The sequence below is a fragment of the Balaenoptera musculus genome, chromosome 18 (assembly GCF_009873245.2).
Source record: "Balaenoptera musculus isolate JJ_BM4_2016_0621 chromosome 18, mBalMus1.pri.v3, whole genome shotgun sequence".
Classification (NCBI taxonomy): domain Eukaryota; kingdom Metazoa; phylum Chordata; class Mammalia; order Artiodactyla; family Balaenopteridae; genus Balaenoptera; species Balaenoptera musculus.
The window spans coordinates 11,001,958-12,001,805 of record NC_045802.1 but is presented as its reverse complement, the minus strand read 5'-3'; the positions used below and the strand labels follow the sequence as shown (position 1 = coordinate 12,001,805).

At 36.6% G+C, this 999,848-nt stretch overlaps 2 protein-coding genes, 1 long non-coding RNA gene, 1 other non-coding gene and 2 pseudogenes across 12 annotated transcripts; 3 read left to right on the top strand and 3 right to left on the bottom strand.

The window, feature by feature from the left end:
• Positions 1 to 17,130: 17,130 nt before the first annotated feature.
• On the bottom strand, positions 17,131 to 17,886 carry LOC118884397 (annotated as a pseudogene).
• A 23,283-nt stretch (positions 17,887 to 41,169) lies between these two features.
• LOC118884396 lies at positions 41,170 to 45,639 on the top strand (annotated as a pseudogene).
• Positions 45,640 to 61,568: 15,929 nt separating this feature from the next.
• Positions 61,569 to 664,368, bottom strand: NBEA (neurobeachin). 8 transcript variants are annotated; one of them, XM_036831611.1, is made up of 60 exons: positions 663,602 to 664,368; positions 611,360 to 611,591; positions 607,751 to 607,851; positions 607,414 to 607,509; positions 599,753 to 599,874; positions 597,623 to 597,749; positions 590,214 to 590,333; positions 588,179 to 588,325; positions 556,978 to 557,175; positions 555,911 to 556,044; positions 538,477 to 538,585; positions 529,815 to 529,967; positions 527,731 to 527,899; positions 522,362 to 522,441; positions 521,599 to 521,661; positions 521,405 to 521,502; positions 517,648 to 517,740; positions 497,776 to 497,884; positions 490,808 to 490,889; positions 490,431 to 490,554; positions 489,384 to 489,576; positions 486,567 to 487,583; positions 484,645 to 484,862; positions 482,111 to 482,264; positions 476,618 to 476,626; positions 474,103 to 474,283; positions 471,515 to 471,645; positions 468,180 to 468,287; positions 464,952 to 465,120; positions 463,303 to 463,398; positions 451,170 to 451,608; positions 440,623 to 440,777; positions 438,183 to 438,309; positions 424,502 to 424,629; positions 394,536 to 394,597; positions 375,542 to 375,606; positions 362,136 to 362,244; positions 358,536 to 358,702; positions 300,440 to 300,564; positions 283,798 to 283,941; positions 280,875 to 280,907; positions 263,329 to 263,465; positions 183,022 to 183,139; positions 182,594 to 182,696; positions 176,405 to 176,520; positions 164,146 to 164,258; positions 140,042 to 140,182; positions 131,334 to 131,453; positions 116,633 to 116,785; positions 100,507 to 100,674; positions 83,336 to 83,398; positions 82,922 to 83,011; positions 80,298 to 80,490; positions 78,647 to 78,718; positions 76,596 to 76,751; positions 75,896 to 76,066; positions 67,392 to 67,493; positions 64,935 to 65,131; positions 64,000 to 64,151; positions 61,569 to 62,129 (listed from the first exon to the last, which is right to left on the bottom strand). In XM_036831611.1, the coding sequence occupies exons 1-60, from the start codon at positions 663,890 to 663,892 to the stop codon at positions 62,039 to 62,041; spliced, it is 8,934 nt and encodes a 2,977-aa protein (XP_036687506.1). In that variant the 5' UTR covers positions 663,893 to 664,368; the 3' UTR covers positions 61,569 to 62,038. The 8 variants fall into 8 exon arrangements, with proteins under 8 accessions (XP_036687506.1, XP_036687509.1, XP_036687507.1 ...); XM_036831614.1 differs by lacking the exon at positions 83,336 to 83,398; XM_036831612.1 differs by lacking the exon at positions 280,875 to 280,907.
• On the top strand, positions 259,145 to 261,661 carry MAB21L1 (mab-21 like 1). The gene has a single exon (XM_036831619.1). It carries the CDS (start codon positions 259,633 to 259,635, stop codon positions 260,710 to 260,712), a length of 1,080 nt encoding a protein of 359 aa, XP_036687514.1. The 5' UTR covers positions 259,145 to 259,632; the 3' UTR covers positions 260,713 to 261,661.
• LOC118884465 lies at positions 400,254 to 400,360 on the bottom strand. Its single transcript, XR_005017298.1, has one exon. It is a non-coding gene; the product is annotated as a U6 spliceosomal RNA (small nuclear RNA).
• A 92-nt stretch (positions 664,369 to 664,460) lies between the features above and the next one.
• On the top strand, positions 664,461 to 990,603 carry LOC118883943. 2 transcript variants are annotated; one of them, XR_005017142.1, is made up of 6 exons: positions 664,461 to 664,558; positions 664,737 to 664,803; positions 773,412 to 773,469; positions 881,558 to 881,683; positions 910,860 to 910,953; positions 990,484 to 990,603. It is a non-coding gene; the product is annotated as an uncharacterized LOC118883943 (long non-coding RNA). The 2 variants fall into 2 exon arrangements; XR_005017143.1 differs by having other exon boundaries at positions 773,409 to 773,469.
• Positions 990,604 to 999,848: the final 9,245 nt, after the last annotated feature.

The following is a 999,848-nucleotide window of genomic DNA, read 5'->3' as shown; positions in this document are numbered from 1 at the left end:
CAACTGGTGGTTCTTCTGGTCTAGCTGCCTATCACTAGACAGCTCTGCTTCTTGGAGTTTCCTGCTGTCAGTTGGGGCAGGGGAGGCAACCGGGCCAATTGTTTCTCGTCATCCAGCAGGCCAGCTTGGGGTTTTTTGTACGGCCAGAGCCAGATTTCCAAAGGAGAGATTGGATAGACACAGACCTCTTGAGGACGAGGCTCAGAACTGGCCTCTCATTCCTGCCACAATGTATTGATCAAAGCAATCCACAGTACTGGGCAACTTTTAGGGGATAGGAAAATAGAGGAGCTACAAAATCACACTGAAAAGAAGCATGGGTACAAGGAAGGGACTAATCGCAATCATTTTTGCAAACAATCCATCACACCATCGATGTAAGATGCACCATCATTCCATGCACTGCTATGAAAGAAAACAGCTGCCAAGTCATTGGAAGACATACGTGATCGTCAGTCGCATCTCAGTATCAGAGATGTTTAACTGTAGAAAAAATACGCATCACAAATCAATGAAAGATGCTAGTTAGAAAGTCATAAGACTATGGGAAGAATATAAAACTAGGGAAGGTGATCAAGAGTGCTGGCAGTAGGGAGTCATGATGGACTCTTAAATAAGGCAGTTAAGGGAGACTTTGCTCAGAAGGTTTGAGCAAAAACTGGAAGCAGGTGGGGAAGGAGGTATGCAGGTATCTGTGAACAGCCAGTAGGAAAGCCCTGAAGTAAGAGTTTGCCTGGTGTGATCAAGGAATGGGAAGTATGGTCGGGGTGGGGAGAGTAAGGGGGAAAGGAGTACAAGATGCAATCTGAGAGCTAATGGGGAGGGTGTGGAGGAGTTTGTAGGCCATTTCCCGTGTCTTTGACTCTGAGTGAGACGGGAAGCTGTGAGCAGAGACTCTCTGTGATGAGTTTTAATGCCTTAACTGGGTCCCTCTGCTGCTGTGTTGAAATAACCTGTGAGGCGTAACAGCAAGAAGATGAGCAGGAAGATGTTGCACTAATTCATCTGAGAGACGAGAGTGGCTTGCACTAGGATGGTAGCAATGACTCCAGTGAGGCTGAGATTCTGGGTAGACCTTGAAGGTAAGGGGTCAAAGGATTTCATGATAAGCTGGATGTGGCTGTGATGATAAAAAATGACTCCAAAGTTTTGTCCTGAGCAATTGGAAGGATGGAGTTGCTATTCACTGTAGTAGTGGCTATGGGTAGAGCATACTTGACAAGTGGGGAGATCGGGACTTCATATTTTTAAAATCGATAAGATTGATTTTTATCTATTACATATCCAAGCGTGTTTTAACCTTTTTTTTAACAGATTATTATTATTTTTAATTGGAGTGTAGTTGCTTTATCTCAATTAAAATGTCATGCATATCATGCTCGTTATTCAGTATTCTTCTACAACACCTTTTAAAAACAGCTGTATACTACTCCTTTTATGGATGTACCATGATCTTTTTAATCATCCCCTACTGATGAACATTTAGATATTTTCAATACTTTATGACTACAAACATGGCTTCAGTGAATACCCTCATAGTAAAATCTTTGTATAGATCAACTATTTCCTTAGTATAAATTCCTCAAATTGGAATTGCTGGGACAGAGAGTTTATCTATTTTTAATATGTTTGACACATGTGGTCAAATCACTCTCCAGAAAAGTTGTATCAATTTATGTTCCCACCATGATGAATATTTTCTTGCACTCTTGTTTAAGTGCATCTTTATAGTCAGAGATGCAGATTATAGAAAATATGTCATGAGATGAAAATAATTTTACTCTAAATCCAACAGACCTTTATGGAACACCTACTATCCCCCAGATGTATGTTCTGTATGCCTTGCCCCAGGCATAACTTTATTGAATTTTTGAAACTGTGCTAAATAATTACTAAGAAATGAGCCCAGAATCCAAAGGCCAGCAAGTGACAATGTCAGGATATGATCCCTAGGTCCAATGGCTTGTGTCCTGAAGGGTAGCCACAACCTCAATGCATTTGGACCCGCTGAGTGTCACGGGGCACCCTTGGGGGGCAGGGGCCGACAAGAACAAAGATTAAAGAAACAAACATGAAAAAAATCCAACAACAGCCCCATTACTCCTGAAGGTGGAGACAAACCGACATGCAAAACATCAGAGTATGAATAATAAGGTGAGAATGAAGACAGAGGAGAAGGGCTCATTCTGTGAGCACTGACAAGTAAGTGTTGTTGAACCAGAAAGAAATTAGCAGTTCGGGGAGCTGAGAAGAGAGCCTGAACATTCCCTCAATGAAAAGAAACAAGAGCTTAAATGCACATCGGTTCCATTGTCGACCCACAATTGTACAGAAGGGGAGAAACAAGACAGTTGGCCAGAAAATACATACTATGTGGTGAAAGGAAATTATGATGTAACCAAGGCCATGGAAACCAGGCCAAGAAAGCTGGGTGATTAAATTACTAGGGTTGAATCCCGCAACTGGGAGGAATCCAAGAGGAGGAAGGAGGTGTGTCCCTATGTGTGAAAATAAAGCATTGCACTTACAGACATTTTCAGGAGGCCTTCAAAGGGCCAATGGCAACCACAACGTGATAGGAGCAGTGTTATGCTGCATATTGCCAGGCATTTCAGACGTAGAAAACATTAGAAGTTAATTGGAGGGGTGATGAAGCAAGAGTGAAATACGCTATTATATGGTAAAAGTTAAAAAAAGAGTAACTCTGAGAGAGGCAGCCATAGAAAAGAAAGCTATGGAATCCGCTTCACTGCGTCAGGCCCGTTGGGGAGCCGCACGGGTCAGGGTCTGACTGGGTAAGAATAGGGGCTCTCAGCCTAACCGTCTGCTCAGGCCTGTGACTTTCATGTCTACTGTGTGTTCTCACTGGACATGAGGCCCTACTGCACTGATTCACGGTTATCCTCGGGCCTTGAATCTCGGGTATTGAAGTGCATCTTAGCCCAGCATCTGGCCCAAGTGGCAATCAGCTGTTTTTGTTTTTGTTTAACTGAAGTGGCATTCACATAATACAAAATTAACCACTTTCAAGCGTACAGTTTGGTGGCATTTAGTACATTCACGATGTTCTGCAACCACCACTCCTGTCCAGTTCCAAAGGGCAATTAGCTTTTGCTGAGTTTAGTAGCTGTTTAAGAGCTGTTTGCTATCTTGAACCCTCACCACATGCATCAGATGAATTTACATATTAACGCATGTTAACTTAATACAAGTGCCCCATACCTATGCTTAGAATGTAAGCCCAGCTCAGCCCTGTTAAAACACCCCTGGCATTTGTTGCTATTATTTCTCAGAGGTTTAAAACATGAACCATGCTCTATAAATGACGTAGGGAACAGTAGGAGAACAAGCCATCGCTATATTTCGTTCTTTTTGCTTTTTAAGCTTAAAATAAAAAGGAAGACCACCCTTGAAAGTAGGGACCCTCTCACTGTCTTTGTACCCCCATATCCAGCATACCGTGTTCATCCTGTTAGGTAAAGTCACACCTACACACCAGTATGCACTGTATTTCCTCCATATTTCAGGAAAGCTCTATTCTCCTATGGTTGGTTTTGGGTTTGGTTTTGGGTTTTTTCACCTTAAAAAATGATGTCTCTCATAAAGATGAGAAATAAGAAGAAACGCTGTCAGGGAAAAACTGGTTTTAGATCTGGAAACGACCTGAGAGAACAGCTTATACCCTTAACTTACACGTGAGTCTACAGAGAAGTAAAATAATGCCACCTGGAGAAGAGAGGCCATCTGCTCAGGTTCGCAGAACTCGCCTGGAAAATCAAAATCCACGTCTCACTCCCCACTGAGCAGAGAATTAGAGCCATCAGGTTGCCAAGGGCAACCCCTCAGGAGGAAAGCTTCATACAAAAGGTCCCCACCTGCAAGACTCTCACTTGTTTGGGGGGGTTATATCAGCAACCTTGCAAACGCTGTTTCACTCATGAGGAAACTGAGGCTGAGGCAGGTCAGGGATGGAGGACCAAGCGAGAGCCTGAGGCTGCTTGTGCCCCACCCTCCTGCCTGCCATGTTTCTCAGAGGGGATTCCTCTGCTTGGGCTGTTATAACAATTCCATGGACTGAGTAGCTTAACAACAGAAATTTATCTTCTTAAGATAAAAATATATAAATATATTTATTTTTCAGAAATTTATTTTCTTGGACTTTCTGGAAAGTCCAAGATTAAGTTGCCAGCAGGATCTACGTCTGGTGAGGGCTTTCCCCTTGGATTGCAAATGGCCACCTCCTCACTGTGTGCTCACGTGACCATGACCTTTCCTCATTTTATGTGCATGGAGAAGAGAGAATGAGAGAAAGAGAGAGTGAGAGAGTGCACAAGCTGTCTGGTGTCTCTTGTTATAAGGACACTAATCCTATTAGATCAGGGCCCCACCCTATGACCTCATTCCATCCACTTACTTCCTTAGAAGCTATCCCATCTCCAAATTCAGCCACACTGGGGTTAAGCTTTCAACATAGAAATTTTGGAGGAAATACACATGCAGTCTATGACACAAGCATGCAGAGCTTCTGTGGCTCAGAGCACATGTTCTTTTAGAAAGCAAATAAAAATCCACATTTTAGACCGTAAAATGAACAGTTTCCCGTGTAGCCACAGTCCTGTAGTTTTGGTTTATCCAGGCAGTAGCTCAAGAAACTGGGTTTTGTTTGGATTTGGGTTTGGGTTTTTTTTTTTTTTTTGGCTTTTGCTTTTGTTTCTTTACCACAGCACACACACGATAGGTGAGCCCAATGCCTTCTGTACTGATGTGGCAGAGGCCACATCAACATCTTCCTAAGGCTCCTTCCACCAAATTTGAAGCCAAATGCCAAGCCTTTAGACGCCAAGCCCAGACCTGGAAATGTCTCAGTGAGACAGATCTCCCTAGTCTGCTAAGGGCAGCTGCTGATTTGAGCAAAGTGACTTCTGCACAGCTGTAACTGTTCTTCCAGGTCAATGACACCTGGGCCCCACTGGTCAGGCCCATGAGGGGCCAGAGACAATGGACACTGAGATGCCACTGCACTCAGCTAAAGCCACTTGGCAGAGGGCTGGCGGTGGGCTTCCAGTTCACCAAGAGACAACCCTGACCTGACCTTGGCCCTGTCCTTCTAATCCTTCCCACTGTGGTGGGGAATCCTGGTGCCATTACAGGAAGCTTGGATGGTTCCACTTATTTTGGTAAATAGAAACCTGGAAGAAATACCAGGAAAAGATGAAGAGAGCTGTGTTTACTCTCACATATATGTGAAACAGGAAACAGAGTATTCCCATCTCCCCACTGATTGCTTTTTGCCAGGTCACCCTCCCACAACCAGAAGTATCTGGATCACTTTCCTAGTTGTCCTCTGAGTCTCTGCTGTTAAACAGTGAACACACACTTTGGAGGGAAGGATCACTCCCTTGTATTAACAAATGTTTCCTTGGATGGAGTAATCCTGAGTTCCTTCCTCAGAGTGCTAGATGCGTTTACCAAACATTTTTTCATAAGCTCCTTCTCAGGAGCTGTTTCCACCTCTGGACACACACTCTGGATTTTGTTCCCAGATCTGATGATGGTTTTCAAACAGTGGGATGCCACATGCATTACTGAATTTAGTTAGTCTCTCCTTCCTTCATAGTCTCCTCAGCTTTAAAATGAAAACTAATCCTTTTCTTAGCCTTTTCCAACAATGGTGACATCTTTGCACAATCGTAAAGATGGTTCTTATACAGAATACATTATTCTGACCAAATGTGAAAAATGCACAATGACGTCAAGCCACTGACTCAAAGACTAGAAATACGAAACAGGAAATATTTTCACAAGGGACTTTCATGTAGGGCAGCTAATAAGAATCCACAGACGTTGAACACATGAGATTGGATTGAATACAGGTTATAAGACTATGGACTTTGGAGTCATATAGACCTGGGATTGAGTCTGAGCTCTATTTACCAGCTTTGAGAACTTGGGCAAATTACTTAAATTCCCAACTTTAGATTTCTCTTCAGTAAAAGTGAAATAATAATTCCACCCTGCAAGGCTGTTGAGAATTTAATGAAGTGACGTGTGTGGGTTTCCTTAGCTCACACTGCATAGAGCAATCAGCTGGGAGCTGTTAAAAATATAAATGCCTAGGTTCCTATAGTGGATTGAATAATGTCCCTCTAAAACTTATGTCCACTTGGAAACTCTGAATGTGAACTTATTTGGAGAAGGGTCTCTGCAGATATAAATATGGTAAGGATCAAAATGAGATCATCCCAGAGCAGAGTAGACCCCAAATCCAACGAGAGTGTCCTTATAAGAAACAGAAAAAGACCCAGAGAGACACAGGAAGACAGAAGCAGAGACTGGAGGGATGTGTCTACAAGCCAAGAAATCCCAAGGAGCCGGGGGAAAAGCTGGGAGAAAGGCATGGGAGGAATTATCCCTGTGAGCCTCCAAAAGGGACCAATCCTGTGGACACCTTGATCTTGAACTTCCAGCCTCCAGAACTGGGAGAGGATATATTTCTATTGTTTTAAGCCATCAAATTTCTGGTGATTTGTTACCACAGCCCTAGGAAACCCAGAGACTCTGATTTAACTGTATTCATTAACTCTGTGAGGGTGCTTGCCACGTGCCAGCAATTGTTCTAGGTCTGTGAGGGCTACAATGCAGCCACATTAGGCCACTGAGTACTTGACATGTGGCTGGTGTGAACTGAGATAAGCTATGAGTACAAAATGTCATGGATTTCAAAGACTGAGTACAAAAAGTAAAATATTAATAATTTTCATATTGATCACATGTTGAAATAATATTTTGGATATATTGGTTAATGACAATAGTTTGGATATATTTGCTCATATAAATTAAAGTTAATTCCACTTGTTTCTCTTCACTTTTTAAATGTAGCTACTAGAATATTTTAAATTACATGTGTGACTCAAATTATATTTCTCTTGGACAGTGCCGTTCCAGGCACTGGTAATACAGTGATGAACAAACTAAGTCCTTGCTCTCAGAGGCCTCACATCCTAGCACTTTCCCCTGGGGCAGGGCAATGGGGAGTGGTGGGGAAGACTTCCCCATGGGGTACATGATGCACCTGACAGGGCATCGACTGTGGGACAGTTTCTCAGTACCTGATGCCTTGAGGTCCCAAATCCTCAACCACAGGAAGCCCAGGGGACACCCCTCAGTAGGAACCCTCACCTCATTAAACGTCCATTCCCTATTAACAGCCCTAGGACCAATCCTAGGCAAGGTATCAGTAACTGGTCCAGACTTCCTTCCTGTTTCCTGCTGACTGGCTGGGTGCCGGGGAGCAGAGCAGACTCACTTGGTGTCACCTCGTAAACTCTGCGGGGCCCACATCCATCTCAGTCAGTAAAAACTGAGGACAAAATGGTTTGCCCATTTGATTTGCTTACTAGTTACATGAAAAAGAAAAGAAAAAAAAAAAAGGAAGGATAGAGAGTCCTTACGGTTTAAGCATTGTGCCAATTCCACTCTAGAATTTATCTGAAAGAATTATTAATTCAAAGGTAAAGTTAACCAATATAAATCAGGGGAATGTTCTAAGGTGATCATGACATCTGCAAATATAGTTTTACTTATTCCTTTCCATTTTGGGTGCCTTTTAGTTCATTTTCCTGTCTAATTTTCCCAGCTAGAACCTCTAGTACCTACTGAACACTTACTTATGCAGGCACTGTGCTTGTGTTTTATGTGCATCATCTCATTAAATTCTCCAAACAACCCTATTAGTAAGTGTCACTATCAACCACAGTTTATGGACAAGTTAACTTGGCCTGAGAAGGGTTAAATGGTCTACTGAGGTTACCCAGGTAGTAAGTGAGGGAACTGGGATTTGAACCTGTATCTGTCTGATTCCACAGACATGGTCTTAAGTTATACTCACCAGACTGCCAAACCTAAGCTTCCTCTCAGCCAGCAAGGAGCTCCTCCAACCCTTCAAATGGAGACAGGGCTGCAGGGCTCCAAGCACCTTTCCAGCTGAACCTGAGATCCACATATTTGGGTTACCATGAAGACGGTACTGCAAGTTTGACAATACTGTGCTGTATATACCCAACATGGGCACTCTGCGGCCCAGAGTAGGTTCTCCCCAAGAAAAAAGAAGGAACAGGGAGGAGAGGAAGGCAAACCCCAGAGAGAAGGGGCTGAGGTCTGGGCTGGCTCCCCGACACGTCCAAGATAGTAAGACAGAGGGATGAAGACACACAAAGTGAAGCTTCTCTTTCTTGGTAGTACTGACTCTGAGTCCATTATGGCCGAGGACTGTTTGGAAGTGCTTTGTCCCTAAGAATTATAGAGAATATAATACATGTCCACACAGCTAAATCCAAAGAATCACTATTTCTCTCATAGGAAAGGAAACCGATAAGCCCTGAGCAGCCACTTTCAACATCTACTCATTCCTGTATTAGCCACGTGATCCTTTCAGTAGCCCTGTGGGAGACGCAGCTTCCGTTGCACCAATTGTAAAGAAGAGGGAGCTGAGGGTCAGAGAGGTTTCTTCCTTACCAGAGTCACACAGCTAACAAGCGGCAAAGCTGGAGCTTGCCCAACATCTCCACTCCACCTGGGATCCCAAGCTTTGGGACGGCGTCCCTGACTCTCCCCAGAAAGAGGAAATGACAGTCCACACAGCGCCGTTTAAGACAGTCGTCTTCAAACTGCAGTATAGGTCCCAATCTGACCCTCTACACCCAGTCTTTCCTTCTGGTACCTGCATGTGGATCATTCCAAGGAAATCAATTTCTAACTCCTCAACTTCCATGAGTTCTCTCCTAAAAATTGATTGGCCTGAGAACAAGTCTTTGCTTTTGCCCTTTGCCATCTCCACTGCCACAACATTCCTTCTTTTATTTTATAAAAAATAAATAAAATAAAAAACAAACAACCACCACCAAAACTTACTATGCTGTATTTCCCCAGGTGTAAAAACCTCCAGGGCACCAAACAGAGAAACAATTCAAGACATATAAATCCCCTTCCATCCCATTAATACATATGTCCAGTAAAATTTTTAAATTGTATGCTTATAATTATTTTTCAAAATTTGTAAAATCTTTATCTTGTGGTCAATTGTTTATTAATAATTATAATAATACCTCAATTCAGAAGAAAAAGTTTAAACTTATAAAATTTAAAATATACATACACACACATATATATTTATCACAGAAATATGTGAAAGAGTTATCATAAAATACAAACGCAAAAATATAATTAAATTGGATGGTTCTTAATGAGAAGTAGAATGGAAATACAATGTTAAAGAGAAGCGTTTGTACTTGTATTTAATAATGGATGTTGGTGGGTATTAAATCATTCAACTGGACACATTTAAGAGAGTTAATAAGAGTTATATTTTGAATTGTCAAATTGTACAATATGCCAGAAGTTACATTCTTTGCAATTACCTAGCAATTACTTATGATGAAAAACTTATGATGAAAAACTCAGAGGTCAACTGCACAATATGGGTGGGGTTACAAAGTTTTTCAAAATTATTTTAGAAGGTATGTAAGCCAAAAAGTTCATGGATCACTGCTTTAGTATATTCTCATTCTCTGAAAACCAATCCTCTGTAAAAAAAATATCTGACTGTCTGTTATAACCATACCCACCTTACCCGTAGCTACTCTGCAACCAGTGAGTGTAGAGACAGGGAAGCTGGGAGACCACACGGAAAATCCCCACCTACTGGCAAAAAAAAGCATGCAGGCTGTGGGACCTCCATCACAGTGCGTTGTTCTCTTCCCAGGTGGCTTTGGAGCCTAATCCCTTTGAGGCCGGGGATGCAATCATCGTGTTGGTGCTTTCTTACCATTGTCAGGACTAGGTCCACTCCAGAGAGCACCGGCACAAACAATGCCTCACAGGTGTACAGCCATGGATTCCCAGTACTATTTGCAAAGACCTTTGAAGGACCCAATACCCTCTGAATGCAGAGCGCTGTCTTTGTTATTCTACTCCATTAGGCGTGTTTTCTTTTGTTTTTGACAAGCACCGGGCTTTAACTTCTGGGATATTGAATTTCACTCGCTTCTGTCTCCTCCTTCCCCAGGCTACTGAAAATGCGTTGCTATCCTCAACTTCCCCCCCACCCCACCTCCATTCTTCTCCCGGTCACGGTGAATTTGGATCTGCAAAAGCCTTGCATCAGCTTCAATTATTTTTTAATACAAGATAATATTGGTCTTGGCACCCGGGCTTGTCAGAAACGCTCCCCTCTGCTTTCCCTGAATGAACTAGTTGCTCCTAATTATAGACCTCTCTTCTGTTGCTTTTTCAGCCTGAGTTCAATCTGGTGTGAACATCTTTTCCTTGGCCTTTTGGGTTCACGTTCTGGGCGATATTCATAATGATCGCATGCTCTGTCATTTCTTCTTATCAAATTCTGACAATACCCTGGAAATACTTGTTTTGGTAAACTTATTGAGGCCAGGTCTTCATTACTCTAGATTAGAACAGAGCTCCCAGGTGGCTGGTCACCTGAGGTTTCCCCAGAGAACTTGAGCTTTCCCCTGGACCTGGGTTAGGCGCTGATTCTGTTTTTGGTGCGGGAGGTGACTTGAATTATTAAATTGGCGCATTTTGATAAGATCACAAGCCTGGGTTTGGATCTTGGCTACTCCACACATCAACTGTATGATTTGGGGCCTCTCTGTACCTCAACTTTCCTATTCGGAAAATGGGAATAATAATTCTTACTTCATGTGGATTAACCAAGATAATGCTTGTAAGTACTTACTTTGGTGCCTGCTATCTAGTAAGTACCCAATAGATGGTGGCTGTCACTAAAAGAGTGTGTCCAACAGAACAGTCAAGACTTAAAAGGGTTCCTATTCCATTTAGTGAAAAATATTAATGTAACTCTTTCCTCAACCAGATGCTGTGTGCTAATATTTTACTAATATTTTTTGTTATATTGAAAATTCTTGGCTGAAGTCTTTAATATCCTTTTTTCTCTGTTGCATAATGAATTTTGTGGAACCCCAAAATTAAAGTAGCATTTGCTTTCTTCTAACTGTTCTAAGCAAAATCGTTTGTCTTATCTCTGAAACTTGAGTCTCCGTTTCAAAGGTTAGATTTTGTGGGTTCCCCCTGGGTTCCGGAGTCCCCAGACTTTAGAAATCACAGGATGCACTGGTCAGCATGTGCATATTCAGTTTTCAGAAAGCATCTGAAAAAGTTCAGCGTCAGAGATTGATGGTTCTCAGCTTTCAGCTTTGGTTTCTCTCAGCCCGAGGAGGACCATTTGGATGCGGGCCTAAGAACATAGTCACACAATGTCAGAGTGTTAGTATTAAGTAGGCGATGCCCCTCTTCCTGCCTCTCGGCCTCATTTAGAAAAACACGAGAAAATAAATCTAATCTCCTCACGGTTCCCTTGCGCTGCACCACAGCAGGAATATTATATGATTTCAAGTTACTTATTAGGAATATTCCTATGGGTATCATGTTGAGGATTACTTTTCCAAGGTTATTATAGTACCTGTATCATTAGGAAAATGAGGTGTAATTCTACCTGCTATCTCGTGCCGAAGGCGTCTTCTACCTTTGGACAAAAACCAACTTCTAAGTCAAGGAGTGGGACATTTATCTTCTGTTTCACTCTCACTTTCCATCACATTTTGGATGACAAGCTGAAGGTGGGAAACAAATCACTTGCTCAAACCATTTGCTTCTAATAATAGAGTAGAGGCTTATCTCTTCTTTCAAAGGAGATGATGTGACACCCAGAGGGAGTTGAACATTAGAAAAGGCCAGCACCCAGAATTGAATTGTTAAAGTTTTGCACTTGTACTCGTATCTGAGCAGAAAACAAGAAAAAATGCCTGTGGAACTAATTCAAGGCAACACAGTGTCTGTACTGATGATCAGAGGACCGTAGTCACAGAGACGCTTTATGGAACACAATCTGGAGAATGGAATTCCTTAGTGACCTTGAGCAAGTCACTTCACTTCTCTATCAAAATATCCTTCCTTGCGTACCTGCTGTATGTGTGTATGTATCAATTATCTGCACTTTGGTTTACCTGAGGCAAATCTTTTGAATTCATTGACAGCACTTAGCATTTAATTATTTTCCAAGTTGACAGCTCCCCTGTTCTGCAAGAAACACTAACATTTTAATTCCTTATTTTACTGACATGTTGATCCTTTCTAGTTTTCACTTGTTTTTTTCCTGCAGCATCCATCCCTGCTGGGGAGCCCCTTGCAACATAAATCACACTGCCATTTTTGCTCCAGGGACGTTTGAAAGGGCAGTATGGTTTCTCCTAAAACACTTCAGGGCCGGCAAGAAAGCCCTGCCCTCGTCTCCCCACCCCCCAACCAGGTTTTACTGAGGTATAAACAAGAGAAGAGATAGGAAAGGAAATCTCTTTCTAGCTCCTTCTAAGTCAGTCTTCAAAGCAAGATTCCTTGCTTTGCTGGAAGTGAATGTCCACAAAATTTTCAAGCATTGGATTTGATGAAAAGCACAAACCCATTTCCAATCCAAATACCAGTGAGTTTTGAATCGCCTTCTCTAGGTACAAAAAATTGAGGGTGGACTTCATTTGCATCCACACATTTTTGTCCTTTGAATTCGAAAGCTCTACTTGCTCTATGCAAACGTGGCTTATGCTGACCTGTCCAAAAATGATAAATCACTTCTTGAAAAGCTTTTGGAGAACCTGAAGAGATCAACAAAATTTTTCGACTCCCATGACTAAGCCTCCTCAGCTAAAACGAAGTAAGAATATTGTGCAATTATTTAGAGGATATTCCAGACCTTTGGGACCGTCAGTCATATAATTTGGGCAAAAGTGGATGTAGGGCCCTGACATTTGCAGATAATTGTGCAACCCTCAGCTGTGTGAGCCAGCCCTAAGAGAGCGCCCACCTTCCATTCGCCCCTTTTCTCCCACCCGGCTTCACTTTCTGCCTCTTGATTAGTAATAAAGTGAATAAATCAAACAGACCCTAGCTTGGCTCTTGTGAGCTATGCTAAGAGAAACAAATATGAAAACTGTAAAATACCAAAGTAAAGGTGTCCTCCCGAACCTCATTTCTCATTAAAAACAACAACAACAAAAATAAGAGACTCGTTCAGCAAACGTGAGCTTCCAAACTAAGGCTCAGTCCAGATGTTATTAAATATAAATATTTATAAGACCCATAAAGATCCTGGCTAAGCTCAATTGTGCCTTAATGCGGCAAATGTTTCAGATTCGGCTCTTTCGCCGTTTGAAGCCTTTAGAAGGCAGGATACAGTAGAAGACGCATTACTGTTGGTGAGAGGAGGGGAAGTTCTCTTTTATGTTTTATGACCAGTTTTTCATTGAGGGGTATTGCTTTTCTCAGAAATCACTTCTCGAGGCCTGTCTTTGCCAAGAAGCCAGAAGAAAGTACGTTTGCTGCAGCCCTGACTTCAAGGGCACTGGGTAAGGCACACACATGGTGAAACGTGCACCCTCCATGTGAACGGATGGAGGAAAGCCAGGTTCCCTGTGTTCTTTCCCCATTTCATGAACCATCTAGCAAGAGCCTAAAAGCTTCATTGTAATCATCCATTAAATGGGTGTGTGACTATTATAATACATAGAGCACATTTAGCTCATGTTTTAAAAATTTTGATTTGGTTAACAAGGGTGTGCTTTTCCACCCTTGTGTAGCAAACTCTTAGCTACACTATGTAAACAACTCCTTTGGTAACTTTTAGAGCCATAAGCAAAAAAACTGTGGACATACAAGCTGTAATTTTGTGATGAAACAGTTCAAACTACATGATCATTTGGACTGTAGGTTAAGAGTTTGGTCCTCCAGATTCTTGAACAGGGCTCGAGGTATGAAATCATTATTATTTTCAATCCATTTGTTTCATGGTAAGAAAAGTCTGCCCACATGTCTTGTCTACCTATGAACTATGCAATGCCTTGCTTTCTAAAATCCCTTTGGTTAAATGCATCACATTAACACTTAACTTCCTGGTGCATGAACTGTAAAAAGATTTATTACTTAACAGGATGATTCATCTGTGTATGCGAATGAAAAGAGCCTTGGGTTTCCCCATTAGGATAGGTCCTAATCTGTGAAATAATTCCTGCTTCTTTGGGAAAGTCCTGATGCTCTTTTAGAGCCAACTGGCAGTGGCCTGGTCTGGACCCCATCTCTGCACTCCTGCATTTGGGGGTTCTTCCTGTTGCTGAGAGCTCAGGAATGGAGGTCGTGGCTCTTCCCCAGCCCCTGGCTTTGATGGTTTCTCTGCAAGTTCTCTAGGCATGTCCACGCTAGCCCCATCTGACTCCCCACCCCTAATCTCACTGTTCAGCCCATTTTGGCTACTGAACCTGACAATTAATGTTGACCCTGGGAACACTGAGCTCCTCAGTGGAGGCCTTCATCTGCTGGACGCATCTGGCAAGCGTTCCGTGGTGCTTACCTGGATTCCCTGATTAATGTAGATGTAAAGATTTTATCAAGGCTCCTGGCGGCCGGACTTCAAGATGTAATCACAAAATCAATCCACATAGGCTAACTGGGCATAGACTTACTGAGAAGACATCCCACTATGTCAGGCACTTAATTAAGGCACTCTGGCTCCCCTGTCCCGATTGATTCTTTTCTTTCTCTAACAGGTGATGCCGCTCCTCTGGGTAGACACTCCATTCTCTGCTGGAGACCATCCTGCTTTTGGAGCCTTGCAGTTTGTAGGACGACCACCAGGGGGCACCTGCGCATCATCTCATTCCCCAGGGACTGGCCCAGGGACCAGAAAGATCCCTGTCACAGGCCCCCAGCGAGTTGAAGAGGCAGCTAACTAGGCCTGTAGCATCTGCTCTGCTGAAGTTTGTTTGCTGAGCCCCATGGTTTTTCGCTTAGCTTCAGGCATCCCTTGAAGAGAATCAGAAACTCCTCCCCTCCCCTCTCTTTTCCTTTCCACGTAGGGCACCACAGTGCATGGTAGAGCCTGCTGCTCTGGCCTGAGCATATGGGAACACCAGCCTGGTTGGCTCACTTGACATAGATGTTTCCTACTAGAAATTCAAAGACTTCAGAAATGGAGGTTATTAGCAGTGTAAAGCTCCTTGTGAAAAGTAGCACAATCAGAGATGATCAATTTACTGCCACTTGATGATGCTGAGCTAGGTCTGGGAAGCGTCGCCTGGCCTTCATTGGCTGGGCTCATCTGGCGTGATCTTAGCACATTATCATTTAATTCTGCAAACATTTGCCAGGCATTGGGCTGGGGATATATTTGTCATGGTTTAGTGATTACAGACTAGTAAGGGAAGAAAGTCATTGGGCCTATAAAACAGGGTGCTTGGGCAAGAGCTGGGGGTGAAAGGCTTTCAAAATAAGGCACTGTCTGACTCAGTCCTGGAGGGTGAGTCACCTGGACAGTCCCTAGATATCTGGGTAGCTCTGGGCCAGACACATCACTAGCAGCTCTGGTGCCTGAGGGCCTGGCTGCAGAGGGGCAGTTCTATTCCCCTGGAGCGACCAGGAGCAGGCAGGCTCCAGAGAAGGTGGGACATTCATTCAGTCACTCAGCATTGACCGAGCGCCTACGACATGCCAGGACATTCATTCAGTCACTCAGCATTGACCGAGCGCCTACTACGTGCCAGGACATTCATTCAGTCACTCAGCATTGACCGAGCGCCTACTACATGCCAGGACATTCATTCAGTCACTCAGCATTGACCCAGCGCCTACTACATGCCAGGACATTCATTCAGTCACTCAGCATTGACCGAGCGCCTACTACATGCCAGGACATTCATTCAGTCACTCAGCATTGACCGAGCGCCTACTACATGCCAGGACATTCATTCAGTCACTCAGCATTGACCGAGCGCCTACTACGTGCCAGGACATTCATTCAGTCACTCAGCATTGACCGAGCGCCTACTACGTGCCAGGACATTCATTCAGTCACTCAGCATTGACCGAGCGCCTACTACGTGCCAGGACATTCATTCAGTCACTCAGCATTGACCGAGCGCCTACTACATGCCAGGCAACAAAACGAGTCACAGTAAACCAGGCTGGGGAGCCATTCCTGACCACACACGGAGGCTTCTCCCCTGGTGGTACCCATGTTGGACACCAAGATCTTGACACCGACGGTCAAGCAGAATCCACCTGGTCCTCGCTGTGAGAGACAAGCATCCTTGGAAGACTTCTTTGTTTAACTCAGATCTTTATTAAGCTGCCAAGAAGATTTGCTTGAAACAACTGACCCACACTTTGGAAAGGGAAGCAAAGACAGTACACCATTTACTATCGTTTTTCCATGTCCTCATCCCTCCTCACAAAGGAGCCTCAGCCAGTGTGATCAAAATGACTCTGTCTCCAGCAGAGATTTTTTTCCTCCTGCCCTTGCTCGACTTTCCTATTCGTCCTCTCTGGGTCCAGGCCATTCGCCGTCCTGGGGGACTGTCTCTGTTGGGCTGGCATCTTTGACATGGGTCCCAGCTACTGTCACCAGACTGAATCTCATCTGTGAACATGGTGGTCTAAGAAATATAAATTTTAAAATTTTTTCTATAACTTTATTTCTATTTTAATTTCGACCTGATGGTCAGAAACATATTTTCCATTTATTCTGGGTTTCCTCTCCCCGTTTTCCCCAGGGTGGTATTGAAGCTCCATGAATTTGACTAGTGTTGAGGGAGGTTGGAGGGGATTCAGTCCTTGAGTCATCTGTCAATGAAGGTCCCATCTGTGGTGTCTACTGAGCCTGTCCACGTAGCATCTCAGGTTCAAGGCTGCCTTTGCCAAGCAGAGACATAGCAGTGAGTTCCCTTTGCTGCTCCCATGGGCCCCAGCCCGGCCTGCAAACCCTCTCCAGGGTCTCAGCTTCTAGGACTGACTCTGTCCAGGAAAACGGTCAGGGCAGCCACCCTGGGACTCCACTCCAAGTCCTGTGGAGCATTTTTTAAAGACACTAGTGGGGGAATACATTTTCCACCCTTGAGGTTTTTTCCTTAAAGGAATTCCTTGTACCTTGAGGTTAGCTTTGGAGGCACAAAAGATATCCTTAATGGGTTTAGGCTTTGGGAAACCGTGAAGGAGGTAGCTGTTCCTTCTGCCTTCTACAATTTTTTTTTTAAAAGAAAGTGTTTATTTTCATCAACCTTATTTCCATTTTTTGTTTAAGAGTCTGGGGAAGAACAGAGGAACCATGGTGGTTCCTCCCCATTCAGTGGCCTGAGCAGCGGGAGCTGTAGACCCATCTTCAGCGGCCGGCTGAGCACTCCAGGCCTCGCTAGGGAACCACTGAGCAGGCACAGAGGGCACCTCGCCTGCGGATCCATCTGCGACCTCGGATCGAGTAGCAGTAAGGTGGGGAGCTGGAGTAGTCCACTCACCCTGACATTCCTCCTCGGTCACAGCCCTTCTAGCAGTGACCTGCCCCGCCTTCTTGGTCTCTTTAGGAGCTCTGCAGAAGTAGAGATCAGGCATCACCTCCATGGGTGTTGACATGGGATGGTGCCACACATGTGCTTAACTTCCCCAGCCAGTATCCACCACATCAGACGTGCCGAGGTGCTCCCTTGTTGTTGCACGGATGGCAATGTCCACATGGCACAAAGGTGAGGTTGTGTTATGTGGGGCGATGGGGTTGGTTAATGTAAGAGCCTCTGGGAGAGGCTGGTGGGCAGCCTGGGATCAGGAACCAGCAGAAGTCTTGGCTCCCGGAAAGCTGCCCAGATCAGATCAGATACCAGCACAGCTCACTCGCTAGTCGGTCTTCCTGGAAGATGTGACACTGACATCAGCAAGGTTTGCAATGGCAACAATGGCACAAGCTGCCAGCAGAAGCTACTCCCAGGTTCTCTTCAGATTTATGATGTAGAAGCCATCACTTCTTTTGTAGATGTACCATTCCATTTAGAAGTCAAGGTGGGGGACTTCCCTGGTGGCACAGTGGTTAAGGATCCGCCTGCCAATGCAGGGGACACGGGTTCAATCCCTGGTGTCCCGGGAAGATCCCACATGCCTCGGAGCAGCTAAGCCCATGCACCACAACTACTGAGCCTGCGTGCCACAACTACTGAAGCCCGTGCGCCTAGAGCCTGTGCTCCGCAACAAAAGAAGCCACCGCAATGGGAAGCCCGCACACCGCAACGAAGAGTAGCCCTCGCTCGCCACAACTAGAGAAAGCCCGTGCGCAGCAACAAAGACCCAACGCAGCCAAAAATGAATAAATAAATACATACATACTAAGAAGTCAAGGTGGGTGCCACTTTAGTGCATTCCTGCTGAGAGAAATTTGAGGACATCTTTCTCCTTCACTTGCAGGACATCAAGGGCTCCTGACATGGTGAAAGTTTCCCTTAAGTTATCATGGGAACCCAGAACAATGCTGTATGGCTTCCTCTCTGGGTAGCAAGGCGAGGTCCCGTCTACATTTTTGCAGTTGTGTCATACACCCACCCCCCACCCCAGGCCATGCAGAATGTGGGGAGACAAGGGAAGGAGTAGGATTACCAGGAGAGAGATTTTTAAAATCAGCTAATATCTCAAAAATGTTATTCAACCACATTGAAGTTTTTATCCCTAAACGAAGTTCCAAGTTCACTTTAAGAACAGTCTTTCATCTTCTGTTTTCATCTGCTGCCTCAGTGTGGCTCCATTATATGCTCTGCAAAAAGTTTGCTCCCAGATTTACTTCTGCTCCCCCAACCCCATGCCCCTCTCTCTAATGGGAAATCTCAGCCCTTCTCTGAGGCAGCAAAGAGGTGGATATGATGTAGCTTGCTGGAAAAACCATAGAAATCTGTGCTCAGCTGATCCCCCATGAGCCCCAACTCTGCCACACATCTCTGGGTCAATCTCCACATACCTCCTAGGCTGCCGCCACTTGGGAACATCACTGGGTAACCATTTCACACCTCCCGTGAAGGGGATTTACTAGGCTCCGGGACACCAAAGATGAAAGGCATAGACGGGCCTGCTCTCAAGGAGCTTCCAGTACAGGAGTAAAGGACACAGAACATGAGTTTCAATGTAAGAAAAGGAGCTCAGTTTTGAACATGCACTGTTTGAGTTGATTGGCAGAAATTTCTGGAGCTGTGGATGCAGCCAGTAAGAGATAGGTGATAATTCAACACTAATATGGGTCAAGACCACCACTAGTAAGAAGAACTAACGTATCTAATGCTCTTTATGTCCCAGGCCATGTGATGCCCTAATATCTTCACATGCATTATCTCTTTGAAACAGGTTGCAGTTATTACTACTACTCCTAATCAAAAGTGAGAAAACCTTACAAAGTTTCAAGAACTTCTCCAGGGCCTCAGAGCTGATAGGCAGGAAGGCTAGGGGTCAAGGTCAGGCCGAAGGGCTCTGAGTCCGTGCTCCTAACCAGGGTGCCACACGGCTTGACCAGGTGACCGTTTTGTTCCTTGTGTGTCCCCTCTATTCTGTTGTGAACAGTTGGGGGGACGGGCGCCATCCCTTGTCTCTTGGAACATCTCAGAGCACGGTGCACACGTGGCCTCTTGTCAGTGTCATTAACTAGCTGACTGCCTAACCCCCCATCTTCACCATGCAGCCGTGAAATTTTACCTTAGAACTTCAATTTAATTCCACAAAATGTTGCTGAATATCTAAAGAAGGTAGGCGTGAGAGCGGGATTCAAAGATAAATAAGACGTGATCCCTTGCCTGGGATAGTTCTGATCCGTCTGTGGGGAGGAGGGAGAGAGGAATAGAGAAACAAGCAAACCCAGCTCCGTGCTACAGTGCAGGGAGTGAGAATCTTCTGGGCTCCAGGCAAGGTTGCAAAGCCACCAAGACCCATGGGGAGGCTCTGTTAGGCTTGGTACAGGGCTGACTTCTGCACTGAGCACAGCAGGAAGAGTGCCTGGGACCCATGATACATTCCAGGGCCCTGAAACTATTCTTACTTTTCTTTTAAAATCAGGAAAAGAAAAAAAAAGGTAATAATAATGAACCCAGCTTGGATTATATTTGTCTTATACCAACAAAGGCATAAATAATATTATGTATTTACTTATTTTTATAGAGGTAGGAGCCCAGGAAAGCAAAAGTGCCTGGGGCCCATGGAAGTCTTAACATGGTTCTGCCACAATGGCCAAATCCTAGCCATTCTATGCACACTGGATTTTATAAGCTACAGAGAACTATGCTCGGCTTTTAAGTGAATACTCTGAAACTTGTGATAATGTTTTATCAAAGATCTCAAACAGGGATCCAACATCTCAAGGTCCAAATGTGAGAGGAAAATGATTTTAGAACTGTGAAACTTGGCCTTTATAAGACCAGGGAAAGAAGATCTAAATACAAGCATCCCTTTCATGGACCCCAAATAGCATCACTTTGGGTCCCGATTCCTGGAATTAGTAAGAATCAGTTGCTAAGAAAGGGGCCTGATCTCTCTTCCTGTCTAATGAGTATGCAAAACATCAAGAGCAAAAGCCACACTCTGAAAATAAGTAAGTAATCGTGCACGCTGCTGGAGACTCAGGAAGGGACCACGCCACCTCACCTGCTGAAATCTCACTGTGTGTCGGTGGGGGCAGTAGGCACGCCCCCAGCCCATCAGAGCTGCCAGCTGGGGAGACAGACTCTTGTTACCAGCCAGGGCCTCCCTGAGAAGGCTTGGGGGTCTCAGAGGAGGTGCAAAAGCTGGAGCCCAGAGCGCTCCAGAGGGATGGAGAGTGGGATGCAAGCCTCACCAGGCCGCTGGTCCCAGAGGTGGTAGGAGGACAGTGCAGTCAGTGGAACCCAGAGACCTAGGGCCCAGCCCGGAGAGCTGCCTGCTCCCCCAACCCTCAAGGGACGGTCCTGGGTTTTTGTGTTTTTTTGATAAATTTATTTTATTTATTTATTTTTGGCTGTGCTGCATCTTCATTGCTGCGTGCGGGCTTTCTCTAGTTGTGGTGAGAGGGGGCTACTCTACATTGCAGTGCGTGGGCTTCTCATTGCGGTGGCTTCTCTTGTTGCAGAGTATGGGCTCTAGGCGCACAGGCTTCAGTAGTTGTGGTTTGCGGGCTCTAGAGCGCAGGCTCAGTAGCTGTGGCACACGGGCTTAGTTGCTCCGCAGCATGTGGGATCTTCCCGGACCAGAGCTTGAACCCGTGTCCCCTGTATTGGCAGGCGTATGCTTAACCACTGCGCCACCAGGGAAGCCACTGGCCCTGGGTTTTAAGCTTCTTTCAAAGCCACAGCAAGGACTTGGAATGAGGGTGAGGGCAGTTTAGACAATACCATGAGGTTTAAGATCAGACAATGACTCATGCTTGCAAATGCTGACCGAGTCTACCTCCTACCTGAAGGGCAAAGTGACATTTCTCGCCCTTTCCCCAAATAAATCTTCCCCAGGCAGCATTCTCTGAGGACCTCAAGGCCTGTCAAGAACTTGGCCCTGAGCTCATTGAAACCAACAGTAATTGCCAAATTTTGCAGATGTTTGCACTGACTGCTTTATATTTTGCAATATTCCAGAGCTGTTCCCAAGTGACGCTCATCCATTCACCAAGTTAATGCTTAATAAGAATGGTCTACAAAGAGTGACAGCTCCAAAAGATAGGGAGAGGGAAGACCGCCTCCAATGAGCATGGACGAGCAAAATAAATAAATAAATATGCGCAGTTCCCAATAGATTGAGGTGCAGAAGAGGGAACTTGTGCAGCAATTCCTACGGAAAGAAAAAAAAAAAGAAAAGAAAAAAAAAAGGACAACAATGTTTATTTATGGACACGGGCGGGCATGTTTCTTTTTCTCAGAAGTGACATGAGACCCCCAGCTGGGCTTGGGAATGCTCCCACTGAACTCAGGCTGAGTTGAGATGAGTGTACATATGAGCTATACTTGAAATGTATGTAGATGGGCTATACTCATCTATGGACTGTACAGGTGAGCTCTTATAGAAATACGCATTGATTCTATAGCCAAGGAGGGGTTAGTTCTCAGGGCAAGGAAAGTTTGCTTAACTCTGAAGGAAGCACAATGATTCCAAAGCTACAGAAATGGAATAACCATTCCTACTTTTTAACATGCCTTTGTCTATATCATCTCATTTAATGTTTGCAAAAATCCTGTGGGCACCAGATTTAGTATCTCTACAAAAAGAGAGAGAGGTTAAAGGATTTTCTTGACAGTCAACAATTTAGTGGCATATCTGGGATTAAAAGACAGGTCTTTATTCCTTCCCAGCATTTGTGTGATGTATAAAATGCTAAATCTCCTTTATAGCTATAATATATTGCATGTTTTACATGGAGAATATCTAATCCTCACCTCGATCCTGCAGAAGTGGTATTATTATCTTCATTTAAAGATGGCAAAATTAAGGCTCAGGGAGAGAGATCACACAACAGACCTGAGGTCACAATTATTTCAAGAAATATTAGGTCTTCTTTTATGCCAAGCCAGGGACTTCTCAGCTACCAACCAGAGCAAGCACAATTCAGAACAGCAACAACAACAAAAATGACCAAAAGGTCTCAGACAAAACAAGCTGAATTTTTAAAAATGTTTTTAAGGACAAAATAATCATCTGATGCACCGTGGTTTTTTCATGCTAACAGGCTGAATTCCATGTAGGAATGGGAGCAATGCCATAATTGCGTGGAAGGATTGCAGATGTACACAGGCTCGTTTTATTAATTAAGCAGGCCTGGATGCTAATTCAGTTGCTATGCACCAGAGCTCCTGGGAAATGCACGCAGAGGCAGAACCTTTAAGATTTATAGATAATGCAGGTGGGAATTTTTGAAGAGAAGGAATGTGATTGCACAACCATGTTAGCACAGAATCCAGCTACTTAAAAGTGGTGTCCATGGGCTGTGCTATCCCCAGCCACCTGCCAGCTGGAGGACTCGGGGAGGGATACAGGGAGTAATTATAATAGGGAGAGAGCAACTTTTCTTTAACTCAGGACCTACCTTCTTTGCAGGAACCCCAGCCTGCCTGTCCTCCCCCCGCCACCTCACTAATCATCAGGCCCCCGGGGCTCCAGCAGACTTCCTACCTCAGTTCGCACCAGCTTCCTGCTGCCCCAGTTCTCCCACCCCAAATCGAGTCTCCGAACCTGCAAAGCTGCTGATGCTGCTGAGGCCTGACATCACCCTGCAGCTGGTGGCTGCCCTGGTTGACCCTCAGCTGCCCTGTCCCTGTCCTGCTCCAGAGACTGGCCTCAGGGGCAATCTTGTCTTTAACACGTGGCCTCGTCTGTTCCAGGGGTCACAGAAGACTGCGCCCAGAGCTCACCACGTCTTACAGAGATTTTAATGAAACAGCTCTTCTATTTATTTGTGTTGCTGCCTCTAAGGCCTGGGGCCATGACACCAGTCCCTGAGAGGGGAGGCTGGGGCTCAGCGGGGACATCACGCTTTCTGTCCAGTTGCTCAGCTCCTAACACTGACCCGCCGTTCTTGCGTCAATCCTATATCCTTCCCTCTGGTTTTCTCAGGCGCATCTGAATCCTGGGGTGAGTACCGTCTACCGTGCACCCTGCGGCACTGGCTAAACGTAAACACGTTTTCCCTGAGCGTTGGCAGCTCCACCAGAAGGAGAACAAAGGTCAGTGCAGTCATACAGAATCTGATTAACATCAAGCCGCAGAAACACACCCCTGGATTAGATGCTTTCCCAAGCCACCCCTGCCCCTTGGACAGAGGAGCTATTCTAGCTGGTGTAGAAGAAGCAGCTTTGCTTAGCTCGCCCAGTGGGATGTGTTTAGTACCCACATTTCAAGTTGGGTTTTCCTATTGTTATTTTATAATTATGTGTATTTTAAGAATGATGCTTTCGGAGCTTCCCTGGTGGCACAGTGGTTGAGAGTCTGCCTGCCAATGCAGGGGACACGGGTTCGAGCCCTGGTCTGGGAAGATCCCACATGCCGCGGAGCAACTAGGCCCGTGAGCCACAATTACTGAGCCTGCGCATCTGGAGCCTGTGCTCCGCAACAAGAGAGGCCGCGATAATGAGAGGCCCGCGCACCGCGATGAAGAGTGGCCCCCACTTGCCGCAACTAGAGAAAGCCCTTGCACAGAAACGAAGACCCAACACAGCCAAAAATAAATAAACAAACAAACAAACAAACAAACAAACAAACAAACAAACCCAAAGGGGGGAAAAAAAAACCCGAATGAACTTTAAAAAAAAAAAAGAATGATGCTATCGTTTGAATTTTTAAAAAATAGGAAAAAACAGTTTTATTACACTGGAATAAAAGGAAAATGTTGTTTTTAAAAAAAATCAGGTTTATGGAGGTATAATTTACATACAATAAAATTCATCCTCTTTAGTGTACAGTTGGATGACAAATATATACAGTTGTGTAATCACCACAATCAAGTTTCCACTCCTTCTCCCCCAAAAAGTTTCCTGTGTCCCCTTGCAGTGAACTCTTCCCCCTCTACACCTCCAGCACCACCCCCCCAATCACTGATGTTTTTTGTCCTTATAGTTTTACCTTTTCTAGAATGTCGTATAAATGGACTCATATACTGTATATAGTCTTTTGTGCCTGTTTTATTCCATCTAGCACAATGCCTTTCAGATTCATCCATGTTCCTGCAGGTACCACCTGTTCATTCCTTTTTACTGCTGAGTAGTATTCCCTTATGTGGATGCACTGCAGTTTGTATATCCATTCCCCAGTAGATGAATATTTAGGCTGTTTCCAGTTCTTAGCTATTGAGAATCAAGCTGCTATGAATATTTGTTTACAGGTCTTTGTGAAATCATATGTTTTCACTTATTTAGGGTAAATACCTAAGAGTGGGATTGCCAGGTCTTTGTGAAATCATGTTTTCACTCACTTAGGGTAAATACCTAAGAGTGGGATTTCCAGGCATTGTCAAGTACATGTAGAAACATTTTTGAATAAGAGGGGAGTTGAAGAATGTTGTTGGGCATTTCATACACGGAGTGAAATATCAAGGTGATGAATTTTAAGGCGAGTCAGTTCAGCTCTGGGCTCCATCCCACCTTCCAAAGTCTTGAGATCAGTTGATTTACTGCCTTATCGGTCTAGACACAAAGGATGGGATGGATAACTTCCATTATCTGGTGGTTCCACCACTTATCAATGGGCAAGTACTTAAACTCACTACGCTTTTCTTTCCTCTGCTATAAAATGAGCATCAGCCTACATAGAGAAGCTGGGAGCATTTTAAAAAGTATACATGTAAGAGTGTAGGAAAATACCTGGTGCATACCAGGTACTCAATAAACACTGACTATTTAAAGTCTGGGGGAAATCAGAACTAGAATTTAAACTGAAAGAGATTATAGCAGAGATCATTTGTCTTCCTAGAAAGCTCTGATATTTTGAATCAAATATGCTCACCAGACGACACGACAAATACATTTATTCATTTAACTCATATTCATGGAGTACCTGTTGAGTGCCAGGTGAGGGAAACAGGCCCAGTCCCTGTTCTTATGGAGCTTACAGTCTAGAAGGAGAGGCAGGCAGAACGAAAGGTGTGTGTTACATGTGAGTACAAACTCTAATGAGCTCAACGAAAGAAAAGGACAGGGGCTGAGTATGCAACTACCAGCCCTGCCTTGCAGTGGGACCCTGTACAGCTTCTAATTCCGCTCAGTTATTGACCTTGCATAAGGGGAAACGGAAACCAGCCCCTCCTGATCTCCTTCATTCCTCCCCTCCTTCATTCATTAATCATCAGCAAACATTTGCCTAATGCCCTTTAGAATCAGGTACCCAGGACACATACAGACAGGAATCAGACATTCCTTCTCCTGCCAGGGAGTTTACAGTCTCGTAGGGGATGAGACCGGGATGGATATACAGCGACAGCTCTACTTCCTGCTGGAACTGCTCTGATGAAAAGGATCATGAAACTTTGATGAATCCACGAGACAGGCAGCTAAGCACCATTTCTGCTGGCCTAGATTTATCAATGGGATGATGCCACACACAGACTAACAGCACCAACATGCTGTTTTGGCTGAATGGGACCCACATACATGGAGGGCATTCTCCTTGGGGTCCCTATGGAGAGGTTAAAGCCCTGGAGGAGGAGGCCGTGAAGCAACACAAGACCCACGATCAGTCCCCTCCCTGAAGCCAGATGGTGTTTGCCAGAGACTTTCAGAGGAAACTGTGTGAAAAGCAGCAGTGCTGCTGTGCAGATACGTAATATGTCTTGGAAAATAACAACTGTTTCAGAAAATTGGAAAGGTACTAACATGCTGAGAAGCCAATCCCAATGTGCAGGAGCCAGGATCTCTGTGGGAGTCACAGGGCCTGACAGACCTGCCCTTCTCTTGGGTCTCAGCCAGGTCCAGCCAAAGGCAGTGATTGGACAAACAGTAGAGTTCATATCCCCTGTGTGTCCAACTCTGGTCCTTAGGATTTCAGCTGTGCCTATGAGTGCCTTCTAAGCGGTAGGCACGATGCTCAGTCCTATGGGATATCCAAGATGTAGATATGAATCCTGTGGTTTTCAGGATTGTCCTGGGTTAGCCTAACTAACCTAATCAGTTGGAAGGCCCTAAAAGAAGACTCAAAACTCCCCTGGACGACAGCTTCCACCTGTGCCTGTAGGTCTAGCCTGCTTCTGATTTCCCTTCCTAAAGGCCTCTGTATGAGCTTAGCCAGCCAATTCCTCATGATAAATCTCTAAAGGTGTGTGTGTGTGTGTGTGTGTGTCCTATTGTTTCTGCTTGCCTGGTTGAACCCTGACTGGTACAACAAAAGACAGGGTTTTGTGTTTGGGTTATTATTGCAGAGTCTGCTAGTTGTCCCATGCATCTATTCTTTTCTCTCTTTATACTAGAACTCCTGATTTTTAGCTAGGCTCATAGCCAGCCAGAGGTTCAAAATTCAAAAGGTAAGTATTGACCCAAGAGAAATAAGAACATATAGCCATAGAAGGATTTCTATGCTAATATTTGTAGCAGCTTTTTTCACAGTAGCTAAGAACTAGAAACAACCCAATTGTCCATCAGGTAGAGAACAGATATATGGACCAGGTACCTTTGTATATGGAGTATTACTCAGCAATAAAAAGGAACAACTACTATTCACAAAACAACATGGATGAATCTCAAAATCATTCAAAAGATAAGTGAAAGAAGCCAGTCACAAAAGGCCACATACTTACAAATCATATATCTGATAAGAAATTTGTATCCAGAATATTTATATAATTCTTACAACTCAAAAATAAAGACATGCAACCTAGTGACATTTCTCTAAAGAAGATATGCAAATACCAATAAAACACATAAAAAGATGACCAATATCATTAGTCATTAGGAAATGCAAATCAAAACCACGAGATACTATTTCATATACACTAGGGTGGCTAAAAGAAAAAAGACAGACAATAACAAGTGTTGACAAGGATTTTGAGACACTGAGAATGGAACTTCTGGGAACTGAGTACCTTCCCCAAGGCAGAAAGAAGTGGGGTTACCAACAGAGATAGGGAATATTCAGAGGTAGGAGATCCTTTATACTTGAGAAGAGAGGGACTCTGAAGGAAAAGTCCTCAGACAGCTGCTTCAGGTGCTGTCAAGAGGTCAATGAGGATCCAGACCAGTAAACAAGGGCATGAACCAACCAAGTCATCAATGTCCCCCAAGAGAGCCCCACTGGCTGCACCACACCACCATGACTTGCAGAATTGTGGGGTCACAGGAGAAGGAAGAAGAGCTCGAAGAAGTAGTGGGATTGAGTGCAGCTCTTTAGGAAGACCTGAATGTATTTCTGGGAACAAACAGCCTCCCCAGAGTGAGTGCAATGGGAAGAGGCCAAGAGCCAGGAGAATGGGGTAGGCTGGATAAGGAGTAGGGCTGGGGGTCTCTTCCCAACTACAACCCTTCCTCCTCTTTCTCTGGTAAGAGTTAATAACAGACATCTTTGCTCAGAATATTAGGAGGCTTTGTTTCTCAGGCTTAAGCCCTTTGATGTGATAATAATAATTATCTGATTTATTAGAGGTATAACTCATTGGATATAAGCATGAAATGGTTTTATGCTTCCTAGTAACTTCCCCTTGATAAGGTCCATGCTGCATCCTCCTTTCTCACAAAGGGCCAGGTCCCTTCCTCACACCATTTTGACCAGATTGCATAAGTTTCCAGCATTCTCGGTTGCTAAAATAGTTTAACATTGGCATTTAAGATTCAGTCTTTATCATTTAAAATGTCTTCATTTTTGAACTGGGGCTATCACTGCTTCAAGTGGAGGAGGGGATATGATCTGGCTCTGAAACTCCTCTTTTCCAGTAAGAGCTGGCTCCCCTCCCCCACCAGAGCAGGAGGGAGGCAGAGTCTCTCCTGGTGATTGTCATGGGGATGCGCCCCTGGCCTCAAGAAGCTCAGTCTGGTCCTGTTTGCTCTGCGGGCGGCCTCACCTAAGGTGGTTACCTCCAGGTAGGCAGTGCAGGGGTTCTTCCTGGAGAACTGTTCAGTTTCACCTCCATCTCTGAGAATCATTCAGCCTCATCAGCAATACCTGTTCCCCACCCATTCTCCAGATGGGGCATCCCATTGACCTTGAAATGCCCCTGGCTCTTGTGCCTCCAATAACCTCTGTGCTCCTTCATAGCATGGAAACCACTGGGCTCCTCCTCCACAACCTATGACGGCCATGAACTTCATTTTGTAATCCAGGTTGGGCTTCCAAAGAAGCAGTGTTGCCAGATAAAATATAGGATGCCTGGGTAAATTTGAAAATTTCATAAAAACAATGAATCATTTTTTAGCATAAGTATGCCCCATGCAATATTGGAGACATACTAAAAAATTATGCATTGTTTACCTGAAATTCAAATTTACCTGGGCATCCTACAGTTTTATTTGCTAAATCTGGCTATTGTACTAAGAAGCAAACTGAGATGGAGAAGGAAGTTTGCGGGGGTGGGTGGGGTTGTTCTCAGTATCGACATTGCGGGGGAGCGAAGCCAGCAGAACTGGGCGGAGAACAGAGAACAGAGTTCAGCTGCGAGGCAGTCACAACAAAGACTTCAGCCAGCCCTCCAGGGAGCTCTGGAGCTGGGATGATCCTTCAGAATTGCCCCACCGTAGGAGAGGTGGCTGGGGCTTTATTCTCCCAAACTGACCAGTCACTGGCTGTGGGCTGACCTTGGAAGGAGGCATGACTTTGGGCAAGGCTGGGCTCTCCTGCAGGAGAAAATCCATGCCTGGGAGGCTCAGCTGGGAGCTGGGATATGTAAATTTCACCTCCATCAAGTGGAGATCAGGTGCCTTTGGAACTGCACAAAGGGTTCCCCTAGATCAAACAGCAACTAGTGGCAGAATTCGAATCCTCATGAGGACAAAGGGCAAGAGCCAGAGTGAAAAGAAACGGCACTGCAGCAGACTGGACTATATTTGTGACAGAAACAATGATTTTGTTTCAGCACAACACCCTTACCAGTCGTATCATGGGAATAAACTGTGCACGAGGACCTTGCTTTACGCTAGTTAAAAACTGTAAGGCTAAAGCTTTGTACGGAGTTTGGGCTCCAGCAGAGTCCTCTCCCTCTAACAGAGGTGTGTGCCGAGCTCACGGTCCAATCTGGAAGCAAGGCTGGAAACCACAGTGGGCTGTGCCGGGTACTGCTTCCCTCTGGAAGTGTGGCCCCCACCCCTCTGCCAGCACCAGTCTGTCCCCATCCCCGCGCCTTCACCCTGTCCCCTTCTGCTCCTTTCTCTTCCCTCCTCCTGTGTCAGCCCCATCGCCCACTCACTTCCTTGCTGCTCACTGGCTCCCACGCCCTGGGCAGGACCTGTCCTCTGACACACTGGACATGATTTTGGCTTGGCTTTGGCTGAGGTCTCCGAGGGGGCGCCTCCTCCTCTGGCGTCCTGGAATGCCCTGCTTCGTTTCCTACACCCCTGCTGGGTCCGCCACTCACGCCCTCAGCCACACCCAGGTCTTGTCATCACTGAGCTGCTCCTCAAAGACACCCCACACTCCCTCCTCCCACTTGCTGGCCGCAAGCCCTGATTTTCCATTCTCTCCCTCCCTTCCTCCCCCCAGGCCTGTTCCCTCAGCCTGCGGCCCGGGTCCCTCCCTAGACCAGAGCTCATCACTTCAGCCACGGTCTCACCTCAGCCTCCACACCCCTCTTCCTTCCACCCACCCACCTGCCTCCTCCCCTCTCCCGGGCCTGCTGGGGGCTGCGGGAGGAAAGCCCGCCAGATCTCACGGCAGAGTCAGAGCCCCCACGGTTGGCTGCTCTCTCAAAGCCCCTGAGCAGACCTCTTCCTCCTGAGACCCTCCCCCTCACTCCTGCAAGAACCTATCAAATCCCTGCCGCTCGCCACACCTCCACCTCCCAGGCGACCTTGCCTGCTGCTTCAGAGAAAATGTGGAGGCCCTCAAAGGAGACACCTCAGCCTCCTGCCAGGCTCCCTCAAGCTCACCCACACCTCGGCCATCCTCGCCTCTTCCCTCTGGTCTTGGAGGAAGATAGGGCCCTCCCTGTGTGAGATTCCACCTTCCATCTGGACTCCAATCCTCTCTCCTCCACGCCTTTAGTCTCCTGCTAATGATTTCCTGTCTCACCAAATCACTTCCTTTCTGCTGGCCCTGTCTCTTCTGATGTACAAGCATATTCAAAACCCTCTATGGCTTTAAAAGAAATGATCAGTGGACCCTAAACTTCCAAGAAGTGCCACCAGGTCTCTGTCTTGTTGGCACTCACATTCCTGAAGAGAATAAGTGACACTTCGAGTGTCCACTTTCACGTCCTCCAACTACAATTCAAGTCTCAGAAACACACCTCCTGCTGCCACCACTTCCCAGCGATGTCTAAATCCTGGCCCATTGTCATCTCCATCTTACTGGTCTCGCTCCAGTTCTTGGTTCTGTGGACTGTTCTCCCTTGAGACTCTTTCTCAGGCTGCTCTTTCTCAGGTTCCTCCACGAGTGACTGACCCTCAGCGTTGTCAAGGGTCAGCTCCATCTCCTTCCCTCCTCTTCCTGCTCGTGCTCATTCTCCCAGGGCTTAATCCTTTCCAAGCAGGCCCATGAGTCCCAACGTGTCATCCAGCCAGCCGTCTCCTGGGAGCTCCAGCCCAGACACCCAGCTGCTTCCTAGACTCGCTGCCTGAGCATCTCAGGTGGAGGGCGGTTCCTCAAACCAGCACAGCTTTAACCCACAGATCTTCTCCAGGCAGGTCCCCTGGCTCAGTATGTGCAACACCTTCTACCAATGACTCATAACCAGAAACCTCAGGAGTATATTTGATTCCTCCCTCTTTCTCCTTCTGTATCCCATCTGGACAGAAAACTAATACACCAGATAGCTGGCCACCACGTGAGGGCAAACAAGATGACACTTTGAGCTTCTTAAGCAATATTTTTGTCCTATGACTTGCATCTGAACATTCATTGTAGTGTTCGCTCATTCCTTCATTCTTTCCCTCACTTGTTCATCCAGCCACAAACCAGAGCTGAATGTCTTCCACGGCTGGTACTGTGCTCAGCACGGGCTGGTGCTTTCACGGTCCTCCCTGCCAGGGGCAGAGAGACCTGGAAACAAGATAACTGCCTGTGTGGACAAGCTCAAGGGTGCTCAACGGATGCAGACAAGGGAGACACACCACGGATAATGCCCTTACAGACTCGGGGAGTAAGGGTGCTTCTCAAAGCAGAGTGGAAACTCTCCCGGCCAAGATGTCTTGTTCAACACTGAGGTCCAAGAGTCTACAAGAGTGTCTGGCATGTATGTGGTAGGTGCTCCTTAAATATCTGATGAGCCAGTGAGTAAAAAAAAAGTGTGTGTGTGTATGCGCATTATAATCCATAGAATTAAGTAAGAATCCAGGAGTTCATACTGACATAAAGAAATAATTGGATAAAAAAAAAAAATAGGGGGAAAGGACAGCTCTTCCTCATGGTAGAATTCCAACTACTAAAGGTAGATGGAATGATGGAAATAGGAAATCATCATTCAGCGGAACCCCAAAGTAACAATTGTTTCAGGCAGGAATCAGCAATGAATGCTAAAATTTATGGATGAAATTTGATGAGATACAGGATATTTACGTATTCTCCATGTATCGCCCACAAGGCACTTTAATTACAAATGACAAAATAATAACTTTACAGTTAAGAAACCCAGCAGACATCATTTTATCCAAGTGATCTAAGTTAGTACTACCAATAATGGGACATATTACCACTATGTACCTCCTGAGGATATGATGCCCTCAAAAGGTACATCTCTTCTGTGGCATTACTTTTAATTTTTAAATTTTTAACAGCTTTATTGAGGAATAATTCACACATGCAAGTGAATTATTGGCTATTACGAATAACGCATCTATGCATATTCACATATTTTTATGTAGACATATGTTCTAATTAATCTTGAAGAGATTACAGATATAGATATAGATAACACACACATACACACACACCCCTAGGAGTGGAATCGCTGGATCATATGGTATTTATAACTTTATGTTTAATATTTTTCTAAAGCAGCTGCACCATTTCACATTCCATCAGCAATGAATGAGGGTTGTGATTTCTCCATACCCTTGACAACACTTGTTACTGTCTTTTATATTTTATTTTAGCCATCCTAATGGGTGTGAAGTGACATTGACTAATGATGTTAAACACCTTTTTATGAGTTTATTAGCCATTTGTATATTTTCTTTAGAGAAAGGTCTATTAAAATCCTCTCTCGGGACTTCTCTGGTGGCGTGGTGGTTAAGAATCCACTTGCCAATGCAGGGGACACGGGTTCGAGCCCTGTTCTGGGAAGATCCAACATGCCATGGAGCAACTAAGTCCTCAAGCCACAACTACTGAGACCACATGCCACAACTACTGAAACACACGTGCCTCGAGCCCGTGCTACACAACAAGGGAAGCCACTGCAATGAGAAGCCTGCACACCGCAACAAAGAGTAGCCCCCGCTCGCCACAACTAGAGAAAGCCCACACACAGCAAAGAAGCCCCAAAATAAATAAATAAATTTATTTTTAAAAATCCTCTGTCAATTATTTAATTGGCTTACTTGTCTTTTTATTTTTGAGTTGTAAGGGTTATTTTTATTTTCTGAATACAAGTTCCTTGTCAGGTATACAATTTATAAATACTGTCTCCCATTCTGTGGGCTGTCTTTTTATTCTCTTGATTGTATCATTTGCAGCACAAAAATATTGAGTATTGCTAAGTAAGTTATTTATTTATTATTGTCACTTGTGCTTCTGATGTCCTATCTAAGAAACCACTGCCTAATTCAAGGTCATGAAGATTTACTTCTGTATTTTCTTTTAAATGTTTTATAGTTTCAGTTGCTTTTACATTTAGGTCCATGATTTTCTTTACTGTACAATGTAGGGGTCCAACTTCATTCTTTTCCCCATTTGAACTGTCTCTGCACCTTTGTTGAAAATTAATTGACTGTAAGTGTATGAGTTTATTATCTGGACTAACTATTATATTCCATTGATCTTGATCACTCAGTCTTGATTACTTTATCTTTGTAGTGAGTTTTAAAGTTGGGAAGCATGAGTCCTAAAATGTTTTTCTTATTTTTCAAGGTTGTTTTGACTGTTCTGGGTAGCTTGAATTTTCATATGAATTTTAGGATTAGCTTGTCACTTTCAGCAAAGTAGCTAGCAAGTCCTAGAAGATAATATTGGAAAAAACCTACATAACCTTGAATATTTTAATGACTTTCTGGATACAACACCAAAGGCATGATCCATGAAATAAATAACTGACAAGCTAGACTTCATTAAAATTAAACACTTCTGATTTGCTAAAAACAAATGTCAAGAGAATGAGAAGACAAGCACAGACTGGGAGAAAATATTTGCAAAAGACACATCTAATAAAGGACTTTTATCCAAAATATCTGAAGAACTCTTAAAACTCAACAATAAAAGAGCAAATAACCCGATTGAAAAATGAGCCACAGACCTAAACAGACACCTCACCAAAGAAGATATACAGATGGCAAAAAAGCATAGGAAAAGATGCTTCACTTCCTATGTCATCAGGAAAATGCAAATTAAAACAATGAGATACTACTATGCATCTGTTAGAATGACCATAATCCAGAACACTGACAATATCAAATGCTGGCAAGGAGGTGGAGCAACAGGAACTCTCATTCATTGCCGCTGTGAATGCAAAATGGTACAGCCACTTTGGAGGACAGTCGGTTTCTTACAAAACTATACATACTCCTACCATATGATCCAGCAATTGTACTCCTTGATATGTACCCACAGGAGTTGAAAACCTGTATCTACACAAAAACCTGCATAAGGATGTTTATAGCAACGTTATTAAGAATGGCCAAAACCTGGATGAACCAAAGTATCCTTCAGCAGATGAATGAATAAATAAGCTGTCATATATTCAGACAATGCAATATTATTCAGTGTTAAAAAGAAATGAGCTGTCAAGCCATAAAAAGACTCGGAGGGACCTTAAATGTGTATTACTAAGTGAAAGAAGCCAATCTGAAAAGGCTTCATACTATATGACATTATGGAAAAGGCAAAACTACGCAGACAGTAAAAAGATCAGTGATTGCCAGGGGTTGGAGGAGCAGGGGTGGGAAGGCATGAATAGGTAGAGCACAGAGGATTTTTAGGGCAGTGGAAATACTCTGTATGATATTATAATGGTGGATACATGTCATTATACATTTGTCTGAACCCACAGAATGTACAACACCAAGGCTGCACTATAATGTAAACTGCAGACTGAGTGATTATGATGCGTCAATGTAGGGTCATCAGTTATAACAAAGGTACTGCTCTGGTGAGGAATGTTGACAATGTCAGAGGCTATATATGGGGGGTGGGAAGGGCAGAGAATATATAGAAAATTTCTGTACCTTCACCTCGATTTTGCTGTGAATCTAAAACTTCTCTAAAAAATAAAGTCTTAAAAAGAAAAAAAAAAAACCATGAGGGATTCAGTAGATATTGCATTGAAACTGTACATCAATTTAGAGAATATTACCATCTTAATAATGCCAAGCCTTCTAATCCATAAACATGTCCTTCCATTTATTTAAATATTCTTTAATTTTTTTCAACAATGTTTTGCAGTTTTCAGTGTATATGTATTGTACCATCTCATTAAATGTATACCTAAGTATGCTATGGTAAGTGAAATTGTTTTCTTAACTTCATTTTCAGATTGTCCACTGCTGGTGTATAGAAATGCAGCTGGTTTTTGTATATTGAGTATTTTTATGATGAAAGAGTGTTGGATTTTGTCAAATGTTTTGTCTGTGTCTGTCGAAATGATTACGCGTTTTCTGTTCTTTATTCTATGGTTTATTACATAAATTGATTTTTATATGTTAAGCCAACCTTGCATTCTTAGAATAAATCCCACTTAGTCACGGTGTATAATTATATATGTTTCTGGATTTGGTTTACTAATACTTTGTTAGGATTTTTGCATCTTTATTCATAAGTAATATTAGTCTGTGTTGGTTTTTTTTTTTTTTTCCAACTTGTGATATCTTTGGCTGGTTTTGGTACTGGAGTAATTCTGTGGCAGTCTTGCCAAAAATGCATAACTAACTTAATGATGAAGTAACATCAGACATACCTAAATTGAGAATGACTACATAAAACAACTTGCCAGTGCTCTTCAAAAGTGCAAAGGCCATGAAAGATAAAGGAAGCCAGAAAAAACTGGTCCACAGTAGAGTAAACTGACATAACAACTAAATGCAACGTATAATAGTAGATTGGAAACTGTAACCCAAAAATGACATCAGTGGGACAATTATTGAAATTTGAAGTAGGTCTGTAGATTAGATAATAACATGGAATTGACAGTAAATTGACATAACAACTAAATGCAACGTATAATAGTAGATTGGAAACTAACCCAAAAATGACATCAGTGGGATAATCACTGAAATCTGAAGTAGGTATGTAGATTAGATAATAACATGGAATCAGAGTTATTTTTCTGATTTTGATAATTGCAGAGTTTATGGAAGATGTTAACATTTGGGGACTTCTTAGTACCATTTTCCCAACTTTTTTATGTGTAAAATTATTACAAAATGAAGAGTTAAAAATTATCAAAAAAAAATTTTAAGCATATGTGTCTGTGGTGTCCTTGGTTCAATGAGAGAAAGAATGTGTTTGAGAACCAGGGAAGCATGAAAATCAAGGTCTGGAGTTTACTATTTCTGGCAACTACATGTGGCTGAGTGTTTCTGGAACACAACGTGTGGGGAAGGGGATGGGACCAATAGCAGTGAGGACATCCTGAAGGCTGTGGGGAGTTGTGGGAGGACTGGGCACTGGGAGACGCGGGGGGGGGAGACTAGGGAGAGAAAGTGATACAAATGGAAAGAGTTACAAAGATTTGCTGTGAACTTGCAAAGAGAAATTTTGCCCAGGGATGTTATAGTCTCCTTAGTTTTTTTGTAGATTTTTAAAAAATCTAATATTGGAAAGGAAAATTAAAAGGCCATGTTTTGTATCTAGAACAATAGCAATGCTCAGTCCCCAATTCAACCTCAGAGAATTGAGGGGTTTGCTCTAGGGGAAAGAGTTAAAATGAAATGTGCATATATGTCAATAAACAGATAACTAATGAGAACCTACTGTTTAGCACAGGGAACTCTACTCAATGACCTGTGGTGACCTAAATGGGAAGGAGATCTAAAAAGAGTGGATATATGTATACGTATAACTGATTCACTTCACTGTACAGCAGAAACTAGCACAACATTGTAAAGAAGCTATACTCCAATAAAAATTCATATAAAATTTAAAAGTGAAAAAATAAAATCAGACAAAAAGACCAAATAAAATGAAATGTGGGCTTTAAATGCATTACCACAGGGAGGGCTAAGGTGGGGAGTTTCTTCACCATGCTAATGAGATCGAACTAAAGGGTCTGAAGATCCAGTTTTTAGGAGCTGAAAGTCCTTTTATTGAGGATGGAGGAGTCTCACGCTGGCCTCCAGGAGAGACTTGAGAAAATTTCTGTCAAAGAAGAACTGAAGTAAACTGAGTCTGGGCTGTGGCAACTTCGAGGAAAACAATTTGACTAGAGAACTAAGGAGCCAAAGGGAATCAGAGCCTGTAATGGGAAGGACTGGGCAGGGAGAAAGAGAAGGAGCAAGGCGGTGTCTCCCACACAGCCAGGTCCCTGGAGTTTCAGAGACCCTGGAGAAAAGGTTGAAACAAGTGTACATGCATTTTGCTGTATTTTAAAATATTTACATCCAATAATTTTTTTTCCCCCCACCGGTATCGTTTCAACCATATCTACTGGGTTGAACCATATGAAATTGACAAGTCAGCTGCAGCAAGTTGTTGGGGCAATTGGATGTTAATATAAGACTAGAAATGGTCCAGGTAGGACACAGAAGGATGCAGGCAAGAGACGGTGAGAGCCTGAACTGAGGCTGAATCTGCTTGGTGGGTGGAATCCCCAGAACCTGGCTCTTGATTGGCTGTTGAAAGCTGGGTAAATGGGAGTCAAAGGAAGAGGAGGTTCCAGAGCGAAAGACCAGTGTTACCAAATACTTCTGCCAGGAGACATGGAGACTGAAAGATGTCCAACAGATCTGTCAGTGAGGAGCTCTTGGAGATTGTTTTAGTTTCCTGTAGCTGCTGTAACAAATTGCCACGAACTTGGTGCCTTAAAACAATACACATTTATTTTCTTAAAGTTCTGGAGGCCAGAGGTCTGAAATGAGTCTCACTGGGGTCAAGTCAGGGTATCAGTGGGCTGCGTCCTCTGGAGGCTCTAAGGGGAAAATCTCTGGGGCTGGGGGTGGGGAACTGCTTCCTCCAGTTTCTAGAGGCTGCTGATGTTCCTTGGCTCGTGGTGAAATTGATCACTCCCATCTCGGCTTCCACCTTCACACTGCTTTTTCTTCTTCTGTATCAAATTTTCCTCTGCCTTGCTCTTACGAGGATACATGCGATGACATCTAGGGTCCACCTAGGTAATCCAGGATAAGCTCCCCATCCCAAGATCCTTAACTTAATCACATCTGCAAAGTCCCTTTTGCCATGTGAGGTGACATCCACGGGTTCCAGGGATTAGGATGTGGATATCTTTGGGGGCTAACACTCAGCCTACTGCAGAGACCTTGGCAAGAGTATTTCCCCCGCAGGAGCTGGGGGTGTGGCAGCAGAATGCAAAGGGCTAACATGTGGCTGGGACTCAGTCTGGATGGCTCATCTGAGACCTTGAGGGAGATACCACACCCTGAGGATCGATTGAGGATCAGGAGTCTGCATGGGAGGGGGAGAATTAGCAGTCACAAAAGGCAGAAGGGAGCAGGAAAGAGTGTGTGGTGAAGCTCAGAGTTCAAGGAGATTCTAGAAGGAAGAGTCAACATCATCAGGCACCACAGAGAGGACAAGAGATGGACTGAAAAGAACCCACTGCCCTTGGTGGTCAGTGGTCATGGATAAACTGCCAGGGCAGGGGGTATAGCAGGGTGCAGGGCAGGGAAGTTCATTTACAGAGGTCCGTGTGGGAACATGGGGTGAGGATGTGGACACAGGGACAGAGATTATTTTTGAGGAACTTGGCTAACATGAACATAGGAGCAAAAACCACAGTCAGGATAAGGATGAAGGGCCCTAGGCTGTTAGGGATGGAGACAACCCCAAAGCCTGTGAGAAGGCAGCCCAGCCTTCAGCCTTCCAAGCTGCCAAAGACACTGATGGACAAGAAGTTATGGTCCTGAAAACTTCTACCCTTACTGCTAAGACATTCTACTATCTTCCATGTTTAGATTCAAAAGGTCTGTAACCAGAGCATAAAATGACCATGAAAATTCTGAGGATTTTCAGGTCTTTGTGTGGTACCCTCTGCGCAGCCCCGGATAATTAGGAAATGGAGCATTTGCAAGCATGGCCCCCAAAGACGGGATGAGGTTTCACCTCAAAAGGATGAAAACTCCCTTTCCTCTGGGCAAAGAAGTTACTAAGTCAGGGAAGAGCTCTTTCGAGAATAAAAGCTCTCAGGGTGCCCCTATATGGGCAAAACACCTTTCTTTCTCCTTCCAAACGCCCTTCCCTTCTTTGAATTGGGGAGGGCAGGGCAGACGTTTGAAAGATAATAGGATATTCAACTTCTCTCATTAATCAGGAGAAATCACAATAATCTGATCTTGCCTTTCTGGGCTTAGTTTTCATTGTGCCTTTTAAAAACTGAAACAATTCTCATTTTTTAGTTTTACATTCCTCTCTCTTTCTTCTTCCCTGGGTTTGTTTATCTCTCCTGTCCTGGGAGAGCTTTTTCTCGGGTTGTGATGGTTTGCGTTGTACTTTCACCTCCTTCTGCTCCTTTGTTCTCCGCTCTCTTTATTCCAGCCCCTCCCACCCCACCCCCACTCACTTTCCTCTGTTACCCCTTTGATAGCGAGGAGTTGCTCCCTAAATATCTGAGACAGTCTTCTGAGCAAGAGTCCAAGACACTTCTGGGGAGACCCCTGGAGTCCCTGCCTTCATTGGGAAGGAAGCCCCAGGCCAGGCTTGCCCCTAGCACGGACAGGGCGACAAACTCATCAGCCAGAGGCAGCAGGATGCCAGAAACACATTTGGCTCTGTCTTTGTGAAAGAAAATGATACTTCTGCAGGCAGGTGGTACTATTTTGGGGAACATTTTTATGTGCAATTTAGAGTGCACATTCTACGCACAGCTCAGACAGAAATAATCAGTTTAATGTGTGTCTGCACCATCATATGGTCAAGCTTTAGGTGAGAGCAGATTTACACACCAAAATCAAAAGGAAATAGCGGGAGCCGTCTTCTGCTACATTCTTTGACGATAAATGGTCACGCGATGGAGGGCTGCCAACCCAACTCTCCGCTCCTTTTATTCCTTCCCAGAAAGTGCTTGAGTTTGAAAGAAAATTAGTTTCCAAGGTGCTTGAGTGCATCTGTTAAATACAGATTTTTATTAACAGGGGGCACATGTAAACAAAGTCTACATAAACAGAAAGACGCCTGGCAGCAAAGGAGAAGTATGCTCAGTGTCAGGGGGTTTTTCTTAAAATGAAGTGTAAGGAAGTTTACAGGAATTCTTGAGCCAACGTTTCAGTTCAAGAAGACATCCTGCTTCTCTGATGTGTGCTACAGAAGATGGTCAAACCAAAGAGCTTAATGTCCACGGCATTGGGCATTTGTCATTGTGTGTTTTCATTAAAGAAAAAGGAGTTTTTCTCTGATGGGCTAGGATGTCAGAGGAGCCACGGTAAAAAAACAAACAAAAGGACAAACAAACAAAAAAACATACTAAGGTTCACAGCCTATTTTTCAGGAAGTTCAACTTTCAAATGGAAGAACTGTCTTGAGGATTATTTTTTTAAGTAAAAACTCCACTGAAAGCGTCCACGTGTGAACACCTCAAGAAGCAGAAGCGTTTTAAGTCAAGCCACGATGCAGATCTACACCCAGGGTAATATTCAAAATATGTATGTGTCACCCTTTGGATCCCCGAAGCAATGAATCAGTGCGGACTCTGCAAAAAAAACAGCTGTATTGAGTCTGCGAGTCACCTCGGCCACAGCCTTCAGGAGAGAAGAAACTTTGAGATTAAAGGGCAACATTTTCCCTCTGAAATGGAATAATTGTGATATGGGATTTGCTTTTTTTTTTTTCCCTTCAAGTTTTGAAGAAAAACAATGTTCTTCCTGCTGTGATGAATTTATTCTGAGGTTTGAAAGGAAACCCGTGTCCCAAGAGAAGGAGGGCCCTGAGTCAGGAGGGTGAAGGCTGGCCTTTCAGCACATGTGTTCCCGTTTATCCAGGGGCGGCGCTCGGGTGTGAAGGGGGAAATACCCAGGGTGAAAAGATTCAAGGGGATCAAATTATTTTTCCATTTGTCTCAGAAAGAAAGAAAGAGAGGAAATAAAAGGGGGAAGGAAAATCATTTCATTATGTGGTGATCCAGTGTAACCTGGGGTAGCAGGCAAGTGGCAACTTTATTTTTCAGAGAAGCTCCCTCTCGGGTGTCCTGAGCCTCCCAGGGTGTGGGCTGGGACTGTGGAATTCGAACGCAGCAGGAGCACGAGAACAGGAGTTTCACGGGTATCTGTCTACACTTGTCATCTCTCATGTGATCTCTGGGCTACGAGCCTTCCTCGCCCCACCTGGGTGGATGGGTTCGAGGGGAAGCAAGAAAGAGAAAACTGTTCAATTGAACATTTACTACATGCTAGGCATTTTACGCGCATGGTCTCCCTCACCATAAGTCTGCAAAACAGAGGTTACTGTCCCAATTTCAGAGGTAAGCAAAAAGTTTCAAATATTTTTGTGGGCCTTGCTCAAAGTGCCACAGCTGGTGGTGGAGCGGGCCTGTCTGCTACCAGACTCAAGCTCTTTTTGGTTTTGCTGCACTGCCTTCCCGCCAGGTGGCCTTCATACGTGAGGTGGAGGCTGGAAGGACCATTTAGCATCACAGGATAAAGGCCACAACGATTTCCCTCCACAGCTCACACTCTATTAAACAAGGGAAAGCAATAGACTGAGTGAATGTACTCAAAGGGCAGGAGTAAAAACAATACATTAGGACTCATTTGGGGAATAGGAAGTTGGCCTTCCAGTTACTGTGGGGTAAGGCAGACCAGGACCAGTCCTAGGGGCTCCCTAATTCACTGGATAAAAGACAGGAGGACAGCGATTCAGCGCCTGCGGGTGATTAGCTCGGGGAGGCCCCACTGGTTGGCTTGGCTGCACTATAACACTTAACGCTGGCTGATGATCAGTTGCTTTGCCAACATTTGAACACACCTGTGGAGCGGAAAGCCCCAGGCCCTGAAGCTTTTCAACCTGCCTGTCTGGCCCCGTCCCCTTATCATGGGTGCAGTACCCTCATACAAGGAACTCAGCCCCATGCCCTCCAAAACCTCTTCCTCAGGCCTCCTGCCGAGCCAGGGGCACTCATGAGAGTCCTGTCGGCCCCATGACATTCCAGAATTCCTCAGGTGGCTCACAGACTGGGCTTCACCTTGACCTTGAGCAAGGGCTCCCCATGGCTGTGGGAAGAGGGGGTGACAGAGCTCTCTTGAAGCCTAGGCCTCGGCAGTGTCTCGAAACATGGGTTTCCCACTTGCCTCTGAAGTTTCAACGTGGACCTGTTTTCTCCTGATAATAACAAGCAGGGCCCGGAGGGGGAAAGACAAAAGAGGGAGGGGCGCGAGGGCAGGCAGCAGTCACGCCAAAACGGAAAACCACCCAAACGCTGCTCGGAAGGGACGCGGACGGGGCTCCGTGGTTGCCGGTGGCAGTAAGGGGAGCCTGGAGGCCTGGTCATGGGAGCAGACGTGCCCTGCAGGCCAGCTCCAGCCCCTGCCCGCTCTGGTCACCAAGGAGTGGACGGGGTGGATTTTGAAAAGAAATCAAGGGAGTCCCAAAATGTAATCACCGAGGGACAGAGGAAATGAGACCCTCGGTGCGGGCACTCAGGGCCTCTGGAGGAAGGAGACCTCTACCGACCGGCCCGCTGTGGCCAGGAGGTGTCCCAGACCTGCAACAAATGGCCACAAGCTATGGCCTTGTTTGGTCTAGAACCTTCTCCTCAAAATAGCAGAAATAAATGTTTGGAAAGAAAGGTGAAATGAGTGACAGCTCGTGACCTGGCTTCGCATGTGTCACAGCCAGCTGGCCCAGCAGCACCAGGGGCCCCCGCGGTCGGGTCAGGGGTGACCCCTGCAGTCTTAGCCAGAGAAACAGACACAACAGCCCACCTCTGTTCAGAAACAGAATCTCCCCAAAGGATAACGGTGTGTGCCTGAGGACACCCGGGCCCAGGGAGGTGGAGCTGCTCCCAGCTGCAGGAAGAGCAGGGGCTCCAGAATCCAGGCCCCCCAGCATCAGGGTGAAAGCCTTTCCTCAGAGCCCAAGGCTTCCTGGAGACTAGAGCTGGAAGGGGCTCTGGAGTCCAACTCTCTCTGTTCATTCATTAAAAACATGGCAGCTCAGAGGAAGAGGCCGCCCTGAGTTCAAGACCTCCTGAATATTAGCCAGCGGTTCCCCATTCATTAAGATGGAAACAGAATCCCTGCCTTGGGAAACTGATGTACCAATTAAATGGGACAACATATGTAACCACTTGAATAGTCCATCACCTTGCAATCATTATTTGTCATTATGCAAATAAAAGCCAACTAGGGAGACCCATAAAGGTCACAGCCTTGCCCAGAGTCAGTCAGTGGAAGCCCTGCAAAGGTCAGAGGTAGGCAGCTCCCAAGACGGCCCCTACGATCCCCCTGCCTGGGATTCACACCCTGAGTAATCCCCTCACACACTGTTATCCATAGATACAAAGAAGTGACTTTATATCACTTCCAAGATGAGGTTATAAGCCTCTGTGGCTCAGAATAGAATGAAGGTTGCCAGGGGCTGGGGGTGGAGGAAAGGGGAGGTGTTTATCAAAGGGTACAAAGTTCCAGTCTGGCGAGATGAACGAATTCTGGAGAGCTACGTACAGCACAGCGACTACAGTTGACAATACTATATTGTACACTTGAAATTTGCTACGAGGGTAGATCTTAAGTGTTCTCGCCACACACATACAAAAGATGACTATGTGAGGTGGTGTCCATTAACTTGATTGTGGTGATCATTTCACAGTGTATACATGTATCAAAACATCAGGTTGTATACCTGAGATATGTACAATTTTAATTCGTCAATTATACCACCCAAAAGCTAAAAACCCAAAACACTGTGGCTGCCATCTTAGGCTCTGTCTTGGGCAGCCAGACCCTTGTAGACCAAATATGCCAAATTTTCAATCCCCACACACGTTTCCAGAAGCTGAGAAGAGAAACACTTTGAACTGGGACTGTATTTGTTTCCTGGGGCTGCCATAACAAAGTACCCTGCACTGCATGGCGTAAACAATGAAAATGTATTGTCTCACAGTTCTGGAGGCCAGGAGTCTGAGATCAAAGCAACAACAGCAGGGCTGGTTCCTTCTGAGAGCTGTGAGGGAGAATCTGTGCATGCCTCTCTCCCAGCTTCTGGTGGTCGGCCTGCAATCGTTGCCATTCCTTGGCTTATAGAAACATCACCCAGATCTCTGCCTGCATCTTCACATAGCGTTCTACCTGTGTGTGTCTATGTCCGAACTTCCCCTTTTTATAAGAACACCAGTCATGTTGGACTAGGATCCACCCCAATGACCTCATCTTAACTTGATTACCTCTGTAAAGACACTATTTCCGGTTGGCAGCAGTGGCGGAGGCCCAGGCTGGCTCCCTGCGCTACCACGGCGCTTGGGAAGAGTCACCGGGACCCGTTCGCAACCTCCATGGGCCAGCACATAGAAAAGGCTACATTTGCTGGAGTTCAGACTGAACACTGGGGCCAGTTTATGCACATCTGTGACATAATTAACACTGCCCACGATGGGCCAAAAGATGCAGTAAAAGCTTTGAAGAAAAGGATTTCCAAAAACTACAATCATAAAGAAATCCAACTTACCTTGTCACTTATTGACATATGCATACAGAACTGTGGTCCAAGTTTCCAGTCTCTGATTGCGAAGAAGGAATTTGTTAAAGATAGTCTAGTTAAGCTGCTGAATCCCAGATATACCTTGCCAACAGACATTCAGAATAGAATTTTGAATTCCATTAAGATGTGGTGGCAGGGGTTCCCAGGAGGTATGGATGTAAGTGAAGTGAAAGAAGTATAAGAAAGATGGATCTCCTTAAGAAAGATGTTCAGTTTCCTCCATCAGATGCTGAAACAGCCAGACAAGAGACTGCTCAGATCTCACCGAATCCACCACCATCTGTTCCTACTGCACCAGCTCTTTCTTCTGTAGTTCCCAAGAACTCCAGTATTACACTGGTTCCAGAACAGACTGGAAAACTGCACAGTGAATTGGATATGGTGTAAATGAATGTGAGAGTGATGTCTGCCATACTGACGGAGAATATTGCTGGGTCTGAAAACCGTGAAGACAAAGAGCTTCTGCAGAAACTTTATCAGACGGGTCGGGAGATGCAAGAGAGGAGCACGGCCCTGCTCGTGGTGGTGGAGAAGGAAGATGTCACTGTTGAGCTAGTTCAAGTGAATGAGAATTTTAGTAACACCACCCTTGGATATGAGAGGTTTACTCGAAAGCAACAAAGGATTTTGGAGCAAAATAAGAACCAGGGGGAAGATGCCAATACTAGCAGTGAACCTTCTGCCCCATCCTCTGATCTCCTTGACCTGAGTCCCAGCCCTCCAACACACAGGGCCACTCTGGGAGAATACAACACCCTGAATGCTCAGCTTTCAGACTTAAATTTCAGCTCTCCAAGTCCTGTTGTAACAAACAACTTGAAACCCAGTCTTCATCCACAGGTGGATTTGCTACCCTCGGAAAATACAGAAACACCCCTGTTTGCCCAAAGGACCAGCCAAAACCTTGCCTCAAGTCATACATATGAGAGTTTTCTGGAATATTCAAATTCAGTATTACTACAGCCGGTTAGTCTACAGACCATTCCAGCGACACCATCAAAGCAGAGACTACCATCCTTGCCCAGCAATCAACCAGCGATGACAAAGAATGATTTCCAGCCACCCAATTACTACAAGGTAATGGAGTTTGATCCATTAGCTCCTGCTGTCACCACAGAAGCTATTTATGAAGACACTGATGTATATCACTACAAAGGAGCTCAAAGTCACAATGACTGTTGAGGTGGAAGCAGATGACCAGCTCACTAGTGGCATTATGGGTGCCAATTCTCTAAAAGGTAGACCCTGTCCAGCTTTGAGACTCAGAAGTTAAGACATTCCAAAACATCAAAACCATGGTGGAATATTTTTCCTCTGCAGTAATGAAGTTTAAACGGAAGAGTAACTGTTCCAGAGTAACGTTTATGGTTCCTGACAGCAGCTCAAGCTTTATCTCAAAAGAACTTGGTTGTAACATATATTCACTTAAAACTTCAGCAGAAGAAAAATTCATGGTACTGAGGCCAACCAGGTTAAGTGTAGCACCTTATGTTTCACAGACCTTCCTACATTTAGAAATCATCACAAGAGCTGGGATAAGAGTAGATGAAGACTGTTTCATTACAAAATGATTGTTAATAGATGAAAGCATGAAATGTGAAAAACTATTATTCAGGAAGAATACTGAGTGTCTTCATTTAATTAAAGTTGAAAGTAGAAGTCAATTTGCACTTCTTTATAAATAATACTCTTGTTTAGAATTATGAATTGTAAAAGCCTTGATGATTGTAGTTTAATTATATTTCAGGTACCCTCAAGAGGTCAATGGATTCTACATTGGTTGCCTTTAAATATAATTCTTTATAATACTAAATGCTTTTTCTTTTTTCTTTTTGGAAGAAAGACTTCTAGAAAACATTCAGAATAAATTGTACTTTGGTTTGTCATAAATTACAATGACAAATAAATTACCATTAAAACAAAAACAAAAAAAGACCCTATTTCCAAATAAAGTCACTTGCTGAGGTATGGGGGTTAGGACTCCAACATATTTGGGGGGGGGGGCATAATTTAATCCTTAACAGGGATGTTGCAGATTACTGGGATAAGTTGAAGGAAGTCTTTTAGAATCTCCCAGAAGTGATTACAGTGTCCAGATGGCTTTTACAACGTGCCCTGGGCAGTTAAGGAGGCAGAAACTAAGCAATTCCCCTGGTGTTAAAGTGAGAAGCCACATGATTCTTTCCATGTTGGTACTGGCAAGAAAACAACCCCCCTTTAATGGGTGCTGTGGGTGTGGTTTTCTTCAGCACCCAGTTAGTTTGCTGGGGATGTCCTAACAAAGTATCACAGACTGCGGGACTTAAACAACAGAAACTTATTTCTCACAGTTCTGGAGGCTGGAAGTCCAAGACCAAGGTGCCAGCAGGGCTGGTTTCTCCTCCTCTCTCAGCTTGCAGATGGCTCTCCTCCCTCACGTGGTCTTTCGGCTGTGAGCACACACCCCTGGCTCTATTCTTATTAAGGACGCCGTCCGATCAGGTTAGGACCCACCCTAACAGCCTCGTTTTAACTCAATCACTTTTAAAGACCTTATCTCCAAATACGGTTACATCCTCAGATACTGGGGGTTGGTTCTGCCCCGGGGACACTAGGGGGAGACTCCCTCCTGGATGGACGTGTCTTTAATCCAGACCATCCCAGAATGTCTCCTGACCTTTTATAGTCCCGTGCCAGCACCCCGCCTTTCGGTGCGTGGGGTTCCCTGCCTGGCAGGTTCCTGCATCCGTTGCCAGGTCTGGAGGGACGGCTCTGAGAAGGCTGTTCTTTCTCTGCTATCAGGGTGGAGCAGCCTCGGGCCCCTCGGGCCAAGCAAAGAGTACTTCTGTTTTGACTCTTCGTTTTCTCACATTTTCCCTTTAAACACAGCCTGTCTTATATCTCCCTTTCTTATTTTTGTTTCTAACCCCCTCTGTTCCTCTTCAATGTAATTTTAAAGTGAAAACACATGGTCGCAAACCGGCGTCTCCCCATTTACTCAGCTGCACCTACTTATTCAATTTAAACTGGAAGGCTAGTTTACAAACTTTCAAAAATAAGTCCTGGGCCAACGTGGAGAACTGTATAAACACAGGTCTAATTTCATTTCTACTTGTTTCTTCTTCTTTTTTTTGTCTCTCTCTTGCAAATGACCTTCCTAGTATAAAAGCCAAAACACATGCATGCACACACACATACACACTTTTTCTTTCTGGAAGTTTCTCCTTGATTTCTAATTCTGTAACAAAATAAACAGGTCTTGAACAGAAATTGAGAGTTTTTAAGAGACAGTTTCCAGCAAACTGTCAATTAACATTAGTGACATCATTCAACACAATATCCAGTTTAAAGGGCTTCAAGACAGAGTGTTTGATTGTTAGAAAAATGACTAACTGAGTAAGTGAATTCTGCTTTTTCTCCATGAAAGACACATACATACTAGTTTATCTAACTGTTAATCCTAATCCTTTTTCACTTTTGGAAGGAGAAGGAGGACAGCTTTGGAAAATAGGGCAAAGGACATAACTTTTGGCAGTAGAGCTGTTCATATTTTGGTACAAGGGAACCAAAATGAGAAAATTAACCCTGAAAAACTCTGGAAATCGACTCAAGTTGCTTTTTCCTAAAATGACCCATACTGTAGCCATATAAGTTCCTTATTTGACCCTACCCAGTCACATTATTTTGATGGTGAGCATACAGAATGATCAAAAAGTCTTACTGAACTATAATGCATTAGTTTTCTTCCATTTGTAGAGCTTAGGACTATACATTTTCACATAGTATCTTATGTGACCCTCACAAAAACCCTGTTAAGGAACTTGCCCAAGATCACTACAGCAGATAAGTTGTAGACGATTCAAAGCCATGTCTTGTGAAGGTGAAGGCAATGCTTTTTCCTCTCAGCTGGGAGGTATATACAAGTCTGGGGTTTTGTCATATGCTCGAATGTCACAAATGACCTTCCATACAGCAATAGTCTTGTTTTGGACTGAATTGTATCTTCCCCAAATTCATATATTGAAGCCCTAACCCCAATGTGACTGTATGTGGAGATGGGGACTTTAAGGAGGCATTTAAGGATAAATGAGGTCATAAGGGTGGGCCCTAATCCAGTAGGACTGGTGTCCTTATAGGAATAAGAAGAGATGCCAGAAATCCATCCCCCACCCCCTCCCCCCAGCATGCAGAGAGAAAAGGCCATGTGAGGACACAGCAAGAGGGCGGTTGTCTACAAGCCAGGAAGAAAGAAAACAACCCTAACCCTGATGTTAGACTTCTAGCTTCCAGAACTGTGAAAAGACTAACTTCTGTTGTCTAAGCCCCTCAGTCTGGGGTATTCTGTTACGGCAGCCCGAGCTGATTAATACAGTTCTGTTGGAGACTCCTGGCTGGGGGATACTTCCCTAGTTTTACCCCATCTAGGGAACCGGATGCTTGTCTTTAATGGTGCCATAAATTTCTCTCTGTACAGAGGCCTCTATGACAAAACGTGGAGAATTTCTTGAACTTAAGACTTTAGGTAAGAAATGAAAGATTAGATGGCTGGACCCAAACTTGGAAATGAAAACCATAATCACATAACGCAAAAAATACTACTAATAAAGCAGTGGAATTATAAAATGAGCCTCTATTTCTTGCTTGATTTAAAAAACGGGTGGAAACCCTTCACCAGGTGTGACTTGGGGTGTTACTCTGATGAGGCGTAAGCTCTGCCACCTTCACCCTCGTGGGAGTCCCCCTGCTTTTGTCCCAGTCCAGCCCGTATCGCAATGGCAGGTTTGTACGTCAGGATGTTTTTTCATACAGAAGAATTCAGCCCATAGTTGTGTAATTGTTAGGGTTCATTTTCAGAATGCCATCTTATAAACATTATTTCTAAGGAGACTTCCTCCTTGCTGTATTTTCTGCTGAACATTTAAAATTGGCTAGTCATTGTCTCCTTCTTAGTCAGCCGGACGATTCTCTGTTCTGGCCTGTTGAGAGTCTGCTCTACCTCACTAGCTCTTGAGCCTGAGAGCAGTTCCTGATTGGGGTCCATCAGAAAACAGATCCCCTATTTGAGACAAAACCCTCCCTGTGTGATGTCATTTCACATCCCTCCAACTGCAGGCATTCAGTGGTGCTTTTATAAGCCATCATGTGTCCATTCTTATATGGGCTGCCCCCGACGAAGTCCCGAATGATCGCTGCTCGTTCTTAAGCCTGCTTTCCAAACAGCTGTGGAAAATAGATGTCAAGGCTACTGATACTTAGTCTTTGAGCACTTTCCTTTCCCTGGTCCTACAAGGACTTCCCTCTGTGTGCATGAGTCTCAGTCCTCCAGTTCTTGGTTTGGTAACAACCAGAAACAAAAACAAGTCTGAGCAGGTTGGAGGTAACATCAAATACAACACCCAAGAAGCTTCTCCTGAGTTTACTACATCTAATTTTTTTGTTGTTTTTGCCTAAGCATAACTTAACAATGTACAACAGATGGCAAAGGGAAACCTAGAGTTTGAGTTTCTTCAGCTAATAAACAAGATGGCATTAGGGGTATGGTGGGCTGTGGTACAGTTTTAGTAATGCATGTTGTGGAAGGAGAGATTCCCTGCTGACAATCCTGAAGGCTGACTGATCCAGGACAACTGTCCAGTCTGGGACCTGGTCACTTTCCCCATCTGATCAACCGCCTAAAACTGAACAAAGTCCCAAGAAAAGAAATTTTGTATTTAAACTGTTTACTGGCTCGCTTTCTTTTTATTTTTATTTTTTTGGAAACTGGGGATTGGCAAATGACCTTAGAGTAGTAGTATTTTTCATAAAATATAGCTCTCTGGATTCATGACTCAGCTTTGTTTTTGGCCTGTAGTGACCTCCCTTAGGTTTTTGTCGACTCCAACATTTTTAGATGTTTTGTAGCGGGATGGTTTTTGAATAGTTAAACCTCCATATTGCCAAAAAAGAGTCGAAATGGTTTGCTCTGATTTTTGCCCAAAGTTTTACTTCTGTTTACTCCTTCAATTATGTGCCTTTCCTTATAAGCTCAAAGTATAATCTTTTACTCAATTTTCTCAAAGGGTTACCCCAATATCCATACCAATATCTCACATGCCTTTTCATTTACTTCAATAGCTCCCACTCTAAACCTGTGCCAGTTTTCTCCTTAGAACTTCAGGTCTGGATTTCTCATCATAGTATATAAGGAACAACTGGATCTCATTCCCAGACATGGAGAAGTTCCACACTGCCTTTTACCTGATGTAGAAAATCTGAGGAGGATAATGCAACAACTTTGCATTTCTCCTTGGCCTGTCTATGGATCAAACATTAATGCTCTTATAAAATCTGCATTCTACTTACAAAAATCAATGTAAACACTCATGACCCTCTGACTTTGTAGATAGATATTTGAGGTTCTATGAAATAGGGATTTTTTTTTCTTTCTATGTCCCTCATTTTCAGTTCATAAATAAATAATCTGGTCTCACATTTAGATGAACTGGTTGGAGGCCCCTTTGTCAAATTAAGTAGGAAGATGGTATTCTCCTATTAATTAATGAATTGTGACGGTTTTGATGTTGAGGTCCCTCCCATAAGAAACAGATACTCTCTAAGGAAAACTGGGGCTCCTGGTACCAGTGGAATTGTTCATTTTATCCAGTACTAGTTTGTTCTGCTTCCAGGGTCAGAGCCAGGGGTATGATTGTAGGTTTCAATGAAGTATATATTTTTTTTGTAAGAAGAAGAGCGAAACATTTCAGATCTGTCCAACCACGGGGCAAGCTCCCTCGGGAAGCTGTGCTTGCCATCCCCCCACAGGACCAGGTAGGAGGCTCCTGTCGGGAGGCCCATGAAGTCCATGCTAGTGACGAGGAGGAAAATGCACTTTCATAACCAGAAAGACAAGGCTTGTTTCCACCTTCATTACAACCTATTAGTGAAACTTAAGAGGAAACCAACAACTCACCACCCAATACAGGCACCTGCAGGCTCCAATATTCATTTCTGAGTCCCTAAAGGAAACCCATATGTTCAGATTTGGGGGACACAGCAGAGACTCAGCTGCCTGAATCCAATGTGCCCTGGGATGCTCCTGAAGTTATGAGGGCCGAGTTGGGCACTATGTAATACCCGCTTTCAGAACTGTCCAACTGAGCCACCTCTTCTGACTGTCCGTGCACCTGCTAAGAGCCACGTGCTTCCTGAGGAGCCCCTGGCTTTGCCTGCACACTCCCTGTGTGAAACCATGACACCCAAGGAGTAGGAATTCCCCAACAGTGGGAGGTCACTGCCTCCCCTTCCTCACATCCTCTTCTCAGCTAAAACCCCCATCTTTCAGGTCTCGGCTTCCTGTCACCACCTCTTGCAGGCAGCCTACCCCAGTGCCAGCCCTGGACAGGGGTCCCCCTCTGCTCCTTGCACTCTGCCCACAACTGTACTGAAGTGGTGATCACAAGACCGGCTGGCTTCGGGATTCTGGCTTCCCGCGTGCTATTTAAGAACAGGGTTGCGGTATTTCTGTTGGTATAATACTGACTTTTCAGAGTTCAATCTGAAGTCGTATTCATTTATACCTTGATATGCACTTACGTAAAATAGAGACATACCGTCTTTATGTCTCAAGTTGAACAAAAGTGCAGGTGTTTATGTTTAGAAAGTGCTCTGATCACCTCCCTTCTCGGTTTCAAACCCTTCCTAGATCTCCCTTTAATTCCCATCATTTTAGTTTTTTCATGTCTCCTCAAAGCAGTTTTGGGCTCCAATCTACTTCAATAGGCTAGAGAATCATCTAGAATCAGAGTGGGGTGGAAAGACACAGTTAAGCAAACAGGAGAAGGATGTGGTGAGGGGATCAGGAGAGAGAGGATGGTGGGGGGAAGGGAAAGAGAAGGGGGAAAGGGGGAGGGGGAGGAGAGGAAGAGGAGCAAAGAGGGGGAAGTTCCCGGACCCAGTTCCCAGCCCTTCAGCTGGAACCAGACACCGCCCTTCTCCCAGAGGGGGTCCCTTCTCTCCCCTCCCCTCTCTACTCCACCCCTGTCTGTTTTCCTTCTGAACTGAAACCAGTTCCTTCGGGCCTGACCTCTCCTGCCCGGGACAATTTATTTCAGCCTGGACCTTCTTTCCTGATCCTCCTACATGAAGAAAGCAGCTGAAAGGACTGAGGAGCCTCAGCTGGGCCTTACACCTCTCTTGGCAAGAACAGAGACTGGGGACTGGTTTGGAATATAGTTATTTAACTATAGGTGCAATCGTGTGGATATAGCTTATTTAAAAATAAAATATGAGCATCAACGCAGCTCTTTCAGGATCCCATGCTACAGCACCACGGAATTAGAGACCTGGATGGCCATCTTCCTGCATTCCTCACAACTGTCATATTTGGGACTGCAGTGGTGAGTGGCCCCTGAGTCTCCCCACCACACTGTCACCCCTGCTCTGAACCCAGGGCCTTGCACAGAATTTGTCTACTATAGAAAAAGTCAAATAAAAACTGCATTTGCGTGTGCTATAAAACCATTGCTCCTTTGATTTCTCGGTGTCCCACATATAAAGAGGAATTAATTCCAAGTTTATTGTGAGGAAAGCTTTGTGTGTGGCCTTCGACAAGATCGCTAGCCTCTCAGGCCCCTTCTGTGAACAACAGGAATGATGATGTCCACCTTATGTGGCTGTTCTGAGGATAAGAAACAGTGTGTTTCAGTCACAAAACAACACGGGCACCCAGTGGGCACTCAGCGGGCCTGGCAGCCATCAGTCACTGTAAGTGCTCCGCTTCCCTCTTTTGTTTTTGGCTGGCGCTGCCTGAAACGCCAGAGGAATCTGAAGTTCAATCACAGCAGCTGGGCTCATCATTTTGGTTAGCATAGTTGCTTTTCTTCCTACTTCCTACTGTTCTCTATTTTTAAATCCCTGCGTATGGACATGTGTTTTGTGAATGTTATCATTCTCACCCTCGGCCAGTCATTTCAACTACTCCATCTCCATGAGGATGTCAAAGGTCTCCCATTTTCTCACATAAAACAAAAAGCAAGAACGACAAACCAGCACACAAACAAAACCCTGCAACCCCCACGATGCTCTCGGTGAGAACCTGCACCTGCTGAGTGCTCGGGGGTCTCTGGGCCACCCCTGGGCCAGGGGCAGTGCTGCCCCATCTCCTTTCTTCCCGAAACAGCCCTTTGCAGGTGGCCTGGGCTTCCACTTTCCCTTGGTGCTTAGCCTCTTGGAGGCGGGGGGGGGGGTGGGGGTGGGGGGTGGTGGTCTTTCCTTTTGTGCCAGCTCAGCAATGCATTTAAAGCAGGGTTTTAGTATTTGATCCAAAATCGTAGTTGCTCTATTTGGGAAGGGCCTTCAGGGAGCCTGGTCTACCATCCAGCCTGAAATGGAGAAGGCTTTCCGGTACCTCTCCCACCAATCGCTCTTCTGTTTCAATTGCCCAGAACTGGTTTTCTCTGCTTCTAAGTAAGAAACCTGGCTGATGGAGGGGAGACCCTGGCAGAGGTCATGACCTCTCTGGCCACCAGCAACCTAGTAGGACAGAGGAGTTGAGAGGACCAGATGACCCCTGCAGCCCCTCAACAACACCCTTAAGGGATCCTCCCCTTGGGCCCGTGGCCTGGCACCCCCAGCCCTACCCCCTGCTCTGGGCACGGAGAGCTTGACTCTTCCTGAAGTCACCTTCAGCCTGAGGGGCGCTGGCTCAGACCGTGAAGCCCAGGGCCATGCTGCCTTCAGAATAATCCCCGTGGGAACCTCTTGCCACACAGAGGGGAGGAAAGTCTGTACAGAGGCCTCCGAGCTTCTCACCACAGGCTTCCCTACCAGGGTTTTGGCTCTAATCACCGACAGGGAAAACACATCATCATTCAAAAGAACAAACACTCAGAGAAGGCCCTGCTGGGAAGCAGGCTCTCCCAGCGGTGTTGAGTGGCCTCCCGTTTTGTTTCTGTGTGATCGGGAAGGGGCACCACAGAAGAACAGAACGCAAACAAACAAAATCTTTCTGTCTTACTAGGTGCTAACCAGAACTGAAATCCAGATTTATGTCTGCAGGTGGTGGCGGGAAGCTGCTGGCGCTGCCTCTCCCACACACAGCACAGATTCCGTTCAAAAGCACGCGCAGCCGTTCCTGTGAGTTTTGGCCACGTCATCAAAATACTCAACCTGGCGCCCGAGGGCTTCTCTGTTCAGGGGGAATACCTCACAGAGAGGCAGTGCTTTGTGATTTGGAAAAAATACAGCCCGCGCAGGGCTTTCTCTATTGCACACCTGAAGAGCCGAACCTTACAAAGTGTCCATAACCTGCCCAAGGTCACCGGACAGGGGAGCTAGGGCTCAGACCCAAGTCTTCAAGTCTCAAGCTTACTGGTTTTTTCCCCACATGACCCATGCATTTACTTACTCATTGGTTTATTCATTCATTCAATCAACATTTTCAAGGGCTTAGCATGTTGGTTCACAGTCCAGTGGAACAGACAGACCCATAAATGACAGTGACAATGCGGTTTTGTGCTAAATGCGTGTGACACCAAAAGGAAAAATCCTGGCAGTTGAGTTGTCGTGTAGTGGAAGGGAGATGTGTGTCAGTGAGCCGTGAGAATACAGGGAGATGGTGCAAAAGGAGAGGTGCGTGAAAGCAACAATGTGCATTGAGAGATGGGCACCAACCACACAGGGAGGGGGGCTTCGTGGAGGAGGTGGCATGGAGCCAAGAAAAAAGAGTGCTTATCAAGACAGGGCAGCCAAGATGGCAGACCTAAAAACCACAGGGGAAAGGGGCAGGTGGAGACGGCGGTCACCGGCTCTGAGGACAGGACTGGCTCAGGGCTGACAAATTCAGAGTGGTTGCAGGAGCCAGTGTGAGGCCGGGCATATTTTTAAGTTTTAAAAGAACATTTTTTTAACTGAAGTATAACATACACACAGAAAAGGACACAAATCTTCACTGGACCGCTCAGTGAATGTTCACAAGGTTAACGGACCTGCATAACAAACGCAGCTCCTGAGAAGGAGCCCAACGTGGCAGAACAGACCTCCAGCGCCCAGGAGCCCCGGCGTGGCCCTCACCACTCATGACCTCCCATCGAGTAACCACAATTCTGATTTCTGACAGCACATATCAGTTTCAGCAGTCTTTGTACTTTATATAACATGGAACACGTACTCTCTTGCGCTGGTATTTTTAAATCAACATCTATGTTTGATTACCGGGCACAAAGCTGCCAAGAGCATTCTTTTCCATGTCTTGCTGATGGATGGAAGCAGGGGTTTCCCTTGGATCTTTATCTAAACATGAGACTGTGGGATCATACATAGGCAAGGAATATTCTTAGCTTTACTACCAAATTTGAATTTGTCACATTTTTCTAAGCAGAGATAGGGAGCTAGAGGCAGGGAACTGTATTCATTAAGGATGCTTTGATTTGATCTCAAGCACCAAAAAATACAGCTTTGATCAACTTGGGGTGGGGGGAGTATTCACTGGCCATTGACTAAAGCAGGGGTCCCGAACTGGGAACCCTCTAAGAATGAGGGCGATTTGGGTGCCCAGGGACTCGTGGGTGGCAGACAAGTGCTCCTGTTCTGGCATCTCTCAAGGGTTTATTCTCTACTATTGCAAATGGGCTTTCTCTACACAACGGGGAACTGGTTGCTGGCAGTCCCCGGTTTCTCAGTGACAGATTAGTGGCACCAGAAGAACGAGAAGACTTCTCTCTCCCTAGGAGACTTCTCTCTCCTTCCCTTCATAATATAAAAATTCCACGGGAGGTCACTGGTAGATCTACCCTTGACCAATCACTGGGGTCATCAGAAAGGAGGTGACATGGCGGGACCGGGATGGGTCCAGGAGGTCCCCAGGGTCGAGTCCCAGTAAAAAAAAAAGTCACATGACAGGTAGAGGAGGAAAAGTTACCCCCAAAAGATCCACAGCAGATAAACAGGGAAAGGGACGCCAAACAGACGGAAACGAAACACGCCCTAGATGGTGGAAGGTGACGGCCACCTGCCGAGCGAGCTCTACTGAAGCTTGACTTACGCTATAAACAACACAATGCAGATACTATTATCCCCATTTTAACTGACGAGAGAACTAAAAAGTCACTTCCAGAGTGAGGAGCCCAGTAACGGGACCCTGCCCTTCAGCAGCCTCAAAGGCCCAGAAAATGAGGAGAAGCTCTTACCTCAAATCATCTGTCAGCGCCGCTTCTCCCGACGGGATGAAGGTGGGTAGGGAGCAGAAATTTAAACATTTAAATATTCCTTCTTTTGTAGCCTTGGGCGTTGCTATCATCGGTGAGTCCCTGAACCTTGACGGGAAAAGCCCACGGCTGTGACTGCGTCCCGTATTCTGGCCGTAAACCTCTTTGCCGCAAATATTTTCGCTGCACTATTAATTGGCCGTAAGGCAGTTTTGTCGTAAAAGATAAACTAACTGACCCTTTGGTTTGACATACATAATACAAAAGTCATGACAGATGATGATGATTTGCTCCAATAGTTACATTTCTTATTTTGAAACACATTACATTGGAGGAGAAAGAGGCCTGGAAGGTGCAGAGTTGGACCCACATCTCCCATAGAACTCTGGAACTTCTATCAGCGGACATGCGACACGTGACAATACGGCAGCGCACACAGCAGTGTAGAAGGCTTTCACTACCCAGTACAAAGCTCAGTGACAAATAGCATCCTAGTATTTAGAAACTGATGGCTGATACATCTTTTAATGAAGGAAGACACTTTATGGGGACTTCCCTGGAGGCACAGAGGTTAAGAATCCGCCTGCCAATGTAGGGGACACGGGTTCGATCCCTGGTCCGGGAAGATCCCACATGCCGCGGAGCAACTAAGCCCGTGCGCCACAGCTACTGAGCCTGCGCTCTAGAGCCCGCGAGCCACAGCTGCTGAGCCCACTCACCACAACTACTGAAGCCTGTGCGCCTAGAGTCCGTGTTCCACAGCTGAGCGGCGGGGGGCCCACTGCAGTGAGAGGCCCGCACACCGTGGCTAAGAGTGCCCCCAACTCGTGGCAACTAGAGAAAGCCCGCATGCAGCAACGAAGACCCAACGCAGCCAAAAATAAATAAATAAATTTATATATAAAAAAAGACACTTTATGGAAAAAGTGCAATGCTGAAGGAGGAGATAAATCAAAAAGCAAAAAAAAAAGTGTAAAATACTATGAATTTAAGACTTGGGAGACAAGTGTCTAGGTAAAACCTCCAAAGTAAAATCAGTTATTTGAGCAGTATTGCCATGAATCTATGCACATTTTAAATGTATTCAAATATTTGTATTTTGCAATAAAGTCCTCTTAATTTTGTTACTCATTGTTCATGTTTCGTGATGTCCTTTTTAATGTCCCTCTTTTATTTTTAGTTATTTTATCTTTTACAGCAAAATTGCCTTATGGCCAATTAGTTATGTGGCAAAAATGTTTGGGGAAAAGATGCTTACAGCAAAGAAACTTATGGCAAAAATACCTAGAACTGGCTGTGACAGTAAGAGAATGGAGAATGGAGCTCTCTGGAAGGACCACAGTGCAGGGCGGGAGAGGCAACCTGCGGCTTTCGGTGTCAGGGCAGTGGGAAGAGGGAGGGCCCCTGAATATTCCTGCCAAATTTGCCCAGGGGTCTGGGCTTCATCTATTTATCTATACATTTGACAAAGCTACATTTACTGACAATCTACTCTGAATCCAACACTGCCCTAAGGATCCAAGATAAAGAGTTCCATTGCCAAGAAGTTCACAGTCACAATGGAGGAGAGGCTAGTAAGCTATGACAATACACTGCTCTTCAGTGACAGGGACATGCCAGGTGTAGGAAGCTAACCCAGGGGTCAGGGAAGACCTCATAGAGGAGGGGACACTTGAGCTGCAACTATGACAATAAGTAGAAGTGTGATGATGTTGTAATTTACTTTAAAATACCCAGTATAGGCAATGTGATAGTATGTATTAATGTTCTCTGCACGCTAGGGGCCAGTTTCCCTGATCAGAAATTTACGCTCCAGATCATTTAAATAGTAGAGTCTCAACGTGAAGTCAAGGACCAGAGCTCCAGCCTCCTTATCCCAAAGGAGACCAGAAGCTTTATTAGTTAGGATAGTGAACGTTAAGACTGACTTTTCAGTGGGGAAATTACTGACTTCTTAATTAGCATCGCTGATGAAATTAATGGTATTTCATGGATGTGAATTCAATCTACACTGGCTACAGTATTTTAGAGACCTCTCCTACTGCTCCATAGCCAGGGTATAAGAATCGACCGAGGTCTTTAGCCTGTACTCTCGGGGTGGTACCCAAGGCTTGATTCCTAAATGATTGGGTTGGAGGAGTCTGGCTGCTAATGGCATTACAAGACTAATGGGATCCCGCTTCCAGATGACCAGTGCATCTGCTTCCAGTGTATCTTCCACGTACAATGAGTGTCAGATCACCGAAAAAGGCGCTGGACTTCCCAAGCTCACAGAAGACTTCTGTGAATGGTCTCATGCTTGCTTGCTTGCTAAAACGTGTTTGCTGAAGATGTGTTTCTACAATGTGGCAGAAATTGATCCTGAACATTGTTTTCATTATAACATAGTGAAGATGTGGGGCTTGGGGACTACCTTTACCTGCCAAAAAGCCTGTCAATGAGCAAATTGGGTTAGGCCAATTTGCAGCAAGGAGTGCCACCAGGTGGTGCAGATAAAGAGGAGCTCTCTGGGCAGGGAACACACTAAGAACCAAGGCACAGGGTAGATCTCAGCCACTGGTAGTAGGTGGGTTTGCCTGAGGTGCAGGGTGTCAAAGGGAGGGGTAGATGAGACTGCTTCCCTCCTGAAGGACTTCTGTGCTCTCCTGAGTCTGGGCTTCATCCCTTACATTAATGTTGTCAACAATGTGCCCAGGGGTGACCCACATCAGAATCACCTGGGTGGATGGGGCCCTAGATTCTGCTCATCGAAATAAGCTCCCCAGGTGATTTTTCACCCACCAGAGTTTAGGAACACAAGGAAGCCATGGCAGGGTGCTGGGCAGTGGGATGACTGGGCTGGTGGTGTAGCCAGACCCTCAGGCAGCAGTCTCGTGGAGTACAGTGGGAGGGTTCTGATGTGAGGCCCAGATTCTGGTCAAGAGGTCTTGGTGACAGTCCAGGCAATGGTTCTGGAAGTGGGGCAGTCGGTTTAAAGAGGCCTTGAGGTAATGACCAGCCTGAGGAGTGATGGATGGGCTGTGAGAAGGGCTGGGCTGAGGGAGCCAGCCGGGCTGAGGATGACTGACAGTCGTCTGGTCTGGGGCCAGGATGGAGAGTACCAGCAGCAAGGCTTTCTCAGGCTACTACATGGTTGTGTCCCTTCTGTCCCGAGAATGCAGATGGAAGCTCACCTGTGGTTCTGTGGCTCCCTGGGCCTGTCCGGAGCCCCCTCAGCCCGGCTCCTGCTACCTGCCTGCTCTGGTCAGCAGCTCCTCCACTGCCGCCTGCGTCGTGCCTGGTCAACGATAAATTCTAGAAAGCGTGGTTCAAATGAAAATAGCACGATTTGCTGACTTTCATGTAATGGGCTGTTACACCCTTCACCTGCATTTAGTTTCTTTCAAATGAAACAAAAATAACCCCAAAAGTGGACTATGCAGAAGAAATAACAAGAGCTGTTTCCCTCTGGTCACTGGTGCCCCAAATCCCTGCCAGATGGTCAAGCAGAGAAGCTCGTGTTTCAGCAAATTACAGAACCTCATTAGGACTCTATTTCATGTTCTTAGATGCTCTAGGCCTTTATATGAGGTGATGTTGATTTCTTAAACTTGTAATGACAACATAATGAATGCACATAAGTGAAGTGTCCAATGAAATGTGAAAAAATCGGTGAATTCTTTGCATATTTTATTTTTCTTTTTTTGATTTCCAACTCACACACATCTGGCATATTTTACATCTTTGCAATAAAACATGGTTACAATAGCTTAAGGAATTTATATATCCAAAATATTTCACCATGATCTCAAGATGAAATGAACTTGTCTTCCAGATGTTCATTATCCTCCCAATTCTAAGCTACAAACTCAAGATATTGCTTACAGCCTGGTGATGAATAAATTAATCATTACACCGATTCCCCAGAATTTCAGAATCTCATAAATACAAACAACAATGAAGAAGGAATTCAGTGCTAAAACTTACTAGTACAAGGTGGATAACAAATAAGTAATCACATCAATAAATAATGATATGTTTCTGGTGCAAAGTGCCAATACAAAGAACCCATTATCTTGTTTTATCTTTTTAAATAAATGACTGCAAGTGAGTGTAAATTCTGAGAAAATTACATTCCTGTAACATGCCTCATAGCCCTACCGACACAATATGTACATATCTATGACGATACAGTCACCAAATATACAAAGAAGAAACATGAATAAAGTGTATATACCCCTGGGTGTATAACTTGATCAGTACAATGTATGGAAAATCATTTGATAGCCATCATTTTATATCATAAAAGATGAAGTGCCTTAGGCTAAGAATGTGGCTTTAGGTGAAAATTTCACAAGAACCTAAAAGAATAACGTCAGTTATTGTTATAATAAAGTCTGACTTATTATTAAAGAAACTAAGCTATTCAAGAACCAAAGGGGGGGGGGCGGGAAACAGCAAAAAAGTTAGCATCAGATTCTCCTCCCCTAATGTACACACGCTAAGCCAGCAGGATGATTCTGGAAGAGTTGTCCAGGAGTTGGGAAGTCATTACTATGGAACTAATGATCGGGACTCCTATTTATACAATAAAACCAGGACCTCATCCCTAAGCCCCCTTTCTGCTGTGTCTTCAAATTATGAAGGTTAGGGCTGAATTTTCTTTGTATCAAGTACCAAAATGGCAAATAATGGCTTAGTATTCAAATGCTTTATGAGCAAATTTCACTTAGAAGGGATGAATTTAGATTTAAAAGTGCAAAACTATGTATTTTGGTGAAAATGTCAAAAATTACTGATTGAGCCCAAATTCAATCCTTTCATACAAGCTGTGTCCTTGGACAGATCTTACTATTTCCTAGTGTCAATGCACCTGTTCCATCAAGACTTCAGGATTAAAGAACATGCACGTTGTAACTCCACAATAAAATTAAGAAATGTTTTGTTCTTTATACAAGGTTTTACTTTTACAAAAGTATCCCTTTAAATAAGATGCATCTGATGTACAAAGTATCAAACGTGTTTTTTTTGTTTTTTTTTTTTCTCAGCTTGAAAAGAGGCTGGAAATGGGATGCAGGTTAGGTTCGAAGCTTAAACTTTGTAACAACTGGACACAAGGTTCCTCAGAATTGTCAAAAGTCTCTTGTGACACATTCTACTACCTTTTCTCAATAAACAACAAGATATGAAATAATTACCAAAACATCTCCTAATTCATATAATTTACATGATATAAGCTTGCTTGGTAGCAGCTGGTGTTCAGTAGTGAAAAAACACACAAAGTAAAATGACTGCTGACTGCAATGTACAGCTATTGCTGGGTGTGATGGAATGTACAAACGGAGGTCGATGTAGACGGGTTTTTTCCACCAGAGATATTGCCTTTCCATGCAGCACTTGTGCTCTCAGCTTTAACTTGGCTTTTGGTTCTCCATTTGTCTTCAGTATCTGTTCTGATGCTCATAATGCCACCGATTAAAATCTATATTAAAAGCTACAATGCTACCAGAAGCCATGCCAGTGATCAGAGTCCTGGAAAAGCAGAGGCGGTAGTTAAGAGAGACACAAAATCACTGATGTGGTTCTACTTTACACTAAACAATAGCACGATCTCAAAGTTCACCAGGTTTTAGTTTTGCGTGCCCTCAGATAGGATTAAAATGTATTCTTGGTTCTCCTAGGAGAAGCTGAATCAATTCCGAAAACACCTGGGCTGCCAGACCAAGTGTTGATTAACTTTTGACCAGACAACTCATCAGATAAACACTTTCTGAGTAGGCATCCTCACTGTATGTTTATCTGTCAAGCTGTAACTTATGTGCATATGCTACTGTTCCAACATATCAAGGACATCATAAAACAACAATAATCATTGAAATTAAGGATGAGATTGAAAAAGAAATAGAAATTTGGTTAGTATCTTTCCTTCTCCTCCTGGGAGACCACTAAGACGACTACAGCCTTGCCTATGCTCTCTCATCTACTCTCTCCCCCATACCGAGTGAAGGATAAAGATCTTACAAAAGCTTTCCTGCCCTCTGCACCCCTTGAGAAGAGCTAATCACTTCTTTCTTCTGTTCCTCTGCTCCTGCTTCCCTCATATACATTTATTATGATTATTTGAGCTCTTTGGGGTCAGTGATCTTGTTTTGTATCCTCAGGACTGTGCACAGTGCTTAATCTATGATGGTGGCAGCAAATGTTTGCAACATGAATACATGAATGAATAAGACTATCCGGGAGAATATTTAAACTACTTAAGAACACAAATCATTTCAAATACTTTAGAAACACCCATGTATATAAAATAATTACATGGTAAACCATTCCCATTTATGAATACGGACTACAGCATTTTGGAACACTCTAATAATAATCTGCTTAAATTTTCTTTAAAACAGGTTGGGCTGCAGATCAAATACCCCCTCCCCAAACTAACTTAAATTCCATTGCTTTTCTTGATGACTTCAGTACTGTTTTACTACAGTGTGAAGATGCTTTGTTAAATTGATCATATAAGCCTTAACATTCATACTGTTTTAGAACCAATACTCTTATAAAGAATATACACATAGTTGAAATAAGTCGGTTAATAAGCTTTTCTTATTTCTGTTAAATATATAGCAAAAAATGAGAAATTACCATATTAAGATTATAGAGTTTTAATTTATTTTTTAAATTTAGAAATTTAGACTTTATATTCCAATTATTCTTTTCACTTTATAATAAACCCAAAGGCAAACTTTAGGAAATAACAAAATCTTGTTGCAAATTGAGGAACAATAGAAAATCATATTACTTTGTTAACATTCCTGTCAATTCTTTCCAAGAAAAGATTATAGTGTCTTAGGGAAATACATAAAATACCGCAAAATAACATAAATGGCAGATATGTGAATAAGAAAATCGGGGAGGGGTGTGTTGGAGATTGTTTCAAGTAATAAGTGCCTCGTATTTTTAAAACAGAGGCCAGCTGTAGTCTGTACTTTGCATTTGGCTGCATTTAGCTAGATGTATGCCTCAAGCCAAGACTCTGCTAAAAAATATGTGTTTCTTTCACATAATGTAAGCCAGGCAGGCCTGTCTGAGACCAGGTAAGGATGTGAGAACAGAGAAGTTGGTGGGGATAATTCTACATTTTGGGCAGCGTCTAGATGCGCCTGTTTTTCTTCAGACCCATTTCTTTCTTTTTTTCCCCCTTATTCTCTTCCTCTGTTTCCTTCTTACCAGAATCCTTTCTTAACAGTACTTACTCCTCTCCTCAATTTACCCTTTTCTGCACTAGTCTTTCTTCCATCTGGATGCTGGAATCTTCTTCACGGCAGGTTTCACCCTTGGTAAAATGTTAAGAACTTTCAATGACAGTTCTTGAGTGATCACATTTCTCCCCAGCATGGCTCACCTCTGGTCATGGGATAAGTCCATTGCTCTAATGCCAGCATCACATCCGGGGTAAATGTACAGCTGCTTGAAGTCACAGGCCTGCCAAACCTCCACCACACCATTGTCCCCTCCGGTCACCAGGTTCTGGCCATCGCTACTCAGGAGAATGGCCTTTGGACAAGGCAGAAAAGCAACCATTTCTCTCGGTGTTTCCCAAAAGATCAGTGGGCACTACTGAAAGGCACTTAATACAAGTCCCTTGTCATTATTTTCTACGTTTAGCCACTTGTCCAAGTTTTCTCAAGTCCAATCCATAGGCTTTCCAATGTGGAATTCATCAAAGTTCTTACATAAACAAAGGATCTTATTAAAACCAATTTAGGTTACAAAATAACAGAAGTCCCAAAGAGAATATTATCAGTCTAATCCAGAAAGAACTTGAGAATTAAGTAACATGATGTTTTGTTAAGTTCTGAATACTAGCTATGTCAAGACTTTTAGAACAAATGGCAGAAGCATATTTAAAAGCTGTTTTTAATAATGATAAACCAGCAATTCTAATTCATTTGCGAGTGATGGGCAATTTGGTATGTAATTTTGGTCTAGGGTTCAGAAGATAAGATTCTTTGACAATAAACTCACTTTTAATGTCAGGGGAGTGCAACGCGGGAACAATTGTTTGTAAGAGATTAGGAAAAATCTCCTTAAGGGTCTAACCTCTAATCAAACTACAGCCATCACCTCCAAAGTCTAATTCACTGAGTTAACTACTTGGGATTAAATGAATTTTGGGTTTGTTCAAAGCATCAATCAACATGAATTTATGTGCTTTTACAAACCAACACACATTTACCTGGATACCAGAGAAATTCTATTATGAGTCATTTAATGTAAAATAGTCAATCTTTAACCTCTTGGCTAGGTCCCCAGTTAGCATGGAACATGCAGATTTACCCTTGTCGAATCGTTGATCTCCATTTGAGCCAAAAGTTTCCCATTGATGCTGAAATTGCTGAATCGCCCTCGTTCATAGTAGATGATACAGTGGCCTTCACTGGAGACAGAAATCAAGCGTGGGAACAAGCAGTTTTCTGGTCCTTCGAGGGCTCTTAGCAAATCTCCGGTGATTGTGTGGACGAGGCAAGGGCCCTCTGCAGAGCAGGGAACAGCAAGGCCAGAGTCATTGGTGACGACCAGTCACGTTATTAGCTCCCACACACCTGCCAACTGTACCTGAATAATACACTCAGAGTTGTTGAAAGAAGGTAGAAAAGAAAAGAACTATGGTGGCAAGAGCCAAGCACTGATGTTAGATTTCAACAGAACAAGTACAGAGAACTGTTACATAACACACATGTGTCTTCCAAACTTTTTATCTAGGTCAGTAGTTGTTCTTTTCCTTCATGAGATAATATTCATTAAAAAAGGATACAGTTCATACATTACATGAGAATAAAAGACTGTATGTCGAAGTCTTCTCTTAATATGTGTTTAGAAATTTTTCTTTAGAAAGTTCAGGAGAATTATCAAAACAATCACTAATTTTCTTTAGTATCATCAAAATTTTAATTGTACCACATAAATACAATACTATCAAATAATAAGTTTTACCTTTCTATAGTCTATATATAAAATGAAAAAGGCAAAATTAAGAAAAGGAATCAAGTAATTCAGACTGTAGGAACACTTTTTCTTTTTTAAATAAATGAAGAGTGAGGCGAGAATGTAAAAGTAGTATGGGGAGTGACTTATTTTTTCTCAGGTAGAAATTTTAAGATAAAACATTCAGTAGTCAAGTTCATACAAATAATTGGTTAATGTAGTTTGGTATTACCTGTCCCCCACGATGCCCAGAAAAACTCCATAAAACCATGCATGAATTACATTCTTATTTTTCAAACAATTGATTTCAGTAGATACACATTTTACAAAACAAGTGACATTATAAGGCTATACCTAAATGTTTTCCTGATTACTAAAGTAATAGATGTGCATTCCAGAAAATACGAAGAGTTAGAGAAAAAAAAATAGCAATCACTTCTAGTATCAACCATCATCTATAGAAAATTACTGTTTTTCCCTATGCATACTGCGTCTCTTGTTTTCCTTCCCTTTCCTTTTTTTCTTTTTTTTTCTTTACAGAATAGAATGATATTACATGTTATTTCTAAAACAGACATTAAAAGACATTTATTGAAAATATCCTATCTGTCCCTCCCTGGGTTATTTATTCTTAAATACAAAAACACAGTGTCCCTACCTTTAGGCATGATACCCATTATCTATAAAGCAGCCAGAATAAGCTCCTAAAAACCAAATCTGATCATCTCATCACCTTGCTAAAAGACTTCAATGGTTTCCCATTATACTCAAAATAAAATACAAATTGCAAATACTTGTGCCGTGGGGGCCCCTCACCTCTTCAGCCTTTGTCTCCTTACGTCCATGGTGTCCTCACCACACTCGGCCCCTTTGGTTTTCTTTCAGTTTCTCCTAAGCATTAGGCTCCTTACTGCCCCGGAGCCTCCCATGGAGAATTGGTATCTCAGCCAGAATTAGAATTCAAGTTTCCTGACTTTTCCCGAAACAGTACTTTTTCCACAAAAAGTCAGAAGAACTAAGTCATCATATTTCCTTTCCCATCTACCACTACACAGTCCCCAGCCTTGAGAAGAAAATGACTTGTGGAGGGGGTTGGATCCAAGGCTGTGTCTGATGAGCAGCCTGGGCCCCCCATGGGCCCCACCATCACGGATATCTTCCCCTTGTCTTTCATTTTTTTTATTTTTTATTTTTTTTACTATATTTTTATGTTTGGCTGCGTTGGGTCTTCATAGCTGCACACAGGCTTTCTCTAGTTGCGGCAAGCAGGGGCTACTCTTCGTTGCCATGTGTGGGCTTCTCATTGCGGTGGCTTCTCTTGTAGCGGAGCTCGGGCTTTAGGCACGCGGGCTTCAGTAGTTGTGGTTTGCGGGCTCTAGAGTGCAGGCTCAGTAGTTGTGACACACGGTCTTAGTTGCTCCGCGGCACGTGGAATCTTCCTGGACCAAGGATCGAACCTGTGTCCCCTGCATTGGCAGGCGGATTCTTAACCACTGAGCCACCAGGGAAGTCCCCTCCCCTTGTCTTTTAAATGTTATCTGTAATGACTGCATCATATGGGTGTGCTGCAGTTTAATTTACCAGTGTTCTGGCTAGAATGCTGGTGAACACAAAATACTACATAATATTTTATATCTATTTTATATTAGTACTAGCAAATATTAATAATAAAACTAAACAGCTACAAAAAACCTAGGGATTACATTTGTCTATGGAGAACCTCCTAAAGGAAATAAATCATAAATCATGGTTAATTTGTGAAAATCATATAGTGTTTAAAGACCTAAAATGAAAGAAATGTCTTCTGACCTTTAGCACCACTGATAACAAGTCCAAGTTCTGCACAGACAGAAACACAGACAACTTCATGGTCGTGGCCCGTGAGGACAGCTCTTGGTGCAGGATAGTCACCTGCAAAGGAACAGCAGCGGTGAGTCACTACAGACCAATGGCGGGAATGAAGAGCTATGCCATTAAATTGACCGTTTAAAATAGCAATCATTGTTTAGTAAGGGCATTTATTAGCTGTGTGACCATGAGCCAGTTACTTAACCTCTCTGACCCCCTTTCTTATATCTTAGAGAATATTATGCCTTTTTAAAGAATTCCGTATTTTTCTCTTCCGTTCATTCTGCTTCACCTGGTTGTTGAGTCTGTGATCTTTCCTTTATGGTGCTTGAGATCCTGCATGCTGGCCTGTTTTCCTCTGTGCACTCATATTCTGGATGGGGTTGAACCACCCCTCCCTCATCTTGTCTCTCAGAAAAACATCCTATGCTTTGGTCTCAGCGACGCTGCTCTTTCTGAGAGCTGCCTCCCGGGTTGCAATCCCCTGGCCCCCACTGTAGAGGGGGCAGTGGGGGAAGTGAATGTCAAAGGGATGGCACTTGTGCCCACCTCCTGGGCAGCCCCTCCCTTGACACTGATGTGATGCCGCAGCCCTGAGCAGCTGGACTGGTGCTCCCATTCCCTGCCCCACCGTGGCAGGAGGGAAGGCATCAATAGATCGTGGGAAATTCTGGGAAGAAAGCGCACAACTAAAACGCCCTACCCAGCAAGGCACCCAACACTCTTCCCCTCTGCCAATATCTCCTCCTTCAGACCCAGCGGTCTTCTGTCTCTCCAGGGACTGCTCACAGTTTTCCGTGAGTTTCCTCAGATCCACCATGTGAGCCTCCATTCTGCTTTTGAGGCATTTCTTACTTAGATGGAGTATGGGAGGGAGAGCTGAAAGCCCACCTTAGTTTGCCATTTTATTCTAAATTTACGTATCTTGCTATAATGTGTTTGAGTATTGGCAGAGTATCCTTTTAGATTTGTCAGCAGTCCTAGATTTGTCCGAAACATATTTATATAATTTATAAACTTATGCTTCACAGATGCCCTGAGTTCCCTGACAAAATGAAGATTAATTATTGATAAGATTTTATGTGTAATATCATCCTTAATTTTTCTAAGTGATTATTTTTTCTTGGAGAGACGGAAGAATTAAAAATCCTGCAATTATATGTTTAATACAATTTATATAGAGTTTTCTAAACCTTTCCCTTATATGCTACAGAAAAAGTAGAAAGCAATCTAGTTCTACTGCAGGGAATTTATAAAATGTATAAAAATATTAAAAAATCTTCCTTATGTATGTGATATATTTTATATTAGAAAATAAAGTTTTTCAAAGGCTTACCTCTGATTTAGAAAGCTTAAAATGTTTTATTTTTCATTACAATTCCCCCAGATCATTTGAATAAACTGTGAAACTTAATTATTAGGGGATTTTGTAGGGCCCCTGAAAGCACTGTTTCCCTCTTTCAACTATAGAAAAGTAAATAAAATGTTATTCAGGGGTTTTGAGTTGGAGAACCTGCAGCAGGGGGAAAGCATATTCCCTACATTTCATTTCATTGTCAGGGACAGATGTCACACACCCCAACAATCATTCAAAATCCTAGGGATATTCTGTCACTGTCACATCACAATTGATGGATGTAGCTACGGGTTAAAGGGCCCTGCGCAGAGGGAGGTGCAGGTGAGACCTCTCCTCTAAGGACCATAGCACCACTGCCCTCCTTCCCTAGTCATTTCCTCAGGAGAAGAGCTTTCTGGGTGATGGAATTACTATGCATGATGAACAAACACGTCCAATTTTGAGACTCCTTACAGGCAAGCATTTGGAAACTCCAAATATAAAAGTCTTATAGTAAACAGATTCCACCTCATTTTTATCACAAGATATTTCAATATTCTCAAAATGGATGATGAAAAAGAGTACAAAGGCGTTAGATGCTGCTATCCACAGAGAACTGACAAGGAGAGCATTGTCAATGTGATAGTCTGTGGCTTCCAGAGAAAGGATCAAAGTAAAGATTGCTCATGGTTCTTATTATTTTCAACCTCATTTATGGGACTACTAATATGCAGGGGAAGCTTTGGTTCTTCTGAATTGGAGCTAAACAAAAACAGCAGAGTTTTTCTGCGATCCTCAGTGCAGTTCTGGGGGAGTCGGAAAATGAACCTCTTGATGATGTATGACATTCAGGTTTTATCTGCGACCTTTGCTGAGTCACTGAAGAATCACTGCAGAAGGTATTTTCATTCACGTTTATACTATATAAAAATCATGGATTTTTGACTTGAAATCCCAGAACAAAAGATTTCAAAGGGTGCAGCAGTTTCATCACTACTCTGATTTCAAGCTTTATTTTGAAAAAATTATGTTAGACGTTTGCTGGGGTAGCTCAGAAAAACTTAGTTTGTGAGGAGTTCCTATTGAGGTACTGTGTCTTCAGCCGCCTGAAGGCTGCTGCAGAGGTTTCTGGCCCGAGCACCAGAAACACCCGGGCCTGCATTTTCCACAGGTCACAAGGTAATCCACATCAAAACATTCCATGGGTTGGAAAACGTCCCATGATGTGGTTTCATTTTATCACACAATCACAGAGTACTTGATGAAAAATAGAAGATAGGTACGAACCTATTTATTCACTGACTCTAAGTTGTTCTTTTTCTTCTTCAGAGAGGACACTGACCACATTTTCCTCTGAGCCCTGCTGTTTCAGGGCAGATCTCTTCCCTTGAGGTCCTGAACCTGGATCTAGGCCACAGTACCTTACTGTCCTACCATCTCCTTCCCCAATCAATTGTATAATCCACCTGCCTTTCCCAAGGAGGTAGAGGTTTCTGCATGATGCCCAGAGAGCCCGCTGGTATAGATCCGAGGCTCCCTGATCACGAGAACATATTAGTCACTCTTGTTTTTTATATTGCTTCTGACCCAGGACAAAGACCCTTGCAGCCTCAGTTCCATAAAGGGGAAGGAAAAGCAGAAACTGAGTGGCAAGCAGCCCCCTTCTTAGTCAGGAACCCTATAATGTCTCCTAACGTTGGGCTGAGGGAATGGGAGGGCTGAGAGGTCTCCTGAAGAATGGGCCCCGTGTTAGGGATGCTACATTATAGACATTATCTTTTGGCCCTCAGAAAGCTCTACGAGGTAAGAATTATTACACATGTAACTATGCTTCCTCTCAAAGTTAATGAGAAGAGGTTTAACATTTACTAAACCCTAGTTAAGATTCCTTGCTCTGAGAAGTGAGACAAACTCATCATATATATATATATATATATATATATATATATATATATATATATATATATCATATTATATATATATAAAATATCTTCAGGCTATTCTTTGTCCACGCTTTCTTCATCCCCTGTAACACCACTGGTTAGTGGTGGCTGTGGAGCTGGGCACCAGGATGGTTGTTTTAAAAGAAGGCTGGATGCAGACAAAGCGAGGGATGTGATTTGGCAGATGTTTAGTGACAGGTTGGGGCTGGCGGGAGGGTCAGTGTCCAGAGTTGAAGCTAACACAATGGGAGCCCAGGGAAGGGATGTGTGCACAGCTGGAGTCTCCTTTTCAATGGGCTTCTTGTTTCATAGTTTGTATAATGCTCAAACGTGAGCTGAAGACTTGTTTTTCAAAAGTGAAATAGAAAAAGCATGATAACAATGTCATACATATTACTCAACGCATATTTGTAGATTTGATTTGAAAAGATGAACAGTAAATTCTCTTTCAAAGTTTCCTGTGGCTATGATTTTTAAAATGTCAACAAACTCTCTATCAGGCACGTTATATCTGGTATAAACATTAAAACCACACACTTTACAAGCCGATTGGATTTGGAGCCGAGGTCCCAATGTATTATAAGTGTCTGCTGAAGAGACAATGTTGACTTGCCCCTCTTGTGACTATCTCGTTGGAAGCTACAGCACGTAATGAGAAATGTCAAGTCCCAAGATCAATGAAATTTGGGGCTCTAGGGATTCAACAGGAATAGCATTGATCCTTTTAAAGAACACCAGTCAGAGACGGGCTGTAATATATTGCAAAGAAGGGCTCAGGAGGATAAGCAGCCAAGTCCAAGATACCTACCTGACAAAAAATTCAATCAGCTTTTAGCACAAATTGCCTGCTCTGCTCTCCTTCCTTTCATGCGATAGCCTGCTTCCAATTAAAGTGCGCAAATTAATTTTTATCACTTCCAAATTAGTTTCAGAATTTGTGTAAAAGTCTGTTTCAGATGAAAGCATCTGTCCCTCACATCTCTGCAATTCTGTTATCTAGTCAGGGGCCTATTTTACATCTACAAGAAAACTGTCTATGTTCAAAGTCACAAGTTTGAAAGAGCAACAATGAATATTAGCATTAAATATATTAATAAAACAACTATAATTCAACTGGAACCTCTGCCAGCTAGCCTCTGCTTGTTTCTTTTATGGTCTAAAACTCTATAATAATCTGCTTACACATTTTCATTGTCTTTGCGGCAAATTCATTAAAACTATAAAAATAATTAGAAAAAGATTTATTTATGAGATGTCCAAGTTAGTCACAACAATATATTTGACACAATGAAACCATTAACTCTTTCAAACCTACCTAAAAAAATTCACAAACATTACTTATTTTTTCTCTGTGGCACTAACAGAGCTAGCCATTAAAAAATAAGGATGACAATGCAAAAGAAACATACATATATTAAAGCACCTGAGTTTATCTTGAGGAAGTTTTAGTGATGTGCACATAGGGTGAGTAAATGAATCCTATTATGAATCCGTTATGGTGTTGTGCTGGATAAATATGATTCAGCCTCTGACACACAAAGCGAATTCAATGTCCACACCAAGACCAAGTCCTGAATTCTAACAGCTACTGGGATATTACGTTTCATGCTAGGACGTCCCCCTTCAAGTCGAGGTTAATATATACAGCCCTTGAAACCTAAGGGCATTGTGTCACACACTTTAATATGAATTTAGATATAACTAGCTTTTTGGTCTTGTGTAGCAATGCATTATGAGACAGAAAGAACATATAGCCTGATTCTCTGACCTGTGAATTGGTAGCTAGAATAAAATAAAACAGGAAAAAAAAAACACCAAAAAAAACCCCTTTCCTTTCATTTTGTGAGTTTTCTGATGGCAAGGACTACATCTGTGTCAACACCCACGGCTGATCCTTGATGTGACAGTCAATTCAGTGTGTGCTCTGACTGCCTTCGCAAAAAAGTGAACTGACCAAAATATACGGTCTCTCTAGGCATGCCTACATGAGCTGCTAGGTTGGCTGTTTTCACAGACTGAGTCACAAATCAATCGAGTCAATCAAATACTAAATATGACTAATTATTATTTTTTACTGTGTTTTACTATTATGATTTTTACTATCCGCATGGCAAAAAGCTGAAACCAGTTTTTACATAATCAACAATTTGTGCCCAAGATGTAATGTTAAGCATTTTGTAGATACAAGTAGTTATGATACTAAATATTATCTGATAGCAATTCAAGACTCATGTAATACTCAGTATATTCAGTACTTCCAAGCAGGACAGGCAATTTCGTGGTCATAATATAGGCTTTTGTAAACCCCATAAAGTCAGAATTTGACTACCCAGCACTCCCAGATGCTAAGGTAGTACCAGCACACAGCAGACATTTAATACATGCTTGCTGCTTGACTAATACTTGAGCTACTCATCCTGTTTAATCTAGAAGAGCATATTTCTCCCTTTATGTTAAGGTAGTACCAGCACACAGCAGACATTTAATACATGCTTGCTGCTTGACTAATACTTGAGCTACTCATCCTGTTTAATCTAGAAGAGCATATTTCTCCCTTTATGTTAAGGATAATGGATAAAATGGAACCACATTACATATGCCCACATTAAATGCCTAGGAAAGTCTTGGCAGGGTGGGTTTTATGGAAGTCCTTAAGGTTCATAATGATGACAACAGTTTTTAATCAAAAAATAAATCCCCCTAAATGGAGGCAATACTGTAGGGATAATATTATGCAATAATGTCTTAAGGATAATCTTGTCTTTATTTAAAACTTAAATAAAATTCTACATTTTAACAAATCCAGTATTCACAGTTTTGTTCTTAAGGATTAACATAAACATTTCTATTTACATAGCTCCTGTTGAAAGGAACTTTAAACACTCTAAATATTACTACATTTAACTTTTCTTGCTAAGTGATGGAACAAAAGATACAATCAACTGTTAACCATCATTTGGTTTAAAAGATCATTAGAAAATAAAGTAGTTAACAGATAATTACTATAATTTAACATTTTTCTTTAAAATTCCTTTTTTTTTTAAACATCTTTATTGGAGCATAATTGCTTTATAGTGGTGTGTTAGTTTCTGCTGTATAACAAAGTGAGTCAGCTATATGTATACCTCATAGCAGGACATTATATTATCTTCTCTGCTGCCAAATGGTAGTTTTTAAGAAATGAATTCTCTTTTTGGAATATCATTTTCATCATTTTTGAGCTTCACTTTGAAGATGTTAATTAATTGGATTTAAAACCCTATTCTGCTTCTTCAAAATTTTTTTCTGTCTAATAACTTCTAATTTGTGTTAATAATGGACGGAAGATACCACACAGCCCTGCTGCTTAACTCAACTTTTCTTCTTATGGACACTACACGCATCTAAAAGGAAAAAAGGAAACTGGGAAATACGTAAAAATACAATTAGATAAAATACATGTGATAATGTACCATGTTTAAAAATAATAAAGTAGACCAAACATTTTTTACACACGCACGCACACACACACACACACACACACACAAATCCTGCTAAAAATGAAGTTTCCTTTTTTAAGGATATGGTTTTAAAAAAGAGAGTAAATAAGGAGGTTAACTTACTAGTATTTAGAGTATGATATTCAGTATAATGTAGAATTGGTAGCTAATTAGTTGAGCTGGTTTGAAATCAAGCAACACTGAATATGTGTTTTCCTCAAACCAATATCACATCTTAGTTCACAACTTAGAGCAGAGGCACTTTCTCTTATTCAGTATCTACACTAAGAGACACTACTTCATAATACACTTTTAGTTTCTTCATTTACTGTTCTTCACCTCTAGCTATAGGCAACAAGAATAAGTCACCCGGTCCTCCTGTTCATTCTCCTACCACCTTTATATATATATGTATATGTATATACATATACATATATATATGTGTGTGTGTGTATGTATGCATATACACACATATATATATGAAGCTTTCCATGCCCAGCTCTCTCACAGGCTGGAAGGGACCAGCCATGTAGTTACAACACAGCGTCCTGTACACGTCTTTTCTTCTCTACTTTTATAGTATTTCAGTGGCAGGTGCACAGCATTCCTGGAAAATTCCTACCTCTGTTTCATCACAAATATTCCCAAACTCATGTTTCAGTTTATTTTAGAGTACTGTTAAAGCTGTGCCCAATGTACGAATCATAATTAGAATAATCCTGGTTTAGGTACTTGCCATTATCAACACTTTACAGAAACCATTCTCTATTTTACAGGAAACATGTGTATGTGAACTATTGAAAGCTTGGTAATTAAAGACAGTAATTATTTCTAGGAAATGTCTTAGCCAGTTCTTCAGTCATTCAACAATATTTATTGAAAACCTATTTGTGCAACTATGCCAGGAACCAGAGACTTAAGATGCAGAGAGAGGGTCTCATGGTCCACTTCAGTGTTTCCTCAGAAGAGCAGCTCCAAGGAATAATAACTGCTCTTCCATGAACAAAAGGTTCCACGGAAAACATGTTTGAGAAACTGTGGGTTATCAACAGCTTTATTTGTGTAAGGCTTTCAGAGCTCACATAGAAAGTAAGAGTATATGCGGTGTTTTCTAACATTGTTTTACTCTGCAGTCCCCCCATTTTTTTCCTACAGGATATTTTCGGGAGCACTTTTGAATAAAAAACACTCAGGAATCATACCAAGCAAAGAAATCATCTTATTCAGCTTTGCCTCACCAGGGCCTAATCTGAAGGGGGTATTCAGTCATTGTCAAATAAATAAACAAATATTTACTACACCCCATGGTAGACAGCAGTAAGTGTCCTCTTGAGGCACAAATAAAACATATGGAAATTCAGAGAGGGGAGACACTACACCTGGCTGAGAGAAATCATACGAAGTTGAATGGACCAGATGACGCTGAAGGAAATTTCGGAAGGATGGGGACATTTGGAGACTGGGGAAGGACTGCTGAGCACAGGGTCAATGTGAGGGGATCTGGGAGTTTCCTCAGGCTGCAGGTTATAGTGGTCGCTCTTTTGTACACTTTGAATATAGCCACATTCCAACACAGATGTTTGCTGCTTAAGCTTTCGTATTTTAAAACCCTTACAACACCAGCAAAAACTATTAGGAAAATTAAAAGAGCAAAACATGTTTAAATGAGTTCTTAGTCTGGTAGGACAATTCTAGACAAATACTTACTGCTGTTCGGGTTGTCTCCTATGATATGGTGTCGCCCACTCCAGTACCAGAGAAGCAGGGTAGCATCTCGAGACCCAGACACGATGTAGCAGTCCCCACCTATGTATGACTCAGACCTGGCCAAGCACGTCACCACATCCCAATGGCCAAATACAATCTGAGTTAGTTTCCCTGAAACACAGAAATGGTAGATCAAATTCATTTGCTATTTTTCTTTAAATGGTAATAAGCTTAACTTTACTTTATTAGATTTGTGAAAAGTGAATCTATAGACCGGCAAACTTACAAGGTAATTTTGTAACAAAATCTAGCTACAGATTTGGTTTCTTGAGTTGCTTCTGAAAAAGTGATACAAGAATGTCACTTGGGACTTCTTAAGAAAAGAACATAAAATAACACAATCATGATTTTTTTTTTCAGGGTTGGGCCAGACTAAGGGGAGGTTTAAGGTCTTTTATTGGACCTGATTTGTGGGAAGGGGACCGTAGTCCCAGTTGTCCTATGAACTCAGGGCTCAGCTCACACTGAAGTTCAGAGTGGATAAAATTATAAGTAGTCATTTACTTACAATGTGAGCATTTAATTTGAATCTCGGCACTCAAGATGAAAATGCCTACATTATTAAGTATGATTTCATATGAAGCTTTAGGTGTAACAATTGGCATTTTGAAGAGGATAGGCATTTCATAGCTCAGTTTACCTGTTTCTGTAGAATAAACTCTGAAGCTCTTATCCCAGAATCCACAGATAAGAATATAGCGATTGTCTGCTGTGACCACAAAACAATGGGCGTTGATTTGTATGCTCTGGTCAACAAGGTCTGTGATCTGCCGTTTGTTCACACCAGAGTTATTGGCTAAACATAAATAGAAAAAGAACTTTAAAGAAAGATTCCACAAGAGTTTCACCAACCACTTATAGAAGGAATACTTTTATGCTTCATTTACCTAGAAATGGGTTCTTAAGGCTATAAGATTATTAAGATTTTAACATTTCCCCATGAGAAATATAAACTCTTTAGTAGCAGTGATTATTTATGAACCATATTATATATTAAAAACTTGTTGGAAATTTAAGTTCTCCACCGATATGAGGAATTCAAGATGTGAATTTACAACATAATAAAAATATTTAAATGCACTAACTTCAATAGATGTTCACCCTGCACAAGTTCATTAGTGTCCAACAAGTTCAATAATAAGGAGGAATAAATATTGTATGAAGTATGTTACAGAAGGAGATAAATGTCTTAATATTTGCCTCCATCTGTCATTTTCTGATGGCATTTACAATTCGTATGAAAAGAAGAAAGTAGGGATTTGTGGGAGGGGTGTTGTTATGTAGGCAGCCCCTCAGGGAACTTTAGGTCAGCAGCTTTAAAGACCTGGATTGTCAACAAACAGAAGCCTTTCCAGAACGGTCTGGCAGGGGAGGAGAGGAATGAGAAAGATGGGAGAGGGACTGGGGAGGAAAGAGACAGGCAGAGAGTCAGTGGGTAGCACTGGGACCGAATCTGAATGAAGTCAGGAACTCAGACACGCCATCTGATTTCCCTGGTGCCTGTCTGTATGCCAGCCTGTGCCTTACCCCACGCCGTCCTTTCAGGCTAAATCCCTGGGCTGAATTCTTAAACAGAAAATGCAGATGTAGAAGATCAACATCACTTTCTAACACCGATTAAATCTAAGTGCTACTATTTGTGGATATCTGCGAACACTATAATAGTAATTACTAGAGAAGGTAAAACGTAAAAAATAATTTTAAAAACAGCAAAGGAAAAGGAAAGCAAACGTCCCGAGTCTCTTGAACACTATGTAATTGGTCCTTGATTAATTAGAATACAGCTATTAATTTTTCCACAGTTACACTCCAGCTGTACGTGACACTGTCGATGTCTTTTCAGCAGAGAAACAGCTAGACCTCAACTCTAAAAATATTCCTTGTCCTAAGTGTATATTCTCCCAAAGAAATGTAAGTGCTATTTTGTGTTGGAGTATAAGGAACTAACCCAAATGGCTGTCTCTCATCCTATTTCTGGGTTCAAAGATGTAGGGTGGATTAATCTAAGAAAAAAATACCGTAACTTGTGTATGGCTTTATAATTTTTCATACCATGTTCAATTTTTTTCTAATTTAGTTCTCATAAGATCCCATGAGGACAGGCACAACGAACATGATTAGGAACCATCTTGCAGACATGAAACTGAGGCCCAGAGAGATTAAGGCACTTGCTCTGGATCACACAGCTAATAAATGTGTATGTGATTATTTTAAAGTACTTGGAATATCTGCTGCAAATAGTTATAGCTCCCGAGTTTGCAATTCATATGAAATCTTTAATTAAAAAAATGTTTAGCTCTAGTGAATGGAGATTTCCAGAAAAGAAATTCTTTAGTATTAGTTTTCTTTACTAATAGCTTTGAGTCCTTATATATTTCAAATAATATAAAGTTGTTAAGGAAGAGTTGAGGCTGAAAGAAAGAACAGTTTGGAATCATTTGCGTTGTTTAGAAGCAACCTAAATGACCTCCTAAAATACCAAGAAAATGCCACAAATAATTAGGTTAATACCAACAAATTCTTAGATGGCATGTTATGATTTGCACAGCTCCTTGATGGTAATTTGATGTTATCCGCACATTAATTTGTGGCAGAAAAAAATATTATTCAACTATCATTTGTGATAAATAACCACGTAGGTATCTGTGGAGAGGCAGCCTCCATGAAGATGTATTTTTGTTGCTAACATACCAATGAGTGGATCCATTTCAATGGGAAGATGATGGGCTTGATCCAAGGAGTAACCTGGAGCTCCCCTGAGGCCTAAAGATTAATTAAAAGAGAAAATGACCATAAAATTCTCAGAAAGGAGGAATTTCCTAATAAGCAGTGTTTTATAATGATTATACAATATATATATTTGCTTAAAAATTATTTGGTAAATTACCGCAAGAATGATTCAGTCACACTACATGTTTTTGTAGACACTCTTAAAAAAATCATCACAGCGGGGACTGCTCGTCTCCACTTAAGATGGAGAAAGCTGGGAAGAGTGTTATCCTAACAAGAAGAAAAAGCTGGATAAAGTAGAAGATTACAAAATTTCTTGAACCCATCAGAGAGCTGAAATCTAAGAAAAGGTCATGCCTACAAGTAGGGATGGGTATGGGCACAGGTCCACCTGGGTCAAGGCAGAGAGGAAGATGGGGATCCCATCTAAGTGGGCCTTCTTTCAACAGATGACAAGTCAACTGAAGGTACAAAATTGAGCCACACCTAAAATCTTAACTTAAAAGCTACTTTCAGAGGATTAATATTTGGAGCTTGACTGAATTCATTAGTCATAATTTTTTACGTGTGGTTATACAACATATAAAACTTTTAAACAATTCTAAAGAAAAGATCAATTCTTCATAGCTTTCTTTCAATGCAAAACATTTCGAGAGGCTAAGACTCCTGTGAATAAAGTCCTATTTTTAAAAGATGTCTGCTGCATATTTCTGATTGAATGGAAGTCGTTCTACCTCATGTTGAAAATATCGCCAATAACCATAAAGTAGTGGCATTTAGAAACTCTTAGGAGATTAAGCTAAAAGTCGTTTGGTTTTTCAGAATGATGCAGAAGTCAGTAGAATAGAAAGAGTCAGGTGAATTTGGCGTGGCTCATCATTCAGTCTTAGAGACATGGGAATCCTTGGGCTTCCAGGGAGATCTTAAGTGATGAACTGGGTCAGCTAAATCAATTAGTCACATCCATTCCTGTCCTGGCTAGATAAGTATCAATATGTCTAATTTTTATATTATTATATCACTTCAAGATATACTGGCTGGAAACTTCAGGAATGAGTTTGGAGAAAACACACGTGAAAGCACTGAACAATTTAGATTTTGTCTTTTCTCAAAGACTCTTAAGCTCCACAGAGAGAGCCATGCTGTTCATCTTGTTCACTGTTGTACTCCCAGTGCCCAGGACCATTGACACAAAGTGGTCATTCAGGTATTTCCTAAACGAATTAATGAAGTGGAAGAAAGAGGATTTGAAACCATCATCTAGAAAATCTAGATTCAAAATCACTTTTGTTTAATATGGGATAAAAGTGTTTGTTTTTTTTTCCCCTGGGGGGGCAGGGTGGGAGGACCTGAATTATCTGTAGGACTGCTTCAATTTGTCACATACTTATTGGATCCTTAACCATTAGCCAAGCATTCTGTGCAGCACTAAAAGACAGCAGCAGTGAATAAGACAGACAAGAGTTAATCAGTTAGGTTCGGCAGTTATGTACTCTGCCCCTTTCTGCAGCTCATCTGGCGCCCTTGCTAGCCCGCAGCACGCCTACCCTACCTTACCTGGAGCGTGGCTTCTAAGAACCCGTTAGTAAGGGGCTCCCTCAGGTACACATACCCACTGTGTTGTGCCATCGGTTCACTGCAAACAGTCTGCTGCAGGTCACGGTCACCACCGCAGGGATGGTCAGGTGGGGGAGCGTGTTGGCTGCCACATGCGTTACTGGAGAATTTGATGGAAACTTCAGCACCATGATCACATCCTGCTGCATCTGATCTTTAAACATGAGTGGACTCTGTGGAAGGAAACACTGTTGAATAGAAAGGGAAGAGAGCAAAGAAAACAAAAGGAATGACACAGTTAGTGAAAGCTCGGGGGAGGATGAAATTAAAACAGGCTAGCAAGAGCACAAACCAAGAGCCGAGCAGTCGGCACTCTGGTCTGAGAGGGTGGCACAGAGAAGCGAGCAGGGACTCTGCGAAGTCGCTGAGAGGACACCCGATTAGTAAAGACCAGCCGCAATTTAGGTACCGCCAGACGATATGAGGAGTTGGAGATACGTCCACATGACGGAGCGTAATTATTCAGTGCAGTTACAACATCAGTTTGGTGGAAAAATCAGTCAAGTCAGTTACTGACACTGTTTACATGAAATATGCAGTGAACTGATTCTTTCATTTTTTACCTGGTTGATCTGGGGTCATGGCTACAGTCTAAATAATTAAAATATCACAGCCTCCCTTGTCAGCGCTGTGTGTGCATTTCTGCTGCGGCTCTGATGACTACGGTCTCCTTCCCCTGCTGGATGGTGAGCTTCCTGAGGGATAACACTCTCTTCTCTTTTTTAATCTTTGTTTCTCAATCATCTAGCATCTGACTTGATAGAAAGTAGACACTATAAGAACTACTATTTAGTACTATAAATTACTATAAACATTATTACATAAAAGACACAAAATAGGGATGCTGGAAATAACCATTATTTAGCTTTCATGCATGTCTTGTAATTGTTCACTATTATATATACACATATATATGAATCCTCTGCTACACAAACTTAAAAAGCTTATTTTCTTTATAAACAGTTCTATGCCAATTTAGTCTCTAACAATTTCCCCTAGGAAAGTAATGAGTTCTGACTGGGCATTTCTCCAGGATAAATATTTTTATTATCATTATTAAACAGAGAAAACTAACAGGGGAATACAACTCTTCTGCCAAAGCATTTCATAAAATAAAGTGTGAGAGATATTCTCTTGGACAGTTTATTAAAAACGCTTCATCTCAGGTCTGGAGGCTCCGCGTCTACACTGTGTCTGGGTGTTTGGATGGGAGCAGCGCACGTGGTGAAAGCCTCTTTGCTTGGCTGCACGCGAGGACCCACTTCAAGCAGCAGAGTTCATTAGTGACTAATCAAGGGGGCTGAAACGAGTTATTGTAGAGGAAAAGAAACGTTTTCAAACACACACATTCATTTATGTGTTTCAGTAGGTGTTCAACTATCAATTCCTTGAAGTTGAAGAGGATGTATTATCTCTGTGTCGCCAGTGCTTAAGGTCGTGCCTGGCACACAGAAGGGGCTCAATACTAACTTGTTAAGTAACTGATAGAATAAATGAAAGGTGAGAACAATACTTCCGTCATGAAATAACAACTGATACGTTTGTTTACACATATATTACGGACAATGTTCAGGAGCATTTTATTCCAATACTAGGGTGTCTGGTGCCTTGATAACTGTCTAGAAACACTGATGAACTGTAATTCATGTTGCAAACACATTTTTACCTTCAAACATTTTTCTTTTTTTTTCAGTAAAAACTTAGTGGAAAATCACAGTTAAAAAGTAAATTCTAAAGTAGCTTCTTGGAAAAATTTTTACCTTCTTCAAATTAGATAAAGAGGGAAATGTTCACCATTTGCTAAAAACTGAAAAAAAGGACTGTTTTGTTATGAAAACTGATTTTTGAAATTCAGATTAAAATGAAAAGAATATTACCTTTTCCTTTGACAAATGAGAATACACCTTTTAACGTAAGTAGCTGCTGTGGTTGCTGACACATTTTAGCTACCATTCACCGAGCACTTGTATGCCAGGGGCTGGTCTAAGTGCAATATTCAGTATTGAGTCATTACGTTTTCAGGGTTGGTACTATTTTTACCCCCAGTTACAGATGCTGAAATGTAAACAGAGAGCTTAAATACCTTGCCCAATTCATTCATTAGTTCGTGGCAAGAGACGGTGTTTGACACAAGTCTGGCTCTGAGGCCCTTATTCTTAACCCCTCTTCTCTACAGCCTCCCTGAAGTGGCTGTAAATTATATTTCTTTCCTTTTCTTAAGATGAACTACTTCCCCTACCCTACCTTGCCCAAAAAGATTAAATTGGGCAGCATCATATTGTGTTTATATTATATTTCCATTCTAATTTGTAAATGTAATCTAATTTTGGTGCTGGTGCGTGTCTGTAAGGCTGCATGTGTACAAAGGAGTTTTTACGTAGATGCATATATAGTCAGAGAGGATGGCTATTTTTGTGAATCCAAAATTGGGCTAGTTGAAGCCCAACTTAAAGGTAAGAACTCTACTCCTTTCTCTGTTTCTCCCTCGGGTAATCAGTATATACTGAGGCTGAAGAGTTAGCCAATAAAGTGAGGAGCCTTTTAAAATGCTGCTAAAAATCACTATTTTATTTGATCTATACTCAGGTCCAAAATGTTCCACAAGCTGCTATGTCTTACCAGGTGCATGGCAGAGCTCCGAGGCGGATGTGGCTCAATAAGCAACTGAGATGGCGTTTGTCCAAAGTTCTGTATCTGTGCCTCCATGGCCTGCAGGGGAAGGAGAGTAATTGTCATAATCAATATGCATCAACGAGAGAGGTCAACACACTCTTTGACAATGCAAGTGTATCCCAAGTCAGCCATGAAAAGAGTCCAGAAAATTCACCGGGTGCTCTTCTCCCAGGGTGCAAAATCATCCAAGTGTTAGTATTTTGTAGACAAGCTTTGCTTCTCCTTCCAAACATGCTTCCATTAACCAAGTCACTATTCTTATTTAGAAGCAGGGGTTAAATGTGGAAATGTTATCCTGTGAGTGCATGCATGCAGCTAGAGACCAAAGAACACGCTGAACACTAAATACAACACATATACCTTAATAAAGTCCTTTGTAAGAAGGAACGTATGGGGATCTCTAATGAAATAAGCTTCTGGAATCTTAATGGGAAAAAAAAGAATGAGACATACAGTCCACTAAGGATATAAAATAAAATCAAATAATCATGTGTTCTAACCAATTCAGAGGGAGATCAGTAGAAAGAACATTAAGACTTTTGTATAATAATCAAATACGGCAAGACTTTCACTACAAAAAATATATTTTAGTGTGCTATGCTATTCTAAGATGAATCCTGGAATATTATTTATAAGGTATGAATTCATTTCTCTCAAAAATTTCCTGAAAATTTAGAAAGAACTAACCCAAAGAAGAAATAATTCTTGGGGCATCCTGACCTATGCAATATGTCATTAAAACCTATGCAGATGGAAATATTAATGAGATTTTGTGACTTCCAATAGATAAAAATAACTCTAGATCTCAGACTGTCTGGAGTGTAAAATATGCCTTTTTTGTGTGTATGTTAAAGAGATACTCTTATAAGAGATTTAAGTATTTCTTCTATACATAAATTCTACAGGGAAAAATTTCAATATATTAAGCTAGATTAACAGAAATATTTTTCTGAAATATTGTAAGTATGTAATTTAAGTCAACAAGGAGAAGCACAATATTTACTATGATTATTACTCTGTTACCATGCTAATTTTTCCCCTAAAATTGTGTGCACTGTGGTTGCACATAAAAGTGAAATTCGAAAGTCATTGCTGAGTGCTTGGGAGTCAGGTAAGGTGGTAGGTGGCTCTCGACACAGCACTGCTACTAATCCCGTCACTATCTACAATTCTCATTTATAAAGTCTTTAAATTTAATAATCTGTCCTCCTAGACTGCATTTCAAGAAAATGTTTATCAATAAAAATGTGAATTTTGAAATTTATTAGCAATATTAAACATGAATGCATCATTATCTGCCATATTTTAGCAATTGCATAAATGGAGTTTTGGTTCTTTTACTTGCAGAGGCAACAGGACGAGTTATTAAATCTCTTTACGTGCTGTCCAGTTTTTTTTTTTTTTTTAAATTTTTATTTTTATTATTTATCTATTATGTTTATTTTTGGCTGTGTTGGGTCTTCGTCTCTGTGTGAGGGCTTTCTCCAGTTGCGGCGAGTGGGGGCCACTCCTCATCGCGGTGCGCGGGCCTCTCACCATCGCGGCCTCGCTTGTTGCGGAGCAGAGGTTCCAGACGCTCAGGCTCAGTAGTTGTGGCTCACGGGCCCAGTTGCTCCGCGGCATGTGGGATCCTCCCAGACCAGGGCTCGAACCCGTGTCCCCCGCATTGGCAGGCAGATTCCCAACCACTGCGCCACCAGGGAAGCCCGCTGTCCAGTTTTAATGTATACATTTATTTGCATGTGTCCACTCATATGTGAAGTGTGACTATTTCACTAAATTGTACTCACATAGATACCATCATACTTTATCTCCCCAATGCAAGATTTATGATTAGAAAGGGGGGAGAGACCATTTCTGGTTAGGTTCACATTCTGAACAATAAACTCTTGAGAATTATTTGAAAATCAAAAAAAGTTACTCATTGTATTGTTAAAGCTGCCCTAGATAGAAAAGGTCCAATACCTAGCTTAATGTATCATGAACTAAATCTCTCTAGCAATAGATACCATTGCTTGTGTTTTTCCTCCTCCAGATAGAGGACCAGGTTGCGGGTAGGGAGAAAGAAGTAAAATCAAACACATTTAAATCTCTAGATCAGTGCCTTGCATTTAGTAGGTAGCCTTTAAATGCTCACAGAAAGAATGAATCAACAAACATGTTTTGCTTGACTTTTTTTTCTGGAAGGGAAATATCAAAATTACATTAGAAAATGTTCTGAAACAGATTTAATTTCCAGAAATCTTCTGTACGGTTCTCTTCAGTAGGTCCTGCCTCTGATCCTTTTGGACTGAGGCACAATACACACACACATACATATCTTAAATGGCTCTCAAATGGCATCAGGGTAAATTTCAAGTTGTGCTCAATCTCACCCTTGCATTAAGACAATCGATTCCCAACATTCAACATTTATTTATTTTAAGACTAAACTGAATCCCTCTTCCTGTGATCTACCTAAAGGTTCTTATTCCAGTATTTATCTTTCAGCTATTGTGTAGTCCTGCTTTCTAATAATTCCTTGCCCTCTGATTTTAAATTGCACAGGTCTTTCCGATCTTGAAAAAGCATGCTGTCTCCCCTAAGTCTATTAAAATATTTGAATGGGAAGTGAGCACCTACTGACTTTCCTGACTGGCTCCCCCTGTCATATGCTTTCTGTGCTCCCCCACTTTTAGGAAGTCATCAGTGTCTTCTTTTTCATCAAGAAGGGAGGTACTACTGTTGACTATTGTTATTGGGCAAATGGATATTTGTTATATTATTATTTGTTATATTATTCTCTCTACTTTTGTATATGTTTGAAGAGTTTGATTTTTTAAAAAAGTGATGCTGACAAGGAGAAAAATATTGTTTTCCATGGTGAGGTTGGGCTTTGAACAGAGACACGAATAAAACTACTGTAGAGCAGAAAAGGAAAAAAAAACTGATAAATTTTTATGGCTTCATCTCTCTGTCACCAGCTCATATTTTTGATTGTCTATTTCATTTCTTTAAACATATTAAATCCTTTTAGAAATTAAAAAAAAAGGGAGGTACTTTGTATGGGCGCGTGCCCGGAGATATACACAGCCCATGCTGCAACCTATGATGCACAGCAACTGCGTAGTTGTTACGATGGAGGAGAAAATGCCTCCTTTCATGCTAACCTTGGGCAGCATTCTAAATCCTTCCCAGAAATCCTTCCTAAATCATAATCAATGGCCTCCATATTCTCACAGCATATTTTCCCCTTTATCATGGACTTCAACACATAATTCCTTACGTGTGTCTGTTTGCTCAGACTGTGAATCTCTGCAGGTCAGGGCTGTGATTTCGTCCTACAGAGTCAAAAAATGTTTGAATACGGAAGTGGGGAAATGGTAGGGCATTTGGGCAAAACTGAAATGTAGCCTGAAAAGAGAAAAGCACAGTAGCAGAGAAAACTTCAGAGTTCTTTACTCTTGCAATTCAATACCACAAGAACAATTCAGTTAACGGACATTTGTTGAATATTTACTTCACACCAAGGGATATAAAATCAGACAGCAGACTGCCCTCCGGAAGTTTTCAGCCCATAAGGACATGAGATGAGGACATCAGGGCACATGGTAGGTAGGACCATGGGGGAGGCCAGCCCAGAGGGCCAGGGAGCCTGGAGGAGTAATGGACTGAAACTCAGGTGGAGAATGCGGGGGGAAGAGCAGGGCTGTTAGGAAAGGGACTTCCAGAAAAAGAACATGAGCTAAGGTTTGAAGGTTAAGTAGAAATTAGCTGGATAACACCATAAAACGAGTTTTTGCTATATGGAATTTTTTGTCATATAATGGAATTTTTCCATTAATACAATTTTTCCAAATATATCAAGTAAAAAATCCTAAACAACTACTTACAGTTAATTATAAGGTGGATTCTTTCTATATTATCCATTTAATAATTTAAATATTAAATTTAATAATTTCTATATTAAGAAATGGTATCTTAGAAAATTCTACATATTTCTATTTCTCTATATATTGTTCTGCATGAGTCAGAGAGACTTAATGTTATTCATAAAACATATATTTATTGAGTACCTACTAGTACCCGGTACCCTTCTACAGATCTCTGATACTCATCAAACAAAACAGATAGAGATTCCTGCTCTTGTAGAGGTTACATTCTAGCCAGGATGCCATAGGGGCTTACATTCAGCCAGATGTCACACAATGGCATCCCATGGGCTAGATTCAGCTCACAGACATGGTTTCTATTTGAGCCAACATTTATAGGTTGGGGAATTTCATACAGTAATTTGGATTTTCTGGCTTCTCTCAGAAAAAATCAGAAGATCTGACATTACCTCATTAGCATTCCTTCATGGCAACACTCATCAGAAGCACAGACTCTTTTTTAACACCCACCACTCATGTGACCCATGCATGCACTGCCATCTGGCCAGCTTCACTAGTTTATTCCCTGTCTGACCTCTATAGACATCAGCATTTGTGAATCCTTTTAAAATCTAACACCAAAACTTTAGTTTGAGTTACAAGAAATCTATTGCTTTATGTATCTATTGCACTTTCCAGTGAAGAAAGGATGAACTAACATTGTATGTGGGAGCTCATGAGTTGTAAACCTTGGGAAATAAGTCTGTAAACCTAACTCGCTTCATTGAGTCTAAGATGTTATCCATTATTGAAGCATCATTATTTTATATATGATGAGGAAGTACAAAATGATGCCAATTAAACGATGATGCACCGTTCAAGGTAAGACACGCTGCGATTTGGATTTTGAGATACAACAATGATGTACATCTTAGAATCAACAAGTTACAGTAACTTTTTACATATATTATGTCTTACATATTTCATACAAATCTAACATAAGTAATAGGCTTTAAACACTAGATTTTAAAACATGTGACTGACAAAACCTTTGCTGATTTATAAAAGGAAAGACTATGTATCCATTGGTGGACAACTCTTTGGTGGGATAACATGAAAATATGGATCTGCTTATACTTAAATAATAACATTAGGCCTTTGCGATTGTTGAACTTGCTATCTATTTATATTTTTTTGAGGTTCAAGGAAGACAAATTCATAAAGTACACTAATCTTAGGTGTATAGGTTGATGAGTGTGTGTGTGTGTGTGTGTGTGTGTGTGTATTTTCTCCCCCTTATAACCACCACCCAGATCAAGACAGAGGGCTTTGGAATGAAATGGGAAGGTTCCATATCTTGATCTGGGTGGCGGCTACATGGGAGTATATAGATTCCCTCTTTCCCCTCCCAGCCAATTACCCCCACGCCTCACCATCTGCCAAGCTGATCACTATTTTGATGTTTATCATCACTATTTTTTCTGTTCTTGAACTTCTGATGAATGGAATCGTAAAATATATATTTTTGTGTCTACCCTTTTTTTTTTGGATTAACATAAAGTCTGTGACATACTTCCTTGTTGTTGTGTGTCAATAGTTTTTTTTTTTTTTTTGCTATTTAGTATTCCATTGTATTAATCTGCCACAATATATCAATTCTCCTGTTGATGGACATTTGGGTTGTTAACAGTTCCAGGTTATTATGAATAAAATTGCTTAGAAAATACTTGCACGTGTCTTTCGAGGGAAGTGAGTAGTTATTTCTGCCGGGTGTATACCTAGGTATGGGGTTGCTGAGTCATAGGGTAGGAATGTTTAGTTTTACTGCTAAATTGTTCTCCAAAGTGGTTGTGCTGATTTTGAGTATTTGTAAGCATTTGTGAGTGCAGAATGCAAAGGTCAAGCTGTAAACAGAGCAATGATTTAGACTATGTGGACTTTCAGGGCACTGATATGCTGAAACTCTTACATGTCAAACTCACTTGTGTCTGATAATTATATAAAGAATACCACTTTACTTCTTCACCAGGAATTTTTCAGAGAGAAAGTTAGTCAAGAGATTTAAATTTTAATTGTTGTATCGATTCTTGCTTATTCTTATAAAAATTATTCTGTGAATATTTAATTAAAGCAGTCATCATGTATTTAGCATTTATTTTTCCTCCCAGCTAAAATCTGTCAAGAAATAGGTAGGTGAAGGGAGGGAGGGATAAATTTGGAGTTTGGGATTAACAGGTACACACTACTACATATAAAATAGATAAACAACAGGCCCTACTGTATAGCACAGGGAACTATATTCAGTATCTTATAATAACCTATAATGGAAAAGAATCTGAAAAAAAATATACATGTATGTATAACTGGATCACTTTGCTATATACCTGAAACTAATACAACATTATAAATCAACTCTACTTCAATTTAAAAAAAAGGAAAAGAAATAGGTAGGTTATAAAATTAGAGGGAAAAAAAAGACTTTTTTTTAACACCTTGGAGGAAGTTCCAAAACACAGAATTCTGCAGGGGAAGGCAGAGAAGTGAAGAAAATGTGAACTGAATTATGCTTAGGAGAACAATATAAGCACATGTGAACAGTACATGTGATTTTCAGATTTCATACACATATATGACACACAACTCAGTTTCACCTGCTTATATGTAATATAAAGCTCCTACTAGGGAAAGTCCCCATTAGGGACAGTTTCCCTCTTGTCCCTTCCCTACCTTCTGATTGTCCCCTTCCTTAGCCTTGTTAGGCTCGCTTTGAAAAATCCTCCAGGACCCACCTGCCAAGTTACAGAATTACCCACGCCTTCATTCAGCTCTCCTTTTTCTCACTTATTCTCAAGGAGCTCTCTCTAGTTTTTCATCCTCCCCACAGGTCAGGGGCACTGTGTATGGCTGTGTCATTGATGCCACGTACAAAGGTGCCCACTTGGGGGACAAATAGTGATAGAATTAACCCTAATTGCCAGAGGAAGGAGCACCTTTTGTAATTATCCTTCTACAGAGGGTGGCTTTTTAAATTTGCACAAACGGGCCATAGGTGTTCGCAATGGCTGTGACATACGCTTTATTCCTTTGACCTGCTGCACCTCTTGCTTAATTGCTTTTTTTTTTCCCCCTTCTTACCTTCCCTCCCAAGAAAGTTCTACCTCCTCTATGAACAAAGATACAAGTTTGGGATTAAATTCTCAGAAAAGGAAGTGAACATGCTGTGGTGTATGTGTGTTATATGTATGCCTATTAATACAAAAGACTTCACAGCCAAGGTAAAAGTAAATGTGGTGACAGCTAAGTCATAGTTTAGAACGATGTTCAAATTAATGATAAATTCAAAATATTCTAAATGACAGAAATTAGGTGAACAAATGTGCTTTCTCCTTCCCTTTGTGTAGACTAGTTGTCTATTTACACCTTCCCTGGTATGCACTAGCTAAAAACTTGATTAATGTCCTCTTTTCCTCAATGCAGGTGAATTTAGCCCAGATACATTTTTCTCCCATAGAATCTTTACAACTTCTGGTCTTTTTTTGCAAATGTAATTAAGTATTGCTTTTCAGATGAAATGCCATCAGGTCTAAGTGCCATGAGAGAGACAGTGTGAGGAAGCTAATAAGGTAGGCTGTCAAATGACCTATTTCATCCATTTCTCTTGGTCTGTACAATCTTTTAAACAGTTTTCAAAAAAATCGGCATTTTATAAAGTACTATATGCTATGCTATCCACAATGCAAAATATCAGACTATGTCCAAATTACCAGTCAATTATCGACAAGTTTCAGAAAATTCAAGAAAAAAATAATAAAAGCTTGGGAACACACAGAAAGATTTTCAAAAAACTTCCTTAGTACTGTGTGTATCTCAGTGTACAGCTCTTACTTAGAATGATTTTACTTTAATGCTTGAGAGTGGATATTCTTTTTTTTTGTTTGACCAGAAAATACAACTTTGACGTACAGTTAAAAATATATGTGATTTTTATCACTTCTGTTCTACCTCCAATTCTACCAATTCTATATCAAATAGGAAAAAATATGGAATCTTGAGAAGTCTGAAATAATAAAAAGAAGGACTGCTTAATGGCAGAATGTATTTTAAGTGATAAGCTTTTGCTTCTGGTTTATTGTTGTAATAAAACGAGATCATATAAAGCATTACTTTTTAATGCTGGAAAAACAGGAGCAAAATAAATCAAGCAAATGCTACCTGAACTTTATTATTTCTTGCCTTATAAACATTTAACTATATAAAAAATTAAAATGATATTTTATATTCAACTGCTTCTAGTTTTTCATAGAAACTACAAAATGAAAGAACCAAGATGTTTCCTTTAACAATTGACTGCATTAAGGCTAAGCCTATACTAGCAAAATTATGAGAATATTTAAACAAATATTTAGTAACCCAAGTAAAAAAGAACCGCATTTGCTTTAACTATCAGACTATGTTAGATGATATTTGAGGAAGGGGGTTTCTAATTTGCTCATTTATCTGCCTCAGTGCTTGGTTTTATTCTTTTGGTATAAAACTAAAAAAAAAAAAAAAAAAAAAAAAAAAAGAGAGGAGACATCCTCCTGCTGACTCCCATTTCCTCCTTGGAATGATGAATTATGAGGATATTACATAATTGACTTAACAAATGAATGTGAAAAAACAAGCACCATATCCTCTAGATAGAAAAAGCTCTGTCCAGAACATTTAAAAAAAATATTAGGTCAGTGCCAGTGGTGGCAAGCTCACTCAATTTTTCTACTTAAAAATAAGTCAAGTCAGGTAGAAAAAGTACATGTATTTTAATGTAGCAGGTAGTGGTTTTCCTCCCCTGGATGCCTTAAATAAGTCTGCTCCCCCTAGAGTGGTGACTAACTCAGGGGAACATCTTGCCCCTGGGCAGATGGTCTCCAGGGACTGCATCACTGGTACTCCCTTGCTCTCTGGCTTCCCATTGGGTTTAGCCACTGAGAAGTCAGGACAAAAGATAGGAAGGTGAAGTATTTATTGTATGTTCCCTCATTGCGAAGTCATAGTTTGGCAGTGGCTGGGTTGCATTTCTCTACCTAACGCCACAGATCCTGATGGGCGACCACCCACCTAGGGCTGGCTACTTCTCCTGCCAGGCTCTGGCAATAGCCCCCTGCCCTTATACCCTCAGGCCTAGGTGCGGTACCCAGATGTTAACCCCTGGAGGCTTCGCCTTCCCTTGGTCATCCACTTTATCCTGCCCCATATTTTTGTAAATAGGACTATTATTAAACTCTTCATTATCCCTTTAAAATTTGTTAAAATTTGGTAATATTTATCACATAAAATTTTACAACGTAAAATTTACCATCTTAACCATTTTTAAGTGTACAGTTCAGTAGTGTTAAATACATTCATATTATTGTGCAACCAATCTCTAGAACTCTCTTTATCTTGAAAAACTGAAACTCTGTACCCATTAGACAACTGCTCATTTCACCTTCCCCCAGCCCCCAGAAACCACCCTTCTACTTTCTGTCTCTATGATTTTGACTATTCTAGGTACCTGGAATCATATACTAATTTGTCTTGTTGTGACAGGCTTATTTCACTTAGCATAACATCCTCAAGGTTCATCCCTGTTACAGCATGTGTCAGAATTTCCTTCCTTTTTAAGGTGAAATAATATTCCACTATCTGTTTATGCCATATTTTTTTATCCATTCATCTGCTGATGGACCCTTGGGTTGCTTCTACCCTTTGGCTATTGTGAATAATGCTGCTGTGAACATGAGTGTATAAATATTTCTTTGAAATCTTGCTTTCAATTCTTCTGCATATATAACCAGGAGTGAAATTGCTAGATCGTATGGTAGGTCTCTTTTTAATTTTTTGGAGGAACCTCCATACTGTTTTCCAGAGAGGCTGCACCATTTTACATTCTTACAGTAGTGTACAAGGGTTCCAATTTCTCCACATCCTTGCCAACACTTGCTATTGTCTGTTTGTTTGTTTGACAGTGTCCAACCTAATGGGTGTGAGGTGGTACCTCACTGGGGTTTTGATTTGCATTTCCCTAATGATTGGTGATGTTAAGAATCTTTCCCTGTTCTTCTTGATCATTTGGATATCTTTTTTGGGGTCTTCATTATCCCTTTGAAAGGGTAATGTGCTGAGATCCTGACTGATACAACTAGGATTGGTATTAGGTATAATATATAAGAAAAATGCTGGTTAGCTTTTCCTTCATTTCCAGGTAGGACTGACCAGAAGGTGATTACATCCAAGCAAGAGACATTTTCGTTGAGGATTTAGAATATCTGGGGGATAAACACTGTCATAAGCTTCTTGGGGGAGGCCATGGAGTCTTTTTACAGTCTATACTTGTTAATCCTCAAAAACAGAAAAAAGAAACTAAAACACTCTGTTCCGGATGATTTAGAGACTGACCTACCTGGAAGCAAGGGTTTTAGCAGATGATATCTTAAGGATGTTTCCAGGTTTTTGGTTCTTTGCCCACTTCTGGGTTGATCATTCAATAGTACATAGTAGAAGACTCAGCCCAGAAATGCTTAATGATATGTGAGAGGAAACAGTACAATATCCCTGCCAAATTCTCCCTCGATGAATAAATTTATATAAAGCAAACTCTATGCTGGCTGATTCAGGAAATGGGGGAGGGAAGGAGGTTGAGGAGATGGTGGTGGGGGGGTGGGTAGGGAGAGAAGCAGTAGTACAGGTGGTGACCTTTCTACACTATATGAAATAAGTTCACTTGGAGTGTCTGATTATGGAAAGAAAATAATAAAGCTGAAATAGATTTATTTGGTATGTGGGAAGATATCAAGACAAAGGTTCACCAGGTGCTGGTATAAACATTACAAAATGAAATCATACACTTTTATTAAACTAAATTCAAATTAAAAATAGTATTGCATGTATCTGGCAGAACAAAATGCTCTTCTTTGATTTTGACATAAATGGGAAACAGTAATTTAGATATACTATATTGAGATCAAATGGCTTTAAATAGGCTCATTATCAATATGTTTAAAACACTTAAAAATGAGTCCTAAACATCTAACTGAAATGTTTATGTACTTAGCTTGAGTAATATCCACTTCAACAAACTGAAGCATGCAATATGTTTTGAATAATTGTTAATTTATGCTAAGGTAGAGAACTGTGTAATATAACTGAAATCTATGTTAATAGAAGATAAGGAAAGCCCTTCCAGCTATTTCTATTACAAACAGCAGGCTGCAATTTTCACCCTTCTTCCTTGTGTAAAATATGACTTTAGATGCTTGTAAAAGCATTTGCTCTTAATTTCTGAAAATCAATAATTAGCATTCTCAGCACCACACAATAAAAATAACACAACGAGGGGAAAAAGCATATCTCACATAAATGACACACATCCCTCTTTGACTAACTGCATTATTTATGCTTCTCTATGGATGACTGATGACCATGGACTAGCTAAGGATTGCAGTAATTAGGAGAAAAGATAAACCTAAATTAAAGATTCATTCACTTATCAAAATTAAATGTGTCATTAATTTCCTTGATACTAATTTCTATATAGAAACTTTATTCATTGAATCATCTCAATGCATGCCTTATTGCTGTGGATGAGAAGCACATTAACAGATATATTTGAACTTACACTCTTACTAGTTTTAGGGATCATAATATTCTTGTTGTTTCCAAAATGATTCTTTAAATGTAAATAATACCTAATGTGTATTTTCACTCTGATAATTTAAAATGTAGGGTTTTTCTTTCTATTTTAATTTGGCTTTTGAATTTGCTAACACTTTTAGCTCAGCAAAATTTCTGGTAATTATAGGGGGGAAAATTAAGATGGTTTAAGAAATCTTTATCAGCCCTTTTGTTGATCATTTGTTGCCATGACGTCTCAGAATAATTGCCTAGGAGAAGAACCCTGAACCTCTCTCATCTGAAGACAATTAGGCATCATGGCACCGGTAAATAGACAACATTGTGCTGCAACCCACTCAAGCGATGCAGGAGGGGGTGTTGTTATCCCTTGTCAGATCAAAGAAAGAAGTCAGAAATGGGGGAAGGAAAAGAGTAGGGATAACAAATTCACAGAAAGAATAAGCAGTGATTGTAGAGGTCATCAGTGTTGTCACTATAAATTCCTTCATTTACATCATCAAGACGAAAAGTGGGTTAATTTTTTTCCTTATGAATTTTATGAGTTCATCTTCTAGGAAAGCCAGCATTGCAGATGTTTTGGTTAAAGACACATCTGTCTTGTTGGTTCTTGACAGCCCTATCATGTCAGTTCTCTGTAGTAGCAAGGAATGTTTCATCAAGAAAATAAAGTGAAAACTGAAGTGATCTATTCTACTTCCTATGGGCATATTTTCACCATAGCAGATCCAAAGGACTACTTTGTTATCCCTGTCAGATCAAAGAAAGAGATAAACGAAGAAAATGTAGCCTGAGACTAAGAAGTATTAGTAACAGAAAATCAGACTAAAAATACCACATTTTTATGACTACTGGTAACATTAAAATATATTTAATGTTTTGATATTCCCAGCATAAATAGATAAATGAGTATATATGTATAAATAAATAAATGTTGCATGGCCCATATGTTCTAATAATTTGCCAGCAAAACAGCCTTTTATGGTAGGCTTATGTGTATACCTTTCACTGTCAAAGAGAAGTCAGTTAAATCATTTTTCAGCTTGGCAGTGTCGACTATAGATATGACGATATAGAGAAATAAATTATTAAAACAGAAGTTCTTCCAAGATACTTCATTTAATTATGTTTTGGGGTAGTAATAATCAATGTCCATGGTAGTGCTTTATAGTTTACAAAGTATTTATACATATCTTTTCTCATATGATCCTCAAATACAGTCCTATGAGTTAGATATCATTTCTGTTATCATATTTTAGGTGGTTAAACAAAGGTACATTAAAGTGACTTATTTATGTCACTCAAATAATAATGTTGGGGCTGTGATATAACCTATTATCTGATTTCCATCTTTCCACCATCTTTCATTGACTGCTAGTTACCACAGAATCATACTCTGAGGCAGACAGGCTGAGTAATTATATCCATGACGGTAAGAGTGATAATTTTTAAAAACAATTTTAGAATAAAATATTTTTCACTCATCATAAGAGTACAGTTAATAATTGTTGTGGCATTTAATCTGTAATCTCTACTAACCAACTATTAACTATGGCATAATCTCCTAGTGCCTTTGGAACTCTCAGAAATTGATAAAATTTATGTTTTCTGGAAAGTAATTAGAACAAATGATTCAAAAAAATGACTGATAAAGATTTCTTAAAGCTACCTTAAAATTTTCCCTATAATTACTGGAAGTTTTACTGAGTTGAAAGTTTTAACAAATTCAAAAGCATAAACGAAATAGAAAGAAAACCTTACAGTTTAAATTAGTAAAATGGAAATGCACATTAAAGTCCCCTACAGTTAAAAAAATTATTTTAGAAGTAAGAAGAATATCATCTTTAAAGCTAAGTAAGTATTCTGTTGTTTTAAAATTCCTAGAGAATTTTTTTCAAAATAAACCTGCTTGAACTCTCTCCCTGGATATTCTGAGATACACTCTAGATGGAGGAGGGGGGGATGGAGAGTGGATGGGGCTAGATGGATATGGCATGTGTACTTGAAAATAGTAAAGGGGGGTGGTGATGAGGATATAGGTGAAATAAGAGTTAAAATTTTTGAAACTGGGTGATAAGAACACCCAGAGGATTCATTGTATCATTCTCTCTACTTTTGTAGGAAAAAAAAAAAAAAGAGAAAAGCTTTCCAGATCATTCTAACACACCTTTAGTAGAGCAGTGCTTCTTACACTGTAATGTCTCAAACAAGTCACCCAAGGATTTCCTTAAATGCATGTGCTCATTTACTAGGTCAGGGAGGCCTGAGAGTAGAGTCTGAAGTTCTAACAAGTTCCCAGGTGATGCTGATACTGTTGGTCTATGGACCATATTTGAGTAGCAAGGAGTTAGAAAACCATGGGACCAGACACTTACAAACCAGAACAGCTTATTCCCCAAGCAGGTCATAGGATGAAGTTCTTGGCCATCATTTGGTAAGTAGAAATATAAAGCAAATCACGTAATTTTTATTAATTTGTAAAAATGGATAAGAAAGATATTCAGTATCATGTTTAAAAAATACTGCTCAAATAGTCAGATGAGCTTATCTATGAAAAAAAGTGTCTAGAAGATTATGATAAAAGCTAAGACTTAAGACAATTTAAATAATATCTAATATCCAACAGATCTAGTGTTTACATATTACGAAGAGCTTTGTACCAGAACGGTTCTGTCATGTTTCTGCCCAGAGGCTGTCATGATAAAGTTTATTATCAATTACTGCTGTACAAGTATAAAATAAGTTAAGCTGTCATATTTTTCTCAGCCAGGGATCCTAAGCTGTCAAAGAATGTCAATTTTAAATCTGACATAGAGAAGAAAATTATCTGTTATTCTGACCTCTAATTTCTTGACATTTTAATGCCATAATTGCTGTGGTTAGTGCTGCTTCATGATTTCACCTGTCAAGGAAGAATGAATCAATAACCTCAAGCCATTTCTCAAATTTTAGCACTAACTTCAAAGCTCAAAGTTCTAGGCAGATTATGGGATATATATATATATATATACACTTTTTTTTTAAAAGGGACATATGTAGATTTTTGTATATTAAATGTTTCTCCTTTAAATCAGTGTTGATTAAGGCATTAAAAAATCATCTTCCTTAGGTTAGTTGGAGTTTAGTATAACTGTAGCCTTCCTTTTTATCTTTGTGAAATATAGTGATCTTCACATTTAAAAAATACTAAGATAAACATTATCAAATAAAAGGAATGCACTGAGCTCAATAAAAGGCTTAACATTTTGAACACTATTTTTTCCAAGAGCCCCTGTCCGACCCTGCAGAGCAGACCTCTGGGAGCTCAACGCTGATGTTCTGATGGAAGGCGGTGTGCCTTGCACAGGGGGAGTGTAAATGCAAAGGGGCATAAATGACTAGCAAATAATGACTACGCTATACTTCATTCCACTTATCCACAGGGCTCTTTCTTGTGACAACAGATGCTAGATGCTTCTATGCTGGCAAACGTATGTTCTGTACTATTCCTCCTTTACAGAGAAAACAATGGAGGAAGAGGGACATTAAATGACTTGGCCACATTAGAAAGCTCACAGGATTTAGTGGGTTCTCATCCTTTGCAGGTTCTTACATGTTAATGCAGAACTTTTTTGTGTGGAAATATGTTAGTTGTGGGGTAGAGGAGGTAAGGGTGGGGAGTGGGGAGAGGGACAGTTAACTCATATTCCTTGCAAGGTCATTTAATCTGTTATGTCTACAATGTACTAAGTGGTTACCTAGTGGTCTTAAGGACCACTTAAGTATCTTCCTAAGCAATCTTGAGTTGACATAGGGCCACTGGGTCAGTGTGAATGCCTCTGCTGGTATGTGCTTGAGCCCACGCTGCCTGGCGGAAGGAAGGTAACAGCGTTCCAGGTATGCGCTCCCTCACCTAGTATTCTGAGAACTGACAGAAGAGTTTTTGGGTGAGAGAGATGGGTGAGGGGCTTGGGGAGGGAGGACATACATGCCACAGAATGACTCTGGGAGTTTCTCTAATGGAACCTCAGTATTCAGCAATTATGCCCTCAGACTGGGGATGCTGGAAGGAGAGTCCTGGAGTAAGGCACTCCCAGTCTGCATCACTGTGAGGTAATCAGGAGCAGTAATGTATTATTGTTCAGATTGCCTATATAATGACAAACATTGTGGTTGAACCTCTCCTCCCCAACAGAATTTTTTTTAATGATGCATTTTCATGTAATGTTTCATTAGGAATTTCTAGAGTTTGACAATTATACATAGTTTTTATTACTGTCCAAAGCAATGGTGTGCTATTTTGTAGAAGCAGGTATTTTTATAAGATTTGAGTAATAAACACTATATCCGTGTAAAGAAAGTCTCAATCCTAATTCCATTTTGTTTCTATTCTCTCATTTATCTCCTTATTTACTGTCATTTAAATATGAAAGATCTGCTATTTTCAGTCAACTTTAATGCTGCCTTGCACTTTCATTATGTACAATATGCTTAAAATATTTTTATTTTGCCCAAGAGGATTAACTTGTAACTTTCTTTATAAGGACAGCATGTTATAATGGATGAAAATGTATGCTGAAATCTTCAGGAGCAAAAATGTCTATGATATTTAAAAGTCAAAAAACCATTTGGAGTTGGTCTTGGAATAAAAGGATAAGCTATTCCAATTATTTTCTTTTTTATCTGATTCTAAAGGTGTTGGTTCTGAAAGGAGAATATAGTTGGTAAGATGTTTATAAAACTGGGCCATGTGTTAAACAAAGGTGTATTGTTAAGAGAATAATTAAGCTCAGAATTAGAATCCCCAGTTGTGTACAAACTAATCACATTATTTTGTAGAGAAAAATCCTTTATTTCACCAACTAATTTTATAATATTTGGCTCCTCTCTCATTCATTCATTCTCTGTCCCTATCTCTTTCTTCCAGCTTCAGGCAAAAATCCCATTTCCTTGTGCACACAACATGGTACAACACTGCACCTAATAATATGCTTGCAACGTGTTCTCCAAATATTTAGCCCTAAGGGTCCAATGATCAATGATCATGAGGCTCTTCTCTTCCCTTTCCTCTTCTCTGCTTGAAGCCATACAAATGGAGTCATTTTGTTTTTACAGAAGTCTATAGGAAATAACTTTATGGATGCAAATTTTTCTTTTAGAGCTTGATTTCCCAAATCTACGCGTTTTCCACCTCTAAAATTAAAAATAAAAAATAAAAAAGCATTCCACTGACTGGAAATGGAGAAATGATTACTTGTTTTGCATAAAGCAGATGGCAGATATCTGGTAGAATGGAAGACTGGGATACAGCTTCCTTGAAGCAAGACTCATCTAGCAGCTGTTGCATCCTCACTCTTTTCACCTATCTGAAATAATTTTGTGCAACGTGGAAATGATTTAAATAATATATTTCATAAAAAATAATTATATACATACTATAGTACATAATTCCCAAATGTTAGCTATAAAATTTCAGGGTGAGAACACACAGGAATAAGATACTATAACCTCATCTATTTTATTGATGCGTTTTTGAGAACATACAGGGATAAAATACTATAACCTCATCTATTTTACTAATGCATTTTTGAGGACATATAGGAATAAAATACTGTAATCTTATCTATTTTTTATTGATGCATTTTTAAAGTATTCTGCCTAGAAGGCTGTAATTCTGCTTTTATTAAAAAATAGATACTGGCAGATTATTTTAATGTGAACTATTCATGTTTAAATACTCAACTAGGTTTCATTAATTAATAACACACATAAGGCATTAAGCATTTTAATGAAAATGCTGAAGTAAACCAAATAAAATAGGAATATTGAAGTGCATTGTACATATCTGCATTTCAAAAAGGAACTACATGGTGGTCTCATTACTTGTTTTTGACATATAACACTCACTTTTCCACATTTGTCAAGAACCTGAAATCTATGTTTTATAAAAATTTACATTGAAAGGAAATTTATACAGAAAGAGATGGAAAGCCACATTTGTGCTGAAGGGATGACAGAAATTTTCATAATAATATTCAACTTATTACCTACCTCCCTCAGCACAGGGTCAGTGATACTGTCCAGGTTCACAGAGCCTTCATAGGTTAAGTAGTGGAAAACATTTAGAGCCCGGACTGCTTCTGGTCCTCGCTGCTTGTAGCCAAATATAAGGTCAATCCACTGATGGAGTTGGCAAGAAACAAATTCACTCTCCAGGGCCTGAAATCAGTCAAGACAGAAATAAGACACCATGCAAATTTCCCTTTCTCTTACTTTGAAATATTCTATATAAATAAGTAGAACACATTCTTTGCATTCCTGTATTTTATCTGTACATATTAAGACCTATTCTTAGGAGTGACAAAATACAACCTCTAATAAAACATAGACCTAAAAGAAAATTTTCTTTCTAAAATACTTAATGTTCTCTTGGCTTAACTGTATATGTGATGCGAATTTTAATATTAAATAGATTTCTTAAAAAGACACATTCATGTTTAAAAGTAATTTGAAATGCCTGTTTTAATGCCATTTACAACAATTTCATTTCTAATGTTTAAATATTAGTTTGAAGCTAAACAATTTTATTAGAAACTTTGATACGTACTTATTTTCCTGCCTGAAGTCTTCAAAGTTACCTCTAACACTACTAAGAGGGAATGCCTTCCTTCTGCTATGAATGAACTCCACTATTACACTGTTTAGGAACCAGTGGGTAATTTTAGATGTTTGCTAGCCAGTGGGAAATGAATGGAAATTACTGAGAGTCAGCGATCATACGAAACCTCCATAAAGAGTCAGAAAAAAAGAGACCTTTTCCGTTCCTAAGAAGCCATCATAAACTTCCTAGAGGGGCCCTGGCAGGTAGGCAAGGAGTTCTGGTCACACCTGTGGTCTGAGCAGTGACAGTCACAGTGTAGCTCACTGTGCCTCTCACCTCCTGCACTCATTCATCATCAATTTCTTATTGATTTTAAGGACACACTGATTTCAGCAGCATGAGGAAAAAGCTGTAGAGCTAGCTTCTTAAATTTCAACTATGCAAGGCTGTAGAAAACAATTTTTGAAATTACAGCTGTAACTAAATATGTGAATGAAGTCATTCTTTGGCTGCATGACCCTGATTTCTAAGGTGCTGAAACCAGCTTGGATTCACTTAATCAATAAATGGTTTCTTAAATTAACCCTCTGATAATTATATCAATATTTCATTTTTTTAATTTACAAAATATCTGAATGATAATTTTCAACTTTTCCTGTGATGACATTTAACTAGTAACTTATTCCCCTCAAACTCCCTTTTTATCTATTCCTTTCAAAATTTTTGGTATTTTATTTACACCAGTTATTGTGGATGTTTCTCATTCAGAAATATAAACAATTAGATTTTATAAAAGGATAGTTTTCATACTAAAACTAAACAGAATTTCTATACTCTGTATCTCATTGGTCTTGACATAATAGTTTGGACTAGAACACAGGAAAAGGGACTAAAATACAAAAGAGGTGTTGGTTAAAATTCTATACTGATTAAATCTATCATATTGGTTTGGTCAATCTGTATAAATGAGAAGTTGGTAATGATTCAGTAATGTTTTCAGTGCATGGTACAATAAATGAAAGGATGAAAAAAATGAATAAATGGCAGTTCATTACAGAGTCGCTATTGCCCAAGTCTGTTCACTGGAATTCAAAATAGTAGTGAAATCAGAAATATTATTTAAAGGAAGATCTTACCAACATAATCACATAATCAGCTCAGCAGCAACCACTTCAAATCAATCTTATAGATACCACTCGACATATTTGGAAAGAAAGGGTCAATGAAATTTATTCCATTTGAATAAAACAGTTATTGAACTAAATGCCTAATGCAATGATGAGGGTTGGAAGGAATGATCATCTTTCACTAATTTGAGTTTTAAAACATTTATTTATTATCTCCAACCACTAACTTTCATTTTCCTCTGCCATGGGCAATGCGTATAAGTTGTTTAATGCTTCTCCTTTTGTTTACATGTGTTTTTATAAAACACTACTCATTTAATGTATTTCTGTGTGTATGTATTTTTGATTTATAAAAATGGAATAGGGTTACAGATTGCATTTTGTTTCTTTCTTCACTGAGCCTTGCTTTTTGGGATCTACCTGTGTATAGGTAGTCTACTGCTTCCAGTGGCTGCTCAGAACTCCCGCAGTAATGAGCACTAGACGGCCTCTAACTCGCCACGACACCACACTGAGATGAATGTCCACTTTTGCATTCCTGTTTGGCTCTTTGTGAGAATTTCTTTGGGGCATATAATCTGGAGTAGGACTGATATGTCCCTGCACTAGATGTGCATAAACTGAGTCTGAGTCATCAGTGCAGATTGGCTTCCCCTGTCTCCCCTCCCTCCAGCAGTGCCTGAAAGTTTCTACATGGCCACAGCTTCATTGACAACTGGTATTATCCAGGCATTTAATATTAGCCTGTGTAACAGATACAAAACAATATCCCATTGTTGTTCTAATATGTTTTCCTCTGATTACTGAGGAATTTGACAGCTTTTTAATATGCTTGTTGGCCATGGGGGTTTCCTCTCCGGTATATTTCCTGTTCATGCTCTTTGTCCATTCTTTTCTGGAGGTTCCTGTCTTTTACGCTGTTACTTTGCAGAAGTTCTTTACATATTTTAGATAGTTGTTTGTTGGTTTTAAACATTGCAAATGCATTCTCCCAAATGTCACATGTCTGTTAACTTTACCCATGTCACTCTTGGTTGAAGAGAAATTCTTAATTTTGAGATAATCAAAAATTTTTTTGTTATGATTATGATTTTGGGATTTTGGTTTAAAATAACAAAGATAACTTTCTGTATTTTGATGTGTCAGCTTTATAGTTATGGTTTTACTTTTCATATACTGGTCTTCATCTAGAATCCACTTTCACTCATATGTGGTATTAGATAGAGATCCAGTATAATTTTTGTTAATATAGTAAGTCAGTTTTTCTAATACCATCTATTAAACAAACACACCTTTCCTGAGTGATGTGTGCTGTCATCTTTAGTGTGTGAATATATGTTTGAAACAAAGATATAAAACTGCTATTGTTTACGGATAATATAATAATCTACCTAGAAAAAGCAATACAATCCTTCCTCCCTTCTTTCATTCATTCATTCGTTCCTTCCTTCCCTCCTCCCCTCTTTCCCTTCCTCCCTTTTTTCTGCTTTCTTTCTCTGCTATCTATCTACCTACCTACCTACCTCCTTATCTGTCATCTGTCTATCTAGATATGTGTGTGTGTCTCCAGCTCTTTGCACCTTTTATTTCTATTGTTATCTTTATTTCTTATATATCTTAATATCTGGTAGATTTATTCTTTTGAGAGTCAACTCAGCTATTTGTGGACCTTTATTCTTCCCTATAACTTTTACAATAAGTGTATAGATACATCAAAATAATTTTGATTGGGATTCCAATAAATTTATAGAGTAATTTGGGAAAATTGATATTAGGTTTTCCCATCTAAGGTCTCAGAATGTCTCTTTATTTATACAGATCATTTTCTATGTACCATATTAGATTTAAAAATTAATATTTTCACCATAAAGGACATGGGTATTCTTGGTTAAGTTAATTCCCAGGCAGTTCATAAGTTTTGATGCAACTATAATATTTTAAAAATTATATTTTAAACTCCATTATTAATGATGTAGAAAAATGCTATTGATTTTTATAAGGTGATTGTGTTCCTGGCAACTCTTACTAGTTAAGTTCTTTATTTTTCTTATATAATTGTTCTCAACCTTGAGAACTGTATTAAACAACAGTGGTGACATGGAACATCACTGTCTTTTTCCTGATCTTAAAAGGGTCAAAACACACACACAAACGCACACACACACACACACACACACACCATGTATTTAACAAACGGGTTGTTAGATAGCATTTTATTTACAGTTTTTGTATTTATATCCATACTTGAAATGGCTTTATTTCTTTTTTCCTTTACTTCCCTCTACTCTGGAATCAAGATCACAGTAGCCTCATAAAATGAGCTGGATGGCTTATTATGTCTTCTGGAATAATTTGCATAAGAAATGAATTCCTTATCTCTTGAAAATTTGGTAGAATTCACCTGTAAAATAATATGGCCTTGGATATTTTGGGGGCTGGGAAGATTTACTACTTAAATTTCTTTAAGGCTTATAAGTCTTCTGGTGTCAATTTTGATGTTTTATATTTTTCTAGATATTTATCCACTTCATCTTAGTTTTAAAATTTATTAGTTCATGGCTATCTATAATAGTCTTTAATTAAATTTAAAAATTTCTATGTCTACAGTTACCCTATTCTATTCTATATGTTAGGTAGCAGAGTGAATCAACAAACAAACAATCAAAAAATAATTTTGCCTCAGGTTTTTTTTTGGGGGGGTTATAATATTAAATGACAAAGGAACAATAAGGTAGTAGATTAAACAGATAGTCTTACAGAGACTGTCTGTCTTGCTAGTCACTGCAGAAAACAAAGAAAATCCAGTTATAACATTTAAAAGCTAAATCTGGTTCTAAATCAAATGCATATCCAAGAATTGAATTTTAGATTTCACATAATTAAAGCATAAAGACCTATCTAAAGCTGAAACCTGACACTGAGACTTAACTGTATTCTAAACAGTATTAATCTGTTAGTAAATGCATGCTATCTGCTTATTTGTTCTTTTTAGAACTATGTTTTCATGCACAAACCTGTTTTGGACTTTGAAACAAGATTTTATTGCAAACACTCACAATTGAAAAATAGAAAGAAATACTTGATTACTAAGCTATTAGGGTTATAATGGTCTTAATAGCTTGCTTTACCCTCTCCTTGCATACCTAAAAGCAGAAGCAATTGCTTTAAGCCTAGATAAACCAATTCCCAATCCATAATTCTACCCTGGGGATCTGGGAGGAAGGAAATAAAGAGTGAGATTTAAACCAGAAAGGATATCTCTTAGATGAATAATAGTTACCTAATATCTAATTTCAATATTGTCCCATGGGTATTAGAACGTGGAGAATTCTTTCTCTAACGGGTTTAGGACAAAGCAGCTCAGAAACTTATGAGAAAGGAAACTAGGCTAGTGGAATTAACTGTGAGGAGAGAATTTTGTCTTCTCCAGAATTCTTTTATTTAAGAATACTGAATTTCTCTCTCTCCTTCTAGACCAGACCAAGAACATTTCCAAGCCCTTTCTCTTGTTGCCTCAAAAATCTGCTTCTGATATTGAAAAAATTCTCCAAATAGAGTTGCATATATTCCAGTGGACAATTAGAAAATCACATTGCTACTTCTTCTGTAGTGTCTATACTGGCTTCTCTTCATGATTAAATTGAAATTATAGCTATTACCCAGTGAAAGATTTAATTATTTTACATAAAGGTAACATAGTTGTTTTAAATGTTTATTTTGGGGGGCTTAAATTATTCTCTTACTTGATTGCTTCCTGGGTGAATAATATAGTGGATTATTTTCCATTCCCACTAGCACCATCCTAGTCTTAGCCCTCATTGCTCTCCACGTGGGCTACTGTAATAGACTTTGACCTCTTCCTCTACTCCGGGGCTTGCACCCTGCTGGTGGAACAGACTTTTGAAACCATCATGCTCTTACTGTCATCCTCGATTTCAAATCTTCCAAGGTTCCTCCTAGCATAACACATTCAGTGTAAACTTTACCTGACCCCTAAGGACTTTCAAACCTTGATCCGACCCTCCCCCATGACTTCTTTGGGCTTCTAGATACAAACTCTTGGCTCCAGCAGCACAGTTTACAGCCCCGGCACACAGCAGCTGGTATGACCTCTGAACCTTTGTTGCTCCTTTCACCTTAACATGAAAGCATTTCACCCTCCTGCTCCTTCTTCATGTCCCAGCCATCCTCACTCAAGTCCAATGTCTGCTTCCTGAGTTCCCCAGCTCACAGTCTATGAAGTCTTCTATGAATTTCTATGACACTTACCATCAGTATCTTCCTGTTTAATGTAGTAAATAATGTATACAAATTTACTTGTGAAAATCAATTTGCATATACATTGTAAAGTGCTAGACAAAGGGAATGGGGTTATTACCAATTAACACTTAATTGTTTCAAACATGCCATACTATATTCTCAGTTAGAATCCAAGCATTTGGAACTTAGAGACTATACTTAATGCTGCTTTTACATTTCCTATAGCTCCTAACTCAGCATTAAATGATAACTATTTAATAAATATTTATTGGCTGATTATTTAAGCAATGGGAAAGAGGTGTTGGTCACAAGAAGGAAGAAAAGAAATGTCAGGAAGTGAGGGTGGAGGGTGGGAAATTCATTCATTCATTCATTCAACAAATATTGACTGACCATCTGCTATGGGCCAAACACTATTCTAGATCCTAGGATCACGGCAGTGAATACATGAAGCCAAAATCCCTGTCAGAAAGTTTACATTGTAGTGGGGAGAGACTAGTAATTAGTAATTAGTAAGAGAGTATGTCTGAAGGTGATAAATGCTAAGGAAAGGAGAAAGACGGGAAAGAAAGTTAAGAGGTATGTATGGATGGGGAGGGGATTGCTAATTTAGAGGAGGAAGTCAGAGAAGGCTTCCTTGAGTTTGTGACAACTAAGGACTACAGTGAGGAAGTGAACTGTAAGGACATCTGAGGGAAGGTGATCTCAAACAGAGGGATCAGTCATTCGTTTATTCATTCGTTCATCATTCATTCATTCAATATGGAGCACCTCTCATGTGCCAGGAATTATTCTAGGCCCCAGGGATACTGTGAGAAACAAGACAAAATCTCTGATCTCCAGGAACACATCCCACTGAAATGCAAATAATCAAGGTGAATACAGCCTAAACTCTCTCCAGCCCCAAATTACTGACCACCTACCGCATGTCAGATGCTAGCCTTGGAGGATATACAGGTGAATAAGTATGCCACATCCTCAAAAAGATCACAGTTTGGTGGAAGATAAACATGTTGGCTTGGGCTTTTCCTGCTGCTCGAATTTCTGCTAAAACTCTAATACGATGATATTAGAGTTATTCCCCACCCCATTCTTTTTCCAGAAGCATTACTTCTTCTAGAAAGTAATCCATCTCTGCTGCTCTAGCCATCACCACTCAGCACACTTGGCCCCCACCCTTCCTTTACCTGGCTCTACAGGACTAGAGAAATCTAAGGGAAAAAGGTCACTACTAGGAAGTTGCAGAGGGAAACTGTTGTCTCTAACTTTAAAATACATCCAGAATTGATTAATTTCTTACTACCTTCACTGCTACCACGCTGGTCCAAGCCACCATCATCTCTCACAATACCTCCTAACAGACGTGACTGATGCTACCCTGTGCCTCAACAGTTCATTCCCATCACTGCAGCCCGAGTGATCCTTTCACAGCACAGCAAAATCGCAGAACTCGTCTGCTTAAAGCACTGCAACAACTCTTGATTTCACTCAGAGTAAAAATGCAAAGTGTTTCAATGGCCTTCAAGGCCGTATGTGATTTGCATCTGTTACCACTCAGTCCTCTCCTCCTACTGTGCGCTCCGTGTTTATCCTACCCCAGCCCTCTGGCTTCCTTGCCAAGCACACCCCTGCCACAGGGCCTTGGCTCGGATGTTCCCTCTGCCTTCACTGCTCTTTCCTCAGGAGAGGAAGAGTCTCTGGGTCACCCTCTCGCATCCTTCAGGGCTTAGTTCAAGTCTCACCATCACAGTGAGGGGATCCTGACCATCCACCCCTGTATTTCTGATCCCCTTGCTTTGCACTTCTTTTTTCCACAGTATTGATCACCTGCTAACATTCTAGATATTTTACTTATTAATTTCTGTTTAATGTCTGTCTGTCTTTGATCAAAAGTAAGCTCCATGAGGGCCGAGATCTTTGTTGGTTCACCGGTATACTCCAAACACATAAAACAGCGCCTGCAACGCTCAATAATGATCTGTTGACTGAGCGTTGACTGAGGCTGTATGTTTATTCATGCGGGTTCCTAACTAAAGCGTGAGCTCCTGAAGGCCGCTGGCTGCGTGGCCCACGAGCCTAGAGCGGTATGAAGACATATGTCTTCAGAGCCTAGAGCGGTATGAAGACAGTAACAGGCCCTCAATGACAGGGGTAAATGAAGGGATTTCTCTGCTTTACTCTAGCCTAATTTAGAGTTGGATTCATGGCCAACTCTTCTTTGTGTTTTCCATAATACCTTACTCAGAACTGGCTCTCAATAAAGGTTTATGTAATGAGCAAATCCCCAGTCTCAGAGATAAGGAAGACTGTGAAGTTCCAAGAGATAAGGATGTCTTACCCGCCCAGAGTGCCCCGGCTAACAGGTGGCAGGGCAGGCACTCACAGACGAGATACCTATTGCAATATATATACTTTTTCCATCTCAATATTTTAAGATGCTGCCAAAGACTTCCAACAATTCCTATGTTATGCTATTTGCTTAAACTTCGTATTTGAGCAAGGTATTTTTTTCAGTATAATATATCCTAAATGCACATTTTTACCTATCACAAAAGAGACTTTTTCCTTAAAAAGTGAGAATCTAATAAAGGATGTAATACAGTCAAAGCAAAACCACACCCCACAGTGCTCTCTGCCTCAGCGCGCTGCGCCCCGCCCTGCAGACAGAACGGTCTGCGCCTGGTCCCACGGCACCAGGAACATGCCGGGTGGAGGACTGCAGAGATTAGTAGTGCACATCCGAGACTGGCCTTTTTCTAAAACAAATTTTTAAAAAGGGCAGATTATGATTGATGAACCCAGCATTAAGGTAATGCTATCAGACATACTTTCTATTTCTGCCCTTCGTGAGGAGGTCAGATTATAATCATGTTAGAACTGAACACAGTGCTTTATTAATGTTTCATGACTGAGTCGGTCGCAATCAGCCTAGCTTCGTGTGGATAAATTAAACCAGTTCTTGATGTATGAACTCAGTGCACTGAGAATTTATTGAAATGTCTAGTAAAAGTGTCTCTATCACTTTTCCAGGTTTGCTAATGAAACCAAATTTTGAATTTCACAGTTCTTCAGTGAAACACAAACCTTGTCACCATATTTACAAAATACAAACAACTCTAACCAATTATATATATTGTTGTCTATAAATAAAAAAACAATGGACTAAAACAAGTACATCATTAAAAATTCAAAGTATTGTTTCATTTTAAAAAAATAAGAAAAGTTAATGAGGTTGTCAGCACGTAAAGGCGTCTACAAATGCATCAAATGCCTTTTTAATTGCTGGCATGGGATAATGAAGCTGATCATTTATAATCAATGATATCATCCCTTTTTATAACATTATTTTTGTCTTCTTTGCCTTGAATTTCTTAATGACAGCTTGAGAGAAGAAGGAGGGAAGGCTCCTTTGTACGGATACAGAATACTAATCCACCCAAGAACCGAAGGCTTTTTTACCACTGTGAATGTCATTTCTTTGGGCTATATGACATTTTCATTTTATACTTTAGGCTCATTACAAAGAACTCCATCAAATAACTGAAGATAATCTCAGTCCAAATTATAAATATACTAGAGCGCATTTTCTCTAAACCCATTCCATTTCATAAGCACTAAATCCTGTATGAGCTACCCAGCCAGTATAAAGTTAGAAACTTTCAATGTTACAAAATAATAATAAAAGGTGGATGTTGTATTCATGGAATTTATGGAAAACTTATGAAAATTTAAAGACTTCTATATTTTATATTATCACCCAGGTAATTATAGAAATTCAACAAGTAAATATTTCTTCAGCAAAAAAAGAAGAGAGGTAGATAATTGATTACATTTTCCAGTTTTAACACAGATGGCTGACCTTATTTTTTCATAATATCAGTATGATCATTTCCCATCAGTATGATGGGAAAATGGACCAGAGGTTGGAGCAAAGGAAACCATACATAGGGTGCTGTGAAGGAAAACTTCAAGTTAAAGAAAAGCAGTACAGGAGACACTGAGACAGGACAGCAGCTGTAGACACACACGGCTACATTTTGTAGCGTGTCTTTTGATAGCTCGGATGCTTTAACACTCTTCCCAGAGGCAGCAGTTTGGGTCTGCCCTTTAGCTCAATTCTGATGCACCAAGAATGGCAGCTATAGACATAGAATCTTTTGATACACATGGTAGCTTTCCCTTTCTATTCTGTAGAGTCCCCTCAACGAAAACCCAGGGAAAGAAGACAAAGAATAACCACTTCTCAAGCCACCTATTACGTGTTGGCTAGGCACTTGCAACATAGGATCAATTTAACCTGTCATTGCCTCCTGGTGTCCCAGGGAACCAAGACTGGGGCAGTTTGGTTTTCCCAAATAAGCAGAATTTTGTGTAAAACCTTTCATTCCATGGAGTAAAGGTTTAGTTCACAAGTCTTACCAAATTCATAATGCCTATAAGATACCAAGAATTTGGTTTTGAATAGAGAAAAAAAGTGCTTTGCTTCTTTCATTTCTTCATGAAGCCAAGCTGGAACTAACTTATTACTTACAATAAAAATGTACCATTCATTTCTGAAAATGTTTTATGACATTTTCAGAAACGCACAAGTATTTATCTCTCATACTTTAGTTATAAAAACTTATTCTTTTGAACAGATGAAAGCAAATCTTTGAGGAACAGTTACTTCACCATATCATATGCAATCCTTGTAGTTCCTAGTACACTGAACACAAAGGTCGATGAATGTGTGTTTACAGTGATACTAAATAGTGAGATTTATTCTGAAGAAGCACTGTATTCTGACTTAAAGTTTGCTCAGCAGTGCTTCAGCTCTTAGAAAGACAAAATATGAGAGATAAGAGGTGCGTAAACAGAAGTCAGCTCTTGAACTGGTAATGTTAGGACCAGGAGTAAATTATTTATTATAGTATATTTATGTGCAATAGAAGTACTCTGAGCAACTATAAATATATAAAAAATAATTTATTACTAAAAATTTGCCTTTGTGTATTTTATTCTCTCTTATAATAAGAGGGAAAAATCTATTTTAGAGTTTAAATTGTTTTTACAGTGTTATTATCCTTTCTCAGGCTGTATCTTTCAATGAATAATCTGCTAATTTTCTTAAAACCCAAATGATATGAGACCATTTTGTGAGAATCAGGTATTTCTAAGGAAAAGGGATTTCTAAGAACTCTTATGTGGTGATCGCATGAATAATAAGATAAGCCAGAGTGTCACTGATTACATCTGAATCATAAGTCTGAGTCAAATTAGGTGTTTGGAGGTCATCCATGCTTAGATACAGATAGTTTGCAAACAACACACAGGTTGTATTTCAAAGTGCTTTATAATTTGGTGTTTGGAACATATATTGCAGTAGAAACAGTATTAGTCTAATCTGGATTGGTTCTCAAGTCGATCTATAAAGCCATATTTTGTTTAAAATATAGGTGAACTTTTAAAGTCTGTAAATGGGCATAGGGGACATGACATTCAGAGTGCTAACGTGTGATGCCAGGCACGTTAAGTAAGAAAAGGCACTTGGGTCCAAACCTGGGGTCAGTCACTTTGCCTTTCTGCGTCTCAGTCTGCTTACTCAAATAAAGGTCTGTTCCGGGTCTCAAATCCTGTGTGTGACTATAAAGTTTAACATGTAAACTAATGTAAATTAATGCCATTTCCTCCATTTTGTAGAGTTGGAAGATAGCCTTCTTCCAACACCTGCTGGGTGGTGGGACTTGGGACTTCCTCAGCTCTAAACCGAGCTTTTACTGGCTGGGAAAGGAAGTCTTATGGGGTGAGGACTTTGGGGATAAAGAGTTAGAAACAGGGTCACAGAAAGTCAGGTCTGCTTAGCTGTTGAGGCTGGAACACGCTGCTGGTTTGGGGTCAATTCCCTCTTATCTCTGTCTTTTCTTCTGCTGGCCCCAAGGTACTGGCTTCTAGTTAGAAGACATGTTTCCTTCCCTCCTTCTTTCCCTCTCCCTCTCCACAGCTCCTCAAGTCACTACTCACTCGAGCCTGGAGACCGTGGGTAGGAACACTGCCACTCTGATAAGCAGGTGATCTTTGACAAAGTAATTTACCTCACTGAGTTTCAGTATAATTCTCATTTCAGAAGACTTTTTGAGGATTAAAAGAATATTGCACCTGAAGCTCTAGCACAGTATTTGACAAATAATAAACAATCAATAGATGGCACAGGTTATAAGCACTACTGCCATTATTTTATCTTGGTCAGCCGTCATATTGGGATGACTCAGGACCACCACTGGGATACGGGGTATGGTGACTAAGATTAGGGTATCCAACCTCCTGTGCAGCAGTTGTCAGCTGTAAATGTTGGAATGAGGAAAGCAGAGAAAAAAATTGTAAGCAACTACACCCTGGAAGAAAGGAGAATGTCCTAGCCCCATCATGTAGCTCTTTATACGTAAAAAGAGGTATAAACGGGGTGCTGTCTAGAGTAACATTCCACTTACTAAGGGAGGGTTTTGTCACTTCACGTTTGAGTACCGACTCCCACATCTGGAATTGATCAAACAATGGCCAGTGAAACCTGAGGTAGAAGACAGTCACTCTCCTCCAAAGCTATAAAGTTTACACTTCCCCTAGGGCCTCTGTTAGCACTCGACTGACTCTTGTTTATCATAAGGCCTTGATAAGTTTGATTGTCTGATTTTGTAGACTAGAGATTATAAGAAAAATTCGAATCACTACGGCCATTAAAGGAAAGTGTGATGATAGCTAACAATCTAAAGAAGGAAATAGAAAAAGAATAGATATGGAATTATATCACTTCACAGAATAATGGGTACTTATGATAATAAAGAGCAGTTTCATCCTTTGTATAAGAGGGTAGAAAACCAAATAGTAATACATTTTAGAACAACAACCACAACAGGGTTCAAAAAAGTTCTCACTTAGCTATAAACATCTAGAAACTTCATTTATTTGGTAAGTTTATTTAGCTGACTGCATTAGTACCCAACATACTACATGAATGAAGCACTGTGATTTTTCTGCAGGTTTAGTCAAGACTGTACAGTCCTGCTTGTTCAGTTTATATCAGTAATAACTATCTGATAATTTCTCATCCATAATAATCATCTTTCCCTACATTAAAAAAATTCTGTGCATGATGCTGCCCTGGGGATTTGTGTTTAGAAACACAACTGCTTTTTCTTTTTCAATCAGGCATATCATTAATAAAATTACTAATTCTGGGGGTGTTTAAACTTTTTCATTAATGAGGAACACAGAAGTTGTATCTATAATGAATCATTACCTGATGTTTATTAAAATATATCTAAAAATGTTTTAGCATCCAATAAACACATGAAGAGATTCTCAACATCATCAGTCACCAGGGAAATGCAAATTAAAATTGTAATGAGATATTACTTCACATCCACAATAATGGCTATACTAAAAAAAAAAAAAACAGACAGTAACAAGTGTTGGTGAAGATGTGGAGGAACTGGAACAGTCATACATTGCTATTGGGAATGTAAGATACACAGTCACTTTGCAAAAGAGTTAATTTCTTAAAAAGCTAAATATAAATTTACTACATGACTCAGAAATTCTACCACTAGGTATATACCCCAAAGCAAGGAAAACACATGTCCATATAGAGACTTCTATGTGAACATTCATAGTAGAATTATTCATAACAGCCAAAAAGTGGAAACAACTCAAAAGTTCATCAACTGATGAATGGATAAACAAAATGTGGTATATCCATACAGTGGACTATCATTATGCAAAAAGAGGAACACACACAAACTGATATATGCTACAACATGGATAAATCTCAAAAACTATGCTAAGTGAAAGACGTCAAACACAAAAGAACACATATTGTATGGGTCTATTTAAGAAAAACGTCCTGAAGAGGCAAACCTATGGAGAGAGAAGGTAGACTAATGATTGTCTGGGGCTGGAGGTGGGCACAGGATAATTCTGGGGCAAAAGAAATCTTCTAAAATTAGATTTTGGTGATGGTCACACAACTCCGTAAATTTGCTAAAGATCATTAAATTGTACAAGTGAATTTTATCACAAATAATGATTTTTTTAAAACACTCATAAGGTAGTCTCACTTTACAGATGAGAAATATGAGAACCAGAGATGCTCCATAATTTACTCAGGGCAATGAACTCAGATTCAAGAGCCAGGAAACTTTTAAACCCCAAGTATTCTTTCCAATATAACCACCTGGCATTTATTAATTGTTAGCAGCCGCATAAAAACCTGTGTTTAATCAGAGCAAGAGAAAATTTGGTCCAACAATTTTTGCTACTTTGCCTGCCTGAGTGAAGGATTCATTTCGTTTCACTAGTTTGGACCTAACTAGACAACATGCTAAAATCATTAAGATTATTACCCCATGTGATTCATTCAATCATTCATAACAGCAAATATCTGGTGACTAACTACTCTTACAGGCACAGTTCTTGGCTCTAGAAATATACAGTGAAATGATGTGACTGAGAGACACATCTCAGACACAACTCAGTATGTAGTGGGTTCCAGGGTTGAGTTTGTGGATCTGGTATCCTTACACTGATATCATAGCCAGTATTCAAGTATGTAAGGGTATTGTGATAATAATAAACAACCAGTTCTAAAAATAAGTATAGACTGTAGAAGTATGCATCATTAAAGTATAAATCCTTCACATTAAAAAGATAAATTGAAGAGATAATCTATTGTTCAAGAAGATGGTGTGAGATTATGCCATATACCTGAAAGTGCCAATTTCCAGATTGAGAAGTGAGAGAAATCCTATATAAAATTTATGTACTACATGATATTACCTCAGAGGGAGACTAGATTATAGATTATCTATACAGTAACTTTAAACATAGGTCTACTGTCTCAGTACCTAGCTTTCTAAAATAAAGTGTATTAAAAGTAAAATATTTCTTGGAGACAGAAATATAGCTCTAAAATTGAAGGGAGCATGTGACTGACAGTGACAAAAAGAGACATAAAATGAGGGGTAGAAGAAGGAACCACATATTGTATGATCCTGTTTATGCGAAATAAACAGGATAGGCAAATCTTTAGAGACAGAAAGTAGATTAGTGGTTGCCTAGGGCTGGTTGGGGGAATGGGGAAAATGGGCGGGGGGAGATGCTAAAGGGTATTGGGTTTCTTAATGGGGTAATGAAACTGTTCATAATTGACTGTGGTGATGGTTGCACAACTCTGTGAATAGACTAAAACCCACTGATTTTTTTTTCTTTACTTTAAATGGTTGACTTGTATGGTATGTGAATTGTATCTGTGTGATATATGTGAATTATACAGCTCTTACTAAAGAAGAGACTGAGGGATATGTGAGGTCCACTGCAATATGTGGACCTTATTTGGATTCTAATTCAAATAAATAAGCTGTCAAAATGAAATAAAACATATTTATGGGACAGCTGGAAAAACTGGGAGTGAAACAGGGTTAAAAACATATTTGGGGTCATAGGCTTTATTGATATAATTCCTCAATTGGCCAAGAACAATAGTACACTAGAGACGTTGTTTGGTAAAGTGGTTCATTTCCATATACCATAACCCCATTGAGATTAAAATCTCCTTAAATATGGATAAAATATATTAAGATCTATAAAATAACCACATGCAAACATTCTATTTACACATTTTCTATTTGAACACCCAGACATCTGTCATACAGATTTAAGAAGTAATGACATTTTCTATCTAAGAATGTTTACAAGATGGGTGTTCTCTTAGTCAAGTATATTACATTTTAAGGTATGTTTCACAGCTTATAATTTCCTACATACAAATATGTTCTAGATGTATATTATTTTGTTTTGAGTATTTTATGAGTGAAAAAAGAGTGCAGATTTAGCCAATAGACAAAAATAAGGAATGGGCATTAATTTCGACCATTTTAGAATACATTAGTCAACAGATGCTCATCTGATTGTCTTCTCCTAAGGGAGCAAATATAACTGAATTACCATTCCTTTATTAGTCCTCATGAAAGGAAAATCCACTCTACAATAAAGAACTGCTGTCAAAAGACAACAGTAAAATGCTTTCTTTTTTTTTTCTCAAAAATTGAGCCTTGTATTTATAGATGTTAAAAGACAATCTGTTAGTAGCTGAAAACTAAACTACAGAATATTTTTTACTTCCTTGTGACTGCTCAAGCAAAAACAAAATCGCTCTTACCATCCTGTTGATCCGTACAAAGTCTTCAGGTTTTTTTGCCCAAGGGGGAAGATCAACATCATTTACCACCACTTCATCTTCTCTGACTCCAAGATTATAACCATTACTGTTGACAAACATCTCCGGTAGGTAATAGAACTCTGGAATTAGTTCCTGCCAGGAATAAAAATGTAGCATATTAAACCATTTTAAAAATCAGTTGAACGAAAGTATTAATTTATAACAACTATAAACAGAATTAATTTCTTTACTTAAATTCAATATTTTATTACTTAGTTCCATTCTTTAATTTTCTTTAGATAGGAGTCTAGGAAAAGAGGGCAAACATTTTTCTTGAACAATATGCTTGATAATTTATGTTTATAAGATTTTCAATCTTATCTTGCCACAAATTAGTCAAGAGAAATGGGTTACAGAATCAACAATATTCCCAATAATATCAGTGAACAAATATATAAAGCTATAGCTACAAGTCTATGCTGTTCAACAAACTTTTCCAAATGCTATTAATAAAATATCCAAATTCAAAAAAAGTTGTTGGTTAAAAATCATGTAATGTCTTCTACTTTTCTTTTCTTTTTGACTCCACTGGCAATTACAATACATGATTTTTATGAAGAGACTCATTGTTTTATTTTATAATTTGGCAAGATAAATTGTTTTTATACCTACCACTAAATACAATAAGAGATGATATGAAATATAATAAGTTTAAATATTTAATGCATGCCACTTGAATACTAAGTTCTTAACTTCAATGCAAAGATAACTTGTGTTACTTGTATGTAAGTATGGCATTAACAACTGGGTTCAAGGCAAACTTGTGTTTGATGCATGTCTAATATTGGTTTATGTAACTTTAGAATAAATATGATACAGGAATGAACTGACCTTAAAAATTTTAATGTGTTGTCCTTTTTTTAAAAAAAACAAAACAAAACAACTTGAGGAAATGAAAACAAAAAACACGGTAGTTTTATGTTTACCATCAATACTATGAAAAAATACTGATCTTTTCAAATATCAAGATGAGGGTTAAATTAACTTTATTTGTGAAAAGCGTAAGAACATTTACTTGTGTAACATGTCTGACATGGATGGCATAGTACCCGAAATTTGAATCTCACTTTGGGATACATAGTGATAAATAGAAAAGCTAAAAAATAAACAACCACCCCCACCAAAAAAAAAAAAAAAAAACACCAGACACTGAGGTCTTCAAATAAACTGGATTCTTCAGCCCAAGAAAAGCATACACAAAAGTGTTCCCTTTATCAAATTACCAATGGCATTTTTCACAGAACTAGAACAAAAAATTTTACAATTTGTATGGAAACACAAAAGACCATGAATAGCCAAAGCAATCTGGAGAAAGAAAAACAGAGCTGGAGGAATCAGGCTCCCTGACTTCAGAATATACTACAAAGCTACAGTAATCAAGACATTATGGTACTGGCACAAAAACAGAAATATAGATCAATGGACAGGTGAGAAAGCCCAGAGATAAACCCACGCACCTATGGTCAACTAATCTATGAAAAGGAGGCAAGAATATATAATGGAGAAAAGACAGCCTCTTCAATAAGTGGTGCTAGGAAAACTGGACAGCTACATGTAAAAGAATGAAATTAGAACACTCCCTAACACCATATACAAAAATAAACTCAAAATGGATTAAAGACCTAAATGTAAGGCCAGACACTATAAAACTCTTAGAGGAAAGCATAGGTAGAACACTCTTTGACATAAATTGCAGCAAGATCTTTTTTGACCCACCTCCTAGAGTAATGAAAAAAACCCAAAACACAAATGGGACCTAATTAAACTTAAAAGCTTTTGCACAGCAAAGGGAACCATAAACAAGATGAAAAGACAACCCTTAGAATGGGAGAAAATATTTGCATATGAAGCAACTAACAAAGGATTAATCTCCAAAATATACAAACAGCTCATGCAGCTCAATATCAAAAAAACAAACAACCCAATCCAAAAATGGGCAGAAGACCTAAACAGACATTTTTCCAAAGAAGACATACAGATGGCCAACAAACACATGAAAAGATGCTCAACATCACTAATCATTAGAGAAATGCAAATCAAAACTACAATGAGGTATCACCTCACACAGGTCAGAATGGCTATCATCAAAAAATCTACAAACAATAAATGCTGGACAGGGTGGAGAAAAGGGAACCCTCTTGAACTGTTGGTGGGAATGTAAATTGATACAGCCACTATGGAGAACAGTATGGAGGGTCCTTAAAAAACTAAAAATAGAACTACCATATGACCCAGCAATCCCACTACTGGAAAACTGTAATTCAACAAGACACATGCACCCCAATGTTCACTGCAGCACTATTTACAATAGCCAGGACATGGAAGCAACCTAAATGTCCACCAACAGATGAATGGATAAAGAAGATGTGGCACATATGTACAATGGAATATTACTCAGCCATAAAAAGGAGTGAAACTGGGTAATTGGTAGAGACGTGGATGGACCTAGAGAGTGTCATACAGAATGAAGTAAGTCAGAAAGAGAAAAACAAATATCGTATATTAACACATATATGTGGAATCTAGAAAAATGGTATAGATGATCTTATTTGCAAAGCAGAAATAGAGACAAAGATGTAGAGAACCAACATATGGATACCCAGGGGGAAAGGGCGGGGGGTGGGAGGAATTGGGAGATTGGGATTGACATATATACACTATTGATATTATGTATAAAATAGAAAACAAATGGGGAACTCTACTTAATGCACTGTGGTGACCTAAATGGGAAGGAAATCCAAAAAAGAGGGGATGTATGTATATGTATAGCTGATTCATTTTGCTGTACAGTAGAAACTAACAGAACATTGTAAAGCAACTATACTCCAATAAAAATTAATTTTTAAAAAAGTGTTCTCTTTATGGGTTCTCCTGCTAAAACCAACATTTATCTGCTATAGCATAAGTGTTTATCTTAGCAATCCTCTGTGAGAATTTGATCATTATCCATTCTTATGATAACAAATGTGAACCATAGAAAAATATAATCATGTTTATTTTCTCCAGCATTATGGGAGTTTGAACAGGTTTGTGTAAATGAATTTTCTGGATAAGCAGAGCTTAGCTTTTTAAGAATCATAATTTTTCTTCTATTTAAACCATTTAAATAAAAATCTTTATTTTTTTTTTTTAAGGAATCTTACTTTGTGTGGTCAAAGCTGGCTAAGATTGGACAGATTTATTTATAAGGTTTATTTATTTATTTATTTATTTATTTATTTTGGCTGTGTTGGGTCTTCGTTTCTGTGCGAGGGCTTTCTCTAGTTGTGGCAAGCGGGGGCCACTCCCCATCGCGGTGCGCGGGCCTCTCACTATCGCGGCCTCTCCTGTTGCGGAGCACAGGCTCCAGACGCGCAGGCTCAGTAGTTGTGGCTCACGGGCCCAGCTGCTCCGCAGCATGTGGGATCCTCCCAGACCAGGGCTCGAACCCGTGTCCCCTGCATTAGCAGGCAGATTCTGAACCACTGCGCCACCAGGGAAGCCCTAAATAGAAATCTCTCTAAAACCCATTATATAATTCCCTGATATTTATTTATTCATGTAGTAAAGTTTGAGTACCAGGCATTGTGATGGGTACTAAGAAAACAAATAATGAACAAACATGGCCTTACCTTTGAGTAATTCATAGTCTGATCGATGGGGCAAATGTATAAACAGATGGTTATAATGCATAACAATAATAGCTGTGAAAGTATAAACAAAGCACAAGGGAGCAGAGAGGACAGAGCAGGGAACTCTGGGCAAGTCAGAAAAGATTTCACTGGAGATCAGACATTGAGTTCAACCATGGCTAAGATAAAGGTGGGGAAAGGGGCAGGGGGACTGGCAGAGAGTATTATCAAGGAGTGGTACAAACCGAGTATGGGTGGAGTGTAGGATATATTGGGGGATAGATCAAGATGGGGCGGAATGAGATGGTGGGAGGTATATGGAGTCAGATGACGAAGGAAGTTTTATGCCAAGTTTTAAGCTCTTTGGATTTTGTCTTATTGGCAATAATTTTAAAAAAATAGAGCTATTGACATGATTACATTTATTTTAAAGCAAGACACTGGCTGTCAAAGTAAAGAATGAACTGGAGAGGGGAGAGACTAGGTATATGTGTGGGTGGGGAGGGGGAGAAGGGGAACCAGCAGCAGCAAGGAGAATGGGAGGGAAGAGAGAAGGGAAACTGCGGCCGTGTTGAGTAAGGGGACATATTGTGGGACTGTACCAGGGAGGGCCATCTGCAACACACGTGAGGATGAGTAAACAAAGATGTGGACTCGGGGATGCAAAAAGGAGAGGGAATTAGATGGCTCATACGGAGAGGCAAATATATATTAATAATAAACTACGTACAAGACATCAAGGGCACAAGGAACTGTGGGAAAGGAGAACTACAGTGAAATTAATATGTTAATGTAAATTTTCAGTGACTTGAATGTGAGGGGGCAATTAAGATGGGGCTAAAAGAAAAACTAATAGGTAAACAAACATTCTTATTTGCAGATAATGATACTGCTTAGGTGGTGGATAAACCAGGGGCTGAAGGGTGCTTCAGCAACATCTATCAGCAATGACTATCATGAGTTTGACTTCTGGGCTGGGTAAGCATGACAGTGTATATACCATGTTGCACTGAGGGGCCAATTTGGTAAAGGTGTGTGGTCACTGATTAGAAGGTAGAAGTAAAGTATGATTGCTATACTCATTTATTTGTACTCAATCAGAAATGTGTAACTGTTACAGACTGAATATTCTATTCCTCCAAAATTCAAATGTTGAAACCCTATCCTCTAATGTGATGATATTAGGAGGTAGGGTGTTTGGAAGGTAATTAGGATTAGATGAGGTCATGAGGATGGAGCCCTAGTGAATGGGATTAGTGTCCTGGTGAGAGTCCTGAGAGAGCTTGCTTCCTCTCTTTGCCATGTGAGGACACACAAGAACCTGTCCTTCTGTGAGCCGGGAGGCAGAGGCTCTCACAAGACACAGAACCTATGTGGGCACCTTGATCTCGGACTTCCAGCCTCCAGAACTGTGAGGAACCCATTTCTGTTGTGTATAAGCTACCTAGTTTATGGTAACACACAGTAGCCTGAGCTGACCGAGACAATAACCACAAAATTTTCTTTTGATCTTGCTCTCATTGCTTGGAAAAACGTGGGAAATTAGTATAAGATGTAGAGAAGATAAAGAACATTGCTATTTGCACATTACCCATTTTATATATGACACTGAGTATCAACAGCATCCCAAATGGTCCAAAATGGGGAGAGGAATGTAAGCTCATGCAGTTGCTCCATGGAGAGGGGGATTTATGTGTAATAAGCTCACATAAGTCAGGGATTTCCCATCTGTCTTTCGTCAGTTATTTGTGTCCATGTTCTATCTCTAGAACTAGCCTATGTAAGCTTCCTTGAGGACTGAGAGGGATATACATCCACAGGGATATAGCAACATGGATTTATTTTTTATTTAGACAGCCCAAAGAGTTTCAGTTTATCTTCAAGTGTCTTGGTGCTCTAATGTTTTTCATATATATCGTTTCCCATTCTTTCCCGTGGTATAGGGGCATATAAAATACGTGGTTATTATTAACCTACTTGCCACTGTAATACTATTTCACCGAATGTCATTAAATTAGACTCGCAAAGGCATAAGAAGCCTAGGATTTTATATTAATAACAGTTTGGGCAAAGCAGACTTTGAGCCTAATTTTGTAGGTTTATATTTTGCTAAATCCCCCACAGCTCTTGGTGCTATACTTTGTATGCAGCAGGTACTCATTAAATATTAAACTATTGAAGATATGAGATAAAATCATTTTAATATCACTAGAAGTCTTCTGGGGACTATGGAGATGGTTGCAAGAATGCTTCAAGATAGGAAAAGAGCCAATAAAGTACTTTATTAAATAAAAGAAAAAGGATGCACCCAGAACTAAAATTTGTACCTTTCGAGAGGAAACTTTTGCAGCTTAAAAAATGTTATCTTGCTTATTCTAGTTTTGTTAGAAGGTTCAAAGGTGTAAAAGAGTTCAATTTAAATTTAGAAAAAGTTGGTTTTAACATTGCCAGCAAAATTGTACCCAAACTGAAGAAGTGAAGGAAGCAAGTCCTTTTCATTTTAACTTAAGCTCTCCAGAAAGAAGGGGCTGAAAGCCTGCTACCACCAAGGAGAACAAAGCGAGGCTGAGGAACCTCTCCTCTGAGGGTTATTTAGAACAGCGGGAGGGGGGTGGGTACTTTGAAGGCTTGAATCGCAGCCAATCATGAAAAAGTAGGATTACCAGGGCCTTCGGGATGATCCTAAGTGAGACATTTTCTCCACTCCGGTCCTCATCTGGCCGACCAGAATGTGGTCATAAATTAGGGTGTTAGCTAAGATGTTGGTGTAAGCCGCTGGAGGCCTGACGTTTGACGGGAAGAAAAAACTCTCCCAGATTCACTCTAACAATATTTTTTGTTTTTTTAGGATGCAGATTAAAAAAAGACACATTTTAAAGCAATATGAAGAAATTCCTGAAGTACAGCATATTTGCAAAGCCCCTCGAAGCTTCAAAAGACCAGAGCTGTAAGTGACTAAAGCAGTCTGAACGCTGAAGTCTTGAGCTGGGGAAGTTTAAGTTTTGTGTTTTTCTTGTTTTTTTTTTTTTTCCCTGAAGGGGAAGGAAAAGAGAGTAAAATCACAGAAAGTCTAGGGAGAAGTTGCTGAAACAGCAGAGTGGGTGCAAGTTTTTATGCCTCAATTTTATTGCTTTAAAATCTTGTTTCAAATGGCATTTTAAATTTAAAGTTAGTATGTAAATACAGGGCATTCATATATAATTAATATTCACATTTATATTATTTAAAAGATTTGCTTATTCTAAAAAATTTAATGAGTTAAGAGAGTATCACCTCTGAGATTCAAATGTTATGTACAAGAAGATGACAATTACTGTATCTCGGCTCCAAGACAAGGAAACAGCTGAAACGTCACGGCTGGCCATTCAATCTTAAAACAGCAGGAATTACTTATTTGTATCTTACTGTGTCATGACACTGTTCTAAGTACTTTACATCTTTTTCTTAATCTTCACAAAAGCTTCCTAAGGTATGTATCCTCATTCTTCCCACTTTATGGACATGAACACTAAGGGTAAGTAATTTTCTAACAACCACACTGCAAATAGGTGGTAAAGTCAGAAATCAAACCCAAACACTTTAGATTCAGGGTCCCTGCTCTTACATTCTCTATTTTTCCTTTTAAAACAGCAACCCACTCTGTATGACTTCATTCTGTTTTAATTTTCTGCACAGGAATTCTTCTTTTCTTTTTTAATTTATTTATGCTCCCATGTCCCACTGTAACAGAAATCCCATCAACAAGGGATCTCACTTTCTCACCACTCAGTGGTAAGAATGGTGCCTGACATATAAAAAAGGTACTCAATACATATTTGTGGAATGAAAAATGAACAGATCATTACTGTATATTTATCATATCCTGAACTTCAGGCATGAAATAGTGGTAAAAGGTTTTCAAACAGTATTAGTTAAAGCAGAGTTACCGCAGGGCTACCAGTTAGTCGTAGTGAAGGGGGAGGCTGTCAGGCTGGCAGTTTTGGGACTGTCCCTTCTACCTCTACCGGGGAAGTGCAGCTTTCTGTGCATTAAAATCAAATGGTTCTGAGTTGAAATACAGACTTCTCACCAGCTTGGGCAAGTTTCTTAAACTTTAAGAAAAAACCAGTTTCTTGATATGCAAAATTGTGATGATGACAGCAACTAAATCACAGTGTGGATGAGAGGATTAAATGGGGGTAATGTGTGTGAAACAATGCATTTCATAGCTTTATGCAAAATACTTTTTGAAGCTATTATTTACTCTAGCAACAGAGTTTACCCAGTATCAAAGTATATCCCATAATCAGTTAAAAAAAAAAAAAAAAAAAAAAGCTCTGTCACTTTGGATATTTGTGTTTGAATGAACACCTATGCAGACATTTCAGACAATTTAAGTGTTTTTATCAAATATATGGACTAGCTTACATGTTACCTAGGCTAATCAGATATATTTTTATAAGTTTTTTGCACTTCAGATTTTGGTTTTTCCAAATGCACAGTCAGACTGAACTGGATGTATAAACCAAACTGAAACTTACAATTTTTTAACATTAGTAACTTACAGAGTTTTTTCAACGATCCCCATAATAATCCCTCTCATCCTGCATGCTGTCTGGCATTTCCACTTTACTGTTCCTCCCATAAAGAGGTGGAGTCTATTTCCCTTCTCTCTGAATATGGGCTGGCTTATTTCAACACACAGAATGTGACAAAATGACGTTTCAGGGCTTGCAGAGATGCCTAAGTCTTAAAAGAGGCTTGGTAGCCTCCATGGTTGTTCCCTTAGAAGTCACCATCACATAAAACTGTGTGGCTGCCTTGCTGGAAAGATTGTGTGGACAGACAGACAGGCCTGGACAGTCCCCCACCGCTCCATCAGCTCCATCAGACGAGGCGCAAAACATGGGAGTGAAGCCATCTTGCTTCTCTGACCCAGCCAAGCCTCTCCAGCTGTCACTGTAGCACAGAGGTGAGTGGTCCCCTCTGAGCCTTAACTCCCACTGCATGATTGTCAACAAATAATAATTGATGCTGTTTTAAGATGAGGTTTGGGTGATTTGTTACACAGTGATGGATAACTGAAACAGAAATGAATGCCTGGGAGTGGAGTCCTGAAGTAATAAAAACTTAAAACACGTGGCATTGGCTTTGGGACAGGGCAGCAGGAAGAGGCTGGAAGGACGGTGAGGAGACTGTTGGTGGGAGATCAGTACGGAAGTTGCTACTGGAAGCAGGAGGAAATCAATGCATGATAACGTAGTGTGGGATAAACTAACAAGACTAGTTCCTGCAATCATTTCAAAGACAGAAAAAGTACTGAATGAACTTGTGCTTCTGGTTAAAGGTATTTCCAGGCAGAATGCTGAAAGGGACCACTGGTTTCTTTCAATGGTATATGAATAAGTTATTATGAGCTAGGGAAGAAACTGCTCAGATTTAAAGCAGTATTTAGAGAGACATAGGGGCCTAGGACAATCTTGTCAGATTCTCAAAATTAAAAAAGGTTCAGACAAAGATCAGTTCTAAGGTGCTGTAAGTAAAATATGGTCATAGGGAAAAGGGTGTCTGTAAAACCTTTTATAAGTGCTCAGAAAAACTTAAGATAGAGGTTTGCAGACTCACTCGGCCACACAAAGGGATTGCAAGAATCTTATGAGCATTACAAAGGGCATCCTAATCACAGCCTGAAGTAGGGAGGATCCTGTCTTGAAAGAACTTGTGAGAAAAGAGTTTTTTCTGACAGTGAACTATACTTTGATACATAGAAAATCCACACATTTTTTAAGTTGCTGCACCAACTTGGGCAAAGGAGGCCTTGGCCCCAACTTTCTATGATCAGGAACATGTGGAGAAAGCTACTCAATGACTGCTATGTACCTTCCACTCTCCCCCATTTTTGAACAGAATGTCTGCTGATGTTTACCTGTTCCTGTCTTACCACTGGGAGCTGAATATACGTGGGACAGATAACTTACCTTTTTAGCTTCCAGGTCTCCAAATTAGGAATTTCTGTACCTAATCTGTATGTGGACTTGATATAGATCATGAGCTACTAGATTTTGAGCCTGATACAATAGTGGGATGAGACTGTGGGGAACAAGCTGAATATATTTTGCTTGTAGGAGGAATGTGAATTGTGACTGGGGAGAGGACTTCAGTAGATTGTTTTCAAAGATGGCCAGAACAATCCCTCTGACCTCCACGTCCATTTGAAATGTGATTTTGCTGCTCATCTCATGGGGAAGTGGAGTCCATTTCTCCTCCCCCTTAACTTGGGCTGGCCCTGTGACTTGCCTTGACCAAAAGAATGCTGTGGAGGTAGGTAACCCTATGTGACTTCCAAGCTTAGGCACTAAGTAGCTTTGCAGTTCCCATTTTTTTATCCTCTTGGTAGGCAGACACCATGAAAAAAATTGTGATGATCTTCCCAGACAGACTATACAGAGAGAGAGGAGACCAGCCAGTCCCCAGATGTTCCAGCCATCCTTGCTAAGGGACCAGACATGTGAATGAAGTCATCTTGAATCTTTCAGACCCAGAGAGGCCACCCGCTTGGACCTGACATGGATCAGAGACAAGTACCTGATGAACCCCATTCTGATTGCAGAACTCTGAGGAAATAAATGGCTGTGTTTTTTTAAGCCACTAATTTTGGAGGGTGGTTTGTACATAGCAATAAATTATTAGAGTATGACTTGATCTGTCAGTTACTCCAAACTAGTCAACGTGGCTGGATATAATTGTGAGATCATGCAGACGAATTAAAGCAGCAAACCATCCAATGAATAAAGCACTGGAAATAACTGAAGAGCCCTCAGTGCTAGTTCTGGCTCCCTCTTGACCTGCTGTGTGAATTTAGGCAAGTCACTTAATATCTGTGAACTTCCTTTATGGAACAGGGATAATGATCTCTATCTCATGGGACTGTTTTGAGGACTGCATCAAATGACCAAGAAAAAAGCATGCTTGAAAACTACTGAGAATTATTCAAGAAGAATGAACTCTTCTATTATAACTTGTAAGTGTGCTGCTACAGAGGTAGCTCAGGCACTAGCTTGCCTACTTAAAGTAACAGCTCTTCTGTTTACTCTCTTCCCATTGATAGATTTCTGTTAACCAGCTTCTCTTTAAGGAAAGAGTCCAAGTAGTTTAAAGTTTCCTAAATGAAAAATAGTGCAGAAAGACACCAAATATTATTAAAGAAATGGCAAGATGAATATTAAAACAGGCATTTTGTGTCTGTAAATGTGATTTCTAGTTTATTTTAACAGCTATACTAAAACCCCATGGTACAGTTAATAGTATTATATGCGTCCCGTCAATAATAAGAAAATATCCTCTAACACAATTTCTAATTTACAAGCTTATGACAAGTTCAAGCTGCTGAGAAATTGGACTTGAAAGTATGTCTTAGAATGATAGAAGACCACTATTAACACTATCATAATTGTATACCAACTGCATCAAATTTGACATTTCAGTTTAATATAGTTTGCTGAGAGAGCATACCATTTTATGGCTGCCTAGTGAAATCAAATCCAACCCAGACGTTTTCACTTTTCTAATATAATTCACTGCAAGGTTTTAAAGCTGCCATCTCTTTTCTTCCTTTTTTTCAAAAGATTGATGCCCTGGCATTCGTTGATTCCACAAGAGCTCATAATGGGTCAATGAGTCAGTGGTGAGCACCTCCATTAACTGTATTAATTTACACTATGTCACCTTAATGACATTTTGTCACAGCTCCCTTTTCTGACATCTACATAGCTCTTCAAAAGTAATATAACAACTTTTGAAGGCATTAAAGAAAATTAGTATAAGAACTTCAGTAAGTTGAATGTCATTGTTACCAAGACTACGCTGGAGGAGAGAAATTAAAAAAATAAAATAAAAACGAACTGGTCTGACTTAACTCGGGAGACCTCTCTCCTGAGAGATCACCAAGTCTTCTCTGCCCAGCTTGTACTCATTACCACAGGAAGAGACCGACGGTAACAAAGAAAGACAGAATAAAACCATCTACTCTGTCCTAGTTCTCTCTTACATGAGACCTTACCTAAGTTTGGAGATATTGCAGATGTACTTTTCTTCAGAAATATAAAAACATTTCTTTAAAATTATATATAAAATGTTTTAACAGCTTAGTGATAAGAAGTCAAGAGTTTAGGCTTTAAAACTGTATTACTCTTGGTAACACATTCTTCTCTGCTAAATCAGGTATTATTGTAGAGGGAAAAATACCGTACATGTTAATCAATACATTTAAACATGAATTTAGAAAATCTCAAGCATACAACCATCATTATTACCAAAAAACTTCTCTCTAGCATTCCCTCAGTGAGGACCCCCAAATTCTGATGTTATAAAGGGAAAGAGTGATACATTTGGACACACACACACACACACACACAAAACCACAAAAATGTAATTGAGACATAGCAAAGCTGAAAGACTGAGAAACCATACTTGCAATGCAACTTTCTGCAGTCGATTTCAGATCTTTTTCAAATCAATAGGAAAAAGACACATGACCCAACTGAAAAGTGGGCAAAAGATATGAGCAAGTTTACAGGTCAATAATTATATGAAAAATGCTCAACTTCACTCATAATTAATGAAGTGCAAGCCAAAACAAAGCCGACTCCATTTTTCACTCACCAGATTAGCACAAGTTACACTGTTTATTATAAGAGTGATGGTCGGGGCAGGGGGCATGGGGAAGGTGGCATCCTCACATGATGCTGTGAAGGGAGTGAATGATCATCTTTGGGAATGAAGGTTTGGCAGTATCTTTCAAAATTAAAGATGTATATAGCCTTTGAGCCACCAGTCCCATTAACAGGAATTATCTTCACATATACACACAAAGTTCATCAAGATATCTGTGCAAGGATTTATGGCAGCCTGTGTCTAACAGTAATGATCAGAGAGAAAGACAAACTATCCATCAACAGAAGATTGAGTGTATAAATTATTGTATATGTAGGCAATGTGCAGGCTTCAAAAAGAAGGGGTCTACATGGAAAGGTACTCAAAGTATATTATCATAGACTATAAAAGGTTCAGGGTGGTGGTGGGAGAGAACTGAAAATGAAAGCAATCCACGCAATGTCAGGCTGAGGAAGTGAGCGTCTTATGAACTAATTAAGTTGCGGGGTTGGAGGACGGTATCTGTTTGTATTAAGTACAGCTACCTGGGATAAAAAACTTAAAATGTCCTGAATTAGTGATAGCCACATTGGTCCTTGTCCTTGATGATGTGCCCCCAGGAGCCAAAGGAACACAAAGGGTTACAAAATATAAATGTTTCTGAAAAGTTTCAGAACAGGAAAACTGCTGGGAGAATTCTGGGAGAAACCTGAATTCGGCTTTACGGGCACTGGTCCTCAGAGACTGACATGTAACTAGGGGAGATATCTGGTGATCGGAAGCATCAATAAAGCTCTCAGGATAAAAGGTAAAGCCTAAAACGCTACAAAAATTAGGATGACTGGCTCATGTGGGTGGACTTGTGAGGGTGAACCTTTGAATTAGGTTGAAAAACTGAGTTTCTGTTTTGTGATGATGTTAAGAGTGAACAGGCATTTTCGCTTGAAAGAGTTTGATATAATATGTATACTGAATTGAGATATAGATAACCTTACATATGATAGGAAATCTTAAAATATAGATAAGAATATTTAATTCACATACAAAATATTTACTGAATGGCTTTTAAAGACACTGTGCTGATTCTAGAAGCCTATGGACTCCCCATTTTATGTTCAAAGTGTTATTAAATAAGAAAGGGACTCCCTTCTTGATTTCATTGGTTGTAAATCAGTTTAAATGGTGGTTTATGGATCTTTTAGAGTGGAATTTCTCAGTGAAATTATAAGTCTGTTCAGAGAAATAAATGGGACTTAAGAGTTTAATATAGCAAGAATGCATGTTACATTATCTTACTTCCGAATGTGAATACGTTGTATGTATAAATTATATGCAAACTTTGATGGCAACGAATAAGACACACAGATATGCTAGACATTACTTGGATTCATTCCCTTTGTTTTCTGCTTTGAAAAAAACTAAATAAAAGTTGTATTCATCCAATTTCTTACAGTTCAGTAACACTGTAATTGTCTTTTAAAAATATTTGCAATAGATAAGCATAAATATGTAAATGACTATTTTGACTTTAATTCACTGTCTTTTGTTGGATTAAGACACTAAATGGTATGATACTATAATATTTGTATATTCAACAGCATGAGTGGCAGTGATGGGAAAAGTTTGAAGAAAAGAGGATTAAAATAAGAAACACATATACCTATGTAATAACCTGATCATATAATCTTATTATCAGGAAAAAGTGAGAAAAATGAGAGAGCAAATATATTTTAATGTTTTGAATACAACCATTTTTTTAAAAAACAAAAGCCCATATAAATGAAAAACAAATCTTTATATTTAACAATAGTTGAGTAGTACCAACTGTAAAATGACTCCGCTCTCTGGCTGTTCCTGGATATTGTGTGTGTGCTGGTTTAATCTAATGTGTATTGTTGCATAGTATCCCCAGGCACAGCCAAGTAAAAGCTAAGGGTGTACAGAAAAGCCTACATTTTAAATGGGTCTTGTCATTAATGCTTTATTAATTGCCCCAGGCTATGTAAACCCAAAGCTGGGCAAGCTATAACAATATGACACATTAAGGTCAAATCCAATTCCTGCTGTGTTTTATGGAATGGTCCAAATATTGAGTTAACAGCAGGAAAGGCAATTTCTTTCCAGCTCCTGATTGTTCGATCTAAATTAGATAGAAATTTTTTGAAATAACAAAAACACTGAATAATATAACTGAATAATATAAAAGAATCCTGAATCATTTTCTGTGGTGCTCGAAATTATTTCCTTTAGTTTCCTCTTAGGTTAGATATGCCACATAATTTTAAAATATGATGGAACAAAGCTGTGGAATAAAATATCTTATACACCCACTTAAAAATATAAACAAATCAAAACTTCAACATATTTTGAAATTAATATCAACAAATAAAAGGGCCTACCTTTACATCAGAAGTATCTCTCTGACTTGTTCTCCAAGACCTTGCAACGGACGAGAAGGTTCGATTAGGATGGTCAAATTTTCCGTCATTTGCATTGAGGAAGAAGGTTGTGAAAGGTTCCTAAAGGAAAAAAAAGTCAAGAATTTGACCCTTCTGAACACGACCGTCCTCTTCCTTTGTAAAATATTTTATTTTTGGAAACCCTTCTGAGGTGGAAATGGTGCAGGATCCTGGAAGGACGCCCACACCCAGGAGTCAGGAGGTGCCGGTCTGAGCCAGTCTGGACCACTGAGTCACCTGTCACTCTTCAACCTCGGCAGGTCATTTTGCTTCTTGGCCTTCAGTCTTCTGATTTATAAAAGGATAGAGTTCTAGTGCTCTGTGATTTTATGATGATTGATTTTGCATTATTGTCAATATATAACTCAGATCTTCTTTCTCATAACTAAGGCCACACATAGTAACACTCAAAAGAAAATCTCTCTGACACTGTTCACCGTAGTGTGAAATTAGGTAGGGAATATCCATCTTAGGCTACCTGTGAAAGTCTCCTAAAGTTACCATATTATGGTCTGATGATCTTTTAAAAATGCAAATCCTTGATTAAAATCCTTCCATAGCTCTTCAGAGCTCTCTGGGAAAAGTCTAAACTACTTGATTTGTCTTAAGAGAGCCTGAGTGATCTGGAACCTGCTTAACTCTTATCTCTCGCCATCCCCATCTTCACATCCTAAGGTCTTGCCACACTGGTCTCACTTCTCGTCCCTTGTATGTGCTGTTTCCTCTGCCTGGTATAAACTTATCCATCTACCTCACCATTCTGACTTGGCTAAGTTCTTCTTATCTTTTAAGTCTCAGCCAAGACATCATTTTCTCCTGAAAGGCTTTCCTTGATTTGCCAAGTTCTCCAGTGTGTTCAAATAGCAACAGATATTTTCTCAAAACACATCCCTGAAGCATTTGTCACATTGTTTTGTAACTGTTTTTTAACTTGTCTATCTTCCCCACCACATGAATAGGTTACATATCTATCATATTCACTGTTTTATCTCCAACACTTAGAAGAACTCCTGGTACACCCAAGTTGCTCAATGTATAATCTGTTGAAGGAAGGAATGAAATGAAGTTAATACGAATCAGACTAGATAAACTCTAGTCCTTCTATTCAATAGTATTCTGTGACTATTACCTTATCAAAACTTGGTATCTGTCATCAAGAACATGTTCCCATAGCAGGAAACCTAGGAATAACTTTATCACAAGGTCCTAATGTAATTAATTGTAATGCTTTTTCTATAGTTTTTATGATAGGAGAGAGGCATTATTTCTGATGTCATTAAACTTGCTTCCAAATTTAAAAGGATTAAATAACATGCATTCTTACTATAAGGATTTCTTAGGAAATGTCAAATATAACAAAGATGAGTATATATTTACTTTCCTATGGTTCAATCCTTTTCTCTTAAGTCTAGGATAAATGACAAGTCACTCCTAGGTTCAATAATGCTAAGAAATATTTCCTAAATATTTAGTTTTTTTTCTTTAATATATAATTTCTGTTCATTCTTTTATATCCATAAAACATTACTTTGTTTCTTTAAACTCCTCTTTTTGCCACTAGTCATAAGGTCCAGTTGTCAGGCAACAGCTATAAATATTCATATTCCTCAGTATCTTCCTGAAATTTAGTGTGGCTAGATGACATCAATTTTATAAGTTTATAATGTATCACCAAGTCTCATGTTTAGTATTGAATGACAGAAAACTATGGTGAAAGAGATAAGATGAAGAATGATATAACACTATACAGGTAAGTAGGGTATTACTGATTTACCTGAAAATCAAATATGCATCCAGTAAGTCCATCTTGCTGTTTAAGATTTTAAGTGACTTGAGAGACAAATAGATGTCACCAAAATTAAGTTAGGAAAAAAAAATTTAACTCCCTATTAAACTGAAGGTAGTCAATGCCGTATATTTATCACTAAATTAAAGTAGGGATATAAAAATTCTAGAAGTAGCAACAGTAAATCGAATGAAATATGACAGATCTAAGTTTGAGTCTTGGTGGAACCATTTACTTCTCTTAGGCACCTTACTTAACCCCACCCAAGTAAGTAGCGGTGTGAAGTAACTGTATCTCAGTTCTTTCATCTATGTTAGTTGGGAATGACAGTACCTTGTGGGTAATTAAGATTAAATAATATTGAGAAAGCTTGAAGTATCTCAGCTGACACAGAGTGATGAAGATGACTACCAGCTTCATGCACTGTGTCAAGTACTCACTGCTGGGTTCCACCCTGACTGCCAGTTCCCTAGACATTGACCAGACTCTCAGTTCCTTAGGCCTAATTCATCCCTCTATCCTTAGAACCAAGCAAGTGCTTGGTTCATAGTTAGTGTTTAATTAATGTTTTTCAAACTCATCTAAACATACAAGGTACTGTTGGGAGAAGGGGCGGGGTATGGCTGGATAAGAGTAAGATGTAGTTTTTCTTGTCAGTTCTTAACCACTAGTTTGACCATAAAGTTGCATCTTCAGAATCCACTTCTTCATTATTCTAGGATGCTGATGTTAGGCATTTATTTTTTCTTTGTAGGTAGTAGGCAGAGAATAATTTAGAGGGATCAGACTTGTCTTCATGATTTTTAACCTACTAAATACATGTGAGTGAAGACCCGTTTATATATGCAAAGTCTTACTTCTTATCATCAACCACTAAAAGCTGATCTCTACCCCAGCCTAAATTATAAAATCCTTCCTCAGTTTTCAACCCTTAACGAAGGCATGCCAAGAATAGCACAGATGGGCACAGTGAAAATAAATCTGAAATTGAAGAATTATTATCTCTGGTTGTGAAGTTTATGAGTCTGGTGGCACCTAAAAGCGGAGGATATTGAAGAATTCCACATTTCACTGTCCTACGTAGCCTTTATAAAGATCTGATTAACAACTGCTTGAGGGTCACATACTACTCTACTGACATTTATTCTCATTATTCCTGAAGGCCTCCAGTTGCTACAGTGGTAGAGTACTAACAGAAATGGATAACCTATTTGTTTATAAGTGGGTATTGATCTTCAAGCTCTGATTACTGTGGAGATTACCTTTTACCATGTGTTTCTCTATTACCTTCAAGGCACAGTACAAGGACTCAAGGACTTTCTTTTTCATTTGACTCATGCCTGACTAAAACAGAGGATCAAGAGCTGTATTAAGTTTAAGAAACTTCTGTATTTATTCACCTGACACATGTTGATCAAACCATGTTCTATATGTACATCACCATATTAGATATTTTATCATTCTACTAGAAAAGCTTTTGGCTTGGGAGATAAGATGGACAAATAAATAAATGTTAAATAGAATTTTCAGAAATTAAAATACTTGGGCTTTAAAAACTTCAGGTTTAAAAAAAAAAAAACAAAAAACTTCAGATTTGGTCTGGTAATACAATATAAATGGCTGATGGCAGACTTCCTTCTCCTGATGACATCTACCCCAACCTTCCAACCCTTTCTCAGGGCTAGAACATCAAACTAACCTGTCCTGCATGGGAAGTACCTGTCCTACTGAATTCTGTCATAACCTTTAGTCCCTGCAAGGACACTAACAACCTGTCCTGCCTTCCAATGATCGCAGACGATTCATCCTTCCTGGGCAATCGAACCCTGTGCCTCTGCCCCTCTTCTCTTTAGACAACTCCTTTATTATTCTGTCTTATATGACTTTTGCTCAGTCATCTCATAAGGATCTTTTCTTACATCCCTCTCCCCTTTTAGTTTTCTTCTTTTCCTTCTCTTCATTTCATTTGAAACAAACCCCATCCCTGGGTAATAGTCAGTGCTTGTGACATAACTCTATCAAAGAAAAGATGTATACTTTGAAGTTACATAAAGCATAATAAAGATCAAAGGGAAGGGAACTGAAGTTACTGAGCACCTTTCTGTGCTTGGAACTGTATTATCTCAGTTAACTAACGCAATTCTCACTACGGTCCTTCAAGTAGATGTAATCACATTCTAGGAAATGGAGGAACCATTATTTCTACTGTACTTTGGCTAACTTCACAAGTTTATTTTCTCCCATTGCTTTCAAAAGAAACCAGAAATATCTTTTAGAATCTTCAGAAACCTATGTGCCTACCATACACCAGTCCCTTGGTTAAGAATCCCTCATCTTCCTCTAAGTATATATGCACTGTCTGTAAGTATCAAGAGAAACACGATGACAATATTTTATTCAGTAGCATTATCTTTTGGTACTTGCATAAGTGTTTCTACTATTTTTTCACTACAAATATATACTGTTAAAGATATATTATGGTTTAAACAGTCTCTTGGGTAGGCTTTCAAAGCAACCCATAATTTATAAAGTAAATCCCAAATTCTAAACAACTGATTTATAAATTAACTTTTGTTGTACAACCTATTTAACTTCCTAAGAATTATAATTAAATGTTTGACAAGTGAGTTTTGAATAGGTAGGTTGAATATACTGAATTTGGAAGGTGAATTCCGAAGTAATTCAGAATTACTTCTGTGTATATGCTATATATTCAGGGTAAGATTTAAAGTAAAAACATTCCAAGTAAAATGTGTCCTATTATACTAGTTAATATCTGAACAAACTCCAAACTTCTATGATAGTTTATTCATCATTTGTCCAACAGCAGCTAGCAAAGAAACAGCTTTTTCAGAATCTTGTAGTTTAGACAAGTGACTTCACTGGTAGTGTGTCTAAAATAATATTTTTAATTTAAAGTAATGAGGTAGGGACTTCCCTGGTGGTGCAGTGGTTAAGAATCTGCCTTCCAATGCAGGGGACATGGGTTCGAGCCCTGGGAAGGGAAGATCCCACATGCTGCAGAGCAACTAAGCCTGTGCGCCACAACTACTGAGCCTGAGCTCTAGAGCCCGCGAGCCACAACTACTGAGCCCACGCACCGCAACTACTGAAGCCTGTGTGCCTAGAGCCCGTGCTCCGCAACAAGAGAAGCCACCGCAATGAGAAGCCCGCGCACCGCAACAAAGAGTAGCCCCCGCTCGCCACAACTAGACAAAGCCCATGTGCAGCAACGAAGACCCAACGCAGCCAAAAATAAATAAATAAATAAATAAAATATAAATAAATATATATATAAAAAATAAAAAATAAAGTAATGAGGTATGTAGTTAATTAGCATTTTAAAGCAATTATTATCATTGTCATACTAAACATATTGACTGAAACTAATAATGAGTTTAATGACTGGGTCTAAAAGGCTTGAAAGGTAAAGGGTAGATACTTATTTTAATCCGTATTTTGTTTTTATGAGCAAATTCTTAGTGACACAAATTTTAATGCATTTTCTACTTCATAAACTCCTTGGGATGGGAGTGAGGAAATCACAATTCCCTGGGCCATTAGGTTAAACACTTAGTAAACTATTAGACCATGATACTTCTATTTATAGCAGCACAACTTAAGATGTGTTGGCTAAATGAGTCCCCATAAAAGCAATCTTATAGATCTCTCCTGCCAATGCAGTAGCCACAGGCCACACGTGACTACTGAGTACTTAAAATATGGCTAGTTCCAGCTGAATGTGCTATAAATATAAAATACATTCTGGATTTCAAAGAATACCAAAACAATGCAAAATATCTCATTAATAATTTTTATATTGGTTACATGTTGAAATTATAAAATTTTGGATATACTGGGCTAACAAATGTATTTATTAAATTAATCTCACCTGTTTCTTTTTACTCTTAAATAAGGCTACTAGAAAATTTAAATTACATACATAAGTGGCTTGCATTACGTTTCTACCATGCAGCACAGCTATAGACAATACTAAAAAGGCATGTGTAGCATAAATAGGGATAGCATGTCTGCCGTACCCTTGCAGAGATTCAAATTTGTATTCCATTTCACTGGAATAAGAAATCAATTTAGGGATGAATTATGATTTATTATTTGATAAAATGTTTAGTTTATCAGGGATAGAAGAGTGTTAAATCAGGCTGGTGATAATAAATATTTTTATGAACTCACAGTTAAATTCTTATAAATCTGAATTCAGACTAATTTGATTATACAAAAGCCACTGAATACCATTTTACATATTTCAAAATACTATTTTATATATATATATATATAATATACTCATATAATTCTCAAAACAACCCACTTGATAATGCTTTTTTTAATCCCAAAAATGCCCAAGAAAAGTGTCTTACTCCTCCCATGGTGGAGGTTCACTATAGTAATGATTGTTTCTTGCTTTTTGTTTTCTTGTTTGCTTATTTGTGAGCCCATATAGAATATGAACATATTTTACGTCCATCATAAAGAATATCAACTGTTTGAGATCTTGACTGGTAAATTTTTGTGTTTCTGTATTTAGTTTTGACTTGTGGCTGAAACTGCAGGATAGAAGCTACAAAGTTCTCTCTATATACATGTGTCTGTAATTCAGAAAAGCCTTTACTTCTTGCATGAGTGTGAAGTATTTTCTTACACCTGAAGAGTATTAATAAATTATTACAACCCATAAACTAAAGGTGTTCTGATTGGTATATAGTGGTAAACAGGCACTTGTATAAATCTAATATCTCCTCCAAATTAACAGAAAATAAAGAAATAGAACTTCTTATACTCAAAAAGTGTTGAGTTAAAAAATATTTAAGAAACTGCTAGCTCAGAAACATTTTTATAAAAGGATTCAAGTTCACATAGTTAAGGTGAATTTTTCAACAAATTAGACTAACAATTTTGGTCTAAAGAAAGTTTTATGTCTTTTCCTTTAGCTTATAATTACAGAGTGTATTTTTAAAATAAGATTTGAGTTTGTTTTCTTACAGAATAGTTAATCTAAACTTCTTTATTTCTTATGCTGGTTTAGGATTATGAAAAATATAAAATATGTGTTCAGTTAAACTGAATCCTAATTCTGACAAACTTTTTTTTTGATAACAGTAATTATTTGTAGTATATCATCTATCAGTGATTTACAAGTTACTTAAAACATATGCATACTATATATTTATAATAAGTTCAATTTCTCCCCATCATGGAGAGAATGCTTGAGGAAGACCTCCAAACCAAACTGTCATTCAGGCAGTGGGAAAAAATACCTTTGAAAATAGGAGATGCATTCCTGTGTATGCACATTTTCATGTGCTGCTTTATCAATGTGTTTCTGAGGCAAATCAGCCTCATGCAACAAAATGGTCTGAAGTATGTTTTGGTAAGAGGAGAAAACTTTATTGATTGCATTGACTTAGAGATTTGACTTAGCATTCTGTAATACTCCCCAGTCGCTTATAGTTTTAAAAAAAAGTCAGACCATCTGACTCCAGTAATTGGTCTTAACTAGACTAGATTGGAGAAGGCAAGACTAAAGGCAGAGAGATTTGCTAAGAGCTTTTGCAGTCATCTAGATGAGAAATAACGGGAACCTGAACTAAGAAGTGCCAGACTTAATAGAGAAAAGGAGACAGACTGTAGTTGGTGGAACTTATCAGATGTGATGTCAGACTGGATGTAAGGGCTAATAAAATAGAGAAAATATCTAGATTGGGTAACTGGGTGCAAGATCATGCTGATTGTTTAGATAAGAAATCAGTAGGCACCCCTGCAGCTTTATGAGGGAGATGAGGAGTTCATTTTTGGAAATGGTGTTTATGGTATTGTGAGGTGTTCAGGTAGAAAAATCCAGTAGTATATAGAAATAAGTAAATATATTTATATATTAGAAATATAGGTCAGGAGCCCAAGAGAAATGTCTGCAATGAAGACAGAAGCTAGAAGTCATTAGCTTATAACTGAATGATGTAGTCCAGATAAAGTACGTAGAAATATCCTGGGGAATAGAAATATGGAGAAAAAGAGATCTGAGCGTGAGACTGGGCAGGACAGTTAGGATGACAGGAGGGAAACCAGGAGAGCATATTGTCAGAGGAGCCATGAGAGGAAGGAATTTCAGGTAGGAGGAAGTGAGCAATGGTGCCAAATGCTTCAGCTATATCATGAAGCTCTGCCACATAACCCGTGACCTCCACAGGGATAATTCAGTAAAGTGATGGGTGTGGAACCTAAATCAAGCAGGCTAAAGATTGAATGGCAGGTGATAAAGTGGAGAAAGCACAGTGCAGGACAAGACAGTGGAGGCTGTGCTTCTAGTACATTTGACTACACAGGGGTAGACGTGGAAAGTCACTGCAGAGTGGGTAGGGGCTGGAAGGAAGTATGTACGTATATATGTAGGTATGTATGAATGTATGTATTTTAAAAATTGCAGAGACTTGAATATATTTATGTCTTAGGAGAAAGAGAAAGTAGTCTTCAAAACATTTAGAAAACTGTTTTTAAAATATGTTACCCGAGAAGCAAGATTGGGAAGGCTGGGGAGAGTGCCAGCCTGTAACAATCAGTGAGAAAGGAAACAGTGGGTGTTAAGGATGCACTCAGGAGTTTGGTACCTTTTATAAATGGTTTACATTTAAGAAACTCACAATAACCTATCTTTCTAACCCAATTTTGCAAATAAGGCCATTCATTAACAAAAAGGATTCAGGTTTTGCTAGAGTTTGGAATCTCTACTTCACTGGTCTCTAATCTTTGTTTAAAACAAATAAATATATTTGAGTTTTATTTAATTTCCTTATGTTAAGTACTTCGAGATATTAAAGGCAAACTGTAACTTAATGAAGGCACTCACAATTCGAACAAGCCAGGATAAGGTGGATGTTGCCGTTGAATAATGTGTGTTATAATGGTAGGGAGGACTTTGATCATCTTCCCATGTCTCGTAACGCTCTGCGTAAAACACAGCTCTCTTTGGGTTCAAAGCACCAATCGGCTATAAAAAGAGAAAAAGAAGCATTGTGTTTAATACAGTCATAGTAGATATTCAATACTATAACTCTTTACCTGAAAGTATTTACTGTGAATTCATTTTAACCATAGAATATAAATAAATTATTTCGTATCTATTTCTACCAAATTTGATTTTGATATTGATATTTGATTTTGATAATCACCACACTTGCTAAAATTCACTCAAGAAGATGATTTACGTATGCAAGGTTTCTAGGTTTTATTAAAAGTTTCCATAAACTAGATTACCAGAGATGATCCAGTTTAAACTGTTAAGGCAAAGCCAGTATTTTGATGTTATTTTGCCTACTTAACCACAACCATAGTGAACATTTAGCTTGATCATAGGAAATCCAGTGAGGAGAAAGTGAAGCAGTTGACCATGTGACAACCATATTAGAGAAACCTTGTCTTAATAGGCTGTCACCCAGAGTGTGAAGGACAATAGTCACTTATATGGAAACGCTGTTGGAATGTTAGTCCCATTCTATTATTATACAGATGGGGCAAGTATCCTTTCTATTAAGTTCAACTGCAAATCTAAGGCTGATGGAAATAATCCAGACAATTCAGATTCCCTGGAAAGCATTTTGTTAAGGCCACTAACACTTGTCCTATCTGTACCACCACACTATCAATTATGATGTTAATCCCTACAGTGGAGCACATGGTAAAATGCTCAAGATACTATACATATTTTTTTCAACAAAGCATGTGTTAGTTTGATCATTGTCTCAAACTTCCTAGCACAGCTAATCATTAAGATTTTCCAGCATATAGTCCTCACAATTTCAAATAGCAAACTGGCTTAGCTTAAGTTTTTGCCTGATTTTGGTTTAATGGAATATGGAATCCATTATTATAATACCTAATGGCTACATTATTTTGTTTTAGATTGCATACTATAAAAAATAAATGTTTCTTAGAAAACAAAAGATGAATACTAAGTAAAATATATAATTCCTCTATTTCAAAATTTAATATTACTAGTTAACTATGAAGTTCCCCCCAAGGCTTAATTTTAACAAGGAAGTAGTAGAAAATTAGGGTTTCGATGGTGGTGTGGGAAGACACCGAGTTAGTGTCTCCCCAGAGCTAGGGTGCCCGCTGGCCACTGGTGGGGGACCCTGACGCCCAAGGAGACAGGAGGAACCCCCAAGTGAACCAGTAGGACATGGGGGGACTGAAAGGGGAGGGGAAGCGGAGGCCAGACAGGATTGGTGCCCCTGAGGCTGGGGAGATCAGGAGAGGCAGGCGGGAGGGACCTTCCGGGAGGAGTGGCAGAGGAGCAGAGGGTGATTGCCTGGCCCACTTGGGCCGGGGAGCCTGCTGAGTTCCCAGGCTGGTACCCCCCCCCCAAAGCCCCCTTGAGGCTGCGTGGGTCCTGGGGGCATAGGACGGAGGTGAGAGAGATCAGGAGAGGCAGGCGGAAGGGGCCCTCCGGGAGGAGCAGGAGAGGAGAGGAGGGCGTTAGCCCCACCCACTTGAGAGCAGGAAGCCTGCTGGGCTCCCAGGTGAGGTGTCCCTGCCCTCTGAGACCAGGGGTAGGGGACACGACTGGGCCCCTTCTGTTCCTTGAGCCTAAGCCCCACCTCCCACAGCCCCCAGGGCCTTTTCCAGCCCTGTGGGTCATAAGCATAGGCCCTGCCCACCACCCAAACATCACCCTTGCTTAGGCCCTGCCCTCCACAGCCAAGGCCTTTCCCCCCTTTTTTTTTTCTTTTCCCCCCTCCTCTTTTTTACCATTCTGGTACTGATGTACCTTCCAGTTGTTGATTCATCTATATTTTTATTTTTATATTCTTTCTAACATATCTGTTAGTTTCCTATTCTACTTTTATTTTTTACTTTGTTATTGTTCTCTTTTTGTTTTTTTTTTGTCACCCCATGCAGCTTGCGGGATCTTGGTTCATGAGCCGAGGGTTGAGCTGAAGCTCCTGTGGTGGGAGCTCTGAGTCCGAACCACTGGACTAACAGAGAACCTCAGACCCTAGGGAATATTCATCGGAGTGAGGTCTCAGGAGATCCTCAGCACCAAGACCCAGCTCTACCCAACAGCCTACAAACTCCAGTTTTGGAAGCCTCAGGCCAAACAACCAGTAAGACAGGAACACAATCCAACTCATAAAAAAAAAAGTAAAAAATAAAAAAATAAAAAATAAAAGGGAGAGAGAGACAGCAAAAAAATATGTCACAGATGAAGGAGCAAGGTAAAAACCTACAAGATGAAATAAATGAAGAGGAAATAGGCAATCTTCCTGAAAAAGAATTCAGAGTAATGATAGTAAAGATGATCCAGAATCTCAGAAACAGAATGGAGGCACAGATTGAGAAAATACAAGAAATGTTTAACAAAGATCTAGAAGAACTAAAGAACAGACAGAGATGAACAACACAGTAACTGAAAAGAAAAATATGCTAAAAGGAATCAATAACAGAATAACTGAGGCAGAAGAACAAATAAGCGAGCTGGAAGACAAAATGGTGGAAATAACTGCTGAGGAGCCGAATAAAGAAAAAAGAATGAAAAGAATTGAAGGCAATCTCAGAGACCTCTGGGACAATGCTAAAAGCACCAACATTCGAATTACAGGGGTCCCAGAAGAAGAAGAAGAAAGGGTCTGAGAAAACAGATGAAGAGATTATAGTTGAAAACTTCCCTAACATGGGAAAGGAAACAGTCACCCAAGTCCAGGAAGCAGAGAAAGTCCCATACAGGATAAACCCTAGGAAAAACACACCAAGACACATATTAATCAAACTAATCAAACTAACAAAAATTGAATTCAGAGAAAAAATATTAAAAGCAGCAAGGAAAAACCAAAAAATAATATACAAAGGAATCCCCATAAGGTTATCAGCTGATTTTTCAGCAGAAATTCTACAGGCCAGGAGGTAGTGGCAGGATATACTTGAGGTGATGAAACAGAAAAACCTACAACCAAGATTACTCTACCCAGCAAGGATCTCATTCAGATTCGACAGAGAAATCAAAAGCTTTTCAGACAAGCAAAAGCTAAGAGAATTCACCACCACCAAACCAGCTTTACAACAAATGCTAAAGAAACTTCTCTAGGCGGGAAACACAAGAAAAAACCCACAAAAACAAACAAGAAAATGGTAATAGGAACATACATATCAATAATAACCTTTAATGTAAATGGATTAAATGCCCCAACCAAAAGACACAGACTGGCTGAATGGATGCAAAAACAAGACCTATATATATGTTGCCTACAAGAGACCCACTTCAGTCCTATGGACACATAAGGACTGAAAGTGAAGGGATGGAAAAAGATATTCCATGCAAATGGAAATCAAAAGAAAGCTGGAGTAGTAATACTCATATCAGAAAAAATAGACTTTAAAATAAAGATTGTTACAAGAGATAAGGAGGGACACTACATAATGATCAAAGGATCAATCTAAGAAGAAGATATAACAATTATAAATGTTTATGCACCCAACAGAGGAGCACCTCAATACATAAGGCAAATGCTAACAACTATGAAAGGAGAAATCAACACAGTAACACAATAATAGTAGGGGACTTTCACACCCCACTTACACCAATGGACAGATCATCCAAAAAGAAAATAAGTAAGGCAACAAACACAAGCTTTAAATGACACAATAGACCAGATAGATTTAATTGATATTTATAGAACACTGCACCCAAAAGTGGCAGAAGACACCTTCTTCTCAAGTGCGCACGGAACATTCTTCAGGATAGATCACATCTTGGGTCACAAATCAAGCCTCAGAAAATTTAAGAAAACTGAAATCGTATCAAGCATCTCTCCTGGCCACAATGCTATAAGACTGGAAATCAATTACAGGAAAAAAACTGTAAAAACCACAAATACATGGAGGCTAAAAGTGCACTATTAATAACCAAGAGATCACTGAAGAAATCAAAGAAGAAATTAAAAAATATATAGAAAATGACATTGAAAACATGACGACCCAAAACCTATGGGATGCAGCAAAAGCAGTTCTAAGAGGGAAGTTTATAGCAATTCAATCTCACCTCAAGAAACAAGAAAAATCTCAAATAAACAATCTAACCCTACACTTAACCAGAGAAAGAAGAACAAAGAAAACCCCAAGTCTGTAGAAGGAAAGAAATCATAAAGATCAGAGCAGAAATAAATGAAATAGAAACAAAGAAAACAATAGCAAAGATCAATAAAACTAAAATCTGGTTCTTTGAGAAGATAAACAAAATTGATAAATCCTTAGCCAGACTCATCAAGAAAAAAGGGGGAGGATGCAAATCAATAAAATTAGAAATGAAAAAGGAGAAATCACAACTGACACTGCAGAAATACAAAGGATTATAGGAGACTACTACAGACAACTATATGCCAATAAAATGGACAACCATGAAGAAATGGACAAATTCTTCGAAAGGTACAATTTTCCAAGACTGAACCAGGAAGAATTAGAAAATATAAACAGACCTATCACAAGTAATGAAATTGAAACAGTAATAAAAAATCTTCCAAGAAACAAAAGCCCAGGACCAGATGGCTTCACAGGCGAATTATATCAAACATTTAGAGAAGAGTTAACACCGATCCTTCTCAAACTCTTCCAAAAAATTGCAGAGGGAGAAGCACTCCCAAATTCATTCTACGAAGCCACCATCACCCTGATACCAAAACCACAAAAAGATTATCACAAAAAAAGAAAATTATAGACCAATATCACTGATGAACAGAGATGCAAATATCCTGAACAAAATACTAGCAAACAGAATCCAACAACACACTAAAAGGATCATACACCATGATCAAGTGGGATTTATCCCAGGGATGCAAGGATTCTTCAATATATGCAAATCAATCAATGTGATACACCACATTAACAAATTAAGGAGTAAAAACCATATGATCATCTCAATAGATGCAGAAAAAGCTTCTGACAAAATTCAACACCCATTTATGATAAAAGCTCTCCAGAAAATGGGCATGGAGGGAACCTACCTCAACATAATAAAGGCCATATATGACAAACCCACAGCAAGCATCATATTCAATGGTGAAAAACTGAAAGCATTTTCACTAAGATCAGGAACAAGATAAGCATGTCCACTCTCGCCACTCTTATTCAACATAGTTTTGGAAGTCCTAGCCATGGCAATCAGAGAAGAAGAAGAAATAAAAGGAATACAAATTGGAAAAGAAGAAGTAAAACTGCCACTGTTTGCAGATGACATGATACTATACATAGAAAATCCTAAAGATGCCACAAGAAAACTAGTAGAACTAATCAATGAATTTGGTAAGGCTGCAGGATACAAGATTAATGCACAGAAATATCTGGCATTCCTATACAGCAACAATGAGAAATCAGAAAGAGAAATTAAGGAAACACTCCCATTTACCACTGCAACAAAAAGAATGAAACACCTAGGAATAAACCTGCCTAAGGAGGCAAAAGACCTGTACTCAGAAAACTATAAAACACTGATGAAAGAAATCAAAGATGACATAAACAGATAGAGAAGTATACCATGTTCTTGGATTGGAAGAATCAATATTGTGAAAATGACTATACTACCCAAAGCAATCTACAGATTCAATGCAATCCCTATCAAATCACCAATGGCATTCTTCACAGAACCAGAACAAAAATTTTTACAATTCGTATGCAAACACAAAAGACCCTGAAGAGCCGAAGCAATCTTGAGAAAGAAAAACGGAGTTGGAGGAATCAGGCTCCCCGACTTCAAACTATACCACAGAGCAACAGTAATCAAGAAAGTATGATACTGGCACAAAAACAGAACTATAGATCAATGGTACAGGATAGAAAGTCCAGAGATAAACCCATGCACATATGGGCACCTAATTTACGACAAAGGAGGCAAAAACATACAATACAACCTCTTCAAAAAGTGGTGCTGGGAAAACTGGACAGCTACATGTAAAAGAATAAAATTAGAACACTCCCTAACACCATACACAAAAATAAACTCAAAATGGATTAAAGACTTAAATATAAGACCAGACACTATAAACTCTTAGAGGAAAACATAGGAAAAACACTCCTTGACATAAACCACAGCAAGATCTTTTTTGACCCACCTCCTAGAGTAACAGAAATAAAAACAAAAGTAAACAAATGGGACTTAATTAAACTCAAAAGCTTTTGCACAGCAAAGGAAACCATAAACAAGACAAAAAGACAACCCTCAGAATGGGAGAAAATATTTGCAAGTGAAACAACAGACAAAGGATTAATCTCCAAAATATACAAGAAGCTCATGCAGCTCAATATCAAAAAAACAAACCATCCAGTTAAAAAATGGGCAGAAGACCTAAACAGACATTTCACCAAGGAAGACATACAGATGGCCAAGAGGCACATGAAAAGATGCTCAACATCACTAATTACCAGAGAAATACAAATCAAAACTTCAATGAGGTATCACCTCACAGTGGTAAGAATGGCCATTATCAAAAAATCTAGAAACAATAAATGCTGGAAAGGGTGTAGTGAAAAGGGAGCCCTCCTGCACTGTTGGTGGGAATGTAAATTGATACAGTCACTATGGAGAACAGTATGGAGGTTCCTTAAAAAACTAAAAATAGAACTAACATGTGACCCAGCAATCCCACTACTGGGCATATACCCTGAGAAAACCATAATTCAAAAAGAGACATGTACCACAATGTTCACTGCAGCACTATTTACAACAGCCAGGACATGGAACCAACCTAAATGTCCATCGACAGATGAACGGATAAAGAAGATGTGGCTCATATATACAATAGAATATTATTCGGCCATAAAAAGAAACGAAATTGAGTTATTTGTAGTGAGGTGGACGGACCTAGAGTCCGTCATACAGAGTGAAGTAAGTCAGGAAGAGAAAAACAAATACCGTACGCTAATGCATATGTATGGAATCTAAAAAAAAAAAAAAATGGTACTGATGAACCTAGTGGCAGGCCAGGAAAAAAGATGTAGACACAGAGAATGGACTTGAGGACACGGGGTGGGAGGGGGAAGCTGGGGCGAAGTGAGAGTAGCATCGACTTATATACACTACTGAATGTAAAATAGGTAACTAGTGGGAAGCAGCAGCATAGCACAGGGAGATCAGCTCGGTGCTTTGCAATGACGTAGAGGGGTGGGATAGGGATGATTGGAGGGAGGCTCAAGAGGGAGGGGATATGGGGACATATGTATGCATGTGGCTGATTCACTTTGTTGTACAACAGAAACTAACACAGTATTTTGAAGCAATTATATTCCAATAAAGATCTATTAATTTAAAAAAAAAAGAAAATTAGTGTTTCAATGGGAGACAAATAATGTTACACAAGAGAGAAAAATTCATCTATAAATTGCTTGTAAGCTTTTTCTTTTGGTCCCAGGGGACTAATTCAAACAATACAATGATGTCAGCTATTAAAAGTCTCTTAGAATTTCCATAATAAACTCTTATTTGCAAGATTCTTATCCTGAATATTAAAATTATTTATAAATTATGTTCTTTTTCCTTAAACTTAATTATAACTTAAAGACTAAATAATTTAATTATTTAATTTTTTAAAACTCTGGTTTAAACATAATTTTAAATATTTCAAGGCTTAAACTTTATTCTGTGCTATATATCACTGGCTATCTCTCAAATGTGTTTTACTTGGATATAAAAAGGCAATGTAATTTCATTAAATGTCACATAAAATATCAATAATATTTCAAACAAATATAATTACTTTTTTGATAAAAGGATAATTACTACAATGAAATATGTGAGTTCTGTTACTGAATTGATACAGTAAGTTTTTCATTTAAAATGGCCTATATATTTTATAGTTTTCTAGATGTGAAGATACGTGTTTTTCTAATTCAGTATTATAAGTATATATTTTTCAAAGCATTTAAAAATGCTGAGTACTTTATTCTGTCTTGAATATGCTCATAGATCTTTCACATGCATAAAATGTCTGCACAATCCCTCAGGACTGACCTTACCTGATATTGTTTGTTCTGCAACACCCCACAAAAACAAAACCCCACAAAGGGCCTCATGGCCCTTCCTCTAATCTTTTCCAGGCTTCTCCTCAACTACTGGAAAAGGGATAACATAAATATTTACACTTTTTATTTTACTCAAGTTTCATCAAAGTCATTTTATTGGAGTGTTTTACAGAATAATACTTTGTAGGAAACAGCTGTCCTGTGTTAAAGCCTATAGAAGCCTCCATGAGTAACTTCCTAAAATACATGTCTTAATTTTGAATTTTCATCTGACACATTTAGACATAAATTTTATAAAACAAATGTAAATAGTTTGGTTTGTACTTATTATTTTTCTATTATTTTGCTTCAATCAAGAGGCAATAAATCATTCAAAGGAAAAATACTTCAAAATATCTTTTTGGGAAAAGAGAGTTTCATCACAGATGACATATTTTCTTATGGGATCCAAATAGATATAATTTATCTATCTATCTATCTATCTATCTATCTATCTATCTATCTATCTATCTATCTATCTATCTATCCATCCATCCTACCTACCAAACTATCTATCTACCTACCCATCAATCAATTATTCACCTATCTATACCTACCTACTTAACCTATGTATAAATTGATAAGGTTGTAAGTTTGTTATCCTTTTAAAAATTGAGCAAATAATGCAAGGTCAATACCACTTGGATTTAGTAAATAAGTAAGGTAGAATTCTGGTAAAAAACTAAAATTACACAATGAAATTTATACATTTATTTTGCAATCTTTTTCAATTTTTATTATAACCACCATAGCAGTAATTGGTTTCATTTTCTCTTAAACAGTAGGCATTTAGACATAGCCACCTCTATGCTTTTTAGGGATTCCCATATGAAATTTATAACTGAAAGTTTAGAGTTTGCTATTAGATTTGTTGTTCTTTTGTCCTTGTGAGTTTGTGTGTTACAAGCTGACAATCTAACAGATAAGCAGAAAATGATGCAGAGAACAATGCAAAATTAAAAAATAATTCTACCTCTATAACACATTATTATAATTCAATTTCTAAAACCGCTATAAAGCCTATATAGCTTGCAAAAAGTACTATTTTCAATATAAAATTGGTGGAAAATTACATGTGTAACATTACCATGTCTATATGAAATACTACTGAATTTACTGAAGAAACAATGTTGAGGGTTTTCTCTACTCTGTCTTTCAATTTACCTGTTTTGAATACCAACGAGAGACATTTGTCTCAGCTTTAAGTACCACAAAAAGCTTTGTTTTCCTGATAAACTGTGATTTTATTATATGCAACAAAAATCCTGACAGATGCTTATGGAGATTTACATTATTAAAGGCTCTGAGAAATATTATTGTAAACAGCGTTGCTTAATTTTGTTCACTCCAGTGTTTGTCTGTCTATCTATCTATTTTTATTAGAACCTCATTCTTCCTTTTGCTTTCTTGGTAACATGCTATAGAACTAGTGTCCATTAAAAGGTACTTTGAAAACTTCTGGTTGGAATCATTATAGTATATATTTTTGAGTGCCAACTTTTTCTTTGGTTTCATTTTCCTATTTTCTTTCCCTTTCTGTTCTCTTAGCCTTTATCTATCAATGTTTTTCTATTCCATGAAACCTTACAAGTTTTATCAGTTCTTTCATATGGAACAGATATATATATTAAATAAAATAGGTAAAAATGAGCAACAAAAATTATTTAAATAAAAAATACTTATTGGGTAAATGGTACTATATGAGACACTGAAAGGACTCTAGAGAATATAAAATCTGAGCATAGAGTTGGTTTCAGTAAATAAATAAAACATAAATGTGGATTCACCTGAGGTATGGTCAATGCCATTAAAATAGATTAGAAATTATAAGAATAAAAAGGGTTTTCAAGGGAAAATCAGAGGTCCAAATAAATCAATATTAATAAAACTGAATTCTAGTATATCAAAATAACTTGAAAATGCTTATGATATTCATGGCATTAGGACTCTATTTACACATTAAAAAATGTTCAAGAGGTCACTATTGTTGCTACAACTGCTAATAATACTATGTATTTGTATAAGATAATGTCTTCACATCCATTTTCTGGATTGATTTTCAAAAGTCTCTGAGGTGGACACAGCATTCATTATGAACCTGATTTCATGACAAGGAAACGGGTGCCTGGGTCTCTACTCTTTCCACAACACTGCATGGCTTTTTCATTGCTAAATATGAAATTCTGATCCTGATGTCATTTTTATTTTCTTCTATAGCTGTCTATGAGATTCCTCATCCATCACGGATCCTCAGAAATGGAACGAACCTTACAGGCCTAGTAATCCAACTCCCTTACGTTACAGATGAAGACAACGAAGAAAAGTCAAATCAAGATCACATTGGTGGCTGATTGCTGTACATTTTACAGAACCAGCTGAAGCTTTGTGCTAGACAGCTTGAAGCTGGGTAAAGCTGACGGATTTGTTTGGCTTCTGAGTATTGCTTTAATTATTAGGTCAACACTCAACACATCTGAGCTTCTAACATATCTAGGTCATCTTGTTATCTTTCATTATGATAACCGAGGGCTTGGAAATCCTTAGAAGAAGCTTCAAGAATTCTTGCCTTTCTTGTTTTGTCAGTCATGAGCTACATAATATCATTCTTAAAATTCTCCGTTATGACAAAATAGAAATCATACCTATAGACCCTTCTGTGCTCAAGTGAATTCCCAGCCTCTCTCTTATCTGACCGGGGAGTTCCAAATCATTCTTCCGGAAGCAGCTCAAATTTCATCTGTGAAGCCCTACATGTTACCATTTGGTAACAGTTAGGCAAGTTTATAACTTCTTTTACCCAGCAGATAAGCCCTTCAAGGGAATGCCCTATGTTTTATTCATCCCTGTATCCTCAGTACCTAATACAGTACCCTGGCTCTTTTTAGATGCCTCATATATCCTGAATGAATGAAGGTGAATTGATCTGACTGTACAATACTTTATATTTCCATATAGAAATTTTAGACAAACTTTTTAGGCATAATCAAAAGACAGCATGTAGTGAAAATATTTATAGCACATATGATAAAAAGCTAGTTTCCTTTAAAAAAAAGAACTCTTACAAATCAGTAAAAACCAAGGAATGATCCAATTAAATGAGCAAATGAGATGAACAGGCAATTCACAGAAAAATGAATGAAATGTATGTAGGAAAAATATCACCGGCTCATACAATGTAATGGTATCTCTTCTTTTTCTGCTCAGCATCCATTATTCCTTCTTCCTCTGTGAACCACTCCTTCCTTATCCTTGGTCTACCTGGTTCAGATGGGCTGACTCTATTATCAGACCTTTTGGGTAGTCATGTGATCCAGACCTGTCAATCGGCATATCCTATCTATATGACCAGTAAGATTGGTACAGAAATGAGCACATGATTCAAGTTATTCCAATGAAACTTTGCTGAAACTACCTGGGAAAGAAGGATTTTCTGTTTCTGGTGGGGTTACAAAGGCATCACTGCTATAACATAGAGAAGCCGGACTGAGAATTGATGCCAATGCAGAAAAGTAACAGATATGTTGCATCCTACAACACTGGGGAGCCCTTGGATCCAGTTTACCTGAACTGACCCATCTCTGTATTTCTCAGTGATATAAGCCAAAACAACTTTATATTTTAAAGTCAGTTTAAGTTGATTTTCTATTACTTGGAACCAAAGATCAGAAGTACACTGGCAATTCTTAAAATGTCAAACAAAAATTATTTTTATTCATTAGGTTGTCAAAAGTTATTGTTTCATAATACTCATTGTTGGCCAGGGTGTAACAAACATGATACCTAATAATACAGTTGGTAGGAATATAATTGGTATAAATTTCTTGTGGGGAAAACTGGTAATATTTTAAAAAATAGGCACATGCTTTGTTTGGATCTAGTAATTCCACTCTGAGGAATTTATAATATGGAAAGAATAAGATGCAGGATATTTTTCACAGAATTGCTTGAAATGGCAAAAAACCAAGCAAACTAAAACTGGAAGTAGTCTAAATTTCCAATAAAGGATTAGTTACATGATGACACAACCACACTGCTGTATATTATGCAGCTAATCAAAAAGGCTGATTAGAAAAAATTCCAAGATACATTAATTCAATAAATATTGAGTGCCTACTATGTGTCAGAAATTATGCCTATAATTATACCCTAAAATAAGATAAACAAGGTCGCTGTTCTCATGAAGTGTGCGTTTAAATGTAGGTGTGTATCTGTGCACTTAAGAGAATGTGTGTGTATGGGTGTGTGTATGTTTCTGTCTGTCTGTAGAGACAGAGACAGACAAAATATAAATAAGCAATTTGGTAAATGAGAAACTATCAGCGATAAGTGCTCTGTTGACAATTAAAACAGAGTAATAGGATAGCATCGACTGCGTGGAGAAGGAAGGCATCTCTCAAGAACCTCTGAGCAGGGACATGAATGACCAGAAGAAGTCAGTCATAAGAAATTCTGGGGTGAGAGAATTCAAGACAGAGGAAGAGCTAGTGCAAAGGGTCAAAGAGGGGCGTGATGGTATGTTCAAGGAACAGAAAGAAAAGCAGTGTGACTAAAGCATAATAGACGAGAGGAAGAGTTTATGAGATGAGGCGAGAAAGTGGGTAGAGAGGCCTTGTAGACCAGAGTGATGAAACGTATTTTATGGTAAGTGCAGTGGAAAGTCACTGAATGGTTTTAAGCAGGAGAGAAACAAGATTTGAGTTAGGCTTTACAAAGGTACCTCCAACGGTTCTGTGGAGAATGGATTAGAGATAATATTAAATTATCATGACTAGTACTAGGATTGAAAAAAGCTAGTTGCAAACCCAGCATCATTGAGCATTATCAATGCTTCTCTAAAAATCCTATAGAGTATATATGTAATATATTTTTGCTTAAATATTCAGAGAAAAATTTTTGCAGAATATACATGAAACTATAATAACAGTTGCCTCTGGGGAGTGAGAATAGTGGAAATCTTTAGTTTTCCATCACCTTTTTTTACTATTTGGTTTATCCCGTGTATAGAATTTTAGATGGCTTTTTAAATTATATGACCCAGGAATATCTTTCAAATGTGAACATTTTAACTTTCATAAATTTTAATAAGTTATGGTAACTTTATATCTTAGCTAGCAAACAATAAATATCATATATTTCCAAATATAAATTCCTGTTATCAATCTTCACTGATATTTGAATTGCCATATATCAAACATTTAAAATAAGTTAAATGACAACATGAGGTAAAAAAGACAAATGCAGAAGATGAGATATTCTACAGGAGAGCTGGCATGGTTTCTTTAATAAGTCACTATCATGAAAAAAAAAGGGTAGTGGGTAGGAATTATTCTAACCTAAAAGACATTTAAGAGACATAAGAATCAAACATACTATGTGGTCATGGGACCTATACAGCAAAGGAAACCACTGACAAAATGAAAAGATAACCTACGGAATGGGAGAAAATATTTGCAAATGATATGACCGAGGGGTTAATACCCAATGTATACAAAAAGCTCATACAATTCAATATTAAAACAAATAACCCAATTAAAAAACAGGCAAAAGACCTGAATAGAGATTTTTTCCAAAAAACACAGATGGCCAACAGGCACATGAAAAGACGCTCAACGTCGTTAATCATCAGAGAAATATGAATCAAAACCAAAATGAGGGACTTCCCCGGTGGTGCAGTGGTTAAGAATCCACCTGCCAATGTAGGGGACATGGGTTCGAGCCCTGGTCTGGGAAGATCCCACATACCGCGGAGCACATAAGCCCGTGGACCACAACTACTGAGCCTGCGAGCTGCAACTACTGGAGCCCGTGTGCCACAACTACTGAAGCCCACGTGCCACAACTACTGAAGCCCGCGCACCTAGAGCCCATGCTCCGCAACAAGAGAAGCCACCGCAATGAGAAGCCCGCACACTGCAACTAAGCCCCCGCCTACCGCAGCTAGAGAAAGCCTGCGGGCAGCAACAAAGACCCAAAGTAGCCAAAAATATATAAATAAATAATTAATTAATTTAAAAAAAGAAAAAAACCACAGTGAGATACTACCCACAGCTATCAGAATGGCTATCATCAAAAAGACCACACACATAGTAATTGTTGGTGAGGATGTGGAGAAAAGGGAACCCTTGTGCACTGTTGGTGGGAATGTAAATTGGTGCAGCCACTATGGAGAACAGTATGGAGGTTCCTCAAAAAACTAAAAATAGAACTAACATATGATCTAGCAATTCTACTTCTGGGTAGAATTTGAAGAAAACAAAAACACTAATTCAAAAAGATACATGTACCCCAATGTTCATAGGAGCACTATTTATAATAGCCAAGATATGAAAGCAACATAAGTGGTCCATCAAGAGATGAATGGATAAACAGGATGTGAGATATATATATATACATATATATATATGTATATATATATACTCACATATATACATACACATATATACATATATATCGCATATATATATACACACATATACATACACATATATATCACATATATATACACACACATATATATATATATCACATATATATGTATATATACACACATATATACATACACATATATACACATATATCACACATATATATATATATACACACACACACACACACACGCAATAAAATACTACTCAGCCATAAAAAGAATGAAAATTTCATCATTTGCAACAACATGGATGAACCTGGAGGGTATTATGCTTAGTGAAATAAGTCAGACAGAAAAAGGCAAATACTGTATAATATCACTTATACGTGGAATCTAAAAAATAAAACAAATGAATATAACACAACAGAAGCAGACTTATAGATATAAAGACCAAATTAGTGGTTACCAGTAAGGAGAGGGAAGGGGGGAGGAACAAAATAGGAGTAGGGGATCAAGAGGTATAAAATAAATAAACTACAAGGATATATTGTACAGCACAGAGAATATAGCAGTATTTTATAATAACTTTAAATGGAATTAATCTATAAAAATTTTGAATCACGATTTGTACATCTGCAACTAATATAATATTGTATATCAACTATACTTCAATTTAAAAAAGGACAAGAAAAAATAAATTGCTTATTTCAAAAAAAATGTACTGTGTGGTCCTTGACTGAATCCTGGCTTGAACAAACCAATTTTTTAAAGACATATGGTAGGCAACTGGGAAAACCTGATTATGGGCACAGTGTTACATAATATTAGGGAATTACCATAAGTTTTGTGAGCTGTGATGATGGTATTCTGGTAATGTAGGAAAACGTATTTTTCATACTAAAGGATTTAGGGATAAAGTATGATATCTTTAATTCACCTTAAAGCACTTCAGTAAAACAACAAAAAAAAGCTAAAATGTTAATAATTGTTATATCTAGGCACTGGGTAAGTGGGTATTAATTATTGTTGGTACTTTTCTTTTGAAAAATTTTATAATAAAAAGTCAAAATAAGATAAAAATTGAATGTAAAAACAAAGAAAAATCTTTCAAATTCAAATTTTAAAACATATGGTACTTATGTTTTAGGTTGTTCTTATTGATAAGAATCCTTTTAATTTGGAAATTTATGTTTGTAAAATGTGTGAAAATTTTGTTCTCTTAAATAGATTAAATCTCCCCTTTGCAATTTTATGCACACTATTAATTTGCTTAACATGGCCTTTCATCATCAGGTGAACTTCAGCTAATCACAACACAGTTTCCACATACATTCTTAAGAAATGGAGCCTGAAGTAATGAAGTATTAATAAAAGGAAGTGTAGGAATTATATTTTGTTGGCTATAATTGAGTGTATTTCTTTTAATACTTTTTCATAGGATGAATAAACACAATTAATTATACTATGAAGAAAGATAAACTTTCAGCCAAAGTTGCATTTTGATTAGCAAAATTTATGGGCACGTTAGTAGGTATGTCAGTTCCACATAGAACCAAAACCTCTGGAGAGGTAGAGTGGCTCACTCCATGCATTTCTGTTGCCTCTGCTCATATCTGACATGACTGTCCTTAGTGTAGGGTGTTTAGGAAAGGTGGAGGGCATCTAGGAGATAACTTAATCACTAGGTTTTTTTAAAAAAGAAGTATATTCTACCTAACGATTGTAGAGAAATAATAGGTAAGAAATGAAAGGAAATAGAACTGTCAAATAGAATGTAACTAGTGCAATTCATCATAGGGTTGTGGGGATAAAATGAGAAAATCTATGTACAATGTTTAACACGATGCCTCGCATGTAATAATACATGTCAAATGTTGGCTATTATTGTTATCATTATCCCAGAAAAATTCCTAAGAAAATCAGTTTTAAATATCTTAGTGAAAAGTAACCATTTTTACATAAAAGCAATGGAGGTATAAATAAAATAAAGTATATTTACAAAAAAACAATGGAGGTATAAATAAAATAAAGTATCTTAAATCTTCATTTGTCAGTTCTAAAAGCTTTCTAAGTGTTAAGTAGTAGGATAATGATAAGCCTATAAATTAGTTTCAGGATCATCACTGCTGAATATTCTGCTTCATCTGGGAAGCAAGGTTAAAGGAAACTGACTTTGGTCTAATTTTGCCGCAATGATGCTATATTTTAGATGTGACACGTGGCAGGTAAAACAAAAGCGTACAGGGCAGGCTCCCTTTTCCTTTCTATAGTAAACTAAAAATGACTGTAAACTCTTCAGGGTATGGGCCAGTTCTTACTGTCTTTTTGTCTCCAGTGACTGGCACAGAGTAGCTGTGCAATAAATGCTTGTGTAATGAAAGAATAAGTGAATGAATAAAATTATTAATTTAAATAAATCCAATTTTGAAATTGGTGCCCTTTTGCATATCCCCCCTTGTAAATTATGCCCTCAGCTTGGATTATTCCATGAGTTTAAAACAGTATCCAGATTTTGCCAATTCATACCTTGTCTTAAAATAGCACTTATCCTTCAGCATTGCAATAGAAGCCAGCCTAACAAAAACGATTTTCAAGTTGGGTTCTATGTTAAGGTGACCTTCAACATATAGTTAGAAAAAATTTCATATTTGGAAGTAGGTTTTTTGGCAGATGGTATATAATTAAATTTACACATTCACATTTTTGTCTTCTAATAAGTTTTATATCATCAGAGTCAGCTACCAATACACTTAGTAGTTTTGCCCGTTCTTCACGTTTTGTTGTTAAAACTAAAGCGTTAGGTAAATTATATACTAAAGCAAATAAAACTAATTTCATTTTAGATATTGTTAATTTATGATGAGAAAGAAAGGTAAAATGACTGTAGAAACTTGCATCACATTGCCGAGTTGAGGTAAACCCTTTTCTACGTGGTATGTAGGCGTTTGGCAGTATCAAGGGTGGACAGTTGAGAGTATTCACACTTCAGTGCATCCATTTGCATTATCACATTTCCAAGCCTCAAGGCATTATCACTTCCTTTTTTAAAGTGGCATAATAATTTGGGAAAATGGTTATGCTTATCATCATCTGTCAGTCAAACAACTCCTGTGTTAACAAAACATATTTTTTCCACTCAGTGAATGGGTGTGTGTGTGTGATGTCCTACGCTCATGTCAATATTAGTAAGACTTGGCTTTGTGATGAAACTATTTCACTTATCAGAGGGCATGACTGGGAAATAGGAAAATTCCATTTACACTTTAATGAGCAAGGGGCTGTGCTTCATGTCAAAGTCACGTAACCACTGTAATTTCAGAGTAAAGTTCATATGAGCGTATGTAAATAACTGAAGCAGTAGCATATATCATGTTTTAAGATAGATTTCACCACAAAATCACATCTCCATGAGGAAAACCTGCATAAATTGGGGGAAAAATCTCTACACCCACTGGTGGTTGAGTACTGAAAAGATAAGTCAATGACAGATTGTTTCATTAGCTGTCCAGCATGTCAAACAATACATATGACCTCTAACCTGTACATGTAATGAATAAAACTTGAACTTGTGATGTCTAATCAAATGAGGGGTCTAATAAATTTTACTGATAAGGAAATTTCATTTCTCCTGTGCTCTTCAACTGTTCAGTTAAATGGGCGAAGGAAGGAGTAAGAATGTTATAAATATAATAAAATATTTCATCTAAATAAATATTTCATCTAAATAAATTTCATCTAAATAAATATTCATCTAAATAAATATTTCATCTCCAGTTTCAATAAATGTTTAATTTAACTTCAGTAATTTGATGTTTAAGATTTTGGTAACTTGGTAATTTAAAGAGATGAAAAAGCAATTATTTATTGCATGAAAAATATTTTATATTTTATTAAAAGTTGTTGCTTTTAATTTTATTAAAACAAAATTAAATTGATCTTTTTCACTAGATTTTTTTCAATCACACCAAAGATGGTGAACTGTCAACTGACAATTACGGAACTTTGTTTCGTAGCCCCCAGTCACTGAATGCCACTGTGTGTTGGACATTACACTAGATGCCTTACCTACATTAGGCACAACCACTCTATTTTGTAAATACTATTGTGTTCAATTTAAAGAAGAGGAAACAGAAGTTCAGAAAGCTTAGGAAACATGCCTAAGTCTGTACAGCAGGTGAGAGAGCTACATTTGAACAGAGCTGACATTCTTTTCATGTTCTGTTTACTACCTCTCCTTTTTTTCCCTCTCAATTTTAATACTGATACACATAAAGGAAAACTGAAAAGGTCTGATAATTCTAGGATTAACCTTTCCCAGCATCCAATACAGAGAACAGAAACCTCCAGGATTCACCTTCCTCTGTAACTGAGAGCAGAGTGCTTGCTGTAGCCCTGACTGTAGCAGGGACTTTGTGAAGAGCAAGAAAGCCATCTCCAGCTCATATCGCCATCCTGGCCATGGCATCAAAGTCCTGGGGAAAGTAGGTCTGGGGCAGAGACATTATCTTTATTTACTTTGTTTCTCATTTTTGGTTCTTATCTGCATAATACTATAAAAATATTGCTACTAATTTATCCAACATGCTTTTGTTAAGTATTAGATGTTGCTTAAAATGAAATAGAAAGCCATTGCTTTGTCAGTATTGTCAGAACGTTTTGGGGAAGTACGTAAGAAATGCATGTAACAGTTGAATTACGGACCTAGATCAGACATGGGAAGAAATAGATCCAGGAGTAGCTAGATGTTTAAAACCCTTATGTACCCCTCTCATTTGCTTCAGTGAAGCATCCAGGGTTCCTCAAGAGACAGCTCCTTCCTTTGCACTGAGGGTGGACCTGGGTTTTATGAGACAAGCAATTCGTAGGAGAGGGGTTCTTTAAGAAAATGAGCATAAAACTATGAACAAAATTAGGGGCAAGGGATAAAAAGAAGCCCCTGAAACTTGAGGGGCTTTGAAGTTTAAGCCTGATTAGCTTAATTTATTATGGTAAATTTATCTCTGACTCCATTGAATGTCATATATTATAATTATATATATGTAATAAGCAACCTACTGCCTATTGGTTTTTTTCCGATTATAACCAATGAACATTCCTTGAGGGTCAGGACTCTACTTTAAAGTCCTCTTAGCACCTTGCAAAGTTCCTTTTACATAGTAGCTATGTGTACACAAACCTGTAATTTATTTGCTATTGTCTAGATTATAGAAACTATAAAGAAGAAACTTTCAGATACAGTATATTTGACACTTTATAATAGTGAGTTGTTTGTTGCTCACCAACTAAGCCCCCTTTCTTTCGGAAACAGGAATCCAAATTTCCTCCGGTCAACTCTTAGCCTAGTGCATGAGGAGACATTTTCCGGGATTTCTGGCAAAGGAAAGTTTCTTTTGTCTTCCATGTGAGCTACTTGGTTAAGATGCTCTCTCTTTCTTTGGATAGTATGATGTGAGGTCTGGAACTGTTGCGGCCATTTTGCTCCTAAAAGGGGATTGCTTGGAGCTACTGGAGGCCATCCAGAAGAGGCTGAGTATGAAGTCCACAGATGGGAAGGCAGAGAAGAACAATGGAAAGAACTCTGCTTGGTGGCATTATCTGCATCACCGGAAATAAATCTGACTGAAAACTAAACCTTTCTCTGAATTTTTTAGCTGTGAGAACCAATGATATTGATTTATTGTTCAAGCCAATTGCTCAAGCTGGGTTGTCTGAAATATTCATTCAAAAGTCCTGATATAACTAGAATTCATAAAGCCAATTTAATGCAGAGGTATAAAGAAAGAGAAGCAATTTTCAATTTGTTTAGGATTGTACATTTCTTAACTTTTATGCAGTAAAGAATATAAAAATTATTTGGGGCTCCAAATGTTGTTTACTAAGACAAATTCTAGAATTACTCACTGATAGGAATTATTACTTGGGTCCTAATCTCTGTTTGGGAAAAACTTCTTTTGTTATTGGAGATCTTTTAGAATGTTTCTGGTTAATAATATCATTAAAATATTCCAAATCTTCCTTGAGTTTCTGAAGATTACCAAACTCTCCATTAAAAATTTCATTTGTAGTGCTGGTTATAACTACAAGAATTTCATGTGCTTCTCAATGGTCATCTCTTCTCTATAATAATATTGCATTATTAGCAGTTTTTCTTTCCAGTTATTATATTTCAAATGTCATTATTCCCATTAGGCATATAATATGATATATTTTCATACATTAAAAACTTGTTTATTAATGATTTTTATCAGGACAGTCTCGGGTTTCTAGCCCATTTGTAAGAAGTTCCTATTAAGAAATTCAATGAAGCATGGGAACAATGCAAGAGTAATTTATTAACACATCAAGAGGCTTTAATTTGCTACCATTTTCTTATCATGTTATTCTGACAGAAAATAAAGAACAAATTGCTAAAGCATGGAACATAGCAGAATTGGAAGAAAAGCTATCTATCTTTAGAGAACCATGGGTTCAAATGTTCACAACATGAAGGACTCTATGTTTGCAAAAGCACAGTTAGTATTCACATTGCCTAATTTATTTAGGCTGTCTGTTTACCTCTTTTATTTATCTAACACTAAATAAAATTAGGAGAGCACATGTGGGTCAGAAAGGGAAAAGTTCTGCCAAAAGGCATACAGATTAAATAGATCAGCTTTAAAAACCTGAAGAATGTTTACATATTCCAGTTACTTTAGAAACAGTGACTTCCTCATTTAATTTACCTCATTTTTCTACATGAATAAACTAAAAATCTATAATTACTAGCAAATATTTTACCATATGCCTTATATAATCTATATTAATCATAATGAAGGCCATATTTTCTTTGGTTGGGTTAGTGTTTCAAGAATATTTGAGTCCAAATGTCTTAGTGTACTTGAGCTTGCATTTTCCAATCTGCTACAGTCCCCACTATATCTGCTGTCATAATGTAGGCCTCCCAGATTTCTGGTAACTATCTGAGTTTTCATCTCAGCTCTGGACTGGACTTTTTCCAAGACGGCTCAAATATGTTTGTTTTATTAACTCCTGTACACTCTTCCACCTAGTACAGTGCTTGACATACAACAGCAAGTGTGTGATAAATATTTGTTGACTGAATGAATGACTGAAAGAATGAACACATAAATGGAAGAAAGAAGGGAACTTTGGTCTGTAAGCTTCCTTTCACCACGATATCCCAGTTGATTTCAAAGAAAAAGGACCTTCTTCCCTGTTCTACAAATAATCTAAGATAGCTACAGTGGTAGTTAGCTTATGAGGTTTTAAGACTACGTATCATGCTACCTGAGAATCTACACTATACATGTTATTGTGTGTGTATATATATATATATATAATAGTGTCTGATACATAGTGCCTATTGAATTAATGTTAAATAAAACACATGTAGATAAGATTTTGTTAAAGAACTAGTTTAACAGTTTTCACCTTCATATTGATAAGTTAGTTTGTTTTTTTTTACACTCAAAGATTACACCTCAACCTTAGCAATTCATGTAAAAAATGCATACCATTCTAATTCCATTACAGATATAGCAGCATATATTTATCATCATTATTTAAAATTCGAAATGCAATTCAAAGTATATGGCATATATTGATGATTTACTGCATTATATTTATATTCATAGCTAATGTTGATATGCTAGGTACTCTTCTAAGTTTTTTATACTTATTAACTCATCAAATCCTCACAACAACCCTACTATTATTGTCCCCATTATACAGGTGAGGAAACTAAGGCAAAGAGAAATGAAATAGTTGTCTAAGGTCCCAAACCAAGTAAGTGGCAGAATTAGGATCTAAACCCAGGCAGTCTAGCTCCAGAGTTCTTATTCCTAACCGCTATTTATTGCCTTTCATGTAGTTCTCTATAAATATAGTACATTCTTATTTAATTTTTGCAGAAAATGATTTTATCTTATTTAATTTTTAATGTTATAATTTTAATAATTATATTCTTATATAAAATAAGAATAATTTTAGTCTTATTTAATTTTTCTTCCAGAGGGCAAGCCTTATGAATTACAGTGCTTATATCTACCTAAGCCTGAATACTTATTTGCACCTAGTAAATGGTTAGAGATTTTTGTTCAGTTCAAATAATTGTTCACTGGAACAATTACTATATTTGCAACCATATTGAAATTCAATTGCTATCATTTTTTTTTTTTTTAACCAGCTGTGTGACTCTCAGTAAGATGTTGGCTAATTGATTCCTTAGGTCCCTTGAGTAATTATAATAGCATAGCTAAAATTAGCAATGAGCTAGCAAGTTTGATAAGGCAGTCACATAAAATATAAGAAATAGAGAGTGAATGACAGAGAAGAATATGCAAAAATTAGTATACAGGCTTCAAAAACAGGCTAAGAAATATTCCACGTGTAATAATAGCTCATATTCATGAAGTGCTTCTGTGTTCCAAGTACTATGTTACATTCTTTAAATGCACATGTCATTTGATCTTCACAACTGTATGAGGTAGGACAGTATTATTCTTGTATTACAAATGGGGACATTGAGGCTAAAAGAGAGTGGCTTCTGGTCACACAGCTAGTAAGCAGTGGCATAGAGAACTTCAACTTAGGTGGGTCTAGTTTTCAAAGGCAAGAAAAAAGGCAAGAGAAGGTGTGCTGAGTTAAAAACCATTTGTGGGATTAATTTTAAATTGCTTGCATTTCATGCTTCCCTGCCTTGCAGGACTTACGCTACCCTTGTTCACGAGCTCCTCAACTCTCCCCCAACCAAAACCAAATGTATACGCATATGCCTGTATGCCTTTCATGCTGCTGTGGTATGCTAAACCAGACAACTAAGTAGAATAGAAAAGGGAATGAAATTCAGAGTGAATGGCCTGAGGCTTAATATGGCTAAAGTATTGATATAAACTTTAGGGCTTGGCTCTGATATTAGCTGAGGCTAGAGAAAAGCTTTTGGGCCTTAGTATCTAGTTCTTCACTGAATTTCAAAGAGTTTAGTATCCCACTTAAGTTTCTTCTCAATAAATGAGGCGAACTAACCAAAAATTTGCTTCTTATCCTTATCACCCATTGTGTATTTTTTTCTTGCCATTTTTGGGCCAAATCTTCACTCTTTTATCTTAACAGACCCTTGATAAATTATTGTGCCCTACTTTCTTTTCAGTATCAAGCTCCCCTACAGTATGTGTGTATGTATTATTGTCAAGATAACAGTGTCTTATCACCTAAGAAATATACCACAGAAATTACTGGCCAAATTTTGTACTAATTTCAAGTTTCTCGCCTTGACCTTTAAAACCTAGGATATCAGAACAACCTCTCCTTACATATGTTCCTTCTCAAATATCCATTTCATTTTGCCATACTAGTACTGGTTTATCTTCTTGTAGCTTAATTCCTATGCTAAGCATTGATGAAATTTAGATGCTGACTACAAAAAGAGAAGACATCCAGGTTTACTTTCTTACAAACATTAATTGAACATATATACTCTGGTAGAAATGCTTTTAGAATATAGCCTGACGAAGAAAATTGACTTCTATATATTTAAAAGTTACCTTTGATAGATCCCTGAAGTTTCCTGGAAGAGTCAAATCCAATTCTTCTGAGTCATAGTTTGTTAATACCCACGGAAACACGGGGTATTGGTTCAGATCATTATATGTCCGTCCTAGTAAAGAAAAAGATAAATGAAAATCTGTATACACTAATTGCTTATGAAAGTGTTCCTGTGCTTCTAATAGATGAGGCAACTATTGCATTGCAGAAGAAAAGTAACTCTTTTGTTTATTGAACTATGTCTTCATTCAATCAAAAGCACTTACAACAATGCGTTTCAAGTGAACTCACTCAATAATAATTAGGAAGTGAGTAACTAGAATTACTTTTTTATAATGTAACTTGTGGTAGTGATTGCTAGCTGTTCGTCATAATCAATTTCTCTTCTTCCTGGGCTAGACCACATTTCTCAGGCTCCCTTATTAGTAGCCATGGCTGTGAGACTTGGTTCTAATCTACAGAATGTGAGCAGAGATGGTATCTGCTACTTTCAGGCTTGGTCCTCTGCAACTTGTTGCATGGGTGCTCCATGCTCCATCTCTCTTCTACTGACTATGATGAAGATGCTATTGCCACCCTGGAAGCAGAGCCTCATAAGCTGGGGTCCCTGAAAGTGATCATGGAGGAGGTCACCTGCTGGTCTGCACACTTGCAGATTATGTGACGGTGTTCTACTATAACGAGTATATATCCAGAATTCTATTGCCAGTATACAGCATACTACATTGTGCTTCTATTAAGAATGAATGTAGAGAATTTGCAAGTTAACAGAAGTACTCTGAAGCCAGTACGAAAAAGCACCGAGGCAGATGTTATGCACACTTTTTTCACTCCCTTAAGTTCATGAATTTTCTTTTCGTATTATGTTGTTTCACTTTAGTGGAGAGCTGCTGAAGGTCAGGCTGAATTTTGTTTGTTGGTTTTCGTTAGTTTTTGACAGAATGACTTAAGCATTTTAGGTAGGACACTGAAGCCCATGGGACCGTGGCAAAGCTTAGGGAGAGCACAGGGCTGGCTTACCCTGATAAACTGACACTGAATAACATATGATCAGGTGAAATTAAGAGGAGCAGTATTAAAGAAACAGGGTCCAAAGAAAACTTCCGTTGGACAAGACTGTTTTTTGTAAAAATGCATTATGAACTGATCACAGGACTTTCTAAATTTCCATTCAAATCCATACAAAATAGCAATTTCCCTGATATTAGTGATATGATTTCATCTTGTGCTCCTTGTTGCACACCACGTTAGCGTAACAGTAGCACAGATATGCATACATTATCTTATTCGTCATCAAGAACTGAAATTAAATGATACCTACCTCTTGTAGCAACTGGTAACTGTGACTGTGAAATAAAAAAAAAAAACAAACAAAAAACCCCCCATAATCTGAGGAAGAACTAAATCTGCTAACTATTATAAGCATGAAATCAAATTAATTAATTCACTCAGTAAACATTTTATTCGGTGACTATTTTATCTGTTTCTTATATGAATCTCTGCATTTTACAACACAATTACTTATTGTTTTAAATATGTAAACTAATGTGGGTGTATATTATAAATGTAGGCAATTGATAGAAAGCAGAATGTTGCTTCCACTCTGCATTTCCTGGAGCAAGGTGAGAGTAAGGTTAGGGCTTCCTCTTTGTTCTCTGCCACAGCACTGTTGCAGATGTGTTATAGCTAATACTTGTCTGCCTCTCCACTAGTCCATAAACTCCAGAATGTAGGGTCTGAGTTTAAAAAAAAAAAAAAAAAGCCTCTGTATATTGGCATATTTTGTTTGTCCGATAGATATTTGTTGAAAGAACGAATACATATGTGATAAAAATGCGATAAAATGAGCCAAATTTTAAAAGATGAACAAATCATAAGCTAAATAAAAAAGGAAAATTGCAGGATAGTCTTGTTGGAGGAAGAGGCCTATGCAAAGGCACAGAAGTACACATGAGAGAGCGGCCTGTGAATGTGCACGTTAAACCACCAGAAGGAAATATCTGTGGCCGATGAATGCACCTGCTTTATAAGTCTACTGTGATGAAAAATAGTGATGAGAATAAACAAGAATTTGGAACCTTTTAACTACAGTCTTTCGTATATGAAAATAGACTGCTAAAGCAGTATCACTGTAAAATGCACAGTGTAAAATTCTAAAATTTTAAATTTATTGCTGAGAGCTCATGTTTATGTTAACCTAGGACACTTGATTACTCTCAGTGTTTTTTCTATGCATGTATATATACAGAGAGTCTAGACTGGCTGGGCAGAGCTATTTCAGGGATTGTAAGTAGGCCCGTGGCATATTTAGTGCTCTGCCATTTTCTGGGTTACCATTCTACTTAAAAATCTATAGATTTTAATGAAAAAGAGGTCTTCCAATATATGTGTATTTTAAGAGAATAATTTGATGTTATTTATGTAACATATTTTCTATTACTTATGTAAATCAATAGCTGAAAATTAGACATAATAACTGTTTTTAAATTTTCTGATGACGTTTCATAACTTAAGGAAAAACTGTCAAACTAAAATAAATAAAAAGCCAATTTACATTAACTCAGTACTTAAATGTATCATATAAGTACAAACAGCATAAAAATAGAGACTATACTTGAAGACACTAGCCTTTCACTAGGAAAGATTTTCTAATTAAAGAAAAGATATAATGCTATTTTTGGAAAAAATACAAAGAAAAGAAGGTATCTTTAACATACACACACACACACACACACACACAAACACACACAAATTGATTGCTGTCTACAGTCACAGCTCATGGTAATTAATCTATCCTGCATTTTTTGTTAATTCACTTTTAATAATCTTTGGAAGATTCTTTAAAAATAAATGCTTAGAAAAATTTAGTAAGTTTTAAATTACTAAAGCTTTATAGCACGTTTTAAATCTAACAAATACAATAAACTATATAAACAGATGTTCTGACAGTTACATTAAAACCTTTTTATATAAAACTTTCCACATAAAAGCTTTGCAACATGGACAGTTAATGTATTATTTTTGATTTGAATTAAAAATTCACAATGTATTTAAAACTCACATGGATGAAGTTGGTACCCTGGGATTTTGCATTTATAAGTTTTAGCCATGAATTAGCATTATTACTTTAATTATTTTACCGAACACCTTTGTGAAATGAAAAAAAAAAAAAACCCTGCTGTGTACTGAATTAACCAAAAACGTGAAATATTTCCAAAATAATATCTGTTAAGTTCTGGCACATCTAGGTATTTATTTATTAATTTTTTTAGGATAATTGAAATTTAGTAAATAACCTTGTGCTGTTATTTCCTTTTCTAGCAGTAATAAGTGCAGAATTTTTTTTACTAACTATGCTTCTAAGGACTTACCTTGGAAGATTAATATTAACTATCACAAGCCTATGACACTAATCTACTCAAACAATAAAAGTGAAGCACAGTAAATGAGATTTCAGAAACACTAGATATGTTTCTTCATTTAAAAAAAAAAAACTTTTAATTAAACCATCCAATTTAATGTTTTTATATGGCACTTTAGTTTTGAAGGTAAAGTGATCTAGAGACAGCTGACAAAGAAATTATAACTGCAATTCCTTGGTGAAAATGTTAATGACAGCAAAATATTGTTTAATTAGATGATTGCAGCATCTGGATTAGCACTCTTTAAGAGCGATGTTCCTGTGCTTGTCTGCTTCTTCACACTTTACAGACATTTTGTCATCTCTAGGTCATTAGGAAAGAATTTTTAATGATTTTTCTAGAAGCAAGCAGTTCAAGTTACATTTAATTAGATGACAATAATAAGCCCAACACATGCAGTAGCTAAATATATACATAATTAACCAGGGAGGGCTTGTACATCACAGAGTAAAAAAGTAGAAAATGCTAAACAGGAGAAAAAGGTTGGGGTTGAGGAAGCTGTGCTGAATTCATTAGCCGATCATATGAAAAACAACTCAAAAACCTTTTAAAAAACCTCCCAAATCTAACGGGATCATTTACACGAAGCTATGTTAGCAGTCAATGTGCTATTTTTTTTTTTTTAATGTAAGAATGCCAGATTTTAACATCATGTTCATAGTATTATCTAATAAGGCATAAAATAAGGCATAGGCTGTATCTTTTGGAACACAATAAACGGAAATTAGGTCAACTCTGGGAATTAGAAGTTGAACCCACATTTTTAGTTAAACTCTATGCATCACTAAAAATCTTCCAAAACTTAATGTTCTTCAAAAATTAAGAAAACAAAACAATTGCTTCAAAATAGTTAAATAAGTTATACCACAGTACTAAGCTAGACTTTCATGCAGTTTTTTTTTTTTTTCCATGCAGTTTTTAAGATCATAATTTCAAATACTATTTAATGAGATGGAAAAAGAAGAATGTGAACCTGTATGTGTAGCAGATTCCCAAAGATTACCACACAGAGAAAAAGAAAAAAACAGAAAAATCACCAAAATGTTAATTATGATATTTATGGCTAGTCTTCAAGTAATTAAATTTTTTTTTAATAGAAGGTAATAATATTTATTATTGAAGGTAAAGTGGTTCCCTACTCTTCATTCTTCTACATCTTTCTCATATGTATTAAAAATGACAAATATTTCACCCATATGCTTTCTTATCTTCTTAACTGAATCCAAGCCATACTCGTATTTAGTTTGAAATTTTTTATATTTTACTGTAGGTTCAGGGTAATTTCAAGTGAACCAACTATGAGAATATTCAACAGAATATTCCACGGGACTTCCCAGGTGGCGCAGCGGTTAAGAATCCGCCTGCCAATGCAGGGGACAGGCCTTCAAGCCCTGGTCTGGGAAGATCCCACACGCCGCGGAGCAGCCAAGCCTGTGTGCCACAACTACTGAAGCCCACGCGCCCAGAGCCCCCGCTCCACAACAAGAGAAGCCACCACAATGAAACGCCCGCGCACCGCAACGAAGAGCAGCCCCCGCCCGCCACAACCAGAGAAAGCCCGCGCACAGCAGCCAAGACCCAACGCAGCCAAAAATAAACAAACAAATTTTAAAAATATTCCCATTATCTATTGAGATTATTTTTGTAGGGATTCTAAGCATTACACTCTGAAATAGAATTTCACATTTCTACATAACAACACTCCACTCACCCAGAACCCAAATAAATACAAATCACGTTTTTAGTAAACAAAATTAAATAAATTTTTAAATTACACTTTTCTATATTTCCAATTTTCTATAATGAGTATTTATTAAATATATAAATATAACAAAAGAAAGGCCATGAAAACATTTATGGGCCTTTAGGTGTCATTTCAAAACAGTATGTTTTCTGAATATTTGACAAGCTTCTTTTACTATGTGAAGTATCTTTACAAAACTTACACACATACAGGAAAATGTGTTTATTTATATGCATTTATGTATGTCACAGGAGGGTCTAAAAATCTACATACTGTATTGTATTAATACTAGGACACTGCTGCTGTATGCTTTATAGAGAGTCTTATTTTTAAAAGCATTTAAAAAGGAGAAAAGACAAATTGGCCAAGTATGAGAGACCTCAAGAAATGGAGAACAAGAAATGGGTCATAAAATGTATTTCACATTTCATGTTAAAAGAATATTTTGGAGAAAAAAGGTAAATCTGAGAGGGTAAGAGAGTTACTAGAATATTTTTATTGAAAATGTGAATTTATTAAGTCACATTGACCTATATTTTTAAAAACCAGAAGCCAGAAGCCAGAAAGGATTGCTTCATCTTCTCAATCAGATTCTATTCTATAACTCTTCTCTTTAATCCAGGAAATTTAAAGAATCCCTCATCCAGCAATTCTAGTGAATTCACATAATAGATCATAAAATCATGCAAACACAGAGCATAAATATTAAGTCAGTTCAATTTGGTGAGCATTTATAGAGCAAAACTTTGACCTCATAATCTTACTGGAAAGAAGAGATACAGACATAAAATCCAAGGATGCCTTATCCTAAGTGCCAACATGGGTGGCATAGACAGCGCTATAGAAGATGTGAATGCTACAGGAGATTAAGACAATTATCGTTAAGGTAAATCTTTTAAGAATATACGTGTGAGGAGGTGGTTCTCAAAGTGCAAACCTTGGACCAGTGGCATCAGCATCACCTAGGTACTTGTTAGAAATGCAAATTCTTGAGGCCCACCCTAAACCTACTAAATCAGAACCTGTTGGTTTCAGCAAGCCCTCCAGGTGATTCTGAGAACCACTCTATCCTGGATGGGGGGATGGTGGTTGTGTCACCCATGTCGTGGCTGGTGGCCTTCTCCAGGATTCTCCAGGAGTTGCCATGATCAGAAGAAAGCTCTTTCACGCAAGGTCGTGTCTCCTTTCCAGGAATCTGCATCCAATGACTGCAAAGTGGAGGTAATGAAGGCCTGGCCGCCTTGCCTCAGGGCAAGACACCTCTGAAGGGTTAGCCTAGCTCCTGGTTCCCTGTGGGATCTGCTGAGGCCTTTGCTGCAATTACTCTGGGGTTCAACTTCTCCTTCTGCTCGCTTCTACTTTCTTCACTCCCCTCACAGATGTTGATCCCAAGGACACTCTCCAATAAACTTCCTGCAAGCAAATCTCTGTCTCAGACTCTTTCTCTGGATCTGAGACCTAGCTGAACACAGTACTAGGGTCTACATTAGAGATGATAATTCCAGGCCCAGATCTAGTACTAGAATATGCCTGTGGACAAAAGTCAGGATGGTAAATAAACTTCAAAAGTTCTTTTGATGAAATATAAATTAAAATAATTGTCTAAAAATCATTAATTGTTTCAGTCTTAAAAGTAGTTACAGATTAAGGCCAATGATTGGAGGTGAAATTGAATGGTGCCATGATATCCTGAGGCAGTATGGTATAGTAAGTGAGTGAAGCTCTACAACCAAACTACCTACATTAGAATCCTGACTTCTTCACTTATTAGCTCTGTGACTTGGGCGAGTTATTTACTTCTCTGCACCTCATTTCCTCATTGGTGAAATGGGGATAAGAACTCTGGGGTTATTGTTAGGATTAAATGAGTAAATACACATAAAACCCTTAGAACCATATTTGCAACACTGTAAACTGCTCAGTAAACATTAACCATTATTTGCCATTTTTTCCTGAATGTTGATATTAATATTAAAGAACTGTATCAAAAAGAAATGATAAAACTAAACAAATAATAAAAATTTTTTTCCTGAATCTTGATATTAAGAATAATTAAAGAAATGTTTAAAGAAGACTATGATAAGATATAAGCCAACCATTTATTGCCTTTGGATTACCCAGGAAATTAAATATAATTTGTCAATAAGAACACTAACATTCTCTCAAGAAATGATAAATCTAAAATTTCAATCAATTGACTTATAAGTATTTATTGAACAATAACTGTATCCCTAAAACTGTGCTATGAAACAACATGATCATTTAGTGGTACCCATGTTAGTAAAAGTGGTATTGGTACAATTTAACATCTTTATAGTTCCCTTTATTCTAGGAACCTTCAGAGTCCTTTCTTTAGAGAACTCTGAAAAGTGTTCCATTAAGAGGAGATAAATGGATATATAATATTCTCCACAAATCAGGAAAATAGACAATTCTAACTGCTTCCTAAATAAGTACTCAATTGTGGCTTTGGTGAAGCTTCTCTATAATACCATCACCCATATCTTTAATGCTGGTGCTCAGTATAAACTGGCACCCCTACTTAGAACTTCAGGATGATGGCAAAGGAAGAATTAGCAGGGATATATATATTCAGGGAGAGTACCTCAGGGTATTTATATTCATAACTTTTTCCAATTTGTCATTCTACTTCTGTATGAAGGTTCATTTTGTCTGGATAATCATCTACGTATGACAAAATTCTTAGAGTTCATTTAAAGCCCATCTTTTCTATGAGGCCTCCCTTGATTAGACTATCTCATACTAACCTTTCACTTCTCTAAACTTTCACTACAGTTAATGACACTTAATCACATGCTTTCTTATATGTTCTAGATGTTTTCTTATGCAAATCTTGTTCTGATAATTAGATCTTAAATGGCTAGAGCAATGATACTCAAACTGTGCATGAGAACCACATAGAAGGCTCACTAAAACGCAGAGAGCTGGGCCCCACTCAGAGATTCTGATTCAGCAGGTTTGAGGGGTCTGAGAATTTGCACCTTCAAGTCCACAGGCAATACTAATACTGCCAGTCAGGGGACCACACTTTGTCAACCACTAAACTAGAGCATATTACAGTGATTTCTACTTTTTATATAATGACATCGTGCATTCGATCATTTACTTACTTTTTTTCTTTGCCATACCTGTTGTCACTACTCTAATCCAATTTTTGACTCCACATTTTTTTTTTTCCCTTGGAGTGGCTTCTGCTTACTTTCTAGTGAATTTTTACTCACATTTCAATTTTCAACTTAAATGTTGCCTGTGAGAAGCCTATGAAAAGACTATAAGAAGCTTTTCCTGTAAATGTAATGCCTTCTGGACCTAAGACTTCAAATAGCTTTGTATATTTTCTCATTATAATAATGACGGCTTTTTGCTGGAATTGCTGGTGTACATGTCTGTTTTCCTGACTATACTATGACCCCTTCAAAGGCAAAAACCATACTTTGCTTTCCTCTTAAGTGTCAGTGTGAAATAGAGTGTGTGGCACATAGTAAAGTGTTCAGTAACTATTTATTAAAATGATGAACAAGTTGATTTCATATCTAGAATCCTGTAAGGCTCTCCTAACAGCTCTCCCTAACTTTAAGGTATTTTATTTCTGATTCATGCCATATATAACTAGCAGTTTAATTGTCCTGAAATTCCATACTGCAGTGCCTTCTACTACAGAACTATACTGACTCCTGGATTCAGGCTCCTTACAGTCTGGCTCTTACCTATAGCTCCAGTAGAATCTCCTATTATTCTCTGCTGCAGCCAAGATATGATACTCCCGTCCACTGAACACATAACACATATTCAACTGGGAGAAGTTTGTAAAGCTCTGCTCTTTTTCTTCTCCCCAAACACATTCATAAAATTTCTGTACTCTGCTTAGCTCTTGCAGCATTCACTATTTATAGCACTTATTCAGCACTTACCATCAGCTGCCTTAAAATGCTCTCATGTATATTTCATTCACCCATCTAGTTATACGCGCTCTGAGTTCCTAGTTCCTACCTTATACTTCTTTTTATCGCATTGTCTACAACAGACAGACTTTAATGTTTAGTTATAATCATTGTAAAGAAAATGCCCAATAAATTCTTAAAAGAAAAAACCCAGTGGTCTATACATTTTTTATGTCACCAAATAAAACAGACCCCAAGTACTCAAAAGAAGATAGGAAGACAGTCAAATTCCCCTTACAATCTGCATGTTCTGGCTCAGAAATCCAAAAACTGTCTCAAACAGAAAAAAAGCCATGTCTATACTGCTGAGGGGCAGCTTTTAGAAGGGATCATGATGTTATCTCTATCAGACTGCAATCTTTCTAGAGATAGAGAAACAAACTCCCAGAAAGCAGCAGGCATGAAGTGGGTGGTGGTTATAGGGGGAAGTATACCACATTGTGGGAAATGTGGCTGACATGAGTAAAAGGCAGCGAGAAGAGATGGAGACTAGAAGAATCCTTTAACACAGTGAACTAGATAACACTCCATCCAGAGGATAGACAGAGAGAATCCCATCTTAGAGTAGCAGAACCTTTTAGTAAGAATACCAGCTCCACTGGAAACTGAACTACAAATGAGGTACATCACCCTGTCTTCCAGTGTTAACTCCGAAAGCTCCAAAGGGGTAGCACAGTCAAGGAAAAAAAAATCATGTGCTTATCTATGACATATGGTAGACAATGAGTCTTGATAGATCCTTCAAGATAGATAATAGAGAAACCTAACAGAGGGAATATGGAAGAATACTGCAGAAGAATGAAAAGAGAATATTATCCTGAAAAATCAGGTAAAGATCCATGTAGCTGAAAACAATATACTGTATTAAAGAGAAGAAAATTTTAATAGAGTTGAAATCCTTCCTAATATGCAAAAGAATATGGACTCCAAAAAATAAGTGTTTCATAATAATATGGATTCTGGTAGTAAATTGTATTGACAAAGATAAGCAATGAATGAGAAGTAAATTGAGTTAAAGTTCTTATTTTGCATAGGAGTGGTTTAAAATGTTGATTCATTTTTGAGTTCAAAAGGAAGAGAAATATATTTTAGAGGATTTTTTAAAAAATTAAACATATCAATATTAATTCTCTAGGAGAATGAATAGCAAAAAGCCTATGTTCTAAATCACTAAAAAAGTAGGCAAAATTTATTTATATGGCCAAAGAAAAACAAAATAATGTGAAAGGGAAGAAAATATTGAAAGCAATAGTATAATACAAGATGATATAAGACCAAACATATCAGTTGTTAAAACAGATGGAGAGACTTCCCTGGTGGCGCAGTGGTTAAGAATCCGCCTGCCAATGCAAGGGACATGGGTTTGAGCCCTGGTCCAGGAAGATCCCACATGCTGCAGAGCAACTAAGCCTGTGTACCACAACTACTGAGCCTGTGCTCTAGAGCCTGTGAGCCACAACTACTGAGCCCGTGTGCCACAATTACTGAAGCCCGCGTGTGTAGAGCCCGTGTTCCACAACAAAGAGAAGGCACCGCAATGAGAAGCCTGCACACCGCAATGAAGAGTAGCCCCTGCTCGCCGCAACTAGAGAAAGCCCGCGCAGCAACAAAGACCCAACACAGCCAAAATAAAATAAATAAATAAATAAATTAATTAATTAAAAAAAAAAGGCAGATGGAAACAGATATCAAACATGGCTACTGAAAGATTTAAAGTCCAAGATAGAGTTAAAACTTGAAATTCCACCTATGCTCTAGGACACAGAGTTGGCAGATCTGAGATTCTATCCCCTTCACTTTGGTAATGAAGCTTATGCTACATCGTGCTGTTCACCTAAATATGCTAATGAAAAGGTTCTTTATATTTCAGATGTTTAAGTTCATTCTATCTCTATATGTAAATGTGTTAATTAAATAGTATAACACATTTCCTTTATCTTTGAGGAAGTAAATAGGTTTCTTTAAGATATATACATTGTATACACTGATATGTGAATATATATGAAGTATGTCATGAAGATATATGTATATAATGGAGATGTGTGTATAAAATATATAATAAAATTAATATATGTAATAAAACAGTTCTTTGGTTGTAGCTCTAGCGTCCTATTAGCAAAGGAATTAACATTACAATATGTATTAAATGATTAAAATGCAAAACCACTTCAAACAACTTTTGTATCCCTTTTTGTTGACACATCAAGTTCTCTTGTCTATGTAATACACATCTATATCATCCATATTTAATATATGCCATAGCATCCATGTTCACACATATATGATAGATTAAAAAGAGGAATATTACAGTTATCCTTTTAAGCAATGATTCAGAGAATAGGGCTCTCAATTCATAGTTCTGAGCATTCATTCATAAAAGAACAATGATCATAGGTAAGCATATGCATTTATGTAGTTTTAAATTCATCCGATTGTAAAAAGTTTTTGTAGAGCCTGATTTACAGAAGTAAACTCTTTGTAATTCAACATGAATAAGGGCTTTGGAGATTAATTTAGTAAAAAAGAAAGAGGTACTTAAATCTCATAGACAGGTTCAGCCACTGACAACCACTGATTTAGCAGAAAAACAAAGCCACTACCTTCTCTTAATTTACAAGCATGGTACCGCCGAGGTTGATGGCAGTTACTCATCATTTAGAAATGTAATCTGATTTTATATTTTCATTTGAAGATTTTAAGAAAAAAAAAAATGCTGTAACCCAATCATGCCATAATCCAGGTGACATCTGTACTAGGCGGAATCCTGTTGTTATTCTCCTGTCTAGCTGCTACTGCTGAGAATGACAAAGTAGTGAAATTACATTTTCCCATTATTATTTCCAGACACTCTCTGGCAATGGTTTGTTGACTCTAATAAACCGTCAGACAAAGCTGTCAGCAAAGGAAATGGCAGAAGGAGAGCAAGAAAAAGCCTCTTCAACAATAAATGCATCTAAACCTTGGTACTAGCTTGTATAGTTTCTGATAGCAATTTAATGTGAGTGCTTCAATATTTATTCTAATGCTGTATTTGAATTCTAAGGCGAACAATGCATTCCATCAAGTCACATTACCAAAGATTTCTGATGAACATAAACATATTATGAGATTAAAGAATAAGATGTCTTACCTGCTATAGTGTTAAGAAACATCAAATATTCGAAGTTTGAAATTTCCCTTCTTTGCCAACGCTGAGTCATGTTGGAAGATTTATAAAGCTGTCGAGGAGTGGCTAGTGATATCCTCCTAGCAGTTAAGCAAATCATAACAGTCTCTTTTAACTCATGACTTTTAAAAGTCCAATAATAACTAATGTATTGATTTGATATTATTCAATTTATGGTTTATCTTTCTGAGATACATTACAAAATATATTTTAGCTGTAGATATTAGCAATATTTGAAAAATCTGTTATAGAGAAGATATATTTATTTACTAAGGATAACCCAATATGAAAGCACCTATTTGTATAATATGGCTCCAAGTGGGTATTTTATAAGTCAATAACAAAAAAAGGTGAAACTATGCTCAAAATAAGTCAAAGTAGCTTTTGAACACTACAGCAAACCTACTCCGTACTATAAAGCTAGGTAGACAGTCAGCAGCTTAAACGCATTTGACTTAACCCTTATATACTAATGCTGCCACTGAACTTTCCACGCCTGCCTCTGCGCAGTGTGTGCACACGTGCACAGCCGCTAACCACACAACACCCATCCCCCTATGAGGTCAGAAACAAACAACTGGGAACTTTGAAAATGTACAAATTCATAAGGGACATAGGAATATCGGAAGGGAGTAAATCAGGATAATTTGTGTAAATTATGAACCTTTGAAGGTACAATGTGTTCCTATAAAAAATAATGAAAGCTGGCTGCATTTGTAGAAGTATGATAAGGCTAACTGATTTTCTAAAACGTTCACCACTTAAAATAGAAGTTCCCAAACTTTTTGTATTTATGCCACCTTTAGGGTCTCAGGAATTTTTTCATGGTGCCCCTAGCCCAAGAGAGACACCTAACAGTTCTGTTTATTACGTAGTTAGGTCTAAATAACTGAATACTTGAGCCTTAACAACTCAGTAGCTGTTTGAGAATATAATACTCAAAAATTGAAAGAAAAATAATATTTTATTTCATTCTTAACTAACCACAATTACTTAACTAAAGGAATGTACTGCACACCTGTTGGTCACTGCACAACTTAAACCTTGGAATCATATCTGACACCACCACCTACAATGCCTGTTCCACATGAATTTTCATGCAGCACTTTTTTTTTTTTATTACCAGAGCAACCCCTATAAACTAGTTTCACAAAGCTAAGATGGCATCAAAAAGAATGCAAGAATGCAGTCCTATCAAATGTTGAAACTTAGAACTAACTCACGCTAAGAGTTTCTGCAGTGTCTGATAGATGTTGTGTTTCCCTAAAAAATATAAAATGCCCTGCAGTAGCCCTGAGAGTGCACTGCGACATCTCAGGGCTCCGTGGTGCTTATTTTGGGAACTGTGGACCTAAGACTATTTTTGTCACCCGTGTATTATTATCATATGTTTCTATTCACATGGGATCTTAATAGCCATGGCAGGAGCTAAGATATATGTTAGCTGAGGTAAAGGAGGGAGGAAGGAAGACTGGGAAGAAACTTGTTATCTCAAATTCAAATCTGAATTAAGAATTTAAAAAATAATTATGTGTAACTCAATGTTTAAAATATTAACGTAATATGTTGTAGCAGCCTGGTCACATATTAACATTTTTGAAGAACTTTCCTAGTTACATATATTTGAGATAATAGATCCTACTCACTCCAAAAGATCTATGTCTAAGTCTAATGATTCACTTCATTGCAATAGTAAAGGGTATATATATATTCCATACTTCAATTCTATAATTCAGCGTACTTTTCAATTAATTGGTAATATGATTTTCACAGGGCTACTTAAAGGGCTTCCAGATTTTGATCCATACTGGCACCACTTCTCAACATTTTCCAGATACACTCTCATTCATACAACTATTTATGTTATAAACTTTTGCCTTGATTCTGACTTTGTCATGGCAACATGCTAAAATATTTTCTGAATTATCAAAGAATAAACTATGTTTACCCAATTTTTATTTGCTACTATTATAATTATGTGCTCAGTCCAACTTTTGTTGGATTACTATCATAATCATATTCTTGCTAATCTGACTAAAATCCTTACCCGCAGCATGCTTAGTCTCCTAAAAGCAATGTATATAATAAAGTTGTAAATTTATTTGTTGACATTTTAAACCTAGACAATTTAAGAAGAAAATTGCTGATGTGGAAATAATTCTGCGCACCAAAAACACTCAAAAACCAAGACCAAATAAATCCCGATAAGGGGAAATAGGAAGAATCATGGGAGAAAGTTATCATGTCATTCTTAGAGTATGCAGTGGTGAAGAAAAATATGGGCAAACGAAATGAATTTAGAAAATCAGATTACTATTAGCAAGTTCAGGGAAAGGATCAGCTTTTCCTGTTCACTGCTCTCTCTTTTCTACTATAAACTCACTGAGAGCAGGCACTGTTTTACATACTGTTATGTCCTTAGCATTTAGCAATGCTTGACCTATATAGTAGGGTCTCAATAAGTGTATACCAAATGACTTGAATTATTGGACATCTATCCTAAAATTAAAAAATGGCTAAAGAGAGATGAAATTCAAAAAAAATTTAAATAATTCAATCATAAGGAGAAGCAAAATGGGAAACAGTAAATCAATAGGGCTATTCAAAATATCCTATAAAAATTTAGATATTAGAATGAGGATAGTTGGTACATATTTGGGCTACAGTAAAATGCTTTTAGAACTGGGGGATAAGAAGAAGATAAAATTGCCCTGGGGAAAAAAATATTAAGTACCATAACAAATGGTGACCATTTAAAATCATTAATCCTATGTATGAAACCAGGTATATTCTTAGTAAGTAAGAATCTAACTAAATCCAAAATTTATTGATTGTAATGACTGTCTGAATAGAAAATACATGAACCAAATAATGGCAATCAGTATGGAGTCTAGAAAATGGGCAAGTTTTTTGTCAGTATTTTTCTTTTGTTATGCAGGGGTAAAGGTATTGTTCTTTTGACCAATGTGGATCACTTTGATAGAAGACACAAAATAGAAATTAAGAGAGTGGGCTATGATCTTGGGCAAGATAAGTTAACTTATCTAAACCAAAAATTTCCTATCTGTAAAATGGGATATGAATACCATTAAGAATCCACATTAAGAACATGATTGTTTTAAGAATTAAGGGCTGAGAGCCCCTCTGCGATGTGAGGACACATCGAGAAGATGACCGTCTATGAATCTGGAGTTGGGATCTCACCAGACACCAAATCTACTGGTGCCTTGATCTTGGACTTTCTAGCCTCCAGAATTGCCAGAAATAAATATCTGTTGTTTATAAGCCCAAAACAAACAAACAAAAAAGAATTAAAGGAAATAATGCTTATAAACTAAAACACAAAGTATAGTCCCTGGCACATGGGGAGTGCTCAGCAAATGAGACCCATGGATATAAATTAAAGGGGCATTCATTAGGCTATGCTAGCTTAGTGGAACTATTCCTTCTGTTCTAAATTTTTGGAATGTGATCTCTTTGGTGGGCTTGCCCAAAAAGCGGCCTAAATGATATGTGAAGTCAATTTTCTGGCAGTATACCTGCTTTTGAGTTTGATCATTTTTGTTTGTTCCTAAAGCAGTCTCCTATGGGCTTAGCTTAGAGGAAGTTCCCTAGAGTTTGATAAATTCTGCTTTAAACTGACAAAACCCAATGTCAAAAAAAACACAGCAAAGAATGGATCCCTTGGTGATTTTACCAAGATACTCTCAGCTGGAAGGCTTCTACTTGTAGGAGCCAGACATCATCCCTTCCCTTTGACAATTCTCTAAGTGTAACAGGATCTTACATATCACACACACATATATTTATACAAGTATGTGTCTATGTCTATTCACCTACCCACCTACCTACCTACTTCCTCACCTACCTACCTATCTATATCTGTGTATGCATGCATGTATGTGTATAGTGTATAGGTGTGTTCACTGTTCACAAAGTGCCTTCATTCTATGATCTCAAGACATTCGTAAAACATCTCTTTGCAAAGATACTGTTCCCATTTTATAGCAGATGAAAGTGTCACTCCCCTTGCCTAATGTTATTCATTCTTTCAACATATATGTATTGAGCTCCTACTAAGTATCAGGCTCTGTCACTGCCAGTAGTATCAGGTCTAAGCCTAGATTCAGTGTTCCTCTTACCCCCATCTGCTACTTCTAAGTCTATATATCACAGCAAGTATACAAAACTGAATTTACAAGTATTTTATTAGGAAACTAATAATGAGTTGAGCCTTTGGGGGGAAAGCCAAGGGGACAACAAAAGAGTGTTTTAAGAAAGAATTTCCAAACTTACTAAACATCTATTTTGTTTCCAGTTTTTCTATCAAGAAGAATGATCTTCCAAAAATCAAAGAGAGCCAAATGTGGTTAAAGGGAAAATAATGCTCATAAAAGGTAAGGAATATAGTACAAGAGCTTCTGGTTGTTTTTAATGAATTCAGGTCTGGACAAGTCTAACAGTACTAAAGGAAATTAGAAAACTCTATTGGTAATCTTTGAAGAATCATGATCATTGAGAAATACGCCAGGAGGCAGATGATTATTTTTTAAAAGGAAAAAGTTAGGCCTATTTGTGAGTTCTTAATGTCAATTCTTGGAAAAATTCTTGAATTGATGATTAAACAATTTGTAAGTACTTGGGAAAGGAAGTAGTGATTACTATGAGTCAGCTTAGATTCAATAACAAGTCTTGCAAAACTAACTTCATTTTCTTTTTTTGATAGATTAAATGCATTTTTCCTTTGACCTGTATTTTATATAAGTACTTCATTATCTACTAATGTCTTAATTTAATACTGTCATTCAACTAGCAAATATCCTGGGCATGTGCATACATGTCAGTGAATTGGTCTTACACTGTAAACTTAATACGAGAATAGATAACTTTGTAATGCAGGGTAACTCCAGTTGAGTAGCACTTAAAAAGCACCTTTGCAATAAGGCAGTGTGCTAAGTATTGTAGATTAAAAGATAAATAAGACACAGTCCCTGTCTTTTACATGTCTGTAGCCTGTTTAAGAGAAGATAGACAAAGATTAGTTTTCCTTTCCATGCATGCAGTGCTCTGCAACAATTCCCAGGGACTTAATGATCTATGTGGGAGACACTGTTGCTTGTCTGTCCAAAGCCGACATAGAAAATGTATTTTTTTCAGGTAGGAAGTGGCAGGGAGTTGAGATATATTTTTCCTTGAATTCTAGGGGATGGTTTGGCTTCGTGTTCAGCATTCAGTGATTGTTTTAGGGGCAGGAAGGTGACCCCATTCTGGCCAAAAGGACCTGAGATAAAAATTGCTACAGGCTTCTAAATATACTCCGTCCTAAAACACAGAACTTCAAGGAGAAATCCTTTGTGTCTTTTTCCTACTTGAATGCAGTTGTGTGAAGATGTGGTGTCTGGAGCAGTGGTGGTTATTTTGTGAATATGAGGCTAACTGACAGTCCTGACATCACTGAACCTCTGAGCCAATACTAGCAACTCCTTCTTAACTCCACATCTTTCATAAAACAAACCCCCCGAAGCAAAACCCTTATTGCTTAAGCCACTTTTAGTTAGGTATTCAGTTACTTGGAGCCAAAAACCAACTAACTGATATTAGTGATAAACATAATTACTGACTATGTTTTCTACTTAGAATAGTATTTTTCAATAAAATAAGATTTCAAAATAATGCTTTTAAAATACCAAGATGAAAGATTTAAGAAATGATTAAAATCACATCATAATTAATGACTATTAATCTCAATAAGCTCTGAGAGTTTTACTACTTTAATGAAGAAGCATTTATACATAGCATTTATAAAAACAATTTGTATGCTATTACACAACAATTAATCACAAACATTATGAGGCTTTTGGTGTGTCTTTTGTGAGATCTTCAGCAAAAATGTCTTAATTATGTGCCAGCTATAATATGCAATCAACTTTTTTACTTCCTCATTTATATATGTGTTAAATAAAATTATGCCCTATTCTGTCATTCTTAAAATAGCTGTTTTCATAACCTCTTTCCCTACAAATGACCTGCAGAGGAAGACAATTCCTTGATTTTCAAAATAATTATAATGGTATAAACTTATTTAGATTTCCATCGTATTGAGATTGAAATATGTTAACAAACCGTAGATAATGTGTAATATGATACAATTACCTGGCTTGCGGCAAACCATAGCTGGTCCCTACTCCAACCCGAGGCAAGCTATAGACGACTTTTTTTACTGTTGCTTGATCAGGGAAATTAAACATAACTGACGCTGTGGTAAGAAGAAAAAACATGATTTAGAAAACCACAGGAGAGCTAACCATCAATTTCAGAAATCACTTTCAAGTGCCCTTCATGATTTATTGGTAAAGGTAATGAATCTTCATGGGAAATCAGATTTCTGTGTAACTTTATCCAAGAGAAATCTAGGATTAATGTTTTCAAGCAAATTAATTCTTTTTGTATTTTTATTTTAGCGAGGGCATATCAAAGAAAGAAATAAAACAGAAAAAAAAATCAAGTCAGTATCACACCATGTAAATGAATAACATCCAAATACGAGCACATTTTCTTTCAAAATATTTAAGGGGACTTACTTCGGTTTGCCATAAATACTTCCAAAGCAGTGTTTTGTAGAAGATAACGTCTTGAAAATACAGCTCGTATCTCGCTGAACATCCATTTTCCATGAAGTCCCTCAGTGTATGCAAGAACCTAAAATAAACAGTTTAAAGGGAAGCGTCAGTTAAATACGTGTCTAAGACTCAGTGTGACAATATCTTAGACAGTGCTGTATAAAACTCAGTAAATTAGGGATTATCTTCCTGAATTCATGATATATCACAATATTTTCAAACATTTGATTCTGTATATTTGCGAAATTTCTACCTTTCTAAATTTTTAGTTGGCTCATGAAGAAATGAAGGAACAGAAAAGTTATACGTTCAAGGTGACCCTGTGACTTAAAACAGAAAACGTGTTATGCTTTTGTGGTCTTGTATATGATTGGTTGGACCACGTGGCCTGACATACACTTTTGGTTCTTTTCTAATGTCACTTTTCCTCCCTCTTCCTTGCTTAACGAAAGCCCACTTAGCCCCAAAGTGTCCATGTGGTCAACCCCAGACAAGGGGCCATGACTGATCTAAGCCAGGGGTCAATGAACATTTTTGGTAAAAGGCCAAATAGTAAAAAATTTTAGGCCTTGCAGGCCATCTGTCCTTCTCACAACTATTCAGCTTTGCCACTGTGGTGTGAAAGCAGTCACAGCCAATGTGCAAATAAATGGGCATGACTTTATTTATAACAATGGCCTGAATTTGTTCCTGAGGTCAGAGTTTGTCTGATCCATGGTCTAAGCCAATCATGATAAAGTTATTCTTTGCTTTTTCCAAATTCCCTTGCATCTAAGGGCAAGGACATTTGACCCAGAACTGGCTAATGAGAACAAAACCAGTCATTTGGGGATGTTTCAGAAAAGCTGATAAAATGAGTCATATGTAGCTGGCACACTCCTTTCTCTTCCTTGCTTGAATGGAGATATAATGGCAGAAACTATAGCAGCAATTGTGTAGCCATTAGAGGAAGACCAAGGGAATCCCAGCAAGGTTGGCGCTAATATTAAGTTACTGAAACAGTCTCAGCAACTATCCATATCTGGACTTCTCCTTCCATGATACAGATAAATCCACATTTGATTAACCCACTGCAATGAAATCTGCAACACTTTCCTTCCTGATACACCAATGTATTTTAACAATACATAAACACATTCTCTACTTGCACTGGTGTACCCTGTGTAATCTACTACACTTATATTTGCTTTGGTGAAAGCAGAAACTAGTTACTGAGTTTTACGTACATGATATACCTTAAGGTTTGAGAATAAGTTATGAAGTCCTTTTTCACATTTCCTTTCTCTAGGAATTATATATCTCTATGTGTATATTATATATTATATAATTATATTATAATTATATTATGTTATCTATTCATCTTTTTATTTTTTGAAAATTCCATTTTCTAGCACCTTAATTCAATTTTTGTCTTTCTCTACACACTGGAAGGTTTTTGGAGGCAGTGAGACATCTATTTAAATCATGAAACATTTTGGAGCCAGTCACAGTCTTATTTAAAACTTGGCTCTGCTATTTACTAGCTATAGGAACTTGGAAAAATTATTTAACTCTACCTGATTTTTGTCACCTGAAAAACAGTGATAATAATACTCATTACTGGTTAATTTAAGTGGAGACAATGAATGTAAAGTGCATGGCCTAGCTATTGTTGAAGTTCTGTTTATATGTCCTTTCTGTTGAGCATAAAGTGACAACTGTTTTTCAGTTTCTACATGTAAAACTTCTTTTTATACATTTCACAAAAGGATTACAGTGACTTGCCACAATTTATATTAATACATGCTTACCTGGGTGCAACAGTTTCCAGATTTGAATTTCATAGACTAGCATAATTTTTTTTAATGGAAAGAGTACTAATACAGGGTTGATAACTCTTATTTTGTGAGGTAGGAATAATTTTAAGACACAACAGCCACAACAACAAAAACTATCTTTCACTATGACCATTATTTCACATATATATATATATATATTTTTTATATATATATAAAGGCCATTTGAAAACCCAAAGAGTAAAATGAGTATAATCTCAGAAAAAAGGAGAGATCTTCCCATGAAAGCTGTGTTGGCACCCTTATACTAAATCTGGTATGCCAGGAGGATGGATGGAGATTTTATATATATATATATATATAATGTATATTATATATAATATTTTATATATTATATTATATATAAAATATGTATAATATTTATATATAATATGCATATTAGGCTGTATATAATATATATATAGAGAGAGATATTAGTGTGTGGGTATATATATAAACGCATATATACACACACTAATATTGTTATCTTTCTCTTTGGGAACCATGATGTAGTGAACATTTGACCAAGTATTCCTTTCCATTAAGCATGTTATCAGTTAATTTTACTTCTAGCAGGCAGGTGGCTCTCAAACACATAGAAGTTGGTTTGACTCCTTAAGTGCCCCATGCTAAAGTGTCTTACCAACTGTGCCAGTTATCAAAGTATTGCTTCCCAGCTCCAAATTCACCCTTCATTGTTTATCTTGTGAAAGTGAATCTGTACCCTTTATTTTTCCTTTGCTAGCCGACACCATGTCGAGGTCTATCAGGAAAGGACTGTGAAGAGATGATGCAGAAGAAAGGGGTTTTCCTTCCTGGTTCTGCGTGCTCACCTCGCAGGTCCCTGCAGAGCGTGGGCTCCTCCAGTGCCCGGCTCCTGCAGTGTGTGATGGCTGACAGCAGACAGTGACTAGCAGCTCTCTCCAGGACCCACTGCCCCAGACAGTTTTGTAACAGAGGGCTCTGGTGAGAACCCTCCCATACACAGATTCACCAACTCCCTAGAGGGTGGTTTTCGGGAAAGTTCCAAAAGGCAGAGCTCCAGCGAGCTCCCTCAGCAGGGCACCAGAGTGACTTCTGTACCATGAAGGGAACTATAGCCATGTCCTCTCTCACAAGGCCAGGAGGCCTCTTCTTGGGTTCAATGTCAGCTCAAAAGACAGTGGCTGCTCCTCATATATGCTGTTTGCTATATTTTTTAAGAGTTCTTTTTATTTCTTACTAACCGTTCCCTGTTTCTCCAATATCCTGTTATAATTTATAATTATTTCTGTTTTTATAAATTATAACACTTTCCCTGTTTAAATTGCTATGTGGCTTCCTTCTCTTGACTGGATCCAAACTGATAGAGGAACTCAATCAGTTCTCCTACCACCGCTTTCACAGCTCCAGGTTGGGACCACAACAGTCCTCAGGGACCCTCAGGAGCAAGAAAAAAGGAAACTGAGATAATCAGAGGAACTCAGTAAAGCCTGGAGGCAAAGAGTAAAAGGAGACAGAACAAAATTAAAAGAAAATTATTTTGCTAGCAGCTAATAAACAGCTCAGGAGGCAAATTCCGAAAGATAGACCCAAAGGTCCCAGCTATTTTGAACAAGGCAGCATCATCTGAACGAGCGGTACAGTCCTTACCAGAGGGGCCGAGGGAAAGAAAATTTTACTTTACAGGCACCCATGTTATAGTTAAGCTTTTGAAATCCTTTAAAGAGGCTGATAAAAGACAATGCTCTGAGATGTTCATAATTCCCTGCCAGGAAACCCAACAGAGCCTAGAGTCCTTTTGTTTTTTTTTTTACAGCAAGCCACCTCCTACTTTCTCTTCTTGTTTCCTTCAAGATTGATTATGGAATGAAACTCTCTAAAATTTTTTTATTAAAAAATCTTTGGCTGGCATCCAACTTAGAGTTATCATGTACTAACCTCCAATATCTCTTCTCTGACATCACTTTGTTTGAATTCTGCGCCTGGCACTTATTTATTTTTTTGTTTGTCAGTCCCCTCCCTGTGACGTGAAAGTTCCATGAGAACAAGGCCCTCATCTATCTTATTTACTGCTCAATACACAGAGCTTAAAGCAGTGCCTGGCACAGATGTGCTCCATATACATTTGTTTGTTGAATAGATCAGCAAGAGAAACGGACAGAGATAATACATATGGGGAAGGTTACAAAGAGATCTTACAAAGTACGTGCATCTCTGACTCCTTTGCTGAACTGGAAAAAGCTTTCCAGTTTCGCCTCAGACTTCTCGTGTTTATTATCCTAATGGTGGAGCCCATCAGAGTTCTCTTCTGTTTTTAGATTTAATCAAGATCTAAACAAAGTGATCTAAATAGAATAACTGGTTTCTCTTTTCTGGTAGTTTAATCTGCACCCACAAGGAACTCTAGACTGGGTTATACCCCATCTTGGAAGACCCTGTCCCCATAAAAAGGATTCCTTCACTCTACAGGGTTGGGCTAAGGTGTTTTAGTTCATAGACTTATGCCTCGCACTTAAGAAAAATGTATACTGAGGTGTGTCACAGAATATCATCTGACACCCCTCTTGAGCAACAATTTTATTTCTGATAAGTAATTAGACTTTTTTTGTAGTGAAATTAATATAGATAGGATGGAAAATAAAATGTAAAAAAATGATGAATGGTTAAGATGAACCACTAGCATTCAAATCAATTTTGTGATTGCCATGACCGCCTGGGACTATACCCCAAGTCCCCTTTCCTCTCCTCTGATCGTATGCAACGAGAGGGTAACCAAGAGAGAGCTCACCTACATACACTTGGCGGCTCGTGGAGGCTAAAGTAGAAAGCTGTTAGACTGGAGGCAGAGTGATCGGTTAGGACGCTGCTTCAGGCAAGTGATGAGGAGTTTAATCAGTTTGTATATGCTTCAAAAGTGCAAAGGAATATCATTTATAGTTGATTAAATACTGAGTTTATGGCATGTTTATATAAAAATCTGGGCATCAAGCCTAGATCTGAAATATGACCTGATACCATAAAATTGCCTGTATTTTATTTATACCTCTACTAGTTACATAGTGTTCTGTAAGTTTCAGGACCTTCTATAATAACTCTTTAAGTTACTTTTTCATTATAGCCCAAGATATTTTTCTAAACCATATAAGTACTTTCATTTATACTTGAGGTTTGTGGTTTTGTTTTCTTTCTTAAGTCGACCTTCCCATATCATCTGGTTTGTGCTTGCTGGCCTCTCCGAATTATTTAATATACTATGAAATCAATCAACAAATGCTAACTAGCCTATTCAGTTTCATTTTATGAAAATTGAATAAAGATAACTTTTATTACATCATATAGGTCATAAATAAGAAAATTAAAGCATCTTGATCACAAATTTTATGCAACTTTTGTGATTTTCTTAAGCGACCACTGAACTGTTTTGAGCTAAGGGCTTAATATCCAAAAGAAGTGAAGGGAGAGAGAGATCATGCTGGCTTTATACCCTGAGGTCTGTCCCACTCAGTTATGAACTGAAGCACACAGGACATAATATAAAACAAATGTAATAGAGACCCCTTGTAAACCACTTCGCCCGAATGTGTGCTTAACACATATTATTTGATGATTGTGTTGAAGAAAAATAGGGTTGCTGTGCACTCATGTGTATCAGACATGCATATTTGTCAGAAACATGGGTATGGCTGTCAAATCAGTTTCATCTTTTTTTTCTTTTAAAGGCAGCTAATATTGTGTGACCTAAAAAGTACTTGTTTAGTGAGAGCTTTGCTGATCTCAAATCATCTGATGCATATATTAGAACAAGTATTTGGATATGAAAAAACTAAATTTTGCTTCAAGTTATATTTTCTGTTAAGAATTGATAAAAATGATGTGAAGGGGTGGAGAGACATGCCCTGTTCAGTGTTCATGAGGCCATGATATCCAACAGACACTTGCAGCTTGAACAGTTTAATTAAAGGGCTGTTAGTGCAATGAAAAGCTGTAACCCCCATCACTTTTATAATTCTGTACAAATTATCAATGATTCTGGATGGGACAAACATATTCAGGATGGAATAGTTCAAGAGTAATTTGAGGTTTGCATCCATAAATGATCATCTCTGCTCTTTTCCCTTTTGCCAGATGAATGAAGAGGAGTCTGATGCCCAGAAGGAAAGCAGAACCACAAAATGGAAGAAGTTTGGGTACTAAAATGACCATGTGGAAGATCATCTCTGACTGGCAGTTGCTGTCACGGTACACGGGGTGAGGAAGTGGGAAGCAGCAAAAACAGCAAGACGTTTGGAACTCCCTGTTCCCAGTTCTCACCACCTGTCCTGGTGATACTATTTCCTCACCAAAGGCATGGAGAGCATAACACATAAGAAATAATTATTTAGAAGTGTATGGAAAAAAGGAAACAGCAACACAACGGACTAGCCTCTTCTAACTGGGCAATGAATAACTTTCCAAGAAGTAAGTTAGGTATGCATAACTTAAGAGTAAGTTTCCAGATCCTTAACTTCTTAAAATCTATCTGCCTGAGAATGAACATGTGAGGGAAATACAGGTTCTCTTTCCCATCTCTCTTTTCCCACTGCCCTTCTCCAATTAAAAAAAAAGGGTGGGGGGCTCTCTGTGGTGTATTATCTGGGGTATAAAATCTGTTGAGGGGCTAGGAGCCTCAAATAACGGACAATTCAAAATTCTGATGGAAGTGCTGTAAACTGTATGCCCTTAATGACTGGATTAAAAAAAATCTTTTTGCAAGTTAAATGGTTTCCTAATTCTTTACTTTCAAAGAGTTGAAGTTGGATCTAATCGGGCTGTCAGTTGGGAGATAATTAAAAATAATTTTTCACGATAGATCACTAGGTGATTTCTAGCATACAACTTAGAAGTGGTACAAAAAGCTATATGAATATGCTGTAATAAAACTTCAACATCCTTCTATTTATTTACAATTTAAAACTGTGAACAAGATTTTTCAACATATCTACAAAAAATAAAGTTGGAAACTACGTATCACCACACACTGGTCATAATGGCCATCATCAAAAAGCCTACAAATAATAAATGCTGGAGAGGGTGTGGAGAAAAATGAACCCTCCTACACTGTTGGTGGGAATATAAATTGGTGCAGCCACTATGGAAAGCAGTATGGTGGTTCCTTAAAAAACTGAAAATAGAGTTACCATGTGATCCAGCAATCCCACTCCTGGGCATATATCTGGAGAAAACTGTAACTTGAAAAGATACATGCATCCCAATGTTCACTGCAGCACTATTTATAATAGCCAAGACATGAAAGCAACCTAAATGTCCATCAACAGATGAATGGAGAAAGAGGATGTGGTATATATACACAATGGAATATTACTCAGCCATAAAAAAGAATGAAATAATGCCATTTACAGCAACACAGATGGACCTAGAGATTATCATACTAAGTGAAGTAAGCCAGACAGAGAAAAACAAGTATCAGATGATATGGCTTATGTGTGGAATCTAAAAAAAATATACAAATGAACGTATTTTCAAAACAGAAATAGACTCAGACATGGAAAACAAATTTATGGTTACCAAAGGGGAAAGGGATAAATCAGGAGTTTGGGATTAACGTTTACACACTACTATATATAAAATAGATAACCAACAAGGACCTACTGTATAGCATAGGGAACGATACTCAGTATCTTGTAATAACCTATAAGGGAAAAGAATCTGCAAAAGAATATATATATATATATAAAAAACTGAATCACTTTGTTGTATACCTGAAACTACCGTAACATTGTAAATCAACTATACTTCAATTTAAAAAAAGAAAATTAGGAGTAGCTTTAATATTGATTCCTGTATTGTTCTAGCAATAAATAATATTCATATGTGGATATACTAACCATTCATCTCATTAAGAGATGAATTTCCAGTAGCATTTTACTTTTCATGTTTAATAATTATTTTTCAAATCTCACAATATATTTATGTTGTATGATTGTAAGCTGATAATATTTGTAATAATAATTTGTTCCAGAATAAAAATGTTAAGCACGTCGAATTTTATGGCTTTAGGAATTAAAAATATTAAAATTTTAATTCATTAGTATATGCTTTCTGCATATTAGTAGAATATAATGATCAATATAAGACTTTCAAGCATAAAATATTTTTAGAATAGATACATTTTGGGGAGGGAATCAAATGGAAATATTTGTTGAGTGAGAAAGAGGAATTATATAAAATGTCCATTTGAAAAAAGAGATTATTTGTACATTTTAAAACGCATGATGATGGTAACCAAATCATTATTCTTTTGGATATATTTGATTCTACTGGGCATATCTGAAAAGTGAGTAAGAATTTTATTTTAAAATATCAATGTGTAGGAACATGCTGGATACCACATCTTTTAAAAAGTTTTAAACTTATGAAAAAATTTACATGTTAACTTAAACATGTGTAATATGGTATAAAATACTTTACAGGGTGGATGAAAAAAAGAGGACAATTACAATGGACCCACCCTGCACAATAAAGAAAACCTCAAATATCTGATGGAAGAGTCTTACTTTAGCCTCTTATCCAATTAATAATGAATACAGTCATCAAAATAAAACTGTCAGGGGTAGGCACTATAATCAGTAAAATCTAAAATGGACCAAAAAATGATCATTGAATCAAAGCTTTTCATTAAAACTTAGATGGAAAATAATCAATCCTGATGAAAATAAATAATTCATGTAATATAAAATTGAAATGGAAAAAACTGAAAATGGCTTAACTGTGAAGTAAATGAAAACGATCAAGAAATTAAGCTAGGGACTTCCTTCGTGGTGCAGTGGTTAAGAATCCGCCTGCCAATGCAGGGGACACGGGTTCGAGCCCTGGTCCGGGAAGATCCCACATGCCGCGGAGCAACTAAGCCCGTGCGCCACAAGTAGGGAGCCGGCGAGCCACAACTACTGAGCCTGCGAGCCACAACTACTGAAGCCCGCGTGCCTAGAGCCCGTGGTCTGCAACAAGAGAAGCCACTGTAATGAGGAGCCCGCGCACAGCAACGAAGACCCGACACAGTCAAAAATAAATAAATAAATCTAAAAAAAAAAAAGAAAAGAAATTAAGCTGGCAAAATGATGGTTTTCAGGAAATGCATTTTCAATGAAAACTGAACAATATATACTATATTGCTATACTTCTGAGGTTAAATATTCATAAACACAGCCACTATCACTATGTGGGTTAAAATTGCAGGGTCAAAATATCGTATAATTGGGAAAAATTTAGGCAGCCCACCTACAGAGAGCTTTTTATTTAACAACCTTGCATTTTGCTCTAATTCATGAATTTATGTACCTGCCTCTCCTAGATTTAAAGCCTGCCTAGGGTCTGCCTCTCTTACTAGCTGTGAGACCTCAGGCAAGTTAGTTCATTTTTAATTCTTAAGTTTCCATATCATAAGATGGGAGAAATCATAGTACCTAACCTCACAGGGTAGTTGTGAGAATTGAATGAAATAATTCTTTTAAAAGATGCTTAGTACAGTGCCTGGCACACAGGAAGTGCTTAACAAACGTTAGCCTCCTACTCTAATTAATGTCTACTTTCTTGGGTGTATTTGTACAGACATACACATGAACACACACTCAGCGCGTCTCCGGTTTTAACTTTCATTAATGACACTGCCAGCAAGGGAGTAGAAAACCTGGACCACAGCATATGACCTTTAAAACCAACAGCCACAGCTCTTGCTTCCTTGGTGGCAGTTTGCAGTCTAGAAGTTTTCTGAAATCACAGTACTAACCTCCAACTAGAAAGCCCAACTATCTGGGACGTCAGCTACCACTCCCATCGTTAGTAGTGATAACTCTAGGAAGGTTTCTTCCTATCTAAGAAACAGCCTATAATCAGGCCAGCTCTTGCTACCAAGCTTGTCCTCATGATTTATCAATTAATTTTTTAGTGACGCTCATTTAACAAGTATTTATTGAATTACCACCATGAGCCGATGGCGAATGAGAGGCAGAGTCCCTGACTTCAAAGAGTTCAGTCTCTTGGAGACTCACCAACAGTGGGGAAGATGCGGGGGAGCAGGGAAGGAAGAGGGTCTCAAGCAGAAGGAACATGTATGTAAATATGGTGCTTTGGGGAATGGGTCCAGGAAGTCTGGAACATAGATTATAAAGAGGAGAGAGGTGAAAAATAACATTAAAATAATAAAAAGTGGATAGGGAGCCAGGATGTGGGGCTAGATCATGTAATTCAAGTTAAAGAGTTTGGATTTTTGGTCTGAGAGCAATGATGAGCCCCTATGTTAAACAAAGACGTGAGATGATTAAATTCACACTTTAGAAATCACTGCTGTGACTACAGTGTAGAGGCTGTTTTGACTGGAGAAGGGCAATACTGTTTCAATAATCTATGCAAATGCTGTTTTATAGTCCTTCGTAGAAAACCATGAACTCTTTCAAAAAAGAAGTATTATTTGTACCACTCCAATAGTATCTCTCACACTGTGGGAAGTACTTTAAAAATGATCTATTTTATTACATACTTCCTCCCAACTGTAGAGTTCATGAGGGTAGAGACTAGGTTGATTCCATTTTGTATTCCTTATAGAATCAGCACATGAAAGGAACTCAATCAATTTTGTGGAATAAAATATTTTAAAATTTAACTTACAAACTTTGATTTGCAGCTGGAGTCCTCTGTGCCTACTTCATCTTCAAAGGCATGTAACTCTCAAAATTACAGTGTAACTCTCAAAATTAAAAAATGATATTGGCAAGGTTGCTTCATTTTTGTCCTGCTCGTGAATGTTCCCATGTGTAAATATTATGTATTTGGCTGTGTTTCCTCATTTTGTCAAATTTGGCAAACTCTGAAATCTTGTATTTGTCCCTCTGCTGTAATTTTACAAAGGGAAGGGATGGGGGAGGCAGAACTCTACACTATTGGAAGGAAACTATTTTCTAGTTTCTAACACTCACTTTCACTTCCACACTTTCCCTTGTATTATTCTGTATAGTGACAAATTTTAATATATATTTAAAACAAATATGACATATATATTTAATATGACAAATATTTAAAACAAATATGACATATATATTTAATATGACAAATATATTTAAAACAAAAAATGACAAATTGTTATATATCTCCAAATAATCCTATCAGGTTATTTGGGTTTCGAGGTTAGAGGTTTTTCTTTGAATCAATTTGGTAATAGGGTCTGATTGTGTAGATACTATAAATTGTCAGCACAAATTGTTTTCTGTTTTGGGAAATATTTCTTACTAAAGTTTTAGATATAGTAAGAAATGATACAAGATTAGATGGGGGAGTTGCAGTGATTATTGTTGCAATAGTGAAATCAGTCTTAACAGAGCAGACATAATGGAGAATTGCTTTTCACTAGAGATCTAGTTATCGTATGGAGAGAAATCTTTTAGAATATTAAATTTTTTTTTTACTTCCCAATTTTTATTTTAGAAAATGTAAAACAAAAAATTTAAAAGTAGTGAGAAATGCATAATGAAGAGAGAATTTTTTTTAATTTAAGGGTGAAACTTTTTTCTCTAGTTAACATTTATTTATATCATCCCGAAAAAAAATGGCATGCAATACAAATACTAGTGCACTTTTTAACTCATACCCATTACAGCTTCAAACACTTAAAAAAATTTTGGATCCCAGCACATCAATGAAAATCCTAATACAGTTTAAAAAGCATATATATGTATGGTATATAAGTATTTAAGAAGTGGCAACTACTAGTGGTACAAAACCCCATATTAAACCACAAGGTGCATTACACCCAGCTCTTACGTTCTAACCACCCTGATCACTTTCAGCTCCCAAATGTGCCATGTTCTACTCTGTCACGCTTCTGTGCCCTTGCACATGGTGTTTCTTCTGCCTGGCAGATCCCTCCCTATTCTGTTCTTCTGATTAACTCCTATTAATGACTAAGCAAGAAGAGCCTGCTTCTCCCTCTGAGAACCCTCTACCCAACTCTGACACTCACCAAACCATTATTACCATGGTTGGTTTACTTGCAAACCTGTGAACCCACTGATAGCCAGAATTTTCAATGCATCTCTGCGGTTTTCATACGTAGCACAAAGCCCAGCACAGAGCAGTCATTTAATAGTAGTGATTAATTATGAATGCTTTTATTGATCTATATTTAGTAATACTCATGTACAGAAAAAGTTATCAATTTACAAGGTCTATATTAATTAAAAGCCATCCTATTAAGATAGTCCAGAATTGATTCCCAATTTATTATGTACTGGACAGGACATGGAAAGTGTCCCCTCCTGGTAAATTCTTTTTTACCATGTTGATTACCTGACCCCATCACTCTGGCCTTGCTGGACAGAACCGGGATGGACAGCTCATATAAAGTAGTTATCTAAGTATCAATAGAGTAGCCACAACTAGTGGCGGTGAGAATCCTGTCCATCACAGCCATGCTATTATGAATGCTGGCAGGCTGACCCCATCAGATAATCTTTCTTAATGATTTCAATGTGAGATATTCAGGGAAAATTTTAAGCAGGAGGGTGGGAAGAAGCCAAAAGATGGAGAAGGCAGTCACCAGAAATCATAAGGCAGCAGGAATTCTGAGGAAGCAGAAGCCAAGACATAAAGAGATGAGTCTAATGGTAGATGCAACCATCTCCTGCTCCAAACACATCTGGGACCACTTTGCTCTCTTGGATCCAGTCCCACTGGTCTTCCTCGAGTCTTCTGTCCATACCATGTTGTTTTCTGTCACAGGGCCAATGCACATATTCTTCCCTCTCTGGAAATACTTCCCCTCCCCTATCTGCCTACTTCACTTCTACTCATCCTTGAGCTCTCCTGACTTCCTATTTTCGCAACCGACCTCTCCCGCTGGGTAAAATTGCCCTAACACACACTCTCATAGCGCCACATGAGAGAAGGTCTCTTCACAGCACTTACCACAAACGCAATTTTGCACATTTACTATGTAACTTATTAATGTAATCTCCCTCACTCTGTGGCCATTTGTTTCTGCTCACTACTGTATTGCTTGGCACAGTGCCTGGCACATTGCAGAAACTCAATAAACATTCTGTTGAATGAATAAATTTAAGGTATATTTAAAGTCAGTTGGTCTGTAGTAGCAAAAATATAAACAAAGACAGACAGTAACCAGCACTATAATGTTAATGGGTGGCTGAGGTTGAAGGGACATTTAAAAGACTCAATCATTGGAACTCAGATGGAATTCCAGTTTTGAAGAAGGCCTGATGAGACTTTCCCATTCGCACTTTACTATGCTTTCCTACCATAAACTCTGTAGTAGACACTACTGCTCACCCACTCAGGATCTACTGCGGCTTCCCCTCCCCTCCACCTTCCTGACTAACAGAACCCTGATGGTGTTTAGTTAGTGACCTCTTCCATGCACTTCTGAGCCAGGGCACAGCGACCTCATGGACAGTCCAAGAGGTGATCAGGTTTGAAAAGTGTCCCCATTCTTAAGAGGGCAGCAATGAAAGAGATGCTCCCTCTTTCCTCTAGACATTCCTGTGCTTAGGTTGATTTGGAGGAGTGTTGAAGCCACATTGCTATTGGTGTGAGAATGAGGACAAACCAAGGACGACAGAGTGGAGATGGGGAATGAACCTGGGTTCCTGAAAACATCCAGAAGCAGCTGAATCAATCAACCCAAGAGACTAATATAATTCAGGACTATTTTATGATAAATACACATACACACACATACATACATATATACGTATAAAGTCATTAGAGTTAGGGTATCTATTACTTGCCGCTGAAAGTTTTCTGATGCAAACTCTTATTACCTGATGTAACTTTCATGCTTCTGTTATTTGAAGAAGGAAAAAGCCTGACTAATACACAAACACCCACACATCCCACAAAATAGGAGCTTTCTGTGCTATCTGCTCATGTTCCTGTGAACCTAAACTAAAACTAAACTAAAAAATAAAGTCTATTAAAATTTTTAAAAATATGCAGACATTGGGGCTTCCCTGGTGGCGGAGTGGCTGAGAATCCGCCTGCCAATGCAGGGGACACAGGTTCGAGCCCTGGTCCGGGAAGATCTCACATGCCGTGGATCAACTAAGCCCATGAGCCACAACTACTGAGCCTGCGCTCTAGAACCCACGAGCCACAACTACTGAAGCCTATGCACCTAGAGCCCGTGCTCTGCAACAAGAGAAGCCACCGCAATGAGAAGCCCACGCACCGCAACAAAGACCCAACATAGCCAAAAATAAAATAAATAAATAAATTTTAAAAATATATGCATGCATTAAACATTTCCATACTTTGTAAATATTCTTGAATAGCTTCCCCTCCTTGTCTGCCTAATAAAGCCCTACCATGTAATAAAAGCTTACTGTTCAAAAAACATTTCCTCAAAAAATATTTACCATTTATCAAGTATCTGCCAGGTGGGTGCCAGGCTCATCAGGAACCAGGAAGAGAGTATGAATGTGAATAGTTTTTCAAGTTTTAAAGACTTTTCTTTTTCAGTGATAATTGAAGACTATTTTCCTACAATACCAGTTCAAAGTTTTCAAAGTGTGTTTTTACTTGAAAACCTGAGTATTCCTGGGCACTCACAGGTGCATCCTTGGGGTTCATAAGAATCTGTTCTTCTTTCTCTCAAAGCGAGAGCTCTTCTCGAATTACTATCTCCCAAAGAGCAGCCCTAGAATGAAACCCAATCTTCATGCAGGGAATTCGCATTTGGAAAGTCCTTTAGATTGGGTCTTATTTTAATGTGCATCTGCTCACCACAGGATGAGGGTTACCCTTGACACATTTCTTCATACTACCAGTATGTACCAATAAGCATGCACTTTATTAGCACTTAGTTTGGTGGACTAGGACCATTTTTTACGTACTGGACATTAGAGGATGATATACGGACTGAAGTCTGACTCAACCACTTCCGAGCTGTGTAACTTGGGAACGTTCCCTAACATAACTGGGACACAGTTTCCACTTACATGAAATGAGAATGATCACATCCACTGTGGTATTAAATGAAGTAACATATAAAGTGTCGAGTGGAGAGGTTGGCACAAAGGTAGTGCTACATAAGTGTGTTGAACAAATGAACTCACAACCTCCCCACCAGGACCTTAAGTGAAACCCGCAGTCAGGAGTGACAAGAGCAGAGCCTGCTGTGGCCTCAGCCCAGATCCTTTTTCAGTGTGCATTGTTCTCTGATCTACACTCTGCTTCTGCAGTTCACATTGGTTCAACTGTCTGGTTATTTGCAAGAATTTGTTCTTATATTCTACTTCCTAGATGACTTTCAGTGTTCTGTCTGCTGTGTTTGAAGTTTAATCTTTTAAAAAAAAATCTTACTGCTTCAGCTAGAGAAAATTCAGCTACTGAATTCCCTGTGTTATTTTTATTTCTACTCTCAAATTTCTATATTAGAGGATAATTAACAGCTCTTCAAAAAATGCAACTCAGTTTAAATGTAAACAGCTTGGTAAACACCCCTTGCTTTTACATGAACGTCTTCCACAAATATCTGTAATTGGAGGCAAAAGGAGGTTTAGAGATCTCCCAACTTTTGTTGGCAATGAAAATAGTATTTCCAGGGTTAGGCATCCCCAAAGGACTCTTCTACACCACTGTAATGTCCTAAGACTACTTTTCTTTCTTCTGTTTACTTTATATTCCATGGTCGTAAACCTGTCGATCTGCAGCAAAATACTGCTTTGCTGAGAATTTGCCATTTATCTGTTTTACCTGAGTATCACGGTCAAATACCTCTCCCCAGGCAAAGGCTGTTAGCAGCGCATATCATTTGTTCACCAAACAAAAATTTAGCACCTACTAGGTTCCAGATATTGTGCTAGGTGATGGGAAAACGTTGGTGAATAAGACAAGGATGGTCCCTCCTTTTACGAAGCTTGTACTGTCTATTAATGTCTTTATAATTGATTGATATAATAATTCTATTTTACTGGGATGTTGACAAAAATTAAATCGGTTACTGTATTTAACAAGTATCTCCACTATAAGTACCAGAGGTCCCCTTTCTATAGGCAAGAGGCTGTCCAGAGCGTTCCCTGAAGAAAGGATTAACTGAAACATTGATTTCAAACTTAGCTCTCAATGAATGGTAGCTCTGCTGATTACTGTGATGCCACTGGGACCATTGAAAGGAGCGTAGTTATAAGATTAAACCTGCATTTTAGAAAGGCCACTTTGGAAGTAGTGAGGGGGAGGACTTGGAAGGATGCTAAACTGGAAATCTGCATTGTGCCAGTAGGAAATGAAGGAAGTCTAAACTAAGACAGCTGCCGTAGGTAGGAAGAGAAAGGGGAAGAGTATAAAGATATTTATGAGACAGAATGAATAGGACTTGAATGTTTTTGTTTTGTTTTATGTCGAGGTAAAGAAATGAAAGGAATTAAAACTGTTGTAAGAGCTTCTGGTTCCAGTGACTACGTGAGTGGTACTCTCCGCCACATTCTGGGATTAGGGTTACTGGCAGATGATGAGTGTTGTGAAAAAGATAAGAGGTTCAGTCCAGACGTCAGATATGACCATCACTCCACTTGTGAGTGATGGTCATGCTTTGCACAAGCATGAACTTGTGCAAAGAAAGTGTGTTATCCACAAAAACAGTTAACCTATCGACACTTGGCTACTTTAAAGAGACGATAACAAGTAAATAAAATATTAATAAATTAAGTATCTAATTTGTTATTAAAGTTTTGCCCTCCACTAATAACATAAATAAACCTAATGCGACTTCCCTGGTGGGGCAGTGGTTAAGAATCCGCCTGCCAATGCAGGGGACACGGGTTCGAGCCCTGGTCCGGGAAGATCCCACGTGCTGCGGAGCAACTAAGCCCAAGTGCCACAACTACTAAGCCTGCGCTCTAGAGCCCGTGAGCCACAACTACTGAGCCCACGCACCACAACCACTGAAGCCCGCGTGCCTAGAGTCCATGCTCCGCAACAAGAGAAGCCACTGCAATGAGAAGCCCGTGCACCACAACGAAGAGTAGCCCCCGTTCGCCGCAGCTAGAGAAAGCCCACGTGCAGCAACGAAGACCCAACGCAGCCAAAAATAAATAAATAAATTTATTTTAAAAAACCCTAATAATATCATTTTCTCCAGATATGGAGGTTATTTATAGGTCTCAGTCTTAACCCCGTCTTAATGCTGAGTGTTTTTCCCCTGGCGCTCGCCATAGTGTCTGGCACACAGCAGTGAGGGCAGCTCCATGGAGCTCCACTGCATGTTTCTCCAATATTCATGTTTTAGTAAATAAATAAAAATGTATACTAGAGACATCCACATAAGCTAATTTATAAAGAAGGTAGCTCTTGTGTTATAGAATTCTACATGGGAGATGTACTATGAAGTGTAACTATATTTAGCTAATTATGAGTTATGTCATACAGTTAACATTTTTTTTTTATGCCAGAGCAGAAAGATTCTTGTTGGGTAGGTAGGTAAATTAAAGTGATTCATATCCTTATAACTAATGTCCCTATGACTTGGGCAGGGGGCATTCCATAGAGGAATAATCTAGATGGGAAGTAGGGAGAAAAGGAGATATACCTATATGTATATAATTTCCATAATATATATCTATATGATGTCTAACACACAAAAATAGATACCTGAGATTAACTGTACTATTTATCAATAATCTCCTCCTATAGACATTAAAAGTTTGCTTAAAAAAAAGTCAAACTGGACTTCCCTGGTGGCGCAGTGGTTAAGAATCCGCCTGCCAATGCAGGGGACATGGGTTTGAGCCCTGGTCTGGGAAGATCCCACATGCCGCGGAGCAACTAAGCCCGTGCGCCACAGCTGCTGGGCCTGCGCTCTAGAGCCTGCGAGCCATAACTACTGAGCCCGTGAGCCTAGAGCCCGTGCTCCGCAACAAGAGAAGCCACCAGAATGAGAAGCCCGCGCACCGCAACGAAGAGTAGCCCCCGCTCGCCGCAACTAGAGAAAGCCCACGCACAGCAACAAAGACCCAATGCAGCCAAAAATAAACAAATAAATAAGTAAATTTATTTTTTAAAAAAAAGTAAAACAGATAAGTCACAAACTGTACAAATGGCTCTTTCTTGATTAAAAACGTGATTAACCTCACCCAGAGTAGAACTGAAACTATATGGGGATACTATTTTTAGCCACAAGATTGGCAAAAATCTAAAAGTTTAATAATACTGAGCTTGTAAGGAAAACAGGCAATCACTATACTGCTGGTGGAAGTGCAGGTTAATATAACATATATCGAGAAAATTTTGTCATTACCTATCAAAACCTTCAAATACATATTCCCCTTGACACAGCAATTTCATTTCTAGGAATTTATCCTGTGGATATACGCCCAAGAAAGCAAGACGAAGTATGTACCAGATTCTTCACTGCAAAATTGTTTATATTAAAAAAAAAAAAGAATGGAGGGAAATGACCATCAATGGGAGGGAGGGGGAAGGCGCTAAATCAAAAAATTATTAAATAAAAATTTAAAAAAATAATTTAAGTATGGACTAAGCTTACGTTATTCGAGGTGGCTTTAAAAAGAGAATACAAAGTTACAAATAAAAATTAGCTATGTAAGTGAATATTTAGAATGAGAAAGGAAATAATTACAACAAATACTGGAGGCTTAGAAATGTAGGTTGTTTTTTTCCTGAGGTCTCTTAAGGCAATTGCGTAAAGTGAGGTCACAATACAATTCTTGGCAACTCTTATCTCTCACAAGGCCCTGTGGAGTAAGGGGCCCTGGTGCTGAAGCTTCATTAGCTTGTAGATTACAGTAAAACTACAAGTAAATCTAGGTGCATCAATGATGATGCATATGCTCGAACTAATTTCTAATTATTGCCATTTTTAAATTTCTCAATATACATTTTAAATTTCTTTATTTAAATGTGCCAATATAGATCAGAAATGTCAGGTATGTCTTAAGGAGGTAATAACTTCCTTACGTTTACCATACCTATAACAAAGCTCTTTGACATCACAAGCATTATATTTAGTATTAATATTAAGCATATATTTAATATTAAGCATAATATTAATTTTAATTCATTTTAATTAACATTAAAATAAAATAATATTAATTATGTCATTTTTATTAGTAGTAAAATACCTAATGTATGTTCAACGTTATATTTCAAAGTATTTAAAAGATCTTTGGATATACGTGGAAAAATACCTATTTTCCTCCCCATTAAAAAAAAAAAAAAAAAAAAAGGATTAATGCTTTCTTGTTTAAGGACTGATGTGCCTGTGTTCAGCTGCTTTAAACTAGCTTTGCCTGAAAGGTATTTTTCATGTGATGAGGAAAAAGATATTTTAATGCACTTTGAAATAAAAGTTCTAACCTCTAATAAATATCTAAGCATCTAAGCATTAAAATGAAATTCAATGGTAAATCAAAGCTAAATAAAAATTACATTTCCTTCAACTTTTTAGCTCCAAGATAGGGTTTTACAAAGTAAGATTAAAAAGAAAGTTTAATATACGATGGCTGACAATTTCAAACTAATCCCTACTCTACTTTCTTTTTCTTTTCTGAACCACCGAAGCAAAGTCCAATAGACAGCAGAAGATGAATCTCAGGTCCAGTACAAGCTTTTCAAGCCTAATCAAATGGGTGTAAAAACATACATAAAAAGATGAAAGTGCTTTGCTTTTACATATGGCAAAATAAATCAGTGAAAAGCTGAAAAAAGAAGTGAGATGTTCCATAGGGGCAGGTTAAGTCTGATGCTAATGCTTACTTAAAATGGTGACAGTCTGGAGTGGTGAAGCCTTGCTGGGCTGCTTTAATTTCTCCCTGGAATAGCTCTCTCCCAACCTTCTGCAGCACATCAAAGTCTCAGGAGCTCAATTAAAATTGGATTATATTGAAATGCTCTATCTATGGGAACTGTGTGCTCACTAACACTTTTCTCTCAGTAATATTCCAGATGACAGTTGCCCATCCCGATTTAAACAGTTGTCATAGAGACGGGGAACTAAAGAAGCAGAAACTAACAATACAAAGGAAAGGTAAGGGCTAAGATTTCTGTGAATGAGGAGCCTGCTTTTTTTCAGCAACACGGTTTATTACACCAATGACAAAGTACAAGAGACACAAACAGTATTACATTTTGTGTCTTGCATGTGAATGCAACGATAGCTAACGGTAGCATTACGATTATGTCAAGATATACAGCCAAGTGTTTCCTATTTGGGTGTGTTCTGCTTACCAAAAATTAAAATCAATTGTTTCTCCCAATGGAAAGCAGCTATCAGACACTATGGGAGTAAAGAGACTGCCTGTGGCCAGCAAGTCTATAAAGTAAAGATGTCAATATCTACTTTTTAATTGCAGGTGAACCCAGAAAGAATAATTTCTTGGCTAAAGATTTTTTTTTTTCCTTTCCAACAACACAGTTTTAGAAGTTTAAATCTGGGGTTGAAATGATAAATTATGACCTGTATGCATGTATGTTTCCAATGCACACCAATTTTTGGTAAATCCGGTTAACTTTAAAAGGGGCCCTATCACTGACATTAAAAAAAAAAAAAAGTATTTCTAAATTTGATTTTGGAATTTATTTCTGGTTTTAATTAGCAGGTATTCTATAATCTTCTATGATTTCTTTTCCTGACATCAGAGCCTAACAACATGGGTGGAAAACTCTGTCAGCTCCCTAAAAGCCCAAGAATGAAGACAGCTTAAATTTCTGGCAGTTCTAAAGAGCAATGTATTTGAGAGTGTGAGCTGCTACTAATGATACTATGTTCTCATGTAGATGGCATGTCTCTGGCACTGGGAAAACTCTTAACCTTTCTTGTAATTGGCTTATCGCAAGTCCTAAGGTTGTTTTTCCAACCATTGTGCAGATCACTGTGGAAATAAACGAACTATTGCTCTTTTATAGAGTACTGTGCTGTTTTTGCTTTTAAGATCTCAATACCTGGGGTTCTTTTTCTCTTGGGAAGACTCTGTTAGGATTTTGAAGTGGCAACAAGGCAGAGTGCACAAAGTGCAGGCCAAGAGGGAAGGAAACAAAAATGTGTCAGAAAATCTAAAAACCGCACAGATCAAAATTTGTCAAAACAAGGCCCTGGTTTAAACCAACAAGAAAAGGCCCCTAAAGCTTGGGACTTGACAAAGCACAGACTATTTATTTATTTATTTATTTATTTATTTATTTATTTATTTTTAGCCCAGCTGTAGAAAACACCATCTAATGAACCTGTCTGGGGCGGCTGTCCCCATCCTGTCAGGCATGTCAGGAAATGACAAGCACTGGGGACAGGCCGCCGCCAGTCATAGACAGGCCTGCCAGCTGGAGAGTTCAGCCCCAATCTAATCACACCACCAGAAAATAACTTTCACGCTTTCAGCTTGACAGGATGGACTCGAGGAAAAAAAATTAGGGTTGGAAACAATGCTTTTTGTTTCAATTACATATCATTTTTACACAGTAATTAAAAGGAATCTACTGACACACACAATCCATGTTACTTCCTATTAATGCAACAAAACGTAAATGTCATTATTAGAAACAGATATAAAGGTTACTTGGATAATATGGACACAGAAAAGGGAAGTAAGACCACCTCTGTCTCTTTCCATACATATGCTGTATCATATTGGAAATTTAACATTGTTATCAGTTCAGTTTATTGCTATGATAATTGGTTATCTTCAAAGAATTTTCTTATAAAGATCACCAGGTAACAGTGGTACTGATTTTATTTCTTGTGTTTTGAAAACCAGTATGTATGAAGAGAGTAATAGGATAAAACTAGTATTTTCACATGGCATATTTACTGCATTTGTGATGTCGGGAAAAAGTGTCATTATGAACAAGCACAATCCAGTGAAGACATTACGACTTGGATTATATTATACAACTTGACACAAGGGACTAAAAAGTGAAGCATTGTGATAAAAATCACAATCTGATTAATTTCTGTGAATCAGATTGTTGTTTCAGCATCAGGTAGATCATCATAGAAGTAAGCTCAGTTTACACGTAACTAAAGTTACATGTAATATGTGTAGGTCAACACTTTGTTCATGACATGACCACATATAAATAAATGATCATATACAAAATATACCTACACTCAGTAGTGGTTTTCAGTCACATTTTCCATAGGGTAACTGCAAGCATTGGCACCAAAACAAAAAAGTCAAATACAAGGCCCTGTGTGTGTTTGTGCGTATATAAATGCACAGAACAGGTTGAAAGTGTTATTCATTCTGATTGCTAAAAGTAGACTCCCACTGCCACTTATTTTTAAAGTCATGAGTCACAAGATTCAATTTAATGGTAGTAAAATTACACTAAATATTAATATATTTGAAATATATTACTGAAAATGTCACTACTGAAAATATGGAGTTGGCATCCATTAACGGCCATTCACTAGTCTGGCCAACTCGGCTAACTTAAGCAACCTCTCTGAGCCAGTTTCCTCATCCATAAAATGGTGAAAATGATGTCTGCTTCACAGGATTGTTGTGGATTAGATAGTGGGCATAGGGTATCTAGCACAATGCCTCCAACACATGATTAACAAAGTTACTACCATATTTCACTTAAGAGAATCCAAAGCACAAACCATTCAAAATTGGGTTTTACCCCCTAAAAATAATACTCCCTCTGGAGAGCATATGGGGCTGGATATTGCTTCTACTGTATAAAGGACAAGTTTTTCATAATAACCCAATCACACTGAAACCACAGTAAGTAAACAGAATGTAGTACCCAACATGGGAATATATCCAAACTATGGTTATCACCCTTACTCTCCCAAAAAGGACCATAATAACCTCAATGAATACAGGAGAATAGGACTTACTGATAGCTTCTCTGTCCTGATAATTGAGGTGAAGTGGACATGCATTTAAAATTTCATATTTTCTTACACAAAATACAAGTTTCTAACATATAATGATTTTACTCAAGCTTTCATGTATAATTTTGTCATTAGTTTGCTCAGTACTGCTTTCCTGCTGCATTATTTAATTCCTTTCAGTCATGTAGGAGAGTAAGGAGAGCTATGGCCTACTGACCTCAATTTTCACTTAAAGAAACAAATTTCTTTTTTGCAAACTAAGACAATTTTTCTCCTGTCAACCTTGTTTTAAAATATTAACCTTATTCCCATTACAGTAAATATTCATATTTATCATCCAGATTTGCTTACAATTGCAACTTTAATCAAGTTATGAAATTGCTTCTGTCCTTAGTTTACCTATCTCAAAGAAAAGATGAAAAATAAATATTTTCAATGAATTATCTTTGTTACTGTGTAAATGCACTTAAATACATCTTCTTTATTTCTGTTTGGCATCAACTAACATCTGGAAAGAGAACAAAACAAGGCAAATAAGAGTCTGATTATAGGTTTTCTTGATGATAACTAGATACACTGTTTCTGGAAATCTATGGCCTGACCTTCTGTTAAAAGCCATCATAATGGATGTACTTATTCTTGGAGTAAAATTGTTGGATATATGAAAGACTAAAAATTCGGTAGGAAGTCTAATTGAACATGATCGAATTACTATAATGCATCCATAAAAATAACGTGGAATTCCTAGGGAAAGAGAGAAGAAAACAGAACCATGGTAGAGTACAATTTGTACCTGTAATGTTTTCTTTCATAAAAATGATCAGAAGCAAGTATGGCAGAATTTTACAGTATGTTAACGTTAGGCATTAGATACATGGCATTGGTTATATTACTCTGATTTTTTCTGTTGATGCATTTCATAATAAGATAATTTAAAATATTAACAAAACAACATTAAAAGTACTGAATGCATGCTTTCATATCTATCTCTCTATAGGTTTACCAAACATTTTCACATGTTCAACTTTATTTGATCATCACAAAATCGCTGTGTCATGGGTAGGGGCAGAATTTTTATTCCCATTTTACCTGTGAGATGGAAAAGACATTAATGATGTTAGCTTATTTCCATCAAGGTAAAAAAAACCTGAAGGCTGGTGGACCTGACCTAGAGCCTCAGAGTTTCCATATAGTGTACACTTTCCCATAAATATGGGCCAGTTTTCTCAAATTTATTTCATTAATACAGTAATACTTGCAATGATTTCTATAATCATTTAATGCATATCTTGGTAAACATTCAATGATTTGATATATAAGGCACTAAAGCAAAGCAACTATATTAAGCAATAACATTTAATAGGCTTGGATAGTAACTCATTTCTGATAAGCATTAATTTGCCTTAAATATTTTCTGAAACACAGTAGGACACCAAAAAGTAAAGAGTAATTAATAAATTTTTTGATTCAGGGACTTTCCTGGTGGCACAGTGGTTAAGAATCCGCCTGCCAATGCAGCGGACATGGGTTCGAGCCCTGGTCCGGGAAGATCCCACATGCCGTGGAGCAACTGGGCCCGTGCGCCACAACTACTGAGCCTGTGCTCTACAGCCCGAGAGCCACAACTACTGAGCCCGCGTGCTGCAACTACTGAAGCCCTCACGCCTAGAGCCCGTGCTCTGCAACAAGAGAAGCCACCGCAATGAGAAGCCTGTGTACCGCAACGAAGAGTAGCCCCCACTTGCTACAGCTAGAGAAAGCCCGCGCGCAGTACCGAAGACCCAACACAGCCAATAAATAACTAAATACATAAATACATAAATAAATAAATAAATTTGGTGGTTCAGCATAATTCTAAATAAATGACATCAATTTTAGTTCTCTATGCAAAAAAAAAAAAAAAGGGTCCACATCAAGGATCAGAATACACTGTGCCCTACCTCTATAATGCCGTCTAGATAAAAGCCTCCTAATCATTCATCCAGGCAGTCTGTTCTCAAAATAGTACCTTGCCTGCTGATTAGGAACATCCAGATAAGTGCCTACAGTTTCAACTCTTCAACATTGTGTAAACAAACCTTTATTGGGAAGAGAGTTGCTTTATACTTTTCCATGATATAGAAATCAATAAGTTTAATTATAAAATTCACATTTACATGCACTAATTAATGTTATTTTTTAATAATATAAAAATAAAATCCAAGTGATGTATTATGGCATTTGTGTTTCCCTTGGAAAACAGTTAGCTTTATTGGGTTTGCTGGCTGAGAATGACAAACTCAATGTTGAAATAAAGGAATTTAGGGACTTCCCTGGTGGTCCAGGGGCTAAGACTCCACACTCCCAATGCAGGGGGCCCGGGTTCAATCCCTGGTCGGGGAACTGGATCCCACCTGCTGCAACTAAGAGCCCACATGCCACAACTAAAAGATCCCGCACACCTCAATGAAGATTCCACGTACAGCAACTAAGACCCGGCACAGCCAAATATATAAATAAATAAACAAAATATTTTTTAAAAAAAGAAAGGAATTTTAAAATGACAATATTGTTCAATGACATAGACGTTGATACAGAATTTACTCTAACTGGAATAAATAATCTATGAATTTAATATGTTGAGGATGGTCCCATAAATGGAGTTTATAGGAAACACTGCTAGGCACTTGGGGGAGTGGAAGAAAGAGAGTCATAGGAGATGGGATAAGGGAAGGGCTTTGGGGGCACTCCCTGTACCCTTTTCCTCACTCACATTACATTGCTCATTGCTGACTAGTTATTTGGACCAGAGCCAAAGGATTTGACTTGTTCCTTTGGAGCATAGTCAAAAAGAGAAGGCTCTTTCTTTCTTTTTTAACCTCTAGCACAGTTCTTCCTTATGGATTCCGAGTTGGCTGCAACTGTGGTGTAGACTTGGAGGGAGCAAGTGAGGCTCTGCAGTCTCCTCTCTGCAATGCCCCAAGGAAAGAGTGTTTCACCAGAGACATCCTACCAAGGTTCATTTGGGTTATTACCACTCTTTTAGGAATGAGCACATCAACAGAGCATTCAGGAAAAAATGAAACAATGAATATTAAAACATTACCATGGAATGTGATGAAAACAGACTGGCAATTTAAGTTCTTAGTTTTTTGTTTTTGTTTTTGTTTTTAATTGGTGTATAGTTGCTTTATTAAGTTCTTAGTTTTAAATGTTTTCATCTATCAAAAAAGAAAAAGAAAATGCATGAATCAAGCATTCATTTTAATCTTAAAAAAGAACATATCAAAGGAAACAAGCAGAAAGAAGGAAACATAGTTAAAATAAAAATAAAATCTTTGGAAAGTTAAAAAGTAAAAATTTTGAAAGTCTAAAAAATGGTTCTTTGCAAAGACAAGTAAAAAAAAAGAATAAATCACTTGGTAAGTATCTTTAAAATAGAGGAAAAAAAGAGTATACAAATCTAAAGAGTAGGGCTGTAACAATGGATATAGAAAGACGCTTAAAATTAGAAATGAATACTCTGAAAAACTGTATTTTAAAATAATTTCTATTTTACAATGTTAAGCAGCTCCCAGGAGAGACAAGTATTGCTTAGATAGTAACTAATTGGGTGTCCTGGAGAGATCTCTTCCACCACAGAGTTCCCACTTCAAGCTACTGTCTCTCAAACCTGAGGGTCCAGCCCAGACCTCCCACAAGTCACAGACCCATTGCCCACTATCCCCTAGACCTCTTCAGCTGAATGTCTCACAGGAAACTCAATGTAATATGTCCAAAATGAAACTTATGTTTTCCTTAAAACTTGCTCTTCTTTCTTAAGGAAAGTAAACTTAAGTGCTCAGTCATTCTGAGGTCAGACAGAAATGAGTGTGAAAATTAACTTTGCACTTTATGAGTTATGTGATTACATGCAAAGTACCTACATTCTTGAAGGCACGTGCTTCTCGTCTATAAAATAGTAGAGACATTATGATGATTAAATAAACAATGACTAGGAAGGCCTCTAGCACAGTGCGTTTGTGTAACATAATTATTCAGAAAATGTGGTAACTATTATAGTGGTAAAGTTCCTATTATTATCTTAATGAATGGCACCATTATTCATGAAATAAAGCTGAAAATCTGGGACTTATCTATAAACATTTTTGTTACTTCAGTTCCTATCTCCAACTGATGACTAAATCTTGTTGATTCTAGCTCCAAAATATTTCTCAAATCTGCCCTTTCCCCTCCATTGCCAGCGCGAAAGTCCTCACTTGGCCTACCGCAAGTCTCTTAACTGGGTCTCTAATGGGTTCTTATCCAGCCTTAGCAATGCCCTGGCCTCTAGATTCTCCTGGCCCCCAGCCCCCAGCACCTGAGAGCTCCACTGCTGCTGGATGTCAGCTTCCATCTCCAGGTTCCCCCCAGGCCACTGTCCCCCACACTCCGCCGAAGCTCTGTGTTCTCAGAACCCCCGTGCATTTTGCGCCCCACTCCCCGTGCTTCTGCACTCCGCTCCTTCGATCTGTATGGAATGTCCTGCTCCCTCTGTCTGACCTCCTGCCCACTGGCTCCCATCTGAGAATCCTCCTGTTATCCTCAGAATTTAGTTGGGTGTTCCTTCTTTCCCCCTGTATAGGATTACTGAGGGAAGGAAGCAACAAAATGGTTAAAAAGGGGAGACTTTTTGGAGTGTTATGTCCCAAACATTCCCCTTTTCTCTGAGAAACTTTTCCATATTCTCAGGGGTGTACCCTGTACATTATGTGTATGTTTGCACCCACTTTTCCCCAATCACAGCTGAGTAAGACCAGGGTGAACGCCTGTTGCAGGTGCTAGCCAATCAGATTCCCTCTCCTTGAAATTTGAAACTGGAATTTTAGTTGGTATTGGAGCAGCGATAAATTGTAGGGAGCCAGAATGGCTACTCCTGGGTTTTGAGCAGGGAGATTCAGGGAAATCCAATCTGTGGAGAGAAACAACAGTGAAGCAGAAGCAGAGTCAAGAGAACATACGGCCAAGAAAGGGAGAATTCTAGATGCTCCAATTCTAGAAATTTAGGTTTTCCAATTCTCAGTTCCAGCTGTACTTGCCATTGGATTGTATGAACTACCCCAACTACCTAAAATAAATGATCTTTTAGATTAAGCTAGTTTGAGTTCTATTTCTTGCAGCCAAGTGATTCCTGAAACTTCATACTTGTGATAATAGTGGAATCAAGATTAGAACTTGCGGGTGGCACTTGGCTGCTTAAATCCTATCATATTCTATAGGATTCTTGACTAAAAAATACACAACAAATAATAATAATCAGATGCAAAATTAAGAACTTTAAAATAATTAATGGCGGATACTATCCTCTCTTACTGCAAGGCTATTCTGGCAAGAGTTGGACTGAAGAATTTAAGTGGATCTGAAGCCAAAGCAAGGCTTCCACCACCCAGCTGGGGTATAAATACCTGGATAACTCCCGGGGCGGGGGGGAAATGGCTGGGCTTCACAAGGGACCTAACTCAACTCGATGATTCTACCGAACAAGACAGAAGAAAACAGGCTGCCTAGTCTACCTTGAGGGATCAGTTCTGTCCAGATGTGTTTACCTCATGGGAACAGTGACAATTTAACAGTATGCTGACCCTACCAATAGTGAATTTTTATGGGCCAACAAATACACTGCAGATTCTGGAAAATCAGAGTAGAAATTCCTTTCCCATGAGAAGAGCAAGCAGCAGTAGTTTCTTCTCTATGGACAAAGCAGAGTTGTGAGGAAATAAACAAAAGGATCTCTCCTCAACAGAAGTCTCATCAGTAAAAATTATCCAGAAAGAAAAAGTTGGGTTTATGGTATAGTCATAAATAAAGCATGAGTTTCAAGAGCAATCTCTCCAACTGAAGCAATAAAAACACTTAGAAACCTCCAATGGGCTTTACTCTGGTTTAAAGGAAAGTCGTAAGAAGAGAGAAGACCGTGTTCTTCTCCCCTGTGGGGTCAGGAAGGAAAGAAAATCTGGGCAAAAGCAACGTATAATAGTACTGGAAAAGGAGGAGCCAATTCCTGGATAACCTGGAGCTGTCAGGAAAAAAGAGGCAGCTGGTCATTTGGCTGGTGTCCCTGAGAGTCTTGTTGTCAGGATGCCCCAGGTTTATTGGCATCTGTGCTCTTATAAGCCCGGATACTCTTACCTACTCCTCATTACTGTCACCACTGGCACATCTTCCCTCCCGAACTCTCTCAGGCCCTTATTCTATTACATGTCCCTGTCCTCAGTGCCACCAGAGCCAGAAGGAAGAACCATTCCAATCTGTCTGGCACAGGATAGACATGGTGCCTGATGCATTTTCACCACTGGAGTGTTGTCCACAGTGATTTTATCACTGAAGCACTGTTCTGCATGGCAACTGTATCACTACGAGGCACCTGAGGCTTGCCTTCCATCTAAACAAATCATCAGATTATGTTAGGCCCCCTAAAGCACACTGACTCTTGTCTACGTTATACTGAATGCTATTTTCAGCCTTTTGCTGAAGTTATTTTTTAAAAATTAATGAACCTGGTCTCCCCTGGTGGAGCAGTGGCTGGGAGTGCGCCTGCCAATGTGGGGGACACGGGTTCCATCGCTGGTCCGGGGGGATCCCACGTGCCGCGGGGCGGCTGAGCCCGTGCGCCACAGCTACTGGGCCTGCGCTCTGGAGCCCGCGAGCCGCAACTGCTGGGGCCCGCGTGTCTAGAGCCAGTACTCCGCAGCGGGAGAGGCCGTGGCGGTCAGAGGCCCGGGCACCGCAATGAAGACTAGGCCCCCACCCAACCCCACGCACCGCGGCTGGAGGGGGCCCGCGCGCAGCCACGAGGACCCAACGCAGCCAAAAATAAATAAATTAAATAAATAAATTTAAAAAAAATGAATAAACCTAATATTTCATTCACGAATGCCTAGGAAATAAAAAGTTAAATGAGATAATATCCTTATCAAAAGCATTACTATATACATATTTGGGGATGTCAATGTGATAAGCACTATATAAAGCCGATTAAAGACACTTGAATGATCCTACCTTTAAAAAACTATAAATTGAAATATGAAATTAGAATAAACTCACAGGTGCACACAGTTGACTAAAACTAAAATCCTAGCTTATCTGATACTAAGGAGTGTCATTTTGTGCGCTAGGAAGTAGGCTAAAATTTTGAAATTTGTGTAATGTGAAACTGTGAGAAAATGTCTCCATTTCCCCCCAGAAAAGACTGGATTCAAAAACAGTTTATAAGAAGAGAAGACAAAAAGAAGCCTTAATAGATTAAGGGAAGTTTGAATTTTAAAAGAAAGAAAGAAAAAGAAATCTAGGTATAACACGTTAAAAGGCAGATTGAAAGGCTAAGTTGTCCTGGTCAATCTGTTGATGTTTACTTCTCATCTCCACAATCGAGTATCAAAACCTGCTAAATGTAAAGGTGAGAGAGGAGCTAATTCTGCTTCTTCTGTCATCTTCTATGCTTGATTTGGGCCAATGGTTGCTGAAGAATTGCTCTCTTACAGTCATGCGAGGGGCAACATGTGCAGTGGAAAGGGTCAGGCTCTATGAGCTAGGCCACAACATTCCTCCCCAAAATGTAGGATACAGCAGGCATTCTCCCTGACCCAAATTATATTAATAATTGCAATCATGTGACTAGTGCTAATGAGCAGGGAAACCATGTGTACTCACCCTGACTGGGCATTTGTGTGCGAAAATAGTATGTTGTTTTCATTCCTCTCATAAAACTGCAGGGGTGTGCTTTCTGTAAGTTTAATAAGTAATACCATTCTACCCATCACCTGGCATAATTATGACTAATGTCTCCTGCCTTCCCTAAATTGAGGCAACTGGATAAACACAGGAATCAGAGTTAAGAATGCCTGTCGTGTAACATCTCTCTCACTAAGACAAGGGCATGTACAGCCTCGTGGCACAGTGGAAAAGCACAGGCTTGGGCATTAAATAAACTTCAGTTCCTCTTCCAGCTCTGTCATTTCACTGCTTTTGTGCTTTGGAGAAAGTAATTTTGACTCTCAGCGTCTGTTTCCACGTTTGTAAAATGGGGATAAAAAATACCGATATTTTAGGGTTGTTATGAGGAATACATAAATATAATAAAGTGCTCTATGTTTCTCTCTTTCCTTATCTCCCTATTACCATAAATATAACTGTAAGGGAATGTTGGTGTATTTAATAAATTTGATTCAAACGTCATATGAAAAGAGCACTATCTTCCCAACCACGCAGGCAACTTCATAAAGGCAGGTTCTTTATCCCCAGGACTGAACAAAGGGCCTGGTCCATGAAACGCACACAGTAAGTGCATGTCCACAAATGGTAACTCTTTGATAATAAATTGGGATGTACAAATCAGCAAGAAAAAAAAATACACTGAAATGTTAAATAAATAATCAAAAGGTTAATATTAAATTTTGACATGGGAAAGTCAAAGCTCAGCCATGTATAAGGAAGAATGGTATAAATTAAAAGTACTTGGGGAATTCCCTGGCAGTCCAGTGGTTAGGATTCTGCGCTTTCACTGCTGTGGGCTGGATTCAATCCCTGGTTGGGGAACTAAGATCCTGCAAGCCATGCAGCATGGCCAAAAATAACTAACTAACTAACTAACTAACTAACTAAATAAATAAATAAATGTACTTGATTGAGACTGCTAGAGAATTTGACTTAATTCAATTCAACAAATATTAATTTAGCTTCTCGTTAGGTTTCATCAGTTTTGGAGCCAGGAAAACTTGGCGTACAAATTAAATGTCTGGAGATTCAATGAAGACAGAAACAGATACATTTGACGGGTTTGAGGAAAACTTCCTATTAAAGATGATATCTGATATGGGCTTTGAAGGATGTCTGGTCTTTAAAAGGTGGAAAAGGGATGGGGGATGGAATTCAGCAGCCTAAAAAGGCAGGAGAGGCTTTTAATGTCAGGTCAAAAAAAAAGTCAAACTCATTCAAATTGGCAACAAGGCCTTGGTGATTAGAAGAAGAATGGTTTCTTTTAAGATCAGGAAGTTAAGAAGAAATTTAGGAAGAAAAGGAAAATGATGAGTTTGGTTTGGGGTAAGCAAAGCATCCTGAGCGGGCTCTTGAGCAGAGCAGACAGCTAAGAATATGTAGCAACAGAGAGAAAAGACTAGGAGATATTTGCCGTTTTTTTATACAAAGAGTGTTTAAAGCATGGAAAGGGATTAGATCTCTATGCTAAAGAATCAAGGAGGGCTGGAAGGACACACCTTTGGGGATGGGAGAACCTATATTGAGGGCATGGCACAAAGAATAGGGGCCAGTGAAAAAGACTTCAGGGCCAGTGAGTAAAGAAGTCCTTTGTGGATTCTGGAAGCTCAGTGTAAAATGCTATGTAGAAATTGGAGAATACTAAGACGGAAAAGCCATTGAATTTAGACCTTCAGAGATCTAAAATATGGAATAGATGTAAAAAGACAGTAGAATTTTGACTGAATATATAAGGTACAGTATAGACAAAAGGAACAGGTTATACCGTGTTTGAACGAACATGAGCTTTGGAGCCAGGAAAACTTGGATTTGAATCCCTGACATTCCTCAGTGTGAGCTCGGGCAAGTGACTTGACATCTTTGAATTTTACTTTCCTCTTTTGCAAATTGGTGATAACGATGTCTAACTCACTTAGCTGTTGTGAATATTAAATTAGATAATGTATGCAAAGTGCCTAGTACAGTGTCTGGTATATATTACATGCTTGACGAATGTTAGCTTCTTTTCCCTTACTCCATGGAAAACATAAGGCAGCAGATGCTCCTTCAGTGAACAAACATTTAAGCTAATCAGAAAGACACACTTGAAAAGTAGTCAAATATCAAAAATCAGAGTGTGGCATGAATAATACATTTAAAATTCAAACAGCGAATAGAAAGAACCTTGGACCATGTGTCTGAAGATGTTGGTTTTATTCCTAGAAATATCATTCACTATGGAATTACTTGGATAAGCTCATTTAATTTTCTGCTTCTCAGTTTTCCCATTTATAGAAGTGAAATAGGAACTCTAGTTCTGCTCATCAAAAAATGACTATTTTAAGGATCAAATATGATAAGATGTATAAGAAGACAGTTTACAAGCCATTACACAGTAAAAAGATAGCATTACTGGATGGTATATACATCTAGCATTTGATAATATTACTGTTATCCTTGTCTGCATACTTATGTACACATTAAACTGTTGGTTGTTAGCTGGATATTAACCTTGAATGATTCTCAGTTCTCACTGACACCTGAATCCTAACCATTTGTTACCTTTCCTGAATATATGAACCCCCTATGCAGACAAGGATGAAGCTTAGGTTTTAGGTTCAGGTTCCCAAATTAACCTTCAACTGTGAGTATCTCCATTGAGTATATATTTAAGCTTGTAATTTGATCATCTGACTCTACTTTCTATGTAGCTTTACCTACATAGAAATATATTTCTAATGTTCCTGCAACATTTAAGATTAACTCCATAGCAGGAGTAAATTACAATCAGAAGGAAATTTCATGTCCCTAAAGGTTTCTTAGATTCTAGCAAAACACCTCTGTTACTATTTTGCAAACAGGATGGTGGTTGCTATATTATAATTGCTTCTTACTGTGTGTGATGTAATGTGTACTTTGGAATAACTGGCCAAATGAGAAGTTATAAGAAATAAGTAATAGAGGAAAACATAAACAAAGACTTTAGTATTTTAAAGTTTCAATTACTCACACCTTCATTTGATAGAAGGAAATATATTTACTAATATTTAAGAAAGACAGGTATTACATGAATGGGAAATGTGCTTAGAAAATGGAAGTTAACAGTTAAAACTGATTATAAAATGTATTGTTTCCTCAACCTAATGATCTCAGGATGATTAAAATAATAATCAATGGATTTTGAAATGTTTCATCACCGAATGTGAATCTCTAAATTTAAAAGAGCAATTTTGGGGGCAATGCATGGAAAAAAGCATTTTGAAATTTAAAAATTTTTGCTTTTTAAAGGTGTAACAAATAATGAAAGCTGCTACAAAATACAAGAATAAATATTCTGTTGGATTTTGTTGTGGCTTCAGAACATTCAAAAGGTAATAGTGATTATGTGGTTTTTGATAAGAAGGGAGGTGACTAAAAAGTGCCTTGTCAGTTTTCCACTCCTTGCCAGCTGCATTAAAATGCAGCTCCGAGCACCTTTTTTTCCCTCAGTCTGGAATTTCAGGAGCAAAGAGTACAAAAGAGCTGATGAGCAATGAATGCTTCACCCTTCCTCAATTAATCTTGTCTCTCTACCTTTGCTTTTGCTTTCCCTCTACATGAAGGTAATAATGACACCCTCATCCATTATCCTTTTATCCCTGTTATTCTCGTGAAATTGCTTAATAATATGTTACAGATTCGTCTTCACTCACATAATTCTTCCTGTCATTTGCAGTGTATCATCCTACAAACATACAGCCCACTTTCACTGGCCGTTCTTTGAAGATTATTGTCAGTGACATCTTCAGGATGCGTTTGGAATCTGGAGCATCATTTCCGTTGCAATGGGGAATTACATTGACTTATCTGTCATTGCCAAAAGCACAACAAGCAATTCAGTGTTAATGCAAAGGTAACACAGGTTTTTATCCTGCAGCCAGAACAAGGGCTCTTGTAAATTTATGCTAATATGGCCCTTTTAGAGTTTAATAACCACTTGCCCTACTAGAAAAAGACCCACACGTACACAAACACATATGAACTCACACTCCCATATACCAGAAAGATAGCTGATCAATGGGTAATTATTTATTTTCAATCTTTTTTTCATACTCATGTTAATTTCACTTGGAATATTATATAGACATGCTATGGAAAACAGCAGAAATGAAGATTCCATTTCAATCTCTAGTACTAAGTTATTTTTGATGAAAAATATATTTTAACCTAAAGAATTAGTAAAAGTTCCTCCACGACTGCTGTTTTAGTGAGCTTTCCTATCAAGAGTTCAAGACCACTACAAATGAGCAGTTTTCCCTGATTGAGGGTGGCATTCCAGAGGGACCCAGGCAATCCAGTGTGCGTGCCAAGTCTGACAACACATGACAAGCTGGTCGGCGTGCAGTAATTTGACTAATTATACCGGATTAGAGCATATTAATGCAAGCTGTTTTCTCCAGAGTTAATGACCTGCTGACTGGGTTCTGTTAGGCCCCACTAGGTCTACAGGCAGCTAAAAAACAAAACCCTGTTTTGTAAGCCCTCGTCATTTCACATCAGCAAATGAGTATATCAAACGACGGAGCAGCAAAATGTAAGCGACATTTGTCTGCTCTAAACTCCGGCAGCCTTCCCTAACCTTCCACCTCAAGGGCTTCTTTTATATAAATTTGATGTCAGTTTTCTTTTTTTGAAAAAGGAGTAGCCGAGAAGTAAAATCTGGGAGAAAAAAGAAATAATATTAAGAGTATGTTATTGTTGGAGGCGTAGAGGCTGCTGTTTTGAAACAGGGTTTATGTGAAAGAAAACAGTTTAAAATGCATATTAATTTTATTACACATCTACCTTCTCCATAACAAGAATATGTTACAAATAATGATGAATGCCAAAAAAAAAAGATGAATGTGTAATAAAATCTTTTCTATCCCTAACTTTATTTGAAAGATATTTCCATTCCAAAGGGATTTTTATGTTTTAAAAAAGTGGCTGGATGATTTTAAAATTACATAAATATAGAAAAATATAAGATATTGATATTTTCAAATTATTTGTCCATTTCTTTAAAATTAGGTCACACTTAACTCAAAACTACCTAGAAATTTTAACATGTCCCTGAGCGTGTTAAAATTTATATAATTTATGTATATAAATTTTGGTTCTGAAAAGATATAAAGTGACTTACAGGAATATATAAAGTATTATTTGAACTGGAAATATATGAAAGACAAGGTCAAGAATAGAACATGAATCTAGATATAAGATTAATAATAAAAGTGAAAAAGCACACCAGAGTAATTTAAACTTCCATTGTTCAGGCCACAAATTCGTGAACTCCCAACAATCAATGTAAAACAAGAGAAGTAGTAAATTCACCATAAAGTTAATAACACAAAATCATACCAATTTAGGAATAACTGCACAATTATTTCTAATCCTAAAGCTAGAAATAAATTTACACCAAGGGTTTTCACAAAAAGGGCACTGTATAGTGTAATAAATAATGTTTCAACAATATCCTCACACTGAATTTCAAGGCTTCTAGTATCTCCCAAAGCACAACTTAGAAAAATGAATCCTACAAGAGAGCTAGTACGAGAGATCCTACTCTTGTCTTCTGAGAGAAATGGGCTCATCCAGAGTTTCCGTGCAAGGGGCCGACTTATGAGGACCAGGAGGTGCCTCCCCCAGGTAGAATCAATGGCAGCTAATCCACAGGTTTGCCAGTACTCTGTGGTTTGGCCTGGCTCATAAACATGAGCTCAGCGAATCAGATTCCTGTAGAGAACTGGAAATAGGAAACGCAGAATGAACTGTATAACTGGTAGCAGGAACTGAAGCTGAAATGTCTCATGGTGTAGTGAGAGGCCAGGGGAAACAAGACGGGACACGGGCAAGCCTAAAATTCAAGTGGACCAAAGCTATGACCAAGTACAGGAAGCTTATGTGTTGAGGGAGAAGAAAAGAATGTCCAGAGATTAGCAGACCAAGTGGTTTATGAAAGAAGGATAGACAGACCAGTCCCTAGAGCTGACTTACTTCCTGACTTTTAATATTCCAGACCATAAATACATATATCTTTACAATAAAGTCCCTATTTCTTGAGGTAACTTGAATAAAGTCTATTCCATGCAACTCAAGAATCTGACCAGGTCAACATGACAGGCCAGGTTCACAGTTTCTGCTAATCAGGTTTCAACAAGGAGAACAGAATATTTAGGAATGAATAGACTCCTTAACATTCAGGCAATCTTCTATAAATACTGTTTCACTCAGCCAAAATTTTAATTGATATTGGGCAGTGTGTGAAGATTTTGCTTCCTGTCACGTACCTATAGTTGTGTTAGAAACTGAAAGCAAGACCATATGCTTTCAACTGACAGTTCAAGACAGGGGTGAGTGTGGCAAGCTCTTTTGGAAATCTAGGGTGTTTAATGCCTGCCTGAATGGAAGACCACCTATTTCTGCTATGGGGAACCAGGAGAGGGCTGAGATAGATTTGGGAAAATAACTCTGAGTTGCCTCTAATGCACAGACCGACAAAAATCCCACCTTCAGATTTTTACTCCATAGTTAATAGTCATAAAATTCTGTGTTTAAAACAAACCAATAACAAACTAGAGGCAGATAAAAAATATCAAAATGTCTATGTTGGGCATTAAGATCACTTGCAGCAAAGGTCTCCACAGTTGGTGCAATTTCAAACATGATCGCTTTTTAGTCACCCTACTAGAGTAGTTATTTGCAAACACTACCCTTTAGGTAACTCCTTTTCACTGCCACTATTCCAGGTTAGGCCAACGAAAACTCTTTCGGCACTGTTGTCTTTAATTCATTCTCATAAGATATAAGTCAGAGTAATTATTATTGAGAAAAGTAAATCTGGTTAAAGTATTTTAACAGCTTCCTCCTCCTAACACTTGACAGTAAAGTGTAAATTTCTCAATATGGTCTATAATCTCCCTCAAAATTTGGCACTATCCTTTCTAGTCTGATTCTTGCCAGCATCTTATCCCTCATACTCTCCCAATGTACTTTCAAATCCCTGAATGTATCATGTTCTCTCTCATCTCCAGGCCTTCATATGTAGCAGTCCAAGGATGAGCACTGAAGTCACACAGATTTCAATACTATTGCCTGTTCTAGTTCTACTAATTTTTAGGTCTGTGATTTTGAGCAAATTGCTTAACTTTTCTGAACCTCTGTTTCCTCATCTACCAATCTGGATCATAATATCTATCTTTAAGAGGTTGTGGTGATAAAGTTGTGTAAGTAGGTGCTCAACAAATGATAGTCACTATAATTAGTTTAGATGGGGCACCAATCTATCAGCGATTAATATTAACAAACATCAGGGTGTTTTGGTCAAACATCAGGGAGTTTTGGTTATATTACAGTCAACACTTTAACATAACTACTAAAATGGTCCTTGCAAACCTGGGAAAAATTATTATGATGAAAAGGGACATAACTGTAACATGTTCAATCAGGCCATTTCTGAGCATTATACTATAAGAAGTACACTTAAAATTTTAAAAATGCCCAGAAGAGGCTGGCCCATGTGGTAGCTGTGCAGGCGGTGAGAAGTGGTAAAATATTTTGAGGTAGAGACAACGATTTGCTAAGAGACTATATATATGAGATATGAGGGCGAGAGAAGAGTCAAGGATAACTCCAAGGCTTTGGCTTGAACAGTTGGATTGCTGAGGTTACAAGAAAGTTAGATAAGAAAGACTGTGGGTAGAACAATTTTTTATGGATCAGGGGCAGAAAGGAAAGGAAAACAGGAGCTCAAAATGGGATAAGGTAAGTTTGATTTATCTGCCAGACACTCAGGTAGAAATGCTTACTAGGCAGTTGAATGTAAGAGCCTGGAGTTCCACACAGAGATCCAGGACACAAATATACCTTGTGGATTTTTCAGCATATTGATGATGTTTAAGGCCATATGAATGAATGAGATTACCAAGGAGGTAACTGCAAAAAAAAGAGACATCCAAGAACTAAGCAGCGGGGCTTTCCAAGGGCAGGTGGTTGAGGAGAAAAGAAGATTCAACAAAGGAGACTGAAAAGGAGAAATGGGTGAGGAAGGAGGAGAACCAGAGTAGGGTGTTCTGGAAGTCAAAGTAAGAAAGTGAGTCCAGGATGAGGATGTGATAAATTATGTTGAATAGCACTGAGGTTGGTCTCCAGATTTGGTAAAATGGAGGCCATTGGTGACCATGACAAAAGCATTTTCAGTAAAGTGGAGAAAGCAAAAGCCTACTTTGAGTGGATTTAAGAGAGAAAGGAAGAAATCACAGGAGACAGCTTTAAGGGGGGAAAAGTGTACAGCAGCTAGAAGAAGAAAAATTAACAGGAGATCCTTATTGCTACACACACCCAAAATGGCTGGGTGGTTAGTAAGAAGGTGTCCTGCGATGTGAAATTAGACCAGATGACTTACAAAGTTCTTTCTAACTCTATGGCAATAGTTTTATAATTTACGAAATGGTTTGGAGTTAAGAACTTTGAGCTAGGAATCAGAAGAGTGGCCTGTTCTAGTTCTTTTAACTAGGTGTATGATCATCAACAAGTTACTTGGGGGCTTTATTTGTACTGAAAAATTGGAAAGAAATAATTTATTGCAAATTCTAACTCTGAACACTTCAGAGGTGATTTACTAAGGATTTATCTTTTGACTGTGCTGCAGGGAATGAGTGATGGAGTAACAGAACACTAATAATTTTTGGGTGCTAAGCATTTGCTAGTCCTTACTATTTAAATCTTCCAGAGATCCTATGAGGTAGGTCTCAATGGTTCTAATTTCTGGATGAGGAAACTAGAGATCTGAAAAGTTAAGTGGCTTTATATCCAAGTTAGGTTAACTGTACAGCCTGAGCTGTGTAACCATATCATCCTGATGTCACAATTCTGTGTAAGAATTTCAAATTACTATAGCTAAATTAATGTATAGGATTTCTCAAACACTTGCAAAACCTAATAAGGCAGACTTATACACCTTTCTAATCATTTAGTAACTGCCATAAATAATAATAAATCAGACATAAGTTTAATAAAACTGGAAATATCTAAAATAATCTGAAGAATTAATACGAGTCTGGTGTTAAATGATTATAGGAATTTGATTTTTCAACTTACTAGTTATTTAAATTTGAATTAAAGATCAACTGAAAGTAAACGTTATTTTAAAACATTTATAAATAAAATAAAATCTGTAAGGTGAACTTAAAGACTAAAGTAGAAAGTTTTCTACCTTTAAAGCTAATTAATTTTAAATCAATTAATTAATTGAATATTAATTAAAACACAAATAATTTTTAAAATGTCTCCCATCATAAAATATTTCCCAGATATTAAAACTCACCAGTATCTCTGAAATTATTTATTTTATTACATTAACCTTTTGGATGAAGAAAATATATTTATTAAGGAAATTTTTCCAAGAGACAAAGGAAGTTGACAGCCATATATTTTTAACCTGTTTCTTTAACATTGTACTTGGGTATTCCTTCTAAGACGCAATCACAAATTCAGAATATAGCTTCAACTCCAGTTTAGGCTTAGATGTATTCCTGACATAAGAAAACAAGAAGTTTGTTTTTATGCACACTATATGAAAAAGATGAGGAGATGAAGAGTTAACAGGTAAAAATGGAGTATTTAAGCAATGAAAATTAAGTGATTATACTTCCGGTTCAGAATTCTTGCTTCCATTTTTTTCACTCCCAATCCTCAAATTCCAGAAGAAATTGCTTTGGTGTAACTAAAATTTCAGAGTAACCACAGAGCACAGTGAGTTAGTCTTAAAGCAACAAAGCTCAAAGGCCAAAGGCCAAATATCTACTCATGAAATAACAGTTTGCTATTTCTAAGTCTAAACTCAAATCCTATTTATCTTTTATAAACTAAATCTTATAAAAATTCAGTTTTCACCTAAATGTTTGGATTCAATATGAATTTATCATGGTTCCAAATGAGACTATGTATATTTTATTTAGATGTATATTTTGGTATGTATGGTAGCAGAATACAGTCTCATTACAAAAGTAACTTAGAAATGTTATTTTGAATTCTGATTTTTGCCCATTTACTTTCTTTACAATATGTATATACTTATATACATTTACTTTAAAAAGTCAATTAATATAAGCCAGTAATTTATTGAGATAAAAATGATGTTCTGAACAGTAATACTTGTACTTACCACTGAAAAATAAGCAAGATTCCATTTAGAAATAAAAAACATATATCAAAAAAATAATTTTTATATTTTATTTTTACATACTTAAAAATAGAAATCGCAAGTCAACGAGTGAGGTGCGATGGGTGTGACACCCTAGGGAGGGGTCTGAACTGCGGCAGCCTCCACGTCGGGCAAGCTCAGTATACAGGAGGTAGGTGCTATTCAGCTCCAGCATCATGAAAGAGTAATGGTTGTATTTTGGGAGAAAATTGTGTATGTGTATGTGTGCGTGTGTGCGTGTGTATCTGAAACTTTATAACATATCTGGTAAAGGAACGAGAAAACAGTTTCCGTTAAGAATTGGCATGTATACCATTTTACAGGGAAGACGGCCACAAAACCTTTGGCAGAGTTTATAAATTGGCAGCCTTTTGGCCATATTTTGCTACAGATATGTTTTTCTTGGCTTGCACAGTACTTTTGGTTGTCTTGTTGTTTTTAACTTCAATTAGCTGGTAACATTCTATAGCTGAGATGTTCCACATTCTGATTTTGTCATCCAAAATATTTCCTCTAAAATGAATACTCACTCAGGATTGTATTACATATAAAGAATGTGACATATCCCAATATCCAACTGAATATTCATATTCGTTGCCTTCTTCCTACATAGTGTAGTTACAATATACATCTTTCCTGCTCTTTAACTGAAAGCAGTCTCATTTTTTTAATTTCATATTTGCACGTTCCAAATTGGTTCTTGTTCCTTTCTCTGAGGGAGTAACTATAATTGGGCAATGCATTAATATCTTACTGGACAATTTCAAGGTTAAATCTATAAATTAAGGAGAAATTTTAAAGATTTTAAAGTATATTATTAAAACCATTTTGACAATCAATCAGGTTAACAAAAATTAGTAAGAATGATAATATCTGATGTTGACAGGGGAGCAATGACATGTATAGTTGTATATGCTACTTTATATGTTTGTATAAACTTTCTGGAGCCAAGTTTTGAAAGCAATACATACGAAAGCTTCAAAAGCAAAGACAAGACAAATTTTCAATACCAGCACGTCTACTTCTAGGAACTTATCCTAAAGAAATAAGTGGAAAAATGTACAAAGGGGTATTTGCAAAGTTATTCATGGCTTAAAATACAGAAACATTAAAAGTTTTATTTATAAAGGATTGGTTATTCTACTGCATTTATACAATGAATATTAATTATGTAGCTGCTAAAAAGAATGATGAAGATTTATACTTACTGAAATGTGCCCATATTACATGCATGAACATTGCATGAACAAGTCACAAAATTATTTGTATACTATCACCTGTAAAAATACATCTTCCTCTGTTTGGATACACACACTGAAAACATAAGGGATTATAAATGCCAATTTTTATCTCAGGGCTGTTAGATTATAGGTAATCTTAATTTTATTTTTTATACTATTCTAAATTACCTACATTTTAACATTCAGCAAGTATTAACATTGTATGCATTAAAAGCAATAAATGCATTAGTTTTGAAAGCAAAACAAAAATTTGATTTATAATAGGTTAAAGATAAAGACTGATAAAGGTCATTAGTCTGTAGGCTAACAATATACCTTTAAATTTATATTGTCTGCGATTACACTGGAAGCTAGTAAATATTTACACGTAAAAGAGAATTATTTTAAAAAGGGAATCATCATTGAATCCATGGGGAAAAGCTGTTATTGACTGTTACCTCAAAAGTTAAATGATATCATTAGCTAAATTTTTATACACTAAGAAACTGAATTTTGTTAACTAAGTTTTATATGCTCATAAAACTTAAAGTAACTAGAAAACAAACCACAACTTGACTTTATGTTTTCTAATTTACGTTTCCAGCTCCTATAGAGGAAGGGAGGGAAGCTGTGAGAATTTATGGACTCTTCCCAAGTCTATCTGTAGGCCGAGACCCCACGTAGGGTATCAGATATAACCAAGAGTGTGCTGATAAGTCAGCGGGGTGGCCAGGCTCATCTGCAGGGCTTGCCGTTCCTGTTGTATAAATACCCGTGCCACTGTGGGTTTCAAGCCCCCGAGGTGCGGTCACCAGCTATGCAACTGGGAATAAATGAGCACGTGCGACTCTCAGAACCCTCTAGGAGCCAGCTCCAGCGCACCACTGCTTCCACGCTGGAGATTTCCACTCTGTTTCTACATGGTTAGCAGATAAACCCGTGTAATAAACCTCGTGGAAAGAAGAGACAAACAAACAAAATACCAGAGAAAACGTAACCAAGAAAGACACACTTCTAGAGAAGTCCCTTCACTTGCTTTTTCCTGTCTGTGAACATAGCCTAAAACTAGCCTAACACTTCCTTTTGATATTATAATTATTTATAACTCTTTTCAGATGCTTTTTTCTACATGTTCTCTCACTTAATGTATTATCAGTAGAAAGTTTCATTATGGTTGTAAATGTTGAATCAGAAGTGTATGTGCAAATGTTTTCAGGTCTTTGGAATGAAAATGAATAAATACAAATTTTTTTTATAGCAAGGTGTCTTCAACAAGTCAACTCAAAGTCACTTTCTCAGGAAAACCTTCCCTGAACTTGCTGACCGGATCAAATTCCCCAACAAGAGTTCATTCAATGGTCATAAATTTACATATATTTGGGTGCTTATCTGATTTCTTCCTGTCTCCCCACTACACTAAAGCTCCAAAGGGCAGGGTGGTATTGTTTTAGCTCTCTCCACTGTTCGCCAGCACAGTCTCTGCACTAGCAGGGGATTCAAAACATTTTTAATTAAATACATAAATAACTTTTTTACTGTGGGAAGATGATTACAGGTATACATTCATATGCGTGAGCATACACACATGAATACACTCAGCCCTTTGGAAAATGTCAACATTAAAACTCAGTGAAGGAATTTGGAATTTAAAGGAATTAATAGGTTTTCTTTCTCATATTGGAGGCTCTGGAGTTAAGGAAATGGAACTTGACGTGGAGTACATGGGTCCAGTATTAAATGATTTGTGGACAGCAAGAATTGCATTCACCATCTACTACTTTTTAAGAAAGAGAGATGTGTATTCAAAAGCCACAAAACACACACAAAGGGTAAAGTGGGTTATTAGTGCTGGAAGCTCTGTGTTTGAGGCCACTGTGGTCCAAACATAAACAAAGATGTAACCGACTGCATATAATCTAGCCTGATTGCTAGTTACCAGGCTGGCTTTTAATTCTTAGCAAGTCAGAGACAAAAATACAGCTTTGAAAACTATCAACATTAAGAAGACATTTACAAGTAAAAAATTAATGGAGAACCCAAAATAAAATTCTTGAGGATTAAGAATTACATCATCCTAACAAAAATTTTTTAAGTCGGAAAACTATATTATTAGAAAGCAGCAAAACGGTTCACATTAGACCTTCCACTAAACATTTAGCTGGTATTTTCCACACATTGCTCCAATGAAAAAGGGTGAGCAGTAAAAATGTGCTTCTGAGAGTTTTAAACCATATTGTACAGAAGTCACATCAAATTAATACTGAGGACCATTTAGAGCTTTTATTCTGAAAAGCTTTTGAAAGGGGATTAAACTATGAAAACTCTCATGATACTGAAGTACCTATTAGTGGGTTGAGGAGGTAAGAAAGGAACAATGAAAGTGTTATTTTTAGATAAATCTTTACTTTTTGTGCAGCAGCACAAAGCTTTGCTGAAGGGCACAGCAATAGTTCTCTAGCAATATCCCACGCATGGAGGCGCTGATTAGCAGAATTCTGTTGTCTTTTCTTTTTAGAAATATGTCGTTTTCTTTACAGTGACATACTATAGGTAGAGCACTTTAACTAATATAAATGTAACTCGATGGTATAGACAAACCAAAACAAAACGTTATTCTAAGTATTGCCATTCTGAGAAGACTATCATAGGCTCTTTGTTTTCTTGAATAGGAGGGAACTGATCTTTACAAGGCCTCTAACAAGCTACTCCCCTAAAAAATGAGTTTCCACTCTCTCTGATAATATTTTACAGAATGAACAACTATGTTTTCAAAAAAAAGAAGAAGAAGCAGGAAACAGCTTCGAGGAGTGAGAACACAAACCTAGATAGTTGTCATCTCATCAAAAATAATGAATGCTCAAGAGGCTTCAACTTCCTGTCTCCCAGCCATTGGTCCAATCACAACAGGCTACTGAAGAGAAAAGAGGAGGCGAGGAGACACTCTTCTCCATCAGCCTCAGCTAGCACCTGTAACCTCCAAACAACGATATACCAGCAGATCTGACAAGGCAACAACCCCAAAAGACTACTGGAAATGTCGCTGCTCGCCTGCTGGGCCTCCATCGGTGAAGGGGCACAGCCCAGGGTGGGTGACGGCTCTGCGTCTGTCCCATCCGCAGCCTCTCCCCCTCCACCCTGACACACAGTCATGCCCTCACATAACAGTCTCATGGCTAATGACGCAAACATGAAGTGTAAAGTCTCCTTAATTTGACCCTTGTTAAACTCCTAATTGGATTGAAGCAGGCTCTGAGTGGAAAGCAACCCTGGATTATTCGGGAAAGCTCTTACAAAATGAAGCCCAAATTACAAAAGGCTGCTCTGGCTGCAGGACATCACAAAGAATAGGCAATGAATTGCAGCTGTCACTTAAGTTAAAAATCTAATCAATTGCCTTTTTTAAACAGGTAACTTTTAGAACAGTTTCTTCATTGTGATACTCTTCAGAGGACGCTTGACCCAAATTTAATAAGCTGCTATTAAAGCAGAAGAGCAGCTGTAGCGCAAACACTGTCGAATGATACTGTGCATTCAGTCTTAATGATTTTAAAATGACTACAACCATTGCTTCATTCACGAGGAACAAAGCTCGGGCTCTCTGCTCACAATGTCTTAACACAAACTGTCTGAGCAGACAGCGTTCATTTGTCCTCCATGAACCCCCGAGGTCAGCCGCATTGCCGAGGACATCTCAACAGTTTAATTGTGTTTCTTCTGTAAGAAGTCTGAGTGGAGAAACTTAGGAGTCCTTGTATGTGAAAACTCGCTTTTCTGCGAGGAAATATACAGCTTAAGCACAGAGACAAGGGGGCGCAGGATATGCAGACAGGTGTAAAACATGAAGTAATTATAGAAGCTCAAATTAGTTCTTAGGCCGGAGGCAAAAAAGAGAACAGTGCCTTGACAAAAGGGAATAGCAAATAAGGGTAGCAAACAAAAAATGACTTGAATGTGTAAATTAGCAAGAAAAATGAGACAGAAAAGCAGCTTTACTCTACTATTATTCCCCACATGAGAACAGAGCAGCTGAACATGATCAAGAGAGCTTTGGAGGAGAGAGGCAGGCATCACCACGGACCTCAAGCCAAAGAGTGGCAGCTCCGCGCTTTCTAGTCAGTCACTCATTATGTGCTGAAGTGCTCTTGAGAAGTGCCTCTTAGACTTGACCTATCATATTACTTCTTCTGTAAACACATAATCCCTGCTTGTTAGGTGGTGTCAACACTAGCATTCATTCACTACGGTAGTCTTTTTGTGAATAGACACTTTAGAAGTGCTGCCAAAACCCAAGTATTGACACCATAATAAAATAATTTGAATTTCAACCAGGTAAACAGATGTTATGCTTTTCGGTAAAGAGCATTACATCAATTTTCTCTTATTTGGGAAAAACAAAACCAAAATAAAACTGCTTGCTTATGGCAAGACTATTTTTTTTTTTTTTTTCTACAAGTGATTATGATTAACTTGGGCTACAGATCCAAACAAGGAACAATACCTACTCCTAAACTGCCTGGTGTGGTCACATAAACTCCACCAAGCATATCTGTTTAAACAACAGAACAACACACAAATCTCAACCAAAAAGTCACAAACAACTCATTAATAACATCAGAAAAGTATATGTCTGTATGTCTCTTGCACCAGGCATGGCTGACCATAAGATATTAGAGGAAACAAATTAATGGAGCATTTGGCATCCTGTGTTTCTATTAGTGAAGACAGATATCATTTAATTAAAGTATAATAGGAATTAAACATTTAGTATAGCTAGTTGACAAATATATTTTTAGTATTTTTAAATATAAATATTCTTATGAAGATTCAGATTTGAAGCAAAAATATTTTCAGGGTGCATTTGGATAAGTTAAATAGTCAAGGAGAAAGTATTATTTATTAAAGAGATGGGAGCACTTTGTTTTTCAACTTCTTTTCTTCAAATTATCTGGAAGGACATTTTAAAAAACTGCTAAGTGTAATCCCTGCTCTCCTAGTGCTTTAAGAAAAGTATTTCATCATCTAACATTGTTACAGCCATCTCTAAAATAAATGAACCACGTTGTCTTCACGTGGTAGAGTGGTGATGTGTGACTGTGGCTTATTTCACCAGGCATCAGCACCAGAGGCTCCTGCTTTGGGCCCATTGCTCTGGGTACCAGATAGGAACCAACTTGCCTGAGGGAAGAAAAAACTGAATAGTAATTAGCAATTACTTGCCACACCTCATGGAAGATATTTTGGTAACTCTTCCTGGACACATAAAAGATAAGATTAGCAATGAAAAGTTTTCAACCCAGGGAGGGCTGCGTGTTACACATATCTAACTCATACATAATAGTAAATATTCACATAAGCAAGTAATTCTTAACACCCAGGGAAAAGTCTGCTTAGCATCTCCAATGCATTTCCTTCATGAAATTTTATTTATATGACCCTTAAAGAATAGAGCTTTTGTACAAATCAAAATATGCTGAGATCTACAACGTTACAAATCTATCGTTAAATAATTTTGCTCCTAAAATAACAGTTGTGTGCAGGAAAAAGAGTACGAATAAATAAAACAACATATTCAAGGTAAAAATAAGAGCCAATCTTACAAAGAAGGTTTAGTAAGCCATAAACATAAATATTCATTTCAAGTGGATTTTATTTTAAAGAGACTTCTCTTTAAATATCTGGTAGAAAATTAATGGAGCACAGGGAGATCGGCTCGGTGCTTTGCGATGACCTAGAGGGGTGGGAAAGGGAGGGTGGGAGGGAGGCTCACGAGGGAGGGGATATGGGGATATATGTATACATATAGCTGATTCACTTTGTTGTGCAACAGAAACTAACACGGTATTGTGAAGCAATTATACTGCAATAAAGATGTATTAAAAAAAAAGTATCAATAGAAACCAAAAAAAAGAAAATTAATGGAAAAGCATAAATATATTTAATTATATAATACTAGAGAAGATTATAAATAATCTGAAGTCTCCTAGATATACCTAAGACTTTAGATTTCTCTATAGAGAAATCTCATTACCCCTCATTAAAAGAAACAATAAACCACTATATTCTTCATTTATGAGGTTCAGGGTGCTATCTAAATTGATGGGTCTATATTTAGAAAAGAGAAATAACTGAAAGATGCTGTACCCAGATTTACATTGATCTTCCTGAAATGTAAATTAACCTCACAGGTACACCAGACAATTGGGAAGCTAACTTCTTTAGCACTCAAAGGACATCAATTAGTTCACTGGAAGAATATGAGGCTAAAGGAAACCCAGGGTATAAGAGAACATGCCTAACTTACTCCAGCAGTGCACCTTATGCTCCAGGAGAATATAGCAAATGAAAAATTTTTCTTATTGAAATCGTTTTGAAAATTCTACTGTCAGTAATGAAAACATTGTCTTAATGAAGAGAAATACAGAAGTTAAGAATGGCAAAATAGATCTACGTTTTTCAGTCCATTCGTGTGTATGTGTACACATAATCATGCACAATAGGAGCACTTCCTCAATTCCCCCACAGAATTCTGACTGAATAACTTTGAGAAACAACGTTCACTACTTACGAGAAAATCTACTGGAAGTGATCGTGATCTTTCATACTGTTAATTTTTGTACAATCTGCATTTTTGAAGATTTTACATGGACATACCTAAACAGGTTGACTGTTATTTAAATAAATACACAGTTTGAATGATTAGAATCTAGATTCTCTAGAAATTCAGGCATTAAGGATAAAGCTTGATAAAGCTAAGGAAAAGATCCCAAACATAAGGAAATTATACAAGAATTTATTTTTAAATTTGTTAAACTTGTTTCGGGGCGCATGTCATTTTGAGAAGGAAGTGAAAAGGGCTGCTTCAGGGTTTAAGCTCTAGATCCGACCCTGGGAGGGACAGAGGCTGCCTGCACACCAAGCTGGTGCTGCTACTAAGGATCTTCCTTGACTGTTTTGGGAAAGGACGCTTCACAAGAATCATATAATTCTTTAGCCCTTCTGGGAATGGAACCCTTTTTGAACCATTGTTACAGATTATTGCTGAATTTTCTGATGTAGGATTCTAAAAACACATTTGAAGGGACACAATACATGAAAGTACAAGACTGCCTATATATGACTGGAAAGTACTGTCAGAATATTCTTCCTTACTCTGTGCTGTAAATTCCATCCATTGGTTTTGCTTGTGTCCTCTGAAATATCAAATATAGGTATACTCCTTATTATAAATGACAGACTTTTGAGAGAAAACTACTTGTCCTACATCATTCCCATCTTTACCATACAAATTAGTTTCTTACATAGGCTAAACTAGTCTCAGTTCCTTCAAGTCACATGACATGGTTTCCCAATCATTTATGAATGTTGATGTCATTCAAAGTATTCACTAACTCAGGTTTGTGTCACCTGCAGATTGATTTTTAATTTGATTCCATTGTGTCAGAGAAAATTATTTGTATTATTTAAATCCTTTTACATTAAGTGAGTTTTTTCTTATGGCCTAACATACGGCTTAGCCTGGAGAATGTTACACGTGCACTAGAGAAGAATTCTGTTGTTGGGCGGCGTGTTCTACAGATGTCCATTAGGTCTGGTCAGTTTATAGTGTTGCTCAAGTCGTTACATGCTTGTTAATCTACTGTCTAGTTGGTTGATTCATTATTGAAAGTGGAATATTGAAGTCTCCAACTATTACTGGAGAACTGTCTGTTTCTCCCCTCAATGCTGTCAGGTTTTGCTTCATGTATTTAGGGCTTTGTGTTAGGCATATATACATTTATAATTGTTATACCTTCTTGAGGCATCGGCTCTTTTATCATTATAAAATGTCTCTCTTTATCCCTAGTAATATTTTTTAGTTTAAAAGTCTATTTCTTCTGATATTAGCATAGCCACTCCAACTCTTTTATGATTGCTGTTTGCATGGTATATCATTTTTTCATCTTTTTATTTTCAACCTATCTGTATCTTTGAGTCTAAACTGGGACAAAGCATATAGCTGACAGCATAGAGTTGTATGTAGACAGCACATAGTTGGATCTTGTTGCTTTAGAAAAAAGAAAAACTCAGTCTGACGGTTTACTTTCTGATTGGATGGTTTAACCCATTCACATTTAATGCTATGATTGATAAAACTGGATTTACATCTGCCTCCTGTATGTCTCGTGTCTTTTTTTTCTTCATCTGTTTCTCCTTTACTGCCTTCACTTGTATTAAGTAAATAGTTTTTAGTACAACACGGTAATTCCTTTAATGATTTTTAAAACTATATATATTTTAGAGGTTGCTTCAGGCCTTACAATATACATTTTAACTTATCAGAATACAGATTTATTTTTTTTAGAATTTAGATCCTACTTGCTTACCAAAAAGATTTGAGGCACTTTTAAGTTTTCTCCCTAAGTCTTCAACACATCTTTGTTAACAATGTTGAATAACAAGGTGCCAAGTTCAAAATTTCCTAATATTTTGCTCTTATCTGCTCTTCTGACACATGTCACATTCTCTGTAATTTCTCAACAATGATTGGTTCTTCAATCAAACTTACAAGCTTCTTCAGTACCCTGAAGTCATGAATTCATTTCAAGTGATTAATTACTTTCTTATCATTTTCTTACTTAGCATCAATTTTGTTTTTACTCTTAATTGTATTCATTATAGTCTTCCTAAAGATATAAAGAAAAATACAGAGTTGTGTTTTAAAAATACTTCATAACTAAAGGTTTAATTTTAAAATGGTATGTCATAAAGAAATCATTAAAAGTATAAAACAATTTGTTTATAAAAGAATTGTTATAAGGGTCCTTGGAAGAATAAACTCAAATAGATTTGACTAAAATTAAATCATAAAACTATGATTTACTGCTAACTCTTCAGGAATATATATATATGTTGCATGTGATAAAGTATACCTTCAAAGATAAATCTGCTGATGTTTTGTGCTGACCTCAAAATTAAACAAAATATAGAGAACTGAATGATTTTAGAAGTGGATGGGTATAAGAAGCTTTAGAGATCATCTATTCCAATGCTCTCACCATATAGGGCAAGAAAATGGGCAGAGAGATTAACTAAACCCATTAATAAAGGTCAGATAGTTCATTTGAAAAAGATCAACCCCTAGAACCCAAGTGTTCTTATTCCTAGTCAAGGGCTTTACTCACTCTACTGTGAAACTATGTGAAACTAAGGAAGCTACGTGACAAACAAAGACCTAAAGGAAAAGTATTTGGGGCAGTTTTACAAACCTAAAATGAACCAGGTATGAGTGACTCCTATAAAAATATCCTGAGACACACTTTGGTAGTATTGGAAACAGATATGCTTGCGGACTAAGACTTGGGTTGACCCCTAAATAGACTTTCATATATATCAAGGTCTTTTAAAAGCTTATGATTGCCCTGGCTACAGGAATACATTTAAATACCATCAGCTGTTGATGACAATTTTTTTTAAAATTAAGTATCTTAAAAATATTCAAAGCATCAAACTAGAAATGATTTTGTGAGGTGGTCTTTGGCTTCCAATATTCCAGCAACCCCTGGAATTTGTTTCCATCTGTGCAGGTTATGGTGGCTCAGCCTGTTTTCCTCTCCATTCACTCAAATTTTATTCCTCGTGGGCTTTCTTTCCCAAAGGTTCTTCTTTCCCTCTCCATCCAAAATCTTGTCATCACTTTTAGAGAATTGAAGATTCATTATATTCAATATTCAATCTATTCCAAGTTTAATCTTAAAATTATTTGATTTCTTTGAATTCCAACAGTCTATTCCTGTCTATGGCCATATTCTGTTTGATCTACTCTGCCTCCTACTTTAAACTGTCTTATTAACTCATCTACTTAGGAATCTTACTTCATCTACTCCTCACTCAGATCTAGGGTTGCCAGAAAAAGTACAGGATGTTTGTTCAGACAAACAATGAAATGTTTATCTGAAATATACATTTAGCTGGAAATGTTGTATTTTCTCTTTTTTTTGAATTTTATTTTTTTTTATACAGCAGGGTCTTATTAGTTATTTATTTTATACATATTAGTGTATACATGTCAATCCCAATCTCCCAATTCATCCTCCCCCTCACCACCCCCCCCCACCCAGCTTTCCCCCATTGGTGTCCACACGTTTGTTCTCTACATCTGTGTCTCTATTTCTGCCTTGCAAACCGGTTCATCTGTACCATTTTTCTAGATTCCACATATATGCGTTAATATATGATATCTGTTTTTCTCTTTCTGACTTACTTCACTCTGTATGACAGTCTCTAGGTCTATCCACATCTCTACAAATGACCCAATTTCGTTCCGTTTTACAGCTGAGTAATATTCCATTGTGTATATGTACCACATCTTCTTTATCCATTCGTCTGTCGATGGGCCTTTAGGTTGTTTCCATGACCTGGCTATTGTAAATAGTGCTGCAATGAACACTGGGGTGCATGTGTCTTTTTGAACTATGGTTTTCCTCTGGGTATATGCCCAGTAGTGGGATTGCTGGGTCATATGGTAATTTTATTTTTAGACTTTTAAGGAACCTCCATACTGTTCTCCATAGTGGCTGTATCAATTTACATTCCCACCAACACTGCAAGAGGGTCCCTTTTCTCCACACCCTTTCCAGCATTTGTTGTTTGTAGAATTTCTGATGATGCCCTTTCTAACTGGTATGAGGTGATACCTCATTGTAGTTTTGATGTGCATTTCTCTAATAATTAGTGATGTTGAGCAGCTTTTCATGTGCTTCTTGGCCATCTGTATGCCTTCTTTGGAGAAATGTCTATTTAGGTTTTCTGCCCATTTTTTGATTAGGTTGTTTGTTTTTTTGATATTGAGCTGCATGGGCTGTTTATATATTTTGGAGATTAATCCTTTGTCTGCTGATTCGTTTGCAAATATTTCCTCCCATTCTGAGGGTTGTCTTCTTGTCTTGTTTATGGTTTCCTTTGCTGTGCAAAAGCTTTTAAATTTCATTAGGTCCCATTTGTTTATTTTTATTTTTATTTCCATTACTCTAGGAGGTGGGTCAAAAAAGATCTTGCTGTGATTTAGGTCAAAGAGTGTTCTTCCTACGTTTTCCCCTGAGAGTTTTATAGTGTCTGATCTTACTTACCTTTAGGTCTTTAATCCGTTTTGAGTTTATTTTTGTGTATGGTGTTAGGGAGTGTTCTAATTTCATTCTTTTACACGTAGCTGTCCAGTTTTCCCAGCACCACTTTTTGAAGAGACTGTCTTTTCTCCATTGTATACCCTTGCCTCCTTTGTCATAGATTAGTTGACTATAGGTGTGTGGGTTGATCTCTGGGCTTTCTATCCTGTTCTTTGATCTATACTTCTGTTTTTGTGCCAGTACCATATTGTCTTGATTACTGTAGCTTTGTAGCATAGTCTGAAGTCAGGGAGTCTGATTCCTCCAGCTCCGTTTTTTCCCCTCAAGGTTGCTTTGGCTATTCAGGGTCTTTCGTGTCTCCATACAAATTTTAAGATTTTTTGTTCTAGTTCTGTAAAAAATGCCACTGGTAATTTGATAGGGATTGCACTGAAACTGCAGATTGCTTTGGTAATAGAGTCATTTTCACAATATTGATTCTTCCAATCCAAGAACACGATATATCTCTCCATCTGTTTGTGTCATCTTTGATTTCTTTCATCAGTGTCTTATAGTTTTCTGAGTGCAGGTCTTTTACCTCCTTAGGTAGGTTTATTCCTTGGTATTTTATTCTTTTTGTTGCAATGGTGAATGGGACTGTTTCCTTAATTACTCTTTCTGATCTTTCGTTGTTAGTGTATAGGAATGCAAGAGATTTCTGTGCATTAATTTTGTATCCTGCAACTTTACCAAATTCATTGATTAGCTCTAGGAGTTTTCTGGTGGCATCTTTAGGATTCTCTATGTATAGTACCATGTCATCTGCAAACAGTGACAGTTTTCCTTCTTCTTTTCCAATTTGTATTCCTGTTATTTCTTTTTCTTCTCTGATTGCCGTGGCTGGCTAGGACTTCCAAAACTATGCTGAATAATAGTGGTGACAGTGGACATCCTTGTCTTGTTGCTGATCTTAGAGGAAATGCTTTCAGTTTTTCACCATTGAGAATGATGGTTGCTGTGGGTTTGTCATATATGGCCTTTATTATGTTGAGGTAGGTTCCCTCTATGCCCACTTTCTGGAGAGTTTTTATCATAAATGCGTGTTGAATTTTGTCAAAGGCTTTTTCTGCATCTATTGAGATAATCATATGGTTTTTATTCCTTAATTTGTTAATGTGGTGTATCACATTGATTGATTTGTGTATATTGAAGAATCCTTGCATCCCTGGGATAAATCCCACTTGATCATGGTGTATGATCCTTTTAATGTGTTGTTGGATTCTGTTCGCTGGTATTTTGTTGAGGGATTTTTGCATCTATAGTCATCAGTGCTATTGGTCTGTAATTTTCTTTTTTTTGTAGTATCTTTGCCTGCTTTTGGTATCAGGGTGATGGTGGCCTCGTAGAATGAGTTTGGGAGCGTTCCTTCGTCTGCAATTTTTTGGAAGAGTTTGAGAAGGATGGGTGTTAGCTCTTCTCTAAATGTTTGATAGAATTCACCTGTGAAGCCATCGGGTCCTGGACTTTTGTTTGTTGGAAGATTTTTAATCACAGTTTCAATTTCATTACTTGTGATTGGTCTGTTCAAACTTTCTATTTCTTCCTGGTTCAGTCTTGCAAGATTCTACCTTTCTAAGCATTTGTCCATTTCTTCCAGGTTGTCCATTTTATTGGCACAGAGTTGCTTGAAGTAGTCTCTTATGATGCTTTGTATTTCTGTGGTGTCCATTGTAACTTCTCCTTTTTCATTTCTAATTTTATTGATTTGAGTCCTCTCCCTCTTTTTCTTGATGAGTCTGGCTAAAGCTTTATCAATTTTGTTTATCTTCTCAAAGAACCAGCTTTTAGTTTTATTGATCTTTTCTATTGTTTCCTTCATTTCTTTTTCATTTATTTCTGCTCAGATTTTTATGATTTCTTTCCTTCTACTAACTTTGGGTTTTGTTTTTTCTTCTTTCTCTAGTGGAAATGCTGTATTTTCATATGCTAAGATTTTGGGTGGAGATGGAAAGAAGAACCTTTTCCTAAGCTAACTGGGAATCCTGTATTTCCGTATGTTAAACCCCACAAGACTTCCAGTTTCTTCATCATCCCATGTTCTTCCAATTTATCAATCTAACTACATTTTTTTCCCTCCAGTCTAGAATGAGTAGTCTATCAGTCTAATCACATAAGTATCTTAAATTCTTTCACATCCATATCCTTCAGCCATAAGCTCTCCCCAAATCCTTATCCCAGATATATTCTGCAATTTAGTTTCTCCCCTCTTCCACATCTAGATGGCTGAGTGATAGCGATCATTTTGACTTTATGTAAATTGACACCATTACAAATTTATGGTGTCTATCATGGTGGGTCTTTACTGTTCCTCCTCAGTCTTACTTGTTCTTGATCAGTGTATTAGCTCCATTCCTTTTAGTGATGATTTAAACTTCCAAGTTCCTCCTTAACCCTTACCTAAGGCCCAGTGCTTTCTACTGCCAAGAGAAAATTGAGGCTTCGTTTATATACTCCACCTACTGTTTAAACCACCATCTATAAACTTATCTCTACCCACAGCTACCTTCCACAATGCAGCAGCCTCCTCCTCATGTATTCTAGGCCTTACCAGTCTGTCTCAAACCAATATCCTCATTCTCTATTGTTACTATTACATACAGAATACGGGAAATGAAATGCAATGCTAACAACTGTGCAGAGTTTACCTTCAAGGCAAACTGAGCCATCTCTCAACTGTGACCTCAGGAGAAGGATACCATTTCCTTCTGTTAGTCTTGGAGATAGGCCTCCATGGATTAGTTCTCTGTTTTTCAGTTTTAACCTCTCTTCTATTGCTCCTCTCTCAAAGCCCTAAATATGTGCAAATCTCTCTTAAAATTTATCCTGCATCACTCCATAATTGCCACCGTATCTCTTACATTTCATTTATCAATATACCCACTTTTCTTGAAAGCGTATTTTACACTCCACTTACTCCTGCTTACTCTTCAACCCCACTGTAATCTGCCTTCTGTCTCTGTGATTCTGCTGAAACTGATGTGGAAAGAAAAGAAACTTTTCATTTTACTTGACCTCTTTGTGGTAGCTGAACTGTTGTCCACGATCTTTTTATTAAAACTCTCTTGTTTTGGGCTTTTAGGACAGTCCTATGTCTTTGTTTTCCTCCTTACTTCTCTGAACATCACTTCTCATTTATCTCTCCTGGGTCACCTTCCTCTGTTGCTGATCCCTAGGATAATGTCCTTGTGCCTGTACTCACTCTACACTGTCTCCTGGCCACTTTCAAGCACTCATGCTTCTAACTACAAAAATATTATGCTCTAACTACAGAAAATATTATGGTGAATCCCAGATCTTTCTCTTAAGCTTTAGAGAAAGCTTATATATGTGTGTGTGTGTGTGTGTGTGTGTGCATGTGTACATAAATCTGCCGTCTTGATTTTTCCATCTGGATAATCTGCAGTTCCATGGTTAAAAATGAACTCATAAGCTCCCCCAAAAACCTGTTCTTGCTCCAATATTTCTGTATCTCAGTTGGTAGGGCTTCTGTACTCCAGTCACTCAAGGCAGAAACTTGAGTGTACCCAAATACTCTTATGATTTTTCTACCCTTCTCATGCAAATGGTTTTCACAGTGGAGGTATGAGCTAGATATCCATTGTATTAGTTAGCACAATGCTTGAGAACAGGATAGAAAGAGAAAAAAATTATGCTCAATAAATGTCTGCCAATAGGACCAATTTCATCCTTCACTTTTCTCATTCAGAAAGCTTTCTTGGACTGTGTTTGCATGCCCCTTCTTTATGATCTCTAATAATTTCCTCTTTTCTGATCACTTAGTACTTCGCCATCTGAATTGTAATTGTGTGCTCAGTTGTTTATAATTTCCTACTACCTTGAAAGCTAGCCTTCACAGAGCTAGCTTTGGTATCACCAGGGCATAGTAGAGAGCTCATAAGATACTCAATAAATACCTGATAGCTGAATGACTTAAGTTCTTTGCTTGAGCCCTCTGCAAGAAATTTTAAAGGAATGTTTTCCACATTCCTGACCTAATGTTTAGAAAGCATTACAACTGCATTTTTCGCCCTTGCATTCAGCAGCCTGATGATCATAATTTTATAATTTTCAAAAATTGCTTACATATATATTTAATACTAGAGATATCATAATTCGTGAGTATTGAAGATATTCATTTCAAGTCTTTCTAAATTCTCCTGAAAGAAGACACTTAGTTGAATTGTGTTGCGTAATGAGTGTCTTCAGGAAAGACTATTTGATGATAAAAGGAGGTTCAGAACTGCCACTTGTGGCAATATAAGGCAGGAAAGAAACCCAGGAATTATTTCTTTGTATAGTCTTTTGACGCAAAGATAACAGTGGCAGCTTGAGATGGCTGTGCACAATATCAACCTACTTACCAAATGTTGGTTTTTAATAATTATCAGGAAAGAAAATAGAAGTCAGCCTGTATGTCCAATTCACCAAATATGTTATATTATTATATACATATAATAATCATGGGTGAAATATAATGTATGAAAGTTTGTCCAGTTTATTTGTAATCAGTCTATAGATGAAACGGCTACTATGATCAGTCCTTCTGTCATCAGTTTTTCTTGTAATCACTAAACCTGCCCTAATCTTCTTCCTTCTATACTTTTTATGCCTTAAGATTAAGTTTTATCACTCGACAATATGTATTGATCATCTATGCATATAGTCCTATGCTAGGCATTTTGGGGTAAGGGTAAAAAGAAGGGTAAATTTTTGCTGGTCATAAAGGAATTCTGAATCCCTTTTGGGGCCAAAAGACATTTACAAATTCAAATTACTTTTTTTTTTTTTTTTTTACAGCACTCATCTACACTACACCAACGGTAGAAAAGTCAATTGATATAAGATTACTGAGAAGGAAAAGACCATTTTTAATTAGGATAATCATAGAAAGGATACATTTGATTTTAAAGAAGGAATGAAAGTCTGATAGGTGAAGAGTAAGAGGTAAAAGGCAGAGAAAGAAATGGAAGAACTGTGTTTAGAAAATAATAAATCTATAGTAGAGAATGCAAGGATGCTTGTCAAGAAATTAATATCAGAATGCTGTTGTGGCCAGATAGTGAAGTACTTTGAATACCAGAGAGGCTTTTTTCCTTCCCTCCCTCACTTCCTCCCTCTCTTCCTCTCATGAGAACTGGGAGTCAATCTAAGGTTTTTAAAAAGGGGTGTAACATGACAGAAATTGGTCTGTGAGAAAGTCAACCCAGCAGCATTCTTCATGATGGACTAGAGAAGGGAAAGACAGAAGCAGGGATCCACAGTCCAATAACAAAGTGATAAAGGCCCTGAACTAGGATGATGGTGGTGGGCATGACAAGAATACATGTGAAAGATACTAGGTAAGAAGTAGAATCCATAAGACTTGGTGATTGATAGAGCACAGAGGTGGCGGAGAAGGAGCAAAGGGCAAGAGAGGAGTCAATAATGACTAGGATGTCAAGTCTTTGAAATTATAACAATGACTCAAGTCAATGACAGAAACAAAGGAAGAAATGAGAGCTAGTAATCCTCAAGAAAAGCTTTTGACTTCAACTTGAGAGGAAGAAGGTACAATAAGATGGGGAGGACAGGGCATCAATTTGGAAAATGTCCACCAGGACACAGAAAATGATGATGATGAATTAATAGAGAGGTCAGGATTGGAGGTATAGATTTGTGACACATGTACACAGATGTGTCAAGCTGTATAACCATCAGGCGAGATGAAGTTAAACAGTATACAGCTGATCCTTGAACAACGTGGAGGTTAGGGGCGCCGACACCTGGCACAGTCAAAAATCCATGTATAACTTTGGACTCCCCCAAAACTTAACAACTAATAGTCTACTGTTGTCCAGAAGCCTTACCAATAATGTAAACAGCCAAGTAACACATATTTTGTATGTTATATGTATTATATATTGTATTCTCACAATAAAGTAAGAAAGAGAGAAGAAACTGTTATTAAGAAAATCACAAGGAAGAGAAAATACATTTACCGTACATAAATGTATTTTCTAAAAAAATACACGTATAATTGGACCCACACACTTCAAACCTGTCCTGTCCAAGGGTCAACTGTACTCATATTTGGCAGTATAACCTTGAGAGGAGAAGAGGCCAAACAGTATATTCATATTTAGGAAGTTAGAGAAGAAGGAGAGAAGGGAGTCAAGTTAATGGTGAAAAAGTCAGTTAGTGGGATAAGAGCCAAAACAGGATAATGAATGGAAGTAGCGAGCAGAACATAATAGTCACGTGCATGGATGCTGAAGTCACAAGGAATGGTTTCATATTCATGTTATCTAAGGCCCAGCCAGAGGACCTTAAATAACTTTTCTAAGCTTCACTTTTCTTGTCTCCAAAAATAAGATGGTAATACCTACCTCTCAGACCACTTGTCACCACCTGACATGTTACAGATTTGTTTCCTTGCTTATATGTTTGTTAACTTGGTGTCTCCTCACTAGAATGCAAGCTCCATTGTCTAGTCTCAATTGTTTTCAGCTCTTTAGAAGATGAGACACTGGATGCTTCTTTGCTCTCCACTCTGGGCCCCTGATGCCAATTCTGGGGCCACAGGAGAAATCCTACTCAACCACATGCTGCACACATCCAGTTTTTAGCATAGGGACTAGCACAGAATAAGCGTTCAATAGCTGATATTATTTCTTTTGTCAAGAGAAGAAAATTTCCAGAAAGATGTCAAGAGGCCAATGAGATTTGTGAATTAAGAGGTTGTGATAACTTTTTTCCCCATAGAATTATTATAAACATAATATTCAGCAGAATTAAATGATTATCTCTGATGATTCCTTCCCTCTTTCCTGTTATTTTTCCCCCCTCGATCCATCCCTTCTTTCCTTCCTCCCTTCCTTCATTTAAACAGATATTTACTGAGCACTTATTATAAGCCAGGCACTGTTTTAGATTATGGGTATGGTAGCAATGAAGAGACAAAACCCTTGCCCTCATTAGAGTTTAGATTTAAATTGGGGGAGAGTGACATTAATCATGATAAATAGGTGAAAACGTATGTTAGATAGTGGTAAGTGGTAGGAAAAAAGAAGGCAGAGAAGAGGAACAGAGAGTCCGGGTGGGGGTGTGTTGCCATTTTAGGTTAAATACCTGAAGGGCCTGAGGGAGAAAGTCATGCCAGTCCTGGGAGCCGAGCTCCACAGACGGGCCAGCACATGCCGTGGCCCCAATGTGAGTGGCTGCCAGTGTGCTCGGTGAAGACACTGTAATGGTGACATTAGTCGGCAATGACGTCAGAAAGGTAAGTGGGAGAAACAGGATGGAAAGGTGCTGACTGGAGGGCTAGCAGGTCATTTTAAGGACTTTGCCTTTTACTCTGATATGGGAAGCCATTAGGGAATTCTGAACTTAAGGATGTCATGACCTGACTTCCTTTTATTTTTCATGGATCTTTCGAGAGAAGAATGTAAGGGGACCGCAGGAATGGGAGAAGGAAGAAAGCCAGGACACCTTTCGGATAACTAATAGCACACCTAAGAGATGATGGTGACTTGAGCAGGACTGAAGGTAGAAAACTGGGGAGAGGTAGTCTGATTCTGAAGGATTTGCTGATCCTGCTGGGTGTGGAGACAAAAGCAAAGGGAGGAGTCAAAGATGGCAGTTAAGTTGTTGGCCTAAGCAACTGGGTAAAAGGAGTTGCCATTTACTGGGGCACAGATGACAGCAGGAAGGGCGGATGGGGTTGATGAACAGGGGCTCAGTTTGGCTATGTTATGTTTGACATGCAGCCTGCATGTGTGAGAAGATGCGGGGAGGCAGCTGGATGCATGGCTTTGGAGTTGAGGGGAGAGGTCTTGGCTGAAGCTGTACATTTGGGAGTGATCAGTGTATTTTGCAGGGGAATACAGAATGAGTAATCACCCACTCATTCAGCCACCATTGAGTATCTGCTGTATGCTATCAAAAGAACCAGCTAACTTAACAAATTCTTCCACTGGGAAGTACAGGACAGATGATACTCATTTAATTATTCATTCAACAAATATTCACCTAAGCATTGTGCTAGATAAGCTCAGGGATCTAGAGACAAAAAGAGCTGGGTTTGAACCCTAGCTCTGCAGTTACTATTTGGACTTGGGTAATAAGGTTAAAAATATTCTAAGCTTGTTATGTGTATTAATTTATTTAATCTGTACACCAAATCTATGATGTAGATACTATTATCCCTATTTTACCGATTAGAGAACAAACTTAGGATAAGTTTAAAAGGACGACTAAGAAAGTGGGGTCTAGGGTCTGAATTCAGGAGGGCTGGCTGAAAAATCTCAACTCTGAAAAATCCTAGTGCTGTAAACCTGGAGGAGTTACTTGACTTCTCTGTGGCTCAGTTTCTGAGCAATGAAATGATAGTAGCAATAGCCACTTCATAGTGCTGTAGAGAGGATGAAGGTGCAGTAACACAGATCGAGAACCTAGCACAGTCTTAATATCTAATAAAAACTCAATATTAACTAATTTTATCAACTCATTGTCTTTTTTTTTTTTTTTGGCTGCACCGCATGGCTTGTGGGATCTTAGTTCCCCGACCAGGGATCGAACCCAGGCCCACAGAAGTGAAAGCCCTGAGTCCTAACCACTGGACCGCCTGGGAATTCCCTCTCTTTTAAATACTTGAAAAATTAAAAATAAAAAAGATATTCTTGAATCCCAAGCAATAACAATGACCTGCAACTTTTCCCTTCAAGGTTCTAAAACATGTTGTTTGCATGTTTAACTGGCTTTCAGGCAGAGGGTTAGAGATGAGGAACAGTAATGCCCAAGGTCAAGGCATACAGTTAAGACTAGTATTTATAAGAGGCAGCACTAAATATCTTGTAATGAGATTCAGGGAATCTGCAACTGGTTCCTAGGTCAATACTAAGGCAATAGAGTTGGTATTTTAGGTGTCTCGGTGCATCTAATCAAGTGGTACTTGCCCTTAAGGTATTTATTACCTGGGCTCTAGAGTATGGTGAATATTAAATCATGAGATCAATAGATAAAAGTAATAATTCTTAACAACAAATTCTTCTATCGTTTCTAGAAAACAGAAGAATGAATAGGACATAGGCTACAAAAACTACCTACTTGAAGAGACTTCAGTATTGTATATACTGAGTATAATGCTTTGATAAAGTTGTAGCCTTCTTGTGTTGGCAACTGTGTCTGTCCTCATTCTAGTATGCCCTCAGTAAGCTACCAGATCTTAACCTGCACAAGAAAAGTGCCACTCATTGAAACAGTTATAACAGGAAAGGAAAGCAAGTTGATGGGATTTAAAGTGTTGCAGGCCACTGAATCACTAACTACCTGGTGAGGGCATGTAGAGAAATGTCATTCTCAACAATGCTGGTACAGTGAAGCCATATTAATGAAACAGTTTTGAAACATGAAGGCTATTCATAAGGATTTTTTAAAATCTTCTGATTTCCTTGGGAAATCTAATTCAAACACAGGAATCTTCCATGAATGCTTTTCCATTATTTTACTTGTGGGTTTTATTTCCCAGTGGTGCATTTTTTTAAGAGGCTGTTATCACTTGATGTTTTCAATCCTATTATCTACTCACAGGCACCATAAGTATACTGAGATATAAAGAAAACAAAAGACGGCCAAGAAATGGCATTCCACTCAATGCTGGGGACTAACAAATAATATAAACTTCTACTCTGAAACATGTTTCTTAGCATTTCAAATACCCGATTTATTTTTAATGTCCATCAAATAAACAAAAATAGAGTAGCTGTATCAACACAATGCTAGGAAAAAATAAGTGGCATAGATTATGATTTGGAGAACTTTTTGGAATCAGACAAGAGCATGAGAATAAGTCATTTAGAGAATTAGCTGTGTTCTGGGCTTCATTAGTACTAATTATCCCCCAAATAATGCTCAGCAGAATGCACTTGGGTCAGCTGGGACCGACACACAATAGAGCAGGCAACTTATAAACTCCTCAAAGCACAGAAAGAGTTCATAAAACAACGGCTTGTGCATTTAGATTCATGTGATAACACCTCTTATTGCATAAGCCACCAGATGAAACAGATGGGGCAGCTCTGCACTTGAGAACGTTTCTTTTGTAAAAGCACCGGACTTCCTTATTCTCCATTCAAGACACAAACTGCAAGAAAGCTAAATCTGAGGCAGGCTGTCTTTGTGTTTTATTGCCTAGATGTCACAGCAATAGTAAGTAAAGTATTAATAAAATATCCTCATTTGGGAAAAAAAAAGTTGGCAAACAAAAACCTGTGCCTATACTTAGAGAAATTTAAGGATTTAAAATAACACACTCACCAAAAAAGTTAACAGATATATATTTTTTACAGCTCATAGGAAAATACATTTAGGAAACTTATAGATTCCATCTGTAGACAAAAATTTTGTTGACAAAGCAAAATTGATAAATATGTCAAAATATGTAAAGTACGAACTTAATATAAAATGGGGGTTATCAGATATATATTTTGATAAGGCATGAAAAACTAGTATTAGAATTTCAAGTGTTGGGCAAAAAAACAACACAAAAAAACAACAACTATCCAAAGGCTGTGGACTATGTAATCTATTGATTTAATCTATCCACAGATCTTATTAAGTAGATCAACCTCTTAGTATACCTAGGCTGAGCAAAAACAGTGAGTTCATTGTAACTAAATTCTGTTTGGTTATGGATGGTCTACGTGTGGCCTAGGACAAATTTTAAGAAAGAATTGTTATGCTTGTTAATTCATATCCAAAACAATAACACATAACTTATTGTAAGTCAAACCATGGAAAAAATAGCTAAAAATAGTAAGATAAAATGAGCTGGATAAATTAAAAGAAGTCATGTACTTAGGACCCCAGTAACATATGTTTAAACAGATGAGATATTTGTTGACACGCAGCTTAGCAACTGTCAACAGGGTTACGGAGGTTCCCCCAAAAAGGGAATAACGGCCTTGTTTCACTTAACAGAGGCCTTCTCTACTCTGTATTCTCCAGTCCACTTTGGGAGTTATGAATTCTAGGCACCACACTTGAAGGAAATGATGTACAAGAATGGATCCTGAACGATGAGATGCTGTAGGTGTGATGTCTGAAAGGCCAGAGCGTATTCAATTTGGTATCATTTTTTTTAAAGACTGGCAAGATCACTTTAAGGTCTTTTATCTATTTTTTAATAGAAAGATTTATTTATTCAATTATTTATTTATTTTGGACACGCCGCTCAGCATGCGGGATCTTAGTTCCCCGACCAGGGATCGAACCCATGCCCCCTGCACTGGAAGCGTGGAGTGCTAACCACTGGACCGCCAGGGAATTCCCTCAATTTGGTATCTTAAATTCTGAATTTAATGGACTTATTTCTGTTAAAGGGGCAAGTCTATACAGACGGCACCAAAAGGTGAAAGTGTCAAAAAGAGACTTTTGTTTCAATATTAGGAAGAGCTTTTCTAACAATTAGAACTGTCTGTAAGTGCAAGTATCCATCTGAGTAGATAATGAATTTCTCATCAAGGGGGATAAAAACAGAGGCTGGATGAGCATTCCTTAGTGATGTCAAAGAGAAGATCCAGACAGTTAACGAGGAGGCTTGCATTACGTTCTGCTCTAAAGTTTTCTCCTGCTCTGACATAAAATGTCTTCTTATGAGGTAGAATTAGTTTGTAATTCCTAGCACTAACTAACTGCTTGGTACATTTTAATAAAATGTTCACTATAACTTCTTTACAGTTTTTATATACAGTGGAATACTTGCAACGTATTAAGCATTAGTACTGACTAGTAATTATAAATAATTCTATAACTAAAATACATAAAGGTAAAGCATTTATAACATAATCAGATGTATCACTGATGATAAAAATCCTTACACTGTAGTATCTGTATCAAAGAAAAGTTTAGCGAGGCATAAAAACAGTTGGTGTTCAGATAGCTTTCTTGGAAATGACTGTATTTAAATTCATGATAAAAGGGAGTTTTCGATGTGTCTTGAGCTAAGATGTATAGCATTGTGGCTTATATAACTCATTAATGTCACAGAGTAAAACTGTATGTATAAAAAAAGTATACAGATACTTTAAGTAATTGTGGAAGAATTATTTCTCATCATTTTTACAGAGGTATATCCCATTAAACTTAGGTTTTGCAATGAAGTGGTTCTTTAGGTGAATTAGTCCAATTTGATATTTATTAAATAGTATATGTATATTTCCTAAGTAGTTTCTCCCTATGAGATAGATCGATATATTATTATAAAATAAAAATTGATAACATAAAAAGTGTCTCAATATTTACTTAATTAAAAACCTCCTATAAAGAACGCAATCTTTAGAACTCATCAATCATACTCGTAATGTAAATGTAAGCCCATAGTTTCTTTTCAGAATAACACTTACATCCTAGTAGCAGTTGCTAAAATTATTTCTGGCTGTAGACAGGACATGCATGTGTGCACTCATGCATACATACTTACACATATACATACAGCTCTGCAATATACAGTCTAGATACCGTAGTGCCAATAGGAGTCACAGTCAGACAGACCTAGTTTTGCAATTCCTTTTGTGACCCTTGGTAAGACATTTAACCTTTCTAAACGTCAGTCTCTTTATTTGTAAATGGGAACTAATACTTCTTGTGAAGATTGAAGGAAATTAAATGCTCATTAAGTATTGGTCCCCATTCCTTATCACCCATCTCTCTACTCACAGAATTTTAAGTATCAAATGAATAAATGCATATAAAAGTCTTTTGTAAATCAAAAAGAATGTTGCAATTGTAAAGTATTACCTCATTTAATAATTAAGGCAACTTATCTCCCTGTATTACATTATGGCTAACGGCGTTCATTAATGTTTTGAATAATCTGTGTAGTATATGGATCATAATATAATAACAAATTTCTACAGCACAAATTAACAGCTTAAAACAAAAGCTCAAGTTTGAAAACAGAGAAAACTATCATCAGTAAACAACTACCCCCTAAATCATTTTGGAATAATCCATAGAATTTTAAAGAAATAATTTACCATTTATTTGGAACAGGCTGGGCCTATACACATAGCAGGAGAACAGAGGCTTTACCACGCAGCTGAAGAGAAGGGAAAAAAAAATTTTTCCCTCAAAATTTCACCAGCCTATTTTCTCGCCCAAACAATCTGGATAATTTTCTCAATAATTCACACTACTTGAGTTATATTCAGCGTTCAAATACACACTCTAGTGCGGTTGTGAAGTATATCTTTCCTAGACTTTCTGATTTAAGAAGATTATAGCATTCAATGGTAAAGCAATATAAATTATACAAAAATTGGAAACATTTTTTTTAAAAGTCAGTGTAATTTGATATTGTTCTGATTTTTTGTTTTTAAAGATACAGATATTGAAACTATCACAGCTGATAATTTTATTCTGACATGAGTTTAAAAGGTTAAGTTACTATCTGAAGAAAGGTAATCTGGTTGCCTTTCACGGCAGCCTGCAAGCTCCGCAATCTGCATAGAGAGGGGCATTTGTCATCATTAGCTGAGCTGTGACAGCTGGCACCCAGGGTGTCCCAGAATCAAGGAGCAGCAGAGACACTCTTGGTTTAGGTTGCCATTAAGTGTAGTAGGTTTCTTGAGGATCAAGTACATTTTATGAAAAGCTTTGTGATCTAACTAACAACAGTGAACATATTTGGATTTTCCATAACATGGATAATACAATGATAGCACATAATTAGCAGGTTGCCTCTAGACAACAAGATGCCAGTTTACAGTATGAATAAATATCTACTGCCTGCCACTTAGAGAAGGAGAATTGTTTTCAGCACCCAAATAGCTCCAGCAGAGTGTTTTTTTTTTTCAAGGCTGCATTAGGGTGATCAATTGATTAAGTACATTTAAGGAAACAGATTGAAGATAGAAAGGATAGTTCTCAGATATATTTTAAATTTGGTTGTAAACAATGCATAATGTCTCAGGAGTGAACTCAAGTACACACGCTCAATATAGTACACATCCTTTTGATAACATGAATATGAAAATTAAAATCATTTGCACAGATGCAATCCGCCAACTGTTGGAGGTGTATGTAGTTGATAATATGTACTTAAAAATATTCCTCGGCAAAAGTTTAAAATCAGAATCTTTTTACCAAATGAGTGCTACCCACCATGGATCTGAAACAGCGGTGGTTAATATATCTAGAAAATAATTTTTCAAATTTTAACATTTTTACGTATAGTGCAAAACTATATAAAGCAAAAGAAACTTTAAATTAAGAAATAGGTTGATCAGATCTTTGAAAAATAAGAAGACTACAATCCCTTTAAAAAATCATCAATGCTTGGAAACATAATCAATAACAATAGGTTTTATATTATTATGTAAACTAGTTTTCCACAAATAAAACTAATTTTTGTGTTAATGTAAAATCTATGCAAATACATGCAGTCATTTATCAGGAAAGCTGACAAGCATTCCATATTGGAGGGGGAAATGAAACTGCCTCAAGAATAGAGGCAATTAATTATTTCTGTATTTTTTCTTCTTCTGTCTTGAGGCACAAAAGTTATCCATCCAGTTAAAACAGCAAATGAAATAAAGAGATTTTTTTTTTATTTAAACACATATGGCTTTTGCCTGCAATACTGATCACCACAAGGTCTACAGATGCCCGTGGCTAAATTGTACACTGGCAGATGCACACAGGGGAAAACTGTGCTAATGCAGCGTGGAGAGCAAAACAAATGAAGAACTGAATTTGCTAGTAAAAGGGGAAAAAACAACAACAAAAAACAAAAAAAAACCCCAAACCAAAAAACCCCACACTTTTCCCCCCGGTGAGTTATGCAATTTGCTTATCAGATACAGGTTTACATTGCAAAAAATTTAACCTTGGCCTGTTGCAAAAAAAGTGAAAACAGTTTTAAGTAAGTGAAGGCGTTTTTATGTATACGCATGCATATGATGTATGTGAGTGACTGAGCAATATATTTTTACTTCTACGGACAGAATGACAAGTAATGTTTAAACTTCTCAATTTTGCAATTAAAAGCTCATGACATTCAAAACTGCCATAGTATATATGACTGGATAAATACTGTTGGAACTTCCAGTTATTACTACCTTAAAAATCCATTTAGCTGCAATCTCTTAAGGTATTATTGAAAACTGTAAGGGTTATTACAGAACAATCTGGCAGATGTGATATTAAATCCTGGTGGCGACAAGAATCCTATATTTAGTGGCTGCTTCCTTTTAACAGGTTAACATAAAAAATGTATAGAGGCCAATTCAATCTTTTACTATCTGAAACACTGTGTGTGTGTGTGTGTGTGTGTGTGTGTGTGTGTGTGTGTGTGTATACATACAGCCTGCATGCACAGGCTATTTTGCAAACCATAAAAAGAGTGTACTTCCTAAAAATGGTTTAAGATTATTAAGAAAACAATAACTTCCTTCTTAATAGGTCTGTAAGCATGCATAACATTAAAATTCCTATTATAATTGCCAAATAAAAATATAAAACAGAAAGCATTTAAATAATTTTGTATTTTTATATCTTGGAGGAAGAAAAGAGAAGACTAGTTGTACTATGCCAAGTTGTAAAAAGGCAAAATACTTGAAAGGGCTTCATTATCAATGAGTATGTTTGCACTACTACAATTTAAGAATTCTTCGTTTGGAGTATTTATAACCATCTAAATTTAAATGACAATGTATATTTATACAAAATTAGGATTCGAAGCATATGTTCCCAGAATGTGTATATATTAATTAATATTAGCTCTAATAAACTCCTTGGCCTTGTCCCCCACCATTCAAAGGGAGGATTAATTTACTGAAAATGTAAAGTAAAATGTAACTTAAATACTGAGAGGAGATTTATTTCTCTAATGACATAAAGCTAGTAACATTACAAATATTGCTAACTTACATGAGGAACACCTGTTTCTTAATACGCATTTTGATGTGCAAACTGTAAACTATATTCCTAAATCTAATACATATATTCATGCGAGCACAACAAATATTACCAGTTCCTTTGAAAATGAATCCTTTACCAAGCATTTAATGTCACATATTGAAATGAAACAACTTTCATGTAAAATAAAAACTGTGAACCTATTGCTTCTACATCTGAAGTAGCATTTTACATTTTGCCTCTACTTTGGTGCTCTCTGATTAAAACTGGTCTTAAGTTAGAAGCATGATGAAATAATAAGTTCTAGGGGAATAACTAAAGGTGCTTATAGTCTAAAGTTTTTTGGATATAAAACTAAAACACCCACTTATAAATGAATCATAACATTTACAAATTAAAAAATAAAATAGGGGCATGAGGAAACTTTTCTTGTGTCCATGGAAATGTTCTATGTCCCAGATGTTACATGACTGTACACATTTGTCAGAATTCATAGACTGGAACATTCACATTGAAAAATCATAGACTAGATCAGTACTGTATGCAAAACATACATAATAAACCTGACTTTAATAATAAATAGATTTCACATAAAAATAAAATAATAAAGCTATACCTTTTTTTCCACTGAGTTCACAAGTTTTTTTCAGAGACACTATGTCTTACAAACTCTTTATGCTCTTCATGCTTTTAATTTGATCTAGATGCTTAGATAAAATAAACAAACACCTAGATTAAAAAGTTGTAACTTATTAGTACTTTTGACTTGACATTTTTGACAAATCATATGGGAAAATTGTGCTTTCAAGAAATAGTACACATAGGTACACTGAAATGTATATTATTAGAATCGTGAAAATAATCATACATAAGTAGAAATTAAATATTATTTAGGTGACCTATTCTCAGAAAATGTTTATAATCTGTATCTATATGTAAAGTTATAAAGGAAATTCCTATTCATAAATAGATTTCCATCTTTTTCTACAAAGTATTTATTTTATCGCATATAATACATGTGATAAAGGTAATAGGTTTTTATTAGTATAATTATCCTTTTAAATTATTACTTACTCCAGTTACTGATCATTAAAAAAATAAATCCTAGCTTAGAGGAATTGCTTTGCTCATTAAAAAATAAGCTCTGAAACTGTAAATTAGGAATAGGAAATGTTATTTTAGACATGTAGTCACTGGAAGCTGATTATCTACATTCTGTACTCTAGTCTCAAGGTTATGTCGAATATTTTCAGTGGCTTAATCACATACAGTCTGGGATAGTAATGAGAGCTATGCAGTCCTGGATGACCCACTACAGACGTACAGATTAACAGACACTAATCACATCTGATTCCATTGTTTTCTCTAAGTGCAATAAAACTGTACCGTACTAAGAGTACTAAAGATGTAGTCATATACGCAGAAGTCTATAAATCCATGTTAGTAATGGGTTAAGGAATACCTAGTTTTCATATATTCATATAGAAAAGAATCACATGAGCCCATTTATCCTGTCACAATATGTCTATAATATCCAAATTAAAAACATAAGCTGAAATCTAGTAAAATGAATTTAAATTTTACAGATTATAAAGATAACAGTGACTTTCTAAAGGGTCAGTGGGGAATTGGAATACTGGAATCAATACTTCCTCCAGGATACTCAACAAATGATTGATTGACCTCAATATCCTTAAATGTTTGGAAAGGGTTAGAGATCACGAATGATAGTGAACAATAAAAAAATCTTTTGGTTGACAACCTTGCCCCTCAGATTTGTTAGTTTACAGATGCAACTTAAGATATCCTGCACCGCTGTGTATACAAATGAAGTGAGGAAAGAGAGACAATTATCTAAATAACCCAGGCTTTAAATTTCTTTTTTCTACCAAGAGAAAGGTTTTGGCCAGAGTTATCCAGAATCACCTCAAATCTGAAAATCTAGCAGTGGTGATAATTCTTGTAAAGTACCCTTCCAACTTCCATTTTTAATCTCAAAGTTACTTTCTTTTCAACATTTATTAATACCAATAACAAATTTACTAAGCAACACTGTAGGGAAAAAAAAGTACTCCTTACTACCAACGTGACTATATTATCATATACTAGGGGGATGAGGAAAACTGAGGCAACAGTCTTGAACATTCCAGTGAAGAATTAAGAAAATAATTTTTAAAACTTAACCACAATTATCAGGATGCTCTGATAAAAGAAATAAAATAGGGTTTAAATTGTGCAAACAGTGACCTCAATTCTCTGCTCTACTTTGTCATAAACCTGATATTAAAATATGAAATAATTATTTTAAGAACTCATTGAAACTTTTGAAGCTTTCAAGCTGTTTTGTTTTAAGTGTTCTTATACAAGGAGTCACAACAGGAAGAAAGGTATAGATGCCATCAAGTTAGATTACCAGAAAAACTCCCTCTATTTTACTTTATTTAATGTGACACGTAAAGAAAACCCTGCACAAATATCTGTCTTTAATTTCTCTAGTGTAAAAAAAGAAATATATTGTGTCTGGCAGAATGAAACAGATGAAATAGCCCGGGTGCATTTAAAAAAAAGAAGACGGGGGCAGAAATCAGATGCGTACAATGAGCCTTCAAAGCCACTCCAGCAGTAGGGATAAATAATTTAATAAACTCAACTTCATATTCTTTTTATCTCCCCAGTGTAATAAGCACATATTAAAAAAATAAAACTTTAAATTCATGAATACCTGTGACTAGAATAGCAGCCAGCAGATAATGAAAAAACACAAAACAATATTTATGTGAGCATTTAACATGTGTGTGCATACATATCCTCTAACTAACAGATACATTTTTCCAGATGAAAGGTCACAATTGCTTAAATTTATGAACAGGCAATTCACATTTAAATTAGTTTTTTTAAAACACAGAAACCTTGCATTCCTACATTTCTCAACATAATAGAGTTTTTCTTTAACCTAATGAGGTGCCTATTTGCACATTACTTCCTGTGTCCCATATAAGTTATGTAGGTTTACAGAAGGGAGGGATAAGTTACCTAGGAATTAGAACCTCAGGAAAAATTATTTTGCCATTGTTATTTTGAATGCTTGAAAGTGTTAAGGATCACAATATTTAATTATTTTATATGCATTATTAGTCCTAAAATTTATGATAATGGTGTGCTTGTGACTTTCTCCAATTTTTTTCATAATTGCACATTTTAAATCAAGGCTGCCCAATCCCACTAATGGGCATATACTCTGAGGAAACCATAATTCAAAAAGAGACATGTACCACAATTTTCATTGCAGCACTATTCACAATAGCCAGGACATGGAAGCAACCTAAATGTCCATTGACAGATGAATGGATAAAGAAGATGTGGCACATATATACAATGGAATATTACTCAGCCATAAAAGGAAACAAAATTGAGTTATTTGTAGTGATGTGGATGGACCTAGAGTCTGCCATACAGAGTGAAGTCAGAAAGAGAAAAACAAATACCGTACGCTAATGCATATATATGGAATCTAAAAAAAAAAAAAATGGTACTGATGAACCTAGTGGCAGGGCAGGAATAAAGACGCAGACATAGAGAATGGACCTGAGGACGAGGGTTGGGGGGAAGGGGAAGCTGGGGTGAAGTGAGAGTGGCACTGACATGTATACACTACCAAATGTAAAATAGATAGTTAGTGGGAAGCAGCCGCATAGCACAGGGAGATCAGCTCGGTGCTTTGTGACCACCTAGAGGGGTGGGATAGGGACGGTGGGAGGGAGCCTCAAGAGGGAGGGGATGTGGGGATGTATGATATGGGGATGTATGTATGCATATGACTGATTCACTTTGTTGTGTGATAGAGGCTAGGGCAGTATTGTGAAGCAGTTATACTCCAGGAAAGATATATTAAAAAAAATAAATCAAGGCTGCCTAATAAACTAAGTGAATGAAATGGAAAAGTCAAGTCGGTTAGACCTTAAAATCCCAAATACCATTCGAATGTAAGCATCTCAAACTGTCATTAAATCCTGAGATTCTTGGGGTTTTTTTCTTCAATTAGGTCAGTTTTCTTCAATTATCATTCTATTATTAGCTCATGTCAAAGATGTCTGAACAGCATACCAATGAAAACAATTAAGCATTTATATCCTAAAGCATGGGACACATGCAAGCTTTCATTCCAGTACTAACCACTATGATTATATTTATAGTAAAAAAAATAATATAAGACTGGTGTCATTAGAGTTGTTTTATGAACTCTTCACAAAAGTAAATAAATCGATTTTAAGCTATCTCCATGTATTACACAATCATATAAAATAACTAGTTCAATAGGTCAAATGATTTTTTTAAAAAATTACTATAAAATAGTTAAATAAGTTGCTCCCACAAAACAAGTTTATCTCCAAAGCCTAGATGAAAATCAGCAGAACTACACAAAAATGTACTGTATATTCTCCATAGGTCATTTCAAAAAAAAAAAAAATTAAGGGATAGAAAGCACACTCAGAATAGTTTAATTTTCCCTTCAACAATGAGAAGCGCCTGACATCGCTGAAAGGATCAGCTACAGAAGGCAATTCGTTTCACGTGTTCAGTGTAATAGAAAATCACTGTGTTGCAGCAGCAAGCACTACTTGCGCGGAAGTATTATTCTAGGGCGGCCAGTTCACCCACAGTGATAAGAACGGGTGCCTGAATCCTATGTTATGTAAATCACTGTCAGCTCCCTGCGTAAAGGGTGCTGAAGGAAGCAGCTCAGAAAACACAGTCCCAGCGTCCTTGAAACCGAATGACTTCACTTCCCGGGAACACTCTGGGACTAACGAGTTTCTTAGTCCTTTTCTCACCATCCATTTTCTTCTTCAAAGTGCAAATCGTTAGTGAAAAGGCCCTGGTTACACCAATTAGTTTGCACGAAGTGCTCTGGCGTTTAGCTTTGCTTTAACCCAATTAAGCCGCACAGTGAGCCTCGAAGATGCGCCACCTGCGCGCCTGGCTCCAGCGCGGCTGCCCGGCGCCCCTCGCGCCCTTCCAGTTAGACCCACCCGGACGGCCGCGCCACGGTCCCCCGAACGGCCCTGGGGCCTCTGCGTCCCAGGCTGCCTCCCCTCCTCGACAATCGGGGGGCACCTGAAGGTGGCCCAAGAAATCGAGGGGCCAGGTCTCTACCAAGCCACTCTGACCTGAACCCAAGGAAGAGCGCGCGGGGCGCAGGGGCCCGCGGCCGGCCACCAGAAAGCGCGGGCTCGGCCGCGACCACACGTGGGCCCGGGCGGCGGCCGGGCAGGGGGCCGCGAGGGCAGAGAACCTGGCCTGGAGCGGACGTGGAGAAACCTGGGGCACTAAGTAAGGTTTTAAAACAACCCATACGCACGCACACACACCAAAGCCTGCCTATGGGACATGGAGCAGAGAGAGGAAAGAAGGATGGGCCGGGAGTGTAGAGCAGCGGGAGAGAGGGGACCAGTGGGAAGCACGCAGGACCTGCACTGGGTGGGGACAGAGGTGGCTTTTCCCCGGAGACCACGGCACATCTTCGCCTTCTTGGCCGCAGGTTCTCCGGCTCTGATCTGCCTCCTTTTCCAACTGCCAAAAGGTAGCAATGCGTTCACCCGCATCGCCGGCAAAGTGGGGAGGGGCTGGCGGGTGCGCCCAATCCCTGCTCCTAAGGAAATGGAAGGCTCTTGGGGAACAGAGTAGGTGGATGCCGTGAGCCCCGAATCTAATGTACTATTTTAAGCTAAATCGAAATCTCCCACTCTTGGATAACAAGAAAGTATGATGCTGTACCTGTGCAAAGAAGAAGAAAAAAAAAAAAAATCAAAAGCTTGAGTAAAAAGAGGGAGCCCTGAACAAAATCTTGTTACAAGTGGCTCTGAAAGAAAGTGCCTACAAACCTGTTCCAGGAATTATAGGATTTTGCTGGAAATATTCTTAATTTGAAAGAGATGGCCTCTAAATTAAAGGTAGGGAATTAAAAATCTGCCTAGGTTTAAAAACAACTACAGAACCCCTAAGTAGTATTTCTTCCATTTCCTGTACATTAAGGACACAGTTGGTACCACCAGGAAAAAAAAAAAAATGTTCTATATAAATCCATTTCTCCCCTCCTTTTTCAAGGTTCCCAAATTTAGAAATATTGATTTCTTTCAAAGTTTTCAAAAATGATATTTAAATTTAAAACCCCGATGACTGCAAAATTAATTTTCTTTAAAAATCTTAACCATTTCCCTTAATCAAGTCACATGAAATAGTATAAAATTAGAAGTCTACTGTCAGGTGACCACTAAGGACCCTTAGGAGAGGAGATATATCCTTAATTATGCATCTGTAAACAAGACAGAAACCCCAAACCTACAAAATTTCAGGATAGGTATCTGCCAGTAGGTTAGATGATCTCTCCTGAATTTTCACGTATTAAAATACAGCTCATTAGGAACTCACATTAAAATAACCTCTGAATCACAGAGATAGTTTATTTCACAAATATTTCTGCCAATGCGTACAAAACTTAGTGTCCTGGTTATAATGTTGGGCAAAGTACAAAGAGGACTGCGGATGGGGGGAGGGGTGTACTAAACGTTTTTGAAACATCCTAACTTAAACTGAGGTAGACAATATCTAACAGCAATAATTTTCAGATTCCTTTCAACAACTGCAAATGAGAAAAAACATAGGTAAAACACCGTATAACATTAAAAAAAAATCATTCTAACACAGAACATCCAGAAAATTATACAGGTACTGGTCCATCTAAAGCCAACTTGCATATACATGAAAGAGCAAACTCCCACCCTGCATTCAAAAAGACCTCGAGGATTAACAGGCGTTAATTATCTTACTCTAAATGCAAGTTAGTGACTTTTGTTTCAGAAAACCCCATCTAGTTCACCAATTGATGGATGACCCTTAGTACACCTGTATTTGCATTTCCTCAGTAAAAAGACAAGCAGGGTTTTCAAGCACAGAAGAGGACCACTTTGCCAAGTCTTTTCAAAACGTCAATATGCTTCAATTAATACCAAAGCTGAGAGATTCCTCTTGATTTCCAAAACTGTCTAGGTGGCCTGGGTGGTTTTCTGCCCGGCAGCAGCCTCCTACCTTTAGTTTGTGCGCCTATATCCATGAGGGGGGATTAATTAGCCGGGTTGGAGCTGACGGAGGCTGTGGTGACGAGCCCAGTGGCGATTGGCCGCCAGCCTGCCTGGCCCTGCCTTTATAATTTCCACACGAGTGCATCTGGGCTCTTAGACAAACCAACCGCAGCTTCTTCTGACATATACACACGCACACGCACCCCCGACACACACTCAGCACACTTTTCCTCCATCTGACTAACAGTCCTGCACACACCATGATTACAGGAAAGCGTAAATAAATACGGAAAGGGTTGATTATTTTGACTACTGGAAGAGCTTTGCTGGGTCTCAGCGCAACTTTTGTTTTTATTACTGAGAAGGTGATCTCTCCATGCGTTTCTCTCACACAAGGATTCTTTAAAAGAGGAAGAGAGAGAGGGGGGAGACCAACCTTTCACTTTAAGACCGGCTGGCCTCAAAGATAAAAGGAAGGGGAAAGCAGCGCTAGGAATCCACCACTGCAGCACTTCGGAAAGACGTTTCTGATACATTTCTGAGCGCGGCGGCCCGTTTCTCCACCGAAGTTGGCTCCAGCTCTAGCAGCCGCATTGGATCCCACAGCTTATTGCGAGACTCCGGTGTACAATCCGGATCTCTGCCCCAACATGATCGCGGCCCAGGCCAAGCTGGTCTACCACCTGAATAAATACTACAACGAAAAATGCCAAGCCAGGAAAGCTGCCATTGCCAAAACTATCCGGGAAGTCTGCAAAGTAGTTTCCGACGTCCTGAAGGAGGTGGAAGTGCAGGAGCCCCGGTTCATCAGCTCTCTCAACGAGATGGACAATCGCTACGAGGGCCTCGAGGTCATCTCCCCCACCGAATTTGAAGTGGTGCTTTACCTTAACCAAATGGGGGTGTTCAACTTTGTGGACGACGGCTCGCTGCCCGGCTGCGCGGTGTTGAAGTTGAGCGACGGGCGCAAGAGGAGCATGTCCCTCTGGGTGGAATTCATTACCGCCTCCGGCTACCTCTCGGCGCGCAAAATCCGGTCCCGGTTTCAGACGCTGGTGGCTCAAGCGGTAGACAAATGTAGCTACAGGGATGTGGTAAAGATGGTGGCAGACACCAGCGAAGTGAAACTGAGAATCCGAGATAGGTACGTGGTGCAGATCACCCCGGCTTTTAAATGCACTGGGATCTGGCCCAGGAGTGCTGCCCACTGGCCACTTCCCCACATCCCCTGGCCGGGACCCAACCGGGTGGCGGAGGTCAAGGCGGAAGGGTTCAATCTCCTGTCCAAGGAGTGCCACTCCCTGGCCGGCAAGCAGAGCTCGGCCGAGAGCGACGCCTGGGTGCTGCAGTTCGCGGAGGCAGAGAACAGACTGCAGATGGGGGGCTGCAGGAAGAAATGCCTCTCCATCCTCAAAACCTTACGGGACCGTCACCTTGAACTGCCAGGCCAGCCCCTGAACAATTACCACATGAAGACTCTGGTTTCCTATGAGTGTGAAAAGCATCCCCGGGAGTCGGACTGGGACGAGTCTTGCCTGGGTGACCGGCTTAACGGGATTTTGCTGCAACTTATCTCCTGCCTGCAGTGCCGGCGGTGTCCTCACTACTTCCTACCGAACTTAGATCTGTTTCAAGGCAAACCTCACTCGGCTCTCGAGAACGCTGCCAAACAAACGTGGCGACTGGCAAGAGAGATCCTGACCAACCCGAAAAGTTTGGAAAAACTTTAGAGGACAATTTAATCGAGAGCCGAAATGTGATTATACTATTCTTAAAGTTCTCATTAAGTGTAAACTTCCTGTTCGATTCCTATCTAATATTCCACTGGACAGTGCAAACAATCTCTTCCTTAAAAAGGAGTACTAACACAACGTTTAGGCATCATCTCACCCACCCCTCCAAGGGGAGGAAAAGAAGTAGGGAAAGCAGATGGAGAACACCTCAAACTCACAAGTATTAGAAGACTTCTTTACAAAGGATTTCATATCTCCCTTGAAAAGTACACAGTAACACCCGGAAAACAGCCTGGCTGTAATGCAAGACCACAGTGAACACTGCTTAACCATCAAAGGATTATAGCAATCCTGGCGATTTAGGTGCATCTGGCTGTGAGTAAACACGATTTGGATATGCCATCTGAAGGAAAGTGTAATGTATATTTTAATTTGTAACAAATATTGTGATCTCACATTGTCTTTGAAAGTGTGGATGTTGGTGTTTTGTGATTTGGTGAACAGAAGTTAAATTGCCATTTTGGATACTTCCAGACATTTTCCACTAACAAAGATATAATTTAAAGGTAGATTTCCTCCTGGTACTTTTATCTGTCTTTGAAAGTGTCTGAACTTTAAAAAGTTTACATTTTGTTTCAAATATATTGCTTGTTCTATTTCTAACATTCCATAAATATACTTGAAATGTTATTTAAATATATTCAAAGAAATTTGAATTCAGCTTATATAATAACGCTTGAATATCTGAATTATATATTTGAAAAATGCACTTGAAATACACTGGATAATTACTTTTGTGATTTAGATTTTAATTTCTGTTGCTGTTTTTTATTTAATTAGAAGCTAATAAATGAAGTAAAATAAAAGTTGTTGTGTCTCACTTTAAATTGTTTTCCTGTCAAAAGATGTAATGCTTCACTTTGAAAATTGAACCCACTTGAATATTTTAAACCTTTTGAGAAACATGCTAATGAAATAATTAAAAATAAAACCTTAAAATATTGGAGAAAAGCTCTTTTTGTATAGCTACAGAATACAGTGATCTACTGTCAGTTTCTGACTTACTTATAAGACTAGTCCATTCTACAACAGACGCAATTCAAATCTACCTTTGAAAGCTTGCTCTTCTGGGTTAATATTTTTGTAGAATTTTTGATAATATAAGGATGAAATATGTCATGACAGTCAAGGTTGCTGAGTTAAAAATCAGACTAACTCAGAGGAAATGAACTTAACAAAATCCTAATAAAACTTTTAAAATTTGTATATGAAAACTACGCTAATGAAATGAAGATAATTTCTGACCTATTTTATGCCAAGCCTTGTTTTATGCAGTAAGGGTTCCACGGCAGAATGAATGAATCAGAAATCCAAAATTACTTTTTACTTCATAGGGCAAGCCAATGATAAAAGCATAAAGACAAATTTAAAATTATTTAAAATCACATGCACTACATTCAAACTCATTTTCAAAATGCCATTCTTTTGGAGCTAGAAGTTAAAGAAGTCCTGTGATTATCCCTCAGAGTATTTTAAGAGTCAACAAGTGCGGGAGGGGCTAATCACCTGTGGGCCTTAGGGTAGTTAGTTAACTCAGGTGGGGGTACATTTTAGACTTTCAATTGTTATTCTACAAATAGTGTTTTAGAATGCTTTACTTCTGTATATAAATTAAATATAAATAATAAGGTTCTGGATCTACGGGAGCATTTGTCTTTCGCTATTTTAGAACAATTGCCTCTGAAAACTACTTCAAAGGAAGATCTCTGTAAAATGATGCTTGATTATCTAGCATGACACTTATGTTCTTGAATTCTTAGCCTCAGGAAAAAAGTTTACAAATTGCACAATAACATAAAAGTTAAAACAACAACAAAATTGATTTCAGAAGAAATTGTAGAGGTATAGAGCTGTTGAATACTCAGGTTTTAAAATTTACAAAATAAGATATAATAAACAAATATTTATGCATTTCAAATCATCTGAATATATATTGTCTGGCACTACACCCACAGAAGAATACACACTTTAAACATCTGAGCGCCAGTATGTACTATGTATACACATTTTAAATGAAAGCTTCTCAGATAATTGATTTCTCTTCCTCTTAAAATCACATATAAAACCCATTCTTATTTCAGGAGATGAAAACTGGATGTAATAACGGAGATGAATTTATAGCTAAATGTGCTCCGTAGTTTTCTTACAACCTTTTAATGAATTATTGTTCGTATTGCAATATACACTTTTGGAAATTAAAAGTGATCTTAGTAAGAAATGTCATGAGACCTTTCCCAGTCTTCCCAGAGAGCCTGAGATGCTGTACCCCAGGGGCCTGGGAGCAATTGGCTTCACTACCAAATCTGCCCAAGTGCACACAAAGGCACTCATAGAGAGACCGTTAAAATGTGCATGCTCTGGTATACAGGATTTAGAGTTGTTAATACATTCTTCAATCCCATAAAATAGAGCATGTGTTATTTCATTCATTTTATTTTCTATAAGGATGAGAATGTGCTCCCTTCCCCCAATGTCATTCAAAACCAAGCAAAATTGAAAACCACTTCCTGCCACAAAGCCACCAGTGCTGTACACGGAATCACTCGAACTCACTTTCGTGTCGATCTTCTTGAAGGCAGGATCATCCTCATCCACCTCGAAGTAGATTTCTGTCGTGGTGATGGAAAGAGTCCCCTTGGCCACCACCACAGGAGCAATGAGCTGGGCAGGAGTGCTGAGAACCACTGGGCCTGAAAGAGAGGGTACGGGAGTCAGGCCGCGCCTCTGCGCCCCTCTCCCGCTCCCTCGCTCCCGCTCCCTCCCGGAAGGGTACCACAGGTTTTTAGTTTTAGAGATGCACTGAAAGAGCAGTGTCTAGATTATGCAGCAAGCTCCTTTCATGTGAGGTAAGTCTGCTTAGCTTTTACACATTACCTTATAACGAGACTAGAGACAAATAATTCTATAAAAACTCAAAGAGATCAGAATATCGAATAAGTGACTTTCAGTAAGCGAGTCTGCAACCTCTGCTTAGAAATCCTACATGGTTAGTGAGGCGCTGACCTTAACCAGCTTAAAAGTGCAGAACGGACTCTCTTAAGGCCCTGATTCTCCACTGAGCATCAACGGCGTTCCGAGAAACGCGCTGGGCAGCCAGCGCCGTCCCCAAAGACCAGCCCCGTCCCCTGGGCAGTAGCGTGCCCCCAGGATGGGCGGGAGGACGTGAAGGGGTATAGGGTCTAATATATAAATTCCACTGCGCTGACGGGTTTGCATCTTGCAGGCAGATTAATATCGACATCCTAAGGCGCACCGCACACCGATATACGCGCAAACACGGACATTAAATACATTTTTATGCAGAAAAGAAAGAAAACTGTAGCAGTGATTTTTCTCACCGAGCACAGGTCAAAACTAATGAAATTGTAAGACGCTTGAACAAAACGATTCTCAGAAAAGCATTTGAAAAGTGTTGTTTCTCAACTTGTGGGACGAGAGAGACTAAGCTTCAGTAAAAGAAATGTTTTAGAAAGTGTGCCTACTAAGGCGCTGACTTCGAATTCCCTCCGAGTCAAAGTCGAAAATTACAAATTTCACGTATCAGAATATTAATTCAAAGTGGGATTACCTAACTGCTCCTTTAAGGTTCCCCGAAGGGGGGGCATTCTTCTCTACCCTCGACTTAAAGACTTAGAAATCAGAAAAAATGCATTTGTTTTTCTGTAGTAAGGGTGCATCATATTCCCTTCCACCACCACCCCCCCCAAATGCAGACAAATGAGTCACAGTAACAGCAGGAGGAAAGCAATGAAAAGGCAGGCCCCCTGCGGTTGCCCAGGCCCAGCCCCCGCCCCCCCACCCCCACCCCCCCGGCGGTGGCTCCTCGCGGGGAGACCGGCTCGCACCGCCACCGCCCCGGCCGCAGCGAGCAGGCCCGGCCCGGCCGCGCGGGGACGGCAGCGGAGTTCGCGCTTCCAGGGAGCAGCACACACCGAATCCACGACCGTCCTGCACAAAGCCGGGCGTTTCTGCCGCGGGAGGACCAGAGAGGAATCGGTCGGCTGCTGTCGCGCTTAAAGGGGTGGCTATGGAGCAAACTGTGTCAGTGTCAGCCCGCACCGCCGACCGTGACCGCCCGCCCGGGTCAGGCTACCGCCAAGCCCCTGCTTTGACTTCACGGCTTTCTATCTCCGACGAGCCCGCACCAGGGGGCCCGGCCCCCGGGCGCGCGGACTCCCGGCCTGGGTCTCGGGCGGGTAGCTTCCGCCTGAGCCGAGCGGAGTCGGGGTCCACCTCGGCTCCATAAGGTTTTTCTTTCCAAAGGGCGAGGCGGTCGATCTAAAGCGCCACTTTAAAGGCTCATCAATCTTAATCTAGGTTGCTCAAGTAATTATGCCCGAATCTCTTGTACGATTACAAGTGGATTTGGGTTTCTATTCCCCAGGCCCTCCTTTGTGTTTATTGGAGGGTCTGTGCGCGCGCTCGGCGGCGCCTCCTGCCTCCGCGCCCCCTCCGAAGCCCCCAACGCTCGGGCCGGTTCGAACCGCTCCCTTAACCCTTAAGCCACCGGGACGCTCCTCTGGATGCCACTTTTCATATTTCCCTTCAGGAGAAATCCAGGAGGTGTACTCTTGATTGGAGTGAGGTGAGAAAGAAGGTGACCTGATTCACATCGGAAACAAAGTGTCTTCTTACACATCGTTGGGCCTTGATAAAACCTCAGAAAAGTCGTCATTCTAAACACAGAAAGCTAGTGATTTCTGGTTTAACAGAGATTTCTGGCATTTGGAGACGATGAGTGGTCAAAAACATTAAAAATGGCGAACTGCTGCGTTCTCTTAAAATATAATTTAACATATCCAATTAAATTGGAAAAAAATTAAAAAATCATGATGCACATTATCAAAACCATACCAACTAGTTTATCGAGATATACAGTATTACGAATTTTAAGTCCACAATTCCATGAACTTTTAACGGGGAGTACATTTTCGCTACCTGTTTGCGTTTCTGAAAGGCGACCGCGTTTTCCTTTTGATTTTACTCCAATCTCATTCTATTGAATTGAGATTTTCTGGGGGTTTATAAAAGGGCTTCGAACCGGTCCTTCTTTAAGAAAGACACTCATGAAATATTCAGCCTTAATAGTGTGTCATTTTTACCCTTGTCCTTTGGAAATCTCCAATTACAACTTCCAATTCCATAGCATGTTTAAGGAGCGCTGGGTCTTTTTGTTGTAGCCTTCAGGGAGCAAACCAGCCGCAGAGAGAATAGAGTTAATCCACTACAGCAATACAGAGAGGGATTATGTTTTAATCTCCTTTGGGGGAGCCTCTGGATCCGATATTAAAATGTTTACATAAGGCACAATCACAAACCAGCAGATCTTCCATATGGAAGATCTCATTATTTGAAAACCTTGGATCCCTTTCCAAATAAAAATAGTTTAGAAAGGGCAGCATGTCTAGATGTCAGAGAGATGGTGATCTGGGAGATTCTGTTCCAGACGATAACTAGGTACAAATTTAATCTCATAACTGTTTGGTGTAGTGAGTCGGGGACTGAGTATAGATATAGTCATTCTAATCAATACTATGGCAATTAAAGGGTAAATTACATCAATGTCCTCAAGCACACACAGAAGTAAGGTGACAGATATTAAAAGATAGTGAAATAAATGGAACCTCCTCCCCTTGTATTGCTGCATACAATAGTTTAAAATTCTACCATCTGAAGTGGTAACTAAAGGAAAAATAATTTTATTTACCTTTTAGAACTGGCACTATAATGTTTAAGAAATATTGATCCATTACTATTTTTGAAAGGATAGGGATATTACTTGCCATTAAGTTAAATGCTAATTTAAAATCTGAACTAGAACAAAGATCACCCAAGCATAATGGAAAGATTCTTTAGAAGAATAAACTTCTCTTTAGAGCCATGGGATCTTTAATCAGTTGAGAGGGTAAACCTAGGGTAGAAAATACATATGTTTTATATTTAGGAAGGGAACTATTCATCAAATATAATTTAAAGTTAGAATGTTAAAAACCACTTGTGGGTTTGGAGGATTCTACTGAAAACATAATTCTAAGCCTATAAGTCTTAATACATCAACTTTTAAACAGAACTTTACAGTTTACACAGTTCTTTTACATTTTTATTTAACTACTAGTTCAGTGTTCACAATTTTGGGGCTATGGATGTGTCAATACCTTCCTGCCAAAGACCACCAGCAACATAACTGTAGTGTAGACAGTTGGGTTGATTGCTCACTTGCAGTGAGGGAGACATGGGAAGGAACCATGAGATGACTAAGTAAGAGGGTGTCAGAAAGGACTTATTGTATTGTAGGATCAGGGCCTTTGTTAAGTGATTTGGGGAAGGGTTCAAGGAAGCAGGGCTTTGCTCTGGGTTGGGCTCTGTCAGGGAGTGGCAATAATTCTGTGATTGGAGATCTTAATAAATCTTATCTAGGACTAGACCTAGGCTAAAAACTGTAATTGACAAAGAAGTAGCAGTCACTCCTATAATGACGGAAGGGGGATGTTGATGTGTAGGCATTGTGCAGAGTGACCCTGTTTTTGTCTGTGCTTAGACAAAATTACAAAGTTGTTTTTTGCCTCACATCATCACGTGGCCTTGTCTGATGCTGGTATTCTGTGAGGTTGTTTATGTCCAACAGGAGAGCACCATGGCGGAGCTGTGAGCCCCAGGCCAGCTCCCAATGATACCGAGGCCTCCTTGTAAGGGTCAGGTCCATTTGTTTCCTGAGGTCAGGGGCTGCTTTTCTCTTCCTCAGATCCAGGAATTAATCATTTTTTAAGGGGGGTCAACAGCATTCTGGCTATTAAAAGTCAATTATGGCGATTAAATTCTCAAACGATGCTAAAATTCTTTACAAGTTTCAATATAAAGCACAACAAAGAATATATACATAGGGACAAGGAGCTGAAGTTTAATTAAAACTGGCATCGTTACAATTATTTGATGACTTTCAGTTGGCAAAAACTATACTTAGTGTACATGAAATTATGATGTATTTTAGAGTCACTTGAATATTTTCTAACCTTAGTTTAATATTAATACAATTTTATCAGCTGTATGGATTTACTCCAAACTCACTTACTTTGAAACCACATGTTCAATTTGCTTTTGGAACATGTAAAAGACCATTATTTTGGGATAATAAGCATTGACTAATCTTTGTAAAATTACTAAACTTAAAATCCTGCATTATATAGAAGAAATAAAACTAATCTGAGATCCTTTATGTTTACTGAAAAAGGATATCATTCCAAAAAATATTTAAGATGAAAATATGGTAAGTAAAAATTTACAACTCTATAATGTGATAAAATTTGTAGGAAAATAACTAACAGCATGAGTGACTGAACATATCTAAAATATTTGTCACTGCTTTGGACTTATTTTTAAGTAGGGCACTATCAATTTAAAGAAAATGTTTCCCCCACAGAATTAAAAGAATAAAATGTTTGAATCTCAAAGCAATTGAAGAATATGAGAATATGAGAAAGTTGGAACTTTGTTTTGGAATCCTAGGAAAACTTTAGGCATTAAGAAAATGGAGATGTCTGTGTATGTGCCTGAGGGAGAGGGAAGTTAGGGGGAAAATGCTGCAGAGGATCTGAGATTCCTTTTACCCAGAGTACTGACTTCCCTGGGTTTCAAGCATTTGAAATGCCTCAGAAAAAAAGAAAGCATAGTAACAAAATCTCTACCAGTGACGCATTCCTTTATGTACAGAGAATATTGTTAGTGGTCCAAATATATTATCAGAATAATGATGCTCTGAAATTTTCAAAAACTTTTCTTGTGATGAAGAGTTACAGAATATTTTTGCTTAAATCAGGAAAATATAACTTGAACAACTGATAAAATACATAACCCAAGAGTTATAAATTTAACTTCCAACATCATTATCTCCTTCTCTAGCATACACACACCACACTACTGAGTATAAACACTCTATAAATCCAAATTTTATACCAAGCTCACTGTGCCCAAGAAGTGGCCTCTTTGTGCTCTCTGGTGACTTTCTGAACACAACCTATCCTTAGGCTGAGATGAACAATAATCAATCATCCCCACAGTGCAGTGGTTTCCTTAGATTATTACTGTGCAAAATGAGACAGGTGCTTGAGAAGGCACATGAATCTTTTCAGATTTGAGCAAACCTACCTCTGGTAAAACTCAGCTTACCAGAGTCTGAAACAGAAACAGAAAGAATGGAGCCCTCTATATAAGAGCAATTGAAGGCTGCACTTTAACAAAATATCTGTTCACCATGGTAGAACATCTATCTAAAATCTCATTTAATGTGTTTACAATACACAATTTTTAAAAGTCCTGAGAGAGAATCTGATAGGCTCTAACTTTAACATACCATTTATGTTTTTTGATTCCCTTGTAGGACAGATAATACTTTATGTTAAAAAGAAACCCACAGAAACTAGTGCATTTTCTACAAAAACAACTTTATAGAAGAAAAAGCTTACAAAGCATATATACTCTAAGTAAAATATTACTGACTTATTTTCCAGCACAAAAATATACTAAAAACGGTGATAGTTTTTATGTTCATTGTGATAATTTGCTCTGCCTTTTGATGCACTAGGTGAGCCAGCTGAGATTTGTGTTTCTAGTTGTATCACATTCAGTTCAACATATGGAATCCATTTTTCACTCTCTGGACGAGTATTGACTCTTTTATAGCACTAGGATATCATTTAATGATCAAGAAGAGTAAGTTCCTACTAGACTGGATGAGTGAATAAAGCAGGGGAGATGACTTAAATCTACTGGACCAGGAGGACTAGGTCTTTCCACCTCTTGGTTGGACTAGTGCCTTGTCTTTACGTTCCCATGGTTTCCCGGGCACATCTTTATTGCAGCACTTATATCGAATATTGTGTGTTTAGAAGGCTGTTTCTCCCATTTGGCATAAGCTACTTGAAGACTGGGGCTTTATCTTCTGCATCTAACACAGGCTCTGTCACACAGTAAGCATCTGTGTTTATGGAATTGAATATAGAATATAGAAAACGATATACACCATTGTTGCATTTATATGTCATAGTAAAAAGGTCAATTAAAATAATAGATTACATCTTTTATATTTTTCTGGAATTGATTTCAAATCGTTCTTTAAAAATATGAAAAACATTGCATTTTATAGAAGAGATCAATTTAAAATATGCTGAAAACCAGTAAGAGTTATAATGTAATTGGTCAGTCCAGCTATATCACACGCATACTATTATTTTTTTAAATGACATAATTTTATAACTGCCATATTTTTCCCAGTGTGTAAGTTGTTTCCTCTTTGTAAATTAAATGCTTAGAGAAACATTTAACTCAGCATTCATTCATTCATGTAGTCAACAAAAATTATACACTGTTTTGTGCACTGAGAGAGAATGCAATAATGTATAAGACATGGATTTTACCCACAAAGAGCTTAAAATACATAGTAAAGATAAGAAATGTACAGGAATAAGCATAGCATAAGGGAGAAAGGGTTTAGCTAGGCATTGTTAAAGCACTTGACGTGTACGACTCTCATTTGTTCCTCATAATGTACCTAGGAGATAGGTACTGCTATGATCTCCATTTTACAGAGAGAAAATGAGACTGGGAGCTGAAGTAACTTAGGGAAGGTCACACAACTAGGAAATGGTAGAGACAGGATTCAAACCTGGTGATCTGACTCCAGGGTATTTACTGTTATGTATACTGCCTCCCACTGAGAGAAGAACAGAAAAAAAAATTCTACAGGCATTCACATAACTGTGATGATTTCCAGCCTTTGTGGGGGGTCAGGGTGAGGCAGTGAACTGAAGTGAGCTGTGATGGATGGGCAGGATTCAGACTGGTGCACATGCGGGGAAGAGTGTTGTGAAGCAGGAGAAGAGTTTGAACAAACAGATGCAGGATACAGACAGTAGGAAATAAGATGGACCAGCGATTAGGAGGTGTAAAGGGGAGCAGTGTGAGATGGGACTGAAAAAACACATGTAGCCTCAAATGTCAGATTTTTTTAGGTCAAGGAACCAAAGATTAAAGCTCAGGTATTACAGTTTGGAGCAGTGGTGTCTGTCCTTTTTCGGGCTCACACATCTCTTAGAGAAGATGACTAAATATATGGCCCCTTCCTAGAAAAATTCACATATGAACATTCATCCATCCTGACCGCATAATAAATGAACTATTCATATTTTGGAGAAAATGAAATTTGGTTATTTATCTTAATGTCTTCCTCTATCTAAAGATTTTTCTGCCTCTGCATTTATTATCTCTTTTTCTCCAGAAAATGTAACTTTCCTCCTGTTCAAGTCAGTTACTCTCTCCATCTGGCATTCAGTCCTACCCTCCTCCACTTTAGCTACTCTTTTATCTTGGTCTCCTCTCCTTTGTTAAGCTTCTGGACTTCAGTTTTCACCTCTTAGTTCCTCATTCCTATTCACTCCTTTTGGCTTCACCCTCATCCTCTACTTAGGCCAAGGTGTTAGGGACATACATATTAATTAATATGCTAAAAGTTTGGAAAAGTCCTTCCATCAATTAAAAAAACAAAACAAAAACACAATCTGTGTAACATTTTATTTTTAAGCCCAGAATTTTCCAAATACCTTTAACTATACTTTTTCTCATTAGCATATTTCAAAATAACTGTGTTCCAAGAAATACCAGTTTGAAAATGACTGAGCCAGAGTTCCTTGACTTCTAAAGCATACTATAGACATAACTCATTTTATTGCACTTGGCAGAGACTGTGTTTTTTACAAATTGAAGGTTTGTGGCAACCCTGCATCCAGAAGCTCTATCAGCACCATTTTTCCAATAGCACTTGCACACTCCAAGTCTCTGTGTCACATTCTGGTAATTCTCATAATATTTCAAACTTTTTCATTATTATTATATTTTCTATGGTGATGTGTGATCAGTGATCATTGACATTAATACTGTACTTGTTTTGGGGCACCCTGAACCCTACCCACATAAGGCTAAACTTAATTGGTAAATGTTGTGTTTGTTCTGACTGCTCCACTGACCATTCCATTCTCTTGTCTCTCTCTCTCCCTATTCCCTGAGACACAACAATATTGAAATTAGGCCAATTAATAACCCTACATTGGCCTGTAAGTATTCAAGTGAAAGGAAGAGTCACAGGTCTCTCACTTAAAATCAAAAGCTAGAAAGGAGTAAGCTTAGTGAGGAAGGCAGGTCGAAAGCAGAGATAGGCCAAAAGCTAGGCCTCTTGTGCCAAAGAGTTAGCCAAGTTGTGAATGCAAAGGAAAAGTTCTTGAAGGAAATTAGAAGTGCTATTCCAATGAACGTATGAATGATAAGAAAGGGAAACAGCCTTATTGCTGACTGGAGAAAGTTTTAGTGGTCTGGATAGAAGATCAAACCAGCCACAGCATTCCCTTAATCCAAAACCTAATCCAGAGCAAGGCTCTGACTCTCTTCAATTCTATGAAGACTGAGAGAGGTGAGGAACCTGCAGAAGATAAGTCTGAAGCTAGCAGAGGTTGGTCCATGAGATTTAAGGAAAGAAGCCATCTCTATAATATAAAGGTGAAAGGTGAAGCAGCAAGTGCTGATGTAGAAGCTGCAGCAACTTATCCAGAAGATCTAGCCAAGATAATTCATGAAGGAGGCTACACTAAACAACAGATTTTCAACGTAGATGAAATGGTCTTCTATTGGAAGAAGATGCCATCCAGGACTTTCATAGCCAGAGAGAAGAAGTCAAGGCCTGGCTTCAAAGCTTTAAAGGACAGGCTGACTCTTTTGTTAGAGGCTAATGCAGTTGGTGACTTTAGGTTGAAGCCAAAGCTCATTTACCATTCTGAAAATCCTAGGGCCCTTAAGACTTATGCTGAATCTACTCAGCCTGTGCTCTACAAAATGCACTAACAAAGCCCGGATGACAGCACATCTGTTGACAACATGGTTTACTGAATATTTTAAGCCCACTGTTAAGACCTACTGCTCAGAAAAAAAGGTTCCTTTCAAATTATTACTGCTCATTGACAATGCACCTGGTCACCCAAGAGCTCTGATGGAGATGTACAAGGAGATTAATGTTGTTTTCATGCCTGCTAACATAATTTCCATTCTGCAGCCCATGGATCAAGGAGTCATTTTGACTTTCAAGTCTCATTATTTAAGAAATACATTTCAAAAGGCTATAGCTGCCATAAATAGTGATTCCTTTCATGAACTTGGGCAAAGTAAATGGAAAACCTTCTGGAAAGGATTCACCATTCTAGATGCCATTAAGAAGATTCGTGATTCATGGGAAGAGGTAAAAATGTCAACATTAACAGGTGTTTGGAAGAAGTTGATTTCAACCCTTATGGATGACTTTGAGGGGTTCAAGACTTCACTGGAGGAAGTAACTGCAGATGTGGTAGAAATAGCAAGAGAACTAGAATTAGAAGTGGAGCCGGAAGAGGTGACTGAATTGCTGCAATCTCATGATAAAACTTGAAGAGTTGAGGAGTTGCTTGACATAGATGAGCAAAGAAACTGGTTTCTTGAGATGGAATCTACTTCTGGTGAAGACGCTGTGAAGACTGCTGAAATGACAACAAAGGATTAAGAATAGTACATAAACTTAGTTGATAAAGCAGTGGTGGGGTTTGAGAGGACCTAGCCTAATTTTGAAAGCTGCTCTATTGTGGGCAAACGTCATCAAACAGCACTGCACGCTACAGAGAAATCATTCGTGAAAGGAAGCATCAATCCCTGTGGCAAACTTCACTGTGGTCTTATTTCAAGAAACTGCCACGGCCGCCCCACCTTCAGCACCCACCACTCTGGTCGGTCAGCAGCCATCAACATCCGGGCAAGACCCTCCACCAGCAAGAAGATTCTGACCTGCTGGAGGCTCAGATGACGGTTAGCATTTTTTTTAACAATAAAGTATTTTTACATTAAGGTATGTACATTGTTTTAGACACAATGCTATTGCACGCTTAAGAGACTACAATATGATATAAACATTAAACATAACTTTTCTATGCACTGGGAAAACAAAAAATTCATGTGCCTCGATTCATTGCAATGCTTGCTTTGTGGTGGTCTGGAACCGAACCTGCAATATCTCCAAGGTAAGCCTGTCTTCTCTCCTGTTCTCTTTCTGCCTGACTTCCTTCTTGGTATCCCTGAGGAGCTAGCTGTCCTTTGTTGGCCAATTAAACCTTGTTGTTCCACAGGGGATCTGACTTTGGGCTACTACTCTTCTGTTTTTATATTCTCACTTTCCTTGGGTGATCTCAGAGGTTTAAATTATGAGCTCCATGCCGAACTTGGTTCTCAAATTTCAAACCATTCTATACATTTGAAAAATTTGGATACCCAACAGACCAATCTGACCAGTCATCTTCATTCTTCTCTCCCCTAAAACCCTGCATCTTTACATTCCCAAACACATTTAACAGCTTCCACATCATTTCTTCTCCCGGGACAGATTCCCCTCGTTCTTACTCCTCACAGCTGGTCAATTATCATGGTCCTTCACATCTTACCTCCTAAGTGTTGTTAGAAGTTGCCCTCCTCTCCTCTTTCTTCCACCCCAATTTAGTTTAGGCTCTCATCACCTCTGATCTGGACAACAGCCTCCTGCCTCAAGTCTGGACATCCTAAAACCATAATCTGTACAGTGGCCTGAGTAATTTTTTAAAAAACATAAATTAGATCTTTTCATGCTTAAAAGTCGTTCATTGTCTCACTGTAGCCTTTAGGATAAAATACAGGTACCTCATGGTACAAAATGCCCCCCACCCCAGTAACCTTCAGAGATTTCTGCCTCATACTTCTACCCGAAAAATTTAGACCTACTATAGTTTCACAGAGAAGGTGGTAGTTTAGCATACTATGTTTACATGTCGTCTGTAACAACTCCAAATCTTTCTAAATCTTTTACTTATGATTAACTAAAAGGAACACCCATCCAGAATCCACATGGCGGTCAAGGGCCCTGTTTTGTGTTATCATGGCTTCCTTTGTAGATGTAGGATTTTTTTTTTTTTTTTCTTTTCATTATCTTTCCTTCCTCTACACTGTAAACTCTTTGAAAGCAGGAACTTTAATCATATGTGTCTTTTTGCTTCAAGCATCCAGCATAATGTCTGGCACACAGTAGATATTCAATATTTTATATTTGTTTTGTTTGGATAACCACATCCAACCTGAGTCAAGTTGGGATCTGGCAACAGAGAATAAGGACCCAACAGGTCCTTCCAGCTCTTTTCTTTATTGTGTGTGATGAATTTTGACATTTTCTATTTGAATCTTTTCTTTTCATTTTATTTCATTTACAAATAATGCTGGTAATGGTCCAAGTAATTGATTTGCTAACAAACACACCAATGGGTTATAATTCAGGATTTAAAAAAAAAACCAAAACAAAACACTGATGTAGTAGAATGAACAAGGGCTTTTGGAGAAAGAAAAGTGGGCTCACTTCTTGGCTCATGTATTGATATTTGTTATGTGATCATAAATAAATACCCCAACGTTTGACCCTAAGTCTCCACATCCTAGAATGAAGTATAATACCTAATTCATAGAGTTGTAAAGCTATCTGCCAGCATCATTTGCCCATCCACACTTACTCTTTACTACTTTAACTAGCTCATTCCACCCCCCCACCCCGAAAACTTGCTGGTAAATGAAGACTTATCCACACAACCCAATCTTAGATGCAAGATTTATTTTTAAAGAAAGTTTTCTGTGATATTTGGTTCTTAACATTCCTGTTTTAGATACAAATTGAACTGAAATAGCACTACAACTGTATTTAGCTGTTTCATCTGTTAGTGACTTAAAATGAAGGAAAAATTAAACAGAACTTTGAGGAAAAAACACATAAAACATTACTATCTGTCATCTTCTGATCAATAAAACTGCCTAAACATTTTATCTGGAAAGAAGATATTTAACAATATTTAGCCAGCAAACTGAGGCTGACTTTCTCTTCTTATTTGCTGATAAAAAGTTCTAGATTTATATTTATCGGACTGATGATTGATTTGATGGAGCAGATTCTACTGGAATAACTACTTATAAATGGATTTCCATGTAAAACTTGTCCTTAGTGCTGACTGTTTATGTTGAGGTACCTTTGCAGGCTGTTGCTCTGGCTCCATAGCGCTAAGTCATCAAAACAAAATAATGAAATAAATAAAATATTTTCAGTATGCAGACTAATTTGTCGTTTTGTATGGCACTGCTCTAAATGTAGTGGCAAAATCAGTCTTTTACCTATTTGTGAATTAGTGCCAAAGTCTTTCAGAGGGAGGGTAGAGCACTCAGAAGTGAGGCAGTGATGAAACCTCACCTCTTCCTCGTCTCCAAGTTGCTAACGCCCACAGTTCGGCATTAGGAAAACAGTTTTGTTACCTCACACTTTTTTTCCTCCAAGTGTGACAAACATGGTGACCCATATGTTTTCAACAGGTGAATAATATCCTCATCATATCCTCTTTAAAAAACACGACATTTGAAATATTAGCTGCCTACATATAGAAGAGAGATGGTCTATTGATAAGTGAGTTGAATTGTTCATTGCCACTACTTTCCAGGTTGGTAGTAAGTATAACTATAAATCTGTAGAGGGATTACTTTGTGGGAAACTCTCCATACAGAGAAAACAGTAAAAAATAAAAACCGGTTTCAACTAGAACACTGTATTAGAAAGAATAGACCTCATCACTGTGGTTTGTGAAAGATTTGCAGCATAACAAAGAATGGCTTATTCTTAAAATAAAAAAAAGATGTAAGAACTTACATGTGAGCTGAATCATGGTTGATGTCTAACAAACATAGTTGAATTATGTCCTTTTATTATATTTTAAATTTACAAAGTGTGGTTAGTGGGATGTTGTTACAGTTAAAAGTACCTTAAAAGTGTTTTTATAGACTACAGAATCCATGGTTGGAGAGGACATACATTTTCGGAGATACAGAAAGATGGATACAGTAAAATATTTGCAGACTCTAAAATGGCCTTGTAGACATTGTAAAAATAATGAAGAAAGGCTAAGAAGGCTAGATATTCAAGGTGAAGCTTTTATTCATTTTCACAACTTTTCAGCTGAATTAAAAAATTAACTTAGAAGTTTAAGTATTTTAAGTAGCTTTTGTTAAGAAATGGGCATGTGTTAATGTTGTCTCTAAGAGCTTTGCGAATTCTCTGTTTGAAGCTGAACATGAGCCCTTTGGGTATACTATTTATGACTGCAAAGCAACTTCCTAATTCAAAGAGAGAGAAAAAAGACTTATAAAGACTCATAAGGCTTTTTCAACATCAAATAGCTTTTACTAAACAACATTTTGATGAGTTAAGTGTGAGTGAGTCAGGGACATATGGATTAAATTTCCCTTAAAACACATTTGGGTTTAAAAATTAAGGGGAAAATCCTGAGCAAAATGCATTTCAGAGAATCCAGAATGTTTAAAAGATATTTTCCCCTAAATACAAATATCAGGTTGATTCCAGTCTAGTTAGACTTTGTAATGAAAACATCTTAAGTATAAATGTTAAGGAATTTTTTAAAAATTCTAGTTTTGTCAGGAAAAGAATCTTCATTAATCATATTAGAATTGGACTGTGGGGAACAGTTAGGCCTGACTCAAGCAGACATGATCTGAGTCAGAGTTTATCTGCATCTATGAAACAACTGACCTTGTTCTCATCTATAGTATTTACATTCTTATTCCATTAAACAATTATAGTAAATTCTTTCTGTGCTTTTGGCTTATATTCCTTTTTCTTCTTTAAATAACACATTTCCCTGAAAAACTCTCAGTTTTTAGAATTCTGTTGTTCCTTTCATTTTATTATTATAATTTTCTAGACTCTTGAGTTCTTCCTTCTTGTATGCCCTAATATTTTGCTTTTATCTTCCTTTCTTATTAGCTCAGTTTTTAGGTAACATTCACTCCTTAAATAAACAACTTTGCCTCTGGTAGATGAACATTTCAAGTTAGAACATTTCAAGGCCTAAATTATCTATCTGATCATCTTAATTGTCTATTTTCACTTATTAGGGTAGGCATATTCTATACCATAATTCCTGGTTATTTGAGTTGCTGAGTAGGGGTAGCAGAGCTGATTCTCCTGCTGACTTTTTTTTTCCTATCAGCCTCCGAACCCCAGAGTTCTACATAGTCACTAAGTATTCAAAAACTGTTACTGAGTAAGTAAATGAGTACGTGAAATGCAGTCAAATAGAGATTTAGGGAGGTAGGAATGGTCAACCTTAAAAAAATTCTAAGTAAATAAGCACAGGGGGCCAAATGTACAGTGATAGATGGTAATTAGAATTGTGAAGGTGATCACTTTGTATTTATACAGATGTTGAACTATAATGTTGTATGCCTGAAACTTTCATAATTTAAAAAAATTCTAAGCAAGTTTCCTCCTCCGTCCCTATCATTTGATACCTGCTTTTAGTTTGAATTGGTAGAACAGAGATTGTACGAAATGCAAAGAATTTGACTGGTTAACAATAAGAAAAACAGTCTGAACAGGTACTGCCCTCTAAACATCAGTGAAAGCATGGGAACTGTGATGAGCTTCAAAGGTGAGTCACGTGGGGAAAGTGATTGTCATTTAGGAGAACCTCCCATTGACTACATTCTATTTCTCTTAGTAGACCTCCCTTATTTCTATATTTTTCTCATTCTTAAATTCACATAATGCATTTCTTCTAAGTTTCAGATTCTTGACTTTGGTTAGAGTATGTATGCGCGTGTGTGTGTGTGTGCGTGTGTGTGTGTGTGTAAAGGATTGTAAATCTACCATTTTGAAAACACCCCCCACAAAAATTCCAACCGTTACACTCTAACACTTCTTCCCCATGTTGCTAGTTCCCTATACTAATTATTCTTTTAAAAATATTCAAAATAACATTATAGTCCATTGGTTATAGGACATTTTTTCCATGTGATAGAGAGAGTTATTATTTTTTTGATTAAGAGTCACAGTGGTATCTTGATGTTAAAAATGGGGACCTTAAGAGACATTTAGTTAAAATGACATAATTAGTAGAAATTGGGATAGAACCAAGATTAGCTTAACTTTAGATGTTCATACCCTGGAAAAGACAAGTAATGAGCTGAGTCATTATTTGAATGATTTAATTAGTATGAACATATGATCTGATAATTCAAGCTCCCAAGTACTTAATTTCAAGAGCTCAAAAGTTTTATTTTGTCTCTTGGTTTTGGTATAAATTAACTAGATAATTATCTCAGCTCTCCAGTTTACCTATAATGAACTTTTTTCAAGGGGAACATTTTTTTTTTTTTTTTTTTCAAGGGGAACATTTTAAGGGCAAGTAATGTTGTTAGATTTCTTCATGGTTCAAAGGTACATGGGATATGGTTGATAGCCTTAAGGAATTTACACTCTAAAAGGAGGGAGAAAACATATAGAACAGCATCTACAAAACAAGACTTTATGTAATAAGTGTCTTAAGATTAATATAATCAAAATTTGGGGGGCAGTTATAATAAAAAAGATAGATAATAACCATCATTGGGAAGAATGTGGAGAAACTGGACCCTCCCACACTGCTGATGGGAATTAAAATAATGAAGCCACTTTGGAAAACAGCCTAGCAGTTCCCCAAAAAGTTAAAAATAGAGTAATTATTTGACCCAGCAATTCCATGCCTAGGCATATACTCAAGAGAAATAAAAACTTAATGTTCACATAAAATGTTGTAAATAAAAGTTCATAGCAGCATTGTTAGTTACAACAGCCAAAAAGTGGAAACGAACCAAATGTCCATCAACATTTGAATGGATAAATGACAAAGAATGGATAAACAAAATGTGGTACATTCACACAATGGAATATTATTCGCCATAAAAAAGATATACATGTTACAACATGGATGAACCTTGAAAACATCATGCTAACTAAAAGAAGCCAGTCACAAAAGACTGCATATTATATGATTCCACTGATATGAAATGTCCAGAATAGGCAAATCTATGGAGACAGAAAGTAGATTAGTGGTCCTCTAGGGCTGTGGAGGAAGGATGGGAAAGTTGGGGGGAATAGCCAAAGAATATGAGATTTCTTTTTGAGGTGATGAAATGTGCTAAAATTGTGGCAATGGTTGCATAACTGTGAATATACAAAAATCATTAAAATCATTGTGCACTTTAAATGGGTCAATTGTATGGTATGTGAATTGTATCTCAATAAAGTTGTTGCCAAAAAATGTTATGGGGTGATAAGATTGGCTAGTGAATATTTCACAAAGTATTTTATTTAAATAGGTATAAAAAAGGGTAGAGATTTTGATAGGAGGAGATAAGGGAGGGTGTAGATTAGAGATGTGTGAAGGATATTTCAGGTAAAAAGAGAAGTTTGGACATTGGTGGTGTGGGCTTGTAGAAAATCGTTTAAGTTATTTGACATTAAATACATGGGTGGATTGTTGGTAATAACAGCTTACATATACATAAACAAAACATTTTTAACAACTTACAGAACTGATAAAGCATGAAGGACCATCATCATTAACATTAACTCAGAATTCTCTAAATTAGCAAAATTACTAACATTTGGAAGTAACAATAAAGGAATCCGTATGAATTCTAATTCTATTATGTAAAATATTTCTATTGTTACCCGCATATATGACAGAACTACTACTCTAAAAGAAATGAAATACATTCTATTAGTGGGAGACAAGCCTTTCTATCAATTAAATTAAATCATTCACTTGTCAATTCACACAAATTTGAGTTAATTTTAAATTTTAGTTACTCAATAATTACTTGAAGAAATAACCTGCCAAGCTAAATTTCAAATTAAAATAAATAATTGAGATTTTAGATTAAAATCAGTTGAATTACACAAATTAATTTCAATGTTTTAAGTAAACAATATAATTAGTAAGTTGAAATTTTTAATTACATATGAAATCTTAGGTGCTAATTCACTTTGGTCAATCACTACAAACTAAAAAAGCAATTAAAATAAATTAAGTTAGGTGTTATTAATGTAATAATTGATTGGCATAGTTCTATATTATAATCATATTAGTCATTTGCAACAATACATAATAAATTGAGTAATTAATAGTCACACATAGTTAACTTGCCTCTTGAGATGAACAGCTTGGGAAGAAAGGGAACTAAAAGTGAAACAGAAAATTGTATGACATTTAAAACTGTAGAACTTTGTGGACATTGTATCTTTATTAAAACTAGAAAATTCCAAAGAAAATGGAGAAAACCTGAGAAAGGGTCAATGTTTAAATACAATTGTGCTGAAAATACCCTGTCAGATTTTTTTAACTTACTAGATGATTTTGGGGAACACATATATAAAACTAAAATGAATTATTATGCTTATTCATAAACTTCTAAGTATACTGGAGCCAGTGTAAAAATTGAGTTATCAACTGAGGATCTTGTTTTTACATCATTTTAAGAGTCTTTAAGTATATACACATATTTATGTAAAGACACTATTTGGTGTATTTTAGTTTGTGCCATATACTACATATTTTTAAGGAAATACATTATTTTATATACTTGTTAACCTTATGCAAGTTACTTAAATTTGCCTTGGCCTCTATATCCTCATTTGTAAAATTAAGGTAATAATAATAGTATCTACCTCTCAGGATTGTTGTGACTATTAAATAGGTTATTGCACATGAAACCCTTCAAACACTGCCTGGTTCCTAGCAAGACATGCTGCCTATACTTCTTCCTCTTTTTTTTTTCTTTTTATAAACAGAAACTGATCCTAAAAAGACATTATTATTTAGCAAATGTTGACTTCTGAGACAGAGATAACAATTATTTGGATAAGCATTTGTTAGAGCAACAAAAAAAGTCATGTATTTATGTGGTTTAAAACTTACAGCTGATTTTTTTAAAACCTAAGAACACTGGTTTATAATTAACTTCCAAAATTATTTTTATGTGACATTGTCACTATCATGGCAGTCCAGATTAGTAAGTAGGCTTCAGCATTTACAGAATGAATCTGTTAGACACCTATATATTATGCAGGCTATTTCTGTGACTGTTACTTCTCCCTTCACAAAATATCCATCCCCTACTTCTTTTCTACTGCATTCAAAGTTCAGGGTCACATTTGTGCACTGCTGATTTAAACATGAACACTATAGACTAAGTAGAAGATCAATATTTTAGGACAGTTTATAAGATTTTTCAGACACGAGGATTCCACAGAAAGAGTATGAGTTAGGACTTGGTGGATAGGGAAAAGAGCAAATTGCTCAAAGAAAAATCTGTTTAGAAGACAGAAGTTGTAGGAGTATTGATAGAGACAGTTGGTTAAGATACGATTTTTAAACAATTTATTTCAAGCCTACTTTCATTGCTCTTTACATATTTTAACTTAATGTTATTTTGAAAATTTTGTTTATAAGCATAAATTAATATTAATAATTACTCAAGCTACCATTAAAAGAGAGAAATATAAAGGAGTCATTAATCATTACCAGATTTTGCTTCTGGTATTAGTGGGCAGATCTTATCATAATAAACTTCAAGGTACTAGCCAAATTTGTATCAACTAATTACCTATAGCGGGAACTAAAGACCAGAGATGCTAAACTAAACTGTATAATTATTGAACATATCTGTGAGGATATGTGAATGAGGAAAGGCAACACATTATCTCAAAAGGTCAGAAATCGTGTTTGTGAATTTTCTCTAGTTCGTTAGGATCAAGAATAAGACCAGAAAACGAGAAAACAATCTGTGGCAAAAAGAAATAATGGACTTCATTTGCTCAAATTGCCAAATGGCCTCAGATAAAAATCTCTGAACTACTAAAAAACCCCACAAAAACAACAATACTAAAACTTGAACATTTCCTCAGGAATTCAAGGCAAACGTTTGTACATAGACTTAAGATTCGTTTTAAATAGGAAAAATCGTTTTCATGATACAGAATTGCTAATAACATAGGCATATCCAGGAGCTGGTGTTAGAATAACCTTATTAAACATTTTCTAGAAGAGGAAGAATAACGTTCCTCTCCAGTTTACAGTTAACAATAACGTCTTCTCTTTGGTAAAATGAGAGATTTCTAACTGGCAGAAATATTGTTGGAGACTTTCCTAAAGCATGCCAGGTAATTTTCAGCTCAGTTCTGGAAACAGGAGTGCTATTTTGTAAACATAATGATGAATGTAAGTTCACTTCTCTATTGTCATCTGCCACTCCAATGTTGTATGGGGTGAAAATATAGAATAGAGGTAAGATTCAACCACTTTTGAGACTCTAAAACAGGAGTTTTTAGCCTGAGATCTAGGATATGATTCCACAGACTGGTTTCCAGGGGTCAGTGAACCCTCTGATACTGTGTACAAGATTGTCTGTGTACCTTTATGAAACAATCTGCTTTCATCAGATTCTCAAAAGTGGTTTAAAAACCAAAAATGGTTATATGCCAACACTAAGGTATATATAGCCCATTGGGCCATTGTAGATGCTGCTCTGAATTGACCGTAGACGAGCACCAGGACAAAGTGAAAACTGAGGCTGGGCAGGTGAAAGTATGTCTCCTGGTAGTGGGGATTCGCAGTGTGGGGAGAGAGAAAAAAAACAGGGATGGGGAGGGACATGCCCAAGAGTGACAGCAGGAAGGAAATGGCTATTTCAATGGTCACCTGCCCGAAGTGGCTATTTTTCACAGCTGTTAACATGTTAGTCATATGTGAAGTCTACCATCCCGTTCCCCCCGCCAGCCCCCCAATGATTCAGGCAGTTAGATGGGAACAGTTTATGCTATCCATTACTTCTCCTATATTAAAAGTTGCTCTTCACTACACAGAAAGTAGATGCTATTCATTTATCGTTAGTTTGATATGTATTTTCCTCTTTTCAATACCAGAAATGAGATAAATTATTAACGTTCACATGACTGAGCATTGCTCCAACCACTGGCACTAGCTTATTCATCAGGAGATAGATTTTAAATTCAATAACTTTGTGTGCATTTATTACTTACAACAAATAAAAAAATATTTAAAAATTTACCTGCAAGATTGTCGATTTCCTTCTCTTGGAGCAGACTGACTGCATCATCATCTCCTTCCAGCATAAGCTCTGTCTCTGCATTCTGATTCACTATTGCTTGACTTCGGAATGTTTTCTTAGACTTTACTACATCTTCTTCAGTGCCTAATCACAACCAAAACATAATAATTTAGGTCATTGTGATTTACTTTCTTATAAATCCATTACTTTCTTATAAATATATGCTGCATTTACATACTACTTTCAATTATAGAAGATTTTTACCTTCTTTATCTTGTTTGGTCTAAATAACTCCACGAGAAAGGCAAGGGGTGTAATCACCTACTCTTATGTTGCAGATGAGGAAACAGGCTGAGAAAGCTACATGCCTTGTTGGGGAACCTAGGACTTGGGACTCTAAGATCACTGCACTTTCTACCAAAAATCTGACTTCACCACAAACTTGGTTTTATCCATAAAATTAAACACTTTTACACAATTATACTTTGGTGTGAATTAGATAATCAACTGATCAGGTCATTTTTTAAAGTAGATAAGTATGAAGAAAACAAGAAAGCATTCACATCTGAAGGGAGAAATGGTTGTTACTGGGAAACTACAGAAAGGCAGAGTAAGGAATGATGTAGACATATAATGTACTTCAAAACAGCTATTTCCTTAGCAATGGAGGAAATAAATAATGGCTTTCTAAAGTGATATCCTTATTTTGATATAAAAAATAGTACAAAAGGCCAAAATTCAAACGCACAAAAAATAACTCAGAAAAATTGAAATATAGCAAGAGTTGACCTAGTATTAACTTGTTAATCAATGCGCAGGTTAGAAATTACAACACGTTTAAATCTCTCATGGATTTGACTGCTTAACAAATATTTCAATATTTGCATTCAAACATCTGCTTTGGCAGGTGCCATTGAATCTAAAATTATCTGAGCTACAAGTAAATTATATGTATACAGCTAAGAAATACCTTTATTTCATGTCACTTGAAGTTGGAATTCAACCTGGAAGAAAATGGTGTAATTTACTGTGTTCTAGCTTTAGTATTCGGATATAGGCTTCAAGGAGCAGCATTAACTAGAAAAACACCTTCACATTTCATTTGGTATAGTGGATATATCCCTGAATATGGGAGCTTAATAAATCACTGCTACACAGTATTTTTGTATCATAGTTTTAGGGGATGTTATGGTATTGTGTACACATGCAATTACTCTGCAAATCTTGTCATGCCTTTGGCCAAAATCCTCTCCAGTGAACAATGAATACTTCCGGTCAATTCTCCTAGGCCCAGTACAGGACTTCCCACAGTCCCTTACTGCCTGTGGATATTTGCTCAACCATTTTCTTGGACGTGCATCTAGCTGTGGTAAAACTTGCATTGTAAACCAGACTGTTCGCTTCTTTCTTTGCAGCTTTCACATTTCTTTTTGTTAGTGACTCAGAGCCAATTCTGTTTGCTAAAACATTAACAAATTGACGCAAAGGTAGCCCAGAGAGGAGTAAAAAACACATGTTGAGGAACACAGCATGTCATGACAGCACTGTACAGTGTCACTGGCTGAGAGGTACCGTCTGTCATCCTAGCTCTTACTGGACAATAGCATCTAGAGAGCACGGTTTAAATATAGCTTAACAATATAAAGTAATACATTGTTAAATATATCTTTCAATAAATACTTCAGAGACATACAGATCAATGCTACATGGAAGGTGAGGGGAATTAAATGGCTTATATGTGTAGTCTTCTTTCACTGGCCCACAGATGATTCTTATTTCTGGAATAAATGCTTGAGGATTGATTACTGAATGCTCCAGAACCTTATCTTAATTTCATTTGGATTCTTGGTGATATAAAGCCAGCACAACAGTAATCTTCTGGGGACAGCTATCTTTATACGTTGTTTGCTTCTTGGGTAGTAACTTAATTTGAGAAACTCGGAGCTTGCATCATCTGAGAACAAAGAGGCAAATCCAGTGATTAATAACCAAGAAATCTCTCCTGAGGTCTTTATAGCCATATTTCTACTAGACATCTTCAGCTGGATATTCCTAGTTCCACGTTTCCCTAACTGAACGGATTATCTTTTGCTTCTTCACCTCCTCCTATTTTGATCTACCCACTTAATTAAGCCACAGACACAGGATTCATCCTGTAAGGTGATGGACTCGACCCATCTCAAGCCATCATCATTCTAGTTTAGAAGGCCTTAACAGCTCCCTTATTCACACCACCCTCCATACTTTTGTCAGAGTATTATTATTAAACACTAATAAGTTGAGAATATTTTCCTGCTTAATACTGTGTGTTAACTCCTCCCAATCAACAACACTCAGTGCAAGGCTTCTACTCTAGGATACAAATCTAAACCCCTTAGCATGACTGATTAAGGCCTTTTACCCTCTCATTACCAGTTTTGTCTTAGTTTTTCTTACTCCCCCATGAGCAATACTGGACCATTTACAGCTTCCAAAATATGTCATGTTTCTCAGACCTCTTTACCTGTGCTAAAAGTATTCCCTCAATATGGTATGTCCCTTCCTTCCTCCTTTGTTCGGCTAATTCTTACTTAACCTTCAAAACTCACCTCCTTCAGGTGCCTTTCCTAACCAATCCATACTTTCACAGTCTACACAGAACTCAACCACACTGAGTGGGTGCTATCTGTTATGTGTATGTCTTCTCCACTGGGCTATAGCCTCATTCTGCAGCCTCAGTGCCTGGTACCCAGCAGGTGTGCCATGAACACTTGCTGAACTGAAGTTCAAGTCTACCCACCCAGAGTTCCCCACTCTGATTTCTTAAGGCAGGTTTGTGTGCACTCTCCCACGTGCTGTTTTTTCTGGCCGTGCAGCGCGGCATGTGGGATCTTAGTCCCCAACCAGGGATCGAACCTGTGCCCCCTGCATTGGAAGTGCGGAGTCTTAACCACTGGACCGCCAGGGAAGTCCCATCCCTTATGCTTCGTAAATCCTGCTACTAGAGTAGTTATATGTATTATAATCGTTTGTGTGCTTGTTATCTCCACACAGCCTGGAAGCTCCTTCCTTGATGGCTAGAAACATCCTTCTGTCTTTGTAATCCCAGTTATTAGCACGCTGCCTGGGACACAGCAAGTCCTCATAAATACTGAATAAATGAATAACCTGAGACATAAAAGTTACCTCTGGATATCTCTTAACCTGAAGATTCCAGGATATCTCAGAGATTCTTGGTGAATTGCCTTCAGTTTGAGCGCTTATTGAAGAATCTATGAATTCACATGAAAGGGAACTTGGTTCTTTACATGAAATAGTCAATAAAGCCCTTTATGCATGAGTCAGCTTAATAAAGCAAGTTTTTCCTTGTATCACAACTGTGTGCATTCTGCTTTGTCTTTTTAAAAAAAGGCTTTACATTACTCTTGTGTTATTAAAAATATAAAATAAAATTAAAATCTTCCAATAAAGAAAATTTAGTCAAAGGAATGTGAGCTCTCAAATGTATATTATATTTGAGAAATGTATATTCAATTTTACCCCCTCTAGTTTTAAAGCAGTAAAACAATTATGTCTTCAAAAGATATGTAGTAAACTAATCCCTACCAACACACCAAACTTATCGTCCCTGTTGAAGTGTTATCAGTTTGCAGCTCAGTAAACTTCCTGATTTTTATGATACTGCACCAAACATTTATCTAAATGAAAGTGTATGAGATCCAAAGGTGCTTTTCAATCACAATATCCTTTATGAATTAGACTTTCATTTATCAAAATTACAGGCAAAAAGAGGTAAGGTCTCAAAGGGCTGTCTCATTACAAGGCTTATAAACACTGTCCTTAGAAAGAATTGGTTTAACACCCAGCAAATCAAAATCTGATTGGGAAGAGAATTTATCTGAGATCATCTATCTTCAGAAGACATGTTGGACTGAGTGCACTTCTTGGCCTCTTTAGCCATTCATCAGGAAATTAACAAGCGAGTACCACAAACCACCAGAATGCCTTAGCTTTGAAAATGTGAATTATGTGTTAAACTGGATAGGCTAGACATATGCTTTTATTTTCTAAGAAAACATTAAAATGCCATAAAATTTGAAAGGTTTCAGAATAAAGAATTCCACCAAATTATAGATTAATGAAGCCAAATCCAAAAATTACACTTAAGTTATTTTCCACATCATGTTACAAATAACAAATACAGTAAAACATCCTATACACATTAGATTTCTTAGTAAGTAAATATGCTTAAAGCTCTGTATGTGAAAATGTCATCTAATATAGAATACTGCATTACATGAACCTAAATGAAGCTCCTCTTTTGTAATATTTCTCTTAATAATAAGGATCCACGTGAAACAAAGTATATTTTAAAAGTGAAGTAACAAGAAAACTATGTTTCTGTTTTTAGTACTGTTATTATACTCTAGCATTATTACTACTATAAGAATAATTATTATTATTAATTATCATTTAAAAATTATATTGTTATTTTAAACAAGGATAAGTTAAAATATAGAAGTGATAAATTGGAGACATTAACTTATCTTGATAATATTCAGAGAATATGTCTAACTGGAAAGTCTGGGCAATTAAGGCAAAGAAATTTCATTTGCCCATCATGTATTTTTCTATTGATACACATAAACAGTTAATGTAAAGAAAAATACTATAAAGTAGTTTATTTCTGTTTAAGGAATTATTCTATAGTCAACGCTAAAACATCTATACCAATAAGGAAAAAAGTAATTTATAATAATAGGGAAACAATAAATCATGTCTGTGTGGTTAATGCACAAAGAGAAAAGATATAAACCCATAACAAGCCAATTTTAGTGTAGCATTGGCTTCTTACCAGTTTTATATTATAGTTATCATTTATTTTCCATTGAGTATGGAAATATGGCTTTAATTTTCATTTATTAAAATGATACATGAACATACATGTGTATCTACCTACCTATCTACTTATCTACCTATATTATGTATATCTACTCTGTAAGAACACATTTTCCATATTATTTGATCCGTACAATTTAAGTACATGGTGTATGACTCATGAGCTGGCCCCTGCTTATTTAATCTCACGAATTTACCGATTTGACCTCTTCACACTTTATATTCCCCAAGAGCTGAATGCTTTTGTTCCCAAACATGCCACACTGTTTCAAACCTTTAAGTCTGATGTGTAATTTCTTTTACATGGAATTCTATTACCTGCTCTGTCGTTCAGAATTCAGTTTAGTTGATTATTCTCTTCACTGTATAAATTTTGTATCTTATAAGTCAAAATATATTATTTTTTGATACTTTTCTGAAGTCTTTTATTTAGGTATTCTCGTATTAGATTTTAATTTTCAGTGTATCGAGTGTCAAAAAAAGTGGCAATCAATAAATATTTGTTGAGTGAGCACATGAAAACACAAACATAATTTGCATATTAATCATTTTATATGTACAGTACTTAAGAAAAGTTACTTCTCTCTTTATGTCCTTTACAGTTGCCTCATAAATGAGTAAGGTGGACTGTGTGATTTGCAATTCTTACTTTATTTTTCCTGCAAACATCCATTAAAAACATATTTTAAAAATATATCCAGACCAATCTCCTAACCTCAGTTTCCTAGCCCATTGAAAGAGAACCAAGTATTTTTTAACTGAACTCTCACAGGATTATTGCAATGTTGCAATGAGACAATGGATACTGAAACACTGTGAAATGTGTGAATATTATTTATATAATAAGCTCTCAAAATGTTTGTTAAAATGTTGATAAAATAGACTAACAAGAGTATTAAAAGTTTACTAAGTACATAATTTAAAAATGAACAAGAATACAACCAATACGTTATTGCTTACAATAATGTTGCCTAAGATTTATATAAAGGGGGAAAAAAGCAGGCTGATGTGAGGATTTAAAAACTCAAATAAGATAATGGATGCGTCTAAGGTCTTATTAGCACAATACCTAGTCAATAATGAGTATTCAACAAATAATGGTTTCCTTTCCTTCAATTGGGATTAATCTTCTTCCCTCCACCATGCTGTTGTAACACTGTTTATATTCATTACAAGGCAATATGAGCCTTCAACACCTCCCCTAGATCGGATAATTTCTGAAGACAACAAGGATAGCGTGTAGGCAGGTACCATGAAGTGTTTGTAAAGCTGAATGGAGTGTAAATAGCTTACATTAAAAACTGATTTTCCCTCAATAACCATATTATTCATTTAAAGATATTATTAAATAAAATTACATAAGCATCAATATATTTGACATGCATTTTTGACTTTGTATGTAGGCATCTTAAGAATATAAGTGTTCTTAATATCTTGGATAAGGAAAAAAACTGCTTTCTCAACAAAGTTGATATCGTAATTTGTTTTAGAGAATTATATAGATGAGCCATTTAATACATACTTTTCTTCCATCATTGGAAGGAAATGGGAAGAATGGAAATTTAGTCTCATTTTAATTTTATCTAAATATAATATCAGGAAATTCTAATGTTTCTAAACATCTTGAAATCAGTTTAAGATGGCAGTCTTTTTTGGAGGAGAAATTCTTTTCAATATACACCATTTCACAACATTTTTAGCTTGGGAAATGTGTTTTGACAAAAATCTCCCCTTACGTAAGTAAGAGAAAATGCTGCAATTCATTTTCAAACCTAAATACTTCTTTTAGGAGTATTAATGACACATAAATACTTCGGGAAATTTTAAGTAGACATTACTTTTTCTCATTAAAGCTGAAATCAGAGCAACAAATATCTTTACAGAACAGCGCTTTTAGTAACTCCAATGATACTATTTAATTTCCACTAAAAGGAAAAGATTTTAAGATAAATACTCCCAACTAATTACATTAGATATGGTGATATGATCTTATGCAATAATATGTATGAATCAATCTATTACTGAGAATTTTACAATTTTGAACATTTTAAACAAGATGAAAGAATGGTTTTTGTTGTATTGAGAAACCTAACACTCAAAAATGTTTTATGCCAATCTTAATGTGAGATAAAAGCAGTAGTACATACATAGAACAAACTTCACTGTAACAATCATTTACTGAAAAGTATTTTTCTTTGTAAATAATTTAAATTCAAAATTAAATTTTGCCTTTGACTCTTTTACACAGACATAGTATTTCCTTTCTTAAGAAACGTAAATGATGATGACATAAAAGGAAAGACCTGCTGAAGGTCAGGACTGAAAAAAAAAATCATCTTCTGTATAGAACAGGATTAAAGAAAAAACAGTCTTTGCAATAGAAAAATCCTAATGGTAAAGACTGTTAGTGATAGTGAATAAAAACACTATCGGAAAGAATGACTGGAAAACTCAGGTATCTTTTTTTCTCTTTTATATTTGATGTTGAGTCAGGAGCCTCACTTTATCAATACAAAATCTTTTTATGAAAGCAAGTATTTCTATAAAAGAAATAGACTGTTTCTATTCAAATAAACAATTTCTATTTGTTGTTTCAAACACACTTTAAGTAAAAATCTGAATCGTTATTGACTAAATTTAATTAATACAGATAAAAAATCTGGACAGTTTACACATCAAATTCTTCCTTTCTTAGTTGTGGGTATTTTAGTCTGAATGCATTGGATTTAACCATGGTTCTCACTTCAATTCATTTCTGTTGACAGAGAATATATTTTGTAATTCAAAATAGATATTATCTATATCATCATAAAACTACCAAGATACAAGCTTCAAATTTATAATGAATTTGATTCAGAAATGGTAATGCTTACCTGAATCAATAATTGATATTACTATTTATGGTCCATTTTAATACATCGTTATATCACATAAAATTAGAGCACAGCATAAGTAACTTGTACAGACTTTTGATTGTTTTAAACTAGACATAAACATTACATCTGCAGGTAGGCTGTTTTCTGAAAAGCTTGAAGAACTTATTTCAATGGCAGAGTAAATATCCAGAATTAGCAATATGGACATTAATTAAGATGGAATGTTCACAGATTATTATTCTAAGTGGTAAGTTCTTATTCACATTAGTTATGCTTGTAAACGACTTACTGGACTATAAGAAATAAAAGAAAATGGCTACCTAACATCAACAGTTATTGCTCTGTGGAAAAGGACATCAAGGACACTTGCAAGTAAAAGAATTGGATCAATATTAACGTGATTTTCATTTCATGCTTCCCCAACTCCAGTAAGCTGACAATATACTCTGATTATGTGAACTGCCTCAGAGTAACACAGAAAAGGTTATTAGAACAAGAGGTGGAAAGGGAATGCACTTTTTATATTGACAGGCCTGCTAATAGAGTATACTGATTTTCAAAGACATGCAATGCATTTTTACAATTTGGTTCTGACAGCAAAAATGGAATTTCATTTATTCCTAATTCAAAATATTCATATATAAGCAATATTTCTTAGAGCAGACCAACAAAGGGGATATTCATAAATAGCATTTTTAAACAGTAAAAATGCAATTAAAAAAGGTACAAGAAAATATTATTGAATTTAAGTACAGCATTATATAAGTATGAAATGCTAACTTAATAATCTTCTTAATGGAGTGAATGTAGAAAACTGCATTCTATGCTTTTTAAAGGAAATTTGATAAGCCATATTTTAAAAATATACATGATGATAAATGTAGAATCTCTGTGGTAGGAGAATATTATGTGGTAGGATTTTGATTAGCCATTAAGTTAGGGTGATTTTAAAATATTTTAAATAGGATTTCATTACATTGAAAATCACATGGCACACTTTACTTGTGGAAAAAGTGCTAAAACATATAGAAAACTTGGGCTAGTTTGGAACCCTCTAAATATCATAAAGAGCAGAGATAATGCATTATTCATCTTCGTGACTGTTTGAGTACATAGCATAGTGTTTGGTCCCTATGTTAAAGTATGCTTAGAAAAAGACCAGCAGGAATAAATACATCAAAATGGTAAAGGCAGCTATCTTGATGGCTGTCTATGAGTGACTTTTCCCCCTTCTTTAAATTTTTTTTGTGTTTTCTAGATTTTCCACAATGACTATGTTTCTTTTCAGGAAGGAAGGATGGGAGGGAAGGTGAAAGGAAGGAAGGAAGGATGGAAGGAAGGAAGGAGGGAAGGAAGGAAGGGAGGGAGGGAGGGGAAAACGAACAAAGGAAAGAAACCTTTCATTGTGAGTCAAGAGGGGTAGATGGCCGATGAGTAGCAGAATGGAAGGAAGGAAGTCTTGGCACTCTTGGAATGAAAGAAAAGATGAACTGGACAGCTTGAATGAGGGCTGAAAGGGTGGGGAGACGTCCCCTGGCAGTGGATGGCATTAACCTGGGGAATGATGCTTGGTGTTTCTTTTCTAAGCCTGCCACAAAATGCAGTGTGGAAAATTTACTTTAAAACTCTGAGAAATGGGGGGTAGGAGATGTTTTGGATAGATAAGCAACTGGTTCAGAGACATGGAAGGAAGATGTAATTAACAGGAATTTCTCTTTAATTATTAAAAAATGGGATAGCTAAGAGATAGTGCTGGTATAGGTTATCAAAAGCACTTTTAAAAACAATAAAGACATTTTAAATTATGTTTTTATAAATGACATTGAATGCACAGTCTGTGAACGACTCTAAGTTCACCTGTACTGATAAATCTCTGTGGATGACAGGCTGTATGAGTGGGCCAAAATTTAGCAGGTAAACTTTTAGAGAGGGGAGGTTCAATAATGCTCACGCACTTGGGAAAATTCCAAATTTATCTACAGCAACACACTGTATAGGAAAATCACGGTATTTAGATTGAGATTTTGCTCTATCTACCATTTATTAGTTAGCATGCCACTTAATTTCTATAGTCTGTCATTTTCCCAAATAAAAATCCTTTAATAGCTTTGTCTATTGACAGATCCCTTCACAGTATAGTTCCAAGCAGCCTTTTCAGCTCATCTTTGTACACTATCTTGTGTTCCATCAAGCAGCACCATTTTCATTCCCTGGACACATCATGTTGTGTGGTCCCTTCCTCCATGTTACCACCACCTCACTTACTGTCTTGGGTAGATCTCCATTTATCCTTTCAAGTTTAGCTAAAATTTATTTCTTCAGTTAGCCAGCCCTCTTCACTGAGTTTGCATAGCATTTTTAATACACCTTGATGAAAATATCCATCATACTGTACTTTAATTATTTATAAATGTAATTCTATGTACACTTTATAAAAATTAGTCTAAAAATATAAGCAAGATTATGAGCAGTTCCATGCCACTGAGCAATAGATCTATTAATATAATTTTGTCAGCTCCTTATCTTTAGTGGTTTTTGATGCTCTAACTGGAAATAAAGTACAGACATAAAAAACATATTTCAGAACTTGAAAATACTGTCCTTATAGACCTATTCCATAGACTATCATACTTCAATGCTGTTATTGAAAAGGATGAATGAATGTGGTTAAAATACTGTGTATGTACCTTGAAATGAATGAATTATCAATTAAATAAAAGACAGCAACTAAGTACATAAAATTGTATTAATGTGGATGCTTTAAATGGAATAGGTGAAAGATATGATTCCTGTCCTCAAGTGGTTTTTCTTTTATCTCCGAATATAAAATACTTAAAATCAAAATACTTTCTGATAACTTTACAAGGTGACCTATTACCAAGTGCAAAATATTGAGGCCATTCAAAGAAGTAAGTTAGGGTCTTTTATGCCTCCATGTCTTGGAAATTTCTGTTATTAACTCTGCTCTTCCCTGCTCACCTGGTAAATTCCTAATCTTCTCTCAAGTCAGTTCATAAGTAATTATTTCTGTGAAGCGGACTCCAACCCGATAGGTCCAGCGTTAAGTCACCTTCCCTGTGTTCCTCTATGAAGTAACACCTCCCTCTACGAGAACTGCTTATTTCTTTCCACTAGACCAGGATTTTTCAGCCTTGGTACTACTGATGTTTTGGGCTAGATTTTGGTCGTCATTCTGGGGAGCTGCCCAGTGAATGGTCAGGTATTTTAGCAGAATTCTTGGTCTCTACCCTTTAGGTGCCAGTAGCACACACTGACTTCCACACCTGTTGAGACGCACTGCACTAAACTATGTGCTGTGAGAAGGCAGAAACTGTTGCCTCAGCCTCTGCATTCAACATTTAGTGCATGCATGGCATGTAGAAGATATTCAATAAATGCTTTTAAATTAATGAAGCCACTTGATTCCTCTGAATCAGTTTAAAGCCTTCCATCTGAAGCTTCACATAAAAACAGGGGAGTTGTTAAAACCTTTGCTGATATGAAAATGCTGTTACACAAAAACTTTAAAATGTGTTTTATAAGCATATTTTATAAGTCAGCATTTATATAATCCATTTAAATTATTTTAAGAGACTATAAAACCATAGGGTGAAGATAAGACTGTATTAAAATATGACACTGGCATCAAAAAGAGCTGAAAGATGACTCCATGTATGTCTTTCTCTCACTTGTAAAAAATTTACATCATTAACTTTTCAATAAATTATTTTAACAATAATCAGATCATCTATTTCATTCCAGATATGAAGATTTAATTAATAATACACCAACTAAAATGGACATATCAATGAACAATAAGAAGATGATTGCTAGAGACTACATGGTACAAACAACAGACCACTAGGTAAAAAAATCAAATCACCTTTACCAACTATTATAAATGTAAACTCTTCAAAAAACTGAAGTCAGAAAAAATGAAGTCAGATAATTTGAAGCTCCTGTCTCAACAACTGTATATAGCTGCACTAGTATTTTTTATTCTCGGTGTTTTCTTATTTCTTGATGACTGCAAGTAGCACCTTACAGTAGCCATGCATACACCATCAAAACTAATTTAATTCCAGATTAATTACAGAGCTGCTTTTTATTCATCAAGGTCATATCTTGATGGTTTCACAAGCTTAGATAAATCGGGTGTTAAGCAGATACATCTCCGAGGAACCTAAGGATGTTCTCATTTGCAGTTCTCAGCATATCTTATTATTTATTGCCAAAGAAATGAATGATTAATTTTGTCATCTTTGCTCCATGTTTTTTTTCCTCTGGCTAAAGCAGCCTGCCCTCCTCTGCGACGCCTGATCAGACCTATTTAGGATGATGGCTTTGATCGCAGACATGGAGCTTGAGATCTTAGGCTTTGATGAAACATTGCTCCACTATAATTTCATGGAAAGGAAACAGAGTCCTACATGGTAATTGACAATCAACAAAGACAACCAAACTTATTAAGATTTTAACTGTTCTTTGACGGCATAATCTTTCAGCACCAGAAATGGACCAAAATTTGTCTAGTTTAGGTTTTATTTAAACATACAAACAATATACAAAACCCTCCTTTTTCAATCATTTCCTTATGAGCTAATTTGCCCTGAAGAAGAAAGCCCTGCAGATCAGAAGATGAATTTATAGTTTAAAATATTTTCCTTATATTCTTCCATTGCTATGGTCTGTAAAATTCCTGGTAATCAATTAAATTTGTACTTGTATGAGATTTTACTATCAGAAAACACCCAATAAACACATTCAATACATATGAAATTAGAGCATTAAACACCAGCAAAAAAAATTACATGCCTCTAGGTTTTTATTAATCACATTCCAACACCAGAGGCTGAAAGTATATCAAATCACACCAAATCTTTTGCACATGACAACCTCATAAATTATTCAACTCATTAGTATTACTAAGAAGCATGAAAAACTCCATCAGTGTTAAGGATGTTTTCCAACTGAAAAAGGTCAACCAAAAGTTTTAATAATGAAATGGAAGTGAAAGCTTTTCAAAGTAAATATGAAATACAATAATTGTCCTTTTTGTCTCCTTGGAAATATATCCAATTCTGATTATTTGCTCATTTAAAAGAAAGTATTGTTAATATATTTGTTTTGTGGCTCCAAATAAATTGCCTAAATAGAATGTCATGAAATTTAAATTACAGCTAAATGTTTCTGCCCATCACATGAAAGTTTAACTATAATTTAAGCTAAACTGTTTGAATTAAAGGAGAAGTCAAGTGATTCAAAACATTTTTGTTAAAACATTAAGTTTGCAAATTCAGTTTCACTTCTATTACAATATATTAATATAGGCTCACATTCTTGAAACATAGTGTACTACAGGAACAGAGAGACATGACCAGTGATCAAATCTCAGGGATTGCTTTGATGGCCATGTAAATATTCCCTATTTAAGTAATTTTAGGTTATTCCCTCAGCTTGTACAACTTGGTTAAAATTCTGAAAACTTTGATCACTGATTCAAATACTTCTAGCCATACTGAAAGTTCCATTCATAAAATATTCCTCTGTTCCTAAAACAATTTTGTTGCCACAATGTAGATGAATAGAAAAAAAATTTTGACCATAGATTACTGCAGAGTTTCGGTGCATTTAATGTTTAACTTTCAAGATAGAATTTGAAATACTTTAATTATTTAATAAAGAGGAAGGAATAAATTGAATTTCAATTTGTCCTAGAAATTCTCTCAAAATTAGTAGGTTTGTGCTATAAATATACCCTTTATCTATGCCTACACAAACCAAAACATTAAATCTTTCGGATGTTAGTCTATACACTGCCAGACTTTAAGGTACTTAAAACACATTTAAATGTTTAATGGCAGGCAGAGTGACCAGATGATGGGCTGAGTTCTGTTAGTTTTACATGAATGTTCTGGCAATATGTGCATATAAAAGCCTTTCTCTAAAATATACAAAATATGTTTTCAATTAAGTCTTTCAACATCTATTTTCATTGGATAAAGTGCTTTGTAATAATTACTGACATTTACTTCCTATTCTTCGGAAGAAATACTTTAAACATAGGTTAGAAGGCACATTAAGAGTTTGGAAGAAGATACAATATTATGTTTTTCTCTTGGCAGTTTGTAATTCCTCCTTCTACTTCTATGTACAGATCACTCCAGGGAGTACTTTCCACTCACCTCTTCACACCCTCCATATTTTACTCCGTACTCTCTACCCACTTCTAGAAGTTCACAAATGTGAAGTCAAAGAGGTGTGCTCTAGAATTGTTTTTGGAGGTAGAATTGTTTCTGTTCTCTTTTGTCTTCCACTACCCGACCTTAACCCCGAGAATGACCACGAAGTAAATCTGGCACGGGTACCATGTAGATGTCCTGAATATTTTATGGCATACGTGTGGTCTTTGTTCTAGATATGTATAAAATAAAAACATACCCTACTTTCCTTTTATCAAAGAACCCAACTCAGGAGGGATAACAGGTTCAGAATACTGCTGATGATCCACTATTTCAAATTCATAAACCACTACATATTTTAAAATACGTTCATACTACACACAGAGGATGTTTACTATCACCTACATCTTTCATCTGTTTCAAACTCAGAATATTATTTTTTAATTTAGGTTCATTAACAGTGGTTACTATGTTACTAAAACATGACATGACAGTCAGTCTTAAAAAAAGTCAATGTAAAAAATTTTTAAGTTTGTTTCTTATAAGCTTTGACACTGGTTTAATAATAAAGACATTTTACAAATTGAACATACAAAATAAGGCATCCATTTTTATAGAGAACCAAAAGAAATATTTTTCTAACAGACCCTTTCTAAAAGCAACCTGTAGAACACTGAATGCAGTATAAAATGAATCCTATATAATTAAGGTATTGGCAACACAGTGTCACTAATAATACCACTCTAGCCCAACCCCTGTTACAAGTTGTCTTTAGATGTTTCTAATTTCAAATGAGATGAATTCAAGATGAATTGATGAAAAAGCCTAAATGGTTGGGAACATGAAATGAAGTTTAAAAATTTTAAGTTCATAATATAAAGCATGCCACTTTAAGTAGATATTTCTAAGAATCTCTTCTGTAGAACATAAAGATAATAACTCATTTTAAGTCGGTGCTAAATCCTTAGGTGCTAGAATCCTTAGGTGATTTTTTTTGAGTTGATTAAAGAAATCCCCTACAGTACAAGTCAACTATAATTTTTTTAAAGCATATCCTATCCTCTCCTGTAGTTACTTTTACTGTATAAAGTTACTTTTTAACTTTATCTTAGGTATGTTTCATATGAAATCCTCACATATTTATTTGTGTTTCCAGTCTTAGTAATACCAATTCACAGACTAGTTACATAATAAATTTTAAAAGTTGTGCACATTTTCTTTCTATTGGGATTAAATATTTTCCCTGTTCAATCCATCAAGAACATGAATGGCAATCTGTGTTACATATTATGGTAAATTTTAAAACATATGGCTCACTTATTACTCTCAAATAAATAAAAATTAAAATAATAAAAACCCAAGTGATTGTGAGAACAAAAGTAGTCAATAACAAAAATATATGGACAGTGTTCAATAACGTTATTTTCTGAGTGTATATGGTTTATAAAATTATATGATCAATCAAACTTAAACTTTTTAGAGCATTTAAAAATAGGTGAACTGGGCTTCCCTGGTGGTGCAGTAGTTAAGAATCTGCCTGCCAATGCAGGGCACACAGGTTCGAGCCCTGGTCCGGGAATATCCCACATGCTGCAGAGCAACTAAGCCCGTGAGCCACAACTACTGAGCCTGTGCTCTAGAGCCTGCAAGCCACAACTCCTGAAGCCCGGACGCCTAGAGCCCGTGCTCTGCAGCAAGAGAAGCCACCGCAATGAGAAGCCCACCGCAATGAGAAGAGTAGCCCCCGCTCACCGCAACTAGAGGAAGCCTGCACGCAGCAACAAAGACCCAACACAGCCAAAAATAAATAAATTAAATAAATTAATTAAAAAAAAAATAGGTGAACAGAGAGAATAGCCCTATACATACTTCTTGGTGGACAGCAATCTAAAGTAGCAGCATTTTCATTTAATTACAAAAAATATTTAGATATTTACTATTCATTGTACATTTTATAAAGGACAACTTAGGGTGCAGTTCTACTGTAGTGTGATAGTGGATATCTTTAATGTTGGATGGTCTTTTTCAAACTTTATTTGCAATCCATTGGAGGGCTGGGAAACTAATGGGCATACTGAGGCATGATTTATTTATTAAACTGAAAATAACAGAATAGAATAGGGTTAAAATAGAGAATGCCATATAATGAGATTATCAATAAGACATTTGTTTCAGTTAAATACACAAGTATGTGCATGTGTATATGTATATACATAACAGTACACATATTTGTCTATATATTTCATGTATATATTTATATTCACACAGTATACATATGTATATATACACACATACACATACAAATTATACATAAAAATATATAAATCTGAATACACACTTACAGTAGTACATTTTTTTTCCCACTTTGGGTGAAAAAGTTTGAAAGATCAAAGTTTGAAAGACGCTGAAAAGGACAATGATTTTACTCTTGTTTTAGGCTCTATGAGAAGGATGCTGGGTAATAACCAACTATGTAGAGTCTTCTAATCTATTACAAAGAAGCTGAAGAGTCTAACATACATCAAGTGGGAGAAATATTGGGTTGATTAAGTATAACTTAAACGATGCTGAAGGATAAAGTAGAACATAACATTTTTGGCTTATAACATGGAGAATTTTAAATGTTAGCGAAAAAAAAGAATTATCAACCACAAAGAGTCACCTCACATCCAGGAGTATTTTTGTGTAAGAGGCGCTGGTACTCACCATACTCAATTGCAGCTTTGAGCAATGCTTCAGCATGAGTGGAGCCAAATGCGTTACGGACAAACCGTCTCCTTCGACGAAGATCATCTTCCCAGTAATCCAAACGCCAGAAATCGTGCAATTGGCTAAGAATGGGAAGATAAAAAACAATAATAACTATTAATAATGATGTATAACTGGAAATACATTTTTTCAAGTTATATAAATTCACAGACTGCTTACACAATAAATTTTAAAAGCTTTGCACATTTTCTTTTTATAAGGATGAAATATTTTCTCTATTCATCAAGAACATGAATGGCATTACATATTATAAACTATGGTAAATTTAACTCTTTTAAATTAATAACTAATACAATGAAATCTTTATTTCTTTGGTCTCATTGGAAAATTAAGATAACTTTTGAGATATTTATGTTTTACAACTGTGTTTATATACATATGTTTCCTCTACAAATGAACAAAACTTAAAATAGTAACATTCTCATATTTTAGACATTATAACATTCAGCTCTGCTTTCTTTACAATGTTCTTCCTTCTACTGAAAACATTAATCACTGGGAGTTTAGTAACAAATGCAGCATCAAATTACAAGTATTAATGGCACAGTTTGCATTCTTTTACACTGTTTTTAACAAGGCTTGTAAATCACAGGATAGACCTCACTACAAATAGTTCGCAATTTAATGACCATGGTTTCTTAGTACACTGAATTAAGAACTATAAAATATTGCCCACTTGGATTTGGTGGAAGAATGATTAAAATAATGTGCTGAAATATTCATTGAAATAATTCCCTACTGCCCACAGCAACATGAGAAAAGTGCAATTTTATCCATTATTAATAATACTGAATTAGAGCTGTAAAAAAATGCCAGTATGTGGTAATTGTCTTGGTAAATTATTATTCTAATGCTAACAGAGTCCTTGGATGATTTTACAGCTTTCAGTTAATATAAACCATTAACAGCCATGGCCATCATTGGTAACACTGTCTAAACTATGTTACACTTTAAACAATATTAAAAATCTACGAGATATTTCAGAAACTACTGAAATATGTTCGTTGTATACCAATGGAACATTTCATGGTATCATTTTTGTTTTCAATTTAATTTTAATAAACATTAGTGATAAATGCTACTGCTTGAGAAGTCTGTTTTTCTCTGTATGGTATCTGGAATAATCTGCAATAATATACTCAAAAGATAATATTCTAATTTTCTTGAGCAGCACTATTCATAAAAACATATAAAATGCATTCATAGAAGATTTGATTTCAGTTTTTATTTTGATATTTTACTGTAGAAGAACACTGTGTTTGATTAAGATGGAAACTATATATTTTGCTCATCATTATCTCTCTAGCACAACGTCTGGCACATACTATGATTCTAATAAATATTCAATGAATTAATTAAAACAATTTTTTTTACTTTGAAAATCTACAGAGAAGTATAGTCATTGAGAATAATTTACTTTTGAAAAAATTTTAGATTTTATGGCTATTTAATTTTGTTTTCTATAACTTAATTGTAAAAGAACATATCAATATAAGGGATATACAAAAAGAACATTAAAATTATAATCATTTAAAGTATAATTTAAGATACTTGTTTTTCTAAACATTATAATTATAATTTTATTTTTCTGTCAAAATAATGATTACCTGGTGATTAATTATTATGAGTAGAGCACCTGTCATTAATTTAAAATAGGATAATTTCTATCCCTACAAATACAGATTACTCCTAGTAGTTTAAAGAAGAAAATGCTAAAATCTTGCTATAATGATTTTCCTTAAAAGTATGTTAAAATTAAGTAACTGAATTCACTAGGAGAGACCTGAGATCTAATGTTTTCTCAAATTTCTGACCACAGACATACTTTCTTCTATTCCTCCCATCAAGAACAACTAAAAAAAAAACTTATATGCTACATATAAAACAAACATAACAAAACTCTGAAATGTGGGGGGCAGAAGGCAGACGGGCTAAGGGCCACAGGGCCCAAGGAACAACAAAGTGGTGAGTCCCTGGGTTATCTTTTTGTCTCATATACCCTAGATTTGGAGGCAAAGAGGCTAGCAACCCAGATAGGCCAACGGGTACAGACAAAAAAAAAAAAAGCCCCAAGAAAAGCATGTTTCTCTAGCCAAAAGACCAGGAAAAGGGCATCCTAGGAAGACAGGAAACTTTTAGACAATTATTTGCTCCAGCCAAACACCACAGAAAAACTATGCCTCTCATTCCCCCCACACACACGAGCAAAGGATGAGTGGGGAGCCTAGACCTGAAGCCTCATGATGCTGTAATGAGGCGCCCTAACATCCAAACTGGGGTGGTATCAGAGAAGGTCATATAGGGAGCCAGGACTTTCATCTCTGCTGGCTGATGACAAGGTATCCCACCCTCAAGGAGTCACTGGAGACCATATGGAGAGCCTGGATTCCCACACCCTGTGGTCAGTAATGAGGCATCCTTCTCTCTTCCCACTGGGGTGGGTCGGGAGGAGACACAGTAGAGAGTCAGGACTTTTACTACTAACCAACAGCAATAAGGCCACCCCCATCAGTGGATACCACGTGCGGAGCTGGAACTCCCACCCCTGCCAAGCCATCATGAGGAGACACCCACTCCCTGGATGTCAGCGGAAGGGAAGTGGGGAACCTAGATTTCTATCTCCACCAGGCAGTGAAGAGGCAGTGCGCCCCACTTGTCCTGGTGGAGTAATGTCAGAGAAAAGTCAACTAAAATAGAAGATTTAAATGAGATAAAAATATCTCAGAAAATTAAAAAAAAAAAATCCAGGTTTCAATCTCAAAATTACTTGTCATACCAGGAACCATGACAGCATATTTCACATTCAAAGCTATGGTGGCCAGAGGAAGTGTAAAAGTTTTGTTATGTGCTAAAAGAACTGTCAACCCAGAATCCTATAACGAGTGAAAATATCCTTTAGGAATAAAGGAGAAATGAAAATATTTTCAGATGATGAAAAAGCTTTGTCAGCCTCAGAGCTAGTCTAAAAAAATGGCTAATAGCAATCATGTAAACATAAGGGAAGCAATAAAAGAGGGAACATTGGAACATCAGGAAGGAAGAAAGGACATAAGCAAAGTATAAGTAAATATAATAGGATTTCCTTTTCCTCTTGAGTTCTGTTAATTATGTTTTGCTGTTGAAGCAAAAATTATAACACTGTCTGATGTGGTTCTAATTGTGGGTAAAGGTAATAGTCAAGACAAATATAGATGAGGGAGGGTAAAGGAATGTAAAGGAGGTAAAGTTTCTATACTTCACTTGGGCTGGTAAAATGACACCACCAGTAGACTGTGATGAGCTACGTAGATATGATGTAATAATTAGAGCAACCACTGAAAAAGCTATACAAAGACATGTGCAAAAAATCACTATAGCTAATTAACTAACAGAGAAATTTGATACATTTACAACTGTATCAAAAAGAATACCTAGGAGTAAAGAGGCGAAAGCCCTGTACAATGAAAACTAAGACACTGAAGAAAGAAATTGAAGAAGACATAAAAAAGTGGAAATATAGTCCTTGCTCATGGATCGAAAGAATTGATATTGTTAAAATGCACATGCTACCCAAAGCAATCTACAGATTCAATACAATCTCCATCAAAATTCCAATGGCATTTTTCACAGATATAGAACGAAGAATCCTAAACTTTGTATGGAACCACAAAAGGCCCAAAGAGACAAAGCAATTTTGGGAGAGAAGAGCAAAGCTGTGGCATCACGCTCCCTGATTTCAAACTATATTACACGGCTATAGTCGAAGAATCCTAAACTTTGTATGGAACCACAAAAGGCCCAAAGAGACAAAGCAATTTTGGGAGAGAAGAGCAAAGCTGTGGCATCACGCTCCCTGATTTCAAACTATATTACACGGCTATAGTTATCAAGACAGTATGATATTGACATAAAAACAGACACACAACTTAATGAAACAGAATAGAGAGCCCAGAAATAAACCCACATATTTATGATATTTACGGCAAAGGAGCCAAGAATATACAATGGGGAAAGGAGAGTCTCTTCAAAAAATGGTGTTGGGGAAACTGAACAGTCACATGCAAAAGAATAAAACTAGATCAGTCTTACACCATACATGAAACTCAACTAAAAATGGGTCAAAGACTTTAAAACATAAGACCTGAAACCACAAAACTCTTAGAAGGAAACACAGGCAGTAAGCTCCTTGACATTTGTCTTGGCAATGATTTTTTTGGATTTGACACCGAAAGCAAAGGCAACAAAAATAAAATAAACAAGTGGGATTATATAAAACTAAAAAGCTTCTGCAGAGAAAAAAATCAGTAAAATGAAAAGACAACCTACCAAATGAGAAAAAAATATTAGCAAACAATATATCTGATAAACAATATAATATCCAAAATGTATAAAGAACTCATAAAACTCAAAAACAACAACAAAAACACCAAACAACCTGATGAAAAAGTGGGCAGAGGATCTGAATAGACCACAACAATGAAAAATTTTCATCTGTAGTTTTCTAAAATCTAAAATCCATTATCCTCTCTCTCTTTTTTTTTGTTTTGAGGGAAGCAAGGATTGGGAAAATTTAGATATTTGTTCTCTGATTTGTTCTTCTAGTATTTCCCCCATTTTCTTTGCGGAAATTAACCTAATATTACTGAGAGTTCAGTCTTTGATAATATTTGGGGTTTTCAATATTTGAACAGACATAAACTCTTAAAAAAAAAAAACTTTGTTTCTTTCAAACCATGCTTGTTTTTCTATTTACAGTTTAAAGATAGTGGAACTGAGTATAGATAAAATAATGATAGGTACTGAGAGTTGTGCTTTCAACTCTCAATAACATTAAACAGTATCATTCATTAAAATGGATACTCACTTATTTCCTTCTCTCCTGCCTTCAATGTTTCCATTCAAAAAGATATTTACTGAGTACTTATCCTGTGTTAGGCAATGCTCTTGGGGCTGAAGATATAACAGCACAATATGTATAATAAGATATATTCCTTTCCTTTTATTCTCACTCACACGTTCTTCACTCTGCTTTCCCACTGAAATTTAATATATATTATTGACCCTTTAACTAAATCGCTCCTCTACCACTCCACCTATTTAATATTTCAACATAATAAGATACACTTTGCCATATTCTTTTGTAATATGTGAGGCATTCCAGGAGAAAAGATAACAATAGAGACTACTCTAATAAGTTTTAACTCTAGATGTGATTGTTATTAATAATTTGTAAGCACAATCAAAAATTTTTACTCTGCGATATGCCTATTTCGGTCAGTATATTTTGAGTACTCTAAGAGGTTCTTTTAATACCTTAAGTTAGGTTGACAAGCACTTCTCTTCTTGACGGAGGGCTAACTTAGATTTCCTGCACTTGGAGAGCATCCAGGTGGACACATACAGAAGCCACTGTGCCATCATCCCCATGGTGGTGCAGGTAGTCGTGCTGCACTGAAATTCTGCTTGGATTTGCAAGTTTTTAGCAGTGATAATCTCATATGTGATACCTCTAATGATGTCACCTGGGAGGATGAATGTGATATCATATGTATTATTTCCCACTATTTATTTATTTTGGTCCTTACAGCTATGTTTTTGCCTTTCATGACTGAATTACAGAAACACTGAGCATCATATATATGTTTTGTTCAGGAGTGTGATTTTACAAGTATAGTACATAATTGCTAGAAAAGAGGAGGTAAAGAGCCAGTAACTAATGAAGGGAAGATTCCCAGTTAGGTTGTATTATGATAATTAATGTTACTATTGATGTAATGGTGTTCATTAATTAGAATTTGGTGTTATTTTAGCATAAATAGGGTTCAGGAAATCATAATTTTCCTCCATGAAATTTTTGATAGTTATATTTTAGACTTACGAGAATGCACTTAATTTTCTTAAAAGGGATCCCTCCTCCCCTCCCAGGAATCAATCACCTTCATAAGCTGGAGGGAAAACTGAATTTACCTGGTAAAGCATAATTGAACTGTTAATTGGTTACTTGATATTTGATAACAAAAACTATCCAGTGGAATAGAGAAAAGAGTGAAAGGAACAAAGGAATATCTTGCTAAACATACACACAAAATTCAGTAAGAACTCGAATCCCTGCTTGGCTAAAGAACTGGTGGTGATCACTGAGGTCAAGACTTCTGTGCATGACTTCTAATCCTACCAAGAACGACCAAAAACACAAATGCTAAATGAGAGACTAATAGTTAAAAATTGTTATCCTCTCCTCCTCTGGACACTGTAGATTACACTCCTCAATCTGTTTTGAAATAAGGCATGCTCATGTGACTTTCCTCAGCTAATAAAATGTGAAAGGTGAGTCACTTCCAGACAAAAGTTTTAAGAGCCAATGAAAATTTGCCATGTTCCCTTCCCTCCACTGTAGGAATGAAGAAAATAAGCACTGATGTGGAGTCTCCATCATTTTGCATCTCTGAGTGACTTCGAGGAGCAGAGCTTCCCTGTGGTTCCACGCGGAACATGTAGTATGAGTGAGAAATAAACTTTTCTTGTGTTGAACTTCTGAGATTTGAAGTTCCCATGTCACTGTAGTAAATCTAACCCCAGAATTGAGTAAGTTCCTAGAATAATAATACTTACAGAAGGACCAATATTTACTGAGAGATTATTGTATTCCAGGTACTTTTCTAAGCATTGCACATGTATTAAGTCGTTTACTCTTCATAAATTCCCTTTAAGGTAAGTGAACTCATTTTACAAATTAAGAAATGGAGACACAGGAAGGCTAAGTGATGTGCCCAAGATTAAGCAACCAGTAGGTGGCAGAAGAAGTATCTGTCCTCAGGCTGGCTGACTTTCTAGCTCACGCCACACTGCATCTAACTGTAAAGAGAGCAACCAAGGAAACAAAATATCTTGAGGATATTACACTTAAAGCACCAGCACAGCTGTTTCCCACTTCTTTATAACCAGAACTAATTATTCTGAATGAAAAATGATACTTGTGAAGTAGGTAGAATGCTCTGTGTATATTGCATATGTTCATTCCTTTAGTCAACAAATATTTATTGAACACCTAAGAGCCAGGGATAGGCTAAGTACTAGACATCCATAGATGAATAAACTGACTTGATTCGTGCTTTTGTGCAGCTTTCAGTCTATTTCATAATTTAAATAAATAAACTTATAGTTAATTTTTTGTAAGTGTTAAGAAGGAAACAGATGAGATACTCTCTTTAATAAAAATGGGGAACCAACTTACTGCATAAGTGAATGTACAAGTAAACAAGTGTGAGTATGCTAATGAAACATGATTACAAAGTATGTTGGCAAAACAAACTGTATTTATTGGCACTCTTAGTTCTTCATAAGAAAAATCATCAGCCTTTTATTAACATGTCTTGTGGGCTATTTAGTCAATTCCTAGTAACATATATTACCTCAATGCTGTAAGTGTGTGTGTGTGTGTGTGTGTGTGTACATGCACTCTCATCTAAAGGATATATCTACACATATACATTTGACATATGTCTTAAGCCATTAATACTGTTCTGACTCTCTTATGTATTACTAAGCACTTCTTTCAGTCTCCTTTCTCTGACACACTTACATCCTCTCTGACCTAAGGTCGTGTATTATATCTGATAATTTAATTACAAATTGATTGTGAAGCTCCTGAGAAATGCATTCTTCCTGTCTTTGAAAAGTGTACTCTCACATCCTGACACTGTAAAGTCATAGTTCACAAAGCCAAATCCTAGTCTTCAGTCCAGTCTTTCCAAGTCAGGCTAGTTTGTTCTCTCTCCCTGTATTACTGAACCTGGAAGGAAAGATAGGATTCCAAACACACCACTGGGGACGCGTTACAGCTGTCTGTCTATATCCTTTATTCCCATGCATATCAGTGGGGAGTAGTTACTGTGAATGATGATTCTTGAGAAACTTTATGAAACATTTTGGATTCACAGAGAGGGAGATAGTGATTGATGAACGTATGTGAATTAAACTAGGTTTCCAATGAACTATAATGACGCTTTAGATGAAAAAATAGTGAATATTATTAAAGTGTGTGTTAGATTGCACAAGCCATACTTAATAGTGAGAAAAGTTTTGTTAGCAGCCAAATCAAACATCTTAAAGGCATGAAAAAGAAAGTGGGTAGGAAAGTAAACTTTTTGTCTAAAATTTTGTTTCCATTACAGGTTTCTTATTTTGACCCAAGTTGTGATCTAACTTTCTGCTAATGTTTCTGTTCTCTCTGGATGGTCCCATGTGTAGCTTATGCTACCTTCTCCCTTCCTTTCCCCTTGTACTGTTTACTGCAGCAGCAATCCATTGCACTTCTTTGCATCACATTTGCTCCTAATTTCCTTTTTTTATCAAAAAAAGGAAAAGGTAATATCATTTGGTTAAAGTATAATAGTATAACCTTAGTCACAGTGCATGAAGAGTAAAGCCTTGCAGAATAAAATATACTACACAGGAAGATTCTTAGTTTACTTAAGGTGACCTTTGAAAAGCCATGTTGATGTTGTCCAGTAATTTTAAAGAGAGATATATTTATACTGTAAGTTTGAAGGCAGACAAATGCCTATTTGATAAAGGGCAGAGCAAATCATTCAAGAAAAAAATCATTGCGTCCTTAAAATAATCATATCTGAGGGCTTATATTTCTTTTTTATTTATTGTTGCAGAATGAAAACTCTCCTAATAGAGTACTGGATGTTTTGTTTGATTCTTTAATTTTCTTTTTCTTTTCTTCTCTTTTCTTACAGAAAGCAGTTTTCTGGGGACCAAAAATATTTAGGTGACTCCTTTTGCTTTTTGGGTGCACCACCACTCCCTATGAGCCTGGTTTTCTGGTATTGTAAGGAATACAGTGGTTTTATAGTATTTAAGGGATAGTTTTCCATGTGAAAATGATAGATGAGAAAAATAATCCCCTAAGCATCTGGTCAGGTTCTATACGCTACTGCAAGACACCAGAGCAGCTATTGTGTGTTGTGCAGGAAACTGGGCTCAATTCTTACAAAATACTTATTTACCATGTTTGTAAATTCTGAATCTCCGCTAAAGGAGGAGGAACAAATTTAGGAGCTGAGTATCCAGACAGAGCAGTAGAGTTGGTTCTTGAACTTTCCTTAATCTAGAGCTGAAGAGGAAGAGCCTCCCAACAAGAATTCCACTAACTCCTTTCTTGTAACAGTTACATTTACTAATGAGGTTGCCTGGTGGGATAAGAAAAGGTTTGGTTCCAAAAAATGGAAAGATTTTAATGATAAAACAGTTTACCAGACATCTTCATTTTTATAACTTTCACTTCTTAAACTCTTTTACTTTATTAACATTTGAAAAAAAGTAGTGGCTCCAACATCATGAACAATTAAATAAGGAGGCAGGGCTGGAAAGTAGAGAAGAGAAATAGTTTCCAAGAAGAAAAAAAAAAAAAGAACTTTATTCAATGAGCTCTCTATGACCCACCAGATTAGCAAATGTTGAATTGCATTTTCACTCTTTGTCTTTGCATCTTTAACCAACTACTCTTCTGGCTCAGGCTTTATTTATTTATTTACTTTTGGGCAGCAACATACAAAGCTTTTTAGTGAATAGCTACACTCTTTTTTAAACTTTTTCCTTTCCAGTAGAGCTAGTCTCAATTTAAGCAGTCTTAGGGCAGCAATAATTACTTTTATCTTAATTAGGAAAATTGTAAAATTCCTTGTGAAACACTTAATTCTATACAGCAATTCTATCCCACTTGACGAAAGTAGATATTCTTTCATCCTAATAATTACTGCTGTGGTGAATAGGCTTAATTATTTTTAGAAATTATAATTAAAAATTCTTCCCCATAAGACTTCAGAAATTGATCACTATAAGAAATCACAGGAAAGGATTTGCTTAACTTTGAGGAATATCCTTATGCTACAGAGTACAATTTTCAATTATCTTTAAAATTATATCTATTACTGCAAAGTAAATGTTTTTTAAATAGCATAAAATATTTCATATAAAATGTATCTTATTAGTTATATAACCTTTATTGATACATGCCTGCCTGGTATTATTTAAAATTAAGTTTATGATTTTCACTGTTGCCTTCTCTAAACCTCAGTTACTTCATTTACAAAATGGGGATAAATAAAACCTACTTTATAGAATTGTTGTAAGGAATGTATTTAGAGTGTTCAGCCCAATGCATGGTACACAGAAGTCAGCAGCAGCAGCAGGAGGCAGCATAGTTAGAAAAAGGTTCAAATCCCAGCCCTGACACTCACTATGTAAATGACAACCTGTCTGAGTATTAGTTTTTTTATCCACACAGGAGTAGTAGTTCTCATTAATGCTCTTCGTTCAGTGCTTGCTACAAGTCCACCAATAAATGGTAGTTATATCAGCTGTTATACAAATTTAAGTGTATACAGTTTTGTATTTCTATCAAACTAAAACAAGAAGTTTTCCAGAAATTCAGATATATTTTTGAAAGGTCTAACATTTTTTAATGCAACATTTAACTGCAGTGACAGATACGCAGAAGTAAATCTTTTAGCCTGCTCTGCAGGGTCCGTGGAGTGCCCCTCTTTCCAGTATCATCACCCTTATTGCATTATTTAGAACCTCTAATCCTCTCAGATTGTCCCCCAAACTTGTGCTGTTCATTCCTAGTTATGTGCTGTTCCTCTCATTAAAATGTTTATGCTTATCCAATTAGCAATTAATTGTGTATTACTCTGCGATGTTTCTATGTTTGTTCTGTATCACATGCCAGTCTTCCCTCTAAAACATCCTTGCTTATAAATTTGGCAATTAAACATTTGTTTATATTCTGGTAGATCTCAACTGTTCATTTAATCATGCATTTACACTTTGACTCTCTTACTAGATTATAAACTAGTGATCAGGGTATTTGTCTTACGCAGCTTTGCAACTCCACAGTACTTAGAACAGTTTGCAAACAGGTATGCAATAATATTTGTTAATTTAATTGCTCTCTCATGGTGTTTTCATGTAATAAAATTAGATTTAACTTTTAAAACAAAACTATGACAGAGACAAGTCTTGAAAGGCAGAGCAAGGCTACTAATTACTAAACATGCTAATGAATTTTAACAAAACCATATATGGCCTTTTCAGCTTTTACACTAATACACACTAAGTGGGGTGGAAGTAGTTATCAAACTACTGACAATGGAACTAAAAGTATCACTTTCTTAGTAGCTTATCATGCCTTTGTAGAAGGAATGATTTGCCAGTATCATATTTAACCCAAATAGGAAAATACAACAGCAAATTAGGAACATGGAGACAATTTCATGAGCCTTTGTGAAGTTTGCTTTAGGCTACACGATCATTTCAGTGATCAAATGCAAGCTGGTCCATTTGTATTTGATTCTTTCTGTTATTTGTGAGGCATGCCAAAGAAAAATGTTTCTGTCCAAAACAAGTTATCTAACACATTTATTTTAAATTAATTGAAAAAGTATGCTTACTTGTTTCACAATTAACTTTCTATTTACAAAAGCTCTTAACTCTGTTGACACTCAATTTTGTCCATTCAGAAAACAACCAAATCCTACACCCCCTCTACTTTTTTTTCCCAATAAATATCAGTCAAAAATATAAAACCGTTTTTCAAAGTAAATTTCCTTCCCTGATTTATATTTGTTACACTAACAGACAAGAAAGGAAAACACCCACTACTTGAGCATGAATACAGAAAACCTTTCATGATATATTTACCCCTAATTCTCATTAATGTACATAAATATTTTAAAAACCTGTACTCACAATAGAGGAATAATTCTGTCATTATTTTAAAACAACATTTAATTTTGAATTCATTTTTAGTGTTCAGGTATAAAGTGTTTTTCCAAAGGGTAGCATAACACATGTGCTTATATAATTTAAGTATATTTAAGTATTCACCTCAATATTCATGCCTCATTTATTAGAATTACATTTAAATTAAGTTTTCTATTAAAATGTAATATTTAAAATTTTTTCTTATTCACTTTTTGAGAGGCTTTAAACTATTTTCCCAATTTAGATAAGTTTCTTGCATAAACTTTTACTTTTATTTTGACTCAACTTTCAAAATTTAAATAGTTCATGTAAATTTGATACTAATTAGGACATACCAATAAAAGATTTGTTCTGCAGGTATACACATCCTTTTATTACAGATGGACAGTTGTTACTCAGTATTTAATCAATTTCATATTTCCTCTTTTACATAAAGACAGCTTATATGCTTAAAACAATGACATAAAGACATGACTAGAAAACTCAGCACACAGCTCAAAATTCACCAATCCATATATATTGATTTGACCTTCAACGGAAGTTTTTTTGAATCTAAATATAAATAATGAGGATAAAGTGATATACAGTTTAGCTGATAATAAATGACCTCTGTCTTCCCAAAAACCATATTCTTTCTAAAGCAATAGATAGATATGATTGATTAATGAACTATTTAAAGATGGCAATAACCCTTTGCAAAATACCAAAAAACTTTTCTCTTACAATTGCCTCAAGACAGAGGTAAAGACTATTAAAAAATGTTTTAGAATACTGTCCCATATAGAAAAACTCAATTAACAAAGCCCCTAAACAGGGCTCTAGTGAAGAGTTTCCTATGCAAGTGGAAATCTGCATTAAACAAAACTGTTTAATTTTCTTTAATTCAACATCCCAACTCAACATCCCAAACTCATTTGACCATGTAATACTTTACTCAAGTAACACTTATTGACAGCCCTTGGATCATACTTCGGAATATGTTGTCAGGGATGTGGTGATTTTTTCATTTAAAACTATTAGGTAGGACTTCCCTGGTGGCACAGTGGTTAAGAATCTGCCTGCCAACACAGGGGACATGGGTTCAATCCCTGGTCCGGGAAGATCCCACATGCTGCGGAGCAACTAAGCCCGTGTGCCACAACTACTGAGCCTGCACTCTAGAGCCCACAAGCCACAACTACTGAGCCCACGTGCCACAACTACTGAAGCCTGCGTGCCTAGAGCCTGTGCTCTGCAACAAGAGAAGCCACCACAATGAGAAGCCCGTGCACCGCAATGAAGAGAAGCCCCCACTCGCCGCAACTAGAGAAAGCCTGCGTGCAGCAATGAAGAGCCAACGCAGCCAAAAAAAAAAAAAAAAAAAAAGGATAAAGAAGTTAAAAAAAACCTAAAACCATTAGGTACTATAAGCCAGGGGCTGATCAGTATGTTAGCTCACTCATGCAACCTCCCACTTGCTCATGAGGGCAGAGACCTCTTCTGTCTTGATCACTGCTGTACCCCAGTCCTTAGAAATAACCTCTATTATAGGACCTGTTTTCAGTGACTACTATCCTCTAGTACCTGTGTTAGGAGTTAGGCCAATAAAGATTAGTAAGGAGTATTTTCTACTTGAGAAGATGAGGACAAGATACAAACAATTACAATATAATGTGGTGAGTGATGTTTGAATAAAGTGCTTTGAGGGCAAACAAGAAAGACTTATGAATTCGCCTGGAGAGGTCAGGGAGACATGATGCTAGAAATAAGCCTTTAAAGAATAAAGAAGGATGTACCAGGTGAAGGAGGAAAGAAGAGGTATGGACCCTGTGCTACAGCCACACTGAAAAACTATAACCCTAAAGTTTCTAACTCTAATAACATTGATTTTATAGTGATTTTCTCCTTTTATTCTAACATTGGAGTGCTCCATAAATAAATGAATGGATAAATGAATTTTGTTTCAGTGAGATTTGTGATTATATCAAGCATTCCATAGTTTGAATCCCATCCAAACATTCCCAGGGAACTTTCCAGTCTACAAATTCCAGACTAGAAATGGTAAAATACAGAAGAAGAAAGGTTATTGTGCACTGAGGCAGTAGGAGGAGGAAGGGTTGAGCCAGACTACAGACAGCACCCAGGCCTGTGTGAAGTTTTTTGATCATCTTTGATATTCTGAACTCTAAAGTTATTTTCCCTCTTTGTCTTTCTCAAGGTTTTGTTACGATGTTTTAAAAATTTTATCATTTCTCGTGCTCTGAAAAAATCAGGGCATGCTAGATGTCTCTGTTTTCTTTTTTGTGACTCTCTTTGAGCTAATGTTTTCTGAGGAACAAATATGAATTAGGCACCATATTATATTCTGTAAACATATCATTTAATCCTTATAACAGTTGTATGAGATGTATATTAACCCCAAATTTCACAGATAAGGAGAGGAGGGTCAAGAACTCATACACCAAGCCCAACCAGCAGGTTCAATATTCAATAAACACATACTTATTTAATGGCTATACTAGAACAGGCACTATTTCTAGGCGCTAGGGATACAGTAATGATCAAGACCGAAAAGATCTCCGCCCTCATGGAATTTACATTTTCATGGAGGAAACAGACAATAAGTATGTAAAAAAAAGTTTCAAAAAGGATAATAAGAAGAGTTATGATGAAAATAAAGCTTAGTTATGGGATATAGAGTGACTGTATTACATACACTGTATTTAGGGAAAGCCTCTATGAGACGGTAACATATGAGCAGATATCTCAGTGATGAGAAGAATCCTGTCACCCAAAGACAAAAGGTAAAGGCATTCTAGACAGTAGAGAGAGCTAGCTGAGAAGGCATTACACTGGATATGAGCTTGGTATGTTTGAGTACAGAAAGGATGTTAGTGTGGCTTAAGCTTAGAAAATAAGAGGATCAAATGTGTTCTGAAATTAGAAAGGTGCAGGATCATTTAGGATTTTGAAGGAGTCTTTGGAAGAGTTTAAGAAAGGAGTAGTAATAAGATCTGATTTATCCTTTATCTCACTTTGGCTGCTGTGTGAGGAAAAAATCAGTACAGGGTTAGTGTGGAAGCTGAAAGGTAGGTTAGGTAGGAGGGTGCTGGAGAAGTTGAGATGGAAACAGTTGTGGTAGATAGCACTGGAGCTGGAGAGAAGACATCAGATTTTGGATATATTTTATAGACAGAGCCAATAGGAACAGCTGACATAATACAGAGGCAGAGGAAAGGGGTATTGGAAGAGTGGTAAGGAAAAGAGAGGAATGAAAAATCACTCCTAGTTGGAGGCATAAGCTCCTAATAAACTGAATCTTCCACAGATAACAACCATAAAATCTGAGCAAACTAGAAACAACAACAACCTGAGAGCTGCGCAGAGTAAACAAAATCAGTGTGATTCTGCAGGGGTGTTAAAATTGAAGGAAGTGATCAATACAGGGTGAGTTCTTCATTTTTGAGGGTTTGTCTCCAAGGCAGCTACAATCATGGCAATGATGCAGGTGACTGAAACTGATAGAAAGCCTGCTTCTGGACATAGGAACAAAGGGAAGGAGCTTGAGGTAGATAGGAATGCTGGAGAGTGAGGTGGGAACCATGAAAAAGAGAGTGCCTGAGAAGGGGAATGCCAAATTCTATGTTTAAATCCTTTTCAAGTCTCTTGCTGGATTGTGAACTATGCATGAGTAAGACAGACAAAAGTAGTCTGAACTAAGATCTGAGCCACAACCCACTGTAGGTATGACAGACTTTACACAGTTTGAGTCTAACCTAGTTAACTGCCTGCTAAAAGAATAACATCAATACCCCTTAGAGGAATATAACAGAATCCAGTTTCTACCACATAACATTTACAATTTCTGGGATACAACAGAAAGCTACAAAAAGCTGGAAAACTATGACCCATTTTCAAGAAAACAGATAATCAATGGATGTCAACCAAAAAATGATTCAAGTGTTGAAATTATTAGACACGGACTTCAAAGTAACTATTATAATGAAGTACAGGAAAACACAATCATAATGAATGAAAAATAGGAAATCTCAGCAAATGGAAAATTTTGAAAGAGAAGCAAATCAAAATTTTAAAATGCAAAAGTAAAATGTCGGAAATAATAATTCATTGGATAGGTTTAATAGCTGAAGGGAAATACAGAGAAAGTCAGTTAAACTCAAGATTTATCAGTAGAAATTATCCAGCCTGAAGGAGAAAGAGAAAAATGATTGAAAACACTAACAGAGACTTAGGTATTTGTAGTAAAATATCAGAAGGTCTATTGTACATGCAACTGGAGTCCCCAAAACAGAAGAGAGTGCAGCAGAAAACTATTTAAATAAAAAATGGCACCGAATTTCCCACATTTGGATGGATATATATTGACAGATTTAAGAATTTGAGTGATTCCCTAGAGGATAAAGGTAAAGAAAACCACACCTAGGGAACATCATAGTCATGCCGTTGAAAACCAAAGATAAAGACAAAATTTTGAAAGCAGCCAGAGAAAAATACACATTACATATAGGAAGGAAAAAAACGGAGCACAGAAAACAGTAAAAAAAAGTCTTTAAAGTTCTGAAAGAAAAATAATATACTATCAACCCAGAATTCCACATCTAGTGAAAATATCCTTCTAGAAGACAAAATAATCACCTTTGCCGCAAAAGAAAAAGTATGAGAGTTCACTGACAATAGATCTGCACTATCAGATATGATAAAGGAAATTCTCAGCCTGAAGGAAAATGCCAGATGGAAACCTGAATCTTCTGAAATGACCAAAGAGCACTAGAAATGGTAAATGTATGGGTAATATAAATATTTTCCCTCCTAATTTTGTAAACATATATATGATGCCAAAGCAAAAATTATGATATGCTCTTGTGGTATTCCTAAGGTAGGCAGGTGTAATAATATATTATACAAGAAATAGAGCACAAAGGATTCTCGGCAGGGTATGTGGCAGGTAAATGGATTCATAGGGTTACAGGGTTTTTAAATTTTACATGAAGTGGTACACTATTAAATCTATGTAGGTTGAAAACTAAGGTGTATAAAATAATCCCTAGATAAACCACTTGAAAAATAGAGCTAAAAAGCCAATACATAAATTAAAATGCAATTCTAAAATATAGTCAAATAATCCAAAAGAAAGGCAAAAGGAGGGGAACAAAGAAACAAAGAAACAAACAAAAAAAAACAGAGGAGACATACAGAAAACAAATATTAAAATTATAGAGCTAAATCTAACCATATCAACAATTACTAATTATTAAATGCTAATAGACTAAATATTCCAATTGGAAAAGAGATATCAAAATTGATTAAAAAGCAATACCCAACTAGATGCTGTGTACAAGAGATGCACTGAAAATACAAAGACACAGATGGGTTGAAAGCAAATGGATGGAAAAGGATATATAAACAATAAGCATAGGAAGCTAGAGTGGCTCATCAAAAAATCTACAAACAATATATGCTGGAGAAGGTGTGGAGAAAAGGGAACCCTCCTGCACTGTTGGTGGGGATGTAAATTGATACAGCACTATGGAGAACAGTATGGAAGTTCCTTAAAAAACTAAAAATAGGGCTTCCCTGGTGGCGCAGTGGTTGAGAATCTGCCTGCCAATGCAGGGGACACGGGTTCGAGCCCTGGTCTGGGAAGATCCCACATGCCACGGAGCAACTAGGCCCGTGAGCCACAGTTACTGAGCCTGCGTGTCTGGAGCCTGGGCTCCGCAACAAGAGAGGCCGCGATAGTGAGAGGCCCACGCACCGCGATGAAGAGTGGCCCCCACTTGCCGCAACTAGAGAAAGCCCTTGCACAGAAACGAAGACCCAACACAGCCATAAATAAATAAATAAATAAATAAATAAATAAATAAAATTAAAAAAAAAAAAAAAACTAAAAATAGAACTACCATATGACTCAGCAATCCCACTACTGGGCATATACACTGAGAAAACCATAATTCAAAAAGAGACATGTACCACAATGTTCATTGCAGCACTGCTCACAATAGCCAGGACATGGAAGCAACCTAAGTGTCCATCAACAAATGACTGGATAAAGAAGATGTGGCACATATATACAATGCAATATTACTCAGCCATAAAAAGAAACAAAATTGAGTTATTTGTAGTGAGGTGGATGGACCTAGAGTCTGTCATACAGAGGGAGGTAAGTCAGAAAGAGAAAAACAAATACCGTTATGCTAAAGCATATGTATATATATGGAATCTAAAAAAGAAAAATGGTTCTCATGAACCTAGGGGCTGGACAGGAATAAAGATGCAGACGTAGAGAATGGACTTGAGGACATGGGGAGGGGGAAGGGTAAACTGGGACCAAGTGAGAGAGTGACATGGACATATATATATACTATCAAATGTAAAATAGATAGCTAGTGGGAAGCTGCTGCATAGCACAGGGAGATCAGCTCAGTGCTTTGTGACCACCTAGAGGGGTGGGATAGGGAGGGTGGGAGGGAGGCTCAAGAGGGAGGGGATGTGGGGATATATTTATACATATAGCTGACTCACTTTGTTATACAGTAGAAACTAATGCACCATTATAAAGCAATTATACTCCAAAAAAGATGTTAAAAAAAAAAAGAAGAAGAAGCTAGAGTGGCTATGTCATTAACAGGCAAAGTATATTTTAAAACAGGGAGTATTACCTGAAATAAAGAGGGATATTTAATCTTGATAAAGGGGTCAATTCTTCAAGAAGATATAATATTCCTGGTATTTAGCTAATATCAGAGCCTCAAAGTACGTGAAACAAAACTGACAGAACTAAAGGAAGAAATAGATAATCTCACAATGATACCAGGGGATTCTAATACCCCTCTTCAATAGATAAAACGAGTAAACAAGAAATCAGTAAAGACACAGACCATATGAGCCATATTATCAACCACTTTGACCTAATTTAAATTTATAGATGGGTATGCTCAATGACTAAAGGATGCACACCATTTTCAAGTGCACATAATATGTTCCCCAAGATATGCCATATATACTAGGTCATAAAGCAACCTTTACGTTTAAAGTAATTGAAATTATAAGGAGTATATTCTTTGACTACAATGGAATAAATAACAACAAGATATCTATAAACACCCCAAATATGTGCAAATTAAACAACACACATAAATAATACATAGGTTATTAAAGAAATAAAAAGTAGGAAATGTTTCAAACTTGATGATAACGAAAATATAACAAATGTGAGATGCAGCTAATGCAGTGAATAGGAAAAAATTTATAGCTTTAAATACTTATATTAGAAAAGAAGAAAGTCTAAAAACAATAACCTAAGCTTGCATCTCAAAAAACTAGTAAATGAAGAGGAAAGTAAACCTAATATAAGTAGAAAAAAAATAATAAAGGTCAGAGCAGAAATCAGAATTATTATCTGGCAGAGAATTTGTTAATCTAGCTAGCATAGGTTTGGAAATCTCCCAAGACTGAGTCTGTGTTCTGTGTTTATGTGTATGCATATGTTATGCAGAGGAGACAGCAGGATCTAGAGCCACTAATGCCCATTTTTACAACGAGTTTGGTTAATACGAGCTCTTGCTCGTATAGCAAGAAGAATAAATTTGTATCAATTCTTTGAATTTACTGGTAAATTAGAATCAGACCATTTTCATTTAATTTGGAAAATCTTTACAATAACAACTTGAAAAAACTAAAGTTTTAAAATATTACAGCTTTACTGTGACGCATAAATTTTCATCAATTATTATATACATAATTTAAGCTCTACTGTAAGACCATAAATAGGGAAAGAAAGAGGAAGGAAGGAGGGGAAGGAAGAAAGGAGACAACAGAATTACATCCTCCCTTGTGTCCCGAGGTGACAATTCTTTTCTTCATTGATAAAGAAATACGTAAGTTTCTGGGGACTTCCCTGGTGGTGCAGTGGATAAGAATTTGCCTGCCAATGCAGGGGACACGGGTTCGAGCCCTGGTCCGGGAAGATCTCACATGCCGCAGAGCAACTAAGCCCGTGCGCCACAACTACTGAGCCTGCTCTCTACAGGCCGTGAGCCACAACTACTGAAGCCCGCGCGCCTAGAGTCTGTGCTCTGCAAAAAGAGAAGCCACCGCAATGAGAAGCTTGCACGCCACAACGAAGAGTAGCCCCTGCTCGCCGCAACTAGAGAAAGCCTGCACACAGCGATGAAGACCCAATGCAGCCAAAAAAAAAAAAGAAATACGTAAGTTTCTGTTCCTAGAGGCAGTGTTTTCTGATCTGTATAGAGTCCCGCTTAAGTGTTCCCTTGTATGGTGGAGACAGATCAGTCCATCATTGATGAGGAGCAAGATAGAAAATAATCAGGTAAGACATTTTCTGGAATTAACTCTCTGGTCCTTGGCTATGCAAAGACATATAAATAAGTTAACTAAACAATCTCTTCCTTTTCAGAAGGACAAGATATGTTATTTCCCTACAGTTAGTACATCTGTCTAGGTATGATGATACAAAATAGTTCAAATAGAAAGGTAAGCCTTAGTTACTGTGATAGGCTGTATCTTACAATAGAATATCTACAATGGGCTCCTGGTGTTGAAGATAAAACCCCTGGTAAGTGTACTGTTCAACAAATATCCACAGGGACCATGAGCCAATTAGAGAGACTTCTCCTAAAGGTGCATAACTTGAGTCTAGGTTTGCTCTGTGTAATCAAAAACAAATCTAAATGGAAGGGAAGCTGAATTCGAGGATAGACAAGGTATTTTCATACCTGTTTCCTTCAACTTGGAAAAAGTGAAATTAAGATTGTATTTCCAGTTGTCTCAGTGTTTTAGGTACTTCAAAGCTGCAAATCAGTATACGCTGGTAGAATTTATTTATTTATTTATTTATTTTTGGCTGTGTTGGGTCTTCGTTTCTGTGCGAGGGCTTTCTCCAGTTGCGATGAGCGGGGGCCACTCTTCATCATGGTGCACGGGCCTCTCACTATCGCGGCCTCTCTTGTTGCGGAGCGTAGGCTCAGTAGTTGTGGCTCACAGGCCTAGTTGCTCTGCGGCATGTGGGATCTTCCCAGACCAGGGCTCGAACCCATGTCCCCTGCATTGGCAGGCAGATTCTCAACCACTGCGCCACCAGGGAAGCCCTGGTAGAATTTATATACAAAAATTTCCAATAAGGAAAAAGATTTTTAGAATTTTCCATAAAAGTTTGAATCTGAGTAAACAAAAGGGCCTCTACATTTCAATTATCTAACTATGATAATCAGAAAATTTTCTGAAATAAATGATTTTTTGATGATGCCTTGGATTCCAACTTCTTACCAAACAAAAATGTCAAAGAAAAAAGCATATCAAAGGATGTAAGTTTGGTAATGAAGCCTGTTATCGTTTATTACTTAAACTCTGACATAATTATCCTAATTTTTGTAGCATTGCATTTACAGTTCGCTTCAGTTAGGATGAAAGTAAAATCTAGTGGGAACTCTTCAATTAAAAAAAAAATTTTTTTTAAATTTATTTATTTTACTTATTTATTTTTGGCTGTGTTGGGTCTTCATTGCTGCATGCGGGCTTTCTCTAGTTGCGGTGAGCGGGGGCTACTCTTTGTTGCAGTGCGTGGGCTTCTCTTGTTGTGGAGCATGGGCTCTAGGCGCACGGGCTTCAGTAGTTGTGGTGTGCGGGCTCAGCAGTTGTGGCTCACAGGCTCTAGAGGGCAGGCTCAGTAGCTGTGGCACATGGGCTTAGTTGCTCCGCGGCATGTGGGGTCTTCCCAGACCAGGGCTCGAACCCCTGCCCCATGCATTGGCAGGCGGATTCTTAACCACTGCATCTGCAGGGAAGCCCCGAACTCTTCAATTTTAAGTTTAGTAGGCTACCCGGGGAATGTTGAAAATCTTTCTTATGTGCTAAACATGTGTTTTGAGAGGAAGTATCCACCACTGCTCCAGGTTAATGCTCTAAGGTGCTGTGCGGGGTTCAGTTACTGACTGCAACTGCTAGCCTTCAACTTTAGGTTACCTGGACAAACTGTTCCGATTAAACACAATTTGAATCCAATTAGTCGTAGTGGTAGGGCTAGTCCAGTGAGGCTGTAAAGAAGTAGCTTCTCAGAAAGAATGTGTATTATAGTTATGAACTGGATTCAGCTAGAAGTCCCGGCTCTGGAGGATCAACCAATACAACGGTAACAGGAAATAATTCCCAATGGAACGTTCAACAGTGACCTGGAAGGTCATTAACAGTCACACTGCACCCTATTTGGACCTTCCTTTTGAATACTGCTGACTCTACCGAGTCTTTAACTTCTGTGTCTCAACACCTTTGGTTCTGGGCCAGGTTACCATTCTTAATTTGAAATTATCTAGGGAAAAGAAAGTTCCATTTATCCAAACACCTCACTTTATTATTTCCCTTCTCATCTCTCCAGGTCTCATGGCAACTTTAATTTACTATTTTTATTGTTTGTATGGTTCTTATCCACCCCCTTGGGATTGAATGAATATGTTTTGCAAACCATAATTTTCTGGATGTCAGAGAAGTGGTATGGCGCAGCTACTTTGTATAATGTATCACTCCTGGTAGCATTTGGGTTAGTACTCCATAATCAAATAAATTAGTATTTCTGCAAAGAAATGTATAAATATTTATACTAAATTGGATAAAGACAACAAATAGCCACATATTAGTTTAAATTAAGTTTTGTCAGCCAATATGTTTTCCACAAGCATATGAAAAAAATTATGGTTTTCAATGGCTTTTAAAAGGATTAGACCTATAATAAATCCTAGAAGTGAAACTCCAATTCCCATTTGTTCCAAATACTAAGCAAATGCAGAGTATCTTTAACTTATTTTACTTTTCAGTAGTATTACTCAGTTGCCATGTCATAGTCCTAGCAAGTAAATGCAAACCTTATTTTTTGTGTGCTTTATTTCATAAACGATGAAATCATAATCTTATTAGCCCACTATAGTTCCTCAAAATAAAATTAATAAAAATATTGGATATAAAATATGAATAATGGCATTTGCAGATAAGTTTATTTTTACTGATCGGTATATAACATCCAAGAGCAACATGTGCTTGTGATGCCTCCTACCAAACCGACTGCTATTGTTCTACTGTCTTTCCTACATATAGATTCTAGCACCAGCAATGATTAGAGTCAGATTAATGAAAGTCACATCAAAAGTCACATTTAGTACCTTAGCTCCTTTTCTCTGTAGGCATGGATTCCCTAATTGTTTGTTTACTGTAGTATTTTAGCAAACATTGCAGTTCTACTAGTTGCTAGCCTGGAAAAGGACAGGAAAATCCACTTTACTGAATTTTAGCATTTTTCAAAATATTGTATCTTGGATTTTCTTGTATCTGGCTTCAAATGGACAAAAGTCTCAAAAGAAAGAGTGTTTGCCTCTGAGGAATTAGGAAAAATCCAAAAATACATCTACCCTGAGCGCTAACTGTATTGATTTTTATAGAAAAGATATTAGCACTAAATAGGTCTTAAATCTGACAACCCCTCAGGTACTTATTTCATTGGGACTGTTTTTACTGCAACTGGAAGAATAAGCACACATGAACTAGAAGTGATAAGTTAATAGGCTCATCTTATACACCAATAATTTAAAAAATAAAATATAAATTAATAATAAAAAGCCATCTAAGGAAAGATATTGTACAAATATAAGTTCTAAAACAAAGACTACATATCAACAGTATTGAATGGTACTTATTTCTGAAACTTCCCTCTTTCACAACACACTCACACACATACACACATACATACAGAAACCCTACAAAAGGCATAAACCATAGAAAAGACTAGAGGACAGGTTATTTATTAGAAAAAATTGTGCCCTGAGTCACAAAAAGTACTAAGGCAAATGAACTGAGATAGAATAATAAAATTAGTATACTTAGCTAGCAGTTGAACCATTTATCAAAAAGGACCACTTTATCTGTGCTCTTTTCTTTTGCAGAATCCAATAAACTGCCATTATATTCCTTCTAAATGGTTCCATTACAAGGATTCTATAACAACAGACTAATCTCTTGATAATTATAATAAATGCTTGTAATCAAAGAAGGAACCATTTAAAATAGGAAGGAGAAAGGCTGTTTTCCATCACACTCGTTGTAGTTCTGTGACCTTTGAAGCATTCAGCTACAATACAGCTTTCTATCCAATCCTGTTCAAATAAATATTCAAGAAAATACTAGGTTAATGATAATTTGGATTGAGGTATTTCAGCATTTTTTGTTTCCAAATTTTAAATTGTGTTAACATTAAGAATAAAGCGGCATCTTCGCTTAGAGTATAAATTTCTAGCATTTAAATGATAAATGATAAATGATTTGATTAGATTTGTTTCCTTCGGGGGAACAAAAGCAATAGTTACTTTAGAAAACTAGAATGATGAGCTATTCACAACGCTTATGGCTTTAAGGAAGTATCATTTTCCTAGAAGACAGCACATCTCAACACAGAAGTTGGGGCTGTATTTACTTGAATAAACAATGATTTCCAGAGAGCACAGAAGTAACTGATGGCTGATAAAGTTACGGGAAATGACTATATATGATCAGAATGGCTTTCATCTGCATTTTGTTAGACCAAGCATTGATTTCACTTTTCAGCTGTGAACAGCAAGAGGCCAGCTGTGCCCAGAGTGGGAGCAAACTGTGAACCAGGGTTACACTAGAGGGGAGACTGTTTAAAAAAATAAAAAGTAATACTTTTTAATAAGTCTTAGGCAAAAAAATCTCGTTTTAAACATTTGGAGAAATATATATAGGGGTTTCCACAAACTGTCAAAAGTGGTAAATCTAATTTATGACAAAAATGAAACCTTTGTGCTCAGTTGTGGGAATAAACAGAATTATGAGGAGAAAATAAACAAAGAGAAGGAAAATATAAAATAGACTGCCTTCAAGGCAGAAACAACTACATTTTACTTGGTATTCCCAGATGTGCTAGGAGGAAATTTATGACAGCACACTGAAAAGCAAGATTCCCTTTGTGAAACCTTTCACATTTATTTAACTAAGCACAATCATTGAAAATGACCTTTATCCAAACCCTTCACAGCGGTCTTAAAATGATCTAAAATGACTGCCAGATATTCTTTAAATAACATTACTTAACTAAAAGTCATTACCCAGGGGCAATATTAAAGTACTGGCAAGTAAATACAGATCTATTTTCAGCAAAATATAACATAGGCTTAATGAAAAATTGATAACACATTAAACATCTTTGTCAAAAAGCTAACAAAATAATACAAATTATCTCAGTTTTTCAGAATTGGTAGGAAATATACGTTTTTCACATTCAAACCATCTTATTTGCGTCTTAATGAAGATAACAATCATAGAAAAAGAATCTAAAAAATAGATTAATAATACTTAAAATTGTAAAAAAATAAGCGATATACCCAGAGAAGGCTTTCCAAAACATGTTTTAACTAAATAAACTAAATTTTTATACTTGCCAAATGTAGTAAATTTCAGAAAACTAACAGATTTATTTATTTAATGATTCCTCCTATTGTCAAAATAAGTGTATAAGATTTGACCATCTCTATCTTTTCTTTTTTAATTTACATTCAGAGGAAGATCAAAGGCTACCTAGTAGACTAGGAATGGAGGGATGAGTAAAAGAATAAGACAGGAATAATTGACAGTTGGTTAGAAACGTGTATATTTTGGGATCCTAAAATGTGAAAAAATTCCATTGTTTCATAATGCATTTCTGTTTCAGTTAGCAAAAACTGGACATACTCGGGGGCGGGGGGAGAATTTCCTCTATTAAGAGGATGATTAGTTCAGTAAATCATGGCTTTGAGATAAAGATGATTACTATATCTCCTTGATGGGAAAAAGAGAAGGGTATAGGAGGTTCATTTCACCACAAAGCAATTATGCGGAGCTGGAACGTTACCATTTATCACTGCTGAAAGATGACACTCACTGTTAGCCAAGGGAAACTGTTACTCAAAAGCTCCCATCAAGATCAATATGCCATGCTTTTTTTTTTTTTTCCTAGCAAAAAGTAATTATACAACAGAAACTTCACAATCAATACCTTCTCATGCTAACTTAAAAGTCGGCTATATAGGCATGAAGGTATGGCAGTGTCAGCTGTCACTGAAGTCTACCCCATTAAATCCAAATTAAGCCTGTTTTTCTGTGCTGTTAATCAAATCTTTCCTAGTGTTATTTCAAGTTCTCAATACTGGTTTCTTAGAAATAAAGTATTGTCAGGTTTTGTTTTTGTTTTTTGTTACTAAAGCATACCAAGTTACTACTGACCACATAACAACATAGGAGAGTTGCCATTAATTAACCCATTAGTATTTTTCAAGGAAATTTAAAAAAAAAAAAGAAAGAAAAAAATCAATTCATGAGGAAAAAACAATCAATGTCCCTGCTCAGTGAAAACTAAAGTACCTCCCTGGAAGCATGTTTCCTAATCTTGCAGTTGAGGTTGACCTTCTTTGAACTTCTGAGAGCCATAAGGAGAACAATCTATAATTTCATAATGTGTGACTGAATTTTTCTCAAGATAAACAATCCTTACAATTAGGCAGGCAAATCACAGATGATTATACATATGCTTATTTTATATACATGGATAAAAATAGGAGTTACAATCATGTGAAAATCTATCCGAATGTCAATTTGACAACTGCTTTCTGTAATATAGAGCTTAGTCTTATAAACCAACCTAATGTATCAGAAAAGGTTAAAGGGCATGGAAAAATCACTCCTTCAGTGAAAAAAATTTTGACATCCAATTTTCAAGCTGATTTATCAGTGGAAAGCTAAAATTGATAGGTTGCCATTACTGGGGAGTAGCCTGTCTAAGAAAGCTGTTACAAAACCTCTCATTTTGATTTAGCCACATTAATCAATACAAACCTATACTGTTTCAATTTTTAAAACATTGATCTTCTGCTATAAGCTTAGGGCAGCCACATTTATGAACAATCATAAAAAAACTCAATATAGCTTTAAACAAAGGTTCAGAAAATAAAATGATCAAATGAAATTCAGGTTTACTTGCCTTGTTGGTTAATCATTGTTACCAAAAATTGTTTAATCAAGATATTGAGTTAATTTTTTTTTATATTTTAGGAAATAACTGTTACTTTCACTTTGTTCTCAATTTTAACTAGTGCAGCATTATCTCCCAGGTTTCTGAGTTATTTACTCCTAGTTCAATTTATCCCAGAGTTATTCTATCCTAAGTTATTCTAAATATTTACAATTAAACAGAGATAAAAATTATCTCTGTGAATTATTATTTAATGTAAAAAATACTTTTACTTGTTAATCAATAACTGAAAGTGACAGCAGAGTGACAAAAACATTTTGAAAGAATTTCAGACTGTGTAGTAGAAATATTATGGGGGCACAGAAGACTTAAATATTTAATTCACAACTGTATGAATGAAAATTCTGCTAGTAAAATGGAAATTTTGCTCAAAGTCATCCATTGTGTTCTAGAAGACTCAAAGTAGATAAAGTAAAAATCAATATGTTTTGCAAACAAAGGGTCAGTATTTGTTGTCACATTATTAGTATTTTATTATAAATGCTATTAAGTATCTAGAGGAAATGAGCAGAAGGATATATTATTATGGAATAAACCTGCCTTTAAAATGTTTTCCAAAATAAGAACATTCAAGTTCAAGTTACATCATATATTTTATAAACATATTTACATTTTATACTCAGAAATATATACGCTCTAGTTTATATTTAGAAAATATATTAAAAACTTATCACATTTATATAATCATTTATGCGTACATGAAATACCACTGCATTTACTGTGGATCTCTATAGAAAACTACATAAAACATAATAAGAAAATGGAAAGGAGCGGGAAATGATGTAAATCATACATGTTAACTGTTATTTATTAAGATTCCCTTTCCACATGTGCATATCATTGTGGTGAGTCTTATACAAAGTCAGATAAATGAATTCAGTCCCTGCCTATTCGGTATGAAACTGATAACATCAAAAGAGATTTTACTGTATTAGACACATAACGTAGATAAAACATTTCCAACTAACATAAGTCAAAGAAAATATTAATTTCTTAAAGTTGTAAACACAGAAACATATGATTCGTATTTTTTAACCAGGTAGAGGTAAAATGGTTAAACAAAGGAAAAAAAGACAAAAAATCAGTTACTATAAAAGAATTGTAAAGTTAAAACAAAAATATTTAAAATTTATACCACAGATAATCAAAAAGTACTCTGTAAATCATACATAAATACACTCATGCCAACCTTAATTTACCGAAGTTTAAATTAATAAAACTGAGCTCCCATAGACCTTACTAAAAATTTTAATACAGCAGAGACTCAAAAAGGTTTACCTGAAGAACAAAAATAATGCTTGAAGACGAAAAAAATGTAATTCAATCAATGCAGGGTTTCAAACCTAGGGTATCTGAGCCAACAGTGTCAGGAATATACTTTTGAAAGGGAAAGGTAAAAAAAGTGGATAAAATCTTCAAAATGAATTCTGTTTGGTGATCCTTAAGTGAGCCTCATAATTAACTTTGGGAATGGTACAATATTATATTCTTATCTCTCTAGGAAAGGTAGTCCATTTGCAAAATGGACATGGTTGAAAATGAATAAATAATTTTAAAATATTTTACAATTCTAGATTGTAGGTGCTAAAATACTCTGATTTGATTAAAAAAAAAGCATAAATAAGAGAGCATTGACAAAAATAGGCTGTAACATGCTGAGTGATTAAATTATTACTCCTTTGATTATATATCAGGCACTTCTGGAGACATATTACTCATACATATCTCAAGGGTACTACTTAATGCCTTAGGGATGTAATGTATCACTTAGTAATTTTTACTAAAGTTAGAAAGAATCTATTTAGGTATGGAAGTTTGGGATATATAAATACTCTTTAGAACATGACAAATGACTCAATAATAAGGTGCCAATATAACATTAACATTTAAAATCGATACGCATCACGTTCATGGTTTTTCTGTTTTCTGGCCTTTGCTTGCAGCGTTAGTCAGTAAGCCAGTGCATGCTCTCCCAATCAGTATGTTTGTGACTGGGCCTGGGTATTAGAATTTCCTTTCTTTTCAGTGTTTATCTTAGTTACCCCTAGAAACCACTTGGGCTCTGTGCTAGATTTACCCTTCCAGATGGGACTCTCATATGGCCAGCCCATCATATCACAGCCCAGTACCTATCTGCCTCGCTGTTTCACCACTGTCCCAAACACAGAAGAAAATATCCATTTATCTCCAACATAAAAGATTATGTTTAAACATGCACATGCACAAATTTGTACCTTTTCCTGAAATTATTTTCCCTATTTATCTTTTGAAACACTAATAGAAATTTTATCAACATTATTTTTGTCATTAAGGTCAAATTTTATGAATAATTTTAGTAATTTTCCATGTCCCCAACTTTTATATATTTACTATTTCTTTCCATGTCTTTCCCAGCAACAGAGCCATGTAAAATATGTCCTGCTTTCTGCCAATTGTCCATGAGCTAGGAGAATGACTGCACTAGGACAAGTCACATATCCTGGCCATCCCTGACCTGCTCACTGGCGATGGTCTCTCAGTGCTCTTCTTCTCTGTCTTTTCCAGTCAGCCCAGAAGTTCACTTAAAGGCGTTCTTTCGTACTACACACTTTGATGGTTCCCTTGAACATGTGGAGCCCTGTAATTCTCTGAAATAGATTCACCTTCTTACTTCCGCTTTAAGGAGTGACCTCTGTTTTATTTCCTCATCCTCCCTAAGTAATGCTATTTATAGCTTATACTCTGATTAGACATAACTTGTTTCTGACTGACATTATTTTAATTTCTGACTTTAGACAATATAGTTTCTTTGATTCCCAACTGTGACTGCTCTTAAAAATTCTACCAGTCATCTAACCTCCCTCATTTTAACATCACCTGATTCACCTAATTCAGGGAGTCTTCCTAGGTGGGCACTTTTGATGAATGCTTTACTTATCGCTTCTATAGGCTATGTCTAAATTTCTCTTCGACTCAATTCTCTTAGAATTCAAATCTTCCCAAACTTGCAAGGTACTGGTATGTACGGTCACTTATAATGAGGTGTACATCCTGCTGGTATTAATGTGTTTAAGGACAGAGGGCAAAGCAGCTACATTACGCATCAGTAACTGCTGGTCCCCAGATTACATAAAGGCAGATGGCACGAGAGAATCATGTGCTAAAGCGGCATTGTTCATACCAAACTGATTACTCATTTGTTTCTAGTACAAGTTCAAACTTGAAATAAAGTCTAAACTAGGGGCTAAACTGAACTAAAGTTTCCTTTGTTGCCAAAGTTAAGCATTTTCATTTTCAGTTTAATTTAACTTATGAATTTTTGGTTCATGTTACAAAATTAACATTTATTATTAAAGTGGATAATATTATAAATAACTACAACACTTTTTGAAAATGTAAGCCTATTACAAAGTTGAGATTAAAAGAGAGTGAATGAGAAAGGAATAATGCCTTACTTCCAGGATTATGAAGGAATGATAATAACAATTCAGTTATTTTCTTCATTAATTCATTCATTTACAGCTATCTATTGACCATTTTTATATGTATTAATGTTTTCTGAAATATATATTTTACTACCCAAAAGACATTATGCTATATAAAAATAACAACAAAATTATTAACTCCAAAATCCACTTAGTACTTTCTCCTTTTATGTTTCCTGTACTTCTGACTATAAATAAGGGCTAACCCTTGTGGTGCTTAAATATGTGTTAAAGAAAATAGAATTACATGATTTGCTTTGAATACTAAAATAAAAAGGACAGTACAAAAAAGGGAATAGGTAACGGCATTTTCATCATTCCCAGTGAAACTTGTGGCCCTTTGCCTCTTGTTTAAGAAAGCATTGAGCTAATGGGATAAAGAAGCCATCATGAAGAGATTCTATGGGTTTCTGGTACCATGACTACTATAGAAAAACCTAGTTACCATGTCACCAGAGTTCCAGCACTAAATGACAAATATCCTGGCTAGTACCCTATATAAGATGTTTCCCCTCACATTCATCACCCAGAGGTACTATATTGCTTGTTTCCTTTTTCTCTAGTGCCCTGTGACCTCTTTTTAACATTCAGTATCATATGACATGAATGCCTATTATATCTGTCATGGCTAAAGAATAATTGTTTTTTTTCCCCCACTTCTCATCAATTTGGTTTTACAATGGAATATTAAATATAATTAGACATAGAAGAATACAATTGAAAAAGACAAGAAACAAACTATTTTTATGAATACAAAGTAATACCATTGTAATAATTAGTCAGATAAACTAGTTTGGAAGGGGTGGAAAATTTCATTAAGGATCAAGAAGATTACATTTTTTTCCTTAAGAACTCCAGTTCTGATGTGGTATCACCACAGGCAGGTCATGACCTTGCAAGACTTATTTTCTTATCTGTAAAATTGAGTTGCCTACACAACCAGGTCTAATCTTTACTGGGCATTTGAGATCTTCCTTGATTGAATTTGAACTCTCTTTTGTAGTCTTATCTTTAACTACTAACATTCTCATACTTTATTCTGGTTCATTTAATGTAATGAAAGAAGCCTGACTGTTTCAATCCTGTGCTATTCCTTGGGGCTGGAAAGTCTGAACATTCATCTATTTCTTTATAAAGTATACAATCTAGTTAATGTTTCACTTAACTTATTAAATATTGCTTTACGTTAATATTATAATTACCTAAGAATCGGTATGATCTCACAAACTAGACTGTAGCTCCTTGGAGCTGAGACTGATTCTTATATATCTTTGTATTCTACACAGTGCATAGCACAGTGGCCTGCTGTGTTTCATATCATAGAATAGTTGTTTAACATTGTATTAATTTGGATGGAAGAAGGTGTATCTTCTCCCAAATGACATACTAATTGAACTACTAGTTAGCTAACAAAAACAACAATTTATGTACTAACACATTGCTAGAGGTCAGGCACTTAAACTCGAGAAATTTTTAGTTTGAAAAGACATTATCCAGTTTAATAATCACCCTTTGATATAACAGCTTCATATTATGACACTAATCAACTGAATCACTACATTAGTAGAAAAAAGGAGAAAAATCACATGGCCACTATGATAAATGAAGAAGAAGCATGGACAAAATTATACACCTATTGAGGATAAAAACTTTTTAGCAAACTAGTATGGGAAGGGAAGGGAAGGGAATTGAACTTCCTTCTACTTGATAAAGAATATCTATCAAAAAACAAACAACCCTATGGCAAATATCACAATTATGGCAAAATATTTAAAGCTTTCTCCTTGCCATTAGGAACACGGCAAGTATGTCCGCTATCACAGTTCAATTCAACATTGTACTAGAACTCCTATTCATTACAGTAAAATAAAACAAACAAAAAGGTATGCATTCAGGAAAATGCAGATTAAGACTATAATGCAGTATATTTTACTTCCACCTGAATGGCCAAAATGAAAAAGACAGAAAATGTCAAGTGTCGGAGAGAATGCAGAACAAACGAAAAGTTTGTCAAACTGTTAAGCAGTATAGCTAAACATAAGCCTATACCATGACGTAGCAATTGCAATACCAGGTATATGCCTAACAGAAATATACTTATTTGTTTACCAAAAAATAACAGAATCAGAAACAAACATACTAAAATGTTCATAGCAACACTATTCATAATAGTCAAATTCTGTGTAATTCATAAATAAGTTCGGGTATATTCACAAATGGACTACTCTATAGCTATGAGAATAAACAATCTAAAATTATATGCAACAATATGGATGAATCTCACTAATGTTATATTGAGTAAAAGAAATCAGACAAGAGAGTTCATATTATATGCTTTTAGTTATGTAAATAAAAAGTAGTCAAAAGTAATATATGCTCTTAAATTTAGGACAGTGGTTACCTTGGAGGGGATGGGGAGAGTACAAGTGGGGCTTCTAAGGTGTTGGTAATGTTCTGTTTCTTTATCAAGAATGGTAACTGTTTACCATTGCAACAAAAAGAATAAAATATCTAGGAATAAACCTACCTAAGGAGACAAAAGACCTGTATGCAGAAAATTATAGGACACTGATGAAAGAAATTAAAGATGATACAAATAGATGGAGAGATATACCATGTTCTTGGATTGGAAGAATCAACATTGTGAAAATGACTCTACTACCCAAAGCAATCTACAGATTCAATGCAATCCCTATCAAACTACCACAGGCATTTTTCACAGAACTAGAACAAAAAATTTCACAATTTGTATGGAGACACAAAAGACCCCGAATAGCCAAAGCGATCTTGAGAACGAAAAATGGAGCTGGAGGAATCAGGCTCCCTGACTTCAGACTATATTACAAAGCTACAGTAATCAAGACAGTTTGGTACTGGCACAAAAACAGAAATATAGATCAATGGAACAGGATAGAAACCCCAGAGATAAACCCACGCACATATGGTCACCTTATCTTTGATAAAGGAGGCAAGCATATACAGTGGAGAAAAGACAGCCTCTTCAATAAGTGGTGCTGGGAAAATTGGACAGGTACATGTAAAAGTATGAAATTAGAACACTCCCTGACACCATGCACAAAAATAAACTCAAAATGGATTAAAGACCTAAGTGTAAGGCCAGACACTATCAAACTCTTAGAGGAAAACATAGGCAGAACACTCTATGACATACATCACAGCAAGATTCTTTTTGACCCAGCTCCCAGAGAAATGGAAATAAGAACACAAATAAACAAATGGGACCTAATGAAACTTAAAAGCTTTTGCACAGCAAAGGAAACCATAAACAAGACCAAAAGACAACCATCAGAATGGGAGAAAATATTTGCAAATGAAGCAACTGACAAAGGATTAATCTCCAAGATTTACAAGCAGCTCATGCAGCTCAATAACAAAAAAACGAACAACCCAATCCAAAAATGGGCAGAAGACCTACACAGACATTTCTCCAAAGAAGATATACAGATTGCCAACAGACACATGAAAGAATGCTCAACATCATTAATCATTAGAGAAATGCAAATCAAAACTACAATGAGATATCATCTCACACCGGTCAGAATGGCCATCATCAAAAAATCTAGAAACAATAAATGCTGGAGAGGGTGTGGAGGAAAGGGAACACTCTTGCACTGTTGGTGGGAATGTAAATTGATACAGCCACTATGGAGAACAGTATGGAGGTTCCTTAAAAAACTACAAATAGAACTACCATACAACCCAGCAATCCCACTACTGGGCATATACCCTGAGAAAACCATAGGTCAAAAAGAGTCATGTACCAAAATGTTCATTGCAGCTCTATTTACAATAGCCAGGACATGGAAGCAACCTAAATGTCCATCGACAGATGAATGGATAAAGAAGATGTGGCACATATATACAATGGAATATTACTCAGCCATAAAAAGAAATGAAATGGAGGTATTTGTAATGAGGTGGATGGAGTTAGAGTCTGTCATACAGAGTGAAGTAAGTCAGAAAGAGAAAAACAAATACAGTATGCTAACACATATATACGGAATCTAAGGGAAAAAAAAAAAAAAAAGGCCATGAAGAACCTAGTGGCAAGACGGGAATAAAGACACAGACCTACTAGAGAATGGACTTGAGGATATGGGGAGGGGGTGGGGTGAGATGTGACAGGGTGAGAGAGTGTCATGGACATATATACACTACCAAATGTAAAATAGATAGCTAGTGGGAAGCAGCCGCATAGCACAGGGAGATCAGCTCGGTGCTTTGTGACCGCCTGGGGGGGTGGGATGGGGAGGGTGGGAGGGAGGGAGATGCGGGAGGGAGGAGATATGGGAACGTGTGTATATGTGTAGCTGATTCACTTTGTTATAAAGCAGAAACTAACACACCATTGTGAAGCAATTATACTTCAATAAAGATGTTTAAAAAAAAAAAAAAGAATGGTAACTGCATAGACCTTTTTATTAAAAAGATTATTTTTTTTTTGAATGTCAATTCTGTATTTATTCCACCAAGCTTCTAGTTTTCAAAAAACCAAATGACCGGTTTGTAGTAAGAAACTTCTTATATCTAACTGACCTGGCTATCAGACAACTGCTTTTTTTTTTTAACTTTTTATTTTATATTGGAGTATAGTTGATTATAGTAAACTATCTCAATGTTGAGATAGTTTCAGGTGTACAGCAAAGTGAAAGTGTATCTATCCTTTTTTCAAATTCTTTTCCTATTTAGGTTGTTACATAATATTGAACAGAGTTTCCTACGTTATACAGTAGGTCCTTGTTGGTTATCCATTTTAAATGTACAGACGTTTTTAGTTTTTGAAAATTCATTGATCTTTTTCATCATGATATATGCACTTTTCATATGTGTCATACTTTAAAGTGCTAATTCCTCTAATGCCTTTTGTTTGCCTTCTTCTTTCACACTGTAGTAATCTGTGGTCCATTTCACTGTTTATTGAAATTCAAATCTAACAATTTGATTTACCTATAAAATAAAATCTACCCTTGACCCAAAACCCTGACCTTACTTGCATTCTTTACCAATACACAAGGGAAAATTACAAAGCTAAATACAAAGCAGAGGATGTTAAATGGCCAGCCAATGTCATGATATAGTTTAAACATAGCAGGAAATGTCCAAAATATATATTTAGAATGACCAATTGTATTTCCTGGAATTTGACCACAGACATTCATTCTTATTAGTTATGAACCTCTTTTAGTTTCCACTAGCAAAACAGACTTATGCCCATGAAGGAAAGAGGTTTTATTAAGGTTTGTTTTTCAGAGGCCATGCCAGTCACCTGGGCCAGAGAGACTTCTGGAAGCAGGGACCTCTGAAATACAAGGTGGGATGCAATAAAAATAGATTTACTTTAGTTTGCATAGGCCTAGTCCTAGATACACACACATACATATACACAGGCACATTCCTCATTCTGTACATCTAAATTCCTTTTTTCCCAAGACAGTAAGATTCAATGATATATCAATTCAATTGTGATATAACATTATCAAAATTATCATTATTATTGACATGATATCAATATATCATATCAATTCAATTTTGTTCTTCTAATCCTAAAGCTACACTGTAATCAGAATAAATATGACGGTTCTTTGGAAAGATACTATGATAGGGCACTATCTCCTCTAAGCTGCTATCTTAAAGTGATTAGTAAAGAGCTTGAAACAATCAGAGTAAGAATAAAAGATTTCAATGAAAAGATCCAAATCAGTGTTTTTGTTTTTGGCAGGGAGTGAAATTGTGTACTTGTGTGTATGTTCGTGGGTTTTTTGTTTTTTTTTCTTGTTGTTGTTTTAACTGGGTAAATGAAAGACAGGTATAACAGAGGTCATAAAGGCAGAACTGTACTGGTGGAAAGTATAAGAGTTTAAGTGAAGTTACTGTGAAGACAGAAGTCAAATGGCTTCCAAGCACTGGGCCAAAAAAGCAATTTAAAATCAGTTCACGACAACTGGAAGACTAAATATCTGGGAGGGATAAGTAACAATCACTGGGATCCGAGCTAGAGGCTTATTCATTGGAAGAGGTAAATTTTAACGAAGTTATGGAATGAGAAACGACACTTTGCTGCTTCATGACAGTTACACGCTTCAGATGTAAAAGCTTGGAAGTATCTGTATTGGGGGAAATTAACCATCACAATTATAAAGAATAGAGATTACTACTGTACAAGAAAGGGATATCCTGTCAAACCCTAATCCCTACAGGATAGTTCCTTCTCACTGCCAGCCTCCTCAGTTCAACCTAAATGGACCTTTTAGTCCTTCATTGGCAGGGGATTGGGTTTTGCCCTACGTCTTCCTCCGTAATCACAGATCAGTATTTAAATTAGCTTCTTCCTCTACCTAGCGTTTCACCATCTCTGCTGCTGGTCCTTGCGGCTCCTTAGCCTAATACTCCTTTTGATCAACATCAACAATCCTGCCACCACTGTAGCTCACTCCCACAGTTGGTAGGGAAGTCCATCTCTTCTCTTAATCTCTGTTTAGTTAAAATTCAACCCTTCCCCACCCCCCACCCCCAAAAAAACCCAAAAAACCCAAAACCAAAATAAAACAACTCGACCCCAACCTGTCAACAAACAAAACATCACACAGCATAAACCTGTTTCTTATCAGCTCTTTCCCTATTGCTTAACTCTTTCACTAAATATGAAACAAAGGGTAACTGACTGTCATAACCTTTTCATTACCATAGAATTTATCCTCTCACCAGGAAGCAAGGAGGCCTAAACATTTGCTAGGAAGAAATGCTGGACAGGGTCCCTCAATACAGGAGACACGCTGCTCAGTGGGGAACCACACCGTTAACCCTAAGAAGGCCTATCACAACTTCTCTCCCTTTATTGGAGCATGTGCCCACAACTTCACAACCCTTTTTCCTAACCTCTCCACTACTCTAATCTCCCTCTCCTTCAGCAGTCTAACCATCCAGAAGAGAGGACATCCTATTCCTTCTGTCATCAGTCTCCCCCCTAAGACTTCAGCCTCCTGGAGACCATTCCTCAGGTCCTGTGTAATGTTAGACAAGTGGGATAATTTATAGAATGAATGAAAAGAAGGAAAGAAAAAGAAAAATGAACTAAAGGACATGCGTGACAGCAAAGTATTTGCCTTTCTTCTAAAATAACATTTGTCTCTTGCAAATCTGAATTTTATGAATAATAGTAACACTATAATTATACTGTCATTAAAGTGACAGAAGTTCTAAACAAGGAAAAAATTCAGGCTTATAAGAATGTTTACAGACTCTTAAACCACAGCAGTGAAATGAAATTTAACTAAATTTAAAATGAGAGAAGCAACATTCTTAAAAAGTGATAAAGGCTTTCACTCTGGAAGGATTGCAACATTCAAATATAGCAGCCATATCAACGAACAAATGCCAGACAGCAACTTCATAATGCTGAAGGGCTCTGTGCTTTACAGCAGTACCCTTAATGGAAAAGTTAATGTAGCAGTGAATAAAAGTGAGCTGCTCAGCTGCTGCAGTAAAACCTTTAGATCATGAAAATAATGGGTCATTTTTCTTTCCCTATTCTTGACCAAAAACAAAAGGAATTTTTAAAAAAGTAACAACAACAACAACAAAAGTTTATGGTTTATACTATCCAATAAGTCCCTGACAAATCATATCCCAGTTAGACAGTTTCCCCTAAAAAGACTTCTAAGGTAAAAATATTTAACAAAGAAGCACTACCTTTCAAATATTCAAGAATCAATAATTTATTAAGTAATATAACTGGAAACAACAAACATATCACTCATATTAAACTGTAAATTAAAAAAATTTAGGAAACATGCCTAACGTTTCTCCTAAAATTCCTTAAATTTTATGAATTCATATATTCTAGATAATTTATTATTACAAAGCTGAAGTTCTCTCATTTATTATAAATTTCAACCTCCTAAATGCTATAATTTCATGTAGTTTCTGGGAACATAAGTTAACTTGCCACCTTTCTAGGTATCTGCAAAACAGAGACATAGTAAGGTGTATCCCTTGTTTATATTATATAAAAACTTTGTTGCTCATGTCTTTTATGTAGTGGAAGTAAAGAATGAAACATGAAAATGTGTATGTTTAACTATGATTCATTTAAGGTGGAGGGAGGAAAAACAAAAAGTCAAAGTCAAGAGGATGAAGCTTGATATAATCTTATTCTTTGAATAGGAGAGGATTTCCTAAGATTTCCTTTTTTTAAACAATTACACAAAAATAGCATAACCATCTTAAATTTCATTGAATAAAAACCTGCTGAAAAGTAAAAGAGCACATGAATATGAGATATGAAATGACCTAAAGTTGAAAATGGCATGACTGAAAACTTTTGAATCAAAAGAGATGTTTTAGATGCTAATTAAAAAAATCAAAAGAAATGAATGTACACCATGAGTTTTAAATCAGATTTAAACTAGGTAAACAAACACAATCTAGTAGAAGTACCCAAAAGTTGTGTATGTACTTTTTTGAAAGGCCAGGAAAGTAATGCCAAGGTGATTTATAATAGCTAATTACCCAGGAAAAAAAAAAAACAAAAAACCTAAACACATTTTAACTTTAGTAATTTTTAAAATGCTGCCTTTAAGTTTTAAAACCAAAGGCTGAATTTCTGACTTTACAGTGTTGTAGTTGATGTTGTTTCTCTTGGAAGAATTTTACTAGTGAACAGTACTCTGCCACAGTTTTATTTAGGGAGGTTATTTCTACTAAATATTCTAGCCATGTATTTCTATATATTTGTAAAAATGCAACACCAATTAATGAATGCTTTAGCCTAGATGACAGTGAGATGTATAAAAGAAAGCCATAAGGTAAATTATTAGAAATCAGAACAGTAAAGATACTTTTAAGCTTCTGTAAATGTTGTGGGCTTAAAATATGCTGATGAATATTCCAATAATCAATTATAATACTGTACATATATAAATTAGAAAAATAAAACAGTAGAAGTTTCTTTTTGGGTACATTTGGTAATATTTCAGAATTCTTTGGGACCAGTTATAGGTACTTTGAACTCCTGCATTCATTCATTCTTTCATTCATTCACTTCCTTACTTACTCAGCAATATTTATTTACAGACCACCTCTTACATGTCAGGCACTCCGATACACACCAAGAACTTCAACTCCTGAGGAACACAGGGTTTTGGCAATAAAGTAAAAAGGAAAAAAAAATATATACACACACACACACACACACACACACACACACACACACACACACACACATACAATGTGGCAGGGATATAAAGCAAGTAAGAATGTGTTAAAGAAGCAGAGAGAGGGAAGGAACTAAACCGAAAGTGTTAACAGCTAAGTTCCGTTTTCTTCACTTTAAGATGTCATAGGATACCTAGTTAAAGACGTCAAGTGAACAGTTGGAAATTCTGATCTGACCACGTGAGATTTCAACAAAGGTCATTCAGTGGACAACAAATACGTGCCTCGGATGGTGTAAGTATTTGTTTCTTGGCAAAGGCTGGAATGGTAGGCTCTTCTTAACAATACTTTCTAGAGCCAGCAACTGAAACCCAAAGCACACTGAAATGAGTTGATATACTATGTTTTAGGTGTAATTTAAATATTTTTGGATTTTTATATAGTTAAGAAGTTACCTCTTTTGAGAACTATGGAGCAAGGAGTGAAATAATCATAAGAATTATAATAAGTAACATTTGCACCTACTATGTTTTTAATCTTCACAACCTACTTAAGAGGAATGTACTGTGTATTAATAATAATGTAAATTTTAAATGTTAAACATAGATCAGAGAGGTACTTTAAAATATCTGGAGTGCAGACTGTTTCAAAAAATGAAACAAAGAATACTGGTGTAAAGGGATTTATATTGGGTTGGCCAAGAAGTTCCTTCAGTTTTTAAGTAAAAATAAAACACATATTTTTCATTTTCACCAAGAACTTTATTGAACAACATATTCACCCTTTTGTTCCACTACCTTCTGCTATTTTTCAGGCAACTTCATAATTCCATCTTCCCAAAACGTTTTATCTTTTTGAGCAAAGAACTGTTCCAGGTGCCTTTTACAGTCTTCCAGGGAAATGAAATGAAATTTTTCCCATTAAGAGAATTTTGTAAAGACCAAAATAAATGTAAATCTGAAGGTGCAATGTCTGGTGAATACGGCAGATGAATCAGAACTTCCCAGCCAAGCTGTAACAGTTTTTGCCTGGTTATCACAGAAACATGTGGTCTTGCGTTATCTTCATGGAAGATTAAGTGTTTTCTGTTGACTGCTTCTGGACGCTCTTCGTCGACTGCTGCTTTCAGTTGGTCTAATTAGGAGCAGTACTTGTTGGAATAAATCATTTGGTTTTCCAGAAGGAGCTCATAATAGAGGACTCCCTTCCAATCCACCCATACACACAACATCACCTTCTTTGGATGAAGACCAGCCTTTGGTGTGGTTGGTGGTGGTTCATTTCGCTTGCCCCACGATCTCTTCTGTTCCACATTATTGTACAGTATTCACTTTTCATTGTCCTTCACAATTTGTTTTAAAAACGGAACATTTTCATTACATTTAAGTAGAGAATCGTATGTGGTAATACGGTCAAGGAATTTTTTTTCGCTTAACTTATGTGGAACCCAAACATCAAAGCAATTCACATAACCAAGATGGTGCAAATGATTTTCAACGTTTGATTTGGGTATTTTGAGTATGTCGGCTATCTCCCGCGTGGTATAACATTGATTATTCTCAGTTAATGTCTCAATCTGATCACTGTCAACTTCAACTGGTCCACCCGACCGTTGAGCATCGTCCAGCGAGAAATCTCCAGTACGAAACTTTGCAAACCACTTTTGACATGTTCGATCAGTCACAACATCTTCTCTGTACACTGCACAAATCAATTTTTTTGTGTTTCAGTTGCATTTTTACCTTTCTTGAAATAATAAAGCATAATATGCTGAAAATGTCGCTTTTTCCATCCATCTTCAATATTAAAATGACTATCTAAAAATTCACCAATGTTGATAAGTTTTCTTTTTAAAATGTACATTGATATGACAGCTGTCACAATACAATCTAAGAATATTGTTTTCAATGAAGTTAAAGACAACTAAGCACTACTAGAGCCATCTTACAGAAAACACTGAATGAATGTTTTGGCCAACCCAATGATACATATCCAGAATAAAAACAAGTAATCTTGGGTTGCAGGAAGATGGATGAAACTGTAATTCCAAAGTGAAAACCATTTTAATGGCATGGTTTCAAGTTGGACAGAATAGATATTGAAGAAATTAAAGAAATACATGGTGACAAATCTGAGGTAATTTATTTCTCTAGGTTCTGGATTATATACCAAAATTAGAAGAGCAGAGAGTAGTCACAAAGTTTGGGTCAGGAGAGTGTGTAAGGTTGTGAGATGACTACTATTTTACAGATCAAATCCGAGTTGACCAAAGTTGAAGTTTCATGAAAGTGATCTGGGAGATGGTAAATAAGAAGTTACTAGGTTAAACCAGAGAAGAAAAATCTCACTTCTGATATGGATTAAAAAGACCTATATGTGACACAGATTTACATAAAAACCAACTGATTTATCAATTTTATTTTAAACTAAGTATCATCTCTTCCTCAAGGGAACAATTACAAGGTCCGCATCAGTTAAGTGCCCTTAAACTAGTAATACTTGAAACTAATGCTCACATAACTCTGACCATGACACCATCAAATCTACTGAAAGGTGAAAATTGTAATTATCTATTTAATTATCATACTCGTAATGACTGCTCCTAAAGAAGTTAACAAGGTATTTTGCTGCTTGTCTTTTTCATATGTTTGTTAACTTACTGCTTAATAATGTATCTTAAAGTGCACTAAAACACGCTCAGCTTTTCAGTTGGATAAATCTAGTTTATAAGCTTTAAAAATGCCTATTTGATGGTTTATATTTGGCATATTTTATTGCCTAGCCCTCAAATGTCTTTCTTCATACAAAAGCCAGCCATACGCAATTTTAAGATTTATGTTAAGACTCAAAAGGCATAAAAATCCTCTTTATGGAACACCCCATTCCCTGGCTCTGAACAGCATCTTCATATATAGAGTGTTTGACTGCAATTTGGTAACTATTTACTGAATAATGATAACAGAAAAGAACCTCACCTGAAAGAAAACAGTTTCTGTCTTAAGACTGTCTACAAAGAGACATTACCATTTGTAGCTTCTAGAAAAATCATACGAACTGGGGACTTCCTTGGTGGCGCAGTGGTTAAGAATCCGCCTGCCAATGAAGGGGCCATGGGTTCGATCCCAAGACCAGGAAGATCCCACATGCCATGGAGCAACTAAGCCCGTGCACCACAACTACTGACGCTGCGCTCTAGAGCCCGCGAGCCACAACTACAGAAGCCCACGTGCCTAGAGCCCATGCTCCGCAACGAGAGAAGCCACCGCAATGAGAAGCCCGCACACTGCAACGAGAAGTAGCCCCCGCTCACCGTGGCTAGAGAAAGCCCGCGCACAGCAACGAAGACCCAACACAGCCAAATTAAAAAAAAAAAAAAAATCATATGAACCAAGTTTTTAGGGCTTATATTAGCTTGAAAGGCTCTTAAAACAGAAGAAAGTCTTCTTAGGGCTCAGTTGTCTACACCTAAAGTAAAGGAGCTGACCATTTCTTTAATGATACACATCCACCTTCTCTTCATGGAAGATTGTTTTCAACCTGATGCTAGTGGTCTAAGAGTCAATTAGTAAAGATATATGATTCATCTTATTTTTCTGGTGACTTGTATCGTATTAGTAATTGGTCTTTTCTGACAGGGTTCAGAGTTTCATTTTCTTTGTTTCCTTCTTGGATTGCTACTAAAATGCTTATGAGGGTTTGTTTCAGAGATTTGTTATATTTCTAAAATAATCTTTGTATAAAAACATAAATATTATTATTTTTTCCCATAGATTTTACATTATATAGCACACTTTTGGTGTTTAGAATTTATCATTACCATGCAAATTGGATTAATAGTAGCCAAAGTATAAAATCCTATTTGAAAAGAGGATTAAAGGTTTTACCACACCAACCAAAACTGACAAAAAGTTTTTTTTATATGGAAGTTGTTGGGAGACAAATGTAACTTCTTTAAGATCATTTTATTCTATAGATCTGTTATCTAAGCAATGAGAGCATTAATAGCATTTACTTTTTCAAAATGTTGAAGAAAAGGTGGATTTTCTTCTGGTTTGTGGAGATGGTCTCTGACATATAGTACAGTGAGAAGTGTTAGGTTCTTTTAGTTTCTTCCATTAATTTATTCTAGTGTGGCATGTTAATTTTTTTCTTGAATGCCTCAATGTCCTCAATTTTCTTTTTCCTGGAATGCGACACTAGTTGCTTATAAAAAGGGTGGGATAAAAAAACTACTGACGTTGAGACTTTATGTTTGAGGAGTTATATAATCTCAAATATTAAAAAAGTGCATACAGAAAAAAATTAACACAGGGATGTAATGCAATGAAAACACAATATAAAATCAAGCTATATCAAAACATCATTGTAAAAACCAATTTTATTATATTAATAATCTTAAATATGCTAAAAAAATTTAACTGCTTTTAAAAAAGTCACAATATACATATAATTTGTATCTATTTTCTTTTTCTCTCAATGACTATTAGATACTGCAAATACTATCCGAAAATAGAATATAAATTATATTAAATAATTATTTTCTAGCATTACTTGTCAGAGAAAGGGAGTGGTAAAATGCTTCTGTAGTATCACTATCTGGGCCATATTTATTCCATCACACAGTTAATTCCTAAAGCTGAGACAATCATTACATTTTGATGTTCATCTGTTTTATTGAGCTACCCACAGGGAGATTTATGGGAATGCTATCATGTCAGGGTCACAAGATTAAGTGAACAGTGATGACAGTAAATAAGCCATTTCTCTATATTCCAAAGGGTTTAGCTCAGTTACTTAAAATGCCATAAACATAAATAGTCTTCTCTCTCTACATTGTATCCATGACAGATGACTTCAAAATACAGCACTCTAGGGCAATGGCACTTTCCAACTAAACAGGCAACCCTTATAACTGACAAAGGACACTAAATTACTTATAAACACAGATATAAAAAATACTTCACATTCTAATTCATAAAATTTTAGCATACAATATGGAACAATATCACTGTAAACTATTCATTTCATTTGTAACAACAAAAAAAGATGCAGTTATAAAAAGGGGATATTTGTTGAGAAAAATACTATTGGAATTCAAATTCCTAATGTTTGTAAAAATGTTTTTATGCCTTTTTATGCATCTTAAAAAGTCAATGAGTTGAACATATTATTTTAGGGAATGTAATGATATTTAAGTAAAAATGTCTAACTCAAAAAGCAAGCTTATAAAAACAATCACAACAAAGGAGTCCAGAAAATTTTCTCAATGGCCTAATAATGTACTATCTCCAATGATTCCAACAAAATTGCCATCTGCCAAGATACCAGACGTTACTGCTTGAAAAATATTTTCTACTGTTTGGTATATGGATATTTTAATTAGCAGCCAAATAAAAGACTGAGAGACTGTGATAATCTCACTTTAACTCTAGGCACTTGCTGCAAATGGTCAAAAATTTTAAACTTTATGCCATTTATTAGCCAAGGAGAAGTTTCGTTACCATGGAGATCCAAAACACTAATTTTTATTTTAAAAATAATGACTTCCATGCCTGAGAAAGTAGTCTAATTTTTGTGAAATTTTTTACTTTATATTTGCTTATTGATTTTCTTCATTATTATCATTTGTGTATTTTATGTCATTCTACTGCTATATTAAGCATTTTACAAAGTGTCTTACTTTGAAGAGACTTACTAAAATAATCATACTAATTTTTTAAAAAATCTATATATTTTAGGAAAAAAAGCAGCAGAATGATATTGGTAACCAATTGGGTCATATAGGTTTCAGCTTGATCACCTTCGCATCCAAATAACAGGCATTTCTGGTCCTGACCCATACAATCCCTACTGATCTAAAATCATCTAGTCTTTTCAATTCATTGTACTTACCTTTATGATCTGCATTAGAATTCTATCAGGGAAAATGATCTGACAGGCTGTTAAAGTTTTGCCATCATATCTCTCTCTCTCTCTGTCTCTCTCTCTCTGTCTCTCTCTGTCTCTCTCTCTCTCTCTCTCTCTCTCTATATATATATATATATATTTATTTAAGGGAAGATGAACTTTGAGACTCCTTTAAGACCTTTGTGGAATCTGGTAATACCACCTTGGTCCTTTCCCCATTTGGAGTACTCTATCAGCCTCCCAGGCTTTTCCTTTTATTTGCTGAAGACTTAGAAGATGCTCACAATCTTCCTTTCCATCCCAAATACTGGAATTATCTTGGGTAATTCAACATAAGTGTCACATGCAAGATTCCATCCTTTCAGTTTACTGACCTCCTCATTACTATGATTTTCAACTCGACTCCACTTGACTATTTTCATGACCACATTCTAGATTTGTTAACCTTGTACTGATGTATTTCAGAAATCTTAAATTCAAACATCCTAGAGCTTCCCATCCTTTCAGTTCATCAACTCCTGTTTTCTTGACTCCATTATTTTCTGTGTTTCAATCCCCTTCTTTCTTTACTTCTCTTCCTTAACTATCCTAGATTGTCTATCACTTACCACTCTATCACTTCAACCATTTTCTTACTTGTACCTTAATATTCTTGCTCCTTTGCCTTGATGAAACTACCCAGCAATATACAACCCTGGAAGAATCCATATTCTAACCATTTTCAGTGCTTGGAAGAAGAAAGCATATAGATGTACTGCTGACATGACCTACTGAGGGACAATTTGCATATGTGTGTTGTATGGGGAGAGGGAGGGATGAAAGAAGTAAATCAAGGAATAGGAGAGATGAAATTTGTTGGGGATTAGAAATATATATTTTGGCCATGTCTAAGATCTCACAGTGTTAACGAGCTCACAATTAGTAGATTGTTTAGTCTAACCCAGTACCTACTAATATCTTGGCAACACAACTTGTAACAACAACTTTCATTGACTATAGAGCACATTCCTAATTTAAATCTTGACACTTTAAACTACTTGAAAATTGTTGGAAAAATTTTCTTTTTTTCCCTTCTGAGTACTTCATAATCTTTATTAGAGAACAGCACATTTAGTACATATACATAAGGATTTAAAAAACTGTATAATTAAAAAAAATACATCTAGTAAAAATTAATTCATTTATATGTATTAGTTGCAGGGAAATCCAATTTTGTTCCAATATACCTGTGTTGGCATGTATATAACTAAGATAATCTGACTTCTTATTTAACTTTTAAACAATAAAGAAATAATATCTGACTGCAATTCTCTATATTAAAAATATAATATAGTTTGTTAAATATTAGTATTCACAGCTCAAGAATCATCTATAAATATGGGGCCTTTAAGTTTTTAAAAATTTATTAACTTAGGTACAGTAAAATTCAGTCTTTTGGGTGTACAGTTCTATAAATTTTGACGAAAGCATAGAATCGTGAAACCACTACCACAATCAAGATACAGAACAGTTTAATCATCCCCTGCAAAGCTCCCTCACGTTAGCCCTTTCTAGTCAAATCCTCCCCCTACTGTTAACCCCTGGAAACCACCAATGTGTTTTATTTGCCTAAGGTTTTGCTTTCTCCAGAATGTATCAGTGGAATTATACAATGTGTTCTGGCTTCTTTTATTCAGCAGAAAGCATTTGAGATGCATTCAGACTGCTGCATTATCAACAGACCATTCCTTACCAATGCTGAGTAGCATTCCAGCATATGGATGTGCCACAGGTTCTTATCCATTCATCAGCTGAAGAACACCTAGGGTGTTTTCAATTGTTGGCAGTTATTAATAGAGCTGCTATAACCATTCATGTACATGTTTCTGTGTGAATGTAAGTCTTCATTTCTCTTGGGGTAAATACTTAGGAGTAGGAGGATTGCTGTGTCATATGGTAAGTGTACGTTAAACTGTATAAGAAACCGCCAAACCACTTTCCAAAGAGTCTGGACCTTTTGTATCTCCACCAGCAGTGTATGAGAGCTCCAGTTGCTTCACATCTTTGCCAGCTCTTGCATTACCAGGTTTTTGTTTTGTTTTAATTTTATTCATTCTAATGGTAGTGGTATATGATTGTTGTTTTAATTTTAATTTCCTTAAGAGCTAGGGATATTGAGTATCTTTCCATATGCTTATGCCATCTGTATACTGTCTGTGGTGAAGTGTCTGTTCAAATGTTTGCTCGCTTTTTTATTGCAACGTTAGTTTTCTTATTAAATTTTGAGAGTCCTTTATACATACACATAAACATATACACCTATAAATGTGTGTGTGTATATATATATGTATATATATATTTTTAAGTCCTTTGTATAATTTTATACTTGTATAAATATATATACTTATACCTGTATACTTTTGTAAGTCCTTTGTAAGATATGTGACTTGCAAATACTTTTTACAGTCTGTGTATCTTTTAAATTTCAGAGATTACATTAAAATTTTTTAATTTTTATTTACTTATTTTTTATTCAGATATTATATTTTTCATTTTCATTTGGTTCTTTTTTATACTTTCTATTACTCTGCTGAGATCTTCTATCATTCCATTCATTTAAAGAATATTTACTTTACTTCATGAAAGATGGTCGTAACAGCTGTTTTTAAATCTTTATCTGATAGTTCCAACCTCTGGGAATTGGAATTGGTATCTGTTAATTGTCTTTCCTTAAGAAACGTCAAGATTTTCCTGGTTCTTTGTATATCAAATAACTTTGAATTGCATCCTGCTAATCTCCTATGGAGAACGTCTGTTTGTCTGTTTTTGTTTTACCGGCCAATCAACCCTCTTAGGTTCAGACTGCAGGTTATATCTTGACCTCTGTGGGTAGGAGTTCCAGTGTTAATTCAGTTCGGGTCTTGAACTTGTAAAACATTAAAAATATTTTCTAAAACCTCAGAGGTTTGAGTCTTATTCCTGCTTAAGTTCTCTTTATTTCATTATTCCAACTGATAATATTTATAACTAATACAATAACTAGTAATTAATTTCATCACTGGAATGACCATGGGCTTTAGGGTTAGACAGATCTAGATTCAAATCCTGTCCCTACTATTTACCTATGTAACACTGGGAAAGCTATTCAACTTCTCTTTGAGACTCACATTTCTTAGCTGCAAAATGGGAAAAATAATATCTACCTTACAGTGTTGTTAGAATGAAAATAACGCATTAGATGCGAAGCATCAGCAAAGTTACTGCCGATACATAGCTGCACTAAATAAATGTGAGTTCCTACCAACATCCTATCGAAAACAAAATCTCAATAGTAATGCTTATATGAAAACGCACACTAAAAATTGGGACCATGTGTGTGTGCGCGTGTGTTGTGTGGGTATTTTTTTACTCAAGGGCCTAGTACATCTTTTTTTTTTTTTTAATCTTTTTGGCCGAGTCGTGCGGCGTGTGGGATCTTAGTTCCCGACCAGGGATCGAACCCATGCCCCCTGCGATGGAAGCACAGAGTCTTAACCACTGGACCAACAGGGAAGTCCTGACAATCTCCTGATTTTAATTTAAGTTGTTATGGCTTATGAAGGTTTTTTTCCCCCAGTTTTGTTGAGATATACCAATAACTGACAAACAGCACTGTATAAGTTCAAGGTGTATGGCATAATTATTTGACTTACATATATTATGAAATGGTACCACAATGAGTTAACATCCATCATCTTAGATACAAAAACAAAAAAAAAAGAAAATGGAAAAAAAAGTTTTTCTTTTCCTTGTGACAAGAGCTCCTCGGATCTACTCTCTTAACTGTCCCATATACCATACAGCAGTCTTAACATAGTCATCATGTTGTACATTACATTCCTAGTACTTATTTATCTTATAACTGGAAGTTTGTACTTTTTGACTGCCTTCATCCAATTCCCTCTGCCCTCAAACCCTGTTTCTGGTAACCACAAGTCTGATCTCTTTCTCTATGAATTTGTTTTTTTCTTTTTTTTCTGGGTCCACATACAAATGAGATTAAACAGTATTTGTGTTTCTCTGTCTGACTTATTTCACTCAGCATAATATTGGGTCCATCCACATTATTGCAAATGGCAGGATTTCCTTGTTTTTTAATGTCTGAATAATAGTCCATTGTATATGTGCATACCACAACTTCTTTGTCCATTCATCCACTGATAGACACTTAGGTTGTTTCCACGTCTTGACAATCGTAAATAGTACTGCTGTGAACATGGTGGTGCAAATATCTCTTCAACATAGTATTTTTGTTTCCTCCAGATATACTCCCAGAAGTGGAATTGTTGGATCATATGATAGTTCTATTGTTAATATTTTTAGCAACCTCCATAGCATTTTCCATAGTGACTGCACCAATTTACATTGCCACCAGCATTGCACAAGGTTTCTCTTTTCTACCTGTCCTCTCCAGCATTTATCTCTTATCATTTTGATGGTAGCCATTCAGACAGATGTGAGGTGATACATCATTGTGGCTTTGATTTGCATTTCCCTAATGATTAGTGATGCTGAGCACATTTTCATGTACCTGTTAACCATTTGTATATCTTCTTTGGAAAAATGTCTATTCAGGTCCTTTGCCCATTTTAAAATTTGCATTATGTAGTTTAAGACATAGGAAGTATGATCCAAAAACATAAAATAATAAGGGAAAACTGTTTGTAAATCCTAAGTATTATGTGACAGAATTAATTCTTGAATATGCATTTTTAAAAAGCTATCAAACTCTAGTTTTTCCTCAGAGAAGAAATATAGATCAATAACATTATATTAATTCAAAAGCTAAAACATGTTACAGCCAGCAGCATCACTGAGTCAAAAGATAAAATTAAAAAGAATTATATGTTAAAATTAAGCATATTTTTGTAAAACAGGAAGTAGAACATGATAGAGATGAAATTCCTTCAGATTTAACATATATTTAAGAACAAGGATGTAAATATAAGTACTATTCAATCCCTCCACTTAGGAAGCTACAAGTCTATTGGAAGAGACAGGCACATTCACATTGCTATAAAATATTAAGTAATATATTATAGATAATTGCAATACAGATAATAACAACAAAATATGAGGAGGCAGGCTTAGGAAAGATAGAGAACCCAGGAAACGCTATAGCAAGGGTGACATGTGAACTCAGCTATAAAGTGGGTGACCGTACTTTCCTATTTCTTCCAGCATATGTCTTCATAAAGCAGCCAGACTAATCTTTTTAAACATAAATCAGATCATCTTACTCTTCCACTCAAAACCCTTCACTGTGTTCCATGCCACTTAGGATAAAGTCACAAATCCTTAACATGATCTACAAGGCTTTAAATCATCTGGCTCATATGTTCCTCTCCAGCCTCATCTCAAGCCACTATCCCCATTGCTCACTAAGCTCTAGGCATACTAGCCCCCTTTCTGTTCATTTTATTATTTCTACACTCTGAATCTTTGTAATATTTCTCTCCTTAATGTTCTACACCCTACCCTTTGCTGACGATCCCCTTCTCATCCCTTCAGCACTTAGCTTAAACCGACCTTCTTTGAAAGTCTTCCCTGAATCCCTAACCTAAAATAAAGATTCGGGCTTCCCTGGTGGCGCAGTGGTTGAGAATCTGCCTGCCAATGCAGGGGACATGGGTTCGAGCCCTGGTCTGGGAGGATCCCACATGCCATGGAGCAACTAGGCCCGTGAGCCACAACTACTGCGCGTCTGGAGCCTGTGCTCCGCAACAAGAGAGGCCGCGACAGTGAGAGGCCCGCGCGCCGCGATGAAGAGTGGCCCCCGCTCACCGCAACTAGAGAAAGCCCTCGCACAGAAACGAAGACCCAACACAGCCCAAAAAAATAATAAATAAATTAATTAATTAATTATAAAAAAAATTATAAAATAAAGATCCTCTGCTATACTCTCTCTTTCACAGTACCCTATATTTTCTTTCCTAGCATTTGCCAAAGTTTGTTATTAACATCTTTTATTGCTTTAATTATTTGTTTAGCATCAGCCCCTTCTACTAGACTATAATTTAATTATGTTAGGGCAGGGAACAAGTCAGTTTTGCTCACCACTATGCTAGCACAAATAGGAGCTGAAGAGTTATCTGCTCATTAAATGAATAAAATAAATTATAACTGTATATTTCAAGTTAGAGGGTGACTAAGTGGCATGGGAAACTACTTTAAAAGACTCTATAAGGAGAAGAACAAAGCTGGAGGACTAATGCTACTTGACTTCAAGAACTACTATAAAGCTACAGTAACCAGGACAATGTGGTATGGGTGAAAGAACAGACAAATAGGTCAATGGAACAGAATAGAGAGCCCAGAAATAGATTCCTATAAATATAGTTAACTGATCATTGACAAAGGAGCAAAGGCAATACAACGGAGCAAAGACAGTCTTTTTAACAAATGGTTTTGGAACGACTGGACATCCACATGCAAAAAAATAAATCGAGACACAGATGTTACACCCTTCACAAAACTTGACTCAAAATGAATCACCGAGCTAAATGTAAAATGCAACTCCTAGAGATAACATAGAAGAAAATCTAGAACACTGAAGATATAATCCATGAAAGAAATAATAGATAAGCTGGACTGCATTAAAATTAAAAGCATCTGCTCTACAAAAGACACTGTAAGGAGAATGAAGAGACAAGTCACAGTTTGGGAGAAAATATGTGCAAAAGACGCATGACATAAAGCAGGGGTCCCCAACCCCCAGGCTGTGGACAAGTATTGGTCTGCAGCCTGTTAGGAACGGGGCCACACAGCAGGAGGTGAGCGGTGGGCAAGCGAGAAAGCTTCATCTGCAGCTCCCCACTGCTCCCCATTACTCGCATTACCGCCTGAACCATCCCCCCCCCGCCCCCCGCCCCGGTTCCATGGAAAGATTGTCTTCCACGACACTGGTCCCTGGTGCCACAAAGGTTGGGGACTGTTGACATAAAGGACTATTAAAGAAAACTTAAAACTCAACAATAAGAAAACAACCAACCTGGTTAAAAAATGGACCAAAGACCTTAACAGACACCTTACCAAAGAAGATATACAGATGATATAAGCATAGGAAATATATTCCACATTATGGGAAATGTAAATTAAAACAACTAGATACCACAACACACCTACGAGACTGCCCAAAATCTGGAACCCCAACAACAGCAAATGCTGGTGAGGAGGTGGAACAACAGGAACCCTCATTCATTGCTGGTGGGAATGCAAAACCTTGCAGCCACCTTGAAGACAGTTTGGTGGTTTCTCATAAAATAAACATACTCTTATCATATAAGCCAGCATTTGCGCTCCTTGGTATCTACCCAAAGGAGTTGAAAACTTATGTCCACACAGAAACCTGCATATGGATGTTTACAGCAGCTTTGTTCATTACTGCCAAAATGTGGAAGCAACCAAGAAGCCCCTCAGTAGGTGAATGGATAAATAAACTGTGATACATCCAGACACTAGCATATTATGCAGCACTAAAAGAAATGAGCTATCAAGCCACGAAGAAACTTGCACATGACTACATTGAAGAAACTAATCTGAAGAGGATACATACTATATGATTCCAACTATATGACATTCTGACAAAGGCAAAACTATGGAGACAATAAAAAGATCAGTGATTGCCAGGGATGGGGTGAGAGGAAAGATGAATACGCAGAGAAAAGAGGATTTTTAGGGCAGTGAAACTACCCTGTATGACATTATAATGATGGATATATGTCATCACACATTTGTCTAAATCCATAGAATACACAAAACCAAGAGTGAACCTTAAGATAGACTATGAACTTTGGGTGATTACGCTTTTGGGTGATTATGATTCATCCCTAACGAACCATTCCGGTGGGAGACATTGATGGGGGGAAACTCCGCATGTGTGGGGGAGGGAGTATATGGGAAATCTCTGTACCTTTCACTCAGTTTTGTTTTAATCCTAAAACTACTCTAAAAAAATTAAGTCTTTTAAGAAAAGGCTCTTTGTAAAGAGCTGCCGAACATAAAACGTGACTTGACAAATACGAGACATCTACTATGTGCCATACGCTGTGCTAAGCATTTTGCACATAACATTTCATTTTACCATTAAAATAACCCAATGAAGTAGAAACTGTTCATCCTGTTTTCTAGACGAGCTTGAGCTGTCATTTCATGCAGGGGTAAGTACTTTTTGTCATTTAATAAGATTATTTCATTTAAAATATAAAAGCGTCGCAGACAATAGACTAAGTTGTTTTTCCATTCCATTACCAGTAGCATCACTGTATCAAAGGATATATACCAAGCATTCATTTATTAATTTATTCAACAAACATTTACTTAGCACCTGCTGTGCATCAGGCATTATTCTAGGTGCTAGGGATAACACTGTGGACAGAAGAGATAAAAATCCCTTCCATTACAGAGCTTGCATTCTAGTGGTAAACAAAACAATACAACTGATAAATAAGTGAAATATACGGTATGTTAGTAATAAAATTTTGAAAAAGGAAAAAAATAAAGCAGAGGAATGTAGTACAAAATATTTGGAGGAAGAAGTAGAATTTTAGACAGGGTGGCTACAGAAGACTTTTTTGAGAATGTACATTTGAATTAAAGCTGGAACAAAGCGGGAGAGCTAGCCACATGGGTTTTTTGTAAGAAAGCATTCCAAACAGAGCAAGCATATCGTGCAAACTTGAAGAACAGCAGGAAGCTACAGTGACTGGAACAAAAAGTACAAGGGGAGAGTAGTAGGAGAAGCAGGTCAAAGAGCTAACGAAGGCCAGATGACAGTACCTTCCCTCCCCATGGCTCACTCCATTGCAGCCTTACTGTCCTCTGACTACTTTATGAACAGGCCAAGCACTTCCTTCTTTTGTATGCTGTTCTCTCTGCTTGAAATGCTCAGACAGCTCTTTGTTCAAATGGTTCCTCATCAGAATGGACTTCTCTGACTATTCTACATTTCTTTGTCCTTGTAGGTTTTTTCTTTCAGCGACATGGGAAGTCTCTGGAGCAGCACTGTCCAATAGAATTTTGTGCAATGATAGAAATGTTCTGTGCTGTCTAATATGGGAACCACAAGACACATGCAGCTATTGTGTACTTGGATGTGGTTAGTGCAGCTATGGCACTAAATTTTTAATTAAATTAAATTTTTTATTAATTAAATTTGTATAGCCACATCTGACTAGTGGTTACCTTCTTGCACAGTATAATTCTGGAGGTTCCTGAGCAGAGGAGCAAAGGGTTCTACATTTTAGTAAGAATCACCCACACTGCTATGCTGAGAATGGACTTTAGGAGGACAAGGGCAGAAGCAGGAAGACTGTTGAAAGTAATGCTGCAATAAGTCAAGTGAGAAATGATGGTGTCGTGGATCAAGGCGATATCAAAGATAATGGTGAAAAGCAGTCAAATGCTGGATTTTTTTAATGGCAGAATCAATAAAATTTGCTGAAGGGCTCAATATGGGATGTGTGAAGAGTAGTTGAGGATAAGAGCAACAATTATGTCCTGGGCAACTGTAAGACTGGGGTTCCCCATGTCTAAGAAGGAGATGACTGCAAGAGGAACTGGTTTGGGAGAAAATCTCAGGAGCTCAGTTTTATCATCGTTAGTGTGAGATGACAACTAGATATCCGAGTGGAAGATACCAAGTAGGAAGATATACATGTCTGGAGATAAGGGAGAGGATCTGGAGAATTTGGGAGTTACTGATATATTGGTATTTTTTTAAGCCATGAGACTAGATAAAATTGCCTAGAGAGTGAATAAGACAAAAAGGAGAAGCAGTCCAACAACTGAGCCTTATTAATTAATCAAATACTAAGAAAGATTAGAGTTCAGTGTCCCAGTTAGTAAAGGATGATAATAGAAAGGCTGTGTGTTTTTCAGTTAATCAGCCCTGGGAGTTAATGTGCAGAAAAGGACAAAGGATACCTGTTCTTCTGAGGGGTTCTATTGCCAGTCTTCCCGTCTATCTAATGAGCTATCACAAAGGGAAAGCTGAGCAGAGGATGCATTCGACACGTTACCACATGACTGTCACTATTGAAGTCTCTGTCCTTTAGCTGTATTTTAATTACCTGGTGAAATATTAAAACCAAACCATGTACAGTTTTATACATTTAAGGCAATATCCTGCATTATACCAGTTGAATTATTAGCAATATAATGTTATAGTCCTCACTATATATAACTGAGCAGATAAATCCAATTCGGATGACACAAAGAGAGAGATAAGGTCTATAGCTAGGGCAAAATGCTCGTACTATTGTACTGTCTTAAGGTTAAATTCTGCGCCAACTTGGCTAGGCTATGTGCTCAGTTGTTTCATCAAATACTAGTCTAGATGTTGCTGTGAAGGTATTTTGGAGATGTGGTTAACATCTATAATCAGTTGACTTTAAGTAAAGGATATTATTCTCAATAATGTGGGTGGGGCTCATCTAATCAGTTGAAGGTCTTCAGTGAAAAGACTGAGGCTTCTTGGAGAAGAAGGATTTCTGCCCCAAGACAGAAATCCTGCCTATGCTTCCAGCCTGCCAGCCCACCCTACAGATTTCAGACTTGCCAGGTTCCATAAGCATGTGAGCCAATTCTTTAAAATAAATCTATATATATCTATACCCATATCCATATTCATATCCATAGCTATATCTTATCTATATCTATGTCTTACATATATCCTTTTGGTTCTTTTCTGTTTCTCTGGAGAGCCCTGATTGACACACTCTGCTTCTATTTGTACAAGTTGTGTGATACTATCTAAGTTTCACTTAACCTCTGAAATCTTCAATTTCTTCATTGTAATATGAAAAAAAAATTTCAGTATCAGCCTTAATAGAGATGTTCTGAATGTTAAACAAAATAACCCATGTGATGTTCTTAGTATGGTGCCTAGCACACAATAAATATTTAATAAATGTTTGATGTGGTGGTATTGCTATTATTATAAGGAACAAATATTGAGTGTTCACTATTTTTTTTTAACATCTTTATTGGAGTATAATTGCTTTACAATGGTGTGTTAGTTTCTTTTGTATCACAAAGTGAATCAGCTACACATATACATATATCCCCATATCCCCTCCCTCTTGCATCTCCCTCCAACTCTCCCTATCCCACCCCTCTAGGTGGTCACAAAGCACTGAGCTGATCTCCCTGTGCTATGCAGCAGCTTCCCACTAGCTATCTATTTTACATTTGGTAGTGTATATATGTCCATGTCACTCTCTCACTTGGTCCCAGCTTACCCTTCCCCCTCTCCATGTCCTGAAGTCCATTCTCTACGTCTGCATCTTTATTCCTGTCTTGCCCCTAGGTTCTTCAGAACCTTTTTTTTTTTTTTAACATTCCATATATATATATGTTAGCATACGGTATTTGTTTTCCTCTTTCTGACTTACTTCACTCTGTATGACAGACTCTAGGTCCATCCACCTCACTACAAATAACTCAATTTCGTTTCTTTTTGTGGCTGAGTACTATTCCATTGTACATATGTGCCACATCTTCTTTATCCATTCATCTGTTGATGGACACTTAGGTTGCTTCCATGTCCTGGCTATTGTAAATAGAGCTGCAATGAACATTGTGGTACATGACTCTTTTTGAATTATGCTTTTCTCCGGGTATATGCCCAGTAGTGGGATTGCTGAGTCATATGGTAGTTCTATTTTTAGTTTTTTAAGGAGAGTGTTAACTATTTTTAAAGACATTATGTTATAATTTTACTTTAAATTCAAATAATAAAGTTTTCTTAAATCTGTCTTATACTTGAGACCCCAGGACAGTCTGTCAAATAATATCCTGGCCATATTCTAGATGTTCTTCTCTAACTAACAGAATCACTTCTACCACAATTTTTCTTAGTGTCTTGTCCACATTTACCCAATCCCTAAACTCCTCCAGACAGAGATTTAATAAAAACAGTCAATGAGATAAGATAAAATGAAGATATATAAATGAAGAACATTAGCAATCAAAATATAGTGACCTGCTTCACTACTATTTTTCTAGAAGGCAGTGTGCAGAGGACAACAAAACATAACAAAACAATTTTATGCTCACAAAACTTTAGGAAGAAAAACACTTGTAATGCAAAAACAACCAATTTTGGTTTTGTTTGTATTATAATATCATAAATACCCTAATTTGAGATGAAAACTTTCCTAAGAAAGACTGCATAGAGAAATATAGAAGAAAAAAATTTAAAAGAATGTATTACTTCTTCATAGTGAATACTTATATTATTATTACTTGTGCATAAAAAAATTAAGAATGATATAAATTTAATAATTTGAAGAGTTGACTTTGAAAGATTAAAAACAAGTCACTTCTTATAACTAACACCCATGTTATATATGAGAGATGGTAGTCTAAAATACTTGCCTAAACAAATTTTGTATTATGTTATATATTATTATGAATTAGAAAAAATTTCCATTAGATTACTTTTAAAAGTTTAGATTTTCTTTTAAACCATTCTCAAAAGTCATTACTAAAGATTTCAGGAGAAAAATTAAGCCATTTTTTACAATTTAAAATCATATTTTGTAAGGAATTTTTAAGTTTATAGTTTTTTTTACTTATAACTATTATAATTAACCTATGAGTTACTATTTACTTCTAGTTTTTTATAACTCACCTATGAGAAACTGCTCCCCAAGCACCATGCTTATTTGTGAGAATGTTAAGGATCTTCTGTTTCAGCTGATTTGCAGTCACGTGGTCCCTATGTTTCGCAGCACTAATGAGATGGTCACACATCTTTTCTTCCTCTCTTCTATCAGCAGCGTATTGGGCACACTGCGACTACAAAGAAATACAAACAGTGCATGATAATAAACCTCTACTGTGTGTAAGAAAGAAATGATATTTAACTTTGAGTTAAAGGGTAATAATTATCGATTCAATTTTAAAAACTCAAATAATGTAATCTTTTGAAAGTTTATTCTAAAATACACACACACACACACACACACACACACACACACACGCACACACATATATAAAATCACCTTTCAAACTGGTAAAAATATGCTCTTTCTTTGTGTTTATACATAAAGTATATGTAATTTGAATATTATTAAGTAATATAATCAAGTAATTAATGACTTTTAAGGTTCCTTCCAATTCTGAAATTCTGATTTTAACATATTCCAAAAATAAGCATTTTAGAAACAAAATGATTAAAAATGTAAACCTACTTATTATTTTAACCTATATAGTTTATATCTCACTTAAAATAAGAGTTATATTCCTGATAATTATAAATAGATCAAAAACTTGCCACTTAATATATAGTGTTCCATTTTGTAAGTGGCAATGTGGTGTAGAAGAGAAAGCAGTAGTTTAGGAATTTAGACCTGGATTTAATTTCACACTTTATGCAAATTCTGTTTTTTTCACTGTATTCAGTTTTACATATGTAAAATGAAGGGCTAAAACAAGGTTTACTCTACAGTGTCTCCTAGCTCTAGAATCTAATGTATTCAAAGTTTCTCATGATAACTACTACCTTAATCTTATCTTCCCTAATAATCAGTTGTCCTGTCAGCTATCTGTATTCAAGTTCATTGGTATTAGCAACACAGGTAATCAATCTCATTGTGTATCAAAAAGGCTCAATACAAACATGAACATGAAGATGAACATCTCTTTAACCATAAGTTTGATTTGTTTTGTATAATAATTTTTGTATAGGGTAGAGTGACTGCAGATTTTAATGTTATCGTGTATGTAATACAAGTCATATAACTACAAAAAAAAGTTTTGTACGTCTAAAAAAATACATATAATGAGTTCACATTCATCATTACAAAGTAAAAACCTTTCATGTAAGGTATCTGAACATATTCCTTTCAACTATCTATTGATATAGACTACTACCACAAGTCATCTCTTCCAGAGAAATAACCCTACAGTAACCTAAGAAGGATTAATTCATTTTCCAATTTATCTTTTTGTACAGGGAATCACCAATTAGTACAATGATCTGCCTCCATAATGAGGTTAATATTTCATTAGCTCCTTGGAGACTAAAATTAAATTTTCATTTTTCTTCCTTAACAATTACAGTGGTTAACCAAAAAAAAATTAACTGTGAAGTACCCATCTCAAATTAAATACATTTTTTCTCTTAATTACAGGCCTATATGAGAGATACAGAAATTCCTCAAAAAGTCCTAGTATAAAATGTTATGACTTTTACAAAATCTTTTACAATTTAAAAGTGATATAAGTTTGGTAAACCACACACGCACAAACATACACACAATCAATGCATTTACTAATACAGCTTTAACCTAAAAAGGACAAATAGAAACATCTGGGTTAAAAAACAATGCACATTCGTTAAGTAACAATGACAATACTCTCAAAATTAGGTTTACATTAGCAGTTTATTTTATGTGTACACAATCTGAAAACCCTGAGTCTTCATATCCTCTTCATAGCCTCTACACCTCCCTTAGCCATGCATCATCAACAGGAGTGATCTCATTCATCCCCGAGGGGGTAAAAACTGGTACTAGGGTTGTGTGAAAAAAACCTTACTCTTTTAATGTATAAAGCACAGATGCATATACGGTACACAAATAGATATGCAGCATATTGATGATAATACAATAAATCAAGGTGGGGGCTGATTAGGATGACAACTATTTAAAAATTTTCCTTGTGGGGAGCAACAAAGAAAAATGGTTGAGAAACTCCACCCTTAGCTTAATATCATCTTGGTTAAATATATGTTAGAGCTTGTAACTAATATCTAGCTGCTTGAAAATCTATTTTAAATGCTTTCACATGACAAATATTGATCTGCTTATATTCCCACAAAATATCTTGATTTTCTTAGTAGATATATGATCAACTCAAAACTGATTCTGCAGGGAATTCAGTTAATAATCTAAACCTTATTTACTAACAGAAGTCAAAAGTTAATTGAATATTCTTATTTTGTCTAGAGTTCTGACATATCTTATACCTAAACATATTATATTCAAAGAACTCAATCTTTTCTTGTCATCCAAATTACAGAACGATACCCAGTGTTATAAATATCCGATGCTATTTACGGTTGAAGCGATACAAAACTTCATTTTGACAAACACTTAATTGTCAATGGACTTTTACCAGAGTTTAAAATGTTTGTTCGTTTTTTGCAAAATAAGGTTGTGTAATCCCATATGACAAGTGTGCGCTGTCTCATCTGACAAATGAAGCAGAGGTTATGGGTTTTAAAGCGACAACAGCTATTTTTCTGCCTCGTGCTTTTTAGCTAGGTAGGTCAGAGATCACTAGACCTAGGACATCAACTTGCATGGCTAAGAGAGCTGCTTTACTGAGATAAAAACCTCATCAAAACTGAAACCGTGGGCTCTGGCTTCCAGCCACACCACACTTGTTCGCATGTCGTATCAGGAGAATAAATTGGTGGAGTTATATATTATTTTCAAGGCCACTGAAGTCCAACCTAAGCCAAACACCAGGTCACCTCAATATTTCTGAAACCAATTTTATTGAATTAGGACAATACAAATAATGTCAAATAATTATTGACATGCTAGAAATATAAGAATAATGTTCTTAAAAAACTATTAGTATGTAATATATAGTGCTTGAACATCCTTTAGTTTTTGCATATAAAATAGAAATGACAGCTATTTGTTCTTTACTCAAATGATAGTTAATTGTACTTACGAGGATTTTTCAGCTATTACATTTCCATATATAGATCGATACATGCAGGTCTACATTTATATCATATATAATAGCATTGCTTCATTTGTCATTAAAATATCAATTATAAATATAAAATATGAACTAAAATAATCTTTGGCCACTCTAAATAAAGATAGATACATTATTAAATAATAAATTACTGAATGGTAAAACTGTTTCTCCATATAACCACTGTTACACCCATATCTAATGGTGTGTAAACTATGCTTAAAAATTACTAAAGGAATTGCATTATAAAACTGTATTTGCCTTTAAGAATAAGTCAGAACAACTTCAGTCCACCAACTGGTTAGAAACAGGGCAGGACGGGTCTCTTCATGTTGCAAATGAGGTAAAAAGAAATAAGTGCCCTGTATTTGACATTTACTAAAGCTTTTAAAAACTACTGAAATGACTTCAGTGAAATTTTTCTCTTAAAAAAAAAAACCTTATGTAAGGTTACCATTGGTGACAACCGACTTACAACAGAAAAGCAGAATTTAATTCAATCCCAAAACCTTACCTCGAACTCTGCATGTTTATGTACATCCTCAGCTCTCTGTCTATTCAAAATAAACTCAGCTTCATTTGCAACACGAACTATATGGTCCTTCATAGCATGGCATAGCAATCTGAAAAGAAAAATATCTTTGGAATTATTATTCTTAATAGCTTTGTTTAATCCAATTTTTTTCAATAATCAAATTTCAGTATTGCAAGTATTAACTATGCATAAATTTTAGATAAAGCTAAATCATATAATTAAGAAATATGCCATTATATTGTTACAGCAATGCCTCTTAAATATAGTGTGCCTTGTGAACAAATGATCCAGTTAATTCAATAAAGTTATTTAATGCACTAAAAACCAAGGATTTTTGACACTGTTTTTAAAATGGCTAAAACAACAAAATTCACTGCCATGGAAGTAAATTTTCACACAAAACTGGATGACCATATGTTATGAAATCTATAGACTGGATTCTTTCTTTAATTAATACAGACAATAGGACTAATTGACACCTAAAATTCACTTAAATGCTCAGATTCTTAATTCTAAGATGGAACTACCTTGAAATGAGTTCCAAGCAGCACTCAATTCAAGATAGTTCTCAGTAGAAATCTTTCCAAAATCCATGTCTGTTCTGACACAGATTTTGTTACTCCATGATGAGATTTTGGTTAAATTATGACTGTCACTCTAGGACCAGCGGGAACTTCCTGGCAGTATGACGGAAGCACCACTAAAATCTTGCATAGCAGCAGGACAGGTAGAGAGATCACTTGGAAACACGTAGCAGTATTCTCTCCAATCACGTAAGAGGGACACAGGCACATTCCAATGGGAATATGGTCTAGTCTTCAGCATGAAAGTTAACGACAACATAAATTATTCGAAGACACAACGGTTAGGGGAATCTGCTAGAAACCACAATACTTGGGGAAAAAAGGCTCAAACTCCTATGTAAATAACGTTGGAGGGCAAAATATCATATGGATAGTCTTAAATTTAATCACTGAGGCAGTTGGAAAAATAAAAGAAGTTAAAGAAAGACTAAACTCCAAATATTAACTTTTGATGACATCATTGGTCTATATTTTATAGATAGTCTTCAAAAGAGAAAAGAGATGTGAGAGATTAGAGTATTTCGTTCAATGGCTTTGTCTAGTGCATGAAGGCTGAAGAAAGCCAGGAAAAAATCTAATATGTGCAAATTAGTGCAGATTACATTTAAATAGATTAACAGAAGACAGCTGGAAAGGAGAGAGCGTCTGGCTGGTTAATAGGTACTATTCTCAGGAATAGTAGAACAAGTGGATGGGCAAAGCCAAGAGGCATGGTGGCAGAGGAGGGGGTGGGGTGGGGGAGACTCATGCCTCAGACACACCAGAGAAATTGCATCAATTGTCTGAAAGTCTGTCCTCCTACCTCTGACCCTTATGAGTTATATAGCAACTAATATATGATGTTTTATTTCCATGCATCTTCTTATCTGACTCACTGTCATTCTGGGTGACCTCATTAGCCACGTGGGAAACCATTCACCACAGTACCTCACAATTCTCTGACCTTTTAAAGGGGAACCAAAAATCCCTAAATCTAAGATTCCTTTAGAATCTTCAATTCTACCTCACTTCAGGAAATCACCTCACTGGCCATAATCAGCTTCACATCGTAAATCTTTATGCCAACAATCTACTCTCTGGTCACAATCTCCTATCCTAAGTGCTTTCTCTCCCCTTCACTCGTCTCTCCCTGGCCCCAGGCAAAAATAAGCTCACTTCCAACTTCCACTTCTTTGATCCCTCTCTTCTCTTAGTCCTTCAACCACTGCTCAGATTTATCTCCTTTCCCCCCAAGCATGGATCCCCCCCAGTCCACACTTTAACCATTCTCTTTCCAGCACCTTCACTCAATTCCTGATCTGCCTGCTGTAATTGCTCAGGAAATACGTAATCCTAGGTGAAGACGTGGTCTCCCTCCTCAGTCCTACATCTGGACCTTTGAGGAAACTTGAGTTGACTTTTCTAAAATAATTTTGTTAAGTGTGTATTCCTTGTCATGTGTGGTCACTGAAGTCTCTGTTTCATTATGTTAGTGTCAGCTAATGATGAGACAGAGATTTCTTTAAATGCCTGAATCCAAAAAAATCTCCCAGAATTTCTCAAGCAGCTGTGTGTGTGTTTGGACAGCCCTTGAACACTCAGCCAGGCAGGTTTCAACTCTACCTTTGCATTTACTTCCTGCTTCCATAGAGTCCCAGCGTCAGCAAAAGATGAGAGTTTGGGGCCTTCTCAGGTCTTTCCAGAGCATGAACACAACGTTAAGCGTGTGCAGGGCCCTTTACATTTCCAGAAATATGTCAGAGCCTTTCAAAGCCCTTGTGTACATTTCACTCCCCAGCTGCTCCTCCCAAGCTTTTTGGTGTGTCTATCATCTGCCTCAACTGTTATCTATCACCTCAGGCAGCTGAGGTGTCTATCACCTCAGGCAGTGAGGTCTAAGATATTAGCCTATAAATGTCTTCAACAAATGCCCTCAGGAAATCAGCTTTTTTTTTTTTTTCCACTCCAGGCCACTCCCAGGTTAGGCAAAATAAAACAAATCTTTTAAGCCATTCTTCCAGGGAGTCACCAGACAGATCAGAACAAGTAAGTGATTTAAAATTCTTTGCTAATGAGGTCTATTATGCTCCCTCTGGTACAGTGCTTATAATGTGTGCTGTATTTTTATGGCTTCCTTTGAACTGGGGAACAAAGGTTGGGACCAGAGTAAGTTAAAATGTCACAAAATTACTCTATCGTCACACCCACCAATAATTTTTGAAAATACTTTTGTTGCATATACAATTATTGAGAATTATTTTTTTTCAAACGTTGAAAGTGTTATGTCACTTTCTTCTAGCTTTCTTTGTTGCTGTTATTCTTTTTTTTTTTAAATTTATTTATTTGTTTTTGGCTGCGTTGCGTCTTTGTTGCTGTGCGCAGGCTTTCTCTAGTTGTGGCACGCAGGGGCTACACTTCACTGTGGTGGGCAGGCTTCTCATTGCTGTGGCTTCTCTTGCTGCAGAGCACAGGCTCAAGGCGTGCAAGCTTCAGTAGTTGCAGCACACAGGCTCAGTAGTTGTGGCTCACGGGATCTAGAGCACAGGTTCAGTAGTTGTGGCACACGGGCTTAGTTGCTCCGCGGTATATGGGACCCTCCTGGACCAGGGCTCGAACCCAGGTCCCCTGCATTGGCAGGCGGATTCTTAACCACTGTGCCACCAGGGAAGTCCTTGTTGCTGTTATTCTAATTTTCCCTTTTGGTAGATGATCATTTCTTTCTTTCTGGGTGCTTTTGCCTCTTTATTTTAGGCATTGTCCAGTTTCAGTACCATGTATCTAGTATGGGTTTCTTTTTATTTAGCCTACTTGAGGTACATTGTGACTTCTGTGTCACTGTATTCTTATTTTCAATCAGTTCTTAAAAATTCACAACAATCATCTTTTAAAATATTTCATCTCCCCTACTCTGTATTTTTTTCCTTTTTCAATTCTGATGATTTGTAAACTAAACTTTCTTAGTTTACCTCCATATCTCTTAACATCACTTCATTTTTCATTTCTTTCTCTTTCTGCATTCTGGGAAAAATTTCAAAATGTATGTTCCAAGTCACTGGTTCCCTTCATCCTTGTCTAATCTGATGAATCATTAATACATGGAGTTTTTTCCAAATTGTATTAAATTCTATAATTTTTGATTTTTCAAATCTTCCTCTTCATTTTGAAGGTCTCTTCTTATTCATTCAATTTTGTGCTATTTTATTTCCTGTATTTCACAATTCTAATCTTGGTAGTCCCTGGGGATCTAAATTTTTTTGTTTTTTTCCTTGTTGATTCTCATACATAGTGGCTTTCATTCTCATATATTTAGTACTCTTTGACTGTTACCTCATTTCTGGTCTTAATCAGGAGTCCAACAGACCTAACTTGGATAAGTATTTGCTTTTATCTCTTTTGATACCAAGGAGAGCCCACTAGAACCATGTCAGCCTCTCTTAAGGATCTTGGCTTAGCATGAAGGTTTCAGGCGAGGTTCTATACTTAATTCCTGGCTAAAGATTCAAAATCCTAACAGCATTGCTGTTTTAGGCATATGTCCCCAGGGCATTCCTACTCCTTGAGACACCAATTTATAGGGGGGAGATGTGGCCCTGGAGAAGCCTAAACCATGCCTAAACCATTTATAAGATGCGTGTTGCCTGAAAGAGTATATCCTAGGTAGGATGTGAATGCTCTGTAGCACAAGATAACCTCAGATCACCGAGTTACCCACACAGCTTTATTCACTTTTCAATCTGCTGAAATGTGACTTTAAGATCATCCTACATTAAATTAATCACCAGTCTTGTCAATTTTAATCTGTTTGTTCATTACTTAACATTGTTTTAATTCAAGCCTTAATCATCTCTCATCCAATTACAATAGCCTCCTAATTTCTCTGCCTCCCTCAAATCTTCCATCCTTCTGATACATTTTTCGCTTTGCCATTACTGTTATTTACACTTAAATTTCTTCAACGGCTACTTTTAATAGACAGGATAATAGCCAAACATTATATATAGATATCAGTCTACTTCTGTAACCTTATCTACTGCCTTTTTAGCATACTTTTTCTATGTTCTAGAAAAACCTTCCTAGTTCTTTTAATGACTCATGCTATTTCAGGATTTCTATATGTGCCATTTCTTCTTCCTGTAATCCTTGCCATTCCCTCCTCTCAATACAACTAAGAGATCTTCTCCCAATTTCTCAAATGTTCTGGGCATTATAATATTTATCACACTGTCTTATGGATTTTTTTCCCTCTCTTTTCCTTTTAATAAGTCTCTCTCTCTTAGAATGTGAAGTTCGTTAAATGAGGTACAATCACTATTCATCTCTGTATCCAACATGATCTGCATGTACATGTCATGAAATATGGACTCACCAATGATATATGACTAAATGGAAAGATGACTGAATGAATACATGAGCAGGTTATGTGGGAAGGAGGGGCAAAGAAGAAACAGAACTTTAACGATTAAGGCAGTTTAACACTATAAAATTCTATGATACATTTAGCACATAAAAAAAGAGGTAAATAAAAATATCAGATAACTTGGGAATTACGGAACATTTTCTTCCTCAGAGTATCTGTACAAGATAGGAAGTAAATGAAGTGGTCTTCATCTTCTACAGTAAGTTTATTTTTCAAAGGAAATAGAAAAAGGAAACAATTTGCTCAATTCTATTCATTCCTGTCCTAAAACAGAGTTGTCATGGATACAGGAAAGAAGTCAGGAGACAAAGTATTCTCTTCCAAATGGAACAAATATCATTGCAGCAAGTTCTGATTTTCTAGGAAGTTTCTAATTTTATGCAGTTTGTTATAATTTAAATTGCTTGTCATTGACCTGAAACCCTGAGATCCTGAATCTTAAATATAAATAATTCCTGTAATTTGACTGAAAGGAAAAAAAATGTCAATAGGAAAGGCAATATGAGAGGTCAGACAAATTAGTCTTTCATCATCTCTAGATGAGTGAGGGGACAGAAGGCAGAACTAGTTTATATTTAAGTTCTGTCTTTTATTAGTGTTATAAACCTGGACAAATAAATTTTCCTTGTGTCTGAGTTTTAGTTTTCTGATTAGAAAATGGGTGTGCACTGTCTCAGATATCCCATAAACTGGAAGAAACAGTGCATGTCCAAGCTGTAAGATTACAGCTTAAATTTTAGATCCTGATTTATTTAGTCAAGAAAACAGATGCTGACTGGAAGTAAAGTGGCCACACAGTGTAGGAGCAGATGTAATACCTCAGTGTCACTTCCTCTGGTCCCAAAACCTTAAAAGAATTAGGCATAGAGTTTCTAGTGACACTGCAAGGAAGAGGCTGGCTGGATCAGAAAATTTCAATTTCTTCCTGTGCTAGAGTTGTTTAATAGACTATTAAAAAATCTGGAAACATTTATAACTTTTTAAATTTAAAATATAGAGCTCAAAAAAAGAATAATATATAGAGCTCAAAGACAGATTATAACTTTTAACATAGAATTATGTCCATATTTGCTTTATTAGATAATAAAGAACATAAAGGTATTTTCTGTTGTTTTAAATCTTAATTTTCACAAAAAAAGCTAGGGTTGATTTTTTTTTTTCTTCTTTTGATCCCACGCAGTATGCCTATACTTGTTTCGGTTCCGTCTCCTAAAAGAAGCCTTCCCCAATCATTACTGTCCACTGAAATAGGTCCTTCTTCTTAAGTCAATGCAAATTTTTTTTTTTAATTAATTAATTAATTTATTTATTTTTGTTTGTGCTGGGTCTTCGTTTCTGTGCGAGGGCTTTCTCTAGTTGCGGCGAGCGGGGGCCACTCTTCATCGCGGTGCGCGGGCCTCTCACTGTCGCGGCCTCTCTTGTTGCGGAGCACAGGCTCCAGACGCGCAGGCTCAGTAGTTGTGGCTCACGGGCCCAGTTGCTCCGCGGCATGTGGGATCTTCCCAGACCAGGGCTCGAACCCGTGTCCCCTGCATTGGCAGGCAGATTCTCAACCACTGCGCCACCAGGGAAGCCCTAATGCAATTTTTATATCAATTTTTTGCACTTAGTTATATACTGTCTATGACACTTTGAACTGTTTAATTTTTTGTGCGTGTAGAACCTAACTTCTCAATTACAAATTACTTTGAGTTGAAGACCAGATGTAAAATGTATTTGTATCACTGCTAAAACTATTTAGTGAGTATTTTATAAGTATTCAGTTTTGTTTTGTTTTGTTTTTCTGGGTGTATTATAATTATTTACATAGGTGTTAAGAACTTCAGAAATACCTGTACAGGTATTACACTGCTTCTGGTCGTTAGAAAATAACAACTTTTTCTTAATCCTGGTCCAGCTAGGACTGTGACTCAGTCACGTTATAAAATAAGTATTCTGTTTTTTCACATGTTGGTCTGTACACAGCAACTGAGAGAGATAAATTGTCTGTGTGTTCTCATTTTACGAACGTGGAAACTAATCCGCCTATAATCAATGCTTCAATTCCCTGGGCACCTCGGGAAGAGTTCCTAGACTAAAACTAATGGCTCAGGCCATGACCGTACTCTGGCTTGCTCATTCTATTCCTTTACCTCTCACCTTTAGTTTATCCTTGGACTGACCACACACACTGTATCTTCATGGCAGCAATGACTCTCCTGTAACCAGGTAGTTCACTTCTCCCTGTGTCTGTTCTTTAAACAACATACCAGCCACAAATGCAAAGGCCAACTCTAGTCTCCTCTGTTACCAGCTGATCCTGGTTGTGTCAGAATGGGTACAGAAACTAAATCAATGTTTTCTAATAAAGACGTATCATTTGAATCTAGGCTGGCATTTGCTTGCAATATGTACGCTAAGGACAACAACAAAAACGAAACTTTATGTCTCCAAGAAATAAGAAACAGGAAGAAATATGGCACAGACATGACTATGCCAAAAACAGGGCACCTTTCCCTTTTTTTTTTTTTTAATACAAAGAACTATTAGTGTTTTATGAAATATTATTTAACTCTCACCAAAGCTAAAATAATAGTGCCTGGAAGGAAAGTATATTTAAAGTTGTTCTCAGAGGGGAAAAAAAATCTCAATACATATACATATGCAGATATATCTTAAACACGGTTAAAAATGCAATTCAAATAAAATATATCATTACTAATTTTGAAATATATTTCCTTTTTACTTGAAATCTAGCCATTATTAAATGGGATTTGTTTATCTTAGTTTCAGGTAAATATATTATTCATCACCAATGTCTAAAGTTAAGTCTATAAACTAGCAATACTGTTTAAGATCTATACAATTAATTTTGTAAAAGCACAGATTTTTTTTTTACCTCATTTGTTTGCAAACCTCAATATGTTTAATAACTTACTACATGCGTAAAATGAATAACATAGTAGTACGAAAAAAGAATAAATTAGGTACTACATGAAAAAATATAGAGGGAACTTCTGTTTTCCAGGAGCTTCCAGGGTTTCTTCGTTCAAAATTAAATCAGATTCTCAACTCTAAGAAAAAAGTTTCTTATAGTGTTAGAAGGTGCTGTTTTTGTTTTTGTTTTTAAAATACAGTTTTTGCCAAATCAAGGACATGAAACAAACTCAAGCAAACCAAAGCTTATTGGTTTAATTATTGAATAGCATTTGTTAAATTAACGAGGATATTCAAATTTGGGCCATATAATCACTAAATAATTAAACTTGAATACGATACGCTTCTCTTCTTCAAAACGTAAGAAATGCAAGGTTATACATTTTTCCTTATTTTAAAGAACAAAACAAAAAATTGGAATCTTGTGAATCATAGGTCAAATTCAGTGCTAAACAAGAATACATTCCAGCTTGTTATGAATATTCATTAATTACATCCTATAGGCTTCCAAAAGAGTGATAGAGGTTTATTTTAGGCAAATGATTAATTTATTTCAAAAGATCACTCAAGTTCTATAATTTAAAAGTCTTTCTTATTTGCTTTATAGTTCAATTCATATTTTAATAATTTAAAATCCAATTATTATTGCCAAGATATTATAGGCAATTTTACATCCCATTAACCTTGCTTTGTTTTAATTATAAAGATCCTTTGTTAGATTCCTTTAAATGATCCAGTTTATAATTTCAGCCTGTCCTAGGGAGTACTTTAATTCAGCTGCACATTCATCAGCTGTTTTTGTCCTGTTAGTTGTAGACAACTGCACAATTGCTTTCTCCAGCTATGATTGATGAATTATATTCACGAATGTAGCTGTTAAGTAGGATAAACATTTATAACAATTTCCACTTAAAGATTTTTATCTTCATTCCCACAAGGAAAATTAAAGACATAGTCTAACAACCAAGAGAAAATATTTTGTATGTTTCATTTTACACTATTAGAAAAAGTTAAGAAAAATGTTGTATGTCCATGCAAATGGGATAAAAGTATATGTAAAGAATCTAATTTGTGCCTAGTATAGAGTCGGCATCAACAAACAGAAGCCAGATAAACTGAGTAATGTGTCTTTACTGTAACTACATCTGAACTATCTAAATATGATTTTTTTAAAAAATCTGGAACTCCCAGTTCAAATTTATGAAAGAGGAAGGTCTAAATTGAAAGGAAATGGACCAAACTAAAGATAGGAGTCGGCAAAATTCTGAATATATATACTGTATGTAGTAACAAAAAATAACAAAATAACCTTCCATTTTTAAAGTGTCTATATTACTGTAGTTGTAATAAATGTCATATATTACATCCAACCTTCAGAGAAACTAGGCAGGATGTGAAACAGTGTCAGAGGGAGATTATGTTACATGCCTAGAATCTAATAGTTTATCATTAGGAGAACTGGTATTTGAACTTGTTACAAATAATACACATATGCTCCATATTATAATAGGCACTGCGGAAATAGCCATAAAAAATACACCACAAATAAACAGGCACTAACACTATGGTACGGTAAGTATAAAACAGGGGAAAATGGAAGGTGGTTTGAGAACATGGGAAGGCACCTGATCCGGAATAGGGATGTGGAGGGGTTGGTGCTCAGAGAAGAGATTATTTTCACTAAAGTTAGAGAAGTGAATGTCTTAAAGCAATGCCCATCGTCTTTGTCCTGTGGACTACTGGGGAAAACACTACAATAGCAAAGACAGCATCCTCAATCAGGACCCCCAAACACTGGCAAGTCTCCTGTGTTTCCTTAGTCATTTCTCTCCCCAGTTTCTCTACACTGGCTATTTTCAATATTTTCTACTCTTCTCAAGTATAACACCTACCTCCCCAAATTTCCTTCATTCTCAGAAAATGGCCTTACCTGCCACTTTATAGAGAAAACAGAAGGCATCATTACAAAAACTCTCTGAATCCTGCCACCAATTTAATTGCCTGCATCCCTTCTCAATACTCATCCACAAAAGGCTAACCCCTGTCCCTCTGCCTCACCCCTCTCAGAGACTGTACTCTTTTTAACTGAGTAGAAACTTTTCTTCTTTCTTTCCCACCATATTGGCTTCTTTCCATCAGCATTTTAAAATACTCAAATCCTTCCTTCTACTCCTCTCCTCCGCCTTAAATTAAAACCCTATCCACCACCAGCAACCACCCTTTCCCCTTCTTGGCCAACCTTCTTATAGTTGTTAAGTACTTACTGTCTATACTCACCTCCCGCTCACTTCTCACCTGAAAACATCCGAGCTACTCCCCCTACTTCCCTCAGTTATCTGCTCCCATCCTCTACCTGCCTTTTGGCACATTTATTACATCAGTAATTACTTAACCTAACACTGTTGTTCCCACTGGACTGAAAGCTCTATTAGCACAGTGCCTGGCTCTATATCCAGCATCTTTAGCACGTAGGTATTCATTCACCAGTATAAATTTGAATGAAATCAACATGTCCCTCTTGTCACTGACTCCAGTGGTGCCTTTAATCCTGACTTAAAAATCCTCTTGTTGACTATTCATTCCTTCTCAAACATTCTACTCAACATTCTTTTCTTCATTCCTTCAACAAATATTTGTGATGCCAAAATAGGTACTAGGCATTATTATTCCAGAAACCAGGGATATATCAGCAAATACGAGAATAAGACACGAGTTCTGAAGGGAAGTACATTTCAGCAGGAAGACATGTAAACCAAGAAAAGATTTTGAGACGATGTTATTGAATGTTAAAATAGAGTCATGTAATGGAAGTCTCATAACACAATAAGATGGTCAGGGGAGCCTCTCTGAGAGTGTGACATTTAAGCTGATTCCTCAGTGAGGGGAAGAGCCGATCACGTGAAGATGTGGGGAAAGAGGATTCCCAGCAGAGACAGCAGCGAGAGCCTGGCCGCGTGTTTCCACTCACTCCACACACTCCCCCTGAGCATCACACCTGTATCCTTATCCCCCATTTACCTCATGCAAACTGAGAACTCCTGAATTTAAATCTCCATATTAGCTGTCTCTTTGGAGCTGGACACCCAAATTCTAAGATGCCAATTTAACATTTCCACTTGGAACTTTCATAGGCGCTACAAATTCAGTGTAACCGAAAGTAAAAATATCTCTCACCAAATTCATGCCCTTCCTTCTGTATTGTTCTAAGTAAACGATGCTTGCACTATAAATCATCCAGCTATTAAAGCCAGAAATCAAAGTACCTTCTTTCTCCTCTTACCATCCAATCTATCAGCAATTCTATAGATTTAATTTCCAAAAGATACTTCAAATTTGTCCACTTCTTCCATCCTCATAGCCACTATTGGTTGCTCAACGACACCATTCTCTTCAAAAGGATTCTGAAACTTCAGATCGGTATCTCGCTTCCAGTCTGCAGCCCCAGATATCCATTTGTCACTCTGCAGATTATGCCAAACCTCTTCAACTACAGCCCTGTACCCTTAGCACAGCTTACAAACCTCTCCATGGCATGACCCTTGCCATGAAGGGATGGCCCTTGCCTGTCTCTATGTGGCTGGTACACAACATGCACTGAGTGCAGACTCCAGACTAGGTTAAGTGCTCTGCCTTATGCTTGCATTAGTATCTGTAACACCCCTATCACAGCACCCTTGTGTTACTGTATGTGCTAGTCTAATGCTTGTCTTTCCTCCAAAATTTAGAACCATGTTTGTCTCATTCACTTCTCTATTCCCAGCGCCTATAATAGTGTTTGGTATATAGTAGGTGCTGAATAGACATGTGCTGTATTAATGTATACATGAGATGTTCTTGTATATTTAGAGCTAGTCATATTTCAATATTTGTTCCAAAATCATCTTTATTGGAGGAACTATTAGTATAAAAAATGGAAACACAAATCTAGAATGGCACAAAGAACATTATGAGTATTTTGAGGTTTTCATGGATTAAATTTTTTAAATATTATAATTACTTTCTATAATTCCAACTCCTTTCCTAAAACCAAACAAAATAAACTCCAAACACTACCAATGAACAACAAAACAGTTTCAAAAGCTAAAAACCTCTATTAGCAAAATTTTCACTCTCCTCCTTTTCTAAGACAATAACTATAATCTTAATCTTAAATGCTGGAGCTTCAATTTGTTAACTCTTCAGAGTTACTGATAATAGCATAATTTTTGTTTTTACTTCACAGTTGAAACAAATTAGCAAAACTAGGGTGTATGTGAAGTGAGAGATTTCTACAACTGATATGACAATGAGCCACCTGGGCAAAAGTTTTTATTTTCTATTTTTTCATTGCCTGAAGATGGATAATAATTATTATCAATTCTTTTCACCATAAAGTTTTATAAGAAGTAGAGTGTATTACTATGTTTAAAATTATTATTTATGCTATAAAAGAAAACTAATATTTTCCTGCATCTTTTGCTTGGCAGTGAATGAAAAATTTATTTTAATATTTAGAGTTATAGTATTATGACTAAAAATAATTCAATCATAAAATATCTAAGTGAGAAATACACAATAAGATGAATTGTTATAAAAACAAAGGCTATTTCTCAGAATATACTACACTGATGAACAAAAATACTAAATTGCATTTAAGTTAATTTTTTTCAAAATGGGTTTTTATAGCATATACAAACTAAGTTTCAAAGAATAGCTCATAAAATATTCTTTCATGACACCTCTCTTGATAAAGATAAAGTTTACATACAGTAACATTATTACTTTATCAATTTAATTAAATCTGGTTTCAAATAAGAAATAGATTACCCCAAATCTTCAGTCATTATTTTCCAAAGAACACACTATATCATAGAAGAAACTCAAGTTGTAAAGGACGCAGGTCTTCGGCTGATAGAAGCTGAACATGTCAAAATGGTGACAGTTACATCTGTCTTAGTGTATCCATTGCCAATAAAGTATTGGAAAAATCGTAGTGAAAAATCTTACCACAGCATCATTTTAACAATGGTATAAATAGATTCCTAACCAGACCTTTATAGTTCCTATATTAAACTCCTCTCACATTTTTAGTTGGATACTAGATAGCATGACATGGTCAAATAAAACTATTTCACATGAACTGAGATGGGCTGAGTGAGGAAGTAAACACTGAACACGGCTCTGGAAACAGATGGAGTGGCAGATGGGACTGCAGATTGGGTTCACTTGATCTATGTAAAACAACTTTACTACTTGGTAAGACGTGGCTCAGATCTCACAAAAATCTTATAAAGTTTGTCCCTTTATTTCATACCTGCTTCCCCTCCGCCAAATAAAAATGCTTAACATTTTAAACTTTGCTCCTTTAAAGTATAAGTACCTGTGTGATGAATCATTTAACTAAAATATATTTTCTTACACATTTTTGGAACAGATGGTAGGCAAGAGCAGTCACCCGGTGGAATAAAATGTACACTGACTAGTTGTCTAAAAATTGTAAAATTAATTACCTTCCTTCATTGATGAGTTCAATAAATGCAAGTCCTGCATTCTTCTGAATAGAATTTTGCCATTCCTAAAAGGAGAAAGCAAACCAACTGTAAGAAAAATGAGCATGTAAACAAAAGTAACATCTGGTTTAAGGATCATGTTGATCCTAATAACTTCCATGTGATATTACTTCTAAATCTTTCTAAAAGATTTTTAACAAATGTTATTTTGCAAGAAATCAAAACTTTAAAAGCAGTCCTGTATTACTTAGTTAAAAAGGTGCTTTTGAATTCCCAGTGGTACCGACTAAGATAGAAAGTGAGATCACAGGGATAGAGCTCACTGTGACTGTAAAATATTGCTTATTTTACACTCTTCCTACGGCATATTTAGAATATGCTTTAAATAATTTTTTGGTTATTAATTTATTCTAGTGATTTCAATTTTTTTGGTCTTTTTAATATAGCTGGCAAATTGAATTTTTTGGATTAAAAATTATATCCCTTTCAATGGTACTATAAATAAATACTTGCCTAACATATTTTTATTAAAAATCCTTATTGATCAGTCATGCCACTCATCTATAGACTTTTCCTCCATGATTTTCCACTAATTAAGTGCTGGCCACAAATTCAGCTTCAGGAAACACAGTCTCCATGTCAACCCTTCACTCTGTTCCTGCTCACTTTCCCTTTTAAAGCTGTGCACACATGCTGGGAATAAATGTGGTCCCCAAAAGTAGGTACTTAGTATGTAAACATTCTCTGTTCTAAGTAAATTTGTGAAGAATTAGAAGAACAAATCATGAATCTATATTTCCCCAGGAGAGAGAATCAACAACTTGGAAAAAGGGACATGATAGTCTGGGGACAGTAATGATCTAATAAAAGCCTAAACGACTCTGTTTTTAGCAAAGCCATTGTGTTTTAGCTGCCATAACTTTTATCCAAATGACAAGATCTTTGTTGCATTTTACTGAACTTACTAAAACTTTCAAATCATTTTTGTCAAAAACAATTGTTGACAACGCTTTTTCCCACATTTTAACAAAATGACTTACTATTCTCCTCATATATTTTGCATTAATTGAGGCACAGCATTAGGCGAAAGTCTCCAAAGAAGAAGAAACAAAAAGAGGATAGAAAGAACTAGGCTGATTCTTGGGAACCATTCACAATTTTAAGATTAGAAAATGCAGCAGTTGAAAGGGACAAGAAAAGATCTAGAAAAATTTAAGAACAGATGCAAAATATTACAGCATTATTCAAAAGAAAATAATCCATGTATAATACATTGGCTCAAGAAAATAAAAAAATACAAGACCCTTTAATCACTAATATCATTTTTTTAATGATTAGGAAGTTAAAATTCTATTGTATGTGAACTGCAAAATTAAAATATAGTAAACCACAAAATATATGAAACACAAAAACAAAAGTACAAAAATCAAAAAAGATATCATTCCAGAGGAGGGTAAGGAAAGCTCTGGTGGTAGAGTCGGCACCAGAACCAGGGGCTGGCACTAGAGCTGGTGCTGGCTCAAGCTGCAGAACTGGCCCAGGAGCTGATGCCTGAGCTGGCTCTAGCTGTGGAGAGACTCTATCTCTGGTGCTACTGCTGGATATGTTGCTGAAGTTGGCACTAGGTGTATTGCTGGCCCTAGCTCTCTCCCTGGATTTGGTGCCAAAGCTGGCTCTAGCTCAGACAGTAGTGCTAGAACTGGTTGTGAATTGGCTCCAGTTCTGGGACTGACTTTAATTCTGGCACTGGTGCCAGGCCTGGTGTGAGAATTGGAGATAAGGATGGCTCTAGATCTGGAGCTGATACCAGCTCTAGAGCTGAAGCCAGAGCTGGCACTAAGAAGCAGCTGGTACAAGAGCTAGTGCTGGAGTTGGCTCTAGCTCTACAGCTGGATCTACCTTTATCCAAGAGTTAGTGCAGGCGCTGGCTCTAGCTCAGAGGTGCTGCTAGGACTCGTTCTGGAATTTGCTCTAACTCTGAAGCTGCTGCTAGAGCTGGTGCTACAGTTTATAATGGAACTACCTCTATCTCTGGAGCTGGCTCTAGTTATATAGCTGGTTCTAAAGCTGATTCTAGTTCTAGTATTGCTACTGGCTTCAGCTCTGGAGCTGGATCAGGTCCCAGAGCTGTATGTAGCTCTAGAACTTATGCTAGAACTGGCTCTAGCTCTACAGGTGCTGGAGCAGGTGCTAGAGCTGACATATGAGCTGGTGCCTGAGCTACTAATATACTTCTGAAATCATTACATAGAGTTGACATCCTGACATGAAAGACAAATACCAAGACAATAGTACAGAAGGGATACTAGGGACAACAACAACAAAATATAACAGCAACAACAAAAAAGGAAACCTGAAAATGAGAGACAGTGAAGCAACAGAAAAAAAATTTGTAATTACACAGCTGAGATATGCAAAGGGATTGCAGACATAAAAAGAGACAGCTTAAAAAACAAAGTTGAAAACATCTCCCAGAAAATAGAACGAAAAGATAAAGAGTTGCAACAATAAGAAGAGAGATAAAGAAATAAGGAAAGTGGAGAATCTTCTGATGAAAACCAATATCCACTGAGTAGGAATTGTAGAAAGAGTGAATAGGGAACATGGAAGAGAGGAAGTTATCAAAGTAATTTAAATTATTTCCTAGGAATTAAGTACATGACATAACATCCCCAGCAAAGCACATCATCATAAAATTTTAGAACAGGGTTAAGGAAAAGGCTTACAGGAAAAAAATATCTTTATACAAGGAATCAAGAATCAGACTGACACTAGACTTCTCTAGAGCAAAACTGGAAGATAGGAGAAAAGAAAACGACACCTTCAACAGCACAAGGAACATAATACTCAGAACATTATACCCAGCCAAACTATCCATAAAATATGAGGACAGAAGAGTTACATTTTCAGACATGCATAAACATTTATTTTTCATCCACTCTTTTTCAAGAAGAGAGAAAAAGAACCTACTGATGGTGTGCTCTGCCAAAATGAGGAGTATATCAAACAGGAGAAACAAGATAATGTGACAGCCCCAAAATCTCAGGGGCTCAAAAGACAAAGGTTGATTTCTTGTTCAATTTCCAAGTCCACTGCCTGTGTTCTGCTCTGCTTCATCACCACCCTCACTTTGGGAGCAAGACTGACAATGTAACCATTGTCTGGAACACTATAGGCAACCAAAGTGGAGGGAAAAGAAAAGAAGTTTAAGTATCACTGGCTCTTATAGTTTCTGCCCAGAAGTAACACATGTCACTTCTTCTCACATTTCTGGTCAAAGTCACATGACCAAGCTTCAGTTCAACGGAGCAAAGGAGTGCAAACCCACCAAGTGCTCAAAATGCGGGAAAGAACCAAATGTGAACAACCCAAAACATGACTCTAAGGGAAGAAATCAGATAAAAGGTGGATACAGATCTAAGAAACAGTTTACAGAACTATTGTAAAGCTAACACAGTTTCTGCGAAGAATTAGGAGAGACTTGTATGCAGACTAACAGACTGTCAAGAAGGAAATAATTAATTTCATCAGATTATAGAGAGGTTTTGAATACGGAAGACATATTTTGAATGAAAATCTAGCATTGCAATGTATATATTTTTTCTTCCAGAATTGCTTTTGTGAAGAAGCAGGCAATATAATTCCTAAATTTCTTTAATGACAATATAATGCAATTGAAAGGCTTTGTATTTGAGTTCAACTCTTTCTTCAGAACTCTTTCTTCAGAAAAATCTCTTTTTTCAGAGAAAAATCGGTTCATAGTTTTTAGGGCGAAGAGACTTAAATACAGTTGTAGACCATAGAGAATGAAAGAGTCAGAGAAACATTGATTACAAGAGAGAAATGGTGACAGGGAAATCTTGAAGAAGGCATTAAAGAATGGGGTGTCCTGGAAAGGAATAAGGATACTTCTTTCTTCAGAAAAAGAGTAAAACTAGGGGTAGATGATGTTTTTCTTTTCTTGTTCACCTATAAAATAGTCCACGGTATTCAGGAAGGGACCCTGACTTAAGTAACACAATTGTAAACTGTAGTGTAATTCTTTTCCAGAAGAGTGTAAACTCCCTGGTCTTATTTGCCTTAGTCCTGTGAAATAAAATGTGGTTTTAAATCTTAATATTTAATTTTTAGCACCAGCTACAGCATGAGACACATAAGTAATACTCAATAAATACTATTATTGGTCATTTATTGGGTAAGCTGCAATTCACATGCAATTCACCTCTTGGTATTATCAGAGATGTGAGGCCATATGACAGGTATTAAAACCTCTTAAACTTTTCTTATTAAGAATGCTCATAATTAATTGAACATAAGTGTTTCTCTACTCCCACAGAAGCATAATCTAACTGGGTTCTTTATCTGTGGAGACATGAAAGAGCATTATTAATCACAAAAAGAAGAAAGGATCTCTCTCTCTCTTTTTTTCCATCCTCCATCCATAGGGAGGGAAGATATTTTCTATCCTCCTCTGAGCCCAAGCAAAAAATTTTACAGACTCTGTCTATCTTGCTCTTCTGTCACCACTAACTGTCCTGTTATTTCCTCAGACGTAAGTAGATATGAAACACTTATGTGATACAGGATTTTAAGACAACAAAAGCCGAAATGCCAATTTTCTAATATAAGAGTTTAAAACTTGATAACTTAATAGTATTTTCCATGTCTCTGCAACTTCACTTTTGTATGTTTTATATGCACATTATATGATTAGATTTTAGATATTGTATCTTTGAAGGAAGAGCCATATTTTATTTGTCTGTGGTAACCACAGAACCAGAAGAAATAGATGATGTAAATTGCACAGTGACTATACTACAGCATTAAGGCAAAAAGAGTTCAATTCTAGAAGTTTAGCGACATCAGATGGAAAACACAGAAAAAATCCTTATGCATAAAATTTATATTATTATGTATAAAATATTATATTTCCTGGTATTTTTTTTCTAGGTTCTACTAGTTATTTGCTTGCCAAACATGAATATTTTCTTCTCTACCACAGAAGCCTACTGGTTATGCTTTAAGATGATATGGCTGGGAGTACAAGCGTAATTTTGCAGGCCTTGACCTAAGTAAGGACCAAAGTAGATTTCACCTAATGTTAAAAGAGTATAATTGAGTTTTTGAAGATTTTCAAAATTCTTCATCAACTACAATAATCAATTTGGACAATTTCAATTTATCAAGTCAATTTCTGTTAACTACATTAACTAATACTAACAATTTGTAAGGTCAAAAAAATGTTACCGGTTGTCTTTCCTTAAGAAAGCAAGTTTAAAATTTTTATTTTTCAAACTGTGGTATGAGATCAAAGTCCCAGGCAGGAGACATACTAAGTGCTAGGACATACATATTCATCTCCCTGGAGTCTGGGAGGAAAAAAAAAAAAAAAAGCCATATAATTTAATTTAAAATTATAAGTAATATAAGAATAATATAGTAAAATACGAATTTTAAAACATAAGAGCATAGAATGTTCCTGTTGTGGTGCATGGGTTACAGCTTGTATCACCTTTTCATCCACTGAATCCCAGGGGGCTGCTTCAATAGAAGAGTTAGAGAAGGAATGACTTAAGACGTAAAAGTAGCAGTAAAGCTGGAAATTTTAAACATGCATTTTCATCAGCTGTTTTCTGGAATTTTGCATGAGACTTATTTATTTTAATCTCTCATTGTTATGGCGAATTTTAAATATATCTCATAAGGCAATGAGGAAAACAGTGTATTTCTTTCAGCTACTTTAAAAAATGCTAAATGAGAAAGAGAAAAAGGGAAAACAAAACGTTCCTCACAAGATAAAGTACATTTTCCCTCTCAGAAAATGTTAGGATTGAATGAGGGTTTTAAAGCGTGTTTACTGATTTCTGAATGACAGTTGTACAAGTAGCACAAATAATCAATTTTGAGGGCATCTTTAGTTGAAAAGTCTAATCTCTTTACATTCTTGGCAAAATATGGCATACAGGATTGGGTAGTAAACAAGAATGCATAAGTGTAAAGAAAAAAATGAAATGTGAAGGAAAAAGTAACCAAAGTATAACAAACGGCATATTCTCTTTCAGCTATGCTATTCTGTAGATGAATTTTTTGATCTTACTCCTATGAAAAAGGGCAATACTATAACAAGAATTTATGCTGGCAAAGCAATAAATCGTAAAGTGTGTAAAGAAAAAATAATTTTAAAACTTTGCAAATGGAAAATGGGATCAAGCATACATCATTATTTTCTCAGCACTTAATGTAACTTTTATTACTCACGGAACATTCCCTCTGAAATATAATTATTTATAATTTGTAGTGATTTCTCCCCACTAGATCATAAACTTGTTAATAAAAGAAAGGATCTTGTTTTATCTAACTATGCACATCTAGTAAGTAGCAAGTATCTGGCATACTGTACGTACTCAATGCATTTTTGTTGTTGAATTGAATTTATTTCTCCAAAATCTATGGTATCACTTAAATCTGTGAGTTCTCAATTCTGACTGAACAAAAAAATCAGCAGGAATGTTGTTAGAAAGCACCAGTCATATTGGAGCAGTCTCTAAGGATAGGTGGGGCCCAGGCATCAGTATTATTATAAAGCTTCCCAAGTGACTGTGATGTGGAGTCAGTGCTGAGAACCACTGACTGTGGTTATTTCTCCCTCTCAATAAGACTGCTCACACACACAAACCTCAACGTGCCTAACTTGCCAGCATGGAGCAATTTAGTTATTATGAAGTGATGTGTACTTTTCCCTTCAAATTGTTCAATTATTTAAATTCCTTCTACTCATTTGTAAAATAGTATACTACTGCATCATAATTACATCATAATTATTGAAGTGTCTACATCTCTAAACTAAGGCCATTACTATAGTCCTTTCCAGCTCTGACATGGTATTTTATTTCCATAAATGATATTTTTTTTTTAAATTTATTTATTTATTTATTTATTTATGGCTGTGTTGGGTCTTCGTTTCTGTGCGAGGGCTTTCTCTAGTTGTGGCAAGCGGGGGCCACTCTTCATCGCGGTGCGCGGGCCTCTCACTATCGCGGACTCTCTTGTTGCGGAGCACAGGCTCCAGACGCGCAGGCTCAGTAATTGTGGCTCACGGGCCCAGCTGCTCTGCGGCATGTGGGATCTTCCCAGACCAGGGCTCGAACCCATGTCCCCTGCATTAGCAGGCAGATTCTCAACCACTGCGCCACCGGGGAAGCCCAATAAATGATATTTTTGTAAGACTGAAAGTGTTACCTTATAATGACCATGTAAAAAAATATGAGCAATGAATTAGGTTATGCAGTTATTATATTCCTTTACACTGATGCGCGTTTCAAAAAGTATTTCTTAAATGCATATTACTATGTAACTGATTCTGGAAGTTTCAAAAGAATAATTAGGTATAATATTGAAAGGGGAGATACGCAAAACTTTGTGACAAGAAAAGTACACAGCACACAGGAGGAACTGAGTGTCTGCTGTGGTTGCTGAGGCATAAACTACATTGAGAGCTAAGAAATGGGATATAGGGCTTCCCTGGTGGCGCAGTGGTTGAGAATCTGCCTGCCAATGCAGGGGACACGGGTTCGAGCCCTGGTCTGGGAAGATCCCACATGCCGCGGAGCAACTAGGCCCGTGAGCCACAACTACTGAGCCTGCGCGTCTGGAGCCTGTGCCCCCAACAAGAGAGGCCGTGACAGTGAAAGGCCCGCGCACCGTGATGAAGAGTGGCCCCTGCTTGCTGCAACTAGAGAAAGCCCTCGCACAGAAACGAAGACCCAACACAGCCAAAAATAAAATAAATAAATAAATAAATAAAAATTAAAAGAAAAAAGAAATGGGATATAGATGGACAGGGAAAGGAAACTTTAATCACGGTCCTAGCTCCCTAACAATTCTGACATGTAGAATTAAAGAAATTACTTAAAACAAGGCAAATGGATACATGAGAATGTATACAAAAGGATAATAATAATAACTTATCGTCAGTTCAACAAAGTCAATTTCTTGGCAATGACAGGAAAAAAAGTATCTTTAAAAGTCTTATCTACAAATCATTCCAAAGTCTTCTGCCATTTGAGAAAACACACAGACACACACACACACACACACACACTCACTGGCTCCACTACTGAAGAAAATGAACAGCCATAAGAAAAGGTGTAAATTAAACGTGGGCATCAAATTTTTATCTTCATGGGGAAACATACTAAACTGGGTTTGAATGCCTGCAGACAGCTGCCAAGTCTTTAGACAGTTTTGTCACAATTTTTTAACTTTTCTACATGGATGTATAACATTGCCTCAAGATGAAGGACTTTTTCAAAGAATTGGGTATCAAGTTAAGGATCCTTTGAAACTAAACACTTTGAAGAAAAATAGGTTCCAGAAGGATGACAATGAAATCCCTATGTTCTCTTCACAATCACTTTATGGCAGTTAGATAACCCAGTAGAAATATCAGACCCAGCACATAATTTTTTTCCCCCACTGGTTTTTCCTCCTCTCTGTCAGTGCAGTGCACACTTCTCATTCCCTTTTGTTTTGGGTATAATTAAGTAAACTAACTTAATGTCCTCAGAGACTTAATCCATCTCAGATTCTTTGAAAATATGGAAAATATTTCAAGGTAAAAATGGGAGGTTAAATTGAGATATTAAGTCTTCTGGAACTCCAGAATTATTTTTTACTTTCTATATCCTTCATGTCTACTTATCATTAATTGCCACTAAAAGAAGCAGGTATATTCCTCAAAAAATTTTATAACAAATGCTAATTATAACTGGCATGCTTATAAATTCTGTGCAATGTTAGAGAAATTAATAAGTACAAGGACTGAAGTAAAAAAATACTGTGCAGAGAGAAAAACAGAGATGAGTGTTTTCAATGTATGCAAAAAATAAAACTAATGAAAAAAATATGCAAGTATTCAAAGTATGATTTTTTTTCATTTCCATTGCTTATTTTTATGAACATCTTACTAAAAGCATTGTAGGAAAAACTGAATGTAAGAAATGAATAATCAATGATCAGTACAAAGAGATTATCGATATGAAGGTCAGCCATAGAAAAATCATTACACAACATGAAAATATACCAAGTTGATTACTAAAAGAAGAGTTGGTGTATCATATAAAGATAGATACAATGAGGCTTCCCAGGATCTCAGTATGTGGCTAAATTGTATAAATAAATTTAACACAGCTTTTTATTACAAATATTCTTATGAACATATATACACATACACATATATTTATGTTTGTACTTATGATTAAAATAATTTAGATTGTTTCACAATATATTTTTTAAACAGAGCATTTTCTATAACTATGAATATATACAACATACAAACACATTTATATTGAGTTCTAGAGGATACTCCTTCCTTATTACCTGCTACTAGAAATGATCAGAAGAAATCAAGGAAATGATAACTTTATTAAATAAGAAAATAGAGGAAATGTTTCATATTTTAAGATCTACGTAGCTAGAAAAACAGTAAAAGCTAAAACAGGGTTTTTAGAATGTAGTTTTGAAGAAAAAGAACTTTTAAAACTTAAAACCGGGAATTCCTAGGCAGTCCAGTGGTTAGGACTCCACGCTTTCACTTCCGGGGCCCTGGTTCAATCCCTGGTTGGGGAACTAAGGTCCCGCAAGCCTCGCAGTGCAGCCAGAAAAAAACAAAACAACAACAACAAAAATAAAACCAATAAAACAAAATCCTGTACTTGTCTATAATCAATGAAATAACAATGGTTGTCTTTCTCTAATTTATATGATTTATCATGAAAAATATAATTTACATTTATATAACAGAATACATTTCTTAAGAGCTTACTACGTCTTTGAGTCATGACTGATGTACAACTATTTTATCTTAAGTTTATAGTACTGTTGGTATCACTCTTGATGATGGTCTTTGAATGTCATTTTTCTAGAGCTAAGAATAGGTGTATCAGAGAGTGATCCTCAAAACTTTGTAACTTAAGAATAAGATACAGTAAAATATGAATATAAGGGAAATTATACCATTAGCATCGAGAGCTCTAAACTGTATACAACTATCATAAAAGTGCCGGGTATTACTAAACTACTGTGCAAGTTTAGCTTGTCAAAAACCGTTCGTAGATAACCTAAAGATAAAAGAGACATTTAATATTTCTCAAGATGTACTTTGTGAGGCCTATTAAGTACCAATATTTTGTGGCTACCACCCATGCTTACACAGAAGCAAGAAATCATTATGAAAACTGCCTTATTTTCAAGAATAAATAGGGAGCAACCATGTTGCACTGAGCTGGTGAGGCTTTGTTGTCTGCTTGGCTTATACACTCTCATATACCAAGCTCGTAGCACACAGGATCTCAATTCACACCTTGGCAAAATAATAAATTACTCTATGCCACTTATCTATGCTACCATTTAAGAACAGCAGGAACTTCCAGTTTAAATCTTGAATGTTAAGACCCTGTGTGCAACATTATCATGAAGCAGAGCTATGTGCAGTTATATCAAAATACTTTACATTTATTCATGAATAATCATGCAGCTATAGGCGTATAAGCCAGCATGAGAATTTTAGTGTTGTAGAGAAACTTAGGAATTGTTCTTTTTAACCCAGTGCAAGAATCTTTGACACGCAATTAGCTGATCTTTGCTTGAAGACCTACAATATTCAGGGCTTCTGGAATACCCTGTTCTACTTTTAGACCATATTAACATTAAAAAAAGAAAAGCACAGATGTTCATATATGGAAGAAAGAGCTGCGCTGACCAATGCAGCATCTACTAGTCATGTGCAGCTATTACAAGCTCTTGAAATGTGGCTAGTGTGACCTGATACGTGTTCTAAGTATAAAATATATGCCTGATTTGAAAGGCTTAGAACCAAAAAAGGAATGTAAAATATTCCATTAAATATTTTTATATTGATTACATACATGTTGAAATTATATTTAGGTTAAATAAAATACATTATTAAAATTAATCTTACCTATTTCTTTACCTTTTTAAATGTGGTTATTAGAAAATTTAAAGTTGTATGTGGCTCACATTATATTTTGATTGGACAGCACTGCTCTACACTATCAACTGGAAAACATAATGTACAAACTATTTCTGTTATAACAGCAATTTTTGCTTATACTAATAACAAGAAAAATAATTTTGCACTTACGTGTAGAAATATAATTCAAAAGGGTACACATTAAATGACTAATTGTTATTACTCCTGGGTAGTGAAATTACGAGGTAACAGGAAATTTTATTTAAACTTGTAATACTTATTCTAAAATTGCTTTTCTTTTAATTTGCGAGGACTACTTTTACATTAAAAATCATCGTAGGCATCTGTGCTCAACTGATTTTCAACAAGAGTGCCAAGACCATTTGATGGGAAAAGAATAGTCTCTTCAACAAATGGTGCTGGGAAAACCGCATAACCATTTGTAAAAGGATGAAGTTGGATCCCTATCTCATACCATATATAAAAATCAACTCAAAATGGATCAAAGGCCTAAATTTAGGGCCTAAAATCATAAAACTATTCGAAGAAAACATAGGGGAAATCTCCATGAGCTTGGATTTGGCCACGGGTTCAAAAACATGATACCAAAAGCATAGGTAACAATAACAAAAATAGATAAACTGGACATTGTTAAAAGTAAAAACTTTTGTGCATCAAAAGACACTATCAACAAATGAAAATAACCCACAGAATCAAAGAAAATCTTTGCAAATCATATTTTTGATAAGGGTTTAATATCCAGAATAAATAGAAAACACCTTCAACTCAAGCACAACAACAAAAAACCAATTAAAAATGAGAAAGGACTTGAACAGGTATATGAAAAGATGCTCAACGTCATTAGTCATTAAGAAAATGCAAATCAAAACCACAAGGCATGCTCACTAGGAATGGCTATAATTTTAAAACCAACAACAACAACAACAACAAAAATAGAGGGAGAGAGAAAATAACAAATGTTGGAAAGGATATGGAGAAATTGGAACCCTTGTTCATTCCTCATAGAAATGTAAAATGATACAGACATTATGGAAAACTGGCAGTTCCTCAAAAAATTAAACACAGAATTACCAAATGACTCAGCAATTCTACTCAATTATATACATTATATCTGATGGTATAAGCCTAAAAGAATTGAAAATAGAGACTCAAGTAGATACTTGTTGTCGAATGTTAATAGCAGCATTATTCGCAATTATTCAGAAGGTGGAAACAACCCAGGGTCCATCAAAAGATTAATGAATAAACCAAATGTGCTACTGTACAAAAAATGAAATACTGGTGAACCATAAAAAAGAATTCCGTTCCAATACATGTTACAACATGGAAGAGCCTTGAAAACATTATGTTAGGTGAAACAAACCAGACAGAAAAGGACAAATATTGTTTGACTCCCTTTATATGCTATACAGAGAATAGGCAAAACATAGAGACAAAAAAGTGGATTAGAGGTACCAGAGTCTGGGAATGGAGATCGGGGGAATTACTGCCTAGGGGGTGCAGAGTTTTGGTTTGGAATGTTGAAAATTCTGGGAAAGAAATAATGGTGATAGTTATACAACATTGTGAGTGTAATTAATGCCACTGAATTGTACACTTAAAAGTGGCTAAAATGGCACATTTTATGTTATATATGGTTTGCCACAACAAAAATAAATAAATCAAATAATCTTGGGGACTGTGTTTTTCTTTTACTCATGAATTAACTCAGTAAGTAATTAATAAATATCTATACTAAGTGCTGGACACTGCAAGATGTGGATGACACAGTGAGGCAAAACGGAAGACATCACTGGGAACAGAAAAATAAAATGAATTTTGTTATGGTGTAAATCTGTAGCATAATTGAAATGAATAACATTCATAATGTGACCTTGAATGACTCTAAAGCTTTGTCATCCTTAAGTAGTCTTTCTTTTTGGATAGTTTTAAAAAATTCTACAATTCAAAAATATCTCAATTAATGTTAAATAAATATACTGATGAGACTATACAATACTTATTTTCTCCATTGGCTGAATGAAATGCTCCAGATAAGGAGGAAATACTTGGCATGATGCTTACTCTGAAAGAAATTCCAATGTAATGGATAAAGAAAATCATACTTTATCACCTATGAGAGCATCCAATTAAAACATGTAAACAGGTACCTATATTTACTATCTAGATACATGCACTTCAAATGCTGAAGGGAAGGATGGAGTGATTAAAATCATATAATAATAAACCAGAAAAGCTTCATGAAAGAAAAGAGTTTGAAATAATTGGGAAGATATGAAGTAATAGTAATAATTCTGTATTTTGTATTTTGATCGTGGTAATGGTTACATCAATATAAGGATTGAAATAGCATTGATCTATATACACACAAATGAATGCACACAAAGAATAGGGAAAGCTGAATAATGTCTGTACTCTAGTTAAAAGTATTGTACCAATATCAATTTCTTACTCTTGATACTGTATTACATTTATATAAGATGGTGCTATTGGAGAAGGCTGGGGAAAGGGTACATGGGACTCTGTGTACTATTTCTGCAACTTCCTGTGAGTCTATAATTATTTAAACAACAACAACAAAACCACAGAAAAAAATGATCATGAGGAAATGTGCAAGGGAAGAAAAAGAGGACAAAGAAAATTACCTATTATAAGATATTATATATAACTTACTATAAAATAAAGTATGTTGAAATATGTAGGATTAAAGAGAAAAAATCCACCAAAAAGCTAGGGAATATACAAGTGGTAGGACAACGAAATATATACCATTGTTTTCACTATTTTTTGAAGTTGTTGTAATGTGCCTGAAGAATTTATATAATGTGAATACAGAAAAATAAAAATGGGGGAAAACATAAAATCAAAATAACTGGGAAGACAGGAAAGGGCTGGACACTGCAGCCAAGTGTGGAGAGGGCTTTTAGTCCAGGGAGGTGGTCTGTCAGTATCCAGGGAAATCTGTTTACATCAGCATATACTACATTCCTTCTCCTGTGCCACAGAAACTATAACACTCTTAAAGATTATCCTGCAGAAATTGGTAATTATCTTACCAATTTCTTTTTGTCCCAATTTTGGTAGAATCATGAGAATTCAAACATGAGAAAAGGACTGTCATTTCTCTTATATTTTCACACAGATGAACTCAGAACTTTTGTTCATCCATCATTTTCCTTCTCTGTTTATAATTCAGGTTGGATATGAACTAATCATTATACAAGGATGAAAGTGTTGTATCTTGTATGGGTATCATGAACTACTGAACACTATTTGCAAGTTAGAAATTTCTTATCAATCTCAATTCTAGGCTATCAACATACTATATAATATTTTATATGAGAAAATACTCTTGAGGTATATACTGCCTGGAAATGGTTAATTCCCTATATCACAAATAAACCCGGATACATATACTGTCTAGCTACTTAATTTCTGATGCACTCCAAATGAGGCTGGTCACTGGTCTGAGCACGTTAACAGGTTCATTTCTCGCCAGATCTTTGCTTAGACTGAATCTCCTTCTCTGCTTAGGCCGTGTAGAAGGTCTATTAACTTCAAGGGGTCCATCTTTAGTCCATCTTATTAAAGCCTTCCATGAAAATCTTATTTTTAGTTCACAGGATCAATTTTCTGAACCACATATAGTTAGCACTTGATTATATTCAATTTAAAATATCATGCCACAACTTTTTATTCTTCCTTGATTTCAAATTCAGCTACATAAACAGGCAAGTTTCATGGATAACACTAGACTCTAAGAAATAGAAGAATGTATCAATAAATTTTTAGTAAAGATTACAATGCTAAAATAAAAAGGTAGTCACTAAATAATTAAATGTGACATAATTTCACCATGATAATTAGGATTTCATATTTCCAAAGATGCTTGAAAAAATGTAGTTCGTCTATAGCTTTCTTAAATTTATAATCTTCCTATTTTAAGCACCAAAAGTTCCTTAAATATTGAGTACTTATGAATAAATATTCTTTAGTAGGCCTCTATATTCATCTTATCTATGTCTTTGTACCTCAATCTTAGGATTAATATAATTAAAAGAAAAGTATGTCTTTATCTTTGCACCATCTGACTAAACTGTATCAAATTGGAGAAAAAATGAAAAATTTAGAAGTTCAAAGGCTAAATCATTTTAAAAAAGGAAGATTGTTCTTCAGTTGTGGTACTTTTGTAAGTGCTGTGTTTAGAGGTCCTGGGTTATATGGCCTTGATCACATCAGTGAAGTCACCAGAACCCTTTTTATTTAAGTATATGAAGTATTTAAAAAAGAATAAAGGCAAACAAAACCACAAAATAATTCATGTTAGTAACTTCATACACAGATCCTAAAGAGACTTGCAAGGCTGACTTCTACTTTATGTTACTTATACATTTTTGGGTTTTTATTGAAAATAAAAATGATACATTAAGCATACATTTGCTTAATCAGTGCTTCAAGTCAGAAAGTACTTAAATACTGAGGGACATTATTTTTTTTACATGAAAGTTTCTCAATTTATAAAACATTTTTTATTGACAGATAAGGCACAGAAAAATGCAAGTGACATCTGCTAAGCTTTACTTATGAAAACGTAAAGAAATCCTACGGGATAACATCACTCAATTTTTCCTGGAGTACCTCTGATGGAGACTTCCTAAAAAAAAATCTGGAAATAATTAGAATCTATTATAGTACCTTAAAAAGTTTACTTGAAAACTAAATCTGCTCTTCATCAAAGAACACAATACACTCAGAATAATGTAATGGAAAAATTAGGTGCACATATAGACTAATGAAAAGCACCTCAACCACATCTGATTGTAAAACTTAAAAAAAAAAAAAAAGTTGACAGAGGACAATAGCAGACCTGTGAGATACTGAAGAACTCCAGAGGAGACTATTCACTGATTAAGCACTGATTTTTCAAAGCACTACATATTAACTATTTTACTCCAGTTCATTTTACTCCCAATTTTTTTTTAAAAGATACTACTAAGTGCACTTTAAATACAAATTGAAAGGAAAGAAGAATAGTTAATTCTTTATGTCATAAGATCTACAGGAAAAAGAAAAATATCCATATATGGTAAAAAATGTTTCGTGTATCTGTGGAACAATTAATGCAATATAATGATAATGCTAATAGCATCTTAAAACTTAAAATGTGTTTTCCACGGAGACCTAAAATTCCACTGGGGGGTAGACTGGATGGCATGTCCCTTAGAGTTTAAAAGACTGCCCATATGAACTGAATTATCCTTGACAAGTACCTTCAGACACTTGTAATATGATCTCATGTAAATTTAGACCATATTTTGCACACAAACCACTGGCAATAGTAAGTTTATTCAGGAGCTCAGATAAAAAGGAAAGAGAAGCTGATATCCTTAATAATATGTAGTAGTTAACACGAAATTTCCGAAATCAAAAGCATAAAAATAAAAGCATCTAATGAAACAAAAACAAATGCTGCGAGAAATGTTGCATTTTTCTTTCATTTTCAGCCCTTAGCTACCTGCTTTATCCAAATAAAATGTTATCCTTTCATGTTCTATCCAAATTTAGGGGGAAAAAAGCATATTCTAAGCAAATAAATAAACCAGAAAATTTCATTTGCATTGAAAACTTATTTTAACCAATAATTAAATCACAGTGTGGATAATATCTTAGCTGTATTTCCCACTGTGGGAAAAACATATACATGCAGTTCATCAAGACAGTAACTCATTCAGATTTTCAGCTCTTTTATGAGTCCTAATAACTGCTCATCGTAATAACATTGAGCTATCAATACCTGCAAAGGGCTGACTGTAAAACAGAAGAAAACTCAAAACTCTGCTGCTTTAAAGATTCCTCAGGATTGCCTGTGCCTTGGCACAAAGACAGCTGACAGAACTATGCTAATTCTACAGGGACCCAGCTCCACCGTCAAAAGGATGTGTTAGGCCTGTAGAAGAGAACTCGGCACTGGCAGTGCTGCAGCACCAAGCAACCTCCGCGGCGTCAGCAACTGTATTATTACTCTTTGTCAGAAGCCTGCTGCTGCTGTGTGGCCTGGCTAATGGGTTACAGTATAAAGCATCATGAAGTTGAGTAGTAGAGAAAACAGCAGATTATTTTAAGAAACTTTGACAACATGTCCATTTTGTGTGTGTCCTCAGAAACCAAGGTCTTATACATCTGTTGAACAATCATCTTCAAAAGATGCTTTTATAAGCTAACTGTAAACCTAGAATAGTAAACTCCTCCCACCTGAATTGCATCGAAGGAAGATTACCCATTTGTTTCTTTATTCTTTAAAAACATTTTTGTGGAAAGCAAAGTTTCAGTTTAACAGAAAATAAAACAACTGGAGCTTTTCTCAGTAAACAAATACATTTTTAAGTCACTTAAATGAGGTATATTTAATCAATTAACCACTTAAATATTTAAAGCACGCTGAATTATTCTAAACATTCAACTTAAAGATCAAATTGAGAGACATGTTTATAATATTGCTTTGCTGAAACACTGAAAGTGCACTGCATAGAGAGCTTAAATTTCTCACTCTTCCTTTCAATCAATATCTGAGGCAAAGTTTCATCTCTAGGGCCCTTAATGGCAGGAATTCCTGGAGCCAGCAAATGAGTAATGTTAAACCTATGATTAGATGATGAGGCCATCAAAGACACCAGACCCTAATGCTACATTCTTCTTTATTTCTCTGAACTGCAGTGAAACCAAGAGCTAAGGAAGAAGAAATTTTACACTTTATTTTTCCCATAAAACCATGTTTTTTTAAATGTACATCATCAAGAACCTACAAGGTCCAGACAGATCTCACAGAATGTCTCTCGAACTCAGGACTCTGGCATTAGGTAACAATTTTCAAATGCCCTGCAGATGAACTCTTGCCAGGGGTGCTGTTTTCTTTAACTTCTTCCTTATTAATATTCTTTCCGGATGAAAAGGGGAAAATGGACCTAATGATGTCCCCATGAATATATTCTTGAAGAAAGTAAACCTGGAGACTGAAAATTACTAGGTAAGTTTTTGGTTGTTTTATTTTTGCTGATGTTTTAAAGGATCAATTGAAGCCATATTGTTGTTTATTTGGAAGTTAGTTGTGGTTTTAGCCAGACCTCAGGTCATTAACTAGAAACAGTATAGATGTATTTTCCCTGCTACTGAGGAAATTAGAGATAATGTAATAACTACTTATTACAAACACACATAAGGTCTTTTTATTCTCATATTACAAAATATTTAATACTTATGTGAAAATCGGGATCACTAGGAGACTTGGGAGAGCTGGCAAGAAGAAAGACCATTAGGTCCCTATTTTAGTTATCAGAAAAATGTTACGTATAATTTTCTCATAATTGCTTAAAAAAAAATACCCAACAATTATAATTCTATTTTAAATTCTGATTATTAAAGATAAAGAGTATAAGTAGATTTTTAGAATTTACATTTAAATATACAAATTACATTAAAAAAGGGAAAGCAGCAAGGTATCGTATCAAAAACCCCTCATTAATAAGCTATATTTTATACTTCGGCTATTGCAACAAAAAAAACTCTAGTTTTCATTATCTACACTAGTGAAAAAGAAACCATGTAATTAACAATGAACATCAAAATTATAAATAATACTGTATCATTTTTAAAGAATGGGGTGTAAAGATGGATATCAAAAAATCTATAACAAATTATATATACATATATTTGCAGAGATTAAAAAATAGGGAACAATAGAAAGCTAGGTAGGTGGGAAATAATAAGACAGCTAAAGGGAGGGAAGGGAGAGGGAGACTAAATCAATATTTGCATGGTAAGATCATCTACATAAATATACATCTCAATGTAATTTATTTCTTTCATCTATGAAATAATAGAAATTTTAAAAATATATAAACATATATATTCACATACATTCTTTTGTTAGTGACATAAAACAATCCTCATGTAGTTTAATGTAATCAAGTGATTGAGATTTCGTACCTGAGAACAAAGCAGCATAACAAGCTCAACCACAGATGTGCTGGACTTCATACAAACAAGGCCTACAAGAAAGAAAGGTTAAAACAAAATGAAATTACAATGGTAGAAATCATCATTCTAAGTTAATTCATTATATAGGTTTAACTTATAAAATCTTTCTTTAAAATAAAATTCCTAAAATGAAATGAGTGGAAACATTCACTAACATATTTTTATAGCATTAATTTCAAAATATTCAGATATTCAAGAAGATGTGAAAAATACTAAAGAAATTGACCTCAGGCTTGGGTTATTTATTTGGTCAAGGCATTTCTTATATTTAAACAAGGTGGGGTAGCTATCAAAACTGATAAGCTAGTTAGAACTCTCTTTATTCCAATGACATTTGCTATGTGATTGTGTCCTGGAGCGCAGAACAGTAATCACTGAAGACCTGCCTAAATTTTCTTCCAAAAGACAAAATTAAAATAATTTACAAACAGGTAATTACCCACAGGTTGTCAATTGTTAAATGAATTTTTAAATATTGAAAATGAATTTCACATACAATTAACATATTATGCAATACTTGTAAAATATTCCATTGTTCTGCTTCCAAAGTCTCTGAATAGACATCAGAAGAAAAAAGAATTAAATGTATTAACACATATGTAATAATGGCTACTACTCACTGATCACTTATTATGTGCTGGGTATTGTGTTAATGTACAAGAACTCATTTAATTCTCATTTATATTCTGTGACATACTATTATTATTACAATTCTACAGGTAAGAAAATATCCTTCTTAAAAACAGTTTAAATGTTGATTATTCATCAAGACTTTTTTCAATTAAAAAGATGACTGCTGTATAACATAATAAGAAGGCATATCATGACTGTTAGTATTTTTAAAGTGCCAACATATAGAGAAAGATGTAACCAAGGATTAATAACAATCTCTGGTAGGAGGAGAGTATATTCATCATGATGTCTGCTAATTTAAAATATATTTTTTAAAGTTTTTAACTAACTGTTTTTTTAATTAAATTAATAGACTATTTTTTTTTCTTTTTATATGAAGACAAATATAATGAGTAAAAGCACTGTACAGTAAGAAATGCCATGATCTTACATTAGTTGTATGCTAAATGGCAAACTAAAGCGAAACCAGTTATTTTTTTCTTCTTAAGGTGATTTCAATAAAGAGTCTCAAATGTCTTCCAGACACTAGCATGTATATTTATTGTAGGTAGTGGATAAATACCCTTTTGTGCCCATTCTGCTAACAACTCTATCCTTAAGGTACAGACCTACAGAACAAGTTGTAAAAAGGCACTAGGATTCCATTTTATCAGATCTTTGGGCAGACAGTTAACTAATGAAATAAGAGGCAGATGTGAAAAGCTCATTTAAGAGACAATTGTTGTAATTGATCAGCAATTCTCATGCTCAGGAGCTAGAGAGTCAGAAAGATTAATGGGACATTTATCACCTGTTGGCTACTCAACTACTTGAAATTCTGACAAAGAAAAACTAAGTAAAAGGCCAAAGGACTATGTATAGCAAAAGGATCATAAATAAAATTTGTACTCCATATCAATTTAGATTTTAGACTGTAAGGCTGTATAAAGAATGATTAGACTACAAGGCTATATGATGAATGATTATATAAAGAATTTTTCACCACATATTCTGTGCGCTAGAGTTTTGAAATACATAACAACTTGTACAAATTAGGAAAAACATGCAATTACATTCATTTCTCTCAGACTAATTTTAAATGAACTTCTAAAAAACTACTGTGTAACAATAATATTCATACTTTTTCCAAACACATACTATCATTCCATCATAAGAAAAACATAAATGCTCCATCAATGCTTTGTTCAAAGGAAATGAGAACAAAATGATAGGATAGCAAAACTGCAATTTGCAAACAGCACTCTAAGTACTTTGAAAAAGGCCATTGTGATTTCAACTCAATAGACTCAATAGACCCTTGCACCTTTACTAATGTGATGTAATTACAATGATAATGGATCCTACTCAAAATAACAAAACAAAACAAAACAAAAAAGCAAAACCTAAATTTGACAATGAGAACACAAGCAGAGGCAATTTTGGAAGACTTATCACCCTTCAAATATTATATAATCATTTTGGTTGGCACTATTTCTAAGTGTTAACAAAAGTATTACTAAAACAAATAGATTTTTATGAGAGATATGAGATATTGAAGATATCTAGAGATATTGAGACATTTAATAGAGCTATTGAAAATACAAGCATTGTCTGATGACACCATCCTTGCACATTCTCTAAATAAAAAAGCACCTATATTCGAAAATTTAAGGTGCAAGTAATAAACGTCGTTTGGTATAACTTTAACCATAAGCTCAAGAAAGCCGAATTTATCTAGCGATGCTATAAATACTCAGGCTATATATGCATAAGGCAAATATTTAAAAGTGTATGTCTCAGGTTGAGTTTTTTTCCTTTTTGCATCTGGCAAGAAATTCATAATCAAACCAACTCATTTGATATCTCCTCATATGAGTAAAGGATAGTGTTAGCACTCAGGAGATTAATAAGACATTATGTACACTTTCCCAAGGGCTCCATCTTTTAATTCCAATCTAAGATTATCTAACATTTACATAGAGCTTTGGCTGCGCTGGGTCTTCGTTGTTGTGCGCGGGCTTTCTCTAGTTGCGGTGAGCAGGGGTTACTCTTCATTGCAGTGCGTGGGCTTCTCATTGCGGTGGCTTCTCTTGTTGCTGAGCATGGGCTCTAGGCACGTGGGCTTTAGTAGTTGCGGCTCGCGGGCTTCAGTAGTTGTGGCATGAGGGCTCGGTAGTTGTGGCTCATGGGCTCTAGAGCGCAGGCTCAGTAGTTGTGGCACACGGGCTTTGTTGCTCCGCAGCATGTGGGATCTTCCCAGACCAGGGCTCGGACCTGTGTCCCCTGCATTGGCAGGCAGATTCTCAACCACTGCGCCACCAGGGAAGACCTACATAGAGCTTTATCATTTACAAATCACTATTATATATGCTGTCACATTGGATTCTCTTAACAACTCTTTGAACTAGTTATTATCACCTCAAGTGATAGATAAAAAATGAAGGGATTCAGTGACTAGCCCAAGATGTTTCATACAGTAAGTGGTGGAACTGGGACCTGAATTCAAGTCATTTAACTTGAAAGTCCATTTCATGTTTGCTGCAGCACTACTTAAATAATTTGACACTAACAGGATGGCAACATGTGACGATGAGAAAGGTCATAATGGTTAATTCCAACTTGGGTGATTTTGACAGTTTTCTTGGAGAAGGTAGCATATGTTGGTCAGACATGGGGACCAAAAGCTTAAACAGAAAGTACAGAGGGAGCAGGGGACGAAAAAACCCTGAAAAGACCTTTGTAGCTTGGGCAACTGGCTGACTAGAATACAGGGGGTGTGTGAAAGTGGGACTGGAGTGCTACGGTAAAATTCAAAGATAGATAAAGATGGAAAGAAATAAAATTACACATGTTTTTGAAAGTTAAGAGGAAGAATATAGAGTAAGTTATACAATGGGAGAAATGACACTAAGGATCAGTTATGGCATCCCTATTCCATGATGACTTTTCTTACCTTGTCAATTAAGAAGTATCCCCTACGGAAGCTATACAAATGTGCCCCTCCAGCAAAAATCTAGTTAGAAGTGTTGGCCAATTAACAGAACACTTTCACCAGGAAATATATATTCACCAGAATAAATATTCTGACTAGAAATACTAATCCAATACTGTGGACCATACTAGCTTACCGGTACAAAGTGAACCTATGGAGTGAAGACAGTCAACACGTGAGAGAAAGAAGCTTGAATATATAGGAGGTGCTCCAGTGGTGAGGAAACTGTCTAGTACAAGCTTTTGAATATACTACGAACTACGCTGAAACGTTGTTCAACGTTGTCTGACTGGCCAAGATACAAGTATATGAGAAGTTGAATTAGGTAGACAAATTTGAGGTGGTCCGGATCCAGGCAGCAAACACATACTGGGTACAGATGAGTAAACCGCCATCCAAATAAATCACTGGCAGTTTTTTTGGGTTTACACTTACTAGGGGTAAAAAGTCAGTTTCTACTTTCAGAACTACACTCCTTTGCCAATAAAACAAACAAACAACCACCACCAACAACAAAACCTCACCAAATCCCACTAAACTGTAAAATGAACGTTAAGTTAAAAGTTTGACCTTTGGGATAAAACTATCTTTCTTTAATAAAAGAAATACTGAAAGGTATTGTGATGCTGTTTTAATACACAGCCATCAGAAACATTTGATTCAATGTGTGGGTCTGACTTCATGCATCTGTAGAATTAGAAGATCAAATTAAGACACTTAAAAATAGTGTAGAAAAATTCCATCTCTAGCAGGATGCCCCTTATGGTGGGAGGTGAAGGGTATGAAGAGTTACAGTTACAAGCGAGGAATCATACGTACAGGTGGGATGCATCTTCTAAGGAACATCAAGTTTTCTCTCAGCAAGGGCCCTCTTCCAAAAGAGGAGAGCATACACATCTATGACTAGGGCAGTGCTGAGTATATTCTCAATAAACTTGAATTAAATGAATTAAAAACCATCACTAACTGAGTACATATATAGTTGATATATATTTACACAAATAAATATAAGTTGATGAAGAAAAATAGATTTTAAGGAAAAATAAGAGTATTTTTTTAAGAACAAGAGCGCAATTCATTCAAAAAGCATTCACTGAACTTGTGTCTTATGTGGCAGATACCACGCCAGGTGCTAAGTTTAAAAAGAAGTGAGGAAAGTGGGAGTTTATATAAACAAATAATCATGACACAGAATCCTAGGAAGGACACAGAGAGTACAGAGTGTGAGACACACAGAAAGGGTAGTGAGCAGCTCTGCTGAGGAGAAATTATAGGGAGTGTGACATCTGAGTTGGACGATGCTAACCGTATCTAGGCAAAAAAAGGAAAAAAGGAAAGTCATCCGAGGTGACAGCGAAACATCAGAGGTATAAAGCAGCATGACATTGCTAGTAAAATGGAATTGTGGAGTGCAGAGGATGGAAGGAGGTGATATGAAGATGGAGGAAGAGAGGAAGGAGAGCCGTCTATGGCATCCTATTCCTACTGGCAACAGGAAGCCACTGAAGGATTTTAAGCAGGGGCAGACAGAATTCGACCTATTTTGGGAAGATCGCTTTCTGTCAGTGGAATAGGAACTGTCTAGTCAAGATGATGAAAACCTGAGCTGAAGGCGGCGGCAATGCAAGCAGAGACAGTTTGAAAGACATTTTGGAGAAGACAATAAAATACTCTGGATAACTGAATACGAGATTAAAGGACAGGGTAAAGGAGCAAAGCGTGAATGATAAAACCTTTAAGTGAGAAAGGAAAATAAACGAAGGAGCAGGTTTGCAGAAAGAAAGTGAGTTTCATCCCAGACAAAATTAAGAATATAGGCAAAAAAATTAATTTTGATATTTAAGATTATTTGTTTTTTAGGTATGGATGCTATAACCCTGACAAACATGATTATATAAATCGCACAGATAACATGGCGTTGGACAAAATTGTGGAGTTATTATGAGTCCCACTAGCAAACTACCAGTAGTAATCTTACCAGTACAGTTTTTTTTTTTTTTTTACATCTTTACTGGAGTATAATTGCTTTACAATGGTGTGTTAGTTTCTGCTTTATAACAAAAAAAAATATGGAACGCTTCACGAATTTGCATATTATCCTTGCGCAGGGGCCATGCTAATCTTCTCTGTATGGTTCCAATTTTAGTATATATGCTGCCGAAGTAAGCACCAGTGCAGTTTTAAGATCTAGATTTTCTATTTCTCCTCACAATAAAATATGCTAATTTAATTTCCATCAACTAGACATGACTATTCTGATAATTTGAATTTTAAATATCAAGTCTGCCCAGGACAATTTAGTTTTTAAATAACTTTCTAATGATTTTAACTTTTTTAAATTCCGAAGTTAGTACACATTAATGGCACTGAAATAGTTGAAATAGCTTCATTTTAAAAATAAATGTTGAATAAGAACTACAGACCTTGCAAGAAAGTTTGCATGCTCACTACCCTTCAGTTGCTTTAGTTTCAGTGGTGTGCAGCTGGCAGTTTTTTTGAAATTCTCTGCTCTGTATAGCTTTCACATTGTGTTATGCGGCAGTCTGAGATACAGTGTATAACTATAAAGTGTATATCTCTTGTGACTTCTGCAATGCTTACACATCTTTATCCACATAATAGCAATTTCCTATGTTTTTTACCTTTCTTTTACTTTTTTATCTGAAACATAAAATTTATTTTTCTATTTCATCACTGTGATATTCTCTTGACTGTAAAAAATTACTTTCAGTGTGACCATTTAAGTCATCTAAACTTATTAAGGTCAAAAACATAACAATTAGCAAACTGTGGCTTTCTAACTTAAAACTGAAAAACCAAAACCAAACAAAAAAAAAAACAATATTAAATAAACATCCTTTGAAATAACAATAATGGTTTGAATTTTTACTGTTACTGCTACAACTAATATTAATATGTGTCTAGGTAGTATTACTATTTAAAAAAATTTTTTTTTTATTTTTAACATCTTTATTGGAGTATAATTGCTTTACAATGGTGTGTTAGTTTCTGCTTTATAACAAAGTGAATCAGTTATACATATACATATGTCCCCATATCTCTTCCCTCTTGCATCTCCCTCCCTCCCACCCTCCCTATCCCACCCCTCTAGGTGGTCACAAAGCACCGAGCTGATCTCCCTGTGCTATGTGGCTGCTTCCCACTAGCTATCTATTTTACGTTTGGTAGTGTATATATGTCCATGCCACTCTCTCACTTTGTCCCAGCTTACCCTTCCCCTCCCCGTATCCTCAAGTCCATTCTCTAGTAGGTTTGCATCTTTATTCCCGTCTTGCCCCTAGGTTCTTTTGACCATTTTTTTTTTTTTTTTAGATTCCATATATATGTGTTAGCATACGGTATTTGTTTTTCTCTTTCTGACTTACTTCACTCTGTATGACAGTAGTATTACATACTATTTTGATTGGACATTTTAAGATTTGCCTATATGTTTCAGAGCGTTTAATTTAAAACTGCACTAAAATGAAAACAACTGTAATGTTATCTTCAAGAAACTAAAATAACATTAAGCTCATTTACTAACAAAAAGCTTTTTTAAATGTAATTAAACCATTACAGCTTATTTTTATATTTAGATTACAAATTTTAATTGAAAATTTTAAAAAAACACCTTCAAAATACTGCAGAAACAGTGAGAGTTCATTCATTCATTGGTTTACTTCAGTTCACTTAAAAACTAGGTTATCACAAATTTATGGCAGTCTTACTGTCTTCAGAATAGGAATAAAACTGAAGTCTCTGGATGTATCATATACATTAGGGGTCAGCATACATTTTTGTAAAGGCTCAGATACAATACGTAGGCTTTGGGGATGGGGGCCAGGGGACAATAATAAATTTGTCACAACTACTCAACTCTTGCCATTGTAGGGCAAAAGCAGCCAGAGACAACACATAATCAAATGAGCTTGGCCGTCTTCCAATAAAACTATTTCCTCATCCATAGGGGTGTGTGTGTGTGTGTGTGTGTGTGTGTGTGTGTGAGAATGTGAGAGAGGGAGAGAACACATACATGGGCCACATACTCGTACATACATCCTACAGATTTTTAAAACTTCAGGGGAAATTATTTTAGATGTATGCCTATGATACTTTAAAATTCCAAAATCCAAAAAGCTCTGAAAAAAGCTTTCTCACAAGATTGTCATAACGTCAATCATCAGCAAATTTCACCTAAATAATATGATGCTATTTACATACTTTATTCTACTTAGCATGACTATCCCTATGTATTGCTGTAGATATATTAATGTATTTAAGTAACGAGCTACCCCAGACTCCCATGAAGATGCTATGAAATACACATATAAGCACCTATTACTTTTCTTAAATCCCCAAATATCTGAATTACGAAACACATCGAGATCTACGGTTTTTTTGTTTTTGTTTTTTTAAATATGGGCTGGTTATTATTTTTTTATATAAATTTATTTATTGGCTGCATTGGGTTTTCATTGCTGCGCGTGGGCTTTTCTCTAGTTGCGGCAAGCGGGCTCTTCGTTGCAGTGCACGGGCTTCTCTTTTTGTGGAGCAAGGGCTCTAGGTGCGCGGGCTTCAGTAGTTGCGGCACATGGGCTCAGGAGTTGTGGCTCACGGGCTTTAGAGAACAGGCTTAATAGTTGTGGCGCACAGGCTTAGTTGCTCCGCGGCATGTGGGATCTTTCCGGACCAGGGCTCGAACCCGTGTCCCCTGCATTGGCAGGCGGATTCTTAACCACTGCGCCACCAGGGAAGTCCCAAGCTCTAAGGTTTTGAATATGGATTTTAGGCATTTATTAAAATAAAAGAAATGTGACTTTGCTTTTTAAAAGTCAGAAATTAGTGGTACTCTCTTACATGAAATATTTTGAAAGAGTCACAAAGATATTAATACTAATATATTAATTGCAACCTCAAAGTAATTTGATATTGTACCTTTTCCCATGGAAATTCCATACGTTCAAACTAAAAATCTATTTCCATATGAGAATGGTTGGCTAAGTGCTTTTAAATTGTAAATCTACAATGTTCAGATTGCTCAGAAACAAGATTAACTGTAACTGTAGTTACATAATACCGTCATTTTGACTCATTTATTGAAATAAACTCTAAATTTTTGTTTGCTTGTTTGTTTTTGGTCATTGTGTTGATATAGCCTAGGAATCTTATTGGCTGTGGAGATTTTTTCTTTTTTATAGTTTTGCTTCTGCTAAGAATTTTTGCATAGTGGTAGAACTTAAGTTCCTAACACTCTTTTATAGATAATTCCTCCACAGAATGATAGATTACAATAAAAAACTGAACTTACAGTGATAGTTCCTGCATAGATATTTGCTCATGCTCTGACTGTGAATGAGCTGAGCTGAAGAGAATATTCTCCTGACATTATTATCAACACCTATAAAATGTGAAACACTGTTGTAAATTTACTCTTTTTTAAATTATGCTTTAGAAACCATGTTTGCGCTAGCCCATCAAAAATGTCATATCAAGGAAAATGTTCCAGCAAATTCTTGGTATTCAATGTCACTTTTTTTTTTTGTCTCCATGTGACTTTCACTTCTCTTTGCACATTCCATGGAAATACCATTTTACATTTACACATACTAAACAACAGATTATAATTTCACAATCACTTGGGACTGATTAAGTTTGGGGTTGGCTGTCTCTTGAGATATTTTCATTTAAATAATTTCTTTTAGGAACTATAAGTAAGCCACCGCTGTGTCACAGAGATGACACTGTCTTTGATCTCAAGGAGTGAAAGCTCGGTCATAAAAATAAGGCACATAAACAAACATATGAAGGTGTCCAGGGAGAGTATTATACTGAAGAAATTATAATAAGGCACTATGCCTCCAAATAACTTAAAAACAACTATTGTTGAGGTTTTTATTAAAAACTTTCATCCATAGTATTAAGACTCAAGTTTCCACTACAGAAGTGATTAACCTGAGTGTCTTGCCCTTTCCTTAACTTCCTGATTTAATCACAACAGCAATGAATAAGGATGAAATAAGGGAAATAAGAAATATTTTCACTATCATAAATCATCTGGATCCCTCAATTCTCTTTGGGTTAAATTTAATTATAGAAGGAATTGCTATTCCTATATCACTCCTCTGCAACAACTTTCTTCTATTCTCCCTGTGCTGCTTCAAATTCTAAAAGTCTCTATTAAATTCTAAAACTACTAAACTATGTCTGGTTCAAATTTTGACATTACCCAAGAAAGACTCTGATCCTGAATTATTATTAAGAATACTATATATGTCTTAAACATGTATTCCATTTCAAGAAATATTAATAATCAAAAAAAGATAAACAGTTATACAATTAAATCACATAGAGTTGAATAAAATGGCTATACTAATGCCTACTTATTAAAAATAAAACAATAATTTATATTCTATAAGATATGGGATCCTCCTTTTAGACACAGTATGTATAAATGAATAATTTGTATAATTATAGTTCCAAACTACCGAAATTCTGACTTTCATTTATTTACGTTCTCAAATAAATACATTTAATAATTTTAGGTTCTCAAATGTAACTAAATTTAAATTTAAAATTGCTTTTTAGTAATACACACCTTTAAGTTCTTTATTTTTGTATTCAGAAAAACACTGGCTCTTTTTCTTTTAAATACTTATATAACGCACAATGGAAATACTATGCATCACTTTTCTTAATACATTCATAAAGTCAAAGATAAAAACTAAGAAAATAATTAGTAAAAGGAAATTATTTGATAAATATTGTGATTAAGGGAAAAAAAGTTACAGGTTAAGGTAAGCTCAAGTAGAGGTCAGTCAGCTGAACCTCACTTATTTTCAAGAGTACATTAACTTTATCCAGAAAAGCTGCTAACAGCTTATTGTTATTTAAACCTATAAACTTAAATAAACTTTAAGCTTTATTAAGGCTTAAATTGTTGAAGCACTCAGAGTAAAAAAAGCTGGACTTTCAGAGAACTCCTTATCTGTGCTCAAAGCAATAAATTCTCCAATTTGACCCAAGCTGAATTTTCTTTACTGAATCCTCCATTTAAAACAAAATATTAAATAGGGATGAATAAGCATTCCAGTTTTATTCATTCTTAAGAATGAAATAAAAAGTTTTTGGAACTTGAAAGAACTCAGAAATTCCTTCATTTTAACAACATTTAAGATACGGCCAAAAGTCACAGAAATTATTGTAAGTATGTACTCCATCTAAGCAGTAGTTTATTGCGATTATTTGCCAAGGATTATATAAGCAAAAAAGTATAGATCACTAAATTAACAAGATTATTTTGCCTATACCAGAAAACTCTATATCCAACTCATACCTATCCACAATTCAGAGTCAAATTATATGGTTATATACGTACCAGAACACAATCTGATAAGGATACCGTAGAGAAGTCAGTATGTGAATTGCTTTGCAATTAAAAAAAAACACTTCAGCATAAAATATTAGACCCACTTATTAAAGTAAATGGTGCTTATTTCTTCTAATTCTTCTTGCAATCATAGATCTACTACAAATAACACTTATTTTTTGTTTTAACATCTTTATTGGAGTATAATTGCTTTACAATGGTGTGTTAGTTTCTGCTTTATAACAAAGTGAATCAGCTATAGGTATACATATATCCCCATATCTCCTCCCTCTTGCGTCTTCCTCCCACCCTCCCTATCCCACCCCTCTAGGTGGTCACAGAGCACCGAGCTGATCTCCCTGTGCTATGCAGCAGCTTCCCACTAGCTATCTATTTTACATTTGGTAGTGTATATATGTCCATGTCACTCTCTCACTTCGTCCCAGCTTACCCTTTCCACTCCCTGTGTCCTCAAGTCCATTCTCTACATCTGCATCTTTATTCCTGTCCTGCCCCTAGGTTCTTCAGAAACATTTTTTTTTTTTAGATTCCATATATATGTGTTAGCATACATTATTTGTTTTTCTCTTTCTGACTTACTTCACTCTGTATGACAGACTCTAGGTCCATCCACCTCACTACAAATAACTCAATTTCGTTTCTTTTTTATGGCTGAGTAGTATTCCACTGTATCTATGTGCCACAGCTTCTTTATCCATTCATCTGTCGATGGACACTTAGGTTGCTTCCATGTCCTGGCTATTGTAAATAGAGCTGCAATGGACATCGTGGTACATGACTCTTTTTGAATTATGGTTTTCTCAGGGTATATGCCCAGCAGTGGAATTGCTAGGTCATATGGTAGTTGTATTTTTAGTTTTTTAAGGAACCTCCATACTGTTCTCCATAGTGGCTGTATCAATTTACATTCCCACCAACAGTGCAAGAGTGTTCCCTTTTCTCCACACCCTCTCCAGCACTAATTGTTTGTAGATTTTTTGATGATGGCCATTCTGACTGGTGTGAGGTGATACCTCATTGTAGTTTTGATTTGCATTTCTCTAATGATTAGTGATGTTGAGCAGCCTTTCGTGTGTTTGTTGGCAATCTGTATATCTTCTTTGGAGAAATGTCTGTGTAGGTCTTCTGCCCATTTTTGGATTGGGTTGTTTGCTTTTTTGATATTGAGCTGCATGAGCTGCTTGTAAATTTTGGAGATTAATCCTTTGTCAGTTGCTTCATTGGCAAATATTTTCTCCCATTCTGAGGGTTGTCTTTTGGTCTTGTTTATGGTTTCCTTTGCTGTGCAAAAGCTTTGAAGTTTCATTACGTCCCATTTGTTTATTTTTGTTTTTATTTCCATTTCTCTAGGAGGTGGGTCAAAAAGGATCTTGCTGTGATTTATGTCATAGAGTGTTCTACCTATGTTTTCCTCTAAGAGTTTTAGAGTGTCTGGCCTTACATTTAGGTCTTTAATCCATTTTGAGTTTATTTTTGTGTATGGTGTTAGGGAGTGTTCTAATTTCATTCTTTTACATGTAGCTGTCAAGTTTTTCCAGCAAACAGTTATTTTTTGAAACAGTATGAACTGGGACATCTACAAAGTGGAATCAAATAAATGGTAATAAAAAATGTCTGACAAAAAGTAAGGAGCTAGCCATTCCCAAGAATTAAAGACATTTAATGATTCAGTTCTAAAAACAGCACTGCATACTTACTGTACGCAGGGCACAGATATGAAACAGATATGTTCCATGTGCTAGAGAATCCTGCATTCTAAGGGAGGACACAACAGATAAACTGATCATTTTAATGTGAAGAAAAGAAGTGTTATCTCAGAACCATTACAGGATATTGACTTGGTAAACAAGATAAATGATGTAATTAAAGTAATTCTTATTGTGATTATAGGAAAATGGTGAAATTAATAACAAAAGGAAACATGTAACCTAAAATAATGAACAGTTATTAATTTCTTGGGAAAAATTGACTTAGAGATCACTCCAAGATCAGCATTCACAAATGATATTTCAACTTGTAAAACAGAATCTGTTAAATTTGATATAAAAAAATACCTCTATTGACAGAATATAAAACTGCAAGATTTCTCCATATATCAAAACAAATACATTAATAGAAAGCAAAACTAACGTGAGAATATTTTCAAGTTTAAATGTTGCAAGGTACAGCTATTGAAATAATCTGTATAATCTTTTTAAGTAACTAGTTTCAAAGTTAAAATAATATCCTTAATAAGAAAGATTATCTTTGGTTGGGTTTAGTATAACTAGAACAACCCTACTGAGTAGAGAGAACAACATTTTTGAGATAGTAACATGTATATCATGAGTCACAGGTCATATTTCCAGAGGGAGAAGGAGGAGAAAATAATCCTTTAGCAGTTAAAACTGGTATCACAAGTCCAAATTGTATCTTTCATGGATTGTATTATGTACAGTAGAGTTTATATTTATTTTATATGCAATCCAGTAAATTCTGTTACTGGATATGAAGCAAAAATAGATTGAAAGCACTGATTCTACATGGAGGCGCGATGTATATAGAAAAGAAAGTAGTGGAAGCAAAGAAGTTACCCAGGAAAATAAACGTTAAAGGAGACATAGGGGGAAAAGCTTAGACCTCTGGTGAAAGTCCACAAAGGTAACCATTTTATGAATGGGCTTAAGAATAGCTAAAATAGAAAAATATTATTACTTGATCAGAATCTCACCATGTATAAAAAATTACACAATCTTGGTTTGCATTATTATACAGTAGAAAAATTAAAGATGGAATCATTATCCCACTGTCCTTTGCAATAATGGGACAAGAAATAATAAGTTTATATTAGTACTACAATTTCTGAGGGACATAATGAAATAGAGTCTATTTGTAGGAAAAATATCAGGATAGTACAAGGTGGGTTCTAGGAAATAGTTACATGAAACCAAAGATGCCCACTTGGCAACTGAGAAGATTTCTGGGGAAAGAGTTACTGCAGAAAGGGCTTATTTCTCTTGTGATCTGGGGTCCACCTAAATTGTAGCAACTCTACCTAATTAAAGGTCATCTGTAATGTGGAAAACTGTGTTTTGATACCTGAGAAGGACAGACTGGAGACTGATGGTCAAGGGTGACATGCCCTGGGCCTGACCTCAATCCTTGAAACTAGAGACAAGGAACAACATATCTGGACAGCAGAGATCATGGACCAGGAAAAAGTCTGCCTGTGTATATTCTCTTTAGTTGTGGTGGTGTTTAAAATACAATGCAGGTATTTTTAAATATCTGAATTTTAGTAACAAATCAGTTGGTTCTCACACTTCGTTCTAAAATATTAGGGCTTATCCTGAGCTCTCAGAACTAGGCAATTTTATTAGCATTACAGAATTCTTTAATCTCCATCAAGTTTTTAATTAACTCAAAGAAGATCTAAACTGAAAATCTGAAGACATGGTTTTAGAATACAAACTAAATAGCTGTGTAAACTTAAGCTAAGACATTTGCCTTTCTTGACACTAAAAATCTTCGCTGGTAAACAACAGATTAATGATTTTGAAACTTTTTTTTTTAAAACTACAATCTAAAGCGATACATTTTACATCCAGATCTACTATATATAATTGAAACAAATGTTTCACGGAATAGCACTTCCTCTCACTGTGTGCAGATACTCTGATCTCTGCTATGCTATGTCATGTCATGCCATTAAAAATATTGTCAGGGCATGCTTTATTGATTATGCCATATCATCAGTGGATCACAAGCTGCAGTCTGAATATATCTAAAGCTGGCCTGCCTCCTGCATTTACATGGCCCGCAAGCTAAGGAGAGTTTTGACATTTTGAAATGGTTGGGAAAAAAAAAGAAAGAAGAATATTTCATGACACTTGAAACATAAAATATTCAAATGTTGAATATTCAATATTCAAATTTCATAGCCAAGCTCATTCCTTTACATATTGTCTGCAGCTACTTCCTCACTAAAATGGCAAAGTTGAGAAGTTATGACAGAAACTGTATGACTGCAAAGCCTAAAGTATTTGCTTTTGGGCTCCATGTGGAAAAAGTTTGCTGATTCCTACACTAAAGGACACCTACATTTCTTTCTGGCCTGAATATCCATGATTCTAAGTCCTTCCTTTATGTCTTACTGGGCTAAACTGGGACGAGCGGAGTAGTTGCATGATGGTGAGAAAAATGATATGGAAAAGCATGGGTTCTTGGTAAGTTATATAGGCATCATATTTCTATTTCATTCTGTACTTGAAAACAAGAATGAGAAGTAGTAATCCAACAGGCAGTACTTGGTGGTAGTATACAGATTAAAATCATTTACAGCATCTGTCCTGTGAGTTCATAGGGCTTTCACTTGTAGCCTTTAAGTATTTCCTTTTTATAGTGGTCCCAATAAAGGATGGCAGTTGTTTCGCAGGGATTAGTTTTGAACATAAAATGGACGATTATGTTGCACCGCTTTGCTATGTACACGTCAAATTCGCAATGATAAAACAGGCGCTAAGGGGAGAAAAAAAAAGCCAGTGGCTTCTCCTCACTTTTATATACTTTATCTGAGTTGAAACTGTCTTCCAACTGTCTTTTTAAAATCTCTTTTTTTGTTTGCATTAGACCTTTACTGAAACACTAGATTTATTCAATAAAATCTTATTTGCTCTTTCTGCCTCCAGACTCTCCTATTTAAACCTTGCTGTATACAACTGACAGACAGTATCTTAATCATATTTTGATTTTCTCTCTCCCTTTTCAAAATTCTTCCATAGATGACTAGGAGCTAGTTTCTTTTTCTCTAGAATATATGTATTTGGCAAAGTCAGTGTTTCTGCCTTTCCACAATCTTCAACAGTGGTCATGAACAGATATGCATTCTTCTGGCCCTGGTATCTTCACTTCCCTTACATACCTGGTTTCCCTGCCAGGTTTAAACCTGACTAACATGTACCCAAATTGTGTTTCTGTGTATGCTGTACTGTTATTTTACAAAATCTTGTTTTAGGAATATAGTTGGGAACAAAGCAATATCAGGATAAATATCAGCTTTCTGGGATATAAACAAAACTTGGGAGTATTGTACTGAAATATATTATTTCATGGTCAATATTAAAAATTAGTTACTATAACCATCACTCGTGAAGTCCTCAGACAACGTTGGAATAAGGTAACCAAGGGATTTTTGCTTTTTGCTTGTTTCAAATTAAATAAATTAAGCCCCTCTCTTTTATCATTCAGACCAATTACTGGAATCTACTTGACTATAGAAAACAATTTCATTTGTTCTACCATCCACTTATCCATCCACAAGTGTGTTTTGGGTACATAGTTAATGCTAGGTACTCTGGCAGGTCCTAGAGCCCTTGTGGAGTGCATGCTTTCCATGACTCTATTAAAACAGAAGGAAAAATAAATAAATAATATTCTCAAGTTTTTAAAGTATGTAATTTAATATTATAAAATTAAAAGAATATTTATAACATATTTCATAATCTAAAACAATCAGAATTCAGTTTAAAAAAAAGGTGGATTTGCCTTAGAGCAACTTTAGGACACAGAGGGCCCTCAGCTACTAAATGAACTCAGTATAAACACTGTAAACTAATTATATATTATAACTATATAATGTCCATAAGAATATAAAATGGCTGGAAAATATAACCACTGTAAGTACTCAGCAGTGTATTTTCTCTTTAAAATTTTCCAATTTAGTTTTTCTTTCCCAATTGTTTATTTCTTGAATGTGCATAAACATCTGAGAGGGTGAAATAATAAACGCCTATAGTGATTTCAAGCTTAGTTTCTGGAAGGTCCCATATAGTTTAGCATACGTATAGACATTATATCTAAATCAGTATGCAGGCAATTTTCACAATATAAAAATAAGTTATTTTCTGCCTCAATATAAACTACATGTGTAGCCTCCAAAAACAGACTTGTTATTCAATATTATATATTTCATAGAATATATAGACCTTTTCTTCATGTTATTAATTGATCTAGAGCATCCATATGTACTGATTTGCCCAGATAATCCAAGCTGATACCAACCTGAGTGTAATTCTAAATATGGGCATTTTCTCTTCTGAAAATGTTCTGGTTTGCATGAAAATTTATATGAATACTTTAACTTTATTAGAACAAAAGAGAAAACTATTCCCTTCTAAAATTATGTTATGAAATATATGATACAGGTAACTACAATCTATTATTTCGTGAAACAAAAATATTTCCCAAACACCATATCAAGGTAGATAATCCATTTCTTTGGGATAAGTTTATCTGCTACTGATGACAAATTCTTCATATTCAGTTATTCCTGTAGTAAGTAGTTCAGATATACCACTTTTAGATGGCCACACATGGTCTACTTTTTTTAAAGCTTCCTTTTTAATCCAAGATACAAAGATCATGCACTACATTTAGTTGTCATAGCTTATTAGTATCCTTTCATCTACAACAGTTCACAGCTTTCTTGTACTTCAAAAACTTCCTAATTTTGATATCCAGATTGCTTTTCTCCCCCAAAATTTAAAAAAGTTTCCCCATGTTTAAATTCAGGCTACATATTTTGGCCAATAATATTCCATTTCATGGTCTATTCTTGATTTACATGCTGTTATTCATATCTCCTATCTTTGTGAAGAAGATTCATTCCCGTATGCTTTACTTCTAATTTCTCTGCTGGGAGCCTAGGAGATGATGTGTTACCTCTGACTATATTTCTATAGTATACTACAGAACACTTAATATAGTATATTATATATACCAATATACTTGATATACTATATTCAGTAAATTCTTCTGGTAAATAAGGTTTCTCTGACTTTTCATCATTCCTTGATTTTATATTAGGTTGTTGGAATATAGTTCCAGCTCAGCTAGTCAAGAGTATATGATAAGAGTCATAATAATTTTAGTGAATGAAAAACTAATATTGGCTTGAGGACTTTAGTAAAACCATTCTCTTTCATGAATCATGTCTTCTTTGCTTTAATCATCTTTATTGGCTAAAAGGAGATTTCCATATTGAAATACTAAACTGGGCAGTTTGAAATGTTTTATTTATGATGAAAGAGTATGATTTCTCTTTTTAGAGGGTATTGTTTTCGTGTTAGAAGTTACCTATGATGGAAAAATCTTTGTTAACATCTACATTTAGTAAACATTTGTGCTATTTTTTGGACAACTTAAATTCTACTCATTTGTAAGCAAAAAGTAATCTGGAAAAGATGCTCAGCAATTAGGGCAATACAAAAAGAGCTATGCTTTTGAACACAGAATCAACTAAAACTGAATGAGAACACCCTTGAAGATAAATTGTAAATTTAACAGATGCAGAAAATTCCATTTACATTTCCCTCAACTCACATCTATTCCTATTTTATAAATTATTCTTCTAAGTTCAGAAGCGTCCCTGTTCCCTTCCAAAGTGAATTTCTATACTCGGTCTGAGCCCTTCTTGATTCATGATGTCCTTTCTGCACTATTTCTCTTATTCCTATCAAGCATCTTTATTTTTACATCTCCAATGTTTTTTTTTTCCCCCTCTGTCTCCTAACAGGCATAGATTTCTCCTCCATGAATAAAATTGTCAATACTCACTTGAACGTCTATCAATTTTACTCTCTTGTTTCACTGTCAAATTTTTCCAACAAGTGGTCTATGTCTAGTCATTTTTTCCCCAAAATTTTCGCCTTTGGCAATCCAGTATCTGTTTCCACTATTCTTCTGAAATGTCTCCAAGGTAACCAAAGGATACTTTTCATGAAATCAAGTGGTCTGGTTTTAGTCTTCCTCCTCTTGACTTCTGCATAATATTTTCCACTTTCATGTAGTTAGAATAAATTTTCAGCCCTCATTTTTAACACCTAAGTTATTTTTCTATTTTAATTCAACTTTATAGAAAGACAGTTTACATAAAATGCAATTTGACAATTTTGAATGTAACACTTCTTTGAGTAAAGACAAATTTATATATCTATTTAGCCACCAGTACAATGTGCTCCCCGCAAAAGTTCCTTTGTGCCTATTCCTACTCAGTCTCCTCTGCATCCCTAACCCCAGACAACCACTGCATTCTACGTGAAAGATTTCTTCTGCGCCAGTGTTGTGTAAAAATGAAATCATACGATACGAACTAGTTTAAGCCAGGCTTCTCTTCCACGATGTTTCTGAAATTCATGCATTTTGCTCTGAGTATCAGTAGTTTTACTTTTTTAAAAAAATTTCTGAGCAGTAATCTATCATATGGACATAGAAGCATTTGTTTATCCATTTTTTAATGAATACAGTTTTTCTATTTCTATTTATTATGAATTTTTGTATGAAAATTTATATCTTTATGTGGACCTATGTGTGTTTTACTTGAATAATAACTGTAGTGGAATTCCTGGGTCAAATTTTACGTGACTGTTGATAAAACATTGCCAAACTGTTTTTCAAAGTTGTACCCTTTTATATTCTGAACCAGCAATGCATGAGATCCTTAGGATTTTCTACATATGTGATAATTTCAACTGCAATTAAAAATAGTTTTACTTCCACCTCTCCAATCTGTATGTCTATTATTTTTACTCCTTGCCTTACTGTACTACTTAGATCATACAGTAAAATGTTGAGTTAAAGTGGTGAGAGGCAAAACCTTCCCTTATTCCCAATTTCATTTGTTTTTTCACTAAGTATAACATTAGTTTCAGTTTTTCATAGATACCAATTTTAGGTTAGGTTTGTTCCCTTTGGGACCTATTTTTCTCAGAGATTTTATCATGAATGGGTATTGAATTTTAATAAATGCTTTTCCTGCATCAATTAAAAATGAAAAAAATATTTCATATATACCCCTATATTAACTATTTCTTACATTCCTTTGTGTGTATCTAAGTTTCCAACTGGTATCATTAACCTTCTGCTTGAAAAATTTACTCATTGCTGTGTTGGCAATGAATTTTACCATCTTTTGTTGTGTGAAAAAGTCTTTATTTCTCCTTCATTTTTGAGGAATATTTTCACTGGACAAAGAATTTCAGGTTGCAAGTCTTTTCTATCAACACTTGAAAGATGTTCCATTATTTTCTGGTTTGCAATAATTTCTGAGTAAATGTTGATGATAATTTTATTTTTGTAACTCATGTTTTTTTCCTGACAGTGATTTCAAAATTTTAATTTTAAATTATTATAGGTTAAAATTGACTTTTTTACTTTGTGTGTAAATTTCTATGAGATTTAATACATGTATTGATCCATGTATCACCATCATCCCAAGAAATCCTTTGAAATATTCCTTTACAGTGATACCCTTTCCCACACATAAACCCTGACTACCACTGATCTGTTTTGAGAATGTTCAAAACATAAAAATAAAAAGGAAGCATAACGTACACAACCCTTGGGATGAGTTTTTCTTCCACACAATAATTTTGATGAGATTCATCCAAGCAGTAAGGTTTATCAGTAGTTTGTTCCTTTTTTCTTCTGTTTGAATGCACCATAGTCCCTTTATTCTTTTACTCACTGAAAAACATTTGAATTTCTCCAGCTTCTGGCTATCACAAATAAAGCTGCTATGAACATTCATGTATAGGTTTCTATGTGAAGGTAAGTTTTCATTTTCTCTAGGGAAAATTTCAAGGAATGGAATTACTGGGTCATATGATAAGTGACTGTTTAACTTAATAAGAAACTTCCAAACCATTTTCCTCAGTGACTGTCATTTTGCATTCTCAAAGCCATGGATGAGAGTGCCAGTTGCTCCAAATTCTCCCCAGCACTTGGTATTGGGTGGGCCAAAAACTGCCTTCAGTTTTTTTAAGTAAAAAGACATATTTTTCATTTTCACCAAGAACTTTATTGAATAACATATTCACCCTTTTGTTCCACTACCTTCTGCCATTTTTCAGGCAACTTCATAATTCCATCTTCCCAAAACTTTTTATCTTTTTAAGCAAAGAACTGTTCCATGTGCTTTTTACAGTCTTCCAGGGAACTGAAATTTTTTCCATTAAGAGAATTTTGTGAAGACTGAGATAAATAGAAATCTGAAGGTGCAATGTCTGGTGAATGCGGTGGATGAATCAGAACTTCCCAGCCAAGCTATAACAGTTTTTGCCTGGTCATCAGAGAAACACATGGTCTTGCATTATCCTGACGGAAGATTATACGTTTTCTTTTGACTATTTCTGGACGCTTTTCGTTGAGTGCCGCTTTCAGTTAGTCGAATTGGGAGCAGGACTTGGAATTAATCGTTTGGTTTTTCGGAAGGAGCTCGTAATAGAGGACTCCCTTCCAATCCCACCATATACACATCACCTTCTTTGGATGAGGACCAGCATTTGGTGTGGTTGGTGGTGGTTCATTTCGCTTGCCCCACGATCTCTTCCATTCCACATTGTTGTACAGTATCCACTTTTCATCGCCCTTCACAATTTGTTTTAAAAACGGAATGTTTTCATTACGTTTCAGTAGAGAATCGCATGCGAAAATGTGGTCAAGCAGGTTTTTTTCGCTTAACTTACGTGGAACCCAAACATCAAAGCAATTCACATAACCAAGCTGGTGCAAATGATTTTCAACGCTTGATTTGGATATTTTGAGTATGTCGGCTATCTCCCGCGTGGTATAACGTTGATTGTTCTCAATTACTGTTTCGATTTGATAGCTATCAACTTCAACTGGTCTACCCGACCGTGGAGCATCGTCCAGCGAGAAATCTCTAGCAGGGAACTTCGCAAACCACTTCTGACATCTTCGAACAGTCACAGCACCTTCTCTATACACTGCACAAATCTTTCTGTGCATTTCAGTTGTGTTTTTACCTTTCTTGAAATAATAAAGCATAATATGCCAAATATACTGCTTTTTTTCTGCCATCTTCAATATTAAAATGGCTACCCCAAAATTCACCAATTTTGATAGGTCTCTTTTTAAATGCACGCTGATATGACAGCTGCCACATACAATCTAACAAAATTGTTTCGAATTAAGTTAAAGACAACTAAGTGTTACTAGAGCCATCTTACGGAAGAAAACGAATGAACCTTTTGGCCCACGCAATATTATCAGTATTTTTTACTTTAGTCATTCTCATATGTTTGTAGTGTTGTGTCATCCTGGTTTTAATTTGCATTTTACCTTCTGATAATGTCGACTATCTTTTTATGAACTTATTTGGCATCCTAATGTGATCTTTTGTGAAGTATCTGTTCAAGACATTTTTAAATGAGTTGTTGGTTTGCTTAATGTTGATGACTACTTTTTGAAATTTTCTCTTGAAACCTGGTTTTGAACAGTTTAATTATGATGTTCCATGGAATTATTTTCTTTGTGTCCATCCCACTTGAGGTTAGTTGAATTTCTTGGATCTTAGGATTAATAGTTTTCAAATTATTTGGCTATCATTTCTTCAAAAATATATACACATACACACATATCGTCTCAACCTCCTTCATCTTGAACTCCAATTCCATGTATGTTAAACTGCTTGATTTATCGCATAGTCTCCTGTGGCTTTGTTCCCTTTTTATTTATTCAGTCTTTTGTTTTCCTACTTCAGTTTGTAAAGCTACCATTCTATATACTTCTAGTTCACTTTTATTGCCTTAATCGGTGTATAATAAGCCGTAAATCCATCAAATGAATTTTCCAGTTTAGTTACACTTGGAGGGCAAGTCCACTCCCTATATTCAACCTAGATTACTAAAGAAACGTTAATCTTATAATATAACCCAAAGACTCTTTGTTATTGCATGGGTTTTAATTTGATCTTCCCATTTTTGAAAGCATAGAGAAGCAAAACAGGAACATATGCATTTAAAGTAAAATCCTTAAACATGTACAGTATATACTGTGTAAAAGATACTCAAAGATATTCTGATCTTCATGTTAGATTATAATTTTTATATGAAGGTAATCTGGCTGTCACAGTTTGTAAAGCACAGACTGTCAATGTTGAGTCAAGTGATACAGCTAATCAATCAGACATCCCTTTTCCCCTTTGTTGATTTGTATGAAAAACTCCATTTTGAAGATGTCATAATCTAAGTATGATAATCTGATTGTCTTTCACTTATAAGTTAATTTGTATTTTTATCTAGATGCCTAAAATGTTTTTTCTTTTTCTCTGAGGTCCATTAATTTTACTAGAATGTGTCTCAATGTTGGTCAGCTTGGTAATTTTTCGGATATTCAGTGTGCCTTTTAAATAATATATTTTTTAAAATTCTAGCTATTTAATTCTAAGAGTTTCTTTGAACTACTGATCCTATTATTTTTCTGTTCTTTGCTTTGGTTTTCTATTTTGGAAACTCATATGAATGTTGAATATTCTAAACTTGCCCCTTTCACTCTCATCCTTTCTCGTCTCTTTAAGTCATTATTTTTCTGATAATTTTAATTCTCCTTTTTTTACCTTATATTACTCTTATAGCCTTATCTGTTGAGTTTATTTACTTCTTTATTTCTTCTTCTAGTCTTCATTTCTAAAATTATTTTACCCTTTATTTCCAATTCTTTTGTAAGTCCTGTCGATACATTTGTGAGGTTCTCTACATTCTGATATAAATTATTTCATATCCTGTATTATTTCCTAATGTCCTTTAGCTCATTTAAAAATTTTTCATCTTTTTTTCTGGCATGCTTTCACAGTTTGAGGGGATGTTTTTCTACTTACTCTCATTTTTCTTATTGTAAAATATGGGATTTTGATCCTTTTTGTTGGTTATTATTTTATGTGAAATTAGTTTACCTGATCATTTTTAGATAGGTTTTTTTCCTCTTCAGGTTCTAGAGATCCCTCTTCTGTTTGTTTTTATGTAGTTTTAAAAATATGACAGCTTATTTTCTGAGATCTATTAGCTCTGTTTGTCTATCCCAGTTTTATGTGGACTCTCTCTTTGTCTCTCTTGCTCTCTGCTGCTCAATTTGGATTCTATTCATAGTAGTTTCTCCTCAGTGTGGGACTTTGTCCTCAAAGAGAACTCTAGTTGATTAATTTCTCATGGAGCTTAGATGCTCTAGACCCTTCTAGCCATACCAGGGAACCCTTGCACTCATCTGCTGTAGTGTGTAAAAGCCCTCCCTGTTTTAGCTGATGTTTTCAAATTGACCCTCTGGGTTTTCCAGTCTGTAGTTGTAGACCATGTTCCTCAGATGTTCTCCTGCTTCCCACAACCTTGTACCATGCATCTGCTGATACCATGTATATCTCATAGCTATAGCTGGGTTGTCCTCACCCAGTCATATTTTGGGGTTCAATGGAATACACCGTCATCTAGTTTTGTTGTAAATGTATATTTGTTGTTGTAGTTATTGTTTCACCATCTGCTGTTCTGTTTTTCATGGAGGAATTCAGGGATAATTAAAAACTATGTCCCCATTGCCATCTACCCTGAATTTGTCATGTACTCTTTTTGTATTATTGCAATTTTAAAATGATAACTTCTGAAACTACATTTTAATCCATAAGTTTTGAATTAAAATAAACATACTTAAGTTTTTCTAATTATGTGGCCATATTGTTACTATGAATAATCCAAGGGTGATATAAGCTCTTTTTTTATTTTAATATAAATTTATTTATTTATTTATTTATTTATTTATTTATTTATTTATTTATTTTTGGCTGCATTGGGTCTTCGTTGCTGCGCACGGGCATTCTCTAGTTGCGGCGAGCGGGGGCTACTCTTCGTCGCGGTGTGCAGGCTTCTCATTGCGGTGGCTTGGCTTCTCACGGAGCACGGGCTCCAGGTGCACAGGCTTCAGCAGTTGTGGCACATGGACTCAGTAGTTGTGGCACATGGGCTTAGCTGCTCTGCAGCATGTGGGATCTTCTTGGAGCAGGGCTCGAACCCATGTCCCCTGCATTGGCAGGCAGATTCTTAACCACTGTGCCACCAGTGAAGCCCAATATAAGCTCTTGACTAGGCTCATTCCTTTTATAATAACATTTCAGTCATGTTCTCTTTTGGTGGAAGTGGAAATTTTATGCTATATTTACATACTTAAAAATGCTAGTCTTGGAAACTATAAATACTCTTGACTATTATATGATTTTAATAAAAATATTTATTAATGTCACTAAAAGTATAGTAGATACTTTAGTGACATTTCCCGCACTTATAACAGGGATAGACACTTAACCCAAGGTTGAGCCATTCAGATTCTCTTGTGATTGATAGGTAGTGACTACAGTCATATGATAAAAGAAGTTTACATCCAAGCAGATTTGGAATCAAGTATGGGGTGCCATGCTGGCCCATGTTCTGATGACTAAGAAAGTGAAGCTAGTCTGGGACAGAAGTGAAAAATTTGAGCTGATACACAGAGAGAAGCAAAGATAGGAGGATGTGAAGTTGCCTTGAGAGGTAAAAGGAGTAGCCCTTGTTACTGACTCTCCTTTCCCATTTCCAGGCTGCCTCAAGTCTATCTGTATTTCATTTCCTGACTTTGAGACTATCTGCTGTATCCCCATGATAATTAAGTTATCTCTAATGTTCTTGTGAGTTCTCAACCAAACATAAGTAATGCTCATGGAATATAGCAGTGATATTCAGGGCCACTCTGTGCAGTGGTGGAACAAGGTAAAGGGCACTAAGGCTAAGACACACACACAAGGCCCTCACCCCCAACACACACACACAAACATCTTCTCTTCTAATTAACTTGGGTCTGCTTCTTTATTACTATGGCAACTCTAGGCCCGTGGTATTTCCAAGACCTCCTGAATAACAATTATCAAGATCTAACGTCAGCACTCGATCTACAACGGGACCTTCTTCCTCAAATCTGAACTCTAAAATAGGCTCCTCTCAACTCTTTAAGAGAAGCCCAATGGTTCCTCTGAAGTGCATCCTCCATTGCTGCTTAAGCCAAATAAATAAAGCAATTTTGTTTTGTTTTGTTTTAAATTAATGATAATGATCACTTATTCAAAAAGATGAGAGGGACTGGTGGGTGATGATTACATACAACCTCTATAAGTTGACAAGGATTAAAACAATGGCGTACTCATGCAATAATAGAGCAGTGAAACAGATTTAAAAGTTCGGTAACCAACCCATTAGTATAACTATAACAATTTTGGACCAAAGGTTGTTTTGCCATCTTAAGCTGGTAGATTTTGATACTTGCATTATATACTCTAATTTGTACACATTAGTTTGCACATTGAAAAGCTAGAATTTTCTTAGAGAAAGTTCACTAAGCTCCCCAAAACTATCATCTTAAAAAATACTAATTATTGCCAAGGGGAAGACAAACACACACACACACACAACACCCCAAAAGCTATGCAAAAATAGCTACTGTTAATGAGTGAACTTAAAAGGTATGAACAACACTGATTACTATAGAATCATACAATAATAAATTTAATACAGGTTGACTAATAAAAGTGATAGACAAATTAAGAAAAGGAAAGGACATTATTTTAGCATGTGTTTTAAAGGACACAGACAGTATAAACTACCAATAATTAATTATTCTATAAGAAAAGAGTTAAATGGATACACATGTGAATTAAGAAAAACTGAATATAAAACAACAAATAAAGATTCAATTCAAACATATTTTATGATTACTTGAAATTAGGAGTAATTGTCTTCTCTTTTCAAAGGACATTAAAATATCTTCAGTTACCTAAATCCAGTTTTGTTCCTACCATACCTAAACATATGATGAAATCAAAAGCATTGAGATTTATTCATCAGAAGCACTATCTTTGAACAGAAATATTCAATAACTAAAGATATTTTTATCATGTTACTCTCCTGAGTTCTTCACAATAGTTTGACAGTTTTTCTTCTCAGAGGAGAGGAATAGTGTATCAAATTATGGAAAGAAGGGAAATGGAGGAGAGGGAAAAAGAAAGAATGATCAAGAGTACATGTTCAAGAATGAGAACATGACAGGATATATATTTCCATAGTCTGGGGCAGAGAGCAAGAATGGACCTTGGGTGAGTATAGGATCCAAGGCATCTTGGATCCTTGGGTGTGGATGATTGATCAATATTAGGAATTCTCACCACAGAACACAAAAGTTTTATCTACCTTCCCTTATTTTCAAAACTTACCTCTACCAAACATTATCAGTAACACAAATAATGTTGTATTCAAGTACAAGGAAAAAAATACTCAGTATTATATACCAGAATCTAAGTTAGGCAATGTTAATAAAACCAATAAAATACTTCCTATTTACAAGTGAAAAATAATTTTATTAATACTGTATAAATAAAATGACACAGGAGCACAGAAGAGAAGGCATTAATTTGGCATAAGGAACCTGAAGCAGAACTCAAAGGATGAGAATAATTTGGGGAAAGAAAAAAGGAAAAAGATCCAACACAGAAGGAAGGGTTGTACAAAAACAAAGCAATGTGACAATGTGTTAACTTATTGAATGTTAAAGGAATGTCTTCTATAGCAAGAGGACAGAGACTAGTTGAGTCTGAAAAGGAAGGTTATGACTAAATGGTGAGGATACCTAATGTTCTGGAATACAGCAGAGGATTCTAGATTTTTTGATTGTATGGCCTAGCAGAAATTTGGAGGACCATATCTTAAGGTTGTCAACTTGCTATTTTGCCAAGTAATGGCATTTAAAAAACAAAACTCAAAACTTAAAAATCTACCATTTGCTATCATCATTTTATTAAGAAAAATCATTTTAACACAAAAGAAGAGTATGAACATTACACCAACATAGTTTTAAAAATAGGATATTTAATTGAATTCTTTGGATTCAGAAAAGTGAAAAAATAAAATTATATTCTACCAAGGGTACACAAAGTGAATTCTTAATATATAACTTGGTCTAATGTTTCCTTTTTAGCACAGTCACCTTTATAAAAATCCAAGAGGATTATTCTTAATGCTGCTTCAACTCAATTCAGAGTATTTGAGGTAAACTTAGGGAAGCCCAAGAAAAATAGCTCTCAATTACAGGCTATTTCTCCTACCTTCTCTCTGCAGTGCTGGGAAGAAATAAGAAACAGTCCAGATGTCTGGCCATGGAAAATTCTGGAAAGGGGGCTACATATATGGGGTTCTGACTGACCAACATAGAGCAGTTAAAAAGTCATCTGACAGTAATTCCTTAGACCTCAAAATTGTCACAAACTGTCATTTAGGAACCAATAATGTAAGTTTTATAACTTCAAATAATTCCTTCTTTGCTTTGGCTGCTGGAAAACAGTGCTGAATTTGCATCCCAATTCTAATAACAGTACAGGATCCATTACTAACACTACTATGTTACTAATTTTATTCCATGTTTAGTTTTGCATGTATTTGTTCACTATGAATTTCTTTGGTAAATCTGTCAATTAATTTCTGGAAAAGATATACATAAATACTGAAAAAATTAAAAGACTTTTAGGGAATGAGGAAACATTTGAGATTTAATTTTTTAATGATGTTTATTGAATTTTTTTCTTATTATAAAGGTAACACATGTTATAGGGTCATTACACTATTCTCTTGACCTAGGACACTCTTCTAGTAAGCTGTATGGCTCACCTCCTTTAAGTCTTTGCTGAGATGTAACTTTACTACTGGCTTATTTAAAATTAATCACCTCTTTAAAACTGCAACCTAACCCTGACACTTCTATAATCCCAATCCCCTGTGCTGTACTTAACCTTTTACATAACACTTACCACCTCATATGCTATGTAATTTAATTACTTATTTTGCTCAGTATTTATTTATGTTCTCTCTTTGATAGAATATAAGGTGCCCAAGACAGGGATCTTCGTTATTTACTAATATATTCCAAGTATCTAATAGCACTTGGCCTAGAGCAAGAACACTGTATTAAGCAAAAAATGAATAGCTCACCATGTGTCACTATTCTAAGAGCTTTATATGCATTATATAATTTAATCCTTACAAGAACCCTGGGAGGGAGGTGTTATCATTGACTACATCTTATAGAAAGCAACTAAGCTACAAAATGGCTACGTAACTCACAAAGGTCATACAGCTAAGAAAGCAGTGAAACAAGGGTTTAAATTCAGGTTATTAACTATTATTGTTTCCCCTAATAGAAACAGATTGTGTAAAAGCAGTTGAGACAATGACAGAACAGGTAAGGAAAACTTCCACAGTAAATAGGAAGTAAAAAGCAAATATATGTGTGTGTGTGTGTGTGTGTGTGTGTGTGTGTGTGTGTGTGTGTGTGTGTGTGTGTGTGTGAGTGTGTGTATGTTTGCAAATATATAAACATATATATAAATATATATACCTGCTAAATTCAAGGAATAGTACCTAAAGCCATTATTCACATACAGGATCATCTAGATATTGATTACCTCTTTCTGAAGCTCATGAATATTTATAAAACAAAACTTCTGTTTAAAGAAGTAAGGCTTCAGACAACCATATTTGTCAAAGCTCCTAATACAGATGCATATATTAAATCTTCCCAACAGTTTATTTACCTTCTTTGCCTTCTCACTCCATTTAAGCTGCTGATGAGTAGATAACAGCTTCATCAATTCCCAGTTAAGTATTTCTTTACATTTTCTCAGTTAAGGATTCTCAAATTACACATGGTATGTGTGAATAAGAAAAGTCACTTGAAGCACCACTTTAAGAGTTAGAAGGGGATTTTAGAGATCATTGCTTAGTAAACATGCCATGCTAATGAAGGATATACAGCAGCCCTAATAGATTGGGATTATAAGGGCCAGAGCCTCCCATTCCAACATTTTTTCAAAGTTCTTCATTCTGTTATTAGCACTGACTGTGCAAACATGCTACTTTGTTTTTTAATGAATAAGGAGAAAGCATACATGAATATCTTACTAGAATTTATGGAAGCAATGTCTTTATATTCTTCTGTCAATAAATATTCCTCTAGTAGCACAAGTTATGCCATGATTAATAGATACATTACAGGAAACTAAAATAATTAGAATAGAGAGAGAAATCATACCTTCTATCAATAGCTCTTGTCCATGACTGCCAAGAAGTGTACGAGATAGGAATGGGGCAAAGTCTACAAAAATTTCACGAAGAAGAGGAGCAACTTTTTCTAAAGCTCTTTCAAGTTTTGCAGTGATGCTGTTGAAATTAAGACATAAAGACTAGTAAATATGGTTCAATATAAAAAGTCAAATAAACTTTACTTCTAAATTAAAACCTTTAAAATTATAAAAGTCCAATTCTAACCCACTGAATAATAACAGCTTCATGTAGAAGGGACACTGTAGAGTTTCACATCAGTCATAAGGCTACTCAAGACTGTTGCTAAATCAGAATGATTATACTGTGAAAAGGAATCAGGATCCTGTCACCCACAAGGGCCACAGATTCTGTCCATAACTCTAGGAGCTTCAAGAAAAGAAGCTCCTGTATGGCTTCTTTGTCTATCCTTCTTTCCACCAAAGAAAACTGTTTCGAATACCTACTACACGGGTCACTGTGAAAGTTACAAAGAATGAGCTCTTGTTCTCAAGAGTTCCCTGAAAATTTCCTGAAAAGCAGGACAAATAAGAGGATAACTGAATTCAGTATGATACAGTTGAATTGCTTTGCCAAAGTAGGCATTTTCTTTTTCATAAGCCCACTTACTTTTTATTTACCATTGTATCATTCATTATTTATATTGCTATTAAATTTCAAGTTATATGACTTTATATAAGCACTATCTGACATTCTTGAAAGTACCTTGAGCAAGATGTGTAAAAGTAAAAACATAGATAAAGAAAATAATTCTGCTCAAATAAATAATTTGGTAATATCCAACTGTCTCTCTTACAAGTAAGTGCTTTAGAGTAAGACTGCTTGAACTGGAATGCTGGCTCCATCGTATGCTACCTAGGTGACCTTGGGACATTAGACTTCCTATGTCTGCAAAATGAAGATGGTAACAGTACCTACCAGGTGAAGATTAATGAGCTAAAGCATGTAAAGTGCATAGAAAAGTGCCTGGCACACAGTGGGAGGTCAACAACGATAGCTCTTGTAACTGCTACTTTGAATAGAACACACCTATATTTGATCTTACAAAATGTGACTCTGATATATTTAAACCAAAACAAAATCACTATAATAATCTTAGATGAGCACACATTCTTCTACACAGAAGACATGTACAGTAAGGAATTCAACAATACTTCACAGTAATAAAATTCTGCCACAATGCTAAGCAACATTTTTGTTATGTAGGAGGAAAACATAAATGACAAAAAGGTAATTAATCACAGAATAATTTGCAATATATTATTAATATTTAAAACTGAACTCTTCCATCTTTTTTTAAGTGAATAGCGAGGGATTAGGGAATCTAGGATGCTTTCTTTCCTAACTTGGAAAGAGCATGATCTGAATCCTTTGTGTACACAAAGCCTCATCATTAACACTTCAATTTAAGTTTGCTTCCTCTTATTTGGGTCAACAGCTTTATAGAAAGAAGAACTCAAAGAGGAAACTCAGGTTTAGTAACTTCCACAAACACTTAAAGAGAATATTCTGGAGGAACAGCTTTAAGCAAGAAAAAAGGACCTGGGTGGGGCTTTGCAGACTTGCTGAAGACAAAGAGTTTTCAATATTCTCCCCTACTCTGTTACTCCTGGAGCAAACACCTACATTAAGGCAGTGGTTCTCAATCTTTGGTGTAGATTGGAATCACCTGCAAGGCCTGTTTAAACCCAAACTGCTAGGGCCCCAGCCTGAGATGTTCAGCAGCTTTGGGTGTACCGACACAGTTTGCACTTCTAAAAGATTCTCAGGTGGCCTGATACTGCTTATCCAGGAAACACGTTTTGAGAAAAACTGTTTTAATGAAAGTACTTACTATTATTAAGTTGTAATAAAACAGCTAGGAAAGGAAGGACTACCTGAAGTCACAGAATAATCATCATAATAATGAGTTAGCTCTGAAGTTCAGAGAATATAGACAGAACTTCTTTTTTAGATCCATTATTTCATTCATTCTTTCTAATCTCCAGGATCATGTTTGATGAAGCTTCTCAGCTAAAGTAATCCTCTCTACCAAGGAAAGGTAAATAAGAATGGTAAAAGAGAACCTATGAAGAGGAGAAAAATCTAGATATAATTACTACTATTTTTGCACCTGAATTCTGAGTGAAGCATGAATATTTATTTTTACTTAAGATTAACTGAGTAAAATTATTTTAGAAAAATTCTAGATTTATAGAGGTTCACATCATAGTTATACTATTGGATCATAATATACTATTAGCTAATTGAAGTCAGAAACATTTTCCCTAGTTTAAGATTTTTTTTGCATATTTTACAGGTTTCTGTATAATAATTTAGAGGCTTCAGAATTGCAAAAGTACTGTTCTTGGTGATTAAATTAAACATCAAATAGAAACTGATTAATCTACACAACTAATTACATGTGTGTAGGTAAATGTGTATTAATTACCTTTACTTAAGGGTAATGGACAAAAACAGATATTTCTCAGTAAGTGAACCCCTATAATAAGACTTTTTGCAGCTATTTTCTTACAAAATGTTAACAGAACATTAAATGATGCTCTTATAAATCATTCTGCCATCATAATTTAAATATTCTAATAAAGGGCAAAAAATGTAACATTTTACCCAGCAAGAGATCAAAGGTTTTAAATACAGGAAATTATTATCAAATAATACTGCCAGACTTCTCTATCAAGCAACAACAAAATATTCTAAGTGGAAAAGTTTCATCATCACTTTTTCATAGTGAAGAAAATGGACATATAGATTCCTCATAATGTGTTTTAAAGTAAACATTGTGTAAAGTATGTTATCTTCATTCTTACACAATTTAAATTCTCAAAGGAAATGATATAAACATAAATTTTAGCTTTATACCCTCCCTCCTCTATCACCTGGCAGATAACCACCAATTACTAAAAAAATTTTTATACAGATATATTGTGCCTATACTGTTATTTCAATTCTCATCTCAGATAAATACACAGTGTAAAACTATTTCTTCCCAATCCCAAGGCACATGAAAAATGTATGTTAACATGTTAAAAATTTTTAAAAATCTTAATAAGGGAGAACTCTTTGACCTTATAGCTTATAAAAATAAATAAATTATTCTTTCTTTTGAATGTAATTTTCATTCTAAAAGTGGAAAGAACCTATAGCTACCAGAAATAAAACAAAGTCCTTTGGCAAATTATTTTCTAAAACAACTAGCGTATTTCACTCAATTTAGGGAAAACACCAAGTACTAATTTTTCCTTTAGAAGTTTTCATTTATTCAAAAAACATTCACTTAGTCTAAGACATTTTGTGCAGAGAAATAATACAAAGGTAGACTTGATGGGGAATTTGCCCTACATAGTCTAGTGTGAGGGTTATAATTTTAATAATCTGTTTATAACTTCTTAATATTTTAGAACATTCTTGGGACCTCAATATAGAGTTTGTCAACTCTAGGCTGAAATGCATTCTCTTAAGCTACTCATTCCTCTCTCCCCACTTTATTCTTTTTCATTCTCTTCAGTCACACTAACTATGCTTATGATGCTATTTTGACTTTGGCTGTTTTTCTTGATAGTAAGTGCAAATTCTTTTAAGAAAGAGAATTACTGATTTCCATGAACAAAATTATGGTTGTGACTTGGGAAATTTATCAACCACTCTAACAAAATGACCAATGATAGGAAAACTAAACATTCAAAGGACATAATAATGCTTTAGATGAATTTCTATAGCTCCAGTGCCTGGATTAAAACAATATGACTTAAAACACAGGAGTTTAGTTTAAAAAACACAATCATATTTTGGTTTTTACCTGTATTAAGGAAATCTCATGTAGAGGGATTTACAGATTCTAAGTAATTTGTATGAATAAAACTATAAATAACCCATTAGAGAAAAAATACATAAAAATCCATGGCTGCAACTACTATCATATATATACACATACATGAAAATTAAAGACACTATAGGAAACTGGAAGAGAATATTAACCTATAAAAAAATCAAATGGAAATTCTAGTACTTACACAAAGATTGAAATTAAGAATGCAGAAGATTAAAAACAGTTAAAAAGAGAATTAGTAAAGTGGACTAAGGTTAAAAAGAAATACTAGAATAATGGAGAGAGAGAAATAGATAGATAGATGAGAAATACAGAAAATATCTAATATATGTGTAATTCAAATCCCAGGGAAAGACTAGAACGACTCTGAAGCAATATTAGAAGAGGTAATGGCTAAGAATTTCCCAGCCACTGATGAAAGTCATCAAATTTCAGATTTGAGAAGCTCTATAAATCCCAAGCTGGATAAATATAAAGAAAAATCAAAGAGCCTGAGTATATCATAGTAAAACTGCTAAACACCAACGATAAAGAAAAATCTTAAAAACAGGTAGCAGTAATGGAAAAGGCTGGGGAAGAGCAGAGAGATAGCAATAAGACAGGAAATTACATTTCTAAAAAAAAAAAACAAGGCAAAAAGGGAAAGAAAGCACAGAAAGAAATGAAAGATACAGAATAATATCTTTAAAGCATTAAAAGGAAATAGCTCCCAACCTAGACTCTACTTTGGTTCAAAATATCCCTCAAAAATAGAGGTGAATTTCAAAGATTTTTAGTTAAATAAGAACTGAGGGAATTCATGAGTGTCAGGCCTGCACTAAATGAAATACTAAAGGGGGTGTTTTTAAGAAGAAAGAAAATGATAGCACATGGAAGTCAGACATTCAAAAAGGAATGATGAGCAAAAATAAATGATAAACATTTGGATAAATCTAAATATGTTGACCAATAAAATAGTAATTATATTCTCTTGTTGCATTTACAATTTTATATGCACACACACACATGCGTACACATATGTATAAGTGTGTTTGCAAAATTTGGAGTAAATGAAGCTATACTGAGATCCATACATTGTCTGGGAAGAGGACTTATATAAATCAGGAATTAATGTTGCAATCTAGAAGATGATCACTTAAAACACTGTTTCTCAGAGTGTATTCTTAGAGCCAGCACACCAAGATCACTTCATGTAATGGTTAATTTTATGTGTCAACTTGACTGGACCACAGGGTGCCCTGACGTTTGATTAAATATTATTCTGGGTGTGTCTGTTAGGATGTTTCTGGATGAGATTACAATTTGAATGGGTAGACTGAATAAAGCAGACTGTCCTCCCTAATGTGTGTGTGTGTTCATCCATTCAATTGAAGACGTGAATAGAACAAAAGGCTAGATAAGAGAAAACCCCTTCTACCTGATAGTTGGTCTTTGCTGGCCTTCAGACTCAACTGAAACATCAGCTCTTCTGGGGTCTTGAGCCTGCTAGCTTCCACACTGGAACTTATACCATCAACTTTCCTGATTCTCAGGCCTTTAGTCTTGAACTAGAACTACATATTGGCTCAGCAATGTGTTTTAACAGGCCTCCCATGTAACTCTGTTGCATACTAATGTTTAAGATCCACTGCACTAAGGAAAAGATAATAAGGTATAAACTTCAACCTAACAGTTTCTTGTTACTTCTCTCTAGTGAATGTTTCTTAATGGCAATATGAATAAAATTGATTAATCACTGCCAAGACTTGGAAGCAAGGAAGGAAAGCAGAAACAAGCTCATAATAAGCATCAAGAATAAAAAGGAGGGGGCTTCCCTGGTGGCACAGTGGTTAAGAATCTGCCTGCCAATGCAGGGGACACGGGTTTGAACCCTGGTCCGGGAAGATCCCACATGCTGCGGAGCAACTAAGCCCGTGCGCCACAACTACTGAGCCTGTGCTCTGGAGCCCGCGAGCCACAACTACTGAAGCCCGTGTGCCTAGAGCCCATGCTCCTCAACGAGAGAAGTCACCGCAATAAGAAGCACGTGCACCGCAACGGAGAGTAGCCCCCGCTCGCTGCAAATAGAGAAAGCCCACATGTAGCAATGAAGACCCAATGCAGCCAAAAATAAGTAAATAAAATAAATAAATTTATTAAAAAAAAAAAAGAATAAAAAGGAGGGACTTTCTTACAGATTATATGAATGTTAAAATAATAATAAGAGAATATTATGAACTATATTATGCCAACAGAATCTACCAAAACTTACACAGGACAAAAATTGAAAATCTGGGGAGACCTGTAACATTTTAACTTAAAAACTTTCCCCAAAAAGGAAATCCAGGATCGGATGTCTTTGCTTGTGAGCTCTACCAAATATTTTAGAAAACAAAGAAAAACAAATAAAAAATACCAATCTTACATTAGCTCTTCAAAAGGTAAAACAGATTTTACATCACAAAGAAATTGGATTTCTTTCAGGAATTAAAGGTTTGTTTAGCATTTTTAAAATTAAAAGTCAATATCATAGACCATGTTAGCAGAAAAAGGAGGAAAACCACATGGTCATCTCCATGACTTCCCCTCTCTTTAGAGATAAAATTCTATACCCATAATGATGGTAACTTGGTTAATTATAAACACAAGAGAATTCTTATATTTGATAAAAATTATCTTTATTAAATAGACAGGAGACATCATAATTAATGATGAAATGTTCAAAGCTTTTCATTTGAGATGAAGAAAAGAATGCCTTTTCTAACCACTTCTATAGAAAACTGTATTGGAGGTACTAGGTGATACTATAAGTCAGGAAAAAGAAATAAAAAGGTGTAAGTATTTGTGTAATGGGGGATAAAACTGCCAACATTCACAGATCAAATGACTGTCCATACATGCTTAGTTAGAAAGAATTATAGATAAATTAGGAAACATAAGTACTTAAAGGTTTCATGATATTAGCCTAATATATTGCAATGAATTATATATACCAGCAAACAATAAAAAAGGAAATTTATAAAATAAAAAAAATTTACAACATTAAAAAGTATCAAATTCCACTTTTCACCTTGAAGGGGTTAAGATGGTCTACAATTACCTCCCATGCTAACAACTAGAAAATTTTACAAAATGCAGAGAACAACTATTTTCATACAAAATGTGGGGTACAAAATCCCGAGGAAAGAGAAACAAATGAGGTGAGTCCCAACATCACCCAGATTTCCTACATGGAGGTTATTTTCCATATTAGGGCAGATACAGAATCCAGCAACCTTTCTCAGTTGACAAGATTAAGACTGTAGTTCAAGGAGGCAAAGGTGAATAGAATTTGGAGGGCATAGTACGCAAGAGGAAGGTGTATGGAGAGCACAGTAATCTTTGGCTGAGTAACAATCTAGGTAATGTGATGCCTGAAAGCTCCCAAGGTTAGAGTAGAACAACTTCTGAGGAAAGAACAATTATGGAGGAGTCATAACAGGCATCTTCTACATCTCACACAGGTCTAGAATTGTCTGCGTTCCATCTGGCCAAAAAGGAGGGACCTCCTTAGATACACTGAGCGTTCAGGAGAAATCCAGCATACTTTCTAAGTGGCAAAATTAGCCCAAGAATAAAGGCCACCCTAGATCTGCCTTAAAAGATCTTAAAAATGCTTCATGAGGAAGAATGGTCTTTCGAACAAATGGTGCTGCAACAAATGGACATTCACAGGAAAAAATATAAACCTGGACATAAACCTCACACCTTACATAAAAATTAGCTCAAAATGGGACCCCGACTTAAAACTAAAACTACTACTTAAAACCACAGAACTTTATAGAAGACACAGGAGAAAATCTTCAGTACTTAAGGTGAGGTGAAGAGTTCTTAGACATGACATCATGATAAGCTAGACTACAATAAAAATGTAAAGTTTCCTCTGCCAAAGACTTTATTAAGAGGACGAAACACACGAGCTACAGTCTGGGAGCAAATACTTGGAAACAACATTTTTGAAAAAGGACTTCTACTTAGAATACTGAATTCTTACGGCTCAAAAGTGAAAAAGCAATCTAATTATAAAATGAGCAGAAGATATAAACAGACGTTTCGCTGAAGAGAACACACTAATGGAAAATAAGCACACAAAAAGATGTTCAGAATCATCCATTAGGAAAATACAAATTAAGACCACAATGAGATATCACTACATACCTACCAGAATGGCCTTAAAAAAAAAAAAAAAAAAAAAAAAAAGACAACGCTGAATGCTGGTAAAAATGAAGAGAAACTGGACTATTCATACATTGCTGGTGGGAGTTTTTTATAACACTAAATAGGTACTTACCATATTAGCCAAGTAATCTCACTCTGGGCACTTATCCCAGAGAAATGAAAATGTATGTTCACATAAAAACAAATGTTTATTGTAGCTTTTTTAGTACTAGCCAAAAATGGAAAAAACCCGAATGTCTTTTAGTGGGTGAATGGTTAAACAAACTGTTGTACATCCATACCATGAAATAATACTCAGAAATACAAAAGGACCCATTAATACACATAACACTTGGATGGATCTCATGGCATTATACTGAGAAAGGTCAATATCCAAAGTCCCTCTGAAACACTTAGAAGTCAAAGAAGAAATCATAGAGAAACTTAGAAAAAATATTGTATGAAAATTAAAACAACATTAAATTTCTGAAATACAGCTAAAACAGTGCTTAGTGGAAAAGTTATGGCTTTAAATGCTTGTAACAGAAACGGAGAAATCTAAAATCAAAGATCTAAGCAAGGGATTGGCAAATGTTTTCTGTAAAGGGTAAGATACTAAATATTTTAAGATTTTAGGGCATACTATCTCTGTTGCAACTACTTAACTGCCATTGTAATGTGAAAGCAGTCACAGGCAATATATAAACAAACGATGTGACTGTATTGCAATAAAAGTTTATTTACACAAAGTTTATACATAAAGTTTATGATGGCAGGCAGATTTGGTCCCTGGGCTGTAGTTTATAGACTCCTGATCTAAGTTTCCACCCTAAAAATCTAGAAAGAGAAAAGTAAGTAAACCTGAAATAACTAAAAGGAAATAAAAAGAGGGGAATTTGATGTAATAGAGACAGAAAAAAAATTAATGAATTTAATGCCTAACTTCTGGGGGGAAAATTATAATATTGAAACGTCAATAGGTACTCTAATAATGCTAAAATGAGAAAAGGCATAAGTTACAAAATCAGGAATGAAAGAGGAAACATCATTAGAGATCCTACAAGTGTTTTAAAATAATAATATAATAATAAAATTATGAAAAACTTTATGGCAATAAATCCAATAACTTAGATAAAAGGACTAAATTCCTAGAAGTCACAAATGACCAAAACTGATGCAAAAAGAAAACAGAAAATCTGAATAGTCACTTATCCAATGAAAGAATTTAATTTGTAAAACCTCCCCAGTAAAAAAAAATTCCAGGCAGAGATGGCTCCACTGGTGAAATCTCAAAGCTACAAGAATAAATAACACTAAAGCTACAAGTGACATTTTCTTTCACATAGAAAATAATAAAGAAATTACAGATAATATTGAGTTGAGAAAAGTCTAAACAATCTAACAAAGACTACTAAATTTAAGTGGATTAAGCAAAATTGCAAGATGTAAAATCAGTGTACAAATGTCAATTGTCTTTCTATATACTACACCAACACATAAAATCTTCTTTCTTTTTTGTTTTCAGTCTTATTGAGATATAATTAACAAGGCAATCATCAATTTGCTCGCTGTTAAGAAAGTTTACTTGCATTTTCTATCATTTTATATAAGTGGAAACATAGTATTTATCCTTTTTTGTTTGGCTTCTAACTCAAAATTGGAAATTTAAAGTAAAAATTTTAATTTAGAATATCATCAAAGACATGAAAAACCAATAAAAAAAAAAGACAAAACTAACTACAAGACCTTTACAATGAAAGCTATAACAAGTTGCTCAGAGAAATTATAAAAACCTCAATGAATGGAGTTACAGACAATGTTTGTATATTAGAAGACAATATTATTAAGATATCAATTCTCCCTAAATTTAAATAAATATTCAACACAATCCTAATTAACATTTCAACAGGATTTTTTTTTTTAGAAATTGGCAAGCCAATTCTAAAACATATAAGAAAATGCAAACAATCTAGAAAAGTCAAAGCAACGGTAAAAAGAACAGAGTTAGAGGACTTATACTACCTGATTTCAGGATATTCTATAAGCTATAGTAATAAAGTGGGGTACTGGCATAAGGACGGCCATATAGATCATGAAGTAGTATGGAGTCCTGCAATAGGTTCACACAGAGACAGCCAACTGATTTTATACCAATGTGCCAAGGTAATTCAGTGGTGCTGAAACATTGATATACATATGGATAAAAGCAAAACTGAATCTTTACCTCACCACACACACACAAAAATTAAGTGAAAACGGATCATAGACCTAATCATAAAAGCTAAAACTACAAAACTTTTAGAAGAAAATATACGAGAATATCTTCATGACTTTTGGCTAGGTAAAGATTTCTTAAGATACAAAGGCACAAACCATAAAAGAAAAGATTTTTTGAAACGATGGACTTGGTCAAAATTAGAAACTTCCTGTTCTAAATAATTTTAACAAAATGAAAATATCAGCCACAGAATGGAATATCTGACACAGGACATATAATCAGAATACATAAAGAATGGTGACATTTCACAAGAAAACAAGCCTACTTTTTAAAAAAAATAGCAAAAGATTTCAACGGCCCATTAACGTATCAGAAAAAAAAAATAAACCTCATCACCTTTAATCATTAGGAAAGTGGAAAATAAATCCAAATGAGATATGATTACCCAGCAAAGTCTTAAATTATAAAGTCTTAAAAAGACTGAGAATGCCAAGTGTTGACAAGAATATGGAACAAATGGAACTTTTATACACTGTTGAAAGGAATATAAAATGATACAACTGCTTTGCAAAACAGCTCAGTAGTTTCTTATAAATATAAGCCTATACTTCCTATTCAACCAGTTATTTTACTCCTATTTACCCAAGATCATATGTCTACAATACACTTGTATTCAAATGTCCATAGAATCTTTATTTATAATAGCCCCAATCTGGAAAAAACCCAGATGTCTATCAATAAGTGAAGAGATAAATAAATAGTGGGATAGCCATATAACAGAATAATACTCAAGAATAAAAAGGAATGGACTACTCATAAACAAAAAGACATGAATGAATCTCAAAATCTGAGTGAAAGAAGGTAGGCACCAGCAAGTGTATTCTATATGATTCCATCTATGTGAAATCCTAGAAAAGACAAATTTAAATTATGATATCAAAAAGCATATAAATGTTTGCCTGGGGAAGGATGGGGTAAATTATAAATGGGGCACAGGGAACTATATGGAGTGATAAATATATTCTACATCTTCATCGTGGTAGTGGTTGTATGGGCATATAAACTGTTCAAAACTCGTTAAAATGTACACTCAAATTGAGTATTTTTAAATTGAGTTTAAACAACATAAACAAATGATCTCAATAAATTTATTTTGGAAACTAGAGAAACTAAGATACAAACACAAAATATTTAAATTATAAGAATATATCATATAAGAAACATATAAGACTTCTACATAAAAATCTAAAAATCATTACTGGAAAAAATTTTTTAAAAACTAAAGAAATGGAAGGAATAGAAGCTGTTCATAGTTTGGAAGTCACAATATTGAAAGACATCTATAGATGAAATATAACTTCCGTTGCAATAGATCTATAAATTCCATTCCTTGCTAAAATCCCAGCAAGTTGTTTTCAATATGGATACTGATAAATTGATTCTAAAATTTAAATGGAAATGCAAAGCATCAAGAATAGCTTAGGCTTCCTTGGAAAAAAAAAAAAAAGGACAGGATGGGAAGACATTACTTATCCAGATACTGATCCTTATTAAACCTAAAGCTAATTATGACAGTATGTCACAAGGATAGACAAACAGACAAATTGGGTAGAATCGAGTGCCAAAGCAGAATCTAGTATACAGGAACACTTGATGTGTGACAAAAGGGGCAGAGCATGGGAGATAGGAGAGTTTCTCAAATAAATGATACTGGGTCATCTTGACATCCATAGTACTCCTACCTCATAAAATTCACAAAACTCAATTCCAGATGAACTATGTATCAAAATGTAAAAAGCACAAATAAAGCAGCCAGAGGATGAGATGGGGAAAATGTAGGCAAAGATTTCATCTATAACACAAAAAGCACTAAAAAACAAAAACTCGATAAATTGAGTTTCATTAAAATTTACAACTTCTGTTGATCAAAACATATCACATAGATAATAAGAAAAGCCACAGAATGGGAGAAGATATATATACAACATATAATCATCAAAGGGCTCATTTTCAAAATGCATAAAGAGAAGAGCCTTTACAAATTAAGAAGACAAACAACTCAACGTTTTAAAATGAGTAAGAGATTTCAACAGGGGAATCACAAAAGAGGAAAACCAAAAGACCAATAAATATATAAGAAGGTGCTCGACCTTGTTAACTATCAGGAAAATACAAACTAAAAATACAATGAAATACCACTATACTTCTACTAAAATGGCTAAAATGTAAAAGTGACAATACTAAGTACTGTTAAAGATATAAAAAATTAGGCACTCTCATACGCTGCTAATGAGTTAGTAAACTTGCATTAACCACTTTGGAAAACATGTGGCATTATCTAGTAAAATTGAACATACACAAACACTATGAATCAGCAATTCCATTCAGTTATTTATCCAACAGATATGCATACAAATGTGTAGTATACCCAAGAGTAATGTACAAGCAGCACTGTTATGTAAAAAAGGAGCATTATTTGCAATAGTCCCAAACTGGAAAATTCCAAATGCCCACCATCAGTAAAATAGATTAATAAATTGTAGTGTACAACCACTAAGGAATGAACATGAACAAAACTATTGCTACAGGCAATACAGATAAATCTCATAAACATAATGTTGAAAAAAAGTAGCCAGAGACAAAAAGAATACATACTGTGCAACTCCACTCATATAAAATTCAAAAAAGACAAAACTAATCTAGTATTAAGTCAGAGTGATGAATTTGAAGAGGAGCAAGAATAGTGGCAAAAAAAGGAGCAAAAGGTGGGGGCTTTGTGGTACCTGTAACATTCTATTTCTTGCCTTGAGTGATAGTAACATAACATCGTTCTTTCATTGAGTTTTTACACTTCAATTAAAAATGGGAATACACACACATACTGTGTGTATGTATATGTGCAATTTAACTCCAAGCATTTTGGTCAAACTCTTCTAGGAATTCTCTCTGATATGCTACTACAAATCATTTTTATCTATTAATCACGATAGAAAACATAATGTTTGGTGATTCAACTTCCAATTATATATGCTACATATAACACTGCAGATTTATTTTGAAAGTCTATATTTTAAACTCACCACCCCAAAGATGTCCAATTTTATCATGGTGCCATGTGTGCATGTTTCTACTTTACAGGAAACAGTAATGTGCTATACGACAATGGATTATAAATTCAGGAAAGTCAGATCATGAAAACCATTCAAGATCTCTCAGTTTAGACTGAAATATAATAAATGATTTTTATATAATGAATAACTATCTAAAAATATCAAAACACTGCAATTCTGAGATATAATCACAAAATACATAATTAAACATTCTTAAGCATTCTTAACTATATCTTTATATTTAATGTATACTGTTTCACTATTTTTGAGGTGGGAGGAAGGGAGTAAAAGGAGTAAAAAAACAAATAGTTATGTATACCTCATATTTTCAGCCGAATCTTCTGGCATTGGAGCAACAGTTTGTACAGCTGGAAGGTTTTTGCTGGTAGCACCATTCACAAAACTAGAAGAGGAGGAAGAAGAAGAGGACCCCGAATCCACGGCACCTGTTCCCAAAATAATAATTTTTAGCCTTAAGTATAAATTTATTTAACAAAATAATTTTCATTACATCATTACTATCTGAGTTTGAAAACAATATTCATGTAAATTTCAAAATAGAATTTGGCCATTAAAAAATCATTTGGCCATCGGTACACTAATAACTATAATTATTAAAAATAGCTATTGCATTAAAATCCAGTTTATTTACTTATATTACTCTAACAAAACTACAAATTACAAATGGGATATAAATAAAAGACATCAACAAATGAAAATAATTTTAGGTAAAATGAGGCTGATAAAACAATGCAAATTTAGATGTGAAAAATTTATCTGTTTTTATTGCTATGTTGTTATATTTTTAGTTTTCATCATATAAGATATAATTTGCAATAAACTGTCTCAACATAAATTTGTGGCACTGCAGCATCAGTGCTTATTTTGATAAAATGATTGCTTAAGAAGGGCTATAATGAGTATAAGATTTGTACCCGATTTTAAAATAATGAGTTCTCCTCAACGATATGAAGACGCCATTTTAGAACAGATTTTCCTATGTTAACACCATGTAAATATATTTAATAGCAGTGGAGTTGAGGGACATCTAGTGTTCCTAAATATTATCTTATCTTTATCTTATCTAACACTAATTCCCATAAAACTGGGATTTTCACAACACTTACACAGCATGTGTATATCGAAATCTAAACTAGTCTTGGGTCCAGTTTAGATGTTGGCCCTCAATTTCTTTGTGTGTGTGTCGGTGTGTGTGTATCTGTACATATGTATTTCTAAGGAGGATGTTCATTACTTACTTTCTTTATTGTAATATATGCTTTATACTATCACTGGACTTCTGGCTACCATCATTTCCCATATCTATTATTAATTCATAGAATAGGAATTAAAGGAAAATATCATACCTTGTTTCAAATAAAGATAAAAAAGAGATGACTTGCTTTTTCATTTACTTATCTCTTAAAGAGTAAGGATTTAGTCAATAAACACCAAAAGTAGATTTTTTCTTTCTACTACATTGGTATATTTTAAAAATCTTAACACTTTTCTGAGTATACATTTTGGTAAAAGGAAAACATTTTTATACCTTTTTCTAGAAAGCAGAATGAGTAAAGGAGTAAGACTGTAAACTGGAGAGAAAAAACTTTATATAAAGTCTTCAGACAAGTCAGATATAAATATTTATATATATATATATATATATATATATATATATATATATATATATATATATACATAAATCAAAGATGTTTTGTTCTTTAACACAATTCCATTAATGATGTTTATTTGCTAACATAAATATGCTTGATAGAGTACATTCTACTTACTACAATCCCATAAATGTGCTGTTCATGATATGTCAGACTCAGGTGGTATGATAAACAAGATAAATACAGAAAGCACAAAGAAGAGCTATGAAATTAATAAAAATGGGAATAATCTAAGTAATGATAATAGATGTAAAAGTTCAAGGCTATACAGTTTGGAGAAGAGAAGGCTACTATAGTCAGGGAAGAAAAGTCAGGGATCATCTTGCGTTGTATAAATACCTAAAATGGAATCACAAAGATTTGGGTAAGGATTTATTTAGCTAATAATCAACAGGAACATTTCTGGAAATTTACCAAAAAAAAAAAAAAAAAGGTTATTTTAGGCAGGCTTTTAAAATTTGTAGTGATTTGGAATTTTCTGCTTCTAGAATTATTAGGAAAATGTTGGACAATGAATTGGATATAATTGTAATCTAAGTATATAAATTAATTCAATGTCAAACAATGGTTCTTATTCACATGCACTTTTTGTCAAGTTGAGGCTCTTGCATATCGTCAAGGTTCTCAGGGGAGCTTGGTAAAAAATACATATTAGGTTTCAACCAGTAAATGTCACTAAATCTATTTTCTGTCACTAATATATTTAATATACCTTGATATTCTTGGTATAATTTACTAATTTTTATATATCAAATGTCAGTGTTCAAATTATCTTTTGGTTTTGCTCCCCAAATATCTTTCAGCAATCTGAGTTCACTCTGAAATAGCATCATGTTTTGAGAATACTCAAAACAAAACCCACAGTGTTCTCAAACTAAAAAGTACACCCTAGAACCATAAATTCTGAAAGATAACATGAAGAATAAACTTCTTAAAGGTTAAGGTAATCTTAAATGATATTTTAAGGTATTTTAATTTTTAATATCAGGGTATTTTAATTTTTAATATCAAATAAGCAGAAGAAATGAAGATACAGAAAACAGAAAGAAAAAGATGAGGTATCACAAAAATAGATAAAGACAATACCTGTTGTATTAATCATACTTTTTGGTGTAGCTCCAGTAGCAGCAAATATATTAGAGGTACTGCCTGTTGGCAGCCCACCTCCAGCAGCAGCGGCTCCTACAGTGGTTACAGCTAAACTACCTGGAGGGGGCTTCTTAACAGGGACCACGACACTCCTGCAAAGAAATGATGAAAAATAACACAAGGTCTAAGATGGATTCTAATCCTGCTATGGCAGATACATGTAATCAACATCAAATTTTCTTTTCTTTCTTTTTCCTTTTTTTAAATTCCTGATCGAAACTTAATTGGTGAAAAGGATATAGACATTAAGGATATATTGTAAAGTGTGTTAACTATTATAATTCATTTGGCAAACATTTATGTAGAATCTAGAATTTGCAAATCTTTTTTAAGATGACATGTGGTCTATAATCCTGAATCTGGGAAAACTGGAAAAATGTGTGCTCAAGTTAGATATTTTTCATATGCATATAGGGATTTTTTTTGGACTTCCCTGGTGGCGCAGTGGTTAAGAATCCGCCTACCAATGCATATAGGGATTTTTTTGTGTGAAAATATACATACATATAATGTTCATCCTATCTCCATCATATTCTAAATGTGGAAAATAGTCATAAAAACGTTTGAAAGCCAAATTCTGAAGTTTACTCATAGTAAAGCTAAATATTAAGCCAAGAAATATGGAATAACAACTAATGGCATAATAAAATTAAACTTTACTTTCCTGAACAAAATTGAGTTGTTTTTCATAGTAGGAATGCTATTATAATGAAAGAGAACTGAGAGGATACAATAGACATTTGGTAAAAGATCTATTTAGCTTCTAAACCTTGACTTTGTGAACTTAGAAGCTGAAAATTTCCTCATGTTTCGTTAGCATATTTAAATGAATTTCATAAAAAAAATTTCTGAACTTAACATCTGTATTAACCTTAAATAATAAATGGATGCGAATAGTGGTCAATTTAAAAGATAAAGAAACTATTTCTTTAACATAATAAATATCTTTACTTCCTTTCAGTGAAGCTTCATTTTTCTCAACGTTTACAGCACTCCAACTCCATTTAATAAATACTTTCAAGCATTACTCATTGAACTTATTTATCTAGAAAGTAGATGTATGAGATATTTTAAGTTCAAATATAATGCTTGAAAACTAATGACTGACAGTAAAAAATATCCAATCTAAACTAGGTCTTTTAAATGTATTTATATTTCATAATTTTCTCATTAAAAAGCTCTACTTAAAGGAAACTATATCAATGGCTCATTGTCAAATAAGTCTATGGCTTAAACTTCCTTAATACCAATGATTTTCAAAGAAAAATGACTTTGTCAATGTAAAAAGATCTAAATTTATAAGAATTATTATTTTCAATTTTAGGGGTATTTAAAACTTTTTTGTGACCAAAGTAATTATAATCTTAAATAATTTTACTCGTGCCAAAAAAATTCTTCATTAACTCTTTCTGGATACTTTTTTTTTTCCTTAATGGATAGTGTCAAATTCATCAGACTCAACCTCGAACTTTCAACTATCTTATTAAAGTTCCAAAAGCACACACTATGCTTTCAATCCCTTCATTGATCATTCCTCATTGAATACCTTCATTTATTTCACTGAGAGGTGGTGTGACATTATGGAGAATACAGGATGTGGAGTTAGAAGATTAAGGCTTGAGGACTAAATCACTCTCAAGCTATGTGATATTAAATTTCAGTTTTTCAGTAAAAATGGCAAGACAAATGCCACTTCACATATGACTGGAGAAATTAAATGAGACTGTATTTAAAAGGACTTTGTCAATTATGAGATGCCTTATAAATGTTAATAACTGTTACCATTTTCTAAAGTGAAATAATTCTCTGATTCCAAGATAAGGTATTTAGTTACAATGATCTACATAAAGATCAACAGAAAAGAAACCAAACTAATATTTTGGATTTATCATCAAAACTCTTCCCTAAATTTCTAAACTATTTCATTGCCTATCTAGAAAGAAAAGAAAATGATCAATTCTTGATTTGAAAAGAAGTCATTAGTAAAACTACAATATTGTTTCCTAAATCTCTCAGTAAAATCCTTATGGATAAAATACAGAGACACAGGCTGATTGACAGTGCTGTGAGACAAATCTGTAGACGGTAGAAAAAACTATTACCAAAGATTCCTGATTAACCTATCATTACCAACTTTGTACAAAAGCTCTCTGTAACAGGCTACTACAGGCATCTTGTCAAGTACTGAGGGTATGAGATATGTATTATGAAAAATTAGTTATATGAATGAGGGAAAAAAATGTTCATCTCAATAACCTGTAATGATAGCTTGTAAATAAATGCAAACAACATTAAATGCCTTTCTACTAAAAAACTTCTGAAAACATCTGATTTAATAGCAATTGACATGAAAGCCTCCAGACACTTCACTGACAGCAAACTCAGTAGTCTGGTAGTTAGTACAACATGGGATATAAATAGAGTAACAGTAGCTAGCAGCTCAGTTTTTAATGTCAAACAGACCTGAGTTAGAATTCTACCTCTAAGGTAGTAAGCAAATAAATCTCTCTAAGCTCCATTCTCCTTACCTTTAAAATGAGACTCATAATAGTTTGTACCTCATAAGACTGTTACAAAGATAAAAGGATATACTGCATATAAAATGCTTAGCACTTTACCTGGAATATTATAAGTGGTCCAAACATTTTAGCTATCATTAGTATTGCTATGGCTCCCAAAAGTGCTGATGCGATCTGGGTCTACCTCAGCAACAGTATCCAGAGTCAAAGAAGCAATAATCCTGATATACTTTGTGACTGTCAGACCTCATGAAGTCCTATGTATAGTTTTAGGCACCATATTTCAAGAATAATGACAAAAGCATCATGTCCATAAAAGAACAGTTAGGATGACAGTAGATCTAGAACACAAGTCATGTCAGGAAAGACTGAGAGTCTAGAAAATTGTAGTAAAGACATGAGAAAAAATTACACCAATTTTTAAAAATCTGAAGGTATTTGACAAGGAAACAAGATGAAATTTCCACGTATCTCCAAATACCAGATTAGGACCAACAGGGGAAAGAACTCCCTAGTAATTTATATGAGCACCAGTTTCCAAACACTGATGTGTTCAAAGGGCTAGGACGACCATGTCACAGAGTGGTGGTGAGAGAGGTGGGAAGCTGGATTTGACTGATTTCTCTGATTCTTTCTCAATCCATAATTTTATGCATTTGTTAGAACTACTATTTCCCCTTTGATTATTATGCTGAAATTGTTTATCTAGAATCAGAGGACTGTCCATTTTGGTCCTTAATATCATTTCTTCACCAACACTACCCATTCCCTAACACCTCAGACCATTCTCTCTCCTAAGCAATACATTTTACAAATTATTTGAATGTTTATACTTGCCAGTATGTGTTGATAACATATTAGTTATTTTCTGGAATGTTATTATGTATTTGCAACTACTTATATATGAAAGTAAAAATTTTCAGCTCTTACAAAATCTTAGTCAACATTTTCCACTTGGTTACTTATCCCCCCCTACATCAAAAGGCTTACCTAGGAGTTTATGTACCCCTTGTGGGTACCCCATTAGGGTGCATAAAAACACACAAATTTTTAGAGTATATACATTTTTCTAGGGTGAGCATATAATTTTTATCTGGATTTCAAAAATATAGCCGCAAAAGTTGAGCCACCAATCTAGACTATTAACATATTCCGTTCTTCTACTAGATCTGCCAGTCATACTGATGGATATCTAGAATACTCTACACTATACACATTTTAAAAAATGCATTATTCTATCTTATGAATATTCTTTCCATATTTTCCCAGACAAGTTCACACTTCTGTCTCACAACTTTAAGACTGAAAACTATAACGAAGTGGAAAATTCCTTTATACTACATATAATCTATACATGTGCCAAGGCTGTAAAGGTTATCATCTAAGTAGCACAAGCCAGAAAATTATTCTATCTAATTCACTTCAACAAAATGTTTCACTGAGTGATTAATTATATGTTTTGTAATACACTGAGTGATACAAAATACATGTAAGTGTGAAATTTTCCATCATTGAATTCATCCTATCTCAAAGCCATAGATTTGGGGTGTGATCTAAGATTTGCTCATTCATTTAACTCTGACGTGTGAGGGACTGTTCTGAGTTCTGAGATATAGCAATGTATAAAACAGACAAAATCTCTGCCCTCATGGAACTTAATTTCCATAGGGAGAGACAGAAAATACAATAACATAAATGATTAAATATAGTATACCAAGTGGTAAGTGTTGTGAGAAAAATAAGCATGGACAGGAATAAGGAGTATTATTGGAAGGGTGGCTAAGAGAAGACTTATTCAAAAGGTGGTATCTGAGGAAACACTGACAGGGTGAGTGAACAAGCCAGGAGGGTATCTAGGGAAGAGTGTCATGGGACAGCGAACAGGAAGAAGGCTAGTGTGACCTGAGAAGATTGAGTGATGTGCAGAGATATAAGAGATGAGATGAAAGAGGTAACAGGGCCTCAGATCATAGGTCCTATAGTCCACTGTCAAGATGTTGTCTTTTCCTCAGAGTGGGACCAGCAGCCATTAAAGGCTTAGGAATAGGGGAGCAATATAACGTTAGGTTATAACAGGATCACGCTGGCTGCTATGTTAAGGATAGACAAGGGGGAAAAGGCAAATGGCGGGGAGACTGGTTAGGAGAATACTACAGTAATCTAAGTAAGAAATGAGAGTAATTTGGATCAGAATTGCAAAGTGAAACTGGTGAACAATGGGTCAAATTTTGACTATATTAAGAAGGCAGAACAAACACGACTTGCAGAAGACTGGATGTGGGTATGAGAGAAAAGTCAAAGATGATGTAAAGATTTTTGCCTTAAGCAACTGGAAGGGCAGAACTGCCATTAACTAAGATAGGGACTGCTATGGTTGGAACAGTTTTTTTGTTTTTTTTTTAATAACTGTTAAGTTATTAATCATCCAAGTAGTAATGTTGAATAAGCAATCAGATAGATGAGTCTTCAGTTTAGGAGACAGGTTTGGGCTGAGACATAACATTGGTAGTAATCAGACTATATGTTATTTAATGCCAGGAACATGGGTGAAATCACCAAAGAAGTCAATGCAAATAGATGGAAGAAGTGGTCCAAAGACAGAGTCTTGGGGATCTCCATTAACTAGTTATGTGAGTTTTGTAAAAAGGATACTGCTTGATATGTACACCTCAAGAACTGTCCTAAGTGTAAAGCGAGATACTGAAGATAAGAAATGGCTTTTAAATAGTGACTTATTAAGACAAGTGAGTTTTATATCTCACTCATGGATCCTATAATAATTCCTTTCTTCTTTCCACTTGCTCCCTCTTTTCTGTAACACTTACTGAGCACTGACAGGTTAAGGGAATACAGCTACACTGACAAGTTAGGGGATACCAAGACAAGTAAGCCATAACCCGTGTCAGAGATACTTGAAGGAAATACAAGAGACAAATAAATCAACTGCAATGTATTTTGATAACAGCTCTGAATAGAGTTATGCACAAGAACTTTCAGAAACATAAAGGATGAGCTTTATCAGGGAAGAGTAAGCTGAATTGAAAAGGACCAATGGGAATCAGCCAAGAAGAGGAAAGTTCAATAGTAGAAACTTCATGAGGCAAAGAGATATGAAAAATCATAAAAGATTGAAGGGGTGCAAATAGATCCTTATGGCTGGTGAAAGATGAGGACTTTCTATTCCAAACTAAGAAGTTCATCCTTTACTGTGTAATAACAAGAAATTGTTTCAAAATCTTCATCAGTATTGCATTTAAGAAAAACATCTCTGACATAAATGTGGAAGATGCATTTGGTGGGGGAACACCTGGAAATAGGTGACAGCTTTGAAACTGGGCATGTCAAATCTTTTCTGGATTTCAGGTCTTTTAACCAAGTTCATAACCATCTGCTACTTTTTGAGACAAATTGTAAGGCCATCTCATTTATTCTAGGAATTTGGAGCTTTATGGGACTTTTTGGAAATAATGCATTATTCTATGCATTATTGGGAAACTGAGTCCCAGAGAACCAAAGAGAATAGATAAGGGTCACACACCTAATTACAGAGACCCATTACTGATAGCCATTTCTTCTAATTTCTAGATTATTACTCTTTATCTAACAAGGCTAACTGTTGTTAAACATTTATCTTGAAAGAAAAAATTGAAACTATGAAGAAAAAAATTTTACTTCTGCTTTTAAGTTGGCATTACAATTTACTGCAGCTCATTAGAAATCACAAGTTTATTTATGATGTTTTCATGATTTATTTGTTGCTATTTTGTAAAGTGTTTAGAATACCAGTAGAGAAATAGGATGTATGAAAAATAACTGAGTATTTCATTAGTCCACCCTTTCAAGAGAGATGCTTTTTTCAGCTCACTGAACTGTCTGTGGAAATGCCAGGAGAGAAAAAGGCAACAACATTGGGGAAATTAGGATACAACCATGCTGGGTCAAAACTGCATCTTCTGGCAACTGGCCTTAAAATACTATGCCCGGGGTACTTGGAGCATAATAAAAGCTGGGATTTCAGTGGCTAGGTATCATAGAAACTTTCAATTGTAAAGGCTGGCACAGGTTTAATCAATGTAGCTTACATTTACTTGCTCATCCTTTAAGTGATATAATCAAAACACTTTTTTAAAAAAATTAGAAAACTATAAGAACAGAAATTGAAGTACTCAGCAGTAATTTTAAGTTTTCATATTCTGACTTAATTCTAAGCTTAAAGAAATCAATGTAGGAGGATTCCATCATCTCTACTAAACATTTCTTTTTTATTTATCCTAAATTGTCATCCTTAGCACTAATATTTAAAACATTAATGTTAAAAAACTAGAGAGAGAATACCTAGACTAAGCTTATACTTTAGGTTCAGTAATATGAAGGCTATATATATTGCTTTTTAGTCCCATAATATTTACAAAATATTTTTTATTTCAGAGATTTTCTTTTTCAGAGAATGAAACACTTGGAAGCAAGGATATTAAAAGTTTGAGGGAAAAAATACAAACCAATTTGCCCGAACATATCAAACCCAGTAACTGAAACACAAGCAGGTTTGTAAAATCAAAAGGGATGAAGTATAAATCATAAGATCATTGTATGCTAGCCAGAGAAGCAACACAATTACTAGCTTTTTGTGATATCCCAGACTTAAGATAATTTTCTGAAATATAACAACAGTTAAAATGTATGGAGAAGCATATTGTCCTCTGCCTTTTTTTATTGTCTTTTGTCCAAACTAAGGGGGCGTCTCAGGAATCCCTGGAGAATTAAGACTGAGCTAAATCACAGATATATACAAAATTCTCAAAAGATTAAAAGCATTTGGATATACAGGGTTAAATTTTAGTTTAAAGGATATGGCAAAGCTTAATTGGTGGTTTTAGAGAAAAGCATTCCCTCAATCTAAAAGTTACAGTTACTGATGCCTGAAAAAAATACAGCTCAGCTAGACTATTTTATAAACCATAGATCTACACAGAAATCTATCACAAGAGACAGTACTGTTGGGGAACTTTGCAACTAGATTTATAAGTTCTATTATGAGATTATTAAACTCTTCTCTTAGAAATAAAACCATGATAAATATTCCTCTTCGCTTCATAGTAACAAAACAGTAGAAAAACTCTTGTAGTTTCGTAATCATATTTCCTCTATACATACAGTGTGTTCCATCTATAGAATGATAGTAGCGGATGTCTAGGATTTTCAGTGCTTTACAATTCATAAATATACATCTGTTGGGGCCACTCATTGTAATCAAAGACATATACTTAAATCTGCATAGATGATGAATGGAGGAAATGAAAGAAAAAGAATCAGCATTTCCCATATATGTAGATAAGAAAATTTATATAATATTTCATAATACAACCTGACGAAAGATTTAATACTAAAAGGTTTATTTTAGTTAAGTCTAAATGTTTCTAAAATTTGATGTTGCAATTTACCAAATGAAAACGATATTACAAACTTAAAAACACTGAAATTCATCAATGCGCCATCCTAAGTGAGGAGAAACTCCACATGTAAAGCATAAGTTAACATAACTCAATTGACATCAGTTGTTTTAGGAAGTTATTCCCAAACTTACAATCTAGAATAAGTATAAAGAATACACTGTTAGCATGTTTTCAATAGAATAAATAAACTATTGTCTAACAAAAGGAATATCCTAGGTGATTTCCACTACGATTGTACAATATTATTATGTATGATTTAGTTACAAAGAAATGAGCAACTGAGTTTACAGCTATTTTTCAACTAAAGATATAAATGAAAAATACATTATTGGTAGAGTAAGACCCATGTTAATTCTGTGTTTGAAACTGTAAGTATTAAAGATTTGCTTCTAAAGCCTGTCTTCTTGGGTTCTATTTTCAAGGAATTCAATCTGATGTTAAAAGACATGTCATAACTTGAATTTCAGACTTTAGTACTTCAGAAATATGTTTATATACTTCATAATGTAATTATAGCTACCTTAAGACAGATAAGGCAAATGGTAGCAATATATTGGAAATATAATTGAAAAATGCAGTTGTCCAGAAGCACTTGTGGGGATGATGTCTCAGAAAAGCTGCTCAAAGCTCCAGACTTTGAAGTTAAATTTTTGATGTTGTCACCCTCAATCTATTGAATGGCTGACAGACAATCAAACCCGTCTGGCTGGCTGGCAGCTCATTTTGCTGGCAGGTGGCAAACAATTAGACACACCAATTTGTGCCTCCTGATGACATTAAAGCATGAAACTAAGTTGTATGCAGGGCCTAGTGATTTGTGTGAAAGCATTTCAAAAATAATACTCTTTGCCGTGGCAACTCATTTCAGACTGCCACCTCCCATTATGGCTTTGAGCACTGAAGACGACAGACTTGAGTTACGTGCAGTGCAAGGCCGCTTCTGTTCAATCCGTCATCAGCGCCCCCTGAGACCTCAATCCCTTCCTTTCATCAATATCATCTCATCATTTACATTTGATAGTACTTGAGCTACTGCATATATTAACCACACTGGAGACCCTTCTCCTAAAAAGAATTGAAATATGCTTTGTGCTCCTCGATTTCATTTCTACTTATGCAATTTAGAAGAATGATTCCACTCTCATTGCATTTTGCACAAATGCTACCAGGAACAAGTGGAAAGTTCTATTTTTTGTAAAGCAATATCCTCAAAAGTGTAATAAATTTTGAGTAGCTACGAATATTGGCACTCAGATGACTGCTTCGTTAAGTTTTAATGAAAAAAACTGTTCTAACGATAATCCAAATTAGAACAGAAATATTTTACTTAATGTTTATTTCACTGGATTTTCTTATGCAAATTACAATGATTCTCTGTATTTACTGTTTTATATTTTAACAAAATTTAGGTATAGAACTTAAAAATTAAATGGAACATAAAACTTATGACCCCAAGTTAAATTATTATAACATTTATTTATAGATAAAGATTTATAGATATACACAATTACAAATACTTACATGCTTATGCTTATATAAATTCATAAACACAAATACACATATATCCTGGGAACACAAACCAAATATGAATTGGCATAAGGAACATCCAAGGAACTATATGAATGAACCTCCAAACTATTAAAAAAAAAAAACAATTTCCTACCTTTTATACCCCTCCTTTTTTAGTTTTTAAAAAACTTCTGACACTTAACACATTTTATCTTAGAGACAACTATCTGCAAACATTTTATCTCCTTTTACTACTTTAAGTTCATAGAAAACAAACCTGATTCTATCTCTTTATATTTGACATGATGACTAATGCCATTCATATTTTCACAATAAATTTTCAAGAAATATCTGTAGGATGCTGGTTAAAATGCTTACAGGCAAAATTTAAATCATATTTGTGTATGAAAAAGATAATTCATCCTAACTGAAAATGGCTTTACGGCCACACCTCAACCTCTAAACTCTAAAAAATTACTGTGTCTAACTGGGACAAAGCAGTTTGGCTATTTTAGAGAAAACATTATGGAATATATATTACATTTTGACTATATATTTATTTTGACATTTAAGAAACATTTGATTTCCTAACTTGATCTTTTCTCCCTAAAACAAAAAACAATTACTTTCCAGTTTCCTCACATATATGTATATATAAATGTATATAATATATAAAACATATATATATATATATATATATATATAATGACTTCTCCAATCTACTCTAGTCACTTGATGATAGATTATAATCAGAATCTGTGTTTCCCTATTTCCAATTCAATGTGCTATCCGCCATTTCATATTGAACCCCCTTTTTTGAAACATATTATTAAAATGCCTGACTATGAGATCAATCCGGTCGGCCTGTCACTTTGATAGTCTTTGTAGTAAGAATCTACAGTAAAAAATATAATGTTTTCAAGACCCTCCTAATATTTTTAAATTAACAGACTGATTTTCCTTCTATGCATAGAGCACTGTAAATAATAAGTTCAGTACCTACCTGTCAAAGGAATGAAACTGCATAGGAAGAATAGCTTGTGCTTCTCTCTTCAGTGCTGGATCTGGGTATGGGATAGGTTCAGGGCCACATTCTGCAATTTCAACTGGGGCGGCCACAAGACTTTTCAATATTTCCTTGACATTGATGCCTTTGGTTTGACTAATGCTAGATATAGATGGCGCAGGCTTCAACATTTCACTGGGGTTCTCAGTTAGGCTTTCCTGTGACTTTTTCACTTCGGATGACAAAGTGGATAACAGTTCACTCATGGCATCAGGGCCTGTGCTAGGCTCTAATTCTGCCCCATTCAGGATGCTAGCCACTTGCTCCTCTCCGATTCCTGAATCAGTATGAGGAATGGAACTTTCTAGATGAATATCTTCACCAGGGGTTGGCGTTTCTTTTTCCTTTACCGTGTCTGGAAATGCAGCAGGTGTTTCTGTAATGAAAGAAAATGATTTAAACAAAAAGCTTCACGAGTAAAAACCCAGTATTATCAATAAAATATACTCACATATTAGAATAAATAAAAGAAAACCTGCAAGGAACCAAAAATCTGCTAAATGGATGTGCATAACAACACAACTTGATTAAAACATATCAACCACATACACATGTCATTTTGTTTGGCAAGCATCAACAGAACCCTGTTTCTTTTATAAATCATCTGGCATTTCAAAATTGATATATAAGCATGGAGAAATAGTTCCTACCACAGTTGCTTATAGCAGCTTGTAAATAATTATTATATAAAGCTCCCCTTTTATACTTTTGTTAGCTACCAATCATGCAAGATAAATTATTATACTTCTCCAATATCTCCTTAAAAATATTAAGTTACTTTTATATCTTTTTTGGTATTTCAGTAACCAATAATGAAATGCCTGATTGAAATATTTAAACTAAAGATATATTTTAAGTTACACATAATACATAAAATTCTAAAGAGTTAATTGCAAAAAGCATGTCAAATGATTAGTTCAAAAGGATAAATGCTTTGATAATAGAATAGTGAGCCTCACGAATCTAACCTATATGTGCCTTTAAGAACAATTATTTTGGAATACTCATGATGATTCTTTGTGAATAAATATAAATTTCAATTTGTGAAAATTGAATCACAAATATGTATGAAAACGTATATAATATTACTAATTAAAATAGATAAAAAGAAAACCATCTTTAAAATGTTAAATTCCTATTAAATCTCATTATACAAAGGTCACTATAATAAAGTTTTTCATATAATAAAATGTTACCAAATTCTAAATGATGACCCTGAAAAATTTATCTAATCTAAGTATAATGGGAATAATAATAGCTTTTAACTTAATAAAGTCATGTTGAAAAAGAAAATAAGATACACACTTATTTACTTGCAGTTCCTGCATGAAGTACTTAGTAAATGGCAGCTATTTGTATTACTTTAATAACTAATAGTTATTCTTTGTAATACAAGAAGGGCAAGCTAAATTATGTCTATGATCTCTTCGAAATTAACATCTGTAAGTTCTTTAAAACTGCCCTTAGGTTTGTTTGTTTATTTATTCATTCATTCATTCTTGGCTTGTTGGGTCTTCATCGTGGTGCGTGGGCTTCTCATTGTGGTGGCTTCTCTTGTTGTGGAGCGTGGACTCTAGGCACGTGGGCTTCAGTAGTTGTGCCATGTGGGCTCAGTAGTTGTGGCTCGCAGGCTTAGTTGCTCCACGGCATGTGGGATCCTCCCGGACCAGGGATCGAACCCACCTCCCCTGCACTGGCAGATGGATTCTTAACCACTGCGCCACCAGGGAAGTACCGAAACTGCCCTTAGGTGTTTTTGTTGTTGTTGTTGTTGTTGATTTCTTTGTTTCTTTGATTTGAAAGGTTATTAGAACAGGAAACTAAGGATATACCTCTCTCAGAAGTCCAAGTCATGTGGCAGTTTTCCTCATATTTATTAAATAGGTTTTAGTTTTGCTTGTTTGTTTGGGCAAGGATGTTAGAATTGAAAGAACAAAAGATTACTCTGTAGAACATGATAATAATATTCAAACACTAGATGAACAACATGAAAAACAGGTTTTTCTTAGTTGCTCTCAAGGCTAAAACTTAAAATAACTGCATAAAGTTTTTTTGAGAAGACAGAAAATTTCAGTAATATTACTGGCAAAACACTAGAGAAGGAAAAAGGTAAGAGGTAAAGATAACAATTTGGCGTTTTTTAAATAAAACCTTGTGAGAGCAGATTAAGACAAATTAGAATAATAGCATTAGGAATAAGATGAAGAGAAAGAATCAAGATGCTTCTGAAATATCTAGCTTGAAGAAAAAAAATAAAAAGAATGGTGATATGTCACTAACTGAAGAAGAAAGCAAAAAAGAAGCAAGTTTATTCAGGAAAATAATGAATTAATTGAGTATGCAGAATCTCTGGAACATTTATATCTGTAAGTCAAGGAAACTATGGCCATATATTTAGGGAACATTCAAACACAGGTGACAATCAAATTTTGGAAACTGATGAAATTACCTAGGAATATAGGATGGGAAGATGGCTAAGCCAGTTATTTCCACTCTTAGAGATACTACTGAGTTTACTTAATGCATGTTTAATCTACAGATTACATATTCTTGGAGAGAAAACAATTACAGCAGAAAAATCAGGAGAGAATTAAATAGCGATAGTGACATTTCTATAGCAACAGGACAGAGAATGTAAACACAGAAACAAAATGAGAACTCTAACATCAACAAAATATCACAGTGGAATAGTTACTAGCATGGGCTAACTTTTCTTACAGAGTTTAATTGTCAAAAGGCATATAGTCAAGTCTAGCACTTAGTCTAAATTTAGCTAATTTATAGATCTTGTCTACAGGTTTGGCTTTACCCTAACATGATGTCTCAGAATCTTTATTTATGATGTGTTTTACATTAAGAGCTACATAAAAATGTAAACTTTTCAAGTTGTATTTGTCTGAAATATAAGCATTTTGCTAGCAAACAAAATATCTAAGAAAATAAAATCTTTGGTTTGTGTCCACAAAGTGTCATATAAAAAGATTTTTTCTACCAACTATACAATTTTTTGCTTTTCTATTCAACTGACTCTCTCAGTAGACAACTAAAATCTATAGCTCAGTAGCTAGATACATGGAACTTCAATATAAATGTTGACCTCTTGATTATAAAACACAATTAAAAGTTTATTAAATTTGAATATTAAAATATTTTCAAATGACTCATCAAAATATTTATACAGTAATAAAAATCTTAATTTTTTTACTGTGAGTGATAAAAGAATTATTTCAAGAGAGCAGTAATTTTGATATTTCAATAAGAATTCTATTCAAATACATAAGTTTTGTAAAGTCTATGATCTTATTCACCTAGAAATAAAAATAAACACCAATGAAAAATTTTATAACAGTAATTGCAAATAGAAAACAGGTCAATACTCAAAAAACCTACCTTAATTTCCCATTATGCATTTACAGAACACACTCTGAGATGATAGCATAAGCTTCAGCTTAGACGAATTACATGTTTCCAGAATGCTTCTTTGTAACACTAAAGTACTTTGAGGATTTAACCCAAGTGACTTCAATAGAAGCTAAGCATGAGCAGCACAGAAAGTATAAATGATTGCACCTGTGCAGGTTATATTACTGACAGGAGACTTGCAACTTTTCAGTAGTTCTCGACAGTTTCTGTAGCAATAGGCCATGTCAGTACACAAAGGAGAAATATTACTAGCCTGAGTGATCTTAACCTTGTCAGAACAGGCAGTTGGGTGCCAGATGCCTCTTTTTCTTACTGTTTTTCATTGAACCTAATGAGTTCATCTAATGCATGTTCGGAAAAATATGGGGTTAAGTTCAGCAAATGACATGATTTCTACACTGTGACCTCATTTAACACATTCCTTCCACCAAAAATCTTGTTTTATGATAATTTATGAAGTGTTTCAATATTTCTTACCTATTAAATTACTCAAATTGCTATTTTCCCAACTACTTTAATAAGGAATAACATGAAAGGAACATATAGCTTCTTGTTAGTATAGCACTAAAAATTACATCAAGATTACTTATTTGCTCTTCAAATAGTAATATTAAGCAAACTATTCACATTAGAGTAATTTAAAGTAAACAAAAAGATCTGTATATAACTTGTATATCTTGTTTATATTAAATGCAAATTAGTTAAATTGCATAAAAATTAACCAAAACTCCAAGGAGAAAAGAAAATACAGAGCCCAACCACTCTATCAGCTATTCTCTCTACTTATCTTCAATTTCTACCTCTCATCCCTAGCTCTGGTCCCTTTATCTGCAGATCAGTATCTCCCACCCTAAAAGAACAACCTCTTACTCCCGCCTCCCTTCAGCTACTTTGGGCATTTCTCCTTTCTTTCTGAAAAGAATATGTCATAAGAAAGATCATGGGAATGTAGTCAAGTTGATAAAGGTTTCAATTCTGGCTCCACAGCTTACTAGTTTTCCATGTTATCTTGAACAAGTTAGTTACGCTTTAAAAGCTGCAAGGACCACACTTGAAAAATGTAGATCTTATGTGTGCTATGAGGATTAAGAAATGTATCAGGCTATCACCTGTAATGTGCTTGCTTGATTTAGCTTCCCAAAGGCTTAGAAGATTTCCACAGACATCTCAAAATTAACACATCTAAAAATGGAAGTCTTGGTCATTCTCTTCAAATAATCTACCTCCGTTCTTGCTTGCTTTGACAAATGATTACTTATCATCTCGGTACTTCAGACCAGACAGCTAGGTATTATCTTTGAAAACTTCTCATACCCTCATGCCCCACATCCAATCTATTACCATATCCTGTCAATTTTACTTCCAAAGTATGTCTAATTTATCTTCCTGTTTAATCTCTACTGCCGCCACACCTTAGTCCTAAGCAATAGCAGTTCTTACCTAGAAAGCAACAGCCTCGGATGGTTTATTCAGTTTCCCTCAATGCCCCTCTAATCTATTCCCTCACTGTTCTCAGAATACTCTTGTAAAATTGTAAACCAGAATACTCTTGTAAAATTGTATGATACTTGTAGCAGGCAGAATTATGCCCCCTCCCTCCCAACGACGTCCACGTCCTAATCTCCATAACCTGTGAATATTACCTTACGTGGCAAAAAGGACATTAAATGGAAGGGCTTTGAGAAGAGACTAGCCTGAATTATCCAGGTGGGCTCAATCAAACCTCAAAGCAGAAAATCTTTCCTAGCTGTGCTCAGAGGAAGATGTGACTACAGAAGAATAGTCCGAAAGATGCACAGTTCTTGGTTTTAAAAATGGAGGAATAAGAAACAAAGCCATAAGCCAAGAATATGAGTGGCCTCTGGAAGCTGGAAAAGGCAAGGAAAACAGATTCTCCTCAAGAGCCTCCAAAAAGGCATGCAGCCTGGAGGATGTCTTGATTTTAGCGTGGTGAAATCCATGTTAGACTTCTGACCTAAAGAACTATAAAATAATAAATTTGTCTTGTTTTAGGCCAGTAAGTCTGTGGTAATTTGTTATGGCAGCAATGGAACACTAATATAACTCTCCTCTGCTTAGTTTAAAAACCAGATCCTTAGTATAGTTTACAAGCCCTACATGATTTGGTTCCTGCTTACTTGTCTAAATTCATGGAATGCTTCTCTTTCACTTGATTCTTATGTTCCACCCCACATACGTTCCCAAAATATGCCCAGGAATTTCTCTGAATATGTGGCTACATTTTCAGAAATGTGCTTCCACTATCCCCATTCTTTTTCCCAAACTAACCGAATTCATTGTTTGGTTCAAAGCTTAAATATCACTTCTATAAGGCCTTTCCCAACCTCCAAATTAAATTAGGTTTCTTCTTTTGTACTTTCTCATAATAATCTGTAATTTTATTTCTTCGAATACAACATAGCTTGCAATTATATATTTAAGTGTGTGGTTTCTAAATGTCTATCTTCCTCACTAGAATGTTAGCTTCATAAAGATAGGGACTTTGTGATCACTATTATGTATCTCCAGTACCTAGTATGTAATAGGAAACCATTCATTTATTCAGCAAATACATAATGAATGAATCATAAGGTAAGTTGGAAAAAAGATCAAATTAGAAGATGAAAGAAAAAAGAGAGGAGGGAGGCTTTTGTTGGTACCCTTACTAATACTGAAAACAGACATTTATTTTAAAGAGTTGAAGTTTTAAAAACATATTTGTTAGGGATAACTGAGCATGATTTTCACCTGTAAATAAGATAAAATATATAGGATATTTGACATCAGTATCCAATAAGAATTCTATAAATATTATACTAATGACAGTGTAGAGTACACGTAAAATAAATAATGCACCCGTATAATGAATTACGAGTCCATTAAAAATGACTCCAAAAGCAAGATAAAATAACAAATGTGCAAGCTGAAAATCACAGTGTTTGATTATATGAATGTAGCAATTTATTTAATAAATGTTAGCTTTACTTCTAAGTATGCAATAAATAAAAACTGAGTGGTAAAAAAATTATTGGCATATCTTTCACTGCTCCCTTAATATATATTTCTAAGAGTAAAATTAGTAGAACAAGGATCACGGATATTTTTATTCTATGTAAAATGCACATATTTATATTCTCTCCCTTCAAAATTTTGCCCAATTTGAAAATTATGGTACAGTTTTGTTTCAATATAAATGTATTTGATTATGAGTAGATTTAAATAAATCTCCCTTATTTGTACTTACATTGCCTTTCTCTTACTAACTGTTCAGCTATTTTTTACATTTTTCCATTGCTGTGATATATTCTTTTAATTGATCTGTAAGAGTTCTTTATTTATTAAGGATTAACTTTTATCACATAAATGTAAATTTTTTCCTGTTTGCATTTTTTCTTTTAATTTTGTTAACATTTTCAGACATGCAGATAAATAAAACTTATTTAGTCATATCTTTACAACTTCAGTCTTTGATGTTATGATTTAAAACATCTTTTCTTATATTATATAAATATTAATTTTAATTTTCTTGAGTTATGTTCAGTTTCCTTTTTCACTTTAAATTTTAATACATGTGGAATTTATTTAGCATGTTATATGAAATAAGGACATAAATTTATTTTTTTCAATTGGCTACCCCATTTGGTAATACCAATACCACTTGCCAAATAATACTTCCTCTTCCATTTGATTAGAAAAGTTATATTTATTATATATGAAATACTCATACAAATTCCTACCTATTTGTAGACTGTTTATGCTATATGTCTATTCTCGTGTAAGTGGCACAATATCTTAATTATTTTATTTCCTGTGAACATAATTCTTTTCCCTGACAATAAATTGCTAGAGGAAAACTAATACAACATATTTATTTGTAAGATCACCTAAATATTAACATTCTTCTTTTGAAACCTAATGTGAAATAATTAACATAAAGCTTCTACAGCTTCTAGGACAAGCTATGAATAAAAATTTCCTTTCTCTGTTTTAAGTATGTTTATTAATGAAATACATTTTATGGCTACCATCAATATTCAACTTTTTAAAAATTGTTTAGCTTTCTCAATAACTTACCCATTTACTTAACAAATATTTACTGTATGTACTTCCAAGTGCCATGCTAGATATTAGGAATTACCTTCTTCAAGCACACATTCTAATAGACAAACAAATAAATAAATTGTATAAGTGCAAGAAGGGAAATAAAGAGGATGCCATGATAAGAAAATAAGGTGGTTGTGGGGTGGAAGCTCCTTAGCTATAGTAGTCGGGGAAAGCCTCTGTGAGGAGGTGACCTTTAACCAGACACCTGAAGGATAAGTACTCTACAGTCATACAAAAAATAGGGAAAAGAGAGAGCCAAAAACTAGGAACAAAATACAAAGATCACGAGGCAGGAAAGTGCTTGGCATGATTTAAGAACTAAAAGGTAGTTTCATTGTAGTGAGCAAATGCAAGAACCACATGAAATGAAGTTAGGAAGGTAGTGATATTTTACTCTAAATGTTATGAGAAATTTTTATGTCAAAAAGAGACATAATCTCATTTATATTTTAAAATAAACTGCAGCAAAACTATAAAAAATCAAATAAAGATCAGCAGGACAAGGGGCGAGGAAACCACTTTGGAGACGACTGTAGTAATCCAGATAAGTTAGAACTAGAGTAGTCTTGCCACTATAAGTTAAGACATTTTAACTGTTTTGAAAACTATAGGAATCCCTTAGGAATTTTTTGAAAGAAAAATTATTATATTTGTTATATTATAAAATATTTATTATATGAATGTATTATATTAAATATAAATTACATTTCGTTACATTACTTTATTATTTTACATAATAATGTTAATTTAAAACTTGTCATCAGTAACAGACTAAATCAGCGGTCCCCAACTTTTTTTGGCACCAGGGACTGGTTTCGTGGAAGACAATTTTTCCACAGATGGTTGGTGGGGGGCGGTTCAGGTGGTAATGTGAGCGATGGGGAGCGGAGCTGCAGATGAAGCTTCCCTCGCTAGCCTGCCGCTCACCTCACCTCCTGCTGTGTGGCCCAGTTCCTAACAGGCCGCGGACCAGTACCGGTCTGTGGCCCGGGAGTTGGGGGCCCCTGGACTAAATGACTAGAGACAAGAAGTCCAAGGAAGAAACTACGCAATACTCCAAGGGCTGAAGGACTATCAAAGATTAAGAAGAAGAGAGAGGCCAAAGAGCTAGTTCAGAATTTTTTAAAAGGCTCAATAACGAGGTGAAAAAAGGCAGTAAAGTGTGAAGGAGTTGAAGAGTAGTCCAGATCAGTCTTCTCAAAACAGAAAATAAAAGCACAAAAGCTTGTAATATTTGACTCCATAGACATAAAATTAAATTTCAATAAATATAATCAGAACAAAGGTAAATTGGGAAAAAAAATACAAAAACTATCCATGTTGTTGACTGAAAGTGTGGCTATAGGTGATCAATCTAGACAAATGTTACTGTACTTGTAACTTTTTTCAGTATACATCATAAATAAAAAGTTTTAAGCAAAGAGCGATTCCCCAGAAGAAATGCCTATATAAACATTTTGAACAAATACTAGGAATATAAATATTTAAAGTTTATAATGTGATGAACTTTTGCTTGTTAACTTATCTAATCCAAGTAGAACTGGCAATACTACTACTCATGGGAATAACATATAGCTAGCCTATTTTTGTTTTATTTTAATTACACGCAGAGTGGAGAAAGCCATGTCACAGAGTTATGTTGATAGAATGAGAACTCAGAGAGCTCAGAATATGTATTCATTTTATACTTTTACCCAAAATGAAACTAGAAATGCTGTATCTTCAAAATACACCCTCAATGTTCATCAATACTCATTTCCAATAATTTATCCCATATAGTTATAATCAAACATAAATTATATTTCAATGAAAGAAATAGATTCCAGATCCATAAATTTTGTATATACGAATCTTCTTCTAATGTAAAATAAAATACAAGACATTCTATCAAATATATAAAATGATAGGAGATAACTTTTCAAGATGAGCAAAATCAAGATCATTCTTAAGATAGAGATACTTCATTGATAATAATTATTATATAATAAATATTAAAATAATTTTTATTAAATTATGCAAGATGTCATAGAAACTGTGTACTTCCAACATTCTTTTATTTTTGTTCTTTCATCTTTTCTGACACTAAAAATACATGTTGCAATCCTTTCCTGCTTGGAAGTATACTAAGTTCATTTAACACAGTTTATATGTCTGACAAAGAGGCCAGTTCTACTAATTTTTAAAGAACGGAATGAAACTGGATTCTTATCCTGTAAAAACACTAAGAATTGACTTTGTATTTCCAACATCATCAACAGAACTTTTCCTCTCAATAACCACTGCATGACAGCACACAGTAACAGTTACTTACTATCACCTTCCATATTATCATATAATTAAAAGAATAGAAAATTTACCACATCGGCCTTAAAGTAATTCAAAATTTTATTATACCACTAAGACCATTATGCAGTTCAGCTAAAATTGTTTCATAGTAAACGTTTCTTGATAAAGAAAGCAGTGCATAGATATTCTGATGCAGGCTCCTTCATCAGGTTAACTACTCCAGAGTATATTCTAGTCACTGCAGTTAACCTTTTGGAACACACTTCTACACAAAACAAATTCCAGACAGCACTCCAATCTAATCTAATCTAATTTAGTCTAATCCTTCTTAGTTTATACAACTCAGAGTTAGATGCCTTTGTAAGCAATAAAGCTGAAAAGAATTTTTCCTTTATTTCATCATTATGTCCAAAGTTTGAACGTTTATGAAAAATATCTGTGCATTCATCAAGTTGTAATAAGAAATACTTTGCTGCTTTATTTGTTCTATAAGTTGTTCTTCCATATCATTAGCCAATGTATGAAGTACATTGAATGGTGGTATCATCTGGAGCTCAAGGCCCTCTCTAAAATTACTCCGGTTATTGGAAGAATTCAGTCCCTTGCCGGGAAGTGCTCTCAGCTCCTACAAGGTGATCTCAGGTCTTTGTTGCATGGTCACCTCCATCTCAGCAATGAAGAACTTCCTTTATTTCAGATCCCTCTCACACTTTGAGGCTCTCTCATTTCCTCTTCCAAACCAGCCAGAGAAAACTCTCTGCCTTTACAGGGTTCATGTGATTAGGTCAGAGCTACCTGTATAATCACCTTTTCTTAAAAGCAACTGTGCTAAAAAGATGTGAATCAAGTATCAAAGGAGAAGAAGAAAAAAGACAAGACTAAAAGACCCACAAAGCAATGAACCAACCCTTGACTGGTTACAATGGATTGAATAATGTTCCCCCCAAATTCATGTCCCCCCAAAACCTGTGAATATATCCTTATTTGAAAAAAAAGGGTCTTTGCAGATATAATCAAGTGAAAATGAGGTCAAACTGGATTAGAGTGGGGCCCATGTCCAATATGACTGGTATTCTTACAAAAAGAAGGAAATCTGGACACAGGCACAGAGAGAAGATGGTCATGTGAAGATGGAGACATAGATTGGAGTTGATGCTCACACAAGCCAAGGAAAGCCGAGGATTGCCAGCACCCACCATAAGCTAGGAAGAAACAAGGAAAGATCCTCCCCTAGAGCCCTCAAGGAGAGCACGGCCCTGCTGACACTTTGATTTTGGACTTCTAGCCTCCAAAACTACGAGAGAATACATTTCTGTTTTAAGCCAAAAAAAAAAAAAAAAAAGCAACTGTGCTAACATATATAACATAACCCTGTCACAATAGTAAAATCTATCATATTCACTGTCCCAGGAATTATGCAGGGTGCGTACACGGGAAAATCCTGGCGGGGGGGGCATAGTCTGGCTCACCTTTGTTCTGCAGAGACTAAGCTCATGTTAATCTTACCCAGAGACATCATTTTGGCTATTTTATTTTTCATCTCTAAGACTGCAAATTGGTTCTTTTACAAAAATCTTCCATTTTTCTTCACATTATGTTCACTTTTTCTTTTAAATTGAAAAACATCTTGAACATATTTATAATAGATGTTGGAATGCCCTTATCTGACGATTCTGCTATATCTATCCTTTCTGAATCTGTTTCTATTGACTGATTTTTTTCTTCTGCTTATGCATCACATTTTCTTGCTTCTTTGCACATTTAATGATTTTTTATTAGATGCTTAACGTTGAATTTTACATTGTTTGGTGACGAATTTTTTAGTATTCCTTTAAAAAGAGTTGGAATTTTGTTCTGACAGAAATTAAATAACTTATCAGTTTGATGCTTTCGAGGCTTGTTTTTTTCAACTTTTTTGTTGTCATTCCACAGTAGCCTTCATTTTAGGGCTAATTTAGTCCCACTAATAAGACGTGACTCTTCGGCAACCTCCAGTGAATGCCACCACTGTGCATATTATTATACATATAATTAGGCAGCCTTAATTTGCAGATGATACTTAAAGAAATATAATGGAATATAAATATAAAAACTATATTTTGCTCTCAATATCCAGGTATAAATACAACGTATTATATCTTCTTGAAACCTGAGGTGTATAATTGTTTATAAACAATTAGATTAAGGATGGTTATTGTATAACGATTGATGAAATTTAAGAATATCCAAACAGGTCAGGAGATGAGGTTAATATTACCTTTGTAAAATGAGTGGGCAAAGCTCTGCTCAGGAATTAACTTGGCAAGGAATCCATGGTTCAAACTTGGATGAGGGATAGATGGTATGACCACAACTGTGGAGAAAATTATGCAATCAAATTTGAGCCAGCATGTAACAACCTGCAACATGGTCCACTGAAGATCCAAGACAATTCTATATCACTACAACATGCAAACAGTACTAGCAATAAAGACCACGTTTCTGGAGGAAGGAAAGAAATTATGTATTAAGAGAAAGGAAACAATATACTTGTTAAGTAGAGTAATTTTAGCAACAGACACAGAGACATACAAACAGAAGAAAATCAGAACTGGAAGGTTCACTAAAATATTGTTTGCTTTATACATATATGACTGTTGTGCATGTATTAAAAATGAAGAAAGAGTTGATTAACATATAGAGTCTCAGGGTTTTAAATGGTCAAAAGACATAAACTGAAATGGTAGGATAACATTTAATTTGAAGAATAAAGTTAAAAGTAAAAGTATACTACAAAGAAATACCATGTTTACGAACTAAAAATAAATACAGCATGCAACAGCAAAGAATTATAGTTAAATATAATCTGTATTTCCACAACAGTGATAAAAAGTAAATGAGATATGACATGAATATGGAAAACAAAATGCAGAGATTTGACCACTAATTTCTACTCACTTTTAAAAATATTCATTTAATTTGTATATCATATGCATTTATTTAGGAAAGATAATTTCTATTACAAATTAATCCAGTGGTACATGAAATAACCACTGGGTTACTAAGGTCACACTGCAAACAACAGAGAAACAACCTTGATGTAAACACCCAGCAAGAAATGCAATTGATAAAAGGCTCCCCATGATATTAAAATATTAGTTGCCAGAAGATGTGTTTATCACTTCCAAGCAGAGTAGATAAAGCTGATAATGCATGAACTCCTAAAACATGAGCATCTTCTATAGATGAGAAAGACAACATGATCCAAAATGGTTCATTGATGTCTAGAAGTCTTTGATTTTAGTTGAAGCAACTTTGGTATAAAGTTTAGAATGTATGTTTGTTTATTATAAATCTCTGACAGAATATTTAGATACTGAAATAACTACACACAATGAAAGAAAGAAAGAAAGAAAGAAAGAAAGAAAGAAAGAAAGAAAGAAAGAAAGAAAGAAAGAAAGAAAGAAAGAAAGAAAGAGAGAAAGAAAGAAAGAAAGAGAGAAAGAAAGAAAGAAAGAAGGAAAGAAAGAGGGATGCTATCTTTGAACTTGGCTATAAAGATTTATATTTTGGTTTATTGTTGATATTGAACTACTCTATAAGGACCTCCTACTTTCCTATGTTTATAAAGTTTAAAATTATACATTTAAAATATATGAGTTATTTGCATATTAAACAGTAGTATAAATGATCTGTATTAATAAATCGAAAAATTAAAACCAAAACTCTCTGATAAAATGAGAATATAGGAAATATCATTCTACGTTTTTGTGTAATTCAAGAATATTAAATTGGCATTTATATACCACCTACTTATAAATACTTGAGGTGATTATGAATAGAACCAGTTTAAATCTAGATGTAAAATGAAATAAAAAGGAGATAAATGATGATGAAAATTCAAATAATTAGACAAGTATTGAGTACCTGTACTTGTTGGTGAATTTATTTCTTGTCTGATGTTTCTACCTGGTTGGCTTCCAGTTCTTGCAGTCTCTCGCTGGGGTTCTAAAATGTCGCGATACTTGGAAACCATCAGAACCGAAATGAAGTAAACAACAGCTAGAGCTAAGAACTGTGCCTGCTTGCTATCATCCTGCATACAATGAAAAGGCAGTGTTGACACTCAAAACTTTTAAAGTATAAGTTCTTAGAGTACAAGAAACTATTGTTGTTTCATCTTCCTTAAGGAGGCAAAATATGACATTTAACTTTTACTAAAACTTGCTAAGTATACACTGCTGTTTAATAAGTATCATCTAAGTAGAGATAAAAATCTCCATAAATATATCATCTGATTTACAGGTTGGAATGTAATTTCAAAAAATGAGAATGTTAAGATTTTGCTGAATATGGCACAAGATTTTATTCTTTGTCCTCTCCACTACTAGTATCTATTACTTCCATAACAACAGAGAATGCATATTTATAAGATATGCAGATAGCACAAGCTTGAAAAGAATAATTTAACGTCTGAATAAAAAAAGACAAGAGTTTCAAATAGACCAAAACAGATTAAATTTGTTCTGAAATATTATGAATTTACTATTTCATACTCTGTGGGTAACAGACAGCTTTTATATATATAATTTTTCCTTAAAGACCTAATTTTTTATCTCATGTGGTTTTGAAATTAAGACAACTAAAAATGACTATTGATTCGTAAAAATTTCAAAAGTTAAGTAGAAATCTTACTATAATTTCTACAATTGACTGTAAAATATAGCAACTGTAAAATACTTCCAAATTTTGGATATTATTTAAAATGGAAAAAAAAGTGTACCTTAGAATTTACGAAATACGGTGGTAAAAAAGAGAGTGCTTTGCAAAGATCTGCCTTGGGATTCTGACTCTACCTCACACTAGCTGTGTGATCTTAATGTTTCTGAGTCTTAGCTTTCTCTTAACCTTTTACTGAAAGCTGAGGTAATATATATTAAGTGTCTGATACACAGTATAAACTCAGTGAACACAAATTATGTTACCTCCATGATGTTTGGAAGGTACACCTGGGAACACTAATTCCCTTCTTTCAGGAATAAAGCTAATAAGCACCACTGTTGGGTTATCCAGTATAGTTACAAAACATCTATCGATACTAGAAAAATTATGATAATCCACCACAATAACCTGATGCAGAATTTACTAACAATTTAAATGCAATGTCACACTTAACATAAACCCCTTCTATGTCAGGTTCGAATGGGTCTCTTGGAGATGAAGACATACTCCATGTTTAAATCATCTATCATTTAAAAAAAAATTCTTTCCACAACATGTTTTTTTTCAGGATGAATAATTCCCATTTCTAAATGGTTAAACTATTAGTAATTTTTTTCCCAAGTCCAAATTCAAGTCCAGATTATAGAGTTTCTCACAGCATGATTTTTATACTATTATATGTTTTATCTCCTATTTTTAAAAATTCCTTTATTTTTTATTAACTACAAAAGCAATACAGGTTTACTATAGAAAATACAAAAAAAATACAAAATAAAAACTGTTTACCTAGAGATAATCACTGGTAGCACTTGGGTACTTTTTTCCAGACTTTTTAAAAAAAGAATAAAGGTGAACATGTGCATGTATGTACACTTGGCATACAAATGTAATATTTGCGTAGTATAAGTATTTTTGCATACTGCTGCTTTCCCTTAAAATATATCATGAGCATTTTACATGTCACTAAGTTTCCCTCAAAAATAAGATGTTAATAGCTGCACAGTTTCTTGTTAAATGAATATACTATGATCTATTAAGCTCTATATTGGATATTTATAATGTTGTCAATTTTCCTGAAGGCAACTCTGATGAGCACATGAGCTTAAATAGCTTGAGTAGAACCACTGGGTAATAAGCATCAATATTTATAAGAGTTTTAACACATGTTGGTACAGAGCTTTCCAAAAAGTTTATTCAACTTCTATTCCTACCAGTGATAAGTCACAGCGCATGTTTCAATGCATCCTTGTAATGACAGGTAATATTATTTAAATTTTTTAGTTTATTTAATGGTAAAATATTTATCTCACTCTTGTTTTAAATTTGCATTTCTTTGACTACTGGTTATACTGACTTTTAAATCATATGTTTGTTACCTTATTTTCATATTTTATATCCACTGCCTATTTTTCTGTTGGTATGGTTGTAATTTTCTTAGTGATTTATAAGCACTGATATATATTAAAGAGTGAGAATTTTTCTATCATATATTCCTACCATGCAGTATTATGCTGTATGACTTAAATATATTTTAACCACTTTCTCAAGTACAAAGTACTCTATCCAATTTATTATTAAATGTAAATTTAAAACATAAACTTCCTTCTATGTTTCATAAATCATCAATTAAAATAAGAAAAATAGAATCAAAAATGGCTGATAAATAGCAACTATACTAAGGGGTACTGCCAATATTGCGTCTGCCGTGAAATGCTGTGTATGTTTCTACACAATTTGTGGAAAGGCCAATCTTATCTATACTTACTTTGAATAAGTGATCATATAATTGGAGGGTTCCATGAAACCGCTTCCTTAAGCTATCTTTTCAATAAGCTTTATTAAGCAACCTTTCTAACTCAAATTCCCATTGATATCTATATTTTAAAATGCAGATTCTTATCTCAAAAGTAACTGCCCCCCAAACGTAACTGCCAATAACACCTTACTGAATTAATCCCTTTTATCCATAATACAAGGAACATTGATATTAGCAAAATATTCAGTACCTAGAGATGGAGCAAGGAATACTAAAAGACAGGAGTAGGTGATTCAAGATAAAGTCAACTATAATTTTCAAAGTTATCCCTATTCTTAGTATCCATACAAATTAAATAAAAATTTAACATCATTAAAAAAAATAACAGGAGTAGGTGATTCAAGATAAAGTCAACTATAATTTTCAAAGTTATCCCTATTCTTAGTATCCATACAAATTAAATAAAAATTTAACATCATTAAAAAAAATAACATATCAATAAGCTTTCAGATAAAGCTAAGCTCTACCATTTTACAAACAGAAGCATGTTATATACCTACAATCCCTGACACTAGGACATTTAGTTTTAATATGCAGCTTTCTTATAGAATTTAAATTATTTTACACAAATGACAGTGGAAAGTTTTTTCCTGGGAAATCAAGCAGGCATAACTTACCACATCCCGAAAGACAACTGCACGAAGGCGATTGATATCAACATCCTGAAGTAGTCTATCGGGATCCTTAATCGGAGAAAGGTTACCTGGAACATTCTCTAGTGGAGTCTTAAAAAAAAAAGAGAGAGAATTGTGAAAAAATAGTATAATACAGAAACTTATATAGTAGTATAATTTCTAATACCTTTAATTTAGTCATTAAACTGGCCACATTCTTTACCTCCTCTCTTCATTGAACAACATTTATTGACAACAATATGCTATTACAAGGCACTTTTTCTGTTCTCTTCTACTCCTGTCATGGTTTCGCTTACTAGTGTTCTTATTCTTTATCAGCATAGCTACCGCTATAGACAAAGAAAGGCTAGAAAATTATGGCATAAAAAATATTAATCTTATACTCTGGGCTCAAATCTCTGCTGTGTGACCTCAAGTTTGTTAGTAAATTTTTCTGAGCCTCACATTGCCTACCTCTAGTTAATAAGTCTCTTTAAGTCATCGCGTTCACTTATCCATCATGCTTTTATAATGTATGAAATTATTATGTTACATTATTACATGAGATTTCATATGTGAAAGCATTTCATGATCTACAAAATGTTAGAAAGGTGAGCAAAAAGAAAACTTTAGTCGTGGCCTTAATATTAAAGCTGAAAGACATTAAAGATCATTACCACCAAAATCCTTTTTATAGCTGAAGACACAAAAATCCACACATTCTAGGTAACATGTCACATAGCAAACTTGCAAGACAGCAAAGATCCCTGAAACTCAATCTAGTACTTTTTCACTTACAAAGTATGTTAAGAATTGTGTGGATTAAATTAGATAATGTATGTAAAGTACCAAATACAATTCCTGCATATAAAGTAACCTGTTACTCTAATTAATAATAAATAAGTCTCCTTCTGTTTCTCTGTAAACCTCAATTATTCTATTTCACTCTTAAGATGTTTGACTCCTTTGCAGCACAGAATAGTGAAAAGAATATGGTATTTGAAGGTTGATAATTATTTGGCTTCCATTACAATTCCAAAACTAACCAGCTATATAACCTTAGGTGAGATACTTAACCTCTCTGAACCTCAGCTTTAATATGTAAAAATAGGCTAATAATGTTTAACAGAGAATGATTAAAGAAATAATATACTGTTCATAGCATACATGAAAACTTAGTATATATTTTAATTTATATACTATTCTACAGTTTACAAAGTACTTCTATGTCCATAATTTAATTTGAGACATTTTTATAGGAAAAGCTTGTATTACTGCTCCTTTTTAGAAAGTATAAAAAATGAGGTGCAAAGAAACCATGTGGCTAATACAAGTTCACTCAGGTTAGTAACACACCAAAATTAACTAAGGTTTACTTACTCAAGTGCCACATTAAAAATGAATAAAAATAGGGAAGAAAAAAAAAAAAAACTCTCTCCATTGATTCTCTATTCTGAAACGTGTTTTCTCACCAAGTCAACTTTTCCCCTAATATTTCTATATCCATCACTTATAATCCATCTTTCATTGTCAAGGTTCTTGCTAGAGAGACACTGACTAGCTCAACTAAATTACTATGGATTTCCCTCTCACTGAGCTTTTTTGTCCATGTTCTACAATCAGTGTACTACTTGGCTTGACAGGCTTGAAATGTTCCCTATCATCTTCTGAACTAAGTACAGACACCTTTAAGATCTAAGCTCTCAAAAATACTAACTTATTTATTCATTTCATGATATATATATTGAATGGCTAACTCCTAGAAAGAGGAAGGGAATCAGTATTAATTGAATGTTCACTGCATTTCTGGAATTACGAAGTACTTTAACGCATTACTGCTTTTTATTTAATTCATACAAACACCTTATACATTAAGAGATATATATATATATATATATATATATATATATATATATATATATATATTCATTTTAAAGACTGGAAAACTGTCTTCCAGTCTTTAAAATGAAAAAACGGAGGCACAAGAGACTAAGGAATGTGTCTTGGTTTATACAAGAGACTAAGGAATGTGTCTTGGTTCATAAAACCAGTAAGTGGTAGAGCCAGGATACAAACTCAGAACTGTTTGATTCTAGAGTTTGTGCTGTGCGATATACGCTCTGTAATTATAAAGATGTATAAGATACGAACATGCCCTCAAGTAACATACAGTCTCCTGTGCCTACACAAATAACATGAAGCATGACTGCTGATGTGTTTCTATTTAATTTTCTAAGCAATGAAGAGCTTTGTGGAGACTTGTCAGCAAAAAAATAATATGTGGTCTAATTATTTTAGGAATGTGTCTCTAACAGTAGTGAAAAAGAAAGACGCTACCTACAGATAGACTAAATGTGTGGCTGTTCTGCCTGAAAACTGCAAAAGTTTGAAGCCATAGAACTTTTTAAATGAATTAAACTTTTAGTTCATGCCTTCATTTATTGAACCTTCATTGTTTCAGTATCAAACATCTAATTACAAGTACCGTGAGTGACAAGAGACATACCAGGTTTTATGAAAGTATCAAACAGAGGAACTTCCCCTAGACTGGGTTGGCGGTGACGGTATTAGAAAACATTTTCCTCAGAGGGTTGAACTTAAGCTAAAGCCAAGAGTGGAATAGAGTCACTGGGGTGAAAAATAAGGATGGACATTTCAAGAAAGGGGAAGCTATGTGTAAGTCTAAAGGTTAAAACAAATTCTGATGAACTACATGAAGTCTACAGTGTGACTTAAATAAACAAGATAAAATAGTAAAAGCAAGGGTAAGGGATTCCAAGTTGTAGCTGAAGTAAGCAACAGTCAAGCATGCAGGACCTAAAAGTCACGTTACTGAAACTCTGAAGTGATGCAAATGGTCAGTTGAACATACAATAAATAGAGCTAATTTAGAATGATAATCACTGCTGCATTCCGAAATACTGTACACCATTCATCCATTTCATGGGCATTCAATATCTTTTTGTTGACTATCATGGGAATTCTATCCCCAAAAGCATATCCATTTAAAAAGCGCATTATTCATATACTGAACTCTGTGAAAATATATGTAACTATTAAAAATAGTAATAATTCAGAACTTTTCAGTGCTATGAACTGCTATAATCCTTATAAGAACCCTACGAGGTAGAAATTATTAGTATCTTCATTAAGTAACCAAAAATTACCAGTCTCAGAGAGGTTAAGTAATCTTGATAATACAATTCTGAAGAAGAGAAGCCAGGACCAGAGCCTCCATCTGCCTGATTATCAAGCGATACCATGTCACTTTGTTCTCATGAACTTAAAAAAAATTTTTTTAAGGTACATTATATTTAACATAGAAAATGTTTAATTACCTTGGAAGCTGCTGTGGCAGTCACACCTTGGGGAGCTTCTTGAGGTTTACTGCTTGTATGGGAAGGTTTGTTCCCCCTGTCTCTCTGTCTCTGCCGACATTCTAAACAGTTTCTCACGGCAACACAGCAAACTATTTTAAAAAATGAAAGCATATTATTGATGTAAATTGCTGACTTTGACGCGTTTTAAAAAATCGCTTGGTTCTATTTTTTCTTTCTTTCCACTTTCTCCATCCCATTATTATTCTTAAAATCAACCAGATCAATAAATATTGTTTTAAATTAGGAAACACAGTAATGAGAAGTATACATAAAACATTCATGTAGTTAAAAAATAAAAACAAATTACCCATAAACTACCAACCAGCTGAAGAAACAGAATACTACAGGGTCTTTGAAGCTCCCAATATATCCTTCCTTATTCTCTCCCCTTCCAACCTTCAAAATTCTGAAATTTATGGACCAATTAAAATTTTTTTTAAACTTATTCATATTTGATGATTTTTTAAATAATAAGTCTTCTGCCCTTAAGTTGACTATCTTGGTGACTATATAGAGCACAGCTCCCCATTTCAGGCAATAACAGTGTACATCCATATAGTCAGGCCTCACAAGTCCCAATATCGACCTGTTTTCATGGTGGGAACGTCACCTTTGTCAACAAGCATTCAATAAGTACATGCTTTCTATTCACTTACTTATTTTAAGAAGCAGTAAAGCATAGTAATAAACAGTACAGATTTTGGAATCAGGCCAAAGTTTGAATCCTGGCTCTGCCACTTACGGGCTGTGTGATCTTGGGCCAGCTGCTTAAACTATCTGTGCCTCAGTCTCCTCATGGTAAAATGAGTATAAACACAGTAACTTCCTTAGAGGACTGTTATGAGGATTAACTGAATCAATATATGAAAAGTGCTTAGAACAGTAAACAGCACATACATATAATTGTTTGCTTCATTATTATTCACTTATAAAACTTTCCTGTGGATGATAAAAAAACAAATCTGCTAAGAATTATCAGGATAAAAATGAAATCAGCAGTAAAGCTTTGGAATATATTCAGAAATAAAAGTTCAGAATAACCAAATAAATGCAGTTTTCAAGATATCTGGGCATTTAAAAAAATATTTCTCTTTCTAACAAAGTTCAATCTGTAAGCTATTGTTAAATATCAATGGAAATGTCCATGATGGCCCACAGTAATTATTCCACACCTCTTGGCTGACAGAGAGATCTCCATGTGGTCAATCTTTCCCTTATAATGGAGATGAAATGACTCCTCTCAGGAAAATACAAAAATACAAAACATTAAAAAGTACATTTATTCCACCATTCTTTTTTTTTTTTTTTTAATTTATTTTTATTTTTGGCTGTGTTGGGTCTTCGTTTCTGTGCGAGAGCTTTCTCTAGTTGCGGCAAGCGGGGGCCACTCTTCATCGCGGTGCGCAGGCCTCTCACTATCGCGGCCTCTCTTGTTGCGGAGCACAGGCTCCAGACGCGCAGGCTCAGTGATTGTGGCTCACGGGCCCAGCTGCTCCGCGGCACGTGGGATTCTCCCAGACCAGGGCTCGAACCCGTGGTCCCTGCATTAGCAGGCAGATTCTCAACCACTGCGACACCAGGGAAGCCCTATTCCACCATTCTTAAATCAAGTTCTTATTCCATCCTTGGATTAGAAACAACTTCTCCCCTGCAACTATATATATATATATATATAGATAGATAGATAGATAGATAGATATAGATATATATATATATATATGTAGATTTTTACATAATTTTTAAAATTATGGATAAAAAGAATACATATCAAGAATGTCCTCCCTATCAAACGCCTTAATTTCTCATGTCCTCCCTGTTCACACTTTAAGGCAAGTATGAAAATAGTAGCCATTTTGGTCTGAAAACAGTAGTTGTCTGGTCCCCTGTAAAGCCTAAATAGTATAAATAATTTTTCCCTTTAAAAAAGGTACGAGATGTAAGAATGATTCCTGCCTAAGGAGCTGGTCTAAATTTACTAAGAGTTTTCAGGACTAAATTTTATTTGCAACACAAGATAGAGGCAAAAAAAAATCATAGGTATAGTAATGTTTATTAGTGTTAATGTTTATTAGTGTTATTAGGTACACTAATGTTTATTAATGTTAACTGTGCATTCTGAGAAACAGTGAGATTGGCATGGTCAATTTTATCCTTTAGCATTATGTGTATAAAACTAGTCGTTGGTTTTCTGATACATTTGTGGGCCCAGGACAACTATCCTCTATATTAGTTTACCAAAAATAAGGATTCATAAATAGATTTACATTAAAATCACTTCAGTGAAAAAAGGTTATTGTCCAACTGATTCTGAAACAACTCAAAATATATTTGACTTTATTTCAAATTAGAATCCATTAAAGATCAATTCCATGAAATCTCCAATGTGAAGATACTATAATTTTTTAATTTAGTAATTCTGAAGAATTACAAAATAATCTCTACATTACATAATCATCAAATTGTATCATTAATACTTTATGTATCACAGAGTATCAAAAAGTAATCTGTAGTTATTTAACATGCACCGTTATTCTTAACAGACTTACCTAGCCTTAGGCACTGTCGCATTAAACCACCAGAAGACATGTTTTTTTCAGCTTCAATCTCACTAAAATTTAGAGAGCTGGCAAATACAAGTACATCAACCATAGCCATCAATCGACTGAGGAAAGTTACTGCTGTCTCAGCTGACATGCCTTGTGTCACTTCAATATTTTCCAATTCCGTCTTTAAAAAAGTAGAAGATTTAAATCTTGCTTAAAATTTGGAAATATAATACATGTACATACATACTGCAGGTTAACAGTAGTTTAGTTATTTTGTAAACAAAATAAGTTATAAATCATAAACTAATTCCATATATCACAAGAGCTAGTTATCAAATTTAATTAGCTTACCTATGAATTATCTTTAAATAAAGGAAAAATCTATTTTTAAAATCAATGTTAGATTTCAATATCATTACTTGTAAAAACTACATTCCAAACTTAAGATCATTTCATAAAGATATTTAGAAGTAATCACATGTATATATTTATACTAGTTTTGTTCTATTTTATTAGTTAACAAAGACATAAAACTCATATTTCTTTCCTAAAATCCTCATTCTCATTTATAAAAATATATGTGCTAATTTTTCTTTCCTATAAATGTATGATGAGCAATAGGAAAGATATGTGGTGCTTTCATTTGACATCAAAGGGAGACAACTGTCAAATTATGACACTTTCTTATCCATTTCAGAATAAAGTGAAACCACTAGGTATCTTGTATGAACAATAAAAATCTAGGGTAAAAATACTCAAGATCATTAATTCCTCTACCGATATTAATTTGTGACACTAGCAATGAGAAGAATCAGTAGCGTTCTAGACTGGTGAAGCTGTACTTTCACTACACTATTGTCTATGGTAAAATATAATTTCCTGCTTTGAAAGGGAATGGTACAAAGCATTGTGTTTCGTTAAGATGTATAACTCTGTATTTTGTAAGCAATAGCAACATCTCTTATTTTATTTTTCATTGTGCATTACATAACATTTTAATTATTTTGGTTCATTATGACTAGACCTCATTTTCTCAGTGCCTCAAAATCAGAGAAAAGTAAGGAATGCTTTATAAATAAAAAGTACTACTGTTTAAATTTTCGGAAAATGGGCACACTAGCCATATGGATTAACCTTACTTCTGCACCAAATGATAAATTCAACTACAAGGTAAGCATATATCATAGGTATCTGCTTCTATTTAATGCTCCACTTGACGTTATTTATACCCATCATTCTACCTAGACATATCCCTACTCACATGAACACGGAAATGTCAGCAGGAAACACTGATTAAAAAACGACCTTTTAAACACTTCTGTGTACAACACGGGTAAGAACAGAGACAGCTGGCTACCGCAAGCGCTTATATAACTAAACGATTATAAACGGAGTATGAAATGTAACAACCTTTCTCCCTTCTACTTAACATCAAAATAGTGTTAAAATCATTCTCTCTAAGAGGAGCTTGGAAATAGACAAAAAATTTTTTTTTCAATTGTTGATTTACAACATTATGCCAATTCGGTATCCATGACCTAAAGAAATGATTAATTCATTACTTGGATTTTTTAAATAAAGATTCCTCATTTGCTAGCACTTCACTGATATACAGCATCATTTCATAGCGTGAATTAAAAATCGGTGACCACAACACAATTGTTTATAATAAAAGTTTAAAAATTAATTTTATATAAAACCTCCTTTTAAAATATCAGTTATCAACATAAGTGTTTTATAATGGAATGGGAGATCTGGCCATTGCTTAAGTCCATTAAGTATTCTGAAAACTTTTCAAAATATTAGAATTTTAGGATATCTATAGATGTACTCTCAAAGAAATTCATCATTTTGAATTACTAAAATTACGGGAACTCTAACTCATTTTATTAGCTAATGATCTTATTTTGAAGTATTTTGGGGTGTACAAGGCTTAAGCTTCAAAATGTTTTCATTTTTAAAGAGTAAATTATAAACAGAAATTATAAACAGAATTATTAATCATCCATGAAATTTGCCAAACTGTTATTTTTGACTAAAGAAAATAATAAAATTTTAAACTAAAAAGCATTCTTAACCAATAACCTAAAAGGGAGTTCTTATTAATTCTATGTAATAGTAATTTATAAATATGATGAAATGTTATATAAACATCATAACATAGGTTTAAAAATAAAGATCACCCAGATATGATTATTATTAAATCTTAACATATATTCCAACCAATTTCCTTTCTTTGGAACCAGTTAAAATCTGATTGTACATATGACTGAAATATTATTGTTTTCATTATATTCTGATAGCTTAGTCTAAAGATTAGTGTGAATAATAAAACAGTAATTCATCAGTGCACTGAGAAAATAATCCTTCTAATGAATCTTTTAAATATACCAAAGATATGCCTAATGTTAAAGATGGTATGGAAACTCAAAATATAACCAAGTCAAAAATTTCATAAATAAGCAAAAATAAAATTTAAAACTGAAAACCTGAAAATTACTGAAGTAATACTAACCTTAGAACCCTGGACATGCATTAGACAAAACAGACAACAGACCAAAAAAGTACAAGAAAAGCAAATTATTAAAATTAAATGAAAATACAATGTAAAATTGAAACACAAAATAATATATTAAAAATTATATTTGATTATTTTATTAAAAGCAACAATTCTCAGAAGAGATATTCATTTTATAAATTACATATGATTAAGATTAAATATCAAATAGACTTCTATTTATTTTTTTCATTAGAGTAATTGCCCAAATAATATATGTGTAAATATAGTTCATATATTAGAAATGATGCATACTCTATTTTACAAAATAAGTTATCTTTTCCTAGAAGATGACCAAGGAAACATTTTAATAACTAAACTAACAATGTCTCTGTAAAAGCCCGAGCTCACTACCAGTTTAAGCAGAAATGACTTAGGAAAATAAACTGTACCAACCTTCTAGAATTTTTATTAAGGAATCATGCTATTTTGTTTCCTAAAATATTTGGAGCCCTTCTTATAGAACAAAATCCCCAGTAATTAATAAGATAATAAAATATTTGAGTGATTCTAACTTAAAAACCACTTTCCCTTGCTAGAAAAGAACTTACTGATATACTAAATGAGGTCACATGTGAACTAAGATAATTTCATAGATTTTGTACTAAGTTTCAGAGTATTATTAAGAATTATATTCAGTACATTAAAAATTTTTGGATAGAATTAAGTTTCATAATAAAAGTCAACAACTATTCTTATTCTTTGATTTCTGACATTATATGTGAGCATAAATTTCAAAATAAACTATTTTCAAATAGTATAGGAGAACATATAAAAGCACCCTGAGAATACTAAAATATAATCAGTGTTATGAGATAAACAAAACACAAAGAAAATTAGTAGTTTTTCCAAATCTATTAGCTATATTTTCTAATAATGGTAAGAAAATATAAATTAAAATTAAGTCCTTGTCATCATTTTTTGACATAAAAAGTTCCTCTTCTTTCTCAGGATTATGAAACTATTAGGAAAGCCAGAAATACCAGTTTCTATTATTTTTCTATCAAAAGAGAAAATGAAACCATACGTGACACTGAATGAAATTCTAAACGTTCAGTGTTCTGGATGGTTGACCAAAATGGTCAACTTAAAATCATTAAGTGATTATGCAATTTGTAGTTGATCCATGTTCTTTGTTTATCTTCATTTTTTTCTCCAATTCCTTGCTTTCATTCATGACCAACTTGAGCAATGTATAGAAAATAAATGAGAGGATGCAACTGACTAGTCACAGAAACATTAACTTCAAAACCTCAACAACAAAAATAATGCTCCTGCCCCAAATCAAAGACTGGTCAACCTACATACGAAGAGTTCTATTTTTTTCCCCTGACTACGTAAGTTAAAACTATTGTTCTCCTTTAGAGACTTGAAACTATGTAATTTATTTTCTATGCTACAAAAGATTTTAAATAATCTAGGTAAAACTGAAACTCCAATAAAGTCCTGCTTTTTCAATGAATATTAAGTTTGAGGTGGCATTATAACACAAATATTTGTATATCTATATTCTTTTTCCTTAAAGGTTCCACTGAAATATTTCCGTACAAGTAAGATAAAACAGCTCAAATTTTCTCACGTGAAGGTACTGCAACAGCAATACACAAATGTCATCCTTAGTGTGGATTACTGTATTCACATAAGGTCCCAGGGCAGAAAATAAATCACCACTATGCCAATGCCACGGAGAGAACAGACAAGATTATACCATTTTAGTTTTTTGCCATCAAAATGGATCACCCATAGTAACTAACTTGGTTCAAATATCCTATTTTAAACTTCAGAATTATGAATGTGACAGGCTTACTCTATAAATGGGAAGATCATTCCATCATGTTACAATTCTGAATAAAAAGTTCCAAAAGGAAGTAAAGGAGGGAAACATTCAGTAAGAGTCATCTCCATCTAGTGACATTACCTAACTTAATTTTCACAAACTCCCTGTGGGATAAGTAAAATTAACACCATTAAAATGAAGAAATTAAGGTTGACATCATTTCTAGTAAGTGGTAGAACCCAGGTTAAAATACACATTTATCCTATGCTAAAACCCATATGCCTTCAATTAAATCATAACTTCAAGAAAAATTGTGTTTGAGTCTCACTGATTATTGGGAAACAAAAGTTTGTTTTTGATGAAAAGGAGTAAATTATCTGAGATCTACACTTACACTGAGAAATGGAAAAGACATTTTCCTGGGTTGAGCTTTTAATAGAAATTATAAAAAATACTTAGCATTCTACTTACCTACTCAAAATTAAATACAATTTCAACATTAGACGTGTCAAATGCTAAAAATATTTAGTATGGCTGCGTGGGAAAAGTTACATATCTTCTAATAAAACATAATGATCACAACCACCAGTGAAACTGTGTTAAAAATTAAACTTTAATAAATGTTCATTAAGTCAAATGCAAGCTCTTATTTAATAGGAAAAATGAATTTATCTTAAGCTCTAACTATTGAATATTTAATGATCAGGAGTAAGTAATGAAGTTTTACACTATGACATTTGTATTTTATGTGAAAATGGTGCTGTAAGTCAGTGGTCAGCAAACTAGGACCTACAAGTCAAATATAAATAAAGGTTTATTGAAACACACCCACACCTACTCCTCTGTGTTATGATATATGGCTGCTTTTGCAAACAACAGCAAATTTCAGTAGTTAGATACCATAGAGCCCACAAAACCGAGAATATTTACTATATGATCCATACACAGAATAAATTTGTCAACCACTGCACACCATCATTACTCATATTTATTCCTTAAATACATATCTGTATATAATGTATGAATATTCTAAAGAACTCCACAAACCTAAACAAAATTACAGATCACTCAAACATTAGTTTCAAATGTTTCTATCTCTCTTCATATAGGATTGAAATTCTAAAGGCATCTATATGACAATGTTTCCCTTTGGTTATCTATATATTGCCAGTGTTTCCTTTTTCACTTATTCCATCCAAAATTCTCTTTTGGCTTTTTATATTTTAAATCTAAGTTAAAGAAAGTAACACAACATTGTAAATCAACTATACTCCAATAAAAAATTTTTTTAAAAATCTAAGTTAAAAAGCTCCATATCTTCAGTTCTCATTTCTTTCTTTATTCAACCTCCTCCTTCCTAACTCTTCCCCTCTACTACATTAGAATTTTTAGCAAGAATATTATACAATCAAGTAATAGAAGACATTACTCAACAGTTGACACCAACCACGTTTTCTCCCAGTAGGAAGTGGGAGAAAAGGTTCTCGCTTTTAGGAAGCCATTTATTCAAAGAATATAAAATTAGCTATGTTGTACAACCAGGTATAGGTACAATCAGCTAATGGACCAAAATAACAGAAATACAGAGACAGAGACAATGAAGAAAAGTTTCTACAATTGAATGAATTCCAAAGTCTGTTGAGAACAGTCTAAGAAATAAGTACCATAGTTTCAAATTCCAAACTACAGAGATCAAAACTGCACAGGTCATAATTTTGGAAGTAGAACCTCTAAATGTCAGTATCTTTATTGTATATTCACTACAAAATACAAAATAAGCAAATGGGGTAGTGACATATTATTTAAATCATATTGTTTATTGAAACTTCATTAATTATTTTATCTATTTTGATAGAGATCTAGTTTTAAAATTTGGAAGACTAGTAATGTGAATATTTCAAATCTATACAAATTTCATGTCTACTGCTAATTTTTTATAAAGGTCATTTTTGTTCTACAGAAAATTTTAAAACTATTATATTTTAAAGTAAATTTCAGTATAACATTTTAAAATTTCCTGACAACAAATGTTAATTTATAAGACATAAAAAAATTTATAGGATGAAGAAAAATGCCAGGATGAAACATTAAGTCAGTCTTTAATGCATAGAAGAGGGAAAAAACAAAACAAAGCCTCTTCCTGCCTCAATATTAGAATGTATTTTTAACATCACATATAACTCTCAATTTAACAGAATTTGGTATAAATCATGAGAGGAAATCAAAGATTAAAGAGAAGGGATGGTATGTTAATCTCACAGGATACCTGCACTCTTCACACACCATCAACTATTTTTCTTCCTGATTCAATTTCCTTGGTCAGCTGCTAATTTCATGAAGGCCCTAATTGGGACCTGTTCTGCTGCACTCCCCGCTGAACTAGCCTTCTTGCCTTTGGAGACTCGAATAAATTCATGGATGAAATAGAAGTACATGTGCCTGTGAGGGGGAGGTGCTGAGGATACATCCTTTTTGCTGCCAATATTTAAGTTTCAGTGCTGCTCCAGGGGTGGCGGCAAAGGGACAGTGAGAGAAAGAGTTATGTAGAGAAAGCTTGTTAATGATGAAATAAAGCCAGAGATCAATTTGGAAACACTGCCTCATCAAGTAAAAGACATCTTAATAAAACAGCAAGTTTCTCTCTGGAAAAAGGATATATTTTGGGCTTATGGATGAGTTTCCAATGTGGTAGCAAGAACACAGTTAATATGAGAAGCAGAATTCTATATTCTTTCCCATCTGAGCAATTAGCTATGGAGTCTGTTTTTTTTAAAACATGAATCAGAGATATTTTTTAAAAGACAGCTAAAATATAGTTATTTTATTTATCTATTATATTTTAAATGACATAAGTAATATTAAATGCCTTTCAAACTTATATTAATACATTTCAATGTTTTATTAGAGAAAGTCTATATTTTTAAAAAATAAATGTTGAACCAGTAAATCATGTCAGATGAAAATTCTAAAAGATGCCATATGGCTAACATAAAGTTTTTTGAGGTTTTTAAGGATTATGAAATTTTTCAGGTACAGAAAAAAATGTTGTCATTTATACTTTTTCTATCTGAGGTACCTAAGTTTTAAATAAGAAACACTCTAAGAATTCAATCATTCGATTCTCTTTTTGAAGCAAATTACTGGCTTCAAGATTAAATCTCAGAGAACAGAAGTATAAAACTCCTATATATCGTTTAAAATAATATTAAGTTTAAAAATAATATTTCAAGCAAGTCATATGAGACAATGTCTAAAGATGACTTTTTCTAAATTTAGATTCATGACTCTAATTATCATACAATAAACATGTACTTGTATTTAGAACTTCAAGATTTACAGAACAAAGATTTTAACAGTTTATTATAATGTAGATTTGAAGAGAGAAACAATACATAGAAAATAAAGCTAAATCATTCATAGTTATTGCTCTTCCTAAGGCATGTTCATCCGAATTACCAGAGAAATATGTTCATAAATGCACACAGCTGGAAGCCAAGACTGACAATTAAAAGAGGTGAGAATATAAATATATATAATTTTAAATTATATGGTTAGAAAGTTTCCTTAGGTGAACAAGTCTTGTTAAAATCCGTGTTTATAGTATAGAACACCACTGACACACTCTAGTAATGTAATTATAAAACATAACCACTAGATGGAGGCAAAGTACTTACAGTTGGTGATGTAGCAGCAGAGAGCAAAGGTAAAATTCCTCCACAAGCAATGATGATGTTGTCTACCATTTGGGAAATGAGGTGAATTGTGTTATGTACAAAAATAATATTTTCATTGCTATTGACAAAATCCATTACAGACTTTGTGGAATGGCTAAAATAGCAGAAAAACAAAGCAGAAATGAACATTTCTTTGGCTTAAGAATAAGAAGTTTAGATTTTATTTATAATGCCATTTTTAAAGTGAAAAATAAGAGCTAGACAAATTTAAAATGGAGTTATTAGAAAAGAAAATAACTTACAATTGAGATGTCATATTACCAAAAACCTAGCATTCATTTCGGCATGGATTGTGTGTGTCCAAGTATAATAATTTATTATTTTGTTTCTGCTTTTAAAATACAGTGTATTAACTTGATTCAAAGACATATGACTAGGTCAATGAATTTGGCTAAAAAAATTTATTTTTGCAATAGCTGGTTGTTTGGTATTGAAAGGCAGAACAAGTGAATAGTTAGCTGACAATCTGTTGTATCACCAGACTGCAGCTCCTGCTTTGACCAGCTGTACTGAAAATGTACACTGCTAGCCACAGAAGTGATACGATAGGGGAGTATAAATGAGTCAGTAAAATTCAAGTACTTACTGAATAAAAAAGGAAAAAAGACCTCAAAGGTCAGCAGTGCAGCTCTGCCATACAAAACATTCAATATCGATTCTCAGAGAAATACACTGCTTTAGTTTGGTATCAGTCAAGAATATGAACTATTCTCTAACAGAAAAAAAAGAGATTACTCCATGATCAAATTTAAGTCAATGATCCTCACCTTTTAAGAACTGCAAAATATCATCTACTACATCTTAGATCTCAGGATGTTTTCTCTTGTCCTAAACATTAAAGTACTATCTATCTTTTACATTTTTTAAAATTATGTAAAATCCTGTCTGGGAAATTTTATGAGAGTCCATGTAAGAAAACACAGAAAGACACACACAGTATTAAGGGACGGAAAGTTGAGTATCATTCATTTGGGGGATACTAATATTGCAGTTAGTAAATTACCTTGTATCTCTCCATACACTGATACTCATGTCAGTAGTAACGTATTTCATGGTATTACAGTCTCCTTATTTACCATCCCTAGGTAACTTAGCATATAACATTAGCAATGGAAAGACCATTGTTTCTATCACATAAGTAGACTAAGGACAAACTGACCAAATAAAATCAGAACTAAAAACTTTCTATGGCAGACACTGATTGCTTGCATGACAGTTATTCCTTATTCCCTGCTAACACAATCTAGATTTTGTTCTATTATTGAGCTACATCTGGTACAGGAAAGATTGGCTTCACCACAGCTACTAGGTTGGTAACCAGTATTGCTCCATGGAGGCCAATCATTATAATCCCATTCCCTTTTGCTGGTGACTCAGAGAATAGCATATGATCCGACTGACACATGAGACATAAGAAGGAAATTTCTTGAGGGGCTTCTTTTAGAAAAAAAAAAGAAGAAGAAGAAGAAGAGAATAAGAGGAAGAGGAGAAGAAGAAAGAGGAGAGAGAGGAGGAGGGAGAGAGAGAGACAAGGAAGAGGAGGAAGGAAGAAGGGGGTGAAAGAGGAAGAAGAGTCCTGCCCTCTAGTTGGGGTAAGTCTCCTATGTTGAATTGATTCTGGGAGCTGAAGCAGCCACCTTGAGTCTTAGAAGGATAACTAGGAGAAGCAGAGAGACTCACTTAAGTCCACTGTTAAGAAACTCACTCACAGTCCATTGTGCCACTGATTGTTCAAGTCACTGACGGTGGGGTACTGTTACTGACAGCCATCAACTACCTAACTTATCTGCATGAACATATGACACTCTCATAACTGATTAATTTGTTGCATATTTGCTATTAGAAAATTAAACTGAAAGTGAGGCAAGGTAATTTTAAAATTTATGCAGACTTTGTTTTCTTTCTTGAAATTTATTCAATTTATTTGAACTGAAAAAATAAAACAACTGAACTGTTCTTTTCACTGTTTTCCTTAAATGATTATATTTGAAATGATATTCACTTACTATGTAAATGGTATAAGCTCTAAAAATAGACATCATAAGCTGATTTTAAATTTTATTTTAGCACTATGTGTTAAATCTTATCACCAAGAATAAATGTAGTACATGGTATTAATTTTAACAGGGAAAGATAAAAATGTAGAAATTTATTTGAACCAGTACTGAACCTTTTCTTGGTTAAAACTCTTTTTTATAATAACCTGGCAATGCCAGATTTCAAAAATTGGCTAATTAACTGTCTTAAGCCTAACTTCTTGGTTAGCCTTTAATCTGACCCACCCCAGGACTTATAATCATTATGAACATATTTATGTTTATATAAAAATGTTCAATGTTTGATTATTTTTAATAAATTTAATTTGTGAGATTTTTAATGATATAATTCACTTATTAATCAGTCGATGGCACCAATTTAAAATATTCATTTTTCAACTGAAAGTAGTCTTATTTATAGAAAAGAAGTATTTCTACCTCCTCCAAACATGTACATCTGTTTCTAATGCAAATAGCAAATCGGTGAGAAGTCGCTGGTGCATTGGAGACCATTTAAACTCAGGAATACGAAACATTGTAGTGCGTGGACCTGGGCTGAACTGGCGCCGCTGTTCCTCAGTCATTGGCATTCCTCGAAATCCTAAATCAACTCGGAGATCTCTGTCTTGTTGTGCGATAGACCGACCCTGAACAGCCTGGAGACAGAAAAGGGGAACATTTGTAGAGTGAAAAAGAAACACCTGATTTCAAAATGAAAATAGTAAGTACAGTTAAGTGAGTAAAGCTTTTGCATATGACTTTAGTAGGTTAGTATATTTTACATTTATTATTCACCTGGTGATTCCCTGCACAGGAACCTTTTTGAGAAGAAAAGGCTATTATTATTATTTTTATTTTGCTGCTTCAGAAACTAGGCAAGGTAACCTAATACTTAAGTTTAACACCAAAGTTCACATTGAAAACCAGATCCTCTCTAGCCCTCTTTATGAGTCTTTACATTAGACCACATTTCTTCCTTATAAAAGTGATCCTATACTCAAAGTGAAGAATACTGGGTATATGCCATCAACTAATTGTAATTAGAAACACAGGATTAAAAGAAATATTACTTGTACAGATTCAAGTTAACTTCAAAGTCTATTTCACTCAAAATACTTCGATTTAGAAAAATAAATGCCTTTTATATGTTAGAAAACCAGATAAATGCCTGTGAACTTTGAGTGAAAACCAGGCAAGCCTAGAGATTATTATGCTCAGTAAACAATGCACCATGCTTTCCTTTATTTTAAACCTGGACTTAATTCAGTATTTCCATCCCCCGCCAATTATCACTGTAGCACAACTGCCGCAAAAATGGAAATGGCAGTATTCAGTAGAGAAAAAATAAAAATATCTTTTCCACACACAGAATATATTTTCAAAGATTCTGAGTACAAAGACACTAGTGAGGTATGGTTTACTCTCTGTAACATAACTCTAATGGACACATGTTAAATGATTCTTCGATGACATTAAAAGGTGAGTGGAAAACCCAGGCAACAACAACAAAAAACAAGTTCATAAAGGGTAAAAGTTTTTCTTCAATTCTTAACCATAAGGTATTATTTAGTCTAGAAAATAAGTAAGTATAAACTCAGTGCTCAACAATTAAAATTCATATCAGAAAACATCATCTGCTTTTAGCTTTAGTATGGTGAGGCCCAAACTGCAGCACTAACATTTCCTCACCACCAAGCCTGAGAATCTCTAATTTTCTCATACGAATCCCTCTCCATGTGGCTATAAAGAAAATTCTCACTGTTAATAATTCCAAATTTTCTCAGCCATATTACCTACCTCACAGGGTTGTTGTGAGGATTAAATCTGATAACATATAGCACAGTGCCTGGAACATAGTAGGCACTTGATAAATAACAGTTCCCTTTTCCCTTCCCCTTCATTTCATTTATCAGTTCAATCTGGGCTCCAAGTCCTCTTTTCTATAATCCACAGAACAGGGTTGGGCCTGAAGCTCAAAAGGTTAAAATTAATCAAGTATTCAGAATGAAGATCTCGAATACAAATGTGTAAATGTAGTCACAGAGCCATAAAATGTTCAAACTGGTAGAGACCTTAAAGGTCATATTTCAATCTGGTACAACCTCTTGCACTGTATGAGAAAATTCAGGCCCAGAGAGGTTGAGCAAAGTTACACAGACAGAATGTGGCAGAGTTGGATACATGATTCAGTTATTTTAAATTTCTTTTATATATAGAACCACACTACTCAATTCCATAAATTATTATTCTACCATAATTAAATATAAACATGGTGTGACTGGTAAGAAATTACTCTGCTTTGGTGCTAACAGCTCCATATCTATTCAATGCATCTTTAGAACACATGTAGGATGACTTACTTGCGTCGTAGCAGTGGTCTGGATTTTACGGATTTCCTTTCCTGATTCTTTGCCATCATCCGATCTCTCAGTGTCTGAAATTACACTTCCTGCATCAATATTTGGCACAATTCTGCTACCAGAAGATTCAGTTTCCAGAGTCGTAGCAGTCATTTCAGCATACTCTAACCCTTTAGATGATGACGCTAAGTCTCTTTCAGAAATACTGCTCATTCCATCTGAAGTTGTATGGATTTTGAACTCTTTTTCTTCTATTATACTTGATGTACAAGTTAAGTCTACACTACCGGTCATGTGAGCAAGCAATCCAAGATCATCACCAACACCAAGATGTACTTGTGTGTCCTGAATATTTGGAATAATGTGATTGCCAGAAAGTTCAGGAAGGAGTTTCTCCTCCTGTTTGGGTATTTTATCAAAGAGAAATGATGTGCTACTGTTGGGAAGTTCATCCTTCTCATCTGCTAATGTGATCAATGGACCGTTATCCTTTTCCTCATTTTTTTTAATGATACCAACACTTCCATGTACATTGTTCTGGAGTTTCTCAACAGCAGCACTGTATACATTATCCAACAAAGATTCAACCTCCACAAGAGCACCATTCTCTCCACCTACTAAAGTTTCTGGTGATAAATCCATATCATCAAGCTTCACTTCTGTTGCTTCCACTTTCTCTGCTTTTATATCAACTAAAAGATCGTGCACTTCCACGTGTACAGCACTTCCCGGTCTATCTGAATTTCCAAGAATATCATCTGACACTTTTGTTGACATGAGCAAGTCTCTACTGTCTGTGCTGACAGGGTAATCTGTCTCACTTTCTGGGCTCTGGCTTTGTGAAAGGTCTTCTATCTCTCGAATTTCCATTCCACCTTTTGCTCCTGTTGTCTGCGATGAGAGACCAGAGATGGTGCTCACATTCCCTTTCTTTCCCTTTTTAATGTTTTCCTCCTCTTGTCGCTGATATTCTTCATACATTTTAGCTAGGTATTCCTTATGTGCTTCATAAGTGACCTTAGGAATGGATAAAGAAAACATTAAGGCATTTTGTATGTATTAAGAAGAAAAAAATGATATAAATAAAATTATGATAATAGCAAAAATGGTGCAAATAATTTTAAGATTTCAAACATAGTGCATATTAATCCTAAGACAAATGCTTAGTTTCATCAAGTAATTGGAATATCATCAAAATAGTCATATACGACTTATTATATGACTTGTCCAAAAACACACAGTTAGGTAAACTAGCATTATTAAAGTTTTAAATAAAATGGTATTTTCTTTTAGGTGAAGTATTTCAATGTTACCCTAGTTAATATGCCAGCTGAACTCCTACATATTCGGGTTATTTGAGCTAAAACAGAGAACTGGCTAATAATATACAATATCCAAAGTACTATTACTACATCAGTTTTCTATTACTCATATGTGTGACTATTGCAACAAGTGAGGTAAAAAAAAAACACAACACATACCTATAAATATATAGTTATAAAATGTTAAAACATTATAATTTTATCTTTATATAGGCTACTTTAGTTTGTTACTTTACATGGGCTTGTTTGGGAATAATCAGTATATAATTAGGAATAATCAATATATATTTATTGCACAAAGATTTGCAATGAGTTTCCCTATAAAATACTATTTTCAAACTTATTAGTGCAATGATAAAAGTGAGGTGCCAATATATTATAAAATGTAAATTTGTAACAGGAATAAAAGGTTTTTAAAATTAAAAAAAGTTCAAAATCCTTCCTATAGACACATATGATATTGATATTTAAATGATACTATGACAGAATTTTAGGTTGAGGGACCTTTCTTTGAAGACTATCTTAATATAAAACCCCCTTATTTTACAGAAAAGGAAATCAAGTCCCAAAAGCAGGGGTTGGTAAACTATGGTCCATGGGTCAAATGTGTTTATCACCTGTTTTGGTAAATAAAATTTTATTAGAACACAGCCATGTTCATTCGTTACATATTGTCTATGGCTATTTTCATACTGCATGACAGAGTTGAGTAGTTGCATCAGAGGCTGTACGGCCCACAGAGTCTAAAATATTTACTATCTGCATCTTTAAAAACATTTTTCTGCACAAAAGGATTAAATGAGTTTCCTAATGCCACGAAACTGAATTGTGGCATACATAGATTGAATCAAAAGCCAACAACTTCTGACACCCATCCTTTTCCTATGACACCACAAGATGAGATATATTAACTCTGAATTTCCAGAATCTAAGGTGTACATACTCTAAACTTTAATTGACTACTTCCTTTCACCAAAAACCAGACCATATTTAAAATATAAACAAACATAGATTCTTATCATTAAAAATAAAGATAATGCAATTAAAAACAACACTAAACTTAAATACTTTAAACGTATTTATTATTCATTTGGAAATAAAAACAAGTTCTGATTACTTTAAAAAGGCTTAAAAAGTACATATAAGACTCCGTTTCATGAGTAAGAACCAGTAGGGATGTCTGAGTTAAAAGGCTCAGATGCCAGCTCTCAGATCTGCTAGAAAACATATGTGGGGGGTGTCTCGAGAGTGTAAACTTCCTAATTTATAAACCTGAAGTTTCAATTATAGGGTCCCTAAAATACTTCAAGCTTTAAAGGTGTATGAACCGAGAGAGAAAAACAAAAACAAAAACAAGAACGGAAAAGAAAGAAAATTGGCATAAAGGAATCAGCCATAATGCAAGATGCCCACAAGATGGCACCAGATGAGTGTCTACAGGCATTTAATCCACAGCTGAAATCCTGATGATGTAAAATGTTAAATCCCTTGTTACCTTGGAGTGGGCTATTGAGAGTGTATCCACCCAAACTCTCCAGCCTCCCCATTCATATTTGATTGCATGATACAAAAGAATCCGGAAGATATTGTAGACCATCTCCGTAATCTTCTGTTCCTCAGAATTTTTAGGATTGATATAGCCAAGAGAAAACATCCAATCCTGCCACACTGAACACTGCAATAAGCATCTAGTGGGGGGGGAAAAATCATTAAAAATTCCTAAATTATATTAGAATTTACTATTCTGAAGTTGAGATAAATAGTGAAAATATGATCTGACTTAGATAAAGCAAGGTATACAGTCATTCTGCATATTTAATATTTAACCCGGAATGACTTTTCCCATTCTTCTACTTGGAAAAATCTATATTATCATTTAAAATTGCCCTCCCAACTCTCCCAGTGAGATTTAGCTATTGTTTCGCTACTCCCTCATCACATGTAGCACTCACAAGGTACTTAACATATTAGAAATTAATCATCGCTTCACTGTTATCTTTCCCACTGAATTGCACTAAGACTGTACACCAAGACAACCTGTGCAGCACAGTGCTTTATACACGGCAGACGTTCAATCAGTAGTTGTTAAATTTAAGACTCATGCAGCAACCATGGCTTCATACTGTACCCCATGTCCTAGCTAACCAGCTTTAGAATGCACGACAATAATCAGTTATCAGACCAAGCTGAGAAAAGCATAGATGATCTCAGCAAATCCAACAACATCATTACATTTAAACTACTGTTGGTGGTAGACAGTTATCAGGAAAAGGGATAGCATATTTTAAATAAGGATTTTTGGATATTTATGTTTATATATACAGTTAAAATATAATAACCATAAAGTTAAATAAAATCATATAAAAATAAATAAAAGTATGCAGATTATATAAAAGAAACAAATGCCTTTTCTAATGATTGAAAGTATTTAGCAAAATAGGAAAGATTTGACAATTTTTTCTTTGAAAGAGATTGAAAATAAAGGAGAGAAAATAAGATTAGTTAGGAAATAAAGTTTTGTTATAGTATTCAAACTGCTTACCTTCTATTCTCCCGGCTGTTACTGAAAAGTTTTATCATATCAGATAAAAACAAACGACGAACTTCCATCAGTTCTGCACTTGGTGTAGAGTTTTTTAACAAAGTTGCCACCACCTTAAGAATCACTGCAAATGAACAAAAAATTATAGTAAAGATTTATAACTGCATCATATCTTCTGCTCAAACAATATTTACTGATTTTCAACTAAATGCTTAGCACTATGGTAGGTGAGTTGTAAGTGTCATAAATAAAACTATGTGAACGCCATACTGACTGAGGTGGTTAGCAAAAGTTTTGATTTAGTTTTGATTTATTTTCACATGTTACCATGTTACATGTTACTACTGCATTACAATAAAGAATTGCGGTTTGCTCACTTGGATTCTGAATTTTCACTGTAGAATCTGGCTCTGGATGTGGTTTGTGTACAACTTGAGTACATACTTGCTCTGTCAAAATCTGAAAGATGAAGAATTTGAATTTCATTTAGAAAGTAAATTTATAATTGCAAATTATAGATATACAAAGACTGCAAAAAAATGTCAATTTGTTCAAGTCAAAAGAAGCATCTCTTCTAAGGGTCTTCTAGTGAATTCCACATACTTCTAAACTCTTTAATTGTACAGTCTTCAAATTTTTACAGATAAAGACAAAACCAGGACCAATATCTATAGAAGGAAAGATTAATTAGGAACTCCAAGAATTAACTCTGTTTGAAATCACTTTTCAGTATACATCTTTAATACATTTAAGTTGTGAACTGTAAACATTTGACTGTTATTTCATCATTAATTTAAAAAAAAACTTAGAAAATCAGTAAGTAAGAAAATAATGTCTGAGCCTGGGTCCTAACTTCAAGTGAAGTGTGATATGGGAAAAATCTTTATAAAAAATGTGGCTCATTGTCATTTACCAATGAGTTTTTTTTTCAACTTCTTTCAAATAACAAAAAATGGCAAAAGTTGACCAAATAAAGGAAAGGCAGACTCTAAACCATTTACTAATTTTCCCACTAACACTCAGGCTCTATGAGTACAGGATTCTTATACATCTTTTTCACTGCTACATGCCTAGCAATTAGCAAAGTGCCTAACACACTGCCAGCAGTCAATAAACATTTGTTACGTTTAAGAATGGATAACTTAATTATATATAAAAACAGATATATGACTCTTCACTGTATTTCAGGCTATAGCCTGTGTTTGCCTCTATTCTTCCATATATTAAAAAATCCAATGAGATTATACTTAATAAAGATATCATTTTATATTATGATTTAATTTCCTGTGTAGGTTAACATGCTAAGTTCTGAATGAAACTTTTTAAATAGTTTAACCCAAAGTAAGATACAAAAACTTTGAGGAGACTATAAAACTTAGTTGAGAGCTTAGTTGTACATAGCTACTCGTGAAAGTTGGGGATGGAGAGTAAATTAATCAAGAGACAGGTATGATCCTTTCAGATTAGAAAAAGATCATGACATCCAGCAGTGGCATTTTTCTTACCTTTCTGCTCAGTCTTAAAAAAAAAAAAAAAGAAGATAGGACATTTACTTAGGTGTATTAAGAATGTATATCAAAAAGGTATTGACTTGAAATAAAAACTAACCTACTATTATTAAAATGATGAATATAGGGCACAAATACCCCTTTCTTCACTGCCATACTTTTCCTGAAACAAACACTTCCTTGTTTAAACAGTGCCTCAGAATTTTCTGAACAGAGCACTAGAGACATGCACTACTCATCAGCTGGAGCTGACAAAAGGGATAAAAATTTCTTTGAAAACCATATACCAAAGAACAATCAGTGGTTGGTATATGCCTACAAGGAGTTTTCACACCAACCTGCCCAAAAAGTCCTGGTGTAGACCTACAGCCCAGTCAACAAGATCCCAAGAATTCTGGTTACAAATACAGAGATTCAAAATAACTGCAGACAAGTTTGGAAAAGACTATGCCATACTCTTCTATGATACAGAACTGTCAAAACTTTTTCACCCCAAAAAGTAGAAAGCTCATTGTACAGAAAACAAAATTTATCTCAAAGAACCTTCAGTTTTATATTGTTGTCCTTTTAAACCCCTATTTGATCATCTAAGAATGAGGGTAATAACTGCCTTGCCTATCTAATAAAGCTGGTAGGAGGATCAAATAGGGTTCTATATGTAAAAGTGTTTTGAAAACTATATGTCATAGTTTATTTAAATATGAGTTTAATTACAAAAATATATTTAGAAATTCAATTCAGCATGTATTTATAAGAACCAGTTATGTGCCAACATTCTGCTACATGTTTGAAATGGGAAACATAGTTGCTAGGTAGAACTATATTTCTAGAAAAAATTATTTAATCAATATTGAGGAGACAGGCTCAAATCCATGCTCCTATGGTAGAGTGTCTGTCATTAAGAACCTATGTGAGTTTTAAAAGAGGGGGAGGGAAATAAATAAGGAGACAAATAAGGAGAGATGAATGTAGATATAAACACTTAATGAAAGGATAGGATTCAAGATGGGCCACGAAGTTTGACTGGACTTGGTTAGAGACATGCATAGGAAATTAACCCTGCCCTGCACCATAACAAAATAGGATGGAGGGTTCAGAGCCAGATACGGACATGAAATCCAATGTGTATTTAACCCTTATAGCACATCTCAATTCACACAAGCTCAATAGCCAAATGTGACTAGTGGCTATCATATTGGACAGGGCTGGGAAACAACGAATTAAATCATGGAGGTAACTTGATAAATATGCTATTTATGGACACAGACCTGAGTCCAGCATTATACATTTAAACATTATTTTATAAATGGTATTATCTCGTAATTCATGGGTCACAGAAAGACTTTAGGCTTAAGCAGGAGCTACTGGAGCTTCCTCTCTGACCTACTGACTTCCCGGACTTATCAAGCATAAATCATTTTGGATTAGTAGGCTCGACTTATGAGACAGGAATAGTACTGGTTTATTTCTTAAAATGGTAAACTATTAACCCCACTGTTACATCCAACTGCCGCTGTAGGTATTCAGGGGGTCAGAAAACCTTTGTATTTATACAGTTTGGACAAGCTCTATTACTTTTTTGACTCTTGGTTTCTTTATCTGTGAAAAGAATGTTTGAATAAGATGATATTTAACATACTACCTACACATAAGAGTCTATAATTTTGAAAAAAAGTTCTATTATGAGATACTTAAAGGTTTTAAAGTTACTACCACTTTGTAAAAAAACCTGTGTCCAGTAATGTTATACCCTTACCGAAAAAGATAAAGTAAAAAATATACATTAAAAAAATCAGTTCATTATTTCCACAGGAAACAGCTTTTCAGATGACAAGATCCCATACCTGACTGTCTCTGTCTACGGTAAGTGTTGAACTGAATTATAGGAATAGTGTGTAAAGAGAAATAGTAAATCTAAACCTACAAAGTAAAATTAATATCACAATATTTAAAAAAAGCATTGGATCAATAATCATATATTGTTGTTCAGACAGATCTACAAGTATATTAAATAGAAAAATCTAGTTTTGTCTTTAGGAGACATATTCTACAATCTAACAAAAAATTTTAAGTGTATTAGGAAGTGCTACAAATCATTAAGAAAACATAATTATCCATAATTTAGAGATGGAATAACAAAGTAAAACTAAAGCAAATAAAATGTAAGATACAAATTTTACAAATATTATAATTCTCAAAAAAATATTTGTATAAAGAATAGCTTTGAGTAATTTCAAAGAGGATTCATTAAAGCCAACTCATTCCATTATACGATCTATAAGAATAAATTCACCTCAGGAAACTAGGAGATAGGGATGGTTTTTCAATTAAATTTTTTTTTGTTTTTAGAATAATTTAAATAGATTTTTAGATCTTCAAAGCGTATGCAATGTTGTCTGACATATCCTGCTAAAAACTCTAAATTACTTTGTCCTTTAATATTTACTGTTTATTTTATCATAGGCATCTTATCAGATTTAGAATTTTAAAGATCACAGTGACATAATCTTTACAATAATTGAACTTCCAAACACTTTGTGAAAACCACATATTCTAAAATGTTATCAATACGGTAGGTTTGACAGAGTTCTTTACTATTTCTGTACTTGATTTTATACCTTTCTACAGTTGTAGTAATATGTGTTCTGATACAATGCTTGGAGTTAAGGTAATTTCCTCAAACCAAAAAAGAAAATGAAGATAAAATGAGCTTTCAAACTGCAGATTATCAACCAACTAATTCTTGCTAGGGGTACAGGCCTTGGTTGATGTCCACATAGTAAATCAAACTCAAGTTAGTTGAGTTTTCTTTCTTTAGTTAAATTTCACTTACTATTTGATGAGAATTTAAGTTCGAACCTATCACTTGAGTTTTCATTTTTTTTGGGGGGGTGGGGGGATCATTGGGGATGAGTTTTAATTTTTTTACAACCAGATGCCACTCTCCGAAATGATGCAATCTTTAAACTTTGGTGATCTAGAATTAGTCATCTGCCATCCTGCCACTGATATTACAATTTGATTTGTTAGTAGTAGTAAACCATCTGTTGAAGTCCCTTTTACTTTTTTGTGGAATCAACAGTGCTAAACAATCGTACCGTAACCATCTTTCTTTTTTGACCTTTTGTACACGTAACTTTTCTTTTTAGAGTATCATACTTAACTCAGGGCCCTTCATTCCAATGAACCATGATTATTTTTCTACTTTGAAAGCCTACATTATTGCCAAATTGGTCAGATGGAGGCCCTGAAAGTTAGTTCCTTCATTATTTCCAAATCTCTGCAACATCCAATATCCAACATCCAGTATCAGAAGATCCAAACTTTCCCTGACCTTCTCCACCTATGTTATGGAATCAGAGATAAAATCTGGACACTAAAAGAGTGCCTATGGATATAGATGGTAGTGCAGATGCTGCTGCACTTGCTGTTGAGCCACTTTTCAGGAAGACGAGTAGAATTACATATGCATGTATATATACATGGGACATTTTCTTATTTTAAGGTTACAAGCACATGATGATCTTTCAAATTCAACATATAATGTTATGTGGAACTTTTATTTTAATGTAAGGTTTCATTGACTACAAAGACTTTCTACTCTATTAACACTAATAGGTCAAAACAAGCAGAGGGTCAGAAATTTGTGGAGGAAAGAGAATGATTAAAAAACATATACAGGCATCATTGACCAGAGCAATTAGTAGGTAAGAAAACCAAGGTAAAGATACAAGTTAAACCAATAGGGAAGAGATATGGGGATATATGTACATGTATAACTGATTCACTTTGTTACAAAGCAGAAACTAACACACCATTGTAAAGCAATTATACTCCAATAAAAACGTTAAAAAAAAAAAAAAGATACAAGTTAATCAGTATTTGACACTAGCATTCAGAACCCTAATCTGATATTGCAGCAAAGTTTTGATTCAGAGGAGGACTTTAATACTGTCAACTGAAGGTAGATTCTGATGTTTTTTGCCTTATGCACATATACTATGAGAAATGCCTATTTTATGACCATTTATTAGCGGTATGACATAGAGCAAATTATTTAACCTGTGAGCCTCAGTTTGTCTGTTTAAAAAGGCAATAAAAATACCAGCTTCATAGCAATATTGTAAGGATTTGAGATAATGTATGTAAAGTACTTACCAAGGGGATTATCATAGGACGTACTCAAAAAAGGCAGTTACTATTATTAGGGAAATATAATAATATCAGAATAAAGATGCTCTGCATAGGATAGGCCTTTCTATTAGTGCTTATTCAGTTCTGTAGGCAAAATACTGGAGCAATACTAAAATATTACTATAATTTTAAAAAAGCAGCACTCTGGAGGGTAAAGTTTACAAATCATGTAATTTGAGGAATGACTGACACAAAGTAGGAATATTAAGCTTAGATGAAAAAGACAAAGTAGCCAAAAGAGTTTTCTTCATTTATGTAAAGGGCAGCAACTCTTAAATTTACTGATGAGAATATAAAACCAGAGGTAAAAAACTTATGCCCTGTAGGCCAAATCCAGTCTACCATCTGTTCTGTAAGTACAGTTTTATTAGACAGCCACACTCACCTGATTCATATTTTCTATGGCTACTTCTGAGCCACAACTGCAGAGCTGAGTAGTTGCAACAGACAGCGTATATAGCCTGCTACTATAAACTGAATGTTTGTTGTGCCCCCCAAAATTCATATGTTGAAACCTGTATTTGCTATGGCTTTTAGCACAACTAGAGTTTCCTTGTATAACAGTCACAATGTTTTGCTATCTACATCTATAACAAAATAATCCACGCTCCACTGTATGTTAAAGTGTGAGATGTGAAGTCCACTTTTCTCCTGTTTTGACATGATAGATATACACTGTTATTAAAAATATATATTAGGTTGGGCAATACAGGTGGTATGTGAAACACTGTCCAGTTACTGCATTGTACCGAGCAGCAATGTGAAGATGACAAATGTTCTCTGTCACAAGTACTCAACTCAGCTACTATAATGCAACAGCAGCCACTGGCAATACGTAAGGGAATGAGCATGGCTATGTTCCTACAGAACTATTTATGGACACTGAAATCTAAATTTCATATAAGGCTTACATGTCATACATTATTTTTCTTTCGATTACTTTCAACCATTTAAAAACATAAAAACAATCCTTAGCTCGAGGCCCTACAAAGACAGGTGTTTATAGTTTGCTAATCTTTGCGCTAGAGAAAAGAAGTAGGACCTCTGAAAATCAGCTGCAGGAAAGTAAAATGAAGGTTAATATAAGAGAACATTCCTAATATTTTACTGGTATTTAAAATGAGGTAGTACACACATTTCACAGAAAATAATGAACCCAATTTGTATGGCCATCTGTTAGAAATAATTAAGAAAAGGATTTCTGAATTGAGATGATGGGATCTAAAGTTTCTCCAGATACCATTTTTTAAAATAATTCTTACCTACATTTTATCCCAGTCTCAACTCTAGGTTAATGTTAGTAGTTGCTACATATCAGAGACAGAGAGAGGGAAAAGCGGGGAGGGTAAGGGGAGGGAAAGAACAAATAAATAATGCATAATGGGTGTGATTTATGTGAGAAAAACTCTGCAAAGCCAATCAGCCAACCCATACTCAAAGAAAATGCCTAGGCCCAACATAAGAAGATTGGCAAATAAATGTACATGCATATGTTTTAAACAAAATTTTAAGTATGTGTTCATCTTTTTTTTTTTTAAAGGATTACTGCCTTTTTAGATTAACTGACCAACTGCTATTCCAATCACATAGAGGGTTTCCACTGCACACATTTAAAATTAGCATCACACATTTTAAGTTTTTACCTCATAAAGTGTGTTGTACGTGGTGACAGTCACAGTGTTTGTATGCAGCATCAGCCTCTCTCCAAGAAGAGTAAAAAGACTGTGGGTATGCATAATTTCAACTTTTCTCCTGGAGAAACAGGGGCAAAAAATAATTCATACTAGGAAACACACTGGATTTTCTAATCACATGATGTTAGGATAAACAGTAAAATCTATAAGCAGATACAGAATTACATAAGTAATGTTTACTAACTTCCATCTATTAAATGACAGTTTATAGCATAGCTGTCTTCTAAAATACCAAGACTACTATTTAAACACTTCTCAGAATGTCCGCACAAACTAAAACATTAAGTATACAAATTATAAAACATTGTATAAATGTTGACAGCTATAATTTTCAAATTTCTAATAGCTATTTAGGAGTTATTTTCTTAGGTTAAATTATTAGTTTCCCTTAACACAGAGACAACAGAATTTTCAAATCCTTTCTGTCCAAAGTCTATGAAATAATCTATGTAAAACTTTAATAACAAAAATTTATAAGTATGGTTAAAACTGAATAGAAAGCAAAATAATTCGACAGAAGTAAAGGGAACTCATTACTGCTTGTATCTGTGGCTCATTTAACTGTTGGCCCATTTAACTGCTCCCCTACCAAATCCATACTTAGAATAGAAAGCTCTATTAAAGTCCTCCTGGAACACTTAGCTCTAGCCCAGGGAATTACTACATGCCTTTCATTCATGTCACTTTCTTAGAAGTCAAGATCTGGAACTTCTTGGCCCCCAACGCTCAGTATTTCATTTCTTACCTTGATTTTCTATTGTTCCCTGTGTGGATTTGGCAACTATAACACAAACTGACTAGGAAATCCCCAAACGTTTGTTCCTTTCTTCCTGAGCCCACAGCTATACTGTAATTCCAGCCTCTCTTACAGCTATGTGTACCACTGAGTTCTAGCCAATGGAACCCGAGAAGAAAAGCTGTGGATCATTTCTAGGCCTGGGCTACAGAAAACACACTCATGTACTCTTCCATGCTCTTCCTCAAGGCAGCAACACAGGAGCCTTATGATGAAGACACAGAGGTACCAGATGAAAGAAGCAGCCTGGGTGTCTAAAGCACAGCTTGAAGAACATCAACTGCTGAGGATACCCATTTGGATTTTAAGTGAATAAGAAAGAAACTACGAGTTTGGTAAGTTACTAAAACTTCACTGTTTGTTACAGGAGCTATTGCTACCTTAATTAATGCACAAATCAAATAATGAACCATTTATCTGGGCACCACTCACCTGGAAATCCTCTCTTCTAACATCAGCCTTCAAGCTGCACACTGCACAACAAAAGAGGCAGGACAGCTATTTCCCCGCACCCAATCCTCCTCAGCCCAGAGAAGGAAACAGCAATTACCTAAATCCAAAAGGAAGCTAGGGCAAGTGTCTAATGGCTGTGTTTGTAAAACACTTAAGTAAGACTGGAAAAAGTCAAATGGTCATTAAAAAAAATAATAATAACAGGACAGATGGATATTTTGAGATTATGAAGGGGAAGGCTTTAGTCTCTTCCAACTCAAGCCACACCTAAGGAAAGGAAGCCTGACACTTTCATTTGCTCCCAATCAAGAAAAACAAATGTCAAAAAAAAAAAAAAGAAAGAAAAACAAATGTCAATGTATATCTCTTGATATATCTCTTTGATACAGGGAGCTGGTAAAAGTCATTTAAATTAGGCTATCTGGAATATAGAGTAATTTCTTCACTGGGACACCATAATTTCAACTACTAAAGAAATTCACGCTCTCTTGCCTATCTCCTCCAAAGTAAATGTTTACAGAGCAGCTTAATTCTACCTCTTAGGGGGACTTGAAGAATACTGCACATACCAGGAAAAAGATGAGTCAGCTTCCTCTTGCAGTTTTCTTTGAAACAATGCTCACCAATAAATGCTGTCTCACAGCAATCAAGAGATAGGCAAAAGTGGCGTCCATCATTTCAGGCATGAAGTGGGCATGCTGGCCCCGTACATCACGTGATTTTGTTTCCCAGAGGACGTCTAATGAAAGACCCAGCTCTATGTATTCAGTTCAGAAAGGCTTCACTAGGGTATATATTCGAGAAACTAACAACTTGAACCTGTTTAACTTTAAGACCTAAATAGACTTCAGACTTTAGTGCCTAGCTGCTTTACCTTTTAAATTTTATAGGATTTCTGCCCACTTGGATTGAGTGCAATCTATTTTTTTAAAAGAGTAACCTTTTAATCTCATACAAATTACACATGTATTAGCTTACTAAACATTCCATTAAAAACACAACCTAGGCTTGAGGTGCGGGTCCCGGGAAGGGGGGGTAACTGCCCGGGGCTCGCACGTGGAGGGAGCGGGCAGAACGCTCCCCAAAGCCGGAGGAGACTGCAGGGACTGGGTGAGGGGCTGGAAAGGGGGTGAGAGGTGGAACACAACAAAACAAAACAAAACACACCCTAATTTCCTTCTTCACAAAACACGTATTTTGGGGGGGATGATCAAAAAATACTTCTTGTAACAAATTCAGAGAATATGTTGGAACAGGACAAAGAAAAAAAAGAAAACCCATAATTCTATAACCCAGAGATAATCATTATAAATATCAGTTGATGTTCTTTCAGACTAATTACATTGCACATAAGTATATGATAGATAGATATAGATGATATCAATACAATGGAAATAATTCTACATAAGATAATTTGTAGCTTGTCACCTGTAAAACAACAACATATTGTGTCTTAAAATTTCAGTTATTAAATATAGTTTATAACTAGAATGTAGCATAATTTATCCATTCACTACTGTTGGCCATTTATGTTTTCAAATTTTTTTCTACCATAAACAAAACTTTGCCCTTTTACATAAATCCTTCGGCATATCCGTGGTCATTTCCTTAGGATAAATTCTTGTAATGAAAATTATACGGTTAAAACTTTTAAGTTTAATTTTATTTTATGAGACTTTGAAGTTTATGACCTCCAAAAATATGTACATTCATACTCCAACATCAAGGTACAAATTACCAGCAGTTTCACCAATCCTATGTATTATAATAATAATAAAACAGTCAAATGCAAAGATTAGGGCTTGGGGAGAAAAGATGAGAGAGGAAACATGGTTTGGGGTAAGACTCTCCAATTCATAAATTAAACAGTTTTTTGCTGCTAATTATTGAATAATTCACATTTTAATAATGTTCCTCATATCTAAACATACATACATTAGCATGTGTACCTGGGGTTGCTATTCACCTCTTTTTTTAGCTCATTCCTTAGTATAAGGTCTACTAGACTTATCACAATACACACTCATTATACTTATTTTTTAATCTTTCACTGACTTTTTTTTACTTGTTTGTTCGCCTGAGTTAGCTTTACAACAATTTTTGAACATTTTTAAAGAAAACTTGGAATTTTTATCAAAACTGCATTAGGTTTATAAGTTCAGTTCATTACAAATCTATCTTTATCTAATTGAGTCTTTCAATTAAGCTACGTGCTATAGCTCTTCCTTACTGCAGCTATTAAATTTTTTCATGATTTTCAGGAAATACATTAAAATATTATTTACATTTTCAATTTCCTTTCTAATAAACTGAAAGTAAGATCATTTTAGGCTACTATTCTATACATTATTCTATAGTTAAGAATCATTAGTTATTCAAATAATGGACACTATTATACTTTTCAAACTCCTTTAATCTATCAGGAGAATTGTACAATTTTTTGAGGTTTTAACCTAAATTTCTTCAGCCTTTTACTTTGAGGTTAAGAATGGATAAGCTATAGGAACTCAATAATACATGCATCTGTCGGTGTTTATGAGAAATTGTATCAAAACACAACTAGGAATTAAATGACCACAGCATGGTTCTGTTGAAATATCAGATAGTGATTACTAGTGAAGCAAAACAGAAGTATGTTCTGTGCACCTGTACTTTTACCTTGTTTATTAGTGATCTTACTCTTCCCACCTTTTATTTGATGGAAGAAGTAATATGTATATGTATAGAGAACCCAAAAAATAAGTATTTAAAAATATTTGTAGCAAAATGATGTTATTACCAAGGACTAGAAGTGAATATCTTGTATGTTGTCATAACATATTTTCTTATAATTACTATAATCTGGCCTATAATTCTGAAGGCCCTTCTTCATTCCCAAATTTTTTCATTTTATATTAACGAGATGTGAAAAAGTTTTATCCATTTTATTGATTCCTTCAATAAAATCACTCTTGTAGTCAGTGATCCCTTCAACAGTTTTTGTTTTATTTTCTTTCTTGATGCTAGTCTTCATCTTTATTAATTTGTACTTCCTAGCTTACTCTGTTGTCCTTTAATCAATGCTGTAATATGAGTATACATTCCTATCATGATCTTTATTCTTCAATATTGGAAGTATTTACTTCGGAGTATGTTTTTGCTATGATGCATAGATAATTTTAAAGAACTTATTTTCATTTTATTATCTTCTCTTCACTAGCAGGTTTTTGGGAACATTTCTTAATTTCTAAATTGTTGAAATTTTTTTTGCTCAACTTTTTTTTAATTTCTAATTTTATTACCTTACGGTCAGAAAATGGTGCCAGTAAAATCTCTACTGTGTCCACATTGTTTACTTTATGGTCAAGGACATGATTTTTTATTTTAGTAAATATCCTATAGCCATAAAGTATATTTTCAAAGCATATAAGATTGAACATATATCTACTGAGTCAAGTTTTATGAATATATACTCAATTTCTCTATATCTTTATATGTTATCTATTCAATTGTCCCCATTCTGAAGGAGAAATACTGTCTAGACTACTGTATCTTATCAATTACTTATAGCATCTCTAATGGTTTGCCTTACATATCTGAATGCAATATTTGATGCTTTGAGGCTTATGACCATAACATCATCTACTTAAACTGTGCCTTTCATCAATGTATAATGTCTTTTAATTTTTTGTTTTGAACTTTTAACTTCAAGTTCAACTGATTCTATTTTGTGCTTTCAGATCACATCTGATTTCTATAATGCCAACGAAGTTCTGAATTCTTTTTCTGTTAGGGACCTTTCCTTACCCATTTATTTTTTTAAGATCTGATTTATTAAAAAGAAAGGAAATCATATAATAAATACTCATGTAGCCACCATTACTACAACTTAAGAAATAAAGTATTAAAATAAGCACTTCTGGGTACCTGTCCATGAGCCCATCCTTTTCACTATGTTTTGGGGTAAATGATATCATGAATTTGCATTTATATAGCCATGCATGTCTTTATACTTTTATTAGATATGTACCTATTCCTAAACTATTTATTATTTTATTTTTTCATATTTTTGAAGTTTAGATAAATTATATCACTACTATACATCCTTTCTACAACTTGCTTTATTGCTTCATATTAGGTTTATGAAAGTTAACTTCTGTTAATTCATTTTCAAAGCTGAATATATCCAATTGTATGAATATACCTAAATTCATTTCTGTTATCCTACTGATATTCTTTTACGTCGTTTCCAACTTTTCATTATTACCAATGATGTTACATTGAGCATTTGTGCACATACATGAGTGTCTCTATGTCACAGAGACAATTAATAATTAGTCATAGAGTAGCTTCATCTTTTTGAAAATAGTCAAATTGTTCCCCAATGTGATTGTAACAATTATACAACTCCACCAGTGATCTGAAAGTCTCTTATGCATATCCTTGCCAACACCTGATACTGTCAAAAATTTTAAAGCTTATCACCCTAGTGGGTATTAAAGGTAACTTTTAAATTTTGTACTTTTGATTGCTACCGAAGTCGAGTATCTTTCCATATGCTTATTAGCCAAATCAAGTTTGCTCTTCAGTGAACTGTTTATATTCTTCATGCTCCTAATGGTTTTTCTTTTTCTTATTAGTTTGCATGATTTTTCATAGGGTCAGGATACAAACCCACTGTATTACAAATAAACTGCAAATATCATCTTTCACTTTGTGGCTCGTCTTTTCACTTTTTTATGGTTTTAAAACATGTTATATTTTAATGATCACATTTATCAACTTTTCCCTAGATGATTTATGTATGTTTACTTACTAGTTTACAAACCCTTCCTTAATCCAAGGTGATAACACTATTATCCTACATTTGCTAAGAGTTTTAAATTTTGCTTTTCAAGTTTTTATTAGCTTTACTGAGGTATAATATACACACCATAAAATTCACAAATTTTATAAGTGTACAAGCCAGTGCTTTCTTAAAGACCTTATAGAGTCATGCAATCATCACTACTATCCAGTTTTAGAACATTTTCATGACTCTAAAAAGTTCCCTTGTGCCCATCTGTAGGCAATCCCCACTTCCATCACTAGCCCCATGTGACCACCAACCTGCATTCTGGATATTTCATATAAATGGAATCATACAATATATAGTCTTTTGCATCTGGCTTCTTTCATTTAGCATGTTTTTAGGAACTCATTCATGTCATAGTATGCATCAGTAATTCATTTCCTTTCAATTGTGCAATAGTATTCCGTCATATGGGCATATGATATTTCATTTATTTATTCACCAACTGGTGGAATTTTGGATAGTCTCCAGTTTTTGCCTATTATGAATAACGGCACCAAGAACATTCATGCACAAGTCTAGATGTGAACATATGATGTCATCTTTCCTGGGCAGACACCTAAATATAGAAATATCTGGTTGTATGATAAGTGCTACATTTTTTAAGAAATTAGAAAACCCTCTTGGAACGCGGCTGGAGAATTTTACATTCCCATCAGCAATGCATTAGGATTCAATAAGTTGTTATGTGTTGTGGTTTTGCTTTTATTCAAATCAAATTATTTTCTATCTTTCTTTGTGATTTCTTTTTAGATCCAGGAGTTATTTAGAAGTGTGCTATTTACTCTATCTAGCAATTTCTCAAATCTCTTTTTTGTTGTTGATTTCTAATTTAATTTTGTTGTAGTCAAAGAACATATTTTGTTTGACCTCAATTCTTTTAGATTTACTGAAACCTGTTTTATGTACTACAGCCCAACCTATACTATATTCTGGAGAATGTTGCAAACGAAGCTTGAAAACAATTCTGCTGTCTTTAGGTAGAGTGTCCTATAAATGTCATTGTATTATTCAACATGATGATGAACAGGAGTGGTGAAAACAGCCTTTGATAATTGTTAGTTATGCAAAGGATTATTTCTAACATTTCACCACTAAATAGGTCTGTGTTAAGTTTTGGGTAGATATATGTTATCAGGTAAAATAAATCATTTTATATTCATGGTTTCCTAAGAATTTTTATGATGAATGTGTAATTAATTTTACAAAAAAATTTTTGTACCCATTATTACGATTATATAGCTATTCTGTAATTTGTTAATAAGTAGACCATATTAAAAGATATCCTAATGTTAAAGTACTCTTACGTTCAGCATAACATTTAGAATCTAGAGGAAAAAAAGACAAAACATGTTTCCTCATTTATTATAATATTTAGAGCTGTAAGTTGCCTCCAATACCACTTAGGCCAACTCTCAAAAGTATAAATATGCAAACATTTTAATATCTTTTGATTCTAAGCATTTTATTATCTGTACAACGATGTCATGTTATGGTTATTTAAAATATGTATATCCCCATTTTCTTAGTTCGATTTTTATCACTGGTTTCTTGTTTAATCACACTGTGGGTGAGAAGTCATCTATATGATAATAATTTATTTAAATTTATGGAGTCAATTTTTATGGCCTCATTTGAATAGTTTTGTCTGTTCTTCAGGAGAATGTATATGCTAATCAAGCCAATAGATTTTTTTGGTTCAAATTTATACTTTGTTTGTGATGGCTCTTTTAAAAAGAATATGTTAAAACCTCTAAACTATTTTGATTTATCTTTCAAATCTAGTCAGTTTTGCTTTCTATACCTCATCTATGCTGTTAAGCATATATAAATATGACATTGTTTTACCTTCCTGGTGAACTATACCTTTTTCATTACATGATGCCCCTCTTTAGCTTCATTAAATTTTTTCCCTTAAAGTTTAGTTTGGTCTATTTAAATATTGGTCTGACAGCTTTTATTATTCAGTTTTTAAAATACGTAATACTTTTACCTGGGTAAAAAATAATGATGACATAAAAAGATACAGAGAGGTTTCAAACCCAACTCATACCCTTTCCTCCTCATTCACACTGCCCCAATAACAAGTAAACTTTGTTTTAGTTTCTTATTTCCGTATCAGCTTCTCCCCCAACACATGCTTTTAAACATTTTATTTTTTAGAGTAGTTTTAGGTGCACAGCAAAATCGATCAGAAAGTACAAAGATTACCCATATTCCCCTGGGTGGCCCCATGTATGCCATGTATGTATGGCCTCTCCCCACTATCAACACCCTCCAACAGAGAGGTACATTTGTTACAACTGCCTATCAGCTCCACTCCTCCCGAGTTTTATTGAGATGTAATTGACATATAACAACATAGCATTAGTTTAAGGTGTACAACATAATGCTTTCATACATGTATATACTGCAAAATAATTACCACAAGTTTAGCTAAGCCATCACCTTACATAGTTGCCAGGTTTTTTTTTGTGATGAAAACGTTTAAGATCTATTCTCTTAGCAGCTCTTAAATACCATACAATACAGTATTGTTAACTATAGTCACCATGCTGTACACTTCAGCCCCAGATCTCATTTATCTTACAACTGGAAGCTTGTACCATTTGACCACATCCACTCATTTCTCCCAGTCTCTACCCTGCAGATTATGGGAAACCCCCAACTGTTCTCTGTTTCTATGAGTTAGGTTTCTACAGATTCCACACATAAGTGAGATGATATAGTATTTGTCTTTGTCTGATTTATTTCATTTAGTATAGAGCCCTCAAGGTCCATCTAAGTTGTGGCATATGACAGGATTGCCTTCTTTGGATATTATTCCATTTTATATACAGAAACAGAGAAAACTACGATCTAAGTGTCTACATTTTCTTTATCCATTCGTCTGTCAATGAACAATTAGGTTGTTTCCATGTCCTGGCTATTTGTAAATAATGCTGTAATGAACATGGGGGTACAGAAATCTCTTTGAGATAGTGATTTCAATTCCTTCGGATATAGTCCCAGAAGTGACAGTGTTGGATTATATGGTAGTTCTATCTTTAATTTTTTGAGGAATCTCCATAGTGTTTTCCATAGTGGGTGCACCAATTTATATTCATACCAACAGTGCACATGGATTCCCTTTTCTTTACATCCTCACTGTTATCTCTTTTCTTTTTGATAACAGCCAATCTAACAGGTGTGAGGTGATATCTCATTGTGGCTTAGACTTGCATTAGTTATGCTGAGCATGTGTTCATGTACCTGTTGTATGTCTTCCTTGGAAAAATGTCTATTCAGATCCTCTGTCCATTTTTTAAATGGATTGCTTGTTTGCTACTAAGTTGTATGAAGTCTTTATATATTTTATATATTGATAGCTTATCAGAGAAATGATTTGCAAATATTTTCTCCCATTCAGTAGGTTGCTTTTTCATATTGTTGAGTTTCCTTTGCTGTGCAGAAACTTTTTAGATTGATACAATCACTTGTTTATTTTTGCTTTTGTTGTTAAATCCAAAATATCATTGCCAAGACTGATGTCAAGGAGCTTACCCCCTATGTTTTCCGGTGCTATGTTCAAGTCTTTAATCCATTTTGAGTTAATTTTTATCTAATATGTAAGCTAGAGTTCCAGTTTCCTTCTTTTGCATGTGGCTGTCCAGTTTTCCCAACATCATTTATTGAAGAGATTATACTTCCTCACTGTGTATCTTGGCTCCTTTGTCATAAAGTATTGGCCATATGTGTGTGGGTGTACTTCTGGGCTATTTTATTCCATTGATTTATACGTCTGTTTTTATGCTAAGACCACACCGCTTTGAATACTGTAAATCTGGATTATAATCTAAAATCAGGAAGTGTGATGTCTCCAGCTTTGTTCTTTCTCAAGATTGCTTTGGCTATTCAGGGTCTTTTGTGGTTCCATACAAATTTTAGAATTATTTGTTCTATTTCTGTGAAAAGTGCCGTTGGCATTTTGATAGCAATTGCATTAAATATGTAGATCACTTTGGATAGTATGGACATTTTAACAATATCGATTCTTCCAATCCATGAGCATGTATATCTTTCCATTTGTTTGTGTCTTCTTCATTTTTCTTCATCAATGTCTTACAGTTTTCAGTATAAAGATCTTTCAACCTCCTTGGTTAAATTTATTCCTAGGTATTGATATTTTATTCTATGAAATCTTTCATTCTTTCTCTATATCCTTAAACTTCTTTCCTATTTATCATCTTTGTCTCTTGGTGATTCTTTTACATAATGTCTTCATTTCTTCTAGTTCACCAATTCTTTATTAATTTCTGTATAAACTGTTTAACATGCCCACGGAGCTGTTAATTTTAGTTAGTGCCTTTTCATTTCCAGAAGTTACTTCTGATTATTTGTTTAAAAGCTGAATGGTTAGTTTCAATATGATCTTGTTTCTTAAGAATTATAACTTCTATTATGTTTGATCTTCATTTTTGGCATATGAGAATTTCCCTTACTTTTGTGTACCCAGCTACATCTGAAAGGAATTTTGCTATATGTTACCCAACATTTCTAAGTTCTTAATGGTACAAAGTGTTTCAGGATATCTTGTTTTACCCATCGTTTTTCTTCTCCAATTATTCTTATTAGTCACATGTTAAGTCTCCTATGCCTTTATATAGTTTCTCATTTTATGTTTTTTGTCCATGCTTTGAGATCTTCCAGTTCACTAATTTGGGTGAATAGGGAAAAATAATGATATAAAGAGGCAGAATGTCACCTTTGGTGCTCTACTTGAATCTCAGATGCACTTTTTAAAGGTAAAATTCAAAGGTTCCATGATAGCTTCCACACTAGTTCTATTTCACTGGGTACATAATTTGATGATTCTCTCTTATCTCCTGTCTCTGGTTGCTATGCCCCTTCAACTGATTTGTTGTCTTCCATTTTCACACTGTTGCACTTAGATCTCCCTGCTATGAACTTTAAATGATGAGATCCCTGCAGGTGTTGTAAGGCAAAGATCCCTCTAAGCACACTGATCTGTAGTACAAAACTTAGCATACTGTAAGTCCTGAAGCCAGCATCCTAGCACTCCAATATCCTTACACTCCCACAAGTTCAAAGACAGGGAAAATTCATCCCATCAATTCAGGTACCTCTTGGCATTCTGGTGGTAACTTAAATAGAAGCCAGTGTTAATATTCCTTGGAAGACAGAGACGGAGGAGAGGAGAGAGAATGGGAGGCAGAGATATCTGAGATCAAAACATCTCTTAAAATTTGCTGCTTTTTAGTCTTTACCTTAGGCTGCTAACATGGTTCTTCAGCTGTTTGTCATTCCCATGGGAGAGAAAAATCCCTCACGAGTTGCCATTTTTCTCTACTGGTACCCCAACAGAACATCAAGACTCATTTGTACACACAAGAGGCAACATTTTGGCAGAAGAGAGCCAAATAGCTTGGAGTTGAGAGTAGATGAGGAGGAAGCTTTCTTTTTGAACTGCTGTATCCCCAGAATCCGCACCACTACTTTTTACTAACAGACAACTGGCTCTGCCAGATAAACTGGACTAATTTCAGCTAGTCCAAAAAAGAAAGACGCTATTAGGTTAAACAACTGTCAACATGTAACAGGCCTGTAACAAACAACTAATAGCATGTTGATTCATTTAACTACCAACAGTGCCTTTTAAATTTATTTATTTATTTATTTTTGGCTGCATTGCGTCTTCGTTGGTGCACGCGGGTTTTCTCTAATTGCGGCAAGCGGGGGCTACTCTTCATTGCTGTGTGCGGGCTTCTCATTGTGGTCACTTCTCTTGTTGCGGAGCACGGGCTCTAGGTATGCGGGGTTCAGCAGTTGTGGCACGTGGGCTCAGTAGTTGTGGCTCACGGATTCTAGAGTGCAGGCTCAGTAGTTGTGGCACACGGGCTTAGTTGCTCCACCGCATGTGGGATCTTCCCAGACCAGGGCTCGAACCCGTGTCCCCTGCACTGGCAGGCAGATTCTTAAGCACTGCGCCACCAGGGAAGCCCAACAGTGCCTTTTAGAGTGTGATTATCTTGGGGAATTCATCCAGAAGTTACATTGTTCGAAGTTAAGACATTAAACAAACATACTTGGTTGAGAAATTTTTATTTCCACAGTAAACATTAAATAGTATGTGCTTTAAAATTTTTAGAAGCTAAAATTATTATAGCTTTAGTATGGTATAGCATTGGGCATTTTGATCATCTGTTTGAACCACTTGTTAGAATTCTGTCCTGCGAATAACTGTAATTAAGCCACCTCCATGAAGGAACAGTTTGGCTTTCTATTCAAGCATATATCAAAGGTAGGGTTTCTCAACTTTATATGTCTTTTTATTTCGGAAAATTTTAAGACTTACAGAAAAGTTGAAAAGATAGTACATAGAGTTCCCATATATAATTCACCCAGCTTCCCCATATGTTAACATCTTACCTAATCATGGTACATATGTCAAAACTAAGAATCAACATAAGTACAATATTATTAATTAAGCTACAGACTTTATTTAGATTTCACCATGACCTTTTTTTTCTGTTCAGGATCCAATCCAGAATACCACTTTACATTTAGACTTCTCTGGTTTGTAGCAGTTTCCCATCCCTTGTTTTTCATGCCTTTTAACAGTTTTGAAGAGTATTGGTTAAGTATTTTGTAGACTGTCTCTCAATTTGGGGGTGTATGATGCTTTCTCATGATTAGACTGAGGTTATTTATGTTTTAGAAGAATATCACAGAGATGAAGTGCCCTTCTCATCATATTACATCAGGGAATACATGATATCAACATGACATATGACTGGTGATGTTAACCTTATTCAATAGTGAAAAACAGTCAGGTTTTGCTATTCTTTGGAAGTTAGCCAGTAAGTCCATCCCTCACTCAAGGAGAGGGGACTTAAGTTCCATCTTCAGGAGGTGGGAATAGCTGCATATATTATTTAGAACAGACTTCTCAATATTTGTGATAGATGTCAAGCCTATCTCCAGTTCAGTTGACAATTAAAGTATATGGATTATCTCCCAACCTGTATCCTAGGTACTTCCAGAAATTATAAACTCAGTGTTAGAAGAGACTACCCCACCCAGACTTCAGATTAGCTTCATCCATGAACCCAATTCAGATTTGCTATCAAACGACTCCTCCATACACAAATGACATGCTGACTTTGGGTGATATCTCATGTTTCAACAGTTCTAAAGATGATTCTCTTAGGTTTTTTTTTTTTTTTTTCCAACAGAATAAAACATTTATTGCCTTCTGAAATGAAATGAAGCCTGTGAGTTGGCTGCAATTCTGGAGGGCTTTCCTGGGCTCAAGGCATCCTCTCATTCCAGGACTCAGGCTAAAGCAGCAGCCTTTCCTTTCCATGTTGTTCTCATGGAAGAAGACAAGAATGAAAGAGGCCAAAGTAAAGGAAGTGAGCACATTCAAAGTTTCTGCTCACAAGTGGCAAATATAGTGTTTGTCCACATTCTAGAGACCCACTCCAGTCCTGTGTCCAGCATGTCAGTGGGGGAGTCTGGGAAACACTTCAAGTCAGGTGGCAAGGGCTGTTGATGTATGATCTCCATCACTTATTGTGTGGGAGGGAGCAGGTGGTGAGCGTGAATGGGAGCTAGGGCAGGACCACACGTGCAGACTCCTCTTTCAAGGAACTGGACATTTAAAGAAGTGGAGATGGTGGGACTTCCCCAGCGGTCCAGTGGTTAAGACTTCGCCTTCCAATGCAGCAGGGTGCGGGTTCAACCCCTGGTCGGGGAGATAAGATCCCACATGCCTTGCAGCCAAAAAAACCAAAACATAAAACAGAAGCAATATTGTAACAAATTCAATAAAGACTTTAAAAATGGTCCACATCAGAAAAAAATAAAGAAGTGGAGATGTGGTTAGTTGTGAGGGTGAACCGTAGATCAAGTTTGAAGTTTTTTAATGGAGGAAACTTTTCTGCATAGAAGTTGGAGAAGACACAGAGAGAATATGATAAAATAACTTAATTCTTTTAGCCTACATTCTTTGAGAAGTTACTTGGTGTGGCCATTTTACATTTGTCATCTTATCGGTCTTCAACAGCTTCATGAGGCAGGTACTATTATTATTTTTGTTTTACCAACGAGGAGAGTAAGGCCGATATTATATAACTTGCTTAGTCACAGAGTTAGTGGAGTTGTACTTCACCCTAGTAGATGGACTGTAGTCTTTCCTTATTACTTATTTACTATATAAAGATGGTAGAAACATGTTCTTCTCCCCTTCTCCCGCCATATCCACGAAATCCAATATGCATGTAGATGGTACTTTGCATGTCCTGGGGTAGATGGCAAATGTTTGAGATCACTGAAAGGCACAGGGTGAGCTCATCCTGCTCACATGGACATTTTGCCCTCCTAACTGACCCCAGGTGTGCTAAAAGTGTTGGGCAGCTTCACAATGAATGCACTGGGCTTTTGGTAAGGCTTTCTGCATCTCTGCTAGATGTGGTCAAAGCAGCCAGAACTCCTGGCGACTGCATCCAGATGTTGCCTCTAGTCAGCCTTGGAGCTCGTCAGCTCGTCCAGATGAATGTTTCCATTCCACCAAGGAAAAGTGTATGTTGGCAGCCAGTGCCAAGCAGGGAGAAACAGGGAGGATCCCGGAAACGAACAGTTTGAGCAGCTGCTAGGAATGTCCCCCCAAATCCCCTCCCGGGGCCATTGAGCCACGAGCAGTGGGGTCCTCGCAGCCATCCTGGCGCGACGTCATGGCGGTGGCCTTCTCTTAGGTTTTTAGGTATATAATCAAACTACCTATAAACAATGACACCTATTTCCTGCTACTGATTGTGTGTTTTATTTGTTTCAAATCTTGAATAATAATTACTAGTAATGATTAGGTTATAGTAGAAACATCTGATTGCTATTTGAACTGCTAGTGTTTCATTTTTATATTTGGTGTCAGCTTATCATAATGAAGAAATATTCTACCTTTATCAAAACTGCACATTAAATTGTACCTCTTACATTTTTGTTAACTATTTAAATTAACGTATAGCAATATACTGTGACCTCTTTACATCTATTATATCGTTTATCCTTAAAACTCAATGAGGGAAGTAGTATGATCTCACTCATTTATAGGGTTAAAAACTGAGACTCAAAGATGTTTCTAAACCACTCAGAAAACATGTGGCTAAGCTAGGATCCAAACCTAGGCAGCCCAACTTGAGCCGATGAACTACTTGTATTTTATTAACCAGTTATCTCTATTAACCATCAAGCTGTACATGCTTTCTTTTATGTGTTATTTTTTGACTACTAAATTTAACTTCATAGTCACATTGATAGGAATCATTTGAATTGTGTAGGTAAGTAGTTAAACTAACACTTAATTTCAGTGTCAGTCTTAGCCCTTTAGCTCCATCACTGCTCCAGTAAATAACTCCTCATTTTAACTAATCAGTCATTGATTTTACTTAATGCAACTCCATTAATAATATAAATACTGAAAATTCTTCCAAGATTTTAAAGGTTTTTACATTTAATATTTGTAGTTTTTCAAACAATTTTTTGTTGAAAAACTGTTTCGATATGTAACATTCACATGATTAAAATATTTACCTGATCTACATCCACCTTCGTTTCTACCAACGCCCCATTAGAAGCCACTGTTCTTGATTTCTTATTTCTTATGAATTCTACTAGACTTTCTCACAGCAAATATAAGTATTATATGCTCATATTCATTTCTTTATACAAAAATAGCATCTAATGCATACCCATCTATACTATTTTCATAATCTTTTAACAATATAGTTGTGATATCTGTATATAGTTATCTCATTGGTTTTGTTTATAACTGCATAGTATTCTATTTAATAAATGAACTATAACTTATTTATTAACAAATCCTCTATTAATAGAAATTTAAGATTTCTTGTAACATTTACTATTATAAACAAAGCAACAATGAATAACTCTGAATAGCCATCATTTCACATATGTGCAAGCGATGAACTACTGAGTTAAAAAGTATATGTATTTGTAATTTTGACAGACATTGATCAAAATTAATAAATTGCACTACACATGGGGTTATACTAGTTTATGCTCCAGTTAGCAATGTGTGAGATGCTTGCTGTTCCCACAAACTTGCTAACAGAGATGGATGCTGAATTTTGATATTTCTATCCATCTAATGTGTGAAAAATGATGTCTTACTTTAGTTTTAGATTATATTTCCCTTATTACAAGTAGAAATCAGCTCTTTTCATATGTTTATGTGCCACATGTATTTCCCTCTATAAGCTGTTCATTTGTATCCTTGCCTATTTTTCTACTGGGTTGTCTTATCAATTTCTAGGGAAAGCTATGAAAGTTATCATGTAAAATCCTTTTAATTTCCTATTTCTATATTAATTATGAAAATTATCATTTATTTTGTACATTCATATTTTTGCCATTTCTTGAGTTGCTTAATGGTGATTTATCCATTTCTATCATGATTTTTAAAAATCAAATTTTTAAATGATTGTCTGTCTTCTAAATCATTAATTCCTACTTTCCTATTTATTATTCCCATTTATTCTGTTATTCTTTATCTAACTTTTACATTTTAATTCTTTTTTTCTGTATTTCTTTTCTATTGGTCTACAGCTATGATAATCCTCTAAGCACTTCTTTAGTTGTCTCCCACAGGTTTTCTGAAGTTGTTTTCTAAAAATTCTGCAATTTTAGTGTGCATTTCTCTTTGACACAAAAGTTGTTTAATAAATTTTAAATGTCTAGGTAGAAGAAACTTTGGTTTCTGATTTTGTTCCTATTTTCTAATTTTATAGCATGTTAACAAGAGAATCTTGCCTGTTTTGTCTCTATGTTTTGGAATTTTTCTTTGATGCCTACTACACCGTGTCAAATTTTCATGCATGTTCCATGAGCACTTGAAGTTATATCTTTATCAATATGGTACCAACTTCAAGCTATATTAATCAGATTTACCTTATTATTTAGATTACTCTCTCTTTTGCCTTTTTATGGACTGGGGTGAATTAAAATTTGTTTTAATGTTTTAAATTATTAGTGATTATTTCTCCTGTAATTTCTGTTTCATGAAAGTTTCAACTTTTAATGTTATAAAGTATCTTTGTTTATATTGTTTACTGCTTTTTTGGCTTGAATTCTAATTTGTCCAATATTAAGATCATGATTCCTGCTTTTTTTTCATTTGTATTTATATAGTATAGTTTTACTCATCCATTTATTTTCAGTACTTTTACATTTATTTTATAGCAGATATGTTTGGTGTTAGATATGTCATTTTGTTATGCTTCCTGAATTTTCTGGATTTTTAAAAAATTTCCATTACATGTATTGTTCTCAGTTTTAATCATACAGTTTTTTAATATTTTGTCAGCATTACAGTTTTAACTGCTTATCTTTGTAACTCTAAAGGAATAAGAAGTCCTCTATGTGTTTAGGAAGTGTATTTCCCTACTCTGAGCAAGGATAAAATCAGCATATTTACTCAAATTTTCCTCTCTCTTAAGCCATCCAATTTTATTCAATAGGCCTGCATTTCTAATTTGTCAGCTTACATGGATATCCTTTGACTCTCTGAACTTTGTCTACTTGCCTCCTTTCCCTAGTCCTTTCTCAATTCATTATAATGGTAGCATTTCTACCTTATTAGGGCATACAGAAAGGGAATTCCAGTCTGTTACTCTAATTCAAACACTTGTCTTAGTCTTAGTTTTACTGTTAAATTAATTCAGTGTCCACCAGTAGTACTTGGTTGTAGTCTGTCCAGTCAATCCTAATTGGCTGAACTTAATCCCCCAGCAATTTTCTCAAGAATTATTCAGAAAAACAGTTCCTTATACAGTTAAAAATTGTTTGGCAGCACCCTTTTTATTTAAAGAATACTTTGGCTTCCATTTTCTTCACTTGAGTATCTACATTTTCTATATTGAAAGTTGTCACAGAGAAGTCTAAGGCCAGACAATTTTTTTCCTTTAATTTGTGCACTGCTGAAAAAAGAACTTTTTTTTAACTTATATTTAAATCCAATAGTATACTTTCATACTGACCATTTCAGGAAAATTTTTCCTGGTACACAGTATGCCCTTTTAATACTGATGGCAAAATCTATATTAGGACCTCACTGAATTATAGCTTTAAATATTTGTTTAGTTACATTGTCTGCTTTTCTTATTTGGAAACTCCATTTATGCAATTTTTGGAATTTCTGTGCCTTCTGTATCAATCATTTTCTCTTTAATCCTTCTGAACTCTCATATATTCATCCACACACATTATTTGCTTTGTTTTCACTTTTATCTCCTGTGTATCTTACTATGCTATCCACAGTTTCTCTTCCTTGAGTGTCCTCCAATTCCATTTTTGTGTGATAGTTTTTTCCACCAATTTTTTTCAAAATTTTCTTAGCTCATGATTCAAGATTTCAGTGATATTCTACCAGTTCTTTCAACTTCTTGAAATTCTGTTTAGTAGCTGCCCTTTCTCAGAAGCAATTCATTTATTTCTTACTTTTTTAACTTATGGTAAAGTTTTTAATCAAACTTATTGTGTACTCCATAGCAGTATTTTCCAGTGACTGTTCTTCATGTACTGGTTAGTTTTGTTTATCTTTTCCACATTTCTACATTTTAAAATGTGTTTTCTTGACAATTTTTACGAAGTTTCATATAGGGTTAGAATCCTTTATTAATTATTCCCAGTCAATTTCCTTTACTTAACCAAAGTTAAATGAGTGATCATTATCTCTTCTTGTTAATGGTGCATATGCTCTCACTCCCAGTATTCTATCACCTAGTACACTTAGAGTTCCTCGGATGCACATTACTCTTTTCTACAATCCTGGTTTTGTTGAACTATTCCATATATATATATATATATATATATATATATATATATATATATATATATATATATATATATATAAATATATATAATATCTCTGTTCTCTCTTACTTAACCACTGATTTGGTACCAAAATGAAAATAATATCTACTCTTCTAGATTATTTAGCATGTTAGAGATGTTTTATCTGAATGTTGTGCAGTTTTCATCAGTGTTATCGATAAATTCTTGGTAAATCAAAATACCAAAAAAATTTAGCAATTCTAAAGTTCTGAGAGGAACCCCACCTATCATTACTAAATGGCAGTACTACTTTCTTGGGCTCATTTGTATAGAAAATGGATTTATACAAGACTATTCATGCACAGGACAACATAGTATGAAAAATACTCATTATATCAGCAGGTGATTTTTAAAAGCATCTAACTTCTGGACTTTGGGTGAAAAAAGAGATATTATAGGATCTTCAAATCACAATAAGCCTCAACGTTAGAAAAGAATACAGACAGACATTAAATACTGACTTAGCATGTGAGCAAAAGAGCAGCTCTCAGGGAGACCTCAATTTCCCTGTGTCAAGAGAGTTTTCTTTGAAATCATATCCCTATGTGTTTTATTTTATTTGATGAAATATTTTATTATATCCTTAAAAGAACAATATTTTCTTTCCAGTAGGCCAATAGGAATAAACCATATTACTTAAATGTGATTTTGTTCTATAAACTACTATTAAAAAACCATTCTTTCATAAAATATTTTTACAACTTTTACCACAAGAAGTTATTATTTTCCATTGTAAGATCATTCCAGTCAAATTCATGTGTTACAAACCTAGTAGAAATACAGTTTCAGTAGATATTTCTACAATTCATTGTGAAAAACATCAACTTACTTGTGACCTAAATGCTTCAGAAAGTATCCCAGAACCTTCAGAGCTTGAACCCAAATACTTTCACTTTTAGAGGCCAATAATTTGTAGATTACCCTAAAATATATAGAAATAAATATTTTGAGCACTTACAAATATTAAAAATATAAGCACTGTATACTTTACAAATAAACTATAAATATATAAAACATAAAAGACCTCTCAGGTTTTTAAATTCTTTGAAAAAGTTGGAAATAAGCACATTAATTTTCTTTAAATTTGGACTTCAAATACATCCTCAAAAGGACAGTGTGATTGGTTGTTCATAAGTATTGCCTCCCAGCACACTAAACAACACTTTCAATTTTAAGATCCATGCTTAGTTAAGCCACATTTCCTCTTCTATTTGAATTTCCCCTGACATACGTACTTAATGACCTTTTTTCTTGGTTATGGCTAAAGGGACCATGGGTACCTACCTGCCGAATTATTTTTCTTTTCTGAGAATTTGGAATGAGTTCTGAGAAACAATATCTAGTCTTTGTTGGGCTCTTGAATTAGGAAATGATTTAAAAGAGAAACTAGAGGACAGCCTTGTTTTGTTCACAAAGGTGAGTCTATATACAGAAGGAATAAAGCAGCTATACAGGAAGTCGCAGAAGAAGCAAACTTGTTTCCTCATAAATTTCCAATTCTTGGTTCCTACCCTAATGTGTTTCTACAATAAACTAACACATGACCTAACTTACACAGTCACTTCAAATCCTATATAACAGCAGGGTCATATTCATTATAATACTTATATGTACTTCAAAAATTTTATCTCATTTTTTTCAAAAAATAAAAACAAATATTTTTTCTATAAGGTAGAAGGGGGCAATAATAACTACGTTCTTTTGCAACTAATTCTACAATTTAAGAAGGTTCTCTGAGGGTGGCAGTGGTGACCTTATAAAATTAGGGTGTGCTTTATTCTATTAAATATCTTTGTAAAACTTAAAATGCCATTTTATATTTTGAAGTGAAGTCATATAGGCTGAACACAAAGACAGGTAAGAGAAGATGCAGTATGATTTTCCTGTCATTTCAGTGACATTAACAGAGGGGAACAAATAACTGAAAGTTAATGACATCTATTTTATGTTTAACAGTAACTTAGACTTTAAAAAATAAAATAATACGTTGTTGATAATACTTTTTAAAAATTATACTACTGAAGAATACATTATGAGAAGAAGTAAACTCTACAGTGATTATTTCCTTCAGAAGATAGTTTTTTGCAAAAGCCTCAAGTTCTTAAATGAATATAAATTTACACTGAATTATATTTTCAGAACTTTTAAGGACCAACAACAGTAATGAAAAAAAGACAAATATGACAATAGAAAAATTATACATGTCAAAAAAAGAAATAATCAGGAAATCATAACAAAGAATATTCAACAGCAAAAATAATCTTGAAAACCAAAGTAAAACCTCACAGCATAAAAATACGACTATACTCAGATATGTAACCAGAAACTGCCACAGAATTCATATTCTCTAGGAATAACTGAGTTAAAGGGGTAAAAAGGTATAAGATCCACCTTAGATCAACAGAAATTATGATTTAATATTCGAAATATGAAATCATCTAAGGCCATCAGACATCTGTGCTACATAGGATTTTTTTCACAACCAGACAAGTATTTCTTACAAAAACGAAGATAAAGTATGAATAGGAAATTTACTGACAAATCAGTTAATGACTGTTTACTTACAATATAAGACAGGAGAATCCTAATTCATTTGCTCCAGCTTACTATATTCAGCCAGAAAATGATCTAAACTATGTGAAAAAAGAAATTGTCTATTCTTTTCTCTAAAGATTTTCAGATATAAAAATATTACATTTTTTTACGTTCAGTTCAGTATCACCACAAGGTCTTCCTTAAGTCCAGTTAAAATATTACCAGAATTAAATTAAGTTCATTCTTTATGTTCATTTCTTAGCATGTTTGAATTATAATTAATCAAAAATTTCCCCATACATAACTGTCACCCTTTAGTACCTATTTTCTAGGATACAGAATTTAAAATTTTATATCTAATAAGCCTATTTTTTCCATATTCTAAACCAGAGCCGACACTCTCTACATTCTTTTTAAGTGGAAAAACTAAAGTAGCACATTTTCCATGTTTGTGATTGTTTTGAACACACTCGTAACAATGTGACATGTTCGGCTGGTGTCAACCATGAGCAACAAGGCCTTTGTACTTAATTGTGCTCAATCAATCTTTTCATGTTATACATTTAAGATACTATTTCAGTCCTCTAAAGAGCTTACCAAATAGCACTCTCCTCTCCCTTGTAAGATCATTATTTCCAGTGTGTCAAAGGAAAGCAGAATTCTATTTTTGCATTTCACCATATTAACCAATCGAAGGTTGGTGTCATTCATGAGGGTAATGAGTATATTTTCAATTGATTTCTTAATTAATCAGTTAATATAATAAAAAAAGCAGGTACTAGGATCTAAGTTCAAGGATACTAAGTGTTCAATCTAAATATAATTTAAGGAGAATGAGTGTAATTGTTTGTATTATATTATTAGGTTGAACCATATGAAATTGCCTTTATTTGGTAAACTCACTTAAGTTTCAGCAATTTCATACAGTTCAACCTCACAATAAAATACATTCGTAGTTGTTAATAATTAAATGTACAATCCTCTTATTTAAATAGATTAGCAACCCAATGGGTTGTAAACTCAAAGGTAAGAGTGGTGTCACAGGTTAGATATCCACATAGAAATAAAGTGATTGCTTCTCTGATTTGAAAAGAAAGTCCTTCAAGACTAGAAAGTTGTTATTTGCTGATATAAATGGCCAAGTAAAAGAAGCACTAATAAAGTCCCTTGACATTTACTAATATATTATTTCCAAACTCTTTTTATAACCTGTGGAAGTTCACTGAGGTACACATGGCATAACCTAGATTTCTTATTTATTCAAATAACTCAGACTCCAGAAAAATAATAAGGGAGACTCCTTAAGGGGCTAGGTTTTAGGTTTAAGTTAATAAGAATACTAACCAAGAAACTATGTTTTACTTATCTACATAATTACTTTACAATCACCATAAGTAAAGTTAGTTTTCAAATTCTTTTGGTTTTGGCTTCTTGTTCCAAAATATTTCATCTCCATCATTCCCATCACACTGCCACTGTCCTAGCTCGTCATCTCTAACACTGATGAATAAAATAATCTCTCTACTGATCTTGCTACATCAGTTTTATCTGTCTCCAACTCATTTTCCGCACTGATTGTAAATCTAGCAAAATGGAAATCTGAGCAAATCAGTTTTGCATTCAAAATTCTTTAGTTTTCATCACCAATAAAATAAAATCTGAACCTCTTACCATTATATGGATCTTTCAAACCTGGCCACTATCTAGCTCTTGAGCCTAAACTCACAGACTTTTCTTGAGCTCTCTTTTGTCGAAATATACCATGCTCTCTCATCTTCTTGACAAAATATTTGCTCTTCCCACTGCTTAAAATGTCTTTACTACAGCAACAACAATATAATTACTCTTCTTGAGACCCGAGACCCATTTTCTATACACTTCATCAGTTTTCTTGAGTATTAGAAGATTAATAACAGCTTTCTCCATCTATTCCCTTCTTATGTGTAAGATTTTGCTATATACACTCAAAAGTTAATTGAATAGGGATTATTCTGGGAAGCACAACTGTACTCAATTAAAGCCTACTAATAATACTAATATTATAATCATACCTTATTCCATTTCTTTGATCAAACGCTGGTATCATTGAGGCTGGGTGTTCTGACATTAAAGCCACTAGTAACTGTAACACATCATGAATATTTTCATCCTGCATAATAAGGATCATCAATACTTATTTAGTTATAAATGTTTTCTAATGCATTGAATAAAATTATTAAAATAGAAGACCCAGACCATGTCCTACCTCATGCATTGTAAGCAGGTAATTTAATATACTCTGAAGTTCATCTTCCTTGACCCCTCGATCCTAATTTTTTAAAAAATTAATTAATTTAAATCCAAAATTAAAACTTTAATTAAAGACAGCCATCAAAATGATCATTTTAAAATAAAATATGGACAACTTAAAAGCAGTGATGCTTTAATTAAAATATGTAGATACTTCATAATTCATAGGCTATATTATTTCAAGTTAAATAAGTAAATATTTAGAAAATTGTACCTATTCTTCTAAAGTTGCTAATATTTGACTGACTTCACTATAAAAAATTATATTTTGATCGTCTAAATATATTAATATTACTATTTTCTAATCATGTATTCTTTTTTTAAAATAATGCAAATTACCATAAAACTTTACAATATTAATTGCTGTGTATTTTACCTTTATTTTCTATTTATCTTAATCTTTTAAAAATCCTAATGTGATAAAACATATGTCTTCTCAAACAGGAACACAGATCATTTTCTAAAATGAAATCTTCATGCTCAATTTTTATGTATATGTTCCTTGTCCATTTCTGCTACACCCCTTAGGATAGAGGACCTCAAAGAATATTAACACAAAGTGAAGTTCAACAAAAGTTAATACTAAGATTTACAGAATATTGAAAACAATTCATGAATTAAAGGTTGTAAAACTAATTTTACAATAATGATTTAAACTCTGCCAAAACATTCTTTTCATCTAATATACTGTAATTTTGAATTACATAAAACTGTTTTACCTTTAATATAAGCTGTTTCAGGAAAAGTAACATAAATGCCCGTAGTGATATAATTTCTTTTTGTGATGGCCGGGGACCATCTAGAATAAAACAGAAAATAAAAAGAAAAAACAAACAATAAAACCCCTCATTATTATTACTTAATAATAAGCTTAATGCAATTATGTCATGATATTATGGAATACTTTAAGTTATATTCATTATAATTATCATAATTCTTAGTATTAATTCTCTACAATTTCAATAATAGAGAATATAAATATTATTTTCAGATTTCTGGCAATTTCAAATTTTTTACTAAATGCCAGATTTGGGGGAAAGAATTACTTTTTAAAAATTATATTACTATTCATTGATAAATAAATAATATCAAGTCTTTACATGGATACATTTCCCTACTTTTATTAACTTAATAGGTTCCCTTTTCCCCCTCAAATCCAAGTTTTCCCAATATTTCTTCCACCTTCTTCTTACCTGTCTATGTTTAAAATCATTCTCCATTTTCATCCGCACATTATAGAACAAACCACAGAAAAGTGACACTCTATGTAATTATTTGTTTTGAAGCTTTTTTCTTCCATGTCACTTATATACACAAATTACATATTATGATGACACTCAATAAATTCTTATGAGTCAATAAATGAAAGTAAGCATGAACAGTTACCGTGTACATATCATTTCCAATAGAACACCTAAATTTCAAAGTAACTAAGTGCAAATATTTAATTACCAATAAAAATGAGAATATGCCACGATATATATATAATATATAATATGCAGTAATGAAATTATACCTTTAAGAAACATAGCTAGAACCATGAAAGTCCTTAAACATCAAGCCTTACTTGAAGCAACCCGGATTTATATAGCTTCTGTATAAGTTTTAATCTATAATCCTTTTATGTATAATTTATAGCATCCGCTTATTCACTCCACAAATATTTATGTGTAGATTATTACACATCAAAACAAATTATCCCTTAAACAATCCATTTCATCTACTCCTGGGAAAGAAATCTCTTTCCCATTTCTACATTTGTTGCCCTACTCCTGCCAATAGTGTACAAAGTACTCTTTCCCTCCTTACCAAAACTTGCTATTATTTTTGTTTTTTAAATATTTTCATTGTGAAATACAGTACACATACAAAAGACATACATTTACAACTTAATTATTATAAAATGAACACCTGTATAACCACTTTTTAGGTCAAGAAACTGAACACTGACAGCAGCTTGGCAGAGAAACCTATCAACCCTTGGTGTGTAGGTAAACGAGCTGCGCAGAGTGGAGGGTGAGGTCCTGATTTATATCATATGCAGATTTCTGATTTCTGTTGTGTAAATAAATACTCCCTCCATGACTGATTTCAAGTTCACGCCACCAATGGTTTGACAACCAGCTCATCAAATATCTAATAATTGGCGGTGGCACCAGCCTGCTCCAGCATACAATAAAGCCTCACCCTACCCAGCTCTCAGCTCTGAGCCACACTCCCCTTCCTGATCACATCCCCTACTCCATCTCCGTAGAGAGAGCACCATTATTTTAGTAATAATTTCCTTACTTTTATTTATAATTTGGCCACCACTTAATGAAATTGGACAAGTGTTATACTATCTTTGTGCATAAGTGTTTTTTATTGTTAGGATGAGGACAAAAGCTCTTCGTCATAGGATATTTTGTGAGGATTAAATGGATCAACATATGTAAAGGAATTAGAATAGTAACTGGTCCATTTTAATTGTAAGCACTCGGTATACTTACTACTGTCATATATTGATATTACACAATGTAAATAACAAAGCAGTAAAGCACAGTAAAAAATAATAAAGACTCAAGAAAAGAAAAGGTATAATAAACATAAAATTGAAGATGGGGTTATTTCTACGCCTGGAAATGGGACAAATGTCTGACCAAGGATAGATATATACAGGCTTAGGGTAATATTCTATTCCTTAAGCTTGGTGATACTCATACGAGGTTCATTATATTTACAAGGCACAGGGACCTGCAGAAGCAGCAGAGGCCAAGGAGACACAAGGGGCTGGAAAGAGCCAAGGAGGCAACTAAGTCTGGCAGGATCTTCAGGGTCAGGGTGAGGAGACAACAGAGGCCAGTAGTATGGTCAGTGGTAAAGAAACAATAGGGGCCAAGGAGGTGAAAAGGACCATTTTAAGTCAGAACCGAAGATGGTCAGAGCCAACTGGCAATGTCAAAGCTGAGAAGGTGATGGTGTGTGGGTAAGAATGTGGGTTTCATAAAGTAGAATAAGTAAATATATTAAAAATATTAAAGATAATGGGAGCCAGATTTCTCAATATTGAAGGAAGAAAGTTGTAAAAATAATCAATTTGAGGCTAGACTGACCCATGTGGTTTCGGATTGGGATTGAAGATACTTGTGTGAACTCATGGTTATTAATACAGATAGATCAGTTTAGATGTATGCATATACATATATATGTATTTGCATTTAAGCTTATATTTCCTAGATCTGTCCAACAAGAATGCCTAGAAGCAATGATACCCAAAGAGCAATAAACACAATAAGCACACCTATCACCCAGATCTTGGTTTCTTAAAACCATATCTACAAAACAAACCAGGGCTTCTGAGATAAGGAAAATAAAAGATGAACCAAAAATATCCTACACCAGAAAGCAAGGAAGTACAAAAAAATTATGGACGTTTGTCATAAAGACCCAAGACTCATGTGAAGGGGCTCCTATTGGCCAAATCTGGTACAACTTGAACATCAAAATAAATAAGGATACAACTCAGGGGATAGCCTCTACACTAAATCCATGCAGCCACTGTTTTTTCTTTAATTTTCACTGGAACAAACCACAGCCATTCACTTACGTACTGTCTGTGGCTGTTTTTGCAATACAGTGCAGAGCTGACCACTTGTAGTAGAGATCTATGGCTCCCTAAGCCTAAAATATTTACTGCCCGGCCCTTCGCAGAGAAAGCGTGCCAACTGTTGATATAACACCAAATTAAACAGGAATCCATGAAATTTACACTGACACTAAGAAATGAACAAATAAATTAGTAAATGGAGGAGAAAAACAACTTCTTCCTTACCGTAGAATTCAAACTAATAAGTATCTCAGAAAATGTTGCCATTTGGCAGCCATCACAGTAAAGATCAATTCTGACAAGAGTCGTCAATGAACTAAAACCAGTGGGCAAAAGTTTGCTGAAGAACAGGATGTTTACGTAGTCTCAATGTATTTCTCCACCAAATACTTAAGATTACAGAGGAGAAAGTGGAATTTTACAGTAAAGAACCCTGGCAGACACCAAAAGTTAACATCACTTGTAAAATAATAGGACAACTCAACATCATGTGCCTCTTGTAATGATAACATTGAGACAGCATTGTTATGACTTCTGTGTGATTCCTTCTAAAAATGAAAAACCTAAATCATCATGAGCAAATATCAAATAAATGCAGATTAAAGGACATTCTAAAAAATTGTCTGTATTCTTCAAAAATGTCAAGGCCATGGAAGACAAGGAAATACTAAAATAACTATTCTAATCGAAGAATATTACGGTGACAAGGCAACTAAATGTCATGCATGATCCTCGACTGTGATTCAGGGAAGGAAGAAAGACTTTTTTTTCTAGAATGGATATTATTGGGATAATGGGTTAAATTTGAATGGGAGCTTTGTATGAGATGATAGTATTGTATTAGTGTTAATTACCTGATTTTAATGGTTGCTCTTCATTAACTCAAGAGAGTGCCCTTACCTTTTAGGAAATAAATATTAAAGTATTTAGGAGAAATAGGGCATCATACCTATAATTTATTCTCAATTTATTCAGAAAAAAATGCATATGTTTATGTACATGTTTATATTTACATAGAAATAAAATGGTAAAGTCTAAATGGTAAAATATAAAATATCAGGAAATACGGTGGGGGTATATAAGAATTCTTTGTACAATTCTTGCAACTTTTCTGTAAATTAGAAATTAATTTTTTGAAGCAGATGTAAATATGTGTGAACATATGATTTGTCTAGAGTAGAGAAAACTCAAGAGTGTAATCGTAAAAACTAGGGCTCTGAGTCAGGCAGACGTGATTCAAATTTTAGTTCTGTTACTTTGTAACAACTTTCAGTTTCCTAAAATGCAAAATGGGAGTGATATTAACAATGTAGTTATATATAGATATAGCCCTATGTGTATGTGTAAATATGTCTATATATATATATATATAAATACATTACATGTAAATGATTAAACAAGATTAACATGTAGGGTGCTTAGCACAGATTCTAACTCATGTTAAGTATTCAGTTAATTTTAGGCATTCTTAAGTCTAAAAGCAATGGGAAAAAACCATAAATGACAGAATATAAACCCGAGTGTGAATAACACAATTTTAAAAGCCCATCAGTAAAATGAAAGACAATGTAAGCTAATAAATGAATATTAGAATAGTAAAATGTCATTTTACCCTATCAAAAAGATTTTTAAAAAATGGTAATTGCTATTATGAGTATGCCGAGAAAAAAGCACACTAACATACCACTGGTGAAACTGTAAGCTAGTACAACACTTCTGAAAAAATTCACAATATTTATCAGGATACCCTTTCTCAGTAACTGTAAACAAATCAAAGATGGAGGGGAATAATTATATACAAAGAAATAGATCACTGCATTATTTATAGGATCAAAACTTTGGAAACACGTAAGTGGTGTATCCTCTTAGATTACTATGTAGATCCAAGAAAAAGAAAAGAAAATCTGAATTCTGTAAAAGAGTTAATATATTTCACATATTTATGCAATGAGAAATAGTGGAAGATCACACACCCAACTTGTAACAGTAATTACTCCTGGGGTTTGGGTTATGAACAATTTTTTTCTTCTATATTATTTTATTTTCTATAATGAGCATATAATTAGGAAAATCGGCAATATTTTTAAAACAACACAATGCACTGAAGAATTAAATTAGTTTCTACTTTACTTAGAACAAAGAATGAAGTTTGGGGAAAAAATACAAAGGAAGGCAACAATCTCAAAATGTTTAAACGACTATTAGAACACACTGGCCATGAGCAATATCATTCATCTGTTTTTAATATTATGATTATATCACAACAACCATATAGGCTAAAAGGTACAATATTATTTATTTTCACCTGTCTTTATTCCAAAAACTTAATACGAAAGCTATAAGCTTCTTCTTAATCACAAATAATTCTCAATATACCAGTCTACTACACAAGAAAGACAATAGCTCAGTGTTAATTTCATAAGCATGCTCATCTGTTCACTATAATAGTACTTAGGATATAGAACAATCATAGTACAGACAAGGTAGAAGTATTGTACTTACCTAAACCTTTGGGTGCAATGCCACTACTGTCGGCAGGATTAATGACCCAGTAGTAATATTTTAGTGTATGCATTAGCTGTAATACTGTTCCTACTCTGCGTATGGTGGTGTAAATGGTAGCAGTTCCAATAAATTCAGCAGACAAATAAGTGTATAGGGAAAGCTGAACCTAGTACAGAATATTAACAAAGCATTAAAATAAATTTAAAATGCCTCAAGTGTTTATATTATAAATATACATTCTATTCTAATTTAAACGTAAATCATTAAAGGCCAAGAAAGAACCATTTATTATGAGGTGAAATATAACTATTTATTAAGTGTTATTTATATTATAAAAAGAAAATAATCTGGAATCAACACATCCTAATAAAATTTTACTAAAGGTAATCTAATAGTTATTAATAATAAAATAATTTTAAATGATTCAATAATTCCATTGAAATTATCCAATAGGAAGATTAAATTATTTAAAAGGCCAACTAGACTAAAGCCCTTAATCAAAGTACACTGCAGCAGTTCAAAGGAACAGAACCTAACATCAGCCAGCTATATCATATTTGGAAAAAAATATATATTGTTGTCATAGATCCTAAAAGTTCATGTAATTTCAAATTTTCTTACCTATTGCCACATTATCAGAATCTAGCATGTAAGTATACAGATGACAAGTTTAAACACCATGTTTAAAGAGTGAACAAACTTCAGGTCTGAGTTTTAGCACAATAATTAAAATGACAAACCATAATAAAAATTAGAACTTTAAAGTTAAGTGGGAGATTTGAAAATTATATAATGTAGCTCAAATTCATGAAAATGTCCCTCATTATTGATTTCTACTAGAATATAAGGAGGCTAAATTTAGGTATGCAAAATAATAAAAATTTTATGTTTATATCTAAAAAAATTTTATGTATAAATTTCTTTTAAAAAATATTTTTACATATCATGATAAAAACTCTATGTTCACAATACAAGGAATTTTCCAGTCACAATGATGACAATTATCATGATATAATTAGTTACCTGCTATTTTTTCTTTTCCTAGTCTTAATAATCAGTGTACCAGATTCTCTTTCTTGGAAAGGTATGAATCACATCTAATGACTTCAGAATGCAGTCATTACATCAAGCCTAATTTTTTTATCTTTTTAGTGTTGATTTTCAAGACTTCCTTGTACATTCTGAATGTTATTGTTATTTTCTCCAACTTTTTATTTTGAAAATTTTCAAACAAAAAAGTTATGTAACTATCATAATAGATTTACCAGCTGTTAATATTTTTCCACATCTGCTTTATAGCTATTATATTACAGATATAGATGTATAAATATATTTTGACTAATGTTTGAAAGGAAGTTGCTGACACTCAGACACTTCACCACTAAATACTTCAAAGTAAATCTCCTAAGAATAAGGACCTTCTCCTACAGAGAGCATAATACAATTCCTCCACTCAGTAAATTTAACATTTATGCAATACTAATATCTAATTTTCGGTTCATATTCAATGTTTTCCTCTTGCCTCGATAATTTTTGACATTGTAAAAAAACCTCCTAATCTATCATCTATTTATTGACATTGTCTCTGAAGATCATTTAACAAAATTTTTAATTTTGATATCATCAAATGCACTAATTTTCCCCCTAAAAAGAGACGTTTTGAAGGTCTTACTTAAGAACTTTTTGGCTAGCCCCAAACTGCAAAGATATCTTTCAACGATTTCTCCTATTAGCTTTATAGTTTACCTCTCAAATTTAGGTCTTAAAACTAAGTGCGTTTCACCTTTGTATAGGGTAAGAAGTACAGCTTCAACAATTTTTAAGCAACCATTACTACTATCTAGTTCCAGAACTTTCTCATCACCCCATAAGAAAAAAAATTTTAACTATAGTTTCATTTATTTTAATATTTACTATTTTGATTTCTAATACTACCTAACATAACTGCTTCAAACTGACTGTAAAATAAACTGAAAAATCCAAATGCTTTCTACTGGATAGTTTAGATCCAATAACTGTAATTTATATTTATAATTTATAACATTACACTAAAATAAAATGAATGAGATAAAAATGTATACCTTTGCAGGTGTATGTATCCAGATGGCTGGGTTGAATAAAATGTGATCACAAAGCTGCTTCAGCAAAGGTGCTCCATGAGATAAACCATCAAGGTATTTTGCAAAGGATAAAAATTGTTCCAGGACAGCTCTAGTGATATGAACTCTTGATGACTAAAGAAAGAAAGCAGAAATTCAGGCTGAAAATATACAGATATAACTTTTTATACTTTCTTTGCTATTCAAAATTTAATTATATTTAGAAGCCTAAGATTTTAAGATAATTCTCTAAATGATAGTTTGTTATTTATGGCCCATTCTAGGACAACTATAAATAACAGCTCAGGTTGAACAATGCCACTCTCAACTCAAGCTAAAGAAATAAAGTAAGTTATGGATAAGAATGGTTTCATTCCATTTGTTTAGAAATTGACTAACAAGAAAAGATCTTAGAAAATTAAAATGGAGTAGAATTACTATCATGATAATACATACATACACACACACACACACACACACACACACACACACAAAGACATTGAGAAAGAGAAGTGCTTTCACTAGCTCGAAACCAAAGTGAAAATAAATTGACCCTACCATTCCGATGAATCATTTCTTCCAAAAGATAAAAATGAGTTGCACATTGACAAATGCAATGCATCCTGCTTCACATAAAACATTCCCAACCTTTCAAATCCATAGTATTTGAAAAAGAGGATCTCACTTCCCTGGAAATACTGTCCTCCTTTGGCTTTCATGACCCTCAGATTACTCTTCAGTGTCTTTTGCTTAAAAGATGGAAACTGCTGAAGATTATTTCTTTGGTCTTCTCTTCATAAATACACTCTCCCTAGATGATATTTTATGCTTCCACGGCTTAATATAACACTATCTCTATGCTGAGTACTCTCATCTAGAATTTTCAAGTGTCATCACAGTATGTAACCTATCACCAATGGTATTTAGATAAACAACATACCTTCCAAAATTCAAACCAAACCTCCAAGCTGCACTGTCCAATACAGTAGCCACTAGCCATAGGTGTCTACTGAGCCTTTGACATGTGGCTAGACCTAAGTGATAGGTGCTGTAAGTATGTATGCACTGGATTTTGAAGATTTAGAATGAAGAAACAATGCAAAATAACTATTACTTTTGTTGTTGTTGTTGAGTCTATGTTACAGTGATAATATTTTGGATATACTAGTTTAAATAAAATATATTATTAAAATTAATTTCACCTGTTGCTGCTTACCAGAAAATTTTAAATAGCATAAGAGGCTTGCATTATATTTTAATTGGACATGTTACACTAGAGTATAATCTCAGATGAAAATATTACAGAGAAAATGCTCTTCATAAAAACTAGTAATTCAAACTCAAATATCAAAAAATATATCTTCCTATGCAAATCGTTTTCTTTCGTCGGCTCTGATACTTTTTATAGTATCACCATCCACCCTGAAGAATCCCCTACACTCAACCCTAAAGCACAGGTCACATCACATCTTTATCTCTATGATCCACTGATTGAATCCAAATATCAGTATAGGATAATTAAGGTCTAAAAGGGACTAAATTCTCTTACCAATCTTACTTCCCATATGATTTGCTTACATTCATCATGCTCTTAAAAAGGGCAACTCAATAAATTTGACCTAAACGTGCCATGCATTTTTTCCATACTTCTACATAAGGAGTAACAAACTCAAATGACTACAATATGCAGGAATTTAACAACAATGTATGAATTAGGATAGGAGACAATAAAGAGTAGTGAGGACTGCTTAAGGTACCTAAATGAAATAAAATTCAAAATTAAAAAACTTTTCACTGAGTCAAACAAAGCATTTCTTTGGGCCAATTTCTCACGCACGCCAGACTGCTTCACCTGCTTTCTCTATCATGCTCCTTTAACTTGTAAAACCCTTGCATCCATTGCATTTCCCTTAAAGGTACAGCTCAATGCTTTTCATTTAGCCATTCAGAAAATATGCATGTTGAGCACTTATTGTTTGCCAGGTACTCTCCTTGGCACTGTGGAAAGAGTAGTTAAGAAAACTGAAAAAAAAAAAACCAAAAAACCCTGCCCACATAGAACTTACATTCTAAGAGAAGACAAGGACATACAATAAATAAACTAAAAAGGTAAAATATGTAACATGTTAAATATAACAAGTGTATGAAAAGAACATGAAGTGAATAGAAAATTTGTAGAAGGGAGGTTAAAAGAGGTTTTACTGAGAAGGTGGCATTTAAACTAGTTTGAGTAAGGCTCGCAATGATTTTCTATTAGTAGGCTATGTGTTTGACAAAACACCAGCGGTGAGTAGATCAGCAATAGTCCAAAAAAATTCAAACCAAGCCTTACAGCATAACTTTACATGAAAATTTCATAAGATAGAGGAAATGGTCCTAACAAATAACTGTTATTACAAGGGGGGAGGAGGACAAAGACAAATAAATATTTGAGTTAAAAAAAAGCAGATTGGTCACTCATTTTAAAAGAACTTTAATAAAAAATAATACTGCTTTTAAATTCTAAAATATTTTATTTTATTCATGTTTAGGGGAATAAAATTAAGAGCAATGGTTATTTAAAGCTTCAGCCATCTCCTTCACTGGTTATAATTTCACATAGCTTATCTTATACATTTTATTTTTATTCAGTAATAATGATTTCAAGAATATTATCTGATACAGTCTACTTTTATGCTTAAAACCCTGAAACAGAATAGTTAGAACCTGTTCCTAAATAGTCTTATCAGATTTTGGCCTATAAAAATTGTCATGTGTTTATAAAAACACTAAAGTAATATAAAATCAGATTGACCACTATGAACATATTCATTTGAGGAACTAATTCATAATCTGGAAACCAGTTTTAACTTTCTCCATGTTATTAAAAGATATGCTAGAAGCATCACATGAGGCCTTCCATATTACTAAAATAAAATGTCAATTTATTTTTCATAGCAATTAATGCTGTTGTATAGCAGTTTTTAATTATAAAATTGATCTTCAGGAAACATTTTTCTAAAATTGTATTTTTTTATTAGCCCACTCAAAATCCTACCAGGCATAAAATGAATGTTCTCTTCAATAGCATGTTACCTTTACCTATAAGCACGTAGTACTTATTCCTTCTGCTTTGTGTAACCGTTATTCACATATCTTTCTTTCCTTAAATAAAAAAGGATACTATCTTATTCATCTTTTATCCATCTGGTATCTGCCATAATTCCTCAGTAAATGGTTTAACTGAATTCATGTCAAATTCAAGAATAAATTAAGAAAAGAACAGATAAGATACAACACAGATTAGAAGAGGATGGAAGAAGGACATTCAATTTTGTTTTAATGTGTTTACTTTGATTGATTGCTTGAAAATATTTTTTTATTTTGAGATTTGCTTTCATTTTCTCAAGCAAAGCTATTTTAAAAACAGATATACTTGGATAATTTATAGTTATAAATCTGTAAAATGCAAGCTCTGGAATTTAAACTATATGACATTACTTTTGTATGGCAACTGAATACATAATTTGCAAGAAGTACTATATGAGGGGTGACTAAACATATTTGGAAGCATAATCTGAGAAGCTAGAAAAAACAATTATAACATCTACTCCTGAAGTAATTAAACCGAATAAGAACAATGGATGTTACAGAGAGAAATTGCTACTCAGTAAAAAGAGGTCTTTCCCACAGTTAGAGCAGACCACAACAGAATGGATTGCCATAACTGTTCATTTTTATTACAGAAAACATTATATATATATATATATATATATATACATACGTGTGTGTGTGTATATATATATATATATATATATATATATATATATATAAAACATGCATTATATATTAAGCAAATTGTGGAAAATTATTTCAATTAGTTAGAGGTATATCATAAAGTAGTATCCATTTTGCTCCTCCCAGGACACCAAGATTGAGCTCCAAATAGCCTAATCCAATGTGAATCACTTATGTGTGTGTTGCTGTTGTTTGGCAGGGGCAGACAATGATTAGTTCAGATACGGAGCATAAAAATTTTCATGATAATATTAGTTTCAAAGTAGACCAAGACCTAAGCTGACCAGTCAAATTGGAGGGAAGGATCTTGTTCAATAACTGGGAGAAAGGAGTTCTCTCTCTCTCTACCCGGATGTGAAGGCTTATAGCACCAAGTCTGCCTGGCAACCTTGTATGACCACAAAGAATAACAGCTATAGCATAAAATCATGACTATAGGTAGCAGAACAAACATATAGAAAAAACCTGGGTCTCTGATGACATAATTGAGACTCAGACAACCAAACCCTGAAGTCCAACTTACTGGATATGTTTTGCTGGCTGTACTGATCTACTTTCCAACCTTCCCTATCCTATTTCTGTGCTTGGGATGCTCCCTTGTCTATTGGCTTCCAGTTGGGTTTGACTAGTTAGAGACTCCAGCAGGAAATTAAAGGATAGAAAGAAAATGAAGTTTGGGGCATTCATCTCCTTGGCTTCACCCCTTCAGGTGAGTATACTATATTCCTTTCTATATTCCTTTATCAAAGACCACACGCTAGTCAGGCACACTTCTCCTATAGTTACAGTAACTTTCTATTTGAGTTATGCTAAACACTCATTCCTCTCATCTCTTCAAACTTTGCTGACTTCCCTTAACAATGCTCACAACTTGTGAAGAGCCTTGCATTAAACTCCTCTCAATAACCAAGTTTGAGTATGGCATCTGTTTCCTACCAGGACTATGACTGATAAGCCGCCTATCACTAGATTTCCAGTTACATTAGCAAGCCTATTTCTTTATTGTTTAAGCTATTTGAATCAATTTTTTATTAACCACAACAAAAACTATTGAATGCATCAAATTACCTCTAAGTTTTCTTCAAATTTATATTCTGGCAAAATAAAACAAAACAAAAATACCTTAAAAGTTTTTTCGTGAAACAGTCTAAACATGATGAATAAGATGGCCTCTCATTAGACTACCTTCTTTGATAATTAATTTATATCTTCCAAGACAAGGAGATAAAGCTAAGTGACAGTTAACCATTAATTTGTTATTAGTTGATGATAAAATAAAAATGGAACCTTATTATCTATACTACTCACCTGACAGATGATTATTTAAAAATAAAATGGGTGAACATTAATCTAAGAAAAATGAAAAAGGTATTATTTTATGTAATCAGATAACTATGTAAGTCCTTTTTATTTATTTAATTCAATTCAACAAATATTTATGGAAGCAGGCACACTTTTAGGTAGAAGATACAACAATAAGGTAAGAAAAAAATGTCCCTGCTTTCATGAAGCTGAGGCCTACATTCTAGTGGAAGGAGGCAGAAAATAAGTAAAAAAAAAAAAGTCAGACTGATGCTATAAAAAATGAACAGAGTAGGGAAACAGTCACTGATGGTTACCAAAGGAGTACTATTCTACTTAGAGTGATCAAGGAAGACTTCTCTGATAAGGTGTCATAAGCAAAATCCTGAATGAAGTGTAGAATCAACCCATGTGGATATCTACAAAAAGAATTACCAAAGCAATGTGAAAAGAAAATGCAAAAGAACTGAGAAGAGCACATGCTTACTATTTTAGTTTTTAAGGGAAAGGTCTGCAAAGAGGCCTTAGAATGGTCAGTGTGGCTGCAACAGAGAAAGAAAGAATGAGAATGGTAAGGGATGATGTCAGAGGTGAGAGACATAAATTTACTTTGAGAAGGATGGACTAGTAAGATCTGGCACATTTTCAAAGGACTAGTCTGACTGCAAGCAAAAAATGGACTGTGAGTAACTCGTGGTGAAAGATGATGATGGTTTGAATAAAGATGGCATCAATGGGCATAGAAAGGAGTACTAAGTAGGAACTAGTCATTGATTTTGGATATGTTTTGATACTAAGACAACATAAGTTGCTGCCAGTATGAATTTAGTGCATGAAAAAGAAGAGTCAAAAAGAATTAATATTTTTGGTCTGAACTACTTGTTGAATGGTAATGCTAGTAACTAAGACAGAGAAGAGTAAAGGACGAAGGATTTGAAAGGAAAATCGAAAGTAACAGTTTGGATAATTTAGATCTGTGAAGCTAATTAAACATCCAAGTGGAACTGAATTCAAAGGAGAGGTTGTAGTTGGATATACACATTTGAGAATAATGAGTATTTGCAGAATAAGGAAAACTAAGGGAATAGTAAGCTCAATTAAAGTGTAAACAGAAAAGTGAAAAGGTTTCCAGGATTAAGCACCAGGACACCACAGTCTTTAGAATTTTAGAAAGAAGAGGAGGAACTACCAGGAGAGAATTAAAGGAGGCCAAGGAGGTAGGAAGAAAGCAAAGAAAGAATGCTGTCACAAAATACAATTGAAGAAAGCATTTCAAGAAGGAAAGAATGTTAAACTAAAATGTTGCTAAGTCAAATAAGATGAAGACTTGAGAATCATAAGATTTAAGAATACGAAGGCTGTTAGTGACATTGATATAAGTCATTTTAAGAGAAGCATAAGGACTAGAATGGGAATGGATCTAAGACTACACAGGATTCCAGAAATAAAGAATATTTTATTTTGAAAATCCACTAATGTAACTCACTAAACTAAGAAAAAGATGTAGAAACATCATAATTATCTCAAAAAATGCAGAAAAAGCATTTGATGATTAAGAGTGTGAAAAGGCAAGTCACAGAGGAAGAGATATTTGTGATACATATCCAATAAGGACTCATATCCAGGATATATACAGAATTCCCATGAATCAATAAGAAAATGATGGACAACCCAAATGAAAAAGGGTAAATACTCTGAACAGGTATTTAGCAAAAGAGCACAACCAAAAGGAAGATAAATATATGAAAATGCTCAACTTAATTTGTGAACAGTGAAATGCAAATTAAGACATAAAGTGATCCACAGAATGGAAGACTATCTTTGCAAATCTTATATCTAATAAAGGTTTAGCATATAGACTAAAAATCTCCTACAACTCAATAATAAAAAGAAATACCATAGTTTTTTAAAATGGTCTTTGTAATAAACATTTCTCAAAAAAGTATACAAATAGCCAATAAGTACATGAAAAGATGCTCAACGTCATTAGACATCACAGAAATGCAAATACAAAAATGATAAACCATTTCACACCCACTAGGGATGGCTAGAATTTTTAAAAAATACAGATAATAACAGTGGTTTCCAAGGCTGTGAAAAGATTGGAAATTTCATACACTGCTGACGGGAATGTAAAATGATGGAAACCTTATTATTATTTTAATGTTCTTTGTATTTGATTTGAAGACTTTTAACAATATTTCTAATTTTAAGCTAAGTTTTAAGTGTAAAAGAATTCTCACTTTAAAATTATGCTAATAAACCTTCAGTAAATTGATGAAAAGTATATTCAAGAGGTAGTTCCTGACAGCAATCTTGTCACAAAGATTGCTGACAGCAGTGTCACAAAGGTATTTCATAATATGTAATTCACGTAAAATATACTATAACATAAATCTTCTAAAAAATTTGTAATACTCTAGATACAGGAAAATAGTTTTCCATGATTAAAAAAATAAACCAAATAGCTTTAATGAAAATCTTAATAATGTAACTGAAAAACTTATAATGTAACTGAAAAAAAAATGCTGCCTATGATCGATCTACTTAATCTATCATTCCACGATCAACAATACTTCAAGAAAGAAAAGTACTTTTTCAAAAAAAAGACAGAAGGATTTCAAATGCAGATCTGAGGTTAAAAAATTATTTCCAAAAGTCCTCTAAATTTTATTTCCCAAGAGAAAAATAAGTTTATTCCTCTTAGTAGAGGTCTCACCTCTATTATTTCTCAAATAGTTCCATTTACAGAGCAGCTGAATGTCATATGAATGTTAATGTTTAACTGATAAGGAGAGATTTGGGAGCACTAGTGATGGTGATAGCTATTTCTTAAGGAGAAAAATAATACTTTTATTTATGAAATACCACTTTACTTTTTGAAGGAAATCACATGGTATAACCAGTTGAACTCTTGTGAGACCATAATCAGAAACTCAGCACTCATTACCATAATAGTACAGTTGTGACTAAAGCAAAGAAGGTCATTAAAAAAACAGGGCATAAATGACACAGGAAAAATCATAGCCATCCAATTTGTACTGTTTACACTGTCTACTGATCAGAAAAAAATGCTACTTTAAACATTCAAATATATTAAAAGCAGGGACAAAGCAAAAACTAATGTTTCTGTTGCTATCAAATACAGAATTTTTTTTACCTTATAACTGAAAAATAAAGCAAAAACAAAAAAGTAAATCCATTGAAACTAAAATTGATAAAATTTCTAAGAAACTTAGTTTGAATGTAAATATAGCAAAGAAACAATTAGAAAAAATAATTAAGAGAAAATACTTCTAATTTGAATAAAAGTAGATAAAATAATTTTTCTTTAGTTTCCACTTTTATTCAAAATTTCTTAATTATATAGATTTCTACCACCTAATTTAGTTTAATGTCTACACATACATCTAAGTACATAATATAAAAATGTTTGTGAATTAACCAAAAACATGGCCTCTGCAGTCAATGGAAAGGGAAACTATAGAAAAAAAATATAGTTAGTGATCGTCAGTGGTCCATCTGTGAAGGCTACACAATAAAACCATCAATACATTTCACTTACCTTTTCAAGCAAGTAGCCAATGACTAAAAAGCCTTTTCCACCCAGCATCTGTTCTTGCATGGCTACTGAACTTTTAAGTAGTTCAACCAGGAATGCCAAAAGAGTAGCACTGCATGTAAAGTACAGATAATTCCATTACGTAATCATCAAATATTGATCATAAACACAGTGTTCCATTTCAGTATTTTATTATTCCGAAAGGTAACAATCATATTCAAATTTAATCTCTACTTTGCTGACTAGTACATTATGCAAGAATATTTCTCACAAGAATGAAAAAACTGGTTTTATCGCCTTAAAATTAAACATTATATAGAAACATAACTGTGGAGTTTTTTTGTATTCCGAGGTAAAATATCAAAGTTTATCGTTACACATATATATTCCCTGCTTGAAGTAAATCTAATGTAAGAAACACACCCACAAATATTGCACTTCTCCATAATAAAGGCTTTATCACAATATTCTTTTGAAGAACATGCTATCTTAGAGAATTTAAAATATGTTCACAACATTGCCTTGGAAGAATACACCTATTTTCTAAAGTAAACTTTTCATTTAGACCTGTTTTTAAAAACAACTTATATATATGTATTTAAATATCCAGAGAAATATGCAACATGTTACTTATGTCCATATATGCCCTCAGGAAAGTTTATGAGAGCAAAGAAAATAAGATGATTTATGTCATATTGAAATAAAAAGTGGCAATCGATTACACAATGTATACACAAATACATAAAAGCACGAAGATATATGCCAGACAAACATAAAGCACTTGATATGTCTGTGGAATGAAGGAAGAAACAAAAGAAAAATAAATGATTGCATTACATTAAGCTTTCATAATGTACTACTTCACAAAATTACATGAACAATTTTCAATCAGCAGCATCGATACATGATAGCATTCCTAACAAAGAAAATATATACTCCTTCATTATATATGCTTACTGTAGTTTATAACAATAAATGACTCTAAGCCAGACTTTATCAGCATTAAAATAATACCCATTTACACTGCTTTATAATGTACCCCAAATTGTCTATTTACATTCACATAAATTTCTAAATATATTTTAAGTGCGCAAATACTCATTTCTACATGAAATTAAGAAAATTTGGTAATGAGGAAAACTTGAAAATTGTTAAGGCTCAAAAGGAATCTAAAGTTATTCTGTTTTCTAAAGTTACTCTAGCTCTTCAGGTTTCTATAGGATTGACAACACATTTATCTGATAATGCGGCTATTCTTGTTCAAATCAGAAATATTCTCATAAAAAGAACCAACAGCAAAATTAACATTATTATTATCACTACAAAATTGATAGTCTAATGGATTACATGATACCAGCTAGAAAAATATAGTATATACGTAAATAAACTACTTCGTTACAAGAAATTAAAATTCAATTACATTAACTGGCCCTGTATCTTTAAGCCACAAAAAAGGAAACAGTTAACTAGTATTGCAAATCAATGATATTCTTTTACTTTGTCCTAAAGTCAAAGATGGAAATTTACAAGAAAAACACAACTACCAAAGAATCCCTTGAGATTTTTTTTAATGTTTCTGTAAAGAACAGCTATTAAGCAATCTAATCCAATTTACATGAATTTTATCAATAGTCAAAGCCACTTCACAAATAATTGCTTAAGCACTGATACACATAATACATCTGCCTAAGTGTTTGAAAAGAATAAAGAAAACTATTGCATAGAGATTACACAATTTCCTAATCTGTTCATGGAATTCTTACCTACACCTGAGTTAGTGATTTAGGGGGAAAGATGACTAAGACTCCTAAACATCAGCACTGCCAAAAAGAAAGACTAGAAATGTCTCACTATGGTTCCTATGGTCCATGAAAAAAATGCAAAAAAGTATTTCTTACAATAAATCACCCTCCTATATAGAACCATACAAAATTACAAAGATGCCATGGATTTTCTTATTCTTTTATGTCAGAAGGACTACTCTTTCTCAAACATCTAATGAATTAACTCAGACTTGTAAACACAGTGGAGTTCCATTACAAAATCAGAAATATTAATTTTATTATTCCAAAATATTAACACAAGACTACCCATATGTTAATTTCACTTCAATTTTAACTATGACAACAATTGAAAAGTCAAATGCATTCACTAACAAAAGTATTTTTAATTTATACCTAAAACCCAACGCAATAGCAATACTACATCTTTTCAAAAAATCTTTAAAATAGGTATATTTGACATGGTGGACTTAATAGTAAATAGATGGCCATCTTCGAAGAGGTACATTTTCAAACATAATTTAACAAACTTACCAGTAACTAAAATGCATCGGATTGCTTCAGGGCTCACAATTAACTTGCAAAATTCTGTGTACTGCCATACAAAATTTCTCTCCATTCTTGCCTATTTCCAACTCCCCTAGATACAAAGGCAAATATAAAGGATACTTCAGCCCATTCCTATATCTCCTACATACCACTTCCTGTCTAGACACATCAGTTCATCTGTAGAGGATCTAAATATACAGGATAAACCAAAAAGCAAGTATCTGTGTCAGCCAAAACTAGTATACACAACACAGAACATTCTTTTGAAAAGTATAGCAATACCCAGAAACAGATTTTCACAGGAATATTTTACTTGATAGACAAAAAGTAAACTGGTTTTTACCTCGTAAAGTCAAATTGCTAAACTTTTCAATAGACAGTACTATAATGTATGTTCTGTAAGGAGCAATTCTACTTCAGGAATGGTTAAGGGTTTTTAATTCTGTCTCCTTTTAAGGAAAATGACACTAATAAACTATAGGGTTATTTCTTCAAAATAATTACCATCTTCTGATTCTTTAATGAGCTTTAATTAAATTAGGAGACATTTATTTCAAATATCACACTAGTAAAGGGCGATACCTTAAGAAAAATGAAGGAAATAATACAACAATACCTCTAATGACTTAGCATATTAATAATCTCTCCAGAGCTTTCTGGTCCACATTATTAAAGAATTACCACAATAGTCTTGGCCCACAAATACCAGATAATATTTAACAACTACGTATAAACATGACTCATTTTTCTTCCTAATGAAAAAATACGTACTACCTTTAGGAGCCATTAAAATTTATGTAAATATAGATTTTGACTTGATTTTAATATAACTTTATCCATTTCAACTTGTCCTTTATTTATTTTTTAAAAATAACTGACGTAGATAACTCATGTAATATGATCCCAAAACTTGTATTATCTTTGAGGAATTTTATTAAAGATGCAATATATCATAAAGATAGACTTAATTTATAACTGAAATTATTAAGATTTAATATATAACCCAAGTTCAGTTCAAAGGCAGTTCTTAGGGTACAGGAAACTGGCTTTTCAATTTGCTTTGTACGGAAACAAAGCACCTCAGCTAGATGGGCTGTTTAAATATATCAAGAAGAATGGAATTAATAATGTAAAACTTAAAGATTCCCCCTGAAATTCAACACTTCATCCACTTACATAAGGGTGTTTTTAATCTCCTAAGAAACACTACAGGCAAAATAATTGTCAGAATAAATTCAGAAGTAGATTAAGTTCCAATAAGATTTAAGGTACCAGTAACGGGGGAAATTCTTTTGACTTTTTCATAAGGTTTCATCTCTTATGTAGCCTAATTTAGTATTGAGAAACATTGAAATCTTGCAAAAGATGAATAAATATATAAAATATCTAATATGGTTTCTATGCTATTTCTTTCACTACAAAAATCTTCCAAGATGAGAGTGATCATAGCAGGAATAAAACTGTAAAAGAAATCAACTCAAGTCCATACCCAAGATAATTTCACACTCAATACGATTAATTTCCAGTGACACAAAAAAATCCCACAATAAGTTAGAAGAGTTAAATTCCTTCACAGTTCAAAATTAGAAAGTTCTAAACCAAAAGCTTCTAACTCCATATACATTTAGCAGTCACTTTTAGACCATGTATTCCTGAAGATGCTATCTCAAAAGACCACTGCCTAACTGCCTACCTAGGCAATAAACCCTGACACACAAACTGTCACATTCATCAATTCAAACATCAAGTGGAGATACATGCCGAAATAAGTAAAATACATTTATCTGCAGAGTCAAATAAGGAAAACAGTGAAATGCAGTACAGTAAAATGTGAGGACAGATGAAATACACTGGGTAGCACATGAAATCACTAAGCCTCCGTTAGCCATGAAATCTCTCCTCAGTAACTTCTCCCTTTTCTTTCAGCCTCATAAGGAGGCAGACAGCCTCATGACTGTCATGGCTGTCTAAGAACATTCTTTAAAGGCTCTATTAAAAGTTAGTCTGGCTATCACAGTTTTTTACCTTCCTTTGTCTGGCAACAGATTTTAATTTTATGTTTCATCAGCCTATTTTATTTCTGACAAAATATATTATAGCAAAAAAATAGACATCTGTAAAATTGTAACTGTAGTGTGTCAAAAGTTGTCTTATGAAGGAAACGAAATTTTAAAATATGTACATGTAGAGGAATTCCAAACCTCTTATAACATCATTATGTGTTAGTATATAGCATTTACCAGTATTTACATAGTTTGACAACCAAATAGCCTTTTGATCATCTCTATTCATAATTCTCTATCAATAACCAATAGATATTATAACGCTCCACTGTAAAAGAGATAACTCTTAAAGCCTACTCATTTTTAATTTAATTCCAGCCAACAAACAATCACAATGCTCTAAATGTCCTAGCACCTTTATGAGAGCTTTCTGGACATGTTTCTAGTGGCAGCACCACTATCGTGTATAATCCATGGATATATGAATGATTTAGAAATTTAATGATGTAACTCCCCAATACCTAAGAAGTTCAAAGCTTCAAAGGAAAAACAGAGATAGGTTACAGTGACAAATAGGTGATCTTAACTATATATGCATACTCTAATGCCCTTTAAGATCAAAACATGCACAGCAGGGAGGCCAAATAGTCCCTTCTCCTGGTGTTGGGTCTACTTTCAGCCAAGCCTCAGACTATTTTATAAAAGCAGGATTAAAAATACACCCTAGAAGTGCTGAAATTACCAAAAAAAGTAAATAAAATAAATATTAAAACAGCTAGCTACACAAAAAGATGAAATAATTATTTGATACTTAGGCTTCATATACATCCAGGAGTTTTCTATCCTTTTCATAATTAATTTCGTTTTTAAAATGATCATGTAGTAAAACCAACTTCTTTACTTCTTTTCTTTGTGTGTTTGTGTGTGTATGTAATTCTGAGAATGTTAGATATATAGATTTGTATAACCCCACCACAATCAAGATAAGATGAGTTCCATCACACACAAAAAACTCATTTATCCTATCCCTTTATACCCTTGCAGTCACACTCTCTCAACAGCCAAAACAACCTTGGGTAACTACTTATCTCTTATATGGATATAGCTTTGACTTTTCAAGAATGTCATATAGATAGTCATACAGTATGTAATCTTCTTAATATGTCCTTCTTGACTGCAACATATTGTCTCTTGAGATTCATCTAAGTAGTTGCATACATCAAGATTTTTTTTTCTTTTAATTGATGAATAGTATTCCCTTGAATAAACAGACTACCTAATGGGTACATTTGAGCTGTATCTAGTTTATAGCAATTATGAATAGGACTACTGTAAACATTCACATAAAGGTTTTTGTGTGAACAGTTTTCATTCGTTTCTCACAAATACAAATCCAGGAGTAGAAAGGCTGAATTATATGGTAAGTATATGTTTAACTTCGTAACAAACTGCCAAACTGACAGAATGGCTGTACCATTTGCCAGTCCCACCAGTAATATGGTCCAGTTGCTCCTCATCCTTACCAGCACTTGGCATCATGAGTATTTTTTTTTTTTTTTGGCCTTTCTACTAACTGTGTAGTTACATCTCATAGTGTTTTAAATACATTGGTTAATGATGTTGAACATCTTTTCATGTGCAATTTTGACATCCTTATGCCTTCTTTGGTGAAGTATCTGCTCAAGTCTTTTGCCCATTTTTTAAAATTGGATTTCATGCTTTCTTACTACTAGTGTTTGAGAGTTTTAAATGTAGTCTTGATATAAGTCCTTTGTCAAATAAGTGATTTTCTATCATCTTCCTCCAATCTTTAAAATGTCTTTTCATTGTTTCTTTTGCAGAGTAGAAGGTTAAATTTAACTTTGATGAAGCCAATGTCAAATTTACCAATTTTTTCCTTGTATGCATCACACTTTTAAGGTCATTTCTAAAATGCCTTTGCATAGCCTAGGTTGCAGAGATTTTCTCCTATGTTTTCTTCTAAAAGTTCTGCAGTTTTATATCTTACCTTTACAGCTGATATTTGAGTTAATTTTTAATGAGGTTGAGGTTGAGGTTCATTTTAGCATACAACTATCCTTCTTCCCTTACACTGCTTTTGCACCTTTGACAAAAATCAAACAAACAAAAGTAGGGGTACCTACTTTAATTTTGGACAGAGAAGACTTCAAAGCAAGAAAAGTATCAGAGATTAAGAACAGCATTACACAATGATAAAGGACTCAATTTTCCAAGAAGATACCAATACCTAAAGCGCATATACCTAACAACAGAACATAAAATTATGTGAAGCAAAAACTGCTACAACAGTAAGGAGACATAGATGAAATCACTATCATAGTTGGAGATTTCAACATCCCTCTCTCAGAAATGGACAACTACAGGGGTTAGAAAATCTGTTAGGACATAGTTGAACTCAACAACACCAACAAACAGCTGGAGATAATTGGCATCTATATACTACTTCACTCAACCACATTAGAATAAATGTTCTTCTCAAGCTCGCATAGACCATTCACTAAGCTAGACAACATTCTGGGCCATAAACCACATCTAACAAATTTAAAATAGTGGAAATCACACAATGTCTACTCTCAGATCACAATGGAATTAGCTAGAAATCAGTAACCTGGAAAATCCCACAATGTGAATATTAAACGGTGCACTTCTAAATAACACATGGGTCAAAGAAGAAATCTCAAGAGATATTAAAAATATTTTGAATGAAATGAAAATGAAAATACAACTTATCAAAATCTGTGGAATAAAATGAAAGCAATCATTACTGGGAAATTTAGAGCATTGAATGTTGTGATATCGTGATTTATAATAAGAAATATGCATTTGTTCTTGGTCCCCATTTTTGGCAGAGCTCCCTTGAAATTTCCTAAGGGATGGCAGTAATAAAAAGTGTCTTCTGTCATGTTAATGAAGTGACTTTTGGAATTCACTTAAGGATGAGAGCTAGTTGCCAACACAGCCAACCATATAATTAGAGGGTTAGAGCTTTCAGTCCAGCCCACCTACCACCCACCTACCTCCAGGGAGAGAGGGGAGAAGGGCTGGAGATTGAGTTCAATCACCAACGGTCACTGATTTAATCAGTCATGTGTATGTAATGACGCCACCATTAAAAAAAAAAAACACAGGGCTGGGAGAGCTTCCCGGTCTGTGAATATATGGAGGTACTAGAAGGGTGGCATACCTGCAAAGGGAATGGAAGCTCCATGCCCTCTCCCCATACCTTGCCCTATGCATCTATGTGGATGTTCATCTGTATCCTTCATCATCCTTTTATAATAAACTAGCAATCCAGTAAGTAAAATGTTTCCCTAAGCTCTGTGAGCCACTTTAGCAAAGTAATCGAACCCAAGGGGGTGGCGGGAACCTCTGGTTTATATCCAGTCAGTCAGAAGTACCAGTAACGACCTGGACTTGCAACTATCGCCTGAAGTCCAAGGAGGAGGTTACTGGAACCTACCATCTACAGTCAGTTGTTCAGAAGCACAGGTGATAACCTGGACTTACAACTGGCATCTAAAGTGAAGAGGGCCAGTCTTGTGAGACTGAGCCCTTAACCTGTGGGATCTGATGCTATGTCAGATTTGAGTGTCAGAATTGAGTTAAACGATAGGATACCCAGCTGGTGTCACAGAGAATCTTTGGTGGTATGGGGGGAAAACCATGCCTCCACATATTGGAATTGGATGCTCAGACCTCTATAATGAAAAAAAAAAAAAAAAAAAATATATATATATATATATATATATAAAATCTAACAGTCATTAATCTAAATTTTCACCTCAGGAAACTAGAAAAAGAAGAGTAAATGCCATTTAAAGTAAGCAGCAAAAAGAAATAATAAGAACCAGAGTATAGATCAAAGAAACGGAAAACAGGAAATCAATAGAGAAAGTCAATGAAAACAAAAGCTGGCTCTTTAAAAAGATTAATAAAATTGATAAGCCTCCAGGCCAGATTAACAAAGAAAAAAAAGGGAGAAGATGGAAATACTAATACTAGAATTGAAAGAAGAGACATAACTACATATCCCATGGAAATTAAAAGAATAATAAAGGACACTGTGAGCAATTCTATGCCCACAGATTTGGAAACCTAGATGAAAAGAAACATTCCTTGAAAGACATAGCCTGCCAAAAGTCACACAAGAAGAAATAGACATTTTGAATATACCTACATCTATTAAAGAAATTGAATCAATAATTAATAAGCAGAAGTCACCAGGCCCAGATGGGTTCACTGGTGAATTCTACCAAACACTTAAGGAAGAAATTATACCAATTCTCTACATCTCTTTCAGAGGATAGAAGCAGAGGAACTACTTTCCTAACTCATTCTATGAAGACAGCATCACTCATACCAAAACTAGACAAAGACATAATAAGTAAAGAAGACTACAGACCAATATCTCCCATGACCAGACATGCAAAAATCCTCAACAAAACATGGGCAAATTGAATCCAAACAAGATAAAAAGAATTATACTCCACAACCAAATGGGATTTATCCAAAGTATGCAAGGCTGGCTCAAGACAGCAATAGGCTAAAAAAAGAAAAATCACTTTCACATCCACAGATGAAGAAAAAGCATTTGACACAATCTGACAGCCACTCATGATAAAAACTCTCGGGAAACTAGGAATAAACGGGAACTTTCTCAACTTGATAAAGACTATCTATAAAAAACCTACAGCTAACGTCATACTTAATGATGAAAAACTCAAAGTTTTCCCACTAAGATCAGATACAAAGCAAGGATGTCCCCTCTCACCACTCCTTTTCAACATGACACTCAAAGTCCTTGCTAATGTGATAAAATATATACAGATTGGGAAAGAAGACATAAAACTGTCTTTGGTTACAAACAGCATGACTGTCTATGTAGAAAATCTGAAATAACTGACAAGAAACTAATAATCTATTAGTTCATTCACTGCTGCTGGGAATGAAAATGGTACAGCCACTTTGGAAGACAGTTTGGGGGTTTCTTACAAAACTCAACATACTTTTACCATATAATCCAGCAATCATGCTACTTTGTATCTACCCAAAGGAGTTGAAAACTTATATCCACACAAAAACATGCACACAGATATTTATAGAAGCTTTATTCTTAATTGCCAAAACTTGGAAGCAACCAAGATGTCCTTCCGTAGGTGAATGGAAAAATAAACTGTGGTACATTTAGATATTAGAATATATATTATTCAGCGCTAAAAAGAAATGAGCTATCAAGCCATGAAAAGACATGGAGGCACTTTAATTGCATATTACTGAGTGAAAGGAGACAATCTGAAACAGCTGCATTCTGTATGATTTCAGCTATATGACATTCTTGAAAAGGCAAAATTATGGAGACAATAAAAAGATCAGTGGTTGCCTGGGGGCAGTGTGAAAGGGTAGAACACAAAATATATTTAGGGATGTGAACATATTTTTTATGATATTATAATGATGGATATGTGGCATTATACTTTTGTCCAAACTTATAAAAAGTATGATACCAAGAGTCAACTCTTAACTATGGACTTTAAGTGATTATGATCTATTGATTTATGTTCATCCTTGTTAAAAAAATATACGATTCTGGTGAGTGATGTTGATAATAGGGGAGGATATGTATGTGTGAAGAGGGGGAGTATATGAAAAATCTATTTATTCCTTTCCATTTTATTGCAAACCTAAAACTGCTCTAAAAAATAAAGTCTTCAACAAAAATAAAAATTAATTTAAAAATTTAAAAATAAAAAGAATGTCAAAAGTGATAGAAAATGTGCAGAAGAGAAAGTTATGAGTTTTTATTTGGAGAAGGTTGAGTTTGAGTTTGGGTATAAAAGCCTAAATAGAAGGCTGAGAGAGAAAAAGCTCTGGGTGTTGTCCATCTAGGTAGTAAGACCATAAACCCAGAAACAAAATAAAATAAAGGCCAATAAAATTATAATACTAGGAAAAAAAAATTATAATACTAGGGACTTCCCTGCCAGTCCAGTAGTTAAGACTTCGCCTTCCAATGCAGGGGTGTGGGTTCGATCCCTGGTTGGGGAGCTAAGATCCCACATGCCTCGTGGCCAAAAAACCAAAACATAAAACAGAAGCAATATTGTAGCAAATTCAATAAAGACTTTTTAAATGGTCCACATCAAAAAAAAAAAAAAATTTCAAAAAATTACCATACTAAATTAACTAGAATTTCCTGATGATGCCTTATTAATTATTTTATTGAAGATTCCACTCACTGCACATAACGGTCATCACATTCAGGGGAGAGAAAGGGAAGAGAGCATAAGCACTTGGGGGATTTATACCCAATTCCCATCAGAAATATTCTGAGCTTCTGAGGATGAACTGTGAATATTCGGGCATATGGCAATGTCCCTCACAAATGCAAATAAAACTTATTTTAGATTTAGACTGTATGAATATCATAAAAACAAAACAAAATAAATGAAGCAATTTACCTTATTATTTTCAAAAGCAACGTAAAGACATAGAAGAGTTAAAGAAATAAATGCTATTCCATGCATAAAATAACAACACCTTCAGGGCTTCCCTGGTGGCGTAGTGGTTGAGAATCTGCCTGCCAATGCAGAGAATACAGGTTCGAGCCCTGGTCTGGGAAGATCCCACATGCTGCGGAGCAACTGGGCCCGTGAGCCACAATTACTGAGCCTGCGCGTCTGGAGCCTGTGCTCCGCAACAAGAGAGGCCGCGATAATGAGGGGCCCGCGCACCGCGATGAAGAGTGGCCCCCACTTGCCACAACTAGAGAAAACCCTCACACAGAAACAAAGACCCAACACAGCCATAAAAATAAATAAATAAATAAACCCAAAGTTAAAAAAAAAATAACAACACCTTCAGTTACAAAATATCATTAAAATATTTAAGGACAGAGAATGTTGATATGCAAACTAGAGGAAAATTAAGGCAACAAATTCAGTAAAGATGTGTCCATGGTTGCCCAAATTCCTGCAACTAATAATTTATAGTTACCCTTTTGCCAAAACAATGCCTTGTTTGTTTGTTTGTTTGTTTTTGGTCAAAGATAAAGCAGAAGCCTTCCTTTATGGCAGGGAAAATACACAGAGCAAAATTATGTGTTGAAAATTGAAACAGCACAAACTAATATAGCATTAAAAACAGATTTCACTAAATTTAAAGGAAACTTTTTATGGAGGAATTATTGTAGAAAAGCAATCACTTATTATGAAAAACACTTTAAAATGGACTATAAAAAAATACCTTATTTGGAAAGTCAATGAATCAGAAATCATAAGTCTACAAGAAACAAAATGTCCTTTCTTGTTGACAGTTGACAAACTCATTAAATTGTTAGATGTACCATAAACTTTATTATCAGGTATCTTCTGTAAAGGATCCATGGAGTAAAAAGAACTTGGCTGACAAAGAAGAGAAAGCTATTTGAACACTACACTATAATTTCCCTATGTTTCAGGCAGAATACTGTATTTTAATTTTTACTTATGGATTTATTTGCACAGTGAATTCAATATACATTCCATTTTACTCTAGTTAAATCTCACTAAAAAAATTATTATTTGGTTTTCCTCCTTTAATATAAGTAGTGGTATACATATGTCAAATATACTTTCTGTGTCTGTTTCACTTCAAAGAATACTTTCATTACTAATTTTGTAAACTTAAAAAAAAAAAGGCAAAATAGTAAATATGCATATAAAGAAGTGACAGATGTACATTTTCCTGAAAAACATAGAAAATAAGGAGAACATAATTCTATATATATACATTTTTAAATGTTTAAATACTTCTGGAAACCAAACTAATAATAATTATATTCTACATATACAAACAACAACCTCCACAAGGGAGACAATCATTACAAACAAGTACTAATTTCACTTCTTTAGCCTACAAAAAGCAGTCACATTTCATTTTTTATGTCAGTTCGGTGAAAATATGTAGAAATTTTTGACATTAGCTGTGTAATAGTCACTTTTCCCTGAACTAAAAATCAGAAAACACAGACAAAGGATTTTATGCCACTTTGAAGTGTAAGGGGAAATTTGGGTTGTTAGACACTGAAATGCTGGAATTTCCAGGTAATTGTGTTGGTTTACAAATGACAGTGGTGCTAACCAGGACTTTATAATGAAAATTTAATTATTAAAGGGGCTATAAAATTCAAGATAATTACTGGAATAACTTTGGCTAGCAAGATAGCTTTTAGGAAAAAATCTGGATTTAAGCCCACAAAACAAACTAATTAATGAGTCATAATATTCACATTACAAGAGGATCCTTAATTATAGGATCATTGACATAAATGTTTTATGGGATTTTCTAAATTTCGTATAGCTTACATTCCATCAAGCAGTCTATCAAACAACCTGTATTATAACTAGAAACAAAAAGAACACTTTCTTGAGAAAAATATTTATGCCATTACAAGAATTAATTTAAATGATCACTTGTGGTTGAGTTTTAATTTATCAAATTTATCAGAGTTAAAACAGCATTAAAAACACATTTTAATAATACAAAATTGCATCACATCAATGGACAATCTAATATTTACTGAGGAAATAAAGAAAACTCATTAAGTGCCTACTATGTACCAGACACTCGCTGTGATACACAGTTTATATATTCTATCTTATTTTAATTCATACTACTATCAGATAAAGTTGGCATTACAGTATTAAAATCATTCCATAGCTTGCAAAGGTGATTCTCAGAGTTAATCATGGTAGTTCAGAGCGAGAGCTCTGGAATCAGGCTCTCAGAACTAGAATTCTGGTCCTAATCTACCACTTAAATCTCTGTGACCTTCAACAAAGTACACAATTTTTCTCTCTCTGATCAGCAGAACAGGATAAAATGACGTAATACAATTACAAACAGCTACTGGCACACAGTAAGTACTCAGTAAATGCCTTGTGCTACTACTACATACGCTCAGATAGCCCCATCACCTAAGAACAGAGAGTACATAATAGGACACTAGGTTGAGCCTTAGTCTCACACCAACAGAAGGCTTGAGAACTACTCTCTTAGTGTATTTTTAATCCTTTGATATATAAAAACCTATTTATACCTTGTGCCAGAAAACATATTTTTTCAAAGCACATTCTTCCTAAGTCAAACAAATGAGGAAGATTTGTTTTGCTTTCTATGATCTATAGAATTTAGAAACACATACTCAAACAAAAGGGGTTTTGGGGCCAAGTCAGAGAAAGACAGGACATTTACAGACAATATATATGATCATCCAAACCAAAGGAAAATGAAATTTCTAATTCAATGAGTCATTCCTAAACACAAAATGCAAAAGCTATGATTACTTCAAGATTGGAGTTATACTTCTTGAAATCATTTATTAAACATTTGTTCATATTTATACATTAAATAAATATTTACTAAATGTCTAGTGAAAGGTAATTTGTTTAATTATTGCTCTCAATGATCGCTGGACAGAATGGGATCGATCGACCAGTCCAATATAAAATAGTATTAATCCCTGAGGAATGACAAAACTTGCAAATAGCTTTCATCATTTGGCAGAATTACTCAAGATGATCATGGTGCTTGAGAATCATTATGAATAGTCTGAAATCACTACAGCAACTACATACTGGCATTATTTACTTATTCAAAACAAAATTACATTAAAAATACTGTATGTGTTGCCACAAGCTATTTAACTCAGTTCAGTAACATTTATTCCTTTTGTGGTTCATTTTTTGTTTCTTTTGTTTCACAAAGGCTAAACTACATGTTAAAAGAAAAAACAATAAAAAGTGTTATTCCTGGAGATTTAAATACTAATGGGGTACCTACAAAATCCAAAAACCAGCTAAAGAAAAATCTTCTTAAACCCTTGAAAGCTTTTTTAACTTGGTACTGACTTCAAAACTTGAGTTAATACATTCCTCAATTTTAAACCATTATATCTAGAAAATAGATGGTTCACAATCAGTTTTCATCACTACAACTGAAATTCAAAATATAAGTCCTACTTCATCACTTAAATAACTAATTCTCCATTACAAATAACATTATTGGTAGAACATTTCAAATATAAAGTAACACGGCCCCTATTATAACAATCAGTCTCTATGATTGATGATATATATTTTAAAATATAAATCTGTACTATTAGAGATAATCTAGATTACCTAACCCATTGTCATCATAATAACAAAACCAGCATGTATGTCAATCTACATATTTTGTTGCATTTAATTTAAAAAATCCAGTGAGCTATTATTATCCTCTATATATATAATATTCTATATTATTCTATTATAATGGTAGAAACTGAAACACAAAATAGTTAATAACACTTAAAGTTGTATAAATAATAAATAGTAAACGAGGGATTTGAAGCCAAGTCTGTCTGACTTGAAAGTCCACACATATAACAACTATAACATGTAGCTTTCATGATAAAACAAAGCCACAAAATTTCTCCTGCACAAATAAAGCCTATTTTTAAAGGCTCCAAAAAATAAGATTATTCCTTCAATAAATTATTTTAATATTACGCCCCCTATATACAGTAAAACTCATCAATGATTAGAACAATAATAAAGTAGTGCCAACAGAGGTGAGGCTTATATAAACAATAAAAAGTTTCATAAACAGGGACTACTGAGTGGAGGAAAGTGCATGGAAACTAAGACGCTTTAGCTTGAAACACAAAGGCAAAGAATTAACTTATTTTAGAGTTTAGCTCAATTCCTCCAAAAAGTAATCAAGAATTAGATAATATTGCAATTTGGGGCATGTATTTATTACACAAAAAGATTTTCCAGAAAAGGTACATAAAATTTTGTCCAAGATTTTTAAAGTTCAAATATTCTCATTCATCTAGAGGAGTTTAAAACTAACTACAAATAAGATAACATATCATATTTTAAGTTCTCATTCATATATATGAATTTAAGATATAGCCAGAAAATAAGAAATTCTATCAACCATTGCCCTAAAGCTAAGAATTTATGTTCTTCAAGTAGAGGGGGACGTCCCATTTAAAAATCTGCCTTTAACATTTTAAAAACTGAGACAGTATCACCACCAAAATGGTGCCCCTCAAAACTAAATATAACAAGAGATTGAATTACTAATACACACAATTGTCCACTAAAGAGCCAACCTCAGACATCAAGGGCTTTGAAACAATTAATGAAAAAGTATTAGATAAGAATTCAAAGAAGCACATAAGTGAATCACAGGGTAGGGTTGAAATTGTGTATGTATTATTACTGAAAAGGAAAGTGGTACATTTCTTATTATATGTTTTCTATTGGCCATAAACTAAGAACACATATATCACTGAAAAAGTTAGTTATTACATGGAAAAATTAACATGAATGATATAAAAGAACTAAAAACAAACAAACCAAAATCAAAATCAGAAAGCTGATCCCTTCCACTGCCTTTTATCTCCATGATGAAATAAATACAATTTAAATATCAAAATATAATATAAACACTAAAATGAGTTTTAAAGACAGGCAATGAAAAATAACCACGTGCCTTGGATGAATGGACCAGATAACGTGTTAAATATGGTTTTAGCACTAAGATTTTATAATAACTACTCATGATGATATAAATTATTATAATCATTTTAGTTATAGCATCTCAAACTGCATAATCTTTCTAATTTTTCTACCCAAAGCAGAACATTATACTTCAGGTTAAAATAATTATGGACTTAATTCATATGAAATATTTAAATTACACATGGAGTTTTCTAATTGCTACTTCATCTCTAACTTCTTTTCACAGCACTTACTAGGTTTTAAATTACGGATCATAATGTGTACTAGTTCACTTAGATGACAAAGAGCAAAACATTTTGAATTTAAATTAGGACTGGAATTTAAAAGTTTCACTTTTCCACTAAGCTGATCTGCCTCCCAATAAAAGTATGTAAGACCTTATAACAAAGTAATATCTCAGCAGGACATGGCCTCAAGATTCCTTTTCACTTCAAAACTCCAACCTCTACGTTATCTTGATATAAAAGAAGCATGACCCATGGATGGTAGCTGACTATTGTAAAGGTACAGGTCACATTTACATTTAGATTTATACTTTACATAAAGATGGTCCCAACACAGGGATAATATTATTAGCAACACTAAGACAGAATTTTGTTAATAGTTAATTTAAATAATTAATAGGAGAAAATCATAGGTAACACTTCAATGGACTTTAAATTTTTCCCATCTTAGTTTCATTCACTAGTTTTTCTACGAATTCAAAATTGGATGATCGATAAAGAATCTCATGTATATGTGTACATACTAATGAAGCATTCCTATATTAGTATTTAGTAAACTAAATTAATGTTTACCTATATAACTTTCCCTTTAAATTCTCCAAACATAGCAATATACACAAATAGCTATTAAAATTCAGATTTAACTTATGACATATATGATTCTAAGATATAAGATTAAATCAGAGTTTGATACATGAGGTATTTTTTAATTTAAAAAAAGAGAAGCTATAAAATTTGCACATGATATCAATCTAATTAGAAGATTCTGAATACATAAAACATGGATATGCCACTGGTTAGATTTAGGTTATCAAACATGATCTATATATAAGAAGAAGCTAATATCACTTAATACTGTGCTACTCTTATGGCACTAGCATTATAGAATAATACCAATATTTAAGATATAAATTATGTGTTATTAAATACTATTCTTGAGAATAAACTTTACCCTAGTAATTTTATTTAATCTGACAGGATTTCACGGACAATCCAAACAATGGGCATTTGCAAAGGGTAAGGTCAGGACTAACACTTTTCCTCAACTTCATATTATAATCACTATGCTACACCTAGCAAGAATTCTTCATTTATTATCAAGGAAGTCACTCCTTTGTGGTTATAAAAATCTAAGTGTCAGGCTTTTTTACATTGTGGAAATATATATCTGCCTTAATCCTAAAGAAACTTTTATTAGCACCTCAAGGATAAAAACCAGTATTATAATACATTTACACAGCACCAAGTGCACCATGCATAATCTAAGCGAGGAAAAAATGGCATAACTTATATATTCAAAGAAAACTTACCAGACAGTTGTTTCCACTTGACTGTCATTGAGCTGCCGGTTGTCCAGTTGTGCAAAAAGTGGGAAAAGCACTTGAATCCCTCCAATTGAATGAATTGCACTATGAATTGAATGTGTAACTATAGCTTTTACATCCTATGTTCAAAAACAAAAATGTTTATTACATTTTCTGAAGCATGTTATCACTATTTGCTTGTTCCAAACAACTTTGTGAGAAAATTAAATAAAATAGATATTTTAAAATCTATTTTTAAAATTTAAAAATCAAAATTATATAATTTTGATACACATATAAAATAAAAGTTTGAAATATCTTTGCTAATCACTTAAATTTGAAAACTTAAGTTGAGAGATTTTTACAAAGAAAATATGAAGTTCTAAATCAAAATATATTTTAGAATAAGAGACTCATAATGGATGTAAAGACACTCAGGCAATTTTTTTTTTTTTTTTAACCCCACATTTGTTATTTATTTTTGTCTGTGTTGGGTCTTCGTTTCTGTGCGAGGGCTTTCCCTAGTTGTGGCAAGCGGGGGCCACTCTTCATTCCGGTGCGCGGGCCTCTCACTATCGCGGCCTCTCTTGTTGCGGAGCACAGGCTCCAGACGTGCAGGCTCAGTAGGTGTGGCTCACGGGCCTAGCTGCTCCGCGGCATGTGGGATCTTCCCAGACCAGGGCTCGAACCCGTGTGCCCTGCATTAGCAGGCAGATTCTCAACGACTGCGCCACCAGGGAAGCCCTCAGGCAAATTTTATGTTAGGGAGTTACACATTCTTAAAGCAAAGTATTTTTTAATATCTGCAATTATCTATTTAGCTAATTCACTGATTTTATTTCAAAGGATATAGAACATATAACAGAAAAGACAGATTTTCTACTAAGGAGACAAGTCCAAGGTAAAATATATTGCCAAAAAAAAGTAGAAGGCAAAAACATCATTCAAAGAACTAGAAAACCAAAAAAGAAAAACAAAGAGCAACTGGAGATTTCTAGATGAGCAATGTTTAATATGTAAAATAAAGACACAGTGCTGATGAGAACATGAAGACTAAGCTACTATTCACCCACCTGGAGCATTAGAGCATGTGGGGAATGCACAAAAATCGATGCATTTTCCTTTGGTGATGATTCCAGGCACAGTTGAGCATCCGTGGCCTTAGCGTTATATGTAAATGCGATACTACTTGCAAGTTTCCCATCATACAGAACCTGTTTATGATGTTCTGCCAAATGAATATCACTCTCAGATTTAAACTTGAAGGTGCTCTGAAAAAACAAAACTAAATTAAACACTCTTTAAATGCAACATAATAAAACTCTCAAGTTTTAAAGAAGAGAAACATTTTAAACATTTAAAGAAGAGAAACATAATAAACAATTTGTTGTGACCCTTCCATGTGTCAGGCACTAGTCACTGGTATTACTTTGTTATTCTCACTTCAGTTCTATGAGTTAAATTTTATTATGCTAATAAACATGCTCAGATCTTCATATTCTCATTTTATTAAGTGTTTTTGTGTGTGTGTGGAACGTTTTTATCTTATTTATTTTTTATAACATCTTTATTGGAGTATAATTGCTTTACAATGGTGTTAGTTTCTGCTATATAACAAAGTGAATCAGCTATACATATACATATAACCCCATATCTCCTCCCTCTTGCATCTCCATCCCACCCACCCTTCCTCCCTATTCCACCCCTCTAGGTGGTCACAAAGCATGAGTTGATCTTTATTAAGTTTTTGATTATTTATAAAATAATTTTATTAGAATATTATAAAGCCAGATGATATTAAATGTAAATAGGATTTTACTTTAATAATTCATAACATAAATTTAATTTTGCTTGTTAACAGTTTCAAAAGTATTTATAGAAGTAAGTAGTGGCTGGCACATGAATTACTAATATAGAAATGGCTATAATGGTTATCATTTGAGACTAAAAAAACGTTTATTCACAAAAATATGTCTTTACTATAAAAAGTTTATCAAGATAGTGAATATCAATGCTACTCCACAAAAAAATCACGATGGCCATGTTAAACCCCTAAAGAATAGATGACAATTACAATAGGAAATGCAAACAAAAAATTCTTTTAAAAAATATTTTAATGAAATTATGAGTTAACTATATTAGGTAATAATACTGCAATATAAAATCTGACTGCCTTCTTCACTGGTTGCCTTAGTACTGTAAAATAAATATTTTAATATGTATTTCAGTAAAATCATAAATGCTCAAAATGTTCAAAATTTGGGTTTTTTTGGATGCTAATATTTTACAATTTTTACTGGAGTATATTTGATTTAAAATGTTGTGTTAGTTTATGCTGTACAGCAAAGTGAATCAGTTATACATATACCTACATCCACTCTTTTGTAGATTCTTTTCTCATATAGGTCATTGCAGTAAGTCCCCTACATATGAACCTTCAAGTTGTGAGCTTTCAAAGATGTGAACTGTGTTCACATGTCCAATCACGTAAGTTAATTCACGTGTCTGGCGAACATTGTCATGTGGGTGCATCCGCTACAAGTGGTTGTGCTTTTGTGTACTTTACTGTACAGTACCATATAGAGTACAGTAGTACAGTATGTTTATTTCAAGCCCAGGATGTCCGGAAGCAAACATCTATTGTTGACTATCCTTCAGCTCTACCATCTCCCTCCTCCAGTCAGTAACTCTTCTTGCCTGTTCACTCAATGCCAGCCCCTGTATGTCTGCTGTTGTACTGTACTACTATACTTTTCAAGGTACTGTACTTTAAGATTAAAAATGTTTTCTTTATTTTTTGTGTTTGTTTGTTTTTTAATGTATTATTTGTGTGAAAAGTATTATAAACCTATTCCAGTACAGTACTATATAAACGACTGTGTAAGCTGGGTAACTAGGCTAACTTTGTTGGACTTAACGAACAAATCAGACTTACAAAAGAGCTCTCAGAACGGAACTCATTCGTGTGTATGGGACTTACTACAGAGTAATGAGAAGAGTTCCCTGAGCTATACTACTGTAGGTCCTTATTAGTTCTCTATTTTATATATAGTAGTGTGTATATGTCAGTCCCAACATTTGTTTCTAACTCAATCTTTTAAAAGTAAAATTTCACAAATACGTTAGAATTTTGACTTATTTCATGAGCCAATGATCAAAAGCACAATTAATTATTTTAGAGGAGTAAAACAAATGAGCTAATTTATAGAAATAAAATTATTTAGCTGAGGGAATTTGGGGGAAGAGTATACAGAACATTGAGACACAGGGGAAGCTGACCAAATAATGAAAGACTACAGGAGTTGGATAACCCAAAAGCAAATTGTAGTACAATCAAGTAGAAAAGTGATGCCTCCTTATGTTGATGATATTTTACTAAGAAAAGCAATGTGTAAATGATGGGAATAGCAACTGGAAAAAGAGCAACATATGTTCTAGCTTAGTAGAGCTACCTTAAACTAAGGATTTTTTTAAAAATTTGACATCAAAAGCAAAGGCAACAAAAGCAAAAATTAACAAGTGGGACTATATCAAACTACAAAGCTTCTGCACAGCAACAAAGGAAACCATCAACAAAATGAAAAGGAAGCCTACCAACTAGGAGAGAGTATTTGCAAATCATGTATCTGATAAGGGGTTAATATATAAAATATAAAAAGAACTCATATAACTTAACAGCAAAGAAACAATTCATTTAAGAAATGGGCAGAAGATGTGAACAGACATTTTTCTGAAAAAGACATAAGACACAGATGGCCCATTTGTCAGAGATGACAAATGTTGGTGAGGATGTACAGAAAAGCAGAGAACGGCAAGGATGTCCAGGGATAAATGAATGAACAAAGAAAAAGTGGTATATATGTACATTGAAATGTTATTCAGCCATAAAAAAAAGAATGATATCTTGCCATTTACAACAACATGCATGGACCTTAAGGGCATTATGCAAAGTGAAATAAGTCAGACAGAAAAAGACAAATATCGTATAATCCCACTTGTGTGTGGAACCTAAAAAAAATAATAATAATAAAACAACGAACTCATAGATACAGAGAACAGATAGGTGGTTGCCAGAGACAAGGAGGAGGGGGGTGGAAAAATGGATGAAGGGGGTCAAAAGGTACAAACTTCCAGTTATAAAATGAGTAAATCATGGGAATGTAATACACAGGACGGTGACTATAGTTAACAATACTGTATGATATATTTGAAAGCTGCTAAAAGAATAGATTTTAAAAGGTCTCATTACAAGAAAAAAATTTTGTAACTATGTATGGTGATGAATGTTAACTAGACTTATTGTGGTGATCATGTTGCAATATATTCAAATATCCAATCATCATGTTGTACACCTGAAACTAATATAATGTTACACATCAATTATATCTTAATTTTTAAAAGTCAAAAAAGTAAAAAGAAAAAAGGAAGTTCTGTAGAGAAATTTATATAGCAAACTAAAGATGAGATCATGAGTAGAAGAATTAAGATTACACAAAAAGGTTTGAACTGGGTGTGCATACTTCAGATATCTTGATTATCATCCGTAACTGTTGCTTTTCCAATTGTTTTGTTGTAGATAGGGCCTGTGGGAAATATCTAAAGGCTTCACCAGAAATATTGTTCATTATGAAGCATAAGTCAATATAAGGTAGGTCTATCCTAACACTATCCCCAAGTATCTTATAAAACGTTTACTCATGAAGCATGTATCCAATGATCAGATTATTCTGATGCTCCAGTTTTTGGTTTTTTTGTTTTGTTTTGTTTATTTTAGGGCCACTTTCTAGAGGAGATTTTGCTTCCTAATTACAGACTTTGCTTATTGGTAATTTTTAAAAATAAAATGTGGGCATTTCTGATAAATTTATACAAAAACTCTTTTTCAATTAGTAAATCAAATATAAATAGCCCCATTAGATGATTTTATGCTGGTGTAATAAGAATCCTTCAAATACGGTATTGCTAATAGGATGATTTTTTTCAGCTGCAACAGATATTCATTCTTCGAACATGAATTCATATTAATAATGTTTACTCACAAATTTTTGCCCCAACAGTGAAATGCATGAAATAGTGAATCTAAGCAACATGCCACAGTGTTCACTAATAATGAAGCATTTTAAATTTAAAAATGTATCGTAAAATATAAGCGACACCAGCAAAAACATGGCAAATTAGATTACTTGCTTGCTTAAAATATGCTAAGATTACAGTCCTCCATATTAATTTAAAACATAAAATGTAATGTTAACTCTCCTTTTATGAGCTTTCAAAATAAATCTATATTTTAAGAATTTATTTTCCTAAATAAAATTCTATGCTTATGGCAGCAGTCCCCAATCTTTTTAGCACTAGGGACCGGTTTCATGGAAGATAATTTTTCCATGGACCAGGGGTCGGGGAATGGTTTCAGGATGATTCAACTGCATTACATTTATTGTGCACTTTATTTCTATTATTACTACATTGTAATATATAATGAAATAATTATACAACTCACCATAATGCAGAATCAGTGGGAGCCCTGCGCTTGTTTTCACTTGCCATTCACTGATAGGGTTTTGATTTGAGTCTGCAAGCAATTGTTTATTATGATCTCTGTGCAGTCAAACCTCTCTGCTAATGATAATCTGTATCTGCAGGCGCTCCCCAGCGCTAGCATCCCTGCCTCAGCTCCACCTCAGATCATCAGGCATTAGATTCTCATAAGGAGCACGCAACCTAGATCCCTTGCATGCGCAGTTCACAGTAGGGTTCTTGCTCCTATGAGAATCTAATGCCGCCACTGATCTGACAGGAGGCGGAGCTCAGGCGGTAATGTGAGTGATGGGCAGCGGCTGTAAATACAGATAAACCTTCACTCACTAACCTGCCGCTCACCTCCTGCTGTGCGGCCGCGTTCCTAACAGGCCACAGACAGCTACCGGTCTGTGGCCCAGGGGTTGGGGACCCCTGGCTTATGGAACAAAAAATAATTATTAGTATTAGTATCAAAATGTCTAGGAAATAGAAATTAAAAGTATAAATAAATGTATTTCAGAATTTCTCTAAAAAGGAAGCATGTAAAAACGTTAAATATGTTCTATAATCCTCAAATTGTCTGTTAACATGTCGAAGTGAGAGGGCATCAAATAACATGACTTCCTAATTCTGATGAGCTGTCATATTTACTGTTTTTAACAGAGAGATATAAGCATCCGACCCTTTGGAGAAGGATGCAGGTAAATAACATAGATAGTAAAACAAACTTTACAAAAAAGTAGATGAAAATTGTTTTTAGACCACACACACTGTTATATCTAAAATTTTGAAGAAGTTAAACCTGAAATTCTTTTAAAAGATTTAGATACCCCAAAGTCTCTGCTTGTAACCAGAATTCATGCTGAAGGCAACCATATTTAATTGATGCCTACCATTAGACAATTTTCACAGTTCACCATGCTATACCACCTAAAATTTCCAGTGGAGCTTCAAGAGCAGCTTACAAATTTCAAATTGACTCTAACCTATTGTTATATATTGCTAAACTTCTGACATTTTATTATTCTACCTGTTAAACAGCCCATCATGGGTAAAGACTGGCATAGCCATCTTTGTTTTCTTTGAAAGCTCAATCAAGAGTTGATGAGTGAGTTATTGCATCCACTATGGAAACAAGTATGGAGGTTCCTCAAAAAATTAAAAACAAAACTTCCATATGATCCAGCAATTCCACTTTTGGATATTTATCTGAAGAAAACAAGAACACTAACTCAAAAAGATATATGCACCCCCATGTTCACTGCAAAGTTATTTACAATAGCCAAGACATGGAAGCAAACTAAGTAGCCATTGATGGATGAATGAAGAAAAGATGGTATTAAGTATTCAGCTATAAAAAAAGAAGGACATCTTGAAATTTGAAACAACATGGATGGACCTTGAGGGCATTATGCCAAGTGAAGTAAGTCAGAGAAGGACAAACATCACCTATCTGTGGAATCTAAAAATCGAGCTCTAGATAACAGAGAACAGACTGGTGATTGCCAGAAGCAAGGGGGGAGGGGGTGGGAAAAATGGGTGAAGGTGGTCAAAAAGTACAAACTTCTAGTTATAAGATGAATAAATGCTGGGTATATAATGCACAGCATGTTGATTATAGTTAACAATACTATACTTGAAAGTTCCTAGGAAAGTAGATTTTAAAAGTTCTTAATACACACACAAAATTATAACTTTGTGAGGTGATGGATTTGTTAATTAGCCTTATTGTGATAAATCATTTTGCAACATATACACATATCAAATCATTATGTTGTAGACCTTAAACTAAGAAATGTTATGTATCAATTGTACTTCAATAAAACTGGACAAAAAGCTTTAAAAAATTTAAAAAAACAGAAATACCATATTGTCTGTACAGTACAATATAGTTAAAAGCCGTAACTTCAAAACCAATCAGACTTGAGTTTGAATCCTAACTCTGTCACCTACAGATAACCACCCACAAGTTATCTGCCTCTCATCTGCTACACACCCTATATATAAAATAATATAAATAAAGCACTATGAACAATACCTGGTACTTTTAAAGCAAAATGGTAGCTGCTATTATCACTATTTCCTTTTCTACTTAATATCATACATTTTCTTTGTTAATTTTTTTCTTAAATGTTACTCATAAAACATTTACCATAAATGTTATGGTAATGGCATATTGCACTGACGACAGTGTAATTCAGATAACTGACACAGTTGCTAATGAGGCAAAGCCTCATTGAGCAGAACTTTAATTACCCAAACTAGAATTACTTAACACAAATATGAGAAAATGTGCCACAACACGGCTAAACTCAAAAAAACTAAGTTTATCTAATTGTTATATGAGCAGAGGCATGTTATTTTTCTAACACTAATCTCTGAAAACTTCACCAATGTCAAGAATATAGCCATTTTTTCATTGAATTTATGTGAGAATAATATATATTTGACAAAACCTATTGCTTTCCCCAGAATCATTATGTGACAAATGTTGCTGATATTAACATAGTAATGACATTCCAATATTCAAGGAATCATATTTCCTGATGTATAATTAAGAGAATGTTGCCACTTGTACATTGTACAATGATTTTCTCCTCAAAATGAATAAATAATCCATCTGAATTCATTAAAAAATCATCATTCAAACTCTAATATCCCCAAACTACTCAAGGAAAATACATACATAGGATCAAACCATTCTCTTGCTACAAATTTTTTGATAATTCCACATGACTGGAAAATCCAAATTCATTGTTTTGATATTCAAAACCTTCAATAACTTGGTTTCAACCTATGATAATCACCCTCGCATTCTACCATAAATCACACCATCTACTCTGTATTCTCCCATGAAGCCATGCCTGATTATGGATCAATCCATAAACACATCCTGTACTCCCTTGCTTCTATCCCTTCAATCATGCCCACTGTCTCACATTCTATCATCACGTCCTGCTCACCCTCTCAATTATTTATTTTTTTCAAGAACCCTGAAAAATTTCCTTCTCTATGAAGAGTTCCTAAATCTTCTGCAGCTGGAATTAATCATCCTTCCCCAAAACGTTAATAGTATTTGCATTATGTTTCCTTTGTGGTACACATGTCAACTTTTAATTATAAACATTTACAGATACAATTATTCTCATAAATAAAGTATAAGCTTAATCATTTTTAATCCCCAAAGCTTTAGAACAGCTCCTTGAATATAACAATTATTCAATATATTATTTAATTTTATTCAATCACATGCCCTACAATCATTATTACCAGATCCTGATAAGAAAGAATGTAGAGGAAAAAAAAGATTACAGTCACAAGCATGCCAACAAAGGGCAAATAGATTAACATAGAGTATTTCAATGCAAGAAGTGAAGTCAGTACTCCAACATAGTTGAAAATGACTCAACCAATCAAATCTTAAAAAGTTGTAACAGTGACATATATCAAATTAGCAGAAGTGCCAAGTACCAGCACTATAATTACTGCAATATTTCAAATACTGAACAAGAGAAACACATCACTAATACAAACCAATATCTAAAAGAAATATTAAACATAATGTTAATAAACTACTTATACCAAATTAAGCAATCATTTACAAATATCAAGTAATTTTATGTAACTCATTCTTCTAATATAAGAAAAGTTGTTTTTTTGTTTTTGTTTTCTTTTTGGTTGCACCACAAAGCTTGCAGGATCTCAGTTCCCTGACCAGGGATTGAACCCGGGCCACGGCAGTGAAAGCCTGGAATCCTAACCACTAGGCCACTAGGGAACTCCCCAAAGATTTTTTTTTTTTAATATGCATGTAGTTGCACAGAAGAATGGATATTTTGGTAGGCTGAAAGTTTTAAAAATTAAATTGCAAAAGCAATCAATATCATAGAATGATAAAAGATACACTTTTTGGAAATGATTTGATGGGGAAAATGTGTGAATAATTACAGTCTAGTAGAGGAAACCCCTGAATTGTCTACACCACTAGTATCATTCGTTTGTTTTTGTTTTGGTCACACCAGGCAGCATGAGGGATCCTAGTTCCCCGACCAGGGATCAAACTCGTGCCCCCTGCAGTGGAAGGGCAGAGTCCTAACCACTGGACCGCCAAGGAAGTCCCTCATTCATTTGTTTAACAATTACTGAGCACCCGAGGATGTGGGCATAAACCTTCTCTAATTGGGTTGATAGTCCAAAGTCTCAAACAACTGTGTGACCTCTGGTATCTCTCTTCTGCTGTTGGTAACATCTTCTTCCTCCCATGGCTCACAGCATCTCAACACGGGAACCCTGACAAAGACTTCTATCCCTACCCCAAGAGCTTGCTCCTTTTCGATACCCTGCCCCACAAGTTCCAGCTGTTGCAGTACCTCAGAGCAGCAGGCCCAGCCGGCTATGCCTGGCTTCTACCTCCTTTATGCCTCAGTAAAAATACTAGCCCCAGCCAGAGAGCTGGGGTGATTAACGAGCTCATCTCAAAATGTTTTCCTCCTCTCAAGGATCTTGGGCCTGTGCTATGTGTACTGACAAATATCTAAAAACGGATGCTTTGTGTATTTTGCCCATTTTCATAGTGATTTACAGTGGTAGGGCACATCTAGTACCAGTTATTCCATTATGGACAAAATCAGAAGTCAGGTTAATGTTTTAAAAATGAATTAATTAAGCAAGAAATTCTGTAAACTGGATAGTAGGTTTTAAAAGATTATTTGTGAATTCTAATTGTCATCCTCATAGGTAAAAGAAACCAGTTAAAGGGTACCAATTGATTTAAAAAAAAAACAACAACAGCGTTTTTCAGTTTTTCAGTTCATGAAAGGTAACAGAGGGAAGCAGATTTTTTCCCCACCAAAAGAAACAAAAATCACTTAATTTTTATGAACCTAAAGCTCCTGGGGCCTCCCTGAACTGTTTTTTGTTTTTTTGTTTTTTTAATTAATTAATTTATTTAATTATTTATGTCAGTGTTGGGTCTTCGCTGCTGAGCGTGGGCTTTCTCTAGTTGCGGTGAACGGGGACTACTCTGTTGCGGTGTGCGGGCTTCTCACTGTGGTGGCTTCTCTCAGTGCGAACACGGGCTGTAGGCACGCAGGTTTCAGTAACTGCAGCATGCAGGCTCAGTAGTTGCGGCACACAGGCTCTAGAGCACAGGCTCAGTAGTTGTGGTGCACAGGCTTAGTTGTTCTGCAGCATGTGGGATCTTCCTGGACCAGGGATTGAACTCATGTCCCCTGCATTGGCAGGTGGATTCTTAACCACTGCGCCACAAGGGAAGTCCCCCTGAACTGGTTTTAAAGCTGTCTTCTCTTCCAAGCATTTCCCAGTTCTTACACTCAGAACCCTTCTCCATGATCACATAGGACTTAGTGTTCACAGATTATACCGTAACTATATTTTCATTCAACTTTACTTTTTAGCTTTTCTATGTCTTTCTCCCTTATTTGGCTGTAAGATCCTTAAAGATAATTTATAGTTTTGCATCTTCCTTAATGACTATAATAGTGCTCTGTACACAGAAAAGCTTTAATAAATGTCTTCTGAATTGTAAAGTTGTATGAGAAAATTCATCATAATGTAATCATTTTCGTTTTCCCTAGTCATTTTAAAGCTACTTTTAAATGACTTTTCCTTCCTCAGGGAAAATCCAGGATTTACAGTAAAATCATCTACCCCCTAATGTTTAAGATTAAAAATATACTGCCCTATTTCATCTTCCTTGATTTTGGTCTTCCTTCCGGACTCCAATCATAAAACTCTGGTTTTCTACTGTTGCTAAAGTCTACCACTTTTCAGTTTTTGTCTGTTTAAATGTTTTTCTTCGGCTCTTTTCAGAGAGGCTGCACACTTTTCCTTGATTTACTGCATGCATAAAAGAATTGTTTGTTTTGAGAAACAAAGCAACCATTAAGTATGAATATGAAATCACCCATGTCCTTTGCCCCACAGTGAACTTGCAAGCAAGTCTTTTGAGCTGAAAGTCTTGTACTAATAATTACTGATATAACATTTTTAATAATATTCAATGAATTTAAGTAAATTTAAGTAAAAAGTCATGCAAAACACTAAAGATACCACTCTCTTCGGCTCATGATTACTATATTTTAAAAGTAATTTGTCTGAAGCAGTTTAGTGATACTTCTTACCCTTTTTTGTTTGTTTGTTTGTTTTGGGGGGTATTATACCTATGATGCTTAAGAACTCAGAGTACATGGTTCCTAAAAATAAGGACTGGAATAAAATACTGAGAAGTGTGTTGTGAAACACTGTAAATAGCTTCTCCATGTCTACATTTTAACACTGCTGAACTGTATGTACATTCCATTATCAGGTAAAAAAACCTTTACTTTCATTTGGTTCATACTGCTTACAAAGGAAGCAAAAATGTTTAATATATTCTCTTGGAAGTTATAAAATCTTTTTGGGTAAATATAACGTAAGATGTCTAATAAAACCAGTCTTATTTGGGGAAAAAGAATGGTCTTAATTTTTTCAGTCTGTTATACAAAGATCATTATTCCGTACTTTGGCTAATTGTAGCAACACAACTTCACATCACAATTAATTATACCATATTTTAAAAATATGATTCAATTTAAATGACTGTAAACATATAATCCATTACGTACATAAAATAATTGTCTTATCTTAATCCCATTTGTGGTATTCAGAACACTTCCAAGTCTTCAAACTTATATTTTTTAAGGTATAATAAGCAGATTTGTGCATAAATATCAATATTTATTGGATTATTATTTTAAGAAGAATTTTCCAAAAGAGAATTATTATATAAAATGGTTTGAGTAGGATGGGGATGAGAATGAGGATGACTGAGAATTGGCAAGTGAGATCTTTCCAGGGTGGTAGAAATGTTCTAAAAGTGGATTGTGGTGATGTTTGCACAACTCTGTAAGCTTATATAAAATAATTTACTTGTATACTTAAAATGAGTGAATTGTATGATATGTAAACTATACTTTAATAAAGCTATTATAATTTTCTAAAGAAAAAACCATGTATGAACATATTTTGTGCTAATTATACTCAAAGGAGTAACATGACTCAGCTTTCTTAAAAACAGAACATTTCAGTATAATATTTCAATATGGAAGACTATGTGTAACAAGAGGACAATACACATTCTTTTCAAGAACACGTGGAACAACTAGCGAAGAGGACACATGTTTGGGTTCATAAAACAAACTTCAGCAAATTTCCAAAGACTAAAATCATATAAATGAAACGTACGTATTAGTTGAAAAGTAAATTTAAAAGCATTCAAAGAAGAAATATAAAATATGAACTCTCTGAGATCTATTTAAAATTTTATATTTATAATTTTTATTCAGAAAACACTCTAGGCTGCAGCTTCAATGCTGAGTTCTTGCAAATATTGAAGAAAAAAATTAAAATTAAGAAAAAACCCACTAAAGTAATCTATCCAGTCAATAAACAAATAATAAGCCCTAAAAGGAGATGGGGGTAGTAGTACCCAGACATGCAGCAATGTATTACCTAAAATGTCCATTCCCCAACCAAACATTGAGAGACATAGAAACAGGAAAATATGACCCATACATGGGAGAAGAAGCAGGCAACAGAAATTGCTAGTGAGAGCAATCAGATGTCAGATTTAACAGAAAAAGACTTCAAAGCAGCCATTAAAAACATGTTCAAAGAACTGAAGGAAACCATAATTAGAGAAGTAAATAGAGTTATGATGACAATGTCACATTAAATAGAGAATATCAATTAAGAGATAGATACTGATATATAGGAAAGTGAGGAGAATAAATTCTAAGAGTTCTAATCACAAGAAAAACTTTTTTTCTTTTATTGTATCTATATGAGCTGATGGATGTTAGCTGAATCTATTACAATAATCACTTCACAATATATGTAAACCAGATCATCATGCTGTACTCCTTAAACTTATACAGTGACACAGTCAATTACTTCTCAATAAACCTGGGAAAATAGTAATAGAATTAGTATTTTAAAATATCAATAAAATTAAAATTTAGTATTATTTTTTAAAAGAGAGAAAGATACTATAAAAACAATCCAAATGGAAATTCTGGAGTTGAAAAGTACAATGAATTGAAAAATTCTCTATAGGGTCTCAACAGTATATTTGAACAAGCAGAAGAAAGAATTAGCAAATATAAGATAAACAGATAAAGATTATGCAATCCAAAAACCAGAGAGAAAAGAGAGTGAAGAATGATCAGAGCCTCAGAGAAATGTGGGAAACAATTAACTGTACTAAGGTATGAAGAATGAGAATACCAAAAGCAGAGAAGAAAGAGAAAAGAAAAGCAAAATATTCAAAAATTTAATGGATGATAAGTTTCCAATTTATTGAAAAGCATTAATTTACCTATTCAGGAAGCCCATGAACTTGAAGAAAGATAAAAGCAAAGAAATCTACAAACAGAAAAGTCATAGTCATGCTGAAAGCCAAAGACAAGGAGAAAATCTTAAAAAGCGGCAGAAGAAAAACGACTCTTTACTTAAAAGAGAACAATAATAAGATCAACAGCAGACTTCTCATCTGAAAATACGGAGGCCAGAACACAGAGGAATAAAGCATTCAAAGTACTCAAAGAAAAAATTATCAACCAAGAATTTATATCCAGCAAATCTAGCTTTTAAATCTAAAAGGAAAATAAGATACATTCCCAAATAAATAAGAACTAAGATAATTTACTGCTAGCTGACCTACCTCACAAGAAATAACAAAGGGAAGTCCTTCAAGCTAAAAGTGACAGTAATTTCAATCCACATGAAAAACAAAGAGCACCAGTAGTCATGTGGTTATAAAAGATGGTATAAATGCGTATTTATTCTCCTTTTTCCCTCTTAACAGATTTCAAAGCAATTTTATAAGATAATGTGTATATAAAGTATGGTTTTGCCTATAACATAAAAATGTAATGTATTTGCTAATAACAACACAAAGGAGGTGAGTGGGAAAGCTATATTGAGCTAAGGAAACAAGTCCAGGTAGTAAATGAACAAATGAGGAAATCCATAAATGAAAAATGAGGTTAATATAACAAAAGCTATAAACATAGTTGATACATAGTTGATTTCCTTCTCTCAGCTTCCTTAAAAGACATTCAACTATATAAAGTAATAATTATAATAATGTAATGTTGGGTTTGTAACCAACATTGTAATGTGTACTATGTAAAACTGTATCACAAAAAAGAAGAAAAACAAAATATATCTATAAGAAGTAACATTTCTATATCTCACTGGAATTAAGTTAGTATAAATCTGAAGTTGATTCTGATAAGTTAAAATTTAAATGGTAAGTCCTATAGCAACCATTAAGTAAATAAGTAAAAGAAATAGAGTGAAAGAATTCATTAAAGATACAAAAACGCTACAATAGAAAATATTCATTTAATTCAAAAGAAAGCAGTAAAGAAGGAATAAAGGAATTAAAAAGAACATGAGACATAGGTAACAGACAGAACGACAGATGTAAATCCAACTATATCAGTAACATTAAAGGTGAATGGAAAAACAATCTGCTCAAAAGGCAGATGTTATTAGACTGGATAATAAAACAAGATCTAACAATGTATTGTCTATAGGAGGCATACTCTAGATTCAAAGTCAAAAACAGATTCAAAGTAAAAGGGAAAATTTATCAACCATCCACAAGAAAGCTGGAGTTGCTGTACTAAGCGAAAACAGACTTTAAACAAAATATGTTACTAAAGGCAGACTGACATTTAATAATAATAAAAGAATCAATCCACCAAGAAGATAATAACATATGTGCATCTAACAACGAGGCACCAAAATACATGAAGAACTTGACAGAAATGAAGGAAGAAACATTAAGACAAGTTAAGATTAATAGTTGATGACTTCAATTCCCAGGTCGAATAGTGGATAGAACAACTAGGCAGAAGTCAACAAAGAAACATAAAACTTGAACAACACTATAAAGTGATCAGACCTAAAAGACATCTCTATAACACTACACCCCACAACAGCAGAATATACATAACTCTTAAGTGTACATCAAACATTGGATAGAGCAATGTTAAGCCATAAATCAAACCTGATTAAATTTACAAGGGTAAATATAATACAAAGTACCTTCTCTGACCAAAATGGAATCAAATTAGAAATCAATAATAGAAAGAAATTTCATAAATTCAAAAATATTGTGGAAATAAACAACAAATTGCTAAATAAAAATGTGTCAAAAAGAAGTCAAAAGGGAAATTATAAAATGTTTTGAGATGAATGAAAATAAAGGCACAAATGCCAAAACATAAGCGGGTAAAGCAGTACTTAGAGGCAACACTGTAAGTGTTTATATTAAAAAAGACATCAAATCAACAACCAAGTCTTCCACCTTATGACACTGGATAACAAAAGAACAAACTAAACATAAAACAAGCAGAAGGAAGAAAACACTAAGAATTACAGGAAAAATTACTGAAATAAATAAGAAAAACAATAGAGAAAACACAACAAAAACAAAAGCTGATTCTTTGTAAAGATCAAAATCGACAAACCTATACCTAGACTAATTAATATGTTAATATTATCTCAATAAATGATCACCTTAATAAACATGGAAAAGGCATTTGACAAAATCCAACACCCCTTTATTTTAAAAAGTGTTCAGCAAAGTAGGGATAAAATGGAGTTTCCCCAATCTGATTAAAAGCATCAATGAAAAACTCACAGATAACAACACATTTAATGCTAAAAGACTGAAAGCGTTCCCCCTAAGATCAGTAACAAGACAAGGATACCTGTGCTAATGTTCTGTTCAACATTATACTAGAGATTCTAGATAAAACTATTAGTGCTAATATTTTCAGCAAGACTGCAGGATACAGAATCATAACATAAAAATCCATTGTATACACTAGCAAAGAAAATCCGAACATAACATTTATAAACAACTCTATTTATGAAAGCATCAAAAATAATAAAATACTAGAGAATAAATTTAACAAAAGAAGTCCAAGATTTCTGGCATTTGACTTATGGCAAAAAGTACAAAACCTCTTTGAAAGAAATTAAGAAGACACGAATAAATGTAAAGACATCCCATGTTCATGGATTGGAGGACTTAATATTGTGTAGTTGGTAAGATTCTCCAAATAAAAGATTCAACACAATCTCTATCAAAATCACAGTTGGGTTTTGTTGTTATTGTTGTTGTTTTGTGTGGGTGTTTTTTTTTTTTTCAGAAACTGACAAGTTGATCCTAAAATTTACGTGGAAATTAAAGGGACCCATCATTTCCCAATTTCAAAATGTGTATGAAATGTCCAGAATAGGCAAATCTATAGAAACAGAAAGGTTAGTGATTGCTTAGAAATGGGGTAAGGAGTGAGAGAATAAAAAGTTGAGAGCTAAAGGGTACAAGGTTTCTTTTCCGAGATGGTAAAAACGTTCTAAAATTCACTCTGTTGATAGTTGCATATATCTGTGAATATACTAAAACCATTGGATGATACATTTTAAATGGGTGAATTGAATATATGTGAATTATCTCAATAAAGCTGGCATTAAACAAAAAAATAAAACAAAAAAATAAAAACAAGAAAATTAAAAACAAAGAAATGAAGCTCTTTTCCTCTTACTATTCCTCCTGCCTTCCTGAAAATTCATAAAGCTAACAGGTAGGGCTAAACAAGGCAGGGGTTTGCACTAGGGGTAGAGGTGAGGAGCTCACCTGGCAGTGGCCAGCATGGTGGCAGAGCCCTGAGCTGAGTCAGGAGCATAACCAGGCAACATGGTGTCAAAGTCCTAGAGAGGTGACGAGGGTGTCCACCCAACAGGGTTATTAGCCAGGCATGGGAGACAGAGAATGAACAAAGACTGAACAAAGAACGAACAAAAACTGTTCTGTTGAGCAGACTAAAGATACATTATAATGTAAATGTTGTGAACTAGATCATTTTCCTAAAAAGGACATTATGGGACAATTAGCAAAATTTTGATGGAGTCTGAGAATTAAATGGTAGTAACACATTGATGTTAATAATTATTATATAAAGGAATACAAACACAATATTCAGGGATGATGGAACATTATGTCAGCAATACTCTCAAATGGCTCAGGGAAAAAACTGCTTACTACTATGCTTGTAACTTTTCTGTAAGTTTCACTTTATTTTTAAATTTAAAAATGAGAAAGAAAAAAAAAGATGAAGATTCAAGAGAAAGTGACAAATATTAAAGATAAGCAAAGTAAATCAAACATGTATAGTCAAGTCTCTGAAGAAAACCAAAGCAAGGAAATAGAACAAACAGTGAACAGTATAAAAAATTCTTTGAAATATAAAAAGATACAAAACTGCATACTGAAAGTGCATACCACTTAAATGAGAAATCAACTCAGAATATTTAAGACATATTTAGCAAAATTGCTGAATTTAAACAAAATCCTTTGAACATGTGGGCAAAAAGAGCAAGTGACTTACAACAGAAAGGATATTTAACTGTCATCAGACTTTCAACAAAAATACTTTAAGCCAGAAGAAAATTAGTAACATATTTGAGATGTACAAAGAAAGGTTAGTCAAGGATTTTATAGCCAAGCAAATGGCTGTCAAACATAATGGTCCCTGATAAACTAATACTGAAATGCAGTTCTCAAAAAACATTCTTCCCATGAGTCCTTCCTGAGGAATAAACTATAGAATAAGCTTTAGATAGGCAAAACACATCAATGTAAGGAATGTGATGAACCTTAAATATATAAGTACTTTAAAACTATGACTAACAGTTAAAATGAGAGAGAATAATATGTAATAACTATGTGCATTCACAATGTAGTTAATCCCTTGTATTAGTTTGCTAGGATTGCCATAACAAAGTACCAGAGTCCAAGTAGCTTAAACAACAGAAATTTATTTTCTCACAATTCTGGAGGCTAGAAATCCAAGATCAAACTGTCAGCAGGGTTGGACTCTGAAGCCTCTCTCCTGGGCTTGTAAATGACCCACTTCTCCTTGCTGTATCTTCGTGTGTGTCTTCTGTGTGTGTCTGTGTTCTAATTTCCTCTCCTTATAACATTCATATTGTATTAGGACCCACCCTAATGACTTCACTTAACTTTACCTCCTTAAAGACCCTATCTCCAAATAGAGCCACATTGTGAGTTACTGTGAGTTGGAACTTCAACATATGAATTTTGGGGGAACACAATTCAGCCCATAATATTTATACTTCAGAAATTAAAAATGGCAAGGAGAACAGAGAGAGCATATGAAAAACAAACTAACTGTTTTCAGTAATTATGTCTGTAGGGTAGTATTGGTAGTGTAGTTCTTAGACTGTTATATGTGTAATTACAGGCTTTTCTAATTCTAACATCCTCCGTGTCTCCGTGTCTCAATGTGGAAGAAAGGAGATGCAGATTTAACTAAGAGGAGGTCGAGATAAAACACAGCAAGTCCTAAATTTCCTATTAATAGAAACTAAAGATTCTTGGAGTACCGGCTGATTCCAGGACTCAAACAACAAAATGTTCAGGATGAACCAGAAACATCGTCATAGGAAATAGCAAGGAAGCTATCAAAGACTACAGGGTCATGTCAAATGGACTAAGAGACCAACTAGAAGAGATACCCAGAGTTGGAGCAATTTGAACTTTTAAAAGAAAAACACAGTAACTGCTATAGATTGAAACACCTCAAATACATTTAAATCTAAAAGTTTATAATGACACTTTAAAAACTGGAGATCTTTGAATAATGAGAAAGTGGCATTAGATTATATTATTTCCCCTCAGTGGTCATTAGGTACATTATTAGTCAGAGCTGCTAGAGGAGAAAGTTGTTAGTATATAGAAAATGTATATTAACTGGATAAACCCAGTAGGAATTACCCATTTTAAGACCAATGGGTAAAAATTATTTGAATATGGGTAATAAAATAAGGCTCTGCTGAAGGCACTGCATTGGGGTAATAAAACTAGAACTTTGGAAAAACACAACACTTTTCTTGCCATTCACTGAAATTCTAGCATTCTAAATATAGTATAGCTATAAAGTAATATGCTTGATATTTTAAAGCAAATATACCTAAACAAGTATGATCAGAGTGGTGTATTTTGCAAAAGAATTCCCTTAGAACTACTCACATACATTCTATCACTCAAAATATTCCTTATATCGAGGATTTTTTTTAAAAAAAAACTATTTTCAGAATCTAGAGGGTTTTTTAAAGAACTTTATTAACAGGTGCTTGAAGTTTACTGACTTTTTTGAAAAAAAAATCATGTTGTGAACTTTTATTATATTACAAATTAAAAATAAGGTTCTTAAAATCTCAACTTGAACAAATATGAAACAATTTAAAAACCTTTTAAGTTGTATAGAGAAAAACCAGCCTTAAAAAAAAAAAAAGTTTGTCATCATCAAAGAGTCTTTAAGTAAAGGTAGTAAAAACTCCAGCCTGCATAGGTAGTGCAGGTAATACTTCTAGCTATCTGGTCAAGGGGCAAAGAGCAAGCACTTGAGGTCTTCAGCTCCACTCTCCTTCATTTCTTATTGCTGAAACTTTACATTCATTTCTTCTTGTTGGATAGCTAAATCAGATGATGGTAGAGATGGGAAAAGTGCATTTACTCGGCCTCCGGCAAGACTAATTCTCAGCTGGTGGATCTGCTGCTTTTCTCTTTGCCATCTTGTACGTTAGGGTTTTCTGGGGGTCTGTACTGGTAATTGAAGCTACGTCCTTAACAACGCTGAGGTGGCTGCTGACCTTAGTCTCATCTCCTTGGTTTTCCCTAGCTCCTTCACCGTGGTCCTCTCTAGGCTGTCTTGGGTGAAGTAAGCCCTTGTGGAATGGTGGTCTATAAACCACGTTACATACTCTGTCTCACTGGTCTACCTTGCTCTCTTGCACCCTGGCTGTCAGCACCTTCCATCACTTCTCCCTGCACAGGAGGGTTGTAATACTGTGGTCGACACCCGTAGGGTCTCCATGTAGTAAGATGGGCACAGTGGCCTGCTGTAGAGACTGGCCTTTGGGATCACTCTCCGATCCCTCATTCTTTCTCCATTCTCATTATTCTGGTCATTCTGCTGTTAATTGTGTAGAGCACCCCTATAATGTGGACGGTATCTATCATGGTTACATCTGCTGCATATTTACTGCCCGGCACTAGAACTCCACCGGGGCCTGGAACATTCGCTGCTTCCACACCCTTTTCTCCTTTTCTCCAGCAACATCAAACTCCAAGTTTCTCCATCTCTTACACGGCAAAGGTGCTTCCTGGAGTTATTCTTCTTTAGGGCAGACTGGTATACAAATACATCTTCTTTGGTGTTATTCCTATTGATAAAATCACATCCGTTTCTTACACTGAACCATTTTACTGTTCCCAAAACCTTCACTGTGATGGGTTTCTTGTCCCTGCAGGCAGGCGCTGCAGATGTGAAGCCACCGGGGCCACTGCTCCCCATGGTGTCGCCGGGCTGGGCCTCAGCCTGGATGCTCACGGTTGTAGTGATGGCGACTGGGGCCAGCTGAGGCAGCTGTGGCTCCTTGGGGAGATGGGGGTGCTACTCAGGGCTCCCTGGGGTCAGCTCTCCATTCCCACTACCAGCTGAACTCTACAGCATTTTAAATTATATTTTTGAAGGAGAACTGTCATCCCCAAGGGATTGATTTAATTTTGGAAAAAGAAAAAAGATTTGAAGCCATCCTTGCTGAATTAATAGGTGTCATAAAACCATCTTTCATCAAAAATACAGTTTAGCTCTAAAGTAACGAGAACTGTTTCCTTGTGTCACTTAAAAACTGACCATGCAGGCAATTCCAAAAATGAAATGCAATTAACTTGAAAAATGGCAGCATATTTTGAATATGTATATATCTTCCAAAAGAAACTGGCTAAAGGGGAAAATCATTTAAAATATTATAGTTTAAAAATAAAGCTTCCCTATTTTACAGAGCAAGTTGTTTATATAACCATATTTCAAAGGCACATTAAGTACATATTACTCAGATCCTTTTATTTCTATAAAATTTTTATTTACAAATGTACTAGACATAAAAATACATGTGATGCAGTAAAAGGAAATAATCAGGAGACCAGAAGAAACCAACTACATATAAACAGTTCCTCAAAAAGAAAAAAAATGATGGAAATGGAGCAGAGGAATACCACAAAAGAAGAGATAATGTCTTAGTATGAAATGTACTATAGCAGCGGTCCACAACCTTTTTGGCACCAGGGACTGGTTTCGTGGAAGACAATTTTTCCACAGACCAGCGGGAGGGAGGTTTCTGGATGATTCAAGAGCATTACGTTTATTGTGCACTTCATTTCTGTTATTATAACATTGTAATACATAATGAAATAATCATACAACTCACCATAATGCAGAATCAGTGGGAGCTTGTTTTCTTGCAACTAGATGGTCCCATCTGGGGGTGATGGGAGACAGTGACACCTGAGGTGTGTTACTTAGGTCCAGTCTACTCCGTGATCTCATTCTGGTTGCTGTCACTGCAGAAAACCCTGCTTCACAAATATAGGATGTTGGAAATGCAAGCAGGCTTTTCAGTGCTTTTGTGGCAATCTCAGGATATTCTGCCCGACTTTAATCCAGACGTATGGAGATTTGAAGTCGTCTCCAACATACTTTTAAGGCCACTGTCATTTGCCATCTCAGGCAGTTGATCCTCTTCTAGCATGGACAAAGTCGATTCACCTGGCTTATTCACAAATAAGTGAATCTACTTCCCAGTTCGGGGGTCTTTTGTGGTTGGGAAGTAATGCTCAAACTCCTCTGAAAGCTGAGATAGGTGATCATGCACCAGCTGGGAGCAAGAAGGCCCTGGCTCAGTCTATTTCAAAATCTCTGCTAATGTTTGAAACATGTCAAAAATCCCAGTGTTCACTCGTTGCCCCCATAATTCCAGTTTGGCTTAGAATGCAGCCACTTTATCTGCCGACTTGAACACAGTTGCTGTTCTCCCCTGAAGTCACAGACTGAGTTCGTTGAGCAGGTTGAATACGTCACACAAGTAAGCAAGTTTTGCGACCTATTCTGTATCACTGAAATGTGCTGCCAGTGGTGACTGTTTTTCTAAAACAAATCTCTGGAGCAGCTTTCGGAACTCAAAAACTCTGGCCAGTGATCTACCGTTAGAAAGCCATCTCACTTCTGTGTATAAGAGAAGACGTGTGTGCTCTGCATCCATCTCCTCACAGAGCTGCACGAACAGATGTGAGTTAAGAGCATGTGCTTTAATGTGGTTGATAATTTTAATCACATCCTGCAAAACGTTGTTAAGTTCAGTCGACATTTTTCGTCTAGCCAGCACTTCTCTATGGATGACACAGGACATAGACACACATTCAGAAGCGACCTCTTTGACCCGAGTAGTGAAACCAGAAAGCCGTCCAGTCATGGCAGCCACTCTGTCCGTGCATATACCAACAAAAAATGACCAATTCAGTTTTCCTGATATGTAATCATTCAAAGACTGAATAGTTCTGCAGCTGTGGTGTTGGTTGGCAACAAAAGTGCACATAACATATCCTCAAGCACATCCTCCTGAAAAATATATCGCACAAAAACAAGCATTGTTGCCTTGTTGTCAACATCGCTAGACTCGTCAACCTGGATTGCGTACCACGGTGACTCATTAATCCTCTCTAACAATTGTGCCTCAATATCCTCTGCTATTTCGTCAATTCATCTAGTTATGGTGCTAGCTGAAAGAGGAACACGTGCCACCTTTTGAACTGCAGCCTCTCCTGAAAGTTCACGACAAATGTCCTTAGCAGCAGGCAGGATCAACTCTTCACCAACAGTAAAGGGCTTCTTAGCTTTAGAAATGTGCTTAGCCACTAAGAATGATGCTCTCAGTGCAGACACATTTGATGAAGTGGTGGCCTTCATTAATTGCTTCTGTTCTTCATGTTCACGTTTTTTTCTTTTGAAAAACTCCGAAGTCTTGTCTTTTAATGCAGGGTGCTTGGTCTCCATGTGGCGAAGCAGTTTTGAAGGTTTCGTGGCTTCGTTGGATAGCCAGTCACCACATATTATACAAAGCAGGCTTGGAGAACGTGAATCACCTGTTGCAATGAACCCATAATTTAAGTAGGACTCTTGGTTTTTTCTTTTAAATGTAGCTTTCTTTTTGTTGGCAGTCTTAGAGTCTTCTGCTGTCTCATCATTGGGTCTTTCCCCCTTTTCAAATAAGCTCTCCAGCGACGTTTGATTTTTACTCATTTTGGCTAGGGTTAGCTTGTGGGCTTACCAAAACTGTGACTGAGACAAGTGTGCAGGGCAGGAAAGAGGCGCGTACAGAAGTGGTAAATAAAATAATGGGCAGGCCATGCGTGGACTAAATTAAGTGTCGGATTCTGACTTAAAGCCCACCACCAGATGCAGCTGTATAATTGAAGTACATCGACTCACTTGCCACTATAAAGCCTGCCACCAGATGCAGCTTAATTGTCACTTGCCACTCACCAATAGGGTTTTGATATGAGTCTGCAAGCAATTGATTTATTATGGTCTCTGTGCAGTCAAACCTCTCTGCTAATGATAATCTGTATTTGCAGCCAATCCCCAGCACTAGCATCACTGCCTCAGCTCCACCTCAGATCATCAGGCATTAGAGTCTCATAAGGAGCACGAACCTAGATCCCTCGCATGCACAGTTCACAGTAGTTCGTGCTCCTATGAGAATCTAATGCCACCACTGATCTGACAGGAGACTGAGCTCAGGCAGTAATGCAAGCAATGGGGAGCGGCTGTAAATACAGACGAAGCTTTGCTCGCTCACCCACCACTCACCTCCTGCTGTGTGGCCTGGTTCCTAACAGGCCACAGACTGCTTCCAGTCTGTGGCACAGCGGTTGGGGACCCCTGTACTATAGAATGAAACAAGCAAAACTAAACTATACGTTCAATTATAAAACATTTAATGCTTCTCTTTGAATTCTGAAAGGACACTACTGTCTTCATTAAAGTTTTTTTCCTCCCACTTCAACTAATTGCCTAAGGTGTGATAATCAAGATTACCCATGACCTCCATGCTGCTAAATTCAGTAGCCATTTTTCAGTCCTCAATTTACTCAACCTGTCAGCAGCATTTGAAAATTAATCATTTCCTCTTCCTTTAAACACTTCCAGGACACCATACTATCCTGCTTTTTCCCTTACTCCCTTGCTCTCCTAATTTTCCTTTGATGGGTCCTCCTCATCTCTGCAACCTCCGAACACTGGCTTTCCCAAGGACTCATTACTCAGTCATCTTTTGTCTCTCAACTCACTTCATTGGTACCTAAATCCAGTCTTGGGGCTTTAAATCCTGTCTATATTCTGTCAACTTGAAACTTCTATCTCCAAACTACACTTCTCCCCTAAGCTCCAGACTTATCTCATTTCTCCATTTAGATGTCTAACATGCATTTCAAATTTAACATGTCAAAAGCCAAACTCTTGATCTTCCTCCCCAAAACTTAGTCCTTCCAAGTCTTTCCCATCTCAGTAAATAACAAATCCATCAATTCCGTTATTCAAGCACTGGGTCACCTTTGAATCCTCTCTTGCTCCTTTACCCCATATTTATAGTGACAGAATATCCTACTCACTTTACTTCCAAAATACATCCAAAAGCTGTCCTCTTAGAGTTTTAGTTTAGGTATGCTTTATCAAAATCCAGTCAAGTCCCATTACTTTCCACTGCTATCAGCCTTGTCTAAACTACCATCATCTTTCACCTAAATATTTGCAATAGCCTTCTAACTAGTCTCCTTATTGCCACTGATGCTTTTAATATTGATATCAGATCAATCCTCTCAAGACTCTACAAAGGCTTTCCGTCTCACTCAAGAGTAAATAGTAAAGTCAGAACAATCATCTGCAAGTCTTTAATTGATACCTGAATTTGTCTCATACTACTCTCCCTCTGCCTCTCTCTATCCTAGTCAAAAGGAAACACAGTCACAGTGTTTTTTAATGTACCAAGTCAGATCCTACTAATGCCCTTAAGACTTGCCCTCCCATTTGCCCTGAAAGCTCTTCCCCAGATGCACGTGGCTGGTATCAACTTCATCTCCTTGAGGTCTTTAGTAAAACCTCTTCTAATCACTCTATTTTAAACTGCAGTCTACCACTTTCCCTGTTTTTTATCTGCTTTATTTTTCACATTGTACTTATCACCATCTAGCACATTACATATTTTTATTTTGTTGTCTGTCTCCTCCCATGATAATGTACATCCTCCTTCCCCCCCAATAAAGGCAGGAATTTTTTTTATTGAAGTACAGTTGACTTATATTAGTTTCAGATGTACAACACAGTCACTGCTTCAATAGTTTTATAGATTACACACTATACAAAGTTATTATAATATTTTTTATAATATTCCTTGGGCTGTACATTACATCTATGTGACTTGTTTTATAACTGGTAGTGTGTACCTCTTAATCCCCTTGATCTATTTCACCCATCCTCCCTCCAGCAATCACTAGTTTGTTCTCTGTATCTGTGAATATGTTTCTATTTTGGTATATTTGTTGATTTGTTTTGTTTTTTAGATTCCACATATTAAGTAAAAAAATACAGTATTTGTCTTTCTCTGTCAAAGCAGGAATTCTTGTCTGTTTTATTCACTATCATATCCCTAGCCCCTGAACCCTAGAATAACAATGGCAAAAAACAATATTTAATAGTAATATTTACTAAAAGAAAGAATGACTGAAAGAGGGAATGATTCTTATTCATATTCAGTCTCCATTGGCTTGCATTAATTTATTTTGTTTTTCCTTTCTATTAAGTATGTATTGAATATATGTTACCTTTGATTTGAAAAAGAGGTCTACAGCACAGGCTGTAGGGAAATTAAATAAGACTTACATTTCAAAAAAAGAAAATGATTTAAAATTTGTTAATTTTTTTGTCTTGGCTACTGAATTTCAGTCAATATCATTATATTGCAGACACTTTATAAAATATGGAAAGTCTGCAACCATATAGCTCCATTTATATCCCCTCCCCAGAACCTACTGTTAGAGTTGCCATATATATTACATTTATATACATTATAAACCAAAAAGACAGTGTAATAATTTTTTCTTTAATCAGTTTTATTTATTTTAAAGAAAATAACAGAAAGGATATTTTATTTTTACCCATACAGTTATCATTCCTAATGGTCTTCATTCATTCCTAATGATCCAACTTTCTTTCTCCAGTCTGTAATGTACTTCTGGTAGCAACAAATTGTCTTAATTTTCATTTATAATACTTAAAGAATATATTTGCTGAATGAAAAATTCTGGGTTGACAGGTTTTGCTCCAGCTCTATGGCTTCCCTGATTTCTAATGAGAAGTGTGCAGTTACTCAAATCATTCTTTACCTTATTTGTGTCTAGTTTTTCTCTGCTTGGTTTCAAGATTTTCTCTTTCCTTTGGTTTTCTGCAGTTTTACTATACTATGCCTTCTGTGGTACTCCTTGAATTTATTTTGTTTGCAGTTCGCTGAGTTCCTTCCATCTATAAATATAAGTTTTTCAACAAATTTGGGAAAGTTTCTACTATTATTTCCTCAAATATTTTTTCTGGCCCCTTCTCTTACACTTTTTTCAATTAAAAATTAATCAATAATCATATGAGAAAGAAGTGGAAAATTTTATTCAAGCCAAATTTGAGGATTATAACCCAGGAGACAGCCTCTTAGTGAGTTCTGAGAACTGCTCCCAAAAGGTAAAGGGGGGAAAGGTCAAGTATATATGAGATTTTGGTGAAGAGGGTACATGCAACTAAATGCACATCTCAGTAGAAGGCTGATGCTAGTCATGAGGAACAGACATTTAGTTAATGATTTTAGTGCTTTTCTAAGTATGGGAAAACGTATGAGTTTGGGTTCATAAAACCTCCTGAAAATATCAAACTATCTGAAGGCCAGTTCTGCCAGTTTTCCCAGAGCACAGAGTGTCTCACTCCTGGTCTCTGCCCTGAACTCCTTTCAGGGTGTATTAAAAGTCAGCAACTGCAGTGGCTAACGACTTGATTCTTGTAGAACTGGATGGTGGGCAACATTATTTTCCAATCCCTTCTTTTTCAGTTTGGGAGGCATTTCTTAACCAATTTGTCCCATGGCGCTAGGAATACTCAGTCCCATGTCAGGCGAGGATTTTGTTGACAGGCCACCCAATGTTCTGTTACTGGACTAGGTTCTGTTAACAGTAGCCAAAAGCCTGTGGACCTCCTGTCTCACTAGTCTGTTATGGTCCAGGAAATGGTTCCCTCTTGTTGTTTTTTCCCATATCTAGAGTTACACTATTACCATCACTGATCTCATATGACTATATATTTGGTCAATCATTTCAAGTCGCCTAATCATCATTAATTTTATCTGAGGCTCAGTAACACATTTGGTAATACAAGGAACAATAATCTTGTAAAATAGGCAGAATACAAGTAATATAACTAGTAGCATTAATAAGGTCCTAAGTATTTAAGCTAAGAACTTCTATTAGGTGTGGCCTAGTATCTCCAGTCTGTTCTGCACCAATAGCTGTCTTTAAGGGAAATGATATACTGGCATTGTATGTAAAGTTCACCAAACATGTCTGCATGTACAAGGCAAGTAGTGGGTCATCATGACTCCTTACAGAATTGATAAAGGATTGTTATCTTCTAAGGAGTTATATGGCTGGCAATAGAAGGAGAAAAACTGATCTTTATGGTTGAGCAGGTATTCCTGCATTGGGGAGGTCTGGTTAATGTATAATGCAGATGCACAATGCACACTAGAAGGGAGAAAGGAGTCCAAAGGGCAGAGAAAAACCTTATGTTTAAATTTTTCTTGTCTTGCCTTCAAATGTGAATTTTTATTTCATCACTTTGCATATTAGATTTCAAGACTGTCCCATAAATCTCTTCAGTTCTTCCCCCCCAATCTTTTCTATCTCTCTTCTAATGTTTCAATCTATATCTAAGTTCATTTATTTCTCATTCATGTCCATTCTGCTAATAAGTAAACAGTGGATTTCTTTTTACTTTAAATATATTTTTCAGTTCCAAATTTTCCATTTGATTTTTTTATGTTGTGGTTGATAATTCCCACCTGCTAATTCATTACAAGCAAATTTTTTTACACTGCTGGTTATAAAAAGTCCCTTAAAGTCTTCATGTGATAATTAAACAATTCTAGGTTATCTTGGAGGTGGCATGTGCCGATTTTCTCTTCCCTTGAGAATAAGTCAGATTTTCTTGGCTCTTCATAGGACGAGCAATTTGTGATGATATGCTGGACTTTTTGAATATTATCCTGTGGAGACTATATTCTGAAAAATCCGGATGTTTTTTGTTTTGGGGGGTCATTTTCTTGTTTAAATACAATTACAGATTGTCATGCCTTCTATGTGTGGTGACTCAGATCTCAATTCAGTTCCTGAAGTCTTATTTACAATCTACTATCCGTTTATCATGATCATACAAGGTTTCATGGGTCAGCCATAGATTTTAACTGTGTTTTTTTTAAATATAGAATTCAGACCCTTTTCCGACTGTCTCTTTTCTGGGGGCCCATTAATCACCCTGTAGTGCTGGTTGCCCTAGTGCTTGTTACCTTAATTTTTCTGGCTGGGAAGCTGGTACATCAAAATAGAAAAATGAGAAACTCAGCCCATGGTGACCACTTGTTCCATGTTTTGACTCCCCTCTAAAACATCCCTGCTTTTTATTCAGTCTCCAAGGCCCTCAGGTGGATTTTTTCAGCATGATGTCCAGAGTTTTTACATGGTTATTTGTGGGAATATCAGTTTCTTAGGAGCTTTCCCTTCCATACGAGTTTTGGAAAATCTCCAAAGTGGATTTTTAGTTCTGGAGGTTGTTTTATACATTTTCTCTTATCACTTAGGCTTTTATCCTAATATAATAAACTGTTAAAAAACCATGATGCTATCATTTTCTTGAATGAAAGACAGAACACAAAACTAAATACTGAAATATCTAGCAATGAAGACTAATTGCTTGACACATAGGTTATTTGATAATTAAGAAATCTCCAGTAATGATTATGAAATATCTAAACTCTGTTAAAATCTGTTTTGCAAGTTTATGTCAAAAGGCCACCTTATATATAAGACTTCATAATCTTGTAAACATTCAATAACTCCAACCAAATGGAGCTCCAAAATTAACTTAACTCAGAGTAAATTTTACTATACTACAGAAAGTTACAGTGAGAAAGTCTGTATTTTACAAATTTCTTCCAAACCTAATGAGTTATTTAACTGATTAGTGATATCTTTCCTCATTTGCCGTTTACCAAAGATAACCAAATACAAAATATTCACTGACAAGTTACACTGCTCAAAACCACATAAAGAAAATTATTTAGCACTCTCATGATCCACAGGTCAAAATCACTTGAGACAGGCTTCACAGTATAGATATTCTGAAGACATTATTTGGGGGAGAATTAATTTATTTTACTTATTTTAAAGCCCAGATGTTGACACACTATCTACATTAAGCTCAGAATCATAGACAATACTCTCTGACCAATACAACTTTTTTATGCTGTCTCTTTTCTCCAGAGATTTTGAGGCAAAAAATATAAACACTGTGTTATTATATAACAACTAATGATGTAAGCTTCATTTGTAGTTTAAACCAAATTTCAACTAATTAATATGTCCTACATACCTTAAAAATTCCACTGTAACCCACTATCTCTTCACTCACAGGAAGTGACCTTGCCTCCTACTTTACCAAGAAAATTGAGACTATAATGTGTGAACCACCTCAGCCTTTTTCCCAGTCATAACACAATCTGATCTTCATTTGCATCCTCTGCACCTTTCCTTCATTTTCTGAATTTCCAGAAATAACTTTTTAATGTCAAAATTTTTGCAGATGCCTGTCCTGATAGTAATTGTACTTCTAATATTTACAAGTTGAGAAAATACACATGCACCCATGGACTTACAGTCAACCTCCATTAACAATAAGGGGCCCAGCAGGCTATGCCTACAGACTGGGAACTTTCAAATCTTAATGAAATACATTTTCATGAAATGCCCAAAATTTAGAGGCATTTTCTTTTAAAAGTTCTGACTCTGATGTAGGTACTCTATTGTCTATGTTAGGATTCAAGGAATAGATTCTTTATCACTTGGGTACTTGTGTACAAACAAGGTGACACAGAGTTACTACTTATTTTCACTGTTGGTATAAAAGAATGTGATAAGAAAGAGCCATATGACAAATTACTAAGTTTGCAAAGTGGTTCAGAACAATGTTTGCTCCTTTCTGAATGGAGAATTATATAACTGCTTATGTTTAACCCTTTTTCCTTTTTGCTGCCAAGAAGCTCCCACCAATTCCGAAATTTCACTATAGCAATCATACTGGATTTATGATTTGCACATCTGTATTTTCTTGATTTTCTACCTTTATTTATATTTCATTGGTTTGTCACTCTACTTAACATCATTCTGTTAGTGCTTGAAGAAAGCAACTTCAAATATTAATATGGAACAAGGCAAAGAAGTATGAAAGGAAGGCAAGTTGCATATTAACCCAAATATCTGAATTACAGAAACATTTCCATGCAAAGCCAACACATGGCTGAACTAGGACTCAAACCCAATAAAAGGACCTATGAAAGAAAAAGTGGCTGTACAAGCACAAATTCATTTCTAGGGATAGTAAAACAAATAAAATGATATGGACAAAAGATGGTAGCAAATACTGTCACCTTGACATAAAAATGACAGCACTATTGTCAGTCAATATTATTATGGTTATTAAAATCATTGGGAACAGAAATATCTTTTAATAAGGGTAAATTCAAACTGTTACTTATATGTCCAATATAGAACATAAAAATTTAAACAGAAATATTAATGCAAAAATACAAAGGCAAAGAAGAAATATTTTTAATGTTTAGTACTCCTTTTCTATAACACAATCTTCACATTGATTATTTAAACAGTAAGTTTAAAAAAAAAAAACTCTTACATGAAAGACACGTGCTTCTTCAGAATTACAAATACCTTGACTTACACTGCAGAATTCTCTCTCAGCTCCAAACAGCTTGGGATATCACAATTCCTAATGTGACTTAAACAAAACTCACATATTTCCCCAGCCAGGTGTACTGCCCATTAAGAACTAATTCATATATGTGAATGTAATATCTTGCTTAAATAAATCTTTGTTTTTAAAGTCAAAAAACAGGAAGAATATGATAAATCACATTAAATAATTAGTTTTGCAAAATTAGGATAGGCACTACTGTCCCCACTTCCTTGCCTACTGCAAAGGACAAACAAGAATAGAAGCTAAAACAATAATTTCAGCTACATGTAATATTTTACATCATTTTCCTTCTAAATAATTAACTATTCTTTTCGAGTTATTTCTAACATTTCAATTGTTCGTAATATAATTTATATATTTCAAAATTTGAGATTTCAAATACCACATTAAGCAATATGGTTTTATAAAATTTATTATTTCAGAATTATGTCAAGAAAAGCCACAGCTTCAACATTAGAAAACATTCTAAAGAATAAAAAAAGTTCATGAAGGGAAAATACTTAAAAAGTGAAAAAGCACCTTTGAAACAAAATGAAACATATAATAATAACTCAGTTCCAAAATACAGAGATGACTTTTAAACCACGTTGAAGAAAGTCTATCACTATATATTATATTGTATCACATTTCACACCTAAAACTTTCCATAGAATTTATAATAAGATGGTTTTACTACCTTATATCCAGGTCCTAACTGATGAATTGCAAATATCTGTGCAGGGTTGAGGGCTTCACTGAACACATACACGGCACCAAGTTGACCACAGAATACCCTATTTGCATCAGCAGTTTCTGAAGATCCGAGAAAGCACTTGTCATAGCTCTATTTTTAAAAAGTCATAAAAAAATAAAATGTTTTATTTTGTAATGACAAAATATTTAAGGATACCTGCCTTCATTGTCAGGAATACCATAAAGCATAAATAACAATAATACCAGAAGAAAGCAACAATTAAGACTCCATGGAGTATTTAAATAATAAAAAACAACTAAAGATTTTTTAGGGAAAGTTAATCAGTCAAATGTTTCATATTTATGGGCAAGCAAACAAACAATAACCACCTACTCAATAATCACCTGACCAACTTTCCAAATTCTATAGTTAAAAGCAAAAGGGCTTATAACTATTTATTTACAAAGGTAAAACTAATTCTAAAACTGTAATTATTTGTAATTGTCCATAGATAGTCATCTGAATCAACATAATGACTATTCCAAATTTAACCATAAACACATTGGACTGAATTTTTAAAATTCTACCTAATTTCTCCGTTATGGATATATTTCTCTATTTCTCTACACTAAGTTAAGGACACAAAGAAAAATCACTTCCTTCTCTTACATGAGTAGGAATTATGCAGAATCAGATAAACAATAATCACTAAAATCTGCTGACTAAAGCAGATGGTACAGTGCTCTCCATCTGGGGAGTTCAGCACCTACGAAACCACACTTAACAAGACCCTTCCCACCTCTACTTCTTAAATCTCACCTAATATGTGGCCCCACCTATCCAGACCAGTGAAAGCAGTCACTGTTCAGTTCCGTCCTCCCATTCTCAGAGGTTATTCTACACCGGAATAATGATAAGCAAGACATTATATATGTATGGAATCCCTTTGGTGCCTCAATAAAATAACCAAAAAATTATGAATGAGGTAGAAAGAAAGACACTCCTCATACAATACCCAATCTTTAATTAAAAGTATAGGAAATTAAGAACTGACTGCATAATGTATGTGTGTATATGTGTTATTGTCCAGGCCTCTCCATTTCTTGGAATATTATTGCAAATAGTTGAAAAATCAGTCTTTTCTTCCTTTCTTTTTTTAAATATGACTATGGAGTCAACAAAATCACTCTGCAATAAAAAAGACTGTCCCCTTTGGAGGGCAAATATGAAGCAGAATTTCATGTGAATATTCTAATTCTGAAAAAAATCATTCTCATAAATATTTATTGACTGTGACCCAACTATGAGTTTCTAGGACAGAACAAGCAAACTGTTTCTGTAAAGGAACAGACAGTAAATATTTCAAACTCTGCAATCCCTAACTCGTTTCATCACAGATTCTTCTTTGATTTTTGTTTTATTTGAATCTTAAAAAAAAAAAAAAAACTTTAAAAAAATGTAAAAACCAAGATAAACTTTCTACTTCTGCCTCAAAGCTTTTGCACTCACGGCTTCCACTGAATGGGATATTTCCTCCAAATATTCACATGACTTTCTCCCTCCACTCTTCTCACTAAGACCATCTCTGGACCATCTGGCTTCTCCCTTCCCTACACCTACACTTTCTATATTTGTTCCCACTTAGTTTTTCTCCACAGTATTTATCACCATTTATCTAGTAAATAATAGTCACATGTTATACTTATTCATTCTGTTTAAGGTCTTGCTTTCCCATCAAAATGAGGTATAAGACACAACTTTTAATGCTTGAGATTCTGAAAAGAATAGAATACTGCATTTATATTTTTGACCTAACACTTAATAATTTGGCCAAGCAATTTTCCTTTTTTTGTGTGTCATTAATCATATCTTTTGGCAATTTAATTATACTAAATTAAACCAAGAGTTCACTTAATAGAAAAAAATTTCAAAGTAAAACTATTGTTTCTACCCAACTATTTTATTATTCAATTCATGTTATAAACAGTGATAGATCAAACACTCAAATACATTAAAATACAGATAAATAAAAACTTACATCATTTGTGTTAACATGCCAAGCCATATCACCATAGGACACCAGCTGTCCATTAACATAACACCGAATTTCACTGTTCCTCCATCGATTGTAAATGTGGACAATGCTGATCATGTACCACTTAAATGAAAAAAAATTTAGGATATCAATATGTAATGTTTAGTTATTACTGTTTAAAAGCAACCATAACATTTATCCCACACTACAAAAGATTGCTTGAAGGAATATTAATGATCATCCACTAGCATTTTTTCAAATTCCCTTTCCCATTTCTCATTTTACAGGTGAAAAAAATGACTCATAAAGAATAAATGTGTGATGGAGATGGAGTGAGAACCCTTTCAGCCCTGGACTGACACTCCTTCCACTATACCAAGATCCAAAAATTGTGGAAATACAATTATATTTATGCTCATTCATTTAATAACATTTGCATTGTGCCAGGCACTGCAAATACCCAGTTTTAACAGACAGACCATAGGTTCAAGCTCTTCTGGAATTTATGGAGCAGTGAAAGAGCCATACATTAGACAAGTAAACAAATACAGAATTAAAAATCATGATGATTACTGTGGGGAAATAAGAACAGTGTAAACTGAGAAAGAATAACCTAGGATTCTACTTTGGATTGCATGGTCAGGAGAAATCTGTCAAGGAAAAAAAATTTAACATTTACAATAAGATTTAGATAATTTCAATTCCACAATTTAGAATTATTAAATCCAGGAATAATTATATTTAACTTAATAATGTGTGACTATTAATTAAGAATCAAGGAATGAGTTTATACTCAGCTCTCATTTTATAGTTACCAGTGTCAACAAAAAGCATTTTAAAGTCTATTTTCATATGAGATGACTTAAGTTCTATATAATAATTTGTGGATATAATCCTTGGCCTCTTTGCAGTTAATAGCCTAATGCAGATAATATAGAAATATTATTTCTAAACTATAGAAAAATACAAATGATTTATAGATATTTAAACAATTATGCTTTCATCAGTTAAGAGAGATTTAGACTAGTTTTCCCCAAAAACATAAAAATATAAAGTACAAACTTTGTTCTTCAGATTAGTTAAAAGCACTATTCAATTTATTTCATACATATTTTGCATAATATAAAGCCATAAGAGTAATTCTTAACCACTAAAATATTAATCATTTCAAAGTATCTGAAAAACTTTGAACAAAATTCAACTTTATTCATTTTGATTTAGAAAATAAAAATAGTGCACTGAACAACTCACAGAAGACAGTAATACAAGCAACACTTTTCCTCAATTACATAAAAAAAAAAAGTCAGGTCAAACCATTTAACCCCTAAAACACATCTGTTTTAAAGCTGTTTTATTCTAGATCATCCTTAATTTATTGCAAACTGAGGCTTTCACCTGACCTGAAAGCAACATATATGTTGGCCCTGATTAAAATTAGAAAATCTTCAAAGTTGGTCATTTAGTGACTCATGTTTCTAAGTATTATAAAATTATCAAGAAACTGAGCTTAAAATAAATTTAAGAAAAATCTTATAGAAGTTTACATGTATAAGAATTAAAATTTACCTCTATAACACTCATTGAGTTTAAAAAATTTCAACCAGAATGCTATCTGGGTAAAACAGGAGATACAACCTTTATATTTTGGAATAAAATTTTTAGAAATTTTAAATTTCTAAATACAATAGACATAAATAAATGTCTATTAATAGAAAGGGATTTTCTGTTGCCCAAAGACAATTTTAAGATAGTAATATATGAAAAGTATGAAAAACTGTTCCTAATACATATCTGACACCCATAAGTAAGACACCACGGACTACATTTCTATTTATTTTTTTATCTACTATTTCTTCATTATGAGATTTCTTCTGATAAAATTGATATTATTTACTCCTCAAAGTCATTCATTCAAAGAATTTACTGTGGGTCTACTTCATGGCAAGTGTCCCCAAGATCATAGGCACATGAAGAAATGTAACATATACAGCCTAAAGGAGGTTTCATTAGAGAAACAAACATGAAAACAACTATAAAACAATGGATAATATCTAAATTACACATATGGGAGCAAAAGAAGTAATGACTAACTGAGGGTAGGTAGAAAGGAAAGACAGAGAAGGACGGCTAACAGAGAAGAGTTCACTAAAAGAGTAAAATAAAGCTTAAGACTAAACTTGAAGGATGAATAGAACAGTTGAGTAAACAAGGGGGAAAGAAACATTCCAGGCAGAAGAAACTTAATATGGTACATGGAGCACAGTGGTTTGACAAAACTTTTCTCAGTGTTCAGGTGTGGCAGGCAAAATAGACAAAGACCAGATCGTAAAGAGATCCATAGTTCACCTTTTGTAATCAGCCTTTACTTTTTGCATAATGTGGTATAACTAAAGAATTTTGGGCAGGAAAGTGAAATGATCATCTCCATAGTTTAGGAACATAACTGGAAGCAGTAAGGAAGTGGTGCAGTTAGGCAAGTGTGGATAAAGATAAATGAAAACCACAGCAAAAGTCCAGGTAAGAAAACCATAGGAGCCTACACTAAGACAAAGGCATTGGTAATTTTAAAAAGCGGGGACAGGAACTAATTAACAGAACTGACTGGAACTGCTAATATAGAAAAGGGGAGTCTAAGATGGTTTCCAATTTTTCACTTCAATGGGTAGTGGTACCATCAACTTAAGATAACTAATATAGTTATCCAGTTATTAGCCAGATAATTAAGTTTGGAGTTATAAACAGAGTTTGCTTTTGGTCATAACACTAACATAAAAGATTAAATGGGTGAATAAATGAATACACAACTTAATGAATGAATTGATCTCAGAATGAACAGTACTTATTTATAGGAAAATTAACCTTTCTATTCTCTTGCCTTAGTAAATCAAGATATACTCTACAGATAACAGACAAGTGACTTTTTAAATCAAAAGAGCCCAAGTTTTGACTTGATATTTTTTGACTAAAGGAAACAGGAGTAAACTTGGAGACTATATATGCATATTGATACTATACATGTATGCTGAGGTCTACATTTAGTTTGAAACTCAAAAATAGATCTATAAAAGAAATACAACAACAGGAACAAGAAAAAAGGATGTATATTAAGAATTCATCAGAAAAATGTAATATGATATTTATACAAATATCAATTGTATCTAACATGTATTGAGTAAATTTACTACATAGTAGGTAATGTGCTAATTGTTTACATTCATTTTCACAAGGTCAAACATCTGGTTAAGTGGTACCACTAGGAAAGCACTTTTTGATAGTCTAGCTAAACCCCTTATTAGGAAGGATAACAACTTAGCTAGGGTATCCCCTGAAAAAACTAAAGAAAGGGGAAAAAAATAAAAATGGGGTTATCTCGAATAATGAAACAGTAAAATCAAATACTAATGATTTTCAAGGTTTATAAAAATCTTTACAGAAGGCCTTTCAAAACCCACATCACTCCCTGGTCCTGCTCCTAACAAGACATATATAGAGAGAGAGACCTATTACAACTGGGAATGCATTTCTCAAAGGGGAAAAATGTAAAGACAGAGAGAGAAAGAGAGAGAGAGGGAGAGAACAAATGGTTTAAATTGCTTTTTATTAGTTAATGGCAATTTTATTTGATCCTTAACTTGATGCTAAGTTTTCTTATTTATACTCTTTAAACCACTGTTTCTTAAATTTGTCCGATGAGAAAAATCACCTAGAGCATTTGTTAAAAACTCATATTCCTGACATGAAAATGATAATTCCACGAATCTGTATTTCTAATAAGCTCCCACTAAAATTCTAAATAATTTGGCACATTTGGCAAACTCTGTTTGGGTAGCATCCCAAATCTAATAAATCAGAATTTCTAGAGGAGAGGCAATGAGATTTATATGAAAAAAGTGGGATTTGTATCAAGAAAAAAATAACTCCCATCCTAATGTATAAATTTATTTAGAATCATTGCTTTTAAGCTATTTTCTAAGTATATATTAATGAATTATTGTTAAATTGACATTCTTTAATAGAAATAATTATTAAACTATCCCTTACATAAGAGGAAGATTTTTATTAGACTCATGTAAAAATAAAAATATATATTTGAAAACCCCATCCAAAATAATATTTTCTTTAGTATGTGGCACACTACACATGGGATCATAAGCAAACAAGAAAACAAACAAAAAAGAAAGAAAAAGAAATGAAGCATTCCTGCCACCTTATATGGGCTCATCAAATCTGTTAGGGTCGTTCCTGTGGATAAGGGGTAGAGTATGCCCTGAAGAAGGTGAACAAAATCACTGCTCTATATCCAAGAAAGACCCTTGAACCTGGAAGGGGGACCAGGCCTTAAACATGTGGGAAGGAGAACTATACTTCTTTTTTTTTTATACAGCAGGTTCTTATTAGTTATCCATCTTATACATATTAGTGTATATATGGAGAACTATACTTCTGTCCCTTGTTTTTTTAGACTCTGGACTTTCAAATGTTTGGTTACTGTGACACGAAGATGGAGTCCGGTAAACAAAAGAAAGAATCTCTCTAGTAAATCCCAGCTGACAATGAGTGAATTATATCTATATAGCTAATGATACAGTTGCATGTTTCTCTGCATTTTCTCTTGTTATTCTTTACCTTTAAACAGACTTCTAAAAGTACGTTTCAACTTGGTCTCTGAATATCCATATTCTAGCGGATATTAAGCAAAGGTATATTTCATGGGTCTAAACATTAACAGGAGAGCAACATCCCTCTCCTTGAAGCCAGCATTACTGAAGAAGCTGAATTTAGTGAAACCTTCAATCTCAGGAAACAAGATTTAGGGCTGCTAGGATCAGCTAAATCTCCCTTAAGAAAAGTCTCTCTGTATTACCAAACCTGGAGGTTTAACATTAGACTTAGCAAGGGAGTTCATCATCTATAAATCCATAGAGGACAGCATACACACACATACACTAACCAGTTACTCTGAAGTTTGAATCTCTAGTCTAATTCTGTCTAGTATAGGGATGTAAAACTTACATCCCTATAGAGTAGAAGGAGTATTACATGTACCAAATAAAGACTAAAACATTCTGTCTAGTCTACGTTCTGTTACCTAAACCGAATAAGGTTAGAGGAAGAAGGAGGAAGAAGAATAAGAAAAGAGAGAGGAGGGAGAGGAGAAGAAGGGGAAAGAAAAGGGAGATGAAAAGGATGAGCAAAAGAGAAGGAGGAGGAGGTAAAGGAGGGAGGAGAGAGAGACGGAGGAGGAGGATAAAGAAGGAAAGCGAGAGAAGAAGGTAGAATTATAATTAGAGTAACATAATTCCTCAGATATACAATTAAAGTCACAAAGTTCATATAAAAGTTTGCCTTGGAATAATCTTTGAATAATCTTTGAATAATCTTTGAATTAATCTTTGAATTAATTGTTGAAATACTTTAATATTTTAAATACTTTAAATACTTCAATATTGTTTTCACAGATGTGCAGAAAATTTAAAAGATACTGCATAATTTCTGTATATTATATAGTAAATTTACATATTATACACAAATTATATATAACAATATATTATAAATAAATTATATATAATATATACTAAAATTTTAGGATCAGAATGAAGATCTAAGAATGTGGCAGTTCCTGGCATTCAAAGTAACTGTGTTTTCCATTAAACCTGTGCAAAACACTTTTTCAAAAAGCATAAAATCTCTCTTAATGGTCATGGATATTACTCTATTCTCTACAATTCCAAAAATTAACTTAGCTTTGCAATATGCATTATTATGCTGGGACAACAACAAAAAAGGCTAGTAAGCTTTAGATTTTAAATGTGTATAACATAGCAACAACCTAAATTACTTGGTCTTTATTGCCATGACTACTTTTCTTCTTACTGCCACATGGAAAAGGTTCTTGGGATACTTACCTACAAAGAAGCACTGACCACAACAAGGCATGCCCTCTTTCTCACTGTATCAATAGTAATACCTCATTTATTTCATACTACGGGGAAATAAACTGCTCAATATAAATTAGCTGTCCAAATAAATGTAACTTACTCCTTTAGGAAACAAAAGGGTTTTTGGTTGTTAAAGTCATATTTTACTTATTTATCTAACACATATCACTGACAGTCTACCAAGTTCAATGCTCTGTGTTAGGTGTATGAGGAAATACAAAATTGAATCTAACACATAGCTTAGTCTCAACAGTTACTAAATAATGCACATATAAATGAATAATAAAGGTTTAAAAGAAATAACGGCCATAAGAAATACTGAAATAATATGCTGAAAGAGAGACTGTATCTGGGGAGCAAAGCAAGACAAATCAGGGACAGATTCCACAGAAATCTTATGTGAAATGGAACATAACACAATGGGGTGGGATTTAAGACCTAGAGCTGAGAGTAAGGGGACAAGTAAATGTATTTTAGGCCAGAGACCGAACATTTGAAAAGGAAAAGATAAAAAAGTGAAGCATGTATATCAGCTCAGTTTTGCCAAAATAAAAGGTTTAAGTAAAAAGCTGAAAATAAAATCCAAATCATGAAAGACTAGGTTAAAATTTTTAATTTATTCTATAGTTAGTAAGAAGTAAATGATTGGTTTGAACAGTGAAATAATATGATCAGGAATATAAATCAGGAGGAGGAAGAGGAGGAGACAGAGGATCCAAGATAAAAAGAGAACAATATGAAGAATTTAAGCAACACGTAAAGAATTTTATAAAGGTGAAAGCTATAATTCAGCGATACTAAGTATAGGACTTGGAAATTTAACTGACTGATATAAAGATCAAAGAGGGGCTGAAGCTGACTCAAGTCCCCACTACTATGAAGACAGTAGCCTCTTAATCAAAACAGAGGACTTAAGAACATGAATGATATGGGACTGGGATGGCAAATTCAATGTTACACATTCTGAGGCTGAGGGGCCAGAAAGACATTCACTTGGCCATATCTCATAGGGAGATGAGAATATAAGAATAAAGCTCTGGAAATAAGAATAAGAGAGGAAAGCTATCATAAAACTGAATAAAAATTCCCGAAAAAATATAAGCTCCACAAAAGCAAGGATGCTGTCTGTTTTGTTCACTGTCGTATCTCCTGTGCCTACAACAGTGTCTGGCACTCAGTAAATACACATTGAATGTTCACTGAAAGAATGCCATACAACAGATCACAGCAAGAGAGAGAATGAGAGAGTGAGTGAGAGAAACAGTCACTGCAAGAGGTCAGGAGCCTGATCTTTTTATGTCAAAAGTTAGATATAAAAGTAGAAAGAAAATGCAGACAAGGATAAGAGAAAAGCAGTAGGAGTCACGAGAAAACCAATAAAAGTGAATATTACAGAAGTCATAATAGGTGAGTTTTAAGAGAGTGGGAATGGTGAATTGTGTCATTCTCAATAGATAATTTACTTACACCTACCTTGCGTGGCTGAAAATCATACTTCACACAGTGCTGAAAACCTTTTCCTTTGGACTTCAGTGATGTGACTATCAGGCAATTGCCAACGAAATGAGCAGAGTAACCAACTCCTTTGCTAGTACGAAAACTGCAAAGAAAACTGAGAATAGTATAATATCCTCTGCGACAGAGAACAATATATCTAAAGATTAGTATTATACAAATAATATAAAACATAATTATAAAAATAAAACTTACATCCCTATAGAGTAGAAGGAGTATTACATGTACCAAATAAAGACTAAAACATGAAAGGTTTAGAACAACTAAAAGAAGGCATTTAAATTGGGAAAATAGAAGACTATAGAACCTTTTAATATTTCAATTTAAAATATCACAAATACATAAAAACAAATTAATTGCCAACAAAATCCTACCAAGTAGATTTCATATACCTTCAATGACCACGTGGAATTAACAAATACAGAAATCATGTACACAGTTAACGTTTTCAAAATCAACTTGCTCTTTAATTCTACTATATCTTTGAAAATTGCTTACAACTTTACCAAAAAAAAAAAAAAGTCACAGCCAATTTTGATAAACAACGTAGGTAATCAAGCAAAGGAATACCTTTTCAGTCAAAAAAAGAAAAATGATGTGACTATGAAATATAGTTATTTTCTTCTAGAGGAGCACTCCTCCAGCTGTGAATTCAATCACAATATAAAAAAAAAAAAAACGAAAACCTGTAAATGCTTTGACAAATGACAGTATTATTGAAATAAAAATATGATCTCCCAAAATGACCTTTCTTTTTTTTTTTTTTAAATGTACACAACATATGATCTTATGTAAATGGTATCATATCTTGTATGGCACAGTGAGCATTTAGAGATGACTTTTTTTTTTTGGCTGCACTGGGTCTTTGTTGCTGCGCACGGGCTTTCTCTAGTTGAGGGGAGCGGGAGCTACTCTTCCTTGCGGTGCGCGGGCTTCTCATTGCGGTGGCTTCTCTTGTTGCGGAGCACGGGCTCTAGGCGCCTGGGCTTCAGCAGTTGTGGCTTGTGGGCTCTAGAGCACAGGCTCAGTAGTTGTGGCACACAGGCTTAGTTGCTCTGCAGCATATGGGATCTTTCCGGACCAGAGATGGAGCCCATGTCCCCTGCATTGGCAGGCGGATTCTTAACCACTGCGCCACCAGAGAAGCCCCCAAAATGACCTTTCTGAAGTTCATCCCCATTTATGTTTGGAAGTTCAGATGCCTGTTAAAACCCTCTCTCATTACTATCCATATATAATCTTTTGTAATAGAGTTTACAAGTTATTAATAGCTCACATTTTTCTACATTCACATTTCTGAACAGTCATTGTACAAAAAGCACTTTAAATATTATGCTATCATTAAATCCTATGTGATAGGTACCATTATTATCCTCATTTTACAGTTGAAGACACCAAAGCACAGGATAAACAGTAAATGGTAAAGGCAGAACTTAAACTCAGGCAATCTTATTTCAGAGCACTGCAAGTATTAAATGAGGTAATACATGTAAGCACTTATAATGCCTAGTACATAGTAATATAATAAACGAAACTTTGATGTTCTTATTACTTGGCATTATTGGTAAACTAAAATTATCAAGTTCTGAGTCCTTACAGGTCAACCCATTGTTGGGTTGATGAACCCATTCTGTTAGTTATCTACCAAATAATTAATCTTATCTAATTATAACTTCTCACATGGTTACCAAAATCAATATTTTTAAAGCATAACTTAATTACGCTCACAGACCCATGTAAGTCAAAAAGCAAAGTGAATGAAATTTGGTAGGAGTTTGTTGTTGTTGTTTTGTTTTTTTTTTTTCCACTGAGAACACACAATTGATTTATGCAGACTGGAGATAGGAGGTCTGTAACCCTTGACTTTTAAAATGTAATTGAGGAAAAAAAATAGTGAGGCAGCTTGCCCAGAATCAACAGCAAAAAATGAATAAAATAAACTGACATAACTGTATCTTTGTAGTTTTAACATATATTTATTTATTTACTTATTCTATTTAGTATGTTGCCTTGACACTTGACACTGTTACATATTTACAAGATTGAAATGCTTAAGACAAAAGTACTAAAATTAAATATATTACTTACCAATAAAGATAAGGTTTATCCTTATCAACATTAATGTTATTTAATGGATCCATACGAAACCAAGTGTTTAGGGTGAAGCCATTCTGATAAGGCCACTTTGCAATAGGAGGCAATGCAATTGCCTACAAGGTAATGGAAAAAGATACGAAAGTATCAGTTAAAGAAAATGTAATAGTAACTAAGGTCGAGTATGGCTTCCACAGATTAAAAAACAATGAAGGTATAAATATCAAAGAATCATGGACAAATATAAAAATAGAAACTATTATCATATTAAAATAATCTATTAATATTGTTTGTTGACTCTAGAAGCATTATTTTCAAATATTCAATGAATCAAGTTTCATATCTAAGTTACATAGTAGGGTTCAGACTGTACTCCAAGAAGTCCTCCTCCAGGTTCACCAATATACAGTCCCTTATACATATGCTCCAGAATTTACAGTTTTCTATAGTTTATGTTAGGTTTTCAGTAATATTTCACTTGATTAAAGAAAGCTGAATTTTCAAATCCAAAAGCAATAGAGAAGTTAATGGAATAAATACTGAAGAAATACAAGTAATAAGAAATAATATTAATACTAAAGCAAGAGATTTATCATTCAGAAACTGAACCATTGAAATTTATGACCAAAAACGATTCAAATCCACTCACAAGTAGGAAAGGAATAATATAGCATTCAGTGGGTAATAATAATAAAAAAAATCTAGACATTGTAAGGAAAAAATGAGAAAGTGGTATACTACTTGACTTGAAGTCAAAAAACATCTGAGTGGATTTACTTATCTTTCTATGAGATATCTAAATTCCTTCACATAAAAGATAAGTACCCTTTATGATTTTTTTAATATTTATTTATTTTACTTATTTTATTTATTTTATTTTTGGCTGTGTTGGGTCTTTATTGCTGCATGCGGGCTTTCTCTAGCTGCGGCAAGTGGGGGCTACTCTTCGTTGTGGTGCGCGGGCTTCTCATTGCGGTGACTTCTCGTGTTGCAGAGCACAGGCTCTAGGTGCGCGGGCTTCAGTAGTTGTGGCGCACGGGCTTAGTTGTTCCGCGGCATGTGGGATCTTCCCGGACCAGGGCTCGAACCCATGTCCCCTGCGTTGGCTGGCAGATTCTTAACCACCGCGCCACGAGGGAAGTCCCCCTTTATGATTTTATAACTGATCTGTTCCTCCAAACAGATCCTTCTTATTGCTGGTAATGACCTTACTCAAATATAACATATAGCTTCCATATAAAAATCCTCTGCATATAAAATAAAGTTTAAATTTCTTCAGGTTATACAAGGCTCTTCACACACACTGTGGCTCCAACAAACCCTTTCAATCTTATTCTCTTCTTGTACCTTACCCCACTTTCCAAAGTATATCTAAACACAGCAGCTGTTCCACCTGTTCTGTTACAGCTCCCTTTTTTGTACATGATGCTACTTCTGTGCAGAACACTTCCTCCACCAAGATCCCAATTACCCTCAATACCAGGCTAATATCTCCTTCTCCTGTGAAGCTTTCCTGGACTTACCCCAGCCTAGTTTCTCTTTTCATTGTTTTCCCATAGCACTTAGTACCTAAGTCTACAATAGCTTATTCTAACAAGCTGCTTTTGTGTCTACCAATGAGTTCCCAAAGAGTAAGAAATATAGTTTATACTCCCAGCATTGAGACTTAAGAAATAGAAAATAATCAATATGTGATCAATGAAAAATCTCAAAGTGGCAAAGCGCCTGCTGCAAAAATAAAAACAAAACAAAAACACACACACAAAAACACATAAACACACATACCATTTCAAATGAAGACTCAAACCCTAACAATGAATAAAAATTTTCCTATACAATGTCCTTTCAGATTTTAATATTTAAGCAATTAGTCCAGGCACTTTAATTGTCAATACAGCCTTTTTTCGACTTTTTAAAAAGGGAAATATTTTACTTTGTTTTTTTGTTTGCTAGCAATATGCAATTCTTGCCAAGTTTACTGCTGGTTAATACCTCCATAAGTTTCACTAAACCAGACTTCACTTACTATAGCTGCTTCAGAGTACCAAGGTAAGCAGGAGAAATATTTATTGAGGACATTGAATAGTAAAGTGATTCTACAGAATTATAATAATAGCTTAACAAATATATTAATTTGCTCATAATGCCTGTGGAACAGGCAATCTGCTCCACGATTGGAACAGAGTCAGATTCATGGTTTCCAACCTCTGGCCACAACCAGCATACCCAAGTGCCCTTCCATACCAGCCACAGCAGTCCATGACAGCACTATCATAGTGGCGTTAATAAGCACGCAGGAGTGCAGCCCATTCCTTCTCTTTTCCCCCATTACTCCACATGCCCAAGAGATCTCTTACTTCCAACCAGTGGCCCTAGCACTTTCTATATCATCAGTCTCATCATCCGGTCTACTGAGCCCTACATTGGAACTTATACGCTGCATTAAACTAAGAGATACAGGAAAGAATTTGACTCAAGCTGTTCTTCAGGTTTTCCAGAACTACTCTTCCAACACAGTAGGACTGAGAGAGTCCTAAATCACATTCAGCTGCAAACACTAGTGAACCAAAATACAACAGAAAAAAGAAAAAATCTCACAAAAGATGAAGCTAATAAGCTTGAGTGATAATGAAATAATAATAGTCTTTGGTCTTGCTACAACTGGTATTAAACACCTGAGAGGCTCTAGGACTGCATTTTTCTCAGTTTCATTGTGGACTTCTAAAAATTCCATAGATAAATAAGGATCTTTATTACGGCCAATCTCTTCAATAAGATAGTTACCTCTACTCAAGGACATTCTCTTAAAATTATTTTTTTATTACATATGTATTTTAAATTTATTATTTTTTTTACTGAAGTATAGTCTTCAATATGTAACAGCTAGATAAAATGTTTTAGGGACCTGAACTCTCCCATTTCTAGAGGGTATGCCTCAACTTCCTGTTCCTACCTACCTACCAACCAGCTCCTTCTTACAGTGCACATTGTATCCCTAGCCTTTTTTAACTCTTTAGCTGATGCATACACTCTCCCTTAAGGCACAAAAGCTAACTTTGTAGAGTACTGCCTGATGTGGAATCCAGGCCCATTTACTCCCCAACCATTTCTGCCTGATCACCCATTTTCTAGGCTCTTTATATTTCCTTCTAATCCCACGGCAATAATGGCATGACCTTTGGACTATCTCTGTGATTTTGGATTTAAGCTGCCTTCACGTTTCCTCTGTATTTCCTTCTAAAATATTTTGGTATCCACAACTGGGTATCCCTCATTGTGTCCAATGAGTCCATAGGACTCTGAAATCTATATCCCTCACTGTCTCCTGGACTAGCTGACTCCAAAATTTATATTCTTATCTGTTGCAATTTGCAAAAAAAATGATTTTGATGTTCAGATAGGATGCTTTCAGTTAACTATTTCAGTGAATAGAAAAGTGTACTATTTCTTAAATTAAGCAAATTCAAGAAATAGATCATAATCACGAAAAGCAAATCTAGATAGTATATTCATAAAGGTCACAGAGCACATAAAATGCCATCTTACATTTGTCATTCAGCTTTACACGAATCACTGTAGAATTCAACTAACTCTCTGTAAGTATTACCAAATTGCTCATATGGAGGCAGCAGGCTCATAGAAAGGCATCTCCACAATATAAAATACAATTCAGAAGGCCTAGCATATATGGTTATTTTGGAGGGAAGGTAAGTTGTATCATGATTTTAATCATCCAAAGGCACTGCTATGAGCAGTGGTCCAAACAGTATGTACCCTCTTGTTACTAAGATGCCACTGGTTCATGCTCATCCGGAAGCAAGATTATCAAAAACACTGTAATGGTAAGGGTTTTAAAATCAGCTCCTATCTGAATTTTTCAGCAGTTCAACAGCAGAAGTAACATGTCTGAAAATTAGCCAATCCGTTGTTAAATGAAACACTGGATTTAAGGTCAGGCAAATTTTGGCTCAGGTTGTGACTCTACTTTAAGACTCTGAACAATGTTATACTGTAGAGGCTTACTTAGTTTTCTCAACTGATGTAACAACAATAATATCATTTATCTTATATAGCTTGTATGACTCAAATGAAATAATAGTTATAAAAGTACTAGTTCCTTCCCTGTTTCCTCCTCTACAAAGAACATACTTTTGATCCAAACTACCCTTTATGGAAACGAGTGATGCAGGAAAAACCAGGAAAGGCGGAAGAGATAGTATAAGTCTACCAATATCCCCTGAGTAAAAACAATTCAAACATACACTACTAATAACATATAAATAAAATTATCTCTGTGTATGTGTATGTGTGTGTAAAATGCATTGCATACCAATAGGTAATTGGTGACCAAATGGCTAAAAACAGGATTAACTGCCATCTTACTGAGGCAATTCAGGCAATTTATTAAAACAGTTATTAATTCCATTTTAATTAAACTTTGTTAATTCTATATATAAAACAGCAACTTGCTTATGCTTCATTCAGAACACTTTGCTCTTCTTCCCCTATACCTTAGACTGAAATCTCTCAGATGTCAGGTCAACAACAGCTCTGTAAAATGTATTAGAAATACATATGTGTATAAGTAGAACTATTACATCTAAAAGAACCCTCATCCCCTTAGGGACAGTGACAGTGTTTTCTCTGCTAAGTACCACAATATACATACATATTATATATGCTCTACACTAACACACTGATATGTAAAATGATTTGCTTCCATCTTGAAAGTGTTTTGTTTTTTTTAACTTTGCTATTTTTGTTTCACAATTGGTGGAAACTGTAACTTAAAAGATTAGTAACAAAATAGTCAGGAAAAAATATAAAATTAGGATAATGGTTGATGAAATGGGAGACTGAAAGGACATTTAAGTACTTGTAATAACCAAAGACCAATAAATATTTACATTATGTTTTACAACTTATATAGTGCTTAAATAGTATATTACTTCATTACAGGCTCACAATAACCCTATTCCATTATAAAATGCTAATATTTTACATGAAAGTAAGCTAAGAAACACTAAGGACTAGTCCTCTACAGTAATGAACTAGAGGATTCAGAAATCAAAACCGGTTCTTCTAGCCAAAAATTACACATATGCTCTACAATGCTACCATGTATATTAAAATGATGAAATCAAGCTTACTGAGAAAGCTAGTTCTTTGAAAAGAACAACAAAATGGATAAACTTCCAGCTAGACTGACTGGAAAAAATATAGTAACAAGAATGAAAGAGGAGGCATCACTACATATCCTATAGACATTAAAAGGATAATAGGGGATATGATTAACAACTTTATGCCAATATATTCAACAACTTAGATTAACTGGACAATTACTTGAAAGACCCACACTACCAATGCTTACTCAAAACAAATAGAAAATTTCCCTATGTCTACTACAGAAATTAAGTTTGTAGTTTAAAACCTTCCCACAAACAAAACTCCAGACCCAGATGGCTTCAATAGTGAATTCTAGCATACATTCAAGAATAAGTATTATCAATTCTACACAAACTCTTCAATAGGGAGAAACAAACACTTCCCAACTCATTTTATGAGGAATTACCCTAACATCAAAACTGGAGAAAGATATCACAGGAAAAGAAAAATAGATTGTCAAATCACTCATAGAAATAACTGCAAAGTTTCTTAGCAATATGTTAGCAAATCAGATCCAGTGTTGTATGAAAAGGTTATTACACTGCGATCAAGTAGTTGTTATCCCAGGAATGCAAAGGTGATTTAACACTGAAATATCAGTCACTGTAATTCATCACATTAATAAAGATTAAGAAAAACTATATGATCATTTCAAGAAAATCAGAAAAAGCATTTGATAAAATTCAACACTGATATTAACTTACTGATGATGAAAAAAACCCCCCAGTAAATAGGAATAGAAAGGAATTTCCTCAGTCTGATAAAGGATATATCTTAAAACCTAACGCTAATAGTATACTTAATGGTGAAATACTTAATGCTTTCCCCAAGACTGAGAATAAGTCAAGACTGTTACGATTACTAATTGAAGGTCCTAGCCAGTGCAATAAGGTACAAAATGAAATAAAAAGGCATCTACTAAAAAAAACTGCTAGGACAAGTAAGTGAGTTTAGCAAGGTCTCAGGATATAAGGTCAATACACCAAAAAATATGCGTTTTTATATACTAGCATAAAGCAATATGGAATATTTGTGTATGAATTTAACAAAAGATGTTTAAGACTGGCATGCTGAAAACTGCAAAACACTGAAACATCAAAGAAAATGAAATAAAGGGAGAGATATATTGTGTCCCATGAATTGGAGTACTCAGAACTAGATCCACACAAACACGGCCAGATAGTTTTCAAGAAAGGTGCCAACACAATCCAATGTGAAAGGAACTGTCTCTTAAACAAATGGCTTTGAAATAATTTGATAGTCATATGTTAAACAAACAAAACTTAACCTCTAACCTTCCCTCACATCATATTTTAAAAATTTATACAAAAGGGATCACAGACCTAAACATAAGAGGTAAAACAACACAACTTTCAGTAGAATGCATAAGAGAAAAAAATCCTGTGACCTTGGTTTATACCAATTTCTTAGATTACAAAAGCATATGTCATAAAAGAAAGAAAATTTTAATTGAACTCCATCAAAATGAAAATCTTTTGTACTTCAAGAAATATTGTTAAGAAAATAAAAAGACAAGCATCAGACTGGGAGAAAATGTTTGACAAACACATTTCCAAATTAACTTACACCCCAAATATATAATGAACTCTTAAGATAACAAGACAAATAATCACATTTTTTTAAGTGAACAGAAGATTTGAACACAAACACCACAAAAGAAGATTTAAGAATGGCTAATAAACACATGAAAAATGTTCAACATCAGTCATAAGGGCAATACAAAATTAAATCTACAATGAGGTGCCATTACATAACCATTTATATGCTTCAAATTAAAAAGACACAATGCCCAGGGTACAGATCAACTGGGATTTTCATACACTGCTGATGGGGATGCAAAATTTTCCACTACAGAAAAAGCAATCTGCATGTTTATCATGAAATGAAATACACACTTAACATAAAAAGTAGCAATCTCACTCTTTCGTATTTACTCAAGAGATAAAAATACATACCTGCAGAAGACCTTTATTCAAGACCTAGCAGTTTTATTTGCAATAAGCAAAAACTGAAAACCCAAAAGTCCATCAACTAGTGAATGGATAAACTGCGGTATATCCATAAAATGTAATACTACTCAGAATAAAAAGGAATAGAATTACTGATAAACTACAACATGGATAATCTCAAAAGCATTATGGTAAGTAAAAGAAGCCTGGCGGAAAAGACTACATACCATATGATTTTATTTATATGAAACTCTAGAAAAGACAGAATTATACAAACACAAAATAAATCAAAGGTTGCAAGGGACAGCCTAGGGAGAGGGAACAGGCTTCAAAGAGACACAAGGGAATTTTGGTGGGTGATAGAATTGTTCTAAATCATGACTGTCGTGGTGGTTACAGGACTATTCAAAACTCAACAAACTGTACTTTTTAAATTGGGGAATTTTACTGTATGTAAATTATACCTTCACAGAGTTGACTTAAAAGAAATAAAAACAAACATATGTATTTAAAACTTACCGCAGCACTACAACCGGGGAAATTGAAAAAAGTATCAGGACCATGTCTTTGTGGCATCTGATTAAGAACTGATAATAATTTTACTGCATGTCTTGGCTAAGGAAACAAGAAAAAGAAATGTCACTGTGCAAATTTAACAAAAATACCTAATATACCACCTTAACCACCAGAATGTTTTCTAACTTGAAAGAAAATTAATTTTAAATCATTTAATAAACTCTTTAAGAGGAACAATTTCCATTACAAATTCAAGTTTATAGCTCTCTAGAGACGAACTGTTGAACATTAAGTATTAATGCACTGATACTGAATACTTTTCCCTCTGACCACAGCTTACCCAGATTCCACTTTCTCCTCGAAGCATGCTGAACAAAAGCTTCAACTCCTTGACAGTGATGCTGTAGCTGGCAAGAACCCCCAACATATCAACTAGAAGATCTTCAAAGGAAAATAAAGTTATTCTGAACTCTAGTCATGAGCTGCCATCTGTCAAGGTAAATATACTTTTTGAAAGAGCAAAAGTTATCTTGTCGTTTCTACATATATATGGATATGTATTATAGCTAAATGTCCTCATGAATAGCCGTTCTAATTAACAATTTTTAATTCATCAGATAAGCAAAAAATTATATTTGAATTTTAGGATTTTTTTCCCATCAGAATTACCATTTCTATTAAGTTCTCTTTGAAAAATTACATAAAATGGATTTTATAAATTCCCAGAATACACACACATGCGCACACACACACATGCACAAATCTGCTATATGCTGGGAAAAGTAGGCAAAAAAATGCAACGGTACAATGATTTAACATTGTAAATTTGTTATTTTCAAATGAAAAAGCAATGGTTGACCACATTTGCTTTTAGAATTATCTACTCTTAATAAAATACATTCTTGAAATAGTCCTTGACCCATTAACAACAATTTTGGGCACTCACTCCTTGCCTGGCATTATTCCAAGTGGTTTACATGCATTAACTTCACAAATCCTCATAACAAGCCTATGAGGTAAGTATTATTATTATCCCCTTCTAAAAATGAGGAAAGTGAAGCATAGATAACTTAATCACACTGCCCAAGAACGCACTCTACTAAGTGGTAGAGTCAAAATTCAAACCTAGGCAGTACGGCTCCAGAGCCCTCACTCTTACTTACTAGTCTCTAAATAGAAGTACCATTTGCACATCTGACTGGTGATATCCCTTATGGTAATGTGTTTATGTTCACATAAGAGACACACCAGCTTACCAGATAATAAGAAAAAATTATACATTTAATCTCTTGTCTCTGATTACTTTCTCATCTCTAGACATTGTAATAGTACCTCTATCAATCATTTTTTGCAAGAAATTAAACATCTAAATACTTATACTTCATTTTCTCAATTTCTAAAGTACATCCTAAGAATTAAAGATACTATGCAAGTTATTACAATAAATACACATATACATTATAAACAATTTATCATCAATTAATAAAATAGGTTAGGTTAGGATAAGTTCAAATAATTATTGACATGTACTATACATTATCCAATATCATAGATTAGTTAGCTGAACTTTGAGACTTTAAAAATATTTATTATGTATGTATTTCAAATTAGAAATTTAATATGGTTATTTTCATCAATAAAGAATTGACTTATTCTTACTTAACACCATTATAAGTAAGCAATCTCTACGATAAACTTGTGACTGTGGATATGCCATTTTAAAGAGATATCTTTTAATGAAAGACCATTCATCATTCAAGTAATAAAAATGTTCATAGTTACTGCATATTAGTCAGAATATCTGTTTCTAAGAAAAAATTCTAGATAAAAACCAAGCACTTTAAAATCCTAAGTTAATATAAAGCATTTTTAAGCAATTAGCTGCAATGGCAAAACCTTCATAGAAGATTTCTTAAAGGTATGCCTACAAATACTATTTTAAAAGAATTCTATTTCCAAACCTTTATCTCATCTCCTATGTATGTGACAAAAAGTGATCTATTAAATTTGTATTTAATTACATAATTATTAAAATTTCTTATTTATTATACAGATAAGATAGCCAAGCACCTCAGTTTTTAATTTTATTATAAAATCTTAAAAGGTCTATAAAAAAGGTATTTCCTGTACAAGATTTTTAAAGGAGAAAAAATACTAAGACTATGAAATTCTCTTATCAATTTACTATAGATGTTTAACCACCTTCTAATATGATATCTTCATATTATTAAATGAAAAGAACCTCTTTGAACTTAGCATGCTACAAAACACTCAGAGTGAAAACTGAGTAGTGTTTTGGTGGTTACTGGTGCTTCATTAGTATGTTATCTAAATTTTAATTTCTCTACGGAAAAGTAAGGTAGAGGTATTTTTCTAACACTTATTCATCACTTAAATAAGAAAAAGTGAAAAATTTGTGTTATCCCCATTATCATTAATGAGAATAAAGGATAAGGGAATTAAGAAGCTTTGTATAACAGAAAAATGTGAAAAGCTTTGCGGTACTATCACACTATCAGCTTACTTCTCAGTGTTCATGAATTATGTACAGTAAGCTAGTATGTTTGTAATTGTGGCTCATTTTCTAAAGTGCATTCTATAAAGTGTACTTTATTTACAAAAAAAAAAAAGAAAGAAAAGAGAAAGAATTTTAAGGGCTTAAATCCAGATATGAGGATTCAAAGATCACATGATGTTCTATACAACATGTGTACATATAAGTTTATACAGATAAATTCCTGTTAATGCTAAAATTTGCAGATGGTACCATATTTTCATCAAAAAGATGTGTTAATTTTGATTCTCATTTTTCATGAAGTTAACCATTAGTAACCAATATAGAAAATACTAAATCATTCTAAATAGAGATAGATGCCACCTCGAAAGCAATTAGAAATGATTTTAATATACTCTGTAAGAAAAACAAAAATTTCAAAATATTGCTTAAATTTAAAAAGCACTGATCTTTACTCTTCATTCCATTTTTTCTTGTTTAATGTTTTGTTCTACTGATATTAAAATTAATTATGCATAGATCAAAATATTATAGAGGATTTTCTGGTGTTGAACTATTTTTAAGGATCAGATATGGTCAGATATTGTGAGGAATTATACTAGCACTTTTAGAATTATGAAACCTTTTCATGTCAGAAGAAAGTTATACGGAAGATTCATGGCTTAAGATAATCAACATTTCAAACTCCTTATTTTCTGGGAGTAACTGTTGCTCTGGGACCATCTTTCAGAACATTTCTACTGAAGTGCATCTAACCACAGAGGAGAATGGACTTGCCGGTGGGTAAAGGATTGACAGTGAAGAATTACAGATATCAAAATTATTATTTGAAATAACACGTAACAAACACCAAATTATTATTTTTATCTTGAAATTTCATGCAAATAGTATGTTCTAATTAGCAATAGATCTGCATTTATTTTAATACAAAAGTTCCTCCAAAAAAATATCAAAGTAAAATCGACACTTCCAAAAACTACAGCCTGCTTGTCCGAAGGCTTTTAGCACCTCCTGTCATAGTACCATATATGCCAGACTGGAGAACATGGAGTTCAGAGAACTTTTAATAAAGTGCTAATTTTATAGAAATGTAATATGTATTGTGATATTTTAATTATATAAAGGTTTAATTAAGTTCTACATAGAAAGGTACTGTTCATTTTTCTGATAGATTTCATAGCACTTATTCCACATTACTGAGATTTTCTAAAACCTGGAAAACCAAAATAGTAATTATTTTTGTCTAATACAGAAGTCATCTTTCATTCTTCAGGTTTCCCCTTAACATAAAAGGCAAATTTCCCATACATTTCTACTTATCTATTTTAAAACAAGGTAGCTTCAACAAAACTATATAACCTATAGAATATAAAGAGAAGCATATGAATCTTTATAAACATTTAAATTATACTTTCCTGTCAGATAATCCCATACCTGCTATCATGTCATCTACAGCACTCATTTTCAGCAATACTTGCTCAATTAGCCCAACTTCTGTACTAGTCTGTAAATTCCGAACACTTTTTCGTAGGATGGCTGTAAACATGCTCCATATTTCTGCTTGACATGTGACATCACAGTGTTCCAAAAGCTCTGTCATGCATGTTATACTCTCAGCATCCTGGATAATAAAGTTCATCTCCAAGTCAAATTCTCCACCAACCAGCTAAAAATAAACAGAAAAAAAAAATCACCAATGATAATGTGAGAGGTTACACATAACAACAAAACAAATATTTAGCTAGCAAGAAAGTATTAGCTACTCTAAAAAATTTCAAGTCTTCTAACCTGAAACTAATTTTGATAAAAATTTCACTACAGATAAGTGAAAGGTGCTGTAAGAATTAAAACTAGCAAAGAGAAGTCTAATTTTTTTTTTTCAATTTGAAAAGGTGATTTCAAATCTAGAAAAATAGAGTAAAATAGAGCAAATGACTAAGAGGTGGGATTCTGGACAAATTCCCTTAAAAAGGTTTTGGCTTTGAAAAGTGAAAAATACTAGAAGATGCAGAGATCACTAAGGATAAATTTTAAGACATGAAAATTCATTTTCTTTTATACTACTAGACTGACAAATAAAATAGATGGAACTGAAAAAGAATAGGTGGGTCTAATCTCCATGTATAGAATATGAAGAAACATGAAACTATATTAGCAAACTTACAGTAAATGTTGAAATAACAGAATTAATGTTAAAAATGTTTACAAGAGAAATACGTAATATCTAGTAGTATTTTTTAAAAAAAACATGTGAACTGGGAAAGAAAGCTGATTTAATGGCAGCATATTTGACTTGTGGCATTATGCCAAGTGAGTCAAAAGTAGTACTGCTCCTCCCAAATGCTACTTTACTACAGCAATAGACAAATACACATGGAATAAAAGATACAATGATACTCCTATTCTCTACTGATCAAATCTCACATGAATTAGTTTATTCAGTAATAAGTACCATTCTTAAGGAAGAACATTAACAAACTGGATATCTTTTTGATCTAGAGAATGGAAAATTTAGGCAGAAAATAATAGCCATATACAAAATGCGTGACAAATGTGAAGTCATTCATTCAACAAATATTTTATTTATTAAAGACTAGAACTTACTGTTCTAAGAACTAGAAATATATCTGTGGACAAGAAAAAGTCCATGTACTAACAGTGCTAAATTCTAGAAATAAAGATCTATATATGTATTTACGTATGTTCTACTTTAGTCCAAAAAAGGTTGCATTTGGCTTATAAATTACATAAAGTATAAAAGACATAAATAGTGAGTAGTTGAGAAAGAGGAAGCGAAGGAAAATAAAATTAGGCTCAGACAGGGGCTAGAGATTAGATTCAAGAAGTCAAATTAATTTTCCATCAATGAAAGGTGTTCATTAATATGGATGGATGAGCACATTGTATAATATAAATTTGAAAATAATGGTAATAATAATACCACCACCTAACCTCACATGCCATTTAGTATTATTCTAAGTGCTTTACATATACTAAATAACTTAATTCTCACAGCAACTAATGACAAAGAAGCGAATATTTTAAAAGTCTTCTAGAATTTAAGAATTTAAAAACAAAATATTCTCAAATTGTAAAATATTATACTCTGTATATATATTTTCTCTGTAACAGCTCCAAAATTCAAGTTTATAAGAAACTAGCCCTTATGCTAACTTCCGACCTTTTACTGACCTAGATATTCTCTCTGGTTAAAGGTTGGTTTTATTTCTATGTGTGAAACGACTTCAACTCCTCCTACTATTTCTTGTTTATTAACAAAAATAGCTATGAGAATGGTTAAGAGATTGGCTCTGAATTCAGACTTCCTGGATTCTGATTTTAGCTGCACCACTCACTTTAATGACGCTACTTCTCTAAGCCTGTCACTTCATCTACAATATGGGAATAAAAGTTCCTATCTAATAAGGTTGTTGTAAAGATTAAATAAATAAAGTAATTGGGTTATAAGCACTTAGTAACAAAGTCAGGCATATAGTTAGCATTCAGTTAAGGAGTTAACGTTAGCTATTACCAGTTCTCTTACCCCAACTTTGAGCTAAAAATTGTAGTCATCTGATCACATACATATAAAGTACCATGAAACAGCCAGTGTAAACCTTATGTTTCCAGGAAAAGCTAAATTATTGTAGATCGTGTACTCTCTTAGATATTAACTTGTAGATCTAGCAAAACCAACCCAAGCATCATTTTCACCGTGCCATGGTCTCACCAAGACTTGCTTACTTTTTCATATTTATATATCCAATTGACTTGGGTCACTACTATGAAACTTGTAAACCCATGATTAGTAACTTAGAAGAGGTTCTCCAGAAGTGAACCACAGAGAAATAAACAGGTCTGAAAAACAATTGACAACTTACTGACTGAACTAAAAGAAGTAGATACCGAAGTTTAAGTCTATAAGACTCAGAATAAATCTCTGTAAGAATTAGTATACACTAAAATGGGAGAACACTGAAGAATTTTTTAGACTAATCTCCTTAATGAGTTGTAAATGCTTAAGTAAAATCTGGTCTACCCAAGAACCATTATCAAATGTGTAAATAACAGAAAGGGGCTCAGTGGTAACAAAAAATAGTCTGCTTTTAAAGGAATTAACAATTATAATGTGTAATTCTAACAATCAAGCTATTATGTGAAGCCTAAGGCTCTATCTTTCACAGTTAAAAAAACAATGCCCCTTTCTATACATCATTTAATTACAAAAGAGCACAGTTATGGCTCCCTGATTTCACTGCCAGAAGCTGTAAAAATATTTATTACAAATGTTATAACAGAGTGGACCTATGTTTTTGGACGGTCTTTCTAACCCCTATTATAATCTTTAATACATTAGTGTTAAGGAGGCTAACTGCTTACAGAACTATCATTCCAAGATTAGGGAAATATTTATTCCTCACTTGTAATGAACAGTTCAATATTTATCAACTAAAGCATAGAAGAAAAAGTAGAAACAGTCAGTCTTTATTATTTAAACAATTCTCTAACAACCCTATGAGGAAAAGGCATAGTTGTCTTCAGAGAAGGAAACTGAAGATAAATGAGGTTAAGCAACATAACCAAAGTCACACATGAGCAAGTGGCAGATCCAGGATTCTAATCTAGACTAGAAAATGTACCGAAACAACTTGCTATGAAGTCAAGAGTGTAAACTTAAAAAATAGAGATGGGACGTGTCATAGTAGCTCTATGAAGAAATTAGTGCTTTGAGAACAGTGTATGGGTAAAATGAGGAAAGACAAAATGATTTCTGTGGGTAAGAAATGAAACATCAAGAGGTAGTAAATCACAATAAAGAAAAACAACCAATTTATTTAAAGTTATTTAAATAAATTATTTCAGTAAGAATGTCTAAGACTTTGAAGGCTCAATTACAGGAAAATTAGCAATAAACACTAAAAAAGAAAATTCACAGGAAAACATTTTAAAAAGCAAAGAAAGTGACATGACAGGCTAGAAAGCTAAACCAAAAAAAAAACAAAACAAAACCTAAAATCACTGTTACCATAGTACAAATGAGATTTATAAATCAATTGAGACTTCTTGTAAATCTGAATGTGTCAATATGACACTCTATTTGCACAGTTAAGGGTTTTCTTTTCCTCCAGGCCTTCTCCTTAAAATTCTAAAAGGTACTGGCATTCAAGAAAAGCGGTCCACAAGGGCCCTTCCTACTCAAGAATCTGTCATAAGTGAATAAAATAAATATAGGTGAGCCTTTTTAATGAACTAACTTTTATTTACATAAAAGCATAAAAATTACTGGATAAAAATTTAGAATATAAATGTATTATCTTCTGAAAGTACTAAGGTTTATAATTACTAGCAATTTAAGTATCTTTTATTTTTTAACTACAGAGTTTTAAATATCTTTATTTTGAAATCTTAGATCATTAGTTAGGATTACATGGAATAATTCAGTGTACATTAGACTAAATCAAACTGGATAATTATTAACCAGTTGGATTTCTTTGCAAATCTTTGCAAATCTGTGGATAAACTCTAAACTAGATAACATTGCTTATAAAGCCCCAGTTCAACACCCCACATTCAGCTTCCTCTACTTTCCATTCCCTAGCTACTGTCATAAAAAACATTTCCACAATGCCATCTCTCACTTCATCTAAAACTCTTTATAATGTTACTCCCTATGCATGAAATAGGGTTCTCTCCCAACCCCTAATTTTAACTTCCATTAAACCTCCAAATATCAGTTTAGATACCACTTAATCCAGAAAGTCTTCCTAGTAACTACAAACACTGCCTTTCTCTGAACTCGCATTACAACCCATCCACATCACAGCAATCATTTCAGGATATCCTAGATGTTTACAGATTTCTTTCCATCCCCCACTTTACAGTAAGCTTTGTAAGGGTAAGGACCATTTCTAACTATCAACCATATCTACGTCACTAGCACACTGACAAACCCATGCAAATTATTCAATATTTAACACGGAATGGGAAGATGGCAGGATGAGAGGACAGAAGGGAGGTAAGTAGGCTGGCAGGAGGGCTTCACAAATTCATGGTCCATCATCAGGTTGTAAGCCAAAGACTTTCTACCATACTCTACTTTTCTCTTTTAGCAATGAATTGCTCTTAATGCCATATAACTTTTTTAAAGTTCCAGAGATGACCACAAAGCCAAAGAAAATGTTTCCTCATTCCTGTTTATACCCCTTGGTTGCGTTATTTTTTTCTTCTATTACCACTTAAAAAATATGTAAGGTTTCACAGGTAAAATTTAGGAGACATGTTATTGTCTAAGTAAGGGACTAAGTACACTACACACAATTTTTAGTTGTTAAAATCAGGCTTAAATATATTTCCACTTCCAGTTTCTAACTATTTTCAAGTGAAATCAATTACAATATCTTCCTTTGAAAAAGAATGGAAGTGATGTCACCAAAAAACACCAGAGTGGGCAGCTATGTTCTCCCTAAAAAACTAATGATCTAGCAAAAACTGGCAGAATAAACTTCTGAAGATTTCTGGAATCAAGTCAAAAATGTACAACAACCAAGGGAAGACTTGGTGAGGAAGAAGCGACTGTTTTGTGGGGCACGTCCCACCTTCAATCCCTCAGATTGGCAACAGTCATGAGGACGCTAGCCTGCACCGGTGGTGAGGGCTGCTAGTTCCAAAGGAAGCACTAGGGACCTTATTCTCAAAGAATTGTAGTTGTAGGTCTGAACCTGACTGGCAGCTCCCTCAAGCATAGACACAAAGAATTTTCTTTGCTTCACTCAACTCAGAACGTCCCTAGAGCTAGAACACTTCTGCTGAAAGCATTTAAAGGCACATGTATTAGCTGCAGCACCTGGGGCAAGCCAACACTTGGGGCAAGTAGTAGACAGACCTGGAAGCCTGGGAAGGAAGACGTGGGGAAGGAGATAAATGTGGGTATAAGGTCTTTCAAAAGCTCTCATGTGTACTGGGTAATCCAGAAAGCCACACGTATGCCCAGGGCAGGTCGCACATTCAGAAAAGGCCTACAAAGTCCCTAAGCTTTCATTTGTAGCTGACCTTTAGGCTCTACACAAGTAGGAAGTAAAAGCTAAAGTAGAGATGTAAACAGCCTGACCAAACACTGAGGAAGTCTCCAGCACAGAGCAAAAGATGGGGAAGAGCATTTTCTTTTCCTTTTTTTCCTTTCCTTGGCTCCAGGCATTTAAGGTAACTCTGTCAAAACATCAGCTGCCCATCAAACTACGAGAACAAAGCCTTCAATGGCCAAAAGTGGCAGAGAATACAGATCTTATACAGAATACAGAATATAATTTAGAAAAGCTACTAAGCAAACAGCAATAACAACACACAATAGCAACTACAAACTCAAGAGTAGGGAAAAGAACAGAATTTCCAGAGTTTCCACATTACAATATTCAGAATGTCCAAATTTCAACAAAAAATTATGAGACACACAAAGAAACAAGAAAGAATGGCCCATCAAAAGAAAAAATTAATTTTGTGTTCAAAATTTGATAACTGCTTTTGTCTTATCTCCTTCCTCTATTCTGTCTTCCAGCTTATGTTTTGCTTTCTATTAGTACACAGATGTCTTCTACTGTTAGCCAATCAAATTACTTTTAGAAGCAGATACAATCTAATTATGAAGCTCTTGAATTATTAATTTCTAAAGAACAGATCTTCAATATAAAGCTATAACTGTGTGTAATTTTACAAAGAAACAAAAGTGAAAACATGATTAAGAACCACCATTTTGTGAACATTAATTATATGTTGCATAATTTATGCATATAGCCTCATTTAATTCTCATAACTCTGGGAGATGAGTAACTCAAACAAGGAAATTGAGGTTAGCATAAGTTAAGTAACCTGCCCAAGGTCCCTAAGCTAGTGTCAGCATCAGAATTTGTCTTGTCAATATCATAAAGAATTAAGAAGTGTATCATTACCAGAGAGATCACCCACAAGACATAAATATGTACTGCCACTAGTCGTCTAACCTTCAAAATCTGATGTTAAACATTAGCATATGTAATAAATGACTTTTAGATAAGTGTTCAGTAAATAACAGGAAAACTTTATAATTTGGACATGAACATAATAAAAGTTAATGATCCTAAACCCAGCCAACAAACCAAGGCAAGAAAAATAGAGAATTACTTGTTTTTCTCCTATTTCTTTCACACAAGTCCTCTCTACAAGTAATTTATATTGACAATCTTTCTGTGGTATAGGAATAACTATACCCAAGAGTATAACAAATGCTGCTGTAAATACCATCCATAAAAACTCTAGGGAAGGGAGGAGGAAACAAAGGGAATAACTGTCATACAATAAGTGCCTTCTTTAAAATATATTTTAAACAACTTGCACTTTATCAAAAGCAAGTATAACCATCTTTATTATTGCTTTATATGACTATACCAAACATATATGACAAATCCACCTGGCTACTAGGAGCCAATTGACATTTGAAGGAAAACTAAATGTGTTAATTGCCAAACCACTATATGCTTTTAAATTCTAACTCCTAGCCTAAACAATGAAAACTCTAATCTATTTCATAAATAAAAACAAAGTAGAAACTTCTGCAGACAAATGAAAGCTGAGAGAATTTGCTGCCCACAGACTTTTACCATAAGAAATGTTAAAGTAAGTTCTTCCAGCAGAAGGAAAATGATACCAGCTGGAAATTTGAAATGACACAAAAAAATTGAAGAGTGCCAAAATCAAGACTGTTGTTAAGTGCAAAAGACTGTTTTATCTCATTTTGAAAATTCTTTAAAAGATAACTATCTAAAGCAAAAATAACAATGCATTAAGGGATTTATAACACATATGAAAGTAAAACCAATGACAGCAAGATCACAGAGGACAAGAAAGGAGAAATATAAGTATACTTCTAAAAGATTCTTCACCTATACTTGAAGTAGTATATTATTTGAAGGTAGAGAGTAAGTTAATGCATACTGTAAACTCTAGAGAAAACACTGAACATGAAAAGGAAACAAATACTAAAGATCTTAACAGACACCTTACTGAAGAAGATATACACATGGCAAAGAAGCATATAAGAAGATGCTCCACATCCTACGTCACTAGAGAAATGCAAATTAAAGCAAGAATGAGATACCACTACACACCTATTAGAATGGCCAAAACCTAGAACACTGATGACATCAAGTGCTGCTGAGGATATGGAGCAACAGAAACTCTCATTGTTTGCTGGTGGGAATGAAAATAATGCAGCCACTTTGGAAGACAGTTTGGTGGTTTCTTACAAAATTAAACATACTTTTACCATACAATCCAGCAACTGTGCTCCTTAGTATATAATACTCAAAGGAGCGAAAAACGTATGTCCACACAGATTTTGTCCACAAAAATCTGCACACAGATGTTTAGAGCAGCTCAATTCATAACTGCCAAAACTGGAAAGCACCTTCACAATTTCCTTCCCATGGAAACGGCATAGAATCTATATAATGTACGGAAAATTAAAACAATGCAAGAAGAAGTTTTAACTAAACCTAGAGTTGACTTTCAGCTACAACAGAATGCATATATATATAACATGAAACACACCCCTCAAAACTTCAACTTCTTGGAAAAAGACTATCATCCATTCTGCAACACATCATGAATTTAAAAACAAAAAAACAAAAACTAAAAAAACTAAAAACTATCTCCCTAAAATAAAATTAATTACTCTCTTGGCTCAGTCATAAACACTTGATGCCTTCACATTACCTGTGACTCTTCTGCTATTTTCATGTCAAGCCCTAGTATTTCTTCCTTACTCATATCTGACTCAGACCTTCTTCATTTTTCCTAGCTCCCACACCAAGCAGTTTCAAAATTGCTTTGTTGCCTCCTCACAGTATCTTCCTACCTCAAGTTACCACTAAATACCACCGCCAAATTCATCCTTCTACAACAGCACTTAGATCATAATAAACAGTTTCTCTACCACCTTTTTACTGAATGAATTTTTATTTATTTAATATTTGAATATCTAAATTACCTGAGTTATCTGAATTTATTATTTGAAATCCTTCTCACAGAAATACTGATGAGGACCGAACTGGTAAAATGGACGAGAGCTAGATCCCTACTTTTTTTTTTTTTTTTTTTGGCTGCACTGGGTCTTCATTGCTGAGCGTGGGCTTTCTCTAGTTGCGGCAAGCGGGGGCCACCCTTCATTGCGGTGCGTGGGCTTCTCGTTGTGGTGGCTTCTCTTGTTGCGGAGCACGGGCTCTAGGCACGTGGGCTTCAGCAGCTGTGGCTCTCGGGCTCTAGAGCGCGGGCTCAGTAGTTGTGGTGCATGGGCTTAGTTGCTCCGAGGCATGTGGGATCTTCCTGGACCAGGGATCAAACCCCTGTCCCCTGAATTGGCAGGCGGACTCTTAACCACTGCGTCACCAGGGAAGTCCTAGATCCCTGCTTTTAAATCAAAGCTCTGCTAAAACCTATGGGCAGAAGTACATTCATTTAGTATTCTAGGTACCTCAGGGTATTTCTCCTCTGAGCCTCAGTTTCCACCTAGGCCAAAATTATACAATCTCTAAAATCTTCTGGTTCTAGGATACAATGTATAACAACCTCTATTGAGAAGACAACTGTGATGTATGCAACAGCTGTGGTGTCTATCATATAGCAAGGACAGAATTTAGAATCTAAAGACTCAAAGGGGGTAAAATCATTTTCAAAAGACTGCAGGGAAGGCACTGAATAAATTGCAAAGACTACCTGATGACGTAAAAGCTAAAGAGATGATTCACTGATACAAAACTTCTGTTTGAGAGAAATAAAAAAATATTGGACTAGAACAATAGAACATTAACCTTTGATTCCTACAATTCAGAGAAGCTGCATGAGATAAAAAGGTTTTTGGCAGTACAAACCAGGACAGGAATGTGACTTCCCAAAGGACTGTTTATATCCTAATAAGAAGAAATTCCTCCTTTAAAAGGCTTTCATTAGGAAGCAACAAAAACAAAAAATAAATGAATCAAACATTTAACTCAAGAGGTTGGGAAAATTTTTTAAAAAGCAAGTCTGAGTAAATTATGAGGAAAAAAATTATGTTAAAGCAGAATTTCATGGGTTAGAAAACAGAAAAAATTATAGATTTGGTAAATAAATTCATAATGTGATTCACAGAAGAAAAAAGAATAATATACACAATCCTCAGACAAAAAGAGAAAAGACTCTGAAAATTAAAAATGAGATATAGCAAATAAGTAAACTTTTTTTCTCATGAGACATATGTTCCATCTGTGCTAATAAATTTACATAGAGAAAAAAGGAACTAAATTAAAATGTTTCTGAAAGTGTATCTCTGAGTTGTGGGCTTATAAAACCTTTTCTTTTTATCTTTACATATTTTCTGATTGTATAGCTTTTCTAAAATGAGAATCATTTATTTTTATAATCAGTGGAAAAAATAAGTGGGGGGGAACTATAATAACTTTTAGTATCAGGAGTTATATATAAACGCTAGACTATAAGCTCCCTGAAAATAGGACCCACATTTGTCTTACTGACCAATCCATGAGCAGCACCTATACAGGATGCACTGTAATATTTGAAACTATTATATATCTATTAAACAAGTATTTAATATAGTTTTGTGAGATTTGCATATTTAAAATGAGGTTTAAAATAATATTTACATTTTTAGAGTTTTCAACTTTATAGTCCTTTGGCCTGTTTGATCAAAGAATTCCTGCCAATTCTTCCATGAAAATAATCTATCCCTTAGGTACAGAATCAGGAGCAAACCTAATGCCATTCAACTTTGTACCTCTAGTTCCACTCCATAATATCCTAAGCAGTCCCTTCTTTATACAATTTCTCTTCTTCCCATAACATGAAAATTTATCAAATTCCTAATCAGAATATAAAATAAAAGCTAATTAAAGGAAGTGATAGAGTCCAAGGAGATACTGATTAAGGATGACACTTAACGAAGAAGAAAAGGAACAATTTACTAACACGAGGCTAAATAATCGCTGTTTTATTTATTTATTTATTTTTTAATGTACATTTTCGTTTTTTTTTTAATTTATTATTATTTATTTATTTATTTTGGCTGTGTTGGGTCTTCGTTTCTGTGCGAGGGCTTTCTCCAGTTGCGGCAAGCGGGGGCCACTCTTCATCACGGTGTGCGGGCCTCTCACTATCGCGCCCTCTCTTGTTGCGGAGCACAGGCTCCAGACGCGCAGGCTCAGTAGTTGTGGCTCACGGGCTTAGTTGCTCCGCGGCATGTGGGATCTTCCCAGACCAGGGTTCGAACCCGTGTCCCCTGCATTGGCAGGCAGATTCTCAACCACTGCGCCACCAGGGAAGCCCAATCGCTGTTTTATTTTTAAATGCTAGGTAAAAAGTGGTTTTTACTGACCCACAATTGATCATGATACAAATCCCTGGAGTTGGGCCAACTTGGGAACAAATCCTGACTCTGCCACTTACTAAATTCATGGTTTCGCAAGTAACTTCTCAGTATAACACCACCTATCTCACAGGGACATTAGATGATTAAAGAAGCTATTCCATTTAAGTACCCAACAGTGACCAGCTTAGACTAGGTACCCAATTAATGTTAATTTCATTATTTTTCCAGGATGAGACTGGCACCCAGAAAAAAATGAGGAAAACTTACTCGTTTACATGGGAACAACACTCATGACTTTAACTTCATTAGTACCATGTGCTGATCAACAGATCTAAATGACAAGTGATTAATATTATTTAAAAATATAATTGCAATATTATTTAAAAAACAAAATTACCCAAAACTTTTAGAGATAGTAAATTATCACAAAGAAAGTACTGGTTTTGCTTTTTAGAAAACACAAACACACATTTCATACACAGGCATAAAAATTAGTAATTTCCCTTATAAATACAATACCATAATTGTGAAGGATTAAGCCTAAGTAAAACATCATGTAGCCTAAAATGTATAATCCTTAAAATGAAGATATATACCTAAACTCAGCTTCCATAAATATTTCTTAGAAATCCTAAGGAATATTAAGAGCAGTATCTAGTTCACGTAGGAATTCCCAACTATGGGTACGTAATTACTTCAGTTTTCCTTGATCTACAGCTTAAACTATATACAGAAGTCAATATCAAAACAATTTTTACTTGAAATAAAGTTTGCATTTTTATGTCATATTTACATCAACTAATGTAATACATTTGTTTACACAGAATTCAAACAGTTGTTTTTACTGTCTGAAAATTAAATCACAGCAAAAAGAGCAATAATTCATGTAGTTTCAGTGTATGGTAGTCAATCATTCATTCATACTGAAGGGGATCAGTATATGCCACCCCAAAATATGCCACTTTGGCATAAGGGTTATTTAAAACTGAAGGCAATTAAGAATCAACAGATACAGGAAGAGTCCTCTGCTTTCCCATTATCTACCTGAAAGCAGGGCATAAATTTACCATTGTGAAAGTGGTATAAATATCCCATCACTCTGGTGCTAGGGTGAGAAGAGCAACCCTTGTCACTGAAGATGGAGAGCTGGCCCCAAGATGAGTCTGCACACACCAAACTTTACTAAAATAACCCTTATCTTCCAGTTGTTCTCCCACATATTTCCTAGTCATTTCCTCACAAAGTATCGTCCCTTGGAGTCCAAGCCCTCTTTCCTTTGTTGACAAGGGTATATAAGCTCTTTGAATTTCACTTATTTTCTGTGAATTGTTCCCAACCACCTATGCCCCTGCATCACCATAGCATACCTTCTACTGGGTTATTCCCATCAGCATGCAAATGCACTAAAAGCGTTTTTTTCTTCAAAAAAAAAAAAAATCATTGACTTTACCTCACTCTTCAGCCATTAGCCTATTTCTCTACCTTTGTTTACTGAAGCCCCCTCATCCCCAGGACTTAAAAAATTTGAATTGCCCCAATCCCAGTATTTGTGTCTCTTTTTTGTCCATACTAAGTGGACATTCAATCTCATGGCTTTTAATACTAACTAGATACTGCTGACTCACAAATGTATATCTTCAGCTAAGACCATTTGCAGCCTCATATATCCAACTGATTTCTTGTTATCTCCTCTCCTATGGGTAATAAACATCTAAAATTTAACAGGGCCAACAACAAACTCCTGATCTTCTTCCCATCGCACCCTGCTATTCGATCCATTAACAAACTTCCCAGTCTCAGTCAATGGCAACTCTCCACTCTTCCAGTTAGTCAGGCCAAAAGTTTCAGTCATCCTTGACTCCTCTCTTTCTTGCATGCCCAAATCCAAATGTCGAGCAAATCCAGTTAGCTGTTCCTTCAAAATATATCTAGAATCTGATCAATTCTTGCTACTTAACTGCTACCGCCATGATCTGAAACAGTATTTCTCCCTCTCTCTCTCCCTCTCTCTCTCTCCCTCTCTCTGTCTCTCTCTCTCTCTCTCTCTCTCTCATCAGGGTCACTGAAAGAACCTCCTCAATGGTTTCTCTGTGTCTACCCTCACAACCCAGGATTTATTCTCAACACAGGTTTTAACGGGATCAATGTGAGTGCTAAGCAGATCATGTCTCTCTGCTCAAAACAATCCAATGGCTTCCCAACTCAGCTCCAATACAGTCCAAACTCATATAGCACTCTACATAATCTGCCCCATCCTCTACCTCTCAGATCTAATCTACCAACCTCATTTCTGTTCCAGCCATACTATTGTTTTGACACCCTCCACGCATTTGTGACTACTTGCTGTTCCCTCTGCCGGCCGTGGTCTTCCCCCGATATCCACATGGCTCTTTCCCTTCAGGTCTCTCTTCAGAGGTCACCTTATCAAAGACGGCTTCCAGAAACTATTTTACTTAAAACAGTTAACACCCCAGAACTCCCTCTATCCTTATTTCTCACATTATTTTCTCCACAGAAAGTTAGACTTCTAACATATTATATATTTTAGTGTATGCTCATTTCATACCACCCCTAGAATGTCACCACCATGAGAGCAGAGACTTTTCTGTGCTTTGTACACTGCTATACCCTAGCACCTGGCACCTATGTGCCATTCAATAAATACTGGTTGAATAAATGAACTCAGCTGTTCAGCAAAAATTACAGAGCCCAACCCCACTGTGCTCCCAATAGGAATTAGAAAAAAAATGGACAAAATATAAAAACAATATTTGAAGACATCAGGAGCTCCCAAGACAATGAGGAATTGCCAAGCCAGATCCAGAGAGGAAGAAAGTTCAGAGAAGTAAAAACTCCCAGTATTAGAGCTATTTTTCCCCTCAAGGCAAATGGTCCCTGCAAAAGCAACAACTGAAAGGCTGAGAACCTGAACATAAATATTCACATACACCTGGAAATAGTGAGACAAAAACTATGGTTCAGAGACTTACAAGAGAAGAACCTTTACAAACAAGGACCCCTTGCTTGCTACCATGAAAAGCTACTTCCCAGGAGTAAGGTGGAAAAAAAAAAAAAAAAAGTCCAAACATGCTAAGTAAAAGAAGGCAGTCACAAAAGACCACATATTGTATGATTACATTTAGAATAGGCAAATCCATAAGAACAATAGTAGATTAGTGGTTGCTGGGATGGAGAGATAGGGGATTGGGAGGTACAGAGTTTCTTTTTGGGGTGATGGAAATATTCTGGGATTAGACAGTGGTAACAGTTGTACAACATTGTAAATATACTAAAAGCCATTGAATTGTATCCTTTAAAATGGTTATGGTGAATTGTGTAATGTGGATTTTATATCAATTTAAAAAAGAAAGAAATAGAAAAGCCCTTGCAGAGATTAAGTACAAATTCACATCATCTCAATTCCTGATTGGATTATGACAATCGAAGACTGCTAGGGTCTCAAGCATGGGTGCTAGCCTAAACCAAAAGTAATCCCTGGAGGAAGATAACAGCATACAAAGCCTCAAACTTTTTATGTACTTTACTCAGGCCTCACACAAAAGTAGCCAGTCATATTAAAATATAAGATGGGAATGAAAGCCAAAGAAAATATTATAACAGACATATACATAACTAGATAATGAAGCAAATACATAGATGACTAGATAATGGAGTTATGAGACTCGGAATTTAAACTAGTTGTAACTAATGTGTTCAAGGAATTAAACAACAAGATTTAGGATTTCAGCAGCTAATAGGAAACTATAAGAGCATAAAATGTACTTTCTAGAACTGAAAAATAAAATAACTGACTTTAATAACTCAATGATGAGTCTGATAGCAGATAACAAACAGCTGAAGAAAGAATTAGTGAACTGGAACATGCATCCAAAAAAATGCAGACATATGCACAGAGTAAAAAAAAGGATTAAAATAGAGGAAGAAAAAAGGATATGAAATACAATGACTAGACCCATCATACGGATAATTAGATATCCAGAGGACAGGTGGCACTATCTGAACACACAAAAGTAAAGAAATTTTCAAAGCTATTTAAATAAATTAAGCCATAGGTTTAAGAATAACTTCTATCATTCAGTTCACTAATATTAAGAAAATCACACCCGTGCACATCAGAGAAAAGGTGCTAAAAATACACAGACAAAGAAATATCTTAAAAAGTAACCAGGAGAATAAAGCACATTACCTTCAAAAAGGCAGCAACGTATTGTTTTAAAACTGAAATTACAGAAGTCAAATGGTAACAAAAGAAGTCATTTTTATCTTTGAAGTAAGGAAAGAAAAAAACTACCAACTTTTATCTATATCCAGAAATATATCCTTCACAAATGAAGGGAAAATAAAACATTTTCACACACACAGGGGCCGGAAGAAATAAAAGTTAGGAAAAGGGTAAAAATATGGGTCAATCTAAATAAATATTTACTGTGTATATCAGTAACAACAATGTTAAGAAAGACATAAAATATTAAGATAAATGAAAACAACAGCACTGAATTTGGGAGAGAGAGAAAAAGAATGGATTTCATTTCACCCTTTAATAAATCAAAGATGTATGTTATAATGTCTAGAGTAACCACTGAAAGAACAGCAAAATAACATACTTCTGAAAGTTAATAGAGGGGATGAAAAATAATAAAAAATATTGAAATCCAGAAAAAGTCAAGAAACATGAGGAAAACATGCTAAGCAGGCAAGACAAATAGAAAGCTAACAGTAATATGATATGTTTAAAGCCAAATACATCAGTATTTACATTACATGTAAAGAGATTAAACACTCCAATTTAAAGACAAGGATTGTCAAACTGGATATATTTTTAAGAATAAAACACTCACCTAGATGCAGCTTACAAGAAATGAAGAAATATACCTTAAACATGAGGGAACAGAACAGAACGAAACCTGTGGGAGATACGAAATTGTACCTGTATTCCAGGAGTTTAAAATGTGAATAGCAAAATAATTCATAAACACAAAACAAAGAAAAGCATAAGGCAATCATGCACAAACACTTTAAGAAGTATAAATTCTTTCCCATCCCTGTCTTTTGCCTGGCTAACTTATTCGCTAGTTCTCATCATGTCACTTCCCTCAGAAAGCTTTCCTTGACTCTCCTTAACTAGGTTAGCTGGGTTAAGTGTTTCTGCTAGGTGCTTCCAAACTAACTACAACTCTCCATCACAACAATTATCACAGTGCAATTAACTGTTTCACAGTCTGTCTCTTCCACTAGAAAACAAATCCTATAAGATCAAAAACCCAGAATCTACTGGGTCAAGAACTATGAAAGGTCTGAGATTTTGCCCTACTTGCAAGCCAACAAATTAGCCTGCCCATTTCATAAATGTTGACAAAAGACAGGAGGCTACTGGGTCAGAGACAACGAATTTTATGACTCAAGCACAGCAGGCTGTAGGAGCTTCAAGTCTGTACTGGTTCCCTCTGCCCCTCAAAGTCCCACAGGGCTGAGGCAGAGGCAAGCCCAGGCAGCTGCTGCACATGCAGAAAACTCCAGTCTTTTACTGGGGCTGCTAGCAAGCCTGACCAACCCCTGCCTTAGAGGGAGACATCTTTATTATCATGGTTAGGAAACGAATCTGCCCTGTATCCTAAATATCTCTTTCAAGGCTGTTTACTATACAAAAATCCATGAAAAGAATGAAAAGATTCAAGGATTCAAAAATCCTTGAAAAGAACAAACACTGATACAAAATACACCCCTCCCCAAAAAAAACATGGAGAATTGTCTTTCCAAAATACAGTTCACCATTTTACCTGTAACAATTGCCTGACACATAAATGGTAATCAGTATTAGCTGAATGCATGATGGATACATAACAAATGAAATAATGAAAAACTGGGAAAGATAATATGTCATGATAAAACATTAAATCATTTTTAATTCTCTTAAGCTTTTTTAAAATAAAGACAATAGCTCTATTTTGATTCTATCATGTGCATAATTGCATTATATTAACTGCAATTCACATCATTTGTTCTATTACTCTCTTTTTTAGATGAGCAATTTCTAAGCAAGCACTGGTTATTCTAATTTCTCTTTATTTTGGATCCTCAACCAGATAGCACCTTTTTAATGTCATGTACCCACTGGAAATACCATGACCATTTTGTTCAATGATACACTTGCTGAAACAAATAAGCTACTGTGTAAATCAAATAAGTGCACTGATATTTTCTACAGTGGCAAACATATAGAGATATCCCGAACACACAAGAATTGCTTCCCAAATGGGACATCAGGGTCTTAAAAGGCATTAATGCAACAAGACACTATTCAAGAGGAAATAACAAAGCTTGGTAGTGGCATACCCAAGTCCAGTTGCCTAGTGTTTTGTTATGGTTGTTTTTGTGTGTGTGTGCTTTTATTTCCTTTCACATCACAGCAAAATATTTCAAATATCCTGCAATTCACCAAAGACTTGAATAGCCTTAATATCTAGACTAGAAGATAAAGCATGCTACTAAGTCTAAATCAGACCCAAATTCAACTTAAGGAATAAAATGTACATGGATGAAAATTTCAAGGTGTCACGTTCCTGAACCATATGGGAACATACAATCACAAACTTGGTGGAATTAAAATCACTTACATTCTTTCCATGTAAGTGAATAGAAACATAATCATTTAGTGACCCTCTTTATCCTTTTTATCTTGAAATTAAATTCGTGTATGTGTAATAAAACTGTCTAACTTGTTTTTGGGGGGGTGGTGAAGAGGATTGCTAATCACCTGGCTCATTTTCTATCTGTTTATCAACCACACATCTCTTATAAAAAGCATATACCTGAATTTTCTTTTCTTCCCCACATTACAATTTTGGTCATGTACTATTGAATTTTTTCTTTTTTTGGCGGGGGGGGAGCCACACAGCACAGCATACGGGATCTTAGTTCCCCGACCAGGGATTGAGCCTGTGCCCCCTGCAGTAGAAGCGTGGAGTCTTAACCACTGGACCACCAGGGAAGTCCTCAATCATGTACTATTAAACACACTCCACTACCACTTATTTTGATCACTAATACATCAATTTTTTTCTATCATCTTTGTGCTTTCTATTGTTGAAATAAATTTGTAGGCCCAAGATGGAGCAGTTTCTGCCCAATGTGCCACATCAGCAAACCAAACTTCAGCATTCCTGTAAATGCTCCCCTTGACCACAAACGCAGTATATCCAGTCGGTTGAACTCCAAATGCCAAGCCAACTCTGGGCTCTATACTTATTTCCTTGCTCCTTAGTCTTTCTAAATAATGACAGATATGCATCCCCAGGAATCATGCTTTCTTTCTACACTGCAGCTACTAGTGCTCTATAAAAATCCCTCTTGCCCAAAATCCCTCTGGAAAAAGCTCCGCTGCTTGTGAGGCTCTGAACTTACTCCCTCAACCCATGCACTGCTTTTTTTTGAATAAAGTACATCGAACTCATTGCTAAATTGTTTTAGCTTTGTCATTTGATACTATTTATCCAAGGTTTTCTATGAATCATTTTTCTCCTTTCTTGCTGTTTTTGGATTGAGTTGTTCAGTCTTAATACATTGCATTGTGATCAGAAAATGCTCTTTTTATTATCTCTATTCTTTGTAAATCACTGAGTATTTCTGTTTGCCTCCGACCTGTTCAATGTTCGTTAACATTCTGTGTGTACTTAAAAAGGAAATATAGTACCCTAGTGTCAGGGCTAAGAGTTTGATGTAAATAACATGCACTCTTGATCATATTTTAAGGTAGTCTACATACTTGCTAATTTTTCATGAATATGATCTGTCTTGGATGAAGAGAGAAGTATTAAAGTCTTTGACTATTAAATGTGTCTGTCTCTTTCTCCCTGAACATATTGTAGTTTCTGCTTTTTGAGAGCTGTCCTAAGATGATACTGTGATTTATAATAAGAAATTTATACACTTGACTCTTCAACAACACAGGGATTATGGGAGCCAACCCTCCACGCAGTCAAAAATCCGCTTATACCTTATAGTCAGTCCTCTGTATCCCTGGTTCCTCTGTGTCTGCGGTTCCTCTCTAACCAAGGTTCTGTATTCGCAGATTCAACCAACCACAGATAGTGTACTACTACAGTCTTTCCTATTGAAAAAAACCCACGTCTTAAGTGGACCCACGCAGCTCAAATCACGTTGTTCAAGGGTCAACTATATTTGGTCTTTGTTGTCATTCCCTGCATGGAGCTCCTAAAACTCTTGAAATTTCCTAAATGAAGAGAGCAATAAAGGTGTCTTTTGTTGTGTTAATAATGTGATTTGGGGGAAGCCTCTAGGTAACCTAAGGGTGGGGACTGGTTGCCAGTGGACCCAACCACAGATCAGAAGGTTGGAACTTTGAGTCCAGCCCTCCCACCCACCTCAGGGGAGAAGAGAAGTGTGGAGGTTAAGTTCAATCACCAATGGCTGAAGATTTCATCAATCATGCCTATGTAATGAAGGTTCCATAAAAACCAAAAGGATGGGTTTGGAGAACTTCCAGGTTGATAAACACCTGGAAATTCAGGGGGCGTAGTGCAAACAGCATGGAAACTGCACACCACTTTCTCCAAAACTTTGCCCTATGCATCTCTTCAATCCAGGAGTTCCTGAGTTATATCCTTCTCTAATAAACCAGTAATCTAGTAAGTAAAATGTTTCTCTGACTTCTGAGTGAGCTTCTCTAGCAAATTAATCAAACCCAGGGAAGACGTTGTTAAAACCTCCAATCTATAGCCAGTTGATGAGAAGCACAAGTGACAGACTGGACTTACGAGTAGCATGTGGGGGGGGGAAGGAGGGCAGTCTTGTAAAACTGAGCCCTTAACCTGTGGGGCCTGATACTATCTACGAGTAAACAGTGTCAGAACTGAGTTAATTGCTTGGTGGTATGGGGGAAAAAACCCACAACAGAATTGGTATCAGAATCTGAATTGGTGTCAGAATGATAGTTCGTGACAGAGAAGTGGGATCTGCTAGAATGGCCCTGGCTCAGCGAGACATGGTTTGGGAAGAGAAGAGATGAAAGAGACTTTGATGAAGAACCTTTGATTCCTTGGTGGCCACATGGTCAACCATGGTATGGAGCAAAGCTGTGCTACAATCAGTTACTAAAGGTAAAAGTTACCAAAGGAATTAGGAGATGGATCCAACTCCCTGGGAGCTGGTTCACTGGATGCATAAGGAAATGCAAACTAATAAGAAAAAGATGAAATATATAATCTCTTGGTTATTGTTATCTATAACAGCTAAAATAAAGAGTGCTGAGTTGGACCCTGAGAGACCAAGTTCAGATTTTTCCTTCTGGGCACAGCCCTCAAATCTGCTCCCAAAGGGAAAAAGCATGCAGGACAACAGAAAGTACCCCTAAGACCTCTGGTCACCAAGAAGAAAGTACTGAAACTAGGCAGTATAGTGTGAAGGAGTTGTTTCATTTTGTGGATCAGTATCATCAGGTTCCTGAATAACCTTTACTAAAATGGCTTGTGAGAGTGACTAATTTAAGAGGAGTATCTCTGGTTGTGAATGATGAAGAGCGGAAGAGCATGTCTGGTTGATTCAGGACCCACAGCTCACTACGGATCACTATGTGGGATCACTATGTGATCCAGACACATAAAAGCTTATTCCTGAGAAAACAGCCAGTATGGCAGACTGGATTTTAAAAAGCCACTGTAAGGGCTGTTTACCCTGAGAAGGGGGACTGTCCATCACCACCCATATATATTAAGTGGAATACCCCAGATGAAGCAGCTGATGTGCTTTGCAGGCAAGCCATGCTGGACTGGCTTTATGATAGCAGGGATATTCACCTGCTGAATATGCCCATTACCTAGGTCATGGTAAATGACATGGTTAAGGGGCCCCTTTCACATGGGCATCCCATATATAACCATACTGTTGATGAACCAAAACACAGTTCCAGAAACTTTATCAAACTTGCTGACTCAGGGCTTCCCTGGTGGCGCAGTGGTTGAGAATCTGCCTGCCAATGCAGGGGACATGGGTTCGAGCCCTGATCTGGGACGATCCCACATGCTGCGGAGCAACTAGGCCCGTGAGCCACAACTACTGAGCCTGCGTGTGTGGAGCCTGTGCTCCCAACAAGAGAGGCTGCGATGGTGAGAGGCCCGCGCACCACGATGAAGAGTGGCCCCCACTTGCCGCAACTGGAGAAAGCCCTCGCACAGAAACGAAGACCCAACACAGCCAAAAATAAATAAATTTAAAAAAAAAAAAAAAAAAGAAATAAGGTGAATAAAGCAAATATTGATAGGGATGAAACAAAGAAGAAACAAAAAAAGGAAGAGCCACAGGACATCTCAGTAGGGTGGAAATCTTTTGTTAAGAAATAGGATAAATAAAACAAACACTGATGAGGTTAAAAATGAGGTTTTAATACAGCATTACCAAAGGCTGGGTGAGATAAAGACCCCTGCTGGTCCCCCAACATCAAAGGGCCCCAAACAAATCCACCCCATTTACTTCAGTTTGGAAAAAAATTTAAAGTCGAAAGGCAGAGATTACAATGAGAAACCTGATGTGCAATACCTTGGGACAGTGGTTATGCAGATTAATCAAAATAAAGAATGACAAAAGGCCAGGGTCCCTTGGCTCAATCCCTGAATGAGAACCAAAGCCTTTTACACAAGAGTGGGTAAACTGATAAGTGATAGAAAAGTTTCCATAAACCTTTTATATAAGTCTCATGAATTGTGGTTACCAAAACGCATGGATGAAGTCCTTACTTGGGCTACAATTAGATTCAGAGTATGTAAAAATGTAATGGATAGCATGACAGGATATGAACGTTGGAATGTTTATGCAGGTATTATGTAAAGAAGTTGTATCAACTTCACCTGAATGTTTATGGAAATACATGTTATGTCTGGGTGGGAACACTTTCCCCTACCTAGTGTTGTAAAACCAAAACCTAAGAATGAAGTCCTATCAGAAGCTACAGTTATGAATATGAGTTGATGGAATTAAGCTAAAAAAAATTAAAAATCTAACTAATGAAGAGTATAGAAAAAATTACCATACTTCTTACTTACTTCAGTTCAGGGTATGTACCAGGCACCATCTACATAATAAGCACAAGGCTTGTTAGGCACTACTCATTATGTTGTAACTAGGGATCATACTCAAGTAATACGACAATAAATCTCTAAAAGCACTTGCCATATATCTTGGTTATTTAGTTCTAGAGATTTACCTCCTCACTCTGATTAAGAACAGGCAGGAATAAATTCTTCACACTAATTTTCAAAAATTTACTTCTCACTGAAAATTAGCTAAACGGAATTCCGAATAATCAATTCATATCTGGATTTATTCATTGTTATTCATTCATATGTTTACTGAGCGTCTGCTATATGCAAGGGCCTATATTAGGTGCTCAAAATACAGTAGTGAACATAAAAACTCTTGGTGCCGTAGACCTTAAATTCTAGCACTGAAGCAGATTATTAGTGCCTAAAACTTTATTTGGAGAGGCTATGAAATAACTGAAAAACTTAAAAATTTAGCTGAGATCATTGGGAAAGGAGAAAGTAATGAAGGGAAGATGAAAGAAATGAGAAAAAGAACTTCAGGCAGAGGTAATAGGACTTATCAAAGTCCTAGGATAGGAAGAACCTCTAATAAAAGACGATAAAAGATGACCAGTGTGGCTGGCATTCACAGAGCAAGGGTGAAGAGGAAGGAATAATAAATGGAAGAGTAGCAGGAGATGAGACTGAGTTGTTATGCAGGTATCAGATCGTGTGGGGGGCTTAAAGTCATACTAAGAATTTCTAGCTTTACCTTAAGTGCAATGGGTAACCACTGAAGGATGCTATTCCTCTCTCAAATACCTCTTAACCAAGTCAAAAAGTTAACACTTGCTGATTTGTTTATTTCATTCTAGCTCCTTTTCTCCCCACTAAGGGACCCTGGATTTCAAAATTGAGTCTAACCTTCCCCAAATGGAAGGTTAAGATTTCCTTGGCTCTCAGGGACAATTTTCTGAGGAGCCCAGCAACTACTAATGTAGACAGTTAATCTAGCCATTAAGATGAACCAGTAACTGTTAGCAAAAGTAAAAGGTACTAACAGGCCTCTAATGAATATCTGTTGAAATTTATGTACAAATAGAACAAGGAGGGATCTCTGGTACAAACAGCTGAATTAAAATAAACTAGCTGATCTCAGACCTTAACACTGTTGATTGATGAATTCACAAACAAAAATTAATTCTTACCAGAAGCTTACCACTATGATCTATGGGTTTCAATCTATTGTACATCTGCTGTCTCAGCTGTTTGAAAACCTGACAAATTTCAGGACCAGCACTTCTTATGTTCTAGCTCTCACTCCTCCCAGTTTCTGGGCCATTAAAGTGCTAATCTGAAGTATTTGTAGAACACAGAGGAAACTGGCCAATTCATATTGGAATTTTATAAATCAGCAAATGAGTGGGGCAGTCACCCAATTATTTAAGTTGGGGAAATCATAAAGTCAGACATAATAGAAGAAGGAAGGGCAAGAGAAGTTAAGGATGATTTTTCAATTTCCAACCAGACTTGGCTCTACGCTTCACATCATCTCTTTTGTCTTTATATTAAAAATGACACTTGAAAGCACAGTCCATCTATCCTCCCACCCCATTTACCTGAAAACACCTATTAATCCTTCAAACTCCAAGCAAGATGTAATATTCCTTCAGAATGCATTCCTTCCTTAAATTCCCACATCCCCCCACCAGCATGCCCATATTCCCTAGCCCAGTGAGAATTAATCACACTTCCTTTGCTACTTTCTTTCCAACTAGAATCTATATTCATCACACTTGTTTATATTTCTGTTTCTTCTATAAACAAGTGAGGTCCCTGAGAGGAGGGGTCTATGTCTTTAATATTTGTATTTCCAACACTTGTCAAGCACACATAAGGGACTCTGTGATATTTGTTGAGTGAACTAATGGCATAGTAAACTATTTTGTTCGTTTTATAATTTAGGATAGAGGCAGGGTCTGATAATGGTGGAATGATTCTTAACACAGCAAAGATCAGAACTATAAATGCTAGACAAAATATTTTAAAAAAACAGCTATTTGAAGGCACTGGAGAACAACCAAAGCCAGACATATAAAGGAAGAACGTTGACAGGTGTAAAAAAGTAATGGCATTATGTAAAATTCTCTGTTTCTGATGACTTTTAGTTTAGGAACAGGTCCCAATCTACATCACGAACCAGATGTTAGGAACAATCACAGCAGTTTGAACATGAGAGAAGCAATTCTAGAAGCAAAGAGCACTAGAGAGAGGAAGCCCCAAATACACTCTGGGCAAATGTCTGGCTGAATCATGAACCACTCAAGTTCATGAGATTTCAACTGCTGCCAACTGTATGAGAGACAGAGTTCTTCAGTTTGAGTTCAGCCAAGTAAACTAACATCTTAATTTTTTTTCAATAAAATTCAGAAAAGCATAACAAAATGCAGAATCTCCACATGGCTTTATTCACAGTGTGAAGGATACAATCCAAAATTACTTAACATACAATTAACAAAGAAAATGAGGTCCATACTCAAGATAAAACACAATCGGGACTTCCCCCCGGCGGTTCAGCGGTTAAGACTTCGCTTTCCAATGCAGGGGGTGCCGGTTCGATCCCTGCCTGGCCGGGGAGCTAAGATCTCACATGCCTCGTTGCCAAAAAACCAAAACATAAAACAGAAGCAATATTGTAACAAATTCAATAAAAGACTTTAAAAAATGGTCCACATAAGCTACAGTAATCAAGACAGTATGGTACTAGCACAAAAACAGAAATATAGATCAATGGAACAGCATAGAAAGCCCAGAGATAAACCCACGCACATATGGTCACCTTATCTTTGATAAAGGAGGCAAGAATATACAGTGGAGAAAAGACAGCCTCTTCAGTAAGTGGTGCTGGGAAAACTGGACAGCTACATGTAAAAGAATGAAATTAGAACACTCCCTAACACCAAACACAAAAATAAACTCAAAACGGATTAAAGACCTAAATGTAAGGCCAGACACTATCAAACTCTTAGAGGAAAACATAGGCAGAACACTCTATGACATACATCACAGCAAGATCCTTTTTGACCCACCTCCTAGAGAAATGGAAATAAAAACAAAAATAAACAAATGGGACCTTATGAAACTTAAAAGCTTTTGCACAGCAAAGGAAACCATAAACAAGACCAAAAGGCAACCCTCAGAATGGGAGAAAATATTTGCAAATGAAGCACTGACAAAGGATTAATCTCCAAAATTTACAAGCAGCTCATGCAGCTCAATATCAAAAAAACAAACAACCCAATCCAAAAATGGGCAGAAGACCTAGACATTTCTCCAAAGAAGATATACAGATTGCCAACAAACACATGAAAGAATGCTCAACATCATTAATCATTAGAGAAATGCAAATCAAAACTACACTGAGATATCATCTCACACCAGTCAGAATGGCCATCATCAAAAAATCTAGAAACAATAAATGCTGGAGAGGGTGTGGAGAAAAGGGAACACTCTTGCACTGTTGGTGGGAATGGAAATTGATACAGCCACTATGGAGAACAGTATGGAGGTTCCTTAAAAAACTAAAAATAGAACTACCATATGACCCAGCAATCCCACTACGGGGCATATACCCTGAGAAAACCATAATTCAAAAAGAGTCATGTACCAAAATGTTCACTGCAGCTCTATTTAAAATAGCCAGGACATGGAAGCAACCTAAGTGTCCATCAACAGATGAATGGATAAAGAAGATGTGCCACATATATACAATGGAATATTACTCAGCCATAAAAAGAAACGAAATTGAGTTATTTGTAGTGAGATGGATGGACCTAGAGTCATACAGAGTGAAGTAAGTCAGAAAGAGAAAAATAAATACAGTATGCTAACACATATATATGGAATATAAGAAAAAAAAAAAAAAGGTCATGAAGAACCTAGGGGCAAGATGGGAATAAAGACACAGACCTACTAGAGAATGGACTTGAGGATATGGGGAGGGGGAAGGGTAAGCTGTGACAAAGTGAGAGAGTGGCATGGACATATATACACTACCAAACGTAAAATAGATAGCTAGTGGGAAGCAGCCGCATAGCACAGGGAGATCAGCTCGGTGCTTTGTGACCACCTAGAGGGGTGGGATAGGGAGGGTGGAAGGGAGGGAGATGCAAGAGGGAAGAGATATGGGAACATATGTATATGACTCACTTTGTTATAAAGCAGAAACTAACACACCATTGTAAAGCAATTATACTCCAATAAAGATGTTAACAAAAAAAAAGTCCACATCAATAAAATCTTAAAAAAGAAACAAAAACCACAATCAATAGAAACCAACAATGAGATGACCCTGATGCTGAAATTAGCAGAAAAAGATTTTAAATCAGCTTTTATAACTATGTTCAAGGAAGCTATTTAAAAATGTCATAACAAGTGAAAAGATTGGAAATCTCAGCAGAGAACTACAAACTAAAAAAGAACCAAATACAAAATATAGAACTGAAAGCTCTGGTATTTAAAGTGAAATTTTCACAGGATGGACTAAACAGCATATTGGAAAAGAAGAGTCAGTGAAATTAAAGACAGATCAATTTAAATAATCTGAAGAAAAAAGGAAAAAAAAGATTGGGAAAAAATGAACAGGGAGCTATAAGACAAAGTTCAAAGATCTAACATAACTGTTAGTGCAGCCCCAATAAAAGAAGAGGAAATGAACAGAAAAGTAAAAATATTTATAGAAACAATGACTAAAAATTTCCAAACTTTGGTGGAAAAACAGAAATTAACAAATTCAAAAAGGTCAACAAAAAAACAAGTTTCAGCAGTCAAACATATGAAACTCAAAATAAAGAGAACCTTAAAAACAGCCAGAGAATAAAAGTCACATAACATACAGAAAAACAATGACTGAATGACTACTTTGTTCTCACTGGAGAAAAACAGAGGCCGTAAGACACTGGGACAACATCTTTAAAATGATGAAAGAAAAACTGTCAACCCTGATTTCCATACCCAGCAAAAATACTCTTCAATAAGGAAGGCCAAATAAAAACATTTTCATATTATAAAAAAAAGTAAGAGGGTTTGTTGCTAGTATTTAAAAGAAATGCTTTTAAAAGGTTCTTCAAGCTGTACAGAAATGATATAAGGTGGAAACTAGAATTCCTGGAAGGAATGAAGAACACCAGAAATGGTATACATGTGGGTAAATATCAAAGAATACATTTATTTTCCATATATCTAAAATATAAATGAATGCTCAAAGTCAAAATTATAGCACTGTATGGTGGGGATACATTATGTAGATATAATACATATGATAACTACAGCAGAAAAATGGGGGAAGAGGATAAATGGATCTCTATGATTGCAAGATTACAATTTTTTAAACAACAGAGTACTACATTAAGTAGACTGTCAAAAGTTAAAGATACACATTACAAACCTGAGAACCACCATTTAAATAAGAATACAAAGAGGTATGCCTAAAAAAAATAGTCAAAATAATGAAACTCAAAATTATATTCAATTAATCCAAAAGAAGACAGAAAAGGAGGTACACAGAAACAAAAACCAGAGGGGACAAACAGCCAAAAAACAGCTGTAAATGGAAAACTTAAGTCCAACAATATCAGTAATTACATTAAATAGTATTGGAACTAAATGTTCCGATTAAAAGGCAGAATATCAAATGAATTTTAAATTTTTAAAAAGACTCAGCTATATGCTGTTTCAGTAAAATAGAAAAATATTTACCATGCACACACTAATAATAACAAAGATTGTGCAACATTGTAAGTATTAGATAAAGTAGACTTCAAGACAAGGAGTACTACCATAAACAAAGAACATTTCATAACAATAAAAGGGCCAATTCATCAGGAACATATAACAATGTTACATGTATATATAACTGATAAAAATTTCAAAATACATAAAGCAAAACTGAAAGAATTAAAGGGAGAAGCAGAAAATTCCATAATTATAGTTGAGATTTTAACACCCCTCTCAATAACTGATAAAACTAGACAAAAAAATTAGTAAAACCATAAAGTATTTGAACAATATTATCACTAACTTGACCTAACTGATAGCTTAAAACATTATGACCAACAACTGCAGAATATCCTTCTTTTCAAGAGTCCATGGTACTTTCACCAGAACAGACCATATGAGGGGGCGTACAACTAGTCTCAGTGAATAAAAAAGTATGGAAATCACACAGACTCAGTTTTCTTACAATGGAATTAAAATAAAAATCAGTAACAATAAAATCTTTAGAAATGCCTCCCAAAACAACTCATCTAACTAATCTGATTAAAACCCTACCAAATTCTGTGAGATGAGCTTAAAGCAGTGCTTGGAGAGAATTATACAGTGCTAGAAATGAAAAAGCTCTCACTGACCTTAAGGTTTCATTTTATGAAGCTAACAACAGAAGAACAAAGCAAGTAGAAGAAAGGAAACAAAGAACAGAAATCAATGTAATAAAAAGCAAACAGAAAAAATTAACATAGCCAAATTTGTTTCTCTGAAATGATTGATAAAATTGATAAACCACTAGCTCAACTGAATGAGAGAGAAAAAAAGAAAGAATATAAATTATCAATATCTGGAATGGATTATCACTGCAAATCCTACAGACATTAAAAGGATATTACAGAAATGTTTCTGAACAACATTAAACCAACAAATTTTATTACTTAGATAAAACAAATCCCTTGCAAAACTTTCCAAACTGACAGAAGACAAATAAAAATTCAAATAGCTTATATTTATTAAAAAGTTAAATCTATTATCAAAAAACACTCCAACAAAGAAAAATGCAGGCCCAGGTGTTCTCACTGGTGAATTCTACAAAACTCATTTATAAAACAGAGGAGGAAGGAATACTTCCACCCCATTTTATAACCCTGATAGCAAAACTTGACAAAGACATTACAAGAAAATAAAATTACAGACCAAAATCTCTTAAAAACACAGACACAGAAATTCTTACGAACTACCCAATTTCAAAATTTATCAAGTTTCTGTAATCAAGGTATCATAGTACTGACACAAACACTGACAAATAGATCAACGGAACAAGACAGGCTTACACATCATTCAATTTTCTACAAAGGTGCCACAATAATCCAACAGAGAAAAGAAAGTCTTTTCTACAAATGATGATGAAATAAATGAATATCAATGTGGGGGAAAAGCAAAACTTGAACTTCTGTCTCATAACACACACAAGAATTAATTTTATATAGATTACAGATTAAACATACGAACTAAAACTATAAAGTTTCTAGAGGAAAACATAGAATAATATGTTCATGATCTGTAGTGAATACAATGTTTTCTTAAGGACACAGAAAACAATACCAGAAAAGAGAAAATTGGTGAATTAATCAAAATTAAAAAGGATCTGTTCATGAAAAGACAACTTTGGGTAAACAGAAAATTAAAAGACTGAAAAAGTTTTCAAAAAACATATATCTGACAAAGGAACACTATCTAGGATATATAAAGAACTCCTAAGTAATTTTTTAAAATTTAACAATTGGCAAAAGATTTGAACAGGTACTTTGCAAAAGATTTACACATAGCCAATAAGGACATGAAAAAGTGTTAGATACTATGAGCCATCAGAGAAGTTCAAATTAAATCTATAATGAAATATTATACATCCATCAGAATGGCTAAAAGGACTGACCACATAAAATGCTGGTGAGGGTGGAATTTCTCATACATTGTTGGAAATACAAAGTGTTTCAACCATTTGGAAAAATGTCTAGCAGGTCCTTGTTAAACCAAGCATACACCATCTCTCTGACCCAGCAATTACATTCTTAGGTATTTACCTAAAAGAAATGAAAAATATATCCCAAAATGACTTGTATAAGAATGTTCAAGGAAGCTTTATTCATAATGGCCAAAAACTGTAAACAGCTCAGAGTTCCATCAACAGAAGAATGGATAAACTATGGTATATGCAGATGATGGTCTGCTACTCGGCAATAAACTGATGAAAGACACAACATGAACAAATCGCAAAAGCACCATGTTAAGTGAAAGAGGCTTTACTCAAAAGAGTTCATTCATATTGTCAGATTCCATTTATACAAAATGCTACAACACCCAACTTTAAATTAACTGTGTATCCTTCTAAACTTCCCTCTCTCCTTCCACAGTGATTAAATGACAGGCACAGGAAATATGAAACAAAAAATCCTGAACCTTGTGAACCTTCATCTGGAAAGAAAAATGACTCCAATTTTCAAGGTAGATTAGATGTCTTTAAAGCAGATTAATCTTAGCATCTATTCTGTTTAAGATAATTTTGTACAATCTACGTTCACTTATGTTTGCACTTAAATCCATAAGCATAGGCATGCAAACAAGTAGAGGTGGAACAGAGAAGCAGAGGAGTACTAGGTAAGTCCTCTAGAAAAAAACACCACAACCACAAAGCCTCAAAAATCTGAATTTTATTTTCCAGAGAAGAAAGCAGCGTGGAATGGTTTGCAACAGGCCACAATGAATAAAAAGATTAGCTTTATGACTCAGATAACTCTTCAAGTTGTGACCTAATATTCAACGCTTCCATGCTCAAGCCTCACCTTATTTTCACATCATCTCGCATGCCTCTTCTTTACACCACTTTCCCTGAGGCTCCACTCCCCAAACAAGATGTTATCTACCCCTTTTCAGAAAGTATATAATTTTTTAAATTTTTACTTATAAAACTTAGGAAATTTGTGTCTATTAGGAAGAAACAGACTGTTAAAAGGCTTGAGCATCAGGGAGCCAACTTTACCTTTGGAATCTTATTTCCTCACATGTGGACTGTGGATAACAGGACTTTGTCTCACAGTGTTATTGTGAAGATTATGATGCTTAGCCTCCTGCATGGACCACTGGATAAAAATTACCATTATTATTATTCTATTATTATCTCCATATAAGCCTCAGTACGAACAACATTTAATAAGTATTGAATTTAAAAAATACTGCAATTGAAAGAGCAAGTAAATAAACTATTCACGTGTTACTGATTAACAGAATATTGCTGTGACCCATACATATACATTTAAGTAATTGCCCTTTTATGTGTTTATTTATTTATTTAACTTATTTTTGGTTGCATTGGGTCTTCGTTGCTGCACACAGGCTTCCTCTAGTTGCAGTGAGCGGGGGCTACTCTTAATTATGGTGTGCGGGCTTCTCATTGCGATGGCTTCTCTTGTTGCAGAGGAGGGGCTCCAGGTGCACAAGCTTCAGTAGTTGCAGCACAGGCTCTAGAGCACAAGGCTCAGTAGTTGTGGCACATGGGCTTAGTTGCTCCACGGCATGTGGGATCTTCCTGGACCAGGGCTCGAACCCGTGTCCCCAGCATTGGCAGGCGGTTTCTTAACCACTGTGCCACCAGGGAAGTCCCTGCCCTTTTATGTTTAAAGATGATACTACTAACTCATCTGTGGTTACTGACAACAAACAAATGAGCTTCCCTTTGATTCTTCTGAATTTTGCTTTTATTTTAGCCCTAAAGTATTAGATAATTTTCCATTACCTTCATTTTCATCATCATTACTGCATGGATTCATTAGGGCAATTCTTTTCACTCTCTACCCTAAGCTTATAGTCACATCACCTAAGCACATGAATAAAAGCCAACCCAAACTTTTCCATCCCTATTAAAATAGTTCTGGCCTGCTCCCAATTTTCCTTATTTCGAGGCCATCCAAATGTTCATCTTCATGAAAATTTGAAACTTCATATATACTGAGACGTAAAATTAACAAGATAAGTTGATAAATTGTTATCAGCATGATTATTTATTCCATTGTGAAACCTTCAGGCAAGAAGAAGAAACAGTTTATATTCTGGCAAAAAGGAAAAAAAAAAAAAAAAAAAGGCAGAAACCGAAAGTCTTCAAATGTTCATGCCTTGAACTGCATTACACAGTAATAAGTGCCAGATTTCTATTGTCTCATTGCACAGCTCTCATAATGTGGAAGTTACACAGGCTCCCTTAGCCAAAGGGATAAAACTCAAACCCAAGGCTCTAGTTCCTTTCACCAAAAAACAAAAGAGTGGAACTCAAAATAAAAATGACAGAAGGAAAACAGCATTCTAACAGCAACAGATTACACAAAATATCACTAATCAAGGAATATAATAAAAATCATGATCACTCAGGAGAATAACACCTATCGGTTGTTACCCAGTAGGTAATATTCAAGCCTTCTTACACATAGGAGCTAAAAGGAATTAATGTCTGAGAAGAACTGAAGACTCTCAATTGATATTAAAACATATAGTAATCAGGGCACACGGGTCAAAAAATTTCCCTGCTCACTCACCAAGCATCTTAAAAAAAATCTCTCTACAGGTAGTGCCATTGATCTATAAAAATTTTCCCTAAAATTACATCACTAAGGTTGTAACATATCATTTTAAAATTCTATAAGATAGTATAATATCAACGGGACTTCCCTGGCAGTCCAGTGGTTAAGACTTTGCCTTCCAATGCAAGGGGTGTGGGTTCGATCCCTGCCTGGTCTGGGAGCTAAGATCCCACATGCCTTGCAGCCAAAAAACCAAAGCATAAAACAGAAACAATATTGTAACAAATTCAATAAAGACTTTAAAAAATAATAATAATAATAATAAAATAGTATAACATCAATAAAAAAATTTTAAGAAATAAAAGATACAGTTTAAATGTCATTTTCTTGGAGAAGCCTTTCCTATTTTTCTAGAGCAAGGGTCTTCAAACTACTGCCTACAGGTCAATTCTAGCTTGCTGCCTTATTGTAAATAAGGTTTTACTGGAAAACAGCTATGCCTGTTCATTTCCATATTGGTTAAGGCTGCCTACAGTATAATTAAATATATATATGTATTTGGTCTTTGCCCTCAGTTCCTGGAACAGAGCTTTAAAAATCCTTGGAATTTCATGAGTGATAGGAATTTATTTTGTTATTCATGATTAGATTCTTTTGATCATACCTAAGGTTATGCTAACAAGTGACTCAAGGTGGGCCCTTAGATAGTTTCAAGAGAGGGGATGGCCAATGAAAGACCAAGCAAGTGAGTAGAGGGCTGGAGACTGAATTCAGTTACGTGGCCAGTGATTAAATCAATCATCCTACATAATGAAGACTCCATAAAAACTCTTGAACAATGAGGTTCAGGAAGCTTCCAGGTTAGTGAATGCATTGATGTGTTTTTGGGCACAGAAAGGGCATGGAAGCTATGTGTGCCCACTCCAATACCTTGCCCTAAATCTCTTCCATCTGGCTGTTCCTAAGTTGTATCCTTTACAATAAAACTAATTGTCAGTATGGTGCTTTCCTGAGTTCTGTGAGTTATTCTAGCAAATTACTGAACCTGAGGGGTTGCTGTCACCCAGGCAGAAATTCAGGTAGCCCCACTTGCAGCTGGCATCTGAAATGGAGGCAGTCTTGTGGAACTGAGCCCTTAACTTGTGGGGTTTGGGCTAACTCCAGGTAGTTAGTGTCAGAACTGCACTGAATTCCAGGACACCTAATTGGTGCCAGAGAATTAGTGTTGGAAAATTATGTATTTTCTTTTAAATACTGGTTATGGCTGCCTTCCTACTACAACTGCAGAATTGAGTAGTTGTGATAGACACCATATGGCCCACAAACCCTAAAATACTTGGATCTTTATAGAAAAAGTCTGCCTACTCCTGTTCTAGATAATTAGTTTCTCAAAGTCTCCTCGTTCAACATTTTTGGTCCATACCACTAACACATCACCTATTCCATTTATATATTTACTTGTACATAGTTGTTCAAGTTGACCCTTGAACAACTGTGCAGGTCCACTAATACATGGGAATTTTTCAATAAATACTATATAGTATTACATGATCTGTAGTTGGTTGAATCCTCAGATGTGGAACTGTGGATACAGAGGGCTGACTGTAAAGTTATATACAATTTTTGAGTGCTTGGGGTCTGGGCAACCCTAACCCCCATATTGTTCAAGGGTCAATTGTATTTATTTGTCTGTCTCCCCTAGAATATTACTACTCATAAACAAAAAACAGTTTCATTAATCATTCTATCTTTAGAACCAACTTCTTGGCATATGGGTGACTGAAGTTTAATAAAAACATCTATTCCAAAAACAAGCTTCTTAAAGCATGTTTCTATCCCCGTGTATCTCATCATCAACTTTAGTATCAGGTCTATGTTCTAGTTCTTAAAAAAAAAAAAGGAAAAAATACTATTTAAAATCATAAAGTAATAGCATGTTAAAGCCTGAAAGGACCACATGTGTCATCTAACCCAATCCTTATTTTCAGTCAGGCAAAGTAAGGTCTGTAACACGTAAACGACTTGCCCAACTACTTAGTAACAAAGACAAGATTAGACTCCAAGTCCAAACTCAATATTCTTTTCACTAACAATAGCAAACCTTTCTAACACCACAAATGAAAAACAACACAAATAAAACTAAGGTTTGAGGGTACCCCAAAAGTACCCTCCATTCAAGCTACTCAGAGTACCAGCCAATGAGAAGGCAACTGAATCAGAACATGAATTAACACACTGCTTCCTTCATCAAGAAAGTCTTGCTATGGGGGAAAAAAAGTTATTTGAAATAAACAGTGTGTTTATTGACAAAAATATTTATATTCTGGCACAAGCTCCTTATCTCCTCTTAGACCAACAAACACTTCACAAATATGCAAACCTGATCTGTGGACCACATTTTGAATAGCAATGTGCTAAATGAACATTCTGTATAGTAGCAGAAACTTATTAATATAATGAACTGTCACATATGTAATTCATATATACAGTTCCCACTTAAGAGGAATAAAAGGGAAAATAACATCTTTTTCTCAGATACATATGAATAGACATATATGAAGTATATATAGAGGGATATATAGACAAAGATATAGATAAATAGACACATAGATACAAAGAAAGAGAGAGAGAAGCAGAGGCTTGGAGAGATGAAATATTGATACTTGATACTCAAGGTCACAAAGCAAAGAAAAGGCAGAGCCAGGATATGAATTCAGATTAGTTGTATCACAACAGCCAAGCTCTTTACAGAAAACCAGGATACAAAAACTGACTTGACTGAAATAGCATTTACGCATTAATTTATAAATCTAAAAACAGAGAGTCGAAGACATTAGTTCATTGTTATAAAAGTCCTAAAAGAATCAGGTACAAGATGGAGCAAGAATTAGCACCCACTAATAATACACTTCACCACTGAACAGGCTGTCCTCTGTGACCGATCCTATTGTTTCAGGATAGAACTACCACAACTACTGAAAGAGTATGAGAACACTAGTCTATCTAATCAGATCAACTTACATGGAATGAACATATTGCTTTGCTCACGTCTCTTTCTTGCCAAAATGTCTTGCTCCACATTGCCCAAAGTCCTTAGCTACAAATTCACAAACTCTCACTTTTCTCAAGTGTTAAATGGGGATAGAAGTGCCTCTGTCATGGAGTTACTGTATTAATTGAGAATACTATATTTCCTTTATTCTAAGGAATATTTTTCACATTTTAACATTTCTGAAATCAACATATAACTCGTAACTGATGTGTGCATTTAATGTAGCTGTGTTTCTTCTTCCCCCACCAAGAGCTGTTATTATATCAGTAACAGTCAACAGCCTAGCAGCACAGCTAACAAAAACTTATGATTACTATTATTATTTTTATTATATTTGGTGCAAACAAGCACCAGATGATCCTGGTTTGTTTTGGAAACGGCTGCATTATAGAACTTTTCTTTATACACTTATATACAAATATATACATGTTTAATGCATTATTTTTATTTCTCCTCTACCTACACTTTGTTGTCTAGAGACCTTGACTTTGCCAACTGCAGTTTTGCCAACCACATTACATTTCAAGAATGTGACTCCTGAGGGTGTTGGGAAACTGATGTATTTACAAGGTGCTAATAGAGCACAAAAATGGAAATGCTTAACTGCCTCAAAACTCTCTTTGTGTTACAGAAGGATCAACAGTAGAGATAGAAGCTTAAGCTAAGTCCAAAAGGACAGGCAGGAATTTGCCAGAAGGAAAGCGCACTCCTAGAAAGACGTTACTACTTTATAATGTGCTGACTTAAAGTTCCAGAGCTGGAATGCCCTTACTCCACCGTGTCTACTCAGCAAACCCCTGCTCCCCTTGGAAGCCAATTTCAAGAGAATCCTCCACCTTGAAGTCTTTCCTGACTCCTGCAAATAGTTCATTACTTCCTCCTCTGTGATACTGTACTCTAATACATACTTGTACTCACGGTCACAAGAGGAAAAAAAAGGCAGAGCCAGAATCTGAATTCAGATTAGTCATACCATAAAAGCCTGATCACATAATTTAGTATTTTTTTTTCTAATCTACACAGTGGTCTCTCTTTCTAGAATTTGAAATCCTTAAAGAAAAGAATCATCTTTCCAATGTCACTCTTTCCCCAGGTTTGATCATACTATCCCTAGGTATGGGGACTTCAGCTCCTAACAACTACCTAGAAATAAAATTATGTTTAAATTAACCTCCCTCTCATCTCCATCAAGTATGATTATTATTGCTATCATTAAAGGAGAATGAAGATCTCAATTTTCTACAAACACTGCAGCAGATATAAAACTGTAATTAGCTGAGGAAAAAAGTCAAAACTGCTTGGACTTACAGTGACACCAGTAAACATGTAATACCTTTGAATGCATATATGAAGGCATATGAGAATACAAATATGAGGGAGACAAGAAGGAAAAAGTAGAAGAAAGGAAAAAGATAAAATATTTCAAAGTAAGAAAGTAAGGAGTTTGCATAATGCAAAATATTAAGTCAGTAACTTCTCTGCTGCCTAGGTTTCTGTATCTGAAAACAAGATAATCTTCGAAATCTTACCAAGATAAGCATTAGCATTGCAGAATTCTAGTATTCTAGTATTCAATTCAGAGTCTTATTTAAAATATGGTACTCCTGATAATTAATACTGAAATTAGCAACCTAAATACAATAGGGGACTCTTATTCTGATAAAACAAGTAAATCTTCACAAAGTATATATATTCTGCTCTCTCTATAAAGGTAAGGTTAGTTCTCAATTTCTGGTTTTGGTAAATAGGGCATACATGCATTTCCAGAAAGTGTATTTTCATATAAAATTTTTTAACAGTTAACTCAACAAAGCAGTTGTTTATTCCATTAAGAAACCATCTAGCAAATTTTATAAGCAAAACATGTTAGAAATAACAGCACTTCATCCAACTCCTACAAAACAACTACATTTTATTCTATTTCTTCAACTCTGTAGCAATGCTTACAATTTGCCTTCCAAAGTATCTGCTGACAATAAAATGCATTTTAATTTGTTGCAATATTGATTTCCATGAATTATTTAGGCAACTTTTACCAGGGCAGGGAGAACAAATTTTTCCCCAATGATATGTGGTTTTTAAATTGTTGCCATTAAGTCAATGCACTAGTTCGGATGAGGTTTACTGACACTTAACAGGAAAACCCACAATATGAGTGGCTCAAACAATACAAAGATTATGTATATATGTGTCTGTAAGTGTAAGTATATACAGTATATGAATATGCAGTATATATACACATACATACACATGCATAAGCAGACATATTAAAAGAAAAGAGAGCATGCTAGAATATCTATTAGTTTCTTTCTATACTTACAATGGTTCATCTACTTTTGAGACGTCCCCTATAAATCAGTGCTGTCCATTAAAAATATAATGCAAGCCATGTTATGTGATTTAAAATTTTCTATTAGCCACATTAAAAGAAAAATATAAAAGAAAATAGGTGAAATTAATTTATATTTCATTTAACCCAACATATCTAAAATATTTCAGCATGTAATAAATATTTTAAAATTATTAATGCAATATTTTTCTATACCAGCTCTTCAAAGTCAAGTGCACATTTTATGCTTATGGAACATTTCAAGTGCTCACTAGCCACATGTGGCTAGTAGCTACTCTGTGACTGCACAGCTCTAGACAGATCTAGCCATCTTCCAAAACTCAATTCAAACATCACCACTTTTATGAAGCCCTCCCTTGACTCCCTTGGTACATTTCTCCCCTCAGTGTTGCCCACTATTCCCTAATTTATATCATAGAATTCACACATTTCATTGCCTGTATTTTTGACTCCCTGCAGTGCTATAAATTCCAGGGCAGGGATTGTGTCTTGATCATTGTATCCTCAGTGTTTAGCATCACACATGGTGTGAGGATTCTAAAAATATCTGTGGAATAAAATGGTTATGTGGTCAGATGTGGCATTAGGATGAAAATAAGTATACATGTTCAGACCCAACAGATCAGTATTTAAATAGTGGAGGGGGCAAGGGGAAGGAGGAAGAAGTAACCATGAACAAAAGAATTAGAAAACCTTCAAATTAAATACAGTAATCTATCTTGAACAAATCAATTAGAAAGTGATAATTAAGTCAACTGTAAAATTACGTAATTCAGTAACAGTGCATATTAAACAGTCATAGCTGACTATAATAATATAAAGCAAAACTTTCTAGTTTTTCTTCAAGAATAAACTACTTTCATAGAGTCCCTCTTTAACAACTAATAACATGTGCCACAAATGCGATACATCTAATTATTAAATGTTATTCTCATAAACTACCTCTCCATTAATATATACCTTTATTCTTTTTACATACAAAGATAATAAGTTTGGGCTCTAAGATACAGAATGCATTATCATATTGATCCAAAACCCCAAGCACTCTTTCACTAGAAGTGAAATCTTTGTTGTAAATGTCTATATCCCATATTTTCTAAGCAGGTCATCTTTAATTTATTTCAGAGTTTGGCAGCATAATTTTTCAATGTAATCAGGTACAGCTGTCATTCTGAATGACAGTTTGTCATGCAGTAACTAAAATACATTAGTTTACCTTTCAGAGTGTAGATCACTAATCAGGTTAAACGTTATTTCTAGAATAAAAAAAGCCCAATATAATTAATGAAAAAAAATCAGCAAATCTGACTAAAATCTATTTGCTCAACATACTTTCGATAAAAGTACCTAAATGAGTATTTTCACAAAGAAAAATGCTTCTTCACAGCTACTCCACCCACCCCTAAAATAAGTCAGTCAGTCATCCTAAAAACGAATGCTTTTTATCTTAAAGCCCAGGATGAAAAACTGTTAATGGTTCAAAACAACTCCAAGACCACTCAGGCAATCTGGTTGAACTGTGACCAATTAGTGTAGTCAGTCCCTGTGTGGTACTAATGAGACCAAAAAAATGGGTTACATTTCCATTTGAATCTAAACTTAATATAGTCAATGGCTAAAAGACTGCAACTACAATCCCACCCAATTAGGGCCTGCTGTCTGCCAGGGGGATGACTTCAACAATAATAGCAATGAAACAAGCATGTGAACAGATTAACACCCAGAAGAAAGAAAAAACACAAAATTGACGCCTTAGCATATTTTATTCATAGGAACAGATACTCCAAAGAAACTACAGCGTGAAAAGTCACACTTTAAAGATGAATCATTAAATCTCAACTTTTAAAAATCATGAAAGTAAATATACTATTTTATAAATAGTTGCTGCACTATCACATATAATATCATTTGACCTAGCGCCTAACATTTTTTTCTGGAACATTCTTTGAATTTTTGTAATGCTGCTAATGGAAAAACTATAATTTGATTTGCAGAAAGGAAAAACCACTGTCCTTTAGGGGGTGGGAGGGAACAGGATTTCCCTGTTCTTCTTCCCTTCTTCTTTCCCTGTTCCTTCTTCCCAGAGGAAGAAGCTGAACAAAACAGTACTAATACTAGACCAGTTAAGAGAAAAAAGGCTTCTTAATGGTGATCCTGATACTGAACTGCATCAGGCCCACTTGAATTTTCTTCTAGACTTCAGAAAACCATTAACTCTACTTTGATAAAATGTTACAGTGTTAAGAATTCTGATTTTATAAGACTGAAAAAATTAAAAATAACTTTCAACACCCTTAGTTCTTTTCCTTTCATCTCTTCCTCCACCTTTTCTCTTATTCATGAACCACAAATACCTACACAAACAGAACTCCTCAAATAACCCAAGGAATTGGACCCTAATACATTTTATCACCTCCCCTGTGCTTGAAATACCTTAAAAAAAAGTAAGCCAATGAACACTCATGGAATGAAAAAAAAAAAAAAAAAGATGGGGGTAGGATTTCTACAAGAAGAAATAAAGCTAATGTGATTGTGGTTTGTAGTTAACATTAGTGGACACAGCCATGGAAAGACTCCCTCATGACCCGTGTCCCTCTGTGTGGAAAGGTTTTCCACTCCTGCCCTTTTTATGCTGGGAAACAGTTACTTGTCCTTCAAGATCCAATCCAAAGTCACTTAACCAATGATACCTTCCCAGACTCCTCCAGGCAAAGGTAGTGGAACCATTAATGTCTCCATAGCATTTTGTTTAAATCTTTGTAATATCACTTTTTGCCAATGGAATTTGTCTGGTTTTTCTTCTTTTTCCTGTACTGAACCTCGAGTTACTGAAGGTAGGAACCATGTAATTCCTTTTTATATTCCCAATGAGTATCTTGACTCTGGCAATAGAACACTAGGTTAGAATTACTCAGTAATTTATTTAATCATCACTTTAAGTGTTCTGAGTGTGCCTGAGTTAAAAGAAAGGAAAAAAAAAAAAAGGTATGCTTCTCCATGAGAGTTACGACCCCAAATGGGCTGAGGCAAAGTGGAACTCCAGGCACCAAGATAAAGTGAAAAAAAAAAAAAACAAAAACCAAAAAAACCCACTGGACTAAGAGGGAATCTAGGTGATAATTCAAATTCTGTGAAAACCTGCAGGATCTTAACCCAACTGGCTCTTTCCTCACCTATGCAAGTGATAAGAGTCAGGCTATTCACCAGATCTGAAGACCCTATGACTCCTTATATACATATATACAAACACATCACAATATCTCTATCCACCCCCTTCCTCAAAAAAATAAAAACTGAAATGTTAAAGCAAGAGGCAAACACAGAAATTAAAAGAACCAGAATAGCCTGGGAAGACAAGATTTATACCTAAGCCAGAAGTGACAAAAACAAGCAAACTATATAAAATGTGAAAAAAAAAATCCTCATTCAAAACAAGTTTACTAAGCAGCACAAAATTCTAGATTCTATGTTAAGTACTCAGGATACCAAGGTGAATAAGACAACATTCTGATCTCAAGGGATTCAGAGTCTCTAGGGTAGTCTGACAACTAAACAAATAATTAAAATAGGACAGGCAATCTGAACTATGTCAAATCTGAACTATGTACAAAGTGTTATGGGAGAGCACAGAATGGGAGGAAGAGCTTTTAGGGGGAGATCAGAGAAGGCATCACTTAAGTGGGGGACAACAGCTGATTCTTGAAACATGAACAGGAGTTCTTTAGACAAAAAGGGAAGACGTGATAACTTGAAAAATGCAATGATTATTCAGCAAGTAACAGTCAAGACAGCATAATAAAAGAAAATTCTTCCACTGATGACTCATATCTCATAAGCTTCAAAAATAATTTAAATACTTAATTTAAATTTGAGGACTTTCAAAGGGTAATCAAGTTATAGAAAATAAATATAAATCAAGTACAATAATTTTATGACATTTTATAATAAAATATTGCTGATATAATTAGAGCTGAAAATACTTCTCCTCTTTTAAAATACCAGACTTAGTTTAACCTAGAAAGACAATGACTATTTCTATTTCATTGAAGATTTTATATTGCAGGTCAAGATGATAAAATAAGATAATGCATATTGTATGCTTAACATAGTGCTTGGCATGTAAAGATTAAATAGCAACAAACCTAGGAACAGAACATCTAGCTTTGAGTCTAATTTCTGCTTTGCAACCTTGGACAAGCCCCTTAATTTCAGCCATAGTTTACTTATTATATTAAAGTAGACCCACATTTATTTCAAAGGGGTTGGTAGAGGATTTTAAAAACGTAAGGTATGTTATCAACCCCAATTCTATAAATGCCAATTCCTTCCCCACATGTGAAAAGTTTTAAAAAAACATTGGAAATACTCATATACCATCTTTAAATCAGCTGCAAGTTATTTCTTTCAGAAAATGGAAGTAGCTGCTAAAGAGAAATATATCTAGACATTTACACTTCCATAAAATTTTCTATTAATCAATATTTGCTCTACTTCAGTGAACTGAAAGGAGAATCACAATTATTGGAAATTATATCACCTAGACTCTAGTTAACTCATTTGTTTTATCCAAGCAAACATGGTATATGTGGTGGTGCATCTGATTAACACTAAAACATAACAAATCTACTTTTTCTATATAAAATAAATATATCAATGCATACTATTTTTTTCTTGTTCAGAGTAATATCTAAAACAGCCACACTTTGCCTAGTGAAAAGGTATACAAATGAAAGCTAGTTACCATTTATAATACTGTATAACCATTCCCCAAAACTCAAAAATTAATAGTTCACAATATAGGCCGTTAGATCATTTTGTGTACAAATCCATCAAACTGTCCTGCATTCATTTTTATTTCCTGTGATCAGCAAGTCCTGAGTCCTCTATGTGCAGCATTCTCTACCACAGAATCAGCTCACTGAAGCTGGCTGGACCCTCCCTTTCCAGCATCATCTCTTCATATAATGCAAGCCTTTGGGATAATTTCTAAGTAGCTACATTTTGTTCAATAATGGAGAAGATTATAGCCTTTGAATCTGAAGGCCTGAGTCCTAGCTCTGGTACTTAATACCTGGATAACCTTGTCTGATACTTCCCATTTCCTGCAGTCTTAGTTTCCGCATGTGTAGAGAAGGAATGGCATCTGAAAAGGGAGTTATTCTGAGGATTAGTTAACACAGCACAATTTTGCAAGTACACTGGAAATAGTTAAGAGCTATTAAAATATACACTAATGTAATTTTCTAAAACAACTGATCACAAAATAGTTTTCAGTCCCCTAACTTGCCTCTTACGTTTGTAACTCAGGTAGTTTTCTAAATATTTAAGCTAATACTCCAAGAGGGAGGTATTATTTACCCAGGATCACCCTTCATGTCCTAGTATACATCCACATGTGAAATTCAGCCATGTCAAGGAAGGAAGAGATAGAAGGAATTCCAGGCAAAGGAAGCTGTGTCACCTCACGCCTATTCGTTCCCCAATTTGCCACTAGGAAAAACTACCCCAGACACTGTTAAAGACTATGCGGGATTCAGAACAGACCCCCTATGTTTCATTAGAAGGTGGACACCTGAGATTTCTTCTCTGACAGGTTCACCAGCTCAGGTAATCCAAGCTAAAACAGAACTCAGTTTCAGTTAGATCATTATTTTCCTTCTATGATCATATGGTCATCAGGCTCAAGATAAGAATAAAAATAACAATAGTAAATACTATACAAAGTTAGCTTTGTACCAAGCACTTTACATATATTAATTCATTTAATCTGTACAACCTTATGAGGTAACTTCTTTACACATAAGGAAACTGAGGCACATAAGTGTGAATGGCTGTATAATATTTCATAACATAGATAGAAAATTACATAACCTTTTCCTAATGTGAACATATAGGTTATTGCTAATTTTTTATATCATTAAACTACATTTAACCCTCATACTTGTCCACAGGTAATTTTTCCTTAGCCTAAAGAACTAAGGATTAATGACAAGAACCTCTTTAAACTTCTTGACGCATATTGGGAAAATGTCATTCAGAACAGCTGTACCATTTTACATGCCCAACAACGTCATTTAAGATTATTTTAGCATGCTGACAAAACACTGGTAATTTTCCTTTTAATCATTTCTTTTTCAGGGTATCTCACTATTACCTTATGTTCTTATTTAGTGAAGATGAATTTTCGTAATAATTAGCAATGTCTCTTCCTTCTTGAAATACATCAAGTCCTTTGCCAAATTATTTTTCTTATGATTTGTCCTACGATACTTAATACCTAAAGTTTTTTTATAATTTTAATTCTAAATATTAGTTAGGAATCACTGGAGTGCAACGAATAGAAACCCGATTCAAACTGGCTTAAGCAAAACAAGAAATGTATTAGCTTAATGCACTGAAAAGCCTGGCAATATAAGTGACTTGAAAGTCTCCAAAGATGTCATCGGTAATCTCTTGGTTCTTGGTGCCTCTGTGATAGCTCTATCCTCAAGCATACTCTGCCTTCATGGTAGCAGAGTGACAGTCAAATCTAGACTTACATTCTAACATCTTAGCAACTCCAGTGATGAGTATCTTTTTCTTTCTCCAGCAGAATGAAAGGAGTTATCAAGCTTTCGCAGATGTACAGGTAGATATTTAACCAATATCTGTTACTGATGGGCCAAGTACAGTTTCTATTCCTGGTCCAGGAAAGCAGAAAGGAGTCCAGGGAAACCCCAAACCATATAAACCAAGAATCAAGAAGAGATGACTCCTCAATCAAAAAATTCAGAACTGTTAACAGCAGAAGGAATGGATGCTATGCAGCCAAAACCAAAAGAAATCTACAACATTCTAGCCCTTGGCTACCCAGCCACCTTATACATTCACTTCTTTCCATATATATAACTTCTTAAATATCCATGTTTAACAATGTTACTATCTTAACCACAACAGAAAATGCACTCATCACTTCACCATGGGTCTGGGAGGCAGGGAGGAAAACAAAGACAATGCCAAGTTACTGGATCCAGCTACAAGTCTGAAATCTTTGTACTATTAGTATTATTCTTGGTCAGTTCCAAACATGCATTTTTTCATGGTACCTCATAATCTGACAATATATATCTATGTAATAAATTTAACTATCCCCCATTAATCAATATACAATGGCAAAAGAAAAAATAAATAATAATAATGCCTACTTAGAAGAGTGGAGAAGATAAATATGGAGGAAATAATCAAGAGGACATGACTGTCAGCTGACCCATGAGCTGGATCTGGGCAATCAGAGGCTCCTCACCCCCTCCTCTGTCCTTAGAATATATACCCTGCCTACTGTTCCCACAGTGGGAACACTTCCAAGGAAATAGCCTTGAGAGCAAGGTGTTGTTGAAACCATCTGGATGGTATATGTGACTGAACTCAGTTAAGGCCTCTGTAGTTTAACTTTTAAGATTCTGGCAGGCAGGTGTAGAGACCACTCATCTTGCGGCTGCCCAAGACAAGCCTCATAAGCTCCCCTGCTTAATAAACCTGCCAGCTACCAATCTGGAGTGGTCTGCCTCTTTTCTTCAGTCTCTCTTTGCCCTCTGTGCATGGGGACCAGTTTGCAAATCAACAGTAAACAAATCATGGTCACTAATTCAAACCACAGTCCATATACTACTGGTCAGAGTAGCAAGAATTGCTTGTTACGGGAATGGAGTCTCTTGGTCAACCAATCTGGATGCACTTATTACCACTATCTCAGAAGACCTCACTTGTCCATTATCCTCTATGGCCTCAGATTTTCCTTCTAGCAGCTGTACTGCTTTAGCAACCCACTTCCTCTTACTGAGGCTTAGAACTGCCTTAGAAGTAAAAAGAACACAGGTCTTTGTTTACCAGGCTTGAGGTTGCCCTGGAAATAGTTTCCCTAAAAGCTCAGTAAGCTTTTGGTCAATTTATTTCAGTCAACTGGTTGAACTAGTAACCAAAGCCAGAGATCTTGTCAAGATACCAATCTACCTTTTAAATTTCATAGCAACATTCAGTCTCATAGCAATAGGCCTTCACATTACTCATCCCTTAAAACCCTCTGCTTAATGATTTCCCTTGAAGCAATGTGAAATAATAAGCTGGATGAGGAGGCACAGCTATTCTATCACTTGTTCCCTGGTTGCATCCTCTTTTAAAACTCTTTAGTAAATGGATTGTTATTTTGGTCAGGAGGTTGGGAGTATAATGCATGAGGTGCTTGAGAGAAGCTTGTAAAACAGAACTTTACCTGGCTTTAAACTCCTTCTTTCCTTTTACCAATTTTAGCATGGGGTAAAAAAAAAAAAAAAAAAAAAAAAATTGGGCTTTCCAACCCTCAAGGTTCTTGATTTTTCTGATTCTCTTGTATGGTAGCTACAGGCAGAAAAGACCTCTCTTACTTGGAAGGACAATATTTTCTCCCCTCTGTGCTCTCAAGCATTCCAGCTTGGACCAAAGCAAACTCCTTTCTTATATGGCAAGAAGTGGACAACACACCTGAGGATCCCTAAAGTTCCAGCTTTAGTAGCTCCATGGGCAAAGACAACCCAGGTGACCATCGAAACAGCTGCTCCATAATTCCTTTTAAGGAATTGCTACGGGAAAGCAGTCCTCACTGCCTTGAACTCCATTTCAACATTCAAGGTCTGTTCCTACAATACCCCACTTCCAGTTACTAATGTCTACACTAGTAAGAATTCCTTCCATTTACAAGTGACAAAAATCCAATTTAAACTGACTTAAAGCTAATAACAATAATAAACTCTGAAAGAGAGAATTTAATGGTTAGAAGATAATCACCACAGACACAGAGAACTCCAAGTGCTCAAGCAGAATCAAGAATATATTTATCTCTCTTGGTTTCACACTTGGTCAAATTCTAATACAGGTACCTACAGCTATAGGATGAGTCTACCAGTTCAACATCCCCAACAGGAAGAGTTCCCAAGTCCTGTGACTCACCCTGTGGCTCCCCTCAGGTTAAATGCTCATCCCTGAACCAATCACGGTGATTGCGGACATGTCTGGGTTATACACCAGCCCACCTGAACCCACCTGAACCAGCTGAACTAAGAATGGAGGATGAGTGGTTCATTAAAGGAAAATTGAGGTACTATTACCAAAAAGGGGAAATGTATGCAAGACAGACAGAAACAAGAAATGCCCACTATTCCTAGTAACATGACAAATGGTTACAATTTTTTTTTAAATTTCTATTCAATGCCATAAATATTATTCTTTGTTTAAAATAATGTGATCTTAGTTACATGTATATATATTTGACATACATATATTGAAAAGTAATTACCAGATTCTTATTCCAAGATGTCAGTTCAAAATAATATTTACATATATAGTAATGCCTACATAGAGAACATCATACATATTCAACAAATATTTCTAATGGCAATACATTAACTTTATTTACATGAGTCTAATTTATTTCAAGATCTTGGGTCTGGACCCTACTGTTGAACAGAATTTCAGAAATTTGTCCTCTACTGCCTAATAATGGTGTCCTGCATACTCAAAATGCACTTAACTTATCCAAGAGCCAGAAATACAAAAAATAAATATACATAATATAGGCTTTTGCTCTCACAGAGTTCACAGCATAGGAGTGGAAACATGTATAAATAACTAAATACTATACACAATACTAGAGAATGATAGGTATATGTTTGTATAAGGAGATATGCTGACATTGCACAAAATATCAGAAGTACAGGCAATAAATGAAAAATCTATGAAACTGATGCAGGGCTTCCCTGGTGGCGCAGTGGTTGAGAATCTGCCTGCCAATGCAGGGGACACGGGTTCGAGCCCTGGTCTGGGAAGATCCCACATGCCGCGGAGCGACTAGGCCCGTGAGCCACAATTACTGAGCCTGCGCGTCTGGAGCCTGTGCTCCGCAACAAGAGGCCGCGATAGTGAGAGGCCCGCGCACCGCGATGAAGAGTGGCCCCCACTTGCCGCAACTAGAGAAAGCCCTCGCACAGAAACGAAGACCCAACACAGCCATAAATAAATAAATAAATAAATAAATAAATAAAAAACCAACAGAAACTGATGCAAAATAATATTAAAGTAAATAGTCAAAAATGTGGATGATTGAATTGTATAATACTGCTACATCGGTGATCCAAAATGGGAGCTGATTTTGCTGGAACCAATGAATTTCTTGACACTGTGTTTGAAAAATATATAGCAAAAGATGAGGGAACCTTGAGATATATTTAATTAACCACATAGTATTTGCCAAAAACTGACTAGCAATATAAAAAATACTTATTTAAAATTAATATAACTTGATCACAGACTCGTTACAGAATATATGCTGCTTAATGTCATTATATGACTAAATTAATACTTTTGAGGAAAACCTCAGAACTCCTTAAGATATTGAAACTTCCAATATTTACATATGCACTCAATTTAATTTTCAATACCTGATAACAAGAATAAAATATAATTCAAATTAATATGAAGACTTACATGTCAACCTAAATTAAAATGTAGGAAATTCTCTTTTAATATAAATAAATGTGGTTTTATTAATATTAAGGACTTAATATTAAGGACTTCATGATTCAAAAATGCAACCACATATTTTTAGAGTAAATTTAGTTCAAAAACATCTTTTGTTGTGAAATTAAAAACATCTTGAAAATATAATTTTAAAGATATTTATATCAAGCTGCAAATGAAAAAAGCCCTAAGGAAGAAAAGTTACTGTCACATTCAAGTATAGAAGAATAACTTTCAAATTTCCTTTGAACAATAATACCATGATCCATATGTCAAGAGAAGAGAGGCACTTAGCCCACAAAGTCCCCTCAAAGTATCTTGTTATGCTTTTAATACAATATACAGTATGCCACTTAGAACGTAAAAAAATAAAATTATCAGAGGACATATTTTCTACAGCTAAAGATACACTAATATATTGCACAATTTGTGAAAAAATAACTACAAATTAAATGCTATAGATTTATACTACCAAAGAGAGCTATTCAAAAAAGTCCTAGTGTCAATTCTTTAAGTAAATATTAATCCTTTATTTTATCTTTTCTAAAAATAAGTTTATATTAAAATCTGTGATAAGAAGACACGTTCATGTTATAAACAAAGAACACATTATGTATACATAGAATTTACTTCAAGGAAGGAAAAACTTTATATAAATATATGTTAAGTGTATTTATAAAGTAAGCAATGGATTAAGTAGTATGCCTGTTTTATAATTGAAACAACCAACAAAGTTCCTTTTCTACAGTTAAATGCTCTTATACTGCCACATTAAATAATACCTCCCAAAGCCAAAATTTGTTGATGATCAGTTTTTTCATTGGTAAAGCTACAATGCAAAATCCTTGACAATACACTCTCACTGTAACCTATTTACAAACTAACTTACTCATCTTCCTGATCCTGTCCACCTTGTATTTGAATGTTTCAAGTCAACTATAATATCATTGTACAAATACGTTCATCTACAATGGAAATTACTCATTTTATTTCTCACTCCATGGTGATTCTTCAACAAACTCCCACAATCCACCTAATAGTGGAAATGGACCTCTACCTTTGGCAAAAGAAAAAAGCCCCAAAATTACAACCATGGCTGTGTTAAAGGAGTCCTATATTTTAATGCATACTTCAACTTTACTCTGCAAAACTTTTAATTCTTTGGGCAAGGCATGTGAGAAACCTAACAACCAAGTATCAGTATTCTCATCATATAAAGAAAAATAACGTACAGAAAAAAAAGGAAAAAAATATTCTGACAAAGGTGACTGAGACAGGGTTTTGTTTAAGGTAGAAACCGTTTTGTTTTGAAGTTTCATTAGTTCTCCTTCCTTTCTTTTCTGTCATAGAAATCACTGTGATAAATATTTCACTATTCCACCTACTTTTTAATTTAATGTTTTAAATTAAGACTGAAAACTGAAAAAACTCATTTTAGAGATTAATATTAGAGGCTTCCAACCTTTAGCAAGTCACTGAGTGCCCTAAATGGATTTTACTGATTTACTCATTAAATAAATAGAATTAAGTTTTGATAATTATTTTTTAAATGCCTAGGATCTCCAAAGATTTTCTCAATCAACTTAAATTTTCACATGACATTTTCATCATGAGTATATTGGAAAGATAAAGTACTAAACCTACCATTCAAGAAATACTACACTGCAAATGACTAATGTGTATTCCACAATCAATATAATTAACAACTTAATAGTAAATAGCTCCTTTTGTCATTCTTTTCCCCAAAAGTTTCCATTTAAAGATCAATTGTACTCTTTCAATACATACAAAGAAATTTTAATCCTAACTTTCTTTATGCCAAAAATAAAAATGTCTTTGTAACGCAGTTACAATGTCTTAAATGGATTTGGGGATATATCATGTCAGTATTACCTTATTTCTGATTACTCTAATTTAACAGTAAAGTTAATCTTTAAAATAATGTTTGCATATTGAGACTTCATGCCAGATTTTCACTGCACTGAAGAGAATTAAATTTCTTTTTTACCTCAAAAGAAATATTTCACTTCCTTTCCTAACCTACTGTGTATCTATAGAACCCCATCTGTTAAGAACTGATCCAGCATACATTGCTACTGCTGCAGAGTCCAAACTGGTTACACATTCAAATCAGTTTCCAGCTTGTGAGAGCCTCTATTGCCTCTTATCACGTTAAAATGTATTAAGTAAGCATACAAATACTTATTAAAAATAACCTAATATCACACCATCTAAGGTAAAAATGGTATTGGAAATCTGGAAAACTGTAAAAAAAAACTTTAAATGTTTCCTTTTAAATTTACATAAATACAGTACCTGATAACCTACTAACGTATTTTGAGATTTCATCTCTAAAAAAAAAAAAAAAGCAAGTACTGACCTCCTATTTGCAGCTGGTTGTAATTAAAACACCCAAGAAAACAATATTTCTATTAGTGTCTCGAAAAGAATTTGGTTATACCAACGCAGTGACAGTCCCCCAAACTTACACTGACTTTTTGTGATTTGTTTGATAGGTACACAGAAGTACAAAGAGGTGTTTGGTATTTAAACAGGAATAAATATAACAAAGAAAAGTCAAATATTCTCTTATCTTTGACGTGACACCCCAGCAAAACAAACAAACAAACAAACAAAAAAACAGCTTTAACTCTTCTGTGAATTTAAGAGGTACATAAACCAAAGACATTATCTAATCCCTGTCCCTGTCTCAGGGCACCACTGCTGTAGCTGCAGCTTTCTTTCAGTTTTCCAACAGATCAAATAAAAATAATTGCTTAGCTGAAAATTCTGACTGCATCGGTGTGATAAAATCTCCTTGCAAGCAAATTTTTATATTCCTGTGACTCCACACCAAATACAATAGTCAACTGATTGCTCCTGATTTAAGCTTGCCTTCCAAAACCCAACCTTACAGTTTGTCAAAGACTAGGTATTGCAGAGGAAACTGTTTAAAAAGCTTTGCTGCAGCAAAAACTGCACACACAAAGCATTAAAACATGAATTAATCTTAAATGAACGAGTCTTATTATCCGAAATCTATGATTCTCCTCTCTTTATTTCTTCCCCATGTCTTCCCCTGACATCTTGAACGCTTCTTAGCCTCTCTGTAGATAGATATCGCAAAACATTAAGTCATACACAGTTCTGCAGTAACTCTTATCACGAAGGAAACCAAAACCTAGGGTTGAATTTAACACCTTTCCTCTAATCTTTATCCACATGCCATGCTCTTTGAAGGCAACCATAGAAATCAACCTGTATGATTTGGTGTCCTCACATTTTAACATCTCATGTGCACAAAAAATGACTTAAGAGGTCAGCATATTCAGGGCAATATTACAAAGAAAGGAAGGCTACCTAAAAAGAGATTGGGGTGTGGGGGGGAGATACAGCCACAACACTCTCCAACATAGCCTCGTAATATATTTAAAGGCAGATGCAAAACTGCATCATTTTTCCTCCTCAGTGGAAAACATCACCTCCCAGCTGCTCAAGTTGGACTTAATGCGCTTCTCGCATTTCAGCAGCACCGGGGAATTTAGGCTCCAGGGGCAAGGCTTCCATCCTCAGAGAGCCACACCACGGACAATTAAGAGTGTCGGGGAAAGAACCCCAGAGAAAAGGAGGCCTTCCGCTCCCCCTAACTAAACTCTCAAGTCAACCCAAAACCTGCACGGCAAGGAACAATTGACGACTCAGAGTCATGAGAAGTGATAATAAGCGGTGTTAAGTTGGGCACTGCGCTCAGGTGGCAGGAGAGGAACGGAGGAGAGCAGGGAGGTGGCGTGGCTTGGGCAGCGCGCAGGCAGGTCACCCGCTAAGCAATACCCGCCGGACGATCTGGGCTCGCAGGGACGCGCTGCGTGTGTGACCGGGGGGGTGGTGGAGGAGTGGGAGCCAGCGTCTGGGGAGGGAGGCCATGGGGGCTGGGAGGCAGATGGCGAGCACGCCTTTTCCCTTACCAGGTTGAGCACCGTCTCCACGATGTCCCTGTTGCTGACCTCTCCGACCTGTATGAGTCCAATCAACACTGCGAATTTCATCCGGATGTTGCGGATCGGCACCGAAGGGTTAATCATCCCCGCGGGCAGCACCACCGAGCCGGAGCCGGACGCCCCTCTCAGCTCCCCCATCCCGCTGCCGCCACCACCGCTGCCCCCGCCGCCGCCGCCTCCGCCTCCGGCCCCGACGGCGATGAGCCCCACGGGTTGAGGCTCGAGCCCCGGGCCCGGGCCCGGCTTCTCGCTCGCCATTTGCCCCCCTCCTGAGGAGAAGGAAAGAGCCGCGGCGCTGCCTCCGCCGGTACCGTTATACCTGCCTCGGCCCCCGCCCCCCGGCCGTCGCCTCGGAGCCCCAGCATCCACCAGCGCCGCGGCGCCGGGCCCGCTCCCCGCGTGCGCCTCCGCCCGGCCCTTTCCGGCGCCCTCCCCGGCGGAGGCGGAGGGTTATTCTCAGGCTTATTCCCGGCGGTGGCGGCGCCGCTAACCGCTGCCGGCGAGCGGCAGGGCCCGCCCAGCAGCTGTGCCGCTGGGGCCGCCGCTGCCTCCTCTCGCTCCCCCTCCCGGTCCGTCCGGCCCGGCCCGCCCCCCGCGGAGATGCTGCCGCCGTTCCGAAAAGCCCTGAGGCGCGAGCAGCTGGCCGCGGCGCTGGCCGGTGCTGAAGCTCAGGCTGTGGCCGATGCTACTACCGCCGCTGCCGCCACCGCTACGGGCGCCACTGTTGTTGTGAAGCCCCGACGCCGCCGCTCACTCCGCCATGTTGCCGCCCCCTGCCTGCGGTACCGGCCACTGCGCCTGCGCAGAGCCTCCGGGGGGCGGAACCCTCGTGCGCCCCCTCTTTTGCCCTGCCCTCCTTCTCCTTCCACCCACCCAGCCCGACACCCCTCGTCCCTCCCCCAACCACCCTGAACGGATAGACAGGTGAGCAGGTGCATGGGGACCGCTGCCAGACACTGGGGCGAGCTGGCAGAGGCGGGGCGGGTGGTGGCTTCCTCACAGTTTTTCCCTGGAGGGTGGACTCTCCCTGCGGGGAAAGACACAGAGTGTGTGTCTCGCCTTCGCTGCCACCTCTTTAATTCCCTCAATATCCTCTTGCTAGGAGGAGGCTCATCATCTTCGTCGTCGCATCCAGCAGCTGCTACTGCCAGTGCCAGGTGCCTTGTAAGGTAGGGGAGTGGCAAACGGCCTCTTTCTGCCCCTCTTCGCCCTTCCCTCACTCCAGCCCGCCGGGGCCCCCCTGGAATTTCCCAGTGAAAAAGTGGCTGGCAAAGCAGAAACAAACGCACTGTGCGGAATGATCCTGCATTGTCGGGGGAAGGATACAGATGGAGTATAAGGGCTCTTTTTCTACAGCCGTGAAAGAGGCTGACACCTGCACACACAGGCACGACTTAAAATAGAACTTGTCAAACAGTGATCCACTCTGGATGGAGCTCTGAACAACAAACAGTTCTCGAACTCACCTCCCAGACTAAAAAGGCTGTGCTATGTGACACTGTGGGGTAGTAGTTTGGTGGGAGCCACAAATGCCACATTTTAAAAATCAGTAACCATCCTCAGGTATGATGCCAGTTAATGATGCCTCCTTTTTTCTTAGGCATGTACAGTTCAGGGAATTATCTTAAAATATGGGTAATTCTCTGCCAGCCTAGATGTGTGGTAAAGGTAGATTTGTGTGTCTTCACATATATAGAATGAAAAAATTACTTTTAGTTTAAAAAATTAAAATGTATACAACAATCTTGCTGCTCATGTTGAATTAAAACTATATAGGCATGACTGCTGTTTTCCTCGAAATGAAGAATGTAATTTTATTTCATATTTCATGAGGTATACCCTTTTCAGTAAAGATAATGTTGGAAGACACCAGAACTGTTAGGTATCTTGAGGTATATTCAAGTCATTTTGTCATCTCAAGTGAAAACAGTCAATATACAAATCTGTCATAATCTGGTTTGTTATTACTCATATTTAATTGAATTGGCTAGTCAAGTTAACTCCCAGGATACTGGAACACATTAAAATTCTAAAGTACCACAGGTCATGTATAACAAAATTCCTCAAGACCAGTGCTTAGGATTAGTTCCTGGTTGTGTGTGTTTGTTTAAACTTGTGCTGAAGTAATTGAATTATTAAAATAGTTAAGCAAAAATTTCTGAAAGGAGTGGTGATTGGTGTGTCCATTTAAATTAAATAGCAAGTGAATTATAAAATGTTAGAAGGATTAAAAGTGTATGGGAAATTTACGACACCTCTAAGCCTTAATAGTGTGACTTAGATATGCTGTCACTGAAAAATCCTGTGACATATATCCACATATAACATTTTATCTGTCCCAAGTGAATAGCATCTACTTTTGCGAGCACTACTTTCATTTGCAAGTTTAAAATGATACATCTGTCTTACATGTGTAAATCCAGGTTGAAAGGTCATCACACTAGCTTCTTTTCACCCCACTGTTCATATATATGGCAGCAGGTTCTACCTTTTGCTACTTTTAGACTTTAAAAAGTGTTCTCCAGTTCCCTGTCAGCTCCTCGAAGTCGCTGGTACTGTGCAAAGTACACAGTCTTTTGAATCACACTCACAACTTACTACCTGTGCAATCTCCTCAAGTTACTGAACTCAGTCTTCTGATTCACTAACAGGGATTAGAATATCTATCCCATAAGGAAGTGAGAATTCAATGAAATAATTTCAACTCAGCAGCCAGCATATAGTAAATATGTCCTTGTACCCTTAGGATACAGGAACAGTCTGTGTTGAATGACCTGTAAACACATGTAGGAACAATTATAACCACCTACAAGGCTTTATAATTGCACAGTTACATGTTTTCAATACTGCCCCCCCCCAAAGCATAAACTTTTAAAAATTCAAGCAGGTCTGTTTCATTTTAGTCTACAAACCTTCTTTTCTTAGAAATGTACCGGTAACTTAGCATTTGCATTAACAATATTTTGAACTGAAAGATAGCTATATAATGAGAAGCTACATATAATGTTCATTTTTAAATCTCCAGATTAAAAAATATATTTTATGTGATGAATGTCAGTTTTGTATAGATTCTTGCTTTAATAGATGCATACCCATACTTGCAAAGGACAGTCCTTCAAAGATAAGAAGCCCGTGAATCTGAGTTTCAAGAGGCAACATTGTGTAATGGTTGAGAACACAGGCTCCAGACTCAGTGGAAGCTGGGTTTGGATTCCAGTTCCACCACCCACTTATCTGTGTGATCTGGGGCAAATGAATTCTCTTCAAAGCCTTATTTTAGCCATCCCAAAGTAAAGATTCATAGGATTAAAGGATGAAAGGACCTAATACATTTAAGGTACTTAACATAGTAGCAAGTGTCGATAATTAATGTTTCCCTTCATTGGCTGTGGGAAAAGACAAAGCTGTAATTATTTTTGTGTTTTCAGCACCTAATATGTCTGGCTTATAACTTACAGTTAATAAAGGTGTTTTAAAAATGAATGGGAATTCCCTGGCTGCCCAGTGGTTACGGCTTGGTGCATTCACTGCCGTGGGCCCGGGTTCAGTCCCTGGTCAGGGAACTAATATCCTGCAAGCCCTGTGACCAAAAAAAAAAAAAAAAAAAGAATGAAAACAGCAGTTGTCCAGGCTAAATGTTCCCATTCCCTTCACCTGTCCTTTAAACAGCAAGTTTCTTGCTTTCCTCTAACCTTTATCTGAGCAGGGTACTCCAAATCCTAGGTAGGTTTAGACAATATAAAATAGAGGGAAACTCTTACCTGAACCTCCATCTTTAGAAATAGATTTCCTGTTAATGTATCCCCAAGTCAAATTAGTTTGCTTTGGTTTGGTTCTGGGTTTTCCAGCAACATGACACCAGTGATTCATGTTTCGCACGTAGTAGGTTCTCAAACAATTTTGGTTCCATTCCCCTCTCATCTTAAAATTATTGTGAACTGAAACACCAAGGTTCTGTTTTGTTGTTGTTTTGTTTTGTTTCTAGACATGCTGCTCCTAGGCAGCAGCACATATCCAATCTGTAGCTTTACAAGTAGATTTGGAGATATAAAGTGCAGAATTGTACATATCTATTGTAGATTTAATTTAATTTTTATTTTATTTAAATTTTCTATTTAATTTTCTATTTAAATTTAATCTGCTAGGAGTTTCTTAATCCTGATTATATCATGCAAAAACTTTGTCTTCTTATTATTACCTTATTATCTGCAAATTTGAGAATAATCCTTCTATATCTTCATCCAAATATTTTATTGAATAGGATAAAAACAGCTCTGTAGTTCCTAGAAACATTCTGATTGAAATCAATTCACATTTTTCAGACTGTGGGTCCCAACCCATTAGTGAGTCATGAAATAGATTTAGTAGGTTACAACCAGCAGTTTTTTTTTTTAATGAAATATAATAGAAAAATATAGAATGGAAAACATCACAGCGCATCCATTATTTTAGTTATGTGCACGCACATGCGCATACACAGACACACATACATATGTACATGTATCTTACCAGATAATATGAAAAATCTATTTCTCACTGCAAGTCATTGTCCAAAAGTTTGAAAACCACTGATTTAAGCACCCGTTTGGTATAATTTGTCCCAGAGGATATCATAAGGGACATTGACAACTGGCTAGTTGAAGTCTGGATACACTCTGTCTCTGTATCTGAGCAAAATTAAAGTAAAAATACATAGATGTGAATTGTTATCAATTTTTCTGACAACTATTTCACAAATAAGAAAATGTGTTTGATTTGATAACAGGACTTATTGCTCCCTTTCTAATGAATGAGCCATTCTAGAATCTCACCTGGAGGTAGTATTAAGCTACTTGCTGTGGGTTTTCGAGAATTTTTCTCCTCTTTCTCCCTTTGGCACTTTAATCCTCTGGCACATCTACTTCTCTGTGAGTTCTCAAAGACCATTGAGAGTTGCTCAGTGATCTAGTTTTCAGATTCTTTCAGGATCAATGGATATAATTTGTCCTGCCTCGGGGACTTCAAACCATTTAGACTAGCTAAGTGCCTATTTACAATTTCTTCACCAAACTTAAACTTCAGTTTCTTCCAAGTACTATTAGTACTACCTTTTCACTCCACTACTTTTTCTCCTAAACAGGAAACACACACACACAATAGAAATTAAATATTTGTTAACAAATTTGGTTGATGCTTACCAACCAACAAATAGCTAAGTGCCTACTGTGTGCAAGAAAATAAACTAGTTGAAATGTATGTTTTCAAATTTTCCATTTAGAGAAATATTGTGTTTACACATGCAAAGTTAATCAGCAAGTCAACACATTAAAAATATCAAATGAATGGTACAGAAATAATAAGTACTCTTGAATTTCAAAAGAACTAGACATCATACAAACATCCCAATGTACACATATACCCTCAAACATCCACATAAATCTACATACAAATGCACCACACACATGCATACTCACCATCAGATTAGCCATACCTCTGTCCGTTCTTCCTTGGCAATTTGTCTAGCATGTACTTCATCCTTCATTCAGGTGAGAGCCTGCTCACTTCATACCTGGTCTCCTTGTCTCCACTCTCACTCTCTTTAGTCCATCATATACACAGGTAATTTTCCTGAAGCTCCACCTTGATGGACAGATTGATGTGGTTCAGAATTTTAAATTTATTTATCACATTAGCTTCTACATGCATACATGCCACCCGCTCAGAAGATCACTAGTAATTCTCTTTGCCTAACAAATTAAACCCAGAGTCCTTATCTTGGTACCAGAGGCCCTTCATACTTTACCTTGCTTTCTTGTTTTACCTCATTCTATTCCTGACAGGAACCCTGTAACAGTGGTTTGCAACCTCTTTGTGTGTGTACAGCTCTCTTCATCATTAAAAAATTTGCAGACTCCTAGACTCTTACCTGAGAGATTTATTCTTTTAATATCCATTGATTGAGAAAAGTACAGTAATGAAAAAGTATTAACAATTTAATAATGCTATTTGAATATTTTTACCTTTTTAAAACCACAACATCTACATGTATTTGAAACACACACACACACACACAGTTGTGGGTTGAATTGTGTCCCCCAAAAAGATATGTTCCAGTCCAACCCCCAGTACCCGGGAATGTGACATTGTTTGGAAATAAGGCCATTGTAAATGTAATCAATTTCAGATGAGATTATACTGGAATTATAACCTCATTATAAGAAGGAATGATTCATCCTTAAAGCGTTCAGAAAAAGCATGGCTCTTCTGATACCTTGATACTTCTAAACACCGGAACTGTGAGGGAATAAATTTCTGTTGTTTTAAGCCACTTAGTTTATGATACTTTGTCACAGCAACCCTAGGAAACTAACATACATGCATGCAACATAAATTGTTTGATATTTATTCTGTCCACAAACAATTCCTAGTATATAAGTATTCATGGATCACTTTCAGTAATTCTGAGGTCCCCAGGTTGGGAAACAATGCTTTAGCCAACCCGAATTACTTTGTCCCCAGTTAATACATTGTGCTTTTATACTTCGTTGGCTTCCTCGTGTTTTTCCTTCTATCCATAGCACTAGTCCTCCTCATCTCCCCTACTGAAATCCCTACCAGCTGAAATGCCACCTTCATGAATAAATTCATGATACCACCTAGAGAAAGGTGATCTGAAACTTTCTACCCATTTCCAGCATTAAAAAAAAATGATTCTGTTTTTTTTCCCCCCAGGTAGCATATAAGTTGGCATAATTTCACTTAAATAAATTAATAGTTTCCATCCTCTTTGCCTCATTTGCCAAGAGTAAGAAATTCACATGACAATATATGTAGTCACCTAAACCCCCTTCACTGAAAAATTTTTAAATGTACAGGTATAATTATTTTCATACTAACAAACAATGACCAGTAAATTTCTCTTTCTTTTACACAATGACAGCCAATACACTGTCGTTGTTGTGTTTGGTATACATGTGTTAGAGAAAGACAAGTACGTTAAGGAATGAGGTTTACAGTTCATTGTTTTTAACCATTAAAGCTGTCATAGCCTGTTCATCTCCTATCTGCCATGCATTTTTACATGTATTATTTCTAACCCTGACTTCAGTTCTTGAAGTAAGATATTATTGTCCCCATTTTTCAAACGAGGAAACTAGTATGAAGAGAGGTTGTCAGTTGTGCAACTCATATTTTAGGAAGTGATAAAATTAGGATTTGATCCTGGTTATGGCTGGTCAGGTCCTCAGGTTTAGTCACTATCCTACATGGCCACATTGGGACCTAGACTATGGCCATTATTCTATTTTTACCAAATTTGCCAGATGAGAGATAATGAGACTGGGCAAGTTCATGGGAAAAAGAACAAAGTCATCATGTTTTTGCACGTTTTGGTGAAAGCCCACCAAGAGATGATCTCTAGAGTCAACCTGGTTTTATATCTCTGTGCCTATAAAGGTTCAAAAAACTCCATTAGCCTTTTTGTTTCCTGGGAATCATTTTAATTCTAGACAAAAATTACTTGGAATAAATAAATTGTTTTTAATTATGTTCATTAAGATTAACCAAAATTTAATCGCACAGTCCCGTTAATGTATCACTCCTTATTATGCTTTTCTGGCAAAGACTTCGTTATGTGTCTAATTAACCATTAATCTCCTAGTCCCTGTTGAAAGTATTGTCACTGTATGTCTATATAGTTATAATAAAAAAGCACATACTCTGAGTAGAAGGAGGAAAAGAATGCTATGAGGAAGTATCCAAGAGTTCTTTAGAATAGTTATCTCTTTAATAGAATCTCTGCAGAGAAACAAAGAGTATCTTTACTAACTTTAGCCCAACTAAGAAGCAGTGCATAGATTCAGTCTGAGCATAGTCCTGGTGCAGAAAGCTTTGGATTAGAGCCTTTCTCTAACGGTGCCAGCAGCCATAGCCCATAGGTTAACCAGTGGAAGAATGTCTTGATTTATTTATATATATATATACATATATATATATATATACATATATATATGTATATATATAAATATGGAACCACCTCATTGCTCAGTTAACAGGTAGTACATGGAGGCAATCTGAGGTTTATGTTTTGGTTTTCTGCGGCTATAGTATATCTGTCTTCACTTATACACAAGAGTCAGGATCAGAAGAGAAAAGGAAAGGAAAAGTGGAACAGACTACCTGGACTGTAGCTTCTATCTGAGAGTTTAATCTTATACATTTTGGGAAACTCGTTATATACAGCCTCTTTGTTGTTAACGTGAAAACGAATCTTAAATAGCACAGATAATCATAAGGTTAAAGGATATCTTAAGGGTCAAGATACTTCGTCACATTCAGTGTGTTTGGGTATCTGTTAAATAGACATGAATGTGTATATAAAACTTTATTTCTGTTTGGCTAATCTAAGTTTGTGAGAAGTAGATGGAATGTCCTATGTTGGCTACAGCTTTATCACTGGTTTCTTTGTTTCTATTAAAACAAGCTCAGCCTGATTTCTTTTGCAGTGGCAAGAAGACGTAACAGAGCATGTTTCAGGGCCGTTTGCATTCAGTGAAGCATAGAAAGGTGATGGCCACATGATTTGCCCTCATAATTCATACCACGGTGTTTTCCTTAGTACACACAACAGAAAGCTCACGTGGTTACATTATAAAGTAGACATTTCTACCAAAATAAGACATTTCTACCAAACATTTCATTGTTTTTTTGTCTTAACATTCCCATCCTAATCCCAAATAATCCTTTGAAGTAGGGTATAGTGGCTAAAAGAAGGGTTTTGAAATCAGATGGATTGGGTTCAAATGTGGACAAACAGACCTTGAACCTCATTCTATACCTGTAAAATATAGCTACCTCACATGTATTACTTGGAGTATTTAATGAGATTTAACATATAAAGCATTTAGAACAATGCCTGTAATAGGTACTCAATAGATGGTAGAAATTATGACTGTACATTATTAACACAAAAAGACAGTAGAATTTTGTGAGTTTTTAAATTATATAATGGAGTACACTAGTATCTGCTTATTTTATCTTCATACAATGACCTGACTGTCCCTTCTTCAGAGAGCAAATAGAACAGTATTTTCTTCTTTAGTTTTGTTAAATAGCTATATGTATTCTGTATTTACAAGAGTTTTAACAATTTCCCTTTCTATCTCAAACTTAAAAGTTTTATCTCTGTTAAGTACATAAAACCTAATTAGCAATATATCTTTTCTTTGTTTTTCACTAGCCATAGGGAAAGAAGGCATATTATGAACTAGGATTTTTTCTCTGAGACTTTATAAAGATAAAAAAGCCAAAAGAATAAGCAAATAATAATAATAAAATAATCCTTTATAATTTACTAACCCACACAACTAAATAGTCTACCAAAATATATCTGAGGGTTTAAACCCAAATTTTGTCCTGTTGTTTCAATATCTGTTTCTCTACTTTTCATTTTCACTGAACTTTTTGTTATTGCTTTCTTTGTAAATAAAGTTTAGTATTTTAAGCTGATACCAAGACAGAGATTTTTTTCCCTGATTTTCTTTTTTGAAGAGACAGTGGGACTTCATGTGATTAACTTTTTCAAATTATTTCTTAGTTATGTGTGTTTAATTTTGACATTGACTGGCAGGAACCCACACCACTAATGGCATCATTCATATGCCATAAACTTCTTAGCAATTGCTAAGGTTACCCACATAGCTTCCAGTTATATAAAATGTGAGTTGACAACTGATATTTTTGTATCTCTACTTTCTTTTCCTATCTACTAGTTATTTGGAATTGTCCTAACCTGGAATATTTATAGAATTCATAATGTCTTTCACTGTCTCAATACCTCTACTAATGCCTGTACTGAAAATGTCTTATATTGAATCACTGTGAAACATATATTAACTTTTCACATGTAAACAATACTGTTAATTGTTTTGAAAGTGAACTAGAGAGACATGGTCTCAGCACTCTAGAACTGTAAAATGTAATCTATTTGATGTTTAAATAAGGAAAATGCCAAAGGAAATATAATCATATATAACACAGATTAGGGTGAGAAAAGCGATGCAGTCGAACTTAGAACATAGGAACTATAAACATGAAATAGTCAATATAATCGAAGCATCAATCCTTTAAGCTTTATGACCATCTACTCTTCAATAAGCATTAACCAGAAGTGAAATTTCATATAGACTAATAAATTAATGAGCTTATTCCTCCAAAATTATTATATAAACAAGTAGCAACTCTGTAATATTCATTAGAGATTCATCAGAAAGCATACTAAAGAGTCTCAAATAATGAAACTATGAAACAGGACAACTTTAAAGAGACATTATCTATTTCTAACAGTGCATATTTGTTGTTAAATAAATGAAAGGAATTCTATATTTAATAGATGGTATGTCTGTTGAATAATATAACACAGATGTCCTATTTGACACAGATGTCCTATTTGATAAGGGTAGAAAACTTCTTTAAAAAGTTCAACTTAGCCAAAACTTTGAGAGAAATAACATTGAATTCATGTATATAATAAGTAGTCTTCATTCACAGATACGCAATATAATTTTTTTAAAACCTAGAAGAAAATGAACATCTTCCTTACTACATGTAACTATTGAGTATGTTCTGCAGGGTGTGGATGGTTCCAAGACACAGGAGATAGAGCAATGAATAAGACAAAGTTCCCGTCTTCATGTAGCTCACATTCTAATAAAGGACCCAGACAGTAAATTAGTAAAATTTAGGTAAATAATATGATTTCAGAAGGTGATACTTTTAGATGGTAATTACTTCTACACAAAAAATTATGGTGATGTAGTCATTCCTTATATGTTTTTTCCCTCACTAGATTGGCAGCTACTTGAAGGCAGGAACTATGTCTTTCTTACAAATAAAACCTTCAGCAATATAACGTGATTGTTGACTGATACATGGTAATAGTCAATAAAAGTTTGGATAAAGGAAAGAAGGAGGAAAGTAATTAAAAGTGGAGATTTTAACAATTCAATAAATTCAACAATGTGATACAAATTCAACATTTAGTTGGCTCAACCATTAAAGAAGTAAGAACAGACTTCTTAAACTGTTTTAACTTTTTAACTGCTGTAGTGATCATCAGTGAACCTCAGGCCAGGCTCACTGAGCATTGGTTCTCTCCAGGATGGAGGCATGACATGGAAGAGGTCAGGTCTTAGCCTCAAGTTATTTTTTCTGCAAGTGTTATGCATTTCTTCTTCCAAAAACTTTGTGTCCTCAGTTAATGGGAATTGTTAAGGCTGTTGGGTTAACGAACTATTTGTTTATACACCTGTATGTTTCCTGAATTCTGGCCATTCCACCATGCATTCCTGGTAATCGGGTTTTTTGAGTTCTAGTATCCCAAGTCCAGCATCACGCTTAGATGCCTGTTAAAATGTAAATTGGTCTAATAATCATATATGTAACATAGAGATGGTTCCACCTGTTAAAAAGAGGTTGGGTATTGGTGACATCAAAATTTTTATATTTGTTGCTTGTATATAAACAAATAAATGCCCATATCCAAAATTGTGCAGAACCCAGATTACCTGGTTTCTAATGAAGATTATATATTAGTTCAAATATGTCTATTCACATATGAATGTCTTTTTTCCAAATTGGCCAACATTTTCAGAACAATTATATTTTAAAAATTGAAATGTAAGGAAATTCTAATACATAGATTTGCAGTCATTCTTGGAGTGGACATTAACACTTTTTGGTTATTTCTGTAAATTACTAAATATAGTTTAACTTCTGAGAGATTTTAGTGTCCTTTTTTCACCCTGATTTGGAAATACACATAATATCAAATAATATATTACAGTTGGTCATCAACAGTCCACTAATTGTTTTATTCTTCAAAGCATGCAGGAAAAATATACCAGTTAAAATTTCTATGGAAAATTATAATACATAAGAATCTTATGGTTATGTTTGCAAAGATAATTTTTCTTTAAAATTTTGTGCTTTTTTTCTTTTTAACTTTTGCAGTGAAGTTTAATTTGATTAAAGAACTTTAATTCATGATTTTATTGTTTTTCTTTCTGTATTTTGATACTATTGAGGAATGGTGTTCATTGTTGTGCTATATTTTAAATTAATATGTATAAAACAAGAAATATTTAATTGGGGTCATTAATTTTCCACATATTATGGGTGTCTGTGACTAAGGAGAAATATAACTATTTTTATTGCATCAACTTCACATGTAACAAGAATAATGCAAGAACAACAACAACAACAAAACATTCATTGAATGCTTCCCTTGTGACTGTGCTCTTTACTACCATGTTATACTCACTCATATAAATCTAGCAATTAATTTGAAGTTAGACACCTAGCGTTTACTCATCTGTCTTATGGCATTCACTATTATCAGGGAAGATTACTATCCCTGGTGCTGAAACTGCTTTGTGTAGTTCTTGTGGTTGAAGAATGAAACAGTTTTCTTTAGACATACCCTTTCATTGAAATTATGAACTAGATAAATGTTCATATCAAGAAGGAAGTATTAAATTTCAAATACATTAACATCTTGATGAATAATTATCAGATCAATATTTCATATCCTGCTTATTCTTACTATATTTTATTATTGGAATTTTTTTTTCTAGAGGATAATTAGCAGTTCAAGAAAAAGTTAGCACACAGGACATTGAGAAGTCAGTTAATGTTCCAGATATCAAAACATATTACTACCCAACAAAATTCTGACTCTGTTCATGTTAACTAGCATTTGATTTAATGTGTCAAAATTAAAGGATTTGTTTTAGAAATAAATACATGCAATCAAATTCCCTAACTGTATTACAGCCCACTTGATTATAGGTAATTAGTGCTTAGTCAATGCTGAAAATGACTTAGAATTATGGTAAAGTGGGCTTTCTCCAAGAGAATTGCTTTGTTGATCCTGAGTAGAGGTCACAAACCACAAAATTCTTTTATATGTTCCTGTAAATAGAAGTATGCAAAGTGTTGGTGTAAGTTCTCCTTAGATAGGTAAGCACAGAGTAAATATATTGGCACAGCAAGAAAACAACCTTATAGATCTAGTGAAACCCTGTCTTGTTCTGACAGTGTCATCTGCATTTATGTTCCCACTTGGGGACTTTGGGAGCCAAGGGACTCTGTGGTGGGATGTGTAGCATCTGCCTCTGCTTAATGTGGCCCCGAATTTTGCCTTCTTTACTAATAAAATCATAAATATAATCTAACCTCTTTGTGTATGCTCTCTTTCTGTGAATTTATACCTAACCTAAAAGTATTGTGTTTGTGTGTGTTGGGGAATGATATATAAAAGTTCAGTGTGAATAAACCAGTTATTAGTTTTATCCACTAAAATGTTAACTTAAGTGTTTTTTATCTTCCCATGACTAACTTTCTTAAAGACAACAGATTTCTTTATTTTTAACTTTAAACTTCAAGCGAGATTCTCTGGGTTGCTCTTTCAAACAGAATAGTACTGGTAACTTCTGACTGAATGGGTTAATTTCTCTTTACTGTTTTGAGAAGACATGACTTTACTTTATAAGCAGCTTTTTCAAAGCATGTTTCTCCTATATTCCTTATCTCTGTGAGTGGCACCACAAACCCCTCTAACCTACCTCTGCTCTCTGTTAAGCAGGTCCTGCGATACTAATTCCTAAGTAATTTTTTTTAGGCCTGTCCTTCCTCTCCATCACCACTGACTCAAGTTTAAGTTCAGATCTTTATGGTACCTTCCCTGGATTATTGCAGCAATCAGAGTCAGTCTCCTTGATTCAAATCTCTCTTGTAACCTGTTCTTCACACTGACATCACAAAGATATTTTTAAATGAACTAAAGCTAATTTTATAAAAAATGCATACACACATAAACACACACTTTAAATCCTTCAGTGATGTTCCCAATGATATAAAATAGGAGACACTTTATGATCAAGCCTTGACCTTTCAACCCAAACTTGACTCCTATCGCTGTTTCCCTTGTACATTATATTCCAGCCATTTCAGAATAATAATGTGTAATATTCATGGAGCCCTCCCTGGGTTCCAGCCATTATGCAAAGTACATACATTATGTCATTTAATCCCCAAGAACTTTATAAGGTAGGTCCTATTATTATCCATACTCTGTAGGTAAGGAAAGAGAAGTTAAAGACTCACCAAATATATATCAATACATCTAAGAGGTGTAGCAGCTGGAATTTGAATCTAGGCAGCCTGCCTCTAGAGTCTACAATGGCTTTCTTTTGCTAAAGCACTTGTAGTTCCCTAAACTTAACATTTCTTACAAGCCTCTGTGTCTTTCACATATTCTTTCCATTGTCTGGAAAGCCCTTCCCAACTGTGTCTGCCTGTAGGACTCATGGTTATTCCACAAGACTTGACTCCAGCTGTCCTCTTTTCATGACCGTCCCTCTGTCTCCCAAGGCAAGGTTAAAGTCTTGGCACCCGTGGTGCCTTGCAAAGCTCAAGGAGACCACTGCGTTTAGTGGACAGAGTACAATTGTGATGTGAGACAGGCCCGATTTGCATTCATGGCTGTGTTGCATATTGGTTTTGTGACTTTAGGAAAGTCACTTCAGCTCTCTGAATGTTAGTTTCTTTTGGGATTAATAATATTATTTTCAGGGAGTTTCTATAAGGATTAGCTGAGTTAATTTTATGAGATGCATCTCCCACAATGACTAGAACATAACAAGAGTTCATTAGTTTACTTATCACCCTCTTCCACTGCAGCCCTCAGAACCTGGGTGGTAATTGTCTGTCTCCTCACTTGCCTGCAAGTCACTTCCCCTTTCATCTGTGGCTCTGCTAAGCACTAGTGAAATGTGTGAAATAAATGAATGAACGACTGAATGTTTAATGCCTAGTGACATGTTTACATGAATCCTTTTGTTCATTTTGTGGCCTGCAAATTAGTATAATTAAGAAATAAAAACTGGCAAAGAAGAGAGATGCCAATTGTACTTTATCCTTTCCTCACATAGTATCTAGAACTTTGTCCTTCTGACTAAAAAGTTATAGCTACATGATCTCTTTGAGTATGTTTCACATTTTATGTAAAAAAAACACATACTGATCACAGACCAGTATAACATTAAAAGATTATGTAATTTTAAAAAAATCATTTAATAGTCTTATAGTCTTGGAATAAAAAAAAATATATATATATATATATATATATCTTCAAATATGTGAAGCTGCTGCTTTTATGAGGCTATTTGTTGTTTTATTTTTTCAAACATCTGGTATTGTCTGATGTATTTGGTCTAGGTATTTACGATTAGGAGAAGTGGCGTTCCGGGGACAGGTTCCCAGGATTTTGAATCATGAGGTATAAAAGTAGAAGTGAAACAAGGCAACCTAGGTGGAGTGTTTGAGAACACTGTTTATGCTTCTTGCATCAACTTATACTCTTCCTTTTCCCCACCTGTTTAATAGACATTCAAGCACTATGTATTTGGGGGCTTTTGAATCCAAACCATCTAACCTTAGAAGATGTCATAGATGAAAAGACATAGAAAGTAATTCTGAATGTGTGAACAAGTGAGAACTCTACAAAATTAGAGATCATCATCGCTAGAGTCCAGACAGACTTAATTGCTTCCAGAGGAATTAAACCATAGATAATCAGGTGACAGATTGAAGTTCATCATGATTTCTAAAAATAACTTTATGTAAATTACCTATGGAAAAACATAACTATTTGAATTATTTGAGAAATGAATAGCAGTTCCTCAGAATAGCCTGACCTGTAAGTATATATAGTAAGAGCATGGATTTAGGAGCAAAATTCTTATGAAGCTGCCTGTCGTGGTTTCTTCAGTAAGATTCTTCTATTCTGTTTTTTGAAAATATCCATTACATTCCTATTATAAACCTTGTAAGAAGTTAAAAACCTTGTAAGAAATTAAAAGAAAGCCTCTTCTTTTTTTTTTTTTCCTTGTAGTCCCTGCTCTCCAGTCCTAGGAGGTTAAAAATAGTGAGAAAATCTCATCTTTAGTTCTAGAACATTTGGGTGCAGGACCAAGAGAGGCTGTGAAGTGTTGAACTTGATAATCTGAGCTCCCTTCTACTGACAGAGTCCCGTTATCCCTTCTCAGATACATGCCCTGATGAAAATGGAAGATGAGAGAGTATGCAGCCAAGTTAACTCTTTAAGTATATAAAAGGTCATTAAGTTAACAGAAGAATTGCAAAGCATCTACTAACACAAAAATGCACAATCCCAGTTCTCAAAGAGTTTGTATTCTAGTATTATGCCAGTCTCTCTTTTTACTAATAGAACCCCAATTTTTAGGTGGGTTCCTGGGTTCCTGTAATAAAGATTGCACTTCTTAGCTTCTTTGCAATTACTATTCCAAGAGACTATTAGCTAATTAAAGGTGAACAGAAGTGAGGTGTTCAACTTCTAAGACATGCCTTAATAGCACGCCCCCTCTCCCTTTCCCAGTGGTTAGTGGGTCTGGTCACAAGCCATGTTAAGACATGCAGATGAGGGCGACACCCTAGTCAGAGAGAAACAACAAGAAGCCTGATCCTCTGATGACTCCATGAAACAGAACCACAATACCAGCTTGGACTGTTAAGTGAAAAAGAAACAAGCTTCCATTTGATGAACTTACTGTTAATTTAGACACTTAACACATCAGTCAAAGCTATCTCTTAACTAATATGACTTGTTTAATTAAGCATTCTATTAAAAGTAACAAAAGTCACTGGAAAGCCTATCACAAAGCAGAGGACACTCATACTAAGTTTCCCACTATTTTTTTGGAGGAAGTATTATTCTGGACTTAAGGTAAGACTAGGAAATTGAGGACACAAAATCATTTACTTCCCAGTTTATAAGCTCACTTGATAAAAAATTACATCTTTCAAAAGGATATCTATTTTTTATATTACTGAGCTCGATAAAATAAAGACAACATCCCAGTCTTAATCTCATGTAAATTAAGGAATGAGGAACTCAAAATGTATGAATGGCCTTTTTGTGTCATCTGTTTTTGTATTTTTCTGGAAATGACCCCAAGATTTATAATATGAGGGGTTGTCCTCTCTGAGGTAAAATTGATAAAGATTGTAATGTTTCAAACAATTTCTGGCATTTCTTAATTTCTTATCATGATTCTATCTAAACTTCTTATATAGTAATACTGGGTTGTAAGCAGTGGTGAAGAGTATTGTTCCAAATTGATTCTTTTATATTTATTGAGCACCGAAAAGATACAGGACGCTGTGCTAGGGGTTAGAGATTCAAAGGTGAATAACTTGCGTCTAGGAGCTCACAGTCTAATGGGGGAGACAGAATATAAATAATTACAAAACAATGTATGATAAGAAGTAATATGATGAAAACAAGCATAGTCTGAAGGGAACATAAATGAATAGACCTAGTCAGAGCAAGGTGGAGAAGGGTAGGAAGTCTTCTTAAAGAAAAAGATAACTGAAGTGAGTCTTGAAGAAAGAGTAGATATTTTCCATGTGATGAAAGGACTTGGGTGAAGGCATTGTCTTGAGAGAATAAGGCATGTTTGATGGCCTACGAGTAGCTAGAACAACTTGAGAACAGGGTGCCTGAGGAGGTACTTAAGAGATGAAGCTGGAGAAGGATGAAGAACTGAGACTATGAAGAGCCTCTGTATCTTGTTGAAGAGTATGAATTTTATTCCTGATTTTGATTGAGAACCACTGACTTTTTCCCCCAGGGAATTAGCATTCTCAGATATGCATTTTAGAAAAATCAGTTTGACAACAGCAAGTAGCTGGATTGGGAGGTGCAAGCCTGGAAGTAGGCAGATCAGTTAGGAGACTATGAACACGTCTAATGAGAGATTAGGAAGAGTAGAAAGACTGTGTGCGCTTGTGATATGGAGACTTAAATGCAAATTTACATAGACTGAGATAGAATTAACAAGACTTGATGACTTATTAAATGAGGATGGGTGAGGTGGTGAAGAAATAAGGGAGGGGAAGGATTTAAGGTCACTCACAGGGTACTTGATTGGACTAATGGTGTCTTTCATAGCCATAACATATCCAGAAATAGAATCTGGGAAGGTTATGTGATTCTTATTTATAGGTTAGATAATTTCCACATTTTGCTAAGTTGGAAGTGACTGCGGAATATCCAAGTGGAGCTGCAGGTAGGCAGTTATCTACATCAAATCTGGAGCTCAAAGAATTAACTAGACTGGAAGTTGTCAGAGTATATCAATACCATCAAGTGGTTGAAGCCAAGAAAATAGTTGAGATCCCTTGGGGTTGTGTACCGAGAGAAATTGGTTAAGGGTGGAATCCTGGGGAAAAGCAACATTCACTGGATGGAGAGAGTAAGGACAGCCTGGAAGGAGACTCAGAGGAAGGACAATGCAGCAGAGACTGGTGTTGCCATTCAAGAAAGAAAACAGTTTTAAGAGGAAGTGGTCAACATTGTAATTGCTGGAGAAAAGTCACATAGAAAAAGGCATTGGATTGTTCCTATGGAACTGAGCAAAGGAGCAGGAATCTCTTCCATAGAATGAAAGGTATGAAAACCAGAAATGGATTCAGGAGCAAATGGGTAATCATCAATGGAAAGAGCAAGCATCTTAAAGATAGCTTGACTTTGAAAGAAAGAATGGATGGGTGGGTAAAAGTTAAAGATGGACATGTGGTTGAATAATTTGTTCTTAAGATGGGAGAGACTTGGGCCTGTTTATATATAAAAAAAAATAGGATACAGAAGAAAGAGTAAGTTTAAATATCAGAAAAGGAGAAACAAAAATTGTGGCATGCACAAATGGTATCCAAAGCACAGGAAAAGAACCAGCCCCAGGCAGGAGGTGGGATAAAATTCCACTGAGATAGGTGAGAAGTAAAAAACAGCCCAGGAAGATAAGTGTTTTGAAGGGGTGGGTAGAAAGCTGCTAAAATTTTGTTTAATATGTTTGAGTGCATATTTATGTAAGGACTTTTAAGGTGGAAGAAGATGAGATAGATAGATGGTCTGCTGAAAATAGAGGAACGTCCGGTGGAGGGGGAACCCCCAGTAGTTTTAAAAGTGTGAATAGAGGGTGGGAGAGGGAGCAGAATAGCATCACATGAAAAGATTATTGTCATCTTGAGGATACTTCTGAGATGAGAGTTTGCACATTTGTGGTAGCACCAGCTTCTTGGCTGCTGGCTTTTCTCCAGCAGTATTCAGCAGCTTGGGTATAGGAACAGGAAGGTCCACAATAGTATTGATGCAGGATTAGGACTTTTTTGGGCATTCATGTCAGATGATAAAGGAAGTTAAAGATACAAGCTTGAGTGTGGATGTGTCATGTGTTTTATCATGTATCACATGATTTAGTCAAATAAGAAAATTAAGACAGGAATAGTTGATAAATTCGGAAAATAGATAAGAGGTCTAGATCATTCTGAGGTCACAGGCAAGTGAAATAGAAGTAAGGAATAAGATATTTTTAAGGATCAAAATAAAAATCAGGGAATAAAGATCCTGAAGCTTATGGTTTTTGATATGGGACAGTTGGGTCCATAAAAATGTCTAGGATATAGGTGGTGGGAGGTTGAGTTGATGAAGAAGTATAGGCTGTCAAAGCTGAGGAAATCAAGGACCTATGAAATTAAGATGTTGGATGGGTTAACATGTGGGTATGGAAGGGAAGCCAAATAAGACACTGATGGGACTTGGGTGGAGAGGAAATTCTGGAAATTAATGTGGTGGTTGTTGTTAGAAGGTGATATAGCTGGATGGAAAGATCCTTAAAAGGAGTTTTTATGTTAGGGTAAGGAGCAATGATTCAGAATAGGCAATGTAGAGCTAAAAGCAAACCCACTTTTAAATCCTGTGATAACTTAGTTTTTAGGAAAACGGCCAGGTTCCACTTGAATACATTTCAAGGGAAGCAATGTCTCCATAGAGAAAATTGAATTTTAATTAAAGCAAAGAAATGAAGTGAATATCCTATGATGTTTCCAGAAGTCACAGTGGAAAAGTTTGGGAGGGAAGGAAGTTTGATTCAGAAGTAAGGCACAGAGAAGTATGGAGATAAGAGAATGGAGAGGTTTCCAAAAAAGCAAGATTATTTTGTAGTCGCCTATTATGTTCCCTGGTAGTTTTTAGGGAGATATAGCTAAAGGGCCTCCAAAGAAGTAATTGTAGGACCTCCAAAGAAATCCTAGTCTCTGTCCACAGGGTACAGAATAAGTTCATTTCCAAGATGCCTTCCTGAAGGAACTAATTATTTGACTCAGGGCAGGAGACTGAATGTAAATAACAGCAAACCTGTCTCTGATGTCGTTGTAAGGAATAACATAATTTCACTTTGTAAATAAAGGAGAATCTTTTCTACAAAGAGTACTGACCCAATATCAATTTTAGGACTTGCCTTATAATTCAGAAATGCCTTTCCGATATCACCTAACTGTGTCTTTTTCAGTGAAAGTAAAGCACTGCCTTCAGGGAGCACACCTCCCAAGAGATCAATGAAATCAATGAGAAATCCAGTGTCTGTTTGTCAGTAAAGATATGTGAAGTTTGATGGGTCTTTTGGGACTGGACCACCAGTTAAAAATTCTAAAGCAAAATTAAGTGGAGCATCGATGCCAGAAATCTCAAGAGATCTTTGAAGAATGAAATGTGAAAGATGGAGACAAATTTAGAGAATGGCTGCTGGCATAGACCTGAACTTCCTGAAGAAGATGGGAATGGAATATCATACAAAGAAACAAAAAAGAGAGAAGAGAACATTAGCACTCTATTGCCAAAAAGAATAAGAAAAAAGGTTGAAGAAGAACCTTTAAAAATAGGTAAACAAATAAATGAATGCAATTTGAAAAAATATATATCCTTTGGTATTTTAAAAAATCAGCCTTTAATAGCTACTCCCTGATTGCCAAGCCTTTGATGAATACTGATTTCGAAATTATTATTATTATTTTTAAGAGGTAAACATTTAATATGTAAATTAGGAAAAAACATTTTCAAATTATCAAATTTAATTTTATTAAATGCTTGGATCTACTTATGAATATGTATTCATAATCTGAAATTGGTGTCTAAGGCCCCATCATCCTAATGATTTGTTCACACAGCCTCCCAATACCTGCTATGGGCTACAGTGTACATGTGCTCATGGTCTCCTCTGAGAATCCAATATGCCTCAGATCATCTTTTTCTCATTCATAGGTAGTAAACTATAGCCCTCTTTTGTTAGAATCATTAAAGGAGAAATATTACTTACTTAAAGTAAAAGACCAAATTAAAGGTAATCCTTTTGTCACAGTAAATGGGCTCACCCTAGCAACTATAAAGTATTAAGAAATTTAACACAGTTTAAAAGTGGGTAACACAGTTTGAGTCCAGACTTAACTAGGCAATTTACAAACTGTGCAGTTAGGGTGTTACAGAGTCTTGGTCACATCTTTCTGGAGGCAGCAACAATTGTCGTGCATATGGTTCTTTCAGATGTTCTGTTTTCCTGTTACTGTATAGGTGATTCTTGAACCTGCAGTAATGGCATGCCTATATTTTGTTAATATTCACGGGCAGGGCTTCCCTGGTGGCGCAGTGGTTGAGAATCTGCCTGCTAATGCAGGGGACACGGGTTCGAGCCCTGGTCTGGGAAGATCCCACATGCCACGGAGCAACTGGGCCCGTGAGCCACAACTACTGAGCCTGCGCATCTGGAGCTTGTGCTCCGCAACAAGAGAGGCTACGATAGTGAGAGGCCCGCGCACCGCGATGAAGAGTGGCCCCCGCTTGCCGCAACTAGAGAAAGCCCTTGCACAGAAACGAAGACCCAACACAGCCAAAAATAAATAAATAAATAATAAAAATAAAGGAATTCCTTTAAAAAAAAAATATTCACGGGCAGCATTAAATAAGATAAAATCTTTAACAAAGAGATCCTAGATAAAATCCAGTCTATCATCACTGAAGTTGTAATCACAGCAGCTCAGCTGTGGAAATAAAGGACAGCAGGGTTCTTGAGGTTTTGCCTCAGGATTAGCTTAAGTAAGAAAACTGGAGGTAGAAAGGAAAAAAATCATGAAGACATGGTAAGTCACCACATTAGCCTGTATTTCTCAGTGTGCAAATTCAAATTAGCGTAAATCCAAAAGTTTTTGCAAATGTTCATTGCAACATCTTCCCTGTGCCTTGGCAATGACCTGCTTCATTTATTCGTCAATAAATATCGAAGGCCTGCTTGTGCTAGGCACTAGAGGTCTAGCCTAGTGCATAAGCCCTAGGAGTTCTCTGCTCTCATGGACCTAACTGATGTATCTTAGGGCTACAGATAACAAGCAAATAAATATATCAGGTAGTGATACGTGTGATGAAGAAAACAAAACAGGGTGAGAAGATAGAGGGTTCTGGATGAGATGGCATTCCTTTAGATTGGAGTGTCTCTCTGAGGAGACCAAATGAAAATAAGGAGTGACAATAGGAAGAACTGTTGTAATGACATTCCGGGTAGAGGGAACAGTTAGTGCCAAAATCAAAACTGGGAGTCAGTGTGGCTTGTTCAAGGAACACAAAAGAAGACCAATGACTGGAGAGTATTGACTGGTTACTAACCTACTAATTGCCTTAAGTATCAGCCATGTTACCAAATTTCCCAGAACAGTCTACCAACCGTTTAACAAAATATTGATTAATTTTGTTTCAATAAAGCATTATTGAATGTTTTACTGGGGCTGTAAAGATGAATCCGTCATGTTCCAGGACTTCATGTGATATGAAACTAATTAGGAGCAATAAACTGTGATGAACGCTTTGTCAGAAGTGGAATAAAGTGTGCTGGCAACAACAGTTACTTGGAATTCTGCCCAAATGGGTCAGTGAAAGCAAAACATTTGAGTTGGGCCCTGGAGAGTAAGTAGGAGTTTACTGTCAAACAGGGAAATAAATGGTCTAGACTTCTTCCCTGAGTGCCTGACCCACATGGCAGTGGCCTCCTGGATATCTTCACGTGCATATCTCACTTCATCTAGATTTCACATGGTACCAGAAAGAAATTTTCTTGCCCCAAACATGTTCCTCATCCGATATTCTGCATTTTAGTGAACAATCCCACTCTGAAGACTGGTAATCAGCTTGATTGCTTCCTCTCCCCAATTTCCACGCCTGATTCTTAACCAAATACTGCCAATTCTATCCCGAGATAGCTAGTCAACCTTTCTTTTCTTTACTATGCCCATCCCTTATAATTTTTCATATGAATTTATTTTTCTTTCTAGAATGCCTCTCATACCTCCAAGCCAAATTTCAGTTCAAGACACCCTACTACACTGTTTATGGTTACCGTTAATCAAAATGCACAAAAAGGCTTAAGATGTAGGGCAGAAGAGTTCTTCCACTCATCTTCCGAGGCCTCTTTTTGGTTCTCCATATCCCCAAAGGAAGTAAGGAAATGAAGTGTCAGGGACAAAGTGATTCTTCAGATCATGGTTTTCTACCAAGTAGGAATACACTAGCATTAGGAACCTCTATACTTAGAGTTAGGAAGCCCAGCCTTGTTCATCCTCTTGTACCTTCTGTCTCTTGCATCTCTCTAGGATGTAGACTCAATAGGATCACATCTTTGAGAAGGAATAGTCAGATTTCTTTCTTTTTCCATTTCTGATTCCTTCTACCCTTGTCTCTGGCTGATAAATGAGACCAAGTTGATGAATTAAACTAAGGCTTATCCTAGCTCCATAGCCAGTATCTTTCCTTCTCTAACTTTCTTCCCCAATTCAGCCACTTGCAAAGTTGTATGTGTGTTTGGGGGTGGAAGTGTAGTCTGAATAGGAGTAGAAAGTTCAGCATGGGCCACCTCACATAAACCTTAGCCTCTAATCTAAACTTTTTATAAAGACTCTCCCTGATGTGTTAGGCCTTTCTGCCATTTAATGAAGCGGTATTTTGGTCCCCGTTATGCTATGGTTCTTTCTGTGTCCTGATGGGGTGGGGGGCAGGGAGGAAGCAGGTTGATGAAGGATAAAGACAGTTTGCAAAATGCCCATGAGGACTTTATGAGGGAAAACAACATGCTGAGCAGGCAATGATTAATCTGGGGATCTAGGCCTGCATTTCTGCCTTCCTGGACCACGGCAATAAATCCATTAGTACATCCACAAGCTCCCTTCAGCTCCTCATCATACACACACACACACACACACACACACACACACACACACATTTATATATACTAGGCATGATGCTAAACTGTCAGGGGAAATAATTTTGGTCCACTCTGCTGAAGTGCCTGGGCCTGTTTAATAAGCTTACGAAAAAAAAAAAAAAAAGACATCAAAGAAAGCAATATTTTTTAATGAGGAGGACTATTGGCATTTTATATGAGAAAATTCTTCTGTCAGACTATCCCAAGAATTATAAAACTTTTAGCTTTCCTGCCCCCCTATTCCCCACTAAATGCTGGTGGCATCCTGTAATTACTGTGACAACCAACACCACTATTCCTTCCCATTTCCAATGCCTTCTATGGGGTTAGTACCAACCAGGACTGAGAACTACTAAAGGAGGGAAGCAATCATGAATCTACTCTAGATTTCTAGGTTACATTTGGAAACAGCATTTTAGATGAGTAATGGATATCAGGATCTGAAATCAAACAGATTATCAAATAGAAAAACAAGGCCAGGAACATAGAGGAGAGCAGAGTCAAATTAACCAATTTGGGGAGGATCAGAAGTCAATAGAGAGAGGTAGAGAAGATCCAGAGGTCCAAACAGAGTAAGGTAAGAGGAACTGATTTCTTTTTTTTTTTTTTTTAATAAATATATTTATTTATTTTTGGCTGTGTTGGGTCTTCGTTTCTATGCAAGGGCTTTTCTCTAGTTGTGGCGAGCGGGGACCACTCTTCATCGCGGTGCGTGGGCCTCTCACTATCGCGGCCTCTCTTGTTGCGGAGCACAGGCTCCAGACACGCAGGCTCAGTAGTTGTGGCTCACGGGCCTAGTTGCTCCACGGCATGTGGGATCTTCCCAGACCAGGGCTCGAACCCGTGTCCCCTGCATTGACAGGCAGATTCTCAACCACTGCACCACCAGGGAAGCCCCAAGGAACTGATTTCTAACACAGAAGTGAAGTGTCTTAAATTTCTCAGGACTTTCCTCTTCACCCTGACCCAGATTCTCTGGTGAACCCTGTTTGCTTTACCACCCATTTGCCCCCTAGAGGATTGCCAGGTATTTTGCGAAGAGTCTCTATCCCTTATGAACTTGTGGTTTTATCCTCCACCTCATGTATCTGAAGGAGGTAGATGAGAAGAAAGCAATGCATCTAGATTTTTGGCTCATCAGTAAAGCAGTGATGGTTAACCCTATGGAGAAATTACATAAAAGTAGGAATCATTTAGAATTTCGAGACTTTCTTATATTGACTACTCACCATTTCTTGAACCTGTCCATGTTCTTCTGCACCCATGTTCCCTCCTATGGCAACCTTCCACCCACACCTTCCTCTCCCTCCTTCTCGTTGTCTGTCCAAACCCATCCCCCAAGATTCAGCTCGGGGCCACTTTCTCCCAAAGCCCTTTCCAAAATCCCATAGTTCTTTGCTTTTTTTCCTTATTCACCGTGACGGATTTTGCTTTATTTTATAGCTTTTATATGTAGGTCTTATTTTCTCTATATGAATTGGAAACTCCTTGAAAGTAAGGACTAATGTCTTATTCATTGTATTTGCTGCCACACTTGCAATTGTCTCCTACTTCAGAGCTTCTCAGTTGGTGTGTTGAAAACCTTCCCAGGTACACCAACTTTTCAACAATGTATACATTTTATTTTACTGTAAAACTAAGGATGCATGTTGTTACAGCCATGACTGCAGATGGAACACAGAGTTGAGTGGATGGTACCATACAGTATAGGGCAAAGTATAATTTGCTTCAAATAAGAAGAGGCTTGATATTATCAAAATTGCATCAAAGAAAGAGCATAAGAATAACTGAAAGAAGGAATGATCATTTAGGACAAAAATTGACTGCTACTGCTTTTTCCATCTAGAATGGTGTAGCAAAATTAATTCCTGAGGTGGTTGGATATTTTATTTTTTAAAGTACCTTGATGGGTAAGAGGGAGAAAACTAGACTGCTCTGTCCAATAAAGACTGATTTACAATCTCCCAGGAGGCAGAGTAAGGGAAGTATGGGGCTGGGGTGGGGAGAGTGGGGTATGACTTGGAGAAAAAGAGATACGGGGCTGCAGGGGATGGAGGGAGGTAGACCTTGAGCAGGGGAAACAAGCAAGGCTAGAACCTAGAGTGTGACCAGCAGAAAACCCCTAGGAAAGTATTTATTTTTCCCCTTGGTTTGTGGAAACAATCATAATTAGTACCTAATCTTGAGATTTTTCTCCATATGTTATTATATCTTCAATTATATGAAACCTTCAAAAAAGTTTTCTACATACAACAGCTTTCTTTTAGGAAGGCTTGGAGAACAAAAAAGCAGAGCTGATGCCCCATGTGAGACGAATCACATGAAAAAGGGACAGTAATCATAGGAGCTCTTCTGGTTATGTGGCTGTTGGCTCTCCTCCCCACTCCTGTCTCCTTTGAATCACAGGGGGTTGAAAGTTTGCAAATGATGTTTCCCAGATTCTCTCGTCTGAGAGTTTACGCTTAGGTCCTGCCCGTGGTCCATGGGAAGCATTAAATGGGAAATTAGGGAAAGTGGAGGGGGAAAGGAACCATTTTCTCCTGCTTGTGGCAGCACTTCTGGACAGAAGCAGCAACAAGCAGACAAATGTAGGCTCCTGGGTTCCTGCCCAGGCAGTGGTTTCAGCAACAGAGTTCACAGCACAGCACTTGTGGGCTCCGGCTTCAGCAGCAGCGGCAGCAGTGATGGCATCTCCCAGCCTCTGCGCTCCTGTGGAGGCCTGGGATGCAGGCGCACAGCTTCCTGTAGGGTGGAAGCAGCACAGCTGCAACACAAGAGCACCCCAGCAGCCTCAGCACCACAGGGGCCTTGGGTCCATGTAACACTATTTTCTCTCTTGTTCTTCCATCCCTGGACCGAACTGTGTTCTCCAAAAATTCGTATGTTGAAGTCTTCACCCCCAATGTGACTTTTTTAGACTTAGAGCCTGTGAGAAGGTGATAAAGGTTGAACGAGGTCATAAGAGTGAGTCCCTAATCCGAAAGGGTTTATTTTTATTAAATGAGCTAAATTGAGAGCATTATAAACTAATAGAAATAAGTTTTTAGAGTCTATGAATTAATGGTTACAATACAGCAGAGGACTTACAGGAAACTGGTGAAAAGAAATGTAAAAATGCTTTACATAAGCTATTAAAACGGCTGGCTACATGATCCTTTATATTTAGAAACTGCGATTGTATTTCTGGACCTTCTAATAGCAGTGATAAATAACTAATGATGTTTTTTCTATTGGTAATTTTTTTTTTAGTGTGTCACTTTTTTTCTTATATATTTTTATTAAAATATAGTTCACGTACCATAAAATTGACCCACCTAAAGTACACAACTCAGTGGCTTTTAGTATATTCACAAGGTTGTACACCCATCACCACTGTCTAATTCCAGAACATTTATATCGGCCCAAAAAGAAAACTGTAGGCATTAGAAGTCACTCCCCATTGCTCCAACCCCTGGCAACTGCTAATCTATTTTCTGTCTCTATGGATTTGCCTATTCAGGACATTTCATATAAATAGAATTAAATAATGTATGTATGACGCTTTGTATCTGGCTTCTTTCAGTTAGTATGTTGTAGCATCTATCAAGATTTTATTCCTTTATATGGGCGTACTACTGTTTTGTTACTGGTATCACTCAAGTGTCTCAGCAATTAGCATAATTATGAAAACTTTCTTGATGCTTTCCTAGCCAAACCCCTCATAGAGTAACCGTCAGCCTTACTTACCTATGGAGGCTGGACACCCACTTGATGTTATTTAAAGAGTACTAAGAAATTCCCTGGTAAAATTTATCTTCCCCACTATATCATACTGCCCCCCTTCCTCCTGCTATACTTCTTTAAATCCCATCACTGAAAAATCTTTCTGTTGTCTTAATAAGTGCTTTGTTTGAAAATACAAATACCCTTTAGTAGTATATTGAACTGTAATTAATTATCAGTTGATGAGCTCAGTTTCATCACTGACATGAAGCTAATAGTGCTGCTTAGAAATTGGAATTTTTAGTAGAGGAAGGAAAGCAATAAAAATAATTTTGGAGTAAGGAGTAAGTAATAATTTTTGGAGTAATAATTTTGCTTTTCTGAAGCAAAGGTGGTCTGGAGTCTCTGAGCATCTGATGAAAAGAAATGGTTAGTTTTTTATATCACCCAATAATCATTTATTGAACCCCCGTTTCAACAGTATCAAACCTTGCTCTTAGAACTGAGGATGCAAAGTTGTATCCTGTCTTTAAGGAACCCACAGTTTTTTATAGGAGACAGACATATAACCAGGTTTCATGCAGGGTTTTGAGTGCTGGGATAAATGTTTCTAGAAAGAGCTACGAAAGCATAGGAGAAGCTATATCAGATTTAAGTTGATAGGTCAAGGAAAGCTTCCTGGAAGAAGTGACATGAGAAGAGGTTTTTAAAGTATGTGTTAGCTAGATGAAGAATGGGAGGAAGGCATTACAAGCAAAAGAAGCAACAGGGTAAGAAAGCCCAAAAGAATGAAATCACAAGCTATTTTTAGAAATGTGAAGTAGACCAATATGACCAAAGGGAAAGAAAGAGAAGGATTAGAAGGGTGGTCATAAAGATAGCTACTATCAGAAATAAGTTACTTGCTATGTGCTAGGCACTGCCATACCTGCTTTACATGCCTCCTTATTCAGTCCTCCCAACAATCTTATCACATAAGTGCTATTCATGTCTCTGTTTTCAGATGGAGGAAACCAAGGCATAGAAAGGTTAAGTAACTTCTCTACATTCCCACTGCTAGTAAGTGTGATGCCAGGGTATGAACCTCTCACCATTGGATTGTGATGGGCCTTGTTTGCCAAGCTGAGGAGTTTGACCTCTGTCCTGAACGTGACGGAAGCCTGAAGAGTTTGAAGGAGGAAAGTGACCTCACACGAACAGATTCACAGCTTTAGAAAAATCACTCTGGAGATTGGGTAGAGGAAAGGGTTTGTACAGCCTAGAGGCTGAGAGGGCAATACTCCAGGCAGGCAAGCAGGAAAAAAGAGTCCTAACATATATTTAGGAATTAAAACCCAACTCCTAGGGAAGAAGGGGCAGAGTCTAGAATGACTGGAATAAGAAGTCATTGCGGGAACAATTGGGCCTTCAGTGAGGGGAATACAGAGGGAGTAAAGGGTTTTAATTCATGTTGCATAGGAAGTGATTAGACAACTTTTAGTTAGAAATGTCAAATTCAGAGCAGACTCTATGGGTCCAGAGCCCAGCAGTAGTGTCTGATCTGGGCATAAGAGGTTAGAGGCACTGGGTCATAAGTGGTCGTTCAAAGAGAGCAGAGACTTAAACATGGTGACCAATGAGATCATATGTGGATGGAGGAGCACAGGACAAAGAATCAGGCCCTGAAGCAGCGGTGGCAGCATCAGTGAAGCATCACTGGAAGAGCCTGCTTTGCAAGAGACTGAAAAATGATCAGAGAAGGAGGTGTTGGACAGCTAGGCAAGTGTGGTGCCACTAATGCTAAAGGCGAGTTTTAAGGAGGGAGAGGACAGAAGTGTCAGATGCCACAGTGAGGTCAAAGGAGACCAGCACATAAACTGTCATTGAATTTGACAATATGAAGATAAATGACGACTTTATGGAGAGAAGTTTCAGGGAATGGAGTCAGATTGCAACAAAGAGTGAATGTGAGGAGAGGGAGTAAAGGAAGTGAGCACAGAAGCACTTGTGAAGCATGGTTATGAAGGGAAGGAAGGTCGGGAGGGGGAATAAAAAGAAGAAAAAGGGCATCTGAGCGCACAGATTTTTTCTGACCACATGTCTACACATGGAAACCATATTCTAAACCATCATTTTTAGTTTTGCAGTTATAGGCAAATAAGTAAGAAACAGATACGCCATTTCTAGAGTTTGTTAAGGAACAGACTGCAGAGTCCTCTGTTGCCTTTGGAGCATGAACGGCCCTGATGAGATGGCAACGTGAAGCAGAAGAAGGCAAAGATCACCTTCAGCTTCCTCTGGAGCTAAGCTCAGCCTGGGGAAATTCATAGGCTGCTGTGGGCTTGGGGTCAACTAGGTAAGGTAGCTGAGGTCTTGGTTGGGTTGCCAGGCACCCTGCAACAAGAGGCTTCCAGTGGAGACAAGGCTTTCTATACTAAGTCCATGGGGTAGACTACCCCCTAAGGGTTCTCCTTATAGGACTGCTCAACCAGACTACTATAACAAACTACAATAGACTGGGTGGCTTATAAACAACAGAAATGTATTTCTCACAGTTTTGGAGGCTGGGAAGTCCAAGATAAAGATACTGGAGGATTTGGTGTCTGGTGAGAAGCTGCTTCCTAGCTCATAGATGGCTACGTTCTCACTGTGTCCTTATGTGGTAGAAGGGGGTTGGGGGCTCTCTGGGGTCTCTTTTATAAGGTCACTAATTCCATTCAAGGGTTCTGCGTCATGACCTAATTACCTACCAAAGGCCTCACCTTCTAAAACCATCACATCGGGGTTAGGATTTCAACATAAGAATTTGGTGGGGCACAAGCGTTAAGTCCATTGCAGAGGAGGAGAATTGTAGGCAGAGAGGCTGGAGAGTGACAGGCAACAATAAGAATCATACCTGCATTGGATTGAATATTTGCCGAGAGATGCTCAATTTTAAGTCAGAAGCAATTGGAAAATTTATTGGTCTGGACTAAGTTTTCTGATTGGACCAAATTTAGTTTTTCTGCTACTGAGCAATAACAGGGCTCGTCAAAGGAAAGTAGGTGTTATCATAAAAGGGCTTTATGTTTCCACCAAGCTAATTGGTGACATCCAGTCCAGACTCACCACACCCACTGTCAAAAGTTGCATAGGGGCTCTAGAGCAGGTTAGGGTGCTGCCAGGAGAACACTAAAATTCTGTCTCTCAGGAGGCCTTACCGGTGACATTACCTGTGGTGAATTTTGCAAGACCTCCAGTCTGGCCCTCAGCCCTTGTCAGTTTCTCAGAGCTGAAAAGCCTCAGGAAAGATGCTTCATGGCAATCTACTCACAAGAGGCCGAAGCAATTTACAGTGTGAGCTATTCAATTCTAGAAGCTGGAATGCATGTATTTTCCATCCCAGGTGGTGTTCCTTTGCTGGAATTAGAGTACTTAGTAAGATAAACTAATAATGAGAGTGTTGATTAGTGGACATGGGGAAAGGTTTCATTAGTCTATGGCAGGGCCTAGTCAATCATCTCTACTCCACTCACAGAGATGCTTTTCCCATAACTGGAAAGTTCATCTTAGCCACATTTAGTGTTTGTCCCTGAATCGTGCTGGACAAACACTGTCCAGTTCTCCCTTAATCCTTCCCTTCTTCACACTCTGACTGACCCAGCCTGGGGTCCAAATACCTCTCATGGGCTCCCCTAGCATACCCTGATCATGTACACATCAGAGTGTATTCTAATTACCTGTTTGCTGACATGTCTCCCTCTCCTGACTATAATACCTTTAGGGCAGGAGAGTAGTTCTGTCTTCTTGCTTATTCCAGACTATTCCACTCTCTTCCATTTCTTGCATCTACCTTCAAGTTACTCTTGCATATTCATGGGAATGTTCTAACCTCTGGCTCCATATCTTCCTCTTCATTTCTAGTCCTGCTTTATCCCAGGGGACTTCAACTCTCCTGTGACTAGTCAATGGAAAGTCCTCACCTCCAAATTTACTGCTATATTACTTCAACTCACATCCTTCACCATGCCATGGACTCTCCATCATCTGGAATTGCCCTTTTCCCTGGAAGACAGGATTGGGCTGAGTGAGAGCCTGTCCTCATAGCAGGGTTGAGGTTGATTGGACCAAATCAACCTCAGTTAAGCTGAATTGGAAGACAGGTTTACTGAAGGAAGCATTGGGCATGGCAGCCTAGGGCATTGGCTCAGTCACCCTGTGAACAGTGGATGTTATATTGGAGAAACTCTTTGAGGACTTGGGGCACGTGCTTTGATTGGCTTTTGCCTGGGGTAGTGAATGCTGGAGAAGTGAATTTCTTCTTGGGCAGCCTTTAAAAGGTCTCTCCAAAAATGAGACACGTCCTGGATCCCTTGGTCTGACATATGAATGTGTTAGTTTGCTAGAGATGCCATAACAGGATACCACAGACTGCATGGCTTAAAACAATAGAAATTTATTTTTCATAGTCCTGGAGGCTGGAGGTCCAAGAGAAAGGTGCCGTTAGGGTTAGTTTCCTCTGAGGGCCATAAATAAACAATCTGTTCCAGGCCTCTCTCTTTGGCTTGCATGTGTCCATTGTCTTCTTGCCTCTTCACAAGGTTGTCCCTCTGTGCATGTGAGCCCCTGGTGGTTCTTCTTTTTCATATTGGATTAGGGCCCCACCCTAATTGCCTTATTTAAATGAATCACCTCTTTAAAGACTTTAACTCCAAATATGGTTGCATTCCAAGGTACTGAGGGTTGGGACTTCAACATATGAATTTGGAGCAGGGAAGAGACATAATCCATTTTATAACAATGAACAAGACTAGAACAGAGCAAGTGCTCATTAATTATTTGTTGAAATTTTTTTTCACAAGTTATTCCTATTCTTTGTTACTTTTTCTAAACCATAGGGTGAAATACGATTTTAAGTAAAACACGCAGTGGGAATCTGCTTAGTTGTGAAATACACTCTTTGTAAACAAATTTCTCAGTAAAAGTTTTGGTAGGATAAAATAAAGTCCCACGAAAAATTAATCAGGGTGGAAGTTTTTTTTAAAAAAATTTTTGGAGTATAGTTGATTTATAATGTTGGAAGTTTTAAGATTTTTGTAAATGTGGATAAATTTTGATATTACTTATCAAGAATTGCATTTACATTGATCTAAGGAGGTAAGTACTGTTAAGAGAAAATTTTCAAAGAGGGAAAATCATGATTCTCAGACAGATATAAAACAAATGTGTTAAAGATCTTAGTTAACTCATTGATCAGTGAGAGAACCAGGCAGATGCTATAAGAATAATTCAAAGAAGAATCAAAAAGAACAGATACATTTCTAGATCAGGACTATTGAAATGAATGTAGCTATGGAGACAAAACTGTTTTTTCCATAGGTGGGAGGGTGGTTCCCTCCATCAGACAGTTCACTTGTATGTCTACAGACAAGATTTTGCAGTGCTGTCAGCACTCTACAACTTACAGATTTGGAAAAAAAATTCTCCCATAGAATCAGAATCAAATAAGTGGAAGACCATGCTATAGATAATGCATAGTTTTCTATCAAAATTTTAGACATCAACATCATGTTGATGGGAAGGAGACTTTGCGGTTGTGGGAAGAAGCTTTCTCGTATCAAACGCCTTCATCATGTAGGGTATAAAATCCCGCATAGGCCCTCTGCCATCTTCTCCATTTACTCAAGAGTTTATTGTAGTACTGAGTTAGCAATTATTGGAAACTGGGAGTTCACAGACTTTCCCTTATTTTGCATAGAGTTTTGGTAGAGGATTTATTAGATGGAAAACAGAGTGAATTAACAAATAAGCACTTATCTGATAGGTTTGCTACTGTTTTCCTGTAAAGAAATTCCTTCTGGAGTTCAACATAAATGGATGTATGTTTAAACATATATTTCTAAACACCGAAATACCCTTACCTCTAAGATATTCTTGTGGAGGGTAACATTTTTCAATTACTTTCTTGGTTTTGGTCTCCTGATCAAGAATTAAAATGCTAAAAATAACTGTCTTTTAGGCTGCTTTCCAGTGTTGGTTTTTATTGTTCTCTATAAAATAAAATACTTGGACTTCGTATTAAAGAGCATTCTAATGCTGAAATGCAATTCATTTTGGTATATTAAAATCAACTCGAAAAGTTGAAAACATTTGATGATCTGAAACCCGATTGGTCTAGAGTAGTACTTTGCTGTGATATTTTTACATCACAAAAACTGAATAAATTATGCCTTAGGTGTGTGACTGTTAGATCAGAGAGGTTGCCCTCCTCCTTTAGGGATGAATATGTTAACGTGGTTTGTGTGTCATGAGTTACAAGCAAAGGCACCTGATGGTTGGCAGGACCCCCCTGTTCTTTGAAAGTCAGCACCTATTTTCCCAGGCTCTGGGGAATGTGAGAGAAACACACCTAAAATGACAAGCTAAGGAAGTGAGGGCAGCTGAAAACATTTATTCTGCCACCCTCACCCCAACCATCAAGTGGATAGTCTGGCTGAGGAGTGGCAAATACATGTCTTACGTACCATCATTCGACGTTGATAATTCAACGCAATACTTTTTCTGCTGACCCAGAAATAGCCTCAGAATCCTAAACATAATGCTCAGAGCAGCCACTATACTAAATCAGAGTTGGCATGCAATTTAGAAATTACCTACCATCCTTTCTTCATGTCTTGATTTTGAATTTCAGTCGCCCATCAATGCCATGAGATAGGTAGGCAGTGACTGAGGGATCCAGAAGTCACAGAATGGGGCCCCTCAGGCAGAACCCAGGCTGCAGACAAATTTGATCTGGCCTAATTCAACAGTGGTTCCGTTTGTTTTTTTGAATTACTAGTTGCCAACATTAAAACATCAGGAAGTCTCATACAAATACTCAGATTTCTGTCTTTCCTTTAAAAAACAGATTTGGCAACACTGGACTTTTATTGCCACGTTGCAACCACTGGCTGGATAAGAGAATTGGCTCCCTCTCTAAAGATTGCAAGCTCCTAACTTTGCTGCAGGCCCCATTCCTCCAACTTGGCTCATTTACATGATAAACTCTGAGTTCCCTTCCTTGTTCTACTGTGACTCTTAAGTGCCCTTGGCTCTTCACTCTGTTTGATCTCCCAGAATTTTCAGGCTTGGAAGCACAGGGGCAGGATCTGTAGGCCTTCTTTGGTATTAAGGCAGCTTTGGAGGTGAGGAATGAGAACAGTAGGAACTCCTGTAAGTGACCTTCTTCCTCTGTGGTTCAGGCCATCAAAGTAGGGCACGAGTTTCTCAGCCAGAACCAGAGTCCAGAAGGCCAAGATTCCCTCAGGTGCTGAATGATTTCATTTTGGTGAGATTGGCATGAGGTCTGCAGCCTTGCAGCTGTCAATGAGATGTCACTTCTAAGCAATTAGGGACACAGTGAGGGGCGGGGGAAGGGGGGGTAAGAAAAACCAAAATAGATACAAAAAGTGTTTGATTATGGTCTATTTAGAAGAAAGAGATATGAAATGGTGGCTCTTAGAATAAGCTGGCCTAAGCTTCAGGAAAACTTGAAGGCTGCTTCTAAAACCCTGTGTCCTAAGGAGTTCTTAAAACAGCTCAGGGATCTTAGATGCGATAAGGGTCAAGAAAGCTTGAGCAAATGAAATGTCTTATACTTTAATTTTATATCACATTTTTCTTGATTTGAGGAAAATATTAGTCATGAGGGATCTGAGAGCTGTAGTTTCTGGGTTCTTCAAGGCCTGTCTGGCTTCTCCCTTTGCCTGCAACTCTTTCTTCCTTTAGGGCTTTACATGGAGTCTCAAAGCTATCACCATGCCATTCTGACCTCCCCACCTCCTTCTCCTCCTTACTTTTTCTTCCTAGTGCTTATAGTTATCTAATATATATATTATCTAATATGTAATCTAATATGTATATATATATACACATACACACACACACATAGCTTCCTCATTTCATTTAGGGTGAGTGTTCCTTCCACCAGCTGGATGAGCGGAGAAACGTTTGTCCTCCTTGTTCACTGATGCATCCTAGACAGAGCCAGGTGCATAGTAAGCACTCAACAAACATTTGCTGAATGGCGTGAAAACTGCTTGGATGCAGTAATGCAGGTCTCACAGATTATGAGAAGTTGTATCAGGTTTCCCAGATGCCACAAACTTCAAAGAAAACTGGAGCAGGGATAAGAGTGTAATCTCTCCAGTCTCTCAAATTTCATTATTTAAAAACTGCAAGAAGTTTTGATTAGGTGGGAGATGGAAACTCCAATACAGCTTCCAGGCAAACTGTCTCTTTATGATGGAAATAGACATCTTTAAGTTATGCAAATGTAAAGAAAACCTTCTTGGAATACAGATATGGGTCAGAGGAGCTTCGAGTTTACAGTGCTTTGGGGAAGAGAATGAAAGGACAGTGGTTCAAGGCAGAGTTGCCACTTTGCTTGAAGGAGACAGAGGCATAAGGTCTTTTTGTGGAGACAACATAAAACATAAATCAAAACATAGGAGTGGCCCATTTTAACCTCTGGAACAGGGTCTATATTTTAGTTACTCCAACTGTTCTCTATAGTTTTAACAGCGAGGAAAGCCAGTCAGCAACAAAACGAAAGACATTTTAACCCTTCTGTGTACATGGCCAGGTAGCTGGGGCTTGAAGCTGCACCTTGGTAAGGTTAACGGCTGAACGCTAACTTGTTCAAGAATGTGCTTAACCTCAGTAACTGCAGCTCCTGGCATCACAGCAAGGAAGGGGTGGCAGCTGTACTGTGCTCTAATTAAGAAAGGTTGCTAGGCTGAAAAAGATTGCCTCTAAATTTACTCGTTAACCTACTTGGAGAAATCTGTGAACATGAATTATTTTATATTATAGATCATTATCATTTAGTGTCCAAACCTTAAGCACCAGGCAAAGTCTGTTGGAGGACTGAAAAATACTTTGGAAATGATGCGTGCGTCTATTTTAATACACTGTGCAGGGATCATCATAAGAGGTTAACATGAAAAAATCAAGCATGACTATAGAAAAAAATTACTGTATTTGGCGGTAGCGGTCTATGACATTGTAAAAACGTGGTACAGTGGAGGAAATAACACCATAGCATCAGATTATCCCTTATTTCCATATACAATAGAAAAAGTGTCTGCTAAAAAGGGAAAATAACAGAATCCAAAGAATTTAACAGAATTTAAGTTCCAAAAACAATGAGGCCTATTCAAAACGCCATGCCCAGTGAACAGGTATTGCAACACCAAAGGGGAAAACGGACTCAACAACCTGGAGAAGAAACCTGTGATGCCTGAAATAATTACAGAAGACTGACATGAACATGTAAATGAGCTGACATGCACTATTCTTGAGAAGGAATACAGGAGAAAACAAGGTTGCAGAAAAAGATTAGCTATGGCAATGAAAGACAAGTTCTAAACCAATTCATACTACAGATGAACTAAACATATTCCTGGAAGCTGTGAAGAGCAGCAATAAAGCAACTAAGAATGAACCAAAACAATATCTCCCGCTGTGGATAAAACATATAAACTAAATACAACAACATAAGAGAAAATGACAGGCCTAGAAAATAGGTTAAGGGAATTTAGTATACAAATATTATAGGTAGCTGAGGAAATTTAAAAATTCAATGATGTAGAAAGACTCATTTGAGGAATAATTGAACATTTTTAGGTTCAATTAACGGAAACTTAAAATGTGGTTCAGATAACTGATACAAGCTTGTTACTTAAAAATACTTTTCTGCCAATTTTAGATGTGAGGATATGAATACTCAGAGTCCATGTGAGAAATTGTCAAGAGGGGAAAAAGATTTTAGAATCTTAATTTTCCAAAAAGTAATGGCACGTTCCCTTTTTGTGTGTAGGAAGACGCAGAAACCCAAAATGGGAGGAGAGGGAAAGTTTACAGCAGAAGATTTTTCAAAATATTCATGAAGCATTCTTTCCTGCAGTTTGAAAATCATAGTGTGCAGTGAGAGAAAATGTTGAAGGGAATGAGTTGTGTTTGTGAAGGGCGTGGAGCCAAAAAAAAAAAAAAAAAGATGAAGAATATCTAGTTTTCACACAAGAAAATATAAGCAGTAAATTATCATTAAAAGCACACACTTTGGTAACTATTAATGTGTAAATTAAGTTTTAAGCTAAATTAGCAAAATAAGTTAAATAAGATTCATGATTTTAAAAGCTTATGTGTATGTAGATCAATGGTATTCAGAAGCAACATGAAACTGTAGCTTAATTACATATAGGTTTTAAATTCATATGTGTGTATATCTTTATACATATGTGTGTATAGGTAAACATGTATACACATGTTTTTTTTTTTTTTTTTTTTTTTTTTTTTTTAAACACTGTTTTTTAAATTTAATTATGCAGAGCTCCTCTCTCATATTATCTTTTTTATTTATTTATTTATTTATTTATTTATTTATTTATGGCTGTGTTGGGTCTTCGTTTCTGTGCGAGGGCTTTCTCTAGTTGTGGTAAGCGGGGGCCACTCTTCATCGCGATGCGCAGGCCTCTCATTATCGCGGCCTCTCTTGTTGCGGAGCACAGGCTCCAGACGCGCAGGCTCAGTAATTGTGGCTCACGGGCCCAGTTGCTCCGTGGCATGTGGGATCTTCCCAGACCAAGGCTCGAACCCGTGTGCCCTGCATTGGCAGGCAGATTCTCAACCGCTGCGCCACCAGGGAAGCCCCTGTATACACATGTTATGTGTATATGTATATACCTATACACATACATAGAGAAAGAGATATTTTCTGATTAGAAAAATAAGTAAACAACCGTTTAACCATACTTTAAATTCTACTCTAGTAATATTTATTTTTCCTTGGCACTTTCCTATTCCTTTCTTAATGTATGAGGTACAATACCGAAAGTGATACTACGGAAAAGGAAGACAAAGAATTGGGATGAAAATATCAATATCACAGGGCACTAAAATAACTCCAGTACTGTTTGGGCTGTGGCCACCCTGGCTTGACTCCAGAACACATTTCCTTGAGACAAGTGTCCCTGAAATGCTCCAGGAAAAACTCTGGAGGTGGTTAAAAATCATATCCTTGAAATTCATCCTAATCACGAATTTGATCTTTTCGAAGAGAACATGCTCATGAAGGGATCTTACAGGTGGTAGCAGATTTAGAAACTTTTTAGTGATAAAGCAGTAATCCAAATTTTAGCTTTTGGTGAATTCTAAATGGTGACAAATTTGGAGAGAGGAGTATTGAAAAACAAAATAGAATCTAATAGCTTCATTTATGTTAATAAATCTCATGGAAGGGACATAAAAAATGGAAGAGATAAGAGCCATTCTGAGGAATTCCTATATCTGCTGGCAGTTTCCAGATATATTGGACTATATCTGCTATCAGTTTCCAGATTTGAGCTCATCTAAGACTTTGTGAATTTAATTCTTACAAAAGGTTTCCCATAGTTTTAGAGTTTGAGAAAATTAGTTACCTGTTTTGACTAACTCCTCATTGCAAAAAAGATTTATCGAGGTGGATGGACCTAGAGTCTGTCATACAGAGTGAAGTAAGTCAGAAAGAGAAAAACAAATACCATATACACATATATATGGAATATAAAAAAAAAAAAAGGTTCTGATGAACCTAGGGGCAGGACAGGAGTAAAGACGCAGACGTAGAGAATGGATTTGAGGACACAGGGAGGGGGAAGGGTAAGCTGGGACAAAGTGAGAGAGTGGCATGGACATATATACATTACCAAATGTAAAATAGATAGCTAGTGGGAAGCAGCCACATAGCACAGGGAGATCAGCTCGGTGCTTTGTGACCACCTAGAGGGGTGGCAGAGGGAGGGTGGGAGGGAGGGAGATGCAAGAGGGAAGAGATATGGGGATATATGTATATGTATAGCTGATTCACTTTGTTATACAGCAGAAACTAACACATCATTGTAAAGCAATTATACTCCAATAAAGATGTTTAAAAAAAAAAGATTTATTATTCTTTGTGAATTTAAGGGTACAGCAAAAGTACAGTTTTTTTAAGTAAGAAATAATAGGCTATATTACAATAGGAAACATAGTATGTTCTTAAAATGATATAGAGATTGTGTTATTAAAAAATTAAATGGTGCACAAAATTTCTAAACAAAACAAGCATTTATAATGATCCTAAAAATGTATCTGCTATATTTTAATACAACTTTGATTCTGTTTTGTATCTGTCCTTCAACTTGGAATGAGGATGCTCCATGGGTAGAAGAGACACTTATGGAATGAAAATAAGAACAAATAAAACTTTCTGCAAATATCCTGGAGTGAAAGGAGCTGAAGGGAAAGAGTTAGTTGCCGAAGAACTACAAAGCATGCTTATCCTGCTGAGAAAAAGATTCATAGTTACAGGTTATATTTTTGAGTTTGAAAGTGCTAAGCAAACCTTAGCGAAAATACAGAAATATTGGTCCAAAGAGTTTTAAAAGGAAATCTTGAGTCATAAAAAAACACTGAGGAGATTCATAAAGAAAGACATGTAGTAACAAGTCATAAGATGAAATTTGTCTATACTGTCAACACATATGCTCAATAACGTTGCCTGGGAATTTTATATAATATGCAAATTATAGTGGAATTTAAAAACTAAAGTTAAAGTTGAAATAATTTATATGAAAAAAGGCAAATGTGAACTGTTGTGTGATATGAGGAATGGTAGAGACGGGAGTCTTTGTTTTTGCACCAGAAATAGCTTCAATCGCAATTGTATGGCTTGCATTGGTCGTGTTTGGGGCAGAGTAGACTGATGCTCTTCTCATAGAACAGGGAGCTTGCCCTGGAATCCAAAGGTCTCAGCTCTTTGCCATTAGCTGAGACATTTGATTCTGGCCTCTGTGAATCTTAGTCTTAATTCTATAAAATGAAGGAATAGGGCTAGATGATTTCTAAGGTTCTTCTTGAGTGTGATTCTGTGTGTCTTATCTTTTAGTTCATTTGACTAAACTTAAATAAACATGACCATGTTAAGGAAAACTGACATGGACTCGCTGGATTTTGTTCACGAGACCAATAAAAAGACCCTCAAAAGAAGGCTCGTTGTATTGCATCCTAGAGTCAGTAATGGTTCAAGAGTATTCTTCTTTTAAAATAATCATAGAAATAAATTATGGTTTCTCTGTGTGGCACAGTACTTAACATAACCATCTAGATGTTCAGTTGCAAACTTTTTCACCCCCAGATGGTTAAACCTCTCTAAATCCTTAAACACGTTGAGTCTTTTCTGGTGGGGCTCCAGGGTTCAATCTCCTGGTATTTAAAAATCAAAACTGTATACTTTGCAGCTACTGATCCTGAATTGAAGTCTTTGCATAGATCCTAAAACCAAAACGCTATACTTGTTTTCATCACTCATGTTTTATGCTGGGTCAAGTTTTACAAGAAGCTTTTTTCATTTAGCCCTGACTCTTAAAGCTCCATCAAAATGCCCTATTCTTGTTGGCTTCCTGGAGCTCCTAAATTTGTGTTGATTTATTTTTGCTTGTCTTAAGGCTACTTCCACTGATATCCTCTCCCCCACACACACATAAAGGAAGTCTGTTAACCTCCTTGTCCTTTTCCAACAACCTCAGAATCTTCATGCTCTGGTGGTGTTATCTTCCTCCACTCCCAATAGGCTGATTCGGTCATCATAAAAGGATGAAGAAGGCAGTTCAAATGCAAATAGATAAAACTTAGGGTTTAGATCATTACAAATGTTGGACTAGAAATTTGACTGATCTTAATGATAGCAAAACTTATGCGTTTATCAGTATACAGAGGAAGAAACAGATCTTTAGGGAAACAACTTTGTGTGACATTAGGTTCTGAGTGACATTTCTGGAGTGTGCCATCACACGGAAAAAATGTCCCCAAGTACAATATATTTTCGAGTCTATAATTCCCTCAATATAAGTTAAGGACAGAGAACTCAAGTGGAACTCAGTGAAAGAATTTCTGGGGAGCAAGGTAAATACAAGCATATAAAGTTTTCTATGATCTGATCTGGCCTAATCTACAGAAAAATAAACTATTCTTCAAACATTATTCTGTTTCAGTTCTCTCAACTAGGGTTTTGATGTAAATTGGGCAGCAAACTGTTTGAGGTTACTCAGGTCTATACTTGTGATCCCCAAATATTATGAAGAGGATTCAACACTTCTTAAAATTCTGCTCTTTATCTCCCATCTACTTTCTCCCTTACTGCAGGTCTGTCAGACCTATTTCTCTCAAAGTCTTCCTGCAAAACCTGTTCCCTGGCCTTAGCCTGTGTACCTCTCCTCTTTCTATCCTTTCCTCTTTTCTGATTCTGCACCAACAAATTCCAAATAATGAACCTGGCAAAGCAGAATCCTCCTTGGAAGGCAAGGAAGGGGAAGTAGATGAGATAGAAAGACAGGATCCTCTTTAGCAAGATTAGTGGTTAAGAGCCATCCTCTGTTATTAAACTTTATTCAATCACACATATACCATCTTTGTTAAACTTCACAATAATGCAGTGTGACATTTATTGTTTTTCTGTTTACATGCAGAAAACAAAGTTTCAGAGATTTTATAGAATTTGCTCAGTCTCATAACTATCAAATGGTTCAGCTGGCATTGTGAACCCTGGCTCTTGCAAGAGCCTGGAGTGCAGTTTTCTGTGGGACTGGTTAAGGTCAGATCCATGCCCTGTAAAGACTGGATGAGCCTGTGGTAATGTTCATATCCTTTTAGCAAAGTGGGGGGCCCTGACTCAGGATCTCACTGGTTTCAATGACTTGACTACTTACACATAGGCTTGGGAACCTTCCACATACATATCACACCTAAATGATTGTAATGTACAACAGAGCAGTATACAGTGATTACATATATACTTGATGGAGAAGTTAATCACAATCTTGCATTTTCCATTCAGGTATATTAGCACAGGTAGTTATGCGTTTGGGGGTCTCAAGACCACTCTCAGTTTCAGTGATTTGCTAGGAGGGCTCACAGAACTCAGAAAAGCTGTTATACTCACAATTATGGTTTATTATAGCCAAAGGATACAGATTAAAATCAGCAAAGGCAAAAAGCTCATAGCTTGGAGAGGCGAGACTAGAATCAACTTCCAGTTTTCCTTTCCCAGTGGAGTCATATGAACAGAGCTTAATTCTCCCGGCAATGACATGTGACGATACACACAGAGTATTGCCAACCAGGGAAGCTCACTCAAGCCTTGGTGTCTAAGGTTTCTATTAGGGCTTGGTCACATAGGCATGGAGCGCCCATGTGACCGACCTTAGTTATTCCGTCTCTAGCTCCCCCCGCAGAGGTCATACTGATTCAGCATGGCCCAAGGCCCCCACTACAAATCACATTGTTCAACTACCTGGCAAGTCCCAAAGCCCCAGGTATACAGACACTCTTATCAGGCAGGATATTTCAAGGGTTTAGAGGTTATCCCCCAGTAGCTGGTCAAGGGCCATTCATTTCTTTGGAAGGTGCAGGGTTTGAATATCCCAAACCTGCTAAGTTAACTTTTTACTGCACAGTTAAAATAAATCTATCAGGCATATGCAGAAATGAGATGAAACAAAATTGGCCACCTAATAATGTAGTTTCTTAGAGAAATTTTAATCACTTATATAGTAACTATTTCGAGGGGTATAAAATTTGATTTTCCAATAGAGAGAGTTATTCAACACAATAATTGAGAGAAAATGTAATCTTTCAGAATATTTTCTATTTGTAAGAAAAATCATTCAAAGCCAGAGTTGACATAGACCAGTGGTTTTAAAGATTATGATTCAAGGTTTCTGAGGCACCACTGGAGATGTGAGTTTGAAAAGGGGACTTGGTGGGTGAATGGGCAGGCTTTTGAGTGCCTACTGTTCCTTTAACCAGAACAGCTGTGTTGCAAACTATTTTCCTGATTTATACTTCTGGGTAAAAACGCATCTGTAAAGGTGCTGGGTTTAAAATGCAAAACAAAACTGAAAATCAATTGTTATGGATTTAATTGTGCCTCTCAAAAACATTATACGGAAGTTTGAACCTCCATTGCCTCAGAAAGTGACCTTTTTTGGAAATAGGGCTGTTGCTGTTATAATTAGTTAAGTCAAGATGAGGTCATACTTCAGTGGGCAGTATGTAGTGGGCCCTTAATCCAATCTGACTGGTGTCCTTGTAAGAAGGAGAGAGAGATGCACAGGGAGAAGACAGCCATGTGAAGACGGAGGCAGAGACAGAAGCAGCTGCAAAGCAAGGAACACCGAGGAATGCCGGCAAACATCAGAAGCCAGAGAGGCCAGGAAGGATTTGACTCTCTAAGTTTCAGGGGGAGCATGGCCCTGCTGACACCTTGATTTTTCACTTCTAGCCCTCTGTACCGTGAGACAATAAATTTTTGTTATTTTAAGCCTCCCAATTTGTGGTGCTATGTTATGGCAGCCTTAGAAAACTAATACACTGACGAGTCTGATTTCATTCAACTGATCAAAAACTAAGGCTGAAGAGGTTAGGCAGCTTACTGAAGACTGAGAATACCAAAGAGGTTAAGAATCTACTGTGTATCTGTTCAAAAAATATGTTCTAATTCTGTGTGTTTTGAATGGATTGCGTTATTTAGTTAACAACAACAACAGTATATATTTTTATAGATGCATCTCAAGATTTCTTAAGAAATAGTCTTGGGGCTTCACTGGTGGCACAGTGGTTAAGAATCCGCCTGCCAATGCAGGGGACACGGGTTTGAGCCCTGGTCCGGGAAGATCCCACATGCCACGGAGCAACCAAGCCCATGCGCCACAACTGCTGAGCCTGTGCTCTAGAGCCCGCGAGCCACAACTACTGAGCCCGTGAGCCTAGAGCCCGTGTTCCGCAACAAGAGAAGCCACCTCCATGAGAAGCCCACGCACCACAACGAAGAGTAGCCCCTGCTCGCCGCAACAAGAGAAAGCCCGCGTGCGGCAACAAAGACCCAACACAGCCAAAAATAAAATAAATAAACTTGTTTTAAAAAAAGAAATAGTCTTTATCAAATCATAATATTGTAAACCTTAAATATGTAAAATTTTTGTTTGTCAATTATATATCAGTAAACCTGGCGAAAAAAGACATGGCCTAGCTTATAAAGTTAGGCTGCTGAAAGCAGTGCAGATTTTTGCAACTGCAGTTAAGGAATGGAACTACGTAGCGGTTTTGCTGGCCTGAGTTAAAACAGGCAAGTAGATTTTTAATGCATTCAGGTGCTCATCCATAAATATCTTCATTACAGGAAAAAAGAAACGGGTGTGGGGGTGGAACTGGTGAACAGTGTTTTCAGTAGTTGACTTAAATTTTCAGTGGAACAGGCAAAGCACATGCAAGAAAAAAGTCAGAGTCCTGGATTAGTTGTTTATAGCCCTATTTGGGAATCTATCTAATGTTAAACTTAACCTTTGAATCAATTACCTGTTGCTATATGACAATCCATCCCCAAACTCAGTGGCTTAACAGAAATAATGTTCTATTGTTGTATAGGCAGGTCAGCTGGAGGTTAGGCTTGACTGGAGTGGCTCTGCTTCCAGGCTCCTTAGATCAGCAGGATAGCTTTAGAGAATATTCTTCTTGTAACAGTGGAAGAGGTGTAAGAGAGCAGGTGAAAAAGTGTGAAGTTTCTTAAGGCCTGGGCTGGGGACTGGCACACTACTACTTCTAGCCATGCATCACTGGGCAAAGCAAGTCACACAGTGTGTTAGTTTGCTAGGACTGCTGTAGCAAAGTACCATAGACTATGTAGCTTAAAACTATGGAGATTTATTGTCTCACTGTTCTGGAGGCTAGAAGTCCAAAATCAAGTTGTTGGCAGGGTTGATTCCTTCTGAAGGCTGTGAGGGAAGGATCTGTTCCAGGCCTCTCTCCTTGGCTTATAAGTGGCCATCTTCATACTCACACAGTGTTCTCCCTGTATGCATGTCTGTCTTCAAATTTCCCCTCTCTATATATACACATACATATATATATGTGTATATATATACATGTATGTATGTGTGTGTATATATATACATATATATATATATGTATATATATATATACACAACACACATATATATATGAAATCATATTGGATTAGGGCCTATCATAATGACCTCATTTTAACTCTATTAACTCTTTAAAGACCCTACCTTCAAATAAAGTCTGAGGTATGGGGTGTTAAGACTTCAGCGTATGAATTTTTTTGTGAGGGGAGGGGACACAATTCAATCCATAATACACAGTCAAGCTCAAAGTAAAGGTGTTATAAAATGTACCCATAATGAAGACATGGTAAGGGTAAGGATGCTAGAAGGGGTGAAGAATGGGGGTCTTAATAGTTTTAACTTTAAATCAAGCACAGGAGTTGGCAAACTATGGCTCATGGGCCAAACCTGGCCTGCTGCCCGTTTTTATAAATAAAGTTTTATTGGAACACAGTAATATTCATTTAATGTACTGTTTGCTTTTGTGCTACAACAGCAGAGTTGAGTAGTTCTGACAAGATGCTTTATGATCTGAAAAGCCTAAAGTAATTATTATCTGTCCCTTTACAGAAGTTTGCTGATCCCCGATCTTGCCAGAGCAGCAAGGCCTATAGATATAAAGACTTTTTCTGGATCCAAGTAACTTGTAATTGAGCAATGGGAAAAACACTGTTTGGGAATGGGAAGTTTTGTCTCATGGCTTCAGTTTTGCCATTAGCTACCTCTGGGACCTTGAGCAAGACCCTTAGCCTCCCTGTTTCTGTTTCTCATCTAAGATATCAGGGAATTGGTCATGTTGCCTGCCTAACTTTGCTTCTCCCTTATTATAGCCAGGTAGTAAATCTTTAGTGACTAAAAAGGACTGCATTGCAAAAAAAACGTAGCAGAGTTGTAGAAAATTATAATTTTTCTTCATGGGCTTCAATCTATTATTTTAATGAAGTAAAAGTTACATTTTTTTTCTGAATTAGAAATCCTGCTTACCATGGAATTAAATATTTAAGGTCATTTTTTCTTTTTAATATAGGATTTTACAAAATGAAATATGAAATGAGGGTAAATGTGTAAGATGTAGCATTCATAGATAGAAATACGCTTCATTGTGACAGAAGTTCATTAGACCAACCTCATCCATTTTGACCACTCTGGGCATCAGACTCTTAAGACAGTGTCAGAGAGGCCATCTGGTCCTGCTCTTCATGCTTAGAAATTGGAAGAGCTTAACTCAGGATTTTATGAAGAAACAGAAGAATGTGTTAATAAGACTACGGCTCCACCTTGAGTGGCAGATTGGGAAAGATAGCCCCGATATTTTGTAGAGCTGCCCGTCAAGAGGTAGAGTCTTTTTCCCACCCCTTGAATCTTGCTTCGATTTGTGGAAAACAATGTTGTGCAAGTTCTGGATCTTAGGACTCCAAGGCCTTGCAGCTTTGGTCTTTGATGTCTTGGAATGTTCCCTAAGACCACCACATAAGGAAACTGGTCTATGCTGGAGGATGAGAGGCCACGTGGAGGAGAACCACGGTTGCCCAGGTGATAGCTAGTGCCAACCACCAGTGTTGACACTGTGGCTAAGTGAAAAGTTCTGGTCCCATCTGGATCACCTTTTGTGTGCCCCACATTCTCTAGTCTTATACCAGCTGCCCCCAAATCTCTGCTTCAAGCTTTATTTAATATACATTATAGAGAAGTTTTTACTATTTCCTTTTGCATGAGCTCAAATTACAAAACTTTAATTACAGAATTTTTAATTGATGATTGATTTCTGTGGGAATCTGCTCACTACCTGCTTTGGATGAGTTGTGGCTTGCTGAAGTTTTCTGCCTCACTAACATGAACACGTAGTTCTGTGTTCCCTCTGCAAGATCAGCACACTCTTCAGTGCAGTGATGGGAAGAACATTTATACTCTTGGAGAGAAGAATAATTTCCTGTTTGTTGTCTGAGCTGGAAAAACATCTCTTTTTGTGCCAAGAACATCACATAGATTTCATCTTGTCTGCTAATTCTGATTTGTAGTGACTGCCTGGAATAATATTAAGAAATATTGCAAGGCCACATCCAGCCTCAGTTATAACTGATTGGCAGTGTCTTTCCTGGAGAGGAAAGAGGCCCTAGGTATATCTACCATTGTATTTCCTACCATTGACCATGGTACTTTTCTGAAAACAATTAAATAGCTCCTTTCCTCTGATAGTACTAGCACTAGGGAATTTCTGTTTAATCACTTTGTACCCAGTAGGCATAGTTTATAAAGTTATATTAGCTAGCCTAGATAAAGCTTAATAAAATTCACTAATAACCAACATCATTAGAGACGGTAATCTCATCCAAAGTGCAGAGGCTATTATTTTGGTCATTCCTATTTATACAATTTCTTTAATAATCATGTATAATGGTTACTTATTTAATCCATGGCAGTATTTTTTGCAATAAGTAATATTTTTAAACTACAAAATAAAGCTACAATGATAAAATTGCAAAAGGCTGTAAGAGTTGAATTGAGAGGTGATATACTGCAGGGTTAGCCAACTATGGCCAGTGGCCAATGGGCCAAATTCAATCTGCCACTTGTTTTTATAAATTAAGTTTTATTGGAACACAGCCGTTGGTCTATGGCTGCTTTTGCACCAGGATGACAGCATCTAGCGTTGCGATAGGGACCAGCAGAGTTGAGTAATTGTGATGGAGACCTTATGGCCTGCAAAACCTGAGATATTTACTATCTGACCTACTACAGAAAAAATTTGCCAACCCCTGATGAATTGAAATGGTTAAGGATCTAACACTTATTGAGTACTCTCCATATTCAGGGAACTGGGATGCACAGAGATAGCCCTTTGAAGGGCTCTTTCCTACCTAAAAAACGGTAGCAAAAGCAGTGGTTTTTAATCCTGTCTGCATATTAAAATCAACTGGGTAGAGTTGTTAAAACTACTAATACTGGGCTATGGCCTGTTTGAGATGTGGGTATTACATATTTTTGAAAGCTACTCAGCTGAATCTGACAGTGCAGCAAGGTTACGAAGCATTGATCAGGGTTATTATTTTAGACTTCAGCTGTTTGCTCTTCTAGAGGTTAGATGGTGTAACTAGCTAGTTTGATTTATAGTGATTCAAATATGATAGAAAGTAAATCTGAAATAGCTTAACAAAATGGAAAATAAAAATTTTAAGGAATGTTTGGTGCTAATTAAGACTGGGTGAACCATTTTAAAGTCCCCAAGCCAATAGAATTTTTGCTGATCCAAGTTTCTTATTTGTAAAGTATTATCATGCCCTCCACAAATCTGAAGAGTTAAAAGTAATTGTCAGGCTAACAAAAAATTAATTTGTAATTAATTATTTTGTGTGTATGCCTTCTTCTTAATGCTCTTGAATCATCTACTTAAGAAAATAAATCCTGAGATAGCTATCTTCTGCCCTGCTGTTAGAAATTTTGTTCACATTGAAATACTACTTAGAAAGTACTTGAAAAATTGGGTAGAATACAAGAAGATTATATTTTGGTTAGGTAAAGACAATTTTTTCTAGTTTAACATGTGGCAAATTATGATGGGTATCCCAGAAATAGTGGATCAGGAAGCTCCCTCACAGCTCTGGCTCTAAGGATATATACACTCATTGTCCCGCTTAGTGCACCATTGTCTTTTTCTGGGTTTAAATAATAATTTTAATAAGTCATATACCAAAATTTTCCATAAACATCTGAAAGTAAGACTTATGTGAATTATTGGAATTACACACAGGAGGAAGTTATTTATAGATAGAGAAACTCACACTTTAGGATGCTTATCCAAAAAATGTACCTTGAGAACTTCCTAGGCAGGTTAGTGCACCAAGAGTAAAAATTATACATTTATAATTTAATATTTTACCAGCCCAACAGCTAGTTCGAGCATATGCAGTGATGAAAATTTCTATCCATTTTGCCAAAATCACACTTTTATCAGTCTGCAAAATCTGTCTTGGTCCCACCCACCCTTTTTTGTGCCAATTCTTCTTCATTACTATCTTCTCAAAGCCTGAAATTTCCTCTCCCATCAAACTAGGAAAACTTGGAAATCTCTTTGCTAGAGATATTCTTAGAGATCCTTAAAAAAATACAATTCAGATAGAATATAAGGATCAGAAGAATCCATTGTATTTTTAAAAATTATTCTTTTATACTCTCTTCATACTCTTCTGCTCTTACTTTCTATAGAATTGGTAATGCCACCATGAAAACCATTCTGTTCATTATTGTCGAGAATATTTGTTTTCTACTGAGACTAGTTTTTCTTTAAATGACACATACTTTTCTCTTTGCAGAAGACTTCAGAATCCCAGGTCTGCTTCTCTAAATTCTCTCTGTCTTGGAGCAGGACCCCAGACTGTATCAGAAGTAACATTCTCCACAGTGATATATATATATATACATATACATATATATATATATATATATGTATATATATATGTAAAATTTTTTCTGACACTCTCATTTCCATTTTTAGAGAAAGAGTACTAAGAAGCACAATGTAAAAAAGTATGGTGATAACACTAGAGAGAAACTGGTATTTATTTAGTATCTAATATATACAAAGCCTTGATAAGCACTTCACATATGTTATTTAATCATCATAAGAAATCATCATACAGCTATTATTCCTATTTTTACTGATGAGTAGGTGGATTTCTCAAGGCCACAAGCTGGTAAACAATCTGTTTTTTAATAGTCCTATATAGCTAACAATTGATCAATTAACATTAATTATAATCAGTGGATTCTTATTTAATGAACTTTTGCCATTAAATTTGGAAATTACTTTTCATTTTTACATTTATGCCTCAGAATACATCCTAGGCATTAATGAATGGGTAATTTCCATCTCCATATGAGGAATGTAGGGAACTTTCTAAAACTATCTATCAATACCTACACAGAGTAGCTTCCCACTTCTTCCTAAGAGTAACTTACTTCTCTTCATGATGTCAGCCCTCTGAAGCTAAGCCCTTTTTCTTTAGTTGAAGGGTACAACTTTGAAAATTACTGCAGTCTGATGTTTTACAACTTATTGCAGTTCTCTGCAAGTTCAGACATTTTCTGTAGCGAATAGAGAGTACAGATGTAGCTAAGTGTTAATTAAAAAGAACATCTTGAGTGTAAACATTAAAAATTGATCACCTTCTGTGAACAATTTAATTTATAAGCATTAACATATTCTAAGCTGATGTCTTGAATTTTACTAGAACATCTCTCGGTGCATAATGAAGGGAAAGAAGGAAGAACCCTTAACATGAATATATTTAAATTCCTCTCTTCTCAGTCACAGTGGGTGTGCAAATTCTAAGGCCAGAGAGGTGGCTACTTCAGTGTTGCTCTAACAGCAGCAGCTGCGAGAGCAGCACTATCCCAGCATCCCTGGTCCCCCACCGTTGGGTTCACACCATCAGCCCTGCACCACTGTAATGGTTTTTGGCAAAGTAGGAGACCTGTGGTATGGCTCCGGCAGCTTTCCTTTCCTTTTGGGTTATACTAAATCATTAATGAATGCATTTATTTATTGAATTTTCAGCTTGTTCAATAAGGTGTAGCAGAGTGTGCATGTGAGAGAATGGAAAAAAGAATAAATTAAGTTTCATTGCCGAAGTCAGCCAACTATCTCCGTGAGCATAATTAAGGGAATAATTTTTTCCCCTTAGTTCCAGAGTCTGTTTTCAATGTCATGATCCTGATGTTACATTTTGAAAATGTTACTAAATAGAACTAGTGCCCTCAAAAATGTGAAGTCAGGGAACTTTCTTGTGGGTTTCTCTTTAGGTCCTTTAACACTTCCTACCTTTTATTGAGTCCCTTCCCTAGTCCCAGGAGTCTAGTGGCCCAGGGCTTTCCTGATGCTCCCTGACTGCTCAAAGCTCCATGCAGTCATTCTCTACGTTTCTTCTTCCGTCTCTTCTACTCTTCTACCAAAATTCATTGATTCTCTGTTCCATTCCTTTAGTGTTTCACTCTAATAGGAAATCTGATTTGTTAATCTATGGCAGGTGTGAGCAGTTGACAGTGACACTGCAAGGAGGTACAAAGGTGCCTGCTTTCAGATGGCATTAAGTGACTTCAATTCTGAGAGATGAGTAATCTTCAAAATCATATTGTGTAGACAGTGACTTAGAATTGAGTCCTCTGTGTCTGTGTGTTACTTCACGCTTAATCTTTGTATAGGTGAGATGAAAGTAAGTTCAGAAAATTCTTAACTAGATTTCTCTTGTAATAACCAAAAAAGAGTTTCAGAATGGGCTTGGAAAAGAATTTTTAGATTTTTTAAATTTTGCTTCATATAGTAACTAGGGTAATCTTTTAATGAAAACATTGTGTTTCAATGTCTTTAATATGTGATCCCAGACTATGTTATATGTAGCAAATGGCAAGATTTAGATTTTAAAATAAAGCTCTACCTAATAGTTCACCAAAGGAAAAGTATTGAGTGTTGATGGCCTCTGGCTTATTTTAGCAGGTGACTTAGTGGAGGGCTTGCAAGCATATAATTGTTGATGTCATTCTACAAAAACTGACACAAAAATAACAAGATAGTATCCAAGTGAAATTCTAAGAGACTAAAAATATAATAGAGTTTGAAATAGAGAGTATAGTTTTATAAAGTTGTCGAGACAATAAAATGCAGCAATTTATTTTAACATAAACGTAATCATCAGTGAAATTTTAAAATAAATAGTATTTTAAATGTTTCAATCCAAACTTAATATTTCTTTGGACTGTTTTAGGGTAATGGAGCAAAAAATGAATTCTGTCCCCCAAATCCCACAGCTTTAAGGACCACTCTCATAGCAGTACAGAGAATTTTTCATTAAAAAATAAATGGTGGCAGTCTTATGTATTTTATTTTTAGCTCAGAACTCCTGTATATTTATGAGACGAAGGAATCTGGACAAAAGCGATCTTTCTGTCTGTCATGTGATGGATACCTATGTGTGATTATTGCTGTAACCGTTTCCAGATATTTTTGCCAAGTTTCCAAAAAATAGGCATTTATCTGCTGCATTAAAAAAATAACTTGGCATGATTTAAGGTTCTTAAAAAGTCTGATTATACTATTAACTTATCAAAAATTTGCATATGAAAATTAAACTCTAGCTGGATAATAAAATTTATGCTATGATTTTAATTCCTCAAAAAAGATAATTACATAGATTCATAATTTCCCAGTGGGCATTCTTCAGTTGCCATCCCAAGGGACTAGTGCTGATTATAGTGGCATTGGCATGGGGGGACCGCATTCAGGGGGAGCAGGAATCAGAGGTGTGCATTGGTGCCGGAATGACATTCCAACTACCAAATCAGTCCCTTTGTAGCTGATCAATCTTAGGACACCACTGCAAAGTGGGAATAATAATAGCCACTTCACAGAAATGGCAGGAGGGCCATAGGAAACTATGTGAGGAACTATATTATGCAAATGAGTTATTACAACCTGGGAAAGAGTAAGGGAAAAACAAGGCAAGTCAATTTTGTCCTCCCCACCACCCACCCTACTAAACCATCTTGGTCAAGGATTATTTGTTCCAGGAACAGACGTTTATCCAGAATAGCTGATATTGAATAATGAGGATACTTTTAGTTATGACTGAAAGCAATTAATTAAGCTTAAGGAAAAAAAAGGAATTTATTGGTTCATATAACTAGAAAGCCTTAGAGATGTTGAAAAAGATGTCATCAGGAATCTTCATCTTTTTCAGCATCTCTTGGCTCTGCTGTCCTCTGTGGTGTCTTCATGCTCAGGCAGGCCTCCTCCAAATGGTGGTGAGAATGGTCCCAACAATCTCCAACCTTGTAAGGCCCTTTGTGCTTGAGATCTCAGAAGGACAGAGACTCTCAATTCTCCTGTCAGTCTCCACAAAAGGGTTCTGAATCATCCAGGGTGGATTTTGTGCAACCCCACCTCCCCACCAGGAAGAGAAGGGACAGTTCCTAAAACGACAGCACCAAAAAGGGTGATGGGCAGACAAAATGTGTCTGATATCTAATGTGCTGTTTCAAGTGAATAAAAGACCTTACTCTGGAAGGGATAAAGAGGGATCTCATAGGTATCAAAAGACAGGAAATGAGATACAACAGGGCCACAAAGGGATTGGAACTGGAAAGTCTGCCCTAAGGCTAGGTGGCACTGGATTCCCCAATTTTATGTTCCCATAGCATCCTGAACTTACCCTATCATAACATTTGTGACACTTATCATAATCAGTTCCTCTCAGTCCTTTTTATAAGACTCAAGCCTATGAAGGCATGAGCTTTTATTGTCCCATTTGCTGTTGAATCTCTAGCACCTATGGTAATGTAGGGATCCTAGTAGGTTCAGCAAATATTTGAATGGGTGGATAGATAAATGAGATTGCTCTCTTCATCTCTCATGGTGCTAGATAATCCATCGTCCTTGCATGTCTGCTCCGTTTATCTGCTACTCTCTGCTATACATTGGTCTCTCTGTTCTCTCATGTATGCCTGTCATTGGCTTTGCCTTGCTATAGCAACGATTTGGCCCGATTTTATATGTTCTTTTGGCTCTAGAGACTCTCAGTTTCTCAATTGCAAATTTAAGAAGGAGAATAAGACACATTTGGGTTGGTGTCCATGCCTTATCTAAGCAACTGCAGGTGGGGGTGGGGATGTGTTGTCACAAACTGTGGAGGGCTGTATAACCCATCTCTTCAGCAAGAGCTCTAGTTATACGTATATTCATCCCCCAACACTCAAGTGAACTATAGAGAAAAAGTGATATAATCAATTTGTCTCAAATCAGACTTTAGTAAATAAAACATAACCATAAAAGTCTTATTTACTAGCTCCCATTCCCTTAAAATCCATAAGTGGTCTAGTATCTTGAATCTTTTTTAAGTCGAGTATAGGAGGCAGTTAGATCTTTCATGTATCATAACTATGATACTTACTCCCATCTATTCATATATTTACTCAATAATAGTTCTTGCTGAGGCAATAGAGTCTAGACTCCATTCTCCAGGTGTGGAAGAAGTTACATATGAAGTAATGATATTGACTGGGTCCTTGAGAACCTTACAAGGGTATCGTTCATTCATTTGATCAATGTTAATTGATCTTTGAACCCCTAGTATATGTTTGGAGCTATGCAAGAAGGTGAGGGTGAATGAGATAGACAATCCCTGGTTGCACAGTCCCTGGTTACCTTAGTGGGAAAGATAAGTAATTAAAAATAATTATTATAATATGCATGAGAACTGTGAAAGGGAGAGAAGCTATAAGGAAGCAAATAAGAAGGGGGCCTACGTTCAGCTAGGGGACTAGGGAAGTCTTCCTGAAAAAGTGGACTGAAGTTGGACATGGGAAGTGGGATTAGGACTTGATAAAAGGAGAGAATTGGAGGGATGAATATTCCAGGCAGGAAACATCGTGTGAAGAGATCTAGAGGAACTGAAAGAAAACATACACACACACACATATACACACACACACACACACACAAAACATAGTAATCAAGGTTTTAGAAGAGTCACTTTCATCTTAAGAAAAAGATATCCTATTATATATAGTTTTGTTATGCTTTTCTCATTTACTATACATCATGGAAATCAGTCCAAATCAATTGGTAAAGATCTAATTCAAATTCATCATTTTAATGACTGTGTACTATTCCATGTTGTAGATATACTGTAATTTATTCACCTATTCACAAATGGATGAGTTTTCTTTGATTCCATCTTTTGCCACTAAAAGAATGTTGTGTAAAAACCATATTCTTATATGTACTGGAAATTTTTTGTTTCCTAGGAGCATTGTTGCTGGGCTTAAGACATGTGTAATTAAAAATCATACTCAATAGTGAAAAGCTGAAAGCTTTTCCTATAAGATCAGGACTAAGACAAGGATTTCCACTCTCACCACTTTTATTCAGTATAGTACTGGAAGCCCTAGCTAGAGTTATTAGGCAAGAAAAAGAAATAAAGAAACATCTAAATTGGAAAGGAAGAAGTAAAACTATCACTATTTGCAGATGACATGATATTAGATGTAGAAAACCCTAAAGATTCCACCAAAAAAACTGTTAGAACTAATAAATGAATTCAGTAAGGTTGCAGGATACAAAATCAGTATACAAAAATCTGTTGCATTTCTGTACACTCATAATGAACTATCAGAAAGAATAATAAGAAAACAATGCCATTTACAATTGCATAAAAAAGAATAAAATATATAGGCATAAATCTAACCAGGGAGGTGAAACATTTGCACACTGAAAACAATAAGACATTAATGAAAGAAACTGAAGATGACACAAATAAATAGAAAGATATTCTGTGCTCATCAACTGGAAGAATTAATATTGTTAAAATGTCCATACTACTATAGTAGTGACTGGAGTTAGTAATACTGTATTGCATATTTGAAAATTGCTATGAGAGTAAATCTTAAAAGTTCTCATAAAAAGAAAAAAAAATTGTAGCTGTGTTTGGTGGATTTGCTGTAGTGATCATTTCACAATATATACAAATACTGAATCATTATGTTGTACACCTGAAGTTACTATAATGTTATGTCAATTATACTGCAATAAAAAATTAATATACATACAAATTGTCCCCCCCCCCACGCCCAATGCTATTGCATTTGTATTTTCACCAATTTGGTTGAAAATCCTTTTTTATAGCATCCCTAACAGCAATAGATATCATCAACATTTTAAGCTATTGTTAATTAAGTGATTGTTACTCTATTTGTAGTTCTCTGAATTCTTTGGAGGTTAAAGCTCCTTTCATATGCATACTATATTTTACTTTCCAAACGATTACTAGCTTTTCCCTTTTGGCATAGCTGTTTTATTTCAAGAATCTTTATTTAGGATATATTTTGCCTGTTCGCAGTTATTATCTACTTAAATTTAAATATGCATGTTGCGAGGTTAAACCTTCACTGCTGTTCCTTTCATCTTCATCTTTCCTTTTCCTGCGGTCTTTCTTATTAATTTGCTGTCTGGTTGTAGGTTTATCTCCAGTATGCTTCTCATTGGGAGTTCTGTGAATTCCTGCTTTTTGGCAAATATTTTTCCTTCAACCTGGTTGGTAAATGGCATCTTGGATGGCTTTAGGATTCTTGAGTTCTGTCCTTTTCTCTCTCCATCAGCTGATAGTGGTCTGTCATTTTCTGGATCCCTCTGTTGTGTGTAGATGAGAAGCCAAACCTTTCTGATGATTTGTTTTGAACTTTCTTTCACAAAACTCTTGTAAGAGTTTTTCCCTTTTTTCGTAAGTTCAGGAATTTTACCTGCATATGCCAAATGTGTGTCCTGCTTGGAACTTAGTGAGCCCTTCAAATCTATTCTCTTCCATCAACTCAGGGACATTATTTTTCTTTTATGTGCATAATTACTCCTCTTCTCAATATGCAACTTCTCCCCCTGGAATTCCTTGAATTATGTCTCCTGGATCTATCTAGTCTCATATTTTCTCTCATAATTTCTAGCCCTTTGTAATTTTTCCGTCTTTTGTTCCACTTGATTTTCTAGGTTACTCATTTGGGTCTCATTTTTCTTTTCTTTTTTTTTTTTTAAGTTTGAAAAGCATAGGTTTTTATTCCCAAATGTCTTTTTTTTTTTTTTTTTTTTGATATGTGGTGAAATTGAATTCTCCCTTATACTGTTATTACTATTGTTGTTGCTGCTGCTACTGCTGGTGATGGTAGCAGTAGTAATAGTAGTAGTGTTTTGGTTTGGGTTGATATCTGTCTTCTTTTGAGTTCCATTTTGCTAAAAATTCTCTCTTCTGGATGTTTTAACCAGGCTTCCTCTTCCGGGTTACTGTGTCACTCTTGGATGGGTTTATTGTTTTCTTTGCCCTGCTGCTGCGTTACTAGGACTAAACTTCTCTGCTCCTAGGTCACCTGAGCTTTAAAGGCAAACACTTGTTCAGTCTCAGAGGCAAAGAGGATTCGTTCCCAGGGAATTAGTTGTCATAGGGATGATAGGAATAAAACTTAACGTATTCATTTCTGAAAATTCAGGAGTAAGTACCAAATACATTTCCCACGTAAGTATTATTCTGGATGTGCTACTGAGACTGCAGTTAGCTTTTATCTGTATATTACGGGCCCCTAAACAAAGCACTGACGCTGGGGACTGGTGCTAGTCCAGCCTTCACCGCTAACCGTCGAGGATAGGCAGTTCCCTGACCTCAGCATGCCCCAGTTTCTTTATCTTTAACAAGGGATAATAATACTTGTCCTCCTTCCCTCACAGAGGCATTGTGAGACTAAAATTAAACAACAGAACAAATTTAAAGTGGTGTGAAATATACAGTGTTGACGTTATCATAGAACATTGGCTTAGTGCATTTTAAATAGGAAAATGCAAAAATTCTTTTTTTATGTGAGGTTTCTATATTTTACAGATCTACATTCTACTGTTAAAGTCTTCTTGCATCTTTGTTTTAACCTGCAAAGGAAGAAAAAAGCTAATGCCTGATAACTTTTTACTGGATGGCAAGTACACTTTTGTATAGATTGTCCCCCAAAAGTAAAGATTATTCCCGTTTCACAGATGAGGAAACTTTAGTCAGTGCCAGAGTGAGAATTGAGCTCTTCTCTCCTGACTCCCATGACACGTTGGTACTTGTTTTGCAGTCACCCGAGCCCAGAACAGTTGCTCCCTTACTCTGATTTCCTCTGTACCCCACTGTCACTGGGCTGATGCACATTTGTTCACATTCGTATGCAAGGCTGCCTTAGAACTGCTCTCTGATTAATGTTATTATGTCTCATCTTCTCAGTCACACCCTATCTTCATTACATGTCCCACTCCCACCTCTCCTTCACAGGCAAACTTAGTGAATACATTTCTATAGTTGGTCTCTCCTTTTCTTCTTTCACTCTTTCTCCACAGGGCACTGTACATCATTTCTTTTCTACTGCTTCATTGAAACTGGTCTCTACAAGGTCACCAGTAGCCTCCATGTCCTTAAAACTAATGAACACTTTTCAGTAATTATCTTACTTCACTTTTCAGCACTATTTTATAGCATTAACCTTCTCGGACATTTCTAGGAATTCTACTCTCCTGGTTTGCCTCCTCCCTCCCTCTCCAGTAGTATTTCCCTGCCTTCTCCAAAGGCTCCTTTTCTTCTCCAATATTTTTAAATATAGCTCTTCCTCTGGGTTCTGGTTATTTGTGCTCAACTTACTCCCCCAGGGAGATCCTAGCATTGCTATCTATATGCTGATGATACTGGAATCATTTTATCCAGTCCAGACTTTTCTTTTGACCGCCAAACACGAATGGCCAAACTACTGGACATCTCTACTTAGTGGCCTCCTGGGTGCCTCAGCTTCACAAGGTCTACAATTAAACTTCCTATGTCCTTCCTATGTCCCCCTGTAAACAGAACCGCTACCTACCCAGTTGCTTAGCTCAAAAGCTTGGAAGTTTTCCTTGACTCTTCCTCATCACCCACTTTCAATCATCCCCTGAGATCCTGATCAGTAGTTGTCAGATATATTTTTGTCTCTTCATCATTATAGCCACCAGCCAGTCCAGGCAACCATTGCTTGCTTACTGCTCTTGTTTCTCTCCAATTCATTCTTCATTCAGCATCCAGAATGAGCGTCCTAAACGTCAACTCTACAGGGAACCAGCAAGCAAGTGAGGGCCTAGTTTGTTCTTTCAGATCCAGATGGAGAAAGTTAACACAAGGCTTCTTTCCATTTGGGCATATAAAGCTGGAGCCAAGGGCCGGAGATCAGAACACAGTGACTTCTCAAGAAATTGTTGCCTAAGGTTGTCAAAGGATTCCTGAGGGCAAAGGCGTGGTAGATTGTGAGAATCTTTCTTAAAAAAATCTGATGCTCATTCTGGTCCCTGGAGGAACGACGGGGAAGCTGAACAGGTGGTTTGAGACTGGCCTCTGAGACTGGCCACATGTGAGCCTTTGCAGCTAAGGCAATCTGGAAACAGAGAGATTTAGTCCTGGTACCCCAACAGTAGGACATAAACCCCAGTGACAGAAGATGAACTATATAGAATGAGTTTTTCTTTCTTTTCTTTCCATTTCTCTTTCTTCAACACCGTAATATAGTGCTACAATTATTTCCAGTTCAAACCATTGTAATAGGCTTAATTATTTCAAGCTACGGTAACAGGTTTTAGTTCTAGGTAAAGGGCATCATTTCCTATTAGACATAACGCAATAAATGCCTTTGCATATGTATCCCACCCTCACCGCCTCTCTTCTCTTCTCTCCTTATGAAGGTTGCCTCCCAGCCTCTCTAGTTCATCACTCTCTTTCTCTGAATCCCATACAGCACTCAGCTTTAGAACCACAAATTTTGGAGCTTAAAGATCTAATGATTTTCCTCTTGAAATCACCTTCTAGTCTAAAGTCATCTCAGGCCACCCACACCCCCCATAGGAACTTTAACAATGGCCTGCTTAACTAGCCTCCCAGTCTACATCCCATTCAATCTATCCCCCTCTCTGCCTCCAGAATACTCATTTTAATCTGCAGATTGGATCCTTATTGAATAATTCAACAGCTATCCTTTGTTTACAGAAAAAAGTCCAAAGGCTTAGATTGGCCAACAGAATCCTCCACCACTTCTTCTACCTACACTGCAGTCTCTCCTCCATGTTGAACTACTTGGAGTCCCAGAGTACATCATCATTGCCCCCCATTCATCTGCACCTTTGGATCTGCCTTTTTCTCTGTCTAGAGTTCCGTTCCACCCTCGTCTTCAAAGCAAGCTCTGTTTACCGTAATGACTCAGCTCAAAGATCACCCTGAGGAGCTGTCCCAAACCTCCTGGTTAGATCTCATCACTTCATTCTTGTGTGTTTGTTTACATCTTGTTATTATCTCTAATGTTTCACTCATGACACACTATGGAATACATTTTTGTTAACATGTCTATCTCTTCAACCACATCAAATGCCCTTTGAGCCTGGTACATAGTAGATGCTCAATAAATGATTGTTTTGAAATATTATACATATATATGTATGTATGTATATATATACATACATACATATATAGTAAATGAAGGAATAATGTGTGATTTGTCCCATACTCCCTTTAAGCCTATTTCCTAAATCATTGACTATGTTCTCCAAATTTGTCAAACTGAAATTAGCCTGGTATTTATAATAATGCCTTTATAGTCACTCCAAAAAGTTAGGTCTGATCAGAACAGGGAATAGAACAGAGAGAGGAAGGAAGAGGTGGGGAGAATTCCCTCAGTCTGCCTTTCTGGTGTCCCAAGTCTGCCACAAAGGAAGCCCCTTATAAAGAGTGGCCATTTGCCCACATGGGAAAAGAAAGCCTACCTCCGAGGCGTTATGCAGGTATCAGGGTGTTGCACACTGTTCCACTTCAACTGAGAAGCTGCCAGTCCGAGGTGGAGGACACTTTCCACCAGATCAAGCCATTCACATAAAGAATCCATGTCATGAAACCCAGATTCAGCCTCAAACCTGTTTGCACCTTCCACACCCCTTCTGTTTATCCCATTTATGGTTCCTGATGCTAGTTTGTGCCCTTGTGCCTGTGTCTTCTGGGGACTCAGAAGCCTGCTGCCAATTATGCTCATCTTCCTACTGTTCCCTGAGCTTAATTGGTGCCTTGTTGGCATCAGTTTCGGGGCAACCTGGGCTAGGGGTTTAATCCCTTGCTTGGTTGGCTTTACACAGGATCACCTATCTCCTTTCAAGTATAGGATCATATCACAGAGATAATTCAATGTGATCGATGTAAATCAAACAATTTCTGAATCACTTGTGACTTGGTGTTAAGATGATTTAAGATTTGGCTTTTTTTCCCCTAAGAAATCATAGTAATATCTAGGAGCTAAGAGAAAAAAAATAAGAGGAAAGATTTAGGTTTTATTATTCCATTTATGAAGAATGATGTCCGCTGGTTAGAAAACTGCACAACTGGATAGATGTCACTTATGCCAAACAAAACATAAAAATCTAATAAAACAATTTTAGTGAAATAAGTCTTATCTTTTTAAAGATACACCTACAAAGATAACATTTAAACATTTTTAAAAGGTTCTTTACTTTTTTTCTAAGTTTTTTTTTCTTTTTAATGCTCCATGATGACATTATTAAACTTTAGTCACAAAGAAATAGTTACCCATGGGACAGAGAATCACGTTTTGGCAATATCTTTAATTTTACATAACATGCCATACCACATGTTTCTTACATGAATATATCTTGGTGGGTTTTTATATTAAAAATTTTAAATCTCTCCAAAGAAAAACTTTCCATCTAACAAGGAGTAGTTTTAATGCTATTACAATATTTTGTATGTAAAGTAAAATTATCTAGCTTATATACTTCATCAGAAATTTAAACAAGTGCAAAGTGAGGTTTTTCGTGCTTTAGGGTATTTGAGCTTAGATAATTTTTTAAAAGTCCACAATTTGGAAAGAGGGATGCTTCCAAAAGTGATGTAATGCAGCCCATGAAAACTCCTGTCATCTTGCTTGTTTGTCCATCCACGAATAGTAGGTGTAGCTCGAAGCCTGCACAGGGTAACCATTTATTAAATGCTACTAGGGATACAGATATAAGTAAGGAAGAAAAGGTAAAGGGAGCTGTGCAATGACATAATTGTGGTCCTGATTTAGATCTGGGTATATGCCTGGCATACTTAGGTTTTCCCCAAGAAGACACTAGTTATATAGACTCTATCCAATAACTAGTTCTTAAACAGACTGTTCCCACTCTTGACACTGGTGCTTAATTTTATCTGAACATGTATCTGTGTTCCTAGGAACATAAATGCATATTAAAGGAGCAGAGAAATGTAAACATCAGCTGTGAGCAAGGCGACAAATTCACTCAGCTGTGGTTGAATATGAATTAATAAAAGGCAATATGTGATTGTCTTAATGGATTTTAGTTTGGAGAGAATTGGGTGAGTCTGTGGGAATAGCCAGATATCCTCCCCACCAGCTCCCTGGGGTCAGCCCTGGACATCTTGCTGACACTGTCCACCTCTGGAATTTGGGAAAATCCCACTTAATTCACTTTTAGAAACTAAAACATCACTGACTTCCTGGCTGCTGGTTAACATCCTAATTATCAGTTAACACCTTCAGAGGGATTTGTACACTGTCATCTGGGAGAGAGACCCAGTAGGAAGGATGGCCTCCTGTCGGGTTATACATCTTGCATCTTTTACTCAATTTATCCTCACGTATCATGCCCTGGAGGACAGTAACAGTATATTTTCATATTACAAATGTGGAAATTCTAAAAGGAACAGAGAAAATGACTTGTCTCATGTCACAGAACTAATTAAAGGGAGAGCTGCATCTGGGCCCTTTGTCCCTGACTCTCTGAAGCTTATGGTTTCCAATTCTGAGACCCAGCCGCTGGAGGAAGAAGAAATTCAGCCATGAAACCACACTCACTTGCTTCTTCACCTGGTAATTACTTCCTGCAAAGAAACAGGAGTTTTGAAAATATCAAAACCAGCTTCAAGAGTGGGCATGACTCAGCAGAATACAAACTAGTAAAAAAAGAAAAATGTCATTAACTGTTTCAAAGTTTTAAAAGCTCACCATAAGACTGGCACTTTCAAATGTGGTCTTATTATTTCCAGGCCCTTGGCTATTTATACTGACAAAAATTGATTCTTTTTTTTTTTTAACTCATTCACAGAAATCTTCTTTCAAGTGCTTGGATTTCCATAGGAGACAAAAGGTCACATTTTTATTCATAACCAAGTTGGAAGAGATTTAGAGCTCACCTGTACTGGGAAAGATATTCCTAACTCTAATAATACATGTAACTCCTGGAGAAAGAAATGAAAGCACCTACAAAACCTCTCTAAAATGTATTGGCCTGTGTTTTTATTCCCCAACCCCTGCCCCTTTCCCCAGAGCAGATGTAACATCCTGTTAAAAAAAATCACTTGAACAATTTGAAAATCTAAAAAAAAAAATCTAAAAATCACTTGAACAATTTGAAAATCTAAAGAACAATTTGAAATTAATACAAAACCAATACGTGCTTAATGTAGAAAATTTGATAAATACCAAAATATTTTTTGACAAAACCAAATCACCCTAGGATCACAATCTAAAGATCATCATGGGGTTAAAATGAAGTGATTTTGCACACACACACACACACACACACACACACACACACCTAACACAGCACCTGTATATGCTGATAAATGATGGGACCACAGTGTACGTACTACAAGGGATGGCAGATATAGTGCATGTGTGTGGCTACTCTCCAGCTTTCATGCCCACGGCAGATATTGGTGATCACAGCCTTCTTTCCTGCTCAGCCCAGACGCTATTTCAGAATACCCTTCAAGGCAGCACTCCAGACACCAGTACCAAAAAATTTCAAAAGCTATCCCTGATGAATCCTGTTTTGTATCTTCATTTTTTCTCCACTAATTTTTTGGTATGAATTTTCTCAAATCATTAAGGACTACTTGAAATTTTTATATGACTGCATATTATTTCTAAACATACAATACTCTATTTAATCCTTAATGTTGAGTATATGTTTTTCTATACATTTTGCTGTTACAAGTTACAAATAAAGCTGTGGTAACTATCTTTATACCTTATCTTTTCACTGAATTTCTGATTATTTCCTAGGGAAATTTTCCAAGTTTCCTTAAAAGTGGGCTCTCTGGATCAAGGACTGAAAACATTTTTATGAATTCTCATTTATTTAGCCAAACTGTTTTCCAGAAAAATTGGACCACTTTTATGACAGGGTATAAGAATTCAGTCTTAATGAACCTTCACCAACATAAAATATTTATTAACATATTTCAAAATCTTTCCTACTATGCTAAGGGGAAAATGGTGTATAGTTTAAATTTGCAATTATTTTTCTACTAATAAGGAAAATTATCTGTGTATATTTTTAGACCATATTTCTATTGGGATGATAAAGTTTTATTTAGTGATTTATATGAATTATTTGTATATTATGGATATAAATGCTTGTGGACGATATTTCTCATTTTAATTTAGCTTACAGTATTTCCTAATAAATGGAAGTTTTCAATTTTTATGTAGTCACATCTGTGTATCTTTTACTTTGTGATCCCTTTATTTCTTTATGCTTAGAAAATTCTTCCCCATCCAGAGAGAAGGAAAATATTTACTTAAACTTTCTTCTAGCATTGTTTTAGTTATATAAAGAATGAAACACATCTTGATTAAGAAATAATTTTTTAAAGAAAGCTATGTTTATGCCTTGTAAAATTTGTAATCAGTAGGCCAGCCTTGGGAGAGAGTAGCCTCCTTTGTGCTATGATTTAACTGAACTGAGAAAATCTTGCTTCAAAATGGCAGTCTCCTCAACCATCATTGCATTACCATAGGTTTATTCTGTGAGTCCCTGAAGGTTCTTTGCTTTTTAAAGTCCTTCTTCACTAATGAAAGGTATTATCTCAGAGTTATTAGCTAAAATCTTCATTACTGGTTAATATTCCAAAGGATTTGCTGCCCATCTCATAACTCATTACACAAGGTCTAGTGGGAATGGTACCCAGAACCTGTACTTTGGGTACAAAGGAGAGAAAGAAGAGTAAATGCTGTCGCTTGGAGACAACAAAGCTATATGCTGCTTGATTCAGATTTGCCAGGATCTGACACTAAGAGGACAGTGGCCAGAATCTGTGATGATTTAGTACACTTCTTATTCCATCCCATTTCAGAGCATATGTGAATGGACTTTCAGGGATCCCTTTGATTCTACATTGAACATTAAATAACACATACTCCCTTAGTGTTTGATCAGTGCCAGGCTAAGGTACTTTGTGTATTTCTATCAATCATCTCACCCCCACATGCAAACTGTATTTTATTGGAGTAGAACTTGCTTACTTGTGCTTTCTGTACTTGGTGGTATCCTGTTTCATAGCAATAATAATAATAATAATAATAGTTAACTGCCATTTATTGAGTACATTGTTTGTCTGTTATTTAATCCTAACAATCACCTTAGTGAGTTAGATATTGTTATTCTGGTTCTAATATCCTGAAGCTCTATTCTCAGAGTGGTAAAAAGCCTATCTAAGAACATGTAACATTTCAAAAGGTATTTACAGAGTGACTTTGCAGTGTCTGGCACTGTTTTTAATGGCGTTATCACATTTAATGATCATAGAAATATTCTCAGGCCATTCTAGGAATGGAGAAACAAAGGTTAAATATCTTGTGTCAGGTCACGCAGAGCTGGAAGGTGGCAGATCTGGGATTTAAACGCAGGCACGCAAACTCCATAGGTCCCTCCCCCTCCCTCACCAGCTGTCCTGTTAACATGTAAGTGACAGTGGTGAGATTCAACGCCAGCTCTACTGATTCCAAAGCCCATTCTCTTAAAGAGGGGAGGCTCCCAGATGTGGTTAGTAAGCAGTGATGTTTTGTAATCACTTGTGAACTGTGCTGCATCCCATTAATAATTAAAGCCAGTCATTAAGGCATTGAAGTTTGTGAGGGGGAAGGGTAAGCTGGGACGAAGTGTGAGAGTAGCACTGACATATATACACTACCAAATGTAAAATAGATAGCTAGTGGGAAGCAGCTGCATAGCACAGGGAGATCAGCTCGGTGCTTTGTGACCACCTAGAGGGGTGGGATAGGGAGGGTGCGAGGGAGACACAAAAGGGAGGGGATATGGGTATATATGTATACATATAGTTGATTCACTTTGTTATACAGCAGAAACTAACACAACATTGTAAAGCAATTCTACTCTGATGAAGATGTTTAAAAAAAAATCAAATCAATTCAAGTGAGTTAAAATTTCTTATAGTGAATGTCATTTTACTCATTTTCATTCATCCCTTCTCCAGTGGAAAAAGATGGAATAATTCTTTTCATAAATTCTGTGGGCCAGGAGCCAGGACAGGGCAGAGCAAAGATGGCCGTCTCTGTTCCATGATGTTGGGGTCTCATCAGTTGATGGCTCCAATCTTCTACAGCATTTCCAAGTATGGTCTCCGAATCATCGCAGAACTTAGAAATGCAAATTATCTGGTCCTACCCTAGATCTACAGAATTAGAAGCTTTAGCAGTTGGGCTCCATGTTTTAACAGGGCCTTAGGTAACTCTGATGCATGCTAAAATTTGAGAACCACTGATCCAGAGGTTTCTTCTCTCACATATATGCATCTCAGCTGGATGACTCAAAAGCAGGAGTCAGCAGGGGGCTGTCAACCAGACCAGCTCTCTGTGAGCCTGGGTTTCTCACAATGTAGCACCTGGGGTCCCAGAGAGTGTCCTGAAAGGACACATCCAAAGAACAAGAATTCAAAAGAGAACCAGGTGGAAATGGTGTGGCCTTTTCTGACCTTGCCTTCAAAATAGTGTCACTTTCCGTCTATCTATTCATTGAAGCAGTCACAAGCCTGCCCAGATTCATGGGGTGGGGACCCATCTCTTGATATAAGATGTGTCAAAAAATTTGGAGCCAAAATGTTTAAACCTCTAGAGTCTGCCATCTGCCCTCTGGACTGACTGCCAAATGCAAAATACAGTCATTCACTTCCAGGCTCCCCAAAATTCGTATCGTTTTTGGTATTAGGCTCAGGCCCATGGTCCATAAGTATGTGATGTGACTAGTTCATGTTGAATATTTAGGGCTGAAAATAGGTTGAGAACCACTTCTCTTAGCCATTCAATTATATTTCCCTTATGAGGATGTTATAAGATTTTTTTGAGTGTAGGACTCTGATAAATGTGATTAAAAAAATCAGTACATAGCATAAAATACGTAACAGTACATAGAGTGTGTGCTCAGTGAGTTATTATTGAATAGAGTTTTAAAATTTAGAATTTGAAACTTTCCTATATTCCATTACATATGCACATGTAGTTTGATATAATATTCATTCTTCCTTTTTCTGTATTTAACACCCTGTAACAATGCACAAATCTCCTATAAATCATACAAGACATGACATAGAGAAGCTATTATCCTGGATATCTCTAACACTATATTTCTTATAAATAATTTTCTCTTAGAGCCGAATGAGGCAGTGATTACTACAGTCTGGGAGAATAGAGGTTGGTGACCTCTTGACTGGATCATTTAAGCTTAGATGAAAATAACTACTCAAGTGCTTGTAGTCACATTTTCTAAAATTCTAAGTAATAATTTAAATTTGTCTTCTCTAGGGCTCATACATGAATTTTCAGGCTTTCAGTTTTCACATCAGGTCTCAGTTTGGTTTTACAACCCAATCTAAATGAGGAGGTTTAAGAATGTTTACTAAGAGCTCAGTCCATGTGGAGGAGTTAACCTGGAGGCTTGTTGTGATAACAAAGTAAAGCTCTAGCATTTTGGTTTTTATTATTTAATGAGTTATTATATTATTATTAGCCAGTTTTTGCCTTGTAGTGAATGGGACTTTGAGTCTGAACAAAGCCTTGGTAGGTCATAACTCTGGCTTCCTCTCTGTACTCTGAAAACAATGCATCTCTATTTCCCCCCTCAATCGAACTGGACCTATCGCTTTAATTCTTAACACATATGATTTCTTTTGAATTGCTAAGTTTTCTAGAAAACATATAATAGATACTTAGTTGTATATGGTTAAGAATAAGCATAAATCTTGCATCTCATGCTTTAACATGTTTACATGCATGACTAGTAAAAGGGAACATGGAGTGGCATTGGAGAAGGCATTGGGAAGTAAAATATCTTAAACAGTCCATTGAAGGATGAGAAAATTATATAGAGACTAGATTTTAATTCCAAGTATTCTACATTGCCATCATCATGGCACAGGACTTTTCAGAGAGGCTGAAGTACGAAGTACTCTGTCCAGGCTATCAGTGATTTCTACAGTAATTGCAAATGCATAGAGATTATTGTTTAAAGCATAATTCAAGCTAGTTAGTGCTCTTGCAAAGAAAGTCTTGAAGAGTGTGAAATGCTGTGGCTGTGTATAATGTTAGGTTGTGTGTTTTGCATGTGCACAATCATATATGAACAAGTTATAAATGAAGGAGAGCGAGGCTGAATTAGGAGAGCAAACATCCTCCTAAAATGTTTCTTAATAATTTGTCATATTGGGTCTGGACTCACATTTTCTCCTGGTCTTCAATAGTTTCCATTAACTTTTCAATTTTGTTTCTTTTATTCTTGTCCTTCAGCTTCAAATAAGTAAAGCTGTTTCTTTAAATCGATCAATTAAGTTAAATTAAATTATCCTTTAATCCACATTTCTCCATCAGATCCATAAGGATATTACAAGAGACTTCTCAAAAGTTTTGCTGTGATAAACATATGTTCTGTAGTAGTTAGAATGCAACTTTGCATTTGCTCTTGGACTGCAAATAATAGAAAATTTGCAACTGAATACCACTCAATTGGCTTAAATAGTAAAAATATGTATTACCTTACATAGTAAGAAGCCCAGACATAAATCAGCTTCAGGGTTGGTTAATTCAGCAGCTCATTGACGTAAAGAATCTGAGTTCTTTTCATCTTTATGTCCTGCCATCTTTATTATACTGGCTCATCTTTAGGATAGTGTTCCTCTTGGTCACGAGACAGCCACAGAAGTTCCAGGAATTACACCTGGACAAAACACTCTCTACTATAAAAGGGTATCTTTTTCTGTGTCTTTTTGTTTCTTAAATCAGTGAAGAGGTTTCCAGAGTAGGCTTCTATCTTATGTTTCTTTGATCAAAATTGTACCAAATGCCCATTTCTAAGGTAGTCTGGCAAGGGGTTTCCATGATTAACATAGAGTACTCAGCATTTACTCCTCAGCTGGGAGTTAGAATATCCTTCCTAAGCACTTGACCATAGGAAGTAGGGTGGACAAATGAAACAAACCAAATCAGGGATCTTCCAGGAAGGAAGATGTTTGGAGAGAAGTGAATTTTGAGTAGATAACTAATAGGGCTTCTCAAACATGAACAAATGGTGGGTCTCCTATATAACATGATGAGGCTTGTACAGTAGCATAGGTTATATCATTACTTCCCAGGAACAATAATTTTCCTAGTAGAAAATATGGTATTTCTTCCTGTTTCTACATGTCAAAAGGAGTAAATATAAAACTTTTAAGAGATCATATTTCTGGGTTTTTCCAGTGTTATTTCTTTACGTACCATTTTTTTCTCTGCTAGTGATTGGTGATAGATAACTGGCTATGAGTATCAAAGATTTTTTTTTTAAGTATAGTAGAAAAATTATGTCTATAGACTTATTTTCTCATCAGCTGAGTGCTAAACTCCTTATTCTGGAGCAGTACAGGCTCATAGCATGTTAGTAGTAGCAGCTACCAAGTTATTTACACATATCTCTTATCTATCAGTTTCTGCCTGTTCCTCTTAGTACAGTTCTTACACACGTCCAGCATTTAATTTGGTCAAATTTTATACTTGGGACACCAGGGTGCATATTGGAACATTTGCAATTTTTAAAATTTAGGACCAGAAGCCTTACATAAAAGGCAAAAAAAAAAACCCCCACAAAACAAAGAACCCCAGTCAAACAAAAAGAAAGACTCCCTCTAAGTGTGGAATTTCAGACATCAGTGAGTACAGATGAGGTTGGTCTTGGTCCTTCAAAATTTATGCCATGTAGGAAGCCTCCTTCTTCATTCCCTGGGTAAGGATGACCTTGTTGAGCATAATTACACACTGACCAGGAAGGACCAAGCTTGTCCAGGGAACACTGGGGCACCACTTCAATGTCTCCTCCAAATTTTGAAAAAATAGTTCTACCATTGGAAAGTCAATACTATAATGGAAATGAAAAAGTCTATGTGATTTCAACCTTTCATTGGAAGCTGAATTGTTGCTGATTGCTAGAAGCTGAATTCTATTTTATTTACCTAGTATTACTGTTGTTACTAGGAAACCATGCTTCATAGTTTAGCATTTTATTGTGAAAAATAAAATGCCCAACTATTGCAAAGGTATCTTGATGTGTGATTTAGCCTTTTATTTTTAAAACATCTACACGTTTTTCAGAGAGTTATTTTATGGTGAATTGGGTGACATATTTACTTTCTTTTCAAAATTATTTATATCAGCCTCTTTGAAGCTGATTTATATTTTACAGCTTAGCCAATTTATCTACTATTCAAAAAATATTTGCAAAACTGTTCCAGAATTGATAAACTTCTCTACTGAGTCACTGGATGGTTTAAAGGTCATTGTTATATTTCTCTCTATTTAGGCTACTATGGAGCTGTTTGCCTATAATCTTAAGCGAACTTTTTTGATGAAAACTGTGTGGACCCTGAACGATTTACTGTGTTAAGTGTAAAATTTATCTGTTCTATCTGATTTATATTGATTTATTATTCTTACAATACAGTATACCTTTGGGAAAGTATTTTACAAGCATGTACGAATTTCCATATCTCTGTTGAGATTTCCTATAATATTGCAGCTGAACCTGTCATATTTCAAACCTGCTCTTCAGAATGTTCAGAGGGTAAAACTACACTGGTACAGTAACAAAAATGACAGTGGTATCTTAGATTTATGTTATTCTTTCCAAAAATTTATCTCACTTGATTTTGTGCTTATAATAACACTACGTAATATGTGAAGAGATTCTATTATTCCCATTCTTCCAAGTAAACAATTGGATATTTGGACAAGTTAAGTGAAGTTTCCAGTGTCGGATGGCTGGTAAGTGGTGGAGCTGGGACTTGAACTTAGTTTTTCTGACTCTAAATCCAGTGCTGCTGTCTACTTCTATGATACTATTACTGTGTGTTTCATGTATGTGTTTGCTAATCTGTATCCTCTGAATTATGGGGAAAGTGTTTCTTGTTGCAGGTGTTTTATCTGAAATATTTACTTTCAGTCAGTGACAAATGAAATAGATTCAATTCAAATATTTATTGAGTGCCTACAACTTACCAGGTTGTGTATTAGGCTCTTGTATATACATTTCACCTATACTGTCTATCTCATTTAGTACTCTTAAGGGATCTTCCAATTTCATTCCAACTCTAGGATTGTTTAATTATTGAGTGTCTGCCTGATAGACGACACATGTTTGTAGAGGCTCTAACTTCTGCAGATGATGAAGTTAGTCAGGCTTTAATGTTTATTCTGCTTGAAATTTAGGGCAGCAGCTCTAAATTTTATCATTTAAATAACCTCTTTGGAGAATTCCATTAAGATTTATAGACAGACTTTTTTCTATAAACTTGTATTTGCAATTCCTTAACTCTAATTCTTAATTTCTGTGTTTGGAATTTCATTAATCATTTAAACATAATCTGCTTGCAATGAAGTTACAGTGGTATTGGATGCTTGTGTGTCAGTCTATGAATAAAGATCTGGAATCAGGGTTTGAATTTTGTTGTCTAGCTTTTGTTTGCCTATTTATATAGAAAGAAGTATTGATTTTTCAAAATATAAACACTGATAGTGTCTCTTCCAAATGGTTAAGGTGATTGCTTGTGATTCAGACTATTTTTTTTTGCCTGTCAGCATACATGCACCCACAGAAGCACACTAAAAATCTGGCAGATATATTTAAAATTTGAACTTGGTGCCTTGCTGCTAGGCTACTGAGGTATGAAGAACAGTCAGGGATTCAGAACCTTTAGTATTAGGAAAGGTAGACAGCAGAATTGAAAACATTAAAGGTAGACAGCAGAATTGAAAACATTAAACATTTTTTTCAACAGTAATAATTAGAAGCTACTTACTGTCACCATAAGTGGTCCCATTAGCTATTTAAAAAGGGGTGCTATTATAATCCTCTGCCAGTTCAGATGTGTGTGTGTGTGTATGTATGCAGAGAATGGATTACAAATATTACAATTTGACTCCCTATACATAGATCCCATAGGAGATGGCTATCTATAACAAAACCCTAAAACATGTGGCATTGGCTTTGGGACTGGGCTGTGGTCAGAAGCCAAAAGGGCTTTGAGGAAAGTGTCAGTAAAATCCTCAAGTCTGTTGAGGAAAGTGTCAGCAGAAGTTTAAGGGGCTGGGTGGGATGGTGGTCTTTCCCAAACTGCTTATATCCAAGAAGAGAAAATTAGTTAGATTGAGTCTTCTTTTCAGTGGATAAGAGCAAAAAAATAATGTTACTCTTTGGGTTCTGAGCAAAAATATCCTTCCTTCACTGCATTTCTGATTTTGCATAGCAGTTCTTAGATTTTCAAAGTAGTTTTGCTTATATGATCCTATTTTATACTTTAAGCAGCCTATTGAAGTAAGTAGATCAGCTACTGCTGCATGATCCCATTTTAAGACAAGCAAATCAAGAGGTTAAATAAGAAACACAAGCCACACAGTTATCTAATGGCAGAGGCAGTACTAGATCGGGGTCTCTTTAGTCCTGATCCCACGGAGGATGGTTTCCCCCAGTGGGTGGTAATTTAACACTTGCTACCATTTGCACAAAGGCAGGGGTAGTCCAAAGGGCTATAACAAAACACAGGCGAAGCAGACTCCGTCTGACTGCCTCTCGGTATTTCTCTTTCAGAACACATATTTTGGGAGAAACAGAATATTGTGGTTATATTGTCTTGTTTTTCTTTCCTGTCCTAGCTCTTTATATTCTGAGTATAGTTCCAAGTAAATGTTTCAGGTTCTGGAGGGTTGGTTTTTGCTCCAAGAACTTTAATATTCGATGAGTCTGGAAACTGAGAATCTAATAAGAAACACATACAACACAAGTTGCTATTAGTTGCTTTCATACCGCTTCCCTAAAATTCATACTTAAAGGTGAATCCTAGATACAATTCACTGGTCCAATTATATGTGATGTTTCTTTTCTGAATAGAAAGGACCCACAGAAAAGGAGAGCGATAGTTTGTGGATGAGTCTTTAAAACAGGTACCTTTTGCAGGGCACCTGCTTCTTTAAGAGAGCTGTGAGAAGACTGATTACAGGCTATTTTTTTCTTTTTAAAAAGATTTTATTGACGTATAGTTGATTTACAGTGTTGTGTTAATTTCTGCTGTACAGCAAAGTGACTCAGTTTATATATATATATATATATATATATATATATATATATATATATATATATTCTTTTTCATATTCTTTTCCACTATGGTTTATCATAGAATATTGAACAGAGTTCCCTGTGCTTTACAGTAGGACCTTGTTGTTTATCCATCCTATATACACTAGCTTGCACTTGCTAATCCCAAACTCCCAATCCCTACCCCCCCCACCCTCCCTCCCTCCCCCTTGGCAACCACAAGTCTGTTCTCTATGTCTGTGAGACTATTTGTGTTTTGTAGCTATGTTCATTTGTGTCATATTTTAGATTCCACGTATAAGTGATATCATATGGTATTTGTCTTTCTTTTTCTGACTTCACTTAGTATGATAATCTATAGGTCCATCCATGTTGCTGCAAATGGCATTATTTCATTTTTTATGGCTGAGTAATATCCCATTGTGTGTGTGTGTGTGTGTGTGTGTGTGTGTGTGTGTGTGTGTGTGTGTATCACATCTTCTTTATCCATTCATCTGTCAATGGCTATTTGGGTTGTTTCAATGTCTTGGCTATTGTAAATAGCACTGCTATGAACATAGGGGTGCATGTATCTTTTTGAATTATAGTTTTGTCTGGGTATATGCCCAGGAGTGGGATTGCTGGATCATATGGCAACTCTATTTTTACTTTTTTGAGGAACCTCCGTACTGTTTTCCATAATGGATGCACCAATTTACATTCCCACCAACAGTGTAAGAGGGTTCCCTTTCTCCACACCCTTTCCAACATTTATTATTTTTAGACTTTTTAATGATGGCCATTCTGACTGGTGTGAGGTGGTACCTCATTGTACTTTTGACTTGCATTTCTCTAATAATTAGCAATGATGAGCATCTTTTCATGTGCATATTGGCCATCTGTATGTCTTCTTTGGAGAAATGTCTATTTAGGTCTTCTGCCCAATTTTCAATTGGGTTGTTTGTTTGTTTTTGTTATTGAGTTGTATGAGCTGTTTGTATATCTTGGAAATTAAGCCCTTGGCAGTCGCATCATTTGCAAATATTTTTTCGCAGTCCATAGGTTGCCTTTTCGTTTTGTTTATGGTTGCTTTTGCTGTACAGAAGCTTGTAAGTTTGATTAGGTCCCATTTGTTTATTTTTGCTTTTATTTCTATTGCTTTGAGAGACTGACCTAAGAGAACATTGGTACGATTTATGTCGGAGAATGTTTTGCCTGTGTTCTCTTTTAGGAGTTTCAGGGTGTCATGTCTTATATTTAAGTCTTTAAGACATTTTGAGTTTATTTTTGTGTATGCTGTGAGGGTGGGTTCTAACTTCATTGATTTACATGCGGCTGTCTAACTTTTCCAACACCACTTGCTGAAGAAACTATCTTTTCCCCATTGTATCAGGCTATTTTTTTTAACCTCTGAAGTAATGCAAATATGGTAATAATTATCCAAGATTTTTATCCATAATGAAAGATAATCGAGAACTTTGAAATAAGGAAGGGTAAAAGGTAACCCCTTGAGCTTTGGATCATCAGAAAACTGCAAGGTAGTTTCTGAACTATATTAATCTCCGCAGTTTTCTCCTTTACTCGAGGATTGGGCCACTGCTTCTCCAGCCTCCTGACTTCCAAGAGTGCCCCTATCCTGAGTGTTTTCCTCCAGCAACACTAGTATTGCCTATGGAGTTACTTTTATCACTTAAAAAATAAGAATTGAATCATGAATCACATTTCTGGCAGCCTTCTGTCTTAAAGAAGTAGCATCAGCAGAGCTGGTGAGCAGAGCTCTGGCCTCAGGGCAAAGGAGATACAGCAGCAATAGTTACACAGGCCTCAGAAGGGAAGCCCCATGAAATGATGGCATCTATGACAGAGCACTTTGTAAACTATAAAATCTTCTACAAATAAATTGGTCTCAAGAAGGTGTTCCCAGAGTTCAGGCAATATCTACGTCTTCTGGAGCCATCACTTACGTATGCCAACATTGCAGTGAAGATCAAATTTGAAGACAGTCACCATCAGAGATGTCAACTATATTAAATGAATTAAGTTGGTGACATTTTCCCAAAAGCACTGAAGGACAATATGCCATTCTAAGTTTATATAAGTAAAAAGTCAGTAAAGTACCTCAATCCTAAGGGAAATTTATGGAACAGTTTGCTTGCCCGTATTTTACAGAAGAAAAAAATGAGATGAAGAATGTGTGCTAGAGACTTTCATCTCCTGCCCCCCGGCCCCTGCGATGGACCTACTGTCTGTGTGACCATGCTCCCCCTGGCTGCAGGTCTTGGGCCAAGGTGAACCCCTGGCTCAGGACTGGTCCACTCATTGCTTGCCAGTGACCGGAGATGGGAGTGGATGGTCTGGCCTGAAAAGATGAGCTAAGACCATCTGATATTTTCTCTTTGGACAGGGAACCAAAAAAATCCAGCAGAGAGTCCCTAACTTAAGGATCTACAGGCCTAAATAGGGAGCTGCCGTTTATGGTCATGTCTAAGATGGGTAAATAGAGAAGCTGAACAATACAAAGGAAAATGACAGAGGCATTCTAAGATGTGGAGAAATGGTGAGAGAAATGGAGTTTAGAAAATGACTGGCCCCCAAAGTTACCTTGGGTTCAACCCATCCTCTGGCCTGGGTGTTTTTTCTTGGTTTCCTATGATATTTCACTGAATTTAAAATAAATTCTCTTTCTTTCTTAAGAGAGATTGAGTGATTTTTGATTTACAACAGCATTAAATGGAAGAGAAAGTTTATTGCTGGAGATTATCTAGTTAATAATTGGTGCAAAAATCAGGCATACATGACCTTTCAGATCCCTCCTAGCTCAAAGCTCCATCTTTTCTCCCAAGAAACTTTTTCAATATTTCCTAGGATCCTCCTGAAAGGCTCAAAGAGTGGGTCAGATTTTGTGGATTCCAAGCACCGTGACCTTCCATTAAAAGAGAGAGCTCAGCAACCTTCAAATTAAGCCACGTGGGCAGCCGCCTACTTTGTTAATGAACGTTGCTGTTTCATTGGTTTCAAGGTAAGTATAATTTAGATCAATGCCTTGAAGAAACCCTGTAAATTATCACTTGGAGAGCTTCTCATTCTCTTTCAAGAGCAGCCCCTATCTTCATTGTAACAACTGTGCTTTTTCTAGAGAGACTTGCCTGCAGTAACTATTCATATGTAACATCACAGTCTCCTGTATCACTTTTGTTGTAATGTAATCCAGTTGATGTTTATTCTGTTTTATATTTAACTTGGGGAAACAAGGAGCAGTTGAACCACTAGAATGAATTAAGTCTATAAGAAATTTTTCATCTTCAAGAAATTTATTTTGAAGTGCATTTCTTTAGATTTCTGACATATTTGAATCAAAGATTTAAGAATACTAAAGTAACTGTCAGTTATCACTAGGCAGTACATTTAGAAATATTTTTCAATTTGTTGATCACAAAAGAAATTTGACATACATTTAAAAACTGTCAGCTTACCATTTTGTAGTTATCACCGAGGATAAAATACACTGTAATTTTAAACGGCAGAGTTTGTTATAGAAATCAATTTTGCCATTGTCTTTTGGGTATTGCAAATACAAAGACCATATTAAAGTGAAGGATTTATATAATCTTTATGAAGAATTCTGGGATAAACCAGATTCATGAATTTGTATGACACAGACATCAGGTATGTGATGACGGAGTTTGAAGATGGATGGTAGGATCATTCTAATGCCTTTAATCACCTCTCACACCTTTCTGTCCATCGTTTTGAAAGTGGTATGCAATATGATCATCATTTATTGTGCAAGAATGGCTTAGGAATCATAGTGACTGCATTCTGCAGTGTGTACACAGGCAGTTTCTCTTTGGATACTTAAAAGCATTAACTTAAAGTTCAATATATTAAATGTAATTTTACCTAAGTTTAAAAAAGTAAAAAGAAACTGAAGTGAAACTTGAGAATTTTCTCTGCTTCAGGTAAATAGTTTCTCTTCTTCCTAAGAAGTAGTACTATTTCTTCAGAGATTCATCTGGCCTTTGGTTCAAGATAGAGGACTAAACATTCCTTTATTCACATTTCTAATTAAATTGTACAGAGATGCTAGTCAAAATACACAAAACGGAATAGAGTCATTATAGGCAGTGAAGAACGTCATGTAGGCTGGGGCATCAAAATACCAGGCAATTCAGCAGAGAATTTCTGGAAGATTGAAAATGGTGGGGTTATACTGAGGAACAACCTAGACTGGAGGGCATTTCATCGCACATATGCACATAAGTCTGCAGTGGAGAGTTATCCCTTGCAGGGCAGAATGGTTCCTCATTGAGAGACTTGGAGGCATCATACAGTGGGTGCCAGGAGGGACCCACTGAAATGATAAGTTGAAGAGACATCTTCAGAACAGATGTGCTACTCTTACCTCCTCCATCTTTCCTTCCTACTTTCCTTCATCGTCAATATACAAACAGAGTTCCTGGTGTCTGTGTTTATCCTTAGACTAAACTCAGAGAACTGTATGTTAAAGAAATTAATTGTTCTGTTGAGGTGTAGGATTGGTGTAGGCACAAAGGACGTAGCCCTTATCATTTTAGCCTGATCAGAGAGGCTGGGGGTTGGGTGTGGTCCAAGTATAAGCATCTGCTCTATCTCCAAGCACCCACATGAAAGACTTTCCTGCAGCCAGCCCTCCCACTGAAGGAAACAGACCCTTGTACTTGCAGAGATATGCCATTCCAGCTGCCCTCATTCATAAATATGAATGAATATCTCAGGACTGTCAGATATTTGAGGAAATAAATAGCACAGAGGAGAAGCAGCAAAAACAAGTGGCCTAAAAAGAAACTGACAAATCTTGGACAACGAATAATTTTAAAAATCATTTACTTGATAATCATTTAACAAATGATTCCTAAATATCCAGTGTGCTCCAGAAACTGTTATAGGCACTTGGGACACATCAGTGAATGAAACAAAGATCTCTGCTTCATGGAGCTTACCTTCTAGCAGGAGAGACAGACAATAAATAAATAATAAACAAAAAGAATATGCAATTTATGTAAGATGGTAAAGATGAAAATAGAACACAAAAAACAGTGTAAAAGGGATAAAAGTATTGGTGTGGGGAAGAATGAGTTATGGTTTTAGAACAGTTATGGTTAGAACAGTCAGAGCAGGCCTTATTGAGAAGATGCCATTTGAGCAAAGACTTGAAGGTAGTGAGGGAATCAGCCAAGATGTAAGAGCTTTCCAAGAGGAGGGAACAGCCAGTGCAAAAACTGTAACACAGGAAATCATCTAGTATCTTTCAGGTAAGCAAAGGTGCATTGCTTCTGTTTGCAGCAGAGGACTGAGGCAGAGTAATAGGAGAAATAACCCAGTCCAGACCTTTTAAGGCTTTGTAGGCTTTTACTCTGAGTGAAATGGGAAGCCCTTGCAGGAAAAGGAGCAGAGGAGTTACATGATCTGACTTCAAATTTATCATGCTGGCTGCTGTGGGGAGGGCGGGGCTGGAGGCAGTTAAGAGGCTGTCCCTGAAATCCAGGGAAGACATGATGATGAATGGGACTAGGGTGTTAGCAGTGGGGGCAGTGGGAAGAGACTGTATTTAGAGCATGTTTTGGAGGTAGAGAAGGCAAAGAAAAAATCATACCCTTCTTAAGAGGCTACGGTGACCTGATGGAGGAAGTCCAAGGTCAGTAACCAGGTGACATGAGCTAATAGAACAATGACAAAAACTTTATCAAAAAAATAATGAGAACCCTCACAGAGATGCAATAAGATTATAGGAAGAACATTGCTAGATATTAAAAAATAACCTCTGTAATTTCCAAAATTAAAAACAAACTGAAAAATATACAGTCCATCACTGAGAGTTACAGAAGATAATCGAAAGAAATATTTTACTATGTAGAGAAAAAAAACAAAGAAATAGAAATTAGGAGGGACTTAGAAGATAGTTTCAAGAAGCCTAACTTGTGAATATAAAGGAGTTCAAATGGTGGAAAATATATAGATTGGGAGGGGGAGCAAACAATTAAATAATTTCTAGAAGAAAATTTCCCTAGCCTTAAAAAAAATGAAAAAAAGACTTGATATCATATATCGAAAGGATTTACAAGGCCCATGCATAGTAAGCACACCTAGACATAGCCTGATTAAATTTCTGAATTGCAGGAATCATGAGAAAATCTTTTAGAATTCTAGATTCAATGAAAGCTACTAACAAAGAAAGGACAACCAGCATCAGATTTCCATTTGCTACAATGAGAGCTGAAAGGCAGTCTTCTGGGAGAAACAGACTGCGATCTAAGCTCTAAATACATTGATAAGTTATTGCTCATCTAACAGAGCAAACAGAGAGTGTACCACTCATAGACACTATCTGAAAAAAATTCTTGGGAAAGAAAATTACTGAAAAAGAAAATAGAATTGATTCCACTCAATAGATTGTATAATTAAGAAAAACTGGAAGATATTAGTCATTATGGTGAAGAATGTAAATATTTCTTCTCTCAACAAGAATAAAATAAGGTCAACTGACTACCTATCCATCTATCTATCTATCTACCTACCTATCTACCTCCTCAAAGGATAATGATCATATTACTGAAAAATAACAATGCAAGTGCTAAGTAAACTTTAAAACAGAAGAGACATGTAATGGAAGACTAAATGACAGCCCCCAGCTGAAATTCTGAACTGTCTTCGCAAAATCCAGGAAGAAGTTGAGGGCAAGACTAAGGAAAGGGGATTGGAGGTGGGAAGTAAAGGCAATCTTGTTTCATTTCTGGATTTGGGGGGATGTTGCCAAATACAATATCTTGATGGAGGTAATATTATTACCTTTGTATGTCATCAGCGAATTTGAAAAGCATAGAAGAATTTCCAAATTAATGTTGGTAAGGAGAGGGGGAGGGATAAAAATAATTGACCCATACAACAAAAGTAACAAAGTGGTTGAAAGGAAACCACAAAAGCAACAAGTAAAAACATAAAGAAGATGGAAAGTAAAATGAACTATATTACTTTTCAAGAGCATTGTGAGCAAACTAAATTAACCTACCAACAGATGGATAGCAATAAGTTGGGATAAAACAGTAAATCCAGCTATATGTTGTTTTTAAAGGACCTACCTAAATCAAAGTGACAAAGAAAGGTCAAATATAAACTCTCATTTTTAAAAAAAGATGCAATATTTCTTGCCCTTTCAGTGCACCAAAGGTTTGTGCTTAACAGAATTCCCATGAGCAGTTCAAGATACCCCAGCAATAGTTCCATTTGGAGAGGAGTCCTGGGTACTAAATCTATCTTGGGAATTCTAAACACTTAATCTGATCAGAGGGTACAGACCTGAACTGATAATTAGCCAGAGTTCCTACAGGTGAGAGAAGCAGAGTTAAACTATCTCATTTTTGTGGGGACCTTCTCTGTCAGTGGATTCCACTAATAGAGAACACTCTGCCCTGGGCTACCACCTTCATAGATTTTTCAGTATAATCACAATCAGATGAGGTTTGGGAATTTGTAATTTTCATAAGCTCCCTGGTGATTCAGAAATGCCATTGGGTTTAGAAATGATTCCTCTTGGCCCAGATGCAGCCTCTGTTAGTGTTGTACAATACAGTGAATATAGAACCGAAACGCACCAGCCTGAACTATATATGAGTAATCTTGACAACCCCAGAATATACCCTTTGGTTTAGGCATACACAGTAGACATTCATGCATTGGCCTGGTGAGGGACTCTGGGTGTCTTTGGCCTGATAGTTGACAATTGTACCTATGCCAGCAGGATCAGGCGGCCCTTAAGGTTAGAAAGACTACTTCAGTTTCAGATAATCACTGTTAGCAGGTAGAACACCTCTATACCATGTTGATTAAATTAATTTTGCTTGCTCAATGGCAAAAATCTAGAAATAGGAAATGTGTGTTATAAGTTAATTTTTGCTATCTATGCTAGCCAAATGAATGCTGACATCAGTTTCTCTATTTAAGGAACCATTGCTACTTCTCAATGAGCTCCTTGACATGCTATATAAAATGCATTTTAATTATGTTTCTTTCTTTGCCCTTTGCCCTCTCAGGCTTTTTACAAAAAGCAGCAGGAGCCTCTACAAACATTTGATGTTATTTTTAAGATGCAATCCAAGAACTAGTTGGTTTGCCAGCATGCTGTAGTATTACGAAATTATACTTAGCCTGTCCAGGGATATTTTTTCGGGGAAACATCTATAGTTCAGCTGTCATTTAGTTTCAGGCTTAGAGTAATGGAAGGGATAAAATAATGCATAACTTCCTCCTATTCTCGACAATCTTCCCCACACTTAGGTCTTGCGCTTCTAACAATGACTCTAAAACTCCCTCTGGCTTGTGAGTCCTTCAATGTCAAAAATTCTGTAACCTTCTCAAACAGCAGGTCTCCAACATTTTGTGTTTGCATCCTGCTTTTGATAACTAGACTTTTTTCTTGGACACATGAAGAAATTTACATATTCAAAATGGGATATTTGCAAGGTATTACCTTAGTTATTTATTGTTCTCATGGAGATCAATCTTAGCATCAAAAATAGTGGGACAACCAGACACTATGTGCCGCCTGATGTGATGCAATATGAAATTCACAGCATCACCTACAAAGTATTCTTGCCAAAAATGCTTAACTGAAACTAATCAAGCTTTTAGCTCTAACTTCCAGCTTACAGAAAATACAAAGGAAAGGAAAACAAGTTAAATGATACTGTATCCTCACTTCCCGTAGTCCGTCATATAATAGTGACTTTCCCTGCAGCCTCAAATTCCTTGGCCTTATCTTTCTTCATTGTACTTGCCTGGCAAAACCCCGCTTTGGTTAAACCCAATATTCCATTCTCTGGACCAACTGCATGCCTCTGGGCAACTGTTTATGGCTGGTAGAAAGCACACAACTTTGCTGACTGATATCATTTTGAATCTCTGACCACAAACCTCAAGTGAGCCCTTGGGACTCCTTGGCAATTTCACTTTCCTCAAACCTCCAAAACCACTTTCCTCTTCCTTACTCTCAACTGATCAGCTCGCTTCTCATTTTACTGAGAAAATAAAAACAGTCATTAGAGAACTTCCTCGTCTTCCCACCACAAAATCTATTATTCTATCTTCAGCTTTACCATAAATTCAGCCTTCTCTTTTCAAGGGTGGATAAACTTACTATGCTCCTATCTAGGGCTAACTCCTTCCTTTCATCCCCAGTCAGCACTCAGTGACTTTGTTCCTGCAACTTTCCCTCTTCTTTATCTGTCAAATTTCCCTGTAAATTGGATCAGCGTGAAGAAGGCTGTAATATTTTTATCCCTAATCCTGTTGCTGTACTTCATATCATAGCAAATTTTCAGGGAAGCTACATTCAGTGTATCAGCTTCTTAACCTCCCATTTTTCCTGCCTCACTGCGCCCCCCCCCCCCCAATTAAAGAGAATAGTATAGTGAACATCTATGTCCCCACCACCCAGCTTCAGAAGTAAAATATTACAAACACACTTAAAGCTTATTTCTATCTCTCCTGGATCACAATCCCCTCCCTTATGCCCTACCCCAGAGGTAGCTCATGCGGCACCGGGAAAACTGGGATACTCAGTTCTCCTACTGCGGGAAACATAGTTGATAATGGTCCCAGATGATTCTCTTCTGAATTTACCACCGTATAAGTTCCCCCAGGTTTCTCCCAGTAATGACTGTACATGGCGGGGATACAGGTTCAGGCCCACTTCTCTTTGATGCAAAGACTTGCATAAAAGGTGGACTGGCTTAAGGACTCCTCAATGGCCTCGCCTTGACATTCTTACATCCCTGCTGCAATGTGAATCTCTCTCACCCGATCCTTCTTCTTTCCCCCTCTCCTTTCACAGGTGCCAATCCTGCCGTGGGGTGTGAAGGGTTTTCCTGATAACTTCTGCTTCTTCCCCTTTATCCTTCACAGCCATTTTCCCTAAAAGTTTCTTGCCATCTAATCCTTTCATGGAGTACCAAAGTAACACAGACACTAGCCTGATTTTGGTGTTTATTATTTTCATGTCTGTCTGTCTTTCTGTCTTTTATATACTCATCTATTATTGATTTAGGTTATTAAGCTTTGTACATAGCCTTTTGTAACTTTTTTTTTTCACAATGATATTTGTTTAATATTTATCTATGTTGAATTATGTAACTGATAATTCATTTTTACTGCTGTATTAATACATTATCTAAATATACTATAATTTATGCATTCATTCTCCTATTAATGCACATTGATGTTGTTCCAAATTTTTGCCCTTGTAATGTTGCAATGAACACTCTTTTATCTGTCTCCATTGTATACTCCTGTATTTTCTTTGTGATATACAGGAGTTAAATGCTGAGTCATAGTGTTTGTGCATCTTTGACTTGACAAGATATTGTCAAATTGATCTCAAAGTGGTTGTTTCAATTTTCACTCCTACTAGCAGCAAATGAGATGTTCTTGCTTCTCTACGTTCTTGTCATCTCTTGATATGTCAGATTTTTTGGTTTTGGCTAATATGATAGATGAAAAGTATCTTAGTATGGTTTTAATATACATTTCCCTGATTACTAGTGAGATAGAGCATCTTATTATATATTTACTGGCACTATGGATGTACTTTTCTTTGAATATCTATTTAACACTTTCGCCCATTTTTCTACTAGGTTGTTTTTCTTATCGACATTGGAATTCTTTATATATTCTGGATATCAATATTTTCTCAGTTATATTCCTTGCAAATATATTATTTCAGGCTGTGACATGTCTTTTCACTTTGTTTATGGCAACTCTTGAATCACAGAAATATAAAATTTTAATGTAGTCAAATATTTCAATCTTTTCCTTTCTGGTTCTCTCTCTCTCTCTCTCTCCCCCTCCTTTTTTTGATGGGTCTAGTTTCAGAAATTCTGGTCTATCTTGAGATTATAAATATATTCTCACAATTTATTCCAGAGGATTTAGAATCTGCCTTTCACATTTAGGATTTCAGTGTATCTGGAATTGATTTTTGTATATAGTTAGGTAACAATCCAATTCATTTTTTTCTAATTTGAATAACAACTAACCCAGCATTGTACGTTGAGTAGTCTATTCTTTCCTTGCTGATCAGTGATGCCATATATCAAGTATCCATATATTTGGATCTGTTTATGAGCTCTTTATTCTGTTTTATTGATCTGTTTGTCCATTCTAGCACCATTATCACACCTTTTAAAAATTATTACAGTTTTATGAGTCTTGCCGTCTGTTTTTCTTCTTCAAAACTCCCTTGGCTCTTCTTAATTTTTGCATATCCGTGTAAGTTTAAAATCAGCTTGTGATGTTCCATGAGAAACCCTGTTGAGAATTTGGAATAGCATTGAAGTATCCAATTAATATGGAAAAAATGGACATCTTGACAAAACTGACTCTTTCTACACATGAACATGGTTTATCTCTTGATTTATTCAGGTCTTTAATTTCTTTCAATAAAGTTTTACAATTTTACTCCTAAATCCCTTATATTTTTGTTGCTATTGTAAACGGCCTTAATATTTTTTCACTTTATATTTGTTTTTCTGTATAGTAACCCTACTGATTCTTGCACATTGATCCTATATCTAGCAGTATTGATCGCTCTTATTGATTATAATACTTTGACTATATATTCTTTCGGTTTTCTAGGTGGACAATTACATCATCTGTGAGTAAAGACTGTTTTATTTCTCTCTTTCTAATCCTTACACTCAAGTTAACACCTCTAGTATCAATCTCAGTTTAATCAGGCTTTTATTCTCCTCAATCCACTGAAACTTTTTTATCTGAGTCATGAATAGCCTTCATGTTACCAAATCCAGTGGTTGAATCTCAGTCCCTAGCTTACTCAAACTCTCAGTGTCAGTAACTAGGACTATGCCCCCTTTTCTGAAATACTTTCTTCACTTATCTTCTAGGACAATATCCCCTGGTTTCCTCCTACAGCCCTCGCTGCGTATTCTCGGTCTTATTTGCTTGTTCTTTCTCATGTCCTAATCTGTCAATTTGGAATGATCCAGTATTGGATCCTTCAACCTCTTTCCGTTTTTCTTTACACTTGCTGGTCAGGAGATCTCATTCAGCCCACATGCTAATAACTCAAACTTCTATCTTCAGCACCAGTCTCTCTTGAATGCTACACATTTTTATCCAGTAGTCAACCCAACATTTGTACTTGGAAGTCTAATAGATATTTCTAACTCAACAAATTCAAAACATACACTTTTCCCTCTATCCCCACACTAAGACCCTTCCTAAGGATTCTTCATTTTGGTAAATATCAGCACCATTTATCTGTTGCTGGGGCCAAAACCTAAAAGTCAACTTGGATTTCTTTTTCTCTCACATCCAACATTGATTTATTTGCAAGTCCTGTGGGCTCAGTCTTAAAAATATATCATAAATCTGACCACTTCTCATCACTTCCTTCGCCCCTACCTTGGTCTGAGTGACTATCTTTTTTTTCTGAACTAATGCACTAACCACCTAGCTGATCTCCTTGTTTCCACTTTGTCCCACTTAGTCTATTTTCCATACAGCAGATGAAGTGATTTTTTTTTAAACAGGGATACAATCTGGTATCAAACAAGAATACTTCCTTGCTCAAAACTTTCTGATGACTCCCTATCACACTTAGAATATAATCCAATGTCTTACTTTGGCATAAAAGGTCTCACATGAACAGACCCTTGGTGACTTTCTGACCTCATTTTCTATCATCCCTGCATTTATTCCATTCAAGCCATACTGTCCTATTAGCTGTTTCAAACATAACAAAGTCATGCCTACCTCAGAGCCTTTGTACTTACTATTTCCTGTGTATGGATGCTCTTTTTCTTCCAGATCTTTGTGTGAATCTCTTCCCCACTTAATTTAGACCTCTACTCAAAAATTAACTTATGAGGAGCACTTCCCCGACCACTGTCTATAAAATTCCTGCTCCCTCCCTATTTCCTCTTAACTTGCTTTATTTTGATTTTTTTCATAGTACTTACCACTCTTTGACTTTTTTTTGTACAGTTATGTATTGCTTGTTTCCTCAACCAGAATATAAATTCCTTGAAGGAAGATGCTTTCTATATCTATACTGCGGCATTGTTAGTGCCTAGGGAATTACCTGGAACCTAGTAGGGGTTCAATAAATGTTTATTGAATCAAAGGATAAGTGATGTCCCTTAGGACTTATAAAAATATCTACAGTTTTCTTTCTTTGTACTGGTTTGCCTTTCAGCTCTATGTCACAATTTGAATAGAACAATTTCCTGTCCCAAATATATTCATAACAAAATTCTCACCTATTTTAGTAAACACACAATCTTCCTCTAGTCGTGATTAGATGATAACTATTATCTCTTTATTCACAGCAAGTTTTACCCTTGAAATCCAGTCTATTGCATCATAATCCCTTTAACTCAACATTTTATTTTATATAAAGCACTTTGACTAGAAAGAAAAATAAAGTTTACATAATGGTGGCACACAAGTGAAGGGTTGGCTGTCTAGAATGTGATCTTGGAGAAAATATTCTCTATGGTAAAGTCTAATTTCTAAGAGTGTTAAGACCACAGAACTGAGAATGAATTTTTATAACTTAAAACCACACTGTAGGAAAATAGTGAGGATGTATTTATTTTGTGGCTTTGACTTAGTTGTCTGAAGCCAGTGATCTTGGCTGACGGAAGGAAAATCTCCAGGGGGTCTCTTTGTTTTATGGATAGTCACACCCTCAGCATTGTGTCTTTGTAATCACATTGTAGTTGGCCTGTATATTTACTCACACAATGACTGAACTATGCAAAGAAAATGTAATTTGATTCCTCAACACTTTACTCCCTGAAACAGATCTAATCACTGCCATGAGTCCTTCTGTGCTGCAGGGAAAGTCTTAAACTGCCAGGAGTGATTTCTCTATGTCTTTTGGTTTAACACAATATTGTGTTTAGTGTGTGGAGCTCTGTGTGTGGAGCATGAGTTATTTTAATTTTGGGTTTTAAAAAAATATTTTTTATTAATTCCTTTCTATAAGTGATTGAAAAGGCTGTAGCTTGTAGATAAATGTTCAGACTTCTTCCCCCTGTGTGACCATCTTCATGGTGGCTCTGTGCATGTCTTTGTGTCACCCTCTGGATCCCTGCTCACCTGTGCCGTGATGCTGTCCCTTGTTTCACCAGCTGCCACTTCCACTAGTGGCATCTGCTGTTGACCTTTTCCCTGGGCTCAGTGGTCCCTCTCTGCTGAAGGGCCCCAGCTGAGTTTCACGGCCTCCTTGGCCTTTCTGGTGATGATATCACTTTGTTCTTGGTGTAGCAACTCCCTCTAGGAAGTTTCCTGGTCTGATTCTCCACCGCTTTGCGGGGACTTAGTCTTTCCCACGCTGCGTGGAAGCCAAACACAGCCCAGGGGCATTAACTCAGATTTTCAGCTTAACTCTGCTTCACGACCACTGCCAGCTCCTGGGGCAGCCTCCAGGAGGTGGGTGCTGAGGGCACTAGAGAAGCAGTCCCTTTTCTAAGGCTACAAACGTAGTATGGGGAAAATAATCTCTGTGCTTTTGGCTTTCCCGTGGGGATCTCACTGGCTTCTTGACTCAGGCTGGGGTGTGGGGAGACAGGAGTGGAAAGTTGAGGGGGAACTCCTGACAATCATGTGACTGCTTTCCTCCCTCTCCATCTCTTTCTTCCCCTTTCCACACACCCCTTGGGTTCCTCTCCTTTTTCTTTCTGACAGTGGCTTTCTCTATATCATAACTTCTTCTTTCTTGTGGTGAACTTACCCTGCTATCTGCCTTTGGGCCACAGTAGTAGGTAGAATTCATGAAGAGATTTCTGATTATAGGAGATCCAAAAATCTTACCTATGTTACATATGAAAACAATATAGGTTTAAATTTTTAATTAAACCTATTGTTTTTATTAAAATAGCATGCCAGGTGTATTGAAGATTTAGCCTCTACCCTATATAAGCTGAGGCTACTAACATTGCATTAAAAGGCTGTTGTGAGACTTTGAACGAAAAAAGCAGTGGACAGAGCCTAGGAGAAGGCTTGCTTCATAGAAATTGGCTCAGAACTGCCTCTCTCTCTCTCCCTAGGAGAGTAATATAGTGTTATTATTTTTTCCTAGAGCATGAATTGTTTTAATTATGGATGTTTTAAAAATGTTTGTTATTAATCCCTTTCTATAAATGATTTAAAAGGCTGCCTCTCTTCTCTGTGCACTTAGTTAAAAGCTTTTCATCCTTAATGTAGTCTCTCCAGAAGGAAATGTTTGAAAGGAGAACCACGTGCCAGAGATGCCAAGAAGCTATTACTGGTTAAGTAAAGTGATACTCAGTGTGATTAAGACCCACCATCTCACCAATCGCCACAATTCTTTATCAGTTAGGAAGAAAATGTCTTATTTTTCAATATGGAAAAAGATGAGAGAGAAGTTACTTACTTTTCTTAAAATCAAAGCAAATTGAATATTAGAACAGAGCCAGTCTTCGCTGACTTGTAATCTGGTCCTCTGGGACTTTACTTCTATAGGAAAAGTCTTGAATTTGGCCCATGTTTGAACTAAATAGCAAAGAAGATAATTTTAATTATTTTATAATTTAGGGCTGGGTAATGCTTATTTTGATTTTGATTCAACGAAAGTGAAGAATATCTGAAACTATTACGAAGAAGTAGTGCTAGACACAATTTCCCAGGCTTGTACTTACCCACATCCCCAGGCATTTAGTTAAAAACATTTCAGACTTAAGGTAAGCTATAGAAGAAAATGCTGGAAAGAAGAATTGTGTACAGGAGGTGCCATAAAGTTATTGGTAAGGAATAGCTCCAGGAAAATTGAAAGTAGGCTTTTAGAGGGTGTAGAGTTTGGGAGAAGCAGTGAATGTACTTGCTCTCTCTTAGTTGAAACAGTCAATGCTAAACTCTGAGAGTCCCTAAGTGATTTGATTTTTCTGCTTAGTGGGAATAAATAGGGTTAGGAGGACAATTGCTGTGCCTCTCTAATTCTTTAGGGAAAGAATGCTTAACTCTACATTTTGAAGGTAGGGCAGATATTGAGATAAAGATTGTGTTGGTGCCTCTCGTGCAGCATGGAGCAGAGAGTGAATTCCAATGACGAGGGTGGGTTACTCAGTTAGAATAATTCAATATTTATTCATTAGTCAATCATGTGTTCATTCCTTCAGCAGACACCATGCTAAGTGCTGAGGATATCAAATAAGACACAAGCTCTTCCTCTGAGGATGAGTTTCTGTGTGTGCAAAGATTATCTGGAAAGGGGGAAGTTAGTGCATTAAAAGAGGACATCACTGATTTGAAATCTTATAGCAACACCTGTGGCCTCTGTTTGTATAGATAGGATTTTTGGTAAATTAGGAGGGAAATCTAGACCCTTTTGACCAGTCCAAGGGGTATGGTAGGTACCCTCATGGTCCAAAAGAGAACACCTCCAAGCTGAAGATGAATCAGGTAAACAGAGAACAACATGAGTAGTCATGTGACCTGAATTCACACTTCAACTGGAGTAACTTCTTGGAGAAAAGAGAGCAGAACATACCCTGGAGTGACAATTCCAGCAGACTTCTGGCTCGTGGGAGAACTTAGTTTTAAAATATTTCTCATACTGGGACTTCCCTGGTGGTCCAGTGGTAAAGAATCCACCTTACAATTCAGGGGAGGCGGGTTCGATCCCTGATCTGGGAACTAAGATCCTACATGCCTCGGGGCAACTAAGCCCACGCTCTGCAACTACTGAGCTTGCGCACCTCAACTAGAGAGCCTGCGTGCAGCAAACTACAGAGCCCACGCGCCCTGGAGCCTGCATGCCACAACTAGAGAGAAGCCCGCGCCTCGTGTCTGCTCACTGCAACAAAAAGATCCTGCATGCCTCAGCGATGATCTCGCGTGCCGCAACTAAGACCTGACACAGCCAAAAAATAAATATAAATAAATAAATAAATAATAAATAAATAAATCTTTAAAAAAAGAAATAAAATATTTCTCATACTAAGCCAGCAAGTGATAAAGAAGGACACTTATTCCAGTACATTGGGGAACATTAGGTGGTTATAAGTATCTACAGAAAATATATAATATTTATTTCATTTTTAGTCCTAGTAAAAACATCCTTCTGTGACTTCCTTTGGTTTCTGAGTAGCAGCTTGGGCAAAAGCCAAGTATGACACTGCTATACACATGCAACAGAATTCTATTTGGAAAAACCATGAATGTGGACTATCAATAAAATGTCATAAATTTCTTATTCATCCATCCATCTATCTAGTCATCAATTCATTGATAAAATATTTATCAAGCACCTCTTCTATTTCAGGCATTTTGCCTACCACTGGAGATACAGCAGTGAACAAGATAGACACACCCTATCTTAAGAAGTATATGGTATTGCTTCCTTAACTATTGAATTAAGTAAGATTGAAGAAGAAAAATACATGGAATCCCTTTCTCTCAAGGTCCATCTACTGGGGTGGATATAGAAGTAGGGCTATACTATTCACAAAAGATTGTTTCTCTTTGCCCTGCCCCAGCCTGCTTTGTGAGAACTCACAGTCATCTCCTAAAAGTTCTGCACAACCTCAGGGGTATCTTCCGTCTGTTCCACGTGAAATTTACAGTTTCCCCCTCTTCTCCAGATTATTGTGACAGTCTTTTATTTCTGCTAAAGTTAATAGTAGCAGCTCTGTTGCCTGTCATTTTCCTCATACCTCCAATAACTACCCACCTTTCTCTCTTCTACCATTTTCTTCTTATTTTTCTGAGAAAGTAGAAGCCATCGTAAGACAACTCCTTCATCTTTCCAAATCCAAATCTACCAGTCTCTTAGCCATGTTATAATGGATGGACTCCCCTGTTTCTAAAAACAGCTTCTCCACGTGAGCTCTAGATCCTACCTTCCCATCTCTCTTCATCTACTCAGGGACTTGGCTCCAGTAATAATCCCTTCTCTCTCCTGTGATTATCTCTCTCTCCCAGATCATTCCCATCAGTACGGAAGCATACTGCATGTAAAGTACTCAGGGCAGAGCCTTGTACAACAAAGGCTCAGTACATATCATCTGTTAGTATTATTATTACTGTCATCTTCTTCTTCTTCAGGATCATCCACACTGAGCTTTGTCATAGTGATAAGTATCAGGCCTTCCATATTCAAGTCTTGAAAAACTCCACTCCAAAGATTGTCACCAGGACCAACATTTAGGCACTCAAGGATTATGAGGATAAGAAATGGGGTCTTAATATTTTCTTCCTTTTTGTAAAAAAAGATAGGAAGACAGAATGAGCTAACACCACGAGATGAGTATGCTCACATGGTGGTTAATGGGGATAGTCAAACAGAAAAGGTGTAACTTAAAGTGTTGCCACATGACAGCTTATTTGGAGGAATCTCAAAAGTGCAAGTAGGAAAACAGCTCAAAAAATCCTTAGTTCAATAGAAAGAGGGGTGATTAGTTAATATGGCCATTAACTATTGAGTGAGGGGATAAATATAGGGCATGACTTTTCAAGGAGTTACTCTAAATGACAAGAACACACAGAATTATTTTTTATATAGCAAGGAGATTTATTAGTGGGTTCTTATTGTAATTTACATGGTTGATCCTTAAAAAATTAACTGTTCTGGAGAAAGATAATTTCTTTTCCATGATTTATATTTCATTTTTATTTGAAAGTTTTATCTTCAAAGACTCCTGGTGCTCATATGTTGAAAGCTTTGGAACCCACATGGAACAAGTTAGAAGGTACGCTGAAACTTTATACAGTGGGAAGAAGGATATAGACTAGGAACCCACAAGACTGGAACGCTGAGAACTCACCCAGTAGCAAGACTGACTCCTATAGTGGACATTTTTATTTTTGCAGCTCAGTGTCTCTTCTCCCTTCTGGTGGTAACAGCATCCCAACTGTGCTTTGGAGAATCACTCCTCTTCCATTGGATGTAGTCAATAGGGGTCCTGTCTTCCTCTGGCCAGTGGGTGGGCACATGCCCCAAGCTTGGCCAATCTGATGCCTTTTCTCTGGAACTGAAGTCTTGCAGAATGTGTTCAAAGTAGATTCATTCCAATGATGGCCTCCTGGAGAGCGTGTCCCTTCATTCCTGTTGCCTCAGTGCCCAGAACGGCTCTGGTTTCTGGTCTTTCTGAACTTTGGCTCTTTAGATTTTCCTTTAACTCTGTGACCTCAACTTCTTTCCAATGCATTTTCTTTTTTCTTCCGTTAAAGACGCTCGAAATGATTTGTGTTGCTTGCAACAAAAGAACACTTACTGATACATGTCCTCACCCCAGGTGAGGAGACAACTAGCAGTGCCTCCTGTATCACAATGCTTGTGGGGGTGTGGCTGGCTACCTTCCTCATCAGATGGTGTTTGTTTTCTGGGGTCCAATTTGAGAGGTGAAACTAGATGCAATTTTTATGAATTCTGTCTGAGTTGGAAGATGGACCCATCCTGTAAGGGAAGTAACCTGGAAACAGGCACTTTGATCTTTGGGAAGAGTGGGAATGAGTGCGGGAGAATTTGGCAAGAGCTAAAAGCAGGGGATCAGGGTCCTGGACACACCGTTTGGAATTCAGGAGAGTGCTTCAGTCTCACTAGAAAATAAAACTCACTCCTAAAACCAAGGCAACAAAAAAAAAAATGAATAGTGGTGGAGATAACATTACAGCTTGGGAGGCATAATTGCTAGGGCCCCCTCAGGCTCAATTCAAGAATGAACCAGCTGGGGATAATGGGTACCTAGCTGAATGATTTAAAGGAGTCGCCTAAAACTGGGTTCGAAACCTACATTGAAAAATTGTGTTCTTCCTCTGGTAGTGATGAGACTGTAGAGAATTTCTTTATGGGTGAGATAAATGTCTCTTCCTCTGAGATGTTTTCCCCATCATTTCCCCTTTTTTATCTCTCCACCGTATGTTGGTCTTGATGCTCCTACCGTGTGTCCCAATGGTAACCTCTATTTGACCTGTCATGTTATTTATTTGTCTCCCCAACCAGACTGTCTGCTTCACAAAAGAACAACTGTTTCCTTCCTTCTTCACCTTCGTATCCTCAGTGTCAAGCATAGTGCCTGACACTTAATAAAAATGTGTTGAATAATGAATAAGCAAAAAGGAAGTTAAGGAGTTTATCAGAGACGTAGAAGGAGAGTCTGTGAAAAGCAAGGCAATGAAAAGTCCTTTTTACTTCTTGTAGTATTATATTAAGTAATGTATTTACAGAGTACTTTATCTGAGGTCAATTCTAAATGATAAAAATAAGAGGTCCCCTGACAGTAATTATGGGATTTTTAATAATATAGTAAAACTTCTCTAAAGCATGTTAAATCTTTTCATGCAGCGTATTCTTTTTTATTTTACCAGACAAATCAGTTAATATATGTAGGAAAATATTTTGCTTCACAATGACATATGACAATTTTAATAGCACCTATTAAAGTGCTTTACACATAATAGTTGTTCAGCACCTATTTGTTGACAGAGCAAATATATTCAGCAAAATTGGCCTCTTTTTATAAAACAGTTTTACGTCTAAGAATATCTATTCACTATTTAATTCTATAATAGCTCACATTGCAGCAAAAGATTAAATGAGAATAAAAAAGAAAATATTCTCTATCTTTTCCTGATACAAACTTTGTGTCATAACTTATTCTTGCTCTTCCAACCAGTGAGGTCTGGACTTTAAACTGAGTTGCGACACATCTTGTCACCTGACACACAAGAAAACCTTTGATAAATCTTAATTGCACACATAAACTGCATTAAAATCTTAATCCTGCATGAAAGAATAGCTCCATTTACCTAATGAGAGTCACTTTCTTCTTCTTGATGGAAAATAAAAGCTTGTGATATTTGAAAAGGTAGACTTTGCCAATGGACTACTGTCTCTATAAATCATCATAGACAGTGATTCCTTGAAAAACAGGTTTCATGTAATATTTATGTAAGCTGCACATGACCTTGAATGAAAGCAAGAGTTAGAAGAAAGTGTTCTTACTGTTCAACAGAACACTTCTCTATTTTGTCAAATGTTACTTACTCAGGTCATATGCAAATTTTTTTGAACTGAACAAAGGTTGTTTATTTTAAAGCTAAGCTATAGGGAAGTATGGCATTTCTTTTTAGAATCAATACTATTTTATCTTGTACTCATAGAAAATCTCTTTTAAAAAGCAAAGAGGAATACCAGCAGCAAAGCTGGATACAGAATGAATGTGGGTAAGTAAAGCATTAAAATGTCCTCTAACCATTCATGGCATTGATTCTGGAGAGAATCATGAAAGCAGATGGAAAAGATCAGATGTCTGGTTGGTAGGGTACAGGTTGCTGTGTTTGATAAACATGTACCCTTATCCAATTTTGCAGCTCCAAAGAAAATCTGTATGGTAAGGATAGGCAGTGATACTGGTTCTAGCCTGGCCTGTAGAATTTATTACCTGTAAGACCTTTGGCAATTCATTTAACTTCTCTGAACTTTTCATTGTCCATAAAATGAAGTAGAGAATCGTTATCTGGGTTGCCTGCATTGTAAGGCTTCTACTACCTTTCCTTCTTACCACTCCCTTCCTAAGTTCCAGCACTCTAAGTTCCAGTCATATTCAACTCCACATCATCTCCTTTATTTTCTTGATAAGCCTATCTGAAATGATCTTGTTCATGTGTTTGTATTCCTTCACTAGAATTTAAGTTTCATGATATGAGGGATATTTGGTATTATTTTTTTACCATATACGAAGCACTAGAACAATTAACTGGTACATAAAAATAATTGGTGATGACTTCTAGATATATACCCAGAAGAATGTAATGCAGGGACTCAAACCGTTACTTGTATGCCCATGTTCATAGCAGCATTATTCCCAGTAGCCAAAGGTGAAAGCAACCCATGTGTCTATCAACCAATGAGTGGATAACAAAATGTGGTCTATACATACAAAGGAATATTTTCAGCCTAAAAAGGAAGGAAAATGTGACACTGCTCTACCATATGGATGGACCTTGAGGACATTGTACTAAGTGAAGTAAACCAGACACAAAAGAACAAGCCCTGTATGATTCCATTTATGTAAGGTTCCTAGAGCAGTCAAATTCATAGAGACAGAGCGTAGAATGGTGGTGGCCACGGGCTGGGGGGAGGGAAAATGGGGAGTTAGTGTTTAATGGGTACAGAGTTATAGTCTGGAATGATGAAGAGATTCTGGAGATGGATGGTAGTGATCGTTGCACAACAATGTGAAAGTACTTAATGTCACTGAACTGTACACTTAAAAGTGGTTAAAATGGTAAATTTTACATTATGTATATTTTACGACAATTAAAAAATATCAGTGAACCAGTCAGTGTGGAGGTCCTTCCAACAAGTGGTTCTCACTCTTGGAACACTGTCCTCTGTCATTCCTCCACCCCTGCCATATCCTCCCCTTCTGTCTCCACCTACCAATTCCTTGTTATATATTAGCTCAGCCTAGATCAAGTTTTCTCAACTGCAGCACTGTTGACATTTGGGACTGAATAATCTGTTTCACAGGGACTATCCTGTGGGTGAGACTTGGAAAGAGGTTTAGCAGCATCTCTGGCTTGTAGCCACTAGAAGCCAATAGCACCTCCCACCGTCCAAAAATTGGAAATCAAATACATCTCCAGATATTAGGAAGTGTCCCAAAGTTGGGGATCCAGGTAAAATTGCCAGTGGTTGAGAACCACTGGTTTAGATGTTACTCTCACCTTCTCTGCAAGTCTGAGCTAAGAGCTGCTTTTGTGCACCTTTTCAAACTTGATGCCTCTATCCTACTCTATACCACTCTATTCTACTCTATACTTTCCTATCATGACATTGATTACACTCTTATTACACTATCTCTACACTATCTAGAGATACTGTAACTATGGTAACTATCGTACCTAACACAGTATCTGGCATGTAGTAGGTGCTCAATATATACTTTTGATTTGAATTCAGTTTCCTCATCGTCAAAATGGAGATGACTGGTTGTTTCCCAGAAATGTTGTGAATATTGTTTAATAAGAGAAACTTTGAAAAAATTATAAGGTATTACCTAGAAATGAATTCACATTATTATTGCTATAATAAAATCTTCACCTGGCTCTTATCTACCAGAGTTTCATCCTCCTAACCTCTTAACACTTCCTACAGTACTTTGTTTAACAAAGTACTATATCATACATAGCTCACGTGTATCATTCAATAAGTCAGTGGCTGAATTGGGATAGAGTAAGTTCTATAACTAAGCGTAATTTTATCTTTAGAAACTCAGTCTGAGTATCTAAAAGCCATGCATTGGAAACTCACTAGAAGATTGCTAATTTGGGGCTTGATCTTTGGAAAACAAAAACTTAAACACAGGTTTAAAAAATAGTTTATTTAGGCTTGTGAATTTTTACAAAAGAGTTCTATAGCTAATATGCCTAAAATAGATAGCTTAATTGCTGTCATCAATGTGCTATAAAGATTCCAAGTTCAGAAAGAAATCAAAGTTATGTTTAATTTATCTATTCTGACAGAAATAACTTGGAATTATGGTTTCACATTTGAAAGCAACTTTTATCGTTGTCGTTGTTAGTCAGAGTCAGTATGTGTTGTTATAATCAGAGGGTTCATGTTCCTGTACAAATAAAAGAATGCAGTATATTTCAAATCACAAGCTAAACTGGAAGAAACATATAGGTGGTATGAACATTAGAAAAATTTAGAAGCAGACGATATACTAAAGACAGAGCAAAATAACTGCCTGAAAAGAAGTAAATAATACTTTTGAAGAAATAATGGTACATTTTGTTAATTTAAAAGTTACATTTGAATGACTTAAACAGTAGAATATGGAGGAATTAAGATGATAATTATGATCCTTACATTTCTTCCTTCTATCTGTTCATTCCTCCTCATCATTTATTAGGCATTTAATGGAGGAGGAACTGCAAAGTGGTTCACTCACCACCCACTCCAGCTCCCTTTTAGCATGACTTCCTGAACTATTAAAGCAGGAAGGTTGAAATTACATTTCCTAGACCCCTCTGCAGCTAGGATTCCGCATGTGAGCTGTATTTCCTCAAGCGTATATAACCTGTGTGAAGAGTGTCTCAGCATATGGCTTACAGGCTCTGCGTGATGTGATGGCCACTTCTGGAGTTGTGGAGTATCATCCTTTTGTAAGTGAGACTTGGAAGGAAGGAGTAATGAGTGGTTGGTGTAAATATGCAGGGAGATAGAATCTTCTGGCAAGTAGGGTGGTGCAATGTTTGATTCTCCTGCAGAAGCTTTGATAAAGGGACTAGTGGTCTTATCATTGGTGAGAGTGAGATTTCAGCGAGGAGAGTCCCTTAGACAGGCACTGAGTGTTCTAGGGCCTGAGAGTTGTTGGTTGAGTAACAGCCAAGCTGCACAACCTGCCTCTCCTAGAAATTTTGTTAGCTGCCTTACACCTCGCAATAACTCCCTTTTTGCATAAACCAGCTAAATTGGATTATGTGTCCAGAAACTATGGAATCTGATAGACAACATCTATGATAGGTACTGTAGATAGAAAAGTGGATTTATGCCCAAATCTTCATTCATGCTCACTGATATTCATCCTGAAGGGCTTTGAAGTCTTATGGAGGGGGTGAAAATAGGCATGTAAATAACAGTAAAATGTATTTTTTTATTAATTTATTATTTTAAAAAAACTTTAAAAAATGCAATATTAAAAGTTACTTTCTATTTACAGTTATTACAAAATATTGGCTACATTTTCAGTGTAGTATGATACATCCTTGAGCCTATCTTACACCCAATAGCTTGTACCTCCCACTCCCCCATCCCTATATTGCCCCTCTCCACTGTAACCACTAGTTTGTTCTCTACATCTGTGAGTCTGCTTCTTTTTTGTTATACTCACTAGTTTGTTGTGTTTTTTAGATTCCACATATAAGTGATATCATACAGTATTTTCTTTCTTTGTCTGACTTACTTCACTTAGCATAATGCCCTTCAAGTCCATCCATGTTGCTGCAAATGGCAAAATTTTGTTCTTTTTAATGGCTGAGTAGTAGTCCATTGTGTGTGTGTGTGTATATATATATATATATATATATATATATATATATGTATGTATATGTGTGTGTATATATATATACATATATATATGCCAAAACTTCTTTATCCATTCATCTGTTAATGAACACTTAGGTTGCTTCCGTATCTCGGCAATTGTAAATAATGCTGCTGTGAACATTGGGGTGTGTGTATCTTTTTGAATTAGTGTTTTGTTTTGTGTTTTTCGGATACATACCCAGGAGTGGAATTGCTGGGTCATATGGTAGTTTTAGCTTTAGTTTTTTGAGGAACCTCCATCCTGTTCTCCACAGAGGCTGCACCAATTTACACCCCCACCAGCAGTGCACCAGCGTTCCCTTTTCTCCGTAGCCTCGCCAACGTTCGTTATTTGTGTTCTTTTGATGATAGCCGTTCTGACAGGTGTGAGATGATATCTCATGTGGATTTGATTTGCATTCCTCTGATGATTAGTGATGAAATAACAGTAAAATTTAATAAATGTTGTTGTAGGCTTGAAATACAGAATGAGGAGCACAAAAAAAGGACAGTGGCTTAGAAGAGTAATTGGCTGAGAAGGGTCATTGGACCAAGGAAGGTTTCATAGAAAAGTTATCATTAGATCTTTAAGAATGAATTTTTCTTCACATCAGGTGAAGAAAATGGGAAGGATATTTCAAGAAGAAGGAACAGGATGTTCAAAGTTATGGAGTGATGAAACAGCATGGGACATTCAGCATAGTATTATAGAAATTTTGTTATGTAAGGAGAGTATATAATTGATGTCAGGGAGATGAACCTAAGAAAAACGGTGGGGCCTTGTATGCCGGATTTAGGAGTTTGGCTTTGAGGATTTTGAGCAAGGGGATAGCATATATTTCAGGAAGGTTACTTGGGCAGCCGTGTGTAGAATAGATTGGGTGGGGGGCGGTCACTATTAGAGACAGGATACAGGGAAGATTTAAGTTGCTACTGCAGTAACATAGGGGAGAAATGGTGAGACTGTGGCACACGGAAAGGAGAGGAACAGATGGATTAGAGAGATATTGTAGTTGCTGACCCACAGCAGGAACCCAATAAACATTAGTTGAATGGGATACAAGGGGGAAAAATTGAACAGAACTAAAAAATTCTTGGCTTGGGTGAATAAGAGGAAGGGAACAGGCTTTTCAGTAAATGCACAGAGAGTATGCCGTTGGTGCTGTTAGTCTCTACCTTATTCGAAAGGAGAAAAAGTGTGATAATCAATATTATAAAATATTCACTCACTTTTTTCCATCCATCCATTCACTCATTCATTCAATAAATATTTGTTGAGTTCTGTTGATGTGGTACACACCGGGCTAGGCATTGTGGATTCCATATTGAGTTAGCCAGTCTAAGGGAGATGGCAGACATAGAGCAAATAATGATAGAATAATTAATTACAGTCAGGAGGAGCATTCTGAAGGATAAACTGGGGTATTATATGATAGGGAAGGTTTAGGGATACATGAGCCACAGGGGAGGTGCTGTGGAATAGTGAGCATTATTCGTGCAGTGAGACTGAACCTGTTTTTCCAGAGGATTGCATCTTTAAAAATGTATCATTCCATCCAGACTTCATAAAGGCTGTTGTTCTTACGTCTTTAAGGCTATGGTGTCATTGCTGGAGAGCTTTCTCTATGCAGAGCAAATCTACCCATTCATTCTCTCTTCTGCCACTATCACTAGAGAACTTTTCTGATTAATTATTAACTAGCAAATGTATCTCTAGAGCACCGCACTAAGTGGTAACATATTAATGAAGATGAATTTGAGGTCCTATTCACCCTTCTTGAGGGAAGTAAGCTGGACTATGCCGACAATCGATCTCATTAATCACTTTCTGTTAGATTCACTGTGCGATTTAGTTTGTCTTTTGGGGGGGATTCTTTTCTCCATTTGAAAATAGATATTTTCTGCAAATAAAGGAAATGCCTGTGCAATTTACAGTGAAACTAGCCACGCTAATTTATAGAGGAAGGCTGCATGGTTACTAGGAAGAACATATATGGGTTGGTAGACCAATATAAGTCATATATTGGTCTTGGCTATCACTTCACAAATGACACAGTCTGTCTCTAGGTATATCAAATTAATTGAAGAAAGTTGAAATAAAGTACAGTGTTTAATTGGTCTAAAGCAGTGTTTTCCAAACTACAGATTGGAACTCATTTGTGGCTTGTGAAATCAGTTTTAGTGTGTTTGTGACCAGCATTTTAAAAAGAGGAAATAGAATTGGAAAAGTAGTAAAAATAGCAGAGAATATTGCATATAGACAGAGTAAGTAATGGTTTGTAAAACTTCCATTTCATATGTATCTACATATGTTATATACAGTTGTCCTTTGGTATTTGCAGGGGATTGGCTACAGGACCCCTCTGGATACCAAAATATGCAGATGCTTAAGTCCCTCACAGTTGGTTTCTGTATTTGTGGATGCAGAATCCGTGGATATGGAGGGCTGATTGTACGTTATATTGTATATATGTATGTAACATGCAATATGTATATATGTAAACTTATTTAGGTGTTGTAGATACTAAGGTGAAATACATAAAACATCAAAGAAGTTTTCAAAGCCATAGATCTGGAAAAAAGAGTTCTAGATAAAGACCTCTTCAGTCAGAACTTCCATTAATATACCTATCCAAATTACTTTCTTATTGCTTAAAAGCACATTGAAAACCATTGAAACTACTGGGATGAAGAATTATTAATACATTTTAGCTCTGAATGAATGCTGGGTAAAACAGGGAAGTAAAGGTACTCTTGGTTTGGTAAATAGATACATATTTCATATACTAAATAAAGGTGTTCTAAACTTTCAAGGTTTACTAATTTTGTTATTTAGAATTTAAGGAATTCTGTATCAAATATGTGAGAGAGATTGACTCATTTTCCTAAGTACATTAAATATAGTAACCTGGAGAGATTAGAGATTCAGACATTAAGTTATTTTTTTATACCTGACACAGATTGGTTTGTGATCTATGAATATTCATCATGAATGCCTTCCTTCTGACCCACATTTAATCATTTATAAATAGAAATACTATTATTTATTTATGGTATTTTGTAAATAGTAATTTCTTTAATATAACATATTGGGATTACAGTTTTCAAGGCATAATTGTTGGCATTCTTTTCCATTTCTACATTATGTAGAAATAATAAAGCTATGGATAACGTTCTATTCTATATCACTATGACCATTCTCCAAAGACTCCTGCTTTTGATTTTGTACAGAAATTTATTTCATTACTTTGTAACATCAGTCTCATCATTTTCACTCTTCACTGCTGGGTCTCAAATTCAGCCTTCCGGGCTTCCCTCGTGGCACAGTGGTTGAGAATCTGCCTGCCAATGCAGGGGACACGGGTTCGAGCCCTGGTCTGGGAAGATCCCACATGCCGCGGAGCAACTGGGCCCGTGAGCCACAACTACTGAGCCTGTGCGTCTGGAGCCTGTGCTCCGCAACAAGAGAGGCCACGATAGTGAGAGGCCCGCGCGCCGCGATGAAGAGTGGCCCTCACTTGCCGCAACTAGAGAAAGTCCTCGCACATAAACGAAGACCCAACACAGCCATAAATAAATAAATAAATAAATTTTAAAAAAAGAAGTAAAAAAAATAGATGTCCACTAAAAAAAAGATGAATGAAGAATCTAAGGGTTCTTTCAAAAAAAAAAAAAAATTCAGCCTTCCAAGACAACAATTAAGCCTGATAAAGAAGTGGCTATTTCTATATAAAAGCCCAGGATTTTTTTCTATTCCATAGTATACAGATGCTGTCCATTTCATGCCTTCCTACACTCCCATTTATAAATCTTGATTCACACACTGTCCAGAAGGGGCAACCTTATTACCATTTGATTCTGTCCCCTGACTCAAGCTAACTGAAAAGGGTGGAGGCTTGGAAACTGGGTCACTCAGAATGGAGGCAACATTGGGTATTGAAATAATTAGTCTTATAGAGCCGGGGTAGGAATCTGTACCATGGAGAACCAGAACCACCTGCCTGTCAATGATTCAGGAAATCAGAAAGAGAAAAACAAATACCGTATACTAATGCACATATATGGAATCTAAAAACATGGTACTGATGAACCTAGTGGCAGGACAGGAATAAAGATGCAGACGTAGAGACCAGACTTGAGGACACAGGTGGGGAAGGGGAAGCTGGGATGAAGTGAGAGAGTAGCATTGACATATATACATTACCAAATGTAAAATGGATGGCTAGTGGAAAGCTGCTGCATAGCACAGGGAGATCAGCTTGGTGCTTTGTGACCACCTAGAGAGGTGGGATAGGGAGGGTGGGAGGGAGGCTCAAGAGGGAGGGGATGGGGGATATATGTATACATATAGCTGATTCACTTTGTTGTACAGCAGAAACAAACACACCATTGTAAAGCAATTATACTCCAATAAAGATATAAAAAATACATGAAATAAATGAATCATTCAACAATTAAAAAAAAAGATTCAGGAAAGAGTAAATAATAGTTTTGAAGACAAAGCTAGAAAACTTGAGACCGGAATAGAGAAGTAGAATGGAGGGAAGCCATGCGGCTTTGAGAGATGAAGAGCAATCTTGATCCTCATCTTCCATTCCAACTTCCAGCCCTGTGTGAACTTGGATTTCATTTTCTTGGAACCTGTGAGATCCCTCTTTATTTATGCTACCTTGAGTAAATTCACATTTCTAAATGTGCTCTGATTAAGACATGTCCCTTTGTTCAGTTTTCTTTGTTTCTCTCCCAACCCAATCCCTTCATGCTATTCAACTCGGATCCTTCCTCTGGGATCCACAGCTATCTTATTTCTTCTGTACCCTGTCATTTTGTAATTTGTCTGTAAAGTTCTATTTCTCATCACACCTAGAAATACTGGCAATGATAGGGAACCAAAATAAAAGCAGAGAAGCTGATTATGTTATTTTAGTCAAAGTTGAACTGAAATGTGTTTAAAATTTTGAATCAGAAAAAAAAAGGTAGTCAAAGCCCATCACTTATTCAATATATGATAGTAAACCCCATTTCTTTGTTTCTATCTGCTCTAGTATTTATTCCAGGTCTTTCGCAAACACATTGCTTTCCGATCAACGTATAAAATTTAAGATGTATTTTCTACAAAATAAGATAGTGTAAAGCACTGCAGTTTTCAATTGGGATTGATTTCTCTCTAGAATTTGAAATCACAGTGACTTTGGACTGGACTTTGCCTTAAAAAAGGAGTTGATTTGATACCAAAATGAAATGGTCAGTGTCTTAGATTAGATTTTCTCCTCAGTAAACAACTAGCTTCCAAGAAATATGATTTCAAATAACTCAGTATTTTGATATTTAGTGAAGTATTTAAAGATATTAGCTTTATGGAAATTTTGTTTCTTTCGATCTACGTGTATACTCATTCTAATTACCATCAATATTTTAAAAAACGCTGATATTTTAGTAGTTTTTGTGGCCTGGCAAACATTAAGAGATAACTTTTAAAAATATCTGGATCTTCTGTCTTAGCATTTAAGAATGATTAATAATGCTCAATAAAAACTCCACATATAACCAAATTACAGTAGTGATACTCGTAAAAAGGACAAAATTTTTAATCCATTCATCAGATTCTCTTCAACTGTTTCAAAGATCTTAAGTAATTATGTCATTAGTTTTTCTGTTCAGGCCATTTTGTGAAGAATATAGAAGCAAATGATTTCTAGGAAAAGATACTGATAAGGCATTTACAAGGTTCACACTTTTCACTAAGTAGTCAGTACTCATTCTATGGTTTTCATTGGCTAAGAGTTCTATGTGCTATACCTACATTTATGAGAAGAATGTACCTTACAAATTCTGAATTCAGATTTCAACTGTGTCGTAGACCGTATGTACGAAGTTATTTTTCTCTTTGTATTTTGATTTATTCCTCTATATAGTGAGTAAAACTAAAATTTGTCTCTCACATGATAGCAGGTGCTTTGATAATAAGAAACATGAGATAAATGTTAAATATTTGCATTGAGCTATAAAAGTGAAAGAAGATGTGATTTACTGTTGTTTGCATGCTAAAAAAAAAGTTTGCATTTCTCCTGTGTGAAGCAGAACTAATATACTAAAAGGAGTTAGGTGGGATTAAAAGCAATAGATACACAGCTAGGCATTCCCTAAGGAGGTGGCTATTTGCAGTTTATTGTGCATAGAAAATCATCATGTGATCTACTGAGCTACTTTTATGTATTTTCTCCGCACAGTCCTTGATTGTGAGGTTGAGAGACCACACCATTGTTGCCTTTTGCATGTCACTAGTAAAAGTAGCCAGAATTTAACTGCAGAGGATCCTCTGAGTGTAGTTGGTAATAGATCCATGTTGAAATGAGACTGATGAAGTCCATTATACCAGCATACCTAAAATAATTATTCCACTGTTAAGACCACATTTTGGAAGAACTAGCCTTGTATATACCAAAGAGACAAATAGTTGGGGGCTCTCCTATTTCATTTGTATTCATTGCAAAAATCTGGCCATCATTATAAAGCATTCCCTTAGTCCAAAGAAAAGAGATGTTATCACTGCCTCTGTTCCATCCTATTTATAAGCACATCATCCTGGATTGCATCTCATTCTCCATCATACAACCTATAGCCTTCCTGGTACTCTTTACTTAAGGAGAATACTGTATCCACTTATGAGATTTAGAAAGTGCTGAATGTAATTATTGTACAGACCTGCTTTGTGTCTTTATTCTGGTAAGTGTTGGTGACTAAAGGGCAGGGGTGGGCACTCTACCACAACTAGTACTTAGTAGGCACTTAAAAAACAGTGATGATGGAAGCTAAATTGTGCTGATTGCAAAGATGCCATGAGAAAGAAATTTCTAGAGGGGACTCTTGACTTTAAGATTATCTTTTTTGTTTATTTTTGTTTCAGAATAATTAAAATGGCTACACTTGTCAGCAACAGAATCCTGTTAGCCACAACCTTTTTCACATGAAGGAGAGAAAATGCATTTGCTTTGCCTGTATAAATTGAGAACTGTGAGCTTGCCAGAGGACAAGACTGGAATTCCCCTGAAGCAATAAATATTGCTGTGGATTAAAGGAAGAAACATTGCTTTTCTGAAAGTTCACCCTTTATAAATAGGAAGCAGATGCAGTAGATGCATCTGATGATTCTGCAGTAGATGCAGAAGAGTGAGATATCACTCTCTCTAAGGTGGGGAACTTGGTTGGAGGCTCTACAACCTCAGAATCCAGAGATTAAGGCAGAAATGGGGTCAACGTGGTCAGAGAACTTTTCTTTAACAAGAGATACAGTAGTCCAGTAGTCAGAGGCTCTGCTCTGTTTGCGTGATAAACGTGTAAAAAGAATATATAAATTCCCAATAGAAGGCATATTGTCTCCTATGGGTTACAGAAGAGAACTAACTCATTGCCAGTTCACCTTTGTCCAGACACTTCAGTGCATTCCCAGGCTCTGACAAGGAGTGCTTTAAAATGACTGTGAACTGAAAGAACTTTCTGGTAACCAACATGCAAATGAGTACCCCAAACATTCCTCCCAGTGCAGAATTCACTGTGGGTTGCCTGCAGTGCTTATTTGCCTGTCAATTCCTGGGGTCCTCCTGCTCCCTGTTATTTCACTTGCTAGCTAGGTTTTAGTTCAAGGAGTGAATTGGTGACTTTGATGGGCATTGTCATAGCATTGGTGTCTCCTCATTACCTTTCAGTAATTCGCCCCATTACCTTTTTACTCTATGGTAGGTGTACTTCCTGATAAGCACCAAAGCCTTTCAGGAGTCTTGGGAAAACTGTTCTGCTGTTCTAGTGTTTCCTCCCCTTTATTTTACTGTCCATCAAATTTTCAAAGTGCATGCTTTGGGGGAGGAAAAAAACTTTCCTCTACCCTTCTAGGTTCTTCTGGCTGGTCTAAGAATTAAATTGAAATGAGAGAGATAACAGGAGAAAATCAAATTTAATTATGTATGTACAGAGGCTCCATAAGAATATGAGCCCAAAGACAAGTCAGGCAATTGAAGCTTATATGCCATCGGAGAGAAGGAGAAGCAGGTATGGGTTTGGGACTTCAAAGGGTAGGGAGGCAATTTACAGGAAGATGATGTCGATTGCAAAAAAAAGCATGCACAATGTAAGAGTTGTGAGTTAAGTTTTATTTGGGGCAAAATGAGGACAATAGCCAGGGAGACAGCCTCTCAGATGGCTCTGAGGAACTGCTCCAAAGAGGTATAGGAGGAGGTCTGTATATATGTGATTTTAGAGAAGGGAGTATACATGTAATCAAGCACACATTTTGGCAGAAGGTTGCTGCTAGTCACCAGGAGCAGAGGTCTCCATTAATGATTTTAGTGCTTTTCTAGATATGAGAAGATGCAAGATACCGGACTCATAAATCTCCTGAAAAGATCTATCTGAAGGCTAGCAGAATGTCAGCTTTTCCCAGAGCACAGCGTCCCTCATTCTGATCTCCTCCCTGAACACCTTTCAGGGTGTGTTGAAGGTCAGCGGCTGCAGTGGCTAGTGACTCCATTCTTGTAGAACCCGATGACGAGTGACACTTTTTAGCTGGCAATGAAAAAAAGCAAAGGTTTGGCAAACAGATGTTTTCCGGGCCACACAGAGACAATGGAGCGCATATAACACTTCGATCAGACTACTGAGTTTCCCCTAGTCTACCACACCTAGTTCATATTATACTTTAGTAATCTATGGTGATAGGTCTTCTTGGAACAGGCCTTTTATGTAAATTCTTTTAGGCAGTTAAGGGGAGGAGACCCTTTTGTTTCTTAAAAACAACCAGCCCCAAATAACCATCAAGCCAAAGAGACATATTTTGTCATGGTAAGTTTTGTTCCCCAAACAATGCATAGCTCTGGATTATTTCAAATGGTTGTGAAACATACTTCTTGCTATATTGCCAATGATTGAATAGTCCTCAGTTATATCATTAAAAATGAGGGACTAATTGAAGATTGCTCCTGGTCCTAGTAGTGTTTGTTATTTATACTTATTATTCTTCTAGAAAAGATTTGAAAAGCTGTTGATTCATGTATGAGTAATTAAGTATATCAACTGTCCTTACTTGAAGTGGTCTCTGGCATATGTTTTCATTATACCTTTTATAATTGTTTCAACTAAATGTTTGTTTCACACCTCGTGATATTGTTATATAAAAGAGGTATATATTTGATTTTGTCCTTGGTTCCTGGCACAGAGCTTCTAAAACCCTCGTAATTTCCTGAGTGATAAGGCTGAGAAGAGCATGTTTTGTTATTCACAATAAGCCCCTTTCAACCACACCTGAGTTTATGCTAATAAGGTGACTCTTGGAGGATGGGGGCCTGTAATGAGATGGTTGGATCTTTTAGCCCCACCTTCCAACCTCCTAGAAGAAGATAAGGACTTTTGGAAATTGACTTAATCACCAGTGGTCAGTGGCTTGATCAATCGTGCCTATGTAGGAAAGGAAGCTTCCATAAAAACTCTAAACAACAGGGTTTATAGAGACTTCAGGTTGGTGAAAGCAACCATGTGTCAGGAAGGTGATGCACCCAAACTCTGTGGGACAGAATCTCCTCTTGGATGTCTAGTTAGGTATCTCTATACAGCTCTTCATCTGTATCATTTACAATATCCTTAATAATAAACAGGGAAACATAAGCAAGTGTTTTCCTGAGTTCTGTGAGCAGTTGTGGATAATTAGCAAACTTGAGGGGGAGGCTGTAGGAATCTATGATTTACAGCCAGTTGGTTAGTAGTACAGGTGACAATCTGGATTTGGGATTGATGTCTGAAGTGGAGGGTAATCTTGTGGAGCTGAGCCCTTAACCTGTGGGGTCTGCATTAACTCTAGATAGTTAGTGTCATAATTGAGTTGTAGGGTACCCCCATGGTATCCAGAGAGTTGGGAAATTGCTTAATGTGAGAGAAAAACTCACATATTTGATGTCAAAGGTGTTGTGAGTAGAGAAAACCAAAAATTTCCTTTACACCCTATCGGCTATTGGGGGGACATCATTATCTAACAAATATTTAATTATATACTCTATATATTCTTTTGGTACTTCTTTCTAAAAAAAAATAGGGTCAGAATTGTTTCTGGGAACTGTGAACTGCCCATCCACTGATAAAGGCTTATAAAGGATAATACATCTGGGTCTTACTTTTTCTCTTTGAACTGAAAGTGACCTTTGAGGCCATCAAGACTCTTTACTTGGCAACTTCACATGTTAAAAAAAAAAAATTAATGTATTCATCACAAGAACCTTATTGTAACTTTATATACATAGCTATAGTTTGGCATTTTCTTTGGCATATGAGTGTAGGGGCAGAGCAAGGGTGAGAGCATCACAACTTCTTCAGCCTACACTTCCTGGAAATTGTTCCATGTTGGGAGGAGTGCTGTTTTTTGAGTTGAAAGTGATTTATAAATATAAAAATGTAGTATCTAGCTACTTAAAAATTTAGTACATTGAAAGTTGAACAAACTAAATAATCATCCTGAAATAACTCACCCAAACATAACACTCGTTAAGTTAAAAACAAACCAATCAACTTTTAAGTGAACTAGAAATCACTCTAGGTAAATGTTTATCTGACTCTGGCATGGAGAAGGCTTTTCAAAGTATGACTATGAAGAAAATTGATAGGACTGGCTACATTAAAAATGTTCTCAATATGTGATTCCAAATTCTTGAGGGCTTAGTCAGGGAGAATAAGATATAATTTACAAGTGTTTTATTTTATTTATTTAAAGGCAGAGTCTACTCAATTGTTATGAGTCATCACTTAAGTCATCACTTAAGAAGAAAGCAAAATTGCTCTTGTATATACAAAAATAGGAAATTAAAACAGCAACAATATTCCAGCAAAAAATCACAGTTATCTCTCATCAGTTCATTCAGTCCTGGGTCATTAGTTCTTGTTCTGTTTTATCTTTGGTTAGCAGACTTCTGACTCCAGCTGCTTCTGGACTACAGTTCTGGGAATCCTGACTCATCACACTGGTAGGTTCTCAAAGTTGTTTCTTTTTTTTAAACTATAGTTGACTTACAGTATTATATTTGTTTCACTTATACAACATAGTGATTTGATATTTTTATAGATTATGCACCATACAAAGTTATTACATTATTGACTATATTCCCTATGCCATACATTACATCCCTATGACTTATTCCATTTTATAGCTGGTAGTTCATACATTTTAATCCCTTTCACCTATTTTGCCCAACCCCCTCCCCTCTGGCAACCACTAGTTTGTTCTCTGTATCTATGAGTCTGTTTCTGTTTTGATATATTTATTCGTTTTATATTTTAGATCCCACATATAAGTAGTGTCAAACAGTACTTGTCTTCCTCTGTCTGAATTATTTCACTTAGCATAATATGCTCTAAGTCCACCCATGTTCTAGCAAGTGGCAAGATTTCATTCTTTTTTATAGCTGAGTAATATTCCATTGTGTGTGTGTGTGTGTGTGTGTGTGTGTGTGTGTGTGTGTGTGTGTATATATATGTATATACACTGCATCTTCTTTATCCACTTATCTGTTGATGGTCACTTAGGTTGCTTCCATATCTTGACTATTGTAAATAATGCTGCAATGAACATAGGGGTGCATATATCTTTTCAAATTAGTGTTTTTGTTTTCTTCAGATAAATACCCAAGAGTGGAATTTCTGTGTTATATTGTAGTTCTGTTTTTAATTTTCTTAGGAACCTCCATACTGTTTTCCATAGTGGCTGTACCAATTTACATTCCCCTCAAGAGTGCACAAGGGTTCCATTTTCTCTATATCTTTGCTAATACTTGTTATTTCTTGTCTTTTTAATGATAGCCATTCTGACAGGTGTGGGGTGATATCTCATTGTGGTTTTGACTAGTATTTCCCTGATGATTAGTGATAAAAGTTGTTCAAGTGGTGCTATCAGAAGCCTGTTCCCTGAAGTACCTGGTATAATCCTTTTCACAGGCTCTGAGATGCTTCTACTTCGTTGAAGATGAAACACTCTGGCCTGTAGCTTATTGCAGGTGCTTTCAGGGAAGCATAAGTGTAAAACAGAAAACTCTCTGTAGAAGACAAGAGACTTAAAATTGCTGTGGTTAACCTATTACTGGTAAGTTTCAAGGTGAAAGATCTGATGAGAGTCCACTTTAAAAATAATGAAACTGACAAAAAATTTGGTTGTTTCTGTGGCCTGCAGAACAAGATCATAAATTCAGTCAAAAACAACTTTAGACAAAATATCTATAAACCTAATAGACCTATTTTCAAAGAACACAGTGAACATGACGATCTAATTTATAAAATGAATAAACATAATCATTTCAGAGAAAAATCTTGTGATATATAATAATCCTGACACAATATACCAAGAATAAAGTAAGAATGTACCTAGAATATATCAAGAATATCAAGTAAAGAGATTTAGTGAGCTGAAGTAGGTCCTAAACATCTGTATGTGAATATAACACCATAGGTGAATAATGCAAATCTCCAATTGAAAACCACTGGCTTAGAAGATGCCAGATTTAAATTAAACAAATTGCGCCTAAGTTAACATTTTAAAAATAACTGAAACTATGACTAATCACACTGTACTCTTATTGTCTAATAACAGGCAAAGCAGCACCAGGATTCTAACAAATAAAGACATGTCACAGATAGCAGGGGCATTGGCAATTCTTTAGGAACTCCCCATACAGCACACAATTAGTGAAATAGTTATATTCATTACCTTTTACCCATGCAAATTTAACCTTCTATGGTTTCAGTTTTTCACCATTGAGAACGATGATTTTGGCTGTGGGTTTGTCATATAAGGCCTTTATTATGTTGAGGTAAGTTCCCTCGATGCCTACTTTTGGAGAGTTTTTATCATAAATGGGTGTTGAATTTTGTTGAAAGCTTTTTCTGCATCTGTTGAGATGATCGTATGGTTTTTATCCTTCAATTTGTTAATATGGTGTATCATTGATTGATTTGCATATATTGAAGAATCCTTGCATACCTGGGATAAACCCCACTTGATCACGGTGTATGATCCTTTTAATGTGCTGTTGGATTCTGTTTGCTAGTATTTTGTTGAGGATTTTTGCATCTATGTTCATCAGTGATATTGATCTGTAATTTTCTTTTTTTGTAGTGTCTTTGTCTGCTTTTGGTATCAGGGTGATGGTGGCCTTGTAGAATGAGTTGGGGAGTGTTCCTCCCTCTGCTATATTTTGGAAGAGTTTGAGAAGGATAGGTGTTAACCATTCTCTAAATGTTTGATAGAATTTGCCTGTGAATCCATCTGGTCCTGGGCTTTTGTTTATTGGAAGGTTTTTTTTATCACAGTTTCGATTTCAGTGCTTGTGACTGGTCTCTTCATATTTTCTATTTCTTCCTGGTTCAGTCTTGGAAGGTTGTGCTTTTCTAAGAATTTGTCCATTTCTTCCAGGTTGTCCATTTTATTGGCATATAGTTGCTTGTAGTAATCACTCATGATCCTTTGTATTTCTGCAGTGTCAGTTGTTACTTCTCCTTTTTCATTTCTAATTCTATTGATTTGACTCTTCTCCCTTTTTTTTTTGATGATTCTAGCTAAAGGTTTCTCAATTTTGTTTATCTTCTGAAAGAACCAGTTTTTAGTTTTATTGATCTTTGCTATCGTTTCCTTCTTTTTCATTTATTTCTGATCTGATGTTTATGATTTCTTTCCTTCTGCTAACTTTGGGGTTTTTTTTTGTTCTTCTTTTTCTAATTGCTTTAGGTGTGAGGTTAGGTTGTTTATTTGAGATATGTCTTGTTTCTTGAGGTAGGATTGTATTGCTATAAACTTCCCTCTTAGAACTGCTTTTGCTGCATCACATAGGTTTTGGATCGTGGTGTTTTCATTGTTTCTAGGTATTTTTTTGATTTCCTCTTTGATTTCTTCAGTGATCTCTTGGTTATTAAGTAGTGTATCGTTTAGGCTCCATGTGTTTGTATTTTTTACAGATTTTTTCCTGTAATTGATATCTAGTTTCATAGCATTGTGGTCAGAAAAGATACTTGATATGATTTCAGTTTTCTTAAAATACGAAGGCTTGATTTGTGACCCAAGATATGATCTATCCTAGAGAATGTTCCATGAGCACTTGAGAAGAAAGTGTATTCTGTTGTTTTTTGGATGGAATGTCCTATAAATATCAATTAAGTCCATCTTGTTTAATGTATCATTTAAAGCTTGTGTTTCCTTATTTATTTTCATTTTGGATGATCTGTCCATTGTTGAAAGTGGGATGTTAAAGTCCCCTACCTTATTGTGTTACTGTTGATTTCCCCTTTCATGGCTGTTAGCATTTGCCTTATGTATTGTGGTGCTCCTATGTTGGGTGCAAAAATATTTACAATTGTTATATCTTCTTCTTGGATTGATCCCTTGATCATTATGTAGTGTCCTTCTTTGTCTCTTATAATAAACTTTGTTTTAAAGTCTATTTTGTCTGATATGAGAATTGCTACTCCAGCTTTCTTTTGATTTCCATTTGCATGGAATATCTTTTTCCATCCCCTCACTTTCAGTCTGTATGTGTCCCTAGGTCTGAAGTGGTTCTCTTGTAGACAGCATATATGCCAGTCTTGTTTTTGTATCCATTCAGCTGGTCTGTGTCTTTTGGTTAGAGCATTTAATCCATTTTCATTTAAGGTAATTATCGATACGTATGTTCCTGTTAGCATTTTCTTAATTTTTTGGGTTTGTTATTGTAGGTCTTTTCCTTCTCTTGTGTTTCCTGCCTAGAGAAGTTCCTTTAGCATTTGTTGTAAAGCTGGTTTGGTGGTGCTGAATTCTCTTAGCTTTTGCTTGTCTGTAAAGGTTTTAATTTTTCGTTGAATCTGAACGAGATCCTTGCTGGGTAGAGTAAGCTTAGTTGTAGGTTTTTTCCCTTTCATCACTTAAATATGTCCTGCACTCCCTTCTGGCTTGCAGAGTTTCTGCTGAAAGATCAGCTGTTAACCTTATGGGGATTCCGTTGTATGTTATTTGTTGCTTTTTTCCCTTGCTGCTTTTAACATTTTTTCTTTGTATTTAATTTTGATAGTTTTGATTAATATGTGTCTTGGCATGTTTCTCCTTGGATTTATCCTTTATGGGACTCTCTGTGCTTCCTGGACTTGATTGACTATTCCTTTCCCCTATTAGGAAGTTTTTCAACTATAAATCTCTTCAAAAATATTTTCTCAGATCCTTATTCTTTTTCTCTTCTTCTTCTGAACCCCTATAATTCGAATGTAGGTGTGTTTTAATGTTGTCTCAGAGGTTTCTGAGACTGTCCTCAATGCTTTTCATTCTTTTTTCTTTCTGCTCTGCGGTAGTTATTTCCACTATTTTATCTTCCAGGTCACTTATCCGTTCTTCTGCCTCAGTTATTCTGCTATTGATTCCTTCTAGAGAATTTTTAATTTCATATATTGTGTTAATCATCATTTTTTGTTTGCTCTTTAGTTCTTCTAGGTCCTTGTTAAACATTTCTTGTAGTTTCTCCATTCTATTTCCAGGATTTTGGATTATCTTTACTATCATTACTCTGAACTCTCTTTCAGGTAGACTGCCTATTTCCTCTTCATTTGTTTGGTCTGGTGGGTTTTTACTTTGCTCCTTCATCTGCTGTGTATTTCTCTGTCTTCTCATTTTGCTTAGCTTACTGTGCTTGGGGTCTCCTTTTCGCAGGCTGCAGTTTCATAGTTCCTGTTGTTTTTGGTGTCTGCCCCCAGTGGGTAAGGTCGTTCAGTGGGTTGTGTAGGCTTCCTGGTGGAGGGGACTGGTGCCTGTGTTCTGGTGGATGAGACTGGATCTTGTCTTTCTGGTGGGTAGGACCATGTCCAGTGGTGTGTTTTGGGGTCTGTGAACTTATTATGATTTTAGGCAGCCTCTGCTAATGGGTGGGGTTGTGTTCCTGTCTTGCTAGTTGTTTGGCATGGGGTGTTCAGCACTGGAGCTTGCTGGTCATTGAGTGGAGCTAGGTCTTAGCGTTGAGATGAAGATCTCTGGGAGAGCTCTCACTGATTGATACTATGTGGGGCTGGGAGGTCTCTGGTGGTCCAATGTCCTTAACTCGGCTCTCGCACCTCAGAGGCTCAGGCCTGACGCCCGGCTGGAGCACCAATACCCTGTCAGCCACACTGCTCTGAAGAAAAGGGAGAAAAAAAAGAAAGAAAAATAAAATAAAATAAAGTTATTAAAGTAAAAAATTAAAAAAAATTATTAAAATAAAAAATAAAGAAAAAGGAGAGCACCCAAACCAATAAACACATCCACCAATTGATACCCAAGCACTAAAAACTACTACGAATATAACATAAAAATTAGAACTAGTCTGTCACAGACAGCAAACCCCAGTCTACAGTTGCTCCCAAAGTCCACAGCCTCTACTTTGGGAATGATTCGTTGTCTATTCAGTATTCCACAGATGCAGGTACATCAAGTTTGATTGTGGAGATTTAATCCACTGCTCCTGAGGCTCCATGGAGAAGATTTCCCTTTCTCTTCTTTGTTCTCACAGCTCCTGGGGTTCAGCTTTGCATTTGCCCTGCCTCTGCATGTAGATTACCCTCTGGCATCCGTTCTTGCCCAGGCAGGAGGGGGTTAAAGGAGCGGGCGCTGATTAGGGGGGCTCTGGCTCACTCAGGCCAGGGGGAGGGAGGGGTAAACGGAATGTGGGCGAGCTTGCGGCGGCAGAGGCCAGAATGATGTTGCAACAGCCTGAGGCAACACTGTGTGTTCTCCTGGGAAGTTGTCCCCTGGATCACGGGACCCTGACAGTGGCGGGCTGCACAGGCTCCCAGGAGGGGAGGTGTGATAGGGGACCTGTGCTTGCACACAGGATTCTTTGGTGGCTGCGCAGCAGTCTTAGTGTTTTCACGCCCGTCCTCTGGTGTCCCGCAGATAGCCACAGCTCAACGCCTGTCTCTGGAGCTTCGCTTAGGCGGTGCTCTGCATCCCCTCTCCTCGCGCACCGTGAAACAATGGGTCTCTTGCATCTTAGGCAGGTCCAGGCTTTTTTCCTGGACTCCCTCCCAGCTAGCTGTGGCACACTAGCCCCTTCAGGCTGTGTTCCACAGCCAACCCCAGTCCTCTCCCTAGGATCTGACCTCTGAAGCCCGAGCCTCAGCTCCCAGCCCCCACCTGCCCTGGTGGGTGAACAGACAAGCCTCTCAGGCTGGTGAGTGCTGGTTGGCACTGATCCTCTGTGCGGGAATCTCTCTGCTTTGCTCTCTGCACCCCTGTTGCTGTGCTCTCCTCCGTGGCTCTGAAGTTCCACCCCGCCACCCCCCGTCTCCGACAGTGAAGGTGCTTCCTAGTGTGTGGAAACTTTTCCTCCTTCACAGCTCCCTCCCAGAGATGCAGGTCCCATCTCTATTCTTTTGTCTCTGTTTTTCTTTTTTCTTTTCCCTAGCCCAGGTACATGGGGATTTCTTTGTCTTTTGGGAAGTCTGAGGTCTTCTGCCCAGCATTCAGTAGGTGTTCTTTAGGAGCTGTTCCATATGTAAATGTATTTTTGATGTATTTGTGGGGAGGAAGGTGATCTCCACGTCTTACTCCTTCTGCCATCTTGAAGGTTCCTCTGTCAAGAATAAACTTTGATAACTAACTGTTTACCAAGATGTAGCCAATAATCAAGAAAAATTTTGTCATTTTAACAGAGGGAAAACTAAATTCTAGTTTTACATCGGTATAATATTTGATACTAAAGCTCTTTGTGAAAATCTTACAAATAAAACCATCAAACCATAGCTAGCTCTGACCAGGATGAATAAAGTTCCTTTTTATTGAACCTCTATAACTTCCTATTTCCTACATATTCTTTATAGTACAGGTTTTTGAAATGGAGAAAAATGAACACATTCATTAAAACACCCCAAATATATAGATTCTCCATACCCTCAAAAAATGAGATAAAAAGAATATAAACTTATAATTATGCTTAGTAATTAATGCTTCAGTATCCCATCTTATTTAGAAATGATCTGGTATTTAATGAATATCCATTAATTTACTCAATTTAGTATCAGTCCAAGATTTTAAATGATCTAAAAATCTTGGAAACTATCATTAAGCTGACATATTATAAGATATAATTAATATTGAAATAAAGTTTTTAGAATAATGATTTAATTTAGTTAAACACAAGTTTGCATTATTCATAATCTTTAACATTTAGTAGAAGTAATGTTAGCTTTTTCCATAAGTAAACCTATATAAATTTAGGAAGAACATACCAAAGTAAAATAAAAACGTAATCTTGTATGATACTTAATGCTGGTATCGCAGAGAAGATTTAACTGTTTTTACTAAACCAACGATATTAAATTAGTCTCATTTGCAAAAATTTATCTAAATTATATGAACTTTAATTCTTAAAATATTTGAGTTAGTTTCATTAAGAATATCATTTCTGGGCTTCCCTGGTGGCGCAGTGGTTGAGAATCTGCCTTTAAAATAAAATTTAAGAATATCCTTTTTAAAAAATTTTTATTTATTTATTTATTTATTTTTGGCGTGTTGGGTCTTCGTTTCTGTGCCAGGGCTTTCTCTAGTTGTGGCAAGCGGGGCCCACTCTTCATCGCGGTGCGCGGGCCTCTCGCTATCGCGGCCTCTCTTGTTGTGGAGCACAGGCTCCAGACGCGCAGGCTCAGTAGTTGTGGCTCACGGGCCTAGTTGCTCCGCGGCATGTGGGATCTTCCCAGACCAGGGCTCGAACCCGTGTCCCCTGCATTAGCAGGCAGATTCTCAACCACTGCGCCACCAGGGAAGCCCAAGAATATCTTTTTTTAGCACACTGAAATTATTAGTTCAGTTTCCTTAATTTCTGGGAATTTTAGGAATATTCAACTCATGTAAGTACTATTTATCTCTATAAGCCAATTAGAATAGAGCTCCTTTAATTGAAGAGACTTTATAATCTAATTTATGAATATTACACACTCACTCAAGAAGTAAAGGTTCTTCTAAATTATAGACATACAAAGATTCAGAAAAGATATATAAAAATATTTATATGTTTGAAAAAGAGCTTATTATTGAATTGTTATTATTTGAATTTTAAAATTTCAGCCATGGGTCAAACATGCAGAGATACAAAACTCACAAGTCTAGATACTCACTTCTCAATGGCCATGACATTCTTAACTGATTTGAGCTCAAAATAGACAAATAGCCAAACGAATGTCTTGAACACATCTCTTCTTACAATTCAGATTAGCAAAGTGAAGCCCTTGAAATTACAAAAGCACTGTAACTAAGAATTGTTTTTATAGTTTTAAAATGTTGTAAACAAAAATTGGTGATTATGTGACACCGACTTTCTGTGGCCCACAAATTTTAAAATATTACTATCTGGCCTTTAACAGAAAATGTTTACCCACCCCTGCAATTCAGTCAGAGGCCTCCAAATGGTCTCAGGAGAATTTGGATTCTTCTCTTAAGAAGGCACAAGAAGGATATTCAATTTTTGAATTCTAAAGCAATACCTGAAGCCCATATCAGAAACAGTAGTTTCTAAAATCAAGGCTTTTCCTTCTCAAGAGCTTAGTTTGTTCGAGAGTGAAAAAAAAATGCTTCTTAAAAATCAAGAGAGATGTTGGTATCATAACAATTTATTAGAAAAAGAAGAGATGAGACTCATTCTACCCTGGCCCAGGGAGATCAATAGAATGTTGGCTTGTGCTTGGGTGGGGTGTGCGGCCTGTCCTTAGAGGAGGTCAGTGGGCCTAAAAGGAGGAGGACCTAGTGACCTTTACTCTCAGGAAGATGGGCTAGCACCTGCAGGCCACCTGCATTTGGAATAATCACTTCACAGTGTCTGAGCTGAGGGGTCAGGTGCGCTGTCTCTCGCTTGGGTGTGAGGGTCTCCTTCCACAGATGGCTATAATTGCCTGTGGATCACTTAGCAGAAGGTACACCCCAAGACTTTGTGGAGCCCCATTCAAACTGCCTTAAGTGGACACCTGCCCCCCTTTAATGGCCCAAAACGTAGAGGTTAGAAATGGGGGTGGGGGGACTGGGTTTAATCCCAGAAAAATGATGATAGTGCAGAAGACAAAATGCGTGTGTATATTCGGTAGGTCTGCACAATAGTAAAACTTAATCCCATTATATCTGTGGTAAAAGGAGAATAATAACCTCATAGGGTTGTTATAGAGATTAAATGAAATAATAAATGTAAAACGCTTAGCACAGAGCCTGGCACATAATCAGTGCTCAAAAAATGATAGCCAGTAATATTATCTAAAAATGACTTTTTAAATTAAATTAGCGCCATAGAAAGCAACATGTCTGGGAAGTGGCACTTTACATACAGGGAAGCCTTCGTTGAGTTTCATTCAACTCAGGCACTCAGCCAACATATAGAACGTGCAAAGCACTAGGCTCTGTGGAGGAGACCATGGTGATATAGACAGTCTCTGTGCTGTATGAAGTAGGGTCAAAATATTTTTTAAAATATGTTTATATAAGACAGTATGAATAAGTGCAATGATATAATTACTTAAGTGAATTAATATTAAGAAGTCAATCTCCCCAGCACTTTCTTTTCTATCTAGCTAGATTCCATTTTCCTTCTAATGTGTTTTTCTTAAAATTCAAAAATATGTTTACTAATGAGAATATTAACCTATTTTGTATCTTTATTGGTCATATTGAGTGATCCTATATGGCCTTAACTACATCAGCCTTGTAAGTAAGGATTGTCATGGGACTGGACTCTCCTCAAAAGTGTATAGATTGTACTGCATAGAGGACCTGTTGGAGTTAAATACCTACTTTTTCCTAACTTTGTCACAGTTAATTGTTTCTGAGCCTGATTTATGAGAAGTCATGCTTTGGGTTCTGGGAGAGTATGATTGCAGAGCTGATGCTCATAGGAATTTACAGTTTGACTTGTTCTATCGTCACTATGCTCAACTCCAGAAACAAAAATTATACTTCAGTGGAAAACTAAGTATTGTCCATCTTCCCAGTTGTCTTCCTCTAGCCCTACAACAAATTCTAGATCGTCGTCTTTGAGCTATTTTGCAGGGTTTGTAAACTGTAGGTAATTGACAGATATGCAAACTCTGTCTTGTCCAGTAGACTTCCCTGCCCCTTGAGGAAAACCAGTTTTGCCCCCATTTACAATTTGATTCCTTTACTCCCTTAAGTTTGTGCTTTTTGATTTTTCCTTTGAACTGGTTTTAACATTTGCCTGTGTTAAAGAAAAAAAAATTATTCTGACACGTTAAAATAGTAAGGAAGACTCTATTCAGGACTATTGTGATAGGTGTCAAGACTATTGCAATAGGGGAGAGATACTGAGCTCAACTCCAAATACAGCAAAGACAGCTGGGGATTTATAGCCAACTAGCTGACTGAGTGGGTGAGCAGATGAAAAATTAATAAGCAGGGACATCAAGGGTAGAGGGATTCTTGCTAAACTGACTTAACAGGATTCTTCTTGAAGGTAGGCCAGGGTTATCAGATATCAAGGATGGAGATTCTCTCTAAATGGACATAACAAGGTTCTTGCTAAAATTGGGCTGTGCCATCCTATCAAGGACTGGGGCCAGAAGTTGAGACCTAGTTGAGAATAGGGCTCAGATGTCATGGAGAGAGACTCTCACATAATGAGTAAAATAAAAATTTTAAACATGTATGCATTTTCATTTATTTATGAGAGACAAGGTTCTACTTTTTCTGAAACTTATCTTTTAACACAGACAAAGCATTTCTTGTAGTATTTACCAAGCACATCTAGGACTTATATTAACTGAATTATTTTTAAAGAAGCTCTGAATTCTCAACAGTATGGGAAAAGAAGTATGCCAGTTTTTATTAGAAAACAGTAAAATATTAAAGGACTCTACCTTATAAACAATAGAGCAACAAATACACCACATTATTTTTTCCTATAGAGAGCCACCAAATTTAACAAAATTAGTTTTAATTAAAAGAAGAAAATAAAAGGGGAAGACACTACATGTAACTTGTATATAAAAGACATTCACATAAGATGAACATTTCAGGAAATAGAAGGTCTTAAATGCTGATTATGCCAGTTCCATTTAGTAAGAAAATAGTTACCATGGGAACAGTGAGTGTATATGGTATTTCACTTTCACATTAAGACAGCTTCTAAAAGGAAAGCATTTAGTGAACACTTGTTCTTGACATCGTTTGTAAGTGGCAGTGGCTCATAAAGAATGTGGCATTTCAATTTAGATTCATTATATTAGTACATCTGTATGATTTTCTCATTTCATGATAAAATAATTTGAATAAACCTGACCTATTTTAGGGATTTTTATAACCTATATGCATTATGTATTTTTACTTCCAAACTAGAGCCATAGCACCCTTTTGATTATAGGTTTTTCTTTAGAATATCAGGTTCTTGGGTGGATTTCTACTCCTAGCTTGTGACATTCACATATGGCTAATCAATTTTAAAATGTTTGATGAAGAGGTTGGTCCGAAGTCAGAGGACACCTAGAATATGGGGACCCAGACTAGGAAACTGGGTGTCCTGAAGGTTTCCAAACTCTAGGTTCTTAAGCTCATGGGCTCAGTTACGAATTTCATATCTCCACCCCTGCCTGGGGCTGGCCATGCCACCGGTTTTAAGACCTGGCTTGGCTGAAGCTGGCCTCAGCCCTTGTGTCCTCCTGCAGCCTCCCCAGCCTCCTCTTTCCATCTGTCAGCAGCACTCAGGTGCATTGGCTTCTCCAGATCTCTTTTATGTTACGTTCAAAAACAGTTACTCATCTTAGCCAAGGAATGTATTGATTCTGGGTAAGTAAGTAACCATTAATTTCATGATTTTAGCTCTAATGTACCTTTGGGGATAAGGATGAATTGTTTAAAGTGTAGCTTCTCTGACGTTCTGTAAATCTTTAGAAGGCTGTTTTAAATATTTACAAGTATACACCAAGTTGAGAAATCAGTACCATATTAGAAACCAGAAGGATTTTAGCTCTAGCTCTGTTACCAATTAGCTAAGTGACTTGGGTAAATCACGCTTATTACTCTCAGAAAATAAGGTAGCCGGAATACTCCTTTAGCATATTTCTTTCATAAACTTTAAGAAGGCTCTAGACATCATAATGGAAAAAAGACATTAACAACACAAGCCAAAGACTTCACCATCCAAATTTTTTCTAGTTTGTGATTACTCATTCCATAAAAGCAATTAACATTGTCTTGGGCTTATGAATAATGTTCGAATTGTTAAAGAATGAAGAGGGAAAAAAACAACTTACTTCCTAAATATGTCTTGAATCTGTCACTTCTAAATCCCTGCTGTCACTGCCCTACTTCAGCCATCACTATTTTTTTTTTCCTAAACTGCTGACTAGCCTCTTATGGGGTCTCTCTGCCCCTACTGCTATGTCCCCCTACACTCATATTCCATGTGACCATCCAAGTGCCAGAACCTGTCTATCCATCTGCCTCCTGCTCCTTAAGCACGTATTTCTAAATACATTTAATATGCTGCTCAACATCTCTCCAACCCCAAATCCTGTTCCTGTGCTCCTCTTTAAGTGCAGACACCAGTACCTATAGAGTTGCCAAGCATGAAAATTCTGTTATCAACCCTTTCAAGTCAGGCCCCAACAAGGGTCCTCCTGCCGGGTGTCACTCGAGCCAACAGAATGAGACCGAGTTCGCTTCAGAAGGAAAGGAAAGTTTTATTCTTTTATCAAAGAACGGAGAGGTGTGAGCTTAAACGCTGTCCTCGATAGGCTGTGGGCGGGGCTGCTTTACAGGGATCCCGTCAGCGCGCAGGGGGCGGGGTTCTCGCTGGGCGGGCCCAGGTGTGCCGCTCTCGCTCCAGATCGCAGTGCCCGGCGCAGCCTCGCTGCGCACGGCCCCGCCGCCATCTTGGGCTGAGGGTCATTCTAGGCTCTTCTGCGCACAGCTCCAGTTGAGGTGCTGGCGTCCCCATTTCACACCTGGGAACTCCGGTCTGAAGAGGCCACCTGGGAACGCGGCCTCTGCATGCAGCACCCTACGAGCCAGTGAAACTAGACTAAGCACAAAGGACAAGAAAAAAAAAGGTTAGACTTTATTTTATTACCCAGATTCTATTTTTATTCCCCGGGAATTGTTAATGGGCTTTACTGGTGACAATTGGGAATTGACTTTGACTCCTTTCTCATCCCAGCACTTTCTCTAATTAATCATCAGTCCAGTTAATTCCCTCCATCCTTAGTATCTTTTAAATGTGCCCCCCCCCCCCGTCTTGTCCACTGCTGCTGCCTCCACTAAAGCCACCACAGTGCCACCCAGGTATTACCGAAACAGCCTCTGAATTGGGGACCTGCTCCTTTAGTCTTGGCCCCTCTTTCCATCTGTGAAAGTGCAGACAGGTGGTCTCCACCCTAGAAGAAATGTTTATCCCAAGCTATAGACAGTCAATTTCCTTACTCTGCCTTTTCTCTATAAAAATCTCTGCCCAGCCCCGTTGGCTGAGCGTTCCTAACCACTTCTGGTTTGGTGCTGCCGGATTGGAACTGATTTTTGCTCAAATAAACTCTTAAACTTTTAACATACCTGAGTTCAACTTTTAACAGTGGCAAACCCAGCGCCCCAGGCTCTGGCCACTCTGCCTCATTCGCTTGTCCCTCCTGGCCTTACACTTGATGTTTCACACCTGTAACTCCCAGTAGTTCTTCCAAAGAGAGATTATAAAATCATGTATTTTAAGTCTTCGCTCTACCAGGGCTTGCTTCCTATACCTCCTTCAGCCCTCAGCCCAGGTGTAACATCTTTCAGGCTCTTCTCTGACCGCCCACCCGCCCACCTGCTCCCATAGGCGCTCCTGTTCGCGCCCCCACCATGCTCTGTTCACATCTCCAGCGTTGCGCTCAGCATCCTGGGTGGTATAATTACCTGCGTATTTGTCTCTTTCCTTGACTGGGTTCTGTGCTCCGTCAGAAGGCAAGGACTGTCTTCTGACGTAGGAATTACCGCTGGTGGGGGACTGGTTGCTGGTAGGATTGTGGAACTGCCAGGAATTCCATGTGGAAGGAGCTGAGAGTTGAGAGAGGGGGTCGGGGGATGAGACGAGGCTGAAGCGTGGGCAGTGGCCAGACTCTGAAAGCCTTCCAAGCTGTGGCCCACTTCTGACTTATTTTTCCTCTTGTTAATAGGGGTTGTGGCTATGCTTTTCCAGACAAAAATGAAGCAGATAATAAATGCAATCTTTTTTGTCTTTCTATCAGAGAAGCAAAAAAAAAATGATTTGTCTCTTCATTTGGGAAAAAAATCAGCTAACAGAGGGAGTGGTTGTAAACAATAGAATTAATTGCCTCTCCTAGGACTGTTATTTGGTGTCTATTCAAGGCTACTAGATTTTATTTTAATTACTCCGTCGTGTACCCTATTTGCATATATTTGCATATGTCTCTGTGATGGCTTTAAGGGATCTAACTAAGATGATTTCACCTGACTGAAAACCTTGCCTTCAGAGCCTAAAAAATAAAATAGCTCACAGAGAACAAAAGGAAGTGTCTTAGGGCAGAGATATGGCAGACAATTAAGGGTTTTCCTTCCGGGTATTGTGAACCCAAGTTCATGTGCCCAATTTACAGTGAGGCCAAACAAACCAAAAGTCAGAGTTGGGAGTGGAGAAAGGTTTATTGCAAGGGCCACACAGGGTGAAGGGGGCGGCTCATGCTCAAAAGACCTGAACTCCCCAAAGGGTTTCAGGAAAGCATTTTTAAAGATGAGGGAGTCGAGTCACAGGGTGTGTGATCAGCTCATGAACAATTCTCTGATTGGTTGATGGTGAGGTCACAGGGCAGTGTCACAAGAGTTAACATTATCAATCCTCAGGCTCCACTAGGTCTGGGGGCTACATGCTCATGGTCATCAAATAGATGACCTAATTATTTCTGGTACTCCTTTTTATGAGGTGTGGTGGGCTGGATAATGGGCTCCCAAAGATCTTCATGTCCTAATCCCCAGGACATAAAATACGTTACCTTAAAAGACAAATTAAGGGTTTTGAGATGGAAGATTGTTCTGAATGATCTGAGTGAGCCCAATATAATCATAAGGGTTACATAAAAGAGGAGAGAGCATGGTGTGATGATGGAGGCAGAGGTTGGAGTGGTTTGCTTTGCTGATGGACCAAGGGGCCATAAGCCAAGGAATATGGGTGGACACTAGAAGCTGAAAAAGGTAAGGAAGTGTATTCTCCCCCAGAACCTCCAGCAGGAACCATTCCTGCCAACATCCTGATTTTAGTCTATTCAAGCTTGTTTTGGACTTCTGACCTCTGGAACTGAAAGGGAATATATTTGTGTTGTTTTAAGCTAAGTTTGTGGTGATTTTTAATAGGGGCAATAGGAAATTGACACATAAGTTAAAAAAAAAACCAAAGAAACCCAAATCTTTGTGATTTTCAGGAGCCCTCTGGAAAACCCCAAATATAGTTTAGGTATAAAAGACACCTTGAATTTTTTCCCCCCAATTTTAGAATCTGCTCTTGAAAGAAAAAAATCAAAAGTTTGGGGAAATTTGGTCGTTTACTAAGAGAGTATCTTAGATGCTTGAGTACATGAATAGTTTTAGCTGAACTACTTTTTAATCAAAGTGACAATGGAATATATTAAATATCATGACTTTGGCTCTTTCAGTGAGAATTTTTTTTGAATAATAAAGAACATTACTAAATCAGCCAAAACACAGAAAATTATTTCAGTGAAATGTGGAATCTCTGATATCAAGAGAAGATTACATAGATGATAAATAATAACCTTTCCTGCTCCTTGTTAAGAGCAGACCAAATACTCCAAGATCAATTTTAATGGAAAGAAGACCAGATTCTAATTTTGTATTAACATAATATTGGGACATAAAGGATTAAAAGGATTCTTTATTTAAAACATGAATTACTTCATCAAAACTGAGCCAACTTTGCCAAATTTTGAACATGTATCCTTGCTTATTTTTAGGTTTCTTATTTGTGTTTATTACAAACCAAGGCAACAAAATCATTTTCTGCATTTCTTCTTCAATTTTGTATATCCATTCAAGTTTGAACCTTCACTATCTGCATTCCCATTTTGGAATAATATGCTTAGTTTTAGGACAAATTCCTCTCCTTTTTTCTTAATAAACACTCCATTACCTTTTATACACAGTGATATTTCTCTGCCACCCTTTTCCTACCAGACTCTTAATCACCCATATTAGTTTCACCTTTTAGCTGAAGGAGCTAACTTCTACTTACACACAGAACGAGGTGGGGGGATGAGGAGTCGATCTTTCAAATTTAAGCATTTTAGAAAGAAGAGTAAACCTAGTATGACTTCCAATAGTCAGGTGGATCATTTTATCACATTGTTAAAATGGCAAAAACAAACACCTTCATTAACATGGTAGTTCTAATTTTTTTCTCCAGGAGATGTTTGTTAATGTTTGGTGACATTTTTGATTGTTATGACTTGGAGGGGAGGGTTAGTGCTAATGGCATCTAGTGGATAGAGGCCAGGGATGTGGATATTCTACAATGCACAGGATAGTCCGGCACAGCAAAGAATTATCTTGTCCAAAATGCCAACAGTACCTCTGTTGAGAACCCCATGCTGAACATAACCTCAAGGTATAGCTACATTGCAACATATTATAATATATGAAATATAGATATATAAATATACATATATATGTCTCAAACTTCAGATGAGATATATATATATATATATATTTATAATCTTTGCTTCTTATGTTGCAGTGTGGCTTTATCTTGAGGTTATATTAAGCAGGGTTTTTCATATAATATATATATATATAAACTATGTTTTCAGACCAATGTTACAGTATTTTATCTTATTAGAAATTATCTATTTATAACTGAATCACTTTGCTGTACAGCAGAAATTAATACAACATTGTAAATCTACTATACTTCAATAAAATTTAAGAAAATTATCCAAGTATCCAAAGATTTTTTATTAGCTCAACTTAATATTATCTTAAGATCTTGAAAATTATGTATAAGCTGATGTACTATAGAACACAATCACTATTCAATAATAATTTTATGTTTTTCATAACCCAAATTTTTATGAAATATGTTGGCTTGTCTGATCAGTAAACCCATATATGAGTTTTGAGGAATTCAGATGAAATTGTTTACTCATGAGAAAAAAAGAGATCTATTGTGAAATGTTTTCTTGTATTATACTCTACATAGATAAATTCAGGGAGAAGACATATAGCTGCTTTTAAACCAAAGTGATCAAACAAGTCTAATATGTCCAAAGATTTACTTTGATTACATAAAGTTGGGTTTTTATATAAAAATGCTTCTGAGCTAGCAGTCTTTATGCTAGCTAGTGGTTGGTTTGTGGATTTGGGGTATGGGTGGTAGCATATTTAAAGTACTAGAAGTTTAGTTTACTTTCCAGGAATTCTGGTAATATTAGACTTATGTAAGGGCTTATCATTATTTACAACACAATGAAAACAGAGCTCCTTTATGAGGCTTTATATCTATTTTATTAATACTTGCCCAGTGTAGTTATGTATTTCAATCTCTGGCAACAAGAGGAAAAGGTATTTTCAATGACAAACAGCTGGACAAATAGCTTGACTATTCAGTTCTATAACATCAGCCATAGGTCAGAAGTAAACTCAAAATCACAAAAAGCAAGTGGCCCAGATTGTAAAGAGTTATTCCCCTTTACAGTGGGCACTTTAAAAAACTGACTTGAGCTTGCAAACAACCCGAAAAAGAAACAAAAATACAAACAAACCAGATTTTCTGCTTTTCACCTGATATCCATCGTGCATTTGAGGCTCTTGGTGGTACGGCCCCCCCAAACTGCCAAAATATTACCTTTAAAATGTTAAAGTATGACTCATACAAATATGGAATAAACATAAACACATGTTAAAGATTTATTTAACTCATTGATGAGGGAACCAGCGAAGTGGTAAAGCTGGTTCAAAATTCATTTAAGGTACAGTGCATTGAAAGACAATGAAAAAAAAAGATTGCCAGGTAGATACAAAGTTGCTTTATGTCCAAAAGTGCAATTAAAGTATAACCTTTGGGGTTACTTTTTCTTCACAGAAATCGTTTAATCTCTATCAGACAAAAATCTGACAGTTACACTGTAACTTCATAGCATCTGAACCCTAATCAACAGTAAATGGTATGACAAAGATACAGCCCCATGGAGAATTAAATAATACCTGCACGGGTCTATCAGACAATGATTCAATATGACATTGAATCAGGACGAGCAGCCTTCCTTTTTCCTTAATTTTTTGTTAATTTTCTGAGTACAATATTCTCTTGTAATTGGCCCCAGGGAACTTACAAGGAAATGTAGATTTCCACATTCAGGAAGAGAAGGTCTCTTTCACTCATTCAACAAAAATATTTGACATTTATTATGTACCAGGCACTGCACTAGGCCTGAAAGTATAGCAATGAACAAAACATAAAAATCTCTGATGACCCTTACATTCTAGTAGGAGGAGGTAGATGATAAGCAAGAGGTGTTTACATATTGGATGGAGACAGGGGATGTTGAGATATGTGATAGTGTGTTGAATGATGGAAAGTGCTAAGAAGAATCAAGCAGGAAGGGGGAATGGGGAGTGTTAGCATTTTTAGGGAAGGCAGCCAAGGAAACACTCATGGAAGTGATGCCTGAGTAAAGATCTGAAGGAGGTGAGGAGGAACGGTGCCAAGGTGGGGCACAGGGAGAGGATGGAGTCCGTATTGTGCTCCTTAGGAGAGAAGGGTGTGAAGAGGGAAACTTCTAACAGTCAGGTATGGGCTTAGATGCCATTTAGGAACTTTGGTATTCTATTGCCATGATAACCATTGTGTGGTTACATACCATGCAATAACCATGCATAATAACTATTGTATGGTTCTAAAGAGGTTTGCTAAGGTTTGGGCTTTACAGAGGCTGATAAATTTGGGGCTCCTAGTACCGTGATTTTTCAATCATAAATTATATTTGGTTAATTTTAAATGATAAAAACATTTAAGTGATAAAATAATCATTATATTCTTTTAAGGATTTTTGCAATGATATAATGTCATAGATCCTATTCTACCTCCTGCCTTAAGCTCTTTTGGGAGAGAAAAAAAGGGTGATTTTTAAAAAGTACTACATTATGCCTTATTCTTTTCTCTCCTTTACAAGCCTATCTGGAAAGTGCACCTGTCATTGATTTTGGTCTCAAAAATCCTGCTTTTTTTCCATAATTTAATTTCATTTCTACACAAGAAAAGTACCACTTTAATATTGTATATGTATCATGCAGAGAAGAGTAGAAATATTAATTGCCAGTGCTTCAGTCCAATTTGTGTGTCTCTAAGAAATGTCAGTGATAGGCAGCATGTACTTCTGATGATGGTGAGTCAGCAGAACAGAGACGGCTTAAATAGAAACAACCTAAGCACGTGATAGAAGGTACTCGGGGGTAATTGGCAAAGTTGGTAGGATGGTGCACCAATTAGCTTAATATGAAGAAGGTACTCAGAAGTGTATATTATCGTGGAAATACTAATGGAACAAAGTAGTCTTAAAACAGGCCCTTTACATCTTTCAGGATGATTTTTTCAGCAGTACCAGGTCACAGGCTCTGCAGTATTATGGTAGTGATAGATCTGAATCAGCAATCCAAGGGGAATTTCAATTTCAATTAAAATTCCTGCTTGACCGTAATCTCTACTGTTTTCAAATCAAATTGACTCAAGTTATTTGTGTACTTACACAATTGGAAACTCCTGCGGGCACCTAGTGTCTCATCGGTGTACAACCAAAGTTTGCAGAGTTGAATAACAGCACTGCCACTGAATCTAATGTCACTCACGGACACCGATCATGACAGTGACTGCTACTGAGTTGCTATGTGCACAGTGGCAGACACTGTAAAAGGTGCTACATAGGTGTGCTCTTACCTAATCCTCTCAGCAACTTTAGGACAAAACCTTAAAGACAAATCTGTGACTCAGAAAATTAAGTAGTTTGTCCAAAGCTCTGTGGATTTGGTAAGTCCTAAGCTTGGGGTTTGAATTCTCTACTATGCTAGTTATTCTACCCTCAGATAATCTTGGCAGTTTTTCATAAGAACCAAAACTAGCAAAAGGAAAAACATGTTTAAAGTTCTTCGCATATTATAATCTTAGGTTAAAGCACCAAATAAGGTCACACATGGAAAGAACCTTTAGTGTAGATTGAAAAATGAGGACTTTTTACTTTTATAGCTGTGTCCCACTTAGAATCACTTTTCATCTAATAGAAAAAAAAGAAAGCAATTTCATGAAGTGCTAATTTTAATCAACTTGCATCTGTGTGAGGACCTCCAGCCCGCCTCTTGCATATTCCATTATGTAATTTTCCCCTTTCTAGGCCCGACAGCACTGAAAAGATTTATACCTGGACTTGTAGTTCCATATACCACATACGATGTTCTTTCCAATTTCAAATACCTTCCCTTTTCCTGAATATTAGTTTACAGAAGGGCCTTAACAAGTACTACAATACATATCAAATTAAATTAAAAATCAGAGTAAATCTTAGGCTCTTTCTGCCTGTGAGAGAAATTTGCTTATTCTGTTGATTTTCTCCTCATATGGTTACAAATTTCAGTAATTTTTGAATTGAGGGGAGGAAACTAAACATCTTGTTTCTTAGCTTTTTCTCTTTGTAATTCAGATATGCTATAGAGGCTACTGGAATGTTTTTCACCACTCAGCACAAATGTTATAGCTTGATGCAGTTGTTTTTGCTAAAGTATAATGGCCTTTACTGCCCTAAAACCACTTCACTAAGGCTCAGAAGAGAAGCTTTTTTTTTTTTTTTTTCTTGTCCTGAGAAACAACTTTAAAATGCACCCTTTGGTTTCAGTGGTTAGGGGCCAGGTTGGTTCCCAGAAGATATAAATGAAAACAGCTTTTTCAGAGGCATGAATCTCCCTTCTAAGGGGTCCTGGCATTGCTACCTAGTTAGACTCAGACTTGCTACTCCTTATGTCACGAGAGGTACCAGCTCGATGGTGGTACCTCTTTCTACGTGGGACCTATCCCTAGAAGATGCCTCAGTCAGGATTACTTGTGATACTGACAGCACACCCAAATAGGATAATTGAGGGAGGTTTAATGAGGGACTCATTACCAGGGTATAAGCAGGGTTAGGAAACCATTGAAAGATGGTGAAGGCAAGCAATAGGAGGGGCGTTTACTGCTTCAAGGCCTGTGGGGCAAAGGGAAGGGAGTGACTGTTAGAACCTGGAGAGAGATACAGCTGTAGGAAAAGTCCCTGGGGAGCTGTGGCTTTAGTAGAGGAACCCACGATAGAGCAGCCCCTGCCAACTATGGCCTGGCAGGCAGGGAGCTGGGGAAGTAAGCACCTGGTCCCTGTTCTCCTACCACGCTCTGATCCCTTGCTGGTGCTTCCCATTGGCTGAGCCTGACCAGAAGCCAGATTGAAGCCTGGAGCGAAACCACTAGGTTAGTGGATTCAGAGTGGATTTGTGACCTCAAGGATAGCTGTTCATTCATTCATCCATTCATTCAAGGAAAAGTGTGTTTTCTTTTTTTTTTTTTTTCCAGCTCAACTTTTGGCAAACTGCTATGATGAGCACTAGAATTACAAAGATGAAAATACACGACCTTACTTTCTTGAAGCTTACCATTTTATAAAGGAAGGCAGATAATCAGGCAGTTAACCAACAACAAAGTTATAGCATAGTGCTATAGTAGAAGTTTAAGCAAAGTGCAGTTGAATCACAATTAAGGCAAAGAAGTGTCAATGCTCAATTCTCTGAAAAGATCTGTTGACTAAGCAAAGTTAAGTTTATTAAACAAACTCCCAGTGTGCAGAGTTTTTGACATAGTAGTTTCAGGTTAGTAAGCACACAGTGAAGTGAGAGTATTGAATGAGTCTTGATGAGCAAACTCTGTCTTGTTATGTAAACTACTTTAGTTGGCTTGCAGTGGTATCTTACAGGCACAAATATTTCCTGGAGCAAACAGCTAAGTTATTTTTGCTTGTCTCAAAGGCAAACAAAAACACAGGGAAAGGAAACACAGGCAAAGGAAAATATGCTTGGTCTCAGGATTATTTAACAAAGAGACAGGAAATTAATTCAGTTTCAGTCTTAGAGTGGAGAAGGAAAATAACATTTATTAAACATCAGTTATCAACCATGTAATATGGTTTAATCCTCACTCTAGCCCTGAGGAATTAAGTAGTATTATTCCTGCTTTATAGATGAGGAAAATGAGCCTCAGTTACCCAGGGTCACAAAACAACTAATAGTGCTAGGAATTCACTTTCCTGGGGGGATGGAGAGTTTGGGAAAGATTCTAAAAGGAGAGAATATTCTAGATGACCTCAAAGATGCATAGGATTTCAACAACTGGGGAAGGTAAGATGGATGGGAATGAGGGGAATGAATTCAGGGAGAGGGAACAGAATGTAGACTCTAAGGTGTGAAAGTGCCTGGCACGTTTTAGGGAATGCGCTGCAGGTTTGTGGGAGATTGATGTGCGCCATGAGCAACCCATAGTAATTGGAATTAGGGCTCATGAGGGGAAACACTTTTCTTCCTCTCCTTATGTTCAGTTTGTAAAATAGGGACTTTCACCAACACATCCACCTTCTCAAGTTTAAGTAGCTTAAACTTGAACTATCACTCTCCTCACAGCAAGGCGTGACTAAGCTGCTTAGTGAGATGGGGTGAAGTTCCCTATGCTGTGAGCTGGTGTCTTGAATCTCGTTCTCTCACTGAAAATGGTGGCCTGCCTTCTCTCCTTCTTTTGCAGCCTTAACTATTTGTTTATTATTCTATCCCCAGCTTGGAACAATGCTTGTATCATGTTAAATATACACCTTCTATGATAAACATTAATTAAATGAATGATTGAGTAAATAGATGGAATAAAACATAACCATTTGGGGGAGTATATTTGAAATAAGAATGGTTGTATATAATTTTCCTCATTCCAAACATACCTGTTCTCTTATTCCTTTTAGACTCCAGAAGACTTGATGAGATTTCTGTTTTTTTTTGTTGTTGTTGTTGTTGTTGTTGTTTTTGTGTGTGTGTTTCTTTTTTTTTAAAGCATGTGTTTTTGATACTATTTCATTGTTAACCTGAATGGATGTCACTGTTGGCTGGCTCCACCTGTGGATTTCAGGCAACTAAAAATAAGCTAGGCATCAGAAATAATTGCATTTGAAAATTATCCTGATTCTTCCCCTGAGTCATGGAATAAAGGTCTCCTGCCAAGTGTGGTCCTTCGCCCAGGCTCCTCAAGGTGTCTTTTTTTTTTTTTTTAAGTTTTATTTATTTATTTTTTATACAGCAGGTTCTTATTAGTTATCTATTTTATACATATTAGTGTATATGTGTCAATCCCAATCTCTTGAATCATCCCACCCCATCCCCCCACTTTCCCCCCTTGGTGTCCATACATTTGTTCTCTACATCTGTGTCTCTGTTTCTGCCTTGCAAACTGGTTTATCTACACCATTTTTCTAGATTCCACATATATGCGTTATTATATGATATTTGTTTTTCTCTCTCTGACTTACTTCACTCTGTATGACAGTCTCTAGGTCCATCCACATCTCTACAAATGACCAGTTTCGTTCTTTTTATGGCTAAGTAATATTCCATTGTATATATGTACCACATCTTCTTTATCCATTCATCTGTCGATGGCCTTTTAGGTTGCTTCCATGACCTGGCTATTGTAAATAGTGCTGCAATGAACATTGGGGTGCATGTGTCTTTTTGAATTATGTTTTTCTCTAGGTATATGCCCAGTGGTGGGATTGCTGAGTCATATGGTAATTCTATTTTTAGTTTTTTAAGGAACCTCCTACTGTTCTCCATAGTGGCTGTATCAATTTACTTTCCGACCAGCAGTGCAAGAGGGTTCCCTTTTCTCCACACCCTCTCCAGCATTTGTTGTTTGTAGATTTTTTGGTAATGGCCATTCTGACTGGTGTGAGGTGATACCTCATTGTAGTTTTGATTTGAATTTCTCTAATAATTAGTGATGTTGAGCATCTTTTCATGTGCCTCTTGGCCATCTGTTGGTTTGTCTTTATTTTCAAGGGCTAGTCATTTGAATATAGACCTTTTTAGAATGTTTAAGACACCAACATGATTCTTCACTAAAGCTCCAAATAAATGATGTCCCCCCTGTGTTTACAAAGGCAATAAAAAATGAACTGCAGGTGATTACCTGGTCCATTTAACCACATCAGGATGAACTGTTTTAAAATTAGTTTTATATCAGTCCTTAGGAAGATGGATTTAATTTTTCCTCTCCCAAATGTAGATTCTTATTATCTTTATAATCCCAATTCCAGTTCTTCATCACTCAAAGGTAAATATAATTTTTTCTTTTTTTTAACAAACCTACATTTTAAAAAGCCATTTTAAATGAAGTACATCTTACAACTATGTAAGTAATTTGCACAATAATTTGGTTATTTTGTTTACCAAAGCCATTGGAGATAGTTAATTGTGAATACACTAGGAGATGAGCCATTTCCAATTCAAACAGGTAATCATAGATATTTCGGAGGGACATTTGCCAAGCTGTGATACAAGGATAGTACCCATCACCAACCATCATTAGACATTTACTGTTTTACTTAAACAAGACAATAAACTTACATTTTCTGGACATAAATATTTATACAGAACCAGCATATCTTCATTTGACCTTAAAATGTGTTAGTCACAACTACCATTTATTGTGGGCTTTATAGGTATTTTCAGGCTAGTTACTCTTATTATTCCCATTTTATAGAGGAGAAACCAAGGTGTATATCTTTTATTTTTTTCTCTATCTTGCTTCTGAAGAGTCAGATTCACAGTTTGGACTTAATGGGGCTATCTACCTCCTACTGTGAAGAAACGTTTTCTAAAGAATTAAATTAATTTTAAAGAATTAAATTCATAAATTAAAATCTGTGAAATTTGTGAAATCAATTAAACTGGAACCTCAAGAGTTGAATAGGGCTTAGTGAGTTAATAGCTTCTTGTGACATATTAACTTGAAAGAAAAGTACTCTAAATGTATAACCTTATGTACAACATAATTAGAAATTACAGTCTTTTATCCTGTTTTGGGAGGTTTAGCAAATCCTAAATGAAAAACCTTCCACTGCACAGTGGAACACTGTACACTGTAGATATAAATATGGGTAGAAATATATTTGCTTACTGTATTGAGTTTCACATATTTTTAAGGCTTTATTTATTTATTTAATTGCGGTATAGTTGATTTACAATATTATATTAGTTTCAGGTGTACAACGTAGTGTTTCAACATTTTTAAAGATTGTACTCCACTTATAGCTATTATAAAATGTGAGGTATAGTCCCTGTGCTGTGCAATTTATCCTTGTAGCTTATTTATATTTACACAGTAGTTTATACCTCTTAATTCCCTACCGCTAGCTTGTTCTCTCTGTGAGTCTGTTTCTGTTTTGTTATATTCATTTGTTTTATTTTTTTAGATTCCTCATATAAGTGATAACATAGACTATTTGTCTTTCTCTGTTTTACTTATTTCACTAAGCACAATACCCTCCAGGTATTTTTGATGGAAAAGCATTTTTAAAAAACATCTGACATTAAATTAAGAACATTTATTTTTAATCATTTTACTCCATTTTTATTTTCTTGAAAATGTAGTACATGTAAAATTATAAAAATGTAAAAATGCAGAAAAACAAAAAACAAGTCTGCTTTGTGCTACATCTCACGATTCCCAGTTCCCCTTCCTAGAATCAACCACTCTAATCAATGTGCTGTGTATCCTTCCACAAAATTTTATACATATACCAGTGTCTGTCCACATCTTTTTTTTTTTAAACACAAAATATTAACATGTTATACAAACTGCCCCTCACCTTGATTCTTTTGCTTAACCATATATCTGATAGATTGTTCCATATTGGCTCATAAATTGTTTATCTTTTTTTAAACAGCTACAAAATATTCTCTTATATGAATGAACCATAATTTATGTAACGTGTCTTTAATTTAACCATCACCCCAGATAAATAAACAAAACGACTTTCATTTTTTTCTCTCTCTTCCTTATTTTTTCATGTGTTGAGGTTTGGCTTGTCCTGACATTTGCATCACTCCTCTGCTCTACTGTGCCTCAGCAAATAAATCTATATGACATGTGTTTACTTTTCCACATTCCCACAGTCTCAAATTCTGTTTGCTAACTTACTTTGACAATGAATAGAGGATTTGGGATCTTTGTCATAATCTGTTGAAAACCACATTGAGGTTCATTGGTCCAGGAGTCTTGAACCACTGTGTCATCGAAGTCATTTTCATTCTGTCAGTCCTGCCCAGGAAGAATTCAGTATTTTCCCATGACAGTCTCTGTGTGGATAAATGATCTAATCCACACAATTTTTAATAAAATTGCTTATCGGTTGTACTGATGAGCTTTGTCAGAGTCAACATATAAATATCAGTAAGTAAATGTTCAAGTTATGAAAATGCACTGTAACTTATTCTTCAATTCAGCAAAAACACATTAAATATCTGCACTGTTACTGGTAATAGGCTAGGTGTGGAGATACAAAGAAAAATAGAGCATGGTTTTTGCCCTCAAAGGGCTTACATTAAGGTTTCGGAAGTAGACAAAAAGAAGTAATGTCTTTTTTTTCAAAGGTGGAGCCTTGATTTTGTCTTGTGGGGTTTTACATGTATTGAAAGCTTGCATACATCAAAAACCTCTGTCACACCAAGGCAATGGGGGTCTAGTTGGATTATTTCAACCACCTCAATGATTGCAGTCCTCTAGTTCAGACCTGTCATATGGGGAATTATCTTGAATGTTCCAAGTACATTATGAAGCATGCTATCTTAGAAGTCACAGAGCAGAAAAGCTCACAGACCACGCAGTTTATTAAATCAACTTAAAACATACAACAATAGTCAAGGGTAAAGAGTCGGGGTAAATAAACATTCCTGGATTAGGGTATGAGCAGATAGAAGGACCACAGTACCTAGGACCTGGGCTTCACAAGGCTCACGTATCCTTACTTTTCCTCTCTTGTGTCTCTTTGCCACTGTTGTTCTCCCTGCTAATGGTGTGGTTATGAGGACCAGAGTTTGAGGCAGAGTTCACAGATAGGAGTCCTGGGCCAATGATATATACTTGTTCTATTGGAGATACTCAGGGCCAAGGACATTTGGACATCACTGTGAATTGTCAGTTAGCCTGCTAAATAGCCATGGGTCTTACGTGTAGAGTACAAATGGGTGTAGAGTACCTGGGTCCTCTTGGGTACAGATGGGGCCAGAATGAGACCATATTGGATGTCACCAATGGGTGATTGAATTTGAGGGTGACATAGTATTCACCCTAGAGATGGCGTGATACGGTCTTTTCATTCCTTTCTACCTCCAAAAAACAATCTTGTTTATTCTATCATGCTTTTTATTCTGTTAATCAGTTGTTAGCATGTCTTACAGGTTGCTAACTTACCATCTATATTAACATATCACATGAGTTCTACCTATCTCTCACAAGTTACTTGCTTACTCATTATGTACACATAACATATCTTATGAGTTTTGCCTATTTCTTGTTATCTGAACTATGTTTAACACTTCTTATGAATTCAGTCCATCCTATTTTTTTTTCTTGTCTTCTATAGCAGAATTGAATATTCTCAAATAATATAGGAAATACACATTATAAGAGTTTGTTCTTGAATTTCAATTCCATGTTGTACATGGGTGTTGAGACTCAATTTCAATAGTTCCAAATTGAACTCATCATCTTTCTCTATAAACACTTCCTTGGTTATTCTATAATGATTGTTGGCATGAATTTCCACCTCAGTCTTAAAATTCTCTTTACCACTTCCCTCTCTTTACCAGAATCACCAAAGAATTTTGCTTTTGCCTCAAAAACACCTCTTAAGTCTTTTATCTTCTCTCCATTTCCACTGTTCCAAAAGACTCTTCCACTTGCTGCCAGCTTTATTTTTCTACAAAACAAGCTGATTTCTGACTTCCTGTCCAGCATCTTCCCATCTCAATTCCTCCCCCAGTATTACTTGCAATCTTTCCTAAATACCATGCATATCCATTCATATGAGTATTAGCATATTAAACATTTGAAAATTTTTGAAATAATTGTAAATTCACAGGAAGTTGTGTAAATGACATGGAGAGGTCTTGTGTATACTTCATCCATTTCCCCCCAGGTGCATGTTCTTTTTATGTTTCGATTATCACTCCCTCCCTTAATTACTTGACATAATTTTAATCATCCTTTAATATTCAGCTTCAAAGTCATAAAGTTTTCCAGGCTTTTCCCCGCCATTGCTGAATTAATCACTTCTTTCTTAGTGCTGATTTTTTCCCACATGGCATCATAACTATCTTCTCTGACAATCCATAACCTCTTTGAGGACAAGGACTGTGTTTTATTCATCTTGGAATTCCTAGGACCGAGCTCAAAGCATGGCACATATTAAGTGTCCAATAAAAAGAAAATGAATTTAATAGAAATTATATTTCTTTTTAAGAAAGCAGGTTGTAAAAATCCAATTGTACAAAATAGAGGCATTGTGACTTCCCTGGTGGCGCAGTGGTTAAGACTCTGTACTCCCAGTGCAGGGGGCCCTGGTTAGATCCCTGGTTGGGGAACTAGATCCCACATGCATGCCGCAACCAAGAGTTTGCATGCCACAAGTAAGGAGCTGGTGAGCCACAACTAAGGAGCCTGCCTGCTGCAACTAAGACCCAGTGTAACCAAATAAATAAATAAATAAGTAAAAAATAGATGCATTTAGTGGGTGATGTTTTAACAAGGGGTTTTATTCGCAGATTTCTTTCAATATGATATTTCCTGGAGAATTTAAAATATAATTTAATTTTCAAAATATTACTATTATGTTCGTGAGCACATCTACTGAGTAATAGGAGATAAATATTGAAACAAATATGCAAATAAAAAATTCCAATCTAAGATTTGGGACCAGTTTTATTCTCTGTCCTTCTTGTTCCAAATATGCAGTAATAACATCACTCCTGGGATTGGGGATTCTGACTTCATGCTCTGTTGACTCCTGTCTCATTCTCTGGGAGAAAAGTAGCATGTGATCTGAATGAACGTAGACCTCTCCAGGCTCTGCGTATGAATGAGGAGGCCACAAGAATATGCTGGCGACCTCAGCCCCTCCTCAAAGTCTCCTACGCTTTGTCTCACTTTTGCCGTTGATTGAGACTTCTAATCTTCTCCCTTTCTAGCTACCCCAGCAGTTCAGCTGAGGGAGGCAGCCGACTACAGTGGCTGCACCTGGCACCCATTGTGAAAACTTTGGTGTGCTGGGGTGGCTGGTGTCTATCCTTATCCTATAGCTTGCACTGCTGCACAGAGTTTGTGACAAAAACAGTGATGCCCACCCATCACACTCACCAAAAGCGCTTTTATGAACAGCTTTAAAAAAGGCATTATGTTGACATTGCAGTTCTTAAGACTGTGATGGCAGGAAAATGAGGGAGAAATTGAAGACAAGACCATGATGCAGATAGAGGAAATAGGTAAATGTGGTACTTTTCGTATGTTTGCTCACTTCCTCAGCTACCACTGAGATAGGACCCAGCACCACACCAGCCGCCCCTGGCTGGCTTCACCACGTCTTCGCGCGTAGTCACACCTCCGTATTCTGGAGGAGCCATACTCTGTCCCTTAGACTCTCACGTTCATAACATGCAGAGTCTCATTAAGTTTCCTTATCAAAATGGCATTTCCATCCCTTTCTGAAGAAGGTTAGACCTAGTCCCAGAGGCTGATTGGGATATAGGCCATCTTGTCCTCTCTATTAGTTTTGGGTGTCTTTTCCAACTTCATTTTTCCCCAGGGCCCCTGCACAAACCCTTCTCACCTCCGAACGTGCAAATATGAAAAGCCCCCATGCAATTGTACGTTAAGCATAGCAGGGAGGTTCTGCTGCAGGTTGGTTAAGTCAGAGGCAGGAGGCAAGGTTGTTGTTATTCCCATGATCGTGATCCCTATTAATGAACATGCATGTTCTGAACATTTAACATAGCTTCTTTTTGCCTTTGTTCTCTCATTAAATTTAAAAAATAAAGTATGGATTTTTTGGAGGGAGGGGGGACATGTGAAGTATTTTAATTTACCTGTGAATTAAAAACAGAAGGATCAGATCTCATGTTCTCCTGTTGACCTCAGTAGCAAGTGGTGTTGTTCAGAAATGATCACACAGGTATTTCTACTTGTGGGCGCTGAAATTACTTTTCTCTCTTTTCATTCCCTGACATCTTAGAAGGGAAAACAAGGACTTTTCATCTGTTTAGGGGCAAAGAACTGATGAAGTGAGTGACACAGCACTTTTATTCTTGGCAAGGCTTGACATCGAAAGAGCAGTGGGAGATAGCTTTCAAGTGGGCCTTAGAAGAAAATCCAAAGGACTGTGTTTCTGCAGGGTCAAGCATCTCTATCCTGAGTAAATCATTCAAAACAACAGGGCTGGGGGCAGCGGGTACTGTCAGTCGCACATGTTGTTAGCTGTCACATTCTGTTCTGTTATGCAGAAGACCTTACAAGAACAGTGATTCATCGAATAAAATAGTTCATTAAGATAAAATTAGATGGTCAGGAAATTAAGTCAGCCTTTTAGAACTGTTACAGTAAAAAAGTACTTTGTAATATGGTGTTTTAGAATTCACATCCTAAATAATATTATCTTGATTATCTGTGGAGGGCATATCAATGAAGAATCTTAGGAAGTGATATGTTTTTCTATAGAAGGCTTTTTTCCATCTATACCAAGCTAGTATCCTAGACTGAATGTGAAAGTGCAACACTAGAAAAATGAAGAATGTAAGGTGCTAAATTTTTGATCTTTAAAAGAGGTTATTTTGGTCAAATTTCATCCCAAGTTTAGTTATTGTATCTTACCTGGGCATCATTCCCTTGTTGATTCTGCTATTTTTTAGTCATCTATTTCCCTCCCAACTTGTAACTATAACACCACATCTTGCTATGTATACATATATAGTCTTCTTTTTGGAATCAATGAAATTAAAATGAAAAAAACAAGGAGAACAATAGAATTTGGACATTTTATTTATGTATTTCATATTAAATTATTTACTGTAAAATCCATATTTTGGGTTTATGCAAAATGATGCTTTAATCTCATTGAAATATCCAGTACACAATTTACACTTACTGATTGCTAGTGTTAAGGTGGTAGGTTTCTCAGAAACCCAAAGCTGATAATTGTCTCTGAGGAAGAAAGTACTCTGAGATACTCAAGACCCATAGAGATACAACGCAAACCTCATATATAATTTAACATCTTCTAGTAGCTACATTTAAAAAGCTAAAGAAGAATACATTAATTTTAATAGTATATTTTATTTAGTCCAGTGTATCTAGAATATTATCATTTCAATATGTAAATAAAATGTTAAAAATGTAGATATTTTACATTATTTTTTATTGTACGTCTTCAATATTCAGTGTGTATTTTATACCATCTGAATTTGAGCTAGCCACATTTCAAGTGCTCAATAACACTTGAAACCACATGTGGTTAGTGGCTACCATATTAGACAGCACAGCTCTAGGATATAATAAGAGTAATAAAATTAGTACATGTTCTAAATATATGCATAACTATAATTTTAAAACATTTAATATTTTCCACAAGGTTGGGTTTTCTTAACATAAATTTTTAAAAATTAGATTCTGAAATCTCACAGGTACTAAGACAGGTATGTTATAGATGATGGATGTATAAAATGAATTTAATTTAAAAATACATTTAAAAAATACGGCCACAGCTTATTTTTCATAAGTGGATTTATGCACATACACCAATTGAGTTGTCTGTCTTTCTTAATTTTTATCTATAGCTATTTTTTTTTTTTACAAAGTCTTCATTATTTCTTAATGGCCTAAGATTCTTCTCTTAATTTTTCTTGTTAAAAATATATTGAAAGAATGAATTCAAGAGCCCAGCATTTTTAGAGCCAACATTACAAACTTTTCACTGTTGGTTGGATGCCTGCTTTGACAGGAGTGGTTTTTAATTTGCATTTAGAAATGCAATCATTTGCTTTTCCTTTTGATTATTCGACTGCTATTGAGATAAATGCAGCATATTCTTCACTTCTTCTTTCCATCACTTTTTCTTTCCATCTGAAATTTTGTTTAGGTCAAATTCACCTTTGAGGACTCACACTGGCTCATCTCCTAAAACTTCTGCTAAAATGGACCCACACCATTTTTGATTTAATGTAAGCAGTCTTGCTTTCTTTTAAGTATTTTAGATACATTTGCTTTAACAGTGAAAGAAAGACACTGCTTCTAAGTGACTTTGCGGTCAGGGAGTGAACTTGAATGTCACTGGTTGTGGGACCAGAATGTGGGAATCAGTCACGAATTTGGGAGTGAGTGCAGCTAACAACCAGGAGATTGTGCCTTATTCCACTGGTTTTCTCTACTCACCTTTGTGATGCACGAATTCTTGCGAAGAGATAACATCTTTTTGTGAAAAACGGCCCTGGGGTTAAGTGGCACTCAAATACAATTACTAGGGAGAGAAATGAGGACAAATTATCAATAAAAAGTTTTAAATAGTTCTTTAATACAGAAAATACTGTATTTGGATAAACTGAAAGTAGGATGTTGAATATTAATACATAGATGTGACAAACTGCCATATGGAAATAAGAAAAAGTGATATCTGAAATCCGTTCACTTAGAGTTCTAGTGGGTGCAAAGGCTGCCATCTTTCAAGACAGGGGCCGGCAAACTTTTTCTGTAAAGGTCCGGATAGTAAGTATTTTACGCTTCGTGGACCGTATGGTGTCTCTCAGAACGACTCAACTGCTATTGTAGCTCAGAGCGCAGCCTTAGGCGATATGCAAATGAACATGGCTGTGTTCCAATAAAACTTTATTTACAAACAGGTGCTTGGCTGGATTTGACCCATGTAACCCCAGTGTAAGAGTCTGTTGGGTAGCTGCACTGCTACCTTCACCTTCTTAGATACTTCTTGGAAATACCCACATAATGGAAATGACTTTCTCCTGAATCACATTTGCCACAATGAAACACATTTCTTGTGCACATTCTTATATCCCAAAGTAACTATTTTATTAGGTTATGGGTTTCATTGCTCTAAGAGAGACCTGAAATTACAGTGGCTCAAGCAAGGTAGAGGATTATTTCTGTCATACATAACTTTCCCCAAGAAGTGTATAGTTGATATAGTGATTTGAGGTGTCACCTCATCTTCATCCCCTTCATGGCTCACCATCACCCAGTCTGCCTCAGAACCGGCAGGAAGGGGATAAGGGCACAACCCGGAAGTTGGTCACATCACCTCTGCTGAGATCTCATTGGTCAGCACTTAGCCAAATAGCCCCATCCAGCTGCAAGAGAGGCTGAGAAATAGACCACTTATTCTGGGCAGCCATGTGCCCAGATAAATTTCCAGAGCTCTTACTACTACAGAAAAGATGAATAGCAGTGGGGGACATGTAGCTGCAGCCAGCTTTTCTGCTTTACTCTTGTATTTGTAGGACAGTTAAGGGCCTGAAAGGAGTTACTTACTTTTTAAAGTTATATTTTACTGTAATTCATGTGACAGATTATATGCTGTTGTGTTATTTGAGAACAGAGACTGTCCTAAAGTCTTTAGGCATTTCTTCACACACTTGGTTAAAATATCATTTTACAATTTATGTAGCAACTATCTTGCATGTGCTAATACTCTTCCTGAGTCCACGATGGACATTACTAATAGATCACAGCATTCTTTCCCACTGAACTCAGACTTGGCCTTAGACCCTCTATATCCTGCTGTAGACAGCCTCTACCAATCAGGTAGAGATGACATTCCATCAGCAATTTATTTGTTCTTCTTGCTTAAAGTTTTACCATTCTTCTTTTCATATCTTTGACACCAATCTTATCTACAGACGATGACGTGGCAATATATAAATGGAATGTTGTTTTTTTGTCTTTTAAGTCAAATCTCCTCCATCCCTTAAATTTTGTCAAATTTTTATCTTGTTTTTATTTCCAGACCATGTTTTATATTTTATTTTTCTATAACTAATTTTCGTCACAAAACCAAAACTGGAATAATTTTATTCAACCTCTCTATTTATAAATAGAGAAACTGAAACTCAAAAAGATGAAAGGACTTACCCATGGGAACACAGCTAGATAGTGAAACTAGACTTTCGAATCCCTGATTCCTACTCTAGTCCTCTCCTTTTGCTGAGATCAAATCAATAAGTGACAAGAATATTTAAAAATCAGGAATAATTATGATTAATTGGGTAAGACTGATTAATATCAGAACTTTAATTTCTTGTTTCTATTTCTTGCATCTGTAGGCAAGAACCAACATCTTTTTCATGTAAAAGTAATGGTATCCTGAACAATCCTTGCTCTAATGTTTGACTGCTTCTAGAACTTTTTAAATTTTGCAAAATGGATTTGACATTGTCAAAAATAGGATTTGAAGACTGCTTTCTAGGACATCCTCATTCATGTTAGCCTATAAAGAATGATTCAGTTGTTCTTGTAATACCTGGGCATTTCCTGTTTCAGTGAGATATCTTTATGTGAGATTGAAAGTATTGATTTTTGTAGAATATTTTCCAGAGTAATTTATAATAGTGATTTAAAATTTGTCTTAGTATATTTTGACCCATGGGTCTATCAGGTTATATTGCTCCTTGTTTTATTCATATCTTTTTGTCCATCCAAAATTGCTTGTACTCTCTCAGGCAAGGTTGTCCACTTCACTTTTCCTTAGGTGCAAACAGTTGCTCAGCAGGTGTGCTGCTTATAACTGCTGTACCTGAAAACCCTCATTAATAGGCAGGTGGAGTTAGATTATCTTATTCTTTCAAGAACAGAAAAAAAAAAAACCCTCAGCAAAAATAAGTTCAAGATAGAGAGCAAGCAAATCTAACTATAGTGTCTGCATCTAAGAAAGTATACTTTAAAAAGCAAATTTTAAAAGATTAACTAAATCTTCCCATTAAAACTTTGAGTCCTCTAAGTACCAAAAATTATAGCACTTTCACATTACAGAGAAAATTAGTCTAGTACAATAGACCGAAGGAAATTTTGATAGACCCATGGATCAAAATATACCAAAAAGAATTTTGAAGAAGCGCTTAAAGGCAGCGAAACTTCATGACTATAACCAAAAGACAGAACATACTTTCAGTATGATGGAGCTAACCCTTGAGCTGAGCTCATTTCCCAAACCCTGGGAGCACAGTATACTCAGACACAGAGAGGACAAAGTTCTCCTGCGTACTGAAACCAAGCTCACATAAATTAGGGAATGTCTGTTCATCATTTGGACACCTTCCCTGGATGCATGGTATCCACTTTTATTTTGCTGCTTCCAAGCTGGCCCAACAAAAAACACTTCTGAGTAGATAAGCAACGACTTACAAGCCCAGGTGGCTCTTTTAGTGGGTTCATTTATTTAGCAAATATTTAATGAACATTTACTATGAGTTAGGTAACATGGAACCTACAGTTGGAAAAGTCAAAGTCATGGCCCTCAGAAACCCACCATCTAATGTGCAAGATAAACAAATGAACAAATAATTTCTGGACTACACGGCCAGTTGCTGTGGAAGCAGCGAGCTCTGCCTGAGTGTTGACAGAGGAGACAGTTGGAGTTGGCTGTGAGGCTTTGGGGGTTCAGGAAGTGGAGAAGGTGGGGAAAGAATCCGAGGCAAAAGTGTCATGGGGGTGCACTATGGCCTTTTGGTTGTTTGGTGTGGCAGTGGTGTAAGGTGAGGGAGAGGGCGTGGCAGGGAATTTCAATAATTTAGCAAATATTGAGCAACTCTTTCACCTGGGCACTGTGAAGGGACTCTTAGGGTGCAGAGATAAATGCGGCTTAGTCCTGGACTTTGAAGAATTAACAAAAGAGATGCGTGGCACAAATAAATTATATTTGGGTGGGGGTGTGATAAGTGTGTCAAGGTCTTTTTCCTCACAGGCATAATGCTGTTGAGAGGGTTACCTGCAAAGGTGAGCAGCAGCATACACTGCCTGCTCGAGAGGACCACATGGTCTAATGGGAGGACAGATGCTGATGGAGAAGTTACAGCATCACGGGTACACCAGCAACTGTGACAGGTGTCATCTAGAAGGTACAGAGTCCTAGAGAACCTACAATGCAGGATTATGTTCTGATTAGGGAGTGCAGGAATAATTGTATTTACCATGATTCCTCTTACACAATCATGTCTCTGTGCTTGAACTCTTAATTTGCTTTATCCAGCCTGGAGATCATTTCAAGTAAGTTTTGAAAGAAGGTTACCTGAGCAACAGATTTTCAGAGCCCTTGCATCTCTGAGGATATTTGTCTTCTGCTTTCATAAATGACCAAGAACATTGTAGAAAGTCTAAAGTTACAGCCCCCCCCTTCTCTTAAAACTCTCTAGAATTTGGGTCCTTGTCATTTGACAATGTGATTTAGAATTGATATATTAGGCCTTTCTGATGTGTCCTAAAGCAGCCTTATTTTTGTCTGAATCTTACAGTTGTTCCTTTTAGTATTGAAACAATTATAGCAGTTTCTTAAAAAACTAAACATACTCTTAGCATATGATCTGGCAGTCACATTCTTTGATATTTATCCAAATGAACTGAAAACTTGTGTCCACACAAAGCCTGCACACCAATGTTTATTAGCAACTTTATTCATAATTGCCAAAACTTGGAAGCAACCCAAATGTCCTTCACTAGGTGAATGGTAAATGAACTGTGATACATCCAGACAATGGAATATTATTCAGTACTAAAAAGAAATGAACTGTCAAGTCATGAAAAGACACGGAGGGACCTTAAAGGTATATTACTAAGTGAAAGAAGCTAGTCTGAAAAGGCTACATACTGTAGGATTCCAATTATATGACATTCTGGGAAAGGCAAAACTGTGAAGATAGTAAAAGGATCAGTGGTTGCCAGGGGTTAAGGGGAAGGGAGGGAATGAATAGGCAGAGCACAAAGGATTTGTAGGGCAATGAAACTATTCTGTATGATACTGTACATGCCATTATACATTTGTCCAAACGCATAGAGTATACAACACCAAGAGTGAACCCAAATTTTAACTATGAACTTAGGATAATAATGATGTGTTAATGTAGATTCATGGATTGTAACAAGTGTAGCATGTGGTGCTGGATGGCTGTGCCTATGTGGGGTAGGCGGTATATGGAAAATCTCTATGCCTTTTGCTCAATTTTGCTGTGAACCTAAACCTGCTCTAAAAATAAAGTCTATTTAAAAACATAAAGCAAACAAAAGTCTCGTAAGTAAAAACGTCCTACTAGGAAATCTATACTTTGCCTGGAGTACTGTATCTTCATAGATATTTTTGGCAGGAAGCTGGAAGCACTGTTTTGAGGAAACCTAGTCAGATGTAATTCTCAACCAGACATTCCCTCAGCTGTTATAATCATCTTCGTTATGATGTTACCTTTATGCCTCTTGAGGAAGCAATGCATAGCCCTAGGAGAAAAGTTTGAGTGCTGCCGTAACTCGAATTCATTTTCATTCTAACTACAAATCCTTTAAGAAGGGCGTCCCTGAATACATAGTTCTCTCACATAATTTATGAATTATTTTCTATATAAGAATTACCAGTATGATTCAAATTAAGACTAATATTCTCTTAAAGTCCTTGCTGCCAACAGAGGAAATATTTTTAAGTGACATATTTTTCTCCTTTTGCATCTTATCCTGGAATCTTGTATCTCTCCCCCTCTTTAAGTATGAGGGATTTGGCTCTCAGATTATTTTTTAATATCTTTATTAAGGTATAATTCATATACCAGAAAATCTACTTATTTAAAATACACAATTCAATGATTTTTAGTATATTCACAGAGTTGTGCAACCATCACCATAATACGTCAGAATGCTTCACCACTCCCCCCCCAAATCTCATACACATTAGCAGTCACTACCCATTGCCCCTTCCCTAGCCCTAGGCAAACAGTAATATACTTTCTGTTTATAGATTTGCTGATTCTAGACATTTAATATAAAGGGAACCATAACATGGTCTTCTGTGACTGACTTCTTTCACTTAGTATAATGTTTTTAAGGTTCATCTATGCTGTATAGTACATATCAGTAAATCATTCCTTTTAATTGTCAAATATTCCTTTGTAACAATTCGAGGAATGCCAAACTGTTTTCCAAAGTGACCCTACTATTTTACAGCTCGACCAGCAAAGAATAAGGGTTTCAGTTTCTCCATATCCTCACCAATGCTCGATATTGTCTGTTTTTTTAAAAAATTATTATCACCATCCTAGTGAGTGTGAAGTGCCATCTCGTTGTGGTTTTGATTTGCATTTTCCTAATGGCTAATAATCTTGAACATCTTTTTATATGCTTGCTGGCTATTTTTATATTTTCATTGGAAAATGTCTATTCAAATCCTTTGCCTATTTAAATATTATTTATATTTCTATTGTTGAGTTGTAAGAGTTCTTTATATAGTCTGGATATAAGCATCTTAATAGATATACGATTTGCCAGTATTTCTTCCCAGTCTGTGGGTTGTATTTTCACTTATTCTTTACAGTGTCATTTGCAGTACAAAGAGTTTAATATTGATATAGTTCAATTTATCTGTTTTACTCTTTCCTCATCTGTGTTTCTGGTGTTGTATTTTAGAAACCATTGCCTAATTTAAGGACATGAAGATTTACTCCTATGTTTCTTTTAAGAGTTTTATGGTTTTAGCTCTTACATTTAGAATTTTTATCTATTTTGAGTTATTTTGTATATGAGGTGAGATAGTTCAACTTCATTATTTGTGTGTGGATATCCAGTTGTCCTAGCACCATTGAAAGACTGTCCCTTCCCCTTTGAATTATCTTGGCACCCTTTCTGAAATACTATTGGCCATGAAAGCATGAGTTCATTTATGGACTCTCAATTCTGTGCTGTTAATGCAGATATCTAGTCATATGCTATACCATATTGTTTTGATTACTGTAGCTTAGTGGTAAGTTTTGAAACTTGGAAGTATCAGTCTTCCATCTTTGTTGCCCTTTTTCAAGATTGGTTGTTCTGAGTCCCTTGGATTTCCATATGAATGTTAAGATCAGCTTGACAGTCTCTGAGGACAGTTGGGATTTTGTTCAGGATTGCAATGAATCTGATGACCAATTTTGAGATTACTGATATTTTAACTATATTAAGTCTTACAGTCCATGAATATGGGATGTCTTTCCATTTTTTTTTAGATCTTCTCTAATTTCTTTCAATAATGTTTTATAGTTTTCAGTGAAGAAGTCTTGAATTTCTTTTGTTAAATTTATTCCTAAGGATTTTATTCTTTTTTGTGGTATTGTAAATAGAATTGTTTAAGTTCATTTTTATACTGTTCACTGTTCTTATGTAGAAATAGTTGATTTTTTGTATACTGATCAAGTATCCTGCAACCTTGCTATAATCATTTATTAGTTCTAATAGTACTTTACAGAATTTGTTAGGATTTTCTCTATGCGGTCATAGAAGTGAAGATTTTCTTGGTATTAGGGAAGTCATTGATGGTTATGAACAGTTGCGTGGGTTGGAGGGGGAGACAGAAACTCTACTGAAGGGGTCAAAGGGATGATTGGAAGTGAAAACATAGAGACAATGAATATTAGATGACTACTTTAATAAGTTTTGCTATGTTGTGGAGCAGATAAATGTGAGCAGTTCTTGGGGAGGGATGCAGGATACAGGAACACTTATTAAAGATGGGGGATCCCAGAGCATGTTTGTATGCTGATGGAAATGAGAGAGAAAGACACTAATAATTCAGAAGAGAGTTGCAGAAATCCTTGAGAAGCATAGAGAGGATGGGATCCAGAGCACAAATATGTTAGTCTTTGATGGCAGGAGAAACACTTCTTCCATTGTAACAGGAAGAAAGGCAGACCATTTGGGTACAGACACAGGTAGAGGTGATGCTGGGAAGATGGGAGAATTCCTATATGATTGTATCTAGCTTCTCAGTGAAATATGAGGCGAGGTCAACAGTTAAAAATTAGAGTGGGTTAGAGGGAATATTGGAGGTCAGAAAACAGATGAGAAAGTGTTAAATGGGCCTCTTGGAGAATGGGGAAAATTTGCTTCTAGGACACATTAGGCTTACTGGGCACATTTTGGTACCTGTTTTGATTTTAAGAAGAGCCCAGTCAGCAACGCAATGCTCATTTTCTGAAGGGCAGGCTCCCAGTAGGTGGGTAGTTCAATAGAGTTGGCTGTTTTCCCACATGAGTGAATAAAGGATCATAAAGTAATAATGGGGTAAATGTGCTTTACCACACATATATAGACGCAGACACACACAGACACTCACACACACACTTATTCACATGCATACTACATGCCACATGCATGCATACACACACTCACACGTATCACACTTACATACACACCCTCACCACACTCAAGCACTAGCCCACTTAATTTTTACAATAAACCCCCAACAGCATTTTACTGTTTTTGAAGTATGTGAAGATTAAAGGGCACTTATGGTTTCCTCTATGTGAATCATTCTCCCCACTGTTATTCAAGTGTTTTAAGCATGATCATGAAATAAAGTAGAGCCAATGCTAGGATTCTGTTATGGCCATTTGAGCCATCTCTTCAGTGAACTTTGCCTTTGGAGCTTTGTCCTCTGACACCTAGCCTACTACTGTCCTGACTGTCCCAGGACCTCCTCGTGCAGTGGATCTTCTCCAGACTTTCCTCTACACCCACCCACCATCTCTATTCGCTCATCAGTGTCATTAGAATTCAGGCTCTGTTCCTCATTGGCTGTGTGATTGACTGTGTAATATGGGAGCAATAATAATTTATTGTGAGGATTAAAAGATAGAATGCATGAAAAGTACTCAGTTCCATGCACATAATGTTAGCAAAAAATGCCAAATTGATATTTCTCTCTCCCTTAATCTCAATCTCAATATCTCTTAACCTATTTTATCTCTTCTCATCATATTTCCTCAAGGATCTTCATTCAGCTAAGCATTTTTTTACTAGTATAATTTAATTCTTGATGATAGAATTTTAAGTTTAATAGGGTTCTTCTGGAAGTAATGTCAGAGTCTACAATTGACTCAAATAAGACTTCAGCTGGGCAAAAGAATTTTATTTGGGGCATGCAGAATTTTTTCACTTGACTCAAATCATACAGAAGAACTGACTTTGATAATCATGAATTAAGCTAAACTATAACATTGAGCACAAAAATTATTTTCTTGCCCTGGTTGTTCAAGTACTTCATAAGTAAAATGAATTATAAGGCCTTTTGAAATATCTTTGAAATGTCACAGGTTTGTTCTGTATTTAAGGGTTCTTGACAGTGTAGCAGAACAGCATTGCAATATCATATAAATGTATTGTGTTACTGGCATAAACTCAAAGAGCATTTCTTTAAAAAGCATCCCCTAGGGAATGTGGTTGAGACCATTGCTCTCACTTCACTTTTGGCTACTGTGACATTGGCTGTCACACCTGCTCTTCAAGTCCCAAGTCTCGAGTCACTCTTGGTCTCTAGGATTTTAGATAAATGCACCTCATTTACTAGTCTTTCTTTCCTGCAATGATTATTATTCACCGTTTTATTTTGAAAACAATACTAATGACTAAGTTTAATCCTGAGTGGTGGTAGAAAGTAACAAAATGAACATATTCCTGCTTTTTAGAAGTTGTAATATTGAGGACATTAGCTTTTTGTGATGTGTGGCATAACTTGATAGGCAAAGCTGAGACTTTGTTTTGACCTCTCACATTTCTCTTTTATTCCCTAGTTCTCAGAAATAGTAACAAATTATATGGTATAGGTGACCTTAAAGTGTGTATATTGGCAAGTGCAAGTAATACTACACTTAAAATTGATTAGCAGTGATGTCTCATAATCTGTGTAGAATACAACCATCCCCATCGCTGGCATTATAGTCGTGTGGTATTATGCATACAAAACTGTGTTCCTATGGTTTTGATGTTATGGGAAGTAGCAGACTGTTTTCTTAATTTTCATAAGTTGAATTTCACCCAAAGACTTATTATGAAAAGGCATGTTGAAACATGTGGTGTCATTACAAGATTGTTTTCGCTTGGCGACAAGCAACAAAAGGAGAAAAACGTTTCTGACAATTTCTGAAATATGATCATTAGAAATCATTCTCTGAAATTTATGAGATGCTAGAGAAAGCCAAGAGCTTAATAGATCATATTGTGTGTGCAACTTGATCAGGGCTTTAAATGGGGATGTGATTATTTGCCAAGTGAAAGCAACAGTTTTCATGGTCAACTACTTTCTTACTAATTCTGCTTAATGAAAGTCGAGCAGATCTACAATAATAAACACTGAAATGATTACCGAACATTCTGACCCTGAGAAAATTATGTGTAATTAACAACTAAAATTTTAGTTTTACTCACCTAAATAGTTTTCTATTTATTTTATTTTTTTGAGATGAAATATTTAAAAAATCAGCTAGAAGGTAAATTCTCCCACCCAAACGACTGAGTATCCCATTTTAGTTTCTTGTTTTTCCCCATCTGTTGACTCTTGGCGTCTCCCCTGCTGCTTCTGGTCCCCACCTGGCTCCAGTCGCGATTCTTCTGTTGAGCGTCTGTCTCCATGGAGACCGACTGCCCACAGGGAGGAGCCCAGCACAGCATGCAGCCGCTCACCTCACCGGACCCTCCGTGAATCAGCCTCGGTTTGATCGCAGCGCAGAGAGGAGAGAAGTTACCTCATCTTTAGAGGAGCATAAATGTGTTTGGGACTCTATAAATTCCTCCCTCTGTGTGGGTTCTGCAGATGCAGCTCGATAAAACCCTGAGAGGAGAGCTGGCGCGCCATCTGTTTCCCCTGCTTCAGTGTCAGGAGAGCCATGACAGTTGTTTTGGGAAGACCCAAAGGGGAGAAAGAGAGAGGGACAGAAGATAAAAGAGATAAGAAAATTAAGAGTTCTCTAACAAATTTACATCAGCTATTCAACTGTGTGGGGGGTGGGGGGGGGAAGGTTAACTAGAAACTCGAGAAAAATATGGTAACTGTGTATATATTCCTCCATAATACACAGTTGTTCCGAATAGAAAAGTACTAAAATCCATAAAAATGTGTCCCTTGATGACTAGAGGAACTGGACCGTTAAAAATGTCAGAAAAATTGCTTATTTTCCAGAGGACGCACATAGTTTTATAGGAAAGCATAAAATCATTGAAATTCTGTTGTTGGGCAGTGTCTTACACTTTGGACATTCCAGTTGTTTTGTTTCTACCAACAGTAATATTTCTCACACAAGTATGTCTGGAAAGTTTTAAAATTAGATTTTTAGACATGAATAAAAAGCTCTAATTGCCTATGTGATAGTTAATAGTATTAAAGTTTAAATTTAAAAAATTAAATAAATGTGGTAGACATTGAGCGAACGCTACTTATAATTTTAGGGTACCAAGATCACTGTGATATTGGAGGCACCATAACTGAGAGTCAAATTCTTTTATCTTCTAAACAGACTTGTGCAGAAAGACATTATTACCTTCCTGGTGTGCACTGATGTCCCTGGACATCTGGCTAAATCCACGATTTGATTTTTAGTCATTCTGTCACACTGGAATTCACTCCCAGTTTGCAGTTATATCTCTCTGAATTACTGCTTTTAAATTGGGCATTTTCCTGCAGTTTAGATCTTTAGCTTCTAGATATACAGAAAGAAGCATCTATAAAACAATAATGAATAACATATATAATTTGTTTTGTGGTTTATAGAGCCTCTCGGAACATACCTGGCCTCATCTGGGTCTTAAAAGAAGGCTGAGAGATGGGAATAGTTGCAGCAACCGAGGCTCAGAGAGGTCAAGTGATTTGCCCAAGGTCACACAGCTAATAAGTGCCAGATCTCAAACCCAGTTCTTTTCACTCCAGAGCCTGTGCAACCCTACATGCTAATTAACAGTTTGTTAATGCTAAGCATGGGTGCTTTTTCTTTAAAAAGAAAAAGGTGTTACACTGTAAATTACTGGGGAATAAAACAGGATTCTGTCATTCTCTGGGAATGATGCCTCCATGCTTTTGTCTGCTGTGTGCTTTTCAGGATAAAGAGAATTCCAGAAGTGTTCATCCACCACAAGACATAATAATTCCTATGAATTTTCCAGGAATGAAAATTTTAAAAATCTCTTTACTTTCAGCACTGTTTCTTGGTATTTACGCAGTGCCTGCTGAAAGCAAGTAACCTGGAATAAGTGGGCCTTAGAATCCTAGAATCTAACAAAGCTGTTTTTCTCTGTGTGGGTACAAGGAGTATGTGTGTTACTGAGTTAGTCCTGTTTAGGCAGGCTCATGGCTCCATGAGCTAGGAAGCCATACAGGCTTTTCCAGTGATTCCATAAGCGATCTTGGGCTAGTCATTCCCATCCCTGTGCTTAACAGTGCCAGTAGGTAATAAGAAAACCTGTCCAATCAGCTTGTGACTAATAGGGCTCATTTAGTTTTCTAAATGAGCTCATTTAGTTTTCTCATCATTTAGTTTTCTCACTGTTAGTAATTTAGCAAAAATTAAATATCTTCTGCACCAAGCACTGTACTCAGTAGGTATAAGAAAGGATAAAACATTGTCCCTAGCATTAAAGAGCTTACAGTCTAGTAAACTAGTAAAATAGTTCACCCTATGAACTATAAATCCTGCTACTGATGGCCGTTTCTGAAATTTTGAAAAAGAGAAGCTGAAACACTGGGAAGTCATTAAAACCTGGTTGTTTAAAATCACATGAACTAGTGACAGACCTAGGAAAGGGATCTTATATGTCCACCAGACTGATCTCCACTGCTTGACCACCTTGTGAAATATAATTGCATCATTTCAGGATGAAGAGTAATGCCAACTATTGGCTAATTTTGGCTCACGGTGCTTCATTATCAAGTGCACTTCCTGAGAGCCCTGTATTTCCTGGTTTAAGTGCGGCTGGTGACGTACTTGTAACCAAGGGACTCGGTTCAGCCCAAGTGCTTCCCTCTGAGTAACAAGGAGCATACCAAGTAAATAAGCACTTGGCTGTGCTATGTGTAAGGGAAAGAATGCAAAGATTAATTCACTGGCCCTAATATCTTTAATCCAGTGATTCACAAACAAAATGATGCCATTTAGATTTCAGTAACTGTAATGGTACAACAATTGTTGACCTTTATTAGTGTGTGATTAACCCTGTAGTGTGTCAAGATGACAGTAGTAATTTTTTGTTCATTCAGAGATGCTCACAGACCTCAATATTCTAACCAGTTATGTTATATCTTTTCAATACTCTGATGGTTAATGTCAACATTTGTGATCATGTTGACAGCTAACAGTGATAGGTGTACTTATTATGTTTCACAGAGTATTTTTTGTTTATTTAATCCTCAGCAAGTTTCAAGTTCAGAGGCAAAGCTCAAGTGTGGGGTTGGAGGTGGCAATGGAGGAGGCAAGGGGAGAGATGGGTAGTCAGTCCATCAAGCCAGTACTCCCAGATTCAGGACTTTCATCTGGCCTGTATGGCTGTCATTACAAAGATGATGTGAATCAGCCTACCATGTTTTCTTACATGAAGCCTGCCCTGAATGATCCAGTTACCACTCTCCATGTCAGGTCCTTTCTATTCCAGGACTTTCAGTTTCTGAATTCTCCAGAGCACTGTTGCAGTTTTCGTCACTGTCGTGGAACTATCATGTCTGCACTGATACCTGCTCCAGGCCACTGCCAGAGCATGGAATGCTGTTGTTACAGGGGCTCATAGCTGTGTGTGCCTCCAGTGCATGGGGACCTCTCTTTCCAGTGTTCCTCCTCTTCTGGCTTCTGAGCTTTGGAAGCATGATGGGCCTCATGAGGTACCCCAGGTACCATGTTCCCTGTTGTACCTCTTCAGTGCAGGAAACAGACCACACCTGCCTCATGTTTTACCCCTGGTACATTTCAGTGCCATCCTCAAAGCTCAAGGCCACTAAAGTAGGGCAGAGGCCACGGGTCCTAGCTAGACTGCAAAGAGACATGTCTTTTCTCTCTCTCTTTTTTTTAAAGCCTCTCTTTCCTTCTGTAATGGCCACTTCTGCTTTCCTTATTACCCCTGTAAGGTGAGTTGCTCTCCTCCCCAAAGCTTAGGGCCTCACACAAATCGATGATGAATTTCCAAAGCCTCTATCTGAACCCTGGGCCGCACATACTGTTCAGAGGAGACCAGAGAGTTGTTTTTATCAATAATGTTTCCAGTGTTCACCAGTGTGTAATACACAATTATTAGTCATAGATAGAGTGAAAGTTATTGGCTTTTAAGGCCTTAATTGAACCTATCTTTGCACTCAGAGCAAATACCAACTGGCTCATATATCAACCTGAAGTTTGTCAAATTCTTAAAAACTTCTGAGATCATTTGATAAAAATGAGCAGAGATGATAGCTAAAATTGTTTTCTGGGTAATAGATCTTGTTTAGGCTTTTTTCCCCTCATGCAGCTTGAAAACCACCTGACAGTAATTAAATTATTCCAACATCTCACTCCCACCTCCCACACACATTTTCCCCTTTTGTTTTATTTGGTGGTGTGTGCAATTATTGTCTTTTAAGAAACAAGCACAGCTGCCTACAACTACACGTGTTAACTGTGAATCTGAACTTGTGGCAATGGGAAGAAGGCATTCTTTTCCCTTTTTCTCACAGGTTGTAAACTGGTTATTCACATTTTCTCTGATGACAATTTTAAGCACCGAGCTCTGTCTTCATAAGCACATGCAGCAGATGGTTGGGAATATTGTGTGATAACGAAAGCTGGTCGATTTCTTTAGTTATTTTCACCTCCTGAACACATTCCAAAGAAAAGCAATGGCATATTTTAGGGCGTGTCTTTACAAGACCTCTTTCCTTAAGTATGAATATAATTTGCTGATCTGTTCACTTTAAGATGGATTCATTTGGGAGATGTCTCTGCTGTAAGTGATCTTGTAGCATTTTCATATAAAATTAGACTTCTGTTGAAAGCTCTCCTGGGTGTTGCAGCCCAAGAATTAACCCAGCTGTTCCTTCTCTTCACTTAGGCAGACTATGAGACAGGAGGAAATGAAGCACAATATTTAGATGACCTCTAATGACCTTTATGCACATTATCTACATGGTGAGATAATCTGCATAGATGAGGAAAGAAGTTTCCAGGTCACCAACTTGCTCTGTGAACTAACTTTACCATTTACTAGCTTGAGGGCTTCAGCCATGGTTCTTAGACTCCATATCTTTCTGTAAAATGGAATAACCATTACTACCTCCTTGGGTTTGTGAGGATCAAAAGACATTAGGAGGTAAAGCTCTTATTTTCATAAGAGTGCTCAATGAAAAAATAGTGACTCTGGTGGACAAAGGATAGAGAAATATGAACACACATCTTGTTGCTATGCATGAGGGCTTTCTTGCTGAGAAACATCTCAAAGATTCTTCCTTTAGGGAGAGTCCTCTGATAGCCAGCAATACCCTAGACGGCCTCAGCTCAACTGTAAATGTTCCTTGGCCTTGTATTCCTTCCTAATATGCACCCTTGTCCCCAACTATTGCTTTCAGAGAGCATGCAGACTAATAAAGTGACTCCAAAGTTGTAGATTCAGAGGAGATTAGAGTTAATAGTCTGTTTGGGTCAGAAGAGAGCTCCCAATAGGAGTGGTGGTGGTAGTAGCCACAGCAGCAGTAAACCTCCAGGGAAGCAGTGGGATAAAGTACTGACTGGATAACGGATCACCCACTATTTGGACTTTCTGAACCATTGGTGGATTCAACAATCAGTGGGTTAGGACAGTATGCCATTTTACAATGGCATTACTATTTCCATTCATATAACCAGCTTCAGTATTGTGTGTTTTTGTTTGTTTTTAAGATACCCAGGCCTCCTCATCTCATGATTTTCATGTGTATTTATATAATTTACATGAAGGATTTTTAAAATTCTTTGTTTAGATTCATCCATTTACCTATATATGTATATACATATCTTATAAGGGCAACTACAACTTTTTGGAATGTGATTTACATTCTTTGGAATGTGATTTCCAAGGAAGAGTTGTCCTTGGTCTTACTCTGAATATCCAAATAAGGTTTTAGATGACCTCTAGTAAATTCATTTTTGTTTCATTTTTATAGAAGTTTTCATCTCTCCAGTCCAATGATAGTATATATAGATTTTTACATTTTAAATGTTTGGATCAATTTTAACTTTGGAAAAGTGGTAATAATTCATCCATTAAACATCAATATTAGAGAGAAAGGATCAGTTGTTTAAAAAAAAAAAAGACAACAGTGATTTAGAAGAAGTAATAAGCCAAATACTTTTTCTGGTTCAAATAGTGATCAATAAGCTGATGCAAATACAAATTCAGAGAGAAAGGAGGTCATGGAGGAAGTAAAAGTTTGTATTTCCTAATGACAATTCTAGATTCACGTGTGTTTGGAAATAGTCCACTTTTTTTATTTGTTCAGTGTAAGGTTCTGGTTCCCTTTGTCCCTGAATCAGTTAATGTGTTTAAGAGGCCACTATCAAAATGCAGATGGCTTTTGCATTTTAAGCCTAAATGAACACCTTAGGTGACTTAGGCAGATAGAGGAAGACCTCAGTGGTCCTGGACCACCTGGAAATTCTGAAGGACCCTAAGAGTGAGGCTAGTCTATAATTCTTAGTGCTACACTGTCCAGTACAGTAGCCACTAGCCAAATGTGGCTATTGAAATTTAAATGAATTAAAATTAAATTTAAAATTTAATCATCAAGAATCTGTTTTATTAGACTACAATTCTTCAGAGTTTTTGGAGGCATTTTTCTTTTTCTATGTTCATGCTATCTCATCCATTCATTCATTCAACAAATATACATTGAGGGCCTGCTATGTGCCAGGGGATACAGCAGAAAGTGGGCAAAATTCCTGTCTTCAAAGAGCTTCTCCTTTAGTAGAGGGAAACAGACAATAAACTGAAAAAAACATTGGTAGAGTATATAGTATACCAGATGGTAATAAATGTTGTGGGGAAAAATAGAGCAGGGCAGGGAGCTGGGAATACTTAGGATTTAAGTAGTGAGCACAGTGGTCCTAGAAGACTTCAATGAAGAGAAATGTGGACAAAGACCTAAAACAAGAAAGAGACAGTCACGTAGATACATGAGGGAAATGAACTCTAAGCTGAGGGTAGAGCTGGCTCAAAGCACACTCAGCTTGTTCAGGGAAGAGCAAGAGGCTGGCTGGAACAAAGTGAGGTGAGGGGATGATGGCAGGATATCAGTAAAGATCATGCCTAATGTTAGTAGGCCAATAAGAACTTCACCTTTTCCCCCAAATGATTATGGAAGAAAGTCTTTGGAGGATTTCGATCAGAGCAATGACATGACTTGATTTACATTAAAAAAAAAATCACTCTAGTTGTGGTTTGGGAATATTATGCAAAGAAACAAGATGAGAGCAGGGAAATGTATTAGAGGTTAATGCAAAAATTCAGAGAGTAATGATAATGGCTTGGAACAGAGTGATAACAATAAAGCAGTATTTCTCAAACATTTTGGTCTTAGAACCTGTTCATACTTCTACAAATTATGGAAGACCTCAAAAAGTTTTTGTTTATGTGAGTTATATCTATCAATATTTACTACATGTGAAGTTAAAACTGAGACCTTTAAAAATGCATTTATTGATTCACCTAAAAATGACAATAATAAATCTATAATATATTAACATATTATTATGAAAAGTAAACATATTCTCCAAAAGAAAAAATTAGTGAGAATATTGGCATTGCTTTAGCTAAAGTTTTGCAAATCTCCTTAATGCCTGGCTTCACAGAAGACAGTTGGGTTCTCATATTTACAACTGCATTCAATCTGTTGTGATATGTTATTTTGGTCGAGTATATGAAGGAAATCTATTCTTACAGGGATATGTACTTGGAAAACGGAAGAGTTTTCAGATAATAGTGGATATTCTTCTTTCATATTCCACCAAAATATATAAGTAATAGTTCTTCAAGGTTATTTGCAAGATGCAATATAGTTTAATTAAAAATATATCAATAAACTTTTTGTACTCTGTTTCATTAATACCCGTTGGTCTGTCTCATATTGTGAATACATCTTTACTCATGCCTAATTTGATGACATCATGAAGTGGTCATTTGGAAAATATTGAATATTGAGTTATGCAGATTTCCCAAATGGTGATGCATTTTATTGTGTAATATAAAAAAATCACATTCACTCATATTACCACCAATCTAATCAAAAAAGTTTTTAACTATTGAGAAGCTCTCAAGCCCACAGTGACAGATATGAGTTTTCAAAAATTCTAATTTCCTTATAAAATTTTCAATTTTATCATTGGCACCAATTTTCTGTGGTTCCTTTTCCTTGAAAAGTGACAGGCTCATTGTTCATTTTTCAAGAAAATATCTGCAAATAACCGATGTCAGTGATGATAGTTTGTCTATCAATTATTCTTTTAAGTAAAAATGGGTGTTCCATGAAAAAAAGTGGTTAGTTGAGCTTACAACACAAACAATTGCACAAGTGTATTTCAACATGTAACAAAGTACTTTATGTATGTTTTCTATTTTATCATCGAGTATTATAAAAGCATGAACTCAAAGGTTGATATTTAATAACATTAAAATTAAAAATTGGTACTGTTTCATTAAGGACATTCTTAAGTGAAAACGGGCTCCCTCTCCCTTACTCCCTCCCACCATGAGTGTGTGGCAGTGAGAAATACAGATCAATTGTGCAGTTTGGTGCCATTGCTTGGATTTGTGTTAAGACACAGTTTTATTGGCCATTGTTTTTGTACCATCTCTGCAAACATCAATGCAGTGAAGAAGTCAAATAATATTTGAGTATTATGTAATTTTTCCCCTGAAGTGACAGGCTCACTTTGTTGGACGGTCCCTTTAGTGATCATCTTGTGGACACCGTGTAAGCGTCTTGGGGAATGCAGCGGAAGGTGAGATATTGTCTGCTATTTGAATACATTTTTTTAAAAAACATCTTTATTGGAGTATAATTGCTTTACAGTGTGTTATTTGAATACATTTTGGAGGATTTGATGGTGTTTTAGATGTGCGGTATGAGAAAAATAGAGGAGGCAAGGATGGCTCCAAGATTGATGGCCTGAATAACTGGTGTTCTTATTTGCTGAGATGGGGAAGACTGGGAAGGGAGCAGGTGATGGGGTGGTGATGAGGGAATAGGGGTGGAAAGGTTGGGTTGGGTAGAGAAGAATAGGAGTTAGGTATTGAACTTTCTGTCTTGGGAAGACTTGTGCTCCACTTTTATTTTTTTAATATTTATTTTTTGGTTTCGAAAGTTTAGAGTGGAAAGGATTTAAGATTTATTCTGACCCTTAAGTATCTGAAGCATTTTTGATCTTTTGCAAGTTTGTGGAAGTCATCTGACTGTTCTTCATAGCTAAAGTAGCTTTCTTAGTTCTCTCTTTAAGAACTTTACTTTCATTTGGGGAACTCTTTGCTTAGGACTCTGTAGAGAAGTGGTTTATAATGTTAGTATTTGGATCAAAGAGCCCTTTGAGAATTTGACAACAGATATGGACCCCTAGTGTGCTGCCAGGCAATTCTGATGTTAACTGTCCAGAGTTAGTGTCAGACCCCACAGGTTTAAGGACACCAACCCCCCACAAGGCTGTCCTCACGTCAGATGTCCATTGCAAATTTGGGGTCCCCAGGCAACCTGTACTTTCTAACCAACTGGCCACAAATTCAGGGATTTTCACAAGTTACTAGAACAACTCATAGAATTCAGGAAAGTGTTACACTTACAACCACCAGTTTATTATAAAGGATACAAATGAGGACCAGCCAAATGAAGAGACTCATAGGACAAGGTCTGAGAGGGTTTTAAACACAGTTTCCATTGTCCTCTCCCCATGAAGTCAGTATGCATCACTTCCTGGGTATTGGTTTATCAGTGTGTTCAACAACCAGGAAACTTACCTAGGTCTCGGTGTCCAGAGTTTTTACTGGTGCTTCATTATGTGGGCTTGATTGATTGAACCACTGGTCACCAGGCTGAATTTGCCCTCTAGGCCTCCTCCCATCTTCAGAGGTCAGGCTGGGTCAAAGCCCCAACCCTCCAATCACATGGCTCGTTTTCCTGGTGAACAGCTCCCATCCTGAGCCATCTCGTTAGTATAAACTCAGGGGTGATCTAGGGGCTCAAATAACAAAGACACTGCCACCACTCAGGAAATTCTGAGTTTTAGAAGCTCCGTGCCTGGAACCCAGGACAAAGACCAGACGAATTCTTTATTGTAAAACAACCCTCTTCACAGAAAACATCCCAAGTTTTGCTTAAAATGTAAAGGGTTAATGGATACCTGGAAAACCCCAGGGTAAAAAATCCCTGGTTATGGAGTCAAAGACAGACTTTTCAAATGCAGTATTGAGGCCAGTACCCAATTCAGCCTTAAACTTATAGGTGCATGAAAGGATTTCCAAGCTTGAGGTCCAAAGACAGCATTCAGAGAGTCTTAGAAATGCTTTTACTAATCCAACCAAGGATAATTCCAAAAATATTACTAGTTTTTATGCAGTTGTATGTAAGTTTATAAAAAACGCTAGTTTGTAGGACAAACTGTTGGAGGGAGCAGAGGTTTTTAGGAATTCTGATTGATCTAAATATTAAGGGTTACAGAGTTTCTGCCCATGTTGTTTAAGGTTAGGCTGTTAAAGCAGGATTTGTAGTAACACCGAGTTTAACAATCCCATGTGAACAGACCCTCCAGCTCAGTTGATCAGGGTTTCTTCACACGAGGCACTCGGTACATTTTTGCTGTTTTATTATAGAAGGAATTTTTGGCAAATGAGGTAAAGACTGTTCTTTCCACTGACCTATAACTGGTGACTGATCATGTGCATTAGACAAGGGATTGCATCTGACTTGAGAGGACCTTTTCTTGAGGCGATTTGTACTTGAGGTCATGGGTAGCTATTGTGTTCCCTAAGCTTATGGGTCTCGTGGCACAGTTTTGAAAAAGCTATGGTGTTTAATTTAGCTGCACTAGCCAAATTCCAGGCAAGCTAATTACATTCTTTCATCTTAAATTCCATTAGTTTTCATAAACTCCTATGAGATAGGCATTTTAAATATGTTATTATTTTTTAATTTTACAACTTGGAAAATAGACACACTACACATGTGAGGAGAAGTCGAGAATGAAGGTTATTATCCTGGTCAGTTAATTGATGTAATGTTGTTTTAATTTTGCTTTAATTACAAAGATAACAAGTTTCTTCTCTATTTTACTGTCTCTCAAGAAAAGGGTTCATTCTGTCTGGAAATGTAAGATAAATTTTTAAAAAATCTCACAGATACTATACTCTATTGAAGTGAGAATGCTATGTTCAATTAAAGAGGACATACTTGTGTGACTGTATTATGAAATAGGTGCTAAATTGGGCTTGGTTGGTCAATCTTGTATTAGAAAGTTGAATGAAAGTGAGAATAGCTCTCAATATCTGCTTTGTTGATCAGGATTTTAGTGATTCTCCACCTCTTTAATAAATAGGGATAAGTAGAGTAGTCCTTCTGAGGGCATTGCTGGGTCCCCTTAAATTTATCATGTTATGAGAAATGAAGTCGTTTATATTCAGGGCAATATAGTTGATTATTCTTCTTTCCTTCTTTTGATTTTCAGAATGTGTGTGTGTGTGTGTGTGTGTGTGTGTGTGTGTAAAACCAGTCACTTTTAGTGATGGTAACTTCCATCTCTCTTGCCTTACTCTCTTCCTGTCTGCTGTGCCCCTGTCCTTTCAGCCCAGGACTCTACATTCCGTTGATGTGGAACTTGCATTAAGGATCATAAATCTCAGTTGCTGCAGGATCTTTTCTAGTAGCAACTATGTACTGGCTATGTTTTTTAGAGGATGTTGACACATATCCACACGATGTTTCCATCATGACTAGCTTATTTGATCAGAAGAAAAAGTTTTCATACCAATGTATGAGCAGACTCACATTTATCCATAAGAAATGCAACGTGCATCCCTTTTGGTTTTTACACTGACAAGCATTAATTTAGACTTTGTTTTGCTTGTTTATCCTGGTGATGTTGCTGACTCTCCTGGCATTCTGTGTAACTGATCATCTCGGTTGAAGAACAGTCATGAGTTAACTCATGTGAGCTCAGGAACCTGGTGGTGATGGGGAGCCTCCTGCTCCTGCTAAAAGGGTCAATGGAAATGGGAACGCTATTTTAGAAGAATTTTTTTTTCTGTTTTCACAGTCCAACTAAGTGTGACTCTAGGAAGAGTAAAGATATGGTAGAGTTACTTTTCAATTATTTAAGATGTATTTAATAACTTCTAGTCATTTACTTTCTTAAGCAGAAAAGGACTGCTCTCTGCTAAAGATCATTTAGGAGGCCCTCCTCCCCTCTTGGTGTTACTTATGTTTTAGTACAACTAAATTCTAAGTTTTTAAAGGCAAATGTGATAACATTTTAAACTCTCATAATGCTTTAAACTTAGCTACTATTAGATACTTAAGGATTACAAATTGATGAAACAGATGACTTGAAAACAGTGCTTCCAGATCAAATAAAATGAAGGTCTAATATTTAAAGTTTAGTTATCATAACAGACACAAAATTTTTGTCAAGAGAATCTACTCAATGCCTTTAAATCCCATTGTTGGCTCTGATCACCCCTAAATTAAATACTTGCTCTAAAATCTTGGGCATGCTAGGAAATCTAGTGTCCAGACTTTTCTGATGCCCAGAAATTTGAAAAACTATTTTGGGGATTCACAGTATTAAATGCAATAATGGCATCTGATGCAATTTTAATTTAAAAAATCAAGCGTAGACATTATTATTTAAAACTTGACCTTTTGAAAGTGGAATTTGAGGGCCTCTATGTGTGTATGGCAGGCAGCCTCTAAGATAGACTCCAGTGATTCTCAGCTTCTAATATTCATGAACTTGGGTAATCATTTCCCCTTGAATATGGATTGGACTTTTTGATTCACTTCTAATAAGTAGAATATATTGTGAATAAAATACACTTCTGAGATTAGTTTACAGAAAGACTGTGGCTTATGTCTTGGGTTCTCTATAGCTCTTTCTTGCATCAGTCACTCTGGAGGAAGCCAACTGGCTACCATGTCATGAGGTAGCCCTGTAAAAGGGCCCACATGAGTGAGTTTGGGAGTGGGTCCTCCCCCTTTTGAGCCTTGAGATGGCAGAATATTTGGTCAGCGACTTGGCTGTAGCCTCATAAGAGAACCTGAGTCTGAACGACACACTTAGGCCATTCCCAGATCCTTGACCCACAGAAACCATGAGATAATAACTGTTTATTGTTTTTAGCTGCTAACTTTTGGTTTAATTCATTATGCAGCAACATGTAACTAGTATAGAGCATGTCCAGCAGTTGGGGGAAAACAGATAAGCAAAGCTCATTAATTCATCCTTCAGTTGGTTTATCCTCATCTGAGCAGCTGTAGTAGCTTTGACTATTGGGTTGTAGTGAATTCATTAATTCATTCAATGAATATTTATTAAGTAGTGTTCTGAGCCAGGCACTCTTCTAGACCCCAAGGATACAGGAGGGATAAAACAGAGATATTACTGCCTCCGTGTAGTTTATATTCTAACTGGGGGAGAAAGATGATAGAAAAACAGAAAAACACATGCTGTCTGTTGCTATAATAATGCTGCATAACAAATTACCCCAAAGCCTAACAGCTTAAAACTACCACTATTTATCATTATTTCTCATGTGTCTAAGGGTTGGGAGGGTTGGGCTTGGCTGATTTCACTTGGGCTTGCTTCTGTGTCTGGATCTGATCTGGGCCAAGCTTGTACTTATTGTGAAGGCAGAGGAGAGAAGCAAAAGAGAGCAGAAGTGCACAGTGCTTCTTGAAGACTTGAAACTGACTCACTGTCATTTCCTTTTTTGGCCAAAGCAAAAGACAAGAGAAGCCTAGGTTGAAAGGGTAAGGAGATAGATCCCTCCTCTTGATGGGAGGGCTTGCTAAGTCACTTTGTAAAATTTGTAGATACTTAAAGGCCAATAATTTGGGTCATCAGTATATTCAATGTAGTACTCTAAATAGGTAAAATGCATAGCATGTCAGATAATGTCAAATGTTATTTTGAAAAACAAGCCAGAGAATAGGGTAGGCAGTGGAGGTGGGTGACATTTGAGCAAGTCTCTGAAGGAGAAAAGAAGGGAAACTGTCAAGTGTCTGGGGCACCTGTGAAATAGCCAGAACAGTCTTGAAAAAGGAAGAACAAAACTGGACGACTCACAATTCCTGATTTCAAAACGTACTACAAAGCTACAATGATCAAAACAGTGTGGTACTGGAATAAAGAGAGACATAAAGACCAATGGAATAGAGGAGAGAGCCCAGAAATAAGCCCTCACATATATGGTCAAATAATTTTTGACAAGGATGCCAAGACTGTTCAATAAGAAAAGGAGAGTCTTTGCAATAAATGGTGCTGGGAAAACTGGACATCCACATGCAAAAGAATGAAATTGGATAGTTACCTAATACCATATACCAGATGTAAGAATTAGTGCAAAATGGATCAAAGACCTAAATGTAAGACCTAAAAATATAAAACTCTTGGAAGAAAACAGGGCAGAAGCTTCATGACATTGGATTTGGCAATGATTTTTGAGACATAACACCAAAGGCACAAACAACAAAAGAAAAATTGGACTTTGTGAAAATTAAAAACAGTCACACATCAAAAGACCCTATCAGCAGAGCAAAAAGGCTTACATAAAGGGAGAAAATATTTGCAAATTATATTTCTGATACAGGATTAATATCTAGAATATATATAGAACTCCTAAAACTCAACACCCATTAGTATGGCTACTGTTAAAAAACAAAACAAAACGGAAAATAACAAGTATTGTTGAGGCTGTGGATAAATTGAAATTTTTGCGCACTATGGATGGGAATCGAAAATCGTGTGGCTGTTGTTGAAAACAGTATAGTGGTTCCTCAAAAAATTAAAAATAGAATTACCGTATGACCTAGTAATTCCACTTCTGAGTATGTACTCCCCAAAATTGAAAGCAGGATCTTGAAGAGATATTTGCACACCCATGTTCATAGAAACATTGTTTACAATAGGTAAAATATGGAAGCAACCTAAATGTTCATCCATGGATAAATGGATAAACAAAATGTGGTATGTACAACAAATGTAGCCTTAAAAAGGAACAAAACTCTGACATACATTACTACAACATGGATGAAACTTAGAGACATTATGCTAGGTGAAATAAGCCAGTCACAAAAAGGCAAATACCGTGTGATTCCATTTAGTCAAAATCATAGAGATGGAAAGTAGAATGGTGGTTGCCAGGGAATAGGGAAGGGAGAAATGAGCAGTTATTATTTAATGGGTACAGAGTTCAGTTTTGCAAGATGAAAGTGTTCTGGAGAATGGTGGTGATTGCATAACGTTATGAAAGAGTTTAATCCACTCAGCTGTACATTTAAAAATGATTAAGATAGTAAATTTTATATTAATGTGTATTTTACCACAATAAAAATTTGAAAAAAAACCCTAGGAATATTCAGATTGTCTATTTCTTCTGGAGTGTGCTTTGGTATTCTTTGTCTTTCAAATACTTTGTCCATTTTATCTAAGTTGTTGAATTTATAATATTTCCTTATTTTCCTTTTAACATTGTGAAATCAATAGTGATATCACCTCTCTTATTCTTGACAATGGTAATTTTTGTCTTCTCACTTTTTTTTTCCTAATTAGTCTGTCTAGAGGTTTATTAATTTTATTGATCTCAAAAACAGATTTTTCTTTGTTTTCTATATCATTGATTTCCACTCTGATTTTTATTATTTCCATTCTTCTGCTTACTTTGGCTTCAGTTTCTCCTTTATTCCTTTAGTTTCTTAAGGTAGAAGTTAAGATCATTGATTTAAGATCTTTCTACATTTCTAATATACAGTTTTAATACTATGCATTTTTCTTTTATTGGCAACCCACACATTTTCATATCATGTGTTTTCCTTTCCATTCAGTTCAGAAAAATACTCTTCAGTTTTCCCTTTTGATTTCTTCTTTGACCATTTGGTTATTTAGAAATGTGTTATTTAGTTTGCAAATATTTGGGATATTCTAGAGATATTTCTATTATTGATTTCTAATTTTATTCCATTTTAGTCAGAGAACATACTTTGTGTGACTTGGGTAATTTGCATTTACTGAGACTTGTTTTGACAGCCAGAATATAGTCTATCTTGGTAAAATTTCTATATGCACTTGAAAATAATGTATATTCTATTGTTTTTGAGTGATGTATTCTAAATATGTCAGTTAGGCCAGTTGGTTGATAATTTTCTATCTCCTTATTCCCAGTTGTTGACAGAAGGGTATTGAAATCTCTGATTATAATTGTGAATTTGTGAATTTCTCCTTTCATTTTTATCAGTTTTTCTACATGTATCTTGAAGTTTTGTTTGCATTATTCTGTCCTCGTGTAGATTTATTGCTTTAACATTGTAAAATGACCTTATTTATCCCTGATACAACTCTTCTCCGGAAAAGAGAGTAGTAACTGATATTATCATACTCACTCCAGCTTTCTTTTTGACTAGAATTAGCATGCCATATCTTTTTCTGTTTTTTCTTTTCCCACCTATTTGTATCTTAATGTTTAAAGCACATTTCTTTTTGACAACATACATTATCTCTGCCTTTTAACTGGGGGAGTTTAGGCATTTTACATTTAATTTGATTATTGATACAGTTAGGTTTAGATCTGTTATCTTACTATTTGCTTTTTATTTCCCCATCTATTTGTTCTTTCCTTTTTTTCAGGAAGCTGATAGTGGTATAAAATAAAGTATGGGTGTAGATACATTTGTGTGGAGTTCGCCAATAGTTAAATTGCTTTGTATTTTCCAAGCACAGTCATATCTCTTCCTAGAAAGGGATGTATTGTATAGAAGTAGGAAAGTGTACCTGGAATTTGTTTTTATTTTTTGTTTCTTTCTATATTTTTCTTGTTTTCGTTACTAGAACATATGCTTCATAAAACCACAGGCTTTGTTTTCTTTTTATCCCAGAAATCCCTAGCTAATATTAGTTGAAAAATAAATATTTGTTCACTGATAGAGATTAAAGAAGATTCTTGGAATTGAGATCACCTGAACCAGGTACGGTAAAATGAGAGGAAAGTGAACAGTTGCACACTTTTCAGGTATCTGGTGATAGAAAGGAGTTTTAAATAAAAGCGTGAGAAAATGCAAGAACCGAGGGCTAAGAAAAAGTTTGCAATCAAACTTGGTAGGAACTGGTGAAGAGAGAGAGCAAGAGATACCAGAAATCACATATGAGAGTGCCTGCAAAGCTGCTTGAGTGGTATTCTGCTTTTCAAACTCTTTTGAGGGACCACAGCCCTACTACAAATGCTGTGTCTCTATTGCTCTGAAATACATTCATTTCTCTATTAATTTAGTGAACATTTATTGGGTACAATTTTTGTTGTTTCAAGATTAATGGAGGGTTGTCACAACTTAATAAGGAGACAGATATTTTCATATGTAGATAAATTATTATAAAGCATAATGAAGAGTATAATAGCGGGTGTGCATGCATGCATCTGGGACAGAAGTGTAGGAGACAGGGAGGAAGACTAATTACCTTTTCCTGGGAGGCAGGTCAGAAGAGACTTCATAGAGAAAGTCTTAAAGAATGGGCAGGAGTTTCTAAAGTGAACAAGGTGAACAAGGCAGTGAATGGTACTAAAGTAAGATGAAAGAAAATGTGAAAAAGCCTAAGGGAATGAAAGAACATGGCCTATTCAAGGTATAACAAAGAGATTAAGAGAAGAAACTTAGGTCTGCTACTTATTAACTGTGGATGCTTGAACAAGTTACTTAATATCTCAGAGCCCCATTTCTTCTAACTGTAAAATGGGAATAATAATACCTGCCCTGTGGTATTATTATGAACACTAAATGAGATAGAGTATTTAATATTTTATCTCTCATGTGATTGATGCTCAATAAATGGTCAAATATTGTTGCTACAAATATTCTACTACTACCATTTCTCTTAGTATTGCTGGAGCACACAGCATAAAAAGGGAGCAAGATTAAACTGGAAGGGTAGGCAAAATCCAGGCCAAGAAGAGCCTCATATGAAAGAGCTTCAGCTTGATCTTGTGGTTTCTGGGGAATTTGTTCTTAAAGGATTTTATCAGAGGATTAATATGTTTTGAAAATGCCTGTTCAGAGCATTACTACTGACACCAATTTATGGGAGGTGATTGGGAGACAGTGAGGAAGGGTGGGTAGCCTGAAATATATCAAATGTCAGAAGAGTCAGCTCTTAATGAAAAACTTGCTAGTGATAAAGAACGAAGTAGATAGTTACAGATGGAGCATGTAGTAGGCCAAACACATGTAAAAACCCTATAAACATATATAAAAAGAATTGTAGTAGATAGAATTTCAGTGCTGACATAGTCAATAGGTGATTCACAGTTGTCCCAAGTTCTCTTTTCAGTAGAGTTACAGCAACCAGTTATTCCTGTAGTATTTCTGCCTCCTCTCAATATAGTAAGATACACTGTACTATGCTTTATTGAATGTTTGGCCACTTCTAATTGTAAAGTTACACCTAATTAGAAATGCTGGATTCGCACTGAAGTAATTGACAGGCTAATTACTCTTCTGGTAATGTGGCCTTAGATTAATCATTATAAATAATGGGAAACCAGATAAGCTTACTCTTGCATCCAAAACAAGGAAGAGGAAACAGTATTATTTTTATAGCTTTAGCTTCCCTCACTTTCTAGATGCTGCAGCTGTGTCCTCATTGTATTTTATAGCCAGAAAAAAAAAAAAATCACCCCTCAGCAGTTCCTATAATTTCAAATTTATAACTATGTCCAGGGTAATTCACCCGTAAGCCAACTAGAAATAAAAATAGAGGAGATAGGCCCATCTGTTGGAGTGATTTCTTAACTGCAGAAAACATTTTCCTTTCTTTAAAAGCAAAGCTGTAAAATCTGTATAAATTCTAATTCATAAACCATGAAACTCTAATTTTCCCACTTCTCTAGTCACTTTGAGTAAATAATTTTGCATATATGGGATGTCAAAAATCTACAAAATAGTCCAAGGGAGTGTGAGAGATTGATTCTGACTACATCAAAGTCTTTTAAGTGATGGCAAAAAGATTCTTCAGGTAAATTAGGACCAAAAAGAATTCTATATTGCTTGGTACTGAAAGAGCCGTATATTCAGTTAGTAATTTTTTCTGCTGTACAAGTGAACTTCAACATCTTATTTAATTATTTTTAGTCAACTACATGTTTCCTTAGTAATTTAAAAATTAAACTTCTTTTCTTAAATCTTTTATCTCTATTCTTAAAATAAGGTCTCACTTAGAGATACTGATAGGGCTATTTAAATAACCCTGGAAAAGCCATTATTTAAGGGGAGAAATCCCTTATCCTGAATAATTCAGACAAGAGTAATTGTTTTGCTTGAATGTTCTGGCTATGATTCTATCAAATTACCTCTTATTCTGCCTGTGTAGAATAAACTTTAGCTGGCAAAAACTGCTTTGTGTTTTATAGAGAGTGTGACCTTGATTCCTTGTGTGATAAATCCAAGGGTAAGACATATAGAGTAGTTACCACTTGTGCAACAGAAACTACTTTGTTCAAAACCCACACACCTGTATTCTGTGAAATGAGAGGTTTTTCCACAGAGTACCGCATAATGGCAATGCTTTCACTTTTCACAAGCTGGTAAAAGCAAACACAGTGAAGCACAGGTGCTTTACAGATAATGTCTTACACCACTACAGAATCCTTCCCCGTCATTCTCAGATCTTCTCAATGGGAAGAACAGGAAGGCTAAGAACCACCAGGCAGTATGCTACAGGTGTACCCACACCATTAGCAAAGATAGAGTGAGAAGTGCCACTTTTTTTTTTTTTTTAAATTACTTATTTTATTATTATTATTATTATTATTATTTTTTTTATTATTATTATTATTGGCTCTGTTGGGTCTTCGTTTCTGTGTGAGGGCTTCCTCCAGCTGCGGCAAACGGGAGCCACTCTTCATCGCGGTGCGCGGGGCTCTCACTATCGCGGCCTCTCTTGTTGCGGAGCACAGGCTCCAGACGCGCAGGCTCAGTAGTTGTGGCTCACGGGCCTAGTTGCTCCGCGGCATGTGGGATCTTCCCAGACCAGGGCTCGAACCCGTGTCCCCTGCATTGGCAGGCAGATTCTCAACCATTGCGCCACCAGGGAAGCCCCAGAAGTGCCACTTTTTAATGCAACTGTCATCATCACTCCTAGGCATTCCCAGTGTCATGGTATGTCCTACCAAGTGAAGGGATCTGACAGAGGAAGAATCTTTAGTTATATTTAAAGCTTATAGCTGTTGATCAGTCTCGGAGAATGATTATACTGTAATCAGATTGTCTGCTTAACAGATTGTTTGCTTACCAGGTTGCTTCCACTGTATTTTATGTTCTTTTGTTTCTTTGTTCTTTCACTTATTCATTCAATTAACAAATATTCTAGTGCTTCCATAGGTTGGAGGGCCCAGACTGTGTTAGTGGAATTCAAGACCATCTGAGGAGGCTTGGTTTCTCTTTCCCAGCTTATCAGAAAGATAACTGGGTTGAGAACAGTTGAGTTTACATCATAGATTGAACTTTAGAAACGTCACTGAACACTTAATTTAAACATAAGTAGACATAGAGCGAACTACGGTTTCTATAAAGATTTGATTATACATGTGGTTTGGATGTCTATTGCAATCCTTTCTCATTGGAAGTCAAGAAATTGGCAGGTAGAAGGATTGGGTTTAAGACTGAAAGCGTTGGGGAAAAATTCTGCCAATTTTCTAGGCAAAGTCAATCCTTGGCAAAAATAAAGAGAAATGTGTCCGCAGCACCTCCCAAATGTTTGTCCTTTCCTCCTTTCAGGATGAATTCTTCCAGGTTCTTACAGTCAGCTGAATAACAGAACAATTTTTCTCAGGAAAGAGTTAATATCAGTTGATATTATTTTTACTTTGGTATGAATTTAGATCTCTCAGAACTGTTTACATTTTAACAGGAGTTCAGAAATAAAAGATCATCTTTTATTGAAGGAAATTCAAGAATAAATGACTCTATGGGTGAGACATTTTGGGCATGAGGGTCCATTCCAAACAACAGTAAATGACTTCTTTACATAGGCATAGGATTGCCCTCCCCACAGTACTCATTGATGGGTTAATTGGTAAAATGGGCTTAATTTTCCTTCTGTTTGAAGTGAAGCCAACCCTTGGGATCCCATGAGACCATTTCTGTCTTCTCTCAAGCAGTATTTGATGAGAGCTAGTCAATGAAAAACATTTCTGAGTTAGTACAGAATATATGATTTGTCATAGGTCTAAAAATAGTGGCAGAGACGTGTTACCAGGATGACTTCAAGTAAGAAATGATTGATTGTAATTAGAAAACAAACCACATACAAAGCACTCAATCATCAGAAATCTTATAGAAAAGGAAACCTCTATTAATAGGACATAATAGGACATAATTACACATGACATTCACACACCTGTTCCATTTATAGAATCCTTTGTCCTCTAAAGATTGATTGGAATGAAACTATATATATATACATATATATATATATATACACACATATATATATACATATATATACATATATATATATATACACATATATATACATATATATATATGTATATATATATGTATATATATATATGTATTCAGACAGAATATAGTGGAAAATAGTAGCATTCTAGTTTGCCTGACTTATCAAATGCTTCTGCACAAAGTCAGTTTCCTGTAACGGCAGTTCTAACCTTATTCAACTGCACAAAAACTCTCTCATGTGCTACTTTATATACTAAGAAATCTTATGTTAGTTTGTATCCTCAGTGCCATGCAGAGTGCCCAGAACTTAGGTGCTCATCTAATGTCTCTTGAAAGCTGAATAAAAGTATGAATGTTGAAAAGGAGTCAACCGAAATTTGTACGAATAGTTAGAGAGAGAATTAACATGAGGAAGAAAAGAAGAGGCAGGGGATTAACAAAATAAAATAAAATAAAATAAAATAAAATAAAATAAAATAAAATAAAATAAAATAAAATAAAATAAAATAATAAAATAAAATAAAATAAAATAAAATAAAATAAAATAAAATAAAAATAAAATAAATTCTACCAACCTTAAAATCTAATGTATTGCCATCATTATCTGAAGCTCCTGAGGTGGAAAAATCTCAAAGTTCTCAAATAGGTGTCTTAGGATGACTTCTGGGTGGGGATTGTTTATAAGTAATTAGATTTTCAATAGATTATTTTCTCTTCTTTTCCTTACACACATAATTTATTAACTTCTCTCACGCAAGTAATCAACCACCAAGTATGCATTTTACACTTTCAATTTGCACAGTATGGACATGGTAGGACGTGTCCACAGACGTAGAAAACACAGTTTCTATTTTGAGATACCCACACTACTTGGAAAAACAGGTAAAAGTAGAAAACAAGAGAAGGAAAAGAAAGTATACAATGGAGAAGGGCACTTTTGGATAGCCCTACTGTCTCTTACCAATGGCTTTTCTAGAAAGTCAGGTCCCTGGCAGTACTGATCTAACTTGAAGTACTAGAAATCTTTAAGACAGTAGAGTTGCTAGATCAGAAGCCATGCTGACTTTACTTGCCACTTTGGCTATCAAATTTAAACTGTCCAGTGAAGTTTCATCTCCTTCATCATCATAGTATTTTGTACACAGTCAAATTTCAGGTTCAAAATAAGAGACTGTCATAAAAGGGGTACACACACCCAAAGAAGAGTATGAGGCTCCAGGTCTTTCGTATACCAACAAAATCAGGGCCATTGAGACAGATAACCTATCAAGACTGAGTGTGACAAATGGATGCAATAGTTAATTTGTAAGTTACTTTCCTTCTCACTGGTGGGATTTCCTGTCTCCTTTAGGTTGGATCCTTTATCTTCTCTCTCTCCCTCCCTTTAAAATTTATATTAGTTCATAGCAAACTTTTGTTTTCTAAACTTAAGTGTTCCAAATGCAAATCATTTTGTACTGATCAAACCTCCTAATAATTTTCTATCAAGTAACTTTTTATATCTCATTATACGAATTTGTGTACCATTTTCCTGAGGTTTTTTATTTATCTCAGTAGTAGAAATATCAAAATGCTAAGTGAATAATGTATAACTGAAACACTATGCCAAATGCCTGAATCAATACAAAACAGGGCACTGAGTATTGTAACAAATAGCTAATGATTCCCCCCAGATAGATTCCTTCCTTCTGTTGCACAGTCTCCTCAGCCTTGTAAAGCTCCAACTATTAAATTAATGATTTGAGCCCTGGAACTTCAGGATCCTGTGACACACACCTTGGAGAGGTCCTTGACAGTTTATAGAATCATAAATTTCTGAGATTATCACATGATCAGAGTCAACATTCTACATCAGATGCTAGATTCAGCTTTTTCTACTTAAAGAATATGGACCTACAAGTGTTATCTTCTGGATATTTAGCTGGAAATTATTTCTGTATTAGTCAGACACTCAACTGAATCTTCATTTGGTGTGGTGGGGGAAGCCACAGAGGAGCATCCAGGCTTTCTGTTGTTTGTAACCTTGTCATCTTGTTGAGCTAAGACCTACATGGTGACATAATCAGGGAACAATTAATATAAAATTAAGTGTTTGCACTTGGAATTCAAGGGAGAAAATGATGACAATTGGTGAAGTCAATACACGCTGTGTGGAGAGTCTTGGATCTAAGCTGTATCTTGAAGGACTGGCAGAGTCTTGATAGGCAGAAGGAAGGAAAATAGTCACTATAGGTGGGAGATCATTGGTGGGAGCATAACTAGCAATGAGCAGAAAGCATAGAGAACCAGGATGAAGAATGCACTAACTGGAGGAAATTGCCTATTGGATGCTGTGGAAAATAATTTCAGTTGGCAGGGTTGTGTCTGATTATGGAGCATTGAAATCCAAGCTGAGGAACTCAGGGTGGATGGGATAGCAAAAAGGAGACACCAAAGGTTATAAGTAGAGAGGTAACATGATAGAAGCTGTGTAAACAGGAGACCAGAATGGCAGATGGAACAGTGACTAGAAATCAGATAAAAAACACTGTTAACCGCCAAGGTACTGTGTGTAATAAATAACCAATGCACCATGCTGTGCACCAACTTTGTCCTTTGGTTTCACAGTGATTTGTTATACCACCACCATCGTTATCTAAAACAGAACACTACAATTTCATATACCATCTGTGAGCTCCAAATGGTCATAATTAACAATCACAAATGTTCTGAAAAGGTGATGTGCTAAAAATAGCCTTATCAGGCTTGTCAGCAGGCTGCTTCTGTGACTACTGTGACATTCAATGAAAGAACGACTACATTTTGTTACGCCTTCACATGATTATATTTCTTACACAGATTACAAAACTATGAAAACATGCTTCTGTAATTAAACATCTTAGGGTTTAATATTTTGACTAGTGGTCAATTAGGGCAAAAACAGCAAGACCATACCAAAAGTAAGTGAGATCTGGCTACTGTAATATCTAGAACATAGTAAATATCCTCCAAAATGCTTGTTGAATGTAGGAAAAATGTCACCCATTTGGGTGTGTTTGTGGCAAATGTAAAGGGCTGTTACATTACTTTGTCACCAAAGATTCCATTTCTTCTTGATTCCTAAGGAGAGCTCAATAGAAACATCATGGTTTGATGTGAAGGAGAATGACCCTCCTTTAGAGTGTGCACTGGAGATTGCTGGAGAATCTCAATGGTCTCAACAAAGTCAGGATTGAGAGTTTGGAGTTGAATTTTCACCACTGAAAATGACTATCTTTGTTCGACATACCTATGTCTAAACTGTTAGAGCTAACCAGAAAAGCAATGAGCCAACAAGTATATAGAATTTCATTGAATTGAAGGTGCCACCAATTGTAAAACGCACGATTTTCTTACATACTACTTAGAAAGGTAAAACATGTCAAATTGAACCATGGCACAATGCTTGTTTCTGAGTAAAAAAAAAAAATATTTTGTACCTAAAGGTAGTGAAGACCTCTTTAGACTTACTTAACTTAGTTTAAAAAATCATGTATCACTCTTTCCTTTTAGAAGGAAAAGGTAAATGAAATGGATTAATTAAAGTATTCCTAAAATGCTTTCCATTCATGGTCTGACTCTTCTAAGTGACTTTTTTTTTAAAATTAATTAAGTTTCACCTGTGTTTGGTCTTTGTTGCTGCACGCGGGCATTCTCTAGTTGCGGCAGGCGGGGGGTACTCTTCGTTGTGGTGCGCAGGCTTCTCATTGTGGTGGCTTCTCTTGTAGCAGAGCACAGGCTCTAGGTGTGTGGACTTCAGTAGCTGTGGCATGCAGGCTCAGTAGTTGTGGCTCGTGGGTTCTAGAGCACAAGCGCAGTAGTTGTGGTGCACGGGCTTAGTTGCTCCGCGGCATGTGGGATCTTCCTGGACCAGGGCTCGAACCCATGTCCCCTGCATTAGCAGGAGGATTCTTAACCACTGTGCCACCAGGGAAGCCCTCTAAATGACTTTTGACTCACATCCATCAGTGCCTATGTTTTTCTTTACAGTATCATTCTCCATGCTGTCAAGAGTCTTGATGATGCAACATTTCTTGAAAGAATGCTCCACTATTTTCTCTGGAATTTTTCTCCAATCCACTAATAAGTTTAGTGCTATCATTTTGTTGTTCTTGCTGCAACTGTTTAAACACATCTCAAAAGGATCAAGAACTAACATACTTGATGTGTTACTTAGGTGCTTCTGGGCCTCTTTGATGGAATTTAGCCACTCAGCTGTCATGTTTTTTCAGGGGAAGCAATGTTTATTTGTTGGGGGGGGGATTTCTTATTCTTAGACATTTTTGCTTTACACTTAAGTACGGAACCAAACTTAACCATTGGCAATTTTGCATAGTATCACAGTGAAAACCACTTTTTGTTACCCAGACTCATGATTTTGATTTTTTTGATTTCATAGCATTGATAATATAATTTCAAAGCATGTCAAAGAATGCTGGAGTTTCATTAGGGTTTTCTATTTGTCTAAATCCAGTTTCACGTTTTTATCAATTTAATCACTTGTATTGGAAATTAAGTGGTTCTTGTTCAAAGTCAGAAGGTAGTGTCTGACAAAATAGTGTTTGATGCCTTAATGCTAGTCCCACTGAATACATGAACACATGTGAAGGGAGGAGAAATTGCTCAGACCATCAGAATTTTCCTTCCTCTATTCTGATGGTCTAAGCAGTTTATCCTCCTTTCACATGTGTTGCTTAGGTGTGATTGTCAGTTCTTTTCCATTACCTCAGTAACAAAATGTAACACAGATTCATTTAGTTGTGGGTGTCTTTCTTTGTTCCTACAAAACACTTGGTTATTGTTCTTATAAGAAAATATGGGAGATTAGGAACCAAGATGGCGGAGTAGAAGGACGTGCTCTCACTCCCTCTTGTGAGAACACCAGAATCACGACTAGCTGCTGGACAGTCATCGACAGGAAGACACTGGAACTCACCAAAAAAGATACCCCACATCCAAAGACAAAGGAGAAGCCACAATGAGATGGTAGGAGGGGCACAATCACAGTAAAATCAAATCCCATAACTGGTGGGTGGGTGACTCACAGACTGGAGAACACTTATACCACAGAAGTCCACCCACTGGAGTGAAGGTTCTGAGCCCCATGTCAGGCTTCCCAACCTGGGGGTCTGGCAATGGGAGGAGGAATTCCTAGAGAATCAGACTTTGAAGGCTAGTGGGATTTGATTGCAGGACTTCGACAGGACTGGGGGAAACAGACACTCCACTCTTGGAGGGCACACACAAAGTACTGTGCACATCGGGACCCAGGGGAAGGAGCAGTGACCCCAGGGTAGACTGATCCAGACCTACCTGCTAGTGTTGGAGGGTCTCCTGCAGAGGCAGGGGGTGGCTGTGGCTCACCGTGGGGACAAGGACACTGGCAGCAGAAGTTCTGGGAAGTACTCCTTGGCGTGAGCCCTCCCAGAGTCCGCCATTAGCCCCACCAAAGACCCCAGGTAGGCTCCAGTGTTGGGCTGCCTTAGGCCAAACAACCAACAGGGAGGGAACCCAGCCCCACCCATCAGCAGTCAAGCAGATTAAACTTTTACTGAGCTCTGTGCACCAGAGCAACAGTCAGCTCTACTCACCACCAGTCCCTCCCATCAGGAAACTTGCACAAGCCTCTTAGATAACCTCATCCACCAGAGGGCAGACAGCAGAAGCAAGAAGAACTACAATTCTGCAGCCTGTGGAACAAAAAGCACATTCACAGAAAGAGAGACAAGATGAAAAGGCAGAGGGCTATGTACCAGATGAAGGAACAAGATAAACCCCAGAAAAACAACTAAATGAAGTGGAGATAGGCAACCTTCCAGAAAAAGAATTCAGAATAATGATAGTGAAGATGATCCAGGACCTCAGAAAATGAATGGAGGCAAAGCTCGAGAAGATGCAGGCAATGTTTAACAAAGACCTAGAAGAATTAAAGAAAAAACAAACAGATGAACAATACAATAACTGAAATGAAAACTACACCAGAAGGAATCAATAGCAGAATAACTGAGGCAGAAGAACGGATAAGTGACCTGGAAGACAGAATGGTGGAATTCACTGCTGCGGAACAGAATAAAGAAAAAAGAATGAAAAGAAATGAAAACAGCCTAAGAGACCTCTGGGACAACATTAAACTCAACAATATTCGCATTATAGGGGTCCCAGAAGGAGAAGAGAGAGAGAAAGGACCAGAGAAAATATTTGAAGAGATTATAGTCGAAAACTACCCTAACATGGGAAAGGAAATAGCCACCCAAGTCCAGGAAGTGCAGAGTCCCATACAGGATAAACCCAAGGAGAAACACACCAAGACACATAATAATCAGCTTTGCAAAAATTAAAGAAAAAGAATAATTATTGAAAGCAGCAAGGGCAAAATGACAAATAACATATAAGGGAACTCCCATAAGGTTAACAGCTGATTTCTCAGCAGAAACTCTACAAGCCAGAAGGGAGTGGCATGATATACTTAAAGTGATGAAAAGGAAGAACCTACAACCAAGATTACTCTACCCGGCAAGGATCTCATTCAGATTCAAAGGAGAAATCAAAAGCTTTACAGACAAGCAAAAGCTAAGAGAATTCAGCACCACCAAACCAGCTCTACAACAAATGCTAAAGGAACTTCTCTAAGTGGGAAACACAAGAGAAGAAAAGGACCTATGAAAACAAACACAAAACAATTAAGGAAATGGTCATAGGAACATACATATTGATAATTACCTTAAACGTTAATGGATTAAATGCTCCAACCAAAAGACACAAGCTTGCTGAATGGATACAAAAACAAGACCCATAGATATGCTGTCTACAAGAGACCCACTTCAGACACATACAGACTGAAAGTGAGGGGATGGAAAAAGATATTCCATGCAAATGGAAATCAAAAGAAAGCTGAAGTAGCAATGCTCATATCAGATAAAATAGACTTTAAAATAAAGAATGTTACAAGAGACAAGGAACGACACTACATAATGATCAAGGGATCATTCCAAGAAGATATAACAATTATAAATATATATGCACCCAACATAGGAACACCTCAATACATAAGGCAACTGCTAACAGCTATAAAAGAGGAAATCAACAGTAACACAATAGTAGTGGGGGACTTTAACACCAATGGACAGACCATCCAAAATGAAAATAAATAAGGAAGCAGAAGCTTTAAATGACGCAATAGACCAGATAGATTTAATTGATATTTATAGGACATTCCATCCAAAAACAGCTGATTACACTTTCTTCTCAAGTGTGCATGGAACATTCTCCAGGATAGATCTCATCTTGGGTCACAAATCAAGCCTCAGTAAATTTAAGATAATTGAAATCATATCAAGCATCTTTTCTGACCACAATGCTATGAGATTAGAAATGAATTACAGGGAAAAAAACGTAAAAAACACAAGCACATGGAGGCTAAACAGTACGTTACTAAATAACCAAGACATCACTGAAGAAATCAAAGAGGAAATCAAAAAATACCTAGAGACAAATGACAATGAAAACACGACAACCCAAAACCTATGGGATGCAGCAAAAGCAGTTCTAAGAGGGAAGTTTATAGCTATACAAGCCTACCTCAAGAAACAAGAAAAATCTCAAATAAACAATCTAACTTTGCACCTAAAGGAACTAGAGAAAGAAGAACAAACAAAACCCAAAGTTAGCAGAAGAAAGAAACCATAAAGATGAGAGCAGAAATAAATGAAATAGAAACAAAGAAAACAATAGCAAAAATCAATAAAAGTAAAAGCTGGTTCTTTGAAAAGATAAACAAAATTGATAAACCGTTAGCCAGACTAATCAAGAAAAAGAGGGAGAGGACTCAAATCAATAAAATCAGAAATGAAAAAGGAGAAGTTACAACAGACACCACAGAAATACAAAGCATCCTAAGAGACTACTACAAGCAACTCTATGCCAATAAAATGGACAACCTGGAAGAAATGGACAAATTCTTAGAAAGGTATAACCTTCAAGACTGAACCAGGAAGAAATAGAAAATATGAACAGACCAATCACAAGTAATGAAATTGAATCTGTGATTAAAAATCTTCCAACAAACAAAAGTCCAGGACCAGATGGCTTCACAGGTGAATTCTATCAAACATTTAGAGAAGAGCTAACACCCATCCTTCTCAAACTCTTCCAAAAAGTTGCAGAGGAAGGAACACTCCCACACTCATTCTATGAGGCCACCATCACCCTGATACCAAAACCAGACAAAAGATACTACAAAAAAAGAAAATTACAGACCAATATCACTGATGAATATAGATGCAAAAATCCTCAACAAAATACTAGCAAACAGAATCCAACAGCACATTAAAAGGATCATACACCGTGATCAAGTGGGATTTATCCCAGGGGTGCAAGGATTTTTCAGTATACGTAAATAAATCAATGTGATGCACCATATTAACAAATTGAAGAATAAAAACCATATGATCATCTCAATAGATGCAGAAAAAGCTTTTGACAAAATTCAACACCCATTTATGATAAAAATTCTCCAGAAAGTGGGCATAGAGGGAACCTACCTCAACATAATAAAGACCATATACGATATACCCACAGCAAACATCATTCTCAATGGTGAAAAACTGAAAACATTTCCTCTACGATCAGGAACAAGACAAGGATGTCCACTCTCACCACTATTATTCAACATAGTTTTGGAAGTCCTAGCCACGGCAGTCAGAGAAAAAAAAGAAATAAAAGGAATCCAAATTGGAAAAGAAGAAGTAAAACTGTCCCTGTTTGCAGATGACATGATACTATACATAGAGAATCCTAAAGATGCCACCAGAAAACTCCTAGAGCTAATCAATGAATCTGGTAAAGTTGCAGGATACAAAATTAATGCACAGAAATTTCTTGCATTCCTATACACTAATGATGAAAAATCTGAAAGAGAAATTAAGGAAACACTCCCATTTACCATTGCAACAAAAAGAATAAAATACCTAGGAATAAACCTACCTAGGGAGGCAAAAGACCTGTATGCAGAAAACTATAAGACACTGATGAAACAAATTAAAGATGATACCAACAGATGGAGAGATATACCATGTTCTTGGATTCGAAGAATCAATATTGTGAAAATGACTATACTACCCAAAGCAATCTACAGATTCAATGCAATCCCTATCAAATTAGCAATGGCATTTTTTACGGAACTGGAACAAAAAATCTTAAAATTTGTATGGAGACACAAAAGACCCCGAATAGCCAAAGCAGTCTTGAGGGAAAAAAACAGAGCTGGTGGAGTCAGACTCCCTGACTTCAGAAATACTACAAAGCTACAGTAATCAAGACAATATGGTACTACCACAAAAACAGAAACATAGATCAATGGAACAAGATAGAAAGCCCAGAGATAAACCCACGCACCTATGGTCAACTAATCTATGGCAAAGGAGGCAAGGATATACAGTGGAGAAAAGACAGTCTCTTCAATAAGTGGTGCTGGGAAAACTGGACAGCTACATGTAAAAGAATGAAATTAGAACAGTCCCTAATACCATACACAAAAATAAACTCAAAATGGATTAAAGACCCAAATGTAAGACCGGATACTATAAAACTCTTAGAGGAAAACATAGGAAGAACACTCTTTGACATAAATCACAGCAAAATCTTTTTTGATCCAGCTCCTACAGTAATGGAAATAAAAACAAAAATAAACAAATGGGACCTAATGAAACTTCAAAGCTTTTGCACAGCAAAGGAGATCATAAACAAGACGAAAAGACAACCCTCAGAATGGGAGAGAATATTTGCAAACGAATCAATGGACAAAGGATTAATCTCCAAAATATATAAACAGCTCACGCAGCTCAATATTAAAAAAACAACCCAATCCAAAAATGGGCAGAAGACCTAAATAGACATTTCTCCAAAGAAGACATGCAGATGGCCAAGAAGCACATGAAAAGCTGCTCAACATCGCTAATTATTAGAGAAATGCAAATCAAAACTACCATGAGGTATCACCTCACGCCAGCTAGAATGGACATCATCAGAAAATCTACAAACAACAAATGCTGGAGAGGGTGTGGAGAAAAGGGGACCCTCTTGCAGTCTTGGTGGGAATGTAAATTGATATAGCCACTATGGAGAACAGTATGGAGGTTCCTTAAGAAACTAAAAATAGAATTACCATATGATCCAGCAATCCCACTACTGGGCATATACCCAGAGAAAACCATAATTCAAAAAGACACATGCACCCCAGTGTTCATTGCAGCACTGTTTACAATAGCCAGGTCATGGAAGCAATCTAAATGCCCATCGACAGACGAATGGGTAAAGAAGATGTGGTACATGTATTCAGTGGAATATTAGCCATAAAAAGGAACGAAATTGGGTCACTTGTTGAGACATGGATGGATCTAGAGACTGTCATACAGAGTGAAGTAAGTCAGAGAAAAACAAATATCGTATATTAACGCATGTATGTGGAACCTAGAAAAATGGTACAGATGAACCGGTTTGCAGGGCAGAAATTGAGACACAGATGTAGAGAACAAACATATGGACACCAAGTGGGGAAAGCGGCGGGGGGGTGGGGGTGGGGGTGGGATGAATTGGGCGATTGGGATTGACATGTATACACTGATGTGTATAAAATTGATGACTAATAAGGACCTGCTGTATTAGAAAATAAAATTCAAAAATTAAAAAAAAAATTCAAAAAAAAAGAAAATACGGAATTGCGGTCATTCTTCCAATGACTAATTTTTGCTTTACTAAGATCAAGTTTATGTTCCATTGCTGTTTCCATTCCTTTTTTATATATAGTAGCTTTTCATATGAATGCTAATCATAGTATAATCTTCCTGAAGACATTTTAAATGACAATTCAACTCATGTGTTTATAGCGCGATGCATATCACTAACCAGAGAGACCACAGTATGAACAGTTCTGACCTAGTTTGTATAGGCACAGCTCCATCACGTCTGGCCAACAGTTATTACAGGATACAATCAATGTCAGACTTACATTGGGGCTGAGGAGCCTCATGGGGAAAAATAAAACTTGACCCACATCCAAGATAGTCAGATTGGGTGGGTCCAAAAATGGGACCTGGGGCGTGAGGATGGGAGTTGAGCTATAGAAGTCACATTGCAGGAAGCAATGGCAAAGTCCCTGTTGGGGGAGCTCTCCTGTGAGTTCTGGCTGTATAATCAGACTCAGACTCAGTGACAGGCATATGGGTAAGGGAAGAGGACCCAGTAACCCTGCTGTGTTGATCCCTCCACCTTACCTAAGTATAACGCAGAGGAGAGAAGGCTTGTCCTCATTTTACATGGGCTGGTGTGGTAATAAAAGATGAAGTGCAGCTATGGTCTTAGATGGGCAGATGCTTGTAGAGAAAAGTGCTGGTTACTGAGAACACCTTGACTCAGGAAGAAAGAGATTACTGGCAGCCTGGACTAATTCAAAGATGCATGATGCATGCACTTCTTGGGGACTGTCCAAATATTTATTAAGCAATTCTTGTATAGAAGGTATTGTGCTTTTTAAAGTATTGAAATTCCTGCATGAGCCAAATCCCTGCATGGCTCTAACAAGGGTATAAATGTAATGTGGCCTCCTCTATAGCCATGGAATGATGGTGCTTAACAGGAGTTGGATTACCCCTTTTAGTATTAAATCTCTCAGAATTTACAAAGAGACAGCAAAGAAATGGATTTTTCCTTTCCTTTCTTTTACCTAATAGATAGATTTTGCAATTAAATCCTGAATTTGTTTTCCTCCAGTTTAATTGAGGTGTAATTGGCATACTGTACTGTGTAAGTTTAAGGTATGCATCATAATGATTGACTTATATATATTGTGAAATGTTTACCACCATAAGTTTAGTTAACATCCATCATCTTGTATAGATACAAAAAAAGAATAGAAAACAAAAAAGAAAAAAATTATTTCTTGCCCTTGTGATGAGAACTTTTAGGATCTACTCTCTTAACTTTCAAATATACCATACATCAGTGTTAACTATAGTCACCATGTTGTACATTATATCCTTAGTACTTATTTATCTTATAACTGGAAGTTAGTACCACCTTCATCCAATTCCCTCTCCCCCCACCCCTACCTCTGGCAACCACAAATCTGGTCTCTTTTTTCTATGAGTTTTTCTTTTTTTTTAAGAGTCCATATATAAGTAAGATCATAGTGTATTTTTCTTTCTCTGTCTGACATATTTCACTTAGCATAATGCCCTCATGGTCCATCCATGTTGTTGCAATTGGCATAATTTCCTTCTTTTTATGCCTGAATAATATTCCATTACCTATCTATCTATCTATCTATCAACTTCTTTATCTGTTCATCTATCAATGGACACTTGGGTTGTTTCTATGTCTTGCCTATTGTAAATAATGCTGCTATGAACAGGAGAGTGCAGATAACTTTAACATAGTGTTTCTGTTTCCTTCAGAACACAATTCCAGAAGTGGAATTGCTAGATTGTATGTTCTGTTTTTAATTTTTTGAGGAACCTCCATGCTGTTTTCCATAGTGGCTGCTCCAATTTACATTCCCACCAACAGTGCACCTGGTTTCCATTTTCTCCACATCCTCATCAACATTTGTTACCCCTTGCCTTCTTGATGGTAGCCATTCTGACATGTGTGAGGTGATATCTAATTTTGGATTTGATTTTCATTTCCCTTATGCTTAGTGATTTTGAGCACGCTTCCATGTACCTGTTGGCTATTTGTATATCTTCTTTGGAAAAATGTTTATTCTAAATCCTGAATTTGGATGCTGCCCTTATATATAGAGGAATCATCTGTGAGTGTGGAGAAATGAGAAGAAAGTTTCAGATCTCAACATGTCGCTCCCGCTGGTGTGTTGCTAAATGCTTAAAATTTCTCCGTCAGAGATTCCTTCCCACCCCTGTTTCTGGGATCTCTTTTATAATTAAATTATTCTAAGAGAGGTATTGTGTTAATACAGTACATGCTACCCACTGGAATTCAGTCATTAACACCGCAGTGTGAATTACTTTCACAGATGACTGTCCTCCGGGACGGTAGATGAACAGATATGATGGCATAGACAGCGTTAAGTAAGGTAAGAGGACTACAAGGCATATGAAGAAGAGGGCTGATGAGAACTGAGATAAAACTTAATTTTAAACTTGTTGCAACAAAGAGACCACAAAATACAGTGGCTCAAGGAATAGAGAGGTTTATTTCTCTTTCACATAAAGAGTCCAAGGTGGATGTCCAGGTTTATGGGCTGCTCCATTTCATGAAGACTTATCATTCAGGAACGAGGTTTCTTTCATCACGTAACTTCTTTTGCTACCATATGTAACAACCTGTCCTTTTCAAAACCAGTCCAAGTTGTAAGTACCAGACTTCTAGAGCAGTGTTGCCCAGGAGAACTTTTACAATGATGGAGATGTTCTCTGTCTGCATTGTTTAGTAAGGTAGCCACTAGCCACATTTGGCTATTTAGCACTTGAAATATGGCTAGCATGACTGATAGACTCAATTCTAAATTTGTTAAATTTAACTTTAAATAGCTACATGTGGCTAATGGTAACACACTGGACAGCACAGAGCTGGATAGCAGGCACGTATATTAAACTGTAAGTTCAGGAGGGCAGGGTTTACACATGTGTCACTGCTATATTCCAATGTCTTTCATGGTGCCTGGGCCATGAGGGAGAATTAGTTCACCATTTTATCATGCTCTTAGAGGCACACCCAGACATGGTAACAAGTCCTCAATGTGGTGGGGAGCAAAGATTTTTGGTAAGTATGGTAGATAGTCATCGAACTTCTTCCAGTCAGTTATACTGGCAGCAGATGTGAGTCTCAAGGTGAAAGGGGTTTAGATCTATCTGTGTATTTTTTTTTTCTGATTTTCATCCTTCATTTTTTGCAGTTTCTTTGAAAATAACCCACAAGATAAACTTATTAAATTTTTGTTTAATCATACTAGTCTTACTGACATGGCAAATTGAGATTTTTCCTTGTTTTTCAATCTGTTATAGTCACTTGTATTTTATTTTAAAGTAATTTATATTCAAAAGAAATATCTTTAACTATGTTTTGTGTTCAGAAAACTTGCACAGTCCCTTAAAGAAATAGAGTTAATTAGCCCTAGTTGGTGAGATCACAGTGAGATATAAATTGGTAGTTAAGAGTAATCCTATGAGAACTGTGGTTTACCGCATGATAGAACACACACAATTTTCTACCATAAACAGTTTAAATAAATAGTTTCCTATAGAAAACAGTCTTGTGCCAAGGTTATAAATCAACCGTTCTTGGAACTCTTAAAACAAACCCTTACATATTAGGAAAGATCTTTTCCCTTGTTAGCAAACAGGCTGACACAGAAATTCAACTTTAAAATAACAAGTTAAAGAATACGTATACATTTATTTTAAATTTAAGACAAGTATGTAAAATTCTACTAAAATTTTCCTTATCTGTCTAATAAGACATAATGGCTAGCTAAGCATATACCTTCTCAAAGAGCTTGTTTGAACCATATTTCATTGTTTCAGGGTTTCATTAAATCCATGAAATTTTTGGCCTCAGTTATACTTTTAAAACCAAGGTTCTGTAAGATCTAAGAAAAACACACCAAAGTAACTAAAAAAGAGTACAAAGGAAATGAGAGGGAAAGCGCACTCAGCAAATGCAAGCAAAATGAAAACAGGAGTGATACTACAATTTTCTAGAATGTGGAACTCAAATCTCAAAGAATTAAGTGGGATATAGAGGGTTATAATGTAACGATAAAGAATATAACCTACAAAAATGTTATTATTTTAAACTTTTGTGTGACAAATAATAAAGCAAAAAAAAAAAAAAAAAACCCAAACAAACCAAAACCCACAAAATGAAATGTCCTGGAAACACAACAACTTGATAAAGCAATCATAGTGAGTATACAGAAGTATACCTCAAATTACAAAGAAAAGAAAATACAAGGATGTAGAATATTTCAGTGTTTTAAAAACTTCAAGTAACATGTAATATATGATTATTGTGCACAATATCCAAACAGTATTGAAGTATAAAGTAAGAAAAGAGAACATCTCTATCACAATCCCTCAATTCTACAACCTGCCCAGAGATGACCTCCACTGTTTTCTATGTATCCTTCTAGAACTTTTCCTTATGCATTCATAGATCTCAACAATTTGTGAAGATAAGCTTCCTTGATTCTTAGTAGGGATTTACTATAATTTGGAAACTCTTCTCCTAGTGATAGATTTTAAGTTTTCAATGAACATATTCATACAGATATCTTTGTGGGATATCTCTATGACGAATAACAAAGAAGTGGAGTTTTGAGGTCAAATATATGATGTGGGACAAAGCCAAAATTGACAAGGGATTGTCATGAAGTGTGAAAAATAAACCTACATTGTTGTAAGTAGAGATTTTGGGGGTATTTTCTTTTTTACTCCAGCACAACCTTGGGTACACACAACATCTTATTTTACTCTAGAAAGTAATAGCAACTTTTCTAATGTTTCACTGTGTAGTTTTCCAAAGGCTTCTGCCAGTCATCCATTATCAAATTAGCTGCTATAATTAAGGAAAGTCAGATTCATTTGAAAGTGTTATTGAATTCATTTATGGTGTCTTATCCTGTATTTTTCCAATCAATTAGTATTAAGATATAATCCCTCCATCATGAAAGTGAGGTGAAATTTACTAAATGTTTTTTGTCATCCTTCAAAATGATCTATGGGTTTTCCTCCTTTAATCTGTTCATGTAAATTTTTCTAATACTGAAACATCCTGAAATAAGCCCTACTTAGTCATTGTGTATTATTATTTAATAGAAGGCTGAATTTAATATGTTAATGCTTAAAATACTGTATATTTGTTCTGTATTCTTTTCATATTAGCCTATGCTTTTCTTTCTTTATTTTATTCTTGTACAGTTTGGGCATCTGGGTTATGCTAGTCTTGAAAAAACATTTTTCAATTCTCTGGAACAGCTTAAATATGACAAGGATTATCTATTCTTTGAAGAGAGAGTCCCTCTGGAATATAGCTACTTATCAACTTTTTCAGTATTGCCTACATTTAAAGACCATTTAGTTTTTCTTTTTCTTTTTAAATCAACTTTGATATAATTTGTATTTCCTGGAAGAGGCTACAAAGTGTCCTATAAGTTTAGAGGTTTTAATGTGTAACTTTTTTACACATTTTTACAAAATGTTGTATTTGATTTTCTCTTTAATTCAAATACTAGTTAGAAGACTGTTTTCAACTTTCTATGGTGTGGCTGGGCTGCCCCATATACCCTGCCTCTCTCATCCTTTTGTTTAAAATTCTGCGGTCAGAGAATGGAGCCTCTGATATTTATTAACACAAGCGTTCCAAACTTTTCAAGTACGAGAATCTCACTTTAACAATTAAAAAACAAAAACAAAACAAAACAAAAAACAAACTGTGCACTTCTTGATACGAAGAATTTTAATACTTTTTTTTTTTTTTAAACTTTGGGTTTATTTATTTTATTTATTTATCTATTTATGGCTGTGTTGGGTCCTCGCTTCCACGCAAGGGCTCCCTCCAGCCGTGGCAAGCGGGGGCCACTCCTCATCGCGGTGCGCGGGCCTCTCACCACCGCGGCCTCTCTTGTTGCGGAGCACAGGCTCCAGACGCGCAGGCTCAGCAATTGTGGCTCACAGGCCCAGTTGCTCCGCGGCACGTGGGATTCTCCCAGACCAGGGCTCGAACCCATGTCCCCTGCATCAGCAGGCAGACTCTCAACCACTGCGCCACCAGGGAAGCCCCCTGTATTTTAATACTTATTGAGAAAATATAAGATACTGGAAATTAATTTAATAGTTCTTTTAAATACCTAAGAATTTACCTAACCACAATGGAACCTAACACATTTGGAAGACAGTAGTAGTATTTATGTGTAGGGGTACTATTTTGTATGTCTGCCAGGAGCCTGATACCTAGATTTAAAGACCTCTTGCAGAAGTTGTTTAGCCCCAGGTCCCAGGCCCACAGGCTGAGAACTGCTGTTCTGATTTTCTACTCTTCTGTTGAGACTGCTTACCTGCCTCCTGCTGCTTATGTCATTCCTTGGGCTTGAATGTTCTTTCCCCCCAGCCCCAGCTTTACTGAGATATGATGGACATATAAAATTGTGTAAGCTTAAGGTGTACAATGTGTTGCTTTGATACATTTATACCTTGTGAAATGGTTGCCACAGTACCATTAGTTAACACTTCAATCAAATCACATAATGACTTTTTTTTTTTTTTTGGTAGTGAGAACATTTAAGATCTACTCTCTTAGCAACTTTCAAGCATATACAAGAGTATTTTTTAAAATAAATTTATTTATTTATTTTTGGCTGCGTTGGGTCTTCGTTGCTGCGTGGGGGCTTTCTCTAGTTGCGGCGAGTGGGGCCTACTCTTAGTTGCGGTGCGCGGGCTTCTCATTGTGGTGGCTTCTCTTGTTGCGGAGCACGGGCTCTAGGCACGCGGGCTTCAGTAGTTGCGGCGTGCAGGCTCAGTAGTTATGGCTCGGGGTCTCTAGAGCGCAGGCTCAGTAGTTGTGGTGCACGGGCTTAGTTACTCCACGGCATGCGGGATCTTCCTGGACCAGGGCTCGAACCCATGGCCCCTGCATTGGTAGGTGGATTCTTAACCACTGTGCCACCAGGGAAGTCCCTAAAACAGTATTGTTAACTACACTCACCGTGCTGCACACTAGATCCCCAGAAGTTATTCATCTTATAACTGGAAATTTGTACCCTTTGACCAACATCTCCCCATTTCCCCCAACTCTCAGGCCCTGGCAACCATCATTCTAGTATCTGTGTCTATGAGTTTGGCATTTTTAGATTCCACATGTGAGTGAGATCATCCAGTATTCATCTTTCTCTGACTTATTTCACTTAATACAATGCCCTTAAGGTTCATTCATGTTGAGTTTTTTATTCTATGAGGAAAAAATGAATCCCTGTTTTATTTAGGTCACTGTTATTTAAGTTTTCTGTGAAGGAAGTTCGAACCATCAAAAATTTCAAGAATTCAGCCTCACCCTTACATCTCTGTGACCGTGCGCATAATCTGTTTTAGAGGTGGCATGGGAGGCCCTTCGTGAATGAGAGGCCAAACCCAGAGGTCACCCTTCCTCCTCTACCCAGGTGTGGCCTCCCCCGCACTCAGCCCTCTAACATCCTTGATGCACTATGGCCGGTGGATTCCTTGTGCACTGCAGCTGGCAAGCCAGTATTTAGCTTATTTTAAACGGGGTTAGTTCTATTACATTAAGAAACCAGTGTCTTTCTTGGACTTTTCACTTTTTTGGCGGAAAAAAATGAAGTAATTTTTTTTTTTTTGTATGACAGATAAACTTTTTTATTGCATTTATGCATGAATACATCTATATATTCATATACATATATGCATTTTATTTTATCTCCTCATTTGAGTGATATAGAATTCTAATTTCAAAAATTAAACCCTGCCCCCTGTCCCCCTCCCCCCAACTTGAAGATTTTGTTTCTTTACCTACTAGATAGCAATGCTTACTGGTACTATTGGTACTAGAATCCAGTGTTTCTGATGAGAATTACAGTGTCAACCTGATTATTATTTCTTTGAAGAAATTTGTTTTTTCACCTTTCTGGAAGCTTTTAAGTTCTTGTTGTATCCTTGCTCTGAAATTCCGCGAGGATAAGCTCCATTAATCTTGCCCACACTTTCCATCTGAAGATGCCTGGGTTTTTCCCTTAGCTCTAAGCCTAGTTTTTGCCTATCGGCTTTAGTGCCAGCCAGTACTTTAAGTTCAAGAAAAAAGTAGGCCAGCACATATTGCCAAAGAGAGATTTGCATTTTCCTTGTGGTCAAGAGAGTGGTTTTAGATGGTATAAATCAGAGATGTCAGTGGGAAGGTAGGGAACTTTTTTAGAATCTGGCAGCACCAAGATATAGGGAATAAGTGTTTGCCTGAGAGTTATGAAAACCAGGTTCTGGGACTGTCCCTACTTAATAAAGTCAGGAATGGAGTTCACTTTCTTTATCTACAAAATAGAAATGTGGAACCTTGATGACCTTGAAGGTCCCTTCAAGGGTTTAAAGTTCTACTTAGTGGTTCTCCACAGGGGGATACCATCCCCATTAGGGAGAGCTTTGGGGTCACTTTTGGCATTTACTATGCAGGGGCTAGGGAAGACAAATACATTAGAGAAAATGGGAAAGGCTTGCAAATGAAAGGATTGTCCAGAGCCAAGTGAAAGCCAGTGGTGTCCCTCTGGGAAACACCATGAGACACGGGAACAGCCAGCCAGGGGGTGATTGCTTCTGCTTCCTGGCATTTCCTGTCCTAGCCCTTTCCTGTGGGGGTGGGACATGATGGCAGCCCCCTCTGTGGCTGACAGAGCAGGCTAACCTTGGCTACATGTGAAATGTGCTGCTTCTTTGCCTCACAGATTGCTGGCATTGAGCCACTCCATCTCCTTGACTTGCAGGGTCGGTCTGCTGTCTCTCCAATGATCAATAACTATGCTCCATTACAAGTTTGCATGTTTTTGTGTCATTTTTCCTATCCATCTGGATATGTTCACCCCATTATATCCACTTTCTTCAAACCAAAGACTGTGGAGCACAGCTGTCATTCCCCGGGGCTGAAATGGAGAAGACTCAGTCTAAGAGGCCAGCTCTTAGTACGCAGATCCCAGGGAATATGGATAGTGGTTTAGATAAAGGAGGCCTATAAACAGGACAAGGTCTGGCATAATGATTTTACATCTGCTCAGCATACCTGAGGGGAAAGAAATTCAGATTTGGTAAAGCAAAGCACAGAAGATTAAGAGCTACTAATTGGGTCTTGCCTTTGCTGCACTTACACTAACTTTGTAACTTGTATTGACGTAAATGTAATTTGAAGATTCACCATTTCATCTTAAAATATGTGTTTTGTATGTAGAAGCCTGCTACTGGCTTGGCTCTAATCCTCCTTAGAGACACATTTTAACTGAAAGAGGCCATTCCAAGGGAAATCTAATTATTCAGGAATAACTTGCACAATTCTCTCTATAGCACAGACTGAGATTCTGAGGAGTTCAGGAGGAAGCAACCCATGGTCACGTCACTTGCTCTTTTGCTTAAAGTCCACCTGGGTCTGCCCTGGCCTTCTGCACGTTCTCTAACTCTGGGCCTTGCTCCCATGGCCTCTAGGGATCAAGGTCCCATGTACCTTTATGTTTATTTCCTCTAAATCCTTTTCCCTCTACCTCCTTTTAGTTTACTTACACAGTTATACTTAACTGCCATATTTTCCCAAATGAGTTTCATCTCTCAAAACCTTGGTCAGTTCTATTTTTCTGTCTAAATGCTTCTCTCTTCTTTCCTACTCTCTCTTCTTAGGTAACTTCCACTGGTTCTTCAACCCTCAATTCAGAAATCATCTTCCCAGGAAGTCTCCCTTTCTGTTCCTAGACTTGCCTCTATTACAACCTTTCCCCAGGTGTGGTCTGAGAGAATTAGCCCAGGAAGACCTAAACATGCAGATTCCTGGCCTGTATCCCAGACTTACTGAATCAGAGCTCTGAGTGGGACCAAAAATCCACATTTTTCATAAGCTGCTTAGAACATGGTAGAATGGTTTTGAGTGTTCTCTGTCTTTTATATTAAATCATAAACTGTTTAAGGGGAGTTATGGCATATTATTTACATTTGTATCCATAGTATCTAAACAGTGCCTCACACATAGTAGGTGTTGAATGTAATTTTTTGTTGAAGTAATGTTCAAATCACACCAAAAGTGCACTCTAAGACCTGGGTTTGAGTCCTGGCTCTACCATTTGCTAGATGTGGGATTGGGACAAGTTATCACAAGTTTCTGACTCTCAGTTTCTTAAGAAATAGAGATAATAATACCTACCTGTCAATGTTTTATGATGAACATGAGACGTATATCATTATTATCAGTCTGATAGATTTTTAGATGATTTAAAATCTCCAACATTAAGAGGCTAAGAGGAAACTACTAGGTGTGGAGGGATTTCTATGAAATGACATTTCAAAACATTGTGTGAATTGAATATTAGACCCAGAACTGAAAGGATTGACCTGCTTGGTTAACACAATTCTCCTGCTTTGGTCTGCCGGACTGGTGATTTTCTGGTTCAACATTTCTGGTATTCATAGCCTTTCCAGACAGTTAAATGATGGTGAACAGGTTGTTTTTGCCTATGCCTACTGAGCTGTTTGCCTACTGTCACCAACTCTTTTATTTCAATAGTGCATCTACCTGCCCATCCAATCAGCATCTGTTGGGCACCTACATATTCAAAGTGCTATTAGCAGTAATAATAGCTACAATTTTTTTGAGCATCAACCATGTAGTAGCCACTATACCAAAAATTTTATGTGCTTTCTCTCAATTTTCACAACAAACTTATGGTATAGTCTGTTATTTATCCTTATTCTACAGAAGAGGATCTTGAGTATACACTTGCCCAAAGTCTTTCAGAAAGGAATGATGAAACCAAGATTTCAGCCAAACCATCTTGCTCTAGAGCCCTCTCTGTTAACTATTATAATACCCTACTTCCTCTGACTTTACTGTCCTTATTAAATCACATGCATCCAGGAAGAAACACAACAGGAAGAAACACAGCAGTGACCAAAAGAAAAGCAAAATAATTCTCTCTTGATTACAAAAATCTGCTTTCTCACTGTTCTTCAAGGGATCAACAAAGTCAATTTTTTGTTCTGTTTGTGCAGGCTTATATTTATTTTGACTTTTTGTTTCAGATTTTGTTTATCAGTAGTTACAACTTTACAGAATGGTAGAGATAATTTTTTGGCTTTTCAGTTTTCAGTTCTGTAACTTCTTAATGCTGTGGCTGTGTTCATCTAAGCACTACTGAATGGTATGACTCTGAAATACTAAGCCAATTCCAATTTGCTCCCTAAGCCTAGTTATTTCCCCCACTATTACGGTTGAAAACAGTTCCTTAGAGTTTTCACCAGAAGTGGTCTGTCTATTCTTGGTCAGATTGGCCCTTCACAGTCGAGCCAGTTTTTTGGCGATTGTCTTAGAAGTGCCTCGTTCAATTTACCAGGCAGAAAATATTGCAAGTTATTGGGGATTTCTGAAATGTCATAGGGATGATGAACATCTTGTCTTCTGAGTTCTGCATATCAAAATTGGCTCTAAAATGTGAAGCACTACTCAGGTGTGTGGTGTTGCCTTTCCCTAATAGATTATTTAAAGTTTTTATCAGTCATGACAGATTTAGAGGGTGAGGTTATCTTGTAAATCTTTAGTACAGATTGAGGCAATAAATTAAAACATCACAGTGAGCAGCTTCCATACTGGCTTAAACAAATAATTAAATGATTATAAGCAGAATGAACGATTCCACAGGTCAACATGAAGGATGCAGAAAAACCAATACATTAAATTCTAAACCTTACTTTTTTTTTTTTTTTTAAAGAAATCAGGTTTTCTACTAAAGTGGTTTTTATGTATTTGAAGCTCTGAGGAATAAAATGATTTATAATCATTCTTTTTCAGATGAATGATAAGGAATAAATGAAAAATATTAGCTGTTGATATATACTGAGGAGGAAAAGAACTATAATCAATTAGTATTTTTTGAATGCTAATGAATGCTCAGCACAGTAACTTGTTAGGGCATTAGTCATTTATCATCAAATTTCAAAAGCTTGTAGATTGGAGGGAAAATTTGTAGGTTAGAGGAAAAAATGCCTAATCCTCAAAGTTTCCATACAAGAACTAGTCACAGTTGAACTATTCCTATATAAAGCTCTAATAAAATTTTGTTTTTTTACTTTAGTGTTTTCATGATGGAGAACATGCCATTAAAATGTATTTGATATTTATGAAGGCACTATCACTACTACCACAGGATAATCTATTAATATTAGTGATCACAAGGTTAATGAGAATGTAGGATTTATCTAGTTCTTGTGTAAAAATAGTCCAGTGACATTGGCTATGAATACTCTTTTTTTTTTTTTTTAACATCTTTATTGGAGTATAATTGCTTTACAATGGTGTGTTAGTTTCTGCTTTATAACAAAGTGAATCCGTTATACATATACATATGTTCCCATATCTCTTCCCTCTTGCATCTCCCTCCCTACCACCCTCCCTATCCCACCCCTCTAGGTGATCACAAAGCACCGAGCTGATCTCCCTGTTCTATGCTGATCTCCCTGTTCTATGCGGCTGCTTCCCACTAGCTATCTATTTTACGTTTGGTAGTGTCTATATGTCCATGTCACTCTCTCACTTTGTCACAGCTTACCCTTCCCCCTCCCCATATCCTCAAGTCCATTTCCTAGTAGGTCTGTGTCTTTGTATGCATACTCTTCTTGATTTTTATTGTAGATTTGTTATCATGTAAACAAATATTTTTTCTGGAATAAATAAGACTATGTTCTTCATCCCTGTAAGAACAAGTCAGACAGAGTAAATTCTCATATGGCTAATTTAAAGGCTTTCCATCAAAGTCAGCACCATGAGTAGGATGGTAGTGCTAACCAGCAGGACAGTTTCTTCCATGGATGATTCCATAAAGAGATATTCATGGTTTCAGAAGAAATCACCTCTAGTTCATAAGTCAGGGAACATATTATGACATACAGGATGTGGGGGAGAAAGTAAACAAAGAGATTTATTAAAGCATTAATTTCCAGAGGTAAATTGATTTTGCATATATATTGAGTTTTTCATACTTTTCATATATATATGATAGTCTAGTAGAATATTCTCTATGGTATTTCCACATCATACATTTAGAAAATATTTTTGTGGGGAAAAACTTTTATATTTGAGTAAAGATCTGTTTTACTAACAATTTGCAGTGAGTTTATGTTATGCAATTAGCTTTGTTGCTAGGCAGCCCCCATAGCAGTTTTGATGTGTAATTTGCTTGAAACTATTAAGAGGGCTTTGCTGAAGTGTTTTTTTTTTTTTTATTTAATTAACTCATTTATTTATTTTTGGTTGTGTTGGATCTTTGTTGCTGCATGCGGGCTTTCTTTAGTTGCCTCGAGTGGAGGCTACTCTTAGATGCGGTGCGCGGGCTTCTCATTGCGGTGGCTTCTCTTGTTGCGGAGCACGGGCTCTAGGTGTGTGGGCTTCAGTAGCTGTGGTACATGGGCTCAGTAGTTGTGGCACGCGGGCTCTAGAGCGCAGGCTCTGTAGTTGTGGTGCATGGGCTTAGTTGCTCCGCGGCATGTGGGATCTTCCGGGACCAGGGCTCAAACCCGTGTCCCCTGCATTGCCAGGTGGATTCTTAACCACTGTGCCACCAGGAAAGCCCTTTGTTGAAGTTTTGAAACCAACTGAACTAGCCACAGAGAGCATTAGGTGTTGCTATTTTAATGAACTGAAGCTTTGTGTTTGGGATTAAGTTTAGTGAAACCAAAATAATTTGGCACTTTGGGAAAGGAAATCTGTTGAACAAAGTTGAGAGGAATTTAGCATTCACTCTATCTCTTGGGGCTTCCTAATCTTCACCCACTAGTGCATACCCCATATCTTAATTCGGAAACATTTTTTTCTTAAAGTGCACACTGTACAACTTCTGTTTGGAAGGGCTTCTCTGTTTAAATCTGCTCTGTCTTTGCTTTCTTCACCCCATACAGTGAAGTAATGGACACTATGAAGAGGCAAGTCAGGGAATCTCAGTTTTTCCTCCAACGTAGCTTCCCCGTTCCATTCTTGGTGCTTGGAGGACCACCTTGTACAAGGTTTTCACCTCTGTGACCAAGCCTTTGATCTGATGCTTGATATAGACTTTTAAAATTCTGACTTTGCTAGGAAGTTATCTTGGTCTACAAGTTGCTGTTTTGAGGACTATGACCTACGACTATGACCTACCTACCTCACCCTTGGGCTCACCTCCCAGAATCCTGGCCCAGGTATGATGGCCAGGCTTTGTATATTCCAGCGGTAGAATTAGAGAGCTTCTCTTTGCCTTATTCTAGAATGGGATTTCCAGATAACCCTTGATCTTGGGTGATTTATAAAATCCCTGCTAGTACAAATTCTAATCTGAGTGGTACTTGGAAGACTGCTCTGTAAATCAAAAGATGCTTTTTCCTCCATTAGTTTCTTCTTGAGTTTATTTATTAATTTTTTTCTTAGCAGCAGTTGCATGAATTACAGACTACCTGCTTGCTGCTGATCTGGGATGTTGCTGCTTCAAGGTTGAAATCTTAACCACATGCAATGGTTATACCCAGTTGAGGTGTTTGAATATATGCTTAGTTAAGGATGTGAATATATTAAATTATTTCTTTAAAAGTTGCTTTATCATAGTACTGAGTTTTCTTGTAAAAGGGAAAAACAGAAAGCAAAAATATGGCCCAGGCCATTAAAAAAATATAGCTCGAGTCATTTTCCCATGATTACCATAATTTCTGATGGTAATAGTTTTATATAGACTTATCATTTTGTTTTTGTTACTGTGAATTTTATATCACAGATGTTTTGATTTAAAACTGTAGTCTACTAAATAATTTGTTTCTGAATACATGTGGCTTAGACCAGTGTTTCATCTGGATGGAGTTGATGAATGCCCAAGTATTTTGATTTGAACAAATCAGGGCAGGGCATTCAGATTTGGAGATAAAACTCATGTAATGCTTGATACTCTAGTGATTCATAATAGTGAGTTAAGGCTTTTATTTCTAAGAGTGGCCTGTTAGTGTAAAATTTTCCAGTATGATCATGTCTTAGACTACAGGCCATTAGCATCTCAGTTAAAATTCACTTATCAGATTGTTTTCCAACATAAGAGTTGTCTGAGGTGGAATAGTACATACAACTGGAAAGTTTCAAAAAGAGCACAAATGAACTTATTTACAAAATAGAAACAGACTTAGAGAATGACCTTATGGTTACCGGGGGGAAGGGTCATGGGAAGGGATAATTTGGGAGTTTGGGATTGACATGTACACGCTGCTATATTTAAAATAGATAACCAACAAGGACCTACTGTAAAAAAAAAAAAAAAAAGCATAAGGGAAAAGGTTGACCAGTAGCCTCACATTTTGTACTTATCTTTACCCTCTTTTTTCTTTTTATGTACTGAAAAAAGATCTTTTATTCATATTTGGTTTGTCCTATAACATCCTTTTTTCTTCTGTAGAAGATTGAAAATCCTTTAATGCCAACAGTCAAAAATGGACATGACTCATGGTTTTGGTTTCATGCAGACAGATTTTGAACTTTCCAATGTGGGCAAGTTTCGACTTTGTTTTTAGCAATTAGCATTGTGTTATAATTTTTTATTTAGTTATCTGTCTCCCTATTATACTGTGAGCTCCCATGAGCCCCTGGCTGGTAGGAAACCTATCACATCTAGCATAGCACTTAGTCCATAGTATTGATAGATGTTCAGCATACGTTTGTTCAAATGAATTTATTTAAATGCCATGCAGTATTCAGTCAAAATAATTACACTATTGAGTTTATTTTCCATTGAAAATGTCCTCAGTGGCAAACAAATACACTGACCTCTAAAATATTCTTGTCCAAAATATCTGCCCACAGCGAGTCAGCATCATCTTTAAGTTGGTGGCTTAGCTGTTCTTCAAGAAAACAGCTTTACAATATCATATAAATACAGGCAGAACTTGATTGTCTAGCCTTTCAAAATGTGATGGATTGCCTCTTTCCTTAAGAGGTAAATAAATCATTATAACCTCATAAATCTTAGTAATCAGTTTTCTTCCTAGTTTAAAGAATTTTCATGAATAGCTCACAGGGGGTCCATTAAACAAGGATGGTAGAAGAGAAGTAGGTAAAAAAAAGAAAGGGAAAGCTAAAGTGAAAAATGAGAAGGGTGCGGGGAAGCCATTGTGTGTGCCCACCTGCCATGGATGTAACATGATTTCTGTGCTATCTTTGTCATGTGACATTTGAAACTAGGCTCCCAGAAGGAAGGACCTTAAGTGGTGAGTGTTAAGTAGAATGCTTGTTACCAGGAAAGGGTGCTGTCTGGCTCTCTCCATTGCAGGGCTCTGGCTGGGTCACTTTGGGGAGTTTCCATCTTCATCCCTGGGAGGAGCCACTTCAGGAAAATTGGGACCTAAAATCTACCTGATGGATGAATCATCCAAGACCCAAAACATATTTTCTATGTTAACACTTGCCTTTGGTGTCATGTGGACTTGGGTATGGAAACGTATTGCCATGTGGTACCGTGCAGTTTGTGTGGAAAGAAAGTTTTTTGGGCTTTATTTTTGTTTTGTTTTGGTGTCCTTTTGTATCTGTGTGCTGGCTGCTGCAAGACTTATTCCTCGGAAGTGAGGAAGAATGGAAGATGTCAATACAAAGTACATTTTCTCTAACGATATTCCTCATTCTTTGTTCCCCTTTGATGTAGCACCCAAGTCCATTCAACACCAAGGGTGTTTGAATTTTTCTTGTAAAGGAACACTTAGGTATTTTTGGTGGTCACTGGCTTATTTATAACAATAGCAGAATTTAACTAAAAGACAGCATTTTCAGTTGAGTACGGGAGGTTTTTGTTATATGCTAAAGTATCATGCTTTTGTCATTCAGTAATATTCATTAAACAGAAGCTAATTTTAAGAGCTTATTATGTGCCAAATCCAGTGCTAAGCATTGGAGATTGAGATGCTGGCAGGAAAGACTGTATTTCTGGAATCCTGGAACTTCAAGTCCTATGGAAAATCGCAAACAAGTGTTAGGCAGTTTTAACAATTTAGTCTGTTTTGTTTAATGCTCTACCTCCATACTTTCAATACTGACTGATGTGTAATTGGTGCTCAGGAGATATTTATTGAATGAAGGGTATCTGTGAGGTAAATGTTATGATGGGGAAGGGAAGTGTGCCATGGGGTCAGAGAAGTCTCTCCCAACCCCAGCTTTATTGAGGTATAACTGACAAATACATTGTAATATATTTAAAGTATACATTGTGATGGTTTTATATATATATATATATATATATATATATATATATATATATATATATATAGTGACATGATTCCCACAATCAAGTCAACACATCTGTCACCTCGAATAGTTACCTTTGTTTTTGGTGAGAACCTTAAATATCTACTTTCTCAGCAAATTTCAAGTAAAAAATACAGTGTTATTAACTAGAATAACCATGTTGTACATTAGAGCCTCAGAACTTATGCATCTTATAACTTAAAGCTTGTGCCCTTTGACTAACATCTCCCCATTTCCCCCACCCCCAAACCCCTGGCAATCATCATTCTACTCTCTGTTTCTATGCTTTTGAATATATATATAATACTTTTTTTTTTCAGATGTAGGTATAAGTATCCGTATGGTATTTGCCTTTCTCTGTTTGGCTTATTTCAATTAGCACGATGCCCTCAAGGTTCATCCATGTTGTCACAAATGGCAAGATTTCCTTCTTTTTTAAGGGTGAATAATATTTCATTGAATATATTTATACCATATTTTCTTTATCCATTCATCCATTGATAGACACTTGATTGTTCCACATCTTGGCTATTTTAAATAACGCTGCAATGAACATGGAAGTACATATATCTCTTTGAGATATTGATTTCATTTCCTTTGGATATATACCCAGAAGTGTGTTGCTGGATCATATGACAGTTATATTTTAAATTTTTTTAGGAAACTTTTATACTGTTTTTCATACTAGCTGTACCAATTTACATTCCCACCAACAGTGCACAAGGCTTCCCTTTTCTCTCCATCCTCACCAACATCTCTTATCTTTTGTCTTTTTGATGATACCCATCCTACCAGGTTTGAGGTAGTATCTCATTGTGGTTTTGCTTTGCATTTTGTTGAAGATTGGTGATGTTGAGCATCTTTTCATATACCTCTTGACCATTTGTATATCTTATTTGGAAAAATGTCTATTCAGGTCCTTTTCCCATTTTTTAAGTTGGGTTTTTATTTTTTGCTGTTGAGTTGTTAGAGTTCCTTATACATTTTGGATATTAACCCCTTATCAGATATATGATTTACAAATATTTTCTCCCATTCCGTAGGTAGCATTTTTATTTTAATTGTTTCCTTTGCTGTGCAGAAGCCTTTTAGTTTGATGTGTCCCATTTGTTGAATTTTGCTTTTTTTACCTTTGCTTTAGTGTCAAATCCAAAAAATCACTGTTGAGATCAATGTCAAGGAGCTTATTCCCTCTGTTTTCTCTCAAGAGTTTAACAGTTTTAGATTTTATATTTAAGTATTTAACACATTTTGAGTTATTTTTGTGTATTGTGTAAATTGAGTCCAATTTTATTCTTTTACATGTAGATACCCAGTTTTACTAGCACCATTTATTGATGAGACTGTTCTGTCCTCATTGTGCATTCTTGCTGCTTTGTCAAAAATTAGTTGACCGTTATGCATGGGTTTATTTCTGTACTCTTTATTCTGTTCCATTGGTCTGTATTTCTGTTTTTATACCAACACCATACTGTTTCAATTACTATAGCTTGTAATATACTTTAAAATCAAGGAGTATGATTCCTTTAGCTTTCAGTGTTTCACTGTTGAGTGTGACGTTAGCTGTGGGCTTGTCATGTATGGCCTTTATTATATTGAGGTATGGTCTCGCTATAACCAGTCTCTTGAGAGTTTTTATCATGGAAGAATATAGAGTTTTGCCATGAGTGTTTTCTACATCTATTGAGATGGTCATATAATTCTTATCCTTTGTTTTGTTAATGTGGTGTATCACATTAATTGATTTGTGGATGTTGAACCATCCTTGCATCCTTGGAATAAATCTCACTTAATCATGGTACAATCCTCTTAATGCTTTGTTGAACTCAGTTTGCTGATATTTTATTGAGAATTTTGCATCTGTGTTCATCTGTGATATTGGCCTGCAATTTTTTTCTTTTAGTGTACTTGTCTGGCTTTGATATCTGAGTATGGCTGGCTTCATAAAGTGAGTTTGGAAGTATTCCCTCCTCTTCTTTTTTTTTTTTTAGAGTGTGAGAAGGATTGGTGTTAGTTCTTCTTTAGATGTTCGGTAGAATTCACTAGTGAACCCATCTGGTACTGGACTTTATTTTTTGGAAGGTTTTTGATTAGTGATTCAATCTTCTTACTAGTAATTAGTCTGTTCAGATTTTCTGTTGCTTCATGATTTAGTCTTGGTAGGTTGTCTGTTTCTAGGAATTTATCCTGAGCTTCCTTAAAAGAACTATTTTGAATTCTTTGTCAAGCAAATTGCAGATCTTCATTTCTTTGGGTTGCTTATTAGAAAATTATTATGCTCTTTTGGTGGTGTCATGGTTCCTTGATTTTTCATGCTTCTTGGGACCTTGTGTTGCTATTTTTGCATTTGTAAAAGCAGTCACTTCTTCCAGTCTTTACTGACTGGCTTTGGAAGAGAAATACCTTCCATCAGCCCTGTTAGGATTTCTGAGGCTTTATCAGACTTTTTCAATAAGATACTTGCTCCATATTTCTTCCTTCTTGAAGGGGAATTCTTAAAATTGTATGCCTTCTCTTGATCCTGCAAATCCAGGCTGGGTGCTGTAAAGTTTCTCTTTCTCCCTAGGGTAGTGCTGAATGCTTAAGTTTGTGTGTTTTCTACCAATAGGGCGGAGTTGGGCCAACTTTCTGCATGTGCTCACTAGCTGTCTGCAAAGGTTCTCTCTTCCCACCTTTGCCCTCAGAAACATTCACAGGGAGTCAGCCATGGGGTGTGGTGTGTATGTGGGTGTGGTTCTAAGAGTGTTGGGGGTACCCAGGAGCCTGTTGGAGGGATCCACAGGTGAGATGTCCCCGGTTGCTCATAGGCTAGCTTCCTGATGGAGTCCGTGAAGCAGTTAGTAGGATCTTTGTCCCTTTGATAAGTTCCATTCCAAGCCCTGGCTGCTCTTCTCACAGGGGCTCATTGGCCCCACCCCCCATTCCAGTCTTGCAGTTTACGACTCAGTGTTCTGGATTGGGCCATAAAGAAATGAGCCTCTTTGGCAGCGTCCTGCACAGCTGAGGAAGCCTGGCACTCATACGCTCTCATTTTCCCCTATGGAAGAAAACTCCTGGGGCAGAGAAGCTCTTTCTTGTCACTGAAGTTCTGCCGCCTTGGGGCACCTTTTCATAGATAAAGTGAAACTGTTCCTCTTACCCTCTTCAGTGTGTCCAGTATTGGAATTTTTTTTTTTTTTTCCTCCAATGATGTGCTGGAACTTTTCCACTGGACTTCCACAAAGGCATTCTTGTCTGTTGACAGTTGTCAAGTCTGGTGTTCTTTGGGTGGATAGACAGTAGAGTACTCCTGTACTGCCACTTTGATGATGTGACTCTGGGAAAGAATTTCCTTAATGTGATTTTAAATACTATGTGGGAGCAGTGTCATATAGTAGTTGAGAGAAGGGCATCTGGAGTAAGTTTGCCTGAATTTTCTCCCTAACTTCCCTTCTTTTTAGATGGGAGACCTTATCTAAACCTACTGGGGCTTTGTTTCTGTGTCTGTTAAATGGAGATGATAATAATACTTACACCAACGTTTTGTTGAGAACATTAAATAAGCAAAGCACTTAGAACAATACCTGTTACACAGGAAATACTCAATAAATGTTGGCTAATAGGTTTACATGACAGATGACTAAAAGCTTAGGGACAAATCAAATATATCTAACCTGCAACTCCAATTTCGTTCCTATTTTTACTCCTTATTTATATATATTTTATTCAGGTTCTCAGCTCCTTAAATGAGAACCATAGGTCCAGATATCCTTATAAATAGCCTCACTTCAGTTCAGGTCAGTTTTTTTCCATCAAACTAGTTACTGGAAAATCTTTTGGTTTCCAGAGCATTTTGGAATTTGGAATTGCAGATAAGGACTAGAGGCATGTATAGTATTTTGTATTTTCCATGGTTTTGCTGTTATCCTGTGTGTATTCAAACACAAGAGCATTATATGTATAGATCATAAGTACAGTCTCTCTTCTTTTTGTGTAACCCCAAGGATTCTATCATGGTTACAACAGAGATCCTTGGTGCTCAGTGCATATCCACGTGCTGCCCTGAATTTCTCACCTTCCTTCACACGTAGTTGGGGGCAGTGGACTGTGAGCAGACATGATGGCCGTCACTTCGTGACCAAGGCAGCTCAGAAATGTGTGCCTCCTCCATCTTTCTCTTTCCTGGATCACTGAATGGAGAGCTTAGCAAATCCTCATAGGCATTCCTGAACATGGGAAATATTCATGTTGTCACTAAGGTTTTGAGATTGTGTGTTGTAGCAGTTGGTATCCGTTACTCAGAATAACAAAAGCAAAGGTGCACTGAGAATGTGCTTAGTTAAGACCATGTAGTGATGCTTCTAATGTTGATGGAGAGAAAAAAGCGAAAATGTAACTTGTAACCGTAGTAAAAGATAGGGCTGCACATGGTCTCATCTCTGCATAGAACTGCATGTAAAATATAGTCTAACAGCCAAAATAATTTTAAAAGGAGGTTTTATACGTTACTTGAATCTCTTAAAGAGCATTGAAGGAATTCAGGTTATCTCTTCAAACAGGTCTGGAAAGCTTCTTTCCTCTCCGCTTAAATTCTTATGTAATTCACAGCTGTGGACCATGAGGTGACATCCACTGTAAAGATCACACCTCTCTGCTTTTCTGATATCTAAGACAGGAACAGTATCAGACTGGTCAATTTGCCAATTGTAACTCATCAGATATTCACTTAGACATTTGCTATCCTCGCTGTCCTTCATATTCATCTAGAAACCCCATTGTTCTTATTTATGTCACTGTATACATGCACATACACCCATACCCACACAGACATACATGAATTAATTAGTGATCTTGGTGTGATGTGATCTATCTATCTATCTATCTATCTGTATGTATTTGATATTGTAATATTGTGATATTCAGGTCATGAAATGATTCAGTAACATTGCTGCCTGGGACACACTTAGATTTAAAACAATTTCTGGTTCCATTTAAGAGCAACAAAATCCATAGATCTTCACAAGCAGTGAAGTGTAATGAAGGTTTAAATCTTTTCTCTTACTTCGTATCAATGAAGGGAAATGCATAAGACTAGAAGAGGTTCATGCCATATGGTTGTAATAACAGAGACACTCCAGCAGAAAATGGATCATTTAGGAGCATGTGAAAAAGGTACAAGCCAGATGGGTCAGGGGAAACACCCATAACCCCTCACCTCCAACTCCTGCTTCTCACTACTTCTGATCCCAATAATAGGTTCTTGCCTACATCCTCAAGAGGCAATGTCAACTGAACTATTTTTCTTTCTCTGTTCCTATTTCAGGGGCAAAAGTATATAGCCCTTACCCCTCCCATGACATCCTTGTATGCTGCATATTAATAGGAGGTGAAACTACATGTAGTCTCACATAAAGATATAATCAAATTCCACATGCTTAAGAAGGAACCTGGCTTTCTTCGTGGTCAAAGTATATTTAAGACATGTGACAAACCTTGAAGACATTTGGCTATGTGATTAAGCCAGATACAAAAAGACAACTATTGCATGATTCTGCTTACATGAAGCACCTGTAATAGTCAAATTCATACAGACAGAAAGTAGAAAAGTGTTTGTCAGGGGCTTGAAAGTGGGGAACTGGAGAGTTATTGTTTAATAGACTTTCAGTTGATGAAAAAGTTCTGGAATTGGTGTGTTAATTATTATACAACACTGAACTGTATACTTAAAAATGGTTCAAGTGGTAAATTTTATGTTATGTAAATTTTACCCACACACAAAAAGACAGCAAAGGGCAAAACTAACGAAATTTGGAATGTACTGAATACCCAGGAGTTGGAACAAGTCACTTCCCCTCAGTCACCAGAGTGCAGGCTATGAGATTGCAGGGGAGACTTACATTTTCCATCCTCTGTTGCATCCAGATGCCAATTACAGACGTGCCCCACACACCCTAAAAGAGAGGGATCCATGCAGCGGCTTCTGAGCACTCGTCTCACCATTAAACATCAGCCTCGAAGAGGAAAAACATTCCAACATAGATATATCATTTTCCTTTGTTTATTTCACATCTGCATAAATTAGGAGGCTAAATGAGATTAGAAATATTTCATTGATAGAATATTAATCATTAGATAATACACACCATGAAAGCAGCTCATCAGAATTCATTAATGTTTTATTAATCCCATTTTTCGGCACGATATTTTTGATTTGAAAAATAATGGTCTCTTTCAGCATCTGGTAACACACACTGTGCTGCACAAAAAGCATGGGGAGCATTAGACTATGTAGAGTTTTCCCTGTTTGGTGTTAGAGGTACTCCAGGTGTTGATGCCATGATCTTGGAGATTCCTCCTGCACTTCTGGCTCTAATGTTACTTTTCAAAAGATTCAGTGGATCACAGTTTCTAGAGTCAAAGAGAAACAAATCAGAAGTCTAGGCAGGAAAACTCAATGTTACCATCTCTTGAAAAACTTGTTTGGCCCCCAGAGTGGAAGGCTGTCAGAGCAACACTTAGCTGGCCTTCCTAGCTTCTCTAGCATGTCTTGTAGATAATTGTCTCCTCACTTTCGTCCTGCTACTTCCCGTGACAGGAATGTTTTCCCAGCTTCTGTTCGCTTGTTTAAATGCTAAATGATCCCTTAAGGCTTATTGGAAGCCCTGTCAGCACCATGACCCCTTCCTGATTAGCCTAACCCTCCTGTGATGTTCTTGTACAGCATGTAGTTTCTGAATCACTCACTCAGAATTATCATTCATGAACTTGCACATGTGCTTCTGTAAGGATGTCTCTGTGTTAGCCAGCTTCCAAGATGGCCCCAAGTGATCCCCACCTCCTGGTTTTCACACACTTGTGTGGTCCCCTTCCACATTTTATCAGGGTTGGTCTGTGTGACCACAGTCTATGGCAGGAGTGATGGTATGTCACTTCTGATATTAGGTTGTAAAAAGACTGTACCTTCCACCTTGGGTGCATTCTCTCTCAGATCATGCTCCCCGACAGAGGTCAACTACCACGTCCTGGTCCTGAGAGCCCTCAGACCACCTATGGAGAGGACTATGTGGTAAAGAACTGAAGTCTCTGGTAAACAACCCTGGAAAAAACTGAGGCCTGACAACAACTATGTGATTGAGGTTGCAAGTGCTTCCTAACTTAGTGGATAAATCTGCAGCAGCCCCAATGGATGTCTTCCCTGTAACCTTCTCAGATACTTTGAGACAGATTCACCCAGCCAAACTGCTCTCAGCTCTCTGGTCTACAGCAACTGTGAAATAATAAATGTTAAGCTTCTAATTTTGGGGTAATTTGTTATGTAGCATTAGATGACAGATATAGTATTTTGTCTCCCCAGCTGGACTATAAGCTCCTTGAAGAAAGATTCCTAGCTTTCTGATTCTTCATGGTGCTCACACTTATCTACTCAATTTAAGATAGAAAGGTAGATAGAAAAGTATTTTTATCTACCTACTTAAACTTTTTTACAGGTACCAACTATTCTGAACAGTGTTCTATGAGGTAGGTAGCAGAAGACTGGCACCACTAATCCTGTCTCAATACGAATGGGACAGATTGAAGATAATCATTTGACATGGGCCCAAAACTTAGCAGAAGCTGATGGCGAAGCCCTGATTTAGAAAAGAATCTATGAAGTCAATGTTTTTCAAATCTTTTCATGCCCTGATGTCTCTGGAGGTCCCATGGTGGCCTCTTCTGCTGCTGGTTCTATTGCAGGCACTGCTGTCATTAACCTGCTCTGAGTGCTCTGGGTTCTGCAGCCCTGTTGATGTCAGCAGTATCACATCACAGACTGAACAATGCCTGACTCTGACCCATTACTTCCATCAGTTCATTCTCTGGTGTTGGCACTATGGTTTCAGATAAAGATAATATGTCAAGCCTGTTACAAAAGGAGGAAGAAAAGAAAACACACCATCCTGTAGAAATGTTGAAAACTAGAAATTGAAGAGTACTCCCTCTCACTCTTTATCTTCCATCACTGTGCACCAAGGTGCTTTGACAAGAGAGATATTTGGGGACAAACAGTAACTGATATGAGGAACACATACTGATTTGCTGCATCTATGAGATATAACTAATAACGGATGTTATTTATAAACTCTTAGATGTTTATCCTAGTTCTTTTGAACTCTTCTATCTTGAGTCTATCAGCTGCTGCTGTCTGGATAATTAATTACACAACCAAATTCAGTTAAAAATTTTGAAATGTATATTCTCTATATGATCTGCATATTGAATTCTCTTGTTCATGCTGTCCAGTGTTTTATATGCCACTCATTGTCTAAGACACACACACCCACACACACAGACACAAAAACACGTAATGTGTCGATTAGTTTTGAAAACTTCATGTAAGTTTTCCTTTCACTGTAGTCCTTCTCTTTCTTAAAATCTTTTTTTTTTTAATCTTCCCATACCCCTGGCCATACCTGTTTCAACCTAAAACAGAACCAATTTAAAAAAATGTGGGCCTAGAATGTCATACACGTTTTTAAGTGTTTTAGTATAAGTAGCTTAAAATCATTATTAAACAATTATTGATAATGTGGCTTATAGTAAGAAAAGTCTTGAATCAGTTAGGCTTGGTTGAATCCAAGATAGTATTCTACTCCTAGCTTCTCTCTCTAAGTAGGAGTAGAACATTTTTATAACCAGTAAGCAAATTGATCATTGGAACAGAAGACCTGAGCTGTCCAGAATTTCAAGGGAGGGAGGGAAGGAGTGAAGGAAGGAAGGGTAGTGAGAGAGGATTGTTTTGTGACTACATGTGAATAGTACTACAGTCAGTACAGTGGAGCATGAACTCTCCTTATCAACTCTGAAGTCCCGTGTCTATCTGGTGAGGACAGAGTGAATTAGGTTGGAAGAAGAGTATTTAAATGTCACAGAAGGTCAGGAAGGGTTGAACCAGTTATGACTGGCACTTATTTTTCAGTTGAAAAGCAGATTCCAAATTTCTTCCTTTTTGAAGTTATCAAAGAATATCAAAGGAATTACTTCTAAGTTCATCTTTATATCCAAATGTCTGTAAAAGAACTTAAATGGAACTATTACCAATGGAAACGGAGTTTTAGTCAGCAAGATTTCAGAGTGCTAAATCATCATCAAAGTTGCCAACAGGGATAATAAATAACCATATAGATGAAACAAAGGTGTGATATGTTAGGTATATCTTTAAAAAATAATTTCAGTCATACTCTTAAAAAAAATTCTGCGTTCATAAAATTCATTACTGAAGAACCAGTTTTTAATTCTGTCTTAACAGTGATATACTTAAAAAGAAAAAAAGATGTTAAGCAGCTTATTACTCTAATTCAGAATTAGAGTACACAAGAAATAAATGGATGTTTAGAACTGGCCAATGGCCTCACTTGTACTCCTGAGACGGGTAGGGTAAGAGTGCCTGAAATTATCCCTATTTGCCAAAGTCCTTAGATTATTCATGCTTAGTAATGTGGAGTCTGAAGCTCTACGTAGATTCAAATATTCTCTCCATTCATAGTCAACCTGCCCTTTCTGCTTGTATAGTAACTATGACCCTTTACAATTCTGAGATTCTAGGATTCTCTCATTCTATACTTATTTTTTATCCTTTAATACTTCCATAAAGTTAACCACTGGTTTTTCTATCAAGTTTGTTCCTTAGAACATACAGATGTTTAGTGTATTTACTCCTAACTATTTACAGCTGCATTGTTTATATACATTTGTATACCAATGTGTGTTATGAAGATGATCTTATTGTAACTGATTAGCCTTAGTACATACTCTGCAGCCAGAAGATGGTGCCTCTTTGTGAAGCGTCTCTTTGGAAGACTTCCTGAGAGTCAGTGCATAAGAGGCTAAGAGCATAGGTTTGGGATTAAACAAGATTGCTAAGAGGAATGGAATGTAGGATTTAAGAGCATGGATCCTGGAGTCAGACTGCCTGGGTTCAGCCAAATTCAAGCTCCACCAATTATGTGCTGTGTGATCTTGCATATTTCACTTAATCGATTTGTGTCTTAGTTTCCTCAAATATAAATGGGAAATTAATCATAGTATTTATCTTATGGAATTGCTGTGAGAAATGAAAAACCCACATAAAGTATGTAGAGCAGTGTTTCTACACACTTAGAATATAATCAATTGCTGTTTATTTTTGCAATTGTTATTATTGAAAGTTTCACATTCCAGCTTTATCACATCCCAGTATGATCTTGTGTAATGTCTTAACCCTTCAGTTTGTCCCTCTTTAAAATGAGAACTATAAAGACCTAACTCACAGGGTGGGAATTAATGGCATATTATGGAAAGTACTGATCAGAGAATGTAGAACTCGGAATATGTAAGTGCTCAGTGAGTGTATATACTCATACCTCTAACTTCTTCCGTGGCTCCCAAACTATGAACATGTGGCTTACAGTACTTCTGAGAGCGCTGATCAGTGAGGTTTGAGAGTGAGATTGAATTTGAGCTTTACAGAGGGAAATGTTCTGCATCAACTTTGAGAAACCAAGATATGGTTTTACTGCAGTTGAGGAGACTCAGAGAAAAACTCCTTCCCTCAAGCCAATCACCCCAGTCTGGCATATAAATCAGAATGCTATTGAGAAAGAGGCAGGCGAGTAGACTGCAGAGAAGGTAAATTCCTTTCTCTCCCGTAGGAAGTTTCACATGGAAAGTCAACGCACCCTTAGACAGTTGTTCAACTGGAATCATCGAGGACAGGGCTCCACAGGGTGTGCTCCAAGTCCTTGAGACCCTTTTAGGCATCTCTGAAGTCAAAATATTTTTATAATAATATTAAGAGGTTATTTGCCTTTTTTGCTCTCCATCATGAGTGTACAGTGGAATTTGTGATGATATCATTCTGACAGCTAATAGGAATGTACAATTAAGTATTTTGCATTTAAACATTTTCTCAGCTTTAATTTCTATTATGGTAAATATCAATAGATACAACTCATATAAAAAAGCTCTTTGGGGTCCTCAATAATTTTTAAAGGTGTAAGAGGGTCCTGAGACCAAACTGTTTGAGAATGTTTAATCCAGGAGAATGGGACCATTTTATTTCTGGAATGGGACCATTCTCTGGCTTATGTCTGGAGGTATTTGATGCTAGAAACTGCCTAGAATACTTACCTGCTTCCCTGAATCTTTGCTTCCCTTTCCCCAGATTCTTACGAAGACCATCCCAGTTCTGTTGACACATTCTTCTACAAATTACAGTACAATTGATTAGATGTCATTTCCTTTGACCACAGTCATTTTATGCCTTCCTGAGATTCTACCCTAGTTGGTTGGATTGGACTGCAGCCATATTCTGGTATTCCTGATTGGATTTTGGATACATCCTGTTTCTCTAATCATCACACTTAACAGTCCGCCTCTCGGGGTGGGCCATTTGGTTCATCTTGCTCAAACATAGCCCCAGAGAGCATCCCAGTCTTTAGAGATCTAGGCCTTTTTAATGGAGCTTCCACCACTGTACCTACTGTACCAAGTCATAAATAGTAAATGCTTAAGAGGAAAAGCAAATGTGGAATTTGTTAAAATTGTTCCAAGTTAAATTTGGTATTTGTTCTTTGCTATCCTGAGTTGATGTAATCATTAAAGTCTGGTAGAATTATTCAGACACATGAAATGTCATCTGGAAAACAAAGCCGTGTTACTATTTATTTGAAGTGCTTATGAAAAGCTGTTAAGGTGAATAATTTGAAAAGCTTGGAAATATTTTAATACTGTATGTGGCAGTCATGCAAATTAGTAGGGGCCCATAGGTCCTGGGTCAAGCTAGATAAGGCCCAAAAGAAATCTGATTTTGAACAAGTAAAAATTTTAATAAATCTTAAAAATATTATCTACATTTATTGACCATAGAAGCTTACTTTTGTTACATGTTTTCTTGCCTCTAACTGTAAATTAGAAAGACTAGTAAAATATAACAAGGCTATTGAATTCTGAATTTTACTTGAATTCTGAATTCAAGTTTTTCTATACTACAACATTTAATATTTAATTATACACATGATCATATTTTATACTCAAATAAACTATTTTGTAGTCTTTTTTGAACATTAGACTAGAAGTTTGAAGATTTTCTAGTTTCAGCTCTGGTTACTAGCTATACAAATCTCAATTAAAAAAATTTTAAAGTAGAAATAATAATCCCTTTCCCTCATCAGATTGGGCGGGCATCAAATTATTCATAAACAATAACATGTTCTAAAAACCAATAACCTTCTGAAGGTCTCCCTGGGAGAGCATAGGCTTAGATTTGGGTTTAAACCCTGTTTTTACCTTTTACTGGCTTATTGGCTGTGTGATTTTAGATGTGCTACTTAATCCTTCTGAACCTCAGCTACTTCACTGAGCCTCAGCTACTTAACCCTTCTGAGCCTCAGCTACTTCACCGAGCCTCAGCTACTTCACTGGTAATATGAGAATAAAAAGCAACCCTGGTAAAACTCCAATTCCCTCTTAAATTTCTCTCGAATAGTTTTGGGGTACTTACAGAGATGTCAAGGATACCCCATGAAACGTTGCTCTTACTTAATCTAGGACTCCCCATTTTCCTCCTGCACTCCTCTGCCTAAGGAGGCAACGTCTCCCATGGCTGCAGCAGTTGCTGATATATTATTATCTGTTACTGAGTGAAAACTACCTCGACATTTTGTGGATTAAACAACAAACATTTAGTATCTCACAGAGTCTATGGGTCAGGCATTCAGAGGTGGCTCAGCTGGATGCTTCTGGCTCAAGGTCTTTCATGAGGTTGCAGTCAAGATGTTAGGTGGGGGTGCTTCCCTGGTGGCGCAGCGGTGACGAATCCGCCTGCCAGTGTAGGGGACACGTGTTCGAGCCCTGGTCTGGGAAGATCCCACATGCCGTGGAGCAACTAAACACATGCGCCACAACTACTGAGTCCGAGAGCCACAACTACTAAGCCTGTGCTCTAGAGCCTGCAAGCCACAACTACTGAAGCCCACGTGCCTAGAGCCTGTGCTCCACAACAATAGAAGCCACCGCAATGAGAAGCCTGCGCACGGCAACGAAGAGTAGCCCCTGCTCGCCGCAACTAGAGAAAGCCCATGCACAGCAACGAAGACCCAACACAGCCAAAAATAAATAAATAAATTAAAAACAAAAAAGATGTTAGGTGGGGCTGCAGTCATCTGAAGGCTTGAGTGGGACAGAAGGGTCTGCTTCCAAGATGGTTCATGTGCAGGGCTGTTGACAGGAGGCTCAGTTCAAGGTAGGCTGAAGCTGGCTCATACCTGCTTTTGAGAGCTAATTGTTAGCATTTAAGAATTTTGCAAGCCGATTGTAAAACACAGCCATTATTAAAAATTAAACTATATAAACTTTATTTAAAAAATTATATTAAAAGTTAAGGTAATAAATCCTCAAAACTCCTCACTTCCTCCATTTTTCCTTTATTGATACTCTCATGGTTCTTTATGTCTTTTGCATCTGTATGGAGAAAATACTATATAGGTGTGTCCTGTTGCACATCTCAATCTCATTCTGTCTCTGAATTCAGTGACATTATGTTGGTAGCTTGAAATCAGCCATGGTGGGAACATTTATATTATGGATATCAGCAAACACTACAAATCAGAACTTGATTTATTGTATTATTGATTGTTTAGAAAGTGTAAATTGTGTCCTACACATCCTTTATAATGGTAAAATTATATATGTATATATATATAAAATATGCATACATATATATATATATATATATATATATATATATATATATATATAAAATACAGGAGTCAGGGAACATTGGGGACCACTTTGGAGGCTGACAACTAGTCTACCTTTTAGCTACTGATGATTCATATCTCTTCCATATGCAAAATACACTCACACCCCTCACAAGACCCTCCAAAATCTCAACCTACTACAACTTCAGATTGAAGTCCAAAATCCCATCATCTAAATCAGGCCCAGATACACATGCACCTCCTCAGGTATAGTTTTTTAAGTATAACTCCTTGAGTACAGTTGCACTTAATCTGAACAATTGTGAACCTAGAGAGACAGATTATTTCCCTCTAACACACCCAACAGACAGTGGTGGGATAGGCATATGATAACTGCTATAAACACTCCTATGTAAAAATGTGGAAAACAGGAGGCACACAAGTACCAGCGGTCTGAAATCTAACTGGGCATATTTTGGAAGCTGCTAGATTAGGATGTAGTTGTACTTCTCTGTGGTTCATGGATCTGCCCTTTAGGCTGTAGTTTCTACTCTCTGACTCACTCATCCTTTTCCATGAAAGGTAACCCAGGTTTGCAGCTGTGTAACTTTCAAGCCTATTCCCTGCAAGTTGAATTTTGAGAGACCAAAACCTTCTTCTTTTTCATTTTGTGCTGTTTCTGTCTCATTCAGTCCAAGCTAGTGGTGTTTCTGTCCAAATAATTGTCTTAAAAACTTTGTGTGCTCCTCATTAGACAAAAACCATATCTGCAAATCTTTTTGAGATAAGTCCTTCTCTAACTTGGGCTTCTGCTGAGGTTGCTGAGGAAATTCACCCTAAAGTTTCTTAGAAGCCCTATTGTGTGACTGAACAGTTCTCTGAGGCACCATATCAAATCTATATGAGACCATATTTTCCTGGAAACGTCTTGGACTTCAGCTTCGCCTGAAAGCCATTTCTTAATTATAACATGTTTGTTAGTCATATGGAGAGGCTGGGGATTTTTAAAACCAGAAGGTCCTTGTTCCTTTTTAAGTCTTTCCTTTAGCTTATCTCTCTCTGCTTGCATTTTACTATAAGCAGCAAGGAGCATCTAAGCAGCACCTTAAACACCTGCATTGAAATCTTCTTAACTAGGTCATCCCATTTTACATGGTGCATTTTTCTGCTTTCCACATAACTGCAGGAAGTAGTGTCACTAAATTTTCTGGTGCTGTATAGCAGCATCCCTTTTCCTCCAATTTCCAGTGACTTTTTTGCACATCTCCTTTCAGCCCCGACTCATACCTTCCTCAAAGGCATTCTGGCTTCTACTAATAGTCTGTTCACTGCACATGAGGCTCCCTCCAATACTCTCCCCAAAGTCTTTGCCGCTTCTGCCCACTGCCTTTTCCATACTTTTAGTTATTTGTTACTCTGATGCTCCATTTCCAAGTACCAAAGTAACAAAATATAATACTGTCTATTGCTATGTAATAAATTACTCCAAAACTTAGTAGCTTAAGTTAGTAAACATTTATCATTTCACCATTTTTGTGGGTCAGGAATTCACAGCTGCTAGGCTGGGTAATTCTGGCTTGAGATCACTAATGAGGCTGAAGTTAAATTTTTGGCTTGGGATGAAGTCAGCTGAGGGCTTGACTGGGGCTGGAAGATCTGCTTCCAAGATGGGTCACTTACAAGATTGTTGGCAGGAAGCCTCAGTCTGTCACTGGCTTTTTGTCAGGAGCTCTTAGTTCCTCATCACGTATCCTATCCACAGGGCTGTTTGAGTGTTCGTGGTTTGAGTGTTCATTTGTTCTTACAGAGCAAATGATCCAAGAGAGAAGAAAAAAAATTAGAGCTGCAATGTCTTTTATGACCTATCCTGAGAAGTCAAACACTGACATTTCCACAATATTTTACTGGTTTCACAGATCAATTGTATTCAGTCAACATGGGAGGGGATTGTACATGGGCACGGATACAAGGAGGCAGAGAGCTTGGGGGGAGGTATCTTGGAGGATGACTATTACAGATACCAAATTCAGCACCTATGCCACAGATGTTCCCTGAAGATGTCTTGCCACTGAGACTCCCTGTATTGACCAGAACTGTACGTAGGTGCTGCTCTTGGTACCTGGGCTAAAGCTGAGAATTCCTGAAGTTGAGATTGCTGGTATCTCTTAGACAACACCATGTACATAAAGCACTCAGCACACTGCCTAGAGCCAAATAAGCACAACAGAAATAATATTTTTCTTGTCATTCCTATTTTATAGAAGATTCTGGATCAATTTCTGGCCTAGAAATGCAAATAGTAGCTTCTGGTACAAATATGGAGGACAGTCTTGCCCTCTCCATGCCCATTAAAATTGTAGTTAAAAAAATCCAAAAACCAAAAATCAAAAAACAACAAAACAGAAACTTTGCTTCTACTTTACCCCGTCATAGCCCTTTGACTGAGTCCTTGGGGAGTGGGGCCTGTGGACTATAAGAATGACGGACACTGTACTTCCCTTCAGTCCAATGACTGGCCTCTTATCTTTGAGTCAAATTTTGGCCCCTCCCACTTCCTCTCCATTTCCCCTAAAAATTAATTGTTGTTAACTCTCATTTCCAGCCCGAGTCTCCTGGAGGCTTCCCTCTAACTCCAGGCTTGCTGGTACATGCCTGAATCACATTTGTGCTTGGGCTGGGACATTTCCTGCTATCAACACCGGAAGCAACTAGAAAACCAGAGGTCAAGGTAAAAGCTAAGCTTAGGATAGAACATTCTTAGTTGACTGAACAATCAATGTACGTTCTCAAGCTAGGAGTCTGGTTCCTTTTTTTCTCATCTTTAGCTCACTTCTGAGTAATCATAACTAACCCCAAAACATAAATAATACCATTGTTGGATATCATTTTTTGATCACATTTGTTTGAGGCAAAAGGTATTGCCTTGAAGTAGACTCTTCTGTTTGATTTCTGATGAAAATTAGAATGAGAACCAGGGAAGTATGGAATTGTTTGACGAGTTTGATGCTTGACATTAAAAAATAATCTCTTTCTCAAAGCAGTTGTTAAATCAAGGTAAAGGGTGCTGCTCAATGCATTACTTACAAGACAGTTGAGGTGCATCTTTTTGGAATTGTCTTGTCACGTGTCTGTCCCCACCACTGAATGCTCCAGCGATTCTGTTTTCTGAACAGTTTGTGGAGCCCCACATGTGGGCACGATAGGACCCTCTGAACTAGAATCATCCCACAGGAAACAGATGGACAATAGCATTTTAAAAATAGTAATAGTGACCACATAGAAATAGATTACGAAGATAAATGCCACCGTATTTTAAATACTAAAATAATAAATTATTTCATAAAGCAACCTAGAATAGTTTAAAATGGGGTAATATGAGAGGAAATTAATTGTTAGGATGAAAATTGACACTGACAGGGACTGTGATTTATGATTTGGCCTCATAATTTTAGGTGATTCGAGTCAGATAAACCAGGGGTTTATCAACAATTTATACGGTCTCTTTGGAGGCAGTATGTGAGGTGGACTGGGGCACAAGGCCTTGGAGAAGTACGAGGGGGAGTGGGTGAATAGGAGATTTTCAGGAAAAGTCTGGGAGAAACCATGAGCCTAAAAAACAGGAGGGTCTGGGGGTCTATTATGAAGATATAGAGGGAAAAGAAGAGCTGGGCAGAAACAGGTATATAAAAGCTGAATCCGAAGGCAGGTAGGAATGGTAAGTGGTGGTGATTGCCTTATTTGGCTAGTTGGCCCCTGTAGATTCATTTGTTCATTCATTCATTCGTTCATCCACTGACTCACTCATTCACTGGTTCTTGCCAAACTTTTTTAGTGCAGCTACTGTGTGTCAGATACTGTGCAAGCTCTGCAGAACCAATCCCACTATTTCAGGTTTTAGGTTTTAGCTCCACGCTGGCTAACATCTGTCAAGCCTAGCTCAAGGCATTGCTCATTCATACAATCAATACCTTATATACCAAATATAACACCCCATAGCCACCCCCCAACAGCCTAGTGTGTGTGCTTTTGAATTTCAAGTCACAGTAGAGAGAGAGAGAGCAAGAGAGAGCTTCAGATCCATTACTTTAAAAGTCAGGCTTCAGATAGTCCAGCCTATTTCATATGTCAAAGGCAAAAGGATGTGTGAAGCCAAATAAAAAGAGGATAGAGCTCTGAAAACATTACCTGGGCGGGAGGAGGGGGGTATGTTAAACCAGCTGTAGCAGAAGAAGCAGTGCTGATCTTTGCTCTTTTTTTTTTTTTTTTTTTTAAAGGTAGAATAAGAGGCTCTTTTCTTTTTTTTTAAATTAATTAATTAATTTATTTATTGCTGTGTTGGGTCTTCGTTTCTGTGCGAGGGCTTTCTCTAGTTGTGGCAAGCGGGGGCCACTCTTCATCGTGGTGCGCGGGTCTCTCACCATCGCGGCCTCCCTCATTGCGGAGCACCGGCTCCAGACGCGTAGGCTCAGCAGTTGTGGCTCACGGGCCCAGTTGCTCCGCGGCATGTGGGAATCTTCCCAGACCAGGACTCGAACCCATGTCCCCTGCATCGGCAGGCAGATTCTCAACCACTGCGCCACCAGGGAAGCCCTGATCTTTGCTCTTGAAGAGGTCACAGCTGGTTTTCAGCCTGTGTCTCTGAGATGGTTTTCACCACTGACGCTGTTGCAGATTCTCCGTCAAAGGCAGATGGCTCACTGGAATATATTTCGCCTTCAACATCTCTGCTCACTAGCATTAGCAATCTGTGGGTGTGCCTCCTACTTCTGCTTTTCTCACCCTAGAGGTGTGCAGTAACAGGTGCTCCCAAACTGTTTTTCTTTCTTGGCTTAGTCTTTGCAATATGTGACTTTATTAAATATCATATAAGAAGTCAGTAGGGAGGCAGAATCAAAGTCATAATTTGGCATAGCCATTATATTAAAGCAGTCATGAATCTCGGTTAAATATTTTCCCAAAGTAAACGGAAATGTGAGAACAATTCAAGCCCGCCAGGCCTCATTCTCTTTAGGAGGGGAGCGGCGGGCCTGGTGATGGAGGGAGCCTGCAGGCAGAAACAGCCCTGTGACACAGTCTCACGCCTGTGTCACACCCACGCTGGGTGGGATTGTGAGCTGCAGCCCTTGCAAGTTATCATTGTCACAAAATGATAGCATGAAAATTAAAAAGAAAAACCATTTAAAATGTATTGCAGCTAATGTTCTTTGGGTTTCTGTTTTAGTATTGTTATACTGTTGAAGTGCACGGAAAAGTTTCCCTATCTTGAGTGTCAGTTTTGCTATGAAGTTAATTATCTTTTAATTGACACCTTAATAGTATTCAACAAGCCTTAAAAGGCTGTCCAGGATGGGGAAAGCACAGCTTGTAACTATTCTGCAATTCGGATTATCTAACCACCCACGCTTTATAACCATACCCTTATTTAATCATACTTTTCATTTTCAGAAAGGTGCTTAATTTGAACTCAAGCAGCTGAACCAGTTTATTTTAGACACAGCTTGCTCTCTTTCCTTTTGTTTTTAATTACCTCATTGAACATTATGTAAGTTAGTGTATCTAAAACAGTATTGGTCTGTATATGTATAAGAAAAAGTGATTATCTCTAAACTTGAAAGAATTGAGCAATTAATTGAGAGTCATTGCTGTGCATTTAATTATATTTTACATTAATGAGTAAAATAAACTGTGAAGGTTTCTATACAGATCTCACATTAATTATTTGATAAGGTCGAGGAAAGCTTGACCATCTGAGAGTTTGAGTCAAATGTCTGCCCAGAGTGATTATACTAAAAAGAGAAGAAAAAAAAAAAAATTCCCAACATTTTAAGATGTAAGGCTTGGAGGACTTCAAGGTTGCTTAATTTTGCTCTTTTTCTCAGATAGAAATGTACCTTAGGCAACGACAACTTGTTTTTGGTAATTTTTCTGCATTGGTTTTCTATGATTAAGTGTTATTCTCCAGCTATTTCAGCTAATTATCATTGTCTCCCCAAAGGCTGATGAAACAAGAAATCTGAGCAGAATTAGGCTAATTTTACTCCATGGCTTATTAGTCATCCACATGCATGTGTTACTGTGCTAAGTACTGTATCAGGCAAGTTAAACAGCTATTATCCCTGCCTTCCACCCAACCCCTCCTGAAAATTTACCAGGACAGCCTGCCAAAGTGTAGGAGAGTATAAGTAGCCGTACAACCCATTTCCATGTAGCCTATGGAGGAAGAGTCAAGGTGTGAAGAGAACGTGTCTCACAAGATTGAGGAAATATTGACACTATTCATCTCTTTGAGTCATCTCCCCTTTGAGTCATCTCAATTCTTTGTGTGGAAGCATAAGTTGGTACACTAGCTGTTTGGAAGGAGGTGGACCGAGAGAGTTGTCACTGCTGTCATTTCATCTGCAGCAAGATCATCCACATTTCAGCCTGTCATCTCTGGGCTTCTGTCTGAGCTCTGATGTTTATTTCAGGTAGCCTGCATCCTCTCTTCTCTTTCTTTGTGGTGTCTTTTCTGTGTATTGAGGAATGATGAAAATACTGGTTGGAGGGAATAACTAACTTTGCTTTTCTCATTGTGCGTGGTGCCTGTTGTTGCCTTGTATTTGGTTAGTCATCTGAAATTCACACTCCTCAGAGCAAACACGTTTAGAATATGGAAAAAGAATGGCAGGCCTATATTTTGTTTAATCACTTTTTGAAGTGTTTACATAGGTAAATTTAATTATCTTGCAAGCCCAAATATAGTAATTATGGATATCAAACATCCTGAATGGAAATAGCTCAGTAATGACCTAAGTAAAACTTTTTGAAATGATCCACGGCTCTTCCAGTAGATCAGTGGATCCTTCCCTCAGAGATTTGAATTTAATTGGCTTGGGGTGAGGGTCAGCCATCATTAGGTTATTTAAACTCCCATGGGGGTTCTGATGCAGCGCCAGGCTGAGAGCTACTTTAGCAGAGTAAGTAGATCAGACGTTCAGTATACAGAGGATTAGGACCAATAAATACATTTTCTGTTACACTGATTAGTAGGAGATGCCTGAGAAAGATTTGCTAAACTAATTAGAATTTTTAAAATTCCAATAAAATTGTTATGTAATAAACCCTTCTCGCTACTAAATTGATTATCTGATATATAAGTGATTTGATTTTATTATACTTAAAAGATTGTAGCAAAATTAAAGGAATTCAACATAAAAATTTAAATTGTTTTATAATTATATCACCTGAAGAAGTCAAGCCTTTTTCTTTACTCCTGGTGCCCTTATGTAGATATCATATAGGAACTACAGTTATGCGTTCACTTTGCTGCTTGAATCAAAAGAAAAGCATTTTATTTTCCTTATCAGTAAACTAATTGCATTCTATTGTAATTATTTCTTTACATATCCATTTCCTCCAATAGACTTTCAAAGCTCCATGAGACTAAAAATAACATTTTCTTGCTGACTTATATTCGTAGGGCCTAGCACAATCCTGGCTCTTACAGTGGATAATATTTGTTAAATGAACTAGTGTTCCTACATATTATTCATAATAAATGAGTTAAGGCAATTAAATTGCTCAGAATAGGGCCTAGAACATAATAAATGTTATTTATTCATCATAATGAATTATAATTCTGCACAATATTCTATAAAGTATGATTTCTTGAACATTTCTTTGTTTTTGTATATTTGGGGTCTTCCCAATTTTTCCAACATTGTAAATCAGATTAGATGATTATTTTCAAGCATATAGCTTATTTCCTCCTTCTGGTTGTTTTCTAGAATAACTTTTTCAGAAAGGGAGTAACTAGATCAATGAATAGATCATTTTTATAATTTTTGAAAATGGTTGCCATGTTACTTTAAAAAAATACTTATTATGGAAAATATATGCAAAGTAAATGGAACTGGATAATGAGCCCCTATGTATCTATCATTCAACATCAACAACTATCAACTTTCTACTATTCCTGTTTCATCTATGCCTCACCCTAGTCCCCCATTGAAAGCTACACTCCAGTTTGTTTATCCAGTCACCTTTTGATGGACATTTGAACCACTTCCAATTTGGCTGTTATGAGTAAAACTACTGTAATCATTCATGTAAAATTTTTCATTTTGACAGTATGTTTTCATTTTTCTGGTGTGGAATTTTGAGTTGTACGGTTAAGTGTAATTTTAGGCTTATAAGGAACTATAAAATCTTTTCTAAAGTTGTTAAACTATTTTATATTCTCATCAGCAATGCATGAGAGTTACAGTTGCTCCATATCCTCATCAACACTTATAGTTGTCAGACATTTTCAATATTAGTCATTCTAGTGATATTTCATGGTTTAATTTGTGACTCTGATGACGATGATGTTGAATATCTTTTCATGTTCTTAGCGGCCATTCATATATCTTTTCTGTGAAGTAATTGTTCAGATCTTTTGCCTATTATCTTACTGGATTTTTGGCCTTTGTATCATGAAGTTTGTTAAATACTTAAATACTGGATGTAAGTCCTCTGTTGGAAATATGTATTGAGAATATCTTCTCCTGGTCTTGGGCCTCCTTGTCATTTTATTAACAATGTCTTTTGAAGATCAGAAGTTTTTAATTTTGATAAGGTCCAATTTACCAAAATTTTTTGTGCTTTATATTTTTGTGTCCTAAGAAGTTTTGTGATGCAAAAGTTGCATGAGTTTTCTCCTGTATTTTCTTGTAGAAGTTTTATAGTTTGGGGATTTATGTTTAAGTTTAGAACCTTTTGGAAATAATTTTTGTGTTGTGAGTAAGCATTGGTGTTCTTTTTTTAATGTAAATATCTAGTTATCCCATTACTTATTGAAAAGATTATTCATGCCCCTTGGCACCTTTGTTGAAAATCAACTCACCTACAATAAATCTTTTAGTTTAATATCGTTCAGAGCCATTCTCCTTCTCTAGTTAAAGCTGAAATTATATAGAAATTAGTACTAGAAGTGGTTCTAGAGGAACAGAACCTTAGAAAGTGTGGTGGGGAGGTCTCTATAATGGTTCTGGGTTATCTGAAATTGATTAGATTTAAAAGCAATAATGACCTTATTTCCATTGGTAAAGGGAGGGGACACAGGTAGTCCATGGCATGTAGGGCAAAACAGTTACTTAAATTACGCCCTCTTGTAAGCAAATGCTTACAGAAAGAAGGTAAAATTTTGAGTGACCATGTATTTGTTGTCGTAGAGTATTTTATTATGAATAAAGAGTTTACTAGGTTTGACTGGTTGATTCTATGTTCACTCACTAGAGAATCTGACACTTTTTCAGAAAGAAAATTATGAGCCCAGAGATTTAAATTGAAGATGAACACTAGTCACCAGAAATATTCTGTGATTTCCCTAAAAGAAATCCTTATCTTATATGTCACAGATTTCTAAAAACCAGATCCAGAGACTAATTCAATGGGTGACAGAATTACAATTTATCTGTAGGTGGTGATGGGCAATGGCATGACTGGTGACCAGCGTGGACAATTTTATATGGCATACACTTCCCTTCCAAAGGAAATGAAAATGGTAATTCTTACTGATGTAGCTAGTGAGACACCATTTGCAGGATTCCTATGTAATTTTTAACCACTGTGTTTGACAATAAGATTTGGAGACCATTTAATCTGCAGTAAACCTTGAAAATATTTGCATCCATAAATTACAAAAAAGATAAATTCTGAGGTCACGGGGAAAGTATGTGCCATTAGTGGACCTTAGGCAATATGATGAACAGCTCAGCTTACTATATTGAGGATGTGACCAATACAGGGCTGTCTTGGACACAGAATGCAAAAACATAAGTGACAAACCAAGTAAGTTGAATAAATGGATTTTGATGATAAAGTTCAATCTGAGGCCTATATGAAAGTATTTAAAGGTTCTAAGTAGTATTAAAAAATGAGCAAGTGTGCTTTACAATGGAAAGACATGGGGTGTGTTGGAGCCAGACTAACCTTGTTTTGGATCTTGCCTCCAACATTTATTAGCTGTGTAATCTTTGACAGGGTACTTAGATCCTTCACTGTAGAAATGGAAATAAACCTACCTTGCAAGGTTTTTAAAGAAGATTAAATGAGGTAAAGTCTAAAGCTGCAGATGGTAGGTGCCATAAAATTTTCTCTCCCCAAACTATTGATCAGTTTTCTTCCTAGGTATTATTTTAGGCAATTAGGGGGAAAATTTACACTTTTAGGCTAATCAACTAAACCAGTGTTTCTCAAACCTTATCATGCATTTGATTTACCTGGGATCTTGTTAAAATGTAGATTGTGCTTCAGGAGGTCTGAGGAAGGGCCTGAGATACTGCATTTCTAACACAATCCCAGGCGATATCAACACTGCATTCTGCAGACCTCTGTTGAGTAGCAAAGAGCCAGATCATAGTAACTGCTTTTGTGACACAGTGATAGTGTCCTTGGTGTAAAAATTAATAAACAGAAACCCTATTTAAAATGGAGTCGGAGTTGGGAAGCCAGAAGGGGAAGCTCTCATGAACTACCACTAGGGGTCAACAGAAGACCCAACAGGAAGAGAGGTACCTTTGCATCTCCAACAGGAAGGAGGTTTACTCAGCAGCACTTTACTACTCAGCAGGAGGAATGAAAAATTCCTCCTTGCCCAGCAACAGCCTAGCCAATGAGAGACTGTCACAACTCAGCCAATGAAAAGCCACTACACTTTGAACTCCCAGTTTCCTCCAATGGACTTTTTATTTATAATAGCCCCTCCCAACTCCACTTATCCTCTATAAAAGAAAGCTTCCCTCCTTTCTCCAGACTTGCCTGTGATTTGCCATAGATTGCATTTCCTGAATTGCTAGTCATTGCTGTTCCCTAATCCATTTTGCTGGTAAAATAAGTGGCTGTTTTATTGTTTTAACATTGGGTAAGGACTTGATGCTGCAGGAATGGGCTGGCTTTCAGGTCAGATCAGATCTTAGGGTACTCTGTTAGACTATTTGACTGTTATATTGATCTCTATATAATATCCTGTGGTTGGGTGAAATGATGAGTTCTTGATTGAATGGGCCAGAAATTCACCCAAAATATAAACAGACACATATGTGTAAACACAATCTTAACTCTCATTACAAAATTGAAACAAAGAAACAAGCTTGTGATATTCTCTGTCACTAAAATCTACTTTACCTGGCTTAATTTTTTTTTAAATAAAGAATTATGTATGCGGGTGAGGTTCTTTTGTTTTTTTGTCTTATCCTTTGATAGTTAGTGATGCAATCAAGACATTTAGAAAAGTACAAAGACCCAGTTTTAGTTGAGACTCAGTAATTTTGAATTGCAATCTTTTTATTTTATTTTTTTTCAAGGGCTGAGTTGCAGAACATTGGTTATACCAACTAATTTCATGGTTCATGATTGAGCATAAGGCTTTAATTCAATTGTGGACATTTAAAAGATATTTTAAACAGCAAGCACAGTGCAAATTCTTAATATTCAGCCAGAAATGAGGCATTGTTGTTTATAACAGCAGCAAAAAGATTTGCAACCACCTAGTCATTAGGTTTTTAAAAAAATCTATCACACTGGAGGAGAAGACTTAATTCATGCAATGTAGGAAGAAAAAGATTACTGTGAATTGAATTTTAGAGGGCAGAGATTACTAAGAGGAAACCAGCACCCTTACTGTGAAAAAATCATCTTAAGACTATGAGAGGCAAACAAACTCTATAAATATGAATGGACTGATGATTTCATGAATCTTTATAATTTTTATTTATAATCTTTTAAGCTTTCATCTTCTAGCTAACTTCTAGCTACATTTTGTCCTGGAAGAAAAAATTTAAAAGTAAAAGTGATATTTAAAAAGATGGCTAAGGACCAATTTCCAAATGTATTCAGCAAAAGAAAAATGTTAAACATTAAACCTCCTAGCTCTGGGCCTCCAGCTGCCTAACAAAGCACACACATCTAAGCAGAGGGTATGAACTGTAGTCACATGGTTTTCCTACGATCTACTTGACCTCAAACATCCAGGTGGAAGCTGAAACACTCCACCACTCAGCTTTTTCTAAATAATAGATATGAAGCTTCTTGTAGGTAACAGACTTTAGAAGGCCAAAATTTTTTTAGTTCTCTTGTGGAGGTCATAATATCAATTTAACTTTCAATTACCTTAAAACAATTCTAGCTTTAAGGAAGGAAATAATGTTAAAGCTTTTGGCTTTGAAAGGAAGGCTTCAAATAACCCACCAACAGAAAAGTATTTTGCTTTTTGTAATTAAAAAGTTAAGCCTAATAAAAATGGAGCTTTAATCCTTTTTTTAAATAAAGGTTATAGGTTACATGATTCCAGTTTTGAATTCCTAATGCAGTTTTTCACTGTGTCTACAGTACTGTATAAGAGCCAAGCAACATTCAGTTCATTCAGTTCCTAGCCCTCCTGTCATGGAAAGCATAGTGGGAGGCATATCTGAATACCTGGTTCCAGGCCTAGATTGGTTATCGGACCCTGGGTATATCACTGCACCTCCCCTGGACCTTAGCTTCCTTATATGTGAAACAATAATGTTGGTGATAACAAAAGTGACATAGCTAGCAAGTAGTAAGGTTGTAAGTAAGAAGTTAATAGTAAGCCATGAAACGAGGATGAGAACAGCTGTTAGATCGCAAGTCTGTATTCCACCACTGTGCTATCCTGCCTCAGGTAGACTAACTGATATTTGCAGCTCCAAAATGATATATGACCATATTTCCATTTTTCCTCCAGACAAATGCCTACCCAAACCATTAAGCAAGATTGTTTTTCATCTTATTTTTTAATATTTCTAGGGATAGCATCTTTTTAAAAAAATTATTTTATATTGGGGCACAGTTGGTTAACAATGTTGTTAGTTTCAGGTGTATAGCAAAGTGATTCAGTTATACATATGCATGTATCTGTTCTTTTTCAAATTCTTTTCCCATTTAGGTTATTACAGAATATTGAGCAGAGTTCACTATGCTATACAGTAGGTCCTTGTTGGTTATCTATTTTAAATATAGTGGTGTGTACATGTCAATCCCAATCTAGGGATAGCATTTTAAAAAGTTCATAAAGGAAGTCTATTTATATAGCCCCAGTTATGGCAAAAGTGTTTCTTCTTGTTTAAATATACTCTTTTGACACAATTCTAGCACATTTCTTTAAATATGCCTACTTATAATTGTGATAATATGTTACATATGTGGAAATAGGCTATCTTGTATACTGTCTTTCTTAGCACAAATATTCATGTTTTCACAAATCCATGTCTTTTCTCCTAGCTTTGTGGCTTCCCTTTCTCCTCACCACAGTTTTCCCTCATTCCTCTAATCTGTTTAGTCAAAATGTGCACACATTTAAGTGCTACTACATGTCAGGCACTGTCTTAGATGCTGGGACTATCAAAGTGAACAATTTCTCCAGAAATTTATAGGCTAATAATTAAGACAAACAAGTAACAGATTGTTATAATATTAAGCATGATGATTTCATGTGAGAGGTGCTATACAAATATCAAAAGGAAGTACTACTTCATTCACTGGAGAGTAAAAAAAATTCCCCCAAAGAGGGGATGCTTGAGCTGAATCTTGAAGGAAGAAGAAGAGGAAGGGGATTCTGAATAGCAGGGATATCATGCACGCACATGTAAGCAAAAGAGGGGTTCAGAGCACAGTGCTCGGGAAATACACAGGTAGTTGGCAATGGCTGCCCCCAAGAGCTTGGGTCAGGAATGGCAAGAAGTGAAGCTGAAGAGGTAGGCTGAGTTCAGGCAACGAAAGGCCTGTGTATTCAACTAGCACATTTAAACTTGACTCCCAACACTCTGGAGAACAGTGAAAGATTTAAAGCATGGGAGTGACATGATCAGATAGGCATTTTCTAATAATCTTCTTGAGAGAGAAAGTGCTAGGAAACATCAAAGATGCTGTATAAATGAGATTTTCCTTTTCTGTATTAATAACCATACCAAAGCCAGTTCCTGACCTCAGCAGGGAAATTTCATTCAGAGTATACGCTGTGTGGAAATCATTATTTCTCAGAATTAACTTTTCCCAGCTTTAGTGAGATATAATTGACATACAACATTGTGTAGGTTTATGGTATACAATATAATAATTTGATATATGCAAAATGATTGCAAAATGATTACCATAATAATGTTAGTTAACCCATACTTCACCTCATATTATTATCCTGTGTGTGGGGGGAGAACTTTAAGATCTATTCTTTTAACAACTTTCAGGTATATAATACAGTATCATTAAATATAATCACCATGCTGTTCATTAGATCCCCAGAATTTATTCATTTTATAACTGGAATTTAGTATCCTTTGACTACCTTCACCTATTTCCCCTACTCCCTCTACCCCTGTCAACCACAAATACTCTCTGTTTCTTTGAGTTTTTTTTTTTCTTTTAGAGTCCATATACAAGTGAGATCTTATAGTATTTGTCTTTGTCTGACTTACCTCACTTAGCATAATGCCCTCAGGTTTGTCCATTTGGTCACAAATGGCAGGATTTCCTTCTTCTGGCTAAATAATATTCCATTGTGGGGTATATACATATATATATATATGCCACATTTTCTCTGCCCATTCATTTGTTGATGGACACATGTTGTTTCCATGTCTTGGCTATTGTGAATAATGCTTTAATGAACATCGGGTACAGATATCTCTTTGACATAGTGATTTCATTTCCTTTAGATATATACGCAGAAGTATATATACCCAGAAGTATGCTGGATTATATGGTAGTTCTATTTTTAATTTTTTGAGGAACCTCTATTATTGTTTTCCATAATGGCTGCACCAATTTACATTCCCACCAACAGTGTACAAGGCTTTTCTTTTTTTCACATCCTCTTTAACACTTGTTATGTCCTCTCTTTTTGATAACAGCCTTTTTGACAGGTGTGATATAATATTGTGGTTTTGATTTGTATTTCCTTGATGATTAGTGATGTTGAGCACCTTTTTCATGTACCTGTTGGCCATTCATATATATATCTTTTCTGGAAAAATGTCTATTCAGATCCTTTGCCCATTATTTGTTTTTTACTATCGAGTTGTATGAGTTCTTTATATATTTGGGATATTAAACCCTTATCAGATATATGATTTGCAAATATTTTCTCCCATTCAGTAGGTTGTCTTTCATTTTGTTCACCATCTCTTTTGCTGTGCAGAAACTTTTTAGTTTGGTGTAATCCCACCTATTAATTTTGCTTTTATTGTTTGTGCTTTTGGTGTTAATATCCAAAACATCATTGCCAAGACCACTGTCAAGGAACTTTCTATATTTTCTTCCATGAATTTTATAGTTTCAGGTCTTACATTTAAGTCTTTAGTCCATTTCAAGTTAATTTTTGTGTATGGTTTAAAATAGGAGTTCAGTTTCATTCTTTTGCATGTAGATAAGAATTGATCACTTTTATCAGGCACCTGTGAGGGCCAGCAAGCCTGATGGGGAGAAGGGAGTCACCTGGGAATGTAGAAAGCCAGGCCTGGGGGATCAACCTGACTGTGGGTCTGGCTTTTCATAATAGCCAAAATCAGAATTTTATTGTAATCACCCTGACTTGATCCAGTTTAGTTCAATCTATAAGAGAGCCTCATCTTTGTGTGGGAGCTGTGTTTGATCTGAGTTATACTCATAGCTGCACTGGTGGAAATTTTGACTCCAAATGAAGGTCTGGCTGCAGACATGAAGGACCCCTGCCATTGGCTAAGGGTTTGTAGTGCACTGTGCACCCTCTTGAGGAGGGGTCCAAGGAGCATAGGTGCTTGGCTTGGATAGGGGTCCAAGCATGAGAACTAGAGTTTATTCACAAAACCAGCAGAGACCCTGGCCATGAGGTCCAGCCAACATTTTGGATTAGGGGTGAGAAGAAAGTCTCAGGAATCATGGCAGCACCTAGAAATATCAAATTTGTACTGCCTTAGGCTTTTAGGACTACATCCCAACTCTTGTCCCTGATGGAGCTCTTATGCTGTCACACCTGGTTATTCTTGTTCCAAGAGCTGAGTGTGTAACGATCTTCAATGCCTGCCCCCATCTGGTGCTACACAAGTTGGGTTTATTAGTAGAAAAGTCACTGGGTGAATCACTCAGGCCCTGGCAGTGTGCTCCTAAGATTCACTTCTTCTCATTAATAGGATTATCAAACAATCTAAAGCTTATTCTTTGCTTCTATTCTAAATTTATCTTTTCCTCTTAATAAATAACTGCTCTTAGTATGGTATGAAATTATTTTTGTTACCATTTGCTTTTTGAGATTAGAATAATTTCTACTGATTTCATCACTCATTGTTATTGTTTTTGCTTCATAGTCCATTAATAATTTTACCTGGATTTACCTTTCAATTCTATAATAAATAAATTTAAAGATAACAAAAGAAGGGACTCTTCATATAAAGCTCAATTCAATGTGTAGTTTCTCACTTATTTTAGTAAGATGTTACAAATGTCTTTCATTCAAAATTGTAGTTAAAATTGTGTGTTGGAAAATTAGTAACTTTTTGAATAAACTTTTTTGCTTCTTGTTGATGTTCAAGTTCCTCTTTCAACTCTTCGACAATATATTTTAGGGTCCTAAAAAGGTCGTTTTATCTAGGTTGTAGGGCTTGAACAGCTTTGTAATGGAGACACCATCTTGTTACACTTAAATTCTTAAAAAGCAATCAAAATGACATATTCATAACTGTTTCAACCTACTGAGTAGTCAACAGTTTTAGGTGCTGTGGCAGCAGCTTCTTCTCTAGAGCAATTAAGGGAATAAGCTATGCAAAGCACATACTATAAATACTTATTAAAGTTCTTAAAGTGTGTTTGCAGCCCTTTGTCCTTACTTTTTGTATAGTTGCATTGCCATATGACTATCCATGAACTGTAATTCAATGGCAGGTTACAACTACCCAGAACTTGTTTCACTTTGTGGACTCTTAGAAGCATTTTATGTTTCAGGTATCTTCTGATGGTGAAAAAGTTAAAAATTGCCATAGAGTTTTTCCCTTATAAAAGTAGGGCACAATAATTGCCAACTGACCTGTGCTTGTCACAACCAGTGTAGAATCTATCAGTAAGATGGTGGTTAGTGTGTTCCTGCAAGCTGTTCCTATACAGAGGTGGCAAGCAGTAACTTTGCACAAGGAAGAGGATGTGAACCACAGAAATATGGTTTATTGAACCTACTAAATATATTCATAACTCTACGTCCCATTAGCCAAGTTCCAGAAATGACCCTGGCCATCCCATTACTACTTGACTAGGTAAAAAGTTTGCTAAGGTCGACCCTGGTTCTTGGAAGGGGCCAGAATAAGTGAGTCCTCTGGCCTTGGAACTCAGTTCTTGGTCAGATTTTCTTTTCTGTCAATTCTCTCTTCCTGATCTATAAACTTATCCAGTCCCAAGACTTTAAATCCAACAATTTCAACAGATTTCAAATTTGTAGTTGTAGATATAGTTAATTGCCAACTTGACAATTTTGTTTGGATGTCTAATATTCCTTTCAATATTAATATTGAATATTTGCAAAATGCAGATTTTGATAGCTATCTCCTCAACTCATTCCGACACCCCCACTATCCCTGTGCCAAAATAGCCCCCTCTCAGTCTTTCCCTTCTCCATATATGGTACCATCATCCACTTAGTTGCTAAAGCCTCAAAAGTAGGAATTATTCTTTATTCTTTCTCTTCCCTCTCTTCTCCTCTCCAGCAGCAAGTCCTGTGGGTTTCATCTTCAATGTATCTCAAGTTCTTTTTTTCTCTACATATCTAGTCCACTACCTTGGATCAGGCTGCCATTATATCTTACGTCTTGATCTGCCACTCTTAACCTTTTCTAATCTGTGAGTTGGATTATGTCCCTTCCCTGCTTAAGACCCTTCACTTGGCTCCTTCTTCCTTCAGATAATGAAGCCCTTGCTATTTACTGTGGTTTACAAGGTTCTGCTCATCTTCTCATCTTTCCAACCTCATCTCATTCTACTCTCCTGTGTATTCACTAAGCAACTGCACACTGTGTTCTTCATGTTCCTTAAACACACCAGGTCCTTTTGTGCTTTGAGCTCTTATTTTCAGCTTGGGGCTGGAATGATTTTTGCCACTTCTCTTCATTCTTATTTTTCAAATCTCAAGGCAAAGGTCACCTTTGCAGGGAGGACTTCTCTTAGTCCTCTCTCTAAAGTAGCTTCCCCCAGGTACTCTATTGCATCACTCTGCCTATTTCTTTTACTGTACTCAAACTGTGATTATCTAACTCATTATTTCTTATTTGTTGACTGTTTACCCCACAAGAATGTAAGTACTCTGAGAGCAGAGTCTTGGACCCACTTGCTTACACTGAATCCTCAGAGCCTAGCTTAGTGCTCATATCTAGTAAGAGCTTAATAAATGTTTATTAAATGAATGAATGCTTGGACATTTTTTTCTTCCCTGTAAAATAAGTAGCATAGCTTTTCCCAGTTCATAGAAAGGTGAGAATTAGTAGAATCAATGTTTTCATGAGCACGATGAGGTATTTTCTTTTTCTGACTAAATATGTGCTCTTAGGTTCTCATTTTCCTTCTCTTCTCCTTCTTCTTCTTATGATTCTGGGTCCCCTTCCCTCCCACTGTTCTCACCTGTGACTGCACCTATTATCGATGTCTCCATATGCTACATTTCTAGTTCTCACTTCCATGCTGAACACAAACCTGTGTTCCCAACAGATACAAAGTGGAATTAAATTTTTCCTTCAAATAAATCTGCTTCTTCTTTTGTGTTAATAATGTCAACATTTTTCTGAGATACTCAGAGTGTCATTCTCAACCGTCCTCTTTCACCTCCTAAAACAAACTGGTTAACAAGACTATTGCTCTGTCTTCCAAATGTACTTTGAATTTATCCAGTCCTTCCAATTCCCAGGGCTTCTACCCTAATACGGAACCTCACTATCCACGACCTCAGGTGTCAGGCCTTCTAACAGACCTTTCCAAATCCAATATTTCCCCTGATCATAGTATTCTTCCAATTACTACCTAGATCATCTTTTCAAGTATAGTTGTTGATACTCCCTTGCTTGGAAATCTTTGAAGTTCCCTCAGCTTCAGAGTATAAACCAAAGTCCTTGGGAAATCCTTCAAGGCTCTCTGTAATCTGGTCTCAATACATTTTCCAGTCTTCTAGTCCATGATAATCCATTGCAACTGCATTCAGCACAGTGGACACGCCTAAAGATCCCTTACTATTTGAATTAACTCATGCTTTACTCTATGACAGGATTATCTCCTCCTCAAATGTGTACCAGTTAAAAGCTTATTATTTTAAAGGGAGAACTCAAAACCACTCTCCCCCCAAAGCCATTCCCAGTTGGTTTTCATCTGTTATTTGCTATTTTGCTATGAAAACTCTTATTGCATTCTTTCTTGTATCCTGTATTTTTAACCCCTTCGTTTTTTGTTTTTTTTTTAATTTTTATTGGAGTATAGTTGATTTACAATGTTGTGTTAGTTTCAGGTGTACAGGAAGGTAAATCAGTTTTTAAAATGGCAGCAGAATACAAGTTCTCAAGGCATTCTAACAATTAAAGAATTCAGAATTATATTGAATAAGTAAACATATTTCCTCCTCTCTTCCTTCCTCAATCCCATTTATTCCCTAGAGAAAACCAATGGCAAGTGTTACTTCCAGAACTTTTTCCAGACATTGATAAATGTATATCTTTTAAACAAAACGTTAAATGGGTGGTAACAGACATATGACTCCATAACTTGCCTTTTCACTTGGAAATATTTATTGGACATCTTTCATGTCAGCATAGAGAGATTTGTCATCTTCTTTCCAACTGCTTCATTGTAGATGTTGCAGAGATGACTAATTGTTCTCCAGTAGCTTTATTTTTCCTTCTATAGTAATAGAATCCATGAGTCTTAGCAGGGCATGTGCATGTCAGGAAAAAAGGCTACATTTCCAACCTTCTCGTAGCTAGGTATGGCCATGTGAGCTAGGTCTAGCCAATAGGATATAAGAGAAGGTGAGATGTGTAACTTCTGAGAATAATCCTTAAGAGGGGATGTGTATGTTTCTCCTTTTCCTTTCTGTCTGTTGGCATGAATATAGATGGGATGACTGGAGCTGGAGCAGCCATCCAGGTCTATGATAACATTGGCATTGGAGGCCATAAATGAGAGAGCAACAGTGTAAAAGGAGCCTGGACCCTTGACTCTGTCGAAAACCACTCCAGCCCTGGACTGCCTAATTCTATATTTTTATAAAGAGACAAAAATTTAAGAAATTTTTAAAAATTTAATCTTGTTAAGCCACTGTTATTGTGGATTTTCTTCCCATTTCAGTTGAACCTAATCCTTTATAAATAATTATATTTTAAATGATTGCATTCTGTTCATAATTTACATCTTTTTTCTTCCCTCCTAGACCCTAAGGTCTTTGCAGGCTTACCTATGGTCTTATTCGTCCTTATCTTCCCATAAGGACCTAGCACAGTGTCTGGCATATAGTCAAAGCTCAACAGGTATCTGTTAACTTGAACTAAATCTGTTTATTGCTGATCATAGAATTTACTACTTCTTCAAACTGTATGAATAGGAATAAAAAGACATTTGAAAGAATAAAATTTCGGAACTGCACTAACAAAATGGACTTCCCTCATTTTTGAATTAATCCCAGAATACTGCCACAAGCAAGTTGTTGCTTATGATTAAAAATATCTTTTGGGCTTCCCTGGTGGCGCAGTGGTTGAGAATCTGCCTGCCAATGCAGGGGACACGGGTTCGAGCCCTGGTCCGGGAAGATCCCACATGCCGCGGAGCGACTAGGCCTGTGAGCCACAACTACTGAGCCTGCGCGTCTGGAGCCTGTGCTCCGCAGCAAGAGAGGCCGCGATAGTGAGAGGCCCGCGCACCGCGATGAAGAGTAGCCCCCGCTTGCCACAACTAGAGAAAGCCCTCGCACAGAAACGAAGACCCAACACAGCCATAAATAAATAAATAAATAAAATTAAAAAAAAAAGATATCTTTTAACTTTGCAACAGTGCTGATGCTGATAATTAAAATATTTATCTTAGGGGAGCCTAAAGAATTTTGCTTGGTTTTCAAATCTTTGTGTTATTAACCACACCTTACTTTTTCAAATAAATTTGTCTCATAAATGTTTATGCCTTGACCTCCTCTTCCATAAAAAATAGCATAATAGTTTTTGTGTGGAAGTAGAGGGTTGGACCAAATCAGTGGTTCTTACCCTTTGGTTGGTCGAAAGTAGGGAGACCATATAATTTATCACCTAAACTAAGCTTTTAAGAGTGAAATGGGGCACTGTTAGTAATTGTGCCAGCACGTGGGCCTAAATGTGACTGTCCCATGCAAACTGTGACAGGCTCTGCTTGTCATAGGCCTCAACAAGAATGTGAAAAAAAAGCCCTAGATTTTCTTTTTAGAGAAACACACACACACTTGCACCCTAAATTTTACATATAATTGGAGTGGTCCATGAACCCACTTCAGTTTATCTGTGGAAATGTAGGGATCTCCTAGATTAAGAAAGAACTCCTAGGCAAAATTACCCCAAATTCCTTCATTAAAATTCTATAACTCCAACATTGTAGTATGCTGATAATCTGAGTCATTTATACAGCTGATTCTGGACAATATCCACTCTAAGTACTCAACCCTGGACTACAGATCAGCACCTGGTGTCTCTTTACGTTTATGAGACTTTACACTTAAGGTACAGCCTCCTTCCACAATCACCTATGGAAAAGGGAGAGATTGGACCAGCTGCTGCAACAGCCTTACTTCCAGCCACACAGAAGCTAAAAGCAGAGGCTACCTGCTTCCAGAAACTCTTTGCCTACCTAAGGAATAGAGCTGCCTAAGGGCTCCATGGAATCTTCTCACCAGGTGCTCCCCAACCCCATGGTTCCTGAGTGCCCTGCACCCCAGACCGTAGTCCTTCTGGAATCCCTGTACCAGGGCAGCTCCCAGGCACAGTCGGTGTGAGTGGTTGTCTGTGCAGGTGGAGTATGGTGCCCAGTCACGGTAATGGTTAAAAAGCAAATGCAAGTGTGTTGTTTTCAATTGCATACAAAATCATGGACTCAGTTTTCCATTTGAATAGAATACGTAAGACATACTGGCAGTCAGAGAAGTATTTAGAAAATGGAAATCAGGATGACAAAGGAAGGAGTAACTTTCAGTTTCACAAAGGGAAAAAATAGAAAGGAGGATACACCTGAATGAAATCCAATACACAATGTAGAATAGAGATGGTTATCATATGGAAAGGTTTGAACCGAGTTTTCTATTACCAAGGCAACCATCACATTATGGAGCTGCAAAACAACAAGGAAAAAGCGGCAATAACTGGAACACCAAAACTCCAAATGAGAAGGACAATTTGTGTACAGATGTGAATTTAATAAAGAAGATGAAGAGCTACTTTGTTTAAACTAACTTTTGCTTACCAGCAAAAGAAAATGTATTTGGAAAAATTATCATTCCCTTCTACATTTTCAGAAAATATCAGAGAAAATATACAAATGCCATTCAAACTATGTATTAAATCCTGATGAATTCATATGGGGTTTTTTTGGTCCTTTCTCTTAGAGATGTGGGCCTTTCATACACAGTGATATTTAATATTTAAAGCTCTCAGTGTGATAAGTATTTTATTTAGTTACTTCTTTCCTCCAGAGTTCGAATTTTAATTTAAACAGATGGACAGGTTGAACAACTTTTATTTTTCTCTTCTTTGCATTTGTAGGAGGCAATTAATCAAAGAGATTGGTACTAAGCATTTAAGATAAGTTTTGCATGAGAACGTTGACTGGGTAATTTCGTAAGGACTATGGTAGAAAGCTAATGGGATGTTAAAGGTGATGGTCATCACTTGGTTTTTACTGAAAACTAAATAGGAGCCAAGTATGTGTATTTACATAAAATATACATCAGGCTATGTAGAAAACACAGACTTTTTTCCAGCTATTTTCTAAAGCTCTTAGTTCCTCTTTTTCTTTTCTTTCTGTTCATTCCAACCTTGATCCTCAATTCCAGTGTGCACGCATACACACAATACACATATACACACATACAGCAGTATAGGTATAGGAGGAAATGGTAGAGGGTAAACTATTAACTTGAAAAACATAGTGCTGTAGGGCCAATTTGGAGAAGAATCCTATAATTTTGCATTGTTGGATCAGGTTCAGGGGCTGCCCAATGTCTTTAATCCTTTTAATGGTAGCCTTACTGATGTGTTAGTCTAAACATGTTGTTATATTCATGACATTGTTATGGCTGCTGTAACAGAAGTACCATAGACTGGGTGGTTTTTAAACAATAGAAAGCTATTTCTCACAGTTCTGGAGCCTGGAAGTCCAAGATAAGGGTGCCAGCATGGTCGAGGTCTGGTCAGAGCCCTCTTCTGGGTTGCAGACTTCTAGCTGTGTCCTCATGTCACAGAAAGCAGAGAGAGGAAGCAATCTCTCTCATGACTCTTTTAAGAGCATTAATCCCATTCATGAGGGTTTCACCCACATGACCTCATTTAATCCTAATTACCTCCCGAAGCCCCACCTTTTAATACCATCCCATTGGGCGTTAGGGTTCCAACATATGAATTTGGGCAGGGACACACACATTTAGTCCATAGTACATGTTTTGTGTAGCATCCTTATTTTCGTGTCAAGGAGTTCTTAAAGTCTGATTCTATAGAGGAAAACACAGTGCAAAGGCAATCTGCAGTTCTGATGACCAGAAGCCCATAATCCCAGTGATGGAAATATTGCACTCAGGATATCTGAAAACCCAGACTCCCCTGTGGATAGCTGCTCTTTCTGAGGCTGGACTAGTAAAACTCAGCTGAGATGGCAGAAAGCTGCTGGAAAACAATTGTCACTTCTACCCTGCACCTGCTTTCTCTAGTTTGTATCTGTGCCACACGGGGCCTCCCTTGGTTCCTGACCCAGTTTTTCTCCTAGACTTTGAGAAAATGCCTGTCCTGGGATTCAGCTTGCCACAAGGGCCATTGCTGTAAAAAGCACCCCTCGACTTCCTCTACCCACTCTTGTTCCACAAAATGGTCAGAACAGAAAACCCTCTGCCTCTGACATTGAACAATCCTTTCTCTATGGAAATGTCCTCTAAATTGAAACTTTGCCCCCTTGCAGCCAACCAGGGACTGTTACATGTACCTGAAGAGCAGTTAGAAAATCTCCCCAATTCCCAAAATCCCACCTCAACAGAACGCTTGCCAATCAGACATGCTCTCAGTATTTGCTCTTTTTACTGCATAAAACTTATACCCCTGAACCCCTGCTGAATCAAGAATAAGGACGAGCTGGGTTCCCTTGCTTCAAGTTTATGAATTATCAGCCTTTGTTAATTCTGCTTCGGACTTCCTTGTGCCTTGAACAACTTCAATTCTGAGCCTGGTCAGTATGTCAGTTTCCATTTTAGATCCGCAGAACAACCCTCATGGGCCTTATCTTGGACATATATACTGTTGCTGTACTTCTCTTCTGGGATTGGTATGGATATCAGAGCCACCCTGGTTTGGGGTCACAGTGAATGCAGCCAAAAGGAATCAGGGTCCACGTTAGCTGGGCAATCTTAGTCTAAGGGGGTGGGAGTGGTGGGCTGTTTCTCCAATCCCTTTGTTGCTGTTTTCATGATGGTTCATTCCTATGCAAGAGGGCATCTTTTCCATGTGTATATCCTCCAGGCTGGTTTTATGATCTTCCTGATTCTGTGAGCTACGTGGTGTGTTTTGATTAAATCTCCTTTCTGACTACATTAGCCTAATTTGTGTTGTTTCACTTGCCAGAAACCTTCAGAAAGTTAGTCTCTTTGAAATGAGAAGGAACCCAACGTCCACTTCTCTTGGCCTCGTCAGGCATGCCACTTCCTGAAAGTGCTGACCTCATTCCTTAGGAGGCTAGATAAGCATTTATTCATATGATGGGATTGCAAGGGAGTGGAAGCAGAGCACTGTGAAGGGTAGAGCAGGGTGCAGAAGGAGCATCCAAGGGCTTCGGAGACTTCCCTTAAGGCCTGTTCTGCTTCCAAGAAATGCAATCTGAGGGAGCAGAGTGATGAGGAGGAGTCTGAGAGCTCAGTATAGCATTAAGTGACTTTCCCATACATGAGTTATTTGTCTGTTGGAAATAAATCTGTCTGAATGTTGTGTTGATCTTTTTGCCAGGTTGGCAAAAATCCCAGGGAGAGAAGTTTACCACTGAGGATGGCACTGGGTCACTGCCTTCATAATGATACCCATTTTTAGAGACTCCTTTGGAGTTTTGAAAATGCTCAAATAGAACTACTGGTTTCTAGATCACTACAGCAGTGAGATAGTTTACTTTGGCTTTGGGAATCAGAACTGCAGTTCATTAATACTTTCCTTCAGGCTGGGAACAAGAATTTATAACACCTGATGCCATATTCAACTCCAGATTAGCATATATTACACGAGTGATAACTGAAATTGCTCTAAAAATGTGACAGATTCAAACCAAATCCTGTTTATGAATGCTTTGCTATCTGTGAAATATTCAGAATGTGGAAAGAAAAGGCAACTGAAGATAAATGACCCCAATTTTATTATTTTGCATTTGTTTTCATCCATGTATCTTTATTACTTTCCTTAAAGTATGTATTTTTGATACCAATTGATTAAACGTCCAGTTTTTTGTTTTGTTTTGATTTGATTTTGAAGATCTTGGTTTAAGGTAAGATGAAGTTAGAAGAAATTACACCGGAAAGTTTCATGTTAGTGAACTTATATAATCTGGTCTCTAAAGATTTACTTTTAGGGGAGAACTATTGAGATAAAAGACTTATATTTGATTTTTAGCTTGTTTGGATTTTGATATGAGACTAGAAGACATGTTCTTTAAACCGGTGCCTTTACTTTCTGGGTATAAAAGAGCTGAGTTGTGTTTTTACCTTTTCAATCAAATCTTCTTGTTAAAAACCACTGAAGTGAGAGAGCTGACAAACAGAATGGGCCTGACATTCCTGGGAAAAGACAGTGATATCCTTCAACACTGTTTTTTTCCAATAAAGATTTTTGAGTATAAGTGCAGTGCTGTGCATTAAACAGCATAGGAATTAAGCATGATATGTTGTCAACTTTACATGAAAACATAGGTAAGAAAGATTTTAATTTAATGTATTTTTGGATGACAGGGACTGTATAGTATTTATCTCTGTTTTTCAGGCACCCAGCTAGTATACTATCTGACCTGTAGTCTGTACTCAGCAAGTGCTTAAATGATGAGTAATGAATGATGAATGAGTGATGTAATGATCCTCAAGGATGTAGCATACGTCAGGTTTTTCACCTTGTTTTCCAGCCTTTTTTTCCCTTTTTTGTTTTAGTGATTCATTCAGCAAAAGTGGTATGAGGGTCCCCTTTGTATGAGGGACCTCATAGGTGGCATTGAACCAAACAAGAGTCTCTGGCTTCTGAGGTCTCACACAGTGGTGGCCACTTGGGAGGAGGCATCTTTGTCAATCTTGTCACTTGTCTTTGAACTAGCTGACCCCTCACTGATCAGTTTCCACGTGAGATGTTGGAAGGATGACAGCTGTGGGGGAGTGGGTAGCAGGAAGGGTCCTGCTTGCTTAGGTGTCTCCTGTTCAGGAAGCTGGTGCATTTGAATTTGAATATCCTTTGACACAAAAGCACCAAGGAAAAATAATACAATGAGATGAGAAAAGAAAGTTTCTGTGAACCAAGTCAGACTGATTAACCAGGAAGAGGAGATGCTAGTTGACCCCAAAGCCTTGATGAGCACTCAGTCTCTCCTGTGAAGCCAATATTTCCTTGATTACAATCTCTTGAAAAGAGTGGGGGGGGGGGTCCTCTTCTTATACAGATTGTTTTAATTAATAACAGAGCATGTTACTAAGAATGCTTGTTTAGATTTGTTTATTTTAATTAACTAATAAAGCTCAGGCAGAACAGAGAACCAAATCAGGTCTTTTTTCTAAAAACAAAAAAGACTCCTGATATTACTGCTAATGTTGAACAGAACTCTTTTAACTGAGACTATCTGAAAACTGTGCCTCAAGCATAACCTGTGGATTGATATAGAATACATAATTGTTTATTGAATAAAATAATGGAATTTCTGATTGGCGTATCTATTTATTCATTTTTTTTTTTTGGTTCTTTCTCTTGTTTGAAGGCATATTTTCTTTTGGTTTCTTCCGATTTGTTTTCCCTACTTTTTGTTTTCAATATGTTGAGGCTGATAGTCTGAAACCCAAACTCATCATTTTCCCCCTCTTTGCCCTAGTCTCCAACCTTGCTATTTCCTAACTTTCTTAGTCCTTAAAAGATCTATAATCTTCTACCAACTCTGGGCTCAAAAGTCATTGGCAGGCCTCTTTTAATTCCTCATATCCAATCAGATTTCAAGAACTCCATGTAGTACATCCAAATTATCTTTGCCCCTGCTCACTTCCTTCCATCCACGTTCCCAGCATCCTGCAGGCTCACCTCCTATTGTTTGGACTATTATAATATGTTGACCTGTTTCCAGTAACTTCTTTCTCAGCTCCCTTTTACATATTAAAATTAGATTAATCCTTATAAAGCAAAGCTGTGATCATGTAGCTTCCTGCCCTCAATTTTTCCATGATACTTTATCTCTATATCAAAACAAATACAAATTCTTTAGACTGGCACCCTGGTTTCCACATTCTGGTCTTATCTCTCTTCTCAGCCTTATTTCCTACTGTTTCTGGAAACACATCCTGTATTCCACCAAAGTGGATTTCTTGTTGCTACAGGACTGCACTGTCCAATGCTGTAGCCACTAGCCATTAGTGGTGAGAGAACGAATCAATATACAGATGAGAGACCTCATATGAAAATAGAACTCTGACGCACAGTCTGCAGCAGACAGCCCAGAACACCAACCCATGATCTACAGTAACCAGCCTGCTATCTATATGTCACACTTATAGGAAGTCAGAATGCTATCCCTAGCAACACTCCAGGAAGTGAAACAATAACCCCTGCAACAACAGTCCCCCAAAGCCAGGATTTGACTCATAACTGACAGTGTCTCTAATTTTTGTCCTTATTTCCAACTTAGGACCAATCAGAGAAAGCCAACGATGTACCCCTAACCAACCTCATAGGTTGCCCCACTGCTAAATAGTTACACCTTCCTCATGCCAATGGGCTCCAGTCAGGGCACACCTGAAGCCTTCCCTTTTTTTCCACTATAAAGCTTTCCTGCTCCTCTACCTGCCTTTGAGTCTCTGCAAAATGCTGAGTGCAAATTGACAGTGACTGACTCCCTTGTTAGAGCAAACTCTGAGTAAAGAGCCTTAGCCTGTTTTCATTTGGTTGGTCTTTGTTTATTTCCACAGTAGCTAGTTAAATTTAAATTAATTAAAATTATATAAAATAAAAAGTTCAGTTCTTCAGTTGCACTAGCTAATTTAAAGTGCTCAGTAGCTCCATGTAGCTTGTAGCTACTATACTGGACAGTGTAGACATGGAACATTTCCATCATCTCCAGAAGTTTTACTGGACACCCTATACATGTCTATGGTTTTCCCACCTCATGTTACTCCTTCTGCTTGAACTGCCTTCTTTCTACATTTTTACCTGCCAGACTCCTACCCAGCCTTCATGACCTTGCTTACTGTTTCCCTCAGGAAGCCTTCACTGATGCCTCTATTTAGACATCATCTCTCATTTCTTAGATTATACCTTTCTTATGGCACTTATCAGTCTTTCTTCTAGTTCAGTGATCTCTCCCATCCTGCTATCCTGCTGTACTGTAGACTCCTTGACCTTAGTAATTACTTTATCCTTGCAGGATCTCATGCTTCCTATGGAGTAGCCCCGTGATAACTTTTTTTTTTTTTTTGGCTTAAATGTGGTTTGGGGAAAATAAGGATCAGACTGAATTACTCACTTTAAGAAGCCATGGAATGACAGATAGAATTGGGGCTTGTTTTTTATTTGGGACGTAGAATGTACAAATACTGTTGCAAATGGCTTTGTTCTTCCCTTTCTGACTCTGCCTCTATTATCCTCCAGACAGCTTCATTTAACACTGGGAGGATGTTTATAAAGTTAGCTGGGGACCATCTCAGAGTCTCCCATTATTAGTTCTCAGAAGTTCTGTGGGACTTCAGCAGTCTTTTCATAGAACAGCAGCCGGAGAGGAAGCTAGAGGTCTAAGATTCCCAAAATACTTTTAGAATGGCTAACTTTTATTAATGTCTTTAACACACCAGACAGATTCATGCCTCTGTGCCTCGCCCATATTTTCCCCTTGCCTGAAATATGACCCCAAATTTTGCACCCTTATACCACCTCTGTTCCTGGTGAACTTCCTTCAGATGTCAAGTGAAATAGGTCACATTATCTCTGAAGTCTTTCTTGCTCTCATCAAATGGAGTCACTCCTTTTCCTGGCTGTTTATCAGTATCTGCTTGCATATCTCTTTATTCTCAGTGTGGTGGATGAATGTAAACACTAACTCTTAAAGTAATATTATTAGGACAAGGACACACAGCCAGTGGAAGGAAGTTAACCTGCTTGTATTTCTTGTCAGGGGGTAGCTGTTGCTGTTGTATTTGGATACTTTAGCATAAAAGTCACTACAACCCAGAGAGAAAGCTATTTCTCTCCCTTCACCATCAACCTAAATCCAAAGGTCATGAGCTCATCATTTCCTAAGTGGAGCTAGAAAACCCTCTCTTCACTTTGTACACCAGCAGAAACTGTGTCTGGGAGAAAGTTTCGCTATCCGCTGGGTGCCTGAGGTTGTGAAATTTTCAAGAAACAGAAGTTGACCAGAGTACTGGGACTTAATTATTTGTTAGAGGGTATGGGATATCCTGGGATAAGGGTGGACGGTGACGTTAGGTCATAGCTGGGGATGAAACTTAAAGGGGAAAGACAGCAAGAAGAAGTGGAGTGAGAGGAGAAAACGAATCATCCATGTGGGGCGCCTTTGAAAGAAGAGCCTCTTCCTTTTGAGGTTCCAGAGAGTGAGGTGCCCATTGGCATAGTAATTGATTCCATCCATCATCCTCACTCCCCTACTCTGTCAGCTTTTGGAAAAATTGTATGAGCCCTTCAACAAAGAAATACTTAACCCTTCATAATGGTTTAGTCATGTTTGTGCAAGAAAGCATTTGGAATGGGTAGGGGTGCCCTGCTCTGATGTTCATTAAACATGGGTCCACACCCTCGTTATGGGCTATTGGGTGCCAGGACACAAACACCCAGCCAGAGAAATAAGAATATTCTCTTTTATGTTACCAGCCTCAGAGGGTACTAAGAAGAAGGAAGAATCTTCTCCTGAGAATAATTATTACAGAGTCATAATAATTATTCATTCATTTATTCAATAATATTTGGAATAGATTTTGGAAAAATTGTTGGCTTAAGCTAAACTGAGTAACTTGAAAGCAGATGCTGTACCTTATCTCTCTTTGAATCCTGAATGCAACCCCTGTCTCTGTCTGACACATGGTGGGTGTTTAAAAATTTTACGGAATGAATTACTGAACCTGCTGATTTACGAGGCTCAATTTGGGGGCTAGAAGTGAATGCACTAGCTGTTCCATTGGGGGATAATATGAGAATTTCTTTTTCAAACTCATGGGCTTTCTTTTTCAGGCTGAAGAAAGAGGTGTGGATTTAACTTAAAAAGCTATGGCCAGAATCCTCTTGTGAAGACAAATTATAGAATTAGAAGATCTCAGAGCCGAGAGAATCTTAGGACCCACTTATTCCCATCCTTTTATTTTGTGGATGAAGATACTGAGATTTAAACAGTTTTCACAGAGCTTTTAAAATGTGGAAATATTCTATTAGAGTCTTGCCAACTGCCAGGTTAATTTAAAGGTTTTGGCTTTGTAGTTCAAGTTCCTATTTAATTTCAGAGTTCACGAACCCTTCCCAGGGGGATACGGGTCTGGGTGCGGTGCTCACCGTCCCCGTCCTTTCATCCTGCTGCTTTCAGTGCACTTTCCTATGACTCCGCTTGCTCCCACCTCTGCCGCCTCCTCTCCCAGGAACACATTCAGCCCAAGGACTCCCTCTAATTTCTCCATCCACCCTTTACCATCACCGCTTCAAACATCCCCAGCAAACTGAGGACTCTGGGGAAGAGAGTGTCATTTAATTATGAAAACACATAGTTGTTTTTTTTTTTTTTCCCTGAATCTGAACATTTTCTGAACAATAGGTAAAGGAGTTTTTGAAAGCCATGGCAGTGTTTTAAAAATCTCTTGTTCATTTTACCAGATTAATCCAGAGTTGCTATGGGTTGTTCAAAGAAAAAGGATGAGAAGCTGATCTGCATTAGGGATGTGTGGGAGTTGGAACATAGATCTGATCAGATGTTGCTGTACTTTCTTTTGTGCTTCTTTGGGGGCCCAAGTCAGAACTATGACTTTTCCCATCATACTGGGGAGCAGGGGGTAAGCAGTTATCTTGTGTCTTAACTCAAAAGAATGAACAGGGTGAATTACTAGCTCTCCTTTCTGCTTTAAGGTGCAGAAAACCCAACCAATAGTGGCGTAAACAAACTGGGGTTTATTTTTCTCTCATAACAGGAATCTTGGAGGTGAGGCGAAGCAGGGTTAGGTCTGTGGCTTGGCGATGCTGGAGGTCTGACAGGAGAACTTTTCCTCGACTAACTGAAGTCTGAGTGGTAGCGGTCAGGGCCTGAGAATTAATTGACAATCTGGAATTTTCTTCAGATTAACAGGAGAAAATGTTATTACACATGCATGCGGCAGCATTCTCTAAGGAGAAGCTCTCTGAACAGCCAGGGGTAAAGGTTTATATACTATCCGCATAATAAGGGGGTGTTGGTGGTTAAAGTGTGGGAGGTTCTGATAAGGTTTGTTACACATTTTCACATTTCTCTTCCAGGTGCTGGTGCTAATGGTCATTCTCCTTCCTGGCTGGAAGTTCCCTGGAGGGGGATTTGTGGCAGCAGAATTCTCACATTCTCGAGGTGCTGAGGGTAAGTCTTCTGTCTCCCTCCCACTGGAGGCTGAATTCTCAGAAAGCTCTGTTAAAACAAGGGGAGTTTAGAGAAATTTTCTTTCTCAGCTGCTGTTTGTTCAGGTGTTTTCATTTTGAAGTACAGCCGTCCCTCTGTATCCACAGGTTCTGCATCCACAGATTTAACCAACCTCGGATGGACTGTAGTGGTTCCCTGAGTTTTGAACATTATGGAGTTGTTACACTCAGACTAAAAATTGATCAGGGATTCCTGATGCTTCTCGAGTTTTCTCAAAGCTTGAATGTAATATATGTACTTGTGTCTGTAGGTGAGCTCTTAGCTGGTTGGTCCCCGTGGTTTAAAAGTAAAGTTGTAAAATCACTTCTATCTCCAACAGGGCCATTATAATTATTAAGATGGTCATTTAGGAAGCAGTGGATGCTTTGCATTCAGTTTGAGGTGATACTTTGGTGAGATTGATAGGGGCCCTTTGGGCAAATGTCCGTTTTGTGGATTTTGAGAGAAAAAGAGAGGTGATGGAAGGTGCCTGCACACACAGAAGGCGAAAATGCTGAGCAGATGGTGTGTGTGCCTGTGGTTAGGAGGATGCTGATGGGAAACAGACTCTCCTCCGGGAGGGGGGAGTGGAGGGACAATTCTGCAGGCCAGGCCGTGTCTCCACCTCGGCTTCTGAGTGTCAGCTTTCTCACTTGTAAAATGATAACCATACTCTTTACTTTAAATGACATAATGTGTGCAAATGTGCTGAATAAACTGTGAAAAGAAATTCTTCATGATTTCCCAGTACAAGCATGTACAAAAAAGAGGTCAAGTGAGTTATTCGGAGGGGTTCGTGCAGTCCCTGAATGAGGCTCCTCACTGCTTTTCTGTCTTTCAGACAGTAGTTGGGCCTCCACATGTGTCCTCGTGGCTCAGCCTGCAGTGCCGGGAGCCCAGGTCCTCACTAGGAGGTAACTTCCCATTATCGACAGAGTGTCTCTCCTTGACCAAACTTTAGTCAGGCTCCTCTGAATCTTCTTCCCAGCCAGGCCTCAACTTTGGGGCTTCTGTGTTTGCCTTTGCATCGCCCAGTTTTAGCAAGAATCCTGCTAAGTTGGTTTAGCCAGAATCCCCCATCCTCGCTATCTGATTATCCTTTATATCTGATTCGGTTCCTCACTCCCCACCCCCTTCCCCCAGGTAATATTTGATCACCCTGGCCTTCCTTTAGCAATAATCATCCTACCCTCTTAGTAATTCTCCATTTACTGACCCTCACCCACACACACCCCACTCCTTGGCTGTAAAATCCCTACTTTTCCTTGTTCTATTCTGACTTGAGCCAGATCACTCTCTCCTACTGCAGAATCCCACTGCAGTGATTCTTACACCTATTGCAAAGGTCGTAAGTAAAATCTACCTCACCGTTTTTTTAAGTGTCATGAAAATTTTTTTCTTTAACATATTCTGTGCATTTCTCAGAGGCAGTAGTGTTGTATCTTATTTCATGGACCAATTTGTTGTAGGTAATTTTTTTCTCCCACCTTTCCTTGCAAAATGTATATGTGTAGTGAGATAAACTTTTATAAATATTTCCAGAGAGGACTATAATTCGAACTATTTGTTTCTTATGTTTGGTATACTGGTAAAGGAACCAGGCAATAGAAATGTAAAATTAGTCTATTCTTTGGACAGTAAAAGTGTATAAAAAGGAACACAGGGATGTCTATTCAGGTCTGCCTGATCACGATGGAGTGGCCGAATGGGAATTGCTTCATCTAAAGATGACATGACCATTTTAGCATAGTATGGGCTGGCATCTTTGTCTTATAAGCCTGGCTTTAAGAATATTTACAACCCAGTGGTTCTAGAGTCTTGAGGGATTTTACTCCTTCCGTTCCACAGTTGTTGGTTTTTCTAACATTGATTTCTGTAGCTGTCCTCAGCTCTACCCAGTGCAGGTGGACTGTGGTTTCACAAATCTTAGATGGAGAATGTGTTTCTAGTTTTTATTTTATTTCTGTTATCACGAGGCACTTTGGACAAGTCTCAACCTAGTGAAACAGCTCATTTTCCTGCCATCTATTGAGTACACTGATATTAGGAGAAGCAAAAGGGATTTAAAAGAATTTTTTTTTTTTTTTTTTGGTTTGTTTGCTTATTTCCAAACCTCACCTTGTCCAGTAAGTGCTGGGAGGACCTGAAGATCCATAGCTCAGTGGAGAAAGGGCTGGAGTGGGGAAGCACTGCCCTTCAAATGCACTTCCTTGTTACCAGGCCATTTTATGTTTACAAACTCTCACATTTAAAGAATCTCAAGGGGATAACTTTTCACATAGTATAGTTTTAATTCTTCTAACTGTAGGTGGAAGAGACTGAAGCCTACTATGAATTTTTTTTTTTTAATATTTCTTCTTTCTTTCTTTATTTATTTTTGGCTGTGTTGGGTTCTCATTTCTGTGCGAGGGCCCTCTCCAGTTGCGGTGAGCGGGAGCCACTCCTCATCGCGGTGCGCGGGCCTCTCACCGTCGCGGCCTCTCCCGTTGCGGAGCACAGGCTCCAGACGCGCAGGCTCAGTAGTTGTGGCTCACGGGCTTAGTTGCTCCGCGGCATGTGGGATCCTCCCAGACCAGGGCTCGAACCCGTGTCCCCTGCATTGGCAGGCAGACTCCCAACCACTGCGCCACCAGGGAAGCCCTATGATTTTTTTAAACTTTTTTTTTAAACTTTACCACACAAGTAAATTTACTTTCAAATTGCTGTGTTTATGATTTCAAAATTTAATCATATGTTTAAACCTATTCTAATTCCTTAGCTGCTTTTATCTCTAAAACATACTTATACTTGGAACTGAGAATTTTCCACCTTCATGCTTACCTTCCAGTTTGGCATCCTAAGTACATCAGGAAAGCTCTCCTAATAAACACAGGAGACTCAGGAAAAATCATGCTATTAGAAGCCCCTTCTCAATAATTTTTGGAACCTGAAAACCGAAAGATGTCTAACTCTCAGGAGCGAGGTGAGCAGCCTCATTCTTTATGGACTTTGGTGGCTGCCTCAGTGATATTAACTCAGAGTATATGCCTTTAAAGCTAGCACATACTTCTGCTAAAGAGGTAACAAGAATTTGTGTGTCTGCAGATTGAGTCAGAGGCCAATCAGCTTCACCCTTGCAGGTCTCTTAATTATAGGTTTAATATGGGAAAGAGAATTTAATAAGGGACCCCTTTCCTGGTACAGATATTTTTAGAAGCATATTTAGATAACAGGGATTCTATTCAAGTATGTCCATTATGTTTAAAGGTGACCTTAGGGAGGGTGTGTGTTTTCATTATTTCCCCACAGTAGAGCCAGCCTCGTGCTGGTGCAGTCGAGCTGTCACACCTGGCTCCCTGTGATCAGAGAAATGTCAAGAGACAGAGTGACACTCACAGGCCCTGAGAGCGGATCCAATCCATGACCTTTGCCTCATTAGCAGCCTGACCCAACCAATCAGAGAAAAGCCTGCCTTTGATTCTCTAGCACAGACATGGCTGTGACAAGGACAGTCATCACCTCCTTGGTGCGACTCCAAGTGGAAGCCCTGGTTCTCTTTGAAGAGAGATACCAACGTGGGATGTCTTTCACTGTCTGTCTTTCTGCCTCTGTGGATCTCATTCTCTCTTTAATTAAAATGCCAAGATGCTCAAGTTATCCACTGATCTTATGTAAATGCAAGCAACTTTGAAATCTCCATTTTCTTTTTCTCAGAAATGCATCAATGCTCACAGATTTCACTGATATCCAATATCTAGATTTTCAGGTTTTTTTTAATTAAAAAATTTAACTGTTCCTTTGAAAGAGTTCTAGACTTAAAAGTAAAACAGTATAAAGAATTTCAATATACTCTTCACCTGGCTTCCTCAAATGTTAACATCTTACGTAATCTTAGTATAATGATTGGAACCAGGAAAGTAACATAGGATACTCTTAACTAATCTACAGACCTTACTAAAATTTTTCCAACTGCGCCACTAGTATCCTTTTTCTGACCTAGGATCCAGTCCAGGATCACACATTACATTTAGTTGTCCTGATTTCTTAGTCTCCTCCAATCTGGGACAATTTCTCAGTCTTTATCTTTCCTGACTTTTGAAGAATACTAGTCAGTTATTTTGTAAAAAGTCCCTCAATTTGTGGTTGTCTGTGTTTTCCTCATATCAAATTCAGATTATGCATTTTAGTAAGACTATCACAATAGTGATACTGTGTCCTTCTCAGTGCATCACAATGTTGATATGTCTCACTACCGGCGATGCTAACTTTGATCACTTAAGGTAGTGTCTGCCACTTTAAAGGGACTATTTTGCCCTTTGAAATTAAAAAGTATGCTGTGGAGAGATACTTCAAGATTATATAAACATATTGTTTCTCATCATATTTACTTACACCTTTGGGTTTTTGCAACCAAAAAGTGTTAGTGGATGAATAAAATCAAAGAAGAACTAAATAAGTGCAGTGATACTCCATGACCATGAATAGGAAGATTCAATACTGTTATGACGTCAGTTCTTCTCAATTTGATCTATAGATTCAATGTAACCCCAGCCAAAATCCCAGCAAGTTATTTGGTGAATACTGACAAACTGGTTCTAAAGATATGTAGAGAGGCAAAAGACTCAGAATAGCCAACATGATATTGAAGAAGAAGAACAAAGTTGGAGGACTTATGCTACCTGACTTCAAATTTACTATAATGCTTAAGTAATCAAGACACTGTGGTATTGGAGAAAGAACTGACAAATCGATCAATGGAACAGAAGAGAAAACCGAGAAATAGACCCACATAAATATAGTCAGGAGACCTTTGACAAAGGAGCAGAAGTAATACAATGGAGCAAAGATAGTCTTTTCAATAAATGGTGCTGGAAAAACTGGACATCCACTTGCAAAACAGTGAATCTAGACATAGACATCACACCCATTCCCAAAATTAACTCCAAATATATGAGAGCCCTAAATGTAAAACCCAAAACTATAAACTCCTAGAAGATAACATAGGAGAAAACCTAAATAATCCTGAATATGGCAGTGACTTTTTAGATACAACACTAAGGTACAATCCATGAAGAAATAATTGATAAGCTAGATTTCATTAAAATTAAAAATTTCTGCTTTGCGAATGACAGTGTCAAGAGAATGGGAAGACAAGCCCAAACTGAGAGAAACTACTTGCAAAAGACACATCTGATAAAGTATCTTATCCAAAATATACAAAGAACTCTTAAAACTCAACAACAATAACAAAAACAACAACAGCAACAAACAATTAAAAAATGAGCCAAGGACCTCAGCAGACACCTGTTATCTGTAGTTGATAAATTAGGATATAAAAAGATGCTCCACACCATGTGTCATCAGGGAAATTTGAATTTAACAAAAATGAGATAACACTATACACCCATTAGAATGGCCAAAATCCAGAACACTGATAAGACCAAAAGCTGACAAGGATGTGGAGCATCAGGAACTCTCATTTATTGCTGGTGGGAATGCAAAATGGTACAGCCACATTAGAAGGCAGTCTGGCAGTTTCTTAGAAAATGAAACATACTTTACCGTGTGATCCAATATTGGTTCTCCTTTTACCTAAGGAGTTGAAAACTTAACATCCAACAAAAACCTGTTTATAGAAGCTTTATTCATAATTATTAAAACTTAAAAGCAACCAAGATGTCCTTCAGTAGGTGAATGGATAAACTGTGGTATATCCGGACAATGGAATATTATTCAGCACTAAAAAGAAATGAGCTATCAAGCCATGAAAAGACATGGAGGAACCTTAATTGCATATTATTAAGTGAAAGAGGACAATCAAAAAGTTACATACTGTATGATTCCAACTATATAATATTCTGGAAAAGGCAAAACTATGGAGATAATAAAAAATTCTTTGGTTGCCAGGGGATGGGGGATGGAGAGGGCTGAATAGGCAGAGCACAGAGAATTTTTAGGACAGTGAAAATACTCTGTATGATACTATAATGATGGATACATGTCATTATACATTTGTCTAAAGCCACAGAATATATAAGAGCAAGAGTGAGTCATAATGTAAACTGTGGACTTTGGATGATTATGATGTGTCAAGGTAGGTTCATCACTTATAACAAATGTACCACTCTGGTGGGGAATGTTGATAAATAGGGGAGGCTGTGCATGTGTAGGGGCAGGGGGTATATGGGAAATCTCTAGACCTTCCCCTCAATTTTGCTGTGAACATAAAACAGCTCTAAAAAATAAAGTCTTAATTAAAAAAAAAAGTGTTAGTGGGACCATGTAATCTTATTTTAAAGATAGGCCAAGAAAAATTAAGAATATAGAAGTGACAATAAAGAGATTTAGGGTCTAAAGCCCACTGTCATTTTTTACTATTGGCCTTTGTTCCACCAATATCAATGCTGTAGTCTGTGATATACCATTTTGAACTTTTTCTGATGTAAGAAAATGGGAAAAAGAAATATACCATTCACTCTACTCTGCTAATATATATCTGTCAGGTCATTTATGAGGATAATAATGCATATTCTCAACCATTTCAGCTCCTCTTCCTTTTTATTCTGATTTGGTCTCCCACTTTATCTGGTTTTTATTAGAAGGCTGAATAGACCTGGTTTGGCGATCAATAAGAATAATGGTGGCCAGTTCAGTGATTCACATAACTGTCACTGCCAAGGCTTCAGAAAAAAGCTCTGACTTCCTGTGAATCTCATGCCCCCGTCTCCCTGCATCCCCTTTGAGAAGCAGGTTCTCTTTCACAAGGCAGCTCAGGGCACCCTGCTTGCTGCTAAGCAGGTTAGCAGTTGCTGGTGGAGAAAAGGAGCCCTTTTCCCCTAGTGTTCCACCATGCCATGTGCTCAGTATCCCATGTCAAAGACAGCAAACATGCCAATCATCAGACATTGTGAATTTAGTTCCTTCCAAGTCTCTGGGTAGATAATCATATTGTTAGTTCCTGGAAATCTGATACTCCACCTAAGTTTATTAATAGACAGGGCTGTCTTGCTTGCTCAAAAAGAGCTAAAAGCTCTTTATAACATGTTTAAATTGAATATAAACCAACATCTATAGAGCAGTTAAGTGTAATTCAACTGCATTAGTAAAATGACATGCTATTTACAAATGAAATACTCAAACTGTGGTCTACATAATTCTCCCCACCCGTTCTCATCACTTCCTCCTTTTAATGTCCTCTTTGAACGTTATTCAAAAAGTATGACTAATTGGTCTGACTCTAACAATGCTAGATCTCCCCACCTTATTTCCTTAAAGAAATTTGGCTGTAGTTTTCCTATTTAATCTGAAGCTGTAATAAGAGTGATTGTCGTTTACCAAGTAGGATTATATAGCATTTGCCACTTGGTGAGTGGCAACACTAGACAAAAATAGCCCAAGTAGTGATGTGAATGTGCTACCCAGATTATAAACGACCATGAGTCCCCAGGTCTCCCTACACATTCTGTCTGTGAGCCCAGGAAGTATGTGTGGCTGAGTGGAGTGAGGAGAGCGGGGGGAGGGAGTAGAGGAAGGTATTTTTTGGTGGTAGGAATGAGCTTTCCTCAGGGCATGTGAGTACAGTGTTTGTCCCTCTTGGATGTTACCATAGGTACTTCCAAAAATGCCTTACAGCAGCTGGGGAGCAGAGGCCGGGTCTTGTGAGGGCAGCTGCCCGCTGCCCTGAACAGCCACTGGAGGGGAGCTGTGGCCGTGGAGCCTCTCGCCCCGACTGACTGCAGACCGTGACCTTGACTTCCTGCCAAGGCTGCATTCACTTTGTTTTAATACATACCAGTCCTTTCCCTGTTCCAGAACTGAATTTGAGTGCTTTCATCTTGGGAAATTTACTTACCAGCTAGATATGGTAAAGGCTTCCAATTTAATGTAGAGGTTGTAGTAAATAAGAAACCCAGGAAGACTAACCAAGTTTTTAAAGTATTCTTAGCAGGAAAAATAATAAGTGAAGAAAAGGGTGAACTACTGTAAAGTACGGCTCCATTGACGGCCTTTTTGGGAAAGCTATTTTGACATTTTTCAAATAAATAGCAAAGTGAAAAAAGAATGCAAAAATTGTACACACACAATTATCATGACTCCAGAAAATAAATTAGTGCATATTACTATGATTGGGAAGAAACACAATAGAATGTTAAAAATGTCATTTCAGCATGGTAGGGAATATGGATGAATTTCGCCTTCCTTTTACTTTTTCTTGTTTCCCACACTTTCTATAATCATGAATATCTTTTCATAATAAAACAAAATGGATAAACTAAGACACATACACACACATGTACATGTGCTGAAAATATATTTGAAACAGAATTTTAAATCATACTAACTACTGGGTTTATTTGGATTCTGAAATTCCCATTATAATCCCATTTTGAGTTGATAGCATTGTCTTCTGGAGGATCTCATTTTAAAATATAAAGTACTGCATAGTAGAGGGTAATATTAATCCATTAACACCTCAGAAGGAAAAATGTATCTGATTTTCTAGCCTGGCAGGCTGCGGAGGGCAGGGGCCTAAGGGCATGGGAGATGTATAGTGGGTTTTGATGGAGAAAGACCCAGGTCTTGGAAACTTTTGGCTGGTGGAGGTCACAGCTCTTTAAGCAAATGCCTGGGAGGAAGTGGCACTGAAGAGGTTTTCAAGGTAGAAAAAGGTGGTCTGGCGTATGAGGAGGGTTAAGGAGAATGGGGTGGGAAGAACAGCAAAAACCAAACTTGCTTTATGTTTTACCCACGTATCATTCTGCAGCAAGCACGCTTGTTCATAAATCTTTGTGCAGATATCTGTTTCTTTAGGATAAATCCCTGAAAGTAAAAATACTGTATCAAAGGGTGTGGATAATCTAAGACTTTCAGTAGTCAATTTCAGGCACATTCTATGTGAAAAGCACTATTTAATATGTGCCAGATTGGGAGCACCTGACCCTGAAGAATTTCCATGAGACTTTACACAAAAAGGAAAAGCCAGTCACTCCTCAGGCTCTCTTAGGACTTTCAGGAGGACTTAAATAGTTGCATAGGAAGTGATTTTGAAGTCACTTTTTCTGAGGAACAGCTGGAGTTAGCCTGAAAGTTGAACACACACCATCACCAGGGCTCTAACAACCAGCCCCCCCATCTCAGCTTAACTTTCAAGCAGACCTCTTTGTTTACAGCAGTCAAATGCCACTGTCTACTAGGGATCAAATGAACTGAAAATAAGCTCTGGAAGGCTGACAGCTTTAATTGTCATTTAATAGACCCATTTCCTAAACTCCCTAATATCTTGTGTTGTGATTGTCAAGGGTCCCACGATTAAATCTAGTTTAAATTGATGCTCAATTTGGCCAGGATTGAAGAACTACTGGGTGGCAATTGTGCAACATAACTGGGTAAAATTCCTTACATCTGTTGGTGGTTAAAGTATTTGAACTTTAATACTTAAAATACAGCCCATCTGGAATCCTTAAATGAAAGCTTTAATTCTCAGAGAAAGGATTTGAAGGTCTCTTTGTCTTCCACAGAAGGTTTTAAAAGGCAGTCAGCAATTAATGAATGAGATCATGGGCAAAATAAAATTCTTTTTTAAACCGGCTTTTAATAGGCTCGTATCTCAACCTTGGCTTGGTACTGTTTAGGATGAAAGGATGCTGGTTATTCGTATGACCTCTGGGAGACCTATGATGATTGGGGGAAAGAAATTATAATCCTTCAGCCATTCATGTTTGGAAGATTACCTTCAATAGGCACATAAATTATCCACGTCGTGCTTTCCTTTTGGGGAACATTCAGAGGCTATTACAATAACCAGGAAGTATATAATGGATCAGTATTTGCTGCACTAGTCTTTTTTGTTCTTGTTGCTCTTCTCCTTCTTTCTCTATTAGGGACATCCTTGTCAGTTAAAAAAGTCTGGATATAGGTTCTTCACCTAAGGTTTTCCTCTGCTTTTCCTGAGCTACCTTCTGTAACAGATGCCAGGCACACTTATACTTCATGAGGCTCTCATTAAACCTTTACATGAGATTGAGTCCTGCCACATAAATTAGTAGAGCTTCTCTGAGAGACCTACTTAAGGATTATGTGCCTTTTATTGCCAGCAATCCAAAAGCAGGTTCATTACAAACATGAATCAGACAGGAGACACTACAGTATGCTCCCATCAGAAGCCTTAAGGCTATTTCTCCTACCTTTAAGAATATGTGGTACTTTGGGCATGACAGAAAGTGAGAAATGATGTCTCCAAATCCCTAACACACATGTCTACACCTCAAAATTCTTGGTAATGATAGTCACATTGAAAAAGTCACCATTGGGTGGAAAAATCTTTTGGGGATCAATGCAGTGGTATGTTGCCAAAAACTGGGGTTAGTAAACCATCCTGGGTTATAAGAAGAGGATGATGTGGTAGAAAAAAGAAAATTCAATAGATAATATCTAATGTGGAAGATAAAATGAGTTTTAAGATAATAGTTCACATTTTGGGGGAATGCTTAATTTTTTCTCTAATTTTGTATGGCCTTTACTATAAGCTCTTTCACAGAGTGCCATTGTGTTTTAAATATAAAACCAACAGAATTTGCTGTGATAAAATTTCTTGCCCTCAGATTTGCTGATAAGAGGCTAATATACAAAGGGACACATTTCATTTTTACTTATGTAAATAGAAGATATAGAAAATAATGTGAATCTGAAATAAACATTTTTTAAACTCCTGAAAAACACCCCTAGATATATCCCTCTGGTTGAGAAAGATATCCTAGTTTCTTTTTCAAGATTCAAAAGCAAGGGCCATGAGCTGGAGCTATTTGCTCATTTGAAGTAAATTGCCTTGACAGTGCATAAGAGAGAGAAGAACACTGAGATAATTGGGTTCAAAACAAGTGTTTGCAGAGTGGCGATAGGAAGCTATATGTACAGATGAAAATATGTGTAAATGAATGACTGGGTTAAAGGTTGTATCTGGGAAAGGATACAAATAAGGGTCATAATTCAGTTAGAGCATAAAAGGGAGAGAATATTTGAATATTCATTTGGGAAACACAACTCCCTACTGTGTGCATGGCTGAGCATTTGGTGGAATTCAGGCACCTGCTGCAGTGGGCACCATAGTTGGAGCCCCATCAACATCTCTCACCCTCTCGAAGGTCACCTGCATCTTTGGTGGATGGCTCTTGACCACATTGAGGACTTTCTCCCTCAAGCATCTGGCTCTTTCTGCCAGAGGATGTTCTCTGACCACCGGAGTGTGTCCTGCCTATGCACCGTGCAGGCCAGAAGCTCTGGAGAGTTGAGGAAAGTCTCAGAGTAACCTTCAAACAATGAGGGATATGAGTTGATGGCTAAATGGTCCTTGGTGGGACAATTCTGGGATGTGAGATGCAGTATTTCAGAAGGTTCCAGAAGGACTGAGGCATAGCTGCCCACGGTGGTAACTCATTTACTGGTACACCCTTCATTTGTTTTCCTCCCTTCCTTGGCTTGCATCCCCTGAGCTACACTCTTGCTTCCTGGGATCATTTCCCAGATAAACTACTTGTACTCAAATTTTTTCCCCGTCTTTGCTTTGGAGGGAATCCAAGCTAAGATACATGCTGAATAGATGTTTGATAGAGAAAAATTGGGGGGCATTTTTATTAAAAAATATTGACCTTGCTTGATTTACATTCAGAAGAACAGAGTTTAATAGGAGCTGGGCATATGTTGATGGATAGGAGTTAGGAAAATTCATGAAGGGAAATATTTGAGGGAAATAGCAAGATTTATTCCCAGGGTGGTTGCTGTGTAATTGATTAACAGGTTGCAGTGGAATGCGGTTCTTAGCTTTGGGCATGGTCACAAAGTTTGCATCATCAATAATGATTGGCAATGGAAATAGGAAGAAAAGAGTTGGTGGGAAACCCCACAAGGAATGAATAATTGTGTGTTTAGGGTGTGAAGTCCTTAGAATTTCAGGTCTTTTCCTTCACCTGGCTGTATCATTGTATCCTTTCCAGTGGGACTGGTGGAAACATTCGCATGCACGTCCACAGCTTGGCTTGGCATTCGCATGCATGTCCACAATTTTTTCTTCTCTTTAGAAAAAGACTGATGTGGGGAAATGACGGCAAGAAAACCCAATGTTCTTGGGTTTCTAAATGACCCCGGAGTGTGTAATGTGTGTGTGTTTTTTTCTGCCTGCCTCAAACATCTCAAGAAACAAACAAACGAACAAAAAATGCCTTATTACAGAACGACACTTGCTAAATGGTTCAGGTTGACAAGGATACGTTAGAGCTGTTTATTCTTTTAAGAATCATCATGTAGTTGGATCCTCTTAGCCTTCAGTGATACCCATTAACCTAGGGGTTTTTTGAAGCTGATGATACAGTGTTTCTTACTTTTTAAAATTCTTTCCCTACTTAGCCTTTTTACAAATTTACCGTTCTAGTTTGAATTAGTAAGGTTGTTACCTTTCTGGAACTATCTGAGTGAGTTGATAACCCACAGGACCCAGGTCTGCTTTCAAGGTTATGAGTTGAATTAGGAGATTACAGGATGACAACAGTAAAATGGAAGTGCTTCTCCCCACCAGCCTCTCTCACCATCTGATATGTGGAATTTTTTCCAGCTTTCACAGCTGAGGCATTGCTAATTGTTGAATTTGCATTAAGATTGTAAGCTCTAGCAAGCCTGAAATTCATTTTGGCTCATTTCCTCAGCCTCATTCCACAAATAGTATCTCCAGCCCCAAATGCTGAGGCCAAGGGAGAAGATCCCAAGCAGAGTAAGACATAACTTAGGCCTTTCCTTATTGTAGAAAGATGCATTTGATAGAAGTAAAAAGAGTTCTAAAAATTAGAAAATGTTCCCTTAGCAATACCTTTGATGTGTCATTGTAAACCAAATTATTTCACATTCTGTGGAGGAGGGACTGAGTTTTTCCACATTAGGGCAATTTGGGCAGAGAGAAGATTAGTTCTTTGAGGGGAATTTTGACCACTTCCCTCAAGTTTCTTTCAGTTCTGGCAACAACTCAGAGACGGTGGCTATGTGGGAGGTCAATCTATGTTTAAATCAACACTGACTCAACAGTATATTCAAGCCTTGCTTCAGAATTTTTGACAGCAAAAACAATTTCAAGGGTAAATGAACATTTTTGGAAGGTGGGGATTTTTTGACACTGAAAATACTGCATTAAATGATCATGCTTATCTGAGTTATAAAGAGCTAATGTGGACCGGTTTAAATGGTGTAATTTTTTTTTCTTCTTATAATTTCAGTTGACTTTACCAAAAATGAGATCCGGAGTGTCACAGGGAGGAGTCACACTGCAAACCCACCCCCGCTTCTTCCCTTATTAATCACATGCAGTCACTTTCTAGAGAGCAATTAGAATAAGCAACAACTTCTTCATCTTAAAATTAGCTATTAAGAGCATATTTCTGTATTCAGAGATTTGATAAACACTCTTAGCTCAACTGCCTACATTGACCCTAATGTTATAAAATGTGATCGCTTCTCCTCAGCATTTTTCCTAGACTGATGAGCCATTATTATTTTATTTTCTTAATGAATGAAGAATACCTTTAGATGTCAGTTATCAAATTGACAAATAATCCTGTTTAATAGCCAAGATAAGAACAAAAGAAGAGACATTAAAAAAAAAGGACAAGCCATCCCCTCCTCCAAATGAGAAACTCAAAGAAATATGGTTGGTTAGATGGATTCTGGGAGGAAACAAGTGTGAGACCAATAAATCACAGATTTTATTGCATGTTTTGAATTTTGAATTGTTTTGGGATAATATGGAAGCAATTGTAAACAACTGGGGCAGTTCAGCTCTTAAACAATTTGCATATAAATAGGAGGAAAAAATTATCATACTAGGGTTATTTATTTCTTGATGAAGAGAGCAGAAACAACATTAAGACCTTGTGATCAGCTTCTCTGGATGCCTGAGTTTATATAAATGTTTACATTGAAGGAAAAGAACTGAATTTGTAGACCTAAGTTTAAGAACTCAGATTGGAAGCAGAATTGGGGAGTGGAGGTGGGGAATAAAGAATGATGTTACAGGTTATCCGTTGCTACATAAGAAATCACTCCAAAACTGAGTGACTTAAACAACAATCCTTTTATCATCTCTCATAACTTTTATGAGTTGCGAATTCAGGAGTCACTCAAGTGGGTGCTGCTGGTTTGGAAGCTCTCGTGCTATTGCATCCAGACAGTGGTTGGAGCTGTAACAGGAGGCCAGGAGCAGCCGAGCAGTGGCCGGGCAATCTCTCTTCATGATGCAGCTCCGGTGCTTCTTCACGCAGTCTTTCCACATGGGCCAGTTGGGGCTTCTTCACCGCACAGCAATTTCAAGGCAGTTGGACAGCTTACCTGGAGGCTCAGGCTACTGCCAGAGCTCCAGTGAGCAAGGTGCATCAATGTTTATGATATAGTCTCAGACATCATTCAGTGTCATTTCTACCGTGTTCTACTGGTCACCAGTAAGTCACAAACCTGCCCCGATTCAAGGGGAGAGGAAGGAAAATTGACCTCTTGATGAGGGAGTGTCACATTTCTAGAAAGGCTTAGGAACAGGAGATGCTCCAGCAAAGAAAACAGTGGTGTGCCCTCTTCGTGCCACACGCTCTCCACTAAACTGGGCACGCCCTCCATGCTACGCCTCTTCTGCCCTTATCCTTTTAATCCCAACCTGCTTTAGCTTGTTTGTATTTTCCTTGTTATGAACTTGTGGATCCACATCTGGAAGTTGTTGCTCCTGGCTCCTCCTGGGTTTGTGTCCTTCAGAGATTGGGTATCCCCTCCCTGTAAGTGTTCTGGTTTCTCTGAGCATTTTGCATGAGCACTTTCTGCCTTAGTCCTTGTTCCCAAAGGACCTCATCCCTTCTCCCACATTGCTAGCTCAGTCCCCGTTGCCCCAGTGAGTGACATGGGAGATTCAGGTGAAGGAGCAGGATAATATTGGCTCAGTCAGGACTAGGGAAAGACATTATAGGTTTTGCATTTTGCACCAACCACATCTTTGAGGAGTTGGTGAAGACAAAGCTGAAAAACAAGACAAAAGCTGAGTTTGTACATAGAAAGTTAGGGCTACAAAAAGTCCAGCCTGCATTTTACAGATGAGAGAATTGAGGCCTGGAGAGATTTCCTGATTTCCTCACTAGCACTAGTACAAGGCGCTTGAATTCAGGTCTCCTGACTTCATGTAGACACACATAGAAAAAAAGTTTTCTATGTACCAAACAGAGTCACTAGCAACCCACGTGTTAATCTTTTTTTTAAAATTGAAATAGAGTTGATTTACAATACTATAATAGTTTTAGGTGTACAGCATAGTGATTCAACATTTTTACAGATTATACTCCATTAAAAGTTATTACAAGACAATGGCTATAATTCCCTGTTCTATACAATGTATTCTTATTGCTTATTTATTTTATACATAGTAGTTTGTATCTCTTAATCCCATACCCCTAACTTGCCCCTCCCCCCTTCCCTCTCCCCTTTGGTAACCACTGGTTTGTTTTCTATATCTATGAGTCTGTTTTTATTTTTCTATATATATTTGTTTGTATTATCTTTTATGTTCTGCGTATAAGTGATATCATACAGGATTTGTCTTTCTCTGTCTGACTTATTTCACTAAGCATAATATTCTCCAGGTCCATCCATGTTGCTGCAAATGGCAGAATTTCATTCTTTTTATGGCTGAATAATAGTCCATTGGATATACATGCCACATCTTCTTTATCCATTTGTCTGTTGATGGGCACTTGGGTTGCTTCCATGTCTTGGCTTTTATAAATAATGTTGCTATGAACATTGGGGTGCATGTATCTTCTCTAATTAGTGTTTAGTTTTTTTCCAGATATATACCCAGGAGTGGAATTGCTGGATCATATGGTAGTTCTACTTTTAGGTTTTTGAGGAACCTTCATACTGTTTTCTATAGTGGCTGCAATTTACGTTCCCACCAGCAGTGTAGACTTTTTAATGATGTCCATTCTGACAGGTATGAGGTAACATCACATTGTGGTTTTGATTTGCATTTCCCTAATAATTAGCAATGCTGAGCATCTTCTCATGTGCCTGTTAGCCATCTGTATGTCTTCTAACATACTTTTAATCTTGCTTTGTTTGTTTTTGGAAGAAACTGTCAATAGGCATTTAAATACTCTTGTTTACTTTTTAACCTTCCAAAAAATAGTACTCTCAGAATTTAAAACACAAGAGCTGGTTAGGTGCTTTGAATGATGGGAACAGGTTCTTTTCTCTTGGCCTGACTCTACAGGCGGCTCAGGAATACCTGCACATCTTTTAATCTGTCCATCTACTCTCAGATTTAGCTAGTACCTGAGGTCTGACTCAGGTGAATTGGGAGCAACATTGGTGATGTATCTTCATCCTTATCCCTTGGACAAAATGGTTCTGAGCTGCAGCCAAAATTAGAAAAAAATTTGAGAGTCAAGCTTTTGTCCAATGACCCCTTCCTGCATCCTCAATGTTAAGGTCTAGCTAGTGGGGAAGGGCTGTCGGTAGAGAGTAAGCTGCTGAGAATTCTAGAAGAACTTCTTCTCCTGCCCCAGGCTTTTCAAAGTAGAGATGTATCAAATTTGGCCAGATGGTTCCTTAGGCAATATCTGATTTTCTTTCCTTAGGTGATTCAGTGAGATAATGTGTTGTCTATAAATGTTAAACAGTTAGACACAAGTTAGTCATCATAGTGGCAGCAGATTGTAAGGGAGAAAGTATGGCATTTGGAATCAGAGACCCAGGGATCCAATTTTAGCTACACTACCTAATGGCTGGTGAGCTTGGTAATACAGTTTTGTGTTTTTTTAAATTTTAGGTTCATAGCCTATAAATTAAATCATGCCTATCATGGGCTGAATTGTGTCCCCTCCTCCCCAAATTCATATTTTGAAGTTCTAACCTTCAGTCCCTCAGAATGTGACTGTATTTGGAAATATGTCTTTAAAAAGGTAATTAACTTAAAATGAGGTCATATGGGTGCGGCCTAATGCAATATGACTGCTGTCCTTGTAAGAAAAGGAGATCAGAACACAGATGCACACAGTGGGAAGACCTTGTGAAGACACCCAATGAGAATGGCTGTCTATAAGCCAAGGGGACAGGTCTTAGAAGAAACCAGTCGTGCCAACACTTTGATCTTGGACTTCTACCAGCCAGAATTGTGAGAAAATACATTTCTGTTGTTCAGGGTGCCTAGTCTGTGTTACTTTGTTATGGCAGACCCAGCAAACTTATGCAGTGCCTTTGTAAAGGTTTTTAAATATTTAAATCACTGTATAAATATAAAATTATTAGTAAAACAATATTAGTAGCTACTGTCCCAAATCTTTTGAGACTGAAGGAATTTGAGAATTGGGGAATTGGGCAGATTCACAAAGTGCCCAGCTATGGAGATTTCTCTAGAACACTAGTAATCAGTGTGTCAAAGGGTGGTTCTTGGTCTGGGCTCATTTAATAGCAAAATGTGATGGAAACTGAGGCATTTCCTAGCTCTGGCCAGGCTATGTCAGGAAACCCAGAAAGACAATAAGGAAGCTCTTTGTTGTTCTGTGATCCTACATTAGTTAACGACTGTCTTTCAGCCCAGAAGGAGAATCTGGTTCCCTGCTTATCACTCAGAATTCCCAAGTGTAGCTGCGTTGGCATCCAATTTCTAAGAAAGAGTTGGAGCCATGGGATGAAAGTGTGGTTATTATTTAGGAAAATGGAATCACCTCAGGTGATTTGTAAGGGGCAGAAAAAATGCACTGAAGTCCGGATGCTTATTTTTATTTGTGTTGGCTAGAAGTAATTTTTCTAGTCTATACTTTTCAACTCAATGTTTATTTTGTCAAGCTCCTGGAGTACTGGGCAGTGCCCTGAGAGCACTGTGGGGTAGATTGAATACACAGAAATCATGAGCCCTTTCTTTGAAGTTGATACAACATAATTTGTATGCGACAGGCTGACAGCAGCCAGGCAATCACGTATCGAGTTTGCAAGGAAAACACGTATATAATGTTAAGTTGGGGGAAAATTTCTGTGCTTATGTCTTTTATTCTGAGAAGACATCTTTTTAGAGTCTACATAAAGGAGTCAGTCATTTTCTATTAAAAATACTTGGAATCCATATTTAGGGCGTTCGGAGTAGATTTTAATTTAGTATCCTACTCTTCCTTCTCCTCTCCTCCACCTTCCTAAACCATGTTATATTTTCCTTGGGCAAGTTTTCATGAGCTCTGACCCCGTCAAGAGAATTGTAATGAGAACCCCGGCAAAAAGGACTATCAACTTGGAAGCTGAGTATGAAAAGAATAGATTCTTCAACAACTTCTGCATGATACCCCAATTTGTAATTCAGTTTTTAAAGAACAAAACTATGAAGATTAAAGCACTCAGTTTGATAACAATGAGCTATGCAAAAATTATAGTGAATCGGAACAAGTTATCATCAGTGGAGTGCTTTGATCAACCTAAGATGAAGGAAATTTGTAACTATAAATGGTTCCTTCTTAATCAGATTGTGTTGCTCTGTTTTGGGGGTGAAATTCAGGATAGGTAATGATGGTAAACATTAGCAAAGGAACAATTATCCTGTAGGATTTGTCAGGGCATTTCATTTCTATCACTCACAGAAGCAATCATTTCATTAGGAATTTTATCACTGATTTCATTTTCTAAAAATGAATCCTTTAGAAAAAAAGGATGAGTTAAAAGCACTTTCACAGAAGAAGGCGCAGACTTAAAAATTTTTTAAAAATGAGTTACCAAGTTAGAACTCCTTGAGGTCAGGGCAAGGTGAAATACATAGATAAATTAGGCTGGGGAGGAAGCAGCAATGGTAGTCTTAGGAGAGATTCAAGCTGGACATGGCACTTCTCTTACCTGTGACTGTACCTGAGGCAATTATTCCTTCTGCTGAGGAAATATCATGATCATCTTCCCTTTCTCCTTCCTCTTAAATCTCTCCCTACAGAGTCGGGAAGAATGGTCTGGTAGTTGATTTTCGTGGCTTTAGAAGACACACTGTAGTCTCAGCCCATGTACCAAATGCCTGGACCCATTACAAATCTTCGGGGAGTTTTGTAGAGGCTATGCGTGCCAACCCACCTTGAAATGACTTAGGACAAGTGGGCTGCAGGTCTAGAGCAACAGACCTGCCGAACAGTGGCACGCCAATGGGTATAGCTGTTAAGAGGTGGGATGGGCCAGTGTTGGTGTTTTTATTTCTTTTGAATCCCTGTTAGCAGTGAGGGCTATCTGAGTTTTGGTAGTTGTGTGCACAAGGGACAGTAGGGTTGGCTTAGCCCAGGTCAGTATGAGCATCAATAGAGGAATGCTTTAGCAAAGACTTGCTTGTACCTGGCCTAATATACTGCCACCCAACACATCTTTTGGTGAGCAGGTTGGAAGGACAGTAGATGCTATAAATCCTTGCATAAGTACCCTGGGTAAGCACTTGGATATAACTTTCCCTTGGAGACTGGGGGGACCCTGGCTGGAAGTGGGTATACACTGATGAGTCTGAATTCTGTTAGCCAACTTTCTAGGGCACATGCTCAGAAACTGTTAATACGTCTTTTGTTATTATTGCTTTGCTCTTACAAGGAAAGAAAAATACGTCATTTTGGAACACTGAGAAAATAAAAGAAACAGAAATAAGATAATAAGGATGGACTGAAACTTTCCACCTGAAGAGAACCACAATTAACATACAAGTGCCCATTTTCTGATCTCTTTTCTTTGCATATACATTTATACATACACACACTGCAAATACAGAATTACCAAAATGTGATAATTTTATTATAACCATTGTTTTTAATGGCTGCATAATAGCCATCCAAAGATGATACCATAATTTATTTAGACAAGACTCTATTGTTTGACATTTCAATTGTTTCTGAATTTCTCTTAGCATAAACCACATTGTCCTGAACATTTCCGTAGATAATTACGTGCATGCATCCATTATTATTTCCTTGGGATGAGTCTCTAAGGAGAGTCAAGAACTTCTGATACCTATAACCAAATTGCCATCCTAAAAATTTGTGTGCATTCATCATGCACTGAACACATGTTTACTAGCTGAGCACTCAGTCTATGGTCAGGACTGTGCTATGAGATGGGGATGTAAGCAGTGAACAAAACAACATAAACCCTGTCCTCACAGAGACAACCACTCAATATGTAAACAGCAGTGTTGGATGTCACATGGGGGAGACCCTGGGGCTACTGGGGCTTCAAGCAGAACCACACAGAGTTCCCAGTAGTGTGCGGGTGCTCCTGTGCCCCTGACTCCTGGCCAGGATATTCTAATATTTCACTTGTGTTGTATATTGAAGTACACAGAAACAAGGACCGTGAGTAGAACACTGCTGTGCATTTGTACATCTGTACAGTCCAAACATAAGGAGTGGTATAATCTTTTATGATCCCTGTCTCACTTAGGATTCAGCCTTACGAAGCACCTTGTTCAAAGATTTAAGTTTAATAAACGGAATCGGCAGCCTGGGGAGGGAGTAGTTTCTCAGGTTGCAGAGCTAAGCGGTCTGCTCTCAGCTCCGCTCCTCCCTGGCAGAATGAGTCACCCACCCATCTGTGGGGGGCCTTTTGATCAGCCTTCTCTTAGGGCATACAATGAATTCATTGCGTTTTTTTTTTTTTCTTTTTATACAAGTGTATGTCTTTTTTTTCTAGATTGTGAGTAACTTGATGAGTTATACTCACAGTTCCTGGATTCAGGAACTCAATGATGCTGAAAAGATGGTTGACTGAGTGACTGAATTATTTCCACTTGACTGGTTTACTACTCATTTGGTAGGACTCTGGGTTTAAGTTACAGAACTCAGACTTGCTTAAAGAGGCTATTTAAAATTAAAAAAAAAAAAAAAAACAAATATTAAGCTTATCAGTTTAAACTTCCCTCTCAAGTCCTTGATCCCCTAAAGTCTTCCTTTATTGTCCCAGGCTAGAGGAAGATGACTCGTCACCATTTTAGTGGCACAGCAGACTGGAAAGTCAGGCTTGGGGAAGAGATCTTAGAGTTCTAGATGAGGGAAGTCTCAAGTGGATGACAGATGGAGAAACCACTCCCTGTTGCAGGTTGAGAATGGAAAGGAGAGAGAAGCCCAAGCTGGACATGTGCCCAAGAGGGGTAGGTGTGTTAGGTAAATTGAGGGAAGCACAGAGGACAATGGTTTTCTGTCTGATACCGCAGGAAGCTTCAGGGGCTGGGCCGGAGAGGCACCCTGGTGCAAGAAGTCTCGAGGAGAATGCAGCTGAGGCTCAGTGTGCTCTGTAGCCAGTGAGGGCTGAGGGGCACTGGAGGAGGTGCTACTGGAGTGCAAGCAGAGAGGCTAGATCGTGAGTTACACACTCCAGGGGTTGCAGCTGTGAATTTCGTCAGGGTGTAAGCAGTGGTCAGGTGGACAAGAGACACCTGACCTGAGGCCAGAGGAACCACGGAGCTCTACGAACCTCTGTGCTCCATAGCCCCAAGGCCGTGTGAGCTCTGTTCCCTTTATTTCAACCCAATACCATCAGGAGGGAGCTCGCAGATACAGGAGAGAGTAATTATCCCAGATTAGAGAAAGTCAAGTACATTTTCTCTCCACGAAGACCAGACAAAATTTATATTTTCTCTGCATCTGAGTGGAACTGTGAACAATTTTGCAACTCTTTAGATTAGTTTATCAGTGAGGGGGAATTTATTGGTTCACAGAATCCAAAGGGTTGTAAAGGACACAGACTAAGCTGTGAGAAGGGTACAGTCTAACCAGGGTGGCGGGTGGGGCAGGAGCTCAGATTTTCTCTTTTTCTTTTTTGAAAAACTCCAAGTGTTTTTATTTTTTTTATTTTTTAAATTATTTATTGATTTATCTGTTGGCTGCGTTGGGTCTTCACTGCTGTGCACAGGCTTTCTCTAGTTGTAGAGAGCGGGGGCTACCCTTCATTGTGGTGTGCGGCCTTCTCAGCACAGGCTCAGTAGTTGTGGCGCACGGGCTTAGTTGCTCTGTGGCATGTGAGATCTTCCCGGACCAGGGCTCAAACCCGTGTCCCCTGCATTGGCAGGCAGATTCTTAACCACTGAGCCACCAGGGAAGCCCCAGATTTTCTCTTCTTCTAATCTCTACTTTGTTCACTACTGACCTACTTTCTCACTACTGACCAGGTCCTCCACATGGAGAAGTTTGATATTCTATACTTTAACCATTAGAGGAAAGGAAACTTCCCTCAAGGTTGTTTGGATCTCAAGTTCAAAATCCCAGGGAATGACTGTATTAGCTTATGAGTCAGGTGTCCCACGTGGACCAGTCAATTGTATAGTCTGGGAGATGCTATTTTCAATGCTCCTCCTCCCTCTTGGGTAAGTTGCCTGATGTTGAACCAACAAACTGTGGTTAAGGAGTCAGGGACACGTAAGTCCAGAGTGGTTCCCATGGTGGCCATGCACTGGAGGGATAGTTCCCAGGAGAAGGAAGAGTGAGGGTGATGGTGAAAAAAAGTGCCAGCTATCCACCAACATGACATCCACCCTCTGCCATGATGTATACACCCCAGGACATTCTTGTTTCTTGGGGGCAGTGGTATATTTGGTGACGCCCTCAGGGAAGTCCACAGTAATCATACCAGCCTCCAAAATAGACCCAGTGATTCTTCACACATGTGGTTTTACCCTGTGTTGAATCCAGGCTGGCATGTGTGATAAACAGAACACAGTGAGTGGATGGCATATGGCTTTCCAGGCTGGGTCATAAATAGCGCTGTGGCTTGCACTTGCTCTCATGGGTTGCTTGGTCTGGTTGTGAGGACACTGACGCAGTCCTGGGAGAGGATTATGTGGAGAGGAGCTGAGGCCTCCTACCATTAGGCAGCACCAACTTGCCAGTCATATGAGTGGTCATCTTGTAAGTTGATCCTCGCGTCTTCAGATAATTGCAGCTCTGACTGCAATTTCATGAAGGACTCCTCCAGGTCAACTGCCCAGCTACGTTGTTCTCAAATTCTTGACCATGAAAAAATGGCAAAGGTGATAAATACTTACTGTTTTTAAGCCACTGGGTTTTGGAGTAGTTTATTATGTATGATTAACTAATTTGTGTACGTTCACAAACAAGGTAAGTCAGGGTGAACCTTCCAGGCCTGAAGTAGGCATAATGCCCATCTAACATGACTCAAATAGGGAGGAAATGGCCACAGAATCCTATGTTATTTTCCTTGGGTTCTACAGCTAGTCTTTCAAAAAGAAAAACAAAAATGAATGCAGGAAACAAAGAATTTCTGACGTGTATTTTTCCTAGTTTGCTAACATCACTGGAACATTGGGAAAGGAAATGTAGCACAGCATATTGAGAAAGAGAGGAAGAAAAAGGAAACACTGGAAAAGTATTCAGAATCTCTGTGTTTTCATCCCAGCTCTTGGTCAAGTCATTAAGCCATTTCTGCTCCAACCTCCCTGGGTGGCTGGAGGATCACATGAGATAATGAAGGTGGAAGAGCTCTAAACATTTTCATCACCTTGCAAATGTCACGTCTCATTGTCACAATCATGAGGACAAAGAGCGCGGATGTGGGTTAGAATTAGAAACTGGGAAAATGAAGAGAGAGAAGAAATAGGTGAAAACTTGCCTATTTTTCCCCTTAAGGAAATAGCGTCCTAATAATAGGGAAATACCTTTTGGGCAATTTTGAATATTACCTTAATATCATTTGGGAATATCTTTGTATGTAGAGAAACTATGAAATCAGATCTCCAGAAGGCCCAGAGTTGCAGAGTTGGTAATAAGTGGATTCCTAATAATTCTTTGTTTCCTGGTACACTCCTGGCATCCTACAGCATAATGCAAATGCAGCTAGATATGAGGGTCACAGCTCTTGCTAATCCCGTGGTGCTCACTGATGTACGACTTCACTCTTGGAATGTGTTATCTGTATCAGTCTTCCCACAGGGATCTCATACCTCAGCAGTTATATTTCATGAGTAGAGGTGTAACTGATGAATCTTCTAATTTTATAGTCTGAAAGATGATAAAATGCTAGATCTATAGATATTATTTCATTTTGCACAACACTCACGTTTCTTATTCCCATCTGGTGTGAAGAAAAGAAATTTGCTCTCCCTTTAATGTGTCACACTGTTAAATGTATGTTGCTTAAGATCTTGAGGAGCTGAAGCAGAGCTGCCCACCAGCATAAAAGATATGGTGCTGTGGGCAATACTTTAATGCAAGCAGAGCTTAACCTAAGGCATTTTATTGCCATTGCAGTTATTTATTTATTTTTTTGGAAGGGGAAGATAAACCTTTATATCCTGGTTTATTAACAAAACCTGTCCTCAAATTAGGATGGACTTTCTTAGGTACACACTTGGCTGCCAATTCTTCCCCAAATTTCATGCTGTTAAGTGTGCAGACTACTCCATTGTCATAGTGTATCAGAAATTCTGCGCAAGGAGTACGTTTGCAACTGCGGCCTTACCAGGTGGGCTTCCTATGGCCGTGAAAAATGGCTTCTGATAGATTTCAAGGAATTGAAATTGCAAGTTTCTCTCTTCTGAAACCAGAACCAGAATTTCTCCCCTGTACCTAACAGGGACTGCCCTCCTGACTCCCCAGATTCCATAGAAATACCATTTTTTCATGCATATACTTTTATATTTAGCATACTCTCATTAACATGTCATTTCTTTTATGGGAGAACATTAGGCATTCATCTTATACAACAGAAGAGATACATAAAGATATGAGAGTCACAAAGGAAATGAGAGAGGAAAATGCAGGAAAAAGAATGTCTGTATTATTCAAAATCACTGCATTCAAATAATATTAGTCTTTACATAACTAACACTTCAAAAAAGAAGAGAAGGCAATGCAAAATGAATTTGTGAAGAAATTTGGAAAGGAGTAATAAGTATCAAAGGGCAAATCCTCTTTTTTTGGAGGGGAGCAGGTAGAATGTCAGATAGCATTTGTCACTTTATTAACATCAGTGTATGTGTGTTTTTTTCATGGCATCGATTGATACTGCTTTATGGTTGTTTTACTTCTCATTATTTCATTTCTTAGCACTTTTTCTTTTCTGGACCAACATTGTTCAGGAGCCTACTTAATTTTACCTTTTTATTTATTTTTTAATTTTTTGGCTTTTTTTTTTTAACATACAGTGGTGTGTTAGTTTCTGCTTTATAACAAAGTGAATCAGCTATACATATACATATATCCCCATATTTCCTCCCTCTTGCATCTCCCTCCCACCCTCCCTATCCCACCCCTCTAGGTCGTCGCAAAGCACCAAGCTGATCTCCCTGTGCCATGCAGCTGCTTCCCTCTAGCTATCGGTTTTTCATTTGGTAGTGTATATATGTCCATGCCACTCTCTCACTTCGTCCCAGCTTACCCTTTCCCCTCCCTGTGTCCTCAAGTCCATTCTCTACATCTGTGTCTTTATTCCTGTCCTGCCCCTAGGTTCTTCAGAACCATTTTTTTTTTTAGATTCCATATATATGTGTTAGCATACGGTATTTATTTTTCTCTTTCTGACTTACTTCACTCTGTATGACAGACTCTAGGTCCATCCACCTCATTACAGATAACTCAATTTTGTTTCTTTTTATGACTGAGTAATATTCCATTGTATATATGTACCACATCTTCTTTATCCATTCATCCATCGATGGATACTTAGGTTGTTTTGATATCTTGGCTATTGTAAATAATGCTGCAATGAGCATAGGGGTACATATATATTTTGAACTAGTGTTTTCATATTTTTTGTGTATATACCCAGAAGTGATTCCACTAGCTAGATCATATGGTAGTTGACAGGCAGTATTTTAAAGATTAATTTTAAAGCACACGTTAGTGTTATCCAAATCCTCCTTTAAGAATTTGCAAACTTATAAATATTTAAATAGGGAAAAACTCGATCACTTATCCTATTTTTAATAACTTCTAATCTATTATATATGTATATGTATATGGTAAATAATATCCTCACATAGAAAGAGAATTAATAGCCCATTTCCTTGTTACATTAAGAAATAATCTGGTGTTCCCTAAATATTGGTGTGTATTTCATCATTTTCAACCCCACATATTTACCTACTGTTTACAAGGGACTTTTGAGAGATCTCAAAGTGATGTTGGGAAGATAAAAACAAATACTTAGCACAGAGTTATTAGGGGGAGAGGATAATAATAATTACAGTTGAAAAGTATTCAGCTCTTATTTTGTACCAGGCATATTTATGTATTTACCTATTACTCATTTAACACAAATTAGTTAAATGTCACCATAATTCTCACAAGGTTTCCATTTGATAGAGAAACAGATACTCATGATGATTAAGAAGCTTGATGAATCATAAGGATATAAACTGGGTGAAATGATAGTGACTTGGGAGGTCAGGTCAGAGAAGTCTTGTAAAAGAGGCAGCATTTGGAGAGAGTGTTGGAGGGGAAGGATGGATGAGATGGGGTTGCTCTGGACATGCGGACGTGTGCTCTGACTTTTCCTTAGAGGGGTGGGCATCTTTTCATGTAAGAAACATGATTATGCATCATTTCACTGGCTGCATAGGATTCAACTTGATAGCTGTGCCATGACTTCCTTCTCTTATTTTTGAACACTTCATCCCACTACCTGCTACTATAAATGATGCCACAGGGAGCTGCCTTGGTCACACATCCTGAGCCCTCCCGATTATTTCCCTTTGATAAATTCCCCGAAGTAGGACTTTGTAGTCAAAATGTGTAGGCATTTAACATTTTACCCACAATTCTACAAAGCCCTGTGTGGCTTGTAGCAGCAGGACTCAAACCCAAGGCCAGCTGACCCAAGGCAAGGTTCCAACCACTAAAAGACTCCTGTAGTCTGTTGGGAGCCCTTCCAAAATCTTTTTTTTTTTTAATCTTTAAATATTTGCCAATCTGGTAATTAGAAATTTTGCAAATCCTTATCACTCCTCTCCAACATGCTCAATACTGAAGTCATTATTTTCCTCAATAAACAAACAAAAATAACCCCCAAAACAAGAACAAAAAAACAAAAACCAAAACCTATTTTCTGTCCCATGTTATTGTTTTGTTTATCATCACCACCATCCATTCAGTCATTGAGACTGGGAGTCTTGTTGGCCTCTCTCTTCCTGTTCACCAGGCGTGTCCCATCACCACCAAACCCTTCCCATTCTACTTCCTCTCTCTGGAATCTGTCCCTCTTTCCCGGCTCTACTACCACTGACTTCCTGCAGGTCCTTCTCATTTTCATACGTTCTGTATTCAGTAATTCTTGGTGTCTAGAATTAAAAACCTCCATGCTGCCAGTGAGAGGTCTTTGTAAGAGGAATTGTATGGGAAAGGATCTCCTAAAACCCCAGCTTAAATCCTTTCAGAGCTCCCCATTGCCACAATCCCTACAGCATCAAGTGCAGACACTGTAATTTGGTGTGCTGGTCTTTCACACTCTGGCCCTGGCCGTCACTTCAGCTCCGAGCCTGCCTTTCTGCCCTGTGTCATTCCGTCAGCGTTAGCCCCTGCAGTATTTCCAGTCCCCAGAGGGCCTCTGTGCTCTGGCCTTTTCTAATTTGGCTCTGCCTAGTGAGTCTTTATCATCCTTTAAGGCCAGGCTCGCGCTTTTCTTCTGTGTGACGCCTTTGCTGGCCTCCAGAGTCGTTGCTGGGCACCCTCTCCTTCATGTCATCTGTGTACCTTGTGCACATCGCCATCAGAGCAATATAAACGGGATTTTGTTTTCCTGGAGGCCAAACAACAAACCTTGGTCTGGGCAATAGAAGGAAAAAATAACATGTATTATTCTTTTAGTGGATTTATCATGTGAGGATAACAGAAGTACCTGCATCGTCAGGTGGTTGCGAGATAGTGCATGTGAAACCCTAGATGCATGTCTGGCTCACTATAAACACTTGGTATCTATTAATTATTATTGCTCTTGCTATTGTGATTCATTTAAAAAGATTTTTGATCCAATGGATATTGTAATAAGAGGGACAAAACAAATTTACGGCTGTAGAATAAGAGGAAGGATGTTTCTTTCCCAAATGATAGTGCTGCTGTGCTTTAATATGGAAATTACCTTTAGGCATCTGAGATAATAAATTGATAATAATTCTTATTGTGGTAATAACAACAACAATAAAAATAATAAATCTAATAGTCATTCATTGCTTACTCTGTACCAGGCCATAACAGGCTAAGTACTGTATTTCTTATGTGTTATCTCATTTCCTTTCCACAGAAGCCTCTCAAGGCAAGCATTTTTGTCCCTTTTGACAGATGAGAACTTCTGAAATTTAGGAAGGTCAGTTGTCTTGCCTAAGCTTCCACAACTGGAAACAGTGGAAGGAGGGTTTGAAGGAGGTGAAATTCATTGTAATTACACCAAATCCTTGGTGCTCCTGTGCCTGACCTCTGATTTAAGCCTCTGTTGGAGCTTTATCCGCAGTCTTTATGTGCAAAGGTCCTTCCCCTTGGAGACTGATGAAAGACACCCTCAACTTACAACATCTTTTCCTTGAAGAGAATCAGGATTCACCTCCTGGGTGATCATCCATGTGCACTTTGAAAAATGTTTTTGAGAATTCCAGGGGGCATATGAGGAATTTGTCTGAATTCTAAGTTCAGCCACTGTGGGCTTTAGAATTCCTTGTGATTTGGGACTCTTTCTATGCTTCTGAGCAGACTTGTATAGGCAGGGAGAGAGGAGGTGTGGTGTCCACCCTCTTTGTAGGCTCTGCACCCAATAGGTGTTGAGCAAAGGTAAGGCGGGAGGAGAAGGTTGCATTTGAGGAATGTTATTCAGTTGTATTTAACAACTAGGACATTTGGAAAATCATGTCAATGCTTAATAATGTATCTGTGCTTTAAACCTTATTTCTAAAAGACTATAGGGTGTGCTATAGTCTAAATGGAGTAAAAAGAAAAAACTCTACTTCTTTACATATTATAATATTTTTATTTTTAAATTATTTTTATTAACTTTTATTACTCTTTTTAAACTGAGTAATGGACAATGCATCTCCTATAATTTGCTTCTAAATTCACCTACTGAAAACGAAGTGGGAGCTGAGCAGATCAGAGTCTGAGATTAAATCCATTGGCTTGTGTGTGTGTATGTGTGAGTGTGTGTGAATTAACTCTGACCCAGTGACTGATAATGATTAGTGATAGAATAATGATGATGATTATGGAATAAAATGCCATTTTAGCTTAACTAAGCCATTCTCTTTTCCTACAGAGATAAGGTTCTGCATCTCTTTTTGCTGTCACCCTTACTGATATCTCATGTATCTTAAACTATCATCACTTTGACATTCTGTTACTGCTGCATGCCATTAGCATCCTGTTCCATAGCACTCTTGGAGAATCTTGACTGCCTGTGAACTGACCCAGCAATTATGGCCAAATGCTTTAGGAATGCTCCTGAACATTATAAACACATCAATGGGCATGTTGATGTGATAATGATGAAATTACACTTTCTCCCTTTCAGTAGCTTCCAGAGAGCCACTCATATGGGGCTGCTTCTGGGTAAAGCTCCTTGCCCACCAGTCCCTGCAATGTCTGGAACCCTGGGAGCTGGAGGGATTGAAGCCCAAGAGATGGTAACCTTTGCCTTGATCTTTGACTCTGCTAATTCAATGAAAAACATAAGAATAGTATTATTAGAACCCTCCAAGATATTTACACTCAGTGAATTTACATAATTTATTGACATCAGAAAATTCCTTTTCTCTTGGATGAAGAGTCCCACTTGCTGAAGACTGCATGTTGATCACTCACATGGACTTAAAGAATTATAATGTAGGAATAAAGGAAAGTAGAGTCAAAATCCCTGCCTCTATCTCCCACTCCCTGGAACCTCCACTGAGATGATGCTCCCAGCTCTTGAAAACTGACTCCTTGACTTCTCTCTGTTGACATCAGTACCACTCAAGCATGGTCAACATTTGAGTTTGGTAGTATCTGTGGGTTTCAGTGTGTGTTGGGAGTTTGGGGAAAGAAGAGATCAGATCCAGAAGGAACACTCCTTTTTGCTAGAGACTGATACCTGTTGCAAACCATGCAGGTGATTACACTGGAGTTTTAATCTAAAGTTTCAGAACTTTATTAAGAAATATTGCTTTCTTCTTTATATCACCTATGATCTTTCCCCATTACATACTTGCTTCTTGTTATTGGGAAAAACATACTATAGTTGCCCTAACATTAAAACATGTTCATGGCTCCAACAAGGAACTTTAGATTTTATTCTGTGTTTTCAGCTTTGATAATGTTATCTAGGGCAAGACTCAATCTCTCTGGACTACTGTAGTTTTCTCTTCAGTAAAACCCTCCTTTGGGAGGGTTTCCCCGAAGAAGATGTCAGTTGGGTTGGGCTTTGGACAATGATTAGGGTTTGATCCAATGGGGTTGTGGGGAAGCAATTCCAGACAGAAGGAAGAGGAAAAGCAAAGGTTTATGCACATTTAAGGACTGATGGGCCCTCAGATTTTACTAGATAGAATGTATGGATGGTGGCAGTAGATGGAATGTGAAAGCATATGGCACAGAATCATTAGGGGCATTGAATGCCATGCTAAAGAATTTAAGAGAATGGGAAATAAGGTACTGTGTCTCTTCCTAGTTTTGAAAGCAATATGACAGTCACAAATAATAGAAACCAAGATAATCCCTTAAAGATGATAATTCTTGGTTGGAGGACCTCTTAATGAAAAATAAATGACAAGAAATATGTATCACTCTGTCTTATCTTTAGTGCACTGTGGATTCAGAGTAAGTAGCCTCTTTCAAGTGTTTGCCTCATCTGTTAATGTTTACCGTGGTTACTGGTGTTTGGATCGGCTCTTGAATTATCCTGGCATTGATTCATCTTTCCAGACAGCTGCTCCTTTGAAGCATCATTGCAAGAGATGCTTCGCTACTTATCTAGACAGAGTGTACACTTGTCAATCAAAACATAAATAGCACCCAAATAACCTGCATGTCCAGAGGCTGGAGGAGACGCAGGGCTGCTTTCCCATTGAAGATCTGCCAAGTTTAGAATGACCAGATTCTTAGCGAGCTCTCTGAAATTGCAGAGGGACTCCCAGCATGAAAACTTCTGCTTCTGCTCTCAGTCTTTCATACACACCCTTTACTATTCTAGAAAGAAGTCTCTAAAGGGCTTCCCACAACTTCAAAAGTACTACTCTGCAGTGTTGTACCTGCTTTGGGGGCAACTGAATATGCTTTTCCATTGCTTTGCCTTCTTCTTTATCAGCATTAGAATTTTTCCTTTTTTCCTAGCACCCTTCACCACCAAATGTTCAGGCCTGAAGTTTCTCATTATTCAAACCATTGAGTTCCTTTTTCTAGTGACCTACAGCAACAAAGACCTCATGGGGTCTGAGAGAGGATCCGTGAGGACAGTCAGTGGGTGTCTTCTATTCACAGTGTCTGAATCAGAGCTGTCTTGAGACCCGAGAGGGAGATTGATCCTGGGAATTTATGCAAAAGCTTCAGTAGGGCTTGTGATGGACCAGTCACATTTCTCACAATGCCTGGAAGGTAGTGAGCGTGACTCCTTCTGTGTCTCATGCTCTCTATCCCTTTCCAAAGAGTGACTGGCTAGCAAACAGAAAGATTTGGCAAAGCGGGAAAGGCTGGGTGCCACCGAAACCAAAGAGTTTCTGGTTCAAATTTGTTTTCCTGTCAGGTGTTGCTGGGAGACCCATTCCCTTTAAACCACTGCCAACTATGATAACTCCAGCAATTTGGTAGAGCAAAGAAATCGTTGGCAAGTACAGTACAACAAATTGTTGGCTAATAGCAAAAACTGGAGATGACTCTGTTAATGGATCCAGCAAAGCCTTTTGTCAACTTGGTGAGAAGTCTACTCTAAATTCTGAGAAGCTGGACCTGGAGTGGGGACAGAGAGTCCAGGCAAATTTCAGAAGACAGAGGATTTGTTTCCACCATCAAGAACTGTTTGTCATTTGGAAAGGACACCCAGATTTAGTACCCATTATGGAAGACAATGATGTGATTGGATGCTTAGAGCACTAGTGCTTTGAGGAATGGTAGGGAAAGAAAAACACATAGACTGTATGCTAATATCTGCCCTTAGAATTTCACAGACTTTTCTCACCAGTTTCTTTGACAAAGAAGAAACAGTGTCACAATAATGAAAACGTGTCATTCCTTGGCTCTATCTCACAGAAATGAGATGGAGTAGGCGTTAGATGTTGATAATGTCAGTTCTCAGAATGCATTGCTGTCACTACCTAACCAACTCTACAGATTTTTCATGTGCCTTTTGATGTATAATGTCACTGTGTTCAAAATTTTACATGTGTGGATATGTATTCACATACATTTAGATCAGGCATATCTGAATTTTGTTGGATACTTACAAAATTGTTAATTACCACTTGTTAGGGAAATTCCTCACCCTTTGTTAATTTATTCATTCTATCAGTAAATATTTATTGGGCGCTTACTATGTGTCCAGCTCTGTATTAGGTGCTGAGGATATAGCAGCAAACAAAATAGGACAAAAATTCCTACCATCATGGAGCTTATATTCTAGTGCAAGGAGACAAATATAAACAAATATTATAAGTAAAATATATAGTGTGTTGATAAATAATAAGTATTAAGGAGGAAAATAAAGCAGAAAAAAAGGACGGGGTGTTGCAATTTTAATTAGGGTGGCAAGAGAAGACCTCACGGATCAGGAGTCATTTGTAAAAAGATTTGAAGGAAGTGAGGGAGCAAGTCACGTAGAGGAAGAGCATTCCAGACAGAAGGAGTCACAGGTTCAAAGGTGTGGATTGAGCCTGGAGCCCACCTGGCACATTTGAACAAGAGCAAGGAGACCAGCATGGCTGGGGTGACATGAATAAGAGGGAGAGCAGTAAACTTCAAGATGAGATCAGAAGGTTCCCCAGGACAGGTGAGCCAGTGGTGGGACATCATGTAGGGCTTGGTAGCCATCCACAAGGACTTTTATGTAAGGGAGTGAGAGGTAATGGAGGACATGACTTAAGTCATGTTTTAAGGAATCGTTCAGGCTGTAGGGGGTCAAGGGCAGAATGAGGGAGACAAATTATAAAATTATTGCAAGAATCTAGATGAGAGATGATGGAGCCATGACTCATGGTGGAAGCAGTGAAGGTGGAGAGATGGAGTTGGATTCTGAAGATATTTTGAACCTGGATCAAGGAATTGTTGGAGTAGGCAGGCCCCAGAGGCAGACCTTGGGAAAGGCTAATGGCAAGTCTCAGAGAGGAACGTCAGCAGTCAACTCTCTGGGAGCTGGGGGAATGAGTGGCTTGGTCCTCTAGTGGGCATCTGGACACCCACTGTGTCTATTTGTACACCTTCCAGTGAGGTAACCAGAGTTATGGTTGTTTTTCCCACCTCACAGATAAGAAAACTGAAGCTTATAAAGATTGAATAGCTTACTCAAATTCTCAAGATTGCAAATGATGCTTCTAAGTCTTAAACAGGTCTTCCAATGCCATGTCCTGCCAACACTCCTTTATCTATCACATAATCCACCTACCACCTACCACCTCCTTACTAAGTTGAAGACCAGATTCCACCTGCAGTGCTGAATTGCCTGCTCTTAGAGTGAGCTGCTGTGATTAAACTCCATGTCCTCATGTGTGGTCAACCTGAAGATCTTTGGCCATGAGCATGGGCGTGGCCTGGCACACACCTGTATGTATGATGGGCTGGGCACCTTGCCTCCTCTTCAGTTCTTCCTCCCTCCCATCTCTCTCCCTTCCTCCATTTCTTTCTTTCTTTCTTTCATTTGATTGATTGATTGATTGATTTTGGCTGTGCCAGATCTTTCTTGCAGCACTCGGGATCTTTTAGTTGCAGCATGTGGACTTAGTTGCGGCACATGGACTCTTATTAGTTGCAGCATGCAGACTTCTTAGTTGTGGCATGCGGACTTCTTAGTTGCAGCATGCGAACTCTTAGTTGTGGCATGCATGCGGGATCTAGTTCCCGGACCAGAGATTGAATCCGGGCCCCGAGCATTGGGAGCACGGAGTCTTACCCACTGGACCACCAGGGAAGTCCCCTTTCTTTCTTCTTTTTCCTTTCTTCTTTCCCTCCTTCCTTGCTTCCTTCCTTCCTCCTTCCCTCCCTCCCTTCCTTCCTTCCTTCCTTCCTTCTTTTCCTCGACCAGCTTGTAATAATGATAGCTATGTTTTGTCTTCAGCAAACTACTAACTGCTCTCTGTGCATTTTCACATTTATTTGTTACTGAAAGTATGAACAAAAAAGCTGCTGCAAGAACCTGAGTATGGATCCTTTGGGGGAGAGTGGTTTGAGGTGGGGGAGGTTCTGCCTTTGAACACGTTCCTTCAGAGATGACTGTGGGGCATTTTGCGTGAAAGATACAAGGCTTTAGGTCAGAGAAGTCTGGCTGGAGACAGATTTGAGAGTTTCTGAACATGCTCTTCTACTCTAAAATTTGTTTCCTAAACCTCTGACTGGTAATCCGTGAGTTGGTTTCCTACCTTACCTTATCCTTCCTGTTGTTTCTAACTCTGTGAGTGAATGTAACAAACAAGAATTGCATTTAGAACAAGCATAACTTTACTTTGCCTTTCACTCTCCCTTTAAACTTTATTTGATGGAGGTTTTTTTCCTCAGATGCTGGATGGAGATGCTGGCAGATCCCAGAGTTTTCTGTTTATTTTTAGAAAGAGCACAACCTTATGGTGATTTTGGGTTGCAGACATAGTCTCAATTTCAACATTTAATGTCCAGTCCAGACTATTATTCAAGATGTCTCCCTTGGTTTAACATCAAAGCATCAGGCTTTTCCTGGCACACACCTGGGTCAGTCTGGAGCAGGCCCCCCACTCTCCACTAGCTTCTGTTTCCTGCACATTGGGAAGAGAGGAGGGGGAGAGGTAAGGGGCTAGGGAAGTTCTTACTGTGCTGGGTGGCTTCATACCCTGAGCCTTGTGGATAGTTGTGTTGGGTCCTCTTTAGGGGGCATACCCTCTGTAGGTTCCAGGTTGGGCCCTCTCACCTGAAGTTGCCTTAAGAAAGAATGAGTCTCTATTCCGTATGGTCATTTGTGCTTCCTTCCTCAGGTTGAGGCATTGGTAGGATCCCTACCCCATCCCCCAAAAGCCTCCTCCTGCAGAGGCATCTGTGCCCCTCCAGACAACTCTACTGGCCAGAGCAGGGCCCGAGTACTCACCCCAGCATCCTGTGTCTTGCGTGGCCCACACGTCTGGCCTGGCCTAGGAGCGCGGGCCGTGGGGCCCAGTCACAGGGCAGTGTGTTGGCCCTCCCCCATCCCCCTTGCTGGATTTCCTGTGCAGGTGTCGGGCCCCATCAATAGTCGTCTTCAGCTTCTTCAAATGAGAATGGGAAGTCAGTTCCTGCACTGTGAAATTTCAGGGGATGCAGGCCAAGCTCTCCAGGGCGAGAGAGAGCTGTGTGCCCCTGAGGAAATACTCTTCCTCTCCCCGCATTGAGGAGGAAGGTGAGTCTTTGATAAAAGAACGATGGGAAATTACCCTCCTTCTACTACCTGTTTCTTCTCTGTTCCTCACAAACATGGGTAAACATATCCTAAGTAAGAAATAAAAGCAACATAAGGAGGTTGCTTAGGCAGCAAGTTTGAGGGAGGTCAGGGAGCTTCTGGAAGAAGGGGCTGTGATGACCCCAGAGGGAGGACTCTTGGAGAAGCTGGAGGAGGGAGCAGGGAGTGGATGCTGTCACCTCCTCCCGATACTCATTCCTTCCTTTGCCTCAAATAACCTGGGATGGGGATTTGGTGGCACTGGCTTCCTGCCTTACTGTGTACTGTGACCTTCCTTAGGCTGTGGGGTGCTCATGCCCCAAAGGAGCAGCCGGCATTGAGGAGAGGGATATGGGGCTGGTGATGGGCTGACGTCCTGACTCTCATAAGCTCCTCTTCATGCCTGTAAATTTTGCTCCTCCATAACTGTTAAGTAAAGGGAAGTAGGTAATTTTGTGAGTGGAAAAACCATTCTCAACTGCAAAAAAAAAATTTGCTTATAAGATTCCAAGAATTACATCTTGCAAGTCAGAAATGTCACACCCAAAATGAAATTGGCGAGAAGCCCAGAACTCGCCATTTTCACTTTAGGTACTAAAATTCTCACGTGGATTTACTTAAAGAGTAACTAGGGTATTAAAATGTCCTTTGGGCTTGAGATTTATTTGCATATGATCCATTGGCATGGTTATTTACATACCAAATAAATTCAGAGTTGGTTTTGTTGTTTTGAAACTGGCCAAGAATCACACATTCATTTATTTCTAAGACAGTTTATGATCAGAAAGCATTGAGGTTCTTACAAAGAATAAGTATATAATTAATGATCTGTTGGCGTACTTTTACATCTTACATATTCTTTTTAAGAATCGAATATTGTAGTGTTTTATCCTAACTGCAGGTGCTAGGATCTTATTAAGTGGTTAAGTCAGTTGAACAAGAGAGTCTTAGAAGGCTTAATCCTCTTCAACTGGATATGGTAATTAAATATTTGTTACACTCGTATAGAGGGTTGTGAACTGCATAGAATAAACCGGCAGAGCCTACTGTCCATGTCCAGTACATATGTGTGTACATACACACCTGTACATATACGCTCCACAGAGGCAATAAGCCTTTTAACAAATATAGTTGATTCTCACCATTTGTGGATCCTGTATTTGCAAATTCCCCTACTCACTAAGATTTATTTGTAACCCCCCAATCAATATTTGCAGCATTTTGCAGTCATTTGTGGACATGTGCAGAGCAGTGAAAAATTTGAGTTGCCGGAGGAACATACTCCCAGCTGAGGCCAGACACTACGACCCTCTGCTTGTTTCTGTTCACTGTGGACAAGTGTCCTTTTCACAGTCTAATCAGTGTCCTGTTTTTGCACTTATATAATTTTTATTGGTGATTTCAATGTCTAAAAGGTCCCCGAATGTAGTACCAAGGAGCTAAGTGTCCTAAGCCCAAGAAGGCTGGAATGTGCCTTATGGAGAAAGGATGTGTGTTAAATAAGCTTCGTTCAGGCATGAGTTATAGTGTTGTGAGATCAACATTAATGAATAAACAATAGATATTAAACAAAGTGTCTTAAACACACATAAAACAAGGTTATGGGTTGATTGGTTGATGAAAATGTGTGACTAGAGGCTCCTAGAAACCTAACTGTATTTATCTTAGGAGCAATGGTTCAGTATCACTAATTCAGTGTTTACAGCGACTTTATAGAACAAAACGAATACAAATAACAAGAATCAACTGTATCTGTTCTTGATTGATATATTCACTTAGGTATGTCATGCCCTTTTCCTGCTGGATTTGATATACTTACTTAGATAAGTCCAGTTTTTCACTCAACACATTTTGTACTAGGTGCATCCTATATGCCAGGCCCTGTGGATATTGATGGTAAAACTGGGGAGTGAGAACAGCCACAGTCCCTGTCTCACAGGCTAGAGGGGAAGATAGGATATAAATGGACAGGTCAGTGTAGAATTACAAAATGTGATAATGCTCTAAAGGCAAAGCGGAGGGCCTGAAGGGAACAGAGTGAGTATCAGAGAGACCTGTCATCACCTGGCAGGTTTAGGGTGTGAAGTTCAAGCTGAGGACTGAGGGAGATAAAGCAGTTAGTTAGGGTGGTGGGCGGGAGTGGACAAGATTCCCAGGCAGAAGAGGCAGCACAGACTCCGTGGAGGGAGGGCCCGTGGCACCTCCAGGGGGCTGAAAGCACCTGAGTGGCTGGAGCGTGGAAAATGAGGAGGGCTTGGAGCAGGCTATGGCTTGGAGGTGGGCAGGGAACAGACATATATGGAAGCTTGCAAGATCGTCGAAGACTCTGGTTTTTAGCTTAACGTCCTGTGTAAGTCATTAAAAGGTTTTAAGCAAAGACATGGTCAGAGCTGTGTTTTGTGTCTTTTTTTTAATAAATTTATTTATTTTATTTTTGACTGCATTGGGTCTTCGTTGCTGTGCACGGGCTTTCTCTAGTTGCGGCGAGCGGGGGCTACTCTTCGTTGAGGTGCACAGGCTTCTCATTGCGGTGGCTTCTCTTGTTGCAGAGCACAGGCTATAGGTGCACAGGCTTCAGTAGTTGTGTCACACAGGCTCAGTAGTTGTGGCTCACGGGTTTAGTTGCTCCGCGGCATGTGAGATCTTCTGGACCAGGGCTCGAACCCGTGTCCCCTGCATTGGCAGGCGGATTCTTAACCACTGTGCCACCAGGGAAGCCCCAGAACTGTGTTTTTAAATTATCACTCTTGCTGCAGAGGAGAGAACAGATTGGGGAAGATGAGGAGCCTGGGAAGCCAGCTCTTGTAGAAGTTCGTTCATGAGACGGCAGTGACGTGAGGTGCACTGGTGTGGGGAAGACAGAGGAGTGGGCGTGTTATTAACTGTGGAGGAGGCAGTGTCGCTGCTACTTCCAGCCGGCTGACTGATATTGAATGACAGCAGGTGCAAGAGACTAACGTGCAATGCGAGTGTGCGTAAAAGGATGACAATATGTGATGCTCCCCTGCCCTGAATGTGTGGAGATTTGTGAGACGTGTGCATAAATGTGAGATGTGGAGCTTCGAAGCTCAGTTGCCACATTTGCATGCAATTCCCCTCTAGAATTGCTTTCTTTGAGTAAAGTGGTTTTTCTGCTTTTGAGAATGTGCTTAGAAAAAATATACAGGGCTGTGCTAATATGGCTCCCCCCCCCACCCCGTATTTTACAAAACAAATACAGATAACAAAACGTATCTTTATAAAGTTTACTGGCCATTATGAATTATTATGTGATTGAAAGTGAAAATACTGATTTTATATTTTACTTAATGTCATGGCACCATTTTATATTACTCTCTGATATGTTCATAAGGTATAAATTACGTTCTAGTGTTTGGATATTTTTCTTCGTGTCAATAAAAATTTTAAAAGGCATTTGATGCTCTAAAAAGTGCTTTCCTAATTGATGAAAGGATGAAAATAATTCAGTCTTTAAAATCTGAGAATTAATGGATCTATACTTACTTGAGGTAATTTCTACCTCAGAAAAGTATAAATTGGCATTATTTTGATACAATTTTGTTTTCCCATCTGTTCTGTACCTTGAATTGATATGTAAGAAATTAATTAGATACTGCCTAAATATGCCTTTCCCTTTTATGTTAAAAAACATCCAAAGGCCATCTGTATAGAAAGTGTTTGTGGTTGACAAGTTTGATAGACAAGCTTACAAGGTGAAAACATTGCTCAAGATCTGAGATTTCCAACTCCACTTTTATTTCTCTTTTCAAATTATTAAATGCTTAATTCAGTTATAGGACCCCACAAGGTTCTGGAAATACAAATATGAAAGGAACACAGTCTTTGATCTTTAGAGTTTACTAGAAGAGATGGATGTGGAAACTAACCAAACCTGATTATTTACTGAGGAAAGTTTCCATAAGCTGTTATGACAGCACAGAAGAAGAAGAAGAAATATCAGGAAGGTTTTCCAGAGGAAGGGCCAATGAAGGTTTGAAGGAAGAGCTGGGGTTGACCAGACAGATAAAATGCTGTGTGCCCAAAGTAGGCAGGCATTAAAAAATACAGCATATTTGGAGGATTGCAAGAATTTGGTTGATGGTCATGAGTGAGTTGAGGAAGATGAAAATCTCATATCAGAAGACTTCTTCATTCCCCAGGGTGCATTTTGGCATGGAAAATTGTGTTGGCTGTGTAAGGAGAGACGCTGTGAATAAAGTATTTGATATAATTTCCTTTAATTTAAATTAAATAGGTAATGAATAGTGTAGACAATAGAACAATGCATTTGGACTTTTTATAATTAATTTAGAAATCTTATACCTGCTGGGATGCAGATGAAATAGTTACAGGGATCTGAATCTCTTGATAAACTGCTTTCACATTTTTGAGTAGCCTGAAACATTCTCTGTAAGCGGGTCTATTTTATTCTTTCTCCTCTTTTTTCCCTTTCTTCTTCAAGTTCAAACATAATAAAGATCAATATTTACCAACCTTTTTGTTTTAAAGTTAAGACTCTTGGGTTTCACAGCTGGGAAGAGATCATGTTTAAAAACAAAACAAAACAAAAACCATTCTTTGTAAGTTTCCATCTAGTTAGATTAATGTCAATTCATTCTTACGACCTAAGAATTAAAAGTTTCCCCCTCATCATATTTCTTAACTATTTTTAAAAATTATACCTGATTCCAAATTATCTCAGATATATTCTCTACTTCATAACTATCTGCCAGTAGAAAGTCATTTGTCCACAAGATTTCTAAAATTGAGCTTTTAATAAAGAGCATGCAAACAGCTTAAACAGAATATTTCACAGAAAGCAAAGCTGAGTACTAACTAAACCATTTAATACAACCATTTAAACACCTGCCCTGATTATAAAAAATTGAAGATCTTAAAATAGATTTCGTGCAAAGCCTAGGTCTTTCATATTAAGGAAAACAACATTCTATCCAGGTTTATTATTCTAATAGGTTTTAGGTTTTTCATTCCAAATTGGATTCAGATCAAACTCCTAAATAAATGAAACATCTTTTTTCTCTTCTATGAGCTGTTCTGACTCTGCAGGCCTTGGTTTCCTTGGGTTGGAGTTGTTTCAACATCTTGAAATGAAACGACTAATTAGAGTGTTTTTGTTTTTGGCTAGGAGTCTTTCTTTTTCTCTGGCTGGAGTTCTGTCTTCTTCAGGTGCAGCCAGTGCTACCTATTCCCATTTCCAAATTTTGATGTGGAAAATACCATTGGTTGGGCAACAACAAAAAAATACGAATGAAGTTTTTGACAGTTGATTATTTAACTTTCTGCCTGATACCAAATAGGAGATGTGCCAAGAAACCATAATCACCTTCTCATAACTTCATACCAATCAGGCCCTGTAATAAATATTTTCTTTATGTGTCTATCGACTCTATGTAGTTATCTTTTGTTCTAAGTTTATGAGTGTTTATTTATTTTAGAAAAAATAACATTTTTGAGAGCCCGTATTTGCCAGGTCTAGAGGACATCATACACTTTGATATTATTTCTTGTTTATTATTTGCCCTCCCCACTAGACTATAAGCTCCTTTAGGGAGGACCCACTTTCCTGCTCACTGTTGAGTTCCTCCTGTAGGGCGTAGTGTCTGAATATGGTTAAACACTAAAGAAATAGCAACCGATTGAATGTGTGGGTGGGCCAAGTAGAGGAAGTCCCTGCATTCGAAAACAACACAGACAAAGGAGGACAGAGAACTGAACCAACAGAGGAATTCATAAAAAGTTACAGTGCACCAGTGATGGATCAGTTCCTATGTGTTCAGGAAGGAGGGGATGTCAGGAAAAGATTCACAGAGGAGATGCTGTCTGAATATTACTTTATGACCGTGGTCAATTTGAGGTATTCAAGAGACAGGAAGGGGAGATTCCCAGTGGGTTTGGTGCTCAAGATAAAGTCTTTTAATGTTAGCTCCTTGCCCAATCTTCAATTCATATATATATATATATATATATATATATATATATATGCACACACATATATACACATGTGTATATATATATATGTGTGTGTGTGTGTGTGTGTGTGTGTGTGTGTGTGTGTATATATGTATATATGTAAAATTTTCCAAATATACTGTTGGGGACCCTATGAACACTAAATAAATAATAAACAATTTGTACACTGATTAGATTTAGCTTAAAGAACACCTGATGCACAAATGTGTAGAATGATTTAAAACTGTTCAGTTGAGACAGTGTAATGCAATCTTTTAAAAACGTTCTTCAAAATATAGTTGTCCATTTAAGAAAGACTATGGTCATGGGTGACCATCTCATTCCTACACACAGGATACACCATTACTTCCAACAATTTATTTTATATGGGTAATGTCAGATATTAGTAGAGAGGATTTTGGGAGTATTATCCCTATTTTTAAAGAACTTACAATATAATATGCACTTTTCCATACTAAACATAAAAGGACACAAAATAAACAAAGAGAAAGCATTGGAAATAAGTCTACCAATGGCTTCACAATGTTAAAGTCAATAAAGAGTGAAGAGTAGAGGAAGCTCAGATACTTTGAGTCCAACCTTGACTGATTACTCAGTACACAAAGTACAATTGCTTTGTGCACGCTGACCAATACAAGAAGCACTGTGGACTCGTGGAGCCTCAGGAGCTTTCTCAACAAGAGGATGGTTTGGGGAGATACAGGTGAGCAATGTCTGAGTGAGGAGGTGGGAACTGGGTTGCCAGTATTGAAGGAGGGCTGGAATGCAACTGTGGCCAAAAGAAGTAATCTAGGGCAATGAGGGAGAAGTATTTGGAGACAAGGAAAGGAATCTGTGTATTATCTTTAGTGCAAAGGGAATTACAAATAGTCAGTTAACATCTCTTTTTTTCCAAGAAAAACTGTTGCAATGGTAAAAATGCTATAGTTCTGCAGGTAAACTTTCAGGGTTAAAAATCCATTTATGTAATCAAATCCTGACTTTGAGATGTCATTATTTTAAAATATCTTTCGCAGGTAGGGTCATTCACCTTGATAGAGCTTGACAGTATGTATCTGAAAATTCCCCTCCAGGTGTATTGTGCTAAGCAGATGTATTTATGTTTTGTTTCAACATGGGCATCCTGAGATCTCTTTATGTGAGAGCCTTGAAAGTTGGCCTCCTCTGATTATTATTATGAATCCAGGATGTATGGGAACTAAGAGTCCTGTTCCAGTGACCTGTAGAATGTATGCTATGTTTGTCTTCTCTGCTGAGATAGTCATCAATCATGTGTGCTCTAAATGCATACTAATCTTTCCTTTAGAAAAGGTTAAAGGGTGTCAAGAGCATACCTCTGTGCTCCAGCTTATTAAGGAGAATGAAAAGTCCCTAGAGATGACGAAAAGAAAGTAATTCAGGAAGCATGCTGAAAATGAAAATATATTCTAAAGATGCAAGAGTGAGTACTGGAAAAATCAATACCAGTGTTAAGCAGTACAGGAGTGAATGAATGGGACACTGGGGTAAACGACAAGGAAAAACATTATCACCGGTACAACGTGACATAAAAGTCTGCTTGAAGAGGAAACAGTGTGCTTTTTTTTTTTTTTCTGGGAATAAGAAGGATTTCTAAGTGCTATTAATGAATGAGCAGCATCCTGCTATAACCTCAGGAGGAAGTGACCCTCCCCTGCCCCTCCAAAACATATATACACAGTGATGGATGATGGTGGATAAATCCATACCGAGAAATATGTAAGCCATAATATAAGAATGAAAGGGAACCTGACAAAACCCAGTGGCCCTCCTATTTTCATCTACCCTATGCGTTTGCTTTCTCTGTACCCACTTGCGAATGCATGTTTCTGCAAAAATGAACTTAGGGTGGACTTCCCTGGTGGCGCAGTGGTTAAGAATCCGCCTGCCAATGCAGGGGGCATGGGTTCAAGCCCTGGCCCAGGAAGATCCCACACGCCTCGGAGCAACTAAGCCCATGTGCCACAACTACCGAGCCTGCGCTCTAGAGCCCACGAGCCACAACTACTGAGCCCGTGTGCCACAACTACTGAAGCCTGCCCACCTAGAGCCTGTGCTCCGCAGCAAGAGAAGCCACCACAATGAGAAGCCCGTGCACTGCAACAAAGAGTAGCCCCCGCTTGCCGCAATGAAGAGTAGCGAAAGCCCGCGCGCGGCAACGAAGACCCAACACAGACAAAAATAAATAAATTAATATTAAAAAAATGAACTTAGGGTATATTTCTAGTGATTTGGAGGATCTGAATAGGAAGCTGGTGAACTTAGAGCCATAGAGTATATTGTTTCTTCTTCTAAAGTCATGACTTTGAAAAGAAGATAGGAAGTTATAGGAAGTAATTGGATGGTAGGATATAAGTGGGAAAATAAATGAATTTGGTCCTCTGGTGTGTGGTTTATGATAACAAAATGATAAAGAGCAGGTAGCATTCCATGCAGACTGAGAAGAAAATATTGTTCAGGAAAGGAGCTGACTGAATCTCTTGAGAACAAGGGCCATATTTTATTCATGTCGCATCTTTAGCATCTAGTACAGTGCTCTACAAATAGCAGGAGCTTAATGTTGAGGCTTTAATTTAAGAGGTAGAAAGAAGAAAGTGTTAGGCAAAAGAAACCACAAATCACAATTCTATAAATGATAATAGGTTAGAACAAAAACAAAAAATAACAAGACAAGCTAAAGTGCAAGAAGTGTCCAGTTACTCTCATGAGAAAAATGGCAGGGAAACTGGTCAAGAGTAATAACTTATGGCTGAACTTGTTTACATGTAAGTGCAGAACAATGAGCAATTCAAGCAAAATGAGCTTGAAACGTTAATACAGGGCAGCAGAGATTATCTCATAGCTATCACTATGTTTCAGTGAACCGAAATAGTAGAAGACTACACACTGTTCCAAGAAAATACATTTGATACAGACTGGGGTTATAGCAGGGCAAATCAAGAACACAATTAAATCAATAGTGTGTCTGTACAGAGGATATCAAGATATGGAGATATCTAAGACTTAATATCTGATATCAAAGAGTTCACAATCACAAGTGGAGATGGATATGTAAATATTTAACTAAAGAAGTGATAAGAACTGTAATGATATGCCTGAAGGGCTCTGTATTCACTTCCTGGAGCTGCTGTAACAAAGTACCACACACTGAGTAGCTTAAACAACAGAAATGTATTGTCTCACAGTCCTGGAGGCTGGAAGTCTGAGATCAAGGTGTGTCAACAGGTTGGTTCTTTCTGGGGTCTGTGAGGGAGAATCTGTTCTGTGCCTCTCTCCTAGATTCTGGTGGTTTGTTGGCAATCTTTGTCATTCCTTGGCTTACAGAAGCATCACTCTGATCTCGGGCTTCATTTTCATATACATTCTTCCTGTTGAATGTGTCTGTGTCCAAATTTCACCATTTTATAAGGTTACCACTTATATTGGATTAGGGCCCGTTCTAATGTCCTTAGCCTTACTTAATGACTTACAAAGAACCTATTTCCAAATAAGGCCCCCTTCATGGGTTAAGACTTCAATATTCTTTTCGGGTGATAAAATTCAACCTATAATAGGCCATGAGAACATTGCAGTCATTGTGGCATATAGAACAGATGTCCAGCTTGGTGGAGGATAGTAAAACTAGATTTTGAAAATTGTTTTAAAATACAAAATTGGCACAAAGGTGAGAAATAAAATGATTGGACAGAAGGAAGTCTGCCTATTCAATGAAAAAATTGAATTTTTAAAATACAACTTAATTTATTAAATTGGACTAACCATTTACTGCCCATGATTATGGGCCAGATGCCAGAGATACAGAATTGATAAGATAGTCACCATCTCCAGAATATCTAATAAATTCTTCTTATTTTGGGGAGAGGGGGTGCTCAGTACATAGAATTGTGCAACTGTGACTGGAATTTATTCCTATTACCTGGAAATAAGGAAGGAACTTACTTCTGATTAGATGGGAAATTAGTGAATACTTAGAAGAAGGTGACCACATCACTGAGAGATTTTTTAATGAGAGAAGGAATGTTAGGTGTAATCAGACACAACCTCACACTTTAAAGGAAGCAGATGTTATAAAGTTCAAGGAGAAAATAATTATAGTTCTATGAGCAGAGAGAACCATAGGATGTTAGACGTCTCTGTGCTGACAGCATCATCCCATTATGCCCCGGGCTTGGTGAGGTGCCCAGCAGGTTGTCTTTCTCCCTCACAACCTTGGGATTGGCTTTCACATCCAGCACCTGGAGCACTGTAGAGCCTGAATCCATCCTCCTGAATAATTATAATTGTGGATCTGTTACAAAAATAGTATAGAACACAAACACACGCCCACAGACATAAATACAAAATTTCATTCTGACATAAGATTTTGGGAGTTAAAATCAGTTTTTGACATACAAAAACTTTAAAAAGTGGCGATTTAGTTAGTTTTCAGGTTTGCGTTATTAGAAGCAGTGCTGATGTGAATTTTTACATATGGGCTTTGATATTTGTTGGCCTGCTTCTGTAGGACCTGTATTACCTTTTTACTGCATCCAGTCTTACTCACTTTAAATCTCTCTTCCATGCTGCAGCCAGAGTGGGCCACAGGACACAGTGTCTCCCCACTGCCTGCAGACTAAGTGTTTACAGTACTTTTCATTACTCATTCTACCCTCTAGCCTCATCTCTAGTCAGAGCGAACAACGTGCAGAAATTGATTTTACAACTCTGCCTGTGCTCATGCTGGTCCCTTCCTATCTTTACTGATTCACTCTTACTCCACTTGCAAGATTCCAGAAACTTCCCTGAATTTCCAGGCTGGGTGAAGTGCCAACTCTGACTCCACAGCATCTTGTGTATAACTCTAGCTCAGCAAAGGCATCAAAATGATCTCTGGATGGTCCTTCTGTGTCCCTGGCAGAATTCAAACTCCCTGAGGACAAGGGCATGAGTTTTCACCCTTGTAACCACACAATACTGAGCATCATGTATAATGTCAGCTTAATATATTTTGGATTTTAATATCCATAACCATGGAGATAAGCTCACTACCTGTGCTGATGGGTCACCACACTCACTGCCAACGATTAGTTTGTTGGTGAGAATTGACAGTTTGGGACAAGGAACATGTGATAGGCATTTAGGCCTTTCAGAACATTCTGTGAATGAAATCACCTAGGTGGAATCCACCAGAACATTGTGGCCCAGTGTAAATGTTCAATAAACCTTTGTTGAAATTGAATGAAATCAATCATTTATTTATCCATTCATTCAAAAATCTTTTATTCAAAAACTGCAGTGTCCCAGTACTAGTGCTGGAGAAATCAAAAGATATAAGTCAGGGCAGATATGTAGGCAAAGCATAACTATGTCATATGATGAGTGTTATAATAATTCTCTGCCTGGTGTGCTGTACGGGTACACAGGAGGGAGAAGCTAACTCTGTCAGAAGGCGTAAGTGCAGATGTATGGGTTGTCTGCCTGTTTTCTCTACATGCATCTTCTGCCCTTCTCTTCCCGGCACTATAACTCAGGGAGCAATATTTCCCAGGCTCCTTTGTGTCCTGGGCTTCCAAAGAGGCCAGTGGGGAGACAAGATGGAAAACTGAAGGGCCAGATGGGGAGATAAATCATGGTCTTTCTCCATCATCTGTCTGCTTGGAGTAGCGTTTGCAGCAGTCACTGCTGGGTCTCCTGCATGGCTGTCAGCCCTGCTGGGTAAGCCCACTGTTCCAGCTTCTTCCAGGTGGCCTACTCCTTGGCCCTGGAAACACTGACTTCTTCCTGTAAGGTTCTTGCCTTTTCTAGTCTCTTGGCTGCCACCCCTCCCCGCCCCCCCAACCCCCCGTAGGCTCCTTGGCTTTTCCATTACCTGTGAAATCCATACCCAACAATAAAGTCATTGAAACACCTCAGGTGCTGTTTCCCAACTCAACCTTGGCTGATTCAGAAGCTTCTCAAAGAAGGGCATATTTAAAAGCTAGTGGAATGGGGCTGTTTCTAGAGATTTCATTCCCTTTCATATTTAGTATTCTATTATTGTCTTTTTTGGTGGCTGTGAAGAAAAATTTTAATTCTAATTTAATTTTAATTTTAAAATTAATTAATTTTAAATTTTTAATTCAATTTTCATTTTAAAATTAATTAATTTTAAAATTTTAATTTAATTTTAATTTTTCTTTAATTTTCTTCACAGACTCAGATTTCTCACCTAAAAAAAATCAGAAAAATGTAATGTATTTGGCCATGTTGGAATTGGTTCATTCATTCATCTAACACATTTTGTTGACACTCTACTCCGTGGAGGCGCCGTACCAGCCCTGAGGGCAGTAATCACGATCAGGACAGATGTGAGACCTGCTGCAGAGCATCACAGACCAGGGGGATGAACGATATCTGCAGCACAGCCACTTAGAAGATGCTAGTTTCTACAGCAGTGCCTAAATAGTTACATTTCCTTCACAGCATCCATTACATTTTCCAAATCAGTAAATGACCATGTAATTGTTTAAGGATCACAAAGCATGTGGAAAGCTCTCGTTAAAACTAGATGGAGACCACGGATGTTTTTAGTCCAAAGAGCTTTATAAATGAAAGAAAAAGAGGTGTAAAATTTATACAGTTTTGAATAACCCAAAAGTGATTTGCTGTAGCCTTCTTAATCAACAGACATGTAATTAGTGAATAAACGTGCCATCTTTGTGACTCACTCCCCAAGTGAAATATGTTTGGCAAGAATTTCTCTTCAGAAATTGCTTTTGTTCAGGAAATGCTTGTCATTTCTTTATATGCTAGGATAGGGTCTCTTACATTTAACAATGAATGGTTATCTCAGAGGGATGAAGGATGAACTTAATCAATCCTTTATTCTGTAGGTGGAAGCATATCAAATTCATTGCATTTTGAACAGAAGAAATCTTATATTTACATACTTTCAGCATATAAATTTTAAGATCCTCCAGAAACACATTTCAGTGTCAGGAAGTTTTTTTCATCTTATCTAAACCTTCCAGGCTGTTCTTAGCAAAGATAAACGACAATTGGCTACAATTCTTTGCATAATAGACCAAGATTATAACTCTGTATTTATTCACTCTTTCATTCAACAAGTTTTTATTGAGCATCTACTATTAAGAGCCAGACCCTGGGAAAAAATGTTTAGCAAAACCAGATGTGCCTCAACCCTTTAAAATTATTTTCATAGCCAAAGAGTCTTTGCTTTTTTTTTTCTTAGATCAATTTTTCCAACCCGTAATTTCTCTTCCTACCGGTTTACATGCTGCATGGGATGGGGCAAGCCAATAACACTGTGTAAAATAAGTTTGCTGAATCTGTACAATGGGGATGATTATAATACTTACCACACAGAGTTGTTTTGAGGCTTGAATGGGCTAATAGATGTTCAACAAACATAAGGTCTTACCATAGCCATTATCATCTCAGTGGAGTCTCTCCAGTTGCACTCTGCAATCAGTACAGCCAACGCAGGACATGTGACTATTTAAATTTAAATTAATTAAAATTAAATAAAGTTAGAAATTCAGCTCCTCAGTTGCTCTAGCAACATTTCAAATGTTCAGTAGGGACGTGCGGCCAGTGCCAACCATACTGGAAAGTGTAGCAAATATAGAACACTTCCACCATTGCAGAAAGTTCTATTGGACGGTACCTCAAAGGAGAGAGAGAGAGAGAGAGAGAGAAAATAAAGGACATTGTCGCCAAAGATATCAACTGGTGCACGGAATCAGTAAAACCGGGCCAGCCTTATTTCTGGTGGGTTTGCTGCAAGTACCACCTGTACAGAGAGTCATTTATCTGTTGTGTCCCTTCTGAGGAGCTCAATAACACAGTGTTTAAGAGAACACAAGCTCTGGAGCTAGGTTTCCAGGGTTTAAATCCTGGACCTACTACTCACTAGCTGTGAGATTTGGGACAAGTTTATAACCTCTCTGCCCCTGCACTTCCTCCCATGTAAAGTGGGGACAGTATAGTCCCTACCTCATGAGTAAATCCATATAAACCACTGAGAATGGTGTCTTGCCATACAAAACCCCCAATAAACAATATCACTAGGAGCTCTCACAGGCATGTGTGGTCTGTACAAACAATTTCCACAAACGCTGAGTGTAGCCAGCTTTGCCAGTTTGGGGGCTATTTTGAAATTGGTTCCTCCACCTACTTAACTTTTCTGTGTCTCAGTTCATTTATTTTTAAAATGAAAATAATATTATACTTCCCAAGGATGTGTTGAGTATTAAGTGAGATAATATATGTAAAAGCAAAGGCACATTGTAGGCATTTAATAATGCTATTTCCTTCATCCCTTTTTTAAAAAATTAGAACCACTGAATAGTACAGGGCATTCTGATTGGCCTCTAGAGTTATCTAACCTTGCATATGAACATAGAGCAGAGAGCCGTATAAGATAACACACAGATTTTGTGAAGCAGATAATCCATTTTCCTTCCCCACATTCTCATTCCCATTTTGTGTGCTCTTAGGGCAACTCAGATTATAGTACATTTTCAATTACCTAACCAATAGAAGGGATAAATGGTGAAAATAATCTATAATATGACAGATAACCCAAACCACGGATGGATGCAAAAATTATTAATATTCATTTATTTAAAAATGTTTGCTGATTCAACCCATGTTTATCAAAAATCTTCAGGCAAAGAATTGCGTTGGGTGCTATTTGTTTCAGAATAATTTTGGCAGCAGGTTTACCCTAGCAATTGTTTAGTTTGGGCTTAAATTTGAATTGATTTACATTCCCTAAACACAGAGTGACTGATGTTAGAAGATGAGGTAGCCTAGGGTAGAGTGGTAACAGGAGGGCGTCAAGCTGAGGTTAGAAATTCACTCCATCATATGGCCCAGCAATCCCACTACTGGGAATATACCCAGAGAAAACCATAATTCAAAAAGACACATGGGGCTTCCCTGGTGGCGCAGTGGTTGAGAATCTGCCTGCCAATGCAGGGGACACGGGTTCGAGCCCTGGTCTGGGAAGATCCCACATGCCGCGGAGCAACTAGGCCCGTGAGCCACAACTACTGAGCCTGCGCGTCTGGAGCCTGTGCTCCGCAACAAGAGAGGCCGTGATAGTGAGAGGCCCGTGCACCGCGATGAAGAAGTGAAGAGTGGCCCCCGCTTGCCACAGATAGAGAAAGCCCTCGCACAGAAACGAAGACCCAACACAGCCAAAAATAAATTAAAAAAAAAAAAAAAAAAAAGACACATGTATCCCAGTGTTCATTGCAGCACTGTTTGCAACAGCCAGGTCATGGAAGCAACCTAAAGGCCCATCAACAGATGAATGGATAAAGAAGATGTGGTACATATATACAATGGACTATTACTCAGCCATAAAAAGGAACGAAATTGGGTCATTTGTAGAGACGTGGATGGACCTAGAGACTGTCATACAAAGTGAAGTAAGTCAGAAAGAGAAAAACAAATATCATATACTAACGCATATGTGTGGAATCTAAAAAAACGGTACAGATGAACCGGTTTGCAAGGCAGAAATAGAGACACAGATGTCAATAACAAACATATGGACACCAAGGGGGGAAGGTGGGGAGGAGGTGGTGGTGGTAGTGGGATGAATTGGGAGATTGGGATTGACACATATACACTAGTATGTATAAAATAGATAATAATAACCTGCTTTATAAAAATAAATAAAATTTTTAAAAAATTCACTCCATCAATAGTCTGTATGTAATTTCATTTGTAGAATGATGACTTCCCAGTAAGGAAGGTAAGTTTCTTATTAATATATATATTTTAGCTCTTCATGAGCAGTCCTTTCAGCCTCAGAGAACCTGAAGGACGTGTCCATGTGACTGAGCACTGCCCTTTTTTGTAGGCTGCAGTGATGACCTTTTAGTCAGGTGCCTCCAATGGGCCATGGAGAGAGTACTGAGCTCAAGGAAACAGACAGGTACACAGTGTGAGTGTACAGGGAGCATCAGGTGCTAAAACGACATATGCAGACTTGGCCAGATCACCCCCTTCTTCGCATGGTTCTCTTCTGAAATGGAGGCTGGCATGACCAGCCAACTCTACAAAGAGAACACCAACCAATAAGCAGCAATGCATCTCCTCTACGATTTCTTTAAATTGGCCCTGCTAGTTTAAGATGGAAATATCTCTCTGTTGGATTTAAATTTAGGTCTCATTTGCTGGTGCCCCAAGCAGATTTGGGAAATGAAGGGCAACAAAACCGTAGCAAATTCGTAAAATACGTTTGGTCTCAACAGGAAAGCATTTGAAATCTGTGAAGTGTGGCTTCAGATGTCAGAGCGCTTTAGGGGCTGGAATGACCAAGTCCCAGTTCTCTCCTTAGTAAACCTGGGCAGCATTTGAAAGTATCTACTCAGGAGCACTCCTTTCTCATTAAACGTCCTAGCAGCTAAGAGGGGTGTGCTCTTGGTGGACAAAGCAAGAGGGGAAGGGATAAAATGTGGAGTCTGAGGGGAGAACATTGAGCACTCATGCACCTGTGGTTGGGGGGAGACGTAGTTACACTTCGGCATCATTATTGACAAAGTTAGGGATGAACGGATGAATACACTTTGATGTGCTATTTACATTCCGCTGAGAGTTCAGTGTAGAACGCCTGTAATTAGGATATTTGGAAACATGTGGTTTTGAACATTTTTCTCTTTCACTTGTGAAGTGCGTGGGGAAGAACGATTAAGGATGCCAGCAGCCCCACAAGGTGAACAGAAGACTAAGGGAATATTCTTATTTTTTCTCTCATGCCCCCTAATCAAAATGCTGCTTCTGTTTTCCTCTCCAAAATCATCAGTGTATCCGGAAACACACATTTCCAAGATCTATCCTAAATCCAAACAGGATAAAATAAAATGAGATTTTTTTCCCCTCCTGTTCAAAAATCCTTTTTATTGCACAGTGAAGAAATAAATGTCTACCAAAGGAAAATGAAGAGGGACTAAGAGGAGAATCTAATTGCCCACTTCAATCACTCCCACACAAAATGCCTGGCTAAAGGATGGGTAAGCAGAGCAGCAGCGTTTTGGGAAAATTTTTAAATAAAAAACAAGGCAAAAAAATTGTTCCAGCAAGAGTTCTGTAGAAAAATGGAAGACAGCTGTTGCAGTTTTCTCCACCCTGCTATCTCTTTCAACCAGATCCAAAGACAATCCAGCTCTTGGCTTAATTAATCACTTGCTGTTTTTGATGGTGGAGGAAAATGGAGCTCACTCGCCTACTGCTCTCTTAGCCAAGGAGCAAAGTTCCCAAAAAGGAGAGGAATGCATATCAATCGAGGAAAAGAACCAGTTCCCAAGGGACCAGAATGTGAATTCTTTCTTAGTGTTCCTCCTCACTAGCTTTCACTTTCATTTTAAGGCAGGTTTGCACAGAGCCCCATTCTCAATCCATTCTAACCTCTAAGCACCGACGTTCAAGCTCAGATTAAAGAAATTATTTTGAGTTGTGTCCTAATCTCTCCTTAAAATTTTCAAGCCTTCGTTCAAATAGTTTATGAGATTCTCTTCCCTCCATGAGGCCTTCCTGGATTAATTAAAATATCCACATTATCTGAGATCCTCAGGGCCAGGGTAAAGGTTATCTGAGGAAGAATTCTGGGACCATGTCTAGGCCAATCCCGAGCAGCTGAGACCAGAAGGATGAGAGCCAGTCAAAGAGGCAAGGAAGCCAGAGGTCGTTTTGAAAATCAGCAGTCAAGATTTGACTGCAATTTCAAGGCTGGGACTGAGAATGTGAAATGGCATGGTTAAATCAGGAACTTAAGTTTAATGCTGTTTAAGAGGACCAGGTCAGAACATTGAACTTGAAAGAGGTGAACTCCCCAGGGTCCACACTTGCTGGTTGCTGGCCTCAACTTGTGGAATCAGAGAGTTGGAGCCTTGTAGGGTCCTTGAATGGCTCAGCTTACACACAGTACTAATTAATGCATTCTCTGTTTTCTTATATAACCCTGATAAAACCAAGGCCTTCTGTTTTCTTAAGGAGGTCAAGTTGGAGAGGCTCAATTAGTGTCCAAAGAGAAATAAAAAGAAATCGATTTTTACCTGCATTTTTGAAAGAATTTTCAAGGGGATCCAATTCCACGTTGGCCCCAGCCCCTTCTTTTCCTTTCTCCCACCCCCAGCCTTTCCCATAACAAACTCCAAACCTTCCCTCACTGCTCAGCCTGAGAGGGTGTTCTTCCCTCTGCCGTACCCTCCCTGAGCCCTTTATTATGTGTATTGTGCAGCCTTGCACTTATTCTTACAGGTTTCCTCTCAATCTCCTGTTCGGCCCCTCTCCACCCATTCTCCAGATTGTACATCAGAAAGATCTAGGACCTGGACCAGCCCAGCCTTGTTAGCAGGCAGGAGGCTGGGGCAGAAGGCAGCAGACAATGGCTCATTAGTAAGTCTTGGTTCTGTCTCAGGTTTTTCTCTCTTATGGCCACGCACATCGATTTTCTAGTTTTTAATGAGCCCTGCTTTTCTGACCCCCGTAAAATAGTCTGATAGTCTGTCCCATCACTGTGACCTTTCCAAATATACATTTCTGGAGGATAAGGTCTAAAATATTAGGCACTTTTGAATTACTTACAGTGTGATGCAAATAAGCTATTAATAATCAGAATGATGGTGAAGAAGAATAGATCTAAAATGACTTAGAGAAAAGTTGAAATGAGAGGCTCAGTCTCATTGGATAGATGTCCAGGAGAGTCAGGGGTACTAGAGGGATTGAAGATACTGGCAAATCACTCAACTTCTTAATGATCTTTTCACAATATCACATTTGTATTGAGGACATGTGTAAGGTAGTATTGTATAGACACATCCTTCTGAAGAAGAGGGAACATTTAACGGGATATTAATGATAGATACCATTTAGTGAACACTCAATATATGCTAGGCTTTATTACCTATGCTTGATAGTTCTCATAATAACTTTAAAATGTAGCTTTTTATCCCCAGTTATCCCTATTTTACAGTTGTAGAAACTAAACCTCATTTTGAAGAATTTATCTAAGGTTGTGCAAAGAATAAAAGAACATTAAATTAAACCTATGCTTCCTTCGCCATTTAATATTGATGCACAAATACATCTACCCATACCCAGCATATATGTCTCATGTGACTACATGTACTAGACATAGGACACATCTAATATACAGAATCTATAGCTGCACATTTATATATTTACTGATTTATATCTGGATCTCTATGTCAGACTGAAATAGAACTACTAGGGAATAGAAAGAGGTGGTGGGTTGGGATTGTTGTGACCAGAAGGATCAAATTTCATCTGGAACAAAACTTGGACTTAGAAGAAGTTTTCAAAAAGACAGAATTGTCAACCTTTTCATTTAACCTAACATGCTGTCACCGCAGTTACTCATTTTCTCATGTAGTGTGAATTCTCTAACTAAATTTAAGGAAAGAGTTTCCCATTTAACTTAAAGATGATAAATGGTAAAAAAAATGGGGCAGATGAACTTGATTTTTAGAGTGGGGAAGAGTAAGAAATCAAAGCAGAGTGTGGAATGTGAGCACAGGGGGAGAGAAGAAAGGCTCATGCCTTCATTCACTCGTGGATCAGTTACAGCTGCCCCTTAATACCCAACACATAGCAAGCTCTTGGGAGGGAGGATGCAAAGTCTCCATCCTCAGGGAGCTCAGCCTCTGGTGAGTCAGTAATGAATAGGCACTAATCATTAGAGAAATGCAAACCAAAACCATAATGAGGTGTCACCTCGCACTGGTCAGAATGGCCATCATCAAAAAATCTACAAACAGTAAATGCTGGAGAGGGTGTGGAGAAGAGGGAACCCTCCTGCACTGTTGGTGGAAATGTAAATTGGTAACAGCCACTATGGAGGTTCCTTAAAAAACTAAAAATAGAACTACCATATGACCCAGCAATCCCACTACTGGGCATATACCCTGAGAAAACCATAATTCAAAAAGATACATGTACCACAATGTTCATTGCAGCACTATTTACAATAGCCAGGACATGGAAGCAACCTAAATGTCCATCGACAGATGAATGGATAAAGAAAATGCGACACATATATACAATGGAATAGTAGCCATAAAAAGGAATGAAACTGAGTTACTTGTAATGAGGTGGATGGAGCTAGAGTCTGTCATACACAGTGAAGTCAGTCAGAAAGATAAACCAATACCGGGTGCTAACACACATATATGGACTCTAATAAAACAGTACTGATGAACCTAGTGGCAGGGCAGGAATAAAGATGCAGACGTAGAGAACGGACTTGAGGACACGGGGAGGGGGAAGGGTAAGCTGGGACGAAGTTAGAGAGTAGCATTGACATATATACACTACCAAATGTAAAACAGATAGCTAGTGGGAAGCTGCTGCATAGCACAGGGAGATCAGCTCGGTGCTTTGTGACAACCTAGAGGGATGGGTTAGGGAGGGTGGGAGGGAGGGGATAAGGGGATAGAGGTATACGTACAGCTGATTCACTTTGTTGTATAGCAGAAACTAACACAACATTGTAAAGCAATTATACTCCAATAAAGATATTAAAAAAAGAAAAAAAATAATAGGATGCGATTTGTGCTCAGTGATCTCAAGCCATGCGAATGCAACGGAGAGAACAACTCATTTTGTAGATAAAAGGTCGGATTGGAAAGGAAGTCAGTTTTCTGCTGTCTCAAAGGATGGGTGGGCATTTTAAGAATGGAGAGCAAAGAACAGGACAGTTCTAGCTCTGGCAGGAGATCCTGCATGAGCAGAGGCAGGGAGTTGCAGAAGAGCAGGCAGTGCATTGGGAAGAGCAAACTGGGGGTGTAGTTAGATAGTTGAGTACTTGGGGTTGGAGGATAGGAATGAAGGGAAGGAAAGCACGGAGGAAATAGATCCATACATGTATTACTTTAGGTTCTCGAGAAAAACGTAAAAGTGGTCTTTTCTTTGAATCAATATTGGAAAGCTGGCATGGCTGGAGGAGTATCTGTTTTCTTTAATAATTGGGCTTAACTCTCTCCCTTAGCCAATTGAGGAAAGAGCCTACTAGCAGTTTCTTATCGCTGAACTAACAAATTCCTGAAACAGCAGAACTTTATTCTCTTGCAATATGGAGGCCAGAAGTCTAAAATGAGTCTTAGGGGGTCTAAAATCAAGGTAGTGGCAGGGCTGATTCCTTCTGGAGGCTCCAGGGAAGAATCCAGTCCTTGCTTCTTTCAGCTTCTGATGGTGCCAACATTCCTTGGCTTGTGGTGGCATCACTTCAGTTTCTGCTCTGCCATCACATTGCCTCCTCTTTTGTACTCAAATCTCCCTCTTGCTCTCTTGTAAATACACTTGTGATTACATTTAGTTGATCAAGATAATCCAGGATAATCTCCCCAACTCTAGATCCTTAATCTATTCACATTTGCAAAGTCCATTTTGCCATATAAGCTAATAATCACAGATTCCAAGGATCAGGACATGGGTATCTTTGGCACAGTTATTTAGCCTACCATAAATATCATGGCCTCCAGGTTCTCTGGTCCTTGCCAGATGGAGTGTTTGATTCTCCAGACACTGCTGAGATATGTTTGGACTCTTGGGCTGCAGATTTCTCTTACGGTGAACTCTGAAGCTATCTGAGGCACTCTTTGCCTTGAGGTCTGCATCCCTTCTGTGGAGGGGCGAATCTGGCTGAACGACCTTTGGATGTTAGGGTTCGAAGTAAATAACACTGGGCAGGGAACGGCTGCTGATGCAGCTCTGACAGCTGAGAAATGCTGGCAATAAAACCCAGCGTATATAGAAGAAGGTGCTCGGTAGGACAGTTTGAAAATTCAGTTGGTTGCTGTTGGTACAGGACCAGATAACAAGAGTAGTGGACAGAGAAAGGGCAGCTCTGCGGACACCAAAGTGCCTCTTGCCAATTTTGCCTTGGAGCCATCTTCTTTTGTTGTTTCTCTATACCCACATCCAATCTGGCATGTTAGCCTGCTGGTTCTGTCTCTATATATCCCTGTGTCTGTTCTTTCTTTTTTATTCTGATCTTGGTTATATCTATGCTTAGCTCTGACTCCCCTCACCTGGCCCATGAAAACCTAAACTTCTCATCTCCAGCGCTCACCCCTCCCCAGGAACCACACCAGCCACATTTCTCTCTTTGCTTACGGCCTTGCTGGTCTCTTTTCTGGTTCAGTCGAAATGATGAATCCCTATCACTTTCTCCATGGACCCTTCTTTCTTACCTCTATTTCAGTGCATAGTTGAGTTCCCTGTATTGCCTAGGTTTTCTTATCTCACAGTATTTCTCTTTCTTTTCAGCCACAGCAATTCATGGGTCACATTTTCTGGCTCTCCTGCCTTCCACGTCTCTGGATTTGGCATACCATCCTCTAAGCCCATCAACACTGGCTAAAATACCACTTTCTCCCTAAATGAAATATAAGGCACTGAATACTTTCACTCTACACCTCATAGGGTGACAATGAAGATGGAATGACATGACATAATAGTTTAGAATAATGTGAGAATGTAGGAAGCACTCAGTAAACATTAGCAGCCATTGTTATTGTTACTGGCTTAGTTTTGCATTATAGATCAGTTCCTTCTTGCATTACAGTTATATTTGCACATCAGTTTTTTCAACTTTATTTGTCTAATTGTCCTTTTCTATAGCAAATCCGTGTCAGGGTAGACTACTTTTGAATGTGATTCCTGCAATTCAGTCACCAATGTTTCGATTAGTGTCTGGCACAGGACAAAGCCCTTAGGGAGATTTATAAAATATTATTCAAATATGATAATTCTTTAATAAGAAAGATTCCAAAGAAGAAAGAAACTTTTGATGGCTCATGCCACCTTCATCACATGCTTTAATTGTCCTCTTAAATCAGGGTCATCAACATATGGAGACTGGAGAAGGGACAATTTATTAAGAAGGTATCTACTGGTAGATGGGACTAAAAGTGTTCTGACTTGATTGGACTACTTGTCCTCTTAACCTATGCAGACTCTTAGAGGTAAAAGGATAGTTCATGTAAGCAACTTGAATTTCAAAAGTAGTTTCCATCTTCCTAATCTGATGTGTGAGATTATCATCTTACCAGGTAAAAGAAGACCTGTTTAAGACTATGCCAGGTGAGATAGTTCTTCAGGGGTGAACTGAGCATTCTCTTGATCCAAGTCTATCAATGTACAGTCCTTCTGCTTCATCTGTACTCACTCCGTAAGAATGCATTGTGTGCTCTTCCAAAGAAATATACATCAGTGTCCATAGGAGGGGGCCAGGCATATTGGAAAAGAAGCCAGCCAAAAGGAAAAGAAGGATTCTGTCCCCCTTACCAGTGCACGGCATGATGCACAAATGGAGAACACATGTAATGTGTGTCATTGAATAAATGAATGAGTGAATGAACAGATGAATCCAGGGGCCATAGAGAAGATTTGACTCTCTCATTGAATGTGAGAACGTGATTCTTCCCTTTCTATCCTTTACTGAGGCAGGCCAGATGGAGCACATCTCCTGAGTATCCTCTCTGTAGAAGTCTGCATCAGGACTTAAAGCTTCCTAAGAGTAGGGGTAGAGCTGGGAGTGTCATAGCTGCTCCATCTTCTCTCTTCAGGCTCCACAGGGGCTAATTTATTATACGTTAGCTCATTAAGCCTTTATTCTAATGCAGTTACTATGCCTTTATTTTCTCCTTAATGTGCACATTATGAAGACTGCTTAGAATGTGAAAATTGGCCTTTATTTCTCTTCCAAAAAGTTTCCATACACTCAACACCTCTTTGCAATGTTGTTTGGAACTAAATTTGAGGCATTAAAAAGCAAAGAGACCTAGTATTCTTTCTCACTCCTTTTCTGCAACAAAATCCCTACCTATTGTTTTAAATGTAGAAAGACATTTCTACATCATCCCCAAGAATGGTTTTTAGACACACAGGATGCAAAGTAGTAGCCCATAGTGGATATTGCTGTGATTAGCCACCTGGCATCCACATAGCTTTCCTACTTGGAGAGAATCCCATGCAAGCTGGAGGGAGGCAGATATTCCCTTTCCCAGCTCCTTGGCTGCTGTAAAGTGAACAAATGAATAAGCCTGGTCCATCCCATGTCCTCACCAGGGTATTGAATCCAGAGCCTGTAATGTAAATAGGTGGGAATGACTGGGATGTCTTGCTGTGCCGGTGGCGATGGTACCCTGGACTATGTTTCAGGGTTGCATGGTAGCAGCATTCCGTATTCAGTATTGGTCATGGTGTCCATGACTGTGATAATGATGGGCAGTGACCAGCAGCAGTGACAGCAGCTTCCTGGCCAGACTTGTAATCAGGCATGATTGGGCTGTATTTCTGGCTGCCTGGACTTTCATGGCTTTTCATGACTTTTTCAAACCTGGTTCTATAGCCTTCTCATTGATACTAGAGGAAGATAGTCTTCCAAAAAGTGTTACTGCAAACCAAATATGAAAATGTGGTACCCAGCTCCTACACACTTACAATTACAGATAAGCTTCTCTTGAAACAACTCTAATAACGTATATGAAAATGTAAGTTTACAGACCTGATAGATGGTGATTATTTCTTTTATCTTAAAGGTTTTCTATAAATTAACTTCCCCTGTGAATTCTGAATAAAGTAAGCGATAGATAATAAATTAAGTAAATATGGCTATGAAAATAGACCACAAGAGGACACATTCAGTTAAAAAAATATGTGGATTGCAATGGCTGTTTTGGGTTATATCAGAATCTGAGTTTGTAGGGAGGATGAGAAGATCTGAATTGTGGAGCCTTGAAGCTTTTCTGGAGCCCCTGGTCTCCCCAGACTGACTGCTCCTTAGGTCTTTCCTCTTATGCTTGCATTCTGGGTCTGAACCTCTCCAATTCAGCTGACAGGACCATTTTGCCCTTAGAAGGAAGCATTGAGTTATCTAAGGATAGGTTGGAAGTGGTGGTAGTGGTGTTTATGGCCAATTTTAGAAGCACCACGTTATGTGACTTGCCTTCATACCATGTGCATTTTGTTTCTCTTTGAAACGTATGTACTTATGATATTTCACTGTAATCAAAGAACCAAAAATAACTTGTAAATAGGCTTAGCATTTTTACTCCAGATGTGGATTTTTTGTTGTTTTTGTTTGTTTTTTTCTGTCTTCAGGCCATTGTGTAAGAATCCACCTGGTTGATTAGATTTTGCTATAATGTCAGATGGTATGCATCCTGTACCTGCACCCACATAGCTGATAGCTTAACTTTTAAATTATCTCAGAGAGAGACTTTTAAAAGGAAATCGATGGTGAAAATGAAGAAACATTATTACCCTAATAACTGATAACACTTCACTTTATTACATGGGAATTTGAAAGTAGAATGTACAAGAGTAGTAAATGAAAAGTATAGTCTCTGTATGATTTATGGTTTTCTTAAACCTTAAATGATCCCAGTTTGGGGGTGGGTGGAGTAAAAGGGAAGTTCACTAAGCTCAGATTACATTTCTCCAAGTCTACATGCCTAAGAAAAAGTCCTTGTTAAAAAAATGTGCGAAAAATGCATACACCTGACATAAATAGGCACATTTTTATATTTGAAGAAATTTACCTTGATAATTGTGCTCATATATCTTAATACTAATATCAATATTTTAAAAAAATACAGAGTTGATTCTGATTTGAGAAGCTTTTTAAAGGCAGATTTGACATTCCTGGCATCTTTCTTTTCTTGTGATTCTGGGTGATGAACTGATTCTTCTCTGAAACCCAACCTTCTTCCATTAAACCCTTTCATGCCTTCCAAGCACCTTTAACAAAACTTGGCTTTGGGTAAATTGAAGTCATTAGGTGAGTACATTCTTTAATTCCTTCCCTGCTACCTATCAGCTCCCCTGTCCTCCAAATTCTGAGGAGCTAGGGGCTCTCTCCTGTTCTCCAGCATCTGCACTGCGAGTACCATGCCCTCCACTCCCCCAGAGACCCCTCTAGCAACCACTCCTCTTTTTTTTCTTTAACCTCCCTCTTCTACTGACATCCCCCCTCCTGTGCCTCGCACTCACTCTTAACATAGAAACATACAGTTATCTCCCAAGTGAGAGCAAAAACATCCAAACTCAAAACATCAACATTTTTTTTTTCCAAGCAATCCTGTTTTTGTATTTTTTATTTTTATTTTATTTATTTATTTTTAACATCTTTATTGGAGTATAATTGCTTTACAATGGTGTGTTAGTTTCTGGTGTATAACAAAGTGAATCAGCTATACATATACATATATCCCCATATCCCCTTCCTCTTGCGTCTCCCTCCGGCTATTGAGCCTGAAACACCCTCTCTGTCAGCTCTGTAAAGGACAGGTCCACCTTGCTCTGTGTCTCTTTTATTTCATTCTCACTCTATGATCTGACTTCCAATCCTACCTACTCTGAAAAGACTCTGATGGGGTCCTGATTACCCTACATTTCATCAGAACCGATAGACACGTCCCATTTCATATCTCACTAGATCTCTCTGGCATTTGATCCAAGTGGCCGTGACCTCCATTTAAAACTCTCCTGCGTTGGCTCCTTTGGCACTGAGGTTTTCGTCCTTCCTCTCTCGCCTCTCTTTACCATTTTTATAGATTTACTATTGCTGGCCAAACTTTGGTGTTACTGAGGGTTATGTCTTTGAACCTGCACTCTCCTCATTGTAAGTATTGCCCACCAAAGCCCGTGGTTTCATCTCTGACTGATATTCTAATGACCCCCTAATACATATTGTCTATTTAGATCTTTCTGCTGACCTCCAGACTCATATTTCCCTGTCACAGTGAGACAAGTCCAAGCTTTATTGCATTTTGCTCCAGACCTGCTTTTGACTCCCCCAGTGACTCTAGAAAGAAACTGAGAAACAGCTTAAAATATCTTAGACATTTTCCTGTCACGGACTTTATCCTGATTCCACCGTGTTTCTGTCTGTTACTAAGTTTTATATTCTGCCTTAGGTCACATTCTCTCTAATCCGCAATTTCTTCTTTATCGTTTAGCTTTAGTTTCAGGCCGTATTCCTTCCCCTCTTGATCACTGTACCAGCCTCCTGAGAATTGGTTTCTGTCTCTTCTCTTAATCCCTTTACCGCAGTGCTCTTTACTGACGCTGTAGTGGTACCTTCTGAATCACAAAGCTGCTCTTGAGACTCCTTTGTTTGAAAGCAGTCACTGTTCCCCAGAGCTTTCAGGGTAAAGAGTCAGTTCCTTAGTTTAATACACAATCCTTTATGTTCTGGACTCTTCTCATTTCTCTGTTTAATGTTTCCTGAAGTGTGATTCTAGGAATACTGGGGGAAAGGGAGAGAAGGGTTCTGTTCCCTATCAGTCTACCAAAGGTGGATATACCATACGGTGTTTCTCAAGGTTGTTTGATTAAGGAACCTTTTTTTTTCCCAAGGATAATGTCAGAGTTCTGATAGTCCATGTAAAATTTTGGAACATCTTCTTCCAACCTTATTTCCTGACACTTGCCCTTGCACACTGTACTCAAGCCAAATGGAGATCCTTGAGGGTCTCAGAAGATATGATGCTCTTCCTCACTTATGTGCCTTATCCAGGCCTTCCCTTTGCCTAGAGTATCTTTCCCTGAGTTACTGATCTAAATAGCTCCTATTTTTCCAGGATGAGTGTCACTGCCTCTGAGCATTCTTCCTTGCTTTCCTTCCCCTTCTGTATCTGATTTTGAATTTCCTCCTCTGTGTGTCCGTTAAACTCAGTCATAGTACATACACAGTCTGTTTACATCTGACTCTGTAATAGTCAAAACTGTGTCCTACTTGACTTTGTGTCGTGGGCATCTTGATATTGCCTAGCACAAATTAGATGTTCAATAACTGCTGAATTCACAAATGAGTTAATGGACCAGATTGGAGAAGATGAAAATCTGACCCAAGGGAACAAGGCACGGCATTCTTGTAGAAAGTTTTGTGAGCAGGACAGTAGCTGAAACCAGCTGTGCACGTCTCAGAAAGCTGCACCCTTCTGGAATGTAAGGAGAGGAATTAGAGAGGGTTTGGGATGTTCTGGAGAAAGAAGAGAGGGAACAAATGTCCTTCTGCAGGAGCTAGATTGATTCCTGGCTTCCCTGCTAATATATAACAGATAATTTAACAGAATTAGATTTTTACATGACATTTTTCCTGATGATAAAAACTGTATATATTCATTGTAGAAAATTTGGAGGTCATGGAAAAGCACAGGGAAGGAAATATAATCCCATTTCTCAAAAGGAATCTTTGTTAAGATTTAAGGTGAAGCTCTAGGTCAGACTCAATGTAATTGAATTGTAGTGTGATATTATCTTGAGATATGCTTTTCTTTATTTAATGACGTAATATAATCATTTCTCCAAGTCATTTTATATTCTTACACAATTCGATTTTTTAATAACTGCATGCATTCTATTGTATGCTACCTTTAACTTTGTTTAATCATTAATTATTATTGAACATTAGGCTGTTTAAAATTTTTTACTACTTTAAATAACATTGTGATGAATATTCTTATACATAAGAAATTCCTGTGTCAGAGTTTGTTTATTCTGATAATTTTGATTTGTACCACCAACTTGTCCTCTAGAAAGATGATGTCAATTTATCTTTAATCAACAAGATATAAGAATGATAATTTTCACTTACTCTCATCAGTTGGATTCTAAAAATAAATTCTGTGCTATTTGCGAGATGAAAAATGGTATCTCATTTAATTTCCATGGTTTTTGTTATTAATGATGTTGTAAACTTACTCAATTTGACCATTTTATTTATTTATTTATAAATTGTCCTTTGCCCGTTTGTATTGGGATATATATTTTGATTTTACTGATGAAGATGTAAAGAGGTTTAACTTTTAAACTATCTTTTGAAACACAGATTAGTGCTATTAAAATAGTTAATGATAAATATTACAGATGTTCTGAATCTACAAAATTAGATGTCAATAAATTCTTTTTTTTTTTTTAAATGAAATGAGGTTAAGGATTTTTTTTTTTAAGACAGTCAGATGTTTTTATTTATTTATTTATTTATGGCTGTGTTGGGTCTTCGTTTCTGTGCGAGGGCTTTCTCTAGTTGCGGTGAGCGGGGGCCACTCTTCATCGCGATGCGCGGGCCTCTCACTATCGCGGCCTCTCTTGTTGCGGAGCACAGGCTCCAGACGCGCAGGCTCAGCAATTGTGGCTCACGGACCCAGTTTCTCTGCGGCATGTGGGATCTTCCCAGACCAGGGCTCGAACCCGTGTCCCCTGCTTTGGCAGGCAGATTCTCAACCACTGCGCCACCAGGGAAGCCCAATAAATTCTTAATAATAAATGGATAGCAGCCATTTAGGTCTTTGTAATTCTGAGGAATGAAATTGTAGAACAATTCATGAACTGTTGATAATTTTGATCAAATTATCACTTCTCCCTTGTCTGTGTTCTCAGAATATATTTTAAATCACACCATAATGCAGTTATTCCTATTGTGTTTTCACCTACACTCTCTGTGTATGCATCTTAGTGAAAGACCATAGGCTTTGGATTCAAAAAAGAGCTGGGTTAGAATTCTTGCTCCATTTCTATGAGTTTGTGAATTTGAAATTCAACCTCTTTGAACTTGTTTGTTTCCTTTTCTGTAAAAGTGGCTGAACAATATCTTTGACATTGGGTTAGTGTTTAAAAATGAAGTGAGATAAGAGAGAGGAGCCTAGGTCAGTACTTAGAACATAGTGGATGTACTATAATGAATCCAACAATTGATACTATTTCCTGATTGTTGACTATATATCGTCTGGACCAAAAAAAACTATGCATAAGCTTTGTGAGGAGCAGCTGAATGGCACAAGAGACTAGTTGAGTCGCAGTGGAAAAATGCTGAAGACTCTGATCTCCAGGAGGCTGTGAGGTGGCTGAGCCTCTGAGACTGAAAGAAACACACAGACCTTTCTACTCCAGAGCCTGTGCCCTTGCCATATGTCATGTATTTTAAACCAGGCTTATTGTATATTTTCTAGCTGGAGCTTTCTTCCCAATAATCTAATTTCTGTGAGCAGCATCACTTTGGATCCTTCTCTATTTCTGTCCTCTTAGTTAATGTATCATTCTGATGGGCTTTTTGAAATGTCTGTTAGCATCCCCCTTTGCTGTTGCCATTTCTGCTAGTCTAGGCCCTCCTCAGTTTTGATCTGGGTAAATGTAGCTGCCTATCGGTGGGTGGTTCTGGCTTTAGTCTCGCCCAACCGCAGCCCATCCGTGAAGTGATTCTTCATCAACTACCACATCAAATCCAAGTCCTCTTGTTCTTTCAGAGCCCTCTGTAATTCAGCTCCAATATGCACATGTTCGATGGTAGTTCCTCATACTATCCAACATGCCCTTTCTGTCCTGCAGAACACAAATCATGCTTGTGTTTGACCCCCCCTGGTACTCTTTCTTCCCAGCAACCTGTCAAAATCCTGACCCCTTTTCAAGGCTTAGCTTGAGATCTCTCCTCCATGAGTCTTTCTCAGGTTTCTCTCTCACATCTCTGAATTTCTGTTCCCAGATAATTGGTACAGTGTTTAGGGTTAATGGTTTTGTGTGTGTTGGTTTTCCCTCTGCAGCCCTGCTGTGAAGACTCGGGAGGGAATGCTCATCTATGCACATCTATAGCTGTCCCAGTGCCTGGCCCAGGTCTGGCTCAGCAGGCCCATGGTAACTTCTGCCAATGGCTTGTGAATAGGATGTGGCTGCCACGGGGCGGCCACCGAAGTCAGGGCCCTCTGCCTCTGAGCCTTCACTTACACTCTTGCTGCTGGGAATGCTTTCTTCCTCTAGTACTTCCTGTACAGTCCTTGATGATCTGATGATCCTTCTTTCAAACCACAGCTCTCTTTCTCTTTTTCTTTCTCATGAAGATGTTTCCAGTGTATAATGATCTCTGCCCTTATGTCACATGGCACAAATTGTCAACTATTTTTTCGACATAACCATATGCTGTTGATTATTGCTACATCAGTGCTTCTTGTTTGGTGAGCCATGAGCGTTTCCTGCTTTGAGAATCCTGTGTCCTGTTTTCAGGCTGGAGTGGTTCCTTAGGTTCCCCCTTCCACTCTCAGGTCCTGGGGATTTCAGCCTTTCTCTTCTTTTTGCAATCACCCCCACCCACTTTATGTCTTGGGTTCTCCTACTACTTGCTGAGGAGTCAGCCCCTGGTATCAGTGCAAACAAGCATACAGATCCTTTAAACTTTTAGGATCCAGCTAATAACTAAAGAAAATATGAAGTTGGGGGAAAATACAAAGGGATGCCACATGGATATAAGAAATAAGCTACAAAATACAAGATATAATTACTATACTTATAACATCTTATTTATCATTTCTGGTATTTTTTGCTAGCTGGGGCCCAGAAATCCAGCTCATCTCTAGCATTTCTCTTATAATTGAATAATTTAGTTACTTCCACAGTGGTTTACTATGTATCAGGCACTGGACTAGGAGCTAGGGATGAATAAGAAAACAACATGAATAAGAAACAATTCCTGCCATTAACCTGTAAATATGCTCAAGTCCTTGTATTGGGAAAATACCAGATGCACCTTAAACCCCCTCATTTCTTCAGAATCTCCAACCTAGGTCTTAAAGTCCTATTTTTCCATGAAGCTCTTTAGTCCTGAAAGTATAATTAGAGGGGGAACAATAGGCTCTAACTAGAATCCTACAATTGCAACTTCAACATAACTAGAAAATGATGAGACTGGTACTTTAATAAGAATATAGAAGCTATACATGGACATGAGATTTATCATTCTAAGTAATTCTCTTGGGATGCTACACATTTATTTCACTGATGTTGCTGTTGCTAAAAACACTTTTAGCATCTTTTTATTGTTTCCAAACCAATATGATCACCATTTAGGCAAATTATGCCCAACACATTTTAGCTGCACCTAATTTTGTACCCTAAATAGTAGACCCTAGTTTAATCATAAACATTATTCTTAAGACTCAGCCTAGAATAACTTTTGGTTGTTTCCAAAACATATGCATACATACCTCCCAGATGGTAAAGATTTGGCACTTTAGGGTAGATCTCCCCTCAAATGTGCTTCTGGTTCTAAAAACAGACCCTCAAATGGAGTTCTCAGTAGGTTCTGAGCAAGGGCAGAATGATTAAAATTTGTGTAAATCTTCCCAAAGGGACCATTTTGATTGACAACCCCATGTTAGGATGGGTTACCTGGAAACAGACTTCTGAGATGAAGAGTTGCTTTCAGAATGTATACTGGGGAATACTTTTGGGAAATACAGTCTTAGAAAGTGAGAAAAGTAGGGTTGGGTAGAGAGGAGAAACTGACCCTCAAAGTAATTGTTACATGGAAATAAGAATTTAGGATTCTGAAAAACCACAAAAATTATTCTATTCCAATAAGTCATATGTTCTGAATATCACTCTAATTGTACAAAAGACCAAGACAACTTAGTAAGGAATGCTGCTCCATGAATACAATATAAACAGATAATCTCCCAGTAAGCTTCTCATTTGATATATGTAGGCCTACTACCACAGATTGAATTATGCCATTTAATAAAATGGCCAAAAAAGGGCATCCAGTTAGGGACTCCCAATGTAATTTACATTTCTTAAATAGACTGTAATTGTATTGTAATTACAGAAATTATTTCCTAGTTTCCCTACGTAATTCAAATTGGCCCAGTTTCATTGTTTGAAGTATATTTTGATTAACATTGAATCTACACTAGCAGGTTTATGTGGAGAAAGGAGAAAGGTATCCATGCTAATCAATTCAATCAGACTCAATTAATGCCTGAAGAGTAAGGGGCAGCTGAATTCCTGCCTTGGAGTTAGCGTTTCAGTAAAATTCTTAGCCTTGACTGATGCTTGCTACTTCTCTGTCCAGACAGTAGCTGAATGAATAGATGAATAAAGGAATGAGTGTACATTGTTTTGCTAGTACCAATTTATTCTCAAATAAGAAAGAGCACCATGAAAGGTCAGCCTGCATTTTTAGGCTGTATAGGTAGGATGCTCTGTTTGAACCTGACTGGCTAAATGAGCATAGAGGAGCCTTAGTCCCTAAATCTGATAAATCAGGGTTCTGTCTGGATTGCAGGCCCTTTCACCACCTACAAATTCTTTTTCAAGTCCCTTTCCAGCTAGGTGTCCTGTGCTTCCACACACCTGCATACGCCTCTCGCAACATTTAGGCATCTGTGTGCCTATTTATCTCCCTCCTGGATTATAAAGTACTCAGTGGAAGCAGCGTCCAACTGCCGTAATCAGGTAATAGGAATTTTAATATCCTCACTCTATAGATGAGAAGGAAACACTAGAACTTGCTCAAAGTCTCATAGCTACTCAGAGATGGAGCTAGGATTTAAACTCAGGACAGTGTAACTCTCCTTATCCCTGTCTCTGAAGGGCTCTGCCCTAACCATGTCTGTATCTCCATTGATGAGAGAGCACCTAACCCATAATGAACTGATAACAGATAGTTTTCAGCTCTCCAGGTAATTGAGTGGCCACTGTAATAGACTCATCCACATCAAGGAATGTAATTGACTGTAAACTAAACAGGATTTCTTGTCTGACTAAAGCTATATCCCACACAGACAATCCAGCAATATCCTCTGTCCCTTGTTCTAACTCCTGATACGTAGGGACTATTATTGGCTGTCAGGAAGTACCCTTCCAACCTGTAATGGGATCCCTCTCTTCTTTTTCCCTAGAGTTGGAAATTTCAGTGGAGAGACCTCCTTTGGGAGAAGGGGGCAGGGGAAAATGCAACTATTTATCTGGCACCTGAGTTCCACTTGGCCTTTCATATCACTCATTTACCTTTTTTTAAAATCTCCTTTCCCCATTGGGATGATAACCAGTGACCACCATGTCAAGAATAATCCCTGACACATTGCTGGGAGAGCACATGAATAGGGAATGTTCTCTGGTATAGACTTTGCTGTCAGGGCTCCTGATCTGATAATGAGCAGAGAGGCTGGTGGGGCTGAGTCCAAGATGAATAAAAGCACCAGAATCCTGAGGAGCAAGTTGTTATACAAACTATTGGTACCCTAAAGGATTCCCAAATCTACCTGCTCTTATCAGAGTTACTGAGGACACTTGGACGGAATACTTCAAGGCTTGGGTGGAACCACCTGGGTAGAGCAGTCAACTGGTCTACTATGGTGTGAAAGTATTCCAAGATAAAGAGATAGCAGCCAATTGATTTCCCATTGGAACTAGATCCATTGGGCTGCCGACCACATTGGTGCAATGGTTTTTCAGCCAGTTTGCTACAGGACATGCTGAAATTCTTAGTTTAGTTTTTTATTTCATTATCATTGCATTTTATGTTGCTTAGGCAGCAGAACTTCATGACAGTGTCCTGACTGGCTTTGCAAGGCTGATGGAAATCTTTGCCTATCTGTTGGTTTCTCTGGCACAGGCTGCCACATAACCCTGCACAACCCCAATCCTCTACAGAGGTATCATGCCACTCTGTTTGCACTGCCGCACATCGTGTCTGTCACAATGTCTAAATTCTTTGCCTACTCTCTGTGCGTGGAAGAGGATGAGGGCTGAACTGGGATGAAGAATGCATTACAAAACCCAGAAATTAGCAAATAGTACTTCCTGAATGAGAATTTCCAAGACTTTTTAATATTTCTAGACTTTTAAGTTGAAGGTAACTCCCTGATGTATAAAAGCGTATCCTGACACTAACATAAATATTTTGTACATTATGGTACAAAATAGGGCCCTAGCAAAGATCACTCCCTGGAAAAAGAAAATACATATTTAGATCGAAGACATCAATGGAAACAAAAAAATTCAACAAAGACATTGTATCAGTTTCCAATGGCTGCTATATAACAAATTATCACAAATTTAGTGACTTAAAACAACAGAAATTTATTATTTTATAGTTCTGAAGATAAGAATTCTTAAATAGGACTTATGGGTCCTATTTCAAGTTATTGCTAGAGCTACATTCCTTCTGAAGGCTCTATGAGACAATCCATTCCTTGCCTTTCCTAGCTTCAAGAGGCAGACCACACTCCTCGGCTCATGGCTACATCCCTTTGACCTGTACTTCTATCATCATCATCATCATCACATCTCCTTCGCTATCTCTACCCCTCCTGCTTTCCTTGTGATTCCATTTGGCTCACCCAGATAATTCAAAATAATCTCTCTATCTGAAGATCTTTAATTTAACTACATCTGCAAAATCCCTTTTGCCACTATATGGTGACATATTTATATAGGTTCTGGGGATTAGGACATGGATGTCTTTAGGGGGTCATTTTTTCTATCTACCGTGGATACTATTGCTTCTGGTGTTGAATAAAAATTTTATTTGGGTAGATAAGAAATATGACCTTGTGCATTCCCAAAAGACAGAATGAAGATCATTAGTAAATCGCTCAGTCATTTCACCCTGCTTCCCGCTCTACATCTTGTCACCTGTTGTCCAACATCTTCAGCTGCTGATGATATATTGACATTTTATTTGTGCACTTGCTTATCTTTCTTTCCTTAGCTGTGAACAATAATTAAGCACTATACTGTGCACATGTCCACTGTGAATGCACAAGCCCTACAAGACATCATTACAGGGGCAAAAGTGAACTCTCTTCTATATACATAGCGATTTGATGCATGTCTTTGAGCTGTTCTGCAGAAATAAAGACCCCCCCCCCACCAGGTGGAGGATAGTGAGTACATGCTGACCACAAGTACGTAGACCCCAGACTGGTTAGAACCAGAAGGTTGATGATTAAGATTTCCTAAACATCACCACCAACAAATCAGAAGAAAGTCCATGAGCTGCAACCCTCACCCCAAATATTGCTTTTCAAAACACTTCCCTAAAAGCCCTTGTGGAGTTTGGGTCTTTTGAGCATTACCTGCCTGTTTTCCTTGCTTGCAATAAATGCTGTACTTGCCTTCACCATTTGAGAAAAAAAAGTGAACTCCCTTCTGAAGCACTTTGCTGGTAGCATCTGTAGTAGCCGAGTGCTCATCCAGCTTGGGAGTTCTCCAGTCTTGGAACTTGTTTAGGTTGGAAATAGTTGCCTTTCATCCTTAGGATCTCCCTGAGAACACTATCTGGTTAGGTTAGAGTTTCTGGAATTTCCTGACTATATTGTATTATAGTGAGTCTTCCATTTCTGGAATATCTAAATCTTGTCTATCTCTACTCGTTTGTTGCACAGCTCTAGGCAGAATAGAAGCTGGCTAAAATCTCAAATATTTTTTTTTAATATAAACAAATTTTACAGTTCTAGTTATACTGATGACACAAAAATATAAAAATCAACACATACATATATATGAGAGTGTTCTATTTATGTAATTGTGCATTTCAATAAGACTGAATGATTCATAGGATTTATCAGAAAAAAGCACAAATACGAATCTTTAATCTTCTGAAAGATTTTTATGTTTTCCCTTAAGGGAACATTGAGTTTGCTTTTGCTAAGTAGTATTTAATTTTCTTTTTATTTTAGATTATACCAGATTTATATAATTTACAGATTTCAAGATATTTATTATTTTTTCTGCATGGAAATGATATAGTGGTACCATATATTTTAATTGATGATATAGAGTTAATCACATTTTTGTTTCAGCAACAAAACTATTAATTTCTAAAGGGGTTCCTCATTCAAAACCATTGTATTAGGGTATTAGCATAAAATTAATTCCAAAACTAGTTTCCAAAAGACTAAATATTAATTTTTCCCTTTCTCAATTTTTAGAGTTCTCTGGAATATTCATGGTATAAAGTAGCAAGAAATGGAACACAGTATGATGCATTCTCTATTATTCAAGGGTCTTTCCTCAAGTAGAAGCTTCAGATACTTTGTGACTTTGTGCTAAAGAACTTGGAGCTATTCTTTGGTTTTCCCATTTATAAAGCAAAAAGCATTGTTTTTATTTGTTTTTTAGAATAATAATTTGGGCAAGTTCATGAGGAGAAAATTGTAGTAGTAGCTGTTTCAACATGCTTTAGAAAAATGAAAGATTAATCGAGAAATGGATTTACTGTGTTCACCAACAGATTCATTGAAAACTAAGACAGTTCTGGAGTATGGTCTAGGGTAGAAGATGATTCACCAGCAAATAATTTAGAACGCTCTGTGGTTTGTGCTCTGGCGGCAGTAAGGACTAAGTGTTAAGATAGCATAGAGGCTAGAATGCCTCATTTTGTCTGGGAGAGCCAAGGAAAGCTTCACAGAAGTGGTATTTGAAATGTCTTTGGGTCTTTTTATTTTTTCAGATAGGGATGTTACTGGGGGAGGGCACTGTGGATTGACAAGTCAGCCAGAGGGGCGAGTGGGACATTTTTTCTCGTATAGATCATAAAACTGTTACAGGCATGCTAAAGAAGTGATACAGGACTCTAAATATATAGACATGTTTTGAGAGTATCATTCTGCTAAAAGTGGAACAGCTGATAAGCTTATGCCTGTTTTTGCTGGCAGGTTCATCATTTATAGGCAGTGAAGAAAGAAAAATGTTAGTGAGATAGCTTGTTCAATTTGAAAAGTTTTCTGACTGCAGAAGAAATTTATCAGATGATTTGATGTCTGCAGTTTTGCTCAGTAATAAACCACAGACTCAAGTGTCAACTGAACCCGGATTCAAATCCAAGCTACACAATTTACCAGCTGAATTATCTTGAACAAGTTACTTAACTTCCTTGAGTCCCAAACTTTTCATTTGTATAATAAGGAAAATATTAATTTACACCACATAGGATTGTGGTCAGGCTTAAACAAGATAGTGCTTATAAAGTGCTTAGTTCATAGTAGGAACACAGAAGTTTGTTATTATTATGATTAAAAATAACTTTAGAAAGGGATAAATAAATGAAACCTGCATAGACACTTCTTGCTACGCTGTATTCCTCAAGAACATTACCTAATCTTACAACCTAGATGCCTGGCATAAAAAGGAAGAACTGTCTTTGAAGAATCAGAATCAATTATGTGTTAACAAGACTAACATGTATTTGGAATTTTAACCCTTCTGCCATGAGTTAATCTGGAAGCTCTGCTAATAAAATTTAAGATTTTCTTCTTCTTTTAAAACTTGCTGTGGATTGCATCTAAATTTACATTAAGTAGGCTATCAAAATCTTCCGCTTTTATTACAAAAGACTTGTGTAGCAGAGAGAGACAGTTTAAATGCATAAGGAATGAGGTAGAATAATGATTTGGGGCATATATTCTGATAATTACTACTTCCTTTCCCTAAGCTCCCCTGCGATAAATGTGCTGTCTTTTAAAACTTCGTTAACAGGAGATTACAAATTTTAATGAGGTACAATAATTCTACCTTAATTTTAGCAATGTATTCCAGGTATCTGTTCTTCCTGAGTTATTTTCCCTGAAATATCCTCATGATTCAGAAAAGTTCTTTAAGAATTGACATGTTATATAGCGTTGGTACCAAATGCTTTTATATTTTAATTCTCATGTTAGAGGTTATTAAACCTTTAGTATTGCAAGTGAAACAACAGATAATTTTGTTCTTATGCAAAACCAAATTATTTTTATCAACTTAAAATTTTAATAGGAATTAAGGTTTTCTTTGCAGTGAGTGTGGCTTAGTGGGTAATGCACTAAGAAAGTCTGGCAACCAGTGCTTAACCAGATCTAAGTGCCTAAATTGCCTGGGCTATAATTCAAGAAAGCATTTGGACCATTTTAACATTTTATGAAAAATCACATCCACAGTGAATAGGCTTTAATGCTGAAAATGGCACTTGTCCAATTCAGAGACCACCATGGACAAAATCCTGGCCTTTCATTCACTGGTCTGGCCTCTAATCTTTGTAACATTGATTTTTTTTTTTTTCTTTTCCTGAACGTGTTTCATGTTCAATGATGTTTTTAAACCTCTGAATTTGAGAAATGATAATCTACTGAAGCAATTAAGTAAACAGATTATGCAAGTTTATGCAAAATCCATTTCCGAAGTTTAAGAAAGAGCCAAAAAACTTTCCTAGAACAGTCTTGGGTTTAGAAGGAACTTCTAAGGAGGAAAACAGAAAGTTCCCCCTGAGAGAAATTGTCCTTTAAAACTGTCAAGAATAAACAAACAACAATGATTCTCTGATTCTCGTCTCCTCAAACACTAATAGTTCTGCAGATTGGTCCTGTGGGAGGGATATGAGAAGCGTCTGCACTTTCTCTAAGTAAGAAGTTTTGGATTTAACTTCATACTTGAAATTTTTTTCCTGTCTCCTCATGTTATCAATTATACCCTGAGGCATTTTTCAGCTTCTGTTTAATTGATTTCCACATTATTCTATAGAGACTGTCACTGGTCATCAATTTCTCCAGAGTTTAAATAAAGAAAAAAAAATTTTTTTTTTTTTGCAGTTGTCAAGGGGAGATGAATAGGACAAGATAACATTTTAAAATATGTTATAATGAATCCTTACTTCAATATTACTTTATATCCCGCTGATAACAAGAGTTGAAGACGTGATATTTCTGTCTTTTTGGGTATGTATCACTCCAACGTACTAGCTCAAGGAAAGGACTCATTAAGATAATTAAAAAAAAAAAAAAAAAAAAGAATTAGCAGCGTCATTTAGCTGTTTCTCAGCCAGTTCGTTGGCCCTCAGGAATTTTACCTGTGGAGGAATTATGTGGCAAATTGCTTTAGAATCATCCTGCCAGAGTCAGAAACTGCCTTGTCTCCACTCCCTTCCCTCTCAGCCAGTCTGATGAGCCCTTGTCTCCTGTGACCTCAAGGGCATCCATTCTCTGAAACCATTTTCTGCCTCTGCTGGGAAGTATGATACAGAGGGAGTCCTAGTATATTATATTGGAAAGGGCAAGAGATTTGTAGTTAGATAAGTTGGAATTTCTTTGATTTTCTTGTGGTTAAAATGAGTGTCCAGGAGGAAAAATGTTTCCACTACCCTCTTAGTTTGGTACTTGGGGACTGCAAATTAAACAAACAAAAGGCAGATTAACAGGAGAAAAAGCACAAAACTTTATTAATTTTTACAGTCACAGAAGCTCACAGAAAAAAAAAGTGAAACTCAAATAAATGGTTAGACTCAGGGGCTTATATATCCTTTTAACAAAAGAAAGGGGGTTTGGGCTTAAAGGGTCGATGAATTGTGGGGAAGTGACTGGGAAATATATGGGGGAACTAAGGGAAAACAGGGCTTATTTTAGTGAGGTGTGTTTATACAAACTCATTTTGATGACAGCTGCCCCTTCAGCGATAATGGTTTTGCTCTACTCTTATTGGGGAGGGTGGGTGTGAGGTAAGGGGGCCTGAAGTGGGAGGTACCTTCCTCAAAGGGAAATTATGCCCTGCTTTTAGGCAGGTGAGAGGAGGGCAGAGAACACTTCCTGCATCTGTTGATTCTCAATTGCCTTCAGCTCAAAATAATCCTTATGCCAAAGTGGCATATTCTGGGGGGGGGGCATATTCGATCCCTATCATGAGAATAATTGTAGGTGACTCGTCAATAGATGTCAAATTCCTTCTCATTCAACCTTCATCTTCACTGCTCCATTCACTTCTCCTCCCCACATCTTTTCATTCTTGGCTCAGATAGCTTTTCCCCAATGTCCTTGTCTCGGTTCCTCATTTCTGTGATCTGATTTTCCTGACATTGAATCCTACCCTTCTTACTCTACTTGTATCCACAGATAAACTTGACTTTCTCTTCCTTAACTGGCTTTGCTGGGCTTGATATGTGGTCTCAGACCACGCCTGATCAACTGGACTCCTAGGCCTGACACTGCACCCGCCCGCTTCTCCAACTGTCATTCAGTGTAGATTACAAAGTTGAGGTCCCAGGGATACATCTTGTCAATGCATCTTCATCTATGATGATATTATCACCTGATGAGAGCTTCTCAGTGAAAGCAAACTAACAAAAAAGAAATCTCTCTAGTATTTTATTTTTCATGTTGAGATACTTTTGAAAATTATGTGACATGTAATATGTTATCACTTTTTGTCACCAGTATGTTTTTTCTTTCTAAACAAATAGCTTTCAATGCATTAAATCATGTTCAGTTCTCTCTTATTTCTCTCTAATTAGTTCTGACCAAGCCCTCTCAAATTTTCTTCCAAATATTTCTTACTTTAGACATTTCTCTTCTGTCCCTGACCATTGCCACCTCACCTTATATCTGAATATTGCTTTTAGTATTTACCTATTTGATTTATCTCTCTCCATTCCAATTTGCCAAATTGATCTTAATATACTACTTTGGTATTTTGCTCTTCTACTCAGATACTTTCAATGGCTCCTCATGGTGTAAGAGATAAAACCAAACTTGTTAATTTTTATTTAAAATATTCTTCAGCCTGAACCCTTTCTTTCTATCCCTATTCTTATCACACACTGTGCATTCAGAAGAGCCCTTTAACAAGGACTGATCAGTCTTCTCTCACCACAGTTCATAAAAACACTACATGGCGCCTGGCCTTTGCATCTCATGACATTTCTGCCAGTTAATTTCCATTCTTCCTTCAAACCTTAAATTAAGTGTTTGCTGACCACTCTTTCTGGTTGGTCTGGAACATACATAGTTTATGCCCATTGCCTCAGCATACTTAGTAAGAATACCCTCTTTGTCATTCAAAAATGTACCAGCTTGGAAGAGAAATGAGATGGTCACTCTACTTATGAATCTTTCCTTTCCTATCCCAACTACAGTGATTATTTTCCTCCTCTGAAATCCACTGGGACTTTTCTGACTAAAGCCCTGCTTTAGCACATAGAATACACCATAGTAATAATGCGGCTACTGTATGCTAGAGGCTTTAATATACTATCTTTAATCTATAATCGATTAAATCTATTTTTCAGATAAGAAAAAAACATAGAGCAGTTTTCCATAACTTGCCTGTGGTCTCAGAGACAGTACTAGGAGACCTTTGGTTTACACTTGTGCTTGATCCACTACACAGAGTTGCCAGCTCATCCTGGCTTTCCCTGGGCTGTCCCAGTTTTAGGACTGAAAAATCCCACATTCCGGGAAACCCCTTGATCCCTGGCAAATGGGGTAGTTGTTCTTCCTACCACTACATTTTCAAGACCTCAGCCACCTTGAATATACAAGAGACATTCCTATCGTGACTCCCCAGCTGTGTTAGAAATAAGCCCTTGACGTCAGAGTTCAAGGCCTTTCCTCCGTGTCGTCTTCCAAGCCTAGCACAGTGCTCTACTGAAATGTCACACTGCTTTCTCCCCTGCATTGGTTCATGAGTGTGTTTGGCTTTTACAATGACATTATAATTATCTTTGAGAAAGAAATTATGTCTTTTTTGCTTCGTGTCCCTGTGCTGCCAGCTCTGTGCTTGGCCTGCAGGTGATCAACGCACGCTTGCTTGCTGAATAGGAAAGCATGATGGCCTCTTTTTCTGAGCATATAGGTTTAAATGGCAACCTGTTAAATCCTGCTTCAGTGTTATGAACAGTCCTTTCCCTGCACCACTTTTAATCTCTCCAGAAACATCTTTCAGCACAAATAGGGCACTGCCACTTGACATAGCTACCAAGGACACAGAAGTACCTTTGAGTATCGCCCCTTTCCTGTCCTCTCCTTGTTTAAATGCCTGTAACAATTCTGTTCCCCTTAGCCTCCTGGTGTTCAGCCCAAGAGAAATCACCCTTTAGGTATCCTCCTAACCTCAACACTTGTGAGAATGGAAAGAGATAGTGAATTACTGCACAGCCTTAAATTGGAGAATTTATGAAGAATTTCTAACCCAAAGGAGGACTTAATTTATTTCCTTTTTTTTTGTTGGTAAGCCTCCTTTGATGGTATTTGTTTTCTATGTTGAGGGCTGCTTTAGAATGAATCCCTTCCTTCTAAAATGATACATCTCAGCTACCTCAGCTACCTCCTTTCTCCCTTAAGTCAAATCCAGGGACAGCACAGTTGCTGTCTTTCATAAAGCCTCAAGCTGAGGGGAGTTTCTCTGGTCTGGTTCTGGAACTGCAGTTCTTTCTGATCTTTCTTTTTTTTTATTTTTATTTTATAATTATAACTATTGGAGCATAGTTGATTTACAATGTTGTGTTAGTTTCAGGTGTACAGCAAAGTGATTCAGTTATACATATACATGTATCTATTCTTTTTCAGATTTTTTCCCGTATAAGTTATTACAAAATATTCAGTAGAGGTCCCTGTGCTATGCAGTAGGTCCTTGTTGATCATCTATTTTATATATAGTAGTGTGTACATGTTAATCCCAACCTCCTCATTTATTCTTCCCCCCCGACCTTGGAACTGCAATTTATGCCTCCTTCTTTAGGCCCCATCTTTGCTCTACCTGTTGCAGCAGTGTAGCGAAGTGTGGGAGGGATGTGTGTTTGTCAACGTTAGAAGTGCCATTAACTTGTTGGGAATTTTTTCTTCTTTTTCAGTTTCATTACTGTGCCCACAAGGGTTTCAGATTTGTAAACCAACCCACCCATCTACACCTCATCAGAAATTACTGATATGAGCTTGCTGATTTTTTTTCCACTGATTATATTTTATATATTTTTAAGCTCATCAAAAGAAAAAAATCATTGCTGAAAGACGGTGCAGTCAGCAACTGTCTTATTATACAAACTCTGCCTATAAGTTGAAATAATCCTCTTTGTCTCTTCAAATGGAGGTGGACAAGACTATTAACTTTCTGTTGTCCTTATGTCCCTTCACCTATCCTTTTAAAACTTTTATTAGGCGCTTTAGTGTGTGGGTTGAAATCAATAGAGGACAAGCTATTAAAAATTATTGGTCGGCTGTGGCTCCTCACTAAGCACTAAGGCAGCTTGGCAGATCAGAGCATACCTCAGGTGTTAGGCCTGAAAGAAACAGTGGTCTAGGCAAACAGACACTATAATCCAAGTAGAAAATGTGGCCAGTGTGCTGCTTTGGGTTTCTTTTGGCTGCTGTTGTTCACTGCTAACATTATTCTGGTTTTTGCTTTTATTAGTGTGAGGAGACGGAGTGGGGAGCGTTAACTGTTGGAAGGATCCCTTTTATGGATGCGTTACATCGGGAACTAGCTATCAGAGCAACTGGGGAGAAATGGAAAACAGGTGCAGAAACAGGTGAGTGGAATATTGCTTATTACTGCTCTGGATTAAGTGCCTGGGAGAAATGGGCAGTTTTGCTGGGTGCTGTGTGCCTTGTATTCTAGAAGGACTGGTAGACAACCTGTTAATGCAAACTATATGGGGAAGATTGTCAACTGAGAAGCTTAGGGCAGCGGTAGGGCTGTGTAGGCAGAAAAGTTGTTTTCTCAGGTTAATGAAGAAAAAAAGCGCAGAGGGAGGCTGATTCTGTGGCACATACTTGAAGCTGGACGATTCCGGATGGAGAATTAGTTCTAAGACAGGGGTGGGGTCACCAGGAAGATTTGGACGAGACTGAAAATACCCAGAAGCCAGAAGAATTTGGCTTTAAATCGAAATTCCTTTACATACCATTTTTATCCTTTGTAAAATAACTTTAGATACACAAGTCAGTGTGTCAGATCTTATTACTAATGAGCAAAAGAAATAGACAAGATCCAAGAATGCACCCCTAAGTTTTTCTGATTATGAAAGTTCAAGAATGAAATGGTATCTCTTGGCTCCCCATGGATAAAGTGAGGAATTTATGGCCTGTCATTCTGTCTGCACCCCAGGAACTCCCAGTCTTTGCTAACCTCATCTAGGGTGTAGGACGAAAGATTACATTTTGTACCATGTTTCTTCCTTGGGAAGAATTTTTTATGTTTACATTTTGCTTTACAACATGTAACCACATTTCCAAAGTTATTGCGACTTAACTCTGTTTAACTAGTTGATAGGTTACATGACATTCCCCATTTGGAGATTCTTAAGTTTTTGTTTGTCTTTTGGTCTAATGAATTACATTAAGAAGTTTTTCTGAGGAAGTTGTGTGACAGAGACTGTTTTTATACACGAACAACAATTTGGCTGAGCGCAAGATTCTTGGCCCCTGACGTTGTCCTCACCGTGGTTTTATATGTACTGCTCTGTCTTCCTCTGTCCTTTCATGTAGCAGGTGAGACCTCTGGGGCCCACCTGACTTTTTACTGTTTGCATACTTTTGTCAATGCGTATGGCGGTTCTGTTTTATCTCTTAAGTGTAAACGTTACTGTACAGTGTAGATAACTATTTTCTCTTCTAGCACAAATAACGGAGGATGGGTATAAGGCACTGGGAATAAACCAGGGTTACAGAAAAGTGTAGAAACTTATACTATGAAAAGGAAGGAAGGACTGATGGAGACTGAGGGTCACACATAATAACCAGGTAGAAGAAGCCCCCATACTAAGCTGTACAATGATAGACTAGCCAAGTGTCCCAAGGTGAAAGCTGAGCACCTAGAACAGTGCTTGCAAGATAAATCTGCTGGATGATCATATTGATTATAATGAGAAAGAGATGTTACATAATGAGAAATAATGGTACACAATAAAGTAATTATAAAACTAAGGACAGATATCTTATAACAAAGAAGAGAGGGACATTTAGGTAGAAGGGGGAAGTTCCAGGGAGGGAGTTGGCGGTGGAAAGGGGGTAGGGGAAGAAGGAACTGTATTTCTGTTGGTACATATGTCAGATTTTCTACCTCATCATTGAGTCTCTGGCAAATCAATTGAGAGGCAAGAGATTTTGGGTGGAAGCTGTTCTGCTAGTTATCAGGCTAGAGGGACCACCACATATGAGTTAACTGAAAAGTGCTCTTTCCGGTAAATTTTCAGCCCTTTCAGTAGTAAACTTCATGATGCCTCATCACTAGCCAAAGCACGATTTGGAGACAGGTCAACATCTCGTGGTATTTTTCTTTTATCCTTTCATTTAGAACGTCACAAGATAAATCTAAATGCATCATCAGTTGGCAAATTCTTTCAATCTGCCCATCTAGTTTTAAAAATTTCAACTGCGAAACATTTTCTTCAGTTATGTCTCTGATTACTGTTTATTTTTTCTATCTTCTTTGATTTCTACATTTACCATATTCTCTCTCATTCCATTCATTTATTTGCCTTTTCTCTTGCTTTATGGGAGAACATCTTGGATTGTTTTTCTAGCATCCAAACATAAATGATATTAGAATCCTTTCTTATTTCTTATCTTGTTATATGTATTATATATACATATTTTCCTTATCCTGTTAGATGTAGTGTTTCTCTTTATGATTTTCTGTTCATTTTTCATGGAATCAGATATTTTTGCACTGAGGACATATAATAGTCTTCAAAATTATATTATTTTCCTTAATAAATTATTCTCAAAAATGTATTATTTCACTGAGTCTTCTAGTGCCTGTATTAATCAGGATAAGCTAAGCTATACTTGTAATAACAAACAAATCCCCATTTTTCAGGGCTCATAACAAAGTTCACTTCTCATTTCTCTGGCTTAACCATAAAGTTTACTTATCACTCATGTAAAGTTCACTGCAGACGGGGTCTCTCTCCAGGTGCTTGTCCTCCATGGGTGATTCAGTAACACAGGGTGCTTTGATCTCGTGGCTCCATTATATGGACTCCAGTCTCTCCATGGAGAGGGAAGTTTAGCTCACAGAGAGCTCAGACCTCCTCCTGTGCCACTTCTGCTCACAGCCCCATTGGCCAGGACTGTGACCCTGCCTGACCGCAAGGCCAGGCGGGAAGCGTGATCTTCCTGGGTGCCTGGGAAGGAGAGGAGAACTGGGTACTGGTGATCAAGAGCAGTGTCCACCACAGCCATTGCAAAAACAGGACTGAGTCCAGATAAGTTTGCAAAACACCAGGTTGACCAAAATTCTGCAGATCTCCTCGGTACCTTTTCTCTGCTGATGTTGCGAATGACCAAAATAAAGATATTGCAGGCCATCTGTCTCTCCTTTACTCGTATAAATCTTTCTCGTGCAGGGACCACAGCTCTGCAGAGCACTCTTGGGAGGTGCTGTGTCTTCTCTCTCTCTCTCTTTTGCTCTCTCTCTCGCTCTCTCGCTCTCTTGCTTTCGCTCACTCTATGTGAGGATCAGGTGTTCCCTGCACAGTGTTTTGACTGTGGTATCTTAAGGTGGGCAAAAGAAACGATGTTTTTCCCTAAAGATATCTATCTTGGTCTAGGCGTGCCTTAGGTTAAATAAGCACTGCCCGATGCCCAAATCCAGGGTGCCTGCTGTCCACAGCTGGGTGTAAAGCAGATAGGCACCACACCTCAGAGTCAAGTTCAAGAAAATTTGTCTTCAAAACACCCAGCCTACCTTTCTTGTGTCCTTCATGGTTTAACAGCATCTCTTTCAGTTCAGATATTCTTTTCTCCCCAAGTAAAACCTGGAGGAATTGGACTTCAGCTCATTCCTACTGACATTATTTTCAGCTCTGCTAATGTCTTACCATAACAAAAGTTGGGCAGTTCTCAGAGATCATTTGCCATGGACTTTGAATTAAAAATTAAATATTTTTCTGTTTGCCTTTGTCAGTTCCTTTGGAATGAATCACTATATCCTGATGCTTTCCAGATACTTTGTTTATACCTCACTTGTAGCCATTACGTCTTGCCTTTAATGATATCTTTTTATGATATAACAGACATTTCAACAAAATTTGAACTCCTTAAGGACAATGGTATTTGTTCTTGTGACTTGGTAAATATCTGCTGACTTCTGGGAGTTAGCTCTTATAGGCAGTATCCTGGCATAGGCAAGATCATCTCAGGTCTTTTAATTTGGTGACTAGTCTCTCTTCATTGTTATGACATCTTTAATTTGAAAATGTTAAAGGAAGTGAACTATGAACCAAAATCTATTTTAGTTTTAAAAATTATACAAATACTTTTTGGTAGAATGTATTATACTTTGAGATATATATAATATGAGCTATATATGTGATATATATATTATATAGAAAATATCTGTAAAATTTTAGATTTGTAATATCCTATTTCTCGTATATCTTACCTCCTTTGACTGGCTACTTTTATGAAATGTCAAGCTTTTCTTTTCTATCCATTTTCATAAGTCTGTATTTTTTATCATATTTAAACTCCAAGTTTTAGTTCCATTTTAAATATTCTACTTCTTGTACCTTCCATTACAGTCTCCTGACCACATATCTTTGGTGGCTGCTCTTATAGTTGACATCCAAGTTCAAAGGTCATGTCTTCAGCAGGACCAGTCCTGACCCTTCATCCTAAAAAACAAAATCTATCTTTATTCCAGTTACCTGATCACAAAGCCCTGTCTTAGTTTCTTATCCAATAAAGGTATAAGAAATGACCTATTAATATCTTTCTTTGTTTATTCTATTGATATATGTCCCCTTGCCCAGAAGCCCACACAACAGAATGCAAAGCCCATGTGTGACAGGCCCTGTCTTTCTGTTTTCAGGGCTGAAGCTCAAAGCCTGCAGTAGTTAGTGCTTGTTATGCTGTAACCTTCAATATGTGTTTGTTCAGTGAAGGGAGTGTAAAATCACGCTCCCCAAATGTCAATGAATCTGAAAGGAAATGTTCAAATTTATGGTGAAGAATGAGTTATCATAAATGATAAACCAACCCCACACCAGGACAAGCCTCCACTGAAGTCCTATTAAAATAGATGAATGCCTGAGGGCTTCTGTGGGTGGCAGCTGCTCTCATTTCAGAATAGGCCTAGTCCCTCCTCCAGCCAAAAGCCCTCAGTGCAATCTCTCCCCCATAGCTCCTTCCACCTGTAATCCTTTTTGACGGAATTCCTTGCTTCAGCCCAGGCCAGTGACATTTCTTTTATGGCTGGGCTGACTGCCAACGGCCCAGATAAAGGCAGAGAATCGAGTGGAATATTTTGTTCTAGGATAGTGTTCACCTTCCAGCTGCTTCATTTTCCGGGAGGAGGGCAGTCTGTGCTTGATGCGGAGGTGGAGAGGTATTTCTACATCTTATAGTCTGAGATGGACCAGGGACAGATCCTTAAGCATTCTGGGGAGAAGCCAGTCTTCCTGCAATCCTGGGAATGTCAAAGCATCCCCAGTTGTGCTGTTCACCCTTCAGATGCTCGGTGATAAACACAGTTTTAATACTCACTCTTGAATCTCTTTTCCCGGTCAGGACTGACTTCCAGGAGCCTCTGAGTAACAATGACGGAAAGATAATTTTCTTCAACCTTTCACGTAGGCATCTCACTAGCATAAAGCAGTGGTCAGAAGCAGCTAATTCCTCTGACTTCAGCACAGCCGAAATAAAGGCCATTTGAAGTCATCCAGTTGGAAAAATAGTGTTAGGGGTCTCGAGAGAGTACAGAAGTATGAATGGTGAAATTTCTGCAAGTGGTCAGGTCAATTTAAGAAAGGATCTCTCTGGGGGCCGTGTTCTGGGTACCCTGCATAGGGTTTGGAGGTGGCAAGTGAGTGGAGGCGGTGGGGAGGAGAGGAGAGACAACAGAGGGTTATGAACTTGGCTGCTGATGGATGAAGGTTATCTTCATATTTTCCTATCTTTTTTAGGGGTGGCCCCTTTATAATCCCAGGCTTTCCTATGGTCTGTTTCAGACACTTACATTTTGGTCAAGCCTTCTGACATTCTCAGAGTACTATTCTGTGGGAGATAAAAGGCTAATTTTTTTCTGCTATTCAAGGAATTTTTTTTTCCTTACAAAATTAGCTTGTATCTTCCCTTCTCACAAAATGCAAGCAATCCAGATATTGTTGAGATCCTTTTCAGAGAACTGACCTTTCTAGGTTGTTAAACTCTTTCAGCTCCTGGAAAAATAGGTTACTTTAGATGAGGTCTAAAGGGCTGATGAACATGTTAAATCTACTATAATTCCCACAGCTAATGATTTTTATAGAAACCTTTCACTGGCTTCATTGTTTGAATGAATAACTAAGGGTTAGGGGAGAATGGCCTCACTTGGTTGTTTGCTCTCATGCATATTAATTCATAAAACTGAAGACCTGAAGGGAACATTCTGAGGTAAAAGCCTCCATCCCCGGCCTCCAGGGAAGAATTCATTCAGATACCTCAAGACATCAAGTCGACTGCACTTAACAATCTCCATAAGAAACTCTGCCACTTCCTTTAATAATATGCCCCAGTGTCTTATCAATCCTTACAGACAGGTGATTTTTCAGGAGCCCTAACATAAATAATTCCAAAACTAGGTAAAAAATGTTATTGTCTGCTTCACTCACCTGTGTAGCCTCAATTTCTTAAGAAAGTGATTGGTATCTAGTAGGCACTAACTAAATACCTTTTGAGTAAATTAATAAAAAAACTGAATAAATATATAAAAATTAAGTTATACAGCAGAGAAGGTGACATAATTGTTCTAGTTACCAAGTATTACTGAAAACTTACTCTGTGCATAGTGCTGTTTAGGCACTGTGAATTTCGAAGACGTAAAAGGGAAAAGAATCTGTTAACTCCAGGTTCTGACTATTTCTCACAACTTAAGAAGGGTCTATCTATATACACAAGTAACCCCAATCCAAAACAGATTATAAAAGGTACTATCACTATAATCCAAAGTATACTGAGATAGCATGAAATGAAGACCTGTATTTGTATCAGGATGAATAAAGATGGCCTGGCAGTAAGATTATGAGCAGTTTTGAATTATTGGTAGGATTTGGAGGTTGAAGACCTTTCTTGGTAGAGGTGATGCCCAAAGCAAAGGCACAGAGGCAGGAAAATGCAGGATTGGGTCCTGAAATACTGAGCAATCTGGTGTGTCTTTAGGGTCATATATGTCTGCATATGTCCGTCTGCTGGTGGTAGTGATGAAGCAGGTGGAAGCAGGTAGGAACAGGCTGGAAAGGTTTGCTGGGGCCCCTAAAGACAGCCGCCAGAGAGTTCAGAGTAGAAAAAGATCATTCATGTCACGTAACACCCCATTGCAGGTACTGTGAAATCTGGAATTTTTGTCCATTTTGTCTACAACTCTATCCATGGCCCCTAGAAGAGTGCCTGGAAAATAGTGTGTGCTGGGTAAATGTGTGTCGAGGGACTATGAAATACGATTAGTCCAAGGATGGCAAATGTAAGTCATGCCTTTGTGGAACTGTTCAACTCTCATTTGTTTACATTTTCTCTGCCAATGAGACAAAATTCAAACTGGAAAAGGCAGAACATTGTCAATAAAGGGCATATAAGGCCAAGACAGTAAAAAAACATCTAGAATCTTATAATAATTTCAATATTTGGGACTACTGTAAAATGATATATTAGGGTGCTGAAATAATTTCAGATATAATTCCACAACTACTATCAATAATTTTTTGAGAACTCACAGAGAATAGCAAAGGTGACAGGAAAATATTTGGGCTAATACTGGCCCAATTCTTAAGGGCAAATGCTACCAAGCAGTATACTAAATTTTGGTTCCTGGCTAAATTCTAAAATTCTAGATTATTATTAAGTGGTTTATTTGTAAGTATTTGGGGTTGATGATGGTAGTAGTAACTGTGCCACTCCTAGCTAGAAGGTGGTAGGAGAAAGGAACTACGGATGAGAGATGGGTCACAGATTAAAAGTGTGTCCTACCGGTACACTTTCAGAGCAACAGAGCAACAGTAAAACCAGCATGGTGTGGAGTCATTGGAAATGAAGGGGGTCTTCTAATCCAGTGATAATTAACCAATCAGTAAGACAGTAATCACGTTGTAAATGGGCTAAAGCTCTGCAAACAGAGACTGTAGCTGTAAAAACAAAGGATAATCTCTAATTGGAAATTACTACTGAACCCATAGTTCGACAAATGCACGCATACATGGTACGAAAGCACAGAAGCTAGAGTCAGACTAATTTAAATTAGGCCTTAATAGAGCTTCAAGTGTGCAACCCAGGCTTCACCACAGAAGTCCCACCTTTTAGGGTTATCTTGAGTTTCAAATAAGGTAATTCTTGGAAAGTTCTGAGAACAACGCCTGACACAGAATTAGGGCTTAATTATGAACTATTTTTAGTAGTACAATAAAAATTAAACATCTTTAAGATTAAATCTTTATAAAAATTCTATTTGTAATTAGAAAAGAATAAACATCTTACTTTTCATCAATTAAAAAGTGGGAATAAGCAACAGTGAAAATATTTGTTGGTCTCTATAGTTCATTCATATATTCAGGCAACAGGCATTTATTAAGCAACTTCTATCTGCTAGTACTTCCCTAGATACTAAGGTTGGAAAGACAACTAAGACAATGTATTTATTCTTAAGCGGCTCAGTATGGTGTGGAATCTGATAATTATATCATCTATAAGACCTAAAATACTTTATTACACGTATTTGTTTCATAACTATCCCCGTTAGATTGTAAGCTCCTGGAGGGCAAAACTGTTTCATTTCCGACACTAGAATGCAGCCTGCTACCTAATGTACACTCAGTATAGGAATGGTGACATTCGATCACAAAGGGACTCCAGCTATAAATACCTTGAAATACAGAATGTGATATAACAAACATTCTTTTAAAGAGAGAAATGAAATTCCTCAGTTGCCAAGATTAAAGATGGATTGGGAAACCAGAGCTGAAAACTCGAGTTGATGCTGCAGCTACTCTGGGTGATGGTGCTGGTCTCAGCAACAAGGGATTTAGGCTTTCATGCCAAGAGGCACAGGAGAGAACTACTAAAAAATGGACTTCATAAAGGAGAAAATTGAATCCAGAGGAATGATTGCTAGATAAGAAACAACCGTGAGCCAAGAAGTTGGTAAAGATGGGTAAATGTAAATAAGCACTGACTGTATAAAATATTGGTCTATAATGATTAATCTGGGGGACAAATAGGTCAGGTGAATTAAAATATTGACATAAATAGCATGTGAGATGGAGGAAAAGATATCTCCTTTTCTAGAGGAAGAGAGATAATGATCAAATTTAGACTTTTTTAGGTCAAGCATGTAAACTAAAAATTTAAAGGTAACCTTTAACAAATAGCTTATATAAATTTCAAGCTAGTAGAGAGTAAAAAAAAAAGTAAAGCAAACAATAATTGATAGAAGGCAGAAAAGAAGGAAAAAAATATGGTAAATTGAAAGCACTAAATAAAATGGTAGAAATTAAGCCCAATCACAAGTTTTAAATAAAATAAGTGCTAATGCTTAAATCTGCAATTAAAAATAGAGATTTTACAGCTGGATTTCAAAAATCTAGGATATGCTCTTTAAAGACACTCACTTATAACAAAAGGGCTCAGAAAATTTAGAAAAAAGGAGGAAAATAGATGTACCAGGAAAATACTAAATCAAAAGAAAATTGCTATATCTATATTGACATATTTTTTAAATGCAAAGACTTAAATGTATATAATATGCTATGAAGTCAATTATAATTATAAGAGTTATATGCTATATTTGGAATTTAAGGATATATT

Coding starts and splice junctions, on each gene's coding strand:
- MAB21L1 (XM_036831619.1), top strand. CDS start 259,633: ATGATCGCGGCCCAGGCCAAGCTGGTCTACCACCTGAATAAATACTAC.
- NBEA (XM_036831611.1), bottom strand. CDS start 663,892: ATGGCGAGCGAGAAGCCGGGCCCGGGCCCGGGGCTCGAGCCTCAACCC. Junction 100,675..116,632: donor TTGTACGGATCAACAGGATG/GTAAGAGCGATT, acceptor GACTGATTTCAG/GCCCTGGAGAGTGAATTTGT. Junction 76,752..78,646: donor TGAAATGGATCCACTCATTG/GTATGTTAGCAA, acceptor ATTTATGTTTAG/CCAATAACTCTGGTGTGAAC.